General features: G+C 33.0%; 70 protein-coding genes, 5 long non-coding RNA genes, 1 other non-coding gene and 2 pseudogenes across 96 annotated transcripts; 39 read left to right on the plus strand and 39 right to left on the minus strand.

Annotated features, from left to right (window-relative positions):
- The first annotated feature begins 14,781 nt into the window (after positions 1–14,781).
- LOC133183089 (estrogen receptor-like) lies at positions 14,782–33,405 on the plus strand. 2 transcript variants are annotated; one of them, XM_061318030.1, is made up of 9 exons: positions 14,782–15,716; positions 19,450–19,673; positions 20,186–20,296; positions 23,572–23,685; positions 26,075–26,199; positions 26,516–26,696; positions 29,707–29,848; positions 30,233–30,363; positions 31,837–33,405. In XM_061318030.1, exons 1-9 carry the CDS (start codon positions 14,782–14,784, stop codon positions 32,112–32,114), a joined length of 2,241 nt encoding a protein of 746 aa, XP_061174014.1. In that variant the 3' UTR covers positions 32,115–33,405. The 2 variants fall into 2 exon arrangements, with proteins under 2 accessions (XP_061174014.1, XP_061174015.1); XM_061318031.1 differs by lacking the exon at positions 14,782–15,716 and adding an exon at positions 17,198–17,340 and having other exon boundaries at positions 31,837–33,381.
- An 8,241-nt stretch (positions 33,406–41,646) lies between these two features.
- LOC133183937 (polypeptide N-acetylgalactosaminyltransferase 2-like) lies at positions 41,647–53,115 on the minus strand. The gene is made up of 14 exons (XM_061318812.1): positions 52,849–53,115; positions 51,339–51,487; positions 50,673–50,774; positions 49,810–49,880; positions 49,074–49,139; positions 48,509–48,630; positions 47,633–47,720; positions 47,353–47,437; positions 45,418–45,521; positions 44,794–44,917; positions 44,494–44,586; positions 43,820–44,033; positions 43,541–43,657; positions 41,647–43,035 (listed from the first exon to the last, which is right to left on the minus strand). Exons 1-14 carry the CDS (start codon positions 52,993–52,995, stop codon positions 42,886–42,888), a joined length of 1,632 nt encoding a protein of 543 aa, XP_061174796.1. The 5' UTR covers positions 52,996–53,115; the 3' UTR covers positions 41,647–42,885.
- A 7,434-nt stretch (positions 53,116–60,549) lies between these two features.
- LOC133183938 (uncharacterized) lies at positions 60,550–64,625 on the plus strand. The gene is made up of 5 exons (XM_061318813.1): positions 60,550–60,698; positions 60,872–61,009; positions 62,982–63,142; positions 63,343–63,455; positions 63,600–64,625. The coding sequence occupies exons 1-5, from the start codon at positions 60,583–60,585 to the stop codon at positions 64,485–64,487; spliced, it is 1,416 nt and encodes a 471-aa protein (XP_061174797.1). The 5' UTR covers positions 60,550–60,582; the 3' UTR covers positions 64,488–64,625.
- Positions 64,626–65,343: 718 nt separating this feature from the next.
- Positions 65,344–69,438, minus strand: LOC133183939 (uncharacterized). Its single transcript, XM_061318814.1, has 7 exons — positions 69,198–69,438; positions 68,762–68,865; positions 68,432–68,551; positions 67,381–67,530; positions 66,557–66,696; positions 66,101–66,307; positions 65,344–65,799 (listed from the first exon to the last, which is right to left on the minus strand). The coding sequence occupies exons 1-7, from the start codon at positions 69,369–69,371 to the stop codon at positions 65,579–65,581; spliced, it is 1,116 nt and encodes a 371-aa protein (XP_061174798.1). The 5' UTR covers positions 69,372–69,438; the 3' UTR covers positions 65,344–65,578.
- Positions 69,439–73,211: 3,773 nt separating this feature from the next.
- LOC133183097 (uncharacterized) lies at positions 73,212–323,235 on the plus strand. The gene is made up of 3 exons (XR_009720580.1): positions 73,212–73,295; positions 73,937–74,700; positions 323,060–323,235. It is a non-coding gene; the product is annotated as an uncharacterized LOC133183097 (long non-coding RNA).
- On the plus strand, positions 81,765–84,960 carry LOC133183940 (uncharacterized). Its single transcript, XM_061318815.1, has 4 exons — positions 81,765–82,085; positions 82,414–82,629; positions 82,824–83,030; positions 84,159–84,960. The coding sequence occupies exons 1-4, from the start codon at positions 81,804–81,806 to the stop codon at positions 84,345–84,347; spliced, it is 894 nt and encodes a 297-aa protein (XP_061174799.1). The 5' UTR covers positions 81,765–81,803; the 3' UTR covers positions 84,348–84,960.
- On the plus strand, positions 110,304–111,275 carry LOC133184035 (adhesion G protein-coupled receptor E1-like). The gene has a single exon (XM_061318905.1). It carries the CDS (start codon positions 110,304–110,306, stop codon positions 111,273–111,275), a length of 972 nt encoding a protein of 323 aa, XP_061174889.1.
- On the plus strand, positions 125,521–128,265 carry LOC133184036 (uncharacterized). Its single transcript, XM_061318906.1, has 2 exons — positions 125,521–126,522; positions 126,679–128,265. The coding sequence occupies exons 1-2, from the start codon at positions 125,521–125,523 to the stop codon at positions 128,263–128,265; spliced, it is 2,589 nt and encodes an 862-aa protein (XP_061174890.1).
- Positions 183,871–187,196, minus strand: LOC133183941 (uncharacterized). The gene is made up of 3 exons (XR_009720784.1): positions 187,081–187,196; positions 184,032–184,217; positions 183,871–183,938 (listed from the first exon to the last, which is right to left on the minus strand). It is a non-coding gene; the product is annotated as an uncharacterized LOC133183941 (long non-coding RNA).
- LOC133183942 (uncharacterized) lies at positions 234,120–235,187 on the plus strand. The gene is made up of 3 exons (XR_009720785.1): positions 234,120–234,164; positions 234,422–234,493; positions 235,121–235,187. It is a non-coding gene; the product is annotated as an uncharacterized LOC133183942 (long non-coding RNA).
- LOC133184037 (cysteine-rich, acidic integral membrane protein-like) lies at positions 235,243–238,546 on the plus strand. The gene is made up of 7 exons (XM_061318907.1): positions 235,243–235,247; positions 235,409–235,571; positions 235,703–237,670; positions 237,787–237,857; positions 237,963–238,026; positions 238,200–238,352; positions 238,446–238,546. Exons 1-7 carry the CDS (start codon positions 235,243–235,245, stop codon positions 238,533–238,535), a joined length of 2,514 nt encoding a protein of 837 aa, XP_061174891.1. The 3' UTR covers positions 238,536–238,546.
- On the minus strand, positions 244,382–287,767 carry LOC133183091 (poly [ADP-ribose] polymerase tankyrase-like). 2 transcript variants are annotated; one of them, XM_061318032.1, is made up of 53 exons: positions 287,652–287,767; positions 286,553–286,637; positions 285,117–285,294; positions 284,588–284,890; positions 284,119–284,190; positions 283,511–283,570; positions 283,042–283,153; positions 282,422–282,539; positions 281,642–281,811; positions 281,358–281,445; positions 280,737–280,841; positions 280,138–280,260; positions 279,415–279,492; positions 278,999–279,162; positions 278,797–278,906; positions 277,789–277,895; positions 277,287–277,443; positions 276,961–277,172; positions 276,765–276,864; positions 274,997–275,118; positions 274,814–274,846; positions 274,604–274,720; positions 274,022–274,171; positions 272,768–272,998; positions 271,532–271,643; positions 270,961–271,136; positions 270,726–270,811; positions 270,166–270,278; positions 269,231–269,477; positions 268,871–269,033; positions 268,615–268,691; positions 268,169–268,337; positions 266,883–266,960; positions 266,076–266,234; positions 265,297–265,417; positions 264,271–264,379; positions 263,893–264,157; positions 263,472–263,655; positions 262,345–262,401; positions 261,912–262,085; positions 261,266–261,564; positions 260,874–261,055; positions 259,222–259,327; positions 257,361–257,530; positions 256,667–256,805; positions 253,309–253,430; positions 253,130–253,208; positions 252,847–253,024; positions 252,051–252,158; positions 250,983–251,176; positions 250,794–250,886; positions 246,394–246,532; positions 244,382–245,937 (listed from the first exon to the last, which is right to left on the minus strand). In XM_061318032.1, the coding sequence occupies exons 2-53, from the start codon at positions 286,619–286,621 to the stop codon at positions 245,786–245,788; spliced, it is 7,230 nt and encodes a 2,409-aa protein (XP_061174016.1). In that variant the 5' UTR covers positions 286,622–286,637; positions 287,652–287,767; the 3' UTR covers positions 244,382–245,785. The 2 variants fall into 2 exon arrangements, with proteins under 2 accessions (XP_061174016.1, XP_061174017.1); XM_061318033.1 differs by lacking the exon at positions 284,119–284,190.
- On the minus strand, positions 266,512–266,776 carry LOC133184053 (small nucleolar RNA U85). Its single transcript, XR_009720792.1, has one exon. It is a non-coding gene; the product is annotated as a small nucleolar RNA U85 (small nucleolar RNA).
- LOC133183943 (probable palmitoyltransferase ZDHHC24) lies at positions 288,377–290,042 on the plus strand. The gene is made up of 2 exons (XM_061318816.1): positions 288,377–288,850; positions 289,161–290,042. Exons 1-2 carry the CDS (start codon positions 288,491–288,493, stop codon positions 289,713–289,715), a joined length of 915 nt encoding a protein of 304 aa, XP_061174800.1. The 5' UTR covers positions 288,377–288,490; the 3' UTR covers positions 289,716–290,042.
- On the minus strand, positions 290,916–299,062 carry LOC133183944 (UBX domain-containing protein 1-like). The gene is made up of 11 exons (XM_061318817.1): positions 298,953–299,062; positions 298,539–298,592; positions 297,892–297,977; positions 297,486–297,579; positions 296,830–296,961; positions 295,868–295,987; positions 295,555–295,626; positions 295,055–295,106; positions 294,546–294,659; positions 292,563–292,743; positions 290,916–291,192 (listed from the first exon to the last, which is right to left on the minus strand). Exons 1-11 carry the CDS (start codon positions 299,003–299,005, stop codon positions 291,152–291,154), a joined length of 999 nt encoding a protein of 332 aa, XP_061174801.1. The 5' UTR covers positions 299,006–299,062; the 3' UTR covers positions 290,916–291,151.
- Positions 323,236–323,941: 706 nt separating the features above from the next.
- Positions 323,942–328,952, minus strand: LOC133183945 (angiopoietin-related protein 7-like). The gene is made up of 5 exons (XM_061318819.1): positions 328,685–328,952; positions 327,762–327,892; positions 326,156–326,252; positions 325,889–326,056; positions 323,942–324,376 (listed from the first exon to the last, which is right to left on the minus strand). Exons 1-5 carry the CDS (start codon positions 328,887–328,889, stop codon positions 324,117–324,119), a joined length of 861 nt encoding a protein of 286 aa, XP_061174803.1. The 5' UTR covers positions 328,890–328,952; the 3' UTR covers positions 323,942–324,116.
- Positions 328,953–336,252: 7,300 nt separating this feature from the next.
- LOC133183102 (molecular chaperone MKKS-like) lies at positions 336,253–538,357 on the minus strand. Of its 4 annotated transcripts, none has more exons than XM_061318054.1 (6): positions 341,375–341,479; positions 340,630–340,943; positions 338,407–339,691; positions 337,966–338,141; positions 337,308–337,418; positions 336,253–336,810 (listed from the first exon to the last, which is right to left on the minus strand). In XM_061318054.1, exons 3-6 carry the CDS (start codon positions 339,389–339,391, stop codon positions 336,355–336,357), a joined length of 1,728 nt encoding a protein of 575 aa, XP_061174038.1. In that variant the 5' UTR covers positions 339,392–339,691; positions 340,630–340,943; positions 341,375–341,479; the 3' UTR covers positions 336,253–336,354. The 4 variants fall into 4 exon arrangements, with proteins under 4 accessions (XP_061174038.1, XP_061174039.1, XP_061174040.1 ...); XM_061318055.1 differs by having other exon boundaries at positions 341,371–341,472; XM_061318056.1 differs by having other exon boundaries at positions 341,426–341,465.
- On the plus strand, positions 341,498–351,380 carry LOC133183101 (uncharacterized). Its single transcript, XM_061318053.1, has 11 exons — positions 341,498–341,587; positions 343,830–343,928; positions 344,347–344,443; positions 344,889–344,972; positions 345,071–345,174; positions 346,562–346,797; positions 347,272–348,729; positions 349,708–349,792; positions 350,017–350,065; positions 350,451–350,551; positions 350,783–351,380. The coding sequence occupies exons 1-11, from the start codon at positions 341,531–341,533 to the stop codon at positions 350,918–350,920; spliced, it is 2,508 nt and encodes an 835-aa protein (XP_061174037.1). The 5' UTR covers positions 341,498–341,530; the 3' UTR covers positions 350,921–351,380.
- On the plus strand, positions 357,706–380,886 carry LOC133183946 (uncharacterized). Of its 3 annotated transcripts, none has more exons than XR_009720786.1 (5): positions 357,706–357,735; positions 361,438–361,533; positions 365,820–365,924; positions 366,138–366,235; positions 378,575–380,886. It is a non-coding gene; the product is annotated as an uncharacterized LOC133183946 (long non-coding RNA). The 3 variants fall into 3 exon arrangements; XR_009720787.1 differs by lacking the exon at positions 378,575–380,886 and adding an exon at positions 376,557–376,596; XR_009720788.1 differs by lacking the exon at positions 378,575–380,886 and adding an exon at positions 374,133–374,174.
- On the minus strand, positions 382,671–386,205 carry LOC133183098 (neo-calmodulin-like). Its single transcript, XM_061318046.1, has 5 exons — positions 386,165–386,205; positions 385,949–385,979; positions 385,120–385,263; positions 384,045–384,287; positions 382,671–382,838 (listed from the first exon to the last, which is right to left on the minus strand). The coding sequence occupies exons 1-5, from the start codon at positions 386,165–386,167 to the stop codon at positions 382,810–382,812; spliced, it is 450 nt and encodes a 149-aa protein (XP_061174030.1). The 5' UTR covers positions 386,168–386,205; the 3' UTR covers positions 382,671–382,809.
- On the plus strand, positions 387,739–408,301 carry LOC133183100 (centrosomal protein of 128 kDa-like). Of its 4 annotated transcripts, XM_061318048.1 has the most exons (31): positions 387,739–387,954; positions 388,333–388,403; positions 391,628–391,714; positions 392,277–392,354; positions 394,450–394,637; positions 394,842–394,914; positions 395,173–395,286; positions 395,620–395,709; positions 395,895–395,969; positions 396,096–396,213; positions 396,369–396,532; positions 396,935–397,200; positions 397,516–397,690; positions 398,123–398,242; positions 398,694–398,825; positions 399,198–399,272; positions 400,400–400,486; positions 400,641–400,700; positions 401,057–401,143; positions 401,360–401,457; positions 401,847–401,913; positions 402,056–402,070; positions 402,363–402,422; positions 404,594–404,622; positions 404,817–404,964; positions 405,456–405,515; positions 405,627–405,798; positions 406,282–406,331; positions 406,574–406,690; positions 406,816–406,923; positions 407,295–408,300. In XM_061318048.1, exons 2-31 carry the CDS (start codon positions 388,365–388,367, stop codon positions 407,436–407,438), a joined length of 3,096 nt encoding a protein of 1,031 aa, XP_061174032.1. In that variant the 5' UTR covers positions 387,739–387,954; positions 388,333–388,364; the 3' UTR covers positions 407,439–408,300. The 4 variants fall into 4 exon arrangements, with proteins under 4 accessions (XP_061174032.1, XP_061174035.1, XP_061174033.1 ...); XM_061318051.1 differs by lacking the exon at positions 399,198–399,272 and having other exon boundaries at positions 407,295–408,301; XM_061318049.1 differs by lacking the exon at positions 402,056–402,070.
- Positions 408,992–412,620, minus strand: LOC133183947 (tetratricopeptide repeat protein 9C-like). The gene is made up of 3 exons (XM_061318820.1): positions 412,275–412,620; positions 410,590–410,763; positions 408,992–409,416 (listed from the first exon to the last, which is right to left on the minus strand). Exons 1-3 carry the CDS (start codon positions 412,543–412,545, stop codon positions 409,199–409,201), a joined length of 663 nt encoding a protein of 220 aa, XP_061174804.1. The 5' UTR covers positions 412,546–412,620; the 3' UTR covers positions 408,992–409,198.
- LOC133183949 (eukaryotic translation initiation factor 3 subunit K-like) lies at positions 412,854–418,706 on the plus strand. Its single transcript, XM_061318821.1, has 8 exons — positions 412,854–412,957; positions 414,181–414,279; positions 414,983–415,103; positions 415,203–415,277; positions 415,500–415,566; positions 415,877–415,954; positions 417,242–417,367; positions 418,313–418,706. Exons 1-8 carry the CDS (start codon positions 412,905–412,907, stop codon positions 418,342–418,344), a joined length of 651 nt encoding a protein of 216 aa, XP_061174805.1. The 5' UTR covers positions 412,854–412,904; the 3' UTR covers positions 418,345–418,706.
- On the minus strand, positions 422,639–432,935 carry LOC133183950 (TATA box-binding protein-associated factor RNA polymerase I subunit A-like). Its single transcript, XM_061318822.1, has 12 exons — positions 432,879–432,935; positions 431,368–431,509; positions 430,084–430,250; positions 429,765–429,829; positions 429,330–429,435; positions 427,661–427,799; positions 427,165–427,301; positions 426,708–426,860; positions 424,959–425,022; positions 424,122–424,239; positions 423,664–423,797; positions 422,639–423,122 (listed from the first exon to the last, which is right to left on the minus strand). Exons 1-12 carry the CDS (start codon positions 432,888–432,890, stop codon positions 423,019–423,021), a joined length of 1,341 nt encoding a protein of 446 aa, XP_061174806.1. The 5' UTR covers positions 432,891–432,935; the 3' UTR covers positions 422,639–423,018.
- Positions 435,671–441,705, plus strand: LOC133183099 (hybrid signal transduction histidine kinase L-like). Its single transcript, XM_061318047.1, has 4 exons — positions 435,671–435,988; positions 436,412–436,508; positions 436,764–436,918; positions 439,411–441,705. The coding sequence occupies exons 1-4, from the start codon at positions 435,676–435,678 to the stop codon at positions 439,608–439,610; spliced, it is 765 nt and encodes a 254-aa protein (XP_061174031.1). The 5' UTR covers positions 435,671–435,675; the 3' UTR covers positions 439,611–441,705.
- Positions 445,502–453,818, minus strand: LOC133183951 (homeobox protein unc-42-like). Its single transcript, XM_061318823.1, has 4 exons — positions 453,698–453,818; positions 452,695–452,939; positions 445,763–446,062; positions 445,502–445,603 (listed from the first exon to the last, which is right to left on the minus strand). Exons 1-4 carry the CDS (start codon positions 453,816–453,818, stop codon positions 445,502–445,504), a joined length of 768 nt encoding a protein of 255 aa, XP_061174807.1.
- Positions 458,238–462,293, minus strand: LOC133183953 (interferon-induced protein 44-like). The gene is made up of 5 exons (XM_061318824.1): positions 462,162–462,293; positions 461,451–461,660; positions 460,044–460,190; positions 458,925–459,102; positions 458,238–458,778 (listed from the first exon to the last, which is right to left on the minus strand). Exons 1-5 carry the CDS (start codon positions 462,186–462,188, stop codon positions 458,468–458,470), a joined length of 873 nt encoding a protein of 290 aa, XP_061174808.1. The 5' UTR covers positions 462,189–462,293; the 3' UTR covers positions 458,238–458,467.
- Positions 465,581–470,206, plus strand: LOC133183954 (paramyosin-like). The gene is made up of 7 exons (XM_061318825.1): positions 465,581–465,647; positions 466,262–466,865; positions 468,238–468,273; positions 468,388–468,501; positions 468,635–468,688; positions 468,775–468,993; positions 469,453–470,206. Exons 1-7 carry the CDS (start codon positions 465,594–465,596, stop codon positions 469,680–469,682), a joined length of 1,311 nt encoding a protein of 436 aa, XP_061174809.1. The 5' UTR covers positions 465,581–465,593; the 3' UTR covers positions 469,683–470,206.
- LOC133183955 (protein ZNRD2-like) lies at positions 472,973–474,389 on the plus strand. Its single transcript, XM_061318826.1, has 3 exons — positions 472,973–473,119; positions 473,458–473,542; positions 473,855–474,389. Exons 1-3 carry the CDS (start codon positions 473,009–473,011, stop codon positions 474,229–474,231), a joined length of 573 nt encoding a protein of 190 aa, XP_061174810.1. The 5' UTR covers positions 472,973–473,008; the 3' UTR covers positions 474,232–474,389.
- LOC133182880 (DBH-like monooxygenase protein 1 homolog) lies at positions 477,296–511,673 on the plus strand. Its single transcript, XM_061317729.1, has 14 exons — positions 477,296–477,598; positions 478,155–478,301; positions 479,072–479,245; positions 481,295–481,630; positions 481,715–481,861; positions 482,195–482,365; positions 482,816–482,899; positions 483,075–483,251; positions 483,687–483,789; positions 484,106–484,272; positions 502,786–502,968; positions 503,443–503,502; positions 509,414–509,668; positions 511,492–511,673. The coding sequence occupies exons 1-14, from the start codon at positions 477,296–477,298 to the stop codon at positions 511,573–511,575; spliced, it is 2,391 nt and encodes a 796-aa protein (XP_061173713.1). The 3' UTR covers positions 511,576–511,673.
- Positions 514,742–536,878, minus strand: LOC133182881 (linear gramicidin synthase subunit D-like). Its single transcript, XM_061317730.1, has 8 exons — positions 536,789–536,878; positions 536,426–536,491; positions 535,452–535,549; positions 534,921–535,099; positions 534,433–534,460; positions 532,791–533,040; positions 532,362–532,631; positions 514,742–519,492 (listed from the first exon to the last, which is right to left on the minus strand). The coding sequence occupies exons 1-8, from the start codon at positions 536,817–536,819 to the stop codon at positions 514,742–514,744; spliced, it is 5,673 nt and encodes a 1,890-aa protein (XP_061173714.1). The 5' UTR covers positions 536,820–536,878.
- LOC133182882 (dimethylaniline monooxygenase [N-oxide-forming] 2-like) lies at positions 537,831–540,384 on the plus strand (annotated as a pseudogene).
- A 3,010-nt stretch (positions 540,385–543,394) lies between these two features.
- LOC133183956 (flavin-containing monooxygenase 5-like) lies at positions 543,395–547,135 on the plus strand. The gene is made up of 3 exons (XM_061318828.1): positions 543,395–543,410; positions 545,284–545,911; positions 546,057–547,135. The coding sequence occupies exons 2-3, from the start codon at positions 545,285–545,287 to the stop codon at positions 547,062–547,064; spliced, it is 1,635 nt and encodes a 544-aa protein (XP_061174812.1). The 5' UTR covers positions 543,395–543,410; position 545,284; the 3' UTR covers positions 547,065–547,135.
- Positions 547,136–559,390: 12,255 nt separating this feature from the next.
- On the minus strand, positions 559,391–564,652 carry LOC133183957 (cytochrome P450 4F12-like). The gene is made up of 12 exons (XM_061318829.1): positions 564,488–564,652; positions 563,569–563,713; positions 563,275–563,319; positions 563,060–563,187; positions 562,460–562,575; positions 561,902–562,012; positions 561,597–561,732; positions 561,160–561,350; positions 560,753–560,886; positions 560,549–560,613; positions 559,923–559,999; positions 559,391–559,556 (listed from the first exon to the last, which is right to left on the minus strand). The coding sequence occupies exons 1-12, from the start codon at positions 564,650–564,652 to the stop codon at positions 559,391–559,393; spliced, it is 1,479 nt and encodes a 492-aa protein (XP_061174813.1).
- A 3,082-nt stretch (positions 564,653–567,734) lies between these two features.
- On the minus strand, positions 567,735–595,069 carry LOC133183103 (CWF19-like protein 2). The gene is made up of 18 exons (XM_061318058.1): positions 594,958–595,069; positions 594,148–594,258; positions 593,934–594,038; positions 592,355–592,459; positions 591,716–591,832; positions 591,120–591,329; positions 571,745–572,393; positions 571,282–571,457; positions 570,849–571,046; positions 570,539–570,613; positions 570,234–570,299; positions 570,031–570,145; positions 569,835–569,911; positions 569,349–569,465; positions 568,978–569,133; positions 568,701–568,781; positions 568,293–568,394; positions 567,735–568,132 (listed from the first exon to the last, which is right to left on the minus strand). The coding sequence occupies exons 1-18, from the start codon at positions 595,045–595,047 to the stop codon at positions 567,998–568,000; spliced, it is 2,685 nt and encodes an 894-aa protein (XP_061174042.1). The 5' UTR covers positions 595,048–595,069; the 3' UTR covers positions 567,735–567,997.
- A 1,516-nt stretch (positions 595,070–596,585) lies between these two features.
- LOC133183959 (5-formyltetrahydrofolate cyclo-ligase-like) lies at positions 596,586–599,754 on the plus strand. Its single transcript, XM_061318830.1, has 4 exons — positions 596,586–596,642; positions 596,806–596,931; positions 597,864–598,119; positions 598,753–599,754. Exons 2-4 carry the CDS (start codon positions 596,812–596,814, stop codon positions 599,061–599,063), a joined length of 687 nt encoding a protein of 228 aa, XP_061174814.1. The 5' UTR covers positions 596,586–596,642; positions 596,806–596,811; the 3' UTR covers positions 599,064–599,754.
- Positions 599,755–601,219: 1,465 nt separating this feature from the next.
- On the plus strand, positions 601,220–602,483 carry LOC133182883 (uncharacterized). The gene is made up of 7 exons (XM_061317731.1): positions 601,220–601,324; positions 601,415–601,489; positions 601,640–601,711; positions 601,836–601,877; positions 601,998–602,081; positions 602,212–602,283; positions 602,394–602,483. The coding sequence occupies exons 1-7, from the start codon at positions 601,241–601,243 to the stop codon at positions 602,481–602,483; spliced, it is 519 nt and encodes a 172-aa protein (XP_061173715.1). The 5' UTR covers positions 601,220–601,240.
- Positions 602,484–613,939: 11,456 nt separating this feature from the next.
- LOC133183106 (sodium-dependent proline transporter-like) lies at positions 613,940–622,327 on the minus strand. The gene is made up of 15 exons (XM_061318062.1): positions 622,143–622,327; positions 620,393–620,534; positions 620,004–620,135; positions 619,514–619,654; positions 619,029–619,248; positions 618,735–618,873; positions 618,495–618,629; positions 618,106–618,209; positions 616,869–617,106; positions 616,646–616,774; positions 616,385–616,484; positions 616,119–616,246; positions 615,694–615,858; positions 614,726–614,896; positions 613,940–614,354 (listed from the first exon to the last, which is right to left on the minus strand). The coding sequence occupies exons 1-15, from the start codon at positions 622,149–622,151 to the stop codon at positions 614,265–614,267; spliced, it is 2,043 nt and encodes a 680-aa protein (XP_061174046.1). The 5' UTR covers positions 622,152–622,327; the 3' UTR covers positions 613,940–614,264.
- A 1,200-nt stretch (positions 622,328–623,527) lies between these two features.
- LOC133183104 (sodium-dependent proline transporter-like) lies at positions 623,528–632,054 on the minus strand. Its single transcript, XM_061318059.1, has 15 exons — positions 631,935–632,054; positions 630,012–630,153; positions 629,640–629,771; positions 629,154–629,294; positions 628,695–628,914; positions 627,909–628,047; positions 627,663–627,797; positions 627,275–627,378; positions 626,487–626,724; positions 626,268–626,396; positions 626,041–626,140; positions 625,703–625,830; positions 625,353–625,517; positions 624,603–624,773; positions 623,528–623,890 (listed from the first exon to the last, which is right to left on the minus strand). The coding sequence occupies exons 1-15, from the start codon at positions 632,037–632,039 to the stop codon at positions 623,807–623,809; spliced, it is 2,133 nt and encodes a 710-aa protein (XP_061174043.1). The 5' UTR covers positions 632,040–632,054; the 3' UTR covers positions 623,528–623,806.
- Positions 632,055–644,400: 12,346 nt separating this feature from the next.
- On the minus strand, positions 644,401–659,963 carry LOC133183105 (sodium-dependent proline transporter-like). The gene is made up of 17 exons (XM_061318061.1): positions 659,884–659,963; positions 659,599–659,740; positions 653,041–653,172; positions 652,484–652,624; positions 651,221–651,452; positions 650,364–650,502; positions 649,209–649,343; positions 648,832–648,935; positions 648,159–648,396; positions 647,934–648,062; positions 647,640–647,739; positions 647,166–647,293; positions 645,737–645,901; positions 645,318–645,482; positions 644,851–644,929; positions 644,682–644,726; positions 644,401–644,559 (listed from the first exon to the last, which is right to left on the minus strand). The coding sequence occupies exons 1-16, from the start codon at positions 659,926–659,928 to the stop codon at positions 644,683–644,685; spliced, it is 2,118 nt and encodes a 705-aa protein (XP_061174045.1). The 5' UTR covers positions 659,929–659,963; the 3' UTR covers positions 644,401–644,559; position 644,682.
- Positions 659,964–664,619: 4,656 nt separating this feature from the next.
- LOC133183107 (sodium- and chloride-dependent neutral and basic amino acid transporter B(0+)-like) lies at positions 664,620–680,751 on the minus strand. 2 transcript variants are annotated; one of them, XM_061318063.1, is made up of 17 exons: positions 680,682–680,751; positions 680,478–680,572; positions 675,194–675,350; positions 674,400–674,531; positions 674,083–674,223; positions 673,032–673,242; positions 672,226–672,364; positions 671,524–671,658; positions 671,179–671,282; positions 670,535–670,772; positions 668,993–669,121; positions 668,550–668,649; positions 668,057–668,184; positions 667,681–667,833; positions 667,332–667,487; positions 666,666–666,741; positions 664,620–665,195 (listed from the first exon to the last, which is right to left on the minus strand). In XM_061318063.1, exons 2-16 carry the CDS (start codon positions 680,514–680,516, stop codon positions 666,673–666,675), a joined length of 2,031 nt encoding a protein of 676 aa, XP_061174047.1. In that variant the 5' UTR covers positions 680,517–680,572; positions 680,682–680,751; the 3' UTR covers positions 664,620–665,195; positions 666,666–666,672. The 2 variants fall into 2 exon arrangements, with proteins under 2 accessions (XP_061174047.1, XP_061174048.1); XM_061318064.1 differs by lacking the exon at positions 666,666–666,741 and having other exon boundaries at positions 664,621–665,195.
- A 6,174-nt stretch (positions 680,752–686,925) lies between these two features.
- LOC133182884 (putative nuclease HARBI1) lies at positions 686,926–687,441 on the plus strand. Its single transcript, XM_061317733.1, has one exon. The coding sequence runs from the start codon at positions 686,926–686,928 to the stop codon at positions 687,439–687,441; it is 516 nt and encodes a 171-aa protein (XP_061173717.1).
- A 537-nt stretch (positions 687,442–687,978) lies between these two features.
- LOC133182886 (myb-related transcription factor, partner of profilin-like) lies at positions 687,979–689,131 on the minus strand. Its single transcript, XM_061317734.1, has 2 exons — positions 688,690–689,131; positions 687,979–688,154 (listed from the first exon to the last, which is right to left on the minus strand). The coding sequence occupies exons 1-2, from the start codon at positions 689,129–689,131 to the stop codon at positions 687,979–687,981; spliced, it is 618 nt and encodes a 205-aa protein (XP_061173718.1).
- A 6,569-nt stretch (positions 689,132–695,700) lies between these two features.
- Positions 695,701–698,826, minus strand: LOC133183108 (cytochrome c oxidase subunit 5A, mitochondrial-like). Its single transcript, XM_061318065.1, has 5 exons — positions 698,677–698,826; positions 697,726–697,877; positions 697,332–697,436; positions 696,869–697,026; positions 695,701–695,832 (listed from the first exon to the last, which is right to left on the minus strand). The coding sequence occupies exons 1-4, from the start codon at positions 698,756–698,758 to the stop codon at positions 696,880–696,882; spliced, it is 486 nt and encodes a 161-aa protein (XP_061174049.1). The 5' UTR covers positions 698,759–698,826; the 3' UTR covers positions 695,701–695,832; positions 696,869–696,879.
- A 222-nt stretch (positions 698,827–699,048) lies between these two features.
- Positions 699,049–706,321, plus strand: LOC133183109 (protein JTB-like). The gene is made up of 5 exons (XM_061318066.1): positions 699,049–699,147; positions 702,464–702,546; positions 703,505–703,581; positions 704,207–704,286; positions 706,093–706,321. Exons 1-5 carry the CDS (start codon positions 699,092–699,094, stop codon positions 706,253–706,255), a joined length of 459 nt encoding a protein of 152 aa, XP_061174050.1. The 5' UTR covers positions 699,049–699,091; the 3' UTR covers positions 706,256–706,321.
- Positions 706,322–713,732: 7,411 nt separating this feature from the next.
- On the plus strand, positions 713,733–715,940 carry LOC133183110 (protein slit-like). Its single transcript, XM_061318067.1, has one exon. The coding sequence runs from the start codon at positions 713,734–713,736 to the stop codon at positions 715,780–715,782; it is 2,049 nt and encodes a 682-aa protein (XP_061174051.1). The 5' UTR covers position 713,733; the 3' UTR covers positions 715,783–715,940.
- An 8,206-nt stretch (positions 715,941–724,146) lies between these two features.
- Positions 724,147–726,204, plus strand: LOC133183960 (protein toll-like). Its single transcript, XM_061318831.1, has one exon. It carries the CDS (start codon positions 724,147–724,149, stop codon positions 726,130–726,132), a length of 1,986 nt encoding a protein of 661 aa, XP_061174815.1. The 3' UTR covers positions 726,133–726,204.
- A 4,148-nt stretch (positions 726,205–730,352) lies between these two features.
- Positions 730,353–738,146, minus strand: LOC133183961 (uncharacterized). The gene is made up of 13 exons (XM_061318832.1): positions 738,018–738,146; positions 737,692–737,846; positions 736,397–736,536; positions 735,602–735,866; positions 734,213–734,387; positions 733,513–733,853; positions 733,213–733,324; positions 732,968–733,071; positions 732,550–732,709; positions 731,981–732,198; positions 731,171–731,274; positions 730,878–730,941; positions 730,353–730,541 (listed from the first exon to the last, which is right to left on the minus strand). Exons 1-13 carry the CDS (start codon positions 738,130–738,132, stop codon positions 730,410–730,412), a joined length of 2,085 nt encoding a protein of 694 aa, XP_061174816.1. The 5' UTR covers positions 738,133–738,146; the 3' UTR covers positions 730,353–730,409.
- Positions 738,147–742,343: 4,197 nt separating this feature from the next.
- LOC133182887 (uncharacterized) lies at positions 742,344–743,765 on the plus strand. Its single transcript, XM_061317735.1, has 2 exons — positions 742,344–743,344; positions 743,556–743,765. The coding sequence occupies exons 1-2, from the start codon at positions 742,454–742,456 to the stop codon at positions 743,763–743,765; spliced, it is 1,101 nt and encodes a 366-aa protein (XP_061173719.1). The 5' UTR covers positions 742,344–742,453.
- Positions 743,766–743,868: 103 nt separating this feature from the next.
- Positions 743,869–745,843, plus strand: LOC133183962 (uncharacterized). Its single transcript, XM_061318833.1, has 3 exons — positions 743,869–744,145; positions 745,118–745,303; positions 745,503–745,843. The coding sequence occupies exons 1-3, from the start codon at positions 743,879–743,881 to the stop codon at positions 745,785–745,787; spliced, it is 738 nt and encodes a 245-aa protein (XP_061174817.1). The 5' UTR covers positions 743,869–743,878; the 3' UTR covers positions 745,788–745,843.
- A 306-nt stretch (positions 745,844–746,149) lies between these two features.
- Positions 746,150–756,295, minus strand: LOC133183964 (uncharacterized). The gene is made up of 3 exons (XM_061318834.1): positions 755,935–756,295; positions 747,698–748,070; positions 746,150–747,527 (listed from the first exon to the last, which is right to left on the minus strand). The coding sequence occupies exons 1-3, from the start codon at positions 756,094–756,096 to the stop codon at positions 746,554–746,556; spliced, it is 1,509 nt and encodes a 502-aa protein (XP_061174818.1). The 5' UTR covers positions 756,097–756,295; the 3' UTR covers positions 746,150–746,553.
- An 8,743-nt stretch (positions 756,296–765,038) lies between these two features.
- On the minus strand, positions 765,039–765,915 carry LOC133182888 (uncharacterized). The gene is made up of 2 exons (XM_061317736.1): positions 765,910–765,915; positions 765,039–765,425 (listed from the first exon to the last, which is right to left on the minus strand). Exons 1-2 carry the CDS (start codon positions 765,913–765,915, stop codon positions 765,039–765,041), a joined length of 393 nt encoding a protein of 130 aa, XP_061173720.1.
- A 4,997-nt stretch (positions 765,916–770,912) lies between these two features.
- On the minus strand, positions 770,913–772,566 carry LOC133183965 (uncharacterized). The gene is made up of 3 exons (XM_061318835.1): positions 772,542–772,566; positions 772,146–772,179; positions 770,913–771,359 (listed from the first exon to the last, which is right to left on the minus strand). The coding sequence occupies exons 2-3, from the start codon at positions 772,170–772,172 to the stop codon at positions 770,985–770,987; spliced, it is 402 nt and encodes a 133-aa protein (XP_061174819.1). The 5' UTR covers positions 772,173–772,179; positions 772,542–772,566; the 3' UTR covers positions 770,913–770,984.
- Positions 772,567–847,910: 75,344 nt separating this feature from the next.
- On the minus strand, positions 847,911–848,937 carry LOC133183966 (uncharacterized). The gene is made up of 2 exons (XM_061318836.1): positions 848,865–848,937; positions 847,911–848,339 (listed from the first exon to the last, which is right to left on the minus strand). The coding sequence occupies exons 1-2, from the start codon at positions 848,871–848,873 to the stop codon at positions 847,950–847,952; spliced, it is 399 nt and encodes a 132-aa protein (XP_061174820.1). The 5' UTR covers positions 848,874–848,937; the 3' UTR covers positions 847,911–847,949.
- A 15,161-nt stretch (positions 848,938–864,098) lies between these two features.
- LOC133182889 (uncharacterized) lies at positions 864,099–870,192 on the minus strand. The gene is made up of 2 exons (XM_061317738.1): positions 870,130–870,192; positions 864,099–864,473 (listed from the first exon to the last, which is right to left on the minus strand). Exons 1-2 carry the CDS (start codon positions 870,190–870,192, stop codon positions 864,099–864,101), a joined length of 438 nt encoding a protein of 145 aa, XP_061173722.1.
- A 4,047-nt stretch (positions 870,193–874,239) lies between these two features.
- Positions 874,240–874,653, minus strand: LOC133182890 (uncharacterized). The gene has a single exon (XM_061317739.1). It carries the CDS (start codon positions 874,651–874,653, stop codon positions 874,240–874,242), a length of 414 nt encoding a protein of 137 aa, XP_061173723.1.
- Positions 874,654–882,475: 7,822 nt separating this feature from the next.
- On the plus strand, positions 882,476–893,843 carry LOC133183111 (sphingosine-1-phosphate phosphatase 2-like). The gene is made up of 3 exons (XM_061318068.1): positions 882,476–883,236; positions 888,309–888,398; positions 891,578–893,843. The coding sequence occupies exons 1-3, from the start codon at positions 882,565–882,567 to the stop codon at positions 892,148–892,150; spliced, it is 1,335 nt and encodes a 444-aa protein (XP_061174052.1). The 5' UTR covers positions 882,476–882,564; the 3' UTR covers positions 892,151–893,843.
- A 5,306-nt stretch (positions 893,844–899,149) lies between these two features.
- On the minus strand, positions 899,150–908,963 carry LOC133183113 (T-complex protein 1 subunit delta-like). Its single transcript, XM_061318069.1, has 14 exons — positions 908,696–908,963; positions 907,537–907,589; positions 907,339–907,428; positions 906,961–907,069; positions 905,828–905,970; positions 905,304–905,425; positions 904,967–905,102; positions 904,514–904,653; positions 903,269–903,365; positions 903,006–903,113; positions 902,241–902,371; positions 901,651–901,885; positions 899,813–899,926; positions 899,150–899,395 (listed from the first exon to the last, which is right to left on the minus strand). The coding sequence occupies exons 1-14, from the start codon at positions 908,820–908,822 to the stop codon at positions 899,378–899,380; spliced, it is 1,623 nt and encodes a 540-aa protein (XP_061174053.1). The 5' UTR covers positions 908,823–908,963; the 3' UTR covers positions 899,150–899,377.
- Positions 908,964–909,192: 229 nt separating this feature from the next.
- LOC133183114 (denticleless protein homolog) lies at positions 909,193–921,764 on the plus strand. The gene is made up of 15 exons (XM_061318070.1): positions 909,193–909,251; positions 910,447–910,532; positions 911,620–911,656; positions 913,584–913,679; positions 913,900–914,082; positions 914,356–914,421; positions 915,246–915,343; positions 915,563–915,636; positions 915,997–916,100; positions 916,264–916,368; positions 916,994–917,106; positions 917,522–917,611; positions 919,053–919,167; positions 920,542–921,428; positions 921,636–921,764. Exons 1-15 carry the CDS (start codon positions 909,218–909,220, stop codon positions 921,681–921,683), a joined length of 2,136 nt encoding a protein of 711 aa, XP_061174054.1. The 5' UTR covers positions 909,193–909,217; the 3' UTR covers positions 921,684–921,764.
- Positions 921,765–927,728: 5,964 nt separating this feature from the next.
- LOC133183967 (ribonuclease Oy-like) lies at positions 927,729–932,694 on the minus strand. The gene is made up of 9 exons (XM_061318838.1): positions 932,648–932,694; positions 930,927–931,008; positions 929,720–929,775; positions 929,540–929,609; positions 928,934–929,001; positions 928,611–928,724; positions 928,454–928,502; positions 928,256–928,327; positions 927,729–927,973 (listed from the first exon to the last, which is right to left on the minus strand). Exons 1-9 carry the CDS (start codon positions 932,683–932,685, stop codon positions 927,761–927,763), a joined length of 762 nt encoding a protein of 253 aa, XP_061174822.1. The 5' UTR covers positions 932,686–932,694; the 3' UTR covers positions 927,729–927,760.
- Positions 932,695–935,315: 2,621 nt separating this feature from the next.
- Positions 935,316–936,131, plus strand: LOC133182891 (uncharacterized). Its single transcript, XM_061317740.1, has 2 exons — positions 935,316–935,337; positions 935,566–936,131. Exons 1-2 carry the CDS (start codon positions 935,316–935,318, stop codon positions 936,129–936,131), a joined length of 588 nt encoding a protein of 195 aa, XP_061173724.1.
- Positions 936,132–939,955: 3,824 nt separating this feature from the next.
- Positions 939,956–954,498, minus strand: LOC133183115 (pyruvate carboxylase, mitochondrial-like). 2 transcript variants are annotated; one of them, XM_061318073.1, is made up of 21 exons: positions 954,484–954,498; positions 953,371–953,602; positions 953,069–953,253; positions 952,711–952,876; positions 952,191–952,336; positions 951,743–951,860; positions 951,078–951,348; positions 950,698–950,860; positions 950,246–950,428; positions 949,799–950,033; positions 947,401–947,625; positions 946,856–947,012; positions 946,190–946,296; positions 945,542–945,675; positions 945,006–945,255; positions 944,067–944,195; positions 943,805–943,920; positions 943,251–943,430; positions 942,673–942,921; positions 942,333–942,473; positions 939,956–941,973 (listed from the first exon to the last, which is right to left on the minus strand). In XM_061318073.1, exons 2-21 carry the CDS (start codon positions 953,555–953,557, stop codon positions 941,719–941,721), a joined length of 3,597 nt encoding a protein of 1,198 aa, XP_061174057.1. In that variant the 5' UTR covers positions 953,558–953,602; positions 954,484–954,498; the 3' UTR covers positions 939,956–941,718. The 2 variants fall into 2 exon arrangements, with proteins under 2 accessions (XP_061174057.1, XP_061174055.1); XM_061318071.1 differs by lacking the exon at positions 954,484–954,498 and adding an exon at positions 954,014–954,028.
- A 5,061-nt stretch (positions 954,499–959,559) lies between these two features.
- LOC133183116 (TAF6-like RNA polymerase II p300/CBP-associated factor-associated factor 65 kDa subunit 6L) lies at positions 959,560–967,767 on the plus strand. The gene is made up of 11 exons (XM_061318074.1): positions 959,560–959,741; positions 960,927–961,013; positions 961,342–961,492; positions 961,847–961,897; positions 962,166–962,260; positions 962,412–962,489; positions 963,016–963,117; positions 964,508–964,632; positions 965,295–965,427; positions 965,757–965,885; positions 966,237–967,767. Exons 1-11 carry the CDS (start codon positions 959,565–959,567, stop codon positions 967,548–967,550), a joined length of 2,442 nt encoding a protein of 813 aa, XP_061174058.1. The 5' UTR covers positions 959,560–959,564; the 3' UTR covers positions 967,551–967,767.
- Positions 967,768–969,584: 1,817 nt separating this feature from the next.
- Positions 969,585–973,144, minus strand: LOC133183968 (alpha-ketoglutarate dehydrogenase component 4-like). The gene is made up of 4 exons (XM_061318839.1): positions 973,067–973,144; positions 970,355–970,409; positions 970,051–970,217; positions 969,585–969,710 (listed from the first exon to the last, which is right to left on the minus strand). The coding sequence occupies exons 1-4, from the start codon at positions 973,106–973,108 to the stop codon at positions 969,693–969,695; spliced, it is 282 nt and encodes a 93-aa protein (XP_061174823.1). The 5' UTR covers positions 973,109–973,144; the 3' UTR covers positions 969,585–969,692.
- Positions 973,145–979,369: 6,225 nt separating this feature from the next.
- Positions 979,370–994,092, plus strand: LOC133183117 (uncharacterized). Of its 2 annotated transcripts, XR_009720582.1 has the most exons (12): positions 979,370–979,867; positions 980,562–980,680; positions 981,660–981,902; positions 982,114–982,325; positions 990,550–990,978; positions 991,274–991,471; positions 991,847–991,948; positions 992,356–992,499; positions 992,756–992,917; positions 993,454–993,597; positions 993,690–993,776; positions 993,980–994,054. XR_009720582.1 is itself a non-coding variant. In XM_061318075.1 (11 exons), exons 1-11 carry the CDS (start codon positions 979,551–979,553, stop codon positions 994,040–994,042), a joined length of 2,133 nt encoding a protein of 710 aa, XP_061174059.1. In that variant the 5' UTR covers positions 979,370–979,550; the 3' UTR covers positions 994,043–994,092. The 2 variants fall into 2 exon arrangements, 1 of the variants encoding a protein (XP_061174059.1); XM_061318075.1 differs by lacking the exon at positions 993,690–993,776 and having other exon boundaries at positions 993,980–994,092.
- Positions 994,093–998,433: 4,341 nt separating this feature from the next.
- On the plus strand, positions 998,434–1,002,796 carry LOC133183969 (uncharacterized). 2 transcript variants are annotated; one of them, XM_061318840.1, is made up of 14 exons: positions 998,434–998,503; positions 999,180–999,245; positions 999,407–999,622; positions 999,743–999,810; positions 999,954–1,000,065; positions 1,000,308–1,000,384; positions 1,000,803–1,000,914; positions 1,001,040–1,001,171; positions 1,001,404–1,001,477; positions 1,001,820–1,001,931; positions 1,002,070–1,002,134; positions 1,002,250–1,002,295; positions 1,002,411–1,002,482; positions 1,002,610–1,002,796. In XM_061318840.1, the coding sequence occupies exons 1-14, from the start codon at positions 998,480–998,482 to the stop codon at positions 1,002,673–1,002,675; spliced, it is 1,242 nt and encodes a 413-aa protein (XP_061174824.1). In that variant the 5' UTR covers positions 998,434–998,479; the 3' UTR covers positions 1,002,676–1,002,796. The 2 variants fall into 2 exon arrangements, with proteins under 2 accessions (XP_061174824.1, XP_061174825.1); XM_061318841.1 differs by having other exon boundaries at positions 999,410–999,622.
- A 1,638-nt stretch (positions 1,002,797–1,004,434) lies between these two features.
- LOC133183970 (transcriptional regulator ATRX homolog) lies at positions 1,004,435–1,008,343 on the plus strand. Its single transcript, XM_061318842.1, has 4 exons — positions 1,004,435–1,004,599; positions 1,006,115–1,006,254; positions 1,006,565–1,006,679; positions 1,007,373–1,008,343. The coding sequence occupies exons 1-4, from the start codon at positions 1,004,447–1,004,449 to the stop codon at positions 1,008,039–1,008,041; spliced, it is 1,077 nt and encodes a 358-aa protein (XP_061174826.1). The 5' UTR covers positions 1,004,435–1,004,446; the 3' UTR covers positions 1,008,042–1,008,343.
- A 2,509-nt stretch (positions 1,008,344–1,010,852) lies between these two features.
- LOC133183118 (uncharacterized) lies at positions 1,010,853–1,018,020 on the plus strand. Of its 2 annotated transcripts, none has more exons than XM_061318076.1 (3): positions 1,010,853–1,010,950; positions 1,015,210–1,015,426; positions 1,017,473–1,018,020. In XM_061318076.1, exons 2-3 carry the CDS (start codon positions 1,015,220–1,015,222, stop codon positions 1,017,770–1,017,772), a joined length of 507 nt encoding a protein of 168 aa, XP_061174060.1. In that variant the 5' UTR covers positions 1,010,853–1,010,950; positions 1,015,210–1,015,219; the 3' UTR covers positions 1,017,773–1,018,020. The 2 variants fall into 2 exon arrangements, with proteins under 2 accessions (XP_061174060.1, XP_061174061.1); XM_061318077.1 differs by lacking the exon at positions 1,010,853–1,010,950 and adding an exon at positions 1,010,977–1,011,092.
- A 7,819-nt stretch (positions 1,018,021–1,025,839) lies between these two features.
- On the plus strand, positions 1,025,840–1,062,655 carry LOC133183119 (solute carrier family 23 member 1-like). 3 transcript variants are annotated; one of them, XM_061318079.1, is made up of 12 exons: positions 1,025,840–1,025,940; positions 1,053,526–1,053,688; positions 1,055,617–1,055,774; positions 1,058,227–1,058,324; positions 1,058,696–1,058,793; positions 1,059,212–1,059,393; positions 1,059,665–1,059,785; positions 1,060,193–1,060,334; positions 1,060,616–1,060,869; positions 1,061,653–1,061,926; positions 1,062,051–1,062,146; positions 1,062,274–1,062,655. In XM_061318079.1, the coding sequence occupies exons 1-12, from the start codon at positions 1,025,876–1,025,878 to the stop codon at positions 1,062,504–1,062,506; spliced, it is 1,884 nt and encodes a 627-aa protein (XP_061174063.1). In that variant the 5' UTR covers positions 1,025,840–1,025,875; the 3' UTR covers positions 1,062,507–1,062,655. The 3 variants fall into 3 exon arrangements, with proteins under 3 accessions (XP_061174063.1, XP_061174065.1, XP_061174062.1); XM_061318081.1 differs by lacking the exon at positions 1,025,840–1,025,940 and adding an exon at positions 1,031,836–1,032,030; XM_061318078.1 differs by lacking the exon at positions 1,025,840–1,025,940 and adding an exon at positions 1,050,307–1,050,377.
- A 2,522-nt stretch (positions 1,062,656–1,065,177) lies between these two features.
- LOC133183120 (selenoprotein F-like) lies at positions 1,065,178–1,068,370 on the plus strand. The gene is made up of 4 exons (XM_061318082.1): positions 1,065,178–1,065,259; positions 1,066,553–1,066,735; positions 1,067,218–1,067,281; positions 1,067,635–1,068,370. Exons 1-4 carry the CDS (start codon positions 1,065,209–1,065,211, stop codon positions 1,067,814–1,067,816), a joined length of 480 nt encoding a protein of 159 aa, XP_061174066.1. The 5' UTR covers positions 1,065,178–1,065,208; the 3' UTR covers positions 1,067,817–1,068,370.
- A 673-nt stretch (positions 1,068,371–1,069,043) lies between these two features.
- Positions 1,069,044–1,077,563, minus strand: LOC133182892 (slit homolog 1 protein-like; annotated as a pseudogene).
- A 2,731-nt stretch (positions 1,077,564–1,080,294) lies between these two features.
- Positions 1,080,295–1,080,689, minus strand: LOC133183971 (uncharacterized). The gene is made up of 2 exons (XR_009720789.1): positions 1,080,559–1,080,689; positions 1,080,295–1,080,435 (listed from the first exon to the last, which is right to left on the minus strand). It is a non-coding gene; the product is annotated as an uncharacterized LOC133183971 (long non-coding RNA).
- A 4,484-nt stretch (positions 1,080,690–1,085,173) lies between these two features.
- Positions 1,085,174–1,100,162, plus strand: LOC133183121 (beta-hexosaminidase subunit beta-like). Of its 4 annotated transcripts, none has more exons than XM_061318083.1 (12): positions 1,085,174–1,085,552; positions 1,087,505–1,087,617; positions 1,087,790–1,087,900; positions 1,089,213–1,089,314; positions 1,090,869–1,090,974; positions 1,091,709–1,091,913; positions 1,092,085–1,092,171; positions 1,092,497–1,092,569; positions 1,093,684–1,093,858; positions 1,097,991–1,098,081; positions 1,098,583–1,098,687; positions 1,099,278–1,100,162. In XM_061318083.1, the coding sequence occupies exons 1-12, from the start codon at positions 1,085,177–1,085,179 to the stop codon at positions 1,099,345–1,099,347; spliced, it is 1,614 nt and encodes a 537-aa protein (XP_061174067.1). In that variant the 5' UTR covers positions 1,085,174–1,085,176; the 3' UTR covers positions 1,099,348–1,100,162. The 4 variants fall into 4 exon arrangements, with proteins under 4 accessions (XP_061174067.1, XP_061174068.1, XP_061174070.1 ...); XM_061318084.1 differs by lacking the exon at positions 1,093,684–1,093,858 and adding an exon at positions 1,095,161–1,095,335; XM_061318086.1 differs by lacking the exon at positions 1,093,684–1,093,858 and adding an exon at positions 1,096,012–1,096,183.
- Positions 1,100,163–1,103,549: 3,387 nt separating this feature from the next.
- On the minus strand, positions 1,103,550–1,105,171 carry LOC133183972 (uncharacterized). The gene is made up of 2 exons (XM_061318843.1): positions 1,104,556–1,105,171; positions 1,103,550–1,104,094 (listed from the first exon to the last, which is right to left on the minus strand). The coding sequence occupies exons 1-2, from the start codon at positions 1,105,112–1,105,114 to the stop codon at positions 1,103,697–1,103,699; spliced, it is 957 nt and encodes a 318-aa protein (XP_061174827.1). The 5' UTR covers positions 1,105,115–1,105,171; the 3' UTR covers positions 1,103,550–1,103,696.
- Positions 1,105,172–1,106,973: 1,802 nt separating this feature from the next.
- Positions 1,106,974–1,110,431, minus strand: LOC133182893 (endoglucanase 4-like). The gene is made up of 7 exons (XM_061317741.1): positions 1,110,218–1,110,431; positions 1,108,913–1,109,100; positions 1,108,641–1,108,800; positions 1,108,408–1,108,519; positions 1,107,991–1,108,153; positions 1,107,485–1,107,629; positions 1,106,974–1,107,158 (listed from the first exon to the last, which is right to left on the minus strand). Exons 1-7 carry the CDS (start codon positions 1,110,429–1,110,431, stop codon positions 1,106,974–1,106,976), a joined length of 1,167 nt encoding a protein of 388 aa, XP_061173725.1.
- Positions 1,110,432–1,115,145: 4,714 nt separating this feature from the next.
- Positions 1,115,146–1,120,116, minus strand: LOC133182894 (uncharacterized). Its single transcript, XM_061317742.1, has 11 exons — positions 1,120,021–1,120,116; positions 1,119,125–1,119,571; positions 1,118,404–1,119,016; positions 1,117,729–1,117,916; positions 1,117,464–1,117,623; positions 1,117,248–1,117,359; positions 1,116,782–1,116,944; positions 1,116,084–1,116,228; positions 1,115,701–1,115,875; positions 1,115,320–1,115,510; positions 1,115,146–1,115,221 (listed from the first exon to the last, which is right to left on the minus strand). The coding sequence occupies exons 1-11, from the start codon at positions 1,120,114–1,120,116 to the stop codon at positions 1,115,163–1,115,165; spliced, it is 2,349 nt and encodes a 782-aa protein (XP_061173726.1). The 3' UTR covers positions 1,115,146–1,115,162.
- A 6,563-nt stretch (positions 1,120,117–1,126,679) lies between these two features.
- On the plus strand, positions 1,126,680–1,131,838 carry LOC133183122 (leucine-rich repeat-containing protein 74A-like). The gene is made up of 11 exons (XM_061318087.1): positions 1,126,680–1,127,243; positions 1,127,415–1,127,599; positions 1,127,909–1,128,016; positions 1,128,099–1,128,192; positions 1,128,304–1,128,353; positions 1,128,441–1,128,608; positions 1,128,700–1,128,894; positions 1,129,665–1,129,760; positions 1,130,053–1,130,325; positions 1,131,285–1,131,370; positions 1,131,667–1,131,838. The coding sequence occupies exons 1-11, from the start codon at positions 1,126,736–1,126,738 to the stop codon at positions 1,131,815–1,131,817; spliced, it is 1,914 nt and encodes a 637-aa protein (XP_061174071.1). The 5' UTR covers positions 1,126,680–1,126,735; the 3' UTR covers positions 1,131,818–1,131,838.
- Positions 1,131,839–1,135,886: 4,048 nt separating this feature from the next.
- On the minus strand, positions 1,135,887–1,142,084 carry LOC133183973 (leucine-rich repeat-containing protein 74B-like). The gene is made up of 11 exons (XM_061318844.1): positions 1,141,639–1,142,084; positions 1,141,146–1,141,330; positions 1,139,872–1,139,979; positions 1,139,549–1,139,642; positions 1,139,406–1,139,455; positions 1,138,877–1,139,044; positions 1,138,249–1,138,443; positions 1,137,971–1,138,066; positions 1,137,453–1,137,710; positions 1,136,188–1,136,267; positions 1,135,887–1,136,104 (listed from the first exon to the last, which is right to left on the minus strand). The coding sequence occupies exons 1-11, from the start codon at positions 1,141,973–1,141,975 to the stop codon at positions 1,135,888–1,135,890; spliced, it is 1,788 nt and encodes a 595-aa protein (XP_061174828.1). The 5' UTR covers positions 1,141,976–1,142,084; the 3' UTR covers position 1,135,887.
- Positions 1,142,085–1,153,433: the final 11,349 nt, after the last annotated feature.

Raw genomic sequence — 1,153,433 nt, forward strand, 5'->3', positions numbered from 1 at the left:
ATAATGCAGTGCATGAAAAAAATTATTCAGCCAATGAAATTTGTTCCAAAAAAACGAGTCGAAGGGACGACATTCTTTATCGGTATATTTTAATGAACTATTTTCAGCTTCACTGTACATTTGTATTTCAATTATGTTTTTTTATCGATTGTCCCAGTTTTATCAGGAGACACCCAGCTTGACCTTCCTTTGACATCAAGTTAGCTTTTGTCTTCACATAAAAAAAGATTTACACATGTTGAAATCGTTTTATGGTCGGGTCCGTAAATTTGTATCCTTTTCAATACTTTATTGTCAAAAATATCAGTGTAATTAAGCCATAATTGTTTGAATCAATGATAAACCTTTGTGCAATTCTCTCTCTCTCTCTCTCTCTCTCTGTATGTATGTATGTACATGTATATACACATGTAGTTTATAAAGTTCGACTATGAATAAAAGTCTGTACTACTTTACATTTATGACTTCATATAAAATTGATTTGTTTTATCAACTTTCTTTTAAGTTAATTAAAAGTAAAAAAAAAAAAATATATCGAAAGCATAAACATAAAGTTAGCATCAAAGGACAGGCTAATTCTTTACACTGGATTAATTACTGATTTTAGACGTTTCCATATGCAGGAACCAATTTGAAGTCGGCCAGTAATTGTAGAAATTTATTCTTAAAAATTGATGTGGCTTATAAATTTAGATAAATTAAACGAGGTGAAGGTGGTTAAAAAAAGATCCTAAAAATACTTGTAAATTATCACAAATTTCGACCCTTATAGATTATCTAACTTATTAAGTATACCACAGATATCAATGCCATACTTTAACCGGTGATCGAACCTGTTATTCGTACAGATTTCAAGAATAATTATGTCCATTTTCATTGAGATTTGGACGGTGCCAGAGCATGTGTAAGCGACATGCATTGATTTTTATTTAGCAACAAGAACTCAATATCTATCACCAATTATATAAAACCATCACGGATGCCCCAACTGGTCACTCAACCCTCGAAGAAAAGTTAAGACGCTGAGAAGTTCGTGTTTAGGCATAGCCTGATATTGCACAACGGTACAAACAGAACAGGACATCCTTATTTGATATTTAAGTCCACAAAGGGTACAGTATAGGTTTACGATCGTTGTTTTCCAAACTGATATAGATATTCTATTGGATGTTAAGAACCCTCACTGAGGTTAATAACGTATTGATTAAAATAAACCTATCTGAATATTATGGTTTATTGCCCAAGCTGTGTTTTGTTTGCTTATAATTTTTTATTGTTTATTTGATTTTTTCATATAGTTCCTCGCTTTTTATACTTCCTGAATCTAACATGATTTTTTATTATTATTATTTTTTGGGGGAGTGGGGTGGGTCCTCTTTAGGTAAGAACTAATTTATAACATTTGCAGAAATACACATACCATATTTCGTCATTAATTACACAACATTTAGAAATGAGCAGTGATTTATTAATATTGAACCCACAAGTATGCCAAAGTGATAAATTTCTTATTTAGAAATAACTAAATGTATTTCTACAGGAAGAAATTTAAAAAAAATCTTATTTTCCTCCCATTTTTATGGCCCGTCAGATTAAAAGTGGGAAGTGCATTGTATGGGGGAGGGCGTAACATGGCGATTTAAGCATTTCTTTAGAGGCTAGCAGCGTATATTGAGACCTTCGAATTAACGACACAAACGCTAGCTGACGCGGAACGAGTGTTTGCATTTAGCCGGGGTCGTACGGGGTAAGTGGGAGTGACCTGAAATGACCGCACATCGACGGGTGAAACTTGTCAACTTCGTCTACACAGGAATCGGCAATTTCCTGCTACAAACTCTCTCTCTCTCTCTCTCTCTCTCTCTCTCTCTCTCTCTCTCTAGTATACGTACGCAATACAAGCTACAAATATTTAAAAAAATATATAATAATTCAATCTCAAGCCAGCCAGCATTTATAATATTGAAATGAATTTAAAATTGAAAAAGATATAATATGCAAACAATAAACACTATAATAATGAATTTATTGAAATTAATTAAATGAAAGTTATTCATTTTATCTTAATCAGATGAATACAATCATGTTCATGCACCGATCACTCACCTGTTGCACTTTTGGAGTAAAAAACAAAAAAAAATTGTAAAGCAGTTTATTATCCCAGTTATCCCAGCATTTAAGTTCATTTGCATATTTAAAAAGTCACGCTTAATTTTGATATGTACACTAAATTAAAATATTTATTTTTTATTTTGGAACTTCTTGTGCACAAGAAGTGATATTTATACCCGTGTAAATTTCGTGACAGACAATATAATTTATACCGGCTGCTTTTGAGGTATATTTATTCTGCTCTCGTTACACGAATCCGTGCTGCAAAAGTCACTCCAAATAATGGCATTTTTATGTAATTGGCATGATAGGGGAAATAACTCCGTTTGACCCGCGCTGACCGGTCATTGTAGTTGTTCTATTGATTGCCGCTAGTATCGAGGTCCCGACCCTCCATATCAAAGCGTCTAAATCGGACAGCGAACTTCATAATTTGTATAACGCCATCTATATATTTATACCTAACTGCATTAACCCAAACGCCGTGTGCCACGAGTTCAAAATTCGTGTCCGAACTCTTTCCATGCTAATCAATCGCTGGAGGCCAGGTTGTGAAGGTTGAGTGAGTTATCCCCTAGGAATTTACCGGCATCGTATTTTTTTTTTTACCAATGCTAAACATTATTATTGATGATTCTGTCGTTTATAATACGTAATCGAAATTTTTCACTTAAAATATCCTCCAGTACTATAGTTCTTTTTTCCTCGAAATATGGAATAAAGTACATATGTTATCAAGTTTTATGTTAGCGATTAAATACTAAATGAAAATAATATTATTGACTGATGACAAAGAAACATGACAGATGAACACATAGGCGCAAAAAGTAGTGCACGGTTTGTTGGCAGAAGTACCGAAGTTCTAGACAGTAATCCAGCGCGGCTATGAAATACATGTAATGTAGAACTTGTAGCAAAATGTACAAGGATGCAATGGCCTTTCATAACCTCCCATGGGTCGTTATTTTAACCTAGATGTAATACAATAAAAAGTTCACCCTTCTTCTACTAAGTACATTTATTGCAGTTGGTAAGTTTAAATAGCGGGTGAATGTTAATCCGCAAGGCCTGGGTGACATAGGTAGAACACAAAACGTGATGAGAATCTTTGGTATTTAATCGAGAAATAAAGGACTCCTAAGTTTACCACTGGATTGCCAAGACCATAACAGAGTATTAGTAGAAGTTGGCCACTTCGTTATGAAAAGAGTTTCACGCATCTCAGAAGAGGCGCAAGTAACTGTTATTTTTAATTTATGCCTCAGGTCTCAGTATTGCATGACAGAATTTTTTTCTTGTACTGCTGGCCAAAAGTTACCACCGAGTAGTTACCAGGTTACAAGAAGATAACAAAGACCTGGCTCCATAACCTAAACCAGTCAGTGGCTGCTTATTTACCCTGAGTTTTGCCAAATTTTGAGTTCTTGATATGCTTCTTCACCTTTTGCCAGTGACCGCGATTTCCCAAATAGACACATATACACAAACACACATAAATACCGTATATTAATTAGACAAGCTAAATGATAAATGATTCCGATGTCCCTGAGGAGTTCAATTAAGGTCAACCTGCATCGCTTAGGGACGCGAACTCTGTCACGCTCCACTACCCAGACTTAAAAAGCATCTGCACACATCTCAAATGATATATACCCCATTTTAACTGTCCCCCCAAATATCTAAGGAGGAAAAGAGCCTTTATTAATTCTGGTTCGATCAGCAACAAAGGCTTCAAAAGGCCATTGCAGGTCAGCATTTTTTTTTACTTTACTATCTGTCCTCTGTACTGCACTATAGAGCGCCTAACCTCAGATGAACTGTCGATGACCCTTGGTTTATCGGGGCGAATGTATGAGATCTGTTGAGTGGAGCAAAAAAAAAGGTCTTTACTACATGTTTGTCAGTATATACAAAACAATCCCACTGGATTTTAGCATTAGATATGGCGGCATGTTTGTAATAAGGCAATGTCCTCTACTAATATTAGAATACTGCCTGTATTCCTTCTATTGTCTACAGCGGAGGACTTCGAGGTAAGTGGCTAATTTTACCGGAATTATTTAGCTTACGGTATTATATTGTAGATTTTTATTTTGTTGACATTTTTTTTATTTAGGAACTACTTTTAAACTGTAACCACATATAAAATTTGGTTAAAGTCGATTTGTTTTGTGTATAAAAACGTGTATATTGATACATAGAAACCATCACCAGTTTTTCATATTTATATCAAAAAAAGAAAATCAATGTATTTCTTTGCGGCTAAGGGCACGTTTTTTATTTCATTTTAGCATCACTCTTATTGGTATTAATATATTGGTATAACAATATCATAGAAGTATTTGGTGTAAATATATATGTATCTGTATCTGGCAATCATTTTAAGAATAAATTTAATTGGATTACATCACAAACTGGAGGTTTATTACCATAGTATTTCTGCAACAGGTAGAGCTTTGTTCTCAAAGAACATTTATTTACGTTATATAAATCTACTTTTCAATGTTATCAGTGCAAGGATTTCGTGTCATTTTAAATGTTTGATATCATGAGAATGACGTACAAAATTAATATGAATACGTTGCTTGCGTATAGATATATACATGTATTCTTGTGACAACGTATTTTAGGTTCCGTTGACAAATGCTGGACACGCCCCTTTAATATAGAACTATATACATGTATATGCATAGTTGCTTCACACGCATTTCTTGATGCAGCCGCTTATCCATTCATATAGTCTAATTATTCATATTTTCATCTAAATTCCAGATAAATGATAAAGAAATGAAGTCCGATATACCTGGAAAATTTGAAGGTAATGTATTTTAAATATACAGTCAATATAAAATCGGATCCCTCAAAAAACGAACACTAACTCAAGAAATTATTTTTCATATTATTGAGGCTAATGATATATCTTGCACCATTTGTTTGTTTTTTATTGAACTTGTTTGTTCACCTTGAAATTGTGTGGATTAAATTAATAGCTGCTCCTTGTCATGTATGAACCAACGAAATTTTAGAGCTCAAATATGCCACATTTACCAAGTCTCTTAGATATTTTTCTAGTTCACTTCAGAAAAAAAATAATAATTCGTGTTAACTGCATCCATATCAAGTTTGTGTCATCAAATCAAACCTTTAAAAATAACCTAACATTGATGTTTCAAACAAGAAAAGTAAAATATTGGAAGTTGAATGAATAATACAATAACACTGAACTTTTTATTCACAAAATAACTTAAATAGACACATTTTCGTATCTTCAAAGTGCATATGATACGTATATATCACGATTTAATTGCTATATCATGTTGTTAATTTTAAATTTATTAGGTGGAGATAAATGCAAAATTTACAACATGATAACTTTTGTAAATGTTGCATTTACACTCTACCTCCTTCTAGTAAATTCAAAATTTACAACACGATAGCTATGTACAGAACAAGAACCTATAAGACCAGACAACCTCAATGTAATACACGAATAAATAAGTTTTTACCCCGCAGAATTACTAATGTTTGCAATTTTGATAAACATTGTCATTTTTTTCGCATTAAATAAGAGTAGCTACAACAAAAGTATTGTAGAAACATTGTACGTGAGAACCGTCTCGGTATCAATTCCTATAAGGAGTTATATTCAGTTTAGGTGTGGACAACCAACTCAAAATTCACATCTACACCTTTTTAAAAATTAAAACCTTTTTTTGATAAACACTAACGAGATTTTGGTTCATATCTGATACTTGTGTCTTAAGTTTATCATTATTTATTGAGTGTGGCAGTGTTTGTAGTATGCAGACTGCACGAGCATGACATTAATGTGAGCCTTGCAGAAGAAAGTTTTTAAAGCGAATTTAAAACTGTAAAAGAATCATTCTTGGGATTTTGCCCCGGGAGAGAGTCTTCCGGAAAAATTTTGTGGAGCCAGTTTGTTTTTTTTCATAAATTTAATCAAAGGTTCCTCCAAGGTGCTTGATAGAGGCCATAACTTTTGTTTTCTGGTGATATTTTTTCAAAATAAGAAGGCAGCCTTGCCGGATATCAACTTTAAAAAGTTTGGTTTGTTTGTTTGATAAATGTTTTAACTCTACTGGTCGGAGACAAGAAAAGCTTTTTCGATAATCAAGTGTCCGTCGTATGCCCATCCGTCTGTCTGTAAACAATTTTTCAAAATGTTACCTCTCCTACAGTTTTGGCCCGATTTCTGTAAATCCTGGTCTACACTAAGATACATAATACTGTATATCAGTTTTTAATTTTGATGAACAGTGTTGCAATATGGTTACTAAAAATAAAAATTTCTGTGATTTTTTTCCCTTCAAAACACTACTCCTACAACAGTTTTGGTTAGATTTCAATAAAACGTATTACTCAAGTAGACTACACAAAGATACTTAACCGACACATGCATGATTATCATTTCTTATCCTTTTCTTTTGACAAACGGTGTGGCCATGATCACTAAATATAGAAAATTCTTTGAATTTCTTTCAACAAAATTTTCCTACAATTTTAGTCCGATTACAAAAAAGCTATCCATATAAATATACTAAACCAAAATCCTTATTATATATATTGCTAACGCGATGGTTTCAAGTCCAAGTGCTATTATTCTCTTCTTTCGTTGTAAGTAAAAACCAGTAGAGCCACAATCTCGTCAGAGACTTCTGGTCTGGTTTTGTTATGAATCTTTTAGTATTTAAATAAAAACATGACCAAGCAGTAGGCCGAGGAAGATAATGGAAAACAAAATTCAAGACACTTATTGGCTGCATCGCAAATTGCGACATAGGTAGTGACCACCTGTGCTCTGTCCGACCTTCTTTTTGTAATCTGTATCAAATCCACATTATTGAAACTTTGCACAGAAATTGGAGACACATTGTCTATGTGCACCTCCTGTTTTGGATAAATTAAAAAAAAAAATGGAATGCTATTTTTTTTTTGGTGATTATGATATCTTGTATTTCTTCACGCTTCTTAACATGCCTATTATATGATTGTACAGAATTATTTAATCTGTTCCTTCAACAGTTCAACAGCTTTGTATTGGTAGCATCGAAAATTTGCACAGTCATTTTACATTAAACATGTGAACGTCCTATTTCGGATTAAATTAGGAAAAGACTAAGCTGGTTTTGCAGTTGTTGAACCTCTTGTTGCTGAACATCGTCTTCGAAAAAGTTTATTTTTCATATTTGTTAAGTGTTCTAAATGTTAGAGGCTGTTCTGAAGCAGCAAATACTATTATTTATTGATGATGAAAATAATTTTCCGAAATTGTTTTTTTCCTTAAAAGATTCTTACCTAATGTTTGATTTTAGGGCCAGTAATGAGCAAACGAAGATATTTGTAAATATGTACTGTACATCAAAATTATCTTTTACATCTGTTTTAGTAGTATTAACTAGTAAATCTCCACCAACAACTGAGGAAATAAAACATATTCGTGTAATTAATGACATACCATCAAATGCCTTAATTTAAGGGTGTCCTAAATCAAAAACAGAGTAAGGTCGTCAGTGTAGAAGTCTGAAGTAGAAGCCCCCCCCCCCCCTTACATAAATTGACACTTTGTCCTTCTTTGATGCATTCTAACAGAATAATTTCGACATTATATTCATAAGTAAATGTAATTCATAATGTCCTTTTCTAATATCCAATTTTAATTTGGAATTGATTATACATGGCAATTCATATATTGTCATGTAATCAGTTCCAACTTTATAGGAACTTTACAGGAAATTATTACTCGATAATTTTATATAAATAAATAATAAAATAATTAAATTCGTAGCCAAGGAGCGTAATACAACTTACCGTAGGTCTTTGTCATATCGTTTTACTCATCCGTTAGAATTGCGCAACGCACCACAATTATTACAAAAACAAACCGTTTATTACGTATAAAACACCCGTTTTTACTAAATTTGACTGAGGTCATTCTAGGTAAAAAAGGATGGTACAACTCTGGGGTTATTACAAAACCCAGCAGTTTCTCACATAGACAAAATTATATACAAAATGTAATTACAATTTATGATGAAAAGGTAGAAAAATTATCATAGCAAATATAATAATAATATAAATATAATAAAATAAATATAATATAATAAAAATAATATTGTTGCTCTAGCAAACAGGATGTTTACTATACAATTTTACCTTTTGAAAAAAGTAAGCGGCGGAATTTGCGCTTTCTTTGAAGTCGAAAGAGAACAAATTAGTTTGTTGAAAAGTCTCACGAAATATTACAATTCTGATATAAATGTCATTTTCCTTTATTGCAACCTTGTTTTCATTATTATTCGCGTCTCCTTACTTCGTAATTTATACAAAAATCATAACGACACTATGACATTTTCCTTTCCGCAGAACTGTCAATGATTCATTTATATATATTTCCAAAGCTACCGTCCTGTCTGTTTCCTTGTGAGTCTAATTAACAAATCATTTCTTAAATTTCGTTTTCCAAGAATGACCATGGTAGATATGTAAACTTGTTTTTTAACCTATGAAAAGTTAACAATTTTGAAAAAGCTCTCCCCGATGTATGCGAAGAGATACAGACCTGTTGGCCCACCTTTTAAATTTGGGTTGGAGACTGCAAAATAAGAATGTTTAGTACTTTATCTCTTGTTTCTTACATAACGTTAGACCATATCGTTTAGATAAGCGACAGATTCTCAAATGATACCTAGCGCGACCATCCTCTTTTAGTACCCTTTTTATGGCATCCACCTTTTTTGCCATAGCAACAGTTTCGACTTGTCATCTTTGTTGAGTTCAACTTTTTTAATATATAATTATACGAAAACATGACAAAGGAAAGTCGATTAAAAGCGGTCATTGCTGTCCATCTTATGTGAAGAAATGCCGATAAGTGGTCTCTTAGTCTGGCTGTCCACATTTCTAGGTATACTGGTCACTGATCGCTGCTAACCTCTTACCTTAGCCAAGATTAGAGGTAAGAGGATTTTGTTGTGCAGCCAATCACACGAAAATTACATCGTGACTCTAGAAACTTATCAAAATACAGTTATAAGGGTCGGGTATACAGTACGAGAAAAAAAAAGAGTATAAGTGTATATGAGAATTCGTACGATTTTTGAGAGCAATTCCCTTTTTGTTCTTTCGCTCTAAATCCTTCAACCCACGGTCGATTTTCTCTCTTCCTTATGCTGCCTCTGGCAGCACTCTCTATAATATGGCGTTATGGCATGATAGCTGAAAGCCCTCATAGTTGAATGTGTGTTGAGCAACAGTTAGACGTATAGATCTGACCGCCTATTGATCGCGCTAGGTCAAACGAGGATAAGTTCGGGTAAGGTAAACTCGGAGTTCACGGCGCGGTCAAATCGCTATAAATATACACGCATACGGCATGTTGTAAAATCTGTACATTAGTCATACTTCACAAGGATTTGATGTTTTTGGATATCTATGTTGGTTTTCAGTGTATTTTCTATATCTACTTGGTATTTACCTTAAAATTGCTTTGGTTTTTATTTTTGAATTATTTTAATGGTGAATTGGTAGTGAAATTGCGTCTGATTCTTTCCTCCTGTTCTTGGTTTTAGAGCAAGCCATCACATGCTTAGCATAGAGTTGAGAGCAGGGAGTCGCGACCTGCCGTTGACACAGCCAGGGTGATCACTACCAAACGTTATTCATATCTGGGGCCATTATTTGGCTCTTGTCAAAAGCATTTGGCTTTTGTGGTTGAAATAAAAACATTCAGAGCAAAGGGTCCGTAATTTTGCGTAAGGTTCAATACCCTGGCCACGTTAAAGTTAGGTTCTAATAACGGTCAAAGTGCACTAGTCTGGCAATATGAGACCGGCCACACAAATTACCCAGAGCTGGTTACACAAACAGCAGCAGCAGAATTGGTCAGCGATTTATACAAAGGTGTGGCTAAGGTAAATTTGTGAACGCGATGACGTAATTATCGGACACAGCAAATTGTCTCTGACTTCAGCGATTTCATCCTGGTATAATATACTGGCGTCTCTATACCGAGTTGGATGATCTGAATTCTTCCTGCTCTTTATCTGTTTGGAATTGCATGTTTAAATTGAAATTTTATGGGTTTGTACGTTATTTCTTTTTATTCTATAGTTTACAACAGTGGTCATTTTCTTCTGAGGTCATTAGAGTAATATAGTGTTAAACTTCTCATAGAAACTTCAGAGTTTGAGTAAAAGAAAGTAAGTTTTTGAAAAAAAGGTGAAGAAATAAGCTCGAATTTCTTAATGATGTTATAATTTAGATTTAAATAAAGTCGTAAATTTTATTTTAAAAATTTGTCAATTATTTAAAATAAATAAACGAATAAAATTAAATAATTTAAAAAAATCCCTAATACTTAATAAGATTATTAGTTTAATTAAATAACCTTAACTTTTTTAAATTGTAAATTACTCATTAAAAATAAATTGAAAAAGTTTGTTAAAAAAAAGTGTATAAATAAATGTAGTTACATACCAAAATGTTAAATATTCTCCCAAAATCATTTATTAAATATAAAACAAATTGATTAACAAATTTATTAATAGTTTTAAGTGTACAGACTAGTAATTCAATATAATACAACTTAATTTTTCTAGGTGGTTCAAGCAAGATGAACATCCTTAAAGACGGACAAAATGTTCATGTTCAGACTTTTTTGTTTGTTTTTATCTTTGAAACGTGATTGTTGTAATAGAGAATATATATATAAAAAAAAAACCACAAGGAAAATAATTGAATGTATTACTTTTTTTTATTTATAGTCATTCACAATAATTGCCTTTTGCAGAATTTATTTAGGTGTAAAAGGATAAATTAAAAAATGGAAATTAAAACGACTCTAGAGGACACGATCAGCATGTCAAGATCTTTGTTTGAATAGAAAAAAAAGCAATTTAGTACTTGAACATTTTCCTACTTTCTTTTTTACTTCAAAAATACTTTAGTTCTGCTTTTTAAGTTCTCGATTTATATGGCTGTGGTATTTATTCGCGAATTATTTTGAAATTTAAAAAGTCTTTATCTTTAGAAAATACAAATATCCTTAATAATGAGTTAACCCCTTTAAAATAGAATTGTTTTAATGGATGACCGATATTAAGCAGCTTCAAATTAATTTGATAAAACAAATGAGTATGAAGTGAACTTCAAGCTTAAAAGAAATCACATAAAGAATGTTGATTGTTATAATTTTTAACTTTCATAAAAATTCTTTTTCAGTAAAATACATTTAAAAATTTACTCTAAAATTTAAAATATTATTGGTTTAAAGAAAATGATTAAGGTTCATAAACCCTCTGTTGACTCATATAAAATGTTGCTTTGTTGCTTATGATTTGCAAAGAAGTGTTTTTTTATAACTTGATTGCAAACATTATAAGCATAGCTTGCGAGGCAAAATTTGTCAAAAATGAAATTTCAACTTGACAAATTTATATAGGGATAATAGCTATTTATCCCATAAAGAGTAATATCTCTTATTCGAGTATTAATGAATCTTAAATTAAGATAAGTACGATATGTCTTCAAAAAAAAATTAGGAAATAAAAATATCAATAACTCTCTTTTAACTTTGATAGACGTAGCATTATTTTATTTTTACCCATCCATTTACCTAATTTCATGATTTTTTTGTTTAATTTTGCTGAAATGTCTCAAGTTATAAAACATGATTCCATTTTAATTTGTTTCTGGAAAAGAGTCGACTAAATAGGCCCGACCTACTTCTTGCGCATGCTCTGTTCATTCTATTTCTATCCAAACGGTGTTTGCGAAAAAGTCACATGACAAATTAAGCAGAAGGAAGTATTCGATATGAAACCGAGATACATTACAACAGTGTTGACTGGATTTATGATCTAGCTATAGATTAATCATATAATCATGAAGACGCAGGCAGACGCAGTCTGATAAAATGGTAAATTATGTCGCCTTAAGGACAGATGATACAAAAAAGAATGTCTAGATTGGTATATATTTTAGGACCTATTTTGGTTGCAAAGGATGCAAATACTTGTATCAAATTTCTAAAATATTAAGACAATGTAAACTTTCTATGATGTTCAAAATTCTACCTTTCTGCAGCCATCCTCATAAATCTATACATTTTTTAAAATCACTTTATAGGACATTATTGTGGAATTTTGAATGAAAAATTAAAATCTATGTGGTTAAACTTGTTGTTATTTTTTAATTTAAAAAAAAAAAAAAAAAGTTTGTTTGTATCATCTGTCCTTAAATTAAGTGAACCTATTACCCAGTAGTGAATTGGAATCGGAATAATGACGAAAAGTACTGCAAGTACCTATATCCTTTTCTCATTTCAATTAATTCTTTCATTTCTTTTCATCAACATCATAAAAACAGAAGTGTTCGATTCTACATGTGTTCAATGATACTTCATCGCTTCTTTTCTCTCTCTCTCTTTTAAAAAAAAAGAAGAAATGTAATGCAAAAAAATATTTATTGTAAAAACGATTCGCCATACTTCGATTATTTGCACTAGAAAATGAATGGGTATCTCAGGACCTTCAATGGCTCATTTCCTTTAAAATTAAAAACAGTTAAAATTAAATCACCTGCTATATAAAATAAACAAAAAAGCGGTGAAAATGTTATAATATCAATATTATTTTTTAAGTGAAAAAAAAAATTAAAAAAGGAAGGAAGAAAGAAAAAAGAAATCTCAAAAGTATTTATTAATTTTCTAAGCTTTCATAATGATAGTAACATTTATGGACACATGTTGGTGACAGTTTTATTCCAGAACGTGGAGTGAGGTGTTAACGTGCGTTTTATCTGGTGTGGGGTCAACTCCACAAAGAACATCATGGCCCGGACCAGAAGGTCTATAAGCACCTCCGTGGAAGACCCGTCACAAGATGACAATAAAAACTGTCAATAACTTAGTCCACCACACACTCCTCCGAAAACTGAAATGTCTAGCAGGAAAACCTGTTCTTTTTTTCTGGCTACTTGTATACATGTATATCAGAGATTCTTTTAGTACAATATTTCGAAGGCATGTTCGAGTGATTGGCCTGTAGCCCTTTGAATGATAAAGCAAATTTGACGTATCTTTTCTAGGTGACCAAAATAAAGAATGGGCCTAGATATCTTCTTTTTCGAGTTTACCTTTAAGTAAATGTGGATCTTTTATGAAAAGATATTTTAAATAAAGAAATCAAATTTTGCCAATTATTTTCAACATGAATTTTATTTTAATACCGCAGAATCAAAGGGAAATAATCAATATAAATAAGTGAATATTGTTTAATCTTGTACAAATTGAGATCTAGAAGCAATTAACCCCCAGAACAGTTTAGCATAATATTGAGTGTGGCACTTTATCGCCAGTACATTAAAAGTCTTACTGTACATATATAAGTATGTGACGCACGGTCAAGCGGGTTATAGGAGGTTTATTTAACGGTCAAACGCATATACATATATATCCGGGCATACCGACATTGGGTAATTAATTTGTCGCTCGTTGTTCACTGCTTGTTGAGGCGACTCGGTCGTGCACCGTCGCATGACCCCGGAGTGAGGCTATTCCGGAAACATATACTGGCGAAGCTGGTCAAATTTTACTTTTGTATGTGCTTATATTTAAAGACTTGTGGAATTTTAATTCATGTGTGTTTTCATCGGGATTTTGGTAGGTAGAAAATTAAATAAGAAAATGTCTCATTAACTTGTCTAGTTGTATCTTATGCGTTGAAACAATTTCAACTATTTGAACATATATAAAATTAAAATGTTAACAGGTTAAAAGGTGCGTGTATTCCTTGTAGTTTTTAAAATTAGGAAACATCAGAGTCAGGTTTCACTTATTTCTGGATGTTTCATAATATTATTTCATGTACTTCCAATTTAATTTTCCTTAAATATTTGAATTTAGGTGAAAAGTAATGGTATATTTTCCTCAATGTTTCCAGCTTAAATTTATGACTGAAAAGTTAATTCTATACCCATTACTTTGAACATGCATGTATTGTGTTAGATTTGAAAAAAAATCAATATTTTCTATGCACAGTTGATCATTACTTAGATTCTAATATTACTTATCAAGTGTACGATATGCTACCTCCAAATGCTGTTTCTATACACACTGTACGTGTGAAGGAACAATTTTATCAACACTCATATATCAGACATACATGTAGCATTCACTTCTTGCCATGTATGATGATTACCTACCACATGCAATATCATACGAGTCTTGAAACAGTATCTTATTCTAAGCGAGATAACTCGTGTTTGTGCACCTGACAACTTGTTAAAGTTGCATGGTTGTAGGTGACAAGAAAGCTGAACACATGGATTGATAGCATGTTACTGCACTACAATCTTCTTTTTCTTTCTTTTTTGGTGACAGTTTTCAACCTTTGTTTTATTCAGGCAGCAAAAATATTGCGGTCAGCTTCGACAACCCCGTTTCTCTCCATTACTATTACAAGGAATAGTACTTGTTCTAGAGAAAATCGGTGCATATTCTTGTAATTTATTTGAATTTCTTTATTTATTAATTTATAATTGAATTTTTTTTTTTGTTTTTGTTTTTGTCTAAACGTTCCACTTTTTGTATTGCAGTTGAAGTTGAGCACTTTGACGTAGTATCGAAGTGTTGACTTGCAAGTAGCCAGTATGCCTCCACCCAAAAAACCTAAAAGTGGTCCCACATCTATAGAGCAATTCATGTCTACTGACGAAATCCGAACTCCAAGCGATGATGAGGATATGCGAGAGAGAACCGGATCCTGCTCATCGGACGTGTCCGTGATTTGCGAAAAAAATGAGGATGACAAGGAATCGCAGATCTTCGCGGACGAGAAAAGCCCATCTGGACTAAAACTGTTGAGAGACTTGATCACGAAGAAAGTGAACGATGAGCAGCGGGTCCCTGGGTCATGTTCTAGTGGTAGAAGCTCATGCCAGAGTCTGTCTCCCAGCAACGAGTCGGATGATCCTTCGCGTGAAAATTCCCGAGCTAGCACGACGGCCAGTCTCACGAGCGAAGAGCGAAAGAAACATCCTCCTAGTGCGTCCTCGCCAATTTCACCAATGGCGGGAAGCGTGTTGCCACCATTTGGAAACAGTGCAAATCCCCAAACTGCAGCTACCTCAGTAAGGGGAAGCGAGCGCTTAATTAACAGTATGGTGGCTTCGAGTTTCATGTCGGGAGCTTTCCCGACCAGCCCCACAACGACATCCTATTCTGCCTACTTTCCATCCTATTTGTACGGGCAATCTTTGCAAAGTTCATACTATCTCAACAACTTTGATTCAGAACCAAGAGATCTGTCTACTAAAATTCAGAAGGAGAATCAAAACCGCGAAAGACTTTTTGATCGAAGTTCCGTAGACTCGCAAGTTCAAAGGGACATTGAGCAACGACTCTCGGCTCATTTTGGACTTGGGTCTTATGACTCCCTAACAGATCGTAAGGATTTGGATTCACGAAAGAATTTGGTTGGAATTCTGACGGAACCCAGGTACAACCACTTACGGTTCCCAGTCAGTCCTGTGGACAGAGATGCTGCATCGTTCCCTTTCTTTGTCAACGGATATGAGTCAAGGAGGTAAGTTCACAGCATGTATACCCATGTTTTAAAGCAATATGATATGCAAGTTCGATGTGGGAAATTTTTGTGGAAATATTGTAATTAACTATTTCAATGACAGAAAAAAACACTTTTGTAAATGTCTGTTGTTCATGTTTTGATTGAAGCAAAATTACATTACTGTCGTCCTGTACAATATTGATTTCTTATATAATACTTATACATTCCATTGAACAAAAATCTTTCTTCGGAAACAATTTGATACTTTATTTTAATATAATTGATCATAAAGGATTAAATTACATACAAATTTATCATAGAAGTACATTTTAACAGCAAAATAATTTTCTCAAAAATACAGCTCATATTGCTTTAATTTTATTGGTGCACTGATTGAGAGAAGTATCGGTGAATTTGGAATGAATTTGTTTTAGAGGAAGGACGCTCTGTTAATTAAGAATTACCACACTTTTGAAATTGAATTTATAAATCGCTTCTTCTTTTAAATTTTTATTTTTCATCTTCAAAGGTGATATATTCAATTTTACCCCATATGGAATGCTAAATTTTGCATTTAATATTTTCATTTTTATCATATTCTTCTATAAGAAAACTGATACAATCACAAAAATTCATTGTTTGGAGTAGAAGTTTAATAAAAGACTAGATGCATCCACAGTATTGTGAGGGTGGAAGTTTTATTTGTAATCGGCACGTGAGTTGCCATTATGGATAGGGTAAGAAAGATAACTCTTTTAATAAATGTACGATTTTCGCGGCAGAGCGATCAGAAATTGGAGTTATCGATCTTGATCTTTTAAGTTCCTTTTTGGGGGGAAGGGGGGGGGGGGGTATAAACTGAATATATATAAAAAGAATATGCTTAAATATTTTATTCATTAGGTTAGGCATTTGGGTTTTGTTTCTAGTATACATACAAGGAATACATACAAAGTGAGATTGAGAAAACAGTCATTGTAAATGTAGGCAATGTACATGATGTACATATATAATAGTATAATACATAACTTAAATACTTCTTTTGTACCCTAGACCAAGTTGGTTTTTAATGTTTGTTTATCCTATTTGTAACTTTATAATTATTGTCTAAACTTATGTAATTTTTTCTTGATTAAAATAAAATGCGTTAAGCAGACGCGCGCTTTGCTTGGCGAGACGTCCATTTAAACCGCTGGTTTTATGAAGGCCACTGCGTGTATAGTGTTTGACCATCGGTCGAAAAGTGCACATGTGTTATTCAGGTCATGCGGCCGGCTAGTCAGCGGTCAGCTAGGTGGCTGTGTATATCGATCAGACATTAGATGAACAAATGAGTGAATTATGGGCCGGGTAGGGCGAGGGAGGAAACGGTATTTGAACCCTCTCGAATAGTAGTCCTAGTGACCTCAGAAAAAACCCACCTTTTTATGTAACCAATACAGCTCACCAATGTCGTATCTCAGGGATTTTTTATTGTTTCATGTTTCAATGTCTTTGTGTGTTTCAATGGTGCTATGGAGGCAAAATATCACGATCAGCAATTTGAGGATGCTTTGAACGTTATACAAGACTTGTCGGATCCCGGTGGAACTGTTTATCGGATACTCAGGGAATCGGCGGGGAACAGCGCGGCTATGTCTGGGTACGTTCACCTGTTACCTACTCGGTAATAGGATTATTGTGCAAGGCGCGGATCTGAGAATTTTAATGGAGTCTGATGCTTTCGTAAAACGCACAACTTAAAACTACAAAGCCAAAGTGAAAATTCATGAAATAAGTTGTGAATGTATTATTATGAGGTTGAAATTAACAGGTGTTAAGTAATGGTGATCGGGGGGGGGGGGGAGGGGGGGTTGAAGTTATTCGGATATAAGCAGTTGATAATGAAGTTCATTGTTTATCCTTTATAGACAAAGTACTGTTTCTATTTTATTTACATGCATCAAATTCAGTTTTTAATAAGGTTAACAATTCAGTTTAAATTTCTGTTTAAAGCATTCAAGGTTAGTAATTTGAAATCATCACTTTAATGTAAGAAAAGGTTCAGTTACCCTTTGTAAAACAGGAATTGAATTTTGACAAATCCATTCTCTCTCTTCTTTTGTCATTCCCTCACAACATAGGGCAGAAACAGGTCCCATTAGATGACTTTACCATGTTTACCTGTGGATTTTAGCTGGAAGTTATTATTTTTTTTCAAGTTAAAAAGTGACATTACAGCATTTGGGGAAAATGGCTATAATGTACCTTTAAAAATATAATTTGGTTATATATGTTGATGAATTATAAACTATGTTAAACTTAAGCATGTTGAGAATACCAACCAATCACTACCAACAAACATTTTTTTTTGCAAAAACCATGGCAATAGACACTAAATCTGTGATAATATTAGTAAAATGAATAATTTTAGTCAAAGAAAGTTTTTTTCCCCTAAAGATTCTGAAGAGTGACTTAATTAAAAAGTGATTGAATTTTTTTTTTATAGATTTAAAAGGGGGAAGGCAAGAAGTAAGAATTTTGAACATCATAGGAAATTTACAATTTCTTAATACTTTTAGGTGTTTAATAATTGCATCATTCATTAAAATATATATACTTATCCACCAATATTTTGTTTTTAGCACATGCCCTCAAGGTGAATTTATTTCATATAACTGTAGCAAGTTATATATTTTATTTAGCTTACTTGGTGTTTTAACAGGTTCATATTTAAAATAAATAAAGAAAATAAATAAGCAAATAAATATAATAATAAAAATTAAACAGCAAAAAAAAAAAAAAAAAAAAAAAAAAAAAAAATAGAGAAATTAACTGTGAAAGTTTTTTTTCAAAGAAGTTAAAAAAAACACTATTAAGTCATTTGTGGATGTGAATTAAATCATGTGAAAATTTAAATCTAAGAAAAGAAATTAAAAAAAAGTCCTTTTCCACAGACATGTTTGATAATGAAAAGCTATTGGTTGCACATAATGCTTCCTTGTACAGGGGCAAAAAGACGACCAAGTAGCTGGGATCAGTGGGAAAACTCTGTCTTCATCAAAGGTCAAAATGACCCAGGGAGAAAAGCAATTTTACAGAATTTGCATGCTACACATGCTCTTCACTGGCCACTGACTGAATGACCCCATCCCGTAATCATCATCACCATGGTAACACATTAAGAAATATGGCTCAAATTTTTCTATCAATTACAAACACAAAGCACAGTTGTTGCAAGGCTGAATTTGAACTGATTGGCTGCTCTGATGGGTTTTGACAGCTCTGGCTGGTAGTTTATGAGCAGATTAAAGACTTTGATGACTCCAGGGTGGAAAACATGCAAGTAAAGTCAGACCTGACTAAGAGATTGAATGTCACTCATTATTACGATTTATGGCTGGGAAACTTGTAGTGCATTTTTATTTAAATGGCCTGCAATGTGTTAAATTGGACATTCTTTGTAATTTTGTTGATGTTTCTGGGGTGCTAGTCCATTATCCTCTCTGTTGCATAATGATAGGCCTCCAATTTGAAGAAGGGTGCAGTTGTTAGATAAAACTGCCAAAAAAGTTGCACAGAAGCCAGCATGACTTGATAAAAATGCAGCATATAATTAATGACTTGGAAGGGGGGGGGGGGATATTTTAGCATCTGTAGATTAAGGCATACTGTGTAGTTCTAAATGAGAGAGGGAGAGAGAGAGAGAGAGAGAGTTAATTCAAATGATCATGATGATACTAAAATTGATTTTTTTTAATGTGTGTTACAGAGAGTCCATTGATAAACTGGTTCCTAAGGAGGAGCATGGATCCCACCACTCTCCTAGTATGGTACCCCAGGGCAGCTTTCTGTCCATGCCCTACATGATGCATAATCAAGTCCCCTCCTCTACCACCCTTGAGTTCCGGGATCATGATGGACGGATTCTGCCCCTATTAGACCCCTCCCTCTCATTTGCAGATGGAAGAAAACTAAAGCATAGTGCAGTTACAGGTACACACATTCAATGGCTTTTGTGGCTAATTTTTTCATTCAAACCTTGCCAAATTTGGCAGCTTTGTCAAAAAGAAAGCTTGAGATGTCAAGAAGTTTACTGTGTCAAAGATTACCTCATGACAATTCATGATATGACATGTATTTGACATATTTTACATATCAGTGTTCAAGGTTCATAATCAATTGAGACAATTAATTTCATAAAATTCCAAAAGCATCGTTTCATCATGTTTTAGTTCCAGACAAATGATCTAATTTGAAGAATTCTGTGTAGTCTCTCAATTAGTTATAGTCCCTGCTAGGTCTTACATAACCACTAATGTAGGTCTGTATCAATGTCTGACTGACTTTCTGTAATTTATTTATAATTGTGGTCCCCGCAGACATTAATTTCTTTTAGGACCAGACTGACACATCTCTTTGACCTATATATTATAGATATATATACTGTTCATTATTGATAATTAAACAATAACTCATTCATTGGTCATCTGTGTTCCAATTTATAGGTCATGGACCAAACAAACTATGCCAGGTGTGCAGTGATAATGCCTCGGGGTTCCACTATGGGGTGTGGTCGTGTGAGGGATGCAAAGCCTTCTTCAAAAGAAGCATTCAAGGTAAACCAATAGAAATGAAACTAAGTTTTGATTTAAATTGAAAATCTAAGATAAGACACTACACATAATTAGGAAAGTTTTTATGATCAGATAAAAGTGTGTAAGTAGAAAAGTAACACAGTGCAGAATTTATTGTCCCCCATAATGCTATCGAAAGATGCAGGTGCACCCCAAAGATTGCAGGGAACATATTTCTGGTTACTTGAATCCATTAGCTCTGTCTACCATAATTCTCCAAGCTCCAGACAAACCCGTGTGCCCCTGTCACATGATGTACTTTTACCATTTTTACTGCATTCATGACAATATGTCTGAAATGCAAATAAGCATTTGTCCTTCAACATCCAACCAGACAGATACAAGCATTAATTGAATAGATTAAAGTCTCGCATACCTTATTTTTGTAACACAGAAAACAAAATCATTTTCTCTTAAAAACACAACATGAGATTTTTTTTTTCTGAACCTAAACAATTGACTTTGTCATTTTATTAAATTCTCACATAATTATTATGCTATATATATTTAATCCAATAATAATCGACACTAGGTGTCCTGTGAATGTGAATTGTATAAGTAATTGATTCTGCACCCTATATTTAAGCTTAGAGTCTGGGCAAGATTACCGGTATTTAAGTTTCTTGTGGATAAAGTAATTTTTCTATACATGCAATCAGTCTGTTCTATTTTTATGAACCCCCGACTTACACAACATGGTTGGGTTTTGCACTTTGTGGTTTTCAAGCTATAAACAGACATCAGCATGATTCAAGTCAATGTCCTCTTCAAATTCAAAAAAAATTTGGTAGTAGACTGGTGCATATGAATATTAGAAGGGAGATTGGTGCAAGGGGAGGGGTGGGTGGGTGGAGGCAGTGTTTTCCCTAAGAACCAGAAAGGGAAAACACTGGGAAGGAGGGGGCAGGGGAGGGGGGCTAATATGGTCTGATAATTTATAAACATCATGGTATACAGTTGTCAAAATTGTAGAGTGTAAGTATTAATTTGCATGTAGCATTGTTTATATATGTGGACTTTCAAATATTTTTCATAGTGAAATAAACAGAAATCTTATCCAGTAAAAATTGTAATGCATTTTGTTGGTCATGCAGCCCCAATGATTAATTTGTTGTTTAATAATTCTTCTCCGGGGTTAATTTTTAATCTGTTCAGATTTAATTTGATAATTTAATAATTTGTTAGCTATTGTCCAAGATATATGACACACATTTTCAACTTTAGAAATTAATGGAACAATTTACATTTGAATACCATCCATGATCATGATATTAAATTAAATAATTTGTTTTTTTTTATTAGCTTTAAATATCTGAAGGCATGAAAATTTTTTGTTGCTCTAGAATTCATCATTTTTATATATAATAAGAATCAGGGTTAACAAGTACATTATTAACATTTCTGGGAGAGAGCTAGCGTACATCAAAGAGTCATATATGATTTACCAGAGAGCATATATAAAGACCATTCCATTTTTAGCAAGGCCGGGCTAAGTGATTGGGCAACGTTCTTCCACGCATGATAATCCAGGTCATTTGGGACAGTAAACTGCACAGAACTTGTGATTTATCTGATTGTGTAAAAAAAAAGTCTTTCCATTATTTTTTTGCCAGTAATGGATTTGTAGCTTGTAAAATGGTGCAGGCTTTTATGATAATCTTAAAGGATATGGGCTTACAAACATTAAAATATAGGGCAATGTGTTGTGTAATTTGTAATTGATGTGCCTTTCTGAGATAACTGTGACATGCAGAGCCACAATTGACTCTCTTAGTTGCACTGCACTTGACTGCTGGGCTGCCCATTTGGAGGCAGGTCAAGTTACTAATTTGGAGCTTATTTTTGCACTGTGCTGTATTTTCAAAAGTATAAGCCACGGAAGTGAAGATTGTGTTTGTTTATTCATTCAGGATCAGCATTTCCTGTTTAAGGTGTAAACAATATATTTCACTGTTTTCAGGACTTATTAGACTTGGTTATTCTGTAAGTAAGATATACATAGAAATTGTACTCATTCATTCTGAAAAAAAAAACCATTTTTCATTCTGCGTATTTTTACTTTTTGAATTTATTTTGTGTTGAACTAGTAAAATTACTGGTTGAGTGTTATATAAGTTAATATATATGAACTAACGCATTCCCTGACTGGGTTTCTTGGTCTGATTTTGGGGGATACCATGTCTTTCAATTCAACTGATTAAAAAGAAAATGAGAGAACATATTTTTAAATTTTTTTATTTTAAAGATAAGGGGAAAAAAGTGAATTGCTCAAGTGACCTAGATAGATAAAGGTCATCGACCCAGGAGATGTCATTCTTTACATGAATTCGACCCACAAATGTTGTTTTTTTTTAGTTCGCATTTATAGTACATCATAATTGGTAGTTCTGATTGGAATATTGAGAGTGGTATTTTTTGGGAAGGAGTGTCAGGGAAATGAGAATTAACTTTTAACATATCCCAGGACAACTGTGTGAGACTGGAAAAATTATCCGCAAGAGAGTTATTGATTCATGTGATAATTTTAGACTGATTTAGGTCTGCCTCCACATTATATTGATAAAATTATTAAAAATTCAGCTTGTGCACGTTCTCCTCAGAGGGGAGTGAAAGTTGTGTTACAAGGGAGTGCTAAGTTTCAAATGAGTGTGGATGTGTTTTTTTTTTTAAATTATATTCTATTCATGTAAAACTAAAAGTAACCTACAGGAAATATGTAACACCATCTGGGTATGGTAATTATAACATTTTCATGTTAAATTGCAGTAAGTTGGTGCAAGGACATTAACGAACAAATTGTACTTAATGCAAAGTATTACTTTACTCTGTGAACCTAGACTGCACCGAAAGTTACTGTGCTTCAAATTATTCAACATTTAACTGTTGACCCCAGGGGTCAAGTTAGGGATTATCACAAAGGCATTCATCTCCATACCACCCTCAGTCTTTTGAACTCTGGGTGCAGTCTGTTAGTAATGCACTAGGGGGCTGTTACAAAGAGGCTTTTTTCTAGTGCCAGGCACCTTATTTATGTGCATCAAGAAAAACAGGTGAAAATTTCACTTAGAAAGTGCAGTCAACAATTTCATGATTTGTCAGTGTTTCAATTAAGACAAGAATTTGACTCGCTATTTTTGTTCATCTTTTACCTGCTTTTTTGTCTGATGAAATATTCATGTAGATAGACCTCGAGCAGTCATGAAGATGTTTCATTATTAATTTGTAATTTGTGATATTTTTTCTCTATATTTCTTCAGGGCCAGTTGACTATGTATGCCCAGCTACCAATACCTGCACTATAGATAAACATCGTCGAAAGTCCTGTCAGGCATGCAGATTACGCAAATGCTATGAAGTTGGAATGAACAAAGGTAAGTTTTAGGGAAAAATCTCCAATTTAGAATTTGTTCCTTTTGGGTGAACGTTTTATGGTCCGAGTCAAGGAGGTGTATAGGGAAAGGTTAACAAACTTTAAAAGCAGTTTTTTCCTCTTTGAAGTAGACTAATATTCAGTGTATTTTATTTTGCTCATTACATGAAAAGTGTTTTTTTTTCTTATATTGTTTAATAGGGGCTCTTTGATTTGTTGCATGCAGGGTAGTTTGTTATCTTCAAGACAAGTTGCCAGTCTGTGGTCATTGCAAATGAGAAAACATGAATTAAGTGTTCTAAATCTGGTTTATATGAAGAGTGAGTCTACACCACTGAGGCCCAGACATTAGTAAAATCAATGGCCAAATTGTCTCCTTTGCCACACCAAGTAATATAATACTTGATTAGTCTAAAGGAAAGCGGTCTATTGTAGAGGTTTGAATTGATCTATTCCATTGTTTCTCATTAATTACTAGTTATTAAATGCCGAGATGTATACCTTTATCATTATGATTCACTGGGAATTCACTTTTTCTATGAAAAGTATTTTGTATTCTTGGTAGTCAATGAACTCGGTATACTACCTATTGCTGAAAAAAAAAAAATTCCAGCACATTTTGTAAATGATATAGTTTTCAGATAATATCTAAAATTTCAAAATAACAGTTTTAGGAACAATTAATTTGTCAAAAATAATAATTGCACGAAGGTAAAATTGAGGTCATTGATTTTCAATAAATCTGTAAAAAAAAAAAAAAAATCCATCCATTAATCAGAACTCTCTTGTCTAATGGAAATTGGTGTTTTAATAAGCATTTATCCTGTTTGATGGCTAATAATGTGTGATTAACATTTATTGTTGTATCTCTAGGACGATATTGACAAGATAGATCATATTCCTATAGGAAGATGTGGGTTGCAAATGTGTTTCATAATTACACAATTGGGTCAAGGTCACAGTGTCTCTAAAAAAAAAAAAAATCTGTAACAGCTTGCAGACTTTCTTTTTATACTTATTTTCCCAGAATCTCAGAAATTAATTATTATCCTTGAAACCAATTAAGAGTTAATATCAGAAAATATTACTTTTTAATTACCAAAGATGAGAGGTAATTTTTATGGTGATGATGATATTTTACGAAGGATGTTTTCAATAAGACAGAATATTTTTAATACTATAAACAATTTTAAAAAGAATTTAATTTTTGTAGAACATAATATTGACCTATGTTGAAACCAGCTCATGTTAAAAAACATTCTTTTTTTGTTTTTTGTTTTGGTAGGGGGAAGGGAAGCGAGGGCTCAAATTTTTATGTTTGTAACATTCCATCATGTTTTCATTTGGCTGTGCTTTCATTATATTATACTGGATCTGTAGTATAAAATATCAAATAAAAATTGAACTTGGTCTAAATTTGTGGTATATAACAGGCATAACAAAAATGTGCAGAAATAATTCGAGAGCAGAACTACATAGATCAATTTAAGACTATCAAAATATGATCTGTACTTATATAGATCGAGGCAAAACACCATATTTCTGAACAGATCAGTAAGTCACTAAATTTTTTTTCAGGAGACATGATGGGGATTTTTTTTTCCAATTGCATCCTAGACCTAGTTCATAACTACAAAGTGATAAATCTACTTGACTTATATAATATAGTATTTTACCCTTGGTAATACTCATAATGCTTATAACAGTGTGTTGTATATTAAAAGTGATGTGTACTCAGTGTCATATTTCCGCATGCTGAGTATTCAGCTGTGCAATTTTCTAAAAAAAAAAAAAAAAAATTAAAAAAGTTGGTCAATAGTCAGGTTTACAAAGTACAAAATCATCACAGATTCGCGGAACAGATAACTCAGTGGTAAGGTGAGAAATGTCAACACAGTTTTTTTTGGTGCAAAGTCTGCAAATTTGCATTGATGCAGCTCCCCGAGTGGTTTGAAATTGGCTAGCGATCTGTTCTGTATAATAGCGTAATGTATTAAAGTGACTCCATTTGGAAAAGTTGACAATGATTTGGGGGAACTTCGAGAGATTTCCATTGCAGCCAGTGACTTTTGTTTCCTTATAGATGTGTACAATTCATACCCTTGGAAAGCTCCAGTTACATTTGAAGGATTCTCTTGATAACTGTTTACAGCATGTTTTTCAAATATAATTTGATATTTCCTTCCAATTATTTTTAAAGTTAACCTTCTGTCAAGACAAAAGATAAAAATGGCAACAATTTATCATACTGTGTTTTTTTTTCGTGATTAAATGGAATTCCCTAATGAACTCTTGTTGCAAACAGAGTTACATAACTACAAAAGTTTTTGCTCTATTGATTTGCACTGAAAAAGTGGGCAGAGTTATAGAACTTAATATGGTCTTTACAGGGAGTCAAAGAAAGGAAAGAAAAGGTAGCATTTCTATGTCCAAACCAACGGCCACCAAACGGAGTCGCGCGGACTCATCCGACAACACGGTCAATTCTACCAGTGGCAGCCCCAACCCAGCAAAGGTAAGATAGCCATCGAGAGATATACCAGGGGGATTGGAGGACTTGTCTGATCAGATCAAAGATATAATTTCAAACATATTTTATTGTTTAAATAAGTCATCCTTTCATCTATAGGATATTGCATGATATATGTAGCTCATTTATGAAAATAAAAATCTTTATAAATCCAACAAAAGGTGTTAAAAAGTTATTTAGCTGTATTTAGGTAGTTTACTAAGAAATCATTTTTGATATACAGAAATGAACTGTTTCCATAGTTTTTGATATATCAATCTGATGAGGTTTAATCTAATCTAGAAACTGTTTTGTTTAACAGTCAGCCAGGAAGTCCCAGACTGTGACCATTCTTCAGGCCTTGAACAAGGCAGCCCTGCCTGTCCTAGAGAGCCACCACAACCATGGTCAGCCTCCCACCAAAGTCCACCTCCTTAACTCACTGGTCAAGCTGGCAGAGAGGGAGTTAGTGCACCTTATCAACTGGGCCAAAAATGTCCCAGGTAAGCAGTGCATCTTTTCAACTTCGCTAAAAATGTCCCAAGTAAGCAGTGCATCTTTTCAACTTCGCTAAAAATGTCCCAAGTAAGCAGTGCATCTTTTCAACTTCGCTAAAAATGTCCCAAGTAAACAGTACATCTTTTCAACTTTGCTAAAAATGTCCCAAGTAAGCAGTGCATCTTTTCAACTTTGCTAAAAATGTCCCAAGTAAGCAGTACATCTTTTCAATTTTGCTGAAAATGTCCCAAGTAACGAGTAAGCAGTGCATCTTTTCAACTGGGCCAAAAATGTTCCCAGGGAACCGGACTGTGAAATGCATTCAGAATGAATCAGATAAGATGTTTTACATTGTAACACATAAGTCCCTAAATGACTTATGTAAATGATCATATTTATGTAAGCACATTGGCAAAATTATACACAGAAAATCTGGTGGAAAATGAGTTCAGAAAAAATACCGGTACTTTTATCAGTCAGTCAGCTAAATGTATATTTGATTTAAAATGCATGTTGTTTCAGGTGACAAAAAGTAGAAAAATGATTAATATATAAGTTGATGATGTTTTATGTAAAGTATACAGATAGTATCTGGATAAATAAGGATGACCCAGTAAGCACCAAAATTTAAAAATTAAGAAAGAGAGAAAAATAAAACTACTTATATCATTTCATGCTTTCATGAACCATGTACCTGGTACCATAGATTTGCAAGAGAAAGTCAAATGCCTGAAAATAATGAATTTCTCTCTCTATCCTTCTTAAAAAAAGGTATCTTTTTAATCACTAGGATACATGGATTTTAATTATATATGTGCACCATCAGAAAAGAAAACTTGACAATCAAAGGTGCTTTCAGGAGCAGTAGGTGTTGTTGAGTTTAAAAAATTGTGTTTTAAATAGAAATTAGAATGTTATTGAAGGACCTATGTATATTCTAAATATAATGCTAATTATTCTTTAAAAATTGACTTTTTGATGCTCAATGTGATATAAAATAGGGTACAAAAGCTTATGCTATTTTGCAAAAGGCAGAAATAATTCATGCATAATATAATTTTGATATTAATATTGAATATAATAATTACATTGTTTAAATCTTCCTGGCTTAACTATTTAATCTTGCACCTTTCAATATTTTCCCATGTTAATTGCTACAAGTAAAAACCCTGTCTGAATTCAGTCAACCAAAATTTCACCAAGATAAATGTTTTTAGAAAGAACATGATTTGGACCTGCATGGGGGATTTTTATGACATTGTTTATCTCAAACTTAAAATGTTACTGAATTCATGCAAATTATCAACAGAATTTCAAAGAATAATGCGTAAATTATTTATCAAACAAAACAGCTGTTAATGGTGTAAAAATGGAGATGATAAAGAAAATTGATGCAAAGTTTTATACAAATAGTAATTTTTTAAATTCAAAATTGTGTTGAAGAAAGGGAAAAAATGATTTGGATCAAAGTTGAAGATAGTCAAAACAAGTTTTGCCTAACTTAACACAAGAACTGTGTGTGGGGAAAATATACAGAAAGCGGTCAAGTACCTCAGGGTACATATATATATATATTCAAACAGCTGAACATGATATATAGGCTGGTAATGGATTTTTTTTTTCTTCCAAGAATCACATCTCTCAAATCTTATGTGATCAGCAACCAGGGAAACATATGAAAATGTCTGATGATCATCAAAAACCTAATGAAATTGAACCAGAAACATTTTTAACATGCCCTCAATCGGAAATCATCTGTGTCAAAAATGCAGTCAAATATGCATTTAGATCAAGGCGGTGTCTGGGTTATAAAAAAGAGAGAGAGAAATATAAACATTGTGATGTTTGTTTGTCTTTGGGTCTTTAGATATAGATTGTCTTTAGGTCGTTAGATATAGACTACTCCTAATCATCGATACTCTGCCAAAAGCGATTAATTTTGCAATATTGCGTAACATCTTGGGGGAAAATATAAAGGCAACACTAATCAACATTAAGTTGCATTGAGCATCAAAGTTTCATAAGTGTTGCAGACATCTTTTGTTCTATACATACCATCAATATGATATATAGTTTATGATTGAATGGAAGAAGATGGAGTGCTGAAAATAGTCAATATAATTAAGTTCATCGGGGAGAAAAAGTGTTGTTCACAATGAAATTGTTACCCAGCTAACAAATGATTAATTACACTAGAAAATCTTAAAAACAAGGTCAATTCGACACAATTAGTATCAACCTTCACATCAGAAAACATAGCTGCTGTTTTTTGATCAGTGATTATGATACATCAGTGTGCAAATGGGAATGTCTTATTTGTGAGTTAATTTGATAAGATGGCACATTGTTGTCATGCATTGGTGCATGATATAATGTTAGAAAACTCCCAATGGTCATGAAAGATGCAAAGACAATCATTAAAATGTTTGTTATGTAACAGGATTCTAGCACTTTATCAGTTTTACACTTGACTTCAGGTAGGAATTCAATGTTTTAAGGCTTAAAGACATTTCATTTCCATTATGACAAAAGAGAGTGAAAATAAAAAAAAAAAAAAATAAAAAAAAAAAATAAAAAAAAAAAAATTCAATCATGAATGCCATAAAATTATTTTTCAGCAAAAGGAAGCCAGAGCATATAAATTTCAGACTGTGAATAAATGACTATAGATTCTGCAGTTTCATTTAGTGTGCTGATTCATCTCTTAAATTTGTGTTAAGTTATATTAAAAAATAAAAAAAAAAATCTTTATACTTTTCGAAGTCAACCCCATCTCAAGTAATACATGTACATGTAATAAGCAACAATAAACAGTCAAATAGAAAGAATATCAAGTATTACCAAAAGAAACTTCAAACTAGAACAAATACTCTGTTCTAATAAATGACAGTAATTCACAATTTTTCATGTACCAATTAGTAACTATAGACATGATTTTGACATTGATTGCAATTTAGGATTTGTTTATGATGAATTGACCATTAAAATGACCAGTTGTGTATTATTTTCCCCTAGGTTATACAGATCTTTCATTGAGTGATCAGGTCCATTTGATTGAATGCTGTTGGATGGAGCTCCTTCTGTTGAATTGTGCATTTAGATCTATTGAACATGGGGGCAAAAGTCTTGCCTTTGCCCCTGATCTTGTTCTAGACAGGTAATGAAACCATCTTTGTCAATATGCTATCAGTCTTTCTCATCAAGTGAGTGGGCTGTGTTTATTTCTTTTTCGAAAAAGTCAATTGGAAGACAAAGGGAATCCTGAACAATTAGTTTCTTTCTTTCAATATACTTTATGTGTTATTTTCATACATATTATGCAATTGGTACCTGAACTGATACATTTTGTATTATGTACAAAACATTATTTTCAACGTCTTGCCTTACATTTAAATGTCAGAATGGGTTTAGAAACATTTCATATGAAAAATAATCCCATTTCTGCAAAGTATATTGACTGAAAAAGAAATTTGACAATGTGATCAACAATAAATATATTTGACATTATCATGTGAAACAATGTTTTGTAAATTATGAACAGGTCATCTTGGAACACCATAGAAATGGCTGAAATCTTTGAACAAGTGGCAGCGGTGTCTGAACAGATGATGCAGAACCACCTACACAAAGACGAGCTTCTACTGTTACAGGCAATGGTGCTCGTTAATGCAGGTAATTAAAAGAGAAAACTTCATTAACATCCTAATATAAACTTATAGTTCTCAATGACTGGACTTAACAACAGCCAAAATAAAAAACTCGAGATCAAGTTAGTATTAGTCTGATCTTTATATGTCTTGATTGTAAGCAGTAAAACACTTAGTCTTGTTGGCTAATCCATTTTTATAGGTAATTTGGTATTTGATTAACTGGATGTACTCTTAAAATTGTCTGAGAGCAAGAAATTTTATGTGAAAAAAAAAGACCATTCATAGATAGGGTAGTAGTAGATGTGAAAAGGTCAGTACATCTATATTTGACATCTTCTCAGTTATAATTTTATCATGTCCAAAAATAAAAAAAAGTGTATTTGATGGCAAGGGTTTTCTCATTTTCTGGGATGTTTAATGTAGCTGTACATAATGTATATATTGATGAGGTATCCTGAGGAATTCAAAGGTCACTTGTATGGTGTACATTAATCAGTTGAAACATGTACCACACACAATCCTAGAATGTTTAAAGTAATGGGTCTTAATTACAGATATCATGGGGAAGCCCCATCTGTTGAAATAATTTGATAAAGAACTGTAAACTTAATCTGAAAATCAATGAATTGAAATTTTTACTCCCACACATTTCACATGGTTGTACTGCTAGTTAAGGGATAATTCTTTACGGAATGTGTATGACAAAATTGCACGTAGATATTGAGAAAATTCAGAAAATTGTATGCTAATATAGATAAACAGAGGGAGGTCATGTAACAGCTTGCTTGTTATCAAAGATGAAGAAAAAGTTATCAGCAAGTTTGTTGACTTGTAGGCAGCAGATGTTTATAAAAGTTACATTTTATCCTTTTCAACCCCAGTATCAATCAATATACCAGCCGTCATTGAAAATCAATGACTGCATGTATTTGATTTTTCGGCTCATTAACACTCATTTAATTTGCTGTCATTTTGCCAAGAGATGTATTTAGTAAGCAAGCTTTTAAGATTTGTACATTGTTGTGTACCCACCAGCTCATAAGTTAAACTGTCATGTTAAAAATTATCTTAAATGTGTATAAAGGTTTTCAAATTGACGAGATTAGTGTTTTGAAGAGATACAGTTGAACTACATTATCTCAAACACTGACATCTCGAATACCGGTACCAAGGATATATTGAAGCGAATTGGCAGCCCCAACCACCTTTTCTTTATGTTTTTTACCCTCGCTATCTCAAATCCTCAGATATCTCAAAAATTAAATCTTGATCCAGTCGAGTTCGAGAGAACGAGTTTAACTGTATAATATCAATGATGATATGAAATTTTTCATTGTTGACATTAATTATAATTTCCTTATAAAGCTCTATATTAATTATATAACTACTACATGTAAATCTTTTCTCAATTATAAGGCTTTGGAGGTCTAAATATATTAAGTATAAGTCTGACATAAATATGACTGATCTATATATAATATATTATACATTGTAGAGGTACGTCGACTGGCCAGCTGCAATCAGATTTACAATATGCAACAGGCTCTGCTTGATGCCATAGTGGACACTGCACAAAAATACCACCCCGACAATGTACGACATGTACCCTCTGTTCTTTTACTATTGACACATATACGGCAGGCGGGGGAAAGGGGAATTGCGTACTTTCAGAGACTCAAATCCGAGGGCACTGTGACTTTTTGTGATTTGTTGAAAGAAATGTTAGATGCACAGGACTTCTTGGAGAAGAAATCTTCAAATGAGGGAGATTGAAAAAGTGTACATGTTTTTTGTCTCAGTCACCATGGTGATCCTCTAATTATATTGACGGATACATAACTTTTGGCAGATGCAATTTTGAATGATATTTATATAGAGAGAGGAGGAGAAAATAAAATGGAAAATTTATGCATTGACTAAAAGAAACAATGATACATAAAAAAAATTACAGGTTTGTGTATTGATGCTACAAAATGAATTAATTATTAATCATTTAATGAGCTCCAATTGTTGTGGGTGTGTTACTGTATCTTTTAAATGTTTATCCCATTTTTTTGACAAGTTTTTCCCCTCTTGCTACTTTAACTCAGAATGGTTTCTACAGTTGTAAATGTCAGGTATCCGATGTTAGAGCAGCTAACCGGTCTGTTAATAATGATTTATATTGTTATACCAGCTCACATACTGCTTGTGGATTATACATGTACATGTATGTTGCTCTTTGAACAAAGAAGTATTACGTATACTATTGAGAGTTCTTGTTTCATGAGTGAGACATCCATTGTTATAATGTTTGCATTTTGTCATTTTCATCGTGTCAACCTAAACATTACATGTATATATTACGTGCATCCAATTTTTTTTTTTTTATTAGAACTTCAGCAAGTGGATTTTTATGTTAGTTGTCTTTTTTTAAAAAGCTGGAAATGAATTTCCAGCTCTAAACTTTATTTCTTAGATTGTACAATGTCTAACGGGGGAGAACAAATTGTTATTTATCAACAGTGCTTTCTGTCTGTAGCAGCTTAAAGCTGCAAGTGAAAAAAAAAAATTCAAATGTCAAACGGGGGCATTTTAAAGGGATGGAACAATTACTTTTACACACAAAATACTTGTAGAATTTTATGACATCCTTTAGAGAGTTTGTGATTCTTGTGAAGAGTTGTCTTCTCCTGTTTAAGCTATACCTGCTTTATGTATGAAACCTTCTGTACATAGTACACATGTATGTGTTCACCTTTGACTACATTTTATTAGATGAAGAAAAAGTAACTAAGTAGTATAGCTATTGAAAAAAAAAAAAGTTTTATGTCTATTTTGAATGAAAATTACTTGAACATCATTCATTTAGTGAGTGTGCAACAAATTTTAATGGAGTGGATCAACAAATAACTGTATTAAATTCATTGTGGTAATTTTACTTTTTAATTTCAGAAACAATAACAAAAATAATACATATACATGATTTTTTTTAAAACATAGATTGTTAAAATATCAGAAATACTGAATAAGTGGAATAATTCTTTTAAAATTTTTTTTCTCACACATACAACAAGCAATGAATTTAATGTGGGAAAAATGATGAAGATTTTATTTAATTTTAAATTTTATTGATAGTGCTAAATTTAACTGTTTTCATATGTATATGTTTAGACAAAAGTGCTAGTTACATGTAAGTCTTGAATGCATTTCATATTTTTTATTGAAAGTAAAGGTATATGAAACCAGAGCCATCTTTAAAAGAATGTTTGTTTGCCTCATCTCTCGACTAAGGATAGAAAAATTGGGTAGGTAGTGAGGGGAAATTTTTTAAATATAAGCTTGTATAGATTAGTGTTACAATGATCAAGTACATGCATTTACAAAATTAAAATAGCTGTTAATTGCTGGGATAAGAAAATTCTGGAATGATTAAAAAATAATCATTTCCTGGAGGTTTAAAAAATTTTGAGTTGGGCAGTCGGTCGGAAGAGGGCTAACGGACAATTTTTTAAAGATGGCCCAGTCATACCATATTTTGCTTGTTGGAATAAAGTAATTAACTGCAATTAAAGTATCTGGAATAGACAATAACACTTCTAAACTTACATGGAGAAAATTCAAGTTTGAGGTATATAAAACGCCAAATTTTATTAATAAAATTGGTTGTTTGGTGCATGACTCATAATGAAATGAAGCAAAATTATGTTGATTTTATAATATTTTTGTTTCTATTTGTGGAAGAAAGTATTTGATTTATTGGTACATAATATTTTCCCTGTTAGTGTTAATTGTGCTTAACAAGGATCTATTAAAAAGTTATGATTAACTTCACAATTATGGACATTCACATTATATGTTTAATTTTGCTTTAAAAAAAAACCATGTACTTCAATTAATTTTTAGATTTTAATATTTCACTTGAAATTTATAAATTTGCAAGAACTTTATATGATTATAAAATTTTTTAACTTCTTATCTTTTAACAAATTAATGTATATTATTATATTGCATGATGCATTAAAATACATTTAACAGAAGATAGATGCATTCATTTTGTATTTTAATGCCATGCTTTGAATCATAGTAAATCTTATTTGTTTACCTTGGTCCAAGCAGATTTCTGCCTTTTAGATAACTGTATAAGCAGTATCTGTTTGTCAAATGTTCACCATGTTTTGTTTTTTTTGTTCTGTTATATGCATTTAGATAGGGCAAAAAGAAGAGGGGTTCTGTAAGAGGTAGTGGTATTGGTCTGCATGAGAAAGGCCACTTGAAGAATTGCATTGTTGATAGAAAAAAATGCCTTGATGTAATTTAAAAAAAAAAAAACACCATTTATTGGAAATAGGGAAAATGTCAACAACAAAATGAGAATAATGAAATTATATTTTAAATGGTGGTTACTGCATATACAAGGGGCATCAATCAATTCTTAGTTAAAAAAAAATGGAAAAAGTACACACACTATGATTGTTGTTCAATCTGATATTTGCAACATATGTAATGTTCTTGGTAGTCAAATTCATCTGTACTGTGTTAATGTTATCCTTTTATATCTATACCACGTACACATGCTAGAATAATTAATTTCTCAAAGAGACATGTTATATCTTCTCAGTTTTACAGGAAGGTCTCCCTTTTTAATTTGATCAGCAATTCTCAAAAGATTTTGTGTGCAGTTATCCCCCTTTCTCAACATTGGTGCAGATTATATTATTATTATATATACTATGTTGTTTGTTATGAAGGTTGTCAAAAACCTTACTTTGTATTGTTATCTAGGTCAAAGGGTGTCGGAAGTGGCATAAATGTCACGTCTGCAACCTCTCAATTTCATATTGTAGTTTAATATGTATTTTAATAAAAACAGTTTCAATTATCTACCATTTGTTATTTTACATGCATCCAGAGCGACTGAGGGTTACATCTGTGCAAATTCTTCTGACGATGGTTCTTCTAAATCAGTAGTACTGATGTTGGAAACTATGAAAAAAGAATAATTCAAAGGGAATTCAACTAGTCTCTCATTTATTAAGACCATCATTATGATGTGAAAAAACAAAAGGAACCCTGTCCTCATGAATTTTTTTTTTGATTCATAGGTTAAATTGATCAGTTGATGGGATCCCAGAATGGCTTTATATGAACAACAAAATTAAAAAGGGAACTTGAGAAGCTAGAGAAGGAAGAGAAAGCATTTGTGATAGTACAAAGAAAAGACAGGACTTCTTTGATCTACTGACTGCAACTGGAACTTGCATGTAGATACATTGCATACATTGTACTAGTCTGTTTGCAAGCATAGACCTCTATAGTGCCAGAGAACAGCAAAATTTACTTCATCCCCCCCCCCCCTTTCCACTGTCTCTCCTAAGCACTGTCGTTTTTAGCTCGCCTGGGCTGAAAGCAGGTAAACTTTTCACATTTTCGACTTCTCAAGAACTACTGAGGCAATTTTAACCAAAATTGGCTCAAAGAATCCTTAGGTAAAGGGGATTCCAAAATGTTCAAATGAAGGCCCAAGCCTGTTTCCAAGGGGAGATAATCAAGAAAAGCAAAAATTAGGGTGGGACTATTATAAAATCTTCTCTAGAATCACTGGGCCAAGAAAGGTGAAACTTTCGTGAAAGCTTCCTGAGGAAGTGTAGATTCTAAATTATTCAAATCATGACCCATGAGATAAGTTGGGGCCACAATAATGGATGAAAGTGTAACATTAAAATCTTTTTAAAAACCACTGGTCAAGAAAAAGGTGAAACTTACCGGTAAGTGGAAGCTTCCTGAGGAAGTGTAGATTCTAAATTGTTCATATCATGACCCCCGAATGTAAGGTGGTGCCATAATAAGGGATCATAGTTTTATATTGAAATTTATAAGAAAAGTCTTATCTTCTGAAGAACCACTGAAATAAAAATGATGAAACTTGGAAACAATCAGGAGTAAGGTGGAGCCACAATAAGGAATCAAAGTTTTATATTTGAAATACAGTGTACATGTATAATTATATAGGAAAAGAACCACTGGACTAGAAAAGATGAAATTTACGTGAAAGCTCCCAGACACAACGTACATTGTAAATTGTTCAAGTCATGGACCCTGTGGGCAGAGTGGGGCCACAATAAAGAAGAAAAATCTTTTAAAATCATCTTCTCAAATACAACTGGACTAGAAAAGATGAAACTTATGTGAAAGCTTTCAGACATAATGTATATTGTAAATTGTTTAAAACATGGACTCTGGGGGCCACAACTGGGGATCAAAATTTTACGTTGAAATATAATATAGAAAAAATCATTTAAAATCTTCTTCTCAAGAACCACTGGATTAGAAAATATACAACTCATGTGGAAGCTTCTAGACATAATGTAGGTTCTCGTAAATGTCTTTAAATTATGGACGCTTAGGGTAAGGTGGGCCATACTAAGGGATCAAATTTTTACATTGAAATCTCTTAGAAAAATCTAGAACCGCTGGACATAAAAGATATGAAGCTTATGCGAAGGCTTCCTGAGGTAGTGTAAATTCTAAACTGTTCAACTCATGACCCCCAGGGGGAGTGTGGGGCCACATTAAGGGATTAAAATTTTACATTGAAATATAAAGTTTTTTTTTTATCTAAAGAAAGACAATAAACATTAATTTTCAAAAATTCCCATGTTGTGTGAATTCATTCTTTTTTTAAATTATGGACCCCGGGATAGAATTGACTAAAATCATGATCACAATTTACATAATTTATACAGGAAAAGAATTTTCTTCTCATATCTGCAAGGTCATGTTATTCATATTGATATTGAAGTATCCCCATGGTGTGTGGATCCAGAGACCCCTTAGAATTAGGAAAGGCCCATAATACGGGGTTTCAAGGGAATATAAAAATCGTTAAAAAAGTCTTAAAAACAGCAGGGTTAAAGTACATGTAAGTCTGGTGAGCGTTGTGGTCCATGGGCCTCTTGTTGAAAAAGGGGGCTGGAATAAATATTTGAAATTCTAGGGGACGACCATTTAGGGGTGGGGCTGGCAGAATTTGTCCTCGAAAATCGAAAATGTTGAAAATAAATAATTTGTCGTCGACTGGGAAAAAAAAATCTGTCCTTGGCTAGTGCTATTATCCCCCCCCCCAAAAAATAGAGTTCTAGAGTTTGGGCGTTTTTTTTTGGGGGGGGGGGGGAGCTTGTCAAACTTTTTTCAGTAAAGAAGAAAATAAATAATCTGTCTTTGATCATCTTGAAAATAAATTGGCAAAACTAAGGTAAATTGTCGAAAAACTCCAAAATCCTATTTCGGATAATATTCCACTTGTGACGAGTAAAAACGCCCACCATGTTCGCAATAATGCTTCCTGATCCATTTCTGTCAGAGGTTGAATTAACTGTGTAACAAGGCTAATTGCACTGCAATTTGCAAAAATTGATTAATGCTCGCACGCAGATGAAGCGAGGTGGATTTTTGTCTTTCTCTCGGAATATCATTACTAGTACATAATGAATATCTTCTGGGACTTCTGATGACGTCAAGAAACAATTCTTATTATGGCGTAAAAGGGGGACACCGAACCTTCGCTAGATTCCAAATAACCAACCAATAAAGTTGTCATAAAGAATGACACATTTGCTAAATGCTTCGTAATGTAGTCATTGACTTGGAGCAATCTCTGCAAAAATCATTTCCGAGGCGGAATGTTTTAATATCTTTTTATTATCCGTCAAGGTGTTTTTGAAGCGGGACAATGGTGGTGGTGGTGGTGGTGGGGGGGGGGGGGGGGGGGGTTGTAGGCAGAAAAAAATGTCAACTGAAAAAACTTTGACAAGCAAAAACTTCTGCCCCCCTCCCCCTCCGATACTACGTGCCTGTTGTGATAAAAGAATACAGAGTTTAAAAATTAGACAAAAACATTTTAAAACACAATATGATAGGCCTAGTAACAGATGTTGTTCAAAATATATTTTCCTATGGTGGCATATTTCTGCCCCCTACATGCAAGATAAATTATGTTAACATGCAAGAAAAGTATGTTTACTTAACATGCAAGAAAAGTATGTCAACATGCAAGATAGTTATGTCAACATGCAAAATAATTATGTTGACATGCATGTTACCCATCTTTTTAGAATCTAAAGTTAATGTTGGTAAAATTACTTACTAACGCCAGTATATGACACCATACGAGCAAGCTGCAACAGAAATATGTTGAAATGCGACTTATTTATGTTAACATGCTAAATAAATATGTAGACATGCAACTTATTTCTGTCAGCATGCAAGATAATTATGCTAACATGCTACTTATTTATGTTAACATGCAAGTTATTTATGTCAACATGCGACTTGTTTATGTCAACATGCGTCTTATTTATGTCAACATGTGAGTTATATTTTAACATGCAAGGTATTTATGTCAACATGCAAGATAAAAAGTTGCATGTTAACATACATATCTCGCATGATGGCATAATTAACTCGCATGTTAACATAATTATCTTGCATGTTGACATAAATAACTTGCATGTCTACATAATTATCTTGCATGTTGACACAAATAAGTCGCACGTCTACATAATTATCTTGCATGTTGACATAAGTCGCATGTCTACATAATTATCTAGCAAGTTAACATAAATAAGTCGCATGTCAACCTAATCCTGTTTTATCTTGCTTGAATGATGTCATATAATGGCGTTAGTAAGTAAGTTTACCAACATTAAAATTAGATTCTCTGAAGAGATTGATAACTTGTATGTCAACATAATTATTTTGCATGTTGACATAATAAGTTGCATGTCAACATAATTATGTTGCATGTTAACATAATTTATCTTGCATATAGTGGGCAGAAATATGCCACCATATTTTCCAGTTGCATTTAAAAGAAAAAAAGAAAAAGAAAAAAAAAGTATCTTCAGAACAAAACAAATATTTATTTTTTTGTTCATCATCAAATATAGCGAAATTACGTATACTAGTACATTCTTCCACTAAATTTCAAAAAGTTTTTTCTGTCATTAACAAATTTTTACATTTATATATTTTTTTTATAGTCCAAAAATGAATATTATCTCCGATTACACCATAACTGCATTTGTTACAGAATCTTTCTTTCCTAGGATTTTTAGAATATCTACTAACTTCGCAAATTTATAGATCTCCTAAAATCAAAATTTTTTACTGCAGTGAGATAATTCTCAAGACCAAAGTACTGTTTTAGTTTTAATTTTCATCAATCAGTTTGTGTCGAATATCATACCAATTTTCTGCGTATTTGTTACATCTAGAAATTTACATTGACCGAAGTCTTTGGAATAGTATGCTATATTTACATACTCTAAAATCTTTTCCACAAGTGAATGCCATTATAGATTGTTATTTGAGATGTATAGATTTACTACGTATATAGACATTGCCAAGTAGGTTAAAGTCTTTATGATTTTCAAATCTAATTGATTTTAATACATGATAATACAGAGGAAATCTTGATAATTCCGACAATACAGATCTTGGGAACACCAAGAACACATTTGGAAAATTCCCTCCCCCCCCCCCCCAATAAACTAAACTGCCTAAACTCGAGGGGGATCTTTTTCTAACTTTTCGGTAAAACTTTTTTAAATGCAATTATTTGCCAGAGTTTAACCATACTGCAACAAAATGTTCAGGGACCAAGCAGCCAATAAAATAATTTTCATATTTAAACTATATATATAGCAAGACTATTCTCCCAAAAAGTGGGGTGGGGGAACCCCCCGGCCTGTTTGAAAAAGCGTTATGTCCAAAAATGAAAAGGCTTTATTTTATATTAATAAATATATGAAAGATTGAATCAAAGCCATCTTTATTTATGCAATATTTAAAAAGTATTTTCTATATTCCTGCACCTCTCGCAGACAACTGTTTGCATGTGTATTACGAGAAGTCAACACTCTACTTGAGAAAATCCAGGATAAAAGCAGATGCAGCTTGGGTCTTTGCTGGCCAATTATCAAAAATTCATGTAAAATTTGAAAATGTTTCCCTCTCCTCTCGGGAAAAAAAAGCAGCCAAACTATTTGCTTGGGTATAATGAGCAATCCATAAGATTTCAGCAGCCCCCGGGGCTAAGTTAGTCATGTATTGAAAATAATTTTTATGAGTTGGGAAGAGGTGCGGGTGGCTGTAGCACATGCTAAAGAAACTGACATTTTTCTTTGCACATAGCATTTATCTAGTTCAAACTTTGGTGCATTTGCGAGAATCACACTTTATCTGAGGATAATAAATAATAAACAAACAAACGGATAAATAAAAATAGCAGACAAAAAATTAAACATAACAATATCAATGTAATATATTTTTTTGTTTGTTAATCTAATTTTTCTTCATCTCTGGTTATTTTCACTATGTTACAGGATTAGAAAATCAGAGTTGCTATACAAGTTCACATTTCCAAAGGACAAGATAGGTTAAGACCCCTTTTTGGCCCCTGGTTTGGGGTGTCTTTTAGAATGATGCAACAGTTTATCAATGAAAACCTGTTGTCACCCCTACCACAAAATGAGTATTGGTTCTAAGTTATGGGATACACAGAGGTCACAGGAAGATCAGAAAATATGTCAATTTCCGAATTTTCTCATTTTATGCAAATTTTCATCGATTTTACAGCACAGTTTGTTTCAGAAAACATAGAGCACAAGCTTGCCTATCTACCAGATTTATATATTTCATAGAACATATTTGTTTTCGTGAGGGTATTTATGTTTCATATATTTACATTTCCAATGTCTTTGTCCGAGATAAAATTATAAATTGTAAAAATACTTTATTTCTACATAAATCTACTGGTTCATTGATAGGCGCGGTTAAAAAAAATCACGTGCGGGGCGGGACAAATAGAGACAGAAGCGGGGCTATTAGCACGGGAATTTGCAGAATCAGGAGCATGTAAATATAAGGAATAACTGTCAGATTTTTTGGATTCATGACGATGATCAATCGATTGGCTTGCGTGATAATATTATGCATAAACGCCTTCGGCATTTAAGCAAATTAACACGCAAGCCACTCAATTGATCACATCATGAATCCAAAAAACTAGACAGTTATTCCTTAAGAATAATGTCTAATTGTAATAACAAATACCTTTTCACCCCTATATCATATTTCTTTTAATGCAGGTTAATTGTACTCGTTTGCGCAAATGTTCACTTTTCCTTCCGTATCCATTCCAAATACAGTTAAACGCACAGTTTTTAAACGACCTTAATTAGTGTAATATATATTCCAGTTACATTTCAGCAAGTTAGCTATATTGAAAAAATCAAGAAGAGTAACTCGACACATATATGTGTACACAGTTTTTTATTATAGAATTTTTGGTTATTGTGAAAAAAAAAACCCTGCTGAGCAGCATGTGACATCTAACATAACACACATAATTATACTGGTACACAGGTTTAAGCCATCATAGATGCTTCTCTCACATATGTTTTTGGAAGATCCCACTAAGATATTAAATAATTTAAACAAGAAGCTCATGGCCACTTCACTCACCTGAGCACACTGGAGAAGAAAAAGCAGAAATCAGTCAAGTATTGAAAAGTTTGCCCATTCAGACACAACCCAAGTCCCAGGGGTCATGATTTGAACAAACTTGAATGTAAACTACCCGAGGGTGCTTCCATATAAATATGACTAATCATGGCTTTGCTGTCCTTGAGAAGAAGATATTAAAAGGTTTCTCCCATGTATACCAATGTAAAACTTTTATTGCCAGTTGTGGCCCCTCCCTATCCCTGTGGGTCATGATTCTAACAAACTTGAATCTACAGTACCTGAAGATGCTTCCATATAAATATGACCAAGCATGGCTTTGCTGTTCTTAAGAAGATCTTAATAGATTTTTCCAATATTCCAATGTAAAACTTTGTTTGCCCATTGCGACCCCAACCTAGCCCCAGAGGCCATGATTTGAACAAAGTTGAATCTACACTATATTAGAAAGCTTTCATATAAGTTTCATCTTTTCTGGCCCTGCAGTGGTTCTTGAGAAGAAGATTTTAAATGACCCCATCCAATGTTTACTTTTTCTTAATTATCTCCACTTGGAAGAAGGTGTGGCCCTTCATTTGAACAAACTTGAATCCCCTTTACCCAAGGGTACTCTGTGCCAAGTTTTGTTGAAATTGGCCCAGTGGTTCTGCAGAAGAAGATGAAATTGTAAAAAGTTTACGACAACATCAACGATGCTAACAATGACAGACAACAGACAAATTGTGATCAGAAAAGCTCACTTGAGCCTTTTGCTCTGGTGAGCTAAAAAAGGACACAAGCACTCATGCAAATGATGAAATCCATCTTTATAATCATTTCTATACACACAATTGACTTGTTTCTTGAGTTTTGTGGGAAGATCAAAATTTACTAGTACTTTTCATACAATCAAAGATTATACAGCTTTCCTCTGCCACCTTTGCAAAAAATCTACATGTACTACAAGTGTAAGCATAATTGTATCTCTCCCTTTAACCTCACTACTGAGTATTGTACATTTGTATACAGAAGTTTTTTTTATCCCTACAGTGAACACATTTCACATGGTGTCCTCCTTTGGCAGTATCCACTGTTGAGATTGGATAAATCCATCACACTCTGACAACACTAACCCAATCTCAGCTTTATGACTGTCAATACACTGCTTAGATGATTCATGAACAATCATACTATCCTGCCTAAACCACAGCTGAAAATGCAAAAAAAAAAAAATCTCAGTATATACTGGCACCTCATTTTTCTTATATTTGTACACTAATTATTTCATCAAAATTCAAATCTATATTAAAACAAAAAGGGTCATATTCTATATAGTAGAACATGGTCATGAACACTTCATAATATATTCATACTAATAGTGAAGTGATTTTCATTCCCTGCAGTTTTAAAGTGTATTATTAGGTTAGATACATAATTACTTTTATAATGATTTGAAATCATTTAATTGTCCCAGGCACTTTGCTATAAGCAATGCTGTATATAGATAATTTTATGCACTTTTAAATGTTCTGTGATAGATCTTTGAAAAAGCAATCCAATGTTGTTGTTGTTGTTTTTTTAAATTCACATCCATTGAAGATAAAGGATTTGAAGAAACTGCATATACAACACTAATTGGTCAATTACTGAAAGAAATTATTGCATAGTGATTTAAAAAAAAAAAGATACACTGATGAGAAAAATAATTTCATTACCTGAGAACTTGCTCCACTACAATACTGCATGAGAACATAACCATGTGTCTCTTTTACATCAGCTGTCAGGCACATCCCATTATTTTTTATCATCCCTTTCTTCTTCCAAGTCCATTCCTGCAATATTTGCCCAGGTTTTAATTGGTATATAGTGGTAACTAATTCTAAAATTGTTTTTAAATAACAATAATATCAGAATTTTCTCCCTTTGAAACACACTCATTAATTTGTTTTTCTGTGTACTTTATAGAAATGTCATGAATGAAGTTTTTCCTCTACCTGGGAACTTTTCTCCTCCGAACACTCACTCAGACTGGCCATAACAGGAACGTGTCCCAAGGCAATGTCCATACACATTGTGGAGCCCTGTCTGATCCTCCTGTAAACAAAGTCCTCATCAGACAGGGGTCTCAGCTGAGGGAGAACGTTGTCCAAGTACCACTTAAATGGCTGACATTCTAACTGCTTACGCAGTTTCCTTCTCTCAGCTACACTACATATCAATTTAGTTGGCTTTAAATAATCCACTGCTAAATCATTACTGGTATGTTTTTATTAAGGAAAGAAATTCAGTATCTTTTTTAACATTAAGAGACTTATTTTCATTTGGTCACTACCTCTGGAAGTTAAGATATAGAGGGAAACTTTTGCCCATTTCACCTTCCTGTCTGACATTGGGCTAAATTAAAACTTGGAGAATTGAACACAGACAGCATTATCTCTCTTATTCTGGGTAAATTTAAGACTGGGTAAAATCATTTGCAAGTGTGATAGGGAAAAAAAAAACCTTATAAAGAAGTACTTTAATATCATCAGCCTCTCCTGGTGAATTATTTGGTTGCATCAGAAGAGATGATGTGTCAGTAAATATCCCATATATTCAGATATTTCTAAAATCTCTACTTATAGGAGAGATTTCGAATATTAAAGAGCCAAGTAATACCTGTACGTACCTGCCATGTGACGTCATTCTAGCAGAGGGACGACTGGCATAGAAATATTTCTTATACCCATCTAACCAAACCTCCGCCACTCTCCTAAGATCTCTGAAAATAAACAAAAAAAAAAAAAACATACTTCAAAAAGGGTGTTGAATTAGGAAAAAATTCTTCTTCAATTTCAATCTTTATAAACATTTTTTTCAATTTTTTTTCTGTCATTGAAGTCAATAATCTATGCAATCTAATAAATAAATAATTGTAATAATTAACCATACAACAGAATGGAATGTTTTATTTATTTAGTCAGTTTACCTGACAACAGAGAGGGACTTGCTGTTCGGAGTTGCTGCTCTCTTCTTTTTCCTGATAATACCCACGTGACTACAAGGTAGGATTTCTACCGTCCCACCACACAACCAGGATTTCAAAGACAGCTCTAAAAATAACAACTCTATCATTGAAAGTATACATAAAAGAGAAATTGTTATCATGAAAAATGACAAAGTACATGTACAGTGTTGTGCTGTAATTAAGTCAGATGAATTAAAACCAAATCAAAATCAATATTTAAATCAACTTATATTGGATACTAAAGATTAACTCTGCCAGATTATGAATATATTAATACCATTTATGAACATATCCACAACTTTAAAAGCCAAATTTTAACTACATATATGTAATTTGATAGTTGAAAATAATTATTCAGTTGAAGATTGTATGAAAATAAATAATTTGTGTTTAATAATAATAGGTCACAGTTCTTTGTACTCGATCCTCATGAAATGAAAACAAGTATAGATACATGAATGAATCTGTGTATCTAGTGTATCACACTCATATGATATACAGGAAAAACTTTAATATCTTTTTTTTTTTTACAGTATTAAAGTAGTTTCAACAATTCAAATTTTATCTTCCATCAAAGCATCAAACCTAAGCTGGCCGTTGCAATATTTTCCAGGTCTGGGTCAATCTGACCCAGTTTCAAGAAATGTTTCCTATCTACAGCTATAATCTTCCCCTCAACGACAGGTGATCTGAAAACATGAACAAAAAATTTGTAACACAGACTTCAATGTTCTCAAAAGCTCAAAATCTTTAAAGTTTTATAACTGAGTTTCAAAATATGAAATTTAATTCTAGGTCCTCAGGAGTAGACAGAATTTTTTCAGTACCTGCCCTCGGACAGGTTACCATCTTAAAATTACTTGTCCTACCAAAAGAAAAAGCTTGTCCCACCTTTTTCTTAATTAACACAAATTTAAGCATTATTGTTTAATATTAAATTATTTCTCATCTGATACACTACATGGGGGCCAAACTAGACACAAAATCACTTAATTCTTCCAAGGAAAAATTTAGGGGTAAGTCTGTTCCAGGGAGATTTCTTAGCTTGTGCAGTGCTCATATCTACATAATCTATATACATGTACATAATTTAAACATTTCTCTGTATTACTTTAACATCCCAAAGAGAAAAAAAAAATGAAGACGTCAAATTATTTGATGATTTCCAATTGCAAGGCATATGAATATCAAGCCTTATAATTAAAGTTCACACTGTCAACTTACAATTTCTCAACTGAAAAAAGTTATTTCATATCTTGAATAATATGCATACATGATCACAGTTCAATATTTTAGTAGTAAAATTTTACATTTAAGATTCAGATTTCTTTCCGATTTTCTGGGTATTAGTAAAGTCAAAGTTTCAGTCTATTTTCTTCAAAATTCTTTAATGAGGTATTTCCTTTTTTTAATTAAAAATAATGTGTATTTATTTGATTGAAAACCAAAAATATAATACAGTATTTGATTATGGAAACCACCCCTGCATGTCAATCGTGACTTTCAGTGATCGCCAGTCAACAGGTCCAATTTTAATATCAGTTTAAAATGTTTGTATTTACGGCATGAGTTTTACATTTTTACAATACCTAAAAACGTCTAAAATCCTCTTCAACTTATTTGACATGGAATCGATAGCTGCTATGTTTTACTCTTGTGTATATTTTAACTACACATGAATGGGTAAATTCTAGAGAAATTCCGACTGAGTATTCGATGTAGTGATGAACAGCAGTGACAACAGGTGCTCAAATGTGATTCATAACATTTCAACAGCGATAAAAAAAAATGTTTGCTTTTTTGTTAACCAGAGAAGCATTTGTCCGTGGGCAGGTACCACTTATCAAATAACTTGCCCGCCAAACAAAATTTAATGTCCCGGGCGTCGGGCAATGCTATTTGTCTAGCCCTGGTCCTTACATAATTTGTCAAATATAAAATTAATGTATATTATGTCAAAGTTTAATTTGTACTGGCTGATATATCAGTAGCAGGGCTGTCAAATGAATTTGATGTACACATATTTAAGAGTTACAACTAATTAAGTCAAGGTTTGAATCTGTAACATGGCTGTGACCACCAGATCTATAATTATCTTAAAATTAGTATTCATGGGACATGGAAATAAGATCTGAAATTTCAACTGCATTTATCAGCATTCTTGGCTTGACAATTCAAATGAAACCAAGGAAATAGATATTCATCAATCTCTGCAGCCTGAGGTCAGCAAATGGAAGATGAGGATTAAATAGTACATGTAGTCACAGTATAAGTTAAAAATTATTTAATCTAAACAATAATTTCCATGTCCATTTTAAAATTTTTAAAATAGGTTTATACAAAATAATGCTTTGTAATGTTATGTAATGCCAGCATTACTCAGGATTTGAAAAAGTAATGCATTACATTACATGTAATGCAAATATTTTGGCATTACACATTACTAGCATTACTTTGAGTTCAAGTAATGCATTGCAATGCATTACCATTACATTTAGCATTACCCCAAGCCTGACTCACACAATAGGTTTTGTTGGTTTGTTTGACTGATTCCACTCTGCTGCTGTCAACTGTTGCCACTTCACAGATAAACTCCAGTCCAAAACTAAAAGTATGCATCATACACTGTATTTTCATTGTTTGTATAATGCACATATAATTATTCTTATATATTCAGTAACTGATGTTCCAATTAAAGTTGCAATAACTAAACTCAAGGGCTGTTGAATCAGTAAATCAAATTTCTTTATATTGTTAATGATAATCATACTATTTAATGAATATTTTTGATATAACTCACTTGCTTTTTGATTGGTACTAGTAGATTCAAACTCAAAAGTTTCAAAATGTATGAAATCTACCACAGGACTAACAATAACACCAGGCTTCTGAAAAGAAATGCTACTATCATTACATACTAGTAGTTATAAACAAACAATATTCTTGTTAACAGAGATGCATTGTATATTATGCACAATCTTACTATAATAACATCCTTTGATCTGCTCAAGTAAATCTCTACACATGAGATCTAACATCTCCTGCTTGGGGTCATCTTGGAATGACCCTTCATTTAGCCAATCAGCACAAAGCCTTTTAAACTGTCAGCATGACTATTGGCAAGTATGGAAATAAGAAATATGGTTCAGGTTGACAAAACCTAGTTGGTTATACATGTAATGCCATACAATTTCTCTTACTGACAAGATCTTGCGCACTGTCAAGTTGTGGTTTGACTTTAATATTCAGAAAATCTACACTGTACTTCACTGTGAACTGGTGCTTTGAGATGAAAACAGTTTTATGAGACTTATTTTAATATTCTGATTTGCTTATCTATGATGTCATTGAGAATTTCTATTACCTTGTACATGTACATGTATTTTCACTTGAAAGGTCAATCTGAGATGAACCCAAACAAGATGTTGTTAGATCCTCTGTGTAGCAACGTACATATAAAGTCAATGAAGGATCTCCATTTAGTTAGATTGTGTACATGAATATGTATGCATAAACCTTGTTATATAAAAATACTCTACATAACATACAACACATAAAATGTCATTTCTGTTGTCACATAAGCTCATTTTCTATACTCCAGATAACATTTTCAGTTATAAAAGTACTATTTCTGTGACTACTTCAAGGAAAATTTTAGATTTTACAGAGTACAGACCATGTGGATTCTCTCAAGTAGAGGTTCCAGCCACCCAGCAGTCACCTCCCCTGGAGCAGTCATAAAGACAAGCACCTCCCCTGCGGACTTAGCCACTCCAAGTAACAATCCAGCTACCAAGCCTGAAAAATTTCATATATACAGTGAAACCTCATTATCCTGACCTCTGGGACTGAGAAAAAAACCTTTGAAATATTTGATAGTTGAGGTTATAATAATTTAAGAAATTAAAAGTAGTTTGAACTTGAAATCTCTTGGGCGTATTTATGGTATTCAAGATATTGACATGCAAGATATATGTACAGAAGCTCAACTGTAGTTACTTTGGTCATTATTTATTTAAACAGCACAGGTGTGGTTGGATTCCAAACCAAACAGAGATGAATATAATTGTTAGTTTGTAAGTGTTATCAAAATATCTATTTTTTCTGTTAAAAAATAACATTCCATTTATTTTTCATTGTTGATAAATGAAATTCAATGAATTCTCTGTGCTTTTTGTGTGAATATATTTGCAGAAATTTTTTAGTACTTTGATTGCCAATATATGAATAATGTTACAAACCTTTTAATCCTGGCTGTGTATAGAAATATACCTTTGGAATTGCTGATAGAGATCTCTGATACACACCTAAAAGTCATTATAAAAAGCTACAATACCATAATGAACTAGTATACGTATATATAATGCCTTACAAACCAGAAATCTTCATCTATGATGAAATTCAGTCTAAAGACATAGGGTTTATATAACTACAAGTAAATTAAGCTTAGCCTATTGTAATTAAACAACAAAATGCTTTCTTTGGTTGATAGTATATGGGAATTAATGTTGCAGCTGTTGCATAAGCAGGTTAGGTAATTTTTTTTCTGCAATAGCTGCAAGGTTTATTTTATTTTATTGTTTGTATTTATGTCTGTGTAAATGCTGGTAATAGTGAGCGTAACAAGCGGCACCGCTCGCAATGTGAGCTCTAACAACCAAGCCTGAGCGAAGAGAAAATTCGGACTTTGCACATTGATCCAAATGAAATTTTTTCTGCAGTTACTGATAAATGACTGTGGTTTTCATAAGAAATAAAGGAAAAAATATTCAGTGGATATAAATAAAAAAATCACCCCTTACCCCCTCCTTCCCGAAAATCGTCCAAAAATGTTAAGAGATATGATTATCGGAATCTGAAGAAACAAGTATAGCTACTGTACTCAAAAGGAATCACTGAAACATAAAACATTCATCATCTGTCTAAATTTGAATACAGTCTTACTCTATTATTACTTTAAAATAGATTTTTACATACCAGTTTCATGATTACTTCCATCAATTATTATAATCTCCTTGATCAGACTTGGTGGTGAACATCTGAGAATGCTGTAATGTGCAAATATATGTTCTTATTAACAAGTGGACTATGGACTATATATAGTGCTAAAAACCTTTCAAAAAATTGAGGAGCAATTATTGTACAAACTTCACATCTTAATAACAAATGTGGTTTTATTTCAGGTAAAGAATCATGGCTGGAGAAATTTTAAATCTATCATTTACTTCATTACAATAGATGCATCATTCACTCAGGTTTGGCCAGGGTAGGTTTGTAATCATTCAGGAATGAAGCTTCATGCTCAAAAAAATTTAACCTGGTCACTCATCTACAAAATACAGGTCAGATGCAGCATCCAAAGCAAATTGAATAGAATTCATCATCCAAGCAAGTTTGGTCCAGGTTGATAGGTTGCCATGGGCTTATTAATACTTGGAAAATTGATATACTTGGCAGCTTCAGTAACTTTAGCCTGGGATGCAGACACAGGGGGTATAGCATCATCCTTGGATACCCATGGGTGATCTCATCTTTCACTCAGCACCCGTTGGCAAACTTGTCGAAATATTACGGGTGATGAGTAAAAGACAAGATTGCCCCTGGGTATCCGACAATGGTATAGCATAGGCTAATTTTGACTTTGTCAGGGTGAGCAAAAAGATTTTTTAAGTAGTGAATAAAATAATCTGTGAGATCAAGACAAAGAGGTACTGTATCAGTATAATGCAACATGGAAGCCTTGTTTGATATATATTTGTGTGAATTCAAACACCTGTGATCATGTAGCAAAGGAAAAGGAAGTAAATTTATAAAACTGGAAATTATAAACCTATTCATACCTCATGACCATCCTAAGAACAACAGAAGGGACCTCATTCTGTACAGCAATGATAATGGAGGCAGATGGTAGATTTTTGGTGGATTTTCTTACGTATCTACAGCTAAAAGGAAAAAAAAAATTCTTTGGTATCAATAAACAGATGAATTTCACATTGAAATTCTGACTATGAGTATGTAGATGACATCTGGGTAATTCATTGAAATTATCTTGCAAACTTGGGATGTTATACTGAATTATTTTCTCATAACAATGTGAACTTCACTTGAAAACAATTAATTCCCTATTAGCTGCATGGAAGCATTTTAATCTGTGGGTTTGTGGGGACATACACTTTTAAGGATAACTTGTACATACATGTATACATATAAGTTTCAATAAACCAATACATTGACAAGTTTATCATTTATGGGGATATAAATTTGTGGATAATTTGTGTGTTAACCCATGGAATCCAGTAAAAAAAAGTCCCCCACAAACAATGATGACTCCACAGTGAAACAAATACATGTGTTTAATTTCATCCTGTTCATACATGTAACTGCTTTTAGTTTTGCTTCATTTTTTCCCCATCTATTTCAAATTTGTAAGGAAGAAGGAGGCATGACTTGCCATTGAGAATTTTAAGACATGGAGTTTTAAAAAACAGACAGAAGACAAACCCTACCTTTGTGGTCTCCTTTCTGGAATGGTTCTGTTCCATGGAATGTGGAAACTCTTATTAACGTTGTAACCATAAATCTGCCTAGTTCCCTCTTCTTGATATGTCCTAAGAAAATCATCTGGGTTGAAATTCCTCAGTGGGATTGTATGAATCTGAAGAAAAAAACCCATTCATTATCTTTGTATATATGCATATTATAACAGTATATGTGCATGATGAACACCCTTCTATTATGCAATAAATATTCTAACCCAATACAGTCAAACTTCATTATATTGAACTTATTGATTGATATATATTGATGGGACTGAGATTAAACTTGAAGATATTTGAGGATCAAGATGATAGAGTTAAAAAATATTAATAAGAAAAAGTACTTGGAACTGCCAATTCATTTTGACATATCCCTGGAATTAGAGATATGTGTATTCAACTGTATATACATGTATGTATTAGTTTTCGAGTGGATGAACTCTCTCTTGCTATCTTTTTCTAACCAAAAAAAAAATAAATAAATAAATACCATAATTAAGAATTATTGGAAGATATGTGTATCACAGCATGTCATAGGATATGTAATGTGTAGCATACTATTTCTATTGAATTCTATGTTGTTCAAATTCTAGACGAATTGCCTACATCTATATTAGGCCAAATAAAAAAATATGTTTGTTTACTGTTACATGCTGAAATAAAGTAGGGTTGGTAGGTAGGATTTTTTATTTATTTTTTTGAATTTTTTTATACACAAATTCACATGAATTGGTTGAAATATAAAACAGGTTCACCATTGTGTGGTGCTCTTTGTTTCTAGTACTTTCAATTTCGATTTCAAATGCTTGACCATTTAAAGATGCATGTAAAAGTTAAACTGACCGGCGAGTGACTTCCGGATTTTTAAAAAAAAATTTGGGTCAGCGATTTAATATAGGGTCGGTCGGGTAACCGTTAACAAACATATTTTTCTTATTACGCCTTAGCTTCAAACCCCCACTCCCACCTAGATCTCATTTTATGTTACTGAAAATTCTGAGCTGCAATATTCTTCTAGAAATTTTTTCTTTTTTTATCTCTGACAAATTGTTAGTCTTCAAGTTTTACTTTAATTAATTAACATATAATCATGTCAGATAATGGTGTGTGCCATGGTAAAGACCTAGCTATATCTCGAACACTGATATCTCAAATACCATGGATATCAGTTTGAAGTCCAAGCAATTTTTTCTTTAAATATGTATTTAACTTCAGTATCTAGGCCTAGCCTATATCCACAAGCACTTTGACTTCAGGTACATGTAACAATGCATTTTAAAATTAGAGTTTTTTTAGCTATTACACAGACACACTGACACTGCAAAATTTCATCGGAAAAGTAAAATTGTGCGACTGATGTTGAAGATCAACCAAATTTTATACAATCTGACTCAATTACTTGGAACTATTGAACAACATCTGTTCGTTAATGGATTAAAATTACACAGTAAAGGAAATGCTTCATTCTGTACAAAAATACCTCGCCAAAGTTATCGATCTCCGTAATAATGTGAAATCCAACGTGCGCATCAAAGAAACTGTGGAGCACAACGCCAATAACGTAAAATACACTAGTACAGACGAATGCAACGGAAAGGAAAAATAACAATCGGCGAATTTTGCGCATTATTTTCCTGTTGTCATCATGGTTTAAGGGGCGTCATCAGCATCTTCAGATAATAATGTGATAACGACGGTTTCGGGTTTCACTCTTCGCGGCTTTGCGACTTCGCAACGTGTTATGATGTTGTGTCAACATCATGTGGCTTGACTGGTTCTAAAATCTCATTATATCGGCGATGGAAAGTTTTAGAGGTATTCCGAACAGAGGTTGAGAACCAGTTTTTAAATAGGTTCCCAAAAATTTTCATACCACATGCTTTAGGTTCATGACATAGCGCTTCCTTTTAGTTTGTTTAGCCCTTGTTTTTTAACAGCTCCCACTTCACATGACAACTGAAAGATTAGTCATGACCCCTACAAAATGGAAGCGTTCCAGTAGCTCCATAGAACATCGATCAGGCATGTAGTATCGTGTTTGAAAGTGTGAGAGGTGCAACCAGAAAAAAAAAAAAAAAGAAAATTTACCTGAAAAATCGTTGACAAAGCAAAAAAAAAAAGGAATATTGTCCAAACTCGAAAATCCTATTTCGCGCGCGCGCGCGCGTGTGTGTGTGTGTGTGTGTGGGGGGGGGGGGTAGGTTCCAGCTAGGCCGGAAGGCCTGGTGAACCAGCCCCTCAATGTACTAACATTTGCAAGTAGTTATTAGTAAAAGGTGTTGTTTTGAAAAAAAGGGGGCTCCCCCCCCCACTACGTGCCTATCGATCGATAGTCTCCTATGTCTTACCGCGTACTTACATCTGAATACATATAGTATCCTCTTTATATTATGTCTTACCACCCTTATATGTACATGTATATCTGAACAGTATCTACTAATAAAATATTTTGCTTGCAAAGAATGTATAATAACCTCATCTTCTCTCAACGCAAACCCCTTAATTATACCTGGGGAAAAAATTAGTCTTGGAGTAAGACATTCAGTAAAAATAATAGTTATGCCTAACCCAAAAGTATATACTAAATAAAAATTATGTTTAACCCAATCGTGTACAAAATAATAATTACGTCTAGCCCAATCATGTACGAAATAATAAATACGCGAAATCGGCCAGTGATTGTCACGTTAAAACAGGCCCATAAATATCTTGCATGTTGACATACTTTTCTTGCATGTTGACATACTTTTCTTGCATGTTAACATAATTTTTCTTGCATGTAGGGGGCAGAAATATGCCACCATACTTTGCTGTATACCTAAATAGTTTTAATTTATGGTGCTAGTCTGCAAACTTTTAAATAACCCCTCGTATATATAAATTATAGAGAAAAATCAAGAAAAATAGACCCCTCCTCCTCGATAAATTTGTAATTAACAGTATCCTATTATAATTATTTTTTAAAAAGCATCATATGGCATATTAAGCTCATGAAATGATACATTGTTCCCTCACTTTTAAGCCAGTCTGAGGTTTCTACGGTGTATAATTTTTAGTCCAGAATGATGGATTGCTTAATTTACTAGTGGTACAGTTGTAATGAACTTTAATGATAAAAAAAAAAGCTTGAAAAAAATAAGTTACAAGTGGAGATCTTCCTGAAAAAAAATCAGTCTAAAGAATTTCTTGAATTCAAAAAATGAAAAACAAGAAAATATATATTTAAAGGAATATTAATAACAGTGCGACATTTAACTCCGGACACGAAATTTGTCCGGACTTTCGCCAACCACTTTTCCAAAGATACATGGAAACCATTTATGTCATCTGGTGGGATTTTTTTAATCGCACAACATGGACTAACCTTTACACCTGAATATCTTCTAGATTAAAAGATATTACACCTGCAATCAAGAAATCCCATGGGATTATGGTGGGATTTTCTCTCCTAACTAATATCCCACCATTATTCTGTGGGAGAAAAATGAGTTCTGTGGGATTTTTTCTCCTATAGAAGCAAAACTCCCATTTTTAACCTTACATGGGATTTTTTATCCCATAATTTGTGAAATAGGACAAGAAGTTCTATAATTGTCACTAATAGGATTAAAAGTTCTCTAACAAAATGATTTATAGAATATTTTATCCTACAGGAGAATGGAAATTGTTTTTATCTCTTTAATGTACAGGGAAAAACAGTCCATCTTCTTTTAATCTAATACAGTCAAGGGTCAAAATTATTTTTGAAAGCTTTTTGCCATATAATTCATTGCAAACTTAACATTTTAAAATCATTACTTTAATATTTCTACTCTAGCTTTATATCACTATAAAAAAAACTTTACTGTCATATTATATACATGCTGTGGTCTAGATATAAAATTGTTATTCTTTACTTTTATCAGTGTTTATCATAAACCTTAAATAGACTTCTGCATGGATCTATCTTGAAATTATTTCATAATGAATGGTAACTAAAATATTTTTGTAAATATCATTGAAGTAGGTTTGTAATGGGTTATAATTATAAGTGCTGAAATACTTCCGACCTTTAAATGTATTTTATGAAACCACCTTCTCGGGTGCTCCTTATACATAGGAGGGAATTCCATAACTGAACTGAACTAAAGCACCTTTCTTTTTGACTTATTAATTGCGCTGAGGTGATTGTGGACTAATTCAAGCATTACGTATTAAACCAATATCTCAATAAAATGAATATAAATGAGACTAAATTGATTTAAAAGTACGTGAATTAATCCTTTCAGCAGACTGCATCTTTCCCTGTTCTTGCATCACAGTTGCAACAATGCATTTACAGAATGTGTAATTTTACTACGAATACAAAGCGCAGTGGAGATCTTGATCGGTATTGGGTGGATTCGTCTCGACTATGTGGATTCACTCCGGGCGTTTCGTTTCATTCTAAATAAAGTATTCAATTGTTCTATAACGACTATATTTTTCTACTTTAAATGAATGTTGAATTATTTTTAATCATGGTAGCGTTTTCACTCGGAGAGCGTTATCAAATAAAAGTACTCAACCAAGTGAATTTGCATGAAATAAAAGGAGAAAACTTGTAGTCCACTCAGGTTTCACAGATGAATTTAGGGGTCAAATAAATTCATATGTTATATGCATGCAGGTATCTGACTTTAAAAACTTAATTTCTATTTTTGAATAGTAATTATGACTGTATTTATAAGGCAGATAAAGCTCTCCCTTTTCAAATAATTTATTTAAATTTTAAAACCTGGTCTTGAGTAGAAAAAAAGTCTCCCATTGGTCATTTTCTTAATGTTTCAAAAAATATACACAAATTCATTTATTAGGTTTGATTTACTAAGTGAATGCTATGACAAAAAAATCTATTCCAAACTGGCTAAATTTCATTGAAAAGTACAAAAAGTTATGGTAATTTAATTAAGTGAACACACCAATTCCTATCGATGGAGTATACCATGATGATGGATTCTCCCTATGAAAATTTCAGTCCTCTTACAATTTATCAATTGACATTTAGAAAGTACATGCTATTGCAAGCAAAATAATATCAAACTGGCAAAATTTCATTGAGAAATAAAAAAGTTATGGCCATTCAAGAGAACACACCAGTACGATTGACAGAGTATAATATGATGATGGATTCTCCCTATGAAAATTTCAGTCCTTTTACAATTTATCATTTGACATTTAGAAAGTACATGCTATTGCAAGCAAAATAATATCAAATTGGCAAAATTTCATTGAGAAATAAAAAAGTTATGGCCATTCAAGAGAACACACCAGTACGATTGACAGAGTATAATATGATGATGGATTCTCCCTATGAAAATTTCAGTCCTTTTACAATTTATCATTTGACATTTAGAAAGTACATGCTATTGCAAGCAAAATAATATCAAATTGGCAAAATTTCATTCAGAAATAAAACAGTTATGGCCATTCAAGAGAACACACCAGTACGATTGACAGAGTATAATATGATGATGGATTCTCCCTATGAAAATTTCAGTCCTTTTACAATTTATCATTTTATATTTAGAAAGTACATGCTATTGCAAGCAAAATAATATCAAACTGGCAAAATTTCATTGAGAAATAAAAAAGTTATGGCCATTCAAGAGAACATACCAGTACGATTGAAGGAGTATAATATGATGATGGATTCTCCCTATGAAAATGTCAGTCCTTTTACAATTTATCATTTTACATTTAGAAAGTACATGCTATTGCAAGCAAAATAATATCAAATTGGCAAAATTTCATTGAGAAATAAAAAAGTTATGGCCATTCAAGAGAACACACCAGACTAGTATGATTAACGAGTAATATATGACATGATGATGGATTCTCCGTATGAAAATTTTAGTCCTCTTATAATTTATCACTTTACATGTAGAAAGTACATGCTATTGCAAGCAAAATAATTCCAAATTGGCAAAATTTCATTGAGAAATAAAAAAGTTATGGCCATTCATTAGAACACACCAGACTAGTACGATTAATGGAGTAATATGACATGATGATGGATTCTCCCTATGAAAATTTCAGTCCTCTTACAATTTATCAATTGACATTTAGAAAGTACATGCTATTGCAAGCAAAATAATATCAAATTGGCAAAATTTCATTCAGAAATAAAAAAAGTTATGGCCATTCAAGAGAACACACCAGTACGATTGACAGAGTATAATATGATGATGGATTCTCCCTATGAAAATTTCAGTCCTCTTACAATTTATCAATTGACATTTAGAAAGTACATGCTATTGCAAGCAAAATAATATCAAATTGGCAAAATTTCATTCAGAAATAAAAAAGTAATGGCCATTCAAGAGAACACACCAGTACGATTGACAGAGTATAATATGATGATGGATTCTCCCTATGAAAATTTCAGTCCTCTTACAATTTATCAATTGACATTTAGAAAGTACATGCTATTGCAAGCAAAATAATATCAAATTGGCAAAATTTCATTCAGAAATAAAAAAAGTTATGGCCATTCAAGAGAACACACCAGTACGATTGACAGAGTATAATATGATGATGGATTCTCCCTATGAAAATTTCAGTCCTCTTACAATTTATCAATTGACATTTAGAAAGTACATGCTATTGCAAGCAAAATAATATCAAATTGGCAAAATTTCATTCAGAAATAAAAAAAGTTATGGCCATTCAAGAGAACACACCAGTACGATTGACAGAGTATAATATGATGATGGATTCTCCCTATGAAAATTTCAGTCCTCTTACAATTTATCAATTGACATTTAGAAAGTACATGCTATTGCAAGCAAAATAATATCAAATTGGCAAAATTTCATTCAGAAATAAAAAAAGTTATGGCCATTCAAGAGAACACACCAGTACGATTGACAGAGTATAATATGATGATGGATTCTCCCTATGAAAATTTCAGTCCTCTTACAATTTATCAATTGACATTTAGAAAGTACATGCTATTGCAAGCAAAATAATATCAAATTGGCAAAATTTCATTCAGAAATAAAAAAAGTTATGGCCATTCAAGAGAACACACCAGTACGATTGACAGAGTATAATATGATGATGGATTCTCCCTATGAAAATTTCAGTCCTCTTACAATTTATCAATTGACATTTAGAAAGTACATGCTATTGCAAGCAAAATAATATCAAACTGGCAAAATTTCATTCAGAAATAAAAAAGTTATGGCCATTCAAGAGAACACACCAGTATGATTGACGGAGTATAATATGATGATGGATTCTCCCTATGAAAATTTCAGTCCTTTTACAATTTATCATTTGACATTTAGAAAGTACATGCTATTGCAAGCAAAATAATATCAAATTGGCAAAATTTCATTCAGAAATAAAAAAAGTTATATATAGCCATTTAAGAGAACACACCAGTATGATTAGGTGAGTTTAATTAACATGGCAAATGTTCCCTATGAAAATTGAAGTCTTAATTTTTACAATATCAGAATTTCTACTCTTTTCTATATCAGTATAACTTTAAATTTTGGGTCATTTTTAAATTTAAAGGATTGTAATTATATTGATAATTTTTTCAAGGAATGAATCAAAGAGCTGAGATGTATACCTATATAGTTTTTCTTCATACAAAAACTTACGATGAAATATGGCACAGTTAGATATTCTTCATTTAATTTATACACTTATTATTATCATTAAATTTCCCAAACAATTAGTTATGAAATGAAAAATACAATTTCTGGTAAATTGAGTCTAAATTCTGTAAGTGATTGTAATCTGCACCATAAAAGACAGTACTGAATGCATTGTAATAGGAAAGGTCATATTATATGTATGCATAAATATAAATTGGTAAAATTAAATTGAAATGTTAGAAAAGTATATTTTATGAATATATATTTTTAATCTGTTAAATAAGAAAAAAATAAAATGTTGAATAAATGATGGTTTTTTAATTATGAAAATGAGTTGCAACAGATCTTTGAATGAGCAAACCATGAAGCCTCATGTGTACATTCAAATACATGTATTTTGAATTTTTTATTTTTATTTTTTTTTTGAAACGGATACCAATAACTGTTTTCATGTGATAATAGCACTAACAACATAATTAGTCCAACATGTTGTTACCTAAACTTAATTAACAAGGTTAACTATATTTACTAATTATTAGCCATTGTCATCTTCATTGTTTTGCAGTAAAAAAAACTATAACTATACATATTTTTGTATGTCCATTAATCAACACTTTAAAATGTTGTTGTTTTTTCTTGGAAAATGTTTTAAAATAATTTTTAGAGTGGGTACTCCAAAACAAAGTATATACACAAATTGATAATAAACAGGAAATGGCTCGAGTCATCATCAGTCGGTGTGGAGATGAATTGTTGAATATATGTGTATATCACTGTTTACATTGAAGTTCTGGGGAAAAAAAGGTGTGAGAATATTCCCTTCAGGCTAAATTTTACAATATATTTTCAAAGGTGTGAAATTGGAATCCATTCAATGATTTCAATCTGATCACTGTTTTACAACATTATATAAGATTTTCCAGAATCAATAAATTACTCTAGATCTCTTGAAAATTCTTCAGCAAATCAAAGATACTGAAATACAATCAAGCCTTTGGAAGCAATTTCAGTACTCTTTTGAGATGGGGTGGGGTACATGTAAGGAGGTGGGCTCAACTGATGAAGAATTTATAGAAGCATACAACTTTTATAATTTTGTTGCATAATATTCGTAGCGTAATTTAAGAGACGTCTGCATATGGGGGCAACATTCCTTCTGCTTGATTTTTTAAAATTGTTTTAATTTTATTTTTTGTTTTACTGAATAACGATAAAATGTGTGAATCGTTAGCTTTCCACTCTTACTCTGTATTTGGTGTTGATGTGCAGTGCTAAGTTTGTACAATCTCGTAAGATTTCAATACATGTATATATAAAAAAAACCTGAAATAGACTTGAAATTAAACAACAGTGGCCTTATCGGCAGATATATGGCTGCAATTAGCCCTTTGTTTTCTTTCACAAGTCCTGCATCTAGTATCTGGAATGTACTGTTTGTACACTTTGAATACAAGATCATTGATAGGAAAGTTAAGTATATGTGTATACTTTTCACACGGAATAGGGTCCGCAAGTCTCGTTTGGTTTCACTTTCGCTTTACCACTTCCGGGTACCTCAACAGTGTAAACAAATAGAGTGAACTACTATGGTGTTTTGTTTTGCCATCGGTTGTACGCACAAGACCGGTAAAAATCTGCAGTGCAGTCTATACAGGTTTCCAACCGACCTCAAAGAAAGGAAACGATGGGTTGAAAGATGTAGGTAAGTAATCATACATAAAAAGTCGAACAGACTGATGTCAAATGCTACCGGAAAAAAAATCCGTAAAGAGTATAAATAAATGATTGAATAAAGACTGTATATGAATTTAATGCAAAATTAAGTATACTATAGGCCGAAACATAGTTACTTATCGTTAAAACACATCATTTCAGGAGAGCGGATAGGGATTATAATCCTAATGACAGGATTTGTAGCTGCCATTTTGTGAACGGCAAAAAGGAGAACGGCCCAACTATATTTAGTTATAGTAAAAACGTTGGATGTTTTCCTGATGTTGCCACACCAAAAAGGTATCATTAAATCGTAGTTATACAAATACAAATATTATGAATTTACTGGCTCAAGCACAATTACAATAATGTACACAGGTCCAGCACAATCTCTTGATTTAGCTATATAGCTTGAAATAGCTGTATACATGTAGCTTTATTAAGCTATTCAAAATAGCTTGATAAAGCTATTTATATGCAGTTTTTCATAGAAATGTATTTTTGTAAGAAATAAACAAAAAAGTTGCAAGTATTTGACCATTCAATTTCATATATGTAATGTGGGCTATCCAAACAAAAAAAAACAAAAAAACAAAAAAAACAATCCAAATCAAAGATACTTCTAACACTGCAGCTTTTGAACAAGACAACAAAAGATGAATTTCCATTGTTTGAGTAACTGTTCACTACCTTGTGTGTGTTGAGGTGTGGATAAGTATGATTGCTTCTCATTGTACTGAATTATAACTAATCAATTATCCCGTTGACCATAACTGACCTCCTTCATAATTTCATTCAAGAAATAACTGTATGGTCACAAATCAATTGCTTTATATAGCCCCAAAACTTTTACAACTTTAATTACAAAGTCTCTCAATGAGATGCAATTTGGTGAGTTATTTTTACATGCATTTTTTTCAGAAGAGTTCAAGGTAGAATATTATCACTGCACCAAGGTGCTGAAAAAATAACAAACAAAAGAAAAAAGTGTGATGAAATAGCTAAATCAAGCTATTCTGAATAGCTAAATCAAGCTATATAGCTAAATCAAGCTATATAGCTAAATCAAGAGATTGTGCCGGACCTGGCATTTACATTATTATAGGAAACAGTTTGTGTTATCTGATATTTACAAGTATATAGACTTACAATAAAGTAATGCTATGAAACTGTTGATTTTAAAGGTGCTTAGACACAGATCTGAACTTAATATTTTCTCAAATTTTCTGTATAATATCATGACCTATATATTGCAATAGCATTTCACACGAAAATAAAATTAAAAACTTATTTTATCTGGAAATTATTGGAACTACGAATTCCGGGATGCGTTTGATTAACAAATCTTTGCACTTACACAAATTTTAACTTTATCCTTAATATTTAAGAAAAGAAGCGATTTTGTTATGTATTAATGAAAAATATTACATCTATAATCCAGAAAATTCATAGTAGAAATGTTCGAAAGCAAAACCAACTCACCAGTATTGTCAGTCCATGTTCTGTGATGTGTACAGAGTTTAAAAAATTGAACACATCCGTGAAACGTAAACTGTTTATGTAAACAGGGCACGAGCTCTGTTAATGTTTATGATTCACCGGGTGTGTTCAATCGTTAAACTCTGCACACACCACTGAGCACGGACTTACAATACTGTGAGTTGGTTTTGCTTTCGAACAATTCTACTCCGAATTTTCTGGGTTATAGTTTTAATATTTTTCATTAATACACAACAAAATTGCCACTTTTCTTAAGTAGTAAGAATAAAATTAAAATACCGTTATGTGAAAGCGCAGGGATGTGTCAATCCAACGCGTCCAGAAATTTGAAGTTTTAATAACTTCGAGATGAAATAAGATTTTTTATTATATTTTAGTATGAAATGCTATAGCAACATATAAGTCATGAAATTATACAGAAAATTTGAGAAAATATTAACTTCAAATCTGTGTCCAAGCACCTTTAATGCACAGTATTATATATTTTATTATAATATATGAAAATAAATTATCATTTTTAAGTGCATGCATGTAACCCACAGTAATGATTATACATGTGCATGTGAATTGTACATGTACAATGATGTTACTGAACAATTGTATTTCATACTGATGTATAATCATACATGTAGTTCAGAATAAATTCTGCATCTAAATGCAATAAAGAAATATTTTACTGAATAATCAACAGCAGAAAAATGCTACTGCTTCACTATATAAATCAAGTGAAATGGCAGGTCATATAGTATACAAGTCTGTTTTTTCTTATTAGACGTAAACTCATGAAACCTGCTGCAGTGGAAGCATCTGCTTCAAACATAGATGTGGGAGCTGAAGTTGATGTTGAGGCTGATTCTAAAATGCCTGTACCAGACAGCATAATTGTGGTTCATGATCATGGATATGCGACATCAGATCCTCAACAAAAAAAAGGTACCAACCTATTATGAAATGTCTTATTACTACCAGATACAAATGCATGTACATATACTAGTACTTGTACATTAAACCAGAAATTTAATACCCATTTATGGTGGTTTTCTGCTTCCAAGCAAAGTGCTTCTATATGTTGTCTATATTCATATGCATATATACTAAGGACTATATATGGTATACTGTTGTTATTCTTCCAGCTTCTCTTAAAAACATGGAAGAGGAAATATTGAAGTTGCAGCAAGAAATCAATACGCTCAAGCTAAGAAAACCATCCATGACAATTGGGAACATAATTAATGATCCTGAAAAGGTATGTTACAAAACTATAGATTTTTACAGTTTGTAAGGAAAAAATAAACATTTCCTTTTGGGCTTTCAATTTCAAAACATTATTAATCATAGATTCAACAGTATTTTTATAACATAACAGTGATTGTTTTTTTTTCTGGTACAGATGCTGCTGTATACGTCATATCCTGCAGATATTTTTCACATTTTGGAGAACCTCTTGGAGAGAATGGGCCCGTTCAATTACTATGGTGGGTGGACTGTGATTAACTTCAGTGTCGGTGATCAGTTGTTGATGACATTAATGAAGTTACGACTCAACTGCAGGGACCTTGATTTAGCAGAGAGGTTCAACACTAGTCGTGCTACTGTGTCCAATATTATTAACACATTTGTGCATGCCTTGCATGAAATTTTGTTTGAAGGGGTCATGAAGGCTGTCGGAATACCGAGTCAACTGAAATGCCAAGGATCCATGCCAAAGTCATTTGAAGAATTCTCATCGGCAAGAATTGCGATGGATGCCACAGAAGTGACACAAGACATCCCAACAGATATGAATAGCCAGTCCTTAGCATACAGTAACTACAAGAGTCGCCACACTGTGAAAGCTTTAACTTGTGTTGCACCTAATGCTGCTCTTGTCTTTTGTTCAGATCTGTATCCTGGATCAACCTCCGATGCTGCAATTGTGGACCATTGTGGCATCTTAGAGAAGTTGCAAGCTGGTGATATGATACTGGCCGACAAAGGATTCAATATATTTGATAAACTTCCAAATGGCGTAACCCTTAATATCCCACCTTTTCTTACCAACAAGTCTCATTTCACAAAGGAGGAAGCTCAGTTATGTTATAAAATAGGAAGAAGCAGAATCCACGTAGAGCGGGCAAACGAGAGAATAAAGAACTTTGAAATTCTGAGTCATATACCATCACAGTATAGACACCTATCCACCAAAATATTTCAACTTTGTGTGGCCCTTGTGAATTTGCAAGCCCCCCTTTTGAAAGAGATTGCAGAAAAGTATGACATTGAAGAACCTACTCAGTAGGTCAATGTTATTTATATATAACTAACTATACATGTATATCTAGAATCTGCAAATGTCTAGGTAGTACAATGTACTTGATTTTCTATGCACATAACCATGCACGTTTGATAATATACATGTAAAGTTGGGTACTTTAATTATGTGGTATGGCTAAAAAAAGCTTTTGAGCCATCATATCATTTATAATGTTTATTCATTATACAATGGACATATAAACAAAGATTTACAGACCAGTGCTTAAAAAAGGTAATACAAATCTATTGAATTCCATCAAAGCTAAAATTTTATCACGTTCTTTTTGATAATTTTAAATGATCTTCATATGTTGATATATTTATGAAAAAAGTAAAAAGATCAGTTTTTAGTAGTTTAAGATTAGTTCACACAATCTTGCCATAGAAAAAGGTCAACACTTATCTATTCCAATACATCATGTACATGAAAGACTTTGTTATATTGTACCACTGCAGCATAAATACAAAGTTTTTTTCCCAGCTTACTAAAAATATACATGTAATCATTTGAGATCAATTTTTGAAAGAATTTTGTATATATGTTTTCATAGAATGAATTTTTCAAAAATTTCAAATACTCTGACGGCTAACTTTTGTTTAATAAATAGTATATTTATGATAGTGCTTAGTGTAACTCACTCATTCATTAACAAATGTACATCATACAGAAAAAATGCACTATCTTGGGTCTCAGAAATTTTCCTTTTATGTTGATATGAATTTTAATATTCTGATATGTTATAAAAATAATCTGTTCTGCAAGTGTTGGGCCTTTGCCAGTTATTGTAATTATATAATGATTCAGCAAACAATAATTGTACATGTATACTAATGGTCTTGTAAAAAGTATGTTGAAATAATGAAAATAAAAAATTTGGAATCATTTAAAAGGACTGGATGGTTGTGGCCATTTAAAGGATGTATTGATCTTTTTTAAGAAGAAAAGTTCTGTATAAAGATATCAGAAAATATCTAAATATTTTAAAGCTAAAATATATGGATCTTTTCTATACAAAATAATAGTTTAAAACTTCAAAATCTGACGGGTTATTTGTTAACCACTATGAGTCCTTAATATTACAAACTTGGCAGAAACACTTTATAATAGAACTCGATCATGCTCGAGATGTTTGGTGACCATGACACATCTTTCTCAATGCGAACAACTTGAATGTCTGTCTGAGTCCACACTACTAAATCACAGCACTGTGTTCCTGTCAGGTACAACTGTCCTTGGATCTGGTGCCAATAATCATGTTTTGTCCTGAGGTGGAGTGAACTATCACTTGGATTACAATCTAAAAACGTAAATAAAATTTCATTTATTGACATGGAATGGTGGAGACAGCATGTAAACAAGATGTTTTGACATAATTGCACTCCAATAATATTCAGAATGTAGTGCAAGTTACTTAAATCTTACAATAAACATTAATAATTCATCTATTAAACCTTTTAATAATGCCTAAGAAGTATGCATACATGTATATATTCATACATGTATTACAATATACCTAAATCATGTGAGCAATTCAAGATTAAATCCCTTACAATATAAATTCAGAGTTTTTTTTAATTCTGTAAAACTAGCTAGCTTACCAAGAAAGAAATCCTTAACATTTGAACAAGCTTCTTTGATTGTCATTGATCTGGCAGAAAATGGGCATTTCACCTCAACAATGTCAGGTGACACTAATGTTGACTTGTTTTCTTGTTGATGCACTCTTTCAGTAATATCCTTTGGACTTCCTTGGACAAAACCATCTGGAGAGGCTCCAAGTACCCCAGACTCGTGAAGCCATATTCCTGTAAAAATATTTAAATTTCAATCATTTAAAGAAGTTGTATCTGTTTGGCAACAATAAGTGCTGTATTTTTTTTTCTCAACTTTCATGATAATAATGTGACTTAAACATTTAAAGGCAGGATATCAATATAATTTATTTACTGGTAAATAATCTATCAAGACTGACATAATTTTTAACTAATGAAAATTGCACAAGAATGATAGAAATTTCAAACTTGATAAACTATTACTATCCTTATAAAACTTACCTGTCTCTAAAACATTTACTTCAAAGAGCTTGCAGTATTCTTGTATTGCAGTCTTTTCATGGGCAAGCCCCCACTGGATTGGTGCTCTTTTTTCCAAGTTGTATGCACTCAGTAGTCTCTTTTTCAAGGACACATTTAACCTAAAAATATTTCAAATGTATTTTTGAATGCTCTAAATCTTGTTATTTAAAAAAAAAAAAATAGAAAAACAGATCCCTAAATTAAACTACTGTAGTTTCATCATTATTTGAATAACACCATTTTTTGTCAATTTTGTTATTTACCAGATCCACAAAATCAGAAGATCAATAAGTAAGAAACATGGCTTTTTCAAACATGGTCAGGGCTACTGTTGAAGAATTTACATATCCTCAAAAGTGTGTGATTTACAAAATTCATGAAAACTGATAATCATGTTTATCCCATGTTTACCCCTTTATCCCGTGGATATGACTCATTGGATAAATTTTTCATAATCCACAGTTGTGACGTCACAATGGTTTTTGCGTTAGCGCGATGAAGTAAAATAAAGTGGAGTCCTATATAAAACAGTGTAAAACATTGGTTGTGAAGTATTAAACATGGGATAAAAAGAATCTCCCATGATTTGTAGTTGGATATGACTTTTATCCAACTCGTTGTGTGTTTTTATCCCCTCGCCAAGGCTCGGGGATAAAAAACACACAACTCGTTGGATAAAAATCATATCCAACTACAAATCATGGGAGATCCTATATATACACTATGTATCTTTAAATATTTAATTATGCATCTTTACTTATGTGGTTGAGGAGAATGCACGGAGTGTTCATTAAAAATTATACCTGTTTTTTCGAATTGCTGTAACAATTTGTCCAAAATTTGAAGCTGTGAAACGAAGCTTGCGAACTTTAGCCCACATAATATTTTCTCGCTGTCCTATAGTAATCCATGCAGTTTGAATAACTTTCTCTGGCGACATTGTAAGCTTCCCCCTAAAATCATGGTTTTTAGATAGGGTAAAATGATTCTGTTAGAAGCTATACATAACATTTCATGAAAAAAAAACCTGATATATGTACAATGGGATTGTGTAAGTTAATTTGATATTATAATATTATTGAAACAGTTTAATCTAAGAGCGATATCAGATTATTAGGTTTAAACATACCTTAAAAAGGATTCTTTGCATTCAGCATTCAAGAATTCTTTGCTTTGGAATATATCTTGTATCAGGACAACAGGAATATCCTCTGTCACAGGCTCTTTTGATAATATCCAGTGCATTGCTGCACAAATAAATTAAATCAGAAATATTTCAGTATGAAATAAAATTCACAAAGTGCATGTTTCTGTTAGCAATTAACTAATCAGAATGTTGTTAAATGAGAAGGTTCAGTTTTTGCTCTTTGATGATTGAAAGTACATACATTGAAATTGAATATACGACATGAATTTGTATAAATACAAATATGCTTGATTTATTTTCATTAAAACTTTATGACCATGGCTTAAAAAAAATGAATAACATTAATATCAAGTCCAAATATAGAAGTTCCAAATACACAAAAAGTATCTCATAAATAATAAATCTGAAAGAAAAGTTAAAAAAAAACCCACTGTATTAACCAATTTAAAAAACTGGCAATGAATACATCCAATATAAGAAAATATTCAAAGGGAACAAATTGAACGTGAACTGGTGAACCTGTAAATCTGCCTAACTGGCCAAGTTGATTATAAAAATATGATCTGTCTTCATCCGTCACCTCACGTTTCAATGCTCTATATGTGTGTGTGATATTTTATATTTGTATTTTAGATATAAATAATTTTTACTCAAATCATGCAATCTTTGTTGAAACTTTGCTTTGAAAATAAATGAACTACATGTACCTGTATCCTGGCTGTTTTGGTGGAAATAATTCCTCCATGGTTGTTGTCACCTTCGGCTGCGCTGACTTTGGATGTTTTATCCAACTGCATTTTACATCAGTTTTACTTGCCTTCTTATACCTGCAATATTTATAAAGAATTAAAAAAAAATGATGGAAAAGCAACTGAATATACAGCAATAATGAGGAATGAATGTAGCATTTTATAATTATATCTGAAGAGTTTCACTCATTATTTACTTAAGTTCTCTTACACATCAAAATTGAATAGATTGTCCATATTGATTTAAAAATATAAACAATGTTTTACAATTATATACTATACACTTGCCCATAAAGGAGAGCTGCTGCCACGTGATGACACTTATAACGTCCCATAGGACACTCACATGAGGATGACTCCACAACACCATTATCTTCAGATTCAAGGAATATCTATTGCACATTATAACATTAAATTAAAAAGGATAACTTATATGTATCTATACACTTGTCATTCTTAACATATATAAAATTTATACAACTTCACACACACAATCTAATCATATGCTATAATACATAGGCTTACAGATTTGTTTACAATTACATAGCATAGGTTACGTATGATTGTACGATCATCGATAAATAACGTTAGGCAAATGTTTTGCTTCGTTTTCAAGTATGTTTATATTCATTCAAAGAGCAATCATTCATAAATTAAATGAAAAATTGTTTTATCGAAAGAGTTAACAGTATTATGTATGCGAGTTTATAAATCTACAACCAACCTGCACTTTGTACGATGTGTCCCTCATTGATGCTTGAACATTCGCAGTTATCACACGCAACTCGTCAAACGTGAATCGGAGAACCCTCTGAGACTCCACTGCAGCTTCACTTTTCCTTTTAATCTTTGTTAAACCTTCAACATAGTTTGCCCAATACAATATGGACAAGGCCATTTCGCTTGAGGTACCCGGAAGTTATTAATCTCGTCAAATCTCGTCGGTCAGCTGACGAGACTTACAGACCCTATTTACGTTTGGTACATCATTAACTTTCAAATATCAAATTATATATTTTTATTCATTTTTACTATTTACAATTTATTCAGTTTGGTCTTCCACGAAAGATATTTTTAACTGCGAATGTTATCTACAGGATAACATTAAAACAAGGTGATTGAAGTTATATAGTAGAATGACATATTATCTTCTTTATATACCAACAGTCCTAAGGGGACCGCTTTGATTATTTACTATAATTTAAATCAAGGATCTATAAATTGTCATTTTTTTCTACTAAACTTTAAAAAAAATTCCTTTTCGTCCAAAGTTTCTTAAAATAAAAGTTACATTGGCTATTATTGTTTAGATGAAAAAAATAAATCACGTAAACGTAAAGACCATAAGTATTTAAAATCTATAACTTACATTCTAGAAAGGGACATAACTCTGTAAAGAGTATCGTATTATGCTATAGTGTCCTAGATCGGACATAGATATTCTTTAAGCTAGAGTTAAAGCTATAATTTTATAAATGATTTATTTTTATTTTATCGATAAAAAACAATAATAGGACATATTCATAAATGCGTCACAAGACCCACTTCGAGATATTGACTCTGCTGACTTCTAAACGCTTTAGCTTTGGACGGGACTATATTTTTGGACGGGGGTGTCGATCCCAAGTTAAGCTCAATCTGATTTTTTTTTTTTTTTTTTTTTTTTTTTTTTTTTTGATATTTGTCATCTGAGTTTGATTTCACAGAAAAATAATCAACTTCTGTTGTATTACCTGTTTTTCTTAATCTTGCAGTAAATGTTTGAATACTAATAAAGCAACTTAAGTCTGCTGTTAAACCTACCCCCCCCCCCTCCCCTTGCTAACTTCCAAGAAACCAATATCTTCACCCCAGATCTCCATAGGGTATGATACATGTATGTATATACCTAGAGGCATTTAAGAGTCTTTTGTTTTCCCCAGGTAGCAAAACTGTCACAATTTGCTTGGAACTAACAAAACATACACAAGGGATATTAACACACAGCAAGTCGATTTAACAAATGAATCTACAATAGAAATTCATGAAAAACAAACTCCATGCTTTTACTAAACCTTTGGATTAAGTCATAATTTTTTTTTTCATTTTCAATTTAAAAATTAAATCCAAACAATTTTACATCGTTCATAATTGATAGCAAACAATTAATATAAAATTGCATCCCCCCCCCCCCCTTAAGGACAGATGATACAAACAAACGTTTGTCAAAAAATTCGAAAATATAAACTTGAATCATGTTTATGAAAGTAAAATGAATGCTCGTATAGCTTTTGATTTTTCATTCTACGTTTCACAAAAATGGGATCTGAAGTGACAAAAATTTATAGGTTACTATTGATTATCACATGAAGGATGGTTGGTGAATGATACAATTTGAACATCATAGAAAGTTAACAATATATCAAAATGTCGTGAATTAAAAGAAGAAGAAGGGGCTTTATTGAGGCTATGTACTGACTGGACTTTTAAACTTGTACTGAATATCCCACTGACCATGCAAATAAAATTTTCTTGACTTTTCAAGGGAAACATTAATTTTTATTTTAGAGATACAGAGAGACTATACCCACCCGTCCACTACCCATCCTCCTTCTTATCATGTTCTCAATGATCATGATGATGTCCCATTTATATAAAATGTTAATATTTTTAGTATTGGGAATTTTAATTACCATTATTACCCATGGCAGTATTTACAACAACAACAAAAAAAAAATCTGGAAAAAAATAGGCCTGATAATTTATTTCATTTCTTTATTTTCTCGTGAACTATGCATTGTTTAAATTAAAAAAAGATAAACCAATAAATAAAAAGAAGCAGTAATATTCTATCTATGGATTCACTTCTTAAAAATTCTGTGCAGACGGATGCATTATATTCCTAGAATTACCCAATACCAACCAAAGAAAAAAAAACGGCGACAAGATTATTATGAGGATATTGGAATTTCCACATGATGTTTGTAAACAAAATTATGACGAAGACTTGCTCTATTTTTGTAAGTAGATCTAGAATTATTGAATTTGTTATTTATTTCATTTAAAGCATGTTAATACATGGCTCATAGATTCTTTTTTTTTTTTGAAGTCTAAAGATCTATAGATCATCCTGATTCCTCGTTAACTGATGAAACAATCTTATGAATTTCTGTCATTGTAAAGTGTTTGCAGAGCTAGCAGTCGATGGGGTTATTCAGTAGTACATTATACAAGTTAACAAAGTAAATAATCGTCAGAAAATTATACACATCGGAATATTATTCTTTCGTTCGAATTTCCTCAATGACAACGTTGTAGGCTAGTATTCGTTCGTTCGAATATTCTCAATGTGTACACTAGCTGATGATTGTACTTAAAAAATTATACTGTCATGTCTAAATTTGTCTGTAATTTGCAAGTTACAATTTATAAGTATCTTGATCACAGTCATCAGCATTACTGATTAGAAAATTAATTATCTTCTCTCAGACATGGTTAAAAGTATCCTACTACTGTAGTGTACTAGGGATTAACAAACATTGCATGTGTTGCAAGTACTATTTTTTTTTTTTTTTTGGTGTCAAGATAAATTTTGAGATATGGGGGGTCAGTGCTTATAGTACATGTCATGATGGACATAATTAATAACCCCCAAAACTCCTACTTATATTGTTTGGAAGTATCCAAATATCAAATTACTAATTCTCTGTTAGAAAATTGGTTGATCCTCTGAAGTTTACATAGGACATGTACCCACATGATTATTGATATAATCAATGTTTTTTTTTTTTTTTAATCTCTGAAAAACAGTCTTAAAACTTTGAGTGAAAAATCAATCTTTATACTGCTAAACTCATTTTTTATACCATGAATACATACTTAGGAATATCATTATTAAGTTATATTCATGTTCTTTTGAGGGGAAAAATATACATCATGTAGATGCTTATGTGTAAGTAAATTATAAAAGACAAAAATGCTAGGACTTTTTTATTTTACATATTTATTTGTAAAAATATTTTTTCTATTAATTGGAAATGAAATAAAAAAAAGTTCTAGCTTTATTACTAATAATATGATTTTTTATTAGAATTGATAGGATATTGGATGTTTAAGAAATAAAGACCGCATTCTCGTGAATGTTGCAGGATAACCTGCAATGTTAATGTAGACATAGATTTAAATTACACAAGGACTCCCATGCCAATTTCAATAGTCCTCACCCACTGAAGTCAAACACAAAGGTAGTCGCACGAGATTTACATGCATATTTAGCCTCCTTAGCGTCAGACACAGAGACAGGTGCGCACGAGATTTTCATGCATATTAGGCCTTCTTAGCTCCTAGCTGACCTATCGACCTGCCTAATTTACATTCCGATAGAATTATCAAGAAATCAATTCCGCTAACTTTCAAGGAGTTACCACAGAGAAAAAAAAAACAGACATGGAAATATTATGGCATGACATCATGAAAAATTCTCAAGGGCATAAAACTACTATATACAGATACCGGTAAATGAATGCAGAACATGCACAAAGTTTCATTTATGGTATATTGATAGATAAAAATAATTTATACTTTTATACTTCGACCTCAGTAGGGGTAAATTTTAGCGTCAGTCATTTTGGCTGGATCGAGAAATTTGAGTGATCGATATTCAATTCATTTTCTAATTTTAGTGAAAAATTTAATCCATGCTTTGTTATTATACATGTAATTGGTATTGTATGATTTATTCTATTTTTTTTCTTTAACAGAAAATGAAGGTACAGTAGCTGACATATAGTGTACATGTACCACTTGAAGATTTGTCCCCCTTGTAGATACAAGAAATGCAAAGGTAATTCTTTGTGAAAATAGAGAGAATGAATAATAAAATTTTTCAAACCATACAACAAAAACTACTTTGAATAATTAGCACGCAACCAACCATTTACAATTTAATTTTGCAGTTTTATTTCTTTAACATTGAAAAAAAATCAAATTTGATATTTTTTTTAGCTCTACTGGTCAGAGACCAGAAGAGCTTATGGGATAGGAAGGTGTCCCTCGTCCATCCGTCTAGCTGTCCGTCTGTCTGTCTGTCCATGGCATCTAGTTGTCTGTCTGTCTAGCTGTCCATCTGTTTGTAATTTTTCAAAACACTACTCCTCCTACAGTTTTATTCTGATTTCAATATAACTTAGACTGCACTAAGGTACATTTCAATGAACGGTGCTGCCATGGTTACTAAAAATAGAAATTTCTGTAAAATTCCTTTAAAACGCTACTCCACCTACAATTTTGGTATGATTTCAATATAATGTGGCACACAAGTAGACTACACTTAGATACATAATTCTATTTATTGCTGTCTGTTGCAAAGTTTCAAATCCAAGTGTTACTTTTTCTTTGTTATACATATAGACCAGGAGAGCTACAGTCTCATCAGAGACTTCTGGTTTATCCTTTTCATCACACAGCGACTTTCTTTTTTTTCAGTGTACACAGATACATACACATAAAAGGAGACATCACCTCATGATCTGTGGATCCATTGAAAACTTTAAGGACAAAACTTTTGATAATTCATTCATGTATAGAGTGTTGACTCGAATATTGAATATCTAATGAATGGAACCAAGAGAAATAATTTAAGAAGTATTATATTGTATATTACTCTTCTTATTCATCTGTCAAATTTCTTAATTAAAAATTAAACTTAAAGGCTTAAATAAGGATTTTTTTTTTTCATTATTTTAATTAGAACAAGTTCTTTAATTTATTTTTCTCTTATATAAACGGGCATTTAAGGTCATACGCAACGTAGTTTGCACTTTATTGGGTTCTTCCCTGGAGTTGAAGAGTTCCACTAAATGAAGGACCTGTGTGCAATATTTTTATTGTCTATATATGGATTTGTAAATCTCTTCTAAAACAATTTTGATAAAAAAAAATCTGGAATTTATGTTTTGTAATTTTTGTACATTTTTCTTTGAATAATGCAAAATTTTTCAAACTTTAATATCTTTTCAAAATCCCTGGAAATGCATGCTGATTTTTTGTTTAAAAATATGTTATATGGTACATGTATTATAAGTTTAAATTTAGAATATCTTGAAAAATTATCAGTAGGTAAGGTATCTTGCGTATGTCCTTAAATGTAAAATGAAGGTATGTGTACCTTTATTCAATGGACTAGGGAACTCATGAAGTGTGCATATTTATATAATAGTGTTGTATTTTGCATGCACTATTCTTAAAAAGTAGTCAGGGTTTGACACATGGTGCACAAGCCGGAGGCTTTAGGTATAATGTACAGATAGTTTTAGAGAATAGTAGTTGAGTGATGGGGTCAATTGCAAGAAACTATTCTAGAAGAATTATTTTGTTTATTTTTCATCTTAAGTGTTAGCTGCAGAACTGTAGCTCTCTGAAAAAATATATATTGACAGACGGGAGAGCTACAGTGCCACCCATAGAAAAAACTGTATATTTATTGTGCACTTTTTGTGCGCTGTTTCTGGATTTATTTCTCAGTGTTTTTAAAACTGTCATCTCAAAATATTACTAAACGTGTGTTTCTAACATATTCTTTCACTGTTTCCACAATAAAACATTCCTTATAATTGTTTTTAACAGCCCTCCTGGCCCTGAAATTGAAATCATTGAAAATTTTGTCTATTTATACTGCCATTTTCGTCTTCACGAGAATTCGGTCCAACGCACTTAGTACAAGTGTAAACTATGAAAGTTATAGAGGAGTAAGGACTTTTTTGAAATGTAGCTTTTTTTTCAATTGAGGTAAGAATTTCAAAGAATTAATTCAGAACCGAGCGCACTTTTTTGTGCGCAATAAATATACAGTTTTTTCAATGGGTGGCACTGTAGCTCTCTGGTCTGTCAACATATATTTTTTCTGAGAGCTACAGTTCTGCAGCTACTTAAGTGTAAAATATTTGAAACTAAGTTTATATATATTATAGTACATTGATATTTATAACGGCGTCTGTGTTGTAATTGGTAGCGCGTCGGACTGACAATCTCGGGGTTGTGAGTTCGCTCCCAGGCGTGGGCGCAGTCAGTTTTTCTTCAGAAAATGAAGTCGTGCACTATTTCGGCATAGTATGCTTATGCTATTTAAATCCTTAGAACACTATATGCAAGAATAGTAGGGTATGGGTTATGTAGAGACAAACTGACAGGAAGCATAATAATTGACAATATGCATTTATGACAAGAAAATTGAAAATCTTCCTGAAAGAAGTTGAATAAATTTAAGCCACCTAAGTACCAATCTAGTTAAAATTAGATGTTAGATCCGCTCACATAGTCACTACAGTCAGTTTAGCGAGTATGCGTGCGGATCTAACATCTTATTTAAATTACACGTAGATTGCTGAGGTAAAAGTTTAATACATGTACCCAATATCATTCTGCTATATTTGCATCCGCGTGGGTATTAACAGTGAGCATTAACTAACTGTGGCCTGGACCTCTTATTTTATGTGTTATGGGGTGTCCAAAACAAGGTGCATGCTGACGTTTAACAAAGAAGAAACTTGCAATGGCCTAAGGTGACTTGGCTATTATCAGTTGAATACATGTCAATGGTGCATGGTTATTATATGTACCAAAAAATAACAAGTAAAAGATCAGCAGAGTGCTTTTATTAAAGAAGTAACAGAACTAAGGAAAACTTGTTTTCTACTGGATGATATGAAACAATGAGTAGAGTACCACCGCAAATATTTCTGGATCCATGCCCTTTCATCATGTTTATTTTTGAACGGGTTCAATGAACTGTCAAAAATGTCTTGATATGTTTAGTAGGTGTAGGTAGAAAGTTTTGAAATTAGTGAAAAGGTTGTTAAATATTTTTAATGCAAACTACCAGTAAATGTGCATAATGAAGATGGTTGAATTTTTTTCAACATTATTTTCTGTTCATTTGTCAGATCGGGTTCGTTATGTGTAAAATAATTTCCAGCTGTCATTGGAACAAAACAAGGCATGATCAGGATCATACAAAGAAAATTAAAAGTAAAAATTAGGTAAATTATTACAGTTTGTGCGTCTAAATAAGTTTTAAAACTCTCTTAAGAATCTCAGAATGACTGATACGACCCAATTTCATGTGATTTTTTAATTGGAAACCTATCAGTTTAGTGCAGCAAACAGGCAAAGATCTAACAACATGCATGGATCTGATCATGTTGTAAAGCTTGACAAATGGCACTTATGCAATAAATTAACCTAAATGATTAGGAGGAAAATAAACATAAAAAGATTTGTTCTTTCTTAATTGCATTTTTTATTTTTCCCATTCAAAATTTACATACAAGGAATAAAAGAAGGTAATCTACATACAAGGGAAATTGCCTTTTTACTTAAAAAAAAAAAAAAAAAAAAAAAAAAACTGAAAGTTATAGAGATAAAACCACTTTTGATTTTTTGATCTTTAATCATTGAAAAAATTAAACATTACCCCAAAATTGGTTAATTTTAAGAAATTTAAAAAAAAAATGGTTTAGGAAACACATAACTTAAATGAAAATAAATAATTAATAGTAGTTAAACTGTTCAATAGTTTCTTTATTTGGTTTAAAACTGTTGTTTCTTTATCCCATGGGAGAATTTTTTTCTATTTTGTAATGAATATGGGATAAATCCCACATTTATAAAGAGATGGGAGATTATCTTCTATATACAAGTATATGGGAGATTTTGTCCCATTATAAAGCATTCATGGGATTTTCAAACTTCTATGGGAGAAAAAATCCCACAGAATACCTTTTTCTCCCATAGAATAATGGTGGGATATTGGTTAGGAGAAAAAATCCCACCATTATCCCATGGGATTTCTTGGTTTCAGGTGTAATATCTTTTTACCTAGAAGATAATCAGGTGTAAATTTTGGTTCATGTGTTAAGTTTTAAAAAATCCCATCAGATGACATAAATGGTTTCCACATATCTTTGGAAAAGTGGTTGGCGAAAGTCCGGACAAATGTCGTGTCCGGAGTTAAATGTCGCACTGTTTAATTTTATTAATAGCGATTCTCTGTAACCACTTAAACTTCTTTGCCATGTATGGTCACCGATTTTGATGAAATTTTGCCCATTATTACAACTTGACACCAGAAACATATATCAAATAAAATTTCGTTGCTATGTGTCTTGGTTGCCATGGTAACAGCCAGAAAAGTTGAAAAAAATTGAAATTTTCAGCTACTTTGAATCTTTATTGAGCCTTAATAAAGACTAAGAAAAACAAACAAATCATTCTCCCAAAAACATGACACCTTGTTGCCACTTATGCTATAAAGAAACTATTTAGAATTTATCTCTAAGTAAGTGGTAACCATGGGTACATTTGGAATACATTTTAGATGCTATACAAAATGCTAAAAAACCCTCAATATTCACAAATGATAGATGTTACATGATCAAACTCAATCAACAACCTAAGAAAAACAATAAAAAATACTTGACCTTAAGTAATTAGGTATTGGTAATATTATTCTAAATATAACTTTCATGGTTGCCATGGTAACACAGTGTTACCATGCAAAATCTGTTGCTATGATTGGGTTAATGCTACTATCTTGAGGAAAAACAATAAAATTCATGACTGGCACATATACATCCTTAGGACCTTGCAACACTGACAACATAAGAAAAATTGGGATTAATTGTTACTTTGCAGTGTAACCATGGAAACAATGTAGTAGTTGTTTAAAGTGATATGTCTTGCTGCTTTAGGAATTTACTTAATCAAGAAACATATTATTTGACTCACCTTGAATAGTACTTATCTGGAAGAACTAAAGTTTAATATCAGATATTGATAAAGTTTGTTGAAAAATACAACACTGTTGCTTTGGTTACCAAGAAGAGAAAATGTTCGATTTTGTTAATTTTATGTCAATATCACAGGCACTTGGGGTCCGGACCCCCCCCCTTTTCCATTTTTTTTTTTTAAATATAGAGTCGATTCACCTTTTTCCTATTTTTGTATTCTAATATGCACTATATGTTATCAATAATGTAACTCTTTTGTCTCTATATGCTGTTTTTAAATATACCGTTTTCGACTGATACTTGGGGTCTGGACCCCCCCCCCCTTTCCATTTTTTTTTTTAAAATATAGAGTCGATTCACCTTTTTCCTATTTTTTATTCTAATATGCACTATATGTTATCAATAATGTAACTCTTTTGTCTCTATATGCTGTTTTTAAATATACCGTTTTCGACTGATACTTGGGGTCTGGACCCCCCCCCCTTTCCATTTTTTTTTTTAAAATATAGAGTCGATTCACCTTTTTCCTATTTTTTATTCTAATATGCACTATATGTTATCAATAATGTAACTCTTTTGTCTCTATATGCTGTTTTTAAATATACCGTTTTCGACTGATACATAAAAAGAGAGAAGGCTTGCAACTCTTTTCTCATCGTCTGCCTCACCTCGCTTAAACTTCGCCTGATTATTTATCGAAAGAATAAGAAAACATGGAATATGCATACATCAATAAATTCGTTATACATTCTTCTTTCTTTTCATATTTCCATTTAATTTTTATATGCCCCCGATTTGTAAATATTTCGATTAAATCATCCGCATCTAGGGTAAATTTTGTTGATGTGCACCAGCTGGGACGGAAGTGCCCGGTATTTTCGGGTATCATCATTACATGTAATGTAATTCGGAACATTAAATGCGAGAAGGAATACATCCCGAATTTTCTCTTCATATAACATGTAACGGTAAGTTCTGTGAATAACAAGATAACTTTAACTAGCAAATTTTAATGGATGAAGATTATACTTTAAATAGACGACCTAGACAACCAAATTCCACAATATTGTTATTACAAAGCCTGGATTTTTTTTTAATGCAGAACATTTATAAAGTTAGAGTTACCGTTATTGCACTTCCGTCCCAGCTGGTGCACATCAACAAAATTTACCCTAGATGCGGATGATTTAATCGAAAAATTTACAAATCGGGGGCACATAAAAATTAAATGGAAATATGAAAAGAAAGAAGAATGTATAACGAATTTATTGATGTATGCATATTCCATGTTTTCTTATTCTTTTGATAAATAATCAGGCGAAGTTTAAGCGAGGTGAGGCAGACGATGAGAAAAGAGTTGCAAGCCTTCTCTCTTTTTATGTATCAGTCGAAAACGGTATATTTAAAAACAGCATATAGAGACAAAAGAGTTACATTATTGATAACATATAGTGCATATTAGAATACAAAAATAGGAAAAAGGTGATTCGACTCCATATTTAAAAAGAAAAAAAAAATGGAAAAGGGGGGGGGGGGTCCAGACCCCAAGTGCCTGTGATATTGACATATGTATCAGTCGAAAACGGTATATTTAAAAACAGCATATAGAGACAAAAGAGTTACATTATTGATAACATATAGTGCATATTAGAATACAAAAATAGGAAAAAGGTGATTCGACTCCATATTTAAAAAGAAAAAAAAATGGAAAAGGGGGGGGGTCCAGACCCCAAGTGCCTGTGATATTGACATATGTATCAGTCGAAAACGGTATATTTAAAAACAGCATATAGAGACAAAAGAGTTACATTATTGATAACATATAGTGCATATTAGAATACAAAAATAGGAAAAAGGTGATTCGACTCCATATTTAAAAAGAAAAAAAAATGGAAAAGGGGGGGGGGTCCAGACCCCAAGTGCCTGTGGTCAATATTAAACCCTATGTGCCAGCTTTTTGCATCCAGTTAGAGATTGGGTGGTAGTTAAAATTGAAAGTCAGGTTAGTTGTTCATATATATATATATATCTATCATTAAAGTTTTGGGAATCTACATACAAGGGTACGTATTCAAGGAAACAGAATATTTTTCAGATTTTTATGCATGTTTTTTCGCCTTATTTCCATAGCAACGCTCTATTTAAAGAATTGAATTTGAATTTTTTGAAATGTGAAAATTAGGGTCAACACCAACGCCTTTAAAAATTGATCATCAGTTATATAGAAATATGCTTTTTTAAAAGATAGGATAAGATTAAAACACTAAGAGAGTAAATTTAAAATCCCTTCGTGGTATTAAAACCATGGCAACCATTGCCAACCTATGGGAAATATCATATTTCGTCCTTGGTATATGTTACAAGGATCTCTTGTCTATTATTTGCTTGCATTTCAACCTATAATTGTTTTTATTCTTAAGTGTATGACTTTTTAAAATTAAATGAACAAAATTATTACTTTTGAATACTTTGTTTCCATAGTAACGTATATAATAGTTGATTTACCAAACATGTTTATCAGGCATTTAAGACAACAGGCCTTCAACTTTCAGAAACAGTCATTGCCACTTGTTTGCTTTGCTGCAAACGTTAACTGTGGGACTCTGAACATGTTAAAAATGCCATTTTTTAAACTTTAGGACACGTTGCTATGGTAACCATGACACGTAGCAACCAATTTTTGCCTGATTTGAGTTTACGGTATTAAAGACTTTTATCATAGAGAGTTTGGAGAAATTCTGAGACTATGCGTGCCACAGCTTCTATATAAAAGTTCAAGTCATTACAGAGAATGGCTCTTAATTAGTAGGGTCTTGAAATCAAATGCAAAATTCTGAAGACTAATCTTCCCTATTCTCGCATCATTTCTCCTTTCTATCTTTTGAAGAAATGTCATTTATAAATTCATAGGAGTCCACTTCTGCGTTAATGATTCTTATCTGTCAGTCAAGATCAAAGGTTCATGCGAAAATTACGCGTTTATTAGCAAAAGTTTTGCGTTATAACGCGGAAAATTATTTTTTTGTTTAACCTGCCAAAATGAGCTCAATGGGCTTTTGTAGATTTTAAAGGGATTTGGTCAAACTTAAAACTTTGTGTAAATAAGTTCTTTTCCTCTGAGGAACCTCCGATTTATGCTTTCAACATTTTAAAAAGAAATCGTTAAAAGAACTTGTTTATATAAGTTTGACCAAATTTATTTTTTTTTCTTGCTTAACCACTAGGTACCTGTAATTGTGCATTTTAGAAATTTTCTCTCGGTAAGTACTTTCCTACTCTAAAATGCTTTAGATGTTATCAAATGTTTGAAAATTATGCCTTTTAGAGGTGTACCTTATAATAAGTAAATTTGGATAGTGCTTGAAGTTCGATCTTTCTTTCATGCCAACAGTACGTGTTTTATTCCAGTAAAATTCTCATATTACATATTATACATGAAATGTTAGGTATTTGGAGTTATAATTCTTTATAATTGTAATTGGGAACAAAATCAGTAGTAACCGGAGATGCTTCGGAAAACCTTTAAATTCTACGTAAGAACATTCTTGAAAGCGAAAGCAGCGAACATGCCGTTTGTGTCGGGAATTGACCATAAATATATTGCAATTGGTGCTTTAGCATGCACTACAGGTGTTGCAATTTTCTCGACGTATAAATGGTTAAGTGAGAGAAGAAGGAGACAGAAAAGCTCTGTCTATGAATCACAGAAATTGCTGAATGAATACCTAGTTTTCCACTACGGAGCCAGAGGAGAAGTTCTGAAATATGACTTTGGACCCAAAGAAGCCCTTGACTTTCCTAAAAGATGTGCTGACATGTGTTTAAAACATTGTAAAGGATTTGGCAAGGTATACGGATAGGATTTAATAATTTAATTGTGGTATCATTTACTGTAGACCTACATGTACTGTATGTTATTTACTATCTCTGTTTGACATGTTAGAGCTTGACCATATTTGCAATTTGGATATTTTTTTAAATGTCAAAGACTAATGCATTGAATGCGCTTATAGCCAGGGATAAACAATTTTTGATTCCACACTTTTCAAAAGTTATTCATCTAATGGAGTGCCGTGGTAACCATTTCACTCTAAATACATGTGTTTTACTATATTTTTGTTTTTTTTTTTATCAGCTCATCAAGGAAAATCATTTCACTTTTCATGTATATTGCAGAGTAAGACTCTAAGGCGAGCACTGGACATTGGATGTGCAGTCGGTCGATCATCATTTGAACTGGCCCATGAATTCCAAGAGGTCATAGGGATTGACTACAGTCAGTCCTTTGTAGATGCTTGTGAGCACATGAGGGACCTTGGGGAGAAAGTGTACTTTGTACAAGATGAAGGAGATCTAGTCACCCCTCTTGTTGCCAGAGTGCCACAAGACATTGTAAGAATTTTATTTTATCTCTTAACAATAAAATTTTGATAACATGTGTTAGAAAATGTGAAATCCCTGTATTTTCTTTAATTGTTATAACTATATATGCTTGGGAAATTTAACCAGTGACACAAACTTTATACTGAGTTATTAATTACTCAAAAATAAAAGTTAATAACAACAATTCTTATATTCATTCCTAGGAAAAAGCTAGGTGTACCTTTGAGCAAGGTGATGCTTGTGGCCTTCGACATGACCTTGGATCATTTGGGTGTGTTTTGGCGGCAAATCTGATCTGTCGTTTACACTCACCCTTTGACTTCTTGCATCGTCTAACAGAGTTGGTGGCTCCTGGTGGAATACTTGTCATTACATCACCTTACACATGGCTGGAAGAATTCACAGATAAAGTAAGCAATGTCAAATCAAAAGCTCCCTCTTTTAAAATTCCTTCATTATACACAGTCATAAATCTGTGATTCTGTAGAAGTGGAAACTTTAACGACGTAGAAACGTTGACAAAATTGACGAATGGCTAAATATCATCGTCAAAGTTTGCACTCGCCAACTTTCACATTTTGTTAAAGAGCTCTATTAAATACTATTAGATCATCATAGTTTTCACTCACCATATTTCTAAAATATCGAAATCGTCAAACTTTCAACCCTTTTATAAAACCATGTTTACAGTATATTATTTAATATTTCCATTTCTATTTGTTTTCTCTGTGATAACTCTTTGAAAATTAGTTGAGTTGATTTCTTAATCATTCTACCGGAATGTAAATTTCACCAAGCGAAAGGTCAGGAGCTAAGAAGGCCTAATATGCATGTGAATCTCGTGTGGCTGTCTTTGTGGGTGGGGACTATTGAAATTGACATGTGAGGCCTGGTGTAATTTAAATCTATTAGTCTACATTTTTAAAATCTAAATTTACAATTTTATTTCACAATGAAATGGAAATATAAGGAATCACTGTCTAGTTAGTAGAGTATGCCAGGGACATCAATGATAGTTGGAAACGTGGGATAATTTATGCATAACGGGCTTTGCCCGTTATGCAAATTTTCCCACGTTTCCAACTATCGTTGATCCCCTGGCATACTCTACTAACTAGACAGTGATTCCTTAATTAAATGAAAAGTAAAATGAATATGTATATTCTTAATATTTAAAAAGATGTTTGGATAAATGTTTGTAAGGACATAGATTCTCTTTGTTAGAATTAACATCATTTAATTTTTCATTTACATACAATAGATTTGGAAGAATAACAAGTAATTGGAATTAATTAAATGCATCTTTGTAAAATTAATTTACTGTACAGTATTAATTCCCTTTTAAGCTTTAACTTTAAATGCATCACTATATTGTAATCTGATAATAAGGTCTTTTCCTTTTATGTAATGAATAGATTTGAGATGAATAAAAAGAATAAACTACTAGAGTATTACTTTTGATAGCAATCAGTTACAAGTATGAATACATTGTTTGTACATGTACTGATAATGATCCGTGTTTTTTCAATATTTTGCAGGAGAATTGGATGGGAGGATACAAAAAGAATGGGCAGGTAGTGACAGGATTCTCTACCCTCAAAAAAGAACTGGGACCAAATTTTACTTTAGTGGAGTCGTGTGATATGCCTTTCTTCATCCGTGAAACTGCCAGAAAAAATCAGTGGACCGTAGCACACTGTACTGTGTGGTCTAGAAAACACAACTGAACAAACTCTATGTGATAGACAAGTGCTTTACTCTATGTGTTTAGAATTATTCCTTTTCTCTCAGACCTCAGTCTTTTGTGTATCTAAAGTCCTCAGAATTTTGTGCTAACTATATGCACAGAATCAAAACGGAAAATAAGTGTGATAATTGACAGAATAGTTTGGAGTGAAAATTTATATTGTTTTTATATAAGGCTGTTGACAGCAAGCTAAAGATCTCTATATACTGGTAGTAGACTTAATAGAATTATCCATATGAAGTATTACAAATGAGTTAAATTTCTGTATCTCAAACATTGATATCTGATAATCTCAGATACCATTGATGTGTTGAAGTGAGTTGGAAGTCCCAGGAGTTCTTTATGTATTTTATCCTCTGTGAAGTTTTCCTTGGTCCCATAATTTTGAGATATTAAAGTATGACTATATGTTAGGTGTATTTTTGTCCATATTAATAAAGAAATTAAAAATTAAATACCCCCAAAAATTACATTTTGTAATCAAATGGCAGCATCTAACAATATGTCAAATCTGTTTCTATAATCCTATAAACATGTGTTCTTATCATTTTATGTAATTCTATTGAGAAAAAAAAATAAATTTGTAACTGTTATACAGACTTTTTAATTCTTTTAGTAAAAATTGTAGTTTGGGGGTATATTGGAAGCAACATGTCCCCATTTTTGTTCATCTGTAGACTTTTTTCTGGAGATGATCTCTGAAACTACAGTATGTAGAATTTTTTTTAAATCTTCTTAGAAGTAATATGTAAGATTTGAACTTGTGCAACTGTTATTTTCTGATTGATTTGTCAAAATTAAAAAAAAGTTGTAACTCTTTATTAGGTCACCTGAGTCACTCAGATGATGACCTATCGTTATCTCTTGTCATCCATCATGCGACGTGCATTGTGTGTTAACATTTGTACAATTTCAGCTTCTTCTGTGGAAGGACTGAACCAATTTCAACCAATTTTGGCATATAGCATCAACAAAAATTATGGAATTCATTGCCCCCCCCTCCCCGGGAGTACATAGTCTAGTTGGTAAAGGACTGCAGAAAGTTGTTTAATGTTATATACCTTGTTATAGTGACCAAGTGATCAAAGAGAGGCATTGTGACCTGGTGACTAGGGGGCATGTTGTAGTTTGCGACAAGTGGCAAATAGCCACATTGTATAGCCAAGTGCTGCTAACAGGTATTACCTGGTAAGCAGCTAAGTTGTTTGTGCTAAGAGGCTTCACTTCCAGTACCCGGTAAATATACAGGCATTAGAGATTTCTCTTTGTGTACTTAATTGTAGCACTAGGCCATGAAAAAAACATATCTGTATCTTTTGAATACATTACACACTAGGCAAGTGTCCATTGTATTTGTATATTTTGCATTCATTATTTTCCTTGTAAGACTTGGGACAAACCAAATATGATCCCAAGGAGATCGCTTGAGCCTCGCACAATTACAACAGGGTATTTTTACCTTTTTTTATTTTTTGTAATATTAATGCTTCTATGGATCCTTTACAGTGTTGTATTTTACTCGGGTGACTGTTAAGGCCCTTGGGCCTTTTGTTACATAAACTTCTTTGTCAGGAAAAAGAGGAGTGAATTTCTTGTCTAGGCATAACTTTGTAAGAAAATTCAGAAACTCATACCTTGTAAAAGTTTTAAGAAGGAGTGAATTTTTTTTCGAATATACTACAGTTGCAAATAACGCAATGATTTTTTTTTCTACACTTCACATTTACCGTGATACGTATCATTGGTATTATTACGTGACAAAGATCCAGGGTATCGATGCACGTGAAGTCTGTACATCCTTTTTTATCAGCATTCAACCATTCATAATTAATAATTTTAGATATTTGTTGCATTTGTCTTTGAATCAAATAATATGATGATAAAACATCCCTATTCTTTTGTCAGTTAACATTTGATCACTGAAAATTAAAGTATAAAAAATGCAGAGAAAAGTAGCGCAAGTGTTCAGTTTACAACAAAAATGTATCATATTCTTTTTCTACTTTGACATTTTTTCTTTGGTCTCTTTCTCGTGGAAATACTTTAAAATGCTAAATATAGTTTTGCGGGCGGCCGATTTGATGTTTTGCATCAATTTAACTTGTCAGCTGTTTTGGGCAATACACACAGTGTGGACTGCGGAAGACTATGACATGTCAAACGTTGCAGTATTCGATCTTTTCCATTTGTATTATAGCATTTTCCATTTATATTCTATAATTTTCCAGTGGCATTGTATAATTTTCTATTTGTATTGCATAATGATTGTTTGTATTCTGTAATTTTGCATTTGTATTCTTTAATGTTTCATTTGTATTATACAATTTTCATTTGTATTGTAAAATTTTTATTTGTATTCTATAATTTTCAACTTGTTTCTATAAATTTCTATAAAATATTTGTATTGTATAATTTTCCATTTGTATGGTATAATTCTCATTTGTATTATATACCTTTCCATTTGTATTGTAAAATTATACAATACAAATGGAAAATTATACAATACAAATTGAAAATTATACAATTCAAATGGAAAATTATACAATACAAATGAAAAATTGTAGAATACAATGGGAAAATTATAGAATACAATTAAAAATTATACAATACAAATGACAAAATATACATTTGTATATTTACAATTGTAATCCCCATGAAAAAATATACAATTCAAATGGAAAATTATACAATATAAATGGGAAATTATACAATGCAAATAAAAATTATACAATACAAATAAAAAATTATACAATACAAATGGTGAATTATTAAAAAAAAATAATAATAAAAAATTTACAATGCAAATGAAAAAATATAGTATACAAATAAAAATTTTATAATGCAAATGAAGAATTTTAGAATAAAATGAAGAAGTTTACAATACCAATGGAAAGTTATACAATACAAATGGAAAAGATCGAATATTGCAACGTTTGACATGCCATAGAAGACGACACATCGATGTTCTTAATAAGTACTATATTCTAATGTGAAAAATTCATTTCAAGTGTACAGGTTTGATATGTGATTCTGATCTGATAATATTTTGATGACGTTCGTGATTTATTAGAGAATAATGCCCGCAGGATTTCTTTGATCTCGGCAATAACTGAAGTAGAATTGAGCATAATCTAAACCTGGTGCATTTGTGATGACTTCCCATGGGTTTACTTTATTGCACCAAACCAAATTCATTTCTTAAGTACAGAAGTCTGTACAAATCAGACAGAAGGTGAATCACGAGGGTTCTCATAATTCGATGATTTTCCACACATAGGTTTCTGTTGCACTTTGAATCACGTATGCACAAAGAAAAAAAAAACCTGGGCCATAGTTACTATGGAAACATGGCTAATAAAATTTCCCTAGCAATTGGTCAGTTTTTAATTGTGATCGACAAAAAATCACCTATTTTTAGGGTTTGAAATTGATTGTTAATATAATAAAATTTTTATAATTTTTTTCTGTTATTGTAAAGATAATCATTTAAAATGTTTTCCAAATGCATGGCATAGAAATAAGATTTCAACGTATGTCTGTGGTTGAGCGTGATATAATAAAGAAAGTAAAACATAACATAAGGAAATTATAAATCATATAAATTTTTATCTTTGAGTTTCAAATACCTATAAGATTTAAAGAAAGAAAATTTATCTGAGACTGCTTTGCAAACCAAAGAATATTGTACAAATACTTATCTCCATGTCAACAGCAAATTCCTCATATCAACAAAGCAAATAATCTTACTTTTTGCTTTTATTCAATTAATCTTTTAGACGATTAAATACAGTTTGTCATATAATTGTGATTAAACAAATATACTGATATGTATAATTGGGACAAGGCCATCCTTAAAAAAAAGTTTGCTTGCCCTCACAAAAAAATGGGTAGGTAGATAGGGAAAAATATTTTTCAGAAGTTTTCAACATTTGATTAATAAAAACAAGCTATTTCAGAGAATTTGTGTCCCCCGCTTAGGGAAAAAGAAGAGCATGCGCAGTTCGGGGGGGTCACACTACCTCCCCTGTATTTGTAGAATTATTAAATGTATACATGCATATTGAAGCAAATTTAAAGAAATGCCAATATGGATATAAAGATTTCATTGCTTATTCTTTAATATGTGTATAGAAGATTATTTTTAATATACAGAATATTTATCACACTGTAATAATGATTTTATGAGTTTGTACACGCCAGACATCATAACTTTTTCATTTCACATGTTGAATAGTATCATTAGTAAATCCAAAAATAAAAAAAAAAAGAAAAAAAAAAAGAAAAGAGAATTGTCCGGGGATCGAACGCGTGCCTCTCTCTTGCTAAGCGAGCAACATACCACTAGACCTCGGAGGCACTTGATTATAAAGCTTAAATGCAAACATTAACTCACATATAATGTTTATATTGACGTTTGATATTGTCAAAATTTTAATCAATACATGGTGTCTAATTTAGCCTTTACTAAACAGTTCTAGTAGATGTAATAAGAATATAATGTCTGCCGACAACCTGTATTATACGTAATAACTCTCCACAAGCCCCGTGCTAAAAATAGTGCCATGCGACTTTTAATACAATACATGTAAATAGTAATTAAAAAACGGGGCGGGACACTTTGAGACGGGTGAGAGAGGCCCTAGGGAGTTATGGTATAAAATTTCATTGCAAAAGCTCAAAAGCCTCTTGAGATATCGCCCGGAAACAAAAGTGTTACACACAGAAGGAATGTATAAATCTACGACCTTGAACTCTGACCTTTTGACCTCAAAATCAATAGAGGTCTTCCTTAGGCCACAGTGAGTTGTGTAAAATTTCATTGCAAAAGTTCAAAGGATTCTCGAGATATCGCGTGGAAACGAAAGTGTTAAAACAGACAGAATTTATGAATTTATGACCATTTGACCATTTGACCTCAAAATCAATAGGGTTCTTCTTTAGGCCATAGGGAGTTGCTATGCAAAATTTCATTGCGAAAGCTCAAAGGGTTCTCGAGATATCGCGCGGAAACGAAAGCGTTACAGACAGACAGAAATACAGCTTGACGGACGGACGGACAGACCAAATTAATATCCCCCACTTTAAGTGAAAGCAGGGGACAAAAATATCGTTTATATACTGGAGGTTCAAAAAAGTTTTGAGTCGTGTCATTTTAATCAGTCGGTCGGGAGAGGGCAAACGAGCAATTTTTTACAAATGGCCCAAAACTTGCTTAATAGAAGTGTTTTATCTCGGTTGTTTTTTTAAACACGAGAATCTTATTACAGCCTACACTAAACAAGAAAGATTTGTTAAACTTCACCCAGAGACGAAATTTCCACGGTTTCTGGGATGTTGAAAATCAGATGGGTATTTCACAGACACCAAAACATGTCTGGAAAGAAGTGAAAAATGTGGTTGACCTGAGAGAGATAGAGAGAGACTCTTAAGGAAGAAGGAAACAGTGTCAAAGAGACACTTATAAAAATGACGTGCAAGAAACAGCGCTGTTCAAAGATATTTAAAAGAAATAGGAAGTATGTTGATTTTTTAAAAATATAAATATAAGTGCATATGCAAAATATTCAAAATTCGGTTTTCTCGGTATCGTTTTTTTTAAGGCACATACAGAAATAGACTTCATATCTTGATCGATGTCTGGGGCGATTAGGTACTTGCATTTAGGATGGACAACTACGCAAACAAGATTAAAATTCGCTAAAATTTTCCTTTTTACTGTAAAAAAAACTTCAAGTCTACTGTTTTCAGTGTTTGTCTTAATTGTTTTGAAGTTGATCATTTTGCTTATGTCTAAGTTTTACTTTAATTAAATCTATCGTGCTTTCTTATGGTACCAAAATCATAAATCGGAAGTACAAAATAAATGGCACTGTACGGAAAACTTGTTTTAAAAGAAACTATTAAAAACATTTAATCATTTTAAGACTTAGCTCAATACTTCTGTATTATGTCAAAACTTTAATTGTACTACATTAAGTTTTGAGGAGACAATATGCCAAAACAACTGTGCACTGCATATTGGGTTTATGGAAATTGAAAATGGATTTTTACAGGTCAACAAGTGTTTAATAAGGTATATAGTTTTAAAAGTTTAGTTTTTTGTGTGTGGTCTAAGAAAAAAAGTCATTGTTGTCAAAAAGTTGACCAAAAAAAAACACACAGTAAAATTGGCAGACTTGTGTATTGAGTTCCTTTAATGGCTAGCCAATTAATCAATTTACATTATAGTTAACACAAAACATATAAGAAAAGCTTACAAAGGAATAAAAAATTATTGATGTGGTGTTGTCAACCCATTTATAGTTATTTGCAGTTAATTTGTGCTAAAAACTTTAAATAACGATCGGTTCAAGTTTCACAACATCTTCACCGCATGTGTAAGAGTCTTTTTACCATTTACTAGTATGTCTTTGTAGGTAATTTCGGAATTCAACATTACGTGCTCAACCTCGTTGCAGTTTTAGCAATTTGTGCAGGAATCACCAAAGCAAGTCCTATGGAAAATCAAGACAACATTGTTCGATCGAAGAATTAATTATAGTGTAATTTTTAAAATCAAAGATTATTTAGGTAAGGGAATACTGGCTATACACTTTTCATGTTAAACTGCCAAGTCGTTTTCATTTACAAAAGGTTTCTTGTTGTCACACCAATAATGTAGGAACCTCATGTTCATTGTTAAACAATATGGCTAACTTCATCCATGGTTTACATGAGGAAACCTAACTTCATTTTAATGAAACCATACAATCAATCAGAACAATGGTCCCACAAACTTAAATTATTCGAAGTCAAAGACAAGTCAGAGCTTTATTACGATTCATTAGAGTCGACCGCGTGGCGCAGTGGTTGTAGCGTCTGCTCTAAGAGTCGCGGAGTAAGGAGTTGATCCTTACGTCGCGAATTCGAATCCAATGCGGGACGTGGAGACCGGTCCTTCGGATGAGACCGTATAAAGCGAGATCCTGTGTCGCAGTAAGTGTTGGGACGAAAAAGATCCCTCACTGCTCAATGGCCCTGAGTGCCGAGCATAGGTCAAAATTTGCAGCTCTCCACCAGCAAGTGGTGGCGTCTTCATATGAGTGAAAAATTCTCGAGAGGGACGTTTAACAACAATCAAACAAACCATTCATTACATATTTTATCTAAAAATACTTGCAAACGTACTTGCAGTTTTCCACCGGCAAGTGGTGGCGTCTCCATATGAAAGAAAAATTCTCGAGAGGGACGTTAAACAGCAAACAAACAAACCATTTATTAGATATTTTATCTAAAAATAGTTTAATTCTGGTTGTAACAGACTTTTTGGTTGGCTGAAAAATAAGTTTATACTGTATAATCTGGGTTGCCTACGTCACAATGACTTGCGTCAAAAACGTATCAATCCGCTTGACGTTTCCTTAAAAATTATGTACAATTTAATGTCATATTTGAGGTGAAATTGTCTTTTTTTCCTACACTTAATGTTAGAAAATTAAATTATAAGGAATGAATTTAATAGCTACCCAAGTTGAACGGTATAACCTTGGTTGGAACAGTTTACGCTTTTCTTATAAACCAGTTCGCGGTTTATAAAGCGTAAACTGCCCCAACCCAGGTTATACCTGGTCGGCAGGGGATGCTCACTCCTCGATGGCACCTGATCCCACCTCTGATGTTTTGGAGGTCCGTGTTTGCTCTGCACCTATATTGTAATGTTTAATGGACTTTTGAGCTTGAATACTGTTCGTTATCTCCATATATTTCATTCATTCCTTAAGTATTTTGGCACTGCAACCATAGATGATGTTAATCTTGAAATAGCTTTAGAGTAACCTGGCGCTCATTTGTCATCAATTATTTCATCAACGGATGGTAGAATGAATAATTTAGTCAAAGGTATTAAAGTAAATGCCAAGTTTATTTCAAAGGTTGCTTTGGCATTCAATCACAAATTGTATAACCTTGAACACTTTTTGCCAATGTGTCGGAATTTTTTTTATAAATCAAGTAAACAAAGCTATTATGCTAAGACAACAATATGACAAAAACTTGAAAATGCAGTTAAAAGTTTATTTGAAGGGCAAATTAGTCCATTTTTCATTCCGAAGCAGTTCTTGAGCAAAATTATTTCTCGGATTAAACACAATTTAAGTTAAGAAAATCCTATAAAGATTTTCATCTTATTAAAGACATGTGAATCCATCTTGTTATTATGCAAATGGAAAATTTATTTTTGCTAGGAACATAAATAATTTGTTTATAACCATTACGTTTCCTATTTCGTTCCACATAATGCCCTTTCAGTTGTCTCTCAGTGCCAACATGAGAAAATGTTAACTTCAAAAATGCAAGCTACACAACTTTTATCACTTCCAGATTATTTTGCGATAACAGATCATCTCAACCTTGACTTCACCTGATAATAATTCATCCACAGTCAAACAGATCACCTCAGTGTGATCATATCATGTACATTTTTGCTAAGTATATAAATAAATTTTATGTGAATTTTTCATATTGCTTTCCAGGCAATTTGAGCATGCTTTGCTCATTTAAACAAACATTCATTTTTATTTTTTTCTATTTATATAACATTCTTTCTTGTATTCTCAATCAAGTAAATAACCTTTTAATTAAATTATATACAAGGATTTCTTGATTAACACAATCTAGCTAAGGGGTGTAACTCTCATTTGCTTCACTTAATACAATTGAGTACTCTGTTTGCCTCCTAGATACCAAGGAGAAAAGAAAAGGCACATTTACTTAAAATATTTTTAAATACATTTACATTGATATCATTGTATTCAGTTTGTTTGCTTAGTACTCAGAGGCAGAGGAGAAGATTTTCAAAGTATAAATGCATTTTTGCTAATTAATCAATAGAGCCCCACCAAAGCACCAGAACTCCTGACCCTGGGCCATGAAATTCACAACTTTTGAAGAGGCACTCTTCTTCATCATAACTATGTACTCAGTTCATTGGCTTAATACCCTGGAGCAGAGGAGAAGATTTTCAAAGAATTAGCATTTTCACTATATAATCATTAGAGCCCCGCCCTAACACCAGTAAACTCAGGTGACATTAAAATATAGAATACAAATAAAAATTTTACAATGCAAATGAAGAATTTTAGAATAAAATGAAGAAGTTTACAATACCAATTGAAAGTTATACAATACAAATGGAAAAGATCGAATATTGCAACCTTTGACATGCCATAGAAGACGACACATCGATGTTCTTAATAAGTGCTATATTCTAATGTGAAATATTCATTTAAACTGTACAGGTTTGATATGTGATTCTGATCTGATAATTTTTTAATGACGTTCGTAATTTATTAGAGAATAATGCCCGCAGGATTTCTTTGATCTCGGCAATAACTGTTAGTAGTAGAATTGAGCATAATCAAAACCTGGTGCATTTGTGATGACTTCCCATGGGCTTACTATATTGTACCAAATTCATTTCTTAAGTACAGATGTCTGTACAAATCAGACAGAAGGTGAATCACGAGGGTTCTCATAATTCGATGATTTTCCACACATAGGTTTCTGTTGCACTTTGAATCATGTATGCATAATGAAAAAATTTGGCCGTGGTTACTATGGAAACATGGGCCCAAGTATACTATACGTTTAAGTAGTTCCGGAGAACATGGCGCATTTATTTTAAAATGTGACATTAATTTGTATTCATTTTTAAAATTATTTGAATATTAATTTGCATTAACTAAAACAATAAATTAAATCAATGAGATAAGCAGTAACTTTTATTGAAAGTTTAAACAACAGGTCGAGGGAATTGCAGGCAAGCTAATGAATTTGTGTACAATAGACAGGTCAGTAGGTCGACAGGTCAGCAGGTTAGCATAAACGTGTACAGGTTGACAGATCGACAGACAAGCAAGTTAGCAAATGAGCATGTGTACAGGTCGACAGGTAAGCAGGTCGACAGGTAAGCAGGTTAGTAAATAAACGTGTACAGGTTGACAGATCGACAGATAAGCAAGTTAGCAAATGAGCATGTGTACAGGTCGACAGGTAAGCAGGTTAGTAAGTAAACGTGTACAGGCCAACATGTCAGCGGGTCAACAGGTAAACATGTCGACAAGTCAGCAGGTCGAAAGGTAAGCAGGTCAAAAGGTAAGCAGGTCGACAGGTAAGCAGGTTAGTGAATAAATGTGCACAGGTCAACAAGTCAACGGGTCGACAGGTAAACAGGTCGACAGTTCAGCAAGTCGACAGGTCAGCAGGTTAGTGAATAAATGTGCACAGGTCAACAAGTCAGCGGGTCGACAGGTCAGGAGGTCGACAGGTTAGCAGCTCGACAGGTCAGCAGGTCTACAGGTAAGCATATTAGCTAATAAACAGGTGTACAGGTCGACAAGTAAGCAGGTGGACATGTCAGCAGGTCGACAAATCAGCAGGTCAATGTAATTTTATTAGATTTAAAAGTGTACATGTAGACATAGCCAGCAAGTATGCAAATGAAATAGTGGTATTTTGGTAAAAATTTATTTAAACTTTCAGTTGTATATTAATATATCAACTTAAATTAATTTGATTTAGGATATGCGATATCCTTTAATCTAAATAACTTTGAAACCATAGGAAGAATTTAAATAACGAAATTTAACAAGTTGGAACGGGTCAAGTTTAAGTGAATATCTGCGGTGAATATCTATACATGTCCACCTGCTGACCTGTCGACCTGCTTACCTGTCGACCTGCTGACCTGTCGACCTGTTTCCCAATATTTATTGTTAATTCAAAACTTAATGAATATGTATATTATGTAAATGTTATGAATAAATATGTAACTACAATAAATATTCATTACTTTAATAGGGTAGATACGAGGACTATTTACTCATTCTGTTAAAAATGAAAATCCGCAGGAACTACAATACCGTATACTACACTTGACCCGAAACATGGCTAATAAAATTTCCCTAGCAACTGGTCAATTTTTATTTGAGATCGACAAAAAAATCGCCTATATTTAGGGTTTGAAATTGATTGTTAATATAATAGAATTTTTATTAATTTTTTTTGTTATTGTAAAGATAATTATTTAAAATGTTTTCCAAATGCATTACATAGAAGTATTTCGGTGGTTGAGCGTGATATAATAAAGAGAGTAAAATATTGCAACATATTGAAATTATAAATCATATAAATTGTTATCTTTAAGTATCAAATATAAGAATTGAAGAAAGAAAAAATATCTGAGACTGCTTTGCAAACCAAAGAATATTGTACAAAAAACTTATCACCATGGCAACAGCAAATTTCCCATATGAACAAAGCAAATAATCTTACTTTTTGCTTTTATTCAATTAATCTTTTAAACGATTAAATACTGTTTGTCATATGTAATTGTGATTAATCAAATGTACTGATATGTAATTGGGACAAGGCCATACTTCAAAAAGGTTTGCTTGCCCTCGCAAAAAATGGGTAGGTAGATAGGGAACAATATTTTTTAGAAGTTTTCAACATTCAATTAAAAAAATATCGTTTACTGGAGGTTCAAAAAAGTTTTGAATCGGATCATTTTAATCAGTCGGTCGGGAGAGGGCAAACAAGCAATTTTTTTTTTAAAGATGGCCCAAAACTTGCATAATATAAATGTTTTATCTCGGTTGTTTTTTTTAATACGAGAATCTTATTACAGCCTACACGATTACTTTCTGATAGACAAGAAGGATTTGTTAAATTAAACTTCACCCAGAAATTTCCACGGTTTCTGGGATGTCGAAAATCAGATGGGTATTTCACAGACACCAAAACATGCCTGGAAAGAAGTGAAAAATGTTGTTGACCTGAGAGGGAGGAAACGGTGACAAAGAGACACTTATTCAGATGACGTGCAAGAAACAACGGTGTTCAAAGATTTTAAGAAATAGGAAGTATGTTGATTTTTTAAAAATATAGATCTAAGGGCATATGCAAAATATTCAAGATTCGGTTTTCTCGGTATCTTTTTTTTGAAGGCACATATAGAATTAGACTTCATATCTTGATCGATGGCATTTAGGATCGACAACTGCACAAACAAGATTAAAATTCGCTAAAATTTTCCTTTTTACATCAACAACTACTGTAATAAAGACATCAAGTCTACTGTTTTCAGTGTTTGTCTTAATTGTTTTGAAGTTGATCATTTTGCTTATGTCTAAGTTTTACTTCAAATCTTATGACACGAAAGTCATAAACCGGAAGTACAAAAAATTGGCACTGTACGGAAAACTTGTTTTAAAAGAAACTATTAAAACATTTAATAATTTTAAGACTAAGCTCAATACTTATTAAATATGCAAAAAAACTTAAATTGTACTTAAGTATTGAGGAGACAATATATGCCAAAACAACTGTGTACTGCATATTGGGTTTATGGAAATTAAAAAGGTATATAGTTTTAATATTTTAGTTTTTTGTGTGTGGTCAAAGAAAAATAGTCATTGTCAAAAATGTGAACAAAGATAAGACAATAAAATTGGCAGACTTGTGTATTGAATTCTTTCAATGGCTAGCCACTTAATCAATTTGTATTATAGTTAACACATACATTTAACATATAAGAAAAGTTTACAATGGAATAAAAAATTATTGATTTGATGTTGGCAACCCATTTATAGTTATCAGCAGTTAATTTGTGCTAAAAACTTTGAATAACGATCGGTTCAAGTTTCACAACATCTTCACCGCATCTGTAAGAGTCTTTTTACCATTTACTAGTATGTCTTTGTAGGAAATTTCGGAATTCAACATTACATGTTCAACCTCACTGCAGTTTTAGCAGTTTTGTGCAGGAATCACCAAAGCAAGTCCTATGGAAAATCAAGACAACATTGTTCGAATAATTAGATAAAGTGTAGTTTTTAAAATCAAAGATTATATTGGCAAGGGAATACTGGCTATACACTTTTCATGTTAAACTGCCAAGTCGTTTTCATTTACACAAGGTTTCTGGTTGTTACACCATAATGTAGGAACCTCATGTTCATTATTAAACAATATGGCTAACTTCATCCATGGTTTACATGAGGAAACTTTACTTCATTTTAATGAAACTATACAATCAATCAGAACAACGGTCCCACAGACTAAAATTATTCGAAGTCAAAGACAAGTCAGAGCTTTATTACGATTCATTAGAGTCGACCGCGTGGCGCAGTGGTTGTAGCGTCTGCTCTAAGAGTCGCGGAGTAAGGTGTTGATCCTTACGTCGCGAATTCGACTCCACTGCGGGACGTGGAGACCGGTCCTTCGGATGAGACCGTATAAACCGAGTTCCCCTTGTCGCAGTAAGTGTTGGGACGAAAAATATCCCTCACTGCTCAATGGCCCTGAGTGCCGAGTATAGGTATAATTTTGCAGTCTTCTTCTGGCAAGTGGTGGCGTCTCCATATGAGTGAAAGATTCTCGAGAGGGACGTTAAACAACAAACAAACCATTCATTAGATATTTTATCTAAAAGTATTTTTGGCACTGCAACCATAGATGATGTTAATCTTGAAATAGCTTTAGAGTAACCTGGCGCTCATTTGTCATTAATTATTTCATTAACGGATGGGAGAACGAATAATTTAGTCAAAGGTATTAAAGTAAATGCCAAGTTTATTTCAAAGGTTGCTTTGGCATTCAATCACAAATTGTATGTCCTTGAACACTTTTTTGCCAATGTGTCGGAAATTTTGATAAATCAAGTAAACAAAGCAATTATAGCTATTATGCTAAGAAAACAATATGACAAAAACTTGAAAATACAGTTCAAAGTTTCTTAGAAGGGAAAATAAGTCCATTTTTCATTCCGAAGCAGTTCTTGAGTAAAATTATTTCTCGGATTAAACACAAGTTAAGAAAAACCTATGAGGATTTTCATCTTATTCAATACCATTAAGTTTACTATTTCGTTCCACAGAAGACCCTTTCAGTTGTATAAAATCATAAGTCTCCCAATGCCAACATCAGAAAATGTTAACTTCAAAAATGCAGACTACACAACTTTTATCACTTCTAGATTATTTTGCAATATCAGATCATCATGATCAATTTGTGTCTTCAGGGTCAAAAGATGTAGTAAATTGTGTTCAAGGATCCACAGTGTTGTGTAATACAAATTTGGCTTTAACTCCCATAACAGTGCCAGATTACACTACGGCATTTTTTCATATAATATTTAACAAGTTAAGGTCAGATGATACGTTCCTCAAAAAGCCGTTTTGTATCTCTTCGTAATGTATAAAAAATATTCAAAATAGTCATTTCCTTGTGATTTCTAAACTTGTTTCTAATTGTCTTTAAAAATTCAAAACGCTTAAAAATTTGATTTTGGCAAATTACATGAATTAAGTTACTTCCAAAAGGATTATATAGGAAACACAATACTCTTAGACCTTGAACAAATGCCTGGTAAAGGTACCTCAATATGTTTGTAAGTAAACATGTTTAGCTATTAGTACTTCAATGTCAATATTTTAGAAAAAAAAATTATATATCATTGAGAAACGTATTGTCTGTCCTCATGGAATTGTGTATTTTCAGATTCATTCAAACTTTACTTTAACCTAACATTATTGAAATTGCATCTACTTCTGTGTTATTGTACAATACACTCACAAATGCCCTTGACTGTCCCAAAGAAAAGAAAGTTTTGGAGGGATTTGCATTTTGTGTAGATGTTCATAACGAGAAAGACATTATTCTCTGCTTCATGACTAGTGAACTGCTAATATATTCAGCTTGAAATTATTCAATAATCCATCTTGTAAATCTAACCTTGTTACAAGAATTTTTTGATGAATCAAAATGAAATCATATTTTTGGAGATAGATTCTCTTCATCACCCATAAATATGTCAATTCCAAAATTTAAATTTTATAATCATTCCATAAACACAGTTTTGGCAAACAACCAAAAAGGGCATTTAAGTCTAAAGAATATTGCAAAAGCTGTTAAACATGATCAGAAGATGTTTAAAACTTTAGCGCAACTTTTCGTGGATGGTGTCATACATGTTTCAGATGAATGGCCAAGTGACTCAGATGTCATAACACTAGTTTCACTAAGTGTAGGTGGTATATGTCTGGTAGCTTGCATTGTATTGTTTGTCGAAGTTAGAAAAATATCAACAACCTTGTTGATTTTATAACAGGTGCAGGATGCAGGATCCAATCATCCATTCATATATAGAAAGGTGGAAAGCACTGCCCCTCCATCTGAATCTTCATTGTGGTTTAATGAATTCTCTGGGGTGTATGCTTTCGTTTTTTTGTGCAGTTGTGCAAAGTATATCAGTTATAATCATTTATCTATCTTTTGGGTCAAGGTCATGTCGAGGGTCAGCAATAAAATCAGAGTTAACCTCAGGTGAGGATTGTATCATGGTGCATATCTTGTCATTATCACTGTGTCCTTTATACCATGACATCACACAGCCTACGATCACGGACATCTCTTCATCACCCTTCATGAGAACTATTGGCTACTTGGTCAAATTTTACAGTTAAAGGCAAACGCACAAGTACCACATTTAGAATTCCATCTAAAATTAAGCTCAATCCTTTGACGCATTACAGGCTCGGGAAAACAACCATTCAGCGCATACATTGTTATTGAACACAATTATCCATTTCATCTTCAAGATACAACACTTATATAATATAAAGGCAAATCTCCTAAAATGACTTACATAAGGAAAAATTAAGGTTAAAATATTTTTGTTTTGGTTCAGTAAATTTTTTTCTTCTGGAAAGTAGTCATATTGCAGAGTGTATTTGATAAAATAAAATCTGTCAGAAAGGACAATAGGTGGCAAAGTCATCTGATATAAATTGACATTTAAAATAAAAAGGATTCCGATACAAATATATAGATCAAAAAAATAAATAAATTCCAAAATAAGGCACTCAGAGGAAGCATCTGTATTGATGGTTATAGGGGAAGACTCACTATATAGCCAATCTTCCGGGGGAAGTCTCACTACGGGGCAAGTCTCACTATATGGCAAAGATATTAACAAAATAAAACACATATTACCTACAGCAGTTTATTTATTAATAAGTAACGTAATCAAATATTACATATTTTATTTTACAATAGCTGATGTACAACAATATTGCTCACCTGGTGTATTAAATGTCAAAATCTCTCACATGCAAGAGGGCGTTTCACTACAACCCACAACACTGTATATAGTATAGTGCGGTCAATGTCCATGTATAAAAGATATACAGGCCTAATATGGTATAATTTTGTCCAGTTTTATTAATTCAGACACACGTTCTTTTTAATGTTTTCCCTAAATCGTTTGTCAAAGTAACTATAAATAATCGGATTTGCAACAGAGCCGAACAATAAAGCTACTTTAGCTAAAAATAAGAAATTGGATTTTACGATATCACTTGTTCCTTCGATCAAAGCTCTTTTTTGTGGAATGAATGTAGCACCAATTTGGATATGCCATGTAAATGTATGCACAATGATGATAACCATAAACATTTTTGTAATCAAATACTCAGGCCGAAAGGTTGTATTCTTCGTATTTCCTGAAGAATTTTCATTCATTTCGGCTAAAGCAATGACAGACCTCTTAGCACATGCAACAACATTCTCTTTTTCCTCAGTACCGCCCATATCATGACTTTCCTCTGAGGGAATGGTTTCCGGTGCCTCAAGAGGAGGGGATTTGTTTCGACAATGGTAGCTCTTTTGTGATTGAAGATCTTTTATGTCTCCATTGTTTTTGGAATCTTCATTGAAATCACTATCTTCCAATGTTTTCCCACCACTGAAACAGTGAAAGAATTTTAGTATACGTCCAGTCAAGTTGTTGTTATTAATGTTTGGACTTTTGCTGAATTTCTTTGAAAGCTTTCTGACTCGGAGTATAACCAGTGTGTATAAAACAATTGTAGCCAGGATCACTGACAATGTGTAAAGGAGAAAAATAATGGAAAAATACAATGCAGCTTCTCCCTTTAGAACACACTGTTTCTTTTCCTTTAGAGGGATTCCAAAAATTGAGAGAGATCCTGACACAGATAGAAATAGGATGGCAATCAGGGCCACCCTTTTATGAAAGAGTGTCATCAGTTTTCCATGTGGGCGACATACCATTATATATCTCTGAGAAGCTATCAATACAATGGTATTGGTGGACATCACTTGAACCAAGACTAACAAAAATACAACCATGTAGCATAGCGTTACACTTGGATATGTAAACCTCTTATTAGCTGAGAGATATCCGAATACTCCATAGATGATACAACTCATGAGGTCCACCAGAGCGAGGAAACGTATGAAGTAACGTTGTCCATTAACGTCTTTGATTTTTGTTGAATATATGACGATAACAAGAATGTTGGCTACTGCTCCTACTGCACAAAAGAACAATAAAATGGCAGTATAAGGCAGAAGCGTTGTCGCAAAGTTGTCTGAAAGGCGTTGGTCTGAAATCGACTTATTTACCATACTGGATAATGTAGTATTCATTTTTGACAGGTTGTTATAGTTCATGCTGAGAAATAATGCAAAAGAACATGGATCTCGATTGTTGCTGCACTAATATTTGAAGTATTACTGTATTGTTGAGGAAGGAAAGGACTAGATATTTTACCATATTAAGACTATTTTTCTGCACTGTTTCCTATTATATCTTTAAGGCACCGTGCAGAAGACCAGAAATATATTTTTAATCTGTTAAAATCCTTACTTTTAATTTCCTTCCCCGACAACACACTTCAAATAGTATTTATCTTTTACATATCATGTACATGTACACTAGTGTACTGTACACGAATCTAAATCCCACCCTACATATATTAACGCAGAAATCTACATGTACACAATTAACTACACAATATTGTTGACTTTTTTGTGCTGTCTATGCAGTATTCTATGAGGGGCCGTTTTGGTATTTACTGCCATTAAGTGATAACAATATCTGAATAGACGATATCACCTATTCGAAAAGGTGATACCATCTATTCAGTAAGTGCTAACACCGATTCGAATAGGTGATATCACTTATTCGAATAGGTGATATCACCTATTCGAATAAATAATGTGACAAAATAACAATAAGTACCAAAACTGGTGCTCATACATATGCATTTTGTTTCTTTTATTTAACTTAAAGATCTGTCCCTTCCAAATCTTGTTGCAAGGATGTGAATTTTTGTAAAACAAAAAGTCTTCTTAAGTACAGCAGTCGGGATTTCCTGTAGGGAAAACCCTACCCCGGCTTTTTGCAACACCTACTTTCTCCAACATTTACTTGGTGTATTAATTAATAAGTAGTCCGGAAAAACTTCCCTTGTCCTAGACAAGGTTGTATTTTCTTGGCATATAGCATTCCTCTAAGCATGTTTGAGACGTCAAAGTAAAAAAAATTCTATACATAAAATGCGTCCTCAATTTTGCACTTGTGTACGAGGGTTGTCCGGTAAAATCATGAACAAGGCGTTTTTATTTGTTTGTTTTTTTTGTTTTAACGCCCCTCTCGACAATTTCCATTCATATGGAGACGCGCCACCACTTGCCGATGGAGGGCTGCAAATCGGCACTCATGGCCATTGAGCAGTGAGGGATCTTTTTCGTGCCAACACCTAATGCGACACGGGACATCGGTTTATACGATCTTACCGAAGGACCGATCCCACAGTGGATTCGAACCCGCAACGTAAAAATCAACTACTTACACCGCGACTCTAGAGCAAACGCTCTAACGCGGGCGACTAGAGCGTTTTTATCGAAAAATAATGGACGCACTAAGCTGAAATTTCCAGCAAATGTTTCCTTATCATATTTAATTTCATCTTAAATTTTTTCTATATAAAATGTACACAAAAATAAAAAAAAATATTATACTTGAATGTGTACAGGATACGGTCGAACGTACGGCGCAAGATAAAAAAATGCAGGTTTTATAGGAGAATACGCGAATATTATTTCGAAATAAAAGTATTACATAGATATGGTTGGGGTAGAAATTATCATATTTTTAATCCACTATCTATTATGTCATCATTTTGAAAATTTCAAGGCATTTGCTTAATTTTTGACAGTTTCACTTGCATTTGAATTGAGAAAGTGGTCAGCACAAGAAAAAATGCCGACGTTTGACGACGTTATGGCACTGGGGGGCAGTTCAGTTTGATTTGGATGAAATATTGACGCCCTTAGAGACCTTTACTGACCACAGAAGAAAAAAATACATAAAAATATCACTAATTATTTAGTATACAAGTTCTAAGCGGAAGCTTTTTGATCGAGTCCCCAGGTAAACCAAAACATAAAGACAAACAGCTACTGGCAATAACGAAAGACGCTGTCACTGAAGACCGTCACTGAATACCGTCGATATAAGATTGTGATTGCCTATTTAGTTGAATGATAGTGAGAGTACTGTCCATAACTTTCTAATAAATCATCAGAAGGTCCCATGTGTGTGCGATATTGATTCCTCGACTGTTTATGAAAGAAAAAAAGGGAAACTCGAGTATGTGCATCAATGAAAATCCCGAATTTAAGTGGGTCTTATCCTATTTTTTTTTTTTAGTAAAGAAGAAACTTGACGCTGCTTTAGACACTTTGACGTTATCATCGATCCGTGCGCCGTAAGACGATACCACACAATATGAAATCTCATATTTTGTTTGTTTGAGTATATAACCTTATGAAATTTTGATGGGTATATTGATGAAAAATGTACTAAAGGTGGTGAAAATTTTAGAACGCTCTGATGATTATTTTTCACTCTAGACAACTTGTCCACGATTTTTACCGGACGACCCTCGTGAGTTGAATTCTCAAACGGCATTTTAATTATACCCTCTTCAGGTTTGACATGTCAAACGATTTAATTTATGGAGTACATGCATGCATACTAAACTTAAAGTAGTTTTATTATATTAAATTACTCTTGGTTTCTAGCAATGTAAGATGTGTCGAGGCATCTCAGTTCTCTGAATCACACTGCATCAGCAATTAACTAGGAGACAAAAAGATTTCTTGGTGTCCATTTAAATTTTTGAACCTACACGTACATGTCAGTAAATGTCGAATTTCCAAGCATATTGCATAGAAAAGGGGGAAGGGGGTTGGGTTGGCTACGTACATCCTTTCTTAAATTTCTTGTCAACCTCTTCCCCCGTTTTCTATCATTTTTTTTCTAGAAAACTTTATTCCCATTGCCCTCTCCCCCCTTTAGTAAAAGAAAACAAAACAAGGGCACCGCAAAGCAAAGCATCCCTCGCAAAAAAGCACATCGACCACCAACTTCCGTGCTCTCAAACTCAAACACCCACCCAACCACCACACACACAAGTGCGTTACTATATCGCCTCCAACATTGTTGCAAAAGGATAAGAAAAATTAAAATTATCTTCCGATGCCAATAAATTGTGTCTTTTGCCATTTAGTTTAAATTAAAAAAAATGAATGCATTAAGTCTGTTTTAATCATATTACAACAATCAATTGAAATGGAGGCATTCCGTACATTTTAGGCATATACTTCAATGTGTTCAGGAGGCTGACTCCGCTGTACAGTTATCTTACAGTCGACTAGCCAGACAGTAGTAGATCTAATTAAGGCAGCTTTGTGCCAAGAATATTAATTATCAAATTATGACGATGAAAACGTTGATAAATACGTATATTTAATCGAAAATATCATTTTTTTTTATATGCTAAATTTAACTTAAAACATCCTTCAATATAAAATTCTCCAAACAGACTTTATAACGTTGAGGTTCATTTTCATGAAATACTAGTACTACAGTTGTCAAATTCACGACGATTTCCTAAATAGTTGATACAGACTATCAACTTAAAACAGAGAGGACATATTCATCCCTAACAACAGTACAGCTCCAACAAATGCCGACTTTACCCGCCGTACAGGTTTATCTGACTATGTTTCAATCATTAATAAATTTTATGGTGAATAATGAATTACAAATCGTGTCTGGTCGGTAGCTTACAAACTGTAAGCCCAGGGATCACCAATCATTGTCAGTTGATGAATTTTTATCGATTTTACTATTATAACTGATTGGATGTGCCTCGCGGTGGTCCGGATTCATTTCATATTTATTAGTTTTTAACTTCAGAATTCAAAATAATAAAGTTTAAATAAATAAGTTTTAGTAGCGTAGTGGTAGTGCTAGATGTTTTTGTTTTCATTTGTTTTGTTCTTCCATGACTTTTGAACTTTTTTTTACTTTAGTTTTGCTTTCAATTTGTACTTAATTTAATATAATTTTGTTATATATGAACACAACATGAACATTTTTCTTTTTTCAACTGAAACCAGTTTTTTTTTTTGGTTGTATTTTTTTTCAATAGGAGCACTTGATTGAAATATTTCTTTAAAGTCATACGAGGAAAAGAAGCCGAATTTAAATCATAAAATAATAAAATAATTCTTTTGGAAGAGTGTTAGTTTATAATATTGTCATTTTCCTTATCGGCCACAGTAGTGGTCGATCTATTTGTGGTTGTGTTACAATGTGCACATGGGAAAAGAGACGTTTTTTGTCATTGCTTCGATGGAATAAATTCTTATTGATAACATAATTAAGCTTAATACTAAGTCTAAGTAATTGTTGTTATATGTTTCAGTTTGTTTTTCATTTCTCGTCAGATACTTATTAATTTGATGAATTTACAGAAAGTTGTTTCACGAACTGGTTCCCAATATAGGCGTGCTTAAGATCTAAAAACAAAACGTTTTGAGTTCCGGATATAAATTACAGTGCCTAAAATAAATTGGAATAAGAACTGAATTTTATTTTGAATACACTGCAGTTGCAAGTGACACAATGATTTTTTTCCTGCACTTTACATATACAGTTGTTGACTGGGGTAGAGGGAAACAGTCGATCTGTTGGACCGGAGTGCAAGCTGTTGCCCAAGGCCGTAGGCCGCGAATGAAGCCGAATGAAGAAAAAATAACCCAGTTTAGCGTCATTTGACGTCAGCGGGCAACAGTCTTTTTTAGCAGTCTATTTTAACAGTTCCTGGACCGACAGTCGAGGAAAACAGTCGAAGTAACAAAGATCCAGGGTATCAGCATGCACGTGAAGTTGGTACGTCCTTTTTGTCAGCATTCAGACATGTATTCATAATTAGCGTGGTAGTTCTTTAGATATTTGTCGCATTGTACTTCAATCAAATAATTTCATGACAATACATTCCTATCCTTTATTTCAGTCCGATTTTCATATCTTTGGATAGTTATATAACAATCGATCACTGAAAATTATTAAGTGTAAAAGGAAAATTTGCACAGAAAAGTAAAGCAATTGTAAAAATGTAGCAAATATATATTTTTTTCTACTTGGATTTTTTACTCTTTCTATTGGAAATACTTCAAAATGATAAATATATTTTTGCGGCCGATTTGATGCTTTGTATCAATTTAACTTGTTATTTATTTGTATTGATTTAAATACTGAAGGAACATCATAATGATGCGTACAGTAAAAAAGTAATTCTATAACTCAAGTTGATATCAAATTTATTGGAAAATGAACAAAACGACCTCTTCGCAGAAATCCTTTAGTTCAAAGTGATAAAAGTAAGGAAAATTGAATAACTGATAGAAATATACTAGTTTTTATTCTTGAATGTAAAACTTTCATCAGGAAAAAATCCAGCACAGGTTGCTAGTAGCTTAGACCTGCATTGTTTAATAGAAGTCTGTTCACATCATGATTAAATGATGATTAAATACTAAGCCAGATACTATTCAAACATTTATAACCTATTGATTGGAAGAGATTTATGGATAAATACTTGATGAGATACTCACAATTTACAATATTGTCATGAATTATATCCAGTATAATCTCTTCACCAGTAGAGGCGTTATAAATCAAAAGTTGCCGACGTAAAAAAAAAAAAAAAACTACCAATGATGCAGGGGTTTATCTTCTACATTATATTTCTATATGTAGTTTTTCAACCATTCATGAGGACGGAGAATATAGAAGTCCCTAAGTTACTTGAGCAAATTTTAACGCTGTGTGGAACTGAACATTTTTGTTACTTAAATAAAACTCTATTTCCGTGGGAGGTGAAGGATTCAGCACTATACCCACGTTGTCCGCCATGTTTTTGCGATCAGGAGTGTTTCATTAGAGGTGATTGTTGTCCCGATGTGTTCTTCTCTCCTCCAGTGCCTACCTGTAAGAATGTCACGATCGTTAATGCCTCATCAAACTACTTTGAAAGAAAACAAAGAACATCATATTTAATGATTGACTCTTGTCCACACAACACAAATAGTAATATTCTCAAAAGATGCGAAAACGTCACGGATGACGTCGATAAACTGAAATACCCACCAGTTACAAGTTACAATACTTCTCGAACGTACTACAATCGGTTTTGTGCGATTTGCAACGATGACTTTAATTTTTTTACCTGGCCTATTGATATAGTTTGTGATCAATTTCTGGATATCAATTTTATTTCAACCTTTGATGACGTCATCAAAAATGCTATCACGCGTAATTGTGTGTTACAGTCATATCCTCCAAATGAAAATCTCTCTTACAATTGTTACAAAGAAAACGGCCATTTTTTTAATTCTTGTAATAAAACAGGGACATGGAAACGTTACATCCAGATTGTTGAATATGCATGTGATGCCGATTATTTTAATAATGATACATTGTTCAAAAATATGTTTTGTAAAATGTGTAATCCAACATTCACTGCTATCAACACAATATCTCGGTGCAATGTAAGTGGAATGTGGGATACATTTAACCTTACAGTAAATAACGCATGTTTATATTATCGTGACAACTCTGGAACATTGCCATATAAGAACTTATTTTGCTATTTGTGTAACCGGCCAAATTTATCAAACTTTCCCTTCGTCGATGTAAGCTTGGACATGCATACTGAGCTTTTATTTCGTAACGAATCCTCTGTACCTATATTTTACTTTTACGTTGATGTGCAGGAATTTTCAGACGAATATTTCCTTTTTATTAAACAAAATGTTTTTGAACAGTCCGGAGAAATAAAGATGATTAATCAATCACGTGATCTAGTTTTGATGAAACACAATTATAGTGATTTAACAAATCTTGTGCATAAGTCGTATTCAATGGACTTTGAATCGGGAATGTGTGGGGAATATGGAATTCCAGCAAAGTTCAATTTCCGTTCTAACTGCTCATGTGATGCAAAATGCATTTTCTTTGAAGAAAGAACTGCATGCTGTAAAGATCTGTTTTTAATGTATCCTACAACTTGCCTAAAAGAAAAAATATTCTCAAAATCTGAACCAAATAAAACATTTAACGAAAGTTTAGTGACAAATGGGTGTTATGGTCTAGATCGTTTTCCTGAATTTATAGGTCAGAGGTGTAGGAAACCACCCGGGGACGTATTTTCTATTCACCCAGTCACGGATTTATCGACAGGCATTCCATATCTAAATATGTACTGTTTACTGTGTAGTGTTTCTCTAAGAGAAAAAAAATACAAACCATGGACGATGAAGTCACACTGTTTTTCATATATTGAACACACAAACTTCTTGCTTTATAGTAATTTTTTCAAATCTTTACGAGAAGCTGATTGCAATTTGACGCTTTATCCAGCAACAGACAGTCTAAAATGTGACAAACTCACGCCTGATGTAATAGAGAAATGCAACAAAACGGGACACTGGCCAATTATAGACTCAGATGTAAGGTGGGCATGCGAGGATCTTCCATACAGACGGAAACATGATTGGGTAGCGCCTGATCAGTTTGGAGGGGGTATATATAAAAACGTTTATTGTGCTATGTGCAACCCTTATAGAGCCGTGGAGATAACAATTGATAAGTGTGCAGTTACCTCTGGTTATGGAAATGTTTGCGATTTTTTTCCAAAGGTGTACTTTTATGCCCCCTACAAGAATCTCTATTGTGCATTATGCAATGGCATCGGATTGTCTGTGAATCGCGGGGTAGGGGGTGGAACTAAAGCAGAAGAAGAGAATTTGGTATCAAATTCCCTTGTTTGGTATCCCTTGCTACGCAGTTTGTTTTCCGTCAGTGGTGATTATAAAGACATGGATTTTGAGGCGCTGCTTGGTCGGATGTGCTCAAATGACCAAATTTACGACCCATTCCTTGTAAGTCATTTCATAATCGAATTCTTTCTGCGAAGAATGTTATACAATATGCAAATATTTAGGATGGGATGGTGTCTTGATAGGCAATCAAAGTTATCTGTTTTTATTTATTTTTTACTTCTTATGGGGAAAACCCAATGTCATAATGATATGAATAACTGAACTTAACACACAATTTTTTTTTCAGGGAATCTGCAGGAATATAACATGTTTTCCCGGAAAATATTTAATTCGTGGAGAAAGCTGCATCCCGCTGTTTTCGGTTACCAAAAATCTTCGATATAATTTGGATATAACTTTCAAGGGATTTTCTAAGTACAAGATATCCGAGGAAAATATTCAAGATTTAATCACGGATTTGATACCATTCAAAATTAAGAAAACCGTAAAGCTAACGCAAAATCTTTTTTTTAATATCTTCCGTATGGAATATGTTCAGAAGGACTATGGAAAATTCCATGGGTGGATTCACTCTACAATATTCATCAATGAATCTGTTGATCGATTGAAAACGGAAAAGTTTCTATTACGATTTACTGAAACTAATTTAGAATATATATGCAATGATACCTTTATTTTGTTTGATTTCAAGAACAAATATTTTTCGTTAGGAAAGAATAACAGCAACGTAACGGAACTAGAACCAGAAGAAGATCGATGTTCACAATCGAGTTATGGTTCATCATGGAATCATATATTACAATATCGTGCCGTACATATCACTAACGTACTGATATGCAAACAAGTGGAATTCAAATTAGAGGAGTATGAATTTGATAGCATTCAAAACGTGATGTTTTTGAAGAGTTACGATATTACTCTACCTGCTGTAAATGCTGATGTTTTGGAGAATGGAACTATCAGAGTATGTGTTGATGACTTAATGTCCAATTTCAACAGGGGGAGTAGAATTTTACGTACACTTTACGTTGTAACTTCTATATTATCGTGTGTATGTCTGTTGATCACTTTTCTCACATACTGCTTCTTCAGCGAACTAAGATCACTTCCAGGGAAAACAATAATGGTTCTTGTTTCTACTATCTTTATCATAAATATTGTATCTCTGGCGAGTTACGGGGAAAACAAAAACAACACAAAATGTGTTGTTGTTGGTATTCTTCTTCATTACTTCTGGCTCTCGTCTTTTACAAGTATGAACATCTGTTGTTTTCATATGTATCGGGTTTTTCACGCCAGAATACCTCTGCAAATCTACAATGAAAATTTACTGCTTATAAAGTATTGTATTTATATCTTTCTCTTGCCACTTTTAACTGTCTTAGGGTATATTATTACCATGTTTTCAATTCGGGGGAATGTTGGTTATGGAAAGGAAAATTGTTTCATGGATGGAAAAATGTCCGTTATTTTTACTTTTCTAGTCCCGGTTGGTTTTCTCTGCATCAGTAATGTCTTTTTCTTCTCACAGACAATTCATGCAATTAAACTTTCTCCAACAGTTTCTAACAATAAACCCGAAAGGAACGATTTTTTAATATGTGTACGCTTATTTCCTGTAACAGGAATTGTCTGGCTTTTGCAGATTTTAGACGGTCTTTTACCGCCAAGTTATTTCACGTACATTATTTCCATCCTGAACACATTACAGGGCGTCTTCATATTCCTGGGTTTTGTTTGCAATAAGAGGACAATTCTTATGTACAAAAAGATATTTAAGGAAAAAACTGGGATTACTAAAAGTACGGATCCCAGTAGTGCGTGTGAAACACTCAAAATGTCGAAAATTGAGAGCAGTTATTAGTTTTGGTCATCAAATAATAGAAACGCTGAAACGCACCTTTATATTGTATATATTGTGTTTATTTACTGTTATAGAGTACTTTTGTAACATTTTGTGTGAATGTAAACTAATAGTAAAGAATTAAGCAGCCTATAAATAATTGAATAAAGGTTGCTATATGTATGTTGTAACATCTTATTGGCTTTCTCATAAAAAGGAATTATTTTGTTAAACCTTTGATAATCTTTGTTGCTTCATTAAACCGGGGAAGGTTCACCTCACCAGTTTGGAACGAGTGGCGAGAAAATCGTCTAGCTGTTTTAGAGATATGACGGAAAGTTATATCAAGTTGTTAAACGTCCAAATTCAGTTCAGTTATGCCAATCTTAATTTTCTTGTCTAAAACAAAAACATTTTTAAGAGTTTGATACACAAAAATAGAATGATTTATTTCAAAGAAAAAAAAAGGTATATATTTACCGTTCCAAAATTCTTTTTAAATATATCATAATGAGGTATTTTGAAACATAAAAGTATCAAGAAACTCTCAGAAAACTTGTGTCACAAACTGACGGTGTGAACAGAAAATCGCGTCCTTGTTGGACAAATATGATGTAAATTAGTATAGATTATATAAAGTAGTAACCAGCTGAATTCGTGAAATTTCGGTCTCCCCAAGAAATACCAAATACCGATCTCGCGAAAATTTGTGATTTACAGTACCCTTAGCCCATATTTTTCAACAGTTCATATCGCAGAAGTAAAGAAATACTGTATTAAAAAGCATTTATCATATCAATGTTATGAAATGAAAATTTGTATAAATTTATTGTCATAAACATTAAAGTCAATTACGTTAAGAAATTTTCTTGTGTACGCCGATTTCGGACAAATAAAGTAGGCCCATAGGTAAATTGTAATTTAAAGATCTTGTTTGTAAATGTATGATATATTTGCAAATGGTTTCACGTTGGAAGGTACTGTAGTGCTTCGTGATTGAGAGGCCCGGGTTCGATTCTCATCGCGCTGCGTCAAACCTAAGACGTAAACATAGGTAGTAACTCTGTCTTCACCAAGCGCCCGGCATTAGAAGTCACGAGGTTTTCGGAAGAGACCTTAAAACAAATCCCATTTCACGGTAGGTGTTGGCACGATAAAGAACATTCACTGCTCAATAGCCCTCGGTGCCAAGAATATGTCTACATTAAGTCTAAGGAGATGGGCGAACATAGCGTGCAGAAAGCCTATAACTTCAAATATATAAAAATCATGTTCAGTTTGTGAATTCAGTATTTAGAGTAAAGTTCTCGTTATTGAAATGTATGAAAATGTGATAAACAAAACTTTTCTGAGGAAAATTTTCTCGGAAAATTTATTCTTTTATTAAAAAAAATAATGTGGTATTCATGGGGGTTCGAACCCTAGCAATAAAAATTAATCCTGAGTATCAATTTCTTTCGAGACTAGCTCGCTAACCACTAGCCTACTTAAGATCTGATGAATAGTGGCATTTAAATCATGTTTTTGATATGACCCCTGACTTAATGGACTTCAAGTATTTCTCGAAAAGATGCGAATGATATGTCATAAAAGTATATTTTTAAGGTATAGTGGGTCTTTGCTCCATATTTTAGGAAACCAAAAAATGTATATTTTTATGCAAACTTCGAGGATTAACTTTCAAAAAAATGGAGCGAAGACCCACTCATATCGAAAAATGGTGTTATAGTATGAGAAAATGACTCTTTTTGCCCTCTTTAGTGTGTGTACAATATTTCATAAGCAAATAATTTCAACCTTTGTGAGACTTTTGCAAATTGTAGAGATTTTACATAAAGTATATTTTAATGTTAGATGAAATATCCAAGAAAATTTTGATATAATTGAGATTTAATTTTTCACCTTCATGTTTGTCACACTATAGGCTTTTCGCTCGTCATGTTCACCCATCTTCTTTGAAGTCTTTTGGAAGCTGGTATATATACGTAAACTATAGACTCAGTCTTCAAAAAATCTCTATATTCTATTAATTGCCAGTCGACTGCTTGGTGCAGTTGTTAGAGCGTTTGCTCTTGAGTCGCGAAGTAAGGAGTTGATCCTTACGTTGCGGGTTCAAATCCCACTGCAGAACGTGAAAACCGGGCCTTCGGATGAGATCGTATAAACTGAGGCCCCGTGCTGAAGTAGGTGCTGGCACGAAAGAGATCCCTCACTGCTCAAAGACAATAAGTGCAGAGTACATTTGCAGCCCCTCCACCGGAAAGTGGTGGCTTCTCAGTATGAGTGAAAAATTCTCGAAGGGACGTTAAACAAAAAACAAAAACACAAAAAATGAAAAAAAACAAAACAAAAACAAAACAAAACAAAACCAAAAAAAAACAAAAAACAAAAAAAAAAAAAAAAAAAAAAAAAAAAAAAAAACAACAACCAAAAAACAACCAAATATTAAGTGCCAATATTACAGCCCATCTATCCAATTTACAGAAATACGATGGCTTCTTCGAAAACGATGAGGCTGAGACAATAATAGAAAACACTTAGATGCCGTGTTTAGCAAATTTAGAGGACGACTTAAACTACATCACCTTGCATTCGATGACAAGATATCAGGGTTGTATTACACACTTAAACACTCCAGAAATAATCGAACCAGGCATCTATATAGCTAGACTTAACGTTTGAAACATTTCTCTTTATTGATGAAAAAGAAATCCATGCTATAATAACAAGGTTCGTCACAGTCGCCATCTTGAATTTTTTTTTAGTACAACTACATTTCTTCGAATTTTTGTCTATGTACAATGTATTTAAAATCAAAGGTCACAGCCATTCCCAACAAGTACTTACTTACTATATCTCAACTTTCGGACGATTAAACTGAAATCACATAACATCCATTTTCTTTATTAGAAAATCGCTTCTAACTCAGTCTACTGCTCCCAATTCAGTTAATCTCAGAAAAGGGAGATTTGAAGTTAATACAATTTCTGATAACAGTTTTGATAGGTCTTTTTATTAATAGGCTAATTTTGAGTATAAATTTTGAGTTGTATTTGAAGGGGAAAGACTGCATGATACAATAACAGGTAGGAAAAAAGATTTTAATAGTAAGTTCAGCTCAAATAATCTAATGACATATTGACACTGATAATATATATATATATATATATATATATATATATATATATATATATATATATATATATATATATATATATATATATATATATATATATATATATATATATATATATATATATATATATTATATATATATATATATATATATATATATATATATATATATATATATATATTAAAATAAAATCCAAGATAAACAAACAAGTTCACATTTAATTATTACACAAAGCGCTTTCGCCGTGAGGCTCTTCAGAGTGTAACAAAGTTTATAAAAACAATACAACTTGGTTGTTATGACGTCGTTATTGTGACGTCATAAAGGCAGCATTATATATTGGCGCAGGTAAATGTCATTAGGGCGCCAAAAGTACAGAATTGAACATATGTACATTGTGATGAAATAGACTGCTAATTTTAAGCTATAATGTTCAATTTACATTTAATTTAGGTTTAAATAATTTTACAAAGTAATCTTCCTTGGCTCTCCGTAATTGTTCATTATTTTCTAGAACTTTATAAAATGGAAATATTAAAAAGTTTCCATTCGCACATGAATCAAAATGTTCACTGCATGGCGTATTCCTGACAGAAGGGTTCCGTATTTGTTGTTTATGGACTCTTACGCGGTCAGCTAGTTTGTTACCGGTCTGTCCAATGTAGTTTTCCCCGCATGAGTGCTTCGCACTCGTGAAAATATAAAAAAAATCCTGTCCCACTCGTGAAATAAATTCCATATTCATCTACAAAACATTGAATATCCTCTATATATATTATACAGTTATGGAATGGGTATGAGGGAAATAGCAAATTTATGGTTCCCCGAGGGAGGAAATAGTTTCCTGCCGAGGGGAACCATAAATTTGATATTTCCCGAGTACCCATTCCATAACTGTCTTATTATACCGAAACAATCATAGGAGATTAATTAAACTAGAGACTCATTCAAATAATCAGAAATGCATGTGATTCAAAATATTGAAAGATGACTATACCGAGGGAAAAAAATCCTTAAAAAATATAAAATAATTTCACTGACATTTCGAAGGATTACGTTTGTCTTCATTTTGCTATAGAATTCCAGTATGATTTTGACATCGCATGTCGAAATGTTTTGACGTCATAGTTACGTTGCTAATAACATTACGTCTCAGACTCGAGATTCCTTGAACGCTCCGCCCACTGTTAATTTTAATTGGTTAAAATTATTAATAAATATTCATGAGTAGTCCCAGGAAGTAGCTCCGATTTTTCAGGGAGTAGTCCTCAGATGAGTGAAATAGTATCTTCTCAGGGAAATAGACAGTTTTATGGTATTAATTTTATACGGAGTAATAACAGTAAAGGTATAATATATATATATATATATATATATATATATATATATATATATATATATATATATATATATATATATATATATATATATATATATATATATATATATATATATATGTAATGAGAGGGGGAAGTGTGGGAGCTGAGATGTATTTTTGCTCCCCTCTTTTCTAGAATTTCATATAGACTTGCACCTTAAATTGGGGGTGGGGGTGGGTGGGTTCAGTGGTCAGGAATAGCTTACCTGATATCAAGATGCTTTAGATACGTAATTCAACAACAAATTTACAAATCAACAAAATGATTGTCCTAGCCGTAAGTTGAGAATACAATTGTGACCAGGACCAACATTTTCATACCTCCCGGTTAATATTTTTCTAAAAGATTTGCCGTTAAATTGTTTAAAAATAGTTTAGGCCAGCTGCCCCTTTTTTGTTGCAATACAGTAGAAATTCTCACATTGTTGTGTAGAAATTTCTTTTCTTCCTATTACCTCCCTCCCTTCCCTTTCTCACGATTTAGAAAAAGTTGAACTTTGTGAAACTGACATTATCTGACTTTTTTCTTCTTCTTAGTCAGTGGCGGATCCAGATGTCGGGGGTGGGGTGGGGTTAGGCACAAAGGGAAGCCTCCCCAGAGAACTTTTTGGAAAAAAAAATATTCCCAAAGGTTCATTTTTCAGCATTTTAGATTGAATCCGTTTTTTGCTTTGACAGGACTTCTACCGGACATACATGAAAGTTTTGCCAAAATTCATTATATAAAGTTATAATCATTCACTAGATTTTATTTAACATCATTCAATAATATTTTGTTTATATTTGTAACGTCACAGTACCCATTATTCCGAGTACCCCTTATTGCCGATTTACGTTTTTACGATTAAAAATCTATCTGACGGTAGTTTATTTTAATTTATATGCAAGATACGTAAATTACATATTTTTTTCAAGTTACCGTACGTCTCAAAGAAGGAAAAAGTTGTAAAACATAAATAAACTCACCGGCGACAAGCCTTTGAAAACGCACACAATAGCAGTCGTGCGACAGAACATGGCATAGAATTTTTGACTAAATGTCCACTTTCATGACAGGATCAGACATGTTTTGGTCAAAATCCATTAAATATTTTCCTGTATGCAATGATACTGAGCGAAAATACCCATGATAACATTTCTACTTCACGATATTTCACGAATAGCACGATGAGTACGAAGCGTCTGCTGTACGACACCATTTTTTTTTGTAACGGGAGCGGATCAAACATCCACCCCACGCGCCTGTTGCAATAACTCTTTATAGGTTATTTTTATTTATTGAGTTTTGCTATGATCGCTTTCCAATTATGTAGACCACTTTTTAAGATAACATAACCAGATATAAGTGTCTTTTTAATTTTTTTTAAAATTATTTATAAATAGGCCTATGAGAAAACAAATATACAAGTCAACTAAGTGATGAAAGACTCAAGAGAACAAGGACATATCCAGGACTTGTGCTTGAAGGATCAATATACCCACTTAAAAACTGACTCCTTTTTTTGACAAAAGATAAAAAACACACAAAATGATTATTTTTAAAAATAGGATGGTTTTTTGAGGGGGGCACTTTCCTTCAAATGTCCCTTTTTAACAACAACCCAAGTCATTTTATAGCTACTTTTCCTAGAAATATAATATTAACAAGGTTTTATTTCTCAAATATGAAACACAAGGGTTTACCCTTAGCTACTGACACACACATGAACTTTAAAGATATCCAGTTGGGAAGAATACATTGAATAAATTAAAAATTTCAAAATTATTTAACTTTTATATAGTTACATATACTTTTTTTTTTTTTTTACATATATGCATTAGCAAATGTACATGTTTATAATTTGTTGATAAAGTTAGTCTGAATGTTCAACTAAAGATTCAAAATGCAATATGCAGAAGAATAAGAAATATTAAAGTGAATACTGCTTATGATAGTTAATTGTTCAAAAAAAAAAAAAAATAACAAAAGTAATTTTCAGACAAACAGCTTTGTATTTCTAGTTTCTACTTTATTTTTAAATGAAAAAAATTCCTTCCTACTGTCTCTAATTAAATTGGCATGTAATAGTAAACAAACATATTTTTTCTTAGCACTAACAGAAAAGGCAAGAAAACTAACACCTGCTAGAAGTGTTTCATTTATGTGCTACATCAACATACATGTACGTGTAGCAGAAAATGTTCCAGTTCAACTTGTATCTTTTTATGTAAATGAAAATAGTGTTCGTTGAATTGACAGAGATATATTTTGTAGCAAAAGTCTAACCCAAATTCTGTATTAAGCATAGCAAAATGATACATGTACATGTAGTTAATACTGTACATGTATACCATACATCAACAATCATATGGTACCTAGTACTAACACTCACCTAACTTTAGGAATTGACTGCTTAAATTTTATACAATAAACAAATACTTTTCAACATTTTTAGAATCAAAATATTTACAATTAACTAGCCTTAAACTATTAGATATACAATTAACATTTGCAACAAATTGATTATTCATTGTATGGTCGAAACCATTTTTAAAAAAAATACATAAGGTACTAGTATTTACAAATGCAACATTTCCTCACCTACTCTTATTTTTAATTTTTTTTTAATATAAAAACTGTCAAGCTATGTCAGCATCCATAGGCAGAGGGTTGTATGACATCACTGTTGGTCTATTCAACTCCATCAAAACAAAATCTTCAGATACTGCTGTCAACGATTGATTTGGTCATTGGCAAGGCAAAGTGGGGACATGTGCTTGAATGTGCCTGAAAAAAAAAACCCAAAGAAACTTAAAAAATTTAGCAGAAATACAAAATTTTTGGGTACACAAAATTTTTCAAAAAAATATATAAATCAGGTAATTTTATTCAGTTAATACATAAGGATACGAAAATTTCTGTTTCCAGAAATATTTGTGAACATTAACAGTGCATACTATAGTAGTGCATAATTGACCATTTCTGGTACAGGGTCCTAAACCCTTTCCACTGGGAAATTTAAAATCGAAAAAGTGGCAAAACTTGGAAATATTTAGGTTTTATATAAGTTTTGCTGTTGAATAGAGAGTTCAATTGAAGGTTTATACAATATTCCCATCTGTATGAGTTGTTAAATCTCAATTTTTTTTTAATTATCTAAAAAGCACTGAAAAATTTATTCTGCTTGTCATTTGGGAACTTTTGTCGACATTTTTGGGAAAAAAAAGAGTATATTTCAGTTTCAGCAGGGTCCTTTTACAAGACCTGGATGCAAGGGTTTTTTAAACCCTGTGCAGAATAGCTGTTTAGAACCTAAAATATCTTTTAACAAAAATTGTGAAAGAAAATAATAATCTACTACTTGACAGATTCAAAGAGTCTTTAAGAAGTTAATACATGTAATATCTCTTAAATCCAGAGCCATGCTAGTATGTTTGTACATTAATCATTTTTGAACAGCTAAGCTCCTAAATGGTCTTTAAGAATAAATTTAGCTGGACAAAAATGCATAATTAATGATAATTTGTATGTCTCTTCATTAGAATGATTAGATATGTACCTGACCTTCTGCAATTAAATAGTCACGCATCAATAAAGAAAGCCCTCTGAAAGACTAATATTTGTCCCTTCTGACACAGCTCGGGTTTAATTTTGGTGATGCTGTGACTAAAATTAATCATTAAAATAAGGTATACAATTAAATCACAATTTAGATGAAAAAGATGGTTAAATATCTAAATAATTTATGAAGAATAATATATCCAACAAACCAATCATACTTTTAAAAATTGTAATACCTTTGCTCATCCACCATCTTCCTAAGAGAAGACAAACTTGATAGTCACAACATCCTTTGCCATCTTGTGGGTATATTCTGGGAAAGCACCCACTAGTCTTGCATATCTTTTTCAATAAACCTGAATATACACAAACAAGCCCTTTGAGAAAAACGAAGAATCATGATAAATTCTTGAACATGCATTCAGTAAATAATCACCTACACTGATACCATATATAAATGTGATTCTCAATTGATATGTTTAGATTTTCTTCAAGGTTGAAAGTTTTTAAAAGATTTCCCTAATTTTGCAGTTTGCATGCTAAATGGGGGGTGGGGGTTCTGTGGGTAACGGGATGTTTCGCGCCAATGCATGGTTCGCCCTACGATATTTCGCGCCCATTCTGTTTCGCCCTAAGATGGTTCGCGCCGCGATGTTTCGCTCCAATTAGCCCTTTCACGATAACTGCGGTACTACTCTTTTGCAGGGCAAATTAATAACGTTTGGCGAAGTTTTTGTTGACAGATAATTAAATGACGTATATTTAACAATTACTTTTACGTCATTTTCACCAAAATATATCATTTTGCCCTGCAAAAGAGCAGTACCACAGTTATCGTGAAACAGTCTATTACGTGTGCTATTGAGTATAGCTCGTTTAGCAAAAGTTTTGGATTTTTCAATACATGTAAATATAGATGTTTTTTGAACATTACTTTTTCTTTTTTCTTTTTTTTATTCTAAGAAGATTATTTGAAGTACATAGCATAATTATTTTAACACCATGCTTATTATGTATAGAGTAAATACGTATACATAATTATAATACCGCCATCTAATTAAGTAATTATTGCTTGATTGGACAACCCACACATCAACTTAAATTTGGAGACTGGAGTATATAATGATGAGATATATGATAATTATGAAATAATTCTCACCTTTTGATCTCCAATGGTTGAACACACACGCTGAGCAAACGAGCACCTTACGATCCGTTACCTTTGGCAATGCATATTATCAAGGCATGAATTTATATACATTTATATCTAAAAACTAATAAATAATTCATTTTAAAATGGGTCAAAATGTGATGAAAATAATTCATAAAAAATGTGAGATGCTTCGCGCCGATTTAGGCGCGAACCATCTCAGTGCGAAACAGAATCGGCGCGAAACATCCCGGATTTGTTCTGTGTGATTTGTTTCATAAAAATATTAAAATTATACCCAATTCGCCAATATTTCATAGTTTATGTTACGAAATATCCAAATAAAAATTACCTCGACGTAGAAGTGACACCACTATGCAAAACTTCCTAAACTTGCAGTTTGAGTGCATATGTAACAGGTGCTAGCTAGGTGCAGGTGCGTGTGGGGTTGGGGGCTGTGATTTATTCAATAAATATTAACATAATTCCAATACTTGATTATTGAGAAATATTCAAATGACACTGACCAATTACATCCAGTTGCTACGATCTATGTGGTAGTGCATCATCATGACCATGGGTCTGCTTTAACCACGAAGCCCCGCCCACCTTGTTGAAAGGAGCGCACCCGAAAGGAGTATTGGAAGGCTTGTTTACAAACGGAATTTTGCAAAAACTGGTTTAAAAGTGTTTACAAAGCTTTGCAACCGACGAGACATGTACTTCTCTTTCTACAATCTGTAACAAGAATGTGTTAACTTGGCTAACTTCCGTAACAAACGCACTCACTCAAACACGCACCCAAACGCCCACCCAACCACCACACACACAAGCGCGTTACCATATTCCTCTAACATTGTTGCAAGAGGATAAAAAAAATTAAAATTCTCTTCCGATGCCAATAAATTGTCTCTTCTGCCATTTAGTTCAAATCAAAAAAAAAATGAACGCATTAAGTCTGATTTAATCATATTACAACAATCAATTTAAATGGAGGCATTCCGTACATTTTGGGCATATACTTCAATGTGTTCAGGAGACTGACTTCGCCGTACAGTTATCTTACAGTCGACTAGCCAGACAGTAGTAGATCTAATTAAGGTCGCTTTGTGCCAAGAATATTAATTATCAAATTATGACGATGAAAACGTTGATAAATACGTATATTTAATCGAAAATATCATTTTTTTATATGCTAAATTTAACTTAAAACATCCTTGAATATAAAATTCTCCAAACAGACTTGATAACGTTGAGGTTCATTTTCATGAAATACTAGTACTACAGTTGTCAAATTCACGACGATTTCCTAAATAGTTGATACAGACTATCAACTTAAAACAGAGAGGACATATTCATCCCTAACAACCGTACAGCTCCAACAAATGCCGACTTTACCCGCCGTACAGGTTTATATGACTATGTTTCAATCATTAATACATTTTATGGTGAATAATGAATTACAAATCGTGTCTGGTCGGTAGCTTACAAACTGTAAGCCCAGGGACCACTAATCATTGTCAGTTGAGGAATTTTTATCGATTGTATTATTATTACTGAAAGGACGTGCCTCGCGGTGGTCCGGATTCATTTCATATTTATTAGTTTTTAACTTCAGAATTCAAAATATTAAAGTTTAAATAAATAAGTTTTAGTAGCGTAGTGGTAGTGCTAGATGTTTTTGTTTTCATTTGTTTTGTTCTTCCTTGACTTTTGAACTTTTTCTATGTCCCGAGGAAGGGACAGGGCGTCCCGAAAATTTGACAATTTTTATTGTTCATTTCGTCGTTCATTTTTAGTATTTATTTGAATTTCCAGTAGTGACCTTGTATCTGCTTAGTACACCCGACACTTAGGATATACAGCGTTGTTTGTTTTTTTTAACTTATATATATATATATATATATATATATATATATATATATATATATATATATATATATATATATATATATATATATATATATATATATGAAAACTAACTTGCATGTCTATTCACATTAATACATGTACAACTTCATTAATATTGTCAGTTAACACTAAGTACGAAATACAGTCAAAATGATAATAACACTCACATAAAAAAAAACTTAGTCTAAGGTCGTTTTTCATTATTTCCTTAATAAGCTACATAATTAACTTTAAAAAGAAAAAAAATTTAGTTTTGCTTTCAATTTGTACTTAATTCAATATAATTTTGTTATATATGAACACAACATGAACATTTTTCTTTTTTCAACTGAAACCAGTTTTTTTTGGTTGTATTTTTTTCAATAGGAGCACTTGATTGAAATATCTCTTTAAAGTCATACGAGGAAAAGAAGCCGAATTTAAATCATAAAATAATAAAATCATTCTTTTGGAAGAGTGTTAGTTTATAATATTGTCATTTTCCTTATCGGCCACAGTAGTGGTCGATTTATTTGTGGTTGTGTTACAATTGTGCACATGGGAAAAGAGACGTTTTTGTCATTGTTTCGATGGAATAAATTCTTATTGATAACATAATTAAGCTTAATACTAAGTCTAAGTAATTATTGTTATCTGTTTCAGTTTGTTTTTCATTTCTCGTCAGATACTTATTAATTTGATGAATTTACAGGAAGTTGTTTCATGAACTGGTTCCCAATATAGGCGTGCGTAAGATCTAAAAACAAAACGTTTTGAGTTCCGGATATAAATTACAGTACCTAAAAAAATGAATAAATTGGAATAAGAACTGAATTTTATTTTGAATACACTGCAGTTGCAAGTGACACAATGATTTTTTCCTGCACTTTACATATACAGTTGTTGCCTGGGGTAGAGGGAAACAGTCGATCTGTTGGACCGGGGTGCAAGCTGTTGTCCAAGGCCATAGGCCGCGAATGAAGCCGAATGAAGAAAAAATTACCCAATTTAGCGTCATTTGACGTCAGCGGGCAACAGTCTTTTTTAACAGTCTATTTTAACAGTTCCTGGACCGACAGTCGAGGAAAACAGTCGAAGTAACAAAGATCCAGGGTATCAGCACGTGAAGTTGGTACGTCCTTTTTGTCAGCATTCAGACATGTATTCATAATTAGCGTGGTAGTTCTTTAGATATTTGTCGCATTGTACTTCAATCAAATAATTTGATGAAAATACATTCCTATCCTTTATTTCAGTCCGATTTTCATATCTTTGGATAGTTATTTAACAATCGATCACTGAAAATTATTAAGTGTAAAAGGAAAATTTGCACAGAAAAGTAAAGCAATTGTAAAAATGTAGCAAATATATTTTTTTTCTACTTGGATTTTTTTACTCTTTCTATTGGAAATACTTCAAAATGTCAAATATATTTTTGCGGCCGATTGGATGCTTTGTATCAATTTAACTTGTTATTTATTTGTACTGATTTAAATACTGACGAACATCATAATGATGCGTACAGTAAAAAGTAATTCGGTAACTCAAGTTGATATTAAATTTATTGGAAAATGAACAAAACGATCTCTCCGCAGAAATCCTTTAGTTCAAAGTGATAAAAGTAAGGAAAATTGAATAACTGATATAAATATACTAGTTTTTATTCTTGAATGTAAAACTTTCATCAGGAAAAAAATCCAGCACAGGTTGTTAGTAGCTTAGACCTGCATTGTTTAATAGAAGTCTGTTCACATGATGATTAAATGATGATTAAATACAGATACTATTCAAACATTTATAAACTATTGATTGGAAGAGATTTGTGGATAAATACTTGATGAGATACTCACAATTTACAATATTGTCATGAATTATATCCAGTATAATCTCTTCACCAGTAGAGGAGTTATAAATCAAAAGTTGCCGACGTAAAAAAAAAAAACTACCAATGATGCAGGGGTTTATCTTCTACATTATATTTCTATATGTAGTTTTTCGACCATTCATGAGGACGGAGAATATAGAAGTCCCTAAGCTACTTGAGCAAATTTTGACGCTGTGTGGAACTGAACATTTTTGTTACCTAAATAAAACTCTATTTCCGTGGGAGGTGAAGGATTCAGCACTATATCCACGTTGTCCGTCATGTTTCTGCGATCAGGAGTGTTTCATTAGAGGTGATTGTTGTCCGGATGTGTTCTTCTCTCCTCCAGCGCCGACCTGTAAGAATGTCACGATCGTTAATGCCTCATCAAACTACTTTGAAAGAAAACAAAGAACATCATATTTAATGATTGACTCTTGTCCACACAGCACAAATAGTAATATTCTCAAAAGATGCGAAAATGTCACGGATGACGTCGATAAACTGAAATACCCACCAGTTACAAGTTACAATACTTCTCGAACGTACTACAATCGGTTTTGTGCGATTTGCAACGATGACTTTAATTTTTTTACCTGGCCTATTGATATAGTCTGTGATCAATTTCTGGATATCAATTTTATTTCAACCTTTGATGACGTCATCAAAAATGCTATCACGCGTAAATGTTTGTTACAATCATATCCTCCAAATGAAAACATCTCTTACAACTGTTACAAAGAAAACGGCCATTTTTTTAATTCTTGTAATAAAACAGGGACATGGAAACATTACATCCAGATTGTTGAATATGGATGTGTTGCCGATTATTTTAATAATGATACATTGTTCAAAAATATGTTTTGTAAAATGTGTAATCCAACATTCACTGCTGTCAACACAATATCTCGGTGCAATGAAAGTGGAATGTGGGACACATTTAACGTTACAGTAAATAACGCATGTTTATATTATAGTGACAACTCTGGAACCTTGCCATATAAGAACTTATTTTGCTATTTGTGTAACCGACCAAATTTATCAAACTTTCCCTTTGTCGATGTAAGCTTGGACATGCATACTGAGCTTTTATTTCGTAACGAATCCTCTGTACCTATATTTTACTTTTACGTTGATGTGCATGAATTTTCAGACGAATATTTCCTTTTTATTAAACAAAATGTTTTTGAACAGTCCGGAGAAATAAAGATGATTAATCAATCACGTGATCTAGTTTTGATGAAACACAATTATAGTGATTTAACAAATCTGTGCATAAGTCGTATTCAATGGACTTTGAATCGGGAATGTGTGGGGAATATGGAATTCCAGCAAAGTTCAATTTCCGTTCTTACTGCTCATGTGATGCAAAATGCATTTTCTTTGAAGAAAGAACTGCATGCTGTAAAGATCTGTTTCTAATGTATCCTACAACTTGCTTAAAAGAAAAAATATTCTCAAAATCTGAACCAAATAAAACATTTAACGAAAGTTTAGTGACAAATGGGTGTTATGGTCTAGATCGTTTTCCTGAATTTATAGGTCAGAGGTGTAGGAAACCACCGGGGGACGTATTTTCTATTCACCCAGTCACGGATTTATCGACAGGCATTCCATATCTAAATATGTACTGTTTACTGTGTAGTGTTTCTCGAAGAGAAAAAAATTACAAACCATGGACGATGAAGTCACATTGTTTTTCATATATTGAACACACAAACTTCTTGCTTTATAGTAATTTTTTCAAGTCTTTACGAAAGGCTGATTGCAATTTGACGCTTTATCCAGCAACAGACAGTCGAAAATGTGACAAACTCACGCCTGATGTAATAGAGAAATGCAACAAAACGGGACACTGGCCAATTATAGACTCAGATGTAAGGTGGGCATGCGAGGATCTTCCATACAGACGGTATCATGATTGGGTAGCGCCTGATCAGTTTGGAGGGGGTATATATAAAAACGTTTATTGTGCTATGTGCAACCCTTATAGAGCCGTGGAGATAACAATTGATGAGTGTCCAGTTACCTCTGGTTATGGAAATGTTTGCGATTTTTTTCCAAAGGTGTACTTCTATGCCCCCTACAAGAATCTCTATTGTGCAATATGCAATGGCATCGGGTTGTCTGTGAATCGCGGGGTAGGGGGTGGAACTGAAGAAGAAGAAGAGAATTTGGTATCAAATTCCCTTGTTTGGTATCCCTTGCTACGCAGTTTGTTTTCCGTCAGTGGTGATTATAAAGACATGGATTTTGAGGCGCTGCTTGGTCGGATGTGCTCAAATGACCAAATTTACGACCCATTCCTTGTAAGTTATTTCATCATCGAATTCTTCTGCGAAGAATGTTATAGAATATGCAAATATTTAGGATGGTGTCTTAATAGGCAATCAAAGTTATCTGTTTTTATTTAATTTGTCATAATGATATGAATAACTGAACTTAACACACAATTTTTTTTCCAGGGAATCTGCAGGAATATAACATGTTTTCCCGGAAAATATTTAATTCGTGGAGAAAGCTGCATCCCGCTGTTTTCGGTTACCAAAAATCTTCGATATAATTTGGATATAACTTTCAAGGGATTTTCTAAGTACAAGATATCCGAGGAAAATATTCAAGATTTAATCACGGATTTAATACCATTCAAAATTAAGAAAACCGTAAAGCTAACGGAAAATCTTTTTTTTAATATCTTCCGTATGAAATATGTTCAGAAGGACTACGGAAAATTCCATGGGTGGATTCAATCTACAATATTCATCAATGAATCTGTTGATCGATTGAAAACGGAAAAATTTCTATTACGATTTACTGAAACTAATTTAGAATATATATGCAATGATACCTTTATTCTGTTTGATTTCAAGAACAGATATTTTTCGTTAGGAAAGAATAACAGCAACGTAACGGAACTAGAACCAGAAGAAGATCGATGTTCACAATCGAGTTATGGTTCATCATGGAATCATATATTACAATATCGTGCCGTACATATCACTAACGTACTGATATGCAAACAAGTGGAATTCAAATTAGAGGAGTATGAATTTGATAGCATTCAAAACGTGGTGTTTTTGAAGAGTTACGATATTACTCTACCTGCTGTAAATGCTGATATTTTGGAGAATGGGACAATCAGAGTGTGTGTTGATGTCTTAATGTCCAATTTCAACAGGGGGATCAATTTTAGTAGAATTTTACGTACACTCTACGTTGTATTTTCTATATTATCGTGTGTTTGTCTGTTGATCACTTTTGTCACGTACTGCTTTTTTGGAGAACTAAGATCACTTCCAGGGAAAACAATAATGGTTCTTGTTTCTACTATCTTTATCATAAATATTGTATCTCTGGCGAGTTACGGGGAAAACAAAAAGAACACAAAATGTGTTGTTGTTGGTATTCTTCTTCATTACTTCTGGCTCTCGTCTTTTACCTGTATGAACATCTGTTGTTTTCATATGTATCGGGTTTTTCATGCCAGAATACCTCTGCAAATCTACAACGAAAATTTACTGCTTATAAAGTATTGTATTTATATCTTTCTCTTGCCACTTTTTACTGTCTTAGGGTATATGATTACCATGTTTTCAATTCGGGGGAATGTTGGTTATGGAAAGCAAAATTGTTTCATTGATGGAAAGATGTCCGTTATCTTTACTTTTCTAGTCCCGGTTGGTTTTCTCTGCATCAGTAATGTCTTTTTCTTCTCACAGACAATTCATGCAATTAAACTTTCTCCAACAGTTTCTAACAATAAACCCGAAAGGAACGATTTTTTAATATGTGTACGCTTATTTCCTGTAACAGGAATTGTCTGGCTTTTGCAGATTTTAGACGGTCTTTTACCACCAAGTTATTTCACGTACATTATTTCCATCATGAACACATTACAGGGCGTCTTCATATTCCTGGCTTTTGTTTGCAATAAGAGGACAATTCTTATGTACAAAAAGATATTTAAGGAAAAAACTGGGATTACTAAAAGTACGGATCCCAGTAGTGCGTGTGAAACACTCAAAATGTCGAAAATTGAGAGCAGTTGTTAGTTTTTGTCATCAAATAATAGAAACGCTGAAACGCACATTTATATTGTATATATTGTATTTATTTACTCTTATAGAATACTTTTGTAACCCTTTATGTGAATTATTAACCAATAATAAAGAAGCAGACTATAAATAATTGAATAAAGGTTGCTATATGTACGTTGTAACATCTTATTGGCTTTCTCATAGAAAGGAATTATTTTGTTAAACCTTTGATAATCCTACATGTTGCTTTATTAAACCGGGGAAGGTTCACCTCGATCACCCGTTTAGAACGAGTGGCGACAAAATCGTCTAGCTGTTTTAGAGATATGACGGAAAGTTATTTCAAGTTGTTAAATGTCCAAATTCAGTTCAATTATGCCAATCTTAATTTTTTTGTCTCAAACAAAAACATTTTTAAGAGTTTGATACACAAAAAAGAATGATTTATTTCAAAGAAAAAAGGTATATATTTACCGTCCAAAAAATTCTTTTAAAATATATCAGAATAAGGTATTTTGAAACATAAAAGTATCAAGAAACTCTCAGAAAACTTATGTCACAAACTGACGGTTTGAACAGAAAATCGCATCCTTGTTAGACAAATATGATGTAAATTAGTATAGATTGTATTTTAGGAATGACTCTAATTCTTGGCCAGATTATTCGAGTATAACCTGGTTTGGGTCAGTTTACGCTTTATAATCCGCGAAGCGGATTATAAAACAGCGTAAACTGACCCAAACCAGGTTATACTCGAATAATTTGGCCAAGAATTAGAGTCATTCCTTATAATTTAATTTTAAAATCATTAAATAACTATGGGTGTAAAATTTCGTTGCTTTTTATTAGTTCAAATTTGCCGCTCAATAATACAACCGTAGTAACGGAAGTAACGGAAGTGATGGGAAGCAAGGGGAGGTAAAAACTGATACATAGGCCTAGCAGCCTTGTTGTTTGTTTACATGTGGTAAGATCGAATCATTGTTTGAAGTAAAAGGTACATTTATTAAATCTTGAATTTTCCATGAATTTCGAGGACTGGAAATGAGAGGATTGTATGGATACAGATGATTCAGATGGTTGTCAGGGGGGTGTGTCCCCATACCAAACCAGGTTATACAGAAATAATTTGTGTTCCTTTTTGGATATTAACCAATCAGAGGCTAGAATACAAACAAAATTAAATCATAAAGTAATAACAAGCTGAATTCGTGAAATTTCGGTCTCCCTAAGAAATACCAAATACCGATCTCGCGAAAAAAAGGTCTCGCGAAAATTTGTGATTTACAGTAACCTTAGCCCATATTTTTCAATAATTCATATCGTAGAAGTAAAGAAGTACTGTATTAAAAAGCATTTATCATATAAATGTTATGAAATGAAAATTTGTATAAATTTATTGTCATAAACATTAAAGTCAATTACGTTAAGAAATTTTCTTGTGTACGCCGATTTCGGACAAATAAAGTAGGCCCATAGGTAAATTGTAATTTAAAGATCTTGTTTGTAAATGTATGATATATTTTCAAATGGTTTCACGTTGGACGGTACTGTAGGAATATATATGGTTTTGAAATATTTTTCATCCAGATGAAAAAGAAATAATTTTAGCACTGTTAAAAATGTAAGAAAATTAATTCATAATTTTCCACCTACAATGCACCGGTCCTACTAGGCCTGGGTTCGATTCTCTTCTCGCTGCGTCAATCCTAAGACGTAAACATAGGTAGTAACTCTGTCTTCACCAAGCGCCCGGCATTAGAAGTCACGAGTTCTTCGGATGAGACCTTAAAACAAGTCCCATTTCACGGTAGGTGTTGGCACGATAAAGAACACTCACTGCTCAATTGCCCTCGGTGCCAAGAATATGTCTACATTAAGTCTAATTTTGAAGTCTTTTGGAAGCTGGTATATATACGTAAACTATAGATTCAGCCTTCAAAAAATCTCTCTGTTCTATTAATTGCCAGTCGACTGCTTGGTGCAGTTGTTAGAGCGTTCGCTCTTGAGTCGCGAAGTAAGGAGTTGATCCTTACGTCGCGGGTTCAAATCCCACTGCAGGACGTGAAAACCGGGCCTTCGGATGAGACCCTATAAACTGAGGCCCCGTGCTGAAGTAGGTGCTGGCACGAAAGAGATCCCTCACTGCTCAAAGACAGTAAATGCCGAGTACATTTGCAGCCCCTCCACCGGAAAGTGGTGGCGTCTCAGTATGAGTGAAAAATTCTCGAAGGGATGTTAAACAAAAAACAAACAAAAACACAAAATATGAAAAAAACCCAACAATAACAAAAAAAAAAAAAAAAAAAAAAAAAAAAAAAAAATAACAAACAAACAAACAAACAAACAAACAAATATTAAGTGCCAATATTACAGCCCATCTATCCAATTTACAGAAATACGATGGCTTCTTCGAAAATGATGAGGCTGAGACAATAATAGAAAACACTTAGATGCCGTGTTTAGCAAATTTAGAGGACGACTTAAAGTACATCACCTTGCATTCGATGACAAGACATCAGGGTTGTATTACACACTTAAACACTTCAGAAATAATCGAACCAGGCATCTAGACTTAACGTTTGAAACATTTCTCTTTATTGATGAAAAAGAAATCCATGCTATAATAACAAGGTTCGTCACAGTCGCCATCTTGAATTTTTTTAGTACAACTACATTTCTTCGAATTTTTGTCTATGTACAATGTATTTAAAATCAAAGGTCACAGCCATTCCCAACAAGTACTTACTTACTATATCTCAACTTTCGGACGATTAAACTGAAATCACATAACATCCATTTTCTTTATTAAAAAATCGCTTCTAACTCAGTCTACTGCTCCCAATTCAGTTAATCTCAGAAAAGGGAGATTTGAAGTTGATGCAATTTCTGATAACAGTTTCTGATAGGTCTTTTTATTAATAGGCTAATCATATATATATATATATATATATATATATATATATATATATATATATATATATATATATATATATATATATATATATATATATATATATATATATATATATATATATATATAATGAGAGGGGAAAATGTGGGAGCTGAGATGTATTTTTGCTCCCCTCTTTTCTAGAATTTCATATAGACTTGCACCATAAAAAGGGGGGGGGGTCAGTGATCAGGAATAACTTACCTGGTATCAAGATGCTTTAGATACGTTATTCAACAACAAATTTACAAATCAACAAAATGATTGTCCTAGCCGTACGTTGAGTATACAATTGTGGCCAGGACCAACATTTTCATACCTCCCCGTTAATATTTTTCTAAAGGATTTGCCGTTAAATTGTTTAAAAAAAGTTTAAGCCAGCTGCCCCCTTTTTTGTTGCAATACAGTAGAAATTCTTACGTTGTTGTACAGAAATTTCTTTTCTTCCTATTACCTCCCTCCCTTCCCTTTCTCACGATTTAGAAAAAGTTGAACTTTGTGAAACTGACATTATCTTACTTTTTTCTTCTTCTTAGTCAGTGGCGGATCCAGATGTTCGGGGGTGGGGTGGGGTGGGGTTAGGCCCAAAGGGAAGCCTCCTCTGAGAACTTTTTGGAAAAAAATAGCCCCAAAGGTTCATTTTTCAGCATTTTAGATTGAATTCGTTTTTTTGCTTTGACAGGACTTCTACCGGACATACATGAAAGTTTTACCAAAATTCATTATATAAAGTTATAATCATTCACTAATTTTTATTTAACATCATTCAATAATATTATTTTTTATATTTGTCACGTCACCTTATTTCCGATTTACGTTTTTACGATTAAAAATCTATCTGACGGTAGTTTATTTTAATTTATATGCAAGATACGTAAATTACATATTTTTTTCAAGTTACCGTGCGTCCCAGAGAAGGAAAAAGTTGTAGAACATAAATAAACTCACCGGCGACAAGTCAAGCCTTTGAAAACGTTCACAATAGCAGTCGTGCGACAGAACATGGCATAGAATTTTTGACTAAATGTCCACTTTCATGACAGGATCAGACATGTTTTGGTCAAAATCCATTAAATATTTTCCTGTATGCAATGATACTGAACGAAAATACCCATGATAACATTTCTACTTCACAATATTTCACGAATAGTACGATGAGTACGAAGCGTCTGCTGAGCGACGCCATTTTTATTGTAACGGGAGCGGATCAAACACCCACCCCACTCGCCTGTTATAATAACTCTTTATAGGTTATTTTTATTTATTGAGTTTTGCTATGATCGCTTCCCAATTATGTAGACTACTTTTTAAGATAACATAACAAGATATAAGGGTCTTTTAAATTTTTTTTTAATTATTTATAAATAGGCCTATGAGAAAACAAATACACAACTCAGTGATGAAAGACTCAAGAGAACAAGGACATATCCAGGATTTGTGCTTGAAGGATCAATATACCCACTTAAAAACTGACGCCGTTTTTTTTTTGACAAAAGATAAAAAACACACAAAATAATTATTTTTTAAAATAGGATGGTTTTTTGAGGGGGGCATTTTCCTTCAAATGTCCCTTTTTAACAACAACCCAAGTCATTTTATAGCTACTTTTCCTAGAAATATAATATTAACAAGGTTTTATTTCTTAAATATGAAACACAAGGGTTTCCCCTTAGCTACTGACACACACATGAACTTTAAAGATATCCAATTGGGAAGAAGACATTGAATAAATTAAAAATTTCAGAATTATTTAACTTTTATATAGTTACATAATCTTTTTTTTTTTTTTTACATATATGCATTAGCAAATGAACATGTTTATAATTTGTTGATAAAGTTAGTCTGAATGTTCAACTAAAGATTCAAAGTGCAATATGCAGAAGAATAAGAAATATTAAAGTGTTTACTGCTTATGATATTTAATTGTTAAAAAAAAAAATAACAAAAGTAATTTTCAGGCAAACAGCTTTGTATTTCTAGTTTTTACTTTACTTTTAAATGAAAAAAAATTCCTACCTACTGACCCTAATTAAATTGGCATGTAATAGTAAACAAACATATTTTTTCTTAGGACTAACAGAAAAGGCAAGGAAACTAACAGATGCTAGAAGTGTTTCATTTATGAGCTACATCAACATACATGTACGTGTAGCAGAAAAAGTTCCAGTTCAACTTGTATCTTTTTATATAAATGAAAATAGTGTTCGTTGAATTGACAGAGATACATTTTGTAGCAAATGTCTAACCCAAATTCTGTATTAAGCATAGCAAAATGATACATGTACATGTAGTTAATACTGTACATGTATACCATACATCAACAATCATATGGTACCTAGTACTAACACTCACCTAACTTAAGGAATTGACTGCTTAAATTTTATACAATAAACAAATACTTTTCAACATTTTTAGAATCAAAATATTTACAATTAACTAGCCTTAAACTATTAGATATACAATTAACATTTGCAACAAATTGATTATTCATTGTATGGTCGGAACCATTTTTTAAAAAAAATACATAAGGTACTAGTATTTACAAATACAACATTTCCTCACCCACTCTTATTTTTAATTTTTTTTAATATAAAAATTGTCAAGCTATGTCAGCATTCATAGGCAGAGGGTTGTATGACATCACTGTGGCTCTATTCAACTCCATCAAAACAAAATCTTCAGATACTGCTGTCAACGATTGATTTGGTCATTGGCAAGGCAAAGTGGGGACATGTGCTTGAATGTGCCTGGAAAAAAAACCCCAAAGAAACTTAAAAATTTAGCAGAAATAAAAATTTTTGGGCACACAAATTTTTCAAAAAATATATATAAATTAGGTAATTTTATTCAGTTAATACATAAGGATACGAAAATTTCCTGTTTCCAGAAATATTTGTGAACATTAAAAGTGCATACTATAGTAGTGCATAATTGACCATTTCTGGTACAGGGTCCTAAACCCTTTCCATTGGGAAATTTAAAATCGAAAAAGTGGCAAAATCTGGAAATATTTAGGTTTTATATAAGTTTTGCTGTTGAATAAAGAGTTCAATTGAAGGTTTATACAATATTCCCATCTGTATGAGTTGTTAAATCTCAATTTTTTTTAAATATCTAAAAAGCACTGAAAAAATTATTCTGCTTGTCATTTGGGAACTTTTGTCTACATTTTTGGAAAAAAAGAGTAAATTTCAGTTGGGACTTTTACAAGACCTGGATGCAAGGGTTTTTAAACCCTGTGCAGAATAGCTGTTTAGAACCTAGAATATCTTTAAACAAAAATTGTGAAAGAAAAATAATAATCTACTACTTGACAGATTCATAGAGTCTTTAAGAAGTTAATACATGTAATATCTCCAAAAATATAGAGCCATGCTAGTATGTTTGTACATTAATCATTTTTGAACAGCTAAGCTCTTAAATGGTCTTTAAGAATAAATTTAGCTGGACAAAAATGCATCATTAATGATAATTTGTATGTCTCTTCATTAGAATGATTAGATATGTACCTGACCTTCTGCAATTAAATAGTCACGCATCAATAAAGCAAGCCCTCTGAAAAACTAATATTTGTCCCTTCTGACACAGCTCGGGTTTAATTCTGGTGATGCTGTGACTAAAATTAATCATTAAAATAAGGTATACAATTAAATCACAATTTAGATGAAGAAGATGGTTAAATATCTAAATAATTTATGAAGAATAATATATCCAACAAACCAATCATACTTTTAAAAATTGTAATACCTTTGCTCATCTCCCATTTTCCTCAGAGAAGACCAACTTGACAGTCACAACATCCTTTGCCATCTTGTGGGTATTTCTGGGAAAGCACCCACTAGTCTTGCAACATCTTTTTCAAAAAACCTGAATTTACACAAACAAGCTCGTTAAGAAAAACGAAGAATCATGATAAATTCTTGAACATGCAGTCAGTAAATAATCACCTACACTGATACCATATATAAATGTGATTCTCAATTGACATGATTGAATTTTCTTCAAGGTTGAAAGTTTCTAAAATATTTCGTTAATTTTGCAGTTTGCATGCTAAATGGGGGGTGGGGGTGGGGGTGGGGGTGGTTCTGTGGGTAACGAGATGTTTCGCGCCGATGCATGGTTCGCCCTACGATATTTCGCGCCTATTCTGTTTCGCCCTAAGATGGTTCGCGCCGCGATGTTTCGCGCCCTTTCACGATAACTGCGGTACTACTCTTTTGCAGGGCAAATTAATAACGTTTGGCGAAGTTTTTTGTTGACAGATAATTAAATGACGTATATTTAACAATTACTTTTACGTCATATTTCACCAAAATATATTATTTTGCCCTGCAAAAGAGCAGTACCACAGTTATCGTGAAACAGTCTATTACATGTGCTATTGAGTATAGCTCGTTTAGCAAAAGATTTGGATTTTCAATACATGTAAATATAGATGTTTTTTGAACATTACTTTTTCTTTTTTTTAATTTTAAGAAGATTATTTGAAGTATATAGCATAATTATTTTAACCCCATGCTTATTATTATAGAGTAATTTATATAATTTATATATATATATATATATATATATATATATATATATATATATATATATATATATATATATATATATATATATATATATATATATATATATATATATATAAACTTTAAGTACGAAATACAGTCAAAATGAGAATTACACTCACATAAAAAAAAAAACTTAGTCTAGTGGAGACTGGAGTATATAATGATGAGACAAATAATAATTATGAAATAATTCTCACCTTTTGATCTCCAATTGTTGAACACACACGCTGAGAAAACGAGCACCTTACGATCCGTTACCTTTGGCAATGCATATTATCAAGGCATGAATTTATATACATTTATATCTAAAAACTAATAAATAATTCATTTTAAAATGGGTCAAAATGTGATGAAAATAATTCATAAAAAATGTGAGATGCTTTGCGCCGATTTAGGCGCGAACCATCTTAGTGCGAAACAGAATCGGCGCGAAACATCCCGGATTTGTTCCGTGTGATTTGTTTCATAAAAATATTAAAATTACACCCAATTCGCCAATTTTTCATAGTTTTTGTTAAGAAATATCCAAATAAAAATTACCTCGACGTAGAAGTGACACCACTACGCAAAACTTCCTAAATTTGCAGTTTGAGTGCATATGTAACAGGTGCTAGCTAGGTGCAGGTGCGTGTGGGGGTGGGGGCTGTGATTTATTCAATAAATATTAACATAATTCCAATACTTCAAATAATGGGAAATATTCAAATGACACTGACCAATTACATCCAGTTGCTACGATCGATGTGGTAGTGCATCATAATGACCATGGGTCTGCTTTAACCACGAAGCCCCGCCCACCTTGTTGAAAGGAGCGCACCCGAAAGGAGTATTGGAAGGCTTGTTTACAAACGAAATTTTGCAAAAACTGGTTTAAAAGTGTTTGCCAAAGCTTTGCAACCGAAGAGACATGTACATCTCTTTCTACAATCTGTAACAAGACTGTGTTAACTTGGCTAACTTCCGTAACACACGCACTCAAACGCCCACCCAACCACCACACACACAAGCGCGTTATCATATCCCTCTAACATTTTTGCAAGAGGATAAGAAAAATTAAAATTCTCTTCCGATGCCAATAAATTGTCTCTTCTGCCATTTAGTTTAAATTAAAAAAAATGAACGCATTAAGTCTGATTTAATCATATTACAACAATCAAATGAAATGGAGGCATTCCGTACATTTTAGGCATATACTTCAATGTGTTCAGGAGGCTGACTTTGCCGTACAGTTATCTTACAGTCGACTAGCCAGACAGTAGTAGATCTAATTAAGGTAGCTTTGTGTCAAGAAAATTATCAAATTATGAATACGTTGATAAATACATCGCTCTAGTCGCTCTAACCACTGCGCCACGCGGGCGACGCACAGAAATGTAAAGCAATTGTAAAAAAAAAGAGGAGCAAATATATTTTTTCTACTTGAAATTTTTTACTCTTTCTATTGGAAATACTTCAGAAAGATAGATATATTTTTGCGGCCGATTTGATGCTTTGTATCAATTTAACTTGTTATTTATTTGTACTGATTTAAATACTGACGAACATCATAATGATCCAACATTCACTGCTGTCAACACAATATCTCTGTGCAGTGTAAGTGGAATGTGGGATACATTTAACCTTACAGTAAACAACGCATGTTTATATTATCGTGACAACTCTGGAACCTTGCCATATAAGAACTTATTTTGCTATTTGTGTAACCGACCAAATTTATCAAAGTTTCCCTTCATCGATGTAAGCTTGGACATGCACACTGAGCTTTTATTTCATAACGAATCCTCTGTACCTATATTTTACTTTTACGTTGATGTGCATGAATTTTCAGACGAATATTTCCTTTTTATTTGATGATAAATGAATCACGTGATCTAGTTTTGATGAAACACAATTATAATGATTTAACAAATTTTGTGCATAAGTCGTATTCAATGGACTTTGAATCGGGAATGTGTTGGAAATATGGAATTCCAGCAAAGTTCAATTTCCGTTCTTACTGCTCATGTGATGCAAAATGCATTTTATTTGAAACAGGAATTCCATGCTGTAAAGATCTGTTTCTAATGTATCCTACAACTTGCTTAAAAGAAAAAATATTCTCAAAATCTGAACCAAATAAAACATTTAACGAAAGTTTAGTGACAAATGGGTGTTATGGTCTAGATCGTTTTCCTGAATTTATAGGTCAGAGATGTAGGAAACCACCGGGGGACGTATTTTCTATTCACCCAGTCACGGATTTATCAACAGGCATTCCATATTTAAATATATACTGTTTACTGTGTAGTGTTTCTCGAAGAGAAAAAAATTACAAACCATGGACGATGAAGTCACATTGTTTTTCATATATTGAACACACAAACTTCTTGCTTTATAGTAATTTTTTCAAATCTTTACGAGAAGCTGATCGCAATTCGACGCTTTATCCAGCAACGGACAGTCTAAAATGTGACGAACTCACGCCTCCTCTTATAGAGAAATGCAACAAAACGGGACACAGCTGGCCAATTATAAACTCAGATGTAAGGTGGGCATGCGAGGATCTTCCATACAGAAGGAAACATAATTGGGTAGCACCTCGTCAATTTGGAGGGGCTATATATAAAAACGTTTATTGTGCTATTTGCAACCCTTATAGAGATTTGGAGATAACAATTGATAAGTGTCCAGTTACCTCTGGTTTTGGAAATGTTTGCGATTTTTTTCCAAAGGTGTACTTTTATGCCCCCTACAAGAATCTCTATTGTGCAATATGCAATGGTATCGGAGTGTCTGGAATTCGAGGGTTAGGGGGTGGACCTGAAAGAGAAGAAGAGAATTTGGTATCAAATTCCCTTGTTTGGTATCCTTTGCTACGCAGTTTGTTTTCCGTCAGTGGTGATTATAAAGAAATGGATTTTGAGGCACTGCTTGGTCGGATCTGTTCAAATGACCAAATTTACGACCAGTTCCTTGTAAGTTATTTCATAACCGAATTATTTTTATGAAGAATGTTATACAATATGCATATATTTAGGATAGTATCTTAATAGGTAATTTAAAGTCATCTATTTTTATGTAATTTTCTTCTTATGGGGAAAAACTCAATGTCATAATGATAAAAATTACTGAACTTAATACACATTTTTTTCAGGGAATCTGCAGGAATATAACATGTTTTCCCGGAAAATATTTAATTCGTGGAGAAAGCTGCATCCCGCTATTTTCGGTTACCAAAAATCTTCGATATAATTTGGATATCACTTTCAAGGGATTTTCTAAGTACAAGATATCAGATGAAAATATTCAAGGTTTAATCACAGACTTGATACCATTCAAAATTAAGAAAACCATAAAGCTAACGCAAAATCTCTTCTTCTTTTTTTTTTTTTTTACATCTTCCGTATGGAATATGTTTAGAAGGACTACGGAAAATTCCATGGATGGATTCACTTTACAATATTCATCAATGAATCTGTTTATCGATTGAAAACGGAAAAATTACTATTACGATTTACTGAAACTAATTTCGAATATATCTGCAATGATACCTTTGTTTTGTTTGATTTCAAGAACAAATATTTTTCGTTAGGGAAAAATAACAGCAACATAACGGAACTAGAACCAGAAAAAGATCGATGTTCACATTCGACTTATGGTTTATTATGGAATCATATATTGCAATATCGTGCTGTGCATATTACTAAGGTATTGACGTGCAAACAAGTAAAATACGAATTAGAGGAGTATGAATTTGACAGCATTCAAAACGTGTTGTTTTTGAAGAGTTACGATATTACTCTACCTGCTGTAAATGCTGATATTTTGGAGAATGGGACTATCAGAGTGTGTGTCGATGTCTTGTCTAATTTCAACAGGGGGATCAATTTTAGTAGAATTTTACGTACACTCTACGTTGTATTTTCTATATTATCGTGTGTTTGTCTGTTGATCACTTTTCTCACATACTGCTTCTTCAGCGAACTAAGATCACTTCCAGGAAAAATAATAATGGTTCTTGTTTCTACTATCTTTATCATAAATATTGTATCTCTGGCGAGTTACGGGGAAAACAAAAAGAACACAAAATGTGTTGTTGTTGGTATTCTTCTTCATTACTTCTGGCTCTCGTCTTTTACCTGTATGAACATCTGTTGTTTTCATATGTATCGGGTTTTTCACGGCAGAGTACCTCTCCAAATCTACAATGAAACTTTTCTGTTCATAAAGTATTGTATTTATATTTTTCTTTTGCCATTTTTTACTGTTTTGGGGTATATCATTGCCATGTTTTCAATTCGGGGGAATGTTGGTTATGGAAAGCAAAATTGTTTCATTGATGGAAAAATGTCCGTTATTTTTACTTTTCTAGTCCCGGTTGGTCTTCTCTGCATTTGTAATGTCTTTTTCTTCTCACAGACAATTCATGCAATTAAACTTTCTCCAACAGTCTCTAACAATAAACCCGAAAGGAACGATTTTTTAATATGTGTACGCTTATTTCCTGTAACAGGAATTGTCTGGCTTTTGCAGATTTTAGACGGTCTTTTACCACCAAGTTATTTCACGTACATTATTTCCATCATGAACACATTACAGGGCGTCTTCATATTCCTGAGTTTTGTTTGCAATAAGAGGACAATTCTTATGTACAAAAAGATATTTAAGGAAAAAACTGGGATTACTAAAAGTACGGATCCCAGTAGTGCGTGTGAAACACTCAAAATGTCGAAAATTGAGAGCAGTTATTAGTTTTGGTCATCAAATAATAGAAACGCTGAAACGCACATTTATATTGTATATATTGTATTTATTTACTCTTATAGAGTACTTTTGTAACCCTTTGTGTGAATTATAAACTAATAATAAAGAAGCAGACTATAAATAATTGAATAAAGGTTGTTATATGTACGTTGTCACATCTTATTTGCTTTCTCATAGAAAGGAATTATTTTGTTAAACCTTTGATAATCCTGCTTGTTGCTTCATTAAACCGGGGAAGGTTCACCTCACCCGTTTGGAACGAGTGGCGAGAAAATTGCCTAGCTGTTTTAGAGATATGACGGAAAGTTACAGGTATATCAAGTTGTTAAACGTCCAAATTCAGTTCAGTTATGCCAATCTTAATGTTTTTGTCTCAAACAAAAACATTTTTAAGAGATTGATACACAAAAAAGAATGATTTATTTAAAAAAAAAAAGGTATATATTTACCGTCCAAAAAATTCTTTTTAAATATATCATAATAAGGTATTTTGAAACATAAAAGTATCAAGAAACTCTCAGAAAACTTGTGTCACAAACTGAAGGTGCGAACAGAAAATCGCATCCTTGTTGGACAAATATGATGTAAATTAGTATAGATTATATAAAGTAATAACCAGCTGAATTCGTGAAATTTCGGTCTCCCTAAGAAATACCAAATACCGATCTCGCGAAAAAAGGTCTCGCGAAAATTTGTGATTTACAGTACCTTTAGCCCATATTTTTCAACAATTCACATCGTAGAAGTAAAGAAATAATGTATTAAAAAGCATTTATCATATAAATGTTACGAAATGAAAATTTGTATAAATTTATTGTCATAAACATTAAAGTCAATTACGTTAGGAAATTTTCTTGTGTACGCCGATTTCGGACAAATAAAGTAGACCCATAGCTAAATTGTAATTTAAAGATCTTGTTTGTAAATGTATGATATATTTTCAAATGGTTTCACGTTGGACGGTACTGTAGGAATATAAATGGTTTTGAAATATTTTTCATCCAGATGAAAAAGAAATAATTTTAGGACTGTAAAAATATAAGAAAATTAATTCATAACTTTCCACCTACAATGTACCGGTCCTACTAGTCAGGCATTCGCTTCGTGATTGAGAGGCCCGGGTTCGATTCTCCTCGCGCTGCGTCAAACCTAAGACTTAAACATAGGTAGTAACTCTGTCTTCACCAAGCGCCCGGCATTAGAAGTCACGAGTCTCTCGGATGAGACCTTAAAACAGGTCCCATTTCTCGCTAGGTGTTGGTACGATAAAGAAACATTCACTGCTCAATGGCCCTCGGTGCCAAGAATATGTCTACATTAAGTCTAATTTTGAAGTCTTTTGAAAGCTGGTATATATACGTAAACTATAGATTCAGCCTTCAAAAAAATTCTCTGTTCTATTAATTGCCAGTCGACCGCTTGGTGCAGTTGTTAGAGCGTTTGCTCTTGAGTCGCGAAGTAAGGAGTTGATCCTTACGTCGCGGGTTCAAATTCCACTGCAGGAAGTGAAAACCGGGCCTTCGGATGAGACCGTATAAACTGAGGCCCCATGCTGAAGTAGGTGCTGGCACGAAACAGATCCCTCACTGCTCAAAGACAAAAAGTGCCGTGTACATTTGCAGCCCCTCCACCGGAAAGTGGTGGCATTTCAGTATGAGTGAAAAATTCTCGAAGGGACGTTTAACAAAAAACAAACAAAACACACAAAAAAAGGAAAAAAAAATTAAGTGCTAATATTACAGCCCATCTATCCAATTTACAGAAATACGATGGCTTCTTAAAAAACGATGAGGCTGAGACAATAATAAAAAACACTTTCTATTATGCCGTGTTTAGCAAATTTAGAGGACGATTCATCACCTTGCATTCGATGACAGGGCATCAGGGTTGTATTACACACTTAAACACTTCAGAAATAATCGAACCAGGCACTCTGGTCTTAACGTTTGAAACATTTCTCTTTATTGATGAAAAAGAAATCCATGCTATAATAACAAGGTTCGTCACAGTCGCCATCTTGAAAATTTTTAGTTCAAGTACATTTTTCGAATTTTTGTCTATGTACAATGTATTTAAAATCAAAGGTCACAGCCATTCCCAACAAGTACTTACTTACTATATCTCAACTTTCGGACGATTAAACTGAAATCACATAACATCCATTTTCTTTATTAAAAAATCGCTTCTAACTCAGTCTACTGCTCCCAATTCAGTTAATCTCAGAAAAGGGAGATTTGAAGTTGATGCAATTTCTGATTTCTGATAACAGTTTCTGATAGGTCTTTTTATTAATAGGCTAATTATGAACATAAATTTTGAGTTGTATATATATAATAATTGCTTGGATGTAACTATCAGGCCACAATAATTAGGAACATTGAAAAATTTGGCCATGCACTATTAAAATGTTTCTACAAACAAAAGATATCCTTTAATGCAACCTTAAACAATGAATATTCATACAGCACGTGCAGTAAGATAGTTTCAAATAATTTATAGTAACGCAAAATATTTCAAAGAAATTGTAAAACTTTATGTTTGTGAGCAAATGAGACTGAGAGACATAAACCCCATATGGAGATGATAAGGGTATATTGCAATATAAGTAGGGGAAGTTGACGATTGAAAGGTTGAAGTCATCACGTTTATCATAAAGCTTGGCTTTTAGATTTCTATTAACTTATTTTTTTAACGTTTTTTTTTTCTAAATATGAAATAGATGTATCAGACTCTGTTGTGTCTTTAATTTCAAGCTCACTGGGATATATCGAGTGGACATATGAATGAAAGTAACTATTGTTAATTAATTATATATCGTCGATATATCCAAATGTCGAGTTAAAGGCCACAGCAAGTGTTTTCTTCTTCTCATGTATAAGATTTTGAATAAATTCCATTTTATAAATTGTTCTCCAAAATGATTTATTTAGGGTACTGAATATAAAAGTCCATCCTACAGAATCGGAAGCTCTTTGAAAGTCGAAAAGTAAGATTGCTCTTTTTTTCGCTTTGCCAGTATTCATACATATCAAGTTAAAGTCTTGAATGTTCAACAATCTACCTTTAATATACGCGGATTGATCTTGGTTTATTTATTTATCTACAACTTTTTGTAGTCTTATAGCAGAAATATATGCTAAAATTATGTTAAACTAACTGGTCGTTAATGTCTGAGATCATTTTGTTTTCATTGTTTACGTATCAAAGAAAATACCGGTATTTTTGAGTAAAAGTCATTTCCTCTTTTCCAGATGTCTTAATAATTAATAAAAGTATGTACATGTATAATTTCGTTCCAAAATATTTTAGAAAATTCGATTGGTGATTACTATGATGGCATATCTCTGCCCCCTATATGCAAGTTATTTTTCTGAAGATTATGTCGACATGCAACATTGATATGTCAACATGCAACATAACCACGTTGACATGCAAGAAAAATGTAATCAATTAAGAATTTGGAGAATTTTCAAAAATTATCAAATATCGCCCACATGTGAATTCAAACATGTTAGATGCAACTTAGGTATTTATGTTGACATAAACATTTTTTTTTTCATTTGCGTGGGTCTTCGCTGCATTTTTTGAAAGTGTATCTTCAAAGTATGCATAAAATATAATGGACAGGTTAAACCTGATAAAATTATCAAATTTGTACATGAACATTATGTAGTGTTATCTATGTTTGCTTGCGTTCCTAGATCCAGAAATTTATATGAAATTACATTGGATTAAAGGGCCCCTGTATAATATCTCTTGAAAGATATAACAAGAGGCCCAAGGGCCTTAACGGTCACCTGAATATAATACAACAATTTAGAGGATCCATAGAGTATAAAATAAACTGATAGATGAAGCTTTGTTGTCCACAAGCAAGAGAGTAGAAAGACCAGGATCAACACAATAATTAGTATAATATTCAGTATCAACTCATAATTAAATTAAGTTCTAATCTGTTCCCCAGTTATCACTATCACCATGCAGACTATTAGCAAACTATTAGTGCTTCTGTACTATTTTTAAATCCATATAAAACCTCTTACATTGACCTCTCTTGGTCTTTGAAGAACATTTAATAAGTTATTTTTGTCTCATTTGTATTTATCTATTACTTACAGGTCTACCTGATCATTAAAACTAAGAAAGTACTTTTTGTATTATACAATAAAAATTCTTGCATAATTATCTTATTCTATTAACCTCTCAAATACGTATTTACAGTGATTAATTATCAAAGATAAATGGAAAAGGAGAATACCTTCTCTCAGTAGAAGACAAATTGATAGAGCCCTGCCCAGGACCAGAACGCTTAACCAAATGGTCCAGATGTTCAAAAATCTGGTAAAAATATCCTTGCTCATTAAAACGTTTACTCAATTTGCCTCCGATATGCCCAGAAGCAGAGAAGAATTTCACAGATATAATGCATTTTTTACTACAGATTCAACAAAGCCCTACCCTAACACCAGAACCCACAACCAAGGGTCAAGAAATTTACAAATTTGGAAGAGTTATCCTCACCATCATAACTATGCACTTCAAAGAATTTCCACTCTATTATCAACCGCCCCCCCCCCTTCCGCCAGAACCCCTGACCATGGGGCCACAAGTTTTAAAAATTCTGTTAGAAGCTCCCTTTTTCGACATAACTATGCAATTTGTTTATCTGCTCAACACTAAGGAGCAGACAGGATTAATTAATAAAATTAATGCATTTTCAGTATATTATCAATAAAGTCTCATCCTTACACCAGAACATCTGACCCAGGGGCCATGAAACTCACAATGCTGGAAGAAGCACTCTTGCTCATCATGACTAAACACTTAGGTTCTTTGCTTTATAACCAGAAGCAGAAAAGAATATATTTTCAAAAATATTCTGCTTTTTCACTATATAGAGCCCCCTCCACCAGAACCCCCAACCCTGAAGCCATATATTTCACAATTTCGGAAGAGACATCCTTGCCTATCAAAATCCTGCACTTAGTTTGTTTAAATAATCTCCAGTAGCAAAAAAGATTTTCAAAGAATTAATGTATTTTCACTACATAATTAATAGAGCCCCGGCCCTACCACCAGAACCCCTGACCCAGAGGCCATGAAGTTCACAATTTTGGAAGAAATACACTTGCTCATCATAACTGTGTACTCAGTTAGTTTGTTTAATAACGAGGAGCAGAGGAGAATTTTCCTATGTACAAGAATTTCACAGTAGAAAAGGATTTAGCAAGAGAAAGTTTCAAAAGTTTAACTAAGCAGTAATCAATTATCAAAGATTGCATTGAAGTCTATGAGGACAAGTAATTTTTTTTTAAATAAAAATTCAAATGATAAGAATATCAATAAATACTGTGGTGGAAAGACGCATTAAAACAAGAAATAAAATGACAATTGAAAATGACTTTTTTTTTTTTACCGGATTAGTTATTTAAATTGATTTTTTTATTAATCAAAAACAGAGGGAGATAACCCTTACCAAAATTCAAGGTCATAAATTAGGACACATCCTACCCTTACATGCTAATAGTAATAAATGGGAATTATGTCTAAATATACTGAGTATTAAACACCTACACATCTGTTATATATTCAATATCATTTAATCTGTTGCTATTAAGGATGGAATACCTTAACTTCTTTATTGCTGATTCAGCATCCAACTTCTTCAGCTACCTTCTAAATGCGTGACTTTCCCAAAGCTTTGCCTTATATACCCTTTAGTTTGGTTAGTCCATTTCAAGGGTATTCAGGTCATTCCATTATTTGAGGTCTTCAATGCGTTTTACTCAAATGCCCCTAAACACATATATATACTATAAAAATATGTAAAACTTTAACCCCCTGTTGTGACCCTGCCCTACCCCCATGGGTCATGATTGGAACAAATTTGAATCTACACTACCTGAGGATACTTCTGTTATAATATGACTAATCCTGATTTTGCTGTTCTGAAGAAGAAGATTTTTAAAGATATTGCCTATATATTCCTATGTAAAACTTCGACCCCCTCTTGCGGCCGTGCCCTACCCCCGAGGGTCATGATATGACAAACTTGAATTTACAGTACGTAATGAACCTTTCACATAAGTTTCATCTTTTCTTGCCCAGTAGTTTTTGAGAAGATGATTTTTAAAAGATGCCACCAAATTTTCACGAAATCTTAATCATCTTCCCTTGAAAGAGGGCGCGGCACTTCCTGTGAACAAACTTTAATCCCCTTCACCCAAGGATGCTTTGTGGCAAGTTTGGTTGAAATTGGCCCTGTGGTTCTTGAAAAAAAGTCGAACATGTGAAAAGTTTACGGACACAGACGACAGACGGACACTCTTTGATCAGAAAAGCTCACTTGAGCCTTCGGCTCAGGTGAGCTCAAAAGTTAGACAAAAATCAAACTCAATCAAAGTATTAGTAGATGAAAATTAAGCTCTTAAAAATAGTACAGAAGAGTTATAAGAAATTCAATTCTAGTTTTCTTAAAATCTTTACTAATCTGTTTGTACTGGAGAAGAGAGTAAAAAAAAATTTAAATAATTTTTAAATAACAGGCACAATTCAATCAGTTTAACTATGGAAACACCAAGATATTCAGGTTCAAAATCAGTGAAAATTTTAATTGAGCGAAATTAACATATATCATGTTTATCTACACTAAATCTAGCTCAGATACACCATGTATAGCTTGAATATATAATATGAATGGGCAGTGTCATTTATTTTGCATCATATTTTGAAAGAATTGTCTTATTCTCCTAGAAGCGTTTGTCCATATCAGAGATTTAATGGGTTTATAAAATGCTTTATTGTTATGTAACTCGTGTACAACGAAGATGGGCGACCAATCCAATCAAAATGCCTATAGTTTGATAAATAAGGAAGTGAAAAAAATAATTTTCTGTTATTACACAATTTTCTATCATATTTTAGATAACATCAATGTGTACTTCATGTAATATCTACAGACTTTGCAACAATCTCACGTGTCAACATTATTCGTCTATGAAATAGCTTGCACACACCAAAGAGGGCAAATATGTGAATTTCTTCATACCATAATACAATCTTTTTTACATTAGTGGGTCTTCGCTCCATTTTTTTTTAAAGTCCAAAAATGTTTAAAATGTACATTTTTCGCTAAACAAAAACATGGAGCAGGGCACCACGTTACCCTTTACACTTTTACGATATAAAATTAGTATCTCCGACAAATATTTGAAATTCAGATATTCAAGGGTCATATCACAAACAAGATTTAAAATGCCACTGCCTATTATTAGCTGTGTGGTATAGTGGTTATATGTCAGTCCATAATAAAAAAAATCCGGCACTCGGAATTTTTATGGTTTGAGTTCAAATTCCAATGAATTCTTATATTTTTAAAACAAAAACTATAACAATATACCTGTATAACCTCGGTGTCAGGATATCGCATTACGTTACCCACATTTGATTTAACTGGAACAACATTCTGTAGATTATTTTGTTCGATATTTTCAATTTGCAGTTCGCAATACTATTGTCAACTGTGATTATTTCCCCCCCTTTTTTAAATTTTAGTTTAATGTGCTAAATATTGCAACATCCAACCTAGTAACAAAAGCGCATATACTATGCACTCGTGGCGAGGCAGTGAAATTTTCCATCATTCTATAAATAGAGGTTGTCTTATCAGCTATAAATATTTTGATTGTGTCGCACGTGGCCAGCTAGTGTGAACATATATGTACGACAGCAGAGGTTACGTTCACTCTCACACAGGTATTAAGCTTGCCTGACGTAAGAAAACAATATATTTCTGATATTTGGAAATTTGAAAAGTTTAACCAAGCGTCATCATCAAGAATTATTTGAGAACAGGAACTGATCTAATTTGAAAAGCGTAATGGTAGAGACAGGTAATGTTTACATTGGCGGTTGTTGGGTTACCATCCGGTGTACTCCTCCGCGCTGAGAAACGATCCCGAAAGCCGGGCCATAGCTTACGTTATGGAGCCCGGCTAAAAATTGCATTTGTTTTTTTTTTCCTTTACATTTTGCACACCTTGTTCGCCGGTCATTATTACTCCAAAACTGAAGAATTAGATCAACTTAAGCTTCAAAGATACTAAAATACCTTCTGCAAAAGTTCATTTTATTATTATATTAATTGAAACAAAAATTTCATTGATTAGAGTTATGTCATGTGCATGTAGAACATTGCAGTATTGTACAGATCTTGTGTTCTATTTCACAGAACTTATCATTCAAATTCGAAAAGAGCCATAGCTGCCTCTCCGACGACACGGCCGACTCAAGAATTTAAAAGGAAATCACCCGATTCTATTTATAGATATACCTTTTCAATTCAAGATCAAACCATTTAATATGGACGAGTGTTATATTTTCATAGTTCCAAGTATGTCAAATGACAATCATTAAATTTGTTCAATACTAAAATTCTGAGACAAAAGATTTATAAAATCATTAAAAATAAAACAAGTAGCTATGAATTTTCAAACTTTAATAAAATAGTTTAGGATTGTTTTTTTTCCGAGATACTTTCAAAGTGTAATGTGTATATTATAACGTTCTGAAATTATGTATATTATAGAAAAAAAAATTAAAAAGCATAAATAGAAAAATGTGGGACTCGAACTCGCTATCACCATATTTACATTCCAGCAATCATACCACTGCGCTAACGAAGTCAATGACGTTGGATGGATAAATTTAAGACAGATTGCTAAATCTTACGATTATATGAGAAGAAAAATCGAATATATTTTCATCATTTTCAATATAGAGACCACCTTTAACCAAAATTATCTAAATGTAATGAAGTGCAGTCATATCCAAATAAAATTATTCAAAAGTTGTTTTTCTGGTTAAGGGTGGTCTTTGGCAACAGTTTGTCATCTTTAGGTGGATACCTCAATATTTACTATATACTCCATACAAACTGGATAATTTTCATATTCATCATATGAGGGAACTATTAATATTGAAATATCATTATTGTGTGGTTTGGTTTTACGCATGTATAAACTAAGATTGTATGACAAAATTTTGGTTAAGCAAAGAATTTAAGAAATCACTAGTAGAGTAGGCGAAAGTGCCTATCAAATGCGCTATGGCTCTTTATTATTCATTTTCGAAAACTTGGGATTCGTATTCACAAGATTGTTCATATTCGAAATCTTTTGATATATATTCGATATTTATTATTAACATTCGTTAACATTGATATAAATGCGAATTCATATTAAAAAAAATCATTAACAATCTCTGCTCATAAATGTTCAAAAAATTGTGTGAATGTTAACCCCACTCCCCAGTTGTCCTTAATAATTATTCCAAAATATCAAATTAAAGAGCTAAAGACAAAAATAAAAGCGAGTTGAGGGGACCATTTTTTTTGTATAAGAAAAAAAAGTCATTATTATTCACATAAAAAAAATCCTTCCCCAACTTACTGGCCTCATCCCAGCCTCAAAGAATCATGACATCACCTAACTAGAATCAATCGACCTGAGGATCCATAAATATAATTATGATTAACATAGTCTTCCTGTTCTGCAGAAAAAGCAAACATGTATTAGGTGAAAATTACTCCCTGAATTTAACATTACTCAAACCCCAGTATCTATTATTTGAAAAAATGGCCATAAACAACTTTGTCTTAATTCCATATGAATATCAATTCAGTACGGCCCTGCTACTTTTTAATAGAATGTTATGAAAATAATATCTTTACACTTTTTAATAATAATAATAAAAAAGTACTGATTCCTAGTGAACTTTTGCGAGAAACACTGACTTTTAATGGTCGACGGCTTACTTTGACATTTAAACCTGTGTTATGTACAGAGGTACGGAATTGGTAATAGATGCGAAAACCTTACTATTGGTCGTAGGTATGATGTTAGAGGCAGTAACATGATTTATCGGTATGCAATCAACACAAGTGAATGAAGTGATAATGGGAGACAGGATTAAATAACTTAAAATATCTTATTCGTGAGTGCAGTGTCTCCTTTCAATTCCATTTTCTGAAGGAATTAACAAGAAAAAAAAACATTCCGAAAGAAAACTTGGCAGGAGTTGGTCGACGTGGGAAGGGATGAGGTTAAGGATAGTGTGATTGTCGTTTCCTTTCTTGACAATGCAATATGTGCTTTGAAATGATCCATTATTATCGTTTTATTAACTATTATGCTAATTATTTATATCCCAAAAGAGCCCCCATATATTGACTTAGTGTAAATGTAATCTGCCGATTGTAAAAGTCAGCGTTTCTTGCAAATGTCCAGTGGTGAGCAATTTTTTAAAACAAAACTGAAGCTGAAACACCTGTGAATGCTTGTATATTAATATCACTAATGATGACTTCGCTGTTCTTAAAAAAAAATGTATTGTAAAACATTTACCCTATACATTACCCTGTTCAACCTCAATCCCCTATATATATATATATATATATATATATATATATATATATATATATATATATATATATATATATATATATATATATATATCACAGCACCGCAATAAACTCTACCGCTTTCATTTTCAATCTTCAATGACAATATATTGCTTTGTTACACAAATACAATATCAACTATTGTTAACGAAAGTAAGTTTACAAACATTATTTATAAATTTTAATCATAGTTCACAAATGAGAATCTATATTTATCAGCAAAATATGTCGTCAACGTTAATTTACAGATAAACCGAGATTACACAGTTTACAACCGTTACCTATAGTTTTAAAGATGAAAACTATAGTTAAGGAATCGTTAACGATACTAGTAGTTCACAGATCGTAAACTACTATAGTTTACAATAGATAAACGTAGTTTAGCAACTGTAAAACTATGTTTATCTATTTTTTGTGAATTCAGTTCAGTTCAGTTCAGAGAAAGCAATATTTTTATTGCGTTTGAATGCAATAATTATTATGTTTAAACGTAATTTTTCCTCTCTGAACTGGCCTCAAAGGCTTCTGTAGTTTTCAAGGTTTACTCATTTTATTTTTACAAATATTTTAACATAAGAATTTTACTTAACAAACAAGCAGTGAAGTCTTTTAGGATCAAACTACGGAAAAGAATTTGAAAGCGTAAAGCATAGTGGAAAAACATTATAATGCGAAAATAGCGCAATAACGCAAATTTAAATCGTGTAATAACGAAAAATTAAAGGGCGTAATTACGCATATCAAAAGGAGTAACACGAAAATGTGTTATATTTTCAGCAGGCATTATAATGCGAAGTGAAAAGGCATAATAACGCGAAAAGTCTTTTCAAAAGTCATAAAAACGCGCATCAAAAAAGAAGGTAAAGGGCACAGTTACATAACTATTAATTATCAATTACATTTATACAGAAACACATTTCTCACAAAATAATTGTACGTATCCACGTGCAGTTCTCTTTCACATCTAAACATGCGTTTCACATTAATATTTTATATTATGCATAAAAACAAACCCACACCAAAGTTGTATGCACTTTTTCATGGTTAAAATACTTGAAACTTTAAGCTTTGACTAAAACAACAACACAATGTTACAATGTATATGCATAAATATAGATTCACTTTCAGATAAGATTACTGGTGATTTTGTTTTCATTTATTTTTCTATTTACAGAATAACATTTCGTACATAAGGTCATTCCAAGTTTTTCATCGTTTAGTGTCCTCGTGCGCCTTGTTTTTTTATCACCCCAGATCAGAAAAAAAGAAAAACAATCAAAATCAGGAATTCTAAAATTGATTATTTTGCATGGTCGAAACCTTTGAATTCTGCCAATTTCTTTCTAAATTTGTCTAAAACATGTTATGTATTTTATGTATTAAGCATTTAATACCTAGTGTTTGCTGAGGAAAAGATCTTCCTATGAGAAAAATAGATTAATGAAATCAAAAATATACTTTGAATGACATAATTATTCTGACTATAAAGTCTGCTTTTGTTTTTGGCTTGTGTTTTTGTGAATAGGTAGGTAGGATTTTAAAAGAAGGGTGGACGATAAAAAGAGAAAAAAAGTTGGAATGCCTAATCTTGCAGGCACGTACATGCTCATGAACCCCCCCCCCCCTCCCCAAACACACACACACACACAATTTGTTCTTAACATATTTAACTGTTTTTTATATAGTCTTCACAAACAGACATACCTAGTAATATAAGGGAAAACAAAATGCTATTAAGGTTGTAAATCTACATGCTAAAATCTATAATTTTTTTATCTTTTTTAATTCAGTACGCTTAAATAAGAATCTTTGGAATTTACGTGTATTTTGTATATTGTCTTTGTTTGTATATATTGTAAATACAACCACATGTACTATTAAGTGATCAGAGAGAATAAATTGAACTTGAACTTGCGTCGAATTTTTGTCTACAAAGAGTTTTAAATCAAAGGGGACAGTCATTTCCACCTTTGTTACACAAATACGTATACATGTACATATATTATTTCCTTTTCGCCTCATACAACAACATGGGACGCTTCGTTAATTTGGATTGATTGATTGATTGTATGTTGTTTAACGTCCCTCTCGAGAATTTTTCACTCATATGGAGACGCCACCATTTGCCGGTGGAGAGCTGCAAATTTTGTCCTATACTCGGCACTAACGGCAATTGAGCAGTGAGGGATCTTTTTCGTGCCAGCACCTACTGCGACACGGGACCTCGGTCTATACGGTCTCATCCGAAGGACCGGTCTCCACGTCCCACAGTGGTATTCGAACCCGCGACGTAAGGATCAACTCCTTACTTCGCGACTCTAGAGCAGACGCTCTAACCACTGCGCCACGCAGGTGACTCGTTAATTTGGAACCAACGTCCCAAACGAATGATAAATGAAAGAAAAAGTGAGCAAGCTCACATACCCCACGCTTCCCCAAAACTCGACAATGCAACACGTAATGAATGGCACAGTGCATTTTAAATACACAGTATAATTCAAAAAAGGGGCATTACTTGCAAAAAATCATCACATCAAAACTTCTTGCATATAAGGACATTCAAATCTTTGTATGTTACAAATTTAACTGGGCTGAAGTTTCTAGATAAATAATGGAATCAAAATTTCTTGGTAATATACAACTCTATACATTATTCTGAAATACCTACAAAGTTTCAGGAAATTCAGTGCCGGAATTATGCTGACAAACTAATATTTAAATTCCTCAGTGATTTCGATTTGTTAATGAGTGTAAGTCCATGTCCAACACATGACAGTTTACACATTTAAATAATTGATGGAAACAAAATTATGATGTAGTCATATGAATCTGTTTATATACTGTACTTATGAAATTATTTAAGGCAAAGCACACCAATTTGAAGGGGGGGGGGGGGGGAGAGAACTATCGAAGATGGTGTGTGTGTGAGTGTGTGTTTGTGTTAAACCATTAATATTTTGATCTCAAAATCAATAGGGGTCTTTTAAGGTCATGAAATATTTCACATAGAATTTCATTATAAAAAGCTGATTCCAGTGGAGTTTCTTATTACCTAGCTGGAAAGTTTCTTCAATAAAAGGCAAAACTCTTAAGGCAAAAATAATGGAATCGGAATTTCCTGGTAATATGCACATCTACACACTGTGTACTAAATATCTGCAAAGTTTGTCCAAATTCTGTGCAGTGGTTTAAGAGGAGTTGTGCTGACAAACTGTTCATCTTTATATTGAAGATATGGCCAAAAATCTAAGTTGAAAAGTGCCGAAATTCCAAGAAAATATAAAGGAATCGGAATTTCCTGGTAATATGCACATCTATACATTGTGTGCTAAATATCTGCAAAGTTTGACCAAATTCTATGCAGTGGTTTAATAGGAGTTGTGCTGACAAACTGTTCACCTCTATATTCAAGATATGGCCAAAAACCTAAGTTGAAAAGTGCCGAAATTCCCAGAAAAATACGGAATCGGAATTTCCTGGTAATATGCACATCTACACACTGTGTACTAAATATCTGCAAAGTTTGACCAAATTCTGTGCAGCGGTTTAAGAGGAGTTGCGCTGACAAACTGTTCATCTCTATATTCAAGATATGGCCAAAAATCTAAGTTGAAAAGTGCTGAAATTCCCAGAAAAATAATGGAATCGGAATTTCCTGGTAATATGCACATCTACACATTGTGTCCTAAATATCTGCAAAGTTTGACCAAATTCTGTGCAGCGGTTTAAGAGGAGTTGTGCTGACAAACTGTTCATCTTTATATTGAAGATATGGCCAAAAATTTAAGTTGAAAAGTGCCGAAATTCCAAGAAAATATAAAGGAATCGGAATTTCCTGGTAATATGCACATCTATACATTGTGTGCTAAATATCTGCAAAGTCTGACCAAATTCTGTGCATTGGTTTATGAGGAGTTGCGCTGACAAACTGTTCATCTCCATATTCAAGATATGGCCAAAAATCTAAGTTGAAAAGTGCCGAAATTCCGAGAAAAAATAAAGGAATCGGAATTTCCTGGTAATATGCACATCTACACATTGTGTCCTAAATATCTGCAAAGTTTGACGAAATTCTGTGCAGCGGTTTATGAGGAGTTGCGCTGACAAAAAAAAAACAGGACTGACGGACTGACTGACTGACTGACGGACGGGTCAAAAACATTATACCTCACGCAACTTGTTGCGTGGGGTATAATTAAGCGTCCCGATAAGTTAATAGTTTTATTTCTAAAAAATAATGTATACACAAAACTTGTAGAATTCAAGATGAACATTTAACTACTCAAAAAATTAGAACTTTCAGTTACATGCGAAAAAAGTGCAAAAGTAATTTTCACGATAAAACAAAATTTCACAAATATCCAAATCATGCACTAAGCGCTGACAAAATGTTGTTTTATGAACAAACGGACCTGATAGGGCGTTGTTTCACTTGCACACTTCATTAAATATAGTCAGATTGAACATTTTTCCCAAAAGCCAGAAATACCAACAAAAAATATTTTCTGAAAAAATTTGTTTGGAATCACGGGCAAGTCTGTTACTAGGTATTTTCTTAATCATCCGCAGTTGCACAGGGCACATTCTTTCGTTTTCTGCATTTATCCGCCATATTAATAGTTGACGTTTGTTCAATGCACCTGATTAGTATCATGGTGTTGTCCTTAGCTGGAGCTATGGTTACGTCCTTGGCTTCTGTTTTATTTAATTCTGCTTTGGTGTAATCTGGAAATTCTCTGGACACTAAAATCAACAGCTGTTACATAATGTCTTATTTCATCCTCAATGTAATTGTATTCCTCTGCAGTCGGCTTACGTCAAGTTTTTTAACGAAAAGTTAAAAAAAATGGATTTTCCTAGGATTTTATCTAGTAAAGCAATAGTTTTGGACATTCTGAATAAAATTCTGAATAAACATCTACCTTAAAATACAAATATCAGAATAATTATTTAATTATAAGAAAATAAATAAACACGCTATTTTTCAGGCTAATCATATCGATGTTAACTAGCCAATTACACAGGTGAATGAAATATGAAGATAACGAACAGCAATCAAGCTAAAAAGTCCATTGACACAATACAAATGGAGAGATAAGAGGTTGGATCAGGTGGCATGGAGGAGTTAGAATTTCCTGTCCACCAGTCACACCTGTCTTGTTCTCTGTGTCATGATCGGGCAAACGGAAAAATTCGAAGACAATTCAGTCAGTCAAAATTCGACTTAATGATAGATTGTATTTGCTGACCAAGTCATTATGTCGACCATAGAATTTAAAAAATGCTGACTTAAAACGAGACTGTTGATATTCTTGTATCATCAACTTATTTGTTAATAGCTTGCCTTGTTTTAGAAATTGTTTTATTTTATGTATTGTTCGAATGTATGAGTTGATGGTAGAGAGTGGTAGAGTGGATCGAACAATTCAGAATTCTAGGACATAGGAACATAATGAATATATTTACCGAGGTCAACAAGCTTAGGGTGAACCCAATAAATGAAGAATTTTAAATGGACTTCGTGATTTTTAATAGTATTCATGTATAACCCCCCCCCCCCCTCAAATTCAAATATCTATTAAATAAAATATATCCTTGTACCTGAAAAGAATATTTTTAGTGTTTAAGATACATTTCCAAAAATTTACAACGGTAAGAACAATTGTAATAAAAATCAGTCTCTAACAGAAGAAGCAGTTAGGATTAGAAAATGTTTAACGATTATGCCGTGTACATTTTACTTTGATCAAATTTTGCCCCTATATCCACTTGAATTGGTTTTTACACGTAACGTAAAATATATGAAGATGTTTGCAAAATAAATAGATTACTGTTTTGTCTTTCAGCAAATATTTGTGATATACTGCTGCTTTTGTGTTCTGGAAAAATTCTACTTTGTGCATGATTAGATGAAACTTTTTTAATTTCATAGAAAAATCATAATTTCAACAAATTTCAACCTTGCTGTGGTTTCACAGGAAATATATATTCTTAAAAAATTTCCAACCATTATTGGATCCTACGATACTTTAAAAAGTGATTTAAAATCGACATCACAAGCAGATGCTTTCATATTAATTTTGACACTTAATATGCTATCGTATTTTCTTTTTAATTTCTACGACACAACATTCTGAATTGTCAACAGCACTATTGTTAAGTTTTGTATTGATGCACGACACTAATTACAAGTTTTGTTGTCCTATATACAAAGGGCTAAATAACGAGATACACGGAAGAACATCACGACACACACTTAGGGATGAGAAATACATCAAATAACATATAACAGAAGTTATAAGAATAGTTAATAGGAGTTAAAATATATAGAGAAAAAGCACGATTGTAGCAATAATCTAAAATTATGAACTTTTGTTCACAGTATCACTTACAAAAACAATTGAATACATGAAATCCTAAATTCATACGCTTATTGCATGGATAGGTAATGATTTGAATTCATTGATCATAGACTAAACATTGCAGGTTAATCTCTTCTTTTGATGCATGCTATCACCGTCACTACAAGTGCCAAGAATGAAATAACAGCGGAGACAATGGCAACAATGACTTCCGCTGAGAGACCATCTTCTCCCTCTTCGCTCTTGGTATCGGGCACTGTTAAAAGACAGACTTCATAAACGTACTCATTCTTATTACTGAATATATATAATATTGAGTCTGTACGATAAATAGCGGAAATTGGTTATTCAACAATTAAGCGTATTTTTATTTAGCGTTTTCTGAATGTGCTATATGTACACAAGACGTGAAAGGCGTTAAATAGAATATCCAGCCAAATATAAAACGTTTACAGTTTTCCAAGTCCAGATTGACCAACTGTGAAAAACATCGTATATCATGTATAAGATCCCCCACCTTCACTGATTTATTGTACGTTGATAATTAAAACCTCTTCTTTCAAAGTTCTTTCAATCTGCGTCTGGTCATCATTTGTACAAAATGAGAAGCATTAAGCTATATACGACTGGTAAATAGTCATACGCCATATTAGTTTTCTGATCCCTTATATCAGCATTGGGGTGTATAAACCGTTTGCATTTGTTAATTTTGAAGCATCCAAGTATAAATTTCAATGACAAAGATAACTCCTATCTTTATTACGAATCGTGTTGAGCTTTAAATAATGATAACAAATCAAGGACAGAAGGACAAAATCATTTACTTCAACTCTGAACATATACTTTACCAAGATTATACGTAGATCTCTTAGATAATTGTTTTACCATTGTACCATTTAGATAATACAATACTGAAGATCACCAAATTTTGCCATATCCTATTTTCGCGAGTTAGTAGTTTAGATTCAAATGAAAATTTCGCTAAGTATATTAAATTTTCTGATACAAGTATACACAAGAATGTAATTTTTGCGAGCAGGTGATCTCATAAACAAATGTCTCCCGAATAAAGAGTGATTTACAGTATACATACAGGGATCACTTCCCCCTAAGCTATTGTTGCGTGTTCCTACCTAATTGTATTTGCTTGCTTGTTGAGAGCTTTGGAAGCTAACTTAATTGACCTTAAGATGCTTTAGTAATAATCATTAAAACTGTAAATAATTGCGTGAGTTAAAAATGAAGATGGAAATTTATCTTATTCTTTAACCAAATCAAGACGGGAAATTGCAATGAATGCGTTAAGATGTCAAATTTCACGTGTATAATTATTTGTTTCCTAACAGGAAAGTGATGTCCCTGTATTAATAAATGTATCACGAAACACCGTTGCTACTTTCAGACTGATGCACAAAAATGGCGTCTAGAAAGATAAGGTAGGTTGTTCGATGTACATGTACAATAAACTTTTAATAAATGGCAAACATATTACTTTTAATGTTTATTATCTTTTAAAGCAATCGATATTTAACATCTATTCCGTAATGGTAGATATTTAATTTTGTTTAACAATCGTTCACAAAGTACAATGCATCTCATCTTCTATCCCGCGGACATGCGTTCTTAAGTTGTTTACTAGTACGCACTACCTTCATAAATATTAAACAAGAGGTCACCTGAGTACAATACAACAATTTAGAGGATCCATAAACTGATAAATGAAGCTTTGTTGCCCAAAAGCAAGAAAAATAGTATGATTAGCATCAACAAAATAATTGGTCTAGTATCTATCTGTCCCCAACTTAGCACTATTACTATGCAGACTATTAACAAAATGTCTATTTTTTAACCCCATATTATTACTTCTCACATTGGCCTCTTTTGGCCTTTGAAGAACATTTCAAAAGATAAGTAATTTTTGTCTCATTTTTATTCATCTATTATTTCCAAGTCTACTTGATTATTAAAACTATGAAAGTTCTTTTTGTATTATACAATAAATATTCTTGCAAAATGCTCGTATTCTATTGACTTTGCAAATACATTGTTTACTGTGATTAATTATCAAAGGTGAATGGCAAAGGGGAATAACTTTGCTCAGCAGAATACAAGTTAATTGAGCCCTGGCCAGGACCAGAACACTTGACTAAATGGTCCAGGTGTTCAAAATTCTGGTAAAACTACCTTTGCATATTAAAACTTTTACTCTGTTTGCCTCGAATATGCCCAGAAGCATAGAAGACTTTGAAAGAAATGCATTTTCACTATATTATTAAATAAGTAAAGCTCCACCCTTACACCAGAACACCTGACCCAGGGGCCATGAACTCACAATTCTGGAAGAAGAACCCTTGCTCATCATAACTATACACTTGTTTCTTTGCTTAATAACCAGTAGTAGAAAAAATATTTTGATAGAAATTATGCATTTTCACTATATAATCAATAGTCACCCCCCCTCTTCACCAGAACCCCTGACCCGGGGCCATGAATATTACAATTTTGGAAGAGGCATTCTTCCTTATCATAACCATGCACTTCCTTTGTTTGAATAATACCCAGAAGCAGAGAAGAAGATTTTGAAAGAATTTATGCATTTTCCCTATATAATCAATAGAGCCCCGCCCTAACACTAGAACCCTTGACCCAGGGGCCATGAAATTCACAATTTTGGAAGAGGCAACCATGCTCATAACTATGTACTTAGTTTATTTATATCCAGGAGCAGAGAAGAAGATTTTCAACGAATAAATGCAATTTTATTATATAATCAATAGAGCCCCGCCCTAACACTAGAACCCTTGACCCTGGGGCCATGAAATTCATGATTCTGGAAGAGGCACTCTTGCTCATCATAACTATGTACTTAGTTACTTTATTTAATACCCAGGAGTAGAGAAGAAGATTTTCAATGAATTAATGCATTTTCACTATATAATCAATAGAGCCCCACCCTAACACCAGAACTCCTGACCAAGGTGCCATAAAATTCACAATTTCGGAAGAGGCACTCTTGCTCATCATAACTATGTACTTAGTTACTTTATTTAATACCCAGGAGTAGAAAAGAAGATTTTCAAAGGAATAATGCACTTTGACTATGTTATCTATATAGCCCCACCCTAGCACCAGAACCCCTGACCCTGGGGCCACGAATTTCACAATTTTGGTAGAGGGCTCAATGCTTATTACAATCATGCCAACAGTTTGACTGCTTGATGTCCAGGAGTAAAGAAGAAGATTTTTAAAGATTGCATTAATTTTGGTGGTTTTAGCCCCACCCCTCAGGCCCCAGGGGGGCAGGGACCATGAAATTAACAATTTTTGTTCCCCTTAACCCATAGATGCTGTATGCCAAATTTGGATGAAATTGGTTTAAGTGGTTTTAGAGAAGAAGCTAAAAATGTTCAAATGTTAACACACGAAGCACGCCGACGGACAAAAACGGATAGCAATAGGTCACCTGAGTGACTCAGTTGACCTAAAAAAGGCGGCAATCCTTAATTGCAGATCTTGCTTAATTACTTTGTGTCTTAACAACGATTTATTTAGTAATTCTTTGTGGAAAGAGTTATCTAATTATTTTATCTCAATTTTTCATTACAAAACATGTTTCTCAAATCATCAAATATTTTTTTTTCACATAAAAAAATTAGAGGTTATATTAGCGTGTATAGCTTTAAGCATTAATTTCTAGTAATGCATGATTGAAAAAAATCCAATATCTATTTTGTCCTGCTATTAAAGTCTCTTTAAATTCTAAAATTACAATTGGCTTTAGCAATCACATGCATTCTAAATAGATTTTCATAATAATCATACTATTATTGCTTCCTCTAGCTAAAAATATATTACAACTTGCTTCTAATGTTGATTGTTTAATGATGGCATTTGATGAAGCTTGACAATGTGCAAGTGGATCCAAATTCTGATTTAAAAAAATGATTATTATTTATAAAAGAAAAGTGTCACTATAGAATTTATAATTACAGTAAAAACATGTGTCTAAGTTTAGTTAGTTACCGTAACATTTTTTGATAGAGTTGCTTCCAACAGGTGAAATATGCCCCAGCGGACAAAATGTACAACTTGTCCGACCAACAAAGTTTTGATAATAACCTGGTCCACACATTTGACACCTATCTCCAACCTGGTAGGTACCAGATGGACAATACACTGAAATAATACAAGGTATAAAAAGACATTTATTAACAATTTTCTTTTCCATTTTTGTCATGAATTTTTTTGATTTGTAGAAAGGAAATTAAGTTGATGACAAAAGTCAACTGATTATTACATTGCATTTTAAGGTCAGAAGACACGTTCCTCGAAAATATATAATTTTTCCCATGAATTTGTCATTGAAGTATTGCTTCTTAAACAAGTTTCCTCACCAAAAATTGAGGTACCTTACCAGGCATTTGGGCAAGATACCAGAGGGTGATATTTCTTATATAATCCTTAAGGGTAATCTTTTGAATTGCCAATGTCACAATTTTTGGTATACTTATTTTATAAAACATATTGAAAACAATTTAGAAATCACAAGAGAATGACAATTATGAATAATTTTTGATATAATACCAAGGTATACAAAACATATCTTAGAGGAACATGTCGTCTGACCTTAAGCCCATAACACGCATATCTCCTAACCGATAATGCATGACCACTAATGTCAAAGGGTGTTATTTTATTATAATTACATTTCCAAATATTTTTCCTTAAGATTCTTTGCAAATTAGAAAAGGTTTACGTTCTCATGAACTACCATGGGATGAGTAGGAATATTTCCATTGTGAGGTAATTGAAGGTGTTTGAAGTCAAAAAATATTGCAATTTTTTTCACAAAATTGATCGTTGAATGACAAAAATATGTGGCAAGTCACCAGAAAAATAATATCAATATAAGATATGAATTTAATTTTTGAGAATTCATGAGGGACATGAACTACAATGCTTCACGCCTGCATATTTATCTAGCTAATGCGCTTCATGAAATATGCCGGCGTGAAGCGTCGTAGTTCATATCCTCATAAATTCTCAAAAATTAAATTCATCTCTTAAACAATTTTCCCGATTGATGTATTATCATTTGCTATATCAAGTAATAAATTATCGATTGATAATTTAATTCTGGCTATAAAGCACCATTTTATTGGATAAAGAAAGCATATGTCGCATAACCTGTGTTGACATCGTCAAAACGTATTAATATGCTAGACGTTACGCTTAATTTTTTGTTTTACATTTGAAGATATTTTAATAAACAAATTATGAGTAAAAATATTAAAAGCTACACAAGTTATGCTTGTATACTATAATCTGTGTTGGAACGATATATATATATATATATATATATATATATATATATATATATATATATATATATATATATATATATATATATATATATATATATATAGAAAATGCACAGTTTCCAAATTTCATTCAACACAAGCGAAGTGGCTTTCTGGACTTCAGGTGTACATAACATTCAAACTTTTTAGATTAGATTTACATTAGATGAGAGAGAGAGAGAGAGAGAGAGAGAGAGAGAGAGGCTGGGTATTTCGTATTGACATATATTGCGATATTTTTATCTGTATTGCGATATGTTTTGCAATATTTTCAATGAACGTTTGACTGCTATTTTTTCTTATTTAATTAACCTCCATCTTTAAGCAGAGTGTGTGAAACTATTATAAATATATTGTTACAAAAAGTTCTTCTTGATTTCACTATAATTTTGGAATGAAATGCAACCATAAAACAGCAACCTTACCGTTTGGTAGTGTTTGGCACGATTAATATTACATTTCATATTTTAAGAAATCTAAAGCTCAAGCAGTTTGCCGGTATATCGGTACTGGAAAAACGTATCCCAATTTGATATTTTTTATTAACGAATCGCAATATACCGGAACATCGATATTATTGCACAGCCCTAATATATATAGATCCGACACTTAGGATATACAATGTTGTTGGTTTTTTAGTGCTTTATATATATATATATATATATATATATATATATATATATATATATATATATATATATATATATATATAGCACTAAAAACAAACCACATTGTACATCCTAAGTAACGGATCTACTAAGTAGATACAAGGTCACGGATGGAAAAATTATATAAACCACTAAAAATGACCAACGACTCGAACAGTAAAAATTTTCAAATTTTCGGGACGACTTGTCCCTTCCTCAGGACAAAGAAAAAAGTTAAGAAGTCATAAAACAAAGGAAACGGAGTAACAAAAACAACTAACACTACTACTAAACTAGCAAACAATAAATATTTAAAGTGTCAAATGTTTAATTTGATTGATTGATTGATTGTATGTAGTTTAAAGTCCCATTCGAGAATTTTTCACTCATATAGAGACGTCACCATATACCGATGAAGGGCTTCAAATTTTAACCTTTACTCGGCACTCAGGGCCATTGAGCAGTGAGGGATCTTTATCGTGCCAACGTGTGCCGTGACACGGGACCTCGGTTTTTAAGGTCTCATCCGAAGGACCCGCAACTTTCACTTCAAAGTGCCGAGCGCATGGCGAAGGAACAGTTGCTACCCATTTTTTATCGACTTAGGTCAGTCGGGGCCGAGATTCGAACTCATGACCTCCCGATCACGGAGCGATCGCTCTACCTACTGAGCTACCGTGAACGGTTGTGTAATATTGAAGTTTATAAACAGTTGTGAAGAAAGAAATCCGAAGCGCTATGAATTGCGTCCGGTCTTTCGGGTGTACTCTGGTGAAGTGCGATTTACATAACTGAACGAATTAATTATCGCTAACTAATTACGACCATGTAGTGAATCGAACACTTTCTTATTCTCTCAAAATAGCGTAACTTTAAAAGAAATTAAAGAAAGGTAATATGGAAGGGCAATTTTAAAATATGAATTTGGATATATTATAAATTTGGAAATCGGATAAAAGAAATATACAAAAATGTAAGCTATAAATATTTGCGTAGGTTGTTCCAGAATTGCTAATGCGAATTAACGGTAAAGTTTACACTATATAGAGAGAATGAACTTGTTTGTTACAATCCGGGACTGGGTCTAGTTCACGTTTATCCTGGTGAAGTCATTTAGTTTGTTAATACCATTAGGACGGAATGACTTCAGCCTGTGCATCCAGAACTTTTCCTTGCCTTTTCTCTGAGCGTCTGTCCATCTTGGATTATGATCAATAACCACTACTGTCATGTCCTCCCATTTGTGACCTTCAAGGTTGAAATGAACGGGTTCATTGAGTTTTTTGGCTCTAATGGTAGAACGGTGATTACTGACTCTCCTGTTTCACCAACATGCTGTTTGGAGCAAACTTTGCAACTAATGAGATAAATGCCGTTGTCTGTTTGAAAGGACAAATTCCCTAGTATTTTGTAGCTGTGGCCTGTAACGGGGCTGTTGAAGCTGTCTGTGTCAGAGCTGTGCTTACGGAGAAGACGTCTTCTGTCAGAGCAAGTTTTAAAGCCCCCGATAGGTAATGGATTGTCCAATCTGGTTCTTACTACCTTGTCCTTTAGGTTCCTCGGGCGTCTGTATGCAGCCAATGAGGGCTCCTTAAAGACCTCTGCCATTCGTTTATTTGAGTGCAGAATTGGCAGATTCTTTTGAAGGATACCGCTGAGGTTCTTAAGGACAGGATGGTATGTGGTTATCAGAGGGACCCTGCCGCTATTGTGTTTTTCCTTGCAGCGTAATATGTTTTGACTGTCATGTCCTGCCATCTCATCAATAGCAGTTTGTACGGTGCGGGCATCGTAGCCTCTTTTGCATAAGTGGGACTTGAGGAGACCGCTTTGTTTCTGATATAAGGCAGAGGATGAACAGATGTGCCGAATTCTGGTGGATAGACCCTTAGGCACACCCTTAAATGTGTTTGGGGGATGACAGCTAGATGGCATAAGATACAGATGGGAATCTGTGGGTTTCGTGTGGAGACTGAACTCGATTTCACCATCAATCAGGGTAGATGAAGTATCAAGGAATATATTTCATCAGGGTAGATGTAGTATCAAGGAATATATTTTTTTGAATTAGATACTTCTACTGTAAATATCATATACTGATGAAAGGTGTTGGCAAACTAAATGAATGCCTCGAGGCTCTCGCGACATTCCACCAACTTCATCTCTATATCGCCAATGAAACGCAACCAGCTAAGGGTCTTTAATGGTGCTTGAAGTCACAAGTTTCATTCAAATCTGCCCATGAAAATATTGGCGTAAGATGGTGCCATTATCGTACCCATAGCACTTCCATTAACCTGCAGGTAATGTTCTCCATTAAACATGAAGTTGTTATACTTGAGAACATGTTCAAGGAGCTTGGCAAGGGACTCGGTAGAAAGCATTTGTATGGATCTACTATCCCAGACTTCTCGACAGGCTTCGATACCCTCATCGTGCGGAATATTGGTGTACAAAGATGTGACGTCCATAGTCACGAGAAGGGTATGATCTGGAAGGCCAGTAGAGGGCGTCTTGTTAATGTAGTCCGTGGTGTCCTTGATATAGGATGGCAAATTCTCTACGTGTGGACGGAGACGTAAGTCAATGTATTCAGAAATTTTCTCCGTGGGGTGTCCAATTGCGCTAACTATAGGGCGACCTGGCATGTCTTCTTTGTGTATATATATATATAATAAAAACATTTTAAAACACTTTTTGAAATATTTCAACCGTGTTACTGGCCTTCAACAGTACTGTTTATTTAAATGCATAGCAAATAGTTGCTATGCATTTAAATAAACACGACTGATGAAGGCCGGTAACACGGTTGAAATATTTCAAAAAGTGTTTTAAAGTGTTCTTATTCTGTTACAAAGAAGAGACTTTGGAGATCACGTTTTCTTACCCTCGCCCAAATATCGCTTATATTTCAAGACAGTTTCCATGTATTTTGTTTATCCTGCAACATATTTTTACGTGTCCTCAACACGAGCTATTTTCAATCGATTTAGGTACATCTCCTCTGCAGTTGAAACTAAGACGCCATGGCTTAAACATTGCAATATTCATGACGTCACAATGCTTTTAGAACGTCGGAATACATCCACGAGGCTTTATTAGGGCATTGACCGAATAAAGCTGTGGTTTATTAGGTTACCTTTATTAGGTCAATGCAAGGGGTAGTTGCAGGATAAATATATATATATAGTATAAATCCACACACGTAGTCGTATATCAAAAAAATCACACAACACCGAAATAAACTCTACCGGTTTCATTTTTAATCTTCAGGAGTTTGACAACATATTGCTTAGTTACACATAAATACAAAATCAACATTCTTACTGTGACGTCAAAAAGCGCTAATGGTAATTTACACATTAGCAAAGTTAATTATGACGTCATGACATAACGTAGAAATTTAATGCGGGAAATTAAAATTTTCCATACAAATAATATAGATATAAATTGCGGGAAAAAGTATATATCTGATACAAAATATAATTATGTAGCATTTAAAACAGGTTTATATCTGTTAATAAAAAGTTTTTCTTTGGTTTCACGTTCTTTTTCTGTGGTATCCCTTCGAAACTTGTAAAAGGGAAAAACGGTAAAGTTGGGACTTTTATTCTTGGCACAGTTTCTAATATGGTCACTAACGGGGGTACACTGGTATTTTGGTTGCCTAATTTGCTGTCGGTGTACGGTCATTCTGTGTCTTAAGGTGTCTCCTGTCTGACCAATATAATTTTCAACGCAACCGGCGCAGGTAATCACATAAATAAGACTGGAACTAGTGCACTAGGAATTGTTGCATTTATTGTTTTTTCCAATAACAACCATGAACCAGCCATCAACAATAAATGCAACAATTCCAGATGCAGTACATGTCAATACCTGACAGAAGGATCTACATTTCATTTCAAAACCGGAAGTAAATTTAATATTAAAACTTCCATGTCGTGCACTAGTTCCAATCTTAACTAAATATAAGTAATAATATATCATTTTTAAACATCTATCGGGATATAAATACGGGTTGGTATGAGATCAAATTTACAATAAAGCCCTTCGGGCTTTATGGAATTTGATCTCGTGACCAACCCGTATTTATATCCCGATAGATGTTTAAAAATGATACATTATTTCTTTAATATATATATATATATATATATATATATATATATATATATATATATATATATATATATATATATATATATATATATATAACGCTTCGTCGTTGATAAAGCATAAACTGTCCCAACTCAGGTTATACAGCATAACTTTGGTAGCTATAAATAACGTTCTCAAATGTAAAGAGTTAAAGAAATCATGAATGAAAGGATTGAGTAAGTACAGTCCACATGAATTGCTCAGCTCACAATCTTTTTGCTAGATACTAGTACATGTACCAATTTCGTATGAAAAAAGTGCATTTTCTTAGATTGTTTCATTCAACTGTAAAATTATCATGCATAATGATTGTCTTTTTTATTCGAATAGATTTGACCTTCTTTTCCGAAAAAAATGCTGTGTGTCAAATATGACTAAATTTGGTATAGCTTGTTTAGTTAGAGGACATAAATAAACTCTAAAAGAGTTATATCGAGAGAGAAAACCACGGATTCACAATCGGATAAAGGGGTGGAGAGATTCAAATTATATCCCCCACTTTTCAGTGAAAAGGGGAGAGGGAGGAGGATCCACTGCTGTAAAGTTCTGGTAATTTGACAATCTAGTAAAACCTAGGTTAAATGAAGCTGGAAGACCTACTATGGAGGTAAGTCTGACTATACAACTATTGGTAGAGTATTTCTTCTTACAAGGAAATGAGGCTCTAGAGTCATCCCCAAGGGTTTGGGGAGACCCGCTATAGCGCAGAACTTTCGGAGGAGGGGAAGTTTAACTCTAGAGCACGACTTACGGGGGTGAGAGGGGTTCTGACTATGGGAGAAATTTAACTCTACTACATCGGATAATATCTCAAAAATCTTCTAGGCTCTTGTAGTGAAATTTTATAACATAACCTCTGATGGCTTAACAAAGTACACCGTACTCAAATATCCTTTATAATATGAAATCCAAGTTCACAATACAGCATGAACCCTACTTTTGTGTAAGTTACTAGTATTTAAAAAAATAAAATTTGTATAATCTTTTTCCCTATCCATTTAGCTGACAATTTTAGAATTAACCAGAGGGGGGTGGGTCACCATAGAGCAAAACTTCAGTCAGTTGGAAAACATGGTTTTAGAGTGAACTTTCCTTTAGATAGAATTACTATATTTTAAGACTTCTGGGGGGAAGTTTGGTTCTAGAGTAGACATTCCCCTGAGGAGAGGGGGGGGGGGGGCTCACTTTAGAGCTAGACTTCTAGAAGAAGTCTCACTGGAGGGGGGGTGTAGGCGATTTGCTCTACAACAGGCGATGATTTATCCTCTTAGGTACCTTATCCTATCCTCTGGACCGTTAGGTAGCTCAGTCGGTAAAGCGATCGCTCCGTGATCGGAAGGTCGTGAGTTCGAATCTCAGCCGCGACTGACCTAAGTCGATAAAAAAAAAATGGGTAGCAACTGTTCCTCCGCAATGTGCTCGGCACTTTGAAGTGAAAGTTGCGGGTCCTTCGGATGAGACCTTAAAAATCGAGGTCCCGTGTCAGGCAGGCGTTGGCACGATAAAGATCCCTCACTGCTCAATGGCCCTGAGTGCCGAGGAAAGGTCAAAATTTGAAGCCCTTCACAGGTATATGGTGACGTCTCTGTATGAGTGAAAAATTCTCGAATGGGACGTTAAACAACATACAATCAATCAATCTATCCTCTGGTGTTACCATGGGTTCGTGTCATTGTCCTGTCCGATTCGTACTCTTTACTTGATTTACAGTAGAGATAAATCACTGTTCGTTATCATCACCATTTGCTGGAAAGGTCTAGTTATACAGGTATTCAGAGACGATCAATGGTAGCTTTATGCTAAAATTTATTGAGCAAAATTAAGCAATGTTTCTATAAGCGACGTCTAATGGACAGTTTTTCTAACGATAACGATGCTGCTAAAAAGCATAGAGTGTAAATTTTGAAAACAAAAGTGTTGCAGTGCTATGCCACCCCCTTATTCATCAGATATCAGTCCTTGTCATTCTAAAAATCAATTTCGCAAGAAAATGCTAAAATTTCAGTTTTGCCTTTGGGAGTGCCATCCAATACTGCATTTTAAGCATCCCTAAAGAAAGAGTATGAAGAAGTCGCGGGTACAGAGACTTGACACAAGCTTTAAGGATAACGGAGAATAGGTAGAGGGGTTAAAGAAAAGAAACTACTGTTTGTCATTTTGTGATTTTGCGTATGCCCTTTTGCATTATACATTGAAATCCCATCGTATTCCTTTTTTGTAATTTAAAATGCTTTTGATTTAATTAATAAATAAGTTTTCTTACCACAACTTCCAAAGTAGCTAAAACTTCCCTCTTCACAGATGGTTTCAGCGGTTATAAGTAAATTGATTCCGTAAACTTCAACAAGATCTGTAAATCAAAGTTCTAATTTGGAAAGCAAAATAATCATTTTCATCATAAAAAATAACTTATGATATTACAATATGCTTAAAATTTTGCCGATTTTGTGGTTCAATCGCTTGAGGGATACAGTACCAAATACAGTTTCCTACAATGTATGTTTGCACCGATCGAACGTCTATGAAGATTCTTTGATGATTTGCTCCAGGCTCCGGGGCCATAAAACTTAGACGAGCTCACTTTTGATCTCAGTCTCACTTTTACCAAAGGAATTAATAGTAGAAAAGTGAGACTGAGATCAAAAGTGAGCTCATCTTAGTTTTATGGTCCCGGAGCCTGATCTTTATAGATAAAAGGAAGCAAATCTAAGAATATGGTTTGAAGCTAAATTTAAGAATTGGTACAAACTTCAACATCAACAACAATCATAACTTTAATGTATCCATATTTTTCTTTCATAATAAGGAGTCCATGAAATGCCCATTTCTTAAAATGGCTTAAATTTTGAGGTAATGTAAATTGCTCCATACATAATTAATGTAATATTAAAGACGGTCCAAATTAGCCAACCAAACCAATGAAGAATAAAAATATACTCTGAGGAAGAGTAGAACAAAACTGTTATTTACCACAATAGGGCAATATGACTAGCTGGACCCCTAGACAGTATGAATCGACGCCTTTTACCTCGAGCAATATTTTTTTTTCATAAGGTCCAACACATTTATGACACATATTGTCCTCACTGACAATATATTAGTTAGAGCAAAACGTGATCTCAAATATAAACAATGCAGATTGTCATCCTACATTATAAACGTTATAATTGAATATTAACACAATATGGATGCAAATTCTCAATTATTTTCACAGAAACATTTATAACTTGAAAGTTTCTACTCCTAAAAATGTACCATAAAACTCTCTCTCTCTCTCTAAATCTATCTATCTATCCTGCAAATTACCTCTGTTCCTTAATGAGAGAGACATTGGATTACATGTAAAGATGTTATTGTGATAGATGAACCTGGTATAAGTAAAGTAAGACGTTGACACATATGTGTTGTAAATAATGTAATAAAATGAGTGAATAACTTTTGAATATGATTAACATAATGTAATTTCTTACTTTGCTTTCGGTCGCCCGCTTGGCGCAGTGGTTAGAGCGTCTGCTCTAGAGTCGCGAAGTAAGGAGTTGATCCTTACGTCGCGGGTTCGAATCCCACTGTGGGACGTGGAGACCGGTCCTTCGGATGAGACCGTATAAACCGAGGTCCCGTGTCGCAGTAGGTGCAAGCACGATAAAGATCCCTCACTGCTCAATGGCCGTAAGTGCCGAGCAAAGGACAAAATTTGCAGCTCTCCACCGGCAAGTGGTGGCGTCTCCATATGAGTGAAAAATTCTCGAGAGGGACATTAAACAACATACAAACAAACTTACTTTGCTTTCGAGAATCTGAACTCCTTTTGCGTCGGTCTTGGTCAAGGGCAATCACCACTTTTCTCAACTCCAAAAGCTTTGATTCCATTCCATAGTAACCGCGGACTAAAGTTAACAGCGTGGTGGAGACTACAATGTTTAATAAACAGTGAAACTAAAATATTTTTTGTCTAATATTATTATACTGTGATGCAAATTTAAGCATTTATTCTAATGCAAACTTAAATCCAGGCATCTTTTTGTGATTCTTTAAGCAAGGTTAGATTTTTTTTTTTCAAAATCAATTTTAAACAAATGCATTGGGATCAATAGGAAATCTTTCACAAACCTGATACAATTTTCGTCGTTATGCTGGTATTTTACAAGAACTGAATTTTTTTTCCTTACCATTTCCTTTTTCATAAAAATCTTTGATACCAAGCTTCTCATGTTCATCCATGCCTTTTGTAAGATTGATTGTCAGGGAGTATGTTCTGAGTACAGTGTTATTTTGGTTCTGACAGTCTTTGACGTCTATGTTGATGTTGCACCAATCCTCACACGACCTGTCCTGAATCTGGCCACATTCTATATTCTTAAACTCAATAGTTGTGTCTGCTTTCAGTGATTTGGGCATAATCCAGTCTAAAATTTTGAAGATAAATAAGAAAATATCATTCTTAATATATATGAGTAACAATTATTAATTCATTATGTATATTTATATTTAAGAAAATATTAATTAAACGTTAAATAACTATTTTCTGCTTTATAACATAAATAGGCAAAGTTTGCATATCAAAAGCATTATAAAGTATATCGAAGCTTGAAAATGTAAAAAAAATATATATGTAATAATAATAAGAGGATTAAGGAATTACATTTAATGCAATCAATTTTCAGCAAATACACAATTTTCATATATGTATACTGTTTTAAAGAATCACCTTTTTGTTCTATGAATAGATTCATGAAAGAGAAAAAATGGTATAAATTTATGTATATGGCTATGTATATTTTATGTGAATCTATGACTGGAATACAATGAATTACCTGTTTGCGCACATATTGGAGCCTCATAATCTTTGACTGGATGTTGGCTTGTCAGCACAACCCATTTATGACTTGTTGATGCTCCACACATAAAGGTAGAATGTCGACGGAATTCGTCAACACGGACTCGCCCAGATTTGCATGTAACTTTGCAAATTTCATTTGTGTAGTCTTTGTTGCAAGTAATCACAGTCCCTTCTTGATGAAAAAACTCTGGACAAACTTTTAAAATAGAATAAAAATGTCAATTATTCATATACGGGACCGAGGAAAAACTTCGAGAGATCAAGAGTTCGAGTTTTCAAGAGTCCGGAATTTTCCGGGTTCGTTGACCGGATGTAATGTTACCGAATGTAATGATTTTCATGCAGTCTTACCGGATGTAATGATTTTCATGCAGTGCTAACCTTTTACACGTGGTGTTTTTTTTAAGACAACGATATTTTTTTTTCATAATTTAGATGAATATTTCATTAAAATGAGTAAGGCAAAAATACATATCGTCATTTCATGTATATTTATATATTCTTTGTAATACGGACATCATACTACGCATTCGTTACATAAAAAAAAAAAAAACATTTTACAGCGTCGTACATAGCATTGACTATTCCAAACATGCATGATCAGTGAACGCAGTTCTGTAAGTATTTGTCCAATAATAGTCGTCATATTGACATTGAGGCTGTTTCTGCTTTTTCATATTTCGTTTAACTTTGACACTGACTCGAAATAAAAATTTAAATTAGTGTTTGGTCTTTTAATCAATTACTACTTTTCACTAACACTGCGTAAATTATCGTAAAACAGTCGATGAAAATTATTTTAATAGCATATAGGCAAAATATGATCAATTATAAATCAATTATCACCTTGCAGCGTAAGTGTCACCTGAATAAACATCCCGTTCCTCGAGACCCGCGTCTTCTGCCTGGGGTCATTTAAACGTCCAGATACAGGTGCTAATTATATAACCTTGTATACAATAGCCACTTCGAGGTATCGAGGGTAAATTTTAATAGAATATGCATAGCGGGACTGCATTTTGACTTCGAGGGATCAAGGGTTTCGAGAGATCAAGAGTTCGAGAAATCAAGAGTAAATTTGCTTAGTTATATAGGGGAAAAATTCGGGACCGGAGACTCACTTCGAGCGATCAAGAACTTCGAGAGATCGAAGTTCGAGCCATCAAGAGTTACCTGTATATATATATGTATACCTTGATTTTGCTGAAGAAAAGATCTTTCTATGAGAAAAATGGATCAATGAAATCAAATCCTTTGAATGACGTCATTTTTTTTATTATAAAGTCCGGTATTTTTATTTTCTGGTATTTGTGTAGCTAGGTAGGTTTTTGAAAGATTGGTGGACGCTAAACAGAGAAAAAACTTGGAATGGCCTGATGCTCACCGCATCCCGAACATGTAATGACATATATCAAATTAGAACTCTCGCAGGTAAAAGATGAATGAATAGTAAATTTTTCTTATTTGAATATTTTTTTTTATTATTTGAATACTAATGTGGATTTCCATCTCATACTTTGGATTATATATATATATATATATATATATATATATATATATATATATATATATATATATATATATATATATATATATATATTATATATATATATATATTTGGGAGCTGGCCCCTGTTTGATCAGTTTAGGTTTTCTTTTGTTTTGTTTGTTTTGTTTTTGTTTTTTTTGCTTGTTAGATATTTTTGGGAAGTTGTCCCCCCACCCCACTTTTGAAACCGTTGCTACGGGCCTGAATAACGTTAAAAACGTTTGTGATTCAATGCTATTTTTATTGTCAATTGTTTTAGTTTTTTCTGATTTCTGCAAATGTATGTTTTGATTTAAACAATTTCATTTCAATTGTAAAATAGATGATAACGATCAGTGGTCAGTCTTATAGATCCAGTAAACAAAAAGAATCGTGAACAGGGCAGAAAATCGTATCCCTGGAAACACCAGACGTGGGATCAGGTGCCTTGGAGGAGTAAGCATCCCCGTGAGCCTATGTTTTGATCGGGCATTCTCAGTAACCCGTTGTCAAATTTAGCATAAAAGCAATGACCTAACAAATGATATACTGTGGTTTCATCAATATTCCTTGATCACCAATTTTCAAGGATTTCGTTGTTGGGCAGATCCACGAAATTAAATGTTCATTGATTTACGAAAAATGTTATTCATTTGTATAGGCAATGCTTTTGTCCACGAAATTACGTATCCTCGAAAACGTCTGTTTTACAAAACACACGAAAATTGATGCCAACGAAAATTGATTAAACCACAGTAACAAGTATCCAAATTTGAAACTAAAAATACGCTTGAGTTTCTCATTGATAATATCTCTGTAATCTTTGGAGACCAGGTGTTCCAACAATCAATTGAAATTTCCATGATCGCTAATTGTGCCCCGTTGTTTGCAGATCTTTTTTGTATTCTTTTGAAGCAAAATTTATTCAAAAAGTTCTACATGAAAGAAGAGGTTCCTCGCTGTGCCCTCAATTCGATATTTAGATATACGAGGGGTGATCAAAAAGTTCGCGAACTAATTGAATTATTTCTATAAAAGAAATGAAATAATGTTTCAGTGATCATTATTTTTAACGTGGTCCTCTTCAATTTAAATGCACATCTACCACCTTTCTGCCCATGCGCGAATCACGTGATACAGGCTGTCGCGTGACATGTTCTGTAGCGTTCTGTTCACAGAAGCTAAAAGGTTTTCCGAGTCATATTTCTTACCATTTGTTATAACAAAAACAGTCCTTTCGTCAGAAATGGCCAAATCTCGGCGATAGGATGGGTGGATAAGGATATCCTTTTCCAGAATGAGCATGGTGACCATCACAACCCGAGTCCTCTGTCTTGGGAGAGTCGTTTATCCAATATGGATATAGTATGGGCGCTTTCTTTTTATCATATCTGGTATGTTTTAAGTCTATAGTAAACGACCTTTTAGGGATTTAATAATAATACTATTGTTAAGATATTCAGCTATATTTCTAAATGTAACTTTACGATCTTTCATAACAAATTGCTCAACTAAGGGCACGTCTCTTCCCCAGCTTGCTATCACTGGGAAAGAGAACAAACATCATGTTTAACGATCTCCTTTCCTTCATTAAAACAGTCAATCCAATTAATGATTGAACTTCTGGCAAGTCCTTTGTCTTCATAAACCTTATACAAATTATTATATGCTACTGCAAAGGAATTTCCAAGATACACGTTGAACTTTACAACCGTTCGTTGCTTGAGTACGACTGAGTCAATAATTTTTTGTCACAAGTCACCTACATATTAACATGATTTTCACATTGCTACGTCACAAACATGGAGCAAATCATTACGTAACGTCTGCTATTTATAAAACATGTGTATCACTATACAGTGTATGTGTGCAAAATTTCCTTCTGATCTGAATTGTGGTTTTGTAAATATAGAGATAGTTTGCGAACTCTTTGATCACCCCTCGTAGATATACTGACGGCATTTTATCAATTAACAATATTAATTTCCATTCCTCCGTTTATTAGATATATCCCATCGAACCCGAGTCTTACACACCTGTAGCCCTTTTCACAAAAAATCTTAAGTTTTTTGCGTAAGATTTTAACTTAAGAATCTCTTACGACAAATCTTAAGTGCGTTTCACGAACGTATTCGTAGCAGATTGAACTTAAGATTTTACTTACGACAGATTTCATCCCTAGCAACGACTTCACTATGCTTTATAATCCTTAAATAAGTGGGTGAAAATAAAAATAAAACTAAGTTTTCAACATTTGTCAGCATAACAAACATTATTGACAACAAATATCGAATGCAAGCGTTTGTGAAGCAAGGAAGTTTAAAATCTGACGTCACAATCACAAGTCTGACGTAAAAGTAGGTCATACGAAAATCTTAAGTGAAACTTATATCGTAGATATTTTGTTGTGTATTTCATTTGATTTTTCGACAATGATTGTGAAAAAATATGAAATGTTATTGGAAGTTCCTTTTAAAAGTTCAATTTAACGTGTATTTTGGTTTTTGCGGTCATATTTTTATAATAAAATCGATTTTAAAATACTTAAGAGAGGGTTGGGGCTCTTGTAAAGTTACGACAGATTTTGCACTTACGAATTTCTTAAGACTTTTTGTGAAAACGATTTTTATCATAAGTTTTCACTTAAGATAAAAATATGTCGTAAGATTTTTTGTGAAAATGTCCACTGTTTTATATTTATATGTGTTTTTAACTAGAAAAGGGGATTGATGGCAAACTAACAACTGAACTTTAAGATAAACGTCATGACTTCTATCGTCAACTTGCCTTACTTCCTTATTTATTTATGTTTTAATTTCATTTGGATAGCAAAATTAAAATGTTCATTTTTCAATTTTAGAAACTCTCTGCATTAATATAGTAGAGTGCATGTGTGAACCTTCACAGGATATTTTACTTGTGGCTATAAATGCTACTGCTGATTTGTTTTCCATCTAGTGTTCTAGCTTAAGATCTGCATATACTACGCAAAAGTAAAACTAAAACAGTTTGTCATTTCATTTCTCTTCACAGTATATGTTCAGTCAAGTAATAGAAAAATAAGAGAGAATTAAAAAACACAACATACTTTTGTGAACGAATTATATACACATTTTAGGAAGTATTGTTTTGCAACTAAGCAAAGATAAGATGAATTTAGCAGGTTTTTTTTTATACATGTTGTTTTTTCATTCATGATAGATACTTTTACTTTTTAGTATTTTTGTTCGCTCCCCATTTTGCAATAAAACTTCTAAAATACGACTAATTATGCTATGAACTATATTTTCACAAAACGATTCGGGAGTTAAGCGCCATTCAAGCTAGAGTAATTTCCACACATCTTTTGTAACTGTTGGCATGTTTTGACCAGTTGTCCTTCTTTATTTGACCCAAAATATTTTAAAAGGGCTTAGGACACAGATTTGAAGAGTTGAACAAATTGAACATACATATGTACCCCGTGAAACGTTAATAACAATAACAGAACTAGTGCCCTGTTTACAAAAGCAGTTTACCCTTCACGGGTGTGTTCAATTTGTTAAACTCTGCAAACATCACTGAGCACGGACTGACAATAATGGTGAGTTGGTTTTGCTGTCTCACATTTCTACTCTGAATTGTCTGGATTATAGTTTTAATATTTTTCATTGAAACTCAACAAAATTTCTACTTTTCTTAAGTATTAAGGATATAGTTTACTTTGTGAAAGTGCAAGGGTTTATGAACCAAACGCGTCCCGAAATTCGTAGTTTTATTAATTTCCAGATAAAATAAGTTTTTTTTATTATATTTTCCTGTGAAATGCTATAGCAACATATAAGTCATGATATTATACCGAAAATTTGAGAAAATGTTAAGTTCAAATCTGTGTCTAATCCCCTTTAAGTGGCTGCCCGGGCTCAAAATTGTAGGAACTGCATTGAGGTTGAGAGATTATCTTTATGTTAAGAAGGAGATAATGAAAGTTAATAGTATGTTGTGTGAATGTTAAATATTTACAGGAAAATGATTTGCATTATTTGTCTTAGCAAATTTGATTCTGCAATTTGTAATTACACCATGCCACAACTCAAAAAAAAAAAAAGGAAATGTTCTCAGATATGAAATCTACACTCCCCTGAACTAAAACCCAAAACGTTCCTGATCCAACTGAACCCAACTGAAAAAAATGTTGGGCGAAAAAAAAAGATCCTGTCTGAAATTATGCCAACAACTTTAAAGATTTGTGGTAGAATGACAAGGTGGAGAAAACGAACAGTGATCGATCTCATAAAATCCACAAACAATATAGATTTGTGGTCAGGGCATAAAACACGGACCCCTGGAAATTCAAGAGGTGGGATCAGGTGCCTAGGAGGGGTAAGCATCCACTGTTCACACCCGCCTTGAGCCCTATGTATATATCAGGTAGACGGAACTATAAACGGAATGGCGCTAAATTTAGAAAATATTATGTGTAAGACCTAATCAATAGCATATATATTACCTTATTGTTAATATTCAAACAAAAAGGGGGCAACTAAACATCAGACAGTAAAAAAGTATTAGGCAGTAAATTATCAATCATTAATACATGTATAAACATTCCATAAAATTTCAATATTCATATTCTGTGTTTTTTAAGTTTGCACAAAAACATGTTAGTTTAAAAGGTTTTTTGAGTTTAATATACATGTACCTATCTTGTTTTCTTTTTCGCAATACAGTCCCTCAAAGCCTCTTCTGCAATTACATACGAACGAATTGTTTCCAGTATCGTTACATTGTCCCTGGTTTTTACACAGGTCTGGCACACAAACACTGGGGGGTACTTCACACTGTTCCCCACTGAATCCTGATGTACATTTACAACCTAATGATGAGCAGGTCCTCGATGTCCTACATGTTCTGTCACCGTCTAAATAAATCATCTTGATTAAGCACCAAGTAAACATAAGCTTTACTTGAATATTTCAGAATTATTAATCATGTGTTGAAATGGGCAGCTATTTGAAAGTATTCAAGAGTAGATAATTTCCAAAAAAGTAAAAGCCCTAAAAAATGAAAACTAGGTTGTAAATTTACTGCATGTTTGTTTAGACCTCTATTTACATCATCGATTGTGTGCACATCTGATTAACAGATTTGAGCTTTTAAAAGAACCAATCTATATTTTTTAATAAACTAATTAAAAACTAATTTGATAGACATATCAAGTTTCAAATGGTTTGTAAATTAAATAACAATTAAAATTCTGTTAGGTTAAAAAAATTTGATTTGCATACCATTTATCAGCAATGCATTGAGTGTGGGCGTAGAAAAGTGAACATCTTTAAAATTTTCAATTTCCTCTGGCCACAGCGAGCTCATTATATTCCTGGTACCTTCGTTTATTATTTGGAAACCACAAAGTTCTAATCCTGTTATGACATATACAGGAATAAAGATTATAATAGTCAGGTACAAAACATAATTCAAAAGGCCTAAATTAAAATGTTGTTTGTTTGCCCTTTGCCGACTATACCATGAAAATCAATTAATCTTTTCTCTTCATTGAAAAGTCTCTTTTGATATCGTTATTTTTTTTTTTCATAAAAATTCTTTTGAGGTTTTTCGGATGCTTTGATCTATTGTTCCCAGTTACGAGTGGTTTTGTGATGACGATTGCTTTAGTGAATTACAGTGATTGGAAAAAAAAAAAATTTTGTTTAAAGATTTATCTGAATATAAAGATGACAAATTATAATTTTCCTGCCTACCTACCATCGTTAAATGCCTGGGTGGGAAAAGGGTAAACAAACATTTTTTTTTTAATTTGGCCAAAAATTAACAAGAAAATTTCAAACACACAGAATTGGTACGATTACCGTTAATTTTTTTAAAGATATACAAAACTTGGAAAATAGTATGTTTTAATTTACAAAAGTAAGTGCTGATATATTACCCTCCTGATCTGACGGAAATTCAACAGAGAAGAACCTCCCAAACACAGCATAAAATATATCCTTAAATGATGACGGCCCGTACATAACATAACTGCGAAATTTGCTTCCAACAGTTTGATTAATGTAGAGAGACCAAGAACTACCGTTACTTCTGATTAGTATTCTCAAGTTGTTCCACACATCAACATCATTTTCTTTGATGTCCAGTCTCTTACTATGATAAAAAAATTATTTACATTCCATATAATGACATTAAGAGTGAAATAAATATTAAGCAATTGAAGTTTACTCACTTTTGGAAACTAATATGTAAATCGAAAATTTTGTGTTGTGGATCATCATAGGATAAAGATATGTTTAAGACTCTTTCAGGGGTGAATTCTTTCTCTCGTCGAATAAGCAGAATACTGTTCCCCTGTGTTGTCGTAACACGAAAACTAAGTGACAGAATAACAGCTGTGTGTGGTTCTCCTTTGGCGGGAAGAAGAATTTTACTGCTTCTGCTACGCATCTTAACAAGATAGCCTGCAATGATAAAAAAAAAGAAATAAAAATTGTCCTTTCCAAGTTGTGTTTTGATAGATCAGATCTTATATCAATATTTTTACATATGTTCTATAATTTTTAATTCAATTAAAATTTGATAAATTTAAATTCAATTAATCAGAAGCAGTCAACAGTGTTTACCCATGAAAATTTTTGACTCCATATTGTAGCCCAACACATAGGGACTCTGAATTAAGACAAAACTTGCTATATCAACCATTGATGGAAACTCCATATTGCAGGTGACCCACGTGGGGATGGCAAAAAAAAAAAAATCAATAAAAATGCCGTTGTTTGATTTTGGGAGGTAATAAAAATATGAGGACTGACTGCAAAAATAGGTGGCGCTTTGCAGGACTCCATTCCTTTAGATATCGACAAAATAATTTGTATTTGGAATTCTTGCATGCTCCGAGAACGATCAATTTTCAAGCCGAGGTAAGCTACTAAAGATAAGTTGATGTTACAGAGATTATAACAACCTCGTTTAAAGTCAGGATTTCGTAAATTGATGGTCTTGGTTGGAAGATAACTTATTTTTTGGTCGTATTTTGACTGATATGTATTATACCAACTGTTAGGCATGCTCTGAGTACGACCAATTTTAAAAACCGAGGCAGGCTACTGACAAATAAGTTGATGTTTTCATACTAAAGTTGACTACAGATTACTTCGTCTACCTAATCAATACATGGGCTCACTGTGGGTGTGACAGGTTGACAGTGGATGCTTTCCTCCTAGGCACTGACCCCACCTCTGGAATTTCCGTGGGTCCGTGTTTTAGGCCCACATTTGCATTGTTTCTAAAGATCAATTACTGTTAGGTTTCTTCACCTTTTCCATTACTTGTATCATAAGCTTGCTGCTTGAACAGTAATGAATAAACCTCATTTTTTAGAAGTCAAGACATTACATATTACAGCCTAATGTGTGTCAAATTTGTTCATTTTGATAATATGTTTACCTGAACAAGTAACAGTCTTCATTTTCATAACGTCCCACATTTCATTGGTTAAACTCTGGAAAGGACATTTGAGCTCAACTTGATCTTTAATGTCACAATTCACAGAGCAAGCCTGGCGTCGAAAAACATCATAACAACCGTTGATAGAGCGATCACAAATATTTTTTATCACAACTTCAAGGCATGTCATCTCTGGAAAGAAAATTAAACAAGAAAAATGAACATCTATTGTAAATTTTAAAAAAAAATCTTGTTTCCTGTGAGCCTAAAAACCTTGTTTAGTCAAACTTAAATTCCCTATTAAGGAAAAATAAAAAGGTCACTTATCGGTTGAAGACTGTTTACTTCAGGTAGGTAAACAGATGTGTTACATATATACATTTGAATTTTAAAGAATGGGAATAGTGTATAAGTAATTAAAGAAGAGAAAGAGGGGGAAGTCAGAATCAGACACGCATTGCTCACATATGCATAAAATGACAAACAGAAAAAAGAAATTCACTGGGAGTCGGTTTAATTAAACAAAATTTACGGTCTTTATGCAGAAAAATAGTTGTATATGTATTCGAAGGATTTTTGGCGTTACATACATGTACAAGACAAGGAGTCATCCTGATTTGAAACAGAGATGCAAAATGCATGATCAGAGATTTTCTACGAATTTTGAAAAATATGCAAGCTTCACAGCTATGTTAAGGACTCCCATATCTACATCAGCCTATGCAGAGGTTTGGGAAAACAATATTTATGTGCAACTTAACTTGCCATTATAGCAATATACGATTATAGAATGAAACCTAACTTGATCTCACTGTTCTGAGATGACGTCACTAACCAGTTTGACACGTCGTTTCTGTGTAGTGAAAACATGTATCAATCAATTTAATTACTTGGAAACATCAAATTTAATATGAAACAAGGTCATCTGACCGAGATAGAGACATAATCTTAGATAATTTAATCCATATTCTATATTCTAATTAAATTGAGAATGTACATGTATAGTCTCTCTAAAAGCCGTGGGAAGGTCCACTTGTACAGTAACGTACTAAAATAACAAGAGGGCCCCTCGAAAATCACAACAGTTCGACGATATCCGCTTCACTAAAAATTCTGATTTTTTAAACAAGAAAAATACTGAGTAATTATTATTCCTAATAATTTAAAAAGTGTCGGGAGTTGGTTTTGCACTTTTTCTGTAAGTTTACATTATTTCCATGCGTATTTTTTTAAGGGGGGGGGGAGGGGGGAGTAATTTACCCGGTACAAAAGACGGCTAAACTTTACATAGATTCCGAACATGAGAAACTTGCTCCCAGCACCTTTCACGTTAAGGAATTTGTCTCAAAGAAAAGAGAATTTCGGAGAAAATTATGTCCGTATATCGTTGAACTTTCACATCATTGTAGCTGTATAATATATTTTCTAATTTCAACATGTCACGTGACAAACAGCTGATATAAGTGACGTCGCTTTGACGAACTCAGCAGAGGTCCCATATATACAAAATGCAGATGAGGAATTCACATTCATAAAAAAATATATACTGTTGAAAATTTTGGTGATATTGTATACATTTATTCAAAATATTTCACGGCATATTTCCTATGGGCGCCCTTAATCTAGCCGCGTTTCGTCAAAAAATACTTTCAGGAAATCTAGGATGATTTGGATAAAAGGTAATCAAAAGGTCTCAAAATTTGGAAAAAATGTCCTTTATGAGAATTTTACAACATATTCTTACGGAAATCTGATCTTTGATCTTTGCTGCAACACGAAATTTAATACATCTTGATTGGCATTTACAAAGAGGTCGATGAAGAAAATAGCCATTTTGTTGTTTTACCCTGGAAACAAAATTTATGATACAAAATAAAGTCTTAGAAAATACTGCAAGGCTTATTTAAAGTTAAATGACCATATCAATGACATCTTTGCAAAGAAACAGATGGAATTTTAAATGTAATTCATACTAAATACTTTTTCAATATTCCTTTTTTTTAATTTTCTTTTTTTTTTTCAATTATACCATAGTTAAGATCTATATCACGTTTTTCTAAAGTTTCTTTTCTTATCTTAAACAATAAGATTTGTCATTCCCTGTTTGTGGCCATTTACATTCCTCGTCCCTTCACAATGCCATACTGAAAAATCAAAGCAGACAAAATTTCCAAAGCAGACTTTTGCTCCATAATAATCCTTAATTCTTATATAAAGGATGGAGGCCTACTGATGCAGTCTTTATCAAGACAACTTGTGATCGTGCGTGCCAAAAAAAAAATTATTGCTCACAAAAATGGCTTTAATTACCTCAAAGGCAAGCTCAATTGCATTTTTTGAATACACCTTAAAAATGAAACGTTACTTGATTGTGAAACTTACTTTCAACGGTGACGTCAAATATACAGTTTTCTTTATTTCCAGAGTAATCGTACACTTTATACTGAACAGTAGACGTTCCTACTGGAAACATTCCACTGGAGATATATCTCGTTGTGCTATTAATTGATGCAATTTTATCGTTATCTATCACTGTAATTGGATCCCAGGTGACGTTTGTCAAAAATGATTTTGAATCTGCGATAGCAATTACTTTTCTTGGACATTTTACTAAAATGGGCAGACAAACATCTGAAAAAAAGTTACAATTACAGCTTAATTTCAGGAAAGAATACCTCACTTAAATGTATATTACTTTTCTTTTCTTTTTTATTTTGTTATTACCGTTGCATTTCACGTTCGTCAACGTGGGAGACCAATGCATTGTTTTTTGATATTCACAGAAAAATGGTAGCAACACATTTGGCCTGAAGTCTTTGGAACACTTCAACAAGCACGCTGAACCCTCCCCATAGTTGCCTGTACACGAAAATTGGCCATTCTGTGGAGAAGGTAATTCAATACAGCGTCCTGTGAATTAAAATTAGCTAGTAATACATAGAGTGTATAATACTTTCAATGCCGATGTATTATAGTAATATGTATCTTTCTAGATTTATAAATCAAAGGTTTGCATTGTATATCTAAAAAAAAAAGATGTGTTTGAGAAACACTGCCTTATGGCGAAGGTTAAAGTTTCTCAAATGCAAGTCAAACTCCAAGGTCAAGAGATAAAAAAATGTCTTCAAAAAGAAAGTTCTTTTCTCAGGAAATATAACTGTGAAATATGAAAGCCCTAGCACCAACCGTTGAAAAGTTATTGCTAATGTTATAGAATTTTGAAAAGTAATTCAAACATCAAGGTCAAATGGTCAATTTTAATGGTGCCCAAAACCCAAGGGAAGTCACAAGAAATACACATTTGAAATATGAAAGCCCTAGCACCAACCATCAAAAAAGTTTAAATATAAGGTTAAAGTATTTTTTTAAAAGAAGGTCAAACTTCAAGGAAAAGGATAAAGGGTCAAAATATTTATACCCAAGGAAAGGTCTTATCACAAGGAATACAGATGTGAAGTATAAAATCCCTAGCACCAACTGTTCAAAAGTTATGGCCAAGGTTAAAAATTGGTAAAATTTTGCAAAAGTGGGTCAAACACCAAGGTCAAGAATACAAAGAGGGTGTTGCAGAAACTCGCGATTATTCCCTAAATCGAGGACATTTAAATACCCACGACGCATGAAGAGTTATCTCTAAATATAGATAATGCTACGTGGATGACTTTATTTATACGATGGGTACTTGCTGCAGAACTGTAGCTCTCTGCTTGAGAAAATTCGGACAGACAAAACAGAGAGTTGCAGATCCAAGCGTTGTAAAAACCTTCGATTTACGCCGCCGCTTTTTTGTCGCTCGCTTCGGGTATTATTTCTTGTATTTTATGCTTTCCCCCGCTTTAAGAACAGTATACGATAATTAACCATATATTTTACTCCTATTCTTGCTACCTTATTTACCTTTCAACGGTCTTAAAGAGACCTTAATGGTTTTGGAATGTCGGTTTAAAAAATTCCTATTCCGACGTCCATGTTAGGGGTCGTGCGAAAAAAAAGTCTTTTAAAAAACATATTCTTGCCAAGAAAATGTAAATAAAAAATTCAGGAGATTCAAATATCATGAGATATTGTCTACAAAGAATACAATATGTATGTAAAAAAGAAATGAGATAAATAAATTCGGGCGTGTTATTTCAGGATGACACCAACGTCGACGTCGGAATGCATTTTTTGAAACTATATTCCAAAACCACATACGTCCGTCTGGAACCGTTGAAAGGTAAATAAAATATCAGGAATAGGAGTAAAATATATGGATAATTATCGGATATTATTTTTAAAGCGGGGGAAAGCATAAAATACAAGAAATAATACCCGAAGCGAGCGACAAAAAAGCGGCGGCGTAAATCGAAGTTTTTACAACGCTTGGATCTGTAGCTCTCTGCTTTGTCTGTCCGAATTTTCTCAAGCAGAGAGCCACAGTTCTGCAGCTAGATGGGTACATGTATGTCCAGCTTGTTATATTAAAATGTTTCACATTTTACGTTTATTTCGTGCATAGTTTTTTTCCTAACATAGACTGGCGACCACATGTAAGTAAACTTTTTTCACATCTATGGTCACTGTCGCCATATTGTACGAGAAAAGTTTGAACGATATAAAAAGCACAATTAATGGCAAGTGCACCCCGCACATCATTTTGAAAGATGTACTGTAGACAGCGTGCGTTAATATTTTTCAATATATAAAAATGTGTCCATGCATTAATCACGCTGTTGCTGCAATATCCAAGAAATTCCATGGAGTCATTTCAATTTAGTTGTTTCAAGTCAAATCTGAGCCACAAATTAACAGAATAATAATGAAGCGAAATGCGTATGAAAAAATTAAATTATTTAAAAGGATGGTACTTTATTTTTAAGACATCACCACTAAATAATAACATTAAATATATGTCTTATTAATTTTTAGATCACGATATCAAAGAAAACAATTTGATTCTGCATGCATTTAAATATTACCCATTAACTTTCTGACATTCTCTCCCTCTCTCTCAAAAGAAATGTTACTTTGTAGTTCCTTTATATAAGAATATATATATATATATATATATATATATATATATATATATATATATATATATATATATATATATATATATATATATATATATTCATTCTGTTTCAGGGAGGCAATTTTCAGAACAAAGGGGATTCCCTATTTAAAAAAAAAGAGAAAACTTGACTTATTATGCTATGTGACTGATTTACACTTCATTTAATGGCAAATTGGAAGTCGATATGCAGTTTCTTAATATTGTTCTACATTGTGTTGTATATACCGTTGTATCTAAAAAAAAATTTAAGACTGTTTTCTGTTACTTAAAATTTTTCTTTTAAACTGCTACAACTTTAGGGAAAATAACAAAAGAACTGCAACACCCTCTATATTGGTACCCGAGGAAAGGTATTGTCACAAGGAATACACATTACATGAAGCCATAGTTCCAATCAAGTTAAAGGCAAGTTAAGGGCAAGGTTAAAGTTTTTTTCGGACAGACAAACAGACGGATGGACAGGGCAAAAAACTACATGCCCCGCATCTTCGATTACGGGGGCATAACAAAGACATACAAGAAAATTTCAAACCAAAGACGTGTGGTATTTAGAGCATTGACAAGGCATATTACAATACTTTCTAAGAGGGACTGATATTCATTTTTGAATGAATAATTGTTAAACATATCATGCTGATTATCTGTATATATCTTGTTTATATGTTAATAAAGTATCCAAAATAAATAAAAAGAGAAAATCAAATTACTGATAATTCGTACTTTTTACTGCAAACATTATCAAACAGTCTTCTTTTCCAAAGGAGTTGATAGCTCTATAAAGAATTTGATGTTGTCCTTCTCCGAATACTGTTCCATTTGCTGGTCCCAAAACACGTTGTACCCTAGTCATAACATAACAAATACGTGCTGTTTTATGCAGAAAAATGTTTTTCTTCAATTTTGTCGACAAAAATTATAACATTACCAATTCCATGTACAATTTTTTTTATTATCAAATTTCCTTATCAATTATAAATGAACATGGGTATAACAGATACACAAGCTTGGATAAGAAATTAATTTTAAAAAGTGTATTGTTCGAGCGCATGAGGACAACTTATTGAATACAAAAAGAATTAGTCAAGTCTAAAAGTGAGATAAATCTGAGAGGTATAGCGCCCTTTCCCAGGATTTCGCCTGTCATGTTAAATGGAAAGTATATATTACTTTAAAGAGATTTACTTGACACATTGGATAGCTTTATGAAATACATGTAAATATGCGGAACTGCTTCTACAGTCTACATGTATATCATAGAAAATATTTCTCGGTAAACCTATGCTCAGTTTCGGGCTATAAATTCATGAAAAATACTTTTAAGCTATATACGAGATACTTCTCTTTTATTACTTCAGCCTTTCTGCGTATTTGCAAATATCACTATAATAAAATCAAAATATTTTTAATTAGTTTTAATAATTTTCATTTGTTTGACATTTTACAGAATTATGTATCAAGATTTTTTCTTGACTGTTTTCAAGGTTTTTGTTTTCATGAATGGTGTAGAACACTATTCGTTTCAGGAAATATTTACTGATACATCTGGTCTATCAACTATTTCTCTTTATGTCTCTTCTTTCCAAAATGGCAGAAAATCCCACGTTATTTCAAGTCCAGGTTACATTCAATTCAAATGTAAATATGGTAAGCAGACAGTCTGGAACAATTATGTATATAGATCTATGTGTTTATTTTTGATGTGTATATTGTGTGGAAACCATGATTAAAATTTTTAAAAATATATATCAATCAAACATGTACTAAAAACAACAACGAACATTAATACAAAAAAATATCCGAAATTTGGGGGTATTGAACCGGAGACCCCAAACAAAAAACAGTTCAACGTACACCACTAGGCTACATACACTACTAAGTTATGCTGTGTCTTTTGTGTATATAAAGCTCCATTTTGAGTCTTTCGGAAAATAGGATAAATAAAGTATAAAATCATTTTTGACATGAATACCACATTAAACCAAAACCATTAATATAACATTATACTATGATATCAAAAGAACATAACCCATTCAAGATTTCTCTGGTTTAAGTTGGTTCAAATACATAAATCTGTATTTTTTTTTTCATGTCCATAGTTCTCCAGTCGCCCGCGTGGCGCAGTGGTTAGAGCGTCTGCTCTAGAGTCTTCGCGACTTGGAGTTGATCCTTACGTCGCGGGTTCGAATCCCACTGTGGGACGTGGAGACCGGTCCTTCGGATGAGACCGTATAAGCCGAGGTCCCGTGTCGCAGTAGGTGCTGGCACGAAAAAGACCCGTCACTGCTCAATGGCCGTAAGTGCCGAGTATAGGACAAAATTTGCAGCTCTCCACCGCATGTGGTGGCGTCTCCATATGAGTGAAAAATTCGTTAAACAACATACAAACAAAACAAATAGTTCTCTATATATCCCATGCAAAATATGTAAATTTCATTGACCTTGTTTGAGATAATTATGACTATTTTACCAGGTACTGGAATAATTTGCATTTGTTCATAGCTAGATTAACTAAATATCATAAAATATTTAAATATTTTGAATGTTTATAGGCTATGTCGTATAGTGCGCTATACCTCTTTAACCTTTCCTTAATCGGCCCAAAAATGAATGAGTGCAAAAACATACTGCAACTGTTTGCCATCCCCGCTGATCGCTATCACTCTTGGCCAAGTGACTTTGATTTGTGACAAATTCGTTTTCGTATAGAAAATCCCTATGTATCCAGGGCATTCCGTGAAGAAAGGTCTGGATGACTCGATTTGTGGCTTTAATTCTGTGGTAAAAAAAAGCTGCTGAATAGATTGTTCGATATTTTGTCCCCCCCCCTTTTTTCTGTTTGTTTCCAAATTAACATTTTTCCTTACCGTTAGAACAAAAAGTGGTAAAGTTTAAGTCTCGTGAACACGCTGAAATGTTGAAAAGTGCTGAATCCTCGCACACTTTCTGCATCAATGAGGACTCCAAACATTTCTGCTCTTCTATGAACGAAACGAAGAATCATATATACCAATTTCAAAGATGAGGGAAGAGTAAGGAGGGGGTCTCATGGAAGGTATTTTACATTCCATATGAATAAAATCTGCCAATGTTAGGCAATTTATTAAATATAACATGCTTTTTTTACTAAACAATCTAAATAAACTTCGGGTCCAGACAATCTAGTATTCATTTTCATTGTTGTGTGTGTGGGTGAGGGTGTGTGTGTGTGTGGGCCGGGGTCGAGGGGGGGGGATTTTTTTTTACCAAAATACATGCATATAAAATTTATCGTAAAAGGATTAATTGAAATATACAAATGTACACGTATCAGCATACACCTAGAGCAAGTACTGTAACAGAGAACATGCTTTTGATTTTAAATTAGCTTTTAATATCTAGAGATTTGATCTCCTGTATATATTTGCATGGCTTAACAAGCACAATTCGCCAGTTAAACAAATAGTAAAAGGCTAATAAAAAGTTATATTTATTTCATTCATCATTCTTATTGTTTTCCGTTATCTTAATGATGCATGTATCATTCACAAATTTAGTGGGTTAGGATTCTTTTTTGTACATGTACGAGGGGTGATCAAAAAGTTCGCGAACTAATTGAATTACTTCTTTAAAAGAAATAAAATGAAGTTTCAGTGATTATTATTTTTTAAAGTAGTCCTCTCCGATTTTAATGCACATCTGCCATTGTTCTGCCCATGCGGGAATCACGTGATCCAGGCAGTCACATGACATGCTCCGTGGCAGTCTCTTCACAGAAGCTAAAGAATTTTCCGAGTCTTATATTTCTTACCATGCAAGTTATTTTCTATAACAAGAACAGTCCATCTTTCAGAAATAGCCAAATCTCTGCAATAGGATGGGTGGATAAGGATATCCCTTCCAACAATTAGTATGGTGGCCCATCACTACCCGAGTCCTCTGTCTCGGGAGAATCGTTTATCCAATGTGGATAAAGTATGGGCGCCTTCTTTTTATCATATCTCATATGTTTAAAGTCTAAAGTAAACGATATTTTAGGGATTTAATAATTGTATTATTGTTAAGATATTCAACCATTTTTCTAATTGTAACTTGACGATGTTTCACAACAAATTCCACAACTAAGGACACATCGTTTCCCCGGCTTGCTTTCGCTGGCCAACAGAACAAACATCATTTTTAACAGTCTCCCTGTCTTTACTTAAACAATCAATCCAATTAATGATTGAACTTCTGGTAAGTTTTTTATCTTCATAAACCTTGTACAAATTATCATATTCTACTGCAAAGGAATTTCCAAGATATACGTTAAACTTTACAGCCGTTCGTTTTTCGAGTACGACTGAGTCAACCATTTTTTGTCACAAGTGACCTACATATTGAAGTCATTTTCACATTGTGACGTCACAAACACGGAGCAAAACATTATTTAACATCTGTTATTTATAGAACATAACAGTGCGACATTTAACTCCGGACACGACATTTGTCCGGACTTTCGCCAACCACTTTTTTAAAGATATTATATAACTTTTAATATTGTATGGTGGGATTTTGTACTCTCATTATATTTACCAATTATGACACCTGTATTTTGTATATTGTGGGAGATATAACACCTGAAAAACAAAAATCCCATAGGATTTTGGTGGGATTTCTTATCCTACTTGATATCCCACCAGAATCCTATAGGATATTTAAAATCCCATAGAATTTTGTCTCCCACAGAATTTTTAGTCCCATTTTTGAACTGATATGGGATATTTTGTCCCATATGGATGTCGTCAATCCTATAACACAAATTATCATACCGCGCTAATGCGCGGTATTCAATTTGTCGGCACGGCCAGGTGTGTTATAGGACCGACGACATCCAAAAATAAGAATTCAATGCTTAAATATTAGAGATATTTCCAATAACTTTATTTCAGATTTAAATGCTCTTACAGCTGTAAATGACGTCAGATATGAAGCTATTTTTGCAATCCAATCCAAATAAGACAAAAATGTGTCTTTTTCTTGACGTTTTTCTTATGGGAAACATAGAGCGCAGCTTCGAACATGCAAAAATTTTTTCTGTCAGTAATTAGTCTTGGATAGATACATCTTTGGTAAAAATATAAAGTTTGTTCAAGTTTGCGCTCAATATTTTCTGGAAGAAAAACTGCGGGTAAAGGTGAACTTTATGATGTCATTTTTCTTAATGGTATTTTGATCAAATTAAAAATTAAGAATAAAATTCACGTGTATAGCTGTGCAAAGTAAAGCTATATACAGAGTTGAGATATTCATTTTAAGGGGCCATTTGAGACACTTTTCATATATTGCTCTTTCAGTTCATTCGCCACCTTTAGAAATAGTTTCTTTCCTCTGGGGACCATGTTATGCTATTTCCCTCTTACCTATTTCATAACTGTACATGGTAATTTCCACCTATTATTCATTTCTTTCATTGGAAATATTAAATCAATGAAAGTTCATTATAATTCCACTGAATCATTATGCCAGTGCATGTAATACGATATTTCGTCTAAAAAAATACCTTGTTAAAACTAGGCAATATGCCAATCAATCATGTAGGTTTTAAACTACACGCTCATTCGGCAAACCTCGGCTGATTCCGTCACCTTCATCAAACTAGATGAGGTACGAATCGGCCGAGGTGTGCCGAGTGACTACACGCTAAATGCTATAGCCATCAGGTGTTCAAGGGCAAATCGTATTTTTGGTCAAACCCTTGTAGTTTAAAGTGCCTAAAAGTAAAGGTAACTATAGAATTATGTCAGTAAGTGCATACAATAAAAGCAAAAGTTTAAAATTATGAGTAGAATATTTGCAGAATTGATAAAGCTGAGTTCAGAATTCTTACCAATGGCAGCAGCTTTAATCTAAAATAAAACGGAAAATGATTCAAAAAAAATTGTAAGGAAGTTATCAATTTAAACATTTTCAAAACCAGGTTTGATATCTGACAGGTAATTTTTGCACATTAGTTATGCTGTAAACACATGAACATGCAATGTGCAGAGAAAATTAAAAATATCATTATTTTAAAGACAGAGCGGAGCAAAAATAAATCAAAGAGTAATTAGTTTTGCATTACACATGAGAGAAAAAATTAAAATTTTTGTGTGTATGACAAATGGCTCCACCAGAAGCCTTTTGTTATACACACATAGACCTATATCTTAAGAGACATTAAAGTATATTTCAGTGCCTAGCTATCAAATATAATATATTTATAAAAATTAATGCAATAAATCCAAAGCAATTTTCAAAACTTTCCTGAATGATAGTTTTAAAAATAAATAATATTACTTTTGAAAGATAATATAACGTACCATTTGTAAATACATTACTAAGATTACTAATAATCTTTTCCTGGTAAACATGGTTTCCAGCAGATAGCTTTCGGTTTGGGACGAACCGTGTTTTAATTGACTTATTTTTTAAAAAGGTCGATGTTTTGTAAGATTGCACACACGTAGCCTGTATAGAACGAACAAAGCAGTTACTTGACTGCACCATGCATTGCGGGCCAAACAAAAGGTTAGGAAACATGGAAACATCAAAGTAAAATTGCTTTTTTATTCAACGTTATATTTGTACATACTCTTTCCATAGTCACCCTAAGATTTTTTCCACATCAATCTGCATACAAAATAAACTAGACGCAAGGTTTCATAATTTTCAATTCAGTTAGTATGTTTTCAAAATCCAGATCCGATTTCAATGTAATAAAGTAGTGCAAAAATGTTTTAAAACCACTGTTAAAGACTGGTGTTTTTGATGAAGTGATATACCAAACCCATATTATTTGAGAAGGAATAAATGATAAAATAGAAAAACAAAAGGCCCAAAGGCCTTAACGGTGAGGGCCTTAACGGTCACCTGGGTATACAACACTAAAGGATCTATAGAAGTATAACTAAAACAAAATAAACTGATAGATTTGCCCAAGAGCATGAGGATGATCAGTGATCAAGAAAATAAATAGTCTAGTACTCATTTCTAACAAACCTTAACGTAGATGTATCACCTTGCATGTAGTTGCCCCAATTTATCACTATCAACATGCAAACTGAAGTATTATTGAACCCATCTCATTCCCTCTCTCAATGGCTTATCTTGGTCTTTGAAGAACATTTAATGCATATGCATACAACAATAAGGTATTTTCCACATTTTTTTATCGATTATTTACAAGTCTATGTGACCATAACACAAGAACCCAGGTAGCACTGGTTCTCTGCCCTTAAGTTGGTTCTTCAGGGCGCTTGCACCCATTAACCAATGCCAGGGTACCAGTCTAGAACCCAGGGGCCATGAAATTCACAATTTTGGAAGAGGCACCATCGTTCATCATAACATATTCACTTAGTTTTTTTCCTTATACCAAGAAGCAGAGTAGATGTCAAAGAAATTATAATGTGTTTTTTTTCCCATTAAACTCCCGTTTCCAGCATAAGAGCCACTGACCCTGGGGTCATAGATTTAATAATTTTGGAAGATGTATTCTTGCATGTAGTAAGCATTCACTTAGTTTAACTGCAATATACCAGGTGGCAAAAATGTAAAGCATTTTCACTATAATTGTTTGTTTAATGCTCAGGAGCAAAGAAAAAAATTTTCTAAGAAATAATGCATTGTTACAACGCGAAATGTAATAACAACGCAAAATGTAATGAACTGGGATTATTACATTCAAGTTATTATATTTTGCGTCGAAATCAACGCAAAATGTAATAACAGCCTTTTTTAGGATTATGTACATTATTTACTATTATTTATTTATTTATTTATTATTATTATTATTTTATCAGTGTTCTTTGACCCTGGGTCACGAAATTTCACAATTTTGGAAGAGCCTCCCTTCATCATCATATCCTACACTTAGTTTATCTGCTTAATCTACAGTAGATTGATTGATTGACTGTGTATATTGCTTTACGTCCCCTTCGAGAATTTCTTTTACTTATATAGAGACGTCACCATATAGCGGTGAAGGGCTTCAAAAGACCTATACTCGGCACTCAGGGCCATTGAACAGTGAGGGTTTTTTATCGTGCCAACGCCTACCGTGACACGGGACCTCGGTTTTTAATGTCTCATCCGAAAGACCCGTGACTTTCACTTCTAGTTCCGGGCGCTTGGCGAAGGAACAGTCACTTCCTATGTTTACGACTTAGGTTTTGACGAGGAGCGGCGAACGAGAATCGAACCCGGGCCTCCCAATCACAAAGCGAACGCCCTATCACAAGGCTACCGTGACCGTTTACAGGAGTAGAGAAAATTTTTGAAGAACTTCTGCATATAGGAGTAGAGAAAATTTTTGAAGAACTTCTGCATATTCACTATATGATCATTAGAGTCATGAACTAACTCCATAACACATAACCCTAGCTGGGGCCATGAATTTCACAAATTTGGTAGAGGGCTCAATGTTTATTACAACTATGGCAACAGTTCAACTGTTTGATGTCCCGGAGTAAAGAAGAACATTTTTAACGACTGCATCAATTTTGATGGGTTAAGCCCACCACTATGCCCCCCCCCCCCGAAATATATATATATATATATATATATATATATATATATATATATATATATATATATATATATATATATATATATATAGCTGTTCAGCATTTGAAATACAAAGTTATGTTTTTTTAAGTATTGAATATCACGATGAAAACTTTTAAATTTTGAAAAGGCAACAACAATATTACATCTAAAATCTTATTCAGGAAGTAGTTGCAATGTAGATTTTAAATAAATTTTAACGTTAGTTATTTATCTGTCGAAATAATGGCTCAATCAATTCTTGTAAATGTACATGTATTAGATTTTGCTGTGTATTCTTTTTATCGCCTTTGGCGGAAAGCAATTGCTTTGCTTCCTCTTGTTCAAGTATAAAGCTAAATATCTACGCTAACTTCAACAAGAGGTCCATGGCCACATCGCTCACCTGAGCACACTGGCTAGGAAGAAGCAGATATCAGCTCAGTATATTGAAAAGTTTTAAAGGGGGAAGGTAAACTTAAATTTACACTACCTCAAGATGCTTCTATATCAATATTACTAATCATGGCTTTGCTGTTCTTAAACAGAAGAATTTTAAAGATTTTTTTCCCCTATGTATTCCTATGTAAAGCTCTGATTCGTCATTGTGGCCCCACCCTACCCACCGTAAATTTGAACAAATTTTAATCTACACTACCTGTGGATGTTCCTATGATAAAATGACTAATCATGGCTTTGCTGTTCTTAAGCAGACTTTTTCAAGGTGATTCCTATATATTGTTACGCAAAACTTTGACCCTCCGTTGTGCCCCAACCCCTGGGGGTCATGATTCTTTTCATTTAGGTAGGAATATTCCTTGGAAGAATGGTATGGAGAATATCGATAGCAAGATAAGTGTTTTTATCATCAGAGGTAAGAGAATGGTGATTTTATTTTTTGATTGTGACTTGATGTACGCTAATAATAGCATTATTTACTGGAATTTAAAAAAAAATTGTCTTATCTACTTTATTTAGACAATCAACAACTTCGTGTTTTCTTAATGTCTCAATCTTATTTTTTATCTTTTTTTTTTAAATAACAGATAATTGAGCTTCGTTCAAGAGGAACTAAGTCAAAAACTGACTTGATAAGCATTTCCAACAAACCAGACGAATATTCAACAGAGCATGCTCATTTTTAACCATTGGTAGATCATCTTTCTGGAAAATATTTCTGTTTGGATTGTCTTGTTTATCAGTGAGTACATAATTTCTAATAATTAAAAGTTGAAAAAGTTCTACTTTTTTTAAGATTGTATATCATATATTTCCAAAATTACTTTTCTTCATGAAACAAATTTTTATTATAATTCATTTTCAGAAAAAGAACATCTGTCTCGTATAGAAGAAAACGAATTTTACAAAGAAAACGGACGGTTTTGTTTTGTTTGTTTTTTGTTTGTTTGTTTGTTGTTGTTTTTTTTTGTTTGTTTGTTTGTTTGTTTGTTTGTTTTTTGCAGAAATAAAGCAAGAAATAAAATAAATAAAGATATAAGAATATATTATTAAATAAATGATATGTCGTATCAAATTGTGTCTATGTGTATTTCTCTCTTTGAATTTACTAATATTGTTATACCAAGAGCAACATTTATGAGGTTTCAAAATGGGACCGAATATGGTAAATAAAATGCTCTACTCATGTGAATGGGCTATTGGTACTTTGCGAAATGGAACGGAACCAGTTGCGGGGTACCCTTGTATACGTATCTTTCAAATCAAAAAGGCTGCTATCTTGTTTCTTGGTCTGTGATTTTCCAAGAGCTACCTTTTAAGAGAAAAAAAAAATCAGTAAGTAGATGTTTCAGAAAATGAAAAGTCTATGATTATATAGAAAACTATGGTTCTCTATAAATAAATGTACCGGTACTTGGAAACTTTACATCGTTAAAATTCTGACTTTTAAAAACAAATAGTAATATCTAACTTTACATAACACAGTCATTTTCGAAAAGTTCTTTTAAACTGTTTTTCATGTGACAATTAACAGCAGATGTGATATATACTGGCTGTGAGTCGGAGAGCTCTTTTGTAAAATCAGGGACAGGAACTATTCCCCGAGGGTTTGCCTGAGCATTTTATTATACTGATGTATATTATAATTCCTGAGGGTTGGATAGCACATGTTATACCCCTAGGTATAGCTTTGTGGAACTCTTTAGCGCGGGAGAGGTCACCAATTAAGGTTTTGCCAAAGGTCAAGATGTCCAAAAATTTATTTTTACAATAGCTCCAAAACTATGTGAGGTATAAAGTTAAAACTTTAAAAGTTTATAAATATATCATTGATTAACAGATAGAAAGTATCACTTAAAAACAAATATTTAAAAAAAATATTTTTTGAGAAAAAATATTTCAAAAAATTTACATATTTAAAAAAAAATGCACCTGCTTAATTCTGTACTTTTATGAAAACCATCATTGAAGAAATAATATATGTTTATCAATGAAGGGCAAGTTGGACGGTAATGGTCTCTGAAAGGCTGTTATTGAAAGCATGACATGTGTAAAGACAAGACCCCTATAAAATCCGCCATTTGCAATGTACTTTCGATTTCAAATCTTAACATTTGGACAAAATAAACAGGGAAAACAACTTTCCAGAGGCCATCGAAGTCCAACTTGACCTTCATTGATAAACATATATTGTTTCTGCAATGATGGCTTTCACTAAAAGTACGGAATTAATTAGGTGTATTTTTAAAAAATATATGCATTTTATTTAAAAGAATTTTTCTCGATAAATACTTTCTTTAAGTATTTGTTATCAAGTGATACTTTCTATCTGTTAATCAATGGTATATTTATAAACTGTAAAAGTTTTTATCAACTTTATAAACCTTATTGATAATAGCAGGAAATCGAAATTATCATTAAAAGTTGAATGAAATTTTCTGAGGGGTGGAAAATATACCACGGAGTTTAGCTTTACTAAATGTGTAAATTGTCAGACTTTCAGCCAAATATTGAGATAAAAATTCCAAATATACTCACAGTGACCTACTTTTTGGTTAAAACATCCCAAGGACCAACGATGAATCAACTGACAAAATTTAATGATTTACTTTTATTCTTCTTCTTCTTCCTTGAATTCGCAAACCACCTTCTGGTTTAGAATTTTAGAAATAACAGGGGAGATTGTAGGGTTTGATACTGTATGCAGAGTGTCATTTATACTGCCGATCGCTATAAGTTGTAAACAACTGCAATTTTGATCTATAAAGGCCACGGGACCATATATTTTTATGGAATTTTTATGCCCCCGTAATCGAAGATTCGGGGGCACATAGTTTTTGCCCTGTCCGTCCGTCCATGTAGCTGTCTGTTTGTCCGCAAAAACTTTAACATTGCCCATAACTTTTGATTGGTTGAAGCTATGGCTTTCATATTTCACATGTGTATTCCTCGTGACAAGATCTTTCTTTGGGTACCACCATAATTGACCTTTTGACCTTGACCTTGGAGTTTGACCCACTTTTGCAAAATTTTTTGAGACTTTAACCTTGGCCATAACTTTTGAACAGTTGGACTTGGGCTTTCAAACTTCATAAGTGTATTCCTTATAACAAAACCTTTCTTTGGATACCAACATCTTTGACCCTATGACCTTGACCTTGGAATTTGACGTACTGTTGAAAAAACTTTATCCTTGGCCATAACTTTTGAACACTTTGTGCTAGATAGGTCTTTCATACTTAAAATGTGTACTTCTTGTAACAAGGCCTTTCTTTGGATACAAACAACTTTGAACTTTTGACCTTGACCTTGGAGTTTGACCTACTTTAATTTTGAAAAATTTTAACCTTGGCCATAACTTTTGAACAGTTAGTGCTAGGGCTTTCATACTTCACATATGTAATTCTTGTGACAAGACCTTTCTATGGGCACCATCAACTTTGACCCTTTGACCTTGACTTTGGAGTTTGACCTTTTGAAAAAGTTTAACCTTGGCCATTTCTTTTGAACATTTTGTGTTAGGTCTTTCATACTTCACATATGCATTCCTTGTGACAAGACCTTCCTTTAGATACCATCAACTTTGACCCTTTGACCTTGACCTTGGAGTTTGACCTACTTTATTGGCCATAACTTTTGAATAGGGCTTTCATTCTTCACATGTATATTCCTTGTGACAAGACCTTCCTTCGGATATCAACAATTTTGACATTGACCTTGTCCTTGGATTTTGACTTATTTTTAAAAAAATTAAACCTTGGCCATAACATTTGAAGGTTTGGTTTTAGGGCTTTCACATTTCACGATCATGTATATCACTTATGACAAGACCCTCCCTTGGGTACCATTTGACCTTGACATTGCCGTTTTACTTACTTTGAAAAAAAACTTAACCTTCGCCATAACTTTTCACTGGTTTGTACTAGAGCTTTCATATTTCACAGGGATATTCCTCGAGACAAGACCTCTCTTTGGGTTCCAACATTTTTGATTTCTTGACCTGAAGTTTGACTTGCATTTGAGAAACTTTACCCTTCGCCATAAGCTGCCATACGGGGGCATCAGTGTTTTACAAACACATCTTGTTTAATAAGCGCTTAGAATGAATTTTCAAACGGTGCTAAAGATTTGTCTGAAAGTGATATGGTAAAGTACTGATAGGGCATAAGGTTTGTATAGAGTTCTATGGGAATGAATAAATTATTGGTAATCTTTTCCCAATTTGGGAGGGGATGCTCCGTTTTGCGGTGCCCTTGTTATAAACTTTGCTTTACGCAAGCAATGATCAAATCTTAATCTTGAAATAGTGAATTTTTTCTGAAGCATCTGCAAAATATTTGAAAAATCCTTCACCCTTCAAGATATAGCAGATCTTATATCGAATTATTTGAAATGTTGAATAAGCAAAAATCGTTTGCCATAATAAAAACTATCAGAAGAAACACCAGTGCATACATGCAGGTATCATATAGGTGAATTAATAAGAAACTATTGTCCAGGTAGACTATTGGCCAGCGTGATCAGTGAAATCATCGAAGAAGTTGATAGTCTTGGATAAGCCATTAGTCTGCATCATCCAGATGTTTGAATTTACTTCCACAAATGTTGTTTGTGGAAATAAACGATCTCTTAACTTAAAAAAAAAAGCATGCATGCGTGAAATATTTAAAAAGATTAAACCGAAAATGGATTCGGTAAAGTCTGTAAATATTTAAGCTATAATTTAAAGAGCATAACTTACTAATTTAACTAAAAAGATGGACCTAACCAGGAGATTGCATGGTTATTATGATGCTCTCTCGCTTTTTATGCCCCTGGATCGAAAGATCCCGGGGGTATCTTGTTTTTTCCTGTCTGTCTGTTTGTCTCTCTGTTTGTCTGTCTGTCTGTTGTCAACTTTAACCTTGCCCATAACTTTTGATTTGGTTGGAGCTATGACTTTCATATTTCACATGTGTATTCATTGTGACAAGACCTTTCTTTGGGTACCATCAAATTTGACCTTTTGACCTTGACCTTGGAGTTTGACCCACTTTTGCAAAATTTTATGAGACTTTCACCTTGGCCATAACTTCGGAACAGTTGGTGCTTGGGGTTTCAAACTTCACATGTGTATTCTTTGTGACAAGGCCTTCCTTTGGATACCAACAACTTTGACCTTGACCTTGGAGTTTGAGCTACTTTTGAAAAAAAATATAACCTTGGCCATAACTTTCGAACAGTTTGTGCTTGGGGTTTCAAACTTCACAAGTGTATTCCTTGTGATAAGACCTTCCATTGGATACCAACCACTATGACCCTTTGACCTTGACAAAGGAGTTTGACCTATTTTTGAAAAACTTTAACCTTGGCCATAACTTTTTAAATGGTTGGTGCTAGGGCTTTCATACATCACATATGTAATCCTTGTGACAAGACCTTCCTTTGGATACCAACCATTTTAACCCTTTGACCTTGACATAGGAGTTTGACCTACTTTCGAAAAACTTTAACCTTGGCCATAACTTTTGAATGGTTGGTGCTAGGGCTTACATACTTCACATGTGTAACTCTTGTGACAAGACCTTCCTTTGGATACCAACAACTTTGACCTTGACCTTTAACCTTGACCATAACTTTTGAACGGTTGGTGCTAGGGCTTTTTTACTTTACATATGTAATTCTTGTGACGAGACCTTCATTTGGATGCAAACAACTTTATCGGTTTGACCTTGACCTTGACCTACTTTTGGAAAACTTTAACCTTGGACAGAATTTTTGAACAGTTGGTGCTATAGCTTTCATACTTCACATATGTAATCCTTGTGACAAGACCTTACTTTGGATACTAACAACTTTTACCTTTTGACCTTGACCTAGGAGTTTGACCTACTTTTGATAAACTTTAAACTTGGCTATACCTTTTGAAGGGTTGGTGCTAGGGCTTTCATATTACATATGTGTATTTCTTGTGAGAAGACCTTTCCTTGGGCACCATTAATTTTACCATTTGACCTTGACCTTGATGTTTGACTTACCTTTGAAAATTTTTAACCTTTTCCATATCTTTTAATGGTTGCTGCTAGGACTTGCATATTTCACAGGTATATTTCTCGGGACAAGAACTTACTGTGGGTACCAACATATTTGATTTGCATTTGAGAAAGCTTAACCTTCGCTATAAGTTGCCATACGGGGGCATCAGTGTTTCACAAACACATCTTGTTTGTTGAAGATATTGGACTTTTCTTAAATTCATTGTGGACTGAGGACGAGTTAGTGTCTCAGAGTGTTATTTTCCGGGGCTGATGCCTGGGTAAGCATTGCAGCCAGAACACCTGCCAAAGCAGTAAAGCATTTCTCAAAGCAGGCGTCCAGGGGGGGGGGGGGCAAAAGAGGGGGAGGAAGTGCACCAGGCTCGATCTGAGAAACTAAACCAAGATAGAGAAAAGAAGTGAAATGATTGAAATTGTGCCATTTAATGTGAATCGCTTTAAATTCTTCCGTGGAAAAATGCTGATGTGTGTGTGACACAACGTTCTAAATCTACTATGTTAACTCTGTTAAAGTCAATTTGAGTGACTCTTTAAATTCTATTCTATGCTCAAGAATCTTTTGTTTGATAATATTAGTTTAACAATTTATATCAATTAACAATATTTGTCTAGAACAGGATAAATTGAATAGCCAAATTGGTACTCAAATTATACTATACAAGAAATAATGAAAGATGGTTTTGTAAAGATATTATGGTGAAATGGGAAAGAAGCAATGTGTAGTACATATAAATATTTAAATAGTAATTTTTGTTTGCAGTATTACTTGGAAAAGCATTTTACCAAATTTTTTTCGGGTCATTCTTCTTATATTTACTGTTTTTGAAAATTAATAACATAAATAAAATAATTGCATTAATTATGTTTTGATAAATTTTGTTGAGACCAAGTTTAACTATGTTTTCCCTATTACGAAAGACCAAAGGTTTTAGAACAGAAGTATTGCCTATTATTATTTTGTACCGTCCCCAACTTAAAGCTTGGCCATTTCTGGGGAGCTTACAATAAACAATTATGTCATTTCACATTCTAAAACAGTTTCTGAACAATTTGGTACTAGTTTCAATAAAAGCTAAGTTGCAATGTGATATTCGACATATTTGAATAGTTTTAATACAGTGTGATCATTTTTGTCCTTGAATTATGTTATGCTCAAAATACACGATTTTATTCCACTATGGTCCCAAATTGAAATAAAAAATCAAGGGGGAGGAGGGGGTTAAGGGAGGGGTTGACGGTAATATATTTATGTGTTGGCTGGCAACAATACATGTATGTACCTATCCTATATATCCTGCATATAAAATTACCCAGTCAGGTTACTCGAGGATATTCTTTATAGTTTTGTAAATATATCTGGTTGTGTAAATCCACAGGAGTTCGCAATTTTATCAATAAAGTCAATAAAAATCACTCGATTGACCAAGCCATGAGCTATGCGTTAGCTCATGGCTTGGTCAGTCGAGTGATTTTTATTGACTTTATTGATAAAACTGCGAACTCCTGTGGTAAATCACTTGTCACTAAGGCATATTTCATAAAACGCGCTATAGCGTAATTGTCCGAGTTTTTTCTGTGTGGGTTTTTTTAATTAAAGTTGAGTATCCACGAAAAGGATACTAGTATTCAATTCGAAAATAATACAGTTTTCCTGACATTGCTTCTTTTTAAAAAAAAACAACAAACAAACAAACAAACAAAATCAAAACAAAAAAACGCGCAAATTTCATTTTTAACTCTAATGAAGCACATGCAATAAAATACTATTCTATAAAATTTAATATATAAAGCTTAAGGTTGCGTTGTGAAGAGGAAGAACTGCGCAAATAATCACGATCAATATAAATTCATAAAAGAATATCAAGCATTAATCTCCCCCACCTCTATTTCCCTCACCAGCTGGGTAAAACATTACTCCTCAATCAAACATTTGGCGACAAAACGTAATTTTTTTTACCATTCGACGTGGGGGTGGGGGCACTAGGCACATATTGTGACCGATGTCAATATGCACAGGTAGATGACAATAATGTCGACAATATTTACAGTGAAGGCATCTGGTACATTTTGTCGCTGGTGACAAAATATATGCAGTGGATACAAAATGTACCGTTACAGACACCCCACTCTCAGTTTACATACAACCAATTCCCTTGACTTGAAAAAGCCCAAACAATCTTGCATGGGAAATCGGATGTGCATAATTATATAGATCGTGATTACATCATAAAGCTTTTATGTCTTGGAAAGAGAAATTTCACCAGCCAGATTAAAAAAACCCAATTGTTTTGTTTTTAACATCGTTTCATGCAGTATTTAAAAAAAATAATATATTATTAAGTGTATTAAAACAAGTTCATCATTTTACACGAGATTTATCGCTCTGGTTCCAAACGTGATAAGGCAAAATGACCAATAATGTACATGTATTTGGATGGACCCCCCCCATCCCTAGTACCCCCAGGTGTAGACAGTTGTAGGAATTTTTCGAGTTGTTTCTGCAAAGTATATGTCAAGCAATGATAGATCTACGGTTATTGAACTTGTACTAGTGGATATTGACACGAGTTGGCTGTAAAAACACAGGAGCTTCCGAGTGCATTCGTACAGCCAGAGTGCCAATATTCACCAATATAAGTTCGATAACTCCTCTATTATATAGCTAAAACATTTCCAATTGATTTATATTGACTATTTTAATTAAAAAACTAAAAAATGATGAGAAGCTTTCAGTATCTGTATTTAAATTAAAACTGTCCTGGAATTGTTCATTATCATACCATTCCAGACATTGCTTTAGGTCTTGGCAGGCAATGAGTCGAATGACTATTAAGCTGTAAGCGTTATGATTTGCTCACCGAGGTTTCTGTTGAGGCTTATAGTACTAAACTATTAACAATTAATTTTTAATTTTGTGTAAAAATAATTTCATCTTACCTAGCTGCGACTGTCCATCATAAATGAGTGGTTGACAGACGACATTTTTTGTTTACAACGGGGCGTTCGATGTTGAACGCTCGCATTCTGAATGTTTCAGGGTATATACTCGAACTAGGCTTTAATTAAAGCTGACATGAATTCTTAAAGCTGAACACGACTCGTAAATAGGCATACGCCATTTTTATATTACTATCTACGATATCAGCACCAGGGTATACTCCTTGCATTCGTTACACCTGACTGCTTTATTGTCACGGGTATCGGCGTGGCATGGCGACCCGCGTGTTCGTGCTGGTTTTGTTTACATTTTATTGCCGTTACGTGTATTTGTGTTTGTTTGTATACTGCACTGACCTGTGCAACTATTGTAAGTTTCTTTGATATCTTACTTTCCTGCATAAGAAGAAGTATACAGTTATTTTTGCGTCGCTACCGAGTGCTCTATAGTATACGTCCGTCTACACAGGTGACGACTGATTACACTAAACTGTGACTAAGTCGGCCGCTTTATAGGTGTCGTAACAGTAACAGTATTTCACTTGAGGTTCACGTCAAATCATGGCTGACGCAAAATAATTCCTGAATCTTCCCTTCCGATTCGGGCATTTTAACACGAGACTGGAGCTGAATTTTTTTATGAGATGAAAAACAATATGTAAACTTCCTATATTGACTAGATTCATTAAAATTTAGGGCGTGCTGAATTTTCTATATACTGTATTTGAGTGGGGAGTGATTAGGTCCTGGACTTGATTTTCAAGCACCTGCTCGACTTCGAGCGAGACAAACTTGCGTGCCTTGCTGGATGGCTATGTATTTTTTGGTACTAAAATCTTTATAAAGAATTGTTTTACAAGATCTGAAAAGGAAACTTCTCAAAAGTTTGTTTTCAATTAATACCATCTACTCAAAGTTGCGCATTTTTGGTAAGAATATATAGCAAAATTTAATACTGTTGTGCAACCTGCAGTAAAAGCAAGATTTTATACTTCGAAATATTGTAGTCTATAATTTAAGGTTTAATTTCGTGAGTTTAGACGGAAAATGAGAAATAATGGCATTTTTTGACCGTCATTGCTGTTCGTTCGCGTTTAATGGAGCATAGAAAATTAGTCCAGATTTCCTCTAAAATAATTTATCTTGACCACACAAGGGCCTGATTTCGATGTATCGGGTTGAGAGAAATGCATGAAAATTAGAGGACACTTTAACAAATACCTTGCCATCACACTCGTTAACATTATTTACTCATAAACAATTTCAAAATCTATCAATTTAAAGAATTTAGACTAAACCCGGAGCAAAATAAAAATTCTGAATATGTGTAAATATCCGTTAATTTGGAACACAGTGGTAACAGATAAAGAAATCTAGTTTGTAAAAAGAATTATTTAGGCAAAACAATCGTAATTAAGCAGAAAACGCCATGATATTTCAATAATATGTATTATTTCAATGCTCTTTTTAACCCCACCCCCCTTCCTTATGACAAAGACTACTTCTTTCGCCCTGTTATAAAAAGCAAACATATTTTAAATAATTTTTAATCCTTATGTGAATCAGTATGCATTAATTAAAAATCTGAGACGAAAAAACAACAAAAGTTCAACGCGCAAGATCATTACATACAGTTCAACTTTTGCCATATTTTTAGAAATCCGTGTTCACCGCGAACACCCCTGTCACCGATCGAGTGTCGCCAATATTTTTCCTACCTTGAGACGGATTTTTATGAAACTTGCTTTATTACATTGAATATTCATTACAGATCGGGAAAATAGCATTATACTGGCAAGCAAAAATTTTCACTCTTATTGCCGGTGTCGTAACAGTATTTCACTTGAGGTTCACGTCAAATCATGGCTGACGCAAAATAATTCCTGAATCTTCCCTTCCGATTCGGGCATTTTAACACGAGACTGGAGCTGAATTTTTTTATGAGATGAAAAACAATATGTAAACTTCCTATATTGACTAGATTCATTAAAATTTAGGGCGTGCTGAATTTTCTATATACTGTATTTGAGTGGGGAGTGATTAGGTCCTGGACTTGATTTTCAAGCACCTGCTCGACTTCGAGCGAGACAAACTTGCGTGCCTTGCTGGATGGCTATGTATTTTTTGGTACTAAAATCTTTATAAAGAATTGTTTTACAAGATCTGAAAAGGAAACTTCTCAAAAGTTTGTTTTCAATTAATACCATCTACTCAAAGTTGCGCATTTTTGGTAAGAATATATAGCAAAATTTAATACTGTTGTGCAACCTGCAGTAAAAGCAAGATTTTATACTTCGAAATATTGTAGTCTATAATTTAAGGTTTAATTTCGTGAGTTTAGACGGAAAATGAGAAATAATGGCATTTTTTGACCGTCATTGCTGTTCGTTCGCGTTTAATGGAGCATAGAAAATTAGTCCAGATTTCCTCTAAAATAATTTATCTTGACCACACAAGGGCCTGATTTCGATGTATCGGGTTGAGAGAAATGCATGAAAATTAGAGGACACTTTAACAAATACCTTGCCATCACACTCGTTAACATTATTTACTCATAAACAATTTCAAAATCTATCAATTTAAAGAATTTAGACTAAACCCGGAGCAAAATAAAAATTCTGAATATGTGTAAATATCCGTTAATTTGGAACACAGTGGTAACAGATAAAGAAATCTAGTTTGTAAAAAGAATTATTTAGGCAAAACAATCGTAATTAAGCAGAAAACGCCATGATATTTCAATAATATGTATTATTTCAATGCTCTTTTTAACCCCACCCCCCTTCCTTATGACAAAGACTACTTCTTTCGCCCTGTTATAAAAAGCAAACATATTTTAAATAATTTTTAATCCTTATGTGAATCAGTATGCATTAATTAAAAATCTGAGACGAAAAAACAACAAAAGTTCAACGCGCAAGATCATTACATACAGTTCAACTTTTGCCATATTTTTAGAAATCCGTGTTCACCGCGAACACCCCTGTCACCGATCGAGTGTCGCCAATATTTTTCCTACCTTGAGACGGATTTTTATGAAACTTGCTTTATTACATTGAATATTCATTACAGATCGGGAAAATAGCATTATACTGGCAAGCAAAAATTTTCACTCTTATTGCCGGTGTCGTAACAGTATTTCACTTGAGGTTCACGTCAAATCATGGCTGACGCAAAATAATTCCTGAATCTTCCCTTCCGATTCGGGCATTTTAACACGAGACTGGAGCTGAATTTTTTTATGAGATGAAAAACAATATGTAAACTTCCTATATTGACTAGATTCATTAAAATTTAGGGCGTGCTGAATTTTCTATATACTGTATTTGAGTGGGGAGTGATTAGGTCCTGGACTTGATTTTCAAGCACCTGCTCGACTTCGAGCGAGACAAACTTGCGTGCCTTGCTGGATGGCTATGTATTTTTTGGTACTAAAATCTTTATAAAGAATTGTTTTACAAGATCTGAAAAGGAAACTTCTCAAAAGTTTGTTTTCAATTAATACCATCTACTCAAAGTTGCGCATTTTTTGGTAAGAATATATAGCAAAATTTAATACTGTTGTGCAACCTGCAGTAAAAGCAAGATTTTATACTTCGAAATATTGTAGTCTATAATTTAAGGTTTAATTTCGTGAGTTTAGACGGAAAATGAGAAATAATGGCATTTTTTGACCGTCATTGCTGTTCGTTCGCGTTTAATGGAGCATAGAAAATTAGTCCAGATTTCCTCTAAAATAATTTATCTTGACCACACAAGGGCCTGATTTCGATGTATCGGGTTGAGAGAAATGCATGAAAATTAGAGGACACTTTAACAAATACCTTGCCATCACACTCGTTAACATTATTTACTCATAAACAATTTCAAAATCTATCAATTTAAAGAATTTAGACTAAACCCGGAGCAAAATAAAAATTCTGAATATGTGTAAATATCCGTTAATTTGGAACACAGTGGTAACAGATAAAGAAATCTAGTTTGTAAAAAGAATTATTTAGGCAAAACAATCGTAATTAAGCAGAAAACGCCATGATATTTCAATAATATGTATTATTTCAATGCTCTTTTTAACCCCACCCCCCTTCCTTATGACAAAGACTACTTCTTTCGCCCTGTTATAAAAAGCAAACATATTTTAAATAATTTTTAATCCTTATGTGAATCAGTATGCATTAATTAAAAATCTGAGACGAAAAAACAACAAAAGTTCAACGCGCAAGATCATTACATACAGTTCAACTTTTGCCATATTTTTAGAAATCCGTGTTCACCGCGAACACCCCTGTCACCGATCGAGTGTCGCCAATATTTTTCCTACCTTGAGACGGATTTTTATGAAACTTGCTTTATTACATTGAATATTCATTACAGATCGGGAAAATAGCATTATACTGGCAAGCAAAAATTTTCACTCTTATTGCCGGTGTCGTAACAGTATTTCACTTGAGGTTCACGTCAAATCATGGCTGACGCAAAATAATTCCTGAATCTTCCCTTCCGATTCGGGCATTTTAACACGAGACTGGAGCTGAATTTTTTTATGAGATGAAAAACAATATGTAAACTTCCTATATTGACTAGATTCATTAAAATTTAGGGCGTGCTGAATTTTCTATATACTGTATTTGAGTGGGGAGTGATTAGGTCCTGGACTTGATTTTCAAGCACCTGCTCGACTTCGAGCGAGACAAACTTGCGTGCCTTGCTGGATGGCTATGTATTTTTTGGTACTAAAATCTTTATAAAGAATTGTTTTACAAGATCTGAAAAGGAAACTTCTCAAAAGTTTGTTTTCAATTAATACCATCTACTCAAAGTTGCGCATTTTTTGGTAAGAATATATAGCAAAATTTAATACTGTTGTGCAACCTGCAGTAAAAGCAAGATTTTATACTTCGAAATATTGTAGTCTATAATTTAAGGTTTAATTTCGTGAGTTTAGACGGAAAATGAGAAATAATGGCATTTTTTGACCGTCATTGCTGTTCGTTCGCGTTTAATGGAGCATAGAAAATTAGTCCAGATTTCCTCTAAAATAATTTATCTTGACCACACAAGGGCCTGATTTCGATGTATCGGGTTGAGAGAAATGCATGAAAATTAGAGGACACTTTAACAAATACCTTGCCATCACACTCGTTAACATTATTTACTCATAAACAATTTCAAAATCTATCAATTTAAAGAATTTAGACTAAACCCGGAGCAAAATAAAAATTCTGAATATGTGTAAATATCCGTTAATTTGGAACACAGTGGTAACAGATAAAGAAATCTAGTTTGTAAAAAGAATTATTTAGGCAAAACAATCGTAATTAAGCAGAAAACGCCATGATATTTCAATAATATGTATTATTTCAATGCTCTTTTTAACCCCACCCCCCTTCCTTATGACAAAGACTACTTCTTTCGCCCTGTTATAAAAAGCAAACATATTTTAAATAATTTTTAATCCTTATGTGAATCAGTATGCATTAATTAAAAATCTGAGACGAAAAAACAACAAAAGTTCAACGCGCAAGATCATTACATACAGTTCAACTTTTGCCATATTTTTAGAAATCCGTGTTCACCGCGAACACCCCTGTCACCGATCGAGTGTCGCCAATATTTTTCCTACCTTGAGACGGATTTTTATGAAACTTGCTTTATTACATTGAATATTCATTACAGATCGGGAAAATAGCATTATACTGGCAAGCAAAAATTTTCACTCTTATTGCCGGTGTCGTAACAGTATTTCACTTGAGGTTCACGTCAAATCATGGCTGACGCAAAATAATTCCTGAATCTTCCCTTCCGATTCGGGCATTTTAACACGAGACTGGAGCTGAATTTTTTTATGAGATGAAAAACAATATGTAAACTTCCTATATTGACTAGATTCATTAAAATTTAGGGCGTGCTGAATTTTCTATATACTGTATTTGAGTGGGGAGTGATTAGGTCCTGGACTTGATTTTCAAGCACCTGCTCGACTTCGAGCGAGACAAACTTGCGTGCCTTGCTGGATGGCTATGTATTTTTTGGTACTAAAATCTTTATAAAGAATTGTTTTACAAGATCTGAAAAGGAAACTTCTCAAAAGTTTGTTTTCAATTAATACCATCTACTCAAAGTTGCGCATTTTTTGGTAAGAATATATAGCAAAATTTAATACTGTTGTGCAACCTGCAGTAAAAGCAAGATTTTATACTTCGAAATATTGTAGTCTATAATTTAAGGTTTAATTTCGTGAGTTTAGACGGAAAATGAGAAATAATGGCATTTTTTGACCGTCATTGCTGTTCGTTCGCGTTTAATGGAGCATAGAAAATTAGTCCAGATTTCCTCTAAAATAATTTATCTTGACCACACAAGGGCCTGATTTCGATGTATCGGGTTGAGAGAAATGCATGAAAATTAGAGGACACTTTAACAAATACCTTGCCATCACACTCGTTAACATTATTTACTCATAAACAATTTCAAAATCTATCAATTTAAAGAATTTAGACTAAACCCGGAGCAAAATAAAAATTCTGAATATGTGTAAATATCCGTTAATTTGGAACACAGTGGTAACAGATAAAGAAATCTAGTTTGTAAAAAGAATTATTTAGGCAAAACAATCGTAATTAAGCAGAAAACGCCATGATATTTCAATAATATGTATTATTTCAATGCTCTTTTTAACCCCACCCCCCTTCCTTATGACAAAGACTACTTCTTTCGCCCTGTTATAAAAAGCAAACATATTTTAAATAATTTTTAATCCTTATGTGAATCAGTATGCATTAATTAAAAATCTGAGACGAAAAAACAACAAAAGTTCAACGCGCAAGATCATTACATACAGTTCAACTTTTGCCATATTTTTAGAAATCCGTGTTCACCGCGAACACCCCTGTCACCGATCGAGTGTCGCCAATATTTTTCCTACCTTGAGACGGATTTTTATGAAACTTGCTTTATTACATTGAATATTCATTACAGATCGGGAAAATAGCATTATACTGGCAAGCAAAAATTTTCACTCTTATTGCCGGTGTCGTAACAGTATTTCACTTGAGGTTCACGTCAAATCATGGCTGACGCAAAATAATTCCTGAATCTTCCCTTCCGATTCGGGCATTTTAACACGAGACTGGAGCTGAATTTTTTTATGAGATGAAAAACAATATGTAAACTTCCTATATTGACTAGATTCATTAAAATTTAGGGCGTGCTGAATTTTCTATATACTGTATTTGAGTGGGGAGTGATTAGGTCCTGGACTTGATTTTCAAGCACCTGCTCGACTTCGAGCGAGACAAACTTGCGTGCCTTGCTGGATGGCTATGTATTTTTTGGTACTAAAATCTTTATAAAGAATTGTTTTACAAGATCTGAAAAGGAAACTTCTCAAAAGTTTGTTTTCAATTAATACCATCTACTCAAAGTTGCGCATTTTTTGGTAAGAATATATAGCAAAATTTAATACTGTTGTGCAACCTGCAGTAAAAGCAAGATTTTATACTTCGAAATATTGTAGTCTATAATTTAAGGTTTAATTTCGTGAGTTTAGACGGAAAATGAGAAATAATGGCATTTTTTGACCGTCATTGCTGTTCGTTCGCGTTTAATGGAGCATAGAAAATTAGTCCAGATTTCCTCTAAAATAATTTATCTTGACCACACAAGGGCCTGATTTCGATGTATCGGGTTGAGAGAAATGCATGAAAATTAGAGGACACTTTAACAAATACCTTGCCATCACACTCGTTAACATTATTTACTCATAAACAATTTCAAAATCTATCAATTTAAAGAATTTAGACTAAACCCGGAGCAAAATAAAAATTCTGAATATGTGTAAATATCCGTTAATTTGGAACACAGTGGTAACAGATAAAGAAATCTAGTTTGTAAAAAGAATTATTTAGGCAAAACAATCGTAATTAAGCAGAAAACGCCATGATATTTCAATAATATGTATTATTTCAATGCTCTTTTTAACCCCACCCCCCTTCCTTATGACAAAGACTACTTCTTTCGCCCTGTTATAAAAAGCAAACATATTTTAAATAATTTTTAATCCTTATGTGAATCAGTATGCATTAATTAAAAATCTGAGACGAAAAAACAACAAAAGTTCAACGCGCAAGATCATTACATACAGTTCAACTTTTGCCATATTTTTAGAAATCCGTGTTCACCGCGAACACCCCTGTCACCGATCGAGTGTCGCCAATATTTTTCCTACCTTGAGACGGATTTTTATGAAACTTGCTTTATTACATTGAATATTCATTACAGATCGGGAAAATAGCATTATACTGGCAAGCAAAAATTTTCACTCTTATTGCCGGTGTCGTAACAGTATTTCACTTGAGGTTCACGTCAAATCATGGCTGACGCAAAATAATTCCTGAATCTTCCCTTCCGATTCGGGCATTTTAACACGAGACTGGAGCTGAATTTTTTTATGAGATGAAAAACAATATGTAAACTTCCTATATTGACTAGATTCATTAAAATTTAGGGCGTGCTGAATTTTCTATATACTGTATTTGAGTGGGGAGTGATTAGGTCCTGGACTTGATTTTCAAGCACCTGCTCGACTTCGAGCGAGACAAACTTGCGTGCCTTGCTGGATGGCTATGTATTTTTTGGTACTAAAATCTTTATAAAGAATTGTTTTACAAGATCTGAAAAGGAAACTTCTCAAAAGTTTGTTTTCAATTAATACCATCTACTCAAAGTTGCGCATTTTTTGGTAAGAATATATAGCAAAATTTAATACTGTTGTGCAACCTGCAGTAAAAGCAAGATTTTATACTTCGAAATATTGTAGTCTATAATTTAAGGTTTAATTTCGTGAGTTTAGACGGAAAATGAGAAATAATGGCATTTTTTGACCGTCATTGCTGTTCGTTCGCGTTTAATGGAGCATAGAAAATTAGTCCAGATTTCCTCTAAAATAATTTATCTTGACCACACAAGGGCCTGATTTCGATGTATCGGGTTGAGAGAAATGCATGAAAATTAGAGGACACTTTAACAAATACCTTGCCATCACACTCGTTAACATTATTTACTCATAAACAATTTCAAAATCTATCAATTTAAAGAATTTAGACTAAACCCGGAGCAAAATAAAAATTCTGAATATGTGTAAATATCCGTTAATTTGGAACACAGTGGTAACAGATAAAGAAATCTAGTTTGTAAAAAGAATTATTTAGGCAAAACAATCGTAATTAAGCAGAAAACGCCATGATATTTCAATAATATGTATTATTTCAATGCTCTTTTTAACCCCACCCCCCTTCCTTATGACAAAGACTACTTCTTTCGCCCTGTTATAAAAAGCAAACATATTTTAAATAATTTTTAATCCTTATGTGAATCAGTATGCATTAATTAAAAATCTGAGACGAAAAAACAACAAAAGTTCAACGCGCAAGATCATTACATACAGTTCAACTTTTGCCATATTTTTAGAAATCCGTGTTCACCGCGAACACCCCTGTCACCGATCGAGTGTCGCCAATATTTTTCCTACCTTGAGACGGATTTTTATGAAACTTGCTTTATTACATTGAATATTCATTACAGATCGGGAAAATAGCATTATACTGGCAAGCAAAAATTTTCACTCTTATTGCCGGTGTCGTAACAGTATTTCACTTGAGGTTCACGTCAAATCATGGCTGACGCAAAATAATTCCTGAATCTTCCCTTCCGATTCGGGCATTTTAACACGAGACTGGAGCTGAATTTTTTTATGAGATGAAAAACAATATGTAAACTTCCTATATTGACTAGATTCATTAAAATTTAGGGCGTGCTGAATTTTCTATATACTGTATTTGAGTGGGGAGTGATTAGGTCCTGGACTTGATTTTCAAGCACCTGCTCGACTTCGAGCGAGACAAACTTGCGTGCCTTGCTGGATGGCTATGTATTTTTTGGTACTAAAATCTTTATAAAGAATTGTTTTACAAGATCTGAAAAGGAAACTTCTCAAAAGTTTGTTTTCAATTAATACCATCTACTCAAAGTTGCGCATTTTTGGTAAGAATATATAGCAAAATTTAATACTGTTGTGCAACCTGCAGTAAAAGCAAGATTTTATACTTCGAAATATTGTAGTCTATAATTTAAGGTTTAATTTCGTGAGTTTAGACGGAAAATGAGAAATAATGGCATTTTTTGACCGTCATTGCTGTTCGTTCGCGTTTAATGGAGCATAGAAAATTAGTCCAGATTTCCTCTAAAATAATTTATCTTGACCACACAAGGGCCTGATTTCGATGTATCGGGTTGAGAGAAATGCATGAAAATTAGAGGACACTTTAACAAATACCTTGCCATCACACTCGTTAACATTATTTACTCATAAACAATTTCAAAATCTATCAATTTAAAGAATTTAGACTAAACCCGGAGCAAAATAAAAATTCTGAATATGTGTAAATATCCGTTAATTTGGAACACAGTGGTAACAGATAAAGAAATCTAGTTTGTAAAAAGAATTATTTAGGCAAAACAATCGTAATTAAGCAGAAAACGCCATGATATTTCAATAATATGTATTATTTCAATGCTCTTTTTAACCCCACCCCCCTTCCTTATGACAAAGACTACTTCTTTCGCCCTGTTATAAAAAGCAAACATATTTTAAATAATTTTTAATCCTTATGTGAATCAGTATGCATTAATTAAAAATCTGAGACGAAAAAACAACAAAAGTTCAACGCGCAAGATCATTACATACAGTTCAACTTTTGCCATATTTTTAGAAATCCGTGTTCACCGCGAACACCCCTGTCACCGATCGAGTGTCGCCAATATTTTTCCTACCTTGAGACGGATTTTTATGAAACTTGCTTTATTACATTGAATATTCATTACAGATCGGGAAAATAGCATTATACTGGCAAGCAAAAATTTTCACTCTTATTGCCGGTGTCGTAACAGTATTTCACTTGAGGTTCACGTCAAATCATGGCTGACGCAAAATAATTCCTGAATCTTCCCTTCCGATTCGGGCATTTTAACACGAGACTGGAGCTGAATTTTTTTATGAGATGAAAAACAATATGTAAACTTCCTATATTGACTAGATTCATTAAAATTTAGGGCGTGCTGAATTTTCTATATACTGTATTTGAGTGGGGAGTGATTAGGTCCTGGACTTGATTTTCAAGCACCTGCTCGACTTCGAGCGAGACAAACTTGCGTGCCTTGCTGGATGGCTATGTATTTTTTGGTACTAAAATCTTTATAAAGAATTGTTTTACAAGATCTGAAAAGGAAACTTCTCAAAAGTTTGTTTTCAATTAATACCATCTACTCAAAGTTGCGCATTTTTTGGTAAGAATATATAGCAAAATTTAATACTGTTGTGCAACCTGCAGTAAAAGCAAGATTTTATACTTCGAAATATTGTAGTCTATAATTTAAGGTTTAATTTCGTGAGTTTAGACGGAAAATGAGAAATAATGGCATTTTTTGACCGTCATTGCTGTTCGTTCGCGTTTAATGGAGCATAGAAAATTAGTCCAGATTTCCTCTAAAATAATTTATCTTGACCACACAAGGGCCTGATTTCGATGTATCGGGTTGAGAGAAATGCATGAAAATTAGAGGACACTTTAACAAATACCTTGCCATCACACTCGTTAACATTATTTACTCATAAACAATTTCAAAATCTATCAATTTAAAGAATTTAGACTAAACCCGGAGCAAAATAAAAATTCTGAATATGTGTAAATATCCGTTAATTTGGAACACAGTGGTAACAGATAAAGAAATCTAGTTTGTAAAAAGAATTATTTAGGCAAAACAATCGTAATTAAGCAGAAAACGCCATGATATTTCAATAATATGTATTATTTCAATGCTCTTTTTAACCCCACCCCCCTTCCTTATGACAAAGACTACTTCTTTCGCCCTGTTATAAAAAGCAAACATATTTTAAATAATTTTTAATCCTTATGTGAATCAGTATGCATTAATTAAAAATCTGAGACGAAAAAACAACAAAAGTTCAACGCGCAAGATCATTACATACAGTTCAACTTTTGCCATATTTTTAGAAATCCGTGTTCACCGCGAACACCCCTGTCACCGATCGAGTGTCGCCAATATTTTTCCTACCTTGAGACGGATTTTTATGAAACTTGCTTTATTACATTGAATATTCATTACAGATCGGGAAAATAGCATTATACTGGCAAGCAAAAATTTTCACTCTTATTGCCGGTGTCGTAACAGTATTTCACTTGAGGTTCACGTCAAATCATGGCTGACGCAAAATAATTCCTGAATCTTCCCTTCCGATTCGGGCATTTTAACACGAGACTGGAGCTGAATTTTTTTATGAGATGAAAAACAATATGTAAACTTCCTATATTGACTAGATTCATTAAAATTTAGGGCGTGCTGAATTTTCTATATACTGTATTTGAGTGGGGAGTGATTAGGTCCTGGACTTGATTTTCAAGCACCTGCTCGACTTCGAGCGAGACAAACTTGCGTGCCTTGCTGGATGGCTATGTATTTTTTGGTACTAAAATCTTTATAAAGAATTGTTTTACAAGATCTGAAAAGGAAACTTCTCAAAAGTTTGTTTTCAATTAATACCATCTACTCAAAGTTGCGCATTTTTGGTAAGAATATATAGCAAAATTTAATACTGTTGTGCAACCTGCATATATAGGGGTCCTCAGATATAGAGAGAATCCGATCATAAATGGCGGACACATTCCTTTTACGAATCGTGTTCAGCTTTAAAACGCAACATTTGCATCAATGTACGACTTGTTTCATACCAACTGTTCCGCCATATTTCTTTCAGATACCTTGTCTTATTGTTAACGATATATACCCTAGTGCCCTCGTTACACTTGAGTGAATTTTTGGGTCGGCTATCGACGCGTGCACACCTCCGATAGTAAAGTATTTGGGAATACATAAATTGATGAAAACATTTTAAAACCAGAACAGATAAAAACAGTCATAAATTAATGATGAATAATTATCGTTTTGAATAACATAAATTTGCACTCGAATACGCTGAGTCCGTGCTGATCAGATTTTGGTCAGGGAAAATAGCAAAAGTGAAAAAGGGAATTAGTATTTGCGCGACTGGGTAAAAAATAAGAAATCACTAAAAAAAAAAAAGGTCTGATTGCTGATTATCTAAAAACTAAACTGAGTAATTTGGTGTGGGAAAAAAAATTTAGAACACGACATGAGAGCATTTAACCAGAACACAAATTAACAAATATACACATACGTGGAGCGCGGGGGGGGGGGGGGGGGGATATACTCCCTTTTCTCAGAGTGGCTTTCAGGCACGTAGCATCTAAGAAATAATTGACACTTTACCTGAAAAATTTTTGACAAGGAAAAAAAAAATTATAATAATAATAATAATAATAATAATAATAAAAGTAAATTAAAAAAAAATAAAATAAAAAAAAAATCTCCAAAATCCTATTTTGTGGCGAGGATGGGGGGGGGGGGCAACTTTTTCGAGGATTTGACTATAGTGCAACAAAAAGTGGAGGAGATCAGCCTTTGAGTGTGTATTTCATACTAAACAGTAAAACACTATGCTCGGAAAAAAGGGGGCATCTCCCACCTACGCGTTCGACAGGGATTTTTTTTTATTTTAAGACTGGCTGCCCCCCCCCCACTCTAATCCAACATTATTGTACACTGTACTCAAATATTTTTCTGCTGAAAATGATAGTATGAATGGAATCTGTCCCTCCCCTGACTAAAGATTTTTTTAAATGCCTGTTTTCCTTCTTCACTTCCCCCAATTTTTAAGTGCCTAAAGTTTTTCTTTTGCTTGTCAGTCATTTTACTGCCCCTGCTCCCATTTTGAGAAACGGTGCTACGTGCCTGTTTTATATGCATGTATTGAAAGTCTTTTCAGATTGGAGAGTTTCCGCAGGTAGTCTAAAATTTGGTACCTATTCAATTTCTTGTATTTTGAGAAAATCTTAAAAAATAGTTTAAGGATTACTTAAAACCTAAACCGCATGATTATGGATAAATATTTTGTGCATTTTCAGTACAAGTATACTCTCTCTCTCTCTCTCTCTCTCTCTCTCTCTCATGTGTAAGCATCCATACATGTAAGAGTAATAATGCATATAAAATCCGATGTAGTAAAAATCTTGGGAAATGATATAGTCTTTATAAGGGCAGATCGAGGAATTTTTCTGGGGCAGGGTGGATCAAACCTGCTGAAAAAAATGTCTCCTTTTTTTGACAAGCCAAAAGAAAAAGAAAAGAAGGAAAAAACCTACACACCCAAACGAAAATGGAACAAAATTGTGAAAACTATATATTACGGGGATGGAAACATGTGGTCCCTTCTCATGTACTTTCCAGAGGAAACCAATTCAGTTTTTCGTTTCTTTATACCTCCGAAGAGCACAGAGGGTTCCTACTAGAAATTATTTAGACAAGAAAAAATAATAATAACCAATATCAAAATAAAAAAAAAAGAAGAAAACTTTTGTGTGTGTGTGTGGGGGGGGGGGGGTTGGACACTGTCAGGGGCACATTGTTTTCCTTTCCTATAAACTTTGACTATTAATTATATAATATTTAAAGAAATAATACACATGCACGCAACCATATTTTAATCATTCAGTCACATCACAAAATTTCTTTAAATATCCAAAACGTGTAAATATGTGTAGTTGTTAAAAAAAACACGTAATGTAATAATTAGTACTTTTGCATCGTCTCTTGATATTTTTGGCAATGCGTGCGAGGATTGTTGAATCACACCACTTCACATTTGGGAACATGGTAGAACTATTTCAATTATCAATATTACTTTCACATATACTAATGGTGTAAAACTTACTCAACTTCAATATATATACAAAAACATGTACTGTAGATTATTTTATATACACATAATTATATGTCTGTGCTTGTTGGTAATTGTATCAATCGTGCTTGTAATTTGTGACGCCTAAAAGGGTCCTGATTCGAAAATGTATACAGACACAAATTGTTCAGTGTGTGTAAATTTAAGATATATCAGTTTTATATTTAAAATAGTTGAGGCCAGTTCATTGCAAGTATTTAAATATATTTGATCAAGGAAAATCCGACCTTTTCCGACGTTTGTTTAAAATATATATTGAAAAATGTATTCTACATATTCCACCCCCCCCCCCTTTCATTTTCTTTAAAAGATGTAAGATCCGTAACAAGAATGTACCACCTTCGATATTTTACCTGACCAAAAATGCTGATCGGCAGGGACCATGTGTGTTCAAGTGCTAGTGACAATTTGTTTACCGTTGAGTTACAAATGGAGTTATTTCTTCTGTGATGCATATTTTAATAAAAGGAAAATAGGAAGTAACTAGAAACTCATTGCGAGCAATGAGAGGTCTTCCGTCCGATTCTGAAAATAAAAACGAGAATTCAAGCTGAAAAAGTGATAAAAGAAATTCAGACACTCTGGAAATTTAACCCTGGTCGTCAGCGTGAAAATCCAACGTGCTATTTCCTTAAACCGGAAGTTGACGTTTTCAAGGTTACTCTAGACATTTGCACTCTGAATAACATATTTAAAATTCATTTCAAATACTTTATCTATAAAGAATATTTATTGGAAAGTAAAATGCTCAAATTATTTAGTTTATCTCATATAACCGGAAATTGTAGATTTTGTTTCCGGTGGGACCAACATCTTTCGAATCTGCGAAAAAGATGCAATAAAGTGATGCAATTTTTAATTAAAAAAAGAAAAGTTGAAATTTTCTATTTCTTTTATCACTTCCTGTGACGACTGGAAGTGACGGCTGACGCTTTGAACCCAAATGGTTTTGCCTACATCATAAGGACTGTTGCTCATATAAGTTTGGTGTCTTACCGTTTTCGAGATCTTGCTTAGACAACTTCTCGTATAGAATTTTTCAAGAACTCTTGAGAGTAGTTTTAATTGTAATAAACAGGCTATATTCTGGATTGATTAACCTACCAAGCCAACCTTCTTCTTTTTTTTTTTTTTTTTTTTTTAGATTTTGTCAAATCAGTGTTTTTGCAATTCTCAATGCATTTCCTATGTAAAATGTTGATAAAAGGGACCTACATAATTTTTCGCCATAATATTTCTCCAAAACTCACTTATTTCATATGGTTTTTGTTTTATATATATTATCTACTTTCATTTCCTATGACTTCTAGATATTTTAGCTAAAAATGTATATATAGAAACAAGACAAGGACATACCGGCACCGATCTCTATTTTTGAGTTACTTCCCTTAACAGCTATAATTACATATTATCCATGAGGGTCAAGAGAGTCAGACTGGTTGATTGATTCTATCATGTAATTGACTGAATTGATTGAAACACATTGTCATAAAAATATTGGCATGGATTTATTTCAATTTTTATTAGTAGTTACTAAATGCTGCTTCCTTCATACAACCTAGAAACTGATCTCAGTCGGTCTACCTTTCAGCATATGTCAAATCTTTGCCCTTCCCAGGATACTGAGCATAACTATGGTAAATGACGACCTGTTGGCTCTTTGTCTCCTGAATACAATGTACAACAAAGTCATTACTACTTTTCTTTCTTGCTGTATAGATGATTCTACCCGTTGAAGGAAGTACACGTGCTTTTTGTTTAACTTGCCAATGTCCGTAAAATATAACATGGGTCCTTCAAAAATGCAAGGATTTTTCAGGATTTACTTAAAACAAATGCAAATACCCAGGATTCACACAGAAAAAAAAAATCATTTATAAAGATGAAAACGTAAATTAAAGGTAAAAAATGAGAAAGAAAATTCAGACATAATCGGGATTAAACCCGAAATAATAGAACACCGTTGACGTTTGAGGTTAGTGTGCGAGGTACCAGCCACCCGAGGAGCTCCGAGTGCCGACCTGCTCGTCGGAGTTTACAGAGACAGCCGCAATTTTGGACCCGCTTCAAATTTTAAAATGCGAATATCTAGAGTTTGGATTCATCAATTTTTAAACAAATTATATATTAGGCCTTTTTGGAAATGCCTCTATTAACTCTACTAATATCAAACAAAAATATTGAAAAACAAAAAAGTTAGAAAATTCATTTTTTTAAAATTGGCATCCGGTAACGACCGGAAGTACCGACGATGAATGAAAGGTCATGTCCCGGCTAGGATTTATCACGATCTATAATCCCTGAAAGTTTCACATTGATATCTTTTACCGTTCTTGAGATTAGTTGCGGACAAAATGTCTTTTAAAATTCAGAAAATGGTCGGTAACTTGGCACCGGAAGTGATTTTCCAAAAAATCTCTCGGATAAAATAACTTCAGATTACAACACATTGTTCCTGCAAATTTCATTAAATTTCATCAAGTAGTCTTTGAGAAATCGCGTGCACAAAATTAGATGGGCGGAAAAATAATAATAATAACTAGAAACTTATTGCGAGCAATGAGAGGTCTTCCGTCCGATTCTGAAAATAAAAACGAAAATTCAAGCTGAAAAGTGATAAAAGTAATTCAGACACTCTGGAGATTTAACCCTGTTCATCAGCTTGAAAATCCAACGTGCTAACCATTAACCATTCACTTTTTGCATCACTTCCTGTCACGACCGGAAGTAACGGTGATTTTCTCTCCATTCAAATAAACTGATGACTGACTATCAGTCCTGAAAGTTTTAGACTTCAGTCGTTTACTGTTGCAGAGCAATATTGTGAGAACAAATTCTAATTTTGAGGACAGGTAAACACGCGACCGGAAGTGAATTTTATAAAAATCTCTGACTTTTCTCTAGACATTTGCAGTATCTACAACATACATAAAATTATTTCAAGTACTTTATCCATAAGCAATATTTACGAGAAAATTAAATATAAAAATAACGTAGTTTATCTCCTAAAACCTGAAGTTTATGCTTCCGGTGGAGTCTAACATATTTCAAAACAGCGAAAGAGATGCAATAAAGTGATGCAAATATTAATTCTAAAAGAAAAGTTAAAATTTCTGATTTCTTTGATCACTTTCTGTAACAAGCGGAAAGTGACGACTGAAGCGTTTAACCCAAATGGTTTCGCCTACCCCTCAAAGTCTATTACTCATAAAGGTTTGGTGTTTTTTACTTGTTTTTGAGAGTTCGCTCAGACTTCTCATTTTGAGGACAGGAAAACACGCGACCGAAAGTGAATTTTTGAAATATATTTAAGGTTACTCTACACATTTGCACTCTGAATAACATATTTAAAATTCATTTCAAATACTTTATCTATAAATAATATTTATGGGAAAGTAAAATACTTAAATTGTGTAGTTTTTCTCTTATAACCAGAAGTTGTCGTTTTTGTTTCCGGTGGGACCAACATCTTTCGAACGAAAAAGATGTAATAAAGTGATGCAATTTTTAATTTAAAAAAAAGAAAAGTTGAAAATTTCGATTTCTAAGATCACTTCCTGTGACGACCAGAAGTGAGGCTGACGCTCTGAACCCAAATGGTTTTGCCTACATCTTAAGGTCTGTTGCTCATATAAGTTTGGTATCTTAATCTCTTACTGTTTCCGAGATCTTGCTCAGTCAACTTCTCATTTTGAGGTTAGAAAAACACGACCGGAAGTGAAGTTTACAAAGATATTTGACGTTACTCTAGACATTTGCACTCTGAATAACATATTTAAAATTCATTCCAAATACTTTATCTACAAAAGATATTAATGTGAAAGAAAAATACTCAAATTATGTAGTTTTTCTCTTATAACCGGTAGTTGACGTTTTTGTTTCCGGTGGGACCAACATATTTCGAAACTATAAAAGAGATGCAATAATGTGATGTAAGTATTGATTTAAAAAGGAAAGTTTAAATTTAACAATTTCTTTGATCACTACCGTTAGCAACCGGAAGTGCCGACGACGAAATGCCTCACCGCACACAAGGTGCTGTACAGTTACTCAAACAACTGAATTACAGCTTTTGCTTAAAAGTGATAAAAGGAACCTACATAATTTTTCACCTTAATATTTCTCCAAAACCCAATTATTTCATATAGTTTTTGTATTATAAACATTATTGTATTTTCATTTCCTATGATTTCTAGATGTTTTAGCTGAAAACGTAAATATAGAAACAAGACAAGGACATACCGGCACCGATCTTTATTTTTCAGTTACTTCCCGTAACAGCTCTAATTACATATTATTCATAAGGGTCAAGAGAGTCAGACTGGTTGATTGATTCTATCATGTAATTGACTGAATTGATTGAAACACATTGTCATAAAAATATTGGCATGGATTTATTTCAATTTTTATTCGTAGTTTACTTCGTATTACTTCCTTCATACAACCTAGAAACTGATCTCAGTCGGTCAACCCTTCAGCATATGTCACATCTTTGCCTTTCCCAGCATACTGAGCATAACTATGGTAAATGACGAACTGTTGGCTCTTTGTCTCCTGAATACAATGTACAACAAAGCCAATACTTTTCTTTCTTGCTGTATAGATGATTCTACCCGTTGAAGGAAGTACATGTGCTCTTTGTTTACCTCTGTAAACATACGCTTTTTTTGGTTTTACCGCCTAGAGAATTCTACACGGGAGATCACTATTTCATAAGTAAAAAACTCCATGAATTTAACCTTTTTTCTCCGGACTTTGACTTGCCAATGTCCTTAAAATATAACATGGGTCCTTCATAAATGCAAGGATTTTTTAAGATTTATTTAAAACAAATGAAAATAGCGCTGGATTCACACAGAAAAAAACATCATTTATAAAGATGAAAACGTAAATTAAAGGTAAAAAATGAGAAAGAAAATTCAGACATAATCGGGATTAAACCCGAAATTGTAGAACACCGTTGACGTTTGAGGTTAGTGTGCGAGGTACCAGCCACCCGAGGAGCTCCGAGTGCCGACCTGCTCGTCGGAGTTTACAGAGACAGCCGCAATTTTGGACCCGCTTCAAATTTTAAAATGCGAATATCTAGAGTTTGGATTTATCAATTTTTAAGCAAATTATATATTTAGCCTTTTTGGAAATGCCTATATTACCCCTGCTAATATCAAAGAAAAATATTGAAAAACAAAAAAGTTAAAAAAATTTGACTTTTTAAATTTGCATCCGGTAACGACCGGAAGTGCCGACGACAAACAAAAAGTCACGTCCCGGCTAGGATTTATCACAATCTATAATCCCTGAAAGTTTCACATTGATATCTTTTGCCGTTCTTGAGATTATCCGCGGACAAAATGTCTTTTTAAATTCAGAAAATGGTCTGTAACTTGGCACCGGAAGTGATTTTCCAAAAAAAAAACTCTCGAATAAAATAACTTCAGATTACAACACATTGTTCCTGCGAATTTCATTAAATTCCATCCAGTAGTCTCTGAGAAATCGCGTGCACAAAATTAGAAAGTCAAAAAAATAATAAGAAGAATAATAACTAGAAACTCATTGCGAGCAATGAGAGGTCTTCCGTCCGATTCTGAAAATAAAAACGAAAATTCAAGCTGAAAAAGAGATAGAAGAAATTGAGACACTCTGGAGATTCAACCCTGGTCGTCAGCGTGAAAATCCAACGTGCTAACCATTAACCATTCACTTTTTTACATCACGACCGGAAGTACCGGAAGTAACGGCGATGCAAGATTTTCTCACGATTCAAATAAACTGATGACTGACCATCAATCCTGAAAGCTTTAGACTTCAGTCGTTTACTGTTGCAGAGCAATATTGTGAGATCAAATTCTAATTTTGAGGACGGGTAAACACGCGACCGGAAGTGAATTTTATAAAAATCTCTGACTTTTCTCTAGACATTTGCAGTATATACAACATACATAAAGTCATTTGAAGTACTTTGTGGATGAGCAATATTTATGAGAAAGTTAAATATCAAAATTAAGTAGTTTATCTCCTAAAACCGGAAGTTGACGTTTTTGTTTCCGGTGAAGTCTAACATATTTCAAAACAGCGAAAGAGATGCAATAAAGTGATGGAAGCATTAATTTAAAAAAGTAAAGTTAATTCTTTTTAGATTTCTTTGATCACTTCCTGTGACAAGCGGAAGTGACGACTGACGCGTTTAACCCAAATGGTTTCGCCTATTCCTCAAGGTCTATTACTCATAAAAGTTTGGTGTTTTAATCTTTTACCTGGTTTTCTCGCTCAGACAACTTCACATTTTGAGGACAGGAAAACATGCGACCGGAAGTGAATTTTTGAAAGATATTGAAGATTACTCTAGACATTTGCAGTCTGAATAACATATTTAAAATCCATTTCAAATACTTTATCTAGAAATAAATATTGATGGGAAAGTAAAATACTCAAATAATGTAGTTTTTCTCTTATAACCGGAAGTTGTCGTTTCTGTTTCCGGTGGGACCACCATCTTTCGAATCTGCGAAAAAGATGCAATAAAGTGATGCAATTTTTAATTAAAAAAAGAAAAGTTGAAATTTTTGATTTCTTTGATCACTTCCTGTGACGACCGGAAGTGACGACTGACGCTCTTAACCCAAATGGTTTTGCCTTCATCTTAAGGTCTGTTGCTCATATAAGTTTGGTATCTTAATCTCTCACCGTTTCCGAGATCTTGCTCAGACAACTTCTCATTTTGAGGACAGGAAAACACGCGACCGGAAGTGAATTTAACAAAGATATTTGACGTTACTCTAGATATTTGCAGTCTAAATAACATATTCAAAATTCATTTTAAATACTTTATCTACAAAGGATATTAATGGGAAAGAAAAATACTCAAATTATGTAGTTTTTCTCTTCTAACCGGAAGTTGACGTTTTTGTTTCCGGTGGGACCAACATATTTCGAAACTACAAAAGAAATGCAATAATAAGGTATAAGAATTGACTTAGAAAAGCAAAGTTGAAATTTTACGATTTCTTTAATCACTTCCTTAGACGACCGGAAGTGCCGACGACGAACAAAAAGTAGCGTCCTGGCTTGTACCTATCACGATCTATAATCCCTGAAAGTTTCACATTGATATCTCTTGTTGTTATTGAGATTATCCGCGGACAAAATGTCATTTTGAATTCAGAAAATGGTCCTTAACTTGGCACCGGAAGCGAATTTCCAAATTTTCTCTCAGATAGATCAAGTTCATGTTACGTCACATCTTTCCAGAAAATTTCATGTAAATCCATCCAATAGTCTTCGAGAAATCGCGTGCACAAAATTAGAAAGTCAAAAAAATAATAAAAATAATAATTAATAATAACTAGAAACTCATTGCGAGCAATGAGAGGTCTTCCGTCCGATTCTGAAAATAAAAACGAGAATTCAAGCTGAAAAAGTGATAAAAGAAATTCAGACACTCTGGAGATTTAACCCTAATCGTCAGTGTGAAAATCCAATGTGCTAACCATTAACCATTCACTATTTTACATCACTTCCTTTCACGACCGGAAGTAACGGCGATGCAAGATTTTCTCACGATTCAAATAAACTGATGACTGAATATAAGTCCTGAAAGTTTTAGTCCTCAGTCGTTTACTGTAGCCGAACAATATTGTGGGACTAAATTTTAATTTTGATAACAGGTAAACACACAACTGGAAGTGAATTTTATAAAAATCTCTGACTTTTCTCTAGACATTTGCAGTATCTACAACATGCATAAAATCATTTCAGGTACTTTATCGATAAGTGATATTTATGAGAAAGTTAAATATAAGAATAACGTAGTTTATCTCCTACAACCGGAAGTTGACGTTTTTGTTTGCGGTGGAATCTAACATATTTCAAAACAAAAGAGATGCAATAAAGGCATGTAAGTTTTAATTTAAAAAAGAAAAGTTAAATTTTTTTATTTCTTTGATCACTTCCTGTGAGAAGCGGAAGTGACGACTGACGCGTTTAACCCAAATGGATTAACCTACCCCTCAACGTCCATTACTCTTAAAATTTTGGTGTTTTAATCTTTTACCTGTTTTTGAGATCTCGCTCAGACAACTTCTCATTTTGAGGACAGGAAAACACGCGACCGGAAGTGAATTTTTGAAAAAAATATTTAAGGTTACTCTAGACATTTGCACTCTAAATAGCACATTTAAAATTCATTTCAAATACTTTATCTATAAAGAATATTTACGGGAAATTAAAAAACTCAAATTATTTAGTTTTTCTCTTCTAACCGGAAGTTGTCGTATTTGTTTCCGGTGGGACGAACATCTTTCGAATCTGCGAAAAAGATGCAATAAAACGATGCAATTTTAATTAAAAAAAGAAAAGTTGAAATTTCCGTTTTCTTTGATCACTTCCTGTGACGACCGGAAGTGACGACTGACGTTCTTAACCCAAATGGTTTTGCCTACATCTTAAGGTCTGTTTCTAATAAAAGTTTGGTGTCATAATCTCTTACCGTTTCCGAGATCTTGCTCAGACAACTTCTCATTTTGAGGACAGGTAAACACGCGACCGGAAGTGAATTTTACAAAGATATTTGACGTTACTCTAGACATTTGCAGTCTGAATAACATATTTAAAATTCATTTCAAATACTTTATCTACAAAAGATATTAATGGGAAAGAAAAATACTCAAATTATGTAGTTTTTCTCTTCTAACCGGAAGTTGACGTTTTTGTTTCCGGTAGGACCAACATATTTCGAAACTACAAAAGAGATCCAATAATGTGATGTAAGTACTGTTTTAAGAAAGGAAAGTTGAAATTTTACGATTTCTTTGATCACTTCCGTAGGCGACCGGAAGTGCCGACGACGAACAAAAAGTAGCGACCCGGCTAGTACCTATGACGAACTATAATTCCTGAAAGTTTGACATTGATATCTCTTGTCGTTCTTGAGATTATCCGCGGACAAAATGTCATTTTGAAATCAGAAAATGGTCTGTAACTTGGCATCGGAAGGGAATTTTCAAAAAATCTCTCAAGTAGATCAAGTTCATGTTACAACACACTTTTCCTGAAAATTTCATATAAATCCATCCAATAGTCTTCGAGAAATCGCGTGCACAAAATTAGAAAGTCAAAAAAATAAGAATAATAATAATAATAACTAGAAACTCATTGCGAGCAATGAGAGGTCTTCCGTCCGATTTTGAAAGTAAAAACGTAAATTCAAGCTGAAAAGGTGATAAAAGAAATTCAGACACTCTGGAGATTTAACCCTGGTTGTCAGGGTGAAAATCCAATGTGCTAACCATTAACCATTCACTTTTTTGCATCACTTCCTGTCAAGACTGGAAGTAACGGCGATACAAGATTTCCTCGCGATTCAAATAAACTGATGACTGACTATCAGTTCTGAAAGTTTTAGACTTCAGTCGTTTACTGTTGCCGAGCAATATTGTGAGAACAAATTCTAATTTTGAGGACAGGTCAACACGCGACCGGAAGTGAATTTTATAAAAAATCTCTGACGTCTCTCTATACATTTGCAGTATCTACAAGATGCATATAAACATTTCAAGTACTTTATCGATAAGCGATATTTAAGAGAAAGTTAATTATCGAAATAACGTAGTTTATCACCTAAAACCGGAAGATGACGTTTTTGTTTCCGGTGGAATCTAACAGGTTTCAAAACAGCGAAAGAGATGCAATAAAGTGATGCAAACTTTAATTTAAAAAAGAAAAGTTAAAATGTTTGATTTCTTTGATCACTTCCTGTGACGACCGGAAGTTACGACGGACGCGTTTAACCAAAATGGTTTTGCCTACTCCTCAAGGTCTGCTACTCATAAAAATTTGGTGTTTTAATCTTTTACCTGTTTTTGAGATCTCGCTCAGACAATTTTTCATTTTGAGGACAGAAAAACACGCGACCGGAAGTGAATTTTTGAAAGATATTTAAGGTTACTCTAGACCTTTGCAATCTGAATAACATATTTAAAATTCATTTCAAATACATTTTCTATAAAGAATATCTATAGGAAAGTAAAATACTCAAATTTTGTATTTTTTCTCTTATAACCGGAAGTTGTCGTTTTTGTTTCCGGTGGGACCAACATCTTTCGAATCTGCGAAAAAGATGCAATAAAGTGATGCAATTTTGAAATAAAAAAAGAAAAGTTGAAATTTTCGATTTCTTTGATCACTTCCTGTGACGACCGGAAATGACGGCTGACGCTCTGAACCCAAGTGGTTTTTGCTACATCTTAAGGTCTGTTGCTCATATAAGTCTGGTGTCTTAATCTCTTACCGTTTCCGAGATCTTGCTCAGACAACTTCTCATTTTGAGGACAGAAAAACACGCTACCGGAAGTGAATTTTTGAAAGATATTTGAGGTTACCCTAGACATTTGCTTTCTGAATAACATATATGAAATTCATTCCAAATACTTTATTTACAATAATTATTAATGGGAAAGAAAAATACTCAAATTGTGTAGTTTTTCTCTTATAACCGGAAGTTGACGTATTTGTTTCCGGTGGGACCAACATATTTCAAAACTACAAAAGAGATGCAATAAAGTGATGTAAGAATTGATTTAAAAAAGGAAAGTTGAAATTTAACGATTTCTTTGATCACTTCCGTAAGCGACCGGAAGTGCCGACGACAGACGAAAAGGTGCCCTCTCCAATCTAAAAATCATGTTCTATCATCTCTAACAAGTCTCCAGTTAATATCTTAAGCCGTTCTTGAGAACACTCGCGGACAAAATTGCATTTTAAAATCAGAAAATTGTCCATAACTTGGCACTGGAACCGAGTTTACCAAAAAACGGAATTTTATACAAAATTCATATAAGGACCTTTAATCCCTGAAAATTTCAAGGAAATTCATTGAATAGTTTTCGAGAAATCGCGTGCACAAAATTTTGTCTAAAAAAAAAAGAATAATAATAATAATAATAATAAAAATAAGAAACAATAGAATCACTATAAGGTCTTCCGTGGAGACGGAAGACCTTAATAAGAAACAGTAGAATCACTATAGGTCTTCCGCTGAAAACGGAAGTCCTATTAAGAAACAGTACAATCACTATAGGTCTTCCGCTGAAAACGGAAGACCTAATAAGAAACAGTAGAATCACTATAGGTCTTCCGCTGAAAACGGAAGACCTAATAATAAGAAACAATCACTATAAGGTCTTCCGTGAAGACGGAAGACCTTAATAATAAGAAACAGTAGAATCACTATAAGGTCTTCCGTGAAGACGGAAGACCTTAATTCTTTCGACATGTGCACATCCCCGTAGCGATAGCTGTATTTCAGGCAAATGAGTATAAAGCGTTCGACGCGTTTTCTCGGCATGCATGCATGCATGTATTACTTCAATGCGTAAGTTGCATAGTATGTGCTTATACCGTGTAGCATGCATAAAGCCCAACAGTACAGTGTTTTGTTTTGGGTTTTTTTTTTGTTTTTTTTTTTAAATGCTTGTGGTACCGTAGCTACTTTATTGTTCAATTATTTCAATAGAATAGATCAACAACACAGTATTGGCAGTCTTTGTCGTGGCTTTAATAATAATAATATATGAAATCAGATTTGACAAACACTATATCAATCCACTAAATTATTGTATTATGTATATGTTATTAAACTAAAATGCGTGATCTACATCGACTTTGGTTAGTTATGATGTAAGATCAACACTCAATAAATTGATCAATCAGTCAATATTTCAAACAATCAATACATCAATCAAACAACACAACAATCAACATATGAATCAACATTTTCAATCAATGAATGTTTCAATCAGTCAACATTACAATCAATCAGTGCATCAATGTTTTCAATCACTCAATGTATTCCATCAATGTGTCAATTAAAATAAGCCCAATTATTGGCCACGGACCTGGAAGAAAACAGAATCCGGGGCAGGCTTAAGCAAAATTCGGCAAGGTGCCGATGACAACACTGCAGATATGTCGTTGTAAAGCCATGACGCTTTGGTATGGGTGTGACAATTGTTTCCATGGTAAGCACTTTCTTGACAATAATAATCTGAAAAATACATAAAAAGAACAGCAGAAACACGAGGAAAAGAATAAAATGGATACGCTTTACAGTTTAGGGGTGGGGAGGGATGGGTTGAATTTTTTGTTGAGATGAAATTCCAGAAAGAATTTGCGATTGGCGCGCGCGTAATATATATGTGCATTAACAAGGGATGGTATCAAAACTTGATAATTGTAAAGGGTAGTATCAAAGGTCGGTAATGATAATGTTGTAAGGGTTATGCTTCTTAGACTACGTTACAAGAAGTTGATCTACTCATTTCCATAATATTACTTAACTCATATTGAGTTATATATGTAATGTATATCAAACATGCATTTGCCGTTTTGATTTTTATGCATTGCATCATAATTATTCAAAATTTATATATCCTTTCCAGTTTTCAGTAAAATTCCTAGTTTTGGTAGGATTGTTAGATTTATTGCATGTTCCAAAACTGCTTTATCGGAGATGTCTACAGGCCTACATGTTCATGACGTGTTCCAAAACTTTGCTATCGGAGATGTGTACATGCCGAAAGCCAGGCTAGAAAATCACCCAAGTGTAAAAAAGGCATCAGGGTTTATATAGTCGGTAAAATAAGTGAGCGAATCTGAAAGAAATATGGCGGAAAAGGGAGTGCGGGAATGAAACAGGTCGTACAAGGATGAAAATATCACATTTTGAAGAGTTCATGTCAGCTTTAAGTTTTAAAAACCCAAGATATATAGAATGCTAAAATTCTCTAGACTATAAGTAGTTTCTCATTATAGTTGTTTTGAACATATTTTATTGACAATATGTCAAAGGGGTTGAACACAAGTTCTAAAGATTTAGATAGTCCTCTCCCATTGGTTTTTTTTTTTTTTTTTTATAAATGTATTTATCCAAGGTTTGAATAACACGTGTTCGTGTTTATTTATATCTGTAATCTATTGGCTGTAATACTGGTCACCTTGTCAGGTGACATTTAAATATTCAACTCACCGCTGTTAGCGGCGAAAGTTCTATAGCCATTCGAAGGCCCTTTTCAGTTTAGATAATTGAATCCCCACCCCTCCCGCCCTTGCTTTACATGTTTAATAAGATTTTATATTAAAAATACTGTTTTCTTTTGTAGAAAGGAAGACAAAGAAGAAATGTATATGACATTTGTACATATATGTGTATAAAGTAAACTGCACTATCAGAGCGCTTCACATCCTAACATACGTGTTTGTGTTTATTTTATAAATTATTTATGTTTGTTTGAGTGGCACGAATAAGAACATAACAAGAACTTTACTCATGGTTATAACTTAAAATTAGCAATTCAAAGATTTCCAGTGAGGAGGAATTCGGTGCAAACTTTGTAAAATGTTAAATTACAAAAAAAAATTAATTAAAAGTTAAAAAGCTTATTATATTTCTTTACAGAGATTTCCCCCATATTAGCTGGGGGGGGGGGGGGGTGTCCCTCAATCCGCCACTTATGGCATTTAACATATTGCTTGAAAACATAGGGAAAATACTAAGTACATGTTTCAAATACCTTTTATAAAGATTAATTTGCTGCAAAAACTGCTAGGATGAAAATGTCCACTGTTAGACAGAAAACGTATCTTAGCCTCAGCGACTTACTGAAATGTCATAATACCGATTATGACATCAGAGTCAATGTCGAAATAGGCAACAAATGTCGAAACATTGTTGACTTGACGTTGTTAGATGAAGAAAATGGATTTTGTGAGTATAACACTATATACTAAAACTATTTTAAGGAACCCTCGGGTGAATATATATGCAATATTATAAATTAGGTTTACCACTACTTGCATATCATTTTCTTTTCTTTTTTTCATACTTTTACTGCACTGTTGTTTTAACAAAACTTAATACGAACCAACCCCATTATGTACGCAAGACCTAGCTGTCGACATTGTTAATGCACACGAAGTAAAATCGATGTCTACGTTATTTTTTTTCCCTAAGATATTATCATTTATATTGATATATGCATGAAAATAATCGATATGCAAAAATAGTTTAGTGAAAACAGGGTTTTTTTTTCAAAAACTATAATTTCGTGTTATAAAATTACTATTATAACGTCACAATAACAATTATGACGTCATAAACAATGACCAGATAGCAACGAATGTCGGAAGATTGTTGACTTGTCAATATTAGTGAAAATGAAAATGGATTATGTAAGTAATTTATCATTTAAAAAGATATCAAAATTCTTACTTGATAGTAGTTTGTGATGACATTTTATTTCTCTCGTTTACTTCTATCTAGGATTTTGAAGTAAAGTTGCACCGAACCAAGTACTTCCTTAAAATGGCACGGTACATTTAGCACTGTAGTGTACCAAAGTATTTATTGTTCTCTCCACTGTAATTTTATATTTTGTTTGTCACTTTACATTTTTTGGAATAGAATTTCCGAATCAGTTTTCTTAAATGAGGAATATTTCCTTAGTACTTTTACTCTAGACCCCCCCCCCCCCCCCCGGAAAATAATACACAAGGTTTAACTAATATTTTTTCAGAAAATAATACATAAGGTTTAACTAATAATTTTTCAGAAAATAATACATAAGGTTTAACTAATAATTTTTCAGCAATTGGCTATTTTTGCGGAATTTTTCAGTCCGGTAGATATCATTTTAAAAAATTATATGGTATTCAAGCTTTATGACTTATCTTCTGTAACTAAAATTTCTTTCATAAAATTGAATATTGAAATAAGCATAATGTAGATTTAAACGAATTTCCGCTTGTTTATTTAAAAAAAAAATGGGCATTGACTCAAACATTTCAAATGATGGTAGATCTAAAAAAAAATCTCATCAGTAGTTTTTGACTTGCTTTTGTAGACGGAAATCTTGGATTTCGGCGATGAGCCTGTGAAGGACGTAGTAAGTAAAAATCTTTGTCATTCATGTCAGTCCCGAACTTCGTATAATTTAAATAAATAACAAATTACTAAGTAAGGAAAGAGGTCAGAGAAAACCTGTTGAGAAAATGAAACGACGTTAAATGCATTATTTGCCCCAGTTCTCATTCCCTTAGCTTTCCAATTTCAGCGTTTTGATAAAAATATTGTTTAATGTTTTAAATAATGCTAAGGTATTTTGATGTCATTAATCTCATCGATAAAATGTTTTACTTTTAGGAGTCCAAATTGAAAATTCTCAAATTTGAATACAAATGGGCGGACGCCGTGGAAGAAGAAGAAAAACTGAAGGTACGATATGAACACATTTACAATGTACATGTAATTAAATAAATAATCCTGTAAACTTCCTCTCCTTGCTTTCTTGTATACTCATGTTCATCATTATTTGTTATAAAAGGGTAATAAAAATGATATGGCATAACATGGTTTCGATTCCAAAGAAATATTATTTTGGAATCATATGTCTGACCGTCCTCTCCGCTATATTTCCGAACAGTGATTTTGCAATAGAGAAACATTAAGAATCCCATGTTTGGCACAAAATAAGTTGCGTACATGTAGGATCAGAGAGTGACTCTTTAATTAGGGCGAAATGCCTCTGAGATCTGAGAGTAAATTCTTGTCCTGGTTAAAAATTTTAATAAGAAAAACAGACGGTTTGTTTTACTTGACAGAAAAATAAATTTTGACGGGGAATGTATAATTAAGCTAGTTTCATTCAATTCATTCAAGCAACAATTAGCCATAGACGGGGGGTGGGGGTGGGGGGTCTGCTCTCGCAATTTCAAAATGCTCTGTCTATTGAAATAATATATATCTACATCACTACACATACTGAAATATATTTACATTTATATATATTTCATACATTATTTCCATCCTAATCATTAATAAATGATTGTATACACATTTCAGGGAAAAGTAGAGCCTTCAGAAGCAGGAGTTTATATAGGCTGGGAGGAGTACAGTAAGCCCGTCGAACCAACTTCGTTCCGAGTGGAATATTCTGAGGTAACAAAGAATGAATTTAAACTTTCATGGCGTGATATTATAAACAATGCACTACTAAATTTCATATTGAGAAGCTATTAGTATTCGGCATTCAATTTGGTTTTAGGAACGACGTCGTAACAAAACAAGCCGTTCAGAAGACAGTTTGTTTTCTAAGAGGAATCCGGCTCCTTTGGTTTCTTACAACAACAGGAGTCCAACAAACACAAGAGGATCGGAATACTCGCGACCAAGATCCAGAAATAGGAGAAACAGTACATATGGCACAAATCCCAGGAGAAATGGCAGATATAAGGAAGATACTGCTCCCTTTCGCTACAGAAAAGATGATTATTCGAACACTCCTCCACACAAGGTATGATATTAATGCATTTTTATTCAATGCAATCATACTGCCTTTAGATATGATGTACCTTGTTAGTGTTTTCCGTTGAATTTGAAGAAAATAAATACAGTTTATGTAAATTATCTTTATTTTTCTCACAGGGTGAAACATTCATTTCCAACAAAAATGAAATCAAGGGTTCTAATAGAAGAGAAGTGGTTAACCTCCAAAGTTTTCGAAATGAGCAATCCAGAAATATCAACGATATCAACAACAATGTCAGACCCTTCTTCAAAGACCCCTTTGATATCCCCAGAAGGAAAGTCACCTACATTGATCCAAATAAAGACAGCAGTAAGAGAAAGGATACATGTGATGTTGTGGGAAAACCAGGTAACAGTGATGATAAGATTCTCCCCCGTACAATGGGAAACAAGAACGACAGCCGTAGATCTGACGCATTTTGGAACTCCAACTACAATCTAAAAGATGAAGTTTCTCATAGTATAGTAAACAACAAGCTTGGTCATTTTAAGAGGAGCGATAATCATAGTCCTCATAACCATGTCGGTTACATTCAAGGGGAGACTATTAACACGCAAAAAGACATTAGCCGTCTTACGGTAGGAAAAACGGAAAGTCTTGAAAAAAATTACAGGCATGATTTGAAAAGAACTAATGAGAATCCTAAAGATGGTTATGCTCATCATGATTTGGATATCACAGAAAACAGCGTCAAAAGCCACGATCGTTACGTTGAAGACACCACAGCTAGCAGTATCATAAACAAGGTTTCTAATGATGTGGATATCACAGCCAACAGTTTCAATAGCCAAGCTTGTAATGATTTGGTCACCACAGACAACAATACCAAAAGCAAGGATTGTAATGATTTGGTCACCACACACAACGATACCAAAAGTAAGGATTGTAATGATTTGGTCACCATAGACAACGATACCAAAAGTAAGGATTGTAATGATTTGGTCATCACAGACAACGATACCAAAAGTAAGGATTGTAATGATTTGTTCACCACAGACAACGATACCAAAAGCAAGGATTGTAATGATTTGGTCACCATAGACAACGATACCAAAAGCAAGGATTGTAATAAGTTGGTCACCACAGACAACGATACCAAAAGTAAGGATTGTAATGAGTTGGTCACCACAGACAACGATACCAAAAGCAAAGATAATAGTGATTTGGTCACCAGAGACAACGATACCAAATGCAAGAATTGTAATGATTTGGTCACCACAGACAACAATACCAACAGTAATGATAGTAATAATTTGGTCACCACAGACAACGATACCAAAAGCAAGAATTACAACGTTTTGCACTTCACAGACAACAGTTACAAAAGCCAGCTGGATTATAAAGTTGTGATCACTACAGACAATTATGTCAAAAGCAAGGAATGGAATGATGTGGACCCCACAGACACCTATGATTTTAATGATGTGGACATTGCAGACAAAAATGTCAAAAGCCAAGATAGTTTGAACATCACAGACACCAGTGTCAAAAGCAAGGAATATAATATTGTAGTCACCACAGAGAACAATGCCAAAAGCAATGATTGTAATGTTGTGCACACCACAGACACCGGTGTCAGAAGCCAAGATTTTATAGTTGTTGATACCACAGATAACAGTTTCAAAAGCCCAGATTGCAAAGAGAAAAGCATAGACAACAGTGCTAAAATTCATGATTGCAATGTTGTGGATATCACAACCGAAAGTGATAAAAGCCAGGATTGTAACATTGTGGTTACAATCGACAACAGTTTCAAAATCCAGGATTTTAACATTGGCTACACCACAGACAACAGTGTCAAGTACCCGGATTGTAATATTGAAGACGGATATGTATCAAAAGAAATCAGCCAAGTTTCTGCAAAGAAAATTCCTTTGTATGTAAGTGAGAATTTTCTTATAGAACAAACAGACAAGCGGGTGTATATTTATGATGAAAGAACTGGATTGGACATTGGAGAAATCCATGCCCAGTATATTCCCTGTATTCTGAAAGAGGAAAGAAGAAACCCCCAGAGTTTTGCAGTGACGACAAATACACAAGATTCAAAAAGCGGTAGTGCAGCTGCACACCGAATTATAAAGGTTTGTAAGTTAATGATTTTGTTTAAAATTTGATTCCATATTATACATAACCTGTACAGCTAGGGAACAGTTGTCCAGTTTATTTACTTAATATTCTAACCTTTGCTTCTTTGTAGAATTCCAAAGACGATAAATACTCGTTAGAAGCAAAGGGTGGAACAGCTACTTCTGTATTTCCACTAAAAACGTAAGAATAATTTGATACTAGTATTAATAAAACTACAGATTTTGTCATTTCTTCTGAAGACCTTATGATCTACAAAAAAATTATAATTCTTTTTTTTTTCTGTAGGAATATTCCGTGGAAGAATGGTATGGAGATTATCGATAGCGAGATTAGTTTTTTGTCATCAGAGGTACGAGAATGAGGATTTTATACTTTGATTGTGACTTGACATTTAACGCTGATAATAGAATAATTTACTGGAATTTATATATTTTTTTAAAAAAAATGTCTTATTTTATCTTTATTTACATAATCAGCAACTTTGATTTTTTTAATGTCTCAATTATTTTTTTTTCGAAATAGATAATTGACCTAGAAGAGCCTCATTCAAAAGGAACCAAGTCAAAAACTGATTTCCTGAGGATTCTCAGTGAACCAGACGAAGATGCTCCTATTGTGACCAATGGTAGATCATCTTTCTGGCAATTATTTCTGTGTGGATCGTCGTGTTTATCAGTGAGTACATAACTTGAATAATTAAAAGTTTAGTTCTACCCCTTAAGACATTTTTTTAAATGAAATAATTATATTATTTTAATTCATTTTCAGAAAAAGAAGTCTCGTAAAAAAGAATCAGAAATTATACAGAGAATACGGCAGTTTTTCCGAGGAAATAAATCAAGAAATAAAAAAGAATAATTTAAAGATATAAGGGAATATATTTTATAATAAATGATAAATCTTATCAAATTTTCTCAATGTGTTTTTTTATGATTTTTTTTTTTAAAGGGACCGTACGAATATGGTAAAAAAAAAAAATGCTCTACTCATTTGAGTGGGCTATTGGTACGTTGCGGTATGGAACAGAACCAGTTATGGGGTACCCTTGTGTACGGAAGCGTATATAGGTCTCTACACTTGTTGTGTGTGGAAGGGTAAAAATGAATCTAAAAATGTTACTTTATTATAATACATTCGGTAATCTAATAACATAAATTACTCCAGCAGTGACAAGTAGAGTGTCGTACAATGAAATGTCTAAAAGCAAATTTAAATATACATTTACATCCACTAAATATTATCTCAGTCTTTTATTTTTTGTAAAAGCTTACTCGTTTATCAACACTTTAACGCCGCTAAGCAAGACACCTGTATAGATTTCTTGAGCAGCAGCTCTTCCACCAATGAAACATACACTGACGTACATATAATTATAATGATACAATATTTTACGTACTTAATCCTACTTTATATTATTATTTGACTTCAATATCTGAGTGAAAAGTTGATAAAAATCACTATACCAAGAACATGTATACATTTAATTATTTAGAAAGGTTTATCTTTAATTCGTTCTTTTTGAAACTTTTGTAAAATAAAATCTGCATAACATATTTCTTTCTGGTCTAGGAAACTGTCCTAGAATGTTTTACAGTAAAGAACAAGATACGGTTTCAATACAAATCTGGCTCTGTATTTTTCTAAAATATGAAAGTGATGTAAGAGATTAAAACTCGTGCTTTTTGAATCATTGAAATTCCATGCAGTAAGATCATACAAATGGTTAGAAAATATTGTTTTGATTTATTTCATTCCACATTAGTGATTAAAAAACATATACATGCGTAGCAGGAAACACATAAATCAAAATTTGATTTCATTTTTATACTATTGAAACTATGGGCATGCGGGACGAATTATTCCTTAATATTCTTTAATTAATTAGATAACTGATCTTGAGTACGTTTTCCTTGACATGCAAGTTATAAATCCTTTAAGAGAATCTGGTTTTAATATGTTATAAATTTACTTACTAATGCCAGTATCTGACATCATACATGCAACATAATTCTGTTGACATGCAACTTATTTACAGCGTGTATGTAGAGATACGACTTATTTCTGTTGACATGCAACTTATGTATGTCAACATGCAAGTTAATTATGTTAACATGCAAAATATTTATTTTATATGTTATACCATTAAAAAGTGTTTCCTGCATAATTCTCTTCTAAAAAAGTCTAACATTTCCATTGTTTTACTGAGCGGTCACAAAAAATCGATGTTTGACAGCAGAGCGAGATATTGGACCTGTCGATGAGATTTTGGACCGCTAACGTCACAGTATGGGTGGGGTCAGCTGTATCGAGATATTGGACCTGTCGATGAGATGTTGGACCGCTTACGTCACAGTGTGGGTGGGGTCAGCTGTATTTTATTTGCATTCGTTGGAGTACGACAGTACTTTACGGAATTGACAAAGTTAAAACCGCAGTGCGGGTAAACAAAATTTACATCATGTTATGTCAAAATAAAAAGTAAAAGGTGTAACAAAACATCTATTGACTGTGTTCTCGGGCAAAATGCGTTTTGTCGACCCCTCGAACCAAACTGTTTGCTTTCGGCCTAACGGCCTCGGGCAAACAGTTTGGTTCTTGGGTCCGACTAAACGCATGTTTCCCTCGAACCCAGTCAATAAATGTATAATGTCGCATGGCAACATAATTAGCTTGCATGTTGACATATACAAGTCGCATGTCAACATAATTATCTTTATTGGTAACATATTATCTTGCATGTTGACATATTTTTCTTGCATGTTGACATAATTTATCTTGCATGTAGGGGCAGAAATATGCCACCATCATGGCCGTAGGAACCGGGGGGGGGGGGGGGACGTGCTCCCCCCCCCCCCCAATAATTTTGCCGATATACGAGGGCTGTTAGGAAATTATTGAGACATTGTGTATATTCTTCTTTCTAATGAACTTTTTTCGGTGAAAATTTGAATATACGTTTGACAAACTCTAAGAAGTAATAAAAACAAGAAATATTTTTAAAATATTTTATTTCATCTTTTCAATGGAATATAAATGTGTCAATGGTAGGGGTACCCGGCGCAGTCACGAAATCGGATATTGAAAATATGTAACACCAACGTTAAAACTCCCAGTGGACCCATAGTAAGAGCGAAAATAATTCAAATTATGTATATAATTTTTTGATTTAACTTTGACTTCATTTTGTGCAAGTTTGTTAGAATTTCGATCAGAAATACGGAGATCATTAAAAAAAAAAATTACGCGCGGTATAGCAATCTGATAACGACGACAAAACGGAGTTTGACGTCAAGGCGGAGCAGCGATCATACCTAAAATTTTGTGTAGCGGTATTGAGAACTCTTGTCCAGACTAAACGACCTGCTAAAACAATAACAATGAAATAAAACATGTCTAAGGGTTTATTTTTTCATTGGTATATATCAATTTCTTACAAATAATTCAACCAGAGTAAAAATAAAAGCCCCGGACGACCATCAATTATTACTGACTAAATAACGTTGAACCGCATTGCATAACTCGGTACTGCATGATGCGAAGTCAACCTGTATTTGACACTTCGTGTATATTTTACTCTGGGGTAACAACAGCACTGTTTTTATTTTTTTTAAAATTTTTTTAAAGAATCGATTAAGAATTATAAGACACAGTTTGATTTTTGAAATGTTACATGTAATGGCAGAGAAAGTAGATTGAATGCTTCCTGGTCATTTCACAATGAGAATATATCGGCTGACCTGACGTTAAAATGACGTAGCGATGCTGCTCCAGGTCAACAGACATATGCTTGTTTATAATTTCACCGGAACTTATTTAATTATTACGGAAGCCGGTAGGTGCCAGGTAGAAAAATATTTTATCTGGCGGCCGCCAGATAAGTTTCTGGCGGCCGCCAAATAATTATCTGGCGGCCGCCAGATAACTTTCTGGCGGCCGTCAGATAAATATTTGGCGGCCGCCAAATAACTTTCTGGCGGCCGCCAGATAACTTATCTGGCGGCCGCCATATAATTTCTGGCGGCCGCCAGATAATTATTTGGCGGCCGCCAGATAACTTTCTGGCGGCCGCCAGATAAGTTATCTGGCGGCCGCCAGATCTTTTTATCTGGCGGCCGCCAGAAAATTATTTGGCGGCCGCCAGATAAGTTTCTGGCGGCCGCCAGATAATTATTTGGCGGCCGCCAGATAAAATATTTTTTCTATCTGGCACCAACCGGCTTCCGTAAATTATCCTATAAATTAGAAATTTTATACATTTGTTTTATTTGTTCTTTAAAAAACGTTGACGAATTTTTATGAATTTATCTCTGTTCTTTGTGGAGTAAAAGTATTTGTCTCAATAATTTTCGAACAGCCCTCGTAGTTTACTATAGTAAACATAGATGCTATATGCTTGTGTTCCCTCAACAGAAACGTCTGATGACCTTTTTTGTTCTTATTATTATTATTATTATTTTTTTTTTTTTGCTTGTCAGGAAATTTTTGGTAGTGCCTCCTCTACTGTCAACTGAAAAATGAATGGCTGTGCCCCCCAAACTGAAATTGCTTCCTATGGCCCTGACCATAGATTTCGACACTTGCCATCCCTTTTCCTGAAGGTGAAACTTAGAATTGGAAGGCGATCATCATACTACAGTACAGCAAGATTTACACGCTGAGGTTCAAACATGCAGACGGGCCTAAATTTTCAGCTACAACTCGCTTTTTGTAAATTAAAAACAACAACAAATACAGGCAATTATTAAGAGATAGTAAGATTCTCTGTGTGTAGAAAATGTGTCTCGTATCAGACAGCCACAATCTTGCCAAATCCCCCTAAATATAAATCATATATCAGTATAAAGCTATTTCTGTTTTTATGAGGATATTCTTGGATTTTCGTGGTATTGCTAGGCAAAAATAATGTGGATACTTTCTGCAGGAAGCCGGGGCCGCATTAAGCGTCCCCCTTTCACAGCGGGTCCATTTAAGGGATGTAACATTGTCTTGGATTGTCAGTGTGAAGATAACAAAAGAAATAACGTTTAATAATGAAACATTTTTTTTCAATACGTTAAGTCTTCAAAGAATTATTCATTTATTTATTTTTTCCTTTATATATTTATTACTTATTATTGTTATTGGGAAAAAATAATTTGGATGCAGTCACGCCACTGGATTTTTAATGTTCTTTTTGATTGCATTGAAGTGATCATTCAGAAATGTATCTCTTTAATTTACAATTTCCACAAGTACAAACCCTTGTACTTAACACTTCATTACACGCAGTATAGTACAAAACATATTTTGTCACGTCATGAAATGTTATACTGCACTAGATGTACATGTATATTCACAAAATGGTTTCCGGAAGAGTTATTAATTCCGCCCTCTTAAGTTGTTCTGTATTGAGACTGTCACATGAACCAGACAGTAAGTGGTGTCCTTCGGAGAGTGTTCTTCAACAATATTAAGGTTTCTGTCAATAATCTGTGCAACACACACCATATTTAATAGCTTCCGAATCGTGTCTATCGCAAAATGAAGATTCACGAACAGGTCATCGTTTTAGTTCTGGTTTTAGCACTTGCAGGCGATTTAATGTGTTTTATCAACACTGCATGGAGCGGATATGAAACAGTGTCCCAGAATTCAGCATTTCTTATCCCAGGTGCGGACGGTATTGTAAAGAAGGCTGTAAAACAATTGTCAAAAGCTGCAAAAAAGGCTGTGAAAAAAGCTGCCAAAAAAGCCGCCAAACGCCTTAAAAGAATCCAGGACGAGTTGTAGTGCAAAAATGTGAGCACGAGAAAACAAACGGAAAAGTAAGGAGAAACGCCAGCCCACAAAAAAGTCAGAATATTGGGGAACCAAAACCAGAACGGAGAAAGACCAAACCCGGGGACTGAAAAAAGATCAGCGCAATGATACTAACAGTCTATACTTATATTAATGCAAAAAAAGAAAAATGTGGAGAAATACATAATTAAGTGAAACCCCTGAGGATTATTCACCTGCAGACTTATGGAAAATTCTTACTCCGTATTCTATGATAGTGTTCTTCTGATAGCCGGTCTTTTCTTTCCTATAGAAGATAGAAAATGGACTGAAATCGAAATTTAAATGTATTTATAGTTTTTGACCATTTGACTATTCCAATATGTGAGGGAAGTTAAAAAATATGGTTTATGTATGTTATAAAATGACTTAACTGAAATCGACACGCTCATTGAGATAGCATATATTGCACAGGCCCGTAGGAAGGGGTGGGGGCATAATTTTGCCGATATGATAATATATATATGTTTCTGTGAACGGCGTTCTGTTCATACTTGCGCACTTTTCTCGTCGCCAAACTGCATTTTTTAAGTATGATGTTATGTTCTAAATTTTGTAATAATTATTAGGCACCATATCCGAAAGTGCAACACTTAGATGTTTCGCTTTTGCAGATAACCCTATCGGAATTTTTAATCTATGGAACACTAGTCTTGCAAAAGAAATCATAAAATGTACGAGAAATCTTGAGCAGTAGGCATAAGTAAATAAATAGTAAAACAGCTTCCCTGCCTCAAGGTCTCATCCAGCTAGATTTGTTATCTTTATCCAAGCCCACTTTCTTGCTCTTAAATTTTAGTTGAACTTGACTTTAAAAAAATCACAATCAAAGTATCATTCAATAACAACTTCTATGTCAGGAGGAATAAATATCAACCCTGCACAACTGGAGCTTTCAGATTTATTAGGATATATCAAAATACAATTTGTTATGATGTTATAGTTAAGCATACAGAAATGAAATGCATTAGATACTGCTCCAAGATGGTGTTACAACAACCACTACAAATTCTACACCAAAGTCTTCATGACAGAAATCATTAAGACAAGAGAATCAATTTATACACAAATACTCATGATATGTAAGTACATCGAAAAAATAGTGCTTGTACATGTATGTATGTAAAGTTAAAAATTCTAAGTGTAGAAGATTCAATCTCCTAATCACTGAATAGTTGTTTAATATACTGGTTGACACAGTACCATATACTGTATAACAAAAATTTGCAACGATTCAATTGTATAATCTCCAATAAATATAAAATTATATATCAAATATTTTTCTCTATCTGTAAAATAGCACTTTTGAAGTGACAGTATATTATCTTTATAATTCATTTTTTTTTCTCCTTTATCTTTTACTTTGATGTCTTTTTTCAAAAAAAAAAAAAAAAAAAATTAAAAAAATTAAAATTCACCACTGACTAACCACAAATATAAGTAACTCTGTTGACACAGTAATACTACAGTAACAAATAGATATGACCTATGTACAAAGTAAATGACAAATAAATGAATTCAAATTGAAAATTCTTATTAACCTATAGAATAAGTCTGCATCATTTTCTACTGAAAAGAAAAGCATGACAAGAGTAAAATCTCTCATAATTTGATCATCTAGAACTACTGCTGGATAAAGATGTTGCCACACGTCACAAGAGATTGCACACCAATTCATTTCTTGAGAGTTCGACATGTGTACTTCCTAAATGAATTTTACAATAACAGTCTATCAACAATTTTTTTTTTTTTTACAGTTATTTCATTATCCTTTAAATAAAATGGTTTTGGGGCAACATTATCAAACTGAACATGCAGTATATCCTTTTCATAAAAAAGAAATCTTGCAATAACATGAAATGCTGATGATTTAAATAAGTGAACAACATTAGCTACCTAAACTTTTACACCACAAACAACAGTGCAGTAAGTCCACAGATCTAATCAACAACAGTAGTATTGGATCTACAACAATCTAGAGATGATAATGTCAAATGATAATTAACATAACATCCAGTTCTCCTTTACACAGATTTTGTTGATGACCAACTAGTATACAGAACAGACATTAACATAGTCCCAGGTACAAAACTTGTGTCAATCTTCCCAGTCTATCACTGTTGTAAAAATTATACATTTAAATGTCCATATTGTTGTCTACCACTGTTGTGAATTATACATGTTTATACCTGATAAGTGTGAGCATATAATGTTAAATTTTGTGTATGGACACCAAACAACATCCTGTGCACTTGTTCTGCGGTAGTACCAAGTTGACGGTGATGTGTGCGTTATCTGGGACTGGCCTGGGTAAACTGTACCAGATACTTCAGACACACCTGTCTATGGTCCTCTACTATGTACTCATTGTACTCAGGTCTGAAGTAGAAACTAGGCCTCTCGTTCTTCTTCTCACTCACCATACCAAGAGGGATGCTGTAACCTGAAAATTAAGGAAAGAAAAAATCATGACCTTGTTCTGCAAGATTTGTTTTTTTGCTTATGCATCTAAAATGCTTATGCATGAAAGTGCATTTTAGGCAAAAGAACAGATTTCCTCATAAAGATCTTAATACCATCATCTACCAAAATTTATAATGTCCCTTGTTTTGAATTCAACAACTCTTTTTCCTGTAATAATTTATAATCTTTTCTCTAAAGTTTTGATTATAGTTTACCCCATCACTGAAATAATCAAAATAAAATACAAAAAAAATTCCAGCTGTATACAATTTCATCTTCTAAATCCAGAGACAAATAATCAGAAAGCTTTACCATGTTCCTGAGAAACTGTCTATGGACAATTTTGCTCAAAACAGAGTCATCTGGATTAATTAACATGGTTTCAACGATTTTGTTTTTTGTTTTGTTTTTTTAAAGAAATCTACAATGCACTAACCTCCTGGCATGGCCACTGTAAAGTCTTCATCTGGTTGCTTACTTCCATCTACAAAACGACTTTTAAAGTCTGTATCCTTCAACTCGCTATCAAAAAAGCTGGTATCTTGTTTCTTCGTCTGCGATTTTCCAAGAGCTACCTTTTAAGGAATCAAAAAAATATCAATAAGTAGATGTTTCAGGGTATGAAATGTATGATTATGTAGAAAACCATGGTCCGCAATATATGTACTTGAGAACTTCATATCAGGGCTATTCCAGGAAAAAATGTATGGGAGGGTTGGAAGGCACTTAATATATTCTTTTATGGGTAGTGGGGGCTAGAGCAATAAAATTTGTATAGGTGGTTGTCCTCACTCAATATATTTTTAGATGGGTGGTTGTATTTACCTTCACAAATACATGTACATGTAGCTAGGAGGGGTGGTGAAGGTAATTAGAAATGTATGGGTGGTGGGGTAAAAATAAAAGTGCCTCCCAACCCCCCAACCCTTTATATTTTTTCCTGGAATTTGACTTTAAAATAAATATTTATCTGAATCTTTACTATTTACAGTCATTTTCTCAAAGAAGTCCTTTTAACTTTTTTCATGTGACAATCAAATGCAGATGTGATATAACAGTTCATCACAAATCACAAATAAATTTGATTGAGAAATTAAAAAAAATGCAGAAATCTGAAACCAATTTAAGTGGTGAGATAAAGTCTTGTCATACATGTTTTTTTTTTTTCATGCACATGAAATAAATAACATGTGTGCAAATAAAATATTTTTTTTAAATGAAAACAAATATTATTCAATTTGCAAGTACTTATGCAAGTCAGGGGATTTAAATCATAGCCCCCCCCCCCCCCCAACACCCCTGAATTAAGAGAATAACTTTAAATCATTTGAAATATTTCAGACTTTTCCCCTTTCTTTTTCCTATATCAGACACTTTATAAATTATCATCATCATCTCTTAAACAATATAATAAATCAAGTGCAAATCAAGTATTAAACTGTAAAATTTCAGCTTGACAAATGCAGATATTTTTCTCTTACTCATGTAGCCCCAACACAGAATAAATATTACATATACAGACAAGATCAGAAAACTGTGTGAATCCACAAAACCAGAGTCAGTATACACAGTGTTTGAACCACAACTGTACTGACTCTGGGTGAAGAATCCACCTAACACACCCTGCCAACGAGTGTGTATATCTATCTATGATGATATAAAACCATTACAGTTCAACCTCCGACTGCATGGGGAACATCATCAATACTTATCGTGTTGATTAAGATGGAATATTTTAAAGTGGTTCTTTATGAGATGATGAGGTGCACTAAGGTATTCAACTTAACTATAAAGACTATATTCTGTAATAGCAAAACACCAACCAAATCTTTATTTATGACCTAAACCTGGAAAATATTTACAGACCACAAAGCATTAAATCACTTCATAATCTATGATGTCATAAATAAGATATGATGTCAAGAAAATTGCACATATTCAAAATTTCAGTGAATTTGAAAGAGGAATTGTTGGTTATGTTCAAATCATTGTTTATTATTATATATATGCACTATCAGAGTACTGCAGATAGGCTAGGCATGGGTAATTTCCCCTTTTGGTACCCCTTAATGTATTCTTTATTTTTAGAAACCCTTGCTTTTAGTTTACTTTCAGCAGCAGTAGCCATTGTTTGTTATTAGATACCACGTTCCACCCGGCCAATCACCTTGAAAAATTGCCCATGGGAATTGTGAATACTATGTTTGAATTTGCGAAAGATTTAATTGTATTACATTCAGCAAAACAAATTATATAGGCATGATAAGAAATCTGTGTGAATCCACAAAACCAGAATCAGTATAAACAGTGTTTGAACCACAACTGTACTGACTCTGGGTGAAGAATTCACCTTACACACCCTCCAAAAAGTGTCTGTTTATTTACGATGATATAAAACCATTACAGTTCAACCTCTGACTGCATGGGGAACATCATCAATACTTAGTGTGCTGATTAAGATATAGTATTTTAAAGTGGTTCTTAATGAGATATGGTGCATATTAAGTATTCAACTTCACTATAAAAGGACTATATATATTGTAATAGCAAATATCCAACCCCAAAAACAAAGTCCGATGGCCAAATCTTTAATTATGATCTAAACTAGGAGATATTGAGACTTCAAAGCATTAAATCACTTCATAATCTATGATGTCATAAATCAGAAATGAAGTCAAGAAAATTACACATATTCAAAATTTCACAGAATTCGAAAAAAAGTGTATTTTACACCATTATTTTGATTATTCATGTCTACTGTGTATTATATTCAGTAAAATGAAATATACAGGCATGATAAGAAAACTGTGTGAATCTGCAAAGCCAGAGTCAGCATACACAGTGTTTGAACCACAACTGTACTGATCCACCTAACACACCCTGCCAGCAAGTGTGTTTATCTACAGTGACATTACAGTTCAACCTCTGACTGCATGGGGAACATCAATACTTGGTGTGTTAATTAAGATGGAGTATTAAAAAGTTGATAAAGTACACATTGAATATTCAACCATAATAAAAAAAACTTTATTTTTATAGCCAATATCTGCCCCTCCCCCCTTTTCGAAAATAAAAAAAAAGTATGCTGAACAAATGTTTATGAAGTAAACCAAGGAGTTTTTTTTGAAATTCAAAGCATTGAATCATCTCATAAATTTTGATGTCATTAATTTGATATGATGTCATAAAAATTACATTAATTTAAAGTTTCAATGATTTTGAAAGAAAAATGTGTATGTTATGTCAATATTTTATTTATTCATGTGTAACTCAGTGTTTTCGCTTTATTTCAAAGAAAAGGGTTAGAGATCAATTGTAACAGCTAGGTTTGAGTTGAAGTTTATGACAATCTCTGTGGACCTTTCAACAACTAAAGAATTGATTTTTTTTTATTTTTAAGTGGCACTTTTTATCAACTGAAGCAGTCAATTTGGCTGGTAGCTGGTTCTTAGGGAAAACACAGTGTACTGTGTATTATATTCGGCACAATAAAACATACAGACATGGTAAGAAAACTGTGTGAATCCGCAAAACCAGAGTCAGTATACACAGTGTTTGAACCACAACTGTACTGACTCTGGGTGAAGAATCCACCTAACACACCCTGCCAACGAGTGTGTATATCTATCTATGATGATATAAAACCATTACAGTTCAACCTCTGACTGCATGGGGAACATCATCAACTTAGAACACGAACTGTGCTAACACTAGTCTCTATACATGGATGTATAAACCTTAATCAAGAAAACAAGATGTGTAACACTGATGCCCCGTATGGCAGCTTATGGCAAAAGTTAAAGTTTCTCAAATGCAAGTCAAACTCCAAGGTCAAGAGATCAAAAATGTTGTTACCCAAATAAAGGACTTATCTGGTAAATATACCTGGTTAATATAAAAGCCCAAGCACCAACCATTCAAAATTTATGGTCAAAGTTAATGTTTTCTAAAAGTGGGTCAATCTCCAAGGTCAAGATCAAGAGATCTAAAATGTTGTTACCCAAAGAAAGGACTTGTGTCAATGAATATCCCTGGTAAATATGAAAGTCCAAGCACAAACCATTTAAAAGTTATGGTCAAGGTAAATGTTTTCTGAAAGTGGGTCAAACTCCAAGGTCAAAGGGTCAAAATTAATGGTAGGCGGGGGAAGACCTTGTCATAAGAAATATACATGCAAAATATAAAAGCCCTGGCACCAACTGTTCGAAAGTTATGGCCAAGGCTTAAGTTTTTTAAAAGTAGGATACACTCAAAGGTCAAGGTCAAAAGGTAAAAATTGTTGGTATCCAAAGGAAGGGCTTGTCACAAGGAATATACCTGTGAATTTGAAAGCCCTTGTACTAAGTGCTTAAAAGTTATGGCCAAGGTTAAAGTTTTTTTTTTTAAAAGTGGGTCAAACTCTTAAGGTCAAGGTTGAAAAGTCAAAAATATTTATACCCATGAAAAGGTCTTGTCACAATAAATACACATGAAATATGAAAGCTCTAGCACCAACTGTTCAAAAGTTATGGCCAAAGTTAAAGTTGGGTAAATTTTTGCAAAAGTGGGTCAAACTCCAAGACCAAGAGGTCAAATATGTTGGTACCCAAAGGAAGTTCTTGTCACAAGGAATACACTTATGAAATATGAAAGCCATAGCTCCAACCAATCAAAAGTTATGGGCAATGTTAAAGTTTTTGCACACAAACAAACAGAAAGACAGGTAGACTTGGCAAAAACTATATACCCCCAAATATTCGATTACGGGGGCATAAATATGTCATTTAAACTACTCAACTAACAACTTATTACCAAAACCATTCATTCACTGTTGACAAATAGTAATATTATAATTACCTCACATAGTACAGCAAACTTTACATTAGAATCCTTGCTGATATTGTAGCAGTAATTCACACTTTTGGCAAATGCATCTGCAGAGTAAATTCCCTGAAAAATAATTCATGCAATGATGAACATTTATGACAACAATTACCTCTCTTGTCAAATGGATACCCAGGCATTCAGTTACTCAGTAGGACTTACTTCTCCAAATAAATGTCCAGTGATAGGAATTCCTGTGGGTGCCACCAGTAGGCCTCGGTGTAAAATACTTATAAAGTTTGCCGTGTTACTGCCATGCCAGAGCAACTTGTGGTTTTCAATGTTAAGATTTCTAATTTTCTCTTCCTCCCCTGGACGGCAGATTTTATAGATTGCTTGAATTTGAGTCTTGTGACCTGATTAAGGAATGTATTAATTTACACATCATCAAAGATTGTATATGTCAATGCAATTCTTAGTAATATAAATGAAAGGAAATTCAGAATATTCTTCCAATATCATATGTGATACATAAAAAACATCAAAATATTGATAATCATACCTACAATTCCAATATTTACAAAAAAATTGTTTATTACATTTTCAACAGTGAAATATTGTGATTTATTTATTGAATAAAAGTGATATTCTGTCACAGTGGGAAAGGATACTAGTGATTTTCTGTCACAGTAAGAAAGGATATCAAAGTAAGTAAAAATAATTTCTGGCCTGTTACAAAATATAATAACTAGACCATCTTAAAAGAGATTAAAACTACCAATTTCTTCCCAAATACAATGTATGTTGCTAAAATCCATGTTGCAATGTTTTCAGTCTCACAATATGCTAATTTATGACATCTCAACCACTCAACTATGATGTCAAGCCTATGATTAAGAAAAGACACAGGCAAATAAATTAAAGAAAATGTAATAAACAGAAAATTCAATGTTTTGTAGTTGGATATGGAATTTATTTCACTCATAAGACTGGATTTTTTTATATTTTCACTTGTGCTTTGCACTGGTGAAAATATAAAAAAAATCCTGTCCCACTTGTGAAATAAATTCCATACTCGTGAAATAAATTCCAAAACATATACAAAACATTGAATATCCTCTATATACACGGTTATTTTGCCTTTTCTTACTTGAAACAATATAATTTAGTTGTTAGAAGATAAATAACTCTGTTTAGCTCTACTACCCTACTTTGAATTCCCCTGATGATGAAAGGGGAAAAAAGGGGATTAAAGTTTCCCTGTATACAGTATTCAGTAGAAATACTCACATGAACTGTAAATGTACTTGAGTATATACTGAGCTTCAGCACTCTCTTCTTCTATTAGAGATATACCACATCCAATGGCTTGATACACATAGTCTAGAGGATTTATATCTGAGCAAACAAAAAAAAAAGAACTTAAAATTTAGAATACATGCGTGTCAATTTTAAAGAATTGAACAATATACTAATCTACAGTATCTGAGGATACTTTGATATAAATATGACTCATCACGACTTTGCTGTTCCTGGGAGGTAAAAATTAATTTTTTTTTTTTTTTTGGAAGGAAGGGGGGGGGGGGGGTTGTTGTTGTTGTTATTCTTACATAAAATTTTGATCGTCCATTGTGGCACCTACCTAAACCCTGTAAGTGTTTCCATGTGAATATGAATGATTATGGCTTTGCTGTTCTTGAAAAGAAGATTTTTACTATACATGTATATTTCTATGTAATTTCTATGTAAAACTTTCATTGCCCATAATGGCCTCATCCTACCCCTTTGGGTCATTATTTTAACAAACCTGAACATACAAAAACTGTGGATGCTTACATATAAATATGACTGATCATGGCTTTGCTGATCTTCATCATCTGATTATTTTTAAAGATCTCTCTTATGTATTCCTATTGAAAACTTTTGATTCCCAATGTAGCACCCCACAGGGGTCATGATTTGAACAAACTTAAATCTACACAAGCTGAGGATGCTTCCACATAAATATGATTAATCATGGCTTTCCTATTCTTGAGAAGAAGATTCATTGTATCTTAACATGCAGGTTACACATTGACAGACTTACCTTTTAATCTGGCCTGGGCCCCCATTAATATTTTACTGGCACACTCCAGCTCAAGTAAATGATGAATAACTTCTAACTTTTCTTTTAATTCATCGCCATCCATAATGGGACTGACTTTATCAAAAGCATAACCATTCATAGGAACCAGGTGGTAGTATTCATTTGAAAGTCTACCAATCTAGGATAAAACAACAGATTATATATATGTATGTCAAAAGTCCTATTTAAATTGTCTGTGTTTGGTAATTCTTTTATGAAAATTAAATTACGTAAAAAAAATTACTTCAATCCTCTCTTTCTCTTCCTCTTCCTGAGAACTGGACCCTAAACGTTCTTTTTCAGCTATTCTCTTCAGAGCCTCCCTATATAAACAAAAAGACATTTCAACAAAAGAAAAAAATAGCTTTTGTTTTACAGCAGATTCAAAGCATTCATTCATTGTTTGTATCAAATTCTACATACCCTATCTGCAGGAGAATCTTCTTTCCCTCTAGTAATGTTTCTTTCTTGATTTGACCAAAAGGCATAATCAAATCATCTAAACCAATCTTCTTTGTAGCAGCATTCAACATACTGACACTGGACTACAATTATCAAAGACATATTCATGTATAGCCTATCTCTGGAATCTCCTGTATCAAATATCAGTGATATGCTAAAGAGATCTGTAAGTCCCGGGTGCTTTTACATGTACATTATGCATTTTCATCTCAATCTAGTTTGAGATAGCAAAGTTTGACCATATATGCATCAATTCCAATGAAATCAGTCACCACTGTAGGTGTTCTTTTGATCTTCAAATACTATATAGATAAGTACAAGTTAATTCCAACAGCTAGGTTTTTCAAACCATTGCAGTTAGTCAATTTCTTAACTGGAATTGTAAAACAATTGATTCTTAATTAAAAAAATCAGTTCATGGTTTAATCACTTTCAAATCTTTTAGGGAACCAAATAACACATTATATGTCCATTCATTAGAACGTTTATGTTCTCAAGAGTTTCAGAAAACTCCTTAATAAGAGATTGAATAGGATTACCATCTCATTAAAAAGAAATTTATTTTCACCTCTTGAACACATGCAAGCTTACATGTATATGCTACAGTGGAAAGAAAAATTAAAACAAGAAGTCTGTGTGCCAATGTTCACTAGTAATATCCCTGCTCTGATGTGAATATAGGATCTCATAAATCCAACCATAAGGTATGGCTAAACAAAGAGTGTGCTAAAATTTCAAGTATCTGCAATTAGTAGTTGCTGAGAAAACTGCAACAGATATTTGGTACAGACAGACACACAGATAAATAGGAAGTTGGTGTAGAATTTGAACAAAAATGAATCCCACCATATGGTATGTCTAAAACAAGAGGCCCAAGGGCCACATCGCTCACCTGAGTAACTTTGGCCATGCTGTTCATTACCAGACTTCCCCCCTTGTAATACCTATTGTGGCCCCGCCCTACCCCCGGGGGTCATGATTTGAACAATTTAGAATCTACACTACCCCAGGATGCTTCCACATAAGTTTCAGTTTTTCTGGTCCAGTGGTTCTTGAGAAGATTTTTAAAGATTTTTCCTATATATTTCAATGTTTCCCTATTGTGGCCCCGCCCTACCCCCGGGGTCATGATTTGAACAATTTAGAATCTACACTATCCCAGGATGCTTCCACATAAGTTTCAGCTTTTTTGGCTCAGTGGTTCTTGAGAAGAAGATTTTTAAAGATTCTTCCTATATATTTCAATGTAAAACTTGTATTCCCTATTGTGGCCCCGCCCTATCCCCGGGGGGCACGATTTGAACAATTTAGAATCTACACTATCCCAGGATGCTTCCACATAAGTTTCAGCTTTTCTGGCTCAGTGGTTCTTGAGAAGAAGATTTTTAAAGATTTTTCCTATATATTTCAATGTAAAAATTGGATTCCCTATTGTGGCCCCGCCCTACCCCCGGGGTCATGATTTGAACAATTTAAAATCTACACTACCCCAGGATGCTTCCATATAAGTTTCGGCTTTTCTGGCTCTGTGGTTCTTGAGAAGAAGATTTTTAAAGATTTTTCCTATATATTTCAATGTAAAACTTATATTCCCTATTGTGGCCCCGCCCTATCCCCGGGGGTCACGATTTGAACAATTTAGAATCTACACTATGCCAGGATGCTTCCACATAAGTTTCAGCTTTTCTGGCTCAGTGGTTCTTGAGAAGAAGATTTTTAAAGATTTTTCCTATATATTTCAATGTAAAAATTGGATTCCCTATTGTGGCCCCGCCCTACCCCCGGGGTCATGATTTGAACAATTTAAAATCTACACTACCCCAGGATGCTTCCACGTAAGTTTCGGCTTTTCTGGCTCTGTGGTTCTTGAGAAGAAGATTTTTAAAGATTTTAAAGATTTTTCCTATATATTTCAATGCAAAACTTGTATTCCCTATTGTGGCCCCGCCCTACCCCCGGGGTCATGATTTGAACAATTTAAAATCTACACTACCCCAGGATGCTTCCACGTAAGTTTCGGCTTTTCTGGCTCTGTGGTTCTTGAGAAGAAGATTTTTAAAGATTTTTCCTATATATTTCAATGCAAAACTTGTATTCCCTATTGTGGCCCTGCCCTACCCCCGGGGGTCCTGATTTGAACAATTTAAAATCTACACTACCCCAGGATGCTTCCACATAAGTTTCAGTTTTTCTGGTCCAGTGGTTCTTGAGAAGATTTTTAAAGATTTTTCCTATATATTTCAATGTTTCCCTATTGTGGCCCCGCCCTACCCCCGGGGTCATGATTTGAACAATTTAGAATCTACACAATCCCAGGATGCTTCCACATAAGTTTCAGCTTTTTTGGCTCAGTGGTTCTTGAGAAGAAGATTTTTAAAGATTCTTCCTATATATTTCAATGTAAAACTTGTATTCCCTATTGTGGCCCCGCCCTATCCCTGGGGGGCACGATTTGAACAATTTAGAATCTACACTATCCCAGGATGCTTCCACATAAGTTTCAGCTTTTCTGGCTCAGTGGTTCTTGAGAAGAAGATTTTTAAAGATTTTTCCTATATATTTCAATGTAAAAATTGGATTCCCTATTGTGGCCCCGCCCTACCCCCGGGGTCATGATTTGAACAATTTAAAATCTACACTACCCCAGGATGCTTCCACGTAAGTTTCGGCTTTTCTGGCTCTGTGGTTCTTGAGAAGAAGATTTTTAAAGATTTTTCCTATATATTTCTATGTAAAACATTGATTCCACATTGTGGCCCCGCCCTACCCCCGGGGGTCATGATTTGAACAATTTAGAATCTACACTACCCCAGGATGCTTCCATATAAGTTTCAGCTTTACTGGCCCTGTGGTTCTTGAGAAGAAGATTTTTTAATGACCCCACCCTATTTTTGTCTTCTCTTGATTATCTCCCCTTCTGAGGGGACTTGGCCCTTCATTTTAACAATTTAAATTCCCCTTCACCCAAGGATGCTTTGTACCAAGTTTGGTCAAAATTGGCCCTGTGGTTCTTGAGAAGAAGTCAAAAATGTGAAAAGTTTACAGACGGACGGACAGACAGACAGACAGACGGACAGACAGACAGACGGACGGACGGACGACGGACAAAATGTGATCAGAAAAGCTCACTTGAGCCTTCGGCTCAGGTGAGCTAAAAAGTCTGTGCGAAAATTTCAAGCATCTGTGATGAGTAGTTGCTGAGAAATCTATGATGAAAATTTGTTACGGACAAACACACAGACAAACACACAAGGGTAAAACAGTATACCCCCCTCTCCTTTGGCGTTGGGGTATAATAAAAAGGCAAAATTTAAATTACCAATTCCTTCATAAGATCCTGTAAAGGTTTTGGCAATTTGGAAGGAATATCAGACTTGAGACAGAATTCAACTTTCCGAGCTTTAGTTTGTTTTTGTTCCCTCTGGACTAATCTGTACTTCTTGGGATGATTTTCAAAGCTGAAATAATTTATATGTAAATATTAAAGCATATCATGAGGTATCTTGCACTTATTAACTTGGTAACTAAGGTTGAATTAAGACATAGGCCATCACATATACTAGTGCATCAATGTACAAGTATGTTTCTATTCATATTACTTATTTGTTTTCTCCATCTCCTTCCAACTTTTCAAGATCACATTTTCTTCAGATAACACGTTAAATCGAGGGTACCATCAAGATGCATATGCTAGTAGATGTACTAAAATACATCTAACCTCACAATGGCTCACATACATAAACATGTCATGTGATGAGGTCATAAAAATTTCAAATTTCACCCAAACAAAATGTGTATGTAAAACAGAATACACCAGTATTTATATAATTTCAAGCTTTACAGATCCACCCTCCAAATTCCAAAGAGTAGACTCTGATTAAGCCCCATGATGTGTTAACGACGGCACTCTTAAGTGTAACAAAAATTTTCAGTCTTTCATGGCTTTAATACTTGTATGTGAATACAAAAAACAAATACATGTACAGACTCTGTCTATTACAAATAATACCTACTTTTTGACACTGGCCCATGTATTTCCTGTCTTTGATCTGAAGACTTTGCAGAATTCGGTCACAGCTTCAGCTTTAGAGTGGAATGGAGTGTGCTGATACTGTCCCGAGTCTCCTATCCTACCCCAGCGTGTGAACAGTATATACAGATCAATTCCCTTCTGATACACAATCTACAACAGAAAATCTATGTTAATCCAAATTAAATTGTAGTTTTTAAAACTATACAAGTTACTGAAGTATCCTGACCTTTGATATACGAAATGTATAGGTATTCCTTGAGCTTTCATGTTGGGTTGAAACAATACGCCCCCCTCTGCAATACGATATGTATCGCGATACTTGTGTCACAATTCAATTTTTTCAATACGATACATTTTAAAAAAGAAACAAATCATAAGGTTAAAGAAAACACGTATTCAGATTTCAAAAGGCAAGTAAAAGGTGGTGATACAATAAAGAGCACTACTTGTGCTTCTGTAGATTAAAAGAGCACTTTGTTCGTGTCAATACTAGCAGTGGCAGCCTGCTTTGAAACTTTCTCTGTCACCATTTTCTCCCTCTGAGTGTCAAACTATTAAAACAAAGTCAAACCCGATCTATTTTTAAGGAGTTACCGAACCCAATTTTTAAAAAATGTATAGAACTGAAAATCGAGATAGTGAATCGAACATTGAATCGAGATAATATATTGAACAATATCGATATTTTGGTGAATCGTTTCACATGGCCGCAGGAACTGGGGGGGAGGGGGGGGGGGCCAATAATTTTGCCGATATATAGATTACTATAGAAAACATAGCTATTATACGCATGTGCCCCCTCAATAAAAATGTCTAATGACTTTTTTTTTTTTGCATGTCAAGGAATTTTTGGTAGTCGATACTGCCCCCTCTCAACTGAAAATGTATGGCTGTGCCCCCCCAAACTGAAATTGCTTCCTACGGGCCTGTCTCAGCCCTACTTTCGTGTGCCTTTCATGTGAGAGAAATGTAGAAAAGCACCTGTCATCTTGCACATAAAGATGTTTGCAGATGTATCAAATTTGAAATTTCAAACCTGCACATTTGATCAAGAACCAACTTTATTGGTGTTGTCTTTCTATTGCTGGCATCCAACTTTTCATGTTTATTAAAAAATTTGGGGGTTGAAAAACATTCTCCATATGACAAAAATCCAGTAATAAATGTCCGTTATTCAGGGATGTTACAAAATTCTATGGAGTTTACAGTATTGTACATGTTATTCAGTGGTGTTAGATATTCTATGGAGTTTACAATATCATGTATGTAATTTAGTGGTGTTACAGTGATGTAACACATTCTATGAGTTTCCGATATTGTACATGTAATTCAGAGATGATACCCATTTTATGGAGTTAACAATTAGTACATGATTACACAATCTATGAAGTTTACAGTATTGTACATGTAATTCAGTGATGTAACACATTCAATGGAGTTTACAATATTGTACATGTAATTCAGTCATGTTACACGTTCTATGAAATTTAAAGTATTGTACATGTAATTTAGTGATGTTACTTATTCTATGGAGTTTACAATGTTGTACATGTAATTCAGTGCTGTACACATTTTATGGAGTTTACGATATTGTACATGCAATTTAGTGCTGTACACATTGCATGCAGTTTAGGATATTGTACTTTTAATTCAATGCTGTACACACTGCATGGAGTTTACAATATTGTACATGTAACTCAGGTATGAAGTTTAGGATGTTGTACATTGTACATACATGTATAACCCAATTATATCGCACATTTCCTGAAGTTTACAATATTATATTTAAGTGATGTAACAAATCTACTGGAGTTTACAAATTCAGTGATGTCACACCTTACCTGGAGTCTATAGAAGTTGTACATGCCCCATGCTCCGTGACTAACATCCACCTTGGATAACAAGGCATCATAAGCTATTCCCTGAGACTCATCATAAACAACCTCCCTGTTCCAAATAAAAAATAACAAATCTTCTTTGAAGGTACTTAATCATTCTTTTTCATGTTCATGAATAATTAAAAATGTTGAGCATTTTTATTTCAAAGGAGATGGGTGAACATGACGAGCGATAAGCCTATAGTGTGACAAACATGAAATTTCAATTATATCAAAATTTTCCTTGATATTTCGTCTAACATTAAAGTATACTTTATATAAAATCTCTATAATTTGCAAAAATCCCTCAAAGATTGAAATTATTTGCCTGAGAAATATTAGACACACACTCAGGGCTCGACATTAACTTTTTTTCCTACTTGTCCATTCGGACAAGTGACCAAGACATTTACTTGTCCGAACTTCAACTTCACTTGTCCGAAAAAAATTCAATAAATATCTAATACTGTCAACTGGAAAACTAAAATAAAGTCCATTACACATGACATGTGCTTGACTGATTCGTAATGTTATTGATAAATACAACAAACACATAAAACGAAATTTTATCTACCGGGGTAATCTTTCTGGTCTGACAACAACATAAATGTCCACAAGTGAACCAAACTTCGTTAAGTTCGTAAGTTCCATGCCTTTTCAGTAGTATGCAATTAGTGAACTTCGATCCCGATCGAATGTGAACTCAATTAATAGCAATCGCTATCGGGATCGAAGTCCGGATTTTATGTACAGCTTCCGTCTTGAAACTACCGATTAACTTTCAACCGTCATTTTTTTTTTTTTAATAATTTAGAGACTCTTTAGAGACTCCTTTATATTAAAATGCACTTGTCCAATCGGACAAGTGCCCAGCAATATTCACTTGTCCGTAATTTTTTTTCACTGGTACCGGACAAGCGTTAATGTCGAGCCCTGACACTAAAGCGGGCAAAAAGAGTCATTTTCTCATACTATAATGCTATTTTTCAATATGAGTGGGTCTTCACTCCACCTTTTTGAAAGTTAATCCTCAAAGTTTGCATAAAAATATACATTTTTCGGTTACCAAAAATATGGAGCAATGACCCACTATACCTTAAAAATATACTTTTATGACATAACATTCGCATCTTTTCAAGAAATACTTGAAGTCCATTAAGTCAAGGGTCATATCACAAACATGATTTAAATGCCGCTCTTCATCAGGACTTGTGTAGTCTAGTGGTTAGCGTGCTAGTCTCGAAAGAAAATAATACTCAGGATTTTTATTGCCAGGGTTTGAACCCCATGAATACCACATATTAATTTTTTTAATAAAAGAATAAATTTTGCCGAGAAAATTTTCCTCAGAAAAGTTTTGTTTATCATAATTTCATAAATTTCAATAATGAGAACTTTACTCTAAATACTAAATTCACAAACTGAACATGATTTTTATATATATATCTGAAGCTATAGGCTTTCTGCACGCTATGTTCGCCGATCTCCTTTCTGGTATGAATCAAACGAGATTTGAATTCTTAATACAATGTTATAAAAGTAGCTTTAAAAATACTATATTACGGATGTCAACTAAATAAAATAGACAAACACCACTTCTGCTTGTAAAGCCTTACCCTACATTCTTGAGGGCACAGCAACTGTCTGGTAAAACTTTCTTCTCCAGCTTTCCATCAACCTCCATATCCTCTGCAGCATACTTTTTGAGAAGAGCTTCAGCATCAGCATGATAATCTACCTTGTCTGCTTTCAACAGATTGTCATTTAATTCAGAATTGCTTGCAAAGGTTGGTTTCTCCTTTGAATAAAAAAAAAAAATTATTCATAAATAAATTTTCCAAGCTGAAAATTATTTTATATTCATGTACATCATAAATAAATAATGAACCAACGAACCTATTGTGCATTTATACAGTACACATAAATGCTTTTACTCTTTTCATTTAAATGATGCACAATTTTGTTGCTCCTTAAGAAGTTATATGTAAATACTAGTAATTTCTCTAACCATTTTGTCCTTCTCGACACCAGAGAGTTCCTGAAGAACGGCTGCCAATTTACATGCCCCACGGATCAATGCATGATCCAAGGGAGATAACCCAGCATGGTCCTTCTTTTGTATTTCTGCTCCACATTTTGCAAGAACAGTCAGAATTTCCACATTATCAAAAGTTCCCACTTCCAGTGGACACACAGTGTGATGCACGGCTGTCCATCCCTGCTGGTCAGTAGCATTCACATTAACGTCACTCGTTTTTGTAATTGTCTTTTCTTTGTTTGCTTCCCACCATTTTTCATTTTCTGAAACTGAGAAGATTTTGAAATAATTTTGTTTATTTGTCAATTCCAAAGTAAAACTATCAGCTCTGCATAATTTTTCAATCCTTCAAATTGCTATTACACTCCACCATTCATTATGAACTTGATATGCAAAACAAATTATTCATGGGGATGAATTTTTTAAAAGCTAGTACCTACATTCTATATTCTATATTTTGTACAATAACTCCCATTTTCCGTATCTCTCCAAAATATAAGTATTTGTTTGCATTTTGTTATAATCTTCATAATATTCCCCAATTTTACTTGGGTGTACCCTCCTACCACATAAACTGAACCAAAAAATTATTTCTTTAGCATGGAGTACTGTTTACCTGTTTGACTCTTTTCTTTGCTTATAGACTTCTCCTTTGAGGTGATTTTGATGATAGAGGGGAACCTCTCTGGCACCTCCTCCTCTTCTTCTTCCTCCTCCTCCTCTAAGATGTCTGTATCTCTATCACTGTCCTCATCCTCATCACTGTGGTCCGAGTTCTCAACTTCATCCTCTACAAATATAAATTGTGTAAATATGAAACTTCTCTCCGTAAATCATAAACAGAAGAAATCAATTCCCTATATGTGACAAAAAATTATTTAAGCATGAAATCTGTTTTAAATCTTATTACATGTATTTATATAACAAATGTTATTTCTGCTTGCTACATGTACTAATGTTGATTCCCAATTTTTCTGTCAGTAATGCATTACAGGAATAATAGTAAGTCAGATATTTTTAATCTATATTGTAAATAATCAAGTACTTACCATTTTCATTTTGCTCCTGATCACTTTCCTCTTTCTCAGATTCAAATGGCTCATTTTCTGAAAATTCACAATTAAGAAAAAATGAAAATACTAGCTAGAAAATACATTTAACAGAACTTGAAACTTCGAAGTTTTGCAATAGTGCAGCAAGTAACAAAACTACATGTACAGTGTGTGCATCTTTGTTTTTTTTTCTTCAGCACAAGAAGTACTCAAGTAAAATTTTACCTGGCTGTGTATGAATATACATGTTTAAGTTGAATAAGATTTTATTTCTTTCAATTCATTATAACATAAAATTTTACTGCTATTATTTCATCTCCTTTAATATGCTTAACAACATTAAAAGTAACACACTGTAGTTCTTAGTTTTTATTGTTTAAATACCTTGGACACACTGGAGACCCTGTTACATGTATTTTATATACACGTAGATGAGACATCGTCAAATTTTCAATTATTGTTAAAGCTTAAAGATATACATGCTACAATTTGCGTCAGTTAAAAATAAAGTTGGAAATATATTTATTTTACATTAAGTTATGAAAATGCTGTAAATTACACAATCGAAAGTGAACACGTTATAAAGATGTCAAATTATAATTATTTATTTTCCTTCCAGGAAAGTAATGCCTCTATTTAAATTTATGCATCACGAGACACCACTGCTACTTTTAGATCGATAAACATGGCGTCAAGAAAACGATGTAAGCTTTTTGGTATACAATAAAAATACAATAACTTTGACATGGATGGCAAATGATACTAATCTTTTTAAGCAGTCGGTATTCACCATCTACTCTGTAATGACAGATATTATCCTTTTATTGATAATTGTAGTCAAAATGCAATGTACCTCGTCGTCTTTCATTTCCGTGGACATGCATTTCTAAACTGTTTTTGCACTTCATCAATATTCAAGAAAAGGCAGCAATTAGTAATTGCAGATCTTGCTTAACAGTTTTGAAATTGCAACAGATAATTTAATAAAACTTTGTGGAAAGTATTTTTTTTTTCATTACACAATGTTTCTCAAATAACTTAAGCATTTTGTTCACATAAAAAAAATTGGCATTTATATAGCATGTATATCTTTAAGTATTATAGTTAAGCTATTAATAGCTCACCCTCCTCCTCACTTTCTTCTTTCTCAGATGATACATCATCATCGATTGGTCTGATCTGGAAGACATGGCGCGAGTGTTGTTTTGACAGAGAGAAGGGAACTTTTCCTACTTGGGGGCTATTACTCGTTTCCCCATCATGACAGTAGGAATTATTAAGCAGCAATTTAACAAGATTGACATCATTCTGAAATCAGTAAATACTTACATGTACATGTCTAATGATGTCAGGTAATATCTGCAATACTTAACACACAATTTGGCTTATAAAAAATGCGAAAACATCTTATTAAACTACATAACAAAACAATAAAAGAATACATTTAAAAAACAATATTGTCCTATCAAAAGCAATTTAAATACACCTTTGTGGAAAAAATCTACTTTTACTTTCCTTTCAAGCAACCTTGCAATATACATGTACCTTTTTCACTGCATGCATCATTGGTGTGATTCCCTGACTGTCAGCAAAGTTAGCCGAGGCTCCATGCTTCAGCAAGTACTTGCTCAGTTCAAAGTGAAAGCCACTGATGGCTTGAATTAGGGGTGAGATTCTATATGAGCTGGCAGTGGTCAAGTAGTTAGGAGTGTCTTTTGATATGACATCAAAACTTGGATAATCAGGCATTGGGAAATCACATAAAAAGTCCAAACTAGCTCCTCTATCACTTAATAGTTTCAGCCATTTTCTGTCAAAAAATATATCCCATGAAAACTCAAGTGCATTTAGCAAATGATGCTATATTAGATACATGCTTTCTAAATGTTCACTGACTTTATTAAGAAAAGCAATTTTACTTACTCGCTTTCACTTGATAAGGCTTTTGTGAAATCAAAGCCCCAGAAATATGCTGCCAGTACTGTCCTATCAAACTTGTCTTTCTTGTTTGGTTCAAAGGTTTTGTCATTTTCTGTAAGTCAAAATAAAATCTAATTAAAGTTTTTATTCTTGTAGCTATATTACAATTTCATACTTCATTCATAATCAAAGATTTTTCAATAGGTTCTAGCTTTGCCTAAAAAATTGCAGCTATTTCTATGTTTTGTTTTGTTTTTTTTGTAATCAAGGCAACACCCACTTAAGTGAAAACAAAACCAATGTACAGAATTGTAAATCTTGGTGTGGTCTAATTGTGTATACCAAGATTTACTGAAAATAGATCAAAGCTGTAGGAGTAGAGTTTTAAAATAAGTTTCAAAATTCAGTAATCATGGCAACACTGCTGATTGAAAAAAAATATGTATCTTGGAAAAGTATGACAAGAAATTGGATCAAACTGTAGAAGTCGCCTTTTGAATAACTGTTTACAGACTGACAGGTACTCTGGTAGTAGAGGTATTGAACAATGGACATCTTATCATATGCTCTACTTATCTCTTGCAAATAGAGCTAAAAAGTGGTTCTCAGGCTAAAGCAATACTTGTATATTTAAAAAATCAAATCAAATGCTTTGTGCAGGCAAATAAATTAGCCTAGTAACTGTAAACAAACTTAATTTGCGGTAATTATCCTTGAGTTTACATATTTTACAAATTTCCTTTAGCTCTTTTTTTTAACCAATCATTCATTTTAATCTGTATTTGTAAAAATGTTTTCTAAAATAATACTTGGATTAAAGTATTTGGGAGAAATCAAAGTATCAAAAATAAGCTATCAACAACATACATGTATTACACAAGACATTTGATTTCAGAAATCTGTCCTCAATCAGAAAATTGAATTTAAACCCTTGGCTTAAATGAGGAAAAATAAAAGATTTTTTCCCAAAAAACAAAATGTTGCCAGTTCAAGCCACTTAGCTCAAGAACCAATCTATTTTTTCCCTACCTATGTAGAATTTGGCTAGATTATATGGTTGGTGCTTTAATGCTGCATAATGTAGAGGAACACAACCATTTTCATCAGCCTGACTGAGTGACACTCCACGCGCCTTCAAAGCTTCTGCCATCTAAAAATCACATTCACTTCAGTTAAATTTCACACTTTTTAAGAAATTATACAGAAATTATACTAAATGCACCTGCAAGTACATTGTACAATGTTCATGTTTACACACTAAAATTGATAATTTGTAAAAGTGAACACGTTCAACTCATCTAACATGAAAGTTCATGGCAGTACAACCCAATCTACATTATGTAGGTTTTTCTGGGCATCTGTTTGTCAAATTTTGAATTTTTTCTTTATTTTTCAAAGTAAAAATTTCTGATATATTCTAACAAAACATGACATAATTAATTTCTTAATTACAATCATAAAAGTGTCATCTGTGTACTTGTACATTCATACAGTACATATTCTTTTTAAAAACAGATTAAAACTCTTAGCCAGAATTACTCTCCAGTTGTTCCCCTTGCAACAGTGTTACCAATTTCCACATGTTATCATATAGGTAACTTATTCCATTCTATACTTACAGTTTTTTTAATCTACAGCACAAACAGTATCAATTTTTTCTAAACAATATTATCAAGGGTATCATATATTTATATTTGTATACTGTAATATTTACTATCCAATCTAGGAAACCTCCAGCATCCCCAATTGGACTACAAGAAAGACTCCAAGTTACTGACTGGGTACGTGAAGTTGTATATTGGTCTTACCTGGTACTGTGACTCCACCTCATTGGGTGTGATATCACAGAGAGCCAGAATGTGGAACAAATTCTGTTTTTTCTCATTCAGCATGTGAACTTTACTGTTGTCCTTGATCCTTTTCAGCACCCTCATTGCCACATTGAATTTATTCACCCTCAGGGCTGCCTGTCATCAGAAATTGCTTTTTTTGACAGTTTGATTGCATAGTTTCTATATATCTCAATGATAAATTCAGAATGAAAGTTTGATTACATTGTTCTTTTCAACTCTGATGACCTCAGAGGCGCAGAGGTTGTGGATAAGCTATGCTTTATGATAAAGATAGCAATAAGTCACTCAAGACTCAAGTGATCAAATAAATTGTCTTTATAAATTCTTCTTAAACTACCAGTACACTTGATAAACTGTGAAAATACATACATGTAAATGTACTTACAATCTTTGCCATCAGATTACTAAAGAATCTTCAAACACTGTTTCATATCAGTATAATGGACTTCACAAAAATTCACCCCTGTTTGCCACACACAGAGACTCTGTTCCCACAACTCAGGAACAGAAATGTCTGCAGTTGACATATCTACTCTATGTTTCGCCTTACAAACACTGCACAATCTCAGTACAGCATTCAAGATTCAAAACAATTTACTCTGGTTGATAATTTTGAAAACAATGTTGCTCAGGAGAGTTTTCTATCATCATCTGGCAAAGCTTGCGAGTTGCTAATGAATAACTTCTATACAAGAGGTCAGATTTAATTAAAGGTGTGGTATGTGTTACAAGTAAAATTTGTTTTATTTCAATTGCATTTACCTCGACCATAGAGGCATTAATATCACCTGCTTCCAGAACCATGTAGGCCACTCCCTGCTGCTCTTTTTTAATACAGTCCTGTAGAGAAAATATCACACACATATTAAACTACATGTAAATAATACACAGATTTCAAAAAAAATTAACAATCTTAAGAAACAATAGGACTATGTAAAGGGTTATTCTGGTAAAAAAAATATATATCAGAAGGGTAAAACCCTTCTAATTTATATTCCTTGAACACTTGTAGACGTTAGAATGCACATGCATGTATGTATGTCTATATAAATAATCAAATAAGACAGATTATTTTATCATAATATTAAATTATCTCACCTAATTGTCAATTAATTAATAATTGACAAATGGCCATACTGTTGTTGGTACATTTATACTTTTTGTAAACATAAAGGTACAAGTTAACAATACTGCAACTTTACTTTGGTTAGCTGTAGTACTGTAGTGTTATGGTTTTATATTTTAGTCTTTGACCCTAACGCTACAGATCCCGTAATGTAAATAAAGTGTAATTTACGGCGCAAAATTTCCTGTGCACTTTTGGGATGCATTTCGCCACTTTCCAGCATTGGTCAATCAACGACCTTTCATCCCCTAATTCTAGACATATTCTTTAACCAACCTGTATATTTTATCCACCTTCTAACCATTTATAGTCGTCTCTACAGACCAATAAACTTGTTATGCCATCCGACAATAAATTCACAACAAGCGAGTTTATTGGTTTGAAGAGACGACAATAAAGGGTAAGGAGGGGGATAAAATATATATAGATATCGTTGATTGACCAATGCTTGAAAGTGGCAAAATACATCTTCAAAGGAAATCTTGCGCCGTAAATTGCACTTTATTTACGTTAAGGGATCTGTAGCGTTAGGGTCACTACAGTTCTACAGCTATACTTTGGCAAGACCTATCTAAGACAATCACATCACTTCCTTTTCCGATTTACACAATAGCGGTTGCAGCAACAAGTTAACAAATTTGTAACATCGGCAGCTATCAAAGAATTGTTAAGCAGAAGAGGGTCAAGTATGTTTGATGTTGTATTATCGATATGTAACAATAAAATGTCTTTCTTTCTTTGTTAGTATGGGAATTAACATTGCTGCTAAGGCAAAAAAAAAAAATCACATAACCTGCGTAAGCAGCTTATGTATTTTTTCTTCAACAGCTGCAACATTAATTCCCATACTAACAACCAAAGAAAGCATTTTCATGTTTACATGTACATCAACCTAATGCTTTAAACACCAAATAAAACTGACCTGAAATACTGAGAATTCCTTTTTCTCTACAACTTCTACTTGTTTGGCATGCTTCCACACCCAGTTGTGAGGCTCTGGGGGTTTGGTCTCCGTATCCTCAAACTTCAGGGCCTCGTGTATTACCTTCTCATTCACACTTGCTCCCTTCTGGATCAACATTATTGCACAACTAAAATCAAAATCAGGATACGTTATGTAGCTTGGTATTCTCTCATACTTTATACTGATAAAATTTTGACCCATATACTTATTCCTCATGATCTGTGCGCAAATACAAAACATGCCAAATTCACCAGAAACATAAATAGCTTTTTTAAAATACCTATGTCTGGGAGAATTTAAAATAAGGTAAAATCCTTTTATGAAAGGGCAAAAATAGCATAGCGTGAAAATACAAGCTAAACTACTGTATATATAAGTGAAAATTTAATTAAGAACTCTCTTACCTATCATGACCTTTGCTAACAGCTAAACTCAATGGGGTGTTACCATTGATATCTTTCCTGTTTATTTCCACATTTCTCTAAAAGAAGATTAACAAATGAAGTTAAAATTTACAGGTTTGCACCAAAGAAAAAAAATTTCTTTAGACTTGTTTCCTTCACAAATTCATTTACTTTGCTTCTATTCACATTACAACGATCTCTGACGAACACTATGCAAGTTCAAAAACTATGTGTTTCATGTAAATCTCTCAGGCACCTGCTGAAGGAGATGGATACAGCAGATTGTGGCTCCCCTTTGTGCTGCTAAATGAAGAGCTGACTGCCCGTTTTTATCTGCATCATCAACATGTTCCCCTTTCATGGCACTGGTCAGCACTGTACACAGTTCTATTGGGTCCAAAGTTGAGGACTTGCCAAATCTAATAATACATTACATTTTTAAATATGAAGAAAAAAAGAAAGGATTGTCATATGAACATGTAATTGTAACTGTTAAAACTGTCCTACATGTACACGATAATTATTGTACCTCCATATTAAATTTTATATATAAGCCTGATGTAATCAATTATTTTTTCTATATGCTTGAAAAAAAAAATATGGCACTAAAGATTACCTGTCAACTTTGTCAAATAAGTAGTGTAATGGGATTCTATTCAAACTACACTTTAGAAAGAGATCTGCTTTGTTGTCAATGAGAAGTTCCTCCATAGCTGTGCTGGCATCAGCTGTTCCTAGGTTGCTGCTGACACAGTAATGCATCGGGGTTCTGTTCCATTTGTCCGTGGCATTTACTGCTGCTCCGGCCTTTAAGAGAGCTTCAGCTATGTTGATCTTCTGTGATAATAAGGCACCTGAAGATCCTGTGAAAGATTTTGTAATTTTAACTGACTAGAAATATGTCCATAAGACCCAATGCTCCATCCAATGATACATGTTTATAAATATGGAGATGAAATATTCAAGATGCAAGATGAATCAAGAAACAAGCATTAACCAAACCAGTCATGTTGGGAAACATTAGTTTTCAAGAATAATTCAGATATTTCATTTTCAAAGATTTCTACATAGCAAATTAGTGCCATCCTTTTGTAGAATGTATAAAACTTGCATTGCCTGCCTGACGGTCACACTTTAATGTACAGTAAAACTTGGTTATAACGAAGTCACAGGGACCTGTGAAATTACTTTGCTATACCCGTAACTTGTTATATCCATATAAGGAATTCATAAAATTTACATGTATATAACTGGAAATCCAAGATAACTTTGCTATATTCGTGAATTCGCAAGATCCGTTTGTACTAAACAAGTTTTACTGTAATGTGTAGTCCATCTTCAATCATATTTTTGAGTTAATTTCTTTAAACGGTGAATGTCAACATTCTCACTTATCATTTTTCTTCCATGTTTACTATTATCAAACAATTTTCTCATCAATTTAAAGACTGTTTTTTATTTTACCACTTTAAAGAACACCTTTTTTAGCCTAATTCAATTAAAAAGCTTGATAAAGAAATATCCTGATTGTAACACCATCTAAATACATACCTGTCCTGAGTGCTACTTCATGTAATGGTGTTCTCATGGTTTCTGTGTTTCGACAGGTTGAAATGTCATTTAAAGCTGCCAAGATTAGTTTCAGCATTTCATCTGTTCCATTTCTGTAAAAAGTAGCATCTGATTGGTAAGTTGTTAAAAGTATTCACCAAAAAAGATATTTTTGTTGATATTTTGAAATAGGAAATAATTTTTCAATAATGTTCACAAAATGCTTGTGGTTGTGAACTGCAATATACCTTCACGTTTGGCAATCATGGAAAAAAAAATATTCTTTTACTTGCCAAAGAAAAGGTAATTTTACATTTACTGTAAAATCACATATTTTGTGGGGTCATTTTTTTCGTGGTTTAAGGATTAAATATTACTAGTTCTTGAAAATGCAATTTTGTGGTCGAAAATGTGTTGCCCCAATACATATGTAGTTTCTGCATTTAGTGGAGGACATGAATTTGTGAGTCTCTTTATATCATGAAAACCAAAACTATCAACCCCCAACAAAAATTAAATTTCACAGTATATACATGTAGTACATGTACTGTATTACTCACAGTGCTATTGTGTTTACAAGGCTCACTTTGGTTCCTTTCTCTTTATTCACAAAATAACCAACATCTGTTTTGGCCCCAGCTTCTATCTACAAGAAAGAGAAGTTACCTGTACTTTAACCATAATGCTCATGACAATCACAGCGGATTTAATTACAATGTTACATAACCACAATTTTGTACAGAAATAAATTCTATTGCTTTTCTGCCATGATTTATTTAGCATTTTGTTCCTTACCAGCATTTTAGCTATTTCTAGTGAATTCTTAGTCACAGCCAGAGCAAGCGGTGTTTTCCCCTCACTCTCAGCACTCTCTAGGTTTGGCTTCTGTGTGACGAAAAATTTTAAGCCTTTTCCCTCATTGTCCCATGCTGCAGCTGCCTGGACCATAAAGTGAACTGGAGTGTACAGTCCTAAAATAAGAATGTATAAAGGCTCATTACAGATCAAAATGCATATCAACCAAAGTTTCATAAAGATTTGAAGCTACAATTGTTCTACCTGTCAATCACACCTAAATTTTTGTATACCTGACACTGATACATGTTGAATACCAGCAACGTGTCAAAGAGAGTCTTTGCTCCAACCTACATGCATTTTATCAACCCAGCTTAACATATCAATCACTTAGATATTCCGATTTTGCCCAATTAATTAGACATTTCCAGGTTTGACTATCTTCCTTTAGAGAACCGAATGCTAACTGCTGATTTTTTTCAGTGGAACAAATCAGCATTACAGTCATTATACATGATATATACACATGTGCATGTATGTACTAAAATATTATCCTATACACTTTAATTACCACATCTGCCTTTCTCCTTTTCTTTCACACACTGGTTACAGTTTACCCTTGTTATCTCAATAAGTGTCTTTATATAATCCAAACAATACTGGTCACCACAACTTTCTTGTTTCTGAAAAAAGAAATGGCAAATAATTTCATCTGGAATTTTGGTTTATCAAGTTAATATATATATATATATATATATTTGAATGATGAATTCTAATCTTGTATGGTAATTCTTCCCTTCAATGGAATAATTTTTTTTTGCTTAGAATTCTTATGTTAACAAGAAATCCTAAAATTTTTGCAACATCAACATGTAAATAAACTGAACCAGTCCCCTACATAAATTGAACCAGTCCCCTACATAAACTGAACCAGTCTCATACATAAACTTAATTATTATACCTCTACTGATATATTCCCTGTATAACATAACATCGTTAGATGTGACTAATGCCCTAGAAATCGTTATGAATGGACTAATCCCTGTGCGTTAGTCAAGTGAACTAATCCCTGCTTCAAAAGCTAATTCTCAGTTATCCGTAATCCTCTAGATTTTACTTCTACATTGGTATGATATGTGAATGGACTAATCCCCATGTGTTAGTTCAGTGAGCTAATCCCTGCTTTGAAATCACGCTATCTGAATCCTCTAAATTTTATGTTTGTATCGGTATAATAAAACAGTTAAAAGTATATCATTGCAGGAGTTAGCAAGATTCCAGTTCCCCTCAACCAGGACTATTTCCCTCGGCTTCACCACGGGAAATAGTCCTGACCTTGGGGAACTGGAATCTTGCCAACTCCCTCAATGATATACTTTAACTGTATACTATTCCCCTACATAAACTGAACCATTCTCCTACATAAACTGAACCAGTCCCCTACATAAACCTAACCAGTCCCCTACATAAACTTAACCATTTCCCTACATAAATTGAACCAGTCCCCAACCTAAACTTAATCATTCCCCTACATAAACTGAACCAGTCCTCCTACATAAACTGAACCATCCCCCTACATAATCTGAACCAAACCCTTTTCTTTATCTATTTCCAAAAGCCCAAGCAAAGAACTGCCCTGCATGATTAAAGTCAACGGCTTATCTCTTAATTACTTCAGAACAAGCCGTTTAAACTAATATCACTTCCTGTGTACATACAGCACAAGATGAAACTGCAATAAAACAGGATTCTATTATTAAAGATGACTGCAAAACTGTGGACACCATATACATATACAGTATCTTACATTAAATAAGGATCCTCCTCTTCGAAATTGCATGTACATTTCACATGCCAACAGAAGGGGAGTGAACCCCTGATCATCATAATCATTAGCCATCTGCTGAAGCACACTAACAGCTGATTGGAAAGAGGCTTGTTTCTTCAGAGAAGGAATTTTGGCTGTTTGGGCATTTTTGACACCATCGACGTCCATACTTTCTTCAATACCATTTTCTTTCACATCATTTTTAGATGCCTGAAATGCAATTATATCATTTCATATGAATGCAAACAAAACTCAATTTAAATGTTTCTTTGAGGACAGAAAAATGAAAAACTTTATCAGATGAGGGATATTTATTACTCAAGAGTATTTTCTACATGTATTTTAAATGTAAGAAGTTAAAACTTTCATCAGATTTCTGCTGTGGCAATACATAGTCAAACCTGTGTTTTGTGACCCATAAAGGGAGGTAAAAAGGTGTTTATGCAGATCAGCATTAAAATAAAATAAAAATTTAAACAAGTGCCTGTTACTTCCAAGAGCAGATTGAAATTGAAAACCAAATCTCCTGTCTAGCACTGAAGCAATATCAATGTAATATTTTAATACCATGGTAAGTTACAAATTATTATTGAAGTACAATATACAAAATCTTAATCTGAGGGACATACATGTATATTTTATAAATACTATACAACTTGTTGGTATGCTCAACATGTTCTCAAATGACACTGAAACTGTAATACAACTTCACTTCCATAGAAAACTAATTCTTAAATTTAGGTAGAGGACTGAAATAAATGTCTACTGCAAACCATATTACTGTCTTATTTAATTTTTGAATGCGTGGGACAAAAAATAACTCTTAAGATTCTATAAATAATTAAGTTTAGATAAAGTGATAAAGTTAGATTGTGCAAGAGCTTAAAAGGCAATGGAATTTACCTGGGCAACTCTGGTGTCCTTAAAACAATATGTACATAGACGTTACCATAAAAAACATACTCTATTTATATGATGTAAGGCAAATAGTGCCAGTCTAAGAAATCCACCCAATTTTTCTACCTGCAGATTAACTGAAATTGTGATTTCAAATTATGCCCCCCCCCTCCCCCCCCCCCCCCCCCCCCCCGGAAAAAAATACCTTTAAAGTACACAGATATTTCTTTCAGTGATCAAAACAACACCATTCAACAAAGTCAAAACAGACATTCATTGAAGAGGCAGTCAAGGAACACTTTATCATCAACTCTTCAGGCCCCAGCTAAAAATTACCTCTTTATGAAAAGTTCTCAGGAGTGATGCTAGTTCATAAGAAGTACAGTGTGTTGTCAACAAGTGCAGAGAGTTTTGTCCCTTGTCATTTTTCTCAGGTGTGATAGCTCCTCCCTCCTCTATCAAAAATTTCACAAGTTTTGTGTTGACCTACAAAAAAAACATTCCAAAAATTAGTATTGATGATAGAAATTTATTATACATAAAAAGAACAAGATCTTCATGTTAAATTTATTAACTAATTGATTATTGCGTGAGTTGCAAACATCTTTGTATACATATAGTTGATTACCTTAAAAAAAAATTAACAATTTTCCCTTAAAAAGTCTACCTTCATGTGCATGCATGTCTAATATGCATCCAACACAAAAACTACACTCGATAAAATCTTGATAGGAAAAAATTTCCTTTCTATACAATTTTGTGTTGTGAAAAAATGCTGTTTGGGATACAATTATATGTGCAAGTCTTTTAAGAAATATTGTTAATTGTATACATAAAACATAAATCTTCTCCCCCTCCCTGTGTAGGAGTCCAAAATGTATGACAAAATCTACTATTTGGCAGACTGTTCATTCTTACCTTTGTAAGTGCCAGCATGATAGGAGTTTGTCCAGTTTTGGTTTTTGCCTTTGGACTACAACCTGCTTTTATCAGCAGCTTAGCTATGCTTATGGTAATATCCATCCGTGAATCATCCTGAAAATTAAAGTTAATCAAATCGTCTTCAATAAATTTTAAGGCTCAAATCACAAAATAGTGCACTTTGAAAAGTACAGTATATGTACATACCTTCAAAACCGTATTATTACTCAAATGATGCAACTGAAAATAACAAAGAAAAAATAACTTCAACATTCTGGTCTATCAAAACATGGTAAAAATGTTTTTTAAAAATTATAATTTACTAATCATTCAAAAATGCAGCAAACTAAAATATGAGTAAACAAGCAATATTATATGAATTATACTTACAGCATTAAACCCATCGACGTCAACAATTGTGGGATCTGCTCCTTTATCCAAAATGAAAGACATCTGTTCCACAAGTCCCTTTACAATTTGACTGCTGCAAGCTATACTGATCAGAGTCTGACCTGAAATTCATGAAAAAGCATGAGTATAATACTTCATCAGGCCACCAAATACATGTGTATGAATACAGAAATACTGAAACCAAAAAAAGTTTTTTAATATTGTCAGAGGCGTTTACCCCTTTCTGCAGTTTTCAGTAAAGTTTGTGGTTTCCATCTGCAATTTGAGTATTTGTCCGTAATTTGAGATTTTCAGTTATCTTATTTTGGCAATACACTGGCTTAATTTTCCTGAACAATTGAATACCTTTTACAAAAAATATATTTAAATGGTTAGGCTATCCTCGTGTTTTGTCAACATGTAATTTGTCAATATGTAAATGATAATCTGCCAAGTTTGATTACTCAACACTCAGAGGCAGAGCAGAGGATCAAAGAAAAAATACATTAATTTTCCACTTTATAATCAGTAATGCCCCCTGTCCCTGGGGCCACACATTTCTCAATGTTGGAAAAGACACCCTTGCTCATCAAAACTATGCATTTACTTTGTTTCCTAATACACAGGAGCAGAGGAGAACATTTTTAAAGAAATAATGCATTTTCACTATATATTCAACAGAGCCCTACCCTAGCACCAGAACCCACCACTGACCCTGGGGCCATGACTATCACAATTTTGGTAGAGTCAATGCTTATTACAATCATGCCAACAGTTTGACTGCTTGATGTCTGTGAGTAAAGAAGAAGATTTTGAAGATTGCATTAATTTTGATGGTTTCTGACCCACCCCTCAGGCTCCATGGAGGCAGGGGCCATGAATTTCACAAATTTTACTCCCCTTTACCCATAAATGCTATATTCCAAAATTGGTTGAAATTGGTTCAGTGGTTCCAGAGAAGAAGCTGAAAATGTTCAAATGTTAACGGACAACAGACAAAAAAAGATAGCAATAGGTCACCTGAGTAAACTCAGGTGACCTAAAAATACAATTCTGAACATAGCCTGTGGGTGATATTCTCAGAAATAAATGTATATCCATAATACATGTTTTGACATTAAAATCTGGGATAAATACAGAATTTCCATAATAGTTAACAGCTCTGAATTGTGTATAGAAATATTAATCAAAGCCAATTTACTCTATACATGTAACACTAGTTCAATATGAGTAAACTCGTGGAAAAAATACTTAAGTACTACATGTATATCTTTTCACCTGTAAGTTAGGTCACTTATCAGTCAGGAGCATTTTTCAGATTTTAAATTTGGAGGAATCTGTAATTGACCCACTTATATATTGGTAAAGTTTTTTTTGTCAGAATATGTTTCTAATTTAATAGTATTCTACTATATTTACCTGTGTTTCAAAGAATGTTTAGGGTATGACATCAATATTTGATCTTTTATTCACCAGTACAATACACAAATATAAGACCATTAAAACCTAGAAGCATTGGAGTTATTTCAAAATTATTGTATTTCCTCCTCCAGAAAGATATTAAAATTTCTAGGACTTGCTTATGTCATACAGTTTTTGACCAAATTTTAACTCCCAAAAATCTGACTTATAGGCGATTATAAATGGTACGTGTAGGTGTATGCATACTCAGCACTTAACATAGACTGTAACTGTTATCTCTGCTGATAAGCAGAGAAGCAGTGGACTCTTTTCCCTTCAGAATTCCACTTTTTCCAAAATAAGATACCTGTGTCAATTTTGAAATTCACATCCACTCCAGGCATCTTCAGTAAGAAATCCACCAACCCCATGTGATCTTTCAAAAAGGCCACACCTACTGGTGTAAGCTAGGGGAAAAAATAAGGTAGCAACATTAATAATTCAATTCATTGTCAACAGGTTTTAGAATACATAGCACAGACCTTTATCATTAGATGATATACCTGCCAATCGTTTGCCACACTGGGTTTCGCTCCACCTTCATTGACCAGCAATTTAAGAACAAAGTACCACCCATAAGCTGCAGCATAATGTACCAGAGAATTACCAGAGCTGTCAACTCTGTTGGGATCAGCCCCCAAATACAACAAATACGATGCCACATTCGCATTCCCATTCATGACTGCATGAGTTAGGGCTGACCGTTTGAATTTGTCTGTAAGAGATTCATTGGTAAATTAAAATCAAGGAATGGAATATCAAGTATAAAGCTTTCATAATCTAGACAATTTCCAAAAGTGAAGAAAATAGTGGCAGAATGCTACAATACCTAGTTGTTCCACAGTGGCTCCCATCTGAATGAGTCGTCTTGCAATATCAAGATGTCCATGAGCTGCAGCTAGCATCAAGGGAGTTAACTTGTCCTTGCCAGCAGACAGTGCCTTGTTGACATTAGCTCCATGTTTCAAAAGAACATTGAGAAGTTTCTAAAATTACAAAACAAATACTCATTTAAATATAGTCTTTAATGTATTTGACCTTTTACCACATCAGTAAGCTGCCACATTCAATAATTTTTCAAAGAACTGACTCCAAAGACAAATTTTTTTAATAATTATTTACATCAGTGATTATTGATGACTAACAATCAATCCACAGAAGAAAAGTGCTAAATTTTTATCAGGATCAGTAACTCTCTGTTATGTTCTATGATCATTTCACATACCTGGAATGTGAATTTGTATGTTTCTACCAATACACAAAAAATATTTACACATACAACAAACAATACATTACAATGAACAAACAATACATTACAATGATTTACTGACCATATCCCCATTTTGTACAGCTATGTGTATAGGACAAATAGTTTCCCAGGTAGGTCTGTCCACTCCTCCTTCTCCCCATTTAGAGGTCAACTGGTCATCAGTATTCACTGAAATTTAAAGAACTAACATGAAACTAGAACTGTCAAATGGACTAATGTCCCCCACTTTTTTCAGAAATGGTACCAAGTCAATAAAGGTATTTTAAAGGTATTTTATGGATCTAGAGGAACTCTTTTTCTTTTTTTTTATTAAAATTGATTGACAGTCTGACTACCCAATTCCTACCCAATTCCAAGAGGATACAGAAAATACCTGCTTGATCAAAGATCAAAGATGCTCTAAAAGAAATGATTGAGAATGCTAGCTTTCCTACACTGAACTCCTTAATCAATCTTTAACTGAATACATGTCCACTCATTACTTAGAATATAATAAATGCCCTTCTTACTCACAGAAAAATGTTTAATCTTTTATTCTCTGCAATAATCAATTTTGTTTTGATACAAATGTATTAACAAGAATATACATTTAGGAAAGGTCTAATAAGGACAATATCTGATGCCCAATCCTGTAATGAAGTAACTTTAGTTTGATACAACAAGTAACAATTTAAATTGTACATGTATTCTTCTAAATTTTAAGTAACAATTTAAATTAAAAATTTGTTTAATCTTTTATTCTCTGCAATAATCAATTTTGTTTTGATACAAATGTATTTACAAGAATATACATTTAGGAAAGGTCTAATAAGGACAATATCTAATGCCCAATCTTGTACTGAAGTAACTTTAATTTGATACAACAAGTAATAATTTAAATTGTACATGTATTCTTCTAAATTTTAAGTATCAATTTAAATTAAAATTTAGAAGAATACATGTACAGATATGTTTTCTGTCTGGCTTAGTTACAATATTAAAGGAACAAAAACAACATTATCAAAAGAACTTAGATATATATAAAAAAACATTTTTTTTTTAATTTATGATTATCCCACTCAAAACTTACTTGATTTTGCTTTTTCAATGAGAATGTCAGCATTCTCAGCCCGACCTGCATAACAGGCAAAATGTAAGGGAGTAACCTTTCTTCTTGTCACATCATTAGGGGTGGCTCCTCTGAAAAAGAAAAATTTTATATACATTTTTTTAAACATTTCAAATTGTAGTCATTATTTTCAATATTTGACATCAAGAAAGTTGACACATACTTCTTTAAAAGCAGCTCCAGAGGCCCTGTTCCCTGACAAGCTGCAGCAAAATGAACAGGTCTCCTACCATACTTGTCTTCAATGGTATAGTCAGGTTCAACAGCCAAAAGTTTTTCCAGGTATTTGACATTTGGATTTATACAGGCACAGTGCATTGGGGTCATCTACAGAAATTATTATTTTTTATTTATTTTAGAATTTTTGGAAACTAGTAGACACACATCCAACAAGAATGTGGAATTTAAGTTCAACTTTAACTTAATTACATGCCATTTTATTTCATAAGGTCTTTTTTTCATGTTCATTGTTCTTTTTGGAGAAAAGATTTTTTTCTATGTAACAGTTGGATGAAAACATGATTTTGCACTTGTGCATATAAACATGATTGAAATTTAAAACCTTTTTTTTAAACATACCATAGCATTGTCAAGTGGCTTTTTCCTTACAGATGCACTTTGAAATGGTTTGAGGTCTTCAGTTGTAAAATTCAGAACCTGAAACATAAGACAAAATGTGTTGTAAACATGGATGCCCTGTATGGCAGCTCTATGCCAATAAAGTGTTTCAAATGAGGGTCAAACTCAATGGTTACTGTAATCAGGTAAAAACTGTTGGTACCAAAAGAAAGGTTTTGTGGCAAGGAATACATGTGAAATATGAAAGCTCTAGCACTAATGTTTCAGAAATTATGACCAATGTTAGAGCTTTTCAAAAGTAGGTCAAGGACATGGCCATGAGATAAAAAATTTTGGTACCTAACGAAAGGTTTTGTTACAAATAATTTACAAGCCTTAGCGCCAATTGTTTAAAAAGTTCTTGGCAAGTTTTAAGTATTTCAAACATAGGTCAAACTCCAAGAGATCAAAAATGCAGGTACCCAAGAAAAGCTCTTATCACAAGGAAAAAACGTGTGAAATACAACAGCCCTAGCATCAAGTGATCAAAAGTTTTGGTCAAGGATTAAGTTGTGCAAATATTTGCAAAAGAAGGTCAAACTCCAAAATCAAGGTCAAGAGATCAAATACATGTATGTTGAAATATGTAGCACCAACTGTTAAAGTAATATGGGTAATATTCGTTGTTGAAATGTTTATCTGTCATTTAAGAACTACACGAAGGAGAGATATGGTAATATTTACATCTCTGTGGAGAAAATTAAATCCATATCCCCCATTTTTGAAGGCATCGTCCATCAGCTTTGCAGAAAGCTCCAGATGTCCTCGACTAACAGCATAGTGAATATTTTCATGTACGCTGGTTCTCTGAAACATTCAAAGCACAGTTTTATAGATGATTTTCCTATATAGCCTAATGTTGCATTTCTAAAGCCAACCTAAATGCTACACATCTTAAAAATTTCCTGAAAAAAAGATCAATTAGAATTTAGATACTTGTATGATAACACAATGAAAATTATGAATGTATCCTTCAGGTTTCATACACCTGTGATGGTTTAAATTATTATGAAAGTCTGCAGCTCTAAACAGATATATTATATAACTGATTTTAACTGATACATGTATTTTAATAACAATCTAAACCTTTGAAAATACTTATTTAAAAAGGGTATTATTTCTTTGTGTCCTATCTACGTGTATGGTTAGCAGTTCTCATTCCTGATAAAAACATGAAAATTGAGGACTATTTATGCAACAGGGTTCTGTACCTTAGTTTTTGATATTTACATATCAGAATGTAAATAGCTACATTATTCATTAGCATTTTAATAGTTACATACCAAGTACTCATCCTTGGCCTCTTTCAAGTATGCATCTAATGTTTCTTTTTTAACACCAGCTAATAGACAATGTTGGATAACATCTGTATCACATTCATTTGTATCCTGTATTAAATAAAACATAACTATGTGTACAACTAACTTGTTGCGGCTTTGCAAGTTGTAAAATAAAAATTGTAATTTACATAAATCCCATGACAAGGAACTCGGTATCATCTTATAGTCTGTCCAGTGAGATGATTTTAATACCAATCAAACCCTTTACAAAATAGTTACTGTGCTTTATACTTTATTAACTTAAAATGTTAATTTCCAAACACTCAAGAAAAGACGTCTTCTTGTATGAATATACATGTACATCTCACATGCTACATTTGTACTGTTTCTTCTTTATAAATACGGCTTATCAGTCTCATAGTATGACATAGGTTTAAGAAATATGGTGTTTCATAATTTCATGTACAAGCATCAGTAAGAAAATTCATTGGTCAACATAATGCCTAGTGCAACTTTGGTCGAAAATCAAAACTTAAATTAATGTACTTTAGTCAAGATTTTCATATTGTGCTGAAACCATCCTTGCAAAATCAGACATTTGGAAATTCATATAAATATATATACCTTCAAAAATGCTTTATTGCCCTCTTTGTTACCACGAGCTGTGTTGAGTTTCAGAACTGCCCTGACTCCTAGAGAGGTTTGATTGTATCTACAACAGGTTAAGAATATACATGAATGTAAGATGTCAGTGTCATAAAATGGGAAATTAAATAATAGTTTAAACTTCTATAAACAAATTATTATCTTATGGTTGTTCAAATTAGATGCAGAAAATTTTTTCCTTAAATCTAATTCAACTCTTTTAAATTTTTTTTTTTGGATAAAAGATACAACTGAATACCCACCTTCCAGTGTCAATAGCAGACAAAAGAACTGGTGAAGATGGAGTCTGAAGACGTTTGCTCTGATTCTGAGTTCTGTCCTTAAAAATTAACTTCACTGCCTCAACGTTGTTCTTCTCCAAGGCCACATGTAGAGGTGACCGACAGTCCACAATTGATCTGTGTCTATCAATCTGAAGAAAAGTGAAACAAGCATCCAATTTCTCATTCATGATACAAATTTCAGAATTCATGTTTAAATAGTATTTTGTAAATTCCTATGAAATTTATCTCTATAGTATCCTACCTTAGTCACTGGGACAACAAGGGCGTTATTTAACCAAAATTTACTTTGTAAGGTTTTCTTTAGATTTCATATTATAAACTCATATATTTTAATAACAAACACTCTTAAGGAACTGAGCTGTACAATTTTGCATTCAATCTATTCTTCTGCAATCACCATTCTTCAGTAGCATAGGACATATAGTCACATGACTAAACTGACAATGTCACATGCAAAACATTAACAAAATTATTAATATTTATGTAATTCTTGAACAAATTGTTGTGCTTCAACATCTAAATCAATTAGCTAAAGGGCTTTCTCCATAACAGCTGCAACCAAACATGCCTCATAAGACATTGAAAATATTATGTAGGCTTGAATATCTTAACTCCATCCAAATTGAATCTCAGAAGATCCCCCCAGAGCAGCAAATTTTGATATGAACAAGAGCTACATGTACATGTATATATGCCCCCCCTTCCCTAGATTATCTGGCTTGTAAAATACAAACTCACATCCTGTATGTGTTGATCATCATCAAGTAACTGTTTGAGGAGATCCATGTCATTTTGATATACTGCTCGGAAAATAAGGCGCTGGTGAGCTCTCCTAGAGATGAAAGGAACATGATCCCTACAAAAAATAGACAGACCTGAAGATCTGTTTGTGTGGTGACTCCCATATATCAACAAGATATGATTTAAATTAAGGGTATCAATAAAATCAAGCAACTTAATGAAAATGTTTATGGAACAATATCCAAAGTGATTACATCAATGCCCAATGCTATATGCAGTTTCTTATTTTGATGACATGAAATGTAATTTAACATCTAGAATGCTCCAGGAATCTGCATTTGTGTTTGTGTTGCCCATCATGACCTTGGTTGTAAGTGATCCTGACTTCTCTCAGGGGTAAGATCTTATTGCTTATCAATTTTACATAAGTTTATGATAAATCTGTGTCATTTACAAAATCTATTTCAGATTATTTGTGCACTCACTGCACTGACAAAGTTGAACACTGGCAAACTTCTCTTAATCCACTTTAGCAAACTATTAAATGTAATCTCTATTTTTCTCACTTTTGGAAAAGGCTTATATGTACATGTATGTGCAGATGAAACCAGACATACTTTGTTTCAAACAGAGGATCTTTCTCTAGAATTTTGATTTTGGGATTTGGCAGTAAGTTTCTGTCAGGTCCTCTCTTCTTCCCTGGGGAAGTTTTCTTCTCCTTCTTCACTTCTGAAATGATGTCAGATTGCATATTTATTATTCAATGTACAAGAGTTTACTATGATTAATCTTCTACAAAAGACTGATGAAAATAATATTGCAGTGCACAATACTTATTTGTTCAATACAATTAATGTTTAACGATGAATGCTACATTTTCAAAGAGACTTTCTCTACTCTTATGTAAATGATATTTTTACATGTATATTCTGGGTTATTCATTGCACACTGATGATTCCTTGCTTAGCTAACACAACTGCACAAATTTGTTGGAGTTTTTCTGAGTCTACCTAATGTACATGTATTTTCACTCAGTCTTTCATAGCAAATTAAAACCCTCGGTTTTAGCAGTGAAATATTACAAACCTTTAGGCTCTTTCTTTCTTGATCTTCCCCTAGATGACTGCTGTTTCTTCCCATTTTTACCTGAAAGTGTTTAATTCATACGTAAATACATGTAATAATATTTTTTGTTGATCATAATGATGAAAAATTTTCATTACAGAGAATATATTTATCAATGCCAAACCCTCTACTCTCCAGAAACTGACAACTTTGATGCATGCAGTGATGCACATGTTCCAATAATAACACAATTCACTGAATAGCACAAAAGACTTATCAAAAAGACTATTGATTTGAGATAAATAAGTGATCTTCCCCCATGTATTCAACAAACTTGATGCAGGGTTTTTTAAGGTATTCCTGTTTAATATTACCAGAGGGAAATTTAATTATCCAGTTTTTTCCCCTAGTGATTACTAGTGATTACTATATGTCACTTCTGCCAATAACATACATTTTATTCAGAATTTTATATACAGTGTATTTGCTGTTTCAGAATCATAATTATACAATAACATCATAAAACATCTTGAATTTGATTCATTGATAATAATTTACTTTTAAAGATACATGTATATTAAAAATCTCGTGTAAAAATCTGTATTGCAAATATATACATGTATATGTACCTTCTTTCAAAGCAACTGTTATACTCTTTTTGGCTTTCCCTTTCTTTGGCACTGGTTCATCATCTTCCAAATCTTCATGCAGACAAAATACAATATTCATGCAAACTCAAAATAAAACCACTAGATTACACGTTTCTTTACTTTTTTAACTTAACTAAAAGAAACCAAAACAAAGTCGAGCAAATTTCAGCAACTTTCATGCAGCAACAATAATATCCCTGATATGTGCATTAGTATTGAAAGGTTTTGTTAAATACCAGAATATATGGTTCCTAACAATATGCAACAGAAATGTGCATTCAATGTGCCATCAAAGAACATACCATGATCAAAATAATTTGAGAAGAAAAAAAATTTAATAAAAACAAGATACATTGTAAATGAAATGAAACCTTTACAAATAAAAAATTATAAAATACTTTAATATAGGCATTATAAAATTACTTAAATGTATGTATGCTAGGCTAACCTTCTTCATTGCTGATTTCCTCCTCTGTGTCTATCACAAGATCTTCATAAGGCTCGCCTTTCTCTTTCTTCAATGCTTTAGATAAAATCAGTTCAATTCTTGCCTTCTCTGAATCAGGAAGCTGGTAAGTTTCCCTGGCTACCCGTTCCATCCTCACATTGGTCAGGACGCACTCAATTTCAGTGTGATCCAGAAAATCGAACTTGTACACTTGAGTTTTTTCATCCTTATCTAACCACTGGATTTTAAAATGTTTTGTGTTCTGAAATACATTCTGTTGGGTCCTGCACAAGTAAAAACTTCCTAAAAGAAAATAAAACAAAAACAAATAAATGCTTGATTTTACTTAGGTGTGAAATTTGCTAAATATTGTTCAAATAAGCATTGAATGCTAAAACTTTACAGAAAAAGCATTGTACATATATTCAAAGAAAAATTGAAGGAAAAAATATCCCACACATCTATAAAATCAAACAGTATGGACTCAAGATATTGGAAAATCTGAAACAAAAATGTTCATATTCATTACCTGAATCTCCTCTGACAGCAAGAAAGACACCCTTTTTGTAAACAAGCTCCACTTCATTCTTGGGTGTTTTTGCCTTTACCACTGGTAAAAGTTCCTCTGTCGGAGACTGAAATCTCTGTACTGGCACCCTCTGCCTCTTCAGTGGTGTCCTCGGCTCAACTTCTACAGACTTTCTCCTCTATTTTGCAATAAAAGCTTTATTGAAACTATTTTTTCTATATATTACAGGGTTGCAAATAAAATTTTGAATCTTAGAAACCATGTGGGCCCCCAACTTAACACGTTTTACTAGCCAGCATTGATTTTTTTGGGGCCCACATTTTTCTCTCTACTTTGTGAGAAATTCTTGATCTTTTTTATTTAAATCTCTGATAAGTGTATGTTTCTGTCCCAAGTCTTTCATTTCCTTGATGATTTTGACACCATGAATGAATGAAATTGCATGAAGTTTTACATTTTTCTTTATTTCAAGACCTCGAAACAGAAGGTGCATTTAATTGTAGAATCAAAGCATGGTCAGGTTCTGGAAAAGTTTGGATAAAATTCTTATTCACCCTGTGGGCAATTACATCTTCAGGAGTTGTTCGCCCATAGACAAAATGACTAGTATTTGCTAGTGGGAGAGTGGTTATTTCCTACCCCATATTACGTTACTTTCAATTTCATACTCACATTTTTATAAATCAAAAAGAAATGTTCATACAACAGAAAAACATGTACATGTAACTATAAATTAATATATGCAACTATTCTACAAATTATACTTGTTGCTAGACAAACCAGGATGAGATATTCATAATACTTTCTGTAAGCACCATAAGCCTGTAGAAAGATTTCCTTGCAGCAATATGAACAAGTACACATTTTAATGCATTTTGTGATTTAAATGTTGTGATCTATGGTGTTCGGTTGGGGCCACTCGCACCTTCGCACTTTTGCCTTTAGGGCGAAGATGCAGGAGTGCCAAATTGCAAAGGCAAAAGTGCCACTTAGTTATAAAATGGGTCTGCAGTGCATGTGTACCAATAACATCCAAGAGAAACAATATTAGAGCAAAAAAGGTGAAGGCGAGAATTCAAAGCAAAATAGTGCAGATAATTAATGAACCTACACACAGTAACTCTAAAAATTCACCAAATTTAGCTTGCTAAAATTAACTCACAATGATAAAGATTAAAGAACTCCACAAAAGTAAATTGCAAAGGCGAAAGTGCAAAGGTGAAAGTGTGATATTAGTATTGCTCCTTCGCTTTAGCACCTAAGCACTCTGGCCTTCGCATTTTGGCCATCGCATCTTCACACTTTCATACTTTTGCCTTTGCAACTTCGCACTCTTTCATCTTTGCCCTAAGGCAAGAGTGTGAAGGTGTGAGTGGCCCCAAAGGAACATCTGACCTTTATGAAATAACTACTTATCACATTATTATAATTCATACCTTTTTTGCTGAGCCTGATGTACTTGGTGCAGCATCTTTTTCATTCTGTCCCTTTTTGTCCTTCTCCATCCTCTACACAACTTACCTACAAGTATATCAACTCGTGTAATTTACTTTCAACGAAAGGTGAATTATGAAGCAAATGAAAAAGTTAAAATAATAATCTATCTGTAACAGTCATTGAAGACATATCATGCAGACCTTCCTAGTTTAATCAACACAATAATATCAGGCCACAAATTAAATATTGCCCTTTCAGATAAGGATCAATACATACTGTAACATTTCATCAGCATGATCAGTGTTTTAAAATTCTATGGGTCATTTTTACATTCATAAATTTATACACATATTCTCTTAAATATTTTGGTATTTATCAAACAGTTACTAGCTTTGGTGGATTATTTTTTCATAAACTGGGTAGTCCTCGATCAATGCATGAATATAAAATGCAGTTCAGTAACGGACAATATTTGCACAGATCAATTACAGTAAGTATTTACAGCATTTGAGAATGGCAAATAACTAAGTAAAGAGAAGTGTGGAAGGACATGAATTTAACTTATCAGCATCAAATTAAGCTAAATTAAAACATTTTTCTGAAAGGGAAAAAAACAGCTCTAGCTGCTACCCTGTTACTGCTCATGTTTCATGTATATAGAGCTGGATCAAGACACTGAACCTTACAAACCTATTCAAAAATTTAAGACCGTGTTTATTTTCTTTTATTTTTGCAGCTCTGGTGTTATTGCAAGGGATTGCTTAACTATGTTTGTATCATAAAGCAAATTTATGAATGTGTCTTGTTAAGCATCAATCAAATTTTCTCAAGTGTAAACTGGCGACAAGTTGTAAAACATATGATCAACGAAAAGCACTAAATCAATGTCAAAGACATTTATAATTTTTAGTACACATAAAGACTATTGCATTTAGCATTCCTGCGCAATAGGCTTAATGCTTACAGCCCTCATTCATCTAGGGATAAGATAATGCACATAAAAACCCACGCTTTGTAAATATTCGGAACATTGGTTAAGCAATAGAGACACTATGGAGCATTTAATAAAAATTTACTTGATTAAACGGTTAGGTTTACCTCAAACTGACAGTATCACCTGGTAATAATATTGTTAAATGTGTACGTTTGATTTGTAAACGAATTTCTTTTGAGCCGGTTTCACGACCACATGGCCGCCATCTTGCCGCCTCTTTTGTTTGCCTCCCCCGTAGATAAATTTTTATGCATTTTTTATGGAATAGACTTCTCTTTCAAAAAAAAACCATATTTAACTTCTTCCTCATAAAGAAGAAAACTATCATTAAAATTTAATGAATAAATTCAATATTGCTAATGCCTACATTACTTTGTGCTAACAGATTTCAAAAAAATAATTGATGGAATAGCAAATATACAAGTCATGTGAATATTTCGCCCAGTTAATTTCGCGGGAAAATCAAACACCAAATTCGATGACCTTGGCACAGTTTTTAAATATTTTTAAAAATATTTCTTGGCAAATACAAAGGGTTATTTGAAATAAAAGGTATAGCAATTCTGCTGTTTTAGCATTGTAACAAATATCTTCTAGGCTATACATAGAATAAGGGATGCAAAGTTGCCATTTGTACAAAAAGGGTCTAAATCTTTTTATACAAATAGTATCATCTTAAAATATTATTATTATATTTACTTATTTTTATGATTCTGCTTTATAAATATATAAATAACTGATTTACTTTCAACATATCTTGACCTACTTTTCACGAATTACTAATGATCGACTTGTCTAAAACCTTGTTATGACGTTGTTATGGAAAATGATACTTCCGGTCAAACGTGCACGCACCGGTCACTGATCATTATTCTTTCAGGAGCTAACAAGTAAGCAGCTTTAAGGACCGGACAATCTTTTTCCTCTGGTTTGTGATTTGAAAATGGAGCTTAAGGAACGAAGGGCACAGGCAACGTTAAAAGAAAAACTTTCTGATCATTATCGCAAACGAGAATTCAAACCATCAAAACGGGATATAAGCAACTTGGGCGTTAATTTTTTCTGGGGAATGACATTCTCTTTATTTTTTATCTCACAATTTATTCTCATTCCAAATCTGTTCAGTGGTTGGTATATGATTGGAATGATTGCTTTGGTATGGTTCACAATGTTTGAGACAACCATAAATTGGATGGGAATGTATTTTGGAAGCACAAGTTATGTCGAGAAGGAGCTTAGGGCAAAGCATTTTCCCGAGGCCACAGAAAACCCCACTGGATGGCAGTACTGTCTGACGTGTCAGGTACTGTATCTTTAATTAAAGGTTAATTTATCTTAATTTGTGTGGTTTGTTCACATGTGTTGGGCTTAAATATAAAAATGCTCCCTGCAAATAAAAAATCTCTTTTAAAAATTCATATGTTAATGTTTAAGCTTTAAGAGTATAAATCTTTTATTTTTTACACTAGGACCAAGTCCCAATTTATATGATTTAGTTGGACATTAAAACTTGGAATCTAGCTGTGTCTCAGGGGCTTTACCTATCTTTCAAGAAAAATATACATTCAATTAGTCAATTACATATATCAAGTATAACTTTTTTTTATCAATAGGTAGATGCACCACCAAGATCATTCCATTGTTCCTATTGCAATGCCTGTGTTCTAAAGAGAGACCATCACTGCTTTTTCAGCAACTCTTGCATAGGATTCTACAACCAAAGATTTTTCATGCTTTTTATTCTGTACATGGTTTGGGGGACCATATTTGCTTTGTATCTGTTGATATCTTACCTGAATGAATTTCATCCAATAACCTCTTACTATGAGATTTTAACATTTTTCCCATTGGCAACTATAGCTCAGTTTTTACTCGGCTATCTTTCTTTCTTAAATGCATTTGTGATCATACTGATTGTATTATGTCTTTTGTGTCTGGCCGCTGCTATATTTTTCTTAATTTTTGAAATTATGTTAATGTGCAAGGGCATGACATCTTATGAAATGCATAAAACTGGTCCTATCTATGATAAGGGTTTGGGCAACAACATTAGATCTATATTTGGACCCATTAAAACTATTCCTTTGCAAATAATATGTCCTCTATTCCCTGTTGATCAACAAAATGATGGTTCAAAATGGGAATATACAAGAATTAAGGGTCAGTGAATGCACTCTAGTTTCCTCAGCTAATGTGTTCATTTGAAAATAGAAGGGTGCATAATATTTTTCTTCAATCAAATTTTTTACCTTACGTGTATCATATTCCCGTATTGTGATAATTTATTTTAACATTACGTAAAATGTACATTTTGTATCATGGGTTTTAAATTGTATTCACAAGTATGACAATCTGATGAATGCTCATTGTTTGATATTGATACAGTTTTAAATTATTTCATTGAATAATGTGTATTTATGAAATACTAAATGTTTTGTGACAGTATTTTTTTTTTTAATGTGTGTATGTGCATCCATAACTTAAAGTACATCGATGAATTTTAACCCATATTTATTTTATTTTTCTATCAATAAATTCTAATAATCTTAGACAAAGTCTTTCATTTCTTTAATGATTTGGCCTTATTTCATGCATCAGGTGAAATTATTAAATCAGATCCTTTGATTTGCTATTAATGTAGATCACTACACTAGGATCTGAAGAAACTCAATTCAGGGTCATCTCCTGGTGATTTTTCAATTATTCAATCAATTCACTGGCAAGAATTAGCCAGTATCTTGGAATTGAGTTACAGAAGTACAAGTTCATATAATATACTCGTACTTATGAGGAATTGTGGCCTTGTTTCCAGAGCCTGTCTTTAGAACATCCACTCTGTTCTTTGCAGAAATGCAGTTAATATTTGCTCTGTTTTTAGCTCTTTGTTTTGTATGAAATGTTACGATCTTCTCTACAGCTAACTTTACTTCTACTTCCATTTTCCCGAATATTAAGTACAATCTCTATGATTGGTAAAAATTTTTATGAAAATTTATGTTGGAAAGGTCACCAGGAGATGACCCTGAATGGAGTCTCTTTAGTTCTATTTGTGCGGCTCATAGGATCTGATTTAAATCAAACTGAGTAATTCCTGTTTCAGGTTAATATATAATACACACTTAATACTACAATCTAAATGATCCAGTTTGAAATTTCCATAACATTTTTTTAAATACATTATACAGTTGAACTTCGGTACCTCGAACACTGATATCGCGAATTTGGAAGTCCCAACTCCTTATTCTTTGAGTATTTTACCCTGGATATCTCAAATCCTCGGATCTCAAAGTTTTTTCTCTGTTCCATTGAGTTCAAGATAATGAGGTTTGACTGTATATCTATATAGCACAATTGAAGATCAAAAGAAGTTTCATGTCAACAAATAATTTAATTGAACAAATTCTAGATGATAAATCATGCTCAAATTTGTATACCGGTATTTTAAACATTATGTTTGGAGTTTACCAGTTTTCACTCAGTTTTAAGGGCTAAAGTGAATTGATCAGAAATTTTACATTAATATGTAAACAAAGTAATATTCATTGAACAGATGACTTTCACAATAGGATAGAACTTTTCTTGGCACATTAAAAGTCTTCATGGATCACTGTCCTTTGACCATAAGTACAGCAGATGGTACTAAACCTGAAATATCAAGGTGACTTTTATATATCTGTACATACTAGTCATTAATATGCTTTACTACACAAATCTATACACTATACTACACAAGTGTATTGGGGATAGGTATCGGCAAAAATTTCGTATCGTGATATATCATGATTTTCCCCCCAAAATCATGATATTTTAACACAATTTTTACTACAATTTCAAATGAATTTCCATAATATTTCTTAAAAGTATGCTATAAAAACATAACATTACTTTTTAAATTTTCATTTATTTAATAATAAAGCATGTTTTGATGCCACTGTTTAACTGTTTTCAACATCTTTTTTTACACTTCCTGTAATTGTCATTCAATAGTTTGAACAAATGAATGATTAATTTCTGGAATTTATAGCTATGTATCAAATACCGGTATTTTAGTTACCATATCACAATACGTATCACGCAATAAAAAACCGCGATATACTGATATACCGATAAAATCGTGCATCCCTAAAATGTATACAGTATACTAATTAAGTCTCTACAGTATACATCATATATACAAAAAAGTTATCATTTTTAAGAATTACAAAGCACCTGTTCAGTGATTTTCAATAAGATTTCCACTAAAACTTTCCAAACAAAATATGAAAATAAATTTTCTTTATGACCTTATCATGAAGATGAACTTAAGGTTCAAAGACCCTCTGATAAGAGAGATAACTCACTAGAATAAAGGAGTATGATTCCTTTATAAAATTGTCTGGTTCAAAGGCCTTTTCAGTCACATTTTGCTCAGCAGAATATGCTGAAATTCTGTGCATCTTAATTAAAAATAAGATTTCTTTTGGAAAATTGTTAACATTGAAGCAAAATTTTGTATGAGTGAACTGAGGGACAATGAACTTTACTGAAATATAGAGTTTTTGATACATATCAATAACATGTACATCTTGACCTCATTACAGGTTTAGCTAAAATAATTTACACAACCCCTTCTCCTTTGCCACTTTTTAATGACTTTACATGCCATATATGGTTAATATGGAACAAATAAGTGGTTGAGAGCCAGGAATAATTACTTCTATCATCATAAGCAAGAAATTTTAATCAACTTTCCCTTGTTTTCAGGAGATTAAAACTTTTGTCTTGTGTCAATGCAGATCAACTTGAAAAGAATGTTTGTTTAAACTACCAGACTATTCTCCAGAGATGACAACAAACTAACATTCTGCAACAAGTTGAAGAAATCAACTGAATGGTAATGAGTTAACCCATTCTGAATGCAATCTGAAATGATTCAGACATATGTCCATTTCATGAAGTAGTAGCATTCTTAAAATATTACTTAAAACATCTAAAGGTTTTTCATAGTAGGCCTAGTAGCATTCTTAAAATATTACCTAAAACATCTAAAGGTTTTTCATAATCCTCTCCTTGAAAAACCTTTTTAGGGAAGTTGGTCATTAAGGTAAATGGTCCAGAACCATCAGTTCTGTTAGTCTCTATATATAAACGCACAGCTGCCAGTGGTTCTTTAGCTGAAAATTTCTGCGTCAGTGCTTGTCCATTTGTTAACCTGATCTGAAAGATGAAACAATCTAACATTAAATTCTTGTACATGTGTGTTTTATTTACAAAATGTACATTTTTTGTTACAAAATTTATATTTATATATGTACGTCATGAAACAAAAATAATTGTTATACCTTTAAAAATATGTTCCTATATAAATCAATACTTAAAAAAGTCTAACATTTCCAATGTTTTACTAAGCAGGCATAAAAAAATTGTTGCTTGACTGCGGAGTGAGATATTGGACCTGTCGATGAGATGTTGGACTGCTTACGTCACATAATGGGCGGGGTCAGCTAAAATCTCATTTGCATTTGTTGGTATTCGACATACATGTATGTCAAAAAAAATAATAAAACAAGATGTGTTTGTGAAACACTGATGCCCCCGTATGGCAACTTATAGCAAAGGTTAAACTTTCTCAAATGCAAATCAAATATGTTGATACCCAAAGTAAGGTCTTGTCTCGAGGAATAAACCTGTGAAATATGAAAGCCCTAGCAGCAACCATTGAATAGATATGGAAAAGGTTAAATTTTTTTTCAAAAGTATGTTAAACATCAAGGTTAAGGTCAAATGGTCAAAATTAATGGTGCCAAAGGAAAGGCCTTCTCCCAAGAAATACACAGGTGAAATATGAAAGCCGAAGCACCAATCGTTCAAAAGTTATGGACAAGGTTAAAGTTTTCCAAAAGAAGGTCAAACTCCAAGGTCAAGGACAAAGAGTCAAAGCTACTGGTATCTAAAGAAAGGTCTTGTCAGTAGGATTACATATGTGAAGTATGAAAGCCCTAGCACCAACCGTTCAAAAGTTATGGCCAAGGTTAAAGTTTTCCAAAAGTAGGTCAAACTCCAAGGTCAAGGTCAAAGGGTCAAAGTTGTAGGTATCCAAAGGAAGGTCTTGTCACAAGGATTACACATGTGAAATATGAAAGCCCTAGCACTAACTGTTCAAAAGGTATCGCAAAGGTTAAAGTTTTCCAAAAGTAGGTCAAACTCCAAGGTCAAGGTCAAAGGGTCAAAGTTGTTGGTATCCAAAGGAAGGTTTTGTCACAAGGATTACACATTTGAAGTATGAAAGCCCTAGCACCAACCGTTCAAAAGTTATGGCCAAGGTTAAAGTTTGGTAAAATTTTGCGAAACTGGGTCAAACTCCAATGTCAAGGTCAAATATGGTGGTACCCAAGGAAAGGTCTTGTCAAAATGAACACTCATGTCAAATATTAAAGCCTTACCCTTGACAGCGCAATAGTTATGGGCTATGTTAAAGTTGACAACAGACAGACAGGACAAAAACAATATACCCCCAGGATCTTTCAATCCGGGGGCATAATAAATAAATAAAAGGTATAACAAAACATTTATTGACTTCGTTCTCGGGCAAAATGCATTCTGTCGATCCCTCGAACCAAACTGTTTGCCTTCGGCCTAACGGCCTCAGGCAAACAGTTTGGTTCTTGGATCTGACAACACTATGAACCCAGTCAATAAATGTACACATAATATTAGTTGATTATATCTTTTCTGCAAGTTTTTCAGGTTATTTACATGTATCTCTAAAAAAGATTATATTGACACCATCAATAAAAATCAACTACATGTACAACTGAACTTCCTTATCTCAAACATCAATTATCTTAATTACTATGGATATGTCGAAGTATGCTAGAAGTCCCAAATACTTTTTAATTATGGTTTTAACCTCAATATCTCAAATTTTGGGAAATCTTGGCCCAATAGAGTTAAAGAAAAAGAGGATTGACTGCACATGTACAAGTATTTTAAAGTGATACTCAGCATTCATTAGATACCTGTAATCTACACTCAGTGTAGTCCTTCTTTTCAGCAGCCTGTGAAGGCTGAGCAGCAGTGGGTGAGGTCACAGGGTTAGGTGCTGCTGCCGCGGGCTGTCCACCTGAACCAAACTACAACAAAAGGTCTCCTAAAACAGCATTGCTTTACAAATACATATAAAATTAAAGAGTGTCTTGAGCAAGATAACCAAAAATATTCAGATCTCTAATTCTCTATTAAAAGTTAGTCCTAAATAAAAACAGAATTTTTTTTAAAAGCTTTTTAAGAAAATATATATTATACATGTATTAAAATACAGTGTATTGGTGTTCCTTGTACCACTGGCTGTTAATCATTTCATTGGTTATTTCTCATACATGTACCAGATATAATAATGCAATACAATCCACATACACATAAATCCATTTTCTTATAGAGTATATCAGAATACAGAAAGATATAAAAATATTTTTAAAATGTCTTAATACATGTACATGTACTTTGAAATATCTTAAATATGAATTACCTTTGCTGCTCTGTCTCGTTTATCTTTCTCAATTTGCTCCTTCACTCTCTGTCTGAAATAGTGTTTCAATTTATATGATGTATAGATGTTATGTTCTATGATATGAAAAATTCTTACAGTACTTTGATAATGAAAAGAAACACTGTCTGTATTAGAGAACAACTGCTAGTCTATAATGAATTTCCCATTGTACATTTCATAGATCATTATCATTACGTTGTACCACATTGATTGTGGTGATACGACAGATATAAAATGTCCTAGCAATATTTGGCGAACTCTAAACAGTTTTATTTTACTCATTATTTCCGGCAAAACATCTCTAAAAATGGACTTCTCAGTAATACTAGTATTTGCATAAGGAGGACTGCTTGTTTTATTTCATTCTCTCATATGCAATAGTTTGCACTTGTATATATACCACAACTACAATGTATTTTTGTATGTTAGTTACCTTGTACATATACCACAACTACAATGTATTTTTGTAAATTAGTTACCTTGCAAGTTTTTCTTCCATTTTCTCTCTCCTCCTTTGTTCAGCAATTTTCTTCATCTCTTGCTCTTCCATTCTAAGAACACATGAACATTTGTTATTTGAATTTTAATACTTTGTTCACTTTTATGTAGTTGAATATAGATATTTATTAAATCTAAACCTTTTCAATTTGAAAATGTTAAATTAGACAATTTGCTTATTTTATTAATACGGCAATACTATTCCTGATGATCATTTTTTTTTTATGGTTCAGTGTATCAAGAGAACTCTCTTGAATTATACTAGGCATATAAAATGTACTTGTAAATGCCTACTTCTGTTTGATGTCTATGAGTTCTTTCCCCGTTTTTCGTCTTGATTTTTCTCTTTCTAGTTGGTCCTTTTTCTCTTGTTCCTCTCTTTCCAGTCTTTTCTGTTTTATTCTTTCTTGTAGCCTGTAGAATATAAATGACAATCAAACATGCAGAATGATGTCATAAGACCATCTCAGCATATTAAGTCCAATTCATCATTACTTATACAATGTACATGTACATGTATTTAATTGAATATTGCAGCCAATCATAGCTTTGCTTTGTCTACCTTTTCATATTGTTATACTGTACTGTCTTCCAGCCACTGTTGAGAATTGACAACACCAATTTTAACCCTTCATAAATTTATTAAGCAATCATATCATTATAGTACAATACACAAAATGTTGGATGGAAATGGCCACAAATTTTGTAGGAGTCAAGGGAGACAACTAGGATACCATAAACAAAACAGGCAAACTAGTGGCCTCACTTATATGCTAGTGCCATGAAACCCCATGCCTGACATGCATGGTGGCTAGGCACACAAGCTGCACAGCTTTTTCACCCTGTCTCTGGCTTGCTACCTGGTTTAAAACTTTACACCAACCAGCCTGTAGCCTCTCCTCCTTTTATAAAGGTAGAGGGGGTCTGAGCACTAAAATGCTGCAGACCCCAACCAATTTACACTTATTCCACACATATCCTCAATGGCATTTAACTTCCATTTTAACACACAGCCATGAAACATCCATCATGCTTTGATGCAGATGGGCAGAGACAACAGGTTAAGCTTGTGCAGGAATGATTTTTTTACCTGACCCAGCCACATACATGTATTTATCTAAAATAACATTTTAATCAAGAAAAACTTAATTTCTACAAGAATTCTTTTCTACCTTATTTCTTAAATATTCAACCATTGACAAGGGCAGTAATATGAAAAGAAAGGGCCAAAAATTTTCTTTGAAGACAATACACACTTTTCAAGCTGTACTTTCTTCTCTTCTTCAGTTAAAGGTTTGATTTCTTCAGTGGATTCTGAGAAGCTGTCGTGTTGTGTTCGAGCTGCATGAGCCTGAGCATCCATCTCATTTTTCAGAAGTTTTCCGCAACTGTTGTTTACAGATAAAGAAAATCATAAAAAGTATACATCTGTAATATTTTCCTGCCTACTTTCAAAATACTTAGTTTACTGTGAACCAACAATTTATCACGTCATCTTTTCTTTTAGTTTATTTGACCATTTCTACATCTATTGGAAAACCTGACAGGACACAGAAATATTTGTAACTGCAGACTTACGGTTTACAGATTTTTTTTTTTTTTTTTTTTTTTTTTTGCATTAACACACATACACATGTATCTGTAAAACTTAAACGTGTTAACAAATTTCAATAGCTTTTTCATGTTTTTGTCAACACAATAAAGTTTATAGACAAAACCATAAATTTACAATGCATTGTTTCTATACATATATTCTATTTGTTATCTCTCATAAATTCCTACATATTACACAAGAATCAGATCATACTTTGAAACTAAAAGAAGGATCAGTTGAAAAATTCAATGTATTCCAAGTTAGGAAAATTTCATGAAATATTTTCATTCACCACACTACATTAAAAACAAAACTTACACATCACATTTGATTGACATGGCATGAACTGGTTCTCCACCCGCATTAGCACTGGCTTCTGTGGCTTCAGACTGTGAAGGTCCAGAGCTATCATCTGTAAGACATAATCACTGAATCAAAATACAGTTGAACTTCAGCATCTCAAACACTGATACATGTATCTCGAATACCATGGATATGTCGAAGTGATTTGGAGTTCCCAACCACTTATTCTTTAAGTATTTTAGCCTTGATATCTGGGATCTTTGGATATCTTAAAGTTTTTCCTCGGTCCCATCAAGTTTGAGATAACAAGATTTGACTGTATTTTATATTAAAATAGAAAAAAAGCTGCGTGAATTAATTCATATGCAAGAAACATTCATCAAAGTGCATTTAAAGTATGTCTGGATTAGACATGACATGCCTGGTTTTCCTAAAACATTTCCTTGAGGGGGTGGAGGTGCTTGAAATGGCTCATCAATATCAGGATCGTCTTCATGTGCAAACAGCCTGGGAAAAAAATGGTTATCAAAGCTAAATTAAATCAGTTACATTCAAGGAAGGCCAATTTTTGTGGACTGTTAAAATTTCACACTGACACAGGTTCAATAGGACATAATTTCAGGTTGAATGTCTTTTAATAAAAATATTGCCAATTTATCTACATATACTAATACATCTTGATTGTAATTTGTGGGTTAGAAGTTCCCGTTAAGTCCACAAAGATTGAACCCATTGGCAAACAAAATGTAATGATTCCAATATATCAATTAGTTTATGTGTATATTATTTAATGCAGACATTTATGCAAGTGTTTAAAAAAAACTGAAAGGAAATGAAGGGGATCACACCCCCACCCCATCCAAAAAAAAAAATCAGAAAAAAACGTCTTTCTCCTCTATCATGTCTATTCCTACGTATTTTATACATTTCATTTGTGCTGTTTACTCCCATCTATACATACACCAACTCAGTATTTTGATACAGATTTAATTTCATCATAATAGCTAAAACAAGGGCATTGCTATTCAGGTTAAAAAATTCTTACATGAAATAATTTATTATACTTACCAATCCATGGCCAGCTGAACACCCTTGTAGCCGCTCTTTGCCAAAGCCTTTTCACTATAAGAAATTAAACTACATTTTAGTCCCATTTCAATGTCATCTGGGTTTAAGACCTGTGTACATACTTTATGCATATTATACAACTTTGTCGATGAATCTGATGATAATCATGCATGCAGGCATTAGCAATGTCCATCAATAAGTTTGCCACATTGAAATACATACATGTGACAGTGTAGTTCTATTGAATATCTTACCCGACTAAAGCTATAAAAGTCATTGAAACGGATACTGTCAATCAGTGGATCACTTCTGCTTCCCCATTACTCAATATACTGATCTACTGATCATATGATCATATAGGCCTACTTTTTGAAAATTTTACTTTCACTATGATTGTAAATATCATTTACTTACGCTCTATTTTTGGAAAATCCCATTTCCATTAATGTCTGTACATCTGACGACATTTTCTGCAGTGTAATGTGTTTATATAAAACAGGAGACCTGAGACTTTATAACGCCACTTTTCGAACAGTGAAGCAACCGAGTAATGACAGTGCAAATTCGAAACGATTCAGCTCGGGCTAATGACTGTATAATAACGAAAGACTATAATAACTTCCAAATTTTTATAAAGAAAAAAAAGAAGTATAACTACATTTTTCGAATAAATGTTATTTAAAACATATTTTCGACATATTAAAAAAAAAAAAAACAATAATGACACATACAAAAGAAGGAAAAAAGAGAAAGAAAAGAAATTTTAATATTTTTGCATTGTGTATTTCAAACCCGATGTAGTTTTCTCGAATTCAACAGTTGTTCAAATTTCTATTATTGAGCTTTTTTTCCTTTTGAGATATAACACAACTGGAAATTTTAATAGGTTTTTATGATTAGTTTATACGATGTAGTAAAAACAAATATTAATGCACAAGATATTGTAACTATCGATTAAAATAAATGCTTGAAACAGGACATGAGGCCACTGAGCTTCCTGGATGGACAGTCCGAATGAGATGATTACAAAATTAGTATTTGCTGAAGAAACGAGGATAAGGCAGAAAATTGGTAACATCCTGAGATTAAGCTGATTAGGTCATTCCAAGTTTTTTCTATGTTTAGCGTCCGTGGAGATTGGTTTAGAGATTATGAAATTAAAAACGAACACAAATTAAAATCAACAAATACAGATTTACTCTTTTGGGATTGGCATCTCTCTTTTTTATAGTGGTATAACAAAGTTTTTTTTGTTTCAATAAACTAGTAGTTTACTTATGTTACAATGCGAGGAGAATTCTCAAATGATGATGGAAAATTCTAGAATTGTGCTTAAATTGTTGTCAGTGGTTTTTCCCCCTTTTGGTTTGTATTTTTTTTTTTCGGATAGAAAGATAGGTTTTCGAATTTGGGGTAGAAGCTAAACAAAAAAAAACCAAAACTTGGAATGGCCTTAATCATAGAACCCGTCCGCATTTAATAATGTTCATCTAGGGTTTATTAGCAAAGTGTTTTCGCCAAATCGTAATAGATATACACAGACATAAATATGTGCTGGCATAAATGAAACATTTTTTTCCTGATTATATTAATTAAAATGAGGAATATTTTTTTTTTTATTTTACAAGTCTTCACTGACAAGGTTTTTATAGACTATCTGTATTTTACCAACGATTTTTTTATTCTATGCCAATGTATTTTACGTAGCTGTAAACGAAAAGATGACACCCCCCACCCTCTGAGATTCCCCCTAGATTCGTCTATATTAACAGAGAAACAGCAAACCTTCTTTAATTAACGTTAATTAAATATCAAATCATAAGATACTGCATGATTTTGCAGAGAATGTGGGTAATTTAAATAAAAGTAATTTTTGTAACATGCCTTCCAGATTTGTTTTCAACTGATTGGATGGCTAGCAACTACAAAGTTGGAAAACATTTTTATTTTGGCCTTGGGATGAACCATATAAAGGTTTTATGGTTACAACATACATGCGAGGATCTAGAGGGGGTGGGGTGGGTGGGTCCGGACCCCCCACCCACCCCCCTACCCCCTGGAATTTGGAGTTACTAAAAGTATATACTGAAGCAAATAAAAATTGACTTTAGAACCCTAGAAATCGTGGACCCCACCATGACCACCATGAAATAGGTATTTATCATGTTTTGGAAATGGATTTTACGTTTTTGTTTGTTTTTTATGCTTGTCAAGAAATTTTCTGGGTAGGGAAAGGAATTCAGGAGGGGTTTTTTCTTGTCAAGAATCCCCCCCCCCTGGAAAAAATTCCTGGATCCGCGCCTGAACATAGGATTGACTATTCTGCTAAAACGTACTTAAAAAATATCAGGGCAAACCTGTTTCTGGGTAAGCTGACCCCATTTTGAAGAAAATGGGGTAGGAAGTTTGTTCAGATTATAGCCCCCCTCCACCCCCACCCCCCGGAGTAGGGTGGAACCACAATTAATAGAATTTTTTTTCAAGAGTAGCAGGGATGATTCAATGTTGTTTCTCTTTTCAATTATTGACACTGGGGCTAAATACTGACTCAATCGGTGATACTGTTTGATATATTTAAGTCTGAAAAATTTCCACATGGACATTTTCCCTGATCAAAGTAAAACGGCACGGACTACATCAGCTGTACATGTTTGCCACAGTGTTAGCTGTAAAACAGCTGATCAGCACGGACTAAGTGTGCTCAGAATCCAGTGCTTAGCTGTAAAACAGCTGATCAGCACGGACTAAGTATGCTCAGAATCCAGTGCTTAGCTGTATAACAGCTGATCATCACGGACTAAGTGTGCTCCAGTGCTGAACTGCAAAGGCGTTTAATATACTAGTACAAGTGAAGTACATGATCTTATTTCATATTTCTTCTTTCAAAAAATGGACTATAGGGTGCAATATGCTCGACATGTGTAGAATTCCGTTCATTGCAGAAGGCCGGCCACATTTTGATGCAATCTACTATATAGTAAGTCATTGTGCGCGTTGTTAATGCATACACATTTGCATTATTTGTTACATCATGCATGCATATGAATTTGGAAAATATTGTTGCCCGTAGACATTTGTGAATACTTTTGCCAATTTTTTACTGCTTATTTTGATGTTTGTTTATTTTATTATGTCCATGTGCAAATGTTTTTATTTTTTCAAACAATTTCTTTCGATAATTAATAAATCATAATGACGAAACTGCATCTTTCTTTCGAATGAACAACGAATGTAGTTCTCTCTCTCTCTTTCTCTCTCTCCGGAAGATCAAAAGTACAAGAATAACCACTTCATATCATCTTTACTTCAGATAAAAATATGTAATTATGCAAATTTTTTTAATAATTATTTATTTTATCTACGTAAATTATTCTCTTCATATTTGATTTTAATCCAATGGTTCCTCACGCTTTAAAAAAAAAAGACGCATGTGCGATAGCCCGAACATCCGGCACCATGAACAGAATTCATTGTTTGTAAATCTCATGGTGGACAGTTTTTTCTAGCTATCTCATCGATTCTGAAGATACAAACTACTGGTAAAGGTAGAATTTCTCTTGTGGATATACATTTATATTCATAAAAGAAAATAATGGTTTTCGCGTCCAGGATATTTATTGTAAGAGAAAGTGAGACAGATTTGGTAATGGGTTTCATAGTAAAGTTAGGCGAACAGTCATACCAGTGGCTTGAAAAAGAAATAACTGTTAGTATGTAAATGTATATTAAACAACGTAAGAACTGTGTTATGCATGAAGTTTCAAACCACTATTACATTTAATAGATCAGGCACAATCGCTACATTTAGCTACGTAGTTTTTATTTAGCTAATACTTTATCATACTGAGCATTTGCTTAAACAAATACAAAAATAGTACTTTGGTGCATTGAGAGTTTTCAAGTTTAAACTGTTCTGAATTTCTATCACACCCTCTCAAGTGGAATATATTTTTTCACTTTGACTTCTTTTTATTTTTGGCTCAACAGAAGTAGGGTTTGGCTAGGTTCGACCCAGAAGTGAAGAGGAGTCTTACCAACCAACTTCTGCCAACTTTGAAAGATGCGGTAAGATTAGAGCTCTTTTTATTATACGCAGCTTATTTTAAACTTAATTTCACATGAGCTAGACTGAGTATCATTTTTGACTTATTGACTTTGCATTGAGAGGATGTAGAGCAACAGAATCCATCGAAAGCAGCACATAAAGCTACTTAGGACCCAAAGACCGCGTAAAAGGTTTGCTTTTTGTCTTAAAACCAGACATGAGGTGAGTTGAAATGTTTTTCTAGCATGTATCTGTTTCCCAATCCCCTCCCGACCCCTTTCTAACAATACTAACCATTTTGCACATTACTTTTTGTTATTGTCTCCTTTCTTAGTATGTTTTTATGACCTGTTTCTTTTTATCATGCTTTTTATAATTTCTTTTTAAACTTTACTAATCTTGTGTCAGTTTCTATCTTTGACAGGATCACAGAGGAAGGAGGCCAGATGGAAGGTGACCGACCACACAACGGAGAGGAGACCATTGCCAGGATCCAGGATACAGAGTATCCACTATGGCAACATTCGCTAAGGTGGTAAGGAACAAGCTACATTTGTTTCTCTCTTGGAGTTTTTTTTCTATTCTTTTTTAATCTGAGCCAGCACTTGTTTGGTCTTTTGACTTTCTATCTTTAACTTCATTGAAGAATGGCTTGGCAAGAATCAATCCCAGCTTAGAGGACGACTCCATCACTCTTCGAGCAGAGTGCGAAGAGTAAGGAAGGACTGCAGTTTTAACCTAGAATTGAGGTAAGACACAAACAATTCCCCTTTTGAGGTTTTTTTTGGTCTTTGTCATTTGGATGAAGTTTGAGCACTTTTTTTTCTTTGATTGACTTCTTTCTTTTGTTTTAAAGACCAAGTGTTAGACTGGTCTCCGTCCCCAGTTTCAGAGAGCAGCCTACTTACCAGAAGAAGAGTCCAGATAGGAGGGATCAACTGCGGCCAATCCTACACATAAAGGTAAGAAGATGAAGCGTGTAATGAATCCTTGCTCACCCTGTTTGAATTTCTATCACATGCACCCTCTCAACTGGAATATACTTTTTCACTTTGACTTCTTTTTATTTTTGGCTCAGCAGAAGTAGGGTTTGGCTAGCTTCAACCCAGAAGTGAAGAGGAGTCTTCCCAATCAACTTCTGCCAACTTTGAAAGATGCGGTAAGATTAGGGCTCTTTTTCTATTATACATTGCTTATTTTGAATTTGATTTCACATGATTTACATTGAGTACCATTTTTGACTTCTTGACTTTCCATTGACAGGATGTAGAGCAACAGAATCCATCGAAAGCAGCACATAAAGCTACTTAGGACCCAAGGAGCACGTAAAAGGTTTGCTTTTTGTCTTAAAACCAGACATGAGGTGAGTTGAAATGTTTTTCTAGCATGTACATGTATCTGTTTCCCAATCCCCTCCCGACTCCCTTTCTAACAATACTAACCATTTTGCACATTACTTTTTGTTATTGTCTCCTTTCTTAGTATGTTTTTATGACCTGTTTCTTTTTATCATGCTTTTTTTAAATTTCTTTTTAAACTTTACTAATCTTGCGTCAGTTTCTATCTTTGACAGGATCACAAAGGAAGGAGGCCAGATGGAAGGTGACTGGCCACACAACGGAGAGGAGACCATTGCCAGGATCCAGGATACAGAGTATCCACTATGGCACCAAGACAACATTCGCCAAGGTGGTAAAAAACAAGCTACATTTATTTCTCTCTTGGAGTTTTGTTTTCTATTCTCTTTTAATCTGAGCTAGCACTTGTTTGATCTTTTGACTTTCTATCTTTAAACTTCATTGAAGAATGGCTTGGCAAGAATCAATCCCAGTTTAGAGGACGACTCCATCACTTTTCGAGCAAAGTGCCAAGAGTAAGGAAGGACTGCAGTTTTAACCTAGAATTGAGGGTAAGACACAAACAATTCCCCTTTTGAGGTTTTTTTTGGTCTTCATCATTTGGATGAAGTTTGAGCACTTTTTTCCTTTGATTGATTTCTATTCTTTCTCTTTTTATAAAGATCAAGTGTTAGACTGGCCTCCGTCCCCAGTTTGAGAGAGCAGCCTACTTACCAGAAGAAGAGTCCAGATAGGAGGGGTCAACTGCGGCCAATTCTACACATAAAGGTAAGAAGATGAAGCATGTAATGAATCCTTGCTCATCTTGTTTGAATTTCTATCACACCCTCTCAAGTGGAATATACTTTTTCAGTTTGACTTCTTTTTATTTTTGGCTCAGCAGAAGTAGCATTGGCTAGCTTCGACCCAGAAGTGAAGAGAAGACTTCCCAATCAACTTCTGCCAACTGTGAAAGATGCGGTAAGATTAGGGCTCTTTTTCTATTATACATTGCTTATTTTGAATTTGATTTCACATGATTTACATTGAGTACCATTTTTGACTCCTTGACTTTCCATTGACAGGATGTAGAGCAACAGAATCCATCGAAGGCAGCACATGAAGCTACTTAGGACCCAAAGAGCGCATAAAAGGTTTGCTTTTTGTCTTAAAACCAGACATGAGGTGAGTTGAAATGTTTTTCTAGCATGTATCTGTTTCCCAATCCCCTCCCGACCCCTTTCTAACAATACTAACCATTTTGCACATTACTTTTTGTTATTGTCTCCTTTCTTAGTATGTTTTTATGACCTGTTTCTTTTTATCATGCTTTTTATAATTTCTGTTTAAACTTTACTAATCTTGTGTCAGTTTCTATCTTTGACAGGATCACAAAGGAAGGAGGCCAGACGGAAGGTGACCGACCACACAACGGAGAGGAGACCATTGCCAGGATCCAGGATACAGAGTATCCACTATGGCAACAAGACAACATTTGCCAAGGTGGTAAGGAACAAGCTACATTTGTTTCTCTCTTGGAGTTTTGTTTTTTATTCTCTTTTAATCTGAGCCAGCACTTGTTTGATCTTTTGACTTTCTATCTTTAACTTCATTAAAGAATGGCTTGGCAAGAATCAATCCCAGTTTAGAGGACGACTCCATCACTCTTCAAACAGAGTGCCAAGAGTAAGGAAAGACTGCAGTTTTAACCTAGAATTGAGGGTAAGACACAAACAATTCCCCTCTTGAGGTTTTTTTTGGTCTTTGTCATTTGGATGAAGTTTGAGCACTTTTTTCCTTTGATTGATTTCTATTCTTTCTCTTTTTATAAAGATCAAGTGTTAGACTGGCCTCCGTCCCCAGTTTGAGAGAACAGCCTACTTACCAGAAGAAGAGTCCAGATAGGAGGGGTCAACTGCGGCCAATTCTACACATAAAGGTAAGAAGATGAAGCATGTAATGAATCCTTGCTCATCTTGTTTGAATTTCTATCACACCCTCTCAAGTGGAATATACTTTTTCAGTTTGACTTCTTTTTATTTTTGGCTCAGCAGAAGTAGCATTGGCTAGCTTCGACCCAGAAGTGAAGAGAAGACTTCCCAATCAACTTCTGCCAACTTTGAAAGATGCGGTAAGATTAGGGCTCTTTTTATACATTGCTTATTTTGAATTTGATTTCACATGATTTACATTGAGTACCATTTTTGACTTCTTGACTTTCCATTGACAGGATGTAGAGCAACAGAATCCATCGAAAGCAGCACATAAAGCTACTTAGGACCCAAAGAGGGCATAAAAGGTTTGCTTTTTGTCTTAAAACCCAGACATGAGGTGAGTTGAAATTTTTTCTAGCATGTATCTGTTTCCCAATCCTCTCCCGACCCCTTTCTAACAATACTAACCATTTTGCACATTACTTTTTGTTATTGTCTCCTTTCTTAGTATGTTTTTATGACCTGTTTCTTTTTATCATGCTTTTTATAATTTCTTTTTAAACTTTACTAATCTTTTGTCAGTTTCTATCTTTGACAGGATCACAGAGGAAGGAGGCCAGATGGAAGGTGACCGACCACACAACGGAGAGGAGACCATTGCCAGGATCCAGGATACAGAGTATCCACTATGGCAACAAGACAACATTCGCCAAGGTGGTAAGAAACAAGCTACATTTGTTTCTCTCTTGGAGTTATGTTTTCTATTCTCTTTTAATCTGAGTCAGCACTTATTTGATCTTTTGACTTTCTATCTTTAACTTCATTGAAGAATGTCTAAGAATCAATCCCAGTTTAGAGGACGACTCCATCACTCTTCAAGCAGAGTGCCAGGAGTAAGGAAGGACTGCAGTTTTAACCTAGAATTGAGGGTAGGACACAAACAATTCCTCTTTTGATTTTTTTTTTATGGTCTTCGTCATTTGGATGAAGTTTGAGCACTTTCTATCACACCCTCTCAAGTGGAATATACTTTTTCACTTTGACTTCTTTTTTATTTTTGGCCCAGCAGAAGTAGGGTTTGGCTAGCTTCGACCCAGACGTGAAGAAGAGTCTTCCCAATCAACCTCTGCCAACTTTGAAAGATGTGGTAAGATTAGGGCTCTTTTTCTATTATACATTGCTTATTTTGAATTTGATTTCACATGATTTACATTGAGTACCATTTTTGACTTCTTGACTTTCCATTGACAGTATGTAGAGCAACAGAATCCATCGAAAGCAGCACATGAAGCTACATAGGACCCAAAGAGCGCGTAAAAGGTTTGCTTTTTGTCTTAAAACCAGACATGAGGTGAGTTGAAATGTTTTTCTAGCATGTACATGTATCTGTTTCCCAATCCCCTCCCGACCCCTTTCTAACAATACTAACCATTTTGCACATTACTTTTTGTTATTGTCTCCTTTCCTAGTATGTTTTTATTACCTGTTTCTTTTTATCATGCTTTTTTTAAATTTCTTTTTAAACTTTACTAATCTTGTGTCAGTTTCTATCTTTGACAGGATCACAAAGGAAGGAGGCCAGATGGAAGGTGACCGACCACACAACGGAGAGGAGACCATTGCCAGGATCCAGGATACAGAGAGTATCCACTATGGCAACATTCGCCAAGGTGGTAAGGAACAAGCTACATTTGTTTCTCTCTTTGAGTTTTTTTTTCTATTCTCTTTTAATCTGAGCCAGCACTTATTTGATCTTTTGACTTTCTATCTTTCACTTCATTGAAGAATGGCTTGGCAAGAATCAATCCCAGTTTAGAGGACGACTCCATCACTCTTCAAGCAGAGTGCCAAGAGTAACAAAGGACTGCAGTTTTAACCTAGAATTGAGGGTAAGACACAAACAATTCCCCTTTTGAGGTTTTTTCTGGTCTTCATCATTTGGATGAAGTTTGAGCATTTTTTTCCTTTGATTGATTTCTATTCTTTCTCTTTTTATAAAGATCAAGTGTTAGACTGGCCTCCATCCCCAGTTTGAGAGAGCAGCCTACTTACCAGAAGAAGAGTCCAGATAGGAGGAGTCAACTGCGGCCAATTCTACACATAAAAGTAAGAAGATGAAGCGTGTAATGAATCCTTGCTCATCCTGTTTGAATTTCTATCACACCCTCTCAAGTGGAATATACTTTTTCACTTTGACTTCTTTTTATTTTTGGCTCAGCAGAAGTAGCATTGGCTAGCTTCGACCCAGAAGTGAAGAGGAGTCTTCCCAATCAACTTCTGCCAACTTTGAAAGATGCGGTAAGATTAGGACTCTTTTTCTATTATACATTGCTTATTTTGAATTTGATTTCACATGATTTACACTGAGTACCATTTTTGACCTCTTGACTTTCCATTGACAGGATGTAGAGCAACAGAATCCATCGAAAGCAGCACATGAAGCTACTTAGGACCCAAAGAGCGCGTAAAAGGTTTGCTTTTCGTCTTAAAACCAGATATGAGGTGAGTTGAAATGTTTTTCTAGCATGTATCTGTTTCCCAATCCCCTCCCGACCCCTTTCTTACAATACTAACCATTTTGCACATTACCTTTTGTTATTGTATCCTTTCTTAGTATGTTTTTATTACCTGTTTCTTTTTATCATGCTTTTTATAATTTCTTTTTAAACTTTACTAATCTTTTGTCAGTTTCTATCTTTGACAGGATCACAAAGGAAGGAGGCCAGTCGGAAGGTGACCGACCACACAACGGAGAGGAGACCATTGCCAGGATACAGGGTATCCACTGTGGCAACAAGCCACCATTCACCAAGGTGGTAAGAAACAAGCTTCAATTATTTGTTTCTCTCTTGGATTTTTTGTTTTCTATTTCTCTTAATCTGAGTCAACACTTGTGTGATCTTTTGACTATCCTTTACTTCATTGAAGAATGGCTTGGCAAGAATCAATCCCAGCTTAGAGGACGACTCAATTACTCTTCAAGCAGAGTGCCAAGAGTTAGGATGGACTGCAGTCTTAACCTGGAATTGAGGGTAAGACACAAACACTTCCCCTTTCGAGGTTTTCTTTTGTCTTTGTCATTTGGATGAAGTTTGAGCACTTTTTTTTCTTTGATTGACTTCTATTCTTTCTTTTGTTTTAAAGACCAAGTGTTAGACTGGTCTCCATCCCCAGTTTCAGAGAGCAGCCTACTTACCAGAAGAAGAGTCCAGATAGGAGGGATCAACTGCCGCCAATCCTACACATAAGGGTAAGAAGATGAAGCAAGTTATTTTTGCTCACTCTGTTTGAATTTCTATTACATCCTCTCAACTGGAATATATTTTTTCATTTATACTTCTTTTTGTTTATGGCTCGACAGAAATAGGGTTTGGCTAGCGTTGACCCAGAAGTGAAGAAGAGTCTTCCCAATCAACATCTACCAACTTTGAAAGATGCGGTAAGATTAGGGGTTTTTAATTATACACTGCTTATTTTGGACTAGATTTCACACAAACTAGACTGAGTACCATTTTTGACCTCATGACTTTCCTCTGACAGGATGAAGAGCAACAGAACCCAATGAAAGCAGCACATGAAGCCACTTAGGACCCAAGGAGCTCGGAAAAGGTTTGGTTTTTGTCTTAAAACCAGACTTGAGGTGAGTTGAAAGTTTTTCTAGCATGTATCTGTTTCCTGGCCCCTTCCCTACCCCTTTCTAACATTACTAATCATTTTGCACATTCCTTTTGTAATTGTCCCTCTTTCTTAATATGGTTTTTGACCTGTTTCTTTTCATCATGCTTTTTAATTTCATTTTAAACTTTACTAATCTTGTGTCAGTTTCTATCTTTGACAGAATCACAGAGGAGGGAGGACAAACGGAAGGTGACCGGACACACAACGGAGAGGAGACCATTGCCAGGATATAGGGTATCCACTATGGCAACAAGACAACATTCGCCAAGGTGGTAGGAAACAAGTTACATTTGTTTCTCTCTTGGATTTTTTGTTTTCTATTCTCTTTTAATCTGAGTCAGCACTTGTTTGATCTTTTGGCTTTCTATCTTTAACTTCATTGAAGAATGGCTTGGCAAGAATCAATCCCAGTTTAGAGGACGACTCCATCACTCCTCAAGCAGAGTGCCAAGAGTAAGGAAGGACTGCAGTCTTAACCTGGAATTGAGGGTAAGACACAAACAATTCCTCTTTTGAGGTTTTCTTTGGTCTTTGTCATTTGGATGAAGTTTGAGCACTCTTTTTCCTTTGATTGACTTCTATTCTTTCTCTTCTTTTTAAAGACCAAGTGTTAGACTGGCCTCCATCCCCAGTTTGAGAGAGCAGCCTACTTACCAGAAGAGGAGTCAAGATAGGAGGAGTCAACTGCGGACAATTCTACACATAAAGGTAAGAAGATGAATCGTGTAATGAATCCTTGCTCATCCTGTTTGAATTTCTATCACACCCTCTCAACTGGAATATACTTTTTCACTTTGACTTCTTTTTATTTTTGTCTCAACAGAAGCAAGATTGGGTAGCTTTGACCCAAAAGTGAAGAGAAGTCTTCCCAATCAACTTCTGCCAACTTTGAAAGATGCGGTAAGATTAGAGCTCTTTTTCTATTATACATTGCTTATTTTGAATTTGATTTCACATGATTTACACTGAGTACCATTTTTGACCTCTTGACTTTCCATTGACAGGATGTAGAGCAACAGAATCCATCGAAAGCAGCACATGAAGCTACTTAGGACCCAAGGAGCGCGTAAAAGGTTTGCTTTTCGTCTTAAAACCAGATATGAGGTGAGTTGAATTGTTTTTCTAGCATGTGCATGTATCTATTTCCCAATCCCCTCCTGACCCCTTTCTAACAATACTAACCATTTTGCACATTACTTTTTGTTATTGTCTCCTTTCTAAGCATGTTTTTTATAACCTGTTTCTTTTTATCGTGCTTTTTAATTTCTGTTTAAACTTTACTAATCTTGTGCAAGTTTCTATCTTTGACAGGATCACAATGAGGGAGGACAGACGGAAGGTGACTGGCCACACAACGGAGAGGAGACCATTGCCAGGATACAGGGTATCCACTGTGGCAACAAGCCACCATTCACCAAGGTGGTAAGAAACAAGCTTCAATTATTTGTTTCTCTCTTGGATTTTTTGTTTTCTATTTCTCTTAATCTGAGTCAGCACTTGTTTGATCTTTTGACTATCTTTTACTTCATTGAAGAATGGCTTGGCAAGAATCAATCCCAGCTTAGAGGACGACTCAATTACTCTTCAAGCAGAGTGCCAAGAGTTAGGATGGACTGCAGTCTTAACTTGGAATTGAGGGTAAGACACAAACACTCCCCCTTTCGAGGTTTTCTTTTGTCTTTGTCATTTGGATGAAGTTTGAGCACTTTTTTTTCTTTGATTGACTTCTATTCTTTCTTTTGTTTTAAAGACCAAGTGTCGAGCAATAGAATCCACTGAAAGGAGTAGCACGTGGACTAACTTAGGATAGAGGATTAGAGTGGCCTCCATCCCCTGGTTAAGGGAATCTACGCATCAGAAGAGTTCATACAGGTAATATCAACTGCAGCTTATTCTATTTGTAAGGGTTAGAAGATGCAGTGTTTACTGTTTGCTGTTTCGATATCTATTTTACCCTCTTAATTTGATAAGACTCAGTTATTTTACCTCTTGTTTTTTCTTAGAAGAATGAGGATTCTGCTTGCTTTAAATATGTAAAAGAGTCTCCTGAATCAACTGTTACCAACCTTGGAAGATGTGGTAAGATTGGTGTTGACACTTTGCTTAATAGTTCACCTGATTTGCACATTTGATCTATTCTATATGTTTTTGGCTATCTTTGGATATCTTCATCTTGTCCCATATCAATATTAAATTTTGTATAAAGCATCTATGAACAAAAAGGAAGAAAGGATCTCTGTCTACCTTTGGACTAAGGGTTCGGCTAAAAACATCAAAATTAATACAGTCTTGATAAATCTTGTTCTTTATTCCTGGACAAGCAGTCAAGCTATTGACATTGTTATAATAAACAATGAGCCTTTAACCAAAATTGAAAAATTTATGGCCCCATGGGGTTCAGTTCCCCCCCCCCCCCCACCCAGGAAGGGGTTAAGTTTGCAATAATTTTTAAAATGCATCATATTTGATAAAATCCTAATGAACGGCCATAGTAGCCTCGTGATCGGGAGGCTCAGACTCGAATCTCGATCGCCACTCCACGTCAAACCTAAGATATAAACATGGGAAGTGACTGTTCCTTGACCTAGAAGTGGAAGTCACGGGTCTTTCGGATAAGACCTTAAAAACTGAGGTCCCGTTTCATGGTAGGCGTTGATAAAAACGTACCCTCACTGCTCAATGGCCTTGAGTGCCAATATAGGTCTAAATTTGAAGCCGTTCACGTTTATATATGAGTTGAAAATTCTTGAATGGGACGTAACACAACATCAAATCCATAAATCAATGAAATATTCTATTTTGGTCTTGAACGTAGAGAAGGCAAAATAATAACTTTTTATCAAACTTGTGAATTCATGACCCTAATTCTATGGTTAAGGCCTTAGGGTTGGGTTTAGTTTGTCATATGTTGAAAATGTCTTTACCTACTTTTGGAATTTACGCAGGCAAATATCATATGATTCTGATAAACTCTTAACCCTTTCCAAGTTTTTTAAAGTTTTGGCCCCCAGTTCCATGGTTTATGCTCCCAGGGTTGGACTAAGTTGGACAAATATTGGAAATACATTACATCTTAATGTTCGAAAATTTTCTCCTTTCCTTTTAGAAATCTAGCTGACAAACTGTTTGTATTATTGTAATAAGTAATGATGTATCAAAATTGAAAATTCATGGCTCGAGAGTTTGGCTTAGTTATATTGAAATTAATACATCATTAAAATCTTTTCTAAAAGAATCCAGCAATCAAACTGTTTGTACTATGTAATCTGGAGGAAACTCTTTTGATCTCATCTCTTTGTCTTAATAGAAGCAGAGACAAACTGTCCTTAACCCAAAGATTAGGAAGAGTGCATCATCTACCAACAGGAGTACCATGAGCACAATTGACTTGGCCAACTCTGCGATTGATGGTAAGATAAAAAGTTCACCTCTTGCAGTTTGTCGATGTAAATCACTCTTTTTCACTTGAGGAAGTATAAGTACCTTTTTTTCAAAAGACTTTATTTTTTGTTAACAGGCAAAGCATTAGACAAGCCCAGATCCCATGTTCAAGAGCAGACCGTCATCTTATAGTGGGTTTCAAAGAATTGTGAGTGACTGCAGCTGGGTTTTAATTGGATCTTGCTTTTTGTTATTGTTATGAGTATATATACTTAACTAATCTTGCACATATAGTTATTTTTAGTATTTGTGTTTGTTTTTAATGTGTAATTAGTGGTATTTAAACCAAACTTCCACTTACATTGATTTTTGTTACTATTTATATTTCTTTGATTTTTTTGTAATGAATATTCATAGACTTGTATTATAAACCAAACTTGCACCTACCAAACTATCGAATGTTTGCTTTTTTTTATTTTAAATAGTCATTTGTTATTGTTGGTCGTGTTATAAGAGGCAGCTAAATCAAACTTATACTAAATAAACTTGTATTTGTGTGTTTTAGACTGTAAGTATTTGTTTTTGTTATTATTTCATATGGCACCGTTCAAGGTAGTTCAGTCGGTAGAGCGCTCGTTCCGTGATCGGGAGGTCATGAGTTCGAATCTCGACCGCGACTGACCTAAGTCGATAAAAAAAATGGGTAGCAAGTGTTCCTTCGCCAGGCGCTCGGGACTTTGAAGTGAAAGTTGCGGGTCCTTCGGATGAGACCTTAAAAACCGAGGCCCGTGTCACGGCAGGCGTTGGCGCAATAAAGATCCCTCACTGTTCAATGGCCCTGAGTGCTGAGTAAAGGTCAAAATTTGAAGCCCTTCACCAGTATATGGTGACGTCTCTATACGAGTGAAAAATTCTCGAATGGGACGTAAAACAACATACAATCATATTTCATGTGGCATCTTATCTAAACTTGCACTTGCCAAACTTGCAATTTTTTTACATTTATATGTGTGTACTGTATATACTTTTAATTGTTTTTTTAAGTATTTAAGTGTGGTATTTAAATCAAACTTGCACTTATGTTGTTTTTTTACTATTTCTGGTAATTTGTTTTTGTTATGAGTAATCATAAATCTGGTATTTTATCAATTGTGCATGTACCAAACTTGCATTTAAGTTGTTTTTTACTGTATATAAGTATTTGTTATTGATAATAGTAATTTAAACAGGTATCCAGACAAAACTTGTACTTGCCAAACTTGCATTTACCAATCTTGCTTTTATGTCCGTATTCTGTTTTACTCGAAATAGTTATTTGTTTTTGTTATGAGCAGTTAAACATGTGGCATCTAAACCAAACTTGCACTTACCAAACTTCCTTTTACGTTGGAATTCTGTTTTAATCTATATGGGTATCTGTTATTGTTATGAGTAATTAAACATGTGACATCTAAACCAAACTTGCACTTACCAAACTTGCCCTTTTGTTGATTATAAACTCTATATTTATTTGTTATTGTGATTAGTTTCTAAACTTGTTGCATCTAAAGCAAACTTGCATTTACCAAATTTGCATTTATGTAGTTCTTATTCTTATGTTTTATTTTAAGTGGCGTCCTAACCAAACTTTGACTTGTCAAACTTGCACTTTAAATTTTTTTTTCTATTGTATATTGTTTTTATTATTGTAATAAGATCTATATACAATCGAGATATTTAAATCAAACTTGCGCTTATTTTGTTTTATTTTCTGCATGTAGTATTTGATTTGACAATGTCATGAGTAATAATATATTTAGCGTTTACCAAACTTGCATGTTTGTTTGTTAATGTTTTTATTACATTATTTAAGTATTTGTTATTGTCTAAGCATTATTTTTTGTGGCATCTTAATCAAACTTGCGTTTGCCAAACTTGTACTTATTGCCTTTTTAAAAAAGTTGTGTTTATCTGGTTTTTGTTATCGCCTTAGTATTTATATTTGTGGCATTTAAAGCAAACTTGTGCTTTAAAATTGCTGTTTCACTCACTATTTCTGATAATTTGTATTGTTCTGAATATAAATGTGGCATCTAAACCAATCTTGTATGTACCAAACTTGGTTTTTATATATACAACTATTTGTTATTTATAGTACTACCGTGGTATCTAAACCAAACTTGCACTTACCAAATTTGCTCTTATCTTCTTTATTTACTATTTCTGGTAATTTGTTATTGTTATGAGTAATCATAAATCTGGTATCTTATCCAATCAAACATGTACTAAACTTGCATTTAAGTTGTTTTTTACTGTATGTATATATTTGTCATTGATAATAGTAATTTAACCTGGCATCTTAAACAAACTTGTATTAACCAAACTGCACTTACCAAACTTGCTTTTATGTTGGTATTCTGTTTTACTCTAAATGGGTATCTGTTATTGTTATGAGTAATTAAACATGTGACATCTAAACCAAACTTGCACTTACCAAACTTGCCCTTTTGTTGATTATAAACTTTATTTTTATTTGTTACTGTTATTAGTTTCTAAACTTGTTGCATCTAAAACAAACTTGCATTTACCAAATTTGCATTTATGTAGTTCTTATGCTTTATTTTATGTGGCATCCTAACCAAACTTTGACTTGTCAAATTTGCACTTTAGGTTTTTTTTTGTATTATATATAGTTTTATATATTTATATCAAACTTGCGCTAATTTTGTTTTATTTTCTGCATAGGGTATTTGACCATATTATGAGTATTAATATATTCAGCGTTTACCAAACTTGCATGTTTGTTTGTTAATGTTTTTATTACATTATTTAAGTATTTGTTATTGTATAAACATTTTGTGTGGCATTTTAACCAAACTTGCACTTGCCAAACTTTTACTTAATGCTTCTTTTTTTTTTTTAAATTTATGCTTACTTTATATAGTTTTTGTAATCGCCTTAGAATTTATATTTGTGGAAATTAAATCAAACTTGCACTTAAAAATTGTTGTTTTATTTCCTATTTCTGGTGATTTTGTATTGTTCTGAGTATCAACAATCTTGCATGTACCAAACTTGGTTTATATATATATATATATATACATGTATATATATTTATAAATATTTGTTATTTAGAATACTACCGTAGTATCTAAACCAAACTTGCACTTACCAAACTTGCTCTTATTTTTTATTTACTATTTCTGGTAATTTGTTATTGTTATAAGTAATTATAATTCTGGTATCTTATCCAATCAAACGTGTACCAAACTTGGTTTATATATATATATATATATATATATATATATATATATATATATATATATATATATATATATATATATATATATATATATAAACTTTTTGTTATTTAGAATACTACCGTGGTATCTAAACCAAACTTGCACTTACCAAACTTGCTCTTATGTTTTTTATTTACTATTTCTGGTAATTTGCTATTGTTATAAGTAATTATAAATCTGGTGTCTTATCCGATCATGCATGTACCAAATTTGTATATACGTTGTTTTTTACTGTATGTAAGTATTTGTTATTGATAATAGTAATTTAACCTGACATCTAAACCAAACTTGTATTAACTAAACTTGCACTTACCAAACTTGCTTTTATGTTTGTATCCTGTTTTACTCGACATGGTTATTTGTTATGAGTGTTTAAACATGTGGCATCTAAACCAAACTTGCAATTACCAAACTTGTTTTTATGTTTGTATATTCTATTTTACTCTACATAGTTACTTGTTTTTGTTATGGGTATTTTAACATGTGGCATCTAAACCAAACTTGTACTTACCAAACTTGCTTTTATGTTGGTATTCTTTTTTAATCTAAATGGGTATCTGTTATTGTTATGAGTAATTAAACATGTGACATCTAAACCAAACTTGCACTTACCAAACTTGACCTTTTGTTGATAATAAACTCTATTTGTTATTGTCATTAGTTTCTAAACTCGTTGCATGTAAAGCAAACTTGCATTTACCAAATTTGCATTTATGTAGTTCTTATTCTATGTTTTATCTTATGTGGCATCCTAACCAAACTTTGACTTGTCAAACTTGCACTTAAGTTTTTTTTTTTTGTATTGCATATAGTTTTTATTATTATAATAAGATCTATATACAATCGAAATATTTAAATCAAACTTGCGCTTATGTTGTTTTATTTTCTATATATGGTATTTGACATTGTTAAGAGTATTGATATATTTAGCGTTTACCAAACTTGCATGTTTGTTTGTTAATGTTTTTATTACATTATTTATGTATTTGTTATTGTATATGCATTATTTTGTGGCATTTTAACCAAACTTGCGTTTGCCAAACTTGTACTTATTGCCTATTATATATATATATTTGTTACTAGTATGTGTTATGAGTATGTAAATACTTTTTGAAACCAAACTTACACTTACCAAATTTGCACTTATATAGTTGTTATAAGTTTTATTTTACGTGGAATCTTAACAAAACTTGCACTTACAAACTTGCATTTAATTTTTTCTGAACTGTATATGTTTTTTTTAATGTCGTTATAAATATATTTACACGGGGATTCAACTCAAACTTGCAATTATATCCCTTTTAATTTCTTTATATGGTATTCTGTCATTGTTATGAGTAATAATACATTCTGCATTTACCATATTTGCATTTTTGTTGCCTTACCGTACATAAGTACTGTTTATTGTTTAAAGTATTTTTTACATATGGCATTTAACCAAACTTACCCAACTTGCATATGAAGTCGTTTTTAACATTATTAAAATATTTATTATTATTAAGTATTATTTTATGTGGGATCTGAACAAAGCTTGCACTTGGTAAACTTGCACTTGTGAATTTTATATTGTTTATAATGTGTAATATTTTTAAGAAAAAGCATTAATACATCTGACACTTTTTTAAAAAATCAGACTTGCATTTATGTTATTACTGCGTATGGTTATTTGATGTTATGAGTGATAATAAATCTGGGATCTTAACCAAACTTTAACTTGCCAAACTTGCGCCTATTAAGTTTTTACTGTATAAAAGTATTTGATGTTATTTTTATTGCTATTTTATGTGGCATCTTAACTAAACTTGCAGATATGCCTTCGTTATATGGGGGGGGGGGGGGGATAAACTTGCTCTTTTATTTTTTTTTTGCATGTTTCATCTTAACCAAGCTTGCACTCGTTGCATATAGTTATTTTTTTATTGTTATGGGTGTGACAATTTCTCACTTCTAAATCAAACTTGATTGATTTAAAATTGATTGTATGTTGTTTTACGTCCCATTCGAGAATTTTTCACTCATATAGAGACGACACCATATACCGGTGAAGGGCTTCAAATTTTGACCTTTACTTGGCACTCAGGGCCATTGAGCAGTGAGGGATCTTTATCGTGCCAACGCCTGTCGTGACACGGGGCCTCGGTTTTTAAGGTCTCATCCAAAGGACCCGCAACTTTCACTTCAAATAGACGAGCGCATGGCGAAGGAACAGTCGCAACCTATTTTTTATCGACCTTAGGTCAGTCGCGGCCGAGATTCGAACTCACGACCTTCCGATCACAGAGCGAGCGCTCTATCGACTGAGCTACCTTGAACAGTAAATCAAACTTGAACTTACCCAAACTTGCACATGTTTTTTTTAATTAAAACTTTATATGCATAAGCTCATGTTTTTGTTAATGAATTTAGTAAATTACATGTGACAACCAAACATCCTCTTTTTACTGTTTATGGTTATGGTGTTCAAATTAAAATTTTCTCCGACTTTGAACTTGAATAACCTCATGTTTCCATAGTTAAACTGATTTCTAACTGTCTGTTAATTAAATGCGGAGTCGGTAAATAAATCGGTTATTGTTTTAAATTTCTAATATCTTTGAAATATGATTGATTTAAATTGTGTAATTTACAGAAAAGTCCTATCTTTATATAAAGTAATTAAGGACTAATGACTCTCTGCCCTAAATTTCACATTTTTTTTTTTTAAATTTCCCAACATTGATTTTCATCAGGAGCTATAGCATCAGCTTTAAATGGAAAACATTATGAGGTATGAAGCGCTGCTTATTTTTTTCAGAAATGATTTTTATGTCGGATCATGATATGAAGTAATTTTGACACAGAGGATAGAAAGAGTAATGATTTAGTATCACAACATAAAATTAAAAATATGAGGTGTATATGAAAATAATATTTAGTATCAAACCTATTAAATTCATATTAGAAAACATAATAAAGCGCTGCTTCCTAAGTCAGAATATCACGATGTTTTATATATTTGTAAGAAAAGAATGCATATGTTAGCAAGTGTAATCTTTCTTATAAATGTTTTTTTCATTGGAAAAAAATGTAATACTAATAAAAATTCGACAATTTTTAAAATGGTCCTCAAAAGAGATAGAACTTATTCAATTTATAAGGCTTTTACTACTGAATTTAAATTTTTTTGTTAAATATATTAAAACAATTTGAAAAGTTTAAGCAAAGGAAATAGAAGATAATGTTTCCATCATATGTCAGGTTTGATCGAATTGACTACTCCAAGGTCTCGAAAATGAAACTCTGATTATAAAAACTATGAGTAGTGTTCGTAATTTTTACTTAGAAAGTTATCTCTCTTATCAGAGGGTCGGTACCCCTTAAACAAATAGAAGGATCTTTTTAATTTTAGTCTGAACTTTTAAAAAAAAATATGACTTTAAATTTGCATATGGCTAATATTATTACTCATTATTATCAGCACACTACATGTATTTAGCTATTATTGTTGGTATGTAGTATTATTAGTGGCTTCTAAACAAAAATTGTTTTCGTTGCTTTTTCGTTTTTTGCTTTGTTTTGGTTTTGATAAATATCTATACAAGTAGCACCTAAATCAAATTTTATCATCGAAGCTTGTTATTTACTTTAGGTATATTGTGAGTGGAAGTCAAACCAAACTTGCAATTGTTTTTTTTTGTTTTGTTTTGTTTTGTTTTTTTTTTTGTTGTTGTTTTTTTTCCATATATACACTGTAGTTATTTGATGGTAATGTTAATATATTTAATGGCGGGTTGACCACACATTTATGTTGTTTTTCTGTATATAATTATTTGTTGTTGTTTTGAGTATTTACGCATATGGCATCTAAACTGCACTTGCATTTGCAAAACTTATACTTGTGTTTCATGTTACTTCACTACAGTGTTTGTTGTTATAGTATGTAAATTAATATTATGGCAGCTGAACCAAAATTGACCTTATCAAACATATACTAAGTTTTTTTCTGTGTGTTTTTTAAAATTTGTTATTGTTTAAATTATTAATTCGTCTGACATTTAAGCCAAAATTGCACTAATTTAATTTTGTTTGTCTATTTTGTTTTTGTTTTTACTTTATATAACTATTTGTTATTGATGTTTTATATGTGTCAATAGTTGAGGTTTATGTTTAGTAGGTTTGTTTTCTTTCCTGTGTTGAATTTTAATATCTCCCACAATAGACTGTCTGTCTTCTCATCTACCTGTCAAAAAATGTGTTCTCGTAAAAATTCTTCAGCCAAATTGAAAATTTATTAACTTAGTGCCCATGACCAAAACGCGTTCCATGATTTTGATCTTAACCCAAGGTCATAAATCAATGAGATAAGGAACTCAGGTTCATTTATAACCTTTCAACACTCGATTGGAATGGGTACAAAATTATTGTGTCGTTACACCGTTTCTAAGGATGTTTAAAAACATTATTTCCCACAAGGTCATGTCACAGAAATCAAGGTCACTAAGGACTAGACACTGGGAAGATGCTGTAAATGTACCTGGAACTCTTGATTGAAACTTAAGTGTGTTGTTGCCTAGTGTATGTCATGATGTTGAATCCAGATCTCGGGGTCAAGGAACTGGGAATGGGGGGATGAGGGAAACATTTATTTTTAGTTGTAGGTTTGTGAGAATGAAGTCTGCCATTCATTTTGTTTACCTCACATTGCTACAGACACAGGTTTCCATAGTGAATTTCCTAAATTTGGCAATATGGTTTTATCTATGGTTTTTCCTGGGCGGTGAGGGAAGCATAGTATAGGATAATATAGTATTGTGGTATTGACAATAAACAAAATTTTCTTAACCATATTCTTGTTTTTATTTTTCAATTATATCAATGTAGCACTATGTTTAACAGTTTTGTGGACAATATTCTACAAAGAAGCTATAAAAACAGTTGATAAAATTCATTATATCTTTGAAAACTTTTCTTTACTCTTAGATATTTAGCAGACTAACTGTATGAATTATGAGACTTCTGTCAACAATTGTGAAAGCATGTCCCGTATATCTAGAACATTGAGAGCCAAATTAATATAATATTTACAATTAAAAATCTAAATTAATATTTTAACAATGGTTCATAGGCCTTCTGTTCATTTATATAATTGTGAAAACAGTTTTCCTGACAAATACCCATGTTTTAAAAAAGACAATGGGTTTTTGTTTTTTTGTTTTTTTTCAAAACCAATTTGCAGGTAAAACCAAACTCAAAGGCCTGATTCATAGACCCAAGGGTTATGAATTTCGCAATTTAAGTTAAAGGTTGTCTTATGTCTAAGAGTAACAAATAAGATTTTGTTCATATATACATTTAAAATGTCTAAGAAACTTATCCCCACCCTTCGGCCTAAACCCAGGGGTCAGGAATTTCACAATATTTGTTAAAAGCTATTCATTGCTTATTATAGTCATGCCAACAGTTTGACTGCTAGATTGCAAAGAGTGAAGAACAAGAATTCTGAGAGAAAGAGGCCGTACAAGGCGAGGCCAATCCCCCGCTCTGGGACAATATATTTCTCAATTTTCAAAGTTCACAGAAAAGTTATATTTTTCTGAAATAATGTCTTCAGTAATGTCATCTTCAACACATTTGATTCAATTATTTTATTGAATGACTTTTTGATTGATAATTTGTTATTAAAGTTGACAGTAAAGCATATTTAGTGGAAAATGGGTTTATTAGAGCCATAAAAAAATGATTTTTGAATATGAATGGGTCAAAGTCTCCATTCTTCATTAACGTTTAAACGACGGGAAATTAATTGTAAAATCTATTTCGTGTTTCCAAAAAATGGAGTCTGAACCCATTCTATATGAAAACCGAATATTTCTGAAAAAAAAAAGAATTTACGCTTCAACAAACTCGTTTATTTAAATCAAACTGATACAGAACAAGACAAAAAGCCTTGGTAGCGCAGTGGGTAACGCGTTCAGACTTTCGCCTAACCCTGAGCTTTGGAGGGAGTTCGAATCATGTGTAAAGTTTTTTTTCCCCTTTTTCACATACCTTAAAACATTTATAGTGAAAAATAAATTATTTGTCAATTTTTTGTTCAATAAAATATAGGCAGCAAATGTGTAAAAGATTATATTGACAATGTAATTTTCGAAAAATATAACTTTTCACGAACTTTTAGAATTGAAAAATGTCTTCTCTCAGAGCGGGGGATCGTCCGCTCCTTACACGCCTTCATTCTTTTTATTTTTATCGCTTTTGTCCCATAACTCAGGACAAGGGAAGCTGCATGAGAACATGAACTTCGTATTTTTAGTTACCTTTTACCCATACTTTATGCCATAATTGGTTGGAACTGATTCAGTCTTTCCTGAAAAGCTAAAAATGTTCAAAATTTACGGATTACGCACAACATCTGATGACTGGTGAAAACAGCATTAAGTCACTTCAGTGGCTTGGGTGATCTATAAATGAAGGAATAGCATGAATTTGGAATATTTGATTTAAGAAACTAACCACTCCTCTTGTCTATCTGTCTGCACAAGCAGTTGTCTCCTTAATTTTTTTATACGAACAACCTCTGAGTTTCTGTACAGGCTCTAACCGAGTCTGCAGAACAATTTTTTTTTAAATGGGACGTTCTGTCTAAAATACAACATGAACGCAGATTCAAAATTTCTCTTCATTAATAACGTCAAGTGTCTATGAATAACCCATGCTGTAACAATTAATATCTAAACAAACCATTGCAACAAAACCTTAGCGGAACGGATTGACGTGCGTGCAATGAAAAAGGTGAAAAAGGAATAGTGATCGATCTCATAAACCCTTTAAACAATACAAATTGTAAAAAGGGCACAAAGCACTGGTACCTAAATAAGATTTAAAGGTAGAGATTTTTACCGGGTGGTAAATTCCAGGTGAGGGAGGGGCTTATTTTGTACAGGTGTGAATGCCTTGAGGACTAGCAGTCTACCTGTGGTCATTTGTCTCCTAATCCCTATACACAGGAAGTGATTTAATACACAGTAGAGTACCCAAGAAGTCAAACTTTACCTGTGTTGGAATTTTGAGATTATTTTAAATTAGAAATAAAAAGTTGTAAATAAAGTTTAATCTCAATATTTTTTTTATCAATTTGTTATTGAATGTGTGTCAAACATCCCCACCCATCAAAAAAATATTATTCAAATTATTTGTTGAGCTTTGAAAAAAAGTTAAACCAAATTTTGATATATATTATCATAAAGAATACCATAATTATTTCAAATACTAAAGGTGTGTATGAATATATATTATCAAGCTAAGAAATCTATAGAAATACAGCTTCTCTATTGTTTATACCAAATATCAAAGGATCAAAAGTTAATTTGAAGGTCACCACGAGTGCCAAACAAAGTGTACAGGGTATACACAGGGACTAGTTAGTAAATGTCAATCAAGTTCTAGCATCCAATGATGTACCTTTATGCACTTGATTGACAGGGGTACACAGACCAGGTATTTTTGAAGGCGGTGCTTAAAATCTCTGCCTTTAAGCTCATTTTATTCTGTCCATTGATACATTATTCGTTTGTTCTTACATATTACATGGTTCATATAGTCCTTCTGTTCACTCATGTAAAATTTTGCTTTAACACTAACGATTTTCCAAAACAAATTTTATTTTATAAGTAAAATATTCACAGTTTCAGCATACCTTGCAAGGCAAAATTTGACAGCAAATGTTTCTGACAATTTTATAAAGGAATTATTTATCATTTATCTTAGAGTTATCTCTCTTATCATAGGGTAAATGAACCTTAAGATAAAATGTCAGTGATTATGAATAATCTACAAAACGGACATGGCAAAGATTTTGCATTATAAAAAATTATACCGGTACATAGAATGTGATGATATTTTAGGTGGGAAATGGCGACGTTTTCACTTTATCTGAATCTGCTTTAAGGTGATGATTTCTTCTTAATCATCATCGCTGTTTTCTCAATCTCTGTCCCTTTGGACAATACAGGGAACCATGGTTGATCCCATGACGATGATCCGTAAGGTCCATTCAGGTAAGCGTCGTGGCAACCATTGAACCACCACCCGCCTTTGTGATTCTTGGCACAGTGTATGTATATTCCATCATTGTCTCTCTCTGGTGTCGAAAACATCATGTTGTTGATGACGTCATTTGGAGGTCTCTCGGAAATGCTGTTCCCTGTTGAAAAGAAAGAAATTGACATCTTCAAATTGTTGAAGACATAATTTAGAATTTTATATTATATATATGTGATGCTATTTTATATTAGCAAATGAATGTACATTTGTGACAATAAATATTAGTAGTATTCGTAAAAAAGAGACTGGTTCGCGATTCAAGAAGTTTTCTTCAGGAAAAATTCTATTTTCTGCACATTCACGAATAAAACAAATATTGTAAGTTTCTGCAAAAAAAAAAATCTTCTTCAGCATTACTTGCAAAGGGTCTAATAACATCTGAAGGAAAGGAAATTAATTACTCTCTTATAGTTTTTTTTAGAGCGTGGTTTTATGCAAAACGTACTGCACATATACTACATTAGTCTAGAAGTCGTCCAATTTCCGTGGACGTCTTCAAAATCTCTCTATCACTTTTACATGATAATGTTATGTGAGGAGAAATAAAAGAGGCCAGTGCTACTTAAACTTATTTGTCACTATCACAAGTCTGAACAATAAAATAGTATTTGATCATCAAACTTCAGTATACAACGAGTAAACCTAACAAACACCTTCTTCCATTGGTCTCTCCTCGTTTTTGAATAACATTTAAGGTATTTTTGTCTCATTATTATTTTTTTTTTTTTTGCCAAACGAACTAAATAAATGACACATAGATGGATAAATTTTCATACAATTATTAATTACCAATGTCATGATATACTTTCGATTCTTTTCTCAAAATAGAACTATCAAGGTTTGCCAAGTGTCCCTCCTGCAATTTAATTCTACATGTAAAAAATAACATTAAACGTCGATTGCACTCTCTTAAATGATGTTTCAATGATGGATTGTCACTTAAATACTATAAACATGTTCGAGGATCCAGATGATCAGATGGTTATAAATAAAATACAAAAGCAATAAAATATCCAGATAACAATGTTTTACATCTCCTTATGTAAACATTGTAAAACTGAGTATAATTAGTAAAATGTAGTTTCCTTAAAATTCAATATATATTGATTTTGAGAGTATCGTATACCATCACCAAATACAAGTGGTACCTGTAACATATTAAAAAAAAAACCTTTTTTTTCCAATTTTGTTTACCTACCTAGCGCTTGAAAATCCGTTGCCCTTTTCACCAAAAATCTTACGACTAAGATAAAATTAAGTTACAATTCTGCAATTATTTGTTTAATAATGCTTTTTTCTGAAATATTATTTATAAAGTAATCTAATGTAATCGAAATGCAACGTTTTCTGTGACTTCAGCTTATATACTTCTTTTTTAAAATGGGAAAAATTTTGTCTAAGTCGTAAGATTTTTTTGAGAAGGGTCACTGAGGATGTATATGAACATTATAAAATCCAGTAACCAATGTTGGAAAACCATAAAAGTAACCTGATGGTGGTCAAAAGGATATCCAACCCTTACTTGCAGAATCAATGTACATTTCTGCATTTACTATACTCGGAAATCTTTATTTTCGTATTAGCATCATTTTATTGATTTCAAAAAACTAACCCAGAGTTCCAGAGACCTTGCCGTCTATGAATAGCCTATAATTGCCCGCTTCATTTGAAATGGCGAATGTCTCATACACTTCATATAAAGTGGAACCATTTTTCAAGGTAATGGCGACATACAAGGAGCTGCCCCGATCTTTAGTTAATTCATAAATTACTTCATTACCTGTATCAAAAGTAAAAAAAAGTCAACTTTATTTTATGCTGCATTCAGCGTCTTATATATACAGCCAATTTTATTGAATTCCATGTATTTGCATAATACCAATCCAATATTCTTTAAAAGGATTGCCAAATCCATTCTTATAGGCGTCCCAATTCTGGGTAAAATTCGTAGATCCGTCTAAGCGTTTCTGAATAACCTAAGGAAGTATATAAAACCAGGAGACATGAATATACAGAAAAATAATGTATAATTTTAATTAAATAACTTTAAATATATTCTTAAATACTATTTTTACGTTCTAAAATTTCATAATATTATTATATGATTGAAAAATTTCTTTCTTTCTGATTGGCTGAGATCCAACAATGTAGAAAAAAATACTACGCTATATTCACCTGCACGTGACCTTCCAGGTGAATATAATGATTTACTTTTTCCACATAAGACTAAAAATAGATTGGGAAATTTCAAATAGTTCACGTTTGAATGAAGTCATAAAAGGGTATCTGTCAAATTCCAAATAGTTTTAGAAAGTTACTTGCACCTGACGTCCACTCATATGAACATAACATTACTGAACATAGATTCTTGGATGAGGGGTGGGGGTTTTAGGAGGCCTGGCCCTCTCCCTTTTTTTTGAGAATGTAAAGATTTAATTTACATTAAATTTTAAGGATAAAAATTTTCCCCTTCCCTCATTTACGGACCTGAACATCCCATCAAATAAAATTTTGAGTTGTGAGAATTCTTTTCCTTTTTTTTTGGGGGGGGGGGGGATTTGTTTTCAGGTAAGTTGTCATTTTTTTCCCCTTATAATTTTATTTTTATCTACATTGCACCTAAAAAAGAGTTTTGAAAATTCCAAAATAATACAACTGGTTATGTTTTTTAACCCCGTTTATCTCATTATGTTTGGCTAGTACTTCAGTAAATGTAAACAAGGTGACAGATTACTTACTGAGCGTGTCATATAATCATTGAATCATATAATAAAACAATTATTGCTGGGGGGGGGGGGGGTCTGTCAACACGGTGAATTAGCCACCTTCACCTCGCCCCTCGGGCTCGCTGAATATTGTACCCCTCAGGTGTCTAAATCATCGTATTGACCTCAAAAACCAGCAATAATTGCATGATAGTTTCAAATGTAAAATGTATCTATGTATTAATTTTATGAATATAGTTAAGATAGTTACTCTTTTATGACTTCATTCAAACATGAATATCAAGAAATAAACAGCAAATACTCTCTTACTTGTACTTCATATCATACTGTTTATTAAAGTTTATAAGCGGATTTTCAGGAATCTCTTTTTTTAAAGAGTTATTAAATTTAAAGTTATTAAATTGATATAAAAAATAATCCAAAAATGAGCTTGGACCCCATTCCACTCCCAGGAACATGAATAACGAGTATTTTTTATTTAAAAATAAGAAAGGGGATCGTCTATAAAAAGCTTCACCCCGCACCCCCACCCAAAAATTTGGCTTTTCGTATTAGGGCGTTGTTGGGTTTTCTTTTCTTTTTTTTTTCTTTTTTTATTTTTTTTTTATTTGGGTTTTTTCCCCTTATTTTGTCAAAAAATTTCTGAGTTGGGTTATTTTTGAAGAGAGAATTGACCCCCCCCCCTTTCCACTCCGGGGAAAAATTCCGGGAACCGCGCATGAAGACAATACAAATCAACATTTTTAAGCACTGACGAACCGTCCAACCGCCTCCGGAATTACTCATGTCACAAAAGATGTCACTGGGAATGTTGCTGGTAGACCGAGGGTTGATTGTATATACTCCGGAAATTCTGTGTCCCTTCTGATATAATTCTAGACAATCTTTGGCTGAAATAATGCAAACAAAACTTTACTTACTATATATTGAAAATGGTTTTGGGAAAATAATCGACAAGATATTTTTAAAAATTACAAGGTGTAGAATGTTTCTTTACAATGTTTAAATTTTCTTTCTCTGCGATAGGTAATTCAAACAAATTTTAATGTGGAAATATACATGTACATCTACTGGGGTACAGTGTATATCTTTTTTTGTTTACAAAAGAATTCTTTTATTGGATATAATTGAAAAGAGAGGTGGAATCTAGTTAAAATGTTAAAAGCATGAAATCTATTAATGTACAAAATTGATCAGAAACGCATATTTGGTTCCTGATGCTCGAGAATACTTAAACAAATTATTGATTATTTAGAACCGCGGGGGAAGTATGGTTGCAAAGCTGAAACTTAAAGGAATTGACGGAAGGGCACCAACAGGAGTGGAGCCTGCGGCTTAATTTGAATTTGATTCAACACGGGAAAACTCACCTTGTCCGAACACTGTAAGGATTGACAGATTAACGAATAAACTTTCTAACATACAGAAATATCATAAAATATAACTCATGAAGCTTCATACGTACTGTAGATCACCAAATTTAATTTCGCCAGATTGGCATTTGGTATTTAAAGTGTGGTAAAATTTACACGAATTGTGGTTATTGCCATACGCAAACTACACTAATGAAAATGCACACGAGAACGCAATTTTCGCGAGCAGACAATCTCGTGTAATTACGCGAAAATAAAGATCTTGCAAATAGAAATGATTGATAGTACATGTATTGATTTAATACCTACACCACTTGACCGTGTAGTATTTCCACCCTGTTCCTGATATCATTTCACTGATGCTGCAATTTAGATGTAATCGACATTGTCTTGTATCTGAATTATATCCAAGGCACAAACATTTGCCTGTACACATTGACACACATGCGGTCAAAGACATTACTTGATAACTACCAATTAAATGACCAGTCTCAAATTTGTTTTCTGCATCCATTCTGTATGTAAAATCCGCAGTACGAGATAAAGAAATTTTAAAGACACAGAATAAATTGCACAAAATTAAACATTTCATATTTCAACAATTGATCCAAAAGAAAAAAAATTATAGGCACTATCCTACTCTCCAAAGTAATATACAAAATATTTTCAACGTCTATCTGAGAAACGGCCTGATGTATTTTTCTGCTTCATTGTATACTCCTGTTTGCTATTTTAAAGAGGTGCTTCATATGTAATTAACTCTTTTTTTAATTTATCGATTTCCACATGGTATGCTGCTATATTATTGCATTTTAAATAAGCAGTTTATCGTGCGGAAGAATATATCAGATTTACAATATTTTGTAATTTTAACGTTCGGGATACATTAAGAATCTATAAATTAAAGTAGCTGAAATCCTTCCTGAAAATGGACAGGATTTCAATAGCAATCCAAGCAGCGCAAGAAGGCAATTCGTAAACATAATAAATAGAAAATTAATAAAGATGTATTCATTCCCTTTGATGCAAGGTTACAATTAATTAAAAGAAGATATAGTAGCCGTCTCGTAAATGCTCTGTCCCTCCATAACAGTTTCAAACTTTATATGCGGAGTTTCATTTGACCACGTGCATTCTTATAATTATAACAGGCATAGGAGTCTATTATCAAAAGTCAAAGGTCAAAGTTTAAAGGTAGTGAAAGACTAAAAAAATGTGGTGGCTAAATAAAGACTACCACTGTATATCTACTAGTAAGCGAGATCCATTCATATATTCTTTGGCGAGCTAATTAACGATCACCGCCAAAATCTGAATTCACATAATTATCAAGAATGATTCAAACACCTAAAGAGTTCAATCAATATTGAATAAATTAATCCCTAACGTCAGTACACGCTAACGTATATACATGTAAAGCACTTAAAAAGCATTAACCTACATGGAGAAAGTTCTCAATCTTAAATTATACCAACTACCAAATATACGAGTACTATATAGGTAGTGAAGGTGGAACTAGACCATCAATCTCAAACTTAATAAAAATACATTTTACATGTAATATATTACGTATAGGTACCGCAGTTATTTTGATGAAAAAATTTGGACAGACATACCACAAGCATTGTAAGTTATACAGTCATTCGATTTCGTTTTACGTTTTTTTTTTAAATTTGATTTAATATTTTTATTTTATTTTATTTTTGGTCGCACGCTTTGGGTGAAAACTGAGACAATCCAAGCCAAGACCTATGTAGATACTCATATTGCTTCACCAACTCTAGTCACTTGTTTGATTTGCTAGACCAAAGCCGTAGTTCAAAATGCATGTGTAAATGCCAAAGATATGTGTTGAATCCTAAATCCTGCAGAAATATACACCTCAACATCCACACTTTGAATAAAATTGTATATGTATATCAACCACATATATGTGAATCTTCTCTAGCAGACTGGAGCGAGGGTTTCTATTCAAAAGAATGGCTTAAATAACTTTTCTCGATAGTATTTGATAAATAATGTTAAGGAATGGACTTATCCTAAAACATCTTCTGTTCATTCAGTCGGAAAATGTAAGTAAGATGGCATCTGTGCCATTTCTGGTAATGTGCAACCCTTGCATCACTGGTGCAAGTTAGGTCACGATAGGGCTTATAGTAGTTACATAAGAATGAGACTCGCTATAAATTCTTTAACCTGATCACTCACCAAGAAAATGTAGGTCAGATCCAGCATCTGAAGCAATTCTGGTAGTGTGCATCCGAAGATGCATCATGAAGCATGTCTGACCAACAAGTGCTTATATTATACTTTCATGTAAATTAGTTGAATCTGATTCGTCGAGAAACATTTGTTAAAAAACACTATTACCCGCTGAATGATGAAGCCACGCCCTCCAGCGTAACAACAGTCAACTTCGCTTGACGAAGGGTGACATTCCAAAAAATACGCAGCAGAATTTATGTGGGCAAGGTCCACTGTTATATGTATGTGTATAAAAACATTCAGTATAATACAATAAATATTGCATGCAGTTGAGTGTAACATTGAAAAATGTTCACCCCAAGAAAACCATTGTCAACCTCGGCTGCGCCTCGGTTGACAATGGTTTTTTCAATGTAACACTTAACTACATGCAATATTTACATAATAGCTGCTCTGCTCCAAAAACTTTAACCTGCTTTAAAAACATTAACTTGGCCATTCTTTAGCTGAAAATGCAGCATCTGAAATCTGACTGATGATAAGGAATTCCCAAACACATTAGATCAGGCGACTCTGATTAATATAGGGCATGGGTATACTTTAAAAAAAGTCTGCCTTAAAAACTTTTCCCTAGAACGCCGATGCCGACGGTATTACAAATTCGTAGTGGTGAGCTAAAAAATATGACGTTAACGTTATATACGAGTACGTTGGCGACGAAATAAGTAATCGAAATGAAGATAGGATACGATATTGTTTTCTGTTGTTAATATTTACGAAAATCCTCTTTGATTTAAAAAAAATGCTACTTTTCGCTCCGTTTTTAAACACGGCGTCAGATCAAGTAACCAGGATCTTCTAATTTTAGATTTACAAATGTTATGCCATTTTCAATTTTTGACTATGAAGTGCACAAGCGACACTCATCATATTTTTAGATATTAGTGTGTAGGGTATATCTAATTACTGGGTAAAACTATTTGAGTGTCCCTATGCACTTTACATTCTAAACATCCATTTATAAATGCCACTCTTTTATATTTTTCCATAAGCCTAATGTTAACGTATTTGAGGGTGCATCTAGGTATGTGTCAGCTACGGTGTGAATTCATCTCATAATGACTTCTGAAATATTAATTTCAAAAGTTAACACATTTATCTTGAATTCTAAACTAATTTTGAACAAATAGAATGAAATTTATTTTTATGACATTAAGTGGGCCGCTGCATGAGCAGACTCTTTACATTCATTTCTCCCTAGAGTATTAACTGATAGGAAATTTAAAACTTTTGGGGGCTCTAACAAGTACATTCATTTTAACTGTGGTACAAAAGTCTCCTGACTATTAACTGACGCTAAATTTTAATGTGTTTTGTTTAATCAAATGTGAATTTCGATAATTACTACTGATTATCCCATTCTGTTCTAAGACTTTTCAGTTTCATCGTTTCAAATTTCAAAACAGCGAAACACTTTCCATCAGTTTAAAGAAATCAATATAATTTCATTATTTATCCACTGTTAATTGATCTTCTTTAGAAAATTATCAAATGAATTTCTAACAGGTGGGAAAACGACGCAATGTTCTGTAATCAAAGTCGTCGGAAAGGGTTGGTGGGGGGGGGGGGGGGGCTGTGTGAATCGCATAGTGATACCCTTTAAAAAATCGAAAAAATCATTAATAAAACAAAATAAGTTCATTATTTATCTGTTTTAGGTCATGATGCTAAATTTTGTTTATTGAAAAAAGATGACTTCCTGAATTGCAGAACGAGGATTTTTTTTTGTTTATATGTATTAGAAATATCCCATGTGCTGTCATTCAACGCAAACATCATGCAAGTTATGTACGTTGGTTGTTCTCAGTTTCCTTACCTTGTGAAAAACTTAATAATAATTCAACCCCTAACCTTTCCTGGAAGAAAAAAAGATGAGTTTGTACAAATAAGTGTTTAGTTGAAAATATTTTTTTTGCATCAGGAATTTCAAAACAACGAATACATTTATCAAAATTGCATCAGGTCCTCAGTAGTGAACACCATTTAATATTTGAATATTAATATCAAGTCCATGATTAGGACTACCATTTAATAATAATTCATATTTAGAGATATGATCACAATTTATAATATTATGTATTGATTGAAAAAGTACATCTCTTGGAATTGTATATTTTGGACATACAAAAAAGTCATGGTAGGCATCTTCAATACTTTCTGCTAAAAATAGGTTATATAAATCTGCCATCAAATTACTAGCATTACTCCTTATCTGACAATGTATTATATTTTCTTATTATATTTTCTACAAAAAAAGAAGATTTTAAAAGACTCTTAAACGAACATATTCCAGGAGCATTTTTAATATAATCTGGCAAGATATTTGATTGTTTGACTGTGGAGGGAAGAAAAACTTTCCATGTAGACTGTTTGGCAGTCTGCTTGGGACTCTTCTGGACAAGGCAATGAAATGAACCGCCGCCTTATAAATTCTTAGTATTTTTTTATATTCCAAAATTGAATGTTTAAATAGTTTGAACAAATAAAAGAATAATTTCCAGAATTTATAGTTAATTATGTACCAAATACCGATATTTTAGTCTCAGTATCACGATACGTATCACGCAATAAAAAATCGCGATATACCAGTATACCGATAAAATCGCGCATCCCCATTAACTATACAGTGCTTTGAGCAAAGTTGGGATTTTTAAAAACCAGACGGACAAAATAAAAGAGCATGGCTGGATAATATTTTAGACAATCATAGATTACTAGTATTAATGTCATTATAAAGTTTGGTACTCTTTTCTCAAAATCCATTATTGAAGTTCCTAAGTGTCCATATTTTTTTTCCCTCTTAAATAATTCAAGACTATTATTTCGTTCATGTAAATAAAAATATCGAGTATATTGGAAATATCTCAAACACTCTCGGTGCTTCTTTCATCGTGCAACGTTTACAAATCTGTCCATATGGTAATAAATGAAATTATAAAACAATAAAATATCCAGATAACCATGTTTATCTTCCTTTCAAGTTTAATATGGCGTAATCTGTAAGTTCTATTCTACTTAATTATAATTGTTTAATATACATGTAATTGACTTGAATCGATCTTACTTTTTAGGTCACCTGAGTCACTCAGGTGACCTATTGCTATCTCTTTTCGTCCGTCGTCGTGCGACGTGCGTCGTGCGTTAACATCTGTACATTTTCAGCTTCTTATCTGAACTCTGAAAGGGCTGAACCAATTTCAACCAATTTTGGCATATAGCATCTATGGGTGAAGGGGAACAAATCTGAGAAATTCAGGGCCACGTGTTAGAATGTAAATTCAATATTCTGCTATTTCAAATTGTTTATTCCTAATTCATCATTAAAAGGCCTTCCTGAAAACGGACAGAATTTCGATAACATTCCATGCAACGCACGAAGGCAATTTGTTAATAACATTTATTTCATATAACCCTAAAAATGGGGGGGGGGGGGACTATATGATAGCGTTTCATTTCATTTTCTATTGATCAAATTAATTAAATTAATTCTGTTAAAATAGGATCTTTAATGTGCACTTTTTTTTCAAACTTTAATATTTCCTTGTTAAGGAGGCCAATTATATACACTAAATTTCAAAACTATTTTTAAAACTAGTTTTTCTTACGATCCAATTTATTATATGCAAATAAAAATGGATGCTTCGCACGTTATTTTTACCGAGCCGATGTAAAGAGAGTGTTTTAAAACCACTTAGTATTATGTTCCATGTGCACATGCATATTTGGGATGAAATTGAAATTTTGAACAACCTGATATACTTGTACATGTGTATAATGCTGAATAAGATTGGATAAATCTAAAAACTCCATTCAACTCTAAACACAGATCTCTATTTCTTGATTACCCATTTTTTAAAAATAAACAAATTAAGGGGGACCCCCCCCATTCACCACTGCTGGTAGAAAATGGAATGTATTGAGTATCTTTTTAAATTCATCTGTTGTGGTTGAGCATTGCTGATGTAAATAATGATTTTACTAAAGTTCTGTGATATAGACGTTTTTAAAGCTATTTTCACGCAAGACGATTTTTTAAGTCAATTTACTAAAGTTTGACCATTTCCGACGTTTTGTCAGTGTATGCTTGTTGTTTGCTTTTCGGGCGAAACTTTAAGGAAGAAAACACGAGCACTGTATTAATTGAGTGGATGAGAAAAGGGACAGAATAAAAGTACAGCACTAAAATTGTCAGGACTGAACACTATACTTCTATGATCAGTTGTCTTTTTTGATAAAAGATACATGTACCTTTTACTACGCACGACCTAGAGAGAACAAAAAAGTGAATCCTTCAGATTTGTAATCTATACTTCCAATTTCCACTAGTCCAGTTATTTAATAATTTTTTACGTGAAACTGGGAAATAATTACAGCAGTTTCGAAACTTAGTTGATATCAGTCTACAAGATGATCTGAATAAACAGTGCAAAGTTCAGAAAATTTCAAACATGAGCAAGTTAAAATTTGAGGCCATCATTGACATGTATTTTATTTAAAGTGATAAATTGAAGGAAACAGAATCAAATGATGTAAATGATAAATGTAGCATTAAAAACTTCATGATATCAATTCCAATTCAATAGGAAATAAAACGTCAACTGAATAAACTGGAAAAAAGTCTTCTTTTATGTCACATTATTTTCTTGGCTTTATAAATCGTTTTAGGCACAGACAGTTTGGCATTAGATCTTTTCAAAATTTTCGGTATAATTTCGTGATATATATATTGCAATTAAGGGCATTTTTGACTGATATATTTTACAAATTTCTCTTTTCCAAATTTGGGCAAAACTACGCATTTCGGGCGTGTTTAATTAGAATACATCCCTGCTGGCCCCCACGAACTAAAATTCATCCGTAATATTTAACACTAAATGCTGTGAACGTGTTTGAAACACATTTGAAGTTTCCTTTGTAGATGATAAAGTAATCAGGTCATCCAAGAGAGATAAATCTATTTAATTCAGATATTGGGAGGTCAGTGTTCAGATTTAATCCCAGTGGCAATCTCTGTATAATTTCATTTGGATCAAGGTTAATGCCAAAGGTGCTTTTTTCAAAATTTCGTCTTCATTTACTAAAGTGTAAATTTAAAGTATGTTGATTAGGATGGTTTTTCCTCAGCATAAACAAAAAAAGAAATTCCTTTAGCAATGTTAAAATCAAGACAAAACTCATCTCCTATTTTTACACTATTTCACTTTGTAATGGTTTGAGCAATGGATTTCAGCCTGGGTAGCTCAGTAGGTAGAGCACCTGAATAGTGATACAGGATCCCAGGTTTGATTCCCAGTCCAGTGGAGCATTTTTCTCTTTTCCTGTTACATAGAAAAAGACTGCCTATTTATGTTATTTGGTGCCGTGACCAGGGTTATGTGTGATGTTAGATAATGATCAGAGTAAGTAGTCCACAACATATATAAATGTATTTTGTTACTATTGTCAGGGTCAAAGGTAAATGCAAAATTCAACCTTGATTACATACTTAAAACATCTCACAAGATTGACCTATGTGTGAAGTCTGAAGAATAAGCTATAAATAGGTCACTCACAACAAAGTAAGACTCATCACCTAGAGAATTACACATTGAAAACAGTGTAAAATTCATACATTGAAAAGCTTTGAAATTTTATTACACATACACTTTTATAATAGAACGTACATGTAAATTTACAAATGTCAATCATACAGCAATTACTATTAACCCGCAAGTTCAATTAATATCCTGCAAACAATTTCCAACATTCAATATCATGTTGGCTGTAGATACAGCATTTCTTAAAGCACTGACATTTGAAATATAGGAATCTACAATACAAGATTTAGTCTGTGAAATTTGTTGAAGATTACTTATGTCATTTTTCAAAACTGCATCTTTTATCGAGGAGTGTGAATCAATCTTCACATCATTCACAGACATCAAGTTATCCATTTGCTCAGTCACCATCCCACATGAACATGTCAGATTGTCAAGGTTACAGTGTTCATCACTATCAAGTGGAACTCTCCAGCAATGAAAGGTAGGAAAGGAAGTCATCATCATAACCCCAGGGTGCCCAGATGATTTGGCAACCTGTAACAAGCTATTACAAAAGATTTCACAGGCTGCTGATAATGCTGATGAGGTACACATAGTGTTCTCAAGAACTGAGGATCTCTTTTCTTCCATCTAAAAATACATATGTATTGAAATTAGAATTATTTTTAATTTGAATTATGGTAATTTTAAAGAAAAACAACATCATCAATAAAAAAGGAAAGTGACAAATTGTGGTTTTGAGGATAAGACATCTTTGTTCCCACAAAAAAAAAACAGAAAAAGATTTGTCAAGCTACTGCTTGGCTGAAATTCAACTTGTCTATTTTGTTGCTTTCCTTTGCCATCAAGATTAATAGGACCAGTGTTCTTACAAAGTTTCAAACAAGCTATGCATATAAAGTCCTAGACTTATCAGTAATGAGGCAACCATTTATACCAATTAACCCTTTGCCAAATTCCCAGCCAAATCATAGATGTTATGAGTCAAAGTCAAATCTAACTCTTCCATTTTTTCAAATGTTCTTTAAATTTACCCATTTGACCATTTAGTAATATGCTCATGAATCTAGTACATACATAACATGTACAGGCATTACAAATGATGGATGGTGATAAGATGTAGTTACCTTTTGTTTGATACTGAAGGCTAGACTTGTTTCCCAGCATCCTCCACCACAGAGAAGTATGAGATACTGTAGAATATTCTGTAAGCTACTCAATGCTGTCTCACACACCAACTACAACCCATGTTTATACAAGTTAAGTGAGTCGAATAAACAAAGATCTACATTTGGCAACAACAAAAAATAATTAACAAACAGTAAAAGTTGTCTATATCTGGATGTTGTGTATTCCAAAATACTGCTTATTGCATGTGCAATGAAAACTTTTAGTCCCTTTCAGTAAATTCAATTGTTTAAAATGTTTTCTAATCTGGAATGTTTTCTAGAGTGACAGATTTCTATGGAACCAGTGGTGTCTGAATTAGAAAAATTTTACTGTGTAAGTACACTGGCAATTTTTTTTTTACTTTTTATCCTACTTGATTTAGAATATTTTTCAATCTTCCCTAGTAATACATGTATCATGAATAACATTATAACAATATTGAAATGATCTCTTGAATATTAAACCATATTTCCCTGTTCCTAAACATTTTTCTTTCTGTTGTATATAAACTATGTCCCCACACTTTCTCCTGATTAAGCATACTTACATGTCTATCATGGGGTCAATTTTAGAATTCCGTTGTATTAAGCATCAACTCTTGTTCCATTTTCTCACCTTGAGCTCTGATACTATCTCCTCCTCCATACCATACAATAAAAGGGAGTTAACTCCTCTGTCTGCTCTCTGTAAGTGGAGGTAACTCTTCTTGTTCAGAATGACATGATCTATTGCATCCAACCAACCAAGATTCTTCTTTGGGTCACAGGAGAATGAGTCTATAGGGATTGCACCTGCAAAAACAATAAACCAACTAGGTTATATGTCATACAATTCATCATAATATTTCTCTGATTCTGTTACTGAAGCATACTTCAACTATTAGAATCTGCAGATTTGTGACTGCAATACTAATACAACATTTAGGAATATAGACTAACAAGCTCATGTTTTTGCCATATAATAAGCAAAAACTTCTGTATTAAGCTTTCTTTCCTTTCGATGTACATGAAAGTTTACAAGAAAAAAATCAAATTATCCTCCAGTTAAAAAAATTACCTGTCAAATCCTGAACAAAGCTGGAAATCCTTGCTCCCATTCGCTCAATTAAAAATATTCCCTTCTCTCTTAGGTGTGATTTTATCTTCGGATGGATGACCCTTTGACACATAATCACTCCTACTTTATGACCAATTATGCCATTACAAAATGTTTTAATATATTCTATTACTGTTTGTTGTGCATTTACTTCAGCATTCTGATGATATTGACCCTGAATGACCTCTTCACTGTCACCTGACATGGATGCTGTCACCAAGGCAACTAAGATTCTTCTATCTTGTATCATGTTAAAATGAAGGGTCTTTATGTTAGAAGAAGAAATTTCTGGGTACAACAATAAAATTCCTGGTACATATTTAGACTGATCCACTGATAAACCCTCAGAGGTCAAAATCATGATACAATTAGCATTCTTATGATCTTCTTTCACAGAGGACAAAAAACATTCAACAATCAAAGATGCTATGTGCTTTAAACATTCATCTGACAATTTACAAAGAGGTTTAGAGGACAGAATTGTTTTCACTAATGATAATATCTGAACAGTATTAGACAAGGAAAGATTCACTTTTCCAGGAAAACTGTCAGAATTCAACACACTCAAAGCCAGTTCCATTAGTTCATCATTCAGTTCTATCAAGCATCTGTTATTAACTACAGAATTCTCAGCTGATTCCACAATGTTCAGGCACCATGCCATCAGAGACAATCCACCATCACTGAATTTTTGAAGATGACCTTCAGCTGATGTTACCAAGAGCTTAAGAAGTGGCTTGGATATAGACAACAAAGGTAAAAGTCTCCCAGATGATGAGGTCAAGGTCACATGTCCACCAGAAGCATTCTGTATGACCTTGACCTTACCATATGGACCCCTGCTAGTCTGGACAATGTTTTTTAACAGTCTTATTCCTTCTAGAATGTCTTTGAGTTCACCATGATGAACTTTGCTCTCCTCTTTTACACTTTTTCTTCCACTCATTCTTGCAGTGCTTCAATGTTATTATGTTTCCTCTGTCTGACTGACCCGAATAAATTGACTTTGTTCACGTCTCTTCCTTTCCTCGAGTTTAGCTTTCCTCATTTCATATCTCTCTAACCCTGTAGAGGGCATGTCCATGCGAATAGTATGAAGTCTATATTTCTCCAAAGCTTTCCTTAAAAACACTGTACCTAACAAAATTCCTAAGAACTGTTTGGGTGATTTCACGATTCTAGTTCGAGTAGGTTTTTGCATCATCAATTAGTAAATGTGATATATAGTGTCCTTTAAATTATGGCTCTGTGAAAAAGAAAAAAAAAAAGGGAAAACATGAGGAAATCACTACCGTCTTACAAATTAGTGGGACAAACAGAAAGTCAACTTATATACTGTATGTGTATTTTAAAAAGCATGTTACATATTTTAGTGGCTTTGCCACAACAATGCACTATCTCATGAATACCATTAATATATCATAAATAAATACTATAGTCTATACATGGCGCTGACATGTGCAACACTAAATCATGATTACCACTCAATATAGTCCGAAGTATCTGACATTTTCCACGCTTTTTTCACGATTTTGATATTTTACGTGCCAGGAAAACGTCAGAACTGGCGCCATTATGAAAACTGGAAATTTCACCGTCTCAAACCGGAGCTGATTTTCGATACTTGCGAACTGAATTAAATGCTGAACTTACATTTTATTAGTAGCACAATGCTTCTAGTACTCACCAATATCTATGAAAAGAAAACATCTGTTCACATTTCAATACAGGTCTTGCAAGATTTTAAAATGCACGAAATGAAAAGAAAACTTGACGGTCTGATAAAATGTTTTCACCAGACTGTGTATTTCATAAACAAACCCATAAAAAAGATGTTGGTGAGTACTAAAGGCATTGTACTTTTAATAAGTTGTGAATTCAGCATTTAATTCGGTTCGCAAGTATCAAAAATCAACCCGAGAATGCCGCCTCCAGTTGGAGGTGGCGAATTTCCAGTTTTCGTAATGGTGCCATTCTGACGTTTTCCTGGCACGTAAAATATCAAAATCATGAAAAAAGCCTGGAAAACGTCGTATATTTCGGACTACACTCAACACTGAGTGATAGTGCTAAATTTTGATGCATTAATTTATGTACATGTACAATATGCCTCTTAAGTCATATAATTAGTGCAAAAACAAATAAATGCATTTCATCTTATATTATAATTTGAAGTATACTCACAATAAATAATTTAACATATTATGTTATCAGTCTTTCCTTTCTAGCTTCTGTGCATATTTTTCCTTATATTCAGCAAAGTCATCCTTATCTAGGTTAACATATGGACGCAGTTCTGGATACTTCTCATAAATTTCTTGCTTTGCAACCTCTAATAATTTTTTTTCTTTTTCTTCAGAGTATTGAAGCCAGGACTGGTGCATCAGATACCAAGATCCAAAAAATGCTCCAAGTACAGCACCAAGCTTAGGGATATTTAATTTACCTCTCATTGCTCATTCTTTGCTACAGTACCAGTCTTTTCCTGCCACAGATATCTGAAATCAAACTTGATTTATGAAGCCACGATACATTTTTAAATGTTGTCATTTAAAGTTATACCAAACAAGGGCTTAAGCAACACATAAAACATATAAAACCAGGGACCTATATACTAGTATATAGGTCTCTGGTAAAACAAAGATAAATTATTAAAAAATGTACAATTCAACAAACAGTCAAATTACATTTTAAGTGATGCAAGATTTGCATTTTTTCACGATTATTTACAATGTATTGCCAGGGACCTATATACTTAGTATATAGGTCCCTGGTATTGCATCATAAAAATAATTAAGCACGTTTGACCTTTATACAATTATCGTAACTGGGGAAACTCGAGTTAAATATGGCACGGGTGGAAATACAATGTCACAGACATTATATGCGTATTAAATCAACATTTTCATGAAACAAAATTATTACCCACTTATTATTTATGACATCGACAACACAATGCAGGCAGAGACTTGGGCTGTACCTTGCGTATCATGCCAACACGGTGAACACCATGAACATTTGTAATCGGACTCGACATTCAGGCAGGGTGTGGGAAGGGGAGACGACTCTAAAACAGCGCGAAAAAATGGAAAGGAGAAATTTTCTTAGAAGGAATATATACAATATAACAAAATACTTAAAGGTATGAATTGTTTTCTTACGGACATTCTGCGCTGCGAAATGTCTAGTGATGTCATTAATTATGTAATGAGCATGCCGAGGAATCGGTTGCTAGGGTTGTGAGTGTTGAGAATTAATATCCAACATATCTGTTATCAGTTGCTTTTGGTGACAAAAAATATCGCTTTATATATTCTGAATTATCCAAATGTTAGTTAAATTATATATGACCATAATCCGTATCAATTCTATATTGTATGTCTCCTATACCCTTGCAGAGGTACCTGAAGTTTTATCAGCAAGTTGCAAATGAAGCCCTAGCTCAAAAAATACTAGGATGGAATTTACGGCTGTTTTTGCACTTTTATTAAGTGATCAGATATCAGTTGTCTTTGATCCTGATCAGGACACGCAGACTTTGCCTTACATATTATATAGATAACATAGATAACAATCATAAAGGTGAATTTTGTTATCTTTGATTACCTGCTTTTAGCACAGGCCCCTGAATTTCTATCAATAAGCCGATATATGATTGATCAGAGTGATATATATACCCCCTGTATATATAAATACACTGTATTTATATATCACCTCACCTATCCTCTTTGTGCCCGCTGGGACATAAGGCCCCGATACACTTCTTCCACCTGTCTCTGTCTTGTATTTATATATAGAGGGGGTACTGTATAGGGGGAAAATAACTCGCTGTGTTAATATTCGCTATATTCACGGTGTTAATAAATCCGTGAATTCAAGAAACAGTGAATAAGTTTTAAATATTAAACCTCAATGTTTTATTTGGAAATTTGAGTATAGACAACGATAGGTATATATACGTGCAATACATGGTCATTCAGTAATTACGAGTCGTACTTGTCATTCAATTATCTTAATTATCACGCTTTACTTTAATTCAAATAAGCAGCTAATAACCTGTATTTACCATGTTTACTGTTAAAAAGCTGTTTTAATAGATACATGTTTCATCAATCAAAACACTTGGGTCATAGGTTTTGATTACCCATGCGTAAAGGTACCACGTGTATTTGTTACCTGCATTAGCATTATGCTATTAGTTTTAATGGAAATTTTGGATTAAAAAAATATCATTCGAATAACTATCGAACTTGCTGAAGATATGGAAGGATATCATTACATCTACCTACATTAATACATTTATTAGCGTCCAGTTTTTTTATCGCTGCGATGTGTTATACATTTGGAAAGATGTGTACACATGCACTCATCGTTAAAGATTTGACGTTTACAGTAAAAAAAAATTTAATAACGGCACTTGTTTTGATGAATTATTAATTAATTAATTAACTACTAAATCTAATCATTTTATATAAACTTAACCTGTTGACCGTGAAGTGAATACATAACACTGATAAATGTCGTTTCTAGCTATACTATGGATTACATGGATAAAGACAAGGGAGGTAACTTTTATTATATATCGATTACGCGAATTCAACAAACCGCGATCGTGTCCGAGGAGAGAAAAACGTGAAAATTACAACCCATGAAATTAATCCCCTCTTCAGTATATATATCACTCTGATCAATCATATACGGCTTATTGATAGAAATTCAGAGGCCTGTGCTTTTAGATATCATTTGTCCAGGCCAGTAGGAAGTATTTTCACTTTGAGGGCACAACCTTACATTTCCAGTTGGGGGGGGGAGGGGGCACTATCAACTACCAAAATTCCTTGACAAGCCAAAAAAAAAAAGGTCAGCAGATGTTATTGTTGAAGGGGCACAAGCATATACAATACATGTAGTAGCTATGTTTTCAATAGTATTCTATATGTCGGCAAATTATTGGGGGGCACGGCCATGCATTGTCAAGGCTAGATTAATATTTCTAATCTTTAATTACTCATGTTGAAAAAGTTTGAGATGAAATAAAATGTTTAATGACTGTAGCAGGTTTATTTATTGATCCATATGGAAAGGGATGTGTTCAGGGAAAGGAAAATTAATTATAAAGCATTCAGTATAACTTGATAGAACATTGGCTGTCTTTGAAACTTTTCTGGTTGTGAATGCATCTGAGATTTATATCAGTAATACAAGGCATGAACAGAAATCAGTTGTAATTAATATATAAACCAGACAGGGATTATCACTTGTGTGAAATGCAGAATGTACATGATAAACATTTTTTGGCAAATGGGTACTCTAGGAATAAAACAGTTATGAGGCTTAAATTAAAAAAAAAATGGCTGATTTTTTTTTTCTTCTTTTAATTTTAGGTTAGTGACAAAAAAGCTATCCAAATGGAGATTCATAGAACTAATAATGAATCCTCCCAGAGAAAGAGTTCAAAGAAAGTGGAAAGAAGGCACTTAAAGGTATTATCACAATACTCACAAATCATTTTATGAATGGATAATTTCCTCCACTCTTATTGGCAGAAGAAAAGACTTTATTTTACTTGCATGTCCACCAACATGTTAGTGTCATTAAATTGCTTGTTGAATTTTGACATCATAATGATATGTCACTTCAAGAAGCAGTAACTTTTTCCTTTTCATTGTGAGTAATTGAGCAAAGATTACCTTCAAAACTATGTATTTATTATATAATACATTGTTTAAATATTGTTTGGTCAATACAAATATTCAGCTACCTGGGTATCTTCAAAGAACACCTTTTCTCAAGGTTTCATGAAAGTAGTTCTTTTCTGGAAGTTAATTAAATCACTGCATTGTATATCTGAAATAGTAATTCTGTAATGAAGTGCATGTACTTCATTTTGCTCTGCTATAGGAAATAGAAAGTTTACTACGAGACATCATCACAAAGCGTATAGAAAATGAAGACAACAAAAGTAAAAACACTTCAACGGAAGCTAAAATTATAACAGGTTTGTATTGTCACATTTAATTTATTAGCAGGTAAGAATTTTGAAATGAAACTATTGAATATGTGGTAAAAAAAATGTGGCAAAGACACCTATGATGCTGAAAGGAGCATATAAGTAGTATGTTTAAAATACTATCACCAACATATAGCCAATCTTCTAGGATGCATACAACAAAGCTTTGATTATGAGTCGTGGGGATTTTGCTTATCGACATTTGCAAATATGTCATTCTGAATCTACCAAAATAACCCTTTTCTTCAAAGCCATAACCTTTCTAGTACTTCACTTTTTGTTTGCAGAAAACATTTTTTTTTTACAACTAATTGAAAATTTAGTCAAATCTCAGAATCGCTATTCTCATCAAAATTAATTGATACAATTTTAATACTGGTAACAAAAATAGTAATGTAATCAGTCTATATATTATAATTGTTTTCCAATAAAGGTGAAATGATTAGACTTGGATATACCTTCAAGAACAAAAGAGAAAATCAGATTTTACTTCTGTCTGATGAAAGCGATGAAGACGGTAAGCATTTGTGTTGCTCTCTATGTTCTAATTCATTGATATTCAGTAGATAAAACAAATCTTTGCATTAATAAGTTTGGGAAAATCAAACCTTGCAGATTTTTTTGCTCACTCCCTGAAGATTCATAAAGAGAAATTAGTGGTATTCTACTACTCTTTAGAAGAGCCTGATAGCCCAGGTTCTACTGCATGCATGTCACAGGTTAGTTTTACATATTTTCAAGTTATCTTCCATCTTCGCCAGCCAAGTGTTTATGATCGGCTACTCTCCTCACAAACTCTTGGCATATCATGGTATCAAAAGTTGGGATTTTTTTCTCGAGATATGATTGGATTTTATTGATATCATTTGACCATTCAGCAGTGTATTGCAAAGCTTATGTAAATGATGTCTCCCTTTTGGATTTTTCTTGATTCTATAGTCTTGGAAATGAAATACACATGTAAATAATAATCTGTAAGATAATGTGCATTCTATAAATAGCTATGGGGCCATCCAACTTAAAGTTTATGTGCACGTAATGTAATTGCAGATATATACTTGCATCCTAAAAAACAAATAAACATCGCTCGATACCTGCTTGTTAAATATTCCCATTAAATACTGTAGATTCATTATTTTCCTTATTATCGCAAAATGGCTCTTTAACGTTAAATGGTGAGAACAATTATTAGCATGAGGACGGTTGATCAAGAGATTTTACATTGATTTCACCACCATAAGAATAAAAGAGAGTAATTTTATTTTGTGAGTGGTGCTTCTCGCGAAATTAGGCAATAATTAATTCCTTGTTATTTAGGAATCTACAGTACTTCAATTTTTAAAAAAGCTCTTTATTTCGGTCAATGACGCAAGTTTTGCATATGATTCGAGACACATAACAGTTTTGACTTAAAATTACAATAGGCCAAGGGTATGAGAGGAGTGTAGCGGATCAGAAACCCTTGGCTAGGGAAGATTTTTTATTCTAGCTCAATGGAGTGTGTTCATCTGTATATCTTTCTGTCTATTTTAATGTCTCACTTAATTAACACTTCTGACATCCTTCAAGAACTTGAGGATGTAGGAAATTCAGTTTTAAATCTTTACTTTGGATCCAAAGAGGGCAGAAATTGTTATCATTTAATTTATAATGCAATTTACAAAACATTCTTTTGATGTGATAAACTTTTCTATATATTTATACATGTACTGGTAAACAAAATCTGTCAAATGAGCTTCATAATATATAATTTTTCTATGTTTTGCATATTACAATACCCCCGGTACTTTAACTGCTCTGATGTTTGAGTACAAAGTAGGAATAATTAGGGTCTTAATTGTAACTTGCATTGCTTTACCAATTAAATATAATAATTTTACATATTCTCAGAAATTTTGCAGATGATAATCATCTAGATTAAACAGATGAGTTTCTGTAACTGTGCAAGATCATTCTAATAGATCACTGGATTTTATTTTCAAGGAAAAAAGTTAAAGATCAAAAAATAATGAAAAATGATTTATTATGAAAGCTAGAACCTACTTGAGTTTATCCATATTAATTGAATGTGTATCAGATGCCAATTTTTTTTTTTTTTTTTGGTAGATGTTAAGAGCCTTGAATGATGGGAATCTGTCTCAGTCACAAGCAGGTACTGTTAGCATCAGTAGTTACTTCCAGAAGAAAAATCCTTCTTGTACAGCTGTCAGAGACAATAAAACTGAGTCAACCAGTGAGAGAATCAACACCGAGTCTACAGATGGAAGGACTAAGGAAAATATGGATCATCATAAAGAAGACTTTTCAGGTTGTGATGGAAAACACCATGCAATCAAGAAAATGTGAGTTTAAAAATAGTAATGTAGGTTAGTAGGTCCATATATAGATTAATTGCTTGTAGCTATAATTTTGGTTTTACTGGTGAAAAAGGAGAAGAGGTTGTATATTGGTAAATTGCGCCCGTCTTCCCTCTGGTTTTCTTAACAGACTTGTAATGTCTGTTTATTATATTGTTTGTACACCTTGTACTTATTGTATCTTCTCTATACACCGTTTTTCAGTTATGAGAATAAAGTTCATTGTCATTGTCATTGAATGTCTTTGTGCAGTGATAATTTTAGTCTCTAATTTCCATAAATCTAGTTATATCTGGTTTTGTAATTGGATTTTGATGAAAATAGTGTTGCAGTGGTCATTTGAAGTAAAATTTTCAAAGAGTTACTTCTATAATGTTGATCTTATTTCATTCAAGCTTGGTGCACAAGATGACTTCTGTTGCTAACTGTACATATGTTTATGCTTTCTTTTGAAAACAGGGTAAAACGTTGTGCACCTGCTCTGTCAAGAAGAATGAAACGTAGGAATGTGGTGGCTACAAACTCTAAAGCAGCAGATGTTTATGACTTTGACGATTCCAGGGATAGTATGGATACAAAAAATAACTTTGATTCGGTTGAAGTGTCAAATGATGAGTGTGATCAACATACAAGTACAGAACCAAGGTTGTCCTCAGAAGCGGATGGTCAGTGTTGCCAGGACAGAGGATCTCCATCTAAGATTCTAGCTGAAATTGCCTCCAGAAATTGTACAGATTTTGACCATTCCTCAAGGAGTTCTTCAGGAGAAAGCTTGACTGATAGAATTAGGGACAAAAATATACATGTATCAGATTCATCTGGAAAGTCTTCAGAAAGGGATTCAAGTGTAGTCATTGAATCTGATAGCAGCAGTACCTGTGCAGTTGACACTACTTTCTTTAAGCAAAACAACAACAGTAAAAGTGGCAGCAATCCTGTAACGATGGAAACTTCTTCGAATGAATCCAACAAATTGAAACCAGATTCTGATGAGATGGAAGATAGTGGAAGAGCACAACTTACAAGCAACAACTCTTACAGGGACACACTTTTGAATTCTTATTCAGAATTACCAGAAATAAGTTTCTTGAAAAGGACTTCAAAGTCATTGCTTGAGAATCAAAGGGAGGGAACTCTGAATACAGATTCAAGTGATAATTCAGACACAGAGGTGATAATACAAGATTCAAAAGGTGGGCCTGATTCACCCAAATTTGACAGAGCGGTAGGTGTTAGGGCACGAAAGCGACCTTCCTGTGTGTTGAATTCTTCTACTGAGGATTCAGTGTGTAAAGAACAGGGAGGTGATAAGAGGTCAAAGTTGAAAAGACAAAGGGTCAAACACACTTTACCTGAGTTTTCAACTGACCAGTCAGAGGACATTGATAACTTGCCAAATGTAGAGGAGAGGATCTCTTCTAAAGACGTTGAAGTGAATGAATGGGATGGACTGCCTGTTTTATCCTCTAGTCGGAATTCCAAAAGAGAGAAAAATGACAAGAATAGCAATAAGAACACTGGAATTGAATTTAAGGATGAGATATTAACCACAGTCTCTCATCAGGATGAAGCAAAACCAGTAGAATCTAGTGATCCAATGGATCAGTCTGGTTCAAGGAAGATTGTACTTTTTAAAAGGCCAAGGACTAATAATGTGAAAAAAGATACCAAACCTAGAGTGTTCTCTTTCAAGAAATCCTCAAATTCCAGCAAAGTGAAAAGGCAGTCTATCTTAAACTTCCTTACACTCAGCCAGCAGCAAGAACCGTGTGAGGAGGAGAAAGATGAAGTAGAGGGGGATGGTACAGATTCTGGTAGTCTGGACTGTGTTATCATTGACGGACTGGATGATCTTAGGGAGCCTGAGTTCAAAGATGATGAATCAAAAGCTATTGAGAATGAGATGAATGATTTAAGGTAAATTTTAGTTCCTATTGGAGAAAAATCCCCTACTAACTAAATTTAATATTTTCTGTAATACATGTACTGACAATGGAGATTAATATAGAATTTACTAAAATTTAGTATATTCACAGAATTTGTTATACCTATCAATTTTTAATGATAGTATCAGTAAATTTTTACATTTGCTGTAATTCTTTTCTTTATTTTTTTACTAATTAAACCAACTACAAAATTTATTTGAATGCCATGTTTGTGTATAATCACACACAGAGATATACATAGAGAAACTTGTGCTGATGTCACAAAGAGGCTACCAAGATGGCAATGAAAATATAAAGATATAGGGCAGTGAAATATTCAAATTTTGAATGTATTTCTGTTGGTTTTTAAACATTTTTTAAAGCGCTTTATGAGGACAAGTCTTTGTGATTCGCACACTAATAGCATTCACAAATTAAAAAACAATCTTTAAATAATTTTTTTTAAAAATAGTTATACTTGTTTTAATATTATACATGTAGGTTTAACATATTTTTTTTTATTTACAGAAAATATTTTTTAGAAATTGATAGGTACATCGACTCCTGTGGTATATTATTTGGGCAAAATCTGAGAGGGTATTGTTGATGATGAAAATTTAATGAAAGAAGCATTCTGAAGCAGTAATTTATCAATTTTACGTATTTTAGATACTGTAGATTCTTTATTTTATGTGAGTACTTAATATTGCGAAATGGCCCAAGGACGTCAAATCGCGAGAACAATAATTCGCGAATGGATGATTTATCTAGAGATTTTACACACATTAAAGCACAATAAGTATAAAGGCGAGTAATTTTATTTCGCGAGTGGTACATCTCGTGTAATTACGTGATAATTTATTCCTTGCATATATTTAGGAATCTACAGTATATTTTTCAGTAGAAGGTCATTTCTTGGCCTGGTTCCTTCTCATTATTAGATGACATGTCTTTGTTAATTTTGATACAGGAAAGTAGATGAACTAAATGAGCAGCAGTTACATTATCTGGTCATGAAAAACAAAGTCTACCTACAGGATATATTCTCAGGAAAGGTATTTATCATACCTTGATCATGGTATTGCCTCATCTACCAAAAAAACAAAATACATTGAAACTTTTCAAAGATCATATACAAAAGCATGTAAAAAAAAAAACTAGATAAAAAAGCTAAAAATATTTCCTGTCAACGGTCAAAGCATTGGAACAAACATGAATTTTTTATTTTTTGTTTTCTTTCATTTCATGTGATTAACTTTTGTCTTTGGCTTTTTTAAAGATTGCATCAGACCGACATGAAGTTTATAGACAAGGAGGAAAGGCAAGAAGTGAGATTTACCATATTTTGTACTGATGTTAGAAGTACATTGTCTAAAAAGTTGGGATTAATCACATTTTCAAAAGAAATTAATATTAACAGACATATGAATTTGGTACAGAAATTTTTCTAATCAAATAAAATTTTAAGATTGATAGAGTTTACCGTAGGTTAACAGGATTGCTTACAGTGCCTTTAGTTAGTTTATGTTCATGCCCTGGGTGCTGGATTTTTGTTACTGTGATTGTCTGTTTAATGCATCTGAAATATATACGATAGATATCATAAATGCTGTAAAACAACTCTTTTCAGTAACTTCCATTTGCAGGCCTTGTTGTCAAAAACTTCAAGATTTTAAGGAACTTGGTTAACAGTATTTCATGTTTTTTTTCCAGGGGACTTAAATCACCATGTTCATCTGGGATTATTCACAGAAGATCAGCTTGATGTTGTTATGGAAACCTTAATGTCAATATTTTGCAAGAAGCATCACAAGGTTATACTTACTTTAAATGTTACTGTCTTAAATGATACAGTGTATGAACTCCTATTTTCCTTCATACACATAATAGGGATATCACTTTTCTTAATTACTACATGTAATAGATACATGAAAAACTAAAGTTTCTGAATATTCAGTCACAATAAAATCCTGCCATGTGTTTTGTATGAATTAAGATAAAGTGATATTGATAGACTATGAGCTTTGTCTATTTCTTTGTTACAGTACCTGGAGTACATAATGAAAGTCCTTCTGCCTGAGACTCTCATCAAAATCTACATGGATCACCACAACGTATCACATGACAGAGCAGAGGAAGGAATGTTGGAGGCACTCACAATTCCAGGAGGAATCCATATTTAATGTGACCTCATTAAGGGGCAAATTCTGATACAGAAGTCTGTGATATGGCATCATCTTGTCCACTTCATTAAGAACCTCAATTAATACTGTATCACTTTTTAATTTCTCAGGGGAAAAAAACATGAATCTAGTCAAGAGTTATCTTCCTCTTCACTGTGCTAATGAAGGATATCTGTTAGCATTGTAAGTAATTTCCTGTTTTTGCAGAGTAGACGAATTTAGAATCTTATTTTTTTCCCTCTTTTTTTAGAGGTATTGTTGTCTTTAACTTGATGTTTATGTGTATTGTTATATGCATGTTTAATTGAACAGTATCTAGCTAACAGTCACACATATTTTGCCAATTTTACGAACTTTACAGACTTTAAAGTATAAATGTTGTTTGGTCCTTCCAAGACTTATTTTCAGTAAAAAAGATATGGCAAACATGTAACATTTTGAGTGAATGTTAGAATGTTTTAATGGGTAATTTTCAAAATTATGAATTTTTGATTAAAATGCTCTTGTTATTGAATTTGCTATTAAAATTGTTCTTTTATGAAGTTGTTTCAAGGACTTTGTTTTACAAATGAACATATGACTAAAACATATATCAACTCTTGCAATTTAATTTGTACGTTATGTTGATAAAAAGTGCAAATGTAATACATTTTATATAGAATTTGGTGATCTGATTTTATTATGAGTAAAATCTCACAAAACTATCAAGTTATTGAGATTTTAGGAAGGTGTTATTGCTTTGGTTACTACAAGTAAAACATGCTTTTAGCGAAGTGCCAGGGACGTGCAATTTTGATTATAAACATAATTTGCTATAACTCTTAAGATCACAATAGGTTTTAAAACTACTGGGATTGAAAATCACTTCGCTATATAGTGTGAATTCATTATAAATGTGTTCGCTATAACCGTGTTTTACTGTATCGTATTAAAACAAAAAAAAGAAAGATTATCAACATTTTGGTCTGATTTCAGTTGCAACTTTGTAGAAAAGTAGACAACTGTGAAATGTTAAAAAAGGGTTTCTTAAATGATAGTCTGGAGAAAATCTTGTTTCATGTAGACTCCTCCAACATACAATACTATTATGATATAATTCATGGACAATGTATTTGATTTCATTCAATATTTAGCCAGTGTTACTAGATATGTAATGTTCACAAATTCATTCTGATTGGCATAAAAATTGACAACTGTGACAGTACACTTGTACACTGCACAAGATACAGTGTATTCCATTTATGAATTGAATTTCAATGACATGTAGATGAATGGTCAAAACTTTAAAAAAAAAAAAAAAGGTGATATGCCTGGACTATTTCATTCAAAAATGCTGTGATTCAAAAGAGAAAGTTCGCCTTTTCAAAGAAAAACATAACTCATTTCAAAATAATTAACTTTTTATCTGGATTATCGTGGGCTGGTACAAAACGACAGAGCTACTTGTGTATAAATATCCTCGTAGACTTCTAAATCTACTGCGTTTGCTAGTCCTAAATATATTTTCTTTCCTATAAATCTAGCACAACAGGTTACGATGATGCTGCTGTTTTCAAAGGATAAAAATTCAAAACGAATGTTAAGTTGGTAGCAATAGAATTCAAAACAGGTTTCATGTGACACAAAAGCGCGCTTGATCAGCAAGTTTCACTTGTATCCGAAGATACATAAATATTCATAAAACTTTGGCAATGTGGTAGTGCAATACATCTCAATCTGCGTGTAACGTGGTGAAATACATCTCCGTGTACGTGTCGAAATGAGAATTTTCTCACGAGAGTCAAGCAAATTTACATGTACAGACCATACATGTATCAATGCTGATCTATAAATAGCTTGGGCCAAAAAATCCCCCGCCCTCATCTCTGCCCGCCCCTCAGTGTCTTACTCTGACGCTTTGTTCTTTTTACGTTTAAAACTGTATGAAAAGAAAAAAAAAAATCAGGATCGTGTACCAAAAAAATCTGAACATAAAAATTTATATTCCTTAGTATTGTAGACATATTAGCGTAATTAAAGCTGAATAGAAATATTAATATGCTGCGCGTGTTTTCATATAAAGAAAATGATCCACTAATCCTCCCCATTTTTTTTTTTTAATTTTTCACAGGATTACACTCAAGCAAGTTTTAAATGTGGCCTAACATAGAATTACGGTTATTCATTTGCAGTAAGCAGTTTTATGTATGAGAGAATTCAAAATATTTTAAAGGTGCAGAAACCATAGTTGTTCTGAAACTCGTCAATCCATGTAGTATTATGCACATCTTTTCTAAAGAAAGGAGTAGAAGAAGAATATAACCTTTAGCAACATTTTATTTAGAAACAATTGAGGACAAACGGCATACACAACAGTGACAACACCTATGATGACACAGAGTGGGCCTATCACAGATTTTGAACAAATAAAGTGAGAGATCTATAACAGTCACAACAAAAATGATTGCAAAAAAGGAAGTTGAAACGAAGATACAGTTTATGGAAGTCATTCGCCACAACTTTTACAATGGATTCGTTCACAGCGCCTCGGATACAGTGTCAGACTTGATGGTTAACCTTAACCGCCCCTCTTTTTGCTGCCATCTTTTCCTCCTTTCTGTTTTTTGCCTGACGCTCTGTCTTGGTCCTTCTTTCGTCTGCTTTGGCCTTTCTCGTGTTTGCCTTTGGTGCTGGGTCTTTTGTTCTTCGTGTGCTCGCTAGCACCTTTCTTCCCGCGCCTACTGATAGCTCTGCTTATGGCTCTGGCTGCCGCCCTAGCAACTGCACCCCACACTGCATCAGCACCAGGAACCAGGAGACCAGCATTGTGTGATATTAGTTCGTTACCGCTTAAAAAGTTAACCAGGGACCCAAAATCACCAACGAAAGCTAGTACGAAGAGCAAAACTATTGCCTTTTGATGGATCCTCATCTTGAGTCCCAGTGATTTACAAGACGATGTAGACTGATATTTATATACTGTCCATTCAACGTGTGCAAATTGATGTTTATGTTTTTATAGCAGTTTCTAATTAACAAAAAAAGACACTGGGAAATACGCATCTATCTAATTATCATACACATTTTAGTCGTAATTAAGTTTCAGAAAACGCAGACGACCACCTGTTTATACTTTCTGTTTCGTTTACGTAAAAGGCGGGGTTAATTAATTATGCCAGTTTCAAGTGCCAGAAGAGTGAATCAGCCGACAAAGACGCGACGAAAATTAAAAATGTTTCGTTCTACTGGATGTTTCATGTCTAATTCCAAATTAAGATTTTTTTCAATTCAATTTTGTATATATATGACAATTTTAATATACAATTTAAATTGAAGAAAAACAAAATAATTTTGGTTGAGGACACCTATTTACAAGCTGTTGGTCCAGAAAAAAGTCATCTACAATTTCTGTTACATGTATTTTTATATTTAGACAATGGAACGAAACGATTATTTCATTAACTTAATATTTTTAAAAAAAATGTCTGAATCTGTAGTCAGGTGACCCTGGGATGGTAAAAATAATGTGTAAGGAGAGGATATTTGACATCTCACCGCGTTTTGACCTCGTATTTTGACTGACGATTCTGATCATTTACGTCAGGCGTTTGTGTTTTTCTTTTTTCGACAACATATAATGAAACAAAATAAAAATAATGACATAAACAACAATGATAAATATACATGACACCTTGATATATTTCAGTTTATTGACAAATTTTGCGAACGCTGAACTAGTCCACATGCACTTGGTGTTCGGAATCTTTTTTCTCAGCTTTCGTTTTTAATATTTAAAATTCTTATAAATTTGTGAATTACAATAATTAAGAAATATTCTATCATGCAGTCTTCTAAATCTAAAATTCCTGCCAAATTTCGTACTTAATTTCTTACGGACGAATTACAAGTGATTAGAGCAAAGTCAAAAATTAGAAAATATGAACTTAAACGAATACTGGTTTACACAATATTATTCCATAATACCATAGATAGAGTTAAAATTATTTTCGATAAGGTTTTATTCCTCATAAATATTATTTTTACAAGTTAGCATAAATGACAACTATTTAAGATGTGTGAAATTTGTCATAAATCAAGTTCATATTGTTTTAATAGTCAAAGGCAATTTAAGGACAGAACGTGAGAGTAGCTTAAATTGTGATCGTATTGAAACTTCTACGATTACCTGGATGTCTGAATTTCTATAAGTCTAGTATAATATTTATTCTAATGTGCTATCTCGGAATACTTTTTTCCACTTCACAGTTCTAATTATAAATCTTAATATATATATAATTCATAACATTTTACTGATAGAAACAAATTGAAATGTGGAAATGTTTTAGATTATTTCACATCCATCCGTGCAGTCATTTCATTTTCGACAATTATTTTATAATTTTTTTCCTTCAAGTTCCTTAAAATTTGAGTCATTCGCATAATCTTGTTATTATATGAATATGGCCGGGGCATATAGAGTTTGTCATGCCCGTCTTCCTTCTGTCCTCCGTCACGCTTTGCATTTAGCTCAGTTCATAGCTCAGTTTCAAAGAAACTATTCACGATATTCTCATCAAACTAATACAAATTTTCATGTTGCTTATATATATATATATATATATATATATATATATATATATATATATGACATACGGCTTTAGGAGACCAAGGAGGATATATTTTCTGGCTTAGGGAGACCGCTGGATTAAGGCGACCATTTTCGGTCTCCCTATTATTTTGACCTCATCAGTATTGCAAATGTCTTTTTATAGATAAATAAACAGTCTGCCATTAAATATTATTAATCTTTAACTCTGTTATTTAACATTCAAAAGTTGTCTAATTTCTATCATCTTCCCTAAAAAAGAAAAGAATTTATAACCTACGTATAATTTCAAAGGATAATTTTTCTGCATTTTGGAGACCATGAAAAACATGCAATTAAACAAAAAATCTAGCATATATATTTTTTCCGCTTTTGATTTGTTCAAATGGGTGTTTCTTTAACTTAGTTTTCCATGTTTTATGTTAAAAACCTAAAAAGGAAAAATATTGTAAATTTATGAACCATGTTTTGAATTCTTAGCAAGTGCTTTCCGTCATTTGTTCCGAATGCCATCGGAATGCCCCTTCAGTTTTCAGAAAATGACCTCTGAACACCATGGATGTTGAGAAATTTGGGTAAGTAACTAAAATGATACAGTAATAAGTTGTAATTAAGAATTTACACAAGACAAACAATCGTTTGTTTGTTTGTTGTTGTTTTTTTTTTTTTTGCCTAGTAATTTAGCTTTCAAGAGAAAAAGTATGATTTTTAAATAATCGTTAGACTATAGTTCGGTATATAAAATCCTGAAGGAAATTCGAAATAAAGTTATATGATAGGCCCCTATATTTTTTAAATTCTTTTATGCAAGTCCACAAACAAATTAAATATTTAAAGATTAGGCCGAACATTGAAAAAATAGTCTCGCAAGTTGACGCAGCTATTTCGAGCTTAAAAATTTAAATTAAACTTTCTGTAAACATCATGCAGGACATGATCATCATGATATAGTATAAATGAAACAGACCCTGTAAGAAAAAAATAGCTGTAATTTAATAATTGTTTATTAATATAATGTGGTCCTCTGCTAATAGAATATATATGCTGTAAAAAAAATCTGAATCAGGGTGAAGCAGATTTGATACATTACATGGCTGAAGGAATGGGGGGGGGGGGGGGACAGGCCCCCTATAATTTTGCTGAAATTTAGGTATACTATAGAAAACATTGCTCCTTTATGTTTGGGCCCCCTCAATAATAACCTCTGATGATCTATTTTTCTTTTGCTTTTGGGCCCCCTCAATAATAACCTCTGATAATGTATTTTTCTTTTGCTTATTAAAAAATTTTTGGTTTGTAGCCTCCCCCAACCTGAAACTGAAAAATGTTGTTTGGTTGTGCTCACCCCCCCCCCCCCTCCAACTAAATTACGAACGGGCCTATTCTCCATCCCTGAGGTTTTCTTTCACCAAAGAAAGATTAATTGGTAACAGTTCAGATATATATAGCAATATTTACGGAAGGGAATATTCTCGTTTAATTATGAAGATGTGACAGTAACTCAGTCAAAGCCACAGTGAGTGTTATTGTTAATATTTTACAAATAGTGAAATACTGATACTGTGAAATTTTAATGGATATATAGAAAATATAAAAGTACAACCATTTATTGTAAATCACATACATGAAAAGCTTCTTTTTTTTCAATCAATTGGAAATTCTTCATTTTTTCATGAAATTATTTTATTTCGTATGTATGATAATTTATTTCGTATTTTAATTCAGTCAACAAATCATTGTCGCAGTCTAGTTCCCTTCATTATTTTCAGCAGTTCAGTGACAGAGATAAAATGATCATTTGAGGTTTATACCCCCCCCCCCCTCCCCACCAAATGAAACTGAAAAATGTTTGGTTTTGGTCCCCTTCAACAGAAATTGATTCCTACTTACCATGCTTACAGGCTTAACTATGAAGATGTGACAGGGAGTGTAATAACAATAATTGTTCAGACGGATGCATATTAAGCTGATATACGTATCAAATTTTAATGGATAGATAGAAATTAATAAACAATTACAATCATTTATTATAAACTACATAAAGATAATTTTTCAAGCAATTTGAAATTCTTCAATTTTTATGATAATATTTTATTTCGTATATATGTTTATAGGTTTATTCGTATCAACAAATCTGTGTACGAGTTAATAACGCAGCCTGGTTCCCTGCATTTTCAGTGACAGAGAACCAGAATAAGAGCCTTGTCAACTCCTTGTTACAAGGTTTGAGGTTTGTTTATTTTATATTTTAATTTACACTTTTTAAAAATTATTATTATTATGCAAAAATCTGTGTGCAGATGAATATTTACATTTTAATGTTATAAGTCGTTTTGTGGTTCATCAGTTCATATTTGCGGTGACTGTCCCACGTGTGTCTACCTGTTTACATTCACCTACTGACCTAGAGTCTTTAAAATATACCTTCTGTAATCATGACTGTTGTAATCTTGTTTTTATGTTAGTTTACCATATGTAACTTGACTGTTGTGTAGATTTATAGCGATCACTGCAAGCTTTTAATATTTAGGTGAAGAGAAATTTCAGACTATCAATCACAGGCACTTTCATATACGGTGCACCCCTACTTATTTTTACAACAAGGTATCTAACTCAATTTCAGGCACCCCCGCTTCAAGCTCGTATTTTGTTCATGTATCATTATCATTCATTAACCTACTTTAAAATGACATCGTTCGCTTCAAGAGACTTTTTTCTTGTCAAATAAATCGTTTCAGACGTCTCTGGTCGAGTCTCTTTATTGTAAAGCACTCATTTATTCCACGAAAATTACCTCGATACATTTTAAGACTTTAGATGGGATACAACTTCCAGTTGGGGGTAGAATAAAACCAGAGACTTCCGAGTATTCCATTCCGAGGTCTCTGGTTTTATCCTTCATTTATAACCCCAACCGCAAATTTGTATCGAAAATTACCTTGATACATTTTAAGACTTTAGATGGGATACAAATTTCATTTTTTTCACAGGTCACGAGGTTTCAACTTAGAAAAATAAAAATTCTCACCGTTAAGATATGTTGGAAATTTTAGCTTGATGTGTTGATAATTTGCCAAATTATTATGTAATAAAGGGGACTTTATATGATCACCCGGCGCTGTCGCTTTAGTTCAGTCTTCACAACAATTCTTTTTCAGCACGTGCCCTTCGGGCATGTAGACCTATCATTTTTACCCAGCCCATTCAAATTTGTACATGTCCTACTCAAAATTCTTACATTTACCAGTATTGTGCAACCAAAAAAAAACCATTAGGTACAAAGGTTTTATATTAATTTTTTCAGCATCGTTAACCAACCATGGCCTGTGATTGCCATTTTCTAAAGCGTTTTTGTTCATAAATAACTTCTGAGTTGCATGCTGGTCATTTGTTGGCCGGTTTAGCTGAACTGAATTTCAGAAATGGGATCATGACTGTAGTGCCACAGTATGTGGCATTGATGAACATCTCGTAATTTAGCAAGCAACTTCGAGAAAACAAATAGGTTAAACTAAACACTTCAATGATTAGATTGACAATCATTTGACAGGTCGTATCGAGAATGTAGACAGGCAATCCATCGACATTACATATAGCAACGTTTAAGCGAATAATGGGGGAAGGACAGAATAAATGGCAAGTAAAGATCGTACAATGAAAGAAGATTCACATATGCCCTCTTCGGACATGTAATTTGGCAATTTTTACATGCCCGGCTGCAAATTTAACAGGTCCCTGGCATTGGACTCCCGGGTTATTTGGAAGACTGTTAGTTTAGTTTCATGAGGTCCGACAACATTGATTCTCAATGTCTGCTCCCTCTACCCCATACACTTATCTTGATAAAATTATATAAATAATATTATTAATTATATAAATTGATATAAATTATATAAACCGGTCTTGTTTATATAATTTTACAATGTCATAAACAGCTGCTTAAGTGCATATAATATTGTAAATGGATTTATATATAGGATTAGGGAAAGATCCTCACTTGATTATTGCAGCATATTTAGCTCGTAGGAGTTTATTATCTACCACACATGATCAGACTGTCACTTTTGGACGTGAATGACTTTTGACACCCTAACTTCAGTTCAAATCAACGTTAACTTTATGTGACGTCTCTCTGAATCTTTTTTGGCATGTAACTTGGGTAAAAACAATTAAGTACTCTTGATGCATTTGATTTCTCTTAGCCCGTTTAAACATTTCCAAGGTCTATACCAGTTTTTGCAGGGGCGAAACTATGTAGAAGTTGAAAAAGAAACCTATCCCCTTTTTGACGTATTTGGTTTTCGAGGGGTGAAAATTTTCAATATTACACTCAACTACATGCAATATTTATTATATTATACTGAATGTTTTATACAAATACAAATAATAGTGAACCTTGAGCGCATAAATCTGTGCAGTCACTATTTTTTGGAATATCACCCGTCGTCAAGCATTGTTGACTGTTGTGACACTGGGCGTGGCTTCATTATTCAGCGGATAATAGTGCTTTTTAACAAATGTTTCTTGACGAATCAGATTAATTCATCTAATATACCTGAAAGTACAATATTAATTAATTGTCATTTTCCTATATTACCATTTTTACTGGTAATGGTTTTGAAATGATAGGAACATGCACTGTTCAAAAAGTCTTAAAATGTTGTTTTGGCTCAATTTCTTTGTTAGATTACTGTGTTGAACTAAGGCAGGTCAATTAAAGTAACATGATCCTATAGATTCCATGTACATTTAGTACTGTAAAGTAGACAAATTTATTGTTCTCACAAGTAGTTCTCAAACATTGATTTAAGTAGGTCTCCTGAAGGATGTAATAATGCAATTGGTCTGCTTAAGGTACAGTGTATAATATAGACATGCATATTTTATTTTGAATTTGTATTATGTCAATCATTAGAAATATATGGATCTTAATTAAAAAACATTGTTTTCATTAGAATTTAAGATATGTATAATCAGTCAGGGGCATGATGGAATCAAGTTATTTTTTAAAATAACTTTTTTAGGTTACTTCACTTATTTATTACTAAGCAAAAAAATAACTCATTTGAGTTATTTGTTAAAATGAGAATGCCTATCAATTTTGCCAAAAAACATCAATATTTTGAGTTTGCTGCTGATTTAAGATGATGTAAGGCTGAGAAAGTTGTAAATATATGTACTTCTTTTAATATACTCAACAGACTTCATATCTCCTGAGCAGATATGATGATATTTATCAAAATATCGTGGTATTTTTCAGGGAAAAATAATTCTATTTCATGAACATTTCAGAGGTCAATTACACAACTTCCGCCAATTTAGTCAACAGTGAGACTAATTTTCCTAAAATCCTTGGATATTACTGTATAATCTCTATGTCTTACATTTTTTGTGCAAAGCTGTAGATTTTTGTGCAAGACTTCTAAAGTGAGGTTGGTTAAGGTTGAAATAACTGAAATAAGTTATGATTTGTTGAATTTCAACTTGTTAAATCTTAAAGATAGATTACTTTTACTGTCATGAACCTTTTTCATATACTTAATAACCCAAGTACAGCATAAATAAAGCTTCTCAGATACCAGTAGGTTTAAAATAATGAATAGTAAAGTATCAATAACTGGAATAAGTTACTGAAGAAAAGCATAATCAGGGAAAGATAACCCAAAATAGTGACATTTAATAACTTAAACAAATTATTTTAAAAATAACTTGTTTCCATGATGCCCTTGACTACTATCCCTCTTCGAACTGTATAAGACACAGTATACAGGGTTATTTTAGCCTTGTGTCACTTTCGCCCTTTTACACTTTCAAACAATTTGCCCAGTTTTAAATTCATTCAGGCACAGTTGTGTTCGAGAGTTTATGCTGTCTTTCTTGATAATAGGCATATATTCTTCATGCTTTTCCATAGTTAAGTCCTTTTTTACAGGGTCTCTGCTAGAATCATGTGGACCCCAGTGTAACAAATCTATGGAAAGAGAGAAAATCTCAGCTCAAGGGTCAACATGTCTTTATTCCAAGAAAGGTAAATTGATAATTTTTTTTCTGCTAAAATACTCTTTTATAAATTATAATATCAATGCAAAAGAATGAACAAACAATGTACCTAACAACATTTTGAAAATGAAAGTGCAATAACAGTTAATAATTATGATCAATCGAATGAATGTTAATAATCCAATCAAAGTCCTTGTTGTATATCATTTTTGCTAGGGCTGTGTATTGAGCAAAAAAAAAAAAAAGAAGACATTTTTTAATGCGATATGCAATATATTGAATTCTTTAACAATTCTGTCAAAAAAGTCTTATAAATCATTATGTATGAATTTTATAAAAATAATAATTGTTTTTTACTCATTTTTAATTTTTTGTCTCACCGTCTTTAAAAATTACACTTCAAATTCAAACTTTTCTTGACTGTAAAATCAACATGTTAAGTAAAGTTGTCTATGTATTTTTATGATTTTGTAATAATCATTTAAGATGTGCTACCTCCTTAATGATTATGTCATTTTTGATCAGTTTTAATTCAAAACAGTTACCGGTAAATATAATCTTTGGTGATTGAAATTCCCAAGTTTTTCACAGAATTACATAAAAAAACTGCCTGCCCAAAATGTATTGGAATTAAGTCACTGTTATTTTTAGCTCACCTGAGCCAAAGGCTCAAGTGAGCTTTTCTGATCAAAATTTGTCTGTTGTCTGTCGTCGTTGTCGTCTTTGTCGTTGTTGTTGTTGTTGTAAACTTTTCACATTTTCATCTTCTTCTCAAGAACCACTGGGCCAACTTCAACCAAATTTGCCAAAAAGCATCCTTGGGTAAAGGGGATTCACACCCTCTTTCAAGGGGAGATAATTAAGAATTAGTGAAAATTTAGTGGTATCTTTTAAAAATCTTCTTCTCAAGAACCACTGGGCTGTAAAAGTTGAAACTTAGGTGAGACCTTCATTACATAGTGTAGATTCAAGTTTGTTCAAATCATGACCCCCTTGGGTAGGGTGGAGCCACAATGGGGGATCAAAGTTTAACATAGGAATATATAGGAATAAATCTTTAAAAATCTTCTCCTCAAGAACAACAAAGCCATGATTAGTCATATTGATATGGAATCATCCTCAGGTAGTGTAGATTCAAGTTTGTTCAAATCTTGACCCCCAGGGGTAGGATGGGGCCACAAGGGGGGATCAAAGTTTTACATAGGAATATATAGAAAAAATCTTTAAAAATCTTTTTCTCAAGAACAACAAAGCCACAATTAGGCATATTGATATGGAATTATCCTCAGGTAGTGCAGATTCAAGTTTGTTCAAATCATGACCCCCAGGGGTAGGGTGGGGCCACAATGGGGGATCAAAGTTTTACATAGAAATATGTAGGACAAATCTTGAAATTGTTTTTCTTAAAAACAACAAAGCCACAATTAGTCATAATTTATATGGAAGCATCCTCAGGTAGTGTAGATTCAAGTTTGTACAAAATCAGACCCCCGGGCGGGGGGGGGGGGGGCACAATGGGGGATCAAAATTTTACATAGGAATTTATAGAAAAAAAAAATCTTTAAAAACCTTTCTCTCAAGAACAACAAAGCCACAATTAGTCATATTAATATGGAATCATTCTCAGGTAGTGTAGATTAAATTTTGTACAAATCATGACCCCCAGGGGTAGGGTGGGGCCACAATGGGGGATCAAAATTTTACATAGAAATATGTAGAAAAAATCTTGAAAAATCTTCTCCTCAAGAACAACAAAGTCACAATTAGTCATATTGATGTGGATTCATCCTCAGGTAGTGAAGATTCAAGTTTGTATCAAATCATGACCCCTCAGGGTAGGGTGGGGCCACAAGGGGCGATCAAAGTTTTACATAGGAATATACAGAAAAAAAAATTGAAAAATCTTCTTCTCAAGAACAGCAAAGCCTTGTTAAGTCATATTGATATGGAAGCATTCTCAGATAGTGTAGATTTAACTTTGTTCAAATCATGACCCCCAGGGTAAGGGTGGTGCCACAATTAAGGATCAAAGTTTTACATAGGAATACATAGGAAAAAACTTCAAAAATCTTCTTCTCAAGAACAGCAAAGTCATGTTTTGTCATACTGATATGGAAGCTTCCTCAGGTAGTGTAGATTCAAGTTTTTTCAAATCATGACCCCTGGGGGTAGGGTGGGGAAACAATGGGGGATCATAGTTTTACATAAGAATATATAGGGAAAAAAACTTGAAAAATCTTCTTCTCAGGAACAGCAAAGCCATGTTTTGTCATATTGATATGGAAGCTTCTTAGGTAGTGTAGAATCAAGTTTGTTCAAATCATGACCCCTGGGGGTAAGGTGGGGCCACAATGGGGGATCATAGTTTTCCATAGGAATATAGAGGGAAAAAAACTTGAAAAATCTTCTTCTCAGGAATAGCAAAGCCATGTTTTGTCATATTGATATGGAAGCATCTTCAGGTAGTGTAGATTCAAGTTTGTTCAAATCATAAACCCCAGGGGTAGGGTGGGGCCACAATGTGGGATCAAATTTTTACATAGGAATATATAGGAAAAAATCTTTTCATCAACAGAAAAGCCATGTTTAGTCATATTGATATGGAAGCATCCTCAGGTAGTGTAGATTCAAGTTTGTTCAAATGATGGGGGGAGGGGGGGGGGGGGTTAGGGAGGGTCCACAATGGGGGATCAAATTTTTAACAAGGAAATATATAGGGAAAAAATCTTTAAAAATCTTCTGCTCAAGAACAGTAAAGCCATTTGTTATATTGATATGGAAGCATCCTCAGGTAGTTCAAAATCCAAGCCCCCTCCCCTTTAAACTTTTCAATACTGAAGTGATTTGTGCTTTTTCCTAGCCAATGTGCTCAGGTGAGCGTTGTGGCCCATGGGCCTCTTGTTTTTGATACGATATATTCATTAATCTAGATATGTATCGATATACAGGTAAACTTCGGTATCTCGAACACCGTTATGTCGAATACCACGGATATAGTGAAGTGAATCAACGGTCCCGGTCGTTTTTATTATATTTATGATTTTAAAAAACCCCGGTATCTCGAACACGGAAATCTCGAATACCTCACTTATCTCGAAGTAGATTTACGGTCCCAAGTGCTATAAACACATGTGTTATCTCGAAGTCAAACAAAGTCTCGCTCCGCTGAATTCACACCTTAGTACACAATAATCCCATTATGCTAATTTTACGGTCTGTTGAACGTTTCCGTTAGGTCTAGCACAGGCTTCATGGGACCATTGCTGATAATCACACCTTATTAGTCCCAAGCTGTTGTTTTTGGTAGTTAAATTTAATTACGCAGGCCAGGTGATTTGGAGGTGTTAATAAAATGCACTCTCAGAGATACTATGACACGATAATGAAACAGCAGCTTGGGGACGATTACTGTACTAGAAATTTAAATTATCGAAAATACACGCTTATACACATCATTACATATCAAAGTAAACACTGAACACATCAAAGTGATATTGAACTCAAGAAAGTAAACAATTAAAGACATTATTTTGAGTATAAAAGTCAGTACCAAAAATCAAATCTTCAGTAAAATATCATGTCCGATAAGGCAGTCTAACATAGGACCCCGGTAGCCAACCAGGGGGGATAGTTAGATTATCTGACCGTGGTGTAAAAAGAAAACTTAAAGTTCATACAATCGAAACAAAGTTTGCTTTTGTTTATTCATATTGGCAATTTCAATAAATTATTGTAGAACGATAATTCCTGTTGTTACATTTAGGCATGTGGGTATATGTACATATCCTGTTAAAGTCTTTGTGTATCACATTATATCATGATATACTTCAGACAAATTAGTACACCTGTAGGTTTGAATACAATTCATACATTGATTTCATTTGCCACAATGGTCTCTTTAATATTGCAATAATGCATTTGGTCTTCCTAATGCATGTATAATGCAGGTACTGTATATACTCTATGTCCAGCTTATAGGTGAGTCATAAAAAGATTAGTATTTTGAAACCAGGTTAAAACATCAGAGCATTGATTTGAAATTGTCAATTGATTCTGGCAAAAAGTTGTACCGATTTATAAGCGGGTCAATAGCAAATCCCTCCCAAATAACCTCAAAAAATACAACTGACTTATAGGTGGACCACCTTATAGGCAAGTATATATACGGTATAGCTTTTGCTGAATTTTGCTAACAGCAAAACACTATGAATAATGAATTTTGGAAAAAAAAGATTATTAAGTTTAATGATGCATGTATGTAGTATAGAAATATTGTTCATATGCCTGTACATGGTACAAATATGCATTTTACAGAGTGTACATATGCCAGAATCATATGGACCGCAGACTGGCCCTGGTGATTCCGTTAAGAAAAAAGAGGAAAAATCAGTGCTTGTGCTCATTGGTCATTGGACAAAGGTAAATAGATTTATTTCATGAAACTAAACATGTAAATTACTAGGATATTAAAATATCACAATTAAAATACATGTACTGATTTATATATATATGGATATCAGTTGGTCTCCTTGATGGAGTTAAATGCATTTGTTATCCCTTTTAAGTGGATCATTTAAATATTATGCAGTTTATTTAGAAGCTCTTTATTATCTGCACTGTTCACTTTTACAGGGTGTATGCCAGAATTTTTTCAAGAACAGTCTGAATCTGACATGGAAAAAATGAAGAAAAACAGCCTTCCTGTTTATAAATCTACATTCTGACAAAGGGTAATTTTGTTTAGTTCAATTAGAAGTGCACATTTAATTTCAGTTGCTTTCCTTAATGATATATTATAGCATTTTTATTCCCTTATGAACAATATGTTTACTTTTAAAGCATGTATCACAAATCTTCTGCAAACAAAGTTTTGGGTGTTTGTTGTTTAACGTCCCTCTTGAGAATTTTTCACTCACATGGAGACGCCACCACTTGTCATTGGAGAGCTGCAAATTTTTGTCCTATACTCAGCACTTACGGCCATTGAGCATTGAGGGATCTTTATCGAGCCAGCACCTACTGTGACATGGGACCTCTGTTAATACCTCTGTCTCATCTGAAGAACGGGTCTCCACGTCCCACAGTGGGATTCAAACTCGCGATGTAAGGATCAGCTTCTTTCTCCGCGACTCTAGAGTAGACGCTCTAACCATTGCATCTGCTCTACTTTGGTAACTTTGGGAGTATATAAGCATAGGAATCATCATGTCCATCTGTCTGTTCATGTGTTTGGCCACTTTTATAATTAGTTTTTTTGTTCCAATTCTGGCTGAGATAAATTGATTTAAGTTATCTAAATACAAACAAATTAAGGGAAATTACTATGGTATTGGAATGAACATTTTGGAATACTGTCTAATTGTTCCATTGTAGTTGGTTTCTTTAATGTTGAAATAATGCATCTGGTCTTCCTAATGCATGGCATACACTGTAAGCATGTGTAATGTTAAAGTTGGCTGAATGTAAACCAGTTCTTGCATTATGACAAAGGTAAATAGATTTAGTTCATGGAACTAAACATGTAAATTATTAGGGTATTAAAATCTCAAGTTTTAAATACTGATTTACATGTGGAGAGTAGTTGGTCTCCTTAATGCAGTAATAATACATTTGGTCTCCCTTAGGCCAACATTTTTTTATTTTCTGTTTTACGGGAATTTTTTTTTAAAAATTTGAGTCGGGGGGTCGAAATAAAAATAAAAGCTAGAAATTTAAGCAGTCAGCCAGAAAAATAAAAATAAAATGAAAAAATGCAATGAAACTTTTTATTTTTAATTTAGGATGGAATTTTTTTTCTATGACCTTAATTTGTTAGGAAAAAAGTTTTATTTGAAAAACTTATGTATACGAAACACAAAATTGGTACTGTTAATGTATCAATGAACTATTTTTAATTTAATTGTCTCTTTGATATTTGGGGCAGGGGGTTCATTTCTAGTATTAACAGCTTGCAGTTTCTAACATTAATGCAAATCAAACATTCAAATCTATAGTCTTCCCTCAGTTGTCAAATATCATAGTGTCACCACAATAAAACTTATAGGACTTCTTTCACATCCCTCATTAAATTTTCAGAATCTTTTATTTTTTGGTATTCAGCAAATAACAAGATCTGAGGATTTTGGACTAGCTCTGGCAAACTTATGGCAAAAATACAGTGAGACATTAAATGGATCAGCTAAAATAAATTAATTCACAGAAGTGCACGTGAGACATGATAAAAAGAAAAGTTGTATAATATTTTTTTCAATGCAATTCAAATTAATGTGGTGGTAGTGGAAAAAAGTATCCCAATCTCTCTGCTGAAAACATATTAATTCAAACTTCCTCAATCTGTAGTATATTTGATCTCTTTTTATCCTTATGTTTTTCTTTCTGAGCATTCTAACTTTCAACATAATTGTAGAAAATATGTACATCTTTCCCATAGTATACACATGTAAAATACACATGACAATATTCTGTTTACTGCAGAATTCAAAAATTTAATTGTTGAAACTGGTTCTAATCCACAACTTTTGAATGAAAAAAAAAAGAGAAATCAGGTCTTGAATTTAAATAATATTTTTAAGGACGTATCATTTACAACAATACTTTTCCAAAGTGGTAAAAAAACTTGTCTTACTAAACAAGAGATACATATACCTGTATACCGTCACTATATCAGCTGTTATTAATAGCTAATGTATATTAATTTGTTACATAGCATGCAAAATTCCATAAAATGACAAAAAAGGATATAATGTCTTGTATCAATCAAGCATATATTTTCGTAGGTAATTTTGAATCTAATATTTGTCCATAAAACGAGTGAAAGTCACGCCACTTTCTACCAGTTCTACAGTGTTCTGTTCTGTCGTTAATTGTAAAAGAAAACATTATTGTCTTAAAATTAAGTTTAAAAAATCTTCAAGACGTAATTCAATGTATTGAAGCAACTGTCAAAGATAATACGTACTCAAAACCTTTCAGAACAAGCGGTTCACAGAACCTCAATTTCCACGTGGCCCTCTGCATGACATTTGATCAAGATTACTGTTTCGTCTATTTCATGCAATCTTTCATTAAAAGTTAATCTGAAATTTATACTTTTTCTAATATATGACACTGACATGTCACTTTTTAAAATGACTATTTAAAAATAGATGAAACCCTCCGGTTCTGACATTTTGGCGCTATGCTCTGCAGTGACTATTCACACTTAGAATACTGTGATTGGATGAATATATTTACCTCAGCCAATGACAAATCGCATTTTGAAAGGATTGTGAATGTTTATTTATATTTCTTTTATTTTTTCAGTGACTATAAATAAACTATCGGCGAGAGAAATAAAAATAAAACTTGAATTAGGGACTTTTATTTTTATTTCATTTTAGCCCAAATTAGGGTCGGCGCTCCTGTAAAACAGGATATAAAAAAATGTTGGCCTTATGCATACTGTATATTATATAAATTTAATGACTGACATGTACAAGGGTTGATCCAAAAGTTCATGGAATTTCTTCATATTTTATTTATTTATTAGTGAAAGTGGTTGAATACTGATTTACATGTGGATAGTAGTTGGTCTCCTTAATGCAGTAATAATACATTTGGTCTCCCTTATGCATACTGTATATTATATAAATTTAATCAGAGCTCCAGATAAAGTGCATATTTGCAGAAATATGCATTGAATTTTTCAAAATACGCATTAAAAATTAAAACAGGGCATACAATTACGCATTAGCAATCATAAATAAGCATGACACTACGAAAGTACTGCGTACGGTGGATTGAATGTTAACTAATTATGTGAACTGAAGTCAGCTCAGTGTTTGAATTTTATCAAAAGGAAATTTCTGAATAACTTAGGCCGATTTCCAGTTCGGGAGAAAGATCTGAATATTAAATACTCGTACTTTGTCTGATAATATCACAGATTTCCACTGTTCAACATCCAAATTTTCGTTCTTGACGCGTACAGGTCTATATTGTCAAAATTGCGCAAAAAAACGCATGGTGTCTTATTTATTCTTTATCACTGTTTATTAAACAGTTCTTGTATATTTACCATTTTCTGTAGCAATAATATCATCTTAAGTCCGCCGACAACCTTTATTAATTGTATGAAAATAATATTGCTTTTTTGCTTTTCACATGCTTCTGTACTATAAATAGCGCCACGCGACTTTTAATGCAAACGGGGAGTAACTCTAAAACCTTTACCTCGATCGATGCCAACAATTTATATAGTAAAACCTAATACATATTTTTGATAAAAAAGCAAACAAACAAACAACAAAATGGAAAACAACGGGGCGGGACATTTTGAGAGGGGCAGGTGGGGATGAAAATCTAAGGATTAATTTTATCTGGCTAAAGGAAGCTAAAGGAAGTATTTTTTTTTCCTCGGTAACTCTTGCTACGATCGATGTAGGCCTTATCTTAAATGAAGTTCTGTGTGCCCGTTGTAACTTTGCCTACCATATTTTCTTTCTAGTAAAAAAAAAAACGAAATGTTTCTCAGTTATAGCTAAAAGCTGACAAATTTTTTAAAATTTCATTAACCTTATTGATAAATGCAGAAACTGTCCTTTTTTTTTTTTTTTTTTTTTTACATTCCTCTTTCAAAAACACTTATGTCTATAACAAGCTAAAAATCACATTAGATGTCAAAAGAGCAATAGATTAACAAAATACTCTTTGATTATTATGCTGCAAAGCAAAATCTGCAATGATTTGAAAATCAGGGAGTAAATACGCTTTGAGGTAAAAAGTTATCTGGAGCTCTGTTTAATGACTTACACGTACGAGGGTTGATCCAAAAGTTCATGGAATTTCTTCTAGTGTTGTACCGATAATCAGAAAACATCGATTGTTGACAAAAAAATGCTACCGATTCCGATGATCGATTATAGTTTTTCATAATCGATCATCGGAAACATACTTCTAATACAATACATTCCGGAATTATCCATTTCTGGTTTAAAATTTATTTCTTCTTAATGAAAGAAAATGGCATCTGCATCTGATACTAGCCAACTAGCACGAAGCAGAGGTGATTAAGAACCGAAGATGCCTATATAGGGCCTAAAAAAAATTATTTTTGTTTCCTGTAATAACCCGACCGACCCATTCAATTTACCCCCGGGTGAATTTTTTTTCTGCCAAATCTGTGTTTGCTCTTTGGTTTGACCAATCAGCTGATTCTATTTATTCAAAAAATATTAATTGTATCTTTTATTTGAGATATAAAATATGCAACTTAGTCAACATTTACCTTAAATATAGAGTGATCAATTCCCCCCACAACTTTTTGAAGTTCGTTTTCTGCCGCTAGGCAGCCATGTTGGGTGTCCACTGTAAATATTTTTAGGTCTAGAAAGTGTAAAAGAAGCAAAACAACAAAGAAAATAATATATTATGTATTTTATATATTCATGTTAAAGAAATAAATGAAATTATTGTAATAGTCTGCTTTTTGTATACAAAACTATGAAGAAATCCGATTATATTCGGTGAAATCGCATCAGAAGCAGTAACCGATTCCAACCGATGATCGATTATGAAAATTAACTGATGTCTCATCACTAATTTCTTCATATTTTTTTTTTTATTTATTAGTGAAAGCGGTTGAATACTGATTTACATGTGGAGAGTAGTTGGTCTCCTTAATGCAGTAATAATACATTTGGTCTCCCTAATGCATACTGTATATTATATAAATTTAATGACTGACATGTACGAGGGTTGATCCAAATGCTCATGGAATTTCTTCATATTTTATTTTTTTATTAGTGAAAGTGATTGAATATAACACTGATTTACATATGGATAGTGGTTGGTCTCCTTAATGCAGTAATAATACATTTGGTCTCCCTTATGCATACTGTATATTATATAAATTTAATGACTGACATGTACGAGGATTGATCCGAAAGTTCATGGAATTTCTTCTTATTTTATTTTTTTATTGGTGAAAGTGGTTGAAAATTACAAATAAGAATATAGACACTTGTTAAATTTTTTTAATAAAAAAATATTTTAAATATTAATGATAGTAACTCTATGGCAGTTGCCATAGCAAAGGATGTTTTAAAATGCAGGGGAGACATATTTACTCATTCATTATCATTTTAATTCTTAATACGTGATATAAGAAAAAACCTGCGCCAAGTGGCAAATAAAATGAGAATTTTGTCATTATTACGATTGCTTGACCACTAATATACCTGTATGTGAGAGTTTTACTGATTTAACTTGATATTTAGATTATTAGTTGATGATTTCTTGTTCATCTCTTAATTGTTAGAGAATGTCACATTTCAGTCAAGTTTTAAGTTTTGTTAAAATCTTAGGAACTGCACTCTGACTTAAAGGGGTATACTACTGATACAGGCTGGAGAAAAATGCATTAAGCAACTGATTTTCCAGTGGCGTGAGAAATTTAAGAACAATAGAACTTCCATGGAGGTTGATTAAAGGTGTGGCTGCTTTTGGAGGGTCTGTTTTTCTCGTAGACAAATTAACCGTTGATGGATGTTGACCGCTGACGTACTGTGCTTGACTTTGCTACTGAAATTGGAACATCATATGGAAAGATGGAGAGTATTTTTGAAATATGAGTGTAATAAAAAGATAAGTCGATTGGTGGATACCCAGGCTTTTCTTGAGAGAAAAAAGGAGAAAAAGGCAGAATATTCTGTAGAATTACTTAGTTGAATTGAACATTAGGGTGAGAGGCTCCTATAACATGACATGACATACTTAACTTGACGTTACGTCGAAGTCTCCCCCGGATTTTACAACTATCAGTGTTCAGAAAGCTCATTTGACCTTATTGGTAATTGGAACGTGGTGAAATTTTCCAGTATTGTTGCATAATGACTCTATATTATAAATATGCCTATTGTTTGCTTTCATCAAATCACAATAAAATTTTAGAAATAATTAAATTCCATGAACTTTTGGATCAACTTTCGTATTAGAAAAAAGATGGATCTAAGATTGAACAGGTTGAATTCACCTGAGTCATTTAAATTACTTATTGCTATCTGTTCTTGTTCAGTCATCATGTGTCAAGTATTGTCTGTAAACTATTGAACATTTTCAGCTTCTTTTCTTGAACCAGTTTCAACTAATTTCTCGGTTGAAGTACTGTATAGGGGATTAATTTCAGGGGTTGTAATTTTCATGTTTTTCTCTCCTCTGACACGATCGCGGTTTGTTGAATTCGCGGAATCGGTATATAACTAAGGTTACATGTACCTCCCTTCAATGTCTATATCCGTTTAATCCATAGCATAGCTAGAAGGCATTAATCAGCGTTATTACGGTATTCACTTCACGAACAACAGGGTAGATTTATATATACATCAGCAAGTTCGATAGTTATTTGAATGATTTTTTAAACCAAAATGTCGATAAAAACATGATAATGCAGGTAACAAATACACGTCGTAAAATAGTTACGTACAGGTATTCAAAACCCATGACCCTAGTGTTTTGATTGGTGAAACATGTAGCGTTGGCTATTAAAACAGTTTTTTTTTTTTTTACAAATACAGGTTATTATCTGCTGGGTGATCTAAATTAATGTCAAGCGTGATAATTAAAATAATTGAATGACAAGTAAGATTCGTAATTACTGAAATGACCATGTACTGCACGTATATTTACCTATCGTAGTCTATTCTCAAATTTCCAAATATAACATGTAGGTTATTGAAAACGTATTCACTGTTTCTTGAATTCACGGATTTATTCACACTGTGAATATAGCGAATATTAACACCGCGAGTTATTTTCCCCCTATACAGTATACAGACTTAATATAGAAATGATTTTATCGACTTTCTCAATCTATCATGAATTTAAAAATGTAAATATAAGCATTTAATTGTAAATATTAAACATTTAGAATCTCATAACTAGAGTTGGAAATTACTGACAGCCCGAGGCAGTCTGTTTTTCAGGTAGGCAGGGACAAACTTTAGATTAACCTCGGTGGTTGGGGTCATTTAAACAGGTAGTTCCTGTTTTCCTTTTTTTTTTTCAGGGTATAGTAAGTCTATAGAAATTAAGTAAAATATAGTATATCAAAGGAACACTTCTAGTTAAAAATATGAGATGACCTATAGGACCAATATTGGTTTCAGTCTTTAGAAAAAGCTTACTGATATATGTTCCGGTCACTGACTTTAGGTCACATGTATGTAGTTTCTTGTTTCTCATGTATTGCTTTAGTTCTACATTAATGGTAATCTAACAACCAAGCTTTATGATAAACGTGATGACTTTAACTTTTCAATCGTCAACTTCCCTTACTTATTCAGCAATATACCTTCATCACCTGCATACGGGGTTTATATCTCTCAGTTGATTCGATACACAAGAGCATCCTCTATGTATGAACAATTTTTAGAAGGAGGTAAGTTATTGACAAACAAATTGCTGAAACAAGAATATCAGCAGTCTTGTTTAAAGTCATCATTTTGTAAGTTCTATGGTCGATACAATGACCTTGTCAGCAAATACAATTTATCATTAAGTAAAATGCTGACTGACGTTTTTCATACTTATTGTTAGGCCATTATTTACACAGTCACTGAATTGTGTATGGATTTTTCTTTTGTTTCCCAGTCGTGACAAGGAGCACACAGCGGGTGTGACTGGTCTGCAGGGGATGCTCACTCCTCTATGGCACCTGATCCCACCTCTGATGTTTTGGAGGTCCGTATTTGCTCTGCTCCTATTTTGTATTTTTTGATGGGCTTTTGAGCTTGAATACTGATTGTTATCTCGATATATTTCATTCTACTCAACTGTGTGTTCATGTGATCCTACCTCAGTATTTACAGAATGATACATCCTTTGTTTGAGGGTCATTCTTGATGTCTGACTGAGTAATGGCAATGGGACATAAAACCTTAACTGACCTTACCACATTCTTTTCTAATCTGAAAACCCTCATGCATTTTTAGCATAACATATCGCCAATGCACACATTTTTCCCGAGGAATGAACTGCATCTACTCTGCATAGAACAGTATCTCTCCCACTGGCACAACAGTACTATTACACGTCATTATGTTCTTGAAAGGCAAACACAGCAATTATTGCTCGGCAAGATTTTTTTTCATGACACCTGCAGTATCGAGTAACACAAAGTAAATGATTCATGTCCTAGAACAAAGTGTGCTTACAATGAGGTTTAGTTCCGGTTGATTGCGTTTAGTTAAAGAGAATTTATGATCTGCATTTCCATAAATGTCTTTTATATCAACACCAAACATGCATTTAAGGAAGAAAATATATTAAGTAAAATGCAAAAGCCTGTATTAAAAAATCAAAGGACAAGTGCACTTAAACAATGCTTTATGGGCCCTTTTTCAGTGCCATATTACTTTAGAATGTATTACCAAATTGTTCTCTTTTGGTAATAGTTAAACACAAGTGGACATTTCTAATTAAAATCACATTAAAACATCACCTAAATCAGCATGGATTTGAAACAAATGAAGTTTTTTAAATGCCTATAGATACCCCAAATCCGGAAAAGTCGTACCGAACCTATTTTGAGTTTCGTTTATTTAAATCATGGGGAGGAGACATTTAAATCAGACACTTGAACAATCTGATGGTGGATCATTGACAGGCGTGTTTGCCGAATGATACTTCTTGTGCTATTTTACCCGAGAAAAAAATCGAATGAAGTTGTATAGATACCTGTATCCATAGTGATCAAACTAAGAAATTTGCATGCTTGCATTTGAAATAATACAATAAGTATTAACATTAGTTCCTTTAAATTTTAAAATGAAAAAAAGTGTATTTAGGTGGCTTTCAATACCAGTACCATTGTCTTGCATGAATGTTAAAAATGTTTGACACTTTTATTTATGATGACATTTTAACGACACTAAACTCTCCTAACCATCCCGTGTTCCTAAAACCAAATACATACAAACTTCTCTATGCGGCTTGACTTCGATATAATGATACAAAACGTGGTTATGTTTTACAGTGAGCATCTTTGAGGAATGTTTAGCTGGGTAGAACTCACGTGACTACCAGTATTTTAAATAATTTATTCCACGGGTGGGTTCAACATAGGTCATACAGGTAAATAGCTCTTGCTTGTTATAGGAAAAACATTGAACTTTTCATACATTTTTAATATTTTAAGTACAAGCCTAATCATGTACAAATTTCCTTCTTTCACACAAGTTTTATAAATGTATAATGCATTTTTTGTCAATCGCACAAGTTTGTACAATGTTAGGCTGACAATAAACAAAAGCTTTGAAATGAATGACCGTCCTCGATTTACTATAGAAAATCACAAATGTCGGCTGACCCCTACCACATTGTATGGCTTTGCTCTTTGTATGTTCATGAATTTCAGCGATAAAATTTGTTGAATCTTCTGGTTTAGATATCAATTAATGATCTGAGATGGAAAATTATGCTTAATTTAATTCTTCATTTTTTCACATTTTACCGGGGCCCATAAGTGCACTCGTTCTTTAGTGTTTATACAGGTAAAAATTTTGAAGAAATAAAAATGTGCCAACAAATGGTTTTGAACCAGGACACTAAAAATGTTCATGGCGGTCTATCGTTCTGGGCTATGCTGACTATGAGGACATTTGTAATAAATATAAACCAGTATGATAGAAATAGGTTTTCATGTTTTTTGTAGTTTTTTTCTATGAATTTCGACCCTAGGCACCTCTAAAAGAACCTTGTTTTAAATAATTGCTTACTAGATCAAAATCTATCAAAATTTCATAATTTAATTTAGGGGCAGGCAAAGGGTGATTATATTGCATCTATCGGGTATAATTTTCTTATCAGAAAATTGTAGAGATATGCAAGGTTAATGACAACATTTATTTTTCCTTTTTGCCTAATACTTTTATGATTTTCACTAATAAATTGATTATTGAAAAAAGCCTTTAATATGACTGCTGATTTTATCTCCATCTGTTAATTTTCAACACCTTTTCTCATGATTATAGTAGATAGAGAACAGATTATGATTTCTAACATTTACTGTTACAGATCATTTTCTTGAGATAGGTGGAACCAACAGTCAAATACACACTTAAGAAAAGTAAAAATCTGGCTCAGGTAAAAAAAAAAAAAAAAAAAAAAAAAATCATTTACAGTTTTAACAATTAGTAATTTTACCTTAATTAACTGGAAAAATCTTATTTGACGAAATACAGGTCAAGAATGAAGAGTTTAAAGCCTAGTAGGGATTTTGGTCAATCATTACAGGTAATCTGCAGTCCCTCTCGAGAATTTTACACTCATATGGAGACGCCACCACTTGCCAGTGGAAAGCTGCAAATTCTGTCCTATACTCTGCACTCATGGCCATTGAGCAGTGAGGGGTCTTTTTCATGCCAGCACCTACTGTTACATGGGACCTTGGTTTATAAGGTCTCATCCGAAGGACTGGTCTCCATGTCCCACAGTGGGATTCAAACCTGCGACATAAGGATCAACTCCTTACTTCGCGACTCTAGAGCAGACGCTCTAACCATGGCGCCACGCTTGTGACTAGCTCAGTTTTAAAGAAATCATTCAAGATATTTTTTATCAAACTTAATATGCTGATACATATATAATTAGTAAGACCTATTCAACTATTTCAAAAACTTTTGACCTTTCCCGTGACCTCACTTTCCTTCAATTTGCATTTTGCATGGTTTTAAAACCATTTAAAATATTGATATCTAAGGCTATGCATCTATACATAATTTGGTGAGAATTTATCATCTATATCCATTTTTTTTAGATTTCAATTTCAATTTTAAAGAAACTTTTCAAGATATTCTCATCAAACTTCATACACTGACACAAAATTTCATGTTGCATTACTATACACTCAGCGGGCATACATGTCCTATGGACATATTTCTAGTGTATTGCTATTTCTGTTGTTTGTTTACTTCCGGTCAGTAAGTGCCCCCTAGGGGCAAGCCCCAGTCCTGTTTTCTTTTCCAGGGTTGCAACAGCGCCCCCTAGAAAAACAAGTTGCACCATCCAATCAAATCGTATTTTGTGCTGCTTTATGCCAATGAAATTAAGGCTGGACAGCATATGTATTATATTCTGACCAATGGGGTTGCCGTATTTTCAAACAATTAGGATAGACTTACCACTTCAGCATTCCTTTCATCACTGAAGTGATATACATGGTCAAAAATTGACTAACTTTCATTTTTGTGTCAACTGCAGAGCAGAACGACACTTAGAGATCACTTTACCTGGTGTCTGTCTGTCCATCTGTCACACCTTATATCTCCAAAATTTTGAGAGGCAGGGTTTTGATAATTAGCATTTATATATGTTTTTGAGCTCATGATACTATACTTTGAAACTGTATGAAATTCAGTTACCACACAAACTTATATTTAAATACTATGAAAATACATTGGGATCAGTATTCCACAATGAATCGTGTTGACTGACAAAGTGACAATTAAAGTAAAGACAGTCTGAAATTCCTTTCCTCCGAGGATTGTTGGAAGCACCTACATGTGTATTAATAAAATGATAAATAGTTATTCCTCATAATTTCAATTAAATTATTCATTTGAGGACTGGGGAACCATATTTTCTTTGATTGCCAGATTCTATCCCAGTCTTTTAAATACTTTTGGATCCTTTTTTTCCTTGCAGGCAAATGCTTGAACCTCCATGCTAATATTAAATTAATAGCTGACCACTCTTAGATTTATTTACCTCTTTAATGACGATACCTAGCAGGTGACATATACATTCCTTGAAACACTCTAGTTCCTATTTGATTTTCACTAATATAAAGATTATTGAAAAAAGACTAAGGTGCTCTATAGTGATCAGTCTATTCATTCATCTGTCTGTCAAATACACATATCCCTTGTTCAGAATACAGGTGACTCTAAATACTTCAAACTTTATATTTTTTAATTAGATACATGTAGCTGCTTTGGAACATCTGAAAGGTCTATTACATTATCACTAGTTTTACTAGTTTTCTTCATGTAAGTTGAATATATTTTAAACTTGTAAATTTTTATTTTTTCCAGGTAAGAAAGAAATTCTGGAGTTCTTCAATTGCCCTTGGAGTTCTTGGATTGCATCAAACTGCTAAAAGACCTTAACAAAAACAGCGTCTTGAAAATAAAAATGAAAATATTCAGTGAAAAAAAAAATGATGAAAGAGCCACTAAAAATCTTCTAGCCTTTGAGCTGAAATCTGGAAGTCAATCTGTGGACTTTACTAGTAAGTCATAATTACTAAGTCATCATTTGTGTATAATAAATACACTAAACTGTAAACACTTGTTAAAATGTGTATAATTTTTAGATATAATTTGTATCTCATAGACTTCAATAGTTTCATGTAATTTAAGTAATAATGAAAATTTCCTGTTGTCTAGCTAGATTAGAAACTATTATTGTCCAATTTTGGATATTGTGAAATAATTCATCTAGTATGCATACATGTGTGTACACTTACGTGTAAATTAATTGTTATAGGAAATTCAATCGATCATTAAGTTGAACGTTGACTAATGTTTTTCATCAAAATTGTTTACACTGAATTGTTTGTGGATTTTCCATTTGCCCAATCATGTCAAGGAGCACATGGCAGGAAATGCTTTCTCCTCCATTGCACCTGGTGTTTTTAGAGGTCTGTGTTTGCTCTGCTCTAATTATGTATTGTTTCAATGGACTTTAAAGCTTGATCACTGTTGGTAATCTTCATATTTCATATACTATTAGAGTACTTGAAGAAAACTGTAAAGATTTAACATACAGTATAATGCATGTATATTGCACTTTAAGTGCAGTGTATGTGGTTAAGAAATGTTAAATCGTCTCATAGTGCATTGAATTTGTTGAAAATTAGAAAATGTGTTGAAATTTTTTTGAAATAATGTTAGATTGCAGATTTTTTTAAATCATGCAAGTAAGAAATTGCTAAATATTTTTTTAGATTTACTGGACAGTCTAGATGAGTTCTTACTATATACCTAGCATTGTCATCCCAGTTAAAATTTAAGGAACAAGATTCATTACTAAGCTCTACCTGGACAAACTTGCATGGATTAAAGCACTTTAACAGATTTACTTCAGATGCTTGACCTGATCTACATTTTCCTCGTGTTTTTTTGTTTTGTTTGTTGTTTAACATCCCTCTCAAGAATTTTTCATCCATATGGAGATGCCACTACTTGCTGGTGGAGAGCTGCAAAATTTGACCTATACTTTGCACTCAGGGCCTTGAGCAGTAAGGGATCTTTTTTGTGCCCACATCAACTGCTAGGACCTCGGTTTATATGGTCTAATCTGAAGGATTGGTCCCCACATCCCCAGTGGATTTGAACCTGAGACTTAAGGATTAAATCCTTACTCGCGACTCTAGATTACAAACTCTATCCTTTGCGCCACATGGGGGACTCCACAAGATTAAGTGTTTTGAGCAGTCCTATTCTCATGTAATTATAAACTCTATGTTGAACAAACCTGCAAAGATGATGTATGTACATGTAAATGTTTCAGAGTACCAATCCTTGATTTGACTTAGATTTTCTGGATTAATGACCAGTTTTTTTAGAGAAGGTTCATTCAAAGTAACAATATACTCTTTGGTGATCAGTAAACATAGATGATGTATCCTGCTTCTGATGCTGGATTTAACATACATTTTCAGGGTTATTGAGCAGTTAAATCTAACCCAGACCAACTTGCATAGATTTTGGATCCAGGTGATATACATTACCAGAGTGTTTGTTGAGTGAGACTTTGCCTTACTAGTAGATAACATTTATAGAAGTGAGCTTTGTATTCTTTGATTAGGTATGTTTTTTCTTTGCTCAGGATATATATACCATCAGTGCCAACTACCATACATTTTATATAACAGATGTAGCTGTTGTTCAACTGAATATGATAAAACTGTGGATGAAAATAATTTGATTTTTGTACCTTTGAATGTATTGAATTAATTTGTAAAAGCTGTTATGATACAATGTTTGATATTTTATAAAAGTTTTTAGCATATGCAATCAATAAATGTATCAACATTTTTATTTTATTATACTTTTTACCCTGCAAACTTCTTAAAAACAGAATAGAAATGATCCATTTAACTGATACTAGGTTAGTGTCACATTGTACTGGTATATCATGTATACTGAACTGTAAATAAGAAACATCAAATAGGTAAAATCACAGCATGAATCATTGGATTATGTAAGAAGTGCACTATCTTGTGCTTTGGTATGGTATTAATAATAAATGTTAAACTATCATTTTTTTTCAAATTAACAAAGGATATGCTTGAGTGACTGTATTTTGACTAGCAGTAAAAATAAAATGATTTTTAAGCATTTGAATTATTTTGATTCATGGTCTCTGCAAGTTTAATGATAGCAAATATGTATATTGAACATGGCATCCACATATTGCTATACTGGATGGGGCATAACTTTTACTGAATCTTAATCACAACCTTGAAATTTTATGTAGTACATGTACTCTTGGTTTCAACTGGTCAAATGTATTCTTAAATCAGAAAGAATTTAAACAAATATAGGCATAGGTCAGAACTTCATCAATTAGTTGGAAAGCGAATGCACTCGGTGACTATAATGTTTAAAAGAAGCTGGGTATAAATAGCAGGAAAAACTACTTGATGTCCACTGTGAACTTTGTGTCCTCAACAAAACAATATGGAGTATACTATACTTGGTCTAAAGAATAATCTGTGTCTGCATTCACTTTTAGGTTAAACTGTTTTGGGCATTGAGAGTTTGTTTGTTGTTTAACGTCCCTCTGGAGAATTTTTCACTCATATGGAGATGCCAACACTTGCCAATGGAGAGCTGCAAATGACCTATGCTCGGCACTCAGGGCCAATGGGCAGTGAGGGATCTTTTTCATGCCAGCATCTACTGCGACACTGGACCTCTGTTTGTACGAAGGACCGGTCTCTACGTCCCACAGTGGGATTCAAACATGTGACAAAAGGATCAACTAACTCCATGACTCTAGAGCATAGGCTCTTTCCACTGCACCACGTGGGCGACAGCATTGAGAGTTAAATGTGGATATCAGAACAAGCTACTCTGGGCTTATACTCTCTATATATTGATTGATTGTATGTTGTTTAACATTCCTCTCAAGATTTTTTCACTCATATGGAGACACCACCACATGCCGGTGGAGATCTGCAAATTTTGTCCTATACTCGGCACTTAAGGCCATTGAGCATCGAGGGTTTTTTTCGTGCCAGCACCTACTGCGACACAGGACCTCGATTTATACGGTCTCATCCCACTGTGGGATTTGAACCTGCGACGTAAGGATCAACTCCTTACTTCGCTACTCTAGAGCAGACGCTCTAACCACTGCGCCACTGGGGCAACTACTCTCTATTTAAGTCACTTGTGCAATGACTTTAGTTTAATTCAAAGTTTTGTACTGATCATGTTGAGTCACATTAGCACAAATATCTTTCTGCTGACCTTGACTAATGACCATCCGCAACTATTCTGGTTGGAAACAATATGTTAATTAATGCATAATAAGTGAAATTACTATGAAAGAAAAATGGTCTACTTAAACCACAAGTTATATTTACGAAAAATATACACTGGTCTCCTTAAGTCATATGAGAGAAACATAAAATATTAAGGAGACCATTTTTTTCATATATTTTTAGGAGGCATTTATTATGAAAAAATAAAGCAAGAGTCGACTAAATGGTGTTCTATAGATCTTTAAACTGGTATTTCTTTTTAGAAAAAAGCAAATTTAAAAAATTTGTATATTGTCTCCTTAAGCCATATATAATGGTCTGGTCTCCCTAGTCCTTAAATCAGAGTTATATATATATATATATATATATATATATATATATATATATATATATATAATTGAATATGATGTTGTGTATTTATATGTTAAAATAAGCGTTTAATCAAATAAACCAGTTACATTTTATTTCTATTATATTCATTAAATTATGCACATTCGTATTATCTCAAACTTTCAGCATTTATAAATATCAATTTTATTTAACCAAACACAACCTTACGTGATGAAGAAAACCACAAATGCACATATTAAACATAACTTATATCATTATTTTAATTAAAAAAAAAATTAAAATCAGTCATGTGCCATTACATCACATCTTACAAATAATATATTTGTACAAGATTTGACCCTGAATTAAGAATTCAGTGGGCACAATTTATGATCGGATACTAGTATATACATATTTGTTCTTGAAAGCGCCAAGTCTTTTTCTTCATTTCGCCAAAAGGACGTGAGCAAACTCTGCAAAAGAGAAAAAAAGAGAGTAGAATAGACATAAAATTATAGCTTAGGGATAGGGTGTCCTGAGTTATGGAATATATGTTTCGAATCCCAATTATTCATTTAAAAACAATACAAATATGTTCGAATCAAAACCTGCATGAAATTGCACATTCTTAAGTCAAATTTTCTGCATGCACCTGTTTATTTCTTAAACTCTCTACTTGTCCTTGAATAGCCTACGACTTTTAACCAGTTTTTTAATACATTGTAATCCTACGTTCTAACGTGCACGAAATTCAAAATGAAAGTTCTGGTTAAAATTAAGTTGGTTTCTTGCTTGAAGCAAAAACTACAATTAATCTTTCACAGTTGAAAAACAACTAAAAACATAGTAAGCGCGAAATCGTTAATGTCATTTTTTAATACCTTAAATTTCACTCATAGTAAAGATTTTTTTTTTAATTTTACATATTTAATTTGATAATAAGCGTAGTTGAAATTTCGATTTAATCGAACTTTTACCATTTATGAACTGATTTACGATGGAAAATAAAAAAAATATAGTAATTAATTTACCATCTTAACTTTTATTTATTCTTGTGAAAAGTATGAAGATTCCATTTGATTGTGTAAAACTATCGGAATAGAGGAATTGCGGAGTTTTCGTTACAATACTAATGGGAAAAATCATGGAATTTTGATAACTGTTACAATAGTAACATTCGTCAAATATCAATTTTCTGAAGGTAGAAACAATGGAACTTTGATTTACTCTAATAAAAAATAAGACTTCGACTACATATTTATGTACTATTGTACATTAATGTATTTTGAACTTCAATTTACTGTAGTAAAATCTTTTGAACTTTGGTTTACTAAAATTTTCGTAACTTTGATTTGCTAAAATTAAAAACATATAATAAACCTTGGACAAGCAATAATAAACACCATGCATGGAATCTTGAATTTACTATGAAAAAGTCTTTAAACTAAATTTGATTTACTGTCGTGAATAAAGTCTAGAACTTTGATTACCTATAAAAGCTAAAGAATTTTGATTCACTAGAGCATGTGGGTGGGTGGGGTGGGGAGTTGTATGCCTTTTTGACCGTAGACAATTATGAAGAACCCCCGTCAAATATTAAGGTTCCCTAGGTATTGTAGTAGCAAATATCTTTAACTTATACAATCTGTCTCTTTCAATTAAGATGCTTTTAAGTCTACCTTTATAATTAATTTGACCATCTCCATTCATATCGGCAGCTCGGACCATTTCATCTATTTCTTCGTCTTGTAACTTCTCGCCAAGATTCGTCATCACGTGACGTAGCTCCGCAGCGCCAATGTAACCATTGCCTTCTTTGTCAAACACGGTAAAGGCGTCAATGATTTCCTCTTCTGTGTTTCTTTCATGTCGATGTCGCTCAAACATCGCAAGAAATTCTGCAAATTCTACTTGTCCACTTCCTGGAAATTAGTAGAGAGTATTTCTGTATAATATCTTTATCGATGGCGCTTACTTAAGCATCATATTTTTACTAAATAACCGTTTACAATAAGATATTAAATGTATACTTTATTTAAAAAAGTTATATATATTATATGACATTTATATAAAAATATCGCGTGACAAATGAAATTAATCTTAGGTTTGAACAATATATTATTAGGTTACCTGGGCAGGTGACCTAAATATGTATATTGCTGTCTTTTTCGTCCGTCGTCGTGTATTAAAATTTGAATAACTTTCGTCCTCTTCTCTAGAACGCTTGAACCAATTTCAATCAATAACCATTCTTGTGTTTAGCGTTTATGGGTAAAGGGGAAAATTTCATGAACGAATTTCATGGTCTCTCCCTCTTTGAGGTTTTGGGGGTGGGACGAAAATCACAAAAAAATAATGTAATTTTCAAAAATTTTCTTTACGCTTGAACAATAAGCAGTCAAAACGTCGGCTTTATAAGAAATGTAATAAGCATTGAACCTTCTACCAAAATTGTGAAATTCACGGCTCCATGATCAGGGGGTTCTGGTGTTAGGACGGGGCTCTAAGTACTGATCATACAGTGTAAATGCTTGAATTCTTTGAAAATCTTCTCTGCTTGTGGGATTGGCAGACAAACTAAGTGCATGATTATGAATGAACAAGGGTGTCTCTTTCAAAGGTTCTTAGTTTTAATTTATCATTTAATTATTAAATCGCTTATCTATTGATCCTTCACAGAGTTGTATTATACTCAGGTTACCATTAAGGCCCTTGGGCCTCCTCATTAATATTAGCTTTTTTTTTTATCTTTACCATCGATGTCGACTTCTCTGATAAGCTGTGTGACTTCTGCTTTCGATGGATTACACCCCAATGACCGTACCACCGTTCCCAGGTCTTTGGTTGAGATCTTACCATCGTTGTCCATGTCAAATAGCGAAAAACATGCTTGTGCCTCTGTAATTATTGTATTTTCAAAAATAATTTTTATTCTTTGAATTAATCAATCAATTTATTTATTCATTCATTTATTTATTTACTGATGGCCTCAGCACATCTAACTTCCCTTGAAATCTGCGAACAAACACGATAGGATAAATATTTAGCCCCTTTCCAACGTCGATTTAAGAAATACATGTATGTAATAATTCAGCTAATGTTTTAATCGTCGCTTGTGTGAATGTAAAGCTATACATTATTTTTCTTAAAGCTTCTATATTTATTTTGTGGCCTTTCATTCAAGCATTCGTAGATATGTACATGTACACCAACATTAACTGAAACTTGACATGCTCTGTACATTTTCATGTGTACTGTTCTTATATTCAAAAAATAAATAAATAAATAAATATTTAAAAACGAACATTAAGAATAGATTAAAACAAGGAATGTTTCCCCCATTCTTGACTAAGCTTACACGGGAATATTATATTTAAAATATCAGTAAAAATGTGCAAGAAATGTTTTCGTTCTAATGCAACCATGTAACACATTAGTCCACGATTTATTTGTACATGTACACTGCTTGTATACTTGACTGAAAACGGGAGCAATATGGGAGTGGTTGATCTGATATTGTGGTGTCTAAATAGTTGGCGGTGTTTGTAAGTGTGGGTGGGGGTGGGGTAGCATTATAACCTACCTTTCAGCTCCTCTTGAGTTAATTTTTGTGCCTGACAAAATATTCTGATGAATACAAAATCTGACAAATAGTTCAACTTTCCTTGGCGATATGCATAGACCAACTATCGCAGGTTTTTATTCATATCATATGATCACACTAAACTTGAGACATAAATTTAAATATTGAATTTATCTTCGATGATTTTTTCCGGAATTGAACAGCAAAATTTCTTACCATTCTGACTGAGATTCTGTTGCTCAAGTTTCGAGCCGCCCAAACCTCGCCCCTCGAACAGTTGTTATCTCTTGTTGAATGTTGAATTAAGACTATATATGACAAACATCCATACTATACAACAGATTGCATATAGACTTTAATCAGCTGTTATCAATACAACATTCTCATACCAGCAATAAAGTGAAAATTGCACAGGGAGGGGGGGGGGGGCTTGCTCCCGGAGTGTAAAAAATAAGTAAATAATAAAAAAATCATATACTAATTTTTTTAAGTATTAGTACATGATTTGTTAAGAATTTTTTTTTTACACTATGGGAACAAGCCCCTGTGATTGCACTAACTGTTGAAAGACACAAATTTTCTTTCTGATTGTTTTCTGTCAATGAATCTGGTTATTCGATTCAATCAAAGCCGTGCTTGTGGATAGGAAATCCGGCCCAACCCCCAACCCCATATATATACATCCCCGTCCAAGCAATAATTTTCACCCCCATGACCTTGATGTTTGACCCAACTTTCAATTTTTTTTTACATTGCTGATAACCTTTGAATGAGGAAGGATTGGGCATCTATATATATGTGACATGTGCATTACTTGTTTCAAGACCTTTCCAAATGTATTTTGGTTTTTGACCTCGTGACTTTGGCCTTTAAGTTTAACCTACAGTCTTTTTCATTTTTCATTTTTTTTTTTACATAGGTAATAACTTTTAATCGAGGAGGAGAGAAAATCAGAACTGAAAAATAGGATTTTCATATTTTGCATGTACATGCATTACCTATATAAGCAGGGACCTATATAGTTAGTAAATAAGTCCCTGCTGTAAGAAAGATATTTCATTTTTCTTCATGACCTTAACCTACAACTTTGAAGGACACACAAACAAGACAGTTACTATATGCCATAAATAATTGCATCCCAACTACTAAGACACCGAAAGCGGGGGACCACAATTCTTTGAATTTGCTTGTTTTCTTGCATTCTATTTTCGCACTCGAATCCAGATTCCATATAGTTTTCAGGCATATCTTCTTCTTCTTCTTTTTTAATTATTTTGGATTGTTTGTATTTTTTATGAGATTCGTATTTTAACTGGATTATTAATATTTATTCATTGACATAATTTTTTTTAGAAGACAAATACCGGATTTCTGGAATGGCACTGGTTCAGAATATATGTATTGTGTCAAAACAAAAATGGCGCATGTTTTGAAAGGAGACAAGTTGGAACTCGTCCTTTGATTAAATGAGTGCGTGTATTGCATTTCTTTCATGATTTGATTCCACAAATTCCCAAACTCATATAAAAAATTATAATTGAAAATGCTATTCTAGCACAGTAATTATCTGAATGTTAAGAACTGTCTCAATGAAGCTTGTTTCCAGAGAAGCACCTGTTCGCGTTGTCTCCCTTTGTCCTTATCCATTGTTTATGTTTCGGGTATTCTTCGCCCTGATTTTTCTTTAATTAATATAATTTTAATTTGTCACAGCACTTGATATATATATTTATTGTTTAAACATTTGTTGTATAATTATTGGATAATTAATTAATTACTTAGAGGTGCGGGATTATTTTTACCTCCACACTGTAGCATGCATAGACCTGCATTCTGTATGACATAGTTCCCAAGGAAAACAGTATGTCAGGCGAGGACGCAGGGGATTAACACGAGCTCCAGTTTATGTTGTTATCCCATCATTTGAAAATGTAGATAAATTATGCCAATCTAGAAGTGTCCTTTGGATTAATGTAGTGCATGGAAGCATTGGCAGTATATTTGCAGTAAGTATTTCAGATTTTAGTACATATACAGGAGTAGCATATACATACAAAACCCCATAAATAAAAATTCTTTATGAACTTATAATATAGAGGCATGTTGTGTGTCAAATCTTTAATACAAATTTAATATAAATTATATAATATGCTTAATTTTATAAAAACAGATTGAAAGATGAATTGTTCATTGCATGTGTGTATTAGTTATGGGTTTTGAAATATAGTGTCATTGCAGCAGTATATTGTAAAAGTAAGCATACATGATTTGTCATTTGTCAAACATACATATGGACCTGTTCCAGCTATTGATTTGTCATGCAATAAATAGGAAAGATATTTTCCAGGAATAAATTTTGAAACTTTTATCTATGTCTGTTATAGATCTTGATTGCAAGGTACCTCAATGTAGAAAGATGGATGATAGAATACACAGAATAAATGAGAATCTTCAGGTAGGTCAAGTCACACTTTCATTTTTAATGAAACTTGGCACAATGTTCCGATGAATTTTTTTTTTATGTTCCAAAAAGTTTTCAATAGAACTTCTCCATGATATTTTTATTCCTCTTTTTTTTTTAATGGCACAAGTTTGATTTTATGATAAGCAAACTGGCTACTGGGGCTACATTGAAACTGGATGTATCCCTTTTGAGTGTGTTTGTATTTAGGCAATGTGCCCCATGTGTAAATTAATGATGGATGCTTTTTTCCAACTTGGTTTTTTATGGCTAGTTAACTCCAAAAACTGATCACAGAGTTTTTTTCAGTGAGGGTATTACTTTTTTCCCAATTGTCCTAGAAATGTTTTTATCAAAGGACTGAAGACTAAAATAGAGACAATAATTTTTTTGTCATTTTGGACTGAATCACTCTATAACATTATTGTCTATTTTTTCATTGTTGTTCATCAAGTTTTGATTGTAATCTTTAGACTCTACATAATGATTAACAATTTTCTGTATTCCATGGCTTCCTAAAGAATGTATTAAACTATAAAAGTATAACATAGTTCCAAAATAAATAAAATTGAAGACATAATCTCTACTTAGGTTACATGTACATATGATACTCGTGATTATTTTGAATAGCATGTTGAATACTTAGTTCATCATGTTCATGTATCAGTATTATATAATATGTACATTCACTGAGACAGATAGTTTAGTGTTTGCAATGTCTTACATTCATATACATATGTAGTTGAGTGATGGATACAAAGATACCAAGCTCTGACAAATCAACTCCATACAGAGTTTGAGGGAGATCAATTATCATAAAGTTTAAACCGAGTTTCTTAAATTTTTGTTCATTTCATTCAGATTTCCAAACCAGGCCATATTTTTTTTCCCCAGAACTTTGATCAAGTTAACTTTGTGGGTTTATTGTGGGAAAAAGGGATGGGGCCTATATTCGGCATTACACGGGGCAGTGGAAAATCCCTTGTCTGTGTTGTTGTTCAGTGTGATTAAAATCAGAAATAAGATTAAAATTTTTAATCAGACTGTGTCTGTTAAAAGAAAATTTGAAATAAAAGTTGGTTTCATTCTAAAGGAGGGCTAGTGCTATTTGAAGTTTGGATCTGTGACACTATTGATTTTTATCTGTCTGTGGGTTTGTTGCAATGTTACATTCTTGAACATATCTTTGTAGTACTTGTAGATCACTTAATTTTCCTAACACCTTATTTTCACAGAATAGTTATTTGGTATTTATATGCATGATAGGCGAGACAAAATTTTCATGAATTTCAGTCATTGCTCTATATAATTTTTGATAATACTAATGTACATGAAAATGAAATTTTCGCAGGCAGACGGTCTTGCGTATTTTAGCCGAAATATAGTTCTCTTGAATAAAAAGTGATTTACGGTATACCGTAAATGTTACTTCATTTTAAATTTGTGAAGGTCGATCAAGATTAATTTTTTTTGACATCTCAAGGTCAGTGTGAACTGTGTAATGCATGTATTTTGTTTGTGTTTTACAAACACCCCCCCTTTTTTTTTGATGTCATTTGAATAACATTTTGATTACTTTGTAGTTATCTATATTGAATTGCCAAATTATCACCATGGAAACATTGAATTGAGATTCACTGAAAAATTTAGGCTTTGGGAATCACAACTTTTATGTGCACAAGTAAATCCAGTAACACAGATAAACCTAAATGATAATGAGTCTAAGACCTCTTTATTCATGGGTAATAGTCCAAAGAGAGGTCATAGGAAATGTGGAAATAACATGAAGATGTGATTTTCAACATGTATTGATATTTTAATGCATATCAAAATTCTTGAAGAAGATTTATTTTCACACATTAAGAATCTGAAAAAGAAATCTTAGAGTGAACTTTTGATAATTCAATTTCCTATTCCTGTGATAATCTTCAAAATTAAATATCTTTTCATTGAAACTTTGACTAGTTATTGTTGAGAGCTCCTCACTATGTTTTATGTCATGAGAAATGTCTAAAAAAGCTTTCAAATCTAATGCTGATCAAAGAGTAAATTTGTTAAGAAATAGATGATTCATGAGGCAAAGGGATTATCATATCATTAAGATAATCCAGTTTGGCCTAATCTGTGTTACCTGTGTCAAAAGAAGCATCAACTGAAAGTTTTTTTATGGTCTGCTTGTCATATTGAAGGGACCATTGAGTATAATCAAGCACTCTCCAATATTCGAGACAGGTTTTCCTTGGCTGCTAATTTAATTGATTCTGTACTGTAGTTTTAAGTGATATGTAAATATACAGGTAGAATTGATAGGAATTTTTACTGTCTCTTTGTCATGTTTGAGTTACAAATTATGTTGTTTGCGTGGTAGTTTCACTTTTATTGATGGTGATACAGAAGTTTTAAAACCATTTGTAAACAGGTGCTCTGATTTTACCAAGTCACCTTAAACAATATGTACTGATAGTTGAGTTATAATTTGGCACAATATTGATTTGAAATAGTCAGGAGGTGAGAAATTTTAAAATTTGCTGCAGTTTTGTTTAAATTTTTCAAATGTAAAGCTTATGACTTAGATTAAGTTCTGGCATAAACTTGTTTAGTTAAAAAAAAAGTCTGGAAAATAGAAATCTTATTTGCATTTTATAGAGGCATCTGTCAGATCATTTTACCTCTGCTATTATCAATTTGATTTTGACATTCAAAATAAAAAAGTTGTAAAATTTGATAATGAGACTTTATAGCAGATTGGGATTCAAATATTGACTAAAAATTTTAAAATCTTCTTAAATTTTATGATTTTTAAATCCATGGATTTGTACTCTTGTAATCCTTACAAACTTCAAGGATTTTATTGAATTAATAATAAATTCATCACTGCCTGAAGAATTTGTTTTTTGCTCATTAAATTTTTTATTTAGTCTTTGAAAACTGTACCTGCACTGTGAAGACATAAGACATAAAACAAAATTTTGAATATCATTATGAAAAAGACTCCGTTATAAAATACTTGAAATAATTAATTGACAGGGAAAATTGAGATTTTTTATACTTATGAATGCCACTGGCATTGAAAATGATAAAGCATAATATCCAATGCCTCTCTAACTCTGCACAGTAAATAAAAATGATTTCTGTTGAGATATGCAAAATATAATTAATTTTTGTCTAATTATGGCATTTTTATGGTTGAAATTAAATATTTAATGTGCATTTATAAGGGTACCACCAGAAACCTGCGTTCTTTGGATCACATGCTGGATGACTATAGAGATGTTACCAGGGACCAACGCAGTGCTGTTGATAGAGTAAGGACGATCCTTTTTGTTCCATTTTTTTTTAAAGAGTTATTGTTTTTGTTATTTTATAGTTACAATAACCTTCAAACTTTTGCCCTTTCTCCATGAAGAAATACAATTTTTTTCATCAGATGATAATTCTGCATAGTTGTGCAATGTACAATTTTTTTGAAATTTTCATCATTCAGTTTTATTCTCTTTAAGTTTATAAAAGTTGAGTGTGGATTAAAGTATATAAAAATGTGACCAGTGAAACCAAGAACTATTTTAACCAAAAAAAGAGAATCATCTGTTAACTAAACATGTATACTGTAGTCATACATTGAAACAACTTGGTTATACATGTACTTGATTTCGCAGTAATCATATTTAGCGCCTTTTTCACTGCTTCTTGTCCTCCTATTCAAGTACAATCTAATACATCATATGATTAAAATTAAATATCTATGGAAGCTTGGATCGAAATGCACTAATTTCTGACAGTGTTAATCAGTTGATGAGGAAGATTGTGCTAAAATTTGAGTACTTTAATGTATGTGTCTGTACAGTATTTTTGCTTTAATTGTTTCAGCTGAGAGAGGACGTTGCAAGAACTCGGACCCAGCTACATGAGGAAAGACTCCGAAGTCCTGGATACAGACATTATGAGGTAAATAAATACAGGTGTATGTAGGGAACCATTCTGTAAATAGGGGCTGCATGTGACTGTTGTAAGAAGTGTATTGTATGTCATTTGTCTTTCTACTTCCAATCACTTTAACATGTATATAGGTAATTTAAATGTGATGTATACCTTAGTACATGTAAAATGTGAGCTATGTTGGAAACTTATCTTATTATGCTTAATGATATTGAGAGAGAGGAGAGGGGAGTTTAAATCAATCAAAAGTAAACATTGCTGAAATTTTTATGCATATTGTTGCATTTAAATACATGTGTTTCTAATGTAAAAGTAATAAGTCTTTTCTTTGCAACTGAACATCTTTGTAATTTTTTATTTACATCTGGTTAAAAACTATTATTGAAAAGATTATTCTATTCTCATCTTATATATCCCCATGTTCTCAAGGAGTGATCTTCAGATGAAACAAGAAAGCAAAATAAATAGCATGTCAGAAAAAAAGGCTTGACATGTTTGATTGAGAGGGGATTTAAATCTGAATCTAATGATTATAGCAGTTTTTAGACTCGTTAATTGAGTTTAAGTCTTGAGGCACTTCATGATTAGAATCTTTTGTCACACATGAAATTTTGTTTACTTCAACATGTCTTGACTCACAAACCATTTCTGTCTCTTTGATTTGGTTAACACTATTTAGCAAGAGGACGATACCCAAGATATGATTCAAGAAAAGGAGGTATTCCCCAGACATGTAAAAAAAAAAGTTCAGTCCAACCCTAACCTGTCTTTTAAATTTTGCCAATTATTTGAATATACATGTACTTGCAGTAATCTCAGTTGTGATATAAATACAATGGAGGTTTAAATCATGTCTGAAAAGTATCTGGGATTTTTGTTTATTCACAATTATCTTAACTGATTAATCCAGTCTTAAGTGAAGAACTCTATCGGCCTGAATTTCTTAATATAAAGATTTCTGATATTGTAGAAAAATGTCCTATACAGTACATTATTTTTATGCAAGTTCGCAAACTTTAACTCAAATTTTTTGGGAAGTGTTTAGACAAATTAAGTGGAAATTTCCCCATAGCTGAATATGTATAGCATTTACAGAGCTGAATTATTCCTCTTTTGTATCATTGGCAGGGAGACAAATATGCATCAAAGGTGACTTTTCAAAAATTGGCAGTAACCCTTGACCTCTTATTATAATTGATTAAACTCTAACAGAATCTCTGCATGCCTGGTTTTTACATTGTTTACTCGAGACAGAAAAGTCAACTTCTACTCCATTAAGCATGTTAGGATTATCCTTCATTCAAAACACCCACTGACAAGTCATTTCATGTCTTTACTTTTCTCTCTGTAGAATTATTTGGTGTCGTGCAAAATATCTTGACTGAGAAGTTAATGATTATTAAAATCTTTAAAAACCCATACCAATTTAAATGCATGTAAATGAAAACTATAATATATGTATAAAGAATAATTGAGAGTATCCTAATTTATTTTGAAGGTTATTTTCACTCTTGAAAGTGATTTCTATATTTCTTCTAACAAAACCTGCATGAAATACTAATAGTCTAAGAAGTTAGGAAAATGGACATGCTTAGTCAATTTCATGCCATCCATAGTACTGTTTGAAATTTGCTTTCAATTCTGAATATAAAGTGAAAATGTCTTTTATGTTGTATTTGTCAAAATAAAAAAAAAGTTTGCTGTTTGAAATTACTTTACTAAATCAAGGTATTTACTAGATTTCATTAATCTTTTATCCTTTTTTTTTATAAAACAAGTAAGAATGTTACATTGCAAAAGATGAATATACACTTATTAGTAGGATTATTAAACATTTTTTGGTGATTTTTTTTTTTACTTCACCAAGGGATAATTAGCCTCTTTACAGTAACTACTCTAATAATAATGTTTGGCAAAGTTTTTGTTGACAGATAATCAATTGACCTATATTAAACAATTACATGTACTTTTATGTCATATTTCACCAAACTATATCATTTTGCCCTGCAAAAGAGCAGTACCGCAGTTACCATGAAACAGTTAATTGTAATGTACACTACTAACTGTGTATCAAATTTCTAAGTAATCCTTTGAATTCCTACAGAGTGACAGTGAATATGAAGGATCCCCATCCCCTAGCAGACGACGACGTCGCAGCAGACGGTCAACTGTAAGGTTTGCAGACGACATGAACAGAGAACTTCATGATTTGAACAGTTCAGTCCGGGACCTGTCCACTGATCAGTTTGAACTCAGGGGTCACTTTAACAGAGAGATGGACAGGAGAGAAAGGTCAGAGTTGTGAACGCAAACATAAAATCAAAATCTCTTAGATCCTGATTTCATTTTACTCTTATAATTTATTAAAAAAAAGAAATATATAGGAAAGTTTGATAGAGGAGATATTTTTTGGAGTGTTAAAAAAGATTTTAATTTGGGTAACCAAAACTTTTTGATGATCACATAAAGTAATATGAAGTTTTGATTTTTTAATAGATTTGATTCTGATACAAGAAGAACAATGAGGGAGATTTCAGAGAACCTGAAGAGGCTGCCCCAGACAGACCCGGTAAGATTCTCATCTCATATTTCTCCTCCTTATCAGAGGAGGAAAAGAATTTTACTACCAGATTTATTTGAAGGATAATTGATAAAAAAAGAAAAAATGCATGTTAAAAAAAATGTTTGATTTTGAAATATTTAGAATATAAAGATGCATGATTGTTTTCAGGATTTTGCAAGATGGTTGCAAATTTAGCTGTGTTACATAGGAGAATACCAAATGAATTTGAAATATGTGTAACAATTTATTAACATTATTGTAAAGGTTGCTATGAGAGTGGAAAGTCGTCTAGCTTCGATACAGAATGAAATGAGGGCAGACAGACATTTAGGTGATCGTTATGATGAGTTGGCCAATCTGTCCTCTGACCTTCGACATGTAAGTTAGGAACAACAGCCAATCACAGCTTTGTTCTCAAACAGCCAATGACATACTAAGTATTGGTCTTTTTGTCATTGACGATTGTTTGAGACAAAGCTATGACCTCAGAAAATAAACATTTATAATTATTAAGTGAATTTCTGTTAACTTTTTTTCAGATGGGCAAATATATTTATGTATGTTAAAAAACCCATTTTTAATGGTTTGCTTTTATAAAAAACACAATAGCATCTGCACCTACATGTAAAATAAGATATAAATGTGTGCTGTGAATTTTGTATATATGTACATTAATTGGTATCAGGGTTAAAGCACTATGACTTTATGCAGGCTTTACGAGAGCACCATCACATGCAACAGTCAGCGGCAGATGAGAGAATACGTAATCAGTACATACAGGCAGAGGCTCAGAAACACAGGGTAAGGGAGCGCACTGTGTTTGCTTAATGGAAAGGGGAAGCACTCTGCACCTGAAAACAATATCTCTTCTTAAAATTCATTTAAGAGATGTAAATCTGTTATTAATGTTAGAGAAGTGGTTAAAAGCTTTATGTTTTTTTTTCTGTGTATAAACTTGATGAAATAATTGTCATCAACATTTGTAGATTGAATCTGACCTTGACATTTTGAAAAGGAAACTAGATCAAAGCGAAGGTGGAAAAGCAGCTCTTCAAAATCAGGTAAGAAATTAAAAAAAAAGATTTGTATACCTTTATCTCTTCTTTGATGTGAACTGCAGAGTCTAAGAAATATGTATATCTGTGTGTAATTAGTAGTTTTATTACACATCCTAATTCTGTATTTAGGTTGAAGATCTAAGGAATCAACTGAATCGTATGGAGCAGGAAAGAGCTCGTGTTAAGTTACAAATGGAAGAAAAGCAGTATGAAGAGGAACTCAGAGAAAGACGCAAGAGGCGTTCAGGTAAAAATTTGGAGAGTAGATATAAAATTTGAGCAGTTTAATTGAATGTAAAAATGAAGTTTTGTCATTTTTATCACATTTGATATCCCTTTTATAAGATTTTTTTTAACCTTGTCACCTTTCCGGGTTGATTTAATCAAGCTTCTCTGCTTTAGTTGAGGAGGATAAAGACAGAGAAAGAAAGGCCATGGAGAGAGAAATCTCAGATCTGAGGAGTCAGTTGTCGCGGGCAATTAGTGCTGGCAGTGAGGCTGAGGAACTCCGTCGAGGAATAGAGCGCAGTGAAAGACAGAGGGCTCAACTCTCAGATCACATAGAGGTAGGGCAAAGAATAAAACTAATATGTCATTCGGGCATTTGTCTATTCATTTTACTGTATGTGTATGTTTCAAAAAATGAGTATGAAAATATCTTTATTTTCACTGACTCTTTTCATCAAACAGAATCTATTGTGCAGTGGTATTTAAATGACTTCCATTACATTGCATTGAATGAATTTGTGTTGATTTAAATGTAAAAAATAAAAATTTGAAGATAAAAGGAAATGAAATGTTCTGATAGAGTAGAGCTTACATTTCTTGTTCGAATTTATATTTATGAAAAATTTCATTGTGTGTTGACTTTACTAACTTTAAACAGAAACCTATGCCATATACTTGCATGTCTATTAATAGAACACAGATAAATTATCTCAAGGTCTGAAATTAAATTCTTTCTACAGACACTAACAAAGGATTTAGAAAACCGAGAGAAACAGACTGCCAAATTAATTACTCAACTCAAGGAGGTGTCTGATAAGTATGATGAGTCTGAGAGACAGAAAGGACAATTGATAGCACAGTTTGATGATACAGCACAGAGGTTCAAAGACTGTAACAAGGAACTAGACAGGGTGTCAACTGAATTACGGAATGCACAACAAGGATTGCAGGAAACGGAGAGAAAGAGGGATGAGTTCAAAGGTCGTGCTCAAGAAACAGTACGACAGTAAGTAACAAATACCTAATACGACATTGTTTTTATGATAGCTCATTTTCTTCAAATTTGTATGCAGATTTATTGAAAGAAATAATTATACTTTTGGAAATGGATTCTTACCCTAAGAAAAAACATAATTAATGTTAAGTGTTTGAAGGATGCTTGAACAACCTGTTGTAAAATAAATTTCTGCAGTGTTTGTAAAATAAATTAAGGTGGGAGTGTAATTATTTATTGTGTTTTATTGGTAGTCATGACACATTTTTAAAGATTTATTGTAATGATACATAAAAAACCCCCCATCAACTAACCTTGATATTTAAGGTGGAAGTTGAAGGTGAAACAGTTGGAGCGTGAAGTAGACAGACACAAACATGGTGCTAATCAGCTGATGCAGAGGAATGAACAGCTGGTGAAGGAAGTGGAGGGACATCGTCAGAACCTCCACCACACAGGGATACAGATGGAGAACATGAAGAGAGAGCTGGGGGATGCCCTGGTCAGTATTCATAGGAAATCCAACAGCGAATTGTTCAGGGATTCTTTCTACATTCATAAATTTACATGTATGCAGATACTGTAAATCACTTTTTATTTGCGAGAACTTTATTTTCGCGTAATTATGCGAGTCTGTCTGCTCGCGAAAATTTTATGCACTCTTATACATGTATTTGTATTATAAAGGATTATATACAACAGAAACCACAGCTCGTGAAAATTTTGTCTCGCTAATAAATACCAAATAGCTTACTCGTGAAAGTATAGTGATCTATAGTATACTGTACACATACTTTTTTTTCTGTTGAGGGATTTACATTAAGTAAGGGTGAATGGAAAACAGGAAATATAGAGAATCAGCTGCTAACAATCAGATGTTTTAACTTAAGATTTACTTTAAATTACTTTATATTATTTGTGGTTTCTGTCTCAGGCTGTGAGGGCAGCTCAGGATGAACAACTTCGTCTGAAAGATGTGGAAATTAATGAACTGAAATCAGTCAGGATGGACTTAGACCGAGAACTCAGGGACGTTCGTACTGTAGCTGACAGGGTGGGTGCTCTTTCACAATTAACATCATGTTAAACATTGTTCTATAGAAAAAAAAATGTTAGTATTTATATTGATGTACAACTGAACAATTTTAGTAATATTTTGAAAATCTTGATGTCTTAATTTGATTCAGTTTTGAAACTTTTGACTTGTAAGTTTTGCACCCTAGTCTTACAATATAACAATAATAGAAAATTTTGTTTCGGGGTATCTTTATGAAATACTTTGGTGCAAAAATAAGATTTATCAGCAATAATGAAAAGTAGTTTTATATTTCATATTGAACGGAGGATATGTAAAATTGAAATATGCTTCCACTGTCAAGTAAAAATAAAGGCCCACAAAATATATACAATTTATATCATGATTAAGTGAGGAAATTATCACAAATACATTATGAGCAAAAGACTTTAAGTTGAATACATAATATTCACTTTCATTATTCTTTTAGCTTGAAAATGAACTACACACAGTTTCACACCGACTGACACAAGTAACGGATGACAAGAACAAAATGGAAGATAAACTCTCCTCCATTGAGGCAGCTCATATATTGTCACAGGATCAAGCTGTTCAGCTGCAGGTATACTATCATTCCTAACACATTTTTAGAATGGCTAGAGGGGCAGTATTATTTTTAGAGGGTTTTTATTGATTATTTTGACTGTTTATTATGATGGACTCTATACAATGTTATTTCACAAAAGTAAAGAATGTCGGTCGTAGTTTGAGATGATGAAAATTTCGAAAAACATGCAGTATAATTTGACTTGATTATCATTTAAGAAATTGGAACACAGATAAAGGCATTCAAGATATATTACATGTAACATACATTTTTTCACATTATAACTCCATGTAATGAATAAAATTGTCATTTGTTCATGTCATTTTTAACAAGATTTATGGTAACAATTCTTTCTCCATTCTTCTATGTGTCACATGTTAATTGCAGCAAGAGCTGAAGGAAATGAGCGCTCTTAAGGCAGAAATAGCAGCTAAGTTGTCCGAATCAAATGGCAAAATCCATGTAAATATTCTAGTTATCTCCCCAAAACAGTGCGCTTCACTTAATTTCTTTTATTTGTCTCTCATCTTAACCATCAAGTTCACTCATTTGTTTTATGTGTTACACTTATTACAAAAGAGATTTTTGGGGGGGGGGGGGGGGGGGGGAGAAAATGAAGAAATGTAGAAATTATAATTTATAAAAGTAGAAATAAATTTAAAATTACAGATGTTGAACTAATGTCTTGTGACTTTTATGATTTATGGAGTGAACTTGAATGGCTGGGATGATATTGTCTGTATAATCTTTAGCTGTAACATGTGTATGCTGTATATACTCATTTCAACTTCATGACTTTGCAAGTTTGATATTTAATAGTGTGTGAATTATGTCTGTCTTCATCCTAATTCTCCTCTTATACATGTAGATTGTATTGAATTATTCAAGCCTTTATCATCTTTGTGTATGAATTCTTTTTAACTGTTTTTTTTTCTATATTGATCTCTTTGTAATATACAGTGCATTTTGTAGAATTATTGATTTATGATATCCATTTAGCAAGTCTTTTATTCAAGGAGGCTTTTCCTGTGAAGTTCAGTTCATGCTCTTTTTCTGTAAAATTCATAGTTTTCTTTGTTTAACAGTGTGCATGAGCATAATAACATCCAAGTATGACTGGAGCAATATTGCATTATTTAATACATATTAAGTAAACTAGTGGTATATGTATAGTTTCATATAAGTAACATTTTATTTAGCTACTTATTAATTTTATATGAACAGTAGTGAGTTAGATATAATGGACACTTAACATTTGATACTTACTTAAAACATTGGTTTAAACAATGTTCATCTACATGTACATGTATATATAAACATGTATGTTAAAAAGCAAAATTTATGTGCTGAGTAGAATATTCACTAAACAATTGAGATATTGTTGATACATATATGCTGCAACAAACAATTTTATGTAATTGGTTTCATCTCAAAAACATACACTCTGAATTGTCTATGAACAAGATAATTTTAAGTAAAAATAAACTGTCAGACTTTGAAGGAACATTTTAGGGTTTGAATGATAAAAACAGATTTACATTATACATTTTTAATGAAAAAATTCAGTATTTATCTTTATGTTATTTTAGGATTTGAAGCAAAATTTCATAGAACTTCAGCACAGAGAAAAGGCAGCACGTGAGGAATCTAAAATGTACCAAAGACAACTTAACGATGTATGTATATGTCTTTGATTATATTGAGTATTGGTATACCAGTTGTCCAATGGTAAACCATCAAATCTTTGATATGGGGAAGTTAGATGTTCATGTACTTGTATTTAATACATTATAATCGTTTATTAGTAACTATTAAAATGGAACTTTACAGGAGAGGGAAAATCATCATGTTGCTTTGGAGGCTGTAAAACGGGAATTAAATGAGGTCAAGGTCAGTCAACTTAGTATTCCTTTATTTTAATCCTGTTTAGTTTTTTTTTCTGATTCTCTATCATATCACAGGATGTAAAATGGTGTTGAAGCTCACACCAGCCTGATACATTAAATACAAATTATATGATAAGTTTTACTCCCAGTCCAGGCCCCAGAAATCAGGAAACAGACAAGTCAAATTTTCAATTGCCTGTAAAGTGTTTATGCTCGACTTCTACAACATTCAAGTACAACATAAAGATTTTGAGTTAACTTTAAGATGTTTCATGATCTCAGAACCTGGGCAATGTTAAATAGTGGTATATGGTTATATATGTACATGTACGTGTATAAAGTTATATTCTTCTTTGAAAGGTGAGAGAGGCCCATGTCATGCAGGATATACAGCGAAAAATGAAAAGGAGTCACGCTGAGTATGAGGCCACAATACAGGCACTGAAGGTTTGTCTGAGTCCAACTTTCTGCACTGATTATAAAAATGATCCATTTATTTTATTATGCTGTTGAAGAATACATGTATGTTTCATACTTTAAATGGATGTTTAGTGATGTATAGTTTCATGGTTTATAGTGTTGTGTGATGTTTATTTCTTAGTTTAAATGATGTGTGGTGATGTTTACTGGTATCTGATTTTAAGGACTAATTATTTGTTTCAGATGGAACTCTCTGAGGAGAAATCAGCACATAAAATCTCCAAACGCAATGAAGAAAAATTCAGACAAGAGGTGGACAGATTAGCTCAAGAAATTGCAAGGTAATTTTTGTGTACGATATGAAGATTTTCTCTTTGAAAATATTGAAAGTTTATCTGTATTATGAAATTTTTTTGTTAATTTGGATATTTTTGTGTGTCATTTTAATGCTTATTTGATACATGTTTTTCTTTAAATCTGTGTTTTGAAGACATTGACCATATTGATATATGATAATTTAATTTGAGCAAAGTAATAAACAAGTAAAATAAGGTCGACATTTACATGGATCTTTTATATATTAAAAAAAAAAAACCAGAGTACTCATGATGTACTTTATAAATTAGTATGTGTTTTTTGGCTTTATTCATTGGTTAGTCTCTATTGAGTACATGTAAGTGCTAATACATGATCAACTGGACAGATGGATTCTATGAAATTTATTTTACAGGTGTGAGGAAGACAATCAGAAACTGTCAAGACGACTCGAGATGGCTCGAGAAGAATTTGAGACACAGGTGAGACAAATGACCAATTTCCTTCACTAACATCAGCTGATTTCTCATATTATTTCATTTTTCTCAGCATGTTTAGCTTGGTGATGAATTATTTTAAGTTCTATTTCTGGTATTGAAGTGGTTATGTTTTTCTGTGTAATAGTTCTTCATAAAGAAAGTAAGTTGGTTTCTTTTTCCTTTAATCCCTATAGAAATGTAGAAAATCTGATAGAATATTTTTTTCTTCTTCATTGTAATATATTTACAAGAGTTATTTACATTTACATGTATGTCACAATATTTCATCTCAAATTATGTTAATTACCCCAACATTTATGCATATGCCTTAAGTCTGAATGCAAAAGATTACATCAACAGAATTAATTTGACTTATTTATAAGGAAATATGACGAGTCTGAATGCACTTTTGCTTTGGGTGTAAAGACGTATGTACTCTTTCTGGCTTGTAGGAAAAACGTGCCCGCAGCAGGTCTCCTCGACCTTGCATAAAGTTACAGCGCAAGAAAACTGTAGGTCATCAGCTGGTTTGCATGCAAAAACCACAGAGTGATGTTTTCTTTTTGACTTGCAACTGCTTATTTTTTTTTACTGCAAACATCATTTCATCCTATAGTTCACTCACATCTAGTGTAAACTTTACAGAAAATGTGTTTAGATTTTCAGTTGATAGTTTTTTTTGTCTTGTAGGAAAAGGTCATTTTCTTTTTCCAAAAGTCTAATAAAATTTTTAACTAATTTAGGTACAAGCTAAAGTACAGTTGAATAGAGTTTAATGTAGTTCACAAAAATAATTTTTCTAATTTTACCCAATTTTACAATTAAGTAGACAGTAGATTCTAACACAAATTTTTATAAAGCAGTTATTTGCATTACATGTCAATACATGTAATGATTTTGTGATTTAGATTTTTTTTTTATCCCCTCTAAATATTAATAACATAATAATTTTTATCCCCATGAACTATATCCAATTTGTTTTCAACTATACTATGGGAAGTTTGTAGTCACTATTCTCTCTCTTATTCCACAATATCTGATTTGGTGATAGGAAGTAGATAGGATTTACCGTATTTGTCACACCTGGGTTATGGCATGGAGGTCAATTATTTTCATGCGATTTTTCATTGAAGGTTTGAGCATGTAAAATATATCAATTTTAAGTATTTTCCAATGTGAGTGCATGTGTAAAAATACATTAGGGGTGCACATGAGTTGGAACAAAGTTGGCTTGGAAAAACACAATAATTTACAGTTTTTAATGCAAGTAGATAAAGAATGTGCATTAAGAATTGTTCAAATTCAGAATCATTTTCATAAGTCCATGCACACTAGATAATATGGTGAGTGCAAAACAATTGGGTGCTTCATATCAGGATATCAAAGCATGTAGATGTATACAGAGCATGGAAGTGTGACTAGATATGATATCAGGAAGTGTGGATAGATTTCAGGAAGTGTGATTAGATATCAGAGGATAGATGCTAGAGGAGAAATAAAAGCATACCCAATTAGATAAATTAGATTTTACTAATATATTGTCATGAGAAAATTATTGATTAATGCATGGGCTTTCATCAGTTACATCTACTAGGGTCCTGCATGGATTTATGCAGATGCATAATAGTAATCACTCTGTCTGTCTGTCCACAAACTTTCTGTTTATATTTAATCACATTTTCATAATTGTCTTAAAATGTGCAAAGTTTAAAAGTTTTTTCAGCAGATGGTAAGACAATTTTGATACCCAGTTTGTCTGTGTTAAGTATGTCATCAGGATTGGGGCTGGGGTAGTTGGGTAGATCTTCATAACTCCTGAAAAGTTAGGAAGATAACTCTAATGAATCTCTTGGGATTAATTATCTTGCCTGCTGCAGGAAAAATCCAGAGCCTAATTTTTATTTGTTGCAATAAAATTTATTCACACCACTCTCTGAAAAGGGATATCTGATTTAAAGTTAAGGTTGTGACGGGGTTGATGTTTGCAATCACTGAAGGCTGGCATTTTATAAATCGCATACTTCATTGTGGTTGAAATACTAGAACACATTTGAGTAGGTTAAGAACATGAGGAATTAAAATACTAGTATGTATACAGTTATGATGTTTTTAATCAGGATCAAATTTTACATAATGTATTTATACAGGAAAAGAATTTTCTTCTCAGACCGCAAGGCCATGTTAGTCATATTGATATTGAAGCATAAGTGTGGATTTAGAGACCCTTTAGATGTAGGGTGGGGCCATAATATGGGGTCACAATTTTTCTTGGAATGTAAAAATCTTTTAAAATTCCTCTGATGAACAGAAGGGCTAAAGTAACTCAGGTGAGTGTTGTGGCCCATGGCCCTCTTTTTTAAAAAAATTTCCTTATATACCCCCTTCTTTGAATATATATTTGGATATCATGTCACCTGTTGATATATATCCAGATATCAGTGGAACCCTTGCTGACTGTACAATTTTCTTGTTTTCCCAGTGTGGTGAATTTTAATAAAACAAGTAATTTCTGGTTGTGAAGTGTTTTAAGTGATGAATGTTTTAACCAATTTTTCTTTTATAAGTAGGACTGAATTTTAGTGCCCAGGTGCAGATAACTTTGTACTATTATGATCTCTATCAGAAATGTTTAAAATTAAGTGGCAATTTATTTTCACTAAGTTGTGGTCAATTTCTCTTTCAGACTCAGATGGCTGAAACAGATTTATCAAGGTAAAAGCTCTATGATTGCTTTTTCATCCTTTTCATTTTCATCTAGTAGGAAAAAATTATATAAATGTAACTATATACTGTGTTTACCCTCATTACAATAGATTAGTTGGTTTTACTAATTATTAAAAAATGGAGAACATTTGAACAAGATTGACTGCATGAAATCAAGATTAGTTAATTTTTTTTATACTAAGGGTAAAGAATGTTGAAGAAGAACTCCTTAAAGCCAGAAATGATTGCAAGAGATTCCAAGCCAACTTTGAGGGCCTCATTCATGAAATGGTGGCAGAAGTGGATGCACTAATGGATATTGCAGCATCCGGATCCAAAGAGAAACAAAAGGTAGATCTAATTCTAGTCTGATAAAAGACAATGCTTGTTTCTTATATTGTGTACGAAACAGGGATGGAACAAAGATTTGAAGTCTGAAGGGTTATAAATTTTAAAAAATATGTAGACAAGATTTTGAAAAAAAGTATAGGGCACTTAAATCACAGGTTTGTTATGCAACATACTGATTGAGTTGGGGAAATGAGTCATTTTTCAATGCCAAAAGACATGTTTGACTCCCCCCCCCCTTAAATCCGGCTCTGCAAAAGTTGATTCAATTTCTTGATAACAAATTTCGAAACTATTTCATATGTGTACATGTATATTTTAATTTTCTTCAAGTGACATGCCCAGAGACATATTTCACGCGTCTTTGTATGACCTCTCTCTCTAATGTGTTCAATGTAGCTTTAGTTTCTTTAACAATGAAAGTACCGTTAGACATACATGTATTGATTCATCTGAGCATGTTTAATATTATTGTTTTATATCTGAATTTACAGACAGTAGCTTCATGTAAGGGAACTTCAAATGGACCCTCCACAGCACTCCAAGAAATCAAGGTTTGTGGATGTGAATCAGCTTTTTGCAGTTCAATCAATGTTTTAATCTGAAAATTTTTACTAAAATTTTATTAAAAAGATGGCTGTATAATGTTTTCTTATAATGTGTAGGCCAAAATGAAATGGTTACGAGGGGAAATCAGGGATAGAATAAAGTTGGAACAGGCCCTAAAGAAAGACCTGCAGGAGGCTTTATCATGTAATGAAACTGACCGCCACTTCCTCATGTCCGAGCTAGCAAAGCGGGATGGTGTCCTGGATGAACTCTCAACTGTCAAACATGGTTAGTTTTTTTTATGTCCTTAAATGTACATATATGTCCTAATACCATGGACAAAATATAAAATTGTACTAATAAAGTATATGAGTTACGCATTATTTTCTCTTTAAAAAAATATATACTGTATACAGGGTTATTTTCGCCACGTCTTGTTTTCACCCTTTCACACTTGCAAACAATTTTGCCCCGTTTTAAATTCGCCCAGTTGCAGTCCTGTGTAAGAAATTATACTAGGTTTTTTTTAATTTGCCCCGTTTTAGATTCGCCCACATGTGAGAAGGGCGAAAGGGGCGAAAATAAAACGGGGGCGAAAATTTCCCTGTACACAGTATTTACTTGAAACTGATCTTCAGTTATTTAAATCCCCAAGCTTTAATATTTAAAGCATTTTGGGTTGTGAAAGCATGTGTAAAGTAAATTTACTACTTTTAAAAGTTCAATTAACAAAACATTAATAAAATTGTTTTTTTTTCCTTCTCATTTCAGAACTAAGTCACAGGGAAGCTGAAAATCTTCACTGTGTTGAGACTTTGCAGGTTAGTTTATATTTCAGTATATTTCTTTACACTCTTTTTACTTGCTAATATTTATTGGCACAAACCATTTACAAATGTACTTTATTGTGTATTTATGAAGTTGCAAAAATGAATTTCAAACTAGAAAGATGAATCATTAGTAAAAGTTTTTATGAATAATAGTTGGTTTATATGCTGGTAAATACATTTATTAAACATGCTTAAGTCTGGATTTTTATTATTTTGCTAACCTTGTTTTGCAGACTCAAATTTTGGACTTAACAGATGAACTTGAACTACGTAAAATTAGAGAGGAGGAACTACTAAGACAACAAGCCATGGACAACAAACATGTAATAGAAGAAATCGAAGAACTGAGAGTGAGTGTACAAGTACAAAACAGTCCTTAAATTAGGACTCATTTTTACAACATAAATTTTTGTTATTTTAAGATAATTAGGAATTGGAAAGTTGTTCAATGTAATCCACTTTATAACTCTCACAGGGTGTACAAGAGGAGAAGGCCAGAATTGAACAGAGATACATCAAATTACAGGATACAATGCGAGCACTCCAGAGTGAGCTAAAATCTGCTAACTTCTATGGAGACAAGGTACGTATACCATAGTTTTAATATCACTCATGGCATTTACTTTCTGTCTAACTTACAGTTATTGAATGACTTGCCCAGCGTTTGAGAAGTAAAATTCAATATGAGGATGCCTTGGAAAATAGCAATTATAGGTTAAAGATTTTTTGCTCAAAAGTAATTAATTGCATTGAGTGCCAAGTTCTTACATTTACTCTATGGTGAGTATATGTACTACCCATTATCCATACCATTTATAACCATAGACTAACTCAAAGCATGACTTCCTACATCTTTTCCAACAAAATATAATTCTATGAATGGTGTACAACAAATCACTCAGTAGTTTTATTCTGTCAGACTGGTTCTTTTGTCATCTTTTTTCTCCATTTCAGATTGAAGAGATTGAGAAAAATATGCACAATTTACGTAAATCTCCAAGGAGGAAAAACCATGTTCGAATCCAGGAAGGGCCCTCTTTACGATCAAGGTCGAGGTCAAGGTCCAAAAGTCCTGGAAGACGGATGCCAATTTCATAGTAATGGTGCACATCTCTAGTCCTTCTCCACATTTCTATGGCAATGAGCCTGATCCATATTGATAATTGTCCTTCCAAACAAAGTTTATATGAAGGATGGAAGCAAATTTCGTGTCTTTCCCATTAGGGGATAATGGAATTGCAATAATTGTATTTGCAGATGCTGATCAATAATGTGTCTGCAGGCTGCTAGAATACCATACAGTTATTGTCTGTAAATACTACATGTATATGTAAATATATATATACAATTATTTATTGTTGTTTGTTACAGGTATAGAAGGTCTACAAGGTTTATTTTGTAGATGCAAAGTATTAAATAAAAATGTACATGTATGCAACATGTTTAAAGTGCTTTAGGTTTATTTCTGTTTTTAATATAAGAAAAGCTGGCATTGCAAAACAAGATAGGTCTCCCAAGTATTGGAGTCGTGAGCTAAAGCAGATTATCGTGCGTTGCAGTATGCATTTCTGCCACTAAAATATCTCTAAATTGAGAATTTTCTCTTAGTCCTTTATACATTTTGTTCATGTACTGAGCATTATCAATAAAAGTGTACATGGATTTAATATTACAGGAAAAAAAAAAGCCTCCTATTTTACAAATTTCATTGCAAGTGTCAAAGGTGCATTGAAAGAGAAAGTTTGTACAGTGTAATGGCAATATTTTTGTATGTACTTGTCTGTGATAATTGCATTTATTTTACAAGGTTGTACACACAGAATTTTAAATGTTGTGAAAATTTATGTTGTATTTTTATTTGGCCATATCATTTTTGAACAAGAAAAAAATATGTCTTAAGATACATATGTAGATATATATACATGTACACAATTACATGTATCTTTTATACTATACAATTTTATTATCTGTGACTATTTTTTTAAGGCAAAGTTGTAAATACATCTGTAATTTTATTTTAGATTGTGTCTTTTTTCCTTATCTATTTCATTCCAAACATATTATTAGAATATTTAATATATACACTAAAGTAGATCTGATTGTTTTACTGTTAGATTGAAAGTACAATTTTTTGAAGTCTTTCTATTTATGTTAAGGATATTATATTCATATACACTTTGATTTAGATATCACATTCTACAAAGATTTTATGCATGATAAGATCACATCGTAGATGATCACCATTAGAATCGATCTTGCATATACTCATAGTATGCATTATATTTTTCTTTTGTTTTGCGATGATGTTATAGGGAAACAGGGGCCTTTTAAGGGTAAAAGAAATTTTCTAAATTGTACTGTCTCAAGATTTTTTTTCAATTTTTTTTTTTTACGTCTGTATTAATGTAAAGCTAATCTATTTATAAAATTCTCTCATCATACAACTTAAAAATTTTTGTTCCTTCCAAAGTGTAAACAAAAGTTTACAAAGTATGTGCATGAATTTTTACTGAACAGTCTAATTCAGAGAAGTATTAAAATCATGCCAGCAACATGTCCTTGTACATTATGTACACTGTATTCAGTGTGGGATGATAGTAGTGTGAGAAAATGGTTTGTGATAACTATTTAAGTGAAAAATCAAATCCATATTGTCATTTATTTATTTATTTATCAATAAATAAAGTGACACAGAAATTCTAATTTGTGTTTATTAAATATGAACAAATCTAAAAAGCTAAATAAGCACATTGGGCACCAAGAAGAGTGGAATTATTGGAGTATGCATTTCCCACAACTCTTCATCACAAATGTTGGCACTGGAATGGTCCATGTTCCTGAGTAAGCCAAATTAATGTTCAGCTGATCTCTTTGATCTTTGCATGACCATTTATTGAATCAGCTGGGGAATTCTGATTTATTTCCTTGCTATTCAAACCATTAACATTGTCACAATTTGCACTAGATGAATTGGGTTTCGACGATCGAAACATGGCTTTATAAGTAGCTTGCAGTTCAATGTCTTGCTTTTCAATTGCTTTCTTGCACATCTGAAGATATTTCTTTGTTGATGAATCTGTAAAACAAATGAGTGATTCATAAGCTTGACATACTGGTATGATACCAAATTAAGGATATTAAGCATTTCAATGTCTACCATTCCTTTAAGATTTAGAAGCAGTCTTTCCTCAGATCAAAACATCAATGATACAAGAATGTATCAAATTGTGTACTGAACAGAAAAAGAAGTGTATAACTATGAACCATGAGATGTCTCTAGCCTTTAGTTTTGGGAAAAGCAGATGGTAGGATTTTCTTATACAGATCTATGTCACTTTTAGTTCAAACATTAATTAACATGTAAACTTGCTTTAATGAATGACTATTCAATCATGTACTCTGACACATGCATTTGATAAAGTTATATAATGAATGAATATTCAAGCACATGTCAAATATAGATGTAGCTTAGGAGGTGTGTCATGATGGTGAGGCAAGGTTATTTAGAAAGGGTTAATGTAAGAGTGTGTAAAATCTGTGGCCAACAGTTCTGAATTAATCAATGCAGATAATACAGATGCCCAAATACTTGACACAGATGAAGTAGTGTTATGGCGAGAGTGGAAGAGTGAACCAAGGTCAAGGTAAGAGGAATTTCCAGTGTCACCCACATGACAATTTCATTGATTTCAATTACAGTTGAACTTCGGTATCTTGAACACATGGATATGTCGAAGTGATTGGGAAATCCTTAACATGTATTTCTTAAGTATTTTACCCTCGATATCTCGAACCCTCGGATATCTCGAAGTTTTTTCTTGGTCCCATCGAGGTCGAGATAACGAGGTTTGACTGTATATGTACAGTTGATTTTTGTTATCTCAAACATGGATATCTCGAATATCATGGATATACTGAAGTTACTTGGAAGTCCCAACTACTCTTTCTTTATGTATCTTAACCTGGTTATTGAGAATTCTTGGATATCTTTAAGTTTATTCTTGGTCCTATAATGTTTGAGATAATGAAGTTTGACTGCATGTGCACACATTGCTCCACTGAGAATTCAGTCCAGTACTCTGCTTCCTTGTATATTTATATTTTTTATGTTTTATATTGCTTTAAATTTGATGAAAAAGCTCAATTGTGAAATCTGACAGCAGTACATGGATTAAATATATGATATATTGTATACATGTGCAAGCCAATATTTCACTCTTTCAAAACAAATAATATTTCAATGGATTACCAGTTTGATCTGCTTTCTGTAATGTTGACATGGATTCTTCATACTTTTTTAAGTGATACAAGGCCACACCTTTTCTGTGTTGTGCTTTGATATTCCCTGGAGAAACCTGAAGTACCTCATCACAGTATTCCACTATTTTACTGTAGTTTGGCTCTTTTTCTTGCAGCAAACAAGCTAAAATGAAAAAAAAAATGTAAATTTGTTAATGATAAAACCCTCTGTTTTGATGATAACATGCCATGAATATTGACCCTCATTGTGATGCAATAACCTAGGCTTTTTAACACAAAGATTTCACTTTCAACCACATATATGTCTATGGAGAATAGTTAGAGTAAACACCTACATAGAATTAGTATTGACCAAATGCTTGCTCTTATTCGATAGGTATGTCATTTAGATGCAAAAGACTTTATTTTAGATGGTCTTTGAACTTAACTATGTTCAGTGTATTAACAACGTGTAGAACTACAGGTAATTAATAAGGTATTTGTCTCTAGAATTTTAACTTTATGCATCTTAACATGTGTGACGGTTTTGGTTTTTATTGAATATTTAATTTGTCTTTATTAGCATATTTAGTGCCTTAAATTACCTTTATACATTTTCCGATAGTTATCCCTGATGTTCAAAGTCCCGTATTTGTAACTTTGTAACTTTATTTGTTTTCACATGTGCTCAAGTTAAATTTACCTCCATATTGGCTGTCATTCCGAACTTATTTTGTATCCTGACTTTTCATTGGTTGACAGATAGTACTTTGAACATATCAGAAGTCATTTTAGATATTCACATTACTATTTCAAAGCTTCTTAGTTAGAATGATTTTTATTGGTCAGAGTTTATATATAAACGGTGACAGCGGCATTTTCAAGTCACTCTAGGCTAAAGAACCCAAAGGTTCAAGCTTTCTCTTCTTCTCTCTTAGGGTTAAATCCCGGACTGCTCGTGCAGTCTCATTTTTTTTTTGTTTAGGACACGATCTAAATTCTGTAAAATGTAACTAAGTCCTTAGCTAGAGTCACATTGGTTCAAGGATGAATTAGATATCCCTAGGCCTTTATAGTGTTATTTATAATTTGCCTTGTCCCTTGTGTAATAAATAGGGCTCTAGAAAATTTTTCAGTCTACTTGCATAGTGTTTCACTATTATTTTTAGGGTGTTGTATGGAATCATAAAATCTCTTAGGTGTATGGAAGCTCACTCCCATCTATTTTGGTAGATTTTTCTTAGGGCATCACACTCATTTTCTCCCATTATATTTTTGTTATCAAATTATATTTACTTTGTTATTATTTATTCAGTTATTAATTTATTTTTCTACCTCATTTTTTTTTTGTTTACATTTTGAGATTATTTTGGAAACTTATTTGTTATTTGTTGTCAACTACAAAATATTCAGAATTTCACCATAATAAATTAATTGTTAAAATTTAAACTTTCTTCTTATTTCAAGGTGTTGATCATAATCTAGGAATCTCAGAACCTGGGTTGAATAAAACAGGACCAGTTACTGTACTTTTACATAGTTAGTGGGCTTAGTCTGTTCCTTAGTATTACTTAGTAAAGTTTAAAGATAATTTTGCATACTTTGGGGCAGATTGAGTACACTTTGCGGCCATAGACAAACTGGTTCCCGTTACACATGAAATGAACAGAATGTCCTAACATTTGAGACACATACCAGCAAGATTGTTATAACAATCAGTTTTTAACTTGTTAAATTTCTCTTCAAGTTGTGGCGAAAGTTTCTTGCTAGGTTGACTATCCATTCCCATTACTGCACTCATCTTTTCATCCGAACCCACTCCTTTAAGCTGCAGAATAGCTCTATGGTACTTTCCCATAGCTTTTTTAAGATTCTTGCTTTTAAAATATTCATTTCCTTCCATCTTAAATGTTTCTGCTGATGTAATCATATCTTCATCACTTGGTTTGTTAAGTGGTGTGGCCATGTTGTAAAGCAAGACTGTCAATTCCTGTCAAAAGGGTTCGTGATCACTTTTGCATTCACAAATATTTTCTTGTTTTGATGACAGTTCACCTATGGTTGTCGTAAAAAGGATCACGCACAGGAAAAAGAATACTGTTATGGAACCATATTTCATTTTAATAATAATTATTTGAATTATTTTTTAAGCCGACATTGACTTTAAAATGTGAGAATAATACAAAATTATCTAATTTTCTCCGTTATAGTTGTCGTAAATAAAAATGCATCAGCAAAACGTTTAACAGCAATAAAAAATCAGTGTAATTGTTCAAGTGTCTAAAGCACATTGATCTCGCACATGTCACCGGTCTGAAAAAAAAGATGGCAGAAGCAATGAGAGCAAATGTTGCTGCATTACTGAAAGGAATAGACAGGTAAGGTGCTCCACAGCCAATTTTTAAAACATTTAGAATGAAGTACAGCTGTACCTTTCCAGACTATACCTGCCTAGTCGAAATTGATCAGTTTTAATACATATATGTGATCAATGAAAAAGAAAAGGTTGAACTTAAAAATGACAGGTAATTGATTAATCATGGAATGAAAGGTAGTTGTGAATAGGGGTGGGACGATACACAGATCTTGCGATACGATACGTATCTTGATACATATAACACGATACGATTCGTATCTCGATATTATGATAAATTATAGAACTATTAAAAAACTTAGCAATTGTTTTCATTTTTTTCTTGACAATAAATAGCAAATTATTCTATATCAAATCTTATGTGATTTGAAATTAATACTTGAATTTCATTTCAATTTCATTGACTAAATATTTACAAAAACAATAATATGTTGACGGTGCGACCGTTAGGGCGAGCGCAGATACCTTTCAGTTTTAATTTAGATCGGGCTCGTCAAATCGCACGTGATATTTGCTACGTCTAGACTCTGACGTCATATGACGTCGTATGTATGTTGCATTACCAAAACAAAGTCTGAACAGTGCTACTTTTAATCAAAAACGTTTAATCTACTATCTGTCTGCTAAATATCCATTAAATCAAGGTGATTTCATATTTTGTTGAATTTTTGTTGCTACCGCGAGAACGTGGTGTGCGGCGAGATGCAATTCACTAAGCATTATGGGACCACAGGTAACTGCGGAAAAAAATTCACTTGGATCAATGTGCAAAGTCCGAATTTTCTCTTTGCCCAGGCATTGCTTTAAGAGCTCGCAGTGACGAGCGGCCCTTTGTGCCGCTCGCTGCGCTCGCTATTACTCTTGCGTTTTGCCAAATGTCTATAAACAAGTTGTTTACAAATAGTTGTGTAGTTCACCAAGAACACTGACTAAAATTTCATTTAAAAAAAAAAAAAAAACATCACATATACATAAATATAAAAAAAATCATATCTAGCTACAAATTATGGGAGATTTTTTTTATCCCATGTTTTGTACATCACTATCAATGTTTTACACTGTTTTTACTTAGGAATCCACCTTGTTTTACTTCATCACTTTCACGCAAAGACCATTGTAACGTCACAGCAGTGGGATATGAAAAAAATATCCGATGAGTGATATCCACGGGATAAAGGGGTAAACATTGGATAAATTATTTTACAAATTAATTTATTGTGTTTAAAGGTACAATCCAGAAAACTTGGGAACGCTGGAAAAGTATATTTTAATGCAAGCACAGGAAGGAACATATGATTTAGAAGCTAATCTGGCAGTCCTTAAACTGTAAGTATTTCAACTAGAGGTGGATATAGAGCCAGCAAAATCAGATTGCAATATTAAATAGCTATACATCTATTTTGATAGTATTACAGTGTATTTCACTTCTGTTTTGAACATTAAAAAACTTTAATGCATTTGAATGTATAAAATAATCACAATATGAAAATATTGTGCTTATTAGTATATTTTAGAGAAATGTCTATTTTCCATGTCATGTAAAGTGCAAAAAGGCAAACAAAGTGTTGCCAGCCTATGATTGTTAATTATCTTGTAAAATTGTTGTCATTAGGAAAATAAGTAGACAGAAAATAATTATCAATTTGTCATAATTACATTGTAAAATGTATAAATTATAATGTGGTATTAAACAGTGTCCATTTAGATATTTAATGTGGTGATAAAGTTGGATAAAATATCCCAAGTCATCAAAGTCAATAAATACAAAACAAAGAAAAATTGGAGACCAACACCTTGAGGTTGAAATTGTGGAAGATTCTCATGCGTGGATTCCGAACGGTATTCAATAGGGTCTGTACCTAAAGTTGTAAGCTTAAAGATATAAAACAGATCATGAACACTTCTCACAAAGTGTTGGTGATCTGCTTTATATCTTAAAGTCAATAAATGTATAGGCAGTATAGCTGTTTCCTGTATAAGTACAGTACATGTATACTTTTAATAACCTTATATATTTCTTTCTTTGCAGATATCAGTTCAATCCCATGCATTATCAGACTACTGTGGCATGCCAGATTTTACTTAAAGCTCTCACAAACATGCCTCATACAGACTTTACATTGTGCAAATGCTTGATTGATGCTGTCAGGGTAATAAGAAGTCATTTTTTCTTCATTTTTCTTTATTTGCATTTTAATTTCCATAATTAGTTGTGAATGACCAAAAAAAAAATATACATTATTATTCAGCATGATGAAGAACCAACAGCACAAGTCATGAACCTTGCACACTTGTTGGAGACTTGTCAGTTTAGGGAATTCTGGGTAAGTAGTTATTTTTATTTATTTATTTATTTTATTTTTTTGCCATGACAAATTAGTAGAGGAGTGTATTTGTTTTGTTTTGTTGTCAGTAATAGAATCTAAAGTCAGCTGCTGAAATTAGATCCTGTGATTTGCTTACTTAGATTGATCTATTTCAAATTTATTTTGAGTTACCGCGGGTATATAGGAAATTGTTAATGCTTCTTCTTTTGATTGATACAGGGAGCTTTAAGGGCAAATCCTGACTTGACCTCCAACATCAAGGGATTTGATGATTCTGTGAGAAAATGTAAGTGTGTGGCTTAGACATTGCAAAGGATAAAGTATTTCAATTTTCAAAGAGAAATGAATCGTACATTTGCTGGTGACATTTATTTCACATGTCAGAGAAAGATGGCAGAAATTAACTCTTGATTGCATTTTATTTCATTAACTAGCTTCATATTTTCCAAATATAGGTGTATTAATTCAATTTTTTTCTGGTTGGTAAATAGTATCTTCCTTGACTGCAGAACTGCATGTAATTATGATCCTGTGAATTTACAAGTACTCTTCATGTACACCTCTGATACTAGTGGATTGCACGTTCTTTCTTACAGTTGTGTGTCATGTAATAGCAGCAACCTACCAAACAATACCATCAGATCTGTTGAAAGAATTGCTGGGAGATATTCCAGGTACAAATAGAAGCTGAAAAATTAAAAAAAAACAAAACAAAAACAAAACAAAACAAAATGCATACTGTTAAATCACTAATTTTTGTGGGGTTTAATTGTCATTGTTTTTGAGGTAGGAAGAGACCCACAAATTCATGCCCACCACAAAATGTAAAAAAAATATATATAACTACTCAACAATTCTTCATCCATGAAATCAAATCCCCAAGAACCCATATTTTTTCCTCAAAGCACTAAAATGTGACCCCCAAAAAATATGTGATTTTACAGTATTCTATAGATAAGAATGAAGGTGAATCATGTTAATTGAAATGGCAACTTTAGATCAAAGCTGGTATCTCGAGACAAGTAAAGTGATGTGCACATTTGCATTAAAAACTATAGAAACATAAGTTTCGGTGCACAAACAGTGAGAAAAACAGTTCATGTTAAAGCTGGTAATTTTTATTTTACTGTCATTGGTGATGTATTTAAAGGTGCTTAGACACAGATTTAAACTTAATATTTTCTCAAATTTTCTGTATAATATCACGACTTATATATTCCAATAGCATTTCACACGAAAATATAATTAAAAACTTATTTTATCTGGAAATTATTGGAATTCCAGGATGCGTTTGATTAACACATCTTTGCACTTACACAAATTTTAACTTTATCCTTAATATTTAAGAAAAGAAGCGATTTTATTATGTACATGTATTAATGAAAAATATTACATCTATAATCCAGAAAATTCAGAGTAGAAATGTTCGAAAGCAAAACCAACTCACCAGTATTGTCAGTCCGTGCTATGTGATGTGTACAGAGTTTAACAAATTGAACACACCCGTGAAACGTAAACTGTTTTGTAAACAGGGCACGAGCTCTGTTATTGTTAATGTTTACGATTCACCAGGTGTGTTCAATTGTTATACTCTGCACACACCACTGAGCACTGACTTACAATACTGTGAGTGGGTTTTGCTTTCAAACATTTCTACTCTGAATTTTTTGGGTTATAGTTTTAATATTTTTCATTAATACACAACAAAATTGCCACTTTTCTTAAGTATTAAGAATAAAATTAAAATATGTGAAAGCGCAAGGATGTGTCAATCCAACGCGTCCAGAAATTTGAAGTTTTAATAACTTCGAGATGAAATAAGATTTTTATTATATGTTAGTATGAAATGCTGTAGCAACATATAAGTCATGAAATTATACAGAAAATTTGAGAAAATATTAACTTTAAATATGTGTCCAAGCACCTTTAAAAAAAAATAATTAAAATTTGATTCCTTGCAGAGGATCAGGTACAGCAGTGGATTAACAAATATGGCTGGAAGCTTCAGGAAGACGGAAATGTATTTATCATGAATCAAGAAGAGAACATCAAAACAAAGAATATCACTGAGAAAATCACATTTGAAAGTAAGTCCAGCATAAAGGAAATCAAATTTACTTGGGAATACTGTTTCTTTATTTTTTTTTAAAGGGACATAAACACAGATGTGAAGTTAACAGTTGAACCTCATTAAGCCAGATGCTTGTGTTCAAGAGCAAATTGTCTAGACTAATGAAGGTTCCAGATAACTGAAACATATTTGGTACATTTTCATATAACTTGTTCCCCACAAATTTAGTCTGGATGGTGAAGCGTCCGGATTAACAAAATTCCACTGTATGTCCATCAAAATTTTTGATAGAATTTCATTTCTAATACTAACATGCTGCAAGAGCATTTCATACTGATATATTATTAAAGCATGTTTAGCATCTCTAGTTCCAAAAAAACATCATTTTCTGAATAGAAACCGAAGGTTTTTGAAGAGAAGTTGATGTAGGCTATGCATGTACTGTCCACTGTAAGCAAAATATAAGATGGCAAAACCAACACACTGTTGAGTGTTTGTGTTCAGCGATGTGCGCCCTGTTAGCACATCAAATATGATGTGTACAATGAGCCCATGTTTACAAACACTGATGTTGCCATTGTCATTGAATATTGAGAATTTTCATGCAAGGTTATCCCAATAAAGTGGTTATTTTTCAAATAAACAGAGTAAAACAGTATTAAACATTACATACCGTAATACAAGTGTGTGTCTATTCTCCTTTAATTTCTTTAAAATTATGTATATGATAATATTAAGTCAATTTTTCAAAACATTATTCTGCATTTCTCTTTCTTACAAGTTTAATAAAGATGCTTAACACGAATCAAAAGCTGATTGCAGAATTAATAGTGAAACTATTAGTGCTCTGTCAAGGGACCCTGTTCTTTGGTTTTCTGTAGCAAATTTTGACTTTTCAAATTTTATCTCGTGTATGTACTACTATACTTTGGTCTGAAGTATATGCTTCTTTTTTTTTCAGGTGTTGCAGGCATCATGGCAAACTGTCGGTGATGTAAAGTTGCAGACTTATTTAATATTGTCATGAACATTAGTATACATAAGAATGTGGTTGAAGAAAAATTGTGCATCTTTACTAAGTTGTTATTGTCTTGTAATATTGAAGTACATATAAATATGGTATGAAATTAGTTTCAATAACTTCCAAAGCATTGTCATAGTGATGAGCCTGAGGAAGAGACTTGGAATTGTAATCGGTTTGATTCTTGTACTTGCAGCAACAGACAAGCACTACTTTTTGAACCACAGTATATATACTGTGAGGGCTGAAATTTACTCAAAGATGTCATTTTGAATTTGTATTACCATGTAATATCAAGAAATTCTGTCTGTATAACAATAAAAGTAAATTTCAGTTTTTGAGTTCAGTTGGATATTTTTTTTTTAGGTCATCTAAGAGATTTGTTATCTATTTTCATCTGTTATCCCTTAGTCATAAACTTTTCAATATTTTTAGCTTCTTCTCTGGAATGGATGAACAGATTAACCAATTTTATTATGCATCATCTACATGTAAAGGGGAGCAAAAAGTCTCTCCCTCCCTGGGCCTGAGAGATGGGGCCAAAGCTATCAAAATAATGCAATCTTCAACTGTTCAAAAAAAAAATTCTTCTATACTTCTGGAAATCTAGCTGGCGATTGGCATAATAATAAGCAATGAGCCTTCAACCAAAATTGTGAAATTCATGACCCAGGTTCAGGCTGCTCATGTGTTCATGTCCCAGGATGGGATATTTTCACATGGGCATATGGTTGTCTGCTTGATTGTATAACCATTAAGCCTCCTAAATTGTGCATTCATAGTCCCCTGGCCCATAGTTCAGGCCCCAGTAGAGTGTGGCTAGTAAATTATGTCTTTGAAAATATTCATTTCTCATGAACTTATAAAAGACAAATTATTTGCATCTAGCCCAATACAAAAACTTTAAAAATCCCAGGCCCCACATTAGGACAAATTGGTCAAACATGTAAATGGGTGAATTAAAAAAAAAATGACCAAACGCATATTTATCAACCCACACTAAAAATACAGGCAATGAAAATAGATTTCTATGTCTCAGCATATGTCTTTAGATAGTGTCTAAATACCTGCCAAATATCTCGTTGATATCCCAATTAACAAAAAAGTTGTGCCCAAAAATGATGCTAAAATTGTCAGGAGTGCAACACCTTTTTGTGACATTTTGAAATTTCAAAAATTTTTGGAGATCTGTGAAATAAATAATGCTTTATGTTGAAAATAAAGACTTTCCTGATAATATTCAAAGTATTGAGCTTTAAATGTGGGCTGTAGTAACTTTTGTTTAATCAAGTTGTGGTCATGGCTGATGTTTAAAAAAATGTTATACCATGTCAGGAGTGCAACAGAAAAAATGTAGTGTTGCCAAAAAATCATCAATTGTAAAATTCTGAAAGAAAATTAAGACAAAAAAGAATTTTCGAAGTGTAAAACAATAACTGATATACATTTTAAAACTTAAAAATGTTATATAAATCACAAGCAGCATTAATTAGAGTCAAGTATATGTGCATGCCCAATAATGTCAGGAGTGCAACATTTGATGTTTTGCTCCCAAGCATGAAAAAACTATTATCATTATATGATTTTCTGATTTTTATTTTGGAAAAGAAAGACACAAAGAACATTTTTACCAAATAGATTTATTAATTTACAGGATCTGTCTGTGCTTCAGATCTATATTTCTATGGTAGGAGTGCAACACAATTTTTTAAAGATTCAAGTTGTGTGATGAAAACACTTCTATTCATGCTTAGACATATTCATTAATTAATAATGATCTTTTTGCATAATTTAATACTAAATTATTGACAGTTTTATAATAAAAATCCTTCCTTTTTCAATTTTATCAATTCAGATGTGTTTTTATCTTTTTTGTGATTTTTTAAATGAATGTTAAAAATAAACACACTAAAAAATTGTCATAAAATTCAAGTAATTCCTCCTCGACTTCACTGAAACAACAGAACAAGTTCTTATGTAATTTTCACTTCACAATTCTACTTTAAAGGTCCCAATGCTTTTGGTCAGGAGTGCAACAAATATGTTAGAATTATAAATCATCCAATAAGAATAAAATTAAAGAAAAAATGATGAGTAGTATTTTTCTGGTGGGTTACTGTGTTTGTCCTCTAAAGGAAAATATGCTATAAAATATATTTTATCTTCTAAATATACATTTAAGCTAGTTTTTGGCATAAATATGGAATAATTCCAGATAAAATGCGAATTTCAAATACTTTCATCTGTTTTAATTATAAAATATTGAACTATAAATATTGCACAATTTCATTACCACTTGATGTTGCCAACACTTTATGAATTTTTGTGTTCTACGGTTTTAATTTTAAATTTTACTGCAGTCAGGAGTGCAACAAAACTGCTTTATAATTACAAATGCTTTTTAACTATCTTTTCTAAAAAATGAGTTGAAAAAAATGTTAGATACTATTTGATGTTCAAAACACTATGTCTATCAACAAATTACAGAAATTTTCTAGTTAATTCAGGGAATAGTTTTCATCATTTCACATATAGTTTTATATATTACAATTTATATATATTACACTTTGCAATAATCATGTGTTAATGTCCTCAAAATATGAAAAACCTGCCGTAAACGATCAAAAATATCAAAACGACAAATTAATTTACAAAGTAAGAATGGGTTATTGTGTGTTATGATTTTTAAAACAATGTTAAAAAAATACATATCAGATGTCAGGAGTGCAACACAATAGTGTAACATAGGGTCACTTCAAAATCTAGTATTTTTTGTAAGAGAACTTGTATATAAAAATTCTCTTTTGGCTTAGATTTAAAGAATTGGCTTGAACTGACAAAAAAGTGAAATTTGGGCAATTTTATTTCTTCATATTTTTTTCATATTAAAACTTTTCAAACCAGAATTGAAAAAATAATGTAAAATGACAATCAAAAAGTCAATTGTTTGTCACACATACAAGAGAAGATACTCAATCAAGGTCTAGATTTAATCATTTATACCCCTTTCACCATTTTGAAGCATAAAAAACTATAATTTCTTGTGATTATGTATTTTAGAAAGTCTTTTAAGGTGTAATGATATTTTCTTTTCTCAAAAGAAATTTTACTAATAAAAATTCTGAAACTTTTTAATCCAGTTGTCTATTCTATTGCCACTTCAGGATTTTAAACTAGAATGCATGTGCAATATGATGATATAAGTGAAAAATATGTTAGAAGTAGTTGAATTTTTCCAAAAAATTTCAGTTTGGTGGTCATTTTTTTTTAATTCACCCAAATGTGTATACAGGGTACTGAAAATTTTTAAAAAGTGTTCCTTTTATTCTTTACCTCCTTATCCTGTAGGAGATAATCTGCATGGAAATGATCATGATTTCAGAGTCCTCACCAAATTTTAGTTGCATGTTCTTTTAAAAGTCTATACCCATTCCAGGTGGACTCAATGTGAATGGTCATAGTCTGAGAAACTCAGGATACTCAGGTAACTGTCGAGGCTTAGCGAGTAAGGATGCATGATTTTATTGGTATACTGGTATATCTTGAATTTTTATTGCGTGATATGGAGACTAAAATACTGGTATTTAGTATGTAATTTTACGTTCCGGAAATAATTTTGTTTTTGTTCAGACTTTTTACCAGATTTGTCAAAATGTTGTAAAACAACAGCATCCTAGCATCCAAATATATTGCTTTATTGATATATAAATAAAAATGAAAAAGTAGAAGGTATTTTTTCACAAAAATATTATGGAAATTCATTTAAGATCAAAGTAAACATTGCATGTAAAATACATGTATCATGATATATTATATTTTGGAGAAAAAAAAATTGGTGATACCCATCCCTACTAGTGGGCCTGTTGTCTTTAATCAGTATTTCATTTATCATTCATTTTCCAAATTGATGTTACATACTGGTATTTATTAATCAATTCAATAGCTTACACAAAGTGTATTGCATCCAGGTTTTATGTGTTTATCTTCAGAACCATGTGCAATAATTTTAAGTTGTTCAAAAAGAGAGTTCATGTTCCAACTGGACTGCAGATACCTCTAGTGGAGGCACAAGAGGAACTTATATGACTACAAATATGTAAGAAAGTATCATAAAACTTTCAATATTCATGTTGCTGTTAAGGCCCTTGGACCCCTTTTTAAAGGATACCTAATTTCTCAGAGATTATCACTACTACCTTGTAACTTGCACCATTTCACAGTTCTTGTCAAATTTTGCTGCATAAAGAATAACACTTCGGACAGGAATATTTTTATGCAAAGAATTTTGTGTTGAACATAGATATACAATGTATTGAGAGAACTAGTAATTTTATTCTCACAATAGAGATCTCAGTCCATGCAAGTGCAATAACTTTATTTCTCAACATGGCAGCTTTGAGCAGTCAGTTCCCACATATAGCTTTCCTGTCTAATTACTACATAACATACTAGTAAAATTAAACAGCATCAGATGAAATTGCATGCTTACATGTAGTATTCTGAGAAGACATTTTTTTTTTGTCTAGAACATTCAGTGACTGACTGGAATAAAACAATACAATCTTAACATTAACTTTCTATGCCTTGTGGTTGCATATTTTTGGTAACATGCTATGAGCATTTACAGTCATGGGTGACCAATCAAGTCACGTGACTTCAGAAAGAATCTTCAATCTTTCCTCGGCAGATGAAAGTTGTTTCTTTTCCTCTGCTGAAAGTAAGCCCTTTACACTCTCCAGAAAACCGGTATCTGAAAATTGGAAAAATTCCAAGTCATATATGAATTTATAAGGCTTAGCATCTTTTTGTTATATGAAAATAAAATTCCTAATCACATCTACCAGTACATGTACATTTATAAACTTCACAGTACATGTCAACATATACAATGTATATAAAAACTAAAAATTTCAAGTGTGTGAAAAGTACTATGGGATGAATGAGAAATTCAGCTGTAGAAAGATACATGATAATCTACTTTTTAATTCTGATTAACATATATACTCACCTATAAGTCGATTTTTTGGGAGTTAAAATTTGGTCCAAAACTCTTTATCCGACTTATACGGGAGTTATAAAAAGATTGGTTTTTTAGCAGGTAAATCCCTCTAATTCAAGCTTAAAAATACAACCCACTTATAGGTGGACCGACTTATAGGCGAGTATATACGGTAATTTTGATTCTGAGAAAGGAATAGTGGAAAATACATATCTTTTTCAAACTTTGACCTGCTTATCTAAATGTACATCATTTAAGAAAACATACCAGAACTACTGTAAATAACACTTACTCTCAGGAAATAGGATAAGACAGCAGACTGCCTTGTGGAGACAGAGTTGTGAGGAACTCTTGTGTGTTGATGTGAAATGATACTGAGGCCACCATGATACCCGATACTTCATGCATTCTTCAATCATATTATCACTGTTAACAAAGAGACAATCATCTCAATAGGTTTTTTTGTTCTAATTTGAGAAAGAATCTTTGGTAGCATATTTGTTCAAAATGAGTACCAGGTACATGTTACATTTATTGAATGACTTAAATTTACTTATGCTTGGTCGACAAAAAGTTTGAATAATTTACTATTGAACACTGAACAGTATCATGAATTCTTTTCAAATGACATTTCAAAAGTACTATCAAAGAGACAAACACCAATAAAAAGATCTTATAAACCATTTTGATCTTAAACCCCACAATCATTCAGCAGAAGATAAATGGATAAAGGTTTTTGAGTGTCTTGACCTTTTCACATCTGAGGTCAGTAGATTTGATATCAGTTTCCAGGGTCGTAGTTCAAACTGCCAGCTGCCATCATCCAACAGATCAAAAAGGTGACAAAAGGCATCTGCTGCTTTGTCTTCTGAAATGTCAAACTAAACTGTAATCCACGTAAGGCTTCAGAACTCAAAACTTTTCTTAGAATATTATTGCATAAGGCAATGTGTTTTGAAATACAGTTCCGAGCAATTCACTTGTGACAGTTTTACTGTACATGATACACTTCTTTAAAGTCAAATAACAGGAATCCATTTGGAATGTTTTTTTCTCCCGAAGCAACCAAAACTGTTTTACATAAATCAGAGGCCCATAGACCACAATGCTCATCCAAATCACCTTAGTTTTGCTGTTCTTCAGAGGAACAGTTTTAAAGATATTTCCTATATACATGTATACAGTGAAACTTGCCTAATCCGGATATTGTTTAACCGAAATCTTGTCGATAACAATGAAAACTTTAAGTCCCTTAAGCTAAATTCAATTTTTTAAAATGTTGTCTAATCCGAAATGTTGTCCAATCCAGCCAATATCTGTGGAACCAGTGTTGTCCAGATTAGACAAGTTTTACTGTATTACCACGTAAATTTTTATACCTCTATACCCCTGCCCGGGGATTGGGGAATGATTTCAACAAATTTGAATCTGCATTACCTAAGGATGCTTGCGTATTTATTTATTCATTTGACCAGATGATTTTTAAAAGATTTTTTACCTAATCATGTTGACAGCAACACATATTGCACAGAAGTTCAAGAAGAAAAGTGAAATATTAATTACTGCATGTAAATGTTTTACGAATACCTTGTATTAATAATTCACAAAGATCAATCACTAAAGGGTCTGAGGGTACATGTTCTGCAAGATCCTGAAATCAGAATAGAAAAATAATAGAGAACTGAATATTTAAATATGGTGTAAATGTAACAAGATGCCCATGGGCAACAATGCTCACCTGAGTCATCATTGCTTATCTGTACACATGTTCAAAAAAGATAAATGAAATCCTTTATTATGGTCACCAAATTAAAGCCCATGTTCAAAAATTTTGATGTTCAGTATACTTAGGCTAATGGCAACATAATGAACATTTAAAACCTTGTTTTTGCAAATGTTACACACTTTTATCTGTAAAAGCTCTGTTTCACAATTCTGGCCCCAACCTAGTCTTGAAAATCATGCTTTGACCTACAGCTGTAACTTGAATCTAAATTTTCATTTTAACATGACAAACTTTCTTCCTGTTATCTGAAGTGGGGAATTTTTTTTAAGAGATTTTTTTCTGTATGTATTACATGTACAGCTGTATTAGCTAATTAAAGTCTGACCCATTTTATGGCCCATCCTTGCACCAGCTGCCATGCTTTGAACATATATGCTCCCGTAAAGTATAAAAAGAAAAGGAAAGAAAAAGATGAGAAAAAACAAAAATTGAATAAAAAGATATACCTTTTATATTACTCCATTGGTTATTAAATTTACTTCTAATTTGCTTTAGATGTATATTATACGCTTTCAGAAGACCAATGAAATAGATACAGTTGAACTTAGATATCTCAAATACCATGGATACGTCGAAGTAATTTGGAAGTTCCAGCCACATATTTTTTAAGTATTTTACCCTCAATATCTCGAATCCTCGGATATCTAGAAGTTTTTTCTTGGTCCCATTGGGTTCGAGATAATGAGGTTTGACTATATTATGAAAAATTCAATTCTGTTAATCAAAATAATTTTTATACTTTTTTTTCTTTTATTTTCTCTTCCTTTCATTTTTGTTTTATTTCTTCAGATAAGAAGTCTGATTTTAATTATATTAGAAAAAAAAAATCAAGGCTCCTGAGACAATGTAACAATAAAATCAATGACCACATATTTTACACCATGTAACTAAATGGTCCTGCTGTTCTGGAGAAGATTTTTAAGGATGTTTGCTATCCATTCCATTCTAACATTTTGACCACCCTATTGTGGCACCATTCTAGCCCAAGGACCCTTGATTTGAACTTACTGGAATCTGAACTAATAGAAAAACACTTGTACTATATATCAATTTAATTTACTGTGGATTACCTATTTTTGGGAAGATTATAAAAAGATTTTTACCTTATTATATTCCCATACAAAACATCCTAGCACCAGGGGCAATGATGTCAATCAATTTAAAACTATTCTGGATAGATATCAATCAATGATCAAGTATTGTTTATTTATTGTTGTCAACTCTAGTTATTATTAAAGTGACACTACAAAGTAAGCTTTGTAAGTTCTCGATAAAAAGATTTTTAAATGCCCCATCATACTTTTGCTATTTCTTAATTATCTCCCCCTGAAAGAGGTTGGCTTGTTTTCAGTGAACTAATACAGGACAGACAGACATGTTGACTTACACAGGCATCAGACTCTTCAATCAGAAAAATTAGAATTAAATATGGTATTGCAAATTGACTGATAGACAATTAACTGCTGTGATATCATTAACACCATAAAATATACATGGATATAACCAAATTACATGTACAACTGATTGTAGAATGTTCTTTAAATTTGTACCTTCAACAGATTGATTCTAGTAAACACTGGCCAATTATGGTGGACAGCAAAGTGATATAAAAACTTGTGAGCATTAGGATTATCCTTGTTTTGTTGTTTGTAGGCCTGTAAAATGTCCCCCGCCTCCTCCAGTTTACAGTAGTATTCTAATATCTGAGTAAAATAAGAGGAATACATTCCATATATGGAAATCACTTTAAGATGTACATTAAATATGTGCATTATATATATATTACATGAATAGTGATATAGATTATATATCTAAATGTCACTTTTGCCCCTGAAAAATGCATTCTGTAGCAAACTTAAAAACATCAAATGGATCAACAATGGGGAACACAGTATAATTTCTTAAACAGAATTGTGACTGGGCAAATTTAAAACAGGGCAAAATTGTTTGCTAGTGCAAAAGGGCTGAAATAACCCTGTATACAGTAGATATGCATGTTTAGTGTACCTCCACTTGCTTTGTGATGAATATATCCCATACTCCCTGTCCTGACTTCAGCACATCAAAACAGTTAATGGCCTTGTCAGCACATGTCTTCATTAGGTCCTCATAGTTATTGCTGACGTCATCATCCAACTGATCACCTAAAACAATTACAATTCTGTAAATAACATCAATACAATTCTGTATATATACAAATCTGTATATGGTATTATATAATTACAATTTTGTATATTGCACCATTACAATTTTGTATATTACACCATTACAATTCTGTACATTAAATCTTCAAGAAACCAAGTTCTCTGCCATCTGATGTTTAACACCTGACTTAATGAAAGTGTAGGTCTAAAATGTTTAGCATGAATACATGTTTAATTTATTCTCTGATGATAGTGATCTTGAATCAACATGACTTTCTTTATGACAGACAAATATATACATGTACATGAACACTGAATTTTTTTTAAATTTACAATTACATGTAGATACATGTACATACCTAAGTCCTTGAGTCTCTGATTTCTATTTTTAGCCACCATCCACTCCACATAAAACACCAGACCATGATAAGCCTTACATAAAATGTCTACCTGTTTGGTGTACTCAGTTACTGTAACACGTTTCTGCTTTGGAATATTCTAAAAATGCATTTTCAGAAAATTTGAGTATGGTACATATGAGGGTATATTATGAAGCATTCATATTGATTTAAACTAGAGGTACTGAAAATGAGCTCATGAAATAATACCTCCACTGCAATTTTTTTTAAAACGCCTATTTGCAATATTTTAAATGTGACCATGAACTTGCCAAATTGACCTTGGCTAAAAAAATGACATGCATTCTCTGGCCATAAGTAATCTTTGAGTTAAATATGGACATCCAATGTTTCTCTAGTAGAAAATTATAGACCTGACATGAATTTTGGCCAATGACCTTAAACTTGCCACAATGACCTTGGGTCAATGTTATGACATACTTTTAGCTCAAGAATCATTTTTGTTTGAACTTTCAACTTCCCAGCAAAAATTTAATACTTTTTCTGCTAGTGACCTTGATCTTGCCAGAATGACCATTTGTCAAGGTCATGACACACCTTCAACACATACATGTAAGTAATATTTGTTTAAAGTATGAACTTCCAATGTTGATCCATTAGAAAGTTTAAAACTTTTTCTGCCAGTGACCTTGAACTTGCCAAAATGATCTTTGGTAAGATCATGATGCACCCTTAGTTCATAACCAATCTGTGTGTCAAGTATCAACTCCCAATTAGCCTCCATTTTTTAAGAGTTATAGAAAAAACACAAATAAAAAACTCTTCTTGCCAGTGACCTTAATCTTGCTGGGGTGACCTTGGGTCATGGTTGGTACACACCCTCAGATCATATGCAATATTTTTGATCAGTATGAGCCTCTAATGTTCTCAATTACAACATATGGTCGGCAGGAATTAACTTTTTCTATAAGTGACCTTGAATTTGATCAAATGATGACCTTGATTAGAGGTCAGGACACACATTCAGTTTATAAGCAATCTTTGTATGAAGTATGAACTTGCAATGTTTCTCCAAAAAGAAGTTGTAGACTGGACAAGAACTTTATACTTTTTTGGCAATTGATCTTAAACTTGCCTGAATGACGTTGGATCAAGATGATGACACACCTTCAGATTATAGACAATCTTTGTACTAAGTATGAGCTTCCAAAGATTCTCCATTAAAAATTTTCTCCTGGACAAGAATTTCATATTTTTCTATCAGTGACCTTGAGATTTCTTGCCTTTGGTCAAGGTTATGACACACCCTCAGGTCATAAGCAATCTTTGTACAAAGTATGAGCTTCCAGTTACATGTATTCTCCCTTACAAAACTAGTCCAGACAAGATTGCATGGGCAGACAGACATGGTGATTCCTATATCCCCCATCATCAAACTTTGCTGGGGGTATAAATAGACAATTCCACGGCAAAATTAAACTCAATAATTCTCATAAATATACACATTCCTTGCTGTTCATCTCCACAAGTCTACTTTTTTAAATATGCCTCTGACCTCTATTAACTAATGACAAAAAAAAAATATGGAAACAAATATTTTGATTTTTTTTCTTTTTTCAATGATGACATTGTCAAAATGATTTGTTAAACATTTGTAACCTACACTTACAGTGAGAAGATACTTGGCCTCAGTGACCTCCCCTTGATGTAAGACAAACAAGAGATATTCGAGTAGCACCTCTTTAGCATTCAGTTTGTGAAGCTGCTTCACCTGACTGAAAATAGAAAATAAAATATCATGTTCCAGTACTTATGATTTTTCTAAGATCATAATCATTTTCATAGTATTTATCATTTCTATTTTTACAGCATGAATTGATCTTTAGAATACTCTGACATAAAGGTTCCACAAAAGTCAAATTTTTATTCATAGAGACAGTTTTAACAGTGGCCAAATTTTGTTTATGCTCTGAATTGTTCAGACCTGAGAGCTACTCTCCTGCAACCATAGTTATGTAGTTGACAAAAAAATGTTTCTGGTCAAACACAAAATGCTGGCAAATTCTTGTCAAACACAAAATGTTTGTTTTTAAGTGCTACTTACTTTACAAGTTGTTCAAGGAATGATTTATACTGACTAGGATCATGAAATGCCAATTCTGATACACCCTGCAATAAAAAAAACACTGCTATGTTTGACATAAATTACTATAATTAAACTGATCCCCCCCCCCCCCCTCATTGTAATACTTTCAAGAGATTCTAGTGATGCATTATCCAAAAGCAAACAATTACCGTAACTTTCAAATATCAAAAATGGGTCAAAGTAACTGTGTTACAGTTTGTACAGTATCCGTAAATATCACTCGAATTCTCCTATATATTTGATAGAGTGAATGCATAAAATAATCATGGACACCTACTCTCCAGATGATGTCAATGAACTTGTGTGGTTCCTCTGCCAAGTAATTAAGGAGTGTTATGGTGGGGACATCCCTCCTTGTCAGGAAACAGAACCGTAGGAGCTTTAATACATGGGGGACCAGCACGGTGTAATTACTGACTCCGATATTCGTCTTGAAGGGATCATCTGTAAAAAAAAAAAAAAAAAAAAAGGATTTGAATCAAAACTTAATTACTGTAAATCACCTTTTATTGGCAAGAACTTTATTTCTGTGTAATTATGCAAGGCAGTTTGACTGTGAAAATTTCATTTTCATGTATAATTGTATTATTAAAGATTTTGTATAACAAAAACCAGTTGTCATGAAATTTTTGTCAACTTATAAATTTGATATCAGTATGTCATAAAAATAAGGTGTCATGAAAATTTGGTGATCTACAGTACCGATAATCATTCCAATATCCAGATTGAATATGTTTTAAGATGTAAAGGTATAAAACCCAATGTACTTCTGTAATTAGATAAGAAAAACATTGTAACTGGGAAACTAAGATCAGTAATTTTTTTTTTTTCTGTGACATTAAATGATATGAAATTTATTTGAGGAAATAGTAGATTATTTCAAAAACAGTAAAACCTCCTTATCTCGAACTCAAATGGGGCCAAGGAAAAACTTTGAGATATCCAAGGATTTGAGATATTCAAGGTAAAATACTTTAAGAAAAAGTAGTTTGGACTTATAAATACCACTTTGACATATCAATGGTATTCGATATATCCGTGTTTAAGATACCAAAGTTCAACTGTTTGTGATGTTAGGAAAATGTAAGAATTTAAACTTTTCACATAAAAATGAATCCTTCATCCACGAAATCAAATCCCCTCAATCCAACATTTTTTCTTTGAACTATGGAAATCTGATGCCACAAAAATAAAAGATTTTACAGTATATAAGAGGAAGACACCTGTAAACTTTGAGGTCCATCTTTCTGTTTGTACATATATATGTCCAATCTTTAAAAATTAATCATTTTAACACATATGAGTGATAGTTCCATATCACTTTCCTTATGTGCTACATAATTTCATTTTAAACATTACTGTAATAAGCACAGTTGTCACTTTCCTTTGTCATCCCTTAGCGGGACACTATTTGATTATGTCAGTTTTCTAGTGCAGATATTATTAGGCACTAATAACATTAAGAAGAAAAAATCATAAGTTGCACTTATCAATTTTTTAGCAACACTAAATTATATAAAGATATGGCTGCATTCAGAAGACTAGATTTTTTTTAACTAACCTTTAATAAGACTGCTTTCCAGCACATCAAACCATTGAACAATTGGAGGGAGAGATGAGTAGTCTTTGTAAGGCTCTTTGGTTCCTTTGTCTTGAAGAAGGACACATACGTTTTCCAAGTATGAATATTTTTCTGGACTAATCTGTCATTATATCAAGTTTTCTTAAGTGGTTGATTTGCCTTATTTATAGTTTCAATGTTTAAAGCAATTATCCAGTGAAAAGAGACAGAACCTTAAGGATTGCGACTTTTGCGATTTTATAACAATGTCAGTTGTTAATGAACTATGTAGAATGTTAAAAGAAATCATATTCACAATATTCCATAAACGTAAAAGAGCCACTTGTTCGATCAAATGTGTGTCTGGAGATTGACTTGTCCGATCACAAATTAAGTAAACTGATCATGGACAATCGGACAAATTAATACTGGCACGCAGGTAAAAATTCATATAAAGTAAATTATATTTATTAATAACATATCACCTGTAAAATATTGCATGCTGATAAAATAGCACTTTGTAGCACTGTATAAAAATGTTTCATAAAAGTTGATTCCATAGCTAGAAAACAATTTTGTTCCCACACGAAGACTTCTTAAAAATTCAGTCCTGGCAACTTTCATTCATATACATGTATTTTGTGTATTCTTTACCATGTTTACTCAGGATGTCAAGTTTGCCTTTGTCACTCTTCATCACAGTTAAATTTTGGAAACTTATAATAAGTGCTTAGGTACAATTATAGCTAAATATTATTTTGTGGAATTGTAACAAAACTTTTTGCAGGGATGTAAAAATGATTTTTTTTTCTTCAAAATTTAATATGCCTAGCCTTTCTGCTGGAAAATATTTTGTCATGGTCAAACCTGTGACTAAAATTTGATGAGGGTCCGTCCTGAGACACATTCACACACATATACTGATACACAATTGCAGATAAATAGCTGTTTATTGTACGGAGAGACACTGTATGGACAGGTGTTTAGCTCTTGACTTATGTATGTACATGGCCGTAGGAACTGGGGGGGGGGGGGCGTGCCCCCCCCCCAAAAAAAATTTTGCCAATATATAGAATACTATAGAAAACTTAGCTACTATATGCTTTTGCCCCCTCATTAAAAACGGCCGATGACCTTTTTTTTATTTTGCTTGTCAAGGAATTTTGGTAGTTGATAGTGCCCCCCAAACTGAAATTGCTTCCTACAGGCCTGTGTATGATATGTAATTCATTAAAGAAATGTATATGTGTATGTATTTGTATATATTAGATATAATACATAAGCACCAGGTAAACACAGTTGCAGTTTTAGTGTATCAGATTTCTGTGATACAAAATTATTTCCCCTTCAAATTTATTTGTCCTGATTCGAGGAATCACAAGTGTAATCTCAGCGAGATTCGTAGACAGACAAAAATTTTTAGTCCGTACGAATCTCGCTGAGATTATCATAAGTAATATCGAAATATTATAAACTACCTAACATTACTTCAAACCTAAAAGAAAACTTACATATGCTTCCATATCACAGTGCAAAACATTTACCGAGTAAACGCGAACTGTTACATATTTTTGTTAACTCGTACTTAAAAATAGTGTGACATTGTTCATACTAATTCGGTATATGCTAGGATAAAAAAAAGATTTTTTTCAAGTTTTTCATCAATTTCAAAAATTGTTTTTTTTAATGTACGGTTATATTTGCCACCAAAAATACTTTGACATGTCATGAGCAAAATATCGTACAGGTTAGCTAATAATTTTTAACATCTTTTAAGGGTTTTAAACAGTGAATTACGATAGAAGGTTTTAAGTCCTCAATTTACATTGATCGAAAATACATTTTGGACACCTCAGCAAACACAAGCTGGTAAGTCAACAAACATACATGCAAGGTGTTAATTTTTAATGCGTAGTTTAATGCATTGTGAAGAAAGACTTAAAAAAGAATTACTGCAATGTGGAGGCCATACGTTGTTTAACTTTCTGATATATTGTGTGTCATTTCAACATACTGTATGCCATATGGCTTTGCAATATTTTCTATTTGATAGGATATGAAATCATGAGTTTTTTTTTTTTTTAAATATTTTTCTTTTATGTATATTTTGAAAGCAATCTTTACAAACTTTAATAAGCGTCCAAAAGAATGACATATTTTGATAAAAGTTCAAGGTTTATGAGTATGATGAGGACATTTTTGCTCATGATGTTAATTTATTCCCTTTGAAATGTTAATGAAAACATATCAGAAGAATAACATTCAATGTTTCTTAACAGGACTAATTACTAGATTCAAACTTGAAGGTTGCAGCCATCATCATGACTTAAAGGACTTATCGCATGATTTTTCAAAAATCTTAATTTTATGAAAAATATTATCTACAACCTTGTTTATTAAAATTCTGAATACAATAAACGTTGTTGAAAGCATATTTTAAGAGATATTGAGACTTGAAATTCAAATACGACAATATGCATATTTCAGTCGGATTTCGGCGAAATACTGCTCTGACGTCATAGGCGACAATTCAGTGATAGAGAGATGAGAAGTTGCACACTATTTACGAAGTTATCAACGACAAATGCAGCTTAATTATGAAAAATGCTGAAAAAATTAATTCTTAACGTGATTTTCAATTACTATAGAAACACTAACTAATTCTAAGGTATAAGGATTTTGAGATATTTTCGTTTTTTATTCCAAACATTTAGAATCTGTAGGTCTGATTACGGCATTGTTTCGTGATCGGAAAATTATTTTTCAAGACCGCCATCCTTTACAAAACATATGAAAGCATACTTGCAAAAATTAATATTATGTTAAAAAGGAAGAAAAACAGAGTTATATAATATTAAATTTGTGAATCAAATAAGTTAATACATGTGATAAAATGACAAATCAAATTGTATTGTGATGGCGAGTTTCTTCGTCTTCGCCGTGTCTCCCTCGCTATCGTCGCTGCTATTTTTACAATGTTGACGGATTTTTCAGATTATTTCTTGCTGACAATTCTAAAATATAAGGTTGGACATTAAATTTCATATCGATAAAATCAGTGATTTCGTCGTCCATAACGCAGAAAATTCAGGTTGTATCGCGTATATTTTAGTAAGATTTACGTGAAGAGCTGATCAGCCATTGTCGCCTTTGACGTCACAGGGTCACGTGATCGCTATCTAATTAACTTAGATTTTTAATTCAGGGGTTTTCATTTGAGTCAATTATTGGTTAATTACCGCGGTTTATCCGCAGTAAAAACACAAAATTTATAAACTGTGGTCATAAGGAACGTTTTACGCTTTTAATTTCAAATAATTTAGAAACATGCGATAAGTCCTTTAACAGTTAATGGCAGGGCTCGACATTAACGCTTGTCCGGTACAAGTGAAAAAAAATTACGGACAAGTGAATATTGCTGGGCACTTGTCCGATTGGACAAGTGCATTTTAATGTAAAGAAGTCTTCAAATAATAAAAAGAACGACTGTTGAAAGTTCATCGGCAAAGACGGAAGCAGTACATAAAATACAAACTTCGATCCCGATATGGATAGCTATGTAATTAAATTCACACTCAATCGGGATCGAAGTTCACTAATTGCAGACTACTGCAAAGGCATGAAAGTTACGTCGAGTTATGAAGTTTAGATTCTGTTTAATGTTAACAGTTTCATTAAACATTTATGTTGTCAGGATAGAAAGTCTAGATAAAATTTTGTTTTTATGTGTTTCTTGTATTTATCACCGTTCATGGTAGCTCAGTCGGTAGAGCGCTCGCTTCGTGATCGGGAGGTCATGAGTTCGAATCTCGGCCGCGACAGACCTAAGTCGATAAAAAATAGGTAGCAACTGTTCCTTCGCCATGCGCTCAGCACTTTGAAGTGAAAGTTGCAGGTCTTTCGGATGAGACCTTAAAAACCGAGGCCCCGTGTCACGGCAGGCGTTGGCACGATAAAGATCCCTCACTGCTCAATGGCCCTGAGTGCCGAGTAAAGGTCAAAATTTGAAGCCCTTCACCGGTATATGGTGACGTCTCTATATGAGTGAAAAATTCTCGAATGGGACGTAAAACAATATACAATCAATCAATCTTGTATTTATCAATAACATTACGAATCAATCACATGTAATGAACTTTATTTTAGTTTTCAAGTTGACAGCATTGTATCTTTATTGAACAATTTTCGGACAAGTGAAGTTGTAGTTCGGACAAGTAAATGTCTTGGTCACTTGTCCGAATGGACAAGTAGGGAAAAAAGTTAATGTCGAGCCCTGAATGGTTTTTGCCATTATCATTTTCAGCTAATATGGCCCAAGCAGTTGCAGCACTCATAATAGCTTTATGCTTATGTGTGGATATTTCAACTCAACATGGAGCATACCCACCTGGTGTGCCTCCTCCTAATAATGCACATGTTCATGCACCTCCAGCACACCAGGGTGGACAACAATTTCAAGGACAACAACAGTTTCAGGGACAACAACAACAACAATTCCAGGGACATCAACAACAGCAGTTCCAAGGACAACAACAACAACAGTTCCAACAGCATCAACAGGGACAACAGCAGAACCTACAGTACCAGCAGGGTCAACACCCAGGTCAACAACAGGGTCAAGGTAATGCAAATTCTGCTCTTGAACAACAAGATCTAATACTGTTCTACAATGAAAGTGCATTTTCACTTCAAGAACTAAACTTATATCTGTGATGAGATGAAGTATCAGTATTCCAGATTGGTTGTGTATTATTTTTTTTACTTTCATAATTAAGGAAAAAGGTCGGATTTATTCAAAATAATTTCTGTGGAAAAAATATTCACTAAATCATATTATCTTAAAATTGAAATTGCAAAAGAAGAATCACATATAAATTAATAAATTAACATTTTTTTTTGTAATAATCAAAGATCTCTTTTGTTATAGCATTGAATAATGGTCATCAAGGTAGTTTCATTTTGCACATAATTTAAAAATAAAGGTAACTACATTTTAATTTTTTTTAGATGCTAACCAGTTATTATGTAGAATATCTGCTTGTAGGACAATTTAATCAAGGCAATACACAACAGTTCCAACAGCCAGGAGGCCATCAAGCAGCACATGGAGGATTTGGTCATGAAAGTGCTCACGATGCAAGGTATAATATTGATTTGAAATAAAAATTATCCACAAACAAATTACTACAGAATATTTCTCACGTTAAGAGAATCTAGAATGTACAGAGTTTGTTTAATAAAATTCTTCATCCAAAAAAAAAAAAAAAAAAGAATCTGAGTATATTAAGGTTTTTTTTTACCTTCACCTCTCAAATTATTTGAGACATATTAAGCACTTGAAGAGCATCTGAACTTGACTTATCTTTTGTACCACTTATTTCCAATTTCTTTTGTAGCCATATCAAGGAGCACTTGAAGGAAGTTGTAGATAAACCCAAGGAAGAAATGACAGAGGACGAGTTGGAATTCCATTACTTTAAATTACATGATTATGATAAAAACAACAAACTAGATGGTATAGAAATAGTCAAAGCTATCACGCATTTTCATGGTAAGTACAATATTTAGGTGAAAATGGACAATTGCTAAAGCTTATCGTAAAATTCTTGTTGTTATCAGCATGTTCGTTCTGTAAATTGTGGCTTGATGTTAACTTGAAAATATTGCCTGCATTGTTCACAGTTATAACATTTCATTAAAAAAATTATTAGTATACTCATATAGATATAAACATTTATGAATTTACTTATGGTGTAGAGATGATTTACAGACATTAATTATGTTTACAGATATACATTAGGTAAATAAAATGAAATAAAATGATAAGTTGATGAATTTTATAGAGGGGGGTAATTAGAATGCATACCATTTGTTTACTTACATGTTTTTATTATTTAAAAAAAGAGTACTTTTGGATTATGTAAACACATTGCATGCCTTTTTAAACTTGATATGAATTTAATATATCCGGTACATGTATAGCCTGTTTTATTACTTAAGAAAATTATAATGATTAAAGAAAAGAAATTTTACTAATTGCATGGATTCAACACCAGATATTCATAAAAAAGGACAACTTATGTAAATCTAAATTTAAATCTATAAATGTAATTTTGTTTTCCCATTTGTTAAACAACAACTAAGAGATTACAAATTTTGTTCAACCATATAACTATCTGTTTGTAGTTATTCCAACAAGAGGTAATTTAAGAGCAAAATACTTTTAAACAATGTTGAATTTTTTTTTCTATAACTCACCTTTTAACTTTCACACTACTTAATACAAAAGAAAAATGCACTAATTTTCTCACTGTACGATGTCTGAGGTTTCACTGTATTGTTATGATTTCTGTGAAAACTTTTTAGATGCTAGGAAAATAAAATGCAACACCAGCCCTTTGAACTTCATGAAAATGTTTTAAAAAATCTATGCTATGGAATGTAGAAAGAAGTACATGTATTCTGAAAAACTAAAACAAAATACTAATTTTCTTTATCTCATTTTATCATTGTCTCCTTTGCATCCTTATACATGTATATTATGAATAAGGAATTGTAGAATAGATTTATTAGAAGAAATCATTTTAGTGTGACTAATACATCTCAGATAAATTCTTCCTAAATCCTAGAGTATGAAAGGAATTCAACAAAAAACTCTAGCTCATCAGGACATGAAAATGAGCACACTGACCAAAATGGTCATTGGAGATGTAGGTTTGTTTTTTTATTGGGTGTTTAACTATTTTAGGACCCTGTTTACTTCTTTTTATCTATACATTAACATGATAAAGTCAAACTTTTTACTCCTTCTTCCCTTAGAACCTCCTCCCAAGAAAGAATTTTGATTTTTATTGAAATACATTTTGAAAGATAAACATAGACAATGAACATGTCATCTCTATGTTCTTTAAAGAATTTCATAATTAAATATTCATGGGCATATAGTTTTTAGTATGTCCGTCTGCAAAAACTTTAACCTTGCCCATAACTTTTGATCGGTTGGAGCTAGAGCTTTCATATTTCACATGTGTATTCCTTGTGACAAGACTTTTCTTTGGATACCAATATTTGACCTTCTGACGTTGGATTTTGACCTGCTTTTGCAAAATTTTACTGAACTTTTACCATGGCCATAACTTTTGAATGTATGGTGATAGGACCTTCACTGTTCACGTGTATTTCTTGTGAGGAGACCTTCCCTTTGGTACCAACATTTTTGAACTATTGACCTTTACCTAATTTTGAAAACCTTCAACTTTGCCCATAACTTTTGAATGGTTGTTGCTTGGGCTTTCATATTTCACACGTGTATTCCGTGTCACGATACCTTTTCTTGGGTATCAACATTTATGACCTTTTGACTTGAACTTTGACCTACTTTTGAAAAAAAACTTTAACCTTGGCAATTTGTGTATTCCCAACATTTTGTGACCTATTGACCTTGAACTTTGAGTTTGACTTACATTTGAGAAACTTTAACCTAGGTCATGAGCTGTCATACAGGTGCATCAGTGTTTCACAAACACATTTTTTTCTGTTTGTTTTGTTTTTCTTTTTTTTTTTTGGTCCAGGGTTTTAAAGTTTTGATATCTTTGCTTATGGTGATGTATATTTTGAAACTTTTTTTGTTTACAGCTGTACAAATCCCTTAATCTGAAGTTATTGACATACTGGTATCTGATGTGCTTAAATTACAGAGTATTACCAGGAAAAAGAATATGCTTAACTTGATAAAATACACTCTTCTGGATTAAATCTTGAAAATTTTGAAATAATGTAGAGATACAAAAAGCCATATGAATTTAGGAGGAATAACACATTGTCATAATTTTTTGAATGGCAGTATGTCCCAATGTAGAATTAAAATTCAATTTTGTAGTAAGTCCTGATTGTTTGTACAGTTTTTTTAAAATAAGGTAGCTCAGTGCTGTTACTTTGTAAATTTCAGATAACTTGCTACAAAACTGTTTATTGACATTTTTAATGATGTTGCATTACTTTAATATAAAAATCATTTTTAAGACATTTTTCTGAAATTTACAGCTGATGACGGTGAAAGTGAACAGCAGCAGCATGACAGAAAGGTATTCTCAGATGAAGAACTTAGTAACATCGTTGACCTAGTTTTACAGGAAGATGACCTAAATAAAGATGGCTACATTGAATATGTAGAATTTGTCACAGCGCAGAGGAAAGCTCGGGAACAGGCAAAGACTGACCAAGGCAACAGTGAACAACACTAGAGACGTGCTATAATTAATAAAAAAAAATGAAGTCTCACAAGTAAATCTGATCTAGTCGACTGTTTGAGAGGGAGGTTAATTTTGTTTAAAATTCCTTCTTAAGCAGATAATAGAGTAATATATTACATGGTTTTTGTCTTTAACATTTAAAACATTATATTCATTAGGTACTGGTATCTCGAAGTTAAAAACAAAACATATGTATGCCTAATGTGTCAAAGGGGGGGGGGGGGAATCCCAGCTTTCTTTACTGGCACATTGTATAACAAAGTATACTTTACATGCTGTTTTACTATGAAGATATATTTTCTCTTTTTATTATGCATGAAATTGTATTTATACTTTGAGCATTTTTGAGGCCATTTAGATCTGTTTAATAGTAGATTTTTTGAAAGTTGTAGAAATAATTCCTTGGATATAAAGGCAGCTGATATACATATATATATACATACATAAATAGTGGATGCTAAATCTGTTTAAAAAATAAAATCTTGCATTTAAACAGTTTAAAATAAAAAAAAGCAGTCATTAAATACAATTTAGTATGTATAACTACAACACTTCTGTAATAAGTATTTCAGTACTACATGTACTGTTGAGTATATGCCATTTGGCACTGATACTGGTGCTCTTGCCCTGCATGTTGTTCTTGTCTACAGGTTAGACTGCGAGTTGTTTTTGTGGGTTTTTTTTTTTTGATGGGTGTTTTTAGAGTCCCATTTCTAGAAATTTCTTGTTGTTTTTGGCATTACCTGCACATTCTTTTTCTTCTTTTTCCTCTTTTCAAAATATATCACAATTAATTTATTAGATTTATCAACCAAGGAATTTTAGTTATTTCATAATTTTAATTTTTAGTCATTTAATAATTTTTATATATTTATTTATATTACATATTAGACTGAACTGTATATTCTTGGAATGTTTAACATCCAAAGAAATGGTATAATAGTGCAAATTATATTGTTAAAGCTAACTGGGTTTTAAAACATGATATCAAAAAAATCCTCCCCATTTTGACTACACATTTGTCTGGAGTTACTGTTCCTTGTTGGGGGAGCAATATTCCCGATTCTGACAGGTACAATCAACATAGCTGTACTTGCTTAATAAATATTTCATATTGCAAATTAAAGTTCACTGGTAATATGTACTTAGATCTTCTGTCAAAGCAGTTTACATAGATACATGTATATAGCTTTAAAATGGTGATGTTTCCAGCTGGTTTCATAAGTTATTTCCATATACATTTAAAAATTACATTCTTAACAGTTAGTTTTAACATTTTAGAGCTTTATTTATATGTTCGTAAATTATACATATATAAAAATTTACTCAAGAGTATACTAACGTATTTTCCATTAGTTATTGCTTTGTGTAGTGCACCATGGAAACATGACATTGTTTTTGTTTATGATTTTGCTTTATGTTTAGTTATTTACACTTTACTATAAGGGAGAGCAAATATTAATGTGAAATCCACACTTCTCAAAGCTCAGTGATGGTGATTGTTAAAGCATGGAGATAGATTTGAGTGGTGTAATGTATGGGTGTGACCCCATGTAATAGGGGATATTTGAAGCCAATTTTGCTCATGTATCTGTAATTATCAAATGTGTTAATCAAATATGTGATTTATTCTGATGTGGTAGTAATTATTTTTTCAAATTCGATTGATGTCATAGATGATATTATAAAATTTGTAAAACATTCCACAACTAATTGAATGAAAATGTGTGTGTTTTTTGCCCTTTTATCCATCTAGAAATACTTTTTAAGTGTAGATTTCTATTAAACAGTATATTTATATCAAAAGATTCAACAGAAATTTGAACTGCATGTCATATTAATCAATGTATCAGTATATGTAATAATGTGTTAGAAATGATTTCATGGGAATGATGAATCATTAATGAGTGTTAATTATGTATAAGTTATATAAGTATGATCTCTTCATTGTTGAATCAGAAAGTGTCATAAATAAGAAATGATCTTTTCGGTTGACATGTATACATTTTTTATTATTTGGTGGAAGTACAGAGATATTGTGTGTGTGTGATTGTTGAATAAATGTTGAATGGTGGACCAAAGGAAATGACTCTTTTTTGATATACAGTGTGAAAGCTGTTAGCAGTAGTACTGAGAAATTTGGGTTTTTTTAAAGGAATTTCAAGGCACCTCTTAGGATTTCTTTGTTATACCACATATCCGTAAACTACAATATACTCCAGTGTTAAGATTGCTTTAGCATCATGTACTTCTCATATCCTCCTATACCTGCTACAAGGTACTTGCAGAGCTGTAGCTCTCTGGAAAATTCGGACAAAGTCTCTAGTTTGTCTGTTCAATTTATCTAAATTTTCTCAACCAGAGCTACAGATACAAGTATGAAAGTCAAATACATGTAGTAATTTGTGACATATGTGCATGACATTGTTAAAACTTAACATTGTATCGGGCCTAGATAGCGACACTATTGACTCTTAAATCAAAAGCTAAAGCTGCCTTGACGATGACACGGCCGACTCAAGAATTAAAAAGGAAATCACCCGTTTCTATATATAGATATACCATTTTAATTCAAGATCAATCTTTCAATATCATTCAGGGATACGAGTTTTATATTTCATAGGTGCAAGTATGTCAGATAACAATTATCTTACGTGTTTATTACTCTAATTTTGAGACAAAGGGCTTAGAAAATCAGTAAAAATGAAACAAGTAGCTATGAATTTGCAAAGTTTAAGGTTCATTGATACTTTGATAAGAGGGATAACTCTTAATGACGTAAATGTCTATAATTCTTTTATAAATTTGCCAAGTTGAAGTGTCTTTTTGTCCAATTTTGCCCCTGACCCCAAGCTATGCTTTGATTGTTTTTATTTTACTTGTAAATCACATTTCTTTTGGGAAAATCATTAGAGTTAAAACAATATTTTATATGAGTAGAGGGTTTATGAACCTTAATGAAAGAGTTTAGAAGTGTACTTTCCCGAGATACTCAGTACTTTCAAAGTGTAAGGTGCATATTGGAACTTTATAAAATTATGTTTATTAAAAAGCATAATGAAGAAAACGTAGAAAAGATATACAAATATATACATAAATGGAAAAATCATTGATCTGGAAATGATAAATTTAAGACCAATTCTAAATCTTAAGGTAATATGAGAAGGAAAATTGAATACCAGCATATATTTTCATCATTTTCAAGATGAACTGACCACCTTTAAGGACATACGCAACGTACCTTACCTACTGATAATTTTTCAAGATATTCTGAATTTAAGAGTATAGTGCCATCAGATGTTCATAGACAAAAAATCAGCATGCATTACCAGGGGTTTTGAAAAGATATCAATTGATGAAAATTCTTGTATAATTCAAAGAAAATATACAAAAATTATTGAACATACATTCTAGATGTTTTGTTTATCCAAACATGTTTTAGAAGAAGTGTACAACAGCACATATAGACATTAAGATGTAGCACACAGTTCCTTTAAGTATTGGAACTCTTCAGCTTCAGGGAAAAAGACAATAAAGTTTAAACTGCATGCATTACGTATGTCCTTAACCAAAATTATCTAAATGTAATTAAGTGCAGTCATACCCAAATAAAATTATTCTAATGTTGTTTTTCGGCATTGTTAAAGGTTTCCTCTGACGACAGTTTGTCATTGTTAAGATAGATACCTCAATAGTTACCATACACTCCATACAAACTCGGATGATTTTCATATTTACACGTATCATTGAAAGGAACTATCAACATTTAAATATGCTTATTATGTAATTTTTTAGTTAATTAACACATGTGTTAACTAAGTCTGTTTGACGGAATTTTTGTTTAAAAAAGTATTTAAGAAATCATTACTAGAGGAGGCGAAAATGCCTATCAAATGCGCCATGACCCTTTCCCGGATTCTCGCCTCTTCTTTTCTTTGCTTAGAGGAAAGAATACAGTTAGATGCAAGCAAGTAATCCATCCGTGGTCCAGAGAAAGACGATATTTCTTTTACATTCATGTCTCACGAAGTGATGGAGACCTTTTTTTCAAACTCTGAGATTTGTTCACGTTGTTTTGTCAATTAAGGACAGACGATACGTTCCTCAATAATATATAATTTTTTCTAAGATTTTGTCACTGAAGTATTGCTACTTTAACATGTTTACTCCCGAAAAATTGGGGTACCTTACCAGGCATTCGTGCAAGATACCAGAGGATGTTGTTTCTTATAAAATCCTTTTGGAAATAAACTTAATTAGCCAATAACTCATTTTTGGGTGTTTCAATTTTTTAAAGACAATTAGAAACCAGTTTAGAAATCAGAAGGTAATTAAAATTTTGAATATTTTCCACACAATATGAAGATAAACAAAACAGATATTTGAGGAACGTATCGTCTGACCTTAATAGTGACTTTATAAAATTTGCCACAAAAAATTCCAGATTTAGAGGATATAAATTTCATTATTTGTTTTGTTTGATTTTTTAGTAGAAATTAATACATACGGCATTCTAAAAGTTGCAATTTCCATAGACATACTATACTCTAAGAAAACAAAATTCAAAATGTCTGTATATCGTCATTGTCATGCAGCAGTCTCGTCAATTACGTAAAACTGTTGAATACAAATTGTGATGAGAAGTAGGATACACAGCATGTTAATGTACTTTAATGGAATATTCGAACGTGCTTTCACCAGTAATTACTGTATTGTCCTAAAATACTGCTCCCTTCTCGTGATTCTTTGTAAAACGTCTCAAATCCCGATGAATGAAAATCCGGGCATTTTATTGTATCATGGAATATTGATTTTTAACACGTTTTTCTCCCTTCGGAGACAACCAAATGGTTTAACTTTGCTCCAAAGATGCTGTGCATTGTCCAATTTCTGAATTCCGTTCCGCAGAGAACGAGCGTTGATGGCCACGCCCCCTTGTTAGACTGACCAGGTGGCCGTGGTTAATTATTGACGACCATGTAAGGTCGACTGAGCGTGCTGGAATGAACAAGCCCCCGGGGAGGGGGAGTTAAGTACCCCCACTTCAAACTCCATCGAACATTGAAGGATGATGAAAAGAAAACGGGTAATGATGACAAGCTATTACAATGTTTTGGATCGGCATATGACACATCTTTGGTGTTTTCTTTTCTACGACAATATAGTCCGAGGCAAAATGGAAGAGATTTTTTGCACTAATACTTTGCTTTATTTTGGATGCACATGCATTTCGTTCTTACACCCAATGCTAACTTGCAGTAACAAAGTTAAAAATTTGTTTTATTGCTTTTATTTTTTTGTATCTGTGTGTTTGCATTATAATTATTTAATTTGTTAACATGGAGAACAAAATTGAAAATGAAGAAAGAACTGTTTGTCAATAATGCAATTTCTTTTTAATCTTTTTAGTGCATTAACGTGGCCTAGATCAAGTGGCATGGGCTCCAGTGTTGGACTTTAAGACATTTTTGTCCAGTTTGACAATGTTTACTTCATATATCTGACTTTACAATGCTAGATACATGGCACAAGTATATCAGTTTACTAATACTATGGAATTGTCGACGACATACTGTTTCACAGCCATTTAAAATAATTTTATACAACAGAGTTGAAAAGACATTAAAACAAGCATCACTTTGTGACCGAAAACATAAATTTTGTGTACGGGTCCTTTAATAATATATATTATAGTCATGTTTTACAATTACATGTATAAACATGCATACTGTATACTTTCATTTCAAATGAAGTCATAATATCCATGCAGTTCCTAAAATTTCACATCCATTCTTCAATCAGCACTAAATATAAACTATAAATTCTAAACACAATTTGATTTTTTTCGAACACCATTAAGTCGGCGGTATAGTGTTATGCGGTCACGCTTGATATTGCAGCACTGGATTCGACAGACCATGGTGTGTGTTGTTCATCCGCAGGGCTGTTAGACTCTTGTTGTACCAGTCATCTTCATGTGTTTCCTGTAAAAAGTCATCGTCATCATCAAAATAATCCTCATCCGTTGAAAAATATAATCCCAATTTCAGACATATTGCAGAACAATCTTATTTAAAAAAAATACAGATAAAACAAACAAACAAACAACAACAACTTTATTTGTGAATAATTCTTGAACTCACCAAATTATAATCCGTCATTGGAAACTGTTGAACTTGTCTGGGCATAGTCGCCATATTAGTTGTTGGCATTCCCGGCATGCTTGAGAACTGTGCTACGGGAGGGTAGCTTGTGTTCATCTGAGGGTATCTGGACATAGAGTTCATAGTGGGTGGGGCAGGGTAAGTTCCATATGGTCTTGATGTAGTGGGGTAAATATTTTTCATCATTGCTCCGCAAGCTGGATTCATTACTGGCGATAATGATTTGGCTAATTGTTTCTCTTGTTTTCTGTATTTTGCTCTTCTGTTCTGGAACCACACCTGAAAAAATGTTTTACCTTTAAAAGCAAAGTATTTTTTAAAAAATCGAAATAGATAATATATATGATGACTTGTTGCAGGTTTCTGTCAGAATAAATTTCATATCTCCAGTGCAAAACACTACACAGATAATTAATCTGCATCAATTCCCAAAGCAGAACTTTTTCTTTTACATAAATCTTTCATTTAAACATTTTGTTCATTCAGTTCATGTGCTCTATGATCTAGCTAAAACAAATCTATCAAAACCGAAGTCTAACAATTCATGCAGATAGTTGCAAATTTTCTGATTATTCGAAAATGCGAAAATTTATTAATCATGCAAAGTCTAACTCAGAGGAGATCCTACACGAGATCTACAAAAGCACCCCCGGAAGAAGTTCTTCTCTTTTCTAAAGACATCGAAAGCGAGAAATGTCCGTAGAAATACACGATGTTTTGCATACGTAATTGAAAAGAAATAGCTTTTGATGAACCAAGAGACCAAATATTTCTAGCGGGATTAATGAAGCAGACGTCAATTCGTCGCGCGTGCAGGAAAGTCGTCTGCAATTATCTTCGTCGCTCGTCATTCAGCATGTTTGCTTTCAATGTGGTCAATGAATCCAAGAAAGCAGAATTGATTTCAATTATTCCTTTAATACAAAATGTACTTGATTTTGGAGAAAAAGAAGCTGCAACGAGAACGGTTTGGAGTACTGAGTATTCTTGTACAGCAACGCTTTTGAAAACGAATTAGTCATTTACAGAAAGGTTTGCAAATTGAAACTCCACGCTTTCATATTTTTTTTTTTGGTATTTCTGTTGGAACTTCAACAAATTGGGCACTTGTATATGCCTATATTCACGGACCAATAATATACACTAATTGATGCATATTTAACATATAATCTGTTACATATTCGTAAAATTCTTTTCAGTGCATAAAATCTCTGACAATTATTATATCAATACGTTATTTTCAGATCATTTATTTGTGTTGCTTTTTGAATGATTTACGATTATAAGAAGTAAATATGTGATTATATTTATATATTTGTGTTAACACTGAGTGGGTTTTTTCTGTTTTGTGTCAAAGATTTTATATAACTTTACATAGAACATGTAGTCTTTATTAAAAAAAAAATCAAAGTTTTATCAAGTTTTTTTTTTTTTAATATTTTTACTTTTCTTTCTTTCTTTTTTTTTTTTTTAGTTCAAAAGAAGTTTTAATCAATTAATAATTCATAAGAATATTTGTGTGACTAGTGTTTCAAACATAATTTAAAAAAAATCGTAAAAAAAGAAAAATGACAGAACTAATCATTTATTAGCAGGAATCTATATGTAAGCTAAAAAGCTTTATTTTAACAGTCATAACCCCCCCCCCCCCCAAAAAAAAAATACCGCAATGCTTCTGAAATGTTAGAACTTGTTTTTGGTACACACAGTTCTTTTTAGAACACAATAAAACCTTTCATACTGGTTTACATCTCTCACTCTCTCTCTCTCTCTCTCAATAAACTCTTTGAAATACTTGATAAGTTTACCTATCTATACACGTTTGATCTATCCGTCCTACCATGTATTTTATCACTTGTTGGAGGACGTGTGCCTCTCACGACACAATCATGACACCCCTGATAAAAACGCGTGCCTACGCGTGATCAGCACGGTGTCGGAAATTGATGGCATTATGTCTGACACGTGTAAGTAGTCAAAGCCTTTTTCACGCCTGTTGTACCAAAAGAAATACCCGTACATGCTAATCACAGCATTCTCAGATCAGTCTATATGACAATATATTACTGATTTTTGAAAAAGTCACACGTCATTTATACGTTTTGCAATAAAAAAAAAAGACTAATTGCATATCTATATATTGCAAACCTTAAATACGTTCTTCATACAATACCATAAAACTACCTTAAAAATATTTCTGGATTTTTTTCAGGGTGTCCTCTGATAGGAGGTTGCCCGTCTCTAGAGAGTAGACAAGATAATGAGACAAGACAGAACCGCTAATGGAAAACTCTCTTAGCGCTTTCTTTCACTGCATTAGCGGCAAATGAAAATTCATCAGCGCCGACACTCGGGCCTCGAGCGCATTGCCATCCCTGGCTTTTTTCGAAATTGAATTTTCCCCCTCCGTACATCAAGTCTTACATACATAGCCTCACTATTACAGAGTGGAAAACGTCGTTACTGAAGAAAATAGCCTCTATTGTTTCATGTATACGACATCGTTGCAAAACTGTATTGAAAAAAAGTTTACATTAATAATTTAGTATTACTGATCACAAAATTGACGAGGTCGAATTTAAGAAATTGCTTTAGTATCGTTGCTTTGATCGTAAAGAGATAATACAGGTTTCAATAAAGATATTAAGTGAAAAATTGTCATTCGATTTTCTAAATATCTGGCATCGTTTGATATGAAATTTCGCTTTTAGATTTTTTTTTTTTACGAAATTGGAAACGCGAATCGAAAAATGATTTATTGTTTCTCAAGCTGTATACACGGTGCTTTAAATGCTTTTGAATAAATTTTACTGTTCGTATTTAAAGGCTTTGTCATTGTTTATTATTATAGCTAACCATTCAGGTACACTGTATTATTTCTTATTCATTCGTCAATTATGATAAAAAGCTTAGACACACTGTTTTGTTTCTAAAACAATACACATATTTAACGATTTTAGTTATATTCTAGTATATATATTATAAAATTATTTACTAAAGTATTTATGATAAGTACTTTTGAACAAACATACAATTTAACACTGCTTATATATAAGCTCTAAACTCTTAATTAAATGGAACTCTCTGTCACGTGCATAATATTTGCTGTTGTCAAATACATGTACATATATATAGGCTCCGTCGGGGCAGGTGTTTTATGTACACATTTTTTGTCCAAACAAGCTGTAGAATAAAAGTTCAAATATATAGTAACTTACTTTTTTAATCATAAGTACTAAGATAGTGAAACAAAAATTAAAAACATATTTATACAATGTGTATCAAATGATATGGTGTCCCAACCCATTGGACTGATCAACAAGCTTGCATCAAAATGCATCATTTATATGCATACAAATTATTAGAAAAAAAATTATTGGTTGATTGGTGCTGCGCAAAAAAAATTAGTCTTTTTTTTAAAACAAATATTTCTACACCATACTGCAATTGTTAGCATTATAATTAATTTGAAACTACATCATGGTACTGTCTAATTTAAGTTTAAATAATTAAACATCCAAAAAGGAAAAAGTTTTTTTTTCTTTTGTAACAACTTTCATTTTATATCTCGATGCAATTAGTGATTTTTTATTCTGGCAGATTTTATTCAAATAATATTTTTTTTTTTTTTTTTTATTCAGAATCTCTAACAAAGTACATTTAACAGGCAATGTTATGTAAAATATCATCTCTCTCTCTCTCTATTTTTTTTTATTCTAGAAGAATTATTAAAGAATGTGGTATTAACTTACGAAAAGATAACATCTGACTTTTCAAAGTATGTATACATGTATATAATTTGCAATGAATATTACATTCTATGAAGAACCTTAGTGCTATTCACTCTCCCTGGATATATCTAGAAAGAAATAGCTTTTTTCCCTCTTTTTGTTTGTTTGTTTGTTTGTTTGTTGAATTTTGTTATATCTGCTTGGTCACACTTAATGTAGAGAGATAAGCATCATTTTGTAAATTTAGAGATCTTATCTAATTAAGTGAATATATTTACAATATTTTCCCGTTTTCCTTTGTAATAACAAAAATTCGAATACTTCTTTTCCTTTTTTTGGGAAAAAAAATTCCACAAAGAGTGAAGAATTAATGATCATTAATAAATTATTCCGAAGAATTTACGTCAGTAAAATATACTGCAACAATGGGGTCGACAAAATGTACCGACTTAATTAATCTGATTTAAAAGAAAAAAAAATATAATCAGACAATATTCGAGCATCCTTTCTTAGAAAATAAGTTCAATGAATGTTTTACTTATGTACCTTACTGAAAAAATATGATAAAAATACTTTATCTAGAGCAACCACGTCAAAATCTCAAGTAAATTGACGAAATCGGGTTTATGGCAATCCATCTATAGTTCATAGCATTTTTAGTCTAAGCGTGACAGGGTCAATTAATAATGTACAATCGGACGAACCTTTTCACACAAAATACCTGCCAATAAACAGGTATCAATTGTTAATGACAGGTGTATTGATTTCCTAGTCAAGGTACATCGCAGCGGTCAGTATAATATTACAAATAAATGTATTATACAGCATGGGCAATCAGACGTGATTTGGATTAATTTTGGAAATTTTAAATTACGTGAAACTTTTATTCTTACAGAATTTCACATATTTTTAAATAAATTTTACTATAAGAAACATGGTCAGTATAGAAAACGATTTTTTTTTTCATTATTAAAAAAAGCAGCGACAAGTATTTTTATTATTAAGACCAATCCTAATGACTGGAATTTTGTTTTTAACGAGAATGAAATATGTTTACTGTGCATGAATCTACGATTATTTAATGTTTCGTTATATTTTTCCTTAAAATTATCTTACAATTTTTTTTATATGTATAAAGACCCAATCAATTTCTAAATAGTGTATGTTAAGCTAAATGCATAAATGCCATATTTTCCGAAAAAAAACTGTAAAAATAAAAACCGCACTCACTTAAAAAAATTAAGAATGTGTTTGAATATGTATTCAAATAAATGAATTAAGACCTACGATAAATTTAAATAATGCAAGTAGACAGAGAAAGCGTTTTTTTTTTTTTTGTTTTTGTTTGTTTGTTGGTTTGTTTGTTAAACAAATAAGAATGTTAAGGAGTTTTTCATTGTAGTAAAAGATAATATACTAGTGCCTATTTCGATATTATTTTATTATTCTTTTTAATTTTGATTAATTGGGCATCATGTTTTGTTCTCAAAGTAATAAAAAACATAAAATATTTTAAATGTATTCTATGTATTTTTCGACGTGGCTTTGAATCTTTATTCATAAACAGTTGATTTTGGTAAGTTTTACATGTAGTTACAAAGAAAGATAAGTGAACTACATGTGTATTTTCTTTTTTGTTCTTTTCGAAAAGGAAGTATTTAACCCCTTTTTTTTATTTTAAAGGCAGATGATAAAAACAAAAACAAACAAATAACAAAACAAAACAAACAAATGAAAAAAAAAAAATGGATGCATGGATTAGAATTATTTTGGTTGTAAATGATGCAAATGTCAAATTTCGGAGAAATTGTAAACTTCCTATGATGTTCAAAATCCTACCTTTTTGTCACCCTTTCATCCTTATAAATCTATACATTTTTTAACACTTTAAAGGACAGTATAGTGAAATTTAAAATGAAAATAGAAATCCATGCTGCTAAAGTTATTAATTTTACTTACACAAACATGATTTAAGTTGTATTTTTCATGATTTTTAAAGAAAAAAAAGTTTGTATCATTTGTCCTTAATCTCGAATTTAGAATTTAAAGTGTAAAGCATACAGTTTTCACCAATCAAAAATAGTAGATTATTAATATTAAACTCTTAGATCATTTTCTTTTCCAGCGGAGCAACGATTAAAGTTTTCCCCGTCATTGGCTCAATCTAACGAAAAATAAAAATCTTTTGAAGTTTTCGACGTTAATGATTTCGTTAGGTGCTTCGGAACCCCTCCCGCGGTGCATTTCTTGTCAAGTTTAGTTCCATCTGTCAAACAAAATTTCCCTCGTTTGTTTCCGAGCACGATTTTTTGGTACAAATATTGATAATTTTCTGACTAGACCCCTTGTTTATTTTCTCAATGGGGAATTCTAGCTTTTAATTATGGTCAATTCTGTCACTCGGAAAAGAATCGTCTTCTGTAATTATGGTATCTGTTGGAACTTATTTCCGAGAACCAGAACACGATTTTGAACCATTGTTTCATTTTAAAATATTTTCAAGCGTTAAATTTTGAAATAATTGAAGGTAATTTCTTTCTATTTACTTTGTTTTTCATATACACATAGATATTCTCACATAAAATTCACCCTTTTATCTTTTGATCATGAGAAGTTATACGTTAGAAAAATCTGTTCTATTAATTTTTGAAACGAGTCGACACTCTTAAAGCCTAAATAGCCCTCCCCCCTTTCTACAGGTACTTCCCCAAATACATGTCCCGGACGCTATCTAAAACAAGCAGACCCCTTTGACTTTCATCTTTTTAAATTTGGTTTTAAAACAAATATACATATGGTTATCCAAATAATTGTATCTAGCCAAAATTCTGCAGTCTCTCTCTCTCTCTCTCTCTCTACTTGATTTTGATACTTTTGTGCTTGTGTATATAGAATTAAGTTTTATAACAAATTTCACGTGTATCAAAAATCTATACACATTTTGGTTTGAAATAGAAATACAAATATCCTTAGACTGAGCAAGTGCCGCAACATAAAATAGCAACCCTGTACAACTTTTCTCTCCGATATTAATATGCATAAAAATACATATTTAGATAAATATCAAATAAGTGTGCCAAGTAATGATACAAAATACTCGGTCTAAATAATTTTCTTTTTACCATAAAAATATACAATATAAATTATTCTAAATAATAAGTAAAAATAATTCAGTTTTACCTGTATTCTAGCCTCGTTGAGTTTAGTAATCCTGGCCAATTCTTCGCGGCAGTATATGTCTGGATAATGACTTTTTGCGAACGCATTCTCTAATTCTTGAAGCTGCTCCTGTGTAAATGTGGTTCTGTGTCGACGTCTTGCAGGAGTAGGACACGCCGCTGGATTCGAACTCCCACCGCTTATTCCGGAATTGTTGGTTCCTGAACCAGGTTCATGCTTTATTTTCTTAAATGCTCCTTCAGGACCTATTAAAAATAAGATAATCTTTTCAAAAATATAAATAGCAAATAAAAAGTATGACTTTAAAGAAGTCATATTACAGAAACTGTTTGATAAAATAAAATCTGTCAGAAATGATTAAAAAAAATTTTCTTTTTGCTCAGAAAAAATCAGCTTGCATCTAACAGCAATGAAATATAACTAAACAAGCAATTCTGAAGAATTCAATATATATAAAGCAACGCTAAATTAAATTGCAAAAGCAATTTTGTCAAATTTATTGAATTCTCTTCACGTCTCTAATTATTGTATGGTCCCCACAAAATTCGATAAAAATACTTACCATGGTCGCCACCGCAAATTCTATCAAATTTTATTAATCTTATTCGTTCACATCCAAAAACAAATTATGTGAGTCTCTTGAATCTAAAATTTAGTTAGTCCAAACTTCAGCTAACAAAACACTCCGGGTTGTGACAAATTACCTGTAATTTTCTGAATCTTATAGAAAAATTTGCCTCAATACCGTTACAATAGTCAAATTGTTACTCGTAATTTATATATCGTATCGTAACTAAATCAAGATTCCCTAATTTAGAAGTATTGTAAATTAAACGTAATTATATACCTAGATATGTAACAACCCACCTGATAGTTCGATGCTTTCCATTTTCAATTCCGTGATTAATGGGGTAGTTGTAAATTAGGTTAATTCACAAAACTTATTAGTGGTCAACTAAATTGAATTCATCTGCGTTGATGAACAAGGTTACTAAATACCTACCATTAGGGTCAGAGAGGTTCCGAGTACTTGTACCATTGTCCAAATTATAAAGAGCAGAAAATTCATCGAGTTTCCTCTTGCTCATACCATCTTCTCCATGCTGAATTCTATCGTCCGTCATTTTTGGGGGGAAATTTTTTATGGTATTTTTATGATTGTTATGTTGGAGGACGAAAATTAAATGTCTAATATAATTTTCTTATCTGTTGATTTATAGTACGACGTTTGAAGACTTTTTTACCTAAAGGCTGTCGGCCAATCAAATTACGCGAAATCGCTATCAGAATACAAACGACATATATTGCTCCAAATTGATCGCTGATTGGTCCGTTCAGATTCAAAGAGTTCGCCGAATAATTATCATAACAAGAAGGCGTTACCAAATTATGGGATCAATATTGATTTTGCCAATTATATTTATTATGACATAAGATACTTTTAGTTTATTGATATTTTTGATTGTTTTTCACATTTAAAATTCGACCATTAATATATTGTAATCATATATCCTATCACTTTCTTCTCAAAATTCAGACATTAAAAAATAAACCTACAAGAATTTCATTTTTAACAATATTTTTTGCGGATATTAGATGATTGTGCAGACTTTACAAGATATTAATTGTCAAAACTTCCTATAGGGTATATAATTGGAAATATGCTAGACTTAAAACTAAAATATCCACAAATTACACGAAGATGAATGAAATTGCCTTCGATTATCCAGATGGCCAGCTTCAATCGTTCTAAAGAGGGGGTTACACTTTTTACCAGAAATAGAGTTCTGGTGTTAGGAAAATCACCCCCTTAACACGCACGATGTTACCCCCAACCCGCAATCACGACAAGACATGAAAGAACCCGGGGTAGCCAAATCGCGCAGACATGTCTTGTGCAATTTTAGCGCTCTCAGTGGCTTTCAGTGGCTTATTTCATGTCACCAACATTTACATCGGTGATTAAAATATATGCGTATCATGTATCTTTCTGTATATAAAAAAGTATAAGAAGTGAATTTTCAGGGCATGTTTCACTTGCTTTTAGACAAATTTTAACGAAATTGATCAGCAAACAACTAAACATGTTAAAATTTGCTCATCTACCCCCCCCCCCCCCCCCGCCCACCTCACCCCATTTAAGAAAAGATTGCGAGACAATAATTATTTGAGTATAAGTTAGTATATTGTTTAAATTTATGAAAATTAATAATCAATTGATATTTTTACTCATAAAAAAGTTTTTGTCCCATAGAGGCTAAAAATTCCAGGTGTGTGAAAGACCTTAATTGGACCTTGCCGACAGGTAGAAATATTAATGCACTCAAAACAGATGACCCACCCGCTGTTTCACAAATATAAGTCATAAAAATATAGAGGGGTTATGTAATAAGTTTTGTTCAGCGTATGTGTATTTGAAATTTGAGCAAATTTAAAAAAAATATTTTCTAAAAATAGCGTACATTGAAACAATTTTGAGTGTATACTCAAAAGGGCCCCGGGTAATGTTTGAATTACAAACATCGGTAACTTTTTATCTTTTATCGGAAAACAAAATCCTGAAAAAAATAATTATTGTCCAATCTGTCTAACACCTACTTTTGCTTTATCGTCCAATTATTGTGTTTGAAGAAGACACATGGTAAACGTTTGTTGCGGTCAAATTAATTTGATTATTTAATTGAATTAATTGGCCAATAGGGCACACGACCGCTATCTAAGCAGAAGGTGTCGCGTAAGAGTTGTAACAACAGATGTACAATGTAGATTCTAGAAGCAGGAATGCCACACGATATTTGTGAACTATTCTAATTATTTTTCATCATAGAGAAAAGGGTGGGGGGGGGGATTTCCACACTTTCTGTGGATAAATTTAGATCATGCAGTAGATATACAGGTAGCCTATTTCAGCTTTCTCCCAAGATCACGGTCAAACAAAACGAAAGTATATTAGCTTGAAATAACAAGAAAGAGAGAGAGAGAGAGAGAGAGAGAGAGAGAGAGAGAGAGGAAAGAAAAAGAACATAAATATGAAAAAAGGGATAACATCAATATCAATTAAAGACGAAAGAATTACAAACATTTTAATTTCTTTTTCAAATTAAACAAAATAATAATTTTTGTGTCTTTAATTAAATTTTGCATGTATGCAACGTTTTGTATTAGATGTAAAAAAAATAAGGATAAGAATTTTCAACAGCATCAATTAAAAATTGACATAATGTACATATACATTAATCTGAATACAATTACTCTATTAATATGACTTGCGTTCTTTCTAATATGTTTATGTAATATATATATATATATATATATATATATATATATATATATATATATATATATATATATATATATATATATATATATAGTCCCAAAATGATATTTCTTAATTCCAAGGTGATAAATTTCATTATATTGTCCACAAGAAAAAAAATCTCAATAAATTCTTGAAAATATAGATACATTCTGTGCATCCGTAATATTTTCAGGAAAGTAACTCCAAAGTTTATTAGTTGATGGAAGAAAAAATTCCATGCATGATGTAGTCATTGGTTTGGTTTGAACATATTTTATTGTTTATATGTTAAAAAGATCGGGCAGAAGTTTTTGTTTTTAATTTGAATTTCCTGTCCTTGATGACAATTACTTTTACACAAAATATAATGTTTAAAGAAATTAAAATAAATACACTGGAACCAAAGGTCAAAAAGATTATCTACTCACATAAACTATGCATGTACAAAAACATGATTGGATGTAATATGTACAAATGAATCTAAATAAGATATAAACTCAAAAAACGACTAGAACTCTTCGTAAACAATTGCACATTTGGAAATAAATTTTCATTTTCGGAAATACTGATTGAGCCATCTCCCCATGTAATAAAACATGAGTGTCCACTATACGTAAATTGATCATTCTAAAATAGCATTAAATAGATCATTTAGAAAAAGAAATGAATGATATGCCTTTTCTGTTTTTCCAAAAGAGCACAAAAAAGGACTGTCAATAATGTTACACTTAAAGTAGCGTTACACTTAAAGTAGCCCTTACCTATGGAAACTTAAAACTATTATAATTGTTCCCAAAAATTGTAAGTATCAGGCCCGTAGAATGCAAGGAGGAGGGGTAGTTAAGGAGTTTTCTTCTATTCTGTATTTTTTTTTTTTTTTTTTTTTTTGCTTGTCAGATTTTTTTTGGGAGGTTGGCCCCGCAGTTTTGAAACCGTTGCTACGGACCTGAGAATGGAGGTAGGACATTATAGTTTTTATAGTTCTTTGTATATAGATACTTTTGTGTACAACTATTTATCATTTTATATCTTAATATAATTTTAGGCATTTTTCCCTTGTACTTAATAAAACGCAACTCTTGATACAAATTTAACCTTTGAGGAATTACATCTTCAGCTACATATGTGATACTGGCTGCTTCAACTTCTAAACTTCTAGCATTTTTTGTTTGATCGTTAATTCAAGACATCATCAATATACTCTATAAAATAATGAATAATTTTATATTTTAAAAAATCCTTTAAATGTGCAATTTCATTTCATAAAGTAATATAAATTACATATTAAAACTAAGAAGGCCATACTTTCTTCAATAAAAGAATTAAACACATTCATCCAAAAATTACATGCAATTGTCGCACAATTTGTCAAGAAAATTTCTTCAATTATTCTCTTGACTTCTACAAGACGGAGGCCGATACATTCTATATGAACGAGAATATTTGCAGATAATTTTCTTGATTTATTCCTAATGAGTCTTAAGAAAAGAAGACAACCCCACAGAACACGGATGATTTATATAATAGCGAGAGAAACCAGAGGGTCTATCGCTCAGTCTTAACTGGGTTGTTATCCAAATTGCATTCCTATTTCTCATTTAGTTTTCTCGATTTTCTCATGAATACCAATAAGTAAGCAAGACTTTTAACAATTTGTGTCATTCTTCCCTTTATCGATGACTTTAATTACTTGGCTTGATTTTTTTTAATTCTCTGGACATAGCAATGTTATAATAAAAAGAAATTACAGCGATTTCTTACTCACCAAAACACGATGAAATTCTTATATGAATTAAACTGAACTCGGGATCTTTGAAACGACGTATTAAGCAGAAGGTAGTGAAAATTATGTTTGTGTTTTATTTAGAAAAGGAAAGAAAGATTTAGAATAAAAGACATAAGAAACAATGAATAAAACGAAAATTCTTATCCCCCAAAGGTTAAGACATTATTAATCGTTCTTAAGGAAAAAACACTTATTGTTCATTTCTGACATTAAATTCGACAAATGAAATTAAATAAAACAAGAGGATGCTTCATTGATGAAATCGAATACAAAAATCACGATTCAAATATACATATGAATTAATTATGAGTACATGTATATTGCCATAAATATCAGCAATACGTGATAGGTTAAAAAAGGAATCACAAGAAAGGAGCACTTTATATGAATGAAAGAAAATCTGTTCAATCTCTGCAGAAAAGTTTAAAAAAAAAACCTTTCAGATAGAGAGGCAAGATACAGATGAACCCAGCATGCATGCTTTACTTCGCATTTTTTTAAAAAAGGTTTTGTTTTAAAACTTAATTAACAATGCACGTTTCTATCAACCTATGAGGTTGATAATTGATAATGATCAAGACAAGGGTGAAATACGCTACTCTAAGTTTTTGGATCCATAAATTTTTTTTTAGTCAAAAATAAAAAAAAAATCTTGTCACAAGGAAAATTTTGTTCTTGAAAATTTTCAATTAATAAGATTCAGTCTGAGCTCCTAGATATTTATCTCCCGATATCTCCTCTTCCTGATTTTCCAGAAAATCGTCCGCAGCTCGAAGTACCTGACGAAGATTGTACAATGTCAGTATTTTAATCTCTTTGGAGACAGTTGGAGAGTTTGCGAGATTTTGCATCGGCAGAACGGTATAGGGAGGCAACCCAAACGACATGGCGACTTTGTCTCTCATCTCCAAGACGCTTCTACTGTGAAAAACTTTCGACAAGTCTTCCTTTGCAGTAGCCATCGTATCAACTTTGGTAAGCAGGATCAACTGCGGGATTTCTAAACAAAATAAAATTTTGTCATAACTCAATAGATATGAAACTAATTTTGAAAATAAAAATGCCATCATAAATCAAATGCTGAATTAATGACATACAACGACTTTTCACAATTTCCTTTTTAAACAATATCAAAACACAACCTACTTCGTCTATTCATCATTTCTTGGAGTTCTTTCACTTGTTTTTCAACGTTCTGAGACATTGTTATTTCGGGTGGATTCGAACCATCAACAACAAAGATGACACAGTGGATACGATCAGCTAAGGTCGGATCTTTTCTAAACTTGGGATTATCTTTAGTAATCGGTGTACTTTGATTGAACTAAAAAAAACATCAAGATTCAGATTTATATATTCTTCATGTTTATTATTTGATGCGTACACGTGCACTTTTAAGCTTCCCTCATTCTTTATCAGAGTCATGAACGTTCAAGAAATAATAATAATAATGAAACCAATGACAGTACACACTTTGTTGGTAATCCGTTGGCGACTTTCGCAGGAGGCGCTCGCGACCAGAATATGAAGCATATGAAACGAGTAACAACCGCATGCAGCATACAAGCAACTTATTTCACCGTTTGAGTAACGAATGCGTATCGCGTAAAACGTAAGAAACTGTGCGCTGTTGTCGACTTACAGTCCTGTGGTTGTCTTAATTCTAAAGCACACCCGGTTTATTCGTTTCTTGGCCAGTTGTTATCCAGCTGGACTTACGTCCCAAGGACCTCATCCAAATAACCAAACTGGCCAAGAGAGCGAAAAGAAACACGCGAGTTCCGTACAAACACAAAGCTGCTGCACTTTAAACGGACACTTCAATCTAATGTTTCCGCCGGATTCTTGGCGGACAAAAAAACGGATTGAAAATTTTGTCATCCCGAGGATACTTGTCATTCGGTACTTATTCATTCATGAGTGGTGTCCGTATTTAATTTGACATTTTATAAGCGTTATTCGATAAGGTGTGACTGGGGGGGGGGGGGGGTCTCAAACATATTAATTTACATTCAGTGGGGTGGGTGGGGTGGGGGTAGGTTCCAATTTCTTTCAGTACCAAATTTTATATACATGTATACACTACTACATTACCCTTATTTGACTATACTGCAACAAAAAAGGGGGGGGGGGCAGCCGGCTTTTCATGAACATTTTCAATTGTAAAAAGTTATGTTAGACCCCCCCCCCCCCCATGCTACGTGCCTGTGTCGACTTTCACTATCAATGTGCGAAAGACGTTTAATTCTTGCTTCGAATACAAACCACATATCCATCCATCACGTGACCATCCAGAATTGCCTCAACATCTCGAGAGTTCACACTTTGGTCTTCTTCTAAACCACGACAATCTACCATTCTAAAGTTTAAGGCGCCAGATGTTTTTCTTCCTTTTACTTTGTAAACATCAAGCTAGAATTAAAGATCATTTCATTAAAAAAAAGTCAATCAATTCGAGGCCCAAGACATAGAAGGAAAAGTTAGCATAACGCACATTATAGATTATGCAAAAATACTGTATGTATATCTTCGGCTCTCTGTTGCTGATTTTTTTAAGCAATATAAATGGAAGGTTTAAAAAAAATTTAATATCTTTCTTTCAAACTAAAAATCAAAAGTTCACGTTTTCAATGCCTGACATTTAGTAACCTCAGTCTCTTTTATAGATTATTTCTATTTTGGTAAAGAACTATATAAAAAAAAAAAAAAAACAGTTTTCATACATGTACGTATATCTTATTTTGTATGTTTCCTATCCATTACTGATCACCTAGCTTTTCGAAACTTGCCTTTAAAAATATTTTTCAAAGAAAAAAACGAGTGTCGGAAAAAATTAAAACACTGCAAAGTTGATTATGTGAGCTCATCTGCAATGTGTTTGGTAAAATGAAGTCTGTGAATTCATTGTTTTCTACGCGATCACTAGAAAAGTGAAAAATAGCGTTATTTTTAAAGCCCAAACATGGAAATGTTCGACGACCTTTAATTGTGAGTGTAGGATTTGAAGTAGAAGATTGCTATTCTTCTTATAGTTAGAGCGATGCCTGTTGGTCACAGGCACTTGTTTCGAATACGGGGCACCCCTACTTATTTTTACCACAAGGTACCTAACTCAATTTCAGGCACCTGGTCGATCCTCTTTATTGTAAACCGCTCATTTCTTCCTCGAAAATTATCTCGATACAAAATAAGACTACGAATGGGATACATAGACTCCCGGTTGGGTTATAAATGAAGGATAAAACCAGAGACCTCGGAAAGGAATACTCGTAAGTCTATGGACTTATCCTACATTTATAACCCCAACCGGAAGTCAATGTATACCATTTGTAGTCTTATTTTGTATCGAGATAATTTTCGAGAAGAAATGAGCGGTTTACAATATAGAGGATCGACCAGAGACGTCCGAAACGATTAATTTGACAAGAAAAAAGTCTTTCGAAGCTAACGATGTCATTTTAAAGTAGATTAATGATTGATATATAAACAAAATACGAGCTTGAAGCGGGGGTGCCTGAAATTGAGTTAGGTACCTTGTGGTAAAAATAAGTAGGGGTGCCCCGTATACGAAACAAGTGCCTGTGTTGTTGGTGATAACCTTTTGTTTATTCACCAATTGCAATTGATCGGACCATATAATTATTTATGTGATTTGTGATTGGGTAAACCTACTGATTTTGTTAAGCTAGAACTTGCACATCCGGCACGTGACCTATGAGATAATCTCCCCTTGATAACAGAGTCTACGGTATTGAAGAAACTGGATTTTCCCGATGAAATACGCCCCAATAGTAAAATGTTGACGTGTGGAATCTTTGAATGATTTCCAATCTCTGCCAAGGGCGTGTATTTTTCTGTTTCTGTCAGAAGACTATCCAAGGACTGCAACAGAGAAAAAGGGATCATTCCTATGAAAGGCACAAACATAAACACAGTCAATGTGCATTGTTTTGTTGTTGTTTTATTGTTCAATGTAAAACTTCTACTTATGTATATGATCACCAAGACATAACGTCAAATTAAACGAAAGTGTGTAGAGTATATAAAAAAGAAAACTCCTTCACTTTCAATTTGACACTCAACTACTTAATAAATATGCAGTATAATCACTTTGATATTAATAATGATAATTTATTAGCATCAAACTTATATTTACAGTAGGTTTCTGGAATCTGTAGGAGAAAAATACAGGTTCTTAAAGCCTTTGGTATAAGTACATGTATATATTAGTATATTATTTGTTGTGTCATTGCAATTAACGTATGCTTTGGTCTGATGGCTCTTTTTATTAAAGCCTATGCTTTAAGCAAACAAATTTCGAATTACTGAATAAAAACAAATCAAAAAGTTAATTTCTTGTTTTTTGATTTTACAATGTTTAACCTTTTCGCTCCAGTCAATCTCATCCATTTCCTGCCATGGTTTCTGAAGTAAATCATCAGAAATATTGGATGTTGGTTCTTCAGATCTGTAACAGAATTATTAATGAAAAAGAGAAACAAATTTTAATTTATTGCCACTAAGTATTATTAACTTCAGTTTCTCATAAAATTTTCATTTCAAATTACCCGGGTACTTTAAGAATAGCCCCACAATGTTCATTAATGGATCCATAGTATATCTTTTTCATGTTTTGTGATCGTTCATCATATTTGTGTTTACACCTTCTATAACCTTAACTTTTAACCACTTCATGTCCATACCAGAGAGTGCTTTGATCTCATAGGTAGGGTTACCTCATTGTTTTTTGTTTGTTTTGTGTTTTTTGTTTTGTTTTGTTTTTTTGCTTTCTTGCTTTTTGTTTGGTAGGTTCTTCGTGCATTTTTTGTAAAAAGTTAGAGTATAATATAACATATATAAGCCCTTCGTTCCCCATGAAAAAAAGGAAAATAGTGACATAGGCAAATTTAAAAAAAAGGTTTTAAAACATAAATAGTACAAACAGTGTATAAATACATGTATATAAGCAGAGGTATCCAAAAACTTTCCTGCTCTTTTTGGACGTAAGTAAATTTCAGTGATTCTAGATAACGGAGACAAATATCTGTGATGAGGATGATTAAATGACAGGGTACAGTGTATATAATTTTTTTTAAAAAAAAAGATAAAACATAAAGAAACATTCATAGTCACTACTTAACACTTTCATTTCGCTTAGATTATTGTTATAATTCTAGAGTGACAATATGTAAAACTCAAAATATTTGACAGTATTTTTAACTTACACGACAGTAGATTCCTCCATTATATGAACCCCAGGATTTCCTCCTGTAAATGATAGGTTTGCTTACTCCCTCTGAATTTCGTTTGACCTTACGAGAAGTAAAAACCCGTTAGGTTATGTGGGCGTTTAAGTACTTCAATGTTATGAATATGAATGTAATGACCAAAAAGTAATTTATAAAGATGACAAGGCTGGTTCGTAGATTAGAAGAGATAAAATTGAACAGAAAGCGAAACTGAAAAGCAGGGGTTCGATAGTTTTTCGACTATCAACAGAATATTTTTTTAAAATAATATTTACGATAAAGTATCTATTTCTAGAAAACTTATGTTAGACAAATTATTTTCTGGAAAACCGCCTCACTCAATTTTTTGAAAATAAACAACATAAAAACATAAAGAAGAGTGTACATCGAATGAATGCATAAGCATGTAATATTAAAACACTATTTACACCCCATAGCATTATTTTTTTAAGCCTAGCTATAAGAAACTTTACAAGATCTTTTTTAATTTCTTTTGAATGTCAATTTTCTGAAAACCCGCTTAATAGCACGTGACCCATACGAAAGCTGATAATGGGATCCAATGTATGCAGGAAGTTAGATTTCATAACGATTCACCGAATTTTATGATGATATACAAATAGTATTCTTAGACAACAGGAGTGTACGTATCTGATAACAAATTACCTGATATCATTGCAATGTTTAAGAGAATGTAAGATACAAAAACTATTCATAGCAATGTTTATCCGGAAACATTTTCGATTTTTGTGAAGTATTATTTACGAGCCCCCCCCCCCCCTTTTTTTTTTAAAATTGTTATTTCATTTTTTTTTTTAATTTGTAACTAGTTCTAATCGGAGAACTATACATTTACTCGTTATAACGAGTAAATGCATATATAGTTCTCCGATTATATGTCAGTTTTCCAACATTGATTACAGTGATCTTCCAGCAACAATTAGCTCTGCAAGTCTGTTAGAATGACTTTTTTTCTTTTTGTCTGATACACAGGTACTTGGGTCTTGGTTTATAAATATGTATACCTATTGAATATGTACTTTTTTCTAATTAATACAGTACAATATGTATACCAAGACCTACGTACCAGTGATCTGAGCTTTCACCGCATGCCTGATGGCAAACATCATAGTTTTTTTCGATAGCAAGTCTTGGTTAGAGTCCGTTTTGGGAGCATTGATTCACAGTCTGGTGGGTATGTTTGATAAAATCGACAGCTTTGTGGCAACGAAAAATATTACACGTGTACCGATACTAACTGTAACACACTGCCGTTACTACATTTTGCGATATAACATTATCTGTAACAATGTAAAATGTAATATTTACGGAGGCAAAATATAATAAAAGGGTGATTACTAGTATCCCATTTTGTTTTTTATCTTTCGAGGAATGCAAATGATATTAAAACGCAAAATATAAGAAAAGAATTATGAAAAGAATTCTATGTATTTTCAAAACAGGCAATGAGGAAAATTTGGCGCTAACATTTTTTCGTTGTATTCTTCCATATTTTATTTTACCAGTATTTATATCAATTATTCCACGATGCTTTGAATCAATTCCTACACAATCATTAAGTAAAATGTTCTTAACTTTTTATATACAATAGACAAAATATTTACATAAATAGACGGAAATACTACAAAAATAAAACAGCAAAATCAGTTGTATGAGGTAATAACAGGTATAATAAAACAGTTATTTGATAACTATATTTCTATTTCTATTTGAAGTTATTTTAAGCCGCATGAATTTTTCCTTTGAATTTTCATCAAATGTGTTATAGTTTCGTTCTGATGTGTATTAAACTTCCTGGCCTAGTTTTTTTAACACGTGACTTTAGAGTGCCCTAGTTTCGTTTTCGTTTCTTGTAAAAAGTGCAGTACACGTAAGTGGATTATTTGTTATAGTCATAGGATAATTGTTCTCAGAGGTTTTCTTGAGGGCTCATTTAAATTATGTGGGTTGTTTACATATAATTAACACAGTGCAATTTGATATACTGCTGTACACAGTTTGTTTACGTGTAAAAAAATGTTCAGTTTTTTAAAAAGAGGTAAGTGTGCATGATGAATTTCTATTTAAATTTGTAGAGCCACGCAACTATGTACATAGGTTTGAAATCCAATTATTTAAATGTAATAAAAGTCTATACATGTACGATACTGAATAGATGCAATGAACATTGTAAATGGTAAATATATACTTACTTCGTCAAAATTGTAAAGTTAACAACATTAAAATTATAAATGGTAAACGAAACTACTAACATCCAAAACTGAATTACATTTTGTACAGATACATATTCGTTTAATTGCTTAATCCTTCGTTGAAGTAAAAATTATTTATTAAACATACATGTATACGTTTCCTGTGGACAATTTCATGAAATTATGTTTAATAATGTCTTTAGAAGAAAATTCTCCATGACGTGGGAAATTCTAGTATGTAATATTTTACAAACTTAATTAATACTAAGTTAAATCTAGAACTCTTTAAAATACTCGAAAGTTTATTTGCTACCACCTACAGTTTTATTTTTACAGCACCAACACAGAAGGACATGCCGCTATTTACTGATCAAAAAGGATCTTTTATGATTATAGAGAAAATAGAGGTAAATCTAAAGAATAAAACCATAGGCGCTTGGTTTCTGGAAGATGTATTTTGTGTATTATTTGTTTTTCTAGGTGTGTCTGAATAACTCATTAAAATAAAAATAAAAAATCGCTGAAATTAGCATGGTTTAAAAATATACCATTACTGTACATATGAAGAGAATAAGGTATGACAGTTGCCATCTTGGATTTCAGGGGGTGCCTCGGTTCACGCTTTGATCTATATCTACACTTTTCCTACCGGTCTCTGATGAGGTCTAGGTTCAAAAATAATTGAATAACGCCCTTCAATCGTCTTCAGATTGGAACTTGCCATACAAAACATGCAGTAAATCAAAACGCCCTTGATACCTCGCAGTGAAACTGAAAGCAAAGAAGTGACGATTTCTTACTATGTAAAAGGTAGAGGCGTCCCGGAATTACACTAAATTCTAGAGAGGTCAGAAACCACGCCAGACACCCTCCAGAAACCAAGCACCTATGTATAAAACACTGATTTGAGTATTCCTGTTTAGCACGAGATTTTACATGTACTTTGACGTTTATAAACGTCAAGTTCTAATTTTTTAAAAAAAGATACAAGAATAATTATACATATTGTTTACATTAACAGGATCTTCTAAGAGACTTAAAGTCAAAGATCAGCAAGAACGAATGTTCTAAGTGTGGAGTTGGTCTTGTTGAGGAAAAGGGGCCAGGTGACTGTTATTACCCACCGCCATATACATATACAACTGCTCAGAATCCGAAAGAAACAGGAAAACAAACAGAGAAAGAAATTATAGACAAAAAACGTCAACGGAGCTGCGAAACTAAAATATCGTATGGAAAAACTGCCACAGAGTATATACAACAACTCGAAGAGGAAAAAACTTTTTTAAACAATAATTGCCAAAGACTTAAAGAAGAAAATGAAAACAACAGTGCCGTGATATCTGAGCTGAGGGAAACCCTTTCAGAGAATGAAAATGATATTGCCATTTGTAGAGAACAATTAATGAAATACAAAGAGGATGTAGGAAATCTGAGAGACACTATTGCAGAAAAAGAAGATAAAATACAAACGTTAAATGACACAGCAAAAAATATTGAAAAAGAAAGGGCAGAATTACAGCAGATAATAAACAGTAAAGAAAAAGAAGAGAAATATCGAAATACAAAGCTTGAAGAGTTGAGGAAACTGATAGACAAACATGCAGCTTCTGACAAAGAGAAAGGTGATAGATAAAAAAATAACACCGAGCTTTCAAAAAAATCTTGCATTAATATATCTTAAACAGCGTATAAATTTATTATACTAGTAGTTGAAGTGCACTTAAGTTTTGTGCAGGGCCTATTAAGGACAGATGATACAATGAAATATGGAGATAATGAACAGAAATCAGCTCAAAAGTCCATTGAAACAATACAAATCAGGAGCAAAGCAAACACAGACTTCTAAAAACATCAAAGAAGGGATCAGGTGCCATGGAGGAGTAGGCATCCCCTGATGACTTTAGACGAGACTGTTGATACCCTTGTTTCATCAACTTGTTTGTCAATAGCTGACCTCGTTTTAAAAATTGTTCGTAAGTGGATCATGCTCTTGCGTATCAAATCAACTGGAAGATATAAACCCCATATGCAGTTGATAAGGGTATATTGCTACCTAAATAAGGGAAGTTGACAATTTTACAGTTTAAGTCATCACATTTATCATAAAGTTTTGTTGTTCGGTTACAAATATACTTTTTAAAAAATTATGAAAATAACATCTAAAGTCAAGTTTATATGATTAAAATGAATAAGTTTAATCGCATAGATTTTAATTTTTCATTCATAGTTTCATAATTATGTCCTATAAAGTGATAAAAATTTGTAGATTTATAAGAATGATTGCCAGAAAGGTAGAATTTCGAACATCATAGAAAGTTTTTGTTTTATTAAATTTGCATTATTTACAACTAAAATGAGTGGGGAAAAAATATAAATATCAATCCAGGCATCCTTTTTTTTTTGTTTTGAGTCATCGGTCCTTAAACAGAGTTACACTTTGAGATCACCTGTCCATTGTCTGTTGGTTCGTCATTATGATACTCCTCATTTTTTGAATTGCAATAGGGAGCAATTTGATAGTAAGCATATAATTTGCTTATCACAAGACTTAGACCTTCCTTGCACTTTATCCTTAGACTACTGTTTACTTTTTGTGTTCACTTTCACACTCATATAAAGGTCTAGCATGGAGTTTAATGTTGCAAGATCTTTAACAGAATGCAGGAAATATTGAGTTCTGGGCATAGAACTTCACCTTTGACATTTATCAGGAAAGTTTTTAACAAAATTATTCTATTTCTTTTGAATTATAAATACATTTATATACACATGTAATTTAATTAAATTTGTATATTTCTTTATAAAAATATCTATCATGAATTATCAGCTTCGTCTACCATTTGGTCTTGACCTTTGGTCTGTAACGCATTTGGTTACATAATTTTTTTTTATCTGAAGATTGAACTAAGTACCAAAAGATCAAGAATACACTGATAATTTATACACTCTACATGAATTTTTATGAATAATTTTACATATGTCCTTCTCTTGAAGAAAGCCAGATACAGAAATTAAACAGAATCATCGAAGGTAATTATTTTATTTTAATGCAGAGAATTAAAATAAGTGGTATAAGATACAATCCTTAATTTCTTGAAAAAACTAGTAAAAAAAGTACAGACTGTTTTTAAATTTTCTTTTCAGACACGAAAAACACGTTAGAAAATCATCAAAGGGAAAATTCAGAACTAAGAAAGTCAAATCATCAGCACAAGTCATCCTTAGCTGTCAAAGAAAGAGAATTAAGCCAGCTAGAGGGTAAGCTATTATACTCCTCTTTTTCATCCAATCAGAATTGTTCTTAGTATATTTCTTTTTTAATTATTTTTATGATTAATAAAACTGGCAAATGCTTTCTACTGATTTTGTTGAGAAATTGTTTAAATTATAGAGAGATGTAGAAAACTGGAAGTCCAGATTGAAAAGAATTCCAGAAAAGAAATTTGTAAGTGCTCCATCAGTTAATAGATTTCTTGACTTTTTATTGCATTTCTTAATCAACTGACCATTAGTATATTTCATTTAAAAAAGGTGTTGGATTTCATACGACACTTGCACCAACCATGTCCTCACTAATACTAGATGGACTGATGAAAGAGCTGACTGACCGCTTGGCGGTGGAAAAGGTCGATCTGGTGAGACGGCCATTTTATGGAAATACAGATTTCAATTTTCCTCTGTTGGCCATATGTGTAAACGTCTCGAGGATTGGGACAGATGCTAAAGAAGTACTTAAGGGAATACCAAAAGGTATGTGCATATTTTCTAATTAGAGAATTAGAGTAAAAATTGCTGTAGCAATTCATTATTTAAAAATATAATTTTTTATTAGTATTGAGTGATTCGTGGCAGTTCCATATGTAATTCACTTCCATGGTGGCATAAGCATTAATCCAGCGACTTTCAGTGTGTTTGTGATGCATATAATATATTTTGCTTCTGGTACTGGAAACAGTAATTTTATGTTTTAAATCAATAAGCATGTAATCTTTCCATTCGTATCTTGGATTGTTGTTGTCTGATTAAAGTGTAGTTTATAAATATTTCCTTTGATCTGTGGCTTTCGAGAAAAAAAGGGAAATAGGAATAATTTACCTGAAGGAGAGAAAAGACTAGTATAATTTATTATTGTAATTTACGTGAACACTTATCTAACATGCAATATTTACTTTCTTTTTGTAACATGTAATATTTACTTTCTTTTTGTAGCTAACAATTCTAAGGATGTTGCACTTTTGGTGTTCCATCATAAGGAGGTTCATGCTTTACCAAGTCAGACAAGTGACAAAATTCTCACCGGAACTGATTTCAGTCATCTTGGTACCATTATAGATTTTGCTTTTCTATCTCAGAGAGGAATTTATGAATGTGACATGAACATGATGGGTATCGAACGAATTGCATCCTTCTTACTACAGTACAAAACGAAGAAAAATTAAACATTTGTCTAAATTCTTTATTGGAGATTTCAAAGCATTATCATAAATTTAACTAAAATTTTTTAAGAGATATTTATAATATAATATAATTATAATATAATAATATATTATGGACTTATGAAATTTTTCTTTTTTCCCTAACATTTTATTAAACGGTAAAATAAGGCTTTATGTTAAGCCTTTGAAAGAAGAGACTAATTCGTTTAAAACTTTAAGTTCTAGTTGAGATGAAATGATATAGCAAGAGAGATAAAAACAATTTTCTCTGTACAATAGCGGTTTTATTAGAAATAACTCTAGTTATTACTATAATATTTATAATTGTTTTCAATTTGTAAGCAACGTCAACCGATATTAAAAGAATAATGTCTTTTTGTTAATTAATTAAAATTAGATTTTCCGAAACCTCTACCGTTTGAGAAGAGTTAGAGGATTCGGAAATCTAATTTTAATTAGATTGGTCTTTTTTGTTAAATTTGTACCCTTGTCCTCAGAAAAACTGCCATTAAAGAAAAAAAAATCTTTGTTATTATTATTTTGTTTGTTTGTTAGCAAAACCTTTAAAATTACTTTACTTTTACTGTGTTAATTTTTATGCATCACACCAATGAATGGAAATCTCGACAATTCATGCAGTTAGAGTACATTTGATTGTTAGTGTAGATTGAATTTGTCAACAATCTGTGTGTAAGCCCGTTTGATTTAAATTAGATGTGCAAAACATTCAATAATTAATATACACATGTAAGTTATCACTTCCATATTTTTTTCATTAATATATAGGTATATAAACAAAATATTTATATAACATTGTCAATGAAAGTTCAACGAAAAGTGTATATATGCTCAGGTATTAAACATCTCCTCCATAGATAGAAGAAGCAGGAAAAAAACCTAATAGTTTAAAGCTGCAATAATTATTTCTAAATCCTTCTTCCGGGAATTTAACAGTGGAAAAATAATATAGGAAGAATTAAACATGTAGTTTAAACTTCATCCTAAATAATTATGTATATTTCATTAATACGCAAGAAAATTGTCTGTATAACGGAAGTATATGCTACATTTTTAATTTTGATTCTTTATAGATTTGAGTGACACAAGCCTCTAGAAAGAATAACGTTTGTACAAATTAAGCTACCTCTTTAAAAAAAGGTCTAATATATGTGTATGTATAACAACATGTATTAAGTCCTGTAACAATTTTTCACATAATTTTGAATTTATACTGGATTTGTGCCAGACTTGAAAGTTATGTATTATCACAATCCTTTCCGACAATAGGAAAAGGCTCGAGGAGATGTGATTGGCATTACCCTTCTATACCCACTATCAGAAAACAATTCGAATTAAGAGGTATTCAATAATATTGTATCATGTTAAACGAATAAACTTCCTTAATGCTTATGTAGAACTTGCTGTAAAATGTTTACGATACAATATTTGTGAATGTTATTTTGTTTACAATTGCTTTCAGCGATTTATATTGTAGAATTCGATATTTTTCATGCTATATTCTCTGCATTGATCCGTAATATTGTATATCGTAGAATGAGTGTTTGTCAATTATAATTTTTGTTTTCTTCGAATTCTTCTTACGTAGAAGTTTTTGGATAAATTCTGCTTCATAGGAATATAAAAACAGGTCGGCTAATAAAGAACACAATTAGTGCCCTTCGGAATTTCAACAGTTTGTTGGAAGACCTGGTCTGGACTACATAAATGTTGTCAATGAGGAACTCTAGCATCCTTTTGATATCAACTTCAGAGTACCTGTGTGCAGAATCAGAGTGATTCTTAACAAAGTTATTTTGTTGATGACCAAGCAGTTCACAGTATACAAAAATTTCCGACGTTCATTTTTATTGATGCAGTTGTCTATGATATCAAAACGCCTACTTTTTAATTAATCGTGAGGAATGGTTGTATAAAGTGTAGAAAAGTCGTGTTTTGGTGTTACTGACTTTTGAAAATTTGGCGATTTAAAATTTTCTATTTAAAGTTCTTCAGAGATTTTGAGAATCCACTAAGACTAAAGCTGTGGACTCTTGATGGTACGTCTGCGAAGACATGACCTTCTCCAATAATGCTGATTAAAATCTGAATTGACTAAATAATGGAGTTCTTTTCACACATTCCTATTAGAAACTCCATTCATATTTTTCACACTTGACTTTAAGTTGTCGAAATATTGGGAGGCACATGCGCGGACCTAGAGGAGGGGAGTCCAGAACTCACCCGGGACCCCCCCCCCCCCCCATACCACCACCACCACGAAATAGTTTTTTTTTCACTTATGGGAATGAACTTTACGTTTTTTTTTTCTTTTCTTTCTTTGTTTTTTTTTTCTGGCTCGTCAAAAATTTTTTTTTGACTGGGGTGGACCCCCCCTCCCCTCGGGGGAAAATTCCCAGATCCGCGCCTGAGGCATTGCCTCTTTTTTTTTTATCCCCCCCCCCTTTATGGTCAATCTTCACCGGAACCAGTGCAGGGACGAGTTAACAAAAATCGAACGCACCAAGCAAAACATAGACTGGAAAGCATGGGTATGTTTTTGTTTTTTTGTTCCTTACTTTAGATTAAAGTGTAATGATTTCATTTTATCAGAATCTGGTAAAAGCCGTTCAGATCACTGAGACATGATTTGTGCATTCTTCAATCCTTTAACGGATTTGGAGAATTGAAATAGGTAACTCTGTTAACTAAACTTTTGTCTATGGAAAAGTGTTGCATGTCTGTCTTTTTTTTTTTAAATATATGTAGAGTATATCTGCATAATTAGTAAAATATCCCCCTTAAAATATAAGAAAAATGTTAAGGAATATGAAAAAAAGGAATAAAGAAGATTTGGTGTGTTTTCCTATTTACATTAAACGATCAAATCATCCGAGTTAAATTCAAGACACAATTAATCATTATAAATCTAAGACTGCCACTTAGTTCACATAGATTTATTTAACCCTTTGTCTCAGTTTTATTCATTACATATTCTTCCATCAAATACAACCAAGCAGTAATGTAAAGATTCAATTTTGGTTCTTTCTTGATTTATATATATGTTTGTAAAGTGATGTTTTCTTTATAGAAGTGACAAGGCTTTTGCCTACTAGGCAAAAGCCTATCCTCTTCTCTTAGGAGAATAGCAAAGTGTATACTGAATGGTGATATAGTCCTGACTAAAAAAAGAGGAAGCATAATTTTAAGGGAAAAAAGATACCCATCAATGTATTCAAGCACATCCTATGCAGATCTGTTTTCACTAATTGTATTATTAACTTATTACATTAGATGAGGAATTTCAATGGCAACCTCCATCTGAGGCTGAGATGAAAATTTTGGAGGCCAGACGTGAGAGGTCAGATAGGATCAGTAAACTTATGGGGGACTATCTACTGAAGGGCTACAAAATGCTGGGGAATGTCTGTGAAGTCTGTGATGTAAGTGTTTTAACTCTGACACCATTTTGCCAACAATAAGATATACCGGTACTAAATGTAGCTAGTGAATAAAGTTGTAATTTATTCTCCAATATCAGTAAGCAATTTTATAAAATGTATAAACAGAATAAACACTAGGTCTTATTGCTTTGAAAGTTATTGGCAAAGCAGGAAGTTTGTTTATGCATGATTAAAAAATGATTGCTTAATTTTAACTTTACCTATATTGATTGTTACATTAGCAATATATGTACATTTTTTGTGGGGGTGGAGGGGTCAGATGTTTCTAAGCAGTGTGGAAATTAATTTTACTTGGACAGTTTACAATATGATTTTAGACAATACTCTTAGAAGACAAACAAGCACAGAAGTATTGTATAGCCTGCAGGGAATTAGATACAGACACTTGCAAAGATGACCCAGGTCAGTGATACATACATAACAGTACATGTATATGACTCATGTTCAATTGAATTGTTTCATTTTAAGATTTGAGAAATGAAAAAGCACAACATATGTAAAGGGTTATTCTTAACTGTGAATACAAAAAAGTGTCGCTTAATTTCCACAAAGTAAAGAAAGTTGAAAATAAGAAAATGGAACAGAAACCTTACCATTTCTTTTTGTACATATACCTATAGAGTAACTATTAATCAAGAATTTCAAAAGGGTTCCATTTACTGCATATCCCAGCAGAGCATCCAATAACTTCATAAACTGCAAAATCTTTTTCAGTTGTGAGCTCCACTGCAGCCAGGTCTCTGACTGAAGAGAGACAAGGAATGACCCAGACAATTGGACTCGCAAGTCAGTCCAGTGTAAGAAATCCCACAGTCCAGGGACAACAGCATATTCTTCCCCACACCACAGATTCTAGGTTAGATCTGTATGAAACAGGAGCTCAGAACCTCCAAAAATTAAGTGGTGGATCTCAGAGTGTGGGGGCCCACCATATTTCTGCATGTAATTCTGCTGTGGACAGTCTGTGTGATAAAATTAAATGGGCAAGTGAAGAATTAAAACATTCATCTGGAGTGGAATATAGCATTCAGTTGTGTAATCTTATTAAGGCTAGTGCAGATGCTCTACAGAGTTTAAAGTCTCTTAATTAATGAGTAAAAGATATTATAGCAATTTTTTTCTTAAATAATAACAATATGGCACTTTGTTACATTAACTGAAAATTTATGTGACTTTCAATTTCTAAAGACTTGTGAAAAAATCCTGATTCTGAAATATAATGAAATAAAAAGAAAGGACTTAATATGAATCTAATGTTCTGTCTTGAATATATACTGAAAGGAAAAAGAAACGCAGGGTAAACTTTTGAAGTGATTTAATGTTATATTTTCAAATGTATTTTCCAATATTATTATCTAACATTTAAACTCATCTTTCATCAACAAGCAAGCAAAATCTCACTTGATTTTGACCTATAATTCATGAGTTATTGAAACTCAAATGAAGATACCCCCAAAAGTGAAAATTGAAAATTCTCATTATCTCCTATGCCTCCCTCGCGCATCTATCAAGGCTTTATTCACAGCCTTAATTCTACTTTGCATGGAGTTCATAAGTGCATTTGTCTTTCTCATAGGAATATTATTCAACCCTTTCAACAAGGCACCGCTTAGTTTGTCGAGAGTAGCTGGGGCATTCCGACGCTTTTAAACCCTAACATCCAGTTACTCCCACAGGTGTTCGACTGAAGAAAAAAAAAAGATGGTCACCAGTCGAGTAGGTTAATGTGAATGTTTGCGAGAAAGTCTTGAAAAACTCTAGCCTCATTGGGCCGTGGGTTAACATGCTGAAAAATTAGGCATAATGTGCACACGCGCGCGTGAAAGGAACACTGACGTGAAGTTAACGAGCTCACAAACCAAAATTGCATAATGGGTTTCTTTCAGTTTTTGGGGATGAATGTAACGATTTTGATTGCCTACAGTATTAAATGTGGTTTCAGTTGTTGTAAGTGGCGATTACGCAGATGGCAAGATGAATAGCCCAATCTTGACGTGGCGTTGTTACGCGCCAACGTCATGGTCACGGTTGATTGGAAACCTTTCCAGACCCTCTCTGACGACGGATAAGACGTTCTATGGTGAAAATGCACAGCAACCTTTTCTTTCCCTTTTCTTTACTTAGGCAATGCAATGGCCAGACCCCATGGAACTTCTGTCAGCCATAACGTGATTACAAAAATTTAAATTCTCTTTTAATATCGAAAAACGATGTGTACATCTTTAGTGCATCAAGTGGTGTTACAAGATGTGTTGACAAACCTGTCATCATCAATATGCACTTGTTTTTAACTTTTTACCTTTTTCCCTACGTGACGTTATACATTTCAAGGTTGAGTAATTCTGAACATCGATTTGAGTGCACAGTTACCAATATACCCCTTTGACCAGTTTCGGTAAATTTAGGATGCAATCAAAAACTTTTCGCATAGTATGTTACCCTGCGTTTTTTTCCCTTTCAGTATCATATATTGATGTTGATTTATTTAAGGGGAAAAGAGAGTGTGGAACAAAACCTTTATTGTCTTGTTTTATAGTGTATGCATGTACTAAATAATCTTACTTGGTCTTGAATCAGTAAATAACATCATTCAACCATAATTATATATCTGGCAATTTTCTTTGCAATTATTCTGTCCTTTGATGTCTTTGATTTCAGCTTTAATAATTGTATGCTCATTATGTACATGAGCTAAAAAATAAACAAATTACTGTCCATCAAAGCTTGCAACTGTTAGTGGCATGTGAAGATATGAAATTATTTTGGTTTAATCATTTGAAGTCAACTACCTTGTTTAACCTAAAATTTTAGGCACAACTGGTAAATAAATGGGGACCATGTTTAAGATGGCAATGTATAGTCTGCAGATCTTAGAATTATTTTCAACATATTAGAAATGGCATATCATCATTCAAAATGTAATTTTGAACAAAAAAAAGAGTTTTTCCGCCATTTACTTCTGGGTATGAAATTTGCTAATGTCATCAATGAAGATCGGCAAAAGTCACCTATTTAAACTTGTAACATATAAGAATTTCTAGGTCAAAGGTAAAGACTGACTGTCACCTTTTACGGAGATAATTAAAATTTTTCATCCTCGATCGTCTACCTATGTATTAAGTTTGACCTCGATACAATCTGTCAGAATTGGACAAACATACGTTCAACGCTGCCTATTTGAAGATCAAAAGAGAAAAAAAAAATTCAACCTTCCTGATGATCTTCGAATAAAGTCCACTCATTTAAGGTATATAAGAAATTAGAAGATTATATGAAGATTAAGACACCTGTAACAGCGAAACTCAAAAGCCTCACAAATTTGTTGATCTATAAAGATGGCAGTACAGTCATCCTCCGTCTCATCGTCGATCCTACTTATGCACGAAATATCTGAAATATATAAATGACTGTGAATTTTATTGATGTCATGTGCATGTACACGTATGTGATAAGCAGAAAAGTTCAAATGTTGACCCTTGAATATTTATCAAAAATATGTTTAGGAATTGATTTGATTGAGATGTGTATTCTTGCCCTTTTTTACGCATGAAGAACATGGAACTGTTATCACAAATAATTACTGGAAAGGATATTTCTTATTGCTTTGTATCAATACTGTTCTCCGAGCGAAACTAGATTTTAAGAACCTCATCACTTTACATAGACAAATTGAAATGCGTACAGTGTTATTGGTGTTATATAATTAAAGATTTAATTTATACCATTTTCTATACATGTATTTGCAATAAAGTAGAACATATCGCAATCGGGGAGATAGATTTCATTCAATTCACATGGCCACCTGTGTTGGAAATCTGCACACTCTGCATGAGTCATAAGTAGACTGATAAGAAGTTGGACAATCTTTTGTTGACTACCCAGTTTTTAGACAGAATGGTGGATTTCTACTTTATTCCCCCCCTCCCCCAAAAGAATCATTTCATTGCATTGAAAAAATATAATTAAAAAATAATGAAAATGAAGAAAAGACACAGTTTAATCTTATCATGAATCAAAAATCTTTCTGTCAAAGTGTACAATCAGCCCATGAAAAAATATGATTATCGGTCATATGTCATATGATAATTACACGAAGGTGTTTCTCAATAACCTCTATATATACGAGTCAGAATTTCAGAAACTCTACTTATAACGATGGCCGCGGCACCGTCTTTCCTTGTCGTATGCCTGCTAATAGTGAATACAATTAACTGTCTTCCTGCACACTCCCCGGGGACAAAATTTTCCCCAACACCGACTCAAAAGTTTTCAAAACATACAGTGCTGGACCCAGATGGAAATTTTCATCTATTTTGGAATTTTAATTCTACTCATATAACATTTGAAGCTCACGTAAAAACACACGGCTATGTTGGCTTAGGACTCTCTCCTAACGGAAAGATGTACCCAGCAGACATCGTCATTGGATGGGTAAAGCACGGACGTGTTTTCTTGAAAGTAAGATACATGTAAAATTCATTTTGCAATTATTATTATGTTGATTATAACATCATTATATATTATGTTGTCGTATTAAAAAGCAAAAGATTATTGCATGAATCCTAAGACAGAACTTGTTGATATACATTGGTTTTCAATAAATTATGTTTTATGAGAAAAAAAAACATGTAATCGCCCTATTGTAATTTAACATAAATATTTTAAAATTCTTTAAGCTTGTTGGTTCCAGAAAGTTTACACACAAACCTGTCTTTAATATACATGTTATTCTCTTTTTTCCTTCCACTGTTTAAATGGAGTGTGATATTTCCGCGAACAACGCCTAGTTGACATAGATTTTGATAAGTTTTCTTTCTGAATTAAGTAATTTCCGAAGTCCTGGTTAATTAATAGATTAGATCAAATGAAAACAAACCATAACAACATTTTTACTGTGGTAAGCCCAAAAAATACTTTTGAAGTGCAAATGTTTAGTATGCCGGCATTCATATTGAGAAAAACTATGGCAGATCGAAGAAACCTTAAGATCATTTGTTATCTACGATTTATTTAGGACAGACACTCAACCGGACAATTTGAACCAGTTATTGATGCTTCTCAAGACTGGATTCTTCTTCATGGAGAAGAAAACCAACATGGAACTGTTATCAAAACAGTCCGCAAACTGGACACGTGTGATGATGATGACGTCAAGATAACGGTAACTTGCAACATGCTTTCTGTCCTTTAGCTGTGATTTGACCTTGGAGAAGAATGTAGCAGATAGCAATAGATAGATCGCATTACATATCCATTACTAAGTTACAGAATTTTAGATTTGACGTCATGTACAATGTATCGCGTCGACGTCACATTAAAATTGGACAAACATTCCTTTAATTTATCTAAGGTTACATACAGTGTACATGTATACAGATTTTTAAAAAAATGAAGTAATCAAGGGACATTGTATTTGTTCTACTAATACCGTATATCATGTTGAAATGGGAATAATGTTGAAATATTGGTGTTTAAATTTCTTTTTTTCATTAATCAATAATAATCAAGTAATAAAACTGTGTAAACACATTGAAAATTATTATGTTGTTCAAAGAAATAAAGTTTTAAAAAATTCTTAGAAATGAGAAAAAAAAATATTGAAAAAATTAAAATAACATGATTATCACATTGCCGAAGGAACCGGGGGGGGGGGGGGCACGGGGGGCCGTGCCCCCCCCCCCGTAATTTTGCCGATATATAGATTACTATAAAAAAAAAGCTACTATATGCCTGTGCCCCCTCAATAAATACGTCTGATGACCCCCTTTTCTTTTTTTTTTTTGCTTGTCAAGAAATTTTTGACTGTCGATAGTGCCCCCTCAACTGAAAATGTATGGCTGTGCCCCCCCCCCCCCAACAGAAATTGCTTCCTACGGACCTGTATCATATAGCATCACAAGTGATTATTTTACTTTTGACATTTTTTTACAGAATGACACTGTTCTGGTAATCTACTCCTACAGTGACCACGAACCTGAGCACGAGGGTGAAGGTCTTGTCTATCACGGGACCCACAGGGGCGCCAAAAGTCTCATGTTATTGACCGAGACCAAAACAACCGCCATGCCTAGTGACGTTATATCACGTGATCTGTTGAATAACAGGGTATCAATTGTGGCTTACAAGTACCAAATACATGTAGCAATTTTTTTTATAACAAAAAATTATTATTTTCATATCAATATTTTTTTCATAAATACTTACTGCTTTCCCGAAGTTGGTAGTGAAACAGACATCTTGCTAAGCTCTATATGATAAAAGCCAGCCGCACTTGTCAATTCAATATAATTCTATTGCACATTTCTCCTTCCGTCTACTGAGAATGTTATGCCTAACATCTTACTTATTCAAACAATATATCTGTACAGTACCAATCAATGTTTTTTTTTTTAGTTTCTTTTTCTACGAATCAACATTCTTTTCAGTAGTTTTGACGCAATAGAACAATCAACTTATTTTTCACAGCAGTGCTATTCATCTGTCTTTTACCATATTTGTTTTCATCACAGTATCTCTTCATCACAGTATCAATCCCATGTCTCTTTCTATTGTTTGGTACAACAGTATCAATCAATTTCATCCAAATATTCATAATTTCAGTGCCAATAAACTGTCTTTCTGTAACGCTTAATCTCTTCAGTACCATTCAACTTTTTCTTTAACCAATCATATCTGTCTTTTTACGGCGTTTTTGTCACAGCAGTACTAGAAATCTTTTTTCCTACATTTCATTACTACAATACCAAACATCTATCTTTTTTTAATTCTTAATCACAAGACTACAATATAATTAAGTAAACAGTTTTTTCCCTGTGTTTTATCACAATGTACACTTCTATCAAACGTCTTTTCCCAACGACCTTTTTCCAATGTTTCATCACTGCATTACTAGTTACGCGTCTTTTTCTAATGTTTTATTCTTGCAATACCAATCATGTGTCTTTTTCAAATGTTCCATCACTGAAATACCAATCGTGTGTTTTGCCAATGTTTTATAACTGAAATATCATTGAAGTGTCTTTTTCAAACTTTTATCACTACAATACTAATCATGTGTCTTTGTCCAATGTTTCACCACTTCAATACTAATCATGTGCCAAAAGTTTTTGGATGGATCTTCTTCTTGAGAATATAAAGACAGCTAATGAATGATCACAATTAATGACCATGGAATTTCAACAGAATTGTTGAAGACCTGTTCTCCAAAAACTCCATATTGTCAATGAAACTTCAAGCATCTCTTTAACCTCAGAGTACTTGTCATACATGCTGTCTATTTTCGAAAAGAATTCAACTTTTCTAAAATTTCTTTTGAGTTTTGGAGCATCCACATTTGATTTACACCGCCTCTTTAATATATTATAGCTCAGTACGCTTGAACTTCTTTACAGAAGTTAATATTTTTGTAAAGAGTAAAGACAGGGGTTTAATAAAACATTAACTGGACCCTACAATGTATCTTTGTTTTTCAGAATTGTAATAACATCAAATTTTGAATCGATTAATCACATTGTCTCCAGTGAATGGAATATTAAAATATATATCATGTACATGTTTAGAAATTGAAACATAGATTGGAATCCTTTGTTAGGTAACTATGAGTATGATTTTGATCACCAATGTGGAATTAAAGTCAGGTTCTTTATTGCTTTTATACTAAATTCGACTACGGAGTACTCCGTATACCAGGGGTCCGTGGTTTTGTCCTGTTCACAATTCCTTTTGTTTACTGGATTTATGAGATTGATTACTGTACGTTATTTTCACTTTTGCATTATTTACGATTAAAGTCGTATTCATTGTTAAAAGTACTGTTTTTCTGACTCCATTTTGAGACAAAAAGTTAATTTTTCTCCACCTTGATCTTTGAAAGTTTTTTGTCTGTTTTCCTGCACTTCTGTTCAAAAAATCACTTGATATCAAGCCTTTGAATGTCCAAAGACGAGACAAGATTTCGTGAAACAATAACATTATCGGCGATTCCAAGTATTCCAAGTAATAAGCTAAGGTTTTTGGTAGCTTGAAGGAGCGAAAAGGTACAAGTACATTGTCAATTCGAAAATAGAAGGAACTCAGTGTAATTAAACTCATGCATATACAATTACACATGTATATAGTTTATGAAACTAAGATGTAAACTAAATAAAATTTCAGTTCAGCCATCAAGAACTCAAGATGCTGGTTCCAGATTCCCCGTACGTTGAGCCACCATCTGCACGTCATATGTCGATGGTTTCAAAGATGACGTCACTTCCAACAACACCTAATCCATGTGGTTCTCCTGTACCATCAGAAAAGTTTGATTTTCAGGAAAACATCGATCCTGATGGAAAATACGTACTCTTTTGGAATGTAAACAAAACACACATAGTATTTGAAGCCCAAGTGGAAACTAAGGGTTACATTGGATTTGGATTATCTCCAAACGGGAAAATGTATCCTGCTGACGTCGTAGTAGGGTGGGTTAAAGACGGAGTTCCTCATTTCAAGGTACAACTTTAATTCTGAAACATGTAAAAAGAGGATACATTTTTATTTACTATAAGTTATGCTAAAATGTCTCTTATACTTTAGGATATGCACACTATTGGTCACTCTAGACCTATCGTGGATTCGTCTCAAGATTGGCAGCTTCTTTATGCAAAAGAGGATAGTTGTAGAACTTTATTAAAAATGGTCCGGAAGTTAGATACTTGTGATGATAAAGACTTTAAAATCACGGTATGCATACCTTCATAATTGTTAAGAATTCAAAAGTCGTGATAAAAACCTTTATACCTTTATTTTTACTAGACTAAAATGTTTGTTTTTGTTTTCTAATGTATATTTTGTGTGTCTATATCTTGTTTCAAAAGAGATTCTAATAAATATCTCCAAAAGATAACTTAAAACACTCAAAAGTTTTAGTTTATTATGTTACCTGGACAAGATTATCTATCCAAATGTTTTTGATATTTATTGATGAGTATTTAAAGATCAGCTTTCAAAATTTTTACATTGATCTGTAAATACGAAATTCTTTATCCTAAATTTCCTTTTGTACATTTACCACAGGATGATACTGTGAAGATAATTTATTCATACCATCAGACTGATCCTGTAAGTCATGACAGCATTATGTATCATGGGGTCAACCGAGGAGTCAAAAGTCTTTTGCTTCTGTCCAAATTATCTCCTCCAATACTAGAGAGTGATTCCAAAGTCATCGATTTTTTCAACAATAACGTAAGAGTTGTCTACATTTTTATAAACAGAAAAAAAAATGAACAAAAGTAGTGGTTGAAAATTGAATTTTCGGGAAAAAAATCTGCAGAGTGGTGATAGACGTAAGAGTTCGTCCATTACACTTTTTGGAGTTTCTGATTCGATATGTATGTGGGTTTAGGAAATTGTCTGTATTTACCTCTAGCATATGTGACGATTTCGATGTGCACATAAATAAACATATAGTGTATAAATACAATGTGATGATTTCGATGAATAAAATGGTACTTTTTGAATTTAAGGTGAATATACAGAATGGAACACATCCATTAAATTTAAGTGCTGAAGAGTTCGAAATTGTCATAATAGTGTCCATCTTTATATTCAAATTTTGATTTTTATGGTAAGCAATCTCGAAGATTACTTCTATTGACAAGACAGGGTTATTTTCAATATTTACTGTCCTTTCAGTACCACGTCCCTGCTGTTGACACAACCTACAGCTGCCGAATCTTTGACTTGTCTACTCTTCACAAAAAGCATCATCTCACTAAGGTATTGATAATTTCAGGACCATCAATGGACTGCCTTTGCTTTTTTTACAAACAAACTTTCTCGCTTTATATTTGTATAAATGTTTCTGTAATACATGTATTATGAAATAAGTATTCTATTCCTTAAGTAAAAAATTCACTTTGATATTTTGACTTCGACTGTTTTTTCCCCACAGTTCGAGGTAATTGTACAGAAGGGCCATGATGTTTTGGTGCACCATATTGTACTCTACAAATGTCCAGGAATCAACCGAAGCCTTATCCATTCCTCAAATTATGTATGTTACAAGGATCTTGATAAATCCAAACATCCATGTGGTAAAACCGTGGCCATCTGGGCCGTAGGTGGAGAGGTAAATAAAGATCATTCATTAGTGATAAAGCAAATACCACAGAAATAGATTATATTTAAGAAAATATCTCTCTAGCTCACCCGAGGTTTAAGTTAGCTTTTCTGGTCATACTTTTGTCCATTGTCTATCTGTGTCGTTGTCATTTCAGATTCGGATTTAATAGGTTAACCACTGTCTTAACATTAGAAAATGTAAAAGTTTCGGGGTAAAAAAGAATATATTTTCGTCGATGATTGAGCATACTGGTAAAATTCTTGAAAGAATTCTTGAAAAATTAAATGATAAAAAAGAAATAATTCCAAAATAATTCTAATTTACTACCCAGTATATTTTTGATTTTATTTTTTACTTACTTCCTGGGATTACTTTGCATCGAAATTTCACTGATGCAATCATCCTTGGCATCATCATGAAATTAAAATAAACTTTTTGAAGGCGTTCTATTTCCCTGACGAGGCCGGACTTCCAGTGGCTGAACCCGGAGACACGGATCTGTACATCATGGAAACACACTACAACAACCCGGGACTAAGAAATGGTCAGTATTTCAAACCATACCACTTAATTGATTTTAAACTCTTTTTACAACCGGTTCTGAATAAAAAATATTCAAGTTATTCCATTGAATATCCCACTTTAACAAAACAACCTTAAATACTTCCTATATGTTTAATTAAGGATATTAACTCAAACTGAACATTTTCTCCTTTTTCATTTTTTATGAAAACCACGTCTCGTATTCAATCCGTTTACTCTAAACTAGTTAGAATCAGTTTTTCAACGCCATCTGTATGAAAGATTTTTTTAAAGCTTAAAAGCATTGGGCTCTTCCATCTTCAGTCTCTGTTACACAGATTTGGTGGATAACTCTGGGTTACGGTTGACCGTGACCCCTACCCTTAGGCTTCATGACGCTGGTATTTTGGAAATTTCTGCGGTGGTTGACCAGAGTCAAGTGATTCCTCCTCATCAACCCAATTTTGTTTCAACTGTCTTCTGTAACGAATCCATCTTACACCAGGTATTCTACTGTTTTCTTTTAAAAGAGCTTGCTGCGACACAAAAATCAGTTTCCGTCGTCAGATGTATTTTCCTTGCTCTGTCAGTCTATGAACGGTAGTTTAACTAGAAACTCATTGCGAGCAATGAGAGGTCTTCCGTCCGATTCTGAAAATAAAAACGAAAATTCAAGCTGAAAAAGTGATAAAGGAAATTCAGACACTGGAGATTTAACCCTGGTTTTCAGAGTGAAAATCCAACGTGCTAACCATTAAGCATTCACGTTTTTGCATCACTTCCTGTCACGACCGGAAGTCACGGCGATACAAGATTTTCTCACGAATCAAATAAACTGATGATTGACTATCAGTCCTGAAATTTTTAGACTTCAGTCGTTTATTGTTGCCGAGCAATATTGTGAGAACAAATTCTAATTTTGAGGACAGGTAAACATGCGACCGGAAGTGAATTTTATAAAAATCTCTGACTTTTCTCTAGACATTTGCAGTATCTACAACATACATAAATTATTTCAATTACTTTATCGATAAGCAATATTTATGAGAAAAATAAATATAAAAATAACGTAGTTTATCTCCGAAAACCGGAAGTTGACGTTTTTGTTTCCGGTGGAATCTAACATATTTCAAAGCAGCGAAAGAGATGCAATAAAGTGATGAAAGTTTTAATTCAAAAAAGAAAAGTTAAAATTTTTGATTTGTTTGATCACTTCCTGTGACAAGCGGAAGTGACGACTGACGCGTTTAACCAAAATGATTTCGCCTACTCATCAAGATCTATTACTCATAAAAGTTTGGTGTTTCAATCTTATACCTGTTTTTGAGATCACGCTCAGGCAACTTCTCATTTTGAGGACAGGAAAACACGCGACCGGAAGTGAATTTTCGAAAGATATTTCAGGTTACTCTAGACATTTGCACTCTGAATAACATATTTAAAATTCATTTTAAATACTTTATCTATAAAGAATATTTATAGGAAAGTAAAATACTCAAATCATGTAGTTTTTCTCTTATAACCGGAAGTTGACGTTTTTGTTTCCGGTGGGACCAACATCTTTCGAATCTGCCAAAAAGATGCAATAAAGTGATATAATTTTTAATTAAAAAAAGAAAAGTGCAAATTTTCGATTTCTTTGATCACTTCCTGTGACAACCGGAAGTGACGGCTGACGATCTTAACCCAAATGGTTTTGCCTATATCTTAAGGTCTGTTGCTCATATAAGTTTGGTGTCATAATCTCTTACAGTTTTCGAGATCTTGCTCACACAACTTCTCATTTTAAGGACAGAAAAACACGCGACCGGAAGTGAGTTTTACAAAGATATTTGACGTTACTCTAGACATTTGCAGTCTTAATAACATATTCAAAATTCATTTCAAATACTTTATCTACAAAAGATATTAATGGGAAAGAAAAATACTCAAAGTATGTAGTTTTTCTCTTATAACCGGAAGTTGACGTTTTTGTTTCCGGTGTGACCAACATATTTCGAAACTACAAAAGAGATGCAATAAAGGGATTTAAGTATTGATTTGAAAAAGGAAAGTTGAAATTTTACGATTTCTTTGATCACTTCCGTTAGCAACCGGAAGTGCCGACGACGAACGAAAAGTAGCGACCCGGCTAGTATCTATCACGATCTATAATCCCTGAAAGTTTCACATTGATATCTTTTACCGTTCCCGAGATTATCCGCGGACAAAATGTCTTTTTGAAATCAGAAAATGGTCTCTAACTTGGCACCGGAAGTGAATTTCCAAATTTTCTCTCAGATATTATAAATTCATGTTACTACACATAATTCCTGAAAATTTCATGCAAATCCATTTAATAGTCTTCGAGAAATCGCGTGCACAAAATTAGAATGTCAAAAAAATAATTATAAAAATAACTAGAAACTCATTACTAGTAATGAGAAGGTCTTCCGTTCTACTACTTCCTGTTTGCATCAATATGTCTTTTCCAACGTCGGTATTAGCCTATAATTTATGTAGAAACAAAATAACTTAAAAAATCACTTTTTTGCTTCGTTTCCTGTCACGACCGGAAGTAATGACGACACACGATCTTTACACGATGCAAATGAACTGATGACTGACTATAAGTCCTGAAAGTTTTAGACTTCAGTCTATTATTGTTGCCGAACAAATGTGAGAACAAATTCTAATTTTGAGGACAGGAAAACACACGACCGGAAGTGAACTGAATAAAAATCTCTGAATTTTCTCTTGACTTTTGTAGTATCTACAACATATGTAAAAAAAACATTTCAAATACTTATATATAAGTGATATTTATGAGAAAGTTAAACCACGAAATAACGTAGTTTATCTCTTAAGACCGGAAGTTTGAAGTTTTTGTTTCCGATAGAATCTAACATATTTCAAAACAGCGAAAGAGAAGCAATAAAGTGATGCAAGTTTTAATTTTAAAAAGAAAAGTTGAAATTTTTGATTTCTTTGATCACTTCCTGTGACGACCGGAAGTGACGGCTTACGCGTTTAACCCTATATGTTTTGCCTACTCACCAAGGTTTATTACTCCTATAAGTTTGGTGTCTTAATCTCATGTCGTTTCCGAGATCTTTCTGAAATAAGTTTTCATTTTGAGGACAAGAAAACACGCGACCGGAAGTGAATTTTACTAAGATATTTCACGTCACTCTAGACATCTGCAGTCTCAATAACATATATAAAAATCATTATAAAAATCATTTAAAGAACTCTATCTATAGGCGATATGTATGGGAAAATTAAATACCCTTTTATGTAGTTTTTCTCTTATAACCGGAAGTTGTCGTTTTTTGTTTCCGGTGGGACCAACACATATCGTAACTGTGAAAAAGATACAATTATATGATGCAAGTCTTATTCCAAAAGAGAAAAGTTGAAATTTTTTATTTCTTTGATCACTTCCTGTGACGAACGGAAGTGACGGCTGACGCTCCAAATGGTTTTGTCTACTCCTCAAGGTCTAATACTCCTATAAGTTTGGTGTCTAAATCTCTTACCGTTTCTGAGATATCACTGGGACAAGTTCTGAATTTGCGGACATTTAAACGCGCGACCGGAAGTGAATTTTACGAAGATATTTGACGTTACTCTCGACATTTGCAGTCTTGATAACATATTTAAAAATCAGTTCAAATACTTTATCTATAAAAAATATTTATGGGAAAGTAAAATACTCAAATTATGCAGTTTTTCGCTTATAGCCGGAAGTTGACGTTTTTGTTTCCGGTGGGACCAACATATTTCGAATCTACAAATAAGATGCAACAATGTAATGAAAGAAAAAAATCAAAAAAGAAAAGTTGAAAATTTCGATTTCTTTAATCACTTCCTGTGACGACCGGAAGTGACGGCTGACGCTCTTAACCCAAATGGATTTGCCTACTCCTCAAGATCTATTACTCATATAAGTTTGGTGTCTTAATCTCTTACCGTTTCTGAGATATGACTCGGACAAAATATTTCTGAAAAAAACGGAAATCGGACATATCTGATGACCGGAAGTGAATTTTGAAGAATATGAAAAATACATTTGTAGGTATTTTTATTCTCTATTATCCCTGAAAATTTCAAGAGAATCCGTCTAGCCATCTCTGAGAAATTGTCCGAAAAGAAAAGGGGAAAAAAATAATAATAATGATAATAACTAGAAACTCATTACTAGTAATGAGAAGGTCTTCCGTTATACTACTTCCTGTTTGCATCAACATGTCTTTTCCAACGTCGGTATTAGCCTAAAATTTATGTAGAAACAAAATAACTTAAAAAATTACTTTTTTGCTTCGTTTTCTGTCACGACCGGAAGTAATGACGACACACGATCTTTACACGATGCAAATGAACTGATGACTGACTATCAGTCCTGAAAGTTTTAGACTTCAGTCTATTATTGTTGCCGAACAAATGTGAAAACAAATTCTAATTTTGAGGACAGGAAAACACACGACCGGAAGTGAACTGAATAAAAATCTCTGAATTTTCTCTTGACTTTTGCAGTATCTACAACATATGTAAAAAACATTTCAAATACTTATATATAAGTGATATTTATGAGAAAGTTAAACCACGAAATAAAGAAGTTTATCTCTTAAAACCGGAAGTTTAAAGTTTTTGTTTCCGATAGAATCTAACATATTTTAAAACAGCGAAAGAGAAGCAATAAAGTGATGCAAGTTTTAATTTTATAAAGAAAAGTTGAAAATTTTGATTTTTTTGATCACTTCCTGTGACGACCGGAAGTGACGGCTTACGCGTTTAACCCTATATGTTTTGCCTACTCACCAAGGTTTATTACTCCTTTTAGTTTAGTGTCTTAATTTTATGTCGTTTCCGAGATCTTTCTGAAATAAGTTTTCATTTTGAGGACAAGAAAACACGCGACCGGAAGTGAATTTTACTAAAATATTTCACGTCACTCTAGACATCTGCAGTCTCAATAACATATATAAAAATCATTTAAAGAACTCTATCTATAGGCGATATGTATGGGTAAATTCAATACCCTTTTATGTAGTTTTTCTCTTATAACCGGAAGTTGTCGTTTTTTGTTTCCGGTGGGACCAACACATATCGTAACTGTGAAAAAGATACAATTATATGATGCAAGTCTTATTCCAAAAGAGAAAAGTTGAATTTTTTTATTTCTTTGATCACTTCCAGTGACGACCGGAAGTGACGACTGACGCTCTTAACCCAAATTCTTTTGTCTACTCCCCAAGGTCTAATACTCCTATAAGATTGGTGTCTTAATCTCTTAGCGTTTCTGAGATCTCACTCGGACAAGTTCTCATTTTGCGGACATTCAAACGCGCGACCGGAAGTGAATTTTACAAAGATATTTGACGTTACTCTAGACATTTGCAGTCTTGATAACATTTTCAAAAATCAGTTCAAATACATTATCTATAAAAAATATTTATGGGAAAGTAAAATACTCAAATTATGCAGTTTTTTGCTTATAGCCGGAAGTTGACGTTTTTGTTTCCGGTGGGACCAACATATTTCGAATCTACAAATAAGATGCAACAATGTGATGAAAGAAAAAAATCAAAAAAGAAAAGTTGAAAATTTCGATTTCTTTGATCACTTCCTGTGACGACCGGAAGTGACGGCTGACGCTCTTAACCCAAATGGTTTTGCCTACTCCTCAAGATCTATTAACCCTATAAGTTTGGTGTCTTAATTTCTTACCGTTTCTGAGATATGACTGGGACAAAATATTTTTGAAAAAAACGGAAATCGGACATATCTGACGACCGGAAGTGAATTTTGAGAAAATGAAAAAAACGCCTGGGGATATTTTCATTCTCTGTCATCCCTGAAAATTTCAAGAAAATCCGTCCAGCCATCTCTGAGAAATCACCCAGAAAAGAAAAGGGAAAAAAAAAAATAATAATAAAAAGAAGAAACAGTAGAATCACTATAAGGTCTTCCGTCTAAAACGGAAGACCTTAAAAAGAAAAAGAAGAAACAGTAGAATCACTATAAGGTCTTCCGTCTGAAACGGAAGACCTTAACTAGATACTTATTGCCTAGGCGATAACAGGTCTTCCGTTTTCTTGATTCTTTTGTCAATTGGTTTGAAAAAAAAGCTGAAAATGAAAAAAAGAAAAAAAAAAAAAAAAAAAAAGAATTGTTCTCCCAGCAGGGATCGAACTCAAAACCTTTGGTTTGTAAGGCAGGCGCGCTAACTACTAGACCAAGTATACCGATGAAAATGGAGGTAGTAAATTAATTGTTTAGGAATAAATAGGAATAAAAGCACGTGTTCTTTTGTTTGTTATGGAATGTAGTAATCAGTATTGAATAGATAGAGAAACATGATTGGTGTATAATGCAAATGCAGATTTTCTGTTTTAAAAAAATATTTGAGTTTGTCTATATTTGGAATGCATTGAGTTAATCATTCAGAGCATATGATGCATTAGAACTGCAGTGTCGAGACTTTGTTTACATATATGAAAATGTCGGATCGGGTTCGGATGGACTGAATATCCTGAAATAATAGGTAAGATTAAAAAAAGCATCTCTGTGTGGAATGAATTAAATGTAAGTAGCATAAATTAAAATTTCAGATATGCATTTTAGGAAGAAAAAGGTGTCAATGAGAGCGTGAAAATTTATTTGCTAGGAAAAATCGCTGTTTTCGAAATTCATTCGATGAATATTAATTCTAAATAAAATTGAAATAAATTCCACGTACTAGAGAAATCAAGAATGCTTGGTATTAAAATATATTATATCAAGAAAATCGACTGCTATTCATAACAACTGAAGAAGTATCCGAGAAAAGCTTAATTAATTTTTATGTTCATCGGCACCTAAATTTCAGATACGAAATAAATGTAGTGTTTGCCGTTAAGATTCTATAATTTCAATATACTTTGGAGATTCACCGTCAAACTTTCAGAAACTTTCTTTTAGGTCTCTTCTATAGCTAACCGAAATTTTATGTCGATCTAAGATGTTGTATGAGTATAAGAGACATATTCTAGGTTGATATTGGTTTGATTTTTTTTTATTTGAGAAGAGGAGGAAATTAATTATTGATTCTGACCTCTTGGTCATAGGTCAAGGTCATCAAAGTTCAAGGTCATCAAAGTTGAAGGTCAAGGTCATGACCCCCCCGATATAACTCTGCCTTCTATGTGTTTTTTTTTACTTCATCATGACCGAAATTACTCCAAACAAATAAAATGTTCATTCTACACCTAAATTATTCACAACTGATCATCCCTTAAAGTTTCCATGAAAAACTACTCATGTTTGAGACAACTTCCGGTTTTTCGGCCGGCGCTTCCAGTGAAAATAATTTGCAGGGTTACAGTCTATCTAACATCTGCAGTTAGCCAAACATTTCTGTAAAAAGAAAAAAAAGAAACGTGGAAATTTTTTTTTTTTTTTATTTTTTGCATCGCTTCCTGTCACGACCGAAAGTGAAGCAACGTACGATTTTCACATGATGTAGAAAAACTGGTGACTGACTATCAGTCCTAAAAGTTTTAGACTTCAGTCGTTTACTGGTGCTGAGCAATTATGTGAACAAAATCTCATTTTGAGGACAGGAAAATACGCGACCGGAAGTGAATTTAACTGAGATGCTTGACGTCACTCTAGACATCTGCAGTCTCAATAACATATATATATATATAAATTATTTAAAGAATTTTATCTATAAGCGATATTTATGGGGAAGTAATAAAAAACCTCTATTACGTAGTTTTTCTCTTATAACCGGAAGTTGTCATTTTTAGTTTCGGGGGGGGGGGGGTCAACACATATCGAAACTGTGAAAAAGATACAATTATATGATGCAAGTGTCATTTCAAAAGAGAAAAGTTGAAATTTTCGATTTTTTGATCACTTCCTGTGACGACCGGAAGTGACGGCTGACGCTCTTAACCCAAATGGTTTTGTCTACTCCTCAAGGTCTAATACTCCTGTAAGGTTCGTGTTTAAATCTCTTACCGTTTTTGAGATCTCACTCGGACAAGTTCTCATTTTGCGGACATTAAAACACGCGACCGGAAGTGAATTTTACAAAGATAATTGACATTACTATAGACATTTGTAGTCTCAATAACATATTTAAAAATCATTTAAACTACTTCATCTATAAAAGATATTTATGGGAAAGTAAAATACTCAAATTATGTAGTTTTCCTCTTATAACCGGAAGTTGTCGTTTTTGTTTCCGGTGGGACTAACATATTTCGAAACTTCAAAAGAAATGCAATAATGTGATGCAAGTTTGAATTAAAATAAGAAAAGTTAAAAATTTTGATTTCTTTGATCACTTCCTGTGACAACCGGAAGTGACGGAAGACACTCTTAACCCAGATGGTTTTGCCTACTCCTCAAGGTCTATTACTCTTGTAAGTTTGGTATCTTAATCTCTTACCGTTTTTGAGATATGACTGGGACAAAATATTTTTAAAAAAGACGGAAATCGGACATATCTGACGACCGGAAGTGAATTTTGAAAAAAAGAAAAAAACGTCTGAGCGTATTTTCATTTTCTATCATCCCTGAAAATTTCAAGAAAATCCGTCCAGCCATCTCTGAGAAATCAAGGGGGACAAGAAAAGGGGAAAAAACTAGATGCGATCTCGTTGCGAGCAACGAGTGGGTCTTCCGTCCGATTTTTGATAAGATGAGATACGAATTTGACTGAGATTTTCGTTCATAAATATATAAATAGTGAAAACGTATAATTTGCTTCAGTTATGTTTAACAAAATTTTGATCATTATGACACCTAAAAACGTAATGTTTGATGAAGATTTTAAAATATTTATAGTAGCAGATCGTGAAGATGAACATTACTGTAAAAGGGTTATAGATAAAAGACTTTTGGCCCCTCTGAGCCCCTAATTTGAGGGGTCAGCCCCTTTTTCTTGATATCACATGAAAGGTCTTGTAATTCTGAAGACTTTTTCTTAACAACCATTCAGAAGTTTCGTTTCGTTTTCGAGATATGTAGACTTCAAATATTTAGGGGCAGTCCCTTAAAGTCCTTATAGGGGCTGTTTTGGAAAAATTCAAAGGATGCACATTGTTGAGAACATCATTCTAAACAACTTTTGTTCAATATTGCTTTTCAAAATATTTCCCCTTTTCGAGATATAAAGCGTCAAAAATTAAGCATTCTGGCCCCTTATGGCCCCTAATTACGTAATATTTGATGAATATTTCAAGATATATAGTTGCAGATTGTGAAGATGAACATTTTTGCTTCAATAATTAATATCAAAATATTTAACGTTAAGGAGTTATAGATGAAAGACTTTTGGCCCCTCTGAACCCCTAATTTGAGGGGTCAGCCCCTTTTTCTTGATATCACATGAAAGGTCTTGTAATTCTGAAGACTTTTTGTTCAACAACTATTCAGAAGTTTCGTTTCGTTTTCGAGATATGTAGACTTGAAATATTTAGGGGTCGTCCCTTTAAGTCCTTATAGGGGCTGTTTTGGAAAAATTAAAAGGATGCACATTGTTGAGAACATTATTCTAAACAACTTTTGTTCAATATTGCTTTTCAAAATGTTTCCACTTTTCGAGATATAAAGCGTCAAAGATTAAGCATTCTGGCCCCTTTATGGCCCCTAATTATGTAACATATGACATAAATATTATAATATGTAGTTGTAAATTGTTAAGATAAACATTTTTCCTTCAGTAATGTATACCAAAATATTGATCGTTAAAGAGTTATTGATTTAATACTTTTGGCCCCTCTCGGCCCCTTATACAATAAGACAGCCCTTTTTTATTGATATCATATTAAAGATCTTGTCATTCTGCACAAATATTGTTCAGTATGTTTTGGCAAAATAATTATACTTTAGAAGATATAATACAAAATGTCTCAAAAATTCACTCATGATTCGTGTCCTAAATTTCGACCCCTACCGAGCTTCCATACTAGGCACTTCCGGAAAATATCTAAACCCAGGTGCATAATGGCAACATGTCCTCTATCATCACTAAAAATTTCAGCGCTTTAGCTTAAGCCGTTTTTGAGTTCCATCACAGACAAGGAGGTCCTCTAAATTTTGATAAAAGGGCGATAACTTCCAACCGGAAGTAAATATCCCTAAACGGAATTGCCGGAATTAACTTCAGATATCAACGCATCTTTCACGAAAATTTGAATAAAATCGAACGAGCCATCTCCGAGAAATCGTCTGCACAAATTTTGTAAGAAGAAAAAAGAATAAAAATAATAATAATAACTAGATGGTTCTCGTTGCGAGCAACGAGTGGGTCTTCCGTCTGATTTTGGATAAGCTTAGTCAAGATCTTGACTGAGATATTCGTCTATAAAAAGTGAAAGGATGCATATTGTTTAAAACATTATTCTGAACATCTATTGTTCAATATTGCTTATCAAAATATTTCCCCTTGTTCGAGGTGTCAAAGATTTGGCATTCTGGCCCCTAATGGCCCCTTATTACGTAACATATGATCAAAATTTTATAATATATAGTTGCAGAATGATAAGATAAATATTTTTGCTTCAGTAATTTATAACAAAATATTGATCATTAAAAAGTTATAGATGAAAGACTTTTGGCCCTTCTGAGACCCTAATTTGAGGGGTCAGCCCCTTTTTCTTCATATCAAATGAAAGGTCTTGAGATTTGAAGACTTTTTGTACAACAACTATTAAGAAATCTCCTTTTGTTTTGGAGATATATAGAAAAAAAATATTTAGGGGCCAGCCCTCCAAGTCCTTAGTGGGGATGTCCTGCAAAAATTAAAAGAGTGAATATTGTTTAGAACATTATTCTGAACATCTTTTGTTCAATATTGCTTATCAAAATATTTCCCCTTTTCGAGATATAAAGTGTCAAAGACTTAGCATTCTGGCCCCTTATGGCCCCTTATTATGTATTATATGAACAAAATTTTATAATTTATAGATGCAGAATGTTAAGATGAACATTTTTGCTTCAGTAATTTATAACAAAATATTGATCATTAAAAAGTTATAGATGAAAGACTTTTGGCCCTTCTGAGACCCTAATTTGAGGAGTCAGTCCCTTTTTCTTCATATCAAATGAAAGGTCTTGTGATTTTGAAGACTTTTTGTACAACAACTATTAAGAGATCTCCTTTTGTTTTGGAGATATATAGAATAAAAATATTTAGGGGCCAGCCCTCCAAGTCCTTAATGGGGATATCTTGCAAAAATTAAAAGGGTGTATATTTTTTAGAACATTATTCTGAACATCTTTTGTTCAATATTGCTTATCAAAATATTTCCCCTTTTCGAGATATAAAGTGTCAAAGACTTAGCATTCTGGCCCCTTATTATGTAACATATGATCAAAATTTTACAATATATAGTTGCAGAATGTTAAGATAAATATTTTTGCTTCAGTAATTTATAACAAAATATTGATCATTAAAAAGTTATAGATGAAAGACTTTTGGCCCTTCTGAGCCCCTAATTTGAGGAGTCAGCCCCTTTTTCTTGATATCAAATAAAAGGTCTTGTGATTTTGAAGACTTTTTGTTCAACAACTATTCAGAAATTTCCTTTAGTTTAAGAGATACATAGAATAACAATATTTAGGGGCCAGCCCTCCAAGTCCTTAATGGGGATATCTTGCAAAAATTAAAAGGGTGTATATTGTTTAGAACATTATTCTGAACATCTTTTGTTCAATATTGCTTATCAAAATATTTCCCCCTTTCGAGATATAAAGTGTCAAAGATTTAGCATTCTGGCCCCTAATGGCCCCTTATTACGTAACATATGATCAAAATTTTATAATATATAGTTGCAAATTGTTAAGATGAACATTTTTGCTTCAGTAATTTATTACAAAATATTGATCATTAAAGAGTTATAGATGAAAGACTTTTGGCCCTTCTGAGCCCCTAATTTGAGGAATCAGCCCCTTTTTCTTGATATCAAATAAAAGGTCTTGTGATTTTGAAGACTTTTTGTTCAATATGTTTTAACAAAATCCTTTTATTTAAAATGTTATCATAAGAAATGTCTCTAAAATTCACTCATAAATCACGTCCTAAATTTTGACCCCTACCGAGCTTCCATACTTCGCACTTCCGGAAAATTTGAAAACCAAGGTGCACATCTAGAACATGTCCTCTATCACCACTGAAAGTTTCAACACTCTAGCATTTGTCGTTCTTGAGTTTTTGTGCAGACACAAGGTCTATGTAAAAATCGATCAAAGGGCGATAACTTCTGACCGGAAGTGATTTTTCAAAAATTGAAGCGGCGTTATAAACTTCAGATAGCAACGCATTAACCCTGAAAATTTGAAGCAAATCGATCAAGAGATCTCCGAGAAATCTTCTGCACAAAATCGGTAAGGAAAAAAAAAAAAGAATAATAATAATAACTAGATGAGATCTCGTTGCGAGCAACGAGTAGGTCTTCCGTCCGATTTTTCGATAAGAAGAGATACGATTTTGACTATGATCTTTGTTAAAAGATAATAATATATAGACTTCCCTAATTAGATTTCATTCTTTTGATTTATATAACATTATTAAAAAAGCTATAGATGACATACTTTTGGCCCCTCTCAGCCCCTAGTTTGAGGGGTCAGCCCCTTTTTCTTGATATCAATTGAAAGGTCTTGTGATTTTGAAAACGTTTTGTTCAAGAAATCTTCAGAGATTTCTTTTCGTTGTGGAGATATGCTGAATGGAAATATTTAGGGGCCACCCCTCCAAGTCCTTAATGGGGCCGTTTGACAAAAACTGAAAGGGTTCATATTGTTTAGAACATTATTTTGACCAACTTTTGTTCAGTATTGCTTATCAAAATATTCCCCCTTTTCGAGATATAAAGCGTCAAAGATTTAGCATTCTGGCCCCTTGTGACCCCTTATTACGTAACATATGATCAGAATCTTATCATATATTGTTGTAAATCGTTAAGATAAGGATCTTTGCTTCAGTAATGTATTACAAATTATTGATCGTTAAAGAATTATAGATGAAAGACTTTTGGCCCCTCTGAGCCCCTAATGTGAGGGGTCAGCCCCTTTTTCTTGATATCAAATAAAAGATCTTGTGATTTTGAAGACTTTTTGTTCAACAACTATTCAGAGATTTCTTTTCGTTATGGAGATATGCTGAATGGAAGTATTTAGGGGCCACCCCTCCAAGTCCTTAATGGGGCCGTTTGACAAAAACTGAAAGGGTTCATATTGTTTAGAACATTATTCTGACCATCTTTTGTTCAGTATTGCTTATCAAAATATTCCCCCTTTTCGAGATATAGAGCGTCAAAGATTTAGCATTCTGGCCCCTTGTGACCCCTTATTACGTAACATATGATCAGAATCTTATCAGATATTGTTGTAAATCGTTAAAATAAGGATCTTTGCTTCAGTAATGTATTACAAATTATTGATCGTTATAGAGTTATAGATGAAAGACTTTTGGCCCCTCTGAGCCCCTAATTTGAGGGGTCAGCCCCTTTTTCTTGATATCAAATAAAAGATCTTGTGATTTTGAAGACTTTTTGTTCAACAACTATTCAGAGATTTCTTTTCGTTATGGAGATATGTTGAATGGAAATATTTAGGGGCCACCCATCCAAGTCCTTAATGGGGCCGTTTGACAAAAACTGAAAGGGTTCATATTGTTTAGAACATTATTCTGACCATCTTTTGTTCAGTATTGCTTATCAAAATATTCCCCCTTTTCGAGATATAGAGCGTCAAAGATTTAGCATTCTGGCCCCTTGTGACCCCTTATTACGTAACATATGATCAGAATCTTGTCATATATTGTTGTAAATCGTTAAGATAAGCATCTTTGCTTCAGTAATGCATTACAAATTATTGATCGTTAAAGAGTTAAAGATGAAAGACTTTTGGCCCCTCTGAGCCCCTAATGTGAGGGGTCAGCCCCTTTTTCTTGATATCAAATGAAAGGTCGTATCATTCTGCACAACTTTTCTTCTATATGTTTTAACAAATTCTTAGCAGGTATGAAGATATGAAAGAAAAGGTGTAAAATTTTGTGAGATGTTTCTGAGACGTTTATTGAGCCCTACCGAGCTTCGGCGCCTTTTGCGCTAGAGAGATTTGGACACCTGCCTGCAAATCTACCAACCTTCCCCTACCTTCACTGAAAATCTTGCCTCAATATCTTAAGTCGTTTCGGAGGAGTTTCCAGGACAAGCCGACCCTCTAAAAATCAGAAAATCCTAAATATCTCAAGATAGGAAGTGACGTCATCAACGAAAAAAATTTCCAATAAGGTTCAGATCAATACCTATCAGATCTGAAAGTTTCATGAAAATCGGCCAAGACGTTTTCGAGAACTCGCGTGCACAAAATCGGTAAGAATAATAATAATAATAGGGAAAAAGAAACCGAACGAAAACAATAAGGTCTTCCGTTGGAGACGGAAGACCTTAACTAGAAACTCATTGCGAGCAATGAGAGGTCTTCCGTCCGATTCTGAAAATAAAAACGAAAATTCAAGCTGTAAAAGTGATAAAAGAAATTCAGACACTCTGGAGATTTAACCCTGGTCGTCAGCGTGAAAGTCCAACGTGCTAACCATTAACCATTCACTTTTTTACATCACTTCCTGTCACGACCGGAAGTAACGGCGATACAAGATTTTCTCACGATTCAAATAAACTGATGACTGAATATCAGTCCTGAAAGTTTTAGTCCTCAGTCGTTTACTGTTGCCGAACAATATTGTGGGACTAAATTCTAATTTTGAGGACAGGTAAACACGCGACCGGAAGTGAATTTTACAAAAATCTCTGACTTTTCTCTAGACATTTGCAGTACCTGCAACATACATAAAATTATTTCAAGTACTTTATCGATAAGCAATATTTATGAGAATGTTAAATATAAAAATAACGTAGTTTATCTCCTAAAACCGGAAGTTGACGGTTTTATTTCCGGTGGGACCAACATCTTTCGAATCTGAGAAAAAGATGCAATAAGGTGATGCAATTTTTAATTAAAAAAAGAAAAGTTGAAATTTTCGATTTCTTTTATCACTTCCTGTTACGACCGGAAGTGACGGCTGACGCTCTGAACCCAAATGGATTTGCCTACTGCTCAAGGTCTGTTGCTCAAATAAGTTTGGTGTCTTAATCTCTCACCGTTTCCGAGATCTTGCTCAGACAACTTCTCATTTTGAGGACAGAAAAACACGCAACCGGAAGTGAATTTTACAAAGATATTTGAGGTTACTCTAGATATTTGCAGTGTAAATAACATACTTAAAAGTCATTTCAAATACTTTATCTACAAAGGATATTAATGGGAAAGAAAAATACTCAAATTATGTAGTTTTTCTCTTATAACCGGAAGTTGACGTTTTTGTTTCCGGTGGGACCAACATATTTCGAAACTACAAAAGAGATGCAATAATGTGATGTAAGTATTGATTTAAAAAAAGAAAGTTGAAATTTTACGATTTCTTTGATCACTTCCGTAAACGACCGGAAGTGCCGACGACGAACGAAAAGGCGATTCTGCAAATTTAAAAGTCACGTTCTATGCTCTCCAATAAGTCTCCAGTTCATATCTTTAGCCATTCTTGAAAAAAAGGGGCGACAAAATTTCATTTTAAAATCAGGAAATTGCCCGTAACTTGGAACCAAAATGGAATTTTCCAAATTTTCCTTGTGATGAACAAAGTTCATACAATGACTGATTTTTCCTGAAAGTTTCATTGAAAACGACTGAATACTTTTCGAGAAATCGCGTGCACAAAATTTTGTCAAAAAAAAAGAATAATAATAATAATAATAATAATAATAATAAGAAACAGTAGAATCACTATAAGGTCTTCCGTGAAGACGGAAGACCTTAACTAGATGCGATCTCGTTGCGAGCAACGAGTGGGTCTTCCGTCCAATTTTTGATAAGATGAGATAAGAATTTGACTGTGATTTTCGTTAAAAAATAGTTATATAAATAAATTGTTAAGACAAACAATTTCCCTTGAGTAATGTGTAACAAAATATTGATCAATAAAAAGTTATAGATTAAACACTTTCGGCCCGTCTTTGCCCCTTATGTGAGTGATCTGCCCCTTTTTTCTTGATATCATCTTAAAGCTCTCATGATTTTGAACACTTTTGTTCAACAACTATTAGAAATTCTTTTTCGTTTCCGATATATATGCAAAAGAAATATTAAGGGCCTGCCCTTTAAGTCCTAAACGGGGACGTCTAGCAAAAATTGAATGATTGCATATTATTAAGAATATTATTTTGAACATCTTTTGTTTAAATATTGGTTATCAATATATTCTTCCTTTTCAAGATTTATGGCGCCAAAAATTATACAATCTGATCCCTAATTATCCCTTATTGCATAAGATATGATGTAAACACCATGTTATATAGTTAAAGAGTGTGAAGATGAACTATTTTGCTTCAGTAATATATTACAAAATATTGATCATTGAATAGTTATTGATTTAAGACTCTCGGCCCCTATTTTGAGGGGCCAGCCCCTTTTTCTTCATACCACTTTAAAGCTCTTATGGTTTTGAACACTTTTTGTTCAACAACTATTCAGAAATTCTTTTTTGTTTCCGAGATATATGCAAAAGATATATTTAGGGGCCAGCCCTTGAACTCCTTAATGGGGACGTTTAGCAAAAATCGAAAGGTTAAATATTGTTTAGAACATTATTTTGAACATCTTTTATTCTATATTGCTTATCAAAAAATTTCCCGATTTCGAGATATAAAGTGGCAAAGATTTGTCCTTCTGGCCCCTTATGGCCCCTAATTATGTTATATGTGATGTGAACATCATAATATATAGTTGTAAATTTTTAAGATAAACATTTTTGCTTCAGTAATGAATTGCAAAATATTGACCGTTAAAAAGTTATTGATTAAAGACTTTTGGCCCCTCTCGGCCCCTATTTTGAGGGGCCAGCCCCTTTTTCTTCATACCATTTTAAAGCTCTTATGATTTTGAACACTTTTTGTTCAACAACTATTCAGAAATTCTTTTTCGTTTCCGAGATATATGCAAAAGATATATTTAGGGGCCAGCCCTTGAACTCCTTAATGGGGACGTTTAGCAAAAATCGAAAGGTTAAATATTGTTTAGAACATTATTTTGAACATCTTTTATTCTATATTGCTTATCAAAACATTTCCCAATTTCGAGATATAAAGTGGCAAAGATTTGTCCTTCTGGCCCCTTATGGCCCCTAATTATGTTATATGTGATGTGAACATCATAATATATAGTTGTAAATTTTTAAGATAAACATTTTTGCTTCAGTAATGAATTGCAAAATATTGACCGTTAAAAAGTTATTGATTAAAGACTTTTGGCCCCTCTCGGCCCCTATTTTGAGGGGCCAGCCCCTTTTTCTTCATACCATTTTGAAGCTCTTATAAATTTGAACACTTTTTGTTCAACAACTATTCAGAAATTCTTTTTTGTTTCCGAGATATATGCAAAAGATATATTTAGGGGCCAGTCCTTCAACTCCTTAATGGGGACGTTTAGCAAAAATCGAAAGGTTAAATATTGTTTAGAACATTATTTTGAACATCTTTTATTCAATATTGCTTATCAAAATATTTCCCACTTTCGAGATATAGAATGCCAAAAATTTGGTATTCTGGCCCCTTATGGACCTTAATTATGTAACATATGATGTATATATCATAATATATGGTTGTAAATTGTTAAGATAAACATTTTTGCTTCAGTAATGTATACCAAAATATTGATCGTTAAAGAGTTATTGATTTAGTACTTTTGGCCCCTCTTGGCCCCTAATATGACAAGTCAGCCCTTTTTTCTTGATATCATATCAAAGAGCTTGTCATTCTGCACAAATATTGTTCAGTATGTTTTTACAAAATAATTATGCTTTAAAAGATATGATACAAAATGTCTCAAAAATTCACTCATGATTCGTGTCCTAAATTTCGACCCCTACCGAGCTTCCATACTAGGCACTTCCGGAAAATATCCAAACCCAGGTGCAAAATGGCAACATGTCCTCTATCATCACTGAAAATTTCAGCGCTCTAGCTTAAGCCGTTTTTGAGTTCCATCGCAGACAAGGAGGTCCTCTAAATTTTGATAAAAGGGCGATAACTTTCGACCGGAAGTAAATTTCAAAAAATTGTTTAGCCGGAATTAACTTCAGATAACCTAGCAACAATCCTGAAAATCTGAAGCAAATCCATCAATCCATCTCCGAGAAATCGTCTGCACAAAATTTGTGCAGAAAAAAAGAATAATAATAATAAGAAGCTTGAAAAAGAAACATAAGAATAATAGAAGGGTCTTCCGCTGAAGACGGAAGACCCTAATAATAATAAAGGTAAAAAAGAAACCGAAGAATAATAGAAGGGTCTTTCGCTGAAGACGGAAGACCCTAATAATAATAAACAGTACAATCACTATAAGGTCTTCCGTCTGAAACGAAAGACCTTAATAAGAAACAGTAGAATCACTATAAGGTCTTCCGTGAAGACGAAAGACCTTAATAAGAAACAGTAGAATCACTATAAGGTCTTCCGTGAAGACGGAAGACCTTAATAATGTCTCATTTTTAGCTTTTAATTGGGAATTTCTTCCCTCAGATTGTAAGTGAGCTATTGGTTTTTACATTCTTTTTTAGATGACCTGAGTCACTCAGTGACTTGTAGCTATATCCGTTTTCGTTCGTTGTCGTGGTTGGGCTGTAAAATATTGAACAATTTTATTTTCTCTTGAAGGCTAAAGCAATTAAGCCAATTTTAGTAGACACTGTACAGTCTGTATGGTAAAGGGCAAATATTGTGAATTTAATGGTCTCTGCCTCTTTGAAGACAAGGAAATAATGATCATATAGTCCTCTCCAAATTGTAAAATTTTATCCCACATAAGTCCAGAGTTCCAGTTCTGGATGGGACTGTCAATCCCTTGGACCTCTTGTTGTAATAAATATCCAATAATGTGTCATATTTAAGGCTCCTGTTCTTACACACTGTTCTCTGCAATTCAGGGTCTTAAAGATTTTCCAAACGGTGTCCGTGTCTTCGGTGTCCAGCAACATGCCCATCTACTTGGCAAGGCGATAAAAACACGGCTAATTCGAGGTGGAGTGGAGCAAAAACCGCTAGTAGACGACAGACATTATGACTTTAATTATCAGGAGTTCCGACGAACAAACAGAACACTGAGAGATGTATGTATGACTTCAATGCTTTCAAAAAGAGATTCTGAAATCATAAGCACATCCCATTTTAAATGATGAGCTAAAATCTATGAAACATATTGCTAATAAAGATATTTTTTGTCAGTTAGATGGAGAGTGGTCTTGCCTGAAATATGATATATCAAACTTTTTAAATCAATAATAGACCCATTTAAAAATGTTACTGTAATGCATGATGAATTGAAACATGTAAAGATACTCTTTAAATATATGTTTACAATTTTTTTAATCAGTATATATTTTGACAATTTTCAAAGGCCTGATAATTTTATGAATGATATTTTAGATATATACTTTATCTTTAAACATTAAAAAATCCTTTTCTTCTTAATATAAATTTTCTCAATACCTATATTTTCTCAACTGTAATCTGAAAATTACAATTCATTTTTGAAAATTAAAGTATATTTTAAAAGAAAAAAATTGATTAATCTATCATTTCAGGGCGACAGAATTATTTTGGAGTGTACATATGACTCCACTGGACGAACCAATGTAACATACGTAAGTATTAAACACAATACGTAAAATTCAGGAAATGTAACCTATTGAACACAATCACTGTAACATACACTGCTAACTCACTGCTAAATTTTCTCATACATAAACAGAACATTTGCATAATTGGCATGGATAAGTCTAATATGCCATCTTACGAAATGCGGTCGACTTTTGCGATGACATGGTATCAAAACAAGACCCTCAAATGGTCTTCTTGCCCAAAAAACAATTTTCCGAAGCCGATTGTGGATTGCTTTTTGCACTGACATGATACATAGCGTGTTCCAGTAAATGTTCTACCAAGCATCTTTCTTTTCTCCTCACCAAAATATTTACAGCAGTGAAGGAGAAATTTTAGGAGTATTGTACAACAGTGTATTCGAGAAGTAATGTTAATCAGATGTGGATACTTAAAAACTCATAGGAACTTTTAGAAAATTTGAAATCATAAAATTTTAACAAAATCAGTAACATCAACACGTATGACTTTTTTTTATTTATTTATTTTTTTTTTTACACTTTATACAATCATTCCCCACGATAACTTAAAGCCCAGGCTTTTTGTCATAACATGCAGCTGCTTTATCAATAAAAATGGAACTCGTTAACATACTTGCCTTGTCATTGGTCATTTGCAAAATTAGTTTGTTAAAAGCATTCTGAATGTACACATAAGTACTCTGAAGTTGATATTAAAAAGATGCTTGAGTTTCTGATTGACAATATCTATGTAGGTTTTGGAGATCAGGTCTTCCAACAATCTGTTGGAATACGGTACTCATGGGTACCAATTGCGCCCCTTATTAGCAGACCTATCTTTGTTTTCATATGAAGCAGAGTTTATTCAAAAAACTTCTACAATAGAAGATGAAAACAACTTGCTGTGGCCTTCAACTCGACAATTATATATATAGATAGAAATCTGCCCGTGTCTGGCCCTCTGCTACAAGCCAAGGCTGAGGAGTTCGCTTCTCAGCTAGGCGAAACAACATTCAAATGCTCAACTGGTTGGTTGGATAGGTTTAAAGATCGCCATGGCATCACTTTCAAAAAAGTATGCGGCGAATCTAAATCTGTAAATGAGCAAAGCAACGATATGACGGAATGGGCCGCTGAATTAAAGACATCCTTTGCGAATACAACCCAAAGGATATCTTTAATGCAGACGAGACCGGGTTATTTTTCCGCCTTTTACCCGACAAAACATTAGATTTTAAGGGTGCGGACTGTCACGGTGGAAAATGCAGCAAGGACAGGCTAACTGTACTTGTGTGCGCCAACATGACTGGTACTGAAAAGATGCCGCTTTTTGTCATAGGCAAAGCAAAAAACCCACGTTGTTTTAAAAACGTGAAAACTCTGCCCACTCAATATGACGCCAACAAGAAAGCCTGGATAACATCAGAGCTGTTCTCCAACTGGCTGCGGTCATTAGACAGAAAATTCAACCAACAAAAAAGAAAAGTAGCCATGATCGTGGACAATTGCCCTGCCCATCCTAGAGTCACAGGACTGAAGGCCATTAAGCTGATCTTTTTACCTCCAAACACCACCAGTAAGACACAGCCTATGGACCAGGGCGTGATCCAGAACTTAAAAGTGCATTATCGTAAGCTTGTTATACTTCAGCAGCTAAAGTCTTATGAACACACAACAGAACCAACCATCATTAGTGTCCTTGATGCCTTACGTCTCTTAAGCAAAGCCTGGGCCAATGTCACAGAAAAAACGATAGCAAACTGCTTCCGTCATGCCAATTTTATCAACACCGGAGAACAGCCTGCGGACGCCTACAGTGATGAAGAAGATGATCCAGAAGACGACATACCACTTGCTTCCCTAAGACTACGAGTGCCATTTGAAGATTATGCCTGCGTTGATCAGGAAGTCGTCACATCCGAAGCTGTTAGTGATGTCGCCATCGTCGATTCAATCCTTGATGCCAGAAAAAAGAATGACAATGAAGAAAGTGACGAGGAAGATGAAGAAGTGAAAGATCAACCAGTTAAGCCATCGACCGCTGATGTACAGAAAGCATCTGATGTTATACGAACGTGGATAGAGATGTCAGAAAACACCGGTGACCTGATCCCAGGACTTGAGAAGATTGAAAGACGCCTGGCAGCCGAAGTTTACCAGAGATTATTCTGCAAACAACAAACTTGCCTTACCTCATTCTTCACAAATGACTGTGCTTTGGACCGTGAATCCCAGTGAATAAGAATCTAGTGCTTCTTCCAGTGAAATTGTTATTGGTGTTTTAAGTCAACTGACTTTTTATCAGATGTAGTGCTGAGACTCATTCATTATAAACACACTTTTATCTGTTGATGTAGTGCTTAGACTTCGTTTCATTTTCATTCATTATAAACACGATTTTATCTGTTGATAAATGTTGTAAATTGTAGTGCTTTTGTTTATGCATATATTGACAATTTCAATAAATTATTGTAGAACGATAATTCCTGTTTCCGTCTTAATCCTTACTACAGTGATCGGTTTATCATTTACAAAGCGTAACACATATCCGGGTATCAGAAATCCTGAAACCAGCATGATTATCGCTATTGAAAGCGATCGAAATTTGTAAAATGTAAGTGTTGCAGTATTAAATAAAATAATATATGCATTATAAGTGTATATGCAAATGTATTTTTAAAAAGATAATGATTATCATTAAGTACGAACTGAAACATTTACCGCTTGAATTATGCACATGGTGGAAGGGGGGTGGGGTAATTTCCTGTTAATAGAATATGTAACATAACAATATCGGCACCAAATTCATCAACTTCGATATCTCGAACACTCGGATATCTCGAAGTTTTTCCTCAGTCCCGCCAAGTTCGAGATATCGAAGTTTACCTGTATTTGTTTTCACCACGATACAATATTAATCCCCTGTCTCTTCCATCGTTTGGTACAACATTATCAATCAACTTCATCCAAATATTCGAAATTTCAGTGCCAATAAACTGTCTCTCTGTAATGCTTAATCTCTTCAGTATCATTCAACTTTTTCTTTCTCCCAACATATCTGTCTTTTTGCGGCGTTTTTGTCACAGAAATCGTCACACTAGAATTTTTTTCCCCTACATTTCATCACTACAATACCAAACATCTATCTTTATTTAATTCTTAATCACAAGACTACAATATAATTAAGTAAACCTGTGTTTTATCACAATGCACACTTCTATCAAATGTCTTTCCCCAACGACCTTTTTCTAATGTTTTATTGCTGCAATACCAATCAAGTGTCTTGTTCAAATGTTCCATCACTGAAATACCAATCGTGTGTTTTGTCAATGTTTTGTAGCGCAGGCCGAGCTGCGGGGGAGTCAACTTAAACTGCTGAGTTGATAAACATTTACTGTCCGAGCGGTTTTTACTTAAATTCTCATCTTTCCTCAGTATTGTGCTGAATGACTATGAAGTCCGCATAAAAGTTCACTAATTTATTTACATATCTACACAAAACATTTACACATATATAGTCCACACTTCACATTAGAAATAATAGTAAAATAATCCAGATGAATATATAAAAATCCTAAACTCCCGCTATCCTGTCTAAATCCATTCTGTCTGATATTACAACAATTCACTATACAACTGCAACTGCAACTCTTTAACTGTACAAATGACCAAATACTCTACCTAGCCTCCACAATGTGGGGAGTGAAAAATCTACCTCCTCTAAGTGGGGAGGCAATACATAACATTAAACAATGACCACCTGTGATTAACTAATTATCACTATAATTAAAAAGCAATAAACTGTCCTAGCTTACAAATAGATAAGACTAAACAGCTAAATAGAAAATTAATAACAGGTAGCTATGATCATGATAACAATCCGGAATCTGAAAATCAACTATTATAAATTTGCTACAGTTTTATAACTGAAATATCATTGAAGTGTCTTTTTCAAACTTTTATCACTACAATACTAATCATGTGTCTTTGTCCAATGTTTCACCACTCCAATACTAATCATGTGCATTTTCTTCTCATGTGAAAGTTTTTGAATGGATCTTCTTCTTGGGCATATAAAGACAGCTAATGAATGGTCACAGTTAATGCCCATGGAATTTCAACAGAATTGTTGAAGACCTGTTTTCCAAAGACTCCATATTGTCAATGAAACTTAAAGCATCTCTTTAAGCTCAGAGTACTTGTCATACATGCTGTCTATTTTCGAAAAGAATTCAACTTTTCTAAAATTTCTTTTGAGTTTTGGAGCATCCACATTTGATTTATACCGCAAAACACGAAACACGGAAAAAGAAATTTATCCCTCCATTAAGTGTGAGCACGATTTTCAGACATTTCTATAAAAATCTTGCGCTTCATTTAACAATTAACTGATTAATTTTGGGCATTAAAATGTCTTAATTTTAACTATGATAAGATATTTTTACAACAAATTTATCATAAACAAGTTTTGAAAAGGTTTTGTTTCGCAATTTTGTCTAATATGTAAAAAGTACTATACACATTTACTGAAATGAGGGGAATTGTAACACCGAGAGGTTATTAAATAGTTTGGACTGGTGCGATAATATATGTGCTTACAAAATTTACAAGGATCATAAAACAACAAAAGTTTAGATGTTTTGAAAATTTTAATTTGATACGTTGAAAATTTGTTAAATTATCCTGAATACAAAACTTTAAAGACATTATATGGTCAACCAGCGCTGTCGCTGTTGAGTTTCATGAAATCGTTCGACAACGTCATTGCTTCTCCCGCCGAAATGTGGCTGAAATATTGCCGACTCGGCGTAAAACAACAATAATCAATCAATCACTGCTTCTCAATGTCCACTCCGTCTGCCTCTGTACACTGTTATTGATGAGATTCCCTGGAGTTAAATAAGGATTGACGTCCAACTTGTTTTTTATGACTTTACAAAGTCATGGACAAGTGAATTTCATGCATAATATTGTAAATGGATAAATTATTTGCAAAAGGGAACGTTAACTTAACTCCCTTGTCGAAATAAATTTCTACCGCGAAAGAGCAACGTCACTTTCGATGTAACTGACCTTGAACTACAAATCAGCATTAAATGTGTTTCTCTCTTCTCTTTGAATCTTTAACGGCATTTAAAAACATGTAATCTGGACGTATTTTACTTCCCTCGAGCCTGTTTTAACAATTCCTAGGTCTATGCTACGTTTTCCGAGGTGAAATTTTATTCAGTGTGGGGTAATAAAAGGCATCACTCCCCCCCCCCCCTTTTCCGGTGTTATTTTAACCCCTTACTTGTCTGAGCATTTTCCATAAAATTTACGATATTTTATATAATAATATATATAGAAATCACTGAACGCTTGGTCATATCATTACTTACAAAAACTTTTACAATTTGTTAAAAAATAAAACGTATAATTTTTCTTCTAAAAATGTGTAAAAATTCTTTGATGTATGTTAAGCATTTTAGTTTTATGGGGCCATTCCATTGACTTTTTGATAACTCTCGTATGTAAGTATTTAACACAAAAAAAACCCCTAATTACAAGAAGTTTAGCAAATGTAAGTATTTTAAAACAAAATGATTGTGATAAGGGGCATTGTAACAATTGTAAGAGAGCACACTGTAATAAGAAGTGTAACATATATTTATGTATTCAACACGCTGAGTGTATTGAGGTGAATTGTGTAAGTATTTATGTGTAAGTATTTAACTTAACACTATAACTATTTAATATAATGTAATTCCAAGAAGTGTAACATAATGACTGTTATAGGGACCTAACATAATTATGAATGTATTGTTATTAGAGGAAGTATAATATATGTAAGTATCAATCACAATAACTTTGAAGTCATTAATAAACAGTCATTAGAATCGCATGATAATGTATTTGCAATTAATTATTTATCTTGGAATTTTGTGCTTTTCAGGGAGGATTTTCTACAAGTGAAGAAATGTGCATTTCCTCCTTATTCCACTATCCACGTACAAGACTGTATAACTGCCTGAGTAAACCGCTGTATGACAGATTTCATCACAATACTGAGAATCAGAAGGGTCTGTTTGCGTCATTGGCATCTGAGTTTAATGCCTTCGATTGGAAGAACTCAACTATTTTCCAAGAGTTTAATGATAGTCTGGCTAGTGACTCTTATCTCTACATTTACGGGCACGAAAAAAATATGGTAATTCACATTAATTTGTATTTTAGTCAACTTGATTAATTTTGACATATTTATGAGGAAAAATGATAGCATCTAAATGACAATACAATTAAAAAAATTATTTAATAGTTTGGTGTTCTTACTAAAGGCCACTAGACTTTCAATGCGAATTCTCTCGTGTTTGGATATTTAACTGACCTTCTTCACCACCCCCTAGCACTGACGCTAGGGGTGGGGAATCATTACATTTTTACACTATATTTTGAAACGATAATGAAATGGATTTAGTGAACTCCCATCTCTATCGACACACGTGTATATAAATAATTTCAGTTTGAGACGAAGGGTGGGTTGGGGTAGTACAGAAATTGACAAGAAAAAATAGATAGCTGAGTATTGGTCATCAGGCGTAATTATTGAGGGAAAAGAACCATAAATATAATAAAAAAGAAAAGAAAAAAATACTAGGGTTAAGATTTCAGTTGTTTCATTACTGTATTTTATATTCCCTTGTTTACAGTACTCTTAGATTTCTTTGTGTAGAGTATACTATAAAATCACAAATTTTCGTTGGGTAAAATTATAGTGGTCTAAGGAAAAAAATATTGGTTCGTGGGGATTTGATTTCGTGGAAGAAGATGTGTAGTTTTGACTTGATTTCAATGTTAACACTTCGAGGTGGACATGATTCGAGGGTATCCTTATTCCACGAAAACAAGGAAAATTAAACCCCAACGAAAATTAGTGATTTCACAATAAGCTACCCCCAACAAATTTGTGTATACTGGCTTACATTATATTGATTAATTGTTAACTTTCTATATCTACTTTATAACTTACCCTGACAAGTATATATGCTAGTTTACGGTTTATAAACTATTGTATTTAATTGTGTCGTCAAATCGGAAGATTTTTAGTAAACAGTTACTTGCTTACTTTTCCGATCGAGTACCCGGTTACTCGGATGCTTTTTTTCTTTAGACCTCTAACATCTTTGCTCGCGGTATATTCGATATTACTTTAATATAAGTATAAGGTCGTAACGGTTACAATTTAGGTGTTTATCATTAATATACTGGCCTGTATAAAACACAACTGCACTGTATATGTATTTTATTTATTTATTTATAATTGCAAAAGCTCAAAATTAAAATTATTTTTCTCTCGAATATCGCGTAAAATTTGGCTGTTTTTGCGCTCGTATTATATCATTGGTTTCAGAGTAATGTTTCTGTGTATGTTAATTACATTTCACATATTTTACACCTTACGGATTTAAATTCTTTTAAAATATTTCGGAAGCTTTGTCGCCATTTTGTTTAATCATGCACTGCGAATTAGCACAGTTTAGTAAGGTTATAATAAATAACTCAGATCTTCTAAACTTGTATATCTCTTGGAAATCTAAGCAATCATTTAGATAAACTGTGAAAACGTAATGTAATCAAAAAAATTGGTCGTATTTGTGAAACGCGAAATCAAGACTAACGTTAAATAACCGTAAATAAAATGGGGGACAAATATAAGTATTCATTTTTCAACAAAATAAGGTCTTTTCTATTTTTGTCTCCATATCCGAGTAACCGACTATCAGTTTTATTAACGGATATTCGCATCGTTCGATGATTAATCGGTTAACCGGGTACTCGTGACAACACTAGTATTTAATTGTAAACACTATACTTATGTATTTCATGATGTATAGCATAACTTATCCCCAACATATATAAACGTTGCTTTACAGTATATCGATATTGTATTTTGTTTACGACATAATTTCAACCATTCATTTTAATATATATATTTATACAGTATTTTAACATCTATATTTTTTTTATTTGTAGTATAATTACAGTGTCTTCCACCCCCAGACTATGTATCCGAAAGTGCCTTACACAGAACCTATAGACACAATCTGTACAGTTTAAAACAGACTTTTTGTTTTAAATTTTAATTAGACTAAGTAATGTTGATATTTTATATGTTTATTTCTTGATTTGATTAAATAATTATATGCATTGAATAATTTCCTCTGATTGTCAGACAGACATTGTGTCAGACAGACACTCGACAGATGTCGTCATTACCTTAAAGGTGCCTGGACACAGTTGCATTGTTTACATTTTAAATTTCTATGCTTATTCAAAAAATATAACTAGTTAAATGAATTGAACTTACATGAATGTTCTTAAAATTCAATGACAACATCATTCTTCTTTACATAACGTCAAACATCTGTTTTTGTAAACGTTTCACCGAGTGTGTTCTATTTGTTAAACTCTGCACACATCACTGAGCATGGACTGACAATACTGGTGAGTTGGTTTTGCTTGCTCATATTTCTACTCTAATTTTCTGGATTATAGTTTTAATATTTTTCTTTAATACACAACAAAATTTCTACTCTTCTTAAGTATTAAGGATAAAGTTTACTTTGTGAAAGTGTAAGGATGTGTCAATCAAACGGGTCCCGAAATTCGTAGTTTCAATAATTTCCAGGTAAAAGACGTTTCTGAACACGCTTTTATTATTATATTTCCGTGTGAAAAGCTATAGCAACATATAAATCATGATATTATACAGAAAATTTGAGAAAATATTAACTTCAATTCTGTGTCAAGGCCCCTTTAAAGAGGTTAGATCAAAAATCAATACCTAGCTGATAAAAGGTTAAATTGATATATTTGTGCGTAAAGGATAAAAACCACATGTTAAGTGATTGCAGTCTGACATCGATAATCATACAAAAATGCACATTGTATACCGGAGTTTACGTTATATTGTGCATTCCTAGACTTCATATAAACTTGATCTCGATACATGTAGGTTGATAGTTTCTTCAAAAATTAACATAGTATTGTGGTCACGCTTATTTAATACAATATATATCAGTCTGAAACACTCTTGCGACATGTAAGTCATAGAGGATATTCAATGTTTTGTAGATGAATATGGAATTTATTTCACGAGTGGGACAGGATTTTTTGATATTTTCACGAGTGCGAAGCACGAGTGAAAATATAAAAAAAATCCTGTCTCACGAGTGAAATAAATTCCATATTCATCTACAAAACATTGAATTTACTGTTTACTACATTTTCTATGATTTTCCCTTTGCCTCTGTCTTTTCTTAACACAGTGTCATAGGCTTGACGTCATAGTTGAGCGGTTGAGACGTCATAGCTTAGCAGTTGTGAGATTGAAAACATTACATAGCATGGATTTTAGCAACATATTGGAAGAAATATGCCGTTTTAGCTCTATCAAGATGTTTAGTTACTAGCTCTATGTTATGACAGGCCAGAATTTTTTTTTAATTACTTTGATATCCTTTCACACTGTGAGAGAATATCATTTTGGTATCCTTTCACACTGTGAGAGAGTATCACTTTTATTCAATAAATAAGTCACAGTATTTCACTGTTGAAAATGTAATAAATGATATTATACCATAAATTTTGAAAAAAAAAATAACTTCAAATCTGTTCTTCTTTAATAACACCAGTCAAATCTCTTACCAGTCAAATATCTTAAGAATCAAAATGTGGAATTAATAGGTAGAATATTTGCCTTGATATTGAAATCTGCGTGTCTAAATTCAAGTTTTACCTTATACCTGATATAATTTCTTGGAACTGATAATAATTCAAATACATGTATGTATCTGATTTCAAGTAGACAATTCAGTAGTTTGGGGATAGAAAATGTTCTAATCATATCGGATTTTAATCCATAGCTTCCCTCCGACTTGGTCGTGGGACAAAAAAGATTACAAATATGCTTGAATCTACACGTTGTACACATTAAAAAATGGTTCACGCCTTTTGAAACTAATTTTAGGAAATTTGTTAATAAATAACGAGAATACTGAACACCCAATCAGGGAAAAATATAAACAAAGCGAAACAAAAAGTGAATATTTCGTAATCACTTTACTTCATTAAAAATAAATTTTAATTCTGCAAACTATGATTGGACATGCAAAAATGACTTTCTTAAGTAATTTTGGTATAATAAATAGTTTTCACTAAAATAAAATTTTCCAAAATAAAACCGTTTACAAAAGTCACTCGAAGCACAATTCTCTCTGAAACATATACAGGTGCATTTTTATTAATTTTCAAAATAAAACCTCTCCAAATATCATTTAAAACACAACTCTCTCTCTTTCCATTTATTATTTAATTAAAGTAATTAACGATCAAGTATATTATAAACGAGATAATATTTCAGCTTATGTACAGTGATTGATGATTGTATAATTCTAGAGTATAATTCTAGAAAATAATAATCATGTATCCTTGAAAACAATGTACAATGTGAAAAACTGAAGTTTCATCATTTTTTCGCTGTAATATTTGTTATTTTAGATGTTGAGTCAGATCACGATATCAGTTGTTCAACATACTTCAAACATATTTTACTAATGATAAACTAGGATGGGGTAGCAGTTCCATCAATAACATATAAACAAAACTATATTTTTTGCCCCACAACACGAAATTTTTTTCACGAAAATTAATGAAACAGCTCTATGTATACATATAATTATGTACATATATAAAACAATTATATACATATAAATAATTATTAACATATATACAATTATGTACATATATACATTATATGGAATTCATAGTGCATTTCATCGTTATCTATTATTCATTGAATGACGGTAATGTCTTTGCCTATCCTGCACTAAAAGTACATCTTCGTGAATTCGATGAGTTATTTTTATAACACCTGTATAATCATGCCTTATTTCAGAGTTTGAAATTTATCATTTTAAGTTTTTTTTTTATCACAAAATCAGTCATTTTTCAGTCAAGAGCAAAATTAACTTCATGTACAAAATGGCCCTGTCAACTTATTAATTCAACTATCACTCCTATTCTGGAACACTGACAATGCATAATGCCCGCACATTTAAATCATGAAAAAACCATGCGATAGATGTTTAATTATAATTTTCCTATTTTACTTATTGTGCAGAAAAATTTAACAGTCATAATTTGTCAGAAGTTTACATAAACAAATAAGACACTCAGTGGACTCTTAGTTTTGTTTTTGTTTTGTTTTTTTCAATTTGTCCATTTAATCTAACAAACCAAAATAGCGTTTGTACACCACAAGTAGTTCTTCGCTTGGTTTCAATAATTCTTTGGTTTCCTTTGAAATCAAATTGTCTGTGTTAGTAGTATCAAATATTGGCCAATATGGTGACCTGTCCCAAAATGAAGACAAGAAGAAAGGTGTTAATGGTATAAGTTCCTTATTATCTTCTGAGGCAGATTTTAAAACTTTTCTCCATTCTTCCAAAGATAATGGCGTTAGATTCTCTCCGTCAAACAGCCGGTTAAATGGCATAGTTTGCTTGTTAAACATATGGTAGATAGGCTCGTATTTCTTTTGACGGTCATTGCAAATTTTTAGCGAGATTTCTACGATAGATTTTGCAACGTAGTCTACAGGTGTAAGGTCATATGGAAAGTCCATATCAGGATAACAGCTTAATTTCTTCATACCGATAAGTGTGGAAGCAAAAAGGTCATTCTTTGGTCCTATACCATCAGTTGTGCAACCGCTGATTCTTGCGGGTCTGAAGATAGCTCCCCCAGGTAATATGTCTAAAGCTTGCAAAACTAGTCGCTCACTCGCCCATTTGCTTTGTCCATATCCTCCAGCTATATCGAATGGATCATCGAACTCATCACATTCGTACATTATTTGATGTTTCGGCTCATTAGGCCCTGGTGTTGGCGGAAACAAAAAGACCCCAAGAGTTGATGTAGTAAATAGCATCTTATGAACTCCCGTCAAGGCAAATTTTATAAACTCTTTGGTGCTAAGTACATTCGCTATTCTATGATCCCGGTAATCTGTGTTGAAATTCATCATTGCAGCATTCATGAAAACAACGTCTATGGAATTACACAAGGAGTTATAAATATCTGGTGCTATTCCCAGACGAGGCTGTGTCAAATCCGATATGACGACAGCAATTCTGTTGGTGTACTCAAATTTCCAAAGGTCATATCGTCGTAAATTTTCCATAATTCTGCCCATTCCTCTTGTTTCCGATGTTTCACGAACCATACAACAAATGTGCGCATTGCTCTTTTCCAAAAGTTCAGACAACAAGTAAGCTCCCAAGAAACCTGTTACTCCAGAAATCAAAATGTTCTTAGGATACCTGAGTTTACTCCTAGGGTTGGTTGCCGATACATGGGGGATATCAACCGATCCTCGCCTGGCATGTAGCAAAAATAAATCACTTGTCATTTCGGAATCACTGATTATTAAATTTCTTAGTTCTTCATCATCAGGTGTTTGTGTTTGTTCATTTTTTCTCATAACATCTTTCTTTCTTTTGATTACATCTGAAAACTCTTCTATAGTGTCTGCAGTGCCGATGTCAGTGAAAGAGAGAAGCAATCCAAAAGAGTCTTCTAACCGCCTCTGTAGAAGTACCAACTGAAGAGAGTTTCCTCCAAGTTCACTAAATGAACTTTTTCTATGTTGTGAATATGCATACGAAGGATTCAGCTTCAGAACTTCACACCAGATCTGAGCAATCAAAAGTTGTGTTTCGTTGAGGTGACTGTGTCCAACGGATTGTGTTTGTTCATGAATGGATTCATCCTTTTCAAGTTTTTTCCTGTCCAGTTTTCCATTAATTGTTTTTGGGAATTCAGATATATTAAGCTTTTTGATAAAAGCTGGAATCATGAATTTTGGAAGGACTTTTACCAAATATTCTCGAAGCTCTGAGGAAAATACGAATGTGGGAGCAACAAAAGCTGCTATTGATAATTCACTGTTGTTCACACACCTGTGAGGAACAACTACGGCAACATCAACTTTTGGATGCTGTATTAAGACTTGTTCAATTTCGTTTAGATCAACTCTTTGGCCTCGTATCTTCACCATGTCATCTAAGCGTCCAACGTATGTAATGTTCCCAGAAGAATCCTGTAAAGCATGATCTCCTGTTCTATAGAGAATGCATTGTGAGTTTGTTAGTGGGTGTTGGACAAATTTCTCTTTTGTCAAGTGACTTGCATGACCATGGTAGCCCTCGGCTAAACCAAGCCCTCCAATATAAATTTCTCCAATGACCCCCGGAGGCAGCGGTTTCATGTAGTCGTCAAAAAGATACACATCAACACCTGAAATGCCCTTTCCGATGGGCAATTCGCAATTGACATCTTCATGGTTTGCTTCAGGATTGAATTCAAAGCAAGTTGCACAGACGGTTGTCTCCGTTGGTCCATACGCATTAAAAAATCTTCTTTTGTCTTTCTCTGCCCATTTAAATGCTGTTGAAAGAGTGCATGCTTCTCCTGCCGTCACTATTTTCTTAAGATAGGGAAAGTCTTTAGGACTATAAATGTTCAGCAGAGAGGGTGGAAGGGTAATAGTTGTAATTTTGTGCCGGTTCAATGAAAGTAGAAATTCTTGACCCAACCGTTCTTTTTCCTTAAGAATGGCGAGAGTTGCTCCAGAAAAGAGTGATGTAAATATTTCTGAAATCGTTGCATCAAAACCTATAGAAGCAAACTGGCCTATCACATCCTCGGGATTGCAATCCCAAAGATTGATTTGTGCTTTTGCAAGGTTGACAACCGAACTTTCCTTTACTTTCACGCCTTTTGGTTTTCCAGTAGACCCAGATGTGTACATAATATATGCTAGATTTTCAAAGTTGTCCTTCTCTTGGGCGCTCTTAGTATCGTAAAAACCAAATTGTACCAAATAAAGCTCTATTCCATCAATTGTACCTGCTTGGACTATTTTCGGAGGGATTGTAAGTTCCCTGAAATCGAGGAGGTCAACCCTTTCTTTTGTTGTTACGACTGTCTTGGCTTGACTGTCGTTCATCGTAAAGATTAGGCGATCCTTTGGGTAATCCAGAGGGAGTGGAAGAAAAATGTGCTTACATTTCAAGACAGATAATGCTGATATAACATAGGCGATGGAGTTGGGCAGATGCAAACCAATAACTCTTTTTCGACCGTTCAGGGCTGTCTCTTTAAGAAGTACTGACAATTTTCCTACCATTTGTCTTGCCTCATAATACGTCATGGACATAGTTGATGTTTTCAGTGCTATCTTAGAATTGTAGCATTCACTGCAGCTTTCAAAAATGTCCATGATGGTAGAACCAAACTGTTTTGTACTTTCCGTCGGTGGAGGGTATAAAATTTTCATTTCTTCCTGTGGAATAAGAGATACTTCACAAAGGAGTTGTGAGGAATCTTGCGTGATGGACCGGAGGAAGATCGGAAAGTGCTTGAAAACGTCAGTAAGAAAACTGAGGTCTTGAGCGGGTCTCCTGTTGTACATAACATGAATCTCGTTTGTGTCCTTTGAGTGCAACAATAAGATATTGCAATCATGCAGTATTTCTGAAAATGAATCATCCTTCCTTCCAATGACAATGTTGTGATGTGGTGTTTGTTTGCGTTCACGAAGGTGGGGATATCGGTAAAATACATCGACAAGAAAACTCATCGAGTTTTCATATTTCTCCAGTTCTCCCTGACAAATTTTAATGACTTCATTGACATCGCTTGACAAGTCCATCGTGAAAACGGCTGGGCAAATATCCGAGTAAAGTTTTGCTGCATTTTGTGGTATATTGGATTTATTCGCTATTAATCCAACGTTTACCTTTGAGGTACAACAGGTTCTGCCGATAAAGGCAACAAGAGTCATCATTATGAAACTCGAATCATAATTTTGACCTGATGGCAGTGCCACTACTTTTGTCTCCAAATGAATCTCCTCGGAAAGATCGATAATGCCAGCAACAACATTCATCCGTTGCTTGAAGAAAACGGTTGGTTCATATCTTTCGAGTATGCGTTTCCAAAATGCTTCTCGCTTTCTTACTGGCACTAATATTGAAGCATCAACTGAGAAACTACTGTCTAATCTTAGTCCTGTTGCTAGGCCATGATTTCTAAAATTGCACAGGGGGATAGTGGTCCCATCTAATTTAGCGATTGACATTAGAAGCGGCTCTCCTAGAGTGCTGACAATTAGGCTGTCATCGACAATATCAATTATTGTTCCAGGTGTAGTGTCTTCAGTTGTGAATCTGCAAGCTACTTCAGTACTTGTGACCATGATAAATTCTCCTGATGAGGTAAAAATTTTTGCACTTCCAAGAGAGTTTTCATGATTTCCAAATTCTAGAGATCGGGCAAGATTGAATATATCTTTCAATTCGTTGTTAAATGACAGAACACCAAGATTCGGTGGAATTGCGTGTACTCCAAAGTACGATCTTCCTTCCGAAGGTTGGGGGCAGCGGGTAATGTCGTCAGTTTTTATGTCAGATACTAATTCTTCAAAGCATCGTATCCCAGCGTCTTGGCATTTTAAATTTAATGTGAGCGCCGATTCTTTCTTGTCGATCGGAATTCGCTGAAATTTAAGAATATCGCCTGTATCAATTCCCGCTTCTACAACATGCCAGCTGATTCCATGCTCTGTTTCTCCATGTAGCAGTGCCCAGCTAGTTGCATGCACTCCTGCATAAGCTGGGAGCAGAGAATCATGATAGTTGATAGCTAAATTTAGGGGAAGCTTTAGTTCACTTTCCTTCAGAATACGCGGGTTCGAAATACTAAAAAGATAATGGATTTGTATATCACCTAATATCTCTGCAAGATTTGCTGCTCTGTTCTGCCACTCAATACCCGATTCTTCACAAAAGTTTCGGATAAACGGAGTCTCCGTCAGAACGGTTACTATTTCGAAATGAGCATTTTTTAATATTTTCAAACAGGAGAGCAAAATGTTTCCTTCGCCAATTGCAGCACAACGAATTCCTCCATCTAAGGAAACAGAAGAGACGGACAAATGCTTCATCATCTAAAATCATAGAAGAAAAAATAAAATTAAAAATACAGTTAAAAATACATATCGGCAATCTATGAATGAATCAGCTTTATTTTGAAATTTAATTACAATGAAGTTTACCTTTCCGTTCGTGTCAGACCATTTTAGTTAAATTTCTATGGTATAATGGGACAGAATTACTTAATCATACTGATAGTCAGTAGTTCCTGATATGAAATGAGCAAGAAGACTTTCAGGTTGGTCTTATATAATATTGTTTGATATAGCACTAGGCCACCTTTAGCGTTTTTCTAAATATAAATTGAACGAATGCTATTAGTCCTTCGGACTATGGTCAATGGAGTCCAAATGGCTATACCTCGAGACTTTCATAATTATGCCAAGAACAGTATTTCAACGATGTGAACTTCACAGATTACAAATTTCTGAATTTGATTATAACAGAAAATGATAACTTTTTGGGCTATTACCTGTGTTTATCTAAATCTTAGATAAAAGTCTCTGTGATAATCTATTCATCATTTATTTGCAATGATGTAATTCATTGCCGTATTTCAATGTAATCAATGGGGATTTTTGAGTGACTTTATATCTGAAGCCACAGAAAACATGAATTAAAACTGTAAACGGATTTTTAAATGATATTTTAAAGTCATTGCATGATTACATGTATTGGTCAGTTAAGTTTATTTTGGCCAGGTCTAGGCCATAGAAGGAAAATAGGACAAATGACATTGTTTGAGCGGTGTTTCTAATTGTATATCAGTGGTCAAAGTCATCTGTAGCGATTCCGCTGGCTAACACAAGATGGTACAAACTAAAGACAGGTCTGCCCATTCCTAACGGGAGTTATCGATCGTTAGTGCGTATATATTCACTCCAAATGGAATATTCGACAGTGACTAAATTTACGGCAATAAATGAAATATTTTTGAAAAATAATTATCAAATTGATAATAAATGATGGGTATTTATATATTAAGTCGTACGTGCAAAAGTCGAAATGTCAGTGCAATTTATAAATACTAATACATTATTGACATAAATTGAAAATAAAACTCGACAAACATCAGCAAATTATCTATTATTTTCCAATGATAATATTTCGAGTGATATTTTTGTGCATGCAAAAGGGATTGGGGGGGGGGGGTTATCCGATGGAAGCAGGGACGTATTGTTACATGTGGACATGTGGAGATAGAAACATGTGGACGTGTATATCAAAAGTTTCTTAAGACGTAGAAAACGATTTATTTTATTCAGCTTAATTAATTCAGTTCTTTATTTTCATAAACAATACACGCTATTCAGCTACCTACTTTCATCAGTTACATGTACATTTTATATTAATCCTGGACAGTTTTTCACCTACCTGTAAGCTAAAGATGAGCGAATTTGTTCTGTTCGTAATCACAATGAGGTTCAGGATGAAATCCATTTTCTTCTTCTTTGTCCTCATTTTACTGTACAAAGACATGAATTCATTAAAATTTGTTATAATAAATGTCAAAATTTTCAGTCTCTATCTTATGTGAATCAATTTTATTGGCCCTGACTGATGAAGACCCCGACATCCTAAGATCACTTGATAGATTTCTTCATAATCTTCCTTAATTGAAGAAATTGAATAAATTCAGGGACGTATTAATATAATATATTTTGTTCCTTGATATACATATATGTATTCCTCTAGTTACTTCACTATACATGTATATTATTATAACACATACAATATGTATACGCTCTATTCAATATATCTCTTGTATATGCATTTATCAGTGATAATACAATTAAGCATTGCTTATCATTATCATACGATCATGTTTGTTCTATCATTTGGATCCTCCTCCTTTTTGTCTTTAGTTTGTTTGTAAATCTTTTTGTTCCTCAGCGGGCCCAAACTGAACTAATAAAATCTTGTAATCTTGTAAGCAAATAACCACAATGCCCTTTCTCTATAGAATCATTGCAAGTTTTGTATACATGTATATATATCTATAGGATAATTCAGCTGTATCACATTCTAACTTGCACATTCTAATATTCAGTACAGTTACCGAAGGTCACCATAAATAAGGAATATCCTATCTTACTTTCCCGTATTCTTCAGAACTGACCCTGATCTATATTTAAGTAAAGTTCAAGTACTCCAGTAATTGCACTTTATTTCATGTGGGTAAATATATAAATTTCTCATACATATCTATACATAAGATATATATATAAGATGAAAATTAGCGATTGTAGTACTAGGAGTAAAAAGAGTGTAGGTTCAAAATATTTTTTTTCTAATTTGCGATTGAAAAACCACTTACATGTACAAATAAACCTATTATTTAACTGCATGGAAGTCAAATATTGGGTGACAATTAAATCATACTTGCAGATCCCAAAGATTTCTTGGGACAGTCATTTTGCATTGTTTTAATTAAAATTAAAATTCAGTGAAATTAACTTTTTTGCATAGGTAGAAAAGGATATTATTTTTTAGACTGTATTTTAATACAACTTTTAAAATTTGTTCTTTGTTTTTCAATTTCATTCCCTGGTAATTATGCAAAAAGAAAACAGTTTGTCCTTTATTGTGTGTGAAGTAATTTAAGTTTTAACTGATTTCATTGTAAAAGTCCCTTTTCTGTTTGGGTGTAATTTATGATAACTAGTTTACCACCGAAAAATAATTTCGCACATACTGGTATGTTCCTCTTAATAAATATTTTAAAGGAAAAAATAATCATGACAGAAAAAAGTGGTATCAAAATTAAGAAATTACAAACATAAAAGAATTCCTACCTTTGTTTGTGGTGAAAGAATTCCTAGATTTGTTGTGGTATAATATAGATTCTGTCCCAATTAAAAAGTACATGTACTGCTTAATCTGACCAGCAACAAAGTTTCAAGTGATATACACTAGAAAGAAAAAAAATTGCCAAGGCACCACCAAAGAAAATTAATCTTTGACTTTTTAAAACTTGTTTATGATGTATTTTGTATATGTAAATATGTTACCAAAGTAAAGAAATGGGGCATCTAAATGTCTCATCTGATAAATAACTATAATGTTAAGTGAAGCATGACCATTTCACGGAAAAAAAAATGAAAATCGTGCTCACATTTCTTGGAGCAATAAGTATCTGTTTTTGGGTTTATGTTCTCTATATGTTTGTACTAATTAAAAACTCAGAAAAAATGCACCGTATGCGGTGTTTGACCCTAGAGGAGCGTGCTAAAGCAGTCAGTATGGTGTCTGCAGGGTGTTCCTCTGGAGAAATTTATATAAAATTACAACAAATAAAAGATTATTCTTTCTTCTTGTGAAAAAATTGTTGCAAATAGAGTAACAAATATAAAATGTTTTCTATAGATAGCCACGGCATTAAGTAGTCAACGCACGACAATTTCAAGATTATTCAACAAAATTGGAGCAACCGGAAGTTGGGTGGACTAGATATGGACAGCAAGGCACTGGTAACTTCTAGGCGATATGATAGACAATCGCTGTAAATGATATTATTTGTTTTCTTGTTAACTGGGAGACTGTTTTTGTTGCAACCTCACTGACCACCATTGATTATCTGGTCAAAAACGGTGCGTAGTGCACGTCGGATTTATTTTCGGGCAAGAAGGTCATTTAATTTAGGTGTTTGTCGTGACCTCAAGACATTTGTCACTAGGAGAGATATAGCATTTACTAGTGCCAATCAGGCAAAATCAGTTAACTAACGAGAATAACAAGTGGTGCGTTAGCAATTTTGTCTAGTGTAATAGCTCGCATGCATGAATTTGCGTCTGTCCGTGCGTCCGGTGATGAAGATAAAAAAATCCCCCATAGCAAAGACTCCCTTCTCCCTTTCGATGAATTGCTATATATATATATAGCAATTATTCCCCTATGTGGAATTTTTTGCTATGTTGCAAAGATTCCGCAAAACAGAGCTTCCTAAATTTACATTTTCGGTTCTCACTTTATATGTGTCAAAGGGTACAGCAATGATTGGATTTAAAAGCAAATTTCATATTAAAATAAAACAAAAACAAACCAAAAAATAAACCAAAACAAAACCAATAAAAGAAAGAAAAGAACTGATGAGCATCGTCGCCAACCGCGCCCAAAATGTTTGATCCTCATTTCTGGATAGAGTGTTCCTTCCATGTGTTGTGAATACACCTTATAAACTCACATTTGGTGGTATGGGACTACGTTACAAAATGAAAGAATCAGCAATTCCTTCCATGTGTTGTGGACACGCTGTATAAAGTACCATTTAAGCTGGCTACAGAGGTGGTAAGTGACCATACATCTAAGTTACCAAATTAAAGGATCAGCGGGTTCTTCCGTGTGTTGTGGACACGCTGTGTAGCAACCGCTAATGATAAAATGCCCCTTAATGATAGAAATTGCAACGCAACGCTTATTGTCACAAATTATTGCATTAATAGTTGACATTCTCAACCGCATATGATATAATTCTTTCATTAAGCGGCAATTTACGGAATTTAGCATTAGCGGTTGAGAATGTCAACTATTAATGCAATAATTATGGCATTAAGCGTTGCAATTGCAACACATGAACCCCTGTCACACCGGGACTGCGTCCTCACGGCGATCGCACGGCGTCCATAAAAAATGCAAAACGCCGAGGTGAGCGCAGTAGAGTCTCCTACAGCGCCGTGACAACGCGGCGAGATCTCCACTGAACGCGGTAGGGTCGCGTAGGGTCTCCTAGAACGCCAGGGGACGGCGCGCACTTTGGGCATGCACAAAGTACGCGCCGTGTGATCGCCGTCTGATAAGAACGCAGTAGAAACGTAGTATGATCGCCGTAGCAGCTCGGTGAGATTTCCAACAACGCAGTGGGAGCTCCGTACGCACGCCGTGAAGACGCACATGATCGCAGCATGAACGCAGTGATAGTAGACTGCGCTTCCACGGAGACCTCGCGGAGTCCTTGGAGATGTCACGGCGTTTCTATCACGCTTGTACGGCGCTTCTAATGAGATTAATTGTCTTGTGATTTTTTTGACTGCGATTACACAGCGACAACAAGGAGTTGTCACTGCGATCAATGCGCTCCCTTGGTGTTTCTACCGCGTACGTTGGCGATCACAATGCGCTTTCACGGCGTTGTTAGAGCGTTGTCAGCCAGCTCACAAAACAAGAGCAATGGCCTCATATTTGATCAGCAATAATTCTAACGTATTTGTTGCACTCCTGGCCAGAAGCATGGGAGTAGAATTGGGAACTAAAAGTTACACCAGAACCTGTTCTGTTGTTTCAGTGGAGTTGCGATGGAATTACTTAAATTTTATAACAACTTTTCCGTGTGTTTATTTTTTACATTCATAATAAAATCAAAGAAAAAATACATCTGAATTGATATAATTGAAAAAAGAAGAGTTTTAATTATAAAACTAACAGTAATTTAGTACTAAATTATTCAAATATATCATTTTTGAAGTCTTTTCGTTATGTGACTCGAATCTTTAAAAAAAAATGTGTTACACCTCTTCTGAATATATATATATCCATGTGAAGAACGCATCGTGGACGTATTGTGAACGCAGCAAGCGCAGTGAGAACGCCGTGAACGCGAGGTGTCAACTCCTAACACGTCATAAAAGCTCCGCGGAAGCGCAGTCAATCGCGAAGAGATCTCCGTTGGGAACGCAGTAGCACGCCGCGAGAACGCCGTAGAAACGCGTGGGTCGCCATAGGGACGCCGTGACATCTTCACATTGTAAAAATTTTACAGAAATTTGTGCGATTTCCCTGCGATTCCACTGCGATTTTAACATTTTTACAACGCCGTAATGACTCCGTGTGGACGCAGCTTGGTGTGACAGGGCCCTAAAATGATATTTCTATCATTAAGCGGCATTTTATCATTAGCGGTTGCTACAACGCTGTATAGAGTCCTATTTCACCTTTCATTCTCAAACTTCCTAAAGAGGTGATTTGACAAAGAGTCCTTTTCATTCGAGCGTCAAAATGTCTAGGACAAAGACTCTGTGAATTTGTTGTGCTGTGGTCATAATATGTGGATAAAGGTCGAGAAAAGTAACTTGGTAAGGAGGATTTAAGGAACCTCGCACCTCCTACAGGAGAGTCTAATTGTTAGTGATATAAAAATAAAAAATAAGCCCAAATGGAGCCACCTGCCACTTAACTTGTTTACATAACACTTCAACATTAATGAAAGAATAGATGTTGCTTGCTCTAACATGATAATAAAAGGCAAGCATGTATTATGTTGAGATCATCAAATGCCAGTATCATTTTTTAAGGTTATCATGCAAATATGTCAATTCTAGTGATAAGAATATTTGAAAAGCGTTCAAACGAAATTAAAAAAACCTAAATTGTTGACTTTTGAGCAACATAAATGTTCTTTTATGGAGGCTTTCAATGGGTTAGTGAGTAAAATATTGAACTGACCCGCTTAACAAAAAGTACTTTAGTAAACTATGGTTTACTATTGTATCAAAGCTTTCACTATAGTAAATCAAAGTTTTTACTATAGTTAATCAAAGTATTTTTACTATGAATCAGATCGTAATATTTTATTTTTTTTTAATTCCTACAATCCATTTTCTTACAGTAAAAGGAAATACTACTAGTAATTTTACATATTATTTTTAAAAAAAATCATCATTGATATATATTTCAAGAAACTGTAGTAAACTTTTATTAGGGGAGTACCAAGAAGACAAAATTCTGTGACCTGGCAAAGCCTAAAAACCAGAAAAATCGTTCACAATTTAAATGTTGAGGTTACTCGGCCAAAACAAGTTGACGTGCTCTATCACGAATGATAAAAAAACCCCTCTAAACGAACGTTCAAAAACGGAAGACACGATTAATAGCTTTGGTATCTGCTGTCAAAATGGAACAAATGATTCACGAAAAGTACCAGTCTTCAACAGAAAATTCAAAGTTTCTGTCATTGTTAAGCTAGCAAATATTTAAATCAATCTGGTTAAAATTTAAAAAAAAAAATAATGAGAGAGAGAGAGAGATTTAATATCGAACTTACTAAAATTTCAGTAAGTACTTTTTGCAGCAAATTATTTACTTATTTTGCTTGAATTTTTTTTTCTTTATTCCATTATAGAAAATTGCCCTAACTATATCTATGTGATCAGGAAAAAAACATCAAGAGATACATGGGCCACAAGACTCACCTTAGTCCATTGATTCTGCTTTTACTTTCCCTTCATACTCACAAGAAAAGAAAATGACCGTTTATTGAGGCCCAACCGTAACCTCAAGGGTCCCCACACCATGCAGATATTTCAATATCAATATAATTAATATGTCCTTGCTGTTCCGAGGGAGAATTTTCAAAGCCCCCCCCCCCTGTAAGTCTGCATTAGTTAAAAATTGATTTTCGACTCTAGCCCCACCCTAACTCTAGCCCTAGGGTCAATAATTTGAAAAGACTTGAATACACATAACTTGGGAATAATTTCATATTTATGTGATAAAGGTGACCCTGCTATTCTAAAAAATATTTTAAATTTTAAATTTTAAAATTAATTTTCAATATAATCATATGTAAAACTGGTATTTTCTCTTGGTCCCACCCTACCCTCGGGGGCAATGATTTGAACAAATTTGAATCTGTAATATCTGGTGATACCTGCTTAGTAATATGACTTAAATACAGATGTATTGGTCCTGTCAATTTTAAAATGATTCTTAAAGATTTTTTTCCCTATTAGATTCTTTGTATCTTTGATCCCCTTTTATAACCCTCACCCTACCCTGGTGCCAGGATTTATACAAAATTGCAATTCCTTTGCATGCATATAAAAACTTTAAAATATGACTTTTTGCAGGTGCAGATTCAGGAATTTTTTTTTCCGGGGGTGGGGTGGGGTGGGGGGTCCAAGGTCATTTTTTATTTCTTTCAGAATATACATTTTATAACTCTACAAATTCCAGGGGGAGGAGTCCGGACCCCCCCCCCCCCTTAGATTCGCGAATGTCGGTGACACTTATTATTTCTTTTGTTATTGAGAGGATTTTCCCCAATTTATTCCTATATATAACTCTGATCCTCTACTGTGGTCCAACCCTTCATCTGATCTGAACAAATTTGTATCCGCACTTCGAATTCCTTGGTCTTCTTGTACATTTATTTTAATATCACTATAAACATGGCCTGACTTATGAGAAGATTTTCCTTATATATTCGAATGTAAAAATCTAATACCCTATTGTGACCCACCCTGCTTACAGGGGGGCACAATTTGAACAAAATTAAAAATGTACTACCCAAGTATGCTTGCATATAATACCACTAATCATAGCCTAGCTTTTTAAAAAAAAAAATCCCTACATTCCTATGTAAAACTTTGATTCCAAATTGTGGCCCAAGCCTACCATGGGGACATGATTTGATCAAAACTGAATCTGCAATACCATGGGATACAAGCATATTCTGATTAGCTATTCTTAAGTAAAAGGTCTTTAAAGGTTTATATAAAAATTGATAAAACTACCCTCGGGGACATTATTTGAACAAACTTGAATCCACACTACATGAGGATACTTGCATATCAACCTGACTTATTGTGACCCAGATGTTCTGGAGAAGATTTTTAAAGACATTTCTTATGTATTTTATATAAAAGTTTGACCCCCTATTGTGGTCTCATTCACCTTCCTAGAGAGGGAGCATGATTTTCATGCTATATAAGGAAGTATTCATTTAAGTTTTGACTTTGTTTGTTCAGTAGTTCTTGAGAAGATCTTAAATGATACCATCAATTTTCAAAATTTCTTAATTACCTCCCCCTTGAAAGAAGATGTGACCCTTCAATTGAACAGTTTGAATTCCCTTCACCCAAGGATGCTTTGTGGCAAGTTTGGTTGAAACTGGCTCAGGCTTCTGGAGAAGTCGAAAATGTTCACGGAAAGACGAACGAACGGGCGGATCCTGGATAATATGTGATCAAAAACTCACTTTATTGGGCTTTCAGCTCAAGCGAGCTATAAACAATATATATATCAAGGAAAAGGTGAGGACACATAATTTACATATCAACATCAAAATTTATATGATTACTTTCAATTTCAATCGTCTTCAGATATTCTTCCTATTCTTTTAATATTACAATTACTCTATCTATTATTATTTCCCCCCTTTTTTTTAATAAAAGAAAAAGTTATATTGTTCCTTTTTTAAAAAAGGAATATTGTTAGTTAACAGTTAATACATCTAAAATTAAAACTTTAAATTTTGTTATATATGTAAATTACATACTCAAATGGTGTCTGTTAAATGAAGAAACATTTTTAATATGCATCTATATATATAATGTACTGAAAATGTACTCGTAGAACTTCTGAATTAAAGTCTTTACATAATGCTCGGTTAAGCACCAAAGGACTCGATACTCTAAAATGACCTGCTGATAAAGCACATTTCGGACAACTGGACCTCGATACTGTCTGTGAAATATTGTTATAAATAGCAAATTTATAACCTTATGGCGATAAGGTCTGATCATTCTTAACCCGAAGGTGACAGGTTCAGGCGAGTCCAAGTCCAAGAGTAGAAATATAGAACGGCTAAAGTATAGTAATACAATCACTTGGTTGAAAAGGGGGTGGGGGCTTTTCAATTACTGATAGCAAAGTTTAATTGAATAATAAAATCTCCAAATTCTATTCTCTGTTGAGGATGGAGAGCATATATATTTTAGCTCACCTGAACCAAAGGTTCAATTAAGTAAACTTTTCTAAACATCTGTTGTCAGTCTGTAAACTTGTCAAATTTTCGATTTCTACTCCAGAACCAATGGCCCAATTTCAATTGCTGTAAAGCATCCTTCGGTAAAGGAGATTCGGGTTTTTTTTTAAAGGAAGAAGAGATTTTCAAGGCTGGGTGTCTTAAAAACTACGGGACCAAAAAAAAAATAAATAAAAAAATAAAAAAATGAAAGTTGCATGAAAGTTTTCTGACATAGTGTGTATTCAAGTTTGTTCATAATCACCAGGGAAAGGATGGGGCTACATGTACAGTGGGAAAGTTTTACACGGGAGTGTATTGGAAAAAATCTGTTAAAATCTTCTCAAGAACAGCAAGGCCATAATTAGTGATATTAAAATGCAAGCATCCTCAGAGAGTGCAGATTCAAATTTGTTCACATCAAGGCCTCCGGAGTAGGATGGTACCACAACAGGAAATCATCGTTTTACAATCTATAACGAAAAGAATCCATTACAAAAAATTTTGGAAAGAACACCAGGATCACGACGAGTTCTATAAATAGCAAGTATCCTCAGGTAGTACATTAACAAGTTTATTTTTTTTTCCAAATCATGGTCCCCTGAGATAGAGTATTGTTACAATTGAGAATCGAAGTTTTACACGTGAATACATGCATATAGCAAATTGAAAAGATGTTTCCAAGAGTAGCAGTGCCTCACTTAATAATAATTATGTGCAAATATATTGTGTAGACTTACATTTTTTTTTTCAAATAATGGATCATAATTTTATCTAACGCATGTCTTTATGAGAAAGAAATTTCATAAATCTTCTCTTTTAAAAGAGCAATGTCATGTTAGTCCAATTGCTATAGAAGCAACCCAATGTTGTATGGATTCAAGTTTGATAAATTTATTACCTAGGTAATAGGTTGTGGCCGTGATAAGGGTTCAAAATTTTTCATGGGAAAATTTGAAGAACAGCTGAGACAACGTGGCTTAGGTGAGTGTTATGACCCATGGGCCTTCTGTTAATTATAGGATACTGTAGTTCCAATTCTTGGACATGTCACTAGAAGCGATAGCACGAATAATTTTCAGAAATATATTATATATATATATATATATATATATATATATATATATATATATATATATATATATATATATATATATATATATATATATATATATATATTGTGGGGGGGGGGGGGCAGATTACACTTGCCGGTAGTGGACTAGTATAATTGCTTATGCAATACTCTCAGAATGCTGGTTTGATGTGGGCGTATAAATTTGAGTTCTTAAGTACGTGACCAGAATTTAAATAAAAATATTCATAGATAAGGATAAATGGCCACTTAATCTTTCAGTATGTTTAACTTATTTAGAATTAACTGTATCCGATTCACTCAGTAATATTTTATAGTTTTATATCATGTACAATGAACATTTTTCGGAGTATTTCAGTCCCCCCCCCTTTCCCCGGTGAAACAAGTTACAACTAGCTTTGATATTATTTTTTTAAATAAAAAATTCTAATACCTGTCAAAAGGAATTTTTTTTCACCGGGGTGTGTGTGTGTGGGGGGGGGGGGGGGGTGTAAATAGTTTCCGTTTTCCACTAATTCGTTGGCTTTAGTAGAAATTTTAACTTATCTCTCTTTCTTTTGATATATGAAAATTGTAAAATTTTATTTATACAAATTTAAAAAATCAATGGAATAGGATAAATTTTTGACCTTATGACTATCTTTTTTTTCTTTCAATTCTTTATTGTCTTACATGTACCCATTACAAATCTACTTAATAATTAGCAGCGTAGCAAATAAAACAAAGGACAAAATTCTTCTTTTTTTTTTAAACTTTCATTTAAAACAATAACAGATTTGTGCAATATTAAACAAGATATCACAGTATTTTTGTACATGTACTCAAGGTGTGTAAAAACAAAAATTAGGGAATTGAGAACATACCAAAGCCATGTATTGCAAGATAGAATCAAAACTCTTGTCATTGAATTTCAACAGAGAAACACAAATTTAAAAAAAAAAAACAAGAGACTATAAGATTGTGTTAGAGTTAGTACAAGTGTAGTATACATTGATCCCAGGGCAACAAAAACAAATATTTGGGTAATAGAAGAAAAAAAGGTATCTTAAAATTGTATTGATGAATCATCATCCTGATTTGAGTCAAAACTGAGTATTGTAATTCTTTCCTCTTCTAAATATTGAAAGAAAAAAAGCTACTATGTACTTCTATGATAAATTAAAGCAAATATACATTAAAGCAGATATATATACGTTCTATGTATTAAAAAATCTATAGAAATTGTAGAAAAGATCACAAAATCAAATAAAGACATGTAAACACATTTAAAAAAAGCAAGAAAAAGCAAGAAAGTATTCTAGATTACATGTGTTTTCTAAAGAAGCATGTAGATTTACATATTTTGACAAATTGAATACTAAAACCAGTCAGTATATATAGTACAATATCTTAATTAATGGACGGACTCCGTAACAATAACAACATGATAAGGTATAAAAATATTGTTATGGACAATAAATCAGTTATCAATCATTTTAATTATCACAGTAATATCACAATTTTCATTGTGAAAAGGACGAGAATGGAAAAAACAAGTTGTGAACTTTCAAAGAAAAAAAAAATATATAACAACAGCACATAATTTTTTTCTCTCTTGAGAAAAAGAAAAAAAAATTACATACAAATTTACTTACAAATACAAATTGGAACTTATCCCCCCCCCCCCCCCCCCCCAAGAAAAACCAAATGAACAAAACATATGGGTATGATAAAATCAATGTAGAGAGTAAAATACTTAAAAAAAAATATTTCACCTTTTACAGTTTCAGGTCACAAAAAAAAAAAAACTCGAAAAGGGTGATTTACTCTAGTTAATGTCATAAAATTACATGATACAAATAAACTTGATTTTTTTCTTACAATTATTCATTTTTAATGTGAGAGAAAAAAATAAATAAAATTTTCTATTTTACACTGCTCATACTTTGTACAAAAATAAGTTATGCATTCTTGAGCATTTAGTTTCCTTTATCCACTGGACACCATGGAATATGTGTATTAGGATGTTTCTAACCACCACAACCTCCACATCCCCCACCACAGCCTCCCCCGCCACATCCCCCACCACCCCCACATCCCCCGCCACCCCCACATCCTCCCCCACCCCCACATCCTCCTCCACCACAACCCCCTCCTCCACATCCACCTCCAAAATGACCACTTCCTCCAAAACTTCCATGTGAGTGAAATGAGCCCCAGCTCCCCCAACCATATCCATGGTAATGATGACCATATCCCCAGCCATGACCATAACCCCAGCCCAATGCTCCTCCAATCAGCAGACCTAAAAGTTTACAAAAAATTCATGTAAGTTCCACAAACTAGAAATATATTTTTTCTTCAAAATTTTATAGAATACATGTCATGTATTTACATCTGTAAATGCATTATCTGCTGAATTTTTATTAAACATTTTGACCCCTAGTACATTAACAATCCGTACCTGTAGCAAAATCATCTCCCCTGGAGCTATGCTGTGGAACAGTATGGTAGTGGTGCTGGTTCACCACCGTTGTGGTGTGCCCTGGAGGTGGCTGGTGGTGGCCTTGGTATCCATTAGGTGGTGGGTAGGCTGGCTGTGGAGGATATCCATTCTGAACATGGCCATTCATTGCCTGAGGCTGGAAGCCAGGGGGAGGAGGCTGGCCTTGTGTGGCATGTCCATTCTGCTGTGCTTGTGGTGGAGGTGGCAGCTACCAAAAAAAATTAACCCTGTTAATAAATCTAAAACCTGTATAAATGAACTTGTATTTGAATATGGAGTATTCAGAGAAGAAGAGAGAAAGTTGCTGTTATGACTATACATATGTACAAGTATCGGAGTAGTTCAAGGCCATCATTTTAGGATTGAAACATCAGATTAAATAGCACTTAGTAGGGTGCAAAAAAAAGCACTTGTCAACTCATCCTGGACGAGTGAAAATTGACTGTGGACAAGCAGATGTCATAATCTGATTGTTCCTGGTGTCAAGTAGAATTTTTGGAATGATAATTTTCCTGTATTCGTAACCCTAAGTTATAATGACAAGAAAATGCTTCAAACAACAAAATGAAAATGAAAAACAAAATGCTTCTATGTTTGACAAGAGACTTAGACTCACAATAAATAGATATCAAATGTACATCAGACACAGTTTGAAATGATAAAGAAATATAAAACAAGCTTTAATCTTTTTTTATTTATTACTAGATGAAATGCTTTATAAGGGATTACTAAACTCATCATGGGGACAAGTAGATATGATTTCATGCTCATCCCCAGGGACGAGTGGTCACTGAAATTTCTTTTTTCTTCCTTACTTAGAGATCCATATCTCTGCCAACCTTACAATTTCCTAAACTATATGTATATCCAGGAGTTATCTTTCTTTTAGTTTAGTGTTGCCTATGCAGAGCAATATTCTGATCATGTAGATATATATATATATATATATATATATATATATATATATATATATATATATATATATCAATCATATAAAACCTTTGCCCTACCAAGCCCCAGAGGCTATATATAGTTTGAACCAAATTAATTCTACATTTCATGGAAATGCTTGCATATCAATATTACTAATTGTTGGGCTATTTAGTTCTTGAGAGGATTCAAGAAAATTTTTCAAAGAATTTCGAAATATATGTATTAGTTATTATACAAACTTTGACCTCATATTGTGATCCCACCCTATAATCAGGGATCATTATCTGATTACAAAATTGAACTTATACTACAGTTGAACTTCAGTGTTTCGAACTTTGATATCTCGAATATCATGTTAATGTCAAAGTGAAGTGAAAGTCCCAACCAGCTTTTTCTTTATGTCTTTTAACCTTGATATCTCTAATGTTTGGGTATCTAGCAAATTTTTCTCAGTCCCATTCAGTTCGAGATAACAAGATATAACAAGATTTGACTGTATATGTGGAATCTCTCAACAAGTTTAGTCTTTTCAGGCCTTGTATGTGGAGAAGATTTTTAGATGATTTATGATTTCTATGCAGGGAAATTTTGGTCATAAATTGGAATGACCTTGTGATATGTAGGTGACCTATTGACCTTTTGAGTGACTGCTGAATGTACAACTTACCACAGCTCCAAGTGCTTCAATCCACTGCCTAAAAAAAATAAAGAAACCATCTTGTATTCTATGATTCTAATACAAAACCATAAAGCTAGCTATACTGAATACAGATTACAGAGCTGTTTGATTTGCTCCCACTCATGGTTATTGTTATGGTTTATCAATGAAATCTATTTTCTCTGCTCTCTACAATTTGACTACAAGACTATTTTTTCTGCTCTTTTCATTAATACTTATCTTTTACCCCAAGAAACCCTTCTGTGTGAAAAGTGCAAAATTATATAGCAGAGTATAAAACCATAATACTGGTAATATATGTTTCTGATATTAATCATTTGTAATTTGATTTGATTCGACTAATTACACCTTTACAAATCTTAATTACATGTACTTGTAAATGTGAGTAAAACAAATAATGACTGGATTTTACAAACACTGAAATAATTAATCAGTTCTAGAAATGGAAAGGAGAACTTTCATAACAGAAAACTAACTTCATTTCGTCTTCCCCCCTGAATAAAATCCAGTTGATTTTCATGTCCTTGCGATGTGTTCCTCGAGGATGATTATAGGGGAAGGCCATCATGTGATTTATGCTTTGTCCTGAAGGGATTTCAGGTCTTTTGGGGACTTGGAGACAGTTTTGTCCAATAGCAATCAAAGGTGCTACATCCTACAGAAAAAAAAATCAATCAGATGTTATTTCTTAAAAAATTAGAAAAATGAACTGTCAACTAGGGATCCCCTTGAGAGACACTACCAGTACAGTAATTATATAGCAATGCATCAATTATTTCACACAATGGAATTGGTTGTAGCAGTTAGAAAAAAAAAATTTAGGAATATTAAAATATGTTGAAAATTCGTAAATATACTTTAACAAAATATCAAACCATTGGTTATAGATTTGTACCTCTATACATGATATAAAATTTCTCTCTCCCTACATATGTGATTAATATTAAATAAAAATATGCAAACTTGAAACAAACTGAAATAAAAATCATTGATATGTTGATATTTACCTTTAGTTTTACACAGCCAAGCTCTTCACTGGATTCTCCATACCAAATAAAGGAAGAGTCTTGATAGAGTCGAAACAGGTAAGTTTTCCAATTTCCTCCTAAAAGTTTTTACATATAAAACTTGTACTTCATTCTGTGTAGCAGTATTGTTGGACACACCTATAGGCATTTTCAATTTATAACAACTAGATACATTTTAATTTTCAAGATTTTTTTTTTTGGATACCCAGTAATTTTGTGCATTTAACTTTTTCCTGAATTGACAACAGCTTCGTGTTTCTTTGTTTAGAATATGTCCCATATATTGTTTTACAGAAAAAGGGCAAACTGTGAAAGTTGCAATAAAATCATTCCATTGGCAAGGCATTTTTTTTTTAATTTTCACATTTAGCAGTAGGAAATTATTGATAATTTGAACTCATCTTTAATACAATTTGTCCCAAGGACCCATAATTAACAATAGAATTTGTTCTGTGTGTTTGGAATGCAGCATCATAAACAGGCCCTGGGCACATAGTTCTAATCCAAGTACATGTATATTCTATGAACAATTCAGAGAGTTCAAAGAATGTCAATTAACATATGACAGATAAATCTGACATGGGAAATTAAAAAGTTGAGAAAATGTGTTGAATTTTTCCTTTTTACAGATTTTTTTAGGAGTTGGGATGTACATACTAGCCCCAAATATCTTAACTTAATACTCGTGTTTATTTACAGCATACTTCAAAATAATGCCAAGATAAATCCCCCCATTTTTGCTACATTGCATACTACCATCATACTATCTAAATTACATAAGGTTCAGCATTCTTGAAAATCATTGGACTTTAGGCCCTGTTGGACAGTTTTTGTAAGAACTTTTCAATAAATCTAATCATATCCAAAAATTTATTCAGTACTTTTAACTAGTAATTAAATCAGTATAGGATTTCTTAATCATTCAGAATTTTAACTGAATTTTTTGGACTAACCTTGAGATGCACAATACAAAATATATCCTTCTTTCTGAACACTGCAATTAGGAGGAGGTCGGTGTACTGCAATATTTCATTCATTAGACATTTAAATACAATGATTCAATCTGCAATACAATCTATATTTAAAATGTTATTGCAAAATTCGTATGTCATGTGCTACCTCATAAAAAAAAAAACCCAAGTGCATTAAATAGCGAAAGTTAAATCCTATTTATTATAGTAAAAACAAAAATCAATAAGTATAAACGATTATTACGGAAGTTTTCTCTCATCTAATCATCAGATGATCATTTCGAAACGGAAAAACAAAATGAAATTTACAAAATAATCTTAACATTAAAACAAATTTACACATACCTATGACAGGGGTACTAGCCGTACACCCCATTTTTCACTGTATAGTCCTCAATAATTTTAATTATATAACTTATAACCTTTCTCTCCTGACAGGAAGTCAGCGGTCAATGTTATGAGGTGCTTGGGAACTTGTACACAATTTAAGCATTGACTAATAAACGAAAGAGCTGTATATTGAAAATAATCAAAGTGGAACAAAAAAAATGAGTTAAAAATATAAGAACTTTATAAGCAATTCGATTGGGGAAAAAATGTTCTCCATGTCCTATCAATTCTCCAAAATACTTCAATTCATTAGGCTATAATTTTTTTTTTTAAATTTCTGAAAAAGAGAATACCGAACCCGAATTTTAAGAGTTTTTGTCCAAAGCCTCTTCGCGCCACTTCCTGGCTCGCTAAATTATTAAAGTCATATATGGCGTATTTTTTATAGGTTCAGACTTACTAAAATTAAAAAAGATATTTCTATTTGTTTTATTACTTTATATAAAGATAGAACTATCCTGGAAATTACACAATTTAATCAATCACGTTAACAATAACCGGTCGATTTATTTACCGACTCCGCATTTAATTAACAGACACAGCTTAAAGTCAATTTAACTATGGAAACGTGAGGTTATTCAAGTTCAAAATCTTTGAAAATTTTAATTTGAACGTAAATAACATATATCATGTTTATTTGTTTTTTTTTATTTTTTAGCTCAGGTACGCCATATATAGCTTCAAACATTGTAAACACTGGATTTCAACAACATAATTGGAGAAACTTTGACAGTTTCAGTCTCCGTCAGGATGGTTAATTTACTCTCTCTAACTTTTAACAGGCCAGGGCAGGTCCGTAGGAAGCAATTTTAGTTGGGAGGGGGGAGGGGGCACAACCCACAACCAAACATTTTCGGGTTCCTTGACAAGCGCAAAAAAGGTTTTCAGCCGTTATTACAGAGGGGGCACAAGTATATAAGTAGCTACAATATGTATGCTTTCTATAGTAATCTATACATCTATATATCGGCAAAATTATCCCCCCGTTCCTACGGCCATGCAGTAAGCACAACATTCTTCGTGAAGAGAAAGAAATTTGAGTGTTTTGCCGCACTTCTGATAATTTGTCACTTCGTGATAAAGCCACTGCATGCATGTAGGCCTATATATGTACATGTACATGTATTTTGTTTCCTAGTACATGTATTTTATTCAACAGAAGGTGTTGAAACTCAGTGACCTACATCTTATGTCATTTTAGGATATTTATGACACTTCTTATAGTTGACTTTCTATAGCTTGAGTATCTCTGACGTTTTTGTCAGTACATACTTGTTATACTGTTCAAGCAAACATCTTTGAGTGTCATCACAGTTTTATAAATCTGCTTTTAACGAATGATTTTGAATCTTCACAGGAAAAATTTTTAATTTTACGACATTGGCGAGAGAATTTATTTGTTTTTATGGACACACTAAATATATCAAGTTTCATTAATGATTGTGCATGAATTTTAAGTAAAAATAAGTCAATATATACTAAACAATTGAAAAAAAGTTAGTCATACATACAATAATTAACATACCAGCATCAGATCGTCTGAGATTTCAGAAATTGAGAAAATTTGCATCATTGGAGCCGGGGTGGCCAGGCTTTCCGGAAGTAAACAATCACTAGACGAAGGATTGATCCCTATTTGTTTTGAAAACAGATTCCGACCTAGGTGGAATCTGGAATTATCGTGAAACATCTAAAAATGGAGATTCCAGTCTTTCAAATCCTGCTGCATCAAAACCAGTAAAGTGGTGAAATGTTAAAGTGATTTTCCGATTCCAAAGGAATTTCCAAACTTTATTCATCATAAATTATTTAAGAAATATTTAGATTTACATGTATGCGGACAATTTCTGTCTTCGTAATTACATAAATTCGAGCATCGCGTGGAAAGAGTCAGAAAAGCAGACAATTATAAAGGATCAGGTGATTGGATTGTCTCCGTGCAAAATCTGAACACAGGAATCGACTTAACTTTGTGATGGTAGCGAACGGACATCTCCATCAACCAAACATTCTGAGGTTTCAGGGACTGGAGAAATTTAGAGGAACGGTGTTACAAACATGATCACAAAGATATCAATGAAATATGGTGATAACGAACAGTTTTCAAGCTCAAAGTCCATTTAAACAATAAAAACGTGGAGCAAAGCAAACACGGACCTCCAAAAACATCAGAGGTGGGATCAGATGCCATGGAGGAGTGAACATCCCCTGCCGACCGGTCATACCCGCCGTGTGCTCCTTGTTATGATCGAGAAAAACGGAAAAATCCGTTGATAATTCAGTGTGTAAATAATGGCCTAACAATTAGCATGAAAATACGTCCGTCAGCATTACTTAATGATAGGTTGTATTTGCTGACAAGGTCATTGTATCGACCATAAAACTTGCGAAATGATGACTTCAAACGAGACTGCTGATATCCTTGTTTCATCAACTTGTTTGTCAATAGCTTGATCTCCAAAAACTTCAAAGATGTTGTCAATCAGAAACTCAAGCATAGTTTTTATATTAACTTCAGAGTACTTGTGTGCACAATCAGAATGTTTTTTTTAAAACAAAATAATTTTGCAAATGACCAATGACAAGGTAAGTATATATTGACGAGTTCCATTTTCATTGAAAAAAAGCAGTTTCTCTATGATGTCAAAAAGCCTGGACTTTAATTTATCATGGGGAATGGTTGTATAAAGTTTAAAAAAATCAGGGATCGATATAATTTTGCAAAATATGGCCTTGCTCCAAATGGTCCTTTCCGGTTAACACCCGTTGCAATCTCTGATGAACTTTCGGATCGGATAATACAGGGAACGATTACCGCAAAAACCGATGTAGAAAATTTCGCAGAAAACAATGTTATTTTTTCAGATGGCACTGCAGAGGAGAACATAGATGCTGTTATATTTGGCACTTATTCAATCAGCTTTACATTTCTGAAAGATGGATTGATAAGAATGGAAAATCATTTTCCATATCTGGCCAGTTTCAATAGAATGCCAAACACTAGCCTGTTGTAGGGCTGATACAACCATTTGGGGCACTTCCCGCCATTTTGAAGATGCAGTCGAGATGGATAACACGTGCATTTGCTGGCCAGTGTAAACTACCTTCTATTGCCAAACAAAAAAACTAGAGGTAGAGCGAAGGCTTGCAATGATTAAGGCAAGTCATGATTTGTCTCCCCGACATTTCATTGTGGCCTATGTACTACGATATAGGCCTATATGAATAATTTTGCGTATCACATCGATTGCAAGCCAAAGATGATGAAGTATTTCCTCACTGACAATGCCCTTTGGAGGAAATTGTTCTTTGGACCTTGCATCCCTAGCCAGTGGCGACTAAATGGACCAGGGTAGTGGAATGCATATGGGGCGAAGGCTGCCATCGAAAGTGAGGAAGAAAACACATGGTTCCCTATGAAAACTCGCGAGGCAGGAGTTAATCAAATTGAAGGACTCTATGATAAGTGGATCTGTTTGTTGAAAAGAGTTTTAATAATCTTTCTGACTGGAATTTTTCTGAAATGCTGTTTGTCAGATTACTTGAACTGAATACCACGTGCTATAATTAATATCAGCAGTGCATGTATTGCTCGAGCAATTTATAGATTATGCAAGACTTGTCCTGTCTGTCTAGATCAAATTTTTCCTGCAGGCCCTAACTATAAAGGAAAATCAGTCATTGATAAGAAAATCTTACATGTAAAGATAATAGAATTGTATTGAGAACATGGCCGTAGGAACCGGGAGGGGGCACTGAGGGGTGTGCCCCCAATAATTTTGCCGATATATAGTATACTATAGAAAATGCTTGTGTTCCCTCAATAATAACGTCTGGTGACCTTTTTTTGACTTGTCAAGGAATTTCCGTTTGGTAGCCCCCCCCCCCCCTGAAATTGCTTTCTACGGGCCTGGAGAAAACGTAAGATACATTTTTCCTAGCATTTAGAGGTGCATAGATCCCCCAATTTGATTTTTATTACAAAGAAAATTACGGAGACACGTTCTTGTCGCCGGAGAAGCGCAGTGATAAGAGTTGAGTTCACATCGCAGGTTCCAGAGCCGTTTACTGTTTTAGAGGTTCTTTATTTGACCCGAAATCTATTTTATAAACAAGGATTATGGCTTTGCTTCCACGCTATGCTAGATCTCAAAGATGACAATAAATAGGCGGATTATTATTCACATATGATAAATATTGACAAAACAGAACATCATTTTTATCTAAGAGTAATTTCAAATGTTCATAAGAAAAATTGAGCAAGGGTTTTACTGACAAAAAGCTCAAAACCTTTTATATATATTATTGAAAACTGCCGATTGATTAAACACCTCAGAAGTTCAACCCACCGCGGTCCTTTTCACGAGACGGTCCAGGATTTCGAAGTACGTGTTGCTGCTCAGTAAGTGCCAGACAAACCGTTAATTCATAACTTTCCAATATGAGTGAAAAAATGTCGAAGGGGCGCGAATAAAACAAAATAAATAAATAAAACAGAAACATCATTTTCAACCTGAGGATCGAACCTAATTCGCTTTGACATACATGTAGAATTAACTTCTGTTTACATGATTGCATTATATATATGGGTTACATTAAAAGTTTAGATCTAAAGTTTTAACTTATCTATAACTATCTAGTTTAACTTGATTTAAACTTTTAATGTAACATATATATCATATTTTAAGGTACGATTTAAAAGATTTGTAATACAAGGGTTTATTTATGCTGTGCTGTATTTCAGGTTTAAGATATTGTAGTTTGGGTAAGTTTAATTATCAAGAAATAAAGTTTCATTTTAACTAAATACGGTTTGGTAAGAGATTTGGCCCCGTTGGTCACGTGTTCATCCCATAAAGCCCTTTATGATAGTTTGATCACGTACCAACCCGTATTAGTATCCCGATAAATGTTTTCAGATAATTCTTTTCTACTTACATTTACATTATATTTACATTTGTGACTGTGTTGGAAGATATATTTGCGTATCATAAATTAAAACCTATGAAATGATTCACTTAATTTTCAAACCTCAACAGTATAAATTGAGTGCGTTGAGCGTGTTAACCACTTTTGGCGTCAATGTGAAATTACGTCGGCCCTCTATGGCATTATGTCAATTTATAGTCAGGTGACATACCTGTATTTATGATTGCTAAAACTTAATATACTATAGTATATATTCCAAACGTTTCAATTATAAACATACCTTACAGGTCTAGATATTGTACATCTAAAACAAAATTATCTTAAATGTCAGTATGTAAAAGATATTCTAAAGATAATATGTAATACAAGGGTCTTTATAAATTAAATGACTGGTTGACGGGTTTTACAATCATTTTAAATGGGATGCCCTTTGGATGAACGTCTTCTTAGATGAAAAAGTCTTTTTTCGAGTGATTATCGCCTTCAAGACTTCAGACTTGCTAGATATATCATTGGTTTAGTCACTAGAGCTTAAGTTAAAAATGATAATCTTTAGGTTTTAGTGATCACTTTTGTTCTTGAGGAGGGAAAGAAAAGGTCTGTCAACCTTAAATTTGGAGTTTTCATAGAACAAGCATTCTGAGAGTATTGCATTAGCAATACTAGTCCCCTACCGGCAAGTGTTATCTGGTTCCCGTTAAAAATTGAAAGTGCCATAATTCTGATGAAAATCATTGATGCGAAACGAAAAAATTGCGGAAAACTCTTAAAAATTGAAAAGGTCCCAATTCCGTCAAAAATCAATGAAGCGAAACGAAATGCAAACTTGATCTGTAACTTATCAAGATACACTCACATACCAAAAATCAGCTCAATATCTGCAAGCGTTTAGGAAAAAAGTGCAGAAGACCAAGTGGGAAAGACAGACGGACGGACAGAAGCAGAGGAAATCTACAGTCCCCTCCGGTTTCCCCGATAGGGAACTAATAAAACCCATGTATATTCATCATGTTATTAGGTGGTTTCATTTCATAATGAAAAAAGAAATTACTATTTGTTACAAATAGATATAAATTCGAATGAGAATATTCGCCAACGGCATTCACAAGTTAATGAGTTCTTCGTGTTTTGTAATGCTATAGATAAATATATAAGATGTTCTCAATTCATAGGGATCATAATATGCATGAACAGGTCAGGGCTGCATTCCACAATAGTATAAACACTGATGGCATGGGGGAAAACAATTGCATATTCATTGCGTTCCATAATTGGTCCTAATTTGAAAATTTGGGAAAAGGAAATGATTATTTAAACAAAGGCGTGTCTTTTATCCTGTCTCTAACCACATGCGATAACCAACTCAAAATTGAGTCTGTTCAGGTACTGCCTCAATGACCTCAATAACCTCAATGAACTTTCACCCTATTCAATCTCGGTCATCGTTCCAAATTGCTGCAATGTCCACATAGGCACGTTCTTTAATACAAAGTCTTCCATAATTCTTATCCAATTAATGATTTGCGTCGTTCTAAATAGATAAGGAGACCTCAGCAATAACCTACGGAAAATATTATGAAACCGAGAATTCGATTTAAACTCCCTTCTGTTTAGGCGAAGACTTACAGTCTCCCAGACTTTCGCACAGGTAAGTTAAAAACGCTTTTATTTTAAACTATAATACATGAGATTTTTAAGAGTAATAAAATTTCTTGCTTTGTGAAGATAATTTTTGTTAATTTCAGTTCAATTTACATAAATGAAGAAAAAGATTCAAATGCAAAAATACAATGTACCGAGCCTTTTGCCAGAAGTACTTTTTTTTTTTTCAAATTTAGGATTTAATTAAGTAAGCAATAAAATGCTTTCTTTGTTCACGCGGGATCGAATTAACGCTTGCAACTATTTGTCTGATGAGATTTTAATAGAGAGGTTGAGATTTTAAACTTGTACGCGTACGTGTACGTGTGCACAAACTTTGACGTACACTTTTTTTTTTTATTTGTCTGTTGAGATTTTAATGACGTGTAACATGAACGTGTAGACTGCAATCGGTGTCTCTGTTTCAACTATCTAGTAGTTTTGTGACATTAGTTTGACTTTAGTTAGTGAAAAAACATGGCTAAAATAAGTGTTCATGAAACTTAACATCCTAAATAATTAACAACAATAACAATTTCACACATAAATTGACTAGTTTTTATTGAAAAAGCTACAAGTTTATATCTACGTGTAGTCTATGCCTTTTTACAAGTTGTAGGAACGTGTAGAAAACCTATCAACACGAAAACTGATGACGTAATACGCAAGAAATTTAGGGAATTCCCGTACACGTATGAAATCTCAACCTCTCTAATGACGTGAACGTGTAGAGTGCAATCGGTGTCTCTCTGTTTCAACTATTTAGTAGGTTTGTGACATTAGTTTGACTTTAGTTAGTGAACAAAACATGGTTAAAATAAGTGTTCATGAAACTTAACATCCTAAATAATTATAACAACAATAACAGTTTCACACATAAATTGACTAGTTTTTATTGAAAAAGCTAAAAGTTTACACCTACGTGTAGATGCCTTTTTACAAGTTGTCATCTTCGCTAGCCAAGGGTCTCTGATACGCTACTCTCCTCATAAACCCTTGGCATACGGTGCTGACAAAAGACGGGATTGTTTTTGTCACGTGATCATGATTGGTACGCACAGATTGCGTCATCGACAGAAATAAAAAGCGTATTTAAAAAAAATTGTTTTTAAAGAATAATTAACAAGAAGGTACTGAGTTATGTTAATTTGTTATTTAAACATGTAAAAATGCAAATTTACATCTTCAGTATAGATTCTTAATAACATATTTTGCACGTTGCTTTAGAAATTGGATGACACCATATTGCTATTCATAGAATGGCATGTTATCTTACGGATCATTGTTTACTTGCGTTTTACATGACCGATATTAAAGAGTCAAGATATATCCCGAACGCAAATATCGTCATTTACAAAAAACAATTGCTGATTGGTCGAACGATGTCGATCAACTCCAATCACAACTTGAGAAAAAAATCCCAACTTTTTTTAACACCGTATGCCAAGGGCTTATGAGGAGAGTAGCGTATCAGAAGCCCTTGGCTAGCGAAGATGACAAGTTGTAGGAACGTGTAGAAAAACTTATCAACGCCAAAACTGATGACGTAATAGGCAAGAAATTTAGGGAATTCCCCTACTAGACGTACCCGTACACGAACACGTATGAAATCTCACCTCTCTATTCACTTTAAATAAAAAAAATCTTATATATACAAAGTAAGGGACGTGAAAACTGAATTTATATCAGAAGATTTTAAAGTACGCACACGAATATATTCCTGATACGCGAACGGTGCAGATCGATAAAGCAAGTACCCAAACTTCGTCAAAGTATTTTTTTTTTACAATTATGAATAAATAAATAGGTAATAAAAAATCAATCACAAAATTACTTACCAATTTTTGTACATTATGTTTTAAACCTTTTGTTTTTGCTAGAATGCCAAAGACAGTTTGCGTAATTGGCGCCGGTGTATCCGGATTGGCGGCGGTCAAAAACTCCTTGGATGAAGGTCTACAACCAATCTGCTTCGAGAAAGACGATGATGTTGGTGGACTCTGGAACTACCATGATGTTCCCAAAGAAGGTGATCCGAGTCTGTACAACTCTTGCAGCATCAATACCAGCAAGGAAATGACCTGCTACAGCGATTTCCCAATCCCTAAAGATTTCCCAAACTTCATGGCACATAGACATTTCAAAAGTTATTTGAAACTTTACGCCGAACATTTTGGTTTGATGAAGTATATCAAATTTAAACACATAGTGGAACGTGTGGAGAAAGCAGATGATTTTGAAGATACGGGTGAATGGGTGATAACAACAAAAAACCTGTCGAGCGGGAAAGTGGAGAAAAGGAAGGTAAACTTTGTAATGGTGTGTAATGGTCACCTCCATGAGCCAAATATTCCCAAATTCAAAGGACTAGAAAAATTTAAAGGAAGAGTGTTGCACACCCATGATTACAAAGACTTTCGTGGATTTGAAGGAAAGAGAATCTTAATGATTGGAATTGGAAATTCTGCAGCAGACGTGGCATGTGATCTTAGTAGGCATGCCGAGCATGTAAGTAACTGCACGAACTTTCTATTCAAGACGCTTGTTAATTTTCGATGCACAACTACATTTCTTATACTCTCAGAAATCTTACTTAAATTCTAGTCAATGTAGAGTAAAATCCAATGTAGTCAATATTGTCTATTTCTTTCAGGTTTATGTCAGCACACGAAGTGGTACATTTGTAATACAGCGAGCTGCTGACCAAGGTCGTCCATTTGACCACATTGCCGTCAGCCGTTTTCGACAGGGTCTTCCATGGCCGTTGTTGCGTCCATTCCTTTACCATGGTGTCAATAACCGATATAGCCATTCCAAATATGGACTTTCACCCAACACAAGATTCAATGGTGGAGCTGTGACCATAAGTGACGACCTTCCAAACCGCATTATTTTAGGAACGATCAATGTAAAAACCGACGTTGAGAGATTCACCGAGGACGGTGCGATCTTTGTGGATGGAACAAAACTTGACAATATTGATGTGGTGATTTTGGGCACCGGGTACAATTTCAGCTTCCCATTTCTCCAGGAGGATGTTGTAAAAGTAGAAAATTCCTTCCCTTATCTATACGAACTAGTGTGGCCAGCAGACCTTGAACCTTTGACTCTGGCCATTATTGGCCTTGTCCAACCATTTGGTGCTCTTCCTCCGATTCTAGAAATGCAAACAAGATGGGTTACTCGCGCATTTTCTGAGAAGTGCAAGCTACCAAGTGCTGCAAAGCGCATGAAAGAAGTTGAAGCAAAACATGCCAAACTGAAAGCAAAAGGTATTGACTCGGCACGGTATAGTCTTGTCATCTTCTTTATTCAGTACATCGACAAACTTGCACAACACATCGGGTGTAAGCCAAATCTGTGGAAGCTCTTCTTCACTGATAATGCATTATGGAGAAAGCTATTCTTTGGCCCGTGCACACCTCCACAGTGGCGACTCGAAGGACCCGGATGCTGGAAAGGTGCAAGACACGCCATTGAAAATGTGGAAGAAAACACCTGGTACCCATTAAAGACACGCGAAGCAGGAAAACACGAGACAGAAGGTTTATACGATGGATGGATAAACCTCTTCAAGTGGATGTTTATTTTCATCGTTACCTGTATATTTCTCCGATATTTGTTTTCAAACGGTTATCAAACTTTCACGATTAAATCTTGAAAATGTGGGTGGAGTTACTTCACATAAATTGAGATCTATTGTAATATACTATACCTCGTTTGCATAAAACGATATTAATGTGCTGTCAAATATTGATCAAACATCAATCTTTTATTCGGTGTATTATTTATATAGGTATTTTTGATTATCCGCTTCGTAATTTATCAATATGTAAAGTGACTTGATAAACATGTACATTGTAATTTGAAAATTACGGTAAACGGGTTCAGCTCATTTATTATATAGACACAAGTAAAATTCATTGCTCGTGTTTATGATATTAATATGAATTTATGATTACATGTATATTAGGATGTTTTTCATTTTTTCCCCCGAGTACTGTGTAAGTATGAATTCCTCGAAAACTCGATAAAATTAAATTTATTTTATGGTGTGTAAGTTTTGTTGTGTACGTATTGAAATATATATATAAATAAAAATTTTATTCCACAAGAATTTGATAGTGTAGCGGGCTATAAGATTTTTAAAAGTCCTTTCCTTACAAGTAACAAATACTTATTCTCTGCTGTTTATGAGGATATAACTGATATAGAATCAAGTGACAATTCTTGCAAACTATCACGTACTTGCTCTCACGTCGCTTAGAAAAATAGGCCCACATCTTCCTTGGTAGTCAAAATTTAAAACATCAGTATACATGTGTTTTGAAGAAAGGTACGTCCTACCTTAATTGATGAGAAAGATGTGATCAATGTTTAAAGAACAAAAAATAGTTATAGTTTGTCTAGATGCATTTTTTTTTAAAGTTTGGAATGAAAAGGTTTACTTAAGGTTCAATGACCCTCTGATAAGAAAAATAACTCTCACTAAAGTTAACAATTATTTCTTTATAAAATTGAAAAGTACGAAAAAAAGTCATTTCTGTCGATTTCTGTATCGCTTGGTATGCTGAGATTGTGCTCATTTTAATTATAAATTCAATTTCTTTTGGAAAATCAATTAACGGACCAGGTATGTTAAAGCAAAATTTAAAAAGAATAGAAGAATGATGGAAATTGATTGTTATGAAGCAAATATAAAAAAAAAATCTGTGATTTACCTTCAATCTACAATTTTTAGTATCATTTAACAAATGATTTATTGTGATTAGAATATCAATTGAGGTTGTTTAAAATACAGTGGCTGCAACGTTTTTGTTGACAACTTACACGAACGATCACGTTACACGAACGATTCCGCACGATTAACGCTCGATAAAATCTGCCGACTAAATGTTTATGTAAGCATTGAGAATTGTTTATTTATTTATTTGTAAAAATACCCATTTTCGATCTATTGATTTTAAAAATATCTTGATCATAATTAGCAGTAAACAATTTTAATTAACATCAGAGAAAAAAAATATTTAAACATCTAAGTACGGTTTATCACAAAAAATCACGCTATTTGACCAGAACATATAATATTGTACGACTTACTATATTGCTTATTCCCAAGCGATAAATAGTTGGTTCTGCTTACAATTCTGTAAATCGGGCTTCATTTATTTTATTTGGATTGAAAAAAAAAAACATACAAGCGAAATGCTTGTATAACAAATAACATTCCGATAAAAACTTACAAAACGAAATTTACACGTTTCTTAACGCACGATCACGCACGATTAAAACCGCAAGCGATTGAGTCTGATACACGCACGATCTCGCACGTTACACGAACGATCACGCGCGTTACACGAACAATTCTACACGATTGGTTTGCCAACAATAACGTTGCAGCCACTGTACACAGATCTTTGGATAGAAACCATGGGGCATTGATTTATCACCACAAAAGTTCCACATTTTAGATTATGAGAACAAATATGCTGAAATGTTGAAATTGTTGTCATTTTGCGTCTCCCCCCCCCTCCCCTCCCCCAATATATTTTTATATTTACTCGCAGTAGTTTATGTGGTTTGGAACGAATGAAGGAAAATTAGTTTCTCTTAGTAACAATGGCTGAAAGGTGAAAGATAAATACAAATGAAGATAAGCAGAAGTCTTGGTGTCAGTCTAGAGTGCTTAGTTTTTATGCCATGAGAATATATTAAAGCGGGCATTTTACCAAGGACAGATGATACAAACCAAAAAATTTATGCCCGGATTGGTATACATTTTTGGATCGATTTTGGTTGTAAATGTGGCAAATGACAAATTTCTAAGACATTAAGAAATTGCAAACTCTCTATGATGTTCAAAATTTAACCTTTCTGCAACCATCCTTATTAATCTATACATTTTTTGTTCCTTTAAATCCCGTTATTGTGATACTTTGAATAAAAAAAAATTAAAACTATACGCGGTTAAACTTATTCAGTTTACTTATGTAAACATGACTTGTTATTTTCAAGATTTTTGATAAATGTTTGTATAATTAGTTTTAAAAAACAGGAAAAAGAGTTGCTGCCCTTGTTGGGTAGTATACACGGTTTGTGCAGCTCCGCAGAATATGTAACTTATTCTGTGCAACATTGTGGTATGCGGTGATGGGTCATAGTAGGAGTTGGGAGACAACACTTATGAGAGAAGTATTGGTGAAGATTTCATGAAATTATTATTTAGATGCAGTTTTTTATAGAACTTGTATTGGGTAGATTGTGAGCGACCGATGAGATCTACTCACCGTACAGTTTATCGATGTCAGTGCGCTATAGTTCATTACCTTTGTGTTCTTCTATGCTGCATCGTCTGACATTTCTGAATACATACTTCAAACATTTATAGGAACTTCAAGCTATAAGTCTCCAACTTCGCCCAACTTACAGTTATTTTTTATGTTTATGAACCCCTTGGTTGATATTCTTATCATTATACCTTACCGTCTCTGCTTACATGCACTGTGTTACAAATATAAGTACTGTGTGCTTTGAATGTACTTTGAGTGTTCCATTGAGTGTTCCATTGTAATTTTTACATCAACAGTTATATAAAAAACGCATAATGGGTGACAGTAACAACGAAAACAACAAAAGAAATCTGAGTGCCCTATCTCAATCTAACTCTGAAACTTCTCGCTCCCCTAAAAAGCAGAGAGAAGGTTCTCTTTCCACCAGTCCAAGCAATGTCAACCCATTACAACCTCATCCATTCCCTCATATGTCTACTCCAGTACAACAGATTCCTTACGGCCATCCGCCATTCATACCAGGCCACCCAGGTATTCCAAGTCCCGCTTTTGCACCTCTGCAAGTTGTTCTTGGAGAGGATGATGTCATGCGAATTGCTGCGGCTGTAAAACAGGCACTACAAGAGGAGATCTCCCAGTTGGTAGTATCCGAGGTAGCGAAAGCAGTTGAACCACTTAATAACAGGATTATCAACTTGGAGAATGAAAATAAAAACCTGTTCCGCCAGCTCGACGAACTTGAACAATATGGCAGGCGCCCCATGGTCCGGATATCTGGCATCCCAGAACAACAAAGTGAGGACACCTCAACACTGCTACTCGAAGCATCAGCAAAGGCGGGTATCCCACTTCAGCCAAGTGATATCGAAGTATCCCATCGAGTCGGTAACCCCAATAATAAAAACCGAAACGGTCCAAGGCAGATTATCGCCAAGATGAAAAACGTCGACTTAAAGTTCAGGCTAATCAAAAACTGGGAGAAATTCAAAAACCATCCCGATACCAAAAATATTTCGGTAAATGAGAACCTCACCAAATACCGTGATAGACTCATGTTTATTGCGAGGCAGCTCAGCCGTAAACACTGTATCAAACAAGTCTGGTCCTCAAACGGGAAGATCCGTATCCGTGATTTAAAGGACAAAGTGTTCATAATCCAACAAGAGTCGGATCTTACTCCATTTGGTCATACCATGTAAATCCTGAACTCTGATCTGTGACATTTTTGTTCCATTCGAACACTCCCTTGTATATAATGTAAACAAAAACATTTAAGGTACATATCTTTCCAAATCGACTCACGCTAGTTTCCCATGCACCTCAACCATTTGAACTACTCCCATTATGCTTGTTCTTATGATCCCCTGTATATACATGTATACTCTTTGCTTTTCTGTTTGGTTTATCTCAGACTTTGTTTTTTACAACCCATTTATAAGATGTCTACAAATCGCTTGCTATTTAGCTGATTCCACATACCCATGTTTTTGGTTATATTCTTGCTCATGTAGTGTTAACCCTGGCTCTCTATTTTTTTTTTGTTTTTTGTCGAGGTGTGACTTAAGACATGGGTATTGAAATAGCACAATATCGAGCCAGGGTGGGAAATTACTATTCAAAAGCTACACGTTCTATTTTGCACTTAAGTGTGTTTGAAATTATTTGTATCAACTTGATATTAAGCTTCAAAGTAATGGAGTTCCAGTTATCATGTTGATCATCTTACTTTCCGATCTTTACGAGTATTGTAAAATTGTACAAAAAAATCGTACTCATAAGTACTTTGCGCCATTCTCTATGCCTTCATATGCCTATATCTCTAAAAATATTAACTTGCTTACCAACTTGTCAGCACTAACTCGAAAATTGTCAGGAGATATTGAATCAAATCCTGGTCCTTCAACAAACACAACTGAAGGCTCTTTTGCTTCATCTAACTCATATTCATCAATTTTTGACGGTACAACCGGGATATCATTTGTACATTTAAATGTTCAAAGCTTAAAACCCAAGCTAGACATTTTAGAAAGCGAACTGCATAACCATAGTATACTGTCATTTACTGAAACATGGTTAAACAACGATGAATCGTTTTCAGATATTTCGTTAAAAAATTTCCAAACACCGTTTTGTTACTGTAGGAAAAACAAAACAGGCGGGGGCGTAGCCGTGTATGTCAAAGATCACATACTTGCGAAACGTCGATCGGATTAAGAGCCTGTCACGGTTGAATGCGTCTGGCTTGAAATAGTTATTCGTGAACAAATCTATTTATACGGTACATTTTATCGTCCCCCAAACTCACCTACAAGTATATGGGATGACATTGAATTTTCCATAGATCAAGCGTACAATACTAATATAAGCAAAATAATCATTGTTGGGGATTTTAATGCCAATCTACTTTCACCAAACACGCAAGCCGATCATTTATTAAACATTATACAGACTTATAACATGTTTCAAACAAGAAAACATTGATGTAACCATCAATTGTCGCCCGGGAAATAAATAAAGTAAACAATGGAAATGAGTCTTGATCATCAAACCGCTTCGATATGTGTGAAAAAGGCATGCGTCTAAATGATGGAGACGATAGTCGAGAATATTTTGAAAACTTATAGTCGGATGAAAATCGAACAAAAACGATACCCTTTTAAACTTTATCAATTCCTCAAGTAAATGTTGGTTGCATAAAATATAATTTGAAACCAGACACATGCATCACCTATTTTCAAAAATGTCTTTCACCTTAAGAATATAAAACACGAGCTGTGTAGAGTACGTTTTTATGCGATAAGTGAAATTCGATGTTCTAAAAAAAGGGACCTGTCGTTTTTTCGATAGTAAATGATAAGCAACTTTATATATTAAATATGAAAAACATATATATTTTTACAGATTCACTTTATGGAAGTAAATATATTGTGTATCTCGTAATTTATAAAGGGAAAGAACATTCTGATTAACAATCTTTTTAATGTTTAGAAAACCTTTAATTCTGAATAACTTCTCCCACCTCAATCCCCATATACCAACACTTAAACTTATATGTATAGAGCAGCCCGGTCCTCCGGGCTGCAATTATTGAAGAACCTACATACTTCACTGAGCATTCGTCGTCACTTCTTGATATTATACTCGTAAGTAACACCTCACTTGTGGTGAGGTCTTCGGTTGGTGATTGTTTCTTAGACCAATATATTCGATATCATTGTCCTACTTACGGTCTCCTCAGTCAACCCCCTCTAGAATCTCAATGTTTCAAACGGAAAATATGGCTATTTGATAATGGTGACTACACTTCCTACAGACAAAATTTAGCAAATGTAAACTGGGATGATTTACTTATTGAATCAGACATAGACAACAGCGTTTCTAACTTAAATAAAATTATAGTCGAATGTGCACAAATGTCAATTCCCAATAAAACAGTGATCATTCGGCAATCTGACCCACCATGGTTCAATAACACTTTAAGAAAACTCATTCGGAAAAGACGTCGTCTCCATAAAAAAGCTAAACGGACTAAGAGAGATAATGACTGGGAAAACTATAGAAGAACTCGTAATCAGTGTGTCGGCCTTGTCCGGAAACTCAGAGATGAGTACTACAGTAAGCTCTCATCTGGAATTAACGTGTGCAATGATTAAAAAAATGGTGGAAAATTGTAAACAAGTTAATAAATTTAAATTCTAAACAACCCTTTACAAATACTCCTCTTACTTTCGAAGGTAAAACATACGAAGATGACAATGACAAAGCCGAATTACTAAATACCTTTTTCCTAAAACAGTCATCAATTGATGATCATTCAAACAGATTACCTAATACAGATTCCTCTAGTAATTACGAAACACTCCTTGACTTAACTCTTGATGCAACCGAAATCGAAACAGTTCTTCTTTCATTAGATACTTCCAAAGCTACAGGCCCAGATCTTATTAATCCCCGTCTTCTTAAAGAGGCAGCTTCTATATTAAAATTACCATTATGTAAACTTTTCAATTTGTCTCTTAAAAAAGCGGTATTTCCGATAGAATGGAAAAGAGCAAACGTTACCCCAATATATAAGAAAGGTGACAGGAATAATGTTTCTAATTATAGACCTATATCACTTATCTCCATAACCGGAAAGGTAATGGAAAGATGTATCTACAATCGTGTATATCTATACTTATCCAACAATAATTTCTTTTGTTCAAACCAGTCAGGTTTTATTCCAGGTGACTCTACAATAAATCAATTACTCGATATATCTAATGACATAGGCAAAGCACTAGATTCCGGAAAAGAAGTAAGAGCTGTTTTTTGTGATATAAGTAAAGCCTTTGATAGAGTATGGCATGAGGGTCTCCTGTTTAAACTAAGAACTGCAGGGATAAATAGGAATTTGCTCAAATGGTTTAAAAGTTATCTTACAAATAGGGAGCAAAGAGTAATACTCAACTCCACCTCATCAGCCTGGGGTAGCATCAAAGCTGGTGTACCCCAGGGATCTATTCTTGGTCCTCTGTTATTTCTCATTTACATAAATGATATTGTATGTGGAATTAATTGTGTAATTAAATTGTTTGCAGATGATACAACCCTGTATATAGTAGTTGATAATGCTTGCACAGCCAGTCAGATATTAAACAATGACCTTGATAAGATAAGTGCATGGGCTAAGCAATGGTTGGTCGATTTCAACCCCTCAAAAACCGAATGTTTATTATTTAGCAATAAACGCATCCCCATCACACACCCCCCACTTTATCTGAATAGCCAAATAATCGAAAATGTGGAAAGTCACAAACACCTTGGAATACATTTTTCAAAAAACGGCCACTGGGATTTGCACATATAATCAACCCTTCTGAAAGCATCTCAACGTCTTCATCTACTAAGAAAACTTAAATTTCTTATTGATAGAAAATCGCTTGAAAATTTGTATTTTTCTTACGTTAGACCGCTACTCGAATATGGTGACGTTATATGGGATAATATGTCCAGTGATCTTGTCAATAAAATCGAACATATCAATATTGAGGCCGCTCGCATAGTAACCGGCTCTACGAAACTTGCAAGTCTTCATAGTCTTTATCAGGAGACTGGTTGGGAATCTTTAAAAGATAGGAGATATAAACATAAAATTATACAGTTCCACAAAATGGTCTACAGCCAAACTCCTCAATACGTTTCGGATCTAGTCCCACCACAAAATCAAGATATACACAATCATTCCACTAGACAAAAGTGTAACATCAAGCAAGTCAAATGTAGAACTGACCACTATAGTAACTCCTTCGTCCCATCAACCATCAAGCTCTGGAACGAATTGCCCGATTCTATCAAACAAAACCCTTCGTTGTCAAATTTAAAACGTTATTTAAATGCCAACAATGCAAAGCGTAAACCCCCTCAATATTATTATACTGGTAAACGCAAGGAACAGATATTACACACAAGATTACGACTTGATTGTAGCTCACTAAAAAGTCATTTATTTTCTCGAAATATTGTCAGCAGCCCAAACTGTAACTGTGGCGAGATTGAAACTTCTGAACATTTCCTCCTACATTGTCCATATTTTGAAAATCTCAGATATAGATTTATATACACACTTCCACATTACAACAACACCAATATATTATTATTTGGTGACCAAAATCTACCACTGGCAGAAAATGTTGGAATCTTTAAATCTGTCCAAAAATATATTGTAGTTACCAAGAGATTTATTTAATCAGTTTTTCCTTAGTATCTATTCACTACTCCCTCTCCCGTGGGTATGTTCTTGTGTATATTCTCTTAAGTGTGTGTAGCAAGCGTCATTTTTATTTTTTTTTCCTCATTGTTATTTTTTCTTCCTAATTTTGAATTAATATCTGTTACTGCTGTAAATCTCCTGCATTTGTTCTTTAATTATTTTTCCTATAAATTCAACCATAATATGTCGCTTTTTTCTCTCTCATACAGTCATATTGTACAAATTCATTAGACTTCTTCTGTATAATTAGAACGTCATTCATTTGTGTCAATCGACATGATTTCTAATTTAACATGTATGTCAATTTCAAATACTTTTTAAGCAGCTTCAAACCGTGTTATGTAGCTATCTAATAAGGGTCTGTCACCTTTATCATAATAATAAGGAAACGGATTAGTATAAGTTTTTAAACTTGTTTCCGAATCCTTTTTGATTTTTAGCTCACCTCGACGAAGTCGAGATGAGCTTATGCTATACCCCCGGCGTTGGCGTCGGCGTCGGCGTTAGCGTCGGCGTCCCGGTTAAAGTTTTAGGAGCAAGTCCCATTCCCAAGTAACTATAAGCCCTACCTTGACCAAACTTGCATGGATGATGCATCTAGGGATGGACACTACCACACTTGCTTCGGATGCTGGATATGACCTAGATTTTCCAGATGATTGACCAGGTTAAAGTTTTTGGAGCAGGTCCATTCCCAAGGAATTATAAGCCCTACCTGGACCAAACTTGCATGGATGATGCATCTAGGGATGGACACTACCACACTTGCTTCGGATGCTGGATATGACCTAGATTTTCCAGATGATTGACCAGGTTAAAGTTTTTGGAGTAGGTCCATTCCCAAGGAATTATAAGCCCTACCTGGACCAAACTTGCATGGATGATGCATCTAGGGATGGACACTACAACACTTGCTTCGGATGCTGGATCTGACCTAGATTTTCCAGATGAGTGACCAGGTTAAAGTTTTTGGAGCAGGTCAATTCCCAAGTAACTATAAGCCCTACCTGGACCAAACTTGCATGGATGATACATCTAGGGATGGACACTACCACACTTGCTTGGGATGCTGGATCTGACCTAGATTTTCCAGATGAGTGACCAGGTTAAAGTTTTTGGAGCAGGTCCATTCCCAAGTAACTATAAGCCTTACCTGGACCAAATTTGCATGGATGATGCATCTAGGGATGGACACTACCACACTTGCTTCGGATGCTGGATCTGACCTAGATTTTCCAGATGAGTGACCAGGTTAAAGTTTTTGGAGCAGGTCCATTCCCAAGGAATTATAAGCCCTACCTGGACCAAACTTGCATGGTTGATGCTTCTAGGGATGGACACTACAACACTTGCTTCGGATGCTGGATCTGACCTAGATTTTCCAGATGAGTGACCAGGTTAAAGTTTTTGGAACAGGTCAATTCCCAAGTAACTATAAGCCCTACCTGGACCAAACTTGCATGGATGATGCATCTAGGGATGGACACTACCACACTTGCTTCGGATGCTGGATATGACCTAGATTTTCCAGATGAGTGACCAGGTTAAAGTTTTTGGAGCAGGTCCATTCCCAAGTAACTATAAGCCTTACCTGGACCAAACTTGCATGGATGATGCAGATTGGGATGGACACTACCACACTTGCTTCGGATGCTGGATCTGACCTAGATTTTCCAGATGAGTGACCAGGTTAAAGTTTTTGGAGCAGGTCCATTCCCAAGTAACTATAAGCCCTACCTGGATCAAACTTGCATGGAGGATGCATTTAGGAATGGACACTACCACACTTGCTTCGGATGCTGAATATGACCTAGATTTTCCAGATGATTGACCAGGTTAAAGTTTTTGGAGCAGGTCCATTCCCAAGTAACTATTAGCCCTACCTTGACCAATCTTGCATGGATGATGCATCTAGGGATGAACACTACCACACTTGCTTCGGATGCTGGATCTGACTTAGATTTTCCAGATGAGTGACCAGGTTAAAGTTTTTGGAGCAGGTCCATTCCCAATTAATTATAAGCCCTACCTGAATCAAACTTGCATGGAGGATGCATATAGGGATGGACACTACCACACTTGCTTTGGATGCTGGATCTGACCTAGATTTTCCAGATGGGTCACTAGGTTAAAGTTTTTGGAGCAGGTCCATTCCCAAGAAACTATTAGCCCTACCTTGACCAAACTTGCATGGATGATGCATCTGGGGATGGACACTACCACACTTGCTTCAGATGCTGGATCTGACCTAGATTTTCCAGATGAGTGACTAGGTTAAAGTTTTTGGAGCAGGTACCCAATTATAAGCCCTACCTGGACCAAACCTGCATGGATGATGCATCAAAGGAAGGACTCTACCATACTTGCTTCAGATGCTGGATCTGACCTACATTTTCCAGATGAGTGACTAGATTAAAGGTTTGGGAGCAGGTCTATTCCCAAGTGATTATTTAAGCCTTACCTGGACCAAACTTGCATGGATGATGCATCTAGGGATGGACGCTACCACACTTGCTTGGGATGCTGGATCTGACCTAGATTTTCCAGATGAGTGACCAGGTTAAAGTTTTTGGAACAGGTCCATTCCCAAGTAACTAAAAGCCCTACCTGGACCAAATTTGCATGGATGATACATCTAGGGATAGACACTACCATATTTGCTTCAGATGCTGGATCTGACCTAGATTTTCCAGATGATTGATCAGGTTAAAGTTTTTTTGGAGCAGGTCCATTCCCAAGTAAATATAAGCCCTACCTGGCCCAAACATGCATGGATGATGCATCTAGGGATGTACACTAACTAACCTGCTTTGGATTCTGGATCTGACCTAGATTTCCACATGAGTGAATTTTAGCCATATTTTAACCAAATTAGCATGAATGATGATGTATCTAGAGATGGACAGTTCCAGACTTACTTTCTGAATCTAATATTGATGGATATTAATCTTGGAATGTACACTAACTAGGAAAAAAATATGATGTGAGATTTACCTTACTTATAGATAACATTCGTCGAGGTGAGCTTAGTAATCTTTGATTACCTATGTTTGTACTACTTATCTGTATCTTCTGCTTGTCATTTTCAAATAAAATATGGTTTAAACTAAAAAACAGGAAAATTTAAATATTTGGTTAAATTATTCTTTACAACTACAGTGTACATCATGGTTCGAAACTTGCGTCTTGGTCCTTAACTTAGGTCTAGGTAACATTAACTGGAAGTGTTCAAATCGTGACGCTAAAGAAAATAGGAAGAATGTGTCATATCCAACGAACCATATATAATGTAGGTCATTTGAAAATTACTTGTCTATAGTAATTTACTATGGGGGTTGGAAATATAATATCCTGGAAGATCTTTCTGACACAAATATTGCTCAATTTTGCGTAATAAAGTTCTCGCTTACTATTCAAGATATAAAACAATAACTAAGCAAAATTCGTAAAATTTTATATTCTGGTTTGCAAATACCAAATAACTATCTCACAAAAAATAAATTGCATGTAAAAAGTTGCTCTGTTGAGAAAGAAAGAGAAAAATGGGGTTGGAGCAGCTGGAAGGAGGGGCAGGTTGTTGCAAGTGGCCTTCTTTGTCGGACGGCCTCATGCGTCCTCCGGGGCACGGAAAGGATAAGTAAGTGAGTAAAAAAAAAAAGAATTGGTGATCTTTAATTATAAGCTTGTGCATAAAATAATTCTAAATAATCTATATATGTTATGACAAGTACTTTTTACCAGTGTAAATACCATATTATTAAAGTTATCATTTATTCCATAAATACATTTAAAGCAAGTTGCAATATCATATTAATTTTGAAAATGTCACTGAATGACAATTATTGTTTAAAACTTTAATTGCATATATTGATGATTTATTCTATTAATATACCTAAATAGCAATAATTGTTTAAGACTAGTAAGTTGTTTATTTTGATCATATTATTACACAGGATTAATATTGAGATACAGTCCGTTTTTACTGCGCAGAATCAGCATGCTCTCAGGTTCCGCTGGGCGACTCGGATCTAATGTAAACCGGAACTTGCGTATCAGAGTAGGAATTATGACTTTAATCTGTGTGACTGCAAACAGTTGACCAATACAGTTTCTGCAATTTATATAAAGAAGAATTTAATTTTACAACCAGTTACATGTACATCAAAAAGTTAAATGTACCTTTATAGGATATTACTTAAAGTTCTTGTTTTTGTTGAAATGGAGAAATATATTCACAAGTGAATTTTTTCTCTGAATTTTGGGGGATTTCATCACTATGAATTTTTTAAAACATGATGAACTTTAATTCAGCTAATAACTAATTTAAGCACAGACTTCACTACTGGTGGCATGTAATACTACTTCTATTAGGGCTTCTTTTTTTATCTTAATATATGAATTTGTACTATACATCTAAAATGTGTTGTCTTGCAAACACTTCCGAATAAGGTTGGAATTTTTTTTTGTAATATATTACCTTGGTCCTATAGAAAATGGCATGTATGCGGATTGGTATATCATGCTGTCTTGGGAAAATCTGGACGGATCATACTCCTGGCAAAAAAGAAAAGAAGAGAGTTACAATAATTTATGCCCACTTAAGAAATTGATGTGGATGTATTTTTAAAAAAATGAACAGATCAGAAGGAACACACAATATATCTACTTTAGTGTTGCCCAATTTTGATCAGTAGTAGCATAATAGAACCCTCTAAACACTCGATAGTAAAGAATTCGCTTATAATAGTTATAATGTAATATCTTTTAAATAGGGAAACTTTTATGAGAACTATAGAAGAATTTGAAATATGTTTCTAATACGAATATATAGAATCTTAGTAATGATGGTGTAAAATTCTAAGTTCCCAGTGCATGACTTCCTTACATACAAGCTTTACTGTAATATTTTTTCAACCATTAATTATAAGTTCAAAAGCGGAACACGAATTCTTTATGTTTTTTAGGAATAAAAAAGTAAGTGTTTTTTTTTCACTAATTTACAATTTTCAATTATTAATGAGTACATGACTAATTATAATTAGTCATGTACTCATTAACAATGAAAATTGTGTGAAAGACAGAAGTAAAGATAAAATTTTATACTTCCGGTTCTGGCCACACTTCCGGGTTCCTGTGAAGAGCAAATAGGGAAACAGCCATACGGACTCCTGTTAAAGGAAATGAACACAATAAGTCCAAGCTGGTTTTCATCAATTTCTTAAGCACTTTCTACATACCCCTACAGAACAAAATTTACGTCTTTTCTAAAAATATGTTGAATTTCGATCAGTAGTTTTTTTAATGCACCTTTTGGAATTATTCTGCCATCAGGCAATTTTATGTCTTTTTCAGCACATCTAGAAACATTTGGTACAGGTGGATACATTCGCATACTCTCTTTCACACACATAAATGTATATTCAAGTTTATTTAGATCTTCCCTGAAAAGAAAAAAAACGACTTTTAAGTATCAACGACATGATCTTGCAGAATAGATTATTTTTAAAACATATTCCTAAAAATATTACAATGCTAATATTTCACTTTTTGACAGAGTTTTAAAGAATACTGATGATGGATTGAATTAATATTTTTGCTGTATATATAAAAATGGGTAAGCAATCATAATATACTGGATATTCGGGTAAACAGCTTCTTTTAATGGTTTCACATCGTCAGTAAGTTTGCTACAGTGTGAACTACATTAACTATACCACGTGATATCCTCCTTGTCCCCCCACTGCTGCTGTATCTCCTCCCGACATTTGTCTTGACAGTCCTGGTGTTTAGCCAGATTGTAAAGGCACCAAGACATCGAGCTGGCCGTAGAGTCGTGACCCTCAAACATAAACGTATCCACCTCATCCCGAATTTCTTGGTCAGAGAGACCATTTCCGTCACTGTCCTAAAAATGAGGACAGGTTACGAATACAAAAAAAAAAAAAATCACGAATAAGACAGCTTATATAATAATCAAGATTATTGACAAAGAATGGATATTTTTCTTGCCAGGAAAATCCCACTGCTGTTTTAAAAAGTAACGGAATACTTCTGATGGTTTATTTCATAAAGAATAATAGAATTATTTCTGCATTAATCATAAAGGAATTAAGAAAAAATTAGTTCATTTCAAGCATCTAACTTAATTTACCCTTCCTGAAAGTAAAATGTCCAGAAAATCTATAGGACGGGATCCTGGTTTTTCTGTGGCGATCAGCTGTCGGCGATCACGAATGATTTTTTCGGAATGCTCGTGGATTATGTCACAGGTTTTTCTGAATTCTTTTCTGTGTGAAAAAAAAGTCGGAAAATACGTATATAATTGATTATTACAATGACAAATATGGAGAGCTTCATGCTGTAGTGTCCCTTTACTTTTTGGCATTAGGAGCTTGTTAAAATGGTTAAAATTTATAAATTAGTAAAAGTAGTTAAAACTGTTTAATTAAAACCTACCCATTCGCTGACAAGTCGTAAATAAACTGAAAATGATGAAGAGGGTTTGTGATTCTTTTGACAATCTGTTCAGATACGTCATAGACACCTTGTATGTATGGATGACGAACTCTAACATGGAAAGATAAATATTATCATTACTGAAAATTATACAACAGTTGCTCCCCAAAGATCAATTTATTCTTTGGTGAAAATACCAATATCTAGATTTTTATGTAACGTTTTCCTATGATAAATGTTACATACAATGAAATATATATATATATATATATATATATATATATATATTGTGTGTGTGTGTGTGAGAGAGAGAGAGAGAGAGAGAGAGAGAGAGAGAGAGAGAGAGAGAGAGAGAGGGAGAGAGAGAGAGAGAGAGAGAGAGAGAGAGAATATTGCCAATCCAATATTTATATTATTCAAACCCTATACTATAGGTACATGTATGACTAAGAAAATTCACAAAAGTGATAACTTAAAGTCTAATCTACATTTAAAATGATGTCGTAAAGATAATACTTTGATAGAATTGCACTTAATAGGCTTACTTCCGTCTCTAACCTTTCATTTTGACAATGGCTGGTGTATCCAAACAAACATTTCATCATACTGTCCAGCGTCAACAAGCTGATATGATGAAATGTCTCTACCGGCTCCTTAACTCCCTCCCATTTTTTCTGAGGTATGAAAAAAATTGATAAAAATCAAATCATACAATGTAGGTAGATTCAATTGTTGAAAAAGAGACAATATGCCATATTGCACTTTTTGTCACTTAAAAATGTTTCAGCTAAAGCGAGAGAAAAAAAAGCAATTACATGTAGGTTGCTACATTTGAAAAAAGACATACATGTATGAAATATGGAAATCAAATCCAATGATGTCTGGAAAATTAAAATGTGACGAAAAATTTCTTTAACCAGAAAAAAAGTTAATATATTTCTAGGTTTGTAAAGATCTTGCTAAGCTAGTTATATATACTTTTATTCAAATAACTATCCTTGGCGCACCTGGATTAACAGTTGATTAGACCTTTATATTATTATGACGTGGATGTTGTTTATTGGATGTATTGTTAGGGCCCCTCTCCCCATTCCACCCCCAATAATTTGAATTTTAATTAATGTTAAAAGGCATCATATCAATTAATGCGAAACTGACCAGTAACTCTTGTGCTGATTGGTAAAAAATCTTCACATAGTTTCTAATGACTTCCTGATGAAACGCAGGCGTCAACATTCGCCTGTTTCTGTCCCATTTCTTTCCAGAGCTCAGCAATAGCCCATCCCCTGTTCAGACCAAACAAATCATGCATATTACAGTTAGATGTAGTAATTTTGCAATCTGTATAAAAGTGGCGACTCAAAATGACTTACCAATCCAAGGCCGCATTAAAGAATAGGAAAATTCGTCTTTCGGATCTAAGTAGGAAAAAATATATACAAATGACAAAATGATGAAAATATATAATTCAAAGACACTGTAACTTCCGGTTTTAATATCTACTAGAATAAAGTATGTCATAGGGGGCAAATAGCCTTGTTCAAGATGAAAGTTTTAGTATGAAATCGTGATTTCGATTTTACAGTTATCTCTCTTGATTTTAGAATTATCCCCCTTAGCAAAAAAGGTCCATATGTCCTTAATTCTGCTGACCCAGAATCACTGACCCGTGCCGGAGAGAACGCTGCGAACCGTAGCAGGATGAACCGTCATCAGGAAGGCGTCTGTAGGGCCCATCCATACGGGGAAAGCTCCGTGATATTTTGCGGCGTAGTCTGCCACCCTAAGCATCCCCTGGAAGTCCCCCGTCAACTGCATTGTTACAAGGAAAGGATTTGCGCAATGAAGTATATCCTTACAAATGTATATACAATCATTAACAAAGTAAAAAACTTTATGGATTTCCTCAGGTGCATGTTAATGATTACAGAAAGTTCGTCTTACGATTTTATATAATCAGCATCTTGCATGTATTTAAATGAATTTCATTAAAAATTTGATAATACTCAGTATACCCTAGCTGCTCTGATTCTGATTTCATATCATTTTTGAGAAACTTATCTCATAATTTGTTCATATTTTTTTTGTTTTGTTGTTGTTGTTGTTGGGGGGGGGGGGCGAAACTTCTAATTTTGGGATTATTATCCAAATTGGGTATTCTGTCCATATCCGTATCATTCATATTCATGTGTATATCAATGTATCTCCTCTGTTTTTCTAAATCGTTCAAATTATTTAAAAATCGTTCGAAAAAATTCTAAATCAAACGAATTTCCAAAGCGTATAAACGATTTACAAAATCCTACAAACGAATTTCCAAATCATACAAAGGATTTTCTAAATCGTACTTAAATTGTGTACTGACGATTTCTGATTTTTCTTAATCATACAAACGATTTTCTTAATTGTACAAACGAATTTCTAAATCGTCCGAACGAATTTCTAAATCGTACAAACGATTTCCTAAATCGTACAAACGGTTTCCTAAATCGTACAAATTATTTTATTTTCTCTGCAAAATTAAAATTGCATACGCCGTCGTACTAAAATCTCCATTCTTCATGACATACCCTCAAACAAACTTACCTCTTGCATGTTCCCCCATAGCCAGTGTGGCTTAGGTCCAGGGAAATTTTTGAACGATGCTACGAGCTTTTGCCTATTCTTCAACAGGGAAATCACTTTCACAAATATTATTATAATCAAAACGAAGGGCAAAGCCTGCAGGAACATCCAGGTGACAGTAGCCATTTCATATAGGGCGACACGTGGATTTATTTTGCAGCTTTAAGGTTATGCGTTATCGTGGTCACTTTGTTGTTTATTTGCCTCTTATCTATATGGAACGACCTTTAACACATCACCTAACCGCATGTCTAGAGTCTAGAGAAATTTGTTACCATGTAAACCAAAAATGCAACTCGCAAATTCGAATATTTAAATTTTATAGGATAGAGGTATATTTTTTTTTTTTTTAAAAAAAGAGAGATTAATTTCTCCTTTAACACTTATATAAAATTTTTATGAATAAAATAATGGACATGATGGAGGTTGAAAAAGTTTATGCAGTCAGTCTTCTATGGTATCGTTTTCTGCGAAATATGCAAACAAGAGTTTCGAAATTAGGTATATACGACCCCCAAAATATATAGTACAGAACTGATTTCAAATGATATCAGCTGAATAACATTTCACTTGAAATGTAATTACTAGTATCTGAAAGAATTCCAGTCGAAGCCAGCTTAAACAGTGACACAAAAACCGGAAAACAGAAGGGAAAAAAAATAGAACTTTTGCATGGCTTACGCATGTACGTATTGTTCAATTCGTGAAAGCATTAGGTTCCATAAAATTTGCAGGTCTCAAAACTGAAAAAAAAATCACTTTTATGGAGAGAAAATAATTATTGTCTGGCCCAAACGTTTCGCTCCTCCCTGGAGCTCCTTTAAAATTGTTGCACTCGTGTGCAGAAAATACGAACAAGTTACCGTGGTCTTGGGAGGTGGGATATTGGTAGACTGAGGATTTTGATACAATCTTCGAAAAAGATGTTCACAACATATTATTTACCTTCGCATGCTCTGATCCAATTGACATGGGCAATAACCTTTTTTTCTGGCACTTAAAATTTTGCATTATTTACTTGCTCTCGATTTAATGATAAAAATATCGTACAAGAAAAATATGATTTCGGGCCATTTCCTTTTAATTATAACTGCAGGAAATGCAGTATAAGCAAAAAATAGAATACTACTAGGCAAAAAAAAAAAAAAAAGAAAAAAAAAAGAGCACTTCACCTGTAAAATCTTTAACCCTTCTACTTTTTGAGTGATGTATTCGAATTTCTTCCATTTCCAGGCAGAGTGGGGAGAAAACAAACACTAACCTTTTAATTGACAAAATGAAAATTTAGTTTTTTTTTAGTTTTTTTTTTTTTTTTTAGTTTTTTTTTAAAATGATAAACAGTTGAGCCTCGTTAACCCGGAAACTTGTGTTCCCGAGCATATATCGTCTTGATAAATTAAGCGTCTGTATTACTGATATTGCCACTGCTATGTAGCGGCAATGAGTTTTTTTCGGCATTAGTCCCTTTGATAAAATGTAGCGGTAATGATCGCCCGAAAATTTGAGAAAATGTAGCAGTAACGAGTTGAAATTTTTCGCAATGTAGCGGTAATGTTGACCTCCCATTACTGAAACCTATCATTTATTATTGGTATACATACTGACACACAAAAGAAACACAACAAGCATTATTATTATTATTATCAAGTTATTTTTTTCTAATGACATTCACAATTCAACTCAGATTTTACATGTAAGAGATTACTATATTAAAATAAAACCTGACATCTTATTGAAAAGTTGAACCATACCACGTAACTTTAAAAAGTAACAAATAACCTTTCATACCCCCCCCCCCCCCCTTCAAGAGAGAGTATCTTCACCATGTACATCAGTTGACGCTCGAATTCTACGATGCACTGAGTTCATTAGTTTCATGATTTGAAAGGAAAGAAACATTCTGCCAGTATTCTTGTAGTGTTTGTTTCTCAGCGCTGTAGTTGAATAACTCAACCCTGACACAACGAAGTAACCCTTGGTCTTCCGGTCCGGGGATTGTCATCTATGGAGCCATTAAGACATACGGGTGTATAGAAACACGATACAATGCATCTTTGCACTAGCAACACTCTGTCAACTTCATTTTGAAAATATCCCGTTGGAAGCACGACCAATGCGCGCTTACAGTCAAGTCTTGGCATCACTGAGGGAAAAGAAACCAGATTTTTTAAAAGGAATAATGCTGCTATACTTGATGAACAGAAACAAATTCCTCTTATTTTTATTTCAAATAATAGCTGAATATGTTGTAAAACGTACAGTTTAAAGTTCTTGTTTACTATGGGTAAGACTTTCGTCCAGTAACTGGATGAAAATCAATCGACCAAGCATAGCTGAAGACGTCTTACATTAACAGTACAAAATTATACCTTTTATCAATATTTTTCTGAAAATATGATGTTGCGTTTCTTTTGTGTGTAAGTATATTAATGTAAATTATATTCCCAACAAATTTTGTTCGACAGATGAGGAGTCCAGATTACCTGATTTCGGATTTCCGAGGCTCGACTTTACCCTGTACTTATATACAACAGCTTAAAGAAAATTGAATTGGTAAACATTGTTGTGTCCTGGCAAAAAAGAAGAAATTTTGAAAAAAAAATTGTCTCTGGTCTATAGGGAAAAAAGGAAGTAAGGTTTATTTACAGTGCGTGATCCTGATTTATCACGGTTAATCAAACGTTTAACTCACTACCATGAGAACAGTTTTTAAGCAATATAAGCTTGGTTGGCAGTTCAAGGATTTTCAACCTAATGGACCAAGGTTCAAACATAAAGTTATAAAAATATGGTAGTTCAATGGGGTATAGGAACTTAATTTGCTTATAGATAAAAGTGATTTGCAAATCATACATGTAATTCCAGTGTATGCAAATACATTTATACACTGCAGATATGTGCAAATTAGGAATGTTACTACATCTGTATCGTTTTGTTTATTTGAGAAAAGCAGAGCTTACAATGGAGAAATATTTCAAAAATTTTTGATACGATTAACTGACTATTCGGTCGGAACGTCCTGCGGTTAACCGATTGTCAATTCTGTATTCAATTGACATCCCTAGTGCAGATACATTATCAATGAATAAAGTATAACAGTTTTACTCCTCTTGTATAAAAACGAATTTTCATATATTTTTTCTTTAATATTCATAACTAAGGGTGAAAAATATATAAATCTATAACTTAATTTTGTTTATTATTTGCAGTCTGATCAAACTATACATAGCAGCATAAATAATTGATAAACTAAACATTTTTTGTAAAAATGCTTTACAACAAAAATACAGGCCCTGTGGGAACAAAACCCTTTAATATTCAGTGTGTAACACTGACAGTAAGAGTTCATTATATCTACATTGATTTCTGATATCATGGAACATTTGGAGGTCTAGAGGACAAGGAAGACTTGTGGAACAGCTTTCTAGAGGAGCATTTACATTTCAAGACTTTTCCTAGCCATAGAATTTATTAATTATTTGTCCAATCATAAGGTTTCCACCAGTCTGCAAACTGAAGGACTTTCTTCCTCTGATCCTCAAAGCCTTCTTTCTGTGGGCGTCGCCAGAGTCTGGGCTCGGCGTCAATCATGCCACCCACTACTTCCTGAAAGCAACGAAGAGATTATGCTTTTATTAGCAGCTTTAAATCATAACAAGAAAATTTTACATTAGATCATAAGGTTTATATTGAGACACAGTCATGATTCCCTTTGTTTAAAGTTTAATAAAACATGCACCAAAACTTTGCAGGATGTTTGACAAACCTTTCCAAAATACTTAGGAAATTGTCTTTCATCCTCTATCACGTGTGCATATCCACCCTGCATTCCAAAGTCAACAGCAAAATAAGGAAAACCTTTTGGAATCTAAAAAAGATAAGGCAAATGGAAAATACTTTCAGAACAAGAGAACCATAGGCCTCAGTGCTTACCTGTAGTTGGAAATTTATCGTGTAATGGTTATAAGTAATAATTTCAGAGTCAATATTTATGCAAATTTATACGCTAAATATTACATGTGTGAGATATTTTAGTGATACCTACAGTGATATTCTGATAATCTAAATACAGGTAAGCTGTTTCAAGTTTACTTGTTTAAATTTCCTTTGTAAGTTAATATATTTTTTATTAACCCCCATGTGTAAATCTTGTCTTCATTATCATTTTACTTACGGATCTACGGACATCTTTCTTACTGAGATCCACCAACTTTTTATTGTCAGACCATTCCGACTCAGATTCTTGTATGGCTTTCTGTAAAAGGTAGAATTCTTTTTATTGCATGTACTGAAATTTTTTTTTGTTTTTGTTTTTTAAAAGTAGCTCATAAAAATGTACAGAAGACACTATTTCCTATTTTATTAATATGAATGGCATTTACTGATACTTGCATGAAAAATTCCTGAACAAAAAATAAACTCTACATGTATTAGATTCTAACAACAATGACCTTGAAATATATAGGAGCAAGGTCGCCTGTCTCTTTTTCCATGGGAATGCACTCTATGAGCATATGGGGATGATATCGTAGTCCCATACAGGTCTCCATGAACACAACATCCTGATCCATTGACTCAAACATTCGTGTGAGCGCCTTCCTAAACATCTGAAAATTTAAGTATAGTTCATCGTAGAACAAGCTAAACTTTATCATAACAAGACTTCCATATGTCTTTCTTATCACTTCAATTCTGTGCTGAAATGGCAAACACATCAAGAAAGAAAATTTAGGAAGTTAACATAGAGTGTGTTCATATTCACACCAATCTCACTGAAGACAATGTACTGAACTGGATCTCAAGCCAGACAACATGTATTTACCTGGATTTCACTCCAGACATCCTCATCCACTACAGTACCTGAGACAGCATGCTGCATTGGGACAATCTGACAGTGGCCCTCACATAGAGACTTACTATTGGGAAGACAGAGGTACACCTGGATATATGAAGAGAGAAACATGTCAAATATTCTCAAGTATAACTTTTGATTTATAATGGAATATTCAGTCTAGTGCATATCAACCTGGTAATTTAATAATCTATGAGCCATGACATCTATTTATTATATTTTAGTAGCATTTTACAACAATATGGACAACACCTTAAAACAAGTAAAGTTATCCCCCTTCAGAAAGTTAATAATGACCACTGCCAACTACATGTAATTTATATAAAGGATTCGAAGAATTATGTTAGTATTTTTGTTTCCACATTTTACTTTAATGTCAGCGGATGATGCCACATATATCATCATTATCAGGGACGACCTTCACAGATAACGTAAAACTGTATCTATAATCAATACCTTAGTTCCTATGCAGATAATGAGGTGCTTTGGAGTTTTATCAAAACACATCTGGCAGTCAGAGATGTTCTTATGCTCTGAAAAAAAAAATACTGAATACCTTTATGACTGCTAGGCAGTAACAAAATTTTCTTAATCCTATAATAACAAAATACATGTCATTCATTCATTTAAAATTAAAAATAAATGTGCTTACCCCTGATGGCTAAAGCACGCTCTCTTTCTTCCACTTTGGCACCCGATTCTTTAGTGTTGGCTCTGCTAACAAACATGTCGTCTAAGTCATAATCCTCATCTGTCTTCTCCACACTCTGTAACAAAAGTGAAATTGTTTTATTTTTACCACTACTGACTTTTGGCTCATGTTTTTCTTTCTGACAAAATAAAATGTTTACATACTCTGCCAGCAAGTCTAGAAAACATTGAGTTCTGATCTTCTGCAGTTCCCATTTTCTCTCTTTCAACCTGAAAAAAACAACATATTTTGAGATCAAACTATTTAATATACTTTGAATCAATACACATGATTTACATGTACCCATTCAACAACATTTTATGGAATAAAAAATTTTGATTAGGACCATTACATGATCCTTGCTCAAAACTTCTGAATGAAAAAAATGACTTGTTTATATATATTTGAATGACTGAATTTGATTGGAAACATCGTAAGTGTATACACTGTTATTAAGTGCTACATGTACCATTTGTTTGACATCAAATCTGTCATCATCAGCAAAGTACCGCTCCCTCTCTCCTGTTTTTCCATGTGTGAGCACCTTAAACATAAGGTTAGATTTCATTTTTCCATTTCTTATTCAAAAGAAAATCAAGAAACAGATTCCTTTCATGTCTATACCTAAAATCCTTGAGACATTCATGTTTTTGACATTTCTTTAGTTACAACATATACTTTCAGATTCTTCATAGTAAACTGTTTCTTTTTTCTTCAAATTATAAATATGTATTATAAAACATAAATATATTTTTTTATTGATAAGCATGCATACTGACCTTTTCCTTTTTCTTTCTGCGTTTCCCTTTCTGAGGTTCATGTTCCCGATCAGCCACAGGCCTGGCTATTCCAGAGACACCAGTTCTGGCCAGCACCACTACATTAGATGCTTCTTCACCAGGGGGCACTGTATCTTTGTATTTTTCTTTATTCTCCCTAGCTTTTTCTAGCTGCTCCTTTAATTTGACAGCAAGTGCCTAAGAATAGTAAAAGAAAAGATACCATTTGAATTTTTTCAAAAAATTTGTTGATAACATTCGTTTTCAAGGCTGGCTAATGTAAAAAAGAAAAAATTAAGTGGATAGTTCAAGAAGGAAAAGTGAAAACCTCATTTCTTTTACATATTAAATATCAAATTCATACTGCTTGAGAGAGTAAAACCAGTTTATATCCCAACCACTTGATATCTTCACTTCTTAATTTGAAACTCACATTGTTCCCCATGATTTCTGCCCGGACTATTTTGGCCCCCAGTTGATTCATCTCCTTCTCAGACAGCAGGACCACCTCTTCCTCACTCTCCTCTTTAACCTCTTTCTGACCAGCACTTGTTCCTGCTTTGTCTTCTTTTTCTCCTCCAGACTCGCTCTCTTCATCAGAACTTGATTCTTCATCTAGAGTTGAAAATCGCAGATCTTTATTCAAGTCATTGTTAGTAAATCTTGATATAAAATTCAGTAAAACATGCCTATAACAAAGCACCAGGGATGGACATTTTTTTACTTGTTATAAAAGTAATTTGTTATATCCGTTAAGTTCACAATATATTTTAAAACATGGGAAATGAAAATCACTTCGCTGTAAGTGTCAATTCATTATAAGCATGATCATATTCATTACATGTATAAGCATGTTTTACTGTATCTTTATGTAATACAAATTTAAGACTTAATACCTGATGAAGATGATGAAGTAGATGGTCTCCTTTTTCTTTCTTTAGGTGACCTGCTGCTGCTTCTTTCCCCTTTATCAGTGATTTCTGGTTTATGGAATTCTTTTTTCTTCCATGCTGGTGCAGATTTCACATTATGCCTATTGTCCATTCTATATGAGTTGTCCTCACCTGGTTTCATAAAACGCCTTTCAAGTCTTTTTGAAGATCTCTCACTTTCACCTCCTTTAGAATATCTTGATTCTGACCTATCACCATAATTCCCATCAACCTTTAACCTATGACTTCTATCTCTTGAATTTGACCTTGACCTAGATCTGGATCTTCTCTCTTTTGACCTTGATCTTGATTTTCTCTCTCTTGATTTTTGCCTTTCTCTTGACCGTGATCTTTTCTCTCTGGATCTTGATCTTGACCTCCTTCGCTCTCTTGACCTTGACCTCTCCCTTCTCCATCCTTTGGACCTAGAATCATTGTCATCAGATGGCTTCATAAACCCTCTCCTTCTTCCACTGTCACTTTCGCCAGGCTTCATAAATCTTTGTCTTCTACTGTCTATGTCTCTCTGGTGACTCTCTTGTTGCTTACTTCTAGTGATTTCTCTGTATGCTTTTTCTGCAGACTTTAACATTGATTCCAGTTTGTCCAGAGACTGAAAGATACACCAGCAAATTAAAAGACGGAATTTTCAAAAACACTCTTTACATATGACTCAAGGCAATTTGTGCTATACAACGTAGTAGTATATCATGTAGCTGTGAGAGTACCCATATTCAATCTAATTGTGATAAACTCAAGGACATTAACATTGATAAGTTTAAGGGTTCACCATCCCTCTGTTCTCCAATACAAAATTTTGTTTTAATGATTATGATTTTCCAAAAAGAAATCTTAATTATGTTCCCCAAACGAAGTTTGGGAACATATTGTTTTTACTCTGTTTCTTATTAAGGTCTTCCGTCTTCACGGAAGACCTTATAGTGATTCTACTGTTTCTTATTATTATTATTATTAGGGTCTTCCGTCTTCAGCGGAAGACCCTTCTATTATTCTTAGGTTTCTTTTTTACCTTTATTATTAGGGTCTTCCGTCTCCAACGGAAGACCCTTCTATTATTGTATTGTTTCTTTTTCACTTTTATTATTATTATTATTATTCCACTTTTTCTTTACAATTTTTGTGCAGAAGATATCTCGCAAACGGTTTGATCGATTTTCATGAAATTTTCAGGGGTAATGCCTTTTGATCTGAAGATGATCCTTTTTTGTTCAAATCCTTAAAATTCACTTCCGGTCGGAAGTTATCGCCCTTTAATCGATTTTCAGATAACCATTTTGTCGACACAAAAACTAAAAAACGGCAAAAGCTAGAGTGCTGAAATTTTCAGCGATTATAGACGACATGTTGAAGTTTTGCAACTGGGTTTTCAAATTTTCCGGAAGTACCTAGTATGGAAGCTCGGTAGGGGTCGAAATTTAGGAAATGAATCAGAAGTGAATGTTCGAGACATTTTTTATCATATCTCTAAAACTATAGAGATTTTCTAAAAACATATAGAATAGAAATTGTGTAGAATTACAAGATTTTTTATATGATATCAAAGAAAAAGGGCTGACTCATCACATTAGGGGCCGAGAGGGGCCGAAAGTCTTTAGTCAATAGCTCCTTAACGATCAAAATTTTGTAATGCATTACTGAAGCAAAAATGTTTAACTCAACAATTTACAACTATATATTATAAAATTCACATATATGTTACATAATTAGGGGCCATTAGGGGCCAGAATGCAAAATCTTTGACGTTTTATATTTCAAAAGTGGGAAATATTTTGATAAGCAATATTGAACAAAAGATGTTCAAAATAATGATCTAAACAATATGCAACATTTCATTTTTCTCTAAACGTCCCAATTAAGGAGTTAAAGGGCCGGCCCTTAAATACCTCTTTTGGTAATATCTCGGAAACGAAAAGGAATTTCTGAATAGTTGTTGAACAAAAAGTGTTCAAAATCATAAGAGCTTTAAAGTGATATGAAGAAAAAGGGGCTGGCCCCTCAAAATAAGGGCCGAGAGGGACCGAAAGTCTTAAATCAATAACTCGTTAACGATCAATATTTTGTGATGCATTACTGAAGCAAAAATGTTAATATTAACGATTTACAACTACATATTATGATATTCACATTATATGTTACATAATTAAGGGCCATGAGGGGCCAGAATGCAAAATCTTTAACGCTATATATCTCGAAAGTGTGAAATATTTTGATATGCAATACTGAAAAAAGATGTTCAAAATAATGTTCTGAACAATATGCAACCTTTTATTTTTTGCTTAACGTCCCCAATAAGAAGTTAAAGGGCCGGCCCCTAAATACCTCTTTTGCTAATATCTCGGAAACGAACAAGAATTTCTGAATAGTTGTTGAACAAAAAGTGTTCAAAATCATAAGAGCTTTAAAGTGGTATGAAGAAAAAGGGGCTGGCCCCTCAAAATAAGGGCCGAGAGGGACCAAAAGTCTTTGATCAATAACTCGTTAACGATCAATATTTTGTAATGTATTACTGAAGCAAAAATGTTAATATTAACGATTTACAACTACATATTATGATATTCACATTATATGTTACATAATTAGGGGTCATAAGGGGCCAAAATGCAAAATCTTTAACGCTATATATCTCAAAAAGTGTGAAATATTTTGATATGCAATACTGAACAAAAGATGTTCAAAATAATGTTCTAAACAATATGCAACCTTTTTTTTTTTGCTTAACGTCCCCAATAAGAAGTAAAAGGGCCGGCCCCTAAATACTTCTTTTGCTAATATCTCGGAAACGAAAAAGAATTTCTGAATAGTTGTTGAACAAAAAATGTTCAAAATCATAAGAGCTTTAAAGTGATATGAAGAAAAGGGTACTGGCCCCTCAAAATAGGGGCTGAGAGGGGCCGATAGTCTCTGATGAATAACTCTTTAATGCTCAACATTTTGTAATTCATTACTGAAGCAAACATGTTTATCTCAACAATTTACAGCTATATATTATAATATTCACATCATATGTTACATAATTAGGGGCCACAAGGGGCCAGAATGACAAATCATTGGCACTCTATTTCCCGAAATTGGGAAATATTTTGATCAGCAGTGTTGAATAAAAGATGTTCAAAATAAGGTTTTAAACAATATGTAACCTTTTCATTTTTGCTAAACGGCCCCATTAAGGAGTTGAAGGGCCAGCCCCTGAATATTTCTTTTGCATATATCTCGAAAGCAAAAAAGAATTTCAGAATAGTTGTTGAACAAAAATGTTCAAAATCATGAGAGCTATAAGAGATACCAAGAAAAAAGGACTGGCCCCTCAAAATAGGGGCCAGGACGGGCCCAATGTCTTTAATCTATAACTTTTTAATGATCAATATTTTAATACACACTACTGAAGCAAAATTTTCGTCTTAATTTATTTTTAGGGTCTTCCGTCTTCAGCGGAAGACCCTTCTATTATTCTTATGTTTCTTTTTCACTTTTATTATTAGGGTTTTCCGTCTTCAGCGGAAGACCCTTCTATTATTCTTCGGTTTCTTTTTTACCTTTATTAGGGTCTTCCGTCTTCTGCGGAAGACCCTTCTATTATTCTATTGTTGATTTTTCACTTTTCTTTTTATTATTAGGGTCTTCCGTCTCCAACGGAAGACCCTTCTATTATTCTATTGTTTCTTTTTCACTTTTATTAGGGTCTTCCGTCTTCAGCGGAAGACCCTTCTATTATTCTTCGGTTTCTTTTTTACCTTTATTATTATTATTATTATTCTTTTTTCTCCTTACAAAATTTGTGCAGAAGATTACTCGGAAATGGCTCGTACGATTTTCTTCAAATTTTCATGGTAGATGCGTTGACATCTGAAGTTAATTCCGGCAATTTCGTTAAGGGATATTTACTTCCGGTCGAGAGTTATCGCCCTTTTTTCAAAATTTAGAGGACCTCCTTGTCTGCGATGGAACTCAAAAACGGCTTAAGCTAGAGCGCTGAAATTTTCAGTGATGATAGAGGACATGTTGCCATTTTGCACCTGGGTTTGGATATTTTCCGGAAATGCGTAGTATGGAAGCTCGGTAGGGGTCGAAATTTAGGACACGAATCATGAGTGAATTTTTTAGACATTTTGTATCACATCTTTTAAAGTATAATTATTTTGTTAAAACATACTGAACAATATTTGTGCAGAATGACAAGATCTTAAATATGATATCAAGAAAAAAGGGCTGACTCATCATATTAGGGGCCAAGAGGGGCCAAAAGTATTAAATCAATAACTCTTTAACGATCAATATTTTGGTATACATTACTGAAGCAAAAATGTTAATCTTAACAATTTATAACCATATATTATGATATTTACATCATATGTTACATAATTAGGGGCCATAAGGGGCCAGAATTCTAAATCTTTGACACTTTATATCTCGAAGAGGGGAAATATTTTGATAAGCAATATTGAACAAAAGATGTTCAGAATAATGTTCTTAACAGTGTACACCCTTTTAATTTTTGCTAAACTTCCCCATTTAGGAGTTTAAGGGCTGGCCCCTAAATATATCTTTTGCATATAGCTCGGAAACGAAAAAGAATTTCTGAATAGTTGTTGAACAAAAAGTGTTCAAAATCATGAGAGCTTTAAAGTGATATGAAGAAAAAGGGGCTGGCCCTTCAAAATAGGGGCTGAGATGGGCCGAAAGTCTTTGAACAATAACTCTTTAACGATCAATATTTTGTAATGCATTACTGAAGCAAAAATGTTCATCTCAACAAATTACAACTATATATTATGATATTCACATCATATGTTACATAATTAGGGGCCATAAGGGGCCAGAATGCTAAATCTTTGACGCTTTATATCTCAAAAGTGATAAATATTTTGATAACCAATATTGAACAAAAGATGTTCAAAATAATGTTCTAAACAATATGCAACCTTTGATATTCTGTTAAACGCCCCCATTAAGGAGTTGAAGGGCCGGCCCCTAAATACTTCCTTTGTAAATATCTTAGAAACGAAGAAAAATTTCTGAGTAGTTGTTGAACAAAAAGTGTTCAAAATCATGAGAGCGTTAAAGTGATATGAAGAAAAAGGGGCTGACCCCTCAAAATAGGGGCTGAGAGTGGCCGAAAGTCTTTGAACAATAGCTCTTTAACGATTAATATTTTGTAATGCATTACTGAAGCAAAAATGTTCATCTCAACAATTTACAGCTATATATTATGATATCCACATCATATGTTACATAATTAGGGGCCAGAATGCTAAATCTTTGAAGCTTTATATCTCAAAAGTGGGAAATATTTTGATAACCAATATTGAACAAAAGATGTTCAAAATAATGTTCTTAACAATATGCAACCTTTCATTTTTTGCTAAACGTCCCCATTTAGGAGTTGAAGGGCCGGCCCCTAAATACTTCCTTTGCAAATATCTCAGAAACGAAAAAGAATTTCTGAGTAGTTGTTGAACAAAAAGTGTTCAAAATCATGAGAGCTTTAAAGTGATATGAAGAAAAAGGGGCTGGCCCTTCAAAATAGTGGCTGAGAGGGGCCGAAAGTCTTTGAACAATAACTCTTTATCGATCAATATTTTGTAATGCATTACTGAAGCAAAAATGTTCATCTCAACAATTTACAACTATATATTATGATATTCTTTTCATATGTTACATAATTAGGGGCCATAAGGGGCCAGAATGCTAAATCTTTGACGCTTTATATCTCAAAAGTGGGAAATATTTTGATAAGCAATATTGAGCAAAAGATGTTCAAAATAATGTTCTAAACAATATGCAACCTTTCATTTTTTGCTAAAAGTCCCCATTAAGGAGTTGAAGAGCCGGCCCCTAAAACTTCTTTTGCAAATATCTCAGAAACGAAAAAGAATTTCTGACTAGTTGTTGAACAAAAAGTCTTCAAAATCACAAGACCTTTCATTTGATATGAAGAAAAAGGGGCTGACCCCTCAAATTAGGGGCTCAGAAGGGCCAAAAGTCTTTCATCTATAACTTTTTAATGATCAATATTTTGTTATAAATTACTGAAACAAAAATGTTTATCTTAACATTCTGCACCTATATATTATAAAATTTTGATCATATGTTACGTAATAAGGGGCCATAAGGGGCCAGAATGCTAAATCTTTGACACTTTATATCTCGAAAAGGAGAAATATTTTGATAAGCAATATTGAGCAAAAGATGTTCAGAATAATGTTCTAAACAACATACACCCTTTTTATTTTTGCAAAACATCCCCATTAAGGACTTGGAGGGCTGGCCCCTAAATATTGTTATTCTATATATCTCCAAAACAAATGGAAATTTCTGAATAGTTGTTGAACAAAAAGTCTTCAAAATCACAAGACCTTTCATTTGATATGAAGAAAAAGGGGCTGACCCCTCAAATTAGGGGCTGAGAAGGACCAAAAGTCTTTCATCTATAACTTTTTAATGATCAACATTTTGTTATAAATTACTGAAGCAAAAATGTTCTTAACATTCTGTAACTATATTTTATAAAACTTTGATCATATGTTCAAAATTATGGGCCATAAGGGGCCAGAATGCCAAATCTTTGACACCTCGAACAAGGGGAAATATTTTGAAAAGCAATATTGCACAAAAGATGCTCAGAATAATGTTTTAAACAATATGCATCCTTTCACTTTTTATAGACGAATATCTCAGTCAAGATCTTGACTAATCTTATCCAAAATCAGACGGAAGACCCACTCGTTGCTCGCAACGAGAACCATCTAGTTATTATTATTATTATTCTTTTTTCTCCTTACAAAATTTGTGCAGACGATTTCTCGGAGATGGCTCGTTCGATTTTATTCAAATTTTCAAGGTAGATGCGTTGACATCTGAAGTTAATTCCGGCAAGTCCGTTAAGGGATATTTACTTCCGGTCGCGAGTTATCGCCCTTTTATTAAAATTCAGAGGACCTCCTTGTCTGCGATGGAACTCAAAAACGGCTTAAGCTAGAGGGCTGAAATTTTCAGTGATGATAGAGGACATGTTGCCATTTTGCACCTGGGTTTAGATATTTTCCGGAAGTGCCTAGTATGGAGGCTCGGTAGGGATCGAAATTTAGGACACGAATCTTGAGTGAATTTTTGAGACATTTTGTATCATATCTTTTAAAGTATAATTATTTTGTTAATACATATTGAACAATATTTTTGCAGAATGACAAGATCTTTCATGTGATATCAAGAAAAAAAGGCTGACTCATCATATGAGGGGCCGAGAGGGGCCAAAAGTCTTAAATCAATAACTCTTAAACAAGCAATATTTTTGTATGCATTATTGAAACAAAAATGTTCATCTTTACAATCTGCAACCATATATTTTAAAATTTTTATCAAATATTACATAATTAGGGGCCATAAGGGACCAGAATGCTTAATCTTTGACGATTTATATCTCGAAAAGGGGAAACATTTTAAAAAGCATTATTGAACAAAAGTTGTTTAGAATGATGTTCTCAACAATGTGCATCCTTTTAATTTTTCCTTAACAGCCCCTATAAGGACTTAAAGGGGCGGCCCCTTAATATTACAAGTCTACATATCTCGAAAACGAAACGAAACTTCTGAATAGTTGTTGAACAAAAAGTCTTTAGATTTACAAGACCTTTCATGTGATATCAAGAAAAAGGGGCTGACCCCTCAAATTAGGGGCTCAGAGGGGCCAAAAGTCTTTTACCTTTAACACTTTAACGTTAAATAATTCGATATTAATTATTGAAGCAAAAACGTTCATCTTCACAATCTGCAACCATATATTATAAAATTTCATCAAATATTACGTAATTAGGGGCCATAAGGGGCCAGAATGCTTAATCTTTGACGATTTATAACTCCAAAAGGGGAAACATTTTGAAAAGCATTATTGAACAAAACTTGTTTAAAATGATGTTCTCAACAATGTGCATCCCTTTAATTTTTCCTAAACAGCCCCTATAAGGACTTAAAGGGACGGCCCCTAAAATTTTCAAGTCTACATATCTTGAAAACGAAACGAAACTTCTGAACAATTGTTGAACAAAAAGTCTTCAGAATTACAAGACCTTTTATGTGATATCAAGAAGAAGGGGCTGACCCCTCAAATTAGGGGCTCAGAGGGGCCAAAAGTCTTTCACCTATAACTTTTTAACGTTAAATACTTTGATATTAATTATTGAAGCAAAAATGTTCATCTTCACAATTTGCAACTATATATCTTAAAATTTTCTTCAAATATTACGTTATTAGGGGCCATAAGCGATTTATATCTCGAAAAGGGGAAACATTTTGAAAAGCAATATTGAACAAAAGTTGTTTAGAATGATGCTCTAGGGGCTCAGAGGTGCCAAAAGTCTTTTATCTGTAACTCTTTAACAGTAATGTTCATCTTCACGATCTGCTACTATATATATTTTCAAATCTTCATCAAGTATTACGTTACGTTTTTAGGTGCCATAAGAGGGGACAAAAACCTTTTATTTATTACTCTTTAATGATTAAAATTTTGCTAAACATAACTGAAGCAAATTGTACGTTTTGACTTTTTATATATTTATGAACGAAAATCTTAGTTAAATTCGTATCTCATCTTATCAAAAATCGGACGGAAGACCCACTCGTTGCTCGCAACGAGATCGCATCTAGTTATTATTATTATTATTATTCTTATTTTTTAGACAAATTTTGTGCACGCAATATCTCGAGAACTATTCAGTGGTTTTTCATCAAACTTTCAGGGATAATGCGCTATGAAATGCCATTGTTACATTTGAAAGAGTTTTGGAGAAATTCGTTTCTGGTTCCAAGTTATGGACATTTTTCTGATTTTGAAATGACATTTTATCCGCGCGAGATCTAAAGAACGGCTAAAGATATGAACTGGAGACTTGTTGGAGAGCATAGAACATGACTTCTAGATATGCGGGTTTGCCTTTTCGTGCGTCGTGAGTACTTCCGGTCGCTACCGGAAGCGAATTTTAAAAAGTCAATTTTTTCAACTTTTACGTTTTTCAATATTTTTCTTCGATTTTAATAGGGTTAATAGAGACTTTTATTGTAATGCTTAATATATAATTTGTTTTTAAAATTGTCTACCAGAATACATTTTAAAAATAGATTTTTTACACAAATCTTGTGCACGCAATATCTCAAGAAGTATTCAATGGTTTTCCATCATACTTTCAGGGATAATGCGCTATAAAATGCCATTGTTACATTTGAAAGAATTTTGGAAAAATTCATTTCCGGTTCCAAGTTATGGACATTTTCTGATTTTGAAATGAAATTTTATCCGCGCGAGATCTAAAGAACGGCTAAAGATATGAATTGGAGAATTGTTGGAGACCATAGAACATGACTTCTAGATATGCGGGTTTGCCTTTTCGTGCGTCGTGAGTACTTCCGGTCGCTACCGGAAGCGAATTAAAAAAGTCCATTTTTTCAACTTTTACGTTTTTCAATATTTTTCTTTGATTTTAGTAGGGTTATATTCCTTTATAGATGCAAGTTACCGTACATAATAGGTATCAGATTCCTTGAGCGTCATATGGCGAGACGTGTTTTGTTGCAAAACATTCAAGACTTTTCATTAATGTTTTACTAAATGGAATAGTCCACTTTGGGGGTTAAGGGGAATATAAAATGTGTAAGAAAACTTAGCGCTGCCTTTATGTTACTTGCCCGTATACGATATGTTATATGTACAGTGTGATAAATAAACATTCTTAGGCTCGAAAATCAGGCTATAGCAACATATTTTTTTTTTTAAATTTCATTGAAGCTATCACTACACTTATTCAATTGAAGACACATTTCAAAGAAAAGGTGCGAAGATTTACTCGTGACGTTTGGCGCGAAATAATGTATCTTGACCCGCCTTTCACAAATGGTCTGATGCAGTAGTGTAGAAGTACAGAAAAAGATTACACGGACATGTCTGTATTTGGAATTGCATAGAATAGAAAGCTGAATGCATAAAGAATAAAGGAAGTAAACACAATAGTTTTTTTTTATAGTTTTTATCAGTAACAGATTATTTTCTCTGCTATCAGTTATTGTTAAAAATCAAGTAACAAATACCATGTAAATCTACTAGCACTTGCACAAAATTTAGCTGGCTAGTTTTCATCCTATAATTCGGTACTATAAGAAAACAAAATTAACCTGCCTGACACTTGTTACTTCAGGGAATGAGTGCAAGGTAAACATCGATGATGGCTGGTACATTGCGCTAGTGTAGTGGTTTCAATATTAAAGAACAAGGTTCTCTTAGGACCTTTTTTGGCCCTGTGAATTTCAGAAAAACTGAAACTGCTTGGTTTTAGTTGACAATGCATTAAATATCATTTAGACCTTTGATGACTGCGTATCTATCAAAAATGATGTAATTTTCTGGCTAGCCTATGCATTAAGACGTCATGAAATGCGTCATTTTCCTCGTATCCTGAAAATTTCTACAAAACAGCCAACTTTTAAAGCTATTTTTCGATATTTAATTTAGGACGTAACCTCTGATCTTAAATATGCAACAATTAAATGATAGAACTATTTTTGAGGATTACAAAACCTGTTTTATTTTTTTTAGATCAGAGGATGTGCTCATATTATTTCTCTTCTTTCTTTTTTAAACTAAAACTTGCATCACTTTATTGCATCTCTTTCGCTGTTTTAAATTATGTAAGATTCCACCGGAAATAATCGTCAACTTCCGATCTATTGCTCGGAAACAGTAAACGACTGAAGTCTAAAACTTTCAGGACTGATAGTCAGTCATCAGTTTATTTGAATCGTGACAAAATCTTGTATCGCCGTTACTTCCGATCGTGACAGGAAGTGATGCAAAAAAGGGAATGGTTAATGGTTAGCACGTTGGATTTTCAGGCTGACGACCAGGGTTAAATCTCATGAGTGTCTGAATTTCTTTTATCACTTTTCAGCTTGAGTTTTCTTTTTTTTCAGAATCGGACGGAAGACCTCTCATTGCTCGCAATGAGTTTCTAGTTATTATTATTAAGTCTTCCGTTCACAACGGAAGACTTATAGTGATTGTATTGTTTCTTTTTAAGTCTTCCGTTCACAACGGAAGACTTATAGTGATTGTATTGTTTCTTTTTATTATTATTATTATTAGGTCTTCCGTTCACAACGGAAGACCTATAGTGATTGTATTGTTTCTTTTTATTATTATTATTATTATTCCTCCCAAATTTTGTGAGCGCGATTACTCAGAGATGTTTCGATAGATTTTCACAATTTTTTACAGGATAATAGGTTGATATGTGAAGTTTATATAAAATTCCGTTTTTTGAAAAATTCACTTCCGGTCCGAAGTTTTGACCGAATTTCAAATTTTAAAATGCACTTTTGTCCGGTGTTTTTCTCAGAAGGGGTTTGAGGTTTAGATGTGAAATTTACAGAAATAATAGATCATCACATTCTTTTTGTTTCTACGTGATTTTTGTTTGTGTCTGGAACTTCCTGTCCAAACCGGAACTGAATTTGTGTTTCAATTAATTTTCGACTTTTTTGTTTTTAAATATTTTTTCAAGATATTTTTAGGCATAATAGAGATACGTCCATAAGTGCCAAATATTTGATTTGTTTTGAAATCAGATCACCCGTTTTGTAGATTTCAGCTATTTTCGGTTTGCTTAAAAAAATCAAAGTACTGAAAGTACTGAGAGGGCATTTCTTACTTTAACTTACATGAAGGTTATGTTTACATGTTTCTCTGCATACAAAAATCAATACATACAGTATCATATATCAGAATGAAGACCACATTTAATTGCAGTAAATATCAAAGTACCTGAAGTACTGAGAGGACTGTTTTAGATACCCACTTTTTTTCTTACTACAGTATAGTATAAACAAGCATGTTTTTCTATACATAAAAATCAATGCACACAATAAGTTATCTATGGAAGCTATTTTCATTAGCCAATAAAAATCAAAGTACCGTAAGGACTGAAAGGATATTTAGTATTGTTTTTTACTTTGACTTATATAAAGATGTTTCTCTAAATGCAAAATTCAATTCATACACTACATGTTTTATAATTTCTCATGTTTATATATAAGTACGGTGGATACTTTCATTTTAGCAGTGAAAATCAAAGTACTGTAAGAACTGACAGGTTGTTTTCTAGATACCCCCCCTCCCATTTAACTTTTAAATTTAAAAATAGTTTAGATATGCTTCTACTAATCTAATGAAAAAATATGCATACACTTTCATATATAAGGACAACAGATACATTAATTTTTGCAGTAAAAATCAATGGATGACAAGTACCGAAAGGACAAATTTTAGATTCTTTACAACTTAATTATTACATACTGTACACGTTACTCTACAGAAAAAAAAACAATGCAAACGATATCATATAGGAACGGAAGACCTTTTTGTTGCCATGGCAACAAGAGTCTAGTTATTATTATTATTCCTCCCAAATTTTGTGAGCGCGATTACTCAGAGATGGTTGGATAGATTTTCACAATTTTTCACATGATAGTAGGCTAATATATGAAGTTTATATAAAATTCCGTTTTTTGAAAAATTCACTTCCGGTCCGAAGTTACGGCCGAATTTCCAATTTTTAAATGGACTTTTGTCCGGAATTTTTCTCGGAAACGGTTTGAGGTAAAGATGTGAAATTTACAGGAGTATTAGATCATGACATTCTCTTTGTTTCGAAGTTGTTTTCGTGTGTTTCCGGTACTTCCTGTCCGAACCGGAAGTGAATTTGTGTTTGGTAAATTTTCAACTTTTTTGTTTTTTAATATTTTTTCAAGATATTATTATGTATAACAGAGGTTATTCTACAAATACTAAATATATAATTTGTTTTGAAATCAGATTCCACATTTTGCAGATTTTCGGTACCGTCATTTTCCCTATTTACCTAGTGTGTAAACAATGGGCAAAGAAAGATAACTCTGACTTGTAAGTGAGAATAGAACTTTCGAGGTAAAGGCGGAAATAGTATCGATGACGTCAGAGACATATATACTCTCCACTCTCCATATCAAAATATTTAGACGTTCCATATTCACTCTTCTAAATGTAAGAGTACGTTGGTTACCGCTTCCAGTGCATGTATAGTTTAAAGTTGCCAGTGTAGTGTAAGTCTGTATTGACAGTTAATTGATTTAAACATGAATATATCTAAAAAAAAATTAATATATATGCTAGGTACCTAATTCAAGTAAATATATTATAAGCACTGAATATACATTTATAGTGATGGACAGGCATGCAATTTTATCTATCTCATATAGTAAGTTCAGAATACGATAGTTATAAGCCTTCTATAATGCAGACGATTTATTATTCTCTATGATTTGAATGCGAAATTATCCCGATTTCCGAGTTTTATTTTCGATATTAAAAAATATTACATACACTCAAAAAGGAATTGAGCGATAGAAAATTGTAATACAGTACTGTTATAAAGCCTTTATAAATAAATTGATATCTGCCACTTAAAAGAAAGAAAATCAATCTATAGATTAGATTTGGTTATTACATGTATATTTGATAAAAAGTTAAATTATTTATGACACATGATCTATACTCTATATACCCAAGGAATTATAAAAGATGTGAAAAGACGATTCTTGGATTCTTGTGAAATACTCAAAGAGTTAAAAAAAAAATATGTGAAAACGCGATTCTGTGTGAAATAATGGTACGCTATATGTTTCTTTTGAAAAAAAAACCATGAAAAAAAAAATTTGCACAGGTCTGTTGATATGTGGGATAAGTATACCTGAATGAACACAATTTTATGCAATGATATATAATCATGTACATGCAACTGACGTCCGTACTTTTCCTTATAATTCATAAAACATAAAACTATCTAATTCCTTTGAAGCCTCCCCCCACCCCCACCCCCACCCCGTCTTGATTAATATTTGGAGACGTTCGTCCAGCTAGGCATTTGAATTATATATTCGTTTTAGATTTAAATCTGGAATATGTGAATATAATTACCATTTACATGTATACAGAATTTCATATTCTATAATGGTAGATTTGTCATTATGAAATGTTCCATTTACGTCTGAGAGAGAGAGAGAGAGATTCCCTCTTAATCCCGATCCTCCTATCCATTTACATAGACCAAAAATTAGTTATATATCGGTCACACCCATTCTTTATTAAATATTTTCTGATTTCATAGTCAGTCATGGTCACATTCTGTATATTTTCAGCTTAAAAAGTATCACACGAAGTGCACCTGTGTTGACCTGTCAATCAAAATCACTTGACGCTATATGCATTGCAATTAAGTAGCCTGAGTTCGAAATGATCTTGAAGTATAATCTTTAAGTAAATCTGATGCAACAAACTTGTGAAAAAATAGAATAAAATAAAAAATAAAATATCTCGGTATTATGAACTTCGATTGTGGGACGTGGAGACCGGTCCTTTGGATGAGATCGTATAAATCGAGGTCCCTTGTCGCAGAAGGTGCTGGCATAAAAAAGATTCCCCTCTGCTCAATTGCGATAAGTGCCAAAGTATAGGACAAAAATTTGCAGTCTCCACCGGCGAGTGGTGGCGTCTCCATGTGAGTGAAAAATTCTGGAGAGGGACGTTGAACAACATACGTATAATCAATCAATCGATTGCTGAAGAATTACTGTAATTGAATAATCTGTCTTATAGTTGTGCTGTCAAATCTTGATATTATAACTTTACAAAACTCAGTGACTTTACGTTTAATGTGATACTAACTTAATTCATTATATTTTTTTTATAACACCATCACAATTATGCCAAAACATACACACAGTGAAGTTTATGATAGTACGGTGTTCGTTCGTCTGTTTGTTTGTCTTAGAAATGATTGCAAACAATTTTTTTTTAATTGCTAATGACATACGTATATCTCTTATAGGTGCCAAATGTATTATACAAGATTGATAATGAAAATCAAAGTACCTTAAGTACTGAAAGGACCTTTTTTCCAGTAATTTTTTTCTTTCACAGTAAATATGATATGTATGTTTTTTACACAGAAAAAAAGCAAATTCTTACAGATTTAGAAGAACGGAAGACTTTTTTGTTGCCATGGCAACAAGAGTCTAGTTATTATTATTATTATTATTCCTCCCAAATTTTGTGAGCTCGATTACTCAGAGATGGTTGGATAGATTTTCACAATTTTTCACATAATAGTAGGCTGATATATGAAGTTTATATAAAATTCCGTTTTTTGAAAAATTCACTTCCGGTCCGAAGTTACGGCCGAATTTCCAATTTTTAAATGGACTTTTGTCCGGAATTTTTCTCGGAAACGGTTTGAGGTAAGGATGTGAAATTTACAGGAATATTAGATCATGACATTCTCTTTGTTTCGAAGTTGTTTTCGTATGTTTCCGGTACTTCCTGTCCGAACCGGAAGTGAACTTGTGTTTGGTCAATTTTCAACTTTTTTGTTTTTTAATATTTTTTCAAGATATTATTATGTATAACAGAGGTTATTCTACAAATACTAAATATATAATTTGTTTTAAAATTGGATTGCGCATTTTCTAGATTTTAGGTACCATCATTTTCCCTATTTACCTAGTGTGTATACAATGGGCAAAGAAAGATAACTCTGACTTGTAAGTGAGAATAAAACTTTCGAGATAAAGGCGGAAATAGTATCGATGACGTCAGAGACATATACACTCTCCATATCAAAAATATTTAGACGTTCCATATGCACTCTTCTAAATGTAAGAGTACGTTGGTTACCGCTTCAGTACATGTATAGTTTAAAGTTGCCAGTGTAGTGTAAGTCTGTATTGACAGTTAATTGATTTACACATGAATATATCTAAAAAAAATTAATATATATGCTAGGTACCTAACTCAAGTAAATATATTATAAGCACTGAATATACATTTACAGTGATGGACAGGCATGCAATTTTATCCATCTCGTATAGTAAGTTCAGAATACGATAGTTATAAGCCTTCTATAATGTAGACGATTTATTATTCTCTATGATTTGAATGCGAAATTATCCCGATTTATTTTCGATATTAAAAAATATTACATACACTCAAAAAGGAATTGAGCGATAGAAAATTGTAATACAGTACTGTTTTAAAGCCTTTATAAATAAATTGATATCTGCCACTTAAAAGAAAGAAAATCAATCTATAGATTAGATTTGGTTATTACATGATTGTATATTTGATAAAAAGTTAAATTATTTATGACACATGATCTATACTCTATATACCCAAGGAATTATAAAAGATTTGAAAAGACGATTCTTGGATTCTTGTGAAATACTCAAAGAGTTAAAAAAAATATGTGAAAACGCGATTCTGTGTAAAATAGTGGTACGCTACTTGTGTATATGTTTCTTTTGAAAAAAAAAAAAAAAAAAGAACATGATAAAAAAAATTGCACAGGTCTCTTGATATGTGGGATAAGTATACCTGAATGAACACAATTTTATGCAATGATATATAATTATGTACATGCTACTGACGTCCGTACTTTTCCTTATAATTCATAAAACATAAAACAATTTAATTCCTTTGAAGCCTCCCCCCCCCCCTCCCCCGTCTTGATTATTTGGAGACGTTCGTGCAGCTAGGCATTTGAATTATATATTCGTTTTAGATTTAAATCTGGAACATGTGAATATAATTACCATTTACATGTATACAGAATTTCATATTCTATAATGGTAGATTTGTCATTATGAAATGTTCAATTTACGTCTGAGAAAGAGAGAGAGGGAGAGAGAGATTCCCTCTTAATCCCGATCCTCCTATCCATTTACATAGACCAAAATTAGTTCTATATCGGTCACACCCATTCTTTATTAAGTGTTTTCTGATTTCATAGTCAGTCATGGTCACATCCTGTATATTTTTCAGCTTAAAAAGTATCACACGAAGTGCACCTGTGTTGACCTGTCAATCAAAATCCCTTGACGCTGTATGCACTGCAATTAAGTAGCCTGAGTTCGAAATGATCTTGAAGTATGATCTTTAAGTAAATCTGATGCAACAAACTTGTAAAAAAAATATAATAAAATAAAAAATAAAATGTCTCTGTATTGTGAACTTCGATTGTGGGACGTGGAGACCGGTCCTTTGGATGAGATCGTATAAATCGAGGTCCCTTGTCGCAGAAGGTGCTGGCATAAAAAAGATTCCCCACTGCTCAATTGCGATAAGTGCCAAAGTATAGGACAAAAATTTGCAGTCTCCACCGGCGAGTGGTGGCGTCTCCATGTGAGTGAAAAATTCTGGAGAGGAACGTTAAACAACATACGTATAATCAATTAATCAATCAATCAATCGATTGCTGAAGAATTACTGTAATTGAATAATCTGTCTTATAGGTATGCTGTCAAATCTTGATATTATAACTTTACAAAACTCAGTGACTTTACGTTTAGTGTGATACTAACTTTTTTATAACACTATCACAATTATGCCAAAATATACACACAAGGAAGTTTATGATAGTACGGTGTTCGTTCGTCTGTTTGTTTGTCTTAGAAATGATTGCAAACAATTTTTTTTTAAATTGCTAATGATATACGTTTATCTCTTATAGGTGCCAAATGTATTATACAAGATTGATAATGAAAATCAAAGTACCTTAAGTACTGAAAGGACTTTTTTCCAGTTATTTTTTTCTTTCACAGTAAATATGATATGTATGCTTTTTACACAGAAAAAAGCAAATTCTTACAGATTTAAAAGAACGGAAGACTTTTTTGTTGCCATGGCAACAAGAGTCTAGTTATTATTATTTTTCTTCCTGGGTACTTTTTTGTCCGTGAGTGATCTCCGAAACTATACATCCGATTGAGTTGAAACCTTTTTAGGGTTAATAGGAATGTTATGTAGATTTGCGGAACGAAGGTCATTTTGCCCGCACGTGCATGCACGTGCGTGCGCGTGCAATGAGTAAAATGACCAATATACTTGATATAGCCATAACTTTCATATCTTTTGATGAAATACTTTGATACTCAGAATATAAGGATATATTAATAGTGTAGACAAGATGACATGGTCAGAATGCACATGCATGCACGTGCGCGCATGCGCATTGATTGAAATAACCAATACAATTGATATAGACTTTACTTGTACATTTTTTGATGAATTGCTTTGAAACTCAGAATATAAATATATATTAGAAGTGTATACAAGAAGACTTGATCAGCGCACACATGCATGCACGTGCGTGCGCGTGCAATAAGTAAAATGAGAAATATACTTGATATAGCCATAACTTTCATATCTTTTGATGAAATGCTTTGATACTCAAGATATCAGGATATATTAATAGTGTAGACAAGATGACATGGTCAGAATGCACATTCATGCACGTGTGCGCATGCGCAATGATTACAATAACCTATACAAATGATATAGACTTAACTTGTATATTTTTTGATGAATTGCTTTGAAACTCAGAATATAAATATATATTAGAAGTATAGACAAGATGACATGATCAATGCGCACATGCATGCATTTGCATGCACATGCGTGCGCGTGCAATGAGTAAAATGACCAATATACTTGATATAGCCAGAACTTTTACATTTTTTGATGTAATGCTTTGATACTCAGAATATATAGACATATTATAAATATAGACAAGACGACATTGTCAACATGCATATGCATGCACGTGCACGCGCATGCAATGCTAAAATGACCAATATACTTGATATAGCTGTAACTTTCATACTTTTTCATGAAATGATTTGATACCCGAAATATATAGATATGTTAATAGTGTTGACAAGATGACACGATCATCATGGACATGCATGCACGTGCGCGCGCGTGCAATGCGTAAAATGATAGATATACTTAATATAGCCGAATTTTTTTTATCTTTTAATGAAATTTGAATATAAAGATGTATTAAAAGTGTAGACAAGTTGACATGGTCATTTTGTACATGCATGCCCGTGCGCGCGAGTGTAATGCGTAAAAAAAACCAATATACTTGATTGCCTTATTTAATGAAGCTTACAGGGAATAAGACACCAAAAGGAAGTTGGGGAGCGTTTGGGGAACATCTGTAACGGTCCCCGTTACAATTAATACTAGTTATTATTGAGAAGGGAAAATAGCAGCATACCTTGCAAGATTTGTCAGAACATGACATTTTTTTTTTCAAGGTAACAATAATCATTAATCCCATGTCATTTTTTTCCCATGGAGAGTTATCTTCCTTATTTGAGTGCCAATGAACTTACAATAATAGATCAACAAGTACAATTTACATCACAAAAGGCTATACTGTAATACATGATTAATACATACCCCATATTTCTCAGTAGCTACATCCTCTAAGGTCCTATTTTCTTCCTTGGCCTGCTCCACACATCTATTGTAGGCCTTTTTCATCCATGAGTATCCCCCATCTCCCACTCCTGATGGGGCACTAGCCTTTTTCTGGAGCACATTCTCCTCTGGTAAACCTGTCCCTCCTTCTTTCCAGTATGGATTCAGTTCTCTCTCATGTTGTCCTAACTAAGAAATCAAACTCAACATATAATATAATAGATATTGAAATAATACTTATATGTAATACATGCTTTCTTTTCAGAGGAATTTATTTCTGTATTTATTGTCATAAACATGTGTAACAAATCCATATATCAAGCACTGATCTTTTTTTCAGATACAGGTTTGTAGCTCACTTGTCTGGTAAAATTGGGATGAACAACCAGAGATGCCATCCATCCCATTTTTTTCAGACCAGTGAGCTACAGATCTACAATGTCTTTTTATAATGCAAGATACACATATTACACATCTGACAATAATCTACTTTAAACACTGAGATTTAATCAAACATTTACTTTAAACACAGGGTTATATCATATTTATAACCTCTCTCTTGAAACAATACTTACTTGATCAATCATGATCTTTTTCTCCTCTTCTTGATTGTCTGCTTTCTTGGCATCTTTGATCTCCTTCCTTGTTATGGTGGGGATTAGGTCTAGTGGGGCTTCCATCCAAGTATCTCTCTAAAATACAGAAACTGTGTGGAGAACTGTTTTTGTAAATTCCCTCGGAAATAATCAGTTTCTACTTTGGTATAAACATAAATGCTGCATTTCTATACTGTTTTCAACATCTGTACTGCATTTCTTATTTCACTTGGAAAAAAATACAGCTGACTGTACTTTGAGTTGGAATAACTGTATGTCCATGTATGTTGGAAAGATCTTAGCATAAGATAATTCTTTCTCTTAAAATTGTTGAACGTTTTTGTGATACAGTATAATACGTACTTCATGAAATCTTAATGCCAATCTAATGCACACTTTCAAATTACTCAGATAATTATTAGCTTATCGATGTATATACAGTTGAACTTTGGTATCTTGAACACAGATATCTCGAATACCATGGATATGTTGAAGTGACTTTGAAGTCCCAAGCGCTTATTTTACCCTGGATATCTTGAATCATTGGATATCTCAAAACATTTTCCTGGTCCCATGAAGTTCGAGATAATGAGGTTTGACTGTAATTACATGTAGTACCTGTAACTGGGGCCCCTTGATGACAGGTTTGGATTCCATGCTTTTATTGGCTGCTGAAGCTGGTTTAGATTTCTCAACCCACATCTCTCCCTCATCTGATTCACTCTGGAAGATAAATAGAAATCATTTAAAGTTTGTGAATATACTAAAGGTTTATCCTACAACTTTGATAAACTGTAAAACATCCATGGCATACACCAAAACCAAATGATACTGTAAGTTTATGTATATAGACAAACATATGTACATGTAAGTACACTTACATATAACCTTAGAATACTTTCTTAGTCTTTAAGACATGTAAATTAATTCATTTAAATAAAATCAATTCACATCAAAATCCTTAAATGTTACAGTACTGCACCTACTATGTGAAAAATTAAATGGCATGATTAAAACATACCTACAAGATTAAATCAAGACAAAAATAAGAATATGTTCATAATCAATGTCCTTGTCATCAGCAGATTTGGTAATGGTAATTGGTAATTTGTAAATAATCTCATCTAAAGTAAAACACTTTACAAAATTGCCTGATAAACAAAAATTATTCTGGATTCTTAATTGTGAGGAATTAGATATTTTGAATTCTCTTGGAAGATTTTTACAAAAAGCATTACCATAATTAGTCAAGTCTCGGGCATGTGAACTGTTTTATGATAAATTATGCAAAAATATGTACTTTAATATGTGTATGATATAAATATGTTTGCATAGATATGATAAATATATATACATAAAACAAATATTTTTTATTTGTGCAGAATTTATGTACATGTATATGTACAAAAACTATCTGGTTTATTCCTCCTTTTTTATGTTTTTCTCCTATCAATCATGCAACTCTTTCTCTCTTGCGTGTATGTATATTGTATTACATGTATATGACTATATATAAGTGTTTACAATTTACTTTCTTTTTGCCCCATGAGGGCCCTTAATTGGTAAACAAACAAATTGAATTGAATTGTAAAATGGTAATGGTAAATAGTAAACAGTAAATTCTTCTTTGATCTAAAACCCCTAAGCTTGACTTACAAGTTTCATCTGAAATAAAACTGTGAAATGACCTTGACAAAATATGTCTCAACATGTATATTTATACCCCCCGCTTGGAAAGTGGGAGGGTATATAGTGATCGGGGTGTCCATCCATCCGTCTGTACGTCCGTCCGTCCATCCGTCTGTCTGTTACGCTTTGGAGTACCTATCTCTTATCCGCAACTCCTCTTATACCACTGAATGAAATTTAATGAGACTTTCACAGAATCTTTGTTACATAGTGCCATTGTGCACCTCCTATTTTACTTTTTGATCTGACACTTATTTTGGGTCTCCCAAAGCAAAACATGGACTTTGCCATTATAATAATATGGGAGGCAGGGGGTATCATTTAGTGAGCTCAGCGCTCACAGTACCTCTAGTTTTTATTACAGCAAGCGTTAAATTTGTCTAAGACTCTAACACATATAGACCACCAGTCAGACAGGAAAAAAATTAAATACATGTACCCCTATTGAGGGAGCACAAAAATATACTGAAGCATATTTCAGAAGTAAATATTCAAGTATAATGCTCACATTACTAGACGAAGAGGACTCTTCTTTTTCACTTTTTTTCTTCTTTTTCTTACTTTTTTTCTTCTTTTTCTTTTCTTTTTTGTGTTTGTTTGACTTCTCATAATGCTGTAATGAAATGATAAATACACTTTGATGATTAAGAAAAGTAATGTAAATTTTGTTAATAATTGTTGAACAAATCTTAGTGTATTCTTTCAATAACTTTTATACAAACCTCCTTTTCTTTTTCAATACGTTTCTCTAATGAAGGTAACATCCACGTATCCTCTCCTCTTGCTTTGGCCTGTTCCCTCTTCCGTTCTTCCTTTTCATATTCTTTTTTGGCCTGGTAAATTATATTTACAGGCACATTGACAAAAATGGAATTTCCTTCCAATAAGTATTGAGATCCCAATAACCGCATTTATCTCAATAAAGGCAACTTTAAAATTTAAAGTTCATATTATTTGTTGATAGAGAGAATTTCTGGTAATAGAATTCAGACAACTTATAGATCATACGACAACTTTCAAACATTGTTGTTTTTCTCTCCAATTTTAAATAATACTCTATTTATTTATTTATACTTTAAATTCATCATCATAAGAAGACTTGAACTACACAGATGCAGTGGAAAATGTGGAACAAAGCCCTGAATATTGCAACTATATGAGACTAGCTGCAAAAACGTAGCCCTCTCCGATTTTTTTAAATCTGATATATCCTCTTCCCCCCCCCCCCCCAAAAAAAATGGAGAGGGCTACATTATTGCAGCTATATGCAAATATGGGACGTATTCTAACTGTGGTGAGGGCTGGTCCTAACTCAGATTTTAATGGTAGTTTAAATTTTCTCTAGCATTTCAAAAGCTAAAGTACAATCTTATTCTATTAATAAACTATAATCTTAACTTTGTTACCTGTGGTACAGATAGTCCATGTATTTAAATGCTTATTATTTCGAATTTACTCTGTGATATTTTTGGGGGGATCCAAACGTAATATTTCAGCTAATGAAAAATGGATCTAGACAGAAAAATACTTACTTGATTCAGTATCTTTTGCCTTGCAGTATTCTTCTCCTTTCGTTTTCTATCTAATTCTCTTGAGCTCTCAAATGCAATTCCAGAATCCATGTCTCGCTCTTTTATCAGTGAAGGTAAAGTATTGTGAAATTGAATGTTAACTCGTTCGTAAAATTATTCGAGTTCTGAAACGGCAGTGCAAACGTGAAAATTACGGGTCAGAAGAGAGAGAGAGAGAGAGAGAGAGGGAGAGGTATTACAAAGAATCCTAATTAACTCTGCTTCAAAAATAAAGGAGAGCAGACATTTCCTTAAAGCATGCTTCAAGTTGAAAAAAAATCATAATCATCAAGCACAGATCCAGGATTTTTTTCCCAGGAGGATGGTATCCACCCCACTCCCCAGCCCCCCCCCCCCCCTCCCTAAAAAAAAATAATCGAGAAATTTTTTAACGAGCAAAAAACTTTAGAACAGTTGATATAATCAATATTTATTAATTTTTTATCATTTTATAACAAAATAAGGGGCATTTCGGTGATTCCTTGGGGGGGGGGGGGATTTCGGTAATTACGGGACATTCTGGTGGTGGTGGAAGTGGGGTGGAGCCTCTTAATGTATGACTCTTCCTACCAACTTAACAGAGATCGATGTTTTCTAATGAGGTCCAAAGTTATTCGTCAGTAACTCTACTGTGTACAATTAACAACTCCTCAAATTCCGGGGGGGGGGGGGGTCCGGACTATTAGACGCCAATATTGAAAATCTCACACGTGTATCGTCCGGTGTTAAATTGCTTATAGTGACACTTCCCCCATAGTCATACTTCCTCCGGAAGACTGGCTATATCAGTTATATGTGACCACCCCTTCGCCTTTAGATAATTACATGTAGATACATGCACTGTATGTCTATATAGCCCAGTGAGCCTTCCCCTCAGCAATGCTCAGAAGACGTACTTTATAATAAACAGTCTCACTACACAGCCATTTTTCGCGGGTAGGAGGTGGTCATTCTTCCCTTTTTTTGAATAACAAGATTTCAAATATATAAATTAATACAGACCAGCGGCGGATCCAGGTAGAGGGGGGGGGGGCAGTAGAAGGTAAGGGTCTGGGGCTACATTGAACCCCCAGCGGGTCCAGGGTAAAGCCCCGACGAATTCCAACAAATAAGAGGTATTTTTTATTTGATTTTAGGATAATACAAACAAAATGTCCAAAAAAAAAAATCAAGCGGGGGGGGGGGGGAGGGCACGCCCAACGCGCCGGCGCTGGATCCGCCTTTGGACAGATGTATCGACTTTTGAATATAAAGTACATGATTAGGAATATGAATCAAAAGTTTAAGAGAACGTACAATAACTTTCGAATATTAATCTAAAAGTTTATGAATACATGTATCAGTAACAGGATTTGACATGTAAATCGCAAGGTAAATATCGAATCAGAGACCTTATAAATCAGTGAATAGTTTAAGGTCCCTGATCATTAGAACTCTTCCAAAGTGGTTTTCTTTTTAAAAATGTTTATATAGATCCTTGGAGTACATTTCCACTCATTTTTGTCTTTCTCATTTTTTTTGGTCTTTTGTCTTTCACATGACAATTCGAGTAAATGCATGTACGATTTAACATCAAAGTAAAGCGAAAATGAAAGAAGAATTAATCCGTCATAAACAGCCGAAAGTTTAAAAAGAACTCTTGGCAGGTATAATAATACTCATGATTTATATATACCTGAGAATATTTTTATTTTTCTTGACTTTAAACATGTTATTCGCTATAATTCATAATAACAATTCATATCAATATAGTTTAAAAGTAAAATTACATCAGACATATGACCGTAATTTCTGCTTTGATTGCTTAAGATTACAATGGCCCAGCAAATGTCTGAAAAGGCTATGAAAGCAGCACTCAGAAAAGAGTTCAAAGCCAAAATAGCAGCAATTCCAAAGATAGTCAAAGAATCCCACTCGAAAATAGTAGCGCAAATGGTGAGTACTTAAGCTGTATTATATTGGCATGAAATGACTTTCTAACTTTGCAGATGTATGTTTCATTCTCTCACATTGATTTTTATGTTTGTTTCTGAAACGTGTTCAGGCACCCCTACCAAGCATTTGGTTGCTGCAGGGACCTATATACTAACTGTATATAGGTCCCTGGTTGCTTTGATTCACACAGCATTTGATTGGTTGTACACAAACTTTGAAGACATTGACAAGCTTCTTTTTTTATAATTTAAAAAAATGAAGAGCAAGAGTTTGGGAAAAAACGCTAGCTAACAAGCGCAAGTTATGGAACCTAGTGTATTTCTCCCCACTTGAATTTTTCCCTCTTTAAAACATCCCTTTAATGTGTCCCTAAAGGAATAAGTTTTCTTCTTAATTTTCTTTAATAATTTAAAGCTATATATGGCGTATCTGAGCTAAAAAATAAAAATACGAGATTGAGTGTAGATGAACATGATATTTGTTATTTACGTTCAAATTAAAATTTTCACCGATTTTGAACATGAATAACCCCACATTTCTATAGCTAAATTGACTTTAAACTGTGTCTGATATTTTAATGCGGAATCCGTAAATAAATCGGCTATTGTTTTAAATTTCTAATATCTATGAAACACTATTGATTTCAATTGTGTAATTTACAGGAAAGTCCTATCTTTATATGAAGTAATAAAACAAATAGAAATATCCTTTTAATTTTAGTTAGTCTGAACTTATCAAAAATATGCCATATATGACTTTAAGCATTTTTCACCTATCTGTATCATTTATATTTTTCATTAATTAAATTGAGTTAAGAGAGAAAATTACCTGCAGTTGTTAAGTATGTTTATTGCAATATACCGGTACTTGGAAAATTTGTTACATGTAGCACAGACTGCAGTTGCAATAAATTTTGTATTTATGCATTTTAGTTTTTGGATCTGCCAAAAGTGAAGAAAAGTGAACGTTTCAGTGTATACTTGAGTAGGGATGATGAAGTGGACACAACGTTTATCATTAGGACTCTACTACAACAAGGAAAACAGATATTTGTTCCATATTACAAGGGAGAAGGCATGAAAATGGTTCCCCTGTATTCATGGCAGGATTATGAAAGGATGCCGGAAACGTCCTGGAATATCAAGCAACCAGAGGATGGAGATAGGAGACCAGATGCATTAGACTTAGGTATTGTGAAAGTAATTTTTGTAGTGAAGCAACAACGGAAAATTGTAGTGTTTCATTGGACATGTCATGAATGTGAATACCTCTTATATGAGTATTAGTTAAGAAGTCAAACTAGTATAATTTATTTAGTACAATGTTTCATTTTAAATATTGTTCCATTTGAGACATATGCTGTCATTTTAATAATCTTTCTTTGGTGCAGAAAAATGAGTTTTCCTACCTACATATCACATCCACACACAAAATGGTTAGTTGTGAAGGTTAATTAAGACATTATGTTTCATTTCAAGCTTTTTTCTGAAATATTTTTAAACATTTCTTTTTAATTTTTATTAATTGCTTAAGTTCATATCCAGGGGCCTGTTTTACAAAAGAACTTATGACTAAGACCAAAAACTTCAGTTGATCGTAAAATTTTGCAAAATTAATCATTCTGTTTAAAATTGCTAGAGTAAAAGTATCTTTCTACATACTTTTTAAAAGTAATAAAACCATTTTCTATTTAATGTAAAATTGAAAAGCATTAGCAGAATTAAATTTTGGTCTTAGTCGTAAGTTCTTTTGTAAAACAGGTCCCAGGTCCTTAAGACTTGGAGACTGAATTTGGTTTCACTTACCTCTGTTTCTCCTTAGGTGGACTAGATGTGATAGCATGTCCAGGACTTGGTTTTAGTGAAAATTTCTTTCGCCTTGGAAGAGGAAAAGGTTACTATGACAAGTACATTCACAGATGCAACTTAATGCAGTGTGAACCCTTTCTTGTTGGACTGGCTTTTAATGAGCAGATGACTAGCACTGATCTAGCACTAGGTGAAAGAGATAAGCAATTATCCCTCATTCTTTACCCGGACTTTAACAGAGTCCGACGCAGAAACAGTGGTGAGGCTACGAGACAGTTCAAACCGATATTCAAGACTTTTCTATACACTTTCCCTGATAAATAATTGAGCATGAAATTATTGTAAATGAATGATGAATGATTTTTTTTAATTGTGGAATATGTGATTTTAAGATATAGCGTGTATGAATTTAATATGCTGACTAAATACAAGGTCACATGTACATCTACATACTCAAATCAAAGATTGATGAGAATATTTATTCAATTTGCCTCAAAATTTTCAGTTGAACTTAATCTCTTATTGCCATATGTCATTGTAATGAATTTCATACTTGTGTATCACATAAAATTGGATTGGATCTAACTCTGTGTGTATTTACAAGACCACTTCCAAAACTTGAACCTACCTTGGGTCAAATTACATGTAAGAAGCATGAAATGAAAATTGTTGCATAAAAAGATTTTAGTTTGAAGCTTTATTTTGAGACTTGAGTAATAAATGATGCTTTCAATAGTTATTACAGTCAAGCCTCGTTAATCTGGATAGTTGTGTTCCTGAGCAAATTGTCTGGATTAATGAACGATGACTGGATTACTGAAACGTACCTAGTATAGATAAATTGTTCCCCACTAATTTTGTATGGAAGGTGAAGCGTCCAGATTTTTGATGTCCAGATTAATGAGGATCCACTGTATTCAGTACTTGTTTAACTACAGGGTTTATACAAAAGTAAAGTCATAACTGCTATGGAATCTTTAAAATGAATGTTATCAATAAAATTTTATAGTTTTAACCCTTTCTATTTTGACTTTTGTCTTAAAATTTTATATTAGTCATATTACTTTTAAAATATTACGAAAAACACAATGTTATGCTTTGTCTAGCGCTGCGAAGATGTTACCGACATAGTGATGACGTTACTTTTCAACACTCATTTTCAGTTGATCTGCAAGTCTTTTAAATCTCTCGCTTCTTTTTAAGAATCTTTACTGCCATTTTTTTAATTAAGGGTCTTGATTTGAGTTGTAGCATTTGTCCAAAGGTTATTTTTAAATTCATTCCTATGTATATGTCCTTAGATTCAAAAGTAAGTGAGTTAAGTTTGACTGATTGTCCACTCTCTGTCTTCCTCATTTGAATTGTTGTTAAATGTAAGTGTGATAACCTGACTTAACGCCAAACTAGACGTTTGAAACATGCGCGGATCTAGAGGGCGGGGGGGGGGGGGTCTTGACCCCCTGGAATTTGCGCAGTTATAATATGTATATACTGCAGCAAATAAAAAATGACTCTGGGTTTGATTTATGAGATTGATCACCGTTCGTTATCTTCAGCTTTTACATTTTGCGTCTTCGCTAGCCATTGGTTTTCGGTCCGCTCTGTTCCCGTTTATGGGGAGCAAAGCGGACCGAAAACCCTTGGCTAGCGAAGATGACATTTTGCAGCTTATGAGGTTGTGATCTATAAATTGATTCCCAAAGTGTGTAACATCATTGTTGACAGTTAGCAAAATCACGATTAATGATGGATACCTTTCCGAACTGGCAGTCATTTTCATAATGTTCTATATTAAATCGCAGACTGAGAATTTTCTGCGATGTGACTGTCAATATACTGTAAATTAAACTCGAGTTCTCTTCAAAGCAAAAATGATCTATTTTATCGAACCTATTTTGAAAGCTTATGTATACTTATTATGTCAGTATTCTGGGATCAGGCCCGTAGGAAGCAATTTCACTTTGAGGGGGCACAACCATACATTTTCTAGTTGAGGGGGAACTATCAACATCCAAAATTCCTTGACAAGCAAAAAAAAAAAAAAAAGAAAAAGGTCATCAGACGTTATTATTGAGGGGGCACAAGCACATAGCTCTATGTTTTCTATAGTAATTTATATATCGGAAAAAATATTGGGCCCCCCCGTGCCCCCCCCCCCCCCCGGTTCCTACGGCCATGGAGATATAATACAAAAATTGACGATGCCAGTACCGTAGGACTAACACTCAAAAATTCCGAATCACAATGTCGTGTCGTCATAATGCTTTGCAGACGCAATATCATTGATGACGTCACAATATATCAATTAGCTTCACGACGACTGTGGTTGGCTATTGTAATCAAAGAAATTAAATTCAGGTAAACAATTAATTAATTCATATTTTGCAAACGCAGTATGTGTTCAAATTGATTCATTATGACGATGTCCCGATTTAACGCTCGTAAGTGTGTTTCAATATACTACTATTTAAAAACAGATTAAAAGTTTGAGAGCACAGAGGATGGATTCATCAGCAAAGAGGATGGATGCATCGTATAGAACTAGTGCAGGGTTACTGGAAAGAATGAGCTCTGATCCTTTGGTGGTAATTAAGCTGGATGGCTTTAATCTAAATGTACTTGTAACACTACTGCAAAGTTTTATTTTATCATTGTTTCATATTAATTTTCCTCAGGTCCCACCTCCTGGACTATATGATATACTACCATTGTCTCACTTTGGTGACAGAATGGAGAGGTATCACAGAATTGTAAGTATAGTTACGTCGGCGTCCAGCACATTTATTAGGATTGAAATTCAATTCACAATATGAAAAAAATGAAACACTTACTCACACACATGCAGAAAAAATCAATTGTTTCGGAAATTTAGTCCAAAGAAAACTTTTTTTTTGTTTCAGATGATGGCAAAAACCAGAAAAGATATAGCTTTGATGGAGATGATCTGTAGCCGCAGGGGGATAGATTTAGAGGTGAACAATGAAGTTTCCACTTACTCAGATAATAAAAGTATTTATAAAAATTTCAAAAATACAATGTAACAATGAAAATAAATAAAGAAGAAAATACATAGTATTTAATGTTACTGTTTTCCAGAAAACCGTACAGAGAGGACGACAGGCATTTGCTGCCCATTTGGTGAGCAATTATGAAAATGCGCGTATATTTTTTTTCTTTAATAAATATTAAGTAGAAGACCTGAAGAATAATTACACTATGTTTTTCAGTATTTGTAAATCATTTCTTTGTTTTGTTAAGGACATGTCAGCCTTGATCTCCCTTAAAGACGGAGCTGTTCAGGAATTGGAGGATATTACCCTGAAACCAATAATAACAACAAAGGTGGATTTTTTGTGTATCAACATTTAATGGGAATGATCTTGTATTACTTGTGATAGTTGGATATTATTGTTATAAATGCAAATGATCACAGTATGCCTAATAATATCCATATTTTGTTTCTGCTTCACAGTCACAGGACTTACCGTTCTCAGTGGTTGCTACGGATTCAGCGATACCAGAGACAGACATTGCAGAAGTAGAGGTGATGATATTCATTATTTATAAAGCACACCTATTTCAATATTGAAAAACGTCCAAATTTAATTTCTCTCCTAACATTTCTTGTTTTTGAATCATATTTGTTTTTTCTAGGTTGGAATGATGAAAACTTATTTTAAGGACGAACTGGATTTTATCGAAACGCCCGTGACCAAGAGCAAGCCAAACAAGGCAAGTGATTAAGGAAGTTAATACATATTGTAATGTTATGTTGTGTTGTTATATTGAACATTATGTTTTGAGATGGTCCCTAAATGCTGGCGATTGACTTGAGTTAACTTTACTTGTTTTATAGTTGTAAATTACGGGAAACTTGCATTTTACAATATTATGTTATGCTCAGGTACTTATTTTAAAAGTTTAATGTGTGTAATTTTATTTATTACTAGATTATTGTAATGTTATATCTTACGTATTAGTTATGTTGAGGAAATTCGAACTGATATGTCACACGTGCGTTTCATTTCATGGAAATCATTAAATATTTTAATTGACACACTTACTGATTCATTCCCAGGCTATATGATGCATTTCTTGTATTGTTAGGGTATATGCACTGTCTTAATTCCATTATTTGTACACTTTTTGAAGGAAGTTGTCAGCTACTATTTTTTGTAGTTCATAGGTTGACCTTTACTTCCGGGTCAATTTGCTGTTTTTAGATTTCACCCCTATTAATATTCATACCTCTTGTGTCATGACGTGACATTGTAAGTAAACAAAGTAATATTTTTATCTTTATACATGAGATGTTGAATGAAAAGTAGTATTTAAATTGTATAATTTTATTTGTTTGAAAGTTTTAATAATGGAACTATGTTGCACGAGATATTTTCCGTTTATTGTAAACGAAATCTGTTCTTAGTAGACGAATTTTTAGAGTAAATTGGTTAAACGGATTTTGACGGGGTATAAATATGACGAATCCGTCAATTTTCGTTAGTCTGCAACTTTTGGGTTTTAGAGAAACAAGTGGGGTTAGCATAATTTTTAAGATGTAAGTTTATTTATTCATTTGGAATTTTACTGGGTAAAAACTAATTGAAATTGCTAGGAAATATTTTTAGGGATTTAGATTTGATCACATATTTCTGAATTTGGAAATCTGATCAACTAATTTGTTAATTAGTGTGAATAACTTAAATTAAAGTCACATATTCCGAGTTATCTCTGAATCAGACTTTACAAAAGTTGGGAATTTTATCAATTTATTAATTAATTGCAAGTAATTTAATTAAAGTCACATATTTGGAGTTATCTCTGAATCAGACTTTACAAAAGTACTGTTTGTGAATTTACTTGAATTCTGGTTTTATTTTGGGAGAAATTGAGAAACAAAGGAATTAATTTCATGTTATTTTGAGGAAGCTATTAATTTATTATCTTGTTAAAAGGGACTATTGCACTAAATAAATTGTGGAACTTGAAGCAGACTCTTCATTTTGTTTCTTTGGTACTTAAATAGTACCTGGTGTCAGAAAAAAAAAGAATTAAATAATAAAAGAAATAAATTTAAACTTCAAAATTTGAACTGCACCATCCTGACAGACTCAGGCAGTTCAGAGTGTAGCGTCAGCACGTTACATATTTTTGGTGTCAGAAGTGGGATCCTTGAGCATTTTACCTAGGATCCAGTGAAACGAACCCAGGTAATCACAATGTATGCAACAAGGGCACATAAAAAGAAGAGGGTACAAAACTTAGAAACAGGTGACACTTTAGAGTCAAGTGAAGTAGATACTCAAACAGATGTAGATTCTACTAATGATGAGATGTCAGAAAGACTGCATAAAGGAAATAGTCCACAGACTGCAGCAACAGATTCCAGAGATAGAATGAGTACATTAAACAAACAGGGTCCACCTACTCAACAACCCCCTCTTGTAAGTAGGAGTAATACTGGCACGATTAGCTCAATTTTGCCCAGAGATGTAAATGCAGAGACTGACTATAGCAGTCAGGATGAGGTAAGGTTTATAGTTCCATCTGTTAGGAATACACCTAATTCTACACGTCCTAGATCTGCTCCCGTCACTTCACGACCACCATTTTTTGATCAGAAACTTAATCAGCCAGAGCCAAATGATGAGGCAGCATTTGAAAGGTGTATGGAGAGATCAGGTATCGTAGGCACTTTCAAGGCTCTAATTGAGGAAGTGACTACAACTATGACTGAAATGAAGACAATGGTACAAAATTTGAATGGAAAGAATCTACAAGATAAAGCTATTGATCCTAGCAGCACACAATCTCAGTGGACCACAAATTCCAGAGCAACAAAGAGAATAAAAAGACATAACTCTGATACTAAACATGAGAGAGAGGTGAGTTCTGATTCATCATCAGAAGATGAAGATGGCAGGAGCTGTACTTCTACTGTAAAGACCTCCAGCATCATTAGAGACAAAAGGTACAGTAAGACTTTTGGGGCCAAGTTACCTCCCTTTACAGGCACTGAGCAGTGGAAGGTTTGGTACAACAGATTTGAGTCGGTTAGTAATCTGAATAAATGGGACGAACATGAGAAATTACAACAGTTGCTGCCTAGAATACAAGGTAAGGCTGCTGAATTCGTTTACGGTCAACTTAAACCCTCAGTTACCTCCAAGTATCAAGTCCTCATTCAGGAGATGAAAGAAAGGTTTGATGTCATAGAGACAACAAAAGCCTATGTGACCCAGTTCAGTCGTCGGAATCAAAATTACAGAGAATCTGCAGAGGAATATGCAGCAGAACTGAAGCGCCTATATGACAAAGCATATCCAAAGAGAGGACTAGAGACCAGGCAAGAGGACCTGTTAAGGAGATTTCTGATGGGGCTACATAACAACAATGCCAGAATACATGTAGAGTTGAACAAGGAGCCAAGCACTATTGAGGAAGCTGTTCACCATGTAGTGCATTACTTTGAGGCTGCTCGGAATACAAACACAGGGACACATCAAGAGGAAGACCGTGATAGATACCAGCGGACAAGACAAGTGAAGTCAAACAACAGGGACCACCAGGAAAATGACCATGATGTGGGACAGAAGCAAAAACAGAAGGAAACTGGACGACAAGGAGAAAAGAAAACTGAGAAACTTAATCAAACAGAACAATCAAACAATGCAGGAATGGTATGCATGAATAAGCAGGACTTGGAGGGAATGCTTAAGGATATGTTGATGGGTTTGAAAGAAAAAATGCAGGATTCAAGTGAGAAGAGTCAGTTCTCAGGTAAGCCTACATACAAAGAGAATAAGAGGGAAATAATTTGCTTCACCTGTCAACAACCAGGTCATATTTCCAAGAATTGTTCACAGAGGGTGAACAGGAGATCAAATGAAAGCCAAAGAGGATTCGCATCTACAAGACCAGAAAATCAAACTGCTTTCAATACCAATGCCAGAGACTTTATTCCTAGAGAATCACAACAGTTAAACTGCAGCGGGTCGGCTCAGTAGGCCATGAGCAGACCCCAGGTGATGAAATGGGCCTATCTAAATTCACAAGTGGATCTTTGTATATCTCAGTAAGTCATTGTAATGAAAATAATTTATTTGAAAATAATGTCTTAAGTGCAGCTGAGGTTGAGATGAAGGACTCGGGGACCCAAGGTCACTCCATGGGACATAATGCAAAGGAGGCCATTATGACAGAGATGGGGGATGAAGTGGGTCAAGGTGAAGGAATCCAGAATCAGGTAGGGGAGAGCTCGGATGACACAGATTCAGGTGAGGTCGAGATTAAGGACTCGGGGACCCAACGTCACTCCATGGGACATAATGCAGAGGAGGCCATTATGACAGAGATGGGGGATGAAGTGGGTCAAGGTGAAGGAGTCCAGAATCAGGTAGGGGAGAGCTCGGATGACACAGATTCAGGTGAGGTCGAGATTAAGGACTCGGGGACCCAACGTCACTCCATGGGACATAATGCAGAGGAGGCCATTATGACAGAGATGGGGGATGAAGTGGGTCAAGGTGAAGGAGTCCAGAATCAGGTAGGGGAGAGCTCGGATGACACAGATTCAGGTGAGGTCGAGATTAAGGACTCGGGGACCCAACGTCACTCCATGGGACATAATGCAGAGGAGGCCATTATGACAGAGATGGGGGATGAAGTGGGTCAAGGTGAAGGAGTCCAGGATCAAGTAAAGGATATTTTACCTGATGATCTCACCTGTAGGAAAAGAGTGACAGAGCCAGAGAACATTATACAAGCTGAACAACTTTCAATCAATAGACAGCATCCAAGAACTGATGGGATCTATTTAAGGGGCACACTAAAAAATGTTAAGATATTCTTCACCGTAGACACTGGAGCCGTGAGGTCAGTAATTTCCAAGAGAGTTTATGACAAAATCCCAGAACTGGAAAGACCAGTTTTAGAAAAATCTTCTCTAACTTCCGTCAATGGAGACCCACTTGTTGAATTTGGAAAGGCCCTTTTCAAAATAAAACTTCATACTGTTGAATTTTGTTTTGAGTTTATTGTTGCAGATATTCAAGATGAAGGGCTAATTGGAATTGATTTTTTGATGTACAATGACATTGGGAAGGCAGAGATCAACTTGAAAGCAAATACTTTAGAGCTAGGGCATGAAGTACTGCCAATTATCAGAATAGGATCACCCTTATTGGTACACAAGGTCTTATTGGCAGACAGCATCCCTCCACATGCAGTACCAGTACCTACACACACTAGAGAGGAGGCACAGTCAAGAAGGAGATCAAGAACACTAAGAAGGAGGAGAACGCCCCTCAGGAGGAGACAGACCTGGAGGAAGTAGATGTTAATAGTGTTGAATTTGTTTATATATACACATGTATATCTATATTTGAAGAGATGTGTATTTTTATTAATATTTTTGAAGGAATTCAAATGTATTTTAAATATTTCATGATTAAGTTATTTGTTATTGAAGTTTCCGTGAGGACACTGGAAACTTAAGAGGGGGATAAAAATGTAATGTTATGTTGTGTTGTTATATTGAACATATATTTTGAGATGGTCCCTAAATGCTGGCGATTGACTTGAGTTAACTTTACTTGTTTTATAGTTGTAAATTACGGGAAACTTGCATTTTACAATATTATGTTATGCTCAGGTACTTATTTTAAAAGTTTAATGTGTGTAATTTTATTTATTACTAGATTATTGTAATGTTATATCTTACGTATTAGTTATGTTGAGGAAATTCGAACTGATATGTCACACGTGCGTTTCATTTCATGGAAATCATTAAATATTTTAATTGACACACTTACTGATTCATTCCCAGGCTATATGATGCATTTCTTGTATTGTTAGGGTATATGCACTGTCTTAATTCCATTATTTGTACACTTTTTGAAGGAAGTTGTCAGCTACTATTTTTTGTAGTTCATAGGTTGACCTTTACTTCCGGGTCAATTTGCTGTTTTTAGATTTCACCCCTATTAATATTCATACCTCTTGTGTCATGACGTGACATTGTAAGTAAACAAAGTAATATTTTTATCTTTATACATGAGATGTTGAATGAAAAGTAGTATTTAAATTGTATAATTTTATTTGTTTGAAAGTTTTAATAATGGAACTATGTTGCACGAGATATTTTCCGTTTATTGTAAACGAAATCTGTTCTTAGTAGACGAATTTTTAGAGTAAATTGGTTAAACGGATTTTGACGGGGTATAAATATGACGAATCCGTCAATTTTCGTTAGTCTGCAACTTTTGGGTTTTAGAGAAACAAGTGGGGTTAGCATAATTTTTAAGATGTAAGTTTATTTATTCATTTGGAATTTTACTGGGTAAAAACTAATTGAAATTGCTAGGAAATATTTTTAGGGATTTAGATTTGATCACATATTTCTGAATTTGGAAATCTGATCAACTAATTTGTTAATTAGTGTGAATAACTTAAATTAAAGTCACATATTCCGAGTTATCTCTGAATCAGACTTTACAAAAGTTGGGAATTTTATCAATTTATTAATTAATTGCAAGTAATTTAATTAAAGTCACATATTTGGAGTTATCTCTGAATCAGACTTTACAAAAGTACTGTTTGTGAATTTACTTGAATTCTGGTTTTATTTTGGGAGAAATTGAGAAACAAAGGAATTAATTTCATGTTATTTTGAGGAAGCTATTAATTTATTATCTTGTTAAAAGGGACTATTGCACTAAATAAATTGTGGAACTTGAAGCAGACTCTTCATTTTGTTTCTTTGGTACTTAAATAGTACCTGGTGTCAGAAAAAAAAAGAATTAAATAATAAAAGAAATAAATTTAAACTTCAAAATTTGAACTGCACCATCCTGACAGACTCAGGCAGTTCAGAGTGTAGCGTCAGCACGTTACATATTTTTGGTGTATAAAAATGTAATGTTATGTTGTGTTGTTATATTGAACATTATGTTTTGAGATGGTCCCTAAATGCTGGCGATTGACTTGAGTTAACTTTACTTGTTTTATAGTTGTAAATTACGGGAAACTTGCATTTTACAATATTATGTTATGCTCAGGTACTTATTTTAAAAGTTTAATGTGTGTAATTTTATTTATTACTAGATTATTGTAATGTTATATCTTACGTATTAGTTATGTTGAGGAAATTCGAACTGATATGTCACACGTGCGTTTCATTTCATGGAAATCATTAAATATTTTAATTGACACACTTACTGATTCATTCCCAGGCTATATGATGCATTTCTTGTATTGTTAGGGTATATGCACTGTCTTAATTCCATTATTTGTACACTTTTTGAAGGAAGTTGTCAGCTACTATTTTTTGTAGTTCATAGGTTGACCTTTACTTCCGGGTCAATTTGCTGTTTTTAGATTTCACCCCTATTAATATTCATACCTCTTGTGTCATGACGTGACATTGTAAGTAAACAAAGTAATATTTTTATCTTTATACATGAGATGTTGAATGAAAAGTAGTATTTAAATTGTATAATTTTATTTGTTTGAAAGTTTTAATAATGGAACTATGTTGCACGAGATATTTTCCGTTTATTGTAAACGAAATCTGTTCTTAGTAGACGAATTTTTAGAGTAAATTGGTTAAACGGATTTTGACGGGGTATAAATATGACGAATCCGTCAATTTTCGTTAGTCTGCAACTTTTGGGTTTTAGAGAAACAAGTGGGGTTAGCATAATTTTTAAGATGTAAGTTTATTTATTCATTTGGAATTTTACTGGGTAAAAACTAATTGAAATTGCTAGGAAATATTTTTAGGGATTTAGATTTGATCACATATTTCTGAATTTGGAAATCTGATCAACTAATTTGTTAATTAGTGTGAATAACTTAAATTAAAGTCACATATTCCGAGTTATCTCTGAATCAGACTTTACAAAAGTTGGGAATTTTATCAATTTATTAATTAATTGCAAGTAATTTAATTAAAGTCACATATTTGGAGTTATCTCTGAATCAGACTTTACAAAAGTACTGTTTGTGAATTTACTTGAATTCTGGTTTTATTTTGGGAGAAATTGAGAAACAAAGGAATTAATTTCATGTTATTTTGAGGAAGCTATTAATTTATTATCTTGTTAAAAGGGACTATTGCACTAAATAAATTGTGGAACTTGAAGCAGACTCTTCATTTTGTTTCTTTGGTACTTAAATAGTACCTGGTGTCAGAAAAAAAAAGAATTAAATAATAAAAGAAATAAATTTAAACTTCAAAATTTGAACTGCACCATCCTGACAGACTCAGGCAGTTCAGAGTGTAGCGTCAGCACGTTACAATATATTTAAATTTTAAAGGAGTTCTAGTTTTGGTTTGCTTATTTCACATGAATTAATAAGAAGGAAGATGACACATTTAATTAAAACTTAAAAGAGTTCTTGTTTTAGTTTGCACATTATTTAGCCCTGCATTCGAAATCGCAAAGAATTAAATCAATGAAAAGGCAACCATCCATGCTAAAAAAATTTTTTTCTTTACAGAAAAGAAGAAAATCTTTGAAAAAGACATTACAAAAGATGCTTTGCTGGTGTGGCAGCTCAACTCTAGAAGTTTAGAAACAATTTGTAAAAGAAAAACAAATGACACTCTTTTTTGTTAATGTCATATTCACGTTTTTGAAAATTTTCATTAATGATTTATAACAAATAAAAGATATTATTTTCTGAAGTTTTTTTTGTTGTACTCGACTTTATACTTTATCTTTATACCAATACCTCGTTTAGCTCATCGTCGATTACCCACGGGTGAACTCGTTTTTTAACTCGTCACCAGTGAGAAAATACGAGATCACCCGTATTCGACGATGCGTTTACCTGGTCAATACAGAGGATTCAAGGTGAATGTGACCGTTCGACAGGGAATGTTTACTCCTTCTAGACACCCGATTTCACCTCTGGCGGTTCCAGGAGGCATGCAGCGTTTTTTGCCCATTCAAGATTGGTATTTTTTACTTGATCTAAGAGATTGATCACTTTTCGTTATCTTCAGCTTTTACATTTTGCAGCTTATCAGGGTGTTACCTATGAATTGATTCCCAACTTGTGCATGTAACATCATTCTTGACGGTTAGTAACGAGAAATCACGATTAATGATGGGTCCCTTTCTGAACTGGCAATCATTTTCCTAATGTTATATAATTGCAGACTTTGAATTTTTTGCGATGTGACTGTTAATATACTAATTAATTAAACTCGAGTTCCCTTCAAAGCAGAAAGTTTGGGGAAAAATGATCTATTTTATCGAACCTATTTTGAAAGCTATGTATACTTATTATGTATTATAGTATATAAGATAAAATACAAAAAGTGTGATGACGTCGGTACCTTTGGACAGTCAAAAATTCCGAATCACAATGTCGTGTCGTCATAATGCGTTGCAGACGCAATTCCTTGATGACGTCACAATATAGCAATAAGCTTCACGACGACTGTGGTTGGCTATTGTAAACAAAGAAATTAAAATCAGGTAAATTCATTCATATTTTGCAAACATAATATATGTTCAAATTGATTCATCATGACAATGTCCCGAATTAACGCTCGTGTGTGTGTATTTTAATTTATGACTTATTTAAAAACTAGAATTAAAGTTTGAGAGCGAAGAGGATGGATTCATTAGCGAAGAGGATGGATTCATCGTATAGAACTAGTACTAGTGCAGGGTTACTGGAAAGAATGAAGTCTGATCCTTTGGTGGTAATTAGGCTGGATAGCTTTAATCTAAATGTACTTGTAACCCTCCTGCAACAAAGGTTTATTTTATCATTTTGTTTAATATTCATTTTCCTTAGGTCCCACCTCCTGGACTATATGATATACTACCATTGTCTCACTTTGGTGACAGAATGGAGAGGTATCACAGAATTGTAAGTATAGTTACGTCGGCGTCCAGCACATTTATTAAGATTGAAATTCACAATATGAAAAAAATAAAAACACTTACTCACACACATACAGAAAAATCATTTGTTGCGGAAATTTAGTCCAAAGAAAACTTTTTTTTTGTTTCAGATGATGGCAAAAACCAGAAAAGAAATAGCTTTGATGGAGATGATCTGTAGCCGCAGGGGGATAGATTTAGAGATGAACAGTGAAGTTTCCACTTACTCAGATAATAAAAGTATTTATAAAAATTTCAAAAATACAATGTAACAATGAAAATAAACAAAGAAGAAAAATACATAGTATTTAATGTTACTGTTTTCCAGAAAACCGTACAGAGAGGACGACAGGCATTTGCTGCCCATTTGGTGAGCAATCATTATGAAAATGCGCGTATTTTTTTTCTTTAGTAAATATTAAGTAGAAGACCTGAAGAATAATTACACTATGTTTTTCAGTATTTGTAAATCATTTCTTTGTTTTGTTAAGGACATGTCAGCCTTGATCTCCCTTAAAGACGGAGCTGTTCAGGAATTGGAGGATATTACCCTGAAACCAATAATAACAACAAAGGTGGATTTTTTGTGTATCAACATTTAATGGGAATGATCTTGTATTACTTGTGATAGTTGGATATTATTGTTATACATTGCAAATGTTCACAACATGCCTATAATATCCATATTTTGTTTCTGTTTCATAGTCACAGGACCTACCGCTCTCTGTTGTTACTACGGATTCTGCGATACCAGAGACAGACAATGCAAAAGTAGAGGTGATGATATTCATTATTTATAAAGCACACATACTAGTATTGAAAACCGTCCAAATTAATTTCTCTTGCAACATCTCTTGTTTTTTAATCATATTTTCATTTTTTTTCTAGGTTGGCATGATGAAAACTAATTGCAGGGACGAACTCGATTTTATCGAAACACCCATGACCAAGAGCAAGCCAAACAAGGCAAGTGATTAAGGAAGTTAATGCATTTATTTTTAAAAAAATGTAAAAGAGTTCTAGTTTTGGTTTGCTTCATACTTTTTTGCCCTGCATTCGAAATAGCAAAAATTAAAATCATGCAATGAAAAGGCAACTATCCATGCTAAAAAAAATTCTTTACAGAAAAGAAGAAAATCTTTGAGAAAGGCATTACAAAAGATGTTTTGCTGGTGCGGCAGCTCAACTCTGGAAGTTTAGAAACAATTTTTAAAAGAAAAATAAACGACATACTTTTTTGTTAATGTCATATTCACTTTTTGAAAATTTCTATTGATGATATTTGTAATAAATAAAATAATATTTTTTTCTGAAAAGATTTTTTTGTACTTGAGTAGTTCACGGGTAATACCCCCCTTTTTTCCTCAAACGTAGCTCTCAAGAACTGTTTCTTGAGGCACCTAATGCTGAGTCGACCATACCAGAGTTCAGAAAGAAAAAAATTAACATGCTTAAACTTATTATTGGTGATTGCGCTTCTTGGGCCGATTTTTAAAAGTAAGGGATATTTTAACTGGACTAATGACTCTCGTGACGTAAATATAAAAAAGTGAATTATGGTTTAAATGTGCATGTAATAAAACTTTAACAATCTATACTGGCCTTTAAATGACATACTTCATGTCCAAAACACACCCTTAAGTGTTTTGTTTCCAAATGAATGTGTACTGTTTGTCAGTCATGAAGTTCTTGAATAATATACATATCAAACCGATTTCAAATGATCTTGGAGGGTTAAAACGAGATACTCATTGGGCATTTGCAGCCTTGATTTTTATCATTTGTTAAATGGAACTCCCTTAATCTAATTTTAATGACGAAATAGTTGTATATCAAAGTTTAAAAAAAAAATCAGTGAATAAAAGACTTTTTGTGATGAACATATTTTCGACTTTTGATAGGATTGGGAATGTGATTCAAATTAGATCTACGCTAACACCCTGCGAAACAAATTGATAGCGAAACACATTCTGAAAAATCGTTTATATTCAATGGGAAAATCCAGTAAAATTCTAATTGGTACAGATTTAGAATTTTTTGAAAGTTACTTTTTTTGCTAGGACTTTATTTTTTGTGAATAATGCTAGACATTATGCTCGTGAAAATTCCATTTTCGCTTATATTTGCATTATGAAAGATTATACACTTAAATTACCGAAGATCGTTGAAAATTTCCCGTAGCTTATAAATACGGAATGTTACAGATATTTGGCCAAATAATTGGTGTTCAATTCTACAATAATCATAATTTATTCCCGCTTCATCTGCAAGTAAAAAAACAAAGCCAAACAAATCATAAAAAAATTCACTTTTGACTTGCTACGCCAATTTATTTTTTAGTCTTTTATTTTATTACATATTCTTAAGATTAAATTCAGTCCTGCAATTGGACTGAAATAAAATCTTAGTGAGTGAAATACAACGATCATATACTAGTATTTGCTGTTTCACTGGAACGAGTATGTATTCAATAAATTAAATACCTTTTTATAATAAATACCCAATATTAACACACTTTCATTATATACATATATTTCAGTGATGAATAAAGAATTTTATCCTTTTGCTGTCTGACTTCAAAGAAGTCCGAAAACTAGCTTTCACATGTAAGTATAGGAACACCTTAATGATTCACATTTTGATCCTGTTGTATGTCATGGTTTTCAGCGTGCAAGACTGGACTTCTGTTTTCATCTGCAGATGTTTCTATAGACTGGAAATGTAATTTGTAAGCAATCTTAAAATAATCAATGGCAACAAAACATCTACTTAAAAACTCCATGAAACAACATAATACCGGTATTAATAAATTTCTCTGTTTGATGTAGAAACGACTCAAAATTAGATCATGGTAGGAAATGCTGGCCCGTAGGATCCGGGGGTGGGTTGGGGGGGGGGGGCACGTGTTCACACTGTTCCCTATATACTCTGTACAATTACACAATACCTTATTAATATATTTTTCCAGTTAGACTTCACATTAGAAAACAAAGCTACGTTACGGTTGTGCCCCCTCAATGATAAGTCTGAGGAAATTACTTCCTACGGACCTGAAAAGATAAATGGATTAGAATATTTTGTTACCATTTCTAATTGGTCATTATTTGTAGACTGGGTCTCCTTGTCCTGACCATCAACATTAAGTTCAACCACAAAGGCTCTGCCATATTTTTTGGAGTGAGGCAAAGCCTCTCGGCGGTGTTTGATTAGGGCGGGTCCCCATTCAATAGTAGGGCTAGCAGCTGCATTAAGCTTCTGAAATGTTATTGTCATATTCAATAAAATCAAGGTTTTAAGTAATATACTCATTAATATTAATATATCATTGTACTTGGTCGTTCATATTTATATCGCCAAGTCAAAGAACATAGTGCAGCGTATACAATGCAAGTGCAACTTATGCTTCAGGTAAACTAATTTTTGTGGATAAATAACCACACATGCTTTTATCGCAGTTTTATCTGGACATCATCTGATGGTTTTACAATGACTACAAGCGTAAATATAGGATGCATCTAAGAATGACATTATGTCACTAAGGACGATTATTATTGCGTCAGAAACTGATGTTTGCCTAAATTTTACTCGTTGCAATATTTAGAATAATTTTGAATTGATATCTGGTGAATTAAAAGCATAATATAGTAGTTTTAATATGCATAACCAAGTAAAACTTTTGCAGCAGGCGAATTATTGAATAAACTTTTGCCCTACAGGAACGAACAATTAAGTAGGTGCTTCTAAGAATTATGAAATTAACAAAGCATATAAAGTATTTCCTTGCTATGAAGGTTTATGTCTAAATAACATTTGAATTGTGGTTTTATACCATTCTTGAATATGTTTCTTTTACAAATAATGGTACGATAATATTCTAATACCTATGGGACAAACACAACTACATGTCTATGTAATATTCCATTGTAAATATATGTGCTTCATGTAGAAAACTATCGATATTTGAAAACTGTTCTTCAGCTAAACCCGATCTGTAAAATACATGTACTTACGGTACCATAATGGGAAATGTTTTAAAAAGAGAGAAGAAATACCTCTGCAAGACCTCCATATTGCTGAGAGACCAAGTATATAGCAGTCCCAACGATGGACACAACTACAGTCAGTGTCATCAACCATCCAATAAGGTCAGCATAGGCATAAAAGTGTTGTTTATTTGCTAGTCCAGTGTAGTCAACCCAGGAAAATATCATTACGACCTAAAGATAATAAATTTACATCACTTTCTAAAAATAAATTTTATCACTAATGTGAGGATCAAAAGATTTGTATTTTATTTCTGTATGTTTACCAAGATTTTGATAACTGTCTAAGAATCTTACTTTTCAATGTAGAAAATGTCTTAATTATTGCTAAAGGTACATATTTTAAAAAAGGATACAGAGTTAAACATTTTTTTTTAAACATAACATTACATTTTATTATCAATAAATGCTACTTAAAACATGAATTATCTTACAGCACAAAACAAGGGAGTGACACAGCACCAACATAACACCCACCAATACTTCAACATGGTAAAAGGAACACAACAACAGAATCGTTTGCCAACCATCAGCAAAAGATCGTCCAGAAATCTGGACACACCTGGTAGAAAGTTTGGAAAATTTGATTTGGCCTTATGAATTTTAACCTGATAGATACATTTCATGCTATGGTATGAATTAAATATAAATAATTGGTGAATCTCTCTTTCTTTCTTTCACTGAATAAAAAAAAGGTTACCGTAAATCCATGCTATGGAAATACACTCAAATATGGCGATAAACAGCACGCCCCATCCACCGGAATATGTGTCCATTATCTCTATCATGTATATACCGCCCTGTAATAGAAAAGTGCCTCTTTCTTTTTAATGCAGTGTTGTGAATAAAAGCAAATTCAGATATTGAAATGCATTAAAGAATTGATAATCGCTCGTTAATCACGACCATCCTGTGATTTCAGAACGTAAAGTTTTATTGTTAAATTATAGGAAAAAATTACATTTGTTGTCATGGTAAGCCCAAGCAAGAACATCACTGTACAAACACCAATAACAGTGAATAACTTGTGGTCCCGGAATTTGAGGATCTTGTCCAGCATTGACGTTACGACCGTCTCAACCAGCACAAACTAATTAAGATATGAGTGAAAAGTTTTAATTTTTAAACATTTGTTAACAAAATGAATATTATAAGTTTGAGAACACAGTTATCTGATTCCTAACCTCACTGTCCACAGCAAGTGTAATTAACATGAGGAAGAATAGAATGGACCAAAGAGGAGCAACCGGAAGTTGTGTAACAGCAAAAGGGTAGACAACAAAAGCCAAAGATGGTCCGCTTGTAGCAACATCCTCTACAGGAACGCCCAACATTTCTGACAGATGTCCCAGATAAGAGAAAATGACAAAACCAGCAAAAATACTGGTTAGACAATTTCCAAAAGCAAGAATCATGGTGTCTCTGAAGATGAAAAGAACATAATTTGTTTTCACAGAGGAAACGCAAAGTCAACATTGTATGTTTGAACTAATATATATAGAATGAAGGGAGCTAAGATGCATATGTAAGAAAAATTCACAATTGAATGACTAAATGAAGGTCATTTGCATTCAAGAGTCTTTGCACTATGAGGCGTCAAGTAGGGGTTCAAAAAATGATATGAAAGATTTCAACATTTTTCAATTCTGCGGAGCTGAATTATGGTACAAATGGGAAAACCTGAGTAATATTTTTAAAACTTTGTTTAAGATGAATTGTATATTTTTGCAGCGATTATATATGTTTGCAGTGATTACATGAGTGTATATATTTACATCCACTGAATATTTTCTCCTTTATTTCGTATGAAAATCGATTGCCGCTTATCAATTAATATTCTTCTATAGTAATTAGATCTGGTTTTTTAAAGCCATCTGTATGACAAAATTTAATGAAGTGTCAAAGGTAAACTGTTTCATGGCTCTTCCATCAATGAAACAACGGATCGATATCAATTAGTACAATATTTTACGGACTTTCACCCCCTTTGGTATATTTATTCATACAGGTTTAGATATCCACGATATTATGACTTTATTTGTTATTTTATGCGAGGATCAACGACTGCAGTCATTGCAGAAAAAAGTTACATAAACACAATTACGCGGGTTAGGTTTTGTATTCTGCAATGTTGCAACCATTCATTATCTGATAACAAACAAACAAACACTTTCTTGTATGTTAAAATAAAATTCATCCAAGAATGATGTTCTATAAAATTATTGTAAGTTGGTGGATAGTTTCCAGCATGTGTGTTTCAATTTCTTTATGTTGCTCTTTTCAAATATTTTCTACTTAAATATAACAAGTTCAATTTAAATTTCTTCCTTTCTTGAATGTTCCAATGTGATAGTTTTAAGTCAGTGATATACATGTACATTTAGAATATTTTTTTCCAAACAAATGAAGATTAACTGTTACCTGATGACATCATTATGGAATTCATTATAACTAGCCAGAGCTATGAGTCCACCCTGGGAAGCTGACAGAGAAAAGAAAATTTGAACGGCGGCGTCTTTCCATACCTAGAAAATTAAAATAATATTAAAGCCATCTGATGTGAAGGTACATGTAAATTCTTATTTGAGTTTTAATTACAATTTTATCTTAGGGAATTTTAACTTTAACTTAAAATGACTAAAAATGGAGGAGAGATCCTTTAAAACACAACTCTGGATAGCATTTTAAATTTTTTTTATTACTTTTTTTAAAACTTCAGAGTGTATTTATATCAATAAAGAACTAATAAATCCAAATATAACAATATTAAATTCTTAAATTATTGTGGTTGCTCATAAAGTTTTTTTTACTTGTGCATCCTTCAGTTTAGACAAATCTGGTGTCATGTAGAAATTAATTCCTTTCTCTTTTCCCTCTAACATTAATCCACGTACAAGCAAAATTATTAGGACCACATAAGGAAACGTAGCCGTGAAGTATACAACCTAAATGAAATATATTTCAGTACTTTCTAATAAAAAAAAAACGTATCTGACAATGTCAAAAATTAAAGTATATCTATATATTTTCAAATAAGATAAAATACTTACTTTACCAGAAGTTTTGATGCTCTTACTGAGGGCCAGTACAACGAAAATAAACGCCAACAAATAACACAGAACTAGCTGCCAGCGGACTTCCCCCAGGTCAAAAAATCCTTCACTATATGCAGAACCTGTCACATAGCGACTATAAAGAAATCAGATTATTGTTTGTTATTTCGACAGAAATTAGCTCATTGTTTGTTATTTTGAAAAAGAACAATTTTTTTTGAAGAGTATACCCTTAAGTCCCCCATAAACTATTTCTCGTACTTTAAGTACTTTACTAAACGTAATGCTTACTCAAAGTACTCCTGAGAGGCAATCACTCTTGGAAAGTAATTTTTAGCCTTAGTTTCATTAAAGAAAGCCCTCACTCCTTCTTTTTTGTTTACAAGATTTTCTACGTAACATATTCCCTGTGTTTCATTCGCAATCCATGGATTAAGTGACTGGTTATTAAAGCGATTCTTTTCACAAGTTTCTGAGGTGGTATCCAAAATCTTCACATTAAAATAGCACACTGTAAAATAGCACACTGCAAAATATTGATGAAGAAATGGAAACAACAATAAGAGTTGTAGAAAAATTTCAGTTGCAAAACGGATTTATTGAATATTGACCTCCATTTCTGTTGAATTTTAAAATAATATTATCATTAGATTGTATCGAATATCGCTATTTTAGATTGTACTCTTAAATTTGATTACTTATTTAAAGGTTTCAAACTGATGTTCAAATTGCCCTGGATCCCTTCAATGTTCTTGATTACATTTTATAAGCCTTACAATTTGTACTCCAGTCCCCACAAGAATTCCAGGGTAAATTACTCCTGAAAGAGTCAAACAAGTAGAAGAGAGCCCAGGCCAAAATCATGTTGTAGTAGATACCAACAAACGAAGACACGCAGTTCATTGCATAACCAACCCCTGAAACATACGGAATACTTGGTTGAGAAATGGCCTAGGAAAAAGAGATGTTGGTTGTATATGTTCATGACACTGTCTTATTTAGCAGTTTTAAACATATCTGACAAACTATATTTTTAAAGAGATAAGTCTATCGATACTACAGTTCTTCACTAGAGTTATGTGTAGGCGCTCTTGAACACAAGAACAAATTGTTTATACTAATGAGTATCGTATCTGTAGCCAGAGCTACATGTATCTGCTAAGAAAAAATCTAAATCCTTATTTGTCAAATGAATTTCAATGTTTAAAATTTACAAAGAAAAATGATACATTTCGATCACTATTTATAAGGTACAATGTATCTTACCCGCAAACATAGGAGAATACTTCCAACAGGTCAGTGGTCCAGAGCTGGAGTACTGACCGAGAGTAAATTCCAGTAACAGGATAGGGATTCCTATCAATGCTAAGGCTATGAAGTAAGGAATAAGAAATGCTCCTACAAGTTAAAAAAGAAACGGCTTAATGTAAAAGGTCTATAACTGAAGATTTATTATTCGACTAATCTCGAGGGACAAATTTGTACATTCAGTTTCTGTGATATTTCTGTTTTTAAGTGGAAATTTCGTCTTTCTTGCTTTAACCAAAAATGCGTATACACATTTTGTGTCCATTTCTAAATGCACTAAAGGGAATTACTCACTACGTACAGCATGTTCTGAACAATTACGTTAAATTATGTAATTATGGGTATACCTCCTCCGTTTCTGTAACACAAATAGGGAAATCTCCACACGTTCCCAAGTCCGACAACATATCCCAGACAGGAAAGCAGGAAGTCCAGTTTGAGTGACCAGTTTCCTCTGCGCTTGTTCTCATCTTCATTTTTATATGTGTCCTATGTTTCGTAAGTTGAAATGAAATCAGTATTGATTTTTTAATGTTGTTAAATTCATATCCTCAATTTTATTTAAAAAAAAATGAAAATGCATCATTTTAACTTTACGTGAAAATTTTATACACATCGCCATGATGAAAATGTTTTTGTTCATACAAAGAGATTTCAACTTTTATTTTTAAAAAGTTCAAACTGTTGATATAAAAAAACCCCCTCTGAATTACATGCTTAAACATGCGCTTTTTGAAAACGGAGATTAAGTGATTATTTAAATACCTTATGATTACACGTACATGTAAATATTCAAAGAATTACTTAGTACCCTTCAGATTTCAGCAATGCTTCACGAACGCGCCTGTACGGTTACATGGAAAGAATATTTTTTTGCGTAATGACTCATGCATAAAGAATATTTCATCTAAGTTTTATTATAAACAAAAGAATAGAAAAAAAAATCAAAGACTCTAGGTTTGTTTTTGGAAAGTAACAATTTCTATTGTGACATCTAAATCTGCAAAACATGGCTAATTTTAAAACGTTAAGCAAGAAAGTATTTTTTCATAGTGTTCAGATATTGTATATTCTGGTTTAAAATCACTTTTGTATAATTTCACCAATTTTTTTTTCCATCAGCATAAATTCGCATATGTTTGAATTCGCACAAATATTATTTATATTAATATGTCTTTTACGTGTATATATGACCTTCCAATCAATAAAGTGATGACTGATTCTTGAATGCACAGCTTAATTAAGAGTGTAAACAATAGTGATAATCACACATACACAATACAATTCAGAAAGTATCGTTAACAGGGGCCTGGTTTTAATTTTGGAACAAGAATCAATGAACAATGACATAAAAGATATTTATGTATCATCTCTCAAAATAGAACGCATGATGACCCAAAAATTTGTCAACAAATGTTTTGTTACATGTATGTATTATGATCTGGAGTGCCAAATTGCAGAGTGTGGGTGTGACAGAGGATACGGGGCCAGACTGGTGTACAAGTTTCGAAAATTTCGGAGAGTTAAAATGGAAGCAGAAATAAAGTTATTGATAACAAATTAAATGCATATGAATGTGCACTTTAAGTGTAGCAAAAACAGATATACATTGTAAATAAAAATAAAAAAAAAAAAAAAGTGGGGATAACCTTCCTCCACTGTCCTGGATATTTCTGCATGATGGAAACATGTTTTTTTTATATGTCATTTTATGTTGCCATTGGATGCATTTGTTCATTAAAAGAATTGTACATTGTTGTCAGTTGAAAAATATTTGATATAAAACTTCTGCTTTTTTGAGGGATGGGAGTGGGGGTGTACCAAGTTTTTTTCCCCTGCACACTTACAAAACCGTCAATGAACTTTTCTTGATTGCTGATACTGTAATTGATTGAATTTCCTTCTAAACTCATCGAAACCGAATAGTTTTAAGTATTTTGTTAATATTTTTAAAGTTTGTGAAATATGATTAGAACTAAGTATATTTAAAATTTAAACAAAAGTGAGAAAAGTAAATTACAGGAAGAAGGAGAAAGAGTGAAATTTGATATAAAAATATACTGAAAACACAAAAAGATAACAAAAACATAACCTTACCGTCTCCATCTGCAAACTGTTGGATGGCTCGGATTCTTTTGAGGGTAGATCGACAGCAAATTCTGTTGTATATTAATGTGTTACGTCTACAAAATCCTGGTAAGAATGTGCACGAAAAATATGATTTTCATCCTTGACACGCTGATTTTGTTCAGTGTACTGCGACCAATTGGCATGTGTACTGCGAACATCCTTTTGATATAATTTGCATGATACTCTCTAACTTTTGTACTAATCACTGAGAAACAAGCTAGAACTAGTTATGTAACTACACATTAAGTGTATGATGCAATGGGTTAGGATAATTTGCCGAGTAGGAAGGAGTGGAAACATGAGGTGGAATCTGTTTTGATTTCATCAAGAACGCAAAAAACAAAGAAATCTACTTTAAAGACATTGTCAAATTTACCATGGATTTTCACCAACATTGACCTTATAGATGGTTGCAGTAGCAACAACAAAACGTTAACTCTGTTTTCATCCAAATCAAGGGTTAAAGTCCTGGTTTGCTCAAAAGTAAGTGGGATAAAATAGTTTACTCTTACCGAAAATTCTTTAAAAATTAAATTAGTTACAAAAATTTACTATGTATAAAGTTTAACCTGAAATAATAGATAACACAATAAGTTTTGAAAATGAATTGCCTCCAAACTACGAAAAGCCTTAAATGTTGGTAGTGAGTATTAAAGAACTAAGTTTAAATTCATTTCTACGAAGTGAAAGCCGGTCAAAATATTGAACAGAGATAAACTAGAAAACCGCTGTCAAAATCTGCATTCTCTGTAATATCTCAGCCATATTTCGTCGAAAATCATTAAAGAAAAACATTAAGTAATATTAATTCTATCTTTTAGTAATTCTCTCATCAGCACAGAGTGATTGTATGTAATTGGAAGCAAATTATTACAATAATACTAATTATCTAGTATTTTTTTTTATACATGTAAAGGACGTTTGATGTCTGTAAATCCACATAATTATGTTCAGTAAAAATTAACAGTTATCTCGATTTATATTTTTATACCAGTTACAAATGTTTAAGGTTACAATTCAAGAGTTAATCAATATAAAATAAAATAGAATATAAATATAAATTAAAATAGAATTTCAATTGTTGGGGGTGGGGGTGGGGTGGAGTTGATAAAAAATATTGCAATAATTAAGTATTAAGTTAACTGCCAATTCAGAAACTGGATACTTTCTAATTTTACAAACATAAGCTATATTAATTTGTGTTTGCAAAATTAATTGTTGAATGTTGAACCAGTGAGTTATGATAGTCATGAGGGGTAAAAAAATATCTTTTGTTATTAGGCTAAACACAAAAGAACTTTACATTGTGTACATCAGTGTTATGAAAATATCGCTTAGCAAGACAATCCAGATGAATGAACGAAGTTTTAATACAATAATGAAACTTAAGAGCATCCTGAAAATCCATGGAATTTTGATCAGCTGAAAATGTGCAATCGCGGAATGTTGACCAGCGAAATAAGTACATCTACAGTAAACGTTTTTTCTAATACAATGCCAAGTAACATATTCTCATATAAAAATATACATCTTTTATAAATTGAGGGTTTTATTATTTCCATTTTGTTGTTGTCTTTTTTCTCTCAGGAAATCAGCAAACTCACTTTCACAGATACATATAGGTACATCTTCTATGATTCACGTTTTATGCTGTTTTCATGCGATGCATCGTGCAAGACAGGACCTCTGTTTTCCTCAGCAGATGTTTCTGTCGACTGGAAATTAGTTTTAAAGCATTACTTTAAAATAATCTATTAACTTTTAATAGGAATTAACCATTTACTTGAAACTTTATAAAACAATATATTCACGAATAAACTTTCACTGACGATGTCATTAATTGGATTCCCCTCCAAAGACACGAGAATCAACAAAAAACGTGTGTCTTACCTAATTATGATAGTTGGTCATTGTTAGTAACCTGAGGTCTTACCAGTCATAGTTAGTCATTGGTAGTTGGATGAGGTTTTACCAATTCTGTTGGTCATTGTTAGTTGGCCGAGGTCTTACCAATTCTAGTTAGTCATTGTTAGCTGGCCGAGATCTTACCAATATTAGCTGGCCATTGTTAGTTGGCTGGAGTATTGCCAATTTCTCGTAGGTCATGGTTAGTTGGCATTTCCAGTTGGGTATTTTGATTAGGCTGAGTGTATAACGAATTCTAATTGTTCATTGTTAGTTGGTTGTGTATCTTACCATTTCTAGATGGTTTTTATTATTTGGCTGAGGTCCTATCATTTCTAGTTAGTCATTATTAATTGGCTGGGCATCTTATTTCTAGTTAGACTTTGCTAATAGGCTGAGTGTCTTACCAACTGTGATTGGTCATTGGTATTAGTTGGCCGAGTTTCTTACAATTTATTGCTTTTCATTGTTAAAAGTCTAACCATTTCTTATTGGCCATTGCTTGTTGGTTGGGCGTCTTACCATTTCTAGCTGGTCATTATTAGTTGGTTGGGTCTCCTTGTCCTGACCATCCACATTAAGTTCAATCACAAAGGCTCGGCCATATTTTTTGGAGTGAGGCAAAGCCTCACGGCGGTGTTTGATAAGGGCCGGTCCCCATTCAACAGTTGGGCTAGCAGCTGCATTCAACTTCTGTGATGTAATTGTAATGTATTGAAAATCGAGATTTGAAGTAATATACCTGTGCATTATTATATCGGTGCATACTATATAACCCTAACCCTGGGTAATAAGGGTGGGATATGTGTGTGGGTATAACATATCTAAAGATTAAGTTTATGTGTAAAAATATTAAGGAAAAATATACTTGTAATTGATTTCAAGCAATCAATATCACACTAAATAAAAATTCTTTTAAGTCAACCTCCACAATACAGATCTGTCATCGACTATCTAATACTAAAATTTTACTGCTGAAGCTGCTACTTTACTTCTATCAGAAAATCTTTTAAACACCTTCTCTAAATCTCGAAAAGTATTTTTTTAAAAATGGTTTTGTTTACTGATAACAATGACAGTCATCGATTGGTAAGAATAGAATTCCTTTAGTAAGATGTTGGTAATTTAAAGAATTTCTGAACCAAGCAAAGTGAAAACTCATTTAGAAAAAGATTCAGTATTCGAGATCTTTCGTACCCAAAAAGCAGATTAACCATGCTATGTAGCATACGTTAGGTACTATTAGATAAAATTTCAATAAAGAAGAATTACCTCTGCAAGACCTCCATATTGCTGAGAGACCAAGTATATAGCAGTACCAACGATGGACACAACTACAGTCAGTGTCATCAACCATCCAATAAGGTCAGCATAAGCATTAAAGTGTTGTTTATTTGCTAGACCAGTGTAGTCCACCCAGGAAAATATCATAATGATCTAAAGGTTTAAAAAATCATGTTTCTAAGAATAAAAATTTCATCTCTTTGAGATAATTAATTTTTAATCACTTTCTAAGGAACTTTGAACAGAACATGTTTTAAAAAATGGCAGAGCTAGATATTGCAATATATATACATGTATTTTTATTTATTACTAAATCACAATACCCATTATCAACTCACAGCACAAAACAGCGGAGTGAAACAGCACCAACAGATCACCCACCAATACTTCAACATGATGAAGGGAACACAACCACAGAAACGTTTGCCAACCATCAGCAAGAGATCATCCAGAAACCTGGACACACCTGGTAGAAAGTTTTGAAAATTTGTGAGAAGATAATTTATCAAAATAGAGCCATTTTGCTTCTTACTAAAAAAATTTGCAACTATAAAAGTTCTGTATATATATTATTTAATATTCTGATTGTTAAAGTTAAAAGGCTTGCTCAAATTTAAATAATTTTGCCTTCTTCGGAGATTGTAGTAAATATATGATACACAAAATAAAAGGTTACCGTAAATCCAAGCTATAGAGATACACTCAAATATTGCAATAAACAACACGCCCCAACCGCCAGCGTATGTGTCCATAATCTCTAGCATATATATACCACCCTGCCACAGAAATACACCTGTTCATTAGCGTTTTCAAAATCACTCGCAAATCATAATCAAACTGCCTTTTTTGAAACATTAAATTTTCTCAAAGTTTTGATTATAAAAAAAAATTGAAAAAAATTACATTTGTTGCCATGGTAAGACCGAGCAGGAACATCACTGTACACACACCAATAACTGAAAATAGCTTGTAGTCCCGGAGTTTGGGAATCTTATCCAGCAGTGACGTCACGACCGTCTCAACCAGCACAAACTAAATAAGGTTTATAAATCAAAGTTTATTATAAAAGAGGTCAAAAAGTAAAACTTTTTTCTTTGAGAGCTCATTTAACTGATTCCTAACCTCGCTGTCCACAGCAAGTGTAAGTAACATGAGGAAGAATAGAATGGACCAAAGAGGAGCAACCGGAAGTTGTGTGACAGCAAAAGGGTAGACAACAAAAGCCAAAGATGGTCCGCTTGTAGCAACCTCTTCTACAGGAACGCCCAACATGTCCGAAAGATGACCCAGATAAGAGAAAATAACAAAACCAGCAAAAATACTGGTTAGACAATTCCCAAAAGCAACAATCAAGGTGTCTCTGAAGAAAAAAAAAGCACAAAATTGTGTTTTGACAGAGATGCACAACCTGTAATTCATTTTAATAATAATTGTATGAACGTACTAAGAATGGAAAAAATATGTATATAAGAAAAACTCACAATTGAATTTGGAGGAAAAAATGCAAGCCATATGTACATTCGAAAAATCTATGCACTATATGACGAGTCAAGTAAAGTCGGTCCAATAAAGATATGAATGATATTTCTCAGAAAATCTTTCGATATCTCTGTATGAATAACAATTTTTTCAGAACTTATTTAATATTCACTTCGTGGATTTAAAAATTTCCTAAAACATTTTCTCAAGAACTTTCACCATATATTTAATTTGAGTACGTAGATCATTTCCAGCATGTGTCTTTGAATTTCTTCGTGTTTTTTTAAAAATACATTTCCCTCTTAAATGTTTCAGAGATATCCATCTAGATTTTCTCATCCTTCTGAGATACCAAATACGCTTATGTCGATGCCACACATATAATTAAAAATATTTTCAAAATCTATTAAAGAATGTAGATTAACTGTTACCTTATGACGTCATTATGGAATTCATTATAGCTAGCCAGAGCTATGAGCCCTCCCTGAGAAGCTGACAGAGAAAAGAAAATTTGAACAGCGGCGTCTTTCCATACCTAGAAAATTATAACAAAATTAACGTAAGCTGGTGTGAAGATACCTGTACCTTCCCCTTTTTGTTTTCACAGCAACATAATTTCATTTTTCAACTATAATTTTATCATAACAAGTTTCTACTAAATAAAAATGAAAGAAATTGGACCAGAATTACTTTTAACTACTCTGAGAGGTATTTTATTCATTTTTAAAAAAAACTATTTTGAGTCACAAAAGAAGCGATAAGATCCAAACATATAAATATTCAATTATTTCGGTTGAACATAAAGTATTGTTCTTTTACTTGTGCATCCTTCAGTTTAGACAAATCTGGTGTCATGTAGAAGTGAATTCCTTTCTCTTTTCCCTCCAACATTAACCCACGAACAAGCAGAATTATTAGGACCACATACGGAAACGTAGCCGTGAAGTATACAACCTAAATTAAATATATTACAGTACTTTGTTCTAAAATAACGTTTCTAGATTTGACAATGTCAAAAATTAAAATATATTCATATTTTAAGAGTATAGAAGATTAGTTACTTACTTTACCAGAAGTTTTGATGCTCTTACTGAGAGCCAATACGACAAAAACAAACGCCAACAAATAACACAGAACCAGCTGCCAGCGGACTTCACCAAGATCAAAGAATCCTTGACTGTAAGCTGAACCCGTCACATAGCGACTGTAAAGAATTTAACTCAGTGTTTGTTATTTTGAAGAAATTTCTATTTAAGACAAATTTATTGTTTCGTATGTCCTTTGTAAAATATATGTTTCTGACTACAAGCTGGAGACACATTATTTGTACTCATTCATTAAGATATTCAAGATATCTTACTCCAGATGTAAATGTCTTTTTCATCTTTTAAGAGGGCTGGGTGGTTGTGGCCATTTTCAGACTATATTGATCTCCTTTAGAAGAAGAGCTCCATATAACGATATACAAAAATGATCAAATTTTAAAACTAAAATGTATGAAATTTTTGTTTGCCAAATGATAGTTGACAGCTTAGGATATCATACCTAAAAAAAATAAGTTATATCTGATGGTTAATTTGTTGACCCCCCAGCCTCCTTAATATCTTGAAAAATGTACAAATGAAAATTGATTTAGAATTACATATATAAAATATGTATATGCATACATGTAATTCATCATTCTCGAAACTGAGCGGCTTATGTTTTCTATTCGATAAACTTACCAAATGTAAAGAATAAAAAAAATATTATGAACATATATATACTAGTATTGCCAAATTCCATAACTTGGTAAACTATTGAATCCTCCATTACCTATGTCTCGTGTTTTCAAAGAAAGATAATGCTTACTCAAAATATTCCTGAGAGGCAATCACTCTTGGAAAGTACTTTTTGGCCTCAGTTTCATTGAAGAAAGCTCTCACTCCTTCTTTTTTATTTACAAGATTTTCTATGTAACATATTCCCTGTGTTTCGTTTGCAATCCATGGATTTAGTGACTGGTTATTAAAGCGATTCTTCTCACAGGTTTCTGAGGTAGTATTCAAAATCTTCACGTTATAATAGCACACTGTAAAACATTGAAGAAACCAAAATATTTAAATTAAAAGATGCAAAAAAATTACTGTTGAAAAATTAATTCGATTTCGGTGAAATCTCTAATGATACATTCTTGTGAGTTTTACATATAGTCGCGATTACGGATCGCATTTTTCATTTTGATGAGTAAATATTCGATACTTTATTTGTTTTCAATATGCCCCTGACGCCCTCCATGTACATAAAGGCTTTTCATTTTATAAAACTTACAATTTGTACTCCAGTCACCACATGAATGCCAGGGTAGATCACTTCTGAAAGAGTCAAATAAGTAGAAGAGAGCCCAGGCCATGATCATGTTGTAGTAAATACCAACAAACGAAGACACGCAGTTCATTGCATAACCAACCCCTGAAACATAGAAAAAAAAATAGAATGACCCAGAAAAAGGGAATTAATGTTGTATTTGTTTATGACATTTTAAAATCCCTATCCATTTAGAAAAAAACAAACTAATGGTATATTTCTTTTGCATGTCAATCGATAAAAACGTATTCACTATAGCTATGTGTTGCTGCTGATTCGTATCACTGGTGCAAAAGTTGCTCTCAGCGACCAGACCAGAAAGTATCGCATCGAGTTTTTCATATCTGCACAAAAATTTCAGATATTTTAAATTAATTTTGATGTTAAAACAATGATTTTCAAGAGAACAAAAATGAAAATGAATCTGTCAATATTGATTAAGTGTCTTACCCGCAAATATAGGAGAATACTTCCAACAGGTCAATGGTCCAGAGCTGGAGTACTGACCAAGGGTAAACTCTAGCATGAGAATAGGAATTCCTATCAAAGCTAACGCTATGAAGTAAGGAATAATGAAGGCTCCTAAAAGTACAAAAAAGAATTTGCAATGTGTGTTTATTATTTTTTCCCTTTTTTTATGCAATGATATATTCTGATCTCACCCCCCCCCCCCCAAGGAATAATTCATATTATTTTTCAGAAACCACTTGGTGAGTGACATGTACACTTTGTATGGATCTTTATTATTGCAGATGCAGTGAGCGTGATAACTGCATGTTCTGAATGATTATTATAAATAATGTACATATATTATGATAATACCTCCACCGTTTCTGTAACACAGGTAGGGAAACCGCCACACGTTCCCCAGTCCCACAGCATATCCCAGACATGACAGGAGAAAGTCAACTTTGAATGACCACTTTCCTCTGCGCTTGTTCTCATCTTCTTTTTTGTACGTGTCCTTTGTTTTTAAATTGATATTCTTATAAAATTTTCATTTTATTAAGATTCATATACTGTATTTAAACATTTTGTAAATTGATTTTCTTTTAAATGCATTATTTTACTTTACATTGAAATTTACCTTTCCCTAAAAATAGCTTGCATCAAAGTGATATTCTTATAACTTGGTAAATATGCAGAAAATGTCATTCCGCGCACTTGTGCATGCACGTGAGTCTTTCCGCGTACTCGTACAAGACAGGTGTGTGCCACGTGCAATCTGACTGGCAATACCGTAAATCTGGAAATTTTTACGTCGATTTATTTTTGCGAATCTGGGTCAAAAAGATGTTGATTAATTTTTACGTTTTAAAATTTTGCGAATTGTCATCGGCGCTAAAAATAAAAAGCGCTAAAAATTTTCATAAACGTTTATGTTACACATGTGCATACAATGAATTACGCATGTACATTCAATCTCCTTTCTTTCGTCGGGGTTTCATTATACACGAGGGTAAGTTTTTCGTTAACAATCTGTTGTGCTAGGGATTCGTTGTTAGATAAAATAACTGCCCTTTCTTTCTTAGAGAAATAATTTAAAAGAGACATACTGCCAGTCAAACCATCGGACGATATTGAATGCATGGATTATCAAGGGTAATTAGCTTGTAGTATAAACAGATTTCTTAAAATGACCACTGCTTACTAACACTGGTTCACCGGGTTAAAAAAAGACACCAGTTGTCAGCAAAATTTTTGTTTACAATTTTTGTTGTTGATTTATTTTTAAGAAAAATATTTTTGAGAATGCAATGCACGCGCAAATTTGCTAAAAATTTATCTACAGTAAAAATTACTCTTTATTGATTTTAACTCACCAAAAGTCACTTCACCTCATATTAAAATTTAAATAAAAAATCTATTGCAATAATGAATTAGGTTCGTCGTAGTTAAGTACGCAAATATAGCGAAAATAAAGACCGTTTTTTGTGTTCTCTCCTTTATTGTACAATGCAGAATATATTGCAAACAGGAATCGGATTGTAATTCTTCAACAGGAATCAATTTACAATGGCCTAAAAATCTATGTCACATGAATCAAAACATAACTCACGATGCTCTAAAAATCATGTCAATAAATGTTTTGCTGTATATCTTTCGCTGTATATGTTTTTAAATTATGATTTGTAGAGCCATAATGCAAAGGAGTGTTGAGGTGTGAGAGGGTTTCAGATGTGCAAGTTTCGAAATGTATGGAAACTGAAAATGATTGTGGAAATGAGGTTCAAGTTACAAATAACATATTAATGCACAGCTCTATTTTTTTTTTTTTTTTTTTTTTTTTTTTTTTTTTGCTTTGCTTTTAAAGAGTAGGAAAAGTTAGCATTAATAAGAAAAAAAAATCAGCTGAAAAATTGAAATTTCATAATTCTTTTTTGTTGCACAATTAGAGAAAATTCATCCCAAAGTATTTTTTATTTCATATCAATTTCTGATAATTTTTGAAAAATCATTTACATCTTGTCTACGAGTTCTGTGTGAAATAAATATCAAAATATTGTTGTCAACTGGATCTCTCTTTGAAAACGCTTCAATTTCCTGTTTGTTGGCACTACAAATACGCATGTTATTTGCATTGAATCCCAACAATTCTTATTATGTATATTTTAAATTTAAACAAAGGCGAGAAAAGTAACTAACGGGAAGAGGAAATAAAGAAGATTGCGACGCGATATAAATTACATTAAGACAACATAAAAAGATTTAAAAAAAAAACAAAAAAAAACTACAACATCTTACCGTCTCCATCTGCAAACTGTTGGATGACCGAGATTCTCTGCCTGTAGATCGGCTATAAATGTCGTAATATATTAATATATTACGTCTACGGAATCCTACAGTCATACACTAATACATGTATTACTGTGTGCACTAAGTTCCTCATCCTTGACACGCTGATTTCTTTTTTCACTGAACTGCAAAAATCTTTTGTGATGTAGTTTGCATTATACGCTCTAACACAATAGCCAGTCTTTGTTATAATCCTCGTGGAATAAGCAATTATGTAACTAAAAAAACAAGTGTGTGGTTAAATGAGCTCGGAATAATTTGCCCAGTGGGATGGAGTAGATTCATGAGGTAGAACCTCTTTCGGATTCATAAAGAACTCGAAAACATCTTTTTAGGACATTGCCAAGTTCATTTCACTTTGGAAAAAATTACAGAACAATTAATATTCATACCAATAAGACGATGACCTTGAGATATGACCTTGAGTTAACCTGAAGCAATTTAGAGCAAAAAATAAGCAGTTTCAAGTGAAACATCGTATACATTTTATTGTACATCCATCAAAACAAGACAGAGCAAAAAGGATGAAAGTGATGCATAACTACAGTGTTTTATGCTCTATGATGTTCAAAGAAATAATAGGAATACTATAAATAAAATTTTGCTTTAAGTTCATTTCAAAAATGTACCCCTTTCGTTTGGAAGCCCAATAATGCAAACCAAAACTCGTACAAAACTACAAATTATAGTCTACTAGTAACTGTGGAATTTTGACAATGAAGGCTCTTGTTGACATGTCAAATAGCCAAAAAAGCAAATTAAATTATAAATATTCTTTTCTGTATTTAAATAGATTTCTTCTCAACATGAATCAATGCGATTAAAATGATTCTCTGAAATTTCTAATATCACAAGCAGAAATACAATTCATGTTTTATTTTTGCTGTTCTTGTAAGGTGTTTGATTATGTTAAGTTCTTGACAAAGCAATTTTTAAAGCGAATAGATAAGAATTAATGGGAGTAAATGAATAAATGACATACAAAGAAAATAAAATCAAACATACACTGTACGGTATTCTTTCATTTTGATTCGGATAAAAAACAATATATTGCTTCAAAACAACCTCATTTACAGTGGTGAATGGGGAATACATGTACGCAATAATGGCTAATGAGGAACATTATGCCACTGATATAGTTTTTTAAAAGTAGAATTTATTTAGTTATAACTGAGAACGAATTTCCTATCCTTGTAAGAAGGAAAAGAGGTCGTTTTATAGTACTTAAATTACATGTGCATCCTGCAGATATTTCAATTTTTTTAATATCGTTGAACATCTTTCTTGGCAATTTTTATCGACTTTTTATTGAGCATGGCAATTCAGCAGCGCAGTAGTAGATCCCAACGTCTACAATCGGAAGTAGTATCTTGATCATGTCTTGATAATCATTAACAACAATACATTCCCTGCGGTTCTACACATGTTGACATTCTGAGTACATTGTGAGAGTGTTTGTATCTTATTCGTATTCATAATTTTAATTTTTCCTGGGTTCATTAAATCATGAAGAAGTTTACATCAAGTACATGTAATATTTTATTTGCACGAAGTTAGACGATGGAACCATTATAATTCATGCAAGCACCTAACATATTATCTTATCTGAAATCACTGATCCTTTCATCTTATTACCTATAGATCACCTGGCTATCTGTATGACTTTGGTTTTATCTAAATTTTCAATCACTACCTAACATTTCAAATCGTCTTCTCGTCATGGTAAATAGATTTTCTCATTCAGAATACTTAGCTCATATGAGTCCTGGCATGGCTGGAGAAAACTTTCTTTTGTGTATATTGGCTTGGTGTAAAATGCGGAGGATGTAGGCTTTAAAATGGAGTGTCACAGATTGCAAGGGGTGTGGCCTCTTATGTTAATTTCAACACGTTTTGTCTATTTTATCTTTCATTCAGTTTAAGACTCTAAAATCTATTTAAATCAAAAGCAAAGCTGTTCCCCTTGTTGACTTGTGAAGGCCATAAATTGTTTCACTTTTTCCTAGAGGTTTCTCATTAACATACTTCATCAGATCACAAAATTGAGGTTAGGCATTAAAAAGATTCATTCAGTCAACTTCAAAGGGATTATCATTTAATTGTTTGGATAAATTGACAAATTCTCACGGAAAATTAGAAATTGTCAACGAGTTGACAGATCTAAGAAGCAAGTGCTAAAATTGCAAGAAAATGCCCCACCTCTTGCATCATCTGACTCAACAGGCTCCACCTCTTGCGCTTTCTGACACTCAATTTTGAAGCCTCCATCCTCCACATTTTACACCAAGCCGTGTATATCTTTATCAATATTCAAGTAAAGTAATAAAGTCATATTTTCAATTTTTATGTCTTGTCATCAAATACCACGAACTGTGAACCCTTAAACATGGTGAAATTCTCTATTTCTTTCCAAGTTTGGCAATACTTGATTGAGAACAAGTGTTCCTAGAAAAAGAACACCTATATTATTACACTGTGCATTTTCATTACTCGACTATATTAATGACTACGCGGATTTTTTTTTCTTATTGGCTTGGCCAGTACTGTTCCCACAAACCATCAAGATTTGCTTACCCACCGTGATGTTATGAATCTGAACATTTTCATGTTTATATTTTTGTGCACTTACCGGTTACGTAATGCCTACGAACAACAAACAAGTACTTTTTGCCTCAGTTTCATTGAAGTACTCCATGACTCCCCCTTTTATTACTTTTCAAGATCCTATATCTAATACAAGACATGTGTTTTATTAGCAGGACCTGCATTTATTCACTGATTATTACATGTACATTAACTCTTCTCGTGTGTTCGTGTTGGTTATCACATCCTTGATATTAAATCAAAAGCTGCTATAAAATTCTTTTGGGGATCTACAAATGAGACTGTACGTGACTAATATTGGCAGGATTAAGCACGATTTTATGTGTTCGTTTGTGAACTCATTTATGATCATAGCTCGTGCCTGACTTTGTAGACGTTTGCGGAACAAGAAGCACAGCAACAAAAGTGTTTAAAATCTGAATAAAAATCAAACAATATTATCGCAAATCTCGCTTGAAAGTATACACTTCGACCGAAATAGCGTTGCGTTGAGTGATGACACTATTGGATTTGACAATTGGAACAATTTGTATCACGGGTTACATTTTATAAAACATGCGTTTTAATTGGTTGAATAGGACCCGCCACTCACGTGTGGTATCCTTTGCCTACATATAGTTGGAAAGCGTCCAACGGCTTAGCCAATAGCCATTTTGATGGTAGAAAACTGATGTTGACTTTTTGTACTAAATAAAAAGGAAACAAACCATAAAATCATATTTCCGCATGTGATATTCCTTTCACATACGGTACATGTATATTGTTCAGTGACAGAAACTGTTTAATCCTACATGTATCTGCCGATTTCCTCTGCAATAAATTGACGGCATTTTCCATTTTCGGTGTTCGTTAAATTGAATAGTTTGTGCGACTTTTCGGAACACTAAAAATCTTTTTCTTTATGTTTTAGTCCCTAGTGAGTAAACATGTGAACTATTACATTGGGTAGGCAAACCCAAGCAAATTGAAAACTCGGGTATTATTGTATTTAGCCTACCCAGCTGATACCAGAGCACTTGTTATTGAAAAAATACTATAGTATATATTCATAGCTGGTAAAACACACGTGAAACATAGGAATTATTAAAAAGTTTACTGTTTTATTGCCACAACTGTCAAAAATACCATGTTTCAAATGTGTGTGTGCTACTGCACACCCATTTTAACGGCCGTCATGGCAAAAAACAAGCGACCAGAAAATTTGAAATCCGTACGTTTTTTTCAGTGCAATTTTTACTGTAACGGCGAATATTATTTATATATTCATTATAAAAAAATATTATTATATATACTTCCATGTTAAAAATAAATAATTTAAAAAAATATTCACCGAATCTAAGTACGTTTAATTTTATTGATGTACTGAAGAAGAAAACGGGGGAAAACGGCTGTGTTTTACAATCTCAGAAATATGCCTCAGAGTACATGTACAGTTGTATGAAGTCAACTCCTGCCAGACCTGGGAAAGATTTTATTTGCAAGACCATTTTACAGTTTACCAACACTCACAATCATTTAATAAGGTGTTGCATCGTCCCACTTATTCACCAAATAAAATACTTCAGCTCTTTCGCCCGTTTTCTATCTTTCTTGGAAACATTCCACGTTTTCCGAAATTCGGCAATACATTTGAGAATGTGGGCGGACCTATAAAAAATGCACCAATCAGATTATTCGTTGGATTTTGCAATGGTATGTCAGTCAGATTCAATTGTATTTCAGTCAGATTCAACAGTGTCGTCACTCAACGCATCACTATTTCGGTCGTAGCGTATACTTTCAAGCAAGATTTGCGATAAGTGTAATTAGTTTTTTTTTTTTTCATTTTTTTATTTACAAAATTTCTGTCCTCTCAAATGCAGTAATCTGTAATGATTCCAATGATAATATCTGGTTTTTTTGGTAAAAATATGTATACACTTTACAAACGTGTGTTTTGTAAACTTTTCCTCCACATTTTTTACTAAACACGTGCGGCACATTTTAAAACACGTTATCTCAATTTTTTTTAAATCGAGTAACGATTCTTGCGAAGTCAATTTTACTTGTCAAGAGAGAGAGAGAGGGGGGGGTGAAATCGATTCTTATAGCGTATACTGAATGTTTTGGAATTTGATGAACATGAATGATAGATTATTTAATGGAAAACAAGCTGGCTTTTGTCATCGTGTCAAAATAATGAAAGTAAAGTGCATTTTTTTTCTAAACATGTTAATGCATTTTGCGTAAAACGTCAACATTTGTTTACTTAAAAATGTGATATTAATCGAACCCAAATTACTTTCATCGTCGCAAGCCACGGGTTTTGTGTCCATTCTATTTCCACAAACCCGTGGCTGTCTCCTACAAATTTCTCACGTTCTCATGAATATTAATAACATACATTCAACCAGTGGAATAACATCTGACGCTTCAAGTCAGAACCAATGAAAATGATCAGTCTATCTTGTATTTTGATGTAACCATAACCACGAGCTGTACATCAACTTCGGTTCGAATTTCCTTTCTTAACGAGTAACGCTATTCAGCGTTCTCACACAACGTCTACATTCGAAACCCTGTATTTTAATGTAAAACCTTGTAAGTATTTTAGACTATACGTTACTCACCTCTGTTCTTCAGGATCTATCGTATTTTTTTTCAATAAATCTGCCACGCATAGCAAACATGATTTCCTTACGGGCGCCGCCATTTAAGCGTACCAAAAATTGCTACAGAGTGATTTCATTGGTCCAGGTAAATCTGGCGTCACTTAATAAATATTCAATGATTCAGTCGCGAGAACGAGAGAATTTGGTAGGAGGCAGCCACGGGTTTGTGGAAATAGAATGGACACGAAACCCGTGGCTTGCGACGATGAATTACTTTGAACCTTGTTATTGGTTCCTGCAATAATTATAAATCTTATATTTTGTTAAATGATACTTAAACAACAACTATATATATATATATATATATATATATATATATATATATATATATATATATATATATATATATATATATATATATATATATATATCGGCTTGGCCAAGATCAGGTGCCCATTTCCAACTAAATGATGTTATATAGATGTAACTCTTTATAGTTACATCTAATCTAAATGTCTTTTGTTGCATTGCAAAGATCAGAATGAGAGCTTTCCATTGGTATATAATATCATATATATAGTATCTGCATTTTTGAAAAAACAACAGAATAAAGTCAAAGATTCATAATTTTTGAAGCGTTATGCTGTTGCACTTGATTTTTTACATTTTAAATAATGGTTAATTAAAATTATTTTGAATGAAACATTCCAAAATAAATGTACTTTATAATAGAAAAATCATTCTGGTTAAGTTTATTTTTTACAGAAAAGAAAAAGGATAAAAATTGTGGAAATTATGAATAAATGTGTGCAAATATACCTTTGTTATATAATTTAAGATTTATCAATGTTTGAATAAATGCATAATTTTTATCAAGAAAGAGCAAATATAATTTGTTTAAATTTTTTTATTTAACTTAAGAAAAAAAATTCTATGAGAAAAATATAGTGGTTATATTGTAAAATGTGTGCGCATTTTGTATTTCATTTTCCAAACTGGTCTAATATTTTGTATAGTCCGTAGCCCCATATTTCATTATAGTTTGTGTTCAACAAAAGAATGTAGAATTAATCATGCTCGTGTTTAATATTTTCGCAGTTACCAGTAAAGTAAAAAACAGTAATGAATAGCTTTTGCGCTAACACAAAAAGAAGTTATAGAAGAATGATTGGTGTCCGTAGCCCTGTATAGTCCGTAGCCCCAATATAATAACTTCCAGAAAAAGTCATATACATTATTGATACAATAACTACAATACAAAAATATGTTTATTCGAACAAATGCAATATTTTTAAATACAATACCACTCTAATTAAAAATAAAATATCTGAAAATTAACATTTTTCGACTAAAGGCTTGCTTCTGTAGTCTGTCCTGTTATGTTTGTGGTCACAACATATTTCTAAATATACATGATAAAGTTTTCCTTCTTATGATACATACTATCAATCCATTTACAATGATTAGCATTGGAATATTTTTAAAAGAATATTTAGCCACACAAATCCTACTCACAAAAGGGCAACGGACTCTACAAATAAATTTAGCAAATTTACAGACCATACAACAGTACTTCTGTATTAGCAAGAGATTTTTTTCCTACTTGTATCTACTGCAAAATGGGGATTCAATGGTTTATTAGTTGTCATCGAGCAGTCTTAACATCCCATTGTGGGATTTGATTCCAAAACTTAAGGATCAACTCCTTGCTTTGCCTACACTGTTATAATTGCGCCACCCAATCTACTTGTCACTGAATTGTTAATTTAAAAAAAAGCATTGATTTTTTATGGGTAAATATTGTACTATTATTATTATTTTTTTTTTATTTTACTTCAAATGATCAATCATGTTTTGCAATTTATTTTTATTTATTTATTCTTTTTTTTTTTTTTTTTTTTTTTTTTTTTTTTTTTTTTTGAATTACACCATATGATTATGATAAATTATATACTGATACACATTTTGAATGACCATCTGGAGTTATATGCATTACATTAAATCGAAAAAAAAAATATGAAGCAATATAGTCCGTACCCCCCCCCCCCCCCCCCCACACACACACACAAATCATGCCTTGATTTAATTTCAGCTCCTGTTGCTTTTATTCATTACAGTTTGAACACCAATTATGCTTAAATTAGTTGAACTGGAATTTCATTTGGCATTGAAAGTACATAGTACATTAGACAATTGATTTTTAAGTATGGTATTATAAATACTCAAACTAAGTGGTGTGAACTGTTATAGAAAACCAATTGATAAAAAAAATGCCCAAAATTTAATTAAACAATTATATTTTCTTTAAGTTGATTGTCCACAATAGAAATGTTTAACGGTATAGTCCGTAGCCCCCGTGCTCACATGAAATTCATCCTTCTTAGATGCTAAATTAAAGCTTATTCTTGGTCTTTAGATGGTTTTAAACAATATTTTATTATCAAAACACCAATTACATGTAATTCTGACATGTATTATTTTGTTCTGGCTATTTTTATTTTACTCTTATTGTGAATATATATAAAGTTTTGTTTTATTTTGTTAAATTTCACAGGATTTTGTATAAATTGATTTATTATCCAAATGAAAGGATTTATTAAACACGTGTGAACTTTAAGATGATAATTTTAACAAATATTTACTGAAAAAAGCAACTATTTTTCTATGGTCTCTCATTAAATGAAAATATTATACGTATTGTCCGTAGCCCAAGGTCTCAAAATTGTCAATCAAAAAATATCTGACACAGTTTTTCTCTGAGTATTACCAAATAAGTTTGAAATTTTCATCCCCATATACAGTATCTTTAGAAAAATTGAAAGTACTTTAATGTATTTTTATTTCAAATGTCCAAATATTAAGAGTAGAAAAACTCTCAAAGATTAACAAATTTACCCATGTCCTTTATATACGGTAACATTTAAATGGAAATGAATTATGTGCTTTTTTGATCAAACAATATTTTGTGAAGAGTTTGTATTTGAATTATACTTTTTTTGTTAAGTTGAATATGATAAAGATAAATGTTATGCCTGAATATGTATAGTCCGTAGCCCACTTGGATCTCTGCTATATTAAGAGTGAAATCTTTTTAACCGCTTGACAGAAATGGACAGAAATTTCAGACAATCTGCCAAAAGGATGTAGTGTTACATAGAACATACTTGTGATACATTTCATTTGACTTCATTTTTTTGTTAATCTGCAACCAACATGGGCACCTGATCTTGGCCAAGCCGATATATATATATATATATATATATATATATATATATATATATATATATATATATATATATATATATATATATATATATATAATTTTTTTTTTCTGTGATACTGGTATATATATAGTTTCAGTCTGTAATATTGTAAATTTGAATTTACCACATTGCCGTATACACAAAATTTACAATATGAAAACTACATGTGTAGTTGTTCTATTGTAAATTTTATATTAACTGCCACCGGTTGATTTCAAATTTTACAATATGACAAGTCACCGAACTTCCCTGCTAGCTGTTAATGTGTTCATTTTTAATGAGCCGGGCTCTCGATAGTTTCAGTACTTTGGTTACTGTTTGTGTATCTGTAGAAGTGATGACATTGCATATACTTGGTACTCCTGGTAGTTTTAGTTAATAACTTGATTACTTTTATTACATTTATAATCACATTCGCTCTTGCCCGCATGCATGGATGGCACATCTAGAAAGAGAAATAGATGTAGAAAAAGAGAAATATATTCCAGCTCGTGATGTGCGAGCACGCTGTTAACGCAAATATGATTCTCATTACTGAACAGTTTCCGAGACACATAAATCACATTCATTTATCTATTGTTACAGATGTAAATATACAAATAATAATTATTTCATATGGGTTGGCTTGAAATCGCTGTGAGAATTGATTTTGATAAAATAAATTATTTTAATATATTTGAATATTTTACTGTTTTAATCTTATTTAAGAATTTTAATTATCAATGATATTAGTTGCTTGACAATGGAATTTAGCTAAATTTACGGAATGGAGTACGCATTAAACGCTTTCATCTGAAAGTATTTGTTTGAAATGTGGTTAATTTAATAACTGTTAAACATGCTTATAATTTACCATTATGTTTTCAAATTACAGGTATGACAGAAAAGGTAATTCCCACTAGGTTTCCACACAATTGCACTCCACACATTCCCACCCTCCGTGGCCCATCTCATACAGGATAGAAATAAACCCAGTTTCGAAATTGTTGTAGGATTAGTGTAGTTAGTATTAAATTCACCGAAAACTATTTAATTTTATTTTTTATCATTATACCTTGGATCTCTAGGTAGAACATCGAGGTTAAAGATGTGCATGGATTCTAACATAACTTCTATTGTTTTAAATAAAAGCAATATCTTGGGGAAAAGGGTTGATTTAAAAAAAAAGATACACATGTAAAAAAGGAGAAATGAAAAAAATATTATTGAGGACAAATGATACAAACAAAAATTATGAAAATAACTAAAGTCATTCGAATCATACAAATATATATATATATATATATATATATATATATATATATATATATATATATATATATATATATATATATATATATATATATGAACGGAAAAATGATGTAGATATAGCAATGAAAGGTTACCTAACAATTAGTATGCTCTATTAGTCATTCAAGTGCAGAGCAAGGACCTTTGACATCAATATGTTCATCATACATTAAAATAATGCAGTAATTAGTACATTCTACTGACACATCAGCATTAAGCATGTTTAGTTCCACATCATGGACGAAATAAAAAAAAGCAATGTCGGGTAAAAAAAGAATAATGAATTTAAATAGTTAGAGGGGGTTGGGGGGGGGGGCTGGTTAAGAGCCTCAGAAGTTTTGATTATCCGACATCGATACATGTAATAATACAAAAAGTGCATATTGTACTTCTATGCTTTTGGTATTTATTTGAAGTGATTGTTTTATGAATAAGCAAAAGAAATATGTTTTCTACAGTGTTATAAATGCTATTATATTATTTTTATGGCACAAATCATAATAGAGACAGATATAAAACATATTCATAAATGAAAAGTGTAAAACAGATCAATCCACACTTTTAAAAAGTTATGCTCCTTCGGCATTGAAAGATTTTATTTTAAAACACATTAATTTTATCAGTTTCGTATATATATAAAAAAAGACGCATAAATTTAAGCTTTGGTTTAACCCTGCAAAGGAACACAACTCAATTTCCATTTTGCAAAGTATGAACTGATTATTGTGAAAAAAATTAATTTCCTCACGTTTCAATTTTTACAGCATAGTCATTTCAAGAGCATCCTCTCTCTGTCTCAGTCTCTTTCTCTCTCTCTCAGAAAAGAAGTATAGAAAATTAACAAGCTTAATTGTACAAAAATGGACACGATGTTGAAGTGGAATCTTCAAAAGATGCGAAACTGATACGAGTACATGTTTGAATACAACTTTGCTACTGAAACTATCAAAATGTTTTACCAAATCAATCGCATAAATCAAATAAACAAAACTAATCGTGAACATGGCAAAAACACAGACCCCTGGAAACACTATAGGTTGGATCAGGTGCCTAGGAGGAGTAAGCATCCCTTTCGACCGGTACACCGGTCACACCCGCCGAACAGGTAGATGGAGATGAGTTCCCGATATGTATGTCGATCATATATTAATTTCACAATATTTAGAGTTTCGTTAAGTTGGTCGTGGACATTAGAATAAGGCTGTATGCTACAACTAAAACTGATTCCTTTTTTCCATTTTCATATAAAATTACGAAATTTTATTTACTGAAAATATTTCAAGTTCATCAACATGGTGTATATAGGCACTGCCAATTCCTTATTATATTTATTTGATCAGCATGGTGTTTTTGTTAACAGGCAAATCGGATATTGGGAAAAACAGGTATAACGAACAAATGTTAGCCACGGTTAGTGAATTAACTTATTACATGGATGCAGTATTTATATTTGTTCATAATTCAGACATGTTTAGAACTACATTTAAAAGTAATAAAATACATATTTCCAGAAACTCATATCTGATCAAACAAAAAGTCAAATACTCGACATAAAGAATGCTAATTGTATCGAGAAAAAACATTCAATACACATGTATTTAGTTTAAAAATTCATGCTAGAATGAAAAACGGCAAATAGGAGGGTTGATCCAAAAGTTCGTGGAATTTCTTTCTAAAATTTTATCATGATGTGATTAAAGCAAACAATAGACATATTTGTAAAATAGAACCATTATGCAACAATACTGGAAAATTTAACCAAGTTCCAATTACCATTAAGGTCACAGGAGCCTTCTTAACATGGACAGTTGTAAAATCCGGGGGAGACTTCAACGTAACGTCATTAGGTATGTCACGTCACGTTGTAGGAGCATCTCACCCTTACGTTCAAATCGACTTAGAAATTCTACTGAACGCTGCATTCTTTACTCCATTTCTGCTCTCGAGAAAAGCGTGGGTACTCATCTCACACCCACTTTCTTTTCATTACGATCATTTTTCAAAATACGCTCGATCGTTCCATATGATGTTCCTATTTCATTAGCAATGTCAACCACAGTACGTCGGCGGTCCACGTCCATTAACGCTCTCAATTTGTCTACGAGGAAAAAACGACCTTCCAATAGGGGTCACACCTTTCATCATCTTCCAGGGAAGTTCTATTTTCCTTAAATTTCTCAGGCACTGGAAAGCCAGTGGCTTACTGCACTTTTGTCCTGTCTGTATCAGTAGTATTTGCGTTTATGTTGGAGTGTTCCCGAGATTTTCACAAAACCTATTACTTGACCGAATTTCGAAGTTGTCTAACGATGTCATGATGAACAACAAATCATCAATAGAAAAACTAAACATCCAGTAAAATCGATTAAACTTTCACACAAAGGTTTATTGGAGGTCAAGCAATCGTAATAATGACATCATTTTCGTTGTGCTTTAACGTGTTTTTTTCCTCACAGTGAGTATTAAGTATTGAAATGATAATGAACGAAAAATGTCTCCCCCGCATTTTCAAACATCCGTTTCTATGGCAACTGTCAAAGTGTTACTATCACGAATATTTCAAATTTTTTTTATTAAAAAAATTCAGCAAGTGTATATATCTCCATCTAAAATTTTCAATCGATTCCACAAATAAATAAATAAAATATTAAGAAATTCTACGAATTTTGGATAGAGTTCATCGGTGCAAAAATTTGAGAGTATTCTGAATCTCATTAAAACCAAAAATCGTTTGTTCACCAAGAGAAGGACCGATTTTTCTTCTGATTTATACTTTGAGCAAGTAGTGAAATACAGCTCTTCATTGTACCTCGACTGTACCTACTCCTGTAAAATAAAACATATTATCTTTATTTGTTTAAAAACACCTTGAAATATACAGGGCATGTTTATATGTTAGCTGTTATTTTTAATAGCGTTCAAAGTAAGCAGTTTTTATGATAATATACCTCAACATGTCTGCGGAACTGGAATTAATTCGGTCTTTTTCAAATCTGAAAATGTATACATAGTCATACAAATTTTGACAATAAATAGTCGATAAGGAGCAAAGTTAACCCTACCTTTTCTAGATCAAATGATGTTACACAGTTGTGTAATGTTCATACATGTATTTACCGTTTTTAGTTTTTATTCTGTTGTCATGGCCCTCATCATGCATGGTGTAACATTTATTCTCAATACCACCTACTGTCGACTGAAAATATAATTGCAAAATATATATCTTGTAAGAAACTTGATCATATACATGTAGAATATTTGTTCTGTTCTGAGTGCACAACTATTACTGACGTCATCGTTACGTGATTTACCCCCTGTCCTCGTAATAGTTAAAGGAGATTTGTTGACTTCCTAAACTAATCTACTGTACAAGGGTATCAGGAAGAACGAATACAGACTATATCAAAGCAAACAAGGTCCCCTGAACTTTATTATACAGTCAAACCTCCTTATCTCAAACTAGATGAAAAAAGGCTAAAATACATTAGGAAAAAGTGGTTAAAACATCCATTTCACTTTGACATACCGGTATTTATGGTAATCGAGATATGAACTTTCAAGATATGGAATTCAACTATATATACCATTTCCATAATTTCGGAGCCTTTGGACGCCCGAGATTCTGTGTGATGCACAACATCAATGACAAATGTTTCGCTGTATTTCTTGGTGTGGTTTTCCGCCTCATGACGGTACTTCACTAGGGCGGGTCCCCACTCAACGGATGGACTGAACGCTACCCTTAGCCTCTAAAATGTTACATTTAAGTGCAATATGACTAAAATATCTGAATATAAAATTTTGATATATAGCATACATATCTATATCTTAAAATATCGATCCTCGTTAAAAAAAATCAATAATCCGAAAAGTGTATTTCTTTTGAAAATTGAAAAGCGTGCAGCGGATTTTAAAAAGAGCCGACATGTATGTAGATTCGGCGTGTTACATTACACATTATATTCCAAGGAAATAAACAACAACAACAACAAAGATACAATACCTCCTCAATACTTCCATATTCTCGGGCTACTACATAAATTGCAGTGCTAATAATGGAGAGAATTATGGCTAATGTCATTCCCCAGCCAATAAGATCAGCGTAAACATTATAGTGAGCACTATTGGCTAGGCCTGTATAGTCCACCCAGGAAAATATCATAATGATCTGAAAGTGAAAAACCTTCCATGACTTGCTCAAACGATAGAGTTACTTAACATACCAGCAAAATACGGGGTTATACCTTTATAACCGCATTAATCTCGTGACTTCTGAACCCTTTTTTGACGTTCTTATTTGGTTGCTATTACGTCAAAAAGAAGGCTAATATCAATTAGAAACAGTAGAAACCAGAGTGGGGAAATCGATAAACGAATTGTTCATCAGCCCCCCCCCCCCCCCTGCAAAAATAATCTTTACTTTCTGTGGCCAAAAATTTCAAAATTAAATGCAGCAGACAATTTTTTTTTTTTTACCTTTTTTAAAAAAATTCTTTTATCCCTTTCTTGCCAACAGATAACGATATCAATAAAATCTTTAACTCTTTTGTACTCCTATATTACTTGATACTCAATTAACTTTTATAAAATGTTTATTGATAAAACATTCCTATAAAAGCTCTAATAGAAACGACATTGAGAAAAAGGGGGAATGACTCAATGCTGCGGTGCCTGAAGTACTATAGATTTTTTTTTGTCTCGATAGATATTAGATTACGTGAAGTATGCATACCTACAGTAAATACATGTGTATGTGCATGTATCACATTTGGTCGAGATCAGGTCTATAGTAATAGTAAGATAAAAATTCCATAAGTAATGATTATTTATTTTCATGATACAAGTAAAGCGACTTGGAAATACATGGTTATTCATGCATAAGTGACTAACCGAATTTTAAATCATTTATATAACACGGTTTTTAAGATGATAAATAGTAACAATTAAGAGATGTTTTGCGAGTTCAATGGTAAATTGAAAGCTATATTCTTACAACTTTACATTACTTTCTGCTTTAAATATAATTTATGCAATTTTCTTATGCCTCAATTCAAAGTAAAGCACTATCACGTAGCTCAGTCGGTAGAACGCTTGCTCCGTGATCGGAAGGTCGTGTGTTCGAATCACGACCGCAACTGACCTAAGTCGATAAAAAATAGGTAGCAACTGTTCCTCTGCCAAGCGCTCGGCACTTTGAAGTGAAAGTTACGGGTCCTTAAAAACCGAGGCCCTGTGTCACGGTAGGCGTTGGCAAGATAAAGAACCCTCACTGCTCAATGGCCCTGAGTGCCGAGTAAATGTCTAAATTTGAAGCCCTTCACCGGTATATGGTGATGTCTCTATATGAGTGAAAAATTCTCGAACTGGACGTAAAACAACATATAATCAATCAATCAATCAAAGTAAAGCTGTGGTATAAAAGTTTAACGTACAGCACATAGCACGGGTGTTGCACAACACCAACAGACCACCCACCAAAACTTCAGCGCCACAAAGGGGATACAAGAACAAAAGCGTTCGCCAACCATCAGTTGGAGATCGTCCAAAAATCGAAATACACCTAAAAGAGAGATCAAACAAACAATTTTTATATTTTTTGGGAAAATGGAAATGTAGTAGTTATTCAAAGATCAATATATTCTGTTTCATATTTTCTTTCCAAACTTAATAAATTACAAAAAAGGGGGACATAGAAACTTATTTCCTTTTGATTCAATTGGACTATGGACTATCTACTAGTATTTTTTTTTCAAAATAAGTTGTATGTTTTTCCTTTATACAGAATGACATATAAAAGTAGAGTACTATTTGGTCATCGTGACGATTAGTTCTGTTTTTTATAATTACTTTAAGTTTGGGAAAACAATTTTTTTTTTAAATCTGATTATATCTGATAATATAGATACCATAAATCCATGCAATAGATATACACTCAAATATGGCGATGAACAATACACTCCATCCTCCAGCGTACGTATCCATTATCTCCAACATGTATATACCACCCTGCATCAGGAATAAATCATTAAGTAATAGATTACAAAAACATCTTGTTGAAATAAAACAGGAATCGAATTCAAAGGTTAAAATCTCGCTGAAATCTTAAATAATTTAAACTCTGGCGTTTGATCACTGAACGTTTTATCACGAAATATAGATTGGCTTAAATGTTTAAGAGAAGTAATACATAATTGAGTTACATTTGTGGTCATTGTAAGACCTAGGAGAAACATGACCACACAAACACCGATGACTGTCAACAACTTTTGCTCTCTGAGTTTGGGGAACTTGTCCATCAATGACGTCACAACCGTCTCAACCAACACAAACTGAAAAAATTTTGGGAAAAAAATAAATCATACTGCATGAAATACCTATAAAACTACATGTAGATTTTTTCAGAACAAGTAAAACTGAATTCATACCTCGCTGTCCACTCCAAGTGTTATCAACATGAGGAAAAATAAAATTGACCAAAAAGGAGCCACGGGCAGCTGAGTAACCGCAAAAGGATAGATAACAAATGTCAAGGACGGTCCACTTTTTGCAACCTCTTTAACAGGTACGCCCAGAAAATCCGAAAGGTGTCCCAGGTAAGAGAAAATGACAAAACCAGCAAAGAAACTGGTCAAGCAATTCCCAAACGCAACAATCAGGGTATCTCTGAAAATAGCAAAGCAACTGAAGATCACTCCAGAAGATTTGTAAAATATGTGTATAAATTATATATATATATATATATATATATATATATATATATATATATATATATATATATATATATATATATATATATATATATATATATATATATATATTAACATCTTTCATTGTTGGAAGTACAAGGAGTCAAAAATGTATGTAGGTATAAAAGAATGTTATTGAAACTGAATTAAAGTATTAAAGTTGAACAAAATTCATCAATAAAATCATTTATTATATGATTGAGTACTAGTAATCCCTAGCATTCTGATTGGCTGTAGTATATAAAACCGAATGTTTGGTTGAATCACTGGCATAATCATGAATATGAATTTTTATAAATAACTTACATAAATTTATAATGCATATTGACCATTTACATATTCATACAGTTACCTGATGACGTCATTGTGGAATTTGTTATAGCTTGCCAGAGCTACCAGTCCACCTTGAGCAGCCGACAGAGAGAAGAAAATCTGAACAGCGGCGTCTTTCCATACCTGATAAATGCTATAATTGATTATGTCTGTTGAAACCATTGACAGCGTTTACAAATATGTAACCGTATTTTTTTCGTATTCTGATAAATTTCTGTGGGTTGCTTTAATTAGACTATGTTTATTTTGGGCCATCTCTCTTTTCGGACAACTTTTAAATCTCTTTTATGAGGAAAATATTTTGCACAGGGTATTAAAATTGGTTTCCATAAAAAGGAGAAAAGTCAAATAAAAAACCAATTCATGAGGTTACAGGTAAATATAAAGTTTGTAAACCTGTGCTTCTGATAGCTTAGATATTTCTGGTGTTAAGTAGAAATGAATTCCTTTGTCGCTTCCTTCCAACATTAAACCACGAATTAACAGTATCACAAGGACAAGGTATGGAAATGTTGCAGTAAAGTAAACAACCTTAAAAATAAAATAGACAATTTGAAATTAAAAAAAAACAACAAACTTTCATACTGATTTGCATGAAAGAATTTGTAATAAAATTATTTTATGTAATCATATAAAACACTAATTGTATGAATATTGCTTTAGAGAATCTCTACTTAAAGTCATGAAAAATAAGATTCACTTTCATTTTTATTTCTTTTCAAAGTACGAGGGTTGATCCAAAGTAATGTCACAGTGTCCATATCTTTTATATTTGGCGTCATATTATCAAATACAATATACCAAAATATGTACATACATTGTATATAAATCTAATTAACATTGAAATTTTGGTTTAATTATGTTAAATTAAATTCATTTTATAGTTGTTTCAAACATAAGGCATAGGGGGTGTCGCCGCGTCACATCTAAACGTCACGTTTTAAATTTTTTTTTTTAGGATAAAAAAGACAAACACGTTAAAAAAACATCTAAAACGCAACTAATCGGCCAATAATTCCAAAAGACAAAATTTACGTCATTTTCTAATGATCAGTTGAAAATTAAATGACGCCATTGCTACTTTTGATTATAAACATTGTGTTTTATTCTGATGCATTGAACAAAGGACGTGTCGAAATGGGGGAAAATGCCGCAACGAGCTGTAATGCATTTAGCAATTTTACTTCAAAATGGGGAAATTACCAGTAGAGACAGTTACGATGATTAATCAGACTCACAGTGAAAAAGAATTTAATTAAAAGTCTTGTTTATAAATGGTTTGAAATAAATATAGCTTCCATCATTTATAATTTTGTTGTTTAACGTCGACTAGTAACAATTTTATCCAAGTTGTGACTTACTTTTGGATCAACCCTCGTATATCTGTATATTGATTAGATATCACCTATTCAAATTGAATAGGTGATATCACTTATTCGAATAGGCAATATCACTTATTCGAATAGGTGATATCACCTATTCAGCACGAATAGGTGATATCACTAAATGGCAATAAATATCAAAACGGTGCCTCATAGATTAGATACCTACTTTACCGGAAGTTTTGATGCTTTTACTAAGCGCCAATACAACGAAAACAAACGCCAACAAATAACACAGAACCAACTGCCAGTGGACTTCACCAAGATCAAAAAATCCTTGGCTGTACGCAGAACCTGTCACATAGCGACTTCAAAGAAAATTACAAAATATGTTAACCAAATAACTATGGCATGTCAAGCGTTGCAATATTCGATTTTTCCATTTGTATTGTATGATTTTCCATTTATATTCTATAATTTTCCATTTGCATTGTATAATTTTCCATTTGTATTGCAAAATGTTTATTTGTATTCTATAATTTTCCATTTGTATTCTATAATTTCTCATTTGTATTGTATAATTTCTCATTTGTATTGAAATTTTTTTTATTGGTATTCGATAATTTTTCCTTTATATTTTAAAGATTTTCATTTGTATTGTATAATTTTTATTGTATTCTATAATTTTCAATGTGTATTCTATAATTTTTCCTTTATATTGTATAATTTTACATTTGTATTGTATAATATTTATTTGTATTGTATAATTTTCCATTTGTATTCTATAATTTTTCATATGTATTGTTTAATTTTACAATGCAAATGAAAAATTATAGCATACAAATGGAAAATTTTACAATACAAACAGAAAATTATACAATACAAATGGAAAAGATCGAATATTGCAACGTTGTACACGCCATAAATAACTAGTAATATAGATACATGCATATAATTAATTATTTCTTTCTATGTATTTAGTAAAACAAAAAGCATTTGTAAGTAAAACTTTAATATTTTATAGATTATAAAATGTCAATTTGTATGATTACAAAGGTATAATGGTAGGAAAAGCAAATAACTTACTCAAAATATTCTTGAGAGGCAAGCACTCTTGGAAAGTACTTTTTGGCCTCAGTTTCATTGCAGAAAGCTCTGACTCCTTCCTTTTTATTTTTCAGACTTTCTAGGTAACAAATCCCCTGTGTTTCGTTTGCAGTCCATTGAATTTGTGACTGATTATTAAATTGGTTTTTCTTACATGCTTCAGTACAATTACTACCGTTAGTATTCAAAATCTTCACGTTATAATAACACACTAAAAAAAAAGAGAGAAAGAAATAGAGAAAAACCAGACTGTTTCAAGGAACAATTATGACACCTGTAGGTATTTGTTTGAATAAGTCACACAGCGGACAAAGTGATCCACCAAGTTCTTTAAAATAGATACAAACACCAAATAAAAGATACGGAAATAATTGCACTGAAGAATTGCCTTTTCATTTTTCAAAAATATTATTGAGAAATAATTGTTTACTTTAAATTTGTTCATAGGACATGAATGCTCCACCCTAGGTACCTTTGTATTGCAACAGTTAAAAAGAAATGTACTCTCCTTCTTTGGATTGAGACTGATCCATCCCATATAATGCCTAACAGCTAAATAAAGCCTCATTGTTTGAAGTTTACTATCTCATATTAAGTAACTTTATATTTGATCTCTTAGGTATGTATCATTATGGTGACAATGCTATTACAGAGATTTATCAATGTATGGAGTTTTCTGAAGCAATCCGTTTTCGAATGAAAAGAGATAAACTTTTTTTGAATTTAAAGAGACAAAATTAAGGAAAATATGAAATCCAAGGCCATAGGGAGCATTTTGACACACTTTAATTGCGCTCACCAGTTTGTATCAGTATATAAAGTTTAATGAAAATATCTTGAATACTTTTTTGAAATTTCAAGATAACCGCAAAATGAAGGAATAGTAAGGTCAAATCATAAGAAAGGTCAACATAAGAAAATTATGACACAGTTGAATTGATCATGTATCTTAGTTTATGAAGTTTGACTAAAAATCTTCAAAAGTGAAGTTCAGGGTCATGGGAAGGTCAAGGTTGTAAGGAATGTCAAGGACAGAAAATTAAGACACAGTTGTATTTTCCTATACATCATTTTGTGAAAAGGGGGTGATGAGGTATCTACAAATGTCAGCGATTGCCTTAAAGGGTGAATCAAACTATTAAGAACGTTGAGGAGTCAATGCTTGTAGCGCAACAATGTCCTACCAATGCTCCTCCATCTATTACATGAAGACTTGTTTGATAATTGAACTATAAGTCTTACAATTTGTACTCCAATCACCACATGAATGCCAGGGTAAATCACTCCTGAAAGAGTCAAACAAGTAGAAGAGAGCCCAGGCCATGATTATGTTGTAGTAAATACCAACAAACGAAGACACGCAGTTCATTGCATAACCAATTCCTGAAATGAAAATTATCATCATTAGAATGTTAAACAAATTCTATATATCTTGGTATGGACATATTTTGCATGGAAAATTGCATGTATTGACAAGTTGCTTTACTTTCGACTCGTCATATCTACTGAACATCAAATAATTATCTTAATGAATATGACTGGAAGATTCAAAATGACATTTTTAATCGGAAATAGCCATTTTTTTTTCTTGGCTTGTGAACACACACACACATTTTCCCTCCCTCTGGAATTATTTGCATGAAATTGGACTTCCTAATGTGAAACAAAACATAAACAAATAACTTTTATTTCATTTCTTTAAGGTATCATGGTCAATATTGTAACTACAGGAAATAAACAGTTGCTTTAATTCAAATTAACTAAGAAGATTCCTAAATTTTTTCACTATGTATAATTACCCGTAAATATTGGAGAAAACTTCCAACATGTAAGCGGTCCTGAGCTAGAGTACTGGCCTAAAGTTAACTCCAACATTAGGATAGGGATCCCAATGAACGCTAGCGCTATCGAATAGGGGATAAAAAACAAACCTGTAAGAGTAAAAAGCATCGTAAAATTATTGGGGTTAATCTTAAACATTTTCCTAGGCATTTATACAGTTTTTAAATGTTCGTTGAGTTTCTATTCACAAGAAGAATCTTTATTAATGATGATGTTATGCCATCAAAATGGGAATTAATGATCTTATAAACATTTTATCGGCGCAGTACGTTTCCACAAATTGACAATACCTTTCAGCAGAAATTCAGTTACAATGTCGCAAATGTTTTTTTTTTACGATTTCACATAAAACCTTGTATTATTCCGCAAGTAGGTTACCATAGTCAGGTAAAATTTGCATATGAATTAAGGTATTCCACCCCTAACAGGACCCGATTCTGTATACTTATATATATCCATCACATATAAATATGCTGATATTAATTTAAAGCATTTGATAGTAAAAAAAAAGATTTACCAGGAAAAATTTCCAAAAATGAAATATGAAGATAACGAACAGTATTCAATCTCGAAAGTCCAATGAAACGATACAAATTTGGAGCAGAGCAAACACGGACCTCAAAATTTAAAGTTGTGATCAGGTGCCATAGAGGAGTGAGCATACCCTGCCGATCGGTCGCACCCGCCGTGTGCTCCTTGTCATGATCGAGAAACAAAAACCGGAAAAATCCGTAGACAGTTCAGTGTATAAATAATGGCCTAACAATTAGTATGAAAAACGTCAGTGAGCATTTGACTCAATGATAGGTTGTATGTGCAAACAAGGTCATTATATCGACCGAAAAACTTGATCTTGTTCTTTACGAAAAGATGACTTCAAACGAGACTGTTGATATCCTTGTTTCGTCAACTTGTTTGTCAATAGCTTGCCTCGTTTTAGATATTGTTCATACGTAGAGCATGCTCTTGCGTATCGAATCAACTGAAAGACATAAACCCCATATGCAGGTGATAAGGGTATATTGCTACATAAGTAAGGGAAGTTGACGATAGAATAGTTGAAGTCAACACGTTTATCATAAAGCTTTGTTGTTAGGTTAACATTAACGCCTTTTTCTAGTAAAATATCTAAATATGAAACAGATGTGTCAGACTCTGTGGTATCTTTTATTTCAAGCTCACTGGGATATATCGAGTCGACATATGAATGAAAGTAACTATTGTTAATTGATAATACGTCGTCGATATATCGAAATGTCGAGTTGAAGGCCACAGCAAGTATTTTCTTTTTCTTGATGTTTTGCTAGCTGTTTCCATTGTTCTGGTCCGTAACTTCCTCAAATGTAAATTGTTAAACATTTTCAGTTTCTACTCCAGAACAGCAATACCAATTCAACCAATTTTTTGCATTACTATATAATCAATGGATAAAAAATAATATGTATGTATGTATATTAAATTATACTTAAATTATATAATTGCGAATTTTTATGGCATCTGACATCCTTGGGTCTGACAGAAATGGATTAGGAGAAGGTTGTTAAAGAATCTTCAAAACCTTTCTTCTTTCCTAATTAACATCTACCAGGCAAATGTTTGCTTAATTATAATTCGTACTCAGTCCTTTACCAAAAATTGTGATACCAAGTCACCTGGGCTAATGTTTTAGGCCTTGTGGTTGTCATTGGTCATATATTGAAAATATATTACATGATTGGCATCAACAGGAAACTTTTTATATGATTATAATAAACACGTAGCCCTCTAAAACATGTAGCCCCTGGTTCAAACCCCAGGGTAGGTTTAAATTGGTTTTTTATTGAAAATGCATTACACACTGAAAAATCTTCTTTACTCATGTACATGTACAAGACAAATGTTGCACATGTAAACCTTAACAAAAAAATTTATGGCTCATGGTCCCAGCATTTGGAACCATTCTGGGGCCATTGGTTATTAAAATAAGTACGAAAATCCTTTTCTAAAATTTTAAAATCTATGTCACCTGTATCCAGCCCTCAGGCCTTGGGATGGGGCTAAGTTTTAATGTGGCCTTGGGATGGGGCTAAGTTTTAATGTATTGAAATTAATTTGTGATGTGAACCGAATAACTGAAGTAATTTAAATGTACTTGGAGATTTGTAATAATATTCATTTATGTATTTTTTCCTTAAATTTAGATATCTATGGCATTGAAGAATGAAATTAAATTCGTCTTCAATTTGATGAGTATCGTAAACATCGCATAATCTTTCCTCCCTCCTCTTGCCTTGTGTTGAAAGTTCATTGTGTTTATAACAATAATGTTAATTAAATCTCAACTTAGGTGGGTTTTTTTTTACAATTCAATACACTTTAAGACAGAAAATACATTGAATAAATCGATGATAATGCAATGACATATTTCACTTAATTTTGTACAGAAAATAAATAAATAGACTTTAAGAAAAAACATGATGTAATTCACTCAATTATTTGCTCCTTGAATACGTACACTTTAAGACAGAAAATAAATCAAATCGATTCAATTTCTTTTTCAATTTGCTAAAGCTTAAACTACTGTATAAAATATGAAGATAACAAACAGTAATCAATCTCAACAGTCCATTGAAACAAAAAAATTAAACAGAGCAAACACGGACCCCTAAAAACATCAAAGGTGGGATCAGGTGCCATGGAGGAGTGAGCACCCCCTACCGACCGGTCACACCCGCCGTGTGCTCCTTGTCATGATCAAGGAGCACACGGCAATGTGTAGACAATTCAATGTGTAAATAATGGCTTATGTGTACTTAAAAAAGCAGGCTTAATATTTTAGCGGCTGTGGGGCAGAAAACGATGCACTAATTCTTGATAACCATTAACAAATGAATTTCGCAAAATCCATGATCGACAGGGGATGCCTACTCCTCCATAGCACCTGATCCTACCTTTTCGCTCTGCGAAAAATGTTATTGTTCAAATGGCCTTTTTTGTTATCTTCATATTTCTATTTCTCCTTGTATTTCGTATATTTATACCAGAATAATCTACTTCTGGTAATTAGGATTTCATTGTCTCTTTTTTAGTGCATAACGTAGTTAAATATAAAATTTTATGCAACTTACACAATCAATAAATTGTGCAGAATTTATAAGACGTCACATCTACAGGTAATTTTCACAACTTTTTCCCTTTTCTTGCTAAGACTAATCAATTTAATTCACGGTTTCATCATCAAGAAAGGAAACATTATACATGTACCTAAGATTACATTTAAGAGTGACAAATATTGCCTACGATTGAGACGACACAAATCGGTTACATTAAAGTGAACTTGTGCTGAGCTTCTTTTTTTTCATTTGTCATAACAGGCCTCCATACCAGTAACTATGCAGGCAAAAATTACCTTTTCTTCTGTAAATTCGACAAACCTATTCCAAAGTAGGTTCAAAGTTATTACAAGCACTAATTTGTGCACATGTGTGAGAGATATTAAGAGTCAGTCTTTGTTCAATACTACCGAAATCACTGGTTGCTATGTTAAAAATGTAACTTCGTCTTAAAAAAGTGTGTTCGTATTATTAAACGCATCGGCAGAAAATTAAATAAAATTCATAAAATACAAGGATTCAAATTATTGTCTATTTTATACCCATCATAACTTGCGCTTTAATCAGCAAGTATGTTATTTGATGAAATCGAGGGTAACTACGGCTGAAAATATAGCGGAATCTCACTATAATAGTGATATACCACTATTATAGCGGAATTTACGTTTCCCCCCAACCTGATAAAAGTATAAGCCTCTCAAAACTAAATTTTGTGAGGTCAGGGATCCAGTCCTTTTGTACTAAAATCGCAGTAGCTTCAGAAACTCATGATACTCAGGTGACCATCATCCCATGCTTCAGCAATCGTTTTTATAAAACTCTCTCACTGAATTTAGAAATACACGTGACTTCTTTGATTATTATGATATTATTGTTAGAGTAAATGTGCATAAGTTTAAGTACTTTTACAGTGACCCCCCTCACCCCTCAGTCAAGTTTTCCATTTATTAGATCATGTGACCAAAGGTAAGCATTATGATTGGATATTATGGAGATAGAACACTAATATTTATAAATTTGCATGGAGATAGAACTAAAGATTACAGTTAATATCTTTATTTTTGTCCAAAGGAACAAAAGGATTTCATAGGTAAATAGATCTCAGCGAGCTGATTCCAACTCATTTTTGACCATTTTGGCACATAGAACCTTACAATTCTCAGGCGGCGATATATCAATACTGATTATTTTTGGTTTTGGGAGGTGACATATCCACTCCCTCTCAATTAAGATCCTTGGACAAAGTACATTGCTTGTTTAATCTTTTCATTAGTCTCTTTTCACACAAATGAACAGATTAAATGAGAGTATATTGAGAGTATACTGTATACAGGGAAATATTCACCCCTTTTTTATTTTCGCCTCTTTCACCCTAGACAGAAGTGGGCGAATTTAAGACGGGGCGAATTCAAAGAAAAAAGTATAATTTCTTAAACAATACTGTGACTGGGCGAAATTAAAACTGGGCAAATTTGTTTGAAAGTGTGAGAGGACGAAAATAACACGGGGCGAAAATAACCCTGTATACAGTACTGACCGACTAATAAAAAAAACTATCACAACTACGGAAGCGTATTAGTGCCATTTTGACACTTTTTATTTTTTAATTTCTACACTTTAATCTGTAAAATTTACACTTTAATGTGTAAAATTTACACTTTAATCTGTAAATATTACACTTTAATGTGTAAATTTCACACTTTAATCTGTAAAATTTACATTTTAATCTGTAAATTTACACATTAAAGTGTAAATTTTACACATTAATCTGTAAATTTTATACTTTAATCTGTAAAATTTACACTTTAATCTGTAAATTTTACACTTTATTCTGTAAAATTTACACTTTAATCTGTGAATTTTAAACATTAATCTGTAAATTTTACACTTCAATCTGAAAAAATTTATTCTGTAATCTGTAATAATCGAACGGTCGTTGCATGGTGTTAAACCTATGAGAATTGAAAAATTAGTATAAAACTGAGATGTCCACACGTGTTTGCATAAAAGTTTATAGTTACATGTATATATGATAATTAAGGATGGGCGATTTGCTCATGGGCCTCGTAATTTTCATCAACAAAATATCGGGAATCTGCTTTCAATCCAGTGTATTTATTTAGTACTATAGTAAAGAGCGACGAACAGTTAAAAATAGGGATCTCGAATATTTTTGTCTTTTCATTTGCAGTTCAGATTGATATTGCAAGTTTATGGGACTATGATCATGGTGTAAAATATAACAGTTAAAATTACGATCATTTTAAAACGTAACAATTAAGATACATCATTGAATCAAGAAAATATTAATTTTTATGCTGTTCCAAATTAATATAAACTCACATACTTTAATGATTTATATATGTATATACTTTCATAATTAATACATTAATTGGTTATTTAAAAGTTTTTAGTTCAATAAGTAATTCAATTGTTGCTGGTAATACATGTAGAATGTAATTCAATTTATGCTATCAATAATTGAACTGCTGAGCGCATAAAATGATTTGCGAATAATGATATCAATATCAATATTATATTCGTTGATCGATGAGAAAATATGTGTGTTTGATTTGCTCTTCAGTTTCACAGAATTCATAATTCTTTCAAATATTCTATGATAGTCTCACTTATATCAGTCTTACTAGATTGCTTATTATTTGTTTTATATCCATACATATAATATCTGATAAGTAATTATTTTCCACATTTATTGTTAACAAGAAATCAAAATTAAATTTTGTCATGGTCTGTTAGCTTTATAGCGTGTTACTTAAGATGTATGAAGTTGCCAAATTGATTATGTGAATTAAACAAATAAAAGTGTAAATTATACAGATTAAAGTGTAAATTTTACACTTTAATGTGTAAATTTTACAGATTAAAGTGTAAAATTTACACTTTAAAGTGTAATTTTTAAAGATTAAAGTGTCAAAATTACACATTAATATGTAAAATTTACAGATTAAAGTGTAAATTGTACACTTTAAAATGTGAATTTTACAGATTAATGTGTAAATTTTACAGATTAAAGTGTAAAATTTACAGAATAAAGTGTAAATTTACAGATTAAAGAGTAAATTTTACAGATTAAAGTGTGGAAAATGAAAAATAAAAAAGTGTCCAAGTGGCACTAATACGCTTCCGTAACAAACATCTCGAAAAATTGGTATTATATCCATTGACCGTGCGATAATTTCCATGCAAATAAAGTACTTGCCTTGCCATTGTGCTCAATAAAAAAAAAATTGGAAGGATGGAAAATGTAGTTTAATTTGGTTCAGTCAGGATTTTTAGGAATTTTCATCATACTCAAAACAGAAAAGATTTACAGCTTGCCAACCAAAGCATATCTCTATATCTTTACAACATGTAGATTCGTTATAATAAACAGTATGCAGGTATAATGCAATAACGCAATACCTCCTCCGTTTCTATAACACAGGTAGGGAAACCTCCACACATTTCCAAGCCCCACGGCATACCCAAGACAGGACAAAAGAAAGTCCAATTTAGATGACCAGTTTCCTCTTCCTTGATTTTCGTCTTCATTTTCGCCTTGTTCCTAAGATATGATGTTCAAATCCGAAATATTCATTTTTTTTTAAACTCAGAAAATCCCTTACCTGCCTTATCAATTATACACAATTTCAATAAAACGATCGTTTTCTATTCAAATGGATCAATTTTTAAAAATAAAAGTTTTACCGTGATAGAAGTACTTTTTTGTTCACTCCAGGGAAACTGAACCATGGTGGATTTGATTTACGTCCTTTTCAAACGGAACACTAAAAAAAATGGAGCATTATCCTTGTAATTTAAATCGTTTTCCCTTATTTCCTTATGGTAGGCTATAGTTTTAATGTAAGATCCTCAAGATGCCCAATTTTTGCGTTACTATTCTTTCATTTATCGGCGTAGTTTCTGTTAAATAAATCAAAAATCATCAAAAACATGTTTCTGAGTTATGTCAGTATGCAATTTATAGCCATCAGATAGCAGTGATAGAAATACTTAAACTTCTCCATGAGATATACTTTATGTTCTCCACGGGATTGCAAATGAAACGCAGGCACATCCCATTACGGAACAAATTCGCTGTTTATGTAGATTACTGCACAAAGTGAGGCATAAAAACATTCTACAGTAAATAGAAACCGACTTTTTATGTAGTTTTAATATTTTATTTATTGAACGATACTTCCTTTGACTACTAACGCCTTTGTATATTAAGAAATTACATATATTATAGCTGAATCATGTTTTAAGGAAATATATGCATGGATAGGTACATATTTTTGGATGTATTTTGATTGTAAATGATGCAAATATCAAATTTCTAAAATATCAAGAAATAGCACATGCATGCATAGGTATATATTTTTGGATGTATTTTGGTTGTAAATGATGGAAATTTCTAAGATATTAAGAAATAGTACACTTTCCATAATGTTCGAATTCGACCTTTTTTGTCATCACCCGTGTAAATCTGCTCAATATTTTAATGCATAGCTTTATAGGTTAAACATTGTTGAAAAACTATGAAATTCAATAAAATATGTGCGGATAAACATTCACACACACACACACACTCGCACCCTCACACCTATACACGCACAGAGAGAGAGAGAGAGAGAGAGAGAGAGAGAGAGAGAGAGAGGGAAAGGTTTGTATTTCAGTTGAAACTGCTTCTATGTCAAGATATAGATATTTATGCATTTGAAATGCTGATCAAATTTTTATTAATGCAATTTTACACTCAAAATGTGTTAATATGCCTTTTCTGCAACAAGCAAAATAATAACTGCTTTTTGTTTCAGATTTATATTATAATTATGTTGAGTATACCCTGTAATATTTTATCTCAGTATCTTTATTGTTGCAAATTGGCACCTGAAAATGTTGGCGTATTTTACATGCAAAGATTTTAAATGGACACCCGTGCAAGTAATATCAGATGGACTAAAGTAACATCAAGATTGCAATAAACGCTCTATGTGCGTTCGTCAAAGGGACACAATTTGAGTTTTCTAACTTTAGTAGGCAGTGGCTTTATGTAAATTTTAAAAGATTACGCCAAAGTACAGACAAAATTTGTATAAAATAGATAAGTGTAGGGGGAACTGGTGGGATATATTTTAACAATAAATATCTCTGTGTTTCATTAATTGAACGTCATAGATTGAAAGCACACTTTCGCTCTATATTGAAATGCAATGTGTTGCACCTCTCTCTGCGAGTGGTAGACATATGATCAGTTATAAAAATAAAGTCATCTGAGTATTTTGTCTTGATTTTTCACCCAAAGATTAATTCTGACTCTGTGAATGAGTCTTGACAAAAGTGTCAACTGCAAAACAGTGCAAAAATAGGCGTAGTCTCAGGGGTACCTGACCCATCCTCTACTTCACTTTTTCCTTGATGTCTTTTGTTGGAATTTGGTATGGAAATTTTCAGTGAAAGGTCGGTAGCCCTAGCCCCTTATCCCCATTAGGTTTTTCGAGCTTGGGACAAATTTTTAGCTTAAGGCTCAGTGAGCTTTTCTGATCAAAATTTGTCAGTTGTCTCAGGTTGTTGTTGGCGTCTGTAAACTTGTCACATTTTTCACTTCTTCTCAAGAACCAATGTGCCAATCACAACCAAACTTGCCACCAAGCATCCTTAGATAAAGGGAATTCAAGTTTGTTCAACTGAAGAGCCACGTCCTTTTTCAAGGGGAGAAAATTAAGATTTATTGAAAATTTACTGGCACCTTTTAAAATCTTTTCAAGAACCACTACGTCCAAAAATATGAAACTTATATAGGCGATCAAAGATTTACATAGGAATTAATCTTCAAAAACCTTCTTCTCAAGAACAGTTAAGTCCTGCTTAGTCATATTAATTTGGAACCATCCTCAGGTAGCGTAGATTCAAAATTGTTCAAATCATGACCCCCATCCCAAGGGTAGGATGGGGTCACAATAGGTAATCATAGTTTTACCTAGGAATATGTAGGAATAAATCTTTAACAATCTCATTCTCTGACAAGAACAGTACAGTCCTGATAAGTCATATTAATGTGGAAGCATCCTCATAGATTCAAGACTGTTCTAATCATGACCTCTCAGGTGAGGGTGGGGTCACAGTAGGCAATCAAAGTTTTACAGAGGAATCTACAGGATTTAATCTCAACAAAAATAAAACCCTAATTAGTCACAAAAATATGGAAGCATTCTTTGGTAGTGTAGATTCAGCTTTGTTCAAATCAATACCCAGAGGTTACGGTAGGGCCATAATAGGGATCGGGCGCGGATCCAGGATTTTTTTTCTAGGGGTGGGTCCACCCCAGTCGAAAAAATTCCAGCGTGTGATCTGCAGGAATAAGGCGTACGAAACATTTATAGTTTAAATGTCTACTTGGTCGGTTGACCACAGCTGGACATACTTTACAAAGTTACGCACATGGAAAAATGTACATTTAGTTTGAAATACTTCGTCAAATTTGATATATCAATCCGCTCATCTTAATAATTACTACATGTAAAACTTAGTAACGCTTCACATAAATAATAAACACATATAAGGTATAGTAAAATGCAATTTTATGTATATATTAAAGTATCAGTAGGTTGGAAGAATTGCTTTCGCTTTCGGTGAAACAGAACCAGAATTTATCTATTTGAAAATAAATCAGTACATAAAATTAAACTGGTAAAAGAATTGATTGTTTGTACTAAAAAAAAAGTATTAACGCTCCATGCGAGGATCGATCCAAAAATATTTCTTTTTCATTGCACTGCACGGGTAACGCATACTACCGAGCTATCACTGCTACACACACTTTAAGTTTTTGAAAGCGACAATGAAGCACCGCATTTACACATTGGATTTTGGGTGGGGGGGGGGGTAAAAGTTTATTTTTTATCGTCTCTGAGTCTTCTCTCCATTTTTTACAAATGTTTGTTAGTTTCTTTGAATTAAAATGCGCACAAAATAGCGTTTCAAAATCATGGAGAGATGACCCAGAGATAGCAAATTTTTAGAAAAACGTGTTTAAAAATGTAACATTTTGTACCAATTGACTCATCTAGCCAATTTTCAAGTTCTATTTTAGCAAATCAAAATGCAATATCGGGAAAATATTTCCCTTTCTTGTTTCACAGGAACCCGATACATGAAAAGAATGCTAAAATTTCATATGACAGATCAATGAAATTTTCACTTTTCAAGTGCGCCCAGATTCCTGCCGAATGCCGATCAAGAGCGCCCTCGTTCTTTGTGGAAATAGAATGGACACAAAACCCGTGGCTTGCGACGATGCACAAGCATAAACATCATATGCTTAAATGCTGAAAGTGAAAACTGTGAAAAATTTTCCGTTTATATGTCGATGACGAAAAATACTTGACATGTAAATTCGTTTTCTTGAATTAATCATCTAATGATTCTTATGACTGCAAAATTTAAATCACCGATAAAAAGAAGTCAAAATATACATTAAATTGTTACAGAAATTTCTCTAATAAAAGAAGATGGGTGAACATGACGAGCGAAAAGCCTATAATGTGACAAACATGAAGGTGAAAAATTAAATTTCAATTATATCAAAATTTTCCTTGATATTTCAGCTAACATTAAAATATACTTTATGTAAAATCTCTACAATTTGCAAAAATCCCTCAAAGATGGAAATTATTTGCCTATGAAATATTGTAAGCACACTAAAGCGGGCAAAAAGAGTCATTTTCTCATACTATAACACTGTTTTTCGATATGAGTGGGTCTTCGCTCCACTTTTTTGAAAGTTAATCCTCAAAGTTTGCATAAAAATAAACATTTTTTGGCTACCAAAAATATGGAGCAAAGACCCACTATACCTTAAAAATATACTTTTATGACATAACATTCGCATCTTTTCGAGAAATACTTGAAGTCCATTAAGTTAAGGGTCATATCACAAACATGATTTAAATGCCACTCTTCATCAGGATTTGTGTAGTCTAGTGGTTAGCGAGCTAGTCTCGAAAGAAAATGATACTCAGGATTTTTATTGCTAGGGTTTGAACCCAACAAATACTACATTATTTTTTAAATAAAAGAATAAATTTTACCGAGAAAATTTTCCTCAGAAAAGTTTTGCTTATCATAATTTAATAGATTTAAATAATGTGTTATGAGAACTTTACTCTAAATACTAAATTAACAAATTGAACATGATTTTTATATATCTGAAGCTATAGGCTTTCTGCATGCTATGTTCACCCATCTCCTTTGCGCAACTGTCCACCATGTGCAAAACACTATTTACATAGACGAACAGTCTTCAATATTCAATTTCTTTCTCAACCGAAACAAACAAAAAATCAATTCTTTAAAAAATTTATTATATATCTCCATCAAAAGTAAAAATATATGCTAATTATTATTTCCGATATGTAGTAAAACATGTCAAAAGCACTAAAATCATAGAAAAGTGAACATTTGTCATATATATAAACATAAACATTGAAAAGTCACCAGTTAAAAATAAAACAATACGAAATATTACGGAAAGTAAAACATACAAAAAAACTATGATAAATGTACAGGTAGGTATCTTTCACTATTATGCATATTCAGTGTCTATCACAAAAAAAGAAAGAAAAAGATTGTACGCCGTTTTAAAACTATTTTTAAAAATCGAATCTCATAATTAAAGTTTAAGGAACAATATAATTATCATACATTTCAAACACGTGATTCCCATTTCTTCCAACAGTGTACTGCCACTCGCATCATTTTGTCAACTTTCAAGTAGTAATGCTCATCACATGGCAGTACATTGTGTTGAAAAGTTTCCAGAATAAAAATGATCTTGCTAAAATGAATTGCGTTATTTCAGGGATTAAATGTAAACTATATGTATTCGGGTATTCTCAGTCATTTTCCTCAAAAGTTCTCGCAGTCACTCCGCCGTGAAGCATTCACCTTGTTCTCGTATTAGGAATTCAAACTCGAATATTGCTAAATCCTTCATTGTCAATTCCTCTTTTCTCATCCTACAAAAAGAGATAAGTTTCAATCTCAATTCACACAAAAAATATCAATAACATACATATACTTCCATGTACTCGTAGCATTAATTGATTAACATTTTAGTATATATGTATTACTTGTGTTTGTAAGGAAACGATATTTGCACATATACATACAAGTTATATAAATTTATACTAAAACAAATATATGTGCAGAGTTTATTATGGTAATTTTATTGTTCTTTTGTAAACGTTTTGCAAGTTGCATTTGCATAAGAATTAAAATTACACGTAATATAGAGGTTGACTTTAAAAACTTGTCTATTTAAACTGGGTTAGTGGAAGAAAATTCCATATATCATTTTTTTTTTTTTTACTTTTTCCAAAGACATTCTTGAAAAATTTTGAGAAACATAGCTATACCGTTCAATACTTGAAAAAATACTCTCTTCAAAATATTTTTTTAGTTTGCATTTCAATAAAAAGAAAAAACACTTCCTCTCATTTAATAGAGAACAGCTAGAAAATGACACCAAGGCAACATAAATCTAAATTAATTAAGACTATGTTAAGATATTTAATGTATTTTTAGTGACGGCAAAATGGGTACCAAATACATTGAGACTGGACTTGAATAACGTTACTTCATTCAGATCAGCAGAATTAAATTCACAAATATATTAATTTTATAAAAAAGAATATATATCCTGCATTTGAACATGAAAAGCCATGCATTATAAAAATATATGAAATCTGTTTGCATGCTGAGAAGAAAACAAATTACAGTGAGAGACGATTTAATTCCACACTTGGATCCATAAAGGCCCTTTCTTGTTGCGACTATCGTCCTATTATATTAGGAGAAATAAGCAAAACATTATCTTGGCGTTTCATGTGCAAATACACAATAACAACCAACATGTACTATATACCGGAATAAACAGATGCTCATTCTTAGCAATTTAATTAACTGTTCTGATCAAACAAAGAAATTTTCAAAATCTAGCATCATGATTCAACATATGATTTACTTAAACATAGTGTAGACTAAATAAAAAAACAAATTAACATTCTAATCAATTTATACGTATTTCTAATATTCTTCAAAGATAATTCATGACGTAAACTTTTTTCAAGTATAGTAAATTCCTCTTTTTTTTGTTTGTTTGTTTGTTTTTTTGCTGATATGAAGTTTTTTAAACCCAAATTACAATGGTTATGTTGAGATCTTACACTCTACCAGTATATATTAAATGAAAAATGCTAAATGATTATTTTTGTTAAACCAAGCAGGTTAATGAAGATAGCAACTCTGAAAAAAATTTAGTTGATACATTTGTGCATTTAAATATACTCAGAAACACTCTAGAAAATGCTGAACTGAATGAAAAACAAACTAAGTGTGAAAGTGAAGAATCTAAATCAGATTTAGTTAAAAACGATAAGTGCTAAAGTGAGAAATGAAACACAACGTCCAGAACAATTGATATTCACCACCAGTTTAGAATTTAGACGAATCTTCAACGTGAGGTACATAGCCCGTATTTTCTAATCCGGTCTTATTTTCCACCTGAAAGTTATGAAATTATGTAATAACCTGTCTTTGTCTTTAAAAGTTGTTCAGCAGTATCGATAGATTCACGATAAGTTCAAATCAAACTGTACTTCAGTTTCTTTAAAACCAAAAACAAATAAAATCTCAATGTGCTCATATAGTAGCCTGTATTGTCAATTTTAGGTAAACTAATGAAAAACTACTCTTGAAGCCAGATGATCGCAGATTCTCATGCGGAACCGCTGAAAAGTTTCATCTTTTTTCTTACCCTTTGGCAAACCATATACAAGAATTTCATTTAAATTCATTTGTATCATTGAAGCATAACCTTCTTCTATAGCCTCTTTGGTTAACCTTATAACTTCAGTATTAAATCATGCAATATACAATATACTAGTAAATGTACATGGATTTCTCATAATACAAATATATATTAACTCAGTTTATATCATACACGAATACATGTACATAATTCAAGAAAGATACTGTTATGTGGTATAAGCATGTACGATATTCGTAATTATCTGGATCTACATACGTACGCATGAAAGAATTGTTGATTATTGGTATTGCATTTTTTTTAAATTTTAATTTATTTTATATACCTGCAGTTGGATGTCTTTGGGGTTTACTGGCTCCAGTCCCCACGGATCTACGACGAAGTCCGAGGTGTATCTCTTTGTGTGATACTCGGCTTCTCGTCGGTGCCTCACCAGAGCTGGGCCCCACTCAATGGTTGGGCGTATTGCTTTCTTTATGCTCTGTAAAAAAACATAAGCGGATTTTTATTTTAAAAAAATAATACATGTACAAGCGGATCTTAATGAAATGCTGGATATAAACTTGTTATATACGTATAAATTAATTTACAACTATGAGTTGAAAAATACAATCATACCTTAATCAAATTTATTAAAATGCTCAATTCAATCACATGATAATCATGATACTCACCCCGCCTGACTTGATGATGACGTAAATTGCAGTACCCACAATACACACAATGGTGACCAGAGTCATTCCCCATCCCATTAAGTCTGCGTACACGTCATATTCAGCACCGTTATCCATTCCAGTGTAGTCCACCCAAGAGAACACCATAATGATCTGAAAACAGTATTTTCTCCAATTCAATATTCATTTTAGATTTATTTGTAAATATAGTTCAAAATTATGCCATGCTTCCAATATACATGTATATGTAGTAATTAGCTTAAATAATTATGAATAAATTCAAACCTACAAATTGTTAGGATTTAAAAGGAACTTTATATAAAATCAAATTTCTCTCACTATCTACATTAATATATTGTTGCTCAGTAGAACTTACGGCTGCCAGGAGGGGTGTTAGTAAACACCAACAAAGCATCCACCAGTATTTAAACATGATGAAGGGGAAACACATACAGAAACTGTTCCCTGTCATCAGTTTAATGTCGTCCAGGAACCGGAAGATACCTACAATTTACATTTTACAAAATAAGGTCAGGTGTATACTACAGTGCTTATTTCAACTTGTAGAAATGAGAGTCCACTATAAAGATTTTACTGAAATACTCTTGTATTATGCTTTTTAGTAGACATTTTCATTGATGCTCACGTATTCACTTTGAAGAGTGGATTAAAGACCGAATTTATAGATTAAAGCCTTGCAAGTATACTACAAGATTAATATAAAATGATTATGACTAAAATTGGTTATTTTATATGCTACGTATATATAAAATTCTCTAAACAAAGAGGATTTCCAATCGTTATTCCAAGAATTTGATGGGGATAAATTTTATATAATGACAATATAATGAAAGCAGCTTTCTCCTTACCGTACACCCAGCCAATGGAAATGCACTCGAAAATGGCGATGAATAGAATACTCCATCCTCCCGAATAGGTGTCCATGATTTCTAACATATAAACACCTCCCTGAAAAAGCAATATATAACTACCTTCCTTAAAAAAGCAATATATAAATACCTCCCTGAAACAGCAATATATAAATACCTCTCTGAAAAAGCAACAAACAAATCTCCCTGAAAAAGCAATATATCTTACTTATTTTGCTTCTTGATTTTTTTTCTGTTATGAAAAAAAAAACACATTTTAATTTTGTTTTCTGAGCAATGCGTCTTGTATGCAATTAGCAAAAAATTAGGGCTAAGAAAATTTGCTGTGCTTGCAATCAGATAAATATTTTTAATTGAATTCGGGAAAAAAGTTTAAAATGAAGCATTGTTACATCAGGGATCGGATAATGGAATACACTTACGTCTGTCGTTAAAGTTAGACCAAGAAGGAAGAAAATACAACACGTGATCATGACGGTGAAGAGCTTGTATTTACGTAGTTTGGGGAATCTGTCCATTAATGACGTCAGCACGGTTTCTACCAGGACAAACTGAAAAAGATAGATCTCTGAGTTTTTTCCTCTAGAAAAACAGCTCTTGAAATAAACAACAAATATCTCGCTGATCCGCTCACGCATATCGCTACATCTTATATACTAGTATATAATTTTGTTTAAATTATCATTCATCGAACATTCTACTGATAGCTACAAAAATAAATATAGATAAGAAACTAGAAATATGTCCAAAGGACATGAATGCCCCCCTGAGGGTATATTAGTAATGCAACATGAAAATTTGTAGTAGTTTATGAAATTTGATGAGAATATCTTGAATAGTTTCTTTAAAATTGAAATTGAAATCTAAAAAGTTTGACATAGATGATAAATTCTCACCAAATTATGTATAAGTGCATAAGCTAACATAAATATATCTTAAATGGTTTCTTTAAAATTAAGCAAAATGCAAATTTAAGAAAAGTGAGGTCAAGGTCCCATAAAAGTTCAAGGTCAAACGTTTTTGATGTAATTGAATAGTTCTCATAGATACGTATCAGCATATTAAGTTTGATAAAAAAAAAATTTGAATGGTTTATTTAAAACTGAGCTAAACACTAATTTAAAATAAATGAAGTTAAGGTAAAAGGAAAAGTCAAGGTCAAAAAATGTTGATGCAGTTGAAAAGGTTACATCAGTATGTATTAGCATAAGAAAGTTTGATAAAAATATTATGAATGGTTTCTTTAAAACTGAGTTAAACACAAATTGAGAAAAGTGAGGTCAAGGTCAAAAGAAATGTCAAGGTGAAAAAATATTGATGCAGTTGAATAGCTTACATCAGTATGTATCAGCATATGAAGTTTGACAATAATTTAAGAAAAGTGAGTTCAAGGTCAAAGGAAACGTCAAGGTCAAAAAATGTTGATGCAGTTGAATAGCTCTCATCAGTATTTATCAGCATATTAAGTTTGATAACACTATATTGAATGGTATCTTTAAAACTGAGCTAAACAGTAATTTAAGAAAAGTGAGGTCAAGGTCAAAGAAAAGGTCAAGGTCAAAAAATGTTGATGCAGTTGCATAGCTCTCATCAATATCTATCAGCATATGAAGTTTGATAAATACATGTATATCTTGGATAGTTTCTTTGAAACTGAGCTTTGAACAGAGTTAAACGCAAAGTGTGACGGAAGGACGGAAGAACGGAAGGACAGAAGGACGGAAGACGGACATGACAAACATATGCCCCGGCCATATTCATGGCGGGGCATAAAAAATTCTACTTTATAGCATTGAATGATTGTATTTTGCATGACATGGTCGCAATAATTACCCCTCGCAGCTTGTATAAAAATTTTTAAAAATTGAAAGAAACATAAGTTTTGAGTTAATAAAACCCTATGGAATATAACCTTTACTTGAACTGTAGCACAAAACATTGCAAATATAGCACATTAATTATACCTCACTGTCTACTCCCAATGTAATCAACATTATAAAGAATAGAATGGCCCAAAGTGGAGATACAGGCATTTTGGTGACAGCAAATGGATACACGACAAAGGTCAAGGACGGTCCACTTTTGGCAACCTCATCTACTGGCAGATCCATGTACTGAGCAAGATAGCCCAAATAGGAAAAGATGACAAAACCAGCAAACACACTGGTCAAGCAATTACCAAAGGCTACGATCAGGGTATCCCTTTAAAATAATAGGATAACTTTAGCCGTTTTAATGACAGAAAATCGTATTCCATGCGCAATATTTCAATTAATTTTAGGATTCACGGATGAAATATAATTTGTGTTGAAGATCGACTCTTCTAAAATTACTACAAATAGTGTGCTTAAGTACAAATACGATTGCCTCTTGTATTTTGCATAAACATCTTCTTGATTTATATAGTTCTTATAAACTTAATAGTTTAATTCACGTACAGTTGTCCCTCTTCTAAATGCTAAAAATAAAACTACAGTGAAAATGAAGCAGATATATCATTTGCCTTGAACGTGCTTTCGATTTTGCCATCGGAGGATAAATTTTTATTGGCGAAGAAAATAATTATAATTCCTTTTTCTTAAATACAATTTCCTATTTTTGACAGTACCTTATTAAGTCGTTGTGGAATTTGTTGTAACTGGCCAAGGCGATCAGACCTCCCCAAGAAGCCGATAGAGAGAAAAATATCTGGACGGCAGCATCTTTCCACACCTATTACATACACCAACAAAAACTTCATTTATAGAACATACAAAAACTAGAGAAAAACCTGCATACATTGAACACTCTAACAATGCATACTTACTTTCTGGAAGATTTTTTAAAAAGTTTTTTTTTAGAAACAAAGAAATCCTTGAATATTATGCCGTTTCTTGACATTAGTATTTATTTACACCACAGCACTATCGAGAACCTTTTTAGCTAGAAGTAATCTTTGTGTATGGTTCATTACCTGTGCATCGCTTAATCTGTCAAGGTCTGGTGTGATGTAGAATTTGATTCCCTCTTCCATTCCGTCCAGCATTAAGCCACGGATCAGGAGGATAACTAACACTACATAGGGGAATGTTGCCGTGAAGTACACCACCTACCGTCAAAAGGTAAACAATTATATATAAAACTGTAAAATCACATATTTTCGAGGGGTCAAATTTTCGTGATTTGAGGAAAATATATTGGTTGATGGGAATTTGATTTCGTGGATGAAGAAATTATAAGCGGTAATATATGTGATAAATTATATTTCGTGGTGGATATAAATTCGTGGGTCTTTTTATACCTCGAAAACAACGAAAATTAAACCCCACGAAAATAAGTGATTTTACAGTGTACAGTGGTTATTAAACATATCAAAGCTTCCAGATGAGATTATAGTGGAACTTGTGTTTAAAATCTATCAATGAACATATAATATGAATATAAAGCATCAACTGCAATTCTTTGATTTCCTGTTAGACTACAAAGCAAACTATTGAAGATTCAGATTTTTTCCTAGTACATGTATATAACAACAAAATAGATTTTGTACATACATAGTAAAGTGTACCCTCCCAAAATAAAATAAAATACTACTAAGTAGTGAAAATTGACTTACAATGAATCAATGGTAGAAAACAATCAGATGGAAATGTGGAGTATAATGTTTAGAACAAACCTTTCCAGATGATTTGATACTCTTGCTGAGAGAAAGTATGACAACGATGAATGCCAGAAGATAACAAAGAGCAAGCTGCCAGCGGACTCCTCCGAGGTCGTCATATCCAGTGCTATATCCGGATCCGGTTACATAGTTGCTGTCAAATTAGAGAATTTTGAAAAAGTGAATCTTTAGATGTTTCTGACATTTGTCCATTAATCATAATTTGTTGCATGGTTGTCTTGTTCTGGCGAGCCAAAAAAACGCAAATGAGAGACCCTAGTCACCTTGTGCTCGCATGTACTAATTGTTTGATTATCACCTCACATTGAAGAAAAAAAAATTACAAATATGTAGATGACAGTATACTACATGTGTAGTATTATACTAGTATGCCAATTTTAAAAGCTTTTCAGTTAATCTTATCATTTAGGAGGTACGCTGAAGAGTACGCGGACAGGAAAGCAGAATTTTATAATTTGGTACTAAAGTTCAGGCAAGCTAAAAATTTATACAATAGATATATTATGTATAGCAGACTTCCCAGTATTATTTCATTAGTTAAATAAATGACACGTACGACCGTGAAAAAAAATCAATGATATGCACACTCATATTTAATGTTTGTCACGTAATTTGTAAAGGAAAAAAACCCACTTATAATACGGAACTTGTAAATTAATTGTTCTTGATGAGTGTTTGTTTGAAATTCATTTTCAGTTAAAACAGCGTAACATGCAGTATTTTGTGTAGTTGGGGTGATTTATTGGAAGCCATTTTTCTTTTTACAGTGTCACAGTAATTCATGAAACAACAAGGCTTACTCAAAGTACTCCTGAGATGGGAGGGTCCTGGGAAAGTATTTTTTTGCCAGCTCAGGATCAAGATAAGCACGGACACCCTCCTTTTTGTTCAACAATCCAGGCTCGTAGCAGATGCCTTGTGTTTCATTGGCTACCCAGCTGAGGCCCCATCTATTATTTCCATCGCACTTTTCAAATGTTTTGTTTAAGATCTTGACGTTGTCGTAACATACTACAAAATTCAAATAACATAGTTGTTTCAGTAAAAGAAAAAGTATATGAAATATAAAGAAATCTCATGTACATATACCTTAATTTAAATGTTTTTTTTTAAACATAAATCGACACTCAACATAATTTTAATTATCCAACCACGTATTTTCGGGGAGGGGGAGGGGGGGGGAGAGAGGCTGTCCCCTCCACTTCTTTCTGACGAAATCTTTTACTTTTGATTTAGAATGAAAATGTAAGCCCCCCCTCCATTTTCTTGGGGTATAGTTATATCAACCATTGTTAATATATTTATTTTTTTCTTGCCCCCACACTACACCACCCCCATCCCCAACGACAGAGGATTTTCTATTTTGGAAAGTTTTCCTTTTGTTTTGTTTGACATGGTCGAAATAAGATTTTTTCAGGTAAGTTGTCAATTATTTTCTATCCTCTCCCACATTCAAACACAATGCTACATGCCTATTAGATATAAAAGAAGATAATGTATTTCTCCAATCTGTGCAATAATATTCTCGAGAGTAAAGTTGACATCCATATGATATAACTACATAAGCTAACCAGTGTGGGTTTGTTTGTTTGGTTTTTTTTTTTTTGAAAAGTAGAAAAACCCAGTGAAAAAGATATAATTCATGCACTGCATATATTTTCACAGATTATGAAATAATAACCCATTCTGCAGAATAAAGAAATAAATTTGTTTAGCAATTTACTTTAAATTATTTGTAATAATATTAATAATAAATAACTGCAATCTATATATATGAGTCATTTTTGTTGCAATGTTTAACTCCTCTGGCCAAAAATGATAAGATTTTAATAGATTTTCTTTCTTGCTTACGATTTGTACTCCAGTCCCCACATGATTGCCATGGTAACTCGTTCGTGAAGGAACCGAAAAGGTAGAAGAATGCCCAAGCAATGATCATATTGTAGTAGATGGCCACCAAAGCAGACACAATAAACATTCCATATCCAATTCCTGAAGAAAAAAAATAATGTATTAATTAATTGATAATATTGATAATCAAAATATGTATTTTGATTAATCTATAAACATGCATTTAAATAAAAAGTACATGTATATACAACTTTTCAAGCTGCTAAAATTGAATTTTGACTTGTCTCAAAGGTGTTCAAAATACCTGTAGTACATACCTGTAAATATCGGCGAAAACTTCCAACAGGTGAATGGTCCAGCACTAGAGTACTGTCCTATGGCTAACTCTAGTAAAAATATGGGGATTCCCAAAAAGGCTAGGGCGATACAGTAAGGAATAAAAAACGCCCCTGAAACAGAACGATACCATGGGATATAATCATAATAAATATATTCATAATCGTTGCTATATTTATACTGATTATTTCACACTTGTCTTATATGTAGGGTAACGATTTTCATTTTTATATCCATGTTCATCTGTAATAATTGTAGAATTCATCGGTATTTTTATGTAAAAAAAATTATACGAGGGTTGTTCGAAAAGTTCGTGGACGATGTCAATCTTTGTTATACTACTTCCAAGAAATTTAAAATAAGCACAATATCACGTGTAAAAATATTTGTTTTGTTGATCTGTGAAATTTCATTCCATTCGATTTGATAGAAATTAATTTACTTCATTTTAAAATAAACATCTTTTTGGTTTTTGCTCCATTTTACAGAGAAGATGACTACAGACATTATTTAGTGTATTGTTTGTAAATTATTAAATTTTGACCTGCGCCGCGATCCGATTTTTGCAGTTTTTAATTCTGGATAAGTTTTAAATAAATCATGATATTTTTGAAAAATTTAATACAAATCATTTAAATTTATTGTTAAAATATTTCTACCAGATTTGGATGACATATGACGTTAAATAAAAAAGATGTGACAGAAATCCACGATTTCCGAACAACCCTCGTATATTGCGCATGTTCTTCTTTTTTTTTTTTAAAAATTAACCTACCTCCTCCGTTTCTGTAACATAGATAGGGGAACCTCCATACATTTCCCAGCCCCACGGCATACCCAAGACAGGACAACAGAAAGTCCAGTTTAGATGACCAGTTTCCTCTCTCGACATTTTCGTCCCCAGAGTCGACCGATTCTTCCTCCGATAATTTCTGAGAAAAAAACAAGATATTTATAAAATTGTTTTCCTTTTTAAATGCTAGAAGTAGTTAGTAAATTCTAACCTAATCCTCTACCTTTTGTTTAGTAGAGTGGAGGAAGGACCTAGGGTTAATGAACTTAATGGTAAGTGAACATATTGGAATACATTGAATTATTGCTATTAGTGCCATGTAAGGTAATGAGTTTAATTGACATTTAGCCCCATCTAGACTTTCATAAAAATCAAACTTTATAATTAATTACAACTTTGCGATTTGACCAGGTTTAAATGATCTCGATCTCTCTTTCTCTCTCTTAAACACACAATTACGTCGTGCTTGCAGAGAAACATGTATATTTAATGTTTTGAATATGTTATTCAAAAGAATGTCATTTAAACTTTTTTTTATCATGTGTATTAGACCGTTACGTAAACTTTATACTTCCTATGTTATGCATATACCTGCATATTTCCCCTTAATTTCAATAATTTCATCCTACCCAAAAGGAACAAGAAACCGTGTCCAAGGAATCCCTTGAAAAGCAATGTGTTTTAATTTAAACAATTGTGTAACCTTTTCCTTGGGGACAATATCTCGATTTAAGGTTTTGCCAAAGGTCAAGATGTCCAAAAATTTATTTTTGCAATAGCTCCAAAACTATGTGAGGTATAAAGTTAAAACTTTTACAGTTTATAAATATATCATTGATTAACAGATAGAAAGTATCACTTGAAAACAAATATTTAAAAAAAAAATTTTTTTGAGAAAAAAAAATATCAAAAAAATGCATATTTTAAAAAAAAATGCACCTGCTTAATTCTGTACTTTTAGTGAAAACCATCATTGCAGAAATAATATATGTTTATCAATGAAGGGCAAGTTGGACGTGAATGGTTTCTGAGAGGCTGTTATTGAAAGCATGACATGTATAAAGACAAGACCCCTATAAAATCCGCCATTTGCAATGTACTTTCGGTTTCAAATCTTAATATTTGGACAAAATAAACAGGGAAAACAACTTTCCAGAGGCTATCGAAGTCCAACTTGCCCTTCATTGATAAACATATATTGTTTCTGCAATGTTGGTTTTCACTAAAAGTACGGAATTAATTAGGTGTATTTTTAAAAAATGTATGCATAAAATATATTTTTTAAGTATTTGTTATCAAGTGATACTCTCTATCTGTTAATCAATGATATATTTATAAACTGTAAAAGTTTTAACTTTATAAACCGCATTGTTTTGGAGCTATTGTAAAAATAAATCTTTGGACATGTTGACCTTTGGTAAAACCTTAACACACAAGTATCTGAAATCCGTGTTTTGTGTCTCGTTATTGAAATACGAAGAAGCTTCGGTATTCTCTCTTTTTCGACCTTGATACTGTGGTGCGTGTTTTAAAGGAATCCATAGCTGAATAATGCATTCTCAAGTATAACATTACTTTTGGGGCCCGGTGTATAAGTGGTAGAAAATGGTGAATTATATTTTGAACACGTAGGTGATACCATACAGAGAAAAGTGCTTAAATCCAAAAACTGCATAGAAAATAAGGACACTCCTCTGCATAATTATATGTATAAACAGGTTTCGCAAACAAAGACAAAAACGTTTCTTTGTCTATTTTTATGGTTCTCAGTTTCAACAAGGCAAAAAGTACATGTACAAGTAAAAGAAAATAGGTTTGTTGAATAAATTACAATGCTGAAAAAGGAAACACTCGATAAGCAGACTGTCCTCAAAAGTTACGAAAGTATTTAAATCTCTAAACAGCTACGGTCATGAACACTAAATAAAATATAAATTAAATCCCACAAAATAAGACCAAATATCCTAATAAGGGGAGATTTAGGTTTAATCTACATGTGGTGGGTTCAAGGACGTATATGGGGCCTCAGGTCCCACGGATGGAACTGTCCTGCTCAATTAATTTAAATGGCGAATGAAAACTGAAAACTATTTTTCCTTGTGGTTTTAAAAATTGGTTTTCGCTATAGTCTAATGGTATATTATCCAATGGATTTCTTTCCGTTCAATGAACGGTATACTCTGCAAAGTAATGTTAAAAAGCAAGGAAAAAATCTAATTTTAATTCATGGGATGGTTGCGTTTTAAGGGTAGATGTGCAATATAAAAGCTTGCGAGTTTGAAAATGTGCAAGCGTGTGAACATGTCTTTTTTTTTTAAATGAACTATCTTAATTCTACCTTGTTTTTTGCATAAAATGCATGTATACTTGTATAAGACAAAATCGGGACCTGAACAGCTGAAGAAAAACAAAATCCATGAAGAACCTTTTCTTGAAATTGATGGAAACACGTATATATGTAAATCTTTCCCATGCAAGGGCGGATCTAGAAGGAAGGGGGTCCGAACCCCCTTCTGTGGACAAAAACACACACTTTGCGAGGCCGGGTCAGCAATCTGAATAGGAAACTTCTCCAGGTCTCCCTAGGATGTAAGGAACATAAGCAAAGGGGTTTAAATGGAGTGGAGTTTGAAAACAGCAATATTTTCATGCCATTGAGCCACCTCACCAATTCTTGAATCCACCTATGCTACGAATACACGGAACAAATACAATTCACGGGCTATGTAATTTTTATATCCACATGACTCGGTTCAAAGTGTTATAATTTTAGACTTCCCACGACCGATTACTGCATGCATAGTAGTTTCAGCCATAATGTATATCAATCATTATACTCGGAGACTTGTATTCATCCCCTGGGATATAATGTTCTCCGTTTGTTAATAATATGAATTAAATACAATTCGTAAATTATCTTCCAAAAATTTATAAGTGGGTGTTGAAGGAAACGCTACACTGATCAGTATGGCATGGGAACACAAATGAACTAAATTATAAAAAGTAACGCCTCTGAGAACTAAAAGACTTTCTGTGAAATGAATTTTTAATTAAAAACTTTCATTGCACCTCAAATGAATTTCTTCTTGCAAAAAGCATCTCACTTGGCTGAAATTCAACTGCATTTCGCGAAATTCGAGTGGGGGAAGTCAAAGAGAGATTCATCGAGTTTTGCATGTTTTTTCATGTCAAAAATTTGTAGTCGACTCTCAACTTTGTGCAACTCGTGCACGGATTTCACTTGAATTGTGTGTGTGGCACGTGAGTTTCGCCGACACGCATATTTTTCACGTGAATTGACATTTCAAAATTTTGGCGATACCAACTTTGTGCAGCACGTGCACGAATTTCACATGAAAATTGAGTGTATGATGTGTTTTGCTTGTGTGTGCTAAACAGAACTCCAAAATTTGTATTAATGCTGTACAGATTGACCAAATATTTCTACTAACCTACATTTTCTTTAGAAACCATTATTACAGGCACATGAGACGTAAAGCATTATCGTGTTTTCACAGCACTTTATGCTTTGTGCATTTGTGTAAGGCCAAATAAAAAAAATATGTGTGGTTCCGGTTACCCGACCGTCCCTATTTCATACCCCCGACCCTAAGCTTTTTTTTGGCAATTTTCATATTTTTTCCGGAATTTCCCCCAATTTCCATTAATGGCTCCGGTTTAAGTTTTAGTTTCAGCAATGACGGCCCCCTTGCACAACATAGTGCATGTGTTTATTACTGTTAAGGTATATCATTCGTGAAATTAGTTATATCAAGGATTTTTTGAGAAGTATATTTTAGATAAGTACTCATATAACATGACTCAAAATCGCAAAGAAAATGGGGGGTCAGTGTGCATCTTATTGAGCTACGGTACAATTAAGTTGACCTTTTTGCACTTAAATTATAACTCTTTGGTTAATCACTTTAATCTTTTTCATATTTTATCAGATGTAATTATGGCAATGAATATAACCTTATTTTACGTAAAATAGTTTGAATAATATTTATCATTGAACAAATCAGGCAAATTAATGCGCATAAATTATTGTGTGACCTTTTTGCACTAAACAAAGTATCATATCTGGGTATAAAATATCTGAATAGGCAACAAAACATTTTCTTGCATCAAACTTTTTATGACTTAAGTGCTGATCGGTTGAAAGTATCGTGCTGTTTAAAATAATGAAAGAAAAAGCTGGGGTCAGTGATGTAAATTTTGAGATATTGGTCAAAATGTGCGATTTTCGGGCAAACAACTGTGTAAATTTTATCTTGACTTCTTTAACATATCTTCATTTCTTGGCAAGTTCTGTTGAGTGAATGTGTAAAATGTGTTCTAAAAATATAAATTGAGACCTATATTTAATATTCCTAGCATATCATAACGGAAAATTTTCTCTGAGTAAAAATGTGTGGGACTAAAGTTCCAAGACATTAAATTTAACACATGTGTAGATTTGAATAATTTTCTTCTAAATATCCTTCCACCACAAGAAATAGTCCCTCATAAACCCTGCTTCTTTACAAATTTGTGAGCAGTTTTTTAATTGAATGTTGAATAATTTGGGTTGTTTAATTTAAATATGTTACAAAAAATGAATTGTAATAAATAGTTTTGAAGTTAAAGGTTCTGACTGAACTTTTCTAAAAAGCTGACGAGTGACATACCTTAAATCCAAAGCAAGCTAGCATGTACATGTAGGTGTCCCCTACCAATATTGACTAGTATATTATCACACCACATCTAAATGTCATTTGCAAAGTAGTGATAAGTATTATTTAGAAAAATTAAGAAAATCAATTTGCTTGAAAAAAAAAAATCCCTACCTATCTACCCTAATTCTTTTGGAGGTGTAACCGGAACCACACATATTTTTTTGTTTGGCCTAAGGAAAAATTAATGCTTTTCCGGGCAAAGGGGTACATTTTATTCATAAGTATTGCTATGTGTAACAGATTATAATTTAGCAATAAATTTTAGGTAAATAAACTGGGTTTACCCTACGCTGGATTTTATTTCTTCAGCAAACTGTTGATTTTGTTTACAAGATAGAGGACTATCGTTACTACTTTAAACTTATAGCTTTGAAAAAGTTAAATTTAAAAATATAATGACCGGAAAAACTGCCAATACCATACGACTCTCATAAGAAAATGCTCAAACTCAGCTGTTTAAATAAAAATTAATTCGTTCCTTTGGTTTGTTTTGATTATTTAATCTTGATACACAAAATCTGATTATTTATTTTACTATATTCACTTACTTTTTTATGCTTTTCCACGTCTGTGTCGTAAGCAGCCATGTTTTTTCGTTCCAAGTCGACACGCCCTTTAAATCTTCCAACTTCTTCTTTTGCACCTTGCATAAAAAGAAAAAAAACAATATTTTCCTCATAGAACGTGAACACACAGGTGTTTTAAACGAAAAAGAAAATATAAAACCAAAAAAAAAATGCAAATAGACTTACAATGAATGAGAGATTTTCACCCAATTCAAAACTCCAAAGAGATGATAACACCCGATTGAGCCAACGGCGTGTGACTTCTTAGGTTTATAGAATATATATAACCCTTTTTTCAGGTCTTTCTTGTTCTATAGAAAGTCAGCCAGGCATGCAATAACAAAACGTTTAAACCCCCCTTTCTTATGTAGGTTCACCTTATTGAACTGTGTTCATACATTGAAGTATTTACCTACATTAGACTTTGTTTACTCTTTTTGCATTAGGAATTGAAATTGTTGTGTTTAAAGTGCATTATTATCTTTCAGAAATACTATATTGCACATGCATAATTGTCAAGGGAATGCGTTAAGTTTTTGATGAAAAAAAAGTCAAGATTGAAGTGCAGCGTAACATGTGAAAACAAATTGAGATTTGCTGAAATTAAATGTACACAAATAATCATTTCAAAACGGAAAATTTCAAGAACATTTGTTTAGATAGAGATTAAGGAATGAATAAAAATAAAGCGCTTGTTGCCAAAAACACTTTGGATTTTAAGTCTTTACGAACAAAACATGGAGACTCATTGACTTTGAAATATCCATCCAAATTACTCATGACTCTCTCAAAAAAAGCTATAAATGTGAATTCCTTATTGAATCAAAAGTCAAAACACATCATTGGAAAACATCTCTTTTTGATGACCGAATTATGTTCAATTAGTTTAATACAGCCCGACATTAAAGAGCAGCAACATTGGTACAACTTGTTCTCTACCTTTAAGTAAGGACGAACACTTTATGCCATATCTTAAATATGTAAAACAAAACAGTATTCAATTCTTTCATTTATTATGAATTAGGTTGGCTGTTTTATAAATTGTAACTCGTTTAGCTCATAAAGAACCCCGTTTCAAAAATATCTATAAACACTGAATAATTAGCAGGCTAAGTGTCGCCATATTGTACTCCCATTTGCGGATACATTTTTTATTAACAATTTTGAAAATTCTTTTCTTTTAAAACCAGTACCACCATTAATATATATCTGCAGTTTATAACAAGGTTTTGAAGCAAGAACTTTTTCAGCAACATTTACAGTTGATCTGTAGACTGTTCAATAAATCTGTACAACAATTCTGACCAGTGTTTGTCCGTCAAGTGACAGTGACAGTCGGCATTGACCTGTAATCCATGTAAAGTCCCATAGACCATTAATGATAAAGTTGAATTTCAAATTCCTGGACTATCATTGAAAAATGTCTTCAAGTAAGTTCTAACTTGCCCAAGTCTTTCTGGACAACTAAACATTGTAGAAACTTCAAATTCTCTAAATTTGCCTTGCAAATGGTCCAGCATTTATAGTCTTAATAAAAAGCTTACAGACATTTTATTACTTAGAGCTTTCATTATGTTCGGCATCTGGTATACATCCAATGCAAATATAGATACTTGAAACTTGTTATAATCGTGACCCTTAGATCTCTCTTTTATAATCAATGCAAGCGTAACAAGCCACTGTCTCTTTTTATTACATTGTACGCATAATATAAACTTTTATACATAACCTTTTTTTTTAATTTATTAAATCGAAATAAATTTCATTGAATTATGATGTACATCTATTATATAGTGTATCATGCACAATTATATTCCGAAAAAAAATATTTCTTTGTCAAAGTACTGAATTACACGGTTATATAAAGATTATTGAAAACTACCTGTGTCTTCCTTAATATACATGTAATTATATCGAAGATAGGGTGCTTTGAATATACCATACACACAAGGAAATGCGATACCAAATCCCGAACTTAATACCAACACTGGCATTCTTTGACCTTCGTGTTTGTAGAGGACATGAACAAAAAGTGCAGATATAAATTGTCATCACGAATATATATGAAATATAACTTGGTTACCTATTTCTTTTTCGCCCCCAGATTAAAATAAAAGGTGGATTGTTTGTCTTTATGTCTGGCTCTTTTTTCTTTTATCCCTTTCTTCGTAACGTTAACGTTGCTTATATTATATACATGTAATTAATATGTGAGTAAACAGCAACAATGCATGTAGAACCTATTTCATCAGATGGTAGCTTATATGTGTGCCTAGTAGGTGCGTTATTACCTTGAATGAAGGTCATTTGAACAAGGTCAAGGTAAAATGAATCGGGAATGTAAAATTCTTGGCATTTGTAATTTTCTTATAATCAGAAGGTATGATATTACCTAGAATCAAGGTCAATTGAGGAGAGTTAAATATTTCCCTCAAACTACAGGACTTGTCCTTATTATTGTGTTTTTAAAATTTTTTTAAAAATCGTTATCGTGTATTCAATCTCTCACCAGAGGGCGCGCTACTCAAGTTTACACCTCTGCCACTGATATTCTTGAGTAAAAGTAGTCCCTGACTCTTCCTTTTTCATTTGAGGAGGAAATTGTGTAATAAAAAATACATGTTAAAGTCTACCGGTGTTATATAGAGAGACGCCTTTTCCTCCGCAAATCTGACAAGTATGTATAATGACCCCCCCCCCAACCTCCGGAAGATTGGCTTTGTAGTGAGAGTTCTCCCAGGAAGTCTCACTATGCAGCCGTTTTTCCTGGGAGGAAAGACTAACTATATAGCGAGCTTCCCCCTCTTTTTTAGCGAGGTTTCCCCCTTTAGTTTCCGGAAATTAGCCCGGTGATTATTAAAAAATAATCATATTATAAACCTATTTTTCGTATTGTAAATTTTGTTCTCACTTATCCAATAAGATCAATTTTTGCAATTTTATTTTGCTGCAAATAGTGGATCATCGAGGGACACCCCCCCCCCCCCGCAAATGAAAAGGAGAACATAAGAAACAATGCTAGATAAGTACTTATGCATGCATTTATTTAATAACAATGTGTTTTTAAAAGTTGTGTCGAGTTATTTATTACGAAAGCCTATTAGGATCAATCTATAGAGAAAAAAAATTTAATAGGCGTTATAACGCCTTTCAAAAAGGCGTAATAACGCGAAAAAAGGCGTAATAACGCGAAAAAAGGCGTTTTTAACGCCTTTTCAAAAGGCGTTATTACGCCTTTCTAAAAGGTGTTATTACGCCTTTCAAAAAGGCGTTATTACGCCTTTCTAAAAGGCGTTATTACGCCTTTTTCAAAAGGCGTTATTACGCCTTTCTAAAAGGCGTTATTACGCCTTTTCAAAAGGCGTTATTACGCCTTTTTCAAAAGGCGTTATTACGCCTTTCAAAAAAATGTTATTACGCCTTTCAAAAAGGCGTAATTACGCCTTTTATTTTCAATACTGACTAACTTAGCCCACTCCGGGGGCTGAAATCTTACCCTCGGGACATGAATTTTACAATTAAATATAGGGCTTATTTCTTCAAAAATAATTTAAAGATATTGTTATTAGATTTCCAGGGAAAATTTTTTTAAATGTGTAATACATTTTCAATGTTAAACCAACTTAGTCCTTCTCTGATGCCAGGCACCTATACCAAGGGTCATGGATTTCACAAATTTGGTTGAAGGCTAATTGCTGCTCATTTTACCCATGCAAATAGTTTGCTTGCTTTTTTCCAAGAGGAGAGAAAAATGTTTTCAAAATTGACATGAATTTTCAATACATGGCAAGCAAAGCCCCAAGCTGCATCTGCTTGTATCCTGGATTTCTACAAGAAGAGTGTTGACTTCTCTTAATACGCATGCAAACAGTTGTCTGCGAGATGTACAGGAATATAGAAAATACTTTTAAATATTGCATAAATAAAGATAGCTTTGATTCAATCTTTCAAGTATTTATTAATATAGAATAACGCATTTTCATTTTGGGATATAAAACCTTTTCAAACAGGCCGTTAGTACGAGTGCAAATGGGGGTGGGGGTCTCCCACCACTTTTTTTTTTTTAGGAGAAGAGTCTTGCTATAGTTTAAATATAAAAATTCATTTATTGGCTTTGGTCCCTGAACATTTTGTTGCAGTATGATCAAACTCTGGAAAATAATTGCATTTTAAAAAAAGTTTTACCGTAAAGTTATAAAAAGATCCCCGTCGAGTTTTAGGCAGTTTAGTATTGGGGGGGGGGGGTGTTTCTTGTTTTTTGTTTGCTTGTCAATTTTTTGGGAGGTTGTTCCCCCCCCCTTTTCATAAACACGGGCCTGTCAAAGGCATAATAATGGCTCTTCAAAAGGCGTAATAACGCCTTTAAGAAAGAGGTAATAACGCCTTTTGAAAAGGCGTTATAACGCCTTTTAGAAAGGCGTAATAACGCCTTTTAGAAAGGCGTTATAACGCCTTTTAGAAAGGCGTAATAACGCCTTTTAGAAAGGCGTAATAACGCCTTTTGAAAAGGCGTTATAACGCCTTTTAAATTTTTTTCTCCATAGATTGATCCTAATAGGCTTTCGTAATTTATTACCCTTTTTTATTTAAAAATTTCTTATGTAAAGATGAATTCCAGGGGATACCTAACATGAATGCACCTCATTGTCCCACTGATAACCATTTATGAAGCCAAAAGAACTCGTTTTTTTTAAGTATCCGAAATATGAAACCATCGTGCACTACCTAAAAAAGACAAGACAACATTTTTTTTAAGTAAATGGTTCATACATGACAGCACAGGTTTAAAACACCAGTACACATAAATGTTTTAAAAAGGTTAACATTTAATTTTTTATGCGTTATCGTTCAGTGATACTTTAAAAAGGTACTGGCATTTTAGATTTGATCTTCAAGTATACACAGAATGATATTACATTGTAAATCAGCATGACTTGTTATGCAATCTTTGTTATCTGCTTACGCCATAATAAAAAAAAAATCTCAATACTTCAAAATGCTCGGTTCAGGGTCAGCTATGAAGGGATCCAGATAAAGCTGTGCATAGTTAAAAATTACGAGAACCAAATGCACTAAAAATTATTATAACCATGTACAATACCATTCTGAGCCTGTTATTCCAAAATTACTGTCTTCGTAAATATGATCCAGCTCTATCTTTTAATTAATTATATTTTAATTGTTTGAGGACGCTTAAGACTTATATAGTATACAGGTTTGGTGCTGATAAAAGGTGACAAAATATTTGCATAAATATGATCCCGATTGCCACCAACGTTGTATGTACGCATTTCAAAGGGACATAATTTGAAATATCCAACTTTAGTAAGAAGGGACTTCATGAAAAAATAAGTTCAAACGTGGAAGGAGGGGGGGGGGGGCGCCGACGCTGAATCCGCATTTGATCTACCCTCATCGAGAACTAGGAGAAGACAGGTAGAAGGTTCCTCAGCCCAACTCTTTATTTTTTTTTCTACCTAAAAAACATAACTGGTATGACATTGATATACTTTCTCTCAATAAATTTGAGTTAACGCAAAATAGATGAAAAAATTGAGATAAGCTTTCCTGAAAAAAAAAAAAATAAACCCCATTATATTTTTTTAGTGGAAAAATTATAATTGCTTCCTTTTCCCTAGGAAAAATGCGATGCTTTAAGTCACTTATCGACCCTACATCTACCAAACTTATTACAGACGGTATAAAATAAAGAAAGAAAACGAAATTGTGCTATTAAACAATCATGAAACAATCCTCCATTATTTCCAAAAGACCCATTTCCCTTTTATAACATTTACGAGAACCTTTGGGAGCAAGACAATTCCTAAAAATCATTAAAACGTCTATATCTCAGATCCTGAAGCGACGTCATCACCGAAAAATTACATATGTATCCAAACGGATTTAGATAATTATTTATCATACCTAAAATTTGCAAGAGTATTGACCATTCGTGCACATTTATTTTTTCAAAGTGCGTTAATATGGTCGTTATTAACGCACTTTGGAAAGAAATATATCTTTTCAAAGTGCGTTAATTTTGAGTTTATTTGTAGAGCTTAATGCTCATCTAGCGCGTGATACTAGGAGGTCTCATGCTCTTCCTCCACCACTGCAAATCATGGTGGCACTCAGGTTTTATGCCAGTGGGAACTTTCAAACTGTCACTGGTGATCTTCATGGCATAAGCAAAGCTAGTGTTTCAAGAGTAGTAAATGCTGTATCATCAGCTCTAGTAACTTTGAGTTCACATTATATAAAATTTCCACAGGACGATAGAAGTATAAATAACACCATACTTGGCTTTTCTCGCATTGCAAATTTTCCTAACGTCATTGGAGCGATAGATGGAACTCATATTCCAATTAGAGCCCCGAAAAATGACGAGCATCTGTTTGTTAACAGAAAAAATTTTCATTCTATAAATGTAATGGCAGTTTGTGATTCCAGGACACAATTTACTAACATAGTTGCCAAGTGGCCTGGTTCATCACACGATGCTTTTGTGTGGACAAATTCAACACTTAGTGATCTTTTTGAAAATGGATATATTAGAAGAGGTTGGTTGCTTGGGGACAGTGCATACCCTCTGAAAAATTATCTGATGACACCAGTCCTTAACCCAAGCAATCCCCGTGAATTAGCTTACAACGATGCGCATGCTAAGACGAGAAACCCTATTGAAAGAAGCTTCGGAGTGCTTAAAATGCGCTTTCGCTGCATTGATCATTCTGGTGGAACGCTTCTGTTTCATCCAACAAGAGCATGTAGAATTGTGACTGCCTGTGTTGTTCTGCACAACTTGTGCACTGATCACAATGTTCCGGTGCCACAAGCACAAAATCCTGGGGCATATCAACTTAGTCCACCAGATAACTACGTCTATCAAGGACCCAATAATGACGGAGCCGAGATCCGCCAAAGATTGATTCTCTCTAGATTTTAAGGTCGCACCACCAAAAAAAATTGTGCATTCATGAAATATGGTGCCGTTTTCATTTTATGTATTTAGTAAGCATGGATTCGGAACCAAATACACATTAATATTTATTAGAAATATTTTGTTTATCTGTATATTATCCAACTGTTTGTGAAATGGGGAGGAGTGATAGAAGGTGATTTGGTTTTTATAAAATATTGGTAACTTTTATAAAAAGCGTTTGATGTCCAATTTTCCAATGCTCATAGTAAAATAATAAAGTGTTCAAGTTATCGAGAACAAAAGTAAAATCCATCTACAAGGTTGGTCCCTTGACCCACAACTTTCAAAATTAAAATTCTATTATGCAGCAGCTGCTTACATACAATAATTGTTATTAATTATACCCTCTATCAAATAATTTTTAACACCAAATTTTGATGGAACAATTTTTGAACATCACCTTTAGCGATTGTGAATTTGTTCTGTATCAAGATTGTTGTGATTGTAATGAGCACAAAAATAAATAACATGCAGTAAATTGAACACATTTCTAGAGATTTCTTATTTATTTTCAGAGGGGGTGTTGACTGTTACTGTAGCGTCACGAACGATTCCCAGCTGACACAGGTGAAGAGCATGTTGTTCACGTTGTATTTGTAGTTCTTCAACTTTCAGTCGTTTTTCCTCCATTTCTAATCTTTTTTTCTCAACAACCAGCCTCTCTTCCTCTGTTGCAACTAGTCTCAATGTTATGTCATCATTACAAGAATCTTTGAGCGTTTCTTTGCTGGCTCTACATGTACATCGGGAAGTCTTTTTTCTGTAAACAAAATTTATATTATACAATCAGAAATACGAAGTTCATGTAAACAAAATCGCGAAACTTTTTTTTTCGTAAAATATATTAAAACATTAATTTTGTTATTTTATCTCAATTTCAAAATTTACATGGAGTATTATAAAATGGTGAATAAATGACATATTTGTTTTCTCTTCATGCTAAATAATTGTATGAAGAATTAATAAAACTACAAAATATCAGACAAAAAATTATCACTCAAAGTTGCATACGACTTTCCTTATAGTGTAGAGCATACCCACCTCTGTAGAAAAAAAAATCAAACACTATGTATCCTCTCGTACCTTTGTAAGACATCTCACTTCAGTGCTATTTATTATTCACTATTTACAGGATTGGTGAAATAGACCAAGTAGTTTTAGGAACACCCCCCTTTCACCGGGAAGTCTAATGAGTATCACCCTTAAACCTACCATTTACAGCATCTGTGCTCTTGCTTGGTGACGTTTCCCTGGCCGACTCTGTCTCTAAAACGTCAATGCCCCCCTCAATTCCCGAAATTGAGGTTTCCCCGATGATACCTTCTATTTTCTCATCTATTGGTCTTAAGGCGGCCCCTGATGGCAAGGATCCTCCCCCTCTCTTTTTTTGCTCCCTCCTGTTTAGTGCCAACTTCTTTCTGCTTTCGCTGCTCAAGCAGGTCCACTTCTTTTTCATTTCTTCTCCGGACCTGATGTGATCTGTAGTATTTACAGCATTTACCTTGGTGGCTATTTTGTTCCATGTTTCCTTCTTCAAAGAATTGGAAACTGTTGAATTTTGCCTGGAAAATAGAATGTCTTTTCCTTTCTCCACTTCATCTGTTAACACAGTTATCTCAGCAGAGCTAAAATTTGGGCATCTTTTCAGAGACATTTTCTTACTAGAATTTTTTCTGAGCGCACGGACTTCGTACCCGTTTTGTGGACACAGATGAATGCATTAGAATACCATTCATTTCGTGTATACAAGCGCAAATGGGGTGGTGGATCAAATTTAAAGTAAATTCATATGAAATATTTAACAATTCAAATTAAACATAATTAACTTTTATTTTATCAACAAACACAAATACTTTTTGTCACACAATTTTCTCATTCGAATTAATTCATACATAATCATGGCACAATTAGCATTATTGACTCTGCTCCTACATCCCCCGCCCCACCAAAAATTTGAACATTGTACATGTATTTGGTACATTGAAATTTTATTTTCGAGCGTTTAACTCCTTTACAATATTTAAGATACACTTTTTTAAAAACAAAATTAAGAAAAAAAATAACATATCAGTGATTTGATTGGAAGAAAACTTAACATCGAGCAAGAATATTTTTATTTTAATTTTTTATACAATTTCCTATAAAATTGTAGCATGAGATATATCTTAAGACTTGTCTTAAGATTTCTACTACTTAAGATAGTTTTGTGAAACAGCTGTGACAGATGTTATGATTGTCGTAAGTCAGATCTTAAGATTGTCTTAAGATCTGTCTTAGGACAAATCTTAAGATAGTTTTGTGAAACGCGCCCCAGATTACCACCAACGTTGTAAGTACGCACTTCAAAGGGACATAATTTGAGTTGTCTAACTTTACAAGAAGTGACTTTATGCAAATTTTTAAACATTATGCCCAAGTGCAGAAACAATGGTATAAAATTGCCATGTACAAAAAATGGTTGTGGGGTAACAAGTCCTTTACCGTTACAGGTAAATAATTTGTGCTTCTTTGACAGAAAGCTACCAACTGCAATGCACTCTTCCATCGTATTTTGTAATGTATTGCAATGCAATGTGTTGGACAACGTTCTTAACTGTAAATTCTCTTTCAGTAGTGTAAGAGTTCTTTCGATCGTTTTATTCGTTATATGATGCTTAATTCAAGGGAGTGTACATGTATGTATGTATTATGCTGACTCTGCAAATGGGTTTTGAAAATGCTGGTTGATTCCTGGCTTGCAAATGAGTCAATTTTGTCAATAATTACCAGAAGTGCGTCATCTAACTGTAAACCAAGGTTATTTGAATACACCTACCATAGTGCGATAGATAATACATAGAATTTTTTTTTTGATTGATCAGTTTTTCAAGAATTAATATTTAATAGAGAGAGGGGTGAATTTTAGTTGATATTGCTCCTTTTTCAAGTTTTATATACTTCTGAATCTTAGATACTGATGAATTAAGTTAAATTACCTCGCAGTCTTATATTCAGAATGTATTGATAAACTGGCAACAAGCAATATGATTAATGCTCATTGTTTCATTTATGTACTTTATCTATTTGAGTAATCTTAAATACATTGTAATTACTCATCTCAGAATTTTAATTGTTGCAAAATTGTATCTCAAACTTTTGGCCTTGACTTACATGGAAATGACAAAATAGTTGGTTTTATATGATAAGATTTTCAGTGGACATCCATGCAAGTAAAAAACAAACCTACATTCTAACGATTCAATACATACCGGTATTCATTGATGAGATAAACTCACTCTTCTAATCCGTCTCCCTTTTCATATTGTTAACTGATAGCTGGTTACCTTTATTGGGACGCTAAAGAATTCTGTTTCGTACATTGATTAATCTAAGAATTTTAATTGTTCAAAATCTTTGCATATTGCGCATAATACCAAAATGGTGAATTTTGATAGAATAAGATTTCATTTGAAACCTTTATAAATAATCAAAAAAAAAATGTGTCTAACGTTTAGTATATGATGATAGAACCTCACTCTATCATTAAATTATTTTTCCCACCCATATACTTATATAGTGCATAGGTTTGGTGCTGATTAAAGGTGACCAAATATTTGCATAAATATGACCCCGATTGCCACCAACGTGGTATGTTCGCATTTCAAAGGGACATAATTTGAGTTGTCTAACTTTATAAGAAGTGACTTAATGCAAATTTTAAAAAATTATGCCCAAATGCAAACAATATTTATATAAAATAGATATGTACAAACGGTGGTGTTGGGGTACTAAATCCTTTACTGTTACAGGTAGAATATTTGTGTTTGTTTGACAGAAAGTTATCAATTGCAATGCACATTTCCATCTTGCATTGTATTGTATTGCAATGCAATGTGTTGCAATTTTCTTACCTGTAAATTCTCTTCAAGTAGTACAAGAATTCTTGCGATCAATTTATTGGTTTTTCAAAACTAAATATTTGATACTCACAGAGAGAGAGAGAGAGAGAGAGAGGATAGAGAATTTTAGTTGATATTGCTCCTTTTTCAAGTTTTCTATACTTCTGAATCTGAAATACTAAACAATTAAGTTAAACTACCTCGCAATCTTATACTCAGAATGTTTTGAAATAAACTGACGACAAGCAAAATAATTAATGCTCATTGTTTCATTTGTTCTCATCAATGAAAAACCGCTATGAATTGAATCATTAGAATGTAGGTTTGTTTTTTACTTGCATGAACGTCCACTAAAAATCTTATTACATGAAAACCAACTATTTTGTCATTTCCTTGCAGATAACGGCCAAAAGCTTGAGATGCAATTTTGCGACAATTAAAATTCTGAGATGAATAATTACAATGTATTTAAGATTACTCAAATAGATAAAGTACATAAATGAAACTATGAGCATTAATTATTTTAAGTGTTTTATTTTCTCTTCTAACCCGTCTCCCTTTTCATTGTTAACTGATAGCTTTTTACCTGTACAGGACGATGTTATTCTCTATAATGTTTAATCTAAGAATTTTAATTGTTGCAAAATTGCATTAGCATTATGAATTGCAATGCACACTTCCATTCTGTATTATATTGCGCTGCAATGTGTTGCAATCTTCGTAACTGTAAATTCTCTTCAAGTAGTACAAGAATTCTTGCAATCAATTTATTGGGTACTAGTATATGATGCTGAATTCATGGAAGTATATGCTTTATGCTGACTCTGCAAATGGGTTTTGAAACTTGAAAATGCTGGTTGATTCCTGGCTTGCAAATACATACAGGTATTATAATGAACATGTAATAGAAAAGGCTCAAAAGTCAGGTGCTCTACCAACCGAGCTATTTGGCCACTGGCGATAGAACCCGTCTGACCGCCAGACAGAATCTATTGGTAGATAATACATAGTGAATATTTTTATTTGATTGGTTTTTACAAAAATAAATAATTTTATACAATTAGAGAGATGGAGAGGTTTGAATTTTAGTTGATATTGCTCCTTCTCAAGTTTTATATATTTCAAATTCTGAATCTGAAATGCTAAACAATTAAGTTTTACCTTTCTATCTTATATACCCAGGTTGTTTGAATACGCTTATCATAATAGACAGAATCCCTCGATAGACAGTACATAGTGAATATTGTTATTTGATTGGTTTTACAAAACCAAATATTTATTACACAGATAGAAAGAGAGACTCTATTTGTCAAATGTAAAATTCTGCAACTTCTACATCAGAAACTATGTCCCAGACAAAATTTTTACACTTTTGATTCCTGTTTCCTTGTCTATATGATCTTGGTTCATGGTCAGGCATGACTCCTTTAGGTTACACTTTTTTGAAAAGTATGAGCCTTTGCAAAATCTAATAAACTAAGTTATGAACCATCTTGTTCTGACCAGGACTAAAATTTGACCTTAAGGTGGCAAATGATCTTGGATTATTACAGTAACTGACATGACACCCTAATGTATACATATAGGTACCCATATACAATTATTAACTACTACACAATCACTGCATTACTAAGTATGGCACTTAAAATTTTTTTTACAACTTTCATCTGTGAATTGTCTTGTTCAAAGGATATTTGGTTCAAAGTCATAAGTAACATTTGGGTAAAGTAATGTTTCTCCATTAAAGCCTGGACATATCATCAAACATGAGGATTCCAATCAAATAAAAATCAAATTCAATTCTGAACTCCAAATAGACATTGCCTATACATATATATCCTTGTATTTTCTAGATTCACTTAATCCTCTTCTTTGACACAATGGCAATTTAATTAGCTGTGACCAAAGTAATATCGGATTTTGTTACTAAGAGAGAAAGGGAGAAAACTACCTCTTTCAAGGTTTCTTTCAAGGAGGCATGTTTCTCCATAAGTATTTTTTAGGGGGAAAACAACTCACATATATGATTTTAATTGTGGCTAAATCCATATATATTAGAATCATTGTCTTACATGGCGTGGTAGTTATGACACTTGATTCTCTGTAAACTAATTTTTTTTTCCATATGAAGTTTGAGTCCAGCATAATATGCACTTATCTTTTTTTCCCCACGTTTCATTATCTAATGCATATAGAATTATTTTTGTTTTTCAATATTTTAGATTTCTCCTATGCTACATTTTTATAGAATATTTCAAGAACATCAATTCAGGTTTTTGGTTGTTTTACTGTGCAAGTCTTAGTAAATTTCAATCAGTTCCAAATTCCAGCTGTAATTTTTGCACAAACGGAAGAAACCGATTTTTCTCTACACTTTGATTTATTCTAATTTCACAACAGTTTTATAAACACCTATATCCATTACCTGCTTTAAGTGCAAATCAAATATGAAGCATAAAATGTAAATCAAATATGAAGTGTTATAACTTATTGATAATGGACCAAATTGGATATCCAAGGATCACATCCAACTGTCTCCATTCCTTTTTTCTGCTCTCCATTATAAAGGAGACATGGAGAGACAGAGCAGAAAAAAAGGAATGGAGACAGTATGGTAGGACGTGATCCTTGGATATCAATTACAGTTGGGCTCATTATTAATAATGCTAAAAAAAAGCTTCAAATTTGATTTACATTTAAACATGGGTGGTGTTTCTGAAACTGTTGTGAAGTAACAAGAGGCCCAAGGGCCACAACACTCACCTGAGTAACTCTGGCCCTTCTTGTCCTTCATTAACAGATTGTTTTTTTTATAGATTCCCATGTAAAATTTGATCACCCTTTGTAGCCCCACCTTATCGCCAGGGGTCATGATTTGAACACTTGAACTATGATTGATGTTTTTGCTGTTCATGGGAAATAGATTTTTTTGTTTTCCCATGTTAAACTTTGATCTCCTATTGTGGTGCCACCTTACCCCTGGGGTCATGATTTGAACAAACTTGGAATATACACTACCTGTGGATGCTTTCATATAAATATGACTGATCTTGGCTATGCTGTTCTTGAGAAAAAGATTTTTCACAATTTTTTCTGATCTATTTCCATGCAAAACTTGATTGCCCATAGTGGCCCCACCCTACTCCCAAGGGTCATGATTTGAGCAAACTTGAATCTTCACTACTTGTGGATGCTTAGACATAAATATAACTGATCATGGCTTTGCTGTTCTTCATCATCAGATCTTTTAAATATTTCTCCTATGTATTCTTTGACCTCATTGTAGCCCCCACCCTCCACCCAGAGGTCATGATTTGAACAATTATGATTCTGAACTATCTGAGGATACTTCCACATTAATATGATTAATCATGGCTTTCCTATTTTTGAGAAGAATATTTTTAAAGATTCTTTCTTATTTATCCAAGTCAATCTTGCTCATCCATTATTGCCCCACCCTACTCCAGGGTGTCATGTCATAGAATTCTCTTGGCAGGGATGTTGACTAATTTATAGCAACCAATGTAATTATGGATATTTGTGCACTTGTCGTTGTCAAACATGTCCTTGAAATCTATGATAACATCGGTCCAAAAGAAGCATTTGTATGCTCCCAGGTCAAATTATGCAATATCTAACAAGATTTTATGACAAGTGGCTTCAAAAATGGCTACCCAAGGGAACCCAAAATTGTAAAACAATAAAAGCGATAGATTTACTAGTAAAAGCGGTAGGCGGGAGATGGAGTAAAAAAGCGGTAGAGTTAACATGTACAGTGTATGGTCATGATTTGAACAAATTTGAATCTACACTATCTGCTGACACTTCCATATCAATATGACTCATCATGGCTTTGCTATTCTTGAGAAAATTTTTAAAGATTTTCCCTAGTTATACCATGTAAAACTTAATTGCCCATAGTGGACCCATCCAACCACCAGGGGTCAAGATCGGAACAAATTTGAATCTACACAGATCATGGCTTTGATGTTCTTGAGAAGAAGATTTTTAAAGATTTTTCCTGTATATACTCATGTAAAATTTTGAAATCTATAACAATGTAATTCTTGATAAAGTCCTTGATCAAATAATTTTTAAACATAAAACAACCAATTTTAACTCATATCACAGTGTTATCCTTTCAACTTTTATCAGTTATCAAAAAAAAAAAAAATCTACAAGAAGCTTTTAAAATGAAAAGGATCTTATTTATCTGAATTATCATAACAATTTGATGGTTCAAGGGTAAGCCAATGCCAGTTAACAGAGTTAATCTGGAAATGGTAAAATATTAATACATGTATATAGAAATGTCACTGGACATAAATGGATATACATAAAACAATTTTGAAGAGGTAATTCAAGTTGTTTATTCAAGTAAACATTTTTAACAACACATGTCCTTTGTAAAGTTAAAATAATGTCTCTTTTCTTCCTAAATCAGACTCCATATTATACCACACTTTAATAGTCACTCCTGAAAAGAAGAACTTTGACTGTAATCAGCATGTTCCATCATAATAAAACTATAATCTGCATGTTCTGTCATTATATAACTATAATCTGCATGTTCTGTCATTCATAAACTATAATCTACATGTTCTGTCATTCATAAAACTATAATCTACATGTTCTGTCATTCATAAAACTATAATCTACATGTCCTGTCAATCATAAAACCATAATCTGCATGTTCTGTCATGCATAAAACTATATCTGCATGTTCTGCCATTCATAAAACTATTATCTATGTCCTGTCATTCATAAAACTACAATCTACATGTTCTGCCATTCATAAAACTATAATCTGCATGTTCTGTCATTCATAAAACTATAATCTGCATGTCCTGTCATTCATAAAACTATAATCTACATGTCCTGTCATTCATAAAACTATAATCTGCATGTCCTGTCATTCATAAAACTACAATCTACATGTTCTGCCATTCATAAAACTATAATCTGCATGTCCTGTCATTCATAAAACTATAATCTACATGTCCTGTCATTCATAAAACTATAATCTGCATGTTCTGTCATTCATAAAACTATAATCTGCATGTTCCTTCATATTCATAAAACTATAATCTGCATGTTCTGTCATTCATTAAACTATAATCTGCAAGTTCTGTCATTCATAAAACTAGAATCTGCATGTTCCTTCATATTCATAAAACTATAATAAATGTTTTTTTTTCTATACAATTATATGTACTCTACTCTCAGATTCATTACTTTATCAAGTTTTTTTCCTAACATCAAATTTCATTTCTAAATATAGCTCTTACTAATATCCTAATCACACAATTATGAATTCAATCATGTTGATATAGCTGATTTATACAATTTACACAAATAGCACCTGAAAGTGAACATTTGAGAATTAATCAGAAAATCTCTTATTGATATTAACAGAGTTTATGCATCTCTTCACACAAAAAAGCATAAACAAACCATTTTGGAAAAAAAACTTCATCATTGCTTTAAAAAATATACGTAATAAATGAACCTACCAATTTAGTTTTTACATATCATCTACTTTCTCTAGCCATAATTCTGGTTCTTCATATCCCATTTCTTTAAGAGTGCTGATTCCTAGTTCCTGTAATGTTGGTCCAATTTCCTGCATAAGGTATGGCCAGGTAACATTCATTGAATTTCCTCCCTTCAACTGAAATCAATTTTTTTAAATCTTAATTTTCTGTTTAAAAAAGTTCATTTCAAATTTTTGCAAACTTCTATTAAAATATAGTGCTTTAAATTACATATATTGCATTACTTTTTAAATGGCTTTAAAAAATATTTATTATTATCATTTTTTTTAATACATGAAATTCAGGGTACAATCTTACCTAAATCTAAAATATGTATATACTGATGTTCATGTGCAGATAAGACAAACTGTTATTAAATATTTTACAAATATAAGCAAATATATACATTGCAGAAATCCAATAGGCAAGTTTAAATTCCTACCCTTGCGACTTCCAAAAAGCGGGTGGCCAGGGCGTAGTCATTCTGGTTCCTGCAGCCCTTTAGGATCTCGATACAAATTTCTGGCTCTGGTACTCCATCATCAGCCTGTCAGAGATAGATTATTCAATAAATTCATCACACATTTTCTTATACAGTAAGTTTATGTCAAATCACAAATTTGTTGAAGACCTTACTTACAGTTGGAAAAATGAAATCACATGATTAGCGTTTACTTCCAATTCTCTTTCTATTTACTTATTGATAAAAATATAAGAGCCATAATGGCTTACTCAAAGATAATTAGATTAATTGTACCAAAATTTAAAAAAAATCATAAATAAATTAAAATAAAGCCCTTGATTGACAAGAATTCATAAATTATTGTAAAACCTACAGCAATGTAATTGATTAGTTGTCTCAACTCCCACCCATCAAACTGGGAGTAGTTGTTCTTCTGCAGCCAAGTTCCCTCGCTGACTACTGGGTAGAGTGATGTATGGGGTTTAGGACCAGCTTCAGAATATGCTCTCAATCCTGCTACAGCAGCTGAAATATAAACAGTTACAAGTATAGAAAACACAGTGTAGCAAGGGAGTAAATGGACAACACTTGCCATCTCAGATTAATGGGGTGGGGTGGAGGTGGGATGGGGTGTACCTGATTCACAAAATAGTTTTTTAAAATTCCTACACTTCTACATTTTGGCATTCTGATTGGTGAGATCTATCTTTGATATGATTATATATATCAATATAAATTGGTACGACAGTAGACTTGTGTACCAAGTTATTTTCAAATTGTACTGTGGGAGGAGTAGCGTTTTGAAAGAATTTCATAGAAATTTCTATTTTAGTAACCATGGCAACACCATTCATCAAAAACAAAACCCAAACAAACCATATATATAACTATGTATCTTAGTGTAGGCAACTGTTGTACCAAGTTCTAAAATTGTAGGACTGTACGAGGAGTAGCAATTTGAATGTTTTTCATAGAAATTTCTATTTTCAGTAACCAAAGTAATGCCGTTCATTGAAATCAAAAACTGATACAAAGAATTATGTATCTTTAGTGAAGTCTACTTGTGTAACAAGTATACTTCAGTCTTGGACCAAAACTGTAGGAGGAGTTGCATTTTGAAAACTCTGTTTACAAACAGACAGACGACAGACACCTTGTATTCTTGTCTCTGACAAGTAGAGCTTAAAAAAAATCAAACAACATGGTAAATTAAACACAGGTTCTGCCGGTGAAGGAACCCAGTTCGTATTCTTCGTATGGAATTCTAATAAATATCATATAATGGTAAAAAAATACAGGAATTTATGTAAATTAGGCACCATACCAGCGGGACATCCAGATTGAATTTGTTTGCTGACTGCATTTAGGACGGAAATGCCGACTTTTTTACACGAAGAGCGGATCATTTTCTTCGAGTGTGTGACCTTCTCCGCTTAGTTGTAATCCAGATCAGCAGAGCTCTTTAATGGAATATCATGTACGTATAAATTTAAGAAAGCCGGATAAAACGTAGCAACATTAATATCGATCGGCAGACATAAATATTGGTATGTATAACCAAGTTCCAGAAAGTAATTTTTCATAAGTATAGAAGAATTTTCAGTTATTTATTTAACTATATTTATTAGCGCTTGTGTTGATTATACTGATTCCTAATTTCCCGAAATACGTTTTTATCCGTTTATTTTCATTTCAGTTGCAAGAGTATTTTCAACCCAGAATTATGATGGCAAACAAGGATGCTTGAGTTTTGTACGAAAAAGAAAATGGCCTTTGCCATTTTCCTACTCTTTAGGTAAGGATGTTCGAACATGTGAAGCCTTAAATGACATTTTATTGAGGATCTGAATACTGTATTGTAATGGTTACTAACTTACTTGTATCAATCCTAAAGACTATAGTCACTAGGACAAGGGACATACAACAGAACAGAATAAAAAGTATGTACACAAATAGTTAAAATATATGGTCCCTGCTAGGACTCAGAAAGTTTTTACACAATCTGAGCAACAAGCCATCATATATTCCACTGTTGCTAACTTCAACTGGTCAACCATATTTATAAAGAGTTTTACACCAAATGTCTATAGTTTCTTGTTTATCGATAAAAGGAGAAAGACAATTGGACATTGTAACTTATTTAGCGCAAAACTTTAGATATGATTGGACTCAGAGCCTAATTGCTGGTGAAAATGAATTTGATCTTCCAAGATGCGGTGGTGAAGACGGACAATCAACAGTTATTCAAATACAGTAGAGCCTTGTTATCAGGACGCCAATAATACCTCACCTTCTGGGTGATATTTGTTGAGAACAGAATTTACATTTATATCTAAAAATTAAGGTCAAGATCTAGTAAATTATTCAAGACTGTCATTTTGGTGCTAGATCCATTATGACGCCATAATCAGTTTTAACTTTCTTTTTCCCGTACTTTACAGCTCTGGATACACTTCCTAAAGGAAGCTTTAGCAAATGTGTATTTTTTCAGAAAAACAATGCTTCTTATGACCCCACAATGGCCAGTATAAAAAGTTTAAGTTGTTTGAATAATGAAGGAATATGAGCATGTTGACCTCCAATATGGCGGCCAACGGGAAATAACTCTTGCTAATTTGGGCCTACTGAAAACTATCTATATGGGAGTTGTTCCCTTATCGAACAAAGGAAATGCTTTATTTCATAATTTTTATTCTATAAAGATTTTTCCCCAAATATTTCCGCTACACCCTCTTAGATTTGGTAAGACAAAGAGGAAAAATTACCAGGTTGACCACCAAGATGGCGGCCAAGGGAAAATATGTCATATGAAAACTATCTATTCATGACTGATTTTTCATTGAAAAAGACAGTTTAAGATATGATTTTTTGTCTTGCCTTCCTACAAAATATGCCCCACCATCTTATTTGATCAAGCATCATTAAAGGAATTTATTTTTCAAATTTGAGAAATCTATAGGCTCCTTTCATTTACTAGATCTTGACCTTAATATGTTTTCAGTGCCACCATTGGAGCAAGTGCAGTTGTGACAAGTTATACCATTAAAAAACTTTTACATAGCTTACAATTTAAACTTTGATCTGCCTCTTCAAACTAGACAGTCTAGACTTTGACATCACTTGATGTCATATGTAAGTTGCATTTCCGTAACTGAGGCTAAATAGGCCTTTTAATTAGCAATCTTGTAGTGAAAGGCAGTGTAGAGTAGATCTGTGTTTTCCCTAAGAAACGGCCATTGGCCAAATTGACTGCTTCAATTAATAGAAATGCCAGTTAGAAATTTTAAAGTTAAAAAAAAATTGAGGCAAACGTCTCGTTGCTAATAAACCTTACACGACTCAACGTAGCACGAATTGATTAAATCGACTGTATCCCAAATAATAAGAGGCATTATGGCGGAAAAAAAGACAATTGAAAGTCAAAGAAGTTTTTATGGGAAAGAGGTCCAAAAAATTGTCAGGTTAGTGAATGAACAGTGAAGCGATAGTTTTGATAAACATTTATACTAACAGTTTGTGACATTATGACTAAAATTTCAGAATTTCACTCCGACTTGGACGATCTTTTCTATTAACGTGATATGCATGTTTATTTTTAAAAACAAGCTGAATTTGTGTTTTCTCTTTTTCTATTATTATCGGGAATTTTTATTCGGCATTCTGTTATATTTTTCCTGGCAATAGTAGATTCCCTGTAGCTGGATGTGCAAATTCATATTATCTATAGCAATTTAACATATTTTGACAGGGATATAGATGCAATTACAATTCTCACAATAAAAAAAAAAGATATTGAGAAATTACTTTAATATGTAAGACAAATTTATAAGATTTTTAATCTGTTGGAAGATGCCTAAATTTTTCAATTGTATCTGGCCTGAGAGCTCTCCAAAGGGTTCAAAAATCACATAAAATCAATTTCTGCCAGGGGGCTTTGCCCCCTTGGGCCCCCACAAGGGCTTCACCCTCAGCCCACAAGGGGGCCTAGGCAGCCCCTTTGACCCCCAGTCTGTTAGAATTGGACTTTAAACCTTTTACTTTGAAATAAAGGGAAAACACTGGTAGATGCGATTATTTTTTGTTTCATTTAAGCTCCCTGCAAGAACTAAATCTTAGAACATATCTATGGGACTGTTTATTCACCATGATCGCATGGAATCTTGGTAGCGAAGGAATTCTTGGAAGGTTTCACAGAAAAATTTGCTTGATGAATATACAGATTTTAATTCAAATTTTCTCTGGTCTTACATGTTAGTCTATTGAGCTCTCTATAAAAAGTACATTTCAGTAGTCCAGGTGTTTCACTTATATGAATGACTTGCTTGACCCAAGCAAGTCATTCGTATAAGTGAAACATCTGGACAAGCATCCAGATTAATGAGGCTCAACTGTATTATGAAGGTGACCAGAAGGAGTTATTTATTAAAATTTTACCCAAAGATGGCATTGCAACAGATGACATATACATAAAAATCAATGTTAAGATTGAAAATTGAATGGGAAAAATGGTATAGTATTAATGACAGTGACCTGTTTCTCAGAAGTTCATATAATTTGTAAAGTTTCTTTTATGTCAGGTAATGGTCTTTATAAAATTATATATGTCAGACAAGGACAAATGAAAAGCATCTAGAAGAGCTTCAGTTTCATCAGAAACTTTTTATTTGACAATGACACCTTCAATCTCACATTTTTTATTATTAATATGGGGCCATCTTTAAAAAATTGTTTGTTTGCTAAAACCTATCTAAAAACTGCCCAACTCAAAACTTTGTTTAACCTCTAGGAAACAATATCTTTTTTTATTTATTCTGAAATTTTCACATCCCATTATTAACTATATTAACTTCATATTTGTAAGCTTTTCAAAATAATCCCCCCCCCCCACCTACCTACCCAATTTGTTTATCCCTAGTCAAGAGAGGGCAAGCAAACATTTGTTTAAAGATGGCCTGGTAAGAAATATACATTAATATTATTTACACAAGATAACTATCTTATTATTCAGCACACTTTTGTTAAAAAATGTGATTCAAATAAATTAATACCAGATGTACATGTATTATGGGTTTACATTTGCTCTTAATTGAGTCTGTATTTTCTGTTTGCAGTATTTCTGTAATAATATTGGTTGTTGAAAGTGCATGGCCAACACAACACAGAATAAAAGAAGTTAAGTTTCCATCTAATATTGGTAAGTCATCCCCATAATCACAGAATAGTGAAGTATCCCCTCAGCCTTTTGACTTGTCTAGATATTTTCTTCGTCTTTCTCAAATGGCCTTTTATCACTACCTCTCATGTTTTGATTTAAGATTTTAAAAACAGCAACAGTATATCAGAAGCAGCTGAAACTATAACTTGCAAGTATTTTAAAAACCCTCTGCAAACAAAGTTTTCGGGCTAACCATATATAGGAATCACCTTGTATGTCTGTCTCGCTCTGTGTGAAATCTGGTCTGGGCCATAACTTTGCAATGGAAAAACATTGGGAGCTCATACTTAAAAAATTTGATTGCTTATGACCTGAAAGTGTGGCATGACCTTGATCAGGGTCATTCCAACAGGTCAAGGTCACTGACAGGAAAAATCTTTTATCCTTATCCAGTCTTTAACCTTCTAATGGGGAATCATTGGAAGCTCATACAAAGATTGCATTTGACCTGAAAGTGTTATTACCATGACCTAAGGTCATTTAGTCAAGTTCAAGGTCACTTTGAGTTAAATGTACGTGTATAATTCCTGTCTTGATCATAAATTGCATTAGAGAAACATTGAAAGTTCATACTTTTTGAAAAACAATTGCCTATGATATGAGGGTTTGACATGACCTTGGCCTAGGTCATTTTGGCAAGTTCAAAGTCACTGGCAAAAAAGTGCTTTATTCTTATCTAGTCCATTACCATCTATTGTAGAAACATCAGACTTGACATCAGATACTTGACACAAAAGTTGCTTATGACTGTAGAGTGTGTCCTGATCTTGACCCAAAGCCATTTTTGCAAGTTCAAGGTCACTGGAAGAAGAACTTAAAAATTGGTGTGCAGTCCATAATTTTTATGGAAACACATTGGAGGTTCAATTTCACCCAGATATTACTTATGTCACCATTGTGTGTCATGACAATAAGAAAAAGAACTTTTTTTTTTTAGTAAAGCTGAACAAATCATGTCCTTCAAAGAAAGCAAAGGCTCTAAGCGAATGTGAAAGATGCAGTAAAGATGAACTGGTAAATATCTAAATTTTTTTTTCTGTAATTTGATTGTCATAGGTTGTTTGGAAGAGTCTCAGTGCCCTTTTTTTTTAGGATTTCAAAGAAAAAAATTGAGGAGAGGTTCTGGAAAGCACAACAGGGAATATTTTATACTGAAACGTTGTGTATCATTATGTCACATGTATATTAGGAAATTATAAAATGATGAATTACAGGAAATGCATGTCATTGAAGTTTTAGTTGAATTGGTACTTTCCCCACCTGTAGTGAACATAGATATTTAAAGTTCACAATCAACCTGGGTGGATATGAGGAAAATTTGCATACATCACAACAAACTTAATACAGTTGAACTTCGGTATCTCGAACATTGATATCTGGAATACTATGGATATGTCAAAGTGAATTGGAAGTCCCAACCACTTATTTTTTAAGTATTTTATCCTTGATATCTCGAAGTTTTTTCTTGGTTCCATCTATTTTAAGATAATGAGGTTTGATTGTAAGTTGCTCGTTTTATGTTTTTTTTTCTGAATGAGGAGAAAAACAAAGGTTCTTTGTTATAATATGTAGAAGAAACAACTACTCATTAATACAGTTATTGTACTTTTTAATTATTTCATTTTATTTGCCATTGTAGAGGAAATTACAACCAGAGTGCCAAGAGACAGGATTTAAACAAAAGATATTGTGTGATGATAAAGATACATTTTTTCAGAAGTAAGTCTTTTTTGTGTTCAGGTTATTTCACTGCTGTAGAAAAATATTTTATGGAGAATATTTTTTCAACAAATTTTACCATGAAATATGGAGATAATGAACAGTAATCAAGCTTAAAAGTCCATTGAAACAAAACAAATTGGGAGCAGAGCAAACACGGACCTCTAGATGCATCAGAGGTGGGATCAGGTGCCATGGAAGAATCCGTAGACAATTCAGTATGTAAAAATATGGCCTAACAATTAGTATGCAAAATGTCAGTCAGCATTCAACTTAATGATAGATTGTATTCGTGACAAAGTCCTGACTTCAAACGAAAATGTTGATATCCTTGTTTCATCAACTTGTTTGTCAACAGCTTGTCTTGTTTTAGAAATTGTTTGTATGTAGAGCATGCTCTTGCATATTGAATCAACTGTGAAACATCATATGCAGGTGATAAGGGTATATTGTTACATAAATAAGGGAAGTTAATGATGGAAAAGTTGGAATCATCATGTTTATTATAAAGTTTTGCTGTTATGTTACCATTAAGGTCTTTTTCTAGTAAAATATCTAGATATGAAACAGATATGTCAGACTTTGTGGAATCTTTTATTTGAAGTTCACTGGGATATATCGAATTGACATATGAATGGAAGTAACTATTGTTAACTGACAATATGTTGTCAATACATGTATATCTAAATGTCGAGTTGAATGCCACAGCAAGTGTTTTCCTCTTCTCATGTATAAGTTTCTGAATAAATTCTGCTTCATATGAATATGTACATCATGTTGCAAAAGTCATTGAATTCATTGATAATACAATGGTCATATAAAAGTTTTTCTCTAGGTATTTTAATGACAAATTCCATCAGAAAAGTCATGCACCTTAAACTAAAATTGTAAGGGAAAACGTTAATGAATCTAGAAAGTTGTTCAAAAGATTTGGAAGTTTTTTTCGGCTGACACTTTTTGTTGCCCATACCCTTTCTATAAAGTTGTTCTGTACAGCTACAGTCAAACCCAGTAACTCAAACTGACCAACTTAGCAGGATTGAAAAACACTAGATACTTGAGAGTTCAAAATATTAGAGAGATATCAGGGAGTTGAATATATCAGTCTGAGAGAAATATCAGAAGGTTAAGATATCAGATAGTTCAAGATAGGGAGATCAGAGAGTTCAAGATGTCAGAGAGATATCAGAGAGTTCAAGATGTCAGAGAGATATCAGAGAGTTCAAGATGTCAGAGATAACAGAGAGTTCCAGATACATTGTACATGTATCAGGGAAATATTAGAGAGTTCAAGATGTCAGAGAAATATTAGAGAGTTCAGTATATCAGAGAGATATTAAAAAATTCAAAATATCAGAGATGTCACAGAGTTCAAGATATTAGAGAAATATCACAGAGTTCTTGATATCAAAGTTGATACTTGAACTCATAATATAGTGAAACCATAGACTAACTTTAACATATTCTATCAGCATTATAATAAAAGAAAGTTAAATGTACACAAACAAATACTTATCCCTTTAATATTTAATGAAGAGATACATGTATTTAAATTAAGATTACATTGGCTATCAAAAGAAATAATGCTGTTTTAGGAAATTTAACAATATATAGTTTTATATATCTACATACGTTCATGTACATGTTGTAATTGATATACAGCAGAGATGATCTATTGATTTGTTTTATTTTTGCCAAAGATTCTAATTATTGTTAAAATATATCATCCCATCATGTACACAAGAAAATTAATCATTTGACATGATCTAATTAACGACTTTTAAATAGTTTATCTCTTTTTTTCAGTTGTGAAATTACACCTTATATGGATGAAAGGAATTTCTGGATTTTCCAAGCTGTGTCATTTACAATATTTGCTGTGACATATTCATTGGTTCGAGTGAGACAAAAGAAACTAGATGGACAGTTAATGGACAAAATTAATAGACAAATTGCATCTGGTATATGAAAATTATACATGTATCTGTTCAAAGTATATATCCTATTTATTAAATCTAGTGTTTGAAGTTTTCCAGTTTGTGTCATATCATTGTGATTTATAACTAACTAATAACTGCAACATTTATTTTGTCAAATATCACGTATTAAGGAAAGTAATATTTAAAACTGTATTTACACTTGATCCACAATTCTGTTCATACAACCACATTTCATTAAACACATGACTTTTCCATTGAACTATTTAGTCCTAATCATGGTTATAATTTTGCAGACTGATGCTTAAATGCATACACTTTATTTTCATCACTGAGACAGAATATACACTGTACATGTGCATTACTTTCAAAATTCATGTTTTTATGAAACATTTTATGTATTCTGAGTTCGTAGGCAATGTACAATTAATTCATTCAGTTATGTTTTACACATGTTTTGTTTGATTTAAATTAAATGAATTTCACAGAATCAGTTTTACCAGAATTTCAAGTTTTACATGAAATGGGAAGATAGTATTTAAAGCTTTTTGAATGAATTCAAATTTCTTTAAAAGAATTTGTTAATGATTAAAAATGTTACTTCTTGTTGTACCATCCATTATCAGGATCAATAAGTTTCTTCATTTCTGAAAAAAAAAGAGTGCGGAATTTGACCAAAAGGTTAAAGTTTTTTATTATGAACAGTAAAAATTAAAACAAGTAAAACTAGTGTGTGAGTTGTCTTAAGTGTCTTTAGTGTACAAAATGGATGTCTTCAGCTTCCTTCTTTACATTTTAACATCAACTTTGATCATAATGACATGACTTTTAATTTTAATAAAGACCTTGGCAGGTCTAATGTCATGTCAACATACAAAAGATAACTGTCATTCTGATAGGTATCTGAAAGTTAAGGTATAGGACAAAATTAGTGATAGAAATGACCATTGAGGTATAAATTACTTGGAGGGGTTAAATATGTTTACGGACTATAACTTCTGACTGAAATGAATTCAAAATTGAAAGATGTCGATGATCATGCCTATCATGTAGGGATGTGTCAAGATATGCATTTGCTTGCAGGTAATTTCTCACAAACCAAATAAACTAGGCTATTACATCATAAATTGTGCCCAGAATATGAATAAGGTTCCTTTAATTGTTCTGAATATATTGATTCCAACTATTAGAATAATAAATTAATTATGCTGTTGTCCTAGGCCTTGACCTTCATGTTTGCCAGGATCTTTTCTCACGATATCTCTTAAGGTCATTGTCACTGCATATTCTGACAGTTGATGTAAAAAACATTGTTTTTGAAATTTTATACAACATAATATTACAGCTAGGGCAAAAAAAAAGTATGTCTTGGCAAACGCTACATGTATATCGGTAACTTTTTGTAAGCCACGAAGAAACGCTAAGAGAAGAGGTGGTTTTATGAAACAAAAAACAAACAAACTAGTTAAAACCTATGAATAATCGATCGATATAGTCAATGTATTATAAGTTTGTATTGCCCCCCCCCCCTTTTCAAGTTTCTGTAACAACGAATAAAACATCTAAAGATTTTATGATTAATGTTGTACATATACATGTAGTTAACGATAATGCCGATTTGAAATGCTTAATATACTATAATAATAATCTTATCCAAGCTTCAAAAACATGTTATCAACAATTCCAACCTACAGAATATCAAATATAAGTAAATTGCTTGCATTATAAAGAGTTTTTTCCCTTTTCTGAGGGTCTAGATTTAAATATATGCCCACAATAGTTTCGAAAAATGCGAAGAAAAATATACACTTCAGAGGAAACTTCGATAGAGTTTACTTATTCCTTTTTGATTTTCGATGAGTCTCCGGTACCCTTATTCTTTTTCAGATTTTTTTTTTCTTATTTTTTTTACAAAGATGATAAAACCCAATTGTACACGCACAGCAGTCCTCGAGGTCCCTGATAATTTTTGCACATCACTGAAAATATGCCCCAATGTTCTTAACTATTTCTTTAGATATGCCCTACTGTTCTTAAATTTGAGAAAAGCTCCCTCCCCCCATCTACTCAGAGTTCCCTTTTTAAAGATGAAATTCTTCAAAATCACATTTTAGTTTTAAATACTTATAACATTCCAGCCAATGAGTTTACTGGGCTCCAAAGCTTCATAAAAATCCTTACAAACAAAGATATATTGCAGGGCCCAGTAAACATTCAACCAAGCCCCTATCTTTACTCCTCACCAAAATATTAACTGCAGTGAAGGAGAAAGTTCAAGAGTAATCGTGCAGCTATTCAAGAAGTGGCCGGTGTAAATCAAATATGGATTCTGAAAAACTCCAAAGAACTTTTGGAAAATTTAAAATCTCAACATTTCAAAACATCAAAAGCATCAAACCATTTGACTTTTCTACACTTTGTGCAACCATTTCTCACGATAAATTAAAAAGGAGACTTTTTGACACATAGACAACTGCTTCCTCAAGTAATATGGAACTGAATCATATAATGTGATTGGTTATCTACAAAATTATTTTAAAAATCAACAATACTCTGAAGTTGATGTTATAAAGACGCTGGAGCTCCTCATTGACAATGTCTATCTAGTCTTTGGAGAAGCAGGCCCCAAGACCATAAACTGAGAACAAACTTAAGTCAAAATTTCAAATCAATATAACTTTTGAAATAATTTTGATAACAAAATAAAATTTTTACCATATGTTTAAATTGAAATATTATACAAACCTGCAAATTTTGGATAACGTATGTATTATAAATGACAAGCTATTCAAAATCAAATTTTGACTTAAGTCTGTTCTCAGTTTATGGTCTCGAGGCCTGTTTAAATCTAGGGGCACTAATTGTGCCCCTTAAAGGGATGGGGTCGATTACTTTCAAAAGTAATCGATTAAATTACAATTACTTTGGATTTTAAAAGTAATCGATTACAAGCAGATTAGTCATTTTTTAAAGTAATCAATTACATCTGATTACTTTCCCATCATGTAATCATGATTACTTGTGATTACTATAGATTACATTAACTTTTAAAGTTTTTTTTAAGTTCTTTTCTTTAATGTCTGGGAAAGAAACATTTTTTTAACAACACATTATATTCTAAAATCAATACTTTTAATTGCACATAATCTTCATATACATTTTAAAGGTAGAGTTTGGACAAGGTTTGGTTACATTATTGTTCACATATAGATATTCGAGATGATTTATCTGATTATCTTATTTCTGTCCCATATACAAGTAAATATCTGTATTATTGTTGAGGGAAAAAACGCAATATAACTAATTTATCAATGAAAGTGGACAAAATTATAGCAAAAGATAAAAGGATTCAATAGAGAACTGTTTTATATGTAATTGACCATATTGATATAAGTGATGAACATTTCAATTAAATTGCTAATTATTAGATGTTTTAACTAGAATTGACACTTTTACTGGACAAGCATTGTTTGTTCACTATTGTCATTACCCAAGCTGACCCAACATACATGTAAGTACATCTATGTTTTATTGCTATATCATTAATTAACTTTTTTTGTAAATTTAACAAAGTTGTGATTTTTATAATGCACATCATAAAGATACTCTTGATAAAAGATTCACATATATTCAAAGATTTACAGGGAAAACAAAATGCTATGTAGCGTACATGTTTATCATGTTAATTGGACCAAAAAAGTCAAACTTAAAAAAAATAAAGTGTAGTAATTTTCCTCAGTATCTAGCTATACAATGCAAATTGCTAAGGCACTCCAGCATTTTGAAATGACCACTGAATATAGCTAGTATGAGACGATTCACCCTCTGCCTGGTTAATGGACCTAATTATAAACATTTCTGAAAGCAAAAGAAGACGATATTGCTATATATTGCTTATAATTTTGAGAATAATTTTTGCTTATAAACAAATTTGCACACTGAAAAATATTCAATAAATATCATCAAAGATCATGTATTTATGCACTTCTTTTTAATCATTGTAATCATAAAGTGATCAAACAGTAATCATGATTACAAGACTTTTTCCAGAGTAATCGATTAAATTACGATTATTTGAAATCAGAAAAAAGATTATTACTGATTACTAGTACTCATCATGATTACACTGCAAACTGTAATCGATTACAGCTGATTACGATTACTGATTACGATTACCCCATCCCTGACCCCTTTTTTTTTTGCCGATACATTCCTATGAAGCAGAATTTATTGAAAACCTTCTGCATGAGAAGAAGAAAAAAACTCTTGCTGTGGCCTTCAACTCGACATTTAGATATATCGACGCGTTTTATCAATTAACAATAGTTACTTTCATTCGAATGTCAATTCGATATATCCCAGTGAATTAGAAATTAAAAATACTGCAAAGTCTGCTACATGTATAGACGATAACGACCAACTAATTATTTAACTGTATGACAGCTGTATTTTGTGACCTGACTTAAGGAAAATATTACATTAACCCTCGCCCTATATTTTATCCTAGGTAACTACATTTACCTCCTCTTGGGACCAAGTCGTCATTAAAGACATTTATATTCCCTTTTATGAAAGAGGGCTTTATGGCAGGTTTGTTGTAAGAACCTATTGTATCGGAGTAATCTTAAGTATGTTTACACATTTGTATACTGCACAAGCTACAGGTAAGTTTTCATTGTACCTTATTCTGTAGAGGAACAGTTCATCTCTCTTTTCGTTGATTTCGTTAACTCATTTGTGATTATGAGTCAGAGATACGTTATATGTTTTTTTTATTCTTGTCATTTTGTCCTCGCCATAAGTATGACCGAGACTACAGTGTCCGCGTCCTTCTGTCATTATTAGTGAAGAAAATAAGAAATATCTTGCTAAAATTGTTTTCAAATTTGTAGGAAGGAATAGTGACATAAAATTAAAAGTTGACTTTACAGCTCTTTCAGACATTTGCACAAATTCAAACTAGACATTGATATCGTAAAAAATGATGCCAAGACGTCCTTATATTCAACTGTTTTATTGATCCTCTACTTTAAATGGTCAAGAACTCATTGGCTACTATACAACGAATCCCCTTGAGACTTTTTAAAGAAACATAAATTTGATAAGAAGTTCACGTCCTTCTTGCACAACATGCCTACTTTCAGAACTGATAACTCACAGGTGATTTGATTAAATTTAATTTTTCGCAATCTTAAACTAGAATTACACTTACTACATATTTTTCTCTTGCATGACAGCATGGACTAGGCTTTAACTAAAGATGTCGGCAGGATTTTGGAAACCAGGAGTGAATATTTTTGAAAAAAGTTTAATGTATATATTAATATTTTAATATGCAGGTGTTATTATGGTTATACGCAACGTACATGTGCTTTAAAATGTACCTTTCTCACTGATAATTTTGAAAGATATTCTCAATTTATAAAGATATTACCGTCAGATGTTTTAAGAAAAAACGATCAGCTACATTACCTGGAGTTTTGAACAAATATCAAAAGACGAAAATCTTTTTTATGGTTACCGGTTTAAGATAAAAATATGGGATACATAGCATAGATTCTTGTCTTAAAATGCAGTTCGCTGTAAAAAAAAAAAAATCTTTTTTTCTGACTTACTGTTATTATTTTTATTCTAATAGAGAGCACTTGGGTATAGATGTATGAATTGAAAATTCCTTGAGGAATGCAAGGTAAACTTGCAATGATTGAATATCTGTGCATCAGGAGAAATGTCCCGGAGGCTTCAAACAAAAAGTTTTTGCAGTTTGCAAGGTGTAACGCTAGAGAATTCATTCTCATAAAAAGAGATGTCAGCATTTACTCAACTGTCAAAATATGTAGATTACTTCAGAGTACAAGAAAATCTGAAAGCTGGAAAAAATTAAGATTTTCAACTATTGAAATTCATTTTTTTTTATTAATTTTTAAAAGATTTATTCATATTCTGTTTTAGAATATTGCAAAACCCTTACTTTGCATTATTGTGGGTATAATGTGGTCTGTTTCAAAGCTTTAAAAGTAATGAAAAGATTAAACACTACTACTGTTAACTGTATTATAATTCGGCTTTTTAATTTAGACGAACATTTGTGTAACGATGTTATTTAATCAATGAAAATTGTATGAATGACATAAATTTTCTATAAAGTAAGTTTGTTGTTTTCCTTTTTTGATTCCATGTCATGTATTTAAGGCGATGATAAATTTGATCAAACTACTAATGCTTGTATATAATGTAATGACATTATGCACCTCAGTGGAGGAAAAAGAACAGTTTTGTATATAGCCACGGACGTTCTGAAAGTATTTTCTCTTGAATTAAACATGTAATATAATCACATTTTACAAGAACTTTTTTTTTTCATTGTTATTCTTTGCAGAATAAAACATTACGACAAATAGTTTACCTTAAATGTAAAAATGCAAAAAGGGGAAAAGGCAATTTTCTTAAGTACATGTATGTGAAAATGGTATGTACAACACACACTGAGAGATACATGTATACGGTATCAAAGTCATTGAGAATATTTCGGGTATTCCCCGATGAAGAGCAACGCCCTTTAAATAGTTTTAGACCTGGATAACCCTCTTTGACCCAATATACCCGAAAGAAGCTATTGGTTTAAATCTTACTTAGTTTGTTTATAGACACTTCAGCTGACAATGCTAAAAATATACACATGACCTAGAGATTTAACCAATAGTAAGGAGGTTTAATATCAAAACAAGGAAGTAGAGGGGAACTTACCAGTTTATTCATCTACATTCATGGAGGTAAGGTGTGCTGAATTCTTGCACTGATGTAAGGTAAAATCATTATGCATACTTTTAACAATTACAAATTTCAATTTGGTTTGTTATGAAACTTAATTCACATCTTTTTGGTATAAAAAAATGATAAGTTGAAAGCATGAGGCACAGTACTTAATTGATATCGAATTATATATCACACATTCTTAAAACACAGATCTGAGAGTTCAAATAATACGATATGATACAATATATATAAAATGTCCTTATCCGTTAAAGTGTTTAAAGACTCTTTGAAAGCCCAACTATAATTTCAATAAGGGGTTAACATAAAAGAACGAAATTAGGGTCTGATAAACAACATACTCACAACGTAATTCCTAAAAGCTTTTATTTTCATTTTTTCCTAGGGTTATCGATCAGATTGTTATGTAATATATCTTGATAGTTTGTTTGTCTATTTTAAAACCCATTAACGTTCCTTGTTGAAAGTTAAAAGAGACAGGAAGTACTGTGTTAATTATGGAATTAGAACAACTTGTTACTTTCAATAAGCAATTTTTACATTCTCATTTACAACGTACAGATGTGTCATATTTACATTTAAACTTGAACATGATTTTTCATGATATTTATCTAAATCTGATGAATGCTACAGCTCAAAACACTGAAATGTTATTTTGGTGTTGAAAATTAGGCTATCATTAGCCATGTTAAGTACCAACGCGAGAAAATGCTAAGTATATGTATATATATTTTAGATGATGAAAATGACAGACTACCTTAACATTTTCTACACCATCATTGCACTGTTTGTTCCCATAGTGAATGCAACCAGCTGTGACACCTGCCAATCCACAAATGTTATAGACCTTTCGGGCTGCAATTTCCGCAGCTTATCCAAGGCAATTAACAAATCGTGCAGTGCCGCACGGAGTGCTCAAATTCTGAATTTGAACGGAAATTTTATAACAAACATTTCAAGTGGCGACTTGAAAATGGCGGATAGCACTAGCTATTTTTGGCAGCTCAGCAAACTTAATATAAGTAATAATTCAATTATTCATGTCGCCGAAGATGCTTTTTCGGCATTACTCGTTCTTGAACATCTAGACCTTTCGTATAACAAGTTGAAAAAGTTAGCAAATGGAATTCTGCAAAATAAACCTGCTTTAAGAACTGTTGATTTCTCGTACAATCAGATAGATTTTGTTGGAACAAACGTTTTTACAAAATACCACAATGCTCTTAAAGAGGTTTACCTTGCACATAACAAGCTTGTGTCCTTTGAACCTTGGCCATATATACCACCAACTTTGAGAAAATTTGATGTATCGTACAATGTCATCGTGAACTTTACCAACAGAATGAACTGGACATACAACTTGGAGGAACCTTACCACGCAAGTGCAGATCTACGTCACAATCAGTTTACATTTTGGAACGATGGATTCTTTCAACAATACAATCCTAATAGTAAAGATTTTTACACCGACTTTGTAACATATAATGTAGATCTGCGCGATAATCCGTGGTTCTGCGACTGTAAACTTCATAATTTTTCAAAGAGATACCAGAATTCATTCTTCAAACACGCCGATTCAAATTTAATTGAAGTTAAATGCAATGGTCCACCAAAACTAAAAGGGAAATCTTTTGTAGAGGATGTTGACTTGAACGATTTGGTTTGTAATGTCACCAAGGACTGTCCACATAATTGTTTATGTCAAGACAAGCCAGATGACAATATGTTTCATGTAAATTGTAATAACGGAGGCCATACAAGTTTACCAAGTCAATTACCGGAAAACAGATATAAAAGACTGAAATTGGAAATGAATAATAATTATATCAACACATTATCTAGTAGGAACTATACATCTTATATCACCGAACTCTCAATGTCTGGAAATGGACTGCAGGTGGTTGAAAGCGGAGCGATAGGAAATATGAAAGAACTGAAATATTTGAACTTGGAAAACAATAAATTGAAGAGCATTCCAGAAAACATTCAGTATCTAATTCGATTTGAAGAAACTGAACTAAGTCATAATCCTTTCAAATGCACATGTGATATGGTTTGGATGGCAGAATGGATTAATTTTGCTCCTGAAGACAATCCAAATCGTGATATCCAATGTACTTATGAAAATGACGACGTTTACAAGATTCGTGAAGTAACAGAAAGGTTACTCAACTGCACGTATGATGTTGCTATAGGTTTGACAATCGGCTTTGCAATTTTGCTTACATTAGTTATTGTTGCTGTTATCTGGGCCAAACGATGTCCTTATGAAACCAAAGTTATCTTATACAGGTTTTTTCGGTATCATCCGTGGGATAAGTATCGCGTAGACAGAGAATTAGTTGCAGAATATGACGCATATGTGTCATTTGATGACAATAATATACACATACGTCAGTGGGTGCTTAGAAAATTTGTGAAACGTCTTGAAGAGGAAAAACCCTGCTATAAGTTCTTTGTGCCTATCAGAAACCTGATCCCTGGGGAAGACAAAGCAGATGGCATCATAAACAATATGGAGAAAAGCAAAAGAGTAATTATCATTCTCTCGGACAAATATGACGAGAATGAGTGGTGCAAATTTGAGTGCCAAAGGGCAGAAATTTTGGAATTGAACAATGGACGAATCATCTTCATAAAATATCACCCTGAAGCAGACGATATGATAGAAAACGAACCGTGGAAGTCTCGAGTGAAAGGTCGGAAGGTTTTTTCTCCCGGAGAGAAGAAAAGCGAGCGCAGGTGGTTTTGGGGGAAAATTAAATATGAGTTACCTACTCGATAAATTGTTTTAATGGGATACTTAATTACGTATATTTGTAACTGTTTTTTAAGTGTTTTACATTAAATCAACTGAAATCCGTCCCATTTGATGCATAGTGTAACTGATACTATAAAACACTTTTAAACATGACTTTTGTATGCAAAATGTAATTTTTATATGTCCTCTATAATTTGATATTTTAAAAGTTACTGCCACTTTTCATTCAAGAAAATACTTTAAAATTATGTTTCTGTAAAAACAATCTCAATTTAAGGTCAAGATCTAGTCAATTAGTTAATGATTTTTTTTTTGCCAGATCCATTATGACGTCATAATTAATTTAAACTTGACTTTTCTCGTACTTTTCAGTTATACTTGTAGAAATGAAGCATTTTCATGGATCGTGTCAAAAGTAATTCCAATATCTGTTCAATTTAAACTTTTTAAAAGTTATTTTAAAGAAAAAGTCAAGAACATATAAATTACTATTTACTTAGAGACTGTAGGCAATATGGATCCATTTCCTTTGTCTGATATGGAAACAATTTTCATATCTATATTTGGTTTTCTTCATTTTTCATTGAAAATGATAGTATAAAAGATGTTTTTACGTTGTGTTTACCGAGGAAAAGAAACCATGCCCTTCTTCAGCCTGTTTTTTTTTCAAGGTATAGTTTTGAACATTATTTTTAGAATTAATTTCTGAAATTTGAAAAATCTGTAGGCACCTTTCATTTACTAGGTCTTGGCCTTAAGCAAAAATAATGTTTTAGGAAATAAAAGATAAAATTCTGTATTATCATGGAAAGCTTGTGTGAAGGAATCTAGAATGTTCAAGAAACTAAGGTGATTAAAGAGGAAAGTAATTAGTAAGTTTGAATACATTGAAGAAAGTTATATGTTTGTCTTTTCCTCTTTGGAAAATTAATTGATTAACATGGACAGCTAATAGATACAATGAGTCAGAATCAAAGAAATAGGAAGCCTGAAAGAGAAAAAGAAGGGTTTTTTTTATATCTTAAAACTTATCAAGACACAAGTCTTAATCACGATCCTAACTTATGTAGATAAAATATGTGACAAAATGTCTAGTTATAAATAACTAGATGATATTTGACATTGCAGCTATCATTTTTTTTTGTAGTATAACTACTAGTATTGCATCTTGTAGAATTTGTATGTACAAAGTACGAAGTATAATCTTCATTTATCATGTACATTTTTAAGTTTTTCTAGTACAATATATTCCATGTGATATCTAATATTTTGTTTTTTGAAGCTTTTGTTTACGATAAAACAGTTAAGAAAAAAAAACAGTCCGAAGTGTTTGCTTGCTTTGTGCATTTATTTGGTGGGTAAACAAAGTTTTTCTTTAATGAAAGTTTAGCATAGTTTATTAACAACGCAACCAAAAGACCTTCTTATCTCTGAAACCAAGGTGTCACATTTATTGGAAGCTCTTGACAATGTACCTTACTTTTAGTCGATTGCATTACGCATATTCAAATGCAGTTTGGTGTTTTAAACACACTTTCTTTCACACTTATTGAATTTGAGGAGAAAACTTAATGAACATTGCGATTAGTTCATTGATGATGATGATGAGTTAATGATAGTCGAATATTAAATTTAAAAAAAAATACGAGGAGGAATGTTGTACGGTTCTTCACCCTTCAGTTTACTCATAGGAAATTTTGCTTGAACGCTTCTGATTTTCCAAAAGATATGTCATTTCTAAGTAAAATGCAAACAATGTCAGAGTTGCTTGCGGGACAAAATATGACAGAAAAGACATTTATCTTGAGAATTGCATAAAAGAATAAAAGTCATTTATCCCAGATAGAGTTATCTCTCTTATTAAAGTATCAATGAACCTTAACAAGAAATACTTCAGTTCAACCTCAAATTACTTTTTGATTTTAAGTATCAACTATTGGCATTTTTATAATTATTTTGATTTGAAAAACAACATACAACCAATCAATCAATCAATCAATAAGACTTGGTACAGAATTTGAATTTCCATACTTATAACAGATTTCTTGACTATGTGAAAATCATTATGATGAAAGATACATAGCGGGTTCAAGTGGGGGTTCTACCAAGCCTCTCTCTTTACTCTTCAACAAAATATTAGCAGCAGTGAAGGAGAAACTTCAGGAGTACTGTACACAACATATTCGAGAAGTGATGATAATCAGATGTGGTTACTCAAACCTGCAAGGAACTTTAAGAAAATTTGAATTCACAAAATTTATTTTTTAAAATTATCTTTATAGCACAACACAAGAATGATCTCTTCAAATAAAACAACATCATTGAATAAAGAAGCTGAGACATTACACTTTACAATTCTTATCCATAAACGTATGCACATTGCATGTTAAGTAAAAATTGTAACCACTGAATATGAATTTGAAAGACAATTTGTTTTCTTCAAAACACATAAATTTCAAGATTGCCCTTAAAAAAATTTACTAAAATTAATTATAGTAAAAATTTTGATATTTTGATTTACTATGAAACTGAACTCTGGAACTTGTTTTGAGATTCCAAAGCTTAAAATCTCTTAAATTCGGTAACAGTGATATAAATTTGAAAATAATATGTGAATAATTATACAAATAATAGTTCCATTTAACGTAGGTCGCGGGTTTGCAGGCCATTTAAAAGTGTCCGAAAACATACCATGAAAATTAGTTATATGAATCCTCTACCTTCGTTTTATATTCTCTGAAAATTTTATTAAATTTGTCTGTATCGTTTTTGTGTAATTAAATCCCAAACATGCCATTGTTGTCGTTACATTTTCGACGTTATTCTAATGAATTATATAAGAAAAACGTCGTTTTCGGCTCGTTTTGAGGCAAGATTTTGTTTCAAAAAATATCAATAACTTTTAAATGGTGCAGACGAAATTGTTTCCCCTTTGGTATTTTAACAAAGAATTGATTTGAAATAAATCAATGTGAAAAAATTAATATGTCTTCGGGTTAGTTTTCGCGTAATTTAAATGTGGATAATTGCTTTTATATCGCAAAATTAACATTTTTAAGAACGACGTCATAAAATATCGCGACGTCATGCTTGACGTCGTGAATATCTATCCGGTATTCAGTGCAGAAAAATAAGATGAAATATTTTTTATAAAAAAGAAATTCACGTCTGTCTGCTTTCAAATGACCCGTGAATCGTATCATAATAATTCAATATCAATGAAATGATTATTAGACATGCATGTTTCTCTTCAGATTAGGCTTTTTGTACGTCTTATATATATTAGTGAAAATTCTCGTAAGGGATGTAAAACAACAATCAATCCTTTAGTTTCTTTCTTCCAATTTATGTGTTGTTTTCTTACCGTTTCTTTTCTGTTTTTTTTTTTTCTAGATTAGACGTATCCTTACATTTGGCTGTGTATTTTTCTTTTCCAGCGTGCTGGCGGAAAACGGTATCTCTCTAATTCAAGTACATAAAATGTTTTTATTCAGACAATTCAGCAAGGCGCTTAAATCTACGAATTTCTGCCAAATATCGTCCCGGCTAAATACAATATATTTTCAGTATATATTTAAACAAAATATTTATTTTTACATACCACATTTTCAGAGGGGTAAATGGGACGAGAATTTAAAAATTAATTTTGTCTGTAAACAAAAGCCAGTTTTTTGAGAACATTAATTCTACTTGTTGGACATGGAAAGCGAAGTAGCGAATAAAATCTGTAGGTAACAGCATTGCTAGCTGTTGCTTAGGGGACGCGATCATTTCATTCGGGGGGGGGGTACAGATTTTGGAAATAATCTGTCCTCGAAAATGTTGAAAATAAATAATCTGTCCTCGACTGGGCAAGAAAATAAATAATCTGCCCATGACTAGTTCTAGCACCCCCCCCCCCCCATGGGAGTTTTCAACCTTGATGTTTTCCTTTTTTTTTTGCTTGTCAGACTTTTTTCAGTGAAGATGAAATAAATAATATGTCCTTGTTTTTTTTTTTTTTTGGGGGGGGGGGGGATAAATAATTTGTTCTTCACCGACATGAAAATAAACAATCTGACTCGGTAAAATTTGCCACCCCCTCTCCCTCAGAATCAAATACTTGTCCCCTAACAGGAGGCCAGTGTCGCTAAAAATATGTCTTTATGTTTCATCGTACGTTAGCAGTATTTAATTTATGATAAACTTGTAGATCTATATATTTTAAAAATATCCTTTTTAAAAATAAAGTTTAATCTTTTGATGTAACAGGTGTATTTGCGATTTTTCTTTTTAAATAATGGCTTCTTTATTGATCAAACAAACTGTTAATTCAAATACGATCAAAGGAAAAAAAGTCAGTTGAGACTTGTGCCCATATCGTTTCGCGATACCAAGTGAAAACAAATCGCAATTTCTCGGGCCTTTCCGACAAGCCGAAAAACAACCACTTGTTTTTCCAAGCTTGCAGGAAAGGCCCGAGAAGATGCGATTGATAACAAATATAATTAAACGTTTTTTAATATTTCCAGTGTCGATCATTCGATTCGTAATAAGCCTTCTTCACTAAATTACTAATTCCAACAAAAAGTTGTATCTAAGTATTGTATCGACTATACAAATCGTAAAAAGCCTCCATTATTTGTGGTAAGTTGTTGCTTAAATAATATAACACTAAACTGCCAATTCCAAGAAAAGTTATAGCTAAATAACGATATACTGAAGAATTTAATAAAACAAAAATCATCGCAGATTTCTTTTTCATTGTGACGTCATAATCAAATGTGCACAAGAAAATCGCCCAAATCATATAAATTGCGTACACAGTTTTAACGACGTCAGCAAACCCGCGACCTACGTTAATATAAAAAAAATGTGCATGTATGAATTGAAGAACAAAAAAATATAACAATCTGAAATGCATAGTGAAAATACTTTGATTTACTATAGTGAAGAAACTTAGATACTATAGTAAACTATAGTTGACATAGTAAACTGTAGTTAACTTTAGTTAAATATAGTATTTTTTGTTAGGGTGCATTGGTGGATATTAAAATAAAAAAAAGATGAAAAGAATTGTATTTAGAGATCGGCCATGACAGTATTACAAGGGAATTACTGGTATAAATAATATGAATACTATTTCTTTTTTTCTTTATTCATTTATTTTATTTCTCCTTTTTGTTATCGATTTTATTCTCGCATTGACAAAATAGCACCCACACGACAGAAAAAATAGTACATGATATTTAGATCGCCTTTACCTTTCAGATTAAATAAAATTTTTAGAATGGGATTAAAATAAAACATAAAGTTAGAGTCCTTTATAAAGCCCTGTTGTTATATAAAAAAGGTTATCATGGCGAACTATTGTGTTGTAACCATATTTACATTGGTAGCATCCCTTGTCTAATAGAAAGCGGGTTAATACGCAATGGACTATGCAAGGCTGTGTACATAAAAGATTTCCCATGAGCAAAAAATACTACTTAAAGTTGAATTTTTAAAATTTTACGTCTACTTGATTTAAGGAAGCTCTAAACACTGACAAAAATGTTTTTTTGGACTTTGAGAAAATTTTATCACATAAAGAAGTACATAATGAATTTTTCTAGTTCATTTTCAACATAGGGTACCTGTCATGTTTCTCCACAAAAAATAATTCAAGACAATGAAGTATTAGTGAACAGGAATCACTGTTGTTTACTTACATTTGGGATGTACATGCAAACAATGTTTTTAATTAATTTAGTTTGGTCTAATATAATGTAAAGAATACTATAATCTATTCTAAATTGTGTCATTAACTGTAGAGTTTCATTTATTCCATTTTACATCAAAGGGCAGATCACTCTAACTGCATAAAACTACCATGGAATTTGAACTCTTTACTGAGCAGTGTTTAAAGCTTCCTTAAAGCACAGTTTAAAAATTGGAGAGAAACGTCGTGTAGAAAAAATCCTCACTGTGTAGAGAAGGTAGAAGAAATATTTATTTAAATTCTGTTCTGATATGAACCCGAATCGCCATTGGCTTAAACTGTTTTATAAATCTCTAGGTCATTGAATTTTCAATTTTCATTCTTATTTTTAAAAATACTCAGGCATTAATTGATATGGTCATAGTGCATATTTTAATGATGTAATTAGATGTATATCCGCCATAATTATTTGGATAACCGCCATTTTTTGTTTCTTAGAATTTCCTTTTATTTAGGTAGAACATCTAGGTTATCTCGGTAATTTATCAGTGAGAAGGGTTACTGAATAATGTAGTTTTCCATACAACAAACCTTATGCTTCTACCTTTTATTTTTGCCATGTTTTGAATTGGGAAAACAGCCTACGTTTGCATATAAAGCATTAAATTATACAATGAAAAGGAGCAAACCAGAATATTTTTTTTTAAATTTAAAGGACTTTCTGACTATTGTTATTTATTTGCAGGCCCGTAGGAAGCAAATTCAGTTTGAGGGGGCACAACCACACATTTGCAGTTGGGGGGGGGCACTATCAACTACCAAAATTCCTTGACAAGCAAAAAAAAAAAAGGTCATCAGACGTTATTATTGAGGGGGCACAAGCATATAGTAGCCATGTTTTCTATAGTATTATATACATCGGCAAAATTATTGGGTGGGCCCCTGGTTCCTACGGCCATGATTTGCATTTACTAAATATTTTCGCTTTGTATTTTATGAAAACCAATTGTTGATTATTTTACGCTTAATCATAATTTACTTCTTGGCTAGTTAGATCCTGTTTATGAAGACATCTGTATGAGAGACTTTTTAAGAAAAGCTATATAGTCAAAGATCATTTATTTCATGGACCTGTCATTGATGTAATGTATGGATCGATGAAAATTATACTTTAAACCTATTTCGTAAATAACTCACCCCCCCCCCCACCCCCGGAAAAAAAACAACTAAAATTTCTTTCTCTGTTCATATTTTAATGAACTCTTGCAATAGTCGCAGAAAATAAATATATAAATTGCATACTCAGGTTATGTATTTTTCTTCAATGATGTAAGCTTTCATCCCTGCAGGAAAAAGAATTCAAGAAAGTATATATTGTATTGTTTAATGTCTTTAAAAATCATAAGCAAGCTTTACATTTTTCTTTTCGCATTCTCTGTAGAATTTAAAATTTATTTTATAAAAATGATGAATAGATTACCTTAAATGTAAAACTTTAAACTTTATTAGTTGAATGAATTTAGTATCTATAACGTACTGTGGAATCATTTTAATTCGTGGGGGTCAATGTTCGTGGACAAGCAAAATTTTACTTGTTCGAGGGGACGTAATTTCGTGGGTTACTCGTTTGTACGGTAGATTCAATTAATAAATATGTTTACAAAACGAACGTTCGTGGGGATGTAATTTCGTGGGTAAGGGTGACCCACGAAATCCACGAACATTGATCCCCCACGAACAATGATGATTCCACAGTACGTGTACACTTTGAGACGTTTCATGGTCATAGGTAAATATTTCCCGTACTCTCTTTGAAGAACATGCTTATAAAAATAGGTGGTCTTATGTACCCCAAAGACATTACTTGTATAAACCTTACCAGGTGCTATTAGAAATGTCAACTGTCAATGCTAAAATGTACACCTGACCTAGAGATCTATAAAACATTTTAAGCCAATGGCAATTCGGGTTCCTATCAGAACAAGGAAGAAGAAGTGGGGACTTAATTTACTCATCTGCATTCAAAGAGGAGATATCACACCTTTTATTACTGATGTGAGGTAAAACCATTATATGTATATATCTATGAAGTATGTCTACAATTGTTTATAGATTCGAAATTCCACATTGCTTTTAATGAAACTGACTTTTTAAACTATTTAGTGAATGAGTACAAAATCGTATAAGCATGATATTCAATTCTTACGTGATATCGAGTTTGTTATTACTAGTATTTAAGCACTGAATTTTTATTTTTGGATGTCGTTGGTCCTATAACACACCTGGCCGTGCTGAGAAATTATCAAATCGCTCTTACGCGCGGTATTCAATTTGTCGGCACGGCCAGGTGTGTTATATGACCGACGACATCCAAAAATAAAAATTCAATGCTTATATTTACATTCTCCAATTTTGTCTCTTCATAATTGTTTAATCTTTAATATGAATTAAGCAGTTCGATGCAATTCTTCTACTAAAAATGCAGTGGAAATGTAGATTCTTAAAGACTTCATTTTTACAGACTTATAGCATATGATGCTATACAGATTTATAGTTACATTACAAAACACTGTAAATGTATTGATTGCAGAAGTGAAATTCACACTAAATGGTGAAATCTAGAATGTACTATTATCTATTTTTAGATTTTGAAAATGGCAAACTGCCTTAACATAGTTTACATCATCCTTACGTCGTTTGTTTCGATAATGGCTGCAAACCACTGTGACCCTTGCCAGTCCACAAATTCCATAGACCTGTCGGACTGCAATATCCACAGCCTGTCAGAAGCAATTAACAAATCTTGTAGTGCTGCACGAAGTGCTCAAAGTCTGAATTTGAAAGGAAATTTTACAACAAACATTTCAAGCAACGACTTTAAAATGCAGGATAACACTGGGTATTTCTGGCGGCTCAGCAAACTTAATTTAAGTAACAATTCAATCGTTTATGTCGCCGAAGACGCATTCTTGATCTTGCTCGTTCTTGAACATCTAGATCTCTCGAATAACAACATTAAAGAGTTAGAAAATGGAATTCTTCAAAATAAACCTGCTTTAAGGATTGTTGATTTCTCTTACAATCAGATAAATTTTATTGGATCTCACGTTTTTACAAAATACCACATCGCTCTAAAAGAGGTTCACCTTGCACATAACAAACTTGTCTCCATTGAACCGTGGCCATATATACCACCAATTTTGAGGAAATTTGATGTATCATACAACCTCATCGTGAACTTTACCAACAGAATGAACTGGACATACAACTTAGAGGAACCTTACCACGCAAGTGCAGATCTACGTCACAATCAGTTTACATTTTGGAATGATGGATTCTTGCAACAATACAATCCTAATAGTGAAGACTTTTACATCGACATTGTAACATATAACGTGGACCTTCGGGATAATCCGTGGTTCTGTGACTGTAAGCTCCATGAAGTTTTAAGGAGATACCAGAATTCATTAATTAAATACGCTTATTCAAATATGATTGAAGTTAAATGCAACGGTCCACCAGAACTAAAAGGGAAATCTTTTGTGGAAGATGTTGATTTGAACGATTTAATTTGTAATGTCACCAAGGACTGTCCACAGAATTGTTTATGCCAAGACAAGCCGGATGATAATATGTTTCATGTAAATTGTGATAATGGAGACCACACAAGTTTACCAAGTCAATTGCCTGAGATCGGAAACAAAAATCTGAAATTGGAAATGAATAATAATCATATCAAGACATTATCTAGTAGGAATTATACATCTCATATCACCGAACTCTCTCTTTCCGGAAATGGACTTCAGGTAGTTGAAGTTGAAGCAATAGAGAACATGAAGGACCAGGTGCATTTGAACCTGGAAAACAATAATTTGCAAAGCATTCCAGATAACATTCAGTTTAAAACTCCATATGAAAAAGTCGAATTAAGTAAAAATCCTTTCAAGTGCACATGCGACATGGTTTGGATGGCAGAATGGATTAATTTGGCCCCTGAGGACAATCCAAATCGTGATATTCAATGTACTTACAAGAAAGATGACTTTTACAAGATTCGTGAAGTGACAGAAAGGTTGCTCGACTGCGCGTATGATGTTGCTATAGGGTTTACAATAGGCTTCGCCATTTTACTTACACTCGTAATTGTTGCTGTTGTGTGGGCCAAACGGTGCCCGTATGAAACGAAAGTTATCTTATTTAGGTTTTTTCGGTATCACCCGTGGGACAAATACCGCGTGGACAGAGAATTAGTTGCAGAGTATGACGCGTACGTATCGTTTGATGACACTAATATTCACATACGCCAGTGGGTGCTTAAAAAATTTGTGAAACGTCTTGAAGAGGAAAAACCCTGCTATAAGTTTTTTGTGCCTATCAGAAACCTTATTGCTGGGGAAGACAAAGCAGATGGTATCATAAACAATATGGAGAAAAGCAAAAGAGTTATTATCATTCTGTCGGACAAATATGACGAGAATGAGTGGTGCAAATTTGAGTGCCAGCGTGCAGAAATTTTGGAATTGAACAATGGACGAGTCATCTTCATAAGATATCACCCTGAAGCAGGCGATATGATAGAAAACGAACCGTGGAAATCTCGAGTGAAAGGCCGGAAGGTGTTTTCTCCAGGAGAGAAGAAAAGTGAACGAAGATGGTTCTGGGGGAAAATTAAATATGAGTTACCTACTCAATAATTTGAATTTTACTGGGGGTACTTATTACATATACTTGAAGCTGTTTTATCAGTACTTAACATCCATCCCATTTGATGCATTACATTATCAAACACTACATAATTCTAAAATTCACGTTTGTTTTGCAATGAATATTTTCATAAGACATTAGTTTTGCATTAAACATTAAATATAAGTTTTACTCATCCTCTTTATATTTAAAGTATTACAAGTAACCTTCTGTTATTTAAGAGAATTTTATGTTATTTTAATACAATCTCTCGAAATTATACAAAAATGTAGTCTTAACTAATAGAGTGTGTGATATATACATGACTGTAATATCCTTAAAGAAAGAGGGTTTATCATCCAGGATGCTTGAAAATCTTTAACATTTTTAATTGCCTGTTATATAGGGTAATTAAACCTAACGCTAAATCTTTTCAGTATGAATTCTATGAAGAAATTCTTCATACGTTTGTTACTAGATCTGAATATCTTTTATTCATGGACAGTTACATGTAATTGATAAAATGGAAGGTTAATTGTTGAAGAGGATCGACATAGAAAACATTGCAAGACTTACGAAGGTTTGATCATGAAACAGAACATACACACACCTTGCATTTGGTCTTTTATGATTCATTGACCCTCTGATAAGAGATAACTCTCAGTGGTAATAATGACACATCCTCACAAAAAATTCGTTAAAAGGCGATTTTTATCGAATTTTGTACTGCAACCATTGCTGAAATTATTTTCATGTTAGAATAATTAAGATTTCTTTTGGAAAACCGTTATCATTGAAGCAAAATGTAATATGAATAAAGAGAGGGATGTTGTCCCTTAATTTTTGTTTTAACCACTGATACAGATATTCTCAACATCACGTGTCAAGATATACCAATATATACAGATATTCAGTTTGCAATTCTCTAAGAAAAAGCACCAATATGTCTGATATTTCATAACTTATCAACAAGCTAGTCTTTATATGATTCTGACATGTGTACAAAATACCGGGGGTATATTGCACATCTTATGTAAAGTAATAAAATAATAATGATATTTCACAATGAATCTAGTATTGCATATTATTGTAGAATTTTAGAAATAAACATACCAAGGAAAAACTCTATTTTATCACGTTTATAGTATTTATTTGTAATATAGAATATTTAATTGTTCTCGAAAGAAACAAAAATTTAAAAAAGAAATAAAAAATGTTTTCTTGCTGTTTGCACTTATTTGGTAGGTAAATCTTTCCTTTTTAGGTCGCCTGAGTCACTCAGGTGACCTATTGCTATCTGTTTTCGTCCGTCGTCGTCTGTCGTGCGTCGTGTGTTAACATTTGAACATTTTCAGCTTCTTCTCGGAAACCGCTGAACCAATTTCAGCCAATTTTGGCATATGGCATCTATAAGGGGAACAAAAATTGTGTATTTCATGGTCCCTGCCCCCCTGGGGCCTGAGGGGTGGGACTAAAACCACCAAAATTGATGCAATCTTTAAAAATCTTCTTCTTTACTCCTGGACATCAAGCAGTCAAACTGTTGGCATGATTGTAATAAGCATTGAGCCCTCGACCAAAATTGTGAAATTCATGGCCCCAGGGTAAGGGGTTCTGGTGCTAGGGCGGGGCTATATAGATCATATAGTGAAAGTGTATTATTTCTTTGAAAATCTTCTTCTTTACTCCTGGGTATTATTTAAACAAATTAAATACATACTTATGATAAGCAAGGATGCCTCTTCCAGAATTGTGAATGTCATGGCCCCTGGATCAGGGGTTCTGGTGTTAGGGTGGGGCTCTATTTATCATATAGTGAAAATGCATTAATGCTTTATAAATCTTCTTCTCTGCTCCGGAGTATTATTTAAACAAACTAAGTACATTGTAAAGATAAGCAAGGATGTCTCCTCCAAAATTGTGAAATTCATGGCCCCAGGGATAGGGGTTCTGGTGCTAGGGTGGGGCTATATAGATCCTATTGTGAAGGTGAATTATTTTTTGAAAATCTTCTCTGCCCCTGGGTATTATTTAAACAAACCAAGTACATTGTCATGATACGCAAGGATGCCTCTTCCAAAATTGTGAATTTCATGGCCCCAAGGTCAAGGGTTCTGGTGAAAAGGGGGGAGGGCTCTATTGATTATATAGTGAAAAGCAAAATTTCTTTGAAAATATTCTTTTCTCTTCTGGTTAAAAAGCAAGCTAAGTGTATAGTTATGATGAGCACGAGTGCTTCTTCCAGAGTAGTGAATTGCATGACCCCTGGGTCAGATGTGCTGGTGTAATGGTGGGGCTCTTGATAATATAGTGAAAATGCATGAATTCTATTAAATAATCCTGTCTGCTCCTTAGTGTTAAGCAGATAAACAAAGTGATTACTTATGATGAGCAAACTTCTGCTCCCAGGGTGAGAGGCTCTGGTGTTTCTCGATGGGGAGGGAAGCTCTATTGAAAATATCTGTAGTAAAAATGCATTATTTCTTTAAAAATCTTCTCTGCACCTGGGCATATCAGAGACAAAAAGAGTAAAAGTTTTAGTAAGGAAGGGTATTTTTACCAGATATTTGAACATCTGGACCATTTGGTCAAGTGTTCTGGTCCTGGCTAGGGCTCTATTATTTTGTAATCTACTGAGAGGAGTTATTCCTCTTTGCCATTTACTTTTGATAATTAATCACTGTAAATAATGTACTTGAAAAGTTAATAGAATAAGAGAATTATCCAAGAATTTTTATTGTATAATACAAAAAGTACTTTCATAGTTTTAATGATCAGGTAGACTTGTAAGTGATAGATAAATAAAAATGAGACAAAAATAACTTGTCTTATTAAATGTTCATCAAAGATCAAGAGAGGCCAATGTAAGAGATTTCAACAAGGAATTAAGATATAGTACAGAAGCACTGATAATTTGATAATATACTGTATGGTGATAGTGATAAATGGGGAACAGATTAGAACATAATTTATGAACTGTTAATGAATGGTAGACTATTTATTTTGTTGATTCTGATCACCCTATTTTTCTTGCTTTTGGGCAACAAAGCTTCACTTCTCAGTTCATTTTATACTCTACGGATCGTCCAAATTGTTGTATTATACCCAGGTGACCGTTAAGGCCCTTGGGCCTCTTGTTTATTTTAAGGATATTCGGATTATTGTATTACCATTCTGTTGACAATAAAATTAAATTTATATTTTCCAAATGAGCCTAAATTAAATTAACATACCTGTATTATAACAATAAATTTAGAAAATAGTTACCAATATTCCATATTGACATTCAGTGCTGAAAGGAACGGGCTTTTTATGATAAAAATCATAAACTCCTATCAATTCACACCATATGTTGACAATTAGTAACAAATTTGAATGATAAATCATAAAACAATATTTCCATGTCTTTTTTGAAAATGCGATTCCTAGTGAAATTATATCTGTTTTTTTATTTCTCATGCCTACATTACAAGCTATTAATCAAGCCAAAACCAATAGAAGTAGCTTATATAAATAGATGGAAGTAATGTAATGAATACAATGAAATATTACAATAATGACGATTCAAGATTTATTTGTTTTTTTACTTAGTCATGAAATTACTTTCTAAAATAAAATAACGATTTTCCACTCTACCATTTGACTTAATAACAAAAATAATAAAATTCAAATTTATCATGCTGATTTTCAATAATTTCTAATGTTTTTTTTGTTTTTGTTTTGTTTTTTTTGTTTTTTTTGCCTTCACTGTTGCATTCTTATTATGAGAGTGTTTTTTTTATTGTACATGTTCATACATCCAAACTCAGACACTTGTTTTAATTAGAAGCTCTGACTACAGCTTATAAACGTTGTAAATTTTAGCTAGAAATGCTCGTTCAGACACTGTTTATTTTAGATAATGGATATCTAGATTAGACAATGAATGAATGTATTTATTGTACATGTATTTAGATTTGAAATCCTATATATATATATATATATATATATATATATATCTATATCTATATCTATATATATATATATATATATAATCGTAAAAGAAAAAGAAAATGCACAGTTTCAAAATTTCATTCAACACAAGCGCTTTCTGGATTTCATAATCCGTCTTCAGGTGTACATAACATTTGAACTGTATTGTTTTGCTATATATATATATATATATATATATATATATATATATATATATATATATATATATATATATATATATATATATATGTTTATCACAGTTAATGAAATTGGCACAATCTTATAACAACCGAAAATCCAGTAAATTATACTGAATTTAATGAATCAATCGATTAATGTCTGGGTATTCTGCTTGCAGTTTCTCTATAGCATCACTGAATTTCATCAAATCTTCAAGACTTTTCATTCCTAGCTTTTCTTCAATGCATCTATAGAAATACTCAGGGGCCTGTGAGAATGATATAATTTTGGTAAAATATGATAAGAAATTAGATTACTATAAACAACAACAACCAAAAAAATAAATAAATAAATAAATAAAAGTTATAGAATCATTTTTTAAAAAATTTTATTATTTATTTTTTCGAAATTAAATAAAATAGTCATAATCTTCATTAAAATAATTTCCTTAGAATATTTTTTTTAACTAAAGATAACTCTTCCAAGTTTTAGATATAGAAGGTATTGATGAGCATGTAATGTATCTAGAATTTCTAAAGCGCACACAAAAATCACATCTTATCATTTTCTGATTATCAAATGCCCTAAATGGATATCAACTTACCCTTCGGAATAGCTTGTAAAGAAATACAAGTTGTTTGCCAGATAGATTTTTCAATCCAGAAAATCTGCAAGGAAAAGTAAAAGAAAGATCATGTTTCATTTTCTCTCTCTCTCTCTCTCTCTCTCATAAAGATGTAAATTTTCAGCCGCTTCATATCGCAGTTAACAAAGTTACTTCACTCATAAGTATTTTCTATAAAGATATCAAATGTTATCATTCAAAAATGCATTTCACTTCATATCGCCTCAGTATTTGATTTTCTTTTTTTTTTCTAGTAATCTCGAATGACTTACGCTGTTAATTGATTGTCATTAAGCCATTTCTCAATATCTTTTCTCGTCCAATCCATTAAGACAACGCTGTCGTCAGATGCAGGCATCAGGCTCGGAACAGCATTCTAAAATATTGATAATTTGATATTTAAAGTTATTTAAAAATGTTTATATCAATAAAATTACGTGAGAAAGTGTATTCAATTTGTTTACATTATTTTCAATATGGATGTACCAAGAGGGCATTCAGTTATCATACAGTAATCTATACTAATACCTTGAAAGAAAAGAATAAGATATACACTAAAATTCATGCATTTTCTTACAATATATAAGTAAACTAGAGGCACTGTGAGCACTGAGCTCAGAAAATGATATCCCTGCTTCCATATGAGTATAATGGTAAAGTCCATATTTTGCTAATGAAAGCCCGAATATGTGTCCAATCAAAAAGAGAAATAGGAGGCCACAATGGCACTAGGTAATAAATTCTGCGGAAGTTTCATTAAATTTTAGTTAGTGATATCAATAAAGTTGCGGATAAGAGACGAGTATCCCCAATATTATGGAAAGAATGGCAGTGTCCATGTTTTGCTATTTGAAGCCTAAAAAAGTGTCCATCAAAAAGTTAAATAGGGAAGTACAATGGCACTATTTACCGGTAATAAATATCCTGTGAAAGTCTCATTAAATTCAATTCAGTGGTATAGGAGGAGTACGGATAAGAGAAGGATACCCCAAAGCATAATTAAAGGACGGACGTAGAGACAGACAGACGGACGGACCCCCTCTCCCACTTTTCAAAGGGGGTGTATAATGACGGAAACAGACCTCAGGAATGGCTGACAATGCCTTGGTCTTCTGTGGAAAAATTTTCCCAGTCAATGCGGTATAAAGTTCTCCAAATTTTCTGTCAAAATCGTACTTTCCGCTAAAATCGTAAAACAGTTTAGCTCCTATCATGGCACCCAGCCATCCAGTTGCTTTGTAACCTCTCTCCATCAAAAGCGGAATAATTTCTTTCTTTTGTGAGTAAGCATATTCTGCCTCTGTCAAAGAATTTTCCGTTAATGTTTAATAAAAGTTTTATCATTCAGAACAATCAACCTACTTTATCAACAAGAACAGACAACAATATCATTCGCAAAATTTTATGTTAGAGCTCTGTAAAATGAAAAGTATTAAGTTATTGATATTTTACAGTTTGCTGATTTTTTAAGTAGCAATGAAAGTATTAAAAGAAACAAGGCAGCAATTTTCAAAGGTACAAAAGTTTATAATTAATTACTTCAAACTATAGTAATGCCAGTTCCTAACATCTCTACAACTTTGACATGAATTTTCAATAACATCTTCTTCTAACTGATGTTAAACCATGTTAAATTATGCGATATTCTTACCAGTTCGACAATTTTGACTATCTTTGTACTTCTCAGAGTAGCACACTAGTATAATTCTAGCTTCTTCCACTGCTCGAGCCATGGCCTCTAGGATGGAACCTTCCATGTTGTCAACGTCCATCCAAACCGTGAAGCCTTTCTCTTGAAGACGATCCCTGATCTTAAAAATACATTCAACTAAATCACTGAGTGCTGCACGGAAAACTTAGTCACGTGATAAATCACGTGATAAATTTTTGCTGTGTTAAAAGGGGGAGATACTGTTTAACTGATATCTGCTCTGTTAAGTGAACCTATTTTCAGATTTTAATTTTTAATCAAGATCAGGTCAAAAAAAAAAAGAGAGAGAAAAAAAGACTTTTAAAAATAGTATTATACTAATACTACTTTGAATATCAAAAACTTAATTTTTTAATACCTGTAAAAGAATTTTCTGGTTTGCCCAATTGTAGCTTAGCATGATATGTCCTGCAATAGCAGATTCTTCTGCTTTTTCTTCTACTTTTTCCTTTTTCTTTTTAGCTATAAATAATAAAAACATCAACATGCACATATAGATGACTTTTGAAATATTACAATTAGATACTTGTGGTTGATGACTTTTGTTAAAATTTATTACATAGAAGATTTTGTATGAACAAGTAGATTTTGTAACATGCATACCTTTGTCTTGCCCCTCATTTATAACAAAACAAGCTCCCTGGGCTGCCTTTGATAACTCTTCATTGTCGCTATTGTAAAGGTTTTGAAGTGTTTTCCAAACTTCTTTATCATTCTGAAATTTTATGCCAATTTTACCCTGAGTTTAACCTGTGTTTACTTGCAAGTAAATGAATGGTACGACAACTCTGGATAGAGCTTTTATAAAATGCAAAGTAGCTCATTTTTCCCATAGAAGATATAGAAGAAGTAATGATAGATTTCTTCTTAACAAGGATTTTAATGGAAAGTCTTGTTACCCACCTTAAATAGTTCTTTATTCTTTTTTGCAAAAGACAACTCCCAAATGACGTTGACAACTGCAATCTGTTCTGCTACATTTCCTTGTTTTAAAATTCGTTTTAGGGTCTGAAAGGCACCCTTTTTCATAATGGTTGTTTTGTTCTCATCATTTTTAGCCAATTTTGCCAAACCATTAATGAGCTCATGGATAGAAAATCCCCACTGCCTGCGATCGTTTGCTTTTTCAGCCTTGTGTACCATGTCAAGTAGGAAATCAAAAATGGATTCATCGGCAGTGATTTTTCTGTTTTGTTCCTCATTGACCATGTACGACAATGCCAACAAGACAACGAGCTTAACATCTGTTACAGAAAAGAAAGTCATCAAAGACAAAGGAGTTATTCATAAATATTATAGACCCAGCGTAATGGAGGTATTCTTTTTCAAAATGTAATTTCTCTGATCTTTTTTTGGAATCACATCCTTAGTATATTAAAGCGATTTTCTGAAGTAATTGTTTAATGTATTTCCTTATATTCTTTACTTTTTTAAATACATTATCTTTGTTTTCCAAGAATCTCTCTTTCTCTCTCTCTCTCTCTCTCTCTCTCTCTCTCTCTCTCTCTCTCTCATGCACAATAAAAAAGAATAGAAAAAAATTACGCAAAACATTATTCAGTAGAAAATTGTAGTAGGATGATTTAAATATTGTACTACCCACATGTTATATCTGTTTTCAACAGCTCTTGTAATATTTCTACCATATTGACATCCTTTGACTCATGTTCGTCCTTCTTAGACAAACGCTTGATACTGTAAACATCTTTTGTAGCAGCATTACGAGCACAGTTATTGAGTATTCCAAGAGTGGAGTTAAATGGAAAGTGGTTTTCATTCTGAAAACATAAGAAAAGTTAAATTATCAGAGGACGAATTCCTTCCTAATCTGCATTTGTAAAAGGGGGAGGGTTGTTTGAAACTTATTGTAATCATTTTTATGATATTTCTTTGTGAAAAGGACAAAGTAATTTTTAATCCTTGAATTATAACAGCCAAAATGCCAACAGATTTAGAACCTCTAAAAAGGATCAACATGTACGTATAAGAAAGTCCTATTGGCCTGTTTTCTCAATTACGTACCATACAGCAATAAACAATTTAACGTTCTCTTATTATCCGTATAAGAATGCTTGTATTTTTACAAGCTGAAACTTTTCACCTTGAGAGTATTTAAAAAAAAAATTCGTATTCATTTCAATGTAAAACTTTGGACCTTTTTTGTGGTCCCATTCACTGTTTGACTGAGTTGAAATCTACATAAGATGTGGAAGCTACACATCATTTACAAACTAAGCATGGTTGTTGAAGAGAAAATTTTCATACAAATTTTGAAATATTGTTGTGACATTTTTACCCCAATGGCAACATTTGAACAATATGAAATTTACATTGCATAAGGATGATTGCGTATCAATTTCATAATTGGAAGTTTTTATATTTTTAATATTTTTCATATATTTCAGAGTAACTGGCTCCATCCCTGCTTCTAGCTCGAGGCTTATAATTTGATAAATTTTAACCTATACTACTACATGTATGTTTAATCTGAAAATGTTAAAACTTGCATTAGAAGGGGGCTTTAAAAGATTTTTTATGCTTTAAAGTAACACTATTTTTTATCGTTGTTTTAAGATCATTTTCCGAAAAAAATTGAATTATCATTACATGTATATAAGATTGTTAAATTTTGTCATTTCAATCCTCGTGATTCCAAAGAGGATTTAAAGAGGGTTTTCTTAAATGATGCCACTCTTTTTTCTCGATTTCTTCATTATCTCATTCGTAAATTACATGTTGCTGGTTCTTTACTTGATAAGCATGTGTATGTCTTCCCGATATCCAAAGATGTATTCAGTTACCAATGGTTGAAATGGTCCACGAATTAATTGGAAGATCTAGAGGTCTAAAATGTTTAAATGTTTAATTACGAAGACACACAACGGTGAACAAAAACAGCAACAGGTCACCTGAGTGACCCAGATGTCTCTATAAAGATTCAGACACTTAACTCTTGGAACTGAATTCAAATGTTTTTCCCCTTAATATTTACCGTAATTTCGTCCTCCAGTTCTTCCAGGTCCTGTTTCACAGCTAATAAATCTTCAGTCAGATATTGAAAGAACTGTGTGTCATTAACAATAGATTCGGCAAATTTGGGACTCCCATCAGCATAATTCCATAAAATTGTCCTGATTAGTGCTAAAAGCTTGAAAAATTCTGATTCCGATTCCTCCTCTTCAAGGTCATCGTCAAACCATTCGAGATCATGATTAGACCAGACAGCCTGGTATACGTCCACTAAATGAGGGACGAACCTAAAGCAAACAAAGGTTCAGTTGCATTTTTTTTTGTTACCGGTATGCTATGATTTTAATGTAGCAAGTTGTGTAATACTTGCAAATATTAATTTTCAATTTGCATGCAACAGGTAACACAGGACCGAGGTTGAATAGACAAGGTGCTCAATGGTTAAGATATGATGATAAACTTGTAAAATTGTATATCACTGCTGATATCAAATTTGACATCATAATTAAGGTTAAAAATTGCAAAAATGGTTGAAATTGTTCGCAGTGAGAAAAAAATCATGGTTAACTGTTTCTAGTATGTCGCATACTGTAGAATCGTCATTGTTCGTTGGGGAAGAGTGTTCGGGGATTGGCTGGGTCACCTTTACCCAAAAATTTATATCTCATATCACGAACGATTATTTTGTCAAAGTATTGATTCATTGAGTTACCAACAACATTTTGTTCCCAGTAAAATTTTTTTTGCCCTAAACATTGACTCTCACTAATTAAAAATAATTCCACAGTATGCTTAGCTACATACTCGTAAAACTTACCCATTTTTGGCCAAGTAGTTTCCCATCACCAGTCTCTGCTCCAGGTCTTGGTGGTCTTGAAATGGATCGTCTACTTTTTTATCAAGTAGTTCATATATTTTCGGGTACATCTCCTCCGTGATTTTATTCATGTTTTGAAGCTGTAGATAAACAACTGATTTGATTGTAGACCTGTTATATGTATTAATTAATCAGACCCATTTATTTAACCATTTATTAAATCAGAAAGCATGTATTATAATGGATGTGTAAACGTCATTTGACTTTTATAATAATTGCATCTTTTTATAGACAATCTGCCAACACCCCTTCTTTGGTCCGATCCTGAGGCACAACCCAATTCACAGAAAAATGAGGCTATAATGATTCTATACTATATGAAAATGTTTAATTTGGGCAAAATTTATATCTATCAATATTTAGTATTCATGAGATCATTTGTTTGCATCTGGAATTTTTTTTAAAGAATTAAGTTTTAAATAAACTTCAATGCTGTTATTTGTCATCTATAAAACTGTCTTTCTAGTTGATCCATTTAGAGGATGTGGCTAGAACTGCATTCGTATACAATCGGGAAAAAATGTCAATAAACAAAAATAATCATTCCTTCCGCTTTAAAATATAATCCGTAGCATTCCAATACACAATATTCTAGTAAAGGAAAAGATAGGCTAAGACCCCTTTTTGGCCCCCGGTTTTGGGTGTCTTTTAGAATGATGCAGCAGTTTCTCAATAAAAACCTGTTCTCACCCCGTCACAAAAAGAGTATTGGTTTTAAGTTATGGGATACACAGAGGTCACAGGAAGGTCAGAAAATATGTCAATTTCCGAAATTCCTCATTTTTTATGTAAATTTTCATCTATTTTACATTACATTTTGTTTCAGAAAACATAGAGCACAAGCTTGCCTATCAAACAAATTTATATATTTCATACACTAGCATCAGATGCATCTTATGTATAAAAATCTCAGATAGGCAAGCTTGTGCTCTATCTTTCCCGTAGGGAAAAGTATCTCAATTCGACGAAATTTCACCAGAATTGAGGAAATTCAGGAAAACTTCCTACTTCTGCACCCTCCTGTGGCCTTCTTGTAAGCTTTGAATCAAAATTAGTGCTGGTTTTAAAACAAGCATCATTTTAAGTTCTTAACTACAAACTATCACAATTTTAACTGTGTTCTGATTTTACATCAAAGAAGGGACCAGATTCGGCCGTTTCCATACCTTGTCATTTCACATCGAAATACTAAGTATTATATAACTACATGTTAGGAAGGAAAATTATCAGATTACCTTTTTCAGGGCTTGATCAAATTCTTTTAGTGTTGGTTTCAGTTCACTGTGCCTCACTAACAGCATATCATATGCTTCTCCTTCTACAATGGACTTCGTTCTTACGGGTCTCCTCTTTCCAGACATGGTTGACGAATGTGAAGTGGATAAATGATCTGAAGAGAAATATATGTATTTTCATTCAAAATATATATTTATTTTTTCTTTTAAAATGTTTTTAAATCCATAATAAACTACTTTAATAAGAGCAGAAATAGTTTCCAGTCTTACTCTTTTATGGACCTGCTTCTTTCATAAGTCATTTGAGCAAAAGTTTTCTAGTTCACCTTTTCTAGTTTTTTCTTTGTGGATACTTGTGTCAACGAGACTTTCGATAGGTGCGTCCTTGGTCTCCCTCGGGCTGACTTTAGGGGCTTCTTCAGAACTACATCCTGATCCCATCCTCCATCATTATATGTCGTCTGCTAAGGAAAATTATAACTGCATGAAGGATAATATCTTTTATTGTTTCTCAGGACATGATTGCTACTTTGTCGATGGGGTTTAAATTGATTATTTTCTCTTAACACTTTGAAATACTTTAAATGAATTGCATATCAATGTATCTAACTGAGATCCCTTAATTTTCCAATATGTAGAACTAAATTCATTTGAGGAGAATCAATCTGCCTCTCTGCAACATATTCATTTCAAACAATGGCAATATGCATGTATTTGGCTGTTCGCATCCACATTCTATTTTATTAGTAGTTTTTGCGTACTATATATGAAATCAGTTTGTAAGTATACATTGTGAGCAGAAATTTTTACCTTTACAATGTATTTAATTCATAGTATATACACTCAGGTTAACCTGCAACATGATTGTCAAGCTGTAATGAACTTTAAATCTATCGATTTTTTAAATACCCCCAACTTGTGTCTTCAATATGCCCTATCTAGATTATCTATCAAGCGGGCTTTATTCAGTTGTAATAAACAACAATTATTTATGTCGACTTGAATAAGAAAATGTCATTAGGATCTTGAAAAGAAGTATTGAACTTACTCGAAAATCAATAAACTAATTTGCAACTAATTTAAACAATCAACAACTTTTTAATGCATCAAATTAAAGGAAGTCCCAGTCTACCGTGGTAATATTATAAATTCACAATGCAAGTGATTTTAGAGAAATAAGTTCAGGACCACAGCAAAAATGTATACTAATCCAAATAAATTTAGAATTAAGCCTAATATCGGGCGTTTTAGAGTGATAGAAAAAGAACAGTTGCATTTAACATTAACCCAAATCAAAGAATGATACAGAATGTTACAACATTACCTGTTTGTTTTATGTCTGCGATTTATGTATAACACAACGATCGGAATTTAACTTCCGGGGTAACAAATAACTGTCAGTCGATGTCCCTAGTGCACGACGTTGTTTCTTTACTGCGGAATCAATATCTTTAAATGTTCAACAACGGTCTGTTTGTCACCCATTAGATTCACCAATGTTATGCTGAAATTCTTTATTATCAGTTAGTGGTTGATTAAACTATTAAACTAAAGCAAGATTTATGCATGCTGGTCCATCCAGTCAAGTACTTGCCTTAAGATAGCTGTACAAACAAGCATTCTGAGAGTATTGCATTAGCAATACTAGTCCCCTACAGGCAAGTGTAATCTGGTTCCGTTCCCGTTAAGAATTGAAAATGCCATAATTCCGTCAAAAATTAATGAAGCGGGACGAAATGCAAACTTGATCTGTAACTAATCAAGGTAAAGCCACATACCAAAAATCAGCTCAATATCTACAAGCTTTTAGAAGAAAATTGCGGAAAACCCGAAAAAATTGAAAAGGCCGTAATTCCGTCAAAAATCAATGAAGCGGAACGAAATGCAAACTTGATCTGTAACTCATCAAGATACACTCACATACCAAAAATCAGCTCAATATCTGCAAGCGTTTAGAAAAAAGGTGCGGAAAACCAAGTGGGACAGACTGACAGACAGACAGAGGGACAGACAGACAGACAGACGGACAGACAGACAGACAGACGGACGGACAGACGGACGGACAGACTCAGAGGAAACCTATAGTCCCCTCCGGTTTCACCGGTAGGGGACTAAAAAGAATAATATCCATGATTAAATTCTACTGGAAAGAATGATTCCCCTCTCCTACTCTGCTATGGCGACGAATGAAGCTTATAACTGAATACTCATTTAATTCTAAACCTATATATCTTTTTTAGATATCTTCAAAGTAAAAACATTATAATTTATCCTTAAATTAAATTCTTGATTTATTTGTTTTTATATTGAAAAAATAAGATTTTTTTTAAGTTACAATGAATTGGCTGTTTTAGTAAATTTCATTCAAACTACTGTTTTCTTTTTTTTTTTTTTTCATTTTAAATATGGTAATTTGCCATAAATGTGGGTATTTCGAATAGAGTAATTAGCTATAAATGTAGTAAAGTTCTTTTTCGTGTCATACATTTGTTAAAAAGTATGCAGAGAAATGGTAAAAATTGCTGCATCTGAGAGATTTAAGCTGATATATAGGGTACTCTTATTGTTCATCAATAATTCACTACGTTCCCTGTTAGATAAAAAAAAACATAAATGCAACGCAAAATGGCAAAACTAAACAGTAAAAGGCCCTTGGTGTATTCAAACCTGGAAATTCACACCTTTATATGTTTTTTTTTTTAAATTATCAATTAGATCGGGAGTGCTTATGGGTTTCCGGCACATAAACTCTGATAACTTTAATATAACGGGTTTAGTAAATAAAAAAGAATATAAAAAGCACGATTGGATTCAATGCCTGATCCTGAATTGAGCGCAATATCTGTCAAACTATTGAATGCTCTACTGTCTCGCTATTGTCAAAATGGAATTCGAGAACTCGCACTTTTCAAAATGAAAACAAAAAAGACAAGATTCGGCCATAAATTTTACTTACATAAAGAGCATTGGGTTCTCGAGAGGGATTTTTGTGAATCTTTTGATCAAAAAACTGTATTTGCTCATTTTAAACAAATACCAATGTATCTGTCTTATTTAAGAACTGTACAGTTTTGCACTCTTTATAAATTGACACAGAGATTTGAATTTGTGTTCGTTCTTTAATTGATCTTGCTACCCTATCGAATCCTTCTTGTCGTCAAGCTTGGTACTGTTTAGGAAATATAAAAATGACAAACATATGGAATGTAAACATGGAAGTTTTGTGAACGAAAAAATCTTTTAAGAAGGTAAATTATTGTGTCACTTCTTTAAATTTTAATTGTAAAACTTTAGATCATGACCCCTCTTGAAATAATTTGCTTTATATTGTAGAAAAATGTTCTGAAACTTTTGTACATAGAATTAATGGGTGGAAACAGCAGTAAACCCGAGGATAAATCATCTCTTCCAAAACAGGTATGGCTTTTAGTCTTCTATATCCTGACCATTCCAATGGCATCTTAATCAATTCCCTGAACAGCTGCTAATAAATATTTTATCAGCATAACAACTGCCTGAATTATTGTGAAACGCAATATTTTGTAGTCAAAGTCACAATAAGAATATGTTTCAGGACAGAAATCGAAACAGAGAAAGTGATGGGAACACGGCAAGAACAAGCCAGATTAACCCCCATACGATACATAGACGTGGGGTAAAACCACTGCCCCCAACGACAGCACGAAAAGAAATCTTCAACAAAGATTTGCTTAGGGAGGCAACCAAAAATGCTAATCAACAGGTTAGTACAATACAGTTGTATGAATAATACTACAAGTAATTTATTTCAAGGAGTTTATCAAGAAAAAAACACGTTTTGTTTTGGCATTAGTATTGTATTTATAAATTGATAAATTTAAAATGTTTGAACAGTTTGAAGGTTTGTTGAACTTTTTAAAAATATCAAAACTTTTGTCCGAATTTTATTTATATTATTACTACAGCTGAACGGATATTTCTTTAGTCAATAAACTGAGAAACGTTTGTAAAAGTAGGTTTCTTCAAAAGAACTGGGGTCTTACCAATCCCTTGCAGTAAATCTTACCAAAGGACTAAAGCATGATTTGGAGAAAGCATGGTCTTTTTACCTCTGGGTTGTGAATTTAGATCTCAATAGCCAGGACTTTTCTAAAGGTGGAGCCAAAAACACACCAAAAGGAGATCTTAAGGACGTTAACTGTGGGAAATCTCATATTGCAGACTTTTTCACAACTTTATGCAGGTGCAGTGTGCAAATATTCCTTAACATAGAACACTCCGTTGGTATATTTTACACCAAGTAATAGATGTACTTGATTACATAATTCGAACCTGATAATGATGAAGCCATTACAAAAATTCATTTCAAGCTAATGTTTGTTTTAGTTATGGTGATTTGAAGTGTGTAACAATTGAAGGACTTAAAAAAGAAGACAACTTTGAAATTGGATGGACAGAGAAAAAACTAGTCAAAGGGAAATGGAACGCCGTGTTCGTTAAAGAAGAATGGAGAGTTGTTCAGCTGGAATTTGGAATTTCAACTAATTCAAAGGTTTAAGAAATATAAGAAAAAAATCATTTAGAAAACTTGTGGTATTTGTTTGAAATATGTCGAATCTTAATTTGATTTTTAAATTTGCAGTTGTAAGTTTCGTTTATTTTCTTTCAGTGGAAATCTTTATATTTTTTCATTGATCCCGAAGACTTAATACACTGGTGTCATCCTAATGAACAGGAATGGCAGTTGCTATCTACGCCGGTGACAAAACATGATTTTCTCTCTATGCCAAACTGTAGACGAAAATGTTTCGAAATGGGGGTCAAAATCGTTCAACCTACACTTGGAAAATTAAAAGTGGATCAGGGTAGAATAAGTGTGGAAGTGTTTATCGACAAAACACATTCACAGAACACTGTTCTAAATTATACATTAAATAGCAAAAAGGCAAAGAATGGAAACCTGGAATCGAACACACCGAGAAGCATAGGAGATACAACTGCAAGAACTGATGCAGAGCTGACACAAAAACGTTCTACAGAGAAGGATGAAAACCGAAATATAGAACATATGAGTAAATCAGAGACTGAACAAAATGATAGCTCAAATTCGCAGTCTCCACCAGATCTTAGGAAATACGTATTTATGAGTCGTGCTGACTCGCGAGTAGTGTTTGACCTGGACTTTCCAGTTCCAGGGACATATGTCCTTGACATCGAAGGGCGAACTTTAGGTGAGAAAGGAGGTCACAACACCGAGTCTGTACTATGTCAATTCAAGTTTTCTTGTAATAAATGTTCCTCACACGATGAGCGTTTCCCATTACCAGATACTCCTGAAATCGGATGGGGACCGACACCTCACTGTATGAGATATGGTGTCAGACCTGCATCTCATGGATATGGACATATTTACATCTTACCTAGAGAAACTGTGAAAATTCGATTTGATTACACGGGGAAATACGAGTTTAAGACACATATTATTAGTATGAACTCTTCGATTAACACAGAAAAAATGGCTACATGCAGGATATCTCCCAATAAACTCACAGTTGAGGTTAATGTACCCGATGAAGGACACTATGCCCTGAAGCTATTTGCCAAAAAGGAGGTCGATAGTGACTTTATCAATGTTATAAACTACATGCTTATATTTGACCAGAAAAATGCCGAGGTACTGATTAATTTTCTTTATTTATGTGTGATTTACACTTATAGATCAGTTTTAAAGTTTCATTATGAATAGTTTTGAATACTCATTTCTTTCTTTAAACGAAACAATGTGCAATGGTCACACAAAACGATACATTACAGTATCTCAAATTTTAAAAAAAGTCTTGCTAGTATTGTAAAATATACATGTTTTTTTTGTCTTTAATCATCAGAAGTATGATAAGCGAATGATGCGCGAACGATTATCTAAAGCAACAGAAAATGGAACGGAGCAGGAAGTAGAGGAAGCGTTGAAGAATTTCGAATTTTACAGAGTCCCTGACCAAGGGGAAATACAAAAGGCAAAGCGGAAGCTGAAATATTTTGAGTCTAGAAGAGGTTCAGTGACAGATAATTCATCCCTTTTTGTTTCTCAAATTTAAGCTTTATTTAATTTAAAAGACAAGAAGTGATAGATTTGAATTTAGATTAAGAGATACTTTATATTTTTAGAGAATAATTTAGAAATTTTTCAATGATAGAATTAACAGATGCCATGCAGCGGAGGAATGTAAAGGTCTTGGAAGCTGCTATTGAAAATGCCAAGAACTCATTTAACGTGGATAAAATGAGGATCGATATTAAGAAGGCAGAGGGTTTACTTGCTAGATTGAAAAAGCTGGAAGGGTTCATTCATCCTATTACAAAAATTGAAAGCGACACTTTGTTTGAAGTACGACGGTACACCAATCCAAGACCAGCTATTAGAGACGTCTTAATAGCCACGTACATTTTACTTGGACATGATATAGAGTCCGCTCAGGTATAAACTTTTACTCCTTGAGCATTTACAATGAATATCCAAGGACCCTACATCATATTTTTAATTACTTTTGTATCCCACAGTTTGTTAATGAATTGAATTCATATATGTATATAAAAAAGAAAGCGATCCTTGAAGTCTCTCTGAAAATTGTGAGAAAAGAGGTATGTCAAGGCTTCTTTTTGAGGTAAGTCTGAGATCACAATAGTATATGAACAAACGTGTTATGCTTGTTTCAAAATTGGAGTTATTGATCTAAGTCTATAACACACCAAAGGATTACAGGAAAGTCAACTTTCGAATTACCATGATTTTGTTGATTTTTTTTTATCAAGTTTTAGGTACATATTGTTTCAGAATACATATTAAAGCCCAGACTTACCTATCTGGAAAATTTAGAGATTTTATGCATCATCTTGTATGTGAGAATCAGCCATAGACTTGCCTATGCTTTGTATACTGTAAACGTACTTTCCTCGTCGGATTAATTTACGGTCACAAATCTTCCGTCACAGCGTACGCAAAATACAATGGCGATCCACGGAATCCGTATTATTTTCTACTTGCAGATTGAAGAGAAATTCAGATTTCGCAGAATAATGATCCCGCGGAAAAAAAGTACGTTTACAGTATTTTAAACCAAACACTATCTAAAACCAAAAGTTGTGCTATTCTTTTACTTCCTCTATCGTTTGTATGTGCGTATTCAAAGCGTCATTTTGGTTTCTCAGTTACAAACTGTCAAATTATTAACTGCGGTTTAATTTTAAAACTAAATGAGAGGTGAAATAGTGCTACTTCATAACCTTATTTTTCGAAATTTTAAAGGACCTATTGGTATATAAAACCTAATTTTTAAATATTAACATTGAAAAAATTTTATTTTAAGAGGCCTTTACACATTGATTCCTTAGGTTAGGTTTCGTATTTCTTGAACGTACGTACATGTATCCTTTCAATGATCATTTACAGAAGTGGGAGTACCTACAGACACAGCTAACGAAGTCAGGACGAGATAGTCTTCAGTCATTGGTGCTCCACTGTGACACGGAGTCTGTGCCTCGAGGTAGAGCAGAATTTGCTGACCAGTTACTGAAACCGTTAGATCTGAAAGCAGTTCGGGAAGCCAGCAACGAGGCAGCAAAGCTTTATCAATGGGTTTGTTAAACTTTCTTTCCTCCTATATTTTGAAAAAAGGAGTGATTGTTGTATTTCAGTTGACCATTGGTTGAAAGAGTATTCAAAATGTCTTAGACGTTAGAACAGCTGTAGTTGTTAGGTTAATCTCGTTTATTTTTTCACTGGATTTTCTTGTGCGGAACTAAAATAGATATGTGGTAAACGTTTAATATTGCAGGCTTCCCATGTTATCGAAGTTAAACTAAAGGAAACAGAGAAAGAGCCAGAGAAGCAGACCGTTGAACCTAAATGTGAAAGTGTAGAAAATATATCGGAAGCTGAAGTCAAACTTATCCCGAAAAGGTCCTCAGTTACATCCAGAACCTCATCTCTAAGATCTGTCCGGCCTAAGGTTGACTCCATAAGGAAGAAGGGCGATAAGGCAATAATTCCGAAAAAGTTCAAAGGTCAGACTGAAGCTGTGAGGTCTTCCTCTGAACGTTTCCTTTGGCCAAAACGTTAATGTAGGAAAGGTCTCGATAATAACTTCTATAAGCACTAAATGATGTAGAAAATTTCCACCGCAGACAAATCATATTGAATTAAAATTGTTATGTTTCAGTTTGGTGTGTATATCCGTAATATTGAAATAATTCTGATTCATGGCTTTTTAAGGTGTGTTTAGTGAAAACCTAAAGTAAGAAAATAAATCCTTTGAAGATTTCTTGAAGCTGTTTCTAATTCATAAACCTTGTTCATATCATTCGTATTCTTTTAAGAAGAACACATAGAAGCGTTTGATTATAAATATAATTTACATTCCAAAAAAGGAATGTAAGCGTTTTATTTAGTTAATTTGACAAGTTCTCACATTGCACATAGATATTTGAATTTTATATGAGGACATATGCTTTTTCAAACTGGCAATAATAAATAATTTTGAAAAAAGTAAGACAGAGTAAACAATCAATATCAATAATCATTCTTAAATACATTAAAGTGTTGACTTGTAAGTATCAACCGGGTTATCGGATAAAAAAAATCAAAGGCTTTTTCAGAACATTATTTAGAGGTTATAGTACATGCAGATGTTTCTCCTATAAAAGCAGTCATTATTTAATTATATTAATAGATCTCTTCATGGAATGGATTTCTTCTATAGAAAGCACAAAGGCAATGCAAACGCTGTAAAAACCGACATGTTATACATCACCTTCACGGCTTTCGGATAAATTACTTCATATTTCATCATTTGTAAGTAATGTTTGATCGATCAGTGCTGCCTGTCGCTAAATCCCCCACATCTCACACGTGCAAATGTCGGAGGGACAGAAATCCATTTGGTTTGGTTTACAGTTCCTTACACATAAGTTATTTGTGTGTTGATCCCACGCGTCAATTGCAAAGCATCTTTGACCTGTGTTAGAGGGTGACGTATTTCCTTTGACAAATATACGTTTTCTTGCAGGACAAGTACACATACACATTGACATGGGACAATGTCCTTGTGGACAGATAGATGAACAAAAACGATCATTTGAGCGTCCTTCTCCCCACATAGTATTTCCTTTACAGGTCGGTTGTGCACTTTCTGGACATTCTATGTAAGCATTATCACCACCGGTCTCACCACCTGCTAGAGTTGACAAGATGGCGGCGGTAGCCATAACAGACTGCGCTGTGTAATATTGTCCAGCTGCAGCGGCGTGTGAAGTTGAAGGCCCTGGTTGCCTAGAAATCCCAGCAGAATTGAAATCAAGCAGAGAAGGCTCATTTGGAGCAATAAAATCATTAAAAAATGGATTGTATGCAGGTCCAAAGTTCTGATTTGTAGATGCCTGTGCATTGAACTGGTTTTGCGCTGGTTGCCTGTTATTAATCGCCTCAAAATGCGGCGATGGGTCAATGAATAATGTGCTTTGGCCTATGAGATCTAAAAACACTCGATCGGCAAGGGATTCTTGAAAATTTTCATTATTAAAAACAGCTTCGTTATATTGATGCGGTTGATACTGTTGTGCAACATCAGTGTATGGTGTTTGAGCAACTTTGGGAATTTGTTGTTTCGTGATTTTGGTCCTTGTTACCGTCAATTTAGGTACCTTTGGTTTCATGGTAACTTGTGCTCTTTTTGCTGCTGGTTTGGGAATTCGGTTAATAGCCTTATCTCCAATGGCAATATCTGCACAGTTCACGAAATATTCTTGAGGTCCACATCCAAAGCACTCTTTTCCTGTACGTTTGTCAATCCCTCTATTTTGTGCTGCGACAAAAAATATGTTTTAAACTACATTTGAATTACATAAGCAGAATATGCATATATTTTTTTTTAATTGAACCGAGAACAATTATTTGAATTTTCATAATACAATAATTATTTTTATTGAATGTGTGTGGGGAAAAAGCCTTGAAATTAATTTGAAATAAAATTACCTGCTCTCCATTTCCACTGTAACACGCATTGTGAGCACCTCAAATGCGGGGGAAGCATAAGCTGCAAATCCACCATGACCGTTTTTTCGTCATAAAGCATAAATCGCTTTCCATATCCAATTATATTTAACACATGTTTATCTAAACAGGCTTCGGTGATGGGGGTGTAGGGGTCATTCTGTGGACAGAGGCGAAATTCGAAATAACCTCTATGATTTGTCGTTAGTTCTATGGTGACGTTAATTACTGAACCCACTTTGTATTGCTTGGTAATTATTCCAAGAGCGTATTTCCCGCCAGCTTCATTTTCGCGAGGTCCAAGATACGGGTCACCACATATTCCACATTTACCATTTGCCTTTTCCATCATTTCCTAGGAGTAAAAAATGTAGTAATTAAGATAGGTAGCATTAGGAGTCAGGACTTTATTTCAAATTTCAAACAAAATATATGAAATATATTCATGAAGACGCAATTTTTCTTTCCGTTTTTGTTCCTAGGAACAAAGCATCAAAGTACTTCAAGAACTAAAACTGTGATTAAAAAACCATGCGAGGAATGCAAAATAATAATAATAATAAAAAAGACAGCATTCCAAACACACACACAAAAAATATTTAGATAGACATTGAACTAAGATATAAAAAAAACAACATGAATCCAGCGGATTGTAATGATTTTTAGAACAATATCAAAATGGTTGTAAATGAAAGGGTGCTTGTTTTACTTTCTTTGTCAAAAGAATCGTCACCTCTCCACGTGTGAAGAAATTGAACATCCCTTATGTTTTATCGTCCAGTTCTATATTTTTTTCTAAAAATGTATTTATTCGCTGTGATAATGTTTTCCCCTTTATAGATTTATGAAAATTGAAAATCAATTACATATACAATGATTGATAAAACAGAGGGCTACACTATCAACAAAATTAAGATTATTTTGAGTCTATTTAGAATGGAGCAGTTTGAACGATTGTTTATATTCTTTTTTGATTGTTGGTAAAATTAAAGTTATGTTGACGTGCAGAAGAATATCCTAGCTCAGATAAAGCAATTCTTAATAACACTCGATTTTTTTTAACTTGTCTTCATTAGCTGTTATTATCAACTTTAAATAATGCATGTATTAGTTAGCAACCTTTAATCTGCTTTTGAATGATGAATTCCTATTTTTTTTAATTTTCTTAACTCTTAATTGATTATTAATTAAGGTATTCAAAGTATAATGACCATTTTTTGTACCTAATAAATGAATGGTCCGATTTTTAAATCATGGTAGCAAAAATACTCCACCAAAGGAATTTATCGAATTTTGATTATTGTACAATTAATTGTACCTTGAAATTAACATTGAAGTCTATGGGCAGCGCATGTATTATCAAGATATTGCAAAAGTAATTTTTCAAACAAATCTCTTGGTGACTATATGCATAAACTCTCTCTTTATTATTAAAATAAAATAAATAATTCACCATTGATATTTAAAAAAAAAAAAAAAATTCTTTTCTTCATCAAGGGCTATCACTTCAAAAACTTTTAAGGTGACTGGCTTCTTACATGTTATCTGTCATGAGAATTGGTTCATTTCACTTTCATTGTTATCTAACAATGCTTTTTAACTAGTTTAGGATGATTCAAAATTGTTCAAAACCCCTTCATTATAAATTGAATACCTTTATATGTTATTCGTTTTCTCTGAAAGGCAACAAAATTCAAACCGGAAGCGCAATTATTATTCAAGATGGCCACACTTACTATTGTTGTACGATACGTAAAATTGTGCCTACTCATCAAGTACATCAACCACCAAACCACAGAACACACTCTAGATCTGATAAAGCTTGCATATTGATTGCGCTTTAATGTATCTTTGGTTAAGCTTTAACGTTTGTGGTAAAGGTATGCATTCTGTGGACACGAAATGAGTTCATCTTGCTAAGCAAAAATTTATTCTTTAGCTATTCTATTTTTTATTTACCAGTATATGTTATATTTCAAACTACATGTAATTGTGTCTAATAATTCTTTGATATATGTATCACTACAGAATACTGAAAGTAAGTATGTTATATATGTTTTTTTAAGGGATAGGGCAAAGACTGTGCACGGAATCATTAACCTACATGTAATACCCCGGTATTTCGAACGAAAACAATGTAATAAATTAATCTATTTTCATGTGTTACATGTATGTCCATAAAAGCAGTTCTGTTGTGAATATTTATATGGTCGTTATTTTTTAATCTAATATGTAAAGGCATAACTGATAATGATAAATATTCTATTTATAATTCTGTACTGACAAATGTAAAATAATAAAATATAAGAACATGACAGATTGCGGAACCGAAGTTATCATCTCATAGGGAAAAGACATCCTTTTCCTTACTCAACTGTTATTTTTTCGTGATTTAATGCCAATATATAATGTCGACATATATGCTTTATATCCTCCATCAAAATCATATTATCATTATATCGTAATTAACAATTTCACTCATTAAAACGCTTCACTTTAAAAATGGGAATGCTGCATCACTTAAAAGGAAAAGAATTTAAAGCCATACAAAGCTTAATTTGCTTTTTTCTTTCCCTTTCCTGCACTTATTTCAATATTTTTAATTGCAAACTCTTCAAGTATCGGTGCGATAGGATTTTCATATTCTGTTTCTGCTCCAAAAGACAGGGAAAAAAATCCTGTCCAACTCGTGATATAAATTCCATATCCAACAACAAAAAATGTAAAATAAATAAATGAATTAATTGATTTATTAATAAATCAATAAAAATAAATAGATAAATTTTTTTTTTAAATATATACATAAAATGACTGTTCTTAATGTCGTGTACTAGTACTACGTATTATATTTGATTCAAATGCACCATCTTTTTTAAAATTATAAATGCATGCATGGCATAAAATAAAATGGTTAAATATCAAAGTATCGCTTTAATTAATCGCATACATGAAAGCTTGATCACTATCATTATGAGGAAAGCGTCATTTTGGCATATTTCCTTCAATAAATCAAATTCATTTACCTTGGCTCCTAAAGACCTAAATTGATTAGATTCCATCATGTCATTTTCAGGTTTATTAAATATGAAATGACCCAAGAGTGCATAACGGAGAACTTGGAATGCAATTTGTAACACAAACATGTTATGTTATGGCTTTGGACTTGTAAAAAGTTGTCATTTGAAGGATGCGTTATAGTGAAGAGAAGCAACGTGAAAATCATTTAAAGTAGAATTTGCAGAATTATATTAAATTTTTAAAAAATTTCAAATGGATGAAAATACAAAAAATACACACTTGTTATTTATACAATAAATGCAGGCGCGGATCCAGGAATTTTTTCCAGGGGGGTCCACCCCAGCCAAAAAAAAAAAAAAAATTAAAACCCACAAATTTCTTCACAAGCAAAAAAAAAAAAAAAATAAATAAATAAATAACATAGAAAAAAACTCAACTTTCCCAAAAGTGAAAAACCTATTTCATGGGTGGGGGTGGGGGGTGGGGTGGGGTAGTCGTTGACTTCTAAAGCTTCATACCTATGTCTTTTCATACCAACTTAACACAGATCCGCGTTTTCGAGGGAGGGGGGTAAAGGTCAGTTGGTTTCGTATATACATTTTATAACTCTGCAAATTCCAGGGGGGTCCGGACCCCTGACCCCCCCCTCTAGATCCGCGCATGAAATGGAATTTTAATTCACACACAGCCTGCAAACTCAGAATGTTACGAGGTTCTCAAAATATAAAAAAAATGGGATGATGTTTGTTTTTTTTTTTTATGTCTTTATGTCTCAAGGAAATGGAAGAATTTTGTTCGTTTTTCTGTCTGCAAGACTTACAGCTTTCAACTTGGTATATTCTATTATGTTTACATGTACGAGGGGTGATCAAAAAGTTCGCAAACTAATTGAATAACTTCCATAAAAGAAATAAAATTAGATTTCGGTGTTTATCATGTTTTTAAAGTATTCCCTTCCGATTTTAATACACATTTGCCACCGTTCTGCCCAGGCCCCAAACACGTGATCCAGACGGTCACGTGAAATGCTCCGTAGCATTCTTTTCACAGAAGCTAAAAGATTTTTCCGGGTCTTATATTTCTTACCATGCAAGTTATTTTAAAGCAAGAATTGTCCATTTGTCATAAATGACCAAATCTCTGCAATAAGATGGGTTGATAAGGATATCTTTTCCCAGAATGAGCATGCATGGTGACCTTCACAACCCGACTTCTCTGTCTTGGGTGCGTCGTTTTTCCATCGTGGATAAAGTATGGGCGCTTTCTTTTTATCATATCTGATATGTTTAAAGTCTAAAGTAAACGGTATTTTAGGGATTTAATAGTTATGATATTCTTAAAATATTCAACTATATTTCTAACTGTAACTTGGCGATCTTTCATAACAAATTGTTCAACTAATGACACATCTCGTCCCCAGCTTACTTTCACTGGGCATAAGAACAAACATCATTTTTGACCATTTCCCTTCCTTCTCTAAGACAATCAGTCTAATTAATGATTGAATTTCATAAACCTTGTACAAATTATTATATGCAACTGCAAAAGAATTTTCAAGATAAACGTTTAAATTTACAGCCTTTCGTTGCTCAGGTACGACTGAGTCAGCCATTTTTTGTTGCAAGTCATCTACATATTGACGTCCTTTTCACACTGAGACGTCACAAACATGGAACAAAACATTACGTAACACCTGCTATTTATAGAACGTATATGACTATATGTGTGCCAAATTTCATTCTGATCTGAATAGTGAATTTTGTAAATAAGAGATAGTTATCGAATTTTTTTTATCACCCCTCGTATATATAAACCATGGAATATAAAACAAAAAAGATGTATGAAGATCAGTTTTGCAATACAGTCAAACTTTGTTATCTCGAACTAAACGGCACCGCGATTTAAGGATTCGAGATAATGAGGTTGAAATTCATTTTTTAAAAAGTGGTTGGGACTCCCAACTCATTTCGACTTAACCATGGTATTCGAGATATTAGATAACGAAGTTTAACTGTAATATTTTCCATATTTGTAAAAAAGTTTTCAGGCAATTTTTTAAGTTTCAATAGGGTATTTTAAAGAAGTACTAGTAATATAATATATAATTAAAGAGTAATTAACATGAACAAGGATCTGCTCAGTTTTTACACAGACAAGAGAGACACAACAATTTAATCTGCATTTTAAGTAGAAACGTATTTAATTATGTGGCGTTGTCGATTGACACACTGAACCAAGCTCGTGCAACACACACTGCGTTGAATGCATTCAAATAGTTTTCTTTTAAATCAAAAAAAGTTAAACACATTCCATCCACATCTCTTAAGAGGTTTTTTAAAAAATATTATCAAAATTGATGACGACCTTTCTCATTGGAATTCCTAATGTATATGTAAAATTAATAATGTTCCCTGTAACCAAAACCTTGATCTGAATTGTCTAATTTGATTGATTTAAGGCAAACACTATACTACGTTGTTTTTAACCCTACATAGCATAAATTCATTAAATTTCTTTCATGATTGTATAGGCGTTTTTATGTTTGTTGAATTAATGATCAAGCGTAACAGTCTGTTCTTACAGAAATACATGTAACCCATGCTGAAATTTAGTAGCCTAATGCCAATGGCCAGTCAATAAGTAAACAAGAAAAACAAAACAAAACAAAACAAAAACAACAAAAAAACAAAACAAAACAAACAAACAACCCCCCCCCCAAAAAAAAACCCACCCACATATGCACTAAAACATTGCAGTGTTTGCCTCAATGGAAAAACAGATTTAAGCTAAAAAAAAAATTTAGAAAATGTTCGTTATCTTTTTAATTGCAAAACAAAGTATACGGAAAACCCATTATTATTACGAGTTGAAATGCTGTTGACATAAAATGCTTTCACATCACGTATAAATGGTTATCTTATTTTTTTAAGTTAACAGTTTGAACATCATTGTTCAAGAGGATCGCGTTTGAGTGGAAAAGTAAATCTATTTACCTATAAAATGTATTTCGACCGCGATCATGGTACACTGGAGACTTGCGCGTGAGCCTATATCTCATAGTTTTGTGGGAGAAAAAGTGTGTCATAAGCCAAACGATTATATATTACAGGTACTGAAACTTCAGAATAAATATTTTCGAATCGTATCATAAACCAACCTGGGTTACTTTTGGTAATATCATAGAAAAAAAACCTAATTGGTGGATTACTTTTGGTAATATCATAGAAAAAAAACCTAATTGGTGGATTACTTTTGGTAATATCACAGAAAAAAACCTAATTGGTGGATTACTTTTGGTGATATCATAGAAAAAAAACCTAATTGGTGGATTGCTTTTGGTAATATCATAGAAAAAAAAAAACCTAATTGGTTGATAAAGAGGGTAGGTACAGGAGCTGAATTGCATTGCATTTCTGTGATTTTAAAAATATGAGAAAAAAATATGAGATCATGAGTTTATTTATTTATTTATTTACATAATGTGATTTTAAAAAAATGATATCATTTTGAATATATTTATTTATTTATTTATTTACATGTTCTTTTATGTGTTTATTCATTCATTAATTCTGCAGGTTTGAGGGAGCTGAAAGACCCTGCATTAGATTTCCAAGCATTTCATAGACTCTGATGTTGTACATCTCGGGGAAAATCGCCAAAATCTCTCTCTCCTTTTTAAACTGAATATAACTTTCCGAAGTTAATCAATATTCTTTTCAGACAATGTACTGCAATCCCATATCGTGTCACCTAAAAAGGTTTGCCCTGTCGAAGATCGCCATTTCGCCACACATTTGATGTACGCCTACCGCTGATCACAGAACCTCATGTAGTTCATGACAGTAACGAAAGCATAATTACCATCGCTCATTGTACATGAATATAGTAACGACACATTGCGTGTAAATATAGATCCTTTTTATGTTAATGTTTACAATGTTAATTGGACAAGGTGGTCTAATTAAAATTTGACGTGCAAAGTATATAAATGTCATCTTTTAGTGTTCAATGAATGTTCCCATGAAACCACATTGCATGTACTTTATGAAGAGGAAATTTATGGAGGTTAATTTAATTTAACATTTCTATATGTCATAAATTGACAGAGTTATATAATTTAAAGTATTGAACTGTTCAAACTTTGTTCAACACACCTTGCAGCCGTTCATCTTACTGCTAAAAGAAAGAAGAATGCACAGTGCGTCAGTCTTTTTCTTCATTTTATTCAAATATATAAAGCTTATATGAAGACTTTTTAGAATTTTTTTTAACACGAAACTGCAAATGTCACTAGGGTAAATGATTTAGATGGGATAAAAAGAGTTAAAACATTTTCATTTCGAAATCCATGAATAATTGATTGTTGCAATTTGTCTAGAGACATGCTATGGTTTTATTTTGCAAAATAATTCAGGCAAAGGTTTGTTTTATACTCAAAGATTTGAAAAAGAACTGTATTTAATGATAAAACTTATTAACTGATTATATTATGCTGTATTAAAGAATATATTTTCGATAAATAAAATAATTTTATTCAAACAAATAATAGTAGTACATTTATAGAAATACAAGGTAAGATGGTTAAATTTTCTGAGGAAATAAAGGAATCAGCTATGCGTATTGTTCGTTTATAGCGAAACCTCATAAACCTGTCCTGGAAAATAATTTACCTGCTTTGGCTGGGCATATCGTTTCCGATTCTCACTTAAAAGTGTGCCATCATTGGCTCGAGTGTTTTATTTGTACATGTACATCGTAAGAAACACAAAGAAACGCTTTTTATACAAATTCTAATATAATTCTGATTTAAAATTTCTGAATCTCAAACAAATGACTTTTTTTTTAAAATATTGACCATGCTTTACCATAGAAAAATAGGAACAATTTCAATATCGTTTATATATCCACATAATAATACAGTTTTGTTTTTTTTAAATGGATTCTGATATAATTCTGAATTACAATTTTCTGGATCTCGAGCAGTTAATGTTTTCAAAAATATTGACAATGCATTACCATAGAAACATAGCAACAATTTTAATATCGTTTGATTTTTCTTTACGCTTTAAATGTAGGCTAGAAAAAATAGAGAAAATTAAATACCGAATATACCTAACTTGTATTAATTTCTACATTAAGCAAATAATTATTCTAGGTTTTAAAGAGCATATTCGCAAGGTTAGACTAAATTTGAAACTTACCACAAATCCTCCACAATTCAGTTCATTGTCGTTATAATTTTTGGGTGTTTCAAATCCAACCCGCCACATTGAAGATCTCATGGGTGGATCTATCATTCTTCCATGGGCATCCGTGTAATACATGTAACTCAGAAAAACAACCAGTCCGAAAAAGAATTCCATAATTGTTTTGTGTTCGCTAAATTTTTCCCTGTGTTTGCTTTGTGCAATAATTATAAATAAAGAAGACTGACCCAAAAACTTTTATATATGTTACAGCAACTTTTCGTTTTAAAATTCTCAAATACAAAATTTAGAAAAAAATATTTATCGAAATAAATGCCCATAGAACTTATTTCACGAACGTTTTTGGGCCTGTGGAACACGGTCTTGTGAGAGATAATACGGGGCTGTCATAGAATATAAGGCTCGGCGGACCGGAAAGAATTGTGACATCTTTATATTGACGGCAAAGACTTCTGCGATCACAGGTCCCTTTAACCACCATTCTCTTAATCACGACTTCCTTATTAATTATTACGGATTCATATAAGCTTCGATCATCCACTTGTGCATATTACTTACATTGTAAGTGTTTTGCTTATTTCAATGTAATTGAGACCATTTTCTATAAGTATTAAGGAAAAGTAAAAATTTTTGTTCAAACGTCATTCACTTACCTTAAAAAATTAGAAAATAAGACAAACAATAAAAACAACAATACTAAGGACTATATCTGATTAGAGTCAATTTTGACCCCCACAAATCAACATTTTTAAATGTGATTCAGGAATGTTAAACTGTTGTTTCATTTTGTAGAAAAAATTATTTTTGAGATATTTTTAATACATTTGTCTCATTTTTATACACTTAATGGCTGTAAATGACGTCAGAAATGATGTTAATTTTGCAATTTAATCAAACTAAGACAAAACTTTTTCTGGACATTTTTCCGATGGGAATCATAGAGCTCAGATTTGCAACAAGCACAATTTTTCTGTCAGTAATTAGTCTTGGATAAATACATCTTTGGTGAAAATATAGAGTTTACTCTGGTCTGCGCTTAATATTTTCTGGAAGAAAAAGTGTCTGAAAATAAACAGTCCCATACAAAATATGCCAAAATGGAGGGAAAAGGTGAATTTTATGTCATATTTCAAAATCAATGGCATTTTGATCAAATTTAAAATCACGAATAAATTGCACGTGTATAGCCATGCAAAGTAAACCTTTATGTGAAGTAAAATAGAGATATTCATTTTAGGGGGGCATTTGAGACACTTATTATATATAGTTCTTTCTCAATGTTCATTTATGTTCACTTTTAGCATGAATTCAACATAACTGTTCATAATAATTTTATGATATACTCACATAATGAGGTCTCGGAATATAAAGGCATTTGCTCATATACAGATGTACTCACATGTGTAAATTGCTCATAGTTTCGGATAGATGCAAATCTTTTTACTTATATAAGCAAAAGCAAATAATTAGTTCCTACATATGTATGTACATTTCTTGTCATGTCTAAACACTGTATTCTATTGTGCATGGGCCGCCCATAGATGAATAAGAATTTTTTGGTGCATTGTGATGTTTTCTAATCAGTTTCAGTTGTAAAATTCTGTGGGATTTTTTTTAAAACCCATATCAGTTGATCTTTGGTTTCTTCTGACTTTTCGCTCAGAGAAGCACACAAATGTTCTCCAATTACAGTAGTTAAAACATACTCTTTTTAGCATTCTATTTCTCTGTTAGGAAACGAGCTTCTTTGAAGCCATATTTGTAAGTGAGCAACATTTGGACCTTATATCTAGCATGACATTCTCACAGTGCTTAATATCCAGTCGCAATATTTACGTAGTAAATTTATTTTTGCACACAAGGACAAATAGATGGATATTCTGCTTTGTTGAAAAGGTAGTCTTTATTGAACATATTTAAAACCAAACGAGCTTTCCGATGCAAAGAAAGTTTCACAAAGAAATGGACAAATGCGCAGAATTTTGGTGAATAAAGATAAATATTATTCACTTGGCGTATATTCAAAGAATTGTATTAATTTACTTTAATTAGACCTGAAAGGACTACTGGGAAAAGCAAACTTAAGAAAACTATCACATTATGCGATTTTTGTAACACGAATTTTTATGCCCAAATGCTTAAAAAAATGATGATTAGATGATTATAAAAAAATGATATGCATCTTATTTGCAATATAAACAAGTTTGCTGTAGTTATGTCCTTGAAAAAAAAATTGTTGCACTCTACACCCTTAGCTGTCAACATTCATACAAGCATTTCTTTATGCAATAAAGAAATGTACAAAATTAAATCGAAAGCTTCTTATAAGACACATATATACAAGAGCATCTATATATTCATACTTTTGAGGATGAAATTACGGCTTTCATATCCTCGTTTTGTATAAAACCGAAATGGTTCTGTTTATGAAAAATTTACGATTTTTTAAATCGCACGGCGTCTATAAAAAATGCAAAACGCCGAGGTGAGCGCAGTAGAGTCTCCTACAGCGCCGTGACAACGCGGCGAGATCTCCACTGAACGCGGTAGGGTCGCGTAGGGTCTCCAAGAACGCCAGGGGACGGCGCGCACTTTGGGCATGCACAAAGTACGCGCCGTGTTATCGCGGTCTGATAAGAACGCAGTAGAAACGTAGTATGATCGCGGTGAGATCTCCAACAACGCAGTGGGAGCTCCGTACGCACGCCGTGAAGACGCACATGATCGCAGCATGAACGCAGTGATAGTAGACTGCGCTTCCACGGAGACCTCGCGGAGTCCTTGGAGATATCACTGCGTTTCTGTTGCGCTTTCACGGCGCTTCTAATGAGATTAAGCGTTTTGTGATTTTTGACTGCGATTACACAGCGACAAAAAGGAGTTGTCAATGCGAATATTGCGCTCCCTTGGCGTTTCTACCGCGTCCATCGGCGATCACAATGCGCTTTCACGGTGTTGTTAGAGCGTTGTCAGCCAGCTCAAAAAACAAGAGCAATGGCCTAATATTTGATCAGCAATAACTCCAACGTATTTCTTGCACTCCTGACGAGGAGCATGGGAGTAGAATTGGGAAGTAAAAATTACACCAGAACTTGTTCTTTGTTTCAGAGGAGTTGCGGTGGAACTACTTAAATTTTATAACAACTTTTCAGTGTGTTTATTTTTTTACATTCATAATAAAATCAAAGACAAAATAAAAACACATCTGAATTGATATAATTGAAAGAAGAAGGGTTTTAATAATAAAACTATCAATAATTTAGTACTAAATTATTCAAATAGATCATTTCTATCATGTAACTTTTCATCATGTAACTTGAATCTTTTAAAAAAAATTGTTACACTCCTTCTGAATATATATCCATGGTGAAGAACGCATTGTGAACGTATTGCGAACGTATTGTGAACGCAGCCAGCGCAGTGAGAGGGCCGTGAACGCGAGGTGACAACTCCTAACACACCGTGAAAGCTCCGCAGAAGCGCAGTCAATCGCGAAGAGATCTCCGTGGGAACGCAGTAGCACGCCGCGAGAACGCCGTAGAAACGCGTGGGATGCTGTAGGGACGCCGTGATATCTTCACATTGTGAAAATTTTACAGAAAGGACAAGGTATGGTTACGGCCGACTCTGGCCCCTTCTTTGATGTAAAAATCAGAACACAGTTAAAATTGTGATAGTTTGTCGTTAAGAACTTTAAAATAATGCTTGTTTCAAAACCAGCACTTATTTTGATTCAAAGCTTACATCGAGTCCACAAGAGGGTGCAGAAGTAGAACATTTTCCCAAATTTCCTCAATTCTGATGAAATTTCGTCAAATTTGAGATACTTTTCACTTCGGGAAACATAGAGCACAAGCTTGCCTATCTGAGATTTTTATATAAATGATGCATCTGATACTAGTGTGTGAAATATATAAATTTGGTAGATAGGCAAGCTTGTGCTCTATGTTTTCTGAAACTAAATGTAATGTAAAATCGATGAAAATTTACATAAAAATGAGAGAATTCGGAAATTGACATATTTTCTGACCTTCCTGTGACCTCTGTGTATCCCATAACTTAGAACAAATACTCATTTTGTGGCAGGGGTGACAACAGGGTTTTATTGATAAACCGTTGCATCATTCTAAAAGACACCCCAAACCAGGGGGCCAAAAAGGGGTCTTAGCCTATCTTGTCCTTTGTGAAATTTCCCTGCGATTCCACTGCGATTTCAAAAAATTAACAACACCGTAATAACTCCGTCTGGACGCAGCTTGGTGTGACAGGGCCCTTACCAAGGTTACTTCTTGTCGGTGCTGCTCAAGAGGTAGAAATAAATGCTTTGACTTTTATATCAATAGCTCCAAGACTCGGTAAGCCAAGTTATCAAAGATGATTTTTTAGAAACATTTTTAATTTCTCCTACTGTCAAACATAAACAAATTGCACAGTGCATTGATGCTAAAAGAAAACAAAATCAAAGATGCTCATAAAGGTGGATAGTGGCGAGAAAGGTAACCTGTGCTTAAACATATTGATACCGTTTGATACCTTGATTGGAAAAAAAAGAAATAAATATTCCAAAACTTCATATATCTTAGCCCAATTTGGCATCTTTCCTTTTCCTATCCAAAATAGTAATGTATATGTAATACTTACTCGTAAACAAAGAAACTAGCATACCTTTGTGTTCAATGACAGTCGACATTAGGAATCTCGTGTAAACACCACAAAAAGGATCTCTCATTATCAAACATAACAATCATGAAAAGTTTACACCTTGCATTTCAGGCCCGTAGAAATATTTCAGTTGGGGGGGGGGGGCACAAACCATACATTTTAGTGGGGGGCACTATCAACTATCGAAAATTCCTTGACAAGCAAAAAGAAAAAAGGTCATCGGACGTTATTTTGAGGGGTCACAAGCATATGGTAGGTATAATTTCTATAGTCTCATTTATGTGCTTTGGTAAATTTGATGGTTGAAATATTACAGAAAAATACATTGTGTTTCTTCTTCTATAAATTGTAAAATGATGATCTAAAAAAATCTTCTTGAATTGTTCACAAATGCGTGTTAAAAATAGTTCTTCGACTTATATACTATTTGATATATATTCTATAGAAAACAACCCAAAAAATGATAAAACAAAAATGTACCTTAAGATTTGCATAAATATACCCCAAAACAGGAACTTTAAAGTAAAAAAATAGTTTGATTTTTAAGATAAAAGCTGATTTATAGTTTCTAGAACTTGATTAACATAATTACAATATTATTTTCCTGTTTTACACTGTTTTATACTTATATTTTTAATGTACATGTACTTGTCGTGATCGGAAGGTCGTGAGTTCGAATCTCGACCGCGACCGCGACTGACCTAAGTCGATAAAGATATAGGTAGCAACTGTTCCTTCGCCAAGCTCTCGACCTTAAAAACTGAGGCCCCTTGTTACGGCAAACGATAAAGACCCCTCACAGTTCAATGGCCCTGAGTGCCGAGTAAAGGTCTAAATTTGAAGCCCTTCGCCGGATTATGGGGACGTTTCTATATGAGTGACAAATACTTGAATGGGACGTAAAACAACATACGATCAATCAATTAATGTACTTATGGCAGTTACTGACTGTATCTCCCTTTCCCTTATCCCCAATAAGTTTTTCTGATGCACCCGACATGGATTTCAGAGAATTATACAGACACGATTCCCTTCAAAATTGAAATGAATACTATATACCTTTTCCACCAATGTTTCACTTTCATACAATTGTTTTCTCTGTGTCACCTGATTTTGATCAACGATTCATGAAAAGATCCGAATTGAAAAAGAAACTGAATAAGTGTCATAATGAATGGGACTTTTACCCTCTAATGTTCTTGCTGTATTGATTATATATACAGAAATCTTCTTTGTACGAGAGAGGTTCTAAAACAGATTTCTAATGGTTGGTGTTAAGGATATGTATGTACCAGGCCGGGAGAGTTCTGTATCGTGTTTCTTGGACGTTATGGTTCCCCAGAATTGAGTAATATGGTTATTCCTGCAGATACCAGCTATCCAAACTGATGATATCTGCTTTCCAGCGCACTAGGAGGATGGGGATTTCGTGGCATGCATCTTGTTGTTGCATTAAACTGACTAACCTACAAAATCTCAGCATAATGTGTTGAGAATAAAGAATTTAACTACGTCCTGGATCGCAAAAAGCTCTGCACATTACCGCTACATGTTCAAAGATGAAGTTATAATAATTTAGAATCTTTGTTTTATGATCAATCTTTGCTTCGAATAATAATTTATAATCTTTGTTTTATGATCATTCTTTGCTTTGAATAATTATTTAGAATCTTTGTTTTATGATCAATCTTTGCTTCGAATAATAATTTAGAATCTTTGTTTTATGATCAATCTTTGCTTTGAATAATAATTTAGAATCTTTGTTTTATGGTCAGTCTTTGTTTTGAAAAAAAAAAAATGAGGGATGAAAGCGAAAAGTAAAGACTGATCATCTTTTACAGTACCATACTAAATTTATAATTGCGACTTCTTGTTTGAATGATTAGAAAAGTTAATTATCATTGACAATTCTTGTAATCAGTCTGAAATTTTTGGGTTATCTTTCATTGGCAGTGTATTTCATGCTTATGTCACCTAAAATTGAATTGAAAAGGTATGACATTATTGAACGTATATATGTACCCTTTGCTATTTTTTAAATTTTATGATGTGAAACAATGTATTTTTTATCTACATCATTAATAGGTATATCACATACAAAGGATTAATAAGCAACTACAATATATCATCGCACAAGCAGTGGGATCTCCTAAATTTTGACACAATAATTTATATAAAAAAAACTATATGTTTATTTCATTCAAAAACAAAAGATGGAAACAGTTGCTAACATATACAAATAAGTAAATTTCTTAAAAAGTGGAAGCGAGACCTCGGTCTGATATGAATGACACATATTTTAGAAAAATAAGCAAACAAAAGTGAAGATGGAATTAACAATATTTTGTAATAGGATCCAAAGACAATTGGATTTTGCTATCCAAGGAACACATACATGTAATCTTTAACGATGAGAGTGAAATCAAAAGAAAACATATGTTATATAATAATATACAATGCGGGCGTGACAGGTCAATGGGGGATGCTTACTCCTTCTTAGGCACCTCTGAAATTTCCAGGGGTCCGTGTTTTATGCTCTTCATATATCTGTATTGTTTATGGATTTTTTGAGATCGACCACTGTTCGTTATTTTCATTTTTTTCACATAATGATGAGGATACATTTCAAATACAACAGATTCACAGTATTTAATAAAAAGTTGTCCAATTAAAAAAAGACATACAAAATAAATGACCAAATTCATTTCATCAGCATGCATAAACTGGCCCGTCAAAGGCTATGTATGGTAGCAGACGTAATTTGAACTTTAAAAAGGTGTAGAAATAACAGACTTAATCTGAACTACTAATGCTTGGGGTAGCATACTAAATCTCACTAACCAGAACAGTACTTGAATTTTATATGAGTGGTAATCAAGCTTATAAAGTGAAACATGAATCTCAACCGATCAGTTCAAGAATAATGCATCAATCAATAGAAACAGTAAATAAAACACTTGCAAATGTTGTGCTTGACAGCATCAGACTTCCATCTACCCATATTGTGAGTACCATTTTCAGAAAAGTCGACCTGTTGGATGCATGAGCAACCGCTCAATTGCTAAAGCTTTAACTTTAGTTTAGTTTTGGGTCTAAAATAAAGATTATTTACTTATTGAGTATCTGTGTAATTATTTCACGTTTGCATGCATTTTAGAACTATTGCACATAATTGATTATGAGAATAGCCCACTGATCGGAGTCCATTTGTTTGTCTCATTTTTTGAATATATGGAATACAGGAATGTAACCTTTAGTTAGTATCCTACATATGTTTTAGGTGAGAATTACAAACACTGAATGAAAATTAGTTACTCCTCAAATAAATTAAGGGGGCAGGAATGGGGTTTGACATACTCAGACATTCATTATAGGCAAGATCAAATTGAAGAAATCTTTGTTGAATGAAATTATGCTGTTTATATAACAACAGAAACAATTACTTTATCTGAATGAAAAAAATAGTTATCATGCTCAAAGTCTATTAAACAATACAAATTGTCAATAGAGTAAACTACGACCTCTGAAAACAGAGGTGGGATCAGGCGCCATGGAGGATACGTGTGCATCTCCTGTCGTCCTGTCACTCCCGCCATATGCTCTCTGTCCTGATCGGGTAAACAGAGAAACTCGTAGACGATTCAGTGTGAAAATAATGGCCTAATTCGTATGAATGAACAATTCGTATGAAAGATGTTAGTCATCATCGAGAGGTAGGACCTCTTGCGAATGATATAAACCCCATATACAGGTGATAATGTTACGTATATTGCCACATAAATAAGGAACGATGACGATAGAAAAGTTGAAGTCATTACATTTAAGTTTACTTGCTAGTTTGCCATCAGTCTTTTTCTAGTAAAACATCCAAAACTGAAAGAAATGTGTTAGACTCTGTTGTGTCTTTTATTTCGAGATCAATGGGATATATTGTTAATTGATAAAACGTCATCCATATATCTAAATGTCGAATTAAAGGCCACCGCAAAAACAGATCTGCTAATAACGGACATAATTAGAACCCATGAAAATTCCAACAGATTTTTGGAAGACCTGGTCTTCAATGATTACATTTATATTCAGTGTTTCATTTTTATGGAAGAAACAGTTGTCTGTGATGTCAAAAACCCTAGTCTTTAATTTATCGGAAGAATGGTTTATGAAGATTCGAAAAGCCGTATGTTTTAATGCTATTGATTTCTAGTAAAAGATATTATCTCTAATTTCCCAAATGCATGTTCCTTAGAGTTTTAAGTATCTACATCTGATTAAGACCACATCTCGGATATGTTTTTGCACAACACTCCTGAAGTTTCTCCTTCACAGCTTTAATATTTTCGTGACGAGTTGATAGAATATTAAGTAAAACCCTCAACGATTTTATTAACGATTTTAAGTTAAATATGACGGACAAATTTCGTATTTTACTCCCCGCTTTAGAGTTCTAGTTCTGTTATGCAATCTGGAGAAATTGTGCCGACAATTAAAACTTCTTCAGCCCAGGATGCATAATTTCTCCCTTTCCAGTTGTCTTCTTCAAAGTACTCGTCCAAAGTTTCTGGATCTGTCAGATCAATGATTTCAATTATGTCTGGGTCATCTTCGTCGATATCAATTTCTACAATCCTTATTGGGGATGTCCACGTTTTAGCAACAAATCGTTCAATTGCTGAATATGACTTGCAACACGAAATAAATCGTGATTCAGATCCTCCAGATCCATAAGTCACGTGGTCTTCTACACTGACGTCAGAAAACGGGTCTTTTGCGGAGAGGCCTTCACTCGGATCTTCATCCGGTCGTAACAGTCTGTACAGAATCACCTGCCACCAATAATTGAGAGAGTAACAGAATACCATAAACATGCATTTTTTTAAAGTCAAAATCATGAAGGGTGGCTTTTGAAGATGAAAAAAACATACAAAGAGTTCAGTAGTTCTTTCAACATTCCAAATAATAAATCGCACTCTGTTATCAAAAAGTTTCTGTTGTCAGTTAAAGATGTATAATGTTCAGTTAAAGATGTATAATGTGTTTTATATATGTTGGGGGGGGGGGTCAGGATTTTCCAAATCTTATCATAGATGAAGTACCTCGCCATAAAAAAATGTTTCCCTATATGTCTTATTTTTGGAGGAATATTTCAAACAAATTTAACATTCATTTAAATGTCTAAAACTCTTGTATACTAATTAATTAGAACGACGCTGGTGCCTCTGCTACAGCAAGGGTAGTTTTTTTTTTTTTACTAAGAATGCTCTTTGAAATGTGATGATGTTTATTCTAGGTGATCTCATGTTGATATACCGGCATGTTGACATATGTGAATACAAAGGCTGTATAGGGTTAAATTAGGGGTCGGGGATTAGATAAAGGTGAGAAGGTGGGTAGTTTTGAAATGAACATTTCACTTTATTGTTCCGTGATAATTTCAGCTACATGATATTAGAAACTTCAAAACTTCATCGATAAAAAATAGATATATGATATATGACAAGTAATAATGCTTCGTCTCCATGATATAAAGATTTTCAAGATTCACAAGCATCTGGGGGTTTTCTCACCGGACGTTTTTTTATCCACATCAAATAAAACCTGAATACTTCCATTTTTAAAGAAATTTTCTGAACCAAATTTAATTTCTGACGATATGTATAATATTTTAAGTTAACTAGATTAAAAAAAAACTCACCATTTTCTTTCAGCTAGACTATATAAGATTTTTCTCTGAAAATAAGGTAGAAGTTGGGGGAATTTTGGTTTCGTTTTTATTTTTAGACAGGGTCATGTGACTCCATCCATTAGTTTACTGTCAGTCGAAGTCTAAAACGGAAGCCGTGCGCTTAGCACTTTAATTGAATCTACGCTATGTTTTGTTTGTTTGTTTTAACGTCCCTCTCGAGAATTTTTCACTCATATTAAGACGCCACCACTTGCCGATGGAGGGCTGCAAATTTGGACCTATACTCGGCACTTAGGGCCTTTGAGCAGTGAGTGATCTTTTTCGTGCCAGCACCTACTGCGACACGGGAAGTCGATTTATACGGTGTCTTCGGAAGGACGGGTCTTCACGTCCCGAAGTGGATTCGAAACCGCGACGTAAGGATCAACTCTGTACACCGCAACTCAAGACAAACATTCTAACCACTGCGCCACACGGACTCTACGCTATGAAAAGATTGCAGAAATTGCTTTGTTCAAAAGCCACACACGCTAAATCGTACAAAAGGAAGTAATTTGAAGATTTTTCTACATGAATTAAAGAAGTTGGTGAAGGATTTTGAAAGTTTAAATGTTTTGGAAATCATAACATGTATCAGAGAAATATATACTAGAATAAGACATGAATGTCAAGCAATTGAAGCAATAAATGGATCTTTGCAAATATAACGGTTGAAACCAATGGGCTTCCATCTACCTAAATTTTGAATAGTATTTTCAATACACAAGTAGTTACTCCAATTCTAAACATCTGACCATTGTTAACTTTTCGACTCAAAGAAATAAATGTCATTACTCGATTTATTAGGTCACCTGAGTAAACTCAGGTGACCTATTGCTATCCGTTTTCGTCCGTCGTCGTACGTCGTTCGTCGGTCGTAAACTTTTGAACATTTTTAGCTTCTTCTCTGGAACCACTGGACCAATTACATCCAAATTTGGTATACAGCATTTATGGGTGAAGGGGAACAAAAATTGTGAATTTCATGGTCCCTGCCCCCCTTGGGCCTGAGGGGTGGGGCTAAAACCACCAAAAAAAATGCAATCTTTAAAAATCTTCTTCTTTACTCCTGAACATCAAGCAGTCAAACTGTTGGCATCATTGTAATAAGCATTGAGCCCTCTACCAAAATTGTGAAATTCATGGCCCCAGGGTCAGGGTTCTGGCCCCAGGGTGGGGCTATATAGATCATATAGTGAAAGTGCATTATTTCTTTGAAAGTCTTCTTCTCTGCTCCTGGGTATTAAATAAAGTTACTAAGTACATAGTTATGATGAGCAAGAGTGCCTCTTTCAAAATTGTGAAATTCATGGCCCCAGGGTCAGGGGTTCTGGTGTTAGGGCGGGGCTCTTTTGATTATATAGTGAAAATGCATTAATTCTTTGAAAACCTTCTTCTTTGCTCCTGGGTATTAAATAAAGTAACTAAGTACATAGTTATGATGAGCAAAAGTGCCTTTTCAAAAATTGTGAATTTCATGGCCACAGGGTCAGGGGTTCTGGTGTTAGGGCGGGGCTCTATTGATTATATAGTGAAAATGCATTAATTCTTTGAAAATCATCTTCTCTGCTTCTGGATATTTAATAAAGTAACTAAGTACATAGTTATGATGAGCAAGAGTGCCTCTTCCAAAATTGTGAATTTCATGACCCCAGGGTCAGGGGTTCTGGTGTTAGGGCGGGGCTCTATCGACTATATATTGAAAATGCATTAATTCTTTGAAAATCTTCTCCTCTGCTCCTGGGCATTAAGGTGATAAACTAAGTACATAGTTATGATGAGGAGGTGGGCCTCTTCCAGAATTGTGAAAGCCATGGCCCCTGGGTCAGGGGTTCTGGTGTTAGGGCGGGGCTCTATTGATTATATAGTGAAAATGCATTAATTCTTTGAAGATCTTCTTCTCTGCTCCTGGGTATTATTTAAACAAACTAAGTGCATGGTTATGATGCATAAGGATGCCTTTTCAAAAATTGTGAATTTCATGGCCCCAGGGTCAGGGGTTCTGGTGTTAGGGCGGGGCTCTATTGATTATATAGTGAAAATGCATTGATTCTTTGAAAATCTTCTTCTCTGCTACTGGAGACTATTTAAACAAACTTAGTGCATGGTTATGATGCATAAGGATGCCTTTTCCAAAATTGTGAATTTCATGGCCCCAGGGTCAGGGGTTCTGGTGTTAGGGCGGGGCTCTTTTGATTATATAGTGAAAATGCATTGATTCTTTGAAAATCTTCTTCTCTGCTACTGGAGATTATTTAAACAAACTAAGTGCATGGTTATGATGCATAAGGATGCCTTTTCCAAAATTGTGAATTTCGTGGCCCCAGGGTCAGGGGTTCTGGTGTTAGGGCGGGGCTCTATTGATTATATAGTGAAAATGCATTGATTCTTTGAAAATCGTCTTCTCTGCTACTGGAGACTATTTAAACAAACTAAGTGCATGGTTATGATGCATAAGGATGCCTTTTCCAAAATTGTGAATTTCATGGCCCCAGGGTCAGGGGTTCTGGTGTTAGGGCGGGGCTCTATTGATTATATAGTGAAAATGCATTGATTCTTTGAAAATCTTCTTCTCTGCTACTGGAGATTATTTAAACAAACTAAGTGCATGATTATGATAGACAAGGATGCCTCTTCCAAAATTTTTAAATATATGGCCTCAGTTTTGGGGGTTCTTGAGGAGGGGGAGGGGGGCTCTATTGATTATATAGTGAAAAAGCATTAATTCTATTAATTAATCATTAATTAATCCTGTCGGCTCCTTAGTGTTGAGCTGATAAATAAATTGCTTAGCTATGATGAAAATGGGAGCTTCGAACAGAATTTTTAAATCTTGTGGTCCTAGGGTCAGGGGTTCTGGCATAACGAGGGAGGGGGGGGGGGCTTTTGATAATATAGTGAAAAGTGTTAATTCTTTGAAGTCCATAGTAATGATGATGAGGGTAACTCTTCCGAATTTGTAAATTTCTTGACCCTTGGTCTTGGGTTCTGCTGTTAGGGTAAGGCTTTGTTGAATCTGTAGTGAAAATGCATTGTACCTGTGAAATTCTTCTCTGCTTCTGGGCATATCGGAAGCAAACTGAGTAAAAGTTTAAATGATATGAGTAAACGTATTTCTACCAGATTTTTAAACATCTGGACCATTCGTCTAAGCATTCTGGTCCTGGGCAGGGCTCTTTTAATTTGTATTCTACTGAGAGAAGTTATTCCCCTTTTCCATTCACCTTTGATAATTAATCACTGTAAATAATGTATTTGAAAGGTTAATAGAATAAGATAATTATGCAAGAATGTTTATCGTATAATTAAAAAAGTACTTTCTTAGTTTTGATAATCAGGTAGACCTGTAAGTAATAGATAAATAAAAATGAGACAAAAATAACTTATCTTATTAAAAGTTCTTTAAAGACCATAAGAGAGGTCAATGCTAGAGGTCTTAATATGGGTTTAAAAATAGTACAGAAGCACTAATAGTTTGTTAATAGTCAGCATGGTGATAGTCTTAAGTGGGGGACAGATTAGAACTCAATTTCTGAGTTGATAGTGAATAATACTAGACTAATTATTTTGTTGATCCTGATCTTCCTACTTCTCTTGTTTTTGTTCCTCTGCTCTGCCTCTGGGTATTAAGTGATCAAAGTAAGCATGCTAAGTGTATAGTTATGATGAGCAATAGTGCCTCTTTCAAAATTGTGAATTACATGGCCTCTGGTTTAAAATACAAACCAAATTCAATTGTTGGAAAGTTGTTACACGATACTCAGGTGACCTATAAGGCCCGTGGGCCTCTTGTTTTTTTTTTTTTAGCCTCCGAGTAATGTATTTCAAAAGTAGTACAAATAGTCAATAAAATAAGAAGATTAGCCCAGTGCTCAGACTCAAATTGTTTTCGTTTCTGTATATACAGAAATGAAAACAATTTGAGTCTGAGCACTTGGCTAATCTTCTATGTGATTATCTGATTTAAACCATCCAGGGATGTATTCTGAGCATCCATCAAATATTGTAAATTCAGAATTGCTGACACTAAATTGAAATAAAGTAGCTTCAAAGGTAATTTGAGGAAGTAAGGGAGAAAAGTATGAAATATTTGGACAAACAATGTACATGTAGGTAACATCAAATTGAGGAAACATGTCGAAAGGAGTCTTGTCATGTTGTTATGGAATATAAGGGGTTTTTGTAACATACATGTACATATATCACAATGAAAAAATAATATTAGGACTAGGATGAGGATTGTATTATTACAATGAATAATTACTTTAAAGGTACCTATATTCTTAGAATATTTATACATGAGTTATTAGTAAAAGATAATAACTGAAAAATTAAGTATTTTTGTCGGATTTTACAAAAGATTAATAATTAAATTTTGCATGTTGTTAACTTATCTATATTTTCATGAGTCGTAAAAAAACATTTTTGTCAGTTTCAGAACTAGTGATACCTTAAATATCTACTGCATATGATAAAATCAATTACATTCGAAAACGGAAAAAAATAAATACGAATGAAAATTCCAAAAAAAAAACTAATATAAGAACACAATGCAAATAAACTTTGAAAAAAACTGTTATCTCTCGATACAGGGATCGTCACGAAGTTCTTGCTGAACTTTGTTTCTTTGTTTATTTTATCTTCGTATTGTTTTGTGGATTTAACCCTTGTGTAGGGCAAGGCATTCCGGAGGAACAAAATCTAGGATCAATACCTCCTGAAAACGGTTAGCATAATTTTTTGCTTTTTGGTTAGATGGAAAATACTTCATTTGATTAAATAGATCTGTCAAGTCTATTGCTTTAAATGATCCATTTTTATTGGTTATCTTTACAATCCTCTTATTTCTGCTCTTCTTGGCAAAGTCTTTGACTGCGTCAAGTGTCTTGCAACACGAAATGTATCGAGAAGCCTGCCCTTTTTTTGATCCAGAAGTCACATGATCCTCGACACTGACGGCGTCGGAATATGGCCTTTTGGCAAATAGGCCTTTGTTAGGATCTTCATCAGGTCGTAATAATCTGTAACACACTTCCTGTAAGAAATATTGCAGTTGATAAATGTTTTGTTTTAATACTACACAAGCAAAGTCCCACTGGCTGTAAACAGAGATGCAAAATTAAACGTTTAATTTTAGTATTAAAGCATGTTACCTTGTTAACTTGGATGACATGGAATACTGGTAATAGATATGTATTTTATATGTGTAAATTTACATGTCTGTCTATCAATTTTTTTCAAGACAGATTCAGAGTTTGTTAACTTAATTATGACCATTGTATGAAGAGGAAGCAAGCTTTTGAATGTTTATGTTTTGAAATACTTGATTGCATTTCGTTATTTCTTTTGTATTTGCTTTATTCATTTAAACTCTAAACTGATTAATTGCATGTAGTCTTAGGAATATTTTGGTAGATATTGTTTATCTGTTCCGATTACATGTTTGGATTGTTGATCAAAATTTATTTGATCAATAAAATGTATTTTCAATATATATAGTGTTTATGTCGTGTGAAGGTAAAGAAAGGAGGAGACATAAATGATGATATTGAAATATTTGCATATGTCTACTTGCGTTCATTTGGTCTTTTTAATGTATCAAATCTTTCACTGGGAAATTAACACGAACTTGCCATTTAACGGACTTGTTTCTAACATATGAAAGCCTTTTGTACTCAACAATTGACTTATAGTATCCATTGAATGGTGCTTGATAAATCATAAGGAAACATGATTGGAGCAAAGTTTAAGTAATAACAATAATATGAAGGAAAAAATGTCAAAAAAATTTCATTAAATGAATAACTCATTATCAACTCACCACAGTCTTGTAACTGGAGAAAAGCATTTTATTTCTAAAAATAAACACAGTGGTATTTTTATTTTACATCCTTATGGTGTAATTATAGGAAAAGTTAAGCAAATATATACATTTACCGGGTAAACATATGTTTGTGAAATTTTTATGTTCATAATACGATTGGTCAAACATTGCAATATTTAGGACATATTTATGACATACGGGTTTAGGCAAGAGAAAACGTATTTGACGTTTCTAAAAATCTTCTCAAAACAAAAATTTATACCTTTACAGGTCTACAAATAGATTTGTCAGTATAATGTTGATTTATTGTTATTTCATTTTTGACAACATCGATACCTACTCTAAAGTTGGCATATAAAATAATAATTAAAAAAAAATAGTATATCTACTTACATTCAACTGGTATTTTTGTTTTAATCGTTAACAGCTCTTTTATAGCTTCTCTGCATGCCTGCATATATTATTAAAAAGAATCATTCTCAATCTGCTATTTAATTTACTCATTCAAGATAGTATTATTCTTCCGCAAGAAAAAAAAAACATTGCATTCAACATTATTACTTACTTTTCGCATCAATCGAAATTTTTTTTTAGTTTTGTTTTTGTTTTATTTAATATTTGATTGTTTTCAAAGTTTTATACGGAAGCCCGTTGAGGCCAGTTCAGAAAAAGAAATATTTTTTATTGCGTTTAATCGCAATGTATATTGCGTTTAAACGCAAAACACTTTGCGTTTAATCGCAAAAGATTGCGATTAAACGCAATCTTTTGCGTTTAAACCCAATAACTTTGCGATTAAACGCAATAGTTTTTGCATTTAAACGCAATAATATTGCGATTAAACGCAATAATTTTGCAATTAAACGCAATGATTTTTGCATTTAATTGCAATACTTTTGCGTTTAAACGCACTTATCTTTGCGTTTAAACGCACTTATCTTTGCGTTTAAACGCAATAATCTTTGCGTTCAAAGGCAATAATCTTTGTGTTTAAAAGCAGTCATTTGTATCAAACCTTGCAGAGAACAATGGTTCCACGCATACTTATATCTTTTATTTCTTTCTCTTTTTACTTATTAGGAAATTGTGTATTGTCTAGCTGTATAGAATCAGATTTCTCCGAGCACACGCTCTCTGAAAGGATAAATCACTAATAAGAATTTATATAGGAGAAAAAAATGTCGGGTTGTAACCTAAGAACGAGACATGTCTTAAGCTTATTATTCTCTACATTCTTAATGAAGTTTTAGTCAGTTACTCTGTTTAAAAAAAAAACTGTCCCCTTCGTTGCGGTCACAAGTTTAACCCATGTATAAAGGGTTTTTGGAAAGGACTGAGGAAATGTTTGAATTACGTACAACATGATGAAGTATTTAAGGAATAACTGTCTAATATTTTGGATTCATGATGTGATCAATCGATTGGCTTGCGTGATAATTTGCATAAACGCCGAAGGCGTTTATTCATAAAATTATCACGCAAGCCAATCGATTGATCATCGTCATGAATCCAAAAAATCTGACAGTTATTCCTTATATTTACATGCTCCTGATTCTGCAAATTCCCGTGCTAATAGCCCCGGGTCTGTCTCTATTTTTCCCGCCCCGCACGTGATTTTTTTTAAACCGCGCCTATCGATGAACCAGTAGATTTATGTAGAAATAAAGTATTTTTACAATTTGTAATTTTATCTCGGACAAAGACATTGGAAATGTAAATATTTAAACTTAAATGTACATTCATAACCCTTCCTATGATTGCATATAGTAAACAAAAGAACATATGTGATGGATTTATATGAGATCAAAATCAAATGAAAACAGATTGATCGATGTGACAGATGTGTACTACATGTATCAAATTGACAAGTGCTATTAATACAACTGAAACATTCTCTATAAGTTGTGATATACGTAAGCAATTGATCAAAGGCTTCACTAAGAGTTTTGGGTTCTAATAAGATATTCAGGTTGTAAGGATGCCATTGTTTTACTACAATTTTCAAGAACTGGGAAATTTTGCAAAAAGACACAGAACAAATTGGATCTTCTTAAAGTTGAAGTGTAGGATCCTGGTACATGTACATGTAATTATAAGCTTTGACTAATTCATGTTTGATTTTGAAACTACAGTATCATTGTGTTTAAATACAAAATCCTTATAAAGAAAGATTATTGCGTTTAAACGCAAAGATTATTGCGTTTAATCGCAAAATTATTGCGTTTAAACGCAAAAATTATTGCATTTAAACTTAAAAGCATTGCGTTTAATCGGAAAAGTTTTGCGTTTATACGCAAAAGATTGCGTTTAATCGCAATCTTTTGCGTTTAAACGCAAAGTGTTTTTTATTTAAACGCAATATACATTGCGATTAATCGCAATCTTTTGCGTTTAAACGCAATACTTATTGCGTTTAAACGCAATAAAAAATATTTCTTTCTCTGAACTGGCCTCAACGGGCTTCCGTATAAAGACGTTTGACTTGTAAACTTAATTTGTAATTAAACATCCTTCAGAAAAATAATTTTCATTTACCTCTAAAAATTTGTTTATTTATAAACATCGATTGCCCGTTTTAATACGGAAGCCCGTTGATGCCAGTTCAGAGAAATAAATATTTTCTATTGCGTTTAAACGCAAAAATTATTGTGTTTAAACGCAAAACATTGCGTTTAATCGCAATAATCATTGCGTTTAAACGCAAAAGATTGCGATTAATCGCAATGTATATTGCGTTTTAACGCAAAACACTTTGCGTTAAAACGCAAAAGATTGCAATTAAACGCTTTTTTTGCGTTTAAACGCAATACTTTTGCGATTAAACGCAATAGTATTGCAATTAAACGCAATATTTTTTGCGATTAAACGCAATAATCCTTGCGTTTAAACGCAATAATCCTTCTTTATAAGGATTTGTTTTGCATTTAAACACAATGATTCTGTAGTTTCAAAATCAAACATGAATTAGTCAAAGCTTATAATTACATGTACATGTACTGGGACCCGACACTTCAACTTTAAGAAGATTCGATTTGTGCTGTGTCTTTTGGCAAAATTTTCCAGTTTTTCAAAATTGTGGTAAAACAATGGCATCCTAAAAACCTGAATCTTTTAAATGTATTAGAACCAAAAACTCTTAATGAAGTGTCTGATCAATTGCTTACGTATATCACAACTTACAGAGAATGTTTTAGTGGTATTAATAGCACTTGTCAGTTTGATACATGTTGTGCACATCGATCAATCTGTTTTCATTTGATTTTGATTTTGATCTCATATAAATCCATCACATATGTTCTTGTGTTTACTGTATGCAACCATAGGAAGGGTTATGAATGTACATTAAAGTCTAAATACTTCATTTTGTTGTACGTAATTCCAACATTTCCTCAGTCCTTTCCAAAAATCCCTTTATACATGGGTTAAACTTGTGACCGCAACGTAGGGGACAGTTTTTTTAACAGAGAAACTGACCAAAACTTCATTAAGAATGTAGAGAATAATAAGCTTAAGACATGTCTCGTTCTTAGGTTGCCTTTGTTTTTACAACCCGACATTTTTTCTCCTCTATAAATTCTTATTAGTGATTTATCCTTTCAGAGAGCGTTTGCTCGGAGAAATCTGATTTTATAAAGCTAAACAATACGCAATTTCCTCATAAGTAAAAAGAGAAAGAAATAAAAGATATAAGTATGCGTGGGTCCACTGCACTCTGCAAGGTTTGATACATACGACTGCCTTTAAACACAAAAATTATTGCCTTTGAACTAAAAGATTATTGCGTTTAAACGCAAAAGTATTGCGTTTAAACGCAAAAACTATTGCGTTTAATCGCAAAAAATCATTGCGTTTAATCGCAATATTATTGCGTTTAATCGCAATATCATTGCGTTTAAACGCAAAAACTATTGCGTTTAATCGCAAAAATCATTGCGTTTAATCGCAAAAATATTATTGCGTTTAAAAGCAAATCTTTTGCAAATAAACGCAAAGTGTTTTGCGTTTAAACGCAAAATACATTGCGATTAAACGCAATGTTTTGCGTGTAAACGCAATACTTATTGCGTTTAAACGCAATTAAAAATATTTCTTTTTCTGAACTGGCCTCAACGGGCTTCCGTATTTTAATGGTAGCATAGTAAATGAAATAATCAAAAAAAAATTAATCAAAAGCTACTAATACGTGATATATTTTGAAAGAATACTAGTATTTTGGAGTTAAGTTCAAATTATTATTTTACTATGAAATAAATTGTCAATTTAAATACAACCGACCGTAGTCCTATAGCTGGCGTAAATTTTTTTTTTCAAAATATCCATACGGGAATTTTGGTTTCGTTCTCAGTTTGCATTCACATTATAAATTTTTGCTAAAGAAGTTAAAAAACAAACATTTTAATTTCCAATCGATCCGTTGAACACTTTTACGTGCATAATACAGCCGGTCATCGTAGCTGCATTATGGGTATTTTATAATTATTGGACTTGAGGCCGTTTTGTGGGGCATTGGTAAAGGCTGGTATTAGTAAAGTAAGAAAAAGTTCAATTTCTCAGGTGTAAAGCAAGAAAATGCAAAAAAAATTGTCCAAGATTCTCCAAATAATGTAGATTATTCACGGAACAAAACTGTATATGATAACCCGTAGAGTCATATAACTTAAGTCTTTCATAGACCTTGTAAGAGAAAAAACTAGATTGGGAATGACTATATGCTCGGGATATCAGGATAACTTTTGATAACGTGATTTGATGAATTGCTTTACCCTGCACTTTTGTCCCCGTCGAACTGAAAGAAGAGAGATTAGTTTTCAAATGGTAGTATGTAATAAACTCCTATCTGGTCTATTTCGTTGAGTCTTCTGAGAGTAATAGGAAATTTTCACACTGACTTTAAATTAAGGTTTTTTCCTACCATGTTATGACCGTTCACGGTAGCTCAGTCGATAGAGCGCTCGCTCCGTGATCGGGAGGTCGTGAGGTCGAATCTCGGCCGCAACTGTTCCTTTGCCATGCGCTCGGCACTGTGAAGTGAAAGTTGCAGGTCCTTCGGATGAGACCTTAAAAACCAATCGAGGTCCCGTGCCAAGGCAGGCGTTGGCACGATCAAGATCCCTCACTGCTCAATGGCCCTAAGTGCCGAGTAAAGGTCAAAATTTTTAGCCATTCACCGGTATATGGTGACGTCTATATATGAATGAAAAATTGTCGAATGGGACGTAAAACAACGTACAATCAATCAATCCTACTATGTTATCATCCTATAAAATTACATTTAACGATGATGAAACACTTGACTTTAATTATTCCAGAAAGGTACATGAGATCAAAACATTGTTTAATAAGTGGAGTAGGAGAAAACTTACCCCAATTGGAAGGATATAATAATTAAAACTTTAATCATTCCTAAACTTAAGCATCTGAATTTTACTTTACCGAATCCTAAGGCTGTAATTTTGAAGATGTTTGGTTTAGAAATGTTTTATTTTCCATAGGGTAGTCCGAGATAATAGATATGGAGGTCTAAAAGTGTTAGATTACATAGAATTCATTTCTGGTCTAAAATCAAGTTGGATCAGGAGACTTTTTCACTCAGATACAAATTGGCTAAAACTTTATGAAGCTGAACTAAAAGTAGACATTAAAAATCTATGGATAAGGGGTTCTGATTAACATTCTTCATTTTTCCACAAGATTAACTAATCTTCTTCTGAAAGAAGTTTTGTTAAATTGGGTTTACTAAGATGTTTAAACGTAAGCCAAGAAAATAAGAGAAACGTGTATCTTGGACATATATTTATATGGGATAATCCAAAATTAAAATTATCAATAAATCTTTTTTCTGAAAAAAATCTATTTTTTTTCGAAGGCATTGTTTGTCTTAATGACTTTTCAATAAAGAGGGAAGCTTCGTTAGTCTTGATTCCATAATAAACTTGAAAGAGAAAACAAAATCTGTTGATTATATTGGTCTTAAGAGAGCTGTATTAGAAAGGCTGAAAAATACAATATAATAGGACAGAATTTGGCGTAATAAATATCCTTCTAAAAATACAAATTCGCTTTTATTTCGCCCGTTATGCATAAATTATCCAACTTTTCTAACTGTCGTTTGCAGGCATATCCAACAAACTAGACAGTTATTCCTAATATTTACATTAAATTCATATATGAAATAAAAATGTAACTATAAATTTTAAAAATGCTTATGGATTTAAAATACACAAGGCATTCCATGTTAACTTCCATGATCCCCGCCTACTGACATCAGACATGAAGAGAGCTGCAAGAATTACATGCATATTGGGCACATGACCTTTCACTTGGCAGCATTTGCATTCTGTTGTAATTATCGAGAAATCAACACACTTAACTTTCAAAGAGTTATCACACAGAAAACAGTTGGAAATCTAAATAATAATAAATGACAATAAAAGATTTATATGTGTCTTCTAATATATTATATCATATACATTATATGTATCTTCAGTGTTATTCATCTAGTATAGATTTTTTTTAGCATAAGAGCATTTTTACAGCTTCTTGGTATGTCTACATATATATATTACTTAATAAATCTTATATTTTGAAAGAAATTATTTGGAGCAAAGTTCAAATCACTATTACATTATGAAATAATTTATTAAAATAACGTTAAATTCATTGCATAATTTCCTTTGTTCCTCAAATATATATCAAGGAAGTATTTATGAAAAAGTACGCGTAACAGTGCAAACATTTGATTTTTTAAACATCACTTTACACAATACTACATTTGTATATAACAACATCTGGTACCTGTTTTAATGTTTGCATTAAACATGATAATAAAAAGATATCTGTGTCTACTTACATTCAGATAGTCTATTTTAGCTGAACTGCTTTTGCGCATGTCATTATGCTGTCTAACCGACGTATCTGAATTATATTATACTTCCGTGTGGAAAAAATTGTATTGAGCATTACTTATAAATTATATATTGAACCTTGATTTCATACATACTGAAAAGAAATTATTTCGAGTAAAATACCAATAATTTGTAAACTTTGAAATGATACGTCAATTTAATACAAATCGGCGTCGTGCTATGTACAACTGTCGTAAGCAATATATTTTCTGAAAATACAGTGTAAACACAAGGTAAATTTTAGTTTCGTTTTGCAGTCGTGTAGTATAGTTTTGCTAAGGAAGTATTAAAAACAAACAATTAACCAGTGCTTACGGCTATGCATCATGGATATACACAAGTATCATACGTACTGGACTGAATAGCGCCTCTACCAGACTTAGCTTAAAGCAGGTTTTTCTTGCTCAAGTAAGAAAACGTTCAAATTTTCAGGAACAACACAAACAAATCTCATGAACTTTCTGAAGTTATTCCAAATCAAAATATATGAAATTCATTTGGAACAGAAGTAAATTAAGGAAAAAATAATCCACAAAATCTAAAATGGCTTTCTAGTAACTTTCATAAACTTGTTTTTAAAAAAAATCTGAGGACTTTCAATGTTTTGTAGTTAATGTGATTTGATGGATACTTTTACTCTGCATTGTTTCTCTCCCTAACAAAAAAAATTAATGTAAGCGTGTATCTAGTTCTCTTGTAGATTCCGTCAGCTGTACACAATTTCTCGATTTGCTGTCCAAAACTAGTCATCATATTTCCACCAAGCTATCATAAATTTTAAAGGCAGAGATTTTTTTACTGGTTGGTAAATTCCAGGTGAGGGAGGGGCTTATTTTGTACAGGTTTGAATGCTTTAAGGGCTATCAGTCTACCTATGGTCATTTGTCTCCTAATCCCTTTACACAGGAAGTGATTTAATACACAGTAGAGTACCCAAGAAGTCAAACTTGACCTGTGTTGGGATTTTGAGATGATTTTAAATTAAAAATAAAAAGTTGTAAATAAAGTTTAATCTCAACATTTTTAGTAATTTGTAATTGAATGTGTGTCAAAGCATCCCCTCCTATTAAAAAAAATTTATTATTCAAAGTATTTGTTGAGCTTTGAATAAAAAAAAAAACAATACCAAATTTTGATATATATTATCATAAAGAATATCATAATTATTTCAAATACTAAAGGTGTGTAAGTATATATATTATCAAGCTAAAAATTCCATAGTAATACAGCTTCCCTATTGTTTATACCATATGTATGGTACATATCAAAGGATCAAAAGTTAATTTGAAGGTCACTACGAGTGCCAGATAAGGTGCACAGGGTATACACAGGGACTCGTACAGTAGTAAATGTCAATCAAGTTCTAGCACCCAATGATGTACCTTAATGCACTTCATTGACAGGGGTACAAAGACCAGGTATTTTTAAAGGCGGTGCTTAGAATCTCTGCCTTTAATGATTTAATTGAAAATCTTCGATGAGACCTAGAAGCTAAGATTGGTTTCTCTTAATGAAATCTGTATTTTCATAAACTTTTTTCAACCGAAATGTTAAGTTTTTCTAAGATGTCATCGAAGAGACAATTTGTTTTCTTCCAAATCTTGAGAGGTATATTAATATATTTTCTTCTCGTATTTCTATAGTGGACAGGTAAATATTTCTTATGTTGGGGTAAATTTGGGAATAAGAAATGTTGGGTTTTCTGCAAACACATTTAAACTTTGTGGTTGGTGTAACAAACGTCAAAACTCCAGGTAAAGGTTTAGATTAAACACAAATCCAGATGTATGGGTGCTTCGATATCTGGTCTTTTATTCAGCTCTCATAGAATGTTTCAACTAACCCTGTAGTCTGGTTTGCTAATTCGTGCATGGTAAGTATCAGGCTTCAGTTAAGCTTTGTTAACGTTCACTCACTTAATATCAACTAAATATAGTCTTCTACTTCGACGGAGGGAAAGGGAACATTAAAATGAAATAATATACATCTCTAATATTGGGAGATCTCTGACAACCTTTAAGATACCATATGATAAAATAACACCACACAGGCAGTGGGATTCTCTAAAATGTGTTTAATATACATCAAAAAAGATAAGAATTCAGCACAACAAATACAAACAAGTCAACTTCTTAAACAAATACAAGGGGGTCTTACTGTGATATGAATTACACCTTAAAATACAAAATCAACGATACTATAAAAAATTAGATGGCATATAGATAATTTCACCATAATATCCAATGACAGTTGGATTCCCGCCAACCAACTGCAGAGATGGTAACTGATGAGTTTTCACCAGAACATGCAGTGGAATCATTGAATTCATGGGAGTAAATGTTTATGGGTAATCTATATTTCATGGGGTCTTGGGGACAATTTCGAGGGTAACTAAAAAAAACAGAAAATTTAATGAACTATTACGTTGATATTATCTTTCCTGTGCATGTAAATTCCAGGGTAAGGTTACCCATGATATCAAGGAAGTTACTACCCCATGAACAAAGTATTTGAAATGAGAAAATATTTAACCGATGGAAACGTAAAATAGGTGCATAATAGCACTATGTCTCATTTTATTTATTCAGTGAAATAGGAGGAGTTGTGGATAAGAGATGGGTACCCCCAAAACTATAGAAAAAGCACTGTCTATGGCCTGCTAAGTGAAACCCCAAATATACTAGTATGTCGGATCGAAACGTAAAATAGATGATCAATGTCACTATGTAATATAGATTTGGTGAAAGTTTCGTTAAATTGCATTTATTGATGTAAAAGGGCTTGAGGATAAGGAATAGCCATCAGCAACTATTATGGATTACGACATCAGAATCACTATGTACCCCCACTTTTAAAGCGAGGGTTATAATATATAACAAAATCTTTTCATTAGCATATTTTAACTGACCTTTCAAATAATATGTTGCAATTGGAAGCAGACGCAATTTGAACTGGTAAACAAACGAAGACATAATCTTAAATATATAAGGATAACATATCAATTGAATGGTAAAGGAAAATGAACCTCTGCAAATAAATTGACTGACGTCCATCTACTCATATATCTATTACCTTTTTCAGAAAAGCCCGTCTCTGACGCATTAATAGCCACTCCAGCTCTATACCTCTGACCTTTGTTTAGTCTTGGATTCAAACAAATAAATTTGATTACTTAATTTTTTTCAGTGTCCAATAAGTGCATTTAAAAAGGAGTGCAAAATGACAATAATGAGAGGTAAACAATCCAGAGTTTTATCACCAGTAACTATTGAATGTTGTGAATTGGGGATTGAAGGACTGAATGAAATAAATTGACCTCTAAAATAATTTGAGAAGACTAAGGTTGGTGGGTGATATAAAAACAGTTTACGTTTATCACAATCCAAAAATAATATTGTGACTAAAATTTTCAACGTTTGAGTCATAAAAACTTTTCATCACTTAATTAAAACTAGTTATTATTTGAATATTTGCTGTGTATGTAAATTTAACAAAAAAAAAGAAATATAAATTATGATTTCAAAAATTATGAATCAAACGTTGAAAAAGCTACAAATACATGAATCTGTAGGTACATGGAGTCAAACAAAAAGGTCTTGCCGAACATTGTGTCTCTATCGATGATCGTACTGCATTACTGAGCTAACTGTTGAGTAGGGTTAGACAATCCGGAGGAACATAATCTACAATCAATACCTCCTGGAAACGAGTTGCATAATATTTTCCTCTTAAGTTGAGTGGATGAAAAAACGTCGCTTGATTATTTTGATCTGTCAAATCAATTGTTGTGATTGTGGGATATAATTTTGTTATCATTACAATCCTTTTTGGATTGTAACTCATAGTGGCAAAATCTTCAACTGCTGTAAGTGTCTTGCAACATGAAATGAATCGAGAAGCGTGTCCCACTTTCGATCCAAAAGTCACATGTTCTTCGATATTGACGTTGGAAGTTGGGTCTTTTGCAAAGAGGCCTTTGCTGGGATCTTCATCGGGTCGTAATAATCTGAAATAAACTTCCTGTAGAAAAGATTGAAAATAAATAAATAAAAGATTTTAAAAAATAGAAATCTATAGAAAAATTAACAATTTTTAGGAAATTGTCGAAAAATTTCTTTTGCAAAATCCAAAAATCCACTTCACATTGAAATACAGTATTTAAGTCAGGCAATGTTAGATTTTGATGAGTCAAAATGATTTGTCAACATCAGTCCCTGATTATAACTATGATAAAAGATTCGTAATATGATAAATTGCATTTAGTTATGCTATTTTGACATAACAGATCTTTAACCGGCATTAATTTGCCACATATCTTCATTCTGGATTGTGGAATTGCTTTTACAAAATCTAAATAGAAGAATAGGGAAAAAGATCTGTTTGGTCTTTTTGTAAGAATTTTAAAAAACAAATTGAATGAATAGAATATGGCAAAAAAACCTATAAATTAATGTTTTGAGCCTAGCTAGAGAAAAGAAATTATATAAACAAAACAGTAACAGGACTAATTGGTGACAATTGTATATCAATTACATCTAAGCAGGAAGTCCTAAAAATTTGAAATTTATTTTTATTTTGAACTCCTTTCGTCTTCTTTTGAGGTATCTCTTTCGGAATGAATTCCTCGCATCTCTTTTAATATAGGAACTCTTTTCTTTGAGAAATATATCTCTTCTTTTTTATCTAGAGAAATATTTCTTTTTCTTAGAAATACATATATAAAACTAATAGAAGTATCCCTACATCTTGAAAAGAATAAAATGGTTTTGCCAAGAAGAAACATCAATAAATCTGGCCTAAGTGCGGTAGAAATGAATGAGCTTGGCTTTTAAAGGGAGGGAAATAGGATAACATTTTGATTTTAAAAAATCCTGTTTCTTTAGGCTTTTACCTAATGTATTATATTGTCTGCTAAAAAAACAACAACAACAAGAGCAGATACTTAGTGTTATAAATATTCCTTGAAAAAAATCCCCGTCACATTGAAATAGTGGTTTTACTTAGGTTATGTTAGATTTTTATGTTCAGTCAAAATGATTTTGTATCATCAGGTACCTGTTAATAAGTATTTTAATAAAAGATTTGTAATTGTTTTGTGTGTTATTTGTTTACTTGCATTTAGTTGATCTATTTTTACGTAACAGATCTTTAACCGGTTATTGATCAATTTGTCATGTAACTTTATTCTGGATTGCGTAATTTCGAAACAAACTTTTGTATTATCAATTGACTAGCAGTGTTGATAGAATAATTCATTTTTATACATCATATAAACACAATTATTAAAGTAAATTTTAAATAATTATTTTAGTTTGTATGTCAAAAATTCCAACTCACCATAGCAAAATAGATGGCGTAAGTATGTTATTTCTAAATATAAACATAGTGGAATTTTATTTTCGTTTTCATTTTGCATTCGTGGAATAAATATTTGTTTTGAAAATTAAAATGAGAAGTGTAGTATTAAACCTGTTTTTTTTCCGTTTTGTTGTTTTGTTTTTGGTTTTTAAATAATTTTTCTTTTAAGTTACATGAAGGCTTGTGGTCAACAAATGACGCAATAGATCTACCTTTACATGTAAAATTTTATTTTTCTTGGTATGAACTATTATTTAAAAAAGCCTGTTCCAGCTATTTCATTAAATGCAATTTTCCTCACTTAATACAGAGCTCTTTCCTTCAAGCTAAGAAAATTTAAGTTGTCAATAAAAAATGGCCATGACCACCGATCCATCTTTACAAATATGCAAAATATTGTGGGTCAAAATACAAATTACTGTATAAAAAAAGGCAATTTATTATTGTTGGACTTGATATAATCTCTAATAGGGGCTTTTTAAAATACCAGCTTTATTACAACTTCGCTCAAGCTCCTCATCATTAAAATTAAACTATTCATTTTAAAATTTTTAATGATTACTGTTTTTAAAACAACAGTCTGTTTCACTCATAAACATTTTAAGGAAAAAACATATTAAGTATCCTACGATAGGGTTTACTTTTGATAATGAGATTTGCTGGATTGCTTTACACTGCATTGTGTGTATGCCCATCACTCAAAAGATTAAATGAAGATTTTATCAGAACAAACTAAAGATTGACCTACAACCTAATCCTAATCTTTTGTTCAAAATATTGCTGATTTTAAAATATATTGTTGAATTAATACCTATCTTTTGCAAGAATTATCAATTTAGAAGCCTAATGAAAACTGTATACTTGAGTTTGCGATTTTTTTCTCAAAGATCTCTCTCATGCGTCGTCGGGAGAGGATTTTATTTTTCCCATCTTGAGTCTTTTAATTTCAAATTTTTTACACTGATTTCGATAATAAACCAGTTAGTACTTTATATGTGGAACCCCAAATCGTGAATTATGAATGTTGAATTTGCTGAATCTCATTCTGGAATGACTTAATAACACAGAAAAGTGATAAAATACTGTGAGCAAATAAGAAGAGATTTACATTTTCAAAAGTTTTCTTTAATCCAAAGTGAAAATATATAGTTTTTATACACCAATCTGGGGACATCATCGGAATAGATAACTACTTTTAATCAACAGAAGTCTTTAATGTTTATCCAGTCACTGTATTTTTTTTTTCACAATTAATTACCATACTGGTTTAATAAACTTGTATTTTATTTTACTATTACTAATAATTTTATTATCAACAACTAAAAGAATAATGAAATTATATTTATATAAAGTCTATCATCACAATTTAGGCACGTATAAGTTAAAATAAAATATCCGTTCTACACTCTGTAGGTTTACAATATAACTAACAATACCCTCTCGTTATCCGTGCAGACAACTATATATTTTAGTACTTGTTAATTTTAATACTTCTAACTCGTTCTTTCTTTTGGAATAAGAGATTTACAAAGCAGGAAGTAAATACAAAATGAAGAAATGTACATAAATGATGAATAAATATATCAGTGATATCAACAAGGAAAAATCGCAATTTATTGAAAATAAATATATTTTTTTTTCTTAAAACCCCTTCAACATCTGACATAGTCTGCAGTTTTTAAAAAGAACTAAGGTATAATGAGGCGTGACTTGTAAATGAAATTCGACAAATCTAAAATACATTTATCATATGAATTCTTTAGAATTCTTGAATAGTTGAATGTAGCTTACAGACATATTACTCTAAGATATAAATGTCACACTTCGGTTGAAATTACATAGTTTCATAGTCACAAGTTAACAACGCATAAGATTTTTCTCGGAAAAGAAATAAACATATGGCATGTTTTCTACAGCTCCAAGTATCTCAAAAAATATCAGTTTAGAATATCACAGAAATACAATAATTATTAAAATGCATCAATGCATACAGGGATTAAAATCAACATTTACATGTTAACGGAATATAGCAATAATGGATATATGTGTATAAATTATTTGTCAACAAATAAGAAATTTTTACATAAAATGGATAAAAATTTGCACATTTTCATATACGTGTTCTTGTATTGCCCTTTTTCAACATTTGCGCAGAAAATGTCATATCAATTACTTGTTCAAAATTGCAGACAAAATGAAATGGACTATATATAAGAAAATATAACAAAAATCAATTTCAATTCACTAACAAAAAAATACTAGTACAAATAAATACAGAACTAATACATAGCTACCTAGAATTCTTTATATCAAATCAAAGTGATTCCAAAACATAGCTCACGTAAATAGAGTTCCAGTTCAATATGATCGACATTTAACCTCACTAAAAGAGTTCTGTTATAGATTTTGGAGGAATTTTGCCAACAACTAAAACTTCCTCAGCCCAAGATGCAAAATTCCTCCCTTTCCAATTGTCTTCTTCGAAATATTCCTCCACAGTTTCTGGATCTGTCAAATCAATGATCTCAATTATATCTGGGTCATCTTTGTCGATCTCAATTTGTACAATCCTTACCGGGGATATCCACGTTCTAGCCACAAATCTTTCAATTGCTAAATATGACTTGCAACATGAAACAAATCGTGAGACAGGTCCATGAGATCTACAGTCACGTATTCTTCTACAGTAACATCAGAGGAAAGGTCTTTTGCAGAGAGGCCTTCACTGGGATCTTCATTAGGGCGAAATAATTTGTAGACAATTAATGAAAAAATAATAGAATACCACATGTAATTATTTTGCAAGCAAAAATTACAAAGATTGGTCCACAAAAAATAAATAAATAACGTACAAATAAAATAGTATGATTGAATTGAATTATAAGTGACATAATAGTTTAGGGATAAGATTAAAACAATAATTTTAAGATAATACAGTGGTAACAATGAAAATATTCTATACATGCCGTGCTGTAACCCCAGATATCTGTCCAATCAGAACATAAAATAAGAGGGGCACAATGGCACTATGTAATAAAGAGTCTGTGAAAATATTTTATTCAGTGGTATGGAAGGAGTTGCGGATAAGAGATGAGTACCCCCAGTAATAAAGAAAGAATGGCATATTTCATTTGCTATGGGAAACCCAAAAAATCTGTCGAAATGTAAAATAGAAGGTGCTCAATGGCACTATGTAAAGAAGATTTGGTGATAATTTCATTAAATTGTACTCGGTGATGTAAGTGGTGTTGCGGTTATGGGATGGCTACCCCCAAGTGTTACGGACGTATTGACGGACGGAAGTACGGGCACTCCCATTTCTATATACCCCCACTTTTCAGCCGGGGGGTATTAATATGATATACATGTATGATAAATAATAATGTTTGTTGATATAGCTTAAATTTACAAGCCAGCAATGCCCCTCCCTTTTTACGATCTATTCGTTCACATCAAATAAATCCTGCCTATTCTCATGGATCCATTACAACATCAATTATCAAAAGCAAATTTCAGTAACGGCAATGTTAAGAATAATTTGAAATATGGATTTTCATTCAGTTGTTTTTTTTTTCAGACTAAAAATAAGGGGAATTTTAGTTTTCGTTTTTATTTTATTCGTGGAAAATATTGGATTTTAATATTCGGTTTGGAGTAAAATGCTGAGTAGAGTGGAGCCATGGAGACTGTATTGTAAAGTACATAAAGTTTGAAAACAAATCGATTTCTCTTACATACAATCTTTCCCTTGCGACGTCACTTTGGATTCGTAAAGAGAATGAAAAGGATACAAAAGAAATCGAAGCCCCCCTAAAAACAAACACAAAAACAAAACAACTAGTGACATTCAAATATCACGCAGAGGATCATCTAAAAAAAAATTATATATATATATATATATATATATATATATATATATATATATATATATATATATATATATATATATATATATATAAAACTAGGTGACCTATCCCAAACGGACAAACCTAATACAAGGTTTTGACATTTTAATCTCAAACAGATAAATTACAAACAACCGCACTGAGGATTGCATCATTAAGATAATTATTTTAAATTTTTTTTCAGTTTTAAGATTGAAGAGAAAGTTGCCCTTTTTGATGATTTTTGAAAGTCATTAGTTTTTTTCCTGTATCTCATTTCATTGTTTGTTAATTTCTTTCTCATTTTGTGTAAAGTTTTACATATCTTCCTTTTTCTGGTTATTGGTAAATAATGGAAAACACTAAGATACTTAGCTGTACAGTAATGGAAGTTGAAAAGAATTGATTCCCGTCATTCTACACAATTTTCCCTTCCTCCCTCTCTCATTTCTATAAGCAGCAACTATATTTATTTTCTGTGATCAGTCAGACTCTTGGAAACTTCCTGATTTCAGAATAGATCTTACAAACTGTCAGAAGCTAGTTCATGTTGTATAAAGCATATTGACAATGAAGGGGGGAAAATCATGAACTTAAAACGTCAACAATGGGAATAGCTTGTGTGTTTTTGGCTTTTTGTTTTCCAGGAGGGTGGTTTGGATACCAAAGACTGTGACCCGCATGCATCCCCATCTCAACAGCTAGGCGAGAAGTCTTGGCAGATTTAATTTAGAAATGCATACTCAATTGTTGCTTGTAAAAACAAAGCTTTAAAATGAACTAAATCAAATGTAACTAGTTTTGCTTTTACAGCTGGGCATTATGAGTAATAAAAAAAGTTGTGTTTACAATTTGTACTTGTAATCAGTAAATCAGAATCAGGAATTACGGTAAAAATACAAACACATATTAAACACACATTCTCACTTTTTTTTTCAAATTCGACAGTGCAGGGTCATAGGAAAGTTACCTAACACAAATTTCGTCAATATTCAGGAATGTCCACTAGGTTATAATTCTATCAACAAACTTGGGTTGTAGTAAACAAAGTGCTTATTCACATTGTAAATAAGCAATAAAACCTTTGTTTTAGAGTAAAGCAAAACAGTCTACGTATTTGTATTTTGTTTCGAGTCCTTTGTAGGTGCGTTTTATTACTGAGAGGATAAATTCAACATTTGCAACACATTTTTATGATATTCAGATAAATGAGACCTAATTTCTTTATGGTCAATAACATCTCTGGATATTTCAAACCTTAGACTTTGTTCTCTACAACAGGTTTTTGCAGGAATAACTTGTTAGAAATTCTTTGCAATAAGGCAAAAAGAGCTCGTAAGTCTGCTGGTATAGGTTGATAGAATTTTTTGAAATAAAATTTTAGTTGATTAAGCTTTATATTGTACCCAGTAAAGAAAATATTGGCAGTCTCAGCAACATCAAATAATAAATAAAATAGATTTTAATGTAATAATAATGAAAAAAAAAACATTGAAAGATTTCTCAATTGTAGCAAATCGTGTTATTCAAGTTGACAACATCCTGCTTTAGTGTTCTTTTTAAAATAATGAGTAACCAGACGCATTTCAGTACATTTATGGTTCTTTATGTTCTTTAGTAGTACAAATCATATATATTATTTCTATTTTCAGTAACATTTACTAAATAAGCTTCTCTTTGTTCAAATATTGATGAAACTAATTATAGATAGGAGTTAAAGCATAACCCAATACCCTAGAAACAAAGTAAATAAAATGAACAGTAATCGATCTAAAAAAAAAATCCACAAACAATACAAATCTGTGAACAGGGCATAAAACATGGACCTCGAGAAATTCTAGAGGTGCATCATCGTTAAAGGGTTTTTATCACGTCTCAAAATTTTTTGATATGACAAAGTTTACATGCTATTAAAATCATATATTTAAAAATCTTTGCTAAAAAATTAATATTTTTGATGTTTCAGCGATTCAAAGTTTGAATTTCTCAATATGCATATTTTGATCGCCGATGTTACGCGCCATTGCTCTGACGTCATAGGTGTCAATCCTGGTCAAGCGCAGTACTTATTGTGTATACAAAAGGGCTCATTTGTTGTGTCTATTAAACCTGTTAGAAAATAATTAATAGATAATTAGATAATGGACAGCTAGTAAGGTATAATTTAAAGCTTTAGGATGCACAAATGTGCAAAAGAAAGGTTTTAGGAAGAATTTTTTCCCACATTTCCTGGACTTGGTCGAGAGATGAAAGGGGGGCCTTTTTCTGCAAATGCGATGGCGTTTATCTCCATTCAAAACAATCGTTTATGCCCTATCGATCACAATTTTTTTCTGTCCTATAAAATATTTTAAGGAAAGTTACCTTTGAAAAAATAATAAATGACAAACACGCATTTTTTAAAAGTCGATCAGAATCTCATAGGAATGTTGTGAACTTCGTAATGGCGTACGGCGCCATTGAAGAAGTGTCATTTCGAGTACATGATATTCACCGCTGGAACAGATAAAAAACATACAGGATTTATATGATTAATTAAAATAGTAATGGAGGAGAATTTAAAATTCCCATATTTATAAATGTTTACGAAGTTAAGCTTTAGTAATTCGTTCTATTTAGTCGAAGTCCCGAGTTGTCAACGGCTTCGTCTTCGGTGACCTCTCTCCAATTGTCGGCATATTTTCTGGTTATTTCTCTCTGCTAGACGTTCATACATAAAAGATTGACCGCCCAAAACCAAAGGAATATAGTCGATGTCAAAATTTCACCCGGCCATATTGTGTATTCTATTTATTTAGATATTTATTTATCTATTCAATATATTTTTTCTTACGATAAGCTTTACGAGTTCTATTGACCATTGACACCTATGACGTTTCAGTACCACGTGACCCCTATCTAATTAGTGGAGATTTTTACTCCCAGGACCCTATATTACGGGCATTTTATCGTCTAAATACGGCCGTTTTCAACATTATTTCACAATTGAACGATAATTATATGTTTCAAGAATATAACAGTGTTTCATTTTTAAGAAATTTAGATACGTGATAAAAACCCTTTAAGAGTACAATGTCTACTTACAAAGGTTTATGAATAACATGAGTGGTTAGGTATATTTCAATAAATATTTTCCCTTTTATATTTTATTATTAATCCTGGACTCTTTTAGCTTTGACAGAACCAATTGACAAAAAGACTATATATCTAGCTAGCTTCTGTACTGTTTCCCTCTATTTAACCAGAAAACGGGAGATATGTTAATTTTTACAAATTGAGAAACAACAAACAATGGAATGAGATATGGAGGGGGGGGGGGGCTAATGACCTTCAAACAAAGAGGACAGCTTGCACACTTAAACAGTAAAACCTCAAAAAAGATTCAATGGTAATTGAAAATAATCATGTACCTTAATAATTTAATTGTCATGTGATCTGTTCCTAAGTGCAGTTGTTTGCTATATTTATCTGTTTGATGTTAAAGCTGTCATCATCTCTTACTATATGTTTATCTGTTTTGGAAAGGAGTACAGGGTCATATATCTTAGCTACTAGTAAGCTTAGGTGTTGATGCATCACCTAGTTTTTGTTATAAAAAATGCTTGATTGATTTTTCAAACTTAATGTATTGTTACAATACAAACTCCACATAACTCCACTCAGCATCTTGGTGTAAGAAAATCAAATCAATCAAAGCATTTTTTATAACAAAAACTAGGTGATGCATCAACACCTAAGCTTAGCTAAGATATATGACCCTGTACTCCTTTCCAAAACAGACAAACATATAGTAAGAGATGATGTCAGCTTTAACATCACCTTTTATTTTATGCAGGTTAAATCAAGTATTTATGAAATTCATTTTAATGAGATGGCTTCATTGGAGTAGTTAAACCTAGATGTAGCTCAGTTATGTTAAGGAGGGATTCTTGTCTGGTTTCTGACTAGATGAAATATTCAAAGTATATTTGCTTATATGTTTTATATATTTAGATGTAAGAGATTTAAAAGATCATATTTTTCTTTCCTCATCACAATTGTACAACTTTAAATAGAAATGGTAAACTGAGTTTGAAATCTAGCAGGGACTATATTTTTGGCGGAATGGCTGCGTATGAAAATATCTTCTTTTCTGCCTCTCAAAATAATTATAGAACAATGAATTTAATTATAATTTATACATAATGAAAGACTTGGAAAAAATTTTAAATGTAAGTTAAATTAATAATAAGGGACTAAAGTTTTAAAATATATCAAATAAATATGATTTTCCAAACAAACTACAACTATGTTAGCTTTTAAAAGCTTCCAATCTAAGTTCAGATTTCAGCCAAAAATCCATAAAAAGTGTTTTTTCTCTCTTAGTAAACGGTCAAAACTTTTTGTTTTTATATCATTTTGTATCTTTATGTGACAACTTTACCATATGTGAAAATAAGAAAAAATTAAATATAGGAAGCATATAAAAAAAACTAAAATATCTTAAAATTTTAAGAAAAATAGAGAAAATTCGGATTAACCAATATCCATTTTAGTTAAATTATTTATGTCAATTTAGTAGTATCATCTTATAGACCCTATGTGGTAATATCTCTTTATGTAAAAAGAAAAACATTTAATCTTTTGAAATAGAAGTAGGCATCGCATGATTGGCGACAGTAATTTTTTTATTCTTAATGTCCAGGGAAAAGGTACTGACCTTGACCTCTAATATAAAACGGTCAAATTTAATCTAACTGATACCATCACTAAGTGATATTGTCTTCTTGATTCTGTGAAAATTTCATTGATTTTTGAATATAAGAAATAAGTGTTCTTATGAGAAGAATCCCTCCTTAAGGAAGGAAATGAGAAATGTGATCTTAGTACTTTCTTAAAATGTAGTACTTTTAACACAGCTGTAACAAAGGTAACTATAAATGTAGGAAAGATAGTATAGATACCCATAATGAATAGGTCTGTGCCATTTTTATCTGGGATAAGTGCTTATTAGACACAAAGCATATATTTTAAGAATTTTTATTGTGGCGAATATTGCAATTGGGCACTGCTGTATATCCAGAGACACGAATCATCAATGCTATTTGTGTCTCTGACAACACAATGGATGGGCCGCCAAACGCAACTGGCAGGCCCTACAACACAATAAAGCAAAAGTTCTCATCATCAAATATTCAAATCAAGGTTCAAAGCTCAGAAATACCTAAGTCTTGACCCTGAGAGTTGCAGAGGTCAAGCACTTATTCATATATATCTAGATCAAGAGTTTACTTTTAAATTTTAAAGAGTTACGTCAATGTATAGGGTAGTAAATTAGTGCTGCTCGTTAATGCACAACTCAGCTGACGACTTAACTTACACTTGTAAGAAAATTTCAGGAACAAATCAAACAAATTCGATGAACTTTGCTCAAGCTCCTGCAACTCAGAACATGTGAAATCCATTTTAAAAATCATAAAATTGTGTGTAGTAACTTATGCATGTAAAATAGCCTTCAAATTTCTTAAACTTTATAAAGGAAAAACTAGATCGTGAATGAATATCCACGGGCCCTCAGAATAATATTTGATAACTTTTATATACTTTTGATGGATTGCTTTACCTCTCTCTCTCTCTGAAAGAAAGACAGGCTTTTTTGCTGACATGTAACAAATCCATATCCGGTCTATTTCTCTTCAATTCTCTAAGAATTCATCAGCAATGCACAATTTGTGTAATGACTGAGATAAACTAAGGTTTTTTCTGTTATAATAAATTACAAGACAGAAAAGCAAGCAATAGTATCACATTTTGAATATCAAGATCCTTGAAACAACAAGGAATCTCTTTCTGCCGGCTTCTTAACTTAAAAAAAAGATATTTTTCCATCTTTTCAAAAGATAAAATGGAAATTTTACAAGCACATAATTCGCGTAACTAAGCCTCGTTTCTGTTCATGACATCTGTATATTTAGATTTTTAAATAGTTTTCTTAACCAAAAGACAAGATTATGCCCCAGTCTTTTCTTAATAATAAAACTCCACACTTATTTCGATAGTGAATTTTTCTTTTTATTTTGTGCATTAGATATGTTGTTTTTTCTGCAATCAGAAGTACGACCATAAGTTCATTTTAACAAAACTCGAAACATCAGGTAACAGGTTTCGTACTTTTATTAATTAACACAATTCCAGATGTATTTCTTATAGAGACTGGTGTTAATCTAGACTTTTATGTCTAACTTGGACCCACAGCTTTGTTCAATTTGACTCTCGTAAAAATAACTAAATCTGCATAGACGAATATTGTCGTTAATTAATGACAATTTTTAAAAATGTAATAGCTAGCATTATATTATTTCACTGATAGGGAGTTCCCAGACAAGCATAAAGAGACTTTATGGGTAACATCACGCAAGCATCAAGATTTCCTCAAATACGATAAAAGGGGGTATAGTGTCATATCAATGACATATATTAAAAACCAAAACAATACTGTATAAATTAAAATGACAGTTAAAAATGGCATTTACAAACTTTGGCTGATAATTCTACAGCAAACACTTAAGCTGAAAAAAATTTATTTGAGGATACATTTGAAATTTAACTTAAATTACTTAAATTAACTGATCTGTATGTTGGCCAACGATAAAAAAGAGCCAAAATGAATTACAAGTTACATCTCATTAACATACACAGACTGATCAATAAAAGGATAGTGCGATAACCGATATGATCTGAACTACTAAGGATTTATGCAGAAATAATCTGATCTACTCAGAGATTGGGAGGGGGAGATGCAGACATAATAGGAGCTACTAAAGGTCGGGATAGCATTGTAAACCTGACCTACTCTGCAATAAGGAAAGAAGTACACTTAGATGAGGTTATCCAGCTTGTAGAATGAAACATGTTTCTCTATCGGTCAAGAACAACACATGAAATATTACATGAACATTGCAAGCAACATCGAGATGAAGAAATCTCTGATGAAAGAAATCATATTATGCTCTTTCAAATAACAATAGCACAAAATATGTACGTACATCAAAAAAAAAGAGTACTAGCTCTAGTATTAGGTTAAAATTAACATTTTACATGTGTTAATTATACAAAAATTTAATTTAGAATGATATATATTTGTACATGCATTAATAGATAATAACATTAAAAATAATAATGTATTAGAATTATTTAGAGTATTAATAGTTAAATTTTGTATATTGTAAATTCTTTACATATGTATTTGTATTATATTGAACATATAATCAGCAGTATTATGCACACTTTGTATTATATGATATATTTTAAATGACAGAAATCATTCATTTCTTTAAACATATTCGTGTGTCATAAAAACATTTTTGTCACTTTCAAAAACCAAATACAAATGATCATTTCAAAATTTAGTTAAAAACACATTGCAAATCAAAATATGACAAAAGTACGGCAAATCTTCAAAAACGTTAGTGCCAAATATTGCATTTATATCAGTTTTACGATGGTAAAACCATGGGGGCGGAAAGGCAATCTGGAGGAACCGTGTCCAGGATCAATACCTCCTGAAAGCGGTTGACATAATTTTTGGCTCTTTGGTTGGATGGAAAATACATCTGTTGATTAGTTGGATCTGTCAAGTCTATTGTTTGGATTGTTGGATATCTTATGGTTATCCGCACAATTCTTTTTGGTCTTGTATACGTATTAGCAGCAAAGTCAACAACTGCTTCCCATGTCTTGCAACAGGAAATGTATCGCGAAGCGTATCCTGCACTCGATCCATTTGTCACATGATCCTCGACACTGACGTCGGAAAATTGGTTTTTTGCAAATAGGCCTAAGTAAGGGTCCTCATCGGGTCGTAATAATCTGTAATACATTTCCTATAGGAAAGATTGGAGATCATTAAGAGATTATATTCAACACTGCACAAACAAATCACAATAAATGCTTAAAAAAATGCAAAATTTAAAGAACTTGAGATGTTCAAATATTTCAACAGAAATATCATTTTCAACAATGACTAATTGTAATTTATCCGTTGAATAAAAGTGATATTTTCAAATGCACATTCTCCGTCAAGAAACTTCTCAAAGAAAATGCTTTCTATAGATAGAAAGAGTGAGTAAACTATCCCAACACCAACACCAACCAAAGTAAACACAAATTTCTCCAATTTGTTGATACAATCAATTTTTGCAATTTTCATAATTGATATGAAAGTTTATTTATAACTGTACAATGTGCTAAGGACCTTCCTGATTTCACTAAAAGCAAAACACTATAGAAGTAAGAAGACTGAGATCTACATAAATATGAATGAAGTTCTGAGCTCAGTAAAGATGACGATGGTATGACTTAATTTTACACATCCTCACTTTCTTACATTATCTTCATGCCTCAGACTATAGAATTGTTATAGATTGAAGACATTAATTCACCTTACGTAGCTCCTTGGGAATTAGTAAAAGAAAAATAAATATACTGGTCATTTCCTTAACGAACTAATATTTAAACTTAATAAACATTTTTTTCATTAAGTTCATCATTTTCATTATAAATATAATGAAGTTTTTAATGTCCTGGATTATTTCCACTATCAAAGGGAGAAAAGAAAATTAGTCCCAGTTTATGTACATGTTTTTCCTTTTAGCATTTATTTTTACTTTAGTAATTATGTATCAGTCTCGGTGCTGACCATAACCACTTTTATGAACATCACTAAGGTTCATCTAAGTAAAACAAACAACCAACAATTAATATTATTTTAAAAAAACCATCTGTGAAAAAATAACTTTAATAATATCCCGTTATAACGCTAAGTTTAATATCGTTGGATAAACTGATCAATTTATTTAGTCAATGTTATTTACTTTAGCTATTCTTGAAAAAAGAAAGAAAAATATTGATGCATTCCATTTCTTTTATATTCATTAGCTTATACACTGCAAATATTCAGTGCATGGTTGCAAAAGTTTGAAATATATATATATATATATATATATATATATATATATATATATATATATATATATATATATATATATATATATATATATATATATATATATATATATATATATATAGGTATATGAGGTTGTTTGTGGGCACCGACCTTCTAAACAGGTTTGTGGGATCTCGCATTTCTACATTGAATAGCTATGTCATATTCATGATTTAAGCGTTATATATGGTCCTTATATAATATATAATATAATTTTTGAGATAAGATTAAAAATGTTGTATATCATTGTGGGTCATTATTTTCATATATATAGAGCATTGTGGGATAAAGTATATACATCGCACAATGTTCTATTTATGAATATTATGACCCACAATATTATCACATGCTATATATATCATGTCCTGGATTTCACAATGAAAGACATAAGAATTAATATTTGATATAAATAATATATATGTATATTTACATATGTACAAAATAGAATGAATCATTAAGAACAGTTTTGGGGGATTCAATATAAGATTGTAACTATTACTTTTCAAGTATTTTGGGGTCATATTGCATATTAATGACTCACTGCGATATACGATTTATGAGATTCTGAACAAGATATTTTAGGGATATCCTCTCTCTCTCTATATATATATATCCCACAATCTCTTACATACACATATATATAGTGACAAAGATGATTAATCAAATAATGTCCATCCCACAATATATTATTTATAATTTATTTATTCATTAAGCAATGTTAGATATTGAACAGCATATTTTATCTATACACCTACTTATCCCAGATTTTCTTATATACATATATATAGTGAACCACATTTAAGCATTGAATTCTTATTTTTGAAAGTAATTATACAGGTATAATCACTGCATTGATTCCATAATGTCCAATCCGTAACGTATTTTTATTGATTCAACATATAGGATAGCAGACTAATATTATGAGATTCTACACTACATATTTTATGCAATCGCCTGTCCCACAATTCGTTATATACATGTATATATATAGTGACCCACAAACAGCTATGATCACTATACGTTTATAACATAATGACCTTCCATTCGTGAATTATTTATTTAAACAATAAAGAGCTTATCAACCTTATATTATGAGATTTTAAAGACAATATCTTACGTATATGCTTACATATCCAAAAGTTTATTATAGACATATTTATATCGTGACCCACAACCAGGTATAATCACTATATTTATCCCACAGTTCATTATATACATATATATACAGTGACCCACAAACATGTATATTCACTATATTTATCCCACAATTCATTATATACATATATACAGGGACCCACAAACATGTATAATCACTATATTTATCCCACAATTCATTATATACATATATACAGTGACCCACAAACAGGTATAATCACTATATTTATCCCACAATTCATTTATACATATATACAGTGACCCACAAACTGTTACAAGCACTACATTTTTATATACATTATATACAGTGACCAACAATCAGGTATAAACACGTGCAATATATTTATCCCACAATTCGTCATATCTATATATACAATGACCCACAAACAGGTATAATCACTTCATCTTTCCCATAATTCAGTCCGTTACCATAATATATTTACTATTACCATATTTATTTATTCAACATACAGCTTATCAGCCATATATTAGAAATTCTTAACAAAATATTTTATCCCTGCGCCTACATATCCCACAGTTGCTATATACGTATAGAAAGTGAAATAAAATAGGTATAATCATTACCTTAGCCCGGTAATGTCCATCTCATAATATTTTATTCATTTATTCAATATTATGACATTATTAAAAATATTATTTCATCTATACTTATCCAATAATTTCTTACATATACATGTAGTGACCCACAAACTGGTGCATTCATTAGACTGATCCCATAATGTTTATCGTATCGTACTAATATTTTATATATCAATATACAGCTAATTAGCCTTATATTATGACACTCTTGCATGTTACACTTTTCTTGCAATCGCCTACTTTTCAAACAATTTCTCGTATACATGTAAATCATGTATATAGTGACCCACAAACAGGTATTAGAATGTACTATACATTGATCCCATAATGTCCAACTCGAAAGTGTATTAATTATTTATAATTAAAGTGTATTAATTATTTATTCATTATGCAACTTATCAGCCGAATTTATTTGATTCTTAACAAGATATTTTATCTAAACGCCTCCTTATCCCAGAATTTCTTTTAAATGTAATTATTATTTAACCAAAAACAAGTATAATCATCGCGTTTAAATCCCTTAATGGCCAATCCATAACGTATTTTGTTCTTTATTCAACATACAAGTTATCAAATTAATATTATTAGATTTTCACAATATATTTCATGTAATCGCCTGTTTATCCAACAATTCGTAATATACATATAGTGACCCACAAACTGGTATGATTGCTAAATTAATCACATAATGTCCATCCCAAAATGTATTATTTATTTCTTCAACACAGGGCTGCTTATCAACCTTATATTATGATATTTTTAACAAGATATATTTAATCTATATATATGCTTACGTATCCAATAGTTTTTATGCATATTTAAAAATAGTGAACCTCAGAGTGGCATATAATCACTTTATTTATCCCACAATATATTTATATATACATATGTAAAGTGACCCACAAACATGCAGGTATAGTGACTACAGTTATCCCACAATTCGATATATACATATATACAGTGACCCACAGACAGGTATAGTGAATATAGTTATCCCACAATTCGATATATACATTTATACAGTGACCCAGAAACCGGTATAATCACTTCATTCATCACATAATGTCCATCCCATACCATAATATCATTATAATATGATGATATTCTTATCATTGAAGAGAAAGGTTTAAAGCGTCAAGTGCCTGTGCATTGGTCCTAATAATTTACAGGAAGGGGGTGCACCCTGTGAAAAATTTTACATAATGTACAGTAGTTAAGAAGATTTTAAAGATTGTATGAATTTTGATGGATATATGCCGACACAACAAACATCAAAAGGCTAATTTAAAACTGCAATATTCCGACTAATATTATCTGCTGAACACACTCAACAAAATGTATTTGAAAGCAAATATATGACAAGAAATTTTACTCCCATTTTACACAACTTTGATATCATTCAATTAGAATTACCAATAGTTAAACATCTCATTTAATAAATATTCTTATTATAATCGACCTTCATAATCCACCCATTTCAATTCAATTGACTGAGTATTAACGAAGAATATTTTACAACCAGGGTTTTAATTTGCCCGTACAGGTCCGACAGCACCAATCCATTTTACCAACACTCGAATTTTGACAATGGAAGGACATTTTCAATAAAGAAGTGATAAATTTTATACCGAACACATCTATCGTATTCTGTATCATAAACCGACAATGCAAACGGCGTGATATCTGACATGTACATTGTGAACAGAATCAATAAAGTTAATTTTGATAACTGGTCATCATGGTCATTATTTAGGGGATTATTATTGAAGGATGATTCTAAGATTTGATCCTGAGAGAGGATTTTGGGGCGGGCCATGTCTCTTTTATTGTTTCCTCACAAACCAACCTAATTTGAATACAACTTTATTTTGTACGATATAGGTATCGATACACACAGATTAAAAAAAGAAATTCGTGATACATGTATGTTGATATTGAAAAATATATATCATTTTTCATATCTTTTCTGTAAGTTAAAAAAATATCAAAAATTATAAAAGGTTTGGTATAACTTTAGGAGTAAGGGATTGAACGGAGACCCGCTGAGAAAACTGCGTTTAAAGAGATTCGCTCCTCAGATTTTGAGCATATTTTTGGTTTGATGTCTATTAAAAAAAATCTGCATATTATTTTAGTTCCTTCAATAAATTTTGAGTCTACAATGCCAATTAAACTATATTCAATTAAAATTCCAAGATTAAATTCCATACCAAAAGCATTAGGAGAGGAAATATATCTTCTGACGGAAGTTTTTTTTTCAGAAAAAAAAATGAGATTTTTCTTTTTCAAAGAATTTACACCACTGTTAAGTTTGAATTCCTATTTTTCCATGCAAGTTGCACACAGAGTTATTCTGTGCAGTGAAATGTTTTATCTTGGTCCCAAATTATTCATCAAATTAACTGCCATGAATTTTATTATCATCTTGTGAAAAATATAGCAAATTTATTGTGAAAGTCCAGATAAAATAATAGCCTCACTTTATGCTAAAAATTGACACCATTTAATAATATCTATGAAAAAAGAAAAAAAAAATTACATAAACCCCCACATTTAATTTTTTTTTTAATATAATTATAACCATTCTGCTGAAATTCAGCAAAATCTTTATATTCTGAAATGATTGACTGCTTGTTTAATGTTTAACGCCGATTATTCTGTTTAAATGATCAGTTTTTGAAAGTTTTGGTTTCTCTGGCTGCCCCCGATGAGCCTACTCTTTTTCGAAATCCAGAGAAACGATCTTGTTGTAATCCTTGACACGGGGCACCATTTAATGTCCCATCCAACGGACTTAAAAATACGTTTTCCATTTTTAATGAAGCTCTATGTGTTGTATAAAAAAAATATACTACTGGGTATTTTTAATGCTTTTTGTAACATGATCCATCTCCTTAATCGCAGTAATTAATGCGTTTAAACAAACAAAAAAGACTGCGTTTATTGCTTTTAAATGCAAAGCACAACTCGTAAAAATGCATACGCCATATTAGTTTTCCTATCTCCGATATAAGCAACGGGGTATACTTTTCGCATTTGTTATACCTGACTGTTTTCTTGTCAGGGGTACCTGCGTGGAATGTATGACAAGTGTTCCTGTTGGTTATCTTACATTACCTTTGTTTACATTTTATTGCGTCGCCCGCATGGCGCAGTGGTTAGAGCGTCTGGTCTAGAGTCGCGGAGTAAGGAGTTGATCCTTACGTCGCGGGTTCGAATCCCACTGTGGGACGTGGAGACCGGTCCTTCGGATGAGACCGTAAAAACCCAAGGTCCCGTGTCGCAGAAGGTGGTGGCACGAAAAAGATCCCTCACTGCTCAAAGGCCCTGAGTGCCGAGTATAGGACAAAATTCGCAGCTCTCACTGGCAAATTGTGGCGTCTCCATATGAGTGAAAAATTCTCGAGAGGGACGTTAAACAACATACAAACAAACAAACATTTTATTGCAGTTCACGTGTATTTGTGTTTGTTTTTCACTGACCTGTGCAACTGATGTAAGTTTCTTTGGTAACTTTGTTTTCTGCCGTGGAAGGAGTTACTTTTGTCGCTACCCTAGAGTTTTACAATAGCTATGTAGAATACAATACGTAACCGGTGAAAACTGATTACATTAAACTGTGACCAAGTTAACGGCTTATTTTGGGTCCGTACAGGTAACGGAAAATGCAAAGTAATATGGTGGACAAACCTAGATTTCTTCCCTTTACGAATCGCGTTCAGCTTTAACTTATAAACCGTATCAAATAAAAAGGAATTTTCTGGATTGCCGTACTGACCGGTTATATGTACCGACTTTGGTCCAAACGTACATTGTATCAGGATATATCAGTTTATCATTACAACACTACATAAGCATCAAAACATTTCTTGAAAATTTACCAAACATTGACTTTTTATGAAACATTTGTAATGTGCAAGGATATTATTTTAAACAGTGGGGGATGCAGATGAGAACACATAATTTTGGGTTAAAGATTTTCAATCCTTATGCTTTTTCGGATACTTGCAGTTTCGGCCCAAGATACAGATCATCGTGTAAGATCTCATAGATGGCAAAATCAGACTTCCGCGTATGTTCTAAGTCATTAACATGTTTCTATTTCAACACAATTACTTTAAACATTTTAGTATAATAACAGTTTTTTCCTTCACATGTATATACATATAAACGTATCTTTAAAAATGTACATATTAGGGATGTCAATTTTACTTGGGTAGCCTAGCCGAATAACCGGGGTCTTTAGTCTGTAATTCCTTGTCAAAATGCTTGTACACTCAATAGCAAATCAAGCCACTGTCACACCTATACTTTATGCTTCTCAATTAAAATTAAAATCTTTACCGCATATCTTGTCCTTAAGTTCACTTTATCAAATACTAACTATGGCTTGTAATTTCTTCTCCAGATGCTAATACATGTATGAGTAATTGAACGATCAATCGTGTCTATAATTCCAACTCATTTATTGATCCGCTTGACAGCGGAACAGTTCGACTGTTTTTTTTTTTTTTTTTTTCATCAAAATTTAAGAAAAGCCTGTGATAATTCTTAATTATGCAAGTTTTGTGCAAACAGCAAATTCCACTATGGAATTTATTTAATTAGAATTTAAGTACGTAAACATTCTAATTGAAAGTAATTTGGTTCGCAAATCAAAGGGTCTAAGCTTTGATAACAACCGAAGAAAAAATCGATTTATAGATGAATTTAGATTACAATAGCAAATTTTTAACGTCAGTAACCGAGTAAAAAAATATTTAGTCGATAGTCTTTATGTCCGAACGATAGTCGAGTACTCGAATACTCGATGACATCCCTAGTACATATAATAAGCCTAATAAATTCTATCTTTATGTAGTCTACTAACTTATGTTCCAAGTTTTATTAAAACTAGCTGCAGATCTGTAGCTCGCTGCTCTGAAAAAAATTGTGATGGGTGACCAGAGAGCTACAGTGCCACCCATAGAAAAAACAGTATATTTATTACGCACAAAAAGTTGCGCTCAGTTTTGGATAAATTTCTCCAAATTCTTACCTCAACTGCAGAAAAGCTCGATATTAAAATATTCCTTTGATTTCTGTCAACAACTCTCATATTTGATATCTGCACGAAGCGCGTTGGACCGCATTATCTTGCCGCCCAAAATGGCAGTGTACATAGGCAAAATTTTCGACGGTTTATATTTAAGACCCAGGAGGGCTATTTACACCGGCTATAAGGAATGCTTTGTTGTGGAAATAGTAAAAGAATATGTTAGGTACACACGGGTAGTAATATTTTGAGATGGCACTTTGAAAAACACAGAGAAATTTATCGAGAAAAAGCGCACTTTTTGTGCGCAATAAATATACACTTTTCAATGGGTGGCACTGTAGCTCTCCGGTCTGTCAATATTTTTTTCCGCGGAGCTACAGTTCTGCAGCTATATTAAAACTGGACGAAAACTGTAGAAAATGTAGCACTTCGAAAATGTATTTACAGAAAAAATAGACAAACAAAAGAACGGCCATCCCAGACCTAAATCACATAAGCTAAACATATACATGTATTTCTTCATGGAATATTAATACAGAAGTCAAAGAAGACCTTTCATTAAGAACATATTTTATATCGAGTAAAGTTTCCAGTTTAATTTTATGGCCAAATATGAAAAGTATATAGAACACCGGAAAATAAAAGTTCAAGATTTTCAATAATATCGGAAATGAAATGCAGACCGTGAGACACAGTTAATTCTTTTTAACTACATAATTTTTTTTTTTACCTTTTTCGTGGTCTATAAACCTTCTCTTAAGAATCCGGGATCGTTTCCCATAAGTTCCCATTTGTATTACATGTACGTGGCGCGTTCGGTTGTTTTTTTTTTCACTATGTGAAACCAACATTATTTTCACAATGTGAAAATAAAAACGTTCTTTTGAGAGTTCCAAAAATATCACTCTCATTCAATAAATATTACAGTGTTTCACTGTTGAAAATGTAACAAACTGTATATTATACTTTCCTGTTAAACACTAAAATCTGATTGGTTTAGACGCATTTAACAATCCGTAATGTTACCCTCAGCGTTTGCAACACACTTGACAGCGGGTAACATTACGAAAATGTCACATGCGTGCAAATCATGCGCGTACGATTTGCCGTAGATATCCCAAAACGTCAGTTGTGCGTTTGAAAGAAGCCGAATAAACTTGACGTCAATAAAAGCTTGCGTCCGATGTAGCTTACTTGAAAACAACATACTCGAACGAAACAAACTTTAAATGATAAAGGACTTTTCGAGTATCAAACAAAAAAAAATAATAAAAAATAAAGAAGTCGGTAAATCTTTTTCGAAGCTTTCTTACTGAGAAAAATAGAAGCTTGGAGTTTGAAAGTTTTCTAAACGATCGACAATTTTTTTGTTGACATCCTAAATCAATAAGACATTCAGTGTAATAAAATAAATGGTGCCTGTTGTGGAGGGTAACATTCAATTTCAATTGTTACCCTCCAAAACAGGCACCATTTATATATTATTATTTAAATATTCTATGCTGCTGTAACTTTTACTTAAATATGAAGTACACTACTATCAATGTTTATAAATCAAGTTATTATTCTTATAATCCTTAACAGAACTGGGTAAATAATGATAAAATTAATCTAAGATTACCAAAATCAAGATTCAATGAATTTACTCCACATGTCTGTACACAAGTTTTGAAAAGGGGGGCATTCCCTACATGAAATTCTGTCTCTTATATTTAGTGATTTGACGGTGCTTAAAAAAGTCTATAATATGTTATTCGTGACGCGTTTCTGTAATTGAAGGTATGTAGCTCATAAAAAAAATGGAATGGACGAGTACGATGTATCCTTTTTTCAGATCATTTTTCCATTACAAACCTGCCAAAGACGCAGTCATTAAGTGGAAGTGGTGGGGGTGTTAACTGAGTAAAATATTTGAGAAGCAAATAAAGTAACAGTTTTTTTTTTTTTTTTTTTTTTTTTTTTTTTTTTTTTTTACAATTTGAAACCTACTACGAGCTTTTCCAAGTAAACATGTTACTATATCTTCTTTTTGTACAATTTTACCCGAAGTGTAGGTGTGGGCACAAAGATTCCATTGCCCCCTCAAAAAAAAAAAAAGATAGGACACTAACCTCATCTGCCCTTCCCCTGTGATTACGCTTATGCTTGGACCTAAATTCAGATTATAAGGGTGCCTGGTCAACAGGCTAGGTACATTGTAGATAAATAGCTTAAATTCGGCCTTCTTCAACCTCCTTCCCCCTTCTCTCCCGTAGAAATTGATGATTAAGTTCCAAGGTATTGAGAAAATGCATATCATACTTGATCAATTCTATACTGAAAACATTGTGAATTCTTCGTCAGAAAAATCTAACCCCCCCCCCATCCCCACCCCCGCACCATCACCGTCACATTTATATAATTGAAGAGTATCAAATATTCCAATAATGCATAATGCAGTTTTGTTTTGTTTTTATGAAACACGTTTCTTGGGATTTTTCCTCATACTAATTGTATGGTAACAATTGTCAGCCCTTGTTTTGCAAAATTAAACACACGTTTACAGTTTATCGATTGTGTATATATTAATTGTTAAGGTTTACCTGTGTATGAAATGGGAAACAATTTTTATCACATGTTTACCACTTTATCCCGTGGATATCACTCATTAGATATTTTTATCATATACCACTGCTGCGACGTCACAATGGGTTTTGCATGAAAATGATGAAGTAAAAGTGTGGATTCATAACATAAAAACAATCTAAAAATTGATAGTTATTAAAAAACATGTGATAAAAATAATTGCTAAGGCTCGGGGATAAAACACACAACTCGTTGGATAAAAATCGTATCCAACCACAAAGCATGGGAGATTCTATATTTCTCCAATTACGTGTGTTCAAAAACCGTCAAACATTCCGAATTTCTCCAATTTAGGGTGATTTTCTCCTCTTCAGAGATTAAAATTAAAATTACCCTATAAAAGTGTGACCACAGCCTTTTTAAAAAAAAAAAAAAAAATGTATTTAGAACTGCTGCATTTTTGGATAAGCGTTACATTTTCTCCACAATGAAATCTATACCTTTTTAGAAATTTGTTGTGTAATTCCGTATATGACGGTTTTATATATGTAACAAAGATTCTGTGAAAGTCACATTAAATTTCATTCATTGGTATAAGAGGGGTTGCGGATAAGAGATGGGTACCCCAAAGCGTAACGGATGGACGGACGTACAAACTGACGGCCTGACACCCCCATCACTATATACCCCCCTCTTTTCAAGCTGGGGTATAATAATTATATGGCCAGAAGTAGGTATTTTGAGTGACACAACTATTGTTTATTTAAAATGCAGTCTTCGACTCAATTTGTAAAACAACTCATGACATCTGTTATTCACTTTCGTCAATTATCAATTATTAATACAATTTATTTTGTCATTTAGAGAGTTCAGGGACTCTGTACCTGATACTGCCCAACCATATATAAATAAGAAGATTGAGTTTCGTTTCATTTTATCTGCTTTTTCTGTAGAAGAAGCACAAACATCAAATGGGGTGTGATACATGTTAGCATAATACATAACATGCACTTTGTGTTTATAGTGTAAACAGGATATTTTATAAATATTAATGCATATGCAAACATGTTTTATTTCTGCTAAACATGCCAAGAAATCCCGTCCAGTTTTCCACAGCGATGGGGTCAATAAAAGTGTAATTGATGCAAATCACCCATATTTCCCTAACGCTGGCAAGACAATTAACGGCAGCAGATTTGAGGGGGTGGATCCTAAGTTTTCAGTTTTCTTAGTTAAAGAAAAATAAACTTCTACCCCAAGAAGTAGCCTCCTATGCCCTGAAAAAAAAAATAGTTCCTGTCAAAAACCTTTATTTATTTACAAAGTACGTAAAATGTCTCAGGCACAGGTACCAAAATTGTAAAAATAGACTGGAAGGAAATAAAAAAAAATCAAAAGAAAAAATAATAATTCTATATGTATGGAACTACAATTGACGGTATGATACCATAATACGGCGCAACCAAGTTCATCGTGCCGATGTTAATTTATACTATAGGAAAAAAAATATTTTGATATGGAAATACTTAAAAATTTGAAAGGCATCTAATTTTTAATGAACAATTAGTTTACTATAATTAATTTAACTTTTCTTTTCCTTTTATTTTACTTTTTTTAACCGCATTTGATTTGGATGGAACCTCCCCCCCCCCCCCAAAAAAAAAAAACGGGGGAAAAGGTGCAAAGGCTTTTAAATAATTAGTATTCTCGCTTTAATTTAAACCCAGTAAAACTTAAGATCCCTCCCTCAAAACTGATGAATTAATTGCCTCGCGGACATCTCCCTTGGGGAAAATAACAGATTAACGCTAAGTCGGCTTTTATTGAGTTCGCTCTACAGCTAGAATGCATACCTTTTCTTGGCATGGATGGGCTCAGTTATTTAAACAAATTTTATTAACAAGTGAATGAACAATTAAGTGTATCTTCATTTCAAACGTCAGAATATAGTGTCATCTTGACATATTATATGTAGTGTTTGTGCATCAGACTCCCAAACCTAAAAAATATCTTCAGAAACTTTTATGTTATCCGTATGCTCTATAGGGCTACTTGCTGATATGAAATGTCGCTTCAAAGTTCAAATCAAAAGATTACGCTCCCAGAGAGGGAATCGATCCATTGGAGCTTCTTAATGAAGAGTGAACCCTCCCGAAATTACCTACATCTGATACAGAATTAGTGGTGTTCAGCAATAATTCTGTTGGATAACGTTTAAACTTGAAATACAAGGCAACTTTCAAACACTTACACACTATATATCAAATATGTATACTATTGACGTGTAATTCATACAGACTTGTTAAGTAGGCATATTTCAATAAGCTACTGAGTTGAGCTACTGTTAAGTTCATAAATCAAAATTTCTCTGTGTACATCAATACGCGTGAGTATAGACGAAAATCGTATTCAAATCGAGAATCAAATATTTAAATTTCATGAGATTGCATGTTCACTAAATGACAAATCATTTTTTTTTTTCAAGCACAAGTCATTTTTTACTCCGTGGAAGCAGCTGCAATAAAATGCCATATTGCATGTAAAACGTGTATTCGGGCTGATCTTAAGAGATATGGATTCTTCGAAAAAAAAATAAAAGAATCTCTCTTTCTCCGACCCCAGTAAAACATTCTTTAAAACGATATTTTTGGTGATAAAATATGCAGAAAGTTCGCTGCACTTACATTGTATTATCACCGACAACATTATGTGCCGATATGTATGCAGGGACCATTCCATCGTCCATTCTTCATAAAGGGAAAAAAGTCTCAAATTGGCGTCGGTGTTAATTTGTATCAATGAACGACATGTGCAGTAAGGGTAGCCAGGTACATATTATCGCCGGCGAAAAAAATGTAAGGGTGGCGATATTCACTGTCAGATACATCCTAAGAATTCCTTGCCAATTTAGCATTGAGCTGAACACAATAAAAGTGCTACTGATATTCTCCTAAGAATGATTCGAGAAAATTGATTGTAGCTAGAAGCTTTGGGAAAAAATAAAAATAAAATAAAAAACAAATATTTCCTTCGAATGTCATTTATAGCATTCATTTCCTGTATCAAATATGGTCAGTTATTTTGCTACCATGCGTTCTTCTTTTCTTACATGTGGAATGTATTTCAATTTAATGAAGAATTAATTTTGATTCAAGCCCCAAAATATTTCTGAATTTAAGGAGAATCCATAGTTGTGCAAGTCCTGCTAAAACACCGCATGTTACATGTACCCTACCCTCATATTTCACTTACCCCTTCAAAAAAGGGAAATATGGCCTATTTACACCTTTTCTACTATGCATTCAAAGGCACATTTCTCTTTTTTTTCACAGACACTCTCCTTTCCATCTATGCCCTTAAATCAGACCATTCCATCCCGTATACATTTCCAGATATTTGTATGGGAAAAAATGTATTTTTTAATTGGTATTACTTGCATGCTCAATGAAATGGAGTAAATTAAGTACTTATGCTTTCTATATTAACATCAAATTAAAGGTTACAGTTTCGAACATTTAATTTCTTTTCTTATTTTACTTTGTTTATTGTTTACTCGTTTATTTCCTGCCATATGTTTATTTTATAGTTTTACTCATTATTGTTATTGAGCACGTAGGATATTGAAATCATTACTTCCCCCACCCCCCTCCAAAAAAAAATGTTGAAAGCCCTCATATTGTTCTATGAGAATAAAGTTTTAAAGCTTTAATTTGAAATTTGTAAAAGTTTGCATCCTTTCCTCAAAACTGCTGACATCATTTGCCTCGCACTACTCTCATGGGAAATATAAAGATTAGCGTTAATTGCACTTCGATTCAGTTCAGTCTAAAGCATCCACAGAATTTCTTCCCTCAAATCAGCAACTACGATCCACACTCACTAGTTAGCGGCCGACATCGGCATTATGCAGTACTACATATATATATATGATTGTGGGTCACGTGAAAATGCAATAGTCGGGCAGTACGTTATTAGATGCAAGTGAAAAGAAAAAGTATGCGTATTTCAGAATTTTAAAAGATTTTGAAAGAATTATTCTACATGTATGAAAAAACTGATCACCTATTGTAGCCCCACCATTTCCCCGAGGGACATGCTCTAAAAAAAACTGAATTACACTTTATAAGAAAGCTTTAATATGAATTTTAACTTTTCTGACAAAGTGGTTATTGAGAAAATTTTTAAAAGATGTCACTAAATTTTCACTAATTCATAATTATACTTCCCTTGAAAGAGGGCATGGTCCTTCATTTAGACAAACTTGAATCCCCTTTATCCACGGATGCTTTGTGGCAAGTTTGGTTGAAATTGTCTCAGAAGTAGATCTACTTATAATGAAAGAAAAAGTGAGCAAGCTCACATACCCCACACTCCCCCAAAACTCGACAATGCAACACGCAATGAATGGCACAGTGCATTTTAAATACACAGTATAATTCAAAAATTTGTTTATATACTGTACTTATGAAATTATTTAAGGCAAAGCACCAATTTGATTGGGGGGGGGGGGGGGGGGGAGAGAGAGAACTATCCAAGATTTTGTGTGTGTATTAAATCATTAATATTTTGATCTCAAAATCAATAGGGGTCTTTTAAGGTCATAAAATATTTCACATAAAGTTTCATTACAAAAGCTGATTCCAGTGGATTTCCTTATTACCTAGTTGGAAAGTTTCTTCAATAATAGGCATTAAAACTCTTAAGGCAAAAATAATGGAATCGGAATTTCCTGGTAATATGCACATCCACACACTGTATACTAAATATCTGCAAAGTTTGACCAAATTCTGTGCAGCGGTTTAAGAGGAGTTGCACTGACAAACTGTTCATCTCTATATTCAAGATATGGCCAAAAAATTGCAAAAATCTAAGTTGAAAAGTGCCGAAATTCCCAGAAAAATAATGGAATAGGAATTTCCTGGAAATATGCACATTTACACACTGTGTACTAAATATCTGCAAAGTTTGACCAAATTCTGTGCAGCGGTTTAAGAGGAGTTGCACTGACAAACTGTTCATCTCTATATTCAAGATATGGCCAAAAATCTAAGTTGAAAAGTGCCGAAATTCCCAGAAAAATAATGGAATATGAAATTCCTGGAAATATGCACATTTACACACTGTGTACTAAATATCTGCAAAGTTTGACCAAATTCTGTGCAGCGGTTTAAGAGGAGTTGCGCTGACAAACTGTTCATCTCTATATTCAAGATATGGCAAAAACTAAAAGTTGAAAAGTGCCAAAATTCCAAGAAAAAATAAAGGAATCGGAATTTCCTGGTAATATGCACATCTACACATTCTGTCCTAAATATCTGCAAAGTTTGACGAAATTCTGTGCAGCGGTTTATGAGGAGTTGCGCTGACAAAAAAACAGGACTGACGGACTGACTGACTGACTGACACACTGACTGACTGACGGACGGGTCAAAAACATTATACCTCACGCAACTTGTTGCGTGGGGTATAATAAGAAGAAGCTGAAAATGTGAAAAAGTTTACAGAAGAATGACAGACAAAATGTGATCCGGAAAGGTCACGAGCTTTCAGCTCAGGTGAGCAAAATATGTTAACCCCAGCACCAATAATATCGGCACATGAATAAGAATAACGCGAAAATAATTTCCAGATAATCATTACTACTGAAAAAAAATCTATATCGAAGTACATGTATATACAACGAGAAAAAAAGGTTAGACTGATTTATCAGATATCTCAAGAAATACGGTATCTTGACATATCATAATGATATACACCAATCCTGGACACAATTTTCTGACCAAAACCTTTCCCCTACATTATTGGGAGTTATGCTAGATAAATACAACTTGTTTACTTATTTATCTGCCATACACTTTGCCTATCCTTCTCTCTCTCTCTGTTTCTGTGTGTCTCAATATCTCTCTCTCTTTTTTCACGACCTTAGTAAATATTCTTCAGCACAAAATATCGGCGACAAAATGTGCAAATATTCACAGTACATATTGTCGCCGACGACAGAATGTGCTCGACACATTCCGGCCCAAACGTTTCGAAGGTCGACTTTAAATTCAAAGTAATACGAAATTGACCAAGCTGTTAGAATAAATTGACTGTATTGAATATTGATTTTGTTCTCTTTTTTAATTGAATTGTATTCTTACCAGTAAAAAAGTATTGTGATTTGTACAGTTAATTAATGTTATATTGATGTTGAATAATATGCTGTTGTGGTGTAATCATGACAAGCTAATTCAGAGAAACTGTGTCCCACGCTTAAGGAAAAAAAAAAAGCATGCGCTGATCGGGAAGGGGGGGGGGTCCGAGGGGGGCACTTTAAGAAGGGTGGACGGGGCCATGGGGAGTTAAGGTATAAAATTTAATTGCAAAGACTCAAATGCTTCTTTAGATATCGCCCGGAAATGAAAGTTTTACACACACACAGAATGTATGAATTTACGACTTTGACCTTTGACCTAAAAGTCAATTGGGGTCTTTCTTAGACCATAGGGAGTAGTGGTATATAATTTCACTGCAAGAGCTCAAAGGCTTCTCGAGATATCGCGCGGAAACGAAAGTGTCAAAACAGACAGAATTTTTGAATTTACGACCTTGACCTTTGATCTTTCGACCTCAAAATCGCCATGGGAAGTTGTTGTGTAAAATTTCATTGCAAAAGTCCAAAAGCTTCTCGAGATATCACGCGGAAACGAAAATGTTACAGACAGACGGACAGCCCTACGGTCGGACGGACGGACCGAAAATAATATCCCCCACTTTCAGTAAAAGCGGGGGATAAAAGGTCAGTCTTATGATCTACACATCTATTATTAATTGTAATATTGGCTTGATCATTGACCTCAGAATACAGGGATCGCAGTGGATGTGAACTTTATCAGATATGAATCAGCAACCCCACCCCAACTCACCACCACTTCAAACTCTATAAGTTACTTGTATCATAGATATTCCCTCTCTAAATTGGCGAATATATTAAATATTTCTTCTATACTTCATACAATTTACAAAGCTATAACAATTTTTTTTATATAATCAAGATTCCGAGCTTATAATTAGAACCGCAAATTAAATATATACACTGTACCTATATGGTATTTAGAATTGTTGTTTAGATTTTTAAAAGAAGTGTAATCTTTGCGTGTAAGTCGATCACATAAAATAAATGTGCTTAGGCGAGTTATACATGTACATGTACGTGTGAATATAACGAGTTTTCCCGACGGTGAGTCGATTCTGACTGGGGTGCATAGTCCTAAGAGCAAGTTGTCTTAGCGACCTGTCAAGCACTCGGGTGCATGTGCAAGCTGCATTGCATCCGGTTTCAATTCGCAGACGCTTATATATTTTCTGCGTGAAGCTTAGAACTCTCCACGCAATAAAGAAAAAGTTACACTTGCTAAACTCATGAATCTTTAATGGTTTTGGGATTATATCTCATCAAGTTACATGTATATGTACTTTCTATGCCCCAGAAGGTCGAAGATCTGGGCATCATGTCCACCTGTCTGTCTGCAAAAATTTTAATTTTTTAACCATATTAAGTAAACTTGAAGTTTGGAATTCATATTCAAATATTAATGCCCTGTTAAATGTATTCATGAGTGGCCATGAGTCGGTCTGTTTGTCTGTAATCTACTACCCGATCGGATTAACTCAATATACACTATAGTCTGTTCAACATGAGCGCTTCAAACAAATTTTAAACAATAAAAAAAATGTGTTTTTAAAGATTAACCAGATTCGACGCATACAACAAAAAACACGCACTTGACACGGCTTTTCAAAGTCAACGAATTTATGATAATTATTTTGGCCATTGCTGTCAAGCGTAAGATGTCGTTATTTCCAGAGGTTATCCGAGTGTGGTGTATAGTTTGATTTAATATCACATAATAAGAGAAACACAAAGGAAATTCACGAAAATGATAATGGGGACCTTTTTTGTAATGTTTCCTTTCTGGAAAGCTCGGAAAAACACCTCGAATGTATTAACAGCACCGGATGTTAAAATTTTATGCAAAATGGAGTCGCTTGGTATTCAGTTCATTATCCCCTCCTTCGCATATTTTGAATAATATCTTTACATTCCTTAAAGGGAAGGACAAGACTCTACAGATTAAAGGCCACCCAACATTCATTTCAATGTTTTTGAAAAGGGGGTTGTCATGGACGATTTCGAAACACATTCGAGCTTGTCTTTCCGCTTGTCGGAAAGGCCCGAGAAGTTGCGATTGATCTCCGAAGAGGCCTTATCTATATACATAATTGTACTAATGGAACACGAGGGTTCCTATCAAGTCATAGCGTTTGGATATAATACCGCAGGTATGATTTTTTAATAAAAAGTTCATTCTGCGTTATTTTTTGGATTTTTTTTATATGGAATACATTGTAAATGTGTACTGGAAGAATAATTTATGGGGAAAAAAACAACATAAAAATATCTTATGACCCGGGGTGTATATTCGGGGGGGGGGGGGGGTCCTATGTCCACAAGTACCTGTGCTTCGAAGCGGGGCTGTTTACAAGATTGTGTTCCTTTCCTTTAGTATTTTAAAACGCTACTTGCTATCAGTGATAACATCCTTTAAAGGGAATATTGACGACTACCCTCACTCATCTCGAAAATCTTAAGCAGAATTAAATTCTAATGAATCAATTTCGACTTATTTATTAAAATTTTCCCGAACTTTTTCGTAGACCTCTTGGTTTTCCCTCAATTCTATAACACTCGGAACTCTCGAGTTACACGCTTGGTGTCGTTTTTGCATCACTTCCGTAATTTCTACTTTGACATTTCCAAACCTTGTAGCATTTTTCACGTTTGACGATGAGTACTAGGGTTATTATGGAATGCCTGGGCAGTTAGATAGCACGATTAAAGACAAAAATATCTACCGAAACAAGATATCATGACACATTTTGGTGACATGTAGTAGGTAAATGATATTTCGGGCCTGATACCCAAGAGGGGTCCAGTGTAAACAAATGGAAGTGACTTACCTTCTCTATTTTATAATACCGCGGGTATGATTTTTTTTTAGTAAAACGTTAATTCTGCATTATTTTCTGGATTTTTCAAATGGAATACATTGTAAATGTGTACTAAAAGAATAGCTTATGAAAGAAAGACATAAAAATATTTTTTTGGCCGGGGGGGGGGGGTATATTCAGGGGGGGGGGGTCCTGTCCACAAGTACCTGTGCTAGGAATTAGAGAAATCTGACTCGAAAATGACTGTAATTTTACAATAATTACCCCCATGTATTACAATACCTTAATGTTTAAATAATGAAATAAATTCCTTAAAAAATGAAAATGAATATCAATGATACTTGCCTTTTAAATTCTACATCGGGAATTAAAAAAAAATCCGCATTTTTAAAGATAAATGCTTAAATTTTTAAGAGCAAACGGAATGGCATACAAGGTCATGTCATATGGCATACATATGTACAAGGTCATGTCATAAAAGAAAATCTTTATTTTTTCATAATGATGATGCATATTTTGTATCATTTTATCGATCCTTAATAATTTAGTAATCCATCCTATGCACAGTTACATCTGTACATAGGTATACAAGTACTACAGGGATCGACATTAACGGTTGTCCGATTGCCCGGGACAAGTAAATTCTCAGTTCGGGCAAGTGAATCCTACGACGTACTTGTCCGATCGGGCAAGTGAATATTTCTCATAGAAATGTACATATTTATTTAGTTTACATTAATTTGTATTTAAAAACCCCAATAAATTGAAGACTTGATTTCCGCCAGGTACCTGACATTGTTTTTGCATTCGGAATTCCTTGTCAGCATTTCTGGATTATACTTTTCATTTGAAAATCCGGTTCGTTATTCCGTTTTTTCCCTGGTAAATATGCTGTTCGTCTAACATCTCTGGAAATTTGGATAGTAGATTATTTATTCACTCACAGAATATAAGTACAGAGTAACACGATGTATCCTGATCATTAAGGTAAAGATCGATGTATGTTACGTAGCAACTATCTTCCTTCAGCGTTGTTTCACAGTTATCTCAGAAAATCACGATTCACAAAAGAATCCTACCGAAAATAAGTTTAAAAATATGAATTTTATAAAACGGAGCGTTATTGCTATATATGGCAGTGTGTGTTAAACCAAATACACATTTTTTCTTGTCGTAACATTTACAGTAATAAAAATTTATTCTGAAGTTTTTTCCTTATTTTGGGCAACCAAGTTTTGCATTCGGACAAGTCAAAGTTTGAGATCACTTGCCCGAAGGGCAAGTAAATCTAAAAGTTAATGTCTATCCCTGGTACATAAAATTGTAACAGATTCTCGTGACCTTCCAGGTCAATATAAGGAATTATTTATTCTAAATTGGACCAAAAATAGATAGGGAAATTCCAAATTGATGCAAATAGTTTTGGAAAGTTATTTCACTTGCACCTGACTTCCACTCATATGAACATAACATTAAGGCACACAGATTATTGGGTGAGGGGTTGGGGTGGGGGGTTGCAGGTGGCCTACCCCTCTCCCCACCTTTTGAGAAAGTAAAGTTTTAATTTTAATTTTAAGGATGAAAAATTTTAATGAAAGTCCCCCTCTCCCCTCGTTTATGGACCTTTTTTACATCCCACCAAATAAAATTTTGAGTTGGGAGAACGCAGCTCTGTAAAGGCTGCATAAAGAGGGCTGGGCATAATTTATTCGGGAAAAGTTTACTGTGACATCACACAAATATAGCAATTCCTCACAATAACAGAAAATGAAATAATTTGCTAATCTAAACTGCATAAGAGTAATGAACTACATCAAAACTTACCACTGCATTCATTTTTGTCGCTAGTTAAATCCCACACAGCAAGATCTAAACAAGTCACCGATCGCAATGCACTTGTCGACATGACGTCATCATGGTAAAATTTGACGCATTTTATGTGCAGTGAGAGGCGGATCAAGTAATTTTTTCACAGTGAAAAATGCATTTTATTATTAAACAGAATATTATTTGCAAATCTTAGGTAGACCATTAATACAAATCTGAAACGTTTGTTTAGTGTCATTATTTTAAAACTATCGAAAGAATGTATTGAATTAATTTTACCGTGTTTTTGTCTACAGGGTGTGCATGTTTCACGCCGAGGTGCCTCATTAAATAGCCTTTTCGCAAGGGCATAAACTTAATAGATCTTGACCATTTTTTGAATATACATAACGGACACATTCCTTAACTTGAAAAGTGCTGCTGCTTTCCTGAAATCGAGAGCATTACTTAATAAATACATAAAATACTTGATAAAGGTCACAGATATTTCGACATAAGCCAGATAACTTGAAATTTAAACTAATAAAATGCGAATTCTATTTAAAGCAGCAGCACTTTCCATAAACTACAAGTTATGTAGGAACAATTTATTACTTAAATTTTTAATTTTAACTAGGGTATGCCCTTGCGATATTAAAAATTTGTTTGTGACCTACATACCACAGGCACTTGGGGTATGGACCCCCCCCCCCTTTTTCCATTTTTTTTTCTTTTTAAATCTGGGGTCGAGTCACCTTTTTCCTATTTTTGTATTCTAATATGCACTGTATGTTATCAATAATGTAACTCTTTTGTCTCTATAAGCTGCTTTTAAATATATCGTTTTCGACTGATACATAGAGAAGGCTTGCAACTCTTTTCTCATCGTTTGCCTCACCTCGCTTAAACTTCGCCTGATTATTTATCGAAAGCATAAGAAAAAATGGAATATGCATACATCAATAAATTCGTTATACATTCTTCTTCCTTTTCATATTTCCATTTAATTTTTATGTGCCCCCGATTTGTAAATATTTCGATTAAATCACCCACATCTAGGGTAAATTTTGTTAATGACATTAAATACGAGAAGGAATAAATCCCGAATTTTCTCTTCATATAACATGTAACGGTAAGTTCTGTGAATAACAAAATAACTGTAACTAGCAAATTCTAATGGATGAAGATTAACTTTTAACAGAAGACTTAGACAACCAAATTTCACAATATTGTTATTGCAAAGCTTGGAATTTTTTTTAAAATGCAGAACATTTATAAAGTTAGTGTTACTGTTATTGCACTTCCGTCCCAGCTGGTGCACATCAACAAAATTTACCCTAGATGTGGGTGATTTAATCGAAATATTTACAAATCGGGGGCACATAAAAATTAAATGGAAATATGAAAAGGAAAAAGAATGTATAACGAATTTATTGATGTATGCATATTCCATTTTTTCTTATGCTTTCGATAAATAATCAGGCGAAGTTTAAGCGAGGTGAGGCAAACGATGAGAAAAGAGTTGCAAGCCTTCTCTCTTTTTATGTATCAGTCGAAAACGATATATTTAAAAACAGCTTATAGAGACAAAAGAGTTACATTATTGATAACATACAGTGCATATTAGAATACAAAAATAGGAAAAAGGTGACTCGACACCAGATTTAAAAAGAAAAAAAAATGGAAAAGAGGGGGGGGGGGGGTCCATACCCCAAGTGCCTGTGCTACATACAGTACACATTATATGCATTTATCACGTGACTGTCAAATAACGTGACCAAACCAAATTCATTACAGAGCGGTGTATACAATGTTATTTCAAATAATATTTAAAGCCATGTGATAATATAGTACCTTTACAAAAATAAATTCAGTTTAAAAAGGTATGTATTTATGCACGTTTATATTCCGTCGATTTCTTCGAAGTACGCCTTAACACTGCTGCGAATTCTTTTTCTTTTTTTTTTTTTTTTGGGGGGGGGGGGTAGTCAAAGATTTGTTTTCAGGTAAGTTGTTATTTTTTTTCCTTTTAATACCCCCTTTTTCAAAATCAATCCTATATATGTGCTTGACATTTATTTTTTCTACATTGCACCTAAACTAGAATTAAAAGTTCTAGAATAATACAATGTTGTTTTTTTTAACCCCGTTTCTCTCATTATGTTTGGCTAGTACTTCAGTAGATGTGAACAAGTACATTATGTAAGATGGCATGGATTGCTTAATGAATGTGTGTCATTGAATCATTGAATCATATGATAAAACAATTATTGCTTTTTTTTCGGTCAATACGATGATTTAGACACCTTCGATTCGAAGTACAATATTCACATCGCCCTTCGGGCTCGGTGAATATTGTACTCCTCAGGTGTCTAAATCATCATATTGACCTCAAAAGCCAGCAATAATTGTATAATAATTATTAGTTTTCAGAACGTTAACAATTTACTGGCGAAGTTCATACTTATTTTGAATTCATGCCTTTGTTTTTATACTTTACTACGGATAACTCTTTTCTACAAGGTCCCTAAAAATTAATGTAATTTTTCATTTAAGTTATCTTACTTTTTGAAACCGATCTATTGAACTGCTGGTCAATATACTGCGATCTATTGGACCGCAACGTATTTCGGAAAAACCGATCTGGGTTTCGAATTTATATGTAACATTGAACAGACGTCAGTGGTAAACAATAATTTGAAACAATGCTCGGCTGTTGGCCTCGGGCAATAGAACACACTGAGGCACAGCTGCTCTGTGCACCTCGGGAAAAATATTCTGGTCTATTGACTGCTCAGGCATTAAATAATTGTATAGCATAGGCGTCAAAAGCAAATTATAGCGAGGGGCTAATTGAAAGTGTGGGGGGGTTAAATCTTAAAAAAAAAAAGTAAGCTTCAATTTTCAATTCTAATGCCTATATTATGTATACCTTAGCAAAAAAGTGGGGGGTTAACCCCCCTACCCCCCTCCCGGTTCCGACGCCTATTTATAGTGTGGACCGAGGCACTTCCTGGTATCGAAGATGTCGAGTGTCATCCCTTTTTTTATGTACATTGAAATATGATTTTTTTTTAAAAAAAACTGGATTTCAGCGATTTCCGATTTTTAATATAATTAGTGAATTTAAACACTCAATACACAAAATACACTATCCCGAAACGAAGCCTCTTTTACTAGAAGCAATGTATCTCTATAATATAAGTTACTAAGCAAAATGATCGAGTGCGAGTAGTTTCTTGGTGGAAAACTTTACATTGATTAAGAACCGCTGTGTTTATGTCTTAATAAACAAATATCTGCATGGTCAGATGCTTAAGACTTGTTTGTAAGTGGCAGATCTTTCTTACCCCAACATCATGACCCAACCTTTTGTTTTAAAATAAATTTTAGAGACATTTTATGTCATTAATGATCATTTTTTAATTAGTTTATATAACTCAATATTTAGGTATATGTGATATAATTGTGGGTCATTAATTTGTATACATATATATATATATATAATGTTGCGGGATCAATGTACAGTACGAGTATATTGTTGTGGGATAGTATATAAGTATAAAGATTTACCCCACCTCTGTTGATTTTTCGATGAAATCCTGGCTTACGATTGGTTGAAGTCTGTCACGTGAAGGGGGTGTATTACTTATACCTAGTCGCTTGAAAATCAATACATGGTCGATACGGAGTTATCGTTCTTTTGTAACGTTCGAACAACTCGAGTTCACGCGATTTGCCGAGTGTCTGTTGACAATGTTACAGTTAACTAATGTAAGTAACGAAGATGGAACCTTTTTCTCCCTTTACTGAAAGTCTTCAAAACTGTCAGTACGTTATTACAGCACGAAACACTCGCAAAACATTACGTCACACAACGTGACGTCATAATAGGCATTGTATGAGTGATGAAACATATATATAGTGAGAAAAACAATTTTACAAACCACAGACAATGCATAAATATTTTATCGGTGGGGTAAATTCGTTACATAGTGTTTTAGTGACAGGGTACGGGATGATACCTGGTTAGTAAATTTCATACCTGGCTCGGCTTCGCCTCGCCAGGTATGAAATTTACTAACCAGGTATCATCCCGTACCCTGTCACTAAAAAACTATGTAACTAATAATACGTATATATCCAAAAAAGTGAAAGAACATTGTTGGATATATACTGGGTTTAGGCAGTTTACGCTTTATAAACCGCGAAGTGGTCACCTTTTCAAACCATCAGGGACCATTCAATGACTGAATGGCAGAGGTTCATCCCGTGGGAGGATGAAAGCAAATACTCGAGACTATTTAGCGAGTAAAATGGTTAGAGATTGTCCTATTTTGAATTACTTGTTATATTCAATACGTTTTTGACGTAATTTTTTTTTTGTTCCCAAATCTTTTATCTCTTTCTCTCACATAAATGTGTTAATATTATAAACACATATATTACATAAATATCTCTATATATCTATATCAAGGTTCTACATGTACATGTAATGCATGTATCGGATAATTATGGGTCATTTATATGTACATATATATAGATATAGAATATTGCGGGATCAAATTACAGGCAACTATACATCATTCTGGGTCAATATATTGATATAAAGAACATCGTGGGATATGTACAGTTGTACTTGTCTATCTATAAAATGTTAAAATCACATTGATTTGATTACACTTCCCTAAAATCTTAACGCGTGATAATTTTTTTCTGAATAATCCTTGAGTTGTGAATGATTTTCTGCGACTTCATACTGACATATTTCTTTATTACTTAAACTTCACGGTTCACATCAGGGTAACGCGCCTTCTTTATAGTAACATTTTAAAGTCATTTTATCTTATAAAATGATATACTTGAAGCTTTCTTTCATATCTGAATAATTATATAGACTTTAGGAAGAACACAACTAGGCCTATAGAACGATTAAAACTTATAAAATTATTTGACCTTATTTTTTCTAGATTTATACAATGTAGTACATAGTACATTAAAAACAAAAGCTCATGCATGGCATGACATACATGTAAATAAATAATGCGTTACAATCTGATAATGATTCACTACAATTAGGCTATACAATCTAGCTGTTTCCCATAATCCCTCCAATACTCATGGGGAAGTATATAAAAAATTGTGGGTCACGCGCGAAATTCTGCCAATCCACAGAGTGGTAAGATTTCATATATATATAATTGCATTGTGGGTCATTTTTTGAGTGTGTAATTATGGGTCAAAAAAATTTTTTTTGTAAAAAATGAAAATAGTAACTATATTATTGTCATAAACAAATTTTTAGGCACATGGTTTGTGGGTCAATATATAATGACCCATAAACCATCCATGATACCCACAACGTGAGTGAAAAAGACACAAAATATCCCACAATCCGCATGGCACAAAACTATATATATATATATATATATATATATATATATATAGGGCTATTTAACGCTAGGAAACGTGGTTCCCTTTACAGTCATCATTATTCTTACATTCTCCCAAAAAATAATGTTTTCACATTTCTGTATTGAAATTCAAAATTGCACCGAAATGTCCTCGTAGATGTTATATATGGAATATATTGAGGTATTTCGCATATTTATGATTTATTTTAGGGGTGGCAATCGATTACAGAATTGCTAATCGGTTAACCGCAAGACATTCCGACCGATTAATCGGTTAATCGTATCAAAATACACATTTTCCCCCAAGTAAATCTATTCATATACACAAGAAGACTAAAAAAGAAGTTAGAAGTTAGAAACTTTCTGGGTTTTTTTCTTCATTTGGATGTACATATATACTTCGTCATTTTCAAAAGACAAAAAGAAATTAAGAAAACCATGAACCTTGCCTCAGATATCAGACATGAATTTTCCAGTGTAGATGTCACACAAGTGCAGTCTGCATTGAACCAAAACTATGCTCGAACTTCCACTTAATTTACGATGCTTCTTCTAATGATATGATTTATACTGGTATTATTATAATTACCAGTCATATATGTTAAATGCAAACTGATATAGTATCATCAGCTCATTTATATTTTTTTCCTACTTATTTTGTCTTTTTAGAATATACACATGTATATATTTTTTCAATGTTATGTAACTAATATTTACTTGTAACATGTATGACTTGACCTGTATTGTGGAGAGGACTTATATAGGCAGTGCCTGCTGTCCAATCCAGTTATATTTAATCATAATAAAATAATGTTTGAATTAATGATATGATTTAATAGATAAGACACAAGACAGACATACTATAATCACAGTGCTTAACAGTGATTTATTTATTATCATCTAAGAAATTACGGGATAGTGGGGTAACGACATAATGATTTTAAAATCAGTATTAATTAACACTTCCCAAACTGACCAATTACCCTCTCAATCCGGAGAGCCATAATTGCCTCCAATTTAGTTTGATAATAAGATTTGTAAAACGCTAAATTATCAACTTTTTATGCATGGTTTCTTTTTATAAAATGAATTAAAAATAAATTGCGCTCAAAGGTGCACAAATTTAATTTTTTTTCCGACTAACCGATTACGGATTTTCTAACCGATTACCATCGTTCCGACCGATTGATAGGTTAACCGGTTACAAATTGCCATCCCTAATTTATTTACATCGTTGCCAGTACATAATTAGAGATTCAGTGTATTCAAAGAAGCAATTCCCTTTCATCCGATGCTTCAAGTATTTATTTTTTTATATTGTAATATATGAAATATGGATAAAAACACCATGATAAATGCATGTTTAACACTAATGAAGCCAGTACAAATGCAGGCACGTAGCATCAGGTGGCCTGCCCCCCCCCCCCCCACACACACTTTTTTCCAAACATAACTTTTTACTATTGAAAATGTTCATGAAAGGGTGGTTGGCCCCCCACTTTTTGTTGCAGTACAGTCAAATAAGGGTAATGTAGTAGTGTATGTATAAAATTTGGTACTGAAAAAAGTTGGAACCTACCCCCCAGATTTGTTTATCTTCTTAAACACGGTTAGCACAGTAAGCATTGTATTTTAGAGATAATAGAAAAACATTTGACATTAACATTTAAGTCTTTCAACAGTCGCCTGTATAGTTCTTGTTAAACTAGTCAAATGAAGTTTACCATTTCTCTATCCTCAATTCATTCAAGATTCTTATAAAATCAGTATAGGGTAATTTGAAGAACTAATTCTGCACTGCAGCATTATAGTTCCAACGGCTCATCGAATGTGGATTATACTTTTATGTTCAATACACTGAAATTCTAAACAATCCACATCTAAATTCAATATAAGAAGGAATACAAAAATTGTACCATGTATTTTGAAAATTTACAAGTTAATGTTTCTGCTGATGCCCAAATTGAGAATAAATGTTCAATTTTTTAATCCAATATGGAAAAATTAGACATTGCTCACTTGATCAAACTGGTGACTCATTTTCGCATTGTTTGACAATTAGTGTTAATTGAATAAATTTTCATACATCATATAAAAATAGTTGAAGCAAAGTTCAAATTTATAATAAGATGAAAAAACCAACAGACCTCTAAATCAAATACTCACCATTGTCATTTAGCTGGCGTAAATAATCAATAAATAAATAATTATCTGATTTAATTCGGTTGCTTTTATAAGCCTGCGTTATCATAATGAGTCTAACTTGTTAATGTTCATAAAAGATGACTTTAATCTGAAAGCTAGTGTTAACAAAACAATACAATTTCTGAAAAGAAATGGGAATTTTAGTTTCTGAAAACAAGAGGCCCATGGGCCACAACGCTCACCTGAGTAACTTTGGCCTTGCTGTTTTTCACCTGATTTCCACCCTTGTAGTACTTATTGTGGCCCTGTCCTACCCCCAGGGGTCATGATTTGAACAATAATTAGAATCTACACTACCCCAGGATGCTTCCACATTAGTTTCAGCTTTTCTGGCCCAGTTGTTCTTGAGAAGAAGATTTTTAAAGATTTTTCCAAAATATTTTAATGTAAAAATTGGATTCCCAATTGTAGCCCCGCCTTACCCCCAGGGGTCATGATTTGAACAATTTAGAACCTACACTACCCAAGGATGCTTCCACATAAGTTTCAGCATTTCTGGCCCAGTAGTTCTTGAGAAAAGATTTTTAAAGATTTTTTCTACATATTTCAATGTAAAACTTGAAATCCCTATTGTGGCCCCGCCCTACCAATGGGGGTCATGATTTGAACAATTTACACTACCTCAGATAATAGGATAGGTGAATCTACACTACTTCAGAGTGCTTCCGCATCAGTTTCAGCTTTTCTGGCCTAGAGGTTCTTGAGAAGAAGATTTTAAAATTTTTTACTACATATTTCAATGTAAAACTTGAATTCCTTATTGTGGCCCCATCCTACCCCCGGGGATCACGATTCGAACAATTTAGAATCTACACTACCCAAGGACTTCAGTTTCAGCTTTTCTGGCCCAGTTGTTCTTGAGAAGAAGATTTTTTAAGATTTTTTTCCTGCATATTTCAATGTAAAACTTGGATTCCCTATTGTGGCCCCGCCCTACCCCGGGGGTCATGATTTTAACAATTTAGAATCTACACTACCCCAGAATGCTTCCGCGTGATTTTCAGCTTTTCTGGCCCAGTGGTTCTTGAGAAGAATATTTTTAAAGATTTTTTCTACATATTTCAATGTAAAACTTGGATTCCCTAATGTGGCCCCGCCCTACCCCCAGGGATCATGATTTGAACAATTAAGAATCTACACTATCCCAGCATGCTTCCACTTAAGACGGACGGACGGACGACGGACAACGGATGATCAGAAAAGCTCATTCGAGCTTTCAGCTCAGGTGAGCAAAAATTGGAGATTAGTTTCGTTTTTCATTTTCGTTAAAAATTGGTAATTTTAGTTTCGTTTTCATGTGTTTCTGGGACATAGTTTTGTTAACAAAATTAGAATAGCAAATATTTTACATAATTATATTTCCAACCAAAAAAAACTACAAACAATACAAGTCTGTGAATAGAGCAAAAAACACGGACCCTGGAAATACCATAAACAGGATCAGGTTCCTAGGCGGGGTTAGCATCCCGGTCACACCCGCCGTGAGACCTATGTATTGATCAGGTAGACGGAATATTCAATAGTTAAATTAAGTATAGAAACAAAGGCTTAAAAATTGATACGAAATATTTCAGTCAAAATACTACCCAATTATAGTTTATTTTTGCTAACAAGGTCATCTCCAAATGCTGACTTTAAACGATGCTATTGAAATCCCTGTAACATCAACTCAGTTGCAACTCGGTTTAAAAATTAGAGCATACCCTTGAGTGTCAATAAGTTGTGAGACATAAACACCACAGGCAGGTGATAGCGGAATATTACTACATACATAAGCAAAGTTGACGATGGGAAAGCTGAAGTCATCTCCTTTGTCATACAGTTTAGTTGTTTGTTGACCCTTATCGTCTATAGTCAATAAAACATCCAAATATGAAACAGATGTGGCGAACTCTGTAGTGTCTTTTATTTCGAGTTAACTGGGATATACATGTACTAAGTCGAGATATGAATGGAATTAACTATTGCTAATTGACAAAAGTCGTCGATATACGAGTATCTGAACGTCGATTGTAGTAAATGCGAATTATGTCTAAATATACCGAGTATTCAATTCATTCATATCTGTTATCCATTCAATGTCATTACATTTGAGGCTACTTGGGATGGGATACCTAAAAAGATAAACAAGAGGTTTGTTATAAAGTATTTTATTTTGGACAAATAGTTCATACATTTCTGTTCTTAGAAATAAAAAGAATAAAAAATTGACATTTTTTAAAAGGAGACTCTAGGGGTTTCTAAACAGCTGAATTAATGTTCGTTATGCGCCTTTTCACTCAAAACTATCTTCTTATTCTTAAAAGTAACTGTATTTTACACACGTAATTTTTGTATGTAGATCGATGTAGTCAAAGAGTGTTAATAAAGAGAATTAATACATGATAGTTCCTACGGACAGTTTATGTTGCTCGCTTCCAGTGTAGAAATAAAACAAAAATGTGTACCACAAATTTGAAGTAAATTTTAACATGGTCAGGTGAACTTGGTTCTAATGGAGGAGCCTTGTTTCAAAAGTAATATGAACGATAGAAGTATTCTATTTAAAAATGAAATGAAGACTAACACCCTATCAATTTTTCAGTCAAACGCTGTGTCCGGGTTTTTCATGAATATGAAGTAAATGTAATACCATTCAGCATTCGGGCGCCCTCATTTACTTTTATCAATGAATTTATGACAAAAATATCCTCTTTGGCCCCATGTTACAACGCACTTTGAAAAATTACGCAAAGTGCGTTAAATTTGGGATCAAGTTACATGTAACGCACTTTGAAAAAAAAACATATTTCTTTTCAAAGTGCGTTAATATCGAACATATTAACTCACTTTGAAAAAAAATGTGCTCGGCTTGATAAATATTCTTGCAAATTTAGGTATGATAAATAATTATTTGAACCTGATTGGATAACTTTTCGGTGATGAAGGTACTTCAGGATTTGAGATATAGACGTTATAAAAAAAAGATTGGGGGGGGGGTCTTTTAGAAATAATGGAGGAATGTTTATTTAATAGCAGAATTTTATTTCTTTTTTTTATTTTATCAAGTTTTTAATAAGTGCGGTAGATGTAGGGGTCGATAAGTGACTAAAAGCATTGCATTTTTCTTAGGGAAAAGGGGGCAATTATGATTTTTCCATTGAAAATAATTTTCCCGCACAATATGATGGTCTTTTTACAGTTATTTGATAAGTATTTAGAAGTATGAACAAATTTATTCCCGCACAACATGATGTCATTTGTTACAGTTATTTGATTAATATTAAGAGGTATAAACAAAATTATATATGCATTTTGTTTTTTTATTTATATTGTATTTGATTTTGTAAAGTTACTTTATCCAAAGAGATTCCTGTTGATTGCGACTGACCTAAATCGATAAAAAATAAGTAGCAACTGTCCTTTCGCCATGCACTCGGCACTTTGAAGTGAAAGTTGCGGGTTTCGGATGAGACCTTAAAAACCGAGGCCCCTTGTCACGGCAGGCGTTGGCACGATAAAGATCCCTCACTGCTCAATGGCCCTGCGTGCTGACTAAAGGTCAAAATTTGAAGCCCTTCGTCGGTATATGGTGGAGTTTCTATATGAGTGAAATATTCTCTAATGGGACGTAAAACGACATACAATCAATCAATCAATCAATCAGAACATGCTCACATAAATGACTTTCCTTGCCATTTTTACCAGGGTCCATGTTTTGTAGGGGGTTAGTTTACTATATACTTAATATTTTTAATAACTCCAAAAAATCCCAGGGACCGAACCCAATGACTCCCCCACCCACGCACCCACCCCTTACATCCGTGCATGCATATGATGGCATATGGACATAGAAACAACATGTAATATTTGTTTTACAAAAATTAAAAACAAGAAAAAAAGAGAGAGAACTGCTTGGAATGGAATTTACGACATCATAACTAAAGATATTCCTAAGATACTTTCGTGTTACACCCTAAGACGTATCTTAGGATAGTCCTAAGATACGTATGTCCTAAGTAATATCCTAAGACACGTCTTAAGACACATCTTAGGAAATTTTCATAAGCATGCCTGCAGAGACTATAGCTGGCGTAAACAATATATTTTCTGAAAATAAACAGAAAAAAATGGTTTCATTTTCATTTTGCATTCGCGAAACATATTTTTTGCCATGGAAGTAAAAAGAAAACAAAACATTTAACCCATCCGTACGATCAACAGGTCTGGACGATTTCCAAATATGGACGTCAAGAACGATAAGCGTAAATTGCTATAAATACACACAATAAACAATATGTGGAGATAACGAACAGTATTCGAGCTCAAAAGTCCATTAAACATTACAAAATAGGAGCAGAGCAAACACGGACCTCTAAAACATAAGAGATGGAATCAGGTGCCATGGAGGAGTAAGCATTCCCTGCCGATCGGTCACACCCGCCGTGTGTTCCTTGTCATGATCGGGAAATAACCATTAGTATGAAAAAAGTTAGGCAGCATTTGATTTTGTATTTGCTGACAAGGTCTTTGTATCGACCCTAGAACTTACGAAATGATGACTTTAAACGAGATTGCTGATATTCTTGTTTCATCAACATGTTTGTCAATAACTTGCCTCGTTTTAGAAATTGTTCATACGTAGAGCATGCTCTTGCGTATCGAATCAACTGAGAGATATAAACCCCGTATGCAGGTGATAAGGGTATATAAGTAAGGGAAGTTGACGATTGAAAAGTTAAAGTTGTTGTTAGATTACCATTAACGTCTTTTTCAAATAAAATACCCAAATATGAAACAGATGTGTCAGACTCTGTGGTATCTTTTATCTCAAGCTCACCGGGATATATTGTGTAGACATAAGAATGGAAATAACCATTGTTAATTGATAATACGTCGTCGATATATCTAAATGTGGAGTTGAAGGCCACAGCAACTTTTTCTTCTTTTCACGTAAAAGATTTTGAACAAATTCTGCTTCATATGAATACAAAAATAGGTCTGCTAATAATATAACGGGGCGCAATTGGTACCAATGGGAATTCCAATAGATTGTTGGAATACCTGGTCTTCAAAAACCATATAGATATTGTCAATCAGAAACTCGAGCATCTTTTTAATATCAACTTCAGAGTACTTGTTTGTACGATCAGATTGTTTTTTAACAAAGTAATTTTGCAAATGACCAATGACATGGTAAGTAAATTAACGAGTTCCATTTTTATTGAAAAAGCAGCTCTCAACGATGTCAGAAAGTCTTATGTTGTTTTTATGTTGTTGATTTTGGTAAAATTTTGTGATTTCAAATGTTCCGAAAGTTCCTTGGAATTTTTTAGTGTCCACATCTGATTTACACCATTTCTCAAATATATTGTTGCACAGTACTCTTGAAGTTTCTCCTTCACTACTGTTAATATCTTAGTGAGGAGTAAAGAAAGAGTCTTGGTGAACATTTACTGGAAACCGCTATGTATCTTTGTTTGTAAAGATTTTTATGAAGTTTCAGAATCCAGTATAGATATGGTAATTCGAATTTATTTTTGTTGTTGGGAATATTAAAAATATTCAAAACTGACATATGATTTTGAAGAATTTCCTCCTTAGAAAGGGAGCTATGGGTATAAGTTGGATTTCCACTTGTTTCCGTCTGACCAATCAGATAACGGCATTTAGACAAACCCGTGAGAAAATGAATAAAAAACGTGGTTTTAATTTTTTTTTTTTTTTTTTTTTTTTTTTTTTTTTTTTTGCTCAAAAGATTTTAATATCCGTCACTATGAGGTTGCAATCCCAATAGTTTGACTTGCGTAAATTAAGAATTTAAATACAACTTAGACAGATAATCAATTTTTAGAGCCTGACATGATGCCTTGGTACTGGAAATATAACAGTATTAATTAAATTTCCTGTGTATAACAAAATGTGCAGTTTTCTAGTACGTGTGATAAGACACGGTGATAAAAAACATTCATCTTCATTCCCTTTTCCCACGTTTTTCACCTTTCCTTGTGCCCGTTTGAAGTGTATACATCATCATGTATATATCATGATATTCAGCACTTACAGAACCCATGATATTTTAAAAGTACAAGTAGTCTAAAAAATGAACAAATGTGTGGAGTAGAGCTATACGCGCATGGTAGCTTCACCGGATGGCTAAGCAAAATTATACTATAATACATTTTCCAAAAAAATGTTATATTTGTAATTGAAAATATTTCTACAGTGTGATCTATTCCTCCGTAAACGATCACACTTTGTTACATGTATTAATCAGTTGGGGTTTTTTCCCAGATGAAAATATCTCGTTCGTTAACGGTAAATATGTGGGGAATACCTTATACTTCAAACTTATCATATTACTTCCATAGAGGCTTGTCTTCCAGATTGTTAAATGTAAAATAAATTTTAAAAAATTTGAATCTTCTTTAAATACACTTAAAAGTTGTTAAAATCGATATTCTGACACTTTCAGTCAAGAAAAACTACGTATAAAAAAGACGAATCACACCTATAGAGCTTATGAATATAGGTGTGGTACGCCTTTTTTAATTGTGGTTTTTGTTGACCAGAACCCCTGACCCAGGGCCATGAATTTCACAATTTTGGAAGAGGCATTCTTCCTTATCATAACCATGCACTTCCTTTGTTTGAATTATACCCAGGAGCAGAGAAGATTTTGAAAGAATTTATGCATTTTCACTATATAATCAATAGAGCCCTGCCCTAACACCAGAACCCTTGATCCTGGGGCCATGAAATTCACAATTTCTGAGGAGGCAGCCATCATCATAACTATGTACTTAGTTTATTTAATATCCAGGAGAGAGAAGATTTTCAAAGAAATAATGTATTTTCACTATATATATATATATATATATATATATATATATATATATATATATATATATATATATATATATATATATATTTCAATAGAGCCCCACCCTAACACCTGAACCCCTGACCCAGGGGCCGTGAAATTCACAATTTTGGAAAAGGCAACCATGCTTATCATAACTATACACTAAGTTAGTTTATTTAATACCCAGGAGAGAAGAAGATTTTCAAAGAATTAATGAAATTTTACTATATAATCAATAGAGCCCCGCCCTAACACCTGAACCCCTGACCCAGGGGCCATAAAATTCACAAGTTCTGAAAAGGCAGCCATGCTCACCATAACTATGTTCTTAGTTAGTTTATTTAATACCCAGGAGCAGAGAAGATTTTCAATGAATTAATATATTTTCACTATATAATCAATAGAACCCCGCCCTAATACCGAACCCCTGACCCTGGGGCCATGAAATTCACAATTTTGGAAGAGGTACTCTTGCTCATCATAACTATGTACTTAGTTACTTTATTTAAAGGCCGACGTTTTCAACCGGTTGGTTTTCCTCAGGTAAGTTTGGTGTGGGGTGGAGCTTAATTGAAACGGCTGTGAACCCCCGAGGGAACCAAGCTGCTTTGTGTATACCTACCTATATACACAGGATGTTACCTGTATATTACCTGTAAATGTTTTCCTAAGAAATAGTTTAACTTCGAAATGTTGATCGTCAAATTTATGAAATAAAACATGCTAAATTTTTTATGTAGACTGATTCCTTTAGTTCAATTCTTTTTTTAAAATATGTTTGAATAAAGGAGGAGACAATTTTAGATTAATTTTGTGCGTTAATAAATTTCAAATCTTTGGTTGTAAGCTGGCGACACCGAGAGAAATAGTCATTAGCAAAACGAAAGTCGAAAAAAGCGCGGTCCTGAATAAGTCTCTAAAACTTAGAAATCCTGTTTGAAGGCAAAATTTTGTAGAAAATATATGATAAATTAGATAAATATCTTTTTATATAATTCCTATGTGATTAACCCATGACGCATGTTTCGTAAAAATGGTCATGGCATCCGCGTATTGTTTCTCCGACAGGTAGACGGAACGGGAATATAATTACTTTATCCTACTTTTTTTTTCTTCGGGATCCATAATTCTAAACATAACTTGTATATGCAATGACAGCTTTTATAATACTGCTTATTTCTCTTTAAAACTGGTTATTTTACCGTAACTTTCATCACCATGTCTCGAAGAAATATTACACGTCTTAAAATTTTTAACTTGGACAATATAACTATCTCATAATTATAAAAAAGGAATTATTATTTAATTAAATTACACGAAGCTTCCAATGCAGTTCAGTATTTTCTGTTTAAAATAAAATCGATGTACGTGTAAATTTGAATAATCTATACTGCATTATAGATTGTATAGTGAAATAAACCCCCTTTCTTAATTTTACAATTTCAATAGATATATGACTGATTTTCTTTTTCATTTATCTAATTATTTGAAAGACTGATTAAATATAAATTATATATGGCTAATTACTTTATCATAAAGTAAAAAAAATAATATTAGCTCTGGCTGCTTCTTTATCACGATGTTATATATGCGGTAGGCATCAAAGACTGAATGTTAATTCAATGATCGGTACGATCTCCAGCCAAGGTATAAAAGATATACACAACGGCAGGTAAAAAAAAATGTCAATCAATTTTCAGCATCCAATCTCAGGCTTAATTTCATCTGATTGACAGGGGTTCACAGACCAGGTAAAATTGAGGGTGGAGCTTATTTCCTCCCCCTTTAATACCCAGGAGCAGAGAAGAAATAATACACTTTCACTATATGATCTATATAGCCCCACCCTAGCACCAGATCTAGAACCCCTGATCCTGGGGCCATGAATTTCATAATTTTGGTAGAGGGTTCAATGCTTATTACAATCATGCCAACAGTTTCACTGCTTGAAGTCCAGGAGTAAAGAAGAAGATTTTTAAAGATTGCATTAATTTTGGTGGTTTTAGCCCCACCCCCAGGCCCCGGGGGGGGGGGTCAGGGACCATGAAATTCACAATTTTTGTTCCCCTTCACCCATAGATGCTATAGGCCAAATTTGGTTGAAATTGGTTAAGCGGTTTCAGAGAAGAACCTAAAAATGTTCAAACGTTAACGCATATAGCAAGACGCACGCCGGCGGAGAAGAACGGATAGCAATAGGTCACCCGAGTGACTCAGGTGACCTAAAAAGTTTACAGTGAATATGATCGATTTGTGATTTCATTTTGGCTAAATACTTTTTTAAATATGATCGATTTTCAAAATGATAAGATTTTGAATTAAATGATTAAATTTAAAAGAAATTATGTGATACACATCAGATTCGTTACTAACCAAGACACGTACAATGAGGCTCGGTTCTGTTTTTTCTGTCGGTAAAATTGAAGTTGATTTTAATGATCGAAAATTTATTCAAGCAGATGTTGAAGTTCAAATTATTTTCTATAATATGAGGTGGACAACAAAGTATAAATTGCATTTCCTAAGATAAAATGTCCTGGCGATTCAGAAACGTGACCATAGACTATTACACGTTTTTAGGACCCCTCTCTGCAGGCGACCTATAGTAATAAGTGTGTCCGTCCGTCCATCTGTCCGAGGTCTCTTTTAAAGGGTGTACAGTGACCTTGAACTATTCAAGGTCTAAGGTAAAGGTCATAGCAGAATTGAACATGAAAAATCTTTGTCCGGAGCAGATCTTTTCTCCCCTTGGTCCAGTTTGGTTCATACTTCACCCACAGAGTGTCTGTGGTCAAAGGGTGTGCAGTGACCTTGAATAATATTTTTCATTTGCTTAATCTTGTTCAGAAAATATATAGTGAAAATAAATGTGTTTAGGTAAGGGGTAATGAAACTGAAATAAAAGTTTTATGCCAACTGGACAATTTCTAAGTTATAGGTCAAGGTCAAAGCAAATTTTTTTTTGACATGCTTTTCATCCTATTGTCCATTATTTGAGCGGGGCCCTTTGAGATGGTCACCATTTCAATGATGTCTTGTTGTATTCATGAATTCAGTGATGTCTACATGAAACAGTTTAAGAATAAAAGGTATGAAGCGCACTTCGCCATTTAAATGAACTGTCTAATATTGAATTTACTGAATTCACATAATACAAAAAGAAAGTAAAATATTTACTAGGAAAATATCACATTCAATTTATACAAGGAAAATATCACTTTCAATTTACACAAGGAAAATATACCTGGTACTATTTTGTATCTTGTACTTCAAAAGGAAATCATGCTTTAATTTATATTGTGTGTTACATGTAACAGCAGAAACAGTCAGTTGGTGTTATAATGATCCTTAGAAAACACAATTTTACCTATGTGTTTTATTTTTAGCTAGGTTATGTTGATTTTTGCTTGTATATAAGAATTTCATTAAATTCAGGTACTTGTTCGTTTAGTTTAATAAATAATGACCTTAAAAAGATTTGCATTCAGTTAATATGTTTAAGCGTATCGATTTTTTTTCACTGGAAAAATATCAATTTGCCATTTAAGTGATTTATTCTGGTTTACATTTTTTCCAAGAAAAAACTGTGTACTCAGTATTTGACAGTTACTGTCGATTGAATAAATGGTGATATATTATGAAAAAAACATAATCTGGAGCGCAGTCTTAATAGTTTGTGACAATTATTTTTTTTTAAATGTCAAAAACTCCTAAATTGAGCTATTAATTATAAACACAACTCACCATACTTCTACAGCTGACAAAAGCAATATGTTTCTGAAAATAGATACAGGGGAATTTTTTGTTTCGTTTTCATTGTGCCATTAGTGTAAAATTTCTATTTAAAAAGATTACGATAGAAAATATTTAACCAATCTATTTGTTTTTAAATTTATATATTCATATTATTATTGGTCATCGTAGCTTGATCAAGGACATATTTATGAAATACAGGTACATCTAACAACACATACAAAATTTCCATAAAAATTACTATGTTACCTTAAGAATGTACAAATTCATTCTTACTACATAGGGTTTAGTTATAGCTATTTGTTTCTTTTAATTTCTGTCAACATCGGGTACCTCTTAATTATTAATAATAATAATACATAATGTAATAAAATTATGTATTCCTACTTACATACAGCTAGTCTTTTGGCGTAACAGTTCTTTTACAGCTTCTGCGCATGTCTGCATATATTATCTAAAAGGCTTCTCATCAATAAACCCTTCAACTGACTCATTTTGAATCGTACTATATTTCTGCAAGAAAAAAATGTAGAATGACTATTAGTGCAATCAAATAAAGTTTGATATATTTTTAAAAAATTATTTTGCGTTAAAATTCAAATAACTATTTTTCTATGAAAAAACATAAACACTCCACTCCTTAATGAACACAGCTCACAGAGTCTATGGCTGGCGTAAACAATTAATATATTTTCTGAAAATGAACATAGAAAAAATTAGCTTCATTTTCATTTTGCATTCGCAAAAGATATTTTTGCCTCGAAAGTTAAAAAAAAAACAAAAAAAAAAAAACAAAAAAAAAAACAAAAAAAAAACAAAACCGTAACGTTTCAAAAGTTTTATATGCATAATTTGGGTTATCATAGCCGCAAACAGGACATTTTTATAGTTTGTCTCTAGCAGAAATTTATTAAAGGCCAACTTTACTTGCTCAAGTAAGAAAATGTTGAAATTGTCAGAAACAAATCCACTGAAATTCTCTCCTTCAAATGAAAATAAATTATATTCATTCTGAACGCACAAAAATCTGTATAGTTATTTATGCATTCAAAAAAGCTTTCCTGTAGATTTTATAATCTTTATAAGAGGAAATAGATGGCGAATGAATATCAAGATTACAGTTGATGACATGAATAAACTCTTCGCTTTATATAGTTTTATAGCTTTTTATAGTTATATGTATACTATATATATAGTATAAATTTTTATAGTTTTCATATACATATATGTACCAAACTCTTGAAATGTCGTGGAGATATCTTTTGTAAGAGGTGTCTTCTGTTGAAACCTATTGTGTTCATAACCTAAAAAAGTATCGTTTATATTAAATTGAATTTAAGCTTATGTCTGGTTTATCCTCTAGAACTCACTGGGACTCCATCAGCAATGCATATTTTTTGCACTTACTACTTTAAAGCAAGGTTTACTTTTTATGACATTTTATCATTAATATGCAAGAAAAAGAATAGAGACTATAGTGTTGAATAAAAAAGATTATAGTCCAGCATGTTTATTTAAGGACATTAGGTGTCGGGATTAGGTGAAAAATATTTTTGCATTGCATGAGTCTGACAATATCTTGGTATATCCTTATTTTATTTTGTCATGAATTCATTATAACTTGAAAAAAAATGTTGAGATTTTTATCCATCCAAGACCTGTAGGTTTGTTAATTTTTACTCCTTCAAACACAACCAAATCTGCATTTATAAATGTTGCAAAAATACTACTTTAAATACTTAATATTTGTATATTAAATGTTATTCAAGGACCAAGAGAGGACACTATTACAAGAATATTTTGTGTAATGTTATTCATACAGGCAAGCAAATAGATCAAACTTTAGAAGCTGTTGATTATAGGTTTCATTTTCATCTATTTGTTCGGGAAATTATCATGGTAAATGATTAACCCGTTCTTTTTTTTTCTTTTAAGTTTTAAGGAGGCTGATTATTCAACAAATGACCCACCAGCAGATCCACCTACAAATATGAATATTATTTTTCTTGTCATAAGCTATTATTCAGTGAAATAAAACACACGTTCAAGCTATCATATTTAATGCAATTTGACATATTTTTACAGAGAACTCTACCTTTAATACAAGAAGGTTCAAATATTCAAAAAATGGCCATGTTCACTAACCGCTCTTAATATGCATAATATTGTAGGTCAAAACTTCAAAATACAAATTGTTGTATCAAAGCCTAGTTGAAAATGCTAGACTTGACATCGGCTGTAACAAGGCTCTGAAAAAAGACCTGCTTTACTTCTTTTTTTGAGTACGCTTTGATCTAACAATAAAAAAAATACCTGGCTCGGGAATTGCAAATTTACAGGTATTTATGTTAAACTTTAACATGCATTCTCTGTAAGCACCAACAAAGAGCTAGGTTCACTTTATGCATAAAATGGCCCTGTAGATATAGCAATTTATTGACTAACACTTTATGTTCCATTTTAAACATCAAGATAAAGTAGAGACTAAGTGCTTTCATTTCCTATTAAAAATTTTCTTCTTAAAGCCAAGGTCATGGAAAACAGGCTTCATGGAATTGCAATGTTCTTGAATTTTAAGGAAAACAAGTATATATGAGTACTTTCACAGAAGAGAAATGATATGAGCGCACCCTCTGATCTAAAAAATAAAACATGTTTTGTAATCCTCAGAAATAGTTCTATTATTTAATAGTTGCAAATTTTAGATCAGAGGTTGCGCTCTATATTAAATATCGAAAAACAGCTTTAAGTATTAAACTGTTTTTGTAGAATTATTCAGGATATGAGATAAATGACGCATTTCATGACGTCATAATGCATCGACTAGCCAGAAAATTACGTCATTTTTGATAGATACGCAGTCACCAAAGGTCTAAATGATATTTAATGCACTGTTAACTAAAACCAAGCAGATTCAGTTTTTCTGAAATTCACAGGGCCATAAAAGGCCCTAAGTGAACCTTTTTCTTTACTATAGGGCTTGGAAACGACATGATTCGGATTTTGATCAAATTTGCATCACAGGTGTGTCTTAGTACAAAACTAGCAAATATGGTGTTGGAAGTTCCACACGTGCACTCGGTTGCCATGGAGACGGATTCATTGAATTTGACCATTTTTGGCCCTTTTTGACCAGGTGAAAACATGAAAATTGAGGAAATGTAAAAGAATATTTATCGGTATCTAATACACTCTAACAAAAATCATTGGATCATATGATAACATGAACTTTTAAGGTACACAGGACATATAATCATTTATTCTAAAATTATTCCCACTCTAAGAAAAAGGTCATGCAAACTGACATGGTTTCTGAAAATTTGAAAAATGGGAAAATTAGTATTTTTTAAAGATCTTAAAGGCTATATAAGAAAAAATTGCCCGTGGAAAATTTCCAAAACTTATGTGTGTTTTTATACTTGAGAATTCGAAGTGTCATCTCATGAAAAAATATCGGTGGGCTTTTAATCCTATTTTTAGTAACATGTATCTATAAATAGATAGGTTTTAGAAAAATGTAAAAAAAAAAAAAAAAAAAAAAAAATCAAATTTTGGCAAAGTATCGCGAGGCGAATCCGGTTTTGATCCTTTACCCACATGATCCGCGACACTGACTTTGGTGGAATATGGGGCTTTGGCAAAGAGGCCCTTCCTAGGATCCTCATCAGATCGTAATAATCTGTAAAAGGTTTCCTACACAAAAGATTGGAGAAAATGGATAATAAATAGAATTGTTTTTTGTTAATTATTACACAAGGAAAATAAAACGAATGTAAAATTCAAAGAAATGGAATCGTTTAAAATCTTTCAATTAACACAAGTTTACATCATATTTCTCGTATTTATTGATGTAATATATGTATATTACCTTCGGTTTTGGTACGAAATATATATTTTTATACTTTTAATTGTAACATTTTAACGTAACAGACTAAATACTCTAAATTACTATTTCTGTACGCATACACAAAACCGTCCACCTATTCACGACCACATAAAACCTTTTCTCAAAAATAAATGTTTTAACTGTCTATGCATTTCTTTTAAACTTTTCATTTTCATTATAGATATACATGCGGCAATGTTTTAAATTGTCTAGATGTGCTTCCATTATCAAAGGGGGGCAATAACAACTTTCTTACTGGAAAAAATATTATTTTGCTGACTTGTTTTTGATTACATTTTTACGAGGGGAAAAACTGTTGTAATTGGAATTCTACAAGTGATGCCGATTGAACAAGCATTCTGAGAGTATTGCATTAGCAATACTAGTCCCCTACCAGCAGGTGTAATCTGGTTCCCGTTCAAAATTGAAAATGCCATAATTCCGTCAAAAATCAATGAAGTGGAATGAAATGCAAACTTGATCTATAACTTATCAAGGTAAAGTCACATACCAAAAATCAGCTCAATATCTGCAAGCGTTTAGAAGAAAATTGCGGAAAACCCTGAAAAATTGAAAAGGTCGTAATTCCGTAAAAATCAATAAAGTGGAATGAAATGCAAACTTGATCTGTAACTCATCAAGATACACTCTCATACCAAAAATCAGCTCAATATCTGCAAGCGTTTAGAAGTGGGACAGACTGACAGACAGACAGAGGGACAGACAGACAGACGGACGGGAAGACTCAGAGGAAACCTATAGTCCCCTCCGGTTTCATCGGTAGGGGACTAATAAGAGACTCGGAATTTCATATAAATAAGATGAAGTCACTAACACAACTTACCATAGTCCCACAGTTGGTGAAAACAATAATTATATTTTCTGAAAATAAACACAGAAAGATATTAATTGTTTTATTCTATATTTTGGAGATATATCATTGTTAGAAAGGTTAAGATTACATTACAAATATTTGGATAATTTTAACGTTCGTTATCTTCACATTTCATTTTTTTTTTATCAAAATACGAATTTAGTTTTACCTATAAGAGAATTTAAGTTTAGGATGGTTACGTTTTTTTTTTCGTTTTTTGTTTTTGTTTTGTTTTGTTTTGTTTTGTTTTTTTTTTTTGTTTATTTATTTATTTATTTATTTATTTATTTATTTTTTATTTTTTTTTTTTTTTTTTCAAGATCTGGTAACTGTTTTAAATGTCTGTTTACATTCAGCTAGTTTAGATACTATAGCATCACTTATTTTCGAAGGGTCAAATTTTCATGGTTTGTTCAAGGGGAATTAATTCGTGGTTAGAAAACAAACATTAAACTAGCTGTAATACTAAAAACAAACATTTCGTGGGGAATCTGATTTTGTGGGTCTCTCCATATCATGAAAACAACGAAAATTTAACCCTCTTAGATATGAATGATTTCACAGTATATTTTAGCATGAGAGTATATTTAAAACTTCCTGGTATGTCTGCTTATATGTTTAAAAATATATTAGAATAAATTTTGACACATTTTGAAAGAAAGTTATTTGAACAAAGTTCAAATCACTATTCTACTTTAAAATTTGAAATAAGCATTTAATTCAATTAGCAATTTTATATTCATAATTCGTTTCGTTCCTCAAACACGAAAGGAAAGGAAGTGTTTGTGAGAAATGCATGTAACAGTGCAAGCATTTGCTGCTTTAAACAAACACTTAACACAAAGCTATAAACATTGTATAACATAATTTGGTATCTGTTCTAAGGTTTGCATTAAACATGATAACAATAAAAGATATAGATCTGCGTCTACTTACATTCAGCTTGTCTATTTTAGCTTAACTGTTTTTGTGTATGTTTCCTCTATATTTTTTTTTAAAACACACACACATCAATTGAATATGCTGTCTAATCTACTTCTGAATATTATACTTCCTCATAAAATTTTATTTAGCATTACTAATTACTATATGTGTATAAAATATAAAGTGTACTATGACTGAATAAATTCTGAAAAGAAATCTCTTTTGGGGTAAAATACCAGTTATTTGTATAGTTTGCAATATATTTTCTGAAAATAACAGTGTCAAACAAAGGGAAAATTTTGTTTCGTTTTGCAATAGTGTAATATGTATTACTATGGAGTTCAAAAACAAACAATTAACCAATATGTGCTGTTATGCATTACGTGTATACACGTGTTATAATTATAGAACTTAAAGTCGTCTCTAACAGCTTAAAGTGGGTTTTAATTATTTTAGTAAGAAAACGTTCTCATTTTCAGGATCAACACAAACAAATCCCATGAACTTTACCCAAGATCTTCCGAATAAAAATATATGAAATCTATTTAGAACAGAAGAAAATTTGTAAAAATATTTCACGAATTTAAAAAATGCTCTCTAATAATAACTTATATGAACACAAAGGACAAGGACTTTTACTTTACTTTTGAAAATGTGATTTGACGAACTGATTTACTCTGCAATGCTTATCTCTCCAACAGAAAGGTTTGGTGAAACCGTGTATCTAATCCCCTTGAGGTATATAAAATTCCTTCAACAATCTTTCTACTGACTGTTCAAAACTAGTCATCATATTTTCACCAAGCTATCATAATTCTTTTTTATGAATTAATTGATACTACCAGCAGAATCTTTGATTCTTATTCTGTTTTCTTTTAATGGCATATGTATTATCAAAAACTTTCAAACATCATATGAAGAGACCAATTTTTTCTCTCCATATCTTGAGTTGTATAACAATACATTTTCTACACTTATTTCCATAGTAAACAGATTAATATTTCTTATGTAGTGGCCAAATTTGGGAATAAGAAATGTTGAATTTTATGCAAACACAAATAAAGATGGTTGGCTAATTAAACGAACTTCAAAACTCTAGGAAAACATTTAGATGTTTAAAAACATCCAGACGAGTTTTGTAAGAAGCTTCGATATGAGGCTATAATTTTGTTCCGTTCCTCTCACAATACTGTTTCAAACAAAGCCACAATATCCAGTGACAAACTGTATTCCGTCACCCAAGCGATAGAGATAGAATCTGGTGATTTATCATCAGTACAGTGGAATAAGATTTTACGGGAGTCAATATTTATGGACAATCAAACTTTCACTGGAACGTGTAGACAATTTCGCAGGTACCTCCAGAAAAAAAGATCTAGCAGAAGATTTAATAAGCTTATACTTTGATAAAATCATTGTTCCTATGTATGGAAATTCACGGGTAAGGATTACCCACGATATCCAGGAACATTACTACCCCTTGAATAATGATAACTCTACAGTAAGTTTTGATGAAAGCGGAAACCAGAAGAAAATACATATGAATGAGAGAATATGTTTGAACTTAATTAAACAGATTTTCAAAATCTAATGAACTGATCTGTCATGTGGCCAGTAACGGTAAGATACAAACAAAACTAATGAACACTGAGCTTGCAAGATGATACCCCTATCCAATGTGAGTATATTGGCAAATTTCATTTTTTTATCGGAAACCCCAAATATATGTACAATTAGAACATAAAATAGAAGGCCATCAAGGGTCTATGTAAAAAGATTCTGTGAAAGTCTTATTCAATGGTATTCTAGTTGCAGAAAAGAGATGAGTACCTCCGATATTAAAAAGAATGGCAGCGTCCATGGTATGCTATGGAAATCCCTTAATATGAACCGAATCAAAATGTAAGATGGGAAGTGCTTAATCGCAATATATAATAAAGATTCTCTTAAAGTTTCAATAAATTTTAAATTTAAAAAAAAAAACAGTGACCATGTTTTGCTATGCTTGGAAAACCGCAAATATGTGTCAGATCGAAACGTAAAATAAGAGGTTCACAGTGGACTTAGTTATGTAGATTTGGTGAAATTTTTGTTAAATTGCCTTCGGTAGTTTAAAAGGGGTTGCGGATAAAAAAAAAAAAAGGCTATCCCCGAGTGTTACGAAGGTACGGACAGAAGGCCTAACGCACGGACACCCCATCACCATATTCCTTACATTTAAAGCGGAGGAGAAAGTTTAATAAATGATAAAAACAAAAAACTTTCATTGGCATATCTTAATTTACCTTTCAAAGAATAGGGTGGAAGCAGACGCATTTGAACTATTAAAGGAAAGTAGATATAATCTGAAATACTAAAGGATATAATCTGAAATACTAAAGGATAACATACCAATTAAGGACATACGCAACGTAGTTAGAACTTTGTCTTTTTCCCCAGAGTTGAAGAGTTCCAATACTTAAAGGAACTGTGTGCTACATTTTAATGTCTATATATGCTGTTGTACACTTCTTCTAAAACAAGTTTGGATAAATAAAACATCTAAAATATATGTTTAGTAGTTCTTGTATATTTTTCTTTGAATAATATAAGAATTTTCATCAATAAACATCTTTTCAAAACCCTTGGTAAAGCATGCTGATTTTTTGTCTACGAACATCTGATGGCACAATAATTTTAAATTAAGAATATCTTGAAAAATTATCAGTAGGTAAGGTACGTTGCGTATGTCCTTAAATCGTCAAATGGTAAATGTACTCATGCAAATGAATGTTTGACATCAGGCGTCCCTCAACCCAAATTTTGATTAGTAAGAAGAAGGTACAGTTTTGACTTTATTATGCCCTAAAAATTTAATGTCTTCAAAAAGTGTTGAAACTGGCTTAAATATTAGTAGAGTATATGAATGTGATAAATCAGGAAAGAATATGGCATGAAGGAGTACCATTCTGGAAATATGACGTAATTAATTTGATGCAATTCTCTGTTTTAAACAGAAAAAGCCTCAAAATGACCCATTTCAAGGGTTATTTTCCTTACGAAAATAATGTCCACAGCCATCGCCCACTATAATTTTCGGATATGTTGTGTAAAATTCTTTGAAAAATCACATATCTCAAAATCTTTGTGGGCGATGCCTGTGGACAATATTATCTGAAAGAAATTTCCATCGAAAATTGATGTCTTCTGCAACTTTTTAAGAAAATACGGGAAAATGCACATGTTTATGACGTCACAATTAGCATTTAGAAGGTCAAGTGAGAAAAATGATTTGCAAGATCTTTCTGCATGGAATTTCAATGATTCAGAAAGCATTAATTTTAATTTTTTTCCATCACTTTCATTTTTAAGAAAAACACAGGGCAAGATTTGTATTGAAACCGTACCTTGTTCTTTGGAAAAGCCCTCCTGTGACGCATGAGTTCTGGACTTAAACAAATAATTTTTTGGTATCAAAGTAATGAATTTTAAAAGCAGTGCAAAAAGACAGTATTCAGAGCAAACCAGTCGTGGAATATTACAATGGGAAACAAGAGGCCCATGGGCCACATCGTTTTCCTGTTCACATTGGTTAGTCAAAAGCAGAAATCAGTTCGATCTTGATAAAATTAAATACATGTATATAAGTGGCCTCAAATACCACCCCACCTCCCTTGAATCTACATTAACTAAGGATGGTTCCATATTTCTTTGCTAATAATCATGATGGCTTTAGAAGATTTTTCAAGATTTTTTTCTTACACGTTTGATCTTCTATTGTGGCCCGCTCTACCCCCGGAAACATGATTTAAACAAACTTGAATCTACACTACCTGACGATGCTTCTGAATTAATATGACTTATAATTGCTTTGCACATGCTGGTCTTGAAAAGAATATTTTTTAAACAAATGCTTCCATATAAATATATCCAATTATAGCTTTGCTACATGTATTCTTGAAGATTTTTACAGATTTTTCCTTTATATTCCTATGTAAACTTTGATCACCTATTGTGGCCCCACTCAACCCTGGGGGTCATGATTTGAACAAACTTGAATCTGCACTATCTGAAGATGCTTCCACATAAGTTTGATATTTTCTGGCCAGTGGTTCTTGAGAAGATTTTTTAAATGCCATTAATTTTTCACTAATTCATAATTATCTCTCCTTGGAGGAAAGCGTTGCCCTTCATTTGAACAAAATTGAATTCCCCTTACCCAAGGATACTTTGTGGCAAGTTCGGTTGAAATTGTTCTTGAGGAGACTTCGAAAATGTGAAAAGTTTACAGACGGAGACAGACAGACACTAGACAGACAGACAGACAGACGCTATACAAAATGTGATCAGAAAAGCTCACTTGAGCCTTCGGCTCAGATGAGCTAAAAACTATACAGTGACTTAAGTTTTCAACTTTTGATTCCTTAATAAAAACTTTAATCGCTCAAAATTAGCGATTCATATATATTTGCAGTGTACGTATTTAACAATAAAAGAAATATATATTATGATTAAGCTATGAATTAAGCCATTTGTTTAAAAAAATTCTTAAGAAGTGGGCTCTTCTATCAGTGTAAGGTACATGTATGAAACAATAATACAATATTTTACACATTTACTCCCACTCTATACACATTATTTATACAAATATAAATAAAACAATGAAATGTCTTGCTTTCTTTGTTAATGCAGGGATAACGGTTGAAATCATTGCAGGAAAAAAAATACATAGCCTCTTACGCGAATTATACGGGGTTTTTCCCAATTTTAACCGGGCTAGCTAAATGGGTTATCGGTCTTGTAAACTCAATTCCTTATGACAAAGTGTCCCTCTCAGACTAGAGCTGTATCAATATATCGATATGTATCGATATTCAAGAATGTATCGTATTGAAAAAATGACTTTCAATACGTATCGGACAAGTAGTTTTTCGTATAATTCTGTGGAAAACGTTGGGAATTTCAATCACCAAAGTTTGTATTTAACTGTTTTGAATTAAAATTGATCAATAATGATCTAATCATTAAGAAGCTAGCACTTCTTAGATAATTTTTACAAAATACATAGATACCTTTATTTTACATGTTGAATTTACAGTCGTTAAAATTTGGAATTTGAAATGTTATTTGTAATGACAGTGAGACGAGAACTTTGAAAGGAGTTGTAAAACAATTAGTTTTTATAAAAATTCATGCATTAAATGATTTTTAAGACATTTTTATGATAGACTTCTTGAAGAATCCAATGTATCGCATATCGCATTATAAAATATCGTATTATATTATCGAAATTTTTTGCTCAATACACAGCTATCTCAGACCTCTCCCCTGTAAAAAGATGAAGGTCTAAATATGGGATCCAGGATGCTAGCCAGCCCCTAAAACTATATACTCTTATAACAGTATAATACGGGTTTTTCCCAATTTTGACCGTGCTAGCTAAATAGGTTACCGCTCTTTTAAATTCAGTTCCTTTTGATAGTCAAAGGGTCTCACCCAGACCCCTCCTTTAATAAAAGATGAAGGTCTAAATATGGGATGGTTTTAACTTGGCCCTGGCACAAGATTTACCTTTTAATGGTATATTATTTCCATTGTCATCATTTTGATCAGGCTAGCTACATTGGTTTAGTGAAGTCTTTGTTTCGCTTCTTTAACATGTATTACGATGAGTCATTCAAGTTTTTCTAAAAAAAAAAAAAAATTATTAGGACACTTACGGTAATTTGAATAGGGAACCGGCCACAGCATGCGGTTCGCCATTCGAATAGTCAATAGGGGATAGGGAATAACCTTCCAACTGTAATGTAGTGGAGATTCAGATTTGTTCAGAGGAAGGACCCCTGGGCTAGGATAGTGTGGCAAAATTTTACACAGAATATAGAAAATTTTGCAAGAACAGCAAGGCTCCAACCTGTACTTTTTTTAAAAAAAATGCATTTTAAAAGTCATGCAAATAATCGACCATGAGAAAAGCCCATCCTAAGTATTTTTCAATTAAAAAAAATGAATTAAAGACACTTAATGAAAATAAATTTGCTTCCAAAATAATTTGAATAGGCAGGAAGGGGGTACGGAATTTTCAGACAAACATATGTAACATCGAGATGAAGAAATCTCTGTTGAAAGAAATCATATTATGCTTTTTCAAATAACAAAAGCACAAAGATGTACGTATATCAATATTAAAAAAGAGTACTAGTTCTAGTATTAGGTTAAAATTAACATTGTACATGTGTTATTTATATTAATAATTAAGTTAAAATGATACATATTTGTGCATGCATCAATAAATAATAACCTTAAAAATAGTAATGTCTTAGAATTATTAGTATTAATAGTTAAATTTTGTATATTGTAAATTCTTTACATACATTATATTGAACATATAATCAGCAGTATTTGTACACTTCTTTTATTATATGATTTATTTTTTGAATAACAGAAATCATTATTTCCATTCATTTCTTTCAAATGTATTCGTTTGTCATAAAAACATTATAGTCACTTTTAAAACTTAAATACAAATGATCATTTCAAAATTTAGTTAAAAACACATTGCGATTCAAAACATGACAAAAGTTATAGTAAATCTTCTAAAATGTTAGTGCCAAATATTGAATGTATATCAGTTTTACGACGGTAAAACCACGGGGGCGGAAAGGCAATCTGGAGGAACCTTGTCCAGGATCAATACCTCCTGAAAACGGTTGACATAATTTATTGCTTTTTGGTTGCATGGAAAATACATCATTTGCTTAGTTGGATCCGTCAAATCTATTCTTTGGATTGTTGGATATTTTATGGTTATCTGTACAATCCTTTTTGGATTTGTAAACGTATTAGCAGCAAAATCTACAACTGCTTCCCATGTCTTGCAACAGGAAATGTATCGCGAATCGTATCCCGCTTTCGATCCATTTGTCACATGATCTTCGACACTGAAGACGTCGGAAAATTGGTTTTTCGCAAATAGGCCCAAGCTAGGGTTTTCATCAGGTCGTAATAATCTGTAATACGTTTCCTATAGGAAAAGATTGAAGATAATTAAGAGATCTCAATGAATGCTTACAAAAATGCAAAATTTAAAGAACTTGAGATGTTCAAATATTTCAACAGAAATATCATTTTCAACAATGACTAATTGTAATTTATCCGTTGAATAAAAGTGATATTTTCAAATGTACATTCTCCCTCAAGAAACTTCTCAAAGAAAATGCTTTCTCTAGATAGAAAGAGTGAGTAAACTATCCCAACACCAACCAAAGTAAACACAAATTTCTCCAAATTGTTGATACAATCAATTTTTGCAATTTTTTATTTCCGCGAATATAGCGAATATTAACTCCGCGAATTAATTTCCTGCTGAACAGTATTGACTGGATTCGAGGGCAACATGCGTTTTGTCGGGCCCAAGAAATAAACTGTTTGCCTGAGGCCGTTAGTGTTAATTGAATAAATTTTCATACATCATATAAAAATAGTTGAAGCAAAGTTCAAATTTATAATAAGATGAAAAAACCAACAGACCTCTAAATCAAGTACTCACCATTGTCATTTAGCTGGCGTAAATAATCAATCTGGTTTAATTCGGTTGCTTTTATAAGCCTTCGTTATCATAATGAGTCTTAACATGTTTATGTTCATAAAAGCTTACTTTAATCTGATAGCTAGTGTAAACAAAACAATACACTTTCTGAAAAAAAATGGGAATTTTAGTTTCTGAAAACAACAAGAGGCCCTCGGGCCACAACACTCACCTAAATAACTTTGGCCTTGCTGTTTTTCACCGGATTTCCACCCTTGTAGTTCTTATTGTGGCCCCGCCCTACCCCTGAGGGTCATGATTTAAACAATTAGAATCTACACTACCCCAGGATGCTTCCACATAAGTTTCAGCTTTTCTGGCCCAGTGGTTCTTGAGAAGAAGAATTTAAAGATTGTTCCTCTATATTTTAATGCAAAAATTGGATTCCCTATTGTAGCCCCGCCCTACCCCGGGAGTCATGATTTGAACAATTTAGAATCTAAACTACCCCAGGATGCTTCCACTTAAGTTTCAGCTTTTCTGGGCCAGTGTTTCTTGAGAATATATTTTAAAAGATTTTTTTCTACATAGTTCAATGTAAAACTTGAATTCCCTATTGCGACCCCGCCCTACCCCTGAGGGTCATGATTTGAACAATTTTGAATTTACACTACCCCAGAATGCTTCCGCATAAGTTTCAGCTTTTCTGGTCCAGTGATTCTTGAGAAGAAGATTTTTAAAGATTTTTTTCTACATATTTCAATGTAAAACTTGGATTCCCTAATGTGGCCCCGCCCTAGCCCAGGGGTCATGATTTGAACAATTTAGAATCTACACTATCCCAGGATGCTTCCAGTCAAGACGGACGGACGGACGACGGACAACGGATGATCAGAAAATCTCATTTGAGCTTTCAGCTCAGGTGAGCTAAAAAAGGAGATATGACCATCCCGGTCACACCCGCCGTGAGAACTATGTATTGATCAGGTAGACGGAATATTCAGTAGTTAAATTTAGTATAGAAACAAAGGCCTAAAAATTGATACGAAATATTTCAGTCAAAATACTAACCAATTATAGTTTATTTTTGCTAACAAGGTCATTTTAACGACCATAGAATTTTTCAAATGCTGACTTTAAACGATGTTATTGAAATCCCTGTAACATCAACTCAGTAGCAACTCGGTTTAAAAATTAGAGCATACTCTTGAGTGTCGAATAAGTTGTGAGACATAAACACACGGGCAGGTGATAGCGGAATATTACTACATACATAAGCAAAGTTGACGATGGGAAAGCTGAAGCTCATTTGTCACATTTTAGTTGTTTGTTGACCCTTAGCGTCTATAGTCAATAAAACATCCGAATATGAAACGGATGTGGCGGACTCTGTGTTGTCTTTGATTTCGAGTTAACTGGGACATAACGAACATAAATTCAGCTGTTTAGAAACCCCTAGAGGCTCCTTTCAAAAAATGTCAATTTCTTATTCTTTTTATTTCTAAGAACTGAAATGTATGAACTATTTGTCCAAAATAAAATACTTTATAAAAAACCTCTTGTTTATCTATTTAGGTATTCCATCCCTAATAGCCTCAAATTTAATGACATTGAATGAATAACAGATATGAATGGATTGAATACTCGGTATATTTAGACATAATTCGCATTTACTAAAATCGACGTTCAGATATATCGACGAATTTTATCTATTAGCAATAGTTACTTCCATTCATATCTCGACTTAGTACATGTAAGTGCCTTTTCACTCAAAACTATCTTCTTATTCTTAAAACTAACTGTATTTTACACACTGAATTTTTGTATGTAGATCGATGTAGTCAAAGAGTGTTAATAAAGAGAAATAAGAGAATTAATAAAGAGAATTAATACATGATAGTTCCTACAGACAGTTCATTTTGCTCAATTCCAGTTAGAAATAAAATTAAAAGGTGTTCCACAAATTTGAAGTAAATTTGAACATGGTCGAGTGAACTTGGTTCCAATGGAGAAGTCTTGTTTCAGAAGTAATATGAACAAAAGAAGTATTCTATTTAAAAATGAAATGAAGACTAATACCCTATCAATTTTTCAGTCAAACGCTGAGTCCAGTTTTTTCATGAATATGAAGTAAATGTAATACCATTTCAGCATTCGGGTGCCCTCATTCACTTTCATCAATGAATTTATGAAATTGACAAAAATATCCCCTTTGGAGCCATGTTACAGAGCACTTTGAAAAAATACGCACTTAAATTTGGGATCAAGTTTACGCACGTTGAAAAAAAAACATATTTCTTTTCAAAGTGCGTTAATATCGAACATTAACTCACTTTGAAAAAAAAATGTGCTCGGTTTGGTCAATATTCTTGCAAATTTCGGTATGATAAATGATTATTTGAACCTGATTGGATAACTTTTCGGTGATGACGTTACTTCAGGATTTGAGATATAGAAGTTATAAAAAAAAAGATTGGAGGGGGGTCTTTAAGAAATAATGGAGAAATGTTTGTTTAATAGCACATTTTCGTTTCTTTTTTTATTTTTTCAAGTTTGTAATAAGTTCGGTAGATGTAGGGGTCGATAACTGACTAAAATCATCGCGTTTTTCTTAGGGAAAAGAAACAATTATGATTTTTCCATTGAAAATAATTTTCCCGCACAATATGATGATCTTTTTATAATTATTTGATAAGTATTTAGAAGTATGAAAAAATTTATTCCCGCACAACATGATGTCCTTTTTTTTTTTTTTACAGTTATTTGATTAGTATTAAGAGATATAAAAAATTTATATATGCATTTTATACAAGTTTTTTAAATTTATATTGTATTTGATTTTGTAAAGCTACTTTAGGCAAAGAGATTCCTGTTGATTGCAACTGACCTAAGTCGATAAAAAAATAGGTAGCAACTGTTCCTTCGCCATGCGCTCGGCACTTTGAAGTGAAAGTTGCAGGTTTCGGATGAGACGTTAAAAACCGATGCCCCGTGTCACGGCGTTGGCACGATAAAGATCCTTCACTGCTCAGTGGTCCTAGGTGCCGAGTAAAGGTCAAAATTTGAAGCCCTTCACCGGTATATGGTGAAGTTTCTGTATGAGTGAAAAATTCTCGAATGGGACGTAAAACGACATACAATCAATCAATCAGAGCATGTTCATAAAAATGACTTTCCTTGCCATTTTTACCAGGACCAATGTTTTGTAGGGGGTTAGTTTACTAGATATACTTACTTTTAATAACTCCAAAAAATCCCAGGGGACCGAACCCAATGACTCCCCCACCCACCCACCCACATCTTACATTCGTGCATGCATATGATGGCATATGGACATAGGAACAACATGTAATATTTATTTTACAAAAATTAAAAAAAAGAAAAAAAGGAGAGAGAACTGCTTGGAATGGAATTTACGACATCTTAACTAAAGATATTCCTAAGACACTTTCGTTTTACAATTCGGATAGTCCTAAAATGTCTTAGTAATATCCTAAGACACGTCTTAAGACACATCTTAGGACATTTTCACAAGCATGCCTGCAGAGACTATAGCTGGTGTAAACAATGTATTTTCTGAAAATAAACACAGAAAAAATGGTTTCATTTTCATTTTGCATTCGCGAAACATATTTTTGCCATGCAAGTAAAAAGAAAACAAAACATTTAACCCATCCGTACGATCAACAGGTCTGGACGATTTCCAAATATGGCCGTCAAGAACGATAAGCGTAAATTGTTCTAAATCGACCACCACCACCCAGTCTTGCAAGTATACCACCAATGAAAGAAGAACTTCACATAAATGCAGGGCCACCATCTAAAATAAAAATCACCAAGGCTATAAAGACACTGAAAAATGGAAAGGCAGCTGGTCCAGATTATATCCCTCCTGAGGCACTCAAAGCTATTCCAACAAAGTCAGCAGAGATGTTACAACCACTTCTGCAAAAGATAAGGGAAAAGGAAAAAGTACCAGATGCGTGGAAAACAGGAAACCTGGTTAAACTACACAAGAAAGGGGACCTGTCGCAGTGTGTGGAAATTGGCGAGGCATTATGCTTTTATCCATTGCCAGTAAGATCCTAACAAGACTAATCTTGGGAAGATCAATTGACGGAATATTTTTGACATCTAAGAGGTAAGTCTATGTTATTTAGCAATTTAGCATGTGCACTGTTTGTCATAAGCTATTATGAAAAATACTAGCACTACAATCCACTCATATGGATCATAGTAGACTGACAATTGCAGTAAAGCCAAACTGAAATCACTTTTGGAGGATTGTTGGAAACACGTTGAGCTTATGATACAGTGCTTTGAAACTGTATCATATTTGCTTACCATATTAACTTATATTTAAATACTATGAAAATACATCGGGATTGGTATTCTTCGTGGATCATTGCAGTATAGACAAACAAAATCTCTTTGGAGGATTTTTGGAAACACGTATTAATAAATGATAGATACTTGTAGTTATTTCTAACATTTTCTATTTAATTATTCATTTGAGGATTAGAGAGCAACATTTGCTTGTCAGATTCTATTGCAGTCTTATACTAATCTATGGATGCCATTTCTTCTTTGCAGGCGAATGCATAAACTATCATGCTAATAGTAAAATATAGCTGATCACTATAAGATTTATTTGCAACTTTTAGGAAACTACAAAGCAGGCGACACACGTGTTCCTTGGAACATTCTAGTTTGTTCACGAATCGCAATACACCGGTATATATTTTACTTTCTTTACTGGAAAGCTTTGCAAAAAAGGACAAAACAAAGCACAACCACAAACACACAAAAACGAAACAACAAAAAGAAACAAAAACACAAAGGATATTAAGGGGGTAGGGGTAATGAAACTTCTGAAGGACTAGCCGATTACTTCTGGATAAATTCCTTTGGTTAAGTAATTTTGTAAGATGCATCTACTCTCCATCGTTGCTTCGAGCTAAGTGACAGACTTGGTTTTATGCAGCAGTCAAGAACTGTCTTTCTCTGATCTCCCTGCAGAACTAGAACTAGAGTCCGGGATGGATTAGAAGCTACATTTCTCACTATCTTTGATATCAACAATCAAAACAACGCAGTTAATGCAACTTCTTTGATCTAAACAACTAAAAAGCGCATTTCTCTTCAAAGAGACCGATGAGAGAGAGAGAGAGATCCTGGAGTTTTTCTCAGAGGTGGGGTTGTGGTGTCAAAACCCTCTGAAATATTGTGACAAAAACCATAAACAAGATAAATAAATGAAACAAACAAACAAACAAGCAAACAAAAAGAGGAAACGAACCAGTGTTGAAAACCAAACCATGTTTCTTGGGGATGGAAGGGCCGCTTCAGAAACTCCTCACATATAATCCTGTGTTTCCGCGGTTGTGGTTTGGGGGGGGGGGGGGGGAGTGGGGGGTAATGTTATATCTTTGGCTACTTTGTTACAAAAATTAAATAAAACTGAAAGTCAAGTTTTGTGTGTCTAAGCCAGACATTTTTGATACCCCCTCCCCCCACTAAAAATCCAAAACGAAATAAAACTATACAATACAATACATGAACAAAACAGCACAGTCACAAATACAAAAAAAAATCTTCATATATACGCACAATCTTAAAATTTACAAGGGATCTGTGTTACCTTGGATGGTACCTCCCCCCCCCCCCCCCCATTCGATCCTCTACTTACGAAATAAGTAGGTATTGTGGGGTTCGTTGTTGAACTGTTTGATTAACTAAGCTTTTATTTTAAAAAATCCGGTTTTCAAGATGGACATACATGTAGTTATTAATATTGTACATGACTGAATATGCATAAAAATGTATGCGCATCATGCGTAAACTTCCACAACATCCCAAGTACTCATATTACGAATTTTAGAAGTATTAAAATAAATGAAGTGTTGTTAGCCTATAGCAAATATAAATAAACATATTTCTGAACTAAATTGTATATTGTGTAACTATATATATTAATATTCTAGATTTAGATATATTTCTTTATAAATAAATATTACATGAAATATTGCGATTTTACGCTAAATTTAAAATTAAAGATATTTATTTAAAAATTTTATTCTAAAGAATAAAAATGAATTAAGTGTGTATATTTAATTAAATAAATCACAGTTGTGAATATCAATTCATAAATATGTGTTTTTATGCTGTTGAATTTTGAACCGGTTTCATGATCAAAATTCCACGACCTGGCTCACTTTTCAACGGACTAGGGTCTAAATTCAACACCTTTGGTCTCGATATTCAACGTTGAAAAATGACCCCTGAGTCAGTTTTCAACCCAGGTCAAAATTCAATGTTTTCTTGCCCTATCCCGACTCAGATTTTAAAAAAGTTAAAAAAAAAAAAATGGGTCGGTAGGTAGGTGGAAAAAATATTTTTAGAAAATTTCAACTGGCTTGTTGACAGGATGAGAAAATTCAGGTGTCAAATTCGAAGGGAACAAAAAACAAGATTTATTAATAATTCGATCAAGTTCTCACTCCTTTGTATGTATATAAATGGAAAGGGTTACCCATGATATCTAGGAATCCAGGAACATTACTAACCAATGAATAATGAGGATTTCAGAGTAAGTTTATATGAAAGAGGGAATCAGAAAAAAAAATATACACATGTATGACAGGATACATTTAAAATTTAACAGATTTTTAAATCTATTTAACTGATTTGTCATGTGGCCAGTAACAATAAGAAACAAAGAACTAGAAGTAATATGAGCACTGCGATTATAAAACGATTCCCTCGTCCCATACGAGTATATTGGCTAGGGGTTGTTTGTTTGTTTTGTTTAATTTTTTTTTTCTATGGAAGACCCCGAAGATCTGTCTGATCAGGCCTGGGTCTATGTAAGAAAGATTCTGCAAGAGTTTTTATAAAATTTGCTACAGCCATACGGGAGGAGATTTGGATAAGAGATGAGTATCCCCAATGTTGGCAGTGTCCATGTTTTGCTATGTGAAACCCCATATATGAGTTGCATCGAAACGTAAAATAGAGGGTGCAAAATGGTAACAAAGGAACCGAAAAGTGGAGTATCCCCTCGCAAAGAGCATATCTATAAATCAAGGCAGCATTTGACATCGATCACGATGCAAATTACGTCACTTCCGTTTCGCACAAAGGACAAACTAACCCCCTACCCCCCCCCCCCACACACACACACAAACAAACACACAGAAGTGCGTTACTAAATCCCCTTCAACTCCGTTGTGAGGGGATAATAAAGGTTCATTAAAAGTCTCATTAAATTTTATTTAGTGGAAAAGGAGTAGTTGTGGATAGGAAATGGGTACCGCCAAACATACTAGTAATAGAAAAAGTGACAGTCTCTATGCTATGTTGGATCGAGACGTAAAATAGGAGATGCACAACGCCAGTAAGTAATATAAATTTGGTGAAAACTTCGTTAAATTGCATTCAGTGGTGTAAGAGGAGTTAAATAAGGGATGGCTATCCTAGAGAGTTACGAACGTACAGAATCTGATGTACATTGTACAAACGGCCGTACGTCCAATCACTATATGCCCTCACTTTTAAAGCTGGGAGGGGTGTTTAATAAATGGAAAAAAAAATCCATAAACAGGACTTCTCAATAGATTATAATATCGTCTCTAGAAGGAATTTATTAAAAGTCGACTTTACCTGCTCTAGTAAAAAAAATTGTCAGAAACAAATCCGTTGAAATTTGCTATTTCAAATGAAAATGACCGCGCAAAAAAATCTGCATTGTTAACACTGCAGCTATCTTGTAGCTTTTATTATCTTTTTAAGAGAAAACAGATGGCGAATAAATATCAGAATCACATTTGATAAAATGATTTGTTATGTAGCTTTACCACCTTCAACAAATAGGTCTTTTATAGTGGTATGCACCAAACTGTTGTCATGTCATGGAAGGGCTTTTGTGGGCGGTGTCTATAAGTATAATTGTGTTTATAGAGTAAAATATCGTTTATATTAGATGGAATTGAAATTTGTTGCTTGTTCAATCTCTAGAACTCACTGGGACTCCATCAGCAATGCATATTTCATACAATGACAATTTAATCAGGATTTATTTTTCTGACATTTTATCATTTATATACCCCCCCTCCCCAAAAAAAAAAAAATAGAGACTATAGTGTCGGATAAAAAAGATTGTACACAGCATGTTTATTTAAGGATTGTAATTCTCGGGATTAGATATTTAAAAAAATGTATTGCATGCGTCTTACAACTCCTTGGCTAGTCAAATTTTATTTTGTCATGAATTGCTTGAAACTTATAAACAACATAGAGATTTTTATCAATCCAAGACCTGTAGGTTTATCAATTTTTACTCCTTCAAACACAACTAAACCTGCATTTATAAATACTGCAATTTACACTACTTTATATAGTTTATATCGTATATCTGTAGATTGAATGTTTTTCAAAGATCAAGAGAGGACAATACCAGTATTACCAGTATTACATGAATATTACGTGTAATGTAATTTTTGCACTGGCATATACAGGAGATGCGGATAAGAGATGAGTATCACAAATATTAGAATGAATGACAATGTCCATGTTTAGCTATGTGAAACTTCAAATATGAGTCGCATCGAAACGTAAAATAGGTGCGTAATAAAATAAATCGATGAGGGAGGTTTAATATATGATTAAAAAAAAAGATTTCATTAGCAAATATTAACTTACCTTTCAAAGAATGATGTGGAAGCAAACGTAATTTAAACTATACTTAAAGATAGTCGATATAATAAGCTTAAATGCTAATGAATAGCATAATAATTGAATGGTAAGTGGTAATGAACCTATGCAAATGAAATACTTGACAATATCAGATGTCCATCTACCCATATTTTGATAAGCATTTTTGGAAAATCCCTCCTTCAATGCATGAGTTGCTCCAACTCTAGAGCTGTGGTTTTGGATTTAATCGAAAACAGATTTTATTACTTACTTTCTTAGTATTCAAATAATGCATTTTAAAGACAATAAAGACCCTCTGCTCTAAACTTCACAAAATAATTTAAACTTTCATAAAGAGCTATAGCATGAGATTCAAATGAAAAATATGATGCATGAAGCGATACTTACTGTTACGGAAATTATTTTTATGTCAGACCATGTTATGTAGAAATTTTAACACAGAGAATAGAAAGAGTAATAATTTATTATCACAGCATAAAAATATTAGATGTACATGAAAATATTATTTAATGTCAAGCTTTTATATTCATAATGGAAAATATGCTTTCTAATTCAGAATATGACAATGTTATATGTGCTTGTAAGAAAAGAATATATCCATTAGCAAGAGTTATCTTTCTTATAAATATTTTTATTAATGGGAAAAAAAATGAAATACTAATAAAAATTCTAATTGTGACAAATGTTTTCAACTTTTAAGTCATAAATAAAATGTTTAAAAATAATCAATAAAAAATAAGAAGTTAAAATGATAACAATTTGTACATTTTCATAAATTGTCCTTTTTCATCATTGGTTTAAAAAATGTCAAGACATCCATAAAATTAATTAATATTGCAATCAAATTCAATTCTTGCTTTAAAAAATCAAATGATATAATCTGCTAAAAATTATTTTGCCTAATCAGAAATTACAAGATTTCGGAACAGAAGTTTAATCAAAAGTAGGATTCTTGCTGAATATGAACGACATATTTAGTAGCTCGTGCTCACAATTTGTATGCATTGAGCAGGAATGTAACCGACAATTAAAACTTCTTCAAACTTTGCAGCAAAATTTCTCCCTTTCCAGTTGTATGGTCCAAAATGTTGGTTCACAGTTACTGGATCAGTCAGATCAATGATATCAATTATCCCTGGGGTATTTCTGTCGATAGTAATTTGCACAATTATTTTTGGCGATGTTTTCGTATTAGCAATAAATTTTTTAATTCCTGACTGTGACTTGCAACATGAAATAAATTTTGAGGCAAGCCCCCAAGATCCCGAAGTCACATGGTTTTCCACACTGACGCTGGAGAAGGGGTCTTTTGCAGAGAGACCTTGGCTAGGATCTTCACCATGTCGTAATAATCTGTACAGTATCACCTGTTTCCAATATACAAAAACACTACATTACTACGTTTTAAAAACGAATTGTAAACAATTGCTGTATCATTTTAAATTAAAGAAATGTATATTTATAGCTGAGGTTTTCGTAAAAAAAAAAAAGCCTTTTGATTTAGGGGAGGGGATGCAGCTTATTTCACCCCATCCCACCCCCAGGAAATAAAAAATTAAAGTCTAACCTAAGCACCGTTGAAATGATCATTCTGTTATGCATATATATTAATCGAAATGTGTTTTCATTTTTACTTTTACTTTTCTAAAAAAGCTCTCCATCCCTTTTCGCCATTTAAATGAACTGTCTAATATTGACTTTACTGAATTCACATAATACAAAATGAAAGTAAAATATTTACTAGGAAAATATGACATTCAATTTGTACAAGGAAAATATCACTTGCAATTTACACATGGAAAATATACCTGGTACTATTTTGTATCTTATATTTCAAAAGGAAATCATGATTTAATTTAGATTGTGTGTTGACAAATATAGGGAAAAAGGGTACATGTAGTATTTGACAGTTAGTGTCGATTGAATAAATGGTGTATGTTGAAAAAAGCATAATTTGAAGAGCAGTCTTAATAGTTTGTGACAATTATTTTTTAAAAAATGTCAAAAACTCCTAAATTGAGTTATTAATTATAAACACAACTCACCATACTTCTACAGCTGACATAAGTAGTATGTTTCTGAAAATAAATACAGGGGAATTTTTTTGTTTCGTTTTCATTGTGCCATTAGTGTAAAATTTCTATTTAATAAGATTACGATAGAAAATATTTAACTAATCTATTTGCTTTTAAATTTACATATTCATATTATTATTGTTCATCGTAGCTTGATTAAGTACATATTTATGAAATACAGGTACATCTAACAACACACACAAAATTTCCATAAAAATTATTATGAATTATAAATTACCTTAAGAATGCACAAATTCACTCTTAATACATAGGGTTTAGTTATAGCTATTTTTTTCTTTTAATTTCTGTCAACATCGGGTACCTCTTAATTATTAATAATAATACATAATGTAATAAAATTATGTATTCCTACTTACATACAGCTAGTCTTTTGGCGTAACAGTTCTTTTACAGCTTCTGCGCATGTCTGCATATATTATCTAAAAGGCTTCTCATCAATAAATCCTTCAACTGACTCATTTTGAATCGTACTATATTTCTGCAAGAAAAAAATGTAAAATGACTATAAGTGCAATCATATAAAGTTTGATACATTTTAAAAAAAAATATTTGGCGTTAAAATTCAAATAACAATTATTCTATTTAAAAAAAAACACATAAACACTCCACTTCTTAATTAACACAGCTCACAGAGTCTATGGCTGGCGTAAACAATATATTTTCTGAAAATGAACACAGAAAAAATCAGCTTCATTTTCATTTTGCATTCGCAAAATATATTTTTGTCACGAAAGTAAAAAAAAAAAACAAAAACAAATAAACAAACCGTAACGTTTCAAAAGTTTAATATGCATAATTTGGGTTATCATAGCCGCAAACAGGACATTTTTATAGTTTTTCTCTAGCAGAAATTTATTAAAGGCCAACTCTACTTACTCAAGTAAGAAAATGTTGAAATTGTCAGAAACATATCCACTGAAATTCTCTCCTTCAAATGAAAATAAATTACATTCATTCTTAGCGCACAAAAATCTGTATAGTTATTAATGCAATTCAAAAAAGCTTTCCTGTAGTTTTTTTTAATCTTTATAAGAGAAAATAGATGGCGAATTAATATCAAGATTATATTTGATGACATGAATAAACTCATCGCTTTTTATAGTGGTATGTACCAAACTCTTGACATGTCGTGGAGAGATCTTTTGTAGGCGGTGTCTTCTATTGAAACCTATTGTGTTTATAACGTAATAAAGTATCGTCTATATTAAATTGAATTTAAGCTTATGTCTTGTTTATTCTCTAGAACTCGCTGGGACTCCATCAGCAATGCATATTTTTTGCACTTACTATTTTAAAGCAAGCATTTCTTTTTATGACATTTTATCATTAATATGCAAGAAAAAGAATAGAGACTATAGTGTTGAATAAAAAAGATTGTAATCCAGTTTATTTATGGATATCAGGTGTCGGGATTAGGTGAAAATATTTTTGCATTGCATGAGTCTGACAATATCTTGGTATGTCCTTATTTTATTTTGCCATGAATTCATTATAACTTGTAAAAAAAATGTTGAGATTTTTATTCATCCAAGACCTGTAGGTTTATTAATTTTTACTCCTTCAAACACAACCAAATCTGCATTTATAAATGTTGCAAAAATACTACTTTAAATACTTAATATTTGTATATTAAATGTTATTCAAGGACCAAGAGAGGACACTATTACAAGAATATTACGTGTAATGTTATTCATACAGGCAAGCAAATAGATCAAACTTTAGAAGCTGTTGATTAATATCTACTAACTATTTTGTTGATCTCTGGTCGTCCTATTTCTCTTACTTTGGGCAACATTTCTTCATCTTTCAGTTTATCTGTTATGTTATATACTCATCAAATTGCCATTCTAGCTTTACAATGTTGTATTATACTAAGGTGGTCGTTAAAAGCCCTGAGGCATTTTGAATATACATTATAAACAAAATTAGTTCTCAGAGAGAGAGAGAGAGAGAGAGAGAGAGAGAGAGAGGGTAAATTATTATAATTTGAAATGTCAGATATGGTAAATTATCATAATTTGAAATAAGTCAAAGATTCCAACTCACCATAGCAAAAATAGATGTCGTAAAAACCACATTTCTAAAAATAAATAAAGGGGAATTTCGGTTTCGTTTTCATATACATGTACATGTACTTGTTTGGGAAATTATCATGGTAAATAATTAACCCGGTTTTTTTTTCTTTAAGTTTTAAGGAGGCTGATTATTCAACAAATGACCCACCAGCAGATCCACCAGCAGATCAGAAATATGAATATTGTTTTTCTTGTCATAAGCTATTATTCAGTAAAACAAAAACACACGTTCAAGCTATCATATTTTTAAAATGCAATTTGACATATTTTTACAGAGAAACTCTAGCTTTCCAGAAGGTTCAAATATTCAAAAAACGGCCATGTTCACTAACCGCTCTTAATATGCATAATATTGTAGGTCAAAAATTCAAAATACAAATTGTTGTATCAAAGCCAAGTTGAAATTGCCAGATTTGACATCAGCTGTAAGAAGGCTCTGAAAAAGACCTGCTTTACTTTTTTTAGTACATTTTGATCTAAAAATTATTAAAAAAAAAAAAAGAAAGAAAGAAATACCTGGCTCGGGAATTGCAAATTTACAGATATTTATGTTACACTTTAAGATCTTTGAGAGGAAAATCAATAATTTCAGATTACAAAAAAATCAACAGGATGGCTAAATTGAAACAAAGATTAAATTGTGACACCATGGGGAAAACTGAACCATGTATTTTAGATATTTCTGAGATTTAAAAACTTTCAATGCAGAAAAATCAGAAGAATTAGTAGATGACATCGTAATATATGACCTTTGACCTCTTAATATGACATTGGCCTTTACATATTGCACATGTGTCCAAATATTAGGTTTCTACTATGAAGGAATCAAAAAACTACACTATATTTAACAACAAAATTAAATCGCATATAAACATTTTAAATATGAGCTCCTGATTTTCAATACTTCTGATGTCTCTTTTTTCAGAATAGGGTAAATATATTTCATAGTTTATAATTTTTATCACAAAGATCATTGACTATTGACATTTTATTCTTTCTTTCTGGTGTGTTTTAGAAGAAATGAGTTAAAACTGATTTCACACATGTTTTCTACTACCTTAAGCACATAAATGTTAAAATAAAATGTCCCTTCTAAACTCTATAGGTTTATAGAACAACTAACAGTCCCCTTTCGATTTCCTTGCAGCTGACTATTAGTGTGCGTGTCAGTCTTTATACTTCTGATTCATTCTATCTTCCCAATATTCCACGGGAATAATAGATTTACAATGCACTAAGTTAATGTAAAATGAAAAAAAATGTACATAAATAAATAGATCAGTAATAACAATAATGAAACATCATAATTAAATGCACAAACATGTAAATACATTCCATTCTTAGAACCCCTTTAATGTTATTCTAATGTTTTCTTTTATTATATCTGACATATCCTCCAGTTCTAGTGGATTTTTTTAAAAGAATTAAACTATATGAAATTTGAGAAATCTAAAATACATTCATCAAGTACGAATCCTTAAGAATTCTTGAATATTTGAATGTGCATGTAGCTTACAGAAAAGTTATTGAATTTTACACTTTGACTGAAATGACATGTTCATGTACATATATACATGTAGTTACATAGTCAAAACAACACATAAAAAACATTTCTCATTAAAAAAAATAATGGCATGTTCTCTGCAGCTCCAGTTATCTCAAAAACATCAGTTTGGAATATCACAGAAGTACAATAATCAAAATACACAACGGGATTCAATCAACATTTACCCATAAACAGAATAAAGCAATGATGTTTATGTGTATCAAATATTAGTCAACGGATAAGAAATTTTCACATTATATAGATGCATCCAAATTTTTATATGCGTGTATTGGCCTTCTTCAACATTGGCATAAAAAGGTCATTTCTTCACAATTGCAAATATCAAAACTAGAGGTATACTGTGAGCACTAAGCACACCGCTCATATGTGAATATAATAGCAAATTCCATATTTTGCTATGGGAATCCTTAAATATCTGTCCGATCAGAACTTAAAAATAGGAGGTACACAGTGGCACTTTATTTGAGATTCTGTGAAAGTCTTAAACTTTATCGAGTGGTATAGGAGTTGCAGATAAGAGATGGGTACTCTAAAGTGTAATGGACGTACGGAAAGACGTATGGAAGGACGGACACCCCCATTACTATATACTTCCCGCTTTTCAAGCGGGGGGAAGGGGGTATAAATATAACAATGCAAAATTAATTTCAATTCACTTAAAAATATATACAAAAAATAAAAAGAACTTATATAAAACTACTAAGATTTTTTGTCAAATCAATGTCAGATAAAGAACAAGAAGCTAAAACATAAGCAGTTCGTCAAAACAGAGTTCCAGTTGAATATGATCGACATATTTACTTTACTCCCGGAGCTCTGTTATGCATTCTGGAGAAATTTTACCCACTACTAAAACTTCCTCCGCCCAAGACGCAAAATTTCTCCCTTTCCAGTTGTCTTCTTCAAAAGTTTCTGGAACTGTCAAATCAATGACCTCAATTATATCTGAGTCATCTTTGTCGATCTCAATTTGTACAATCCTTACCGGGGATGTCCACGTTCTAGCCACAAATCTTTCAATTGCTGAATATGACTTACAACACGAAATAAATCGTGAGCCACGTCCTCTTGATCCATCGGTCACGTGGTCTTCTACACTGACGTCGGAAGACGGGTTTTTAGCATAGAGGCCTCTGCTAGGATCTTCATTAGGTCGTAATAACCTATACAGAACCACCTGCTAACAATTATTGAGAGAATTACAGAACATCACATGAATTAATTTTTCAAGCGAGAATCATAAAGAGTATAATAGTGAATATTTAAGAAACATAAAAATATGGCTTTTCCACTTTTTCTCTTCATGGACGCCTTGTCACATCAACAGAATCAAATTCTATCCAAACAACAGAATCAAATTCTATCCAATCTTGACTATGTCAAAAATTCTTAATGTCATTTATAAGGGATTATTACAACATCAACAAAAAGCGCCAATAATATAGCAAATAAATGAACCACTAGAATTATAGTCTTTATTATTTATCAATAAAAAAAATGTAAATTTATTACGAGATACCATTAGACATACAACTTTTTGTAGTTTTTTTATATCTTCCAAAACCTATATCTTTCCAATTTCTTCGTTACGTATTTCATTAACAAATCATTTTCCCAAATATATTCATAAATGCTTTTTTTTTTAAATTATAAAACGACTTTTAGTTAGAGCCACAAATAAAATGCGAGAGTCGTAAAAGAATCACATTGTCCGGCTGTCCGTCAAAATTAAGCTATGCGGTAACTCTAACGTTTTTTAAATTTTTGTACAAAACAGTAAGAAGAAGACACCTCTAAACTTTTGGGTAATATCACTTTGTCTATATGTCTGTCTAAGAATGTTTTTTCCCGAATTCCACGTCGCCTTCCTAATTTGCTGCATTTATTCTGAACATTACTGTATCGAGTACAGTTGATTTCCTATGACAGTCCTTGGGTTTCTGACATCGTTATTTATTTATTTATTTATTTTTTAATTTATTTTATTAATTTGTACAAATAAGATAAAATATGAATACACTAGATATAAAAGACGAACTTTAAAAGTTTATTAAAAGAAATTATAGAAAAAAAATTAGATCTAAAAATTTTATGTTGTTTTGTATCGATCTTCCTACGACTTGAATGATCAGAAAGTGAGGACGTTTCTCAATCCATCCATTTCTCGACTTAGGTGTTTGCTATTGCAAGAGGGGAAAAAATAATGTTTGTTAATTCGAACCTCTATTATTATCAGATATTTTCTTCTCTTTTTTAAGGAAATTTTTGTTTCTTTTTTATCTTGAATTATGGGGAAATTGCTGTCTTTAAAAAAAATTGTTTTTAGTCAAATTTATTTTCATGCGCATAATTTTGGATCAACAAACCTACAATCAGGTCGTAGGTTTTTAAAAGGTTGAACTTACTTAGCAAGCTACTTATCTTTTTTTTTTTTTTTTAAAAATTACATTTGTTAAGTTCTGACTACATTGAGTAAAAAAGATAGCGGTGTGGTAGAGCCTAAAAGCAAAATATTTTTTTCGGTACTTAAAACATTACACAGAGTTATAAGATCACTGTTAACTAACATTTCATAGTCATTCATCCTCATTAGGTATAAATGCAAATAAAATACAAACGTGAATTCATAAGTGATATAATAGTTTGGGGAAAAGATTAAAGCAATAACTTTTAAGGTATTAGAGTGGTAACAATGAAAATATTTTACATGTACAAGACTTGACGTGCAATAGTTATACACATAAAATGCAGTTCTAAAGTGATCAACTCATTTCATTGATACGAAGGAATTATAAACGTATAAAGTCAGACTCCATCAGTTTGTAATATCATGCAGTTGATAGTAGGCTATAAAAGACATTTTTCTCTGAATATTAAAGAAGGAACTGTAAATGCTCTTTAAAATGCAATGAATTTTATTCATGGGTCCTTCATACAATATAATAGCATGTTGACAAATGTTACTGTAACGAAGGTTAACATAAGATTGAACGAGTATTCCAAATGTTTTGATATGAACGTCTTATTGTGCCGTGAGAATTTCAGTTATATAATCATAGATTAATCTTCTGAATAGATAGCGTGTTACATTTACATGGCAAATAGTCCAGTCAAATTGTCATAAACCTTAAACAAATTGCAACAGAATTTTTTTCTTTATTTATAATTAGTAAATTGTATTATAATCAACATATAAAAACTCTAGAAAAATATATAAAGGCGAAAGATGTGTTTTTCAGAAATAAATATTTACTGGTCTGATAAAATATGTATTGCAGAAATGTGCTACCATATGCACCAAGGGAGACAATTTTAACCACTGTAAACAAATCACTTTTCTTCTTAAAGAAGCATAATAAAATTTATAATTCATTTTGTATACATGCTTTGGTTTAAATTTCACCAATGCACTGGAGATATAAGATCTGAGAATCTTATATATGTCTAAACTTAACGATATATTGTTGAAACCTTAGTATATACTACATTATCTGCATCACAATTTTTAAGCATGTAGGAACCTTTCTTTCAAATATTAGGTCTATGAATCACAAGAAATTATATATTAATCATGTATTTCTGTAAAAATTCAATCTTCCAATTAATAATAACTCGTGCACATATATAACATGTATAAATTAGTGTTTACTTCTCTTTTATTAGATATTGGAAACGTTAGGGGAAATATTCTATGGAAAGTTGTTAGTGGTATTTTTGCAACATAAAAATATTTTATTACCTACAGTTGTAAAAGTTATATTTTGGTGTATGACCTTGTTTAAAGATTTTTTTTTCTTTAGAATATTGATTATATTAGTGAGATCTACTTTGCTATTTCCAAAAAAAATAGATTAGGCCATCTTGGAAAAATTTTTTGGTTGCCCTCTCCCGACTGACTGACTAAAAATGGCCCGACTCAAAACTTTTTTGTTTTTACATTCCAGGACATCATATTTTTTTTCTTTTTATTCCTCTTATCCTGTCAGCAAATATGTTGAAATTGTCTAGAAAAAAAAGATTTTCTTACCTACCTGCCGATTTAATAATTTTACCCTGAATCAGGAGAGGGCAAACAAACAATACTTTAATGATGGCCTTATTCATATTTTGGGGGGGGGGGGGTGTGCATAATCACTATAATTATGCTTATTATGTATAGTATATTTTATTGTAATTTGTAAACATATTTCTTAAATATTATATTTGTGTCACTTTGATTCAGATTTCGCTTCTAGTTTCTATTTAACATAACCCCGGAGCCAAGTAGGGTCACACGAGGGCCGGGATCTAAATTTACAGGAAGTCTTTGAAATAAGCGGCGTTGTGGATTATTTGTATTTTTTTAAACACATCCTATTATGTAATAGATTTGTGCATTTCAGCTTTTTAAAAACTACACAACATTATCGACTTATTTTCCAAGTAGCATCCCAAATACACCTGCATATATAAGAAAAGTTTTGTAAAAATACTATTTTCCTATCACGAAAAATGAAATTTATCACTTAAAAGAGCATAGAAAATGATCAGATAGGTAATTTAATTGTCATAAAAATGACTCTAGATCTAAGCCTCTATAAGCAGTGCTTGTGAAGATTGGTTGATTGTATGTTGTTTTACGCCCGGTTCAAGAACTTTTCACTTATATAGAAACGTCACCATAATTATATCGGCAAAGTGCTTGAAATTTAGACCTTTACACGGCGCTTAGGGCTATTGAGCAGTGAGGGTTCTTTATCATGCAACGCCTACATGTACCATGATATGGGGCCTTTAATGGGGTTTTTAAAGTCTCATCCTAAAGACCTGCAACGTTTACTTCAAAGTGCCGAGAGCTTAAATGATGTGATACCCCCCCCCCCTCCCCCCCGAAACACACACACAAATTACAAAATAAATCCAAAGGAGATATAAAAACTATCAATGAACATTATATTGAATACAAAAAGAAGCAATTTGAATATATACTATTGAGGTTGACATTTAGGTGAAGAACCAGTTCCAGTTTCAAGATTATCATTCATTTATTTTTTAGATATTCTGTGGCACCTTCAATGGATTTTTACGATATTACTTTTTATTATATCTTTTAATTAACCTTTCAGATAAAAGCAATGGGGAAAACTGACTTTTAAGATTTCGTTCAAGTGATACGTATCCATAGATATGACGTATTTCAGATGAATGTCCTAAGCATGCATTGCTTTAAAGGGAGATTTGTCGGGAAGGGGGGGACTGACCCCCTCCCCCTGAGATTTTCAAGAGTTAAAAGGTTATATGTAAAAGTAACAAAAACATGTCTATGAACCCATTTCCCCAGGACACTTATTAAAATGGCAACAAGTCATGTGCATTATGAACCCATTCCCCGGGACACTTATTTAAAAGGCAAGAAGTCATGTGCATTATGAAAAGAGACCCCCCTCCCTCCCTTCTCCTCTGAAAAGGTTTTTAAGTTTGAGGCAATTAATTTTATTTATTTTCATTTCCTTTTACTTATTTGTTTATTTATTTATTTATATTTGCTTGTCAGAAAACTTCCGAGACTTGACATCTGTGATATTTAATATGAACCCTCCCCCTCCACCCCCCACCCCTGATAAAAATTCCTGGGATGAGTGCTTAATTGTCCCCTATATATAATTTTTAAAAAAATTATTTTAACTAATAAAACTTGTCATTCTTACTATGGCTACATATTCTTTATCCCTACACAAAGCCATACTGAGGAATTGGAATAGTTTTATTTTTCAATTATGTCCGTTGCCATGGAAACAGGAATTCATAACAATTAATGAAATAATTACCAGTTTCAGTGTGCAGGATTCATTTCTGCATGACGTATCAAGAAAATTCAAGATCATATAGATGGCAAAACTATTTTTATGCATATATAGAGTGTCTTTTTAAACAGTGATTTATCGGCATTTTTGAACAAAAATCGGGTTTTTTGAAAACTGAAAAAAGTGATGTTTGGACAAATATATTTTTCTAGAGTTTTGATATATCAAAAGGCACATTATAAATAACAAAATTCTACTGTAATAATTTCTGTTGCAATTTGTTTAAGGTTAGGGTGTTTTAGGACTAAATTGACTGGACTAAAATGATTTTTCTGAGATAACCGTGTCAGAAAATATATTTAAAAAAAAAAATCATAAGTATCAATTAATATGTTACAAAATTAGGCGCTTAATAAAGATTAGAAAAAAAAACAAAAGATTACAGTAAGTTGATGAATGCTTTTATCTGCTCCTCATGGTTCCAAAAATAATTATAAAGCAGTGTACAAATACCTGTATAATATTACACGATGAAAGAAAAAAGAGGCACTGCATAATACGTAGTATGATCATGGAAGTAAAAAAATATTACATGTTTACGAGTCATCTTATGAAATGATTACATTCAAAGATTAGAATGAGACGTCTCTGATGTGACTGTGGCTCTACTGGTTTGAAACTACACAATTTGGGTAAAAAAAAAAAGTGAACTTGTACTTTTCCTTTCCTTTTCTAATTCGTATACTTGTAGTTTTCTCTGAAAGGTAACAAACACACCTCCTTTGGAGTGGAAAGTCAAATGAATATTTTTTTCTGAACTATCTCAGAAATTTTTTTTATTTTTAGTGACAGCTACTTTATCACTCAATTAAAAAAATGAAAAAAAATGTAAACTGGTGATTAAATTTGATTCATCTGAACATTTTTTGCGATAATATTTATAGAACTTAATTTACTCTGTAGTTGTTACCTTCAAATATAATGCAACCATTTGCAATGTTTTGGCCTTCAATAGTTTATGTCCTAATGAGGATATTTCTGTCCACTTACCTTACTTGGTTCACAGTTTGGACAAAGATGTTCATTTTCTGTATCACTGTACGCTTTGTCCATGTTTAATCAATGCCTGTGGCGGTCTGATTTATATTCCTTCAGTAGAGGTAATTACGTACATGTACGTACTGTCTTTCTATATTGCATGCGCCTTACGACTACTTATTGCCATTTCTAGACCATCTCTAACTCCTACGTTTTTAAAGTCCTGCTCAAAGAAATTACAATTATTAATAAGATGTGTTTGTGAAACACTGATGCCCCCGTTAGGCAGCTCATGGCAAAGGTTAAAGTTTCTCAAATGCAAGTCAAACTCCAAGGTCAAGGGGAAAAAAATATTGGTGCCCAAAGAAAGGTTTTGTCACAAGGAATACACCCGTGAAATATGAAATCCCAAGCACCAACCGTTCAAATGTTATGGTCAAAGTTAAAGTTTTTCAAAAGTAGATCAAACTCTAAGGTCAAGGTCAAAAGGTGATTGCTTTGATTACCCCCCCCCCCCGTTTTCACTACTTTCTTCTTCATATTTCCAGATAGTGACGTCTTGAACAAATGAGTTATAAAATCGGAATAAAATGAAATTTCATCATAGATAATTATATATTACAGCATGAGTGAAGTATGGTTTATTAAAAAAAATAACAATACATGAAAGTACTGTACTTTTGGTAACGAACAAATAAACGAATTTAAAGCGGAGCTGCACAGGGTCCAGATCCTTTTTACAAAAGAACTTACGACTAAGATCAGAATACTAGTACGTTTTTAGAGTAATTTTCTTTATTATATTAACTCAAAAATGGTATCAATCTTTTGATTTCAAAGAATTTTAAAAGATATTTTTATTCAAGCAAATTTTAGCTGAACGTAATTATTTTGCAAAGTTTTACAATCAGATTTGGACTTACCCAGCGTCTCTGTTTTAGTTGTAGTCTATGATTATAACAGAAGAAAAGGTCAGAACTGTATAAACTTGGTAAAGATAGCCCCCTTCAAAACTACTTCTACTCACTCACCCACCGACCCAACTTCCCGTTCTGGTATCGATGAAGATTCAGCATTTATTTGATATATTATATTTGATAACACAAGTTGGTTGTGTGTTTTGTAAAATAAAAAAAAATCTCAATTTGACAGGCTTAAAGCATGCATAAAATTAATTTAATAAGTAAGTTGGCAACCAAACTTCAGAATACACTTACATTGATGAAATTGGCAGGACGTCCGTTGAATTGTTTAATATACCTTGTATGGTTGTTTATGACTCTCAGATCATACAATGGCATATGAGGTACATGAACATATTTACACATATACAAAGTCAAGTAAGGAAGAGTAGTATAAAATAAAAGAGTATTACAATACTGAAAACATACCAAAATCTTTTTAACAAACAAAGACAGCTTTATCATTGAGTCTACGTCTGTGGTGGGCATAAGATTATCGTCAAGACGAAACAATTGGAAAGGTATAATAAACACAGCGCCTTCGGCCCTCTAGCTATGTCCGTACTTATTTTGAGAAAAGTGTGAAAAACTTCGGCCTGACCAGACCTGCATCGAGTAATTTTAATTAACAGGTGAAAGGTAGATTTTGTGCGTAATACAACAATGATTTAACTTGAATTAGAAAATTAGAGAGACACTGCCAGTAAATATCATGCATTTCGTTTATGATATTGTATAATAAATTTGAAGACTTAAATATGCTTATGTACAGCGAAGTTTTGACAAAATCATCTGCACTGTAGCAAAGTGTGCAATATAAGAAAGATTAATCACCATAAAATGCAATACTGCAAACTCTCGGTCTTTGCACTTACAATCTAATTAAAATTAGATGTTCCGAATCCGCTACCGCTTAGCGGATTCGGAACATCTAATTTTAATTAGATTGTTGCACTTATTCGGGCCTCTCCGGCAAGCGGAAAATCAACCTCGAGTCAGACATAAATATTTATGCCTCTTCTTGAATGTATTACATAGGCGTCCAAAACAACCTTTTTTCATAAAAACAGAAATGTCGTAAACCTCTTACCTGTAGATAATTGACACCCCGGATCGTTGTTATTGTCTATGCATATAACAATCTGAGCATGCAAAGGTAAACAATATGTTCTGATTGTCTTTTTTCGCGGATTCTGTCAAAATCCTCGGTCTACCATATTCTCACATTCTATACTTGAGACCACGGTTCTCTGCGCAAGCGTAGAGTCAGAAGGAAGGAGCGTATAGGGCTAAACCCTTTTTTCTCCTCGCCGCTGTAGTTTATTTTTTTGATCATTCTGAAATTTACAATTTTATGAAATCTAATTATTTCAAGAATTGAAAAAAATGTATATAACTAAATTGAGCAATGCAATTTTTGAATATTAATATTTTTAGGTTAATTGCGTTACTGTGTTTCTAAAAATTCATCGAAGATTGTGTCCGACGTTGAAAAAAGAAAAAAAACTGATTAATATTTTTAAAAAGTTAATCAAAGAAAAATTATTCTTGAAATTCAATACCATAATTTATTCGATAACGTTTATGGCCAGGGTAGAGATTAAAGGTGCCCCCCCCCCTTTTTTTTTTTTGATATGACTTAATGCTACATGCTTTCCAGTCAGTACTAAATTTAAAACATGTATGAGTTTGTTAAGGTTAAAAACATATTATTGTACATTTATGCATATGTGTGTCCCATGTAGTACATAAATTATTCTTCTAAATTCTTAAACGCTATTGGCTGATTTCTGAAAAATATACACAATTCTAAGCATATCAGTTGTTTTATTATTATTATTACTTTAATTTTAATTTAGTTATCTATTTTTAATTAATCTATTTATTTAATTATTTTTATTTATTTAATTATTTTTTTTTTTATTTATTTATCTATTTTTTTTTATATATATTTTCTTTTGTATTGTTGGTAAAATTATCTTTCTGTTTGGAGTAGAATCAAATTATTGTAAAATGCTTTTTTCTCTAAACAATTTCATTAGATTTTTCAGACATGATTCTGAAGTAAAAAGAAAAAAACGGAGTTTTTATACACAAGTATAGATTTTAGATTACATTTAAATTTAAGAAGAATGCGGACTTTGAGTTGAGAAAAACAACTTTTAATTATTTTTTCACATCTTTGGTATATTATATATACAAAATACAATATTTCCTACGTCACATAATTACATTTCTACATTAGTATAAGTATATTGTATAATTACTTTTCTGAGTATATTGATATCAGAAATGAAATATGAATATACTTCTTGAATATATTTTGTACCTAATGTCCTCTACAAAAATTTAGAATTTTTTAATTTAAATTTCTATATAACAATAATACAAGTTTAAATTGAAAAGTTCTAAATTTTTGTAGAGGACACTATGTATTGAACATAATAATACATGTATTAGTGTAAGATATTTCTTTCTTCATTTTACATGACAAATTTTCAAACATCTTCTCCATCATTGCTGTATAATATCTAAAGACCACCTTCTCCTAAACAAACTATTTCAATGTAAAACTGGTATCATTCTGTGTCTCGCTGACATGGTCAATTAAGAAGTGTGAATCAACTTGTTATCTATAATCTATTATTTAAAAAGATGGTTAGTGAATGGATATCGTGATTTTAATCTAACTGATGTAAGGTATGCTTTTCTGTTCTTTTCTATATAGCAATTGGTAAATTGCAGGGAATGTATGGAAATTATTTTATTTTTAGTTGCATTTTTTTGGAGGGGGGATGGCTGATTTTCTAAATGCATTTCAATTACTGTAAGCATTTAATTTTTAATTTTTTTTGGGGGGGGGGGGTGGGGGGTGTGGGGTGGAGGTGGGGGGAGAGGTTATTTATATACTTTTTTAAATTATTTATTCATTTATTTTTCATATAATGTACAAGGAAAACAACTTTGAAACACACAAATATCGCATTGTAATTGTTACATTTGTAACAGACAATTATTCCAATACTAGATTTATTGTGAAATAAGAGTAAAAACATTTACAACATAAACTAGGCTAAAACAAAATCAACTTTGAAGATATAACTCTAACAGGAACCTATATATTGTTCGTTAAAATATTGGTACAAGTATTGGATAAGAATCAGGCTGAATCGGCATCGTTCAGACTTTCTGTAATCTCTATGACACAGCTTGGGGGAACACTTCCGTCAATCAAAACTTCCTCATACATCCTTGCATAACATCTTCCTTCTTTGTTGTCTTTCTTAATATATTGCTCCAAAATCTCTGGCTTTGTCAAATCTATTATTTCATTGATTGTTGGATCTTCCGAGTCGATCTCAATTTTTACAACCCTTTGAGGAAAGGTCCTTGATTTTTTTCGGAGGCGTTTAATTCCATTAATCGTCTTACAACACGATATGTACCGTGATTGAAGATACGAGCCATATGTCACGTGATCCTCGATGCTTATCCTGGAATTGGGATCTTTAGGTCGTAGTCCTTGAGATGGATCTTCATCGCGCTCCAAAAGTCGGAGTAATATTTGCTTCATACTTATTTCATAAATCAATCACTTCTCTTCTGCTTAAACCGCTCATATGACGTCATAAGAAATAATACTCCACAAACCAGAACATGTCAATATTTTCCGGGACTCTTTTTTTCTTCGAAATAATGGTAGTTACAATGTTTTTAAGAATGGACTGAATCTGAAAATAATTGTGTGCAAAACACTGAAAATAATCTCCTATAAAGCAGTATTTGCAGATTATTAATTATTGGGGGGGGGGGGTCAAAATTTCTTTACCTACATCATTGTAACAAGAGAAATAACTCTTTAAAAAAAATAAAAAAAATAAATATCATATCAAAGTTCTTTTTGTGGTTCATTATGTTAACTGTTCACATGTTGATTTGTTCAATTGTTAAACTCTTATTGTACTAACATACCCCATGTGGGGGCTTTAGTGAAAATAAAAGTTTCAAGTTTCAAGTTTCAATTTTTATGCCCCCGGATCGAAAGATCCCGGGAGTATATTGTTTTTGTCCTGTCTGTCTGTTTGTCTGTCTGTTGTCAACTTTAACCTTGCCCTTAACTTTGTATTGGTTGGAGCTATGACTTTAATATTTCACTTGTGTATTTCTTGTGACAAAACCTTTCTTTGGGTACCATCATTTTTGACATTGAACTTGGAGTTTGACCCACTTTTACAAAATTTTATGAGACTTTAACCTTGGTCATAACTTCTGAACAGTTGGTGCTTGGGGTTTCAAACTTCACATGTGTATTCTTTGTGACAAGGCCTTCCTTTGGATACCAACCACTTTGACCTTGGAGTTTGACCTACTTTTGAAAAACTTTAACCTTGGCCATAACTTTTGAAAAGTTGGTGCTTGGGGTTTCAAACTTCACATGTGTATTCCTTGTGACAAAACCTTCCTCTGGATATCAACCTCTTTGACCCTTTAACCTTGACCTAGGAGTTTGACCTACTTTTGAAAAACTTCAAGCTTGGCTATAACTTTTGAATGGTTGGTGCTAGGGCTTTCATACTTCACATATGTAATCCTTGTGACAAGACCTTCCTTTGGATACCAACAACTTTGACCTTGACCTTGACCTTGAAGTTTTACTTACTTTTAAAAAACTTTAACCTTCGCCATAACTCTTGAACAGTTGCAGCTAGGGCTTTCAAACTTCACGGATATATTCCTCGAGAAAAGACCTTTCTTTGGGTACCAAAATTTTTTGTCTTTTGGACTGGATTTTGACTTGCATTTGAGAAACTTTAACCACAGCCATAAGCTGCCATGTATCAGTGTTTTACAAACACATCTTGTTTTTCTTTGAATAATCAAAGTTACCAAAATGTTTCTGAAAAACGTTCTTTTTAAATATTGCGTTTTGTTTGACATATTACCAGCATTTCCAAAAATCTAGAGATCCGAGGACTTGAATAATTTAACGTTTGTAAATTGAATCAAACTTTTCATTTTTAGCATATTAATTCGATACATAAAATTTTCATCATTTGAAACAGATTTAAAAAAAAAAAAGAAAAAGAAAAGGAAGTATGAGTTAAGTGAACAAAAGCAATGACGGGAAACGGCTTACTTGGGATTTTTAAAGCTGCAGAACTGTAGCGTTATCTTTTATATTTTAGTCTTTGACCAAGGCGCCACAGACGTTATAGGAGATGTAGAGAATGGATAAAATTTACAGATTGGTTATAGAATATGTCTAGAATTAGGGAATGAAAGGGAGTTGATTGACCAATGCCAGAAAGTAGCGAAATATATCCTCAAAGTGCGCAGAAAATCTTGCGCCGTAAATTGCACCATATTTGCATTATATACGGATCTGTAGCGTTATGGTCAAAGACTAAAACATAAAACCATAACGCTACAGTTCAGCAGCTAGGATTTTTAGTGAAAGATTTTCATGAATGAAGAAAACGGATGTGATCTAGAATTAAACTAATATATGTCTCTGAAGAATATCAAAATAATAGACAATAATGAATTAGTGGACAAATAAAAAATACATGTAGTATGTTTATTTGCAAAGGCATAACAAGAGAAGTACGATTAAAAAAATGGCTGGCTTACACTTCCATTTTATACTTTTTAAATGAAAAACTATCGCATACAAATAAGAAATTGTACAATACAAATAATGATTTATACAATGCAAATGGAAAATATAGAATACAAATAAAATATTATACAACACATATGATTTTTTTTTACAATACAAATGGAAAATATAGAATACGAATAAATGTTATACAATTCAAGTGGAAAATTATAGAATAAAATGAAAAATTATACAATCAAAATAAAAAATATACAATACAAATGAGAAATTATACAATACAAATGAAAAATTATAGAATACAAATGGAAAATTATACAATACAAATGTAAAAATATACAGTACAAATGGAAAAGATCGAATATTGCAACGTTTGACATGCCATACCGTATTATAGCCTCATTTTACTTGTATTACCTTTGTTCTGCTGGTATGACAATTATATATACGTACATAAAGTTTAATGATCACTTTTTTTTTTTATAAATATGTTGTCTGGAATTCTCCATTGCACGCCTTCCGATTATCTTAAATAATACATGACCTTAAGCAAACATAAAATTTGCATGAGACCTAGCTTTACTAAAAAGCTTGTTTGACGTGAGCAAATTAATTATTATGCTGAGAATCATAAGTCTGCGTCCAGAAAATAATTCCTTTGCTATGAATGAAGAAAAATTGTATCCAGTGTCATCAACAGAAAATGAGACTTGCAGATTCTAATTTATTCTATATTATAAAATAGAATAAGATATTTATTTTATCAGGCCCGTAAGAACCAGGAGAGGGCATGGAAGCTAGTCTGATTCATCCCACCTTCCGACAAATCCTAATTCCCCTCCTGCTTCCCTTAATAAGCAGGAAACAAAGACCGTAGTCCGACTATTTCAAGAAAAGACACACATGTGATATAGTGTTTTCAGCTATATATATATTAATGTTTGACATAAATTGTATTAGAATTGATAAAAGACCATGTACCATCATGGGGCATATGCACCCGGTCCCCAATAAAAGGGTGAGGGTCAACCACTTTAATATAGTGCATTCAGGAATATTGACATGTCTGACTTTCATTGACGACAGGAAGGGCAAAGGTTTACAATGATATGCAATGACATGGTTTTAAAGCATAAACTATGCACTTAGATGTATATACTGAATTGGATAGTGAATTGACTTGTTTTATACACTTCTTTTCATCATGCGTTAGCTATTTTGAGAGCATGGCATCACAAATGTATTAAAATTGGAGAAAAATGCTTATTAACACCCCTTTTCTTGTTTTGTTCGTGTGGTGGACATATTGTTTAAGCACATAATAACTTTTTTTTATTGAATACATCATTATAAAAATATTTCAAACAAATTAAAACACGTGTTTTTACTATATAAGTCTACCGGCCTTTATAAGCTAATTGTGGTCCGGGTCCTTCAGATTCAACGCTGAAACGGGGATCGTCACTGTTTAATCAGCTTGGAAAAGCGAAAATATGGAGGGTAATCGTGTTCAAAAATCCAGACTTGTAAGTTTGTAAATCCAAACTTGCAATCGTGTCAGTTTCATAGTCTACATATGTAAGTAAGTGATTCCGACATCCAAGCATGTAGTTTTGAGAACACAACTGTGTTGACTTTGAGTTTATTCTATGATGTGTACAATGTATGTGTGTACAACGTGTACAATGTATATATGGTCCATATATTTATATTCTCCCTCACTTCGTTCGTCCAAATATAAATAGTTCAGGAGATCGTGAACATTTCTACTTTGCAAAGAATCTTAAGGAAAAATATTTGGAAATGTAAATATATCGAAGTTAACAATGTATTTTTTATATTGCAGAATGTTACATGAAGAAAAGCAAACGTTCTTTATGTAACATTTATGAATAAAGTCTGTTGCACTCGCACAGGCGAGCTGTTCCTAATTTTTGTGTTTTGAGTTCAGTTTATAAATATTTTATGTTCATTTGAAAAGGTGAAGTAGAACATAATTAACATTGGAAATTGAAAATATTTATCATACTGAAAAACATGAGCGTCGATTATAACCATATGTAACTCTGTACACATCGAATGACTTAAAGAGTCGACCTTTCAGAATTCGAGATAATTCTTTATAACAGTACACACTGTCCTAACAATAAATACCATTGGGTCAATCAACAAAGCCGTGGTTTTTAATTATTTTTTTTTAATGGGGGGGGGGGGGTTATGCCTTTGTAAGTATTGAATTCAAGGTAATCTTATTTTTTAAATGAAGTGCATTTGTTCAGGATTAGCTCTCATAAGTCGTAGCAAGAATTGTAAATGACGAAATATAATCAGATCAAATTCAATATGTCGTGTACATGTATTTTTTATTTATTCATACCTAGCATAAAGGCCCGTATCAACGATTTGAAAAGTGGGGGAGGGGGGGGGCAAAAAATTATCAAGCAGAAAAAAAAAACGTTTACTGTCCATTCTGGAAGATCCTATAATCCTATTTCATGGAAGGGGGGGGGGGCTCTAACTTTTTGGTATACATTTTTTTTTTCAAATGCTGGAATTTGCCAGTGTTTGACCTTACAGCAATAAAAATTGGGAGGCCAACCAAAATTTCATTGAAAATTTCCATATTAAAACTACAGCGAAAAACTATACTCAGAAAAAAAGGGACAACCCCCCCCCCCCCGCATTCTACGAGCCTGCATAAGTACACCTTAAGGAGGCTGGGGGGTCAACAAATTAACCATCAGATACAACTTAATTTTTTATATATGTTATCTTAAGCTGTCAACTATCATTTGGCAAACAAAAATTTCATACATTTTAATTTTAAAATTTGATCATTTTTGTATATCTTTATATGGAGCTCTTCTTCTAAAGGAGAACAACATAGTCTGAAAATGGCCACAACCACCCAGCCCTCTTAATGCATGTATCACTCGAGTCCTTACCATATAAGTATATATCCTACATATGAGTTGTAAAATAATGTTTCATATATTGATTAACTAGTATGTGAAATGTGATCAGCAAGATTCGTCGAGACTAAAAATTTTGGACAGACGTCTCGTAAGAGACGTCTGCCCAAAATTTTTAGTCTCGACGAATCTCGCTGAGATTATGTGAAATGTAGAGAAGTAGGAATTAAATATTTCTGAAGTGGGGAAAATAGAGAAAGCTGAAGTCTATAGATTCGGAATTACATATAATGTTGATCACATCTATATAGAGTATATTCTTGAGACATAAGGGAGGAATGGCGGCGTATGAAAATATCTTCTTTTCTGCCTCTCAAAATAATTATAGAACAATAAATTTAGTTATAATTTTTATACAATCAAAGACTTGAGAAAATTTTTAAATGTAAGTTAAATTAATAATAAGGGACTAAAGTTTTAAAATATATCAAATAAATATGATTTTCCAAACAAACTACAATTATGTTAGCTTTTAAAAGCTTCCAATCTAAGGTCAGATTTGAGCCAAAAATCCGTAAAAAGTGCTTTTTCTCTCTTAGTAAACGGTCAAAACTTTTTGTTTTCATATCATTTTGTATCTTTATGTGACAACTGTACCATATGTGAAAATAAGAAAAATTTAAATATAGGAAGCATATAAAAATAACTAAAATATCTTACAATTTTAAGAAAAATAGAGAAAATTCGGATTAGCCAATATCCATTTTATTTATGTAAATTTGATAATATCATCTTATAGACCATATATGGTAATATCTCTTTATGCAAAAAGAAAAACATTTAATTTATTGAAATAGAAGTAGGCATCGCATGATTGGCAACAGTAATTTTCTATTCTTAATGTCCAGGGAAAAGGTACTGACCTTGACCTGACCTTCCCTCTAATATAAAACGGTCAAATTTAATCTAACTGATACCATCACTTAGTGATATTGTCTTCTTGATTCTGTGAAAATTTCATTGATTTGTAAATATAAGAAATAAGTGTTCTTATGAGAAGAATCCCTCCTTAAAGGGGGAGGAAATAAGCACCGCCCTCAATTTTACCTGGTCTGTGAACCCCTGTCAATCAGATGAAATTAAGCCTGAGATTGGATACTGAAAATTGATTGACATCTTGTTACCTGCCGTTGTGTATATCTTGTATACCTTGGCTGGGGATCGTACCGATCATTGAATTAACATTCAGTCTTTGATGCCTACCGCATATAATTTATAACATCGTGATAAAGAAGCAGCCAGAGCTAATTTTTTTTAACTTTATGATAAAGTAATTAGCCATATATAATTTATATTTAATAAGTCTGTCAAATAATTAAATAAATGAAAAAGAAAATCAGTCATATATATCTATTTAAATTGTAATTAAGAAAGGGGGGTTCATTTCACTATACAATCTATAATGCAGTATAGATTATCCAAATTTACACGTACATCGATTTTACTTAAAACAGAAAATACCTAACTGCATTGGAAGCATCGTGTAATTTAATAAAATAATAATTCCTTTTAATTTTATAATTATGAGATAGTCATATTGTCCAAGTTAGAAATTTTAAGACGTGTAATATTTCTTCGAGACATGGTGATGAAAGTTACGGTAAAATAACCAGTTTTAAAGAGAACTAAGCATTATTATAAAAGCTGTCATTGCATATACAAGTTATGTTTAGAATTATGTATCCCGAGGAAAAAAGTAGGATAAAGTGATTATATTCCCGTTTCGTCTTCCTGTCGGAGAAACAATACGCGGATGCCTTGACCATTTTTAACATGCATGCGTCATGGGTTAATCACATACGAATTATACAAAAAAAATATTTATCTAATTTATTACATATTTTCTAAAAAATTTAGCCTTCAAACAGGATTTCTAAGTTTTAGAGATTTAATTATTCAGGACTGCGCTTTTTTCTACTTTCGTTTTGTGAATGACTATTTCCCTCGGTGTCGCAAGCTTACAACCAAAGATTTGAAATTTATTAAAGCACAAAATTAAACTAAAATTGTCTCCTTTATTCAAACATATTTTAAAAAAAGAATTGAACTAAAGGATTCAGTCTACATAAAAAAATTAGCATGTTTTATTTCATAAATTTGACGATCAACATTTCGATTGACCAACACGCGAAGTTAAACTATGTCTTAGGAAAACATTTACAGGTAATATATACAGGTAACATTCTGTGTATATAGGTAGGTATACACAAGCCAGCTTGGTTCCCTCGGGGCTTCACAGCCGTTTCAATTAAGCTCCACCCCACTCCAAATTTACCTGAGGAAAACCGACCGGTTGAAAACCTCGGCCTTTAAGTCAAACGTTAGGATATAGGTCCCTAGTTAGTATATATAGGTCCCTGATGAAATGTTGTTTTTTTCTGAATGTCCATGAAATTGATTCTATGCTATTTTCTAGTTCACGATCTTTCTACTTTAACTTTAACGAAAGAAGAATAGGAATTATTGTAAAATAAATAACAACTGGACTTATCTTTTTTTTAAGATAAAGAACAATTTTAAAGTGTATTTGGTCTGTACCTTGTTCTTGGGGGGGGGGGGGGGGGGATAGATATATTTTTGGATTTTTTTTAATTTTGTCAAATTTCTTCTCATAGATTAAATTATAACTTTATTATTTTTATTATTGTAACGTATCATTTGAGAAAAACTTCGATCCACCACTATACAATGCTATATTGAAATTGATGATTAGAGTAACGGCCCTTGTTTCACAAACGCTAGAGGTCACATCGGTACGACTTCCTTTGTGGTGAGACGATGAGCAGTCGAGAGTTTTATACCGAGAGAGTGAGTAGATAGCTTAGTGAACAATGAATGAACAATGGTACAAGTGACTCCTGGTTAGTGAACAAGACAGACTATATTGTATTTAGACATGGAGAAAATAACAAAATTGTTAACGGTACTGAAAAGTCCTGAACTTGTGGCTGATTTTCAAAAACAATGTGGAGTGGATTTTTCTGATCCTGAATCTGAAAACAAGAAAACAGAAAAGGGTTTAAAAAATGATGAGTTAAACACTGTTCGTTTGAGGAATGGATTTTCAAAATGTGCTGAAAATACTGATGTTGCTGATATTCTGAAGTCGAATGGGCATGTTAAAAATGGATACTCTGTCAATGGAATCGGTCATATTTCAGATAAAAATGGCTTGATCAATCACCAAAAGTGTGAAACAGGAAAACAGAAAACAGAGGAGGAGGAGGATTTAGGAAAATCTTCCTACAAAGTTCAAAACAAACTACTTTTTATTCTCTTCCATTTCGGTGCCAGTCTTGGAAATGAGATTTTCTATCTCATCTTTTTTCCATTTGTTCATTGGAATTTAGATGGAACTTTGATGCGACAGATGGCTTTTGTGTGGCATGTTGCAATGTGGGCAGGCCAAGCTTTGAAGGACATTATCTGCTGGCCTCGACCAGCGTCTCCACCTGTAATTAAATTAGAGAGTAGATATAGCTTAGAATATGGAATGCCATCAACACATGCGACTGTGGGTACAGTAATTCCCTTCAGCTTGCTTATTTTACTCCGTACATATTATGAGGTGAGCATTGTCTGTGGTCTAAGGGTGAAACGATTACACATGTAAATGGTTAAGTTTCAGTTAATTGCTCTGAATGTTTACGAAATGAGTAAACATGTTAACAAAGAATACTGTTATGAATAAAACTTAATTTATTTCTTGTTACAGTATGTTGTGTTGGCTAACATTTAATACATCAATTGTACAATAAACAATGTTTTTCCTTTTAATTTCTACAGAAAAAGAGATGCACACAAGTAACGCAACTTTGAAAACCCAAATATTGCTGTCCGATTAAAAGCTTACAAAGTTTAGTAATCGTTTCACCCTTACTCTGGTCCATATCATAAAGTGTCACTGTGTGGCTAAGATGATCAGCATCATTATGATGCGAGAGTGAAACGGATTCTTTTATGGTTGATTATAATTACTGTTAATTTAATTACATTTAAGTTATTGATTTGTGTGACCAGATACAAGTAGCTTGATTTTATATATCAAGACTTTTTCAGAGTTCGTGTGATGCTGGCTCTGACAAAGAAAAAATCAGGCAGATATTTAAAATTAGACAGGGGCTGTTGTGAGCCTGAGTACATTTCTCTTGGGTTTGAAAACCTTTAATAATAATAATATAATAACTCCTTTTAAGAAATTGTTGATTCAGTTGCCATAGTCTTTATCAAGGCTTCTCTACAGGGAATATTTAAGAGATGGACTGATGGTGACTTTTGTTCACGCTGGTCAGATGTCACCTGTCAAGGGTTTAAGGGGGGTCTGCCTCAGCTTTGAGTTAAGTCAGTTATAACTTCCCTCTCCATTACAAAGAGATTGTGTGTACATATAAAGTATACTGTGAATTTATATTTTCTTTATCAAAGGAATTGAAATAATGGTGGCTTGAGGCATTTCAATTCATCAGATACAGCAGATTTAAAGATAATTACACTGAGATACTTTGTATATTAGAACTTACAATTTTTCTCCAAATTCAATTAATAACATTTTAAATATAATATTAAAAACTTAATGAACATGTCTCAAAAACGATGAAACTTTTAATAAATATTGAAGCAAGGACTGTATCAAAATAGTTCTGATCAGAAAAAAAAATATTTTATGAAAAAAAGATTTACTTATTCAATGGGTCATAATCTCTATTTGTGTCAGATAAATGCTTTTTACAAATAAAACATACTGTATGCATACGTAATCAACCAATCATGTGTAATGCAATGCATTTAGACCACCCTTGACTGCATTGATTGATAATAACACATGTATTAATTGTACGTAACATACATGTGAACTGAATTTATCAATTATCATAATATTATATTTAAGTAGTGTAATGAATCATCTGACATGATAAATATGATTTTTACATAATTTGGATTTATAAATTGTTCAGTATCTCTTGATATCATATAATTTATTTGCTGAGAATCAATTTTTTTTTTTTTTTTTTTTTTTAAAGGGGCTTTTGATAAATTCCTATTGAAATGATGGATGTACTAGATTTTAAATTCATTTATCACTGATTTCTTGGCAGTCAGTTGGTAGATTCCTCATTCCCATAGCCTGATCATGCTGATAGAGCATGAAAGCATTTGAACCTATGCTTAACTGCATTCAATTAATCAAGAGTAAGACTCAATAATGTCTAAAAGATCTCCTCTCCCTTTTATGGGATCAATGAAATTTAACACTGATTTTAAGTTTAAAATGTTTGCAAACAATTCTCTTTAGAACAATGTTTAGGATGTGTTGGCCTGTGTGCACAGGTACAGAAAATAGATGGAAATGCATAGACATGTATATATATATATATTGACAAATAATCCTGATAGTATTAGAAAAAGTGTCATTTTAATATTTAAAAAAAAAAAGATTATTAATTGAACATTGACCAGTTTTCTTCTGATGATTACAAAAACAAGTATCAACTGATGTACTGATTTCACACCAAATGCCCAGTATATTTTGATGCACATGTTTTGGTATGTAAATTTTTTTTATCTTTTTTTCAAGTTTAAATGTTTTTCAACACTATACTAGGTCACCAGTTTGAAGTTAAGTCAGCATGTATATTTAATAAAGTCACGTGAGAAGTGCATGTGCTCATCAGATGATAGGAGGATTGAGAATAATACATTCTCCTTTAATAACACACCCAGTGGGTCAATAGTTCAACAACTTCGGGTATAATCTTTTATTATCTATTTAATAATGGACTTTCCCCTTCATTAGGAATGTTACTGCTGAGTGAATTCCAAGGATTTAGATCTGACCAGGCAGTGTTCTTTCTTTCATTATGACATGTGACAGCTTTATATCAAATTTATTGTGTCAGACTCTCTCGTACTTTATTTAGATTATAAAAACTTATTATCTTAAACATAAAATTAAAGTATCATAGAAATACTATATTTCAAACAAATGTGTTGAAAATTTATTATCAGGTATTTCCAGTACATGTAGTTCATTCATAGTCTTGAACAAATAGACCCCTGGCAATTACATTTACAGTGCATGTTTTTGAATGGTGTCATGTTTTATTTTTTAAATTTTTAAACTTGTCATTGATAAGAATTTAGTATGTACACATCTGTATGGTCTCCCTTTGGTATTTGGCAGTGTTTTTCCTTTATTTCAAAGTAAAGGATTAAAGATCAATTGTAACAGGGCAGGCTAAGGGTTGATGTTTATGAACAGAATCTCTGTCGACCTTACAACAATTTTTTTTTTAAATTTTTGATTTCTAAGCGGCATTTTTATCAATTGAAGAGGTCAATTTGGCCGGTAACTGGTTCTTAGGGAAAACACTGTTTGGTATACTCTTGACATGAATTATTTCCAGTGGCAGATCCTGGAATTTTGTAAGAGGCGCAGTATAAGGCAGGAGGGGGGGGGGGTCTGGGGGCTGCATTGAAACCCCCAGTGGGTCTAAGGCAAGGTCCTGGTGGGGGTCTGGGGGCAAAGCCCCCGAAGCTGACAAATTCTTACAAATAAGAGATTTTTTTCCTTGAATTTACGATAATGGATATAAATTCTACATTCAAAAAATTCAAACGGGGAAGGGGGGGGGGGGCACGCCTGGCACACCGACCCTGGATCCGCCTTTGATTTCAGTGTTACACATGTGAAGTAAAATGAAGCTATAACCCATGGATTATTCCAATCTTACACATACCTGTGATCTCATGTCTTACCATGATGTAAAATAAAGTTTACACAGTAGAGGTATAAGGCTAGCTATAGGAGTACAAGATATTTATTTACCCGTCATGGGCCCAAATTTAAATACAGAGGCATACAAAATATATAAAGTATAAAAATTAGAAGTCAACATGGTCAAGTTCCTGTTTAAAAAATTGTACTTGTAAAGCATCAAGACATGGCATTAATTAATATAAAAAGCAGTTTTCATTATGAAGATATAATTTTCCAGGCACATAATTATGGTAATCTATTTATCTAAGATATATTCCATATGCACATAGATACACACTTGTACAAGTGTACACAAAAATTGTACATAATTTGACACATATTTGCAGTGTATACCATATGGAATACTTAAGACCTACATTTTTTCTACATGGGATAAATTTATGCTATGTGCACGGTCACTAATCTTCCATGGAAATTTGTCAAACATAATTTAAAGTGAATTTAAAACATACAGTGGAAATCAAAGAAATCCACATAATTTATTACCTGTGAATTGAACACAAATTGAGATTCCACGAATTATGACTCCTTGGAAGAAAGTGCGTTTGCATTACCTATACATCAAGAGGTTTCCCAAACTAATTTTAACTTTGACAAATTCTATTAATTACCTTTTTTTGTACTGATTTTCACTTCAGGAAATTGGTGCTAGTAAATTAAGGTACATGCATCACAGTTGCTAGTGTGTGATGAACATAGACTGATCTGAATGATGCACAGCTGCATATATTGTCATGGCTGTGTAATAGTTAATTAGTATTAAGATTTATCTTACTTTAATTGCTTTAATGTACATGTACTCATGTATCTTGTTTTTAAAATAATAATAATCCTACATCTTGATTGCCAGATTGTGTAGTGTTAATGTAGAAAAGCTTGTAACAATAATGAATTGCACATGTTTATATATTATCACCCATAGGTAATGATACATTCTCCCATCTTGCTAGGGGGGAAGTGTACTGAAAACATTTAGTGCTAGTTGACTTTAGTAGCAACAAGTAAGGCTCTCGCATTAATATAATCATAATTGGTACAATTGTATTTATAATAGACCTGTGTGAAAGAATGTAGATGTATTTGTCATGTTTGTTGGTACTCAAAATTTGATGAATTATCAGGTCATCATTGTTTCCTGTATGTGTAATCCTTTTTCATATGTGTACCAGTATCACTGTATGTCAATTTTATAAATTGATATAATTATATAACAAGGAAATGATCACATTTCATATTGCGCTTTGAGCTACCTTAATATTGTTAATATAGAAAACCTATCTTCCCATTAAGTCAAAGTTTCTGATGTGATTCATTTCACGTAAAATTATGGGGACCAGAGCAGATCAGATACCATTTTTATAGGAAGATGGAAACATATTGACATGTATCATAGACATACCATATTTGTCCAAATTAGTGTCCATGCATTTATAATCACCTATCCCTGTAGTAGAACATGCCTATATCTTTTGATATATTTTTTTTCTTGTATTAACCCTATTTCCATTTTTCTGAGCACTTTCAGACTGGTCAGTGGCTCGGGTTGATTAAGTAGTAGCAGATGTTTGAATTATCCAAGTTTGTTAAGAAAGTGCCATGTTTCTTTTTTTATATATATTATTGTCAAACTTTATTACACTACCCTGAACTGGGGCCCCAGAAAAAAAAGAAACAGAGGTATATCGGAGGATTTGAGATACTGAAGTTAAAATACACATTATAGTCTTAAAAATGGTTGGGACTTCCAACTCACATCAACATATCCATGGAATTTAAGATATATGTTGATGTTTGAGGTACCAAAGTTCAACTGTACACATAAGTTTTGAAAATGGTGTAACTTAAATTGTTATTTGTTGTAGGTACCCCTAGGACTGGGTATTTTGTGTGCCACAGTGTGGATGCTTCTAGTCTGCTGCAGTAGAATTTACTTAGGAATGCACACAGTTCTGGTATGTTTTGGTATTCAATCAATGTATATATTATTTTAAAAAATATAAATTCAATGAATTTTTGTTGCATCTATAAAATATTTTGATTAAATTAGAGGGAAGAAATAAATCATTAAACTAAAAGCAAGCATATTTGCAAGAATGAATTGGTGGTACATCACTTTTTAGCTCACCTCGACGAAGTCGAGATGAGCTTATGCTATACCCCCGGCGTTGGCGTCGGCGTTAGCGTCGGCGTCCCGGTTAAAGTTTTAGGAGCAAGTCCCATTCCCAAGTTACTATAAGCCCTACCTGGACCAAACTTGAATGGATGATGCATCTAGAATGGACACTGCCACACTTGCTTCGGATGCTGGATCTGACCTAGATTTTCCAGATGAGTGACCAGGTTAAAGTTTTTGGAGCAGGTCCATTCCCAAGGAACTATACGCCCCACCTGAACCAAACTTGTAAGGATGATGCATCTAGGGATGGACACTGCCACACTTGCTTCGGATGCTGGATCTGACCTAGATTTTCCAGATGAGTGACCAGGTTAAAGTTTTTGGAGCAGATCCATTCCCAAGTAACTATAAGCCCTACCTGGACCAAACTTGCATGGATGATGCATCTAGGGATGGACACTACCACACTTTCTTCGGATGCTGGATCTGACCTAGATTTTCCAGATGAGTGACCAGGTTAAAGTTTTTGGAGCAGGTCCATTCCCAAGTAACTATACGCCCTACCTGGACCAAACTTGCATGGATGATGCATCTAGGGATGAACACTACACACTTGCTTCGGATGCTGAATCTGACCTAGATTTTCCAGATGAGTGACCAGGTTAAAGTTTTTGGAGCAGATCCTTTCCCAAGTAACTATAAGCCCTACCTGGACCAAACTTGCATGGATGATGCATCTAGGGATGGACACTACCACACTTGCTTCGGATGCTGAATCTAATCTAGATTTTCCAGATGAGTGACCAGGTTAAAGTTTTTGGAGCAGGTCCATTCCCAAGTAACTATAGGCCCTACCTGAACCAAATTTGCATGGATGATGCATCTAGGGATGGACACTACCACACTTGCTTCGGATGCTGAATCTGACCTAGATTTTTCAGATGAGTGACCAGGTTAAAGTTTTTGGAGCAGATCCATTCCCAAGTAACTATACGCCCTACCTGAACCAAACTTGCATGGATGATGCATATAGGGCTGGACACTACCACACTTGCTTCGGATGCTGGATCTGACTTAGATTTTTCCAGATGAGTGACCAGGTTAAAGTTTTTGGAGCAGGTCCATTCCCAAGTAACTATAAGCCCTACCTGGACCAAACTTGCATGGATGATGCATCTAGGGATGGACACTACCACACTTGCTTCAGATGCTGAATCTAACCTAGATTTTCCAGATGAGTGACCAGGTTAAAGTTTTTGGAGCAGGTCCATTCCCAAGTAACTATACGCCCTACCTGAACCAAACTTGCATGGATGATGCATCTAGGGATGGACACTACCACACTTGCTTCGGATGCTGAATCTGACCTAGATTTTCCAGATGAGTGACCAGGTTAAAGTTTTTGGAGCAGATCCTTTCCCAAGTAACTATAAGCCCTACCTGAACCAAACTTGCATGGATGATGCATATAGGGATGGACACTACCACACTTGCTTCGGATGCTGGATCTGACCTAGATTTTCCAGATGAGTGACCAGGTTAAAGTTTTTGGAGCAGGTCCATTCCCAAGTAACTATATTCCCTACCTGGACCAAACTTGCATGGATGATGCATCTAGGGATGAACACTACACACTTGCTTCGGATGCTGAATCTGACCTAGATTTTCCAGATGAGTGACCAGGTTAAAGTTTTTGGAGCAGGTCTATTTCCAAGTAATTATAAGTCCTTCTTAAACCAAACTTGTATAGATATTGATCTTGGGGTGTACACTAACTAGAAAAAATATGATGTGAGATTTGCCTTACTTATAGATAACCTTCGTCGAGGTGAGCTTCGTAATCTTTGATTACCTATGTTTTTATTCTGACATCAAAGATAAGTATATATAATTATATATATATATATATATATATATATATATATATATATATATATATATATATATATATATATATATATATATATATATTGTTGTTGTTTTTTTTTTTGTCCATCTGGTTCTCTCCTTTTTCTTCAGTTTTAACTTTGTCACAATTTTCAAGCTAATTGATAAAGACTTTGTTATTAATGTAGTACATTTTCATGTCAGTTAAAAGGTCAAACCTAGAGGTCACACTGGTACATAACACTCTTGTTTAATGGTGAAATTTGAATATACATGTAACAGTAAATACCCTTATATAATTATGTTAATTACAATTTAACTTCACATATAAAAATCTAAAATGCTTGACTGGTATTTCCTATCTTTAAAGATCCCTTATAGACACTTCCTAAATTAGAAAAATACCCCAAAATGAATTTAGATTGAGGGGGAGCCTTCAACTTCTCAATAGAGAATATACAAAACTTATGAACATATACTGGAGTACTGTAGTTGAATGAGTCATTGTTGCTTATGTGGGTTTCTCTTCCTTTTTCAGACATCTAAATATTTAATCGCCCTTCATTTAAATATGTGGTAGACATGCTTCTAAAATACTCCAGAGGATCTGTGTATTGTGTTCATGTGTGTATTTACTTATCTCATTATGTTAATGCCCTGTGTTACCAAAAAAAAAATGTTCCAAAGTTTAGTGGATTAATTGTCTCTGTACACCTGTCCTTCTATCTTCTGTGAAAATATCTGGTTTAAGGTGTAAGAAATTAATCAATATTCAAGTGTTTCACATGATTTAGAATTAAAACCGGTTATTTATGCTTCATAGGGCATTGAGAGACTCTGACATAGCACTTTTGCTTTTAAAAAGTACTGGCAAAATATTTTTTTGCCAGAAAAAAAAATGTCCCCATAAAAACATCCCTACACTGTTCCAATGAAAACATATTTTGTATTGATTGAGAAGTTAAAATCATTTTACTAGAAATTGAGCCCATCACATTCAAATCTTCAATTCAATAACTAAACTACTATATGGATGATTGACATTCATTTTAAAGGATGGAATAATTAGTGCCTACATGTTGTATTATTATCAAACTTTTTTCTTGAATTATTGATTTTCTGTTTCAGGATGTGGTAGCAGGTGTTGCATTTGGCTGCCTAATAATTCCCACAGTTTTACCTTGGGTTCATACCCTGGACCTTCTGCAAGTGACACACCCACTTGCCCCAGTTGTGTTTATAGGGGGTTACTTTTTGTTCTGTTGGTTATATCCCAAGCAGAAGATCTGGAATACTGCTAGAGCTGACACCGCCAATGTTCATGGCATCTGTGGCGGTGTAGCATCCGGATACTGGTTATTATATCAATTCGGATGGCTCACGAAATCCGAACAGGGCCCGCCGTTTCCTTTACCATCTCCGACATGGGACTGGGTCTATCTCAGTTTTCTTAGAACGCTTCTGGGTGTCTCGGTGTTAGCCGTCATTAGGGGTATTTTTAAACCACTGTCAATTCATTTTCTGTGCAAAATGTACAAAATAGACAAGAAAGATATACAGGCACAGAGACGAGAAGGCTCCGAGGTGCCACAAAAGTTCATCACGTATTACATGGTATCGATAGGTGCCAGTTTTATAGTTCCCCTGCTCTGTTCTTACTTAGGCATAATGAGAGAGAGTTTTTACCATGAACTCTATTGATAATTAGGAAAACAAGATTTTTGTGTGTTGATCGATTTATTTTGCTCTGTTGATTTTATTTATTAATTACTATAGCTTATTTAGATAGTTTCTTTCAAGTTTTACATACATCCTTGTGAAAACAGATCTATGAAAGATCTCCCAAGTTGTCAGTTTTAATCTTTATGATCTATACTAGATACTTTTATAGTATTTAAAAGTCTTTGTTATACAGTGGGACGTTACAGTGTACTTTCTATTTTTGCAGTGGTTTTAAAACTGTTACAATGAATTATTCTGTACACATATGGGGCATATTGTACGATACATGTATGACCTGTGTCTTGTTACAGTAGCAAATTAACAATTTGATCCATAATAGGAATGATAAGAATAGTTAATTAAATAAACAGGCCAGTATTACTGTGAATATGTACAGGATGTGAGAAAATGTGTCTTATATAACCTGAAAGGAAATGTTATATAAATGATTTTGAAATATATTTTATGCAGGACATCACATATGTGTAGTGCATTTGCACATATTTATTGATAGGGTAATGGTTTAAATCTTAATTCATTTCTTTTCAATCATGTTTTTATACTCACAGGAATTTTACTTTTTTAGAAAATTAAATTTTGATAATTGCTCATGCAGGAATACATTTTTTATTGTAAAATGAGAGATTTTGAATGCATTCAGGGATAGGTAAAGTACTTTTGACACTAGGTGTACATTTAGAGAATTAGAGACAGAAAATAATTTATAAGGAAGTATTTTTAGAAAAAATGTGAATCTTCACATTAAGTTAATTGAATAATTTGACATTTTATGGTTTGTCAGGTAATTAAATTAACGCATTTCCTAAACATGCTGTTACAAGTCTTGGGGGAAAATGTTAGAAATTTTGTACATTTGTAGTATTTAAAATACGGATGTACAACATAATTGGTGTTGATGATGCAAATGAAAATCTTTATTGTGATCTGATGACTGTATGGACTTTGTACTATGACACCATTAAGTGTTATTCAGATATTTTGTTTACTTACATGTATACTTGAAAGTGCAAATTCATTCATGACAGGGTCACGAGGATAAGAACCACTGCAGTCGACCTAGTTACTTCTTTTATTTTTAAACTGTGTTATCGGGAGTTAGGCCTTTAGAATATTATGTCACTTTCATAATGGTGATTGCAAACTGATCAAGAAAGAAATACTTGTATCACTAAGTGAAGAAAGTACCAAGTACACTGTTTGAACATGTAGACACTGTTTCCTAGGGAACTCAAGTTATTTGTTCAATGGAAGTGCAATATAATATGTGTACAGACATGTATGAATAAGCCTTTGCTCTTGAAAGTGTTTGAGTTATCTAATACAACATAATGAATTCTTATAAATTATACATTCTCCAATTCTTATGAAATGAGCATAGTTATTGTTAGAAAGCTAATAGTTATTGTTAGAAAGCTAATATTATTTATGTTTTCTCCAATCATGTTACAGAAGTGATTTTTTTTAAGCATGTATGTAACTTGATGACTTGTGTTCTAATTTATTCATTATCATAACTCTCAGATGAATCTTTATGACAGAGACTGGCATGATTTTAAGCTAAATGGTGTGTCTCATTTTTGCTTTAACGTACTGTATCCTGTACGATTAGTTTGAACATAATTACGACAAAATGGTTGAAAAAAGAGGAAGGGGGGGGGGGGGGGGTAATAGAAACCTTTCTTAGCAAACCCTTTGGCATTATATAGATAAATTTATCTTTATATTTTCATGATATTTGATTTCATGTTACTTGCAATTAGGATTTAATATTCTGTATTCTAGATTAGAATGAGGATCAAAGGTCAAGTCAAAAAAAAAAAGATGTGACAATAGGACGCACATTGGCAGTGTAATTTACATAATGACATGCAGTCCCTTGAGAGGTTCATTAGGGAGTATGAGATATATTAAATTTCCTTAAGCATTTTATGCATAAGTATGCAGTATTTTCCTGGCTAGTCTAGAAGATCCTGTGATAAATGTGTTAAGTGAACAAAGTCTTCAAAGGTATTTTTATTTAAACCATTACTTCTACATGTATTTATACATCAGTATTTTGTGTCTCATTACTCAAGTATTTGCATACACAGTAAGTTTATGATGTTATTTTAATGCACCAATATTCTGGTCTATGTTGTATGTTCCCAGAGCACCTGGAATGGTACATACAGTTTTATCTGTACTGCTATGTACCAAAATGTTTGAATAGTTTTTTTGTCACATGCACCTGGAATTGAACACATTCAATTTCATGTATACTGCTATGTACCGATGTGTTGGAACTGTATTCTTGTCCAGTGTAAACTCCAGGGTGACATGAGTTCTTGTGGATTTGATAGGTATCCTTTGGTTTGCTGTGCAATAAATGTAGAGTTCCCCCCGGACCAGAATTCTGTGTGATATCTATATGACAATCCACTTGACTCATTATACCTGTGGTACCTGTAAATCTAGATCACTGCACCAGTGTTTTTCATTTAATCAGCATCACAATCATAATCCATTCTTTTTTGACCTTCATTTCGTCTTGGTTATTTGTATTTGAAAATAAATCTGCATTCTCTGTGAAATAAATCATTTTGTATTTTAACAATCTACACATTCCTCTTGTTTTTGCAACGAAAATTGGATTCTAGTATAGACTATTAGCTGCATTATTTTTTTGGAAGACCAAGTTAAAAGTGGAAGTACAAATAATGATTATTTCTCTGTCAGGATTTTTTTTTTTGGGGGGGGGGGGGGGGGGGGGCAGTGTTTATAATATTGTACTTCATAAAAGATAATTATTTTTCCATTATGTAAGATTTATTACTTGATGCATGCTTTATCTTTTTGGTTTCATTGTTATATAAGTGTATATGTTTACATGTTTTCTGGTATAGTGAAACATATGTATTTTTAAAATTTGTTATTGCAAGGTAACATATATTAGAAATGAATTGAAAATTATGTGAAAGAATGAATATAGTAATCAATTTAACCTTTGATCTTTATTAAATGCAAAACAATTTTAGGGAAAGAAAATTAATTTTTTTTAATGTCGGAAGAAATATTAGTGTTTTATTTTAAAAGTAGGTGTTAGAGACTACAGATGATGTATTTGGAAGGAATAAAATGGCTTGTAGGTTTTACTAGAATAATCTGTTTAATGGTATATGTACTCTGTGTTTCAAAACTTTGTTTTCCTGTTATCTTTTACAATCTAATTTGCCCAAGTTATTGTTAATGCTTGTGAAATTAGAAATCCAACAATAACTGCATGACAAATTAATACTCATCTTGTTATTTTTTTAACCATTTTTGTAAAATAATTGTTTCTTAATTTATGCCGTCATATTTTACATGGTACATGTATTGGTGGAGATGGATGGGGGGTAAAGAATATCGTTTAAATATGGAACACCTTTTAGCATACTCTTTGTTTAAAAAATAACTGGAAAAAGACATGTGTATGTATGTTGGTTGAAATTAAATTCTAAAAAAAAAAGAAAAATTAAAGACAAAAATAGAAATTATGAAATATCCATTTTGAAAATTAAGTATCATGTATCTATGCAAGTCATAATTTTTTGTTGAAATTTTGCATGTAATATGTATTAATCAAGTGAATAAAAGATTTAAAAAACGTGCATTCTTTTATTTTATGTCTCGTGGGTCGTAACAAAAATAGCATGATTTCCTAAGGGCCTTATCTGGATTTGAAAAATTCAGATAATTTTTTTTAAAATTAAAACTATTCAATTTAAGTGGATATTGATCAACTGGACTCGTAATGTCTAAATACTTGGCTACTTTAAAAATAACTTAATTTTCTGAGTTGCAAGTCTTGCATTTTATGTTGTCATGAATTGTGACTGACATCATTCTCATTTTATGAACCCAACCTCTTGAATCCAAAAGATATAAAAACTGTAAACTAAGATTTATTATAAAAGTTTTATTATGGATAGAGGAATTTTCTAATGATGAAATTTTTTTCAACTTGTTCAATTGCCCCAGTTCTCTATAAAATTCAAGAAAACCTTCTATTTCACAAAGTCTGTTCTCTGATATGAGTTCTTATAGAAGAAATTTTTTTTATAGGCTGCATGAAATCATGAAGTAATTCTTCCTGTATTTCAATGTTTGAAAGAGAATATAATAAATATTCTGGATATTTTATGCACAAAGTAAACTTAGCTCTTATATTCTCTACTTTCCTGCATACTGTTGAATAAATACCAACCCAAGCAATATTGTGTGATTACTTTTGTATGCAGGAGGGAGAGAGCTTATTTTCTGATTAAAAAATGATAGGATTAGGCTGGGTTTATGGTTATTCTGAGCTGAATAGTCTAAGTACGTGCATGTACTTCAGAACTCGATGCCTTATAAATGTTTAAAACCATGCATTATGGATCGTAAGAGGATGAACATGAAAAAATTTAATTCATTAAAAGACTTTGCACTATTATTTACAATAAGCACTAGTAATACCCGAATGTTCTGATGTGTGACATTTGATTTTGGGGAATGTACTTTATATAAAGGTCATGCAAACATTGATTAGGTTGACATTGATCTGATTTTACTTAGTTCTATAGAGCTTACTATTAGTCAACTAGTGCAGCTCTAATCAATCTGTGATGATTATTTCTGTTAAATTTTCTTAAGTGTGGCTTTGAAACATCTTTAGAAATTTGAATGAGCTGATACTTCAATAGAAATCAAGAGCTAGGTTACACATGTATACCAATATATAGATTATAATTATTCAATATAATTGTACATGAGCCTGTTTTGTGATTGAATAATAATTATTGTCATAGACAGATACTGTAATGTAAGACCAAGTCTCAAGCTCTAATGCTTCAATTTTATTTACTGGTAAAGTAAAGGTACAGAATTATTTGAATGCTGAAGACCAGTTGTGGAACATTATGGAACAAAAATTCTGTAGTCCAGTGCATTCAATTGGATTTCTCTTCCTGACAAAATGAATATATTTTAACCCAGAAGCTACTGCAAGTTTGAACAATTTTAATCTACAGCAAATTGATTGAAACAAGTTAATTGTAAAAATGTAAACCTATCAACTCGACTTTTAACCCCCTCTCCCTTCCTCCCCACCTTAATACAATCAAGATTTTAAAACTTTTGAATCCTCTTTAAAAGAATTAATTTAAATTTGCATATCTTGTTAATTTTCAATATTTTCCTTCACAATACATAAAACTTCGACCTTAATAGTGTTCCCATCCTATGTTTTTGGGAAAAATAAATATACATCACTTTTTCGATTCGATGTTTTCCTATTAATTAAACTAATTGAAGCATAGCTGCTGTTGAGATATCCCTGCGAAAAATGTTCCTGTACTGTGGATTCACGGGCGAGAAGTAGTTTTATAGTATCTGATTGTGGTCCAGCCATTCCTGAGAAGATTTTAAAGATTCTTCTGGCACACACAACTTTGAACCCCTATTATATATGTAGCCCCACCCTAGTCCAGGTAATAAACCTAAATCATGTGTGCATATAGCCCCCCCCCCCCCCCCCCCCCCCCCCCCCCCGGGAATTTGAAGAGTTATTTTAAAAAAGTATATACTGAAGCAAATAAAAAATGACTTTTGGACCCCCATAGAAAACAGGGACCCCATCATCACCACCACCACGAAATAGGTGTTTTTAATGTTTTGGAAACAGATTTTACGTTTTCTGGGTTTAATATGTTTGGGAAGGGAATTTAGGTTTGTTTTTTTTTTTTAATTAATATCTTTTTTTTTTTGTCAAGAAAATTTTTTTTGACTGGTGTGGACCCCCCACCCCACGGAAAAATTCCTGGGTCCGCACCTGTAAATCGTAAATCACAACATAGGGATGCATTCACTTTACTCTTGATTTAGTCTGCTGCTATTGAGAACAAGATGTATTTGTCAAACACTATATGTCCCCCGTATGGCAGCTCATAAGGTTAGTTTTTGAAATATAGGTCATACTCCAAGGTCAAAAATATTGGTACCCAAAGAAAGGTCGTTACAATGAATATGTGAAACAGGAAAGCCCTAGCACAAACTGATCAAGTTATAGCGAAGGTAAAAGTTTTTTTTTTTTTCAAAATTTGGTCAAACTCTAAGGTAAAAATTGCTGGCACCCAAAGAAAGGTTTTGTCACAAGGAATACACATGTGAAATGTCAAAGCCCTAGCACCATTCAATACTTATGGCCAAGGTTATATATTCACAAAAGTTTTTCAAAAGTACGTCCAACTTAATGGTCAACAGTTCAAATTTGTTGACACACAAAAAGGTCTTTCACAAGGAATAAACATGTGAAATATGAAAAGCCCTATTGCACCAACCATTCAAAAGTTATGGCCAAGCTTAAAACTTTTGCCAACGAACAAGCTGATGGACAGACCAAAAACTATATGCGGACTAACAGAGAAAGATCAAAAACTGTATGCCATGGAATCTTTGATAACAGGGGCATAAATATTATAATAAAACAAGATGAGTTTGTGAAACACTGATGCCCCCGTATAATAGCCCATTGCCAAGGTTAAAGTTTCTCAAATGCAAGTCAAACTCCAAGGTCAAGGTCAAGAGGCCAAAAATGTAACATTGTTGGTACACAAATTTCTGCAGACAAAGAGACAGATGGACAGACCAAAAATTATATACCCCCGAATATTCAATTATGGGGGCATAAAATTTTTTTTACTAAATACTCCAGATCTCCTCCAAATGTAACTGACCATAACTGGAGAAGCTTAAGGCTGGAGCAGGAATCAAACCTTGGACCCCTGCATTCCTAGTCAGGTCTCTAACCACTGAACTATCATGAAAAACCCAAACCACTACACATGCAAGTACCAGCATATCTGGCATGAATACATACAGATCCCTGTTTTTACAATGTTTTTACCTCCTGCTGACTCTACTAGTACTCTGTTTCAGGGTAAATCATAAATTATATAGTGAATTATTCATTTTTTATTATAAATTTGTTCAATGTTATTGAAAGCATTTGTATACAAAGGGTTATATTGGATCACTTCCACAAAGTAGTCACTTCACATTCACTCAGGATTTTATAAGTACATTCTGCAGCTCCTAATGTCCGACTGAACAATAAATAACATTGACAGAGGGCAGTGTATTAGAATTCATCCTTAAAAAAGTTATAATTGATTGTCCTTTTAATCTTTATCCTGCACAGTTGACCTGAAAAAAAAAAAAAAACAATACAGTTAGATGTCTTTGCCAGAGTAATAATTGTTATGGTTGAATATATATCATGCATCTACAGTAAATCACTTTTTATTCTCAAGAACTTTATTTTCAAGCAATTATGCAAGACTGTCTGCTCACAGAAATTTCATTTTCATAATCTTTTAAAAGACTATGTACAACATAAAACAATATTCGCAAAAAATTTTGTCTCCCTTATTATATTGTCTCCTTTATATTATACATAATAATTTCATGAAAATGAAGTGTTGTAAAAATTTTGTGATCTACAGTATTCAAATCCACTAAGGAAAACCATTCGAACTAATAACCATATGCTGTCTTTGGATGAATCTGTCTTAGTGAATAAGATGCACATTTTCTGATGTGTATACTAATGTATATACTTACAATATCATCAATTTTCATAATGCTTTTAACAGTCTCTGTTGCTAGATGAATAGCACTAGTGCTAACCAATAAAGGCTGAACAACATTCTCCTCTAAAATGTTAGTGATGGCTCCCTGAAAATGAAAATTATACCTAAATTTTACAACAACTCATAAATAAGTTTATATTGGTATCTACTTGGCATAGACATTGGTCTACAGAAATTACAAGTTTGAGAGAAAAATGCAGATGTTCAGACAGGCATTAATTATACCCTTACATAAAATCTTGTTCAATATCAGACTGAACCAAAGTTACAAAGATAAGAAGTGTACATTCCATATGTACAATATATTCTATTTTTACCCTCTGATAAGAGAGATTACTCTTGCTGAGATGAATGACTGACTCATCCCTTTAGGCCAAAAAAATTAATCAATAGTTTCTCAGGCATCGAAGCATCAGGTCAAACACTGCCGCATTGAACAATTTTATTGACATATTGAAAAGGGAAATCTCAATTTTCTATTTTTCTAAGTTGAAAAAGAAAATCGAGTTATTCCCCTTTTCATAGATGCTAATAAATACACGCTTTTATTAGATAAACATTAAATTTCTTGTTAATACAGTATTTTATTAATTAACTTTGTTTGGAATAAAATTATTCAAAGCTGAAGTGAAGTAAGCATCAGTTGATATCATCATTTTGTTGAATGACTGACATGAAAAAAAAGGTACAACACCTGCTTCCAAAAAAAAAAAAAAACCTGCCTGCTGCATTGAATTTTGAAATTTTTGGCCTGAGAAACTATTAATTAATTAATTTTTTATGGCCTTAGTAAATTGTCAAGTTCAAGGGAAGTCAAATTTCACCAAAAGGTATGGTGAATTGAAATTTTTTCATATTTTAAGAGGTTTTATTGCAACTATGTTGAGTAACTTCCCATCAGTGAGCTTTTTTCTTTGGGAGTTTGATATAGTCCAAATCTTGTGAGATTTGCCAAATAAGTTAACTTGCAAAACCCCAATATTTTTTCTGGAAAAGCCCTTAAAGACAGGGCTCAACATTAACTAAAATATCCACTTGTCCATCGGACAAGTTGCCAACAAATTTTACTTCTTCAAAGTCATTGTTTACTTGTCCAACTCAAATGCATAGAAATTTTGGGGGAAAATTCAAGAATGAAGTAGTTATACACATGTAAATAATACTGACTTGCAAAGATTTGTTTAATTATGAAACAAATATTATAAAAGACATAAAATACAGAAACACGGTCTGTAAACTCGTCTTTAACAATATCCAGTGAGGTGTGACGTTTGCGTTTCGTTATAGAATGAATTAAGGTGGGATTTTGTTTTCATATTTATAATATTCCGTAAGGGTAAAAATAAGAATTTGTGTGATTGGACAAGTGTGTCTGGAGATTGACTTGTCCGACCACAAATTGAACTCCATGGACAGGGACAATTGGACAAACGTTAATGCTGAGCCCTGCTTAGAGTCATCATATTCACAGATTAGGAGTTTTTTGCTCAATGCTTGCTCTGTACAATGGTCTTGACATTTTTGTTCAATTTATGTGGGGTATGTTAAATAACATTAAGCTTTCAACTTGCATATATTATTGTTTCATGATTAACAATTAATTAATCACAGTCAAAAGATCATCAATTTTTTGTTGAAAATTTTCAAATAAATTGCATCACCTCCATCTTTTCATAGCAATCATCTAGTAATTTTGACGCCAATTTTCAATTGCTAATCTTTGCTACTTTATTAAAAGGAATAAATTACAATTTCAAACCCAGGAAAAACAGGAGAAGTACATGTACCTAGAGCTTTCTCTGAACCTACCTTTCTAACATTGATACCAGCAGTTCTCTCCCCTTCAGCGTGTTTATTTCTCAGTTCGGTGACTGTGGCTATGGGATTCAGACCAGCATTTTCTGCCAGAGTAATGGGAATGACTTCCAAAGCCTCAGCAAAAGCTCTGAAGCAATACTGCTCCATTCCTGTCAAAGTGTTGGCATAGTCATTTAACCTCAGAGAGAGTTCTATTTCAGGAGCTCCTCCACCAGCTATTAATGCCCTGCACACAAAAATGACAAATATTTTCACAACAAAAATCAGGGAATGCAGTATTCAATACTAATTTCATTGATTATCTTGATAATTTAAGGAAATTCTGTGCATGTAAAGTATGTGTTCTTGTAAGAGCATATTCAAAATTTATTTAGCCCTTCTGTAGAAAATAGACTAGATAGCACAAGCATGGTTCAGTGCTGAAGGTGTTATCATTCATCAAAATCACAAAAATTCAGATTAATGCAATACAGATTGTCTTAAAACATCAATAAATAATCTAATGTAAAGTTCAATACACAAGCACATGTAAACTAAATGCTGAATTCCAACAACCTGGCTAGGTCTGGTTTTAACCCTACCTTTTCTTGACCAGACATCTGATGACACACAAAGCATCATGGATGGACCTGTCCGCCTCCTCCAGCACTAGTTTGTTGGACCCTCGTATTAATACTGTCACTGTCTTTCCAGGATTTGCTATTCCAGTTATCTGTTTTTTAAAAGACAAATGGTTTTTACTTGAGCTACAAAATTAATGTAAATGTATAACATTTGGCAGTGTATTTTTTTTAGCGCTTTTGGAGGAAAGCAACTTTCTCTAATTAAAGTACAACACTAAGTATCTTGCACATATACTTAACAGAACAATAAGAATTGCGCTAAATCAAATTTGTGCTAAATTTTTCAAAAAAACTTTTCCGGCATATATCGTACATGCTAAATATAATACATTTACAGTACTTAAGCTACAGGGAACAACTATCAACAAAACAATAATGTATTTCAAGATTGTACATAATTGTATATCATATACAGAGAAACTTGTCTAATCCGGAGGTTGTATATTCTGAAATTTTGTCTAATACGACGTAAAATTCAAGTCCCTTTCAATTAAATTTGATTGTTTAAAATGTTGTCTAATCTTGAATGTTGTTTAATCTGGCCAATTTCTTTGGAACCAGTGATGTCTGGATAGGACAATTTTTTTCTATATTTGACAATGAAGTTGTGTTTTAAGACTATCCTGTGTATATATTTAACAACCAAGTTCATTTTGTTTGATCAACTGGCTGAAAAATTACAAAGCTTATCTTTTATCCCTGGGGTATTAAGTAAAGACTTACTTTGACAATTTTACTTGAACCAGTCTGAACTTCTTCTACAAGGTCAGCACTTCCAAGATTCTCTGGTAAGAAGTGATCTAAGCTAGCAACAGGTCTGCATCCTATGCTCTGAAATATGACATGAAAATCCAATCACTACTTTTGGCAGAAATGAGAATTAAGAATACACAATTAATATTATCTTGAACATTTTTTTTTTATTGTACATGACACACATGTATTAGTTAATACTCAATTCTGACATACAACATGTATAATCCTACCTTACAGATGAATTCAATATCTTCCCTTTCTATATCCTTAACAACCATAATTTTCATTTTTGCCAGAAAATGAAGAGCCAAGTCACTAACAGCATCTCTGTAAGAAAACATGAATATCATCTGACTAAATCATCTCAAAGCAGGTTTCTCCATAACAAATTGTAGACAAAAATTACAATTTTCATCACTTAAATCAATGCTTAACCCTTATCATGCTTATCGCGGCAAATGCCGCGATCGGCAACTTTACGTGTCAGTGCTGATCGCGGCATAAGTCGTTTTTTGGATATCAGAATTTCCCATTCCTATTTTAAGAATAAAAAATCCTTGTACAAACTAATTTTTGTTGGTATTTCGTCATATCCGATTTACAAACTGAAACACTGTTTGTAAACCCTGATTTCATTGGTTGAAAGTACATAAGCTCATCAAAAAGACGCAGGTTGTGTTCCTTGTTTACCTCAGTTACAAACATGGTGGGAGGTATCGACACTGACGATGTATTCCTAAACAACACCGAAATAGCTGCATTTATTTTAAATTATCTCGATTATTTGATTAAGAAATTGATTGTGATGGATTTCAATATATTGGTTTTATTAATATCAATGAATTTTTACCGGAGATATAGATGTATTCGTTTGATACAGTTGTCGTTACGTAGAAGACGATAACTGGGACGTCGCTGACGTGCCTCCGAAATAAGACCAAGTAATTCAGTTCTTTGTTCCTGTTTAGTGTATTTTTTACAATTATTCAGTCTGATGAAATAAATAAACAGAGTTCCCTGAAAATTTTCTATAGTTTATAGGTTAATGAGGTTTACCTGACATACCTGTCTCACCTGAGCGTACCTGTATCACAGTATGAATACGTCTAGTAAATGGCGATGGAATATCATCGCATCAAAATTGTCATTAATTAAAAAGTCATATTTCTTTTGAAAGAACGAAATTTTACTATAGTTTTGTGTAGAATGCACTTGCATTACCTTTTCTCACCTGTAACTTACGCAGGTGGGTTTCTAGAATGAATCTGATGTTGGAGTGAAATTGGTGCCGATTTCAACAGTAAAAATTATATAAGGATTATGGATGTATCTTAAAAAATAAAAATTCTCCTGTAATTTAAAGATACCAATATTTTAAAAATGATTTAATTGTTTTATACAGCACCCTGTTATATTGATATACAAATATTATAAAGCATGATAAGGGTTAACTAAAATATACATGTGTACAATACCTTAGAACTGATTTCTGTATAAGCAGTACATTGCAGCCTGCCTTTTTAATCTTTTTAATAATATCCAGAATGTATTGCCTCTCTTCCCTTAGAACACGGTCCATTTGTGCATAGTCTGACACAATGACAGAATTGTCCATCTGAAAAACGGTAATTGTCTCTTGCAAAATTCACAACTTGGTAAAATGTATGTATTTACCCATGGAAAAAAAGAAAGTTTTAGTTTCATATCAAAACGCTGAAGTTATAAATTCATAGAACCTTTAAGTAGCTATGAATCAATACAAAATTAAGATGCCTGCATTTTTTCTTTGAATCAAAATCCCTTACTCATGAAATATACATTATCTTAAGGGTTAACAACAATTAATAGGTTTTATATTTCTTCATCAGGAATTCTTTAAAATAAGTGACTCTATTAGTTTAAGGTTACAACAGATATAAATCACATACATCAGTTTTTGGAGGAGAGATACAGAACTGTATGAGCCCAATCTTGGCCTTCTCCACTTTGTTTGGACCTCCCTGTCCCCCTCCTTTTTGGTTGAATACCAAACCATCAATGAGTTCTGTGTCTTCAATGGTCCCACTATCAAATAAGACATTCATACTATGTGAAACAAAGACAGTTGTCCTCTGCATATGAAAATCAATGCCTAGAGCAAGATTCACACTTACGGATAATAAAATTTCTAAATTAATTTCTTATCATATAGTTTTTTACTATGTCCTTCCAATCTAACCATAATCTCTCCAAAATCCATTTACTCTTCCTTATTTTGCTCCTTACCCTAGTCGTTTAACAATTTTGATGTCTCTGAGATCCACATTAGTAGCAGTGGCAGGATCTATCACTCTCATCACAGCATCCACAGCTAATGGTGACAGAAGACTCGAGTACTGTGAAACCACCTACCAAAATAAACCAAACATTATCACTAATCTGCTTACACACCTATACAGTAAAGTCGGAACTTTCATTTGACTTTACAAGTAACCGTCAAGGGTTCAATATTCACGGATTGCACTAAAATATGCAACCTCAAGGAATAATTATAGTTTCTTTCACTGCCAAATATCTGAAAAATTATGTTCGTGAAGCTACAGTAGTTAATGAAAATTGGTTCCCCTAATTTAAAATTATTCCACAGAAAATTGATCCCCCCTAAATTAAACTTATTCCACAGAATATTTGATAAATTTTGGTTCCGTACCTTTTAAAACATTGGGAGATGTATTCAATCAAATCCAGTTTAACATATTTTACTAAAACCAATCCCTCTGAGTAACATTGGGTAACAGATTGTCGGTTACCTTGGAATTCAGAGAGGTTGAAGCACTCTTTAACAGTGAATCTCTGTCAGACAGCTCTAATGGTGTACTAATTTCTCCCAGAATCTCCAGGGATTTCTCTGCAGCATTTTGGAATGACTCGGAAATGCTTGTTGGGTGAATACCTATTCAAAGTATAAATCAAAACTTTAATAACATGGATTACTCATCGAACAGATCTATGGAAAATACTATAGCTTTCTCACTAAAAATTTACTTTCATGATTTTAGCCTAGCTTTTCCAGTCTATGCAAAAGTCACCGGACCGTCGCTTTTTACCGGTAAAATTTGGTTCGGATCGGTTAAAAATTCAGGATACAGGACCAAATGTCCGATGAAAAAATAAGGCCTAAAAATCTGAATTTACATGTTCATATGGTCTTATTTTTCACACATATCCTTTATTCGATCCATTCAGCAGTAATGCATGATTAATTTAAATTTATATCAACTGTCATGATCGGTTATTTCTAATTCGAATTTCCTCTGTCATGGAATATAGATCTATAGATAGCTCATACGTAGATTCGGTTGGGTAGATTATTTTCATTATTAAACAAGAGTAACTATTATGAGTTACTTCAGGAAATAAATTATATTTTGAGGTGCATTTTAAGTTTTAGAAAAAAATCTTTGACACTGTATATTTCGTTTATGTGTCAAATAACCAGAAAAAGAGAAAATTGTATGCATTTGTCATATGTACTACCTTTTAAAAAAAACAATTATAAGTTTGTTCATTTCAATAAAATCATTTTTTTTTTTAAATAATCTGAACTCTGGATCTATTCAAGGTTCAATTTAACAGGGAGAATACCCCCCCCCCCCCTTTTTCAATCTCTGAATCATAATGATGTATGAATTTAAAGAAAAAGGTCGGTCTGGTAAGTAAATGCTTGGTCTGGTAAAATATATATTTTTACCAGACTGTATGTCCTGTAAATTTTTTTAGACTTTCGCATAGACTGCTTTTCCAAGAAAAACTTACCGATAATCAGTCTCAAAACTGTCTCCAATAGTGTTTCAAATAAGTCCCTTATTTTAAAAACTATGTTGTAATACTTAGATTTTTGCAAAATTATTTTTAGTCATAATGCTCATTCTGGACAACTGACCTTTGGCCAACAGCTTGGCACAGGCCTCTAGGAGACTTCCAGCAATGACCACAACAGATGTGGTTCCATCCCCAGCCTCAACATCTTGTGCATGAGACAGCTCCACCAGCTAATAAACCAATCAAAAGAAAAACTTCCAAAAATAAATCATTAATACATGGAGAATAACCAACATAAATTGCTACTGAATAAAGTGTAACTTTATAATATATTCCACATACTGTTTTCATACATACATACATATATATATATATATATATATATATATATATATATATATATATATATATATATATATATATATATATATATGTTTCAACATTTTTGTGGGGTTTTTTTTGGTTTGTTTTTTTGTTTGTTTGTTTTTTTTTTTTTTACCATTTTTGCTGCAGGGTGTAAAACTTGCATCTGCTTCAATATAGTTGCACCATCATTTGTAATTGTCACATCTCCATTGGCAGCCTGGATCTGTAAAATCAAAAGGTTTACTTTATCGAATACTGCATATATGCAGTTTGAAAACTTTAAGGTATAATACTTCTTTCCATTTTCCTAGAAGTTAAACCATTGTTTTACCATTTTATCCATGCCACGTGGCCCCAAGCTCGTCCTCACAGCTTCTGCCACCGCTAAAAAAGGTAAGAAGATTTTATCAATTTGTTATATACATGTACTATAATGTTAGTTTGTATATGTGTAACAATGCAATATCTTTGGAAGTCTCAATAAAAATATATCCATGAAATAATCTTTTATTAAGCAGTTATGTTCTGTGTAATGGTGATTAAGTGGATTGGCCTGGTAGTTCATTGATCGAGTACCCGCACAGTTAGCGGGAGGTCCCAGGTTCAAGTCCCAGTCACTGTCTGAATGCCACTTTTCCCCGCCTAGCCATTAAATTTTGGACCCAACAACAAACCCACGGGTGGTTTAAAAGTCTCTATAAGGTTTTCAGAGTGGATAACTTAAAAAGGGGGGAAGAAGTAATTTTATATATATGATTCCATAAGCAACTAGTAATATTATCCAATTATTTTTCTATGTTTAAACTTAAATCCTTCCAATGTAGTTGACCCTATAGAAATTTGAAGGTAATTGATGGTGAAAATGGATCTGATCTCTTGATGCTGATGATCAACAGTCATTCAAATATTGTGAGGTAACCAGAAAGTTATATTTTTAAACTTTAAAAGATAGAGTGCAACTGATGACAAGTGCATAAAAATCAAGGTAATGAAAGAAAATTGCAAGGGGGGGGGGGGGGGGAATGGTGTAGGGTAAACAGTGGTCACCTTCTCGAAAGTTCAAATATTTTTTTAAGCTTTAATGACGTAAGGTACTGGTAAATGATTTATTCATGACAATAAAGGACAACAGTCTGCCTTTCAACTGAAAAAAACCTTTTTCCTGGATGTTATCGAGTTTATGAATAAAAATTGAACTCTCAAGTTTGAACGTCAATTGAAGGGAGTCACCGAGGAATTAATGACGTCCCTTCTCCCCTGTTACACCATGTATACAAGTTTTGCTAACATTGTCTCAAGACCCTGTGTTTAAATCTGTATGACATGACAGCACACGTTACTTTCTAGAATGATCTTGTTACTCAGCTGATTGGAACATAAACAAACGTTGTATTCCTGTTAAACACCTTGTAAAATTATCAAATACTATATATTGTAAACAGGAAAATCCCTTTTAAACTGTTCTGAGTTTCAAAGGGTAAAAAACAAACCTTTAGCAGCATTAATGTTACTAAATCGTATCTGAGTAGGTTTCTCTTTATCCTGATACTCAGATTTTTTTCCACCAGTGTTTCCAGTACTTTTAGCACCAGACTTCTGCTTTGGAGCAGCCGGCATGTTTACTTCCCGAATTTACACACAGATAAGTTCCTTTCTGTTTCAATTTGCAGGATGATGGTCGATTGTTTTGGTCAAGTTTCACGTTGTTTACCCTGTGTTTCCAAATATGTCTGCAAAACTCTCGAGAAGATAACGGGATATACGAGATTTCATTTCCGATTTGATTAAATCGAAATAATCACAACAAAAATCCTATCAAATATTTTCTTTTATCATTTGCAATGTGATCATTGTATAGCTTTTATTTTAATTCTATTTTGGTGTATTTATTTTTAATATTTTTTTATACCGGAATAAATTCAGTACCGCTTTTGTGTCATATAAAATTCTGAAACGAGACTTGGCGCGGTTTTCGTGGTTGTACTGCACTGTTTAGCTTAGTAAATCAAGGAATGATTATTAAAAAGCTACAGAACCGTGGGCTTGGTGAGTATTTTGTTTCAGATTGATGCAAAACAGATTGCAAAGTAATTATATTTTGATACAATGAAAGCAAAACTTTTCATAGAAGTTATACGTAGCATAGAACTTTGCTAAAACGGGAGAATATCCTTGTTCAGGTTGGGTCAATCGCCCAAATCGGATATAATAGCCCTTTTGGGGTATAATATCCCAAATGGGATATAAATTTACAGTACAAAAAAAATATTTTTTTTAATTTGGCTATATCATAAATCCGCATCAAGATACTTATGTAACAGGAGAGGAGAAAATGTATGGCTGGACCGGGAAAGAAAGAATTCTGTCACAGTCTGGACTCTGTCCCATCAGGGACCTATATACCTGATAGGTCCCTGGTCCCATGCGGATTGAAGTTTGGATAGGTGGATCAAAGTGACAAGTGTATGCTGTGTAAAAGTTTTTTAATGTTGCAACTGCCCTAGATAGAACGTTCTATCGTTAAAATGATATTGTCCTACGGACTCGGTTTAACGATAGAATTTGTTCCATATATTGGCAATGTAGCAAAATAAACACAGGCGATTCCTCAAACTCCGTGCATTTACTATGATCAATTCAGAGAGTTCTGAATGTCAACATAGCGTTTAAATTTGAAGTGAGAAAAAACGTTGAGAAAATGAATTGAATTTTCGTCTTTATATGGATTATTTTATAGGTTAAAAGGCATATACAATCTCAAAATGGTCTGTTATGATTGATTTTGTAGTTATTTTCAATGCAACTCTTTTTGTATTCTTCAAAATCATTTCGGAGCGGATCCGCTCCTATTTGCTACGTTGCAAGTACATGGGACGTATTTGAACTGTGGTGAGGGCTTTTCCCGAGACACAGTTAGATAATTCTAACTACAACTGCCTTTGCCCCATAGTAAAACATATTTAATACACAAACAATAGATATTCAGGAGCATTTAAAGGTTTGGAAAAGTAGGTCAGTATTTTCATACCTGTCCACTCCTTAAAAGCATTGGGCCTCAGCCCCATTGGGGACTTGCCTTTGGCTCCATTACTTCAATTTAAGGAACGGAAAGGTATTCGAACATTAACCTATGCATAGTGTCCCAAATGAGAATTTACGGTACAGTTAGCTCCACCCTGTAAGACAAAGCCTAGAAAAGTATAGTTCTGAAGTGTAATTGGTATTGAATTTTTGTTTTTAGGATGTACACCTAAATTAGACTTGAGTAACATATTGGAATCATTTGAATGTTTACATACAGATGAATACCTGGGTGAAGACGATGGGGTAAGGTTTTTACTAGATTTTTTTGTATCTTATCATGTATATGTGGTAAATAACTATAGCCTCATTGGACAGGGCTCTCACACCACTTTTTGGGACTGGGGCCAGGACCGTTCAAAGTGGGAAAATATTTGTCATTTAGGGGAAAACTGGGAAATCTGGTTCCTTATCAAAGCCGGACCAGTTTACGGATATAGGTGCATGCACTAATTTATACAGTCCAATGCAGAACTAGTTTGTTTCACTTTCACTTTTCAGCCATTAAGTTTCATAAATTAAGATTTAAAAAAAAAAATTTGCTATAAAAAATTGCAAAATTTACACTTGGCTTCTGGGACAAAAGGTATCTTTTTTGCATTAGGAATGGGGCCATTCAACAGTCCCAATTATAAAGAATCGAGAGTTCTGTTCAATTTTGGGGGCTTAATTCTAGTTTAACAGTTGCAGATTGAGTTTTATGACTGACACACAATCAAAGCCCCAAAATATATATAATATATATAATATTTGCATTTAATATCTAAACAAATATTTTCATAAAAATGCTCAAAACAACCAATGCAAATTAATTAAATTCTCAGAAGAGATATGACATAACAGTTACATTAATATGTTAGGAGTAGAGTATACTAATTAATGATACTGTCTAGAAAGGAATGAGAGCAAAAAATGTACTTGGCGTGCAGAGACTAAAAATATGTGTTTTATATAGTATACAACTGTACATGCAACATACACCTGTACATGCAAAGATGGTTCAGAGACTTCTTAGGAACTGGTACTCAAGGGAATTAATCATGAGCAAATATGATAATAGTTCTTTGTGCAATCTTGTATCTACATATTAAGAAATATCCTTTTTGTGTTTGTTTGAGTTGTACAGTCTTCTTGTGTTTTTTGATGGGGAGTTGCCTAGCGTATGTCAATCTTCAAACTGAAGACATTCAAACAGACAGGAATTTCAATAGTACTGTTGATGATTGTACAGAAGCAAAGAAGTTCATAGTCTGTGTACTTCTTAAATGGAAATGATTGCAGAATTTTTTAACAAATGCATAACTTTTCAATCCTTTGTGTTCTACTTTTTTAGGCTTTGGTTCCCCCTCTTGCATGTGAGTTCTGTAAAGGTAGGTCTATAATATGTACAATAATGGAGCATTTAATATGTAAGTTAAAAAGGAAATCATTAATTGATTTAAGAATTTTCACTCTTTTTTCAAGGGTAATGAATGTATATATGTAGGACTCCAAAGTGCAATGGTCACGCCAAAGTCCGATTGGCTGCGCCAAACCCTGATGGTTTGACACGCCAAAGTTCTATGGTGCGGAAAAACAATTAGCGTTTGTGATGTCATAGTACTACTGCGCAAAAATGCATGGCTGGGCCATGCCAAGGGTTTTAAATAAATACAAATATTTTATTTAATGCAAGACTAACCTTCACCTTTTGGATAGGTGCGAGACTAATCCTAATCAGTCGAAAAATGTGTAACAACTATAACCTAAATATATTGGGTAGGTGCTGGACTAACCCATTTCAGTGGAATAATGTGCGAGAACTAACCCTAAATCTCTCAGGTGGGTTCGAAGTAACACATTATCAGTCCAATAGTGTTCAAGGACTAACCCTTATCAGACGAGTGGTGTGCGAGGACTAACTCATATCTCTGGTGGGTACAAGCACTAAGCAAAATCAGTAAATTATATGTGAGGACGAATACTGAATTATTGACTTTTGAATGCAGAACGATGGCGTCATGGATTGCTCTCAGACTATTGTAACGTCATAATTGTTGATGTTTCTCCGCACCATCGGACCTTGGCGTATCAGACCATCGCATTTTAGTGCAGTGCGTCTCATTGGAAACGAGCCATCGGACCTTGGGGGACTTTGGTGTCCGTAAAGACAGCAAGCCATTGGGGTTTGGCGCAGACCATCAGATTTTGGCATCACCATCGGACTTTGGAGTCGTACATATATATTCATCAGATCCAATTTTTAACTATTTTATATTCAAATACTTACTGAACAAAGAAGATAACATATGATGTTGTTGAGGTAAAGATCCTTACTACTAATTTACTGTATAGGGGATTAATTTCATGGGTTATAATTTTCACTTTTTTCTCTCCTTTGCTTGGTGAATTCGCGGAATCGGTATATAATTAAAGTTACCTCCCTTGTGTATATCCGTTTAATCCATAGCATAGCTAGAACAGCATTAATCAGCATTATGTATTCACTTCACGAACAACAGGGTAGGTTTATTTAAAATAGTTAGATTTAATAATTAATTGACGTTTAAATAAAACAAGTGCAATTATCAAAATTAAAAGTCCTTGACTATAAATGTTGAATGACTTTCCTATATGCTATTACGATGAGTGCACGTACACCCCAAGATCTTCTTTCTGAAGGGATAATACATTGCCGTGAAAAAAAAACCACTGGACGGTAAGAGATGTGTTAATGTAGATCGATGAAATAATATCCTTCCACATCTTCAGCAAGTTCAATAGTTATTTGTATGATTTTTTAAAAACCAAAATGTCGATAAAAACTAATACGCATCATAATGCAAGTAACAAATACATGTGGTAACATAGTTACGCACGGTAATCAAAACCCATGACCCACGTGTTTTGATTGATGAAACATGTAGTGTTGGATATTAAAACATCATTTTAACAAATACAGGTTATTATCTGCTGATTTGAATTAAAGTAAAGCATGATAATTAAAATGATTGAATGACAGGTACGACTCGTAATAACTGAAATGACCATGTACTGCAAGTATATATACCTATCGTATTCTATTCTCAATTTTCCACAATAGCATGGAGGTTATTGAAAACTTATTCACTGTTTCTTGAATTCACGAATTTATTAACACTGTGAATATAGCGAATACTAACACCCCGTATTATTTTCCCCCTAGACAGTACTTATATGTGGGGCAATGTTAAGCAATATCTTCAATTTTACAGTCAGACCTTGTTATTATGAATTCGATGGGACTAAGATTAAACAAAATTCAATTGTATTTTACAGTGAAATCAAGAGGACATATTCTGGCTGTAGTTGATGAAAATGGCTTCATTGTTATTTACAATACAAGGAAAACTGGGCAGACGGCCATTGTAGATGGTATGTGATTTTCTTTCTAATTGTTATAATTTTCAGAAATTTTTTGTATCATTTAGGTGAATAAATATAAAAAAGATATATTTTGCAAATATTTGTACATTTAGTTTAAGAACAAAGGTGACCATTTTATGTATAAAAAAAAATGTAGCTGTAAATGAGAAAGAAAATTTTAAGAAAATAGGGAAAATTCTAAAAGATTACAGATTTATGTGATATTCAGATTGGCAGGCTCATAATAATGCAGTGTTTGACATGACCTGGGTTGAAAATGAGGAGAAGATTCTGACGGCCTCCGGTGACCAGACAGTGGTATTATGGGATGTAGAGAAGCAGGAGAAAATCGACACATTCCGCGGCCACACTAGCTCTGTACGATCAGTTTGTGCACAGCTTGGAAGCAGTGGTAAGTAGAAATGGAAACTTGCTTGTTATTGTCTATTAAGGAAGGATGAATTGTGTGGACAGAATTTCTTTATTGCATAGTAGTCTTTGAATTCTTAATATTTCAACTAAAACTTTGCTCCAACCTACTTTGTAATGTCTTTTTCAAGGTACTACAGAGAGAAGAACATGATGATGTCTGAGTTATTCTATTGATGTTTGTGTCGTCAATATTTAGTTTATTTCTTGAATCTTTTTTACCTTGTGCTTTTATTTTTCGATTTGTTGCTTTCAGCTGTTTTTGCCACTGGTTCAAGAGATGGTCATATCATGATATGGGATGCGAGATGTAATAAAAAAGGTACTGTCTACCTTTTGTTAATTTCATTAACCAGCAACCTTTTACACTGTCAAAAGAATGCTATTTGCTTTCTCTAACTACTTGTCATTTACTAGAGCCACCAGTCAAATATTGGGACTTCTTGACTCAAGTTTGTACTAAATAATGTATATGTAGTTTGTAAGTTGTAAATACATGTGCATTCAGTTTTTGAACAACTTAATTTGAACTGTGGACAGTAACAGTCCAGGTTATGAAGAAGTGTTTTTCTTGGTACTTGTAGTTTTATTGTGTTGCTGGTATTATATAAAATGGACTCGTAGTTCTGTTTTATCTGATATCATGTAATGTACATATGCAAATTGTTTGTTGATAAAATTTCTGAAGGTCATATCTAGAGGTTTGTGTTCAATAGCTCATAAAATGTGGGGAATTCTAGAAAAAGGTGTTGAAACTAAGTGTCAAACACAAAAGAATCAGTTGCCCAGAAACAAAAGAACAATGAAGAATTAAAAAAAAAATGTTGCATAAAATGTATTAATGGGGAATAATAACATTCTTGAAAAACTGTTGGAATCTTATGGGGGGTTTTTTTATGAGGCCCCTATGATTTTTATTTCAGGAGCCCAGATGGTCCCCTCCCCCCCCCACCCCCCCAAAAAAAGAGAAAAAATTGCATTCCTATGACACTAAGAATGTGCATGTTTGCTTCCTATATTGATCTTATAGAATGCTGTACTTGGTATCAAATGGTTTTATAATGGATACTCTCTACCAGTACTTATTTTCAGACCAAGCACCAATCTGGTCTCATTTAACAGAAATGTTTTTCTTTAAATCTTTAGATGGCCATATTTCTCCTGTAAACATCATCAGAAATGCCCATTCAGTTTCCCTACAGTCTGGGTGCAAGTCTCGATATAAAAAGCTTGGACCATCCAGGGTATGTGAAAGTATACAGAAGTGCACCTCATACCATACTCATTAAAAGTCTATCTTAACTCTTATAAACACATTATCTTCCTTTGGTTGACATACACATGTATATCTAAAAAAAAAAATTCTGTCACCATTATAGGATAGCCAGTGTAAACTTTTTCAAACACATTGTCTTCCTTTGGTTGACATACACATGTATGTATAAATTTTTTGTCAATTTTAGGATAGCCAGATGTCTGTGACCGCAGTGCTTTTTCAGACAGACACAAATCTCTTCTCTGCTGGAACTGCAGATGGGTAGGTATAGAAAAGATTTTTTTAGAAAGTCCATTGGATGGACATGTTAAATATTATGATATTTAAGGTCTTGAAGATGCAGGGGTTGGAGTGAATGGAAAATATTCTGAATCCTAATGAATTTCTGATGACATTCAACAACTCTTTCTTTTTCCTTCTGGAATAGATATCTAAAATTTAAAAATTGTATTTTTGCTCTTTCCCCAATTGTTTTAAATTGAGGATAATTTACAATCAGCAAACATATTTTTGCAAATATAAAAAAAAATATTTTTTGATTTTATGAATTTCTTGTGTTGTTGTTTTACACCATCTTTTGAGCTGAATTTTAAGATTAATTTTGAATTCATGAATTTTTAGATGCATTAAGCAGTGGGATTTGAGGAAAAACTTTTCTATTTCAACCTCTGAGGCTTTGCCAAAGGGAACTCTAGCCTATCCAGGCCTCTCCAAGAGAAGTCATGGTAAGACGCCTTATTCTCCATTCATTGGATTGTAATAATATTGTTCAGTCATTATTTTTATTTTTTTTGGTACTTTTTTTCCCCTTTTTTAACAGAAGAGAATTTCGGTACATTTTTCATAGTGTCTGACCATCATTTTGACATTCCAATGTTTTTATTACAGGGTATTCCAATTTAGTGTTTGATTCAACTTCTAGTCAACTCTTTGCCAATTGCAGAGATGATGTCATCTATCAATATGATGTCATCAACTTAAATCCAAAACCAGGTATAGTGATCAAAATCTTAAAGCTTTGTCAGAGGAAATGCCCTCACCTGATTTATTATTGTGCATATATATGAAATGGCAAGTAACTGTTGGATAATCATTTTGACTTGCATGCTATGAGTATTCCTGTTCAACAATTGAATGGACATTTTTAAAATGTTCTGTAGCATTTTTAAGAAATCTGCAATTTACCGAGTTAAGTCCTTCTCTGAACCATAAGGCTCATATGCTTATACCCAGTTTCTGTGGTGCTAAGTTGATGAGAGTCATTGACTTCCAATGGATGGGACACCAGTTCATTACAGGCTAAACCCCCCCCCCCCCCCAAGCATAAGCTGTACCCATTTCAGCTGGATGGACTGAGACTGCACAGATAAAGTGCCTTGTTTATTGTCTAAGAACAAAGTACACATCAAGTGCCCACAGTGGGGCTTGAACCAGCGTTATTTTGGTTACTGTCCAAACACCTATGACCAATGAGCCTGTGCTCTACTATGCAATTTATGCAGAAGAAATATTGCTACACCAGAGCAAAGGTTGACGTTGGTCAATTGAAAGTTGACTTTATTAATGCAAGTGGGTGGACTTTAGAACATGGTTTTCATAAAGCAATGATATTTTTCAGTACACTGTTACAGAGGGCATCAGAATGGCTCCTTCTTCATCAAAGCCTGCCTTAGTCCAGATGACGAATATCTCCTCACAGGGTCCTCTGATGAAATGGCATATATCTATAAGGTGAACATTGAGTATTACTTACTTTTTGAAATTTAAGACATTTTTTGGTCAGAATTTTGTATAGGTGAGAAAATGTACAATTAAATTTAAATATAAATAAGTCACCTGTCAACTTATATTGGATCTTAGTTAAACATTGTTTCTATGTACTGGTATTTGTTTTATGTTACATATTTTACAAGTAGCCATGTGTTTTTCTATGGTCACCTGTCTGTCTGGTCTTCTTATGCATGTCCCATTGCAAATTGAGTAAAATTTGGATTTAATATTAAGCTTATGTATCTTATTTCCCATGGCTTAATAGTTTATGTTATTCAAAAATAGGCGTTGCCTTTGTGGTCATAAAATGTGTAGTGGTGGGTAAGGATGAGAGATGAAGTATCTGTAAATGTTAAGTATTGCATGTTCTTTATAGATTGGGAGTCCTAAGCAGAGTCCAATTGTTCTAAAAGGCCACAGATTGGAAGTGTCAGATGTTAAATGGTGTCCAACAGAATTCTCAAAGGTTGGAATAGCAAATCATATGTTATATTTACATCTTGTTTACTTTTGTTCTTAGAGAATATAAAATATTTGAACATAAATTGTCTTAAGAACCCTCTCTACACTGCACACTAAAGAGTTCTGATTCTATGGTATTTTTCTGCAGTTAGAGTGATCTGCCCTTAGATCTAAATTCAAAAAAAAAAGAAATTTACAGTATATTACTCAATTTGTAATCAATTCAAGTATTCTTAACATTTTAAAAGGGCTAGATAAATAAATTGAACATTTTATTCACATGTATTGTCTCTATGGAAGTAAACAGTAGTGATTTCTATTCACTGATACTGTGTTGTGTTTGAACATTCTTCCTGGGGGAAAATGCCACGTACCATATAGTGAAAATTAAATTGATAAGCTCAATATTAACACATTTATACAATATATTTTTCTCAATGTCCAAAAACCATTTTGCACTGGTGTAGAGAGGGTCCTTAACATTATATAGTACAGGTGACTCTCGATCTCTCGAAGTTCAAGGGACCGTAAGAAAAGTTTGAGAGATCGAGGGGTTCGAGAGATAGAAAGTGAATAAAATCGGAATTATCAGTTCCGATCATCATTGTTCTACTATTATAAATACCGGACATACATGTTGATAATGTCATTGCACATTTTCATTCGTATTTTACAGGTAATTCACTAGATTTCAACAACAATTATGTTGAATAAATAAAACGATCTCTTTAAGTTTCAATATTTATTTGTTCTCATTTCATGAAATTACATGAAAACTGAACAGCAATCGGGGGGTGTGGCACCCCACCCCACCCCCTCCCGGGGGGCTTGATCGGGTCCTTCACCAGATTTCTCGTATTAAATCGGTATTCAATTCTTGAGATAGGGCTTCTCGTGCAATGTTTGTCATACTGGGATTATGTAGACTCTAATAAAACTTCATAATCTATGGAAAATTATTGACGCGCCTCTTAAATTATTTTCTAAAAATTATTGTCTCGCTGTCTTTAAAGTCAAAATAAGTTGTAAAGCAATTCCTTTATAATTTACCAGTTATAACTAATTTTAAAACACTCGGATGCTCACAGGTATAGTGGCATCTATGTAAACACCCAATTAAAACCTCCATGCCAGCCCCAGGCGTTCACTGTTATCCAGGTAAGTCCAAGCTGCATTAATTTTACGCTTGATTGGAGTGTACACGCGCGCAATCAAAACTTCGAGAGATAGAGAGTAAAAAACAATGAAATGTGTGTAACGGGACCCAGGTCTTGGTTCGAGAGATAGAGAATTCGAGAGATTGGAAATTCGAGAGATCAGAAGTAAATTTGCTTAGTTATATAGTGGAAAAAAACGGGACCGGGGGTTCACTTCGAGAGATCGAGAACTTCGAGAGATCGGAGTTCGAGCCCTCGAGAGTCACCTGTATTTTTGCTACATTGTAGATAACCACACTCTCTGATGACAACACTATGAGGATTTGGCGCCTCCATCGTAGACCATGGCCTGCAGATCCTGGGGAAGTTACAGGAACTGCAGAAAGAACCCACAGGGAAATAGGTATATACTTACAGTGCAATAAACATTTGTTCCATTTTCAGTTATATATGTTCATTTTTCCTAGAGATCAAAGATGAGGAAACATAGTGGTTTTGGTCTTTGTCAAGTGTCCACACCTTTAGTCTGGGCCATGTACCGTATATACTCGTCTATAAGTTGGTTTTTTGGGAGTTAAACTTTGGTCCAAAACTCTTTATCCGACTTATACGCGAGTTATAAAAAGATTGGTATTTTAGCAGGTAAATCCTTTTAATTTAAAGCTTAAAAAATACAACCGACTTACATGCGGACTGGCTTATAGGCGAGTATATACAGTAATTGAATGTTTATCAGAGGAAGACTTGGGTTAAGGTTCCATATCAAATCATGGTCATTCATGGGGACAAAGATGAAATTTTAGGGTGTAGGATGGGGAATTGTTATCAACAGACCTTTTTTTGTTTTAATCAATTTGCAGCTGCACATAAAACTCATCTGAAGTGGTCCTTTTAGTACTTTTATGCCAACAGATATTGAACCTAAAGTAGACATGTTTATTTTAGCTAGATTTATTGAATAATACTATAGATTTTCTTAATATACGTAAGGAATAAATTATAGTTCTGCAACAAGCACCATTTGTGAAATACAGTGATTTTTATGGTGCTGAAATATGTGTAAAAACTCCTGATTAACAGTCCACTCATGAATTCATATTTTCATGATTTGGCGTCAACATGTTATTTCACATAAAGTACTTGCATAAAATAAGCAATCTACAATATTAATAAGGGGATGGAGTGTAAGTGAGCTCTGTGATCAAAGATAGCCATCCACCTTTGATAAATACATGTAATTCAGGGGTTGAAATTTTCCTGGAAATCCCACTAGCCCAGGGACTACTGATCAGTAAAAAAATTACTAGCCCCAACCTCAAACTAACTAGCCCAACAATTCTTTTTTTTATGCAAAGTGAAAATGTAAAAATTTAAAGTTTCAAATGCTTATGTGACAGAAACAAATTGAACTTTCTCAGTCAAAAGAAACCAGTCTACATAGAAAAAGAACGTAAACTGATGAGATTTTTTTTTTCCATTCAGCTAGCCCGATGGACTATAATTATATTTAAATTAGCTAGCCCGAGTCTTAAAATGACTAGCCCCGGGAGTCGGAATACCGTATATTTAAACCCCTGTAATTTTACACTTCTTAATTCTTCTCCAGTGCCAAACATGACACATTTCTGAAATGAAGTTATGTTGAATAAAATAAGAAAAAAACTTCTCAGAGAGAAAAAACTTTTCAGAGAGAAATATCTGTAAAATGAATGAATTAGTAAATGATATAACAGATTCTCCTTGCATTGTCCTTTTGATTCCATTTTCTGTTTTGCAGGTGTATCAGCTGATGATCTGGAACAGAGAATTGCAGAGAAGATGGACCAAACATTGATCTCAAATGTAAAAACACCTGTCACAAGTGATTCTGCTATCACCCCAATGATTTCACCCTCCATTAAAACTTGGCTATCTAGGAGTAATCGAAAGACACAAGCCAGTAAAACTCAAGGTCATAAAGCATCTGGTTTAAAGGACTCCGAAAAAGATGTGTTCAAGAATGGTGATGAAAACACTGAGCATAGTAAGAAGTCAATATTCCAAGGAAACCGACTACCATGCAAGAGAAAATTGATCGATGACGATGGTGAGGATAGCGGGTCATTTGAGAGATTCACTAAGAGGCAGAGATTACAAGACAGTCCTAGGAAAGTAACAGAGATTAGGAGCCCTAGAAAACTGGAAATCAAGCAGAGTCCTAGGAAGGCAGATCACGCACGGCAAGTTTTCTGTGACTTTTCTATCCTGAAGGACAAAAATGCTAGTGCTGTAAGTGAGGGTTCACGACTGTTACAGAGGAGTCCATTGGCCACCAGACCAGCTCCATTGATGAGAAACACTGTTGTTGAGGCACAACTCTCAAAAGATGTGGGATCTGTTTTGTCACCAACTGTGAATTTACCCAACTTAGTGAAAGAAGGTAGTGTTAACAAGGTTAATATTTTCTATAAGCAAAGTGATAAAGAGAACAGTCCTCAGAAACTCGATTGGTTGTCACAGATAAGGCAGCAGAAGATGGGTAGTAATGGTGAAACACTTAAAGGATCACCGAGGAGAGCTTTATTTGAGAAAATATCAGAATCACCAAGGTCCAAAAGTTCCCAGTCTTCAGCTTCTTCCTCTCAGAGCAGCAGTCAGGAGGAAATTAGGTCACCTGTGGCAAAGGTAAGCATAAACCATTAAGTCCCCCAAAATATATCTATAAATGCACATTGGATTTACATGGACATTGTATACCTGACAATTGTGTATCTTTAATATCAAATCATTTGTTTGTATTTTAAAAGCATTATTTCATTTTCTTTTAACCATAAAAAAAATCTTTTCATATTATAATTAATTTGTCTGAATCTTTACTCCTTTTTTTTTCAGGGAATGAAGCCACTTCATGCTTACTTCAAAAGAAAGGAAAACCAATAAAATGTTTATTCTTGTTTTTCAATGAAATCAGATTCTATTTTTTTACTACTGTTTATTTTAAGAATTGTGCAATAAAATATATCCTGGATATACATTTAAATGTTGTGTACAATCCATATACAGGTACATGTATTCACTTTAAGGGTAGATGGAGGGATTAACTGACATGACTGCCATTGGCTTCTGTGTCAGGGATACTCAAAAATATTCAGACCCGATGGAAAATAGATCAGTTGCAGCTCACTTCTATTTGGGCATCCAAGTAATTTTTATACCCCCGCTCCGAAGGAGAGGGAGGTATACTGTTTTACCCTTGTGTGTCTGTCCTTAACAAATTTTCGTCGCAGTTTTCTCAGCAACTACTCATCACAGATGCTTGAAATTTTAGCACAATCTTTGTTTAGGCATGCCAAATGGTGGGATTTATTTTTATATGAATTAGATATCAACTTCCTGTATATCCGTGCGTTTGTCCATAACAAATTTTTCGTCGCAGTTTTCTCAATGACTAACTCATCACGGATGATTGAAATTTTAGCACACTCTTTGTTTAGGCATGATAATGGTGGGATTCATTTTTGTTTAAATATGACGTCAACTTCCTGTTTATCCGTGCATCTGTTCGTACCAAATTTCAGTCACAGTTTTTTCAGCAACTACTCAGCGAAGATGCTTGAAATTTTAGCACAATCTTTGTTTAGGCATGCCAGATGGTGGGATTCATATTTGTACGAATTCAGTGTCAACATGAGAGGGTAACCGTATATTCACATCATAGCGGGGGTATTACTGGAGCATTTGCTCACAGACTTGTTTGGATAAGTCCTCTATCAAGTAAACAACAATTCCAAACTTAAGATAAAGATACTGTTGCCTCCAACCTACATATTTATTGGAAGTCGGCAAGGTTTTTTAGGGTCTGAAGGGAGTCAAAATAAGGCCCCATTCCCATTTCTGAAAAGCAAATATTCTCCCAAATTTTTGCTTTAAAATTCCCAAACAATGAAAAAATATCAAAGCAGGGTAGCATTATTATTCATATTGATTACATTTATAATTCCCCTTCACAGTCCCACAGATTACAATTTTTGTCTCCAAATAACGTTAAATTTTAACCAGTTTTGGCAGATAGCATCTATGGACAAACGGAAAAAAATTGTGAATTCCCCCCCCCCCCCCCCCCCGGGCTTCAGGGGTAGGGCTAAAACGATCTCAGTGTCATCTTTAATGATCTCTTAACTCCTGGACATCAAGCAGTCAAACTGTTGGCATGACTGTAATAAGCATTGAGCTCTAGCAAAATTCTTGCTTTGAAAGTCTTCTCTGCTCCTAAGTATTAAGCAAACAAACTATATGCATAGTTACGATGAGCAAGGGTACCTCTTCCAAAAATATATTTTGTATACTATATTATAGTGAAAATACAATATTGCTTTTAAAATCTCTGCTCCTGGGAATTTAGGATAATCTAAGTGCATAGTTATGAGCAAGGGTGAGACTCTTAAAATCGTGAAATTTGTGGCCCCAAGGGTCAGGGGTTCAGATGGGGGAGAGGGGTATTGACCTTATAGTGAAAATGCATTATTCTTTTATGCTCCTGCATATTTAGCAGATAAATGAAGTGCATGGTTATGATGAGCAAGAGTGCGTTTTCCACAAATGTGAAACTTGTGGCATCCGGGGTTCTGGTGTTGGAGTGGGGCTAAGATGCCTTTTCCAAAATTGTGAATTTTTCTGCCCCTGGGTCAGGGGCTCTGGTGTTAGGGTGGGGTTCTATTGATTGTATTTTGAAAACGCATAAATTCTTTGAAAATCTTCAACTAAGTGCAGAGTTATGATGAGCAAGTGTGCTCTTACAAATTTTCATGGCCCCTCAGTCATGGGTTCTAGTGTTATGGTGGGGCTGTGTTGAATCTATAATGAGAATGCATTATTTCTTTGAAAATCTTCTCTGCTCCAGGGCATGTAGAAGCAAACAGGGAACTGAGTTGTTATAATTAAGGGTATTTTCACCAGGTCTTTGAAATTCTGGAGCACTTGGTCAAGTGTTTTGATGTTGGACAGGGCTCTATTAATTTCTATTCTACTGCGAGAAGTTATTCCCCTAGCTGTTCTATTCCCCTATGATAATTAATCCTGTAAATCTAACTGAAAGGTCAGTTGAATAAGAAAGTTATAAAAAAAAATTTATATATAATACTGTGATAGTGACAAAGTGGGACATGCACAGGCAAGTAAATCTTTTGTACAATGAAAGCGAGTGTTGTAAGATAATGCGAAAGGATTGCGCAAATGATCAGGTGATCAGACGATTGAACGTGCACCAATGCGATTGGACGTGCGGCGATCATGCGTTCCATGGTACGAATGCTCAAGTTTGCAAGTCAGAGGGGGTATATACATGTATACCGCCCGTTTCCGACGTTCATCAGTTAACATAACTGAATGCGAGAGAAGATGCTGCAGCATCCATAGTCAATTGTGGTCTGAAACAGAGATGCTTATACAGGGTATACTAGTGGGAAATCATGGCAGATTGAAGCTGATAAACCGTGCAATAATAATAAAACGTTTACATGAGACACGTTGAGCAACAGTCTCATGGTCATAAAACACACGCGTAGACAGCTGCGATTCATCTTACGACCTTTAAAAATTGTGCATCACTCTTGCGAGTACACATAACGTTGTAAGACGTTCGTACTAATGTTCCTGTGTCGCATTGCGATAATTTGGATCGCATGGTCGCGTCTGAATAGTGTGCATGTTCACTTTTTTGAGGAGACTTGATACGACCACTAAAACGCATGCAACGAATGCAAGGCATCGTGCGATGTATGCGAGATCTCGTGCGAATCTAAAACATTCCGATCGCAGTGTTGTAAAGTGCTCGTGCGCCAATTGTGAAAGGGCCTGAATATATGCTGTATGCATTGGTTTGGTCTTTTCCCCTTATTCTTTTTTATGAAACGTTTTACCCAATTTCAACCAAATGTCGCTCTTTTTTCCCAAACCGAAAGATCCAGGCTCTAGATATCAGACCTTAAAAAAGTTAGGCAAAGTGACTAAGTTGAAGTTATTAGTCCCCCCCCCCCCCCTACTGATTTCATTGCAGGTGACTGCAGGTTTCCTCTCCATCTGTCACATAAGTTTCCCTAACTTTTAGGTCTCCTGAATTGTTTAGGTGACCTGTTGCTATCTGTTTTCATCCATCGACGTCCAAAGTCCATTAACATTTGAAAATTTTCTGCTTCTTTTGAACAGTTGAACCAATAGCATCATTGTTATAATAAACATTAAGCTCTCTTCCAAAATTATGGAATTCATGGCCCCTGGATCAGGGTCTAGTATTAGGGTGGGGCTCTTAAGATCATACAGTAAAATGCATTAAATTCTTTAAAAATTTACTTCTCTCCCCTGTATAATTAGTAGACAAACTAAGTGCATTGTTATGATGAGCAATAAACTGAGTAAGCAATAGTGCCTCTTCAAAATTGTAAAATTCATGGCCCCTGGGTCAGGGATTCTGATGGGGCTCTATTTATCATACAGCTAAAATGCATAATTTCTTTGAATATCTTCTCTGCTCCTGGGTATTAAGCAGACAAACTTAGTGCATAGTTATGATAAGCAAGGGTGCCTCTTCCAAAATTGTGAAATTCATGGTCTCTGGGTTAGAGGTTCTGGGTTAAGGGTGGTGCTCTACTGATCATTCGTCAAGTGAAAATGCATTAATTTTTTGAAAATCTTCTCTGCTCATGGTCTTTAGCAAACAAACTATGTTCCTTGTTATGATCCTGGGGTTCTGGAGATAGTGAAGGTCTCTATTGACACTATAGTGAAAAATACACTAATTTGAAAATCTTCTCTTCTCCTGGATATAAAGCAGACAAACTAAGTGAATGTTTTTAAGAGCAAAACTGCCTCTTCTTAAATTGTGAAATGCTTGGTCAGGGATTCTGATGGAAGGGTAGGGCTCTAATTGATCATATATGTAAAAAAAAAAAAAAAAAAAAAAAAAAACTAGTCCACTAATTCTTCATGGGTTGTATTATACTCTTGAGACCGTGAAGGTCCTTGGATCTCATGATTTTTTTAAAACTATTGCCTTTTTATTTATCTCACCTGAGCTTAAAGCTTCCAATATTTGTATGGTTTCCGTCTGTAAGCTTCTCAAATTTTCGACTTCTCCTCCAGAACTATTGGAATCAAACTTGCCATAAAGCATCCTTGGGTGAAGGTGAATCAATTATTTTTTTTCAATTGAAGTGCCACATCATTTTGAAAGGGGAGATAAATAAGAAAAGGCAAAAATTGAGATGGATGTCTTACAAAATCTTTTCTCAAAAACCGCTGGGTCAGAAAAGACGAAACATAAGGGCCGGTACACTGAAAGGCTTGCCTTATAAGTCTAAAACCTTACGTTTTGCAGAACGTACGTCTCTTGTGTCCACACGTTAAGGCAAGACTTACAAGATTATACATGTATACAACATTTACATAAATCCCATGTATTTCTAGCCATAAATATTGCATTCGGTCATTAAAATAGAAGAATAGATTACTAGACTTTGAAATAATTATACCAACAAGTACATTCACACTTCTTAAAAAAAGAGGAAGAGGTTGAACAGAAGCATTTGTGGACATTTTCATATGCTTATTCGAAAATACTTTGTGTTCACTTCAATATACCCACGTGTATGATTCGATAAAAATAGAATGACATTTTGGCGAATGATTTTCATTGGTTGAGAAGAAAATTTCAGCTAAGTCTTATATTAAAGAATAGAGCAGTGTTCTATTTGTAAGTCAGACTTGTATTGAAAAATAGAGCAGTGTTCTATTTGCAAGTCAGACTTGTAAGGCTCAAAAACCGTGTATTAAGGGTGTACACAATGTAAGGCAAGAACTTAAGTTCTATGACTTATAAGGCAAGCCTTATCGTGTGTACCGGCCCTAAGAGAAAGTTTCTTCAGATTATATCCCCTGGAGTTAACAATGGAAGATCAAAGTTTAACATGGGAATGTATAGTAAAAAATCTGAAGAACAGCAGGGCATGATTTTTGTTAAAATACGCTAGTATTTTCAGGTTTGTTTAAATCATAACCCCTGGGGGTAGGATTGGGCCACAGAGGGATCAAAGTTTTACATAAAAATCCAATGTATATAGGAAGCAACTTCTTGTAAAGATCAGCACAGTCATGATTAGTCATATTCATATGCAAGTTTTCTGAAGTTGTGTAGGTTCAAGTTTGTTCAAATGGTCCCCAGGAGTAGGGTGGGACCATTTAAGAGGCTCAAAATTTAACATTGAAATATATTGAAAAATCTTTTTAAGAACAATAAGGTCATGATTGGTGATATTTTAAAATATGCAAATAATACCAGGTCACGTAGATTCAATTTTTTTTTTCAAATCGTGACACGTGGGGTGGGCCACAAAAGAGGATCAAAGAAAACGGATTTTAAAAACTTATAAAGAACAGCATAGTCATGATTTATAATATAACTAATTATACAAGCATCCTTAGGATGTGCATCGTCGGAACCCACGGGTTTTCTCTCCATTACACTACATTCAACGTAGTGTAACGGTGAGAATACCCGTGGGTTCCGACGATGTACGATGTGTAGATTCAAGAATATTCAATTATGGCCCCTGGAGGTACGAATGGGCTACTGTTCTGAAAAACAGCAGGGCCAAGGTGATTCGGGTGAGTGTTTTTGACCAGGGGCATCTTGGATTTTACAGGTTGGGAACTAGAAAATACTTCAAAATAAGTATTGTTAATACAACACTCTTTTGTTGTATAGATTTTGTGTATGCTTGTTTGAATAGCCACTGCATTTCTTTTCATTTGTAAATCTCACCAATACCCAGTTTGTACTGATGATAGAGATACAAACATTGCATATAATGCTTTCAAAGCTTTTTTCCTGACATGAATTGATGAAAATGGTCTTAAAGGAATATTCATCGGAACACTGAAACGTTCATCTCTTCATGTTCATGTGCGTAAATTGAAGACACTTTACAACACTTATTTATACAAGAATTTATCATCGGTAATCATTAAAGTGTATTTTTGTTGCTGTACACCCCGTCAATAGGTGGGTAGTAAAATCCGTAACTTTCCGGACATGAACTTTCTGGATGGCTGGTATATTTATGGTGATGATGACTCCTCTTTCCAGAGGTATTTTCTGAATCTGGGTAACAGTCCACGGGCTCAAAGGTCTTGCTCAAACAAATCTCTATTTCGTAAATGACTTGCCTCTTTGTATCCTACAAATAAAAAGATTTTTTTTTCTGATTTTTCAATATGAAGTAAAAGACTTGAGAGTGTTTAGTTTTCACCAATAGTTTTTAATCTTCAGGATTTCCTACAACTCAAGAGTATTTTGCAAGTACAAAGTACTTATATCAGTAAAAGCTTAGACTGGAAATACATGCCGTTGTATTTGTCTTTGAGTTTTGGCTCTTGCTAACTTTAAAAAGAAAATGGAAGTATACAAAATAGAAATCTCTTCGAGATTTACGGACGACGAGATTTACGACTACACTCACGTGGTCATATGCACATTGAACCAACGCGTTTACCCCCAGTTCTCGCTTCAAAGCGGCTTCTGTTGGCTTTATCTACAATATAATAAAATTGCAAAATTTTAAACTATAATCTGATACATGTATTTACTGTGATATACATTATTTATCAGCATAATGTAATGAATTCACAATTTTTTGTGGGAAAATATAATTGCGTACATTATATGTTGCGGTGTGACTCGGTACAATTCCTTGGTTGCCCAGTAATCTAAACGGAGTAAAACAGTCGTTAATGGGAGATACAAAGATAAATTGAAGATCTGATTAAATGATAAATTGTATACCTCTGACCATGTTTCTAAAATATTATACATACGTTTGTCCGTTAAAACGAGTATAAAGATCCAGTGCTTTAGAAAAATATCTATATTCCGTAGAAGTTACGTTGAGTGAGCTGGCGCAAGTCCCATGTTTACTCCATTCGTGTTCCCTGTAGGAAATTTGCAGATTTTTATATATTTTTTGTTTCTTGAGCGAAAGTGAAAATGCATAACCCCAGTTTCACCACTGTTCACTAAAGCTTTAAATGTAGTTATGCCGGTAGAAGGGGGGATAAAACTTTAGGTTTTGGTCATAGAAGCATTGGTATATAATTAGCTACCAGCTGGTACCGTGTTTCGACATAAACAGCAGACTCACCAGAAACTGTATTCAGAGGTGTCCGAGTACATGTTTGGCCACAAAATCTTCAAATGCGGCAAGAGCACCTGAAATGGATATGGTTGATGTTTACTGGAGGTGGCTGACCGGAAATTTGAAGTCATCTTTCGAAACTGACTGCTTTGTAAGAAGTGTCTTAATTCTATTTTTAAATTGTGATATTGACATCCCTCAACAATCGACATGTAATGGTATATATTAGAAAAGGGTGCCCTATATCTGCACTGCATGCGCGAAAATTTTTATATATACAACTACCCGGTATATTACAGAGACGTTAATGCCGTTATTTTACAATTTCATCGATACTTTGGACTTCTGATGGGAGTTGATTAACGTACAAATTGTATTTAAACAAACAGTAAAACACTGACACATGCTGTACAAGAAGTGTTAGAGCGAAGAGAGGGTAAATTTCTCATTTAATCATTGCATGCAGCATTTTCCAGCAGATAATCTTACGTCACTTTCTTGTGCCCTCCAAAGACTGTCCAAACTATCGGTGAAAATGTATTACCTCAACGGAACTCTTTGCTTATTTATTACATGTATTTCATTTCTATTTAGTTTAAAGAGAGAGAGTACCGAAATGGCATCCGTATTGAAAGGTTGGGTTCCACAGCTTGTCGGTCCCTCTGTTCCAGTCTTAGTGGGCCTGCAGAAAAAGGTCTAAATTTTGGGATGCATCATTATAATTTTTGGTATTAAAGGTATATATACCCATTCGTACAAAAATGTTAATAGTGTTCTTAAAAATAACTTTACCACATTCCATGAATACCCCAGCCTTGCACACCTTGTGGAATGGAACAGGTGTGATGCTGTAAGTAGAAAAAAAATGCTGACGTCATTGGTCCAAAGTAGGCATGTACTCTACGACATATATGTATATTTATTATTTAATTAATTTGAACAAAATTTTTCTTATTTTACATCCCTACTTTAAAAAGTGACGTAGGTAGATCAGATAATGAATTGATATTTAGCACATTAGATGTACATGTAATTGACTAGCTGATGTGTCATGACCACAAAGGTCATACTACTAGTAGGTCAAGGTTTTGTTTGTAATTGAATAATTTATTTTGGTCCATATCTCGTAAGCCACAGAATATAAGAATGACTGGATAGTTCACATCAAAGTTGTACTCGCCCTCATGGTGTGCCCTGACCTTATTTTAATGTTATACCTGAATTTTCAAGGTCATTGAACACGCCTGTATCAACACGGCCACAGATGAAAATCACTTGATACTTTTCACAGTAGTTGCAATGCTGTATAAGAGTATTAACTTGTATATTGTTGCAATTCAAAGCCATATTTCAACGATCAAGAAGCATTGCAGCCTTAAGCAAAATGAGTGTAGATCATTAGTTAGGGAAATTGAGATGGAGAACCAGAAATGGTCGTTCCTCCCATTTTTTACGACCAGTGAGGTTCGAATCTACAGCCTTGAGCCACAAATGAGAATGGATTGAGATGTAACTATAGTATTTTAATTCTTGCTCTAATTGGCAGTGTCATGAAGTCATAGGTGAAAGTGATAATACCTGCTGGAATTACATAATGTTCAGTCTTCATTTCTATAAAGCCTTAAATTTAATGTATCATTTTTAATGTTTGTAAAATTTATCTGATGTCAAATTTCTTAAAATTTTTTTCTTTATTAATTTTCTTGTTTTGGAACTACTCGTTTAATTAATGAATATTTATGGTGGATAGGTAGGAGAACAGTCGAGCCACATTAATCCGGACGCCTGTGTTCTCGAACTAATCGTCCGGATTAATGAAACATCCATGGTATATCTAAATATTAATTTCGTCCGGAAGGTGAAGCGTCAAGATTATGGACATTCGTATTAACGAGACTACACTGTATTCACTATTATCCATTTGAAATCAAACACGTTTTTTGATTTTCTCTTTCCATTTTCTTTGTTTTTTTCTTCATTATTTAAAAATTCATATTACCTCTTCCTTGCCCTTTATGCAAACGGCCACAGGCCACTCCTGAGTGTACGTAAAAATATCCCATTCATCAGAGTACGCAGCCCTACAATGACCAGTTGTTACATATAAACCACATTAACAGTTGGGGTTGACCTCAGCCTAACAGAAAGTCCATGACAATCAAAAAAAAAAACAGAAAGAAAAAACAATGAAAAAAGGTCACCAGGATAATATTGAAGGGATACAATTATAAGTTAGCTTTATATAGTATATATTGGCAAAATTATCCCCCCCCCCCCGGTTCCTACGGGCCTGAACCAAAGAGGACACGCAAAATACCTGTACCTTGCATATAGTGTCAGGAGGCTCCAGAAACCCCCACCCTACACACACCGAATGGGTCAAATTTATAACCTTACATGTATACAGCTAACTGCATGTTATACAGTTATTTAACTGTCTGCCTGTCTGTATCTCTCTGTTTTTCCGCAAAAACTTTAACCTTGCCCATGACTTTTGATTGGTTGGAGCTATGGTTTTCATATTTCACTTGTGTATTCCTTGTGACAAAGCCTTTCTTTGGGTACCAACATTTGACCTATTGACCTGGACCTTGGAGTTTGACCCACTTTTGCAAAATTTTATCAAACTTTAATCTTGGCCATGACTTTTTTAACAGTTGTTGCTCGGGCTTTCATACTTCACATGCGTATTTCTTGTGACAAGACCTTTCCTTGGGTATCAACACTTTTGACTCTTTGACCTTGACCTTGACCTACTTTTGAAAAACTTTAACCTTGGCATAACTTTTGAACAGTTAGTGCTAGGGCTTTCATATTTCACCAGTTGTATTCCTTGTGACAAGACCTTCCTTTGGGTATCAACACTTTTGACCTGTTGACCTTGACTTGGATTTGAGCCCACTTTTGAAAAACCTTAACCTTGACCATAGTTTTTGAACTGTTGGAGAAAATTCTTTCATATTTCACTTGTGAATTCATCGTGATAAGACCGTTCCTTGGGCACCATTAATTTTTACCTTTACCCTTTATCCTTGACCTTGGAGTTTGATCTACTTTTGAAAAACTTTAACCTTGGCCATAACTTTAGAAAGGTTGGTATGGAGGCTTTCGTATTCCACAGTTGTATTCCTTGTGACAAGACCTTTCTTTGAGTACCAATGTTTTTATTTCTTGACCTTGGACCATGACTTGCTTTGAGAACTTTGACCTTCGCCATGAGCTGCCATACGGGGGCATCAGTGTTTCATTAACACTTCTTGTTTCACTATGTATTAGTCACCACAACCTCCACCCTCACCCCCGCCTCACCCAACCTGGATATTTCTCTTGTTCTCTAGTACTTGCTGATGATATGGCACGAGCAAAAGAATCGGCTAAGTTCAGTTCTTTAGGTCATTGGTTTAATTTTGTTTTCTTTATTAAAATATATCTCTCATGTCATACTCCTTTCACAATTCTTTGAGTTCTACCATTGCAGGAAAACATTACAATATGCATGAATTAATGTAACTCGATAAAGGACTTGTCCAAATTGATGTATGATATAGGTTTTCGATAACTGTGAATCGTCGAGTTTAAGATCTGCTAAGTTAAAGGAAGATTTATAATATATATTACCATTCTATACACCAAAAGGAATTACGATATTGATAAAATAAAGTAAATATATGTATTAGCATTTGAGATATGTAAATAGCTGTAAATATACTCATTCCATACACTGTAGAACATAGTACAAGCAACAATAAAACTGTCATCTTTGGAATTTTCCTGAAATTAGAGAAGTAAAGTCTTGTACTTCGATTCAAACAAGAAGACTTTTTTGTGAGAGAAATGACCGTTCAATTCATATTTCTGGAAGTTCGAAGGATGTCCAAAATTTAGTTCGTGGACACATGCTTTTTTTTCTTTATCCAACAGTCTTTTTTTTTTTTTAAACATTCCCGATTTACCAATTTCAACAATTTGTATATATATATGGAATGTTTATAATAGTGATGACGTTCCAAAAGATGATAAACTTTGAAATATCACATATTTAAGTAGATTTAAAACTTCCTAAACATTGTCCTACCTTGATACAGTCCTGATAAACAATGATAAGAATATACGTCTCATATTATATTACAATGGTGAAAAAGTCACGCGACAAAATTGCGAAGAGATAATAGTTACAAAACAAAACAAAAGAACTTTGTAAATTGACTTCATCCACGTTTAAAAAAAAATATTAACAAATTATGTTTCCTTAATAATAAATATATATTTTTTTTATTTAAAAAAAAGTAAACTGTCTCCTTGACTCTCATTGAGGTGTTCTGTATTAGATTTTTATGTTATACATTATTTAACAGAAAATTAAAAGCTCTTATGTGTCTTATTTGCAATAAAAACAAATTTGTTACTGTACTGTGAAAAAAAAAAAATTTAAGAGTTTTTTTTATTGGTCCTTCAGTGGTGAAATCATATATCAAAAGTGATATTTTAAAAATGCATTAAATAAAAGTTTGGTGTGTCATACCACCTTAAGATTAGGAACGCTAAATACGAAACTTTTTAGCAAATCAATGTAAAACATATCTGAGTGAAAACATTATATTTAATGTTCTTTCCGTCTTGTACATGAAAAAGATGCATTTATACTTCTGTTATTGTATTTAACATAGAGTGTGTCAGTTTGCTAGGATCAGGTATTCATTTATAAAATGCCATCCAAACATCCAGCTTGAATACCTCGTACCTATCAATTTTTACGACATGTCTGTAAATTATTTACCTGTAATAAAATTTTTCTATTGTTGGTACTACATATATTTTATACCTCCCGCTTGAGAAGCAGGGGTGTATAGTGATGGGTTGTCCGTCCGTCTGTCTGTATGTCTGCATTTCTGTCTGTAACACTGATATCTCTGTGAGCTTTTGCAATGAAATTTTACATCACAATTCCCTATGGCCTTTTGATTTTGAAGTCAAAGGTCAAGGTCATAAATTCATACATACTTTCGTTTCCGGATGATAACTCAAGAAGCCTTTGAGCTTTTGCAATGAAATTTTATACACAACTCCCATGGCCTAAAAAATATCCCTATTGATTTTGAGGGCAAAAGTCAAGCTCATAAATTCATTCATTCTCTTTGTGTGTAACACTTTCGTTTACGGGCAATTAGAGCTTTTTAAATGAAATTTTGTAGCACAACTTCTTATGCTCTAAAGATCTTTTTTGAAATCTAAGGCCAAAAGGTCAAAAGTCTTAAATTCATGCATTGCAAATAACATTTTCCAGATGATAGCGTTAGTTTTCTTCGAGCTTTCTTTGATAAGAGGCCCTATGACCTAAAAAAAGAACCCTATCGATTTTGAGGTCAAAATGTTAAAGGTCATAAATTCATACATTCTGTCTGTGTTACACATTTTCCTAAAATATATCTTAGAAAGACTTTGAGTTTTTACAATGAAATTTTATACCTTAACTCCCCATGGCCTTAAAAAAAAACACCTATTGATTTTGAGGTCCAAAGGTCAAGGTCAGAAATACTTAGTATATATTGTATATATAGTTTTAAGATAATAATTCTAGTTTTTCTGTTAGCTTTTGCAATGAAACTTTTGGTCGTAAATATCTTTAACTTTAAAAAGACTCCTATTGACTTTGAGATCAACAGCTGAAAGGTCAAGGTGACATTTTTTCTTTCTTCATCTTCAAAATTTTTCCAGTTCTTCCATCCTCTATTTTTTTTCCTTAAGCGGGGGACAAAAATTCTCTGAATTAGCTTGTTTTATTATAAAGTTTTGCATCGTTCTGAGAGACTCCCAAAACCAGGGGCCAGAAACTTGAGGGGTCTTAACTTATTTTGTCCTTTGTTGAAATTTGTTCAGTCACTACAAAGAAGAAGTTGAGAACTTGAAATTAAAGTTTATAAATGATGGACGGCAGGTGGCGCAAAGGACGAATTATAGAACGGATGCCAGTATGTCATGACCTAAAAAGCAATTAACGAAGAGAACTAAAATATGATATTCCGGTATATATGAAAGAGCAAATTGTATTTGTGAAAACAGGAATTGATAAGGAAGTGCTTCATAAGTATAGAATTTGTGATTCATCAATATTGATTATTAATGACCAGGTTTTTATGAAGCGAATACCACTTCACAAAAAGTGAAAAAGTATATTGATATTTTTTATTCTAATAATTTTCACATTAATAAGAATTTAGTCGATCGAAAAGTTTATTTTACACTAAATAAAATATTGCCATGGACTACACTCTATTACTATTTCAGAACAGAAGAGACAAGACTAAATCCTTAGCAAAGTACGAGTATCATGCGGTCGATTTCTAGACTTTTTACATCAATCTGTATTTATTATCTGTTTTGCTTCCAAATGGAATTATTTCCATGTCAAGGCAAGTTTTTTTTTCTAGTTACATGTGATATTATATTTTAATACAGTATTGTATGTTCTTTTAGAAACATAGAGCATATCATTGAGATGGTAAAGTAATTAAAGTTCACAATGGATGTTTAATTATAGCTCTGTCAAATGAAACAAAATTATACATTAAATAAATTCATTCAAGTGTGGATATGACCGAGAACTTGTATCCGTTAAATAGCTCCTTGTTATTTTCTAGGTACCTCTGCTAACCACCATCGTGTGAAACGAAAAGTCGAATCATATTTTGAGAAAAAGCATATTGTTGCCTTACAAAATTCGACGAGAATAAATGTTCCAACGTTAAGGCACCACTTACCGGAAAACCTTTTCATGGAAAAGAACAGGACAAAGCACACAGTAATCATTGTTCGTGTACTTCGCACACAAAATCGAGGAACTAGAAGAATGGTTTTCATAGAAAAACTAAATAAAGTAACTTCCGCAAAACTGAAAAATAACAAATGTACAATGAGGGAATATAACCCTAGAGGAAGACAGAACACTTGTTCGAATTCCAGAAACATCGAATATTATCACTGTACAGTTTTTATGGATGAAGTTGAAGAAGGGATAAGTATGGTTGAGTTTAATATCCGGAATCATAATGACTGCAGATTTTCCGATAAAGGATCGTTTACTGTTGGTGTTAGAGTTGACAAGACGAGGACGGCGGTCCAAGAAGGAGCTGAATGGTTTTTTGTCGATCATTTGCAAAGGTCAATGTTAATTGGTGGAAACGGCTGTCAAACGCATCAACACTGATATTTATTATATAGTTAAAAAACATATTATAATAATAAATATTATAAACAAAATTATGAGCGACATACGACAGTATACAGAATAGATCCATTATTTTAACTGACTTAGTTTCCAGTTTGGACCTTCTCTATCATATATGTTATTATTGAAATGTTTAATTATTACTATTCAAGGTCGGGTGCATATTTGAATGTTTGTTTCTTTGCTCACAAATGAAGTATACGTACTTAGTTAAAAGAAATATCTAAAGATAACCAAAAGTGATCAAACTCATAAATCCAGTAAAAAATACCAATTATGAATAGGACAAAAATGCGGACCCAGGAATAATGCAAGGGAGGATGGCACTTAATATCAATCACACAATCATGATATTGAAGTTCCAACATGTTCATTTCAAACTGATTGGTTTTATTTTAGTTTATATCAAGGGGTACTCGGCTCTTTTCTATTTCAAATCAAATGAGGAAATCCTTCTAAACTGACCCAAATATACACGTTAATAATAACAAAGTGGCGAGGAACGGATTTGATATCTCCATCATACTTGTACAAAACCGGGCTGTTTATATTTTCAAGATCACGTAAATTTGGTTTTTTTATAAAACAATTAACAGGTGTCTGTTCTCAAGATGAGGAGATATGAGACAGATGAGGCTCACAAGTATTCTCAAAATTTGAAAGACAGGCGCTTATTGTTGTTTAATTTGATTTTCATTTTTTTTTTTATTTAATTCAATTTAATTTAATTCAATTTACTTTTATATGAGATCGGGCACCTGAAAATTCATTAATACTTTAACTATCCAATTTAATTTGGTACACAGATTAACTAAATATACGTATGGTTTTTTTTTTTAGAAAGGAATACCATTATGAGGAAGTATACTGTAAACTTACTGTAAATCACTTTTTTTATTCACGGTAACTATTTTTGCGTAATTACGCGAGACAATTTTACTTTCGCGTATATAAGCATTATCAATTCATAAGTTATACAGAACAATGACCGAAATTCGTTAAAAAAAATCGCTATAAATATCAAATAACAATATCGCAAAAATAAGGTGTCGCTAAAATTGTTAAACAGTATTATTTTAGCGGTCTATATCAAATTTTATTGTCTTTCGGACTACTTCCACCAATTTTATAAAGGGAGATGGGTGAACAAGGCGTGCAGAATGCCTATAGCTTCAGATATATATAAAAATCATATTCATTTTGTGAATTTTGTATTTAAAGTTAAGTTCTCACTATTGAAATTTATGAAATTATGATAAACAAAACTTTTCTGAGGAAAATTTACTCGGCAAAAATTTTTGTGGTATTCGTGGGGTTGGAACCCTAGAAATAAAAATACTGAGTATCATTTTTCTTTGAGACTAACACGCTTATCACTATGCTATACTACCCCTGATGAATAGTGGCATTTAAATCATGTTTGTGATATGACCCTTAACTATAAATGGACTACAAGTATTTCTCAGCAAGATGCGAATGTTGTGTCATAAAGGTGTATTTTAAAGGTAATTTTAAATTTTTAGATATAAAAAAAGATTTAAAGATATAGGCTCTATGTTTTTTTTTAACCAAAATTGTATATTTTTACGCAAACTTTGAGGATACACTTTCAAAAAAAAAAAAAAATGGAGCGAAGACCCACTTGTGTTACAGTATGAGAAAATGATCCTTTTTGCCCTCTTTAGTGTGTGTATGCTATTTTATAGGCAAATATTCTCAATTTTTGTGAGATTTTTGCAAAATCTGGGGATTTCGCATAAAATATACTTAAATGTTAAATGAAATAACAGAGAAAATTTTGTTATAATTGATATTTACTTCACCATGTTCGTCGAACTATAGGCATTTCGCTAGCCTTCTTAAAACGAATATGTATACGTATTTATGTACGTTTACAGTAACGATTACCACAGTTTGCATATTATTTAAATATTGAACATCTTTGACATTAATATTTATCGTTAAATGGTATCTTGGTCCACCGGTTTTCACCTGTGAATTTTCCTGTATCTATAAATTATGTCAGGGAAAATATGGTAAGAACATTTCTAAATACATGTAAATGTTTTTTTTAACTGCACAAAACATATTTCCTCCTTCAAAAGAGGAGATAGTTAATACATATTTTTATATATACATATATACTGGAAGTGTTGAAATCAAAGAACAGATTAAAAAACAACACTTAGTGTTGTCTTTCAATAAAAATATAAAATGCTGCGTCTTCAAGTCGAAGCTTTAATATTTACCTACTTCTTTCAATCTTTATTTATGCACAAAGGTGAGTAGTATTTTTTATTAAATGGGAAAAAAACCTTTTTGAAACATTTTTACTATATGAAATATAATATGAATCTTCTTGTTGAAAACATTGACACGCAAAATCGCAACTTAAACAAATTCTTACTTATAAATGTTGCAGAGTTGATTTTTTTCCTCAACTGTCCACTTTTTATAAATGAATTCAACGTCCAACCTGTATACCGTAACTTTCTTTCCAAATTTGAATTTAAAAACTGCATTGTATTTTATATTGAACTGCACACTCTATAGCTGCAATAATGTTGCCCTCTCCGATTTTTTTTTTTTTTGAAAGGGGGGGGGGATTCGGAGGATCTCCTGAAAATATCAGATTTAAAAAAAATCGGAGAGGGCTACATTATTGCAGCTACACACTTTAGTTTGTGAGTTGTGATAATTTGCATTACCAGGTTCTTCCTAAATTCTATTTACATCTTCTTTCATTTAGGTTTCTCATCTTTACACCATAGAGAGAAGCGAGAAATTAATACTAATTTTGAAAACAGGCATATAGTAGCTTTTACAGATACAAAAGAAATTAAATATGGCAAGCTTATAGGTTCAGTAGAAAAGTATATTGAATGGGAAGAAAACAGGAGGAAACACACACTGATCATTGCCAAAGTAGAGGGCACAGATCGCAGGAGCGCACGAAAATCCGATGTGACAAGAAAATTGAATTTGGTTGTGTCCCAAAAGTTACTGCAAGACAATGAATGCCAACAAGTGCCCTATAGACCCTATGGAAGTTCAAATCAAGCAACACCTGGTCAAGGAAGTGGAACGCCGAAAAAAACATGTCCAAACCCTACATCTCAAAAATATTTTCACTGCAGTGTACTACTAAATGAAATAGAAAGCCGTATAATTATGGCCGAGTTCGACATTAAGAACAGTGCAATTTGTGAATATTCGGAAAATGGGAATATTACTGTGGGTGTAAAAGTCGATAATAGTGTACAAACTAAATCGTTTTCCGTAGATCATTTGAAGGAGTCACGTTTGTTCCCTGAAAAAAGGACTTGCCAAACATAAAACTACTTCTCAAGATACTACTATGAACGTTGAAGTTTTCAATGATCCACTCCCCCCCCCCCCCCCCCTTTTTTTAAATTTATATAGACAGTCAACGTCTCTACTCGTGAAATGTCGGACATTCAATCCCTTAACATAACAGTACATGTATTGACAGTACTTTTTATCGCGTTTTACTTCGCTCTTTTAAATTAACTTTCAATAACTCATCTCCTTGAATTACATATCTCAATAGATTAACTCATAAAAATAAGCATTATGATTTAAAACAACCATTGAACATTCTACATCACTTGACATATTTGAAAAAAAAAATCTTCTCAATATCCTGAAGAACAAACCCCTTAAAGTATATAAAAAAGATGCCCCAAAAAGTCAATCATTGAAATCTATGAATATTCATGTACAGGCCTAGTGTTTAAACAGAATTATAAGGCAGTTTTGCATGAAAATGAATGAACACAACATAATAAAGCAGATTTTATTGAAGTTCTACTTCAACATTTACATGCAGAGAAATGAGATTTCTTTACTTTTTATAATTAACCACTGCAATTCTACGAATGTTATGTATTAAAAAAAAAATGAATGCTCCTAAACAGAACCTTACAAAAAATCACTAGAAATTATTTTTTCTTTATAATGCCCATGTTAATTAAACACCTATAAATTAATTATTTACTCAAATAAAATCTTGCATACAAATTCAATATACATACAAAGCATTTATATATGTTATAAACTTTCTGAAGTCAAATAAACATTTACTATCTGACCAGAGATCTTTGATTATGATTACAGCTTAATTTCTAAGTGCCGAACACATTTCATTTTCATATGCCCTATCCTTAACACTCTATATAAATACACTTTACAAAAAAAAAAACAAAAAACAAAAAACAAAAACAAATGTCCACTTAAATTTTTTTTTCAACTTCCACATTGTCCTCTCAAAAATTAATTTACTCTGATCTAAGCATGTTTGATTTTTTAAAAAAACTATTCCATCAAAATAAGACCAGCTGTTTTTTTTTTTTTTTTTTGTAATCAGATATACATTGTTCTTTTGAAATTTATAATGATAAAATTTACTTGGAATGTCAGCAACATTTTGTGTACTGTTTTAACAGATACTTTGATAATCTTGAAAGACCTGGCTGGTACATGTAATACATGTACCTAAAATTAAAAAGAAAAAAAAAAGAACAACAAGTTTTCATTTAATTCTTACCCTCAGAGAAGTGTTTGAAGAAAAATGAAGAACAGATGAAGTTATACATTTATACACATACATGTATACAGTAAATTATGCAAAGTCCTAAATTTTCATCTTCATGTTTATACATGAGTGAAATTATCAAATAAGCACTAAAACATTGATTACATTATTATGCTCAAAGAAGTAAAAAAAAATAAAATAATTGATAAGAAAAGTAGAACTTCATACAATGCAAAGGTTAAGAAATAAAACATACTTAATGTTCAATCATTTTTCACAAAATGTCTGTAAAGACACAAATAATAATTGTCTACTTTCAAAATAAAAAAAAAAATATCCACTCAAAAATTGGCCAGGCTTTTATCAACTATCATTCATACATCAACACCATATCTAACCTGCATATAAGATTATACATATTAGAAATGATCAATTAACATAATTTATCCAAAAATTTTAAGATGCAGCACATACATGTATGTACATGTATTCATGCCCTTTCTCTATTCAAAATGTAAGAATGCCTATGCAAGATCTTGACCCTGTTTCTCTATAAAATATGAAAAAAAAATTCTAATAAGTCAAACAAAAGAAGGCTAGCTTACTATATATGTAAAACAACCAGATAAGAAAATGATTGCACCTAGCATCATGCAGCACTTTATTATATATGTATAACTATCAGATACCAAAATGATTTAACATACTAGATCATGTAGCACTTTTCTCCACATAAATAGATAAAACATTTAGTTAAGACGTCACAGCAGAGATTATTTCTATAAGATATGTTTTGATATTTTTAAAATCTAATACATATCACCATTTTTACACCAGTAATGCAAATGTATAAATCATTTTCGCACAATGTTTCTTAACAAGAGTAATTTAATCTCATTTTGAAACATCAACAACAATGAATGTTAACATTCTGAATGGCATTTATCTAAAGCTACTCTAAAATATTCTCTTAAGGTGGCCTGCCATCTTGGTAGATTTTTTCTTTCTTACTTAATCACACTCAATGTCCATAAGTAAATCATCACCCTCTAACTTCATCTTCTTCTCCACAGCGATAGACTTCACGGTTCCCGAAGCCGGTGCCGTGACAACCATTTCCATTTTCATGGCGCTCAGCACCAGGACGGGTTGACCTTTCTCGACCTTGTCACCCTCTTTGACCTTAATATCCACAACTTCTCCTGGCATTGGGGCCCCCACTGACCCCCTCACACCTTTCAGAGCCTTAGGGTGGAAATGCAGCTCCTGGAAAGATACAATGTATACTGTATACTTTTCTGTTTCTAAAAGCAAGATTTGGATTTCACAACCGAGATTTCTTAAATGTGGTTACACTGACAGATTGACAGTTTAAATACTTAATATTGCTTTTAAGAGTGATGTGATATTTGATGGTGGAAACAGGAATGTTTATTTACATGTCTTAGCTAATTATCCATTTCGTCAAATATTCAACATAGTACTTTAATTTTGATATCATCAAATCTTCATGTAATAATATACAAATATTTTTTAGGGTCTTCAAGAAGATACACCAAAATTTGAAAATTTGCAAAATACTAAAATTTAAAAAAAATAATATTACAGCATTGCACAAATTTCACCTTGGCTGCCTCTTCATCTTTGACCTTCACTGATCTCAGCTGTCCATTCAATTCAAAGAACATCTCCCTCTCTCCATTCTTATTCAGGTCTCCACATGCTAATGTTTTAATGGACAGTGTCTTTCCCCTCTCTATTTGTACCTGTGAATAGCCAGAAAACTGAATTTTCTCTTTTATCTGCATGTTTCTGCCTGATGAATTGAAAATAAACAAACTAAATAAAAACACTGAACAAAACTAAATCATATATTTACTTATTGCCAGCAATAAAACATCAAATGAAGTATAAAGCTTCACTTTATGGAAGTTGAAACTAATGTAACCAAACACTTTAACAAACCTCCATTTCTTGGGCAACTTTAGGTCCCACAAAGAATATCCTTGTTCCGAGGGTATCCACAGGGCCATATTTATCACGAAACTCCAGGAACTCATCGGTGACCTTGGGATAGAGGGCAGCACTGATGACATCATGCTCCTTCACATCACGGCCATGCTTCTCCCTCAGGTCGTCCCTCAGTTTATCAAAATCTACAGGAGGAAGAGCTTCCCCAGGACGACCTTCAAGGCTAGGCTGTCCCTTTAGGATCTGGATTGTAAAAATATATAGATCTAGTGGCATATTTTTATATATTTGTGTATACTATGGCATCAAAATTGAAAGATATAAAAAGGTTATTGATAACTTTTAAGTTAGATATAATTCCTTTTGGCAGAACTTTAATATGCGAAATAACTTGCAGACATGAAATCCCGAGAATACAAATTCGTAAATGCTCTTTTGATCAAGACCTTTTACGTGGATTTCAGCAATATAAGAATAAAAGTGAGTAATTTTATTTAGTGAGTGGTGGTTCTTGCAAAATTACGATATAATAAATTTATCACTTATATTTAAGAATCTACAGTATACTGTACCTTGGTTCTGAGTGGTTCAGGATAGCCCCCTGGTGGAACACCCAGATATCCCTGGAAGTACTCAATAACAGAGGCAGGGAAAGATAACTCTTCTGCTCGGTCCTCCACCATCTCCTTGGTCAGTTTGTTCTGTACCATGAACTGGGCCATATCACCGACCACTTTGGAGGACGGGGTCACCTGTGAGGAATTCATATTGAAAGGTATCATTCAAAGGTGCTTTTAAACAAAATTCAGATTTGCACATATGACTATAATTCCCAAATTCACTATAACTGTATTATGAACAATACAGTCAAATTTTGTTATCTTGATGGGGCCAAGAAAAAATATTGTCAAATCCAAAGACTTGAGATACAGAGATTAAATTACATAAAAAAATAACCTCTGGGACTTTTAGCTCACTTTGACATATCTGTGGTATTCGAGATATCAATATCTGAAATACTGAAGCTCAACTGTAATTATAAAGTTTATTCAAGAAGTACAGATTTGATTAAGCCCCTGATCACAATTTATTTTTTAACCTTTTTTTCACATTACTGTAAACAAACCTTTGGAATATTCCCAAGCAGCTGATTGGCTTCTGCATACTTTTTTTTCACTTCCTCAAACTGGTCAGCCAGACCGAGGCTGAAGGCCTGAAACTGTAAGTTTGTGTACTGACCACCTGTACCAAAAGAGATAGTGGAATCTCATTAGAAACAGAGAAAAAAAAATTATAAGTAATCTTGAATTAACTATTTCCTATAAATATACATATTGCCCTATATTGTGTCTTTGTATACATCAGCGACATAGGAAGCATATACAGACCTGGAATTTCATTGATATAGACATCTGAGTTTCCACTTTTCAGTGTCTTGCAGCATTCAAAAGGGGCATATAGATTTCTAGTCTGTTCCCAGTAAGCTGAGTAATCGGACACATCAGACAGTTGGATACCTGTAACAGAATGATTTAAAAATTAAAACTAAGTCAAATAAGACTAAAAGGGGTTGGGGGGAGGGTCCAACAGAAAAACCTTTGTTCACAAAGAAAAATGTCACCATGTTTTACCTGTCCATTGTATCATATCTTCTTGTAAGAGTTGTTTAATAGCTGTACATCTATCTATATGGGTTTTTTTATTTTCATTCATGAGGAAGTGTTATGTAGAAGTCACATCACAGACTTGATAACTGACCTTATAGCCAGGTACAGTACTCAGTCTAATTAAAATCAGCTCCTACGTTTTATTATTTGTTATGTCAAAGGTGGCATAAAAAATAATAAAACGTAGGGGCTAAGAATTTTAATAAGACTGGTTCAGTACTTGTCTGTGGGTTTGTTTGCACCTGTTTCTAGTTTGTTGGTCTGTTTGTACCTTTTTCTAGGTCTGTTGGTCTGTTTATACCTGTTTCTGGGTCTGTTGGTTTGTTTGTACCTGTTTTTAGGTCTGCTGGCCTGTTTGTACCTGTTTTTAAGTCTGTTGGTTTGTTTACACCTGTTTCTAGGTCCGTTGGTTTCTAGCCTGTTGGTCTGTTTGTACCTGTTTCTAGGTCTGTTGGTCTGCTTCTACCTGTTTTTAAGTCTGTTGGTTTGTTTACACCTGTTTCTAGGTCTGTTGGTTTCTAGCCTGTTGGTCTGTTTATACCTGTTTCTAGTCTGTTGGTCTGTTTGTACCTGTTTCTAGGTCTGTTGGTCTGTTTGTACCTGTTTTTAGGTCTGTTGGTTTGTTTACACCTGTTTCTAGGTCTGTCGGTCTGTTTGTACCTGTTTCTAGGTTTGTTCCCTCCAATGCTGCCACCACTGCTCCCATACTGGGCTGTGAAGTCAGACCAGACATAGAATCCACAGCTACATCCACCACATCTGCCCCCGCTTCTGCTGCGGCCAACATGGACGCCACACCAGCACAGGCGGTGTCATGAGTGTGAACATGGATGGGAATGTCAGGGAATTTGTCCCTCAGGGCACCTACTAACATCTTAGCTGCCTTGGGTTTAAGCACACCTGCCATATCCTGAGAACATCGTTAAAAAATCTTATCAAAATCTAGATCTTCTCTTTAAGTTTCACAAATGAATATGCATTTTTCTGTCCATTTATAATTTATCATATACATGTACATGTTTATTTCACTATATTGTAATTTTCACCATTCCATTTAACCATGAACAGAAATAAAACCAAACAGAAAATAATGCAATTTTATTAGAAGTATAAAAGTTACATCAGGGCAAAATTTGAATTAAAATCTGGTTGTTAACTTTAATTTAATAAATCAAAAAATCATGTTTTATTCCTACCTTAATACTAAGTATATGGGTGCCAGCTTTCACCAGCTCTGTGGACAGATCCACATAATAATCCAGGTTGTATTTGGTTTTACTGGGATCAGACACATCACCAGTGTATGAGATTGCCGCCTCAATCACCCCACCTGGATAATACATATACATGTAAGTAAAACAAACTGAATATTCTTTTCAGTGTAAACCTTTTGCTTAAAAAGCATCAGTAAATAGGGTTCACTTTATAAATGGTAATTTCTGCAGCTTAAATTTTTTGCTACTTCAAACTTCAAAGGTAGCACTAAAATTTTCATTTATGACTGATCAATGCTGAAATGAAGATGATAATTTTTGGGGGGAATTATGTTTTTAATGATTTTGACTGAACTGCAGAAATTGGAATACTGGTACCTGAACAAAACAGCATATTTAAAAAGTAATACATACATGTATGTAAGAATCTTCTTACTCTTATTTGTAAGATCTATAAAATTTAAATCCATTGTTTAATATTTGGGGCATTATCCTTTTTTGCTTAGTGCAACATTACACATGTATTTGTTATTTTCATGTCATTAATACAATCTTATACATTCATTTCATCTGTACTAAAATTCATCTTTGTTAACAAAACAAGGAAAGAGCCATCCCTAATCATAATACCTGCTTTTCCGACTGCATCCATTCCTACAATGATATTTGGGAGGTAGTTCAAGGAATCAAATATTCGGAAAATATCCATCCCACTCTTAACTGCCATGTCACAGAACCTAAGGTGTCACACAACACAGACAAAATACAATAAAATATCATCATATTAAAACAAAATACATGTAAAACTGGTATTACAAATAAATGTGTACATGGTAATAGGGCTGAGTATGGGCTAGGAATTTCATATTATGATATACTGTGATATTTTTTGCTGTATTGCAATATGTAATGCAATATTTTCAATAACAGTTAATATGTCCTTTTCTTTTACACTCCATTCATACACAGAGTGTATATAACTTTGATTTGATTTCACTACAGTTTCGCAAGGAAATGCAACCAAACAACAGCAACTTCACTGTTTGGCACAATTGAAAGAGTTTCTGACATCTTAAATATAATATTTTACTATAGAAATCCCAAGTCCAAGCATTTTGCCAGTAAATGTATATTGGTACTGAAAAAATGTATTGTAATACGATATTTTTTGTCAACAAATTGCACAATATACCTGAACATTGATATTATTGCACAGCTCTACATGGTAAAGAAAGAACAAGTATGGCAACTGAAGAATATACATGTCATTACATCTCTAAATATAGTATTTCTTACTTGTAGACGACATTGTCTGGGTAATTAGTGTAACCTACAGCATTAGCTCCCCTTAGTAACATTTGGAATGGAACATTTGGGATCAGCTTTCTGAGTTCCTCAAGTCTCTCCCAGGGGCACTCGTGTAGGAACCTCATGGCCACATCAAAAGTTGCACCTAAAAAAGGAGGGTTTATTCTTTAAACCAGGGCATCCTAAGTTTGTGTTTGTCATCACAGGTCATAAATACATGAACATATCACACATGTTTGAGTGACAGTGTGGCAATCAAACTTCACTTTGTGGGAATAATAATTTGACTTTGAGATGAGTATGAATACTCATGGCTTTTTTACATTCTTAATTCAATTTACATAAAAGTAATATATGTACAAATTTGTATATATGAGGGAAAGGATAATAGAACTTATGCACAGCATTTCTTGATTGACAGAGATTTACCCAGAAAGCAAAAAAAAAAAAAAAAAAAAAAAAAATTACCATTGGTATTATTTCAAAGTCTACTTGCAATGGTTTTAGAGAAAAAAATCTACATTTTAACACACCTCCCCAGTTTTCTAAGCTGTAGAGATTGTTAAACCTCTGAGTTACAAAAGGTGAGATTCTCTTCAGGTCAAAGGTCCTGACCCTGGTTGCTAGAAGTGACTGGTGAGCATCCCTGAAGGTTGTATCCATCAAAAGCAGTCCTTTGTGCTCTCGGACTTTCTTGGCAAAAGCCTCTGGTCCTTCCTTAACCAGAATGTCCCTCCAGCCTTTGGGTGGAGCAGGGACTGTGTGATAAAAATAAACAACTTAAGTTATACACAGATACTAACACTCAATGATATTATGAATTACATACAAAATGGGAACATTCCATGTCAGCAAGCTTGCAGCAAGATAAATCTTCAAGCAACAAAATCATGATAGCGCATAAAAGCAAACCGATCAGCATAAATTTCTATCATTATACATTAATACTTTAATTGATTTGCAGCATATCTGACAAGACATATGACATGCTACATGTGTAGACAATAATGGCTAAATCTAAGACATTCAATCAATATACACTTTCAACAATACTAACCAAATTGGATATGTATGTATTAATATTTCAGTGCACTAGTATTTGTCAAAGTATTGTTAAAAGGAATGGAAATTCATTAAATACAGATTTTAAATATTTTTAATAGGTCCCCAGAAACAGTACATTTCACAAATTGGTGTAATAAATACAGGAAATGTGAAAATCGAGATAATATTAGAAGTACGGTAAATATGCATATGTACATGTTCACAGATTTAATATAAAGTATATAAAACATACATGAATGCAAGAATTTTTTTTCATATACCAGCATACTAGTGTCACATTGTGTGAATTGCACAAATCGTAAAATTATGTGTGTACATGCATATACATGAAACTGAATGTGTACTTTCAGTTTTTTTTCATCTTTTGAATAAATTTACAAAGCATCACTTTTTTGTTTGCTTGTTTGTTTTTAGTTTATTTTTTTTTTTAATTTTGTTTTTGTTTTGGTTGTGATCAGAACAAATTCTTTTCACAAAGATGTCTCAGAAAAATCAAGTATCCTGCGTAGATGGGAATTTCAGTATCTTGAAGATGGTCAACTCACAGATTTCAAATGGATGCATATGAATTAAATTAATCCAAAAAAAAAGAGTCCATGAAATGTACATAATGTAGATGTTCCAGATCGATGCATCGCATAATCCTCATGCACCTAGATAAAATAGCTGGCTAAAACCAAAGGACAGTGAAGAAATTCTGGTCAGAAAACTGGAAAAGAAACTTCAGTGCTATGCTTAATCTAAAGATTCAATCAATAAATAAATTAATGAAAGTATCTAATTCCTTACTAAGCCTAAGAACAGCCCCTAAAGCCTGGTATAAACAAATAAACAGTGGGATCCTGTTAAATATGGAAACAGCATACAGCATTTTCAGATTAATCAGTTATAGATTATTTATAGATTATGACTTTTCCCACTGTGGTGTCATACATTATGCTATAGAGTACAAGGGAGTACATAATAGAAAAATGATGGCTGCAATAAATGAAAAAATATCATTTCATGGCATTAATTGCTGCCTTGCAGTGAACAGCAGTGAAAATTCTTACCCCTAGAATGATTGTCCTCTGTTGGGAGCATAAAATGAAGACAGTTATTACAAATATTTGTTTCATTTCTCATTTAATCAACTATTGTATACTGGGTAATTTTCGCCCCTTTCACCTTCGAAGAGGGCAAATTTAAAATGGTGAATTCAAAATAAACAGCATTATCTCCTACATGCAACAGAGACTGGAAAAATTTAAAATGGGGCAAAAATGTTTACGAGTAAGAAAGGGTGAAAATAACATAACCCAGTATACAGTAATAACATGTACAAGAGAAACTTTATCAACTACATGTATTGAATCACTGCCCTGCAAAATTTCAATTACACTCTCTTAGCTGGAAGAACCACATATTTTTCTTGTTTAAGATACAAGTAGTGCATCTCTAAAAAGAAATTCCTTTTCTTTTAAATAAATTGTGACAAGAAACACTCAACAAAAGCCAAAATACAGACAACTGACATTGCAAAGTTGAAAAGTTCTTTAAAAACAACAGATCTGCAATATCATTTACTACGGTACTTCACATCTTAAAATAGACAACCTCTTACTTTAATCATTGCAAAATAACTAAAAATTTATTTATAGTCATAACTATTAAGGGAACTAATGTAAGAAACCTCCAATCAACCAATTTCATTTCATTTCAAATTAAGTATTCATGTACCAGCTAATTCTACAATGACTTAAATCTGACTACCGGTACTTGAAATTTTAAAAAAATGCAGTTTAATGATGGAATATTCAGTGGGGGTTTCTAACTATACCTCTACATAGCAATCATATATATGTAGTTTAGCTCTAACAGTCTTACCATAGGGTAACTGTGGAACAGTTGGTTCGACCTCTGAAGGCTGAAGGTCAGTGGCTAGGGGTGTCTGAGGGCCATTGACCATGACCTGAGCCAGATAATACAGCAGCTTCTGGGCCCTGTTCTGGGTGGGGAAGAATTTAAATAGCTGGGGGTTCTCGTCGATGAAGTATGTGTCCACCACTCCTGACAGGAACTGCTCGTGTTGGAGGACATTCAATAGAAACGGAATGTTGGTCTGCAGTAAGAAAGATTGAAGTTAGAAATTATTGAGTAATTATCACTAGAAATAAAAAAAATGTTTCCATTGTCATCTATAGTTCTGTTTAAACTTACTTGGATTTGAATTAGATTTTGTTTCTGACATCATACATGAAGTGAAAAGAACAGTCTGACCTTGAAATGTTAGCTACAGAAGATCTTTTAGATACATTTGACACCATTGCTGACCTTGACCCCTCTGATTCTAAACTCCTTGAGTGTCCTCAACATCTTAGCAGCAGCAGATGGGTGGTCTCTGGCCTTAGCAATGACCTTGACCAGCAAAGAATCATAGTAAGGTGAGATGATGGCCCCTGCAAATCCTAGGGCACTGTCCAATCTGATTCCCATACCTTCCCCGCTTCTGAACACCTGACATGAAAAAAAAAATCATCTAATTCTGCTTTCATCTTGTACACAAGATTCACATGATCACAGTGTAACTTCATACACATTTTCAAAATGTTATAGGTTAGATGCTGTAAAATAAAATGTAGCAAAGTACAAATTTGTACTTTTTATGAAATATTTCACAATTCAAGCTTGCATCACCTTTTAAAAGGTGTATTAAAAAGTCAGAATCTGTGCATTTTCAATAAAATTCATACTGCCTGGTTTTTAGCAATGTTTAACCAGTGTACCTCGATTCGACCAGTGTCCGGCTGGAAGCCTCGGGCTGGGTCCTCAGTGGTCATTCTACACTGGATGGCACAGCCATGTAATTCTATATCTTCCTGACTGAGTCCCATCTCAGGTAGCAGCCTTCCCTCTGCTATCTTAATCTGACTCTGTACCAGATCTATCCTACAGTATGCAGAACAAGGATTTGTGAATAAATTTATACTAAGTTTAAGCAGTCCAGCATATCCTAAATTTTGATAAAATTTTGGAACTTAAAATTTATACAAAAATGATATTAATTTAAGAGATTTCATATTATATATGGAAGACTTCTAAAAATTTATACAACATGCATTTGAAATATTCTGAACCCCCTAAAAACAATGATTGTGCCACCTACCCAGTAACCTCCTCTGTGACAGTGTGTTCCACTTGTAGACGAGCATTAACCTCTATGAAGTAGTATTGTCCTGATGGGTCCAGAAGGAATTCCACAGTCCCTGCATTTTCATAGCCCACACACTGCGCTAGTTTGACGGCATCTGCAGTCATTTTGTCCCTAATGTCAAGTGGCAGTTTGGGGGCAGGGGCAATCTCCACCACTTTTTGGTGGCGCCTCTGTACTGAGCAGTCCCTTTCATAAAGATGCACCACATTTCCACCTCTGTCACCTATAAAAGGAACACTTGTGAAAGTTCAAGATGGTAGTTCACAGGAAATTATCTTTAATTATGCAAAACTTCATAAAATACGAAAAAACTCTCTTATCTTATAAATCCTTTGCATTTTCTTTATACTGTATATCACTTTTTATTTGCGAGAACTTTATTTAATTTGCATAATTATGTGACACCGTGTTCTCCCATAAACCCATTTTCGCATATACCGGTATTTGTATTATCAAGGATTATATACAACAATAACCACAATTTGTGACAATTTTTTTTCTCCCATATAAAAACCAAATAACAATCGCATGAAAATATAGGGTCTCTGAAATAAAGATAATCTACAGTGTGCCTTCCACGGTAGAAAAGAAAGTATTACAGTATACATGAATTTTACCCAGAATCTGTACTTCTATATGCCTAGGTCTTTCTATGAACTTCTCCAGGAAAAGGGCACCATTTCCAAATGCTGCCTCTGCCTCTGATGTAGCTCTTCTGAAATTTTCATCTACCTCCTGGGTGGGAAAAATAAATTAAGCATGTATTTTCTTGCTCATAAGAAAATTTTCTTCAATAAACAGTATATTTTACCCATTCAATTATTAGAGTATAATATAAATCTAGGAAAAAAAGTCAAACCTTGATATCTCTAAAATGACAAGACTGTTTAAAAAAAAAACTTTGAAATATCTGTGCATCCCAGATAGGAAAGTTGAAACTAGAATTCAATATGAAATAAGGACTGTCGATTCAATTCGGCTCATCCTTGACATCAGACGTTTTAAAGCTTGAGATACTACATAAGCGGTTCTCCTCACACAGCTTGTAGACTTTGCATAACATACCTCCATAGACCTAACAATCCTCATGCCTCTTCCTCCTCCTCCGTATGCTGCTTTAAATATGACTGGCAGTCCATACTGCTCACAGAAATATCTCGCTTCCTCGATACTGCTGACAGGACCATCAGTACCTGGCACGACCTGCACACCTACAAACAGACAGGATCGAGATTACTAAGGAATATCTTGGTAGTATGACTGGAATTTCTGATTTTATTTTAATTACATGCATTTCTTTATTTATTTCCTTCCTGAAAAGGCATACTTTTTCTTCCTTAAAGTCCATGCTAAATTGCAGAAATACAATATTGGTAGAGCAATTATGATCATTTCTACTTTTTACAGAGTGAACATTTCAAGGATGATTGCTTATAAGGAGGGGGGGGGGGGGGAGGGGGACTGTACACAGTGTTCATATTCAAGAATTCAGCTATGATTTCATCGAATCTGAAATCTAAAAGAAAAGGTTAATGTATAATACCGGTAATATAAAATAACAAACACGCAGTAATATAAATGTTACCTGCTGCAATGGCTGCTTGTCTTGCTTCCACTTTGTCTCCCATTTTTCTCACAACCTCAGGAGAGGGACCAATGAATTTTATCCCTGCATCTATCACCTGCTGAGCAAAGTCATCTCTCTCAGAGAGAAACCCATAACCAGGGTGTATGGCATCCACACCATTTTCCTTCAAAAGAAAATCGGGTAGAAACTGACTTTTGCTAAACTGTGTATTTAAGAGTTACCTCCCTTCATATCACATTTTATAGATAACTAACAATTCAAACAACTTTAAGTCTAATTTACACATAATTCAATCCCCAAATTCTATCTAAAAATAAATTCTAAAGCAAAAACAATCAAAACAGAACATGGCTACCTTCGCAACATGAATGATTTCCGGAATATTCAGATAAGCAGCTACTGGAGGTAAACCTTTCCCAATGAGGTATGATTCGTCTGCCTTCTGACGATGCATGTGCATCATGTCTTGTTCAGAGTAGATTGCCACAGTAGTTATATTCATTTCTGTACATGCTCTGAATACTCTTATGGCAATTTCACCTAAAAGGCAGCATTAATAAATCACATTTTTCTCAACAGAATCAAATCCTAAACTCTTTTTTATCATTAACTTTACGATTTCTATTATAAAGATTCTCAAAAAAATAAAACATTTACCTCTGTTGGCCACCATGAGTTTTCGAATTTTTTCATCAGGTTTGGTTTGGGACTGAGCTTGTGTAGAGCTGCAAGCGATCCCCGGGGGTAGTTTGAAGCCATAATGATTGTGTCCCCTGGCAACGTCTGGTAGCTGTGTTCTGGCAGACTGGCACAGGGAAGACAGTCGAGCTTGCAACCGGAACATTTTATCACTGTGGTCCTCCTAACTTATATCTAGTCTGGATACCCTCTGTAAGGAAAGATATAACTGGTGAAGGCTGGGTATTGATTTTTCTCTCCATTTTGTTATCTTATAGACTGTTTATTACTTAGGGGTCATTGAAAATCAAGGTCACAGCCTTGAAATGATGTTTTCCTCAACAATCTTCAAATCCCTTGGTAAGCAATATAAAACATTACTTGTCTGTGTTTAAACAAAAAAAAATCACCAAAATAAAACACTGTCTACTGCTCTCCTTGAAAATATTTAAAGTTTAAAAAAAAGTTTTCTTCAGTCCAAAGCACAGTGATGTGCATGCATGGCAGTAAGAAAACTTGTATTACCAAGGAATAAATAAGAAGACCAAGGAATTAAACAATCCAAAGGGAGATTAAATCATCTGCAAACATGTGCAATGAGTGTCTACAATGATGCACATACCTTTTATAAACTAAAGGACTCCTGTGTTTGAGGTTTTCCAATAATCCCAAATAGTCAATATATTAAAAGTTGTGCACTACACACACAAGCTACAAACAGAAGGAAGTTTTATGACAAAACCCTGTGAGTACACCAAATATTACATTTCCACTTAAAATGACAACAAATGTACAGGAAGATACACTGTAACACAACACAGATTAAGAATTAATACCTTGTACTGAGTCAAGGAAACTGTGTGACCAACTTTTTGGAAACCGGAATGAAATCTACTTTAAATTCTATAGCTTTTTTAAAGCTTGCTATTAAAAGTACAAACGCATGTCTCTTCACATGATGCAGGCATCATTTAACACAGAAACTGAAGTTATATAAAACTTTAAATTGCATGTGTATCCTACCTGATTATATGCTAATCAATTTTCTCCCTCTAAGTGTATGGCCATGAAGAATAAATTTTATGCCAATACCTAAAAGCACTAGCTGCCAATGGATCAAAAATTAGCGATAGAACTACTGCATCAGCATACTGCTCAAAACTCTTTCAATGGCAAACAGGATTGAGTTAGGATCAGATAAATATTATGTTCACTGCCACACTAGGTCATATTCTCTCTAACTACGCACATGTTCAAGATTGTAAACAAGCACATTTTTTTATTGTGTGTGTGACCTATTATTGTGTGTGTTTGTGTTTACAGTTACTTATATTGCAAAGAATAACCTTCTGGTGTCACATGTGCTTAACCACACATTATCATTATCAATGGCTGTAAACATGTTTAAAAATAACTTGTTTTTTTTTTTTTAATTTAATTAAGTACTTAAGTCTCTGTAAGGATATAAGAAAAACATATTTTGTTGGGTTTTTTTTTTTTTTTTTTTTTTTTAGATTTTCAAGGATAAATTATTAGCATTGCATATCTGTACATTATTTTTTTTTTACATGCAGTAATGATTATTTTTAAATTATAATAAAATCATAGAATTAAGTATTCTGTACTTCTATGGCTTTCAATACATGAGACATCAGTGTTTTAATCATGCATTGATCATGTTCAACAGAAACCTTTGGACCCCTTGAACATGTAAACAGAATACATACCAATGTTGTATGTTAAATATTTTGCATATTTAAATATATTTCAATTTTACAAAAAACATATGTATATGGTTTTGTACATGTATGTATTCATTCTGATTTACAATTTTATCTAACAAAATATCATTTCATCAGTAAATTGCATATTTCTGTCAAAATAATTTAATAAAGGTTGGAGCAAATTAAATGTACAAGGTTACTAGCTTATTTACTACACTGTAATAGGCTTTTCTTATACTTTGGATATACATTTAGTAACACCATGTACTATTACTAGTGTTGGGAATCGGTAAGAATTTCAGAATCAATGAGCGGGTTACTGTAACTAACTAATTATCAATTATAATTGAACATTTACAAAGTCTATCAATTTAGTTAATTAAATGGTAAGAATTGGTAAATGACTATACTTTCTGCATATGTATTTGTTGTTCATTTTGCTGAAAAAGAATGAATCTGAGTGTTTTATTGAGTGTGTATCTGTTTTCTTAAATTTTTGTTCATACACTGTACAGATATAAACTATTTTTTCTACTATGGACAGTTCAACAGCTGGTCATTATTTTGTAGAACCCAAAGTACGTCCATACCTGGGAACGTGCTTTGTTACCCAGGTATGGATACAATTGTTTGTTCGTCTGCTCCATTACCTTACAATACACAAATGAGTTAATAGATAAGTTGCGGCTGGAATATTCGGCTTAAAAACTACTACGCTTGTAAAATAAAAAAATAAACAGATTAATCAGAATGAATTTTTTTAATCAAGCACTTGGATTACACCAGCAATTGACTGATTTTCGATTATAATCGAGACTGGAATACCCCTATAATACACACTAAATTCTAACAAATAAGCTCAGTAAATCAACTAAAATTTCTTATTTGATTCTGTTGATGTAAATCATCTGATTGACTCATTAATAATTACAAAAAATTAGTTATTTTATAATACTTTGATATACATTGTATACATATACCCTGGTATATATTTTTCTTTTATTAATATTACGATAAGTAATTTCCAGTGTGTCCAGAAAAGAATTTAAAGCAATATGAGCTGGAACTTTGAAGTGGCAAAATTGTAAATAACAATTTCAATGACAGAAAAAAGAACATTTATAAACTTCTGTTGTTCTTATTTGTGATGGAAGAACTATTTAGAGACTTTGATTGAAGCAAAATTACATTATTGTCGTCCTGTACAATATTGATTTCTTATATAATACTATACATTCCATTGTACAAAAACCTTTCTTCTGAAAAAAATTAATACTTTCTTTAGTCTAATTGATCATAAAGGTTTAAATTAAATACATATTTATCAAAACAGCACATTTTAACAGCAAAATAAAATTCTCAAAAATGCAGCTCATATTGCTTTAAAGTATTTGAGCATAACAGTTGTAATGTTCGGCTGTGTTGTATGTACATGTAATTAAGGTACTAACACATTTCACGATTTGAATACAGTTCTACAAGCAGTATATTATTATTATTCATATTCATAATGTTATTATAACATTTTTGCAGCTAATATAAATTGTAACTGGACACACCACTATTAAAAACTAGCATCTGTACCTTTTTACATTGTTTAAGCAGGACAACTTCAAAATTATATGGTCAAAATTAAATTATGTACTTTTCCCCATTAATTCCTGGACAAATTCAATGAAATCTATTCCTAAATTTCTAAAGAAATCATGCAAAAGACAGAAGGACAACAAGGTTGATAATATTAAATACTGCTTCATTTCTGCTTACAACCCAATGTATTTGTTTAATAACCTATTAAATGTGTTATGATTTTGAAATGTAAATTTTTATTCATTCTACTTTCTATACATATCAAGGCTTTTCAGTCAATCAAAGATTTTAATTTACTTGGATTTTCACTTCAGCAAAAACTTGCACATTTAATTGTCAGACTGACAATACCTGGTAGCATTGTTCTGAAAAGGATCTCTAAAGTTACATTTATTATATACAAATATGGTCAGCTGTGATCAAACCTGTTCAATGTTCACCTATATACAATTTGTAACAATATACATGTAATCCTATTTTATTTTTATATGCACAAAATCAAACTAGAAATATATATGTCCATAGGACATGAATGCCCCGCCGAGGGTATATTAGTATTGCAACATTAAAATTTGTATTAGTGTTTGAAATTTGATGAGAATATCTTGAATAGTTTCTTTAAAATTGAAGTCTACAAAGTTGGATATAGATGATAAATTCTCACCAAATTATGTATAAGTGCGTAAGCTTACATAAATATATCTTAAATGGTTTCTTTAAAACTAAGCAAAATGCAAATTTATGAAAAGTGAGGTCAAGGTCACAGGAAAGTTCAAGGTCAAACATTTTTGATGCAGTTGAACAGTTCTCACATATATATGTATCAGCATATTTAGTTTGATAAAAATATTTTGAATAGTTTACTTAAAACTGAGCTAAACACTAATTTAAAATAAAGGTCAAAGGAAAGGTCTAGGTCAAAAAATGTTGATGCAGTTGAATAGCTCTCATCAGTATGTATCAGCATATGAAGTTTGATAATACTGTCCTGAATGGTTTCTTAAAAACTGAGCTTAACACTAATTTAAGAAAAGTGAGGTCAAGGTCAAAGGAAAGGTCAAGGTCAAAAAATGTTGATGCAGTTGAATAGATCTCATCAGTATGTATCAGCATATGAAGTTTGATAAAAATATCTTGAATAGTTTCTTTAAAACTGAGCTAAACACTAATTTAAGAAAAGTGAGGTCAAGGTCAAAGGAAAGGTCAAGATCAAAATGTTGATGCAGTTGAATAGCTCTCATAAGTATGTATCAGCATATGTAGTTTGATTACACTATCTTGAATGGTGTCTATAAAACTGAGCTAAACACAAATTCAGGAAAAGTGAGGTCAAGTTCAGAGGAAAGGTCAAGATAAAAAAAAATGTTGATGCAGTTGCATAGCTCTTATCAATATCTATCAGCATATGAAGTTTGATGAAAATATCTTGGATAGTTTCTTTGAAAATGAGCTTTGAACTGAGCTTAAAGCAAAGGAGGAAAGATGGGAAGATGGACATGACAAACACTATATGTCCCAGCCATATTCATGGTGGGCATAAAAATTGGGCAGAGGAGTAGGGATGCAAATAATTTCTGATCTCTTCTCATTCTGTCTATCTATAACTATAACCATGCTCACTGCATAAAAAAAAACATTAGGAAAACTTCCTTTTTTTGGCCCCAAATTAAGTTGCATTTGGATATGGTCAAAGTGACAGGGTTTGGAAATAAAAAAAATCTTGTTGAGTGCATAATGTTGTAATTCAGAAATTTATTTCATACTGGGCACATTTTGCAGAGAGGAGGTGCCATATGATCTTGACTGATGGCGACAGACGGTGACTTTTTAAGAAAATTTTAAACAAAGAAATATTAGCTCATACTTGCCATAAGGCTATGTTATCTTTAGAAAATGCATCACAACTCTGAACTAACATTATCTGAACAATGTCAAGATTATTTTTTTACTCATTACAAACGGAGCCACTTTGAGCATTGCTGGTTTTCACACACACACACAACTGTAACAAATACATATTGTTTATCATTTTATCAGTACCATGACAACTAAAAATTAATGAGACATCCCTTTCTTTCCTAAGAATTTTTAAACCTCTATCCCAAATACTTCTATTTATCCATTTTGCCAATTTATATATTAAAAAAAAGTTAAATTATGCAATTCATAATTTATGCAGAATTTTACAAAAATGGCTTAGAACTCATATCATTAATATGTTTAAGTGATTAATATGAGACTACTATTTTTCGTAAATTAAAGCTGTAGTTTAAACATTTTACCAATGTCTCTTTTAGGTACGAAGCGGTAATTAGACTCTCCAAGTGCACTTGATTATCACGCTGGATTTGCATGCATGGAATACTTTTAGCTAAAATTAACTAGCTTTATTTTAAATAAAGATTTATGTTTTCATTTTCAAAATATCAATTAAGAAAGGACACTTATTGCTATGCAAAGTCAAATAAATTATGCAAAAGAGGATTTTTTTTTAGTTTACCTCTTACGTGTGCGTCTGCAGATTATACAACCGGAAATTGATTGATGAAACTAGAATCGGAAATACGAGCTCACCAATACGGAGCTTATCGGAGTTCTCTCAGTCTTAGTCTGTGCGTTAATTGTCTGATTGCTGACTTTATACAACAACATGATTTCTTTTTCTTTGTGAAAGATCATAGTTGCTATTTTTTTTATTGTGTTGTAGTAAGTTTTTAACCTGATTTCGCCAGAATTGCCTCTGGTGTTGTTTATTACCAAGCCGCAAACGCTGTGTTCATTTAGGTACATAACATACTATGTTATAACCACTCTGAAATTTATAAAAAGTTTGATTATTTCACTGTTAGTATATACAAAATGGCTGAGGTAAAAGAGGAGAGGAAAACGTCTGTTTTTGATGACAAGAGATATACTGTCATCACCAGAGAGAGCATCAAGATCATGGCTGAGTCTGTTGGATTCAGTGAACTTTGTGATGACGCAGCTGCTCTGCTTTGTGATGACGTTTCCTACAGGTTAAAAGAGGCTACACAGGTTAGTTATACAGAGATCTAAATAATCATTTTAAAGTGAGAGATGACGGGGAAAAAGCATTGAATGGAAATTAAGGAATATCCCTTGCCCACACAATAGACTATAGTGATAGTTTTCAAGGATTTTACAACAAGCAGCAACTAGATCTGAAGGTAAGTCTCGTACCATTACAGACTATGGGAGATCCTTGATTTGAGTCATATATTGTCTAGAGTTGGTGGACAGGTGCTCTGGTTCTTTCACTGGTGGCAGTTAGCTCAGTTCATAGAGCACCTAGCTGTTAGAGTTCAGGCCCCAGGGCCATAAAATTTAGATGAGCTCACTTTTGATCTCAGTCTCACTTTTCCACTAATAATTCCTTATGTAAAAGTGAGACTGGGATCAAAAATGAGTTCGTCTAAGTTTTATGGCCTTGGAGCCATAGGTTCAAATCCTGATCTGATATATTGCAAAGTCTCCTTTTTTGTTACATGATGGCCTATTATTTTCTGCAAGTGGCTGGTAAAGAACTGTCAGTGACATGAATGTTGAACATGAGCTGCTGTCTTAATTCTTTAGGGGTGAAGACATTTATATGTGGTCATGCAGATCATTTGTCAATGGTCAGATAGATTTGTTGGTAAAGTTGAAGATCAGAGGGCCTTTTGAATCCAGGTGTGCTCTGTTCCATTATATGCCTTCCTTTTAAATATGTATGCCTTCATTCAAAACATTCTTTCAGTTAGCTAAAATATGCAGACAGTTTGGTGTCATGGAAGTCTATATCAATCATTATGGCTAATACCTTTGAAACTTGGACCCTATATGTAGTTTTGACCATAGTGAAAATTAATTAATGTGTACAAGTATACTTATGTACCTGCAGAGTCACTGAAAAGTTCAAACCAGACAAAATAAAACAAGTAAACTTCTATTGCTGTACATGTACCCATAAAAAAATCATGTTCTGAAATCTATTAATTCAGATATTAATGTTTTTCATCACTGATCATCAAATGTCACAGACAGCAAACAGACTATGTTTCATACCCATCATGTGTGGAGATATTTACAATATATCTAAGCATTCTGACTAATATTTGAAATGGAAATATTAATGACACATTTTAATGTATTTCAATTTGAATTTTAAAAAGTGTGAGTTGCATGAGAATTTTTTTTTTAATCAATATTTTCATTTTCCAGAATTCTATTCAATATATGAAGCATGCCAGGAGGAAGAGATTGACAACAGAGGATTTCAACAAAGCTTTGAAAAGAAGTAGTGTGCAGGTACAGTCATATGGAGAACAGGCCCCAAGACCATAAACTGAGAACAGACTCAGTCAAAATTTAGATTTTTAATATCTTGAGTTTTGTTTAATGTATTTGCTTTTAAAAAAATTTGCAATTTCGTATAACATTTCAATTCCAACATATGATGAAAATTTTGTTTCATTATCAAAATTATTTTGAAAATTATAATGGTTTTAAATTTTGACTTAAATCTGTTCTCAGTTTATGGTCTTGGGACCAGATTTCAAATTATATGAACTGTCACATCTAAAGAATTCAAATTCATAGAAGCCATTCCGAAGTTTTAAAAATCGCTATTTTTTAGCCAATAAGTGGACACAGATGCCAGGATGGGACAAGTTTTAGACCAACAAAAGAAGGAGAGATTTTTTTCACTGATGATGAGGAAATGGATCTTGGTGATGTAGGACTACAGGACTGTACTCCATGTGAACAAGGGGAAACCTCTATTAAAGGTATAGAATCCAGTTGTTCCAAAATTACATGATTTATGTATTGGAGCTTGTACTGGAAGCTACTTAAATATCCACAAAATTTTGAATTTTTTAAATCTATTTTATCTGTTACAAATTTATGAAATGTTGAGAAAAGTATTCTGACAAATATAAATGCTTTATTCATATGTACATGTTGATAAAAATTACAAAGAATGTAGCTTTAGACATTGTTTTATTATCAGTGAAACACGTTACAAAAGAGTAATACAAAGCTCCATCCACAAAGTACCGGTAGTTTATGATGTGGGTGTGGTGTTATGTATGTACTACTGATAATTGTGAAGCATCTTTTATTGTTTCTTCTTTTTCTAGCTCAGTGGTTGGCTGTAGAGGGTGTTTCAAAATCTGCATCACATTCTCAAGGTTAGTAATTCAAATCAAATCACTGCCTATATTTTTACATTTTAACCTGAATATTTATACGACATATCAACTATTAATCTTGATAAAAATTGAGAAATGAATTAAAGTCAAAATTGGATCCCACAAATTTGCAGATGATTTTCTTGAGGAGAGATCTAAGTTAACAAATGAGGCTTTCTATAGTTCGTTCCCACAGTGCTGCCTACACACTGGAATGCTACCTAATTCTTTTTTTTTTTTTTGTAATGAATAATTTTTGGACATACAGGAAAACATGTTAAGCAGGAAAACAATGATGTTCTGCAGAAATACTTTGATAGTATCACTAAGGCAGTGCTGGGGAGTAACCAGAAATTGATGAAGGTTAGTGTTTGTGTGAAGATTTTTATAACTATTCAAGCCTTAGATATATTATGCTCTATTTAAATGTAAATCAAATGTACCCAGTACTGTTAGAAAGTAAAAATGTAAATGAATATTTATATAAAAAAAAAAAATCACATGTATTTTTTAGGCGGCTCTTCAGGATCTACGTACAAATCCCAACATCACCTCATTACTGCCATGCTTTGTCAACTTCATCTCTGCAGGGGTTTGTAAACCTCAATATTTTTTTTAGAGAAATATCCAAATTTAGAAGAATTCACTTAAATGAAATTTTTCTGTAATTTTGACAATTTTTTAACAGAGGATGAGGATGAAAAAATGAAATTCAAGCCAAAATTTAGTATGGTATACAGGACTATTTTTGCCCCATCTTATTTTCACCCTATCACACTCGAAAATGATAATGCCTCATTTTAGATTCATCCAGACATAGTTGTTGTTTAAAGGGTTTCTGTTGTATATGTTTAAATTCTCCCTAATGATGAAGGCAAAAGGGTTGAAATTAATAAAATTTCCCTGTATACAGTATATCAAATGGGACAAAATTTGAACCTAATAATTGTTGGCAAAGAAATTTTTAGAACAGTATAATTATATAAGTGTTATCTTTCTAAGCACAGAGTTATTTCCTTTAAAATGACAGAACAGAACATTATAGCTCTGTACCATTCTGACCTTTATGTGAAAATTTGACCTATAGTTAATAAAATCCAATTGTGCCTTATGAACAGGTTAAGACTGTCAGCCATGATGTCTCTCAAATGACTCGACTGTTATACACGGTGAATGCACTGATCAGTAATTGCAATCTGTATCTTGAGCCTCAGCCTTATGTAAGTATTGCTTATATAGTAAAATATTTATTGAATTTATACTTTACAAGTTTTTTGTCAAAGTTCAAGTATAGCTGTAGAGTAAGATATCTTTGTCTGTCTGTCAGTCACATATTTGTCCTGCACAAAAGATAAAGCTTGTATAATTAGCTCACCTGAACCAGCTTTCCTGATCACCTGATGTCCATCGTCTGTCCTTCCATCCGTAGTCTGTCTGATAATTTTTCACATTTTCAAGTTCTTCTTAAGAATCAGTGCACCAATTTCAACCAAACTTACCATAAAGCACCCTTGGGTAAAGGGGATCCAAGTTTATGAAAATAAAGGGTCATGAATATCCTCTTTACAAGAAAGATAATCAAGAAAAGATAAAAATAGAGTGAGTGTTTTAAAAACATCTCAAGAACTACTTGATGAGAAATTATGAAACATATGAGAAAACTTCCTGGGATAGTGTAAATTCAAATTTGTTCAAATTGTGCCAGCTATGGGTAGGGTGGGACCACAATAGGTGATCAAAGATTAACATTTTGAATATATATGAATAAATCTTTAAAAATCTTCTTCTCAAGAACAGCAAAGCCATGAATAGTCACATTAATATGAAGCATCCTCTTCACATTAGGAGGATGAAATTCTCTATTTATAATGCTGACCTTGACCCAAAATTAACCTGATGGACTTGGGTGCTAAATCAGAAATGTACCTCAAAAATGCTGAAGTCGTAAGTGGTTATTAGAATATATTTTTTTAAATATTTAATATAAAATTGACCTTGACTAGAGGTGAACTTTACTTGAAAGGTATTCAAGTATAAATGATGCTACCTTTAATATATAAAAGCCATGCCTCATAAAGAAAGTTACTGGTATTGGGATTTGGAAAAAAAAACAAACAAAAAACTTCTAACAATGCTAATGATGCTAATGACATAAGGACTTGCCTTGGCAGCCTTTAGTATTAAGTACAGTGTATTTAAGAACTGACCTCTTCTTGACTTTGTCAGTACCTATGTATTTTTTTTTTAAATTTTAATTTAAAGAATACAGTTTATAAGTGATAATTTAATATTAGCACATATTTTCAATGATTGGGCCTTTGATATTTAAATTGTATCATTTAAATTGTTACATGACCTTTTATCAATACAGAAGTAATTAAATGCATGTGAGTGTACATTTAAGTACATGTATATTTATAATGTTCCTGACACAGGTGAAATGTTCATTGGAAGACTGATCTGTCTAGCCATTTATGTTATGATTTTGAATGTTAGAAATTAAGAGCAATAAAAATATAATTAGTCATAAATCTATTTTTAAGTTTTAGGAAATATTTTCATATTACCAATGTAGGTATATCACAACTTTGACATGTACTTTCTTTGCAGTTGAATCATTTGGTCCAGGGAGTCAGTTACTGCCTTTTGGAGTCATTAGCAGCCTCCATTAACCCGTCCAATGACCACTGGACATTAAGAGACTATGCAGCTAGGGTGTTGGCACAGATCGTTCAGTATGCTTCAGTGTTTGCTAATTTTCTAGTAGTGATCTGTTTGAGCTATAAATAGTCCTAATATGTAAAATACATATGTAGAAGAAATTTATGCTCAGGAATGAAAAGTACATGTACCGTATATACTCGCCCATAAGTTGGTCCGTCTACAAGTCAGTTGTAATTTTTTAGCTTTGAGTGGAGGGATTTGCCATTTACCCGCCTATAAGTTGGTACAACAGAGTAAGTCACAAGTTATTGAACGATTTAGTTACGTAAATAATCTTAACAATATAAATAATACACATTTAAGATTGAAAAAAATTATCAAAATATGTAAATACTTGTGCACAATCTTAAAATGCATAAATGCATAGAATGTCCAGACTTTTGTCGACGATAATCTCGGGAGTTGTTAAAAAAAAATAGTACATTTCGCCGTCCAGAAAATACCAATCTTTTTAGGACTCGCCTATAAGTCAGACATAGAGTTTGGGACCAAAATTTAACTCCCAAAAAAACGACTTATAGGTGAGTATATACAGTATATTATTCTTGAATAAATAACATCTCCATTGTCACTACTATTTAAAATTGTAATGAATCTAATGAAAAACAGTCTGTAACGTTTCTGACACACTTTTTATATTCATATGACACTTGAGAATACTATTTTTATGCAGCACATGGTCAAGCCCTGTGAATCATCTGATGCACACCACCATAAGGAATCTGAAGGAGGTACTGTGTGACCACGCAAAGCCTTTCTGTTGTCATTATGGAGCTGTGAAGGGTATACAAGCTTTAGGGCCACAGGTACACAAGGGGATCCAAGAGAAAAAAAAATAAAGACCCCAAATAGATTAATCAGTTATATTTTGGGAATATTTTGAATATTTAATTTCATAAAAGTGTGCATTGTGTCATAAGATAATTATTTTTTGTGTGTGTGTTCTTTTTGTCTTACCATATACAATATGTTTTTTGATTTAAAAATTTTTTACGACATATACAATGTACATACATATATCACCAAATAACATTTGCACAATTTTTAAAGGGGTCATGTTTTCATTAATGATATTAAAGTATTAATCTTTTCATATCTGCAATGGACTCTACTATGTTTTCCTCTTTCCCTCAAGGTGATAGATGATGTGTTAGTTCCTCAGATACCAGTGTACTGGACTCACTTGTCCCCAGTCCTTGAGGACAACTCCTTCTCCAATGCCCTCACCAAGGCTGATGCATTCAAAGTTTATGGTGCTTTATTGGTAATTTTTCTTACCTTTCAATAGATACCATATAAGTAGAATTTTTAGCGAGGATTCAATTTTGGCATGATCAGGGAGTGTGTTGAGGTCGCTAAAATTTAAATCGCTATTCATTCTGAATAGGAGGTAAGACTTAACTTTCATGGAAGTATATAATCGCTAAAATTACTTCTCGCTAAAATTATATATAATTTTTTAAAGAAGAAATTGCTAAATTTGCCTCTGCATCTCGCTAAATAATCCACTTAGGGTATATGGTATTGGTACACAAATATTTACAAAGTAACATATTTATTTTTGCATTGATAGAAATACTTATTCCTCCATTCATTTTATGTTTTTGTTTCACAGTTAAGTGTAGAATCCATGATGAAAACACAAGTGAAGCAGTATGAAGACCTGCTGAAAGAAAAGTATGACAAACTGGAATTGTCCGACCTTTTAAACCAAGAACCCAGTGGAGATTCACCAGGAAGCAAGGACTTGATTGTAGATGCCCAGAATACCATTTCAAAATTATACAGCGACATGTATGAATATTTTGGAGACAGCTTGTCAAAATTTATGCCTGACTTTAATGAAAAGTTTAATATTAAACAGAAGGTGTTTACTCCAAAATTGAGAGAAAAACTTGTGTCTCTCTCTGATGCTGATGCTTCTAAAAGTGGAGAAGAGCTATTGAAGGAATTCATGGAACAAGTGAAATTACAGCAACAGTTGGATAGAGAGAAGGCTGAAAAAGAAAGAATACAGCGTCTGATCAACGAAGAGAAACGGGCAAGAGATAGGAAACACCAAGTAGAGCATCAAAGGTTAATGGAGGCAGGCAAAAAAAGACTAGAAGAAATAAGGCAAGCTGAGATTGAAAGAGAAAGGGAGGAAATGGAGAGGATAAATCATGAAACAAGGCGAAATAAGAAGGTAGCTGAAGAAAGAATCTCCAAGATGCTGAAAGAGGACAGTGATGATGATTTTGGTGAAGCAGAGGTTATTCCCTATAGACCTGTAAGAAAAAGGACCAAGAGCCAGGTACAGTATTATCCTGTGGAGTCACCTGACAGTAATGAGGATGACCCTCCGTATTCCCTCCCTGGGACCTCCAAAGGCAGTGAACATAAAAAGGGGATCAAACTTAAAATAATCACCCGCCCTGGTAAACTTCCTAATGTGAAAATAGAGGCAAAATCTAAGGAGTCTAAAAAGTCATCTCCACATAGCTACCAGACCAGAGTGTCTCCACATCACAAGGAGCCAAAATACTCCCCTAAGTTGTCCCCTCATTTTCATAGAGAGGCCAAAAGTTCCCCTCATTCATCAAGGGAATACAAGTCTTCCCCTCACACTCATAAAGACTCACCCCACAGTCATAAAGACTCGCCCTACTATTACGCCCACAAAGATTCTCCAGCACGTGAACCAAAGTACTCACATCACTCGAGTCTTCCTCAGGAGCCTGGGGAAACAAAACATGGAAAGAAAAGAAAAACAAGCCAGAAACGTAAAGATGAGTTTGAATTTGAATCAGATCCTGAAGATTTCCCTCCCTTGTCATTTAAGCCTAGTTGTAATTCTTCAGAAGGGGAGAGCTCTGAAGGAACAGAGCTCAGGAAACCCATTAAAATGAAACTCAAAGTTAAAGACTCAAAAGAATTGTCATCTGACTGAGTTACATTAGCTTCACTGATTTATGAGATTTCCAAGCATTCAAAAAATGAATTAAATAATGTGATTTCATGTAGTAAATGCAAATTAAAACAACAGCAATGATCAAGACTTTCACAGTACTACAGTATATTCATAGAAAACTGTGAAGTGTGCAGGTTTATACACATGTAAATGTGTACCTTGTTCGTACATGTATGCTAAATACAGATACACTGAACTTTGTTTTTGTTCTTGCTTTCCTAAAGTGAAAGAAGTAATTATGAAAGAAATGCTTTAAGCAGCAGCAAATGTATTTGATGGCAAAATTTCTATTTGGCTCAGTTGAGTAAGATAACCAGTTACATGTATCTCAAGAGTGCTTTCAAAATTCTTATTTGCCTGTTTTTTGATGAACATATAACAATATTGCACTGTCTGTCCATCTGTCTGTCTGTGGACAGTTCAGTTTTTCTTATTTCTTTAAAACTTGGCATTTTACTTTATAAGAATGAGTCTCGGAACAAGTGTGTGTTTCAAGGGATTTGGCCAAATATTTACATACTTATGGCCCTTTGAAACTGATATTATGGCCCCTTGGGCTAGGAAGGGAGCACATTTATTCAAAGGCTGTGAAAATTACTTGGTGTCATAGAATCCTGACATGGAGAAACAGCTAGAGGTGTTTAGGTACCATGGTCAAATGTCAAGATTCAAACTCAGCACACCCACACACACATAAAAAAAATTGCAGGATCCTGCATGTCTTTTTGTAACCTAGTATGTAAAATAATTTTTAGTTCATCTCAACAAATGCTATAGCTATATCCCCTGTCTCAGCATCCCAGTTTTGAAAAAGATCTATTTTCCAAGTCATCCTAAGCCCTACCTGGGTCAAACAGGGAAGATGCATCTTGGGATATTTATCATCAGCTGTGATCTGGATCTGCCCTATGTTTCAAAATGAATGGACAGATTAAAGATCTTGGAGCCTCAACTCAAACCAACTTGCAGGGATTATGCACCTATAAGGTTACTTGATTTGTTCCTGTCTCAGATCCTTAAGACCAATTTAAATCTTTTGGAGTAGGTCCATTCAGTAGTAACTGTAGTCCCTACTGGGTCTGAACGTGATGTATTATGCTACTGAAGATGCAGACTATTACACTTTTACAGTTGCAATGATGAAAGTACGTGTTTAAGCATCTTTGAGAAAATTCAATGTGAAACTGATGCGAGACCTTTTGTCTCAAATACATATCACTCTGGCTGAGGTGAACCTTATTCTCTCCTATATCTTTAGATCATCAGTTATACAAACTAAAACAGGTAATCAGAGATTACTAAGCTCACCTCGACAAAAGTTACGTATAAGGCAAGGTCTCACAAAAATGAATGTTCAAGTAGTGTGCATTCCTAGATACATCATCCATGCTAGTCACAATATGGCCAATAGTTACTTTGGAATGATCTGCTCCGAAATCTTTAAACTTGTCACTTATCTACAAAAAATGTCATATCTAGCGTCTGAAGCATGTATGGTAGTGTATATCATCTATGCAAGTTTAATCTAGGTAGGGCTAATAGTTACACTGAAATGGACTTGCTTCTAAAATTTAAGTGGGATGCTGGCACTGGGAGTACCGGTACATGTATAGCAAAAGCTCTTCTTGACTTTGTCATGGTGAGCTAAAAACTGACAGTCATCCACACATCCTGGGTATCAAAGCAAAAGTTTGACAATAATCACACATTAAATCACATAAAATTTTGATGGCGGTTTCAATAATTTTGAATGCAGGCTTGTAGTCAGTCACACGGAAGTGTTGCAAGAATCTTAATTCAAGTAATATCAAAATGAAATCTTTCTCAAAAGTTTTCTACCTTGTAAAAAATATTAAAATTGAGATAGTCTTGTTAAAGTCACTTTTGCTCATAGGGCACCTGCATATTCAAAAGAGGCCAAAATATATGAATTCTAATCTGGTACAATGACTCATGCATACACAGTAATGGTAACACCATATTCAAACTTGTAAAAAATAACTATAACAAATGTTTGAACACATTCATCGTTTTTGATGGTTTTACTGTCAACATTTGGTTATAAATATACAAGTTAAACATAATAATTTAAAACATATCTATTACTTTTATTCTTCAAAGTCAATCTGGACCACCTCTCTGAAAGATACAAAAAATTTAGTTTATCCTTCAAAGTAAAATACATACTGCCATATTAAAGAAATTAATTGATTTTCAAAAGAAGTGGCATTTATCTATGAAAAATTGATGTTGGGTATTCAATACCGGTACATTTTGGGGGGGGGGGGGATGTGATTAATACTGATTATCAGTAGTTCGAATTTAATTTTTTCAATTTTAAAGTAATCCTTGTGAATGTATTTCATTTATTGATTTATTTATCGATTTTAAAAATGGAATTTTTTTCCCTTAACAAATACTTTGTCTTATCCTAAAAATAGTTCAAATTAATTATTTTTTTATTTTCTACAAATATCACCTGTATATATTCCATTTCTTCTAATGATAAGGGTATTCTGGCATATCTCCTGGGTAATTGGTGGTGTTCTAGAGTGGTTCCTGGGCTTGCAACATTTGTCCCTTTAGAGGTGATTGGAGAACTTTCTGTATTTGTTTGAGAAGTTGAGGTCACTATTGCAGGGTTGGCTATTAAAAAAAAATTTTTTTAGAAACAGCTAGGATAACAAATTAAAGGTGTAAGATATTTATCATGATCAAATGATAAATAATTTTGAATCTCATCTTTTTAGAACATCTAATCTATTGAAATTATGAGTTCTTACCTGCCGTCTGTTTTCCAGAACGAAACTTTATTAGTGGAATATGTGGCTTTACTGTCTGTTAAAATGAGAGTTTTAAAAATAAAATGACCTTAGTGAGAGTTAATTACTTTTACATATAGCATATTATAGAACTATCAGACAATTATTTATCTAGTACACAAGTAGCCCTAAAATAAGAGTGAAATCCTCCAAGATTTTTTTTCTTCCCACTGTTCCATATAATGAAAGATAGAATTCTTTAGCACTTGCCAATTTCTGACCCCTTACACATTACCAGAGGTCTCTGATGAGACTGTAGCTCTACTGGTTTGTACTTATAAACAGGAAGATAAATGTAGCAATGTGGACTTGAAACAATGCAACAGCAAAAAATAAAATCAGGGTCCTTGGTTTTAGTCTCTTTTTGTGGCAAGATTTATTGTAATCAGATTAAAATTTACAGAACTATGTATATATATATTTGAATGTAGTCTGCTTGTGTGCCAAGTTTTGTTGAATTCAGACCAAAACTGTAGGATGAGTAGCATTTTGAAAAAAATCTTTACAGACAGACAAGAGACACTTTACTATCACATAAGCTTTTCTGGTCTCTGACCAGTAGAGCTAAAAATGACAATACTTGAAGTTTAAACTGTCTTGAAGTGTGTTATATGTGTAAAAAATAATATTGCAGCAGAGACATAATCTATGTCTGTGAATTAATTCACTTCTCTCATACACTTGTTTCTGTAATAATTTTTTTTAACCCAAAGTATTATAATAACACAATTTATCTAACTGCAAATTACACGGAGTAACTCCCTCCCCAGAATTGTAGTCATTTACACTCTCAGAGAATTAATGCACTGGCAAACTGTTATTACCATTCTCTTCTATGATAATTTATTTACCAAACAATATACATATATATCATGCGTGTCTTTGATTTTCTTTTTCTTCATAAACAGCGTCAAAACTCTGCTGGAAAATTTGTCTCACACCATGAAATTGTATGTACTAATCTCATTTCAAATTTACATGCCTTATTGACGTTCCCCTGATTCGGAATTCTTTGGATTGTTCATAGTATAAGGGTGAGTTAGAGTAATTGCTTGTGTTTGTTCTACTACATTGCTAACATAAGGAACCCATTCTATCATTAAACCAGGTCCGTAGGACATTATGATTTTAATGATAAAATGTCCAATCTAAAAATATATATAGCTCAATATATAAATATTAACATCTTTATCATTATCAATATTGTACTCTTGCTTGTTCATTTTTACCTGCAGATCTGTAGCTTGCTGGTCTGAAAAAAAAAATTGGGATGGACAAAAAGCTACAGTGCCACCAATTGAGAAAAGTGTATATTTACTGCACACAAAAAGTGCGCTTTTTCTCGATTTATTTCCCCGCTAGCTGCAATAATGTAGCCCTCTCCGATTTTTTTTTTTTTTTTGGAGGGGGGGGGGGGGGGGGGGGAGAGGGCTACAACTCCTTAGGATCTCCGTAATGGTGCAAGTGTGGGAGTGATTCACTACCGCACAGATTTCGAATCAAATTATCAGTAAGTGAGTATTTTATTAACATATCTTACCTGAACTCATAAAATGTAGTTATGCAAGACATGAACTGATCCAAAAATATACAGAACAATCCATATATATATAATATAGGTTATTTTTCGTGTATGTCAACATCACAACTTGAATTTATCCGCCATGTTTACTGACCTTGATCGATTTTATTTTGGGACAACCAATGAGAAATCGGGATCCAGGGGAGCAGATCGTGTAGGATTTCCCTTATTTTAAGCATAAATATCACTGTTAATTAAAAAAAATATCCCATGGAATGCTTTTATTTATCGGTGTTTAGTGATATCATACAACACAAACATTTATCAACACCGACATTTACTTTATCAAGTGATTCTAAATTTCAAGCGCAAGTCTCGGTACATCACGCGAGAACTGTCATGGCTGCTGAGGGACAGAAAACAAAAGTAACCTTGGCATTTTACATTCGAATACAGAATTAGAACGCGGTTTTTTCAAATTTATAGTTAGCAGCTGTGTTAACTAGTAGAAAACCCCCGAGATTTTCGAATGTATTTTCGTTTTCTCTCCCTATCAACTGTCCTAAAGAGCGAGTTTGGATTATTATTAGTCTGAAATGTGTATTGTAGAGGCTCCAAGGGGAAAATTTAAGCATTATGTCCTAGAAGAATCATTACTTGACAGATCCGAGGCGGTGAGTCAGTAAAATACGGGAAAATATAACAAAAACAGAGTTTGAAGCAAGGAAGGGGTCCAAAATGGTGTCCTCCCTTGTGTTGTTTTAGTATTACCATATATGATTTTTTTAAATAAATAATTATTACACGCCGCACAGGGCTTGCTCCCGGCGTGTAATAATTATTTATTAAAAAATAGGAACACACGGTAACATGCAAAATAATTTGAGATGGTAGTCTTAAATATAGGGAGAAACAAATAGAGAAACATCCCAGTATTTTGTGCGCAATAAATATACACTTTTTTGATGGGTGGCACTGTAGGTCTCTGATCGTCTATCTCAATTTTTTTCAGACCAGCGAGCTAGAGATCTTTTCCATATCCCAAGATATTTGGATCTATATTGATCAAGAGGAATCCAAAAACGCTCATCTTATTTCTGGATTGTTTTCTGAGTATTTTATCGTTATATATTGAAGGAAATAGAACTTACTTGAAATGCCCTTGCAGTGGACGACGCCATAATACCAGGCATTACATGCAGGAAACTCGAGAGCGCTCGATTATTATGAAACCGGATTCGCTGGAAAAATTAAATCCGTCAGTTTGAAATTCATTCTAAATGTGTATGGATCGAGGATGGATTATTAGAAGATAATTACCAACGTTTAAGTTATGATTTAAATTTGCTCTATAATGCGTACACACAGTTAAGTACAGTATGTTGAGGTGGAGATAAAATAAATTATAATGTTAGCACATGTATATATATACATGTAGGTCCCTGATGTTTTTTTTTTAAGGAAAATTTTCTCTATTTTTGAGGGAGAAAAATCCGTACCTAATGCCCCTTATTTTATTTCTATTCCTAAATGATTTTTCCCTTTTGCAATTCCAAAATCTGTATTCAATTTATCTCAAATGGCAAATATACATGTACAAATATGAGTTCCTTCTTGTTAGCATTTTTAAATTCTAGAGTGGGGTTTGGAACACACGCCCCCTCCTGGAATTTTCAGAGTTATTAAATTTCTATGTAAAAGAAACTAGAAAAATGACCTTGGACCCCCCCCCCCCAGGAAACACGGACCCCTTTTAAAATGGTAAGGAGGGTCATGTATCTAAAGAAAATTGACTTAGGAAAGTGTCTTTTCCTATAATCCCCACCCCCACCACGTTTTTTTTTATTTTTGATGATGCGTACGTAAGATAGTTAGACAGAATTGTTTAGCAGAATAATATATTTTTTTCTCAAATCAAAGAAACTAAAGCTAAATATACTGCAAACATCTTAATTTTCAAGGTAAACATATCAAAAACGTTGTCATGACCTTTTCGGCGTTCATACCTGATATACAGCAAAAGACTAGGAACGTTTTAATTTCAATTGAATGGCATTTTCGCAAAGATGTGTAACATGGACCTTTTGATCTTTCGTAAATCTGACATATTCAAGGTTACATTTAGACTTACAGATGAGGCACACTGTCATTAAAACGCAGAATGTTATGCTTTGTAAGAAGAAAATACAAAGGAATTAAAACGGAGAATTATTTCAATCATACAAGTATTGACAGAGAAACGATTCTGTTTGGGATCCCAATCTTGGGCCATCAAGAATTACAGAAATATATAAATTATTGTTTTAAGTTGATTGTTATATATTTTTTCTTTTCTTCCTTCTCTCTATTTATATACTTGTCTATTCTGACCCTTGCCTGTTATTTGTTTTTATATTATAATATATATATATATATATATATATATATATATATATATATATATATATATATATATATATATATATATATATATATATATATATATATATATATATATATATATATATATACCTGTTATAAAAGTGATCTGGTTTTGAGTGAATAAAAACTTGAATTAAATTATAATTTTAAAATAGATTTTAAAATCGAAACATTCTGATAATCCATGGTAACCATTTGTACTTTCCGACTCCTCCTTTCTTTTGTATTTTTTTCCCTTAATGTAAATTACTAATTATTAAATTTTATTTAATCTATATTACTAGTCTATATCATAAAAATACTATATACCAGTAGAATTAAGGGCAATCTCTAAAATTTCACAAAACTTGAATGAAATCAGATATCAGATATGATATGCTAGTAATTATGTATATTTTTTTTTTCATTATTAGTTATTGTGTCTGAAAAAAAAAAAAATCGGTGGGGATAACATCATCCATACATCAGGTTCCTATGGTTCACAATGAACTCCTTAAATAACATAGCTACACTAAGTGAAGAAATATTGATTTAAAAAAAACACATAGAAATTCACTATACAAAGATTCAAAATTTCGCTCCGACCAGGGGGTATAGAATAAATCATTTAGGGATAGTGAAATCATCCACTAATACTCGAAAATTGTTTAAAATAAGAATTAAAATCGTCCACTTGTGATAAAATTTATGATATGCTAGCAAAACTCTCTCTCTCTCTCTCTCTCTCTCTCTCTCTCTCTCTGGTGTGTGTGCTAAATCATTGGTTGATTAAAAAGGGGGTGTGGGGGCATCCTTCCCCCGAAATTTCCAAATATTAGATTGCCTTTTATAAATTTAAAAAGAAAACTATCATGATATTAAAATGTATGCTAAAATACGTTGAAATAGATAAATATAAAATACGAGATTTGTTACTCTTGTAAAACAGGGTTACGTGGATATATGGCGATCGTCGATTGGTAAGAATTTAATACACTTCACATTCTGAGACTGAGAAGACGATTTAAAGAATTTCTAAGGCAAGTAAAATGACAAAATTATTTGAATAATGTCTCAAAAATTTTTTTTTTGTATAAAATACCTCCATGGCAGATTTAGGAAATTGGAGAAACAAGTCCAGTTTTTCTTTCTTTTTTTTGGGGGGGGGGGTACTTTTCCGGTTTGTGAACCATTTATGTTTTTCGGAGAGGTACATGTACCATTTTGAACATGTACATTTGTATATCAGAAAGCAGTTTGTTAGTTTTGTATTCTTATAACGTATCATAATCAAGACAAAAATGTACCGACTAAAATTATACTCATTATATTAAAATCTTTTTTATACGACAGCTTAAAATAGTTCTGTAAAACTTCATCATTTAAAGAACAGAGTCCTTATTCAATTTTTTTTTTATATATATAAAACTGATGAGAAGAAATTTTGCGTAATAAAAATTGATGCTAAAATGTTCGGAGTTTGCACCTGTTGTTTAATCTAAAAAATTCAAGAACATTCGGTGGTCTCGTCTCCTGAATCCCCTCTATGGCGCTTTTGGCCTGGACTTACCGGAGGCCTCAGGGCGGTCCCCAGACCCCTTGCCTCTGAAGATATATTTCATGTCCCAACCTTCCTTGCGTAAATTCCTGGATCCGCCTCTGATAATAAATGAATTACTGGCGTGTTGCACATACATTTAATTTATAAAAACTGATTTTATAATAACTATTGGTTTCATGCATCAAACGTACGTGCCTAAAAAGGGATAATTTACAGCTATACATTGTTTAATAATAAAATATTCCGTTGCAATTGATTTGATATGAGTGCTGAAACTTGAAGATATATAATACATAACAATTGAATTTCTATAACAGAAATAATTAATTAATAAATAAGAAAATTAGGTAAAATTTTAATGCAAATGTATTTTTAGGTTTGATATTTTAACATTGTAAAATAATTTTAAAAATGTCAAAGTTTTTTTTGATAACCTATAATCAGGCATATTTTTTTGTAATCCAAATATAAAACACAGAAAGCGATGGCACATCAAAGGTTTGATATATATACATGTATATACACGTACAGTCGCGCGATTATCTTACATAACATGTAGCAAAAAAGATTAAAGAAAGTCGAGATTTGAAACACAAGACGCCCACGATTTAACCTGGACCTTTACACCACTTTACGTGTAAAATGTCATTTTTCCATTGACATTCAAGACATTTTTCCATTTTCATGAATAAATAAAATAATTTACTAACAAAAAATTATAAAGACATTCACATTGATTCTTCGTCACGTCTGAAGTCAACTTTAAATCCACATTTAGATGCCTTCCTTTTCAACTATTGCCTGTAGATTGCGAATTTTAATGTAAATATACGTAAAAAGGTTTTACGCTTGCGAAATTTTCTGCAAACGTATATAGCACTAAGGTAAGTCAGAATTCAAGTCGCTGAGATTTTAAGGTTGTCCCTTCTTCCTCATCAAAATCTCACTCCGACAATTTAAGGATCCAAGACTAATCATCTTGTTTTCGATGTAGGTTGAGAGGGCCTCTTCTGCTACAAGAAAGGTCATTCAAACACTGTATTTCTTTTTAAGCACTTTGTAAAAGGAATATGATATAGCAGTAAATGTAAACACAAATAATATTCCCACAAGGAATAGAAGTCTCTTGATGTGATTTTTATCAATGGAAGTATCGAACTTCAGGGAGCGCACGTCATAACGAGAGGTTTCGAACTGTGAAATTTTCCTCTCGATTCGGAAGAGAGGCGTGAAACGTAACATCGAAGCCGGAAGTGATCCTCGGCGGTCGAGACCGGAAGTGCCGGATGAATGATAATCCATTAGTGCCGAATACCTCCTCGATGGAATTCCTATTACACCGCTGCTCAAAGCACAGTTGGAACGTCTTCGTAATCTCATGTTTTTATAATAAATGTAACTTGCAAAAATCCTTCAAAATATTCGGGGTTTTTTTCCTCAGAAAAGGAAAACACATCAGAAATAAAACTGTATATGAAACAAAACTTAGGTCTTAGTCTATACTGTTCCTGTACAATAAATAAATTGTATGGCGAATATTCTACGGACAAACCCAGATGTTCTTAATGGTTCCCGGCTGTGCCTACTTAATCTCCTATAAATCCCTCCGCCGGACACTGTCGTAACTCTAGAGACATAACCTCGAGTCCCATAAGGTAAACTTGGTCTTCATCACCATAAAAAGCTCTTTGGTCGTCCATAAAATAAACACAATTTTGACTAAGCCACGGTGCAACACTAAATTAGTTGTCGACACCTGCAGAACTACTCATTGCAGTAATCACCGGACTGATAGATAATCAAAACGTCGTAAAAAAAAAAGGAGAGAAAAAAAAGAAGTACGTTTAGATTGTGTGCATTTAAGCCCTAAAGGCTGAATTTATCATTGTCTTTCGAAAGGAAATGCACAACTGCATTTTAAACAAAAGCAGAAAATACTAATCGATAATGTTAAGGCACTGCTGTAGCAAAGAACTCCAAACGAAGTATACACATTTATAAACTGTACCAATTCTATCCGCTTGTGTTTTATCCATTCAACTTAGAGGCCACCAAACAAAGCGTACTGTTAGTTATATATATTTTATCAACTAATCAGCAATTATTTTCTAAATATTCTAAATACATATATGTCTTTCATTTACTAGGCCAATGGATCGTTTCCCTCCGAAGATAGTCTATATATACAATGCACTAAGCAAAATCATAAAACACAATGATCATACAACGTAGGTGTTGTCTCTGAAAGAACTGCAGATTTTCGATTTGAAAATTTATATACAATAATTAATTTGAATAAATTGAAAAATGCATATATTAACTTTGCAAACATAAATAAGCAAACACTGATTCCGTCGTATGCAGGGAAAATTGCACGCATTCCCAATTAATATAGCTAAATATATAAAACTCCATACAATATAATATCATTATATCGGGAGTACCTGCTAATTAAGCATCAAGCGTGTAAATACCACTTCTGTTTGAATGCACACTTTGATCTTGTAATGTGATCTTTATTTAGATCAATGACATATACAAGATATAAGATCTTTAAGGGTAATGATCACACGAGCGGAATATAATAGTGTTCACTTTTTCAAACTGTCCATATTTAAACATATATACAAGCTCTCTCTCTCTCTCTCTCTCTCTCTCTCTCTCTCTCTCTCGGAAATAAAGGAGTAATATATGAAATATGACTATATAATAGCAATATTCTTGTATAACTATCTGAAAGCAATATTCCTATATAACTATCTAATCGCAAAATTCCTATTTAATTGAAGGAAATAGAAATTGTAAATACCTGTACAACAAGGTGTAGACTATGCATTTAGAAATCTGCACCATATTAATTTTAATATGCTGCTAAAAATTATTTGGTTCATCGAGTTGGTCTTTTACAGGCAAGTTACTTGTCAAGTGTTCAATGGACTCGTATTAAGCCTTTTGTAAATGTAAGGAACTTCCAAATTCAATATATGATATAGAAATATCGATTTCTTCCTATCTCTTTTCAATTGTGCAGTAGAAAGAAGACTTTAAAAAAAGGAATGTTCTATTTCTATTTGAACGGATTTTTCCACAACAAAACTTATTAAAGTACTTAATGATTAATGCGCCGCTGAATGCTTTTTAACAAGGAAATTGACGAAACACAACTATTCCTTCTATACACAGGACGGCGGTCTATTTGGTTGTTCATAATGTACAGCGTACAATGCTGTGCAGTACAACAAAAACTGTTGGTAAGATATGTTTTTTATACGAATTAGTTAAAATATTTCTCACAATTAATTATATATGATTGCTCTCTACATTACTATGTATGATCTTAATTAAATATACGTCAGACGTTTTAATTTCGTTTTTTTTTCAAGCCCAGTGCGCATTTTTTTAAATTATTCATTTAAACGTAAGAACTTTGGACACAAGGATATTTGCTTTAGTAAAGTTAACCGAGATACATATTCTTTTTTATTTTAATTGAAGGTATATCTACGAAAGGCCGGGTTTGACGTCAAAATGTAAATACTCTGTATATGCATTCATTCACATTCTGAAAAAAAGGAACCAAATCGCTAACACCTCTCGGATTAAGACCGATTATTACAGCACAGCGGTCGATAAATTTGTGTGCATTTTGTATGTTGACCTCTTATTAAGGAGAAATGGCGAGATTACGAGAAGGCAAGTTATACAAACTTCTCAAAGAATCTGACGATGCAGATGAAGTGTTTGATGCTTGTTACAACTATGCTTACAGTGGCAAGGACCTTAACGCACGAGATGAAGAGACGGGGGAGAGTTTTATGCACCTCCTGGCGGAGGAGATCCGCCACTTCACGAGCGCCCGTGGGGTGGGGATCATATATTTGATGGCGTGTAAAGGCATGGATCTAGATATTGCTGATATTAATGGGGACACGTTTCTCCACAAGATTTGTCGGAAACCACATACCCATCGTGTACTGGTCTCTGTTATTCGGTAAGGACACAGCATGAAGACTATGGTGAATTTGTCATTCTATGCTTTTTAAAATTGAAAATATGACCCTTTATTATCCCCATGAATTTCAGTAATAGGAAAATCAAATATTTTAAATCTAAATGAAAAAAAAAATTTTTTTTTTTTTGCTCTTCAAGGATATAGTGTCTTTCTGACGTTCTTGTGCAAGTATTTTATTATCAATAAAAATCTGCAATAAGAATATATAATGACTATATAATCCATATACAACAGATATATTTACCGAAAATATATATTTATATCTCATTTGCACACATATATATGCAGAAGTGTAAGCGAAATTTCTTTAAAAGTTTTCCTGGATTTAATTTATTTTTGATTATTGTTTTATCACATCAAAGAACGAACTTCTGTTACGTCCACAAAATTTCATCTCATTTCCTGCTTTTTTAAACCAGAATCGTTTGTTTAAACATGTCATTTAAATGATGTTCGTGTTAACTATCTGACAAACCACATAATGAGAAGCGTTGTATTATTTTTCTTATATAAAGGAAAACCGGATACATTTCAGTATTTTCGTCTAAAGTCTTTATACACTTGTACACTTAAAATCTAAATATAAAAAATACATTGTTACGAGAAATCGAATTCAATGCTCAAAAAATCATTTTAATTTTTTTTTTTTTTTTTTGTGTATTATTTTTGGTAGGAGTGGGGCGGATCCATTAATTCGCAATAAGAAGAGCCAGACACCAGCCGATGTTTTACTGGAGGAGAAACCCGAGGGATGGGAGGAGACTCTTCATTACTACAACATGTTCAAACCTGGTAATAACACGGAATAACATCGTCGGATACCCACGGGCGATCTCGTCTTTTACTAATCACCCATGGGTTACCCGTATCCGACGAGGACTGAATAAGTGACCGACACATGTACAGAGTTATTCATTTGAAACGAAAGTCGTATTTATATAATGTATATTTCCTTCATTTGTAAATGAACAGACGAAAACAAAAGGGGATTCACCCTATTATTTTTTTTTTATATTTAAGTCAAGTCTGTAAAACTTACTTCGGGACATTCGTTCCATCTTTGTTTATCGATGCCATTTGCTAAAGTACACTCGTATATATAAGAAAATTTGCCCCCTGTGTCATACTGTGAAATTCCTTCGACCCAGTGTATAGAGTTGCCAAGATGAAATTAGCTTTCGTAAAATTGTCAAATCCGGGTCGCTCTCCACGCTCTCCATTTAATCGATCACTTTTTAAACGCCATGTTAAAATTGCGTGTGTTTGTGTTTTTAAGGCGTTATCTTTTTTTAAAAAATACTAATATTCATAAACTTTCAGTGTATCTACTAAAATCGGACGTGAAAGTGTGCTTTTTTAAAAAAAAAAAAAAACAAGATTGGAAAATGGTACAGAAATTTTATCAAATTTGTTTTTCTTTAAACTGTACAAGCGATACTTTTAGCAAAATTATGATTCCCCACCCCTCAAAGAAAAAGAATGGGGTGATCCTATATACGAAACAAGTGTCTGTGTGTATAAGAGTAAAAACTACATCAAAACTTACCACTCAAACTTGAGAAATAATTCTTTAAATGATATCTTGGTTAAATAGGTGCATCAGACACAAGTTTTCGGTAAATAAATAACAAAAATAGATGTCTAATAAACTGTTATTTTCGATGAAAAATGAAGTTAAATAATTGGGAACTTTTTTCAATACCACAAAAATGTATCCAGAGATTGCCTAATGTCCAAACTAATATCTTGACACCTCAATTCTCTTGTCTAGGTTTGTACCGCGCTCTTCAAGAAGACAACCCAGACAGAGAGCTGATACGTCGTCTGTTGAAGTTTTGGTGCCGTGTAACTGTGGTCAAGAATCGCCAGACAATCCACCTTAAGTCCCGACTCTTAGAGACAGCTTATGGGCGGAATCTCGTAGAGCTCATAGAAGAGTACGAAAACACAAACGAATTCATCCCCGCCTTGCTTGAGTGTGAGGCTAAGCTAATTAGACAGTGGATTAAAGATCGTAAGATTGATGTTTGTTTGTTAGAGAAGGAAGGGGGAGGGAACGAAATTACATGAAGTCTTTTTTAAAATAAATATGCAAATTATATTGACAAAAAAAAAATGCCCCGCCCTCTTATCTACCTCAGTCTTGTCAATCGTAAATACCTTCATTGGCATACCGGTTTTCTAAATCTACGTCATCATAATGTTTTTTTTTTTTTTTGTTACAGAAATTATAGTAAACATCAACGTCAACACCAAAGACTACAGTTACCAGTTTGCGGCCCCTAATACACCAATAGCCCCACGCCCGCTCCTGGTGGCCGTTTGGGAGACACGATGTTTGGAGACAGTCGACATAATGATGGAGCTCGGTGCCGACACTAGTGTACTCTTTTCATCAGAACCAGATAAAGAAAAACCTAAGCCTCTCTTTTTCCACGTAAGTAGCATTACCCTGCATGTACATGTATATGTTTTCACTTATTTTTCTGTGAATTTTTATGCAAATTAATTACAATCAGTTTGATTTTGCGTTGTGTAAGGCTAAATGTGTAAGGCTAGCTTTTATTACTTTGCGACACAATGATAGCCAAATATAATTATATGCTATAATTCACTCATAATTATACCCCCCGCAAACGAAGTTTAGGGGGGGTATATTGGAATCACCATGTCCGTCTGTCTGTCCGTCTGTCTGTAGACGAGATTTTGTCCAGGCCGTTTCTTGGAAACTATTGCAAGGATTTGTCTGAAAATTTGTACACTTATTATTCACCATATGAAGGTGTGCACCTGGTTTTTTCATTATGATTGGATAATTTTTCTGCATTTTACAGGTCTTTTTTTCATTTTTATTGTGTGGTTTTGTCCGGACCTGTTCTCAGAGGCTATTGCATAGATTTGTATGAAAATTTGTACACTCATTATTTACCATATGAAGATGTACACCTGGTATTTTCAACATTATTTGATAATTTTTCTGCATTTTACAGATGTTTTTTTTTTCATTTTTATTGAAAAAGTCATTATGGGTTTATAAATGTCTAAGGTTTGAGACATAGAATCTAGAACATCTGAAGTGTACAAAAATGTGAACTACAGCTTAAAGCTACTCATTAAAACTGAAAAAAAACATCACCAGGTATTAAAAACAGTTTTTACATTACACAGCAGATAGTGTAAATCCATTTGTCCCTTGGGAGTAATGAGTGGACATGCATCCAGTTAAAGATTAATTAATGAGTTCAGTGTGGGAAGCTGTTAAGGCATCTCTGATCAAGCAGGTCTTATCTATATCTCCTGGGAATTGGGCAGAAAGAAATAAAGATCTCTGTTGTCTAAGTCTCTTAATTGTAATTTATGTCTGTCAAAATACATAGTTACTGGAACCAGCCTTTTATTTTTAAAATGAGTTTGATATAAAGGTATTAAGATCAATTTGATTTTGTATAATTAATTATCATGATATTTTTTTTTCAACAATCAATTTGCAGAGTGTCATGTCTCACAAAGATGACAGATAGTTGCAAACTATTTCTTCAATGTAATAAAAAAACACTGTAATTATTAGTATTGATGTTTTATTAGGCTGTACCTTAATTTCATTCATTAAAAAAAATATAATGAGTAATTAAATTTTCACTCTAAATGTTAAAGCAAATTGTGAACACCTCTCACATCTAGAGAACATTGGTGATTTGGTACCTTCTCTGAAAAACCCAGCGGGGGGTATTTGTCCCTTTCGGACAGTTCTAGTTATCATTTATCAAGGCATAATTTCATATCAAAGGACATTTTAACCCTGCAAATTTTGACAATAAGGAGTAGGTCTGAATTTTAAAAATTCAAAATTTCGAAAGTCAGCATCGCATGATTGTGTTCTCATTCCGCATTTACAGCCGCTGGTATAATTTCCAGCATAAAATTTATCAGATGGTTAATACTTCGAAAAGAGATGAGATTTCACTCCTCCATAAGCGCTTGCCTCAGCTAAGTTGTGGCGTTTGAAGTCGAATATATGGAAATCAAATTTGTTAATCCATTTCGTACCATAATTGCTCAAATGGAGACATCGCGGGACTAAATAGTGATCATTCTGTGTGTTTTTTGTTGATCACATGGAAACCTTGGTAGCAACGTGCGTTCTTGTCGTGTGAAACGTGTTTGTAAAGGGATGACCTGTGTGCTTTGAGGCCTGCCTCTATGAAACTATTGCTTACAGTTTTCTGTCTAATTCTGGCATTCCAGCGTCCAGGAATCTTGCAGTTACTCTTGCAGTTTGAAACTACTTTATTTTAACAATGACAAGATGCCATTGCAATAGACCAAGTGAAATATGCATATCTTTTCCCTTTCAATATATTTATCAAAATTAAGAAAAAGCCCCCCCCCCCTCTTTCTCTCTCCTAAATAGTAAATACGTGTATTTGGTTTTGTGAAAACAATACTGTGTACTATCTGTTGGGGGATTCTGTCAATTATGATAAGAGCCAGTATTCAGTATTGCTCTACAGCTAGATAACACAAGTTTGGTAATCTTTGATTGACTTATGACTCTTTCAAATACCTTAAATATCCATAATTGTCTATTTTAAAACCTATTTTACTAATTAAAACAAATACATTGTACATAAATTACAACAAAGTAATTATTTAGTTCCTCATGTCAACAAGTACTTTATTTCTTTGCGTCATACTACACATCAGATCGCATATAGTTATAACAAACATATATACAATATTAAAAGATATAACAATATGAGAGTGAGCATAATCAAGAAATAGCAAGTAAACTATGTAGGACGTGCATTGCAGGAATCAACCAGCATTCTTTCATATTTTCATTATAATGTCTGTTGCTTATACATAAGTAATGTTAATTAACTGGTCAAACAATGCTGATTTCATTTCAAACTTTATTTCTTTTCTTTAATGCTCAAATAACATACTCTGTTGACTGATATATATATATATATATATATATATATATATATATATATATATATATATATATATATATATATATATATATATATATATGAATCCCCCCTCCACCGTGCCACCGCTTCAGGAGGAGGTTGCTGAAGGTGAGGAAAATCAGACTTAACGCGGACATTCAGTACTATGCAGTATAACCTCTGCAGTGGGTTTAATTTCCCCCACCATCCACCCTTCCTACATATCTATTTTATACAAATTTTGTCTGATCTTGGGCATAATTTTTTAAAATTTGCATAAAGTCACTTCTTAACAAAGTTAGACAACTTAACTTACGTCCCTTTGAAATACGCACATAGAGCGTTGATGAAATCTGGATTATATTTATGCAAATTTTAGATCACCTTGTGCAAATGAAGTTTTGCAACAAATAAAGATTTTAGATGAATTAGTACCCCAGAAGATTTGATAGCGTATCAAAGCAGGTAAACAGGTACCAACTAGTGCGCTTCGGGTTAGATTGAGCGAATTTCTTTCATTAACGAAGTACCGCTAGATTTGTGTTAACTTGCGCTTTTGTTTCCAAACCAATATCTCGGAACGACTTTACCGGTCCCCAGAAAAACGCGCTAAAATATAGTGTCGCCGTAGGCGACTTCAATATATATGAGATCGCGTGAGCGATCGAAAAAAAAAGTATGAGGTTTTAAGCCTCTTTGAGCCCAAAATCGAATTTTATGGCTAAAAGTATAGTTCAAATTCTCACCAGATATTTAAAAAAATTCCCTGAAGATTCGCAGCAGTGTTAAGGCGTACTTCGAAGAAATCAACAGAATATAACCGTGCAAAAATACATACCTTTTTTAACTGAATTATTTTTGTAAAGGTACTATATTATCACATGGCTTTAAATATTATTTGAAATAACATTGTTATACCTCGCTCTGTACTGAATTTGATTTGGTCACGTTATTTGACAGTCACGTGATAAATGCATATAATGTGTACTGTATATAGGTCACAAACAAATTTCAATATCGCAAGGGCATACCCTAGTTAAAATTAAAAAATTAAGTAACAAATTGTTTCTGCATAACTTGTAGTTTATGGAAAGTGCTGCTGCTTTAAATAGAATTCGCATTTTAATAGTTTAAATTTCAAGTTATCTGGTTTATGTCGAAATATCTGTGACCTTTATCAAGTATTTTATGTAGTAATTAAGTAATGCTCTCGATTTCAGGAAAGTAGCAGCACTTTTCAAGTTAAGGAATATGTCTGTTATGTATATTCAAAAAATGGTCAAGATCTATTACTCTTATGCAGTTTAGAATCGCAAATTATTTCATTTTCTGTTATTGTGAGGAATTGCTATATTTGTGTGATGTCTCAGAAAACTTTTCCCGTATAAATTAGGCCCCGCCCCCTTTATGCAGCCTTAACAGAGCTGCGTTGCAAAAATGGTTCAACGACATAGGTCTGTAGAGACAACTATAAAGGGTTAGGAGGTTAGATAAAATATACAGGTTGGTTATAGAATATGTCTAGAATTAGGGGATGAAAGGTCGTTGATTGAACAATGCTGGAAAGTAGCGAAATACTTCCCCAAAGTGCGCAGAAAATCTTGCGCCGTAAATTGCACTTTATTTACATTACGGGATCTGTAGCGTTATGATCAAAGACTGAAATATCAAACTATAACGCTACAGGTCTGCAGCTAAATTATGATAGGAGTAATGCTTTACACAAGTTCGGTAATCTTTTATTGACTTACGACTCTTGCAAGTACCTTAAATATCCATTATTGGCTATTTTAAAACCTATTTCACTAATTAAAACACACACTTTACAATGTATTACAACGGAGTAATTATTAAAATACATTTTTTTAATACTCAAATAACATACTCTGTTGCCTATAGTGATAACTAATTTTTATTAGTTTAGACCGAAAATTATTTTAAGATTGCACCATAGCTTTTTCACAACTCTCATATCTTATAAAATTTATTAAAAGATCTATCTTAATCTTAAGACAACTAGATACCTGTCTTAAGTCTAAAGTGAACATGGCGACAGTATATCTTTTGGCCCAAAACCGAATAATTTTTAAAAGAGAACGGTTTTTATAGATATGTGCGATAGAACAATCCTTTGGACTATATCAGGCCAGTCGGAACAATGACCCCCCCCCTTTTCCGCCTATAATAATTCTGCCAATAAATACTATACGATAGAAAACAAAATATACCTACTTTATGGTCCCCATTATTCTTATTTGCTTGTGCCCCCTTCCAACTGAAATTCACGCCCCCCCCTCCGCCCCCAGCTAGAACTTCCTTCTTCCGGCCATGTATACATGAATGTATTGTAAGATCCAGGTATTATTTAAAACTTCATTCAAAATTATTTAATTTTGAATTCATTATATTTTCATCATTTCATCATATTTTCTATTTCTAAGCATCACTACTTATGTAATTTTGAAAATGACTAACGCGATTCGAGATACATGTACAGTGTAATTGATTTATTGATATGTTTTCGTAATATATATATATATATATATATATATACATATATATATATATATATATATATATATATATATATTATGGTTCGGACAAGTCCCACCCATGAAAGTACATTGTAAACAAAATCGAACTTTGGTGTAGCCACCTTGCATTTTTAAGCGTTTTACAATAATTTATTTTGTTACATTGTGGTGATTTTTTTTCCTAGAAACTAAACAGTCTTTCAGTCTTACAAACTTAGATGAAAATCAAATAGTTTAAGTTCTTGAGGTACCCCCATTAATCCGCCGGAATGTTTATGAAAAATCATTATAATTACTGCTGTACCATTTGATGCTACATGTTTTCTACATAGCAATTGAAACTGTTAAATTCTGATTGGAAATTGTTCTTTCGTTTCTCTAATTCCTCTGTTACCACTGTTATTTCGTTGCAGTAGTTCATCGGCTCAGACCCTACATAGATTTTTATGAACGAACCGGGGGGGGGGGGACTGTGAACACGAGTTGGCGTTTCAACCGAATTTATTGGAAAGCCATTCATTATTTGCAAAGGAATAAATGCAGTTGTGGATTGCAAAAGTAGAATCATATATATTTTGTCAGCAACTATTATTTTATGAGCAAAAAGACATTTAAGAAAATTTTATTCAATAAATTTTCGTAATGAAATTTATTCAAATTAGCTTTTCTGACCCCCCCCCCCTCCCCTTTCAAAGTACATTGAAGCCGATGCAATAAAATGCTGTTTGTTTGTTTTTTCTGAGAATATAACTGCAAAAGAAATTATTTGAGACACACTATTATTTCAATAGTTTAAAGAAAATGAAAGAAAGATAACTAAACTTCTTGCAAACATATTTATTTTTTAATTTCCTCGTGACATTGAAGCATGAAATTGTCTTAAGACTTGTCTTAAGATTTCTTACACTTAAGATAGTTTTTGTGAAATAGCAGTGACAAATCTTATGATTATCATAAGTCATATCTCAAGATAACCTTAATTAGGACAAATCTTACAAAAGTTTTGTGAAACCCGGCCCTAAATTTTCTCCCTGCTTTGGGAGGAAATTGCTGACAGGTGAGGAACATCAGATCAAACTCAACGCGAACATTTCAGCTCTATGTTGTACAACATGCAGAATGATATATCTATGTGAATCCTCCCCCCCCCCCCTCTGCTTAAGGAGGAAGTTACTGACAGGTGAGGAACATTATATCAAACTCGACGCGGACTTTTCAGACTATGCAGTACAAAATCTTCCGTGGGATTAATTTCCCCCACCATCCACCCTTCATACCTACCTATTTTATACAAATTTTGTCTGACCTTGGGCATATCTTTTTAAAATTTGCATAAAGTCACTTCTTAACAAAGATAGACAACTTAACTTACGTCCCTTTGAAATACGCACCAAGAGCGTTGGTGCAATCTGGATTTTATTTATGCAAATTTTTGATCACCTTGTGCAAATGAAGTTTTGCAATAAATAAAGATTTTTAGATGAATCTGTACCCGAGAAGAATTGCTTGCGTATCAAAGCAGGTAAACAGTTATCTACTAACAACGAATGCGCTACGGGTTAGATTGATCAACGAAGTACCGCTAGATTTATATTAACTTGCGCCGGGTGTCCACTGAAAGTCCTATGTTATGAAAACCGAACTTTATTTCAAACCTACAAATGTATGTAGTCAGTGTATCTGTACTTTATACATATGATCATGCATAAAATCCAACATTTATAACTGCCTCTATGAAACTATTGCGTACAGTTTTCTCCCTACGTACATAGAGCGTTGGTGGCAATCTGGATTATATTCTTAGGTCACCCTGTGCAAATGAAGTTTTGCAACAACAAAAGACTTAAGATGAATAAGTACCTCAGAAGCTGCTAGCGTATCGAAGCCGGTAAACAGCTATCAGCTAACAATGAATGCGCGACGTGTTAGATTGAGTTTCTCTCATACGAAGTACCGCTAGATTTGTGTCAACTTGCATGGGGTGTCCACTGAAAGTCCTAGGTTATGAAACCCGGACTTTTTTTTTTCAAACCTACAAATGTATCTATAGTTAGTATCTCTGTACTTTATACATTCATATTTCACGTATTCCCCACGCAATATCCAAATTCCCTGTGTGTGATTATAATTAATACTGTGAGAAATGACAAGTATTTTATGGCACGTTCTAGAATTGATTAATCCCAGGTTCACGGCCTGAATGGAATAATATTGTTAAATTGTATAATTACTGCATGGGAAGTGTTCTGTCTCTAATATGTTCAACATTTTAACCGTATATCAGCATATCTTATGCTCTTACACAGTGATAGTCTTTATTTCAAAATTTGTCTGACAAGCTGGATTAGATTTTGCACTCAAGACTGTTTTCAACTCTAATTAAAGAAATACCCTGATATACTATCTTTGCGACAGATAATTGTCTTGACTTGTTATTTCCAAATATGAATGGCTTCCGTATCGGAATCTTTCTTATATCCTGTTCTCGGAGAAGTAAACTGTAGTCAATTAAAAAAATGGCATACAAGTGTATTTGTGTCTGGATAATTTGTCGGAACTAAACATCCATATTTGTTTTATGAAAATTGTCTTGCCTTGTGAAAAAAATACAGAAGAATACAGTTTAAGGCTGTTTTTTGTTTTAAAACTTACGACGTTTCATAAGAAATGCAATTTATAATTTTAAACTGCCCTGCGAGGAAAATTAACATTTTAACAAGACAATTCTGTTGTCTATCCCAGTGAGTTATCTCTCTTATCGGAAATCAACGGACCTTAAAGTGAACATACTAGTAATTTAAGGACATACGCAACGTAGTTTGAACTTTATTGTCTTTTCCCCTGGAGTTGAAGAGTTCCAATACTTAAAGGAACCGTGTGCTACAATTTAATGTCTATATATGCTGTTGTACACTTCTTCTAAAACAAGTTTGGATAAACAAAACATCTAGAATATAATTATGTTTAGTAATTTTTGTATATTTTTCTTTGAATTATACAAGAATTTTCATCAATTGATATCTTTTTTAAACCCCTGGTAATGCATGCTGATTTTTTGTCTACGAACATCTGGTGGCACTATAATCATAAATTAAGAATATCTTGAAAAATTATCAGTAGGTATGGTACGTTGCGTATGTCTTTAAACATTTTTTTCCCTTTTTACTCGTAGGTTCTAGGTGGCCCTTTCAAACCATCAGATGAAATTGCCTACCGGATATTACGTGGCTCTAATCTCAACGTCAGGGATCTCAATGGACGAACAGTTTTGTTTGAAGCCATTTCACAAGACTCATCAGAAATAATGATTAATTTTCTACTCAGTCAAGGAATCCGGATAGGATTGCGCGATAAACAAGGATTTACAGCATATGATATTGCCAAGAAAGAGAAAAAACTACATTACTGTAAACTTTTAGATAATCACGTGATCAGCCTCGTTCGGGATTGTGACATGTCACGTGTTGAGGATATGATTCTACTGGGATATGACCGAGTTCTGAAAGCTAAGGATAAGGATGGGGTGACGGCCCTTGGGATAGCAAGAAATAGTGAATCTACACAACTGAGAGAAACACTGAACAAATTTAAAAATGTTCAGGTACAGTGTAATTGATGCCATATATTCCATGCAACAACAACATTGTATAGTAAAATACAGTTATAACAGAGATAATCTTAAACTGCATCTCATGCAATAAAAATCTTAAATTGCATCCCATGCAATAAATAGTGAACTATGATAATAACAGAGAGATAATTTCCCCTAAAAGCTATTTGCTTAGTTTCATCATCTCGGTGATAAATGTACATGTATGTATGACTATATCCAGGATTTCAATTTCGAATGATTTGCTACAAGCGTATTTTACTGTAGAAATCACTTTCTGTTACAGGAACACATTTGCAAATTATTCCAAACTACACACGAAGGTGATCTACAGCAATTAAAGAATTTATTGGGAAGGAAGTATTATTGTGCTCAGGATATTTGTGGGAGAAATGTCCTTCATATTGCTGTTATGCATCAGTATAAGTCAATAGTAGAATACCTGTCAACTCACTATCCTCAGCTTCTCAACATGCAGGATAATGTAAGAACATTGTGGCCTAACTGAAAAATCCATTTATTATTGTTTTTGTATGTAGGTTCCTCGAAGGGAAACATTAGCAGAAGAATTGAGCACTTCTTAAAGATATGTCTTTGGATTCTTTAGTCACACGTATGAGCTTTTAGTGTGATGTTCGAAAATATAGATAACAACACGTGTATAGATGTTCTGGTGAAAAATAATTGCTTTTCAGGCAAACTATTTTGTGATTTTTTATTTAATTTCGATTTTTTTCATCTTAATTGCTATCAGAGACTGTAGTTACTGTCGTGTAAACTGATCCATGCTACAAAAATGGAAGATTTTCCTACTTGCTGAAAATTATTTTTTTTTAAAAAACAATTTTATTAATTACAGCTAGGACGAACGCCGTTACACTATGCAGAAATCTTTCTGGAAGGCAATGACATCATAGATTTCATGATTGAAAAGGGAGCATCAGTTGATATCAAGGACGTGGTAAGAATTACGACACAAGGAAAATATGTTAATTAAAATTGTATGGCGTGGAATTGAAAGTTAAGATTACATCAATACCACTAGGAATAAAAATCACATTTCAAGTAAGGCAGCATGCTATTTGTGGAAAGAAGCTGAATTAGTTTTGCAGAATAATTGAAAGTTCCGTGGTAGAGAGGTTTACAAGAATGCATATATAAATCCAACAAATCATAAGAACTAGAAGTAGCATTTCTGCCCCCTCCCCCTCCTTTTATGCATGTTTTATACAAAAACCTGTATGTGCTGGTGCCGATTACAAATTAATCCATGAAAAAAGTGATGCGGTTGTTGAATGTTATCAGTAGATGCAATAATTTGGGATTTTTTTTGAGAAAAAGAAGTAATGACTGCTGGTTCCGTTTCAGCAAGAACGTACAAGCGTTGACTATCAATGTGATGTTTGCGGGCAGAGAACGTACTTAGCGTTAAAGAAGGAGATCCAGGAATTCAGACTTGATGTGTTCCTGGCACAAACCAATTTCGAAAGGGCATTTATGGAGGCTGTAAAGGTGTTTTTGTGTCTCAGTGAAGCTTAACTAAATATTCAAGCATGTTATATCTGTACTCATTCAGCAATTAATATATCAATTTTTCGCCATGAACTTAAATAATCTTTCAGGATACACTGCAAATTGTTGAATCGGCCATTTGTCAGTAAAATACCTGTTTCAAAGAGGTATTGAGGCGGATGGGAATTTCTAATGACTGTTAGGTTCTTGCACACACACTTTTTCAAATTTGCAATTTTTTTTTTTTACTAAACAGAAAAACGACTTGCCCAAGATTAAGGACCTGGTTAAAGGCGTGTTGATGTATGGAAACCTAAACCGCTACAGTCATGTGCTCTTTGACTGTGTGGACAAAGGTCAAGAGGATATAGCTGTGTACTTGATTGAGCAGGGCATGGACACACGTATCTACAAACAGGTACATGTAATAACAGAACAATTTTTAAGTAAATATGTTAATCTGGAGGATACTCAAGGAGCCAACGACATTGTCTAAAATTCTACAATGTACAAATCAGAGTTGTACTAGTTTTCCTGTGGTACGTCCGTAGAGTATAGATGCGCAGTTCCGAGGGAAAAAACAGCATTTGCACCTTCTATCAGATTAATTTTAAAAACCACAGGATGAACCTACACATTCAGTAAACTGAAAGATCACTGAAAAGTCTGGAAAGATCACTGAATGGCAGAGCTCTGCCATTCAGTCACCTTTCAGTGGACTTTCAGTTAACTGAATGGCAGAGCTTCATCCTGTGAACAAATCTTTCTTGCGACGTGCACACCCTATATATCCTATTACACAATGTTAAAATATTTTCAAGAAAGTCAAAAACATGTACTAGTAGTCATACGTGAGTCCCTTTATTGTCTTCAAAGTTCTTTGAAGGATAAAGCATTTATTTAATTAAGTACTCTTTTTTACGATATATGATTCAGCTTGTACAATTCTTATAGTATCAAGCATGCATAGACAATGATCCCGATTGTGCTGTTGGAGAATGCAGTCACACTGTGACGTCATTTAAAGAGAGGGTAATCAACAACGGTAACAACAGGATACTGAATGCAATGTCAGAAAGAAACAGCAAAGCTGAACAGGTAAACATTTATTTTTTTACTGTGTTTTTATCGTAAATGTGTGGTAAAACTTAAATTTACATCGAGTAAAATCATCTTTATATCTTTTCAAGTTGCCAGGGATCATACTTGGCTACTGCTAAAGGTGGAAATATAACACACAGAGGGTTTTTCTATGTATATTCTGTCAACAACTATAGGTACAGTAGACACCCTGTAATATAATACAGGAATCATTTTGTAAATTTTGATTTTACCGGGTGCCGTGTTGTAAATTTTTGTATTTACTGCCACCCGGTAAATTCAAAATTTACAATATGGCATAGCTCTCAAGTGATAGACCTTTAATTTTTTTGTAAAACTTACTGCGCTGATTTCATATTTCATTAATTTTGTTTTATAGGTTGCGAAGCAGAGAACGTTTTGCCCGGATGTGCAGTCATTCAATGTTTTCGGATTGCTGTGACACACATTAGAGAATATTAAAATATGCATACTTGCATGAGTTGTATTGTTGTGTCAGTCTAAAAGTCATATTTACCTCAATATGTCACTACAAATAAACACTTTTTGACGTCATTAAGAGGGAAAAAATTAAATTGTTTGCGTTCAATAAACCAGGATATGTAGGAATTTGTCCATCCTTGCGGGTAAGGAAGGGTATATAGCATACAAACAGAAGTTATAGCTAGAATTTCATTGGATAAAGATAAAATTTCACTGGCAAGAAGTTACTGACTCTTGTGAGATTTTTTTTTTTAATATAGAGAGATTATTTGACAAGAAAATAAAGTTCTGGTCAAAAATAACGTAAAATAAACATTGTGATTCATTTTAATTACTATTGCATGATTTTGTAAGAAAATTCAATGCTATTTTCTCACAATTTCAGTTGGGTCTAATTTCAATTTTTAGCTCTACTGGTCAGAGACCAGAAGAGCTTATGCGATAGTAAGGTGTCCGTCGTCCGTCCGTCTGTCTGTCTGTCCGTCTGTCTGTAAACAATTTTTCAAAACGCTACTCCTCCTACAGTTTTGGTCCGATTTCAATATAACTTGGCACACAAGTAGACTACACTAAGATACATAATTTAGTGCATCGGTTTTTGATTTCAATGGACGGTGTTGCCATGGTTACTAAAAAATAGAAATTTCTGTGAAATTTCTTTAAAACGCTACTCCTCCTACAGTTTTGGTCCGATTTCAATATAACTTGGCACACAAGTAGACTACACTAAGATACATAATTTAGTGCATCGGTTTTTGATTTCAATGGACGGTGTTGCCATGGTTACTAAAAATAGAAATTTCTGTGAAATTCCTTTAAAACGCTACTCCTCCTACAGTTTTGGTCCGATTTCAGTATAACTTGGCACACAAGTAAACTACACTAAGATACATAATTTAGTGCATCGGTTTTTGATTTCGATGGACGGTGTTTCCATGGTTACTAAAAATAGAAATTTCTGTGAAATTCCTTTAAAACGCTACTCCTCCTACAGTTTTGGTCCGATTTCAATATAACTTGGCACACAAGTAGACTACACTAAGATACAAAATTTAGTGCATCGGTTTTTGATTTCGATGGACGGTATTTCCATGGTTACTAAAAATAGAAATTTCTGTGAAATTCCTTTAAAACGCTACTCCTGCTACAGTTTTAGTCTGCTTCTAATATAATTAGGCATACAAGAAGACTATACTAAGATACATAATTTATTGCATTGGTTTTTGAATTCGATGAACAGAGTTGCCATGGTTACTTAAAATAGAAATTTCTGTGAAATTCCTTTAAAATGTTACTCCTCCTACAGTTTTGGTCCGATTTCAGTATAACTTGGCACACAAGTAAACTACACTAAGATACATAATTTAGTGCATCGGTTTTTGATTTCGATGGACGGTGTTGCCATGGTTACTAAAAATAGAAATTTCTGTGAAATTCCTTTAAAACGCTACTCCTCCTACAGTTTTGGTCCGATTTCAATATAACTTGGCACACAAGTAGACTACACTAAGATACAAAATTTAGTGCATCGGTTTTTGATTTCGATGGACGGTGTTTCCATGGTTACTAAAAATAGAAATTTCTGTGAAATTCCTTTAAAACGCTACTCCTCCTACAGTTTTGGTCCGATTTCAATATAACTTGGCACACAAGTAAACTACACTAAGATACATAATTTAGTGCATCGGTTTTTGATTTCAATGGACGGTGTTTCCATGGTTACTAAAAATAGAAATTTCTGTGAAATTCCTTTAAAACGCTACTCCTGCTACAGTTTTAGTCTGCTTCTAATATAATTAGGCATACAAGAAGACTATACTAAGATACATAATTTATTGCATTGGTTTTTGAATTCGATGAACAGTGTTGCCATGGTTACTTAAAATAGAAATTTCTGTGAAATTCCTTTAAAATGTTACTCCTCCTACAATTTTGGTCTGATTTCAATCTAATTTGGCACACAGATAGAATACACTATGATACATAATATGTATTTCTGTTTTTTTTTATTTGGGTGAATGGTGTTGTCATGGTTACTAGAAATAGAAATTTCTATGAAATACTTTCAAAACGCTACTACTCCTAGTTTTCATTTGATTTCAATATAACTTGTCACAAAAGTAGACTACATTAAGATACATAATTCTATTTATTGTTGCATGTTGCACTGTTTCAAATCCAAGTGCTACTTTTCTTTTGTTATACAAACAGACCAGTAGAGCTACAGTCTCATCAGAGACTTCTGGTTGTTTGACGGTATCACATCAACGCAATATATTTTTACGTACAGAGTGTAATTAAATTTCTTGTAATGAATCGCTTTGTTAGTGAATGTTACACTAAATGTAATACCCTTGTTGACTTGGAATTTTTATATGTATCTATAAACATCTCTTGAATCAATGAATTGCAAAGAACTCTCTTGTCCTTTTCATTTTATTTTATGCCCCCTGCCACCGAAAAAAGGCTGGATTTATGCTTTGTCTATATCTTTGTCTGCAACTTTTATATTGCACGCGTTGACTTTTAGAAGGGGGGATTTCGTCAGTTACTTTTAATCGTAAGAGCGTTTAGGTTCAATGGAACGTCCAAACAATATGAATTCCAATCGTAAATTTATTGGCTGGTTTAAATATCAAATAAACAAAGTTGGACATAAGGCTGCTAATATCCAATGAATATCGAATCTTTCAAGATCATTGGAATTGATATGCATGTTTCGTCAACAAACATTTAATGGTTTAGTCAATGAATTAGAAACGGTAGTTGGAAACGAAAGACTGGAGATGTGTTTTGGCCCAATCGCAACTTCTCTGGCTCTTCCGACCTCTGACGGAAAGGCCCGAGATGATGCTATTGGTTTGGCCTTGAAGCAAGTCGTCTGATGGTCTAGCCCAGTGTAACCCGTGTGGCACCACATTTTATCACGTAACAAAACCAAACTGGTAGTCAGTGATTTAAACTATCATCCAGGCTAGCACGTTTTCCTCAAACATTAAGTTGAACGATTGTTACAGATATTAAAGAGCTACAGTAGGTGGTTTGTGTTTCACAGTTGGCTATACGGTACGTCTTGGTTACGAAAGACTAATGAAAAATATTCAACGAAAATATAAAATACGTATTAGAGAATAATATCTACAATTTTCCTATATATATTTTTAATTATTGCAGTGAAAATTGAGTCCCTATTCGAATGACGTCATTATTAGTCGTATTATTTTCCCAATGGATTTATTTTTTTAAGAAATAACAGAATAATTATATAGATCTTGTTTAGTGATGGTGCATTTGTAGCAGCGCTGTGTGTATTTCATTGCATATCTAAAAAGGTTTTGTTATAAAACACAATTACATTACAAAATCTTGTATTTATATATACACTATAGCAGTAATTCCAGAATTTTCGAATATTATAATACGTTTTTTTTCTTCAAAACGAAGACTTCTATTGTTTATCAAAGCAATCAAATGCAGTAACTTACATGTAGGTACATCTGTATTTTCTGAAGAAAAGTGTTTCAATGACGTTTTTTTTAAGATTGAGGACGATTATTCGATATGTGTTTTATCATTTGAAGAAAGAAAAAGGTCTGTGAAGTACTATATTTTTATACCTTTTTAAATGGAAAAGATGTAAATATATTCCTTAGAGAAAAATAATGTGGTTGTCTACTATGAAGATATGGCTAATTTTGTAATAATTTTGAATCATCCATTTATAGTATACTAATACTTTCCCCTTCCATTTTTCATTTTATCACTTAATAAATGTAAGCGACACTGATTATAAACAACTAACAAATATCTGATAAATAAACTGCTATTTTAGTTTTTTGCTTCAATACTTTATTGAAAACTCGCCCCTTTGATTTTGGTTTAAATCGTGTAATGATTGAAGGAAGAGAACAACTTCCGGACAGGCATCCAGTCAAAACACGTATTTTCGGACTTTTTAATTACCTAAGTACCTAAATAAAATTAATATGACACAAAGTAAGAAAAGGAACATTTGCCGTAGACTTTAAATTAAAATTAAGGTCATCCAGCTTACCAACAAGTGTCTGAGTTTATTCGTTGCAGTAACCCTGTCCGAGGAATCTATCTTCTTCGCTAACTTTTTATTAGTCCTTTAACTAAGAAATAAATTACCTTTGTGAAACGAATAGTAAGTCCAGACATTGTACCTCATGGATCGAATTGAGCAAATACATTGTACGCTGATAGCAATACTCCCTTTTCTCTCTCTGCTCTTCCTCTCTCTCTCTCTCTCTTCGTAAAAAACGCCGATGACATCACAGTCCTAGAGACGTCACAAAGCTAATAGCGTTATAACTAATACTTCAGTTGGAAACAGTGTTTTGTGCAAAGCAAACATCCAGGCTTAATATTTTTGATGATGGAATTGAAAGAACAAGAGGTAGGAAATAGTTTAATCTTAATTAAATATATAGATATTTATTATTCAGACGTGCTTGCCATTTATGCACTTGCATCTCAATATAGCTCAACTAGAAGAAATTGATTTTTTTTATCTGTACACAGGAGGGTATCTAGACAAACATTGAAAAACATGGTGTGCAGCCATCAAATACTTCGTAATTATGAGTCCTGGTTATAATCCCTAGTTGTATTGCAGGGATGGGCATAACCTTTTCTTTCTGATACTAGTATTATATTTCAGCATATTTTTAAACATCTTGAACAAAATATTGAAACATAACATAATACTTCGTTTTTAATCGAATGACGTCACAATATCAAGGTCGTCATAATGCACGGTTCAAGCAGCTGATCGCTTAAGAAAAATTGTTTAGCAACATTTTTCCTTCTTTTATTCAATGGCAAGTTCGTCGGTAGGTTGTATGAAAAAATGTAAAACATTCTCATCAAACTCGAACTGTATATGCAACAATATAATGTCATACAAATGTGTTTAATTCTAATCTATATATACTAGTATATTTAGAACATAAGAGAGGAAGTTCGATTAAAAGAAAGTACCAAAAAAATGTAATGCATAGGTACAATATACATGTATGTACATATTTTAAGCGAATCTAACTTAACAGAGTTAATTTGTGTTTGTATTGTAGAACCCTGAAAAACTGAGGGAATGCCTCAAGAATGGCACGTTGTCTCTGAGAGACCTTGACAATAAGGTGCGTATACATTAAGACAACTTATATTAAATAACACAATTAAGAGCAGGTTTTAAATCGTATCCGTCGCTGTAAAAAAAAACTTAGTGAGCATGAGAGAGTTGAATCAGGTACTGAAATAAAAAATAAATTATAAAGAAACAAACTTCAAACTTTTATAGCAGAAAAGGGGGTCCTCGAGAGGCAGAAGAAGACGTAGCAAAGGCAAGAAGGGAGGTAATGTAACAACAGACGATGCAACTAAAGCACAAACTGTGGAAAAACCAAGAAGCACCCCGAAGGCTTCCAAGATTAGCAGACCATCAAAAATAGAGAGCAGTTCGAAAAATGCAGAAAAAAGTCTTAAGTGGGAAACTCAAACCAGTGAGTCAGAAATGGTAAGAATTTATACAATACAATAAGTCAAATATTTTCATTAATATCACCAGAAAAAGACACATCTACTGTCTGATGCCAAATGGTTTAAATCCTACATTCTACATTTGATATCGTTCTAGGTAGTACGCAGCATCCTTGATGAAGTATTTGATCACGTTTCTAGATATTGTTCTGCTACTAAGTACAGGTTTGTTAAATAATGAAGATCTAATAAAAAAAAACATTTTCATTTTCAATTTACTCTCAAATCATTTTTACAAATAATTAAACATAATTATTGAATTATTGAATAGTATCGGGGGTGTAAAGTTGGTTGTTTCTCAATTTCAGCGCTGTCAAAGAACAGACAAATACAATGACTCCCGGCCTGCCAGGAGCTTCCGACGAGAGAATCGTAGCAACAAGGAATATTTACGCAGAACAGAGAAGAACAATACAGGAGGTATGTAAATAAATACGTATATAGTATTATGATGTTTTAATGAAGAAGAACGTTCATGTATTTTCCCGGAATATAAAAAAAGGTACTTGTACATACATGTCGAATATCGTCAAAGATTCACATGATAAATTTATTACATGATATAAAGTTTGATGTGAAGTAATTAGAATTAACATACAGTGTAATTTACGCCTTGATATCTGGAGACCAAATTAATAAATTTTAATTCTTTTTATCGACAGTTATTATATAAAGCAGCACGGGAAAATGTAAGGGACTTGATCACACGAGCAACTACACGTCGTCATGATATTCCTAGGTAAATACAATCTGGAAAGCATCCTTTCTATGGAAAAAAAAAATCTGTTATCATCGTGTTTTCATCACAGTCGCACAACATTAGAAGACAAAATTCGCAAAAAAAAATTAATAAATAGTAATAATGATAACAAAAAATATTAGATTTATGCGATGCATTTGAGCTGATTATATGATTTAGAAAAGTTACATTCTTTAGATTAAGGGATTTTCATTTTGCCGTTAAAGATGAAATTAAATTAAAAATATGCAGAGTTGATAAAAAAATGTGAACGGCTGTATGACAACCTTATACCATTCGTATATTTCAGGAACATAAAGGTTTAGAAGAGAGATAGGCTAATAGATCATATATTGTTATGATGTGTTAAATGCAGTGTATATGAAAACAAATATTCTTTTTTTTTTTTCTTTTTTAGCCCAGACAAGGGACAATTAGATACAACTGCTCCACTACTATCTGCAAATTATGACAGACGACAGAGAGCATACCAACAATGGATGAACACAGAGAAACTGAAAATGCAAAAGGTATCTATTAAACAAAGAAATATTTATTTCGAATACTTATATATTTCATATTGTATTTTGTATACTACTAGTATACAGTCTGAATATAAGTTCACTAATAATGATTTTGTTTAAAATTTCATTAGATGATGTACATGGCGGCTTCCGAAATTGTACAGTACTTCCTCACCTTTCCAGCCACTCGTGCAAGGTTTGCCGAAGAAAGAATCTTGATGAAACGGGAGTCTTATGAAAACCAAAGAAAAATAACTCAAAAGGTATAAAAATTATTTATTCTGACATATTTATACTTTCATGTGATACCCTAATGATTTATTAGATATAACTCAACTTAATATTTATTTAATTTTACTCTTCAACGAAACTTAATGCAATATAATATTCATGATGGATATTTATGAAGATATTGTGCAACTGAAAGACGAAAGTAGAGATTAAATTTTTCCTCATCGACGGTAGAGATTTCACATAAACATTTTTCTTTGCCAGTTATTGTACAAAGCAGCACAGGAAAATGTGAATGACCTAATAATCCAGGCTACACCTAACTGTGATATTCCTGGGTATGTACACAACGTAAATCAGGACTTTGTCTCTTATAACAACATGGATTTTATTTTCATTAATTGTTTGAAATATTTATCGTAAATCAATATCACTATGATAACGGTTGGGTTCAAGTGTTTTTTTTTAAAAGGACTCAAAGAATATAAAGGCTCTCAAATGAGTAAAATTAACCTTAGCTGAATGATAACAACAAATTAATTATGCCATATAATATTGATGCAAGTTGGAAGAAAAACATTTTGTTTCTATAGATAAATTTCAATTGAACTATAACAGCTGTGAAGAAAAAGAAGCATAAATTTCGCCAAACTATTCACTGAATTCTTTCCTGTTTACAGACCAGTAAAAGAAGAGTTGGCTACATCTACCCTGGTACAATCTGAAGAATGTGACACCATACTGAGAACACTCTCAGAAAAGAGGAAAGCTGAGAAATTAGCAATGCAAAAGGTATTCATTAAATGGAATAATAATATATGTTCACTTCATATCGTGTGTTGTAACTCCAATTTGATACACATTAAACATGGTTATTTTATATTACTTTATTTAAAAAATATATATATATCAAAATTTGTCGTTCCTTAGATTATGTACAACACAGCCTCGGAGGTCGTTGACGATTTGTTCACCAGTGCAGCAAAAAACGCAAGGTTTGTTTAGCGCTTACAAGTACGTAAAATGACAATATATATCTTCAGTAATGAAAAAATAAAGCCAACGCAAAATTGAGTCCATCGTTTGATTTCCTCCATCTCTTGTTTGTAGCCTAAAGACTTTGTCTGAAACAGATGTACTAGTAACCGATGAATTGGTACGTTTTTTAACACAATTCTAAAAATCAAATATCACTTTTAAAGATGAGTGATGCATAAAAATAAGAGAAAAACGAACATCTGAAGTAATATAAATATTTTTGTCACTTCCAGGAGGAGGATCCTGTGGCAATACAGAAAAGCTGGAGAAGATTCTTTTGTTGTGTCAAAGCAAAGAAACAACAGGTAAACCTCCATCTTCTTATCATTTCAAAGCATTTCCTGTTGTGTGTTCTGGTTTCCACACAATGATATCATGTATATAAATCCAATTCCTGCAAACGTTTGACTATATATAATTTATTTCAAACAGAGGAAAGAGAAGAAAGAGAAACGTGGATTGCTTGCCAGGCTGTGCCACTTGTTTAACCGTCGCTAAATTGTGCGAGAATTTTAATATGTAGTTTATCATTCGAAAATACATGTATATGAAAAAAATTTACATTGATCAAAAGAAAATAATATATGTTTTGGACAATTCACTTATTATAGTCATCATTTCGAGAAGTGGAAGATGTTTCAATGTTTCTCAATAAATTATATATTTTTCTGTTCTTTTGTGTTTATGTTTTTGTCATTAAATGCTCTCCTAAAGTGTCCCATCTAAAGAAGAATTGCTGTTTAAACCGCGTATAAGTAAAACGGCAGAAGGAAAGACTCTCTATACATGTACATGTATATTTCCTTTTTTTGTCCAAAAGTGGCCTAAATTATAGCCTCTGATGACAAGTGCTTGAGGACTGGACCCCCCTTCGCCGATATAGATCCCGGGGCCGTTTCGACTTAATTCTCATAAATAATCTTGTGATATAATCCATACCATCTATTCTACAAATTACCTGAAACAAACATTTTTTAAAGATAGATTTCTACCCATATATATATATGTATATATGAAATTACTATACAGTCTGAAATTCAACTGGTTCTGGAGAAGTCAGTCTGTGAAGACACGGCATTCAACATGCAGAAGAACAGGCAGAAGACACTGAATGGCTCCCTTCTGATATTTCCTTCAGATTCCCCGATTATTTGCGCTTTCTGCTCACCCCTTTTCCCCCTATCAGATCGTAGCCAGGGATGAAAAAAGAGGTTTAATGACTAATATAATATTCAGTATAATTCTTTTTGACCTCACCAGACGGAAGTAAAAAGTTTAAAAGGCATATTTTGTGAAAGTTTGTATTAATGTTTACCTATAGGAATATAGCTGCTATAATGTAGCCCTTTTCTTTTTTTTGGAGGGGGGAGGGTGGGGACATCAATCAAAAATATCGCAGAGTGTTGCATTATTCAGTTCCGCTAAGGGGGATAATTATAATCTATAGGCCATGGTTTCATTATAATAAAGAAAAAGTTTGATCCTACTGTGGAATAGATTTATGTAAAAGTCTATCAAGCCAGTCTTTATTCTTTATTGTCATGTTGCTATGTTTTTGATTACATGTACATGTAATATATTTAATGAGGATATGATTATGAGACAATCAGGAGAATTAATTATATTTCAATTTATATTTCAATTTTCAATATTTAAGTCGCAAATATATTAGAATGTTTTCAGTTAGGTGTTTGGGGTCCCCCACCCTCTTCGGGTTTTTCAGTGTCAATAAATTTGTATAGTAAGGCCACCTTTGAAATAATTTTCGTTTGCCCTCTCCCGACTCAGGATGAAAAAATTGGGTCGGTAGGTAGGTAAGAAAAAATTTTTTCTCAAAAAATTTCAATTTCAGTGCTAAATTTTTAAAATCCATTGTCCAGAAAACATTAAAAAAAAAAAAAGTAATTGCTTCCTGGAGGTTAAAAAAAAATTTTGAGTCGGGCTATTTTTAGCCAGTCGGTCGGGAGAGGGCAACCAAACAATTTTTTAAAGATGACCTAATCTGAAAATGACTTTGGCCAGTTTGGGCGCGAAATGGACCCATCCCTTTCTGCTGTCGCCCCACGTTACACAGTTTGTTTTCATCAGATGACAAATCAAAGTTCGAAAAATAATATTTTGATTTTATTTTCAAATATGAGCTGCATTTTTGTTGATATTTTATTTTTCTGAATGTTTATTATATCCAGAAATATTTCCGGTATTACCATATTTACTGTATTGGTTTTAAAATTAGTAAGAGTCGCCCGTTTTCCGCTTGCATTTTGAGATGTCTTGCTCGGAGTCTGAGGAAGAATTTTTCAGTTCAATAAAGAAGAAAAGAAAAATTAGCACCAGAAGTACTACTAATGCTATAAGTAGTGATGAGGAAGATTCTATGGAACCACAGACTCCGAAGATTTCGTGCGCTCCGCGTTCTTCGGTATGCGATCTTTCAGTATGTTATTCAGGTCCAGCACAATCTATTGATTTAGCTATACAGCTTGAAATAGCTATATAGCTTTATTAAGCTATTCAAAAAAGCTTGATAAAGCTATTTATTTGCAGTTTTTCAGAAAAATATATTTCGTAAGAAATAGACAAAAAGTTGCAAGTATTTGACTATTCATATGTGTACTTAATCCGAGATTCCTCTGACTCTAACCCCTGCTTTTATATTTTGACATGTGCAGGGGAGTATCATACAAATGCCGTTTCAAAGCAAAATTTAAGGTAAATTAATTCACAACTATTATTCAGTTGAACCCACCAGTATAAATTTATTGACATTGAATATTTAAAAAGACAAGATTTTCAGATACGCAAAGACCGGAATCTGAGTTTATTTTTCAAACCTACTTCGGCTTACATTCCTGAAGTAAGGAGCTAATTATAAGTCGCAGGTTCAAATCCCAGTGCAAGACATTGAGACCGGTCCTTCGAATGAGGCCATAAAATCTTAGGTTCAGTGTCGCAGTAGCTGCTAGCACGAAAAAGATCCCTCACTGCTCAATCAGCAAAAAGTGCTGTAAACATCTAAATTTGGAGCCCTTCAATGGGCAAATGATCAGATGTCTGAACATTTTTGAAAGGGATTTAAAGCAAAGAAAGAAACAATCTTCAAGGGCCTAATTATAGAAAAATACACTGGACGTCTCAGGAAGCTGTGTCATGATTTTGAAACTATTTGGAGAGAGTATGTAAGCAATATCTAATTGAACCAAACCATATCTAAAAATTTCATAGACAATATCAAAGTCACCAAGTTTAACCCATGAATAAAAGTCATGAAGAAAGGACGTCTGAATTAGATTCATTAGGATGAAATAGGCAGACATATTTACAACAATTCCTATGTTCCCATAGTAAACAGAGGAACTTTTATTAGATCAAAACTGAAATTAAATAAAATGCAGCGAAATTCATTGATGTGTTCTGAAGGTGGGCCGTAATATGCTTCCTAAGTACCTACCTTAAAAGACAGGTTTGTAAATTCCGCCAAAACACTCTTAATAAGTCATGGTATATTAAATTAACGAAATATTTCAAGAGTGTAGGACTATAATAAAGTCATAAGGTTGATACGTTGCCGTTGTTTTATATCACGAACGTACCCCTGTGACCACATGTGGTGGGCGCCAATTTGTTTCAACAAACTGTTGAAAATCGCAGTAGAACAAAATCAGCAGTTCTGATAAGAACAGATTTTGATGAAATTGTATTTTATAAAAGTTGAAAGACATTAAAAAAAAATCTTAAAATCTTATTTAAAAAATCTTTTCAGTCAGCACGATTTAATTGAGTCGGTCGTGTTAGGGGAAACAAAGGTATTTTTTATTTTGGCCCAGTCAGTTCATTTTTTTAAAATTCAGCTGTTAAAATGAACTAAAGACACTTATGTGATCTTAATGCCAGATTAACTAGTGTACATATTCAAACTATGCTCTTCTAATTACAGCACACAAGAAGCTCAGAGAGACTGAGAAACAAGAAGCAGTTTGTTATGCCAAAGAAGGAAGATGTGTTTAGGGACATTCCATCATCAGAGAAGGTCAAAGCCAGAACACCATCAAAATGTGTCAATGACTTCACAAGAGTGTGAGAAAATTTTATCTCATTCAGACTGAATAACAATATAATTTTTCTAAATTTAAGATACATATATTTGCTACAGTACAAGATTATGTGTTATGATAAGATTTACAGACTAAATTCAAAATGCATATATATACAACTTAATATGCTAATATTGTAGATACACATGAATGGATATAAATGTAATTTTGTCATTGAAAAAAAAATTCTTCTTGCTTAGTTGCAAATATATTTCTGAAAAGATGTACATGTATATAATTTTCCAGTGATGAAATATAGAGCAAATTTAAACCTTGTACATATTTGCTTTTAGGACAAACAGATATAATGCTGATCGTTATGAGACATTTGAAGATGATAATTATGACAGTGATGATATTGACGACTTCATCAATGATGAAGAAGAGAGTGATGAAGATTCAGAAGATGTAAGAGTGCTACACTGTATTTAAAATTCAGACATCCCTCTTTTTTTTTTTCAGAAAATGAGTATTTGAAACACACATGTATGGTAAATTTCTACATTTAACAAAGTCAAATTTAGTCACCAAAAAGTAGGATATGTATTAGCAAATATAATAACTCAGAAATATAGCATTTCACAGTCCTGAGTTTTTCTTTATCCATATTTTACTGTATGGTTTTGAAAACTTGTGGGCACAGGTACATGTGCTTGTGGGGTTAATTTTGCTATTGAATTCCCTGAGATGCAACCAGAATCCTATAAATGTCCATGGATCTGGACTTGAAGAAAGTGTAGTAAATTTCAAAATCTTAACTCACAAAAATAACCATCATGTCCTCTTTTTCTTCTTTTGAAAAGAAGAGGTCATGATGGTTATTGCATACAAACAATGAAGGCCATGTTGCTCATGTTTACAAGTTTAACAAAGTACAGTTAAACCTTTTAATCTTAAACCTTATGGAAATGAGAAAAAACTGAGAGTTATGCAAGGATTTGAAAATATGAGGTTAAATTACATGAAGAAAGTGGTAGGGACTTTCACCTGACTTTTACATATTCATTAGATATCAACATTTAAGGCTACATGTATATAAGAAATATGTAAACTTGCTATACCTACAGGTACACATAATTATCCTTTCTTCTATTTAAAAAGGAAAAACCTCACCCCAGTCGAATTAAAGGTTACAGAAGAAGACTGGTACCAAAGGCCAGTGATTCTGAATCAGAGGAGAGTGGATCTTGCCAGCCTCTTGATAGCGAAACTGATACGGAGGACAAACCAGTAAAAAACACGGCAAAGGCAGATAATACATCCAGGTCAAATTCACCAGTAAGTGGTGTAAAACTGAAGAAAAGCAAGTATAAATCTAATGTTATAGAATCCAGTGATTCAGATACAGAGTTGGAAGAGAATTCTGAAATCACTGCAGTGGAAGAAAGGGTTAATGATCAAAGCTCAGCGGAAAATTCAAACAACAGTGAGGCTCTCCATTGTGTAACACACTTAGAGGACAGAGAAAGTTCCGTCGCAAATAATGTGCAGACTGACTCGGGTACAGAAATTATCATAACTGAAAGCGATGAAGAGCTTTATTTATGTTGTGCCTCAGTGGATGATAAACAAACAGGTATTATAATCTCAGATAAATCTAGTGAAAATGAAAGTAGTTCTGGTTGTGAAAGTGAAACAGATTCTTCATCAGAAAGTGAAACAGAAGAGGAAGTTTGTAAAGAAGACAGAGCTTATCGGCAAAGAAAACAAAAACTCCAAAAGTTTGAAGAATTTAAAGAACAGAGGAGAAAAAGAAAATTGTCAAAGTAGAATTTACTTAAATCGGTACTCAAAGTTAACAAGATTCAAGATTCATTATTTCTTGTATGTCACCACTAGTATTGAAATACATGTATCCAAATACATGTTGGACAGTTTCTTTAATATCTGAAAATATTTACTGTATAAAATGTGTTCAAAAAATATTCACCCAGATCAAATCTATTCCTTTTGTGATTTGTATTAATGTATATAATGATTTATGAAATTTAATGTTTAATGTACAGAAAATGAATTTTTGTTATGCAATGCATGCTGATTGTTTATTTTCATATTGGTTTTTTTTATACATTGTATATGTTATCATATTTATTTTGACCTATTTTTCATAAGTTTATATATGTTATCACATTTTGACCTTAATTGATAAAATTTCTTGCAATACATAAGTCTGAAAGTATTGACTTTTGAGAATTTCTTTTGCATTTAGCTCACTTAAGCCATGGATAAAGTGAGCCTTTCTGATGAGGCTTATCTTTTGTCTGCCATTTTTTTTTTCAGTGTTGTAAACTTTTCACATTTTCATCTTCTTCTCCAGAAACACTTGGCAAATTTCAATCAAATTAGGCAGAATATGCCTTTTTGTGAAGGGGATTTAAATTTGACAAAAGAAAAAAATGCTCATCTTAAGAAGGGGGATTCAAATTTGTTCAAATAAAGGGCCATGTCATTTCCAGGGGAGATAATCAAGAAAATGCAAAACTATTGTGGAGTCATTTAAAAATCCTCTCAGGAATGACTTGGCCAGAAAGTATGAAATTTAGGAGAAAGCTTTCTGACATACATGTAGTATCAAATTTGTTCAAATTACAGCTATGGGACCATAGTTTTACTTGAGAATATATAGGAATTAAACAAGAAATATTTTCGAAACACATGCCCTCATGTTGCAATAATGAAAAGCATCAACTTTAAAATGCCTGTAATGACAGTGAAAAAATGAGTTATGATATCTACTAATCAGGGGCAACCACAATACATATATCATGGAGGGTCCTAAATCAGTGGGGTACCTAAATCAGTGGCATCTCCTTTTGAGCTGTTGATTTTTGTTATATTGGGAGATCTGACTTTATCATTATATGAATAATGTTAGGTAAAATAGTAGCTAAAAGTATGTAATATAAAAGTAAAAATATCCCTAAGAAAAAAGAAACATTTAGATAGGGTAGTGTTTGATTAACTTTGAAACATACTCAATTTATGAAAGGTAAAAGAATTAAGATTGAAATTACCAATTAAATTTGAATTTGTTGAGAGTATGCAATCAAAAACAAAATCTTAACAAAAGTTTAACATCTGTATGGAAAAGTTAAGCAACTGTCATTTGATAATCAAAGAAATGTAAAATTTTAGGGGACTCCAAAAAGTTCATGTCTGTTATATAATCTATGTGTATATTTTTAAAGGCTGGATGCATTTAGATAGTAAATAAATTTACAATAAATACATCTAAAATATATTTTAAATCGGCTGGAAAAGGTTAAAATGAGAATTGTTTTAACTGTAATCATGATTTTTGCCCAAAGTTGGCATTGTCATGTGAGCCCAGTTTGGCTGTCTGAAGAGGGTAACCAATGGACCCATGGCAACTTTACTTCAAAAAGAATTTTCAGATATGATGAACATTTATTCATCACTTTCAATATAAACATATATAACTGTTAAAAACATTCTGTAAATCTATAGTGGGTTCATTTCCGTAATATCTAAAATATATATATTTTGAGAAAAAATATCTATTGGATATTATTTGACCAAAATTTTCTTAATATTTAAATAAATTATATGAACCTTTAAAGTAAAACTGCATTAATTTCCTATTCAATTGTACTTGTTAGCAAAATTTTGTAATTGAATGCTTATTACCACCAAAATAGGTTCCCCGAGAATACTAAGTTTTTATCACTATCGGACCTTGATATCAATAGGGATCATCTTGCATTTTGCAGAAAACATTTTTTACAATTCAAGTCATTGTTTTGTTGATTGCTGGATCCCCCCCCCCCCCCCCCCGATCGAGCAAACAAAGTTTTTTTTTTTCGAGTTTGTTTTCTTTGTTTAGTACCTACGGGTGCATGGATGAAATGACTGATTAAAATCACAGGTACTTGTGGACAGGACCCCCCCCCCTCCAATATGCCCCACAGGTCAAAAAATATTTTATGTACTTTTTTCATAAATTATTCTTCTAGTACACATTTACAATGTATTCCATAAGAAAAATCCAAAAAATATCGCAGAATTAACGTTTTACTAAAAAATCATACCCGCGGTAATACAGACTCTCGCGCTATCTAACGTTAATTTCGCTTATGACTGTACTTTTTTTGCACGCCATCTAGCGTAAATTCAGTTAACGACTGTTGGTTTTGCATTGGTGATCGTTCGTTTTGCGACGGAGTCTGTTGATTTTGTAGTTGAGTCTGTTGATTTTATTTTTAGCTGTTTATTTGTATTTCAGTCTTTTTTGTGCAAAATTATTTGTTAGTTTTGTATTAATTCTTTTTTTTTTTTTGGAAAAATCCCTTTCCGCCGCCCATAGCGATCGAATGGTCAGTTTATTGGCAAAATCAGCCTACATCTAATTTAAACAGGGACCTATATAATAGTATATAAGTCCCTGGTTTAAAAAAAATAAAAATTGCATCGCTATTATTTTTACATTTTATATGTATAGCGGCTGGGAATGAATTATTTAAATTGAAATAGTTATGTAAGATAACGATTTTAAAAAAAAATCAAAATCGACAACCGGGTTGAATCCGGACTTGGTTTTGTATTATATAGTGTACTTTCGATTTGTATGGCAACCATTCGTCATCAAATGCCAAATATTGCAATATTTTATGCCATAACGTCATTTTCCAGGAAAGTAACGTGTTGATATGAATTGTTAGGTAAATAATCTTTTAATTATCTCTTTTTTATGTATTTATTTTATTGATACACTGTCCATAATGGAAAAAAGTGAGCGATTTCCAAGATTTAAGCTGGAACTCGACATTCAGAGAGCTAGATCTATGTGACTGACTCAGTGAGGTAAGCAAATGTTGAACACAGGGGTAGACAAATAGAAATTATCAGTACTTGCCCTCGGACAGGTTACCATCGTAAAATTACTCGTCCTGCAAAAAAATATGCTTGTCCCACCTTTTTCTTAAATAACACAAAACTAAAACATTATCATTAATATTTAGGACCAACCTTGAACCAAAATCACTAACTCTCCCATAGAGAAATTAAGGGGAAAATTTATAATTCTAGGGAGACTTCCTAGCGTCTGCACTGTGCATTGATTATTAAACTTAAAATTTTAAATACATGTACATGTCAATGTGTACAAATAAACATGTACTTATACGTTTCACTGTATTTTTTACATGAAAATAATACACTTCACACTTGTATCTACATTATTGTGTTATGAAAAAAAACTCCTGAATGTCGATTAAGGGTTCAACTTCATGATTGTGTGTGTTCGCCAGTCAACACCTCCAATTTAATAACAGCAACGTGTGTTTGTATCGTGTATTCACAGCATGATTTTTACATTTTGACAAAAGAAAGGTCCAAAATCCTCTTCAACTTTTTTGACATGACATCGATACTTGCCGTGTTCTACTTCTCATGTATATATATTATCAAGACATGAATGGGCAATTCTAGAGAAGTTCCGACTGAGTGTTCGATGTAGTGGTCAACTGCATCGAAAACAGATACTCTGCTGTGATTCATTATATTTTAACAACGGTAAAACAAAACAACATTTGAGTATATGGTTTTTGTTAACTGGAAAAACACTTGTCCGCGGGCCGAAACCAGTTATCAAATAACATGCCCGCCAAACAAAATTGGTTGTCCCGGGCGTTGGGCAATGCTATTTGTCTAGCCCTGGAACAATCGCCTCAGCTAAACCAAAGTTATATCAAGTGGGGTTGAAGTTGAATAATCGACCAACTTAGGTCAGAGGCAAAGAATGTCAAGCAAAATCACTTTCTAGATACAGAATTGTAACAGGGCTCGACATTAACTTTTTTTCCTACTTGTCCATTCGGACAAGTTACCAAGACATTTACTTGTCCGAACTTCAACTTCACTTGTCCGAAAATTGTTCAATAAAGATACAAAACTGTCAACTTGAAAACTAAAATAAAGTCCATTACATGTGCTTGATTCGTGATGTTATTGATAAATACATAAAAACAAAATTTCATCTAGACTTTCTATCCTATCAACAACATAAATGTTCACAAATGAAACTGTCAACATCAAACAGAATCTAAACTTCGTAACTCGACGTAACTTTAATGCCTTTGCAGTAGTATGCAATTAGTGAACTTCGATCCCGATCGAGTGTGAACTCGATTACATAGCAATCCATATCGGGATCTAAGTTCGTTTTTTATGTACTGCTTCTGTCCTTACCGATGAACTTTCAACAGATGAACAGTCGTTCATTTTATTATTTGAAGACTTCTTTACATTAAAATGCACTTGTCCAATCGGACAAGTGCCCGGCAATATTCACTTGTCTGTAATTTTTTTTCACTGGTACCGGACAAGCGGACAAGCGTTAATGTCGAGCCCTGTGTAAGCGTTAGGTCTTTGGGAAATAAATTACACAGACAATATAAAAGAGAGGTTAACCAAAACTTTTCTATTTAGAGAAGTGTTCAGACATTACCTAGTACCTACATCTATGCACAGGAGCTCGGTTTCAGGATGGTATATTTTGTGTATTGTGTATTTTCCTATGTCTGTCTAAATATACTGATTTAAGGACATACGCAACGTACCTTACCTACTGATAATTTTTCAAGATATTCTTAGTTTAAGATTATAGTGCCATCAGATGTTCATAGGCAAAAAATCAACATGTATTACCATGAGTTTTGAAAAGATATGAATTGATGAAAATTATTGTATAATTCAAAGAAAAATATACAAAAATTACTAAACATATATTCTAGATGTTTTGTTTATCCAAACTTGTTTAGAAGAAGTGTACAACAGCATATATAGACATTAAAATGTAGCTCACAGTTCCTTCAAGTATTGGAACTCTTCAACTCCAGAGAAAAAGACAATAAAGTTCAAACTACGTTGTGTGTGCCCTTAATATGATAAAAATCAAAAATCGCTGAAATTTGCAGTTTAAAAAAAATTGTATTTCAACATACATTTATAAAAAAGAGATGAGGGTTGACACTTGCCATCTTGGATTCCACTTGATTTTAATATCTACACTTTTCTTAGCAGTGTCAGGTGAGATCTAGCTTCAAAAATGATTGAATAACCCTGTTCTATTTTTGCCGATTTGCACTTGCCATATAAAACATGCAGTAAACCAAATGTCCTCGATACCTAGCACATAATAAAATTGAAAGCAATCTGACTGATGATTTCTAACTGTGTAAAGTGTAGAGGCATTCCAGAAATGTACAGAAAGTCTAGAGAGGTCAGAAACTGCACCAAACTTGTTCCCTCTAGACTTTCCTTGCAATTCCGGGATGCCTCAGTATATCTAGACAAACATAGAAAAACACAATACATAAATTAATCATCCTGAAACCAAGCCCCTATGGGGATGAAATATATGTTAAATTAACAGATACCATGCTTTAGATGGGGAAATGCATTTACATGTAACAGGAGAAATAATTGTGGTAGTGGAAGATACATGATATCCTACTAGCTTGGGCTAGTGGGTTAATCCTTGAGCTTGATCTGTAGAGCACTGGGCTGGCATGCCAGAAGTCTTGGATTCAAATCCATTCGTAGGCACATGTCTATGTTACATTTGGGACCCACAATAGGACCTGGTATTCTCTGGTGGGGGAAAGCGATTGCCTCCAGAACTTCACCCTGCAGGTGTTGGCACTCCAAAAAAGATATGAGGACATCTCTATCTCTGGAGAGGACAATGTGATAGTGTAAGATACAAGGCATCCTACTTGCTTGGGCGAGTGGGTTAATCCCTTAGCTTGATCAATAGAGCACTGGATTGGCATGCCAGAGGTGCCAACTTCAAATCCATTTTGTTTCGGAGGCACTTGCATGTCTCTGTTACATAATATCCAAAGATTATGACAAAGAAAGGTTGCCATAAGTTGAGAGTATTTTCACTGATTGGTTCTGTAGCTCTCTGGCACATTTATGTCTCAATGTTCTGCAGCTAAAACAAGTACCCTTTGATTAAGATAAAAGAAAGTAAAGTTACAGGTGTTGATCATTTTCAGTTTACAATTGTACACTCTGAGACTAGTCTTATAAAAGATTATACATTATTATTCCTATGTTGAGTCGCCTGCATGGTGCAGTGGTTAGAACGTTTGCTCTAGAGTCATGGAGTAAGGAGTTGATCCTTACGTCGCGGGTTCGAATCCCACAGTGGGATGTGGAGACCGTTCCTTCGGATGAGACCGTATAAACCGAGGTCCCATGTCGCAGTAGGTGCTTGCAGGAAAAAGATCCCTCACTGCTCAATGGCCCTGAGTGCCAAGTATAGGTCAAAATTTGTAGCTCTCCACCTGCAAGTGGTGGCGTCTCCATATGAGTGAAAAATTCTCGAGAGGGACGTTAAACAATAAACAAACAAACAAAAAATATTCCTATGTTGATGGACAACAATCAAATTGTAAAGCTATGTACTACGGAATGTACTATGTTAGCAAATGTGAAAAATAATCATCAGATGTATTGCACCTGTGGCTAGTCTCTATGTATACCATTGTAGAATGGAGACTGCATTTGGAAACATGGGATTGAGAGTGATTTTTCTCAATACTTGACTGTAATGAACTAATGTGTCAAACACTATGTCAAGCAGGGTAGCTCTCCACAAAATTTTGTCATAATATTAGAAAACTATTTTGCATTTTATTTTATTCCTTTAATAATTGATTTACAATCAATTGACACGTGGGCCAGAAATATGTATACATAAATATGTATAATAAATGCATGAAACTATATGTATTATTTTAAAAAAAATTGTTTTTAAAAATGCATTAGGCCACACATGACAAAAATAGCAATTATGTAAATCTCAAATGACTTGGTTTAGTTCTCATACTGATTTTTTGCAAGATTTCATTGTTAAGTAAGTTCCTTATAAGCAAGGCTTACTTTACACATGTTTTAAAAATAATTACAGAAACTAAAGTATGAACTTTGCCAGTGATGTCTTCCAAGCTGTGATTCGACCTTTCCAGAGTCAGCAGTCTCGTTCTGGAATGACCAATCAACAGTCTGGGGAATCGGAGAGAGAAGAGGACGGATTTTTACTGGTAGCAGAAACTGAAAGTGAAAGAACAACAGTGTATACCAGCAATTTTACAGGGGATTCCCCACCAGATTATAATCAGACACAGGTACATATTACAGAGAGAATAACACCGAGATGTCATTTAAGGTTATGTTAAATTTTGTTGTTTCAGTACTTTTTATTAGCTCACCTCGACAAAGTCGAGATGAGCTTATGCTATACCCCCGGCGTCGGTGTCGGCGTCGGCGTTAGCGTCGGCGTCCCAGGTTAAAGTTTTAGGAGCAAGTCCCATTCCCAAGTAACTATAAGCCCTACCTGGACCAAACTTGCATGGATGATGCATCTAGGGATGGACACTACCAAACTTGCTTCGGATGCTGGATCTGACCTAGATTTTCCAGATGAGTGACCAGGTTAAAGTTTTAGGAGCAGGTCCATTCCTAAGTAACTATAAGCCCTACCTGGATTAAAATTGCATGGATGATGCATCTAGGGATGGACACTACCACACTTGCTTCGGATGCTGGATCTGACCTAGATTTTCCGGATGAGTGACCAGGTTAAAGTTTTAGGAGCAGGTCCATTCCCAAGTAACTATAAGCCCTACCTGGACCAAACTTGCATGGATGATGCATGTAGGGATGGACACTACTACACTTGCTTGGATGCTGGATCTGACCTAGATTTTCCAGATGAGTGACCAGGTTAAAGTTTTAGGAGCAGGTCCATTCCCAAGTAACTATAAGCCCTACCTGGACCAAACTTGCATGGATGATGCATCTAGGGATGGACACTACCGAACTTGCTTCAGATGCTGGATCTGACCTAGATTTTCCAGATGAGTGACCAAGTTAAAGTTTTAGGAGCAGGTCCATTCCTAAGTAACTATAAGCCCTACCTGGATTAAAATTGCATGGATGATGCATCTAGGGATGGACACTACCACACTTGCTTCGGATGCTGGATCTGACCTAGATTTTCCAGATGAGTGACCAGGTTAAAGTTTTAGGAGCAGGTCCATTCCCAAGTAACTATAAGCCCTACCTGGACCAAACTTGCATGGATGATGCATCTAGGGATGGACACTACCACACATGCTTCGGATGCTGGATCTGACCTAGATTTTCCAGATGAGTGACCAGGTTAAAGTTTTAGGAGCAGGTCCATTCCTAAGTAACTATAAGCCCTACCTGGATTAAAATTGCATGGATGATGCATGTAGGGATGGACACTACTACACTTGCTTGGATGCTGGATCTGACCTAGATTTTCCAGATGAGTGACCAGGTTAAAGTTTTAGGAGCAGGTCCATTCCCAAGTAACTATAAGCCCTACCTGGACCAAACTTGCATGGATGATGCATCTAGGGATGGACACTACCACACTTGCTTCGGATGCTGAATCAGACCTAGATTTTCCAGATGAGTGACCAAATTAAAGTTTTAGGAGCAGGTCCATTCCTAAGTAACTATAAGCCCTACCTTGATCAAACTTGCATGGATGATGCATCTAGGGATGGACACTACCACACTTGCTTCGAATGCTGGATCTGACCTACATTTTCCACATGTGAGACCAGGTATAGATTTAGGAGTAGTCCCATTCCCAAGTAACTATAAGCCCTACCTCGACAAAACTTTCATGGATGATGCATCTAGGGATGTACACTAACCAACCTGCTTCGAATGCTGGATCTGACCTAGATTTTCCACATGAGTGAATTTTAGCCATATTTTAACCAAATTAGCATGGATGTTGTATCTAGGGATGGACACTTCCAGACTTGCTTTGGATTCTGAATCTGACGTACATTTTCCAGATGAGTGACCAGGGTAATTTTTTTTGAGTAGCTATATAATATTATGGCCTTTTATGATTAAACTTGCATAGATGGTGCATCTAAGGATGAAAACTTCCAGACTTGCTTTGGATGTTGGAACTGACCAAAATTTTCTTGATTACTAAACAGGTCAAAAGTTTTTTGAGCAGGTCTATTATTAAATCAAACTTGCATGGATATTGATCTTGGGATGTACCCTAACTAGATAAAAAATATGATTTGAAATTTGCCTTACATGTAGATAACATTCGTCGAGGTGAGCTTCGTAATCTTTGATTACCTATGTTTATTTATATAAATTTTTTTTTTTAGATAAAGGACACACAGTCTGAGTTGCCTACATACATGGATTATATGCACTGGAATGGACACCAAAATGCCCAGAATAACTCTGCAATGAATTACAATACTATCCCTTTGACCAGCCACAGTGAAATCACTGGGGTCACTTTCAAGATTTCACCCCAATTGCAGGTTATTTTTGACCTGCATGATGCCGCATCACATAGTAATCTTGTCCATCAACAAGAGCGAGATATCCCTAGGCTTAGTTATGACTTTTCATTAGAAGAGAAAGTGTTACGTGATGCTCAGTCAATGGCACTGATGTAATGGGTTTCAATGATATAAGCCTTCGAACAAAGTTTGTTCACTGTCAATTGTCGTCATGAAAGTTGAGATAACTTGTAATTTTCACAGTGATTTGAACACTACATACTTATTTCCATGATTGCTCATTTGTTTCGGCCAGTAAATAGCATTATGATCATTTTTTCAAAAGTATGCAGCAACACAGTACTTGAGGTACATATTTTACTTTTAATGTATGCTTTTTGCAATAACTCTTATGATCAGAAAAATTTTTTTTAATTATATTCATATTTCCTTGATTTAAGATAAAACTGTCGTTTAAAACTTTTGTGCCAAATCATACTGTAATTACATAATTTAAGCAACTGTGTGATCTTGAGAAAGATTATTATTTGCACTTTTCAAGCATAATGTCATTTGTTCTTTTAAAAGTCCAGTTTTAGTTAAACTGTACTTTTCTTTTGGAATACTCAAGACATTAGCATGAACCTCAATTCCAAAGAGGGAATATAAAAGTACCCCCTCCAGAATCTTCTGCACTTATCACTAATCACCACACACTCTTAATGTAAAGTTTATGCAAAGGAGTTTTTTTGATGGCAAAAAGGAATGTTCTGCATATATAAGCCTTAAAGTACCATCATGTCTCATAGATTCTTATTATTGATGATGCTGAATTTTCCAAATTTATGTTACGGCAGTCTTGATTTTTGAATTGTTTGCTAAATTCAAAGTTCTCAGTGGGCTGCCTGTGTACTTTCTAGGTATATGCACTTGTTTGAGTACAGTGTAGAAATCAGATAAACCAGAAAAAGGCTTTATTATATTTCCAAGACATTTTTTAGCTCACCTGAGCCGAAGGCTCAAGTGAGCTTTTCTGATCACATTTTGTCTGTAGTCCGTCTGTCCGTCTGTCTGTCTGTCTGTCCGTCCGTCCGTCTGTAAACTTTTCACATTTTCGACTTCTTCTCAAGAACCACTGGGCCAATTTCAACCAAACTTGCCACAAAGTATCCTTATGTGAAGGGGATTCAAGTTTGTTCAAATGAAGGGCCATGCCCTCTTTCAAGGGGAGATAATGAAGAATTAGTGAAAAATTAGTAGCATCTTTTAAAAATCTTCTTCTCAAGAACCACAAAGCCAGGGAAGATGAAACTCATGTGGAAGCATCATCAGGTAGTGTAGATTCAAGTTTGTTCAAATCATGACCCCCGGGGGTAGGGTGGGGCCACAGTGGAGGATCAAATTTTTACATAGAAATATATAGGAAAAACCTTTAAAAATCTTCTTCTCAAGAACAGCAAAGCCATGATGAGTCATATTTATATTGCAGCATCCTCAGGTAGTGTAGATTCAAATTTGTTCAAATCAAGACCCCCGGGGGTAGGGCGGGGCCACAATGGAGGATCAAAGTTTTACATAGAAATATATAGGAAAAATCTTTAAAAATCTTCTTCTCAATAACAGCAAAGCCTTAATTGGTCATATTTATATGGAAGCATCCTCAGGTAGTGTAGATTCAAGTTTGTCCAAATTATGACCCCTGGGGGTAGGGTGGGGCCACAATGGAGGATCAAAGTTTTACATAGAAATATATAGGAAAAATCTTTAAAAATCTTCTTCTCAAGAACAGCAAAGCCCTAATTGGTCATATTTATATGAAAGCATCCTCAGGTAGTGTAGATTCAAGTTTGTTCAAATCATGACCCCCCGGGGGTAGGGCGGGGCCACAATGGAGGATCAAAGTTTTACATAGAAATATATAGGAAAAATCTTTAAAAATCTTCTTCTCAATAACAGCAAAGCCTTAATTGGTCATATTTATATGAAAGCATCCTCAGGTAGTGTAGATTCAAGTTTCTTCAAATCATGACCCCCGGGGGTAGGGCGGGGCCACAGTGGAGGATCAAAGTTTTACATAGAAATATATAGGAAAAACCTTTAAAAATCTTCTTCTCAAGAACAGCAAAGCCATGATGAGTCATATGGAAGCATCCTCAGGTAGTGTAGATTCAAGTTTGTTCAAATCATGACCCCCCGGGGGTAGGGCGGGGCCACAATGGAGGATCAAAGTTTTACATAGAAATATATAGGAAGATATGTTCTGATGAAGAACTGCAAAGCCATGATTAGTCATTTTGATATGGAAGCATCCTCAGGTAGTGTAGATTCAAGATTGTTAAAATGATGACCCCAGGGGATAGGGATGGGCCATAATTGGGGATCGAAAATTTTACATAGGAACATAAAGGAAAATATCTTCTTCTCAAGAACTGAAAATCATGTTTAGTCATTTTGATATGGAAGCATCCTCAGGTAGTGTAAATTCAATTTTGTTCAAGTGATGACCCCCGAGGGTAGGGTGGGGCCCAATAAGGGGATGGAAAGTTTTACATAGGAACATATAGAAAAAAATTTCTTCTCAAGAACAGAAAAGCTATATTTAGTCATATTGATATGGAAGCATCCTCAGGTAGTGTAGAGTCAAGTTTGTTCAAATGATGACCCCTGGGATAGGGAGGAGCCACAATGGGGGATCAAATTTTTACAGAGGAATATATGGGGATTTTTTTTTAAAATCTTCTCAAGTACAACAAAGCCATTTGTTAAAACAAATTATATATTGACATGGAAGCATCATCAGGTAGTTTAAAATTCAAGCCCCCCCCCTCCCCCCCCCCCCCCCCCCCCCCAGTAATCTTTTCAATACTGAACTGATTTGTGCTTTTGCCTTGCCAATGTGCTCAGGTGAGCGATGTGGCCCATGGGTCTCTTGTTTCAAAGAGTAATTGTTAAGTTTTGTTGATTATTGGTGTACAGTTACTGGTCATTTGGTGCTTGGGGACATATCCAATCTACATGTACTTGTATCTGTTTGGCTGGGTTGTTCAATTATTTACTCATTTGTGAAATAATTTGGTTTGAAAGCCTTTTTCATGTTGCCCTATCCAGTCTTTTTAAAATATGTTATTTATGGCATTTTATAATTCTAACCTTTCTTAGATTCTCTACTTGAATGATAATGAACATTTCTGCCTATGATATCTGTGATATACCGGTATAATAAATTACCATGGATAATTATGCATTTGTTTTTTTTTTCTCTTTCTTTTTAAGATAGAAATTTAGAGTTTGCAAATCATCTTATGAGATAAACAGAATTGGGTGTTTTTATAGTATACAGATCAAGAGCGTGTTGAAAGGAAAAGTTTAATTACTTCATTTGTATATAATACATTGAATGTAATTGCAAGGTATTTACTAAGAAATTGACATTACCATTACCATATATATAAAAGTGATCAATCTTAGAAGTTATAAAATGTTGATCAATAAAAAGTTGGTTAATCTGATATACAGAATAGCAAAATAATTCCAAGAGCAATGAAATCTGTGATCAAAATCTGCATAATTTTAAAAATCCTTTTAAAGAAATTCATTCTGCATGAAATAAATTTACCGGGTATTTGTGTAATCGAAGATTCGGGGGCATATAGTTTTTGCTGTCTGTCTGTCTGCAAAAACTTTAACCTTGCCCATAACCTTTGATTGGTTGGAGCTATGGCTTTCATATTTCGCATGTGTATTCCTTGTGACAAGACCTTTATTTAAGTACCATCATATTTGACCTTGGAGTTTGACCCATTTTTGCAAAATTTTATGAGACTTTAACCTTGGCCATAACTTTTGAACACCTGGAGCTTGGGCTTTCAAACTTCACAAGTGTATTTCTTGTGAAAAGACCTTCCTTTGAATACCAACATCTTTGATGCTTTGGCCTTTACCTTGGGGTTTGACCTACTGTTGAAAAAAGTTTAGCCTTGGCCATAACTTTTGAACAGTTAGTGCTAAGGTTTTCATACTTCACATATGCATTCCTTGTGTGAAGATCTTCCTTTAGATACCAACAACTTTGACCTTTTGACCTTGACCTTGAAGTTTGACATAGTTTTGAAAAACTTTAACATTGGCCATAACTTTTGAATAGTTGGTGTTATGGCTTTCATACTTCACATGTATATTCCTTGTGACAAGACCTTCCTTTAAATACCAACAATTTTGGCATTGACCTTGACCTTGGATATCGATCTTCTTTTAAAAATTTTTAACATTGGCCATAACACTTGAACGTTTGGTTCTAGGGCTTTCACGATCATGTGTATCACTTGTGACAAGAACTTCCCTTGGGCACCATTTGACCTTGACCTTGCTGTTTACTTTGAAAAAAAAACTTTAACCTTCGCCATAACTTTTCAATGGTTTGTACTAGGGCTTTCATATTTTACAGGTATATTCCTCGAGACAAGACCTTTCTTTGGGTACCAACATTTTTGATTTCTTGACCTGGAGTTTGACTTGCATTTGAGAAACTTTAACCTTCGCCATAAGCTGCCATATGAGGGCATCAGTGTTTCACAAACACCGTGACATCTTGTTTATTTTTGTTAAAAGGAGAGAAAGTAATATATGCAATGATGAAGTTCATGCAACTAAAACTAATTTTATTCTGAACAATGTGTTGACCAAAACTTAATTTAAATTATTTTTCAAAATATATTTAACGAAAATTCTCATATTTTCTGATCAGTGATCTTTTAATTCTTTCCTTGGACATAGCGATTTTAGAACTGTATCATTTCTGTGTTAAATTTGAACCTTAGCAGAGTCTAAATTTAATAGACAAAAAATATTTTTACTCCTCCCTCCCCCAACAAATCGGTATTGCAAAATGTTCAAGTCCAGTTTATTCACCCAAACCAAAATATTGGTACATGGGGTACATTAATAACATATAGACATAATATAAAAACTGGACATAGGTACATATACAAAACAAAAAAAAAGTTAGAAGATTGGAAAAAAAAAATAAATTCCCTTCCTTATCCAGAAAATTACTTGACAAGCAACAAAAAAAAAAAAAAGAAAAAAACTAAAAAGAAAAAATGAAAAAAAAAACCCCTAAAATCCATTTCCCAAACGTGATGGTGATGGTGAGGTCCACGTTTTCTGGGGGTTGGGGGGGGGGGGCAAAGTCAGTTTTTATTTGTTTCAGTATATACTTTTAAAACATCTGCAAATTCCAGGGGGTCCGGACTCCCCCCACCCCCCACCCCACCCTAGATCCGCGCATGGACAGACAGCATCATAAATTTTTATATAAACATATACATAGTTTTTTTCAGCATTTTTTCCATTTTGAGTTGACATTAGTTCCATGAATTTAATAACATTGCAAAATGTCACATGTTTTATGAAAAAAAATCCAGTTGAACCAATTAAGCCACTTAAAGAAGCTCTTTATACACAGAACTGAAGATCCTGTTATATTGTCACTTGTACGAATATCCGGTAGCTGAAAATACAAAATGTACAAACCTGTCAGTCCATTCGTTATTATTACGAAATTTTGCACTTACATGTAAGCCAAGTCAGGGAAAATTTATTTATAGTCGGCAATTATATACAATATAACAGATAAACAGATAAACATGAGCTATGATAGCTCTTTAACCGACTTTACTACTGCCTGTTTTGGTGATAAAATATAATGACATGTATGCAAAATGTATTTATTTCAATGCTAAATGTAACAATAATAATTTTTAAAATCCGTGTATAAATGTGTGCAATCTGTCTTAACCTATTACAGATATCGGTGAAATTGAATTAATATCGGAAAATGATTTTAATGGTTTGTAATTTAACAAAACTTTAAAAATTAAATAAATCGTGACTATCATGCATTTTTATGTACTCTATCACCCAAGGTCAATTCTTATTTTGAAAAAGTATAATAGCTGTACTTTTGCTTCCCTCAGTTTTGATTCCAAACAATTGCAATGTTTTGAAACTCGCCCTTGAAAGGTAATCAAAAAAAAGTTAGTTTGTACTTTCACAAACATTGTATGATACAGTTTAGGGAAGATTTGTGGAGTTCATACATCACTGTAATCTAAACCTTAAAACGCATATATATATATATATATATATATATATATATATATATATATATATATATATATATATATATATATATATATATATATATATACCCAGTCAGCTAAATCAGGTTTAAAATGGGTGAGAAGAGAGGAACTACTTTTCTTTTTTCTTTCTTTTTTTTTTTTTTACAGTTTTGACGCTTTACAACACGAGCAGACACGGAGGGAGGCAGCCACCCCTCCACTTTTTACCGAACTTACACTTTAATTGATATGCAGTATGAAAATATTCATTGAAGGCCACCCCCCCCCCCCCACTTTTTGTTGCAGTAGATTCAGATCCTCCCATATTAATGAATTCAAAAAATTCTCACTGACCCCCCCCCCCTCAGCTCCCCTTTTTTAAATAAGATTTTCGACTTTGTAATATTTTTCCTATTTTTCTTCAAAGATTTTTCAGGTAAGTAGTCAATTTCCGGATGCCCCCTGTGAAAAACGAGTTAATTGTTTTATATTTTCCATATTTGGCTGAAATGATTGTTTGATCTTGAAAGTATATGACATACGCATACTCAGTTACTTTTGATTGCCTTATAATTGATTGTATTATGGTTTGATCTTATAACTGTAGATTCCTTATTTGACGCGAGTACTTAATATCGCGAAATGGCCCTTAAACGTCAAATCGCGAGAACAATAATTCGCGAATTGATGGTTGATCAACTGATTTTACATGGATTTCAGCCCCATAAAAATAAAAGCGAGTAATTTTATTTCGCGAGAGATGCTTCTCGCGAAATTACGCGATAATTAATTCCTTGTGTATATTTAGGAATCTACAGTTTTGATTGTCTTATGATTTGATGTCATTATTGATTGTCTTATTGTTTTGATGTCATCATTGATTACACTATGATCGTTATTAGTGGTTGTCTTATGATTTGATGTCATTGATTACATTATGAATGTTATTGGTGATTGTCTTATGATTTGATGTCATTGATTACATTATGAATGTTATTGGTGATTGTCTTATGATTTGATGTCATTGATTACATTATGAATGTTATTGGTGATTGTCTTATGATTTGATGTCATTATTGATTGTCTTATTGTTTTGATTTTATTGTTGATTACATTATGATCGTTATTAGTGATTGTCTTATGATTTGATTTTCTTGTTGATTGTCTTATTATTTTGATGTTTTTGATTGCTTTTTTATTTGATGTAAAGCCTACAAAGAAAATCACGAAATATTTGCAAGATTTGGTGGCCTAGGAGCATAAACAATAGGAGGCTTTAGATACGTACCAACAAAGTGATATTACATTGTATTTACTGCATACAAGTCAATAATTGTATATTATGTGTAACAAATTGCAGTTTATAGATTGAACCTTCATCTCAGCTGACACCATTTGTCAAAAGTCAATCAGTGACGTTTACACTGTGGGTGGAGTTTTGATCTAAAGTTAACTTTTATATCGGTAAAAGAACATTTAAAACATATCATTTCGTAAGTATCCAAGATTCTGGTTTCCCGAGATCAAATCCTTATATCCGAGGGGAAGCCAAACGAAATAGGATTAATTATATGATCAAGATTATATCCCATGGGTTGGACGTATATCTTTCGACTTTCCTTCAAGAAATAAATCTGATCTCGGGGAACCGGAATCTGGTGTACTTTAACTAAAAAAATATTTTAATCCATTCATTGATTCAAAAAATTAGAACAGGAAAATGAGATATACTGCACTTTGGTGATAAAATGTAATTGCATGTATGTTAAATGTATTATTCCATTGCTAAATATAATATTTAAAAAAATCTGTCGATAGATGCGAGCAGTCAATTGAGATGGATTTCTGTATAATCGCGAAGGATGTGCAGTCTGTCTTTATCCTCTTATTTAAAACGTTTGCAATTTCCCCTAACACAGAACTAGGATGTTACAGGGACATTTCAACAGGATAAATTTTGTGTATTAATACATGTACCTCTTGACATTTAGCGCATTGACTCTTAGCAAATATTGCTTCAATCTTAATGTTTAAAATAGTGATTTTCAAAAGTTACGGAATGTGAACAATAAAATCTGAGGCTGATGTGGTATGGTTTAATATTTTATTTTCAGGTAATTAATTGTTTCAGAGGTCGATTTTCCTCAAATCAGAAGATATGACTTTAAATCGCAGAGACAATCTAACAACTGGGAATATATACCCAGTCAACGGAGAAGTTAGGTAAGCATTTACTTAAAAGAACTTTGAATATTTCAAACATGGGTAATGATAAACGCACCTTCGTTTAAACATTATCATAGATAACTTTTTAATACACTAACGTGAATTTATATCACAGGGACTATTGGACGTCTAGGAATTTATACCCAATAAACGGAGATATCAGGTTAGTTAATACTCCTATTGTAGCATTGATAAAAAGCAGTCCCGTAGAACGCGGGTGGGGGGGGGGGGCAGGGGATCGCCCCCTTTTCTTCTGGGTATAGTTTTTGCTATAGTAAATTTTCCTTGAGATGCTGGTTGCCACACACACACCCACTCACTTTCTGATGTTGTAAAGTCGAGCACAGTCAAATTTCAGGATTTAGACAGTAAATTTATAGCTTTTATTTTTTGCTTTTCAGATAATTTTTGGAATCCCCCCCCCCCCCACTTTTGGTCAGTATAGTTTTTTTTTTGCTTGACAGATTTTTTTTTTGGGAAGTTCCCCCCCCCCCCCCACTTTTGAAACCGTTGCTACGGGCCTGCAAAGCATTACAATAATTTGAATAACACAAACTTCATGTACTTACAAGTCCATTAACCGTTTATAAGTAATCTTCTGTACACCATTCCTGTTTTTACGTAAATTTTGCCCCCCCCCCTCCCCCGCACAGATTATAAATTCCTTAGGATTATAAACGATATTCTATTTTTTTCTACTGATTTCAGTCAGTCTTTGTAATATTTTGTAACGTAGGTAGTCGAAATTTCCCAAAGTCTTTCCGTGTTCGTGCGAATATTTCACAAATTACAGAGCATTCATTGAATGAGGGTATTCCACAAAAAAAAAAAAAAAAAAAAAAAAAAAAAAAAAGATCCTAAAATACGAAAATAAGTATAAGGTAGAATATCTTTTTAACATAGTGATTTTTCGGTTTTCGGCGTAATGTTAAGCAATCCACAACATTCCGATCAAGGGTTATATTTTTTATTAAGTAGTGTAAAATTTCCATATTCGTAAATAAAAGAACAACATTTATTTACAACGATAAATATCACATATCGAACATACCCGGGTGATTGTCTGTTCCAAAATTGATTAAACACAGTATCCTTACTTGGTTACATAAAATAATTGATTACATTTTCAACAGTGAAATACAGTGATTTATTTATTGAATAAAAGTGATATTCTCTCATATAGTGTAAAAGGATACCAAAATGATATTCTGTCACAGTGTGAAGGGATATATCAAAGTAAAGAATAATTTCTGGCCCATGATAAGATAGAGAAAGTAACTAAACCATCTTGATATAGACTTAAACTGCCAATTTCTTCCCAAATATGTTGCTAAAATTAATTTTACAATGTTTTCAATGCTATGACTTTTCAACTGCTCAACTATGACGTCACAGTCTAATGACACTGTGTTAAGAAAAGACCGAGGCAAAGGGAAAATCAAAGAAAATGTAATAAACAGAAAATTCAATGTTTTGTAGTTGGATATGGAATTTATTTCACTCGTGACACAGGATTTTTGGATATTTTCACTCGTACTTCGCACTCGTGAAAATATCCAAAAATCCCGTCCCACTAGTGAAATAAATTCCATATCCAACTACAAATCATTGAATATCATCTATATCCATCACCAGTGTCCCACAGTGTTTTCCTCAGTGCATGTATTATTAGGATCTTCTTCAATTTTTACATGTAAGAGGAGTTTAAGTTTCTTAATTCTAAATATATTGAAGGATTTGTGAATCAATTTTTTAAATTAAATCAACCTGTTGTTTTTCCATATAAATCCCTCTAACAGCATTATGAAATACTGTTGAACTTCGGTATCTCGAACACGGACATCTCGATTACCATGGATATGTCGAAGTGACTAGGAAGTCCATATCACGTATTTCTTAAGTATTTTACCCTCGATATCTCGAACCCTCGGATATCTCAAAGTTAACCTGAACATTTTGAATTATACTTCCCTTAATTGTCAGAATAAAGTGACATATTACAAATGTACAAAAACAAATAGAGCCTATTTTGCGTTTATGGGTTGAAGTGTCATCCACTAATGATATAAAATTTTGTTCATTTATATGTTATAATTAAAGAATTACATGTATATAAATTTATCATGAATTGATGCAAAGTCATCTACAATCTTATGATCTGTTACATCATCAGTATATCTGGTTGTACAATAATGTATCTAATACATCTTTGCAAGCCAAGGGTTTCCGAACCGAACTTGAGTCTAGACAAGGGTTTCCGATCCGATCTCTAGAAAGAGTAGAGTTCGGATCGGAAACTCTTGGTTTGTGAAGACGCAAACACGTCTAAATCGTATTACAGTGTACTTAATCACAAGAATTAATGTATTAATAAATGACCAAATAATTTTGTTTCAAGTGCAAATTATGTTTCATTCATTTTTTTTTTTTTTAGCAAATATGATATGTTATATCGATATTTATAACTAGATGTCAGAAAAAATGAAATTCGATGTGTCCAACAGTTTGTACAGAATAAATAAACTCACAACAAAGAAATATATTCTGCAATTAATGTGAATAAAAGTATTGTGCTGTCTAAATAAAACTGGCACAGATGCATCCTGTATTTCCCGTTCAATATTGGAAAACTGTATTCATTTGCATGATTATGATAATCAATTCAGGTCGATTTGGAAAGATATGCAGCTAGTTTGAAACTGTATTCATTTGCATTATTATAATAAAATAATAAATTCATGTTGATTTGTGCAGATATGCAGCTAGTTTGAAAACGAAATGTCTTTAATTTTAGAGTGAGAGTAATTTAAAACCTTGAGAAATGTTCTATTTCAGTACAGATTTTTTTTTAAACAGGAACTATGCTAGGTACAGGTTTATCTATAAAAAGTTCACAAGTCTTAGTTTTACTGAAATATTGCTTTGTATAAATTTTCAGTCTGAAGTTAAAAAATGTTTACATGACAGTAAGTATATATATAGACACTGCTGTCCGAACTTGTCTCTAGACAAGGGTTTCCGATCCGATCTCTAGAAAGAGCTGAGTTCGGATCGGAACTTCTTGGTTTGTGAAGACGCAAACACCTCTAAATCGTATTACAGTGTATTTAATCACGAGGATTAATGTAGGCCATGTGCTCGCTGTCCAGTTGTATGTCGTATTATATGTATATTTAACGTAAGAAAATTCCGCTTAAATTTAATTTTTTATTCTATAATTAATATATGAAACGTGAAGGTAACGAATATTAATCAGGCTCAAAAGTCCAATTAAACAATACAAATTGTGAGCTGAGAAAACACGGACCTCTGTAAACTTCAGAAATCGGTTCAGGTGCCACGAAGGAGTAAGCATCCCCAGTCGACCTGTCAAAGTCATACTTTACCTATGATATATAATACAGTGTTTCTCAATTCACGACAGAAATAAATAAATAAATAAATTTTAAAGAAAATAATAAATGAATAAACAAAGGGGAAAAAAAGAAAATTCATCTAAAATAAATTTTGATTTCGTATCAGAATTGCTCTTTGAAATAATATTTCACGACTCTTAACTATAGTTCACTTGTAACCTGGTATTTTAAGTTAGGTTTGTTCGTAAAACAGTTAATTGACTTTAGTTTACCGCTTTAACTACAGTCAACAAATGACTAAATAATCTTGTTTCAAGTGCAAATTATCTTTCAGCGAATTTGATATGTTATATCGATATTTATATAAGATGTGAAAATTATATTTTACAATCCTTTAGAAAAATAAATATACCAATTTTCCAAACATACAGAATTTCAGTTAGGATTTCAGGGCAAAGCCTCGGTGAATTTAAGTGTAATCTAAAAATACATGCATTACGATTAGCTTCCATAGGCGAAGTCACAGGGGGCGCAGACCCTCCTTATCACTATTACACCCTCACAGATATTGGTATCACTACTCAAAATATCTCACCATCTTTTTTTTTGGCTTTGCAAGTTTATTTGCTTGTGATATTCTTATAATTTTGAGTCCCTTTACTTATATTTCTTGCATTTGAGCCCCACTACTTTTCAGTAAATTTCATAAACTAAGTAAAACTGTGTATAAAATTAAAAAAAAAAAAACATTGGAATGTGTGTCATTTTAGGAATATTTCATCTTAATTATGATATCTTAAAAATTTACAAATCTAACTAAACTGCTTTCTGATATACATGTTCAGAACTAGCTGCAGAATATTGTATCTCTCTGGAAAAAATTGGTTGATTGACCAGAGAGCTACACATAAAAAATGTGCACTAGTTTTATATTTATTTTTCTATTTTCCTAAAGTAGTCTGTCGAAGTATTTTTATCAAAATTTTTTAAAAACATTTACTACGATGACAAATCTTTATTGTTGAAATTTCTCGTTTTATTGATTGCTTGAAATCAAGCAGAGTCCACTTGACACTGCTTAAATTGCAGGACTACCTATAATCTCGTATTTATGTAGATATGATTTATCTATTTCAGTGTATTTTGAATACAAATTTTAATATCACGATAGATTTCCCTTTATATTAATACATTTTAGCCTCAAAGGTGTGGATGTATCCCCCTCGACAACGTCCCTTAATTTCTCCTCTAAAATACTGGAGTGAGTAATTCGTCATTATTTCATTAGTGTTTTGAATTTCTTGTTTACATCGGCAAATCAGCAGAAAAAAAAACAGCTTCAGACAATACGTGATATGCTTAGCTTCCTTTTAAAGGGCGAAGGATAAACAGGATCTCCTAAAAATGTTCGTGATCATTTTAAATTAGATTAAATTATCTAAGGGGAAAAAGTGACAGTTTCATATATTTTTATGCAGTTTATTAATAATGAAAATAATTTGCATCACTCAAATTTCTTTTTATGTAGGTAATTTGTTTTTTAGCTAACTTCGGAATATTTGCAAATCTGTTGATTCTTAAAGATCAAGAAGAAAGATATCGAGGATGTATATTATACTTCTTCACAAACGAGAAGTTTGGTCATGCAAATCCATGAAAATTGTAAATGCAAATCACATCTTAATGACAAGCGGATACACGTAACTTGCCAAGTGAAATTAAAAAAAAAACCTGATGAAAGTTTTTGAATATAGTTTGATAATTGTTACTATTTTTTTTGGGGGGGGGGGTCACCTGAGCCCTTGTGACTTAACGCTTATGGAAGATAATTTTACATTTAAAATCTCTAAAGAGGGGGCTTTAATTGTCCCCTGGACCCCCACCAGGCTTCGCTTTGGACATACCGAGTCTAATATATCCCCGTAAAAGAAATTCTTTGATCCTCCCTTGGTATGTATTACATTACGAAAGTAATGTAATTTTTTTTATACTTGATACACAAATCACTCGATTTGACCCTATTTTCTCCCAAACTTATGATCCTATTTAATCACCATATTGGTATAATGGATTCTTGACCTTCTAGGCCAAAAGTCTTTAATTATGTTAAGCTCAAATACATTTTAAAAGTATTTCTGAAATGTTAAAAAGATAGTTTATGGCTCATGGTTGATTTTAATAATGATAGGCATTTAAAAAAATATTAAGATATACCTAGCATCATTCTCATAAATTATGGAGACTCTTTAAGACCCATTTTAGATTACGAAAATTTATGTCAGTGTATGTAATATACACATGTACATTGTGGCACACATATGTTAGTTTCATCTATGTTGACAAGTTAAATCTAAATACCGTTTCGTTTGGACAGGATTCAAAAGATTTATTCTTTCCCCACAGGGAACCTCCAAGTTATTTTTACATTATGGAGGCTGTTGAACACAGTAGTAAAAATACACGCATGTGCATCATACCGGAATAGAGCCCTATCTTATATAACAAGTTAAAATTTAATACATGTGTGCAAGGCTTAAAACTGGATATTTATTCAAGTGATATTGTAAATTCTTAAACTGTTGTGGTTTGAATTTTATATAAACACACTTGGACGTCGTAACATTTCATTTCAATATGCCATTATAACAAGAAAGAGGTGGAACAACGTGTTTTTTGTTTACGTGTTCCTTTGGTGAATAATCTTGGACAGCGTCTGACAAACTAAAATTAGGTAAGAGTATCTGTGTTTGGTCTTTTTCACGATTATTTTTTTACTAACTGTATTTAATTGTAAAGCTATCCGTACAACACATTGCACGTGTGATAAGATTAGCCGATGTTTTATTGATTATTGACACTGTTAGTGGACAATATAACCAGAAAGAAGGCAGACGGACGCTAAATGACCTTAACTTTTACAATGAATGTCCAGTATTGTTATAATGTACAATACAATTGCTTATTTTCCGTTTAAATCACAAGGTTCTACTGATTCATGTAATGGGGCACAATGAGGGGATAAAAGCTTGTTAAATTTGACCACCAAACCTCCTTTTTCCCTAAATAAAAAATTTGAAAAGTGTTTATTTAAGTTCACGCACTTCATTATTTAAAAAATACAAAGACTGTATAATAATTACATGAATTGGAAACATGAATTTCAATATTGTTTAAATTTTTAATGTGTGCTTGTGTGAGAATACAGGAATATATTACATTTTTTCCAGCAAGAAAATTATAGAATGGATGAGGCACATAAATTGAAGTTTTGTTTTGTTTTTTGGGACATTTTTTTTTAAAATATTATTTATAGTCACGTGAAGTAAATATAAACATCAGATTGCACGTGTCATGAAGCGGTCAAATTCATCCATGCGTTGCGACCTTGACAAGAAAATACCTTTTTTCTGTCTCACAATAATTTGATATATGCTATATCGATATCTATATTAGATGTCACAAAAATGAAATTCGATGTGTCCAACAAGTTATACAGAATAAATAAACCCACAACAAAGAAATATATATTGCAATTAATGTGCATAAAATTATTATGCTGTCTAAATAAAACTGGCACTGATGTATCCTGTATTTCCCATTCAATATTGGAAAAATCCATTCATTAACATTATTATGATAATCAATTCAGGTCGATTTGGAAAGACATGCTTCTAGTTTGAAAATGTATTCGTTTGCATTATTATAATAACCAATTCATGTTGATTTGGGAAACTAGTTTGAAAACGAAATGTCTTTAATTTTAGAGTGAGAGTAATTTAAAATCTTAAGACATGTTCTATTTCAATACGGATGTTTTTACAACAGGAACAATGCTAGGTACAGGATTATGTACAATAAATTCACATGTCTTAGTTTTACTGAGATATAGTCGTGTATAAATTTTCAGTCTGAAGTTAAAAAAAATGTTTACACGACAGTAAGTATACTTAATGACACTGCTGTCAGTGTCTCGTGGATCTGATCTGGGCCATGGTATTTCATTTATGATAGTTCAGTACAAAACACATGTTGAAATTTTGCATAAGGCATATCAGTATAACAGTTATCAACGAAACTCTGATTTGCACGAAAAATGAATCAAAATGAAGTCTGTCAAACTGCTTATTGAATAAATTTTAAATCAAATGCATGCAATTTTTTATTATAAGTAGACAACCCTATAGATAGCCTCATGTGCGGAATTTTTTCGTTGGAGTCTGCAAAACTGTCGGACCATTGCTTTTGCAGTTGAAACAACTCAAGTCCTTTTTTTATTGTTTTATTATGATTCAATCAATTAATAAATAGCAAACAACAAATCAATCAGTTTATTACCCTAATAATCAATGTACATGTATACTTATAAATTGATTAGCATCACTTAAATTTTAGGTATTATACATTATTTCAAAATAAGTTATTACTTGCACACATTAGCTTTTTTTTTATTTAATTCTTACTCAGTATATCGTTAGACAATTACTAAGTTTAATTTTTCTAATAAATGTTTGCTTACAATTTGGAACTAAATGCATGTTCACTTTCATATTATATATTGCAAATGAAAAGGATATTCTCTAATTTTTTGCTTTCGTGATCTTCTGTATTCGTTCAAAAGGTAACATTGTTCTTTATTGAATTTCAGAAATAGATGTACATCCATGACCATACTTAAAAGCAATTTTTGCTATATGCTTGTATCTTGAAAAGGAGATTTCTCTAAAAGGACACTTTTTTTCCTTCATGTTTTTGGACATCCATAAATTTATTTTCTTTTATCATTTAGCTTTCACATTATGTCAAAAAATAATTCGTGCCCTTTCATGTTAAATATGCTCATGGTTTGCAGACAAGGAGCTTCTCTGATGGTTGTTTGCATGTCAAAGAATTCTTTAACAAAGGTCAAATACCGGTCAACATGAACACTAACTCTGTACACATTAATTTCCTTGTTTTCTAACGTTCGTATTTTTTACAAGCCAGACCTTCAACCTGTTAACAATTTGTATTCCGCTGTAATTTAATTGTCATATGTCTTCTGTTCATTCTGTATTATTATTTTAAGGTTGAATAATTCTTAGTTCTCTGATCATCCTCGCAAGCCAGGGGTCCTGAGTCAATACGTTGCCGGAACGTCTTGACTCAGGACCCCTGGCTTGCGAGGATGTTCTCTGATTAGCTGACATCCAACATTGAAGAAAATATACATGTACTACATTATGTACACCTGCACGTAACCTTCCAGGTAAACATAAGAATTTATTTTTCTACATTGGACTAAAACTAGATTATAAACTTCCAAATTAATACATATAGTTTTAAAAAATAATTTAACTTGCACCCGACTTCCACTCAGTTGACATAATATTCAGGTACATAGAATCAAAGGGGAGGGGGGCTGCCCCCTCCAAACACCCTTTTTCTGAAAGTAAATTTTTACCATATTAATTCAGTATGAAAATGTTCAGTGAAAGGCTGGTTGCCCCACCCACCCCGTAATGGACCCTAACCATCCCACACCAAAATAAAGTTTGGAGTTTGGAGAATTCTCCCTTTTGGGACAAGTCAAAGATTTTTTCAGTAAGTTGTATTTTTATGCCCCCGTATCGAAGATTCGGGGGCATATAGTTTTTGCCCTGTCCGTCGGTCTGTTTGTCTGTTTATCTGTCTGTTCGTCCGCAAAAACTTTAACATTGCTCATAACTTTTAATTGGTTGGAGCTATGGCTCTCGTATTTCACATGTGTATTCCTTGTGACAAGACCTTTCTTTGGGTACCATCATATTTAAACTTTTGACCTTGACCTTGGAGTTTGACCCAGTTTTACAAAATTTTACCCAACTTTAACATTGGCCATAACTTTTGAACAGTTGGTGCTAGGGCTTTGATACTTCACAAGTGTAATCCTTGTGACAAGACCTTTCTTTGGATACCAATAACTTTGACTCTTTGACCTTGACCTAGGAGTTTGACCTACATTTCAAAAACTTTAACCTTGGCCATAACTTTTGAACGGTTGGTGCAGGGACCTATATACTAGTATAGTATATAAGTCCCTGGTTGGTGCTAGGGCTTTCATATTTCACATGTGTATTTCTTGTGAGAAGGCCTTTCATTGGGCACCATTAATTTTGACCATTTGACCTTGACCTTGATGTTTGACTTACCTTTGAATTTGATTTACCTTTTACATATCTTTTAAATGGTTGCTGCTAGGGCTTCCATATTTCACAGGTATATTCCTCGGGACAAGAACTTACTTTGGGTACCAACATATTTGATTTGCATTTGAGAAAGTTTAACCTTCGCTATAAGTTGCCATACGGGGGCATCAGTGTTTCACAAACACATATTGTTTCCCTTATAATGCCCTTCTCTCACTTTCAAAATTGACCCTACGTGCCTGGCATTTACTTTTTATGCCCCTGTATCGAAGATTCGGGGGTATATAGTTTTTGCCCTGTCTGTCTGTCTGTCCGCAAAACTTTAACATTGCTCATAACTTTTGATTGGTTGGAGCTATGGCTTTCATATTTCACATGTGTATTCCTTGTGACAAGACCTTTCTTTGGCTACCATCATAATTGACCTTTTGACCTTGGAGTTTGACCTAGTTTTACAAAATTTTACCCAACTTTAACATTGGCCATAACTTTTGAACAGTTGGTGCTAGGGCTTTCATACTTCACATATGTAGTCCTTGTGACAAGACCTTCATTTGGATACCAATAACTTTGACCCTTTGACCTTGACCTAGGAGTTTGACCTACTTTCGAAAAAACTTTAATCTTGGCCATAACTTTTGCACCATTGGTACTAAGGCTTTCATACTTCACATGTGTAATCCTTGCGACAAGACCTTCCTTCGGATACCAACAACTTTATCCTTTGACCTTACACTTTGACCTACTTTCGAAAAAACTTTAATCTTGGCCATAACTTTTGAAAAGTTGGTGCTAGGGCTTTCATATTTAACATGTTTTTCCTTGTGACAAGACCTTCCTTTGGATACCAACAATTGTAATCCATTGACCTTGACTTGAAGTTTGACCTACTTTTGAAAAACTTTGACCTTGGTCATAACTTTTGAATGATTGGTGCTTCAGCTTTCATATTTCACCTGTATATTTCTTGCGAAAAGGCCTTTCCTTAGGCACCATTAATTTTGACCATTTGACCTTGGCCTTGATGTTTGACTTACTTTTGAAAAAACTATAACCTTTTCAATGTATATTCAATGGTTGCTGCTAGGGCTTTCATATTTTCACAGGTATATTCCTCGAGACAAGACCTTACTTTGGGTACCAACATATTTTTTTATTCACTGTCACCGGGTAGTTAAAATTTACAATATGATAATTGTGTGACAAAACTGCAACTGTTGGCGTTCCGATATTACTGCCTCTGCAAATATTTCTTGGTTTTAAACTAACAGTATACAAGGACCATTAAGTTAGCAATAGGCACTTGATTTCTCAATTTATTTTAATACCTTTTATGTTTTAGTAAACATACCCCCCTATATGATGGTATATATATGTATTTTCTTTTAATTAAAATAATATTTTTTTCAAAAAAAGCCTCAAGGTCCAATCTCTAAATTTCTTGTTACAAATGAAAAGCAATATTTCTCAAGCAATTGATATGCAAAATGGTTTTTCTTTTACTTCAAAGAATAAAGGTATATTAAAGTGGGGGAGGTGGGGGAAAGCACTATGAAATATATCAGTATAAGATAGAAAATATATTTCATCAATTCTTATCCCAGAAGTATAATATGAAAAATAGTATTATTATAGTATTATAAAGCAGTTTCAAGATTATTGTTAATTATATGAATATTCTTCACATCTCATTGTCACAAAAATTTATTGCTATGAAACCTGAAAACCTTTCAGACTTCCCTTATGTAAAATACAATTACTTAATTCTATGAAGAAAATATTTTGTTTTGTAGGAATGATGTGAATTTCCCGTCTTCCACATATGCAAAAATTAAAAAAGATATCCAATGTAGTCTCAAGTATTTCAATTTCCATTTTCTTGTGACATACGTCATCGGATCTATATCTATATTAATACAAAAACTCCATGGAATACAAATCATTGAATAGAATCTATATCAAGGATGCCATTAAATTTATCATAACAATTTAAGAATGCATTTAACTTTTCTTTAAGAACCAAATGATCATCTTTTTTGTAGAATACGTTACAGTGATTTTATGTAATAAGTAGTTTCCAGGGACTGTTAGCCATTAATACTTTCAACCATTTTTTTTTCATTGCCCCCTCGAAACACCTTTTTTCTGAATGAAAAAAGTCTTTTCGTGGTCAAGTTAGAAAAAAGTGGACCCTTTTTTTCCATTGCCATTGGTAAAACTTTACTGAACTTGGGAGTAAAGATTCAGTTTCAAAATATTTAATCAACAACATATCTAGACCTTGGAGTACGAAAATGTTGACAGAAACAGGGAGAAATGACAAAGAGCCAGTTTTAGAAAATTTACAGATTTACAATTCGGTCAAAATTATGACAGAGAAATATATGTGCCCTAAAGGAATAACAGTTTTTAAGTATTCTCTGTAGTGCAGAAGACAAAATATGTACTATGTATCCATTTGGGATTTGTTATCTAAAAAATATTTTTTAGTTTCTTCAACCCTTTTAGTTCTTTTAAGTAGTTAAACTCGTAGATTGAAGCCAGATTGATCTATATGGTTTTAACCCTTTTCTTCCATAAAAATATTTAAAAATAAAGAGATGGTTTTCAATATTATTTTAATAATAATAATAATATCTTGTTAGAGTTGTCATGATCTAATGTATTTACATAAACCCACCAGGGTAAATTCAAAAATTAGAACATTATACAATTATTGATGCTTTTGACGTCAATACGATGATTTAGCCACATGGATAGAACAATCGAGGTAATTATTGCACCTCGAAGGTGGCAATAATTGTTTTATTATATGATTCAAAGATTAAATGATACAAACTCGTTAAGCAATCCATGCCATCTTACTTGTATACATTTTCTGAAGTCCTAGTTTAAACGCAATGGTTTAAAACAAACAAAACCAGATTATTAATTTGGAATTTTTTAATCTATTTTAGGTGCAATGCAGAAATAAGATGTGTTTGTGAAACACTTATGCCCCCGTATGGTAACTTATAGCAAAGGTTAAACTTTCTCAAAGGCAAATCAAATATGTTGGTACCCAAAGTAAGGTCTTGTAACGAGGAATACACCTGTGAAATATGAAAGCCCTAGCAGCAATCATTGAATAGATATGGAAAAGGTTAAAGTTTTTTTCAAAAGTATGTCAAACATCAAGGTCAAATGGTCAAAATTAATGGTGCCCAAGGAAAGGCCTTCTCCTAATACACAGGTGAAATATGAAAGCCGAAGCACCATTCTTTCAAAAGTTTTGACCAAGGTTAAAGTTTTCAAAAGTAGGTCAAACTCCAAGGTCAAGGTCAATGGATTACAATTATTGGTATCCAAAGGAAGGTCTTGTCACAAGGAATAGACATGTTAAATATGAAAGCCCTAGTACCAACTGTTCAAAGGTTCTGTCTAAGGTCAAAGTTTTCCAAAAGTAGGTCAAACTCCAAGATCAAGGTCAAAGGGTCAAATTGTTGGTATCCAAAAGAAGGTCTTGTCAAAAGAATTACACATATGAAGTATGAAAGCCCTAGCACCAACCGTTCAAAAGTTATGGCCAAGGATAAAGTTTGATAAAATTTTGCCAAACTGGGTCAAACACCAAGGTCTAGGTCAAAAGGTCAAATATGATGGTACTCAAAGAAAGGTCTTGTCACAAGGAATACACATGTGAAATATGAAAGCCATAGCTCCAACCAATCAAAAGTTATGGGCAAGGTTAAAGTTTTTGCGGACAAACAGACAGACAGACGGACGGACAGGGCAAAAACTATATATCCCGAATCTTCGATAAGGGTGCATTATTATGACAGCTGTAAATTTTATTTTCAGAAATTTCAAAATTTACAACATAACACGTTGTCCTTATCTTGGCTACCGCTGAGTCCGACTTGGCTGGGTATTAAGTTTTTGTTTGTACGTTGTTTAACGTCCCTCTCGAGAATTTTTCACTCATATGGAGACGCCACCACTTGTCGGTGGAGAGCTGCAAATTTTGTCCTATACTCGGCACTTACGGCCATTGAGCAGTGAGGGATCTTTTTCGTGCCAGCACCTACTGCGACACGGGACCTCGGTTTATACGGTCTCATCCGAAGGACCGGTCTCCATGTCCCACAGTGAGATTCGAACCCGCGACGTAAGGATCAACTCCTTATTTCGCGACTCTAGAGCAGACGCTCTAACCACTGCGCCACGCGGGCGACGGCTGGGTATTAAGACCTATACGTCAGTCCAAGTATCCAGCCAAGATTGTTCTTGAGCAACAGAAAATAATGTTATAACGAGGATTCAGAATCTGACAGTAAATATGAGATCCTCGGTACAATGTTTCATTCATTGAAAAGCTGGTTCCCCCCCCCCCCCCTTTTTGTTGCAGTATAGTTAAATCATGGTAAATTTTAACGTGATATTGAATTAATAAAATTTGGTTGTGAAAAAAAATTGGAACCTTTTTTTTTAGATTACTAGATATTCTAGTGACCTAAATTTCACATATTGAAATTCATGATATATTTTAAAAAAGTATATACCCTAACAGAACGTTGGAGATACCGAATAATAAGAATACAGAATTATGTAAGAAGAATCATAAATGTTCTACATTGTCAAAGAATATTAGCAATATACATGTATCTATATCTTCGGTATAAAACATTATACAAACAAGGAAGTACAGGACTGCCTTGCAAGATACTGTCAAATCGCTAAAATTATACTTCTCGCTAGAGTTATTAGTATACCAATTTTTTAATAACGAAGTTATAACCCCCTCCCCCCCCCCCCCTGCACAAGTTTAAGGGGGTACCGGTATATTAGAATCAGCATGTCCATCTATCTGTCTGTCCGTGTGTAGACATGACTTTGTCCGGAAATATTCTTAGAAACTACTGTATGGAATTGTCTGAAAATCCATACGCACCTTATTTACCAAACATGTGCACCTGGAATTTAATTAGATATTGTATAATTTTATTTTTTTCATTTTATTTTCTGTTAAATACCTCACAAAACAAATTGCAGAGTATGATACCTCGCTAGATGACAGATGGATGCAATTAAGTTTTTCAATGTGATATCAAAAAACAGTACATCGATTACATTGTACATAGTATTTTGATGTTTTATTAGGCTGTGACACAGTGCCTTCATAAAAAATAAAATGAGCAATTGAAGTTTGACTCTGTCGTTGTTAACATTGTGAACTCACTCTTGATCTATAAAACTTTTAGTGATTAAAGGGTAACATGTTGTATTTGTCCATTCCGAACAGTTCTCTAGTTAGAGCTAAATCGATAAATTTAGGTCTCGCTAAAAATTCCACTTATACGGTATATATTCGGTAGGAAAATGGTTCGTTGTTTACGATTTAGACCCCCGAGTCGTTTATTCAATATTAACAGTTTTCAAGAAAACTGTTTGCATCATGAAAATGAACAGTTAGCTTTCTCACGTTGTAAATTGTAAAAAAACAAACAAACAAACAAAAAAGCGAAAAGATAAAATCGGTTTCAAGTTTTAAACATCTTATAAGGATATTCAAATTTGTAAATTTTGATTTTTCAAATGTTCTAAATTTTGCACTTATAGTACCCAGAAATGGGCTATTCCATTTAAAAAACCTGTGGTGTATTGATATATATTGATAAGTATATATACTTAGATTGCTAGTTTGAGTTTTTTAAACGTATGTCACTTCTTCACTTTTGATTTGAGGAATTATTTAAACAACGCTAAGTAGTAAAGGTCAGTTTATATACCCTCATCAATTTTATATGTAAAACAATTTAGTTAATAAACCTGAAATTGCAATTGAAACTGAAATAAACACGTAATGTGTATATATAGAATTGAATGTTATATTTAGTCTTTGTCACTTAGTTTTCACAGTTTACTTATGTTCAGTGAATTATATTATTATGGCTATTCCAAGAAAGCTTTTATTCTGGTATACATGGTTAAAAAAACTAGATGAACGAGTGTATATACTTGTGTATATTTCTTACACTGTTAAAATAACATTGACTTGAATTCAAGTTTCGCCGAACTATGAGTATAATTGCACTATTTGGAATTATTTTCCTTTCTTTTGAATACGAGTATTTTTTTTTTTAAAAAATACAACCAAAGAACAGTTATATTCTTCAGCACCCCCCCCCCCGACTAATGTTTTTGAATTTGATACGCTTTGTGTGTTTTTAATATATTAATATATAGATCTTAGATAGACCGGCCTGAGCTGCAACATTTTGAGAATTAAACAATTTAAAGCATATGAATTGATCATCAATTCTCAAAAATGTATAATGTTCACAGATTTTCATCTCAAGAGAGATTTAATTTCCGAACTTTAGAGTTTAAATATTTACGACCTTTATTTAAATATTAAGAAGCAGTAAACCGAGATATTTTTTCTACATTTAAAAGAATTAAATTTCCTACAAAATTGAAATAGTTGATTTTCTGAAGATAAGATATAGATACTTTGATTTTAATGAAAAATAAAATCAAATTTGATTTGAGCTTTTGGTTGTAATATTTCGCTAATATGGCATGCGACATTCATCCATTTTACCTCTGACTTTTTGTGTAAGATTACACGTTTAACTAAATAGGGAGGTTTAATGAATTTGATGTCTCTTTCAATATATCACACTAAATGATTTTCTCTAAATGAATATTTCAATAACAGAAAATAGATCAAAAGTATAAATGACCCTGTTGCTAATGGAGAATGTCTTTTGAAACGGAAGGGGGGGGGGTCAATTGTCTAAGTCAAGGCAACAAAGTTAAAACTGCTTGGTGTAATGTGAACGTATGCTAAGCCAAGGAAGATGTGTTTGCTGAGCCAAGGAAGATGTGTTCATTAAAAAAAAGTCCATGATTGTATGACCATACGGACTGCTAAGTTCGGAGTTTAAAAGGAAAAATTTAAAAAAAACAAACAAACAAAATCGAACTAAACAAGGAAATGGACATTCTGCAAATCTGAAAATGTTAGATAAATTCTTACTAAGTGGAAGATCAACAATTTCTAATTCCTTTCTGACAAACAACAAAATTTACAGTTTTTATCAAGACACCCTCCTTTTAAGACTTTGAAGACTCAGTAATATGGTATTTATTGCATTTACAATTTAAGTAATTACTACTACTACTTATAATAGTAATAATACTTCTTTTGTTAGTCATGAAAAAAAGACCATTTCAAATACGAAACTTGCTGATCTCACTCTCCTTTCATTAGACATAAGAGCACCATCTGATTATTAGATATCCCTTTTGTCCCAAAACTTCCACCTTTTACAATATCTAAAATATTTATATCATGCTTACTACTTTTCATGAGTTACCATATTTAAAAAAGCCTATATAAAATTTGCTTGAATTGTGTGGGTTGTTTACCAGAACTGGTAATAGGTGTGCAAAAAGATTTTTTTTTCCTTTTGACAAACCAGTTTTCACAAAGAATCACATTTAAAAGGTCGATGACACTTAATCAAACTCCATTGAAATCTCATTTGATATTTGAAACATAATCTGATGACGGTATATATATAAATTTGAAGTACGTTTCAGTTCCGACGTTTACTTGTAAATTGTCCAGACGGTTTTGACACTTTTTAAACAATCGAAACTTCTCGGGCCTTTCCGACAAGCGTTTTTCCGACCTCCGACGGAAAGACACGAGATGATGCGATTGACTTTTTTAAATATATTGACGTGTTTTAGAAACATATTTTAAATATTTATGCCCCCGTTATCGAAGATTCGGGGGCATATAGTTTTTGCCCTGTCCGTCATTCTGTCTGTTTGTCGGGGTTTTTCCGCAAAAAACTTAAGCCTTACCCATTACATTTGATTGGTTGGAGCTATGGCTTTTATTTTCCACATGTGTATTCCTCGTGACAAAACCTTAATTTTGGTACCACCATATTTGACCTTTTGACCTCGACCTTGGAGTTTGACCCAGTTTTGCGAAATTTTACCCAACTTAAACCTTGGACATAACTTTTGAACAATTGGTGCTTAGGCTTTCATATTTCACATGTGTAATCCCTGTGACAAGACCTTCCTTTGGATACCAACAACTTTGACCTTTTGAATTGACCTAGGAGTTTGATCTACTTCTGAAAAACTTTAACCTTGGCCATAACTTTTGAACAGTTGGTGCCAGGGCCTTCATACTTCACATGTGTATTCCTTGTGACAAGACCTTATTTTGGATACCAACAACTTTGACCCTTTGACTTTGACCTTGGAGTTTGACCTTCTTTTGAAAAACCTTAACCATGGTAGTAACTTTTAAAACGGATAGTGCTAGGGTTATCATATTTCACAGGTAGGCATTTCCTTGGGCACCATTAATTTTGACCTTTTGACCTTGATATTTGACTTACTTTTGAAGAACCTTAACCTTTTCAGTATCTATTTAATGGTTGCTGCTAGGACTTTTATGTTTAAACATTAAAAAAAAAAACAAATGGAAAGATTTTATGTTATTCCTTAAACAACATTCTAGAATTGCACTCACCTTAAATTCTCTGGTAATGTTTTGCAATTGGTCAATACTTAAATCTTTCCGTGAACTTAAAATTGCAACTTAAAAAAATGTTTTTAAGAAGTCTCATTAGAAACGTTATAGTTATAAATAATTTTTTGGTAATATCACATAGATTAAATTTTAATTCAGCTAACTCTCATCATGGAGATATTTTATTTACATCATCCAAAAAGAAAACGATTTTCAAGATTGCTTTTCAAGAGGGTCAAATCTCATGAAGGAGAAAATATCTCATAGAAAAAGTCTGCCAACAAAAGACAAAATCGATTCTTGGTTTATCCTCCTCCTCTGGATTTCAAGAAATAAACGCTTTATCTGTAATTTTACAATAGAATACATCTCTAAATATGGCGCATTCTCAGGAGTTGTAAGTTCAAAGAATTTGGAGTAAGATGTAGCTATGGAGTCCAAGCATAGAAATAAACGATTATTGTCTCTCAAGAATCTGTAGATATCTTTTAGTAATCTTTCTGTCCGTCTACAAATTTCCTCCTGGTAACTTCTTACCTGACTATTTTATAATGTTCAAATTTGGTATGTTGTTTTAGCAGATATAAAGAAATGTTCTGCGTTGATTCTGCGTATCATTCAACTGGGGTAGATTGGCTAAATTGGCAAAGAGAGATAACTTCTGAAGTAATTCTTATTTTAAGAGTTGTATATCCATTGTTGGGGGCTTTAGAGAAATAAGTCATTAAAAAAAGGAAAAAGTTACATATATGAGGGGTGGGGTGGGATGGGGAGGGTTGACTCCTTTTGGATTAATTATCTTTTTTTCTACACAAGATCTATAATGATCACATAAGATTAAGATTTATAAATTATTATATATTAGAGTAAATGCTGTATTTTTCAAAATAAGGTCGTGCCACTGACTGGCTGATATTTGCATTCAACAAAATCTGGCATACCACCATAAAATACATCCTTTAATTTGGTTTGGTAATAATAGAATTGATGTTTAAAAATGGTTTATGATATGAGATTTTACGATTACCGCCCTATATACAGTGTATACACATCTACACGGAAACTGTTCTTTTTATGTCCCTGTATTGAAGATTCGGAGGTATACACTAATAGTTTTTGCCCTGTTCGTCCGTCCGTCTGTCTGTCTGTCTGTCTGTCTGTCTGTCTGTTTGTTTGTCCGCAAAAACTTTAACCTTGCCAATAACTTTTTGATCGGTTGGAGCTATGACTTTCATATTTCACATGTGTATTCCATTTGACAAGACCTTTCTTTGGGTACCATCATATTTGACCTATTGACCTTGACCTTGAAGTTTGACCCTATTTTGCAAAAAATTTGATACTTTAACCTTGGCCATAATTTTTGAATGATTGGTGTTAGGGCTTTCATATACTTCACATATGTAATCCTTGTGACAAGACATTCCTTAGAATATCAATCACTTTGACCCTTTTACCTTGACCTAGGAGTTGCCCTACTTTTGAAAAACTTGAACCTTGGCCATAACTTTTTAACCTTTAGTGCTAGGGCTTTCATACTTCATATATGTAATCCTAGTGACAAGACCTTCCTTTGGATAGCAACAACTTTGACCCTTTGACCTTTACCTTGGAGTTTGACTTACTTTTGAAAAACTTTAACCTTGGCCATAAGGTTTAAACATTTGGTGCTAGGGCTTTAATACTTCACATGTGCATTCCTTGTTCCTTTGGATACCAACAATTTTGGCACTGACCTTGACCTTGGAGTTTGACCTACTTTAAAAAACTTTAACCTTGGCCATAACATGTGAGCGTTTGGTCCTAGTGCTTTCACATTTCAAGAACATGTGTATGACTTGTGACAAGACTTTCCCTTGGGACCCCATTTGACCTTAACCTAGCCGTTTTACTTACTTTTAAACAACTTTAACCTTTTGAACAGTTATTACTAGGACTTTCAAATTTCACAGGTATATTCCTCGAGACAGGACCCTTCTTTGTGTACCAACATTTTTGATCTGTTGACCTGGAGTTTAACTTACATGAGAGAAATTTTAACCTTCGCCATAAGCTGCCATACGGGGGCATCAGTGTTTCACAAACACATCTTGTTTTAATTGGTATACAGGAGTACACATTCTGTCATTTAGGAATATCTTTAAGTAACATTTTTATGCCCCTGTATCGAAGATTCGGGAGTATATAGATTTTGCCCTGACCGTCCGTCTGTCTCTCTGTCTTTTATCTGTTTGTCTGTATGTCCGCAAAAACTTAACATTGCTCACAACTTTTGATTGGTTAGAGCTATGGCTTTAATATTTCGCATGTGTATTCCTTGTGACAAGACTTTTCTTTGGGTACCAGCATATTTGATTTTTTGACCTTGGAGTTTGACCCAGTTTTACAAAATTTTACCCAACATTAACCTTGGCCATAACTTTTGAACAGTTAGTGCTAGCGCTTCATACTTCACATGTGTATTCCTTGTGACAAGACCTTCCTTTGAAGACCAACAACTTTGACCCTTGACCTTGACCCATGAGTTTGACCTACTTTCGAAAAACTTTAACCTTGGCCATAACTTTTGAACTGTTGGAGCTAGGGCTTTCATACTTCAAGTGTTTTATCCTTGTTACAAGACCTTCCTTTGGGTTCCATCATTTTTGACCTTGACATAGGAGTTTGACGTACTTTTGGAAAACTTTAACCTTGGCCATAACTTTTGAACAGTTGGTGCTAGGGCCCTCATTATTTACATGTGTAATTCTTGTGACAAGACCTTCCTTTTGATACCAACAATTATAGCCCATTGACCTTGACCTTGGAGTTTGACCTATTTTAGAAAACTTTAACCTTGGTCATTACTTTTGAACATTTGGTGCCAGGACTTTCATACTTACATATGTAATCCTTGTGACAAGACCTTACTTTGGATACCAACAACTTTAACCCTTTGACCTTGACCTTGGAGATTGACCTACATTTGAAAAACTTTAACGTTGGCCATATCTTTTGAACGGTTGGTGCTAGGGCTTTCATTTTTCACATAATTATGTATTTCTTGTGAGAAGGCCTTTCCTTGGGCACCATTAAATTTGACCATTTGACCTTGACCTTGATGTTTGACTTGCTTTTGAAAAACTTTAACCTTTTCCATATCTATTTAATGGTTGCTGCTAGGGCTTACATATTTCACAGGTATATTTCTCGGGAAAAGACCTTACTTTGGGTACCAACATATTTGATTTGCATTTGAGAAAGTTTAACCTTCGCTATAAGTTGCCATATACAGGGGCATCAGTTCTTCACAAACATATCTTGTTTTTTATTAATTTTATTCTCATATTTAAAGTTTTCTTTTATTTATTTTTTTTAATTATTAATTTATAACAGTAACATCCAGGGTCCGTAGCAACGTTTTTCAAAGGGGAGGGGGGGGGGGCAGCCTAAAAAATTGTCAAGCAAACAAAGCAAAACTTAAACTGCCCAAACTCGAAAAATCCCATTTCGTGTGTTGATGTGAGTTGGGGGGTTGGGTTCCGGTACTTTTTTTTTTCAAAATGCTGGAATTTGCCAGTGTAGACCGAACAGCAACAGGAAGTGGGGAGTGGGGGAAGCAGCTTCCAAATGAAATTTTCACAGTTAAACTATACATAAAAAATATTCTCAGAAGAAGTCCCCCTACTTCGCCCCCGCGTACTAGGGGGCCTGATCTCTCCAATCCTTTACATATTTCAGGTCCTTCTAGATTAAGGTTTGAAACTTTTAATCAGTTTTTATTCTATTCACGAAAATAGATATTTGTAATAACATGAATAACTTGATTTTCTATCAATAGAGAAAATATTTGAACATACACCGAACTGTCAACTATCTTCAAAGTATATTTCCCCTAATCATCCAATGCACTTGTTTATATTGTGAGGTTTTTTCATTGAATGTACTTTCTCAATAACACCGTCTTTGTCACTATTTTCATCTATGTGTATTTGTATTCTTTTAGTAATTGTGTCATGCGGTCAATATGTGGTTGAAGACGAAGTAAATATCACTTTGCACGTCAAACATAGACAGTACAACATTTGTTAGGACTCTGACCTATTTTGGCCAGTTGTGGTTGAGTAATGTTGATTTAAAGCTTCAGAAAAAATAGGCTTATAATTTTCTTGTATTAATTGGATGATTTGGGAACATGAGTGGATACCGGGTACCTGAAGTGAAAGTGTTTACTGTCACAAGGTAAATATTCCACCCTTAAATTATGTTTCTAATTGTATTAAATTTCTATTAATTAAATACAAATCAGAAAGAAATAAACTAAGTAATCATTATAAGCATTAAAAAGATTTAATCTGATTTTTTAAAATCTTTCTGTTAATTTAGAAATTGAAAAAAAATATTATAAAATATAAATATAAAATTGGCAATGAAATAGATTTGAAAATCGTTATCAAATACAAAAAATGAAGATTGAAGGTACCTCGATTTGCATTCTTTGTTTCTTTTATCCTCACATAGGAAAAAGTTGATATACTATATGTTAAAAGAAGACCTTTTTGCGAAATAGATATTTATATAATTTTTCATATAAAGCATCCCTTTCCATATGTGTCTATCTTTTGTTTTATCCATTTTTGACTTAATTAATAGTCTACCACAGTGCAATTATGTGAGACGGAAGCTTTGCTCATTTCCTTGAACACATACCTGTAGAATTTCAAGGAAAAATGTATGAATTATAAACTTTTGACAATGTGGTTTCCAGTGTGCCTTGAACTTCTCATTAATAAAAAGACTATCATGCAAATGAGGGTCGAATCTCTATGTAGGATCTATCACAAACAGTGGCGTTTATTATCATGGTGTAAATTTTGAATTTACTGAGTGACAGTTCATGACAGCATTCCCCTTATATATATATATATATATATATATATATATATATATATATATATATATATATATATATATATATATATATATATATATATATATATATATATATATATATAATATTGAATTTAAAGAAGTCCTTGGTATAGGTAGTAATACAAAAAATATAATGAAGATTTCGTAGAAGATGGCACTTTAAGCCATAGCGCTTTCGCCTCTTGGCTCTTCAGTCTTCTGAAGAGCCAAGAGGCGAATGCGCTATGGATTAAAAGTGCCATTCTCTACGAAATCTTTATTATATATATATATATATATATATATATATATATATATATATATATATATATATATATATATATATATATATACCAGTATATATTACAGAGAAAAGCATATGTATACCAGTGTATATCACGGAGAAATTCGCTTTTTATAGGATACTCACTTCCACCTCAACCAAGGGTTAACTCTCGACCTACGGAATCTGTCTCCTAGCAGTATAGAAACAGCGCGCTGGACCGCTCGGCCATCTAGGCAAATCTTAAAACTTGCTTTCGATGTCGATAGAATTCTCGTGGCGCAACCCTACACTACGCGGTCATTGAGAATGGAAGTGAGATACAGATTTGTTTTGAAGCTATTTTATTGAATAAATCAAAAGGATCGGAAAAAAGTTTTAACAATTTACTGGTTCCACTAACAATATGTCATGCAAAATAGATCAATGATACAACTATTTGGACATAAGTTATATTAGAGGATCGTTACCGATACAACAATGAAATTAATTTATTTTTAAAGGAGAATTTTTTCATGAACTGTCATTCGGTAAATTCAAAATTATATTTATCTCTTTACTAACGTCTTAGGAGATGAGACGGAGTAGTGATAGAGCTATACCTAAGAAATTTTTGGTTCTGTTGAAAATGAAACTCACTACATGACAAGGTCATAACGGTGGGGTTTGGGATGGCATTGTCTGATATCTAGTCCTATAACTATCATATCTATTAACCGTGTTTTAAAGTGCATAGAATAAAGCTTTTTCAAAATATTTACTCTCAGATTTTCGAGTGCGCTTTCGTGTCAATTTATTACGCAGAAGAAATTAATCCAAGTTTTTAAATTTTTAAGAAATAACTTTGATATTTTTGTCTTGTTTTGTTTGTTCTAAATCTTTATGAAATGCTTTTGGAAATGTTGAATCAGGTATTAATTTCTAATTAAAAACCATAAAGCACTTTGACATTTTGTATTAAATTATGTCAATCGCTCAATAAAAATAGAATACAGGTAAACACAACATAGCATACATGTATATCTAAACAGAGGTAACAGGTAGGTTGAAAGGACGTCGCCCTATATTACATTCAAAAGTGCTTGGGTTGTGCTGTGTAGAGCAAAAGTATCAATTGGCAAATTTTGTTTAAAAATGGATAATTCTGGAAACATGAACGGATTTCAAGCACCCCCAGTGCAGGTTTTTACTATTTCAAGGTAATTTCATTTCTTGCTGAAAATGTACAAAATCGCGTAGTCGAGGTGAACGTTTAGACAGTGTATTTGATTATTCTTTGGATACCTATGAGATACAGATCTATGAGAATTTTCAGTCTCTGATTAGAATTACAGCATTTAAATACAAAGAAAGTGATGGAAAATACTAGAGTACCTAGAATTCTGTGCATTTCGAAAATTTACGAAACTAAAATGAAAAAAAGTTTCACTAGAAGTGTATGAAAACCGATATGCCTATTGTGAACTAGTTAATGTAAACACATGTCGACCATCATGGCAGTTGATAAACATCAGTAAAATGCTAATTTGTTTGAAATGACTTTTTGAAAGAGTTAACCAGTCGTGGATTTATTAAAACTTCATACAAATTTATTTTAAAAAGACCATTTAGTTTTGTCCTCTGCTTATGAATTGGTAATCATAGAATATTAGCAAAGAACAAGCAAATTCAAAGAATTGTGGAAATTGAAAAGGACTTAAGGTTAAAATTTTCAGTTAAGGTCACGAGATCAAAAACCAGAGAACATTTGAAAAAGTCTTGAAACAGGTAATACGCATGTAAAATATAAAAGATAATCTTCTCTCATTCAAAAATTATCAGCATTGAATATTAAAATTCTTGAAAGTTAGGTAAAACTTTAATGTCACGGGGTGAAAAATCATAAACATTCGAAAACGTCTTGTCATATATAATACACATGTCAAATATGCTTGCCCCATCTGTTTTCATTTAAAAGTTATGTACAATGTAATTTTTTTTTTTTTGAAAAGTATGTCAAACTTTAAGATCAGTGTTAGGGAGTCAATAATCATAGCACGTTCAGAAACATCTTATCACAGGTATGCACATGTCAATAATGAATGATCCATCTTTTCGCATTTAAAAGTTATAATCAGTGTTAAAATTTTTGAAAAGTAGGTCAAACTCCAAGGTCATGGGGTAAAAAATCAAAGTACATTTGGAAAGGCCTTGTCACAGGTAATGTGCAAGTAAAATATGAAAGCCCTAAATCCTCTCATTCAAAAGTTATGACTGTGGTTAAAGTAATGTGAAAATTTTTGAAAATTAGGTCAGACATCAAAGTTAAGGACACATGGTCAAAAAGTCATATTTTATCATTGGAAAGGTCTTGTCACAATAAATATGAAAACCCTATATTTTCTCATTCAAAAGTTATGACCAAGGTTAAAGTTTGTGACAGACAGACGGGCAGACTGACAGACGATTGAGATTTGATGTCCCCTCGCCGCTAAAGCAGGGGACAATGAGAGAAAACTAAAATCATTTTTCTAATTCTTTATCAGCTTTATAGATATTTCTACTAACTGTCCTACATGGCTTCATGCACATGTAATTGTACATATGCATGTAATTATGGATCACTGTATACTTAACTGTGTCTTCTGTATCTGTTGATAACTTTCGTGGAATTTTCTAGAAATGATAAAAATTATAGATGTATTTTATGTAATATTGACATCGTCAAAAGGATACATTATTGAAGGGTGTCCGATACTAGTATGTGATTTTGTATTTTAAGTTTTAACGTTAGTTAAAGCCTGATTGGTGGGCCAGGCGTTGTAGAATTTGTTACGAAAATAAGTTTAGAAAGTAAACAAACTTAAAGTCATTACTTACACGTTCACAAAAGCTCTTTATACTGTAAATTCCTTATTTTACGCGAGTACTTAATATCGCGAAATGGCCCAAGGGCGTCAAATCGCGAGAACAATAATTCGCGAATCGGTGATTTATCTGGAGATTTTACATACATTAAAGCACCATAAAAATAAAAGCGAGTCATTTTATTTCGCGCGATTGGTGCTTCTCGCGTAATTATGCGATAATTTATTTCTCGCGTATATTTAGGAATCTACAGTATGTGCCATCACGGACCTTATACCAAACCTGACACGTTACTTTTTAACCCATAATAAAAGTCATTGCTGTCACTGGCGGATTTAGAAGGTGACCCGGGCCCCTATTGTGTCCAAAATATACATAAGATTTTATAAATCAAATTTTTTTGGTGTGGCCGCGGGCCCCTACCGCGACCCCAAAACTGGTCGGGCCACCCTTTTCAAAATTCCTGGATCCGCCACTGGCTGTTATACGTGTTTACTCCATTTGATTTCATTCTCACTTTTCTGGCAAAAACACTGGGGGTAGTCGGTTTAGATATAAAGTTTCCTGTGTAGATTGATTTTTTTTACCACTGACATATGAATAAAAAGCACCAAATAGCCCTAGGATCGGTATGACTGAAATAAACTTTTCTATTGAGGATAGTATTACACTCAGTTTTATCAATAAAACTGCTTCAGTTACGCATCACAAAAAATGGTGAAGGTCTGTCCCCCTCATTATGATAGTCTTTCGATTTCTGAAGAGTGTCAGTAAGCCGTAGTAAAAATTGGTCAAGTTTACAGAAATCTTTATTTTGTGTTATGGGAGCTCACAGATGATAGTGTGTCCACATTAAGGTATTACAGTGTAATGTGGCCCCGTCCTTGATTGCATGTTTACAGTATAAAGCAATGGAGATCGACAATGATTTTGACATTATATGGTAATGTTATTATTTATATGTCCTTGATGTTATGCTGTGATGCAGTAATATACTGTACATTTTGCTTACCTTCGAAAAAGTACAATTCTGTACGTTTATGTGTCAATGGAATGCTGAAATCAAATATTTTGAACTTTTTTAAATTAACAATTATAGCATCGCTAACCATAGACTGTAAATAAAATACTATACTACATTCCAATTTTATTTTTGAGTCATTAATATTTTTTCTAATGAATTAGAATTTGAGAAAAATGAAGTAAATCAGTTAAAAACCTTCTTGGAGTTCTGCTTCTAAAGTGCTTAAAGTGTTTGAATACATTGTACTATAAACATTTTTAGCATATAAGTATTTTTTTCACCGTATAAATCATAGATTTATCCAGGCGATATAGGTAAATGCGTAGGATGTGTCCCAAATTGCATTACAGTGTAGAAAATATTTCACATTTCCCCCTAGGATATTTAGAAGCGATGTTGAAAGGTCTTTTTTATAACTTCTATAAAGGTTTCGAAGAGTATTCTTACTGAATTACGTTTGGTGTATATTCTTATAGTGAAATGGAGAACCACGCTGGGGAGGAAGGTATGAAGATGGTCAACCACACGGAAGATGTAACAGTGGAGGATCCAGTTGTTGAAGAGGCGGATTTTGACGGGCTTATTTATAAAGTTACAGATAATCCGCCCATGCATCTCACCATTTTATTTGCATTCCAGGTAGGAATTGAATCCATGCAGGACGTTCTTTAGAACTTGATTGTTCCAAAAAACCTCATATTCTCTTGCCTTGCAAAAATTGTTCAGAATATCATTGTTCAAGTAAATTGCAATGATGCTTTCTTTATCTTAATTATTATTTATGTTCCACATCATATTTAAATTTATTTATTCATTTATTTAATGCATATTTTTATGCCCTCATAATCGGAGATTTGGGGGCATATTGTTTTTGGTCTGTCTGTTCGTCTGTCTGTCTGTTAAACCTGTTTGTCTGTTTGTCCGCAAAAAATTTTAACCTTGCCCTTAACTTTTGAACGCTTGGTGCCAAGGCTTTCATATTTCACATGTGTATTTCTTGTGACAAGACCTTTCTTTCAGTACCTACTTTTGCAAAATTTTTCCAAACTTTGACCTTGACCATAACTTTTGCACAATTGTACATTCTTGAGATGATGTATTGACCTTTCATCTTTAATTGAACAAATGTTCTCTATATTTCAAGGGGAGCAGATTCTGTGATTTGAATGATTTTGACAACATTTTAGTACTAGCATTTATCAGCAAAATAGCAACATCCTGACTTAGACAATTAGCATATCACTTTTCAAAGAGCTATATGCTACGAAATGGGAGGGGACAAATTTAAAAGCAACATATAAAGATTGTCTTCATAGAGATGTTTTAAAATTTTCATTTAAACATTATATCGAATGTATATACTGGTATATACATGACCGTCTCTGTTCATGTGCATTTACAAATCACCTTTATTAAAATAGCTACTGAGTATGCAGTCAATTCACTGTCGTTTAACAAACTACTGCTTAATCAGTATTTGGATGTTAGTTAGCGTTTACTTGTTTAGTAAGATATAGTAATACGAACTTGTTACAAATTTAAGATTCGTATAAAACTAATATTTCGCAAAATGTCAGGATCCAAGATCCTTTTCGCTTGGTCTTTTCTAAAATGTCATAATTGTGTAGTGTTTCCTTAAGTTTGGAACAATTGTGAATCAGGACAAGCCCAGTTAAAGTTCAACAAAGATGTATATTGAAAAAACAGTTCTATGTGTTTGTGAAACACTGGTGCCCCGAATGGCAGCTCAAGGCCAAGGTTAAAGTTTTTCAAATGAAGGTCAAACTCCAGGGTGAAGGTCAAGAGTTCAGAAATGTTCGTACCTAAGAGAAAGGTCTTGTCACAAGGAATACACATGTGAAATATGAAAGCCCTAGTACCAACCACTCAAAAGTTATGGGCAAAGGTTAAAGTTTTTTAAAAGTAGATCATACTCCAAGGTCAAGGTCATGAGGTCAAAAACATTGGTAACAAAGGAAAGGTCTTGTCCACAAGAAATGCATATTTATAATTAAGTGAAATATGAAAGGCCTACCACCAACCGTTCAAAAATTAAAGGCAAAATTAAAGTTTTTACGAAGGTAAGTCAAACTCAAAGGTCAAGGTTAGGAAGGCAAAAATATTGGCACACAAAGGAAGATCTTGTCACAGGGAATATACATATAATATATGAAAGTTCTAGCACCAACCGTTCAAAAGTTATGGTCAGCGTTAATTTTCACACATTTTTGAAATAGGCTCAATTTTTTTCTCTCGAAATGTTTAATTTTAGCTTGTAGACTAAATATTTCATTTTCTAGCATCGTTTAGATATCATTAGAACTTGAGTAAAAATGTTACGAAGAGTTATATTTCTAATTTGCCAAGAAAAAAGAGAAAAGATAGCAAAAACTGGCAGAAAGGAAACTGAAATACTACAGAAATTGTATTACAATTTGGACACCAAGAACGTATCGGGAAAAAAATTATGAGCGCATGTATTCTAAACTTAAGCGTAACTTTTCATATTACCGCTAGATGTTTCATCACTTCCACAATTTTTGAAATGTGTCCTAATATAATTTCAGCAAGCTTTGCTTTCCTTAGCGAATCAGTTAGCCCTGTCTCTGATGGTAGCAGAGGCTGTTTGCGGGGACAAAAATCCAGAATTTAAGACAAAGCTTCTGAGTACAACACTGTTCATGGATGGTATCACCACCCTGGCTATGGTACTGATTGGCGTCAGGTGCGTGTTTACAGCATTTTCAAACTTTACAGTATTTTAAAGTAGTTTGCATTTATATCTGGTAATGTTCGCATGCTCACATTTTCAAAGAAAATGACTGCGAAGACTTGCACTGAGGAAACGAGCATTAAGTTAACGGAAAGAAAGGGTATGCTTTAAACCAGAGATTGGATGTTATTTTACACGTTTCTATCCTGATATAGTAGGGGAGCTAGCCTTTTTGAAGATGTTTTTTCCAAGTTACTCTCAAACCCGAATCAAATTTGCATGGTTAATCTACCCATTATATCTGAAAATTGATGTGCTGAGCAGGTTATAATTCTTGGTGCATGTTTAAGTCTACGGAAACTAATTGAAAATAGCCCGGTTTTACCCATACATAGCTTTCGTCCAGATGGTTAGTGAAATCTTTGTTCAAATGATATATTTTCCGTAATTTAAACTGCATGAAACAAAATATCTACAACAGTTCCAGTTTTAGTTTAAGGTCAGACAACACCTTACTCAATAATATATAATTCTTTCCAAGAATTTGTAATTGAAGTATTGCTATATTAACAAGTTTTCTCGCAAAAAATTAAGGTACCAGGCGTTTATGGCAGATACCAGAGGATGTTATATACTACATACATCTATTGGAAATCCCTAGCATTGCCAATATCACAATTAATTTTTGGTGTCTTTATTGAAACATTTTGAAAACAGTTTAGAAATCACAAAATAATATAAATTATGATAAATTTGTTGTATATTACGAAAAGATACAAAACAGATATTCAAGCATCGTGTCGTCAGACCTTTATATCAGTATGGTATATGCAAACTGTAGTTGAATAATTATTGAGAAAAAATTATCCCATCATTAATTTATCCCTGAAAGCATGACAGTAATTGAACGTTATGTCAGTGGAAATATATCATTAAATGTAAAATTAATTTAAAAAAGAAATTTATGGTATGAACGCTAGAACGAAATTACTTCTTTGGAACTCAATATTGCATTTCTGTTTTAGTCTTCAGAAGAGCTCTGTTCAATCAATTGTTAACAGAACATCGTTGTTTTCAGACATCAAATGCTAATTAATGTTTTCTTTCACATCTTAAAAAAAGAATCTCCAAGTTTAGCCAATATTTCAAGGGGATATTAATCAACTTTTTGCTCAAAAGACTGAAAAAGTTGTAGAGCGTTCGTCATACAAGTCGTAGTCAAAGTGAAATTAAGAAGTCAAGTGTGATCACACACGTCATCCAATTTTTTCCGTTTCCTTTCTCGGAGACAAACCGATCTATTAAGGACGTTAATTGCTGAAAAATCATGTCTCTTTGACAGTTATATTATTTTCTCCATTTTGCATAAACTTTGTATTCATATGATGGTAAAGCCAAAGACACATAATTTGTCAGTCTAGACGAGCTGTAGATTTCTTGACTGTTTGGTAAACTTTTGATGACAGCCATTTAAGTGTGGTGTAAAGTGAGAATTGTACAAATGATAGTTTCTTTGCCATCTGCGAACAACTTGCTTTTCTAAACGCCTTCACAATCCCGTGTAATGTACAAGAATAGAAATGTTTGCCTTTTGAGCACTTATTAGTATTGAATTGTCGTTCTGACTCTCCTTTCTGAGTATACTTCGGTATATAAGAAACCTGAAATAGAGAGGGCATTAAAAATTAACAATGGTGCTTGTAAAGTCGATGTCTGGAACGCAAAGCAGAAGCTTATGCTTTAATACTATTATTCAGGAGGGAGCTGGCTGACTTTTTATTGACCCGTATTCGAACATTCGGGGGGCGTATGGTTTTTTTCTCTGTCCGTCCGTCAGTCTGTCTGTTTGTCTGTTTATCCACAAAAACTTAAACATTGGCGGTAACTTTAAATCGGTTGGAGCTAGAGCTTTTACACTTTACATGTGTATTTCATGTGACAAGACCCATATTTCACCTCTTGATCTTGAAGTTTGACCCACTTCTGCAAATTTTACCAAACCTTGACCTTGGAGTTTGGCCTACTTTTGAAAACCTTAAACTTTGGCCTAAAGATTTGAATGGTTAGAGCTTGGGCTTTTATATTTCACATGTTCATCCTTGTGTCAAGACCTTTCTTTGGGTACCAACAATTTCAACCTTTTTACCTTGAACTTGGAGTTTGACTTGCATTTGAGAAACTTTAACTCTCAGCATGAGCTGCCATACGGGGCATCAACGTTTCACAAACACATCTTGTTTTGCAATTCACGTACATGTGTATGTTGCACTTTATACAACACTATACATTTTTCAAGATACACTTACCTTTGGGACTTTTTGATTGACCTAGATAGACAGCCTTCTGAGTTCTCTAAAATGAATGCTTTGGCAATTACTATACTGTACTATCTGACTGATCTGATTTTTGTCATTTCTGTAGGTAATTAAAAGCCCACTGATGTTCTACGTATTCTGTATTTCAGGTTACCCTTGTTTCAAGGTGCCGCCTTTGAGTACGTGGTACCCCTTCTTGCTCTTCAAACTCTTTACCCCGATAGATGTGATGCTGGGAAATCTACGGGTCTGTAGTAAAAGAAAATTGACTCAATTTCTTAGTTTATTACATGATTTTATAGTACAGATGCAAGAAATTTACAATAGCGAGTGCTTTTATTCAGAGCTTATGTTGTCATATGTACAAGTCACTGACTTAAAACGGTTCCAGTATATTTTTAGCCCGGAGTCACGCAGAATCTTCGTTTCAATTTTTTAATATTGAAATATTATTTAGAAATATATTGAACTTCTGACAAGTCAAATATATAAGTATAAGAACAAATTTTACACTGTGATAGTCTTATTTTTTCTCTCATTAAGTTTTCTGAGTTTTTCAAAATTCTTGATATATGTTTAAGCACTTGCAATATCAACATAAAAAATATTTACTTTCAGTTACGACACTCTTTAATGAGACGACTGGTATAAATACTACAATCGTAATAAACTCCACTATGGACGAATGGGAATTAATTATGTCACATGTTCAATACGTAAGTATCACATGTTTAATACGTAAGTTACCACGTGTTTAATACGTAACTTACTTTCACATCTTTGGACATAATGCATTCCTATGACATGTATATACATGTACTCAGTTTAGAAATGTTTAATGCTCTTTTTGTCAGGGTTTTTCGGTCAAAATTCCAATTATTTTTTTCATCAATTATTAATTGAAAAAAGTTTTTTTAATTCAATGTGTAGATTATAGTTAAAGATGATAAATATATACGTATATGTATTACACGTATCGTGACATTTTAGAAAGACATAACAACTAAACATATCCCCTGAGATATAACATCGAAGCAACGCTGCTTTAGCATAGCTCTATTGGTTTCAAAATTTAAAAACCCAGAGAACCTTCCGATATAACTTCTTTCTTGACCACAGTTTTACTATATATAGTTACAGGGAAGTCTAATGTCAGCTGGCTTCATCCATTTCCTGATAGGAGCTACGGGACTCGTAGGACTGATTTTAAACTTTGTTGGTCCTGTCACAATCGTTCCCACTATTCTATTGATCGGCATCTACATGCAGAGAGCGGCCGTTAAGTTTGTTTCAGTCCACTGGGGTATTGGCTTACTGTGAGTATGTCAGTCAACTACAGTTAAACATGGCCAAAGAAAATCCCCCGGGAAAGTCAGTGTTCTGAATATTTCGTTTTGATTAGTCGTATTGTCCTTGCAAAGTTCAGAATGATTCTATAAAGTTCAAAGTTACGTGTATGCAAATTAAAAGCTAATAATTCAAAGTTTAAAATAAAATTGTTTAATGAAGGCGACAGGCATTTATGTACATACATTGAAATTTCTTTCATTTTTAGAACTGACTTAACATGTCTTAATGGGTTTTCAGTACAGCGGGTTTGGCTGTTATATTCTCTCTATACCTGGCTCGATGGAAACTTCCTATTCCAATGTGGACGAAGAAGAGAGGCTGTCATGTTATGCGATACCCGCTACATCAAGTTTTTGCGGTAGTAACCCGGATTTTTATGTAGCCTAGCTTTTTCGAACCTGAAATCTCTAAACTATTGTTAAAAATAAGGTTCGTTTTAGAGTTAAGAAATGATTTTAGCTTATTTTTATATTTTCCCTCTTTTCTCTACTAAAGAAAATCTTGTACCACAAAATTTGAAACATTGAGTAGAATTGTTGTAATATTGTTTAAACATATTTATATAAAGTGTGGCAAGTAATCATTTACAATTATAATTCAATACCGAGAGAATTATCAACTGACAAGTCATTTACTACACGATTTTCCCTCTTTCTTTCAATTTCTAAGTATAGCCTTTTCTTAGCAATATCTAAAATAATTTATGACTATAAACTAGATTCATTTGTGTGTACTAGATGATTGGATACATCTATACTTACATAGATTCTGATTGCCATGTTGATCGGCTGGGGAGTTAGTGGTGTATTTACAGCCTGTGGATTACTAGAAGGTAATGATTTGGCCAGAACAGACCTAGGACACGAAGCTATTGCAGATGCCAACTGGTTTTATTTTCCATACCCAGGTAACAATCCAAATTTAAGTTACAAGTTTATCTATCCTATATTGAAGCACGATTTTTCAAATATTGTGACTAAAGAATGATATTCAAAGACTGATTTTGGAAAATTCCTACAAATAATCAGTTAATCAGGATAACTTTGATCAGTGAGATACTACAGGGAATTTCAGTTAGTAGACTTTATAAAAAAAAATAATGTGATTTCAAGTTGAAATATGTCATTCACTGCACGTTACCAACAGTTATTGTTTGCGACAGAGTATCGGACTTTCTCTTGTTTTCAGCTCAATTTGGCCCTCCAGACTTCAGTGTTAGCGTGTTCATAGGGTTCCTTATAGCCACTCTCATTTCTGTGTTAGACTCCATTGGAGATTATTACGCATGCGCAAAAACATGTAATGTTCCACCTCCTCCTAATCATGCGATCAACAGGGGTATTGCCGTAGAAGGCATCTGCACTTTCTTTTCCGGAATAATGGGATGTGGTCATGCTACCTCAACGTATGGTGGCAACATTGGAGCTGTCGGAATAACCAAGGTATGAATTGATTTTAGTTGAGAGCATGTAAATGATGCTCAAATTATAAGAGGGATGATATTTTTTTCCCCAAAAATTTATTTTATTCATATATAGAGTATACATGTATATATTCTAACTATTTGCATTTTTAAAAACGTTCCTGTTTATTGTAAAGAGTGTGGTAATTGCACTCATTTGGATAGTGTGTTTTATTGTGAATTTTAAGATATTAACATTGAATTCATTTACATGTATTTGCGCATGAGTTTGTGTCTGTATCTCTTAGTATAGTGATGTAGAGAATCAAAACAGATGGGGGGAAGAGTGGGCCACAAATGGAGATCAAAGTTTCACACGGGAATATATAGGAAATTTTAAAAAAAAACTTTTCAAGAGAAGTAGGGCCACAATCATATAAATATGCAAACATTCATTTTTTCAAAATATGGACATCGAGGTTATCAGATGGGGTTAAATTTTACATTAATGGATGTATACAGTATTTTTGTTTAAATCTTCTTATCCAAAAGAGCAAGGGCATATAAATAGTGAAGCATCTTAATGTTGTGTAGTTTTAAGTTCAATTTGTAAGTCATAATCCCTTGAGGCTACGGTTGGGGTCACAGTATGGGGTTTAAAATTCATAGGAATAACGAGGGAAAAAATCTTCTTTTGAAAAACAGCAGGACCAAGGTGACTCAGGTGAGCGTTGAGGCCTATGGGTCTCTTGCTTATGAATTTTAATTTAATTAACTAAAGAGCACTTTTCATGGAAACTATATAGTTCTGCTTTCATTTTAGGTTGGAAGTCGACAAGTGTTTTTATTCTGCGGAATTCTCTATATCGCCTTTGGTCTGGTTGGGAAATTTTCTGCAGTGTTTATCACCATTCCCCATCCCGTACTGGGCGGGGCTCTCATTACCATGTTTGGTATGTTTATTGGAGTAGTACTGTCAAATTTACAGTACGTCAATCTTACTTCTACTCGGAACCTTGCCATTATTGGGCTTTCCGTAATAATGGGACTTGCTGTACCATATTGGGTGGAGAAAACTCCCGATGGCATCAGAACAGGTATGATTTGGTGTTTTCCATTCCCGTTGAAGAAAAATTATAAGTACATATATATGTTACTCTATAATTTGAAGAGATTTACGAGTTTTTGCAGTACTCACAGTGTTTTGCGTTATTTTTTAAGGCAATGAAAACGCTGACAAAATTCTACGGACACTTCTTGGCAATGCGAATTTGACAGGTGCCCTTCTAGCGTGTTTCATGGACAACACTTTACCTGGTAAGTTTATCTTATACATAGATGTGGTTTTTGTGTATTTGTTTGTTTTTGAAAAATGGATAGTATTATAATTAATTAGCTAACAGATTTGTTGTTGAAGGTTTTAAATCCTGCGTTTGTTTTGAAGGGACCAAGGAAGAACGTGGTATTACAGCGTGGCAGAGTTCAGAGAAACCTGAGGACGGCACTGCCGGGCATTATACACAAGGAGATATTTCTTTATATGAACCTCTGCTTCCACAACGAATCAAAGACTTACCAATTATGAAATACATTCCATTCTTCCCCAATCCCAAGCCCAGGCAAACAAAACAGGACGCGATTATGAATGACGAATTGCACACTCTGCCATCATTATGATGTCAAACCAGCTTTAGCCATTTTCAAGAGAATTTAGTATAAAAGCCAAAGTGTTCACCATATCTAACTTGGATATCTCTGTTATAAACCAAGTTAATTCGCAAAACAAGGCAGATCTAGGATTGACTTTGAATCTCATTCCATCATGATTTTATGGAAAATTATTCATTTTTTTTTCTTTTTCAAATATTAGTTTTGATATTTCAATACTATATATTTTATCTACTTGATTTGTTCGTTTTCGAACAACACTTTTGATTAATTTATTTTATTGAATATATATTTCAGACGGGGAAAATCATGTACACTAAATACATTTTTATAATAAATATAATATACATTTTGATAATAAGGTCAACGGGGGTGGGTGGGTGAGTATCACATTATATTAGATAGTACAATACATGCAACTCATTGTGTTAAAAAAAATTATTTCACAAAATACAACCACTTTTTTGAGAATTTATATGGAGATGTCTACCCTGGTAACTAGTGAATTTCTTTGATGCTATTTTTTTCACACAAAAAATAAAAACAGAAAGGGCATGTTACTGTGATCTGCAAGAAATGTACATTTTACTACGAATTTATTTACAACTCATAAATAATGATGGATAAAGTACCCGAAATCGAGAGTTGATAACTGTCTCTCCCTCTTTAACTGCTATTTAGATTAAACAAATGTATTTTAGCGTAGAAAGGAAATTACGAACAGAAAAGATATGGAAAAATAAAGCTCGATTAATAGCTTATTTAACTAAAATATCCTAAATTAGTCACATTAATTAAAGTAACTCAGTGTAAAGGTACATAGCATTCAAGGGATGTGTGATATTATCAGGGAAGTACGTTATATGTATAGCATATGTGCGTACGTCCCTGATTTTACCAAAAGTTCATGCTCAGGAATCGGCACGTGTAATTGAGACATACTTCTTCCGTATATTAGTAAATATAAAATTAGACTGTAACGCCACTGAAGGTTTTGTTGTATACATGTATATGAGTATTGTAATTTATGATTAATTATGTGAGGCTATAAACAAATTATATTTTTTTCTCTATTTATCGCTACTATAAGCACAATGTCTACTTCAATGCACATAAAATTTAGAAATTTACCAAACAATGTAATATACACGTGTTTTAATTTTTTTTTCTTTTTATCATACTTTTAGCTATCATTGTGTATATATTTTGAGGGGTTTTACAATGATAATTATTTTCTACCGGTACAGTCAAAGCATATTTGAAAGAAAAAATAACAATATATTTTATGTTTGTATATATTCCGTGCATTTTACAACTTTATCTAAAGTTTTGTTTGTTGACATACATGTGAGCACACTGGTTAGTGTTTTAATACTTCGACGGTTTGCTTCAGGCAAGTTCCAAATATTATTTTAAATCTACTTTATCTACATACATTTATAAATTTATAGATATGAAGCAATTTTGTAACTTCATTTTTGTCTGTACAGTCAAATGAAATGAAATGATATACATTGTATGTATATTTCTTCTACCATTTATCATGCAAGCAAACATTGCCAATAAAATTGTTTTTATGGCGCTACTTTTTTCTTTGAATCTTCTACCATCAGAACTTATAATATGTCAAACATTCATGAAAGTATTTTACTATGTTGCCCGCCGTAAGCTCACTTTAGCCGAAGGTTTCTGATCTATATCTACTGAGGTCAAGGGGGGTGTTTAATTAAATGCTGGGGTGTTAACGTTCTGTGTGTCTTAATAACCTGTGTATAACCTTGATCTTTGAATGGATTGACATAGAGACATGATTTAAGGAACTTGAATAACATTTCTAATTTTATACAAGATACAGTGATATTCCTTGATCCTTGAATTTTCCGTCTGTTCGTAGAAAAATGATTGATTAGTAGATATGCATTTTTCTATTGTTTCAAAAGCCTTCATTTTTTTCCAGTTTTAGGTACTATATTAATTTTTTTTCCTGAAAAAATAAAACAAGAAAAACTTTGTTGATTTGCTTTCTAGCATCAGACTTCTCAATTGAAGATGAACTCAGTTACAATACAGTACTTGTTTACCGGTGTTCGTTGCACTTCCTCAGTTAGGTGTGTTATGGGAGATTCCTAGGCCTGCTGGTATGGTATTTCCATGCAAAGATAAGAGGGGTAGCTGCGAAACTGTAGCTCTCCGGAAAAAAATATTGATAGACCGGAAGGTCGACCATCCCATTTTTTTTTTCAGACCAGCGAGCTATGTACAGATCTGCAGTGATAAGAGGAACTTACTGCATCAGTGCAGTAACAATAATTTATCGCCCCGGTTATGAATTGCAAATGTGGTTAGGTAGCTATATAGGATCTTACACTTTATGAATGATTAAATGGTAGGCTAATGGAAAATATAAAATCCGCGCTATTAATTGTTTGATTACCGAGGTGCCATGCAGATATAAGGATGGGTTGTGAAAAGATGGGGGGGGGGGGATCCGTACAGGGGTAAAAACTAAAAAAAAAAGGAGAAACGGATCCGTCCCATTACATATAAACTACAACTGGTGTGGAATCATTAAAATGTGTATCCTTATCTGTGAAGGAAGCCACCCAAACTACATGAAGTTTTTAAAATTAAAAAAAAAAATTCCGGATTGTTTCACGGATTATACTTTTATATTATTTATTACCCGGAAGTTGTTTTTTTTTCTCAACATCATGAACATGGTGGACACCGGAGGTGTCCCTTGTTTTATTTTAGCGTTCTTGGTGAGTAGCGTCTTTTGACAGTCAAACTTAATGTACTAATTTAGCAAGATTTGTAGTTTTAATATCACTTTACGAAATGATTAATTTTTTTTCACATGGAATGGCATTAATTGTTATTCTAAACGGAAATTAATCTCTTGCTGACACGTATAATCTAAATGTGCTGTATGACTGGGGTGGCTAGGTTATAGTAAATAAAAGGGAAGACTTTAATGTATCCCCTTCAGTATTCTTCATTTTATTTTTTCTGAAATGAAAATTATCTTATTAAATAAGATAGATATTTTATTGTTATAATTTCAGGAGTTTTTTTTTCTAATCACTGTCCCAGGAAAGAGGGTCAAAATATGGTCAGGTCCAGCACAATCTCTTGATTAAGCTATATAGCTTGAAATAGCTATATAGCTTTATTAAGCTATTCAAAATAGCTTGATAAAGCTATTTATATGCAGGTTTTCACAAAAATGTTATTTGTACAAAATAGACAAAAAGTCGCAAGTATATGACTATTCATATACGTAATATGGGTAATCAAATCAAAAACCCAAATCAAAGATAGTTCTAACATTGCAGCATTTGAATACTTTTAAGTGATAGATGAATTTCCATTGTTTGGGTAACTGTACACTACCTTGTGTGCGTTGAGGCATGGATAAGTATGATTGCTTCTCATTGTACTGAATTATTACCAATCAATTATCTTGTTGACCATAATTGGCCTCCTTTATAATTTCATTGAAGAAGTAACTGTTTCAATTGCTTTATATAGCCCCAAAACTTTTAGAACTTTGAGTACAAAGTCTCTTAAGGAGACGCAATTTGATGAGTGATTTTTACATGCATTATTTTCATAAGAGTTCAAGTTTGAATATCATCACTGCACCAAGGTGCGACTTTTGGTGCATACTTGGAAAATAACACATTTGAGATCAAAGTGTGATAAAATAGCTAAATCAAGCTATTCTGAATAGCTTAATAAAGCTATATAGCTAAATCAAGCTATATAGCTTAATCAAGAGATTGTGCCGGACCTGATGGTTGCAAACCAAAATGACATTTATTTATAGCGAGAGATATATTTATGGTTTTATTTTCAAGAACTTTTCTTTTTAACCTATTGGTTAGCAAATAAGTTTTTCATAAGGATCATGGTTGTAAATTGCCTGGTCCTATGTAATTTATTTTTGATTTACAGCAACTTAGAAGTCCATTTTTTTTTTTGTAATACAATTTTTTTTGTATTACAAAATTTGTAAACATGTTAAATTTACTTGAAAATATGCTTTGTTACAGCTAGTTATCGACAGGGTAGCTTCAAGTTTGTTGTCAGTTGAGGAATGCAGGAATCTTGGTTTTGTCTCCACTGATCTGATGCAAGATGCCTGTAATGAACTGGACCAGTTCAACTTGTCTTCATTAAAAGAGAGCTGTTTGAAGTGTAGCCAGAAAGAAGAGTCAGAAAGTGAAGCCACAAAAGTAAATTGTCATTCATATGCTTTAATATTGAACAGGAGTTAGAAAGTAATATTGTAATGATCTAATCACTGGAAAGCAAATTTGTTCAACCTTTGATCCAGTAGTGTTCAGTAATGTAGTCAGTCTCAGTTCTTTTCTGGTTTGAATGTTTACAGATGTTTATGTAGGAGAGTTCTCATTCACCAAATCTATATTTAAAAAATGGTGTCTGGGTAGCTCAGTGGTTAGCAAACCTGTTGCAACTCAAGTTTGATCCCTGTGATCAACAGTAGTTGTATGTGAGAGGTCCTTCCCTATGACATGTGGGTTTTCTCTGGATACTTCAGTTTCCTCCCACAGAAACGACTCCAGACTTATTTGCAATAAAGGACCCCATTCTAATTAAGCTTTTGTGCTTTCATGGGCTATCATTGGTATTTTATGTATGTATTTATGTATATACTGAATAAACATTTAAATTTTATTTTTATTTAACTTTTCAGCTTTATCCATATGCTGAGTTGCATGTGTGCAGCTGAAAATTGGGACGGTTCCCACAAGTGCAGGGTAAGCTTTCAGGTCTCCTTTGATATAAAAAAATGGCTTACTAAAGTTTTGAAAAGGTTGAACTGAAATTATTAATATCCAATTTGAAGAAATTAGAATCATTATAAGCTTTTAGTACCCTAGATCCAGATGCTATTGATTATATGTACAATCAACCAGATAATTGAAGTTAAATCCTCAATCTGCAACCTATTTTGCTATGGTGCAATGAAGCATAGTATGTCATAAAAAGAGCTTAATAACATTTGACATGAGATTGTATGGTGCAAAACTGCAAATACAATTTTCTCATTGAAATGTATGAAAAAAGTAGTAATATTTCTTTAAAAAGTAATGAAAAATTATCTTTTCAGCATTTGTGAAGTCGGACCGTATCAAACAATTTCCTCGTCTGTCTGTGCGTTATGTGCGGGGTATGGACCCTGTGATAAAGCTGATGGATGAGAATCGTAATGTTGTGGAGGAGCTCGGAATTGATAAATGGAACACAGACTCTGTGGAAGCTTTCTTTCAAGAAAGATTACAAAAAAATTAAGTTTTATGTTTAACCGTTCAGTTACATAATAGGTTTCAAAATTTATTTCAAATATTAATTTAACTATTTCTTGAAATTTTAAGGCTTAATTGAGTAAAGAATCCCAGTAACACATCACATCAACACCTAAAAAAGTTCATCACATTGAAAGTGTCATTAAAAAATACAATGTATTAAGATAATCATGTATGATTATTTTCCTTCAAATAACATCAAATCACACACAAGTTCATAATTTCATGGTTACATATGTGATTTTTTAACTTGAGTCAATATCTTTTTCATTGCTAAGAGTCCTGTGATCACAGATTGTGAAACCATGATGCTTTAACACAATGCGTTTCTCCTGGTTTGTAATGAATCATCTAGATTACAGGTTGAGCCTGAACAAAGACCTGCTTCAATGAAGGCATTGCAGGAAACCTCATCAGAGGTCAGCTTTGCCGGATCCCAGATCCTGGTTCAGGCTTTGCTGGAACCAGATGGGTCATAATAAACTGGAAGACTGCAGTGTGTCATTTGTAAAATAAATATAAACAAATGTGTTTTATGTATTATTTTGTTCACCTTTCTTTCATTAGTTTTCAATGAATTGAGTAAGAGAAGCATGTGATTATTATAGGTCATGTGATTGCGATCCTCGATCTTGCCATTCAAGTACTAGAACTAGTTTTACTGAAATATATTAGTAGAATTTTTTTTTAAAAATGTCAGTCTTGAAATTAATACAGACCTTAAGACTATCAAGAGGTCATGATGGATATATAAAATATTCTACAGTTGTTATCTACATGCAAAATATGAGTCTACATTAATAGACAAAAAATGTTTTCTCAGAACACGCACTTTGTCTCAAATTGTAGTACATGTACATTGACTTTAAGGTCAAAGGTCATATTGGAACAAAGATTGACATACATTTATTATTTGGTGATATATCCACGTGACAACTGCATTTTTCCTTAGTAAAAATTGTGAAAAGTTATAACAAAAAATATGTTTATATAAGTAAAATGAAAGAAAGTTAAGCCAGAAAGTTTTTTTTTTCATTAATATTTTCTCAATAATGCTCTATAAAGTAAAAGACTACTGTATAGATTTATAAGGGAGAGCAAAAAGGAAGACATTTAATTGAACTTCATAGAAAGTAAACAGTTTCTTAATTATTTAAACATTCCATATGCTGAATCATTTACAAGCAAAAGAAGTACATATATATAGAGAGAGAGAGAGAGAGAGATCACTTTTTATTCACGAGAACTATTTTTGACTAATTACGCGAGACCATCTGCTCGCGAAAATTACATCTACTGTTAAAGCCATCACTAATAGCAACAAATCAAGTTTAGACGCTTCTAATGAAGAGTTTCAAAGAATAGGACTGGGCATATTGTCAGTATGTTAATATTGGCTGGAGATATATGTACCAGTATTGTCATCTATAAACCAATGTTAGCTGCTGTTGTTATCACTGAAGGTACTCCAGGTTTTGTCTGTTCGATCTGACATCCTATCAGCTGTTGTGTAGAACCAGCAAGTTCAATAAAGAAACATATCTGATAATATGATCCTGGTGAGAGTCCAGTTATTGCATGATTCCGTTCGGATTTGTCTATTGGAAAAGTTTTGATAACTGGATCATTCACTCCTAGCTGATTATACTGCACCTGGAAATTTTTTTACGTATGTCAAGTTACCATTAACAGTCCAGGAGATTACTATTGTGGTCTTGTTCACAAATGAAATTCCAAACTGAACATCCGGTAGAGGGACAGCTGTTGTTGTTTTAGTCGTGGTAATGGGTGGAACTGTCGTCGTGGTGAATCCCGGACATGTAGCAGCTGTAGGCACACTGTTGCAGAATTCATACTTTTGTAATGTTGACAGTTGTCTGTTTGCTAAATTGGATGGAGAACTACAAGGTACGTATGTATATCCTCCATTTGAATTTATCGTTCTGAGAAGCTGGTACAAACCATAGAGATTGCAATTACAGGCAAGATAATTTCCTGCGGCAAAAACAAACTTCAGTTTGCTAAATCCTTTAAATACACATTCATCTATTACATTGATTTGGTTATAAGAAATGTCTATGCTTTCCAGAGAAGCTTTAAGTCCATGCAGAGACTCCTGCCTTAGCACTGGGAGATTGATATTTTGCATTTTAAGGCTTCCCAGTTGGTTATGGCTGTAGAAAATTAAAGGTGGTATGTTGGACAGCTTTGTTTTGGAAATGTCAAGGTTTCTCAGTTTCTTCATGGCTCCAATAGCATCCCAAGCATGTTGTTCTATCAAATGGTTACCCTGTATATAAAGAGTCTTTAGAGCTGATTCTGTCCCTTGGAAGATGTCCAAGCTGAAGTTAAGATAGCACTTACCTCAAACTGGTTTCGAATATCAAGAGTGTCAAGAAGTGGCATGTGAGCAAATGCACCTTTCTGAATAGTTTTTATATAATTTTCAGACAAGTCTAGATTGTACATACTTCTAAGACCTTCAAAATCATTGCTTTTTATCTGCCTTAATTTATTGCCTGCCATCCGTAGACTGGCTAGTTTTGGCATGTTTTTGAATAACCCAGAAGGAATGTCTTGAAAGTCTATTTCCATGAAGCCTAGGTCAAGCTGTTCTAGCTTGGGCCACGAATGATTACCCAACGGCAGGATGTTGTGTTCATTTAGTTTATTTATATGGAGACCCAAAAACTCCAATTTTTCTGTTATTCCATTGAAGCACCCATCCTCTAATGTGGCAATCTGGTTTCCTCTCAAGTCCAATTCAATAAGATTGCCAAGAGAGGTAAATGCTCGAAATGGAACGTTTGTCGTCCCATTATGCGCCAATGAGAGATATTTCAAGGTGCGTAGTCTGTTAATTGCAGAATGTGGAAAAGTAGGGACATAATTGTCATCAAATTCAAAGTCTTTTAACACTTGTAATTAATCCATGAAGGAATCAGCAGACACAAACGTTGTCTGCATGTTTCGCAACCGCAGTTTGAGTAGATTAGGAAAATAATAAAATGGGGAACTTCTTTCAATTCTTGGCATATTAAAATATTCCAGCTCAAGTTCGTGAAGATTAGACAAGTCTTGCATTTGGCTGAATGGAGGTGGCAATACCGAATCTCTACGCAGCCTGATGATTTTCAGATCGTGTTGCAATCCAGAAAAGGCCAATGGATGAATGCTCTGTAATCGAATGTTTTCACCTCTCATGTCAATTTCTTCAACACGAATTCCTTGGAATGCATTGGCATGAACAACTCGATCCTATTAGTGAGGGAATCAAGATCTAGTTTCAGGAATAGCTCTGCGGATGGGGTAAAATTTGGCATTGAATTGAGATTGCGACATCTGATTATTCGTTTAGTTGATGCAGGCACAAATTCACAAGAGCAGCTTGTTGTGGGACACGAAAGTGAAAGGATATATCCTACTTGCAGCAGAAGAATTGTAACCACCAAGGCACTGTTCATCCTGTGAAAATTAATCTGGAAATATATATAATATAAATATTATAATGACTTTTTTATTGTATATTTTCTTCCGCAATGTTTTATCAAAATATAAAATTTGACCAATTATTTGACATTTTGATAAACAAATATTTGGAAGACAGTATTTACTCGTAGAAAAATCGAAGTATATCGTCTAAAATCGAGATTCGAGAACATTCGTTCATTGCCAAGCACATTTCAGAGTGCATATCTCGATTACTTGGTGTGGATTTGTGTCGTATTTTTGACAACAATTAGTCATTTGTACCTTGGCCATCGACAATGTATTGTTTTATTTATTGCCAAGTCAATTCACAATTCGAATTAAATTAACCCTGCAGTTTCACTTTTTCGCGATTCGACACAGCTTTTCCGCGAAAACAATCCAGCTTTTCCGTTACAAATTATACTGCTTTTCCTCGATTATATTTATTGCTTTTCCGCGATTTGTCTTAGCACGTACCTCTCCCCGTTAGCCAAGTAAAACGTGTTTCTCCCTGCTTACCACCGGCTTCAGCCATTTTTGTCTTTACTGAGATAGTTGTATTCTTTTTGTTTCTACGTCGGCAATCCCTTTTGCATCGGTTGTAATTGTGGCTTTGCATATTTTATCTTCATCGGTAAGACACGTAGACTTTCTTTCAAAAACTGACCTTTCTATACGTAAATTCATCGTATATTATACATTTGTCACCACGATTTGTTTTTTATATGAACAATTCTCATAACATCTTTTACCGACCAGTGTTAAATGCGATTCATTCAATTTTTATCACAGTGTGGTCCTACCGAGTAGAACTCTGTAGGGAGATACATGTAAATCCAAGTAAATATCGGCAACTGTTTGACGTTTAGTGCTAACTGTGACCACTTAAAAATCGCGGAAAGGAAGTATAAAAAAAAAAAAAGAAAAAAGATAACGCATAACTTATAGCAAAATTCAATTGCGGAAAAGCAGTATGGGGTAGTCGCGGAAAAGCAGACAGGTTGCGAAAATAAAGTTGCAAAAAAGCTGGTCGATCTTTCACCCTACCCTGTATATCATGCACTCTTTTACTAGTACATGTACATAAGTGACAACATGCTCCCTTCGATCTTATTATTATGAAAGTCTGGAAATATTTTTAACGTACCAACAATTCTAAATTCAAAAAAATTAGACTGCATGTATAAGTAAAGCTAAATGTACGGTGCTTACCTGGGAGAAACAAACAATATGTTGCATCATTTACCTATAAAGTATAATTTATATAGTGTAATTTAGGAAATACCGGAAAAAGCAGCTGTTTTAAAAATATAATTAATTCTCCGCGACGCAAAAATTTGCAAGATACACAATATCTTGATCTAAATGGATTTCATACAGATGTGAATGTCCGAGAAGAAAGTACATAACATTGAATTCATGAAATATATCTAAGTTAGTTTTGCTATTGATAATCACTCCAAACTTTCTTTAAAACTAAATTGAATTTTACTTATTATTATTTTTTTTTTGTTAGATAATTTTTTTTCGATTTTATCATCATCTTTTCACCCTAGACATAATTTAACTTAATTTAGACCCTCAACGACAAGGAATAATACATGTATACGATAGTAGAGTTAAATAAAGTTAAATTTTGATTCCAAATTTGCAAAACATAATGTTTGTGAAAAGTAGTTTGAACCCATTTTATTGTTTAGATCTTTCAACAAGGGGATGGGAATCAAATTCTCAAAAACTAAAAACGTTCTCTCTTTTGCAGAAGATAATTACACAAAATAATATCTAAAATTACGTTCACTTGAATCAAAGGTCAATAAAATTATCACAAATAGTTAAATTATAATGAAAAGGAAATGTGCGTGTGAAATATGATGATAACAAACAGTAATCAAGCACAAAAGTCCATTGGAACAATACAAATTGGGTGCAAAGATACAAGGACGTCTAAGAAAATCAGGAGGAGTAAGCATTCCCCGTCGACCCCATTAATTACAGTGTATATGTTGATTTTTTTTTTCTATCTGGAAAATTATACTATGCAGATGTAAAATTTTAGAATACAAATGACAATTCATACAATAGATCTAGAGAGGGAATTGTATTAATTATATTTATGTAACACGAATGGAAATACATGTGAAAAATTATAGATTGAAATGGAAAATTATAGAATGCGAATGGAAAATTATAAAGTACAAATGAAAAATTGTAGAGATTGATGCAGACTTATTCTACAGGTTAATAAAAATTTTCAATTTGACTTCATTTATTTGTCATTTAACTTGTACATAGATCATATCTATTTGTTACTGTAGTATTTCCGTGTCAGAGTACTTATATCTTTGGTTATAGTCACTGGTGAATTTTAATTTAACTTTTTTTTTTAAAAGGACATCATTTAAAATATATAGGGAAAAAAGTGAATTAAAAATAATACCGTGGTATCCCGTCATTTCAAGAGAGCTATTTTACTGATAGAGAATAATAAACGATATAAACTTTTATATTCATTGGAGATTATATAATTGAATCGTTTGAATCGTTGCACATTTTTGTTATACAGTTTTTGATACTGTGTCAAACAGTAACAACTGTTCAGTGATTACGTGATTGAATATTTTACCTTATAATACATACGCACTATTTAAGTACATGTAATTAGCAATATATATGTATTAATGTTATCATACAAGTTAACAATATTTTTTAGAGAATTTCATTTTAATATGATTAAATTTACTTATGAACACCAGTATCTGACATCATTCATGCAAGATAATAATCTTGACATGCGACTTATTTATGTCAATATGAACTTTGGTAATTAATTAGAGAAGCATGTGATTATTATAGGTCATGTGATTGCCGTCCTAATCTTGCCATTCAAGTACTAAAACTAGTTTTACTAAAATATTTTAGTAGAATTTTTTTTTTAAATGTCAGTCTTGAAATTAATACAGACCTTAAGATCATCAAGAGGTCATGATGGGTATTTAAAATATTCTACAGTTGTGATCTACATGCAGAATATGAGCCTACGTTATAATTTGTTAATAGACAAAAAATATTTTCTCAGAACAAGCTATCTTTTTCAAAATGTAGTACATGTACATGTACATTGACTTTAAGGTCAAAGGCCATATTGGAACAAAGATCGACATACATTTATTATTTGGTGATACATCCACGTGACAACTACATTCTTCCTTGGTAAAAATTGTGAAAATAAGTTATATAACAAAATATAATTATGTTTATATAAGTAAAATGAAAATGTTGAGCGGAAAGTTTTTTTTTTTTCATTTATATTTTTTCAATAGTGCTCTATAAAGAAAGAGATAACTGTATAGATTTATAAGGGAGAGCAAAAAGGAAGACATTTAATTGAACTTCATAGAAAGTAAACAGTTTCTTAATTATTTAAACATTCCATATGTTGAATCATTTACAAGCAAAAAAAGTACAAATATATATATTATAGATCACTTTTTATTCACGGGAACTATTTTTGCGTAATTACGCGAGACCATCTGCTCGCAAAAATTACATCTACTGTTAAAGATAATTTTATTATATACGGCAATAAGCAACATTCGTGAAAATTTTGTTTCGCTTATAAATACCAAATAACAATCTTGATAAAATAAGGTATTGCGAAAATTGAGTGATATACAGTACATCCATTTTTTTGTCCTGAAACAATTATGGGCACCCACATAAGAAAAAAAAAACAGAAAAGTAAAACGGAATAGCGAGATTTTTTTCTGATTCAGGCAAATCTGAAAGAATCGTAATTTTTCACTATTGCACAATGTCAGGCAATTGCAGGATTGGTCCGGATCACACTACATACATTTTACGCACACAAGGCAAACGCTATCGCAGCAGTATCATTATAGAACAAGTATATACCAATTTAGTTTTATCGACAAAAATAAGACTTTGATATGTCTTTGAATCAATACAAAAATACATGTATATAAAGTGATAAAAAGAATACTAGTATGAAGGATTGAATATTTAATCGACAAAAATTAAGCTGAATTTCTTCAGTGCATTGTCCTTGACCTTTCAGGCATGACTTGAGTCAAAGCCATCACCAATAGCAACAAATCAAGTTTAGACGCTTCTAGTGAAGCGTTTTAAAGAATAGGGCTTGGCATATTGTCAGTATGTTAATATTGGCCGGAGATATGTGTACCAGTATTGTCATCTATAAACCAATGTTAGCTGCTGTTGTTATCACTGAAGGTACTCCAGGTTTTGTCTGTTCGATCTGACATCCTATCAGCTGTTGTGTAGAACCAGCAAGTTCAATAAAGAAACATATCTGATAATATGATCCTGGTGAGAGTCCAGTTATTGCATGATTCCGTTCGGATTTGTGTACTGGAAAAATTCTGATAACTGGGTCATTCACTCCTAGCCGATTATACCGCACCCAGAATTTTTTTACGTATGTCAAAGCCCCATTAACAGCCCAGGAGATTACTATTGTGGTCTTGTTCACAAATGAAATTCCAAACTGAACCTCAGGTAGAGGGATGGCAGCAGTTGTTATAGTTGTGATACTGGGGGGAACTGTCGTGGTTGTAAACTCCAGACATGTAGCAGCTGTAGGCACACTGTTGCAGAATTCATACGTCTGTAATGTAGACAGCTGTCTGTTTGCTAAATCGGATGGAAAACTACAAGGTACTTGTGTATATCCTCCATTTGAATTAATTGTTCTGAGAAGCTGGTACAAACTATAGAGATTGCAATTACAGGCAAGGCGATTTCCTATTGCCAAAACAAACTTCAGTTTGCTAAATCCTTCAAATACACATTCATCTATTACATTGATTTGATTGAAAGAAATGTCTATGCTTTCCAGAGAAGCTTTGAGTCCATATAGAGACTCCTGTCTCAGCACTGGGAGATTGTTATTTTGCATTTTAAGGCTTCCCAGTTGGTTATGGCTGTAGAAAATTAAAGCTGGAATATTGGACATATTTGTTTTTGAAATGTCAAGGTTTATTAAATTCTTCATGGCTCCAATAGCGTCCCAAGCAGGTTGTTCTAACAGATGGTTATCCTGTATATAAAGAGTCTTCAAAGCAAGTTCTGTCCCCTGGAAGATGTCCAAGCTGAAGTTAAGAGGGTTGCTGGCACTTAAATCATATTGATCTCGTAAATCAAGAGTGTCAAGAAGTGGCATATGAGCAAATGCACCTTTCTGAATAGTGTTTATATAATTTTCAGACAAGTCCAGAGAGTACATACTTCTAAGACCTTCAAAATCATTGTTTTTTATCTGTCTTAACTTATTGCCTGGCATCATTAGGTGAGTCAGTTTTGGCATGTTTTTGAATAATCCAGAGGGTATATCTCGAAATTCTCTTTGCATTTGACCTAGGTTAAGCTGTTCTAGTTTAGGCCATGAATAATTACCTAATGGCAGAATGTTGTATTCGTTTAGGTTATTCAAGGGGAGACTCAAATATTCCAGTTTTTCTGTAATTCCATTAAAACATTCATAATCTAAAGAGCCAATCTGGTTTCCTCTCAAGTCCAATTCAGTAAGATTGCTAAGAGCGATAAATGCTCGAAATGGGATGCTTTTCATGCCATTACTCATCCATGAGAGATGTTCCAAGGTGCGTAGTCTATTAATTGCAGAATGTGGAAAAGTTGGGACATTATTGTTTTCAAATTCAAAGCGTTTTAACATTTGTAACTGATTCGTAAAGGATTCAGCAGACACAAAAGTTGTCTGCATCCTTCGCAATCGCAGTGTGAGCAGATTAGGAAAATAATAAAACGGAGAGCTTCTTTCAATTCTTGGCATATTGAAATATTCCAGCTGAAGTTCCTGGAGGTTGGTCAAGTCTTGCATTTGGGTGAATGGGGGTGGCAATACTGAATCTCCCCGCAGCCTGATGGTTTTCACATCTTGTTGCAATCCAGAAAAGGCCAATGGATGAATGCTTTGTAATCGAATGTTTTCACCTCTCATATCAATTTCTTCAACACGAATTCCTTGGAATGCATTGGCATGAACAACTTGTATCCTATTAGTGGGAGAATTAAGATCCAGTTTTAGGAATAGCTCCGTGGATGGGACAAAATTTGGCATTGCATTGAGATTGAGACATCTGATTATTCGTTTAGTTGATGTAGGCACAAATTCACAAGAGCAGCTTGTTGTGGAACATGACTGAGACAGGGTGTATCCTACCTGCAGCAGCAAAATAGAGGTCACCAAAGCACTGCTCATCCTGTGAAAATTAATATGGAAATATATGACAAAAATATTATAGATCATGCTCGGATCTAGAGGGGGTTCGGGGGTTATCAAAAGTATATACTGAAGCAAATAAAAAATGACTTTGGACCCTCCCTATAAAAAACATGGACCCCACCATCACCACCACGAAATAGGTATTTTTCACGTTTTTGAAATGGATTTTTCCTTCTTTTTTTTTGACAGGGATGGACCCCCTGGAAAATATTTCTGGATACGCGCCTGTAGATAATGACTTTTGAAATCTTTTGATATTATATATCTATTGTCTTCCACATGCATACATGTATTTTTATAAAGATATAAAATTTGACCAAATTTTATAGTTTTAATAAAAATTTGTGTGAAGACAATATGTACTCGTAGAAAAGTCCAAGTATTGACTCAAATCGGGATTCGAGAACATGAACAAAAATAAATCCGTGCAATTTTTCTTCATTTTCATTGTTTATTTCCAAGCTCGATTAATTGGTGCGGATTTGTGTAGTATTTTTGACAACATATGCACTTTGGTCATCGAAAATGTATTGTTTTATTTATTGCCATGTCAATTCATAGTTCAAAATAAATAAATTCAATAACCCTATATCATACACTCTTTTATTATTGGCCGGAGTGGCCGATCTATTTGTGGTTGTGTTAGAATGTGCATATGGGGAAATAGACGTTATTTTTTCTTTGCTTCGATGGAGTAGTTCCTTATTGAAAACAAATCATTAAAGTTATGAATAAATTTTTTAAAGTTTGCTTATTATTAAGTCTTAGAAGTGGTTTCATCAGATACATGTATTTCTTAATTTCTGATTTTACAAAAAGTTGTTACATGGACTGCTCCTCAAAATAGGCGTCCATTTGATATAAAAACAAAACGTATTAAGTTTCCAGATATAAATTGCAGTGCATAAGATAATTAATAAATTGTAAAAATTTTAAGGAGTGAATTTTGTTTTGAATACACTACAGTTGCAAACGACACAATGATTTTTACTGCATCATTGGCATAATCACGTGACAAGGTTCCAGAGTATCAGCACGCGAAGTTTGTACGTCCTTTTTGTCAGCATTCAGACATTCATAATTACATAATTAATAATTTTAGATACACTGTACATGTATTTGTTGCATTTGTCTTTGAATCAAATGATTTAATGATGAAACATTCCTATAGCCTTTATCGCGCGCAGTCCGAATTTCTCTCCCCGATTTTCAGTCGTAGCACGTAGTATCGGGGGGAGGGACTCGTCTCCACCCTTTTTACCAAACATAACCTCTTACTATTGAAATTGTTCATTGAAAGACTGTTCCCCCCACTTTTGTTGTAGCATAGTTAAATCGTGGTAATTTGGTAGGGTATTAATAAAAAGGGATTTTGAAAGGAAGTTGGAACCTACCTCACTTTCAGAAACGGTACTGCAAGCCTGAATTAATTCATTTTAATTAATATTTAACAAACAATAATTGAGAATTAAAGTATAAAAAAAATGCACAGAAATGTAGCGCAAGTGTACAGTTAGCAATACAAATGTATTATATACTTTTTCTACTATGATTTTTTTCTTTGGACTCTTTCTCGTTGAAATACTTTAAAATGCTAAATACATTTTTTGCGGCCGATTTGATGCTTATTAGTACATAAATTTACATAAGTGACAAAATGCTTCCCTCGTTTTTATAATTATGAGAGTCTGGAAATATTCTAAACGAACCGACAATTCTAAATTTCAAAGCAAAAATTAAACTACATGTATATGCAAAGCTATATACGCTGCATGTAAAGCTAATGTACATGTATGGTACTTACCTGGGAGGGACAAACAATATGTTAAATCATTTACCTATCAAGTATAATTTATATAGTTTAACTGAGGTAATACCGGAAAAAGCAGCTGTTTTAAAAATATAATTAATTCTCCGCGACGCAAAAATTTGCCAGACACACAATATGATCTATATGGATTTCATACAGGTGTGAATGTTTGGGAACATGTACATAATATTGAATTCTTGAAATCTATCTACATTTGATTTGATATTGATAATCACTCCAAACTTCCTATAAGACTTAATTGAATTTTATACTTAACTTTTTTTTACATTAAAAAATTTTTCTTGCGATTTTATCATCATCTTTTCACCCTAGAAATAATTAACGTAATTTAGACCCTCACCTGACAAAGTAATAAAGGAGATAATATTCAGGGGAAGTAATTATATTATTTTTAAACTTGAACTTTTAGACATTTTATTGTACGATATTCTCATTGTGGAGTACTTTATGCTATTAGATAACCGAATATATTGTATAAGTGAAACTTGTCTAATCTCGATGTTGTGTATTCCGAAATCTTGCCTAATACGGTGTAAAACTTAAGTTCCTTTCAATAAATTCAGTTGTTTATAATGTTGTCTAATCCGGCCAATTTCTTTGGAACCAGTGGTGTCCGGATTAGACAAGTTTCAATATAATAAAGTAACATTTTTTATTTTCGTTTTAATTCCCCCTCCCAAAAGGGTACCCCTCAACTGGTTCGTTCCGTACCGCAAAGTAACAGTAGCCTACTCACATGAGTAGAGCATTTTATTTACTATTTGTCCAGTTATTTTTTCAAAGCTCATAATTTTGCTCTTGATGTAACAATATTACAAAATTCACAGACAAAAATACTTGGAGAAAACCCGTAAAACACATCAAAACAAATCGATACGATTTATCATTTATCAAATAATATATTCCCATTATATCTTTAAATTATTCCTTTTAATTTCTTGCTTTACGTCTGCGGAAAAACATCCGTATTCTCCGTAAAATTCCTGTTTTTTCTTTATGAGACTGGTGTTCTTTTTTCTGAAAATGAATTTCCAAAAAAATCAATTTATTTCATTAAAAAAATTAATTTTGGAAATACATGTATATGACACACAGTCTTTAAAAAAAGTAAAATTTTGCCAACTTTTAACAGTTACGTACTCACTGAAATATGTGCCAGAAAAATGATCTATCATTGGTCACAAAAGGAGCATGCTGTTGAATCTTCGTCTGGTTCGCTGGAAATGCTCATCAAATCAGTTTTTGACTTAGTTCTTGACTGAAGCTCTTCTAGGTCAATTATCTACTATTTGGGAAAAAAAGATTGAGACATTAAAGAAATTAAACTTGCTGATTTACCAAATAAAGTAGATAATTAAGACAATTTTTCATTTTTTTTTTTTTATTTCAGTAAATATTGCTATTATCAGCGTTAAATGCCAATACACAAATCCTCATTCTCGTACCTCTGAAGACAGAAAACTAATCTTGCTATCAATAATCTCCATACCATTCTTCCAAGGAATATTCCTAAATGAAAAGAAAAGAATTATGATTTTCTCATAGATCCTAACAAGGCCTTAGTAAGAAATGACAAAATCTTTAGTTTTATGAATACTAGTAGGAACTTATTTTTACATGTTTAGTGGGAATTCAGAGGAAGCTGGTCCACCCTTGCTTCTACTGAGTATTTATCGACTTTGGAATTCTACAACTGTTCCCTAGCTGTAGAGGTTATGTATGATATGGAATCAAATAAAACAACTAATTTACTATTAATTTGTACAAACAACTAATTTACCACTAATTTACACACCTTTTAAACTTCGGTGTGCAGCTGTACTATCACATTTTGAATCTTGTATATATTAGTCATCGCTGCAAAAATCTTTTGCATTGGTTTCTTATTTTTTCTTTCAGAACACAGGGAATATACTGGGCATGATTTTTTCCAATGACCAATCCAGTTCTTTCGTCATAAATGTGTGTTCTATGAGAAAATTCTCACTTACACACAAAGGAATTTTCTTTGCAGAATCATGGCTGATTTCCTTTGATAGTTCTCCGTCTTCAACATTACAATACTGGTTTTTGGCTTTTTTGTCTGTGATATCCACAACATTGCACTCGACACTATTGTCTGTAGTGTAAACAATGTTAAAACCCTTGCTTTTAAAACTGTTGTCGGTGGTAACCACATGAATACAGTCCTGGCTTTTATCACTTCTGTTTGTGATATTGCAATCATTGTTTTTAGTCCCTTACCGGTGAAACCGGAGGGGACTATAGGTTTCCTCTGAGTCTGTACGTCCGTCTGTCTGTCTGTCTGTCCGTCTGTCTGTCTGTCTGTCTGTCTGTCCCACTTGGTTTTCCGCACTTTTTTCCTAAACGCTTGCAGATATTGAGCTGATTTTTGGTATGTGAGTGTATCTTGATGAATTACAGATCAAGTTTGCATTTCGTTCCGCTTCATTGATTTTTGACGGAATTACGGCCTTTTCAATTTTTTCGGGTTTTTCGCAATTTTCTTCTAAAAGCTTGTAGATATTGAGCTGATTTTTGGTATGTGGCTTTACCTTGATTAGTTACAGATCAAGTTTGCATTTCGTCCCGCTTCATTAATTTTTGACGGAATTATGGCATTTTCAATTCTTAACGGGAACGGAACCAGATTACACTTGCCTGTAGGGGACTAGTATTGCTAATGCAATACTCTCAGAATGCTTGTTAACATGATTGTCTATGCTTTCCTCTTTACAATCTGGGCTTTTGACACTGTTATCTGTGGTATCAACAACTATAAAAGCTTGGCTTTCGACGCCGGTGTCTGTAGTGTCCACAACATTATAATCCTGGCTTCTGACACTGGTGTCTGTGGTATCCATAACATTACAATCCTGGCTTTTGACATCAAAATCTATTATATCAACAACCTTACAAACATGAGTTTTAACACTGTTGTCCATGGTTTCCACAATATTACAATCCTGGCTTTTGACAGTGATGTCAGTTGTGTCAACAACATAACATTTCTAGCTTTTGACCCCATTGTGCTCGGTTGCCACAACATTGCAATCCTTGCAATTTACGCTATTATCTGTGCTTTCCACAACATTAAAATCTTGGTTTCTGAAACTGGTGTCTGTGATGTCCACAACATTAAAATCCTGGATGTTCCTTATGTTGTCCCTGGTATCTATAAGAATTAAAACCTGCCTTTTTATTCTGTTGTCTGTGATATCCACAACATTACAATCCTGGTACTCAACACTGTTGTCTGTGGTGGAAACGATGTTACAATTCTTGTTTTTAAAGCTATAGTCTGTGGTGTCAACAAAGAAGATGGGTGAACAAGACGGGCGAAGTGCCTATAGAGCGACAAACATGAAGTGAAAAATAAAATCTCGATTATATTAAAATTTTCTTTGATATTTCATCTAATATTAAAGTATATTTTATGTAAAATCCCTACAATTTACAAAAATCTTACAAATACTGAAATTATTTGCCTATGAAAGAGCATACACACACTAAAGAGGACAGAAAGGACCATTTTCTCATACTTTAACAAAATTTTTCGATATGAGTCGGTCTTCGCTCCATTTTTTTGAAAATTAGTCCTAAAAGTTTGCATTAAAATATTCATTTTTTATTTTACAAAAACATGGAGCAAAGACCCACTATACCTTAAAAGTACACTTTTATGACAAATCATTCGCATCTTTCCGAGAAATACTTGAAGTCCATTAAGTCAAGGGTCATATCACAAACAAGATTTAAATGCCACTATTCATCATGAGCTGTGTAGCGTAGTGGTTAGCGTGTTAGTCTCAAAGCAATATAATACATAATAAGGATTTTTATTGCTAGGGTTCGAATCCCACGAATACCAATTTATTTTTTAATAAAAGAATAATTTTTTCCGAGATCTTTTTTTCTCAGAAAAGTTTTGTTGAACTTAATTTCATAAATTTCAATAATGAGAACTTTACTTTAAAAACTTATTCACAAATTGAATTTGATTTTTTTAATATCTGAAGCTATAGGCATTCTGCACGCCTTGTTCACCCATCTTCTTACAATCTTGGTTTTTGACTCTGTCACTTGTGATGCCCACAACATTGCAATCCTTGTTTTTGGTATTGTTGTCTGTGGTGACAAAACCATCACAATCCAGGCTTTCGAAACTGTTGTCTGTGATATCCACAGCATTAGAAACCTGGCTTTTAACACTGGTATCTGTGATGTCCACAAGATTACAATCCTGGGGTATGGCGCTTTTGTCTTTGATGTCCACAACATAATAATCCGTGTGATTCCACACTACAATCCTGTCTTTTGACACTGTTATCTGTGGTATTAACAACAATAAAAAACCCGGCTTCTGACACTGGTGTCTGTGGTGTCCACGGCATTGCAATTGTTGCTTTTGGCATTGTTATCTGTGATGTCAAAAACATTAAAATCTTGGCCTTTGAACTTTTTGTCTGCAATTTCCAAAGCATTAAAATCACTAGTATCTGCGATGTTTACAACATTGCTTGCTTTTGGTACTGTTGTCTGTGGTGATAAAATCATTGCAATCCAGGCTTTTGAAACTGTTGTCTGCGATATCCACAACATTTGAATCCTGGCTTTTAAAACTGTTGTCTTTGATATCCACAAGATCACAATCCTGGGTTATGACACTTTTGTCTTTGATGTCCACATCACAATCCTGGCATTTAACACTGTTTTCCATGGTTTCCACACTACAATCCTGGTTTTTGACACTGTTTTCTTTGATGTTCAGAACATTGTAATCTTGGCCTTTGACATTTTTGTCCGCAATATCCAAAGCATTATAATGGCTGGTATCTGTGATTTCCATAATAATGCACTCCTTGCTTTTGGTATTGTTGTCTGTGATTACGATATCATAACAATCCTGGCTTTTGAAACTGTTGTCTGTGATATCAACAACATGAGAAACCTAGCTTTTGACATGTACACTGCTGGCTGTGGTGTCCACAACATTACAATCCTGGCTTTTGACACTGTTTTTGCGACTTCCACAACATCAGAAACCTGGCTTTTGACATTGTTGTCTGTGATATCCAAAACATAAAGATCTTGGCCTTTGACACCGTTTTCTGTGACTTCTACAACATTAGAAACCTGGCTTTTGACACTACTGGCTGTGGTATCCACAACATTGCAATACTGGCTTAGAATCCGTTTTTTGTGGTGTCCTTACCATTAGAATTCTCATCTTTAGCATTATAATATGAAAAAAAAAAAAAATCAAAAGAGCAGCTGAAACAATCATTATGGGCTACATAAATTGCAATAGAAAGGGGGATATAATTCCTGTCATTATGGTAAATGTTGGCTGAAATAAACCTTGAAGAAAGAGGAACAGTATGAAGTGTCTGTAATAACATCTATAGATTCAGAAAAAAAAACTTTTTCACCCAACAAAAAATTATTAAAGGTGTTTCAGATAAAATAACAATAAAAATTTTAGGTGGAGGTTTTTTGTTCATTTAGTGATTATAAAATTATTAAAATAGAAATAAGTGTTTTCAATTATTTTGTCTTTATCGTACTTCCTCATATTTTGATGGAATTGATGTGTTTCCTCGGAAACTACCTCCTTTTCGGTACTTTCCGGCGTTTAGTGCGTTATCGACAATCGGCAATCCTCGGATAATTCCGATACACTCCACGATGAACACCGAGTGCTTTACCGGTCAAGTCACGTGACCTTTGCTTCTCATGTGACTAGATCTACACAAACATGGCGGTGGTAATTTGCTTTCTGTTTGTTCATTTTCTTATAGGGTTGGTTTCCAGCAATGGTGAATACCAGAAAGAAAAACTGGTGTCGGTTTCAGCGACTACAGGAATGCCATGGCCCCTACCTCAGCAATATTCATCTACACCTGATGTTTACACAATAAATCGGAATGCATTTAAATTTAAAGCGACTGGCCAAAGCTGTGATATCTTAGAATCTGCTTTCTTCCGTTATCAGACAATTATTTTTGGAATGAGAGAAGAAACTCTGAAATTCCACCCGAAGAATTCTCTTAAAGCTGGTTCTCTTACAGTGTTGAATGTCAACGTCAAAAACAAATGTGACCGGTATCCATACCTTGGAATGGATGAATCTTGTAAGTGAAACAGGTCTAGGAAAATCACTATATTTAGCTATATAGCTAAATCTACCTATATAGCTTTATTTACCTATATAATATAGCTTTATTTAGCTATTTCAGAGTAAATTTCTGTTTTATGAAAAGCAGACAAAAAGTTGCATAATGAGGCAGTATTAGTTTTCAGCTTTGAAATGGACTGAAAACAATTCACCAAAAACCCACTTTTAAAAATGTTTCTCCTTTTGTGCAATTGCAATCAAAGATCTAAAAGTTTTGGGGCTATGTATAACAGTTAATCTGTGAATAAGCAGCTACTTTAACAAAGAAAAGCAGTTTTGGTCAACAAGATAATTGATTGGTAATAATTCAGCTCAATGCAAGGCAATCACACTTAGTCATGCCTCATCGCACTTCCAGTAATGGACAGCTATCCAAACAATAGAGATGCATTTTTTGGTTAAATAGTGTTTAAAAGAGGCAATGTTTTTACTATCTATGCCCTAGGTTGTTTTTATCAAACCTTTTTTAAAAAATATCAGCCATAATTTTCATGCGACTTTTTGTTTGCTTTTCATAAAACAGAAACTTATTCTAAAATAGCTAAATAAAGCTATATTATATAGGTAAATAAATCTATATAGGTAAATTAAGCTATATAGCTAAATATAGTGATTTTCCTTGACCTGTGAAACACCCCTCCCCTTTTTCTTTTGTTTATTGTTCACAACAACAACAATAATAACAAAAAAAAAGTTCTCAAGTGTTTTCAAGTTTGTCATTCCAGGGAAACTTGAATAATCAACTTAAGCATTGTTGTTGTCATCGTCATACACTTTTCACATTTTCATCTTCTTCTCAAGAACCACTAGGCCCCCCCCCCCCCCCAAAAAAAAAAAAAAAAAGAAAAGAAACTTGAGTGAAAGGTTTCTGGGGTAGTAAAAATTCAAGTTTGTTCAAATTATGACTCCCCGGGGTATGATGGGGCCACTTTGGGCAATCAAAGTTTTATACAATGTAGGAATACATAGGAAAAACCTTTAAAATTCTTTTTATCAAGCAAAGACATGATTAATCATTTATGTATGGAAGCATCATCAGGTAGTGTAGATCCATGCAATTTTGTGCAAATTAATTATGAACTCCGGCTGGGGGGTAGATGGATACCTATGGGCAATCAAATTTTACATAGGAATACATAGGAAAGTCTTTAAAAATTCTTCTTCTAAAGAACAGCAAAGTCATGATTAATCATATTTACATAAAAGCATCTTCAGGTAGTGTACTCTCAATTTTGGCAGTCAGTGTTTGACAAAGGAAAACATTATAAAGAAAAATCCTTCAAATTCTTCTTCTCAAGAACAGCAAAGTCATTATTTGTCATATTTGTATGAAAGTATCCTCAGGCAGTTCTCAGGTGGTGTAGATTCAAGTTTGTTCAAATCATAATCCCTGAGGGTAGGGTACAACCTACTTCAGCATGCTAGAGGTTCACGGCGAGATACTTTTGACTTGGCGCCGCGTAACCTCTAGCATCCATTGTAAAAATTCTCGCCGCTGGAACCCCAAGTGGAAATAAGTTGTTTAACTAAAAATTCAGGCTTTAAACATTAACGAATGACACGAAACAATAAAATATTCACTATCTGCGATAAAACTTACACAAAAAACAATGTTAATCTTTCTTATTAGCGATAAATCTATTATTTTTAAAATTGAAGCAGAAATTAAAACAAGTCATCTGTTTGAAATTCGGGAATAGAGTGCAGAAAATCTGACGAAATGAAACTAGTTTTCTGCTATGAAATAACTGAAATTTTTGTTTTCTGACTAGCAATCTGCAAAATTAACATATAAATATATATATATATACTCAGGTGAGCATTGTGACCCTTGGGCCTCTTGTGTTTCTTCATTTGACTTAAATTGGCTTATTTATTAGTATTACACGTATACATATTGTCTTTTAGATAACTTGACGATTAGTGCAACAGGAGCCACACTTAATTCAAACAGTGTTTGGGGTGCCTTAAGGGGGATTGAAACTTTCAGTCAGTTAGTCCTACAACAAGATACAAATATGGTAGGTAGCTCTGAATTCTGAACAATTTTATTTTTGTATTTTGGATATGCATAAAATAAATTTAAATCATAGATATATATATACTAAATATCTGTTTATTTTAAGTACGTGTATATATTTTTTTCATATTGCATGTGAAGTTTATATTTGCGATAACATTATATTTTGGTAGTTCTTCGTGAATGGTACAACAATATCGGACTACCCACGATTTCAGCACAGGGGGCTCTTATTGGATACCTCCAGACATTTCCTAGATGTGACTATCATCAAACAGAATCTGGTACTTTTATTCTCTGAAGAATATTTTTATTTTAAAAGTGCATTTTTGAAAGGGTCATCAAGTTAACTAATTTATAATATCTTCTTGTCACATTGTACCTTTACCAAATATGAATTAGCTGCATTTCCCCATTACTTCCAAGAAAATTTTTAACCAGACAAAAATTTTACTCTTCCTATCTTTGTGACCTTGTCCAAATACTTGGTAATCTAGGTCAAGGTCATGACACATTCTTTCTCATAACCTTTGTTTGTGCCAAGTGTGAGCTTTTAACCTTTTTTAAGTGAACTGGTCAAGAATTTTACAATTCTTATCTCTTTGATTTTGTTTAAGACTGCAGAAGATTTAATGGTATTGGAAATATGCAGCATAGGTATGTCATTTACCTCTGGAATGAGTACCCCCAATATTAAAGAAAGAATGGCAGTGTCCATGTTTTGCAATGGGGAATCCCAGATATGTGTCTGATTAAAACATAAATACATATAGGAGTTCACAATGGCACCATGTATTATGGCCATTAGGTTATGTGAAAGTCTCAATAAATTGCATTAGATGGTAAAGGAGGAGTTGCAGGTAAGGGATGGCTAACCCCAAGTGAAACGGATGTATGGACAGACACCCTCATCACTATATGGTCATCACTATATACACCTCCCCCCCCCCCCCCCAACTTTTTAAGCTGTGGGTATAATGACATAATCTGCATACTGTAAACCAACTATTATTCGTGTCATCTTTTATTCGTCAGTTTGAAATCAATCCGCGACAATTAATTTTCGGGACTGAGGAAACATTGTCTACAAATACAAAGCGAAATAAATGGTTCTCAGCGATTATTATTTGTGAGATAACGTAGGTCGCGAAACTTGCAAATATTTCTTGCACGCAAATAAAAGTTGGTTTACAGTATTTCCAATATTGCCAGTTAATGTTCCTCGGTCTTCAATTACAATGAGTCAGCTAGCACTACCTCTGTTCATAACCCACCAGGTTAAGTCCATAACTGACCTAAAGATATGATCAGGGAGTGCATAACAATTGTGAAGGTCACTGAAATTAGAAGTATAAGCTATCAAAAAAAACCTGCCTTTTTTATTTAAAAACCTTGAAAGCTCATACCAGTATATGGCACAAGTAAGTGGTTGTGTCTGAACAAGTTGTCAGGGAAAAAAGTCAAATTGTTCCCCTTAGAAATGGACTATCATGAATACACCCACTACATTCTCTTTTGTTAAATACATTGTTTTAATACAATGCAGTTTAAGCTTTCCTTAATGATTTGTATATGTTTGATTTGCCTTTATTTCAGCTTGCCATGTCACAGAGTAAATTCAATGTATTTCATTGGCACATTGTGGATGACCAATCTTTCCCATACACAAGTAAAAACTTCCCTGACATGGCGTCAAAGGTAAGTTGAAAATATTCTGTTATTACATGTATTTTCATGTGTGTATATTTATAAGAAGCAGTAAAGTTCAGGTCATTTCATTTTTCATTGCATCAGAGAATGACTGTAAATCTGTTACAGTTGTGCTGAGAAGTAGTACTAAAAATTGATTTTACCAGTAAAAAGCTTGATATTTCTCTGTATTTTAATTTATTATAATTGATCATTCTGCAGTCTATTATGTATGTGTGTTAGGTAACATAATGTGAGACAGTTTCAATTATCAAACAGATGGTCTCAAGTACTATTTCATGGCTCTTGAAATTGTTATATGATATTATTCAAGATGTGCACTAGGTGTGGATGTGAAACGAGATTCATTTTTTGTGTGGAGTTACTGTACAGAGTTTGGGCCAACAATAAAAAATGTTTGATGTACTTTGATCGAACGACCAAACATTCAAAATTGCCCCTACCCAATCATTTTTTTAGTACTTTAATTTTTAAATTTTTTTTTTGTTTATGGGAAAATGCAGATGATATCTGCACATATCCATGGTATTCGGGATATCAGTGTTTGAGATACCAAAGTTCAACTGTATATGTCTGGGAGATTCTCTCTGGTAAAAAAAAATAGGTCCAACTGCAGGTGACACATTCACTAATAGAGTTTATTGTTCAATTTACTACAGTTTTATTTGCATTTTCTCCTAAATGAGTATTTAATCTTATTCAAAGTATCTTTTGGTTCAATGGTGTGAATTCCAAGGGGAGATAATCTAGTGAAAAAATGAGATGATCATTAGATGTAGAGAACAGCTTATATATATATATATATATATATATATATATATATATATATATATATATATATATATTTATTTATTTATTTATTTATATTTATATAACCATTTGAAAATTTACAAATGAGTGTACTTGGGTACATACATACTCATAAATTAAAAAGGAAGTAATATATGAACACAACATAAAGAAGGAAGAATTTGTACGGGAAATATTACTGCATATCAACAGTCACTAACATCAGACAAGAAAGTTTTATATATAGTCCTAATCTCTTGTAAATATTAATCTGAAAGAAGCAGAAAGATTTGTTAGTACAATCAAACCCTGTTATCTTGAACTATGTAGGGCCCAAAAAACTTCAGAAATGTCCAAGGATTTGAGATAATATCAAGTTCAAAATACATAAAGAAAACGAAGTTGAGAGTTCCACCTCACTTTGACATATATATGGTATCTGAGACATCAAAGTATCAGATACCGGTACCTATGTTTAATTGTAAATATGTATAAGTTTCTTCTTTAAATCAGAGTGCTAAGAAATCACTAATTTTCGGGGGGTGGGGGGGGGGGGTAATTTTCGTTGTTTACATGGTATGAAGATATCCAGGCCACGAACTCATGTCCTCCATGAACTCTAAATTTTCAAATAAATAACAACTAACCACTTATTCATCCATGAAATTCAATCCCCACAAACCAATATTTTCCCTAAAATCACAAAAATTTGACCCCTTGAAAATCTGTGATTTTACAGTATTTTTATTTCAGGGTGCCTATGATTCTAGACACATCTACACCCAGGATCAGATTGCAGAAATCATTGAATTTGCCCGAATTCTGGGTATCAGAGTAATTCCAGAGTTTGATTCACCAGGTAAGGTTATGACAATATATTTAATTTAAGTAAAATTTTAACATGAAAATTTCCTTGTGTAAGAATCAATTTAAGTTCAAGTGCAAAAAAAAGAAAAAAAATTAACAGAATTTTTCTAAAAGTTTAATGCATAGGAGGTTTAATTTTTAAAAATTAGTAAAATTTAGTGTGTGACTGATTAAACATGACATAGGGAATGATTACTGTATATGGTATACAATTTGTTGACTTAAGCTTTTTTGATCAGGAAACAGTCAGTCACTGACTGTTTCCTGATCAAAAAAGCTTAAGTCAAGAAACCATAAAACAGTAATCATTCCCTATGTCATGTTTAATTTACATATTCTACAGGACTGTGGAATCATTTTAATTCGTGACAGCCAATGTTTGTGGGCTAACAAAATTTTACTGGTTGGTAGGAATTTAATCTTTTGGGTATGATTCACATGTACAGAAGATTCATTCTTGGAGATCTGTGTAAATTTGTGGGTAAGGGTGACCCATGAAATCCTGAAACATTGCCCCCCCCCCCCCCCCCAACAGATGATGATTCCAAAATATTTGCCAAGCAAAAATGAAAAACCATTTGCAATCACTAATCCAACATACATGTTTCTGTTCTGCACTTAAATAATATTTGGTAAGTAGGACTAGTGATTGATGAAGACAAAATTAAGTCTTTGTTATATTAATTGAGACTTAGTTCAAAATCCTTCTCCATTCCATTTATACAGGTCACTCCCAGTCCTGGGGTAAATCAATCACAGACCTCCTGACAAAGTGCTATAGTGGAGGTAAACGTAATGGACAGTATGGACCTGTAGATCCCACCCTGGAGACCTCTTATGGCTTCCTGTCCAAGTTCTTTGCAGAAATTGGTAGAGTGTTCCCGGATCAGTACATTCACCTTGGTGGTGATGAGGTCAACTTTGATTGCTGGTTTGTACATTTCTAGTATTTTTCATCCTTGTTCAGAATTTGTCGAATTGAAATGAGTGATTGTTCCATATTCTTCTAAGTTTTTAGCTTTATTCCAACAAATGAATATAATAAATAAAATATCCTTTGTTTGGCAGAATGAGATGAAGGAATTAAATTTTTCTTTTTCAGGAAAAGCAATCCAAATGTGACAGCATTTATGAAACAGAAAGGCTTTGGAACTGATTATGCAAAGCTAGAAGAATATTATGTACAAAGGTGATTAAACCTGTACAAGACTATTCAAGACCTTAAACACATGTATATGAGAATTACATGGTCAATAACATATCAGTTTTGAAAGCCTGTTTGAGATTAAATATGACATCTTCTAAAACGTTAATATTTTCGAAAAGTTTCCTTAAACACCTTAGTCCTGGTAGAGAGTACAGTGTAAATCTATCTACTTTCTACCTACTCTTTATTCTAATATACCATACTTGTACCTAAAGTTTGAGTACACTACCTGTTAAAAATAACAACCTCTCTTTGGTTTGTGTAGATTGTTGTAAATGATATAATAACCTCTGTATGGTTTTTGTAGATTGCTGGATATTGTGGGTGGGCTAAAGAAAGGTTACATGATCTGGCAAGAAGTTGTAGATAATGGAGCCAAGGTAAGAATTCTGACATTTGAATATAACTTAAGTCATCCAAATGTAACCTTCATAACTGTCTGACAAGTAAACTATCTATAGATTACTTGCTTTGTCTGTCAGATCATTGATCATACATGTATTTCTGAAATCTTGACCTTTATCATCCAGTACTATTGACTTGAATACGAAGTAAATATGAAAATTATTTTAAAATTCTTGGTTTGATAAAAGTTTTCGATATTTAAGCAAGGAAATGAGAGTCAATCAAAATTTGAAGAAAAGTTACGAGTTAAGAATAATATTGAATAATGAATTATTATAAGGGATTAAATATGAATATTAGGGATGGCAATTTCTAATCAGTTAACCAGTTACTTGGTCGGAACGGTGGTAATCTGTTATAAAATCTGTAATCGGTTATGGGAAAAAATTAATATATGTGTAAATTTAAACACAATTTCCTGAAAATTCAATTAAAAAAAAAAAAATATATCTGAAATGTTAGCACTTTCACCTATCTATTTAAGCTGATTCGGAGATAATCAAGACTCCGCAGATTGACATAGTGGGGGTAATTGGTCAGTTTTGGAGGTGTTAATTGCTGTTTAAACACCATGTCATTACCCAACCTGTCAAGTGTTTCTTTAATCTTGATTTTAATTAAATGATAGTCGAGTATTGTGAACTGATTACATTCGTATAATGTGTACCTTATGTCTTCTATCCTTTGCAGTTACCTATCAAATTATAGTATAAAACAAACAAAGTTAATTAAGCGATAGTTCAAACTTAGTTGTGATTATGGTGACAATGCAGAATGAACTTGCGTGACATCTGTTCTGAAATGTTTCTATAAATGTAACTGATACTTCAGGCATGTAACATGTTTTTCCCAATTAAAATTGAAATAAAACGAAATCATATATAGTTTTTTGATAAAATATAAACATAATATTACTACATGTAATGTCTTTATAGTCTTCTTCAAATTATTATGATGAAATATATTGAAAATTTTTGATACGATCAACCGATCGTCTTGCGGTTGACCGATTATGCAATTCTGTATTCAATTGCCATCCCTAATGAATATACTACTGAAATCTTAAATGATATTCCTGTATGTTAACAGATTTCAAAGGAAGCAATTGTAGAGATTTATAGAAATTCAGCGTACATGCTTGATGTGTACCTTACAACACTTAAAGGTTATAGGACAGTTCTTCAAGCATGCTGGTATTTAGACTTAATCAAATATGGCGTTCAATGGCAGGCTTTCTATGCCTGTGATCCAGGAAACTTCAATGGTATGGATTTCATTACTGGAGCATTCATACCTGTACACTTTTCCTCTAACTTAGATGTGTTACATTTTCCTCTCCAGTAGCTTTTCATTCAATTTAATATTGATGTGTGTGAAATATACTAGCCAGCCAGTCTGAGATTTTGATTCTAATACAAAAGTTTCCAGTATAACTCATTTATATTTAGGCTGATTTAATTCTTTTCTTGCCGAATTAACTCTGATGACTATACTTTTTTACTAAATTTATATACCTGTGTACATGTATACTGATTTGTTAATCTGAGCTTTATTAATTCTATCATTTTATAATCATAAGACTAAAGTCTCACACACACAAAATCTGAATGAAAAATAGAATGCACCTGTAAAACAACACACACAGTAGAACACACCAGACTTATTTGTACAAATTTTACACTCCTGCACCTTTAAAGCACAATCATGGGTATTTTTGATAAAAAATTTAAAAGAGAGGAACAATTTGAATTTTTGAATGAGTTTCGAGTCTTTTCTGTTAGAAGCACTTTAATTTATTGAATGAGTTGTGGGTTTTTCCTGTCAGAAGCACTTTATTGAATGAGTTTTGGGTCTTACCCGTCACAAACACTGTCATGAAAGAGTTTTGGGTCTTTCCTGTCAGAAACACTCTTCAATAATAACTTCAAGACTGATTATTGTTTTGTACTTACTTTCTTATTAAAGGTTTGAGTGTCTTGGGCAGTTTTCATGCTTGAATTCTGACAGCCTTGATAAATCAGTTGGTAAATGTTGTGTATGTTCTTTCAGGGATAATTTCGTGTAATGTTATCCTACCCTTGAAGTTTGCAATTTTAAAACTGATTTACATATTTATGAAAAAAAAATGCACAGTTAAGTTATTTCTGTACCCCAAATGTGTATGCAAATACCAACATGTTTGTTCATCCATCACTTTCCAAATAGGAAAGGTTTTCAACCAATAGCTGACCAAGAAAAAAAAAATTATTGAAAGTATTTGTATTTAACATAATTTTTTCCTCATAAACTTTTTTTTTTTGGAAGGGGGGGGGGGGGTTTAGTGTTCAGAGTTTCATCAAATTTTTAATGTCCAGAAGTATCAATATTCCATTTTCTTTCAGTATCTGTATTTGAAAACGATATCAGTCTCATATGTGTAGCTTAAACAGATTTTCAATAAGTTGTCCTTAAGATCAAATGTTGTGGTAGACAAAGCTTGTAAACTAGTAGGGAGTTGTCAATCCTGGTGTACCTATATTTTTTATCTCCTATCTGACTTGGTAAATTTCTCCTCCTCTTTGAACAGATATCAAAGGACACTATTGTTGAGATATATAAAAACGAGAACTACATGCTCCACGTGTTTGAGACGACACTTAAAGGTTACAGGACACTGCTTCAGGCCTGTTGGTATTTAGACATTATCAAGTATGGCGTCCAGTGGCAGGCCTTCTATGCCTGTGATCCCCATAATTTTTTTGGTATGATTTTCAGAAGCTAGACATATTTGTTTCCATTTTGGGTTCTCTTTCTTTACTGATATGTGCTCTTCCACATGAAAGTTGTCATTGTAGCTTTGTAGCCTGTTGTCTGCAATTATTGACTTGCAAGTCAAAATTGAAGCTCTTTTACTTTAAACTAACTGACTTTCTAGTTGTCAAGGCTTACAAGGAATATAGTGATTGTTTTATTTCAAGTCTTATGGATGCACATACACAACAGTTATTCCAAATTCAGATTTTATGAACTTGTCATGAAAATTACATGTGATATCACCCCACCCCCTATTTTCATCAGTTGATACACACACATGCAGGATGCTAGATTATTTTTTTAAAATAAAATTAGATGCATGAGACAGTGTCATTATTGAAAAATGAATTTAAATGTGCATGTGCAAAGGTGATATGTATCATACCATTGAAGTTCATCCAGTGAATTTATAGAACATATCTATAATTTATCATTGAACAAATTAACTTTGAAACTGTCCTTTGAAATTCACAGGAAATTCATTGTGCAAAAAAGATAGTTAATATACACAATATGATATTTTTTTCAAATATTCTTCATTGAAGAAAAAAGTCCAAAGTTATAAGTTTACAATTTAGTGTATTCCTTGTATATTTATTTTGGATAAATGTTGAATTTCTTAAGGTAAAACCAGATACAGTAGTGGAGGTTTGGAAAAGAGGTTATCTACAAGAACTATACAAAGTTACTTCCCTTGGTTATAAAGCTCTTCTCTCCTCGTGTTGGTACCTAAGTGATATAGCCTACGGAATAGACTGGCCCAATTTTTACAATTGTGACCCAGATGATTTTTTTGGTATTAACAAGTACTTAATTTCCAAATGCATTGGATTTTGTTTTGGACTTACTAATCTCTTAGAGCTGCTGTACAAATCCTACCATTGAAGTTACTGCAAAAACTCATTTAAATGTTTTAAAAAACATATTACTAGCACTGTATTGAGATATGTTTTGGCCTAGGATGCCCCAAATAGCTATGCATTTGGATACCAGCAAGTTTGAAAAATTATCATCTCTTTTAAAGGGGCTTAGACACAGATTTGAAGTTAATATTCAATTCAGAGAAGACAAGTGAGAAAGCAAAACCAACTCACCAGTATTGTCAGTCAGTGCTCAGTGATGTGTGCAGAGTTTAACAAATTGAACACACCTGTGAAACATAAACATTAACAATAACAGAGCTCGTGCCCAGTTTACAAAACTAGTTTACGTTTCACGGGTGTGTTCAATTTATTAAGCTGCACGCATCACTGATCATGGACTGACAATACTGGTGAGTTGGTTTTGCTTTCTCATTTGTCTACTCTGAATTTTCTGGATTATTGTTTTAATATTTTTCATTAATACACAAAAAAATTTCATTTCTACTTTTTTTTAAGTATTAAGGATAAAGTTTACTTCTTAAAAGTGCAAGGATGTGCCAATCAAATGCGTCCCGAAATTCGTAGTTTCAATAATTTCTAGATAAAATAATTTTTTCATTATATTTCCATGTGAAGAGCTATAGCAACATATTAGTCATGATATTATACAGAAAATTTGAGAAAATATAAACTTCAAATCTGTGTCTAAGCCCCTTTAAAGTGAGTTTATTTTCATTGCGGCCTAAATTTAATTTTGTAATATGTAAATTTCACAAAAAGGTTAAACCAGACACAGTTGTAGAGGTTTGGAAGGATGGCTACCAGGAAGAAATGAGCAAAGTTACTGCCCTGGGTTATGAAACGCTCTTGTCCTCTTGTTGGTACCTTAACTACATCTCCTACGGATCAGACTGGCCAAAATATTACGCTTGTGATCCATATAACTTCAATGGTATGATACAAATAATGCCTTGCTGCTTTTGTGGTTCAGATGAAGCTTAGTATGATTGTAAATTTGAGTGTTACCTCCCTGGCTTAATCATATAAAAACCAACATACAATTATTTGGATTTCAAACCTTCTAATGTCACTTGAAAATTTTCATGAAAAAAAGTACAGATTCATCAAATTAATTTGAATTTATCATAGGATTTTGTCAATCTCATACAGTGATTCAAAAATCAAATTTTGCGAATTTATAGGGTCAGCTTGTATTGAACTTGAGAATTCAATATAGGTGAAAGTACTCTTTAGTGTTATCATAAGTAGTACTAGCACAAACGCATACACAAACATTATTCCTTAATATTTTGTGTAACAAATATTTCCTATAATTCATGACGTTGAAGCAAATTCAAGTTTATTTACAGTAAATATACAAATTGAGTGTATTGTTCGGACATTATATTCTGTACATTACACATTGTTAGTGGAAGCACAGTATTGAATGTCAAGGCTATTAGCTAATTAAGTCTGGGTGCAGCATGTTTTCCTCTGCATGGCAATACTGTTTATTACAATATTATGATTTTTTCTTGTTTGATGGTATGCTATCATTTTTTCATTGCTTTTGTTTCAATGAAATTCATAATGATTTATGAAAAATATGAAATTAATCTTAATTAATTAAATTTGCTCAACCAGTAATTCTAAGTGTATATACATGTATATATGTACATAAATACAAATGTATACATCTTTTGATTCATCAATCACTGATCTTTTGACCTTGATTTACAGGAACAGCTGAGCAGAAGAAGCTTGTAATTGGAGGAGAGGTGTGTATGTGGGGGGAATACGTAGACAACACCAATGTACTCTCGCGAACATGGTGAGTATTAGATATAGAAAAATCATCAAGGAGTGGTAAATAAAATTTCATACCATAAATAAATTATTTAATGAGAGTGATAAGTATTGGTACTCTAAATATATACAATGTAAAAATGTATATGCTCCATAAACTGGAAAATTTCTAAAATTTTCTGTGTAACAGAATTGGAAAAAATTACTATAAGAGATTTTGTAATTGGATTACTGTAGATCACTAAATTTTCGTGACATCTTATTTTTGTGAGATAGTCGATGTCTGTTAAGTGAGACAAAATTTTCATGAATTGTGGTTATTGCTCCGTATAATCATAAAGATTACTATTATAAAAGAATTTGAAATTTTTGCGAGCACACTGTCTCGCATAATTACGCAAAAATAAAGTTCTTGCAAATAAAAGATGATTTACAGTATAAATCAAAGTATTGTAACTATTTATTTTTTGGCAATTATTTGTTTTGTTTTAAGAATGATTGCACAAAGTTCTAATTTATCTGTCAGGCCACGTGCCTCGGTGGTTGCAGAGCGTTTATGGAGTGCTCAAAGTGTTAAAGATGCTAACGCTGCTGCCCCAAGACTGGAGGAACATCGCTGTAGAATGATCAAGTAAGATAAAATTTTATCACTCGGAGACTGTGTCGGTCACATTTAGCTACTATTTAGGCATCTGCAAATGATACATTCATACACTTATGTGTACTACTGACCAGTTTATCTACTTCACTGAGAAAACAAATTCTGTTGATCATTATGTTTTTTGGGAGTTCAGTATTTTTGGATTTTGTATGTACCCCATTGTCCACAAACTTACAAATTCTAGATATCTTGAAATATAGGTGATGTCATTTTTACTAAATGTTCACCCACAAAATTCTGCCTCAGCATAACCGTAAATTTATTAAACAATGCATGAAAATTGGCTCACAGTAGAATTTTGCCACCAGGAGAAACTCAGTTTATAATTATGCACAAATTATTCTATGCTCTTTAATGTGAAGAGCAGAACTTGCTCATTGATTGCTAGTCATGTAAATATACAGAATGTTTAGAAAAAGAAAGCATATAATGAATGTTAACCAGAAATGTATGTAAATTGGATATGAAAGAAAAGATGAATTCAGGAAAATTTTGGATCTAAGTTATCTTCTTCTTAAATTGTGCATTATATTGATAAATATGTCGTGTTATTCTTTCAGGAGAGGTTTTCCAGCAGAGACGGTGAATGGACCAGGCTTTTGTCCCCAGGAATATGCAATACCAGTCTAGATAATTCTAGACAAACCAATCTAAATAATTCTAAGCATACTAGTCTAGATAATTCTAGGCATACCAATCTAGATAATTCTAGGACCCTATCTGTTCTCAAGAAAAGAAAAAAAAACAATCATAACACTTTTCCATACTGTGCATTAAATAGAGATTTTGTATTTTTTGTATTAGTGCTATATGTAATTATATATATTTCTACTCAGTATTTTTATATGTAGAAAAATTAGCATGGAGTACACAGTACTTGTCAGCTGTATGACTGTAGCGTAAATTATGGTTGTTTAGTATCATGTGTACATATATACCTATCATATGCTAGTTATTACACGATTGTTTTAACGTTAATCATGTTAACACTATAGCTACAAGCACATTTGAATTAGGTTTCAGAATAATTTGATTTTGAATGTACAATTACTTACGTCCCAATTTGTACATATTCTTATGTTTTCTGTGATATTTATCTAGCTACTTGTACAGATAATTCAAGCACAGGCGTAAATATTTATGTTATCTGCTGTAAGTTTGGAAGGTATACATGTACTTGCTCATTCCTGTGATTATCTTGTCAATTATTATCATTGTTACCAGTTTATGTTCTCACAAAAAAGCATAAATGCAAACATTCCATGTGTAAAAAATGGTGTAATTACAAATGTACATGTGTAAATGAAATACATCTTACTATAATGGAATGTGATGATGCTAGTACTCTAAATTTATGTACCGGTACCAAAAACTTCATTTTATTTTTCTTGATTTTTTATTTGTGATTATGCAACCTTGCAAAATAAAAAAAAAGATAAGTGAAACTTAATTTTGTGTTGTATACATGTATATCAAATACTGTGGAATCATTTAAATTCGTTGGGGTCAATGTTCGTGGGCAAGCAAAATTTTATTGGTTCGTGGGGATGTAATTTTGTGGGCAGCTCATTTATTTGGTAGATTTAATTAATCAGCATGTTGACAAAAAAAATGTTCGTGGGGATGTAAATTTGTGGAAAAGGGTGACCCACGAAATCCACGAACATTGATCCCCCACGAACAATGATGATTCCACAGTACTTTGTGTATTTTGTTCTAGATATTCAAGGTATCTGTCATCATTTAATGCTGTTTGAAAGAATTTTTTTTATACAAAGCATATTTTTTAACGAGTCACTTATAACCATGGGGTCAAATTTTCGTGGTTTGTGGAAAAAAGATGGTTCATGAAGATTTGACCTAGTGGTTGAAGGACAAACATGATAATGTAGTTTGAGATTGTAAGATTTGGTGATCATGGAGGACACAAATTCTTGGGTTTCCTCAAACCACGAAAACAACGAAAATTAACCCCTACGAAAATCAGTGATTCCACAGTATCTTATCGTCTGTTTGCGTTACAGTGAAATGAAAACCGTTTTTTTTTTCCACTGCAAAATTTGGTCACCAACTTATTTTTGAAGGAATCAAGTCCACATCTTGTATTTCTTGTGGCCTTCAACTCGACTTTCAGTTATATTGATAACACTCCATTAATTAACAATAGTTTCTTGCATTCATATGTCTTCCCATTACTAGTATATTCCAGTGAACTTGAATTAAAAGAGACCACAGAGTCTGCCACATCTGTCAATATTTGGATATTTTACAGACTATAGTCGATAAGAACTAACTAATATAAGGAAATTGCATGACAAACAAGATGATATCAGCTTTTGCATTGTCAGCTTTTCTATTAATGTAGTTATATTCCACTATCACCTGCATATAGTGTTTATGTCTACAAACATTCGATACTCAAGAGAACTGAGGCAGTCTACAGACAAATAAGTTGTGATGTTACAGGGATTTCAACAACCTCGTTTAAAGTCAGCTTTTCGTAAATTCTATGGTCGTTATAATGACCCTGTTAAATACAGCCCATCACTGGGTCGTATTTTGACTAACATATTTCAAACCAATTGATTAGGCCTTTGTTTGTATACTTAATTTGACTACCAAATATTCCATTTACCTGATCCATACAAAAGGACACGGAGGGTATGAATCATCGGCAGGGAACGCTTAGTCCTCCTAAGCACCTGATCCCACCTCTGGAATTTCTGTGGGTCCGTTTGTTTTATGCCCTGTTCACAGATTTTTTTTGTTAGCTCACCTGAGCTGAAAGCTCAAGTGAGCTTTTCTGACCACCCGTTGTCCATCGTCCGTCCGTCTGTAAACTTTTCACATTTTCAACTTCTTCTCAAGAACCACTTCTTGGGTGAAGGGGAGTTTAAATTGTTAAAATGAAGGGCCAAGCCCCCTTCAAAGGGGAGATGATCAAGAAAAGACAAAAATTGGGTTGGGTCATTAAAGAATCTTCTTCTCAAGAAGCACTGGGCCAGAAAAGCTGAAACTTATGTGGAAGCATCCTGGGGTTGTGTAGATTCTAAATTGTTCAAATCATGACCCCAGGGGGTAGGGTGGGGCCACAATAGGGAATCCAAGATTTATATTGAAATATGTAGAAAAAATCTTCTTCTCAAGAACCACTGGGCCAGAAAAGCTGAAACTCATGTGGAAGCATCCTGGGGTACTGTAGATTCTAAATTGTCCAAATCATGACCCCCGGGGTAGGGCGTGGCCACAATAGGGAATCAAGTTTTACATTGAAATATGTAGTAAAAATCTTCTTCTCAAGAACCACTGGGCCAGAAAGGTTGAAACTTATGTGGAAGCATCCTGGGGTAGTGTAGATTCTAAATTGTTCAAATCATGACCCCAGGGGGTAGGGCGGGGCCACAATTGGGAATCCAAGTTTTACATTGAAATATGTAGAAAAAAATCTTTAAAAATCTTCTTCTCAAGAACCACTGGGCCAGAAAGGCTGAAACTCGTGTGGAAGCATCCTGGGGTAGTGTAGATTCTAAATTGTTCAAATCATGACCCCTGGGGGTAGGGCGGGGCTTCAATAAGTACTACAAGGGGGGATCAGGTGAAAAACAGCAAGGTCAAAATTACTCAGGTGAGCGTTGTGGCCCATGAGCCTCTTTTTTTTTTTAATTTTAGATGGAGCACTGTTTGTCATCTTCACCCTTTTCATTACAAATATTCATCGATTATTGTTTCCAATCATTATAATTACAAAAAAATTATACAGTGCCTAGATATCGAACATCTGAAATAATCCTCTTGCGTGTTCATTTTCTTCTCCCTACAACTGTAGTCCTACTTGACACGTCATTACTGGTGTGTGAATATAGCTTACAATGAGGACCTTAAATCAACTATTTTTAAAAGGAACAAAATTAAGAGAACCCCGATCTTTCAACTGGCGAAAAAAATCAAATATTACGAATCTGTCGAAGAATATGCCAGGCGATGGTCAAATATGAAGGTCTGGAGAAGACCTTACACTTTGTCAGAATGGATTAAATGTATAAGGTGGATACTAGAATATCTCCTGTTAAACAGTTAATGGGGCAAAATAAAAACCATCTATCCAATGTCTTAAGTTATTTAGAAGTAGAAAAAAGAGTTAGACAGGTTACATGATCAGTATAATCAGTACATGATCCGTTTCATATTTGGATATTTTACTAGAGAAGCCATTGATTGCAAACTAACAACTTAACTTTACGATAAATTTGATGACTTCAACTTTTCTATTGTCATGTAGCAAGAAAAAACCCTATGTTTCCCGGTTGATTTGATATACAAGAGCATGTTCAACGGACGATCATTTTCTAAAACGAGGCACACTTTTGACAAATAAGTTGATAATACAAGGATATCAAAGTCATCATTTTGCAAATTCAATGGTCTATAAAATGGTCTATAAAATGACCTTGTTTGAAAATACGATTTATCGTTAAGTTGAATATTGACTAAAGTCTTTCATACAAATTGTTAGGCTTTTATTTTCTCACTGAATTGTTTACGGATTTTTCGTTTACCCGATCATGAAGAGGCAGATGGTGGGTGTGACCGGTCGACAGAGGATGCCTACTCCTCCATAATTGTGGAGGAGTAGGTCTGTTTTCAGAGGTCCATGTTAATTCTGCTCACAAACTATATTGTATATTTGGACTCTTGAACACGATTTCTTTTCGTTATCGTAACAATTCATTCTATTTCGATTCCGGTTGCTTTATTTTATTTAGAATAAATGCATTTTATTCATTTTCAGTTTCCTCTCGAAGCTCAGTACTGAGAGATCGGATGCCCACCACAATTTTATTCATCATCATAATGAACCCAGCCAGACACGCTTAATTTTCTACAGAAAATTTTACATTTTGGATTATTTGGATCACTTTTCATCAGTTATAAATCAATTTACAAGTTCAGTTTCTTTGTGATTGTTCTATTTTATTCTATCAAAGTTTCCATCCAGAGAAGGAGTTATAAGGGGACCCCAGAAAGCCTTCACAGTGCTGAGTCTGGATCCAGACTTCGTCTCCTTTTGAGAGGTGTAATGTTCCTGTCATTGTTGCCATTGTATATACCGTTGAACTTAGTCCTTGTAAGTTGCTATGTGCGTCAAGGTTTAGTCTGGTTCCGTCTTTAGTCAAGTATGAATGGCAGTAACGACCATAATGTGTCAGATGTGTCCAAGTAAAGGCATAAACTCCGTCTGTAGGAGACGTGAAAATACCCGTGCCACTGTTGTAAGCACCACCATAGTTGGTGATAACAGAGTTGAACACGATCTTCTCTGTGTTGTAGTCCTTGCTTGAGCTTGCATAGGCTGTGAAAGCCACCACTGTGCCATCACCTGTGCTCAGAAAGAAAGATCTGTTATAGAAAATTTTAAGAAGGGAATCTCTCATCATTTATTTTTTCTTCTCTTTTAACAGAAGAACTGTTAATTGACAGTTATGTTGGAAACATGGAAATAGTTCGATTTTAGTTCAATCTATGAAAGCAGCTCTGTACTTATATGGAGGATGGGATAATAAGCTACAGTTTATGTAGCTGTATTTTTTTTTTTTATAAAGTCGTAAAGCAACATAGTAAAATATTCAGCAGGAAATTTCTTTCGAATATGATCACCTATAAACATTTGGTACCCCCAGTTAGTGAACATAAATACAAGCGATTTGGTACTAATTTTTAAAACATCCTGGCATAGAAATGCTTTCAGTCATTTTACTCGCAAGAATTAGATAATTATATGATCTCGTGTTGAAAATGCTATAAGTTCCTGTCAAAAGCTGAGCCATACATAAAATTTACCTGTTCGGGAAGATGTCGAAGCACTCTGGATTGATGCATTCAGGGTTTTCAAGTGATTTTGAGTATTAGACAAGGACGCTGATATCTGGTTTACTTGTTGCTGTATCGCTGACCTGAAGATGCTTGTATTGGTCATACTGACCCCTAGCAGTTTTCCCTTTGCTTCCTGTTCTGCGACAACATTGTCTATTCTAGACTTCGATATTTGCAGCACATTTGAAATGTTTTGGAGAGTCTTGTTCATTTCCCTCTCGAGGTCAAGCCTCAGTTGTCTTTCCTGGACAAGAAGCATTTCCTGGGCTGAGAAATTGGCCTGCAGCTCCTCCATTTCAAGTTCAAGCTCTTTCCTGAAGGTCCTCTCAAGGGTCAAGATTTGACGCAGAGCCAGAGTTTCTGAGGCGAACATCTGCTGTTGTAATGTTGTGATATTTCCTCGTAACTCCTTCTCCAAGGCCTCAAACCTCTCCTCTATCGTAGGACCAGTTCCTCCCGGATGAAGCAGTCCCTGTACTCCGAAAACCACGAACACAAAAAAGATGTAAACACAGATTCTCAACATTTTTCCTCAATGGCAGTTATATACAATTATTCAGTGCAGTAAATGAATAATTGTCCCGATATCAATCTCTTTATCAGTTTTTACTGACCTACCAGAGATAACCGGTAAACATCCTTTAAACTGTGCAAGATATACTTCAAGGTCATCAACATCTTCCTGTGTTTGTTGTTCTGTTTTTGATATCTTGCAGCTTCGGTTTCAAAATGTCTATGGATGCTGCTCTCAGACAGCGAAGTCGAGTCTGCATGAACAGCTCCCATGTGCTCAATTCTTTTGTTGTTGTCTTATTTTGGGGGGGGGGGGGGGAACTGATATCTCCGTTTCTGCTGAAGTGGATTTCAAACAAACACATTGTATTTCCAGAAGAAAATACACGTATCCTAAGCAAAATTTCTCAATTGTTTTAGACTTAATTTTATTTTCAATGTGAATTCTCCTCCATTGACCATTCAAGCCCACCATAATTTCGGACAATTTTATCGTCACTGTAATTCACTTAGTCCAAAGACCTTGTCATGATTTGAAGAAATCGATCATTACCCCAGATTTGCCTTAAAATCCTCAATTTTATAAACATCTCGAGCAAACAAACTTACCAAAGGAAATGCCACATAGGGATTTCGACGAGATAAACTTCTACTTTTTTAATTACTAGTATATTCTTTTAAATAATAATAGTATTAAGTAACATACGGCTCGGAAAATAGTTCCTCTGAAGATTAATGGGACATAACATGTAAGAAAATCAAGAACGTATTGCAGTATGTCATACCGACTGACTGGCTAGTTAATGCAAAATGATATTGCTGCAGTAGACATTATCTTGCCTGAAATGACAAATTAGTGCACCTAGGAAATATATACTTACATGTACCTCAAATACACATTGCTTTTATCCCCATATACTAGATTTTTTCTAGTCATTTTTCAGGAAAAAATGGCTTTATCTTTTGGGTATATCTTCATGATCTTTTGAAATTGTCTTTTAATTTAGTACTGGACACATAATAGTAGGCAATGATATTTGTATGTCGTATCAACTGGGTCCTGACGTCAGGATGGGTGCCTGTAAGTCCTATTGAAAATTTATTATACTCCTGGGCATGTAGCAAACAAACTAAATGATTACAATGGACAATGAGAAGGAAACAAATATACATAATGAATTTGATTCATTCAAATTAACAACAGAGCACCTATATATTTCTTAGCATTTCCGTGTCGGGGAAGTTGGGAGATTTCCATTCAAAGCAAAATGAAGCAACCCTGGAAGAAACATAAAAATACCATTGAAAGACTTCACCGAATAAAAATGTAGTTTTAATAATACCTTGATATTTGGCAAACTCATTCAAATCTCAAGCCAAGGTCCGGAGTTCGCTCATAGCTCTCTCCTACCAGAATGGGAGAGGATAGTACAATTTGGCCTTGGTTTGCGACGATGACTTAGTTTATTTATTTTAACATTTAAACGTGGGTAAGTTAATTATTCAATATTCAGTTTGATATATATATTAAAGATTGTACCTGCTATGACTGACTGAAAGCCTGCATTGTAGTCACATGTGACCTCGTTTGTTTTAAAATTAGCTCTGTCGTCAACATAATTATCATTTTCGTCTGGCCCGCCTACCAGGGCACCCCTGAGGACGTTGGGATTTGGGTTGCTGCTTCCAAATGTACTCCAGTCACAAGGCGCAGGCGCAGGAGAACAGGAACTAGAAAAACAATAGATGTATGGCAGTTTATACATTTCAACAAAGTTTCCATCAGAGATTTTGAAAATCAAACAAGTTTTAGTAGTGTATCCACAACTTTTAATTGCTTGCAAGCGTAAATTGCATTTTGTCTTTTCAAATTTATATGTACCTATCACGATGATGCGGCTTTAAGGGGTAACTTGATCCATAGCCTATAAAGTAACTAAAGTTTTTGTTGTTGTCGCCGACCATGTAGTGAATCTGTGACATTGCCCATGTCTTGTAAGAGTCGGCATTTCCAATGCCATTTTGCGCTGCTAGAAGCGAGATGAAAGCGGCATTTGCTGTTGGAAAAAATGCAAACTTAGAAAAATTATTGAACTAAAAAACAAAATTTTCATTTTTATCTAAAATAGTTTTTTAAAAAAAACCCTTAATTGTTATTGGTATAATGGTCGAAATGGTGTGACGTATAGATACTTCCTACATTTAAAGGAACATGTAAGTAATTTAATATTCTAGCAAAGCCTAAAGGTGCACTATTATTCGATAGAAAGGCGGGTCTTTTACAAATCAAAATTTGACTGAAATGCGTATTTCATCCGCAACTCATGCCAATTTCCTCACCGTAGCACATTTGGAAATTTGGAAATTAGAAAAAAATACATACCAGAGTATCTTAGTGACCCCCACTCCAACCTAAAAGCTAGGCCACAATTAGTATAGTTCAGGGAGCCACCCGGCATGTATGACGTCACAAATGCCTCGGTCCTAGATTTGTATATAGGTTTTTTGGTGGTTACATACAGGAGGACCTATAATGATAAATATTCAGTTTTTCTTGTCAGTATAGGGTGTAAACTGTAAACTATTGTTATAATAAGAAATATACTCGTATTATGCAACTAATCGTGTAAGTATGGGTGTTTCTTTTTTAAATTATAAAGAAATAGAAAAATGATATTTCTTTTCTTTTTTTTTCAAATATATGTGAATAAAATCAAAGCAATGCAGCAGTGTTTAATCAACGCAGCGATCCATAGGAAACTGAAAATTTAATTTTACTTTGTCTTTATATTAAAAAATATATATAAATTTTGAATAACCATGTCTAAAAACGCAAATAGTGATCATGTACACTAAATATTCTCAATTTTTTTTTTTTCAGAAACTCACTTGGCACAGAGCAGTTTTATCGTCCCAGTCAAAAGCCCAGGGAGCTATATCGCTAGCATACTCGTTATAAGCAGCCTCGGCTTCAGTTAGATAGGTGGCATCATTCGTTAACAGGTAGAGTAAAGTTGCACTGGTGCACATTTCATCTTGATAAATAGTGGACCTTTGAACAAATGAGGAAAATGTTAAACTTAAGATTTCACGCATACTTTTTTTTTCAATAATCGATTTGTCAAACGTTTATTCGCTATAAAAATACTACATATAAACCCATGACAAAATATATTTCGCCAAGTTTTAAATTCACTGAAAGTTCTTTACATGCAGTCAGATGTCATAGAGTAAATTAGCCCATTTTCGGACATTAATATAAAATATTGAGGGTGGGTGGCGGTATTTCCTGATTGGAGTACATACTTGTAGAATTTAGCCCCGTCACTAATGTCATCGTTGTATACGCCTTTAATTTTCTTAGAGAAACTGTACAAACTCTCGGCACTGGAGCGAAGTTTTTGAGAATATGCTGCATCTGCAAGTGCAAAATTAATTAAAAATATTAGGCATCATTGTCAGTTCTGAAATGCTATTGATGTCTATTTCATTTTCGTTTGTACGATTGTGAAGATTCAAAATTTATAAAGTCATTTCACCTTTATCTTTAAAGACCATAGCCCCAGCGGCCATGGCTGCTACCGTCTCTCCTACAACGTCACTTCCTTTTTTGTTGCTATCCAAATAATAGACGGGTCTGGCTGTTTTTATGTCCTCTGCTCGTCTCCAGAGAGAATGGTCCTGTTCACCATTACCAACCTTTTTAATAGTGTTCAATAACATAACTTCCTTTTAACATTCTTGGTACCTCAAACTGTATAAACTATTTAACATGAAGATTTATTCTCCCAAACCGAAAAAAAATAATAACCTGTGCATAATAAATTTGTTTATTGGAATTCCAACATTTTAGAAAGTAGTCCAATGACCATTTGATTGAGTTGTACATATTGTCAAGCTCCCCAGCTTGTTGATAGGCGTCTTTCCAGTAAAATAAACCAAGGGCAAGATTTGTGGTGGAACCCGCCATAGGGAGGTTAAAGTTCACAAGGTCACCAGCTATTTAAAAATATAAAAGAAATTCAAAATCCGATGTCCTTAACGAGTCTGTGGCTTTCTTAGTACACTTAAAAATGCGAGAATAAATTTGGACTATGAAAATTTTCGTTTTATTCCGATATTTTGTACTAAAAATAGTCAGAAAGGGAAAGCATCTTTAAATAATATTGTATGTGCGATTCTGCCCGAGTCCATTCGTGGCCGTTGGACCCCTGACAAACTTCATTCAATATTCTGTGGGCTGACTCGTTTTTCGGGAAAATTAAAAAAAAATCTTGATTGTTTTTCTTATCTCTAAACCTTTCGGTGACAAACAACCTGTAAGACGTGCATCGAGTTGTCAACTGCTTACTGACTGTCTACGTTTTTACGGTTTTATATTAACTGACGATGTGAGGATGGCATGATGGTAAAATTATTTAAGTCAATTCCGCCCTGCTCTGCTTGAAAAGCAAACGATGTTGTACCACCCCTTTTTTTAACTGAGCTATTGGGGAAAAAAACTGTTTGTCTTATTATCCTTCTGAGTGCATTGTGTCCCCAGAACAAATGTTTTGCGGGGTCTTCCCGATCTAGCACGATGTATCGTCATTTGATAACTGGTTCTTTTTGACATTGCTACTGATGGTTTCAAAAAAGGATGATGACCCAACTGATGAACAATGTATTTCAATGACATACCTGCTTCCACTATTCCAATAATCTGTCATCATATGGCATTACAAACTTGCGGAACAGCCGTAAATTCAGTATGCAAGAGAAGTGAACCTTATTGGTCATACTGTTTAGCTTAAATAAAGAACCAAACTTTGCACTGCGTACAAACTTGCAATTCTGTTAGATGTGTGTGATACAAAAGTCGATGGATGATTTTAAGGCATAAAAGAGTTGACTATAGACAATTGAATACTGGTATACTGTGAAGAAAGGTACATGTACATACTAAATTGCCTTACTAAGGAAAAAATATTGCTCTTTTTCCAAAATTGTAATAAGGGAATATCTTTGATGTTGCAATACTATTTTTCCCCATGTGTTTTATTAATGAAATTACATGTAAAAAGCCGAAAGTATACGAATACGTGTTAAATGTCATTCTAAATAGAATTTTTCCTACCGTCATACCATCCGCCGGTTAGGTCCTCTCCGTTAATACCTCTGTCCAATAAAGTAGCATTTTTCCTCCAAGAAATCCTGTTATTTGTCAGATAACCAGCCTGCTGGGCTTCGTAGAATAAAATAGATTCATGGAGAATGAAGCTGTAATTGTGTGCTGTGTTTACCGGTGCACTTGTTCTTCGTGCCTGACTTATTCCTGCCCAGAAAGCCATCAAAATTGCTAAAATGTACCTGGGTATTGCGAGAAAAAACTTTAATACAAATATTCATATAGTGACATTTGAATTAAGAACATTGCATTGTTGGCTTGCAGTTGGTGCACACTATTGGGGTGGCAACCATTTCATGGACTAACTTTCTCTGCTTGAATTTTGAAAAAAAAATTCTGAAACTCCTAGTTTAATTAATGACTTTATGAAAATCACATTTGTTCTGTCATATTTCTTGTAAAGATATGATCATAATATATGATGTGAATCCAAAGATGACAAATGCGTCATTAATTTCCATGTTAACTTTCACGCATTTTAAGGTTATAGCGGTTCCACTTTTTGTATAATCTCGTCTTCTGCAAACCTATCTCTCAAGCTTCAAATGTATGGAAACTCTTGTATATATAATTTTCACATAAGTTGGTCGGTATACAGCAATTTTTCATTTGATTAGTTCATTTGGATGAAAATAAAACTAAAGGAAATGCGGCAATGTACTATCCCAAATATCAGAACTGATGGAAATAAGGCTTTTTAAAAAAGCTTTTTCTTAGAATCTTGTTTGTTTAACTTTGGCTTTTATAATTAAAAAAAGATTTTGGAAATTATTTTATCTGATATAAAAATTCAAGCTAAACTTACTTCATTATATGTCTTTTCCGAAAGTTTCTATTTGCTTGTCGTATTCGGCTCGCTTCTTAATTTTCTCCTGTATTTATTTTTGGTTGGACAGTCTAGATCAGCCAAAAAAAAAAAAAAAAAAAAAAAAAAAAAAAAAAAAACCTTCTGACGAAAGAGGAAATATACTTGTAAAGAAACAGACACAAAATATTTATAATTATGTAGTAATCCTTTTCACAACAACAAAAAAATATCTTACGACTATGACAAAAATTTGACAACTTTTTAACTCTTTGTTTAACAAAGATATTTACTTTTCTCTATAATATTATTTAACAATTTAATCTTATACAATAAAAGTACATGTATAAGATCTTTTGTGGCATACTAAAGCTTAGATGCTTGTTGGTGAATTATAAATTTTTTGTCTTAGTCGTAAGATTTTTTGTGAAAAAGGTATGAAAAAAAAATTGGGCTAGATTCATTAATTATTACAGATAAAGAAATATTCAATCAAATACAAATCATGATATATAAGTAAGCCATTCGGTTCTGATGCAGTTGCACGTAGAATTTGAAGACATGCTGCACAAACAATCCATAATCCCCTGACAAAATATTTAATATATCCAGGGGCCTTTAATGTACTACTATTGTATATACGTCCCTGATATATCACTTATATAATGAACCTTTTTCTAACATTTGGAAAACTGCTGCAGATGATGTAAACAATGATCCCAATATCAGTAACAACGTTGTTTGCAAGTTAATAGAAAAAAAACTATTGTTAAGTATACTTACCAATTATATAATTAAAAATAATATAATATACACATTTCAGTTTGGATTCCAGGCACGTGACTCAACCACTATTACCAGCTGGTTAAAATATGTAACACATGTACTATTATATCCAAGCATGATAAAGGTAGAGTTCTGTGACGTATCTATCTTTGGTAGAACTTGGCATAAAGGTATCATAATGAAATCAAGACAGCATGGAATTTCTGATCCAATTATAAACTGGGTTAAACATTTTTATCATAAAATAATGAATATTAATTGGTAGTCATTAATGGTTATACATCAATACATATCAACTATACATGTAGTTTGTGTCCCCCAAGGATCTGTTCTAGGACCCTTTCTGTTTCTATTTTATTTCATTAATAATTTTTAATTCTAATTTAACAATGTTCGATTATTTCTTCATGATACGTCAATATATCGATATATAGCAAACTCACTGACAAGTGATTTAGATAAGTTGGATCAATGGTCAAAACAATGGGTAGTTGATTTAATCTTATTAAAAATGAAAAATAACTAATAACCACATACATTTAGAGTTAAATTTTCAGTGTGGTACAATTTGAAAATCTCATGTACAAACTATATAAGATATAAAAGGACTTGTAATCCTTTAGATATATTAATATATGTTAAACAATTCCCTTCTTCTTGATGCAATAATTAAATATAGGATCTCCCATGATTTGTAGTTGGATATGATTTTTATCCAACGAGTTGTGTTTTTTTTATCCCCGAGCCTTGGCGAGGGGATAAAAACACACAACGAGTTGGATAAAAATCATATCCAACTACAAATCATGGGAGATTCTTTTTATCCCATGTTTAATATTTCACAACCAATGTTTTACACTGTTTGATATAGGACTCCACTTTATTTTACTTCATCACGCTAACGCAAAAAACCATTGTGACGTCACAACTGCACTTAACTGTGGGATGTGAAAAAAATATCCAATGAGTCATATCCACGGGATAAAGGGGTAAACATGGGATAAATGTTATTAATGTACCCCATGTACCAATATTTTGGTTTGGGTGAATAAACTGAACTTGAACTTCCAGCAGAAGAATAAGTACATGTAAGTGATCATTTAGGTACAGTCATGCAAGTGGTCATTTAGGTTCATGTAAGTGGTCATTTAGGTACATGTAAGTGGTCATTTATCTACATGTAAGTGGTCATTTAGATACATGTAAGTGGTCATTTAGATACATATACATGTAAGTGATCATTTAGGTACATGTAAGTGGTCATTTAGGTACATGTAAGTGGTCATTTATCTACATATACATGTAAGTGGTCATTTAGGTTCATGTAAGTGGTCATTTAGGTACATGTAGGTGGTCATTTAGGTACATGTAAGTGATCATTTAGGTACATGTAAGTGGTCATTTAGATACATGTAAGTGGTCATTTAGATACATATACATGTAAGTGATCATTTAGGTACATGTAAGTGGTCATTTAGGTACATGTAAGTGGTCATTTAGGTACATATAAGTGGTCATTTAGATACATGTAAGTGGTCATTTAGATACATGTAAGTGGTCATTTAGATACATATACATGTAAGTGATCATTTAGGTACATGTAAGTGGTCATTTAGGTACATGTAAGTGGTCATTTAGATACATGTAAGTGGTCATTTAGATACATGTAAGTGGTCATTTAGATACATATACATGTAAGTGATCATTTAGGTACATGTAAGTGGTCATTTAGGTACATGTAAGTGGTCATTTAGATACATGTAAGTGGTCATTTAGATACATGTAAGTGGTCATTTAGATACATATACATGTAAGTGATCATTTAGGTACATGTAAGTGGTCATTTAGGTACATGTAAGTGGTCATTTATCTACATATACATGTAAGTGGTCATTTAGGTTCATGTAAGTGGTCATTTAGGTACATGTAGGTGGTCATTTAGGTACATGTAAGTGATCATTTAGGTACATGTAAGTGGTCATTTAGGTACATGTAAGTGATCATTTAGGTACATGTAAGTGGTCATTTAGGTACATATAAGTGGTCATTTAGGTATATGTAAGTGGTCATTTATCTACATATACATGTAAGTGATCATTTAGGTACATGTAAGAGGTCATTTAGATACATGTAAGTGGTCATTTATCTACATATACATATAAGTGATCATTTAGGTACATGTAAGTGGTCAATTAGGTACATGTAAGTGGTCATTTATCTACATATACATGTAAGTGATCATTTAGGTACATGTAAGTGGTCATTTAGGTACATGTAAGTGGTCATTTAGGTACATATAAGTGGTCATTTAGATAAATGTAAGTGGTCATTTATCTACATATACATGTAAGTGATCATTTAGGTACATGTAAGTGGTCATTTAGGTACATGTAAGTGGTCATTTAGGTACATATAAGTGGTCATTTAGGTACATGTAAGTGGTCATTTAGGTATATGTAAGTGGTCATTTAAATAAGAGTCTTGTTAGGGTTCATCATTCCTTTGTTCACTCATTTAAAATTTTGCCTAGACGTTAATGATTCTCGGTAAAAAATCTAATTCATAATTAAAGTGCACACTATTTAAGCATATATTGCAGTACAAAATTTGACAGAAATTGCATTTTGACTTGACATTTTAATAAAGGAATAAGTGTTTTATTCAGAGTAGGGTTATCCCTCTTGCCTGGGGGTCAATGAACCTTAAAGCAATTTCCGGTTGCGTGAGTTTTGAAAGTAGCCATCACCCTTGACTAGGACTTAGGACCTACTGCCCGAAGACATGTAGTTTGAGTAGTTTTTTTTAATATTATAATAAACGAGAAAAGTTGGTGAGACTTATGCACGGCCCGTCAAGGGCTCACCAGAGGTTGAACACATGCGTAAGCAAAGCTAGCTCTCGTACCGACTGGATCAGCGTTCATAGTACCTTTTCATTGAAATGGCTGGAACTTCAATAAAAAAAAAGAGTTTGAATTTTATGGTCCCAGCCATCCTTGGACATGAGGCCAAAAATCGTCCAAATTAATTACATCTGGCAGCTGCTGGAAACCCAGTAAGCAAAGCCATTTGCAAATGATCATGAAAGATAGTCTTCTAACAAATTTATGAATTCCTGTCTACTGAGTTACGTCTTTGAGTTACCTGCGTATTTGATGAATTTATTTAAAAAAAATTACTACTAGGCATGTACATTTAGCAGTCAAACTACATTGGGTAAAGAGAAAAGAACAAGCATATTCAATGAATTTGATTCATTTATTTCAATGTTAACAAATTAAACAATAGAGCACCAATTTATTTCTTAGCATTTCCGCGCCGGAGACGTCGGGAGGTTTCCATTCAAAGCAAAATGGAGCAATCCTAAAAGTAAAATAGAATTTTTTAAATATAAAATATCTGCATAAAAAACTTCAACTGTTATATCATTGATTAAAAATAAAGCTAATTGGTGTTTGTACCTGCTACGGCTGACTGAAAGCCGGCATTGTAGTCACATGTGACCTCATTTGTTTTAAAATTATTTCTGTCGTCAACGTAATTATCATTTATGTCTGGCCCGCCTACCAGGGCGCCCCTGAGAACGTTGGGATTTGGATCGCTGCTTCCGTACGTACTCCAGTCACAAGGCGCAGGCGCAGGAGAACAGGAACTAGAAAATATAATTCGGTAAAGAATAAATACAATGGTAACTTTAAATTAAAGAAACAAAGATCTGCATTTCAGTTCATAAATTTTAATAAAATTTACATCAAAAGAATTCTTCAAAATCGTCGAAAATTTGTTTGTATTAATATTTCTACTTAATTTCTTGCAGGCTTAAACTTCATTTTTTTAGTTACCTTCCACTATGATGTGGTTTTAAGGGGTAACTTGTTCCATAGCCTATTAAGTAACTAAAGTCTCGGTTATTATCGCCGACCATGTAGTGAATCTGTGACATTGCCCATGTCTTGTAAGAGTCAGCATTTCCAATACCATTTTGTGCTGCTAGAAGCGAGATGAAAGCAGCATTTGCTGTTGGAAAAAAAAATTAACATAGGGTTATTTATGTTATGTTTTTCGGTGAAATTTTACTATTTGAAGGATCAAAAATAACAAAATTTCATATACATGTATTATGAAATAGAAAAAAAAGGTTTTCAATAGAAATGGTATATTCTTATCAAAGAAATAAAAAGACACCAAAAAAATCAGATTTAAATTAAGGAAGTATTTAAATTACCAGAATATCGCAGTGAGCCCCATTCCAACCGAAAGGCTAGGCCACAATTCGTATAGGGCAGGGAGCCACCCGGCATGTATGACGTCACAAATTTCTCGGTTCTGGATTTATAAACAGGTTTTTGCGTAGCTACATATAGAAGGACCTGCAAAAGATCATGAAATGGTGATTATGACTATACATTTATATGTAACTGACTAGTCAATGTGTAGAAGCAAAATAAAATATAATCCTTGTTTTGATATCTGTGTGATGTAAGAAGCCCTTACATTTCGACTAAATTTAGTAAGAAACGACACATTTTCCTTATACGTAGCTATGCAGTTGATGTACTTTTCAATTTTTTTTAAAAAGATTTTGTCATGACTGGCAATGATAAATAGTAAATTATTTAAACATCTCTCGCATTTTTACACTATCCTTTACAAAAACTAAAACAAAAATATGATAAATGAAATTACACATATTGAAAATATCTAAATTTTAAAACAGCAAGTCAAATGAATACATTTACATGTATACATGTATTCATACATGCTTTTCTTCTAATAAAATCAACGCGAAAATTTGAATTTGACATCATGCTCAAATCTTATAATCACTCTGGCACTTGACCTAAAGTAAATCTTGTTACAGTTTGCATATAATAATGTATTATTTCAAATGTTCTCATCAAAATTTCTTATTCTGAAACTTACCTGGCACAAAGCAGTTTTATCGTCCCAGTCAAAAGCCCAGGGGGCGCTATCGCTGGCATACTCATTATAAGCAGCCTCGGCTTCAGTTAGGTAGGCGGCGTCATTCGTCAAAAGGTACAGTAAAGTCGCACTGGTACACATTTCATCTTGGTACCGAGAGGAACTTTGAAAAAAAGGGAGTATTAAATTTCGAGAATTTATGCATACATTTTTCGTTATCAATTTGTCAAACTTTTAATCTCTACTTGAAATGCTATACACAATGACATTTTTTATAAATCCTTGATACATGCGCCAATACTTATCAAGTTATGAAAAAAAAATGCAATGCTTTAAATTTGTCAAAGGTATAAATTATAATATATAATACGGCGTAAATTAGTCCATTATGATAAGCGCGTCGATGATAGAAAGGAAAATTTGCGGGGTTAAAAACTTGCTGCATGATATAAATTGATATTATTACCTGTAGAATTTAGCCCCGTCACTAATGTCATTGTTGTATAAGCCTTTAATTGTCTTGGAGAAACTGTACAAGCTCTCGGCACTGGATTGAAGTTTTTGGGAATATGCTGCATCTGTAACCACCAAAAACATAAAACGTCATTGTCAATTCTGATATTCTTTAGATTTTATTTTTATTTTAGTTTTTACGATTGTGAAGATTCAAATGTCATTTCACCTTTATCTTTAAAGACCATAGCCCCAGCGGCCATGGCTGCTACCGTCTCTCCTACAACGTCACTTCCTTTTTTGTTGGTATCCAAATAATAGACGGGTCTGGCAGTGGTTATGTCTTCTGCTCGTCTCCAAAGAGAATGGTCCTGTTCACCATTACCAACCTAATAAATAGTGGTTAATAACATTATTTCCTTATGAATTAGACTGTAAAAATGTATAATTTCTAGGATTTATTATGATCTCATATTGAGATGAAAATAAAATACCTGTGCATAATAAATTTGTTTGTTAGGATTCCAACATTTCAGAAAGTAGTCCAAAGGCCATTTGATTGAGTTGTACATATTATCAAGCTCCCCGGCTTGCTGATAGGCGTCTTTCCAGTAAAATAAACCAAGGGCAAGATTTGTGGTGGAACCCGCCATAGGGAGGTTAAAGTTCACAAGATCACCAGCTATTAAATAATTATGAAATTGAAGATAATACGTCTTTGACTAAAATTAGCTTTACTGACAAATACCGAGTTTATAAAAATCAAAAATTGTGGGAGCGAACTTGGGCCATGGATATTTTTTTTTATTTTATTAGATTTTGTTTACAAAAACAGTGCCATATCATGTAAAATTTTAACTTAATGAGTGGAATTTAATGCAAAATTTACATTATAACTAAATCAGCCACAAAGGATAATCTAAAAGGTTATTTTGATCACTTTCTATGTTATTTTAACATCCAAGATAAGGTATGTGTTTGAACCAAAAATGATAGATTGTACATGTATTTGTAAAATATGTAGAGCGATTTGAAAAGAAGTTTATGTAGAGACTAGAGAGACAGAACAGGGACGTTTTACCGAATAACTTTTTATTGACTTAGATCAGATTAAAAAAATCAAAGATAAATACGTGAAAATATTATACTAATAATTAGCCTTTTCTTACCATCATACCATCCCCCGGTTAAGTCCTCTCCGTAAATACCTCTGTCTAACGTGGTAGCATTTTTCCTCCAAGAAACCCTGTTATTTGTCAGATAACCAGCCTGCTGGGCTTCGTAGAATAAAATAGATTCATGGAGAATGAAGCCATAGTCATGTGCTGTATTTACCGGGGCACCTGTAGGTGCTTGAGTAGTAGATGGTTGTTGTGTTGGCGCAGTGGTTGAAGGTTGTTGTGTTGGCGCAGCAGTTGAAGGTTGCTGTGTTGGTGCTGCAGTTGAAGGTTGCTGTGTTGGCGCTGCGGTTGAAGGTTGTTGTGTTGGCGCAGCGGTTGAAGGTTGTTGTGTTGGCGCTGCGGTTGAAGGTTTCTGTGTTGGCGCTGCAGTTGAAGGTTGCTGTGTTGGTGCTTTGGTGGTTGGTGTTGGCATTGCAGTTGAAGGTTTGGGTGTCAGAGTTTGACCATTTCTATCAATTGTACATGTTCCAGATGGCACAGGAAGAGAATCAAAGTCAACTTGAAACCGCAATCTGATTTCGTTTTGCCTCTCAGGCCATCTGCTTTTCAAGTAATACCATAGCCCATTTAACTGTTGATCTTCGATATCCATTGTCCACTCCTACAACAAACGTTTTTCCTTAAGTTATGAATCTACTTTATCAAAATCTGATTTCTAGATTCTACAAAGTGTATGATAGAAATCGTGATAGTTTAGTTTTCTAGTTACCGTCATGTCATAAGTTTCTTTATCAAATTCCACCATGATGTTATAGGAGTTAAGGACTGGCTTAATCTGGAATATACAGACTCCGGTCATTCTATAGCCATTTCCAACGCTCCAGTGTTGTCCCTCCACAGATATCGGTATGACGTCAGGAAATGACTCCGGTATTGTTGTGGTGGAGAATCGTGGTTCTGACGTTGTGGTGGGTTGTTGGGTCACTGACGTGGTACTTGCTTGTGGTGTCACTGACGCATGCGTAGTGGGCATTTGTGTTGTTGTAGAAGGTGGCGTTATGTTACTAATGCATCTTCCTCTTGGAAACTTTTTCTTGCCACCTCTATATGTCAAAATGAATTCAACTTTCAGCATCGTATTGGAATATGGATATTTGTTAGATAATTCATATGCCCGTCCCCTATTCAGTGTTTTATCGATATTCATTATCCATATCTGTTAAAGAAAATAAAAATCATAATTTATATTGTGTGTTCTTGATTACATCAACGTCAATTATATTATTTTCTTTTATTCATTTGAAAAATTGAAGGAGGTATTATTGCTTCTGTCATAGCAGTCATTCAGAATGATTTGATAAAGAGCTGAAATAATTTATCATTCTGGAATGAAGCTCAAGCTTTATAACTACATGTAACTGTAATAAATTAAATGCATTTCTTACATTTTTATGGTTAGATATTTTACTGAAATGTTAAGCTACACATTCCTTTATAATGTTTATCTAGGTTAAAAGTGAAGAAATAGAGTAGGCATAGCAGTATTTTCTCCTGGCTAACGGCTCTATCACAGACATGTCGGGGGAAAACACACTTTTTGCTTTATTTTTGAAAAAAAGTCGAAAAGGCTTTAGAATTTGCAAATGAACCTAAAATATATCCTACCTGAAGATTTCTAGTGGGTTTGTTAAAGATGAGGTCCATTTTGATGTCCCCCGCGTCTCTGGATTCGTTTAGTTCGAACAGGCACCATCCTTTCATTTTCCGAGCAGACCTATTATTTCCCCAGACATTCCCCTTCTGTACGGGTACCTCATAAATTGCACTTACACCCGCCCAGAAAGCCAGTAGTATTGCTAAACTGTACCTGGGTATAGAAAGAAATAGGGACATTTTAAATAATTGCATTGCATTGTTTGCTTGCAGCTGGTGCATAATACTAAGTTAGCGACCAAGTTTTGCTTGAAGTTTGACAAAACTTTATTTGATATATATTATTTTATAATATCTCTTGTTTAAGTTGTGCGTGCGCAAAGGGCAAATGCATGATTAATTAATTCCCATGTTAATTTCATCTTTTACGTGTGCTATGGGAAAAAACCCATAATACTTAATTTGCTATTGTCACGTAGCAAAAATCATTGTCAAACATTTTAAAGCTTATTTGGCATGACAAATGTAAAAACTTGCATCGAAGTCTTGCACCCATGACTTAAAAAAAAAATAGTGTCCAAAAATGTGGTGACATGTAAGAAAGACTGAAAGAGGATACTGCCCTTTACAAAAAAATATGATCTTTAATACAAAATATGTATATGACTAATTGTGCATAAAAAATATCAAAATTTTCCATCATAAAAATGTCCGAGAATTGGTTGCAAGCCAATAAACAACTGGAAAAAAAAAACCCAACTCATTTCTACCTTTTTTTAAAAAAAGCATTTTTATGGGGTTTTTTTTATTTTAAGATTCATTATTTTACGAATAGATATTGAAAAGTTATTATAAAATCGTTTTAGTAGTATATAACTAATTATTAAGCAAAACTCACTTCATTATGTCTTTTCCCAGAGTTTCTCTTTGCTTGTCCTATCCTCTTCTTAACACCTGTTCGTACTTTTTGTTGGACAGTTCCGAGAGAACCTCTATTTATATCCCAGGGAAGTTTTCTTTGGGTCAGCAAAATAAGGTTATGACGTAGCTTCACGAGATTTAAATCTCCAGTCCAGCCTTTTATTTTTGTTTGGATAAAAAATTTCAATACAGATCATGCGTTAACATTATTCAGGGGTATGGTCAGTTAGTATACGAGTATACAACGGCGACTAAAAATGTTTTTGACAAATTCCAAGATTCATGTTTTATTTTGCATAGAGATTGTAAATTTTTTTTAAGTGTTTGACGAAAGAGGAATTATACCCGTAAAAGAAACAAAAACAAGCAAAAAACGTCTTTCCGTAATAATATGTTAGCCTGTTGAAAATAAACAAGGTGCAAATATATGAAATTATTGAACAGGACGAAAAATTTACTAATTTTATCATTAGTAGAAATTCATGTACAATAAATCACTATGTACCAAATTCAGAATTAAAAATATACCATTTAAAAAAAAAAAATTCTTTAAAATCCTTGTATGACTAATGGGCGAGTATAAATGTTTATTGACTCATAGATTTATGGATTATTCATTTGTTTTATGGCTGACTTCTTCCCTAAGCTTTATTTAATGTAAATATTATATCACCAATAGTGAAATATCATAATCATTAACCCTACGAGTTAATTATGTCTTATGTTCAAAATACTCTTTATTATAATAACGTCTTTCTTTGCTGTAATGAATTGGTTATAATAATAATAATAATAATGTCCTTTATTTATACAGGATAGCACAATTAGTTTACAAAACTAGTTTACATTGTGGTCCTGGAAACGTTTATACAGACAACAAGAGTATGTACAGAAAATGGAAATGGAGGGTTATGGAAAATAAGGTCTTCAATACGGCGAAATAATAATAACGATAATAATTCTATTTCTTGCACTTAAAAATCATCCAATTTTGGCTTTTACATTGCATCTTAAACATCTGCAGACTAGTATCAGCCTTTTAAAAAATTCAGTTCGGTTTTATTGCTCTTTCGAACTAGACTCGAGGAAGTAGTACGTGTATTTTTGTTCAATTTTTTTTTGTTGCTTTATTTGTTTTTGCTTATGTCTGTTGTTGTTTTTGTTTGTTTGTTTGTTTGTTTGTTTTTTTTTTTGCTTTGTTCTTTTTTGTTTGATTGATTGATTTTGGTCTTTCTTTTTATTGAACAGTTCACACAATGTATCATATTTACTGCTAAAATACGTTAAAATCCCCATACCCCTCCAAAAACAACACAATGCAGTGGCTACTTTTGCACACACAAAGGTATTGTCTTGTATTTTACAAAATAAAATTAAATAAAAAGCAACCAAAATGTACAGCTGTTTGACCTTCACCTTAAGCATTGTGAGCACGCACAACAAAGTCAGCATTTTTCTAAAATTTAAAGTAAATTCTTAGCCCACGTTTATTTTCATTCTATAGTCTGATCAGAATAACATGAATTAAAGTTCACTCCACCGTGACACAAGTCCAGCCAGTGTAAACAATGCATTAGAATTAGACGTCAACGGACTGGCGTCATTTGGACCTTAAATCTACCTCTGTATACTATAAAAGTAATCGATAATCAAAAAGTTGTATCACATATTTGATCTGCAGCAAAACATGAGGTAAAAATCCTAACCATAATTTTTTTTTTTCAGAAATGTGAAAACTTTGCTTTTTTTAATTTTTTTTTTATTTTGGCCAATTTTAATATACAATTAAAAATTATTTTGTAATAAACTTCAAACTTTTATCAACTTATTTTATATTCTTTAATGTGTTCCGTTAATTTCTTTCATGCAGAGACTGTCGTGGGTGTGCTCTGACCATAGGGTCGTTTGTAGCATTGATTGCTTTGTGCTCGGCATACACTGTAGACGTAGAACGAAAAGAAGTCTGGAGACAGCCCGGAGAAGTTCAGCGGCACATGCGCGGGATCTGCCACTTCCAAGTTCTAGAATTGCAGAGGCAAGGAAAATGGTGGATGAATGTCAGTTTTGACAAACTAACTCATGGTTTTCAGGTAGGTCTGATAGTCTCATATCACAGTAAATCGAAGAATTACATGAACAAACTTTGGAAAATGAATCGAAACAATGGTTACCAAGTAGTCCAGAGGTTCAATCACAAAATATTCAGGCTGTAGTATACATGGGTAGGGCGTCCCACATACGCCCTGTTCTCTTTTTAACATTGTAACAAAGATATTAGCTCATCAATTTTTTTTCAGTCATGGATTATGAAGACTGTTGAAGTTTTGAATGAGGGTCAACTCTACCGTTTGCGCAGCAAGTATGAGTACCACCCTCGTAATGTGTCAGTAGAATTTATAATTGACTTCTATGGGGCACCACCAAAAGGGGTCTGCAATAGCAACATCAAGGACCCTAACCCACTGCCTCCAACAATTCCAGCATTTGTTCCCCCAGAAAACTGTCCCAAAGCCCAGGGCCCCGGATTGACATCAGCCATACAGAAGGAATCGGTATGGAGCGCTGGATCCGCAAAAACCATGACTGCTTTTTGTGATTTTGAATTTGCTAAGGATCTCAAGAAATACTGCATCACTGTTGACCTTGACCAACAATCATCTGCATTTTCAGTAAGTCAGAACCAATTGATTTGGGTGATAATATTTTATGTTGGTGTATTATTTTCTTTAATTGTATAACAATGTGCACTAACTTTGTGTTTTTCTGTAGGCATGGTTCACCAAGACTGTTTACTCTGAACCGAATGGTTTGACATATACTACAAGAAACCGCTTCAATGGAAGACATCCCTGGATCGCCTACGCACCTGGAATCCAGTTCAAATTCCAGATGAGCTTTAAGAACAGTGTACCTAACGGTAACTGTACTCTGTATACATGGGACTGAGATATGTTGTTCTGCTATTATGTAAGGAATAAATCATTTTTTGTGATATCTTGTGTTCACAAAATATTATTTGAAATTCTTGATAATTATGAATTGAGTTTGAATATTTGGTAAGGTTTAGTGATACCCAAAAAAGACAAAATCATTTCTGATCACCAGATAATATATATGCAGTACCACCGACTTGTGTTTCTAAATAGAAATAATATCGTGAACCCTACAGTGTATCTTCTGAAAGCAAGTGGTTAGTTGTAAAGAGTCTGATATGCATTTGTGGTGTTTTAGATAACTAGAAAACAAGCGATAGGAGAGCAATAGTCACCAGCTATAGAATACAAGCGATAGGAGGGCAATAATCACTAGCTAGAAGACAAGCGATAGGAGGGCAATAATCACTAACTTGAAGACAAGCGGTAGGAGGGCAATAATCACTTACTAGAAGACAAACGATAGGAGGGCAATAATCACTTACTAGAAGACAAACGATAGGAGAGCAATAATCACTTACTAGAAGACAAACGATAGGAGGGCAATAATCACTTACTAGAAGACAAGCGATAGGAGGGTAATAATCAGGGATAAAAAGACAGATGACAAAAAGTGTCGTAGTTTATGATGCGTGACACTTTTGTCGAAACACAAGATATAAATTATCACCTCAAGTCGATTAAGAAAAACCACGTAACGGAATTTCCATATACAAGGAAATATTTTCTGAATTTCATTGACTGATCCTCTAAAATGTTTGAAAATTTTACAAATCACAACTTAAGCAGTCGGATTAGAACTACTACGATATGGAATAGATTGGACTTTAATTCAAGGTCGTTCCACATCAGATGAGCGAGTGCGGTCTATTAGATACACAAAGGACCTTAATATTGTGATATTGCATAAACTTGGTTGCTTGATCAGGAACCATTGAAGCAATACTCGATTCATGACACAGATACTGGGTCGAGAAATTTCGGACATTTCCCAAAACAAAATCTTTCTTGACAAAGGGTTGTAATGAAGGCAGTATTATCTGAGATAAGAGATTGTTTTCACATGTAAGGTCGAAATAGCTATCATAATAAATTGAAATTTATGTTCCCTTGTTAAGAATACTACTGCGAATGGGAGGATTAGCTACGCAAGCTTTAATTTCTGAGGAAGAAGATTAAAGCAGAGCTTTATACTAATAATTCAATGAAACAAATTTATCTTACACCATTTAAAAATAATGTATGCGCATTTTAAACACCATCTGGAATTTAAAGCGTAATTGGAATAGCGCCCTATGTATTGTCAAACAATAGTCTTCTAATTACCCGTTATCAAAATCACAGATGAAGCTAGTTTTAATCATTTAAATGATTGTCTTTTATCAAAGACCTTGGACACCCCTAGCCCATTGATGCTAACGATAGCAAAAAAAGACTGACATACACATGAACATCGCACTGCGCTGCCTAGGCAATGACTTAGAGTGATGTCATGTACATCCGGGGTATTGGTTTCAAAATCATTTCTGTTTAGGACCAAAAATCTAAAATGGAGGAAATATGAAATATAAACATAATGTGATTTTTAACATTCAATTAATGGTAAGTTACAGTTTCTTTCCATGACGGATGGAATTCGTAAATAGTTTCAAAATTCTTCTAAGACGAAAGATTTTCCGATTTTTAAAACTGCAATTTCCCCCCTACATTTTATATGTCTTTGAATTATCCTACCCATATGTAATGTTTTTCTGTGTTGCATTGGGCATTATATATATACTTATATTTTTTTGTTTTTTGGTTCTTGCAAAATGTCTCACCTACTTAAACAGAAAATATTTCAAATACAAGAGAAATGAATTTGCAATGTATCAGGAGACGGTGCTACGTTGCAGGATTGATACATTTGTGTGGAATAAGATTCCATAGATATCATATGGAATATTAACAAAGAAACTCATATTACATTTGCATCATCAAATATTGCTATTGATATTGTAACTGTTCTGTAAGCATATATATATATATATATATATATATATATATATATATATATATATATATATATATATATATATATATATCAATATTTAAAAAAAAAATTTCTTCGGAACTATATTATAGATATTTCAAACAACGTCGAAAGGTTTCTAGAAGAATTTTACGCTTTCTGTCGTTCAAAGTATAGGGGAATTTTATTGAAATTTAGCATCATTCTTCTATGGTATTTTCGCACTGTGTGTCAGCAGTTTTGACTGTAACAGTGAAGATTAAACATACGATACCGACTGATGTAAAAGATATTGGTCTATCGAGTTAAAAGATTGATCACCCTGGCACTATGCAGCCAGAAATTTAATACAGGTTACACCACTCTAAAACAAAGGAAGTATGGTCACTGTTAGATCTTTTGAAAACATTTCAACCACCCGGGGAAGGCTTTGCTGAAAGCACGCCAAAATGATGCACTGTGATATTATTCAGCATAATTCATTCGTGTGAAATTTGACAAATGTGAGATAAATTATACATTGAGGTTGATTCTATCTTATGTAAACAGTTCAATGATTTTAATGATTGGTACTAAACGTAAGTACTGGATTTTTACTCTATATGTTTTTTATTTATTGTTTTTTTTTTTAAGTTTATTCCTTGTTTTGATTTTTTGTTTTTTGGAGGGGAGCTGGAAGATTGATTGTTTTATGTACATTTCTTTGAACGACTTAATCTTAAAAACAAACAAACAAACATGCAACAGTATATATATTAATAAATAATCATAAATAATCCTATGTGTTGTTTTTTTTCCAGAATGAAGACCTACAAAAGTAACCGAATTGACATTTCAAGCTAGATTTTAAAAAGAAGTGACAATGCCGAGCGCAGGGGATGGTTCGGTTAAAGCAGGAACACCGCGAAGGAATTCAACCAAAAGCAAAACTCCAATACAATCCGATGATCTTCCGCTTGTTCTTCCCTCTCATAGTAGGTCTGAAAGTCCAGACAGTCGAGTATCGTCTGCTCGTAGCAGACGGACGGATCCCGCAGGTCTCATTACAGATTTAACTCGCTTAAAAGAAATCACACATGATGAAAGAATTCAAAGCCCCACATACAGAAAACTTTTGGGTGATTTTGGTCCCGAGGAACTTCCGGAAACTGCTTTTCATGTTGAACAAGAAGGAATCGAACCAAGGGACACTGTGTTCTTTGGGGGCGATATTGAGGGTCAGATTAAGGAAGATGAGGATGAAATTGAGGATATTGAGGACGACCTTGATGAGGAGTTCGGTGAGGACCTTGACAACATCTCCTCCATTGGTTCAGATGAGGAGGCACGTGCTGCAGAGTATGACACGGATTTGGAAGTGGACGCAGATAGTATGAAATCTTATGTCATAGCTATCGATAAACAGAGGAACTCGAACAGTGACCGCTGAAAAAATAAATTTCAATGAGATCTCTTTTGATCTATATATTGCAGTAGTACATATAAATATCGAGGTACTAACTATTTACTCTAAAATTTTTCTTGATTTTTTTTCACTGTAGAATTGATCTTCCCAGAGAAATATGATCACGACACTACTGGAAAATCTGTATATCTAAAGAAATGTGAAGAAATCGGTGTTCAGCCCATTACATATTTTATAAACCACATGCAAGACACCCAACTTGTCATGAAGCATCATAGTCTTGGTCCCCAAGGAATGAAAGCCATAGCCAAACCACTAGAGGTGTGATTTAAATTAAGCAAATTAAGGAAATTTCGTATATGCATACAATTATTATGTGAATTTTGAGTTTGTGAATACTAATACAAAGTTTTCCTTCCTCTCAAGAACACCCAATTCCGAAGTGTACGTAAAATTATCAAATAATCCTTGAATTTTATAACAAGCTTTTTGGTCACATAATTAAGACGCATTTTCTCGCGTCATCTTTCAGTTTGAGAAAGGACCATGAATGATGATCGGGGTTTGATACAATTTGATGCTAAATTTATTAAAACAATTCTTTAATAAAGGTCTTAGTTTTTCTTTTAGGTTAATACAGTTATAGAGAAAATTGACCTTGAAGGGAATTATATCCTGGGAGAGGGCGCCATTTACCTGACGAAGGTCCTCAGGGAAAACGTATACGTCACAGAACTGGTAAGACATAGTCAATCGTTCAGTAGACCTATTACGAAGTCTTCTTCTTTGTTCTGTTTTCTGATCTCATTTATAATTGTAGATATTATGTGATAACAAAATCGGTAACGATGGAGCGCAAGCACTGTGTGAACTTTTGTCCGAAAATAAAACAATCATCCACTTGAACTTAACAGGTATTGAAATTTGACATTTTACTGTTTACTTTTAAGTTATTTACTTCCTCCAAGTCAAGTACAAGTATGTTGTATATAAAATTTGAATACAAATTGATTCTGAATTTTCAGGCAATGATATCGAGGATTCTGCAGCAGAGGCATTCTATGAAATGTTAACGGTATGCATTTTTTTCTTTTATAAAGCCTTTTATCCTTTATTATTTCGAATGTATGAACATTCAAAACAAATTTTCTCAAATTTGTAGAGAAACGCGTCGATCAAGACGCTCATGCTTCGCCACAATAAGTTTGAAGACGTGGGAGCCCAGTGGTTCCACGATTCCATGAATGAGAACGTCACTTTAGAGACATTAGATTTAAGTTTTAACCGATTCCAAAACAAAGGCTGTGTTCTTCTTGCACAAGCTCTTAAGGTAATAGGAAAATTAGTCAAATGAAGATAAATTTTGCCTCCTTTTATTTTTTGCTTTAGAAATAGAATACATTGTCGGTTTTTTTCTACAGGATAATGTTGGGCTGAAGTATCTAGACATTAGTATGAATGGTTTTGGTCTAGAGGGCGCTCGAGCTCTAGAGGGCGCTCTGAAAGAAAACAAGTACCTTACAGATCTTAATATTAGTTACTGTCGTATCCCGGATGAGGCCGCCGTCCATATTGCAGGTGGTCTGCAACATAACGACACACTGGAAAAACTCAACGTATGTAAGAAATGTGTGCCAATTCTGCTGTGAAATCACTAATTTTGGTGGGGGTTTAATTTTCGTGGTATGGAGAGACCCGTGAAATCATGTCCCCCGCGAAATGTCAGTTAAAATCCCATACTGCCGTATGATATTCTCCTTTATCCACGAAATCAAAACCCCCTCGAACGAGTCATTTTTCCTCAAACCACGAAAATTTGACTCCACGAAAATAAGTGATTTTACAGTGGGACACTAGCTCAGCTGTTAGCTTTGTTTAGTTTTCGTTGTTAAGCTGAACAGGCATAACACGCTATGCAACAATAACATCTGCATAAAATCATTAACAAAGATACAATCAATTTCACTTTTGCTCACCACATGCTGCCACTGCAATCAAAATTATCGATGTTTATTTTCTGTCTGCCTTTGGAAGCCATACTTTACTCTCAAATGTGAAAATATGAAAGATGCGCTCTGATTTGACAAACACCGATATACCACCAAAGATTTATCCAATCGGAGCATAATTTATAATACATACCATGCTTTCAAATGCGAATATGAAAGGAGTGCTCTGACTGGACAAATCAGTACATTTCCAAAGGTTTCAATCAGAGCGGCTCTTACATGATTCTGCTCAAAATCATTAAATTCTTAACTTTTTGATAAAATAAAAAGCGCGAGAGTGACGTCAACTCCGTCTCGAAGTTCATGACCTTCTCTTTAAAATAATAGGGGTCGCCACAATTATAAGGTGTCTATAACTTTTATTATTACTGTTACAGATTGGATATAATCCTCTTCAAGAAGATGGAGCGGACAAAATTTTGACAGCTGTTCATGTAAATCAAAGCAGTGTTTTGAAACTCCTAGACTTTGGTGTAAGTAAAATATTCGGTAACAAAACAATTTCTCTTTATAGTTTGAATTCAGTTGGTCTCGACATTCTCTTACTACTTTGAATGGCATTTGTACTTTATTTTAGAGTAGATTTAATACAATTAAAGACAAGGGGTAAATATTATTGCATTATTTTGGTGAATATATTTGTATTTGTAACACATTCAAGAACTTATTTGCCTTTGGTCATCATAAGACATTCAATAGTACATGTATATTAATTTTACGGATATTAATGAAGTCGATTGTCATTGTGAATTTTTTTTCTTCTAGATCCTCATGGTGAAAAAATCGTTCAAAGAGCTTGAGGGACAGTTGGCGGAGGAGAGGGGGTTAAAAACGATCTATGGTGGGGTGTTACCAGATTGTCCACGCACAAAACTCAGAGGGGAAATTGACGCCATGAAATTATTTATGAGAGATCCTATGGCCAAGCTAAAAGCTTACGTAGAAAAAGAGGGGTATCGAATGGTCGATCTTCTGAAATCTTTCGATAGAGATCAAAGTTTTACCATATCACTGGAGGAACTGAAAGAGGGTGTTAGGGTATGATTTTATCATGTAACATTACCATCCGTCAAATCTGTACAGTCACAGTGTATTCTTATACACTACTATAATGAAAAAATATACATGTGCTTTTAGCAACAACTTTGTGTGTGCATACACTAGTAAACGGCGTATAAAGCTAAATTTAAAGATATACACGCTATATAAACGCGATTTTTTTATGTGAAACAAACTGATTAAATGATTTGAGAAACATGATGTGTAATAAAAAATAATTACTTTCCACAAAACTTTACTAAATAAGTCGTCGTAATTACAAAACAATTAAGCAAGATCTGCAATTAAGAATTCAGCTTATTCATGAATATTGATGAAGGAAGTGCGTAAACAGTATATAGACACGCATGTCCGCGGGAAATCATAGACAACGAGGTACGTTGCATTTTGACTACTATTTTGAATAAAAGTTAATATCTGTCATTACAGAGTAGATGGTTAATAATGGTTATTTTCAAACATAAAACATAAAAAATAAAACGTATGCCATCCATGTCAAAAGCTATTTTGTATACCAAACGGCCTACCTCGTTTTCTTGACGCCATTTTTGTTTATCAATCTAAAGGAGCGACGGTGTCACATGATGCATGAATTTAAATATAGCATTACTTTCCTAGTAGGATAATAAATAATTATAATTTGAGATCTTTATAATTCGTTCATTTCCAATTGTGTAATTTACAATATTTTCGTAACTTTATTTGGTAAACAAAATAAATAAATTTCCATCTTTATTTTTAACTGACGCAAATTAAAGCGTGTATATCTTTAAAGGAAAACTACATGTAAATTGTATTTTGTTTTTTGCATTTTAGGCCATATAGAAATGTTGTGCTTTGAATTTGTTCAATTAAATTTGAAACTCAAAAGGAATAATTGTAAATATTTTACTTTCCGTTTTGGTTTTGTAATTGTATTATTTTGTTCTTCTTGACAGAGGTGTAACATTGACCTCACTGACCCCCAGATTTCCCAGCTGATGAAACAACTTGACAAGGATGGCAATGGTGAAATAGACTTCAGGTAATCTTTAGTTTTATTTTTTTCCCCCCAAAACTAATTAAATACCACAACCTTGCACAGGTCAGTTCTCATTTCAAGTGGTTTCAAATTGAAACTTGTGCATGATTTTGGTCAATTACGATAATAATATTTGTGTGGTCATTAAGTTTTTTCCACATTTGATTGACGGTGTGAAAATTGTATTGTAGAACATCAATCTATCCTTCACTTTAAATTAATCTACAAAAATGAATGTTTCAATACATTGTATTTTGTTATGCATTGAAACATTTCTTTTTAACTTTTTTTCAAAACAGTGAACTTCTACAAGGAAATGATGAGTTGATTTTGAAGAAAAGAGCGGTAAAGAAATTTATGCAGGCAAACGATCAAAAGAAATCATTAGAAGAAACTCATGCTGACTCCAAAGCGGAACCAAAATCCTATATGTCAATGTTGGACAGCTGATCATCTTACAGAGAATTTTTGTTGAAATACATTTATCAACAGTCTTTTTTTAAAGTTCTGTAAGGAAAACAAAGGATTGAATCGACTACTGAAATTTTTACAGAAGGAAATATTTGTGCTTCACATAAATTTGCATGAGCAGTTTCAGAAAAAGTGTCCTTTCCCTTGAAATTTGCAGGAAAATGAAATCTAAAAATTTTCACAAAAAAATTTTGTAGTCTTTTTACCTGATTTCATACTGTGAAAAAATCCACATGAAATGTGGAGGTTGAGGAGGGGGCAGATTTGGCAGTAGTCAAAGTCAGTGCTTTATATTGTGTTAAAATATGCATATCTCTGTTTTTTCATAACAGCATAAAAATCACGTTAATCTTTCATTCTGTCTATGTATATAGTTTATTACAATATTTATCCCTATATTGGTATTGAACAAGGTGTGCCACTGTGCCATTTTGTTTTTGTTGAATTTTGTACATTGTAATATTTCTGTGATATAGGATGAAAGGTGCAATGTGATGCTTGTTTCAGATGCGCATAAATGTATGCAAATAAGTTGTGAATTATCTTATTTTGAGTGAAACAAATTATTTGGCCTAAATCTCAATGTAAATTGAGAAATTACCTGTAGATACTTAAAGTCATATTCTTCATGAAAACAAGATTTGCTCAAGTCTATGATAATTGCTTAGCAATGATACTTGAATAAAACTGAAAGTGTAATTGTTGATTTCTAAATTGTGTTTTTGTATATCAATTTATGATATAAATGTAGTATATGCTCACAAATGAATGATGGCCCGAAATGAGGAGGGGGGGGGGGGGGCTTGAATAGTTAATTTTCTTACTAGTGCAATATATTCGACAAAATAAACTTTGGTAGGCAAGTAAATTGTGTCTCCAAAATTTTCAATTTTATATCAGACGAATTCATTCACAAAACTGTGTCTTTTTCTTACCTGAGATTATTTACATAGTAATATAATTATAAAATTTTATAAAATATAGTATTGAATGTTTCATTTTTATTGTCCCTTTGTTCACTCAAGTAAAATGTTGCTTTGATAATGATTTTCCAAAAGAAATCTAAATTGTAGTTGATATGCAAACAATTACAGCATACTTTGCGGTGCAAAGTTTGACAGATATCGGATTTTAACCTGACAAATTTGTTAAGGGAACATTAAAAATTAATCTCATTGAGAGTTATCTCTCTTATCAGAGGTCAAGGGACCTTAATAATCAGAGATGGATGTCAGACTCGGAGTATAATTAAATGTGATGAAAAGTTATGAATGACGATAAATTAAGATTTATTTTGTTTGAATATGTCTTTCGTATTTTTTTTGCTGGGAGAGCAATGCAAAAATATTGAAAATATGTATGAGTAATCCTTGTGTACATTTGAACATGATTTTCTATTATGCTTGAAATAATGATAAAATAGGATATAAACATAACAACATGCAAAATTGTCTGAAACAAAAAAATGTGTATATGTACTTCGTGTTTGTCCATCTGCAGGGTGAAAAATTAATAAAGAAAAAAGCAATACAAAAGGGCAATTTGAGATTAAAGGGGTCCACGAATGTAGCAAATGATCAGAGGCTGAAACTGTGAGGATATCATATCAATTCTACGTGTGGCCTTAATTTTTTTTTTTTTTTATAAATTATTTCCCGTGTATAGAAAAACTATATTTTTTAATATTCACATAGATATGCTAGATTTTTCTAAATATAAATTTGCCCCCAATGCCAATTTTATTACAATCTGCTTAAAACAGCAATTTGAACATCACAGTGAAGAGTGAAGGAACGGTGGATACAAGTAGGCGTTTGTATAATTATACCGCTACTACTGATAAGCCTAATAACTCGACCACGAAAATTTAGAGGCAGTCATGCGTTAATTAAAAGTAATTAAATCTTATTGAAAACCTAAAAATACTCTCAGATGGACGGACATTTTTATATAAAATTTTTCGCATGAATAATAGTTTACCTGTCCTTGAACGCTGTAAACTAGACATGTACATCGAGGTTGATGGGAAAACACCGGACTTAACAATGGACATTTCAAGCAAATTAATTAAATTGTAACAAGAAAGAACATTTATACCATAAAAATTCTAAGGGAGTGACTACTCATAGACTTAAGTTTATGCTCTTTTTTCTCTCAGGCAGATCGTAAATTGATTTAGCCAAAGTTTTGATTTGTTAATTTGTTTTTATTTTTTTTTTTAAATTTTCTACAAAGTTTTGAATAAATAAAAATATTGTTAATGAAACGGATGATTGATTCGCTGAATTGTGCATTTTTCGTCAGAAATAAAAATACTGCGGTGTATCTAAGTTTTGAGAGAAGGAAAAAATGTGCAAAAATGCTGTCTTTAGTTGGCCTTGTGGTCTTCATTACAATTGCAGTTCCTACTGAATTCGGATTTTCTTTCCAAATTTATATGCGGTGTTTGAGAAATAGGTAATGCTTTGGTTTAGTTTTTTGTTATTGCGAATTTTTCACTTTTTGTTGATCCTTTTTAAAGTTTTTTGCTAATTATGAAAACGTTGCAACATTGTTTATCTTAAACTGTTAATAAATATTTGTGGTTACCTCTCTTGGTATGTTCTTTTGAACAGCTTTTTTAGAAATGAAAATTATAAATATTCATGATCTGTTAAAAAAAAAAGAGAGAGAGAACCAAATGAAATGTTATTAAGTATTGGAGAGAGCTTTCAAAATAGCTTCTTACGAAAATTGCTAAATCAATTTTTCCTGTCAAAGTCGACATTTATGTATAATGTGACCTCCCTTTCTGTCCAGTGTATTGAAAGACTGCATAATACGGTTTCGTATGATTAATTTTGAAACCCCATATACAGAATACAAAAAAATAATTCTGTCTACTCAGAATTTTGAAACAAATTAAATACTCCTCAAACACATTTACTTCGAGTATCTTAAAGAGAAAACCCCCAGTTGGAAAGTTTTTAAATTAAAAGGATTGTGGAATGCAATTATGACCCCAAAATAGGCATAGAAAATTAAATTGATGTTGAGATCTCCACCCCAGTGTGTTCTTAAACCCAATACAACTGAGTGTTAAACGAATTTATTTTCTAATAAATATACATATATAGTTATAGTAAGTTTTCTACTTAATAAACCTTATTTGTTACAAATTACTCAATATTATTTCTTAAACTTGAGCATTAGAAGACAATATTACATTTTGAAATATTAAGAAAAGGGGCGAGGGTCAGATTAACAGTAGTAACTGAGATTTATATATTAACGAAATATTCCAATTTGGTTTTTAATGTAAATATATTTTAAAATACAGTTACAGAGCTTTTTCTGTTACGAGCGCTCTATATTATAACAAGAATGAATTACGAATATTTATTTATGGAAAACATAAAATTAACAATAGAATGCCAGCTGAAATGAATATTTAAAATATATCTGTTACAAAACATAAATGTAAAGTCTGCAATGACATTAAAAAAACAACTTCATAATCACATTAAGCACCGTATGCAATAAAATACAGCATGCCATTCAACTTTGGAAAAAAAATCACAACATGGAGGCGTTATACGCGTGATGTACAATGTCTGTGTATCGCAGGCCAAAAGTTCCAACTTCGTTGTCAAAGCAGTGACCAGAATCTTTAAAGTGTTTCAACCACTGAGGAATTCTTAACACGCATGCGCGTATGTAGAGAGAAGAGGGCGGTCGGGGGTCACGGAAATTTTAGAATTTCCATGTAAAGTAACAAAAAATGATCTTGGCCCCCCTTACGAAACACAAACCCCTCGTAAAATGTTAGGATAGTTATGTATCTGAAGAAAATTGACTTAGGAAAGTGAGTTGTCCTTATACCCCCCCCCCCCCCATTTTCAGGTTTGGTCAAGTTGTTAACTTCTTTTTGCTTGTCAAAAATTCCCGAGACCAACATTTGCTTGAGTTAGTATGGACCCCCCCCCCCCCCTTGGAAAATAATCCTGGATCCGCGCATAACACTGGGTCTGAAACCAAACAATTTAATTGCCAGTGTTCTGGACACTTTGTCATTTCTTTTTCTTCTTTTCTTTCTTCTTTGATTTGTCTTTGGCAGACTTCGGCTTGTTACTTCCGTCTGTGCTGACCCCTGTATCAGTGCTCGAAGCTCTCCGTCTGGCAGACGATACGCTTTTCTCAGATTTTTCGGATGCAAAACTCACAACAGATGCAGATCGGGGTTCCGGACTGAATGGAGTTTCGGATCCATTTTCTTCCAGTACACGGCTGTAATATAAGATTTATTGAAATTAAAAATAACGAAAAAAAAAACTGTTTGGGTTCCGATTTAAGAAAAAAAGTTTGCTTACTTGTAGTTAATGAAACCATCCACGTCTAGAGTTCGTATTAGAACAGTCAATTGTTGATCTGGTATGTCTATCCCAGAACCCTGTAAATACAAAGACCATAAACTTATAAAAACATATCAAATGAAAATTCGATTCTTATGAAGAATGGTTAAGATTTGTGTAATGTCTTAGTCACAGTTTGTATTGTATCGTATTTGTACAATCTGGTTGTTACACAACATGTGTAACTTATCCAATCAAAAATACAAATATATGTAAATTCTTATGTGCGGTGGATTCTTTAAAAAAATATTGTTTTTGACAAAACTATCCAAAGAACAAGAAAAGACGTGATCATTATCTAGATGTGACATTAAACAAATTATTTACTTTTTCCTTAAAAATTCAATAAATAATTAATAAATAAATAAATCAAAATCAATAAATAAATAAATAAATAATGATTTATTAAGGTTTGGTATTTGCACTAAATATCTGTTAACATAAATAAATAAATAAATAAATAAATAAATGATAAATAAATAATGATTTATTAAGGTTTGGTATTTGCACTAAATATCTGTTAACATTGATAATTGGTGATGTTTACCTTTACTAAGATACACATACATGTATAAGTAAACCAAATCTACGTAATATCACTAGTATTTTAATTCCCTCGTCAAAACAATTAATGTTAATCACCTCTCAAACTATGCTTTTGTTTCGAGCGTCATTTGACTACTCAAATTGTGGATTAAGGAGAAACGATGGTCGATTGGGATCACGGAAGATTTTTTTTAGGCTTTGCAGAAATCTTATGATTAAATCGCATTATTATAATAAGGTAAGTGGTTTTTCTATTAGCAGATTAACAGCCTTGAATTTTATTTAACCTAAACGCGTCCTCGTAAGTCGTTACACACGTGAAAAAAGAAAAACAAAGCATAAAGCCCTCGCCAAACAGTTATCATATATGATTAATAGCTGGCACACATTCAACTTTATGTTTCTGATAAACCTTTTTTAAATTTTTACAAATTAAAAAAACTTCTTTTCACCTCCTGTCTTTAAAAAAAAAAACATTGAAATTTTGAATTCAACAGGTGATCGTAGGGTAGATACATGCATTTCCACCTTCTTGGAAATTTGGCATACAGTGGAAGTTAACAATAACACCATGACCCCCTCCCCTGTCAACCCTAAAAGCGTTTAAAAACACATACACGCAAAGAGATAAAAAGTTCAACAACAGCAACAACATTTCTAAATTGTTCAGAATTTACCTTTATAAGATCTTTGAATTCGGCAGCATCAAGACGTAGACGGTGTCCGCCATTGAATACATCGTGAAGGTTAACTCCTGAAAACTCGGCATATTTCTTGAACGTTTCTATAGGATCCCTTCTGAAGGCACTCAATCGTGCATAGGTGCCATTCTTAGGATGCATCTCTGGTAAAATTCCCTCATGTTTTATTTTCAAATTCCTTTGCTCTCGAAGTCTGTCCTCGATTGTTGCAAATTCTGCTTTCACAAGCATGTTCTGAAATAAAAAGCATTTCACTTTTTAAAGATATACTCCACTCCCTCCAAATTCGATTATGGACGAACTAATTCAGCAAAAAGAGGGGGTATGGACCTGTAGGATTTTCAATTCTATTGATTTTACATAGTAAAATAGCTTAAAATGGCTTTAAACCTCCCCAAAAATATCGACTTTTCTTTGTTTTGAATGTCAACAATTTTGGAGTTCAAAGTTTTCCACCTAGTTATACCCCCCCCCCCCCATTCAGATATACTTACACTAAAATCTAGATACTTTATTGCACTGTTTTCATTTGAATCTACGGCTTCCAGAATTAACATTGCCCCTTCGCCTTCAAAAGGGTTGTTGCCAACCTACAATATTTAGTTAGAAACATTCAAATAAAAATCAAACAAACAGAAGTTAGGGACTCTCAATTTTTGGCAAACAACATAAAGAAATTAGTTTTTTTTTTCTTTTCTTTTTGATAAAAAGAAGAAAAATGACAAAAAGAGATTATAAATTAAATAAAACTGATTTGTCCAAACATTTTTACCTTCAAATACTGAAGAGCATCGTTTTCTTTTAATCCCTCGGCTAAAAATGTAGCACCTTCCATTTGGATTCTGTTAAAGCTTATATCTAGTTCTCTCAGTGTCCTATTTTGTTTTAAAGCCTTCATCATCGCTTCTGATCCCGCTTTAGCAAGACCAGCCATTTGAAAACGGAATTTCTTTAAGCCGACATTTTCCTATATTATAAATTATAAATTAGACTAATTTATGAATAAATGTAAGGATGAAGGATATAGTTTATTGACAAGATCATGAATTTTCAAAACAATTATGACAAAATCAATTTCTGCTGTAAATTATTCTGTTCCATTACTTTTGCAAGAAACTTGGAGAAACTTTGCAAGAAATCTAGATATATAAAGTTTAAAAACTAACCCACTAAATTATGTATGCTTTAAAAGAAGCCAAATATAAATAAAGGATTCAGTGTTGAAATGGTACAATTTGGATAATACTACTTTTTGTGTTAAAAATATGAAGATAGATAACAATCAACGAGATAAAAACTTAAGACAAGACAATAGGATAGATTTTTAATTAAAAAATGAGGAGAATAAAATATAATCAAACAATGGACCCTGTTTTCAAGAGATGAAAACTATAACATACTTGAAGGCCTTCGGCGATGGCCACGGCGCCTCTCGTTTTGAAATGGTTCCAGCTAAGGTCCAATATTTCGAGTGTGTCATTTTCTTGGATCCCATCTTTCAGGAAACGGGCACTCGTTTCCTCTAGTCTGTTGTTAGCGAGAATGAGCTCTTTCAATGTCTGATTACCCTGTTTTAATTATGAACGAAGAAAACATATGTAAGACTGTAGTTATATAATTTTTTTTAATGAGTGAAATCGCTTTAGATTTGGAAAGCATAAAATGTATTAATACTAATAAATAATTAAGGTAAGTTATATTGATAATTTGAAAATAGATAATTCAAAAAAAAAATCCGCCATTCAATTTCGTGCTTCCAAGAAAAAAATAAATTCCATATTCCGTTTCATTCAATACTGAGAGTTATGTTGTCCTACGGGAATTGCGCGCATGATTGGTTGATTTTTTGTTTGTTTTTTGGTTTTAGTTTTTTTGATGTTGTTTTACAGGGCATTTTTTCAGTATACCTATAGCGTCTCGGGTTCTTACCTTTAGAACATCATAAAAACTTTGCCCCGCAGGATCCCCTATTTCGTTCGCTGAAAATGAACAAAGTTTGAAAAGTGTTAAAAGCTTCTATACCTCTCTCAAACAATGCAATATCGAATTTTTATCTTGAAGTAAACATGTACCTGTCATATCGACTTTTAGCAGATTCCTATTGCTCTTCAGAAATTGACACATTGAAATGGCACCCTCGGTTCCGATTTTATTTTCGCTAAGCACCTGTTGAAATGAATTATTAAAGTAGATGTAATAACAGAAAAAAACTTTAGTATATTTTTAATATCTTTAGACTTCATTATCGATTCATTTTCAGTGTCTGTCATCAATTTTGTATCGCTCTCCTGTGGCTACACTTGATATCCATTTGTTTTTCTTTTAAAGTGTCCCATTAATCATCGCCTTGGATAATTGTTAAACAACCTTGGATAATTGTTAAATATTGCCTTACCACCTCAGTTAGGAACAGATTCTCCCTCAGAACACGACACAGGCACCGGGCCCCCGTCCCGTCAATCCCATTACCTTCAAGGTTCAATATCTCAATATTCGTGTTGGTCTACGGGAAAAAAAATATTAAAAGCTAACAGTATTTTATATGTACATATGTTTATTTGTACATGTATATTGGTTTCGACAACCATTTAATTGCGGTCATTTTCAAAAGGTTATGTCATCGACATTCTCTAAAATTTGAGTGAAATTTCATTAAATTTATTAAGCTCAGTTTTGTTGCATACAATTTTAGAAATTTGAAATGTAAGAACGTGTTTTTATCTTAAGCAGAATCCATTATTTTCATTAAGAGACTATTAATAAAAAGCTATCATAGATTATTTCAACACTAATAATCAAGGATGGATACTACATGTAAGAAAGGTCTTTAACATTTACCAATGTTTTTGTTATTTTTCCCTTAATTTATGCAGTCATAATTTATAAACTCATATTAAATGTAGAAGTATTTATATCTTCCTATAAAATCAATCTCAGTTTTAAATCATGCTCTTTTGTAACATTATTTTCCTTTGCGTTTTTTATTACCTCACAGTGACGTGATAATTCTTGCCCTATAGATATGCAAATGTGTCTTTCTCATTTCTAAACATTAAGGAAAGGAAGTGATATGAACAAAAATCACCCCCGTAAGGCAATTAAAGAGCGTAAAATCTTCGAGTATAGAACTAACTTTTTTTTTCTTAAGTTAATTTCCCATGGGATTAGTTACAAGAACAATTAAGCCAGGTTTTTACAACAATTACTTGATTTCAGATGAGTTTTTTTTTTGTTACAAAAGCATCATGGAAATTTTTTTTATTGAGTGCTTGATATATTTTCAAAGTAATGTGTTTCTGCTTTGGAATTTTGTAAATATTCTGGAATGCAAGAGAAAACTGGAGTTCTTAAATGAAATGAACATTTCTCTGCCAAGTTTACTTATTCGCTTTGGCACCTGTTCTCTGGAAGCCTTCAAAGAAGGTTAAGACTTGGAAATAAAAAAAATTAATTCTATATGTAGACAATTAATATTGATACGTAAGGCACAGGGGGGTTTAAATCAATTATAAGATACTTGAAACTCTTGTGCATCACAATAACAGTTCTTAATATATTGAAGGAACGAGTTAATATTGGTCACCGCCCCACTAAATGTAATATTTTATGTCAATATTGAACAAATTGTCATACTAAGCTTTAATGGACAGAATGATGCGTGTAATTTACCTCTAAAGGAAAGGATATGGCTTTTACACTTTCCGCACCGAGTCCATGAAACCGGAGTTTCAGTTCTTTGTTCTCTAAGTTTTTCACAAAATATGATACGGGATTTATTCCAAGGTCAAAACATTTTTTGATGTATTTAGTCTTTCCTGTTGTGTCGTGGTCAACTGTTTTAGGATTTAAAAGAGCTGCAAGATGAGAGAAATTGATTTAAATTTCTTCACATTCCTTTGAAAAAAATCATTTAAAAAATTCTAATCTTAAGATTGGTTAATATCAATAAAAAGCACATGCCGCTGGTGCAGTTGGTACTCAAATCATGAATAGTGCAAAAATGAATACATTTTTTCAAATTTCTGCCATTAGACTTTCTGAATTTTTATTCAATTTTTGCGAAGCGTTCTTTACTTCATGGAAGAGAGATATTCTTAAAGAAGTGCATTTCATCTACAGGAGAAACATCTTTTCAAACAAAAAGATTAAAAATGTCACATACATTCTGTGTCTATCTCTAAATCTGTGTCATAATCCTCGGGATCGGTATGCAAGGAAATACTTTCCTCCGTGAAATATTCTTCATCATCACTAACGTTTTCATCGTCTGCGTCCAAAAATCCATCTTCCTGAATGTCATTATTATTCAGTGAATCATCCTCAGTCACTGTGTTTACATTTTCTTCCTTAAGAATTTTCTCTTTTTCAAGAACTGGAAGAAATTCCTCTAGATTTGGCGGTCTGTTTTCAGCATCCTCATCCAGTTCTTCTACCAATGGCGACAACACTCGTCTGCTGAGGTCGCTGTCTTGTTTTTGCACCCTTAGCAGGCTTGACATAGTTTTCCCAACTGAATGAAACACTTAATTTTTCCAAGTTTCTTTTTCAATTTTCTAAACAGCTACATCATTTACACTCAACCTGTAACAGACAGAAGAAATTGTATTTAAAGTTCCTGCAGTGACTGTGGAAAATTGGCCGACATGTTGACATTACTGATTTGAGCGATACATTTCGATTGAGTTTTGTGGTAAGTCTATTCGTCAATACAAGCAATAACGCCGTACCTGTAATTTTAAACAACCATCAAAGGCCACAAGATTGACGATACCAAGTTTACAGTGATATTTAATTTCAATAAATGAATTTTGTGTACATATACAGGTATCTAACATATATAAATGATCAAGGGTCTCAGGGCATTAAAACTCTTGAGTCTGCGAACTGTCACTATATGGACAGAGATGATTACTGCTATCTATTTTATTTCAATAATTTATGTCTAGATGTTTTATTTGGCCTAAATTTACTGCGTTTACTAAAAGTAATGTTGACATTCGGTTATAAATGTTTCAGAAGAAATGATAAACTGTCGTTGTTTGTAATCATACCTTCTATGTTTAAACTTTTATAAAGTAGCTCTCTATTTATTCTTAAATAAAATTATGCAACTGGTCTATAATTTCACTTTATCACATGATTTTGTCCAACTTTAAAAACAGTAATTTATCATCGCTTAGATAAATAAAAAGAAACGATAAAAAGATTCTATTTTTTCTTCTTCTTTAGAATAACAGAATAACGGTTATGGATGTGTGATACGACACCCTGGATATAATCTTCACAATGGCACCAAGATAATATATTGGTATAGTGCCATAAATAATACGTACGCAAACGGTGTCAGGGGGGCCTGGGAAACTGTTATCATTTAATTCCTATCTAAATGTGGACGGGTTTGATCAGTTCGACATTAAAATCGCACGTCATGTCCAATCTACATGTCTACGTAGCACAGAGAAACGACTACACCGGAGAATATTTTCAGTAGTCGGAAGTAATGCTTCGTTAATAATTTTTTCCCCTTTGTAATGCCATTGTTAGATTTTTGTTTCATTTTAAATGTTTTGAAGTCCATTTTCAAGAAATAAAGGATTATATATTTGAGTTTCTTGCAATGATCATTGCGAATTATACTCAAAAGCAGAAATTATATGGCCTGTAAAAGGGCCTAAATATGTTTATCATGTACCGTTTAAACTGTTTTGTCTTGTCTTTGTTATTTGTTTAAAGTAAAACAGTAGAAGAATGGTACAAAATGCAATCGGAAAAAAGAAAGAAAAGATCCACTAAGTGTACGGGATAAATCCTACTTTACTTACGCAAAGAGAAAGAAAAGAAAAATGTAAATGACAAATGGGGAAAATAATTACTAATTTCTGTTTCACATCATAATTACTTAAACTTTCGAGGCCATTGAGCGACAAAGTTCCTGTCGAATCATTATACGATATCGATTTATAAATTCTCTCCAGTGTTAAACATACTATATTCTGTGGAATTGTTTTGAATTTCTGAGTAACATCGATCTATTTTATTACATTGTTTTCATTAAAAAGGTTAAGAAATGCCACAAGTGCATAAGTGCACAAGGTTCGACTTTTACCCTGTTTGACTTGCGCAACGAAGATGGCGATTTTAAGCATAAATTTATTTAAAAAAAAAAAACCTCAAGTAAACTTTAAATTGAGAACTAAAATTGAAAGAAAAAGGACGTCGAATAAATAATTCTTAAGAAATGTATGTATCAAACAGGTTGATTAAGATTAATCTTAATTCTATAGTAAAATTCAAACTTTGTCCACAGATCTTACGATATGCAGCGTATAAACGGATTAAATATAAATGCATTTAAACTTTGTCTGAAGGCAATGTTTGACTGCATCCTTTGTTTGATAATCACTTAATTACACGCAAAATATCTTAAATTACAATCTAAGATACATTAAAAATTTCAAACAAATTCAATTTAAAGTGACTTAAAAATAAATATATTGCCCAATGGGTAAGATTTGTAAACACTAGAAATGTTTTATTTATATTCTGCGATTAATAATCTCCACAAAAACCTTAATACTCTGCTCTTTTTACCGCAATATTTGTTTTAATTAAGTCGTTAAGGTATTGTGCTAAGATTTTATATACGGGAGAAATTCAACTATACAAAAAAAGAGTAAATTATAAATTCCAGCTTTTCTCATCTATCACTGGTATAAAATGTTGTGGATACAAATATACGAATACGTGCACAAGATATATCCTTATGAGTGTATTAAATGAATTATTGGACATCCTTAGACTCGAAGCTAAATTAATTATTTCTTTTAAAGGTCACCGTTCACGTTAGCTCAGTCGGTAGAGCGCTCGCTCCGTGATCGGGAGGTCGTGAGTTCGAATCTCGGCCGCGACAAACCTAAGTCGATAAAAAATAGGTAGCAACTGTTCCTTCGCCATGCGCTCGGCACTTTGAAGTGAAAGTTGCGGGTCCTTCGGATGAGACCTTAAAAACCGAGGCCCCGTGTCACGGCAGGCGTTGGCACGATAAAGATCCCTCACTGCTCAATGGCCCTGAGTGCCGAGTATAGGTCAAAATTTGAAGCCATTCACCGGTATATGGTGACGTCTCTATATGAGTGAAAAATTCTCGAATGGGACGTAAAACAATATACAATCAATCTTTTAAAGGTCATATCTCTGACTGGGAATATTGTCGCTAGACATCGAGAAAAAAATGGAAGGATATTTTCTGCACAGAACTTTGATCATCAGATAAACATCGGGGTCCAACTTTGAAACAAAATTACAAATCTTATTTTATCAGAAATCTCCGAGAATGCCCCCCAAAGAGGCATACCTCTGAATTTAGGCAAGAACCAGCGTTGTACAGAAATCATTACGTCCAAAAAACGGATACCTTAATAAAAGGAGATATTTAAACATTTCAATAACGCACATGTCATATGTGTTTTAAGAATTTATGCAAGCCACTTTAAACGGAGTTCTCTTATGTTGAGAAGTAGTGCCATTGATATTGATAAAATGGTAATTGTGTCGACTAATTCAGAGAGATATATCTAATTGATAAGATATACAAAGGCCCTTAGCGGGTTAACAAAACACAACCATTCGGAACTATCACCATCTTTATGCAATGCCCAAAACTTTGTATAAAAATATGTATTCAAATATGTTTTGATAAACTATGATCAATGAAATATTATTTGATAAAAGTCAATGACGGATACTGAGTTCAAATAAAATTTAGATAAATATAGAGTCAGTGGAAAAAATCGAATTTTCCTAAAGTACAAAAATGTGAAATTATACAATTTTTAAGAGCAAATTTTAAAACCATCTAATGGATAACATTTTCTTACCTGACCAAGACGGATTACACTAAGATTAATAATTTTATAACAATAGTATGGCTTGTTGTCCACAAACTATAGATACATTAACACTTCAGAATTTACAAGCTTCAGAGTCATCAGTAACCTTTGGCTCTACTTTGGTCGATTTTCGAATCCCATTTGGTAGTTCCGTTTGAGAAAAAACACACGTAACACGAGAGTCTTTCCGATCAAGCCCCCTTTACTGCATGTATAGAACCATTGATCTGTTTAATTCTCGCCAGCAATTCATAATGTTGGGCGATTAGGTGTATTAGCCACGCTACCAAATCCTATACATCATCTGTATTGAGAGCAAATTATAACAAGTATTTAAATCTGGGTATAAATAAACACTTAAGCCTGTACCGTTTCCACTGTGAGGGGTTTTACCCCTGCCAAGATGGTAAAATGTTTTGTTTTTATGTAAAAAGATGGTCCACTGATTATGGGTTACGTCTTTGAAGTTTAAAACAAAGAGGTCTATGAGGGACAAATTGTCAGGAACAAAATGGTACAGGATTATGTTTTGATTTATGTAAACGATATTGTCACTTTTTTGTGGACAAAACATTCCAGGTGTCTTACAAACGTCTTTCACAATTGAATTTCATGTCATTTATATCATTTTGTTTATTTACTTCAATCACCGTTACCTGTCATGTTTCCTTCGAAGGTATCGCAGGTCTTTTTTTTTTTTAATTATCAGCTATAGTTTGCATGAATTTTGAAAACACAATAATAGCACAATAGCATGAAAACTAGAAGCTACTATTAGGATTGAACACAGGATGGGGAAATAAAGTTAAAATTCTCTCTTAGGCCAATTTGTCATCAATTAAATTGGATCAAGATATTCTTGTAAGATGGGTTTTCATATTTCAACTAAAGATAAACTTGACTAGCAAATTAAATAAAAATGGCCAAAAAGACAGAGTGTTGGGGTGGGTTGACATCAAAATCTGGAAATCTCTACCGATGTTGAAAAAAAGGTTCATACTTCGTGTAAGAAGCCATGAAAATAAGAGGGAACGAATTGGTGGATGTCAGCTACATTTGTCCAAAAAGTCAAGAACATTTGTCAAAGAAAGAACTTCTGGTAATGTCAGCGGCATTGAGCGGCATTTAACACAGAGCTTTTGGTAAGGTAAGCGGCATTAAGCGGCAATTGTTCAAGACAGTGCTTCTGATAAAGTCAGCGGCATTGAGGGGAATTTGTCAGAGAAAGAACTTCTGGTAAAGTTAGCGGCATTGAGCGGCATTTATCCAACACAGTGCTTCTTGTAAGGTCAGCAACATTCAGCGGTATTTGTCTAAGACGAGCTTCTTGTAAAGTCAGCGGCATTGAGCGGCATTTGTCCAACACAGTGCTTCTGGTAAAGTCAGCGGCATTTGTATACAAGACAGTGCTTCTGGTAAAGTCAGCAGCATTGAGCAGCATTTGTCCAACACAGTGCTTCATGTTATGTCAGCGGCATTAAGCGACATTTGTCCAACACAGTGCTTCTGGTAAAGTCAGCGGCATCAAGCGGCATTTGTCCAACACAGTGCTTCTGGTAAAGTCAGCGGCATTTGTCCAACACAGTTCTTCTGGTAAAGTTAGTTGTATTCTATAAATAACTGATAAGAAAAGTTTACCTTTTCTCACCAAATTCCCATTTTCCGCCATTTACAGTAAAACTTCTTTCACCTGATGCACCACTTGGCGGTATAGAGCTGCAAACTTGGGACCGTTGAGCAGTGAGGGATCTTTTTCGTGCCAACACCTACTGCGACACGGGACCTCGTTTTATACGGTCTCATTCGAAGGACCCGTCTCCACGCAATCTATGTATGAAAGGCACTATATAAAGATAGTGGTATTTCTTTAATGACAGCAACTTGATTATTTTAAAGTAGCATTTATGTTTTTCTCTTTGTTTCGATCATATTTCCATTATACAATAATATTAGTTTAAATCATACAAATAATGTTCTGAACTTCGGTAATATCTTCTAAAATTCTTCACTTAACAGCAAAATCCTGGTCTATATCTTCCATAATGTATGTATCGTGCTAAGCATTGCAGTACTTAATTTGGCGGTCAGATATACATATTTATCACTAATGTGTGATTCTGACACAGAACTTTAGCAAGTGTTAAAAAATCAAAGAGGATTAGGCACATAGGGTTAAACATCTGACTTCATGATTTGAATATTCTAAATTTCAAAGAGATGTAATCATTGATACTGCTTGATTATGACCATTTACTTAAAGGTATCCCAAGTACAAGTAGCAAAAAATTATCTTCTGAATAAATGCATGTAGTCAAGGAAAATATGTAAATATTCCAAAAATTAAAGTAAAAGAAGCTTTACCATTAGATTCAATTTTATTCAAAATTATCTCACAATAGATAGCTATGACATAATTAATTTAACATAGAAGCCTTTATGGGCAACGTATAATTTATATATATAAAAAAGAAGGATTTAATATTTGAAAATAAAAGTATTTGGTAAAGAGATCCATAAAATGATCTATATAATTTTATGTATTAAAATACATAGGTCACCATGCAAAGTTGAACTAATTTTTTTTCACAGATTTTCAAGAGGAGGTAACTTTCATAATTAACACTAAATGTTATTAATTAAAGGATTCAGTACATTCATTTCATTCAGTTCATGTTGTTAGTTCTTAACTTTTAACTCATTATTAGCATTATAATTAAAGTTGTATTTACACTGAAAATAGCTAACATCCCTCTTATTCATGACATTTTAATGAATATAGAACATCTTCAACCAGATAAGAATGTTGCTCATTCTTTACAAATAAACCAAAGGAAGCATACTGCCCATTCTGTTTCAGCAAACTATATGTTCCGTATAAATTAACTTAATAAAACTTAATAAAGAATGCTGCTTATCCGTACCAGTTAACCACATGTACCATTGCTAATTCCGTATAAGTTAACCACATGAAGAATGCCACTCATCCTACGTATATAAACCACATGCGAAATGCCGCTCAATCTGTATAAGTTAACCATATACCTATTTTGTACAAGTTGACCACATGAGGATTGCAGCATATTCCGTGTACCTTAACCACATAAAAAATGCTGCTTACTAGTATTCTGTAAGGTCCCCACATGCAGAATGCCGATTTTTTAGCATGTTAACCACATGAAAAATGCTGTTTATTCAATTTAAGTAAACTACATAAAGAATGCCGCTTATTCCATATAAGGTCACAGCTCGAAGAATGCTGCTCATTCATTAGACGTTTACCACATGAAGAATGGCCAGTATGTTTTGGGCAAGTGGTGCTCAATGCCGCTGACTTTACAAGAAGCACTGCGATAAACAAATGCTGCTGACTTTACCAGAGGCATTGTATGTGTTGGACAAATGCCGCAGACTTTACCGGAAGCACTGTCTTGGACAAATGCCGCTCAATGTCACATACTTCACCAGAAGCACAGTTTTGAACAAATGCCGTTAAATGCCGCAGACTTTACCAGAAGTACTGTCTTGGACTAATGCCACTCAATGCCACACACTTAACCAGAAGCACAGTTTTGGACAAATTCCGTTCAATGCCGCTGACTTTTCCTGAAGGATTGCCTTCGATAAATACCACTAAATGTCGCTGACTTTACCAGAGGCACTGTGTTGGACAAATGATGCTCAATACCACTGACTTTACCGGAAGCAATGTTTTAGACAAATGCCATTGACTTCACCAAAAGCTCTGTGATGGACAAAAGCAGCTAAATGCCGCTGACCTAGCCATAATCAGTTTTGACAAATGCCCCCAATGCTGCTGACTTCACAAGAGGCATCTGCCTGATACTTGTCGAGAAATAATTATAGATTACATGCAATGCAAAATGCAAATTATGATTGAATGTGGATAATAATTTTCATCATCATGCAAGTTTGAACAACATAAAAGAATCAAGGCGCATGCACTTTAGAATAATCCTCATAGAAGATTTTAACTTCATCACTCATGTTAGTTTTTAGCTCTACTGGTCAAAGACTGAAAAATTTTTCAAAATGCTACTCCTATTACAATTTTGGTCTGATTACATTATAATTTGGCACCTGAGTAGACTACACATATAATTCTGTGTATCGGTTTTTGATTTCAATGAACGGTGTTGCCATGGTTACTAAAAATAGTAATTTCTGTGAAATACTTTCAAAACACCACTCCTCCTATAGTTTTGGTCTGATTTCAATATAACTTGGCACACCGGTAGACTACAATAAGATACATAATTCTTTCTATCGGTTTTTGATTTCGATGAACGGTGTTACAATGGTTAAAAAAATTAAAACTTCTGTTTAATACTTTCAAAAATTACTCCTCCTACAGTTTGGTCTGATTTTAATATAACGCGGCATGCAAGTAGATTACACTGAGATACATAATTGTCTTTATTTTTTTTTTATTTTGATGAATGATGTTTCCATGGTAACTAAAATCGAAATTTCTCTAAAATTCTTTTAAAAGACTACTCCTCCTACAGTTTTAGTCTGATTGCAATTAATCTTGCAAAAAAAGAGAATAAACCAAGGATCATTATTCTATTTATTGCAGTTGCAAAGTTTCAGGTCCATGTGCTACTTTTCACTCCCTTTGTTATAAGTACAAACCCGTAGAGCTACAGTCTCGACAGAGACTTCTGGTTAAATCTCTGATCTGCAAAACTTTAATGAAACAAATGTTATTTGCCGCTTGTTAACGCCGCTTCCAGCATCCAAAGCCTTTATCCAGACCTTGTAAATAAGAAAGGTGGAGTCAAGCGCAGTTTTAAAGAGAGAAATCAAGGTATCGGGTGCAGCCAGTTTCTCCAGGAAGTAATTATAAAGCTTCGAATTCCAAAATTTCTCGAAAAAAGCTGTTAAAAAATGTTCATATTCCAAAACTTGTAATTCATATTTGATTTTCTTGTGATTTAATATTTATTACCTTGTGAATTATGCCAAAAAATTGTGATTAAAATATGTGGAAAAAAGTTTTAATTATATTTACATTCTTAGCATTTTTATTCATATGAAAAACGTGCAAATAGTTATTTGCAATGAAATATGAGATATCGAACAGTAATCAAGCTCAAAATCCATTGAAACAACACAAATTTTGAGCAGAGCAAACACGGACTTCTAAAAAACATCAGAGGTGGGATCAGGTGCCATGGGGGAAGTGAGCATCCCCTGTCGACCAGTCACATCCGATGTGTGCTACTTGACATGATTAGGCAAACAGAAATTCAGTGAAAATAATTGGCCTCACAATTTGTATAAAAACGTCAGTCAACATTCGACTTAATGATAGATTGTATTTGTTGACCAGGTCATTGTATCGCCCATAGAATTTGCAAAATGTTGACTTTAACGGGACTGTTTATTTTGTGATTTACAAGTACTTGCCAAGTTTTGTGATTTTAAATTTTATTTGATTTGTCTTCTTGGTAAAGAAACAAAAATCAGAAATTAACATTGCTTCTTTCGCTTTTTCAATCTTGCATCTTTGCCAGGCACCATTGCAAATTTGCACTTACATGAAAGTCACAGTAGATGTTCAAATGGGGTTACTCGCACCTTCGCACAAGTGTAAAGATGGAACGGCGAAGAAGCGATTGTGCGAAGATGCAAGGGCCAAGGACGAAGAAACAAAGGAGCAAGAACGAGAGGAATATCACTCTTTTGTCTTTGCCCATATTTCGTTTCTTTGCAATTTCGCTTCTTCGCCTTCGCAATTTTGCATTTTCACCCTAATAGCGAATGTGCTATGGTCCCAGAGAGAGAGAGAGAGACAGACAGACAGAGAGAGAGGGCATATTTTTCAAAAAGTATAAAAGGTTTTGATTGGAAAAAAAATCTTTTCGCAAAGAAATCAAGATTTTGAGTATAAATCACAAGATTATTGAATGTTAATAACAAGATTATCAATAATTAGTCACAACGTTTCGAATATAAATAACTACTTTGCTTTGCAAATACATGTAAATCACTGGATGCTGACATAAGATAGTAACACCCGCCTTAGGTAGTTGCCTCTAAATATACTCACCTTCATATTATGGTAACAAGTGACGAAGCCACAATAATTCTATAGTTTACAAAAAAGTCTATTTAATCTATTTTCGATCAGCAATCGCCCCCAGAGTAAATAATTGAGATTTGAAATCTAAATGTATATCTCCAGGACACATCCAGACTTCTACCAAAATGTGATTGGGCTATGTGCAAAATGTATATCTACAGGATACCATCAATCATATTCCCGAAGACGAGTTGGTTGCAACAAATAACGTTAGATGCATGAGTTTTTATAGAATAACTTTTTTGACCCCCATCGCCCCCAGGGTGAAAATCGAAATTCCGAAACCTTATTGCACTTCTACAAGACATTCTTAATCATATTCTAAATATATGAATGGGCTACTGCAAAAAATGTTAGAGGAACTTGGTGAACAAGCTTTTTTTAAGGAAAAATGTTTTTCGACCCCAATCGCCCGCAAGGATGAAAATCGAAATTCTGAAACCTTATAGCACATCTACAGGACAACACCAATCATATTCCAGAAGATATTTTGGTTACCACAAAAATTGTTCAGGGAACCAGGTTTTGTAGAAAAACGTTTTTGACCTTCAATTTCCCCCAGGTAGAAAATAAAAATTCCAAAACCTTACTGCACATCTATCTACAGGACACTGCCAATCACATTCCAAAATATAAATGGGGTGCTGTGAAAATATAAGAGATCAGGATGCCAGGTTTTTGTAGGAAAAAACACTGATTTTATTTACCCCCCATTTGGCTCTGAGGGTGAAATTTAAAAAATCATTTTGCACATGTTCAAAGCACCGCCAGTCATATTTCAAAAGATGCATCGACTACTGCTTAAAATGTAAGAGTAGTTTTAGGAGGAGATATAACAGGTTTCGGAATATGAAGGCACTTATGCCTACAAGTTATACTTTTCTTTAGCTCGATATATGAAGATACATGTGAACATTAAGAATCACTTTAAAATCCTGCATATCTAACCATACATATTAATTTTTGATGCATTTCATTTTCCCCCGTAGAAACTGAAAGTACTTAATAGCATTAATGAAACAGGTAGCAAGAAAAGAAAGGTAACTCTAACATTAAATTCACAGAAATCTAGGTGTAAGTCAGTTAAAAAAACGATTTTGATGACAGTAAAAGTATGTTCGAAAAATTGTTCTTTGACCATTCATTTGAGGAACAATATCAAAAATCTTGAAGGGAAGAAATAGAGGAATAATATTGAGGTAAATCATATTTAAATACACATTGAAAAATCCCCTGTCTATGAACTGATTTCTCACGAAGATCAGGAGTACAATATGTTAATTCGAAATGAAAGCAATGTAGTGTGTGTATGTGTGTGTGTGTGTTTTGGTTCAAATCATGAGTTTGAGATGGACAGCTAGATACTTTTCTAGATGAAACCTTACACAAAGCCAAAAAGCTACAAGACACTAGATTTCAAAAAATAGTTCTGCAATCATTTAAGGGGGGATTCTAGGCGAGCTTCGAACTAATTAATTAAAAAGGTGCAGATAACGAGCAGTGAACAGGACATAAAACAGATAAAATAAAAACGGGATCAAATGTCTAGGAGGAATAACTTATAAGCATCCTCTGTTGACCGAACACACCCGTCATAAGCCCTGCGTATTGATCAGGTAGACGAAATATTCCGTAGTCAAATTTAGTACAAAAACAAGACCATTACAATTGGTACGAAACATGAATTAAAGGCTTTGGTAATTGTTTGCTTTTTCTCATGTAGAAGTTTTGAATTAATTCTGCATCATATGAATTTAAAATCAGGTTAGCTAACAAAGGAGCATTATTAGCTCTCATTTGAAATTCAGCAGATTATTGGAACACCTGATCTCAAAAGACTACATGGACAATGTCTATGAGGAACTCCAGCATCCTTTCAATATCTGCTTCAAAGTACTTAAGGTTTGTGTAGAAACAGAGTATTTATTTAAATGTAATTTTGTTTATGACCAATCATAAGAT

The sequence above is a fragment of the Saccostrea echinata genome, unplaced genomic scaffold (genome assembly GCF_033153115.1).
Source record: "Saccostrea echinata isolate AGI-Se365-2 ecotype Australia unplaced genomic scaffold, CSIRO_AGI_Sech_v1 ptg000009l, whole genome shotgun sequence".
In the NCBI taxonomy this organism is placed as follows: Eukaryota; Metazoa; Mollusca; class Bivalvia; order Ostreida; family Ostreidae; genus Saccostrea; species Saccostrea echinata.

Bases quoted from the DNA above. Each gene is read 5' to 3' on its own strand.
- LOC133183089 (XM_061318030.1), top strand. From the start codon at position 14,782: ATGCCTCCACCCAAAAAACCTAAAAGTGGTCCCACATCTATAGAGCAA. The intron at 26,697-29,706 runs GTAAGCAGTGCA...ATTTTCCCCTAG, and splicing joins CTGGGCCAAAAATGTCCCAG to GTTATACAGATCTTTCATTG. The intron at 29,849-30,232 runs GTAATGAAACCA...AATTATGAACAG, and splicing joins CCTGATCTTGTTCTAGACAG to GTCATCTTGGAACACCATAG.
- LOC133183937 (XM_061318812.1), bottom strand. From the start codon at position 52,995: ATGCGCAAAATTCGCCGATTGTTATTTTTCCTTTCCGTTGCATTCGTC. The intron at 45,522-47,352 runs GTGAGTCAGGCT...TCATGTTTTCAG, and splicing joins AAACCAACAAAACCTATTGT to ATCACCTGTCGTTGAGGGGA. The intron at 44,587-44,793 runs GTAAACTGACTA...GTTTATTTTCAG, and splicing joins AAGTCCCTCTCTGTTGTCAG to AGATCTTAGGAGAGTGGCGG.
- LOC133183938 (XM_061318813.1), top strand. From the start codon at position 60,583: ATGGTGTTTTGTTTTGCCATCGGTTGTACGCACAAGACCGGTAAAAAT. The intron at 61,010-62,981 runs GTATCATTAAAT...TTTTCTTATTAG, and splicing joins GATGTTGCCACACCAAAAAG to ACGTAAACTCATGAAACCTG. The intron at 63,143-63,342 runs GTACCAACCTAT...TTATTCTTCCAG, and splicing joins AGATCCTCAACAAAAAAAAG to CTTCTCTTAAAAACATGGAA.
- LOC133183939 (XM_061318814.1), bottom strand. From the start codon at position 69,371: ATGGCCTTGTCCATATTGTATTGGGCAAACTATGTTGAAGGTTTAACA. The intron at 67,531-68,431 runs GTACATGTAGTT...CCATGATTTTAG, and splicing joins CCAAAACAGCCAGGATACAG to GGGGAAGCTTACAATGTCGC. The intron at 66,308-66,556 runs GTAAGTTTTATA...ATATTTTTACAG, and splicing joins AGTAAATGTTTTAGAGACAG to GAATATGGCTTCACGAGTCT.
- LOC133183940 (XM_061318815.1), top strand. From the start codon at position 81,804: ATGCCGTTTGTGTCGGGAATTGACCATAAATATATTGCAATTGGTGCT. The intron at 82,630-82,823 runs GTAAGAATTTTA...ATTCATTCCTAG, and splicing joins CCAGAGTGCCACAAGACATT to GAAAAAGCTAGGTGTACCTT. The intron at 83,031-84,158 runs GTAAGCAATGTC...AATATTTTGCAG, and splicing joins TGGAAGAATTCACAGATAAA to GAGAATTGGATGGGAGGATA.
- LOC133184035 (XM_061318905.1), top strand. From the start codon at position 110,304: ATGTTTTTGAAGAGTTACGATATTACTCTACCTGCTGTAAATGCTGAT.
- LOC133184036 (XM_061318906.1), top strand. From the start codon at position 125,521: ATGTGTGGGGAATATGGAATTCCAGCAAAGTTCAATTTCCGTTCTTAC. The intron at 126,523-126,678 runs GTAAGTTATTTC...TTTTTTTTCCAG, and splicing joins AAATTTACGACCCATTCCTT to GGAATCTGCAGGAATATAAC.
- LOC133184037 (XM_061318907.1), top strand. The intron at 237,671-237,786 runs GTTTGTAAGTTA...GCTTCTTTGTAG, and splicing joins CTGCACACCGAATTATAAAG to AATTCCAAAGACGATAAATA. The intron at 237,858-237,962 runs GTAAGAATAATT...TTTTTTCTGTAG, and splicing joins TCTGTATTTCCACTAAAAAC to GAATATTCCGTGGAAGAATG.
- LOC133183091 (XM_061318032.1), bottom strand. From the start codon at position 286,621: ATGGAGAAGGACAAAAAGGGACAGAATGAAAAAGATGCTGCACCAAGT. The intron at 279,163-279,414 runs GTATGTTTAAAA...TAATTTCTGTAG, and splicing joins AGCCACTTGACAATGCTATG to ATGACCCCAATGCACTGTGC. The intron at 246,533-250,793 runs GTAATTATAATA...ATTCCTTAAAAG, and splicing joins AGTTTGCTGTACTATGTGAG to GTAGCTCTTGGAAAATCGCA.
- LOC133183943 (XM_061318816.1), top strand. From the start codon at position 288,491: ATGGAGCTTAAGGAACGAAGGGCACAGGCAACGTTAAAAGAAAAACTT. The intron at 288,851-289,160 runs GTACTGTATCTT...TTTTATCAATAG, and splicing joins AGTACTGTCTGACGTGTCAG to GTAGATGCACCACCAAGATC.
- LOC133183944 (XM_061318817.1), bottom strand. From the start codon at position 299,005: ATGTCGTCAGATGTACAGACATTAATGGAAATGGGATTTTCCAAAAAT. The intron at 295,988-296,829 runs GTGTGTATTGTC...TATATTCTACAG, and splicing joins AAGAAAGTACAGCTTGAAAA to GCTACAAGAAAGAATAAAAC. The intron at 295,107-295,554 runs GTAACTAATTTA...ACACTATTTCAG, and splicing joins ATGGAAGAAAAACTTGCAAG to ACAGAGAGTGAAGGAGCAAA.
- LOC133183945 (XM_061318819.1), bottom strand. From the start codon at position 328,889: ATGGATGCAGAAAACAAATTTGAGACTGGTCATTTAATTGGTAGTTAT. The intron at 326,253-327,761 runs GTTCGTCAGTGC...ATACTTCCTTAG, and splicing joins ATTCCGGAGGCGGTTGGACG to GTTATTCAGAAACGCTTAGA. The intron at 326,057-326,155 runs GTATTATGCAAA...CTTTTGATACAG, and splicing joins TTTTAAAGAATATTGGATTG to GTAATGAAGTAATTTATGAA.
- LOC133183102 (XM_061318057.1), bottom strand. From the start codon at position 339,391: ATGAGTGGAAGAAAAAGTGTAAAAGAGGAGAGCAAAGTTCATCATGGT. The intron at 337,419-337,965 runs GTGAGAAAATGG...CATGGGTTGTAG, and splicing joins AGATAGTATCAGAGCTCAAG to TTGGTGTGTGAGACAGCATT. The intron at 336,811-337,307 runs GTAACTACATCT...ATGTATTTTTAG, and splicing joins CCTTCAGTATCAAACAAAAG to ATGGAAGAAAAGAGATCCTC.
- LOC133183101 (XM_061318053.1), top strand. From the start codon at position 341,531: ATGGAAAGGAGAAATTTTCTTAGAAGGAATATATACAATATAACAAAA. The intron at 350,066-350,450 runs GTGAGATTTACC...TTTTTTTTCCAG, and splicing joins ACAAGGAGGAAAGGCAAGAA to GGGACTTAAATCACCATGTT. The intron at 350,552-350,782 runs GTTATACTTACT...TCTTTGTTACAG, and splicing joins TTTGCAAGAAGCATCACAAG to TACCTGGAGTACATAATGAA.
- LOC133183098 (XM_061318046.1), bottom strand. The intron at 384,288-385,119 runs GTAAAGATAAAA...ACTAATTTCCAG, and splicing joins CAGAGAAGTCGACATCGATG to GAAGTGGACAAGTAGAATTT. The intron at 382,839-384,044 runs GTAGACTTAAAA...TCTCTTTTGCAG, and splicing joins TGGTCAAATTAATTATAAAG to AGTTTGCTCACGTCCTTTTG.
- LOC133183100 (XM_061318048.1), top strand. From the start codon at position 388,365: ATGGATGATAGAATACACAGAATAAATGAGAATCTTCAG. The intron at 398,243-398,693 runs GTGGGTGCTCTT...TTATTCTTTTAG, and splicing joins TTCGTACTGTAGCTGACAGG to CTTGAAAATGAACTACACAC. The intron at 406,691-406,815 runs GTGAGTGTACAA...TAACTCTCACAG, and splicing joins AAGAAATCGAAGAACTGAGA to GGTGTACAAGAGGAGAAGGC.
- LOC133183947 (XM_061318820.1), bottom strand. From the start codon at position 412,545: ATGGCCACACCACTTAACAAACCAAGTGATGAAGATATGATTACATCA. The intron at 410,764-412,274 runs GTATGTGTCTCA...TTTTCATTTTAG, and splicing joins TTGTTATAACAATCTTGCTG to CTTGTTTGCTGCAAGAAAAA. The intron at 409,417-410,589 runs GTAATCCATTGA...TTTGTTTTACAG, and splicing joins ACAGAAAGCAGATCAAACTG to ATTCATCAACAAAGAAATAT.
- LOC133183949 (XM_061318821.1), top strand. From the start codon at position 412,905: ATGGCAGAAGCAATGAGAGCAAATGTTGCTGCATTACTGAAAGGAATA. The intron at 414,280-414,982 runs GTAAGTATTTCA...CTTTCTTTGCAG, and splicing joins AATCTGGCAGTCCTTAAACT to ATATCAGTTCAATCCCATGC. The intron at 415,955-417,241 runs GTACAAATAGAA...GATTCCTTGCAG, and splicing joins ATTGCTGGGAGATATTCCAG to AGGATCAGGTACAGCAGTGG.
- LOC133183950 (XM_061318822.1), bottom strand. The intron at 423,798-424,121 runs GTCAAGACACTC...CTTTGTTAACAG, and splicing joins CTGACCTCAGATGTGAAAAG to TGATAATATGATTGAAGAAT. The intron at 423,123-423,663 runs GTAAGTGTTATT...TCCAATTTTCAG, and splicing joins TCTTATCCTATTTCCTGAGA to ATACCGGTTTTCTGGAGAGT.
- LOC133183099 (XM_061318047.1), top strand. From the start codon at position 435,676: ATGGCCCAAGCAGTTGCAGCACTCATAATAGCTTTATGCTTATGTGTG. The intron at 436,509-436,763 runs GTATAATATTGA...TTTCTTTTGTAG, and splicing joins GAAAGTGCTCACGATGCAAG to CCATATCAAGGAGCACTTGA. The intron at 436,919-439,410 runs GTAAGTACAATA...TGAAATTTACAG, and splicing joins AGCTATCACGCATTTTCATG to CTGATGACGGTGAAAGTGAA.
- LOC133183951 (XM_061318823.1), bottom strand. From the start codon at position 453,818: ATGACGGACGATAGAATTCAGCATGGAGAAGATGGTATGAGCAAGAGG. The intron at 446,063-452,694 runs GTAAAACTGAAT...ACATTTTTTCAG, and splicing joins TCAACGAGGCTAGAATACAG to GTGTGGTTCCAGAACAGAAG. The intron at 445,604-445,762 runs GTGAGTTCAAGA...GACTTTTTACAG, and splicing joins CAATGACGGATTATAATTTG to GAAACACATGAAGATGACTG.
- LOC133183953 (XM_061318824.1), bottom strand. From the start codon at position 462,188: ATGGATGAGATTGACTGGAGCGAAAAG. The intron at 459,103-460,043 runs GTTTGTATTCGA...TGTTTTTTTTAG, and splicing joins ACGTGATGGATGGATATGTG to TTCAATCAAAGTACACCGAT. The intron at 458,779-458,924 runs GTAGGTTGTGTT...TATTTTGTTTAG, and splicing joins AGAAATGATGAATAGACGAA to AAATCCCGCAGTTGATCCTG.
- LOC133183954 (XM_061318825.1), top strand. From the start codon at position 465,594: ATGCCGCTATTTACTGATCAAAAAGGATCTTTTATGATTATAGAGAAA. The intron at 466,866-468,237 runs GTGATAGATAAA...CTTCTCTTGAAG, and splicing joins AGCTTCTGACAAAGAGAAAG to AAAGCCAGATACAGAAATTA. The intron at 468,689-468,774 runs GTAAGTGCTCCA...CATTTAAAAAAG, and splicing joins GAATTCCAGAAAAGAAATTT to GTGTTGGATTTCATACGACA.
- LOC133183955 (XM_061318826.1), top strand. From the start codon at position 473,009: ATGAAAATTTTGGAGGCCAGACGTGAGAGGTCAGATAGGATCAGTAAA. The intron at 473,120-473,457 runs GTAAGTGTTTTA...ATATGATTTTAG, and splicing joins ATGTCTGTGAAGTCTGTGAT to ACAATACTCTTAGAAGACAA. The intron at 473,543-473,854 runs GTCAGTGATACA...AATCTTTTTCAG, and splicing joins CACTTGCAAAGATGACCCAG to TTGTGAGCTCCACTGCAGCC.
- LOC133182880 (XM_061317729.1), top strand. From the start codon at position 477,296: ATGGCCGCGGCACCGTCTTTCCTTGTCGTATGCCTGCTAATAGTGAAT. The intron at 482,900-483,074 runs GTATTGATAATT...TTTTCCCCACAG, and splicing joins AAAAGCATCATCTCACTAAG to TTCGAGGTAATTGTACAGAA. The intron at 484,273-502,785 runs GTATTCTACTGT...TCTGCAATTCAG, and splicing joins ACGAATCCATCTTACACCAG to GGTCTTAAAGATTTTCCAAA.
- LOC133182881 (XM_061317730.1), bottom strand. From the start codon at position 536,819: ATGGGGTGTACGGCTAGTACCCCTGTCATAG. The intron at 535,100-535,451 runs GTAAATATCAAC...TTTTTTCTGTAG, and splicing joins TTGGCTGTGTAAAACTAAAG to GATGTAGCACCTTTGATTGC. The intron at 519,493-532,361 runs GTTAGAAACATC...CTGTTTCCTTAG, and splicing joins GGGATGTGGAGGTTGTGGTG to ATGGAGGAATTCGTTGTGCT.
- LOC133183956 (XM_061318828.1), top strand. From the start codon at position 545,285: ATGCCAAAGACAGTTTGCGTAATTGGCGCCGGTGTATCCGGATTGGCG. The intron at 545,912-546,056 runs GTAAGTAACTGC...TATTTCTTTCAG, and splicing joins TTAGTAGGCATGCCGAGCAT to GTTTATGTCAGCACACGAAG.
- LOC133183957 (XM_061318829.1), bottom strand. From the start codon at position 564,652: ATGGCTACTGTCACCTGGATGTTCCTGCAGGCTTTGCCCTTCGTTTTG. The intron at 563,320-563,568 runs GTCAGTGATTCT...TTTCCTACTTAG, and splicing joins CAGCGTTCTCTCCGGCACGG to ATCCGAAAGACGAATTTTCC. The intron at 559,557-559,922 runs GTAATATATTAC...TATAAATTGCAG, and splicing joins CCATTTTCTATAGGACCAAG to AAACTGTATTGGTCAACTGT.
- LOC133183103 (XM_061318058.1), bottom strand. From the start codon at position 595,047: ATGGATTCTGGAATTGCATTTGAGAGCTCAAGAGAATTAGATAGAAAA. The intron at 571,047-571,281 runs GTGAGTTTCAAA...TACTATTCTTAG, and splicing joins CAGAAATCATGGGGAACAAT to GCACTTGCTGTCAAATTAAA. The intron at 568,133-568,292 runs GTTTGTCAAACA...CGTTGCTTTCAG, and splicing joins TTCCTAAGTATTTTGGAAAG to GAAGTAGTGGGTGGCATGAT.
- LOC133183959 (XM_061318830.1), top strand. From the start codon at position 596,812: ATGGCCCAGCAAATGTCTGAAAAGGCTATGAAAGCAGCACTCAGAAAA. The intron at 596,932-597,863 runs GTGAGTACTTAA...TATGCATTTTAG, and splicing joins CGAAAATAGTAGCGCAAATG to TTTTTGGATCTGCCAAAAGT. The intron at 598,120-598,752 runs GTATTGTGAAAG...GTTTCTCCTTAG, and splicing joins ACCAGATGCATTAGACTTAG to GTGGACTAGATGTGATAGCA.
- LOC133182883 (XM_061317731.1), top strand. From the start codon at position 601,241: ATGGATTCATCAGCAAAGAGGATGGATGCATCGTATAGAACTAGTGCA. The intron at 601,490-601,639 runs GTAAGTATAGTT...TTTTTGTTTCAG, and splicing joins TGGAGAGGTATCACAGAATT to ATGATGGCAAAAACCAGAAA. The intron at 601,712-601,835 runs GTGAACAATGAA...ACTGTTTTCCAG, and splicing joins GCAGGGGGATAGATTTAGAG to AAAACCGTACAGAGAGGACG.
- LOC133183106 (XM_061318062.1), bottom strand. The intron at 616,775-616,868 runs GTTAGGAATCAG...TATCTTAATTAG, and splicing joins CACTTGCTGTGGACAGTGAG to TTTGTGCTGGTTGAGACGGT. The intron at 616,247-616,384 runs GTAACCTTTTTT...ACTTTCTACCAG, and splicing joins TTCCATAGCATGGATTTACG to GTGTGTCCAGATTTCTGGAC.
- LOC133183104 (XM_061318059.1), bottom strand. From the start codon at position 632,039: ATGACTGTAGGATTCCGTAGACGTAATATATTAATATATTACGACATT. The intron at 625,831-626,040 runs GTAACCTTTTAT...ACTTTCTACCAG, and splicing joins CTCTATAGCTTGGATTTACG to GTGTGTCCAGGTTTCTGGAT. The intron at 624,774-625,352 runs GTAATTCTTCTT...ATTACATCACAG, and splicing joins AATATGGAGGTCTTGCAGAG to AAGTTGAATGCAGCTGCTAG.
- LOC133183105 (XM_061318061.1), bottom strand. From the start codon at position 659,928: ATGGTTCAGTTTCCCTGGAGTGAACAAAAAAGTACTTCTATCACG. The intron at 651,453-652,483 runs GTAAGACTTATA...CTTTTTTTTTAG, and splicing joins TGGTGATTGGAGTACAAATT to TGTGTTATTATAACGTGAAG. The intron at 648,936-649,208 runs GTTTACAAACTT...AGCATTTATCAG, and splicing joins CTAAGCTATCAGAAGCACAG to GTATGGAAAGACGCCGCTGT.
- LOC133183107 (XM_061318063.1), bottom strand. From the start codon at position 680,516: ATGGCTGCTTACGACACAGACGTGGAAAAGCATAAAAAA. The intron at 674,224-674,399 runs GTATGTACTACA...TTTTTTCTTCAG, and splicing joins GTTTTCGCCGATATTTACAG to GAATTGGATATGGAATGTTT. The intron at 673,243-674,082 runs GTAAGCAAGAAA...TGAATTTTGTAG, and splicing joins TGGGGACTGGAGTACAAATC to TATGTTACGACAACGTCAAG.
- LOC133182884 (XM_061317733.1), top strand. From the start codon at position 686,926: ATGGCAGTTTGTGATTCCAGGACACAATTTACTAACATAGTTGCCAAG.
- LOC133182886 (XM_061317734.1), bottom strand. From the start codon at position 689,131: ATGTCTCTGAAAAGATGCCCAAATTTTAGCTCTGCTGAGATAACTGTG. The intron at 688,155-688,689 runs GTAGGTTTAAGG...CATTGAGACTAG, and splicing joins GAGCACAGATGCTGTAAATG to TTGCAACAGAGGAAGAGAGG.
- LOC133183108 (XM_061318065.1), bottom strand. From the start codon at position 698,758: ATGATCCGCTCTTCGTGTAAAAAAGTCGGCATTTCCGTCCTAAATGCA. The intron at 697,437-697,725 runs GTAGGTTTTACA...TATCTCTGACAG, and splicing joins AACTAATCAATTACATTGCT to GCTGATGATGGAGTACCAGA. The intron at 697,027-697,331 runs GTAGGAATTTAA...AATTGATTTCAG, and splicing joins GCTTTTTGGAAGTCGCAAGG to TTGAAGGGAGGAAATTCAAT.
- LOC133183109 (XM_061318066.1), top strand. From the start codon at position 699,092: ATGCTTGAGTTTTGTACGAAAAAGAAAATGGCCTTTGCCATTTTCCTA. The intron at 703,582-704,206 runs GTAAATATCTAA...TTGCCATTGTAG, and splicing joins GATGCAGTAAAGATGAACTG to AGGAAATTACAACCAGAGTG. The intron at 704,287-706,092 runs GTAAGTCTTTTT...TCTTTTTTTCAG, and splicing joins AAAGATACATTTTTTCAGAA to TTGTGAAATTACACCTTATA.
- LOC133183110 (XM_061318067.1), top strand. From the start codon at position 713,734: ATGATGAAAATGACAGACTACCTTAACATTTTCTACACCATCATTGCA.
- LOC133183960 (XM_061318831.1), top strand. From the start codon at position 724,147: ATGGCTGCAAACCACTGTGACCCTTGCCAGTCCACAAATTCCATAGAC.
- LOC133183961 (XM_061318832.1), bottom strand. From the start codon at position 738,132: ATGGGATCAGGATGTAGTTCTGAAGAAGCCCCTAAAGTCAGCCCGAGG. The intron at 735,867-736,396 runs GTAAGTTTTACG...TGTTTGCTTTAG, and splicing joins AACTACTTGGCCAAAAATGG to GTTCGTCCCTCATTTAGTGG. The intron at 730,942-731,170 runs GTAAGTCATTCG...TTTTCCTTGCAG, and splicing joins AATGACAATCAATTAACAGC to ATTTTCTGGATTGAAAAATC.
- LOC133182887 (XM_061317735.1), top strand. From the start codon at position 742,454: ATGCCAAACTGTAGACGAAAATGTTTCGAAATGGGGGTCAAAATCGTT. The intron at 743,345-743,555 runs GTACTGATTAAT...TTTAATCATCAG, and splicing joins TTGACCAGAAAAATGCCGAG to AAGTATGATAAGCGAATGAT.
- LOC133183962 (XM_061318833.1), top strand. From the start codon at position 743,879: ATGCAGCGGAGGAATGTAAAGGTCTTGGAAGCTGCTATTGAAAATGCC. The intron at 744,146-745,117 runs GTATAAACTTTT...GATCATTTACAG, and splicing joins ATGATATAGAGTCCGCTCAG to AAGTGGGAGTACCTACAGAC. The intron at 745,304-745,502 runs GTTTGTTAAACT...TTAATATTGCAG, and splicing joins CAGCAAAGCTTTATCAATGG to GCTTCCCATGTTATCGAAGT.
- LOC133183964 (XM_061318834.1), bottom strand. From the start codon at position 756,096: ATGGAATTCTTTTTCGGACTGGTTGTTTTTCTGAGTTACATGTATTAC. The intron at 748,071-755,934 runs GTAAGTTTCAAA...TTTTACTCCTAG, and splicing joins TGAATTGTGGAGGATTTGTG to GAAATGATGGAAAAGGCAAA. The intron at 747,528-747,697 runs GTAATTTTATTT...TTTTTGTCGCAG, and splicing joins ACAGTGGAAATGGAGAGCAG to CACAAAATAGAGGGATTGAC.
- LOC133183965 (XM_061318835.1), bottom strand. From the start codon at position 772,172: ATGCTTTTCTCCAGTTACAAGACTGTG. The intron at 771,360-772,145 runs GTGAGTTGATAA...TATTTCTTACAG, and splicing joins TCTCCAGTTACAAGACTGTG to GAAGTGTGTTACAGATTATT.
- LOC133182889 (XM_061317738.1), bottom strand. From the start codon at position 870,192: ATGGACAAAGCGTACAGTGATACAGAAAATGAACATCTTTGTCCAAAC. The intron at 864,474-870,129 runs GTAAGTGGACAG...AATTGTTAGCAG, and splicing joins CAAACTGTGAACCAAGTAAG to GTGGTTCTGTATAGGTTATT.
- LOC133182890 (XM_061317739.1), bottom strand. From the start codon at position 874,653: ATGAAGCAAATATTACTCCGACTTTTGGAGCGCGATGAAGATCCATCT.
- LOC133183111 (XM_061318068.1), top strand. From the start codon at position 882,565: ATGGAGAAAATAACAAAATTGTTAACGGTACTGAAAAGTCCTGAACTT. The intron at 883,237-888,308 runs GTGAGCATTGTC...TATTTGTTGTAG, and splicing joins TACTCCGTACATATTATGAG to GTACCCCTAGGACTGGGTAT. The intron at 888,399-891,577 runs GTATGTTTTGGT...TTTCTGTTTCAG, and splicing joins TAGGAATGCACACAGTTCTG to GATGTGGTAGCAGGTGTTGC.
- LOC133183113 (XM_061318069.1), bottom strand. From the start codon at position 908,822: ATGCCGGCTGCTCCAAAGCAGAAGTCTGGTGCTAAAAGTACTGGAAAC. The intron at 905,426-905,827 runs GTAACCGACAAT...TTATTTTGGTAG, and splicing joins CAACCTCTCTGAATTCCAAG to GTGGTTTCACAGTACTCGAG. The intron at 903,114-903,268 runs GTAGGATTATAC...GTCATATTTCAG, and splicing joins ATATTGAATTCATCTGTAAG to AGCATAGGATGCAGACCTGT.
- LOC133183114 (XM_061318070.1), top strand. From the start codon at position 909,218: ATGATTATTAAAAAGCTACAGAACCGTGGGCTTG. The intron at 914,422-915,245 runs GTACTGTCTACC...TTAAATCTTTAG, and splicing joins TGCGAGATGTAATAAAAAAG to ATGGCCATATTTCTCCTGTA. The intron at 919,168-920,541 runs GTATATACTTAC...TCTGTTTTGCAG, and splicing joins AAGAACCCACAGGGAAATAG to GTGTATCAGCTGATGATCTG.
- LOC133183967 (XM_061318838.1), bottom strand. From the start codon at position 932,685: ATGACAGTTTTATTGTTGCTTGTACTATGTTCTACAGT. The intron at 929,776-930,926 runs GTAATATGAATT...TTCTACTTACAG, and splicing joins GCATAAAGGGCAAGGAAGAG to CATCACACCTGTTCCATTCC. The intron at 927,974-928,255 runs GTGAGTGTAGTC...TTTTATTTGTAG, and splicing joins TTCAATGTGCATATGACCAC to GATACAAAGAGGCAAGTCAT.
- LOC133182891 (XM_061317740.1), top strand. From the start codon at position 935,316: ATGGAATTATTTCCATGTCAAG. The intron at 935,338-935,565 runs GCAAGTTTTTTT...GTTATTTTCTAG, and splicing joins GGAATTATTTCCATGTCAAG to GTACCTCTGCTAACCACCAT.
- LOC133183115 (XM_061318073.1), bottom strand. From the start codon at position 953,557: ATGTTCCGGTTGCAAGCTCGACTGTCTTCCCTGTGCCAGTCTGCCAGA. The intron at 952,337-952,710 runs GTAACATTTATA...GTCTGTTTGTAG, and splicing joins ACAAGCAGCCATTGCAGCAG to GTGTGCAGGTCGTGCCAGGT. The intron at 945,676-946,189 runs GTATTATGATTA...TGTATTATCCAG, and splicing joins GGATGCAGTCGGAAAAGCAG to GTGGGGTGATTGAGGCGGCA.
- LOC133183116 (XM_061318074.1), top strand. From the start codon at position 959,565: ATGGCTGAGGTAAAAGAGGAGAGGAAAACGTCTGTTTTTGATGACAAG. The intron at 962,261-962,411 runs GTTAGTGTTTGT...TGTATTTTTTAG, and splicing joins GTAACCAGAAATTGATGAAG to GCGGCTCTTCAGGATCTACG. The intron at 963,118-964,507 runs GTAAGTATTGCT...CTTTCTTTGCAG, and splicing joins ATCTTGAGCCTCAGCCTTAT to TTGAATCATTTGGTCCAGGG.
- LOC133183968 (XM_061318839.1), bottom strand. From the start codon at position 973,108: ATGCCTGGTATTATGGCGTCGTCCACTGCAAGGGCATTTCAA. The intron at 970,410-973,066 runs GTAAGTTCTATT...TCATTTTAACAG, and splicing joins CCACTGCAAGGGCATTTCAA to ACAGTAAAGCCACATATTCC. The intron at 970,218-970,354 runs GTAAGAACTCAT...TTTTTTTAATAG, and splicing joins TTCTGGAAAACAGACGGCAG to CCAACCCTGCAATAGTGACC.
- LOC133183117 (XM_061318075.1), top strand. From the start codon at position 979,551: ATGGCGAGATTACGAGAAGGCAAGTTATACAAACTTCTCAAAGAATCT. The intron at 991,949-992,355 runs GTAAGAATTACG...GTTCCGTTTCAG, and splicing joins CAGTTGATATCAAGGACGTG to CAAGAACGTACAAGCGTTGA. The intron at 992,500-992,755 runs GTGTTTTTGTGT...TTTACTAAACAG, and splicing joins CATTTATGGAGGCTGTAAAG to AAAAACGACTTGCCCAAGAT.
- LOC133183969 (XM_061318840.1), top strand. From the start codon at position 998,480: ATGATGGAATTGAAAGAACAAGAG. The intron at 1,001,172-1,001,403 runs GTATAAAAATTA...TTTCTTTGCCAG, and splicing joins AAAGAAAAATAACTCAAAAG to TTATTGTACAAAGCAGCACA. The intron at 1,002,135-1,002,249 runs GTTTGTTTAGCG...TCTTGTTTGTAG, and splicing joins AGTGCAGCAAAAAACGCAAG to CCTAAAGACTTTGTCTGAAA.
- LOC133183970 (XM_061318842.1), top strand. From the start codon at position 1,004,447: ATGTCTTGCTCGGAGTCTGAGGAAGAATTTTTCAGTTCAATAAAGAAG. The intron at 1,004,600-1,006,114 runs GTATGCGATCTT...TTCTAATTACAG, and splicing joins CGTGCGCTCCGCGTTCTTCG to CACACAAGAAGCTCAGAGAG. The intron at 1,006,255-1,006,564 runs GTGAGAAAATTT...ATTTGCTTTTAG, and splicing joins GTCAATGACTTCACAAGAGT to GACAAACAGATATAATGCTG.
- LOC133183118 (XM_061318076.1), top strand. From the start codon at position 1,015,220: ATGAACTTTGCCAGTGATGTCTTCCAAGCTGTGATTCGACCTTTCCAG. The intron at 1,015,427-1,017,472 runs GTACATATTACA...TTTTTTTTTTAG, and splicing joins CAGATTATAATCAGACACAG to ATAAAGGACACACAGTCTGA.
- LOC133183119 (XM_061318079.1), top strand. From the start codon at position 1,025,876: ATGACTTTAAATCGCAGAGACAATCTAACAACTGGGAATATATACCCA. The intron at 1,058,325-1,058,695 runs GTCTGTAGTAAA...ATTTACTTTCAG, and splicing joins TGATGCTGGGAAATCTACGG to TTACGACACTCTTTAATGAG. The intron at 1,062,147-1,062,273 runs GTAAGTTTATCT...TTTGTTTTGAAG, and splicing joins CATGGACAACACTTTACCTG to GGACCAAGGAAGAACGTGGT.
- LOC133183121 (XM_061318083.1), top strand. From the start codon at position 1,085,177: ATGGCGGTGGTAATTTGCTTTCTGTTTGTTCATTTTCTTATAGGGTTG. The intron at 1,089,315-1,090,868 runs GTAAGTTGAAAA...TTTTTATTTCAG, and splicing joins TCCCTGACATGGCGTCAAAG to GGTGCCTATGATTCTAGACA. The intron at 1,098,082-1,098,582 runs GTGAGTATTAGA...TTTATCTGTCAG, and splicing joins AATGTACTCTCGCGAACATG to GCCACGTGCCTCGGTGGTTG.
- LOC133183972 (XM_061318843.1), bottom strand. From the start codon at position 1,105,114: ATGTTGAGAATCTGTGTTTACATCTTTTTTGTGTTCGTGGTTTTCGGA. The intron at 1,104,095-1,104,555 runs GTAAATTTTATG...TTCTGAGCACAG, and splicing joins TTCGACATCTTCCCGAACAG to GTGATGGCACAGTGGTGGCT.
- LOC133182893 (XM_061317741.1), bottom strand. From the start codon at position 1,110,431: ATGGCTTTCTGGGCAGGAATAAGTCAGGCACGAAGAACAAGTGCACCG. The intron at 1,108,154-1,108,407 runs GTATGTACTCCA...ATTTGTTCAAAG, and splicing joins GACGGGGCTAAATTCTACAA to GTCCACTATTTATCAAGATG. The intron at 1,107,159-1,107,484 runs GTATGTATTTTT...TTTTTCCAACAG, and splicing joins GGGGTCACTAAGATACTCTG to CAAATGCCGCTTTCATCTCG.
- LOC133182894 (XM_061317742.1), bottom strand. From the start codon at position 1,120,116: ATGAAAGGATGGTGCCTGTTCGAACTAAACGAATCCAGAGACGCGGGG. The intron at 1,119,572-1,120,020 runs GTAGGATATATT...TTTCTTTAACAG, and splicing joins AACCCACTAGAAATCTTCAG to ATATGGATAATGAATATCGA. The intron at 1,115,876-1,116,083 runs GTAATTTAAATA...TTTTTCCAACAG, and splicing joins GGGCTCACTGCGATATTCTG to CAAATGCTGCTTTCATCTCG.
- LOC133183122 (XM_061318087.1), top strand. From the start codon at position 1,126,736: ATGCCGAGCGCAGGGGATGGTTCGGTTAAAGCAGGAACACCGCGAAGG. The intron at 1,127,600-1,127,908 runs GTGTGATTTAAA...TTTTTCTTTTAG, and splicing joins CCATAGCCAAACCACTAGAG to GTTAATACAGTTATAGAGAA. The intron at 1,128,895-1,129,664 runs GTATGTAAGAAA...TTACTGTTACAG, and splicing joins ACACACTGGAAAAACTCAAC to ATTGGATATAATCCTCTTCA.
- LOC133183973 (XM_061318844.1), bottom strand. From the start codon at position 1,141,975: ATGTCAAGCCTGCTAAGGGTGCAAAAACAAGACAGCGACCTCAGCAGA. The intron at 1,138,067-1,138,248 runs GTAAAAATGTTT...TAAATATTGTAG, and splicing joins ATGCTCTTCAGTATTTGAAG to GTTGGCAACAACCCTTTTGA. The intron at 1,136,268-1,137,452 runs GTAAATTCTGAA...TTGTATTTACAG, and splicing joins AATTCAAAGATCTTATAAAG to GGTTCTGGGATAGACATACC.